The sequence below is a fragment of the Rattus norvegicus genome, chromosome 11 (assembly GCF_021556685.1).
Source record: "Rattus norvegicus strain SHRSP/BbbUtx chromosome 11, alternate assembly SHRSP_T2T, whole genome shotgun sequence".
In the NCBI taxonomy this organism is placed as follows: domain Eukaryota; kingdom Metazoa; phylum Chordata; class Mammalia; order Rodentia; family Muridae; genus Rattus; species Rattus norvegicus.
Window position 1 is genome coordinate 79,809,504 of NC_141544.1, and position 948,271 is coordinate 80,757,774.

Below are 948,271 nucleotides of genomic sequence, written 5' to 3' on the forward strand. Positions count from 1 at the left end.
CCACAAATGGAATAGAAGTGGCATCAAGAAACCCCAGACACGGGGTTGGGGATTTAGCTCAGTGGTAGAGCGCTTGCCTAGGAAGCGCAAGGCCCTGGGTTCGGTCCCCAGCTCCGGGGAAAAAAAAAAAAACAAAACCCAGACACAAAGATAAGAATCTCTTAAGGGGGTTGACCCCAAGTGTCTGAGGAACGTGTGCTTTGCCAAGAAGCACAACAAGAAAGGCATTGAAGAAGATGCAGGCCAGCAATGCCAAGGCAGTGAGTGCATGGGCAGAGGCCATCAAGGCTCTTGTGAAGCCACAGGTCATCAAGCCCAAGATGCCAAAGGGCTCCAGTGCAAACTCAGCTGTCTGGCTTTCATCACTTACCCCAAGCCTACATGGCCAAGGGTCATAGACTCTGTCAACCCAAGTCCAAGGTTCAAACAAAGGCAGAGGCCAAAGCTCCAGCTAAGGCCCAGGATTCAGCTCCAGCCCAGGCTCCAAAGGTGCCCCGGGCACTGTGAAGGCCTCATAGAAAAGGCTCCTGCTAGTGTGAAGACAGACGGACAGCTGCGACGTACCTACCCACACACGATTTCCAGATGACCAGCATCCTGTGCTGTTTTTACAAAAAAACTTGAGGCAAGATCTGTTAATGTAACTAGTATCTCAAAAAATAAAGTGATTAGAATGAATACAAGTATATTAGAAGTTTAAAGGACAATGAAGTAGTCTTAGGCAGTTTGTATTGGGGTTAGAACGTGACTTGCTTCATGAGGTTAGTCTTGGCAGTATCATAACACACGACAGTTAGATCATGGTTTCTGGCATTGCCTGTGTCCACTGATCTATATTTTCTTTACCAGATGCACATTTTAAGAAAGGGACCATTTGCTTCTCCAGGCCTGAAACTTCATAATGTAAAACCATATTAGAGATTTCAAATATATCAATGGGATTCAGATACGTGCTGGTAAAGATCAATACGTGTTCATGAAGCATGGGGGTTCACCTGCCCATTTCAGTGCCACTCATAAGTGAATCCCTTTTCAATAGCTGTGGCATAGCATCGCCAGAATTACCCTCCATGTAACACAGACTGTTTAAAATGCCGGAGTATTGAAAAATCACGGAAGAAACTAGGACACAAACTGACACTTGAGTTTTAATCGGTTTTCTTCAGTTTGGTTTTAGATAAAATGTGAAAGTCTTTATGGTCTTTATGTGGCTCTACAGGTCCTAAAGATGGTAAATGGCTGAGTCAGAAGGGCATGTTAAATAAATAAAGTGATGTCTGAAAAAAATAAACATAAAGAGTAATGCCAAGGTTATACACACACACACACACACACACACACACACACACACACACACACACACATATATCTTACTGTTAAGGTAGACTTTTCTTACTAATAACCAAGGAACTTATAAAAGGCAGGCATGTTTGACAAACAGGACATCTATGTTAAAGGTCTAGGGCCATTGCAAAAGAAGATTGTACAGACCAGAAGCCAGGAAGGATTAGAGCAAAACTGTGTCATCTGCACACAGGACTCCTGCTCTCATGAGCGCAGAGCAGTTGGGGCAGCCTGTGCAAGACTTGTACAAATCAAGCCAGTCAACCCTCTAGCATAAGGTGGGAAGGGTTCATGATCTCCTAACCCTAACTGAGGAGCTATGGACAGTTGATAGCTTCTGGGGGTAATCAATTCTCTTTAAAGAGCGTGGCTCCTAGTGGGTTCCAAATCCATGAGTATATGGGCAGCACAGATTAAAGTCAATGAGTTTTTTTTTTTTTTTCGGAGCTGGGAACCGAACCCAGGGCCTTACCGCTGAGCTAAATCCCCAACCCCTATGAGTTTTTTTTTTTAAAGAGGGCATTGGGGGAGTGGGAAGGAAGATGGGAGTGGATCTGGGAGGTGTTGGGGGAGAGGTAGAAAGTGACTATGATTAAAAATAATCATATGGGGCTGGAGAGATGGCTCATTGGTTAAGAGCATTAACTGCTCTTCCAGAGGTCCCGAGTTCAAATCCCAGCAACCACATGGTGGCTCACAACCATCTATAACGAGATCCGATGCCCTCTCGTCATATATAAAAAAAATGAATAAATAAAATGAAAAAATAATCGTATGGAATTGTCAAGAAATTAGAAAAAATGTAATTTTAAAAGCCAGTCATGTTTAACCCTATACAAGTAATTCCTGTAAGTGGGGTTATAGTAAAGGTTTCTGTAAACATATTTAAAAGTAGTATGTCTGAGAACCTACCTGACTTGCTATGACACAAAGTATCCTTTTCCACAAAGAGTCCTTTCAAGGCAATTGCCAACAACTAAACAGAACATCAAGCTGGCAATATAAATAGTTCACTAGGAGTAACAAAGGACCCACAAATATGAACTTGCTGAAATTCTGTAGAAATCAGAGAAATAACAATGAAAGTAACAAAGCATTGCTTGGTATCTCACACTGGACAGCATTAGCAGCCAGCTTCCACAGATCTCACGGGCAACGTGAGAATTTATATAAATCATAACTATAATGGGATGAAACATAGCAAATATGCTTATCCCATAACTTCATACTCACACTAAACAAAGGGTTTAATAGAATCACTGAATTTATAGGTTAATTTGAAGAGTAAATGTACTGAATTACATAAACATCATCTTCATGTATTGAGACCTGTAAATCATTAATATCATATAATGATCCATTTATTTGTATCATATAAAGATTTTTATGTCATATACAGATCTTGTTAAATTTGTACGGGATTTACCGAGTCTGAAGACTAAATGGTCACTGGCTTAGGCAGACAACAACATGGAGTAGGAGAGCTTAGGTCACTGTCTACACAGCGAGACATTTTGTCAAGTGTGTGCTTGTCAACCTGCCTTAATTTCCTGTCTCAACCACTCCATTTCCCTCTACCTAGACAGCTAGTGTGATCCGCAGGAGAGTGAGCAGAAGAGAGAGAAAGACAGCAGGAGAGGAGGAAGAAAAGGTGGCAGGGAAAGAGGAGGACAAAGAATAATTTATTTTCTTTATTACTAATAGTAATAAAATAAATAATGTTACATTTCCTTCATCCATTGAATGCCTGGACTTGAAAATTACTTTTCCTTCACCAGTTTCTTCCAAAACTGGTGTTTTGAAAGAACTTCTGGTCTGTACAGTCTTCTTTTGCAATGGCCCTAGACCCTTAACATAGATGTACTGTTTGTCAAACATGCCTGCCTTTTATAAGTTCCTTGGTTATTAGTAAGAAAAGTCTACCTTAACAGTAAGATATATGTATGTGTGTGTGTGTGTGTGTGTGTGTGTGTGTGTGTGTGTGTGTGTGTATAACCTTGGCATTACTCTTTATGTTTATTTTTTCAGTTTCTTTCTTTGCCAAAACCAAAACTGCCACCCTCCAAGAGGGTCTGTTCTGCTTGAATTGGAGCAGCTGGCTTGAGGATATTTGATTTTCGTCTCTTTTTTCCTCTGGACCTGAAGTTCACAGCCAAGTGAAGAATCTGGAAGGGATGATGAGTGGTGGGTGAAAGGAAATACATGCTTGGCTGTGTGCTCCCTACTAAACAGCTGTCCATATTCCTCATTACAAATGTGAACATGTGCCCTGCTTCCAAGAGGGCCAAGTTCTGGGTAATCTGTGGTACTTTCCACATGTCTCCATTCACATCTCCATGAGGCAAAGGTATGATAAGACAGTACCTGAGTCTGGAATCTGGGAGGACTCGCACCGAAAGCCAGAGTCAATGGGAGAAAAACATGAATTTTTAATAATTGACTTGTGATGAAATTGGCCAAGTAACAGGCAGGAATCTCATTTTACTAGTTGTGCTAGACAAAGATTTTAAAAACAGTGTGTCCTCATACAGCAAAGGAAAACCTGAGGAGCCTGGCACACACACATACATGCACGCGCGCACGCACACAAAGGGAACTTGTGCAATCAGCACTCTACAGGGTTGTGTTTGGTCCAGAGCATTTCCATGTTATCTCTTTTAATACACATATAGGCTCTGAGAGGGAATTCTTGGGTACTACACCACACTAATAGAGAAGGGGTAGAGCTAGCTTCTCAAGACCCCTGTGGGTCCTCATGTGTTCAAGCACTTATGACAAGTCAGTTGACATAAGGAAGAAAACAAGAAACTAGCCTGAAAATCATTCCAGATGGTTTAAGGTGTTCCCTGGCATTAAATGAGTATCTGGGTATTTTAATTCCATACTTTGGTTTTCCTATGTCTGTTCACTGTAACTTCAAGGAGAATTAAGTCAAAGCTTTGCAGTAAATGTGAACTTTTCCTTAAGGATGAATGACTACTTATTTGCTGTTCTAACGGGATACCACTTTAACTCTAGGAATGACAACGTGTTTCTCTGGAAACTGTGGCCTTAATGTGATCTGTAGCATGTGACAGCTCAGAGGGCAAACTCAGTTGTTGTTCCTTTTAAGGCAATTGTAACAAGATCATAGGAAATGGCATTTGAACCGTATTTCGTTTGATCAGATCACATCCACTCATCACTGCTGGATCTACATTTGAAGAGACTCATTGACAAACTGGCAGACACTAGAACCAAGACCAGCTGATGGTAAATAAGGGCTCCTTAAATGCCACGAGTCACAGATTACACAGTGCCCAGTTTTCAAAAGCTTTGCCTCCATTTAACCTTCACAAATCAGTCAGGAAGGCTGATGGGATATGTGACTCTGCACTGGTGACATGATTAAGTTTCTGTCCTATCTCTTCTCTCATATAAATATCTATACACACATTTTTCAACATATGAACAACAGTGTGCAAGTGTTTACTAGCAGAGTGAATTCTGTCTCAGAAAATAATAGCCATAAAAAGAATAAGAGTTCCAAACAGCAGGCTAAGGCTAGCAACTTAGGTGTAATAAAGCAATAAACAAACTGTTACAGGTGTACAAATCCAAGGGGGTTGGGGGGATCCAGGGATGCCTAGAGTCCTTCTGTCAGGAATTTAGCTAAGCCTGACAGCAGTTGCTAAGTCTGGCTGCAGAAGGGACAGTGTGATATGGTTCTGCTGGTAGAACAGAACCAGGAGGGTGTGGGTCTTCTCCAGTGCTGTTTATGTAAGCTTGATATATATATATATATATATATATATATATATGTATATGTATATGTATATGTATATGTATATGCATATGTATATGTATATGTATATGTATATGTATCTCCATTCCATATATATATGTATATGTATATGTATGTATATCTCCATTCCATATATATGTGTGTGTGTATGTATATATATATATTCCTTAAGTTCCTCCTTCAGGGAATGTTCTCCCGGCCAAGGTTAATGACTCCATAATAATCAGAAACAGCAGGATTCTAGGAAGAAGAATGTATCTGGTGCTCCTCAGCAAAATGGTAGCCCTGAGGGCTGTGGGAAAGAACTCTGAAAACATGAGTTCTGTTTACAGAATTTCTCAACTATGCAAAATATACAGATGCAATATAAGTATGAGGGGCTTCACAGACCTGAAAGAACAGAGAGGCAGCTGTAAAAATGCGCCAGCTTTATCAGAAAAATATTAGAGATAAAGAGATTTAGGGCATGGTGATCCCAGGGCAAGATACCACCCAGCTAAATTTATTGTTTCTGTTTACAGTTGAACAAGGAATAGTTTGGACTTTTAATTTGGAATGAACTACAATCTAGAAATGGAGGGTACACTTGTGATCCAGATCTTAAGGCTGGAAGACATGCTTTTGATCTGGATCTTGAAATAGTGGCCATGAAAAGCTTATGCCCAGGCCTGGTGGTACATACCTTTAATTCCAGGAGACAAAAGCAAGCATATTTCTGAGTTCAAGGACAGCCTGGGACAGACTAAGTTCTAGGTGAAGAAAAGCTTATGTCCAGGCATGGTGGCACACACATTTAATCCCAGTATTCCGAAGACAAAGCCATGTAGATCTCTGAGTTCAAGGTCTACCTACAGAGCAAGTTCAAAGACAGCTAAGCTTAGGTAGTGAAGGAGTTGGAAAACAGAAAGCTGGTGATAATGTAATAGAACAAGGGGTCATGATCCAGCTCCAGCAAGCCACAGTATTTATTCAGAAGCTTTTGCCACCTGGCTCTGTCTTTAGAGTCAAGGGGCTAAGATCATAAAATGCTGATTTGTGGGATAATGAAAAGGGAACCTGGGGTAAATGATTGAATTGCTATGCAATTACTAAGGAAGTAGTTATGCAAAATAAAAGACTTGGGCTCTGGTCTGCAAGAGAGAATTATCTTGAGCAGAGAGCTATCTCCAGACTGTGTGGTCTCTAGGAGAGAGCTATCTCCAGCAGAACAGGGCTGTTAGCTTATATCCATCATAGACGCTTGAGTCACTGCTCCAAACACCCCTTTCTCAAGACCCCCAACTAGGCTGAGGCTGGTCCTTGGCAAACATCAGTACCTATGTGATAGTTACCAAGTACCATGGGAAATGAAAACTGAGTAAATCTTAGTCCTTGCCTTCAAGGAGCATGCAGGGTAGAAAAGGCTGAAAGTGAACTGGCATGTATCAACAGAGGAACACACAAGCAGTGTGCTGGGTTCCAGTAGGAATTTGTTACTGGGAAAAATGGATACTAGATGTGCTTGGGGTCTCTCCAGTACTGTCACTATAGAAGAGACTCCCCTTTAGTTATGAAGATGGCTTCAAAAGTCTTTTGATACTCAATTTGTAAGTTCTTCAGAAGCTTCTAAGATCTTACCATCTGATAGTTCTTTGGGAGGTCCAGTTCAGGCCAATTGCTTTAATTTTTTTTAAAAAAGATTTATTTACTCTATGTATATGAGTACTCTACATGCATGTATACCAGCATGCCAGAATAGGACATCAGACCACATTATAGAAGTTGTGATCTGTATATAGTTGTGAGCCACCATGTGGTTGCTGGGAATTGAACTCAGGACCTCCTGGAGGGCAGCCACCAGTGCTCTTAACTGCTGAGCCATCTCTCTAGTCCTGCTTTAGATACATTTAAGCCCAATAAGTTGGAATTCAAAACATAGGGGAAAGTGTGAGGCCTCATATGTAAAATGAAACAGAAATTAGTAGACTTGAATAACTAAGGCAATGTTTGTGGGAATAGAATCCAAATCTACCTGGCTCCCTGCCTAGATTCTGAAAGCCTTGTGTGTGTAAGCTTAGAAACGGGCCTGACTTCAGTAAACCTTATACCAACTCCCTTATTGTACATCCCCTGAAGGATCACCACACAGGGAGCACCGATGGGAGTTGGCTACACGCTTTTCTACCAAAGAAGGTTTTAGAACTCTGCCCTGCTACCTGTGTGGTTGAAGTGTTGCTTTGGTTGTTTTTTAAGCCCTGATTCTTTTTTGCCCCAGACCAGAACTGATAGAATGAGAAGTCTTCTCCCTATATTTCTCACCGACTTTCTCTGACAGTGGATCATAAGACTTGTTTCAGCCGTCAATCCCAGGAGGAGGAATGGTGTACAGAAGGCAAGAATGTAAACAGACCTGCTGGGCTTCCCCCGCTTGGTCTATTAGTATTGGATCCTGATTTTTGTCCAACCATTTATTTACATCAGCAGTTCTCAAACTTTGGGTCGAAACCCCTTTGGGAGTTGACTGACTCTTTCACAGGAGTCCCCACAGATCATTAGAAAACATGAATACTCACAATTTATAACAATAGCAAAATTACATTTATGAAACAGCAATAAAAATAATTTTATGGTTGGGGTCACCACAACATGAGGAATTATATCAAAGGGCCACAACATCAGGAAGGCAGAGAACCACTGACATACCTAGCTGTCTATGATTCAATTGTGATGCCAGGGTAGAGAGAACTTTTAGGCAGCTAGAGTAGGTGACTTGATAGGAGCTGAACAAGAACAAATCCGTATACACCTAGAGGACAGAAGAGCCCAGTTCGGTGAGGACAGAGACTGTAGGTAGGTAGCATCTTTTCCAGGCATTGGCCTATCAATCTCTTCTGGCTGTTTATATCCTTAAAAAACAAAACCGTAAATGTTTTCTTGAGTTCTGTGAGCTGCACTAGCAAACTTAGTTACTTTTCTACTGTGATAAAACACCAAGACCAAAGGCATCTTGGGAGGAAAGGATTTATTTCATCTTACAACTCTCAGGTCACACTTATCACCGAGGGAAGTCAGGGCAGGAACTCAAGGCTGGAACCTGGAGGCAGAAACTCCCATATCAACGGTCACGCAAAAACACAAGCAAATGTGGGGGTAGGAGAGACTGACCCCCAAGAGTTGTCCTCTGACCTACAGATATGCACCACGGTAAATCCATGCCCACACACTTAAATGTACACACTAATGAAAAAATAATCCTAAGTAAATTCCTAAGACTTTTTAATGTGGTATTCTGAAGATACAGGAAGAATTATGTTGGCAACACTTCATTTCTATGATACCAGGATGCACTAGGATTTCACCTCACCAGCAACCAACTGGTTGTGCAGAAACACCAATCCAAGTCCCTTCAGACACGGTCACCCTGAAGGGTAGAGTCAAACAGGTGTGGTCTCAGTGCCAACAGACTGACACTTGCCTCACATGTTAGTCACAAGCCCACAACTGACCGGCCAGCTATGCATCAGGGTTCTTATGACCCCCTTGGTAGCAGACTAGATCAGGATACTGGGTAGTTTTGTCAATGTAGCATAAACAGACCTATCTGGGAAGAGGGAATTTGCCCAGTTTTGTTTTGTTTTGTTTTGTTTTGTTTTTTAAATAGGATTTCTCTGTATGGCCCTGGCAGTCCTGGAACTCACTTTGTAGACCAGGCTGGCTTCGAGCTCAGAGATCTGCCTGCCTCTGCCTCCTGCATACTGGAATTAAAGTGTGTATTACCACACCTGGCCGGGAAGAAGGAATCTGAACTGAGAAAATTCCTCTATAAGATTAGCTTCTATACAAGTTCTTGTTTAGACGACCCGGTTTTCTTCTTTATGAGTTTGTGCTTCTGAACGAAAATGGAAAGAGTGACCTGATATCTCAAAATAAGTAAACAATTCATTTATGAATACTAGAAGGAAGTAAATTGAAAATGTTAATGAGCAAGTCTTTAAAATAGTTTATAATTCATTTTACATTTAGACCTAAAACAAATAAACAAAAAGCAAACAAACAAAAAACCCTCCCCATAAAGTCAGGATATGTTAAGTAGTCCAGCAGGGTCCTTCAGAGGTTGTAGAAGCAGGAGAAAATTTGAAACCAGCAGACTACTCGATTGCCAGATGCTTTCCAAGAACCAAATTCAACTGTGCCAGGCAGGTAACATGTACCAAAAGTTACTGATGGCGCGGGACTTAGAGTCTAAGAGTTAATTTGTGTTTACACAGAAAGAGGTGACAGCAGGTGGGTGAGAACTGCTGGTGCAACATGGTTCATGTTAATCACAGAGCAGCACACTCAGCTAAACCATGGAGGAGACTGGGTCAGAAAGGCAGAATTACCACCAGTGCTGAGATTTGCAAAACTCCATCATTTCCAAAGACATTAAGGAAAACCCAATAATTCTTACTAAAAAACAAAATTACTAAGGTAAAACTTGGTTATTTAGCATTACCTTATCAGTCTGACTTTATTTTTTAAAGGTCTTAAAACATGCATTCAGGACAAATATAAATAAAATGCCCAAGGTTTAAAAACTATGTATTAATCAATCATCGGTATTTCTCTGGACAAATCAATGCTTTGTGTGAGGTGGGTGCACCTGCCTCTTCTCTCTCTCTGAAACGTTAGCGCATGTCATTGGCAGCACTAGCTCATAACACAGAGTATTCCCATACACAAGAACACTACCATGATACCAACATTCCACTGCAGAGAGGAACATTTAAACAGTACTGATCCTTTCGTACTCTCCTTCCAGACAGAGATGCTCGGTGGCTGCACCGCCGACCCAGCCATTGCACAGTGAAGAATACTCTGTGAAGCCGAAGCTGTCAAGTAAAGCGCCTTGAAATCAATACTTTCTGATCCACGGCTTTCTTCTCCCAGACTGTTGGTTTTCAAGAAAATTTGTTTTTGTAAGTTTCAGATGTTAAAATATTCTTAACAGTAAATTTACTCCATTTATTATTTCATACATAATTAATAATATAAAATGTTCTCTCTAAGAAAACCCAAAATATACTATGAATGTAGTCAAGTTCTGTACTTTAAAAAAAGGACTCAATCAGTTTCCTCCCAGAATCATTTCTCCAGAAGGCCAGTCTTCAAGGACTTCTGGAGCCGAGCGATATTGGCATCTAACGCTGCCAGGCCATTTCTGAAGTCCTGCTCATCACGAGACGTGAATGTTGAAAACGAGGAGATGCTCCAGTCTGACATCAAGTCAGAATGGAGAAAGCTGCTGTCAGTGACAATGTTGCCCTTCACAGGAACGCCAGGGCTGAGCGGAGCTGGTGGGCCACGATGGGTGGCCTGTTCCTTGGGGTGCCCAGCAGCAGCAGGGATCTTACCAAGTGCTTCTCTGATTTTCCTGAGGAGCTGCACGTCCTCTGTGTCGTATGTGCCAGAAAGATTTCCAGGTGCATCTTCCGCTTTGTCTCGTGAGGGACAAACTGCGGGTGCACACGGTTTACTTTCTTTTTTGGAGGCACAGGCACCGGCGCTGGCAGCAGCGCTCACCTTCGCCTGGGGGGACAGTCTCTTAGAAGGTGGCGAGTGCTTTTTAGAAGTGCTTCTTGCAAAGGGAATATAAAATGTACTGTCCACGTCACACCCATCTTCTACTACAGTGACGGCTTCACAGTCTGTGTCAGAATCCTCCACTAAAGCAGCAGAGACAGTTCCAGGGGCAGGGCCCCCATCCACTGCCCTAGCGTCACTGTGAGGAGGTCTTTGTGAGGGCAGCACATTTTCACAGAGACTGTCTGACTCGGGGGTTTCCTCATTATTAGGCAGTTCTGACTGTATAAAGCTCTGATTTGTTTCTAATTTATTGAGGTAGCTCATTATGGAGATGTGAGGAGGGGCTGGGTCCCGTTGAAATTGTTGATCATAGACATTCAGAAGTGATCTGGTGAGGCTGTTCCCCATCTTGCAGCGGGCAGTGTCCACATGGAGATCTGAGAGCAGCTTCCTCATGCTGTTCTGTAAAGTTCTGCCAAGGAGAATTTAGTAATTACTGATTGTTACCCAACCCTTCAGCTCATTTCTATGCGCTCTCTCCTTTAAAGGAAGGCCACTGTGAAAACTAGTGTTGGGAGGCTTTGGCCGCAGAAAAATAAAATCACAAATGATCATAGCAGCAAGTCTACTACAATACCAGAGCAAAGGCTCATCGCTTTTCTTACGTGATGGAGATATTTTATTCTCGAACAAACTGAACCTTTTGAGTTAAAAAAGTCATACTAGATCTGAAGCAAAGCAGAATTTCTATATTAACTTATTACTGTCAAGTATATTTATAAAACTAAGCAATTATACATAACACATGATTTATATATAATAGACATCTTTATAGTTAAAGATGGATCTGGAATCATTGAGGCATAGTCAGATCTATTGTTTTATAAACATTAAAAACATTAACTTCTCTAAATGTTTAAAAGTAGACAAAAATCCAATGACTAACAAACGTCTCAAAAGAAAACTGAATTTTGTAAAGTTTCTATAAAAGTATAAAAAGTAAGGCTTATTTATTTGGGAAGAGACTGAGTAAAGAATGAAGGCATGTGACGTACCCACATGGCGTGATCACGAGCTGAGGATGAACCCCATCGACACACACATCAAGTACTCCGTGGTCCTCCCGACAACTCTATGCGTGTCCCCGTGTACAACTCGGGTTTACAGGCTTAAGTAACGTGGACAAAACTGCTCAGCTAATCTGCAGAGAGCCGAGCCCACTCAGGTCTCTTTGGTGTCAGGCCAGGGGGCTTGACTACTCCACCACACACTGTCCAGTTGTTCATGAAGAACAAAGGATTAGAAATTAAAAGAAAAAAGAAAAACAAGAGGGAAAGCAGGAAGCAGGAAGGCCTGTGGGTCTGAAGTTTATGAAGCAGCTATTGAAGGCTGGGCTACCTGGTTAGTTCCCTAAGGCGGGCAACCTCAGCATCCCGCTGGCGGAGAGTTATTCCCAGTATCTGATTTTCCTTTTCTGCAGTCTCGAGCTTAAACTGAGAGTTCTTCTCATTGGCCAAGGCTTCCTCCAACTCTAAAGCAAACACGATGAAACCCTGTTTAGTTTCCTTATTGCTCAAAACCAAAGTGACAAATGGCAGTAGCAGGAGTCAGATACGCACCCATCTTCACCCTGGTCATCTCCATGTCAAACTGCTGTCTGCTGTGAAGCAGGGCTTGCTCTTCGTCTTTAAACAAAGTGGAGAACCTTCTGTTTTCCTCTCGCTGGTCTTCTATCACTTTTAGGAGCTCTTCGTTTTTACTCTGTAGCAACTCCTGGCTCTTCAGCGACTCCTGCAGCTGATTCTGCAGTGACAGCGACTGAAGGGAAAACACTGTAAGACAGAACACATCAAACAGCTGTTTCTCTTTCTTTCTTTTCTTTTGGTTATTTTGAAGATTTATTTACTCTCTCTCTCTATATATATATATATATACATACATATATATATATACATATATATATATATATATATATAATATAAATATATACTGCTGTCTTCAGACACGCCAGAAGAGGGCATCGGATTCCATTACAGGTGGTTGTGAGCCACCATGTGGTTTCTGGGATTTGAACTCAGGACCTCTGGAAGAGCAGCCAGTGCTCTTAACCTCTGAGCCATCTCTCCAGCCTCCTTTGTTTCCCAATTTTTAAAAAAACACCTAAAAAATACCTTTTAGAAAAAGAAAAGCCCCTGAGTTCACTGATTTCCCTCAGCAGTAACACTCACAATGCAATCTAAATACTACATATATTTAAAAAGTAAATGGCAGAAGTAATGTCTTTCTTTTCCAATTGATGTTTTAGTCATAAATTGTCTTTACCTTTTAGAACAAATGAACAATACATGTGCAAAGAAAATATCTCAAACTCCAAAAAAATTCCAAAGATGACAAAAAACATCTCAATGCTGTGTCTCCCTTTCTCCATTCTAGCTCTCCAACCAGAATTAATCACTATCAATTTTGGTAACTTTTCTGGAAAATACTTATATAGACAATGATTTTATATAAACTATAACAGAATCATACTATCCCACAGTTCCTAGTTTGACACCTTTTCTTTTGTAAGACTGGTAGGTATCAGCACACAGAACTATCACACTCTTTGTCATGCCTCTTAAGTGTTCAGTAGACATTCATGTAAGGGGGCAGACTAGAAGGCTCACTGCTGACATTTGGTGAAAAAAAAAAGCCAGCATAGATAATACACATAGCAGTAAGCTAAGCTCTTGCCCTTCGAGATAAGGTCTGTAACTGGCCTCACAGAGCCAAGGAAGAGCTCTGAGAGGAAGCAGGCGAAGCCCTTTCAGACTGGCTCACTGCTGGCCAAAGCTATCAGCCCAGGAGAGAGCAGTCAAAACCACAAGGAAAGCACTGCTCCTCACGCACCAGCGCTGTGCCTCACACCACAGTGGAGTGGAGGGGTCCAAGGACATGACCAGGAAATGACTTACAACCTCCCCTCCTGTGTTTGCCAGAACACCAAGAACACTGAGGCTGCAGAGACCAATGCCACTGTCCCCTCTCCTCACACAGCACGCTGGAGAATCAAAAGCATCTACAAACTTCCCCTTTCAACTCTGTGCAACTGTGCCAGCAATTTCTTAGTTCCTAGACTGAGGAATTATTTTCTGAACTATACACCAAATCCTATCTTATATAAGTTTCACTGGAACATTTCAAATTCTTCGACTAAAAGAATATAGCTTATTAAAAAGCAAAGAAACAGAAAACCAAGATACAAAATAATGTCAAAGGTGTAACTCTCAGTGTTGTGAAATAAGAAACAAACAAACAAAATATCCTCGCTTCCTCCAAAGATTATTAACCTTACAGAGATGGCATCTGGTGACAGTATGATGACATCTACAGCAAAGAATTAAAAATATTGATTACGTTTGGGACTGAAGAAACAGTCCTTGAGGAGGGCTTGCTGCTGTTTCAAAGGACAGGAGCTAGGTTCCCAGCAAGCATATTGGGCCACTCACAACCCCCAACACCCTTTTCTGGCCTCCACAGGCATCACAAGTGTGAGCACACACACACACACACACACACACACACACACACACACACACACACACACACACACACATATAAATAATGTCTTTTAAAAACAAGTATGTTCAAAGCCACAAAGAACAGTGGAAAGAAGTCAAGCAATAGATGAGGAGAGAGGAGTTCAATAGGGAGTAAAACTAAAAACTGAAATCAGTAAGCCCAGTAAAGAGCTCTATGGGAAGTCTGCAATGGAATGACAGAGGAGCCGACTGAACAGGCAGGTTAGAAGACAACGCACAAGATCCAGAACAATGCAACAAGAACAAAGACAAAAGACACCAAGAGACTTCCGGTATCTGTCTCTCTGTCTCTCTGTCTGTCTATCACTCAGAAAAGACCAACACTACAGATAATTAGGCACAAAAGGAGAAACATCTCATTTTAAATGCATAGAAAGTATTTTTGAAAGAGTGATAACACAATTGTTTTCAGAGATGCCAATCCAGATAAAGAGGCCGTTTAATAACTGAGCATACCAAGCCTCCCCTTGTCAGATTATAATTAAAACACTCCTAATTTATTAACAATTAATTAACATTAACTATCAACTCGATACAGAGAAAGCAATATAAAGAATCAAACAAGGAGCAGTGTGAAGAAGCAGCGAGGACGACCCCCGGACGGACCAAACCCGCGCGCCGCTGTAAACCCGTGATCAGCGCCGATGTCCCCTGCCGCCGCCATGCGGCTGAAGGGGATGCTAAAGGAGACAAAGCCAAGGTGAAGGACGAGCCACAGAGGAGATCTGCAAGGTTGTCTGCTAAACCTCCTCCTCCAAAGCCAGAGCCCAAGCCTAAAAAGGCCTCTGCAAAGAAGGGAGAGAAGGTACCCAAGGGGAAGAAGGGGAAAGCGGATGCCGGTAAGGATGCGAGCCATCCTGCAGAAAACGGGGATGCCAACACAGACCAGGCCCAGGAAGCGAACGGTGCTGGAGATGACGTGTGTGCGTTTTTGATAACTGTGTACTTCTGGTAACTGTACAGTTTGAAATACTATTTTTTATCAAGTTTTATAAAAATGCAGAATTTTGTTTTACTTTTTTTTTTTTTTAAACTATATTGTTAGCACACGGAACACTTCATTGCTGGGGGGGAAGGATCATGTGTCACCAACAAAGTATCACCCAAGCTGAATTGAGGACAGAAAATCTCTTTCCTTGATAATTTCAAAAGGTTCCTCTTGGCTTCCAGGAGATATCCTGGTCTTGCGTAGGTAGCTACCAAGGCCAAAAAAAAGGCCTTGTGGTCTGAGGAAACTCTAAATTCATTTCTATATCCTGTTCCCTCCCCCTGTACCATCAACATAGACTTAATTCCCTTAAAACCAGAGACCTGTTGGGAACCTCACCCCCAAAATTGGTTTTCTAGTCTATTGGGCGATGTGGACTTTGCAGTGACTTCGAGTGTTCTCAGAAGATCACTGGTTCCTTTTATAAAAGATTGTGGATCTTCAGATTGATTCTGCCATATTCAGTTCCTGACAGTCAGGGTCGGCTTGTGGAAAGTTGTTAAACAACTTCCTTAATGTGAAATGTCAACCCTCACTCTAAGCTACTTCCCCTTTCAAAGCATTGAATGAAGACTTCATTGGGTTTTATAGTGGATTTCTGATTTTGGTAGTCTATACAAGAAGGGAATTTGAAAGTTCTTGTATATTGTTGACTGTCTGCCCATGTCCTGCCTGAAATACCATGATTGTTTATGAAAAGTATCTTTAATAAAGCTGGTTACAGTTAAAAAAAAATCAACAAAATAGAGAGAAGTGTTTAAAAGTGTTAGACAAACCCTTACACAAATTAAACAATAGGAAGAAAAGACCCAAAATAATAAAATGACCTTAAAATGAGATGAAATGAGTTGAAATGGAAGCTACTACTACAGATAACAATGGAGCGCAGAAAACCATTAAGTCTTACTAAAAATAGGTACATTTCACTAAATCGGGAAATCTAAGAGACTTGGAGAAATTCTTGGATGTGTGGCTTACCAAACGAGTCTCAAAGAGATAAGCAGTGTAAAATGACTCAGAGCAAGCAGTTAGACTGAAGCCGTAATTTACAATCTCCAACAAACAAGTCCAGGGCCAGATGAACTCACTAGTGAATCTCATCCGAATATCAAAGAACTTACATTTATGCTCCAAACTACTGCACAAAAGAGAGGAACATCACCAATCCTTCTAGGTAGGATTACTCTGGTACCAAAACCAGACAAACATGCAACAAAAACAGAAAATCACAGAAGCATAGACAAAAATTTTCAACAAAATACTTGCCAACTGAATTTAAAATATGTGAAAAAGCTCACTCTCAAACTGGTTTATTCCAGATGCAGAGGCAGTTCAATGTGTACATAAGTCAACAAGTGTTACATGCTTCAAACATGAAGAAATCGCATGGTTATCTCATTGATAACACAGAGAAGGCTTTTTAACAAAACTTTTCCCTATTCCATCCATTTTCTGAATATATTTTATCATTCAGAAATTGAAAAAAATTCTAGGGCATCCCAATATACTTCTTATAGCATTCCATTTACATCAGACTCCAGAAGAACTCTGAAGATATTAAAGAGTTTTCATCTGTTCTTATACTCTTGTTTTTCTCTGTGAAGCTCTGTGATCCATGATGTTCACCTGTAGTTGCAGCGACTAAGGTGAGTAAGGAGAGAAGGTCACCTGAGCCTCCCAAAGTAGCCTGAGCAACACAGTAAGACTCCCATTTAAAAAAAGGGCCATTAGGGGTTGGGGATTTAGCTCAGTGGTAGAGCGCTTGCCTAGCAAGCACAAGGCCCTGGGTTCAGTCCCCAGCTCCTAAAAAGAAAAAAAAAAAAAAAGGCCATTTGACAATATCTGTCAAGATGACGATATATGGACTCTGGCTCAGTAATTCTACTAGAAATCTATCCTGCAAAACGAGAACGCATGTGCAAACAAAGATCTTGGAGACGAAGGTTTTCATTTCAACATTGTGGAAAGGCTGAAAGAACCCAAATATCTTTTGGAGGACCTTAAATACAGTAGAGACAACAAGCAGAATACTTACATGGCTATTTAAGATTTCTGCATATTTATTAACTTGGTTTCTCAAGATAGGGTCTTACTAGATACAGTTCTGGCTGGAGTGGTACTTGATATGTTGCCCAGGCTGGCCTCAAACTTGTGGCAATGCTCCTACTCATGAATACTGAGATTACAAACATATCCAACAACTGTTTTAAATTACAATACAGTAACTCCTGATTTTAAATTACAATACAGTAACTCCTGATTTTAAAAAAGTTGATTGATACAGGGAGGAATTCCACTTAGATAAAGCACAAGTCTGCACTAACATTTCCAGAGTAACAAAGACAGTTCAACCATTTCAACCCTTCAAGTTTTTCACCTACATTTGAGGTTAGCAGGTGTCTCTGTACTCTTCTCTTGTTCTCGGAGGCGCTGATTCAAAATTCTCAGTTGCCTAAAGAAAGTAACGACCATGGGTAAGGATCCTAAGCCCATTTTATAGTATACATCAGATATTTTGATATATCAGATTTTTGATAAGGTTATCAAAAAAATCTACAAAAAAAGATAAATGCTATAGTCATTCCATCTCAAGCCCCAAACCAAACACAAAATCTAAATAAATGAAACCACAAAACCACACTATTGTCAGGGGCATATTTTGAACCTAGCACTATTCTACCCCATGGCAGATGCCTTCTATGTCCATAGATCTTTTATACACTTTTTGTTTGTTTGGAGACACAGTTCCTCTGTACATCTTGGCTGTCCCAGAATGAGCTCTGTAGACTAGGCTGGCCTCAAACTCACAGAGACCCACCTGACCCTGCCTCCTGAGTACTGGCATTAAAGGACTAGCTTTGAATTTTAAATCTTCCTGTCTCGTTCTCTTTTGAGTAGCTGAGACTACAGGTCTGCTCACCAGGCCCAGAACAGATAGGTGCAGAATTGTGGGACATCAGGAACTGCGGCCCACTACTGACACGGCCGGCCTGGAACTCAGTAGGGCAGCTCACAGTGGCTTGATTAACTTTGGATTCTCCTAGCTTAGTCTCTTAAATGCTGGGACAACACTAATGCACCACCATGTACACGTATTTCCTTTGTTTCCCATTTCCTTATCTTCACATCTCCTTTTTCAAAATAATGTGTGTATACTTATATATAACCTTACTACTGTAGTTTAGCCTTTAAAATAACTGCCACTTCTGCCAACTAGGATGCCGGTAGGTGATAGATACATTTCTATTTCATGTTTGTGACTCCTTAATAAAGTTGGGAGGCATAGATCTGTGCTTCTGGTGATTTCACTATTAGACGGAAGAGTTAATGGCTTCATGGGAATGTTAATATTAACCCTGTCTTCACAATGTGCACCCACTTCATAAACAGTGAATATGAAGTAGGTACTGATTAGGACAAAACAACTCTTTGGCATTTAGTATCTTTCCCGAATTGAAAACTTTCTATACTTATGCATTTGATTTAAGTAATTGAATCTAAAGTGATAATATCTTGCCAAATACTACCCACAAGTATTAATTCTGGATAGATTAAAGAAAACAAAATATACCAACAAAACATAAATCCAACAACACAAGTTTTATGAGGAAATATAAATAATCTTTTAACTACAAAAGGAGGACTCGAAATCTAACCACCATCACATTAGGAATATAAAGCTTAAACACATCACAATTTGAAGCTTGTTTTAGAATTGAAGGCCTGGAAAAAGATATAATAAGCAACCCCTCTGAGGAAGCTGAATGATTTATAAGCATTGAAAAATGCTTAGCCTGGGACTGGGGAGGGTTTACCACAGGAAATAGAGGGCCTGCGTTTGGGTTCTGTGCTTACACGAGAGGCTGGGTAGAGTTATGACACTGACCACTAGCTTCCACATGTGCTCATATACACTTATGTACATCACACACACACACACACACACACACACACACACACACACACACAGTGAAAGGCAGCAACAGCTCTTCACTGGGGACACTTTCTCGGGCAGTGGGAGTTTGCAGTAACCATGTGGATGACAGCTTGGCAGTATCCAAGCTGTAAAATATGTATCGTCTCTGACAAGACCGTTTTTACATTTAATTCCTATTTTATGTGTATGGGTGCTTTGCCTGCATGTCTGTGGGCCACATGTGTGCCTGGTGCCAGTGAGGACAAAGGAGGGTGTCGGGCCCCTAGAGCTGGAGTTTCCGATGGTTACGTACTGTCACATGGGTGCTGCAAGGACAGCAAATATTCTCAACTACTGAGCCATTGAAATGTGGCACGGAGAGAAACTGCTATTGTAACGGAGTCTGCCAATTACTTGGGTGTGTCCTTGTTAACATGTGCTCCCCAGAACCCTCTCCCCTCAAGGACTCGGTTCTGTGCCTGCAGCTTCATTTCCTTTGCTGGCTCCTGTGTCTGCGCTGAGGAGCTCACAATTATCACACGTCTTCAAGCCTAATTGTACCAGTACATGCTCTTTTCTTATCCCCTGCTTTTTACATTTCTGCTGTTTTATAATAATACTAAAAATTAATAGCAAAAATCATCTCTCAGCAATGGATATTACATACACTATTTTAAATGCATTCAGTTTAAAAATATTTGATTTTAACAGAAGATAAAAACAGCTGATATTTAGGCAAATAGTCTTTCCTTGGCTTACTGTCATGTAACTGTAACTGTATGAGGGTAAAGCGCTTGCACACAGTCTACATAGATTTAAAGTGCAAACACCTCCATGTTTTCTCCCGAGGTGTGACAAGGCCCTCACTAGTAAGAGCCCAGCACCTGAGTTTCCTCAGGTCACTTCCCTACTCCTCCTGTCCTGGATAGACAGACAACCACTACCCAGGTTCAGACTGTTCTCATTTTCTAGAACTTTATAGCCATGGAATCCTGAAATACATACTCTGACATCCTGGCTTCTTCTGGCCAGCACGATGCTTCTGAGGCATGCTCATCCACTCTGTAGCATGTACTGACAGTTCCTTCTTTTCTGTTGCTGACCAGCACTATAAACACTGCCAAAAGACATTGGTTTCCTTTGAACTCTGTAAATTTTTATGGGTACATGTGCTTTCATTCTGAGAAAATGCTAAGGAATGGACTAGCTAGATCAAATGACAGACTTATGTGTAATTTCTAAGAAACAGCCAAACTGATTTCCAAAGTGCCCTTACCATTCTACATCCCCGCCAGCCAAGATGGCGCTCCTCCACACGCTCATGAACAGCTACCACCAGTGGGGTGTTTGCTGCTATCCAATGAGTATGCCATAGCATTCCATTGTGCTCTTAACTTTTGGGCTCCTATTGGCTAATGATGACAACTATCTTTCTGCGTTCTTATCTGATGTCCATCGATCAGAACTCTAGGCGTCCCATGTGTAAGTGATCTACTGCTGGGCCATGTCCTCGACCCCAGCCTGGTTCTGTGCATTTGTTTACTTACAGACAGGGTCTCCTAGCAGCTGACCCTGAACTTAGGATTAGTTTTGCCTCCACCTTCCAAGTGCAGGGGCATTACCACGCCTGGCCCATGTGCTCTCTAGTACAGTTTCTCTTCAAATATCTTATCCACTTTAAAACAACACTCAACACAGAGTTACACAGAGAGAGTTGTGATAATTCTTTATATCAGTAGATATAAGTTCTTTGTAAATATAGTTTGCACACATTTTTTCTCAGCATGTTCTTGTCTTTTGAAAAACAAAAATTTAAAATCTTGAATCTCAATGTATTTACTTCTTCTAGTTTATATTTTGGGATTATATTTAAAAAAATCTCCCCAGTGCACGAGGGCTCTCCCTCTGCTACCTCCACCAGCTTTTGTACACTGAGATGTGTTGTTAGCTCTTGTATGTGGTATGATGTAATGGTTGAGATTCATTTTTAGTACTGTTTAAAAGACTGCACTTTGTGTGTGTGTGATGTACATGTTCACATGTATGGAGGTACAAAGACTAATTCGTATGTACCTGTGCACCCACAGTGTGAGTGTACGTGTTGAAGCCAGAGGTTCCTGATGGGTACCGTCCCCTAACAGTCTCTATGTGATGAGGAGGGGTCCTCCCTGAACTTGGAGTTCATGGATTCGGTTAGTCCAGTTAGCAGCTTGCCCCACACATCTCCCTTCTGCCTTCCAGACTTGGGGCCACTAGGCCCATGAACATGCTGGAGCTGTAAATGCAGATGCTTACGCGTGTGCACGAAGCACTTTTAACCACAAAGCCTCCTCTCAGAGCCCTGAAAACACCATTTTTGAGCTTGGTGTGTAAATCAGAGAGCTTGCAGAATATATGTAAAGCCCCAGGATTCATTCCAGAGCCCCCCACCACACATGCACCAGGGGGTAGGGGGATAACTTTAGGACACAAAATGTAAAGCGTTTGGAAAACAAAAATAAGGCTAGAAGATGCTGAACAATTAATTCAGTAATAACTAAAATGGAAGAAAGCAAAAGCCCAAAACTAATATAACTCTTCACTCTTCGCATGACCCACGCTTGTGTGGCTTCACACCTGCCTGTTAATGGCCTTGTGTATTTCTAATGGAGCTGTCACTGCTACCATTTTCTCTTTTAATTTCCGAGCCTTCCTAGCTCACTTTTCTTCTCCCTGTCCTCTTTTCCTTTTGTAAGTGTCTCACTCCTTCTCCTCCCAGAGCCTACTAGAGACCCTGGAACACTGGGGAGGGTGACTTTCTTCACCTGTCTCTGTCCTTGCCATGCATTTGTTTGTTACCTACAGTCTCCCTATCATCTGTCCTGTCTGTGGCTTGTGCCTTAGCTTCCCTGCTACTTCCCTTACTGCTCCTCCTTAGAACAGGATTTTCCTTTAGTTCTTCCCTGTACTGGCGTGGGCTCTACGCCTCCTTGGTGATCATCAGTCATATTCTAATGACAAATTGCTTGTATTTAGCTGCTGCCTTCTGCAGTGTCTTCGAGGACAGATCCACAGTAAAAGCTCTGTAAAAATGGGTTCAAAATCTCAAATCTACGCTTCTAGCTTGGATCTTTTTCTTATGTCCTAGACGTCCAGGCACCAGAGTCAATTCTAAGTCATTGGTTCTTCTACCATGTCTCCTAACGACAAAGAAAATGCAGAGAGGACGATCAGAAAATTCTCTTCTCTAGGAGGTACTACTATTCTACCATCTGTCAAAAAGATAAGACAAACGTAATGGCGTCCTCAACTGTACACATTTGCTCTCAAACACTTGTGCTGCCTGGACTCTGTTAAGCTTATATTTGATCGGAAATCAGGAAGTGGTCATAAGTTCTAAGTTATCGTATATATAGTAAGGCACTCTCTAGACGGCTGATTCTTGCTACGAGCTAACGGTTCTATTCTGAACCACCATCCAGGATACTATGGGGTGTACTAGGGGCTTCTATAGTTAAATTCAACAAGGTATTACAGATTACAGGTATCTTGTGGGCTGTGAACAGGCAGAATAAATGGAGACAACTGTGTTTCAAGTACCGCATAAGTTACGGACATTTCAAAATGCCCAAAGTACATTAGAAGCAATGCACCTAGCAGTTTTTCTTTTTGCCACAAGATGGCGATAAACTTCAAGTTGTGGGGGGTTGGGTAAGGAGGGAAAGGATCAGTTTTCTCATTAAAAACGTAGTTTACAAATGTCTATAAAGAACAAAAATGAAAATCACTTCTAAATAAGCCTACACATTCTGGTTTTTATTTATAGTGAAGTTTATGAATGATTCTTTCCAAATAAAGATAAAAATAGCACAAAATCCCCACATTGCTACTGGAAGCCCCATTCTATCCAAAGAAACATATCCAACAAGTTCTTCATTTTTCAGTAATTTTTATCCTTGAAAAGGTCAAGTAAACGACAGTGGTGGTACTGTTATACGATCTTTTCTGCCTAAGGTCAGAAGGCTAAAAAGTTCTACTGTCAATTCCAGAGAAGTGGATGCCAATTAAGATAGGACCCTTAGAAAAATTAAAAACAGCCGGTGCCGAATGAAGCACAAGCCTCCTTCTCGGGAGTGGCTTATAAGGAACTCCTACAGCAATGCTAAGACGTTCCGAGCAAGGGAAATGAGAGCCACGGTATCTCCATGCTGGTCATGCTAAGATGAGACTAGTCTCAGACTAGGTTCTAGTATGCGTAACAAACCAATTATTTGATTATTATTCCTTTAAGTAACAGGGTGCAAATACACCTGAAGACTGATCCCTAAGTCAAGTCTCTACTCCCCCATGGAGTTACTGCAGAAGCCTGCAGCTAAGATTGGGGCTCTAAAATCAAATCACTTTGGAGGTTAAGTCTTGACACCCTCAATTCCTAAATATACAACTCTGATCAAATCAGGTAACTTTCTGAGCCTTGCTCTCTTCCCCCTCCTCCCCACATGAGGATGGCACTGGAGCTCCTGGGAGGGCTCAAGTGATGGCGCACGAAGAACAGTGCTGCAGACGCGCAGTCAATGTGAGGGGGGCTGCTGCTCACTCCGAATCACTTATTTCTGATTTTAGTGTTTGGAACCCCTCAGATTAGAACTGATGACAGTATTATTAGAACTTAAGCCCACAATTCTATACACAATGAGATCTCTTGATCCTAAGCAAGTAAGCCTTACTAGGTGTCTTCTCTGTAGGCTCCAGACCCATGGATTTAACTATTCTCCAACTGGGAATCCTTCTTTACTGTTTCCAGGTTTCTTAAAAAAAACATGTGTGCACGTCCCTGCAAGTCCCATCTGTGCTGGCGAGAACAGGGCAGTTACAGTGCAGAGCAGAGAAGCACCTGAACATGGTCTCCAGCGTGAAGTACATCGACGGATCCTGGATGATACTCTTCGGTGGTCATCACAGAAACACTCAACGCTTTTAAGTCACTATTGATAATAGATGGGGGACTCCCTTACATTTCACAGTTGCCTCCCTGGTTTCAAGCTTTCTTAAACAAGTTAAGAATATAACTCCAGCAAGCTAATAGGACTAAAAAGACTTTAAGTAAGTGTCCTGTGTCTAAGCACGGTAGGGCTGCCAGCACTCAGCTCACTCACAGCAGGGTCCCTTCCCTGATGCCATGTTCCAGGTATCTGTGTCAGGAGGGAGCATTTGACTTGTTTTAGGTTCTAGATCACAAAATGACTTCTGGTCCGAGACATGTGAGCTTATTCCATTCACATTCCCTGTCCTCGTCACTTCCTGGAAAACATACTGAGACAGTGGCTTCTTAAAGTAAAAGGAATCCTAGATTCTAGGCCAGGAAGAAAAAGGGGCTTCAGTGACCCATGATGGTCTTGGAGGAAGGAAGAATACACTTTTCCTAAGACTCAGATGTTTGTTATTGTAAAATGACTTAGATTGACACAGTGACTACCTACAGCAGGCCTATCCTCCAACGTACATGCTAACAGGGGACAACAGAGGTAAAACGGGTGGGAGAACATACGTCCTAGTGGGCAGAAATAATGGAAAGTTGAAGACTGAAACCTTCAGAAAATGGGGATGGAAAGGCATAGATCCTGGGAGGCTGAAATCCGTCTTCTCGGCATCTGTGCTCTGGCTGTGGAGTATCTTTATCTACAGACAAACACCCAGAGAGCAGGTCTTACCTCCGCAACTGAGCGTTCTCACTTCTCAACGGCTGCAGGGCCAGGGCTATTTCAACTTCCACATTTATGTGGCCACTCACTGCTGAAAGTCCAGATATGCACGCCTCTACTTCTGTTAGCAATCTCTGAACTTCTGAGTCCTCTACAAAAGAAAACTGAGTACAATCAGTATTTTAAATCGACAAGATTACTGGCATGAACTACTAAGAGTCTTTATAGATAATATGCACTCATTACAGATTTCAACATCATTACTCATTATTATACACATTCCATGTTTCTTTATCTTGCTGTCTGTATTTACTTAGAACAATTCTAAGGAACTGTTAAACTGAGTAAAAAAAAATTAATCTTAAATCCAAAAATTATTGTATTTAGTGATTTTTTTTTTTTTTTTTTTTTTTTTAGCTAAGTGAAGTCGGAAACAGCCTATACATATCTCCTAGTTGTCACTTATCAAAGCTCTATGAGGACTCAATGATTGCTGTGCAAGTTTCCCATAACTGGTTACTTTACTTTGATCCTGCATCTAAACATATACTTCATCATCACTTGGTGGTGGCACACGCCTTTTAATCCCAGCAGCCAGCAAGGACTGGGGCGTGAAGGTAGCGGGTGGAGGTGAGGGGTGGAGGTGGGGCAGAGGCAGGGGGATCTCTGAGTTTAAGGCCAGTCTGTCTGGTCTAGAGAGTGAGTTCCAAGTCAGCCAGGGCTACACAGAAAAAAAAAATGTGTCTTAAAAACAAAAAAAAACTATAGTTCATTTTAGGTGATTCATTTGGCAAAATACTGAATGTGGACTTTCTAAGACTTCATTATTTAACTTGATAAAGTACAACCAATGTGACCCAGCTGACCTCTACCTGTTGTTACTAACAGTGGAGAGCAGCTATGACTGGGAGTGAGCAAGTAAGTATTCTTTTATTGTCCCCTCTGTCCCATCAAACATGCGAGTACAGTCACGTACATGCGGGTGTGCTCGCTTCCACAGTACTGAACACTGATGGGAAGGGCGTGCACAGTGAACAACTATGTCCAGCCACGGCGTGAACCTCTCTCTAGAAAGCAGGTCTGCTCACGGTTCCAAAGGTGCATGGCTGGCTCAGTTTTAAGAGCTTTGACCTTAGTCAAACTGCATAAAGATTGCATGACTTCTTGTGTCTACCATGTTCTGAATTATGTATGCACAGTACAACAGCTAAAATGATTGCATGGATACACGTTGCCTCGCCTCCTCTGTTAATTTCTGTGGTGAGAAGGCTGGAAGCCTGGCCTTAGCAACAGGAAAGCTCTGCTGTCATTTCCTAGGATCAGTCACCAGCCTGCACCCTAGTTTTTGACTTTAGCCCTTCCTCCTCGATAGTTTTTATTTTTTATTCTTTGGCCAACGTTTCAATGACTTCTTTCCTTTAGCCAAGGCTTCTTCATAGTTCAACAGAACTAAAGAAGGTCCCTCACGAGGCTGCTGGGATTAGAATGAGATGCTATCATCCAAAACTCACTCGCATTCCTCATCTGAAATGGAGGCAATCACAAGAGTGCCGTGAGACTCAGGAAAAGCCACCTAAGAGAGTACAGCACAGTGCTGGGCCAAGGGGGCACTCAGGACACCTGACACTGTACCACTGCTGCCACTGCTGCTGCCGTGATTGAAGATTTGGGTGAAAGAAAAGAAAGGGCCAGGTGTGGTGGTTCCTATCTTTATTCCCAGGACTTGGTGGTTTTCTGTGAGTTCAAGTCCAGCCTGACCTACAAAGCAAGATTCAGGCTAGCCAGAGCTATACAGTGAGTGCCTATGTCAAAAAAATAAACAAAACAAAAACAAACGAACAAAAAACTGCCTAATTTGAAAATCTTAACACAGGAATTTTAATACTTAACCTATGGCTTAACTGTGCAGTATTTACAAGGATTTTAGAAATCTGTGTATGTGTTAGCCTATAAATGGCAGCTATTCCATTAGTTCCATAATCAACTACTGTGCTTTCTTTCATTTTTTTTAAAGAATTATTTATTTTATTTATGAGTACACTGTAGCTGTTTTCAGACACACCAGAGGAGGGCATCGGATCCCATTACAGATGGTTGTGAGCCACCATGTGGTTGCTGGGAATTGAACTCAGGACCTCTGGAAGAGCGGCCAGTGCTGTTAACCGCTGAGCTATCTCTCCCGCCCGTGCTTTCTAAGGTGACATAGACTGATCTGTAATTCATTCCAAGCAAACTCCATACTTCAAAACACGTGCAGGCACGCAAGCATGCACCCCAAAACAATAATTTGGCTCAAAGATCTTTTCCTTGATTTAAGAGAAAAATAGTAAACATAAACTAAGAACTAGTAAGTGGTTTGTGTTGTTACACAAGTTGGAATCTGTTGAACAAAGTAACAGCTAGTTATTAAACAACAGAAGTAAATCGACATCTTTGTTAAACAAAAAAGTCATCCTGGGAGGAAGAAGAGGGATCCAACAGTAGCAGCAGCTGCAGGGTAAGCTGGAAGTAATCCACATGAAACCGTGTCGCAAGAAAGAAACAAAAGCCTTAAAACCTAGGACGACAACAGAACTCTTCCTTACGGGGTCAAGACACAGTTCTGTGACATACACTGGACACTGCTGCTCCGTCAGTGACACCCGAATGACATTTAGAAACCACCACACTGCTATCAAGCAGTGCAGACGACAGAAGAACCATCAAGTGCTTGGCTACCTTGTTCTTCGGTCAGGGCCTTGAGCTCTCCCAGCAAGCACTTGGCAATTCTGACTTTCTCAGCAGTCTGGCTCACGTTTTCTGCCTGCTGCACATTCTTGGCGAGCTTTGCATCTTGCTCATGGATGCTTAAATACTTTCCTTCATTTGTGGCCTCTCCAATTTGTTCTCTGGCACATTTCTCTTCATTAGTGGCCAAGAAGGCTGGCTGTAAGTGAGAGGGACTTGGGTGTGCCTGACTGTCCGAGAGAGCGTCTTTTCCATGAGCTGGAAACAGAGACACGTGTGTTTGGAAACGCTTCGGTAGCTCTGCTTCCTTAGGAGCTCTCTGTTGTGGCAGAACCCAACTCCCAAGATTCAGCTGCTGAATCTTTGAAGCAGCGGCACCATCAGAGTGGGGAGGGCCATGTGCAACTCCAGGATGGACGCTGGATAAAGTCCTGGGAGCATCACGGTGCCGCACAGGGGTTGTCTGACCCTGTGAGTCAAACTGGTTATCATCATCAGTCTGAACTTCCTAAAGCAGGAAAAGAGTAAGCCTTCAAAGGTATGAACAGATATTTCTAAGACTATAAAAACACGAATGAATTAATATTAGAACATAATTTGCTATGACTACAAACCAAGTTTGGATATTTTCAGCTTACAAGCAAGCTGGTCCTTTTCACTACACAACAAAGACTAGTTTTTCAGAGCTTAAGTAGATCACTCTGCAATGTGGGAACATTAGGCCGTGATGAAAATAGACTGTTTACAAATACCACACATGCTCTAAATACACCAGAAATTAGTCCACATTTGGACTCCAACAAACATTTTCATTTTGAGAAACATTTTAAGAAGCAAGCTCAGGGGGTTGGGGATTTAGCTCAGTTATAGAGCGCTTGCCTAGCAAGCGCAAGGTCCTGGGTTCGGTCCTCAGCTCCGGGAAAAAAAAAAAAGCAGCAAGCTCAGAGGCTAGAAGGATGGCTCATTTGTTAGGACTTGTTACTCCTGCAGAGGACCTGGGTTCAGCTCACAGCACCTACATGGCTGCTCACAAGTCCAGTTTCTGGGGATCCAATGATGTCATGCATGTGTGCACAGGCATATATGCAGGCAAAATCCCCACACAAAACCAAAGTATTTTATTTAAAAACCACACAGAGATTTGATAAAAATATATTCAGCTAGGGATGGAGCCCAGGGGTAGTATGTGTGGGGTGCTGGGTTCAATTTTTAGGACCACAGAAATAAAAATGTATGTGTATATATAAAGTGTATATGAATATTATAGTAATAAAACTAGCTGTTAGTTCAAAGTCAAATCAGAGACTAGTGGTTTTACTATACAACTTAGCTCAGACATATTTGTCTTTAGAGAGAAATACTCACAAAGTACAGCTAACCATATAAAAGGCATAAATCAAGAAAACAGTCATACATACTATTGTATTAAGTGAAAAAGCAGCATATAACGGTGTATAACAAAGCTCTTATTTTAGAGAAAAAGTATTTACGAACAGAGAAGAAAACTCACAGTTAACTGAGTGAAAACACACTTTACCAGGGTACTGGCTGTACTTGGGAGGGCGCAAAGCGTGATTTCTTTTTCTCATGATTTCTTCTCTTTCTCTTTCTCACTACTCTTCTTAAGAGTTAAAGCTTTTTACTACAAAAAGTTATGAAATTGGTTTTATATCCTATTATATTTGATCAATAAATTCAGTACACTGCTAAGATGACAATTTCTCTAAGCAAGCTGTTACTTTAGTAACAAACTATATATACCCACAGAGTGGACTGTTAGATGGCAGGATGGCTGCTGAGGGGGCCAGACCGAAGCGGAAGACCAGCCAAAACCAGAATGTGACATTGCCTGAGAGTCTACGGAATTAAAAGGAAAGAAGCATCATTCACATCTTACAGTGTTTATGTAATTGCAAAGTAATTTAATCAGAGTTCACATTCAGCATTCTGAGACTATGGTAGGAACTAACCTGAATTAGACCCAGTATGGCACACAGCAGGCCTTCCATTGGGGCCATGTTTTGAAGCGAAGCTATTCATCAGTGACATTTGAGTCTGCACATGCTCACAGAGGGCTTGGTATATTATCGGTGAGTACATTCTGTAATGATCTTGTACTGACCAATGCTGCGCTATGTCACTTCCAGTAGAAGTTTCATTAGGCATCCATCTCTTATTTTCTGATGATACTAATGTGGAAAAAGGAAATGATTCTTAAATATAAATCTTTAACAACTTTACCCTAATATCTTTACTGTAGCTCCCAGAAGAAAATCATCCCAACTTCTTTTGAAAGTAATTAATGAATTAAGTTTCTCCAGTTAAAATTCATCTGTACCTATTCCTTAAGATCTCCAGTAAGTGCTACTTGGAAAATCTCCCTTTCCGTTCCAGCACCTGCATGTGGAGTGCGCTATCACTAACGTTCACTAAACTCTTTCACCTGGTCCCTTGTCCTGTTCCTGTCAGTGGAAAACAGAATAGGAAAGGCAAAACACTTTGTAACTTTCTATGTTTTCATAGTTAAAAAAAAGAAAAAAGGTCAAACAGTGAGAACAGTGGACAATCAAAAATCATGAAGAAAACAATCTTAACCTAGTGTTAATCATTCCCAGATCTGACCACCACCTACATTTCCAACTCTATTATTCTCAACTCAAATGTTTTACCCACTTGAGGCCAGTGTAGACACGCACCACAGAACTTCTTGTTCCAGTTGCTTCTTGCTGCTTCTGTGGACTCGTGCCATTCTGCAGAGCCTCAGTTTCTTCTGGATCAAGCCACTGCTTCTGGTTCATGTTTGGTGTTTTGGACTAGACTGCTGATGTCCTGACAGTGAAGACTGTAATTGCCCCAAAGAACTATTTCTAAACAGGTCCGCATCCCCTATTTTCTATTAACCTTTCTTTCCCCTTCCTCTGGTAGGTGGGCCAAACGTCGACGTTGAAGAGTTTAAGAACCCTTCCTTATTAAAGTGGGTTTTGGAAACTCTAAGCCTGCACCTCCTTTTCTCCCAGCCCTTTCCCCTACCTCCACCTCCATCTCCTCTGTTTCTCTTCAAAAAAAGGCCAGGCCTCCCGTGGATGTCCAGTGGCCCTTGGGCAGGAGTACTTCTTAGGCTTCCTTATTAAAAACCTCACTAGTGTATGTGCCTGGTATTAATAAGCTAGAGAATGAAAAAGGGTTTGATATGGCACTGTTCAATAACTGGTATAAAAACATCTGGATTCTATTTCCCTGTCTAAGAAGATTCCTCTTCCCAAATGTTTGCTAAACAGGATTAACAAAGGGAGAGGATCTGGTAGAGCATAAATTATCAGGTTACAAAATGGACTTTGAAAAGCAGCTTGGGGCAGCACCTACAAAACCAAATACAGGCTGACACAGTTCCGTGAGCTTTACGACTGCTAAAGGACACACACTAGAATGTGCACGAACTGGCTGAGTAGCCTTGAGGATTTGTCTGACCTTTCCTTACCTTTTCCTTATTAGAAAATTGGTGATTAAAAGAACACTGCTTCCTTGGAGCAGAGTGGTTTTAGGGTTGGCTAGGAGACTTTGAGGTCTGATTCCTATTCTAACATATTGTTGCTTCTACAGGAAACTTAGGTAAGATGACAAAGTCCTTATAAAAATGGATTCAGATATCCCACAGTCTTCCAGAAAAAACACACCTACTCCATCTGCATGGCCAGTCACCCAATAGATCCAAGCACTATGGGAGGCAGGCACAGCCATTGCAGGCCCTGTCCCTGTCTTTCTTGGGAAGAAGCCCAACCTGTCTTTTGGGTGCTATGCAGCAGACTTTCACAGCAGTGAGTCTTCAAAACCAGTTTTCTTGTGAAAAGTGTATGTGCTGCTGAAAAAGCCAGTCTCAGGCAATGCCTGAGCATGGAGGGCCATGCGACCTAAGACTCACCCGGAAACAAAGATATTCCTATGAAGGTGAAAAGAACATGCTGTCGTCTCTGATCCAACTTTCAGGAACACACAGCTCATAGCCATTGTCCCACTGAAGTCCACGGAAAAGCCCCCAAACCAAGTGAGACCTTCTGGGACAACATCCAAGAAAACTAGAGCAGTCTACCAAGAGCAGAACAATCAACTGGTGGATTTGAGAGTGCCTTCAACAGTTAAACAAGCCCAGAAGCAGTCTGACAATGTGAGGAGTTTGATGTTTACACATGACCTTGAAAATGAATCTGTAAATTCTGATGGGCATTACTGGGGTATGGAGAGCCCAAGGTTTCATTTTTGGGAAACACTATTAGAAGGTGAATGTGACTCTTAGGACTACGCTCTAGGCCTGACAGGATTCTAAGACAGAACCCGAGGGTTGGGATGATGGGTTAGTCAGGTGTTTGTCACTCAGGCACCCATTTAAAAACCCTGGCACAGCCATGGGCATCTGTGAACCCAGACCAGGAGAGCAAGAGAGACAAGAGGCTCCCCTGAGCTCACCAATCAGCTGGTCAGTCCAGCTGGGAGAGCAAACTCTGGACTGTGAAAAGATGAATCTCAACAAACAAGATGGAAGGCAGAATATCTGTGCTGCACGTGTGAAGCCTTGGGTTCGAGTCCCAGGACATCAATGAGTAAGATGAGGCATGGGGAGGAAGACAGCCAGTGTCAGCTTCTGCCATGTGCACATGCACACAGGATTGGAGAGGCCATTTCTTCCTTTATAGGAGGGGCAGGGTAATCACCGGTCTCTCTACCTTCCTATCTATCGTTTCTTCACCCTATGGACACCTCCAGGATAGGCTGCTGTACCCTTTAGTTTTGAGAGCAGAAAAGTAAGTTTGCTTGATGCTGCCAGTCACTCCCTCCCATAGAGGTCCCCACTCACTCCTTCAATTTCCCTGTCATTCCTTCAGTCCATCCCCGCAACACTTTGGTCACAGAGTTAAAAGTCAGTCAATAATACTGTACTTGTCTTTTTGCTTTGCATAATCTCATTGCTATTAAATACAAAGATGGAGTAAAATGCAAATAAAAATCACCAACTTCTAAAGATTGCTGAACTGTAGGTAACACTTGGCAACGTCTTAGAACAGCATGTAGCACACAGCAAAAACTCAGCAGCGTTGTGTCGCTGAACAGTGGCAAACTGACCAGGAGTAAATACTCCACTTTAATAACTCTTGTCTCAGAAATGTACTTGTAAACATGATCCCTCTGAGATGGTGGAGACCCAGAGCAGTAACAGATCATTTTATCAGATGAGCTGCAAAACCAGCTAATACATGTCCTGTATCAGTTTTTATTAAAAATGAATTCACAATAAAGAAAATAGAACAATATCCTATAAAACTATTAACTCTGAAGTCTAAGATGATACCCAGGAGATCACAGTCACAGGCATAGTTTTGTCCTCTAGGCCTCTCATTTCAGACTTCTCCTGGTTTCTTAAGAATTATCTAAAGGAGGAGTTCTGAGTCCAGGTTCACAGGCCTAAGTTCTCAACCCACTAGTTCACCAGCCTTCTTTCTGCAATGTGTATCAAGCTAGATACACAATGTCCTGCCTCGGCCAGCAGATGTCACCGTCCCACATAAATTAACAAACTCCATACAGGATTCTTTCTTAAAAGGCCAGAGAGTAAGCATTTCAGGCTTATGAGCAAACTTTGTCTCTGTCACAACTACTCAGTGCCACCGTAGTACAAGAGCAGGGAAATATATAAACAGTAGGTTCTAACAAAACTTTAGTTATAAAGTAAAACTAGATATCATTTCTTTTTTTTTTTTTTTTTTTGGTTCTTTTTTTCGGAGCTGGGGACCGAACCCAGGGCCTTGCGCTTCCTAGGTAAGCGCTCTACCACTGAGCTAAATCCCCAGCCCCTAGATATCATTTCTAAAAACACAACTGGCTGTACGGTACTGACCCTAGTTAAGACTGATGCTGTCCAACAGAAACATAGTATAAGCAATATATGTAATTTAAAATTCTAATTAGTCGCATCAAAAGTTAAAAGGACGACTTACTTCTCATGTTTTATTTACGTGTAGCCAGAGTGGGGCTGCAGCTCAACAGTAGAGCTCTTGTCCAGCACATTGAAAGCCCTGAGCCTGATCCCCAACACCACAAAAATAAATAAGTAAATATAACAACAGTACTAACATTTCACTGTGTAAGGCCAGAACTAAAACACTTTTTGTATTAAATCTTCAAAATCCAGCATATATTTACAGTGTACCCAAAAACAGATGCTAAATTTTTATCAGAAACATTCCATCTCTATTTAGACTAAATATAATTTATAGTTAAAAGAGATTTACACACCGAAAGTACTCCAAAAATCTCGGTTTTATGGTTGGATATCAGGTTTCAAATTTATTAAATTAATTAAAATTTAAGCCTAGGGGTTAGAAAAAATAGCCCAGTCAGTAAAGTACCTGCCGTCTCAAGCACAAGAATCTGAGTTGGATGCCCAGAAGCTGGCAAGGACTGACAGGCAGTATGGTTCCTAACCCAAGCAAAGGGGAGAGAGAACAGACGGATCCGTGGAGTTGACTGGCCGGCTGGCCTAGCTAAATCCATAAGCTTCCGGTTCCGTACGAAAAATAAAGGTAGGGAGTGAATAAGGAGAAACAAAAGTGTATGCACATGGGTACACAGCCTCACTGATGTGAACACACACACACACACACACATTACACAGCCTCACTGATGTGAACACACACACACACACATTACACAGCCTCACTGATGTGAACACACACACACACACACACACATTACACAGCCTCACTGATGTGAACACACACACACACACACACATTACACAGCCTCACTGATGTGCACACACACACACACACATTACACAGCCTCACTGATGTGAACACACACACACACACATTACACAGCCTCACTGATGTGAACACACACACACACACATTACACAGCCTCACTGATGTGAACACACACACACACACACATTACACAGCCTCACTGATGTGAACACACACACACACACACATTACACAGCCTCACTGATGTGAACACATACACACACACACACACATTACACAGCCTCACTTATGTGAACACACACACACACACACATTACATAGCCTCACTGATGTGAACACACACACACACACATTACACAGCCTCACAGATGTGAACACACACACACACACACACATTCAGCCCACTGGTGCAGGGATCTCTAATAAGCAGCACCTGTCGATAAAAAAGCCATGGACAAGGAGCTGAGGCAGGAGGTGAGACACTGGCAGGAGGGGAGGATTCTGGGAAATAGAGAGGCACTGGGGATTCGAGAGCTGAGGAAGAAGCAGATGGGGACTGAAGGAGAGCTAACTAACAGCAGGTAGACGAACTCAGGATGGAGTTAGGCGTAGATTCGCCTTGGACTTGGTACGTGAGGCTGAGGAACGGTAACTAACCATGTGGAAGATAGAATAGTTAGAATGGGTTACCTAAGTTACGAGCTCGTCAGGGAATGAGCCACAGCTTAAGGCCTAGGCATTAATTAATGACCAATTAGTCCCCGAGTTGTCATTGCAGGAGCAGGGGCTGGATAAAGGAAAGACAGACTTACATTATCACACACTAGCTGCACTAGTCCTATTTCAAGGGATCAGTAGGCACACGGGGGCTAGTGCTACCCTCCTGAGCAGTACAGGCAAACATGGTAGAAGGTGATTTGTCTCCAAGATGGAGAAATGAAGGGACCTGCTTTTCTCACCTTCACCCTCTTAACTAATGATCATGTGGAATGGCAATGTCAGTCTTTCCATCTCCACTTCGAGGTGTTTTGCTTGTTTTGTTATGTTTTAAACTTTACCCCCTGTGTAAAATGTAAGCACACCCTAAGTACTGACTGATGCTCCTGGCCCATCTGAAGAGCTGGATGAGCGGATTCACCCAGAATTCCCATTGTAATCTGATTTGATTGCTATGCACTGTATATGTGTGAAGTCATCACACTGTACCCATAAATATGTACAATTCCATGTTAATTTAAGAATGGAGTTCATAGTGTAAACTGTTTCAACTTCATTTTGAACAGTATAGTGTGATAGGCCTTTAAAAGACAGTATTCTCAAAACTTGTTTTAAACTAGTTCCTGAATCACTTCACTTAATTTTCAGCAAGGTTAACCATGAAATCATACCCCATCCTGTCTTTGGACACAATCAGTGTCAACCATTGGCAGATTTTTTTTGTCCTATATCCTAACTGTAGTTCAATAAGTTTATTGTTTAACTAACTTAGAATATATACATACAAGTTAAATTTAAAATAATTATAATTTGGGGCTGGAGAGATAGCTTAGTGGTTAAGAGCACTGGCTGCTTTTCCAGAGGTCATGAGTTCAATTCTCAGCAACCACATGGTGGCTCACAATCATCTATAATGAGATCTGGTGCCCTCTTCTGGTGTGTCTGAAGACAGCTACAGCGTACTCATATATAATAAATAAATAAATCTTAAAAAATAACTATGATTCGAATTCCCAATACGCATGTATGAAGTTCAGCAGAGTGGTACATGTCTGTATCCCCAGAACTAGAGAAACAGAGACAGACAGACCCTAGCTTCTTGGCCAACTACTCTAGCTTCACGTTCAGTAAAGAGACGTTGTCTCAACAAATAGTGTAAGACACCTGGTTGGTACTGACTTGACCTCCGGTATGTGTGTGTAAACACACGCACGCGCGCGCGCGCGCACACACACACACACACACACACACACACACACACACATATATACATACACACACACACACACACACACACACACACGAACTAGCTTTAAGTAAATATGGGAAGACACTTACATATTTCCTTCCGGACCACTGTAGGAACATGTTTTTCAGGTCCTTTCTTTTTAGATCTGTTCTTTCTGCCTTCTAAAGGTTTAGAATTGGATCTATTTTCTGAATATACTACTTCTGAACCTGTTAATAATAAAAAGAAAGGTCTGCAAACATGAAGAACTAGCTTATTGATAAAAGATGATCAACAAAGAACTTTAAAAAATAAAACCTGAATCTTCATTTTTCAAAATGTCCCGCAGCAAAGAAGCACAACTGTCAAGTCCCTGAACAGTGTCCGTCTGTAGGAAGAAAGATGCTTAGAGAGAAAACTACACCATGCCTCTTCAAACACATTTCTCTATAAGCAACTTATCACTGTAGAAACATATCTTAAAGCACGGGCAGCATATATACGTCCTTGGTGCAAATCCCACTTTACTTTGGCACTGTAGTCCCATTCTTAGCTTTTACCTGAGGTCCAATTAAAATAGCATATTGCGTTCAGTCGCTTTGCCCTTACCTGACTTTCTGAATCAGAATAAGCAGGACAGGCAGGATCTACGTTAAAATGTGCTACTTTTCTCACGTGGGTCCTAGAAAACAAAGTTGATATCCTTAAAAAAATTTGCAAGTGTTTTTTTCCAAAATATATAAACAATCAATTCCTTTCCAGCAAAGATTAGAAAACTCATCTACAGCTCTCTGCTCCCAGACCCGGTGAGAGAGAGACCCAACCGCCTGGTCAGGTGGGCACTCCTGAGGCTGCAGAGCGGAAGAGACCAACAACACTGCTCACCCCTGCCCACATCCGTGGCCCAAGAGGAAACTGTATAAGGCCTCTGGGCTCCCGTGGGGGAGGGCCCAGGAGCAGCAGGACACCTGCCTGAGACACCACCGGAACCGGAAAGAAACAGACCGGATAAACAGTTCTCTGCACCCAAATCCAGTGGGAGGGAGAGCTAAACCTTCAGAGAGGCAGACAAGCCTGGGAAACCAGAAGAGACTGCTCCCTGCACACACATCTCGGACGCCAGAGGAAAAAGCCAAAGACCATCTGGAACCCTGGTGCACTGAAGCTCCCGGAAGGGGCGGCACAGGTCTTCCTGGTTGCTGCCGCTGCAGAGAGCCCCTGGGCAGCACCCCACGAGCGAACCTGAGCCTCGGGACCACAGGTAAGACCAAATTTTCTGCTTCAAGAAAGCTGCCTGGTGAACTCAAGACACAGGCCCACAGGAACAGCTGAAGACCTGTAGAGAGGAAAAACTACACGCCCGAAAGCAGAACACTCTGTCCCCATAACTGACTGAAAGAGAGGAAAACAGGTCTACAGCACTCCTGACACACAGGCTTATAGGACAGTCTAGCCACTGTCAGAAATAGCAGAACAAAGTAACACTAGAGATAATCTGATGGCGAGAGGCAAGCGCAGGAACCCAAGCAACAGAAACCAAGACTACATGGCACCATCGGAGCCCAATTCTCCCATCAAAACAAACATGGAATATCCAAACACACCAGAAAAGCAAGATCTATTTTCAAAATCATATTTGATCATGATGCTGGAGGACTTCAAGAAAGACATGAAGAACTCCCTTAGAGAACAAGTAGAAGCCTACAGAGAGGAATCGCAAAAATCCCTGAAAGGATTCCAGGAAAACACAATCAAACAGTTGAAGGAATTAAAAATGGAAATAGAAGCAATCAAGAAAGAACACATGGAAACAACCCTGGATATAGAAAACCAAAAGAAGAGACAAGGAGCTGTAGATACAAGCTTCACCAACAGAATACAAGAGATGGAAGAGAGAATCTCAGGAGCAGAAGATTCCATAGAAATCATTGACTCAACTGTCAAAGATAATGTAAAGCGGAAAAAGCTACTGGTCCAAAACATACAGGAAATCCAGGACTCAATGAGAAGATCAAACCTAAGGATAATAGGTATAGAAGAGAGTGAAGACTCCCAGCTCAAAGGACCAGTAAATATCTTCAACAAAATCATAGAAGAAAACTTCCCTAACCTAAAAAAAGAGATACCCATAGACATACAAGAAGCCTACAGAACTCCAAATAGATTGGACCAGAAAAGAAACACCTCCCGTCACATAATTGTCAAAACACCAAACGCACAAAATAAAGAAAGAATATTAAAAGCAGTAAGGGAAAAAGGTCAAGTAACATATAAAGGGAGACCTATCAGAATCACACCAGACTTCTCGCCAGAAACTATGAAGGCCAGAAGATCCTGGACTGATGTCATACAGACCCTAAGAGAACACAAATGCCAGCCCAGGTTACTGTATCCAGCAAAACTCTCAATTAACATTGATGGAGAAACCAAGATATTCCATGACAAAACCAAATTTACACAATATCTTTCTACAAATCCAGCACTACAAAGGATAATAAATGGTAAAGCCCAACATAAGGAGGCAAGCTATACCCTAGAAGAAGCAAGAAACTAATCGTCTTGGCAACAAAACAAAGAGAATGAAAGCACACAAACATAACCTCACATCCAAATATGAATATAAAGGGAAACAATAATCACTATTCCTTAATATCTCTCAATATCAATGGCCTCAACTCTCCAATAAAAAGACATAGATTAACAAACTGGATACGCAACGAGGACCCTGCATTCTGCTGCCTACAGGAAACACACCTCAGAGACAAAGACAGACACTACCTCAGAGTGAAAGGCTGGAAAACAACTTTCCAAGCAAATGGTCAGAAGAAGCAAGCTGGAGTAGCCATTCTAATATCAAATAAAATCAATTTCCAACTAAAAGTCATCAAAAAGATAAGGAAGGACACTTCATATTCATCAAAGGAAAAATCCACCAAGATGAACTCTCAATCCTAAATATCTATGCCCCAAATACAAGGGCACCTACATACGTAAAAGAAACCTTACTAAAGCTCAAAACACACATTGCACCTCACACAATAATAGTAGGAGATTTCAACACCCCACTCTCATCAATGGACAGATCATGGAAACAGAAATTAAACAGTGATGTCGACAGACTAAGAGAAGTCATGAGCCAAATGGACTTAACAGATATTTATAGAACATTCTATCCTAAAGCAAAAGGATATACCTTCTTCTCAGCTCCTCATGGCACTTTCTCCAAAATTGACCATATAATTGGTCAAAAAACGGGCCTCAACAGGTACAGAAAGATAGAAATAATCCCATGCGTGCTATCGGACCACCACGGCCTAAAACTGGTCTTCAATAACAATAAGGGAAGAATGCCCACATATACGTGGAAATTGAACAATGCTCTACTCAATGATAACCTGGTCAAGGAAGAAATAAAGAAAGAAATTAAAAACTTTTTAGAATTTAATGAAAATGAAGATACAACATACCCAAACTTATGGGACACAATGAAAGCTGTGCTAAGAGGAAAACTCATAGCGCTGAGTGCCTGCAGAAAGAAACAGGAAAGAGCATATGTCAGCAGCTTGACAGCACACCTAAAAGCTCTAGAACAAAAAGAAGCAAATACACCCAGGAGGAGTAGAAGGCAGGAAATAATCAAACTCAGAGCTGAAATCAACCAAGTAGAAACAAAAAGGCCCATAGAAAGAATCAACAGAAACAAAAGTTGGTTCTTTGAGAAAATCAACAAGATAGATAAACCCTTAGCCAGACTAACGAGAGGACACAGAGAGTGCGTCCAAATTAACAAAATCAGAAATGAAAAGGGAGACATAACTACAGATTCAGAGGAAATTCAAAAAATCATCAGATCTTACTATAAAAACCTATATTCAACAAAATTTGAAAATGTTCAGGAAATGGACAATTTCCTAGACAGATACCAGGTACCGAAGTTAAATCAGGAACAGATAAACCAGTTAAACAACCCCATAACTCCTAAGGAAATAGAAGCAGTCATTAAAGGTCTCCCAACCAAAAAGAGCCCAGGTCCAGACGGGTTTAGTGCAGAATTCTATCAAACCTTCATAGAAGACCTCATACCAATATTATCCAAACTATTCCACAAAATTGAAACAGATGGAGCCCTACCGAATTCCTTCTACGAAGCCACAATTACTCTTATACCTAAACCACACAAAGACACAACAAAGAAAGAGAACTTCAGACCAATTTCCCTTATGAATATCGACACAAAAATACTCAATAAAATTCTGGCAAACCGAATTCAAGAGCACATCAAAACAATCATCCACCATGATCAAGTAGGCTTCATCCCAGGCATGCAGGGATGGTTTAATATACAGAAAACCATCAACGTGATCCATTATATAAACAAACTGAAAGAACAGAACCACATGATCATTTCATTAGATGCTGAGAAAGCATTTGACAAAATTCAACACCCCTTCATGATAAAAGTCCTGGAAAGAATAGGAATTCAAGGCCTATACCTAAACATAGTAAAAGCCATATACAGCAAACCAGTTGCTAACATTAAACTAAATGGAGAGAAACTTGAAGCAATCCCACTAAAATCAGGGACTAGACAAGGCTGCCCACTCTCTCCCTACTTATTCAATATAGTTCTTGAAGTTCTAGCCAGAGCAATCAGACAACAAAAGGAGATCAAAGGGATACAGATCGGAAAAGAAGAGGTCAAAATATCACTATTTGCAGATGACATGATAGTATATTTAAGTGATCCCAAAAGTTCCACCAGAGAACTACTAAAGCTGATAAACAACTTCAGCAAAGTGGCTGGGTATAAAATTAACTCAAATAAATCAGTTGCCTTCCTCTATACAAAAGAGAAACAAGCCGAGAAAGAAATTAGGGAAACGACACCCTTCATAATAGACCCAAATAATATAAAGTACCTCGGTGTGACTTTAACCAAGCAAGTAAAAGATCTGTACAATAAGAACTTCAAGACACTGAAGAAGGAAATTGAAGAAGACCTCAGAAGATGGAAAGATCTCCCATGCTCATGGATTGGCAGGATTAATATAGTAAAAATGGCCATTTTACCAAAAGCAATCTACAGATTCAATGCAATCCCCATCAAAATACCAATCCAATTCTTCAAAGAGTTAGACAGAACAATTTGCAAATTCATCTGGAATAACAAAAAACCCAGGATAGCTAAAGCTATCCTCAACAATAAAAGGACTTCAGGGGGAATCACTATCCCTGAACTCAAGCAGTATTACAGAGCAATAGTGATAAAAACTGCATGGTATTGGTACAGGGACAGACAGATAGACCAATGGAATAGAATTGAAGACCCAGAAATGAACCCACACACCTATGGTCACTTGATTTTTGACAAAGGAGCCAAAACCATCCAATGGAAAAAAGATAGCATTTTCAGCAAATGGTGCTGGTTCAACTGGAGGGCAACATGTAGAAGAATGCAGATCGATCCATGCTTATCACCCTGTACAAAGCTTAAGTCCAAGTGGATCAAGGACCTCCACATCAAACCAGACACACTCAAACTAAGAGAAGAAAAACTAGGGAAACATCTGGAACACATGGGCACTGGAAAAAATTTCCTGAACAAAACACCAATGGCTTATGCTCTAAGATCAAGAATCGACAAATGGGATCTCATAAAACTGCAAAGCTTCTGTAAGGCAAAGGACACTGTGGTTAGGACAAAACGGCAACCAACAGATTGGGAAAAGATCTTTACCAATCCTACAACAGATAGAGGCCTTATATCCAAAATATACAAAGAACTCAAGAAGTTAGACCGCAGGGAAACAAATAACCCTATTAAAAAATGGGGTTCAGAGCTAAACAAAGAATTCACAGCTGAGGAATGCCGAATGGCTGAGAAATACCTAAAGAAACGTTCAACATCTTTAGTCATAAGGGAAATACAAATCAAAACAACCCTGAGATTTCACCTCACACCAGTGCGATTGGCTAAGATCAAAAACTCAGGTGACAGCAGATGCTGGCGAGGATGTGGAGAAAGAGGAACACTCCTCCATTGTTGGTGGGATTGCAGACTGGTAAAACCATTCTGGAAATCAGTCTGGAGGTTCCTCAGAAAATTGGACATTGAACTGCCTGAGGATCCAGCTATACCTCTCTTGGGCATATACCCAAAAGATGCCTCAACATATAAAAGAGACACGTGCTCCACTATGTTCATTGCAGCCTTATTTATAATAGCCAGAAACTGGAAAGAACCCAGATGCCCTTCAACAGAGGAATGGATACAGAAAATGTGGTACATCTACACAATGGAATATTACTCAGCTATCAAAAACAACGAGTTTATGAAATTCGTAGGCAAATGGTTGGAACTGGAAAATATCATCCTGAGTGAGCTAACCCAATCACAGAAAGACATACATGGTATGCACTCATTGATAAGTGGCTATTAGCCCAAATGCTTGAATTACCCTAGATCCCTAGAACAAACGAAACTCAAGACGGATGATCAAAATGTGAATGCTTCACTCCTTCTTTAAATGAGGAAAAAGAATATCCTTGGCAGGGAAGGGAGAGGCAAAGATTAAAACAGAGACTGAAGGAACACCCATTCAGAGCCTGCCCCACATGTGGCCCATACATATACAGCCACCCAATTAGACAAGATGGATGAAGCAAAGAAGTGCAGACCGACAGGAGCCGGTTGTAGATCGCTCCTGAGAGACACAGCCAGAATACAGCAAATACAGAGGCGAATGCCAGCAGCAAACCACTGAACTGAGAATAGGTCCCCCATTGAAGGAATCAGAGAAAGAACTGGAAGAGCTTGAAGGGGCTCGAGACCCCAAAAGTACAACAATGTCAAGCAACCAGAGCTTCCAGGGACTAAGCCACTACCTAAAGACTATACATGGACTGACCCTGGACTCTGACCCCATAGGTAGCAATGAATATCCTAGTAAGAGCACCAGTGGAAGGGGAAGCCCTGGGTCCTGCTAAGACTGAACTCCCAGTGAACTAGACTATGGGCAGAGGGCGGCAATGGGGGGAGGGTTGGGAGGGGAACACCCATAAGGAAGGGGAGGGGGGAGGGGGATATTTGCCCGGAAACCGGGAAAGGGAATAACACTCGAAATGTATATAAGAAATACTCAAGTTAATAAAAAAAAAAAAAAAAAAAAAGGAAAAAAAAAAAAGAAAACTCATCTATCCACATGTGATGTGGATAGGACAAGCTGGAGATTATGAGGACTACTAAGCACTAAACAGCGACTAGGCTGGAATGACGCGGGTGGGGACAGGACAGTCTCTTACAGTCTAAGGGACTGGAACTTTTGCTGGTCCTCACTGTAGAGAATTATACACCTTGACGTCACAGAAGATTAAGACTGCTCTCTTTTTTTTTGCCACATTTTTGCTATCCCAAACTGTTTGCTTAGCCTGACTAAAGAGACGAATGTAAGGACCACACTACCTGCCTTACATTTCCAGGTAATCACAGGTTTCAGCCTTAGCTAACGCACAGATGCAACCTCACGTAATTCTGCCATGTCCCTGACCCAGAGTAATGCATGGCGTCATCTGCTAAAGACACAAACACAGACCTGAAAGCAAGTCCTAGAGTCCGTCATGTAAAGGTTGGGAGCAACCATTATAGATATATGCTGGTCAAGTTTGCTGTCTAGCTCAGTTGGCGTGACGTAAGTCCTTGTAAAACCCTATTAAAGAGTCTAGTGCTGTTCAATAAAGACAGAGCAAAGTCCTCGTGTTCACACACAGACACACCATAGGAACACACAAGGCGGCCTTCAGGCAGACACAGATTCAGATTCATAAAACAGACTGAGAGGCTGGAGGACCCAGGGAACATGAAGTAGAGAATTCAAGGCTGGACTCACTCTTTGTGGAACACAACTCCAGAGAAGTGCTTTTCTCTCCTTAATGTGACACTGATAGACTATGGTGACTCTGACTTATCACTAAGGATTTATAATCTGCACGATACCCAACTACTTGTGGAGGCAGAGCCCACTTATTCTCCTGAGGTAGGCAAATATGGTCAAGCCCTCGGACCTGCAAATTTGCCTTAATCTAAGTTCAGATTTCCTGGACTTGGAAACTTGGAGACGCACTCACCCTTTCTTTCCATTTGGTAACTTCGATCCGGGTTGCCTTCCTGAAGGTATCACCTGTGACATAATATGTTACAGAAGATATGAAGTTATTGTTCCATTAGACTGACATCCTGCATGGCTGCAATAGCACGGTCTTTTTCACACATCCAAAGCAACACATTAAGTTTTCATTCCCTTGTCTTCCTGCCCTGGAAACTATTTCTACTTTCCAAACATCTGACTACATTAGAAACCACTACTAAATGGAACTTCTGTCCTTCTGTGACTAGCATAGTATCTTTAACCGCTATCCATTCTGTGGCATAAACCAAAGCTTCCTTTCTTCTATGAGGCTGAATATTCCATTCCATGTATGTAGCATGCCATTTACTCTTTATAAATCAGAAGGACTTTTAAAATCCACAACTATAATTTAACTCTTCTATAATAAATATGTTCTACATGCAGTGTAGGAGGCAACATATGTATATGTTCCTTAGTCTTTCTTACATCTGTAAAAAATAAAATAAAATAAAAATCCTGCCACATTGTTTTAAGCTGAAAGGACCTATTACCATTATAATTGGACTATACTCAATCCTTCGACATGGTCTAAAGTCTCCAATTTCTGATGCATGTAATTCAAGAACAGGACAATGGTGATGGGAAGACAGTTCTATGGAAGAGTGCTTGTCCAGCATACATGCACAAAGCCAGGGAGATGGCTCAGTGGGTAAACTGACTGCTGCTCAAGGACGAGGAACCTTCCCATTCTCAGCATTTACATAAAAGTCAGCCTTGAGGGCCCCTGTATAGAACCCCAGCAATGGAGTGGAGGGTGAAGACCCTGGACCCTAGAATTACTAGGCAGCCAATCTAGCCAAAACAGTGGAGAGCTCCAGGTTCAGTCAGAGATCGTGTCTCAAAAACTGAAGTGTAGGGTGTTAGAGGAAGATAATCAACCCCTGACCTGCACACACATATTCCGAGGTCACCGTACCCATGCACATGCCCTGAAAAATAAGCTTTCCTCGTGCCTCTGGTCATCGTCCAATGTCTTAGAAGGACCAAACTAGTACATTGAAAACTGCTTATCTACATCTGTTTCTCATTCTTTTAAACCTGAACAACAATTTTAAGTCTGCATTTTAAAGCTAAAGAAGGTTGGATGACGTTTATGTAGACAAGATGTTCATCTTCAAATGCACTCAGTGTCTTGGAAGGAAAACAGTTGTCTTCAGGCAGGAAAACCAGGTATCTGGAGAAGCTGATGAGAGAGACTTCCAGAGCAGGGCAATTGGGAAGCTTTATATCATATATGCCTTATATCGTAATAACTGTATCTGATAAATATAATATCCACTCAAAAGAAAGTGTTAAGACATCAAAGCTCCCAATCTTCCCCTCAGTCCACTCCTAGGTGCACTCAATGTTGGTTTCATTCAAGTCTTCACATGGTTACTATTTCATAGCAAGAGTTTTACACAGTGAATACCAAATGTCCTGATGTTATTTACTCTTCCCTATTTGGATATGTACACGCACACTCACATACACTATGAATTTTTGCACCAAATAATGTTATAGAAAATAAACCTTTACAAAAGGGTCATGAATTTACAGTATCATACTAAAACAAAAATGTTTTGTCTGACATACATAATCTCAAAAAAGATAGAGAGCAATATTTTTTTGTCTGCCCACTTCAAAATAGGTCAGGATCATAATATTCCTAAATGTTTCTTAAGAACAAAATTCTCTAATATAGCTATAAAAATTGAAAACTTTAGCATTATGCTCTAATCTAGACCTGATTTACATTATACTTATCCCAATTTTGTCCTTTATAGAAAAAACAAGGACTAATTCATGTCCAATCCTGGATCACGTGGTACACTTAATTGTTATGGTTCTCGAATCTCCTTTAACCTGGAATCTCCTTTAACCTTGGGCTGTCTTTATGTTCCATATCTTTGACATATTAAAAAGTAAAGGCTAATCATTCTGCATATGGTTCTCTGATATTTAGATTGACTGTTTCCCCATGAACAGAGTCAGGTTATGTATTTCTGGCAAGAATACAGCAAGAGATATGTCATTCTCAATACAAGCAGGCAAATGATAGTGGTTTGTCTGTTACTGGTGATATACAGTGACTTCAGATGGTGTCTGCCAGGATTTTCGTCATTAAAGATTTCTATTTTTGCCAGGTATGGTAGTACACGCCTTTAATCCCAGAGCTGGAGAGGCAGAGACAGGCAGATCTCTGAGTTCACAATCAGAGTCTGAGTCTACAGTACAAGTTCCAGGCTGCCACACAGAGAAACCCTGTCTTAAAAACAAACAAACATACCATTTTTATCTTTCTAAAAGCTATCCTGACACTATGTAGATATCCTCAAACCCTCTTTCGGTAGTCTAACTATCCATTGATGGTTCCTGGTTTATGGTTTATCAAAAGGTGACTTATGTAACTACACAACTCCTTCTACATTTATTAGCTGGTTTTCAACTAATAGAATAAGACTTTTCCTTCATCCTTATTGATTGGCTAGTGTGAACACATTGATTCCTATTCTAAAGAGGGTGACCCATTATCAATACTGGTGCTTATAACAAATGTACAGGTGCATACACTGAGGAAAAAGAAATCAAGAAAGAATAAACATTAGGGGATGAAGAAGGACTGACTGTAGGTGATGAGCATGAGTCCCAAGAGGAGAGAAAGGTAATTGTGTTCTGATTCCTTGCCATGCCATTTTTCCGTGATGGAAAAGGGCATTAATATTTATTCAACAATGAAAGTATGAAATCCAGTGTGAAGCATCACAGCTCCAGGGTGGCTATTCTAACTGTACAAAGGGTCACTGAGTTCTATAGACCTTGGGTCTGGGTGATTTTCATTTGTGGTGTTTTCTATTAATGAGTTTTTAATGATAAGGTTTATTAAAATTTTGTTTTAAAAAATGAATGCTTAAGCTGGAGACATGGCGCTAAGGTTAAGGGCTGTTCTTCCAGAGGACCGGCTCAGCATTTTAAGGGCCCTGGTTGCTCTTCCAAAGGACCTGAGTTAAATCCCAGCACCAACACAGAAGCTAGCTCCCAACTGTCTATAACTCCAGTACCAGAGGATCTGGCACCCTTGCAGACATACAGGTAGAACACCAACGCACAGAAAAGTAATTACATCTTTTAAAAACGGGATGCTCAAGGTGCGTGAGAGTCAGTCAGAGGGAGCTCCTTCCAGCTGGATGCTGGGACGTTTTAACCACACTCAACAGCTTTTTACATTTTCCTTATCGTTTATAAAGAATGTCATAAAAATATTTAACATCTCATCTACCTTAACAAGTTGTACAATGCTTCCCCGATTCCTAGAGTCCATCCATACACTTAAAACATACCTACTAAGTAGCAACCCCGTGTTCTCTGAATTGCTCTACTCCAGGCACAGGTAAGTGAACTCATGCAGCATCTGTCCCCACTAAGTAAGTCCCAAACTTCACAGCTGCTAGTGCACATGGCAGACTTTCCTTAAGGCTAAATAATGTTCTATTAGATGTATGGACCGGAACTTCTTTACCCATCCACTCACAGACATTTAGGTTGTTTCTATGTCTTAGCTATTGTGAATAACACAGCAATGAAAGTAAATGCAAACACCTCTTCAAAAATCTTGATTTCAATTCTTTTTAATAAATACTAGTAATGGAGCTGGCTGGGTCACCTCAGCTCCACTTTAAATGGTTTGGTTTTATGAGGATCTCACTGTTAGTCAGGCTGGCCTCAAGCTCATGATCCTCCTGCCTCAGGTTCCCGGGTACTAGGACTACAGTTGTGCACTGCCATGCTTGGCTTATTTTCTGAGGACGCTATACTATTTATATTCCCACCAGGACTATACAAGAGTATCAATTTCTCAACACCCTCACTAATACTTATTTTGTGATAGAAAATATCTCATGGTTTTAATTTCCATTTCTTTGATGACTAGAGCATATTTTCCTAGACACGTTGACAACATGCATCCACTCAAAAAAGTTAAGTCTCAAGACAGGTTTTGGGGGGAAAAAAGTGTAAATATACATTAGCAAGAAAAGAGAACATCACAGGTATGTTGATAAATGATGGGAAACAAAGTAAAACCCCAAATCTACTATATGCCTAGTGTTTTCTAAATCTCCAAGACAGAGATGAAATATTTTAGGAGTAGTCAACTAGCACCATGTCCAACGTGAAGTGACTTGTGGAAGATTACAAGATGTGGAAAGTGGCCTGAAGCACACCCAACTAACGGAGATATGAGGGTGTCGAACAAATATTCTAGAGATGATTCTTGACATGAGGGCCAGATGGAAAGTGGAATTATCAGGCCACCATAATGTGAAAAGACATAGAAGCACGATAGGGCAGAGCACCCAGGGCACAGCAGGGCCAAAACTAGTTTGGCTCTATTGGATCTGATTGGATGGGAGCGGGGACGGAAGAGGATCCAAAATGGCTCTGTTCCAAGTTAAATATATACCTTAAAAATGGGTTCCCCTGTAGTACTTTGGGCAGTTACTAGAGAACATCAAGAGTCACGCGTTTGAAAACAGTAGGACTGGTACAGCCACTTACTGGGAGACTTCAACAAGAGAGACAGAAGATCAGTTAATAGAAGCACCGGTGGAAGCGCCGAGAAGTTGAATCTGGGGCGAGGATTAACCAAAGCTAAGAGAAGTCATTGCACTGGTGATAAAGGCTGGGCTTCGAACCCAGGGCCTGACACCAAACTCTGCGCTCTGAAGACTGGCACGGATGCCTTGGATATAGCATTCATCTAGAGACGTCCTCAACACTTCGGACGCGCTGCCGTTACTGTTTTTGCTTTTTCCAGCTCCTTCCTAAATCCCCCTCGCCTCTCGCCACCTCTCGTCCCCACAGTGGACTCATCAGGTCCGCAGCCCTCACCTGGCCCGGTCGAGATCCAGACCTGACCATTTCTCTCAGCCTCAGAAGAGCCCAGACGTAGGGAAACGAATACTTGAGAAAAAAAGAATTAACCGCCGAGACGTCCCGACCTCCCTTGTCCCGCCCCCCGAGCTTCCGCTTCCGGGAAGGAGACTGCGGAACGCCCCGCCTCATAGTCTTTTTGGTACTAAAGTTTTTCCTTCGGGTCGGGACCTAGCGCCCTGGGCGTGCGCAACAGACTCCGCGCGCTCGAGCTTGCCGCACCCTGGGCGGAGAGTTGGGGAGGCCAACAGACGTCACGGGGGCGGGGCAAGACGGGGGAGGGGCTCGGGGCTCGGCCTATCGGGGGCTGGGCGACCAACGGAGGAACTCTCTGGCATTGCAGCGCTGGTTTCAACTGGCTTAAGTGGGAACCAGGGCCTGCTAGACCCCGGGGTAGAGACTACTGCTGGCTTTCAGAAGTGACATGAAGCTCTGTGTGCTGTTTTAAGTGTATTTGTCATTGATAGTCAATAGAAATCAAACCTCGGTATCATCGTCTTGTGAACTTGTTGACAGTTTCAGAATTCTTCACTGTGTGGCCTCTCTGGACAGTGTTCGGTGGTTGGGATTTTGGACTTATCCAGTTCGTGGTTTGGCTGCCTACTTCTTCTACCGAGATAATTGCTATTGATAAAGAATGAGTCTTTTTACCACTGATAGCTGCCCTAAGTAGAGAGTGGTGCTTTGAGACACTGTGGGGTTGTTTCGAATCAAGTTGGAGAGAAATTAACTCTTGATTCTTCTTTCTATGGTTAAATGGCTACCTTTGTAAACAGGGGTTGCATTGATTTTTAAAACCCTGAGACCTGTAGAGATGACTTAATTGATAAGAGCAATTCTTCCCCCCCACCCCCTTCGGAGCTGAGGACTGAACCCAGGGCCTTGCGCTGTGTGTGTCTGTGTGTGTGTCCCTGTATGGGTTTGTGCACATGAGTGCAATGCCACCAGAGGCCAGAAGAGGGCATCGGATCTTGCTGGGGGCACTAAGAGAAACGGGGTATTTTAATCTCCTCAATGGAGAAGATAAAAAAACAAATATTTATTTCATCCAGAAAGCCAGGAGTGGATTTTGTTAATGACTTGGTAATCTTTTCGCTGTCTATGGAGCACATCTCATCCAAATTCCCCAGAACGATTATCCCAGACTCTCTCTTCCCAGGGGCCATTACCCATCCTTAAGGGAGATGACACGTACGTACTCTATGGCCTGTTGACCTCTATGCTGTCGGTCAGAGACCACACTGGATTCTAGGCCTTTTAGCTGTAGAACCCACCCTCACGGTCTTAGAAGAGTTTCTGTATAATCACACATTAAGCTTTATTGTGTGCACCCAGAATTGGACGGATTGGACTTGTTGTTGCCTGGAAACCTTTTCCCATGTTGTACTGTGTTTTAAATGTGCTGACAATGAGGCACTGGCTTTAGACTCCCTGAAGTCTGAGCCAGGTTGACCAAGTCAGCCTGCACTGCGTTCTCATTCTTATTTCTTCGCCTTCCCTTGTGATCCCTCGGGGACCCTTCAAGGACCTCCTGGAGCTGCAGTTACAATTGGCTGTGCACCTCCTCAGGGCTGTGCTGGAGACTGAACTCAGGTCTTCTGACAGAGCTGGAAGTGCTCTTAATCACAGTGACAACTCTCTCCAGCCCCACAGATGGTTTTTTAATTTAGTTTTCTTAAAGATTGTTTTCTTAGTTAGTACATACTTATGCATATAAAAAAAGAATGTATGTAAAAGAGAAAAAGAAAGGAAAAGTCTCCTGTAATCCTTATGACTCTTTGGTGTGTTTCCTTTCAGATTCTTTCTACGTGAATATTCAGCTATAAATACACTTTGAATATGTATTGCCATTTTCTCTTAGTAGCACATTAGCATTTCCCTATTAATACACAATTATAAAATGGCTGTGCCGTGTTCCACTTGTCTTTCCTTTTGCTTTTTCTATTTTTGACTTGTTACTTGACATTATAAATAAAGAAGTAGGGAGAGGCATGAAAGTGAATTTGGAGAGGAGAGAATAATATTTTTCTTTTGGGTTTCATGCTTTGATTTTATGTTATTTTATTTTATTTTTTGTTGTTTAAGAATGAAATAGTTACATATATATTGATCATATCTATCTGCCACTTCCCCTTCCAACTCTCCCAGGACTCCCAGTATATCCCGACTTCACGTCAGATGTTGATAGATAATAGATATCTAGATATCCCCGAGTTCAATTAGTGCTGGCTTCATGCACATAGATGTAGGGCCATGTGTCAGAGCACAGGCAACCTCCCAGTGGCCACACCCTCAAAGAAGAAAGAGTCTCCCTCTCAGCAACCACTGCCTTTCAGCTAGAGGTGGGGCTTCCGTGACCCCATTCTTATCCACAGGGGAATTTTGACTGGCTTGGTCTTGTTCAGCTGTTGTGAGTTTCTGTCCTGTCCAAACACATCCTCTATACCTTCTCTTCCTGATATGCCCTGGGTGTGGCGAGGAGTGATGAGGGCTGATATCGATGCTCCATTTAGGGTATACTCTGCCCATCATAGTGCCCATCTGTGAGCTCATTTATTCTAAACACTTTGACTAGGGCTGAGGCTTAACCAGTGATCACTGCAAGAAGACACTTCTCTGACCAAGGCTGAGAATATCACACATAAATATTCAGAAGAATTTGACAACACAATCAATTAGCAAAACAACAGTAGATTTCCCCCATACAGCTTATGAACGTCTGGGCCATGGGCTTTTCAGGTACAGCACCGAGTTTCGAATTCCCTTCTGTGCAGCAGGCTTGAAATCTCATTAGCAAGTGATTGGTTGTTCACATTACAGTCTATTGTGCCAGTGGCCACATCTTGCTGGTCAGAGACCAAATTCTTTGGGTTCAGACTCTATCTCAGAGAACCTGACCTAACAGGCTTCAGGTCTCGTTTCGTTAACAAGAATAACCACCGGAAGGCAGGAAAGAAGTGAGGTTAAGGTGTGCTGATCCTTCTGAGTTTCTGCGATCCAGTTCTCATGAGGCTCTAATAGAATATTATCTTGGTCGTAAGGGTGATAATGGTTTGCTGGTTCCTGTGTTCCTCAGCATTTCTCTACGTACGGTTCCCTTTGCCCGTGGCGCTGTGAAGCTTCTTCTATTGAAAAACTGGGATATCTTCTGTTCCTATCCAGAAAAGACTGACGGAAGTCTACGTTCCGTATGATGGCATTGAGAAGGATGGGGAAAAGGCCTTAAGGGGAAGGCTGGAAAGGACGCATTTGAAAGGGCACAGGAGGGAAAATGGTCCCGACTTGAGGATAGACTGTTTTGTGCGTTTTATTCAGCGACAGTTGACAATGGGGAAGTCACAGGCTTGTTGCCCCTGCCCCCAGACATTTTGCTGTGGAAGAATGACATCCAGGATGTGTCTAGGGACATGTTGAATTATGCGGTGACTCCACAGTGGACTGGGCCAGTGACTGGTAGGTGTGTGGTTCTCGAACTTGGAGATGATGTGAGCTGAGACGTCTCATTCAACGGAAAGCTTCTTGAGTGTGCTCTCAGGTTAGCTCAAGGAAAGCTTTCTTTCCACCTCTATCCTGCTCCTGCATACAAGGTTGTGTGCCCCAGGCTAAGATGGGGCAGCTCCAATTCTCATTGTCATAATCTTACCTTTCTGGTTGTGAGCCTGGCCTTTAACAGCTGAGCCATCTCTCCGGCCCCATCGCCATAGTCTTACGGCTAGCTTTACGCCTGTGTTCTCAAGTAGAATTTTTCATCTGTGAATGACACTTTGCCTTATTCAGTGAAAATCTCTGTTGTCTAGAGAAATGCTTTGCATGTGGTAGGAATTTAAAAATAATTCAAGAAAATAAGTCAATTATTTTTTTTTTTTGCGGGGAATGCCTATGGTAATCTGGGGCTGCCAGCTACTTGAATGCCCAAGATTCAGGGTCACCCAGAACCAGTCCTGGGAGCCTGACATGGAAGTCTTAGTTCTTCTACTAATTTGAGTGTATGATTCTACCTTTTTCTATTCAGTCCTTTTATAACTCAGCTGATTGGACCCATGACTTCCCAAATAATTCATCTTTCAAGGACATATGTCTTTGTTCATGTTTGACCACATTCCAAGAGGAAGCTAAAGTGGCATGTATATGAAGATCTGAATTTTAAAACACAGATTTAAAGCCAGATGTAAGAACCAAAAGCAAGAGGCTGTGTGTAATGTCACTTGCTGGATACATGGTGAGCTCAGCTGGGCGTGGAAAGACTTGAGAACTATCCTGTTGCCTTCCACCAAGCCTTTCGGTGCTTTCTGGAACCATTTCCAACCCAAAGGTTTTTTTTGGTTTTTTTTTTTTTTTTTGACCTTTACAACTTTAAGACTCACTGAAAGCTCTGTGAGGTTTTTCCCCTCAGAGGAAAAAAATGCTAATGTGTACATTTCTGCAACATATTTGCACAGAATATCATCAGAGGCGTTCAGGAGCCACTCCAAGAATTCCAGGTAAAGATTCTTCTAACCTAATTCAAAACCAGCTCTGCAGACTCAAGAGTCCAGCTCCTATTGTGTGACAAGGTGATCCTGGGAGTTATTAGCTAACGAGGGGTGGTAGGGGGAGGATCCCCTAATTAACCAGCATGGAGGAGGTGGCAGAGCCTGAAACACAGGGAAACAGGGAAACAGAATTAAACCACGGCTTTGCATTTCCCACCAAAGTTTTAAATGTATCTGCAGCCCTCACTCTAATCAAAATAGCTTAATTTAGAGGGGGAAAAAGGAACCCACTTCTTTTTTCTTTATAAAACCCTGAGTTTATTGCTTCCTGAATTTTTTTTTTTTCTTAAGGGAGAAGCACACACCATCTGCTCTGAGGATCTTCGTTTGACAGCTTGGCCCGGGTCACGCTAGGATTCAGAAATGGCTGAGTGTGAAAGGGGCCTGAGGGACAGGTCTGACAAGGGCATTGGCAGCAAGGGTCAAGAGTTTCCTTGGAATAATCTCAACACAAGCAGTTCCGGTCGGGGTGGTGGGGTTATGTTGTGAATTTTAATACAGATCCTTGTCAGTCACACCTTGCCCTGCAGGCAGCCTCTGGGGACTTTTGTCAGACCTATGGAGAAGCAGTAACAGTGATGAAATATTAAAACTTCACTAAAGTCTCTGAGAAGGCCTAGTGTAGATCCTGGTGGCTGTTTGTGTGCACCTGTGGCTTCCTGCCACCGCTGTTTTCTGTCACAAAAGGAACAAGCCTGGACAAAAGACCATGGAAAAAGTTAAATCTTTAGGCCAGTGGTTCTCAATCCCCTGGGTCATGGCCTCTTTGGGGGTCCTATATCAGATATGTGCATCTCACATATTTACATAACAGTAGCAAAATTACAGTTACGAAATAGCAATGTAAAAAAATTTTACAGCCCAGGGTCATCAGAACATGAGGAACTGTATTCCCATGGTATTGGGAAGATTGAGACCCACTGCTTTAGGTAGTAACAGAAGTTTGGTGAGGAAGCTACCCTTAACAATGATGGGTAAAGAGCTTCTTCACGCTCCAGACTAGAATATCTGATATGCTCTACACTGTCTCCTAGAAGTCCCCAGCCGAACGGCGATCCAAGGCTAGTAGGCTAGATAACACCCTTTCTTTCCACAACTGTCTTATTCTGTCTTCTCATACTTTCTAGGATTATCTCCCTTATACACTACTCTGCCCTTAAGTAAACCCAGGGGAATTTTGGAATCCTTTCTGGAGGTAGGATGTCCTATATGTGGTCAGTCACTGTGCATATGAGCAAGACAGCACAGTTTAAGTGTCACATGGACCTGGTTTCAAATCATTTTTCAGTGACTTTAAAAAAAATCTTCTTTGTTCTAAGACAGTTTCTTCATCTATAATATTGGATAATGGCACAGAATTCATATAGTTCGACTCAAAGAAACATTTGAGACTGTACTTACAAGTGTTTCCTATCGGCTTTCGTATGTGGTAAATGCTAAATGAATATCGGTTATTATTGTATTCAAAATTTGATATCGCTGTGACCCAATACTTGAGAAAAGCAGCTTGGAGAAGGAAAGGTGTATCTTGGTTCACAGTATCTTTTCACAGTCCCCAATTGGGGGGTCCTTTTTGGGGAAATTATGGGGATGGGTTGCATCTTCCCTGGAAGGACATCAGTGGGACCAGGGTCCTTCAGTTGCTTTTGGTCATGGTGTTTTATTACAGCAACAGAAAAGTGACTGATACATATGGCATAGCACAGAGGACAGCACTGTATTGCCCATTGGGGTGAATGCTAAGAGTGACTGATTCACATTTGTTGGAGGATACGATTGTGGTGAGTATTGTTGGCTTAGCAAAATAGTGTAGAGAGTAGGAGAGAAACGATAACACCAATTGTAACCTGAGGAACAGAACAACATAGCATTAGGGGGATGGCTCAGTGGGTAAACCACCTGACACACAGGGTGAAGGCCTGAGTATGGATACCTAGAATTTACATACAGCTAGATGAGGCTGCCTACATTTGTAATCCCAATGTTTCTACAAAGAGACAGGGCAGGACAGGACAGGAAAATCTTGTGGGCCAGGTGTTAAGACAGATTCCCTGACAGGTCAGCAAGGACAGGGGCCATGACTAATAAAGACTGGGAAGTTCTGAAATGGATGTCTTCTTCCTCACCTTTGGAGCTGAGACAAAAGCCTGGCAGCTTAAAACAAAGGCCTTGTGAGTGTCTTCTCCTGCCCATAGGCCCTGCTGATGAACTGACTCAAGTTCAAGATAGGATCAGGATCGTCTACAAAACAGTTGGGAGCTAATCAGTCATCCTGGTTTTCTTCCAGCTGACAAAACCCTAAGCTAGCAGAGGAAGATCCGTCAAAGACTTCAAAACAAGCCAAAACAAGCTTAGTTAGGGTTTCTATTCCTGCACAAACATCAAGACCAAGAAGCAAGTTGGGGAGGAAAGGGTTTATTCAGCTTACACTTCCACAGTGCTGTTCATCACTAAAGGAAGTCAGGACTGGAACTCAAGCAGGTCAGGAAGCAGGAGCTGATGCAGAGGCCATGGAGGGATGTGTCTTACTGGCTTGCTTCCCCTGGCTTGCTCAACTTGCTCTCTTATAGAAGCCAAGACTACCAGCCCAGGGATGGCACCACCCACAATGGGCTAGGTCCTCCCCGCTGGATCACTAGTTGAGAAAATGCCTTACAGCTGGCTCTCATGAAGACATTTCCGCAACTGAGGCTCCTTTTCTGTGATAACTCCAATTTGCGTCAAGTTGACACACAAAACTAGCCAGTACACAAGCAAACACAAAACAACAACTAAAATGGAAATAAAATCACAGCCCTTAGGAAGAATCTGGGTTTCAGTTTCCCTAGTGAGTTTCCACACGCTTTGGCAAGCCTTTCTTCAGCTGCTGACTCTGTTACTATTTGTAGTGTAGACTTCTTTGTTGCACTTGAAACTTTGTATTTAACTGGCAGGTTAACAAACCTCTTCAAGACCCTTAGACTGTAACAAAACCAGGTGGAAGGCAGGACCAACACCCCAGGTTGTCCCCTATCGCATTCTTCCTCTCCTTTCTCTCTCTCTCTCTCTCTCTCTCTCTCTCTCTCTCTCTCTCTCTCTCTCTCTCTCTCCTCTCTCTCTCTCTCTCTCTCTCTCACACACACACACACACACACACACCACTTTTTCCTTTTAATTTTATTTTTTAATTATTCACTTTACATCCAGCTCACTGCCCCCCTCCTGGTCATCCCCTCCCACAATCCTTCCTCCCACCCCACTCCTCTCCTCCTCTACCCACTCTGACACTTCAAGTCTCTGTGAGACTAGGTACTTCCTCTCCCACTGAGGCCAGACAGGGTAGCCCAGGTAGAAGTACACATCCCACACACAGGCAACAATCATTGGGATGGCGCCTGCTCCAGTTGTACGGGACCCACATGAAGACCAAGCTGCACATCTGCTACTTATGTATAGGAAGGCCCAGGTCCAGCCCATGTATGCGCTTTGGTTGGTGGTTCAGACTTTGAGAGCCCCAAGGGTCCAGGTTAGTTGACTTTGTTGGTCTTCCTGTAGAGTTCTTATCCCCTTGGGGGCCTCTATCCTTCTTCCTATTCTTCCCTGAGGAGTCCGCAGGCTCCACCCACTATTTGGCTGTACACGCTTTTTTTTTTTTTAAAGAGCAACAATGTAACAATGATGTCACTTTGTCTACTGCTAAACGCAGTGCAGTCAGTAACTTCCCACCTGTACACTAATCCACACACTTTAACGGGTGACATTTCAGTCTTAGTCCTCGGTCGTGCTCAAGGCTAGCGAGACTCAGTTTCTGCTTTTCCAAGTCCCTACGTTAATGGACGGAACAGGGACTTGAGTTTTGCTCAGGAAGGCAAGCAGGCTTAGTTACATCCTACTGTCTCCCCATCCCCTGCAAGTATAGAAAAGAGCATTTCTGCTCTAGGAGAAACTAAGGGTCCATAAGGACTTCGCACAACAATCTTCCTTTACCTCAAACACTAACAGATACATTTCTCCCTAATTTCCGGAGACATATATATGGATACAAGCTAACATGGCTCACGTGATCTTGACAGTAGTCAAGAGGCTAAGGAAATAAATCAGTGAGTGAAGCCCCTGCCGTGGGAGCAAGAGAATCTTGAGTTCAGATCCTCTACTCTGGTTTATTAAAGCAAGCAAACAACGGACACCAATTTGGGACAGATGAGGAGACTGGAGGTGAGTCTGAAAGGAACAGGGGGATGAATATGATCAAAATACACTGTATGAAATTCTCTAATTAGTAAAAATATTTTATCTTTTAAAAGGCTGGCCACAGTTCTGGGACGGGGGTTGGGGGATGGGGTGGGCGAAGAGGGGTTAGAGGTTGTGCAGAAACAAGCAGGTATTTGGAGATCCCAGCACTCAGGAAGCAGAGGCAGGAGGTTCTGTGTAAGTTCAAACTAGTGCAGTCTACAGAGTATTTCAGGTGGGGTCAGTAAGACAAAGTGAGACCCTAAATTAAAACAGAAAAGGGGAAAGAGCAGACACACAGCAAATAAAGAGCTGGAGAGAGATTGAGGAAGATACCATTGGGATATCCTCTGGCCTACAGGCATGCAAACACATACACACACACAGGCACACAAAACACACACACACACACACACACACACACACACAAATAATCACAGCCTATTCATTTTCTATTTCCTTCAATAAAGAAAATCCCTGGGGCTGGAGAGATGGCTCAGCGGCTAAGAGCACTGACTGCTCTTCCAGAGGTCCTGAGTTCAAATCCCAGCAACCACATGGTGGCTCACAACCATCTATGATGATGTCTGATGCCCTCTTCTGGTGTTTGAAGACAGCTATAGCATACTTACATATAATAAATAAATAAATCTTAAAAAAAAAAAGAAAATCCCTTAAGAGTGTGTCAGGACGACTTGCTCTCTATAGGGAGGGGATGTTCATTGAAGGGTCATACCACATACATAATGTTTCACGAGAATCTGTTGATATATTAATTTCTGAAACATCCTATTAGTCCTTCTCAGGTTTCCTTTAAGTGACTTACATTCATACCCTAGTATTATCCTGGAGCTTTCTAAGGGAAAAACTCACATACGATTTAGCTACAAATGCCTGGAAGCCCCCTTAGTCTCCTCCTAGGATTGCCCAGTTTAAAAAAATCAACTAATCAACCATGCGAACTTTTGTTGTTTATCTGAGAGTCAAATTCGGTTTGGTGTTTGGACTTCTATCTGGCAACTTATACCTCGATAGAGGTCGACAGTAAATGAGTGATCGGATACACAGTGAGAATGGGGCCGACAATCGGAGCGGCGAATGAGTAAAGGCCCGAGGGCCGTGATAGGGGTGTAACTTACACCCAGTCATCACCAAGCATCGTCACCTGCCAGTTGGCAATCTGCCTTTTAAATCCAGTCTGGCTTTGACTCCAGATGTGTGTTTATTGGCCAGCCACTTTTGTACCTTGTGCCAGTGTCTTGTCCCAACAGTTTAAATATGACTTCCACATGTTCCTGGCTAATTGTTTATTAGTTGTACCAGTCATAAAAGAAAATTGACTTTAGATGGTGCATGAAGTTCAGCTATTCTGAAGTACAGCCACCTCTGTATCTTCCTTTAAAACTGCCAAAATTGTGCTTTTATTCCAGCCGAACCCTTGGATTTTGAGTAAAGTCATTCACCTTGATTAAGCCATCAGGACCAATTCTGTTCGGAAAGACAGATATCTGGAATTAGTTTGTTTAGCAATCAATTTAAAATATACATTGTATGTATGTATGAATGTATGTATGAATGTATGTATGTATGTATGTATGTATGTATGATGTGTATGTATCACACCAAGTTAATTTCACTCCTATCCCAAAGAACCTTTTTTTTTTCTTTTCTTTTCTTTTTTTCGGAGCTGGGGACCGAACCCAGGGCCTTGCGCTTGCTAGGCAAGTGCTCTACCACTGAGCTAAATCCCCAACCCCCCCCCTTTTTTTTTAAATTATAGTGAGTGAATGGTGTAGGTGTGCAGGTAGGTCAGAGGACAACTTTGTGGAGATGGTTCTCTCCATCTTTCCTGGTGGTTTGAATGAGAATGGCCCCCATAGACTCGTATTTTAGTATTCAGGTCGCAGTTGGTAGAACTGAAGGTCTGGCCTTGTTGATAGAAGTGCATCACTGAGGGGAGAGCTTTACTGCTTCAAAGAGCCCATGCCATTTCCAGTGTCTAGTGCTCTCTCTCTCTCTCTCTCTCTCTCTCTCTCTCTCTCTCTCTCTCTGCCTGACTCTTATGGAGCTGATGTAAGTTCCAGTGACATGCCTGAGGCCATAGTCTCCTGACAAGATGGTCACGGACTCTAACCTCTGGAACTTTAAGGACGACCTCAACAAACTCTTCTGTAAGCTGCCTTGGACGTGGGTTCCCTTCATAGCAATAGAAAAGTCACTACAACACTTGGGGTCTAAGATCAAACTCAGGTCACCAGGCTTGACCAGCAAGCACCTTTACTGGTAGATCCATCTTGCTGGCCCCTTTTCTTGACTCTTGACTACCCAGTCTCCTGCATCCAACCCCTTCTTGTTCCGCCTCCCTCCCCTCTTCCTCCTTGGCTTTCTTCTCGGTCTTCCTCTGCCTCCACCTCTTCTTCCTCTGTAATTTAAGCTAGCCCAGGGGCACCTGGCAGGTTTATTCAGACAAATTCCTAGGCCTTATCCCTAGAACGTCTTACTCTACATAAATTCACAGGGGAAGCCTTGGATCCTGCATTTCCAACATGTTCTCAGGTGCTGTTCCTAACTATGAAACTCCAAAGCCCCACAAGGATCACTCTCCAGTACTGTTCCTTCCTTTCCTCAAATCGGTATTTCGTGTTCCTCAGAAACAATTTGCAGATATGCCTTGATTTATGAGGGAGACCAAGTCCTTGACTCTCCATTGGAAATGGAAAATACCACGTTGAGGGGCTGAAGAGATGGCTCTGAGTGTGTGGGGGTGTTCAGGGTGTATAGTGCTCTTGCAGAGAATCTGAGCTCAGTTCCTAACGCCCATGCTGGTTGGCTCATAACCACCTGTAACCCCAGCTTCAGGGGATCTGACGTCTTTGGCTTCCAAGAGCACCTGCACTTGTAAATACATTGTCCACCTCATCATTAAAAAATAACAATACATCTTTAAATTTAAAAACTTTTTAAAGAAAATATCATGTCAACATAATTGGGCCACACCAGCTCAACCACACAGTACACTATAGAGTTTTGCTTCCCTAGTGATAAAGAGTCTTGTTGGGAGCTTTGTCTTGCAGCATCTGTCAGCATCAGGGGAGGTTACTATATTGCAAACATTGCTAGCAAGGATGTTCTATCAATGTTTAAAAGATTGAAATTTAGTTTCTACTGAATCCAAATGCTTTTGCATCATTTTAAAATTAAAAGCTGTAGATGAAGCTATCATCTGACAGGGACTGTCAGCAGCAGCCTCCCTCCGGACCACCTAGATCCACAGCCCAGTGCACTGTTCCTTCCCATCTGAGAGGTTACTCACACTTCCTGTTCAATGTAGTTTAACATCCTGGTAACGTGGGATGAAGAGATTTCCCCATCCACTTCAGCGATATACGTGTACAGAAACTGGAAGGTGCTGAAAGGGATCCGGGGTGGTCCTCCATCATGGTCACAGGATAAAACTTCACACACTATCTTGAGAGTTTTGGCAATGGTCTAGAAAACCATAAGACAGAAGGAGGAGAAAGTCACTCTTCCAGGCTAGATCCCTCAGATCCATTTAGACTGGAGAAAGAAAACAAAACTATCACTTAGGTGAGATGGTGTGAGGATGGCCCAAGAGCCTAGAGAGCTTAACATGTATCAGTCAATTTATTCTAAATATACTGGCCAATAAATGTCTTACCTATTTCTTCCTGGAGGAAATTCAATTTGTAGGCTGCTAAATATGTTAAGGTGTTTGTTAAGTTTAATTAGAGTAACCTCTTCAAAGGAGAATTGGTTCTTCACCCTACAAAATCAGCACCATCTTGGACCAGTAGGATAGCTCAGTGAGAAAAGGTGTTGGGCATGAGCCCCATGCCCTTAGTTTAATTCTCTGGAACCACAGGTTGAAAGGGTTAGGGAATTAACAAGCCTTCCCAATGAGAGATCACTCAGAGGACGTCATAGCACAAATATAGTCCTGGCTAATGCACAGAAAGGAGCTCCCAGAAATCTCCATCAGCTTCCCTAGTTTCATGGCCCTGAGTTACATTGTGAGTAATTAAACATGTTGCACGTTTTAGTTATTTTGAAAGAATGGGGGAGATTTACAATGTAAAATGTTACTCAAGACAAAGAGGCTGCTTTTCCCAGGTGTCTGTTAGCCAGGGTCACTCTGCCTGCCTGGCACAGGCATGCTTTCCCTAACAAGAGAACTGGAGCACTCCTTTAACTAACTCTGTTCTGTACAACTTAGTATTTCCCAAGCAAGTCTAGTAGAGCCCTCATTTTTTCCTATATTAAAAGAAGAGAATCAATTCCTTCAAACTGTTCTCTGACTCTGCCCATGTACATACACATGCATAGTAAGTAAATGAAAAAAAAGAGAAAATTAGAAATGTTTCTTATTGTCTTCCGATCTTGCCTTCTAAAATTTGGAGGTAATTCATCTACATATATTATTATATCTAATATATATTAGCTATATATTATACCACACCCCCCCCCAAAAAAAAGATGTCTGGGGCAAAGCCATAGCAGGCGGGAAGAGTTAAGAGAAATGTACGTCTCTGGACTGGAAGTCCCATAAGATAAAAATGTTTCTTCATGGGGAACAACATAAGTAAAATCATCTAAAATATATCACTCTTCTGGTAAGTTCTTATTGTCAACTTCATACAACCTAGAGCTACCTGGAAGGGGAAACCTCATTAGAAACATTGTCTTGATCAGATTGGCCTGTGGGCATGTCTATCTTTATAACTAACTGATGAAGGCCCACTGCGGGTGGCACCATCCTTAGGTGGGGAGGCCCTGGACTATATAAGAAAGCTATTGGCAAAAGCTATGGAGTGAGCAGCAGTCCCCCATGGTTTATTCTTTTTTTTTTTAAAGATTTATTTATTTATTATATATAAGTACACTGTAGCTGTCTTCAGACACACCAGAAGAGGACATCGGATCTCTTTACAGATGGTTGTGAGCCACCATGTGGTTGCTGGGAATTGAACTCATGACCTCTGGAAGAGCAGTCGGGTGCTCTTAACCGCTGAGCCACCTCTCCAGCGCCCCCAATGGTTTATTCTTGAGCGCCTGCCTTTACTTCCCTCAATGACAGACCGTGACATGAAGTATAAGGTGACATAGATCTTTTCCTCCCCAATTTGACGATAGTCAGAGTTTTATCACAGCATCAGAAAAAAAATGACTTATTTTTTGTACACACACACACACACACACACACACACACGCACGCACACACACACACACACAGCACAGATCTTGCTGGCTTGCTAAAACTGCCAATGTAAAGATTTATATACATCCTCCAGGAATCAGTCAAGAACTAGTCCTGAGTAGAGCTAAGTGTCCTAGGGTAATTAAGCAGCTGCTATATGTCCTCTTACGACTGGCCAGGGAGGTCCCCTTCGTTGGCAACTTTGTGGATGTTCAGCTGTCATCACCTCCTTGAATATGACGACTGTCTGCATGGTCCTTATTTTACTGTAAGGGCTAAGAGGATGTGAGTAAATTTGCCTCATCTTCCTAGAGCCCGTTTTACTGAACGGCAGTGATTTTAAATGTCTTTTGACCTAATGGATGGCTATTCATTTTGAATTAATATTTAAATTTTATTTCCATTTAAAAAACATTTTATGAAATAGGATCTTCGATGTACAATTGTTTAAATTGTTTGGATATATATCAAAATATAATATAAATTTTGAGGTTTGTGCCTTTGTAACAGTTTTCTGGAGCTCCAGGAAAATAAACATTATAAAAATGTGTGTGTGGGTGTGTGTGTGTGTGTGTGTGGGTGCGTGTGTGTGTGTGTGTGCATGCGTGTTGTTAGGAGGGGAAGGCCTAAGTGTGTGACAAGATCAACACAGGAGTGGTTTGGAGGATGTTTGCAAGCGTGAGTGTGTGTGCTTAGTTCCCTAATTCTGCCCGTAGCATTTCCTACTTCTCTAAAGTAATTCTATCCTCCTTCTTCATTATGCTATCCTATTCTTATTAGGGTGCTGTTAGAGGATAATTAGGGTGCTGTTAAAGGATGAACTATCCTCCCTTCAATTTCTTATGTTGAAGTCCTGAGAGACCAGATCTTTTGGTTTCAGACACCATCTTTGAGAACCTGACCTAAGGTTGAACTCCAGTTAATTAACAATCAGCACCTAGCAGCAGTTTCCAGGTTACTCCCCAACAGACCTGCACCTCCAGGTTGCAAGTCTGTCCCTGGCACTTCACTTCCTAACAACCACCAATCAAGAGAAAAGCAGAAGTTAAGTTTACGGTTTGGCTCCCAGCACCAGCCAATTAGGTTAAAGGCCATAGTGCCCCCCACCCCCCACCCACAAGACAACCCCCTTGCTTGTCTGCTTTTCTCTATAAATGCTTGCCTAAAACTAGGCTTGTGGCTCTGCCTTCCTGTCCTGCTGTCAGGGTTGACAGGTAGCCCTAGCTTGTAATAAAGAGACCCTAATGCGATTACATCGGAATCTGCCCCTTGGTGGTTTTTTGGAGTTCCTGAAAACTTACTGGCACCACAGTCCTAAATCCTAGAATCTGAGACCTTGACTGGAAAGACTTAATAGGAATGAACGAAATGGTACATGCCTGCAATTGAAGCTCTCAAGAGGTTGAGGCAGGAGGATGGACAGTGCAAGGCCATCCTGTCGCAAAACCAAACCAAATCAAAATGTCACTCAGCAGCAATGGTAAAAAGCTAATTAAGCTGCAATGAAATGATTAGGACGGACCTTAATTCAGCATGCCTGGTGTGCAGAGTATGGCAAGGAGATCTGAGCTGTGCGGACTCAGGCTGACACAGAAGGAAGCTCCTCATATATCAGCAAAGGAGGCCTCAAATCTGGCCTCCAGAACTGTTAGACAATACCGTTTTGTTGTGTGGACCACCTCGCCTGCCGTAAGTTGATAGCACAGTCCTTGCAGGCCGTGAACTGCGTTTGACCTTAAACGTTTAGTGATTATTCATCTGAGCCTTTAGATTTTAACATCCTAGGAAATAATACTTAGAAAAATTATTTTATTTCATTTTGGCTATGGTCTGTGTATCTGGGTGTCTGTGCAAATGAGATTGGAAGAATCTTCTAACAGGAGCAAAACCTGCTTTTCCAGATGGTCAAAGACCATAGCTTGCTTGCAAAGGACTGGTCTACAAGGTCATATGGGTTAAATGGAACTCGAGCCCTCAACATGGCGATACCTCGACTCTCTGAGTTTGCTTGGGCTTCGATAATAATTCGTCTTAGACTCAGAGATTCAATACAAATCAGAAACCTATTGCTCATAGTTCTCAAGGTGAAGTTCCAGATCAAGGGCTGGCAATGGCCTGTTCCTCACAGATGGGATATCTCACGGTCTTCCCACATGGTGGGAGGAGCAAACAGCCTCTTTCAACCCCCATTTATAAGATTCTTTAGTGCCCATGCCTGAGGATTACTCTCTCATGGTGGAAGGTCCCACTCATGCTACCATCAGCTCGGGACTTAAGATTTCAATATATGAGTTCAGGTAATGCAAGCTGTCTGGTTGCAGCACTGCCCAGCCCCACAGTGAAGCTCCAGCATGATACAAGCGGGTGTAGGCATCGGTTCCTGTATCTGCCCGCACCTTTGCTTACCTCTGGGTAGTCTTTGACGGAAAGATGAGGGTAGAAGGTTTGGATGGAAGCAAATACATAGGATAGCTTGTTAGAGATGAAAGGACCTTATAGGAGACTTGATCCGACTTCCTCGTTTTAGAGGGGATGAGGTAAGAGGCAGCTCACTGCATGGCTTCCTCCCAGTTTGGAAGGCAGGCACATCAGACAAAGCCTGCCAGGTACATGATGTGCAAACAGAAAGGGAATTGGAATGTGGCTTTCCAAAGTCACTCCGGGCTACTGCGAGCTATGGGGACAAGATGATGATGACTCAGCCTTTTACACAGCGGTGAGAGGCTAGGAGTGGACCGAAGCCAGGGAGCAGAGAGGACAAGGTACAGAAAACACCAAGGGGTCAGCACCAGGGAGACCTGAGAGGAGCCAGCGGGAGCCTTATGATGCTTCGTCCTATCCAAGAGGTGCAGAAGCTTAAGCTACAAACAGCGAATGACAGGACAGCAGCATCCCAGTGAAGCCTACGGGTCCAGAGAACATCAGATTCCTCCATCTCAGCCTTCTCCTAAAACAGTCAGATGCTACATTTGGGGGGAAAAAGAGCAAGGTGAAACCCAGAGGCGGGGTTTCCGTGGAGGGCCTTTCCTTTGCTCTAAGATCGGATCAAACCTACTTATTTCCCTACTCTATCTTTTGAAGGTGAGGTAGATCAAAGTCAGAATTAACTAGAGATTAAATTACAAGATCCCCCCCTCCCCAGAGTAACTATAGATTAAATTACAGGATGCACCCCCATACACACAGAAAGAGAAAGAGAGAGAGAGAGAGAGAGAGACAGAGAGAGAGACAGAGAGAGAGAGAGAGGGGAAAAGGGAGGGGGAGGGGGAGGGGGAGGGGGAGGGGAAGGAAGGGAAAGGTGGAGAGAGGGAAAGGGGGAGAGTCTCAGAGTATCTGTTAATAATAAAGTGTGCAGAGTTGTAAATATTTTTCTTTTGTGATTTCTCACTATCCTTAAGGATCCCTCCCCCTCCCCCACCCCCACCCCCATCCCCCACCTACGACACACATCAGTCCTGGCTGACAGCTCATTCGCCTGTTATATTTGCCTCTTCTCCTTGGAGAATGTTTTTATGATAGAATGGGGAAAAAAAAATCACAAACAGTCTCTCCTTTCCTTTCCTCTGGAGAAATGATTATAATGCCAGTTGCAGGGGAAACCCACGGGAAATTTCGGATTATAATATTTCTTCTAAATTTACACAGAAACAAAAATGCCAAGTCCATGTTCCAAAGACATTTGAAAAGAAAGACCAAGATCGTGCTTTGGCTGCGCTGTGCGATACAAGTTACTTTTCCATCCCCGTTGGCTGAGCAGGGGCAATGAATTCCTTGTTGGCTTTTATGTAAATTCCAGGGCTTTAGTAATTAGTAATAATCTGCTTTCAAAAGGCACGGCTGACCCGTTTTCGTTCATTATTAGTGATTAAGATCGAGTCCACTTAGACACCTCAGTGTTAAATGCACATAAAAGTTAATTTCAGCATCCTGTCCTTCAAAGCAGGAAAATGGCTTTTCCAATTTTCAAACATGTCAAACTTGGAAAAGGCCTGAATTGGGATGAGCTTACTCTGTCCACGATGATGATTCTGGAAAGTCTCTCCTTCTCTTTCTGTTCCTTTAACATTGGTTTTTTTTTTTTTTTTTTTTTTTTTTTTGGTTCTTTTTTTTTCGGAGCTGGGGACCGAACCCAGGGCCTTGTGCTTCCTAGGTAAGCGCTCTACCACTGAGCTAAATCCCCAGCCCCTTAACATTGTTTTAAAACAATAATCTTGCTCTCCTTTTCTCTGAGACACATGTCCACTCCTGTTTACTGATGGTTTTCTCTAAGACCGAACACCCCTGGAACCTTCTCTACCAATATGGCTTCTAGGTGTATCTAAACCTCACCAATAAACAAGCCTTATTCTACAGCTTGAATTCATCAATGAAGTGGCAAAACAGAGTGAAAATTAATCCAAGGGCAATGGCTGAAAGCCACAAATAACCCAAAGCCACGGCCAGCTTTTGGCATAGCCCAATGCTAGCCATGCCTCCTTCTCCCAGTTCTTGCTGAGCCTGGAAATGACCTCCATTTAGGAATCGGGAGGAGGCCCAAAAGGCAGGGGTTTGATGGTTTGTTTTGCTTTGCTTTTATCATCTCTGGAGAGCTGAATGGGTACAGAGAGATGGCCCCTTCCAGGCCCAGAGGGAAATGATGGGACATTTCGAAGTTTGGTTTTGGTATCTTAAGAACTGGACAGGGGGCCTCTCCCCTCCCAGACCAGTCTCTGTCTGCCACTGAGCCTTCCACAGCTCTCTACCCTCTGGCCCACAATACAAAAGAAGCTCACTTACAACTCCAAGAGAGCTACAAGCAAGGGCTAAAAACTTCAGCCACTCGATCTCCTCTGTGAAGCGACCCACGTTCATCACACTGTTAAACAGGTCTGTGGGCAGATTCAACACCTTCCACATCTGGGCCAGCTCATCTGCGTGGATGATCAGTCTGCCACCAACCTTCGGGACAGGGAACACACAAAACACACATGAGGGCCACAAGCAAGACGCTCCTGGTTTTCCTAGCACAAGGAAGGGAACGGGGAGCTAGAGAGGCCAGAGAATCTTGGTTGACCGTTGTCTTTGTGGTGCCGTGGTGTAGTTTCATATTTTAAACTCCCAGTGTCAGAATTATGGGAGAGAGATTCAGGCATAGGGCCCATCTTATTTTCCTACGATGCCTTTATGGTTCTAGTCTTGTTCTTAGGTTGTCTGTAGAAGGCAGGTGGGACATCCGAGGCTGGCCAGAGACCTCTAATGGCAATGTCTCTCCTAGACTACACATAGGTCTCTGTATTGAATCTCATGTGTGTCCTTCCTGTCTCTACAAAAGTGACATTTGGCACCCTATGGCCGACCTATAGGGTTTAGATATGGGTATCTAACATTGTTAGGTCCCACGGCCTTGAGAGCTCTGCTGGGTTCACTCCACAGAAGACTTGGCAGTTAAAGAGTGAAGGGGAGTGATGGTTCCCCTTGGCTAAGGATGCAGTAAGGGTGTGGGTGCCCCATTAAGGTTCCAACATATTGCCAGGGCCTCTGAACCCAAGGTCAAGTGGGTTCCGAGTCGCCCAAGACTCCCCTATCCTGTATCCTAATGTAGGGCAGCATACTACTCCACTGTATCCCAGGATCTGGCCAAAGCACAGAGTTTCTCAAGCCAGTCCACCTTTTCCCATTCACAGGCAAACTCCCATGATGTGGGGAAGGTTTTCCCTGTAGGGCGTGTTGTTTTTACACCAGCCTGAGGTAGACCTCTCATGGTCTGGATCCATTAGCGTGATGTTGACACCCTTTAGGACAGGCAATATACATTGTACCCAGCCCCTGAATATTCTTTGAGATCTGGGGAAGGGGGAATCTGTGATGACCCCAGGACAGCCCAATGAGTCAGTCTCTTTCATAGTGATTCCTGCTTCTCTGAAGGAAAGACCCACTTTGCGGCCAGGACTTGATCAGCTCTGGGTGGGGGGCGGTGCTCATAGCCAGCTGCCTGGTGGGCACACGCTTGCCCCTGATCTAACCCGCTCGGTTTCCACAGCATCTCCATCCTTACCCGGGAGTGCAGGACCTTCAACAGCTCAGGTGTCAGTTCAGCCCAGTTGGACAGAGGGACTTGCTCAGATCTCTCTCTCACTGGAGGGATCTCTCCACGGGACATGGCCCCGAAATACCTGCGAGAGAAGGGACAGGGATAGAGGAGGGTCCCAGGCTCCAGTGGCCCCTGGATACTTTCTGAATTTGCTTTCCTTTTTCTTTTTTGAAAGGGAGTAGATAAAAGACAGTGTTTAGCCATGTTTAGTTTATTTGCAAGTGGGAAAAGTCTCTGATATTTCCACTTTAAGGAACGAAGAATGCTTAGGGTATAAAGAAGTGTTATTTCTCTCTGAGAATAATGAACAACCAACGGAACTTGGCACGTTAATTACCTGTGGCTTGTTCAGCCACACCCTGCCTCCACTTAGTGTTTTATCTTATAGACAGAGAGATCCTAGGACACGTATAGGATAGCTAGTCATGTGGGTTTGGAAGGTGTGAAGACTGTGATTGTATGTAGATAGGAGCAGATAGAATGTTCTTGGGGGAGTGAGGAAGCATTTCTGGCTTGAGGTAGGCAGGCCCGTGGGGGTGGGGAGGCTTCAGCAAGGGGAAGAAAGGCTGGCAAGGCCCTCCAGGAGGCACAGGAGGAGAGGCCTGCCAAGGAAGGGGCAGATATGATATGGTGCTGATGGAGCGGTCCTGTTCATTCTTCCCTCAGAATTTTCAGTTAGACAAGCCTGCTGTGAGCTACTGCCTTGTGGGGTGGACTCTGTTTGGGGGTGATGTGAAAGATAGGTCAAGTCCTATGTCAAGATTGGCATGATAAGGACAGAAGCCAGCAACCACTGGGAGTGGGCATGAGCAGTATGATGCCAGGGGTGTCTCCACCCAAAGCCTTGTTTCTCCTGAGTCACAGACTTCTGCCCCTTCACCATCGGGTAGTATTAAAACACAGGGTGTGTGTGGGGGTCCTATAGAAGTCCATTTTAGGGCCAGTCTACAGGATAGCGCTAACTACTGCCCATTTCTGAGACACAAAGCAAGCAGAACTAAAGAGACAGGAATCACAACAGCAGCTTCCGGTCTGTGACTGGAGGTCCTCAGGAGGACCGGCTGCAGAAGTACTTTGACACTTTTGAGTTAGTACATGGGCAATCTCTGTAGACAGACCAGTGTTTGGGTGGGAGTGGGTACAATGAGGACAACCCCAGAGTGAGATGTGGTCTGACCTTATGGGGGGAGGGGATTGAAAATGGTGGGGACAGCAGTACTATTGCCACCTCCCCCATTATACAGAAGTGCCTGGGTGGATATGTGGCACTCTAAACAGCTTTGGAGTTGCTAGTGTAGTTGGTTAGAGAATGAAGCCACACCATGGACTCAGTCCTCTGAATCTTTGCATTCTCTGTGCCCGTGAATGATTCCATCACTGCAGCCTTACTGGTTCGGGCTGTCACAGAAGCTTGCTTCTGGACAAATCAGTATATGCCCCGCTGATGCCAGGGAGCTGGCTTCTTCTTCGATGGGACATAGGGAAGGACTTCCTTGCATGTTATGAACCAATTACCTATTTTATCTGGGAGATATTAGACGGCATTCCATCTGCTAAAACACTACCAGAGTGTAAGCCACAGAAAACGATCTGGTAAGTGCTTTTGATGTCTAAACCGGATAGAGAATGTTAAGTCATGCTTTTTTCCCCCACTGCAGTTGAAGTACAAACTGATCTTACACGGATGTCTAAAAAATTTATAGCACATCATACACTATGGAGCAAGGAGGTTACTATGGTGGAAAGTTTCCCTCCATAAATGTCAGGGACAATATCAAGAAATGTCATTTTTCTTTCAGTAATGCAACAGCACACGGACATTAAAATGCGGTTTTAAGCAATCATATGGCATAAAACAAAATCTGTCTGACTATGCCAAATGAAATTAGCCTTCTGACATTAAAGTCCAATCTTGGAGGTAATGTGTACAATTCAAGATAGAAAATGACACAGGATACATGACTAGGCAAAGCAGCTCCGTTAGGCTGCATAAAGAGACCGCTGTGTTTCTTTCCTTCCATTCTGAAAAGCTCTCTCCTGGCTCAGCCTAGGAACCCAAGAGCTTAAGCCTTCAGAAAGGCTTTACAGCCTGTCTCTACCACCTGCTGGAGGTTCTCTTTCCTCAGTCTCTCCCCTCTACAGTCTGAGGTATCTTCTCTCAGAGGCACCGCTAAGGAAGTAAACATCCAGCAAGGAAAACGGCTAGAAAAGGTCTTGTTAGCTCCCAATCCCCTGCACCAAGCCAGGCCGTCCACTTTCCAGCAGGTATGCGGTTCTTACAAGGAGCAATTTCATAGTTGAGAGGCTTTCTATGTAAAGATGCTGTGGTGAAGTCGGCCCCTGTTATGCAAGCTCGCCCACTGAACAGCCTCTGGGGGGCCCTTTAAGGAGCCCAATGTGCTGTAAGCACACCATAGAGCGACTTGAGACTTGACCTCCTCACTCAGCTCTGCAGCCTTTCCCAGAAAGCCTTACGTGACCTCGGGCATCTTCATGCAGAGGGGAAAGATCAGTTTAAAAAAGAAATCAATAAAGAAAATAACTTTCTTCCCAAAGACAGGGTGCAAAGTGTCTTTAGTCTTGCCCAAGTATGTGTTTCCACAGCCATGAAGGAAGGTGTTTCATTAATCAGAGGAAACCAGCTTGAAGAGATCCCACCTCCTCCTCCCTGCGGGATGGCGCACCGCTCCACTAGGGGTACTGCTGCCATCTAGCGGTTAGAAGGAAAACAAGCTGCAGGTGTAAACCGGGGAAAGGCGAGCTGAGCTGCCAGCCACATTTCTAATCCCCTTCCAGCCAGAAAAGCAGACAGGATTCAGGGATGGGTTGGGTGGGCATATGCTAGCTGACATGGTAAGCTAACTGATTCTATGTGGCCTACTGTCCTCATATGTTATGACTCAATCTGGCTAGTTTAGGGAAGGGCATCTCCTCTCACTCTGTTTAATAACATTTGTGCCTGGATTTTAGAGACTTCGCTTCTACTAAACCTGTCTATAGTGCCTGACTGCGGGCTTGCCAACCTCCGCCGTTTCCCATAAACTCTTTTCCCAATCCCTGCCCTCTGAAAGAAACAACTTACTCGGCCGCCCACTGAATGAGATCGGGAGGCTGGGTTCGAATGGCAGCTTTGGTAAACTGCTTCAGCAGCTCCGGCAGCTCCGGTGGGATGCATACTTGTTTGTCTGTCTGAGGCATTGATCGCTTGACCTACAAGCAGGACAAAACAGAACGCGAGGATTTTGAGTCGTAATCAACCATGAATCGTAAGAAAGTTTTTTTTTTTTTTTTTTGAATAAGAGATCCTCTAGACCCTACATTAACACTCTTTGGAGGTTCTGCTAGTCTAGAAGACTTTTTATTGGCTTAAACCTATGTCTGAGCAGTGGGTTTCTCTGGTGGGTGGTCGCCACAATACAAGTGACACAGAATGCAATATAGGGAACACGAAGGATGTGAGCTGACCCAGAGGCAAATGTGGTCGGAAAGAACTCAAATGTTGGATATGGATGGCAGCTCAAAGAGGGAGGGGGAGACTAGGACTTGGCCCACTAAAAGCAGAAGACTGAACTGAAAGACCCCTTCTTCTCCCTTTCTGGCATGCACTCAAGATCCCACAAAAGAAACTATGTTTGGTGTGGGCTAACGTCTTTTGTTTGAGAACCCAGATTGGAAACATCAGCCTGTGTGTAGGGATGCACACTGAGAGCTGTCTCCGTAGATTGGGGGTTGGGGCCCCAAGAGCGGGAAGCCAGGGGCAAGATCTAAGTTTGGATAAACACCAGCCATGCCTAGTTGGGAAACCCTGAGAAGAAAAGACTGTGGGCATCCCACTACTCTCTAGTTGTTCTTATTTATTTATTTATTTGGAAGAAGGGAGTAATGTTTAACTTTAGACCTCATAAAAAGCCAACTATGTCTACATTTTACTAACATTTTTCACAAGTTAATATAAAAGTAAGGTTATAAAAGACATAAACGTAACCACTATAGATGTAAAAAGGAGAAACGGGGTTTGAATACAAAATAACCCACCCCCCCAAAGCCTTATCAATCCAAAATAAAACAGAACAGGAGTTGGGGAGGAAGCCTAGGAAATGTGGACTAAAGATGGTTGCAAGGAATCCATGCTCATCTTTAATCACAATAAAAGGCCTTAAATGTGCCAGTTCAGTACAAAAATCAACAGACCAGGTTTTTAAACTCTAGGGACAGTCCTATCTGGAAAGGCTCACAAAGACGGGAAAGAAGGAAGATGAAAACCACCTGTGCAATAGTTGATTCAGATGCTACCACTGACAGGAGAGACTTTGAGGTAAATCACTTTAGAGAAAGATTTCCTTTATCTGGATAAACGCTTTGGCTATTGCCCTGCTCTTCTCCCTGAGCATGGAGACCCATCACCACCAGGGCATCTCATGGTACCCAAGGGAAAACAGGACATTGTCTGGGATCCCCCTCAGTATTATAATAATGACGACGAGGGGTGACAAATATCTAGAATTGGAAGTATACCACCATGGGGGAGTCTCAGGGTGCCCATGGGAAACCAGGATACTGCTTTGACTCCCCCTAAATATTTTAACAATGACTAGGAGAGGTGAATGGCAACCGGAGTTGGCAACTTTCCAGACTGGAGAGGGACGTCATCAGAAAGACAGGAGAGGGGGCTTGAGACTACTAGCAACTTCCCAGGTTTAAGCCAGATGCTAGCTGCATAGGTGTCTGGTTGCCTTTAGAGCTATATTTATATTACACATTTTTTTTAAATGTGGAAGCCATGTTTTCCATAGCTACTGTTGCAAGCTCCTTTTGTTTTGTTTCGAGACAGGGTCTCATGTAGCTCAGGCTGGCCCTAAACTTGTCCTGAGGGTGACTTTAAGGCCCCAATCTTCCTCTTTCCACCTCCAGCTGCTGGGTTACAGGTATCCACCACCAAGTGCAGCATTGCGATTTTTTTTGATGACTTTTCAACTTATTTTATTTGGTAAATGACAGTGCCTTAGACCACTTATCTTATTTCTGTGTATCTTAATTTACTCTGGTAAAATGTATAGCGTTTGATTGCCATGTGCATCTTTTTCAGCACACTGCTCCGTGGCTCTCCATATGTCTACACTGCGGTTTGCTCAGTAGCTATCTCATGCTCACCAAAGGGAAACTCTGTGATTGAACAAAAGATCCAGGCTGAAAAAGATCCACATGGCAAATCAAACTTATTTTATTTGGTAAACGACAGTGCCTTAGATCACTTATCTTATTTCTGCCATTCCGTAAATATGTGCACCTGTTTGGTTACTCGGATTATGCATTCCTCTGTCAATGAGCACTTAGAAAAGGCCGTTGGCATCTTTGGGGGATATTTTTGGTGCTGCTATGAACATGTGTGGATAATATCTAATCATTCCCTGCTTTCAGGTTTTGGGTATGTAAGCAGAGGTAGGCTGGCTGGGTCACAAGGTAAGTTCAGCCACATTTTCTGAGGAACCAAGAAGCTGGTTACACTATTTTGCCACTTTTACTTATTTTGATAGGATCTTTAAAAAAAAATGTGTGTGTGTGTGTGTGTGTGTGTGTGTGTGTGTGTGTGTGTGTACACATGCATTCAAGGGTACTTGCCCTACTGTGTGCATTCCTGGAGACCTAAAGCAGGCATCAATGTCTTCTGCTGTCACTTTTCCCTATTCCTTTGCGGCAGGAATTTCCTTCCTGAAATTGGGGCTTACATTTTCTTGGCGAGGCTGAAAGCCAGTAAGCCCCAGTGATTATCCTGCCTCCACCAGCTCAGAGAGTTGAGGTACACACAGGACGCCTCTTCGTTGGGTGCTGGGATCAAAGCCCACCGAACATCTACAAGTATATTCCCCATTCCTCATATCTTTCCTTGGTGCTCAGTCTTAAAATTTTTCATTTTCTCCTCTTATTTTCTATTGTTTTCTTAAAAGTAATCAGTCACATCCTTGAGTGTCTTATGTCAACAATCATGCTAGATATTATAAGTATATTTTAACTTTTAATTCTCAAAACAGCCCAGAGGTAGATATCGTTCTATATATGATGAAACCAAGAAAAGGGAATATAATTTTTGCAATGATCTGTGTGATGGTTGATATCATCTAGATCCTAGACAGGGTCTGGAATCAGCTTGAAGACACGTACGTCTGTGAGGAACCATCTAGATTAGGTTGAGGATGTACAAAAGCCAACCCTAACTGTAGGCAGCACCATCCCGACCCGGGAGCCCAAGGTGACATAAAGAGAAAGCAGGTAGCTGACCACAAGCGCCCAGTTCTCTCTGCTTCCGGGCTGAAGATACCACGTGACCAGTAGCCACGTGCTCCTACAGCTGTGCTTCTCCTGCCGTGACGCGCTTCCTCAAACAGGAAGTCGACACCCACCCTTCATTCCTTAGGGGGCTTTGGTCAGGGATTTTATCACAGTATGACGAGGCTCGAACGCACCTGGAAGCAGCCTGTTAAGTAAGCCAGCCTTTGCTTGCTGGGTCCCTACTGCTGAGACCCTCTTGCTGGTGTCGCGCCCCTTCCTCGGGTCCCTATTTTCTCTAGCACTGTTCCCCAGTCTCTTTCTGTAACTCCATCCCATAAATAAGGATTAGCAATCGTTCCCCAATATCCCTGCCATGTGAGTTTATCCCTTTCTGGTATCTTCTTGGAGATCTCATTAAGGGCTCCCCTCCCAAATTCTGCCTCTCTCTCCTCTCCTTCCTCTCTCTCTCTCTCTCTCTCTCTCTCTCTCTCTCTCTCTCTCTCTCTCTCTGTGTGTGTGTGTATGTGCGCGTGCGCACACATGTGCACATGTGTGTAAGCATGGTGTGTGTAATCCAGGGTCTCACTCATGCTATGAAGCACTCCACTCTAGAGTCACAGCCTCAGTCCATGAAACTTATCTGAACCCAGTATGGCCCATCTTTAAGCCTCGTGGCCTCAAAGTACTGGGTTTGCCCCGCATTCTCTCCAGTCTATTGAGTCCCACTGAATCCCATTGGCAGTCCCTTTGTGTCTCCAGTTCATTCCTCCCTATCTCCACCCTTCCTCTCTGGTCCAGCTCTCCCTCACCCACTGTGTACCCTCTTCCTCAGCACCCTCACTTCAGGTCCACCCTACCCAGCACAGCCACAACCTTTGGTCCACCCTACCCAGCACAGTCACAACCATTGGTCCATCCTACCCGGCATGGTCACAACCATTGGTCCATCCTACCCAGCATGGTCACAACCACAGTCTTGATTGCCTTTCATAGACCAGAAAGCCCTGCTCGCAAAACAGCTTTGAGAACCAGACTGTCAAGGTTCTCCATGAAATTTTATTTTATCTTATGTACACTGGTGATTTGACTGCGTGTGTGTCTGTGTGAGGGTGTCCGATCCCTTGGGAGCAGGAATTACAGACAGTTGTGAGCTGCCAGGTAGGTGCTGGGAATTGAATCTGGGTCATCAGGAAGAACAAGCCAGTGCTCTTAACCATTGAGCCATCTCTCATGTACCCTAATTTGTACGAATTTTAAACTACATATTTCCTGCTATTACTGTTCACGCCATCCACTGGGGCCACTTTCTAAGGATTTACATTTACAATGTATGATACCTTTGTTTCTCCTCTTCCCGTGGGCAGTTACTGCTGCCTGAACTGCCTCTCTTTCTTCTATTCAAACTCACACAACTTCAGTGCTCATCCTGAGCCCCTACTAGGCTTTCCTAGGAAGCCTGGGTAGCAGCAAATAGTGTCAGCAGTGCCCATTTTGCATTAAACCCCGTTCTGCGTCTTTTACTCACTAATGTAGAGCTCCTTACAGTGAGTGTGGGAGACGGCTAACAGGTGTACAGCGCGTGCATGACGCTTGTAAACGGTTTATAGCGACACAAACTTTACAGCCACTTACAAGCGCACAGTAGTTGAAATTCTATTTGGATGCTGTTTGGCAGTTAGTAAAGGTTCCAGGTTTTCAGCACTTGTTCGTGCTTAAAGTTTTATGTGTAACACCTGCCGCCAGGCACCCATAGAGGACTTCCCCTGCTGTACGTGACAATAAAACCGTCCCTGTAAATCTGATTTTTGCTTTAACTGCAATGTATTTATTATCACAGTGTCAAACTCCGCGCATATGCGTCTCAAAGTCTTTCTAATTTGCTCTTGAATTTCCACATTTCTTTCCTTTGCAACCAAATACATGCTTCTAGAAACTATCGTTCTCTGTCTCTAATCAAGTTTATATTGGTTCATTTGTGACCAAATTATGTCCCTATTCTAGGCTTTTTGTGCTGGGGATCCAACACAGGGTCTTGCACAGGGTAGGGCTCCACTGGGGAGCCTCATCCCTCATCCTTGGGTTTTCAGACAAGAGCTCACTGAGTAGTTTGGGTTGCTCATGAACTCAAGCTCCTTCTGTTTCTGATTCCCAAGTGCCAAGATTACAGAACCACCATGCTTGGCTATTTTGGCTTTTGATGTTAATCTCAAATCAGATATGATGTATTTTTTAATGACTTTTTTTTTTTTTTTTTTGCTGATAGAAATTACATATCTCTCTCCTCCAGCAGAGCAAGGGAAGAAGGCCAAGGGGAAGAAGGTGGCCTCAGCTCTGACGTCGTCAAGAAACAGGAGGCCAAAAAAGTGGCCAATCCTTTGAGAAAAGGCCCAAGAACTTCAGCACTCCAGTCCAAAAGAGATCTCACGCGCTTCGTCAAATGGCCCCGCTATGTCAGGCTGCAGTGGCCAAGAGCCATCCTCTATAAGTGGCTCACTGTACCTCCTGCCATCAACCAGTTCCCCCGGCCCTGGACAGGCAAACAGCGACTCAGCTGCTTAAGGTCGCCCACAAGTACAGGCCAGAGACAAAGCAGGAGAAGAAGCAGAGGCTGCTGGCCTGTGCTGAGAAGAAAGCTGCTGGCAAAGGGGACGTCCCAACTAAGAGACCGCCTGCCCTCCGAGCAGGGGTCAATACAGTCACCACCTTAGTGGAGAACAAGAAGGCTCAGCTGGTGGTGACTGCCCATGATGTAGACCCCATTGAGCTGGTGGTTTTCCTGCCTGCCCTTTGTCGAAAGATGGGGGTGCCCTACTGCACGGTCAAGGGAAAAGCCAGGCTGGGTGCCTGGTCCACAGGAAGACGTGCACCACTGTTGCCTTCACACAGGTGAACTCGGAAGACAAGGGTGCTCTGACTAGGCTGGTGGAAGCTATTAGGACCCATTGTAATGACAGATATGACGAGATCCACCGTCACTGGGGAAGCAACGTCCTGGGTCCTAAGTCTGTGGTTCACATTGCCAAGCTGGAAAAGGCAAAGGCTAAAGAACTTGCCACTAAACTGGGTTAGATGTACACTAAGTTTTCTGTACATAAATATAACTACAAAATTATATAAAAAAAGAAATTACGTATCATGTTTGCTTCTAAAAACAAAAATGAAAATACAATCAATTCAACAAAACCTATGACTGTAACATCTTAGAAAACTTCAAAGTATTTTAATTATATGGTTCTTGAAATAAATTCTTATATTAAATACTACCATTTTAATAATTATATTTAACATTTCCTAAATGTCCCCCCTTTACTAAATGTTCAGATTTTAAAAAACTTTGACTTGACTTTCTTTGAAAATTGGTTTGCGGAAGCCCAAAGTCTACAGTCGCCTTGATCGCTCACACACACTTTCCTGCCGTAAAGAATAATTTTGGGTTTGGGGATTAAATTCAGCAGTAGGGCACTTGCCAAGTAGTGTGAGACTCTGGATTTTCAGGATGTATATGTATGTGTATGTGTATATGTATATGTATGTATATATGTATATGTATGTATATATAATTTTATTAATTAGCTCAGCACTTTTTAAAGACCCACAAACCATTCAGTAATTGAAACATAATTCACTTAGAGAGAATTGTTTTAAATTTACATTCTTTTCCCTGTTCAGTTTTTGTAAGCCTAATGCTGGGGAAAATAGGAAATGAACAAGCCTGTGCCAGGTAGGCTATGCCAAGCCTTAGTAGAGACTTTCAAGTGATACGATGTCTTTTGTGAATGAAATGTATTTATTTACTGGGCGGGGCACATGTGCCACTGTGCACCTGTAGAGGTCAGAGGTCAACTGGAGTCAGTTCCCTTCTCTCATGTGGGTCCCAAGGATGGAACTCAGAGCCTCAGCCTTGGCAGCCAAGTGTCTTTACTGAGCCATCTTGCCAGTCCCCAAAGGATCAGGATTGTTTTTAAAAAATTACCTCACGTGTGTAAGTTCTTACATTTTTTTTATTGTTTGAAAACTTCATAATGTCTTTTGATCAATTCTACTCCCATTCCCCGTTCCCACCCCCACTATTCCCTCCCAACTTCCTTTGTTCATGGTTTAAGTCTATCAGCATTTACTATTTTAGAAACAAGACTGAAAAGTTTAGACTTTAAATAGAAAGAAACCTCTGAGATGTTAACGTAAATAGCATAGTTTTATGGAAACATTTACAGGTAGAGTGGCAATGTTCGCTCTTTCTCCCCCAAGTATCCCAATGTCTGGCTTAATAAAGAGTTAAGTTTTCATGCCCTATCGGTATCCCGCCATGTTTGGAATCTCCGTATGCACTTTCAGAGTGAAGGAGGACTATAACGACTGTACTGTCACCAAAACAGCTTTGACTACACATATACCTCCCTTCCAGAGTCAGGCCCTTTCAGAAGTCTCCATAACCGCACTAGAAACACCACTGCTTTAGAAACCTGCCAAAGCATCTGTGACAATTGGACAATGGTGGTTTAAACCATCCAGAGGTCAAATAATGAAGAGATGGTCACATGACCAGGAAATAAAGCCAAGATGTCTCCCACCTCAGAGTTTCTCATTGTAATAACCTGTCTGAGAAATGAGCACATATTGGGACCAAATAGAACCATTAGGTTCCATTAGGACCCAAAAGGAACAGGGGAAGGGCAGCTCTGGACCAGCACTGTTAGGAGACGCACGATGCTCTCCATGTGTACTGAATCACGAGGTTTCTGTGCAGCGTGATGGCCCTGTAAGATCTGTGTTTGGTTAAGGCACTAGCGATGTTTGGAGAGCTTCAACTGTCCTGCCAAGAAGAACCAAACAAACTGCACACGATGTAAGGATGGGAGTAGACACAGAAGACAGTAAGACGTTCTGGATGCCATCCAGACACTGTCTGAGCAGACAGAGCCACCTGACAGAAGTTGGGACTTTTCTCACGCTGCTCCTTGCTCTCTGAACCCCAAGAGGTCTGTATGCTTGCAATTGCTCCCATAGGCACCCTGGTCTTCTCGTGCACCTGTGGCTATGAATTCCACTTTAAAAGAATGTTAATAATACAATCCAGGCCACGCTTGTTCCATTTGCATGTATGTGATTGTATGTGACAGAGCAGTTCTTTGCTGTGTCCCTAACATGCTACCCACCCAAAGGAGTTTTCTGGTTTCTTCCTCTTTTCTAGAGATGACAAAAGAATTGTTTGTTTTGACAAATCAGTGATTATCAGAGTATAGCTTTATTAGTTTACTGACTTAAAAAAAATGGCTTGGCAGTTTCAGTCACTAGAGTGAACTTATAAAAATTGCAATGGCTGTATGAAAACACAGCGGTTACTAACACAGTTTGAAGGAGAATTGAGGTTAGAGGTTAGAGGTCAGAGGTCAGTTTAGTCAGACCATAACTAGTATCCTAAACTCCAAAGACTGGCAGAAAAGCATTTCAGGGGCATAGTAACTTGGAAAATCTTTAACTTTTTTTTTTTTTTGAGCTGAGGACCAAACCCAGGGCCTTGCGCCTAGCAAGCACTCTATCACTGAGCTAAATCCCCAACCCCATAATCTTTAACTTTTTAAACTTAAATTTTAATTGTGTGTGTGTGTGTATGGGACATGTTAGTGAGCATGTGTCCCTGTATGAGGGGAGGTCAGAAGACAGCTTGTGGGGGTTAGTTCTTTCCTTCTGCTACTCGGGTTTGGGGTATCACAGGGTGTCATGTGCCCCACAGTGTACCCAGTATGCCTTATGAGTATTTTCTGTATGCTGTGACATTAAAAGGGGGGCAGGGTTGGTAGAGAAATCTTTCCTAAGTCAAGCGCCGAGAACTTGTGATTTAAAATGCGCCTCATTGTCTTAGGAAGCATCACGCGATAAAAGAGATTTACTGGGAGCTGTCACAATCAATTTCTGGTAAAAGACGAGCTTTTATATAGTATAAAAACAACATTCGTTACAGAGTAATCTGGGAAAATGCTGGTTGTTAGGGGAACAATTAGCTAATTTTTATGGCTTAAGTAAAATATCGCTCATACTCCTGGAAGAAATTACTAGACAAATTGACAGTTTGTACAAACTTTTCGATCACAAAGAAACAGTTCCAGATAATCACACTGACCGAAAAGGACACCTTCATTACCATCTAGATGAAGTAGGAGGGACGAGGAACAAACGTGAAAAATCCAAATGACCCAGGGCAGGCACTGGGGGAGGGGAAAGGTGGGGCCTCTCCTAAAGAGATGCAGCCGTGCCCTAGTCTAAACCGACTGAGGTAGTTTGCTGAGGTCGGCAGGGTGATGAGAGCTTTTAATATTTCTAAACAACCTGTTAGGTTTACGAACAAACTGTTAGATTCACGAGAACACCAAAACAAAGACATTTTAAGACGGCCACATGATTCTCAGGCCTTGCAAAGCTGAATGAGCCAGGATAGAGGGGCCCACGTGGTACAAGCTTAGCTACTGTGTTAAGCTCGATATACTGACCCTTCACACTTGCTCTGTCGCATAATCGGCAATCACATTCAACCCAGGGAATTCTTAAAGCCTCACTCCATGTTTGTTTCACAAAACAAGTTTTACAATATCGTTTGCTACAACACCCCACCTCCACACACACACTGTATCACACCAACTACATAGCTGACCTACTAAGGACTTCTGCTTAGTATGTGTCCCCCAGTAATAATAACTGGGTTTCTCAGTTCACCTCTAGCTTGCTTCCCACCCATTGACTCTCCTCACTGTGTGGAAGATATGGTCGCTTCCTACCTGACAGACTTCAGTGTTTCAGAGTGAACTTACACACTCGTCCCTTCCGCTGCTCTTAATGTCCCTAGGTCTCCTAGTCCCTCTGCCAGCACCTCAGTCCCTATCCTGCACAAGACCCAAAGGACAAGACTGTGGCATTTATCCCTTTGCAATCTCTGAAAAACACCATCCGTGTCACATGCCTTGCACAGCTCCATTAAGTAAGTCACAACCTGCGTTCCTTTCTAAAGCTTGTTTTTTGATCTCACTGTATCTAGAATGATCTAATTTTCTTCCATGCCTGACTTCACAGGCTGCCCCCGAGACCGACTGATGCCCCTCCCTCTGCAGAGTGTCTCTCTCCTCAGCCTCTTCTAGAAAAGCTTCCTGGGCTGCCTTGCCACTAATTTCATAGATGTAAGTGAACCGTCTCCTCCTTTCTGAATCTAATGGTTCTTCTGGTGACATATTTTCTTCCACGATTCTGTATTGTGTTTTTTAAAAAAATTGATTGCTCCCTCAGGAACCGCTGCGTTCCATCAGGAATGGCTCTGGCAGCCTGTTTGTCCTAAGTCCACTTAGCTCCTAGCTGTGCTCCTTTCTGCTGCTTACCTGTCATTTTCTGAGGTTCTATTCCCTCCCATCTGTGTCTCTCTAGATTGTTCCTGTGGATTTTCTACGTGTCCTTGGAAAGGAAAGCAAGTCTGTAGTTGCTGAGGGCTCCGTTCCATAGACACCCAGAGAGTTAGTTATGTAGCTCAAACCTTTGACACTGGATTTAACTCTTCTGTTCGCTCCTTTATGAATAACAAGAAGGATGTAAGATCTCCATCAGAACCAGGCAGTGTGGAACAGGCCTGTGACTCCAGCACTTGGGGGATAAAGGCAGTAAGGCTTCAAGTTTGGACTATGCAGCAAAATTGAATCTCCAGAAAAAACGGAAAGGAAAAATGTGTGGGGAAGTGTCTGTATGATAATTTTTGTCTATTCTTTTAGTTCTGCTCATTGTTTCTGGTTCAATTTTCATGTTGTTATAGAACATATATATGTATATATACTATATAAGCATATAAACATTTTTAGGTTTTAAAATTTTTCATCATTATAATATTTCATCATTATAAAATTCTATTCTGTTCTCACAAATGGCTAAGACATCCTGGACAATCGCACTTGCATCATGGAAGTTCATTTTTAGCACCTTAATGGAGAACAAAGGTCATTTGTCAGAGCAGGTCCTAATTTTTAAAAGCACATTCTAAACAGTTGCTCCCTGCGAAGGGAGACTCGGAATACGGCAGTGCCCACTCTTCACCTCTCTCAAATGGACTCACAAGAGCTAAAGGGTGCTGAGTTCTAACAGCAAGAATTTTCCAATGCCAGGCAACTGAGGCTTAGTTTGCCATATAGAGCTCCTCCTCCTCCTCCTCTTCCTCCTCTTCTTCCTCCCCCTCCTCCTCCCTTTTCCCTCCTCTTCCTCCTCTTCCCCCTCCTCCTCCTCCTTTTTCCCTCCTCCTCCTCTTCCCCCCTCCTCCTCCCCCTCCTTTTTCCCTTCTCCTCCTCCTCTTCCCCCTCCTCCTTGTCTTTCCACTCCTTCTCTTTCCTCCTCCTACTCTTCCTCCCCGTACTTCTTCCCCTCCTTCTCTTCTTCCCACTCCTCTTCCTCCTCTTCTTCCCTTCCTTCTCTTTCCTCCTCCTCTTCCTCTTCCTCCTCCTCCTTGATTTTTGAGATTTTTCTTCCCACCACAGTTTTTTTTTTGAGACAGGGTTTCTCTGTGTAGCCCTGGCAGTCCTGGAACTTGCTCTATGGACCAGGCTGGTCTTGAACTCAGAGATTCACCTCCCTCTGCCTCACCACCACTGCCTGGCTCAGATCAACTCTCTAAACCACTTAAATCACTCCAAAAAGCCTTCAGTGAGTCTTCGGTACTTTTCTAATCAAAATGATACCCCACGTGACTTTCAAGATCTCCACAAATTAAATCCTGGTGAGGTGGCACAATGCCTGCCATCCCATCCCTGGGGAGGCAGCAGGGGATTGCCCAGGGGCTCAAGGACAGCTGGGGCTGCACGGTGAGGCCTTGCCTAAAGAAGAAATGTTTTTAAACGCTCCACAATCTATCCTATTTATATTAGCTTTGTTTATTTCCCCAACTTTATATTATTGAAGCCTGACATTCTATACTGGGTCAAATTCATCATCAGGCTGATGCAGCATTTGGATGCCAACAGCAATATTGTTATGATCAGGCTTGCTTGACTTCTTTAATAGATGTTTTGGGGCCTGTGGGCTCAAGTTACCAAAGTTGCTAGTACCACCCGCTGCAAGCCCTAAGTTCCACATTAGTTAACAACTGGACAGGTACCTCAATCTATCCTAGCTTAGATCTAAGGTTCCTTTATGCTCACATCATGGCCTCCCATGGCCAGCGGGCATAGCTTGTCCATAGGCTGTCACATGCATCCTAGAGTTGCCTAATGTGGTCCCCTGATTTAGGGGTGTGATGTCCATATTTGGAGTCACCTTTGCCTTGTCTTTTCTGAGAATATGATGGAAATATTCTTTATCCTTTGGTGACCTATAAAACACTTCGCACCATCCCCCTGTCCCATTATGTGTTCACTCCACTTCTGCTCTACCTGCAGCCATCTTGATTCGGACACTTAAAGTATAGGAACCAAGGCTCTCGAGTGAACCCATAATAGTTTTCAAAAACAAGAAGACCAGGGCTAAGTCTCTCTCCCATCTCCATTGCCATTCTCCATATTTATCACCTTGCACTGTTCTTTTCTAACTTAACACACACAGCTACTGCCCTTCCTAGCAGGGTGCAACCTAACACCCCAGTGGCGGGTACCCTAATGAAGAAGCACTCTTGGCTGCTAGAACAGGATGCTAGACCTGGGCATAGCTTTAATGACCAGATCCTGGGAACTCCATCCACCCAGCCAAACTTTGTGTGTTTTCTTGGAATTATTCTAAGCACTGGAATAGAGGGGGAAAAAATGAAGTCAGGCACACTGAGTTTAAGAACTAGTGTAAGGAATTGAGAGGAAGATCGGTGATTAAAATAGGGTACAGAAGATGTCAAGGAGCCCATTCCAGATAGAACAAAGGAGTGGGAGTCGGTTAGAAGATAATTTCCAAAGACTGGAGATGACATTTTAACTGAGATGCAGGGAAGCCTAGAATGCCTACTGCTGTGTTCCTCTCTGCCAGAACAGCCCTAAGTAGCGGGCAACTATTCATTGAACATGTTTACTGTGAGAGAGAAGAGGGATTTCACCTGGCCAAGAAGACAAACATTGTGGAGGTTTTAGAAAACACTGGATTTAGTAACTGTAATCGCGGCGCTAAAGTGGGTGAGAGGGAATGGCTGGGTCTAAGGCTGGATCTGTTGTTCAAGGTCTGAATATAAAATCCCCTCTAAAGGCTTTGTATCTTAAAGGAAACAGAGAGGCAGAAGACGGTCTATGTATCAGCGCCACCCTTCAGACTCTGCTGTGGGCCTGATGCACTGACCGTCAAATCATTGTTTCTCAATTCTGAAGCCATTCTTCTCTGTCACAGTTAAAAAAAAAATGGAAGCGGGTCTTTCAATATTTCCCCCTGTACCAACTGCCTCACGTTAGACTTTGTGCGTACACAGCACTGGAAAGGGACATGGGAGGAGGCAGCCAGTTTTCTTCATGGTTCAGATGTGGTCTCCTGGCTGGAGAGATGGCTCAGTGGTTAAGAACATGGACTGCTCTTTCAGAGGTCCTGAGTTCAATTCCCAGATGTGGTCTCTTTTCTGGACTCCAGAAACCTTAAGAGTCCCCAGCTCTCTGGACCTCGTAGCACAGCGTCGCCAGCATCTGGTCCCTGCTCTATGTCAACTCTCGAGTGCCTTGCTGCTGCAGTGAATGTCTGTGGTGCCCACAGCTGGCAGTTCTATTTGTTCTATGGCTTGGTAAGTATCAAAGTCTCTGTGTTAAAGATTTGGTCCCCAAGAGTTGCTACTGAGAGGTGACTGAACTTTAAAGACGTGCAGCCCAAAGGGAGATTCTTGGGTTATCAGGATCACGCCCCCAGCAGATCATGGGATCTCAGATTCTCCCTTTTTCTCTCTGCTTCCTGGCTCAGGGGATGAGTGGCTTGATCTGCCATAACTTTCCATTTTTTTACGATGTTTTCCTACTGCCAGAAGGCAAATTTAACGGGGACACTTGATCTCAGAACCACTTTTTCTCTCTATAATTTAATTACCTCGGGCACTTTGTTACAGTGATGGAAAGATAACTAACACACCCGACACCTTTTGGGGAAGCTCTGAGCTGAATGCTGCCATGGAGTCACCTTCTAGTAAGACTCTCTGGCATCCCAAAGACGCCAAAGATTCCAAAGATCCCTCCAGTGAACCTCGGCCACAACCCTCTCCAACAAACTGTGCGATTGGTCTTTTCTGTGGAGTGGTCCAGCTCAAGGTAACTCCTTGTGTTAGTGATCCCCACATACTTCATTTTTTCTTGAAGAAAATGTCATGTTGAACCCTCTTTGTTAAAATTACTTGTACTGTTTCTGTTCTGAAACACACTGGCCAAAAGCTTCAGGAGTGAACTAAAGAGAACAGAGCGGACTTTGTTCAGGGAAGTCTGCAGAGGAAAGCCTGGTAGTTCCTTGAGTACAACTTGAGAGCTTCATGTCTCGAGAAAGGAGGGAGGGACTGGGAAACAGATGTTCAGGAAACTGGATATACAGGATTGGGTGGGAGGTTGGGGAGGAAAATGAGGGGAGTGTTCAAAGCCTGGAAGTCAAGGCGGGTGGCAGCTTTACCTTTGTAGAAATGTCCAACACAGCAGGAGAAGTTCAGGCCAGATTCCCCTGCACCTACTTACTGTCTCTTACTCACAGGAGTTCCATACACTCTTGAATCACAAAGCTTTTGGAATTTTAGATTCTTTGGCATCCAGATGCAACTTCTCAGCCTTGGAGCAGTATGACCTAGCCTATTCACATCCATTTTTAAAGTAGGGGGACGATCCACTCCATCTGACTGTCAGCCTAGCCCAACAGCCTGTAAAGTTCTTTCCCATCCTTAAAGCTTTTGGTTTGGGCAGACTCACTTCCATTATACATCCCAGGGCCCAACCCCAGTCCTCACAATCCAGTAAGTGAGTCCTTCACTTACGATCCGATAATTGCCTGAATAAACAAAACCTCAACCTGTACTTGCTAAGTGCTAAGGGATACAGGTTTGCGAAGTATCTCCTATGGGCTCATTTTTGTTACTTCATTTGGTTTTATTGGTGTGGTCTAAGGGTTCAGTCACAGAAACGAAAGGCTCCATACACCAGAATCTCAAGAGTTGTTTCTATGAACAGCTCTTGGAGCTCAGGACCAAGCCCCTGTACATCCTCGCTCTGAGTTGATATAGGAAGTGGTAGGGCTTGAGACAAGCATTTATGATGGCTTAGAATGTGCGTCCCACTTTACAAAGGCTAATTCTTCTGAGCTCAGCTTAGTTCTCCCCTGACCTCCAAGCCAGATCCACTACACTCTTTCAGTGACACTTAGTTCAAAGTTGACATGATTATTTTGATTTTTTTGACTAAGTATATTTTTTCCTCTATCCACTCTAAACCCCAGAGGCTTGGTTGGTATTTTGCTCACAATGGAATTCTAGTGCTAGCCTATGCCTGGAACTCAGAGTTTAGTAGATACTGGTAAAAATGAACGAGCTGTCCAGTTTATAATGTGTCTTTAACACCCCTTACTGCCCACAATGGTCCCTCCAAATGTGCTCTTATATCCATTGTACAAATGGAAAGACAGAGAGGGCTCACCAGATCCCATTGTCTCCAAGTCACATTGGACAGTATTGAAAGACAATAAAATAGTAGTTCCGGGTTAAAAAAACAAAAAAAATCAAAAACAAAAGCAAAACAAACAAACAAAAAAAAAAAAACCAAACCAAAACAAAACAAAAAAACCCCACAATTTGGCCAGAAAGCTATACTCGCCCATTTAAAGATCTCTGTAGGAAGGCATGGTTGGGATTCCTGGTGAGTCCCTCACAGCCATGTGGCATGGCCCTGGGCTGTTAAATTCCCCCCTTCCACTTCCCCTTCCAACTACCTCAGTTTGGCCTCCAAAGGGGGTGTCTGGTTTCAGGCGACTCCTCTCGCCTGGTATCAGGCGGGAGGTGTAGTGAGAGCTCCAGCGCCTGGACCCTTGGTGGGGGGAGAGCGGGAGGACCTTTTTGGGTGGGACCAAAACAGCAGCAAACACCACCTGGGGCTTTGTTAGCTAGGAGCCTTGCCTGGGCAACTCTACTGCCTGTCCACTAGGGAGCAAGGGCACTATGTGATGTCACAGACTCCCCAGCACCCAGAGTTTGCGGGAGGGAGGATGCTGAAGGCCTGGGGAGGGGTGGTGGTGTCGGTGGTGGAGAGCCCATCAGGATGGGGTGGGCATTAGGGGCGGATGTAAAGCTGCGAGCACTAGGTTTAGAAGGACTGAAGAGCAGAAATAGCAAGCGAGGGAAAGCCCTGGGGACACAGCAAGCACTGAGTGCTCTGCTTGTTTGTGCCAGGGCATATGAGAGCACTTCAGGCTCTCACTCAGTTCGTCCTTTTGGCTACCTTTACCGCCATATTCAGATAAGACGCCACATTCAGACAAGACGACCCAAGCATTAAGCGCCTTGCCCAAGGGAAGGATTAGCTAGTGATAGATCCAGGCTAGATCCAGATTCCTCCTTTCAAACCCCGAGCAGACTAAGAAGGGGATGGTGCTAAAGCATATAGGAGCAGTGTTCCGAATGCTTCTGGACACAGAGTAAGAAGGGATATCTCTGTATTCTCCCTGCAGAGTCCGGTCATACGCGATGGGTGCTTGTGCGCACGCGCAAAGGCAATGAAGTCTCAGAGGCCCTCTGGAGGGAGGTTTCACTTTTAGAGACTAAGTATGAGGCTCAAAGCTGAAGGTGGCTGGTGGCTGGCTAGATCCCGGCAGTAGGCTGGAACTCAGCTCTGGGTTTTTTGAGTTCATGATGCTTACTCTTTTAGAGTCAAACAAAGACTCACTGAGGTCTGCTACACCCTTTGTCACTCCAGATCCATCTTTAAGGGTCTGGACACAACCATCCAGTCTTCCAGCCCGTTTATACAGTAATGCACATTAGCCAGAATCAATGAATCCCTTCACCCCGGCCTTTAGAGGTTTCTGTAGCTGTGAGATGAAGCCGTTGTCTCCCCTTAAAGCAATTTCAAGCCTCACTGAGCAAACCGGTGGTTCAGTGTCTGTATGCAGAGGGCTTCTCTCAGTCTGCCGCCCTCCACTTGCAAAGGAACTGTCCTGTTATTTGTCAAAATCCTGCAGGTGCTCGCATACCCGGATGGTCCGGGGAGTCACTCACCCACAGGCAAGACCTAGTGATGATGAAAAATCAATCACAGGCCATCTCCGGCTTTCCCAAGGCCTTGGTGGAGGGACAGTCATTGGTATTGCCCGCTCCCCACCCCACCCCTACAGCATGGTGGGACTGGGGAAGGCCAGTGATCGACAGATGTGTCTTCTGGGAGGAAAAAGAAAGGAGATGGAGAAGCCTATTTGATGCCTCCTGGGCTCTGGCCACTGAGGTCTGTTGTGTATGTGCATACGTGAAAAGTACTGGTTTCTTTTTTTTCAGCAGGAAGAATACAGGCAGGAGTGAATAATGATTTTCATGCAGAAGGGGGCTTATCCAACAAAGCGTTAGCCACCTGGTGACGGGATATGATAAAAATTGAATTTTAGTGTGCCAGGTGGGAGAGGAATATAAGAAAGGAATCTCAAAATGCTGTCCGAAGCGAGGTCTGATGTCTCTGCAGGAGGCGAGGTTTCTAGGCAGCTCTCCGTCAATCAATATGTGTAACAGAAAAAATACAGCAAAGAGAAGGCTACCAGGACCCAGTGAGGACAAAATTCAGGGAAGCCACTTTAAGCGAGGCAGGTACAGGAGAGGAAATGTGACTGCTGGTCCTGCGTTGGAGTGGGTAGTGGGTTCCTGAGTGCTCAAGAGATTTCAGAATCCACGTGGACTTTTAGATGCACCGCGTCTTTTAAAAGTAAAAACCGATGGAATAGGTTATGCTCATCCCCTCTGCTTTCTTGGAGCCTCGAGGGCTAATGGTACCTTTCTCATCTCCGTTTTATTTTCCCTCTCCTGCTAGGTCGTCCTTGACAGTCTACACGGTCTAATTTCTCCTATTCTATTTCTCTCCATTCTCATCCTCATTTCTCTTCCTTTCTGTACTGCAAAGCTCTCCTGGGCTGCTCTCTCCCGGCCTCTTTCGTATCTACTTGACTTAGGGTTTCAACTTCACCCCTGCATCCACACCCCACCTTCTGGGTCTCCCGATCCTCATGATAAACGAAGATGACCTCCCCCGGTCTCGAGGTTTAGATGCCAAATTTAGGTCTCCGGCCCGAGCCCCTCCTTAAATGCCTCACTAGCGCCTTCAGCAGTCTTCTGGCGCCCACCACTGAATGCCTGATCCCCTTTCCTGACCTCAGTCCCACATCCTTTCCAAGCCAGCTCTGTCAGACTCTTCCACACCAGCCGTAGCACCTGCACCCATCTCGGGCTTCGGCCTCAAGCTCATGGCTTTACTTCTGCGTGCTGCTTTCTCATAGCTCATATTCCAATCTGCTTGCAAAAGTCACCCCCAACCTGAGCATACCACCTCCAGAACCTTTGTCTGAGGAAGCCGTGCCTCATCTGTACCACCACAAGTGGCTTCCTAGACCAAGTCCCTGTTTTGTCCTTGCTCCTCTGTGGCTTCCAGTACTATCCTTTGAACACTGACGACTGCTGTCACTCCTGTCCCCAGACCCCCTCAGTGTCTCCTACTTTACACAGAGTTAAAATCAAAGTGATCCACAGAGCCTTTTGCTTCCCCACACTCACCCTGTTCTCTTCTCAATTGCCCCCAGACACCCTGGCCATGCCGTTTCTCTGAGAGGTGAGGCTCATCCCTGCCTTGGAAATACACTTGCCTTTCCTTCATGGGGAGTACAGCCTCTTCAGATCTCCACATGGTTAGTTCTTCAGCTCCTCAACTGGCACCCAAAAGTTACCTCCAGGAGAGGCGTCTCTGACTCCTCCATTTAAAAGGGAACACAGCATCCCCTTCAAGTTCTCCCTCCTTTTACTCACATCATATGGTCTGGTTTCAAGAACTCGCTTTATTAAATTTCTATATCCTTCTACAGGAATATGCGGGGCCCTTTGGCTCTGCTTTATTGATGTTGTGTTTTGAGGCCCTAGCATAAGGCCAAATGCAAAGCAGGCAAGCATTAATATTCATTGACTTAATGAGATATCTTTTCCCCCTTCTACATTTTCTCCCATCTCCTTCCTTCCAAGAGGATGTCCTGGAAAATGATAGGCCAGTGTTTATTCAGCTGGTCTCACTCACTGATCTTAGGCACTAAAGCTTTACCAGAAATGACCAAAGGGAGAAGGCCTACTGGTCTCCATGTTACTACCATCATAGCTGCCTTGTATCAACTACCCATGACAACCATGTGCTCAGAAAGGTCCGTGCTCCTGCACAGTCCACCCATGGCTCACCTTATTATATGTTATTTTGTAGGAAGATGGGAAAGGGACTGTGGTACCTCCTGCCTGGGTCACAGTGAGGCTGAGATGGAGCTCATGATGGTGGAGTCCTAGTCAGGATCTTGGTCAGGTCTAGCCCACTTCTGATAAATGCCCCATTGACATCCATTACCTGACCTTACAGGCTGAGATGCTAAGCCAAAAAGCCAGAACTTTAGCAATTCTTAGATTCTTAGGTTCCAATTGATCCCTTGGCCAACTCAGAGCTTGGGGAAAAGAACTGACGAATCAATGGTTTGATTTAGTTTCAAAATCAGAGGGGGGAATGTGAGGACTCAGCTCCCAGACCCAGGCTAACTCCATGACAGGCTGCAAACTGACAGTTGGCAGACTAGGCCTAAGTTTCTGTTTCCCAGAAATGAGAACCGGGATCCAGGAACCTGTGGTCAGTCAGCCACAGCTGTAGGCTGCCAATCCGAGGATACCTTGTCATCTGCCTGAAGTAAGAATGAGTAAGCAACTCCCTGGGAAGTCTCCAGAGCCGAACCAATTGTAGAATCAGCCAGACCCCTAGAGATAGAACTGACCCACCAAGGTAAAAGGGCACCCACCCACCAACTGACAATAAAAGCTGGGCAGCTCCACTAGGGGTCTCCATTCTCAAATGGGGAGACCCCTGCAGGCAGGAAATTCAGTTGAGCAAACACTCTTGCTTTCACATACTACTTGAGTGTGGGGTGTCATTCTTCAGTGATTCTTGGACCCTAACAAGGAGAACATCCATCCATCTTCTCATAGCTGATGCACCCAGTGTACATTAACTCCAGTTCAGAAACATTCACGTTCTTTTCTAAGGTTAGCAATTTAAATACAACACAGATTCATCAGCTCACTTCCTAAGGGTCAGGAGTCTACGGAAAGGCTACTGATCCTCTCTAAGACTCTTTCCAGATTGCATCCAAGTGCCAGGTGTCTGTGATCTTAATTTGAGGCTCCCGGGCCTCTTCCTGCTCATGGCTATTGGCAGAATCTCATTTCTTGTGGTTATAGATCAGTTCTCTTGCCAGCTATTGATGAGGGAGATTCCTCTTAGCTCTGGAAGCCACCCTCAGGTCTTCGTGACATGGTCTTCTCATAGAAGTCACGGCCTGGTTGGGTTTTTTTCCCAGTTCATGAGAAGCATGTTTTATTTCTTCTTGCCCTTTTAAAAGGCTCACATGATTAAGTCAGGCCTACTGGAATGACCTTCCTTTTGGCTAACTCAAAGTCATCTGATTAGGGACCTTAATCACATTTGCAAACTCTCTTCTGGCACATAAACTTAATCATGGGAGTGATGCTCCAGTTTAGTCCTGGGGCCACCGTACTCAAATGGATGACAGTGTGGTTGAGCATGTGCCACAGCAGGTGGAGTTGTGGCAGGGTCTGAGAATTTTTCCGACCATGACATGCCTCTTGGTAAGGTGACAAGAAGAGATCCATTATCTTTCTCCGGAGAACCAGGATCCTCAGACACCATGATTGGTCTCGGAGGGCCTTTTCTTCTTTGTATCTCCTTGGGCAGCCTTTTCTTGAGACCCTTCTAGAACTACTCAGGGAAATCAGAGTGAAAAGAGCCACCTTATCAGAATCCACTTAAGGACCTGAAACTTGTCTGCCCATGCGTGCATGTGTGCATGTCTGCATATGTGTGCATGCAAACATGTGTGCTAACTACCACACTGGGATGCAGGATATGGGTGTGGCTCTTTGTAATTTTTACAGTTGAGTTGACTCTGCTCTGGCTTCTATGCCACCTTACTTACACTGGACAAGGCATAGCCTCAGCATACGGCTTAGCAAGTAGGGCAGGAGCTGGACTTCAGCCACTGCCACCCCTTAGAAAGCTGCCTGCGTTTCCTGCCTCCAGACCTTCTATTTCTATCCCACATTATTCATCTTCTAAATATGCGCAACACTCCCTCCCCCACCCCAGGAAAAGCAAAGAACAAAATAAACCGGGACGCCCTCTTCAGTCTTCTCTACCTCACCTTTGTAAGGACTCATAGCTTTTCCTCATGTGGAGAGAGGTTTTCCAGCCATCTCTATATAGATTATTCAAATCTGCACCTCAGTCCCACCTCCCTCTTCAGATCTCAGTCCTGTGTCCAGTGTCCCAGATTCCTAAGTCTAAAGAAGATACACAATCTGTCCTCAGGCCAGCCTCAGACAATTCCAGTTGGCAGAGGCTACAAATGCAGATAACTCTCTTACTGAGCACAGGTTAGCTCTCCAAACAGTTATCAACTGGGTCAAGACGGAGAGACCATGATCTAGGTGCCTTCCTCCTCTTGATGCTACAGCCTGATTCTACTTACGGAAATGTATTCTGTACATACGTCTCCCTCTCTTTATATTCCTATATCAAGTCCCATTTCCTATAGTCACAAAAGCTACCTCTGCCCAAGATAGCTCCCATCTTCCTTTCGATGCCAGTAAATCTTTTCATTCCCTTAAAAGCCCATCCTGGGATCACCATACTGTGCTTTGGACTGTCACCTTTGCCCTTCTGAGACCACTCTCTAGTTGTTACTGTCTGGGCCTGTGCATCAGGATTGTAGCCACTGATGGGCTTCAGTATCTGGTGGCCTCGGCCTGTGGGGGAGGGATCAGCAGGTGTTGTTCCCTAGCTCTGAACCCGAGACTCCGTCTGCCCTGCACACCCAGCATCAGCTTCCTCTACCTGCCACTCACCTCCCTGTGCTTGTGTATTCATTTACTCTCAGATAGTTTTGTACTATGTGAGTTATGTGGGTTGGGCTGGCCTCACACATGATCCTCCAGCCCCAGTCTCTGGGTGTTGAGTTGACAGGTATGAGTCTCCGCTTCAAGTGACATGCAATTCTTTTTTTTCGGAGCTGGGGACCGAACCCAGGGCCTTGTGCTTGCTAGGCAAGCGCTCTACCACTGAGCTAAATCCCCAACCCCGTGACATGCAATTCTTATGGCTCCCCAGAAGCATTGCTTCCTCAGAGGTTGTAGTCCAGTGGTTGTACCGATTGCTTGCCCTATCAGGTCTAGGGATGCTTTCCCATAATGGCTGGTCCTTGGGCTTACCACTGTTATCAGCCCTTAGTAAATTTTCCTTAGCTAAACTTTCTTTTAAAAAGATTTTTTAAAATGTTGACTTAGTTCGTATATGTTTATACATCGCTTTGCATTTTGCATACATATAAACGCATATCGGTCTACCTTATGTGTGCTTGGTACATGCAGAGGCCATAAGAGGGTATTGGATCCCTTGGAACTGGAGTTACAGAGGCCTGTAATCCCTGTCTCATGCTGTGTTGTTGCTGAGAACTGAACCTGGGACCTCAAGGAAGAACAGCTTGTACTGTAAACTGGCTAGTTTTGTGTGCCAACTTGACACAAGCTGGAGTTATCACAGAAATGGAGCCTCAGCTGTGGGAATGCCTCCATGAGCCCCAGTTGTAAGGCATTTTCTCAACAAGTGATCAAGGGGGGAGGACCCAGTCCATTGTGGGTGGTGCCGTCCCTGGGCTGGTGGTCTTGGGTTCTATAAGAAAGCAAGCTGAGCAAGCCAGGGGGAAGCAAACCAGTAAGTAACATCCCTCCATGGCCTCTGCATCAGCTCCTGCTTCCTGACCTGCTTGAGTTCCAGTCCTGACTTCCTTTGGTGTTGAACATCATAGAAGTAAGCCGAATAAACCCTTTCCTCCCCAACTAGCTTTGGTCGTGATGTTTGTGCAGGAATAGGAACCCTGACTAAGACATACTCTTAAACACTGAGCCATCTCTCCAGCTCAGCTAAACTTTCTTAAGTGTACCATCTGCTTCTTTTTTTTTTTTTCTTTTTTTCGGAGCTGGGGACCGAACCCAGGGCCTTGCGCTTCCTAGGCAAGCGCTCTACCACTGAGCTAAATCCCCAACCCCTACCATCTGCTTCTTGCTGGCTCTTCAGTCACAGGAGAGTTCTCTCCTGGCTCCTAATTCAGAGCTGGCTGCCGGGACCACTCCCTTGCTCTCTAGTATGTGTGGCCTGTAGTGTGGCGATCTATTTATGTCCACTATTTTCTGTGCTTCTACATTCTCTTGGCATAGTTCCACAGTCAGCAAATGTTTACTAACGAAAAAATGTGAGTTTCCTGAGCAAAACACGTTTAAATGAATTCTTTTGTACCACAATTTTTTTTTTTTTTTTGAGGAGACCTCCTTGGTGGTTCAGAACTGAGCAAGTCTCAGGCCGTGTGATGTGAATTTTGCTGATTAGTTGCTTGGTTTCGTACAAGTTCCAGTGCCAGTTGAAGCTCTGTGTCTTTGTTGCTGGTGAGTTCAGAATTCTCATTAAAATGGATGGTTTCTGGATCGTCTTCCTCCCTGGAAACCAATTTCTTCTTCCTCTTAAACTCCGTCGTGCCACGGTATCTTACCGCTAGTCATGGAGCAAATTGTTCCACTTGCTCCCTATGTCCACAGGCCGGTGCCACACTGTGCCCAAGCACGTGCTTAGTAAATGCCTCTTTGTCCCAGGATTCACTTCAGTGAGCTTTTATTTAAATATTTAATGAAGTAAAATTGGTATAAGTGCCTCCTTAGGGAATCTTGGGAAAGTACAGGGATGTAATCAAATGGTTTGCAAATTGTACTTACTTATTTATAACCCTAATTTGAAAAGAACGATTGGAGTTTTGAAAGGGGGCGTTCACATTTCACCAAAAGTATCTCCCATGGGATGAGGAGGAGATTGTTCCTAGAAGAAGGGGGGATGTACTAAGCCACTGTCTGGAGTGGCTCCTTCCGACCCATCTGATGTGGTAACGGTTATTTGTAGCGGTAATTAAAACACCAATTCCTTCTGACGATTGCTAACTCTGCTGTGGAAGTCCAAGTTCAACCCCATGACTCTAGCTATTTTTATGGGGGAGGAAAATCCCACTTAGGTTTTCTCTGTGTCTGAGCAGGGAGGAGAGCAGAGGGGAGGGGAGGAGAGTGGAGGAGAGGGGAGGAGAGTGGAGGAGAGGGGAGGAGAGGGGAGGAGAGGGGAAAGGATGAGGGAAGCACAGGAAACACATGGATGTGGTGCGATCCCTTGAATAATTTTACAGAAGAGCTTGAAAACTTGGAAGCTGACACAGGTTAAATGACCAGGCCAAGACATGGTTTTGGGGAATGGGATTGGGGTCGGGGTTTTGTAGGCACTTTGGACCGCAATGATTCCCTTCCATTAATATAAAAACTCATCTTTACAACTGACTCTGCCTAATGACAAATATATAAGCATTATGTATAAACACGTTTGTGTGGACCTCTAAAGGTATTTTGTACTCTAAGTACTGGTTCTCCTATGCCTAGTGAATGGGCTAGATCTTTAAGCAAACAAGAAGAGGTATCGTAACCCCTTTAGCACGATTCAGGAAGACTTGGGCCCTAATAATCCTGGTGACTCCTGATATGGGCGGTTCTGATCATAAGCAGCATGAATGAGTATTCTTACCCCAAGTATCAGCTGCTTACTTTGGAACCTGTCCTGAGATGGCACACTCATGTCCTTCCATGGCGATGGTTCCATTTCCCACATAGGGAGTGAGAGAGGGGCCTTGCTCTTTTGCTGTTGGCTCAGAGGTAGCAGCAGAAAGAAACATTAAAAAAAAAGTTTTTCTGATAGCGAAAGTGATACTTGGTTGTGCAAATTTGGAAAATGTAAAAAGTTAAAGAGATTTAACAAAATCCCCACCCCACCCCTTAGTCCTATCTCCCAGAATCAACTGCTGCTTTCAGGGACAGTTCCTTCTTCCAAGAGCCAGCCCCGGTCCCCATTAGGAACTCCTGTTTGATGCTTCCTCAACTAGAAAATGCCTAGATTCTACTGCAATGCCTCCCCCTCTCACAAGCTGCACAGTCACTGAAAAGGGCAGGCTACAAGATGTCTACAAGGTACGCTCTTAATCGTGTAGAAATGCCCATTGCTATAGGTAAAAAGAATCAGGTTCTTATGTCAACAGAGGTATTAGATGTCTCAGAACTGGAGAAGCTCCAGAGTGAGGGACTGGGAGCACTTGGGGGATGGTAGATTTTATCAACATGCAAACCTCCCACCAAAGGCAATTTCCCCATCTAGTAATAACCTCGCTCCTGTCAATTCTCTTTAGGAGGAGGAGAGACAGTGGCCTATCCCTGTCTAAACTCCAGGTATCTGGAGATTGTTGTCCCTGCCTGTCTCTCCCTATGCCCACTCAGAAAGAGTGATTTCTGCAGGCCTCAATTTGTATTCCACACTGGCAGTGGGTTTTCCCAACTATTCTCCTGGGAACACAATTCTATTCTCTACACAAAAGCAAAGATACAATTAAAGCTACGCGTGAGAGAGCAATCAGGGGAACAACTCCGTCACCATGGAGAGGATGCTACTGAATGAGGCAGTTTCAGCAAACATTCTCTTCTCGCTGTTGCCCCAAATGCAGAAGAGATGCTCCTGGTTCTGCAGCCACCCAAGTGTGGTTCATCTCAAAGGAACCAGGATCTACCCACACCATATGCTGTCTTCCTCAGGGGCCTGGTCCAGAGACTAGCGTTTCCCTTAGTTCTTATCTGTGGCTCGGATACCAGTGTTGTCATCCCATGTCTGCTTTCCTTGAAGACCAGAAACATTGTTGGCTCCTGTTCGGGATTCTACTAGGTAGCCTTCCTCAGATGAACCGGGGTGGCTGGCTTCTCTGCAGCAGCTCGAGATGCTAATGCCTTGTGGCTTAGTCAGCAGTAGAAAGAGGAAACAGAGACATTTTGTTTGATCCATAATCCATCTCGACAATTTCACGGAAAGGCTTAAAAAACGATGAATCTCTGAGATTGATATAGGTTAAATGACCAGGGCCATGTTATGGGTTTTGTGGGCCCTGCCCACTTTTGCCTTTGTGAGCCTCTCCTCCATTAAAAATACAAAAAAACTTGTGTTTTATAAGTGTTGGCATAATGATAAATGCATTATATTATAGAAACCCAAGTTTCTAACTGGGCTGTTTCTAAAGTGCTGACATAGAGCCTTGATATTAGAATATTACGGGGTATATTTGGCTTTGCATTGCTGTGATGGGATTCCCAACAGAAAAACTCACTGGAGGAAATATTTATTTTAGTTCATGGTTTCGAAGGGTGAGCTGTAACTTGGATCGGTGCTTCTTGGCCTCACTGTGCAAGGTTGAACACCGCAGCAGTGTGTGTGTGTGTGTGTGTGTGTGTGTGTGTGTGTGTGTGTGTGTGTATGAGCATACAGATGCTTGTGTGTGTGATATACATGTAGGTCCAGGCTTTTGTTCCTTGAGATTTGGTTTTATGAACTCTCATTGGCCTAGAATTAACTGAATAGACTAGGTTAGCTGGCCAGGAAGCTCCAGGATCAGCCTGACTTTGCCTGACCAGGGCTGTGACTACAAACAGATGCCTCCTCCTCCTCCTCCTCTTCCTTCTCTCCCCCTCCTCCTCCTCCTTTTCCTCCTCCTCCTCTCCCCCCCTCCTCATCCTCCTTCTCTTCCTCCTTCTCTTCCTCTGCTTGTGTCTTCTATTTAATGTGGACTCTGGAGAATTGAATTTAGATCTTCCTTGCAAGCTTAGCACTTTACTGACTAAGCTATTATCCTAGCTCTCAACAAATATTTTGTAAGAACCTTTCATGAGGGCTGAGGAGATGGATCAGTGAGTAAAGCACTTGCCACAGACGTGTGAGAATAGGAGTTTGGATCCCCAGCTCGGGTGTAAATATTGTCTGTGATACCAGTGCTGAGTGGAGACAAGGCATCCCCCAAGCAAGCTGACTGCCTAGCGTACTGAGTCATTGACCTCTGAGTTCAGGTAAGAGACCCTGCCTTGACATGAAAGGTGGAGAAAGATTAAGGAAGATACCCATCATCAACCTCTGGTCTCCACGCATGCACACACACATTGAAATGACCTACTCACATGTGCACTCACACATGTATGTTTGGAGCAGTCAATGTGTGCTTGAGGAATAAAAACATCTTTAATATTAGCTTGGTCCTGACAGGATCGGGAAAGGAAATCTGCTAAGGAAGAAAACCTTGTGTGGAAGGACAATGAGAGATGGAAAGGGCCTCACAAATGTCACAGAGATGCTTGACTGAATCCTGGCAGAGGGAACTCTGACATACCTGGCTACAGAAGAGTCCTGAGAGCTGAACCCTCCCTCTTATTCTTGAATTTTGTATTTATTCTGGGAACCACACAGAGTGCTGTGTCAATCTGCTACGAGGGAGGCAGAATTATAAATAGAAAATGTGCTGAAAATAGGAAATAAGATGAAAGATGGCATTTGGGGCTTTCTCGGCTTCTCCCCCCCCCCCCCCCTTCGGGAGAGAGGGGGAAAGCCACAGTTCGGGTGGAGATTGGGATTCAGGAGTCACTGTTCCAAGAGAGGCTGAAGTGAGGGAGGAGGCGGAAAGTGGTGGAAAGTGAGGGGTGGGAGGGACAGGAGGGACAGATGAACCCGAGGCAGAGGAGGAGAGATGGAAGAGAAACACTAGGACAAAGGGAGAGGATCCCCTCAGAGCGAGAGAATCCCCTCAGAGCGAGAGAAACTAAACTGGAAATAGCAAGATAGTGATGACATGTGGCAGAGAAAGACTGGTCAGGCAAAGTGGGTAAAACTCAGATGCAGTCCTGGGGAGGTGCTCAGTCAATTAAGTCCTAGCTTTGCAAGCGTAAAGACCTGAGTTCAACCCCCGGGACCCATATAAAGTAAGGCAAGGACAATGGAGCGCACACATAATCCAATCCTTGAGAGGAGCGATAGGAGGCTCTCTGGGGCTGAGGGGCGATCTAGTGGGACATTTTTTTGGAATTGGCGGAGCACTATTATTACCCGTTGGTGCACTGTGTGAAGTGTCTTCGCACTACTCAATTGTTAACTCTGTACGGCAGAGAGAGGAGTACTGATCATATTTTGGCGTTGGCATCCACACGGTTTATCACCTGCCTCAGTAGTTTGCAGACAAACGCCTTTCTCGCTCACTGATTGGTTTAACCAGGAGTCGCTGGACAATATGGAGGCAGAAAAGGGAAAGTGGGACTTCCGGCTGAGAGAGGGTCTCTAGGAGAAAAAGCAGAGGCAGGAAGTAGAACACAGACGTGGATGTAGGTGGGAGGGACTTACCGGGAAAGAGGTAATTGGCCACTTGACTGGACGAGGATTAATATAGTCAGGTTGATTAGGTTAGATGAGCTAGCTGGGACATAACCCAAGATAGGCCTAAGCTATATAATAAAATTAAGTCTCTGTCAGTATTCAGAGGTTGGTGGGTCTAAGAAGTTCATTAATTCTCATCATTAACTAGACTTTTAACCTTGAGTAACTTGGCCAGCCTATAAACTGTGTCAGGATATAGAGTCTGCCACAAACTTGTAGTTTGTTTGCTATTTTTCTTTTTGCAGGGCTGGGGATCGACCCTAGGGCTCTACCAGGGAGTCACCCTCTCAGCCCTTCCTGTCTGATACAGATCAATGCATTTCCCTTATACAGACCTCATTCTCTTTATCCATACAGTATGAGGCAGCCGCCTTATATAAACATCCACCTTCATGATTGTATGAATATGTAGAGTGGGCAAGAATAGTGACTCCAAATTAGGTCTCTGTATAGCACACAGCTCTCATGGAGACAACCTGCTTAACCGCTGACCGTGGATAGCGTTAAGTCCTCTTCTAGCCAGAGCAGCCTTCCTTTCCTTAAAGCAGAGAGTCAATCCTCCCACCTTCTCTCTGTATGGCAGTGATGCGCAGTCTCTGTAGAGACCGTGAGCAGGAGCTACCCACCCACAGTGATGCCAAGAGGCCTACAGAGGACATAGGGTGGACACTTCAGAAGAATGGTACACAGCACTCTGCTTAGGCCGTGTGATATTCCTAGCCCTTTTGTAAATAGAAAGAATAGGTAGAACTTTCGGCAGGGCTCTGTTTGGTCTTAGAGCATCAAAGGCTTCTTTTTATTTTTTTTCTTTTTCTTTTTTTTTATTTTATGTAGCCAAGTACCTTGGTTTGAATGATAAACGTCTTCTAAAGATAGTCCTCTAAAGATAGTCTCAGGCGTTTGAACATTTGGTTTCCTGTTGATGGTGATGTTTGGGCAGACTAGGATGTGTGGCCTTATGGGAGGTGGTATGTCACTAGGGGTGGGCTTTGAGAGTCTAAATCTCTGAGCTACTTCTAGTCCTCTCTCCTTCTCCCTCCCCCTTCCCCTCCCTCCCCTTCTCCTTCTCCCTCCCCCTCCCTCCCCTTCTCCTTTTCCCTCCTCCTCCCTCCCCTTCTCCTTCTCCCTCCTCCTCCCTCCCCTTCTCCTCCCTCCCCCTCTCCCTTCTCCTCCCCTTCTTCCCTCTCTCCCTCCCCCTCCCCCTCTCCTTCTCCCTTCCTCCCCCTCTCCCTCCCCTCCCCCTTCCTCCCCCTCTCCCTCTCCTTCCCCTTCTCCTTTTCCCTCCCCCTCCCCCTCTCCTTTCTTCCCTCTCTCCCTCCCCCTCCCCCTCTCCCTTCCCCCTCTCCCTCCTCTCCCACCACACTGCTTTCTGCTTCTGTCATTGTGCATGCCACCCAATGTCATGCCTCCACAGGATGACAGGCTCTTATCCTTCTGGAACCACAAGATGTCTTGACCTTGGTGTTTTCTAACCCCAACAAATGTAACTAGTATATTCAGGTTGTGCTCATGTAGCCCGAGCAGACCATCAGATTTATGGTAATCTACTCACCTCAGCTGCTTCAGTACTCAGATAACTGGAAGGTGCCTTATTCCCAACACAACGAACCAGTATTACAGAACAGCTCACTGAGCTCTCAACTCTCAATGACTTTTCTAGCCTAATGGTCCAAAGTCTTTCCATACTCCTTCCGAAACAACATGATCATGTCTGTCCCAGCAATACTCCACTCCTGGTATCAATTTCTATCCTTGTCAGGGCTATCCTTGTTTGCTGTGACGAAACATGATGACAAAAAGCAAGTTAGTCCACCATTGAAAGGAGTCTAGACAAGAACTCAAGCAGTGCAGGAACCTGGAGCCAGAAGCTGATACAGAGGCCATGAAGGGGTGCTGCTTACCGATTTGCCCCTCATGGCTTGTGCAGCTTCCTTTTTATAGAGCCCGGGACCACTAGCCCAAGTATGGCACCACCCACAATGGGCTGGGCCCTCCCACTCTGATGACGATGGCTAATTAAGAAAATGCTCATAGGTTTGCTTGTAGCCCAATCCTATGGAGGCATTGTCTCAACTGAGGTTACCCCCCTCTCTGGTGACCCTAGCTTGTGTGAAGTTGATATAAAACTGGCCACCATACCGTCTCTTCTGTTATCATAGGCCGGAAACGTAACACTGTGGTAAGAATGGCTCCATCAAATTCTTTCCCATTTTAGCACATTCCCATTTAGATGAGAACTTTAGTTAAAATGGAGAGGATATCATAAACCCCAGTTTCTGACCCCCACGCTATAATTTTAGTACTCACCCCACAGACCTAGCACACAAGGAGACACAACATGTTTTTTTAAAAAAATTTTTTTATGAACTTTAGTATAGGAATGCAAATAAATAAAAATACCAGGCACCAAAATTAACCAGGCTCAAAGTCTCTACAACATAATGAATTCTGCAAAGAGTAGGCACTCTGAACAGAAGCTATGGAGGTTCACATCGAATTCTACACTTTAAATATCAGCTACATTTTATGCACTTATCCACCACCCAAACCAAAGAGCTCTTGACAGAATTAGAACTAGAGAAACAGTTCACTTTATATCCTCTTTCATAACTCATGGCTATTACTTACATTCAGTCCTTCTTTATACCTTTTTATTTGGTTTTTCTCATTTTCTTTTCTTCATGTTACAATGCACCCACACATACATATGTACACAGGTACATATGTCCTTGGCCAGATTCTGCTTATGAGAAAGCATATGCGTTTTTTTTTTTCTTTCTTTCTGAGCTTATGTGGCTTTGCTTAGTATTATACATCCTGATTCCATACCTTTTTATTTGGCTGCATAACTGATTCACAATAAAAAAAAAAAGGCCATGTGCTTTGTGGCAGTGGGTAGAACAATAGACTTTGAAATGCCCACATTATTGATTTCTAGAAACTATTAATGTGCTTTCTGACATAGCAAAGGGGAGTTGGGGTAGTTAGTCAGCTGACTTCCAGATACAAAGGTCATCCTGGGTTATCCAGGTCACATGAGAATCTGAAAGCTAGAGGAGGAGAGAGAGGGGGAGGGGAAGGAAGGGAGAGGGGAGGTGGGGACTGGGAGGGACAGGTTGAGGGTCAGAGACGTGAGGAAGGCTGGATCTGGCCAGGCTGGCACTGAAGATGGGAGAAGAAGGCAGCCAACTGTGGAACATGAGTAGTCATCTGGAGGTGAGACAGACTCGCCCTTAAGGCTACGAGAGAAGAACACAGACTTCCAACACTCGGATGCTTCCCAGTAAGATGCATTGTACTTTACACCTGCATGAATAAATGCTGATGGGTTTATACTACTTCAAGTCACCGAGTCTGTGCTAATTTGTTACGGAAACAATATGGAGCAGATACACCAGGGAACACTAAGACCATTCACTCTGAATCTGAAAATTCAAATTTTCAGGCAACTGAGGGAGATTCAGGCAAGATAAAAGAACTATCTCTCTGTTTTCTTTTCTTCTATGACTTTGGAATTCAGGTGCGCACGCTTAAAGTAATCTTGTTCCCCACTTGGTATCATCTGTCTCTGGAAGGACCATCTATGTTTGAAAATACTTTAAAAAATGTATCATTTCCCCCCTTCATCTATCATTCCAAATCCTACTGCTTCCTCCCCAAAACATACACCTTAATGCATTCAATAGAGTTTTCCCACTACACCTCTTAGATGTAAGAACCTCCTTATAAAAAGGTACACAGCTGCTGTATGTGCATTTTTGATAGATGGAATTGTGTTGTAGATGTCCTCTCGACTTTGTTTTCCCCTTCAAGTCTGCTTTAGAGATTTTTGTTTTTCAGGCATCTGCATGAAAATCTTAGGTCGCTTTCTTGTTTACATGCCCTGAGTTTACATGGCTAAGAGATGGAAGCGTAGGTTGTACGCTCCCAACAGTGTAGCAGTGAAAGTCCTTAGTGGAATTTCCTGGAATGATGTGTGTGTGTGTGTGTGTGTGTGTGTGTGTGTACACAGTGGTCACAGTGGTGGTTTGAATATGCTTGACCCAGGGGGCTAGGGCACTATTAGAAGGTGTGGCCTTGTTGGAGGAGGTGTGGCCTTGTTGGAGGAGGTGTGGCCTTGTTAGAATAGGTGTGGCCTTGTTGGAGGAGGTGTGGCCTTGTTGGAGGAGGTGTGGCCTTGTTGGAATAGGTGTGGCCTTGTTGGAGGAGGTGTGGCCTTGTTGGAATAGGTGTGGCCTTTTTGGAATAGGTGTGGCCTTGTTGGAGGAGGTGTGTCCCTGTTGGGGTGGACAATGAGACCTCCTCCTAATCATGTGGGAGCCAGTCTTCTAGTGGTCTTTAAATAAAGGTGTAGAACTTCCAATTCCTCTTGCCCCAGGCCTGCCTTGATGCTGCCATATTTCCACCTTGATGTTACTGGACTGAATGGCTGAACCTGTAAGCCAGCCCCAATTAAATGTTGTCCTTATAAGAGTTGCTTTGGTCATGGTGTCTGTTCACAGCAGTAAAACCCTAACACAGATGCATAAATGTAGGGCTAGGCTTGGTTGAGCTTACGGTTCTCCACGGTTCTTTAGAATGGCTGCTCTATCAGGGAACGAAGGTTTTTTCTCTCTCCTCACTTCCTTGCCAATATTTGGTAATATCTGACCCCCAAACAATACAGATATAGGCAATAGCTAGCTAGGGAAGAAAGTACAGATGACTAAGAGGAAGTGATATATATGCAGAAAATACAGGGACAAACTAGAAATCAGACCTTAGGGTAAGAGAGTCTTCCAAGGGTCTGGTGTGGCTGGCAAGCAGAAAGCCCTCAAGGCAGAGAAGATGCATACAGAGGTCCCAGGGACTCAGAATGCTCAACACTCGGCAGTCTCTATGGACAAGGAAACAATGTTTCTTTTCATCACAGTTACCTGATGCTCATTGCAATTTATTTCTTGTAGCAGGGGAGAAGGAAAAGGTCTTCACCGAACTTCTCTGGCCTGTGAGGGTACTCACATTTCAACTTCCAAATATCTGTCTTCTTTAACTCCTTCCTTGACATTTTGCAAATCTGTGAAATGTGGGTGAGTTTTGAAACATTCATTCCCTTAGGGAATCACATGGTTTACCATTCCAACATCTCTCAACATCCCTGCCACACACGCTGTCTCCTCTGTCTCTAGAGTCACAGGGCTGTTCGTCTGCTTTCTGTCAGTTCAGGGAAGTGTGCATTTTCCAGACTGAAATAAATACAATTATATTGCATGCATTCATCTATATGTGCTTCTTTTGCTAAGCACAATTACGTTAGGATTCATTTATTTTATTGGTATATTATAGTTTATTTCTTTTATTAATAAATAATATTTCATTCTGTAGCATTTTATCTAGTCACATGTTAAAGGACTTGAGTTGTTTTTGTCTCAAGTTATTATCATTGAAGCTGCTACGAACATTTACGTACAAGCTTTTGGGTGGGTACATGCTGTAATTCTTAAGGATAAATGCTTAGAAGTTCAATGGCTGGGTCACGTATCAGTTGCATACTTAAACATTTTAAGAAACTACCACACTTCTCTTTCAAAGTAACTATACCATTTTCTATACCCTAAAGCATTATAGGAGAGTCCAGTTATTTCCAGCGTCAATTTGCTATGGCTAGTCTTTTAAATTTCTTGAGATGCTAATGGGCCTATTATGATATATTTTATTGTGGTTTTAATTTGCATAATGACTAATGCTCACTAGCAACTAATTATGTTAGGAGCTTGTAATGTCTTGATAGGCCATTTATATATCTTCTTTGGTGAAATGGTTTTACAAATATTTGCTCAACTCATTCCTTTTTAAAAAGCTTTTGTTACATTTTTATTTTATGTGTATGTGTTCTCTTATGCAAGTCTGTGCCATGGCAAATACGTGCATGTTGTAGGTCAAGCATACAACATAACTAGTTCATTCTCTCCTTCAACCACATGGATCCCGGGGACTGAGCAGGTTGCTTGCTAGCCATCGTGCTGGCCTCTTTCGTTTGTGTTTTAAACTATATCATTTGTATTCTTGAGTTCTAAGAGTTCTTTAAATATTCTGTATATGAGCCTTTTGCCAGGAATGTATGTTGAATTGTCTCTCTATAGCCTGTTAATTTTTTAAAAACAATCTCTTTCAAATACATTTAATTTTCTTTCTAAGATTAAATCCAACTTGTCAACTCCAAATTTCCTCATCTACACGCTCTCAGAGTGAAGAATCTTCATCTGCGCCTTGACAAATTTCTTCTACATTTTCTTCCAGACATGCTAGAGCTTTAGATTTTATATTCCTCGTGGTGGTTAACGCTAATTGCTACCTTAATGGAAATTCACCTAACAGATGGGCCCCTAGGTATGCCTGGTGATTGTGGGGACAGCATTGACTGAGGTAGGAAGACATGCTCATGGTGAGAGGCATCTCTGGCTGGGATCCTGGAGAAAGGAAGTCATTCAGGGAGCTGGGCATTCACTATTTGCTGCTCACTGACAGTAGGTGCAAAGTGACCAACTGCTTCAAGCTCCTCTTGCCTTCACTTCACTGGGGATACATTGTTCCCTGAACCATGAACTGAAATAAACCCTTTCATCACTAAGTTGCTTTTCTAAGGCTTTTTTTTTCTTTTAAATCACAGCAACTGGAAAAGAAACTAAATCAGAAAACCGGTACTAAGCGGCTGAGTCATAGCTGGGATAAGCTTGGCCGTGTGGTGCTTAGCAATTTAGAGCTGGTTTTTTAGGACGAATGTAGACCAATTTGAAACTTTGGGCTAGAAACATTCTTGAATGCTGTGAGCAGGGCTTAATGGGCCATTTTAGTGGGAGCTTGGAAGACAGGCATGCTGAGAGAAATGCAGACAGAGCACTCCCAGCCCATGAGGTAGCAGAGGGGATCAAGGACTCCATCAAGGACTAGGATGGTGGCCATTTGTGTGTTAGTCTGGCTAAGAATATTGCGTCATTCTGTCACTGTCCTGCCATCTCAAGTGAATCTGAATTTAAAGATAATTTGGATCAATTCCTTGGGCAGAGGAGAGCAGTAAGGCAGGGTCTGAGAAAGCAGCTGTAATTGTGAAAGAGGTCAGCACCACGGAGGAGAAACCTTCTGCAATCCACTGGGACAACCGGAAAGGTGTCCCAAAGGCAAACTCGCAACCCTCGGAGGCTCCAGACAGACCTGGCAGCAGAATTTGGCAGAGTCATCCATGTGGCGCTGGCTTTAGAGGCACAAATGATAGAAGATTGAGAAGGATGTGGAGTCTTGTCATATAGTTTTGGAGAACAGCAACGGCCTCTTGGGAAGCCAAGTGATGTGTGGCGGGGTCAGATTCCCTTGGAGGAAACCCTCCTGATAGACCATGTGTAAAGCTGTGAAAGGCAATGCTTAAGTTACAATGGAGACCTCCCAGTGTTGGGGATTCCCAGGCTGTGGGACATCTGCCAAGGAGAGCTGCCTACATGGAGTAGCACTGCTGAGAGAGGGAGGGTGAGTGGGGGGTGGGGTGAGGCTACCCAAGCCCTTTGGAGCCTAGTCATTTTATTCATGAACTTCAGAAGTAAGATATAAAGTTATAGGACTTAGTGTTGTCCTGCTGGATTTTAGTCTTGCTTCAGTCCAATCCTTTCTCACTATGCCCTGGGGTAGAAATGTTTGTTCTGTTATTATATGCTGGAAATCTATAACTTGACTTTTATTTTATAGGTACTCCCAATCAAGGGGCTCTGAGCTTGTAATGGGTTGGAATGGGTAATGACTATGGGACTTCTGGATGCATTCTGCATTATAACGTAATTATGAACCTGTGGACACAGTTTGGAGTCAAGTTGATAAAAGGGTGGAATCGTGAATGGATGTTAATTGCCAACTAGACTTGCTTCTAGAGTCAACTGGGAGATGGGCCTCTATACGTGTCTTGGGGGATTGTCTTGATTGCATTAACTAGGGAGGGAGGGGAAGGCCCAGTCACAGTGGGTGGCACCATGGCCTGGCTGAGATCCATGACTGTATACATGGGGAAAAGGAGCTGATTAACAGCGCGTGTCCATTGCTGTTCACTGACTGCAGATGCAGTGTGACCAGTTGCTTCAAGTACCTGTTGCCTTGGCTTCTCCACCATGGTGAGATATGCCTTGAACTGTGAGCTGAAATGAGCCCTTCTTCATTGAGCAGCCTTTGCTGAGGTGTTTCATCACAGCATCAGGCAAAGAAACTAAGATTCTTGTGAATGTTCTTTACTTCTGAGCTCTGGGATCTTTGGGTCCATGGATCTTTTCTGCAGAGGTCATTAGTATCTATTTTAACCTTGTAGGCTTAGAGTTTTTTTTTAAAGCTTCTTTTAATAGGGACTCTCAAATGCTTTGACCTCCCCGTCTAGCCCACTGTCCAGAGGTAGGGGAGAAAGGTGGAAATTAGGACAAGAGGATGACCTGTTTAGAAGTACTTTCAGGGGAGATGATTTCACTCCATTTGTTGGGATACTAGCAGTCCAGTTCCATAGTGTCAGGATACCAAACACAAATCGGCACTGGTGGCACAGCCCCGCAGAAACCACCAGGCCTCCACTGATTTGGCAGGAGTCAGTGGGACAGACCAGAACCAGCCTAGATGTCAGAAGTTCTCTGCCATGCCCCTTTCACCGAAGTGAAGATCGGCAAAGATTCGAGACCAGTGAAGCACTGCAAGGCTAGCTGTGCAAGTGCCCTGTCCAAATATCACGTGTCCTCCTGAGGGTCTTGCCCCAGCAAAACACCAGGTGACTTGCTACCACATGACACAAGCAGAAATGCCCACTTCATAACCCGCAATAGGAACAAAATTCAAGATCTGAAATTTTTTTATATCATATCCATTCGGTCTTATAATTTCATAGACATTGCTATGTTTCGAAAGTATCCCAAAGTTCGTGGGATGGAAGATTAATTCCCAGTAATGACACTTGCAGGTGGGGTTACAGGAAGTAACGAGGGTTAGATGAGATGATGATGATGATGATGGTGGTGGTGGTGGTGGTGGTGATGATGGTGATGGTGGTGGCGATATTCCTGTGTCGATATTAGCGGTCTTTTAAAGAGAAAAGGAAGGGGAGGAAGGAGGAAAAGGGGGAAGGAGAGAGGGAGAGAGAGCTAAGTGGGAATGGTTGCTCTGTCTCACATTGGTGCTCTCTGCCTAGTTCTTCTATAGCAGGAAGACCCTTACCACAGGCCCATGCCATGCTCTTAGACTTCCTAGCCTCCAGGACAGGAAGCTAATGAGACCCCTGAATTCTCAGCATGTGATAATATTCTCTTATAGCATTGGAAAATGGACTAACGTAAGCGTGAAGGAAAATGGATCATTCTCTCCTACTTAGGAATCATAATGCGGATATATTAGCTTCCTCTCTCTTGCTACGATGAACACGTGGTCAAAGGAAACTTGGGGAGGAAAGGATTTATTTGGCTTACATGTCCAGATCACAGTCCATCACTGAAGGGAGTAAGACAGGTGCTCAAGGCAGGGACCTGAAGTCAGGAACTGAAGCGAGACCACAGAGGAGTGGAATGCTGCTTACTACTGGCTTGCTCCTCCTGGCTTGGTCATACAGCTCAGGACCACTTTTCTAGGGTTAGCCCTACCCACAGTGGGCTGGGGTCTTTCATATCAGTCCTTAACTAAGAAAATGCCCCACAGTTTGCTTACAAGTCAATCTTAAGAAGACATTTTGTCAACTGAGGGTCCCTCTTCTTAGATGACTCTTACTTGTATCAAGCTGACAAAACAAAAATCTAAAAACAATGACCCCCCAAAACCCTAACCAACATAGTGTACTGTGACCGTTGTTCCATTTAGTGCCTAAAGGGAAGGGAATTACTGTTCTCTACTATGTCACCTTTAAGAAAATAAAATGAGTAGGAATTCAGGAGTTGATTTGGTTAAAGGGAAGGGGGAGGTATTCTTGGCAAAGTTTCTAGTGTGAAAAGGAGGGTAGGGAGGGTCCCAGGCAACTAACTATCCTAGATACTTAAAATGAATCAAGTTCTGAGAAATCAAGGAGAAAATGCAGGACCTGATTACATAACTTTTGTGTGACAAAGGAAAGAATGCAAGCAGAGATTGGCATTGAGGGGTAACATGTTCTACATCCCACAGTCTCAATGTGATGTTACCCTTGGGATCCTCTGTTGAGTACAAGGCTTCTCTTCTGTCACGGGAGCTTGCTGCTCCAAGAACCATCAGTCTTGTCATAGTTGTCAGTGTGATATCAGAAAAAAAAGAAGAGATGGCAAATTAGATTCTTCCTTTAGTGCCTGAAAGACTGTCCACAAGAATGGCCAGAAATACAGAAGAAGTTGGTGGTGATGGAACACGCCTAGAATCCCACTGGCTTGGAGACTGAGGCAGGGGAATTGGGACCAAGAGAAAGGAGAGAGGAGGATGGAGAAAGAGAGGAGGAGAAGGAAAGAGAGGGGAGGAAAAAGAGAAAGAAGAAGAGAAAATGAAGATAAGGCAAGGCAAGACTCTAAGAAAGAAAAACAGAAACTCGGAAACTTAATTCTTAGCTCTTAGAAGTAACCAGGAGAAAGGAAGCCTGTTTACCCAATTATAGCTAGGATGAAAATGACTGGTCTAAGTTTCTGATCACTAACAACTATTAAGGAGGTGGATGACCTGTGGATGTCTATTTGAGCGTCCCTATCATTCTGTTGTTGTGAATAATGTTGCTATAAACATGTGTACACAAAGAGTATTTGGGTTCCTTGCCTTAAGTTCTGTTGGGTCCGGAAGCAGATGACTGGGTGATGTAGTAGTTCTAGGTTTAACTATTTGTGGTTTAGCATTTTACAGTCTTATCGGCAAGTCATAAGGGTTCTAACCACTCCATGCCCTCACCAATATGCATAATTTTCTATTATTTTCCTTTTTATCGATGATATCATATCGATGGATATGACCTCTTGGATATTTGCATATTTTCTTTGGGAAAATGTTTATTCAATTCCTCTGCCCATATTTTAACATAATTTTTGTTATTGAATTGTCAGGATTCTTTATATATTCTAATCTGATATATGAAATATTTTCTACCAGTGGATGTTTTCTCTGTACTGTGATTTTTGGTGCACACAAGCTTTCAATTTTGATGTAAAATTTACCCATTTAAAAACTCTTGTGGCTCATACTTTTGGTATAGGCTTCTACTAAATGTTAAATTGTATGCCTTACATTATATCATTACAGTTATGGACTAGAAACTTCATTAGATTCAGGTGAAAGACTTTTGCCAAGAACACTCCATGGACCTTGCTGTGTGCTTCCTAAGGTATGAAGTACAAGGTGTACACATCAGACTTCCTGATGTTCACGGCCATGCTTGGTTACCTAGTTAAACAGTGGGTTGCTAAATATCTAGAGGGCAGTAGATTTTCTCCTTCTGATTTCTAAATTATCTGTGAAATTGTGCTTTTGGTGTAAGTATACCTTTTAATTTTATTATGGTTATTTTGTTTTTTTGAAACAGGTCTCACTATATATGCAGGCTGGCTTTGAACTTGTGCGTGTGCGTGTGCGTGTGTGTGTGTGTGTGTGTGTGTTTGTGCATGCGCGTGTGCATGTGTGTGTCCAGTAACAGAAGTGGGAAGAAAAGAAGAGGCAATGAGGGGACGGATCAGAAGATAGTACAACGATACAGATGTATGAAAATGTCATATGAAACACTAGTCCATAAACCAACTAAAAACTAATAAGGATTTAAGATGAAAAAATGAGGAGTAAAGCTGTGAAAAACTGAAAGAATAAAGAAAGACAGGAAAAGAGAGTAAACTTGTCTTCAGAGAAACCATCTACATCTCCAGAAGTAGGATCCATAAAGCAAGGAACCCAAACGCTCTTTGGCACCCATCTTTATAGCAACATCATTCCCAATAGCCAACTGATGGGGATGCTCAAATAGACGTCCATGGACGACTGGAGAAACCAAAGTGTTCCTGCACACAATCATTTAGTCTTGACCAGGAGGGAAATTCTGACGCCCGCTACCATTCATATGCCACACCAGGAACATATGCTAAGAAAATAAGCTCACCACAAATGGATGAGCGCCATGGAGTCCATTTCTGTGAGCATCTGGATTTGTCAAATGTATAGAAATGGTGGCTAGAGCCTGTTGGGAAGAAAGATCGGGGGGTTAATTTTTGATATTGCAGAGTTTCGATGGAAGGAGATGAGAAGGTTATGGAGATGAACTGTGACAGTGTGGATGTACTCAGTACCATTGGAATGTAGGCTTTAAGAAGACTAAAATGGTCAATTTTGTGCTATTTATATTTTACCACGGTGAAAACAGCTACAAGTGACATTCTCAGAACAATTATGGAAACCTGATGTTCTGTAATTATAAATTAACTTATGAATAATAATAACAATAATAACAATAAGCTGCTTATATCAGAACAGGACAATGTTCTATTCTTAGAAACACATTCTGAACCATTGGTGATAAAGTTCTATTATATGTGGCTTATTTCAAAATGGTTTATAGTAATTAAAAATGAAGAAACCAGACATACATACAGCCCACCTCTGATACGCTCACAGACGAAGCGATGTAGCAAATTATTAACATTGACAAATGAGGAATACAATATAAAGGTGTTTGGTGCTTTATTCCTAGAATTTTTTGTATGTTTGAAATGTTAAATTCCTGTCAGGTAGGGAAAGACGGTCAGCAGGCCTTAGGAAATGCCCAAGGCCTGCCCTGAGCAGAGTACATGACCTTCTCTTTTTTCCTCATGACATTGCTAAGGACAATATCTGACCAAGAATCATTAACAAAGTGCTCCATGAGCTGTGTTTGCCTTTGCTAGGCATCCTGGGAGCACATGCCTCACCTAGAGGATTTCCTGTGCCTGTTTTCCCCAAAGCGTGAGCCTGAGTACGAGACTTTCTTAGTGGGATAAGACCTTACAGAAAGAGAAGTATTTACTGTAGCGAGCATGGGAGAAGAGAACTGAATATCAGTTCTCACCCCCTCTTTATTGAAAATAGATTCTTTCCTCATACAATATACACCCCGATTATAGTTTCCCCTCCCTCTACATCTCCCAGTTCCTCCCTCTCTCCCTCCCCTCCATCTCCTCTCCTCACAGATCCTCTCCTTATCGACTCCCTTCTGTCTCTCTTTAGAAAAACCAGGCTTCTAAGAGATAATAAATATGACAAAAATAAAATATAGTAAGATAAAGCAAAAACCATGACATCAGGGCTAGACAAGGCGACCCAACAGAAGGAAAAGAATCCTAAGAGCAAGCAGAGACCCACTCATTCTCATACACAGGAGTCCCATAAAAGTCCCAAGCAACAACTCTAGTATGTACACAGAGGACCTGGTGCAGACTTGTCAGGCCCTGTGCCTGCTGCTTCAGTCTTTCTGAGTCTATATACTCCCTGCTTAGTTGATTCAGAGGGCCTAATTTCCTGGTGTCTTCCAACTGCCCTGGTTCTTAAACTCTTTTTTTGCTTCCTCTTCCCCAGGATTCCCTGAGCTCTGAAGGAAGGGCTTTGATGGAGACATCCCTTAGACTCTCTCTCTCCACACAATGTCTGGCTGTAGGCTTGTTCATCTGTTCCCATTCACCCCAGAAGAAGCTTCTCTAAGGATGGCAGTATAAGGCATTCATCTATGAGTACAGCAGGAGTCATTTTATTGATTTTTGTTTTATTTTATTACTTTTAATTTTTTACAGTCCACCCGTTGCCCTGCTCCCGGTTCGCCCTCGCATAGTTCCTCATCCCATTCTTTCTTCCTCACCCCTGTCTCCAAAAGGATATCTCCCCTAATCCCCCTACCCCAGCTCCCAGGCCTTTCCATTCTAGAGGCCTCAAGTCTCTCGAGGGTTAGGCACTCCTCCTACTGAGGCCAGACCAGGCAGTGCTCTGCTGTATATGTGTCAGGGGCTTTGGCCCAGCTGGTGTATGCTGGCTGGCTTTGGCCCAGCTGGTGTATGGTGTTTGTTAGCTCAGTGTCTAAGAGATCTCAGGGGTCCCGGTTAGTTGAGACTGCTGGTCTTCCTATGGGGTTGCCCTTCTCTTCAGCTTGTTCCAGCCTTTCCCTAATTCAACCACGAGGTCCCTGACTTCAGTCCAATGGTTGGCTGTAAGTATCTGAATCTGTCTCAGTCAGCTGCCTGTTGGGCTTCTCAGAGGACAACCATGCCAGGCTCCTGTCTGTTGCCTGGGGTTCAGTAGATCTCCTGGGAGGCCTCCAGATTGTGGGGTCTTTGGAAGGGCAGACACACTCTGATGATCTGCTCTGGCAGAAGGGCCAGAAGACTTGATTGATTGATTTTAGATCAGTAGTGTTTAGTACTGCTCTGGGTCTCTGGGCTTTCTAGTCTCTGGTTCTTCTTGGTTACTCAAGTTGGGTATGGGTTCTGTCTCATGGACTGGGCCTTAAATCAAACCAACCTTTGGTTGGCTACACCCACAAGCTCTGTGCCACTATTGCCCTTGAGTAGTTTGTAGGCAGGACAAAGTGTAGGTCAAAGGTTTTGTATCTTAGTTGGTGTTTACAATTTTCTTTTGGTATCTGACCAAGTACCTACCTGCCCCGAAAGCAATAGAAAATAGGGGTGAAAGCTGGATCTGTGTTCTAGCTAGACTTCTCTATGTTCAATGAGTTGTGTGAATGTTGTCCTTGGCAATAAGCCACACTGTAAATCCATTGTCTTAGCAGCAGCCTGCGTTCTTTCAGGTTCTCCACATGACCACCAGTCCAACAACTCAATTGAATACAACTCAGTCCCACAACTGGAAGCCTTGTTTGATGACAAGAAATGGCTAGTTGAGACTCCATACCCCCATCATTGGAGACCTCATTAGAATCACCTCCATATATTTTAGGAATTTTCCACTGTAATAGGTTTTCATATAATTTCCCAAATGCCCATCAGTTCTAGCTGCCTCTCCCTGCATTCTCTCCCTGTACCCTACCTCCCCTCTCTCTACCCACGCAGTCCTCTGGTTCCCATCCCCACCTGCCCCTGGTCTACCTGTAAAATCTATTTTTCCCTCCTAGGGAGGTACATGTGTTCACCTGTCTTAGTTAGGGTTTCATTCCTGGGATGAGACACCATGCCCACAGCAACTCTTATAAAGGAAAACATTGAATTGGTGCTGGCTTACAGTTTCAGAGGTTCAGTCCGTTATCATCATGGCAAGAAGCAGAGCAGCGTGCGGGCAGACATGGTGCTGAAGAAGTTGAGAGTTCTACATCTTGTTCCTCAGGCAGCAAACAGAGACTGTACCACACTGAACATAGTTTGAGCATAGGAGACCTCAAAGTCCATTCCCACAGTGACACTTCCTCTAACAAGACTACACCTACCCCAACAAAGCCATACTTCCTAATAGTGCCCCTTCCTATGGGTCAAGCATTCAGATCATGACTCTACGGTGGCCATGCCTATTTAAACCACTGTACCATCCTAGACGCTTTCTTCATACCTCACCTCTCTGGGTCTACAGATTGTAACTTGGTTATCATTTGCTTAATGGCTAATACCACATATAAGCAAATACATACCATATTTATCTCTCTGGGTGTGTGTTACCTAACTGATGTTTTTTCTAATTCAATCATTCGCCTGCAAATTTCATGATGGCATTGTTTTTAACGGCTGAGTAATATTCCATTATGTAAATGTAAATTTTCTTTGTCTGAGGGACAGCTAGGTCATTTACAATTTCTGGTTATTATGAACAAAGCAGTAATGAACATGGTTGAACAAGTTTCCTTGTGGTAGAAAAAGATTGTCCTTTAGGTATATGCCCAAGGATATAAGAAAGGTTTTATAGCCGGGTCTTGGGTAGATGGATTTCCAATCTTCTGAGAAAATGCTACTTTTATTTCTATAGTTGCTGTACAAATTAGCAACCCCATCAGCAAAGGGTTTGCCTTACTCCACATTCTCACCAGCACGAGCTGTCACTGTGTTAATGATCTTAGCCATTTTGACAGGTGTGAGATGCAATCTCAAAGTAATTTTTATTTGCATTTCCCTGCTGACTAAAAATGTTGAACATTTCTTTAAGTGTTTCTCAGCCATTTGGGTTTTCTTTGCTGAGAATTCTCTGCTCAAACGTGGTCCCCATGTTTTAATTGGGTACTTTATTTTTTTTTGAAATCCAGTTTCTTAAGTTCTTTATAGGTTTTGGATATTAGTTCTTTATCAGATGTGGAGTTGGTATAAACTTTTACCCATTCTGTAGGATATTGCCTTGTCTGAATGATGGTGTCCTTCGCCTTACAGAAAATTTTCAGTTTCATGAGGTCCTACTTATTAATTGTTGATCTTAGTGCTTACGTTATTGGTGCTCCGTTCAGGAAGTCATCTCCTGTGCTGATGATGCATTCAGGGCAATTCCCACTTTCTCCTCTATCAGGTTCAGTGCATCTGGTTTTATGTTAAGGTTTTGATCTACTTGGATGATAAGTATGGATCTATTTGCATTCTTCTACATTCTGACAGCAAGTTTCAACCATTTGTTGAAAATACTTTCTCTTTTCCAGTGTGAATTTCTGGCTTCTTCATAAAAAAAAAATCAGATGTCCTAGGTATGTGGATTTATGTCTGGGTCTTCAGTTTGATCAACATGTGTTTCCATGATTGATTCCAGGATCAACATGCCAATACCATGTGGTTCTTTATTACTATAGCTCTTTAGTATAACTTGAAATCAGGAGTGGTGAGACCTCCAGCCATCCTTTTATTGATCAGGACTGTTTTATTGGTCTGGAATGTTTGTTTTTCCATGTGAAGTTGAAAATTTTTCTTAAAAGATCTGTGAACATTTGTGTTGGAATTTCGATGATGAGGATAGCATTGAATTTGTAGGTTGCTTTTGGTAGGATGGCCATTTTTACTATGCTAATCCTACTGATCAATGAGCACGGAAGAGCTTTTCATCTTTTGATATCTTCTACAACTTCTTTCTTTAAGTTTGAAAGGCTTGAAGCTCTTATCACAGGACTCTCACTAGCTTGGTTAGAGTTACCCAAAGGTGACTTATTTAATATTATTTATTATTATTTATTTGAGGCTATTGTGGAAGGTGTTGTTTACTTGATATATTCCTCAGTCCATTTTTCATTTGTACATAGAAGAGCTACTGATTTTTGTGAGTTAATTTTGTATCCAGCAACTTTTCAGAAAGTTTACCAGCTATAGAAATTCTCTGGTGGAATATTAAGGTTCAATTATATATCATATCATCTGCAAATAACAGTACTTTGACTTCCAATTTGTAGCTCCTTGATCTCTTTCATTTGTCTAATTGCTCTAGATAAGACTTCAAGTCCTATATTGAATATAAAGGGCAAGAATGGATAGCCTTGTCTTTTCCCTGATTTTAGTGGGATTGCGTTAAGTCTCTCTCCATTTAATCGACTTGCTGCAGAATGCCTTTATTATGTTTAGATATTTCCTTTGTATCCTTCATCTCCTCAGGACCTCATTTTTATTATTATCACAAAGGAGTGTTGGATTTTGTCAAAGGCCATTTCTACATCTAATAAGATGACATGATTTTTTTCTTTCAGTTTGTTTATATGGTGGGTTACCTTTATTGATGTTTTAATATATTGCACCAGCCCTGTACCTCTGGGATGAAGCCTACTTGATTATGATGGATGACCTTTTTGGATTTGTGGTGGTTTGAATAAGGATGGCCCCATACCCTCATGTGTTTGAATGCTCCGCCCCTAGTGAGTGACACTATTAGGAGGGATTGCCTTCTTGGAGTAGGTGTGGTCTTGTTGGAGAAAGTCTATCACATGACTTGTGAAAGCAAGCTTTGAGTTCTCCTATGTTCAAGGCACACCGAGTGCGTCACACAGTCTCCTTCTGCTGCCTGTGGATCAAGATGTAGAACTCTTAGCTCCTTCTCCAGCACTGTGTCTGCCTGGATGCTGCCATGCTTCCTGCCATGGCGATAATGGACAGAATCTCTGAAACTGTAAGCCAGCCTCAATGAAATGGTGTTTTGTTTTGTTTTGTTTTGTTTTGTTTTGTTTTGTTTTTACACAAGTTGCCTCAGTCATGGTGTCTCTCTTCACAGAAATGAAACCCCATCTAAGACAGAAGTGTTCTTTGTAAGTACTTTTCAAATTGATGTTTACAAGGGAAATTGGTTTGTAATTCTCCTCCTTTGTTGGGTCTTTATATGATTCTGGTATCAGTATAACTATGGCCTCATAAAACTGAATCGAACAATATTCCTTCTGTTTCTGTTTTGTGGAATAATTTGAAGAGTAATGATGTTAACTGCCCCCCTCCCCTTTTTTCGAAAGTCTCAGAATTCTGTGCTAAAAACCTAGCCCTGGGCTTTGTTTTTTAGTTGGAGACTTTTAATCACTGCTTCTATTTCACTAGGGATTATTACACGTCTATTTAATTCCTTATTTTATTTATTTATTTATTTATTTATTTATTTATTTATTTATTATTTAACTTTGGTAATTGTTACCTATGGAGAAAATTTTCTTTTCATTTAGATTTGCAAATTTGGTGGAATGCAGGTTTTTATTAAATGTATGTCCTTATACTCTTGGGATTTGCTTGGTGTCTGCTGTTATATTCCCCTTTTCATTTCTGATTTTGTTAATTTGGATATTATTTCTCTGCTTTTTAGTTAGTTTTCATGAGGGTTTGTCAAAGAGCTAGCTCTTGGTTTCCTTGATTCTTTGCATTGTTCTCTTTTTTCCTATTTTATTGATTTCAACTTGAATTTGATTATTTATTGTCCTCTTCTCCTCATGAATGTGTTTACTTCTTTTTTGTTCTAGATCTTTCAGGTGTGTTTTTAAGCTTCTAGTATGAGATTTCTCCATTTTTTTTAAAAGCATAGGTACTTAATGCCATGCACTTTCCTCTTAGCTGCTTTTATTGTGGCCACAAGTTTGGGTATGTTGTGTACTTATGTTCATTAAATTCTAGGAAGTCTTCCATTTCTTTATTTGTGTCTTGACCTATTTTTCATTTAGTGGAGAGTTGTTCAGTTTCCATGAATTTGTAAGTTTTCCTTTGTTTCTGTTGTTGTTGAAATTCAGCTTTAATCTATGGTGGCCTGAGAGGTTGCAGGGAATAATTTCAATTTTCTTATATCTGTTGAGACTTGCTTTGTGCTTGAGTATGAGGTCAGTTTTGGAGAAACTTCCTTGTGGTATAGAAAAGAAGGTATACTCTTTTGTGTTTGTGTGAAATGTTCTGTAAATATCTGTTAGGTCTGCCTGGTTTATAATGTGAGTATTTCTCTGTTTAGTTTTTGTCTTGATGCCCTGACAATGGTGAGAGAGGGTTGTTGAAATCTTCCTCTATTAATGTGTGAGGGGCAATATGTGATTTTAAGTTATAGTAGTATTTCTTTTACAAAATTGGGTGCCATAGGGTTGGGGATTTAGCTCAGTGGTAGAGCGCTTGCCTAGCAAGCGCAAGGCCCTGGGTTCAGTCCCCAGCTCTGAAAAAAAGAAAAGAAAAAAGAAAAAAGAAAAAAGAGAAAATTGGGTGCCATTGTTTTGGGGTCATAGATATTAGGAACTGGTGTAGGTTATTACTAACTATCTTAGTGGATTTTTCATTGATGAGTATGTAGTGTCCTTCCCTATCTCTTTTCATTAATTTTGGTTCGAAGTCTATTTTATCATAGATTAAAATGGCTACACCATCTTGTTTCTTAGGTAATTTTCTTTGAATATATTTTCCCAACCTTTTACTCTAAAGTGATAACTATCCTTTTTTTTTTTACTAACTTGAGTATTTCTTATATACATTTTGAGTGTTATTCCCTTTCCCAGTATTTCTTATATACATTTCGAGTGTTATTCTCTTTCCCGGTTTCCGGGCAAACATCCCCCTCCCCCCTCCCCTTTCTTATCGGTGTTCCCCTCCCCATCCTCCCCCCATTGCCGCCCTCCCCCCAACAATCTAGTTCACTGGGGGTTCAGTCTTAGCAGGACCCAGGGCTTCCCCTTCCACTGGTGCTCTTACTAGGATATTCATTGCTACCTATGAGGTCAGAGTCCAGGGTCAGTCCATGTATAGTCTTTAGGTAGTGGCTTAGTCCCTGGAAGCTCTGGTTGCTTGGCATTGTTGTTCATAAGGGGTCTCGAGCCCCTTCAAGCTCTTCCAGTTCTTTCTCTGATTCCTTCAACGGGGATCCTATTCTCAGTTCAGTGGTTTGCTGCTGGCATTCGCCTCTGTGTTTGCTGTATTCTGGCTGTGTCTCTCAGGAGCGATCTACATCCGGCTCCTGCCAGCCTGCACTTCTTTGCTTCATCCATCTTGTCTAATTGGATGGCTGTATATGTATGGGCCACATGTGGGGCAGGCTCTGAATGGGTGTACCTTCAGTCTCTGTTTTAATCTTTGCCTCTCTATTCCCTGCCAAGGGTATTCTTGTTCCCCTTTTAAAGGAGGAGTGAAGCATTCACATTTTGATCATCCTTCTTGAGTTTCATTTGTTCTAGGCATCTAGGGTAATTCAAGCATTTGGGCTAATAGCCACTTATCAGTGAGTGCATACCATGTGTGTTTTTCTGTGATTGGGTTACCTCACTCAGGATGATATTTTCCAGTTCCAACCATTTGCCTACAAATTTCATAAAGTCATTGTTTTTGATAGCTGAGTAATAATATTCCATTGTATAGATGTACCACATTTTCTGTATCCATTCCTCTGTTGAAGGGCATCTGGGTTCTTTCCAGCTTCTGGCTATTATAAATAAGGCTGCGATGAACATAGTGGAGCACGTGTCTTTTTTATATGTTGGGGCATCTTTTGGGTATATACCCAAGAGAGGTATAGCTGGATCCTCAGGCAGTTCAATGTCCAATTTTCTGAGGAACCTCCAGACTGATTTCCAGAATGGTTGTACCAGTCTGCAATCCCACCAACAATGGAGGAGTGTTCCTCTTTCTCCACATCCTCGCCAGCATCTGCTGTCACCTGAGTTTTTGATCTTAGCCATTCTCACTGGTGTGAGGTGAAATCTCAGGGTTGTTTTGATTTGCATTTCCCTTATGACTAAAGATGTTGAACATTTCTTTAGGTATTTCTCAGTCATTCGGCATTCCTCAGCTGTGAATTCTTTGTTTAGCTCTGAACCCCATTTTTTAATAGGGTTATTTGTCTCCCTGTGGTCTAACTTCTTGACTTCTTTGTATATTTTGGATATAAGGCTCTATCTGTTGTAGGAATGGTAAAGATCTTTTCCCAATCTGTTGGTTGCCGTTTTGTCCTAACCACAGTGTCCTTTGCCTTACAGAAGCTTTGCAGTTTTATGAGATCCCATTTGTCGATTCTTGATCTTAGAGCATAAGCCATTGGTGTTTTGTTCAGGAAATTTTTTCCAGTGCCCATGTGTTCGAGATGCTGCCTAGTTTTTCTTCTATTAGTTTGAGTGCATCTGGTTTGATGTGGAGGTCCTTGATCCACTTGGACTTAAGCTTTGTACAGGGTGATAAGCATGGATCGATCTGCATTCTTCTACATGTTGGCCTCCAGTTGAACCAGCACCATTTGCTGAAAATGCTATCTTTTTTCCATTTGATGGTTTTGGCTCCTTTGTCAAAAATCAAGTGCCCATAGGTGTGTGGGTTCATTTCTGGGTCTTCAATTCTGTTCCATTGGTCTATCTGTCTGTCTCTGTACCAATACCATGCAGTTTTTATCACTATTGCTCTGTAATACTGCTTGAGTTCAGGGATAGTGATACCCCCTGAAGTCCTTTTATTGTTGAGGATAGTTTTAGCTATCCTGGGTTTTTTGTTATTCCAGATGAATTTGCAAATTGTTCTGTCTAACTCTGTTGAATTGGATTGGTATTTTGATGGGGATTGCATTGAATCTGTAGATCGCTTTTGGTAAAATGGCCATTTTTACTATATTAATCCTGCCAATCCATGAGCTTGGGAGATCTTTCCATCTTCTGAGGTCTTCTTCAATTTCTTTCTTCAGAGTCTTGAAGTTCTTATTGTACAGATCTTTTACTTGCTTGGTTAAAGTCACACCGAGGTACTTTATATTATTTGGGTCTATTATGAAGGGTGTCGTTTCCCTAATTTCTTTCTCGGCTTGTTTCTCTTTTGTGTAGAGGAAGGCTACTGATTTATTTGAGTTAATTTTATACCCAGCCACTTTGCTGAAGTTGTTTATCAGCTTTAGTAGTTCTCTGGTGGAGCTTTTGGGATCACTTAAATATACTATCATATCATCTGCAAATAGTGATATTTTGACTTCTTCTTTTCCGATCTGTATCCCCTTGACCTCCTTTTGTTGTCTGATTGCTCTGGCTAGAACTTCAAGAACTATATTGAATAAGTAGGGAGAGAGTGGGCAGCCTTGTCTAGTCCCTGATTTTAGTGGGATTGCTTCAAGTTTCTCTCCATTTTGTTTAATGTTAGCAACTGGTTTGCTGTATATGGTTTTTACTATGTCTAGGTATGGGCCTTGAATTCCTATTCTTTCCAGGACTTTTATCATGAAGGGGTGTTGAATTTTGTCAAATGCTTTCTCAGCATCTAATGAAATGATCACGTGGTTTTGTTCTTTCAGTTTGTTTATATAATGGATCACGTTGATGGTTTTCCATATATTAAACCATCCCTGCATGCCTGGGATGAAGCCTACTTGGTCATGGTGGATGATTGTTTTGATGTGCTCTTGGATTCGGTTTGCCAGAATTTTATTGAGTATTTTTGCGTCGATATTCATAAGGGAAATTGGTCTGAAGTTCTCTTTCTTTGTTGGGTCTTTGTGTGGTTTAGATATAAGAGTAATTGTGGCTTCATAGAAGGAATTCGGGAGTGATCCATCTGTTTCAATTTTGTGGAATAGTTTGGATAATATTGGTATGAGGTCTTCTATGAAGGTCTGATAGAATTCTGCACTAAACCCGTCTGGACCTGGGCTCTTTTTGGTTGGGAGACCTTTAATGACTGCTTCTATTTCCTTAGGAGTTATGGGGTTGTTTAACTGGTTTATCTGTTCCTGATTTAACTTCGGTACCTGGTATCTGTCTAGGAAATTGTCCATTTCCTGCATATTTTCAAGTTTTGTTGAATATAGGCTTTTATAGTAAGATCTGATGACTTTTTGAATTTCCTCTGAATCTGTAGTTATGTCTCCCTTTTCATTTCTGATTTTGTTAATTTGGACACACTGTCTGTGTCCTCTCGTTAGTCTGGCTAAGGGTTTATCTATCTTGTTGATTTTCTCAAAGAACCAACTTTTGTTTCTGTTGATTCTTTCTATGGGCCTTTTTGTTTCTACTTGGTTGATTTCAGCTCTGAGTTTGATTGTTTCCTGCCTTCTACTCCTCCTGGGTGTATTTGCTTCTTTTTGTTCTAGAGCTTTTAGGTGTGCTGTCAAGATGCTGACATATGCTCTTTCCTGTTGCTTTCTGCAGGCACTCAGCGCTATGAGTTTTCCCTTTGCACAGCTTTCATTGTGTCCCATAAGTTTGGGTATGTTGTACCTTCATTTTCATTAAATTCTAAAAAGTCTTTAATTTCTTTCTTTATTTCTTCCTTGACCAGGTTATTATTGAGTAGAGCATTGTTCAATTTCCACGTATATGTGGGCATTCTTCCCTTATTGTTATTGAAGACCAGTTTTAGGCCGTTGTGGTCCGATAGCACGCATGGGATTATTTCTATCTTTCTGTACCTGCTGAGGCCCGTTTTTTGACCAATTATATGGTCAATTTTGGAGAAAGTACCATGAGGAGCTGAGAAGAAGGTATATCCTTTTGTTTTAGGATAGAATGTTCTATAAATATCTGTTAAGTCCATTTGGCTCATGACTTCTCTTAGTCTAAGTCTCTGTTTAATTTCTGTTTCCATGATCTGTCCATTGATTAGAGTGGGGTGTTGAAATCTCCTACTATTATTGTGTGAGGTGCAATGTGTGTTTTGAGCTTTAGTAAGGTTTCTTTTACGTATGTAGGTGCCCTTGTATTTGGGGCATAGATATTTAGGATTGAGAGTTCATCTTGGTGGATTTTTCCTTTGATGAATATGAAGTGTCCTTCCTTATCTTTTTTGATGAATTTTAGTTGAAAATTGATTTTATTTGATATTAGAATGGCTACTCCAGCTTGCTTCTTCTGACCATTTGCTTGGAAAGTTGTTTTCCAGCCTTTCACTCTGAGGTAGTGTCTGTCTTTGTCTCTGAAGTGTGTTTCCTGTAGGCAGCAGAATGCAGGGTCCTCGTTGCATATCCAGTTTGTTAATCTATGTCTTTTTATTGGGGAGTTGAGGCCATTGATGTTGAGAGATATTAAGGAATAGTGATTATTGCTTCCTGTTATATTCATATTTGGATGTGAGGTTATGTTTGTGTGCTTTTCTTCTCTTTGTTTTGTTGCCAAGATGATTAGTTTCTTGCTTCTTCTAGGGTATAGCTTGCCTCCTTATGTTGGGCTTTACCATTTATTATCCTTTGTAGTGCTGGATTTGTAGAAAGATATTGTGTAAATTTGGTTTTGTCATGGAATATCTTGGTTTCTCCATCTATGTTAATTGAGAGTTTTGTAGGATACAGTAACCTGTGCTGGCATTTATGTTCTCTTAGGGTCTGTATGACATCTGTCCAGGATCTTCTGGCTTTCATAGTTTCTGGCGAAAAGTCTGGTGTGATTCTGATAGGTCTGCCTTTATATGTTACTTGACCTTTTTCCCTTACTGCTTTTAATATTCTTTCTTTATTTTGTGCGTTTGGTGTTTTGACTATTATGTGACAGGAGGTGTTTCTTTTCTGGTCCAATCTATTTGGAGTTCTGTAGGCTTCTTGTAAGCCTATGGGTATCTCTTTTTTGAGTTAGGGAAGTTTTCTTCTATGATTTTGTTGAAGATATTTACTGGTCCTTTGAGCTGGGAGTCTTCACTCTCTTCTATACCTATTATCCTTAGGTTTGATCTTCTCATTGAGTCCTGGATTTCCTGTATGTTTTGGACCAGTAGCTTTTTCTGCTTTACATTATCTTTGACAGTTGAGTCAATGATTTCTATGGAATCTTCTGCTCCTGAGATTCTCTCTTCCATCTCTTGTATTCTGTTGGTGAAGCTTGTATCTACAGCTCCTTGTCTCTTCTTTTGGTTTTCTATATCCAAGGTTGTTTCCATGTGTTCTTTCTTGATTGCTTCTATTTCCATTTTTAATTCCTTCAACTGTTTGATTGTGTTTTCCTGGAATTCTTTCAGGGATTTTTGTGACTCCTCTCTATGGGCTTCTACTTGTTTATTTATGTTTTCCTGGAATTCTTTCAGGGATTTTTGCAATTCCTATCTGTAGGCTTCTACTTGTTTATTAATGTTTTCCTGTGTTTCTCTAAGGGAGTTCTTCACGTCTTTCTTGAAGTCCTCCAGCATCATGATCAAATATGATTTTAAATCTAGGTCTTGCTTTTCTTGTGTCTTTGGATATTCAGTGTTTGGTTTGGTGGGAGAATTGGGCTCCGATGATGCCATGTAGTCTTGGTTTCTGTTGATTGGGTTCCTGCGCTTGCCTCTCGCCTTCAGATTATCTCTAGTGTTACTTTGTTCTGCTATTTCTGACAGTGGCTAGACTGTCCTATAAGCCTGTGTGTCAGGAGTGCTGTAGACCTGTTTTCCTGTTTTCTTTCAGCCAGTTATGGGGACAGAGTGTTCTGCTTTCGGGCGTGTAGTTTTTCCTATCTACAGGTCTTCAGCTGTTCCTGTAGGCCTGTGTCTGGAGTTTACCAGGCAGGTCACTTGCAGCAGAAAAGTTGGTCTTACCTGTGGTCCCAAGGCTCAAGTTTGCTCGTGGGGTGTTGCTTACAAGCTCTCCACGGCAGCAGCAACCAGGAAGATCTGCGCCGCCCTTTCCGGGAGCTTCCGTGCACCAGGGTTCCAGATGGCGTTTGGTGTTTTCCTCTGGAATCAGTAATGTGTGCAGAGTGCAGTCTCTTCTGGTTTCCCAGGCATCTCTGCCTCTCTGAAGGTTTAGCTCTCCCTCCCACGGGATTTGGGTGCAGAGAACTTTTTATCCGGTAGATCCCTTCAGGTTCTGGCGGTGTCTCAGACGCAGCAGTCCTGCTGCTCTTGGGTCCTCCTCTACGGGAACCCAGAGGCCTTATACAGTTTCCTCTTGGGCCAGGGATGTGGGCAGGGGTGGGCAGTGTTGGTAGTCTCTTCTGCTCTGCAGCCTCAGGAGTGCCCACCTGACCAGGCGGTGAGGTCCCTGTCCCACGGGGTTCGGGAGCAGAGAGCTGCTGCGGGCCGGGATCCGCAGGCTTGGGACTCCCGGTAAACACCAGAAGTGCCCGGTCCTAGAGGAACCTTGCCTCTGTGCGTCCTGAGTTCACCAGGCAGGTCTCTTGCAGCAGAAAAGTTGGTCTTACCTGTGGTCCCAAGGCTCAAGTTTGCTCGTGGGGTGCTGCTCACAAGCTCTCCATGGCAGCGGCAACCAGGAAGATCTGCACCGCCCTTTCTGGGAGCTTCCGTGCACCAGGGTTCCAGATGGAGTTTGGTGTTTTCCTCTGGGGTCAGAGATGTGTGCAGAGTGCAGTCTCTTCTGGTTTCCCAGGCATTAGACCAGGTATTAGTCTGTAGTCCAACTCTCCAACAATGATCATCAGCAACTTTGAATAGAAGTCCAAGGATCTAGCAGTGTCTCAGTCCCAAGAGGCAGGTAGGCAGGCAGGTAAAAAAATGAGGATAACTATCTTTTATGTTAAGGTGTGTTTCTTGGATGTAGCAGAAGGATGGGTTCTGTCTTAGTTAGGGTTCTATTATAATGAAGAGACACCATGACCTCAGCAACTCTTATAAGGAAAACATTGTTTGGGACTGACTTACAGTTTCAGAGGCTTAATCCATTATCATCATGGTGGGAAGTATGGCAGTGTCCAGGCAGATACAGAGAAGGGGCTGAGAGTTCAACACCTTGATCCACAGGCAGCATCAGGAGACTGTCCTGCTAGGCCTAGCCTGAGCATAGGAGCCTGTTTACACAGTGACACACTTTCTCCAACAAGGCCACACCTACTGCAAAAAGGCCACCCCTCCTAATAGTGCCACTCTCTATGGGCTAAACATGAGTCTCTGATGGCCATTCCTATTCAAACCACCATATTATACTCCATGGCCCCTATAGGCTTGTAGCTATACCACAATGTAGAAATGCTTTCAGTCTGACTTCAAAAATTCCCATAGTCTATAACAGTCTCAAATTTGTGTAAAAGTCCAATGTCAAAATCTCTTTTCTGTGATTCATGCAACCTCTGTAAATTCAAAATGAAAAAGTAGATCACATACTTCTAACATCTAATGGCATAAAATATACATCAAAGCCCCAAAATGTAGGGAAGGGATCAATGTGAGGAAATGCTAGACCAAAGACTGAAAACCAGCTACGCAAGATCTGAACTCTGCATCTTCACGTTTGATAGCAAAACACTCTTCAGATCTCCAACTTCTTTTGGTTTTGCTGACTGCAACACAATTCTCTTTCTTGGGCTAGTTCCCCTCCTTGTTAGTGGCTTTCCTTAGCAGGTATCCCATGGCCCTGACATCTCCAGCATCTTGGAGACTCCAAGGCAATCTAGGCTTCATTTTCATAGTTTCATGCAATTTCCTCTCTAGGCCTCTGTACAGGGACAGCCCTACCACATGCCTGGCTTGGTGGCTTTCCCTAGTCATAAATGGAGATTCCAAAACTTCTTTCTTTTATCTCTGATCTAAAGCCAGAACCACGTGGCTGAAGCTGCCAAGTTCTGCTGATTGCTGGGGCTGGAACATGGCTGTCTTGTTCAATTACATCTTCACCAGCTTTCTGTTATCAACGGTTTCATTTACTGCCAAAGCTTGGCTGTCCTGGAGCTTGCTCTGTAGTTTGCCACAAACTTCTGAGTGCTGGGATGTACACTACTATACTTGGCCTTATGTTTTTCTTTAATTCCTCTTCACTTTTCTTTAATTCCTTTTCACTTTTCTTTAATTCCTTTTCACAAGTTAGAAGTTTAGCTTGGTCAGTTCTTGCCCCGAGGTCACCACTCTCTTTGACATCTGGCTTTTCTTTAACCTGTTTATCTCCTTGAACACAGGCTTTAGCTCCATTTCACTTTCTGATGCCCCCTTTCTCTTCAATCTGCATATTTTGTATTTTGACTTGCTCATCTTGCTCCTTTCCATTATAGATCTTCCTAAGTGTGAGCAGTAGTAAATACACAAGAGTCAATACTAGGCTGTTTTGAGATTTCATCTTCTAATAGAATTAATCTATATCTCTTTACTTTAGCTTCAGGCAGACTCCATGGACAAGGGCAAAAAGCAACCACATTCTTCACCAAAATATCACAAGAATGACTTCTAGGCAACATACTAAAACTCTTCTTTGAAATCTCTTGAACTAGGCCCCCAAGATCATATTACTCTGAGCCCCACTGTCTTTTTTGTTTCTCCTAGAATGGCTCAATCATTGGCCCTTAAAGAAGTCCACTGCTTTCCTCACCCAAAGTCCCAAAGTCCAAATCCTCCCCAAACAAAACCATGGTGATGCCTTTCACAGCAATACCCTAGTCCCTAATTCCAACGTCTCTCTTAGCTAGGGACTATATTGCTGTGGAAAGACACCATGACCACAGCAACTCTTACAAAGAAAAACATTTAGTTGGGGCTGGCTTACAGTTTCAGAGGTTCGGTTTGTTTTTGTCATGGTGGAATGAAGGCAGACATGATGATGGAGGAGGAGGTGAGAGTTCTACATCTTGGTCCACAGGCATCAGAAGGAAACTGCCCCCACTAGGCCTAGCTTGAGCAAAGGAGACTTCAAAGTTAACCTCCACAGACATGCTCCCTCCAACAAAGCCACACCTCCTAATAGTGCCATTTCTTATGGGCCAGGCTTTCAAACACAGGAGTCTATGAGAGGCATCCCTATTAAACAACACAGTTCATGTTTTTGCATCCATTCTGTTAGTCTGTGTCTTTTATTGGGGAATTGAGATCATTGATACTGAGAGATAACAATGACCAATGATTATTGATTGTTATTATTTTGTTGTTGTCATTGTGTGTGTGTACACATGTGTGTGTGTGTGTGTGTGTGTGTGTGTATCTTCTTTCGATTTTGCTGGTCTGAGATTATTTATTTCCTATATTTTCATGGTTAATTGCCTTTAGCACCTTCTGTAGGGCTAAACTTATAGAAGATATTGGTTAAATTTGGCTTTATTATGGAATATCTTATTTTGTCCATCTATGGTGATTGAAAGTTTTGCTGGGTATAGTAATCGGGGTTGGCATCTGTGGCATCTATTACAACCTCCAGCACATTTATCAAGTCCTTTGGGTTTTTAGTCTCCATTGAGAAGTCAAGGTATAATTTTAATAGGTCTGCCTTTATATGCTACTTAGCCTGTTCCCCTTGCAGCTTTTAATAAGTTTTCTTTATTCTGTATGTGTAGTGTTTTGTTATGTGGTAAGGGGACCTAGTCAACTTGGTGTTCTGTGTTTCTTGTATCTTTATAGATGACTCCTTCTTTAGGTTAGGTAAATTTTCTTCTATGATTTTGTTGGAAATATTTTCTGGATCTTTGAGCTGAGACTCTTCTCCTTCAATTGCTATTTTTCTTAGGTTTGGCCTTTTCCAAGTGTCCCAGATTTCCTGGATGTTTTGTGCCAGGAGTTTTTCAGATTTAATGTTTGCTTGTATTTATATATCCATTGTTTTTCTTATCATATTTTCAATGCCTGAAATTCTCTCTTCCCTCTTTTATTCTGTTGGTTAATCTTGTTTCTATGTTTCCTGTTCACATTCCTAAATTATTTTATTTCCAGAATTTCTTCAATTTGTGTTTTCTTTATTGATTCCATTTCTGTTTTCAGGTCTTGAACAGTTTTGTCTATTTCCTTCCACTGTTTGTGTTTTTCTGGATTTCTTTAAGGAGTTTATTTATTTCTTCCAATTGTGTGTTTATATTTCCCCTGGATTTTTCCTTTCTTCTTCCTTTCTTCTTTCTTTGTTCCGTTCTTTCTTTTTTTCATTCTTTCTTTCCTTTATATCCTGACTGCAATTCCCTCTCACCCCCTCCCTAGTCCATTCATTTCTACTCTTCAGAAATATCCCAGGGATATCAATGAGCCATGGCCATGTCAAGTTGCTGTAAGAATAGCCAACTCCTCTCCTACGTAGGCTAGAAGAGGAACCTGGTAGAAGGAAAGTGTCCCAAAGGCAGGCAGTAGAGTGAAAGACAGCGCCTATTCTCACTGTTAGAAGTCCCACAAGAAGGCCAGGCCACACAATTGTAACATATGTGCAGAAGGCCTAGATCAGTCCCAAGCAAGCTCCCTGGTTGGTGGTTCAGTCTCTGTGAGCCTCTATGAGCACAGGTTAGTTGATTCTGTGGGGTTTCTTGTGGAGGTTTTGGCCTCTCTGGCCCCTACAATCCTTTCTCCCCCTCTTCCATAGGATTCCAGCTCTGCCTAACGTTTGGCTGTGGTTCTGCATCTATTTCCACTAGTTGCTGTATGAAGCCTCTCTGATGACAACTGGACTGGACATCAATTTATGAGTAGAACAGAATATCACTAGGAATTATTGACCCCCCCATTCATGTTTGGTTTTATCCTAGGTCTCAGTGCTATGCAGCCTCTGGTTCTTCCTGGATTTCTTTAGGGGATGTATTCATTTTCTCTTTAAGGACCTCTATCATCTCCCAATAGTTGGTTTTAAGGCCGTTTCCTTATGCTTCAGCTATGACGGAGTATTCAGGCCTGCAGTAGTAGAATATCAGGGCTCTAGTGGAGACATATTGCCCTGACTCTTGTGGGTTTTTTTTTTTTTATGTTGGTGTCTAGGTATCAAGGTTTTGGAATGATAAGAGGTCTGTGTGTTGATTTCTGGATTTGTCTTTTTTGAATGTGTGTTTTGTTCCTTGGTTTCTGTTTCTTCTCTGGGTTTTTAGAGTATGTTGACTGTGTGTTGCCTGTTTTCCTAGCTTGTTCAGCTGGCGTGTTTGAAGGTTAATACCTCTTGGTGTTGGAGGCTTGGATATTGGAATGAGGAAGGTTGCTCTCAATTTAGCTACCTTTGAGAATATTTTCTAATATAGGAAGAGCTCAGAGAAGGGTAAACTTGGCAGTGTGATTTTGAGGTAAAGGAGTTTAAAAAGCGACAGCTGTAGGTGTGCTTTTTAGGGCTACTTTATTGGGTGCTATTATCTACCTCCATACCAACCCTTACTCCACCCCAATCCCTTCCAACCATGTCCCCTCCAGCAGTAGGTAGGAAAGAAAGAAGGTTAGAGGGGGAAAGGGGGTTTAGACTGCTTTAGACTACTTCCTCCTGCTTGGGGGTGCCTAGTTCCTTGGGGTAAATCTAGTCTTCATTGTCAGAATATCTCCAACCAGCAACAAGCAACGCAACAATCTAGCAATCCCACAATCCAGCAATCCAGCAATCCAGTGATGGCGGCAATCCAGCAACAGCAAAAGCAGCAGCAAAGGAAGCAATAGCTACCCCAGGCCTTCTTGGGGCTCCCATTTCTACCTCTCACGAATCCCCAGAATTCCAAAAGTAAACTCTCTGCAGCTGGCAAAAATCGTGCCCCTCCTAGAGCACAAGACAAAGGGCAGTGGCTGTGGCCCATCTGAAGCAGCCCCATATCCAATACCTGGGATTAAAACAAAACCATACTTACATAAGTGGGTTTTTGTTTTAAGAAACCGAAGTTCCCACTATAGACAGTTCCTTGAAACAAAGCAAAAACCCTCTGGTTTCTAACTGGATCCTGGGTGAAGTCTCTCTCACATGGAACCATAACAAGCTGGGTCACTACTACTGCTGTGTTGCTTGAGGCTCCCCTCCGGCTCTGCTTTTTAGTCAGCTTTTATTGCTATGATGAAATTGGTGGGGGAGACATTAAAGAGGAAGAATTAATTTTTGGCTCCAGTTTTGAAGTTTTCAGCTCTTGATCTGCTATCTCCTATGCTTTGGCCTTGGGGTGAGAGGAAGATTCTGGTAGAGAGGGTGTAGATCGGAGTTGCTTATCTGACCACTGTGGGGTCTGCGCTGAAGTCGGAAACAGGAGAGAAAGGAAGATGGGGGAGGGAAGGAAAAGGAAGTAGGCTTCTACCCTCGTCTGTTTTTTCTTCCAGAAGGGTCTCCAGTGTGTTGGAAAGTGCTATCTACATATAGGCTGTGGCTCAATCGTCTCTGGAAATGCCCCCACAGATGCGCCTAGACATGTTTTTACTGATCTTCTAAGTGCCCCAATCTAATCAAGTTGCCAGTCAAGATCAGCTATTACAGCAGACATCATGTCTGTGATCCTAGCACTTGGAAGGCTGAGACAGGAGAATTGGAAATTTGAGGCAAGCACGGGTTATATAGTATGACCCTATCTTTAAAAAAATATCAAAGTAGAAGAAAAAAAAAAGATTAGCTATCACTCTTATCTTCTGTTGACTTCTCAAAGCTGTCAAACCATCCTTGACTCACAGTAGAAACTACATTCTCTGTTGTCTTATTGTATGTTTTCATAAATGTTCAGAGAGGCAATGATTGTAGCTGAAGAACTTTGTTTCAGGAGACTGACTGACTTTATCTGGTCAGGAATGTTAATACATCTTTGTCTTAGGACTTCATTGTTGTGAAGAGACACTATGACCATAACAACTCTTATAAGGACAACATTTAATTGGCGCTTGCTTACAGGTTCAGAGATTCAGTCCATTATCATTATGGTGGAAGCAGTGTCTAGGTAGGCATGGTGCTGGAGGAGCTGAGAGTTCTATCTCTTGTTCTGAAGGCTGCTAGCAGAATACTGGCTTCCGGGCAGCTAGGACAAGGGCCTTAAAGCCTACACTCACAATGACACATTTCCTCCAGCAAGGCTACACCTCCAAATAGTGCCACTCCCTGGGCCAAGCATATTCCAACCACCACAATCCTATTATTAAAATATTTACTATCCTAGATCATGACTTGGTGTGGCAGCTGTAAGTAGGTACTTTGAATACAGTCTCTGTGCTCTACCAGGGATTCCTCTGTGCCACCCCCAGAAGAGCCTGCCTTCCCCAGTACCTTCTCAAACAGGTGTTGTGAGTTACTCTTTGAAATGGGACGATATCGCTAATGTGGAGTTTAAAAGCATGTCAGATAACCATGGCATCTGAGGTATGATGATGATGAGGAGGAACAGGAGGAGGAGGAAAAGGAGGAGGAGGGAGAGGAGGAGGGAGAAGAGGAAGAGGGGGAGAAGGAGGGGGTAGGGGAGGAGGAGGAGGTAGTCATGTGTGTTGTTGACTCCATTGTCTATGTTCACTCACATATAGCACAGGCTGCATTCAGAAACACCTGGACTGGCAGTTAGAGAGGACAGTAGAAGGACATTAGGCTTCAATCTAACCTGAATTTTCCCTTTGGAAATATAGTGCGAGCATGAGTCATTGAGATACACCCATATCCCTCAGGCCTTACCGCTTCAATGTCTTCTAGGTACTTCCAACTGCCATATCTGCATCTTGATCCTTGATGTCTATGTTTGCAACCATGGGATATAATATGGCCAAGATAAATGACCTCCCTGAAGCATCTTTCAGCAATGAACGATGGAGATGTCTCCCAGAAGCAACCTCACCATTTGGGTAGTAAAATTCTGAGGTGTATATTTTACACAATTTCCCTAGAGTTTCCCTTTGGAATTAATCTACAGTTGTCTGCTCTGAAGTTGTTTTAATAATTCACTTTTTATTGGCTGTCTGTTCCTTCCTGACTCATTTCCTCTCTTTTGCTGGCATTTCTTTGGATTATTTCCCACACAAACCAATTAATTTCAGGTCCTTGTTTCAAGGTCAGCTTCTAGAGGACCTCAAACTGGGAGAATTCTCTAGCATTAAGTCAGCCCCATTTAACATACTGCTGTGAAAATGTGAGATAAGAAGCATACACTTCCTCCCCCTCCCTCCCTCCCTCCCTCCCTCCCTCCCTCCACCCCTCCATCCCTCCCTTTCTTCCTTCCTTCCTTTCTTCCTTCCTGCCTGCCTGCCTGCCTGCCTGTTCTCATTCAAGGTTGTGGGTACTGTGCCCAGAGACCTGTGGCCATGTCCTCCTCTGTGTAGAGAGTAGGACTGTGTACAACTGTGAATGTGTATTGGGCAGTTTCCTCACCATAGTGTGGATTGCTGAATAAAAAACTATCCATAGGAATACAGTAAGTCAGATGCTATGCTCATTAGGCATGAAAGGAAGTAATCTTTTGCTTGGAGTGACATCTCCCATACTGTATTCCAGGTGGGAACCCTGTGGTTAAATGTTTGGGAATGTCTAGAGTAATCAGGAACTATTCTGTGGTAGAACACTTTAGGGTCTTTAGTGTGGCAAAGTGCTTATGATTCTCTAAGAGGGGTTCACATCTATGGTGCTTTCCAAGCCCCTATGACCATCGGCCTTTTGGGAAAGCATCCATTAGTATCCCATATGGGACAGTTTGGGAACTGATAGGAAAGAGACATCTTCTGCCTCCTAAATGCATGTCTTTCAATTGGGAATGTTTCAAAATAGATTTTGAACTTCATCCTAGAGGTTGAGGTATCTTCTCCCCTCTATTCTTAGTGTGAAGCCAGACTTTACAACTCTTATCCCTCATGACTGACAAGGCACCATAGAGCCATCAATAGACCCAGCAATCGTTGGGCTTTCCGGTCTCTGGCTGCCGTCCCACAGCTGTGGAGATAGGTTTCAGAGAGCCTCATAGTGAGTGCTCCTGATCTGAAACTTTGAAGTCTCTCAAATCTAGCATGCAATGCTCAGTAAGTTTTTGGACTCTGGAACATTCTGGATTTAGAAGTCTTTGAGGTGGTGATTGGGGTGTTAACCAATAAAAGTCTAAACAAATCCTTCAACATTTAAAAATGTCTCAAACGTGTAGCATATCTAGTCCTAGGTGTTTTGGACAAAGGTTCTTCAGCCTGTATTTGATGATAGTTGAGTGTTTTTTTCCCACGATCCCTTAGTTGCCCATTGCTGAAGGCTTATGGGATGTGGAACAGGCACAGCCCAGACAGAGCGCTTATTTTATCTGCAGAGGTTGAACGTTGAGTAGCTATTCAGTTCACATTCAGTTAAGGCTTGACAGTTTGAAGAAGTCACCGGACCGGGCCAGAAAAGAGAAGGATGAAAACTCCCGGCCCTTGGAGCATGGTGAACAAAACCTTCCAGCTCTGTGAGTTTGGGCTGCTGTGCTAAAGAAGGCAGGGACTCTGGGTAAGACTAGGGTGTCTGAAGAAGATGTAAACGGTCCTCCCACTATTAATCAACTGTGACTCTGGTGAGTTAACACAAATAGTCAGAGCCTCAGTCCCTTCATTTATAAAACAGAGACAAGAATAATGCCTCTCAGGGCTAAAGAGAGAACTCAGCCATTAAGAGTACTTGCTGCTATGCAAAGAACCCTGTCCAGTTCCCACATGGTGTCTCACAATTGCCTATAGCTCCAGTTCTAGGGGATCCAAAACCCTCATCTGGCCCCTGAGGGCACCAGGCACACACATAGTGCACAAGCATACGTGCAGTAAAACGTTTGTCCACATTTAAAAAAAAAATCTAGAAAGATGTTCTTTGTGAGCTGTGCTGGGAATGGAGGGAGGTCATGAACTTTCACAGAAGGCACCTGGTGTGCACAGTGGGAATGACAGGGACAAGTGGCTATTGCCAGAAGACCCGTTATCTGTAGCTTTTATTTGGGAGCATGAATTAGCAATTTAACAAGAAGTAGACAGGATTTTATTGGCGCCTTACTAGAACAGTGTCGTTTTCTGATGACTTTTGGTAGTTTGTTTGTTTGTTTGTTTGTTCTGCTTTTATTTTGTTTTGTTTTGGGTTTTTGTTCCTTCCCTTTGGTTTTGTATAAAACAGGTCTGATTTGTTTGCTTGTTTGTTTTTCTCTTTAACCCACTTGGGAAAAAAACTAAACAAAGAAACAAAAGAAAAGAGGACAAATTGAGAACTTATGGAGCTACAACTCTAAAACTCAAGCACCTTTTGTTTAGCTGTCTTGGGGAATTTTGATGAAAAGCCTGTGTCGTGGTTTTGAGTGGCACGGGGTGCCCGTCTTCTGTCCCTGCCCTTAAGCTCCTGGCTGTGATTTATATTTCCCTATTTTAAGCTAGTGTAGATTTATGAGACTTTAAACACCATAGCTGAAGTCATTGGAGGTTTAAAGGGATTAAGCGGGTCTAGTGGCACTTGAGGGCATGCAGGTTGTTTGAGAGATTTATCAGGGTTTTCATGTTGAAACCCACTTTTCAAGAATTCTCCTACTCGGGGTCTGAATCTATTTATTTGGGTCTAAAGAGTGCATTTTCAGGATTTATCAAAAGTAGAAGAAATATATGTCCCACAGCCTGGTGTGCTTTGTTTGGTCTTCCGGCTCCCTCTGGCCAGCACCCCTCTCTCTTTCACATCCAGCGGCCATCTGCTCTAGGTCTCCCTCTTCTATTCCTCTCCTCACTCAGTATCTGATCTTTTATGTTCCTCCTCTTCACCTATTCAAACATCAAGTCTCTGGGTCCTGGAGGAGAGAGAGCCTGGTGCTTCCTTCCTGCCCTGGGCTCCTTGCTGACCCAGAGGGCTGCCCTGGGCAGGACTGCTTCAACAAAACACATCTCTCTGTTTACACCAGAGGGAGCAATGACTCTGAGTATCTAAAGTCCAGAGTCTCCAAATAGGCTGTCCACTGAAGGCAGAGAACACAGGACTGTTCATGGAAGGCAAAAAAACACGGGGTTCCTAGGCTTTGGGGTTTAGAAGGAACTACATTGAGAGATCTTGAAAACAGGGTTAGGGTGCAAGGTGGGCCCATTCTTTGTCATACTCTAAGAATTCTGGGAAGAGCCAACGTTCTTCTTGCCGATAATTCTGTTCACAAGCCTCCGCATCTTGTCTCTCAGGTTCCTTCAAGGCTCAGTTCTACACGCCCTGTCAAATCTTCGTGGGTGTAGGGAAAGTGAACTCATTTTAATACCAGCCTGAACCAGACATCACTGGGAAAGAAATCAGAGAAGCCATTCCAAAGTCAAATAAAAATAACTCCTGGGAGTGCATACTCTCTGGTCCCTCGTAGATGCTTGAGACTTGGCAGAGGAGAGCTCTGAGCTACTGGGAGATGCTCTGACTCGATTGTGCTGATGGTCCCATAGGTCTGTCTACACAACTGTCTTTACAATGCGCAGTGAAGGGCAGAAAACTAAGCTTTGGCTTAAAAAAATATATCTGCTGTGTGTCCACATTACTCTTCATCCATACCAGCAAAGATCGCTGAGAACTAAGTGTAACTCAGAATCCCTCCAAACTATATTGTACACACACACACACACACACACACACACACACACACACACACACATATATATATTCCAGTATATATTCAGAATATATATGTTTATTCCAAAGTCCTGAGCCACTAGTACCCATTTGGGTGCTGTAATGTTCTGGGTTATCTGTATCATGTACACACACACATACACTCATGTGAGAGACAAGATGTGGAGGTCTATGAACATAATTATTGGCAAGAACAACACATATATACTTTTATATATGCATATGTACATACATATACATACATATTGGCATGTACACACATACATATATCACATTTTACATATACATATATACATGCATATATATACACATATACATATATACACATATTATGGGTTCTTCTTGCCAATAATTATGTTCATAAGCCTCCACATCTTCCCTGTCTCACATCCTATATATGTACATGATAGGATAACCCAGAACAGTAGATATGGCACCCAAGTGGGTACTAGTGATCCCGGGACTTTGGAATGTTTACTGAGCAAAACTTGACTGACAGGCAGCGGGAAAGCAGGCAGCCAAAAAATGCAGGAGGATAAGCCAGATCAAACATTACAGGGGAGAGACAGAAAAGGGTGACCAACCGCAGGCATGATGCTGATCTGTTGACTCAGTAATGCGGATCGAACATGCTGTGAAAGTGCAGCAGGATTGGCGAGGTGGAGATGTTCACCGTGCCACCGGACAAAAGACCAAGTGGCCCTGACCTCTAGATGACAGGAAGTCTTTGTCATCTCCGTCTTTCCCATATCCCTAATTAAAAATTTGACATCACTTAAGTCAGGCACCGTGCCCTATGTATCCTGGCATCCAATATATCCTTCTCCCAGTTGGCCAGGCTCCCCTGGAGGTGTGGTGCAAGGAGATGAAGAGATGGAGTTACGATTCAGCACGGTGGCTTTTTGTCACTTTGGGACATCACTTATTCAATTTATTTATTTGTTTATCTAAGTCAATAAAGTTAGCACTGGTACAGAGCTAGTAGTAGTCTGTAAGACACCGGGGATGGGGAGCTCCAGGCCCCCCTTTCTTCATTTGTTAATGCTCATGCCGGGATCTCTGCGCCACTCTGATGACGGTGCCAGTGGCTGGCATGAGTAATGATGTGGTCACGCTCAGACCTCAGGGCCATACCTCAATGATCACTGTGCTCAGGCTGTGTGACACATAGAAGATTCCTTAGCTTTTTTGGTCTGCTTCTTTCCAAAGGGTGGCTCCCGGCCACTTAAGGCATCTTTGCTATAAAAATTCCATGAAAATGAAATTAAGTGTTTTAGTTTTGTTTGTTGAAAAGCTGCTCTTAAAAAAAAACCCTTCTAAGGCATTTTTTGAAATTAATTCCTTATTGCCTCAAATCTCTAACTCACGTATAATTGTAAATCAAATTAACATTTGATCTTATCCAGGGCAATAGATCAAGTTTCTCTCTCTCTCTCTCTCTCTCTCTCTCTCTCTCTCTCTCTCTCTCTCTTTCTCTTATTTCTTTCTGTGTGTATGTACTATTTATGTATATATATGTATATATATATTTGTGTAGGTGCACATGTGTGTGTTTGTGCATGCGTGTGCATGTTTCTGTAGGAAGAAGGCTGTTGTTGGCTGTCTTCCTAGCTTTCTGCCTTACGTTTTGAGAGGTGATCTCTCACTGAACCCAGAGCTCACTGACTGGCTAAGCTAGTTGGCCAATGACCTATTGGATCTGCTTGTCTCTGCGTGTCCCTGGCTCTGGGATTGCCCATACATCAGATCTGACTTTTATATGGGTGTTGAGAATCCATGCTTATGTGGTAGGCATTTTACCAACTAAGCCATCTTTCCAATCCTGGCCAAGGTTTTTGACAAGCCTCTCTGGCTCCCAGTGTTTGCTGTCTCCTTCATCTCTCCTCAAACAGCAGCAGCAGCAGCAGCAACAACAAAATACAAGTCAACAGACACAAAATCCCCTCTCCTCTCGAAGTCCAGTCACACCATAAATACCTCTAAACTCTCCAGGGGCTTCTTCAAGTACATAACACATGCTCTCTCCCAGACCATCACACCACTCTCAGTTGGGAGTTGCTAGGGGAGGATTCAAATTCTTCTCTTGTCCATTTATAACGCATGACTCAAAATGTCTCTAACCCTCAGTGTTTTCATCTGAAAGAGGGGTCAATAATATGTAGTTTGAGCTCCAGTGCCATCTATCTAAGATGATGGGTTTGTGACATGTAGCATGCCGCCACTTGGCATTAGAAAGCAGTGGTGGGGGGCTGGGGATTTAGCTCAGTGGTAGAGCGCTGGCCTAGGAAGCGCAAGGCCCCGGGTTCGGTCCCCAGCTCCGAAAAAAAAAGAACCAAAAAAAAAAAAAAAAAAAAAAAGAAAGCAGTGGTGGTTTTATGAAAGACTGACAGAGATAGAGGCTGAGGAAAAAGAGAAAAGTCCAGCAGTCTTTTGGAATGGAGAAACTGAAACCTTTGCTTTAGTTGAGTGGCTGCTGCTAACAGTGGCGGTGGCAGTGGTGGTGGTGGTGGTGGTGGTGGTGGTGTGTGTGTGTGTGTGTGTGTGTGTGTGTGTGATAGAATTTTAGAGTGTTAAGATCAAGAGTGTATGTTATTTATCTGAGAGGCATGACATTCTAAGAGGGTATTAAATCACCCATATGCTCTTGACCCAAGACTGGGAGGGGTTTTTTTCTTTAATCTAGTATCCAGCCATTAACAGGAGGGTGCATGGGATAACGATGGGGAAATGTCAAGTCCTAGACAGCTATGAGGGCCAAACCTGCACATGCCGCCATCAGATTACCTACACATCCCCCCAGGAGAGGCTGATAACTCTGGCCCTCTCCAGAACAGACATCATTCCACCCAACAGGTCAGCGTCAGTGTCAGCAAGGGGCTGAGAACCTGGAAATGGAGCCTGCCTGATGATCCAAGAAAAACAGACAATTGGCTCGGGCTATGATTCCAGTTGGTTGGAATTTATAGCTGACTGAACAATGACCACATTCATGAACTGAACTTCTGCTTTCCCTCCCTTTGCCCAAAGCCCTTCATCTCTCCTCCTAACAGACAGCCAACTGTGCTCTGAGATTGGCACTGTTAACACCTGCAAGTGCTGGCCGGCCTTGATTGCTGTGTAACAAAACCTGACGTGCACGGTTTGAAAGCAGTTACGGCCTGCAAGCCTAGTGTCATTATGAGGAAGTGAAAGTTAAAATAGAGCCCCATGCAGGAGGAGAGTGCATCTATTTTTTCTGCTCCTTTAGAGCTGGTAGCTAGTGAGGAACTTTTGGGGGGTGACCATCTTGTTTTGCATGGGACATTCCTGGTTTCAACTATGAACATTCTTGTGTTTCAGGGAAGTCCTAAGTCCCCAGCAATATGGAAAACTTGATCCTCCTACATGTGGCTCCTAATAGGTGTCCAATAAACTTATCAATCAAGAGAAATATATTAAAGTTCGGGGATGTAGGTAAGTGGTAGTAGTATGTTTGTCTATGCACACACAAGGCCCTGGGTTCGAAAGACAAATCATCTGTATGGAGAAATACATTTTAAAAGAGCACTGGAAATGTTATTGGAATCATAAAGCAATGCCCAGGATGAACTGCTATGGATAGACGAACTCTAATGGACATGATTAAAGCTGGAGCCTGTTAAAACCAGTGTGCTAGCATAATGAAGTGGAGCTCTAGTGTGCTGGATAGTTTCGTGTCAACTTGACCCGAGCTAAAGTCATCAGAGAGGAGGGAGCGTCAGTTAAGGAAATGCCTCCATGAGATCAGGCATTTTCTCGATGAAGCCGCTTTCTATGGTCCCACTCATGGTTGATGGTCCTGGGTTCTATAAGAAAGCAGGCTGAGAGGGATGGGGGCCACGCACCCATCTCCAAAATTTTAACCCAGAATTGCTCCTGTCTAAAGGAAATATGGGGACAAAGAGTGGAGCAGAGACTGAAGGAAAGGCCATCCAGAGACTGCCCCACCTGGGAATCCATCCCATATACAGACACCAAGCCCAGACAATATTGCTGATGCCAAGAAGTGCTGGCTGACAGGAGTCTGATATAGCTGTCTCCTGAGGTGCTTTGCCAGATCATGACAAATACAGAGGCAGATGCTTGCAGCCAACCACTGGACTGAGCACAGGGACCCCAATGGAGGAGGTAGAGGAAAAACTGAAGGGGCTGAAGAGGTTTGCGATCCCATAGGAAAAACAACAATACCAACCAACCAACCAGACCCTCCCCCCACAGAGCTCCCAGGGACTAAACCACTACCTAAAGACTATACATGGAGAGACCCATGTCCCCAGCTGCATATATAGCAGAGGATGGCCTTGTCAGGCATCAATGGGAGGGGAGGCCCTTGGTCCTGTGAAGACTCAATGCCCCAGTGTAGGGAAATGCTAGGTTGGTGAGGAGGGAGTGGATGGGTGGTGGAGCACACTCATAGAAGCAGAGGGAGGGCGTATGAGATGGGGGTTTGCAGAGGGGAAATGAGGAAAGGGGATAACATTTGAAATGTAAATAAATAAAATAACCATTTTTTTTTTAAAAAAAAAAAGAAAAAAATAAAGCAGGCTGAACAAGCCAGGAGGAGCAAACCAATAAGCAGCACCCCTCCATGGCCTATGCATCAACTCCTACCCCCAGGTTCCTGCCCTGCTTGACTTTCTGTCTTTACTACATTCAGTGATGAACAGCGATATGGAAGTGTAAGCCCAATAAACCCTTTCCTCCCTGATTGCTGTTGATCATATATTTTAAAAAATACTAGCAATAGTAACCCTAACTAAGGCATCTGGCTTGGGGCATTTAATAACGTCTTATTTCTGTCTCTTTCTGCACCATTCCAGATCATCGAAACACGAGTAGAATCTCTGAAGTCTATTTTGCTAATTGTTCACTTTCTCACATTATCTACACAGAGGCCAGGTGTTTATTGTACACACTTGGAAAGGGAGGGACATTTGGTCAGGAACATTTTGTCAAGAAATGCAACAATCCTTCACCGAGGGTCTGCTCTGGGTCCTGGGTTATGTGCAGCAGAACATGAAACCATCAGTAAAACGGGGTCTTGGCTCAGAGTAGCTATCAACCCAGGGGAATATGTGACTAAACATACGTGACTATTTATTATATGAAGCTGACTTGATACAGGCATGTTGCAGGATCATTCTGTGAACCCCAAGATTGTGTTGTTTACTGGAAAAACCTGTTTCTAGTTGTGATGCAGCTCAGTCTTAGCACACACCTTTAATCCCTCTGACTGGACCAGCAATGTGCCCTTAGTACACGCCTTTAATCCCAACCAATGATGGGGATGCTGGTTTGTAGAAGGAAGCAGCCATGTTTGATAGTTATGGCTCCGTGGGTGTCAGACAAAGTGATGCGTCAGAGAAAGATTTGATGGAATAACTCTCACAAGAACAGACAGCAAAGAGGTGGCTTAGGAGAGAACAGTGCTGAGAGAGAGAGAGGGGGCAGTTTTACCTGGACAGTTGTTCAGAGGTTGCAGACAGAGAACGAGCTAAGCAGAGGTGAAGACAGAACGCACCAGAGGATAAGGAAATGCCAGAAGTTTAGAACATATTGCCAAAGGCAGTAGGAAATCAAGCAGAACAATTCAGTCAGAAGCTGAATGAAAACAGCTTGAAGTCACTGTGGAGAGGAGTTTGGAGTTAAGACAGCTGAGTTGGCCAACCAGTCTGAGTTCAGAAAGATCTAGAAAGGGTGAGCTTATTCAGGACTAAGTCTCAGAGGCTGAAAACATTCTAAGCTTAGATAAAATTGTACAGAGGCTAGAAGCTTCCAGGACTAGGTCTAGGATATCAAACGGAGGCAGTGGGCCTACAATTACTACAGGCAAATAAAAGGTACTTTTGCACAGGCACACTATTTAATGATTTTTTTTTTTGGTGTCTTGTTTGACTCTGGAGGGATGGCTGGGAGGGAGGGAAGGAGAGAGAGAGAGAGAGAGAGAGAGAGAGAGAGAGAGAGAGAGAGAGAGAGAGGTCTTAGAAACATTATAAATACCTTCTTAAGGAAGGTAGGATTTAAAGTTGCATCTGAAGGAAGAACAGGACACAGGACTTCAAAAATTGACTGTGATCCTGACATGGTGGCATATTCCTGTACCTCTATCACTGGAAACTGGGGTACAAGGCTCTTGTATTTGGGGCCAGTCTGGGACACATAGAAAAATCAAATATCAAAAATAAATAAACGAAAAGGTTTATTTTGGGGCGAGGGTGAAATGAATTTCTTAATAGAAGAAATACTGTGGTTATAGAGACTGGGGGGAGACAGAAGTGAGAGAATTAAATGGGGAGGGGAGAAAAGAGGCAGGGTAAGGAAGTAAGGATATATATATATTATATCCTTATATTATATGAATGAAATATATATATATAATATTAATCAAAGAAATCTAGATAGAGTAGACAAAGACCCATCTCAACATATTTTGCCATCAAGTGGAGCCTCCAGTGCCAGGAATGGGCTACATCTAATTGAGCTGTTGGCCTAAGAGTTACCCAGGAAAACCCCAAAATAACTCAGGCTACTGGCAAAGCTCTTGGCTGCTCTCTGATAACTGATGGTAAAGCCCCGTTGCTGAAGACAACACATACACATCCCACGGAGAGGCCTAGCTGGTGTCTAACTAGAACCTTCACCACTACCGCTGAGTGTTCATGGTACCGGAAGGTAACACTCAGGCGGTCAGAGGAGAAATGTAAACACTAAACGAGCTACAGCCCCTATGATCTACAGTGGTGACCTGCCTGGGTGCGATGCTATTGTAATAGTGGTACGAACATTGTAAGAGTAACCACCTGCTGGTTGGATTTAAGGCCCACTCCATGAGACGAAACCCACGTCTGACCCTGCTTGGTGACCTGAGACTAGAGAGGCAACGCCATTGTGGTAGGAACACAGCGATCCACTCAGTGTCTTCCTCAACCATCTCCCCCTCCTGCAGGAAATGGGACCAAATACTTAGATCCACAAATGAAGGATGTGCAGAGAGTGAGAGACCTTGGAACACCCAACATTAATTGGAGTGCTGTTGCCTCCCCTCAGGGCTCAGGTATCTATGCAGAAGAGGAGGCAGAAAGACTGGAAAAGCCACAGGGGATGGATGATACCTCGGAAACGGTGTCTCGTGACTGACACACTTACGAACTCACAGAGACTACAGCAGCACACACAGTGTCCACATGGGTCTAAGCCAAGGTGCCTCAGCACGGAGAGGGGGGAAGTGGACACAGTTCCCATCTCTAACCCAGGAGCTTTCTCTAAGTAAAACTGCCTGCAAAAGAAAAGTTAGCTACACTTACAGGTCGGCCCCAGTCCCAGGAGTAAACGGCTGACACAAAATGGGTGGCTGAGTGGGGAACTGGGAGGCTGACACAAAATGGGTGGCTGAGTGGGGAACTGGGAGGAGCTGGGGGGAGGGGAACCATGATCAGGGTAGATTGTATGAACAAAATTATTACTAGTAAAGAAAGAGAAAAAGAAATACTGTGGTAATTAGTCCCCTTGGGCCACTTGTAAACAGTACCAGAAGGCATATACAATGTATGGTCACTCAGCAGGAAGTCCAAGGCTGCTATAGTAGCTTCGAAGGTCACCAATGCTCTGGACTTCTTCGTGCCTTCTGTTTCAGTATCCTTGGTTTGCCGCTTTACAGCCTGAGGTTCCTGAGTGGTTACTTCAGTGGAAGCCTCGTCCTCGTGGATGAGGGAAGAATAACAATGTAAAAAGAAAGAAGGGAGGGGAGGGGAGACATCACCGTGCAGTGTTTCTCTGAGGAGAAAGATCCCTTGCCCCTAGTCCCCAGCAGAGGTTCTTCTGTCCTTTATAACAGAGAGCAGGGTCCACCGTCACCACTGGCTGCAAAGGAGGCTGTCGAGGCGCGAGAGAGCAGGGCGGAGCGCACCAGGGACATAACCAGCAACACGTGTGCCTTTGAGCAGAGGCCTAAGAATGGAGGCCGAGCGGGCGCTGCGGGATCAGTGAGCGCTGCAGTTGCATGTTTGTGTACTCGGGACAAGATTATGTGGGATGTTTTACAGGGTGCGGAGAGGGGAAATCTGAACAAAATATTGGGAAAATATGAGCCAAACGCAAGAGTCATCGCTCTCATCTGAAACTCAAGAACAGCCTGTGTTTTACCTTAAATAGATGACTTCATTATTCCCAGGCTTGCTTCTCCAGGCTCGTGGTACCCAGCACCTGAACAGCGGCATAAGCACCCCACTTTCGAACTGGAGGTACACGTCATGGTACACGAAGATGGCAGAGATGCCTAAAGGGTGTTCCTCTCTTGAAATTCATCTCTTGTCAGCATTTCAGCCGTATTATTTATGTATCGAACTCACTCTCCCAAGCTTCTATATTATGTCAACTTTTCTACCATGGCACCATTGTAATTTTTAATTTTATTAGGTACTAATTAGGAAATCGAAACAATCTCTATACTGATACACAATGCTAATTAAATGTATATGTAGTGTATGAATAGACATCCATACACACCATCCTATGTATTGATGACTAGTACACGAGAATTCTAAAATCACCGCACTTTACACTGTCGTCATTTTCCCCTCTGGATTTCCCATTTTGTTTAGAGCAGTATTTTTTGAGGCAGAATAGTTTGTGAGCTCTGCAGCTTCTTTACTATCCTGGAGCAATTTCACTTTTGTCACTCTTTCAAGCTAGAGACAGCTTTAACGATTTTCCCATTGCATGGATCCAGCCTTGCTTCCTCACCGGATAATAGTTTCCGAGGATAATTAGCAGAGTAAAAAGGAGAAAAAAAAAAGAAAAAGAAAAGGCACAAAAACATGCTATTATTATTAATAAGAAAAATGATCGTGATCTTATTACTCTACATCGGGAGTCGGCTAATAGGTTTTTTGTTTTGTTTTATTTGTTTGTTTGTTGTTGGTTTTATATGTACCAGATAGTAAACAGTTTTGACTTTGCCATATTGTTACAAGTTCTCAACTCTGCCCTTGTCCTATAAAGGTAGCCATAGACACTAAGGACACAGCTGGACATCTGCGTGCCAAATAAATCTTTATTTACAGAGTATTGCTTCAAGCGAACATCAGGAGGAGCCTCTCTTCTACTTCTCAATCCTTTCTTGACACATGCTACAAAGCATATTTATTTATTTATTTAATGTGTATAAATGTTCATTTTTCATGTATTTCTGTGTACAATGTCCTCGCCCACAGAATTCGTAATTGGGTGTTAGATCCCAAGGAACTGGAGTTACAGATGCTGTGAGCTGCCAGGTAGGTGCTGGGACTTGAACCCAGGTCCTCTGAAAGAGCAGCCAGCGCTCTTAACTGCTGAGCCATCTCTCCAGCCCTGCTTGCTCTTGAAGGATGCTTGGTGGGTTGTCCTCATCTGTTGAGGTGACAAGTTAGGGAAAGCTGTCCTTGTCCTCGGGTCTACTTGGTGACAGAGACCCTCCTATGCTGCTGGGTTGTGTCTGGCTACCTCTTAAGTATGGGTAACCCTACTTAGGAGCTTACAATATGCTTTAGTTTGGTAGCTGTGTGATTGTACTGCATTCTTTGCACCAGAATCTCAATGAGGGGGTCTTTCTTTCACCCCCATTCCATGCTGAGACTGTCAGGGAATGGAGATACAGAATCTCTAAGGACAACATTCTCAGGATCCGTAGGAGCTCTCTTGCCCTTTATCCTCTGCCGGATTCCCAATTTCCTCCTCAGGCCCGTTTTTTGCTCTTTCTATGCTTCCCTAAAGACTGGATGAGAGGGAACAGCCATTAAGTGCAGCAGGAAAGATTAAGGGTAGAAGACAGGAAGAACTTTGGGGCTTTTGCAACTGTATGCTCAGCAAGGCCCAGACCAGGGGATGTTTTGGTGTTTTCTTGGAATTGTTAAAAGAACAGGATGGATTGCTTCCTATCCTCACCCTAATCAGAGAGTGGTGTGACAAAGGAAACAGCTTTCTATTAGAAATTTCCGGTGCATATGGACTGAGGGCTGGAAATCAAGATTCGAGAACCAAGTTATCTCTCACCAGATTTCTGTGCGTATACCACCAGCTCTCGGCATGTCAGCTGCTCACTGTATGTAACCCAGGAGGCCAGCAATTTCCGCCCCCCTGTTTTTGAATCGCCCTAGTCTTCCAACTTTAGAATTCACTTTCTGTTTATTGTTCCCCTCTAACCCCTAACCCTCCTTTTTAAAGAAGGCGTGCCTAGAAAACAAGACAAGACACAGATAATAAACACTTGGGGTCTGGGCTGCCGTTCTAGAATTCCTTTACATTTTTTTTCCCCTGCTATTGAAATTTTGTGGCAGATGATCTCACTCTGCTGCTGTTCTTCCTCGGTGACATATTGACCAGCTGATGCTCTGCCGGGTCTCTAGTGGGTCTTGTCCTCTGCCCTTGCTCCACACTGCACACTGTCCCCACAGCCGGGGTCTTCTGTCTTTCCTCCCTAAAGATGGCTTTCTCTGCCACCACCTTGCTGGTTCCTTCCTCCTTCCTCCTTCCTCATAGTCTCTTGCTACCCTGTGGTATCTGACCCTCTGCCATCTATCTGATCTCTATGGGGGTGGGGCTGGGGCTGGGGCTGGGGGTGGGGCTGGGGTGGGGCTGGGGGTGGGGGTGGGGGTGGGGATGGAGGTGGGAGTGGGCATGGGCAACCTGCCCTGACTCATCTGTCAGTATGACTTTTCTTTTCTTTTAATTAATTTTTGTTTGTTTGTTTGTTTCATCACTTAACCAAATGGTTGGACAGTTACTGAAGTGCTATTGAAATCCAAGTTCACAAAGGCAGTTACGGGATCTCTGTATCTGCAATCTCAGTCACTTAGGAGCCCGAGGTGGGAAGGCCATTGGAGTTTGTGAGTTGGAGTCTGGCTTGTACAACACAGAGAGACCTCAAGATTTTCTCAAAACCAGAACAGAACAGGACAGGACAGGACAGGACAGGACAGGACAGAACAGAAAAGAACAGAACATCCGAGAGTTGGAATAGACTGGTTAGGACGGAGTTAGTGGGGAAGGGACAATTGGTGACTTTTAGAAGGAAAATGGTGGCTCTATGGTTCGGATGCAGGAAGAATGGGGAGGGACAACTCAGCAGACATCTTGAATTCTGCACTGTGCAACTAGGAAAGTAACATTAGGACCTTAACATTAGGACCGTGAGAAGAGGTGCCATTTTGAAGTGGATTTGATTTAAGCAGAAACTAGAATGTAAGCGTGGATAATTTATCCAAGGGAGAGTTAATGGGGATGGATAGAAAACCTTTTATCTCATTTGTGTTTGTTGCCTCAGCCCAGCTCCCAGCTCCTCCATCAATATTTCTAGCTCCCCAGCCTTCTCCCACACTGTGTTGACAGTTCTAATTGCTGATTGGACATTAACCACAGGGTTTCCATCATCCCTTCAGACTACTCACTTAACAGGGATGTGTGCTATAGGGCAACATCACAGAAACTGACTCATGAGTTCTGGGGTCTGCTGTGTGACTGTGGGCAAGTCATTTTCCTCTCTGATTTACAGAGTCTTGTTGACGGAATTGGATTATGTAAGAGCTTCATTAAATCTCTCCCTTGTACTCTCCCATTACTCCTCCCTCAGTGTGTTTTTCCTGCGATGGTAGTCTCTCAGTTACCTTGTCTAGCCCAGGAGGCACCTGGGATTCTCTGCTCCGTTTCCCGCCTATACCTGTTCCATTTCATATGTAAACCACCACACATGTGGATTCTTCTGTCTTATTCCACAGCCTTCCATTGCAGCCCATGACCACATCCTTGGGGAGGTACTTGGTGTCTTTCAGGATAATTCTGTGCTCTGTCTGAACCCTTTTTATCAGCTTTCTGGGCACATCTACTTTTCTAAAATACTTCTTCCAGCCTACTCCATACTGCTCCTCCTTAACTCTTCACAGAGGGTTGGAGGGAAGGGGACACTTGTCAAAATGCTTGCTAGAGATTTTTTTCTAAATATCTCTTTTTTAAATTCTACCCTGACATTCTTTGTTCTTTGCAAAATGTGTTAATACATTTTCCAGGACCACAATTCTCTCTCTCATTCTCCTCCATTCTCTCCTCTCTCTCTCTCTCTCTCTCTCTCTCTCTCTCTCTCTCTCTCCACACACACACACACACACACACACACACACACACACACACAGAGACATAAAGATACACACATACTTACACACAGACATATACACAGAGACATACACACACATACACACAGACACACACATATAAGCACAGATATATAGACACACACACATACACACATACACAGACACACACAGAGATACATATACACAATACATACACACAGATACACAGACACACACACACATACACAGACATACACACAGACACACACACATACACACACATACCCACACATACCCACAGACATACACACACATACACACAGACACACACATAGACACACACATACACACACATATGCACACATACACACAGACACACACACATACACACACATACACACACAGACATATACACAAATACACTATATATATATACATATGAGACCATGAAAATTATATTCAATAATCTGTAGGATATCTTTTACTTACTTGTCAGCACATATATTTCTTTGCCTCACTTATTTAAAACATTTAAAACATATCTCTAGTGAGGTACAGTTGATATTTGGCACATTATATGCATTTAAAGCGTACAATTGGATCAGGTTTGACATCTGCATATAACACCACAGTCAAGATGGTGCCCATCACCTGCAAAATGTCCTTATTCCTCTGTAATCCCAGCCTGTAGCCTCCTCCCCTGAGCTCCCACAGGGCCCTCTCCAGACAGTCACTACCACACTTCTGTCAGTGACAGTTGCTTTGCTCAGTCTGAGATGTCACTCAACTAATTATTTTGAGACTTATCCAAATACTGATTAGCCTTATATGGATACATCATAATTTGTTTTATTCAATCACTTGCTGATGGATTTTTTGGATCAATTCCTGGTTCGGGCTTTTACAAATGAACACTGTGAACATTTGTGTACAAGTCTTTGCATGGGTATTTTATTTCTCTTGGGTAAACATCAGGAGTGGAATAATGAGTCACACGGTAAGTGGATGGTTAACTATTTGGGAAACGGCTAAACTTTTGTCTGACGTTGTAGTGTTTCATTATTGACAGGAGTGTAGGGGAGCTCTGTTTCTCATGCTTGCCTACATCCTCCCCAGCACTTTGCAGGTTGTCTTTGTGACTTTTTATGCAGTAGCATGTAATTATGATTTAAATGTGCATTTCCCTAATCACTAATGGTTACATCTTCTCCTGCACTCCTATGTTTATCTGTACATCTGATGCACAAGCAAGCATCTATTCAAATATTTCATCTTTTTTTTCCAAGTTGAATCCCCCCTCCCTTCAATTTTATAAAGGTTTCAGTATTTGAGCATTCTGGACACAATTCTTTTTCAGATTGGGAAATTGAGATTTTTAGATATTTTCTCCTACTCTACGCCATTTATTTCTATCAACAATGCCTCTTGAAGAGAACTTCTGAATCTTGATAAAGGCAAATTTGTCATTTATAGTTTAGAGATTTTGTGTCACGGTGAAAAAAACTCTCTGCCTATTAAGGTCCCAAGATTTCCTCTAGTGTCTACAAATCTTACAGTGTTAGGTTTTTACATTTAAGTTGACACTCTATTTTAATCTTTGGTATAAGGTATGGATCTAAGTTCATATCTTTTGGCTTTGGGACATGTACATAGGTAGGATTTCTTCCTTTCCACAGATGGTTTGTGCCTTAGAAACACTGAATATATTAGGTTACATAGCAACCAGAAATTAAAGCTGTAGCATGTAGATGAATGGGGGTTGTTAATCAGCACATTCTAAGTAAGGTAGGGGATTATCCTGGGTCTTATCTTCATAGGTCCAATGTAATCATATGGACTCCTAAAAGTGGGAGGAGAGGTTGGAGACCTAGTTTAGTTCTAGGGTGGTTGCTTACTATGCACAAGGCATTAGGCTCAATCTCTGGTATAGCCAAAAACCACACATGCACACACATATATACACACAGAAACATATGCACACATACACACATACAAACACATACAGACACACATACATACATCAGAGAGATACACAGACATACACATACACATACAGACATACAGACACACACACATACACACAGACACACACATACAAACACAGATATACAAACACACACACATACACACATGTACAGACATACAGACACACACACATACACACAGGCACACACATACAAACACAGATATACAGACACACACATACATACACACTCATACACACAGACATACAGGCACATACACACAGACATACACCCAGAGACAGACACACATACACACACAGAGACATACAGACATACAGACATACACACACATACACATACATACACACACAGACATATATACAAATACACATACAGACACATAGACACATCACACACATACATATACACACACATACATACACACACAGACATACACACAGACAGACACAGACACAGACACACACACACAGACACACACACACACACACACACACACACACACACACAGAGTAATAGGGGCACTGGAGAGAGAATCAGAAAGATGACAATCTGAGACGAACCTCTTGTCCATTGCTGCTGGTTTAGAAGATGAAGGTAGAGATAGAAGGTGGGGAGAGGAGAGTAATGCCCAAGATGGAAGGAAAATGCAAAGAAATAGTTTCCCCAGACCTTCCAGGAAAGAACACATTCCTGCTACCTCCTTAGTTTTTAACCCAGCAAGGCTTGCTCTGATTTGACTGTAAAACTCCAAGAGAGTAACATAATTTATTTTGATTTCTTGGTGCTCAGATAAGATGTACATTAACTCCCATCAAGACACATCAGTCACAGAAAATTAATATGGATTTTTAGTTGTTGAAACATTGTAAACTCTCTCTCTCTCTCTCTCTCTCTCTCTCTCTCTCTCTCTCTCTCTCTCTCTCTCTCTCTCCTTCCCCCTCCCCTCTCGCCGAGACAGAGTCTCATACAATTCATGTTAGCCTTAAATTTCTGATCTTCTTGCCTCCACTTCCTGAGATCTTGCATTTTAAGAATGCCTCACCAAGCATAGCAATGGCTACGTGGCTCTGGGGATCAAACCTCACGCTTTGCATTATGTTAGTCCAGCACTCTAGGAAGTGAGCTACATTCCCAGCCAACGATATCATCTTCTCGTTGGATTCCCTTTGATTGATGTTGAAAATCGATTGGTGAAGATTCTGGTTTTCATGCTATCCCATTCATCCATTTGTCTGTCTTTTTATGTCACGTTGCCTCGATCATCTTGTAACTTTGTCACCTTAAACCCTGGTAGTTTAAACTTTCTAGCCTCCTCCTCCTCCTTTTCTTCCTCCTTCCTCCCCCTCCTCTCCTCCTCTTTCCCCACAATTTGTTTAGAAGTTTTTTTAAGGTTCTTTGTGTTTTCAATTTCTTTTTTTTTTTAAATGCCTACTGAGATTTTGACAGGGATTGTATTAAATCAATTTGGGCACAATTGATGCCTTCAACTTTGAATCTTCTGATCCACAGCACAATATATTTCTCTCTTCACTTATGTCCTCTTCGATTCCTTTTAGCGATACATTGTACTTTACAGTGTATGGATCTTGCATATTTAAAGAATCAGATGAAAAGCTTCTGAGACAGCGTGGAGGGAAGTTTGCACACAGCCCCCATGGTGGCAGGAGAGAACTGACTCTTGATAGCTGTACCCTGAACTTTACACACGCAACCTGGGAGACACACACACACACACACACACACACACACACACACACAATTAAAAACTTGATTAAGTATTCATTTTTCACATGGTTCATGCCAAGTGGTGTTTGCAATTTTTTCGCTCAAGACTGGAGAGATGGCTCAGAGGTTAAGAAGACAAATTTGATGCCCTCTTCTGGACCCAGTGGGCACTGCATACACATGGTGCACATGCAAATGTGTAGGCAAAACATTCATACAATCAAATAAAAGTATATACACACCTTAAAATGGTGAAAAAAAATCAAGTCTTACTTTTCCTTTTTTAGTATATAGAAATACAAGAAATACAAATGCTAAACTCATTATCAGTGCTAGAAGTTTTCTGACAGATTTTATGGAATTTTTCTAAGTAGCAACCATGTTTTAAATAAAGGCAGTTTGGTCTCTGCAGCTCTGATTTGGATGTCTTTATTTTTATTAAGGGACTGTCTGGAAAAATCAAGACTAATGTTGGGTAGGCATGAGAATGAGAATGTATATCTTTGCATTGTTTTGATGTCAGGAGAAATTCATTTGATCTTCCATTGTCAAATAAATGTTAGGGTGTTAACCAAGCTTTTTGTATATGCCTTGTATTCAGTGGTGGCTGCTTTAATTCTTCGTTTGCTAAGTGTTTTGATCAGAACTGAATGTTGGATCTTGCCATGCATTTAGTTTTTCCCGTATCTGTGGAGATAATGATATGGCCTACTTTTAAATCATATTATGTATGGTAGCATATACTTTACATGTTATATTTATATGTATATAACTGTCTTAGGGTTGCCATGACCAAGGCAACTCTCGTAAGAACAACATTTAATTGGGACTGGCTTACAGGTTCAGAGATTCAGTTCATTATCATCATGGGGAGAACATGGCAGCCTCCAGGAGGGAGGTGCAGGAGGAGCTGAGAGTTCTACATCTTCATCCAAAGGAAGCCAGGAGCAGACTGTCTTCCAGGAGGATAGAAGGAAGGTCTCAAAGTCCACCCCACAGTGCCACATTTCCTCTAACAAGGCCACACATACTCCAACAAGGCCACACCTCCTAATAGTGCCACTTTCTAGGCCAAGCGTATTCAACCACTCCGATTATATATATATATATATGTATATATATATATATAATACACATACACATACAGACATACACACATACACACAGACACACAGACACACACATACAAACACAGATATACAGACACACACATACACACATGTACAGACATATAGACACACACACATACACACAGGCACACACATACTGAACTCCAGTTCTCTTCAGGAGCACAGAGAGCTCTTGACTGCTGAGCTACTTCTAGCTCCTCTCCCTTGAGTTTTTAATTGATATGGTTTATTTAGATGTTTGGATTTTGCTTTCCAAATACTTGAGAGGCAATCAGATACTTTTTTTTCCTTATTGATCTTTAAATTATGTTTGTCTGGAGAACATGCATTTTCGTGACCATTTTCGCAACATTTTTTTGTGTTAGCATTATTTTAATCCATTTACAATTATTGAAATTTGTTCTGTGGCTTAGATTTGGCTTATTCCACCTGTTTACATGGGGAGAACACGTTTATTGGCCATTTTTAAGGGGAGCTTTATAAATGCTTTATAAATGTCAACACCAGGTGGATAGTACTGCTTAAATCTTCTTAAGATGACCTGTCTCCTCATTCTATCAATTATTAAGAGACACAGATATTAAATCTCTGGCTACAATTGTGAAATTGTCTGCCTCTCCTTGCAGGCCAGTCTTATAAGGGTTCTTACTGCTCTGATCAAGAAGACACCATGAATGACTTCGTGAAATTCTTAGGCAAATGGATGGAACTAGAAAATGTCATCCTGAGTGAGGTAACCCAGTCACAAACAAAACAAAACAAAACAAAACAACAACAAAAAAACCCCACACATGGTGTGCACTCACTGATAGGTGATTACCCAAGATACAATCCATAGACCACATGAAGATCAAGAAGAAGGACGACCAAAGTGTGGATGCTTCAGTTCTTCTTAGAAGGGGGAACAAAAAGATTCATAGGAGGAAATACGAAGACAAAGTGTGGAGCAGAGACTGAAGGAAAGGCCATCCAGAGACTGCCCCCACCTAGGGATCTAGCCCATATACATACAGATATCAAACCCAGACAGTATTGCTGATGCCAAGAAGTGCATGCTGACAGGAGCCTGATATAGCTGTCTCCTGAGAGGCTCTGCCAGAGCTTGACAAATACAGAGGCGGATGCTGGCAGCCAACCACTGAAATGAGAATGAGGCCCCCAATGTAGGACTTAGAAAAAGGATTGAAGGAGCTGAAGGGTTTGCAACCCTATAAGAACAACAATACCAACCAGAGCTCCCAGGGACTAAACCACCATCCAAAGAGTACACCTGGACAGACCCATGGCTCCAGCGGCATATGTAGCAGAGGATGGCCTTGTTGGACACCAATGGGAGGAGAAGCCCTTGGTCCTGCCAAGGCTGGACCCCCTAGTGTAGGGAAATGTCAGGGTAGGGAGGTGAGAAGGGGTGGGTGGGTTGGAGAACACCCTCATAGAAGCAGGGGGAGGGGAGATGGGATAGGGGGTTTATAAGTGGGAAACTGGGAAAGGAGATAACATTTGAAATGTAAATAAAAATATCCAATAACAATAATAAAAGACACCATGAAGAAAAGCAACTTAAGAGTAAAGGGTTTATATCAACTTATGACTCTCAGGCCACACTCATCAACTAGGGAAGTCAGGGCAGGATATCAAGGTAGGAACTGATGCAGAGAACATGGAGGGACTCTCCCTATTGGTTTGCTCCCCATGGCTTGTTCAGCCTGCTTTCTTATACAACTCAGGACAGAGGTGGCGCTGTCCTCATGGGTGGGGATCCCACCCACACCCACATCAATCATTAATCAATACCCCATAGACTTGCCTATGAGTCAATCTTATGGGGTAAGTTAAGACTCCACTTCCAAGATATGTCTAAGTTTGTGTCAGGTTGACAAATTCCAACCAGTGTGAATCCAGTCAATTTTGCTTCATGTATTTTGAAGCCCCGTACAAGGTGCTAACACCTTCATGCTCAGTAATCAAGTCTATTTGTTGGATTGAAATGTCCATCTTCATTTGTAGTAATAGTTTCTGCTCTGAAGTCTTCCGAACTCCCTATAGCTACGGATGTTTAGCATTTTAAATAGAAATCTAATAGAAAATTTGGGTCATTATATGGGGATATTCTCTCACTTTGGGCTTTATCTTTTGAGATTTTGATAGGAACCTCCCTTAAAACATAGAACGTTTCTTGGGAGCTGACTCTTTTGCCTGCTTCTGGTTCCTTACCTGCCTTGGAAGCACTGACAGCAGCTTTGGTGGCACGGGGATGTGCACGTGGGCATGTTGGCAGGTCAGGGGATAGGCACAGATTGGCAGTAAGGGAACAATCAGAAAGGACAAATGAACAGTGTTCTCGCGGTCAGAGAAGGTAGCAGGTAGGGGCATCTGGCTATAAGCCAACCAACGATATCAAATGAATTCTATCTTATAGCAGTTGATTTGTAATCTCTTGGACACTACTGGGGACTGGTGGGTCTCAAGTTTGCATGCATGTCTGGTGGGTGTAGAGAATTTGGGCATAGTTACTTTTGTTTTTTTGTTTTTGTTTTAAATGAGTTAAAAAAAGATGCAGAGAAAGTGAAAGAAAGGTGAGGGCAGAAAGTGTTGCTTTCTCTCACTTGCTGCCAGGGTTACCCTGGATCTGGAGAGGCCCCAGGTGCTTTGGCCCCAGGAGGGAGGCAGAACCAAATTAGATTGCCAGAGACAAACAGATTCAAGAGGCCAGGAGTAATGGCTAGGAGGCCATCAACTTAAGGCAAGCACCCGTTTTTCCCATTAGGTGTGCTCTAACACATCAGGTCAGGTACGCCTCCCCTTTCCAACTGCTTGGGTGAGGCAGCAGCAAAGAGCCCTCAACATAACACATTAAGTTCTTAGGTCTGAAGACCCCGTTCTATGGCCACTAACATGGTACCGATTAATTATCGTTTAATTATTGCTTAAAAACCGATCAAACTGATCGCCACAATTCAGTCACCACATTAATTACCCCATCTGTTTTCTTTCCTTTTTTTTTCTTTACTTTTTTTTTTTTTTTTGGTTGTTAACCGGCTTCTCCTCAGCCTTTTTCTTTCTTTCTTTCTTTCTTTTTTTTTTTTCTACTTTAATTGAAATTCTGCTCGCTGCAACACCCCCTTTATCCAGGCCAACTGGATCTCTCCATTCACTGGAGAGAGGACAGAGCAGAGAAGGCCCCCGGGATTAGGGAGTTTTGACAGCTGTCCAAGAGGAGCCCTGAGATGCGGGCCAAGGACCAGGGCAGGACAGAGACGAATGAGAGACACAAAAGAGCGACAGGACTGGAGAGATAGGCAGGGAGGCATCCACGAGAGGAATAAAACGGGACAAGGATTCTCTGAGCCGCTCAAGAGATGTTGGAAGGGGTGCCGAATGGGGTCAAAGAAGAACAGCTGAAAAAGGGAGACATAAGCATGGATGGGGTGAGAAAGATACGGGGGGCCTCAGAGGGCAGGGCGACTAGGGGCAGGTCAGGAAGGAGAAGGATGAAGTCCAGCCTCTAGGGACAGGCCAGTCCTACTTGAGGACTGAGGGGACTTGCTGCAGGAGGCGTGCGGGCAGGTCGGGGTTCCCAGCACGCACCTGGGAGCAGGGTGGGGCAGGGAGGTGGCAGGACCCGGAGCGCTGGGGAGCGTGCGGTGGCCGCAGAGTCCCCAACGAGCCGGGAGAGCGCCCAGCGGCCCCGCCCTCCGCCCCGCCACCTCCTCGGCCCGGGCTTTTCCTGCGGGGCTCAGGAAGCCGGCCTAGCCAGGCGCGAACAATAGCTCGGCCTGGGCTCCCGGAGGGCCGACGCGAGCCTCGGGGAAGGGCGCGTCGCGACACGGAGTGTCCGCGGCGAGGCCCCGGGCCCGCGGGAGCGTCCCTGCAGCTCCGCACAGCCCGGGTCATTGTTGGCCGGGACCGAGGGAGCCGGAGTCCGGGAGGAGCCGCGGGAGCCGCGGCGGCGGGAGCCAGAGGGGGAGCCCGAGAGCTCGCGAGCCAGCCAGGGAGCCGGGAGGGAGGCAGCGAGCAGAGAGAGCAGAGCGAGGGAGGGAGGAGGTAGGGAGCCAGGGAGGGTGGGAGGGAGGAGGAAAAATAAAGAGGAGAGAGCGGAGCGGGGCTGAACAATAGAGACGGGCAGACGGGCGAGGAGAGGCAGCTGCAGCTGCCGGGCACCGCGGGCGCGCAGGCAGCCGGGACCCCGGGCCGGCCCGGGCTAGACAGCAGGCGGCCAGCGCCCCGGGTAAGGGGACCATGGGGGAACCGGCGGCAGGCGCCCCCAGCCCGCCGCGCGCCGCCGCCTGAGGAGGTTCGGCGCCCCCCGCCGCAGCCCCCCGCCCCGCGCCCGCGTCCCGGAGCCCCGCGGCTGCCGGTTCCGTGGCCACGGCCGCCTCGCCCTCCGCCCACCGGGCGCCGCGCCGCCCTCGGCCCCAGGCTTCGCCGGCGCCCGGCTGCCCGCAGACGCCCTCCCCCAGTCATGAACCCCCCGGAGGGGGCATCGGAGGAAGGGGGAGCCGCCGACTCGGACGTGGACGCCTTTTTCCGGACAGGTAAGGACCGGCAGGGTTCCGGGGACGGCGGGTGAGGGCGGCCGCCTCGGACGCGATGTCTTCGGACAAGTTTGGGGACCGCAGGCAGGCTGTCGCCGGGGCGTGCGAGTCGGAGGCGGCCCCCCGCGATCGTCGGGGCTGGAGTTGCGGAGGTTCACGTTGTTCTGGCGGTGCTGGCAGCGTTTTGGGGGAGGATGTGGGGGCTGGGCGCCCCTCGGCGTTCACCCCTGTTGCGGGAGTCTGTGTTGGGGAGGCGGGAGGCGGTCCCCTTGGGCCGCCTTCTCTGTGAGATGTTGGATCACTTTGCAGAGCGCCGCTTCAGCTACCGGTGTCCCGGCCCCTCCCTCGGCTCCCCACTTCCACAGTGCCTATCTGTGGGGTTCCCGGGTCGCCCGAAGTCGGTACCCCTTTTCCCCTCTATGGCTCGGGGCCCTGATGTGCAAAGAAGGGCAGCGAGGGTCGCGAGGCGCTCAGGCTGCAGACTGATAGGCAGGAGCCAGGCGATGAGAGAACCTGCAGGTTGCGTGTAGGGAAGCGGCAATTGGGACTTTGGACTCGCTGGGAGGATGGGAGGCACCTCGACCCGTTTCTCGGTCCTTTCTCCGGCTTGGGGAACCGATGAGTTTTACCTAAGAATCGCTTACTGCTACAAGTGTGAGTTAGCGTTCCTCGCAATACACACCCACCAAAATCTTTGCTTGCCTGCAGCGCGTGGAGCCTGGTATAGCTTTTCAGCGCTTTGCGCCTCTGCACCTCCCAGGGAGCCTGTCCGGAGCTGCTCCTGTTTGCTGGCTCCACAGTTCCTTCTCCAGAAGCGACACCGATCACCCTCATCTCCTACCACCTGTAGCCCTGTTTCAAACATCACCAAGGAGTCCCCATCTCCCCTATACCTGTAGCTTCCACCAGCTCCGTTTGTGCAGTTCCCCTGCTCCCCACATGTCTGCAACCATTTTGTCTGGAAATCTTTGTCCCAAGGACTCTGATAAGTTATGGGCACCCCATGCATCTGCTCTCCCTTCGGGAAAGTTGGATCAGAGGACATGAACTGTGCAGGTCAGGGGTCAGGGGTCAGAGGTCAGGTTAGCTCTGGAGGCTGCACACCCATCTGTTTCCTAACCCTGTTGCTTTACCCTGAAGGGCCACTTTAGGGAAAGGAGTCGGGCTCTTTGTGAGGGAACTTGTGGCTTTGAAAGTCAAGACTTAATTGGCCCATATGGTCATCTCTAATTGGTCTAGGGAGGAAAGAGCTGGCGGACAGTAGTTGATGCCAGGGTCTGGGAAAGGGGAAGGGGCTGCTGTCATTGGTCCTGTCATCGGTCCTATCATCTGTCCTGCTTTCAGGGCTCAGCTTATCCTTCCTCCCTCCTCTATCTCTGGAGTCAGCATTTTTTACCTTCCTCCCCCTCCCCCCTTCTCTCCTGCTCCTCTCTCCTGTCTTAGACACCAAAGCATGGATTCTAAAGAGGTGCCTGCCTTGAGTTTATAGCCCTAAATCTAGGGAAAGAGGCTCTGGAAGCTAGGTGACATCCAGAAATATTCACCAGGAGGTCTACCAGACCCCGCTTGCATCCACTCCAGCTATGCCAAGCAGCTATAGCTCTGGGGAAAACCACTGTGGTATGAATTCATATTCTACCCTGAAATACGAATTCATGTTCTTCCTCCCCTCCCCTCTCTTTCCCACCCACTCTTTCCTTCCCCTCTTGTCCCCTCTCTTCTCTTCTTCCTACCTTCTTTACTTCTTTTTTTTTTTGATAAGCATTAATAGACTTGTTAATTTGTTACTTTCCCCAGAGCCTTTCAAATGGTTTACATTTTCTGGGTTGCTCTCAGATCAGAGTAAGAAGTGGGCTGGTGTCCTTCCACAGGGCAGTCTTGCTTGCTTCAAGGATGTGGTGTTAGCTGTGGCAGTGGTAAAAGAGGCTAGAGCTCATGTGCATTTAGAATCAGAGACAGTTTAATCCTCTACACACAAACCTGCAAATGATTGATGACTGTGACAAGCGGTAAAGCGCTAAGTCTAGAATAGCGCCATTCTGCCTCATGGCCTTCTGTGTCCTGGTCCTTAACCTTCACCCCACTTGCAGTCTACCGCAAGAGGCCTCTGTTGGGGATTCTTACGTCTGGACAGACTGTGTCTCCCAACCTTCTGCTTTTCGATTCATGTCTTCTGTGAAACATAGCTCTGTACCTGGTCGGCCGGCTGCATTTTATATTTATCCAAATTGAACAACCAAAAAAAAAAAAAAAACAAGAAAAAAAAAAACCCAACTATCAAACAGATTGGCCGAAGTTTCCCCTCCCAGGATTACTCCCTTCTTTGTTTCTTTGTGGTGGAAGAATTGGCATGTACAAAGACCATACTGACAATTACTTTGTCAAAACTCTGCCATACTGTGTCTCTAATTAGGTGTGTTTTAAATGATTTAGTCAGTTTACTTGTCTTGCCTACCTGCTTTTCGACTATTTGGACTTTTGGTTCTCATGACCAACTGATTAAATGAGATTTCTCACATTTCACCCCTTGGCACTTATAAGGATATAGAATCAGCTATGCTCCTCCGCACCATCCTACGGTTTCCTATAGTGTCCTGTAGTGTAGATTGTATCTGTAGCATAGTATACTATCCTATAGTGTCATATAGATTTATACAGTTCCCATTGTATTCCTAAGAATTCTGCTTCAAGACTGACAGAGTATGTTACAGAGTTTTTCTTTTTACTTTTGTTACAGGCTTTAAATTTTAATTTAATCTTAACCTCTTACTGGTCCTGGTTGTAAGGCTGAAAAAGGACATAGGACAGTGCAGGACTGGGACAAGGAATGATTGACCAACAAGAACTTTCTAACACCTACTGGGAATCTTCTGCTGTCCAGGGTGCTGTGGAACACAGGAGAAATAGTCACAGTAGTTTCCCTCCCCAAGAACTTACAGATTGCTAATTAACCGATTGCTAAAGGTTAGGATGCTATGAGTTTAGAGCTGTCAGAAGTAGAGAAGGCTGTGCCTAGGGTGGTCTTTGAGGTGGGCGGGGCAAGGAGATTAGGCAAAGATAAAAAGAACAGGGCTTTGAGGAGACTGGGCTGACTGAAGGACAGGGTTGGCTACTTGGGAACAAATAAGAGAGTCCTGAAACCTTCTGAAGAGGAGTTTGGACACGATTCAAGGGAAAAGGGGAGTCATTGCTGGTGTTCGAGCAAAGATACATCATAGAGAAAGTAGTGTTTGGAAAGATTAGTCTGGCAGAGATATTATTAATGAAGTAAAAGAAAAAACCAATAAAGGTAAGATCAAGGGAGATGCTGAGATCATCCAAGAGTGGGGGGGGGGGTTGCCCTGTGTTGATGACAGAAAGGATGGCTGACCCTGAGGGACACCTTGAGAGGTAGAAATGCTGAGTTGTCCTGACAATAGTGATGTAGTGAGAAGTAGCTGGGTTGAGATCCCACGGACAGGCTATCCCAGCTGACTGATGTGCTTGGCTTCAGACATATTTACATATGAAGAATTGGATGTGGACATCTAAGCCATTTGGAGCCAGACATGTAGACTCATGGCATGGGCAGGGGCCATGACAATTTGGAAGCATGGTGTACTTAAAGCTTCCAGAGGGAGGGAGCGGAGGAAGAAGGACCAGGACGTCTCGTTTTGGGAATGGCAGAAAGGAGTCTGGATCCTGGAGACTACAGGAAGTCTGCATGAGCTGTGATGAGACAGTGGGGCAGATGGGCTGAGCAGGAGGAATAGAAAAACCAAACCCTGGGAGCTGATTCTGGGGGGCACAGGATCGGAAGGGGGTGCTCAGGGTGGGCTTTGGGGATGACAAACAGGACGTAGGCACATGGTGTTTATCAGCAAGAGACAGGATGGAACACTAATGTTGGAAAAGGAGTTTTGAGTTTTTGTCAAAGGTAGTTTGGGGAGAGAGAGAGAGAGAGAGAGAGAGAGAGAGAGAGAGAGAGAGAGAACTGTGGAGACAGAAGTGGCTGCGTGGGATCCCAGAGACGAGACAGAAGAGTAGGCTCCATAACACAACTCATAGCTTAGCTTTGGTGAGCAAAAGAGAAAGCTCTTTCTTTAAAATGCAAAGGGAAAAGGCTAAGGGAAAAGAAGTTGCTGTGAGCTCTGCATCCAGCTCTCTCTTGAGCTTTGATCCTGTATCCACCTATCCACATATTTTCACTGGGGAAGATGCTGTTAACTGGGCTTTGGCCAAGCTCAACTCAGTTTTCTGTGTGTGTTTCCAGCTCCACAAACCACCACATCCCCTCCACTGTCTCCAGTCTCTAAGCGGCATCCTTTCTTTCCCAGTCATGATAGTTCAAGCCTTGGCATTAATTCGAGGGATCTCCCTGCTCTATCAAACCTTCCTGCACAGTTCTGCACAGTTGCTCATCCTCAGGGTGACTTCCCGAGGTCAGGTCCCCCATGGACTCCTTTTATAGCCTCCCCTTTCACCCCTCAAAGTCTGTCCCACCTCTTCCCTGTACCTGGGACTGATAACACTCCCTAACACACCCTTTCACTTGTTACTGTCTGGCTTATGAACCTGTAGGAACTCCCTGGTGTCTTTGGGTCAAGTCCATGTTTAGCTGCTCGGTTGTAGCCAGCGTTCCTCCCCACTGTCTAATGCAATTTAACTATTATTGATCTCTTATTGATTCATTCCCATCCTACTCCATAGCCTCCAAATCCGGCACATTCTTCAAGATTTGTGTTCTGTCTTTTCTGAAAGCGTTTACAGGTTAAAACGACCTCTGTAAAACCTCAGTGTTTCTATTGAATTATCATAGAACCAATTTCCCCATTAAAATTATTATTTTTTTGGAGTTAAGTACAAGGTCTTTAAAATACCTTACAATTCATCAAAAATTCTGTCTCCCTTAGACGTATAAGAGACATGGCCAAAAGAAAGCAGCTGTTGAATCTAGGTTATGGTATGTCTTACTGTATGTGTACCTCATACGGTATGTCATTCCTCAGATGTAGGTAACAACTCCATCTCGCTCATATTGGAAGTTATTCTCAGTCCAGATCATAGAAAAGGAAGACTTTGAAATAACCACATACTTTGTGTGCAATTCTTTTCATAAATATCAGCAGGTACCCGAGAAGAGAGAAATTCTCTAACCTCTTTTTGCAGAAAAGGAAAACATCTTTGTCTTACTCAGGGTTTCATTGCTATGAAGAGATACCCTGACCAAGGCAACTCTTGCAAAGTACAGCATTCAATGGTGGCTGGCTTACAGGTTCAGAGATTCAGTCCATTATCATCAAGGTGGGAGCATGGCAGCGTCCAGGCAGGCATGGTGTAGGAGGAGCTGAGAGGTCTACATTCTGTTCCAAAAGCAAACAGGAGAAGACTGGCTTCAGGTAGCTTGGTTCTCCAAGCCCACCCCAACAGTGACACACTTCCTCCAACAAGGTTACACTTCTTAATAGTGCCACTCGCCAGGCCAAGCATATTCAAACCACCACAAACTCCATTACTCTTAACAGGTTGCAAGGTAAACTTTATGCCCAGTGTCTTAGTTAGGGGTTCTATTGTGAGGAAAAGACACCATGGGCAAGAGCAGCTTGGGGAGGAAAGAGCTTATTTCAGCTCACAGTCCATTACTGAGGGAATGTCCGGAGGAGAACAGGGCAGGAACTTAGAGGCAGAATAACGCAAGACCGTGGTAGCATGTTTACTGATTTGCGCCCCCCAGGGCTTGCTCAGCTTGTTTGCTTGTACCCTCCAGGGACCACCTTCTCAGAGGTGGGCACCACCAATGGGCTGGGCCCTCTCACATCAGTTATCAGTCGAGAAAATTCCCAACAGACTTGCTTACAGTCCAGTCCTTTGGAGTCATTTTTCTCAATTCAGATTTCTTCAGATGCCCTGACCTTGTATCAGATTGGCATAAGGCTATCCAGCAGACTTGGTTCAATGCTTATTGTATTCTTTTAAAAAATTCTCTTCTGTCTCCTTCAGTCCTCAACTGGACATTTAGTCATTTGCTTGTTCAGGAACGTCTGATGGAGTATTGAGGGCATTAACTTTGTGTTTCTGGAGAGAGAGAAGATTGTATTGTAGGTATGTGATTGCTGTGCTAATCTATCTCAGAACATATTGCTAGCATTCAGCGCTACTCTGTAAGGTCATGGAGGCTGGGCTTCATCCTTGTATCATGGGCTGCCAATACGACAGCTATTGGCCATTCTGTCTAAGTATATTTGAATGTCCTTTAAGGAAAGAGAGGAGGTATTGGGATGAACTAGAGCCACAGAAAGAAGTGAGGTTAAAATTATGAAAACCCTTGTTGCTTGTAAACCTCAGACCCAGGGCGAATGAACTAGGGGTTTTCTTAGACTCTGTACAACAAATACTTCTCAGAGTTCTCCTGGTTGCATTTGGCCCTGATCTCTGGAGGTAGGAAGTCTAGGATAGCACAGTGGTTCTCAGCAATGCTGCTTCACACCAGAGAGCATCTGGCAATGTCTAGAGGGGAGCGGGGGTTGTCATAACTCATGAAACAGTTTGCTGTAGGCTTCTAGTTTATAGTCATGTCTTAAGTGCTGCCTGATATCTTACAGTGCACAGGACAACAAAGAATAACCCAAACTGAACCTGTCATCAGTAGTACGGATGGGGGAAGATAACCCTAGATTAGCCGGGATGCCTTAGATCAAATAAGCACAGCACTGACTAGGGCTTTGCTCTCGGGTAAATCACTTGCTGTCATTCATCTTCAGGGGTTTTGCAAAATAGGACTAATAAAGTTTGTTTTACAGTTTGGGAAGCTTAAGTTGAAACAGAGTGTAAGTTGTCTGGTGGCGTCTGGTGACGTCTGGGGATGGTGGCAGTGCAGGAAGCCCTAGTAACTAGGACCTAGCTGTTAGTGTCGTATTATGCCTGCTGTTGTAGTTATGCAGTGGCTACCTCTGGATGGCTACTGGGCAGCGTTTCACATCCATGAGGAGGCTACCAGAACAGCAGCTGAGAGGAGCAAGGAGCCTTGTCTGCCTGTGGATTCAGAAGGATGACATTGGGCCTCTTGTCTTCAGTCGCTTGTTTAACAAATACATATTGAGTGTCTACTGCAGTCACACTCTGTGGAAGTATATAAAACCATCAAAGGAAGGACCGTGGAGCAGGAGGGAAATGGATATACATATAAATATACTCCCTCTGGGATCACTTGAACTTAATGGGCTGAGAGGGGAGGAAAAGTCTGTGAAGGAAGGTCAGGCACGAGGGCAGGAAGGTGATCCTCCTTTCTGCTCCCTGCTTATCTGAATGACTTGTCCACGTGACTTTGGCATCTACATAGGGTGGGGATAATAATCCCTTCAACCCCCGTTCCCTTCTACGGTTGTTGAGTGATTCAAATAAGACCCTGTGAAAGGGCTTTATACGTCGTGCAACGGATATCCAAATATCTGCAGATAGTTCTTCCAAATGGAGCATTCTGCTTCTCTAAGTGCCTCTTTGACAAGCAGTATCTTATTCAATCTGACCTCCACAGGACCGTTCAGTCTGTGAGGAGAGGTGATCCTAATCATTCTTTCCCAAGGGGACGGGGTGGGCCATCCTATTACAACAGGTCAGGGCACTTCTATTTTTAACTGTCACACAAAGGAGTAAACAGGCTAGCCCCCCTGCAGCCCCTTCCCATGCCTTGAGCCCCATGGCCCCATGGGAGATGCTTGGTGAGAATAGGCTGGCTTGTTTCTGCTGAGCCTCAGGTGGGTGCAGAGAGTTGGTCCCTTCCGGTTCCTTCTCTGTGTACAGTTGAGACTCTTCCTACCATTCCTTTGTGTGTATGACTGGCAGGAGAATAACTAGGAAATGACTGACAGCCATAGAAATGTTGGATCAATAGAGCCGCTTGAAATCGTGTCTGCTGAAGAGCGAAGGAACAGAAAGAATCAGTTGAGGGGTGTGGGGGGGGGCAGAGACTTTCATTCAGGAAAGCAAAGAAGAGAAGACTTGGAGCGGTAGCTTCGTCTCCTCCCTTTCCACCCCCACAGTGTTTTTAGAAGTGAGTCAGGTACTTGCTAGAGAACATGGATACCATGGTAAACAAGCTAAGGAGTACACAGTGACGGGTGAGCTGTGTACTCGCAGGTGTGGTTATGTCTTCGGCTGGGAGGAGGGATTTGGAGGGGAAGCTAGAAGAGTGTTGCATGCCCAGGCTGAAGGCTAATAGGAGACGGTGGTCAATGGAAGGCAGTAATAGTCCAGTGTACATGACCCAGAGGATGAATGGGAGCTGAGGCTTAGAAGAGGGTGGGGACCACACTGACTGACTGCTTTGCTATGCATTTACTGGACTCCTAAAGCATGAATGTTCTGAATGAAAGGTCAGTGAGTTGGATTAGGGAGTTTGTGAATTTCTCTGAAATTTCTCAGATTCCTATTCCCTACCTGCCACTGCCTAAGAGCCTTGTGTGGTTTCTCTTGGAATGGAGGAAGAGACTTATGGTTGGGAAAAGATAGACCACTGTGCTAGCTTAGGAGGGTCTGAACTCGAGACACTGTGGGAGACGAGGAATGGAGGTGAATTTGTGGAGGTTGAGCCTACAGGACCTGACAGATTGGACGTAGAGGTGTCGAGGAGGTTGGTACTAAAGCTCTAGAGTAGGGGTCAGGGGCTAGAGGTGGCCCCTGGTGAAAATCAGGGGTTGGAAGCAGGGAAGAAGCTGAGGGGACCAGGAGGGGAGGGAGGGTTTGGAGAAATTGCTTTGGGACATGTAGCATTTCAGGCGTCAGTGGATAGCTAAGGGGTGTGTTGATTCATTGAATATTGAAGGGAGTCTGGAGCCTTGGAGGGAGGCCAGAGTTGGAAATATAGATTTGGGAGATATCTGAAAGGAGCTGTGGCTGGAACTATCACCATAGACGAGATAATAAATGAAAAGCTTCCACAGACCTAAGGGCGGAAGGCCAAGGACAGAACTGTAGATTGAAGTGAAGGGCTGGAAGAGAACCAGGTGAGGGTGATGTTTGGAGGAAAGCAGGTGGTCGTAGGGTTTGATGTTGCCGGGAGGCTGAAGGGTATGGGGCTGAGAGATCACTGGCTTCTGTGAGGTTAGTGTCAGTCCTGTGTGGGGAGGTGGAGTTGAAATTGCAAAGGGAACCGGGGAGTGAGTGTCTGTGGAGGAAGCGGTGGGTGTGCATAGAGATGACTCTCTGCAAAGGTTTGGCTGTGAAGGGAAGATTAAAAATAGTGAAGTTGGAGCTGGGGAGCAGAGTTGAGGGAAGGCTTTTTTTTAGGTGAGGAAGATATGGGAATACCTGGGGTGAGGAACAGGGGAGAAGGCACACAGGAGGCAGGGTGAATATTGAGGAAGGAGAAGATCAACTACAGGAGAAGGGTCCTGGATGAGCCTAGGTATCTGTTCTGTGCTGTGTGGGCTCCAACTTAAGGCCTCAGGTGGGCAAGCACGCTCCACCATTCAGCTAAACTCCCAACTTCAGCCTGAAGGGGTGAATCTTAAGGTCAGCCAAAGGGTCTGCCTTAGTCCATAGGTAGATGCTTCTTGCTTAGGGAAGCACGATGGAAGGTAGATCTCAGTAAAGTCACTGGTCATCCAGGACCCAAGGATGTAAGCTGCCAGACGAACGGCTCCTGCAGAAAGTCCCTCTTGTCAGGAGTTAGGGATGTGCCATCTTTGAAGTGTGTGGTCCAGATGAGGTGACCCTCTGAGACCTTTGGGTAGAAAAGCTGGGAAGCAAGGTCTGGAGAGACACAGCTTTCCGAAGTGGATCTGCTCTAGGCTGGTGGGCTCTGAAGAATCACTTTCTGTGGAAAACCAGGAAGCCAAGTGCTGGAGCAGGATAGACTGAGGAGAGTACAGTGGGATTGGCTCAGGCTAGGTCTCTGGGCAGCCTCTTGTAGAGGGGTTGAGTCCTGGTCACCAGGAGATGGCACCAATCACAGCTGGTACAGGGAGATCACAACAGTACTCTACACACAAGAAAGAAGATGCCGCATCCTAGTTCTTGTCCCTAAAGAGCTCCCTCTAAGTCTGTCATAGGGACAGACTTTAACTGTCATTAAGGAAAACACTCCATTTCATTAAAGGATCCTCCATGGTCCTACATAGCCTAACAGAGTAGAAATCTGGGTGCTGTTACTTACCAGAGAAAGAGATCAGGTTTATCTCCCAGGGAGCATAAGGAGATAGGGTTTCCTGAGGTGTGGGCTAGTCCCAGAATCAGTATCTCTTAGCAACCATGAGACTGTGTGAATTATAACTTCAGAGTTCTAGTTTCCTCATCCATAAGATGAGTATTAAAAGTCCTTTCCTCTCAAGACTGCTTGGCGTTTGTGGATATACAGAGCATCTGACAGTAACATTCATATTATAAATAGTCATATAGCTTACAGTATAATATTACATGTTGCTAGCAGTATAATATGGTTATATGTGTGGCTAGCATGACTGTATTACACATATAACATTATTGTATTGCCAGCTAGATGAATCCTTTTACATTCTAAATTATGAAAATTGTGACATTCAGTAGGTCCCTTCTCCCTGCCTTCTTCCCTCTCTCTTTCCTTTCCTCTTTCTCTCCTCCTCTCCCTACTTTCTTCCTTCTGTTCGCCCTTCTCTCTTCTTTCCTTCCTTTACCGTGCAGAGTTAGGTAGAGGTGTGTTTTTTAAGCTTGAAGTCAGACACAATAGGCAGGGATAAGGGCTGTGGTTAAAATCTCGCCGTCTACACTCTTACCCCACCATCCAGGGACAATGAGCACCATGGGGTGGGGGTAGCAGGCACCGTCAAGTTGGCAGCTGGACAGTGAGCCTAGAAGGGGTCCTGGAGGCTGACAGATGGTTAATTGGATACGACAAAGGGGCTGAGAGGGAGGGGTGTAGAGTTCCTGTGGGATTTCCATCTCTGTCTACTTACTGTTCTGGAAGGGAGGGTGTGGGCAAGGAGGAGCTGATCATCAACAGTTGGAGAAGGAGATTGGCCAGACTCCCTGTTGGGATGGTGGCTATTGACGATGTTCCTTTGGAATAATGCCACAGCTTTAGATCAGAGGGAAAGCGCAGGGTTCCCAGCCCCTTCTCAATACCCCAGGACACTGGCACAGCGCATGCCCAGATACTGGAGTCTAAGGAGATGCTTGACCAAGTATTGAGCCAGCACGGTTTTCTCGGATGCTGGCGTATCATGCGATGACAGTGCAGAGGATTAGCAGCCCCACCAGGATGTATGTGGAGAGGGGTCACGGGGTCACCCCTGTTCAGTAGTAAAAAATGAACACAGAGACTACAGACAGCCATTCAGGGAGTTTGGTGGGGAAAGCAAAGAGACAACTTAAATGATATTTGTTTAGTACTGTTTGCTATTACAGGTGTATGAAATTTTAGACTTATGCATGTGATTTTGTGCACATACATTAATCTTTAGTGAAATACTTTATTGGGTTATCAAGTCTAGAGAGGTTCTGGGGGGGTTTCTGTTTGTTTTTGTTTTGTAGAAAACATTTAAATGTTTGAAAAAAGTCACGGAAGGAGACAGCAGCATATTAAGAGATAGAGTACCTGTGGGGAGAGTGTCCGGATGGCTTCCATCACAGCAAAAAAAGAAAAAAAGGGGTTGGGGGTGGGAGATAAGATTCCTGGGCTAAGAGTAGGTTCTGGAAGGGATGCTGACTGCTGCTGTAGGTATGTAGGAGTCTAGGTGGGCTCCTAGTCAGAGGCTAGAGCTGTTATTAAGCTGGCCTGAGCTGTCTTTGTGCATGAGCACCGAGATCAAGCACCAAGAGGTACTAGGAGCTTGGGGAAAGAGGAGCCAGACTGCAGGACATATTCTCTGGAGAATGAACGGCAATTACATAAACAGATGATCTCCGAAATGATGTCAGAGTGGACCAGCGTGCCAGCGCTCTGCATGCCAATTCATCCTGTGGGCTCTAGGTTGGGAATAAAAATATCTATATCTCTGGTCACTCTGGTGTCTTGGGTACTGAGTCTGGAGTAATAAGGTGCATATCCTTGTTTGGACCCCAGCACACAAATCCTTATAGAAACCAATGGCCCCAAGACCACTTGGAGGCCTCGGCTTAGCTCACATCTGTGTGCAGCAGCTGGGCTGCATATACATCTCGCTCTGGACTTTTCTATATTTTCAGCACCCAGCCGAGGGCCTCGCAGATAATAGTTGCTTAACTATTATCTGTTGGCCTGATTTTTCTTCCCTCACAGAAGCTAATTATTGGTGTGCAAGCCATTTGGGAGTTACTCAACGCTGTGTGAAGGAAATAAAAATAATTTTTTTGTGGACAGGCAATTCTACCTTAAACAAAGAAACTTGTAAAATCAACACTGTGGAATGTAGCTATTTGTTGAGTCTGAATTAGTCAGAGGGGATCCTTTGGAACACTTGATTATAAATATCCACATATTTCATAAGCACTGGGAAAGTAGATACAGATGCATTCTGGTGGGGTTTTTTTTGTTTGTTTGTTTTGTTTTTGTTTTTTTTAAACCCCTGTAGGAAAGTGCAAATTTGCAAATGGATCTTCTAGTCCAGCACTGAGGGGGTGACTAGCACGCTGGATGCTGAAAGATCTGCTAAATACGACAGCTCCTGGTTCTTTTCCTTGAATACTTCTTGGTCTTGGGTTAGAAAAAAAAAATGACCAGAGATCAACCAGAAAGGGGATTTCCCGCATGCCTTGATCTACATGATATGTTTTTATTGCCATTGAGGTAAACATATTTAAATGGGAAGACACAGGTTCATTTAGAAAGATCAGATTCAAGGTATGCTTTTACAGGAGAACACTTAGCTTTTCATAGCTCAGGGCTGTTTACAACGTCACTGTCGTTATCATGATGCTTAATGTAGTGAACTCAGGACAGAAGTGTGAAGGAGACAAAAGCTACTGCAATCCCATCTGCCCAGACTCCTTGTCTGATAACTTGACACAGTTCCTTCTGCGCTTTCTGCTTGTTACTTGCTTTTGGTCATTGACTTAAGATGTGAAACAAACGGAGAAATGGTTAGACTCTTTGTGAACTCCTCCACTTAACTTAAATGTCAAATATACCAGGACATGTATACCTCATTGTACAGAGTAAGACAGTTGTAGGCCAAATGACCTTTGAATGAGGATAGGAAAACAGGATTCCTCAGTGCCCTGGAAGGGTAAAGACATTGACACTTTGCATAATAATATTTATGTAGAACAGTTATACAGAGGATATTATTTCCTCCCCCATAATATTGGATGAATTTAGCAGATAGATATGCCTGCTGCATATATAAATATGTGTTTACATAAATGCACAGTTCTCTTTTATGGGACAAAAAGGGAATCATGCTATGTGTGCTCTTTTGTAAGTTATTTTTAATCACTTTGTAGTCATGGGCAGCTTTTCCTTGTCAGCAGGCCCATGTCTGCTTCCTTCGTTTTTAAGAGCTATGTTACATTTTGTTGGGTGCTACATTTTATTTACCTTTCTCCTCAGGATAGACATTTATAACCAAGACTTTCCATGGACTAGGACTAGGGTTGTTTTGGTTTTTTTTTTTCCCCTTTCTAGGACGCTATTTAGTTCAAATCATACAAGAAGAGCCACTCTTTCATTTTTTCTTCTCTCTCTCTTTCTTTGATGCTTTTCAAAGATGACTAGGACAACTGTGGATTCTAGATGGTTTTTTTTTCCTGCTTTTATCATCAGGAGAGAGGGGAACAGCCTGTCCTTGTTGTCTAAAGATAACTTCCTGTGGAATGTTTAAGGATGCTTTTGTTAGTGACATTTAGACTCGTGGTGGAAGCTCCTTTTGGCCTCTTTTACCGTGTCCATTAAGTGAATTAAGAGTTGGGTTCTGGATCCAAATTAGCCCCTCAAAGCCACATGTATTTTGTTAGCCTCAGTGCATGCTAACTCTGACACCACAGAGTGTCCATGCAAAAGCAGTTGTCTGCCCTTGGTTATGATCATTCGAGGATGTGAGGCCTTGGTTTCCACTCCTCCCACCACTAAATAGTTCTGTGAATTGGCCAAGGCAGGTCACATTACTGTTTTTACAGATGGGACCTCTCTTTCCTCATTTGAAGAAAGAGGTCAATGTACTTCCCCACCGCACCTCACGGGAACAGTGTGAGATAAACTGAGGGGGTAGAAGGAAAGTGCTTTGACAAGACAAAATCACTGACTCTGAGAGAAGGTTTTTTTTTTTTTTTTTTTTTTTTTTTTTGTCAGTCCTTCTCTGGGGTCTCCTCTGGTTTTGAGTGTGGTTGAAAGCTGAGCTAGGAGAATTGGTCAGGAGTGACAGCTTGTTGGAAACTCAAGGACTGTATCTTTTCATGTCTGGTAGGAAACTAGAGGGAAATGTTTCGTGATACATTCTGTTTGCTTTTGCAAGACTTGCTCACAGGAGAGAGTAGCCGGTCTGCCTGTGGAGACCAGCTAGAAGTTTCTTTCTGCTGGGCAGCAATGTGACATAGTTGCATACTTGACTTTGTATTAGCCAGATATGCAAAGAAAATGTAGCTCCTAATACTTAAGAAAGTGGAGCTAATTCATAGGTCCGTACCCTGCTTTCTGTTTGTTTTGTACTGGTCTTCTTGATTGGTGTGGTTTGGATTAATGCTTTGTTAAGATTTACCTGCTCAGTTACTTAGATCCCCACCTCCTATATATTCATCATTTCTCTTCAGAACAGGGTCTGGGTATGAAGAGGTTCTCGTGCAGACATGTGTTGGTAGTGCTGGGGGCAGTGCCCGCCGTGCAGTGTGCTTGTTGACTTTCCCTGCTCTCTGTGTGGAGCTGATCGATCTGATCTCTGGTGTGCGTGTTGGCAGTGGTGTAGCGAAAGTACTGTGGTTTGAGTATTGAGCTGATAGATGGCCTACAGAGTCCGAGTCTCGGTACATCGCGGCCACTGAGACCAGACCCCAGATCAGCCTCTTGGGTCCCAGAGTATGACTGCTAAGAAACTAAGAGACATATCTGTGGATGTCTAGATTGCTTGGTGCCAACTATGAGGAGATGAGAAGAAAAAAGAAACTCTGTTCTAGAGCCCGAAGTGGGTAGTTTTTGTTTTGTTTTATTTTAATTTAATTTTTTTTGGAGGGGGGAAGGGATTATTGATCCTTGAGACATTAGATATCGTTTTACCTATTGGACTATTTCTAAAATTACCTTCCCTCAAACTTGGCTAGTCTTGAGATAGGACTTTAAGTAACACGTGGCTGAGGTCCTACTGCGTGCTCTAGATTGAATTGTCTCCTAGTCCCCCAATGCTGAAGGAGGGCTTTCCCGCTTTCCTCATGGCAGCAGCTCCTCCATGTTGTATCGTCAGTACTCATTACTTCTGGTCCAAAGTCACCTCACTGCAGGTCCACCCAAGCTGGCTCCATATGTTCACGGGGACCTAGGTATTCAAGCCGCATACTAAAAAAAATTCCAGTTCTGGATATCAACAGCCGAGCACTGACATTTTCTCTTTGCCTGCTGCTGTAACTATCCTGAGCTTCCCCAAGGCAAAAAAATGCTTCTGGTAGCGCACGGGGGAGGTTAAATATATGTAAGGATATGCAAAAGAGGAAAGTATATAGCATTTTAGAAGTATTACCCGAATTGAATATGATTTGGGGAAACAAGGGTTGAGAAATTATGCATCTAACTTAACTGACTGCATTGCTGTAGGACGTTCCGTATACATGTATGTGCTCATGTACACTTGCTTATCCTTATGCGCATGTAAACATGCAAGGGCATGCTGGCATCATGCCAGCAAGCACTTAATGAGTGCTTGGTGCATGCAGATAGGCATGCACGGTCTGTGTTCAGGGAGCTCTTGGTCTTGGGAAGGATGGAGTGGTGATAGACTCCATGCTGAGCTGACCCACAGGGACCTACTTTCTGAGACGCTGATTTGGGGTCTGACTAACATTGAGGTAGGAGCCTGTCCTGGGTTTGGTTTCCACTGTACCTTGCTAGGATTTGATTTCCAAAAATAACCAGATACGGTGAGTTTTTTTTTTTCTCTCAATTCGTAATAGAAACTGAAGTCCGATGTAAGGCTGGACTTCTCGTCTTTGGAGGAACTTACTATTGTTTCAAGCTAAAATGGCGATTCCTATTTTAACACAGAAACCTTTGTGTCTCATGGACTGCTCTCATCCCAGGTCTCTGAAGTTCAAACTGCGTTGTTGTTGTTATTGTTGTTATTATTATCATTTCTATTATTATTATTATTATTATTATTATTATTATTATTATTATTATTATTATTCTGAGGTCAACTCTGCCCCCTCTGAAGGATGCAGGAACTAGAGGATAGGCAGACGAGGCTAGGTCAGGCCACAAAAGTCTAGGTTGAGATTAAAGCTGCCAAGCTGGCCGGGACAGGACATGCTTTCAATCCCAGCATTTGGTAAATGGAGGCAGGAAGGGGAAAGTTTAAACCAGCCTGGACCCTTAAAGGGAGACCCTGCCTTACAGGCATGAGACAGTGTTGGTGTTTGATGGTTGGGTTCAAGTTAAGAGCTGTGGGCTGGGTCTCAGGAGACTGGTGTTGCTACTGATCAATTTAGGAAAGTCGCTTTCTGTCTCTGAGGCCAGCATCAAAGTTGGGCACACCAAACGCACGTCCCATCCACAGTGTTAGTGTTCCCAGCAGAATGGAGAGCAGGCAGAGAATGGGGAAAGCAGGGTGCAGGAGCTAAGTGGTAGGTGGTATTGGGATCTTTCTGCCATGTTTTCTGGACACATTTTGTCCACCAGAAGCCTTTACCTTCGTAGCTCAAGACTGCTTGGTCATCCCCTGCGAGGCTCAAGCCCATGATGTGACTGAGCATCCTTGTTTGGTGTACGGGGACACCGATTCCTTCGGGGAGAATCATTTCCATGGTCTCATGCCATTCTGGCCCTGCTGGTGTTGTGAAAGCAGAGCCAAGCTTCTGGAACGTCTGGGCCTCTGCTGAAAAGCCTGCATTCCCCCAGCCTATTTCTTTGCATGCCAAATCTGCAATTAGGAATGCATCAAGCGCTCTCGATAATGTCTTCATTAGGGACCGCCAGCTCTCCCAAGGTATGAGGAGGACTGCCTTACTGATCCTCTTGTAACTCATATCCTTGAACTCTTCCCGGAGTCCGAGAGTGAAGGCAGCAAGGCGATATAAACTCAGCTCAGCTCCATCCTCAACAGGAGAGTCAGGGTAAGCAAACTACCGTTTCAGCTGGCTTTCTCTCGCACAGATCCTCGTCTCCTTACCCCACATTCCCTGCACCTTCTGAAAACTGACATTTTGGTAGAGGGCGGTGAGCTATATTTTTAAGTGCATTATATTGCCCCATGTTTATCACAGGGCTACATATGTGGCTGGCTGGGATATAGCAGGAGGGGTAAAGTCTGGTGGGACCTCTGTGCAATGGGCATAGAGTAGGGCCTATGTGAACGGCGTTGGGAAGAGACCCCCTCGTCCAGAGTGACCAATGGGAAGTATCTAGGGTGGGAAACGGGGTTCCAAGCAGAGGGGAAAGTGTAGCAGAGCCAGAGAGTCCTGTGAAGATGAGGGAGATTAGAGGATGCAGCGTGAAAGGGTGTGGAGATTTGGAGCAAGTTCTGGGGTTTTTCTGTTTTCTGGATTCAGGTTTTGCACTCCAGAAATTGGATCTCATCTTCTAAATTATAAAATATTTTAAGTATTAAGACGATATGATGAAATTGCAACTCAAGCCAATTTAGGAACTTTCTGAGATGTTTTGTGTAGGAAGAGGCGAAGTTAGAGACAGAAATCCAAGTGAGGGGCCTGCTACATCATAGTTGGTGAGAAAACCACTATAGCTGCAAGAAAGTCTGCATGTTTTCCTGTTGGCCAATGTGAGCCTGAGGGAGAGAGGAAGTAGCAGGTAATTCCCAAGGGTTGCTTAGGTTGCCATGAGGGGACCTGGGCACCACAGGAGTCACACAGAATGTGGGAGTGTTTCTCAGGCCTCTGTAGCAATTGGGATTGGATGGTGCTTCATTCTTCAAGCTAAACCTTTTGAATAGAAAACATAAAAAACAGAACAAAACAAAACAAAACAAAAAAACCCCCAGAACTCAGTAGAACTATCATCAGGTCTGATAGTTGGACAGTTCTATACTTTGGCAGCCTTTTCCAAGAGAATGACAGGTCTGCATGTGCACATGTAAGCTGTATGTGTGCATGCATGTGATGTTGTTCATGCTTCCGGTGTAAATGTATCTGCTGCTTTTATCCTACTGGGCTCTTGACACAGTATCATTTTTCAGCATTAAAATTCCCATCACCTCCCAGAAGCACTCCCTTTAGGATCCATTTCTGCTTGGCCCAATGTACGCAAACATTCCAGTGGGATTGATTGCTTGTGTCAAATTAATTTTTTCCCTTCCCGGGGAGAGCGTCTGCCATGTGCAAACTGGGGAAATCCCCAGGCTTCTAGCCAATACAACGCTCAGACAGAGGTCAAGCCAGGCTTGGGTCTAGATAACCCTCAGGGCCTATACCTAGATACTTATGCTAACCTTCCCAGCATGCTTTGCAAATGCTTGCAAGCCATAGGAAAACTAGGGCTGGCAGAGATGGCTGTATATGATGGGAAAGGCTTGGGTCATTTTTAGCATCAGTTGCAACATCGTTTTCCCTTTTATGTCCATATTCCTATTGTTGCTTTATTTAAAAGTTACAGAAGAAGCTTTTGCGGGTAAACGGGAGCCATGCTTTTGGCCTGTTACAGACTTTACAGAGCTCTGGGGTTATTCCGCTCAGTCTCAGTCCTGATACTTACCTGTAAGCCTGGTGGGTCCTCAAAGTATAGCCTGGTCTTTGTCAGCCCCTCGCTTAATTGTACAGAATCAGCCAGCCTTACTTTATTATGCCAAATCCAGACGGCAGTCTGGGGACCTCCTGACTGTCTTTCCCACAGATGGATTCCCTAGCCAACTGGTCTGTTTATGGTACGTGTCTAGACTGTGCTGTCCGCTGCTGGGCTAAGTTACCTTGGCAGTCGGAGCTTTCCGAGAAGATATGATGTGGTGAGACTGTTTCCCTGAGAGTAGCTATGTACTGTTTTCCTGGAGTCCCGATTAGCATCTATTGATCTTAAACTCAAATTAGTGTATTTTGATTATCAGTAATTCCAGCCAAAACTTCTCTAGGAGTGAACCTATAACCTAGCCCAGCACAATTCTTTAATTCGCACGGATTATAACAAATGCTTTATTTTCAATTAGCCGTTAACTGATAGGCCCTTAGGGAATCAAGGAAGAAACCTTGTGAATTCCTCATTATAAAGAGTGTCATACCAAACTTCCACGGTGTCTGGTGCAACAGTTACTGGGTTAAGGAGGGTGGATTCCATTTGCCAGAAACATTTACATGAATTGATATCAGAAATGGCTTCTAGTGTTGCCTGGTGGGTTTTGTAATGTATAATTTCTAGCATCAGGCTTGATGTGCAGTTTAACTCTCACAGAATCTGATTGAAATGTCTGGCTTTTGAGCCAGGCTAACTAGGCTGCTGGGGGTGCAGGGTTCGTAAGAGGTCTCCTAACTGCTAGTGATTATTTCCTCCCCCTATCTCCCAATGCCACAAAACATCTCTTGGCTCCAAAAGGAGGTCATCTAATTTCTTCTTTCTACCTGGCCCACTTTTACAGCCCTCCAGTCCTCTCCACTTTTTGTCTGACATGTTTTCAGACCACCATAATTACTCCACTTAGCGTGATTCTAGGCGTTGAATAAACATGTTTGTTATTTTCCTTGCAGGTTTTGTTGTTGATGTTGTTGTTGTGAGGAAGATTGAGGCAGCTCCCCAGATGAGATTCTCTCTGATAGACTCAGGTTTCCTTGAGCCCTGGAACTTCAGAGGTCACAGGACCTCATTATAGAGTTGGTACCCCCAGATCCACCCCTGCATTTCTCCAGAGCTCTCCCTAGGATGCCCTCTGTTGGGAATGGTTCTTCCTGGACTTTTCCCACTCCCGTGCAGATGGTTCTTTGGTCGGGTACACACTTGACTTTGTTCTCAGATGCCTTTTCTTCTCTGATCTGTTGGATTTAATTTGATCTCTGCACATAAGAGCTTAAATGGTGAGACTCTTACTAATTCCTGGAGAGCCTTTGTGCAGGTTGAGAACAAGAGGGACAATTTTTCTCTGTGAGCGCCAGTGCCTTTAACCTTTTGTTTCCCGCTTTCCCTCTCAAGGATGTTTGAATCTTTCCCCCATTCCCTTCCCTTATGGCTCATGTGTGTGACTGGGGTGCATGCACTTTCTGAAATAGATCTCTTTTGAGGGAAGGGGAGAATCCCTTAAAATAAGATCAGTGTAAAACCCACCCTTCTTTGGATGCCTGTAAGAACATCTCCATCTTACTGGGCAGGCCCTAGGTGGAGCTGGGAGTCCTGGGTGGTGCTTGCAGTGTGAGCCAGGCCTTGTGGGATTCTGAGGAGGTCAGTGCAGCTCCCTGAGCCTGAGCTTCTTCTCTTCAAAGTGAACTGGGTGATTGCTCCGGTTCCTTTAGTCGGGAGCCTCTGGACTGTCCCGACAGTGTATGTAAGCCTCCTCTGTTTATCTCAACCTGGAGAAAACACCAGACTTACGGAGATCGTCGGAGCCCCGAAGACCTTGTTCTCAGACGTGACAAGGAAACTCACAATAGGCTTTCACCATCTGGTGCCTGTCCCTAGCCATTAGAAACCCAGGATAACAGTCTCCCAGGGTGGGCAGCCTCTGACTGAGTGTCCACACCTGTCGTACCATCCTTAGTCTAACTTTACAGGACCCACCAAATAGTTATGAGCTTCCCGGGGAAAAAACCAGTCAGCAACTTTGGGATAGCCACAATCTCTTCACAACAACTGGTCCTATTCGTGATTTGCTTCCACTCTCCTGCTCTTTAAAGATAATTTTCTGTTAGGGAAAAGAACTCTTCTACAGAAACTCTAGGTTCTTGAAATTGTATGTCGTTTTCTCCAGAATTCTCCAACTGGCCCCCCAGATGTTTTCCCTCCCCCTTAGACGGAGTTTTAACTTACATTTATATGTGGTATAGGGTGAATGGGGCAGATACCTGCTCTGCCGTCTTCCGTTTCCACTGGACACATAGCCTGCTGTAGAGGCTTTCCCACTCTGGCACTCAAGTGCAAGACCAATGTCCCGGAGCTGGGCAGAGTGAGGAAGTGAGATTGAAGAAACAGAGGCAGGGAGTTCTAGAGTAAGAGGCAGATCCAGGACACCAGATGCTCAGGAAAGTGAAATGCTTCATGGCCAGTCTAGGAAGGCAGTAAAACATGTATTCGGCACTCAGGACACCTGCGGGTGCTGAAGAGGCAGAGGGGGAAACACTGAGTCCCATCTCCCAGTAGCTGTGGATGCCTTGAGCAAGCCCTGCCCTCTGATGTGTACATATTTGTCCCAAAGCTGGGAGCCCAGCAGTGACCAGTGGAGCCCACTAAGAGCACCTGGGCAGGTGTAATTCCTGATGCCACCAGCTGCTCTCCCTTTCCTTCGATCTGCAGCAAGTCCCCTCTTTCTGCTACTTGGGGACCTTTGGTCTTCCTCTATTCAGTGAACCTACAAGTGTCCAGACTGATTCTCTAAGCCAACCTTTTACCTTGAAAGTTCTAAGTACCTGATTACATTAAGACACTGAGACGTTGTCTAAGTGTCCCACTTAGCATTATCCTTTAGCTGGAGAATTTTTGTGTATATAACTCCCCAAGCTGGGTATGCTAACACAGATACCTGTTCTCTGTCTCCTAGAACATGCCCTCAGCTCTCGGAGCTGTTTGAATGTTCAAATTAAACAGGTTTCAAATGGAAGGGATCCATTTATCCTTGTACCTTTATTCTGTAACCAAGGAAGGCCCTGTTTTATGACCCAAACCCATTGGCACTTAAGTTTGCTCTCCCTTCCCAAGTCTGATAGTGTTTCAACCATGTGCCTCCCTGTGGTACCAAAGAGCATCAGCTCTGTCTACGGCTTGACTCAGTCCCACAGATTTCTCAGCTTTGACCTGCAATTGGATTTTCCTGAGAATTTCTTAGTAGCGTCGATCTAGCCCAATCAAATCTGTAAAATTTCCTCTAGTCTCCATCTTAGAATTCTTCGCTCACAGATTTAACAAACCCTTCAGCCCTTCCCAGATTGGATCATCCATCCTCTAGGCTGAAGATTAGAGCGCCCAGATCTCTCACAGTTTCCTCCCTCAAGGATCCAAGTAAAAGGCTGCAGATTGCTAAGCGACTGCTGTAAGTGTGAAGAGAGAAGTGGTTCTTGCTTTGTATCCGGGGAGAGTCCAGCTCTGGTTTCCCTGCATATGTCCTCCCTGACTTGGGTCCAGTACATGTAAAATCATGTAGCACAGAAGGTCTCAAACTTTCTTTGTTTCTTGGTAGCTTTGCTTCTTAGTAATTTTCCCCATGTTAGCCCTGTTAGGGAGTTAGGTCTAAGCAATGTATTAAATACTCATGTCTTTACAATCTAGTAATTGTTTTAAAATAACAAGTACATTCATTGACAGAAAAAGTATCCTCTTAGTATTTTATAAATTAAAATTGTATATATCCATGGCTTTACATACATACACACACACACACACACACACACACACACACACACACACACACACACAGAGCCAAGCTGAGCTAATTGTCACACAGGCTTACCTAAATTTATTATTTCCAAGTGTACAACGCACCACATGAATGATAGTCACCGTGTTGCACAATGAATGCCTTGACTTTATTCTTCCTGGCTGACTGGAAGTTTGTATCCTTTAACAAGCATTTCCCAATCCCCGAAAGACAAGTATTTTAATTCTATCTTTAACTAACCACAGTCACTTTCTAATGAGATGTGTGTGCCTGTCAGGCACTGCATAACTTCCCAGAAGCTGGGATCAGATTGGATATTTCTCCCTTCATTTCCTGTTCTGCGGTGACTTTCGTCCTGGGATTGCTTTTTATTTTGGTAACTGTCCAAATCCCATTTTCGAAATATGATGTCATTGAAAGGAACGGAGTATGAGTTTAAGGTAGGACCAAGAACTAGCTCCTGCTAGTAGCTCACGGAATACCTGAAAGGTGCCAAGCACTGATGTGCTTCCCTCAAAAAAAACCCAAGTATCCACAGTGACTGAGCAAACCCAGTCCCTCATTGCCTAGGAACTCACAAAACTGTGTTTCATTGGCTATTCTCATGTCTCGGGGCACATTCAGGGTTAGCTTGTATCTGGTGCTAATGTGTCAGGCTCATACATAGTGTCTTATTCGTAGTGACTCATTTGACTCTTGCAGTAATCCCATTTTATACGCAAGAAAACTGAGGTTTAAATGAATTGCTACAGACCCTATGGCATTTAAGGGTTACAACTGAATTTTGGACACAGGCTGGGTGGCACCAGAGTGCCCCTGAGTCACACTGACACTTGGTGCCTTCAGCTTTTGTTCCTAATGAGGGCACTAAGTGCCTGTTTACTTTCTAGTTGCAAATAATGCTGTGAGTGTTTCCAGACAAGGACATTTACTTTCAAAGTTTCCTTCAGAATGAAACAATCTAGTTACGAATGTGAGTTTTTAAGAACAGCACGTGGTTACACGTAATTACGAATGTGACTTGAAGATCAGCACGTAGCCACATCTTTTCAAAGTCCAATTGTCATCCTGTCATCGCATATTCCATGGATGTTTCCGTAGTAACCACCCAGCTTTGTCACCTACAAGTATCTCATTCATCCAGCCTTCTCCACCCCTGTTGGCTGAGCTGGGAGGCAGCATTGTGGGGAGTCTACACGGTGAACCTGTCTGATTCCGGAGCAAGGCCAAGCTCTACAGCCCACGCGCTCTGGGCAGTTATCTTACCTACTGAGATTTCTACTCCACGGGTGAGCAGTGGACCAGGGACATGGGCATCACCTGGGAGCTTGTTAGAAATGCCCAATCCCAGCCACACGCTCTCCCCTGAACCGTACACTCTGCATATTCAAAAGAGCCTGAGGCATGAATTCATTTGCACATTAAAAAACTGTTTGCAACACACGTGTGTGAGCGTGTGTTACATCATTTACTTCCATGGACAAAGGACAACCTTGGATGGCTTCCGTAATCATTCAGCCTGGGGTTTGTGTCCTCCTCAGCGGGCAGCTAAGCTCTTCTGAGTTTTGTCGTCTCCTCTCACGTGAGGAAGCTGAGTGATCTCTACCGTCTCCACCAGGTCTTTGGTTTAGGTAGAAATCCCCAAGCAGCATAGCTTTATAATGGTTTATTGCTTCTATTTAAAGCCATCTCTGGGCATTTACACACTTTAAACCGTCTGTTCTACACTCAACTGCTAAAATTCATTTTCTCCCAGAATGTGACTTAAAACTGCTTGTATCAAAATCACTTAGGGACATTGTTAAAATGCAGGATCCTGGGCTCTAGACTTCCTGAATTAGAGTCTCTGGGGGTGGGTCCTAGAAATCTACATCTTTAACCTCCGTTTAAGGGTACGTATAGCATTCTGACTCTCCTGCTAGTCTCCGTAAAGGAAGGTCTCTTACCTGCTCCTCCTCTCCTCTCCTCCCTTCCCCTCCTCTCCTCTCCTCTCCTCCCCTCCCCTCCTCTCCTCTCCTCTCTTCTCTTCTTCTCTCTCCCCCTCCCTTCCTCCCTCCCTTCCCCTTCCCTCTCTCTGTCTTCCTCCTCCTTCTCTTCCTCCTCCTCAACTCCTTCCTTAATGCCATAACATGGAGACACAGTGGGAGGACAGAGATTTGAGAAGGGAAACTAATTTGAAGAGGGGGAAACACTGAATTTTTAGTAACAGGATTCAAATGCGGGTCCATGGGCCAGAAGCATACAGTGAAGAGCAAGGGTGAAACATCGATTTAGGAGTGTCTCATGACTAGGAACACGGTCACCTCAGAACATTGCTGGGCATGAAGAAAAAAAGAAAGGGTTACAGTGGAGTGTAAGATGTTTCTGGATGCCCCAGCAGCCCTTCAGGACTGTGAGTATGGGAGAAAAGCTGCAGAGACTTAAGGGCTCAACACTGAGAATGCCCAGAGTTGTGGGTAAGAGGAAGAGAAGGTCAGAAAGACACTCTAGGGGAGCTTGGAGAGGCCGGGGGAGAATCCACAAGGTTCACCTGGGAGGAGGTGAGTATGGAGTAGGACAGCCGCCATATGTGGGAAAGTAGTCCTTTCTGGAAGGACTTTGGTCCTGGGTACAAGGCTTTTGTCTTCTGTGGTACCAGGTCTGTAATTTAAGAGGACAGTAGAGAAGCAGAGGAAAAGTGACAGGCCTAGGCTGGGGCCTGGGTGCTGTTGATACTTTTGCAGAATCTAGGAACTCTGGGTCAGTTTAAGAGACCACTTTAGTGGGGAAGTATTTGCCCTTGGTGCTCACATGGTGCTTACGTAGTAGGGCCTGTAAGACCGCCAGTTGAGGAACGCAGTGCTGTGGGTGCAATGACGGAAGATGGCTGGTAAGGACAAAAACATTCTTGGCCAGTTGGCAAACATTGGGAGAAGCAAGCTGGAGGCAAACAGATGTCAGTTTTTAACAACATGCTAGGACATTTTGGAAGCAAGAAAGCCCTTCTCTCAGCCCACTTCCAGGAGAGATTGGTAATTTTCTTCCTCATTTGAACTTTGTCAGCTACTTAACATAATTCAAACACTCTGGAGCTATATTGGCAGATGGTCAGCTTCTCCAGGGAGCTTGGACCGTAGACACCATCAGCCATCAGGACAACCCAACAAGCGTTTTTCTAGGCTGTGCCATATGTGTGCATAGCCTTTGGTTACTGAGGGTTGGAGAGGGCTGGGCTGCCCTGTCAAGAGGCTCAGGGTAAAAGAGATTGATGGACATCCAAACCTCCAATAAAAGGCAGGCTTATACTGTCTGCTGATATGGACACGAGTTCTCTGGATGTGTGTTGCTTTCTGGTTAACTTGGTTATCCAAGGAGCTAATGGGCAGCAAATGAGAAAATGTGTTTTAGTCTAGTGCCATTAGCAGGCCACGGAAGATGCTTGGGGAAGTTCTAGACTTCGGTTCATTCTGACCAACATTCCCGAGTTAAGGATAGAGGGCATTTGCACAACATGACTTTAGCCTCAATGAGACCACAGTCCAGAGGGCTAGGCATCTGTGGAAGCAGGTAATTACAGCTCTTCCTGGCACGTCCTGCAACCGGGCCATCTCTAGATGCTAAGGAAGCATAAATAGGGCCAAACTCAGAAGGGGATTCTGACTAAGGCTTGAAGATCAAGTCGGAGTTTAAATGGTTCATTTTTCTTTTATTCTTGAGGTTATAATGTAATTACAGAATTCCCCCTCCCCCTTCTCTCCTCTCCCCACCCCTATACCCATTTTTTGCTCTCTTTCAAATTCATGGGCTCCTTTTCACTAATTGTTGGTACATTCATTCATGTAATATACATATATACATAGATACACATACATTCCTATATATGTACACACCTGTATATACATATCCATACATATTTCTAAATATAACCTGCTCATTCTGTATAATGTTCCTTGTATATATGTTTTCGGGACTGACATTTTTTGTTTTTTTATGAGAATGTGTGATTCCCCTGTGGCAGCCTTTCAGAGGTAGGGCATGTGGTCTCGGTGCTCAGGGGTACATTCAGGACTTTTAACTCTCACACACTCTGACTTGGATGGTGCTTTTGGCTCCCTGTCTTTTTTCTCCACGCCTCGCTTCACTGTCTTTCTCCTCTAGAAAAATCTAAAGCAGGAAGGAAAGCAGCATGGATGGTAGCCTGGTTCTCTCACCAAGTCCTCACTGTGGACACTGCCCGCCCAGGGGTGGGAGGAAACCTAAAGGTTTTGAGAACGTATCCCAGCATGGTATCTGGCTGGTATATGAGGTGATCGTGTACTAGCCACGGATGGGTGGGCTCGGATGGGTGAATGTGGCATGTGCATAGTAAGTGCTTTTCCTTTGGTTTCTAGAATTCACTGCTTTGCTCCTGTCTCAGGGAAAGACCCGGCTCTGTTTGACTCTTCCAACCCATAACCCTTGGCAACCGCACACATGGTTTCTAGTATCAGAGTGTCCATATCAGAAAGATATGGAGGAAATTTTGACCGTTCTCCACCATCTTGGTGAGACCCAGAAATACCAGATCCCTCTCTGTGGGAGAGCTCCATCGTCTCCCTTACCTTGAATGTTCACTATGAACACTGAACAGCTTACTGTACCTTTCATGCGCTCCTGGCTGTAGTTTGGTGGTAACTATGCTGAGAGGTTGGGTCTTTGCCACTCAGGAAAGAAAATGATTTGGACTAGATTTGTGTAAGAACTGACAGAAGGGGCTGGGGTAAGAGGCAGGGTCTTTGTTTTCAGAGATTTTACTGAGAAGACTAAAGGTTGTAGTGAGATAGAAGTGTGTGTGTGTGTGTGTGTGTGTGTGTCTGCTTGGAGGACCTCAGGGATCCATCCATCTCTGGCTCCCCCGTGCCGGGATTACAACTGTGTGAGTTCCTGCCAGTGAGTCCTGGGTATCAGACTTAGACCCTCTTGCTTGCAGGACCAGCACTTACTAACAGAGCAGTTTCCCTGGTCCTGGTTGTAAAGCTTTCTACTTTCTTCCTCATCTATTGTTCCAAGCCCTTCCAGTGGCCATCACTGTTCCAAAAGGCAAGGGAACCTAGTGTGGTTGCTTCAGGCAAGCCTCTGGGCTGCAGAGGGAGGGAGAGGTACCTAAGAAAGGCAGAGAGAGAGATGCAGGGGCAAACAAGACGCGTGAGGTGAGAGGCTAGGAGGCTTTTAGGGGAAAAGGTTTTTCCCAACCTCCCTTTCGATTTCTATCCCCCTCGCTAACGTAGGAGCCAGGTGCTCTCTGTCCTCTGCACAGCACCATGTCCTTAGGATGCTGTGTTAGCTGTGATGAGCAGACTGGAAGCAGATTTTAAGTCCTCAACCGGGAGCTCCAGAAGGAACCAGAAGGAACATTATCTACCCCAGTCCTTCAGATAAGAAAGCTGAGTTCCCAAGGGGCCAAGCGATCAGCCCCCTTTGTGGGTGGCAGAACTGGGAAGAGGCCATTCATATCCTGTCTCTCCTGTGACCTCAGACATGAAATTGACACTTGCCAGGCTTTCTTCATTTCTTAGCCTTGACTGCTCTTTCTTATGCCTCCCAGCGCGTCCTGGTTGTAAGTGGAAATTATCTTGATGCTCTTGTGGCATCTAAGTGTTCACCCTCACCAGATTATGAAACGGAGATCTCAGTGCCAGATTAGGAGGGTCGGATCACACAGCTTCTTGACTCAGTATCAGACATGCAGAAAAGAAAACAAAACAAAACAGCTTGGAAGAAAAGATACAGGACGGGTTTGTGTGCTTTTAACGGGATGCAGGTGACAGAAAGGACCGCACTCCTGACTTCTGCATTGCCTACAAGAGTCACACATCCGTATACCTCCATGCCAGGGCGGCATGAAATGCTTATGATGAGGTAGCCATGGCAACCAGAGCTGACAGGGGCATAAGAAGACACCGTTAGTAGGAGGTGCCTGACCAGCACACACTTGCTCTTCCAGAGAGATCACCATTGAGTTTCACGGGTATAATTTGGGCAGAGGACCCGTGAAGTCTGAATGAGGGTCGTTAATGAGCAGTCACTGACCATCACGACTGTGGGGCGCCTGCTGGGTTCTTTGCTGTTTGCTTTGCTTCCCTTCCATACATGGGAGTTCACGCCTCCTTTCAGTGCACTCTCTCTTAGCCGTGTCTAACTCATCTCACGACCTACCTGTGTTCCTTTTGCTTCTTTCTATGTTGTTTCTGCTTGTGTGTTTTGTTTTCTGAGCAGAGGCATTTGAATGGCCTCTGATAATGGGACAAATAGATTATTCTGTGTATTTAATACTGAATGTCTACATTTTCTATTTTGTTGTTCTAGTTTTTAGGCTTTGGAGATTTAAAATGGGGGGCCAAACTAAGGTAAAAGGAAGGGGAGAACACGTGACTTTCACATCCTCAAGTCACCCCTCCCCTTCATCTTTCTGGATCTCAGAGTTGGATGGTTATGATAGCTATCGGCTGTGAGGACACAGCTTAAAGGCTCTGCACGTATGCTCCTAACCACAGTGCCTCCCTGAAGCTCTGCACCGACTCCTGAGGCCCGTGCTGTTAGCTCAGCAGATTAGTAGGGATCCTGAGGAGTCCAAAATTGTGGGCCTGGCCACAGGGCCTAGACTGTGATACACGCAGGAGGAAAATGGCCTCATTTCCATAGGCCTTGACTCTTTTAACCCGGAGTGGCTATTCTGAAAATCTCCTAAGAGGGCAGAATTGTAAAATTTTGATAATTCATCAGATCCCAGTTCTAAGATTGTCTAGAGGTTAGGTTAAGGACAAATAAGGTCTTTCTTTCTAAAGGTCTTTCCTCTGTCTGTAGAACTCTTTGAATCTCTTTCTCTGTCTTAAAAATAGAGACCCCCAGGAGCTGGAGAGACAGAAAGGTGATTAGGGGTATTTGTTGCTCCTCCAAAGGACCAGAGTTCAATTCCAAGCACCAGTTATCTGTAGCTCCAGGGGATTCATGCCCTCTTCTGGTCTCTGTAGGAACTGCATACACACGGAGTCTGAGTATAAACAGAGTGCAGTCTGTTTGGTCCATTATCAAAGGCCGTTCCATTCGTCGGCTTAGAAAACATGAAACATAAGCAGAAACGGCATAGAAGAAAAAAGAACACACATTGCTCATGAGATCTGTTAGACACGGCTAAAGAGCAGAGCTCACGTGCATCCACGGGAAGTGAGGCAGCAAGCAAAAAACCACATATGGGCTCTTGCCGTCCTTTACCACGGGTAACTTGCCTTTCCTGCCATCTTGGGATCAGCACAGGAGCCCCCAGGCTTCCCTGTGAGATTATGACCAACGGCTCATTGATGCCTAGGACACTGATGACAGTCCCTAGTACATATGTGTCAGTCTCCAGGAAGCTTTTCCACTAACTGTACTAAGGAGTGAGAGTTCATCTAGAGAGCCCTGGTACTTACCTTGTGAGGCAGTGATGTTGTGGGTGATGTGAAACGGCCTCCAGGCTGTGCAATGCCTCTGTTGAAAACGTTGGTTTTATTTTAAATTATGGGTATTTGTATGTCTCTGTGTGGGTTTGCGCATGTGAATGCAGTTTCTATGGAGGCCCAAAAAAGGGCATGGGATCCCCTGAAGCTGGGCACTGAACTCTGGTCCTTTGGAAGAGCAACAAGCTCTCTTGATCACCATGCTGTCTCAACAGCTCCCACGGTCTCCATTTTCAGCACGAAGAGAATCAGAGAAACTAGGAATGCACCTGAAACCACCACACAGTTAGGGAGAGGCAGATCTAAGTGAGATTTGTACCAAGCGGTCGTATGTCCTCTTCCATAGTTCGTGTTCTTTCTGCTACACCTGCTGGGCAGTGTACGTTCACTGGAAGGAAAATAAACTATCTGGAAACTGGGGGGGGGGGTGCCTACCGCTGAGGTCATATATCCCTTTATGCAGTGCTAACGTGTAATAGGGATGGTGAGAAACGCCAGGTTCCTCCTCTCACTTGTGGGAGGGAACCACACATGCTTGAGGAAAGCGGGCTGCTCAGATTGCCGGGTGTCAAAGGTGTAAGTGGAACATAAACCCGATAATACGACGGTATAAAACGTGCAAGGGTAGCCATTTGTTTTGTTTTGTTTTGTTGGCTGAGGGAATGATACAATAGGACAGCTTTGGTTTTAGGAAAATTAATTTCTTTATTAGGGTTGAGTGGCTTGTGGCATGGATTTAGGGTACATTCTGTGAGGAAGGGTTACCAAAGGCACTTAAAACCAAGGGAGAAGGAGGATGTGAGCTTTGCTTGGGGGAGTTGGGGACAGGTTTGTAGGGAAGCTGCTATTGGTTTTGGCTTGGAGGGGATGAATTTGGAGAGTGAAGATGTCCCTGGAGGAGAGACTAGAGACTAGTCTAGCAGGCCTGAATTTAGATCCCATGCTGCTTCCAAAAGGAGTGACAACACTTATGTACCACAAGATAAAATCGGGAAAAGCAGGTGATGAGGCAGGGATGGATTTGTCCCTAGTGGAGGACAGGCAGAAACCGTGATGAGGCAGTGGCAGCTGATTCCTGTCCTATGATAGCAGCAAGAATAGCCAAGCTCGATGCATGTAGAGCAGGGATGAAGGCTGCTGTGGTGATGGAGTGATGTAAGGCTGTTACACATGCATGCGTGCATCTCAGCACTGAGCCCCATGGCAGACTCTCGGGGTCCTCAGGTTCCCTCCTCCGAGCATGAAGCTCTATGACGCCTAGGAAGAGCTCTAGGGAGCGTGTGGGTGTTTAGTTCTCAGGTCTTGGAGAACCTGCTGGAGTTCTGTCTTTATTGGCTTGAGAACAGGGCATGGTCAGCATAGACTCCAGGACTCTGCTCCTGCTGGACACTTTGCTTGAATGGCCATCTTGTGTCACCTACAGCCTGTTGTCAGTCATGGAGTGAGGCCTCACTGTCCCACATCATGTTGGGAGGGCGACGTTTGTGACTGCACTGTGTTCTCCATCCCTCTGGAGCCATCCCATGACTTGTCTTCACAAACTGCCTTTGACGCTGCTGGATGAGGTGCTCTGTGTTTTCCATGCAGCCAGATAGAGGCTGTCTGTCCTCTTTTTCTTTTCTTTTCTTTTCTTTTTTTTTTTTCGAGCTGGGGACCGAACCCAGGGCCTTGCGCTTGCTAGGCAAGCGCTCTACCGCTGAGCTAAATCCCCAAACCTGCTGTCTGTCCTCTTAGAGGAGGTGGAGGAAAGTCTTCCCTTAACTCTCAGGGCCTTTCTGCTTATTCAGAAGCAACTAACAAACATGACCTTGGCCTTACCCTCCGTCTGGATCTTGCCTTGTGTCTCTGTCTCAGTTGGGTTTGTAGTGTGGAATATTTTATATTACTTTGCCCCACCCCCTCAATTTTTCTCGGCTGTGCAGATGTCTATCATAGAAATGTTTCTGTCACTGTGTAAAAGTTCATGTGAAAGGGGACCATGAGGGTGGCCTCGTGTCTGGTTGGATGGAGTGGGGGTGGACCATGGTGTTCTCACTTGCTCGGGTATGCTGGGGTGTTTGTGATCTGTGTCCAGTCAGGTGGTACCTAATGGGTGTCTTCTCATTGCATTGTCCATTGTAGAGGCTAAGCTTCTGGAAAGTCACCCCAAATAAAAGCAACCATTGACTAAGCACTTTCCAAATGTCATCTTTAGTCCTCCCAACGGCTCTAAAAGTAGTAGTTACTCCATTTATAGCTGAGAAAATGGGCTCGGAGAGGGTAGTTGATTTGCCAGAAACTGTCAGAGTCTAAGGCTGTCTGGTTCCAAAGCTTGGGCTGTATTGTCTTACAACTTATACCTAAGGAGAGAGCTAGGGACATCAGTGCTGTCTGTATAAGAAGGCAGGGATCTTCTAAATGCCAAGGTGACTATCTAGTCATGCCCGAAAGACCACTTAAAGATGTCTTCCTTCCTTAGGAGTCTGAGACATATTAAACATGTTTTTCTTGTATCAGGTTCCAAATGTCTTTCTCCTGACCAAAGTAGGATGTTCTTCCTTGGGCTAAGACATCAGGGGAGAGAAAGAAGGTATTGGACAGGATAAATGTCATGACAGAGGAGCTGTTCCTTTTAAAGTAATGACTGTCAATTTTCTAAATACAACCCGGGAACATGCAGCTCCTTTCTGCGAGTCCCCATAAAGTAAAGGCAGCCGCTCAGTGCACCGTGCTTGCTGGATGTGTTCCGTTCCGATCTGCTCCCAGATCTGTTCTTTCTACCTCTCGAGTCTGTCTGTCTCTCCTCATCCTGCTCCTTACTCTTCTTGCATCGCACTCTCTCTAACCGATATTTGAAAAGTAGCCCCTTGTCAGCAAAGAGAGTGCCTGTGGCTTCACAGCTGAAGGGCTTCCCTGTTGATGCTTATGAATTCTTACATAGTTAATAGCTATGGGGTAAAGTAGATCAGTCTCCTGGCATTAGGGTGGCGCTCAGAGAGGTTTGATGCAGGTTAACCCCCTTTCTGGCTCCCACACCGAGATGTAATAGACATGATCTGTATTTGAGGCTTGAATTGGGTCCATCCATATCTCCTTCGTAGATGTGATCAACTGCCAGCTGCTGTGGGCTGGGGGCATTCTACAAATGTTAGAAGGAAGGGGCAGGACTCCATTAGTGTGACCGGGGTGTAATGGCAGGGATGTGGTACCGAAAATGTGGCTGTAATTTAGCAATGTAAAACCTAATCAAATGCGCTGAGCCCAGACCGGGGGAGCTGATTGGCAGGGACACTTCTGAAAGGAAAGTTAAGGAAACAGACGCTGGTAGTGTCTGTTCAGGCTCTGCCTCAGGCTCCAGGTTCTCTGGCAAGCCTAGCTTTATTGTTAGAGTAATTACATCAGTGGTTTGCCACCCCTGAGCTGTGAATTGTGTGGACTTCTTTTGCCTTGATTAAGTAGAGTTCAACGTTCTGGCGATGGCTTGCTTGGCTTTCCTGGGGCAGCAGTCCACACTGCTCATGCTGGCCCAAGCACCGCGATGCCGCATTTTGTTGTTGTTGACGCTTAACAAGTGCAACTTTTGGGTCACAAAACAGCCTCAGGAACTTGGTTAATTCAAGTCTTATCCAAGATTGATTTGCCCCTCCAAAACAGCCTGGTTTTAGGGTGCACGCCCTTTACTTTGATGGGTAATCAAAGAAAACGTCATTTGTGGAGACTCCCAGGAGTGATTAATGGCACAGTCCTAGGCTATGCTGCAGGTTCACTGCCTGTCGGCAGACACACTTCACTCAAGAGCACTCACCACGAGGTTGCATCGAAGGGACTCCATAACTTGCAAGATGATACATGAGTGGATCTAAACAAATACTGCACAAGAAGGTAATAAAAAGGCAAGTGACTGCCAGTTACATTTTAGAAAAAGAAGCCTTGTAAGGGCTGAATTTAGACAGAAAAAGCAAGAAAGGAATGTATCTCTGTTTAGGGAGAGGAGGTGAGCACTAAGTCATATTTATCGTCTACTAGTTCTGTATTAGTTACTGCAGCAAGGGTCTCTATGCGGATCCCCCACGGTGGACTTCCAGAACATTCCTTTAAAGGAGGCAAGCTTAATTATACCTCTGTGACAGTTGATGATGTTGAGCCTGTGCACACTGGTACTATAGCACGGCAGAGTTCTTTTCGGCAGGAGGCATAACATAGAACTCTTTCGTTTCTGTCTTGTTCAACAGGGCACTGACCTCTAACCTAAGAGGCAGAGAGATTTCAAGGTCCCATGATACCATGGGATAGTTATAGGAAGGAGGTATGTAGCCTCCGGTTTTGATGGAATGGTTGGGTGAGCAGAGTGGGGGGTGGTTTGAGAGATTGTTGCATGGCTTCTACCGTGTGGCAGTCACCCATCTTAGAAGCAGCATAAGTCGAATAGGTAGCTGGGATAGGCCTCGAAGGAACTTGGAGACAAAAGACGTGAGGTCTCAACTCTCTGCTGCTCGTCTAAGATAGAGAAGGAACAGCGTCTTAATATAAAGACACAGGCAAATCCACTCTTGTAATTGTGTTTGAATCCTTGGTTAGTAGCATCCTATTGAGTTTCCTGGGGACATCTTGGTGTATAAAATCAGAGTGCCATGAACGGGATGGGTACTGTCCGTGAAGGAAGAAAAGCTACCCATGGTGGGCCTTACTGATGGACAGTCTCCCTGACAGTTTTCATTGGCTCCCATTTCCCGGCCTATGTAGGTTCTATGGCTCATGATCACAGGCCGAGGGAACGGAGTCATCTGGAGAGGAACTGTGATTTTGAGGGGAGGCCATCACACTGAAACCCAGCTGCCTCTTCCATTGGCTCTTGGAGGACAAAGCAACAGTCCTGTCCTCTCAAGTCTGGAGGAGAGCGACCTGTAGCTCCCACTCTTTGTCTTTCTACACATCTCAGGGTTCGTCTCATGGTAGCAACCTCCGCTGATCACTAATTCAGGGCAGTTTTAGCTTATTACCCAACCCTTTTTTTTTACTTGAGGTTGAATGTGGTCTATATTGTAGATCAGAGCGGGTTGATAGGGCTCATATTACCTTTTAAATATATAATTTCTTCTTTTCTTTCATCTCCTTTTTATCCCCCCTCCCCTTAGTATCTCTTGCTGCTTCTGGTCTCAATTACCAGAATTCGAAGGTCAGTTACCTTAAAAAAAATTCATGAATATTAAATTTGAAAAAGTTTTTATTATAGCACTTTGTTAGCAATTTCCTAAAAGTACACGTGAATGACTGTCCCCACTGATTCTAATTCACATGTGTGTTTACTCTTTCAAGAACTCATGTTGTATCGCATGTTTTGTCCTCATAAACATCATGCTATCGGTTCAGCCTGTGGGTCTCGAACCCTTGGAGACACAAGACCCTTTTACAGGGGTCACCTGAGACTACCAGAAAACAGGTGTACTTACATAGCGATTCATAACAGTAGCGAAATTACAGTTATGAAGTAGCAACGGAATTAATTTTCGTGTTTGGGGGTCACCACAACATGAGGAACTGTATTAATGGGTCGCAGCAGTGTTAGGAAGGTTGGGAGCCACAGCTCCATGTGCTCACACGCTTAGTAGGTCTCTTCCGAGTACCTTCTCTGCCTACTTGCCTGTATGAAGACGAGGCCTCACTCCCTTCCTTTCTTATGAATGAGCTGTATGGGCGCACTGCCAGCAGCGAGCGTGAGTGACTTTGTAATCAGAGGTTACACATTTTGGGCATCAGCTCTGCAATTTCACCCTTGAATTCCTTCAGGACTCAGGCAGACGCCATATGGTCCTGGTGACTTATTTACAGCTCACTTGTCAGTCAGGTGCTGTACTGGTTACAGGCTCAACACCGGCGTCTCTCTCCTCTAATGTGGAGGGTAAGCTGAGAGGGACCCTTCATTCTCTAGGAATGACGCTTGTCCCAGAGCGTCACCAACCAGCTCTGCCCCATCATCTATCTCCCTTTGATAGAATAAAAAGGTCCCTGTATGGCATTGGGCACCCTTAGTTTTAGCTTTGGCCTGGTTAATTTCCTGGGCTGTTGTTCCATTTTTACATGTCATTTCTTCCTCCTCTGTCTCTTTGAAATGTCTACCTAGTCACACGGGGATGCTTTTCCCTTTGAGGGTCTGCTATTTTAGGCCTTGGCCTAACCCCACCTATCCTAAAATTCTGTATTTTAAAATAGCCTCCAGGTTACTGTGGAGTTATGACATTATCAACTTTTCCTTTTCAATTTCTGCTTTCCAACATCTCCATCTGTCTCTCTCTGAAGCTTGACATTTGGGTTTAGGGTGCAGCTTGAGAAAGGTCTTGGGGTTAGGAACAGGACAAGCCAAGGGAAGGAGCATCATACGTTCCCCCACAGGTCCTCTGATGATGCAAAGGGGTGCTAAATGTGCTGTCTGGGTCAGTGTGAGCTCAGCTATGAGCATTGTCCTCTGGTAGGCTGTGTAGCTAGGATGTCCCAAGCTGCCAGTCCTGCGTTGTACCTCTCTCTCTGTGTAGCATCATCTACACGCAGGGTTCCTTCTAGTACCTCTACTCTCAAAGAGCCACAGAAGCGAGCATTTGGGCATTCTGACCCGACATGCTTCCTGGGTTAGGTCAAAATTCTGCAGAACAGACTCAGAGAGTGGCTTTAGTGGCATGGGAAAAGCTAACCGGAGTCTCAAGGATAATTAGTCTAGATTTCATTGGAGATCTCCACACTGCGCCTGAGTGAGGAGACAAGGACCTTGTGAAGCGAGGGCAGTGGGGTTGGGGAAGGGGTGGAGCTCTTTTCCAGGCTGAAGCTGACACCGATCAGAATCACTTCCTGCTCCTCGCAGCAAGTGCCTGCCCAGGGTTGTTAAGCTAATTGTTAAATTAGAGTGGCTCGGGGAACAAATTGCTTCATGATGGGGTTTCTCTGACTGTGTCCAAGGCTGATGTCATCTGGCCTTGTGCCTCCTTGGTGGGGTGTATGTTGGAGGCTGGGGGGCAGGCCTGACACACTTGTGAGTGAATCTTCATCAGTTGCAGCGGAAGCCTGCAGCTCCTCTGAGCAGCCCACATCCCCTGTTGTGGAGAACACAGTCAGTCCTCTGTACTTCCCCATTCCCGAGCCTTGCATTGCTGGTGTTTTAAATGATCTTCTCCAGGGTCTGGGAACACAGATGTCTGTTGGGGACAGACCACAAGTGCACTGATTAAAATGGCCCATGATGGCTGGCTGGTGGTGGTAATGGTGGTGGTAGTGCATGCCTTTAATCCTAGCACTCGGGAGGCAGAGGCAGGCACAGGCAGATCTCTGAGTTTGAGGCCAGTCTTGTCTATAGAGTGAGTTCCAGGACACAGAGAAACCTGTTTTGAAAACAAAACAAAAACAACAAAACAAGAAAGAAAGAAAGAAAGGAAGAAAGAAAGAAAGAGAGAAAAAGAAAGAGAAAGGAAGAAAAGGAAAAGAAAGGAAGGAAGGAAGGAAGAAAGGAAAGGAAAAGAAAGAAAGGAAGGAAGAGAGAGAGAGGGAGGGAGGGAGAGAGAGAGAGAGAGAGAGAGAAAGAGAGAGAGAGAGAAGGAAAGAAAGAACACTAAATGATGATGGACCATCCCTAGGAGGTGAGGGGTGAGGTGGAGGACTCTATGTAAACTACAGGGCGGTGCCACACCTGAGAGGACAGCAGGTACTAATTGGTTTCAGCTGATACAGAACATGTAGGAATGTGGGCCCCATCCTACTGTAGGTGCTTCTGGAAGGGCTGCAGATACGCTCTCTCTTTGTGAAGTGGCCAGGTTTTCATGTATGGACTCTAACTCAGTTAAAGTCTATTATGATGAAACAGTCTATTTGTGGATGAGTTTGACTTTTAGATCTCCAGCTTGAAACTTTTTATTCTGGTCCAAACTCAGATTTTACAGATAAACAAAACAAAACAAAACAAAACTGAGATCCAGAGAAACTGAGCTTCTAGTTCGAAGTTAGGGAGTTGGTGAAGGGGAATTCCTTCCTCGGGCCTCTGACTAGGCATTGCCTATGCTGGCTGTGCTGGCCAGGGGAGCGTAGACCTGAACTATTGCTGTCACTGCTTCTCTGCTTTTGTGAAGGACTGGAGACATCTAGGGGTGCTGAGAAGGCTCCTGCAAATAGGAGCTTAGGGAGAGGTAGGGCGGGGAGGGGCTGGCTCTACACTCCTGAGGATGTAGTGTATCTCCCTCTTCTTTTCATGACAAGTTTACATGTCATGACACCCGGGAACACACTTGGGGATCACCCTTGATTGTCTCTACCCTTTCTCTGGAATTCCTCAGTTCCAAACCCCCTTTCTAGCCCTGCTGCCACGCTCTCTTTCCAGGAGTTTCATGACACAGCAATGAGACGAGGCTTCGGGCCTGACTCGTCTGTCTGCTTTCTCCATCGTTGTCTGACAGACCTTTGTGAGCACAGGCTTGGGTCTTGGCGTCTTCTCACTTAGTGTGGGAGTAGGGCATCCTAGATTCTCAAGTGCTGTGGTGAGGAAGCCCTGTTTGTCAGACCGGCTCGTCAGACTGGCTGCTCGCACATCCAGCACCACCAGGTGGAGCTTGTGATGGCTGGGGTAGTTTCCCTGACTTCGCTGGGCTTTTTATGCTGGGAAGATTTTTATATAGGATTGCTTTGAGGAACAAATGTGAGGATCCCTGTAAGTCACTCGGCATGGCACATACTACTTCTCAATGAAAAGAGCAACTCAGGGATCTTGTAGCTATGGCACCATTGCCTATCCCATACGTTAACCTCTTGCACATATCTAGCAGGAATTTCTGGTTTTCTGTTCTCTAGTATACACATTTTCTGTTGTTGGTTTGTTTTGTTTTGAGGCCAAGTCTCAAACTGACCAACTTCAAATTCTATGTATCTGAATTTGACCTTGAACTCCTGATCCCCTTGGCTGTACTTTCTAAATATTGGGATTATACATATGTAACCCCCATGCCTGACTTTGCTCTTGGGCATACTTTGATGCATAGATGTTTGTGGTTTTGCCTTCATTTTCTCTCTCAGTATGAGCTCTCTGAGAACAGGATGCAGGTTTGACCTTCCCTGCGCCATACCGAGAGCTACAGACACTCAGGAAATGCTTGTGAAGTAGATGCTACTCTCGGTGGAATGGCTGCCTGGACTTGGTACCCTATTGATGATTTATTGATAACGCCTCTCTATAAAAAATAGTCTCACTGGGGTTGGAGACTCAGTGTTTAACAGCACTGGCTATTCTTCCAGAGGACCTGGATTTGACCCCTAGAACCCACACGGTGGCTTACAACTCTCTGTAATCCCAGTTACAGAGGATCTGATGTCCCATCCATTCTGGTCTCTGTGGGCACTAAGCATGCACATAGTATACAGGCACAGAGGCAGACAAAATACTTGTACACATAAAAAATAGTTTCAAGGATACTGGGAACTATTGTATGTGGGGACACAGTTCAGGCCTTCATGGGTGCTACATTGAAACAGGGAAACAAAGTGCGTGTGGTAGGGTGGTGACACGGCAGATGCAGAATGTGACACGAGGAGGCACAGAGTGTATGCCTGGCACCTTGCAGAGGAACTGAACATGCTCTTAATATCTCAAGGGCTCCCGGCAGAAGGACTGTTTGACCCGAGACTAGAACAGTCAATAGAACCTTGACTCAAGACCGTGATTAACCACGATGTAACTGCTTTAAGTGCTGGTTCAACAAATATTGTTTATTTCTGTCCACTTTACAAGCCCTTATTCAAAATGCGTCGTGAGTACCAGATTTTTCTGTCTCTGGTTGGGACTTGGACAAGGGCTATTGATTGTGGGTGGAGTTTAAACGTCATAGCAGAGAGCCGAGGCAGGGTAAAGCAGGGGGCTTTATTCCTTTCTCTGAGGCTGGGGGAGGGGAGAATCCTAGCGTACTTAGAAATGATAATGACATACTCTCATGCTGTCAGGGCGAGGTCCACTGTTTTCGTATGTTTCCTGCTTATTCTGCAGCTTCAGCTGTGCAGATACTGGGCAGGGAAACTGGAAGCAGGAAATGGCCCGAGTGCTCCTCCGACCATCCTGAAGGTTCTTTTCTTTGGGTCTGGCTGAAAGATTATGGTAATAGATGTGATGTGCAGCTGCAGAGGAAGCAAGGATTTTTTTTTTAAATCAAGAAGAATTCAGAGATCAAGAAGCACATGCGAAACCCAGGCGTGATGGTGCATGCTGTAATTCTAGCACTTGGAAGGCTGAGGCAGGATGTTCTCCTGGCGTCTGAGGTCAGCCTGGTTATACAGTGAATTCTAGGTCAACCTCGGCTTACAAAGACTGTCTCAAAAAAAAAAAACAAAAACAAAAAACAAAACAAAACCCAAAACCGTATTGTTGTATTACAATAGAAATACGTTTTAGTGACGCTTCCTTATTCTTTTGAAGAAAGCTACTTTGGAACTTGTGTTCTCCCAGACCCCTTTCTTAACTGTTGGAAACTGCTACTTTGTTTTTGACCACACCTAACATGAAGAACCCGGCATCCAAGGCAACTGCTGCCACCTAGTGGCAGAGAATCCACTAGTGGGACTTGGAACTGGATGGGTACAGATATTGAAAACCAATTCTGTCCCTGAATGGACCACATAATATTAGAAACGTTAGAGATCTTAAAAATTGTGTGGATTTTATTTGGAATGAAGCCAGCATGCTTTTTAAAAACATTTTCGTACTCTAATACTTACAATGACAGGGAACTCTTGATTTTCCACTACATTGTTACCATTCGTTCTACCAGTTAAAATGTGTGTGCGTGCGTGTGCGTGTGTGTGTGTGTGTGTGTGTGTGTGTATACATACATATATATACATATATATGTATAACATTTTAAAGGAAAATATCATTTTTATTTATTTATTCTATCATTTTGCCTCTGGAAATTTCCATGATGGATTAACTGCCTTAAAAAGTTTACTCTGCCTTATCTATATAACCCTTCAAATATTTGAAGGGACCACGTTGTGCCTGCAATCTTGTCTTGAGGTTAAACAGTGACAGTTCTGTCAATCATTACTATGCAAACCTTTCCAGAATTTCTGGTAGCCATTTGTTTCCTGCCTTCACATCGTTGGTGTCCCCGCCTAATTGTGTTGCTGGGATTGGACCCAGCTCAGCTCTCCAGGTGTCACCAGTGTAGTGACGCCCCGGTATTCACAGGCTGTCCAGACATCTGGGACACTCTCTGTACCACGAGTTAGCACTTTTGCTAACTTTCCATAGTGCTGAACTTCGAATAATGAAAAACCAGTGAATTTTGTATAATCTTCTATATTCTTGAACTTTTCCCCTTTGGATAAAAGCAAGACTTAAAAAATTGTAATTATTCAATTAACCTACATTCCGAATTTCAGATATTGCTAGCAAAGCCATAATTCTCTTGCAGTGAATGGCAGCTCAGGCTCTATCTGGGAACAGGCCTCCTGTGACTGGGAAACCCTGTGGGCATCATTGTGCGTTTGCACTTAGCTTGTGCCTAGTCCGAGGTCACCATATCATGTTTTATATCCTTCAACTTCTCTTCATGTAGCATGCTGTGAAAATATTCCGTGTAGTTATAGTTTCTCTAGTGTAAATATTTCATAATTGCTTTGGCAATTGCATCCTAGAAACCGTCCTGCTCTGGAGAACATTTGTCAGCCAGCATGCGTCTGGTATACAGTGTCTCAGTAAGGTAAATACAAAAGGTAAGGATGGCTTTCAGGATGATGCGTGCATTGCTTTAAAAGGTAGATCTCCAGACATAAAGTTTGACCCTGTTAATTTTGTTCATGTGTTCAAATTTGCCAAGAGGCTTATGTCTTTATCTTGGCCATTTGTTATAGTATTGAGTTCACTGTACCAAGTTCGTATCATCGTCCATACTACAAGCTTAACCTTTGGCCTCTGTATCTGAGGAAATAATGTTTTTAAAGAAGCTAAACAAACAGTTGAGGGGGCAGTGTTGTGGTGTCTGTGGCCGCCACCAGAGAGCCCTGTTCCACACAAAGTGCTTCTTCTCTTAATGAACACTTGTGTCTTATAGCTCATTTGCATTTATTCCTCTCAACTTACCCTTACTCAATTCTTACCATCTTATCTACAAGAATATCTTGGAGGACATTTGCCAAAGGCTTAGCAGAGATCCGGATAATGTTCTGTGACATTCTCCTGTCCGCTGTCAGGGGCCTATCATGGAGTGAAGTCAGTGTGAGTGTCATTCAAAGTAGGTCCTGGTCACTATTCAAGGAGCAGTGTGTTTATGTCCTTCCAGGTAAGAAGGCATCCAGTCCCAAAGATACCAGAAAGAAATAGCCATCTATTCCCGACCGTCTTACCTGTGTGCTCCGTGTCTAGCCATTTCCAAAGGAAGCGGATGGCTGAGATATAGCGGCTTCCATATGCACTCAAGGTTCTTGTTTCCAATGTCCAAATGCTGACAGGACACACAGGTATACTGAGTCTGTTCACACAGACAAACCCCCGAGTCTGGCATTCATAGTCGTCTCATATGCTCCCGCCATCTGAAAGCGGTAACAGGGTATTCTTTCAGCCATGGGCCTTGCTGAGTTACTCTGTATTACCTAGAAGAGGACAGGGGATGATGGGTAGGTCCCAGCTCAGTTTTGCCCAATGTTGGAACTTGTTACAATGTTACACTCTTCAAACTCCTCTGATGACAGAACCTGAGTCCTGGGGGAGTAGGTATTTATACCAGCAGGGTGATGTGTTCCACAGTTCCCATGCTCCCTAGATTGGGGTACCACTACCCTTCTGGAAGTTGCCACACCTGGACTTTCACTGAAGAGAAGATACGGTGTTCCTTTATTTTTAGGGCAGTTAAGATGGGAAACAGAACTTCAGGTATCCATGATGCCATTGCTAAGGAAAAAGTTACTTCAGTTTTGCTGTTACTAGAAAATTGCTTTTTTCCTTAAGTGAGCTTAGGAAATGTGCCAGGCAGAGTTTTGGCCAGGTAACTGTTCAGAACCCCACAGGTAGTCTTATTTGAGATGGAATGGTGGTGTCTGTTCTGATTCAAAGGAGAAAAACAGAAGAAACGAGATTCAAAACAAAGCCAAACCCAAACGGACAAAATGAAATCCCTTGCTCTTTCTTTTTACTTAATTTAGACAAAATAAATAAAAAGAAACCCAAACCAAGCAACCAGCAAATAAACCTAAACCCCAAAACAGGTGAGCCCTGCAAAACAGAAGTGACAGAAGGCACAGACTGTTGTCCCTTTGTATTCAAATGCAGCAGTGCATTGTGGGAAGCTCTTGGTGTGATGGCAGGCAGCAGTGGGTGGGATCAAAGAGGTTCAACTTCAGAGGCATTCATAGTCTGACAAACAGTCTGCAGACAGCCAGGGTGCAATGAACTAGTCAGATTTTTCTCTTGAATAAGCTGGGCTCGTATTTGATAAACCCCCCTTATAAGGAAAACCACCTTTTTCTACACCCCCCGCACTCCCCTCAATGTAGGGATGGCAAACAGAGTCAAGGTTTCAGCTGCTTAGTTCAAGTTAAACAAACCCACCCTAGACAAACCTGCATTCCTCTCTCTGAAAGATTGTATCTGCTTGACCTCTTGCTTTGGTCTGGTCCATTCCACTCCTCCTTTTATCCCTTTCCCCCTAAAATAAACTCTTTAATTGCGGATTTATATCTTGTGTTTATCTATGGGGTGAGTAATTGCCCCCTTACTCCCCGTTCCAGGTACATTCTCCTCATGGTCTGGCTGTTGTTAAGGGGTTAGACTAAGTGCATTGTCACTGCCAGGACTCTACAGGGCAAGGACCTTAGACTGTGGCTGTGTTTGGACTACTTCAGGGTCTCACTGAAGCCCTGGCCCAGAGCCGAGAAGTCCAGGAACTGCCTTATGTCACAGGAGTAAGACCCCATCTGTATGGGGGAATGGGACAGGACAAATGGAGGTCTGGGGAAGAACGTAAGATGCAACATTGTAAGTCAAAGTTGATACTGAAAATTAAGTTCCAAAGCCAGATGCTTCCTGCCTCTTCCCGTATCCCCAGCCCCGGTGCCCCAAGGATGTTCCAAGGCATGTTGAGTGACCCAGGATCGGCTTGGCCCTGTCTAGCTGCTCCATCCCCCGCAGCCCTCTTTTATCCGGAGTTACTGCTGCAGACTGTCGATGCCCTTGAGAGCTTAGAGCTTGTGATTAGCAGCCAGGGTGTTCTGTTCTTTCCTAGATTCTCAGCCATGGCTCAGGATGTGATTCAGAGTGAGTGGCCACATAGTAAGTGCTTGCTGAACAAGTGAGAGCTGCTCTCCATTCATTCTCTATTTATTCTTTCAAAGATAATTCTCAGCCAGAAGCTTGACGTTGGGCGACGAACAGGAAGGAGCTGGCTGGACAGAAGGACATAGGGAGAGAGCTTAAATGTCTTATGGTCCTGTGGACGTCCAGTGTGGGGCTCAACTTAGTGGGCCTGAGAAGGTTTCCTGTGGGTCTGGAGAGTTGGATGAAGGCAGTGTGGGAACAACCTTTCCAGAGCCTGTGAAGATCATGTGCAGTGGTCCCACGGGAAGAGACAGCTTAGCAGGGGATGTAAGGCTGGCAACATCATCGTGATCACCACAGTCTTGTACTCTGTGGGGTGTATTATTTTATTTTTTAACTTAGTTAAGTGTCACTAACATCCTTCGTATTTTGTGCAAAAATAGAGGCACGGAAACATGGAGTGATTTGACCCATATCACATGACTATGGGTGGTAGCATTGGTGTCCGAGAGTGGTTGGCTCCAGAATAGTGATAAATCATAAGTTAGCCAGTGTCTGACTGTCTGTCTGTCTGTCTGTCTGTCTGTCTGTCTCTGGCCCTCCCCCTCTCTGTATGTGTGTGTTTCTGTCTGTCTGTCACTTCACCCCTCTCTGTATGTGTGTCTATCTGTCTGTCTGTCTCTGTCCTCTCTGTATGTGTATGTCTGTCTGTCTCTGTCCCTCCTCCCTCTCTCTGTATGTGTGTGTTTCTGTCTGTCTGTCTGTCTCTGTCCCTCCCCCTCTCTCTGTATGTGTGTGTGTGTCTGTCTGTCTGTCTGTCACTCCACTCCTCTCTGTATTCCCCCATGGGAATCTTGGCATGCAATTAGATATGGCTAGGTTTTGGTGGTAGCAGTCAACTTAGAGGATGTCTAGTTGACACTGACAGAGCTTCTGGCATGTTCTTACTGTTGAGTCTTTTCTTTCCTTGCCTCTGTGGATGGATCTGCTTTGTCTTGTTCCTTGTGAACAGGCCTGGAGCTGCAAGAATGGCTCCTATCACTTGGAACGATTGCTGGGGCTGCACCTCTGCAGGACTGGGTGAAGAATAGATGAGTTGATTGGCAACTTGGCCTTGAGCAATTGGCCAGGGGTAGAAATGGAAGAAAGGACTGATTCTGCCTTTTCTCTACCTACTTCAGAACCGACGGTCCAACCCCAAGTCTTCAGGGTCCTGTGGCAAGTCATGGTGCCCAGATCTTGCCCCCTGTGCCTTATAAATTTCTCTCCTGTACCAGTAACCACTTCCTCAGAAGCTGTGTGCCAGCAGCAAGGCGGGCAAGCTGGTGTCTTCAGCGTTCTGCTCACTGCCCATCGCTGCCTGCTCCGGAAAAGCACGTGAGCCGCACATTGGTGTTCGGAAAAATTAATGTTTTCAAGATGCGCTCCGCAGTCTTAGCACGTCTGTGCCTTTTTCTTTCACCAGCTGAAAGAAAAGAAGCATTCTTAGACAATTACTCCCCAAGGGAGCCCAAGGACTGGCTTTGTTTACCGAGTGTTTTTAGTTACAACACATGAAGGTCTGGGGATTTTTGGCTTTGAGTTTTTTTTTCTTTCTTTCTTTCTGTTTTTGGTTATAAAGATAGGTAGGTAGAAGATGAGTAGATTCTCAACAGGGTACTTGGAAATTTCAAAATTGTGAAAGGCATGCTCTTACGTGGGTACAGTTTTTGAGTCTTTGAGATAAATAACAGTAAAATATGACAGATGGAATTCAGGCTCTGGGCTTACCTTGGGCCAGCATTGTACCCCTGTTTGGAGTCATCCATCTGCATCTATTTGATGCTACATCTATCCTGAGAGCCCCTTCACTTCCCCTGGACTCCCTGCCCTCACAGTGTCTGTTGACAAATGCACTATGGGAGACACTGCCGTGATCAGAGACTATCTTCCTTTAGCCTGTGCCTCCTGTCACCTTTTGCAGCTCCCCACACCCAGTATATCCCACTGTGAATAGGGATGTGGGGCACTCAAAGCCTGTAGCATAAGGCAGGGATGCTCCACTAGAGAGCGCACGTTCTGACTCTCAGCACCTTATTTCCGGCAGATGCTACAAAGGGACCAAGCTGCTCTTCCCTCGTTGTTATCCATGTGGCCTCAAAATTATTCTAAAGCTCTACAGCAGTGGTTCTCAACCTGTGGGTCATGACCCCCTTGGGGTCACATATGAGACGTCCTCCTGCAGCTCAGATATTTACATTACAGTTCATAACAGCAGCAAAATCACAGTTATAAAGTAGCAATGAAATAATTTGGTTGGGGGTCACCACATGAGGAATGGTATTAAAGGATCACAGCGCGGTGAAGGTTAAGAACCATTGCTCTAGTCACTTCCTGGGTAGGACTTGAGAAGAAACAATGTTACTCTCACTGACCAACATCTCTTAAGATTTGTAAGCCACAAATAAATGAATAGCCTGAAAGGGACTGTGGTTGCTGCTAAAACTCTTTAAGTTCACAGACCGCTCATCTGGGTTCCTGTGGCAAGTGAAGGCTGTGGGGCTAAGCAGGGGGTGAATGGCGAGTGTCTGATATACCAGTGGAACTTCCTCTAACAGCCACTTAGGTGGATAAGCCTGGTGGTGATTCCAAGTTGGGAGCTGTCTGTAACCATCTCACATTCTGTATCCTGTGAGTGGGGAGTGGAGAAGGAAACTGTTGCCTGGCCCTGAGGGAAAAAAAGATCTGGGTTTCTATTTTTGTCAGCCTGAAATGCTGTGAAAATTGCCAAAGTAACAAATGGCTATGCTACAAAGTTATACCATAAAAGCGTATTAAACACAGATCTCTGAGTGAATTCCCAAGTCCTTAGGGATAACTTCTCTCACCAGTTTGGTGAGTTTTCTATCCGAACTCTCTTGATGCACGCTAAAATAAATATTCGTGTGTGTGTGTGTGTGTGTGTGTGTGTGTGTGTGTGTGTGTGTGCACTTACAAAGTAGAATAATATAGGTATTGCCATTTATTTTGAAAACCGCATATAGAACATAGAACAGAGCATAGACACCCTTTCATATCGCAATGCATCAAATTACTTGTCCTTATTAAAGGTTTTTAAATACAATGTAGACGTTCGTAGTTTAGCTTAATGAATTATCTATTGTTAGTAATTTGGATTACTCTTTCTTTTTTTGCCTGTTTTTGTTTACTGACCGAATACGTTGCTGTGTGTACAGGTACTGATCCTATAGTAGGTGAGGGTCTTAGCGGGAGAATTGCTGGACTGAAGACTATGCATGCTAGAAATGTTAATAGGTTCTGCCAAGTTGATATCTAAAAATCTTATATCAATCTCCTCTCCAGCATGACTGTGGCCTTTTGTTTGTTTCGTCAAGTGGATTGGTAAAATGTGGCCTGTCGTTACTATTTTTACTTCAAATTTTCCTCATTATAGTTTCCCTCAGACATTTGTATTTCCATGTTTGTGAATTATCTGTTTATATATTTACTTATTTTTAGAGTTTATATTTTATACTGACTACTTTTTCTAATGTTCTAAGCAGTTTCTTATAAGCTAAGAATATTAACCCTTTGAATTATGTATTGAGGCAAATGTGGCAAACATTTGTCTCTTGGGTGCTATTTTGGTACTTGTTCATGTTTTTAAAATTTTTACATACACTTTTTTCTTTGAGAACTTAAAATATATGCAAATATAATGCATTCACAATGTTAAAAATTCAATATTTTAAGTGTTTTTATATAACCCTCTGCCTAGATACTTCCCCAAGGTAACCATTAGTATTGGGTCCTTGTGAATATTCCCAGTGTTTTGTTTTGTGAATGTAGACAGTCTAAATCTAGATGGCACTGATTTCTTATCAAGAGCTGTTTAATATTAACTCTAAGCTAAACAAGCTAAAACCCGAAACCAAAAAATGATGCTCCTAAGGTTTGGGGTTTTGGAATATTTTGAAGTTTCGGATTGGCGATGATCACCTAGTAAATTATATGCCAATACCATAAAACCTAAAAAACTAAAACCAGAAACACTTCTGGTCACAACAACTTGGCTAAAGTATTCCTGTGTACTGTTCTATGTTTTGGGTCTTCAAGTTAATTTAGAGTTTTAGGGGTGGGAGTAGAAGTGCTGGAGATTAAATCTAAGGCCTCACTCAGGTAAGGCAGATTCTGTACTTCTGAGCTGCAGCTCCTGCCCTTCAATGATTCATCCTGAGGTCCTTGGCTAACTCACAGAAAGGCTCCTTCCTAATTCTTCCCCTAGAGCCTCGTGCTCTCCCATCAATGACAGTTGAGTGGGCTTTGGGTTTTTGTGCTTCTGTATATCCTCAAGAAATATTGAAAACAGTGTACTCTTCCACATATTTAACTTTTTTAGCGCAAAGTTTAAATAGTTGCAAATAATGTATTTTCTAGCCTGTTGAATATTGTATATAGGCTTTAAATAAATTTTCTTCAAAATCTCGGAGCTGTAGATTTACATGAATTGGAAAACACACATCTCAGGAAAGCAAGCAGCCAAATCAGATGTATTCACTTCCTGTCAGAGACCGGCTGCCTTCTTTTTTTAAAATTCAAGCAAGCATGTTAATTAGACACCCTCTGTGACAGCCCTGTCTTCAGGATTCTAATTCTAAGATCAGTAGACAGGTAGATAAATAGACTAGCCGCGCTCTTTGTCTCCTCGATGAAATGAGGCACAGCCATTTTGCAAGGCTTTTTCATGATCTTACCTCATCTGTGACTTTGCCTGCGCTCATGTACTCACCACCCCCTCGTCTGACTTATCCAGGATACTATAACAAATCCCCCAAACTACATCACTTTAGACACTAGCCTTTCTTATGATGATCACGGGTGACCGGGCAGCTCTGACATATACAGATTCTTTAGGTTCTACTGGGGAGAAGGGATAGCAGGAACCCCCACGAAGGCATGCTGGATGTTGTAGTGAGAATTTTGGACAGAAATAATAATATGCTCTCATTTTAATCCCAGGTGTGGGATGTGGGCTTGCTTCAGACTGTCTACGGCAGCTGACTATGATTTGCCTTGTGCGCCAGGAGGGGCATGATTTTGCCAGCTGCAGATAGTTTTTGTGATTGTATGACATTTGTAATTCTGGGGATTCTTCAGAGGGGAAATAAATGCTACATCCAGGGGTGGGTGCGGGGGGGCGGATAGGGTGTGTTGTTGGTTGGTTTTGATTTGTTAAGTTGTCCGATCCCAAGAAGAAACAATAAAAAGGAAGTAAATATCAGACAGTGAAGATCAAACTTGCCTCAGGGAACTCCCAATCAGCTCCCAATCAGCAGGAAGTAGTCTAACAATAATGTCTGCCCCCTTGCCCCTCTATCCTTTCCCCTCCCCAATCCAGTGTTAGGGAATTGGAAGGGTGGAAGAAAAGGGGTGGAGAAGGGCGGAAGAAAGAACACACAAAGTAACCAAAGTGGCTACAGGGTTCTGTGTATAGATGGGAGTTAGGACTCTGGGGAATTACTATGTAACATGGTTTCCCTCTGTGTAGCTTACACTTCTCATACCATGGTGGGAGACTCCAAGAGCAATTTTATTTATTCTTGACTCTGTTATTTTAAAATGTCTTTTGAAAAGTTAGGCAATATAGTACAATGGTAAAAGTTCAAAATGCACAGGAAGATTCATGGTGAAGAGTGGAGGTCTCCCAGCTGCTGTTCAGCCCCTGATTCCCATGTGATTTGTGTGTTCATCCAGAGAGTAGGGGAAAAAATAAAAGCACGCGTCTCATGCTCCGATACCCAAGTCTATCAATGCTTTCCGTCTTGAGGGTATGTGGTTTGTGTTTCATGATGTCTTTGACGAGGCTTTATTTGTGCATGACACGAGGCTAGGATTGATGGACCTTCAGGGACCCCAGTTCATTGATGCTCACTGCCTGAAGACCTCTGTGGTGCGAGGGCTGTCTACGTGGCTAATCATTTTTAAGAAATGTCAACACAATTCACCTGCTGAAAAATAATTACCACGAATAATAATGATGATAATAATAATTATTACCACCGTTGTTGTTGTTTTGAAACAGTCTCATTCTATAGTCCAGGCTGGCTTGAACTCGTGTTCCTCCTGCCTCAGCCTCCTCGATAAGGAGTTGTAAGCGAGAGTTACACCTCTGTCTGATTCTTCTGTCTTTGGATAGAAGAACTAAGAGACTCGTGAGAAGGCTCAGCAGTTGTAGGTGCTTACCTCGGAGACCGACTTCTTAAATATTGATCGCGGTACACATGTGGCACAAGGAGAGAACTGACTCCTTCAAGTTGTCCTCTGAGACAGACAGACAGATAGACACATGCACCTACACCCACATGCACATGCACACACACATAAAATCAAAATTTAAAGAACAAAGAAAATAAAGAAAATAAGAACCAAGGAATTGGCTAGTATGTAACTGTCATGTTACCTTGGATGGGCATGTATATAAATAGTAGGGATTATTTTTATCAGGTTTAATAGTGAGTTGTTATATATACATATTTTTTAAAGGGGGAAAATTCCCAAGAGGATTTTTTCTTAAAGTGTTGGCTTTAGATATATGCTAACCAAAATGTAACATTTCCTCGGTGACGTGACGAGCCCTTTTTAGTTCCATTGTGCTTCATGCTCACAGCTGTCAACCCTGGTGTTAATAGCATGGTGCTTTGTCTTTGCTGGACTGAATTGGTAGGGTAGGACTTCACAAAGGTTTGGAGGAGATGGAGAAGGGTATGGGGTAAGAGAAAGGAGAGGCCCCTTGCAGGGACCATGTGAGCTTGTTTCTGGGGCAGTGACTGTTAACCTCATGTTCCTGATTCCCTGATGTGACCTAGAGAGTCGGAAGGAGCAGTAAGAGGAAACAAACCTGCTGAGAGGCTAGTAGCCCCTTGGCTTGAGGTGCCCTTACATCATGGCATCACAGCAGTTCCTGCGGGTAAAGAGACTGCTCTCAGTGGGATGGCATGGAGGAGCCATGCTGTTCACGTCACGATGGCTTCTGGGTAGACACAGCCCCTTGAATTGGGTTTTGGACCCTGGTTTCTTAGCCTTCCTTTTGAATTTGAGGTGCTTCAGGAAAGGCTGTCAGCCAGGTGGTCATGTGAGTGTGGAGGGTTGGGAGACTTAGGTGAAGAGACCTGAGCCTTCACTGCAGGTCAACCCTGATGTATAGACTTCACTTGTCTTCTACTGCCTTAGGGTGTCACCCTTTTCCAAAGTGTGACTATTTCTTAAGGGCCTAGTATTAATTTCTTATTAAGACACTGAAGAAGGGATCAGTTTATTATACCTCTGTGCATGGGACCTAGCTCAGAGGAAGCAGACCCAGATAGAGGAACCTTATACGGCTGAGAAACAGCTCTGTCAGTTGGTTGGGCTGTTGGGGTGGTGCCCTGAAGGTGGAGTTTGGTGCAGTGGGGAGCTTCTTGTGGTTTGCTGGAGAAGAAGGAGTCCTCAGAGGAGGACAGGGAAGGGTGAGGGTAGATTTCTTCTACTTGACAGAATGGTTTTAAGCTGGTGCTGTAAGAGGTTTTGTGATCTCTTTCTAGATTAGGAGAGAGAGAGAGAGATCTCCCTGAGGTCAGTGGTAAACAACGGGAAAGCTACATAAATGGCAGGGTCAGTGCAGGCCAATCAGCCCTGTCTTGAGGTGACATTTAAAGCCATCGTACAGATCGGCAGTGGACCTGGGGCAGAAGGAATGTTTTCTGAAGCTCAAAGGGAGCCAAGGATCAATTGTGTGTCTAAGAGCCATTTTGTCTACCCCTTCCTGTGTGGTCCTCTGCTAGATCTCTCTCTACTTTGGAGAGCCTTCCAGGAGAGAGAACTCAGGGTTCCTCTGTCCTGGACTCCTAGGGTGTGTGGGCAGGCAGGGTACTTTGTGGAGTTTAACCAAAATACTGAAATGAAGCCAGTGCTGAAAGTAAGAGAGGAGAGCTGTGACAGAGCAGACAGATCACCATCAAAGAATCACCCAGGGGAGCTGAGTAAAGATTCAGGCCTCTGGGAGTGCGGCATCTGCATGAACTGCCACCCCTCCAAGGTGAATCTGCTGCCCATTAAACTTTGAGAACTCTGAGATGAGAATGGTGACATTAGCTGGAGAGGCCTCTTGGGAGAGGTGGACTTAGATTTCAGAGTCTGGGTGATAAGTCTTTCAGATATTGTCCTCATGTGAGGACCCAAGGAGTGTGTTCACCTGGGGACACCCGGCTCTCACAGGAGAGGCTGGCAAGCGTCCACACCATTCCCTAGATGGTGTTTCCGAGATGTCCTGACTTCCACTTACCGCTTGGGCAGTATTTGCTGAGGGGACAGAAGTGCTGTGGAAGGTGACTGAGGATGGTGTCTGCCAGAGGGTTTGGTTCATGTTGGAGCCAAAGCACAACTTGCAGGGCAAAATGGTTGGCTGGCTGAGCCTACTTCCTGGTGTGGGGTAGGAGGAGAACACGGTGTCTGTTGAGCAGTCTTCATTCTGGTTCACAGATACCAGCAGCTGTGCCACCTCACGTGTGGCCTTTACTTGCCGGTTAGCTGCACGCATCTGAGGCATGTGGATTGTGCCACTGAGGGAGCAGAGGTCCCGGTTGTCCTGGGAGGTGAGTGGGGAACTCTCTGGGACCTGATTGGTTCTCTCCTCCCTCACTTCTTCTTGCCTTCTGCTCCATCCACTTATGCTGGCTTTATCCGGTTGAGAACACAGTGTTTCTTCTTTTGGGTGGGTGAAAAGATGGAGAGAGAACAGTGCCAAGAAAGGAAGAAGGAACGCCGAAGGGAAGGGAACACATCGTGGTTGTGGCAGTGAGTATCTGCAGAGGAACCAGGCAGGCAGCAGCCCTCTGCAGTGGTTGGGTGCTATTGGCCTGCAGTCACTGATTTCAGCGGAGGGGGAAAGAGCCACACAGACAGGAATGGCTGCCCCCGCTTTGTCTATCATGAAAGAGCCACCGTCCTATCATTGTTTAAGACAAAACAATAACAACAACAACACCCTACCTACCTAATAAGGTCCTGTCCTGGCAACGTTCTGTCCTTTCTAATTGCACCACAGCTGAATGGCAAGCCTAGCAGTCTCTTAGAACATTTTATTCAACTTCTACCATGGCTGTTTTAAAGGAAGGCTTACAAGGCTCTGTGGGAATAGCAGAAATGAGCGGCGGTGGGCTGGGAAGCACCAAGACGCCCTGCTTAAAGGACTGAAGCCAACTGAGAGTAAAATTCCAGGCTGAATAGCTTCCTCCTGGGTTTGACCCAATGGGTGATGCTGTGTTCCAGGGCTCACTGTGTGTGGCGAGGTGCGTGCACCCATGTTGTTCTTAATTCTTTCTTCTGTAGAGAATGACACCAAGTAAGAGAGGAGCTCCAGTTGGCCTCCTCCTTCAGGCCCACTATCAGCACCAATAGAGAGTTATAGTTTATATATGTGCTTATAAGGGCATGAGGGCTGCCTGTCTGTTCCCCAGGTGATGCTCCTCCCACAGTCCCTCTCTGTCCAGGTCTTCTGTTGCGGTAGGAGTCTCACATTTCAAGTTTCATTTAAGAGGCTTTAGGAAAAAATGACTTTGGCATTCTTATTTGGAAATGCGCTCTCTGGCCAACTGTAAGCCACTGACCAATGGGACATATCAAAGGCTTGTTTGTCAGTCATCATATATTCTGTGCCTGTGGCATGCTGGCACTGCCCCTGCTTCTTGAGCACTGCTGTTAGCATAGCCCCACTGTGAAGGTCTTCCACCTCTCCAGGAAAGGTGCTACATTCTCTAGGGAATGTCAAGGTCCAGAAAACGTGATGAGGGGGAGCCAGCTCACACCTATGTACCATTTGAAACTTGTTCAACTTCTTGAAAGATGACTTTGGTTCTCTTTAGACAGGGAAGGTAATTCTTCTCCAACAGAGCTCTCGGGGTGGTTAGGGCCCAAAGGAGCTGACAGATGCGAAAGTACTTTGTGAGCTAAGAAGTACTGGCCACATGTGAGTGAGCCATAGAGTCTTGTTATTCACAAAAGGGAGGACTATGGACCATTTCTCTCCAGAGAGGAGAGGACTTTGCATTTTTGTGTTAATGACTCACGAGATTCTTGTCCATTTAAGGCAGTAACAAAATTGCACTAACAGAGCCTGAGAGGTATCTCCTTGGGTGGTGAGGACTCCGCTGTGTCCCACAGCTGCCCTTTAAGAGGTAAGAAGGATACTGGGCAGGGCAAGGGGTGGAGATTGTGGCTCCACCTACTTTCTCCCTCTTCCTGCTAGTTCCTGGACGTGCCTCCTGCCTAGTCTGAGTCCTTTAGAAACATGCAAACTATTTCTTTTGGCTCTTTTAAAGGAAGGCTTATGGGGCTCTGTGGGAATAGCAGAAATGAGTGGGGGTGGGCTGGAGAGCACCAAGACGCCCTACTTAAAGGATTGAAGCCAACCGAGAGTAAAATTCCAGGCTGAACAGCTTCCTCTTGGGTTTGACCCAATGGGTGATGAGTCCCAGAAATGGCAGATGCTGGAGGAGAGCCCCTTTGACTCCAGATGCCTGATGGAGACCAGGAGGCTGGGAGTAGAAGCTGCCATAGGTAAGCCGAAAAACAGCTGTGGGGAATGTGCACTTGGCTGTTGAATGGAGGTGCTCTACACCTGGAGTCCCCTCTGCTTTCCTTTCTGTGATCAGGATCCCCTGTCACCCGAGGGACAGCCTTCTCATGTAAGTGGCCAGCCTACTGACCAAGCAGCCTCAAGGGAGGCAAGAATAGAGCACTCTGCTCCTGCTCTTGAAACGTCTGCAAGCCTGAGTCAGTGTCCAGAGGCTGACGTGCTACAGTCAAGCGATAGTCAACGCTTCTCCTGCCTTCCACGTGGAAAGGTGTGGGTTACCTAGAATCCCTTGCTTGTTCTTTCAGTCAGTCGACACTCACTTGCATTAAAGATTGAAGTAAAAGTCACTTGAATGCTTCTGAGATAAGGCACTACATTAGGCACCTTGAAGATTAAGGAGCAGATCTGAACTCCATGTCGTTTATGTTTCGGTAAGGTAGACAAATTGTATACAGAAGAGAAAGTGGATTGAAGATGACGTATAAAGGAAGGAAGATTGGGGACGGCCTGGACTCTGTGGCATTTGAGTCAGACATTGGAAGATTTAGGGTTTGACCCTAAGAAGGGGTACGGAGAGAAGGGGCCCTGACAGGAGGTATTGGATCAGGGGCATAGGATTAGAAGGTCAGAACTATAGCGAACCATTTTGTAGGGGCAGGGGAGAAGGGCAAAGAGAACCTTTTGTCTGCTTCACTTACCTGTGACACCAGGAGCTTCCCTCCTTCGTGCTGAGCCTCATAGTTCCTCTGTGAATAAAATGCTGGTCTTTCCAGTCATAGAGGAGGAAGCTGAGGCAGAAGGCCAAGAGGTGTTAAGTAAGAACCAGGATTTGAACTTGAAAGTAGCATTGCAGTGCCCAGTCTCTCCTTAATAGAATCTCTGAGGGGAAGTAGGGAGAAAGGACCCACAAGCCCTTTTCTAGTTGTGAGGGTCTAACAGATTTGGACAGGGAGCACCTGAGGTCCTCACAACGAGGCAGTCGGACTCCTGGACTTTTTGGACTGATTCCAGAGTCCAGGATGGTTGAGCATCTGGCTTCTCATTCATCCAACTATTGGGAGAGCCACTGGCCTCTGTGTGGGAGGAGATACTAGAATGAAATTTTAAACGTGGCCTTCTCTGTGGATTTTCATTCCCAGGGCTACCTCAAACCTTGCTACTGTGCAAGAGCCCTCCCTGACTCCCTCCCCCGCACTCCAGCCTCCCCTGGGGTTCATGCAGGCTCAGTCTGCACACGGCGTGTTCTGCATTTGCTCCTTTGTTGCTGTGAAACGGGCTCACAGCACAGTCAGCCCCTGTGTGGGAGGACTGGTGGCTGTCTTTACAGGCAGGCATTTGCTTAGAGCAGGCTGCGTGTGAGCCCAACACCCGAGAATCTGCCCTCCTTGAGTCGGTGGTGGTGGTGGTGGTGGGATGAGGCTCTGTCCTGGAGACTGGCTGTGAAGGATGAGTTCAGGGTGGGATGACGGACCGCTTCTGGGACCAGTGGTATCTTTGGTATCTCCGCTTGCTTCGGCTTCTGGATCGAGGTATCCTGAGTGCGTATCTGGTCGTGTGTCTCTCTGTGTATGGGTGTATGTATATAAGCATATGTGTGTGAGAGAGGCATAGACAGAGAAAGGGATAGCAGAGATGGGAGTGGAGGGGCAAGAGAAAGAAGAGGGCATGGAGCAATGGCAAGCAGCCAACCTACAGCAGATGAAAGAGGGGCTGTTTTCCTGGGGACATGACCTAGCTGGGCGTGGGGAGCACAGAATCATTTGGGGGACAGCTGTACAGCACAGTCAGGTTTCTTGCTGGGGTTTTTCACCCAGCAACTTAAACTGTCTTTCGGGGCTCTCTACAGAGCACATGGGAAGTGATGCAGGGAGGAGAATGGTCCCTGCAGCTGAATGCTGGGGGAGACCTTTGCTGATCCCTCTCTCAGTCCAGCTCTGTGACCATAGCTGGATTTGTGTGTTCCTCTGAGCTTGTTTCCCCATCTGCGAAATGGGCATCCAGGCCCTATCTGCCATCGTTGTTGCTTCATTCCTGCATGTAAAATGTGCCGTCACCTCTAGTGTGCACACTAGGTACTCAGTTAATGCAAAGTTCCCCCGTGCCTGGCTCTCGTCAGCATCATAGAGCTACAGCACTCGTCCTGGGGACAGCTCCCTTTGTGGCCTGTCTGTAGATAGAGTCCTCGAGAATTTGTGGTTAGGGAAAAGAGAGCCAGCTCGACTCGTCAAGTTACTCTGACCTTAATACACGTCAGCCACCTTTATTGCTGCAATCAAATATCCTGGTGCTTTCCCACAAGTCCAGACCCTCCACTGTAAAGAAAGACCACTAGGAACTTCATGTAGCAATTGCTTTTTAAAATGTTGGCTGTGCATTCGAAAGCTTTTGGCTCCTTTAAGAAGTTTTGGCAAGAGCGAGACAAAATCTTTCATGAAAATATGGTCCTGGCAAAGCTCTGCTACCCACCTCAAACAATATCCCTCTCATCAGGGGTCGTCTCAGGTCCAGCCGGAGGCAGATACCAGGTGGAAGCAGAGCTGCCCAGAGCAGGTGTGCCGGGGCTTTATCGGAGGAGAAATCAAAGATGGAGGGACCCAAGCCAGCATACATGGGAAGCAGGCTTTCGAGAGCACCCAGAAACACCTCTGGGAAGCCAGACTTGAGATGAGATGAGGATAGAGAAGGGAGCCAGGACTTTGTGATGGTGGAGCTCAAAGATGGGGGAGGGTAAGACAACCACCTCTTTTCTGTGTGATCTCAGCAAGTTATCACCCCCCACCCCCATGTCTCTGTGTCTCCTCTCCTCCCATTATAAAAAGAGATGGCTACAGCAATGATGCCCATTTGAGGCGTCCCTGTAGGGGTTAAGTGAGAGGTCCCAGTGCCAGGAACAAAATGCCCCTTGACTGTTAGGGCTCATCAACATCTAGTTCCCACTCTCCTGCCGACTTCCCGGGAAAGGCAGGAACAGGTGGCATGCAGCAGCCCAGAGCTGAGTAAGCTGCGGAAGAGCTGTGAGAGGCATGGAAACAATGTATATTCTTGTGAACAGAGGCCATGCTCAGATTAGCATATCATACCAATTTAAAGAAGAAACTAGATGCCAAAATATAAGTTATATTTATTTTCAATTTTCACAAAATGCTGGAACCCATGAACTGCCAACTTGTTCCAAGTACTAGCTTCATTACTCTCTAAGGGTCCTTGAATAAATAATTTGTCTTCAGCTCATCAGTCTTGGCTCAAAAAAAATGGGAGCATTAGTAATACCTACACCATACAGTTTGCAGGATCTCACATGATGAATTTGTGGATTTTCGGGTTCCCTAAATAGCAGAAATTGGCTGCCAGAAATGTGCATTCGTGCCGGCACGTTTGACCGTAGCGTGCATTCGCTATGGTCATTCCTGTAAACAGTGTCTCTAGGGGCTTCCTTAACATGAGGTCCAGACTGTTAGGGTCTCTGCTATCAATCAGGGCTGTTTTGGGTTGGACATTGCTCATGTCGCTCAGCTTTAGTTACTAGGTAACACAGTATTCTAAATGCCCACATGATACACATATATCAACGTTCAAACAGGATTCTTCCTATAGCAACTACTGTAATGCTAGCCGTCCTGGCATAGGAAATGGCACGTTGTGCAGATTGAGCTGGCTTGTGAGAAACGCTCAGCAAACATTAGTTGGATAAATGAGTGGATGAGCGAAGGGCCTGCCTTCCAGAGCAGCGAAGAGATTTCCCTCAGGTCTCCAGGGAAACAGAATGCAGCTCCCTTCCTCTGTTTTAGGATTTTCTTTTTTATCTCCTTTGCCATTGCTCTGCCTTATGTCATCTTGAAAGCCATGGGCCTCGAGAAAGTAAGGAGGGACTAAGGGATGAAAAGAGGCAGGGGATGATGGGTTGATCCCAGGAAATTGAAATGACGGACAGGCTGTTTGCTCTGGTTGGCTGCGACCGGAGGAAAGGTGAATCTGTGACTTAACACACTTAAAAAGGGAGGAGACATCAGAACGCACTGCGGAGCAGGAACAAACTTTACAGAAAACAACCATGCGTGCTCTCTTAGACACACATTCCCATCTCCCCTGTCATTGTTCAGCTAATGGTCAGGCTTGAAAACTAAGTCTGTTGTTTTTGAGAGCATGACTGAACTGTATACAAGGAGTTATTTGATAAGGGTGTGCCAGCCTGTTCATACCCTACATTTTGATGATTTATTCTCATTAGTAACAGATACAGTTTTTACTTTGTGTGTGCTGGATGTTTATCAACTCTACTGCTATGATCTGGGCTTGTAGACATTGGCTGAGGAGATAGTGGCCATGATGGAGACAACGTCGGCCAGAGGAGAAAAGCTCATCTAGATCAGAAATGAAGAAGCAGCCTGGCCTGCATAATTGAGGTCTAGTGCATCTGCAGGGACCTGATGGGTCTGGGGAGGGTTTACCACCGTGTAACTTACTGCTGGAGCAATATCTGGAGGATGATCTACTCTGCCCAGTGTTTGATTGTGCCGTGCTGCCAAGCCTCACCTCACCCCATCGGTGTGGCTCCCCCTAACCCTACCTGTTCCTCATGACTAGCACCTCATCCTCACTCTGGCTTCCCCCCCTTCCTGCCATAACACACAGCCTCAGATGTCTGCTGGTGCAGCTTCCCTGCCCACCCAGCCCCTGTTAGTTTTCTCTTTCCTAGTGTCCCGGTACAACCTCATGATATCTGTGCCCTAGTTCTCTGATGCTTGTCTACTACGTTTCAATCCATCTCCAAATTTCTGTCCATTTCATTATTGTGCTCTCTTCTCCCTCTTTTTCCTACTTTCTCCTGTCTCCTCCTCTCTTTCTCCCTCCTCCCTGTGTTTTCAGGTAGAGGTCAAAGGTCAACATTGGTTGCTGTTCCTTGTGAGTATTTTGTTGGTTTTGTTTTTGTTTTCAGACTGGTCTTGTATTCAGTCTGGAGCTCTCTGAGTAGGATATGCTGGGTGTCCAGTGAGCCCCAGATACCTACCTATCATATGCTGCCCTAGTGCTGGAATTCTAAGCATATGCTGTCTTGTTTTGCTTTTTGTACACGGGTGTTGGGGATCAAACTCAGGTTCTTATGCTTGCAAACACGTTACTGACTGAGCCATCCTTCTAGCTCTCCTCTAGCTTTTTTATGCCATCATGTTTTATCCCCAATCTATTATTTTCTTTTTAAAATAACTTCATGTATAAAATGGAGTCAAATTAAAATTATATAAAAGAAAATATAGTGTAGAAGATTTTTGGTTTCAGTAAAAATGGTGTTTGGAAACATCTAAATGGTAGGTCAAATTCACAACCTATACTTTAGGCTGCTTGAGTTTTTTCTTGGGGCATTGTCTGCTTTCTGATGAATACCATAAAGCACTTGGGATTTTGCACCCCAAACCATGAATCATCTGGGATTCGTGGCACAGCACAGTGTTTCTGTTCCCTTCCAGCCTCGACCCAGGCAACTGGATTAGAACCCCTGGCAGGGACTGGCACTGGTGTCTCTGCCAGTGATTCTGATGGAGCCAAGGCTGGGGGCTGCTTTTTTTGCCATCTTTTAATGTGATGCCAGAGAGGGAGGGCAGAATGACTCTGGGGCAAAATAACAAAGGAATGGAGATAATCCATCAGGGCAGGAATAGCAAATACAGAGTAACGAGAGGGTAAGCCAGAAACAATGGAAACAAAGGCAATCTGTAGGGTATAATCTGTGTAACTTTACTTAGAAGCTATAGACATTTTGTATCATTACCTAACTAAACCCTGACTTCCCCTCATATTCCTGGGGAAACATTTGCCCAGTGCTCCAGAAGGTTGATTAGCCCCAGCTCGCTTTGTGTTTACAAAAATATTACCCTATTTGTTCAAGGTAAGTTCCATCATCATTGGGCCAGTACTACTGCCCTCTGCTAGAACCAGAGAATGGATGCTCTTCAGGGAGATGGGAAAAGAGGGGACTTCTTGCCCACAGCTTTCACCGAGTAAGGCCTCACTCTGACCAGAAATCTACTTGAGATTGTCACTAACGTCCCCATCTTCTTGACTGCTGCTCTCTGTTGTCCCAACCTTCAGAACTCTCAATCATTCCAGTCCAAGGACTGACTCTGCCTAAGTACAGTGCAGGGTCTAGAGGAAGCTAGCCCTCCTAGCCTAGCTTGTGAAGGCTCTTTGGGCAGTCTTGTCCTTACTACTCTTGTCCCAGGTTCCTGTCATTGACAGATGCTATGTCTTTGGCTTCCTGACAGCCTAGTTACCTGCACAGCTTTGGCCCCTGCCTGGATTGTGCTTGGTGCCTCTCTGCTCAGACCAGACCGCCACAGGCGCCATTGCTTATGGTGGCTATCTGTCCTGTTCCGGTTAGTGCTTGTGTGTGCCCTTGGTATGACATGTGGCTTCTTTGGATACATTTCTATGACATATTACTTCCCTTGGAGAGTCACTGAGAGAAAGAAGAGAACAGCATGCAACATGTGTATGAAAAGTATCTTGGGTGAGCCAGCTGTGCTGGAGTTTCTCTAATGAGAGGTTTGGTTCTAATCTTTCCACTTGAGCTGAATATTCATATCAGACCAAGTTCCCTTAGCTTGGCTTTTAAAGTCACCAGGATATGCCTATCAGAGGAATGGGGCTTCTTATCTGATAAGCAATTTGAAACATGGCCACAGAATCATCCCTTATGTGTCCTGCCTTTGCCAGAGCCTCCTCAGACCTCTCCTCTTTGTTTCCTTTCAAAACGCCTGAAGCCTCCTTTACGGGTGATGGCCCACATTCCTCCCTTTCTCAGATCCTGACTCCTATGTCCTCCAGAAAAAGTGCCTGAATTACTCACACCCGGTTCTCTGCAGGCTCATAGGCACTGGGGTGCAGAGTCCAGGGATCAGGGTTTAGGGTGTCCTGTGGATAGTAATTATGCATGCCTCATGGTATTGTTCTGCACAGTGAAGGAGGTCAGATGTGTGGCCAGCACCTAATGCCAGCAAATATTCAATATGGGCGCTTTTCCCTTGGGATTTCTGTAGCTGTTTTGGAACTTAGTGGCTGCTTCAAGGGGTCATTTTTTTTTTACCCATTACGAGTAAAGGGCAGGCCTTGGTCCCCCTCATCCTTTTGATTTTTCCCCTAAACACTTAGGTCAAAGTTGTATTCTAATGGGAAATCTAGAAAATTTACATTGACTAAAAGAGTATCTGAACACTCCAAGAGCAAGGATTACCACAGCGTCAGTTAGGAGTTAAAAAGAGAGCAGTAAGGATTTGATAATTGTCCAGTAGCATATCCCCTGTGGTCTGCAGTGCCCTTCTCTGGCAGATCACATTGCTTCCCACTTTATAGACGGGGAGCAGCCATGTCGAAGCAATTACTTTGCTGAAATCACACAACCGCTAAGAGAAAAGCCAAGGTTATCCCACATAGGATGGGTTAGCTCCTACAATGACTGGCACACACATAGAGATTCCCACATCTCCATGCTCAGCATGCATTTGAAACGGTGTCCAGCTACCTCCCCTGTTGGCAGATGGAGAGGATATCATTGACTGTGTTGTCTGTGGTGTGAGATCACCAGGTAAGATGTATCTAGGCCAAGTCCTGGGGGAAAGACACTGATAGCTTCTGTTTGGAGTACTGGTATGGAGTTTCCAAGCAGCAGGGCAGAGGTTACCATGATATGAGGAAAAGAAAGTAGCAAGGCTCCCCTGGGGTAACACGGCCTCCCAGGGCCTGTTCTTCTATTGAGGTCTACTGAATGGTTGCTGAAGGCCAAAGGTGTTTGCCTCAATGGTTAAAAAGCCAACTGAATTGCCAGCTTGCTTTTCACTTTGTGGATGGAGGTGGTTTGTGAAATTGTGAAAGTGATAAATTCTGTGTTGATGGTTGAAGGGCTAGTGATGTCTACAAGCATTGCCGGGGCAGGAGATCAGATCCCTGCACTCTGGAATGTTAGGCTTCATCATCTTCTGAAAGAACCAAAAGCTAGGGACTGGAGAGATGGTCCAATGGTTAAGAGCACCGACTGTGCTCAAGAGGAGCCAGGTTCAATTCCCGGTACCCACATGGTGGCTCACAAACACCTGAAATCCTAGTTCTAAGGGAATCTGATCCCTTCTGGTCTTCATGAGTACAAAGCAGAGGTGTGGTGACAGACATGCATGCAGGCCAAACATCTGTAGAGATAAAAAAAAAATTAACAAAACACATGAACGAAGTAACTGTAACCTCTCTGAATTTCTCATAGCCCACCCATCCAATTGCAGATTGCCTGTAAATAGATGCTCTTCTAACTCTAGTGAGTCATGGTTGTGCACAGGGCATACCCACAAAATCTACAAACACACACCAGTAACACCTACAGTACTTCTGTATGATATCATGGTATATATTTCTTGTGGAATCCCTAAATTAATGCTATGAATTCCTAGGAGGGAGAAATAAATTGGGTGGGTGAAGAAAGGCATGCTCGTTCATCTAATAAATATCCTCTAAGGACCTACTATGTGCTATGCTGTGTTTGAGGATCTGGGTATAGTGTTGAAGGAGACTTGTCCTCATGAATCTTTAGGTCCAATGAGAGGAAGGGTAATGTCAACGGAATAGACAATACGGTGACTTAATTATGAGGGGGAGATGAGAGGATACAGAGCTTTTATATGGTGAGAGCTGGAGCGGGGAGAGAGCTTGAGGTCACTCTGCTTACGTCAGGTTGCAAACAATTGGTGGCAGGGTGATAGCATGCCATTAAAATGTATTGTATAACACTCATGTGTCAGGGAGTAGACTAAGGAGCTGGGAATCCCACAAAGCCTATCCTGGGGTACTTATAGTCTAAGGAAGTACTCGGATGATGCACAGAAGATACTTTACAACGAAATTGGTAAGTAAAATTAACCAGAACTCCATAGGAAGAAAGAAAAACTATTCATGTGGAGGAGTATGTCTTTCCAGAATATCAAACAGAACTGAAGTCAGACAGTCTGGTCAGTGAAATAGGCCAAGGCACAGTGAGGCCTGCAGGGGATACTAGCTGAAGTAGAGGGACGTTCAAAGATGTGACTACTTTTGGGGTTGAATGACACTTTCACAGGGGGGGCACCTAAGACCATGGGAAAACACATATTTATGTAATGAATCATAATAGTAGCAAAATTACAGCTACAAAGTAGTAATGAAAATAATTTTATGGTGGTGGGCTGTCATCACAATATGAAGAACTGTGTTAAAGGGTTGCAGTATTAGAAGGTTGAGAACCACTGCTCTACCAGCAGCAATCTGTCTGTGACCCTAGGGAGCAGTTGAAGTAGAAGACGCATGATTTGAGCCAGATGCCTAGAAGAGACAGTGATGTTGATAATAGTCCAGGGAAGACAGCACAGGGTAGACAGATTGTGGAAACCAGAGACTTGAGAAGCTGTTTCTTAAGAGTCGGAAGAACAAGCAAAGACTTTGAGGGGAATGAGTGGGGTAGTTAGGGATCCTCGTGCAGGGGGTGGGACAGTGTTGAAGGGTTTGGTGACAGAAGGCATTGATGCCTGCTTACACCATCGTTTCAGTGCCTCGGCGATGAGCAACCAGATTGCAGTGGGAGGAAGTGGTGAGGATGAGGCAGCAGCCAGCACGTACTGTCTGTTTGAGAAATATGTCAGAAAATACAAGGTAAAAATAGACCGGTGGTTGGTGGGACATTAGGGTCAAGTGGCAATTTCATTTAAGAAGGGAGACCTGAACCTGAACGTACTTAAGGTTGGGGACAGGGCAGCGACAGAAGTTGACAGAAGTTAGGAAACGGTGAACAGGAGTGGATTTACAAATCGACTTGTAAATGCTTAGTACTGTTGGTGAATCTAGGCAGTCAAGGCATTGTGCTGCTTACTGGGGATACAGCATGAATAAAGCATGAGGTCTTCGTAGAGTTTGCCTCTAGAGAACGAGCAGACAGCACAGGAGTCAAGCAACAGTTGGATTTTTAAGAGCAGCTTGTAGCAAGTGCTACAAAGTTCAGAAGAGGCCTGGGAAGCAGAAGGTAGCCAGATCAGAAAGTGCACATACTACTGGGAGACCAGAGAATGGGGTGCTCTCTGTTGGGAGGAAGAAAAGAGGACTTAGAAAATTATTTAAGAAGAAAAAAATAAAAAAATTAGCATTTCGAGTTCAGATTTCTCCCTCCCTCCCTCCCTTCCTTCCTCCCTTCCTTCCTTCCTTCCTTCCTTCCCTCCTACCTTCCTTCCTTCCTTTTTGAAATAGTCAATCATGGGCTAAGACTAGAGATATGAGGTAATATGTGACCTTAGATGGGACCTGATCTGCTGCATTCAGATCCACAGTCAATCTGTGATTAAGAAGATGCCGTTATATAGATGAGTTAACTAGAAGGACAGAGAGGACCCAGAGCGGGAAAGTGTGTGTGTGTGTGTGTGTGTGTGTGTGTGTGTGTGTGTGTGTGTGTGTGTGTGTCTATGTCTCTATGTATCTTTCTATGTGTGTATGTCTGTGTGTGTCTCTGTGTATGAGTCTGGGTATGTCTATGTATATCTCTGTGTGTGTCTCTCTGTATATGTCTCTGTGTCTGTGTGTCTGTGTGTGTTTATGTCTCGTGTGTGTGTGTGTGTGTGTGACTGTGTGTGTGTGTATGTCTGTGTATGTCGGTGTGTGTGTGTGTGTGTGTGTGTGTGTGTGTGTGTGTATGTCTGTTCACCTGGAGACATTGTCACTGAACTAATTTGGGCCAGCTCAGGGAGGACTTTTGTGTCATCAAGAGTCCAGTCTCTTCTCCCTGCTCTGTACAAAGCAGGAGCGATGGGGTGGAATTGGCACCCGCACATGGAGTGGTTGAAGACTGATGCATCAGGTGACCCATATGTGCATCTCTTACTGTATGCTCTGACTTGAGCACTTGGATCTTCAAGGATTTGAACAGAGTGAAGGAAAAGGGCTCCAATGGTAAGGCATAAAGTGGTGCTCTAAGGAAATGAGGCTGGGGCATGGCTAGGTTGAAACGAGAGACATCAGGGTGAGTGAGATCAACAAGGAGAGAAAAGGCCTGTCCTCCTTACCCTCTTTTCATGCATATTTGTTTCCTAGCAAAATGAGGGTGTAGATTTTAGAGACCTCTTAATTTAAGGGATAAGGAAACTCAATCCTAAAGAGATGGTTTAATTTGGCAAAACCATAGTTAGTTATTAGCTGAGGGAGAGGTGATGTCAGAAAACTCCAAGTTGAGGCCTTATTTCATTATCTTCCTGTTTGCAGCCTCATTCTACCATCTCCACTCCTTCCAGACCTTTCCGGGCTGAGGTGGGAATCCAGGGACTATGCATGCTAGACAAATAGTCTACACACTAAGATATATCTATGGGGTTTTTTCTTTTTTCTGAGATGGAGTCTTCCTATAGCCCAGGCAGACCTTGAACTCAGATCTGCTTCTGTCTCACATTCTCAAGTGATAGAATGGGTGGCATGTACCACCACAGCCAACTCCAGCTTCTCTCCCATTCATCTAGGAGTCGTCACTGTATCCGGAAGAATGGGCAGACTTAAGAGGTCATGGGTTTGATTCTAGTTTAGATCCAAGCTTTTAAGGATCCAGGCAAACTTAAGAACCCCCAATGTCAGAACTGTACTTGGTCCTTCCTGGTAGTAATTGTGTAGCAGAGTGAGTTAGAAGTGGGGTCTCCTGCCTCTCTGCTGCTTCAGCGGAATTGTGTCCCCCAGAACCCAGCCCAGGCGATGGCAGTGGAGTATCTTCCCCAGAAACCCAGGAGAAAGGATTGGCATGGGATTTCTCATCCACATTCATGTGAAATGAAATCTGTTGGATGGGATAATGACCTCCATATTTTATAAACTATTTTGAGCACACCTCAAAATAAAGTACAGGGCCAGGGCTGGAGGAAGGATGTGAGTCTTGGAGACAAAGTGGCATGGCTTACTCATCAATGTTTTCATTTTAATGATCCGAACCCTGTACAAGTCCCTTGGTGACCCTGTAATGGAAACCACATTTTTTTTCCCTTGCTGGAAGTTTCGAGATGAGCAAAGCCAAATGCTCTGAGACATAATTAAGGTTACAAACTCTTATCCCCAGTAATATACAAATCTTTCACCCAGGGGGCTCCAGCTAGAGACGGTGTGGTTGGAAAGCAATTGAAATTACAGAGATATTTCTTCCACCAGTCTCTGCACCACCACAACTTTTCTGGACCTTCCTTTGCTGACTCTCACCCTCCCTCTCCCCTCCCCTTCCCCTTCTCCCCTCATTGCTGCCTAGTGAACATAAATAAACCAGAGGCCTGGTGTTGACTCCTCTACCACAGGGAGAGAATCCCAGATGGCTGCTGCTGTGCCTGCAAGAGTCTTGACCAGGCCCAGAACAGTCTATGCACACAGAAATGAGAAGCAAGGTGGCTCCTTCTAGGTTTGGACCTCAGGGGCAAGTGTCCTCTCTGCTTCTTTGCCTTGGAAAGCGTTCTGGACTTGGAAAGGTCAAAGTTAGGACAGTAGGCATAGGCATGATAGTTTTGTGAGCGTGCTCCCATCCCTGTTTAAGTTTGTCTTGCACACCTGAGATATGTACGAGACTGAGCGCATGAAGGCACTAATTTTCTTGGGAAAATTGCAGTTCAATGCTGACCTTATAGGGAAATCCCAAAGCAAAGACAAACAGAAGGCTCAGGTACTTCTCCCTTGGTTTCATACTCTGCTTCTGTGGCCCAGGGTGAGCTCCCTTGGGCTCTCTGCTTGACTCTGTAGAGATTTTCTCACAACTGCATCTCTCTTCCTGACCTTCCTACCTTACACCAATGGGTAAATAGTTGTAATAATAATAAATGTCAGAGAGACATATTAATTAGAGCCCCCACACCTTTTCTGTGTGATCATGTAGAAGCTAGAGGACACTCTTTGCTTTTGAGTCTTGTCAGTTGACCCAGACCTTGTTGAGTAGGCTGTTATCTGGCCTATGAGCCCCAAGTCTCTGCCTCTCTAGTGCTGGGATTACGAGTTCATGCCACTGTGCCTAGTTTTTGGTATCAGACTCAAGCTCTCATGCTTACAAAGCAAACACTTTGCCAACTGAACCATGTCCGTGGTGTATTCACTCAGAACCAAAACACCATATATTTGTGGTACGCGCCACCCAACAAATGATGGAGACTCTATTTTCTTCGTGGATATCGTTTAGGATGCTGTTGGCTACATACAGCTGAGTTCAGACTCAAACGGCTGTAAACAATAAGTGGATGTCTTCTCCTCCCTCCACTGTCTCTTAAGAATGCCAGAACCTGAGTAGTTGAACAGTTCCCCATCATCAGCCTTTCCTGTGTTGTCTGTGTGTGTTCATCAGATTTATCACACCCATGAGATGCTGCAGGTGTCAGCTTTAGAAAGTTCTATACATCACCCCCTTCCTCCTCTCTCCCATTAACATTGACATTTCTTATTGTATCTTTTGTATCCCTTATTGTTACTTCTGCATTTTTCATAGTTTTATGTTTATGATACATTGTAGACAATTTTCTCCAGTTGATCTTCTGGCTTATTAACTACCTACTTAGCTACATCTAATCTGCAATTAAATGTGTGCGTTGACTTATTAATATCAATTATTGTACGTTTTGGTGCTAGAATACTTAACTGTGTTCCAAATTACCCTCCAGTTTCATGAAGACCTTTTAGACTTGTCTTTAATTGTTTTTTGAACATAGTGTGCTTGTTTTATAGTTTCTGTTTGATAATTCTAGGCTGTAAAGTTTTGTATATCTATTTCCCCTTGTTTTTCCATATTAATTTTGGTAAAATTGACAGATAAAAGTTGAATATATTTACCTCGTATGGAATAATGCTTTTATATAGAGACGTGCTGGGAAGTAACTATTGTACATGTGGGTCCTATCTGTAGTCTGTTGTTTTTGATAGTCTTTGCTCATAGTGTGTTTTTCCTTTTGTGTTTGGTTACTTTTTTATTACATCATGTTCACTATGTTTGAGAAAGCTTTTGTGGGGAGAAAATTCCATAATTATCACTGTTTCTTACAGATTGGCAGATGTTCCCAGACAAAGGTTGCTTTGTGTTCTGGACTCACTTCTTTGAGCCCCCCCTAGCTGTTAACTGAGTAATGGTTGCTATCCTGTTGGATCCTGGGTTGCTAATGCTTTTAGGAAGTTGATTTCAAGACCCCAATTCCTCGAAACCTACAATGACAACGTTTTTCCTGGAACAATGTTTCCTCTCTTTTGTCAGGCGCCTGTTGACACCACTGGTCTAGTTCCACCCAAACCCCAACTGAGTGCTTGAGGTGCCTTAGAGCCAGATTGCAGGCAACTTGAGTTTCAGATTTTCCTGAGAGCGTCTTAATTCCAGGATACTTTTACTTTGAAGATAATGTTATTCCCTGGGAAGAAGCTTAGCTTGGAATGGTTATTTTTGTGAGAATGCCTTCTCCTTGTGCAGGGTCTGAATTTTGTATTCTTCCCTTCATCTTTTCTCATGGCTTAATTTTGCTTCTGTTTCTTGTTTATTGGCAAATGCTCTTCATGTAGAAGTCATTTTGTGTCCTGGGTCTCCTTGGATTTCCAGCTTCTCTTGGGTTTTGACCTAATGATTTTTTTGTTGCCTTAGTGGGTTTTTTTAAAAATGCTTTCAAGAAGATTAAAACCAAACATAAACAGTTTGGTTTGGTCCTGATCTGGTCTCCTGCTGTTGCAAGAAAGGAAGAGCCTAGAACTGAATTCCTGGCATTTCTCTACCCTACCATGCTTAGAGTGCCAGGCTGGCTGTCATAATCCACATGTTGCATATGGAATCAACATCACAAAGATCCTGCTTCTTTGCACTTAGAGCCCTTTATGTCCTTTAGACTTTTCCCCCATGATTCCAAGGCCATTATCTCACCAGCAATTCCTAAATAAATCACTAGCAGGGGATACAGTTTCTGAGTTTATTGTAATCACCACAGGTGAGACTGGAAGTTGTCTTCCTAAAGCACATGATACTTGATTTCTGAACCAAATATAAGGTCTGTGAGTAAGAATGAAGGGTGTAAATAGTCACTGCATGGGGCCAATTATGTCTAGCACACTGGGCTCACCTTGAATTGACAGTTAAGAAATGTAGTCACTGGGTTGGAGAGATGACTCAGTGGTTAAGAGCATTTGCTATTCTTTCAGAGGACCCAGGTTTTATTCCCAGCAACCACATCATGGTTCACAACTGTCTATAACTCCAGTCTCAGGGGATCTAATACTCCCTTCTGGTCTCCACAGGCACCAGGCACACCTGTGGTGCTCATACCTACACACAGACAAAAAATTCTTACACATAAAAAAATAAATTTTAGAAAAAAAACAAACAAATGTACAAATATGTACAAACATACACAGAGGGTGCTGGTAGACAGAGAGACAAATATAATTATGGTTCTTGTTCTACCTGGGGACCTACTTGTGTCCAGTGATGCAAGAGAATGTAGAGCTGGGTGTAGTGACACATGCTGTACTCAGGAGGCTGAGGCAGGAAGGTCATGAGATCAAGGATAGTTTATCTCAAACAACCCCAAACCAAACCAAACTAAACCACACCAAACCAGCTAGCCAACCAACCAACCAACCCACCAACCAACCAACCCACTAACCAACCAACCCACCAACCAACCAACCCACCAACCAATCAACCCACCAGCCAACCAACCCACCCACCCACCCACCAACCAACCAACCAACCAACCCACCAACCAACCTACCCACCCACCAACCAACCAACCAACCAACCCACCCACCAACCAACCAACCAACCCACCAACCAACCAATCAACCAACTAACCAATCAACCAACCCACTAACCAACCAATCAACAAACCAACCAATCAACCAACCAACCAACCAACCAACCAACCAACCAACCAAAAAGCCCAGATTATCCTTGGCTAGTGAGATGGTTCAGCAGGTAAAGGAGCTTGCACTAAACCTGATGATGTGCATTCAATCCTTGAGACTCACAGGATGGAAGGAGAGAATCAACGCTTGCACACTGTTCTCTGAGCTCTGTGTGCACACCCAAACATGTGCACACACACACACACACACACACACACACACAACTGTATAATAAATACATGGAATTTAGAAATTTAGAAAGTGAGGATTGGTCCTTTGGCCCTAATCACAATCAGCAAGATGGGAGGTAGAGTAGGGAAGGGAGGTACTCAGACTTAACAAAGGATTCAGAAATACAAGATAAGGGTTGGAAAACATACTTTGTGACTTAAAAACTCCAAGTTCGAGATGACCCATGATCAAAGTATAATAAACTTCCTTAATTCAAAAACTTTCAAAATTAAAATTACATCAGAAATGATTACTTTATTGAAAATTCATTTTAAAACACGATCATAATACAAATTACTTCATTTATACATGCATAGAATATAAAACTTAATGCTTTTTTTTTCTTGGAGCTGGGGACCGAACCCAGGGCCTTGTGCTCACTAGGCAAGCGCTCTACCGCTGAGCTAAATCCCCAACCCAAACTTAATGCTTTTTATCACCATAACAATACTTTCTAGTCACCATGGAGAGCATCACATGAGCTGAGTTCATGGTAGATTTTTAGCAGAAGTGGACTGCAGCTTGCAAGAGGAGGAGCACATTAGGTTTTAGGCTCCTCCTCGGGAACATGAACATCTCCTTCCCTGCAGGGTTAGAAGGCTGCCCTCGCTCTAATATGTCACTTGTTTCTAGGAGTAGGAGACATAGAAGGTAGGGTGTCCCATACCAAGACAGTCTTTGTTGAGTGCTGGCTTGCTCATGTGCCTTTTAGGAACTAGATGGGCTTTATATCATTCCTTTGAGACAAGCGTCCTCGGGAGAAGAAATATCTCTCCCCCTTGACCCTGCCCTCTATAGTGTCCATGTGAAGAGAGGACAATGTCTATAGTCTTACCTCCCTCTTTTCTATATTCTGTATCTATCTACAGTTTTACTTCATTGTAGAAGTTCTCCTTACCAGTCCAGTTTTTGCCATAGATTGCTAACTTATAGTAATCCCTCAAAGATGTCTGAAGCAGGACCAAGGTAGACATGTTATACTCATGTTTTTATGGGGGGGGGTGTGGTCACAGGCAGTTGACTTCATCTCAGTTTGGGGGAGAGTGAATTGAAAGCGGTCCTCATGTAGCTTCTGTTCCCTTTGAGCATAACGTTCCCATCAAGTCTGGAAGATGCCATTTTGCTTTAGCCCTCCTGAACCTCTGGTTTCCACAGTCTTTTCTCTTCCAAGTTGAGTACTGTGAAGATGGCACGTTCCAAGTGTCTTACTCATGGCTGAGCACTCCCATGGTCTCTTCCTCTTGAGTTTCTGCACCAGCCAACACCCACTGCACAAAGGAACTTCTCTGATGAGGGCTGAAGATGCACTAAGATACAGGTAGGAAGGAATTTAGAGGGCAGTTTGGTACTGTGTCCAAAATAATACTGCTACGTGTACCATAGGATATGTGAGCTTCCCAGTCATGAATTCCTGACCATGTTTACAGTGCTGTGCGTGTGTTTACTCCTGTGAAGTGAGCCTTGGGTCTAATCAGAAAGCAGGTGGTTACCCCCATGTCGTCTGTGCCACCATGGTAGTTATTATTGTAACTCACAGGATTGTAGATGTGACGACGTCCCCTGACTGGCAGCCTTTATAGCACCTGCCAGTACTATGATGGCTGCCCAGTAGGGATGGAGCCTCCTGGTCAGCACTGGATTTATATTTTCAGGTCTTAAGAAAGAATCTGTGGTATCTTCAGCAATGGGGTTTTATCATTGAGTTCTGGGGAGCGGCCAAGGGCAATGGCCTTAGCTTGTATTGTTTTGGGGGGTCTCTGAGAGGACTCTGACCAACAACTAGAGAAGCATCCCCTAATGTCCCTCGGCTTTTTATTTGGAAACTTATGGTTTCTGGGATAACTCTAATTAAACTTCTATATCTCTATGCATCCATACCAACATACCTTATAAAATAGTAGACTTCCCTATGGCTTTATCCTTTTAAAAACCAACGACAAACCTACAATAATCCAATGAAATATTGGCCGTGTTTGCGCTGCATGTTTACCTCTGTGGAGTGAGCCTTAAATCTAATCAGAAAGCAGATGGTTACCACCATAACACCGGTGCCACTGTTGGGGTTCACAGGATTTACAGGGGGTAAGACAGATGATGATGTCCCCACCGCCCTGGCTGGTAGCCCAGTGGTTATTTTGTAGAGTGAGTTTCTTTTTTGACAGCATGTTAACTGGCTGAGCATGAGGAGTGTTTGAGTCAGTGTGGCTGGGTTAACTCAGGACTGCAACACGGCTCTGTGACTTTCAATCTAACATTTAGTCTCTGCCTCAGCTGCCCTCCTTGATGATAAACAAATACCACATTGGTTTAGGCTATTTGTGTTTATTGCTTAAAGCATTAGCTATTAACTCTTAGTCTTTCTCGTCTCATATCTACATTTTGGAAAAGAAGATAATCATGGTCAAGAGGAAACCTTGATCCTGAAAGGGTAGGTGGGTTCCTCGAGGTCCTGGAGAAAACACAGAGGACCAGGCACTGAGACCATGTCTAGGCAGATAGAGCAAGAAGCCAGCTCCATTTGCCTTGAGTTGTGTCCCACAGCACTGGGGAAGAACTTTTGTGTTAGGCTTCTCTGTGAGCTTGGTTGTTTCCAGTAGGGGTGGGCCATCAGTTATGCCTTCTAAGGCCCCGCCTCCTCACCTTGAGGCTGCTTGCCTGGCAGCTGAGTTGGGTTTCCTCTGGGGAAGGCAGTGCTCAGCCAGCCAAGTTCAAGGTGTTTCCTGCCTTGCTGGAGTTCTTTCTCCATCAAATAAATTAAGGGCTTCCATGGCCAGCCCTGAATAATGGACACACTAATTGGCAGGCATTAGAGAGTCCAGAGCTGATAAATCTTCAGGCTTTGGGCAGTATCTGCCCAAATCTATTCTTATTGACCACATCAGGCCTGAAGGATCCAAGGGTAGGTAGTGAAAGTCAGTCTTAATCCCCGGAGGGAGGGAGGGAGGGAGGGGCTGAGGTCAGAGAGTTCCTGGAGGTGCTGGTAGGTAGAGAGTGGATCCTGGGTCAAATGTTAAAAGGACAGTAAGAGACAGGGTCCCCTCTTTGGGTAGTAAAAGTGGTTGTAGCTATCATGTCAGAAAGAGTGGAAATAGTCCAGGTCTGAAACATTAAATTGAGAAAATTTATGTCAGAGATAAATTATGGTCATCTGTAGCGGGTGTAGTTTTTACTATCCTGCTTTAAGCTCTGAGCAGACCACAGTACCAGCCCTACCCAGGTTCCCTTAGATCTGCAGATGAAAGACACACACACACACACACACACACACACACACACACACACACACACACACACACACCATGCCAGTTAATCTTAAAGTGCCTTTACTAACTCAATGACTGGGTATTATTAAACCTCCCCTGCCACCCCAGGCATAATCGGATAGAGTGGCCATTGGACACTCCAGCCGAAAGCTCACATGGCTGGTTGGCTTGTCTCCTGCTGCTCACCTCTTCTGCCCATTCATGTGAAAGGCAGGCACCCATTGGTACCTGTTTGTATGATGGGATTGAATGGGGGTAAGGGCAAATGGGTTTGGGGAGATCATGAGCTCTCTTGCACATGTGTTCTTTAATCGGAATTCTGGGCTAACACCTGAACACGGAGGAGAGGATCGCTGTGCATAGGCTGAGGGAGCTGCTGTCCTTAGAGGCAGACGGTGCTGATCCTGTGAACAGAGCGGAGAAGATGGAGGAGGCTGCTATCAGGACTTGATGGGGCTGAGCGAGGACTCTTAAGGACTCAGGACGATAGGTACATACAAAGTTTGGATCTGAGAGCTTTGGGGCCTGTGCCCTGGGTTGGACACCGTGGATTAGTGGTCTCCTGGGAGCTGCTTTAAACATTCTTTACCAACGGGAGGTCGCTCCAACCAGAGGCCAGCGGGTGTGGTTGGCAGGATGCTCGAGGGCAAGAGCAAGCACTGGGAAAATACAAGTGTGAGACCTTTTAGGGTCTGAGCCACCACAGGAAGAAACAGGATCTGAAGCCAAGTCAGAGCTCTCTTGCCTCTGTTGTGGATACTTACTTGACTCAATTAGAAATCTCCTTGATTCCGAGGTAGTGTAACTTCCTCAACAAATGCTTACTGGATAGGAATACCCACACAGGCTCCTTTATGAGCATACGCAAGACAGGCCCAGTCTTCGCTTTCATGGAAACTGCGATGAAGGAGAGAGGAAGCAGAGAAGAAAATACCGTCTGTGGGCTTGGTCTTAGATGGTCTGGAGGATGAGAGGAAAACGAACTATGAAAGCAGAGGACAGAAGAGAGTCCAGTCTGGGAAATAATGTCCACGTGAAAGAGATATGTCTGTATACGTTACGAGTGTGTTTGAGGAAAGATGGGAATGAAACAGAAAGCTTGCAACACTGGCTGGCTGGGCTTTCTGTCCCACATAGAGACTCAGGGTTTTGCTCCTATGGGGCTGCCATTGGGGGATCCCAGCGGGTAAGGCAGTGTTGCTCAATGTCCCCTGGCTAAGGTCACTTAGATGCCTGGTTGTTAGCAGGGATGCAGGCCGTGATTGTTTCAATATGTCCTCTTCCTGGCCTTCTCATGGGAGCAGTGATAACTTTATTTTTACCCACCTTTCTGTTTTGGGTATAGGCCAGCTTAGCAGCTCTGTGCTTCCAGTTGGGAGAGAGCGTCTGTTCAAAGTGCTAAATGGGTGGAGTCTTTCCGCCACTGTGGAAGCCCTGCTGCCTCTCCTGGGTGTTGACCTTGGCTGTAGAGGGTGTGTTCCTTGATTTATTGTTTTTTTTTTTTTTTCTTCCTCTGCTTTTTAAGTTCTGTCCTGGTACTTCTGAATAACCAAGGAGGTAGAGCCAGGGCAACTTATGAGTTGGGAGTGAGCAAGTTGTCATGGGAATGTAGGTCTTTTCTTCAGTTAGACTTACTTCTGCTTTATCATAAGCACCAGAAGCTTCATAAATTTAAATTGGTTTCTAGGAGCAGATCCAAGTCCAGGAACATTTCTCAGTGTGGAAGAATGGGTTGTCAGCAAAGTTAGGGGTGCATTTTTTTTTCAAGATAAAAATCTACTTATCTGGGTGTGGTGCTGCATTGTGGGAGTATTAGCCAGATAAATCCTTTCCTCCATCAAGTTGGTTTTGGTTGGCATTTTATCATAGAAGCAGAGGCCCAAACCAGGACAGTGATTAAATGAGAATCTCAGTGTCAGGCACGGATTACATCCCTGTGAGATATTAGTCAGAGAGGCCCCAGAGACATCTAAAGCAATACAGACTACTGTCATTGCTCTTGGCTGGCCAGCATAACTAGATGGGGAGACACCATACAATGGGTTTCAGGACACAGAGAAGTCACTCTTGAACTGATCAGAAATAGTGGAAAGAGTACTTATGGTGGTAACCAGCTTCTCTCTTGATTGGATTTGAGACTTACTCAACAGGAAGGACTTCCTGACTGGTACTGTAAGTGTGGCCAGAACTCATGGAGCTGATGGCTACTGGGAGTGTGGTCACTGGACTGTTGTCCATGCCCATGCAAGTATGAGCAGCATTGACTGGACTCAGTGGGTTAAAAGTAAGATGTTATAAAAGAAGGAAGTGAATTGGAGGGAGACTTGATGGGAAATGGTCCTGGGGAGAGTCGGAGGAGCATAGTGAAGGGTGGATGTGATCGAGATTCACTTTATACATCTGTGAAAATTTCAAGTAATAAACAAGAAAATGAAGATTAAAAATATCTAGACCTTTTAATAACAAGAAAAGGTCCTGGGAAGATATGGCCCAGTGATGATGATTGTGTTGTTAACTTTTTTTTTTATTATTTAGGATATAGATTCTTTTTATGTGCCAGAATCTTCTAGGGACATCTTTATATCAGCCCCTACACTAGTATAGCTAATGTTTTGCAAATCGAGAAACTGAGGCAAACAGTCTAATGTCATGCCCAAGTTGTTTGGCTTATGTAATGCTGTGCATAGTAGGGTTCTAGCCTGGCTTTCCTTAACCTAAGCCCTGTGTCCTCTCCGTTCCACCACCTGGGGACGCTGATAGGAATAGCTGGACCCTTGCAAGCTGCTGGAGGTGGAGTCAGATGGTGAGCTGTTCAGACTCGTGTTGGGGTCTCTTCTAGCCACCAAAGCATCTGGGACTGCGATCCTAGGCTTCTTCCTGTTTTGAAGCTAAGTCACCTCTATCCTTTTTGGAGTTCACACTGACATCTGCTCATCACTGAGGGGACCCCTGGAGTCCTCTCGCTCTGCCATTCTGTGTCTTCAGTCCTCTGCAGAATTGGGGGATTGACACATGGGAGATAGATCAGTTGACAGAAGGAAGGTCAGGTTTTAGACATCTTGGCCTTCATTCTGATCTGCAAAGTTGAGTGAGAGAAGACTGGTCAGTGTATGGGCAGGGGCTTTCTGTGGTCCTGCTGCCATGAGCTAGGGCTATTAAAGGGGTTTCTTCTGTGTTGAAGAAAAACATTTTCCCCTGAGCATATGGAGGGTGGAAGAATAGAAAGTTAGATACATAAATAAGCAAAACATCTATCAAGTCATTTCTGGGGCGAGAAGAAAGGGGGTTAGTTTCAATGGGAGAGAGGAACAGAGAGAGAGAGAGAGAGAGAGAGAGAGAGAGAGAGAGAGAGAGAGAGAGAGAGAGAGAGAGAGGGAGGAGAGAGGGCACTTTAAAGGTCACGGGCTAGTGATGTAATTTCTCTATTGCTCTTTATTTTTGAGAACAGCATCTCACTGAACTTGGAGCTTATCAATTTGCCAAGAGTAGCTGTCAACAAGCTCCAGGAATCCTCCTGCCTCCACCTCCCCAGTGCTAAAATTGCAGATGTGCTCTACCATGCGTGGCTTTTACGTAGGTGCTGGGCATCTAAACTTAGATCCTCATGCTTGCTTGAAAAGCGCTTTACCAACTAAGCCATTTCCCCAACCCCTCCATGGAGTTTTGTTCAGTCATAAAGAAGAATGAAAGTATATCATTGCAGGAAAATGGACGGAACTGGAGCTTAGCAAATTAAGTGAAATAAGACAGACTCAAAAAGGCAAATACTGCACGCTTTCCCTCATAGGCTAAATCTAGATTAAAAGTGCAGCTGTATGGTCTGAAAGCAGAAGGGACATTTGAGAAGAGGGAGGGAGCTATGGGGCAGGGGGACAGGAAGGTAATGGAGAGAACCATGGGCACAGTGTGTAACATGCACGCAGGCACGGCAATGAAAACATCAAGATGAACCGCATCATCATGCACAATGACTATATGCTAATAGTATGAGGTTTTCGTTTTGATCGTTTGTTTGTTTTTTTAATGTGATTTTAAAAGTGCCTGGAAAGGCTTCCTGCCCAGACCCCTCTGACCCTGGCCGTGCTTGGACACCTATAGTTTCATTCACTCTTTATTCAGTACAAGGTAGCTGGTCTTTTAATGAATGCTAAAATAACTCACCCAGGTGTTAAATTTAAGACTCTTCCGGAAGAAGTGGAGGAACAGTAGGCAGTGTGGGGGACTGTGGGAAGGAGTGGGGGCGGGTGGTGTCTAGAGTGAACAGCATGACTCGCTTGGTGGGAGGAATTCTGGGATGGCTTCCTGGAGGAGAGAAGCACTTAGCATAGTGTGGGGGCCAAGGGCACAGTTTCGGGAGCTGCGGCCTGGCATTCACCAAGATACTGAACATCAGTGTTTAGCTTCTGGGATAATGGAATTAGCTCCAGTAGTACACGGTGCAAAGCCGTTATTAACTTACAAGCTTTTATAATTACTTCTCAGAAGCCCTTTCGCTTTGGTGTAGCAAGTCTTTCTCCCGGTGCCAGGGCTTTAACGTTTTTTTAAAATGACATTCAATTAATATAAAAGATAAAGTCCCTTTAGATTTCAAGATGCCTTAGGAAGCCACTCATTCTCTCCTCAGAGACACACTGTCTCTTCTCGGGATGCCCTGGAAGCTTACCTGAGAACAGCACAGTGGCAGCAGAGGAGGGGGTCTTCCCACTCGGAAGGTTCTCCCTGTAGAACTTTCCAGGTCCACAAAATCTTCCAAGGGGAAGCCAGGACGCTGCCCTCTGTGTCAGAGCCGGTTCAAGGAGGCTGAGTGGTAGATCTCCCTGTGGGGGAGGGACCTCAGGTGGCAGGAGATTCTGGCAGCTACTTAAAAAGGGTCCTTGGCTGAGGTGGGTGGGGTCAGCCTCATCTGTGCTCCCTGTGAAGTCTGCAGGGGTAGCTATTCTTAGGATCCAGGGAAACTTTAGCAACTGAATGGGGATTACACCATCTCTGTGGGAGGGAGGGATATGAACGTCTTACAAGTGCCATGCGCACACACCCTCACAGGAAGCCTCTGCCCTGTCACAGACCCTGGGTGTTACTATAGCTGCTGCATGTGTAATGGCAGCTGATCATTTAGGCCAGATGCAACTGGCTCAGCTGTAAATAAATAGCCACAGAGCTCTAATAACACAACTTTCATTTCTCACGTTTTATAACCGAATTATTTGAATATTAAATACCCAGTTTTTCCTTAATTCTCGAAATACAACTTCCTAAGTTTCCCAATACTGGGAGAAAGCTCCCTTTCTTTGTAATTTATAAAGCCGATCTATTACCTTATTTGATTTTTTCCAACAGTGCATCTGTATTCATTTCATAAATGAGAAGTGACCGGATTTGTGGCTAGCGGGATGCTGTCTATCTACGAAGTAATGTTATTGAAACTTGAGCTCAGAGCTCTGGATTCCAATTTTACTGTCCCTTCTACAACACTAGATGTGCCCAGGCCATAATTACTCAGAAGAGAGTCATAGTTCTGGAGTCAAGTGTTGACTGGGTAGCCCCGTTGCTTCGGGCTTTTTCTAAGGGCAGTTCATCATGGCGGGCATACACTGCAGTGCAGATCACTTATATCCCAAGCCAGGAAGCAAAGAGAAATGAAGAGATTAGGAAAATCCATGTCAAAGACCTTGTGCTGAACCCTACATTTAAATAATGCCGCCCTGGGATCCACAACCTTTAGGGGGACATTGAATATCTAAGCTATAGCACTGAGAGTGGTGTCTGAGGAGGCTAGATTATTATAAATGCTTATGTGGCTTCAGAATATAGGGTGAGCAGAAGCAGAGAATGGGGACTGACTCACTGGCAAGACCTGGGTGCAGGGTTAGAGGGAGCACAGAGATATGGCGCAGTTCACCATTCAGAGGAAGTCGGAGGGAAACTCACACTCTGAATTAGAAACAAGGCTGTTTCCAACATTCTCTACATACAAACACCCGCAGACCAATGGGCAGACGTTTCCAGACCCGAACAGATAGTAAAATAAATATTTAATTGGAGCAAATTATGCTGTGAATCATTAAGGCAAACAAATCTCACAAAAAAAGCTTCCTCTTATTTTTCTGAATCTCAGTAAGATACTTTTTTTTTTTGAGGGAAATAAAGATGGCCGATCTTTCCATGACTAAAGTGCCATTGCTGGCTTCTTTGGGATCTGTTCGGGGTCACACAGGTGGGCAAGGAAGTAGGAATCCTTCCCAGCTGACCAGCTCAAGCAGGGACTGGGTCACACCAACATGCTAAGATAGAACCAAAGGCTAACAGTGTGTCTGGGATAAAAAGCAAATTAATTTGTAGTCCTTTAGTGCTGAACTTGAAGGTTCTGGGAGTTGGGGCTGGGTGGGTGGGATGGGCTTTAGGACAAATTCCCCGCGTTTCACGTGATAAATGCTGGGGTATCCTTTGAGGTTCTCTGGAACGTAGGACTCCATGATTCAAGTTAATGTAGGTGATTGAAATAATTGTAGGTGAGCATGGATGTCTGAATGCTATCCCTGGGTGGCCACTAGTAATGAGGTGCCCATCAGTGGTGTAGGTGAGTGTTTCAAAGATGGCTGTGAGGACTGGGGAAGATCAGAAGTTCCGATGGTCTCACCTGGAGCACTAAAGGACATTGACTCCTGTCCCCACAGACAGACCAGCTCCTGCTCACTGGCCTCTTAGCTATGCCTGTCAGGTCAAAGCTGGCTATGGCAGAAGGTAGGTTTTGTGAGGCCAACCCAAAAGTTGCTTATGCAGGGTGGAGAGGGTCCTTAGGGCCTCTGGCAGTCCACCACTGCCTTTCGATGTCTCTGTATCTATCACAGATGGCTCTGAATCCTGGGTCTGAGGTCTTCTGATAAGCATGCTGCATGATGGCCTTGTCACCCCCAAGTCAGGCTTTCTTTTTGAGACGCATAGGTAGCTTAAATCAGTCTTCGCAGATGAAGTAAAATCTTATGGTTTTCACAAGAACAAGGTTATTATTAATTATTCAATTAACCCAGTGTGTTTCAGGACTTGGCACGAAGGGGCTGACTATACTGTTTCTCTTTACTTCCTTTCCCCCTTATTCCTTTCTTTTCTTTTCTTTTCTTTTCTTTTCTTTTCTTTTCTTTTCCCTTCCTTCCTTCCTTCCTTCCTTCCTTCCTTCCTTTCTTTCTTTCTTTCTTTCTTTCTTTCTTTCTTTCTTTCTTTCTTTCTTTCTTTCTTTCTTTCAGACAAAGTTTACTCCTTAGAACTTGCTGTAGAACACAGACTGGCCTCAAACTCACAATCCTCTTGTCATAGCCGCCATTGGGATTGCAAGCACGTGCTCTCAGGCAGGCCCTGCTGCAAACTTGGTATTTTCTAAATCTAGAACGTGATTAACCATATCAGCAAGGAAGAAGAACACCCATGTCCGACAGCGTCACCGAGTTTGACCACATACGTACTAGAATCAGTCAAGTGCCCGGTGCTGTGCCGCACGCGCCAGCAGATGCCAGAGCAAGAACGGAAATCTTTGTCTTTGAAGAAGTCACAACCCATAAAGGGAAATGAAGTATATACACACGTGTTTTTCTTTCTACTCAATTAGGTGACCGTTAATTTTCTGATGCTTCAAAAGTTTAGAATTACCTTGTAAAATGGAGAGTAACAAGAATTCTAGGAAAATTCTGTATTTTATATATCTATATATCTATATGTATGTGTGTGTGTATATATATATATACATATATATATATATATAGTAAATATCTATATATTCACTACTTCTGTTGAGTAGATCAGGATATGGAATCACCTGATAAGAGATTTTGATTTTTTTTTTTAAATTCTCTCTCTTAGCAGCATGCTGTCTAGTGCATAGTAGGTGCTCAGTAAATAGTGCTAAACAGATGGATGTTTTCTTTTTGTCTGCTCTGGAACGATCAATCATGCCTGAGCCAGTTGTTTAAAATCTAATAGAATTTGAGTAGTGGCAGAGAAGATTTTTCAAACTTTTCAGGGGAAATCACTGCCAATTCCTTGGCACTCTGATGTTTATTTCCTCTTTCGTGTTCGTAAAATATTGCTCAAGCCACCCAGGAGCCCCTGGCTACTTCTTACCCGCTTTATCAAACCGTTAGAAAAGAGTTGGAGGTGGGACCAGTGGCACCTGGCTGTTTGAGAAAGTGTGAGAAATGGTGATTTATTTATTTCTGCTCAAAACATTGTTTCTAGTTTGGGGACGCCTCTGGAGCCCCCGTGGAAAGAGACAGTGGGCTGGAATTCTCTATATGGTCATAAGTTATTGAATTTACTTTGTTGCAAAACAAAGGAGCGTTAGAGGTACCAGCTGTTGCAATTGCAGAACGGTCGGGTCGGCATCAGTGTAACTGCTGTTAATCACAGGCGGACCTGTTAGCTCCCACTTGGGGAAGAAGACAGGACTCTGTCACCACACTGCTGCAAGGGGGATGGGCAGTTAGTGGCTTCAGATGTCACGCAGCACCCTCCCCCTTTGGTCTCCCTGGTGCTCTCTGTTGGGCAACCAGAGGTTGTAGATAGACTCTGAAAGCAAGTCCCATTGGGGATTCTGGTCCTTCTGCTCACTGGGTGGTGAGGTCAGCAGTGTTGGCGAGCTCAGCAGCTGTGGCAGAGGTGTAGGAGAATGGCTACAGAGAAGAAGGATGTGACTCCAGGTCCCCGGAAGGCTTTGTCTGCAAGAACTGGTGGAGGTGTGGAGTCACTCTGCTCAGGGCTTCTTCAGGCTGAGCTGCTCATCTACTCTCCCTGTCTCATATCTGGGGGTGCACAAGTCCAAAATCCAGGCATCTTTTTGATGGGCATCTTTAAAGTGCTAGGCATAGAAGCCTGATTTCTGAGTGTATAGGGTGAAGCTCAGGAGAAGGTTTGTGTTTATGTAAGGTATTCACTGATATTTTAGCAAAATTGTTCTGGTCCGGGGAGGCACAGAGTCCGAGCACAGGACGCACAGAAGGCACGTGGTCTCTGTATCAACCACAAGAGCAAGGTGCTTTACAGTGTCAAAAAGCTGTCGTGGTTTATGAGATTCGAAGTATGTGGTAGCCTCATGAGGTAGATGGGCCTCTGCGGCCTGGCATTGTGTGCTTCTGTGAGACGAGATGGGCGGCTCCAGACCTCAGGGTGCTGGGAAGGACACCATCAGAGGGGAGTGTTGTCTCTGAGAGCTATGCAGACTGTCATAGCATATCTGCTCCACCGCTTGGATGACAGCCAGGCATTTTCACAGATGAAAGAAATGGAAGCTCCACCAGGGAAGGGGATTTTTCCAGGGCTGCCCAGGTAGCAATGGGCCTTGAATCTAAGCCCTCAGCCTGTGAGCCTCTTGATCTGTTCTGTTACTTCAGGTTGTCAATTTCAAATTCGAAAAACAGATAGATGTGTATGTCGTGACACAGAGATGCTAATAGCATAGAAATAAGATTATGCGAGGGAAAGGAGACGCACAAGGTCAGTGCTTAGCATAGCGAGTAGGTGGGGGCTTCAGGCAGAGGTGAAGGAGCTGTGACCTGGTGGGCAGAAGGCTGTGTGTGGTGTCCCCAATGGCAGAGCTGCAAATGTTGCAATAGACCAGTTCTTGTTTATTCCTGGGTTTGCAAAGGAGGCTGAAAGGGGTGCAGAGGAAGTACAAATACCTTAATCTCCCCATTTCTAGAAATACTTTTAACACAACTGCCCACAAAAAGCAAAGTGACTCAGAGTAAATATCCTCCACTCGTTGCCCTTGATTGTCCTGTAGTCCTTAGGAGAAGAGATGTGCTGTTAAGAGCCTGGATGACTCACTCTTAGTGCTTCCCCCCTCTGGCTAATTAGAGATGGGCTGCCCTGATTTGGTTTTTAACTTCGAGCAATGGTGGTCCAACACGTTAGAGGTGCCATCTTGTTTTGGGTCGTGAGCTCCTAAGACAATTGTGGCAGAAAATAAGATGATTTCAAAGCTTTCATCAACTCACCAACTGCCAGTTCCCTCTGACACTCTGCTCTCCATGTCAGCATCTCTCCTGTGTTGATATCTTACTTTGAGGTTTATTATAGAAATGTTGCACACAGGAGAATAATTGTTTAGCAATTTCTGGCTAAGAAATAGGAGAAAACGCCGTGCTCTTATCAGGTTCCCAAAGTGATGAGTCTGTTCCTCTTACTTCATTTGTCCCTTTCCCATCCTCTTCTCTCTAATCCCCTCTCCTCTCTTTTTTTTTTTCTCCTCCTTTTTAAATTCCTTTCTGGCTCAGCTTGAACTTGTGCTCCTCCTGCCTCTGCCTCCCGTGTGCTGGGATACAAGCAGGTACCATCATGCCTGACCCTCTTAAAGAATGAGATGTGAGTGAAAGGAGTTGCACTTAAAAAGACCGTGATGGGGAAGGTTTTTATTATTGCTATACGTTTTTCTTAAAATTATATTACAAAATAATCCATCACCCCGTCTGTTTTCTTAGCCATTCTTGGTGAGATTTTACTACATCTGCTATTTCCATTATACTACTTCCTGCCTCTTAGCAAGTGTTCCAGGCTGCCCCCTGCCCACTGGAAGGCAAGTAGGTCATGGGGGCCTCAGAGTCCCCTGGTCTCCGCTCCTTTGTTGTGATCTGGTGTCTCATGTTAAATTCATGCTGGGGAATACCATGCAATCATAACTTCCCTGTCTTAATTTGAGTCGTGAAGCCAGGTTCTTCTCAAAGGTACAATAAAAAGTTGTATGCCTGCGAGAACCTTTCATAGTGTAACACAGAAGGGAAAGGCTACTATATTGCTATAACTTATGTTAATTTTCTTATGGAGATGGAAAGGCCCATGCTTGTTGCACTATACTCCCCAAGTGACAGTTTCATCAAATCCATATGTTCACAGATAAAGGAATCATTGTCCTATGGCAAATGGCCAAACAAAGCTCCCAGCCCACTTCCGGAGGATTGTCCAAGAGTGCCCAGCACAGCCCACCCCTCAATTATTCCCATAGATTGTAAACATATGGGCACAAAACCCTTGAAGTCATAACAAATTGACTTGGACTTGGCCATTATTCAAGCCAAGTGAAAGAAGGCACTGTTGTCCATCTGGCTCAACTACAATGTAGGACTCATCAAATAATGACCCCTGGTTAGCTAATCACAAGGGACCATGGCTGCCAACATGAATGCTTTTATGGTGGCAGCCCTGAGACCGACATTTATAAATTTCAAATTGATTACAGAGTGGAGGGCTTACTTGTTGGTTCCCTTGAGTTTCTGGTCCTATGGCTTCTCCATGTTGTATGAACGTATATCTGATAAGGTTTTACCCACTTCAGTTTGATCCAGGTAAGGATGGCTTAGTAACTTAGGAAAGTCTTAATTTAATCCAAGTAAGTAATTCTGAGAATAATGCCTCTGTGTAAGCGTCTCTACCCCAGTGGCACTCAATGACCTCTCTAATCATCCCCCTCTTAGTGAGGTTTCTAGGCCCTGCACTTAAATAAATACTTTTCCATTTCCTACTATCACCCACACCCACCTCTCTCAGGATCTCTGCTTTCTTGACTCTGTCCACTTTGGACCACTGAGATCTAAGATTAGCAGAACGTTGCAAATGAGATCGTAAAGTCCGTTCAGTACAATTTTCCATGTAGACAGAATTGCCTGTAAATGATCCCCGATCAGTGGAGATTTATGACTTCAGCAACGAGGTACCCGTGACCCAGCAAAGGAACTCATTTTGTTATTGGGCGATCTAATTATTGGTAAATTATTTTTATGTGATTGAAATCTGACTCCATTTGATTTAGGCACATTGAACCTAATTCGACTCCCCGGAGTCACAGATATGCAATTTCCTCCCTGCTTGGGCTCCTTCAGACAATCGAGGCCAGTGGTTATTACTGTCCTATCATCTTCTGGTGATGAGTTTGTGTTACACATTTCGGTTGTGCTTGCGTGTCCTTGATCCTTCCCTTTCCTCTTATGCTTCATTTACTTTATGACTCTATTTCACAGTTTTATAGGCTAAAACGCTCCATTATTTTGTGTCTCTGAGGAATTTATGTGTTTGATATGTAGCATATGCTTTATATGACTCAATGATTAACCCCCTTTATTCTATTCATCTATCCCCTCAATTAATATTTATCAAGTGCTTAATTGTGGTGGTGCTGAGGAGGCACCGATGACCCAGGCTGATCTCTTGCTCTAAATCATTTCTTCTTGATGAGTCAAGCTCTGAGTCCTCTCAGATTATTCCGTCTACCTTCAGCCACACTTACCAACAGAACAGATTAGTTCTTTTTGCTCTCTTAATGCGTTTTGTTCTGTCTTATCCGTGCACGCCGCACATAGTAATGAGTTTCACGATGACAGTCGTGCATGCACCTAATGCACTTGACCATACTCACACCCTCTAACCCCTCCACCTTGCTCCCCTCTGCTGGTTTTCTTTCTCCTCTCCAATAGTCCACCTTCTGCTTTCGTCTTTCATTCTTTGATTTGTTTTATTTCAGGTAAGAGCCAGTTTTTGAACAGGGAAAACTAGAGGACTAGGATGTTGTGCATGCTTTCAGCTCATGTGATATCTGTAACTGGCTCTCCCATGCTTCCCCCCCTCTGCTTATTATTGTAGGTATTTTTACCTGTTTGTGCCTAGAAAAGATGGCTTTCCTACTAAGAGATTTTGATAAATCCTGACAAGGATAGCAGACTAAGGTGGAACTTTCGATTGCAGAGCTGAGTCCTAGCCCAATCCGATTTCATTAATTTGTGACTTGAAGGGATAGTTTTGCTTCTGTCCCAGTCCAGAGAGAAACTGTCCCCTCTGAGGTAGCACATGGGGAATAGAGAAGTACAACAAAAGTTCAAATTAAGCAACAAGAAGTACATTGTCTCCCAGGGTGGGATAAAACTACAGATCTTTGAGAATCATAGGTTTGAATCTAGGAAACATCTGGAGAAGTTGACCTAGTAAAGAGGATTGTCACAAGATGCGAACTGTCCTCATATAATGGGCATCGGATGGTGCTGGAGCAGTCTCACTGCATCCCACCTAATTGCTGCCTTGGCTGTCTTCGATGGGGTCTAGAGACATTTTATGGCTTTGTGAACCCATTCTCTACCTTTCCCCACAACCTAAGGTCAACTTCATGGTTGACTTGACTACACTCTGTAAAGAGATAGACATTTCTATAGATCCCAGAATCCCTGAGTTATTCTCAACCGGTGACATTTGACAGCTAGAGAGAGACAATCTAGAATTCCGAATTGTGGAAATTAAGAATGTAGATGCTGGTGAACAGAACTATGCGAAGCCCCATTTGCCTGTATAGTGGGGGTGTCTCCAAAATTTATAGGCATCGTAATCAGGAAACTTGTGTTTGAGTGAGGGAGTTGAGCTTTACCCGGACATTAACCCGATGGTACCTAGCACCATCAGAGCATGTGGACAACCACTTATATACTTGTCCTATCTAGGCACAGTCCCCAAGGGTCCCGCCTCTTCCTGTTCTTGTCCTTTGCTCCACTAGAGGACAGAGAGCAACTATTTGGCTTTTCTATGTCTGCCCCAGTTCCCAAATAATGACACAGAGGCTTATTTGATTATTAGTAAATGCCTAGGCCTTGAGCTAGGCTTGTTCCTCAACTAGTTCATAACTCAATTATCCTGTTTATATTCTGTATCTGCAACATGGCTGCAGTTTCATATATTTAACCTCATCTGCTTCTCAGTGGTGAAACTCTTGGCCAATCTATCATGGTGACCCCTTTTTCTCTCCTCCCAGCACTCCTTCACCACGATCAGAAGTCCCGCCTTATTCTCTCCTGCCCTGCTATAGGCCGTTCAGCTCTTTATTGACAGGTGATGCTTTTACACAGTACACAACAGATTATCTGAACAACAGAGTGCTGTTCACTACTGCTTCACTGCTCTGGTTTGCATCTTCCCTGAATTAAGAACTAACCCAAAGCCATCCACAATGCTTCCCCAGCAAGACTAAATCCTGTGTCTAATTGTGAGAGGTCTTTTTACTGTTGGTATGTGCTGGGAGGTCAGGGATGATGTCTCGCCTAGGTCATTGTGGTTAGTGGGCTAAAGATGTGGGATGTGATATTTGATTCAGTCACTTGCACAATGGCATCGTCAGTAATATCTGGGAAGTAAGGCGATGGTGATAGTGGAGGGAGGAGGAGGCAGAGACAAAAGTAGAACCTCATATTCTCTTCTGGAACAACCATCAATTTACATTATCACTGCTGCCCCGTGGAGAGTTGTGTTCTCTCCTGTTTGCTTCCCCTCCCAAACCTATTCAGAATTCAACTCCCCGCCCCTACAGACTAAGGTGATCATTCATGTCTGTTTTAGCCTTATTCTCTGTCTGAAAGAAGTTACAAACAAAGCGAGAAGACAGATTAGAACATCCCATATGATTTATCTTTGTTCCCTTCAGGGAGTTACATTGATTATTCTTATGACTTCTAGAATATCTAGGTCATAGTAACATAGAGTATGTGCATTATAAGTGTGTTGGCTGTTGTATATAACCTGCTAGTATTTGCAAAGCCATGTAAAAATAAATGCGATGTACTTACTTTGCATGTGTATGGCACTGGGTTCTATTCCTAGTACCATCAAAACCCACCACCAAATGGGATAATTAATAACTCATTTATTCGTGAGGCAGTTTTTACCATTCATGACACTTTTAAAAAATGGCATCTTACCAACAAAGAGGCCTGTGTCCAATAAGACCAGAACTTACTGACTTGGCATAGGCTGTAAGTTGAAGTTTCTGCCTGGATCATCTTCAGAGTTTTTCTGAGGGTGGCCAGGGAGGGCTGCTCTGAACTGCTGACACTTAAATGGCATTTCGCAGTGATGGGGGAACAGTATGTCCCTAGATAGTTAACATAGAGACAGATAGTTCTCTTCTCTGTGCCTCTCAGTGTGGTCTGCAAAGGCTTATACCTATACATGAAGTAAAATGGTTAGACTTAAAAAGAAAAGTGTGTAACAACAAAGCCATTTATCTGGAAAGATACCTTGGACAGCTTGTTTCATGGTGATAATTCACTCATTTATTGATTTCCTGACCCTAGGAATCAGGTGTCAGGGGTTTTCACATCCTAGGCAAGTGCTCTAACATTAAGCTCCATCACCCATCACTAGCAACATCAACTCTTGATGGAGGTATATATTATTGTTAATTACTTCAGTGATATCTATTATATACTCCTGACCCTATAATTACGTACCTGGATATACCCAACAGATATCAGCATTTATATTCAGCGAAACATGTACAAGATTGTTTACATCAGCTTTATTCACAACAGTCCAAACTAGAAAAAAGTAGATGCTATTTCTATATTTCTATTAATAATAAATTGAATGGTTGATATTGATAAAGCAGAATGTTACACAAGAATGAGAAAGAGCACACTGTTTGCACATTAACCACAGAGAGGGGTCTTAAAAACAGAAAGAAGAGCAAAATAAGTCAGACAAAAGAGAATACATTTTTCCCCTATTTGTATGAACAAGGACATACACGGGGTAGAGGAGTTCAGAAGAATGACTATCTATCTATCTATCTATCTATCTATCTATCTATCTATCTATCTGGAAACTATATAGCCTTGGCTAGCCTAGACCTTGATAGGTAGCTCAGACTGGCCTTGAACTCATAGAGATCTATCTGTTTCTGCCCGAGATTAAAGGCAAGAGCCCCCAATGCCCAGCCTAATAGCCAATATTGACTGGAAGGGGGACTGAGGGAGCTTTCTGGGAACCCGTAAATGGTATAAGTCTTGGCCTGTAGCATGGCTACATTAGTACATAAATATAAGGGGACTCACCCAAACTGCCATCTTGATATATCCTTCTTTCTTATATTCAGAGTATGCTTCATAATTAAAGGAAGTACTGATGATGTGTAAGTGAATAATTTACCTCAAAACCCTGGATCTTTGCTGAAGATTAGCAGATAACATCCTTAGGACTCTTGCCTCTGAAGCCTGTTGTTATTTTCACTTTATTCTTCTTGTTCAACTTGATATAAAAAAGAGCTTAGGTCTGGAAGACAGGAGGCCCCTGCTATTACTGTCTTTTAGTGCCACTATCCCCCTGTATATATATGGCTAAATTCAATGAAGGATATCCAATGGACATCTGCATCCCTCCTTAATCATTGGCTCATGGAGCTTGTCAAACATAAATTAAGGTACAAGATATCAAAGTTTTGGGGAAATAAAAATGGCTGTCTAAATACAAGACCTAGTTACAGTTGACCTTGGAGGAATTGATAGCAGCTTACCTGTTGGAATTATACAAGGCACGGCTAGTGAAGACCATGGTGTGATTTCAAATAATTGGGCAGTGACTTAGCAATCATTCTTGGTACATGTCTCTTGGTGATGGCTATATCAGGGTACAGAGCAGGTGACACTGGTGGTTACAGGAGCTGTTACTGCCAGAAAGCCTGCAGGGTTCAGGTGAATCCTCCCCTGTATCTTGTGTTCGGGAAGAAGGTTCTGTTTTCAAGTCAAGTGCTTGAACCTGGCGTCCAAGCGAGCGGTCTTCTGTTAGACACCTGTGGCTAGCTCTGCTCTGGTGGTTCCGCAAGACAGCTCTGTGACAGTGCCTCTGCTTCCCCATATGTCACATAGGGGCCAATGCTAACTAATATCCTAGCTCTAACTTCCTCTGTGTCTTCTCCACTCAGGCTATTCTCAGTTTAAAGCCCTGAGCCGTCTTCCCCATTTTGTGTGGCTGTTTCCCTCCACTCTTAGGTTTTGTGTGCAGGAGGACATATGTCTTCACTTCTTCTGAACAGTAAATATTTAAGTGTCAACTCTTCAGGCGAACCTCATTGTCACCTAACAAACAATATCCATTATATTCTGGGCTGTAGATGCCCATCGTTTGGATAACCCATATCCGTTTGCTCCATTAGTGCAGTTGATGGTCACTGGATTCTACATCTCCCCTGTCCCTTGAGCTGTTGTCTACCTGATTGGAGCTCCAAGCTGATATGTGTCGATGGGCACACTGTTCCCGCTCAGCTTTGATCCTGAAAGCAGGAAGAGCATGGACTCAGGATAGGAGTAGACTTTGGTGAGAGTTGTAGGATATCCTTAATCCTTGGGCTTCCTGCCTAGCTTCAGTCTGTTAATCTTGAATGACAGTGCAGACACACGGAGAATGTTTCTTACTCTTCTGCTCATGTCGAGTGGGGCTCTTAACAGATAGCAGGACTTAGGGAAGGAAGGCGAGGGGCCATGGGTGCAGACAGATAGATGCTCACAGTGTCTGGCAAGATCAGGGCCTGGAAGGCTCCGTATTACAACTGCACTTGTGTTTCTCCCATTCTCCCATGGCTCTTGGGAAGGAAATTTTGTTCTTGTCTCACAGTCCACAGTTTCCCTTGAGAGTTCCAAGTGCCGGAGACCGGACAAAGCCTTGGTCTTTAAAAATGATGTTTTTCTTCTGACAGCCCCAACCTCTTTGGAGAACTATCCTGGCTCATGCCACGGTGGTGTTGCATTCTTTTCTTTGAAGCCAGATCCCCTCCCCAGCTCCTCTCCTACTTGATGTCTTTCTACTATTCCCACTACACCCAGTATGATGCCATGGCTACCTACCACTACCAAGGGTAGCTGGCCATCCAATGAGCCCTAGTAATCTGCCTGCCCCCACAGTCCTATGCTGGGGTTTCAGACATGTGTCTCCACGTCTGGTTTTTACACAGGTTCTGCAGGATCTGAACTCACATCCTCACGCTGCCCAGGCAATACTTTATTGACTGAGCCATCCCCACACTTACCTACTCTGCACCCCAACCAACCGTTCTAGCACACATACCCCCACTTAATTTCAAAAGGACAGTGAAGGATGTACTTGGGAGAAGACCAAAACAACTTTAGTCCATGCTGTGCTAAACACTGAGCTCTAAGGACAACAGCGAGGAAGCCTGCAAGTCCATCTTCAATTCAAGTGTCCAGAGGGCAGCCTGTAGCTCAATGGCATTGAGGGACCCCCCGGAAGGACACGCCTTGCAATGGCAGGCTTCTTCCTCTGCCTTATGGGGATGGTGCTGAGCTGGTAGATTAACTTGATGTTCTGCCAAGTTCACATGTCCTAGGGAAGGAAGATCGAACAGTGAATGATTCTGCCCGATGCTGAAGGATTTTCACTCTGAGGCCAGGGCACTTGTTCATCAGGAGCCACAGGCAAAGAGGGCTTGAGAAGGGTCAGAAGTGGGACAGCGTGTTCCTAGTGTAGCTCTCACGGCCTTTGTTGATTTGTTTCATAGAGATGCTTTTTGAAAGAGCTATGACTGTCAGATGTCTGGGATCTGTGCTAGGAGGTGTCTTGTAGGGTTCCTGGGGACCCAGGCTGTTCAGTTTTCTAGGCTATCACAACTGAGTATGATGGTAGGGACTCAGGATCGTTGCTGAAAAGAACTCCCCAAGTTAGGCAGATATGAAGTTTTTCTGTGGTGAGAAAACCCTTGATGATGTGCTGGAATAGGGGTCTTATCCAGCCCTGCTGCTTTGCCTCATCAGTATGGGCCCCAGTTGGTCCAAGGAGGGAAGTGAGCTGAACTTAGCATTGACCACACACCCAGCATTTTTTTTTTTTTTTGTTCTTTTATTTTGGAGCTGGGGACCGAACCCAGGGCCTTGAGCTTCCTAGGCAAGCGCTCTACCACTGAGCTAAATCCCCAACCCCCCACACCCAGCATTTTCACACACCATGTCTTGGGATACTCAAGTTTGGCAAGAGGTATATTAACACGCCCATGAGCTAGCCATGGGAAAGGAGGCACAGCTGGCACTGTTGGTAAAGATGCCTGCTCCGATCCTGCCTTAATCACGTCCCCTCTCAGGTACCTGCATGCCTTACTAATTCTTTGTACTCGGCACACATGGTGTGCCTACTCTGGAGATTCTGATAGAATGGATCTGGGGTGAGCTCCGGGCTTTAGGGTTCTTCTTAAAACATTCAAGCTGGTTTTAATATATAGCTAAGGTGGAGAGCTACTGTTTTATTTTTTTGATCAACTCTTTGGTGTGTGGTGCTGGGGACAAAACTCTAAGTATCATGAATGGTAGGCAGATTCCTATCACTGAGATATACTTCTAGCCCTCAATTTGTATGCACTTGGGCATGCAAGTATGTGCATGCATGCCACATAAGTGTGGGTATCCATGAGAATGAGCATTCACACGAGCTAATCCAGGGGGTTTTGAAATTAAACATGCATCAGAGACCCAGGGAGAATCTGAGGTCTAGCAGGCCCAGGGGTGGGGGGGTCGTCCAAGAACCTATACTTCTCACACATTTCCAAGTGACATTGATGCTGCTGATCTGGGGGCCCCGCTATGAGAATCCACAATGTCTTGGAATAAGAGTGGGTAAATAGCAAATGCTGAATGCTTTTTCACCAGTTGCCAAGGTCACTAAGTGGGAGTGGAGTTGAGATAATATTCATCACCAAACCAGGTAGCATAGCCCACCCTCTTTTCGTGGTACAAGCCAGCTCAAGGAACCTGGAAGGTGAACCAGGAATACGTTTGGTGTCTGGATAACTTCTTGAAAGGAGTGGAGTATTGGTCTGCAGATATTCCTCCTGGAGAGAGGCAATACCCATTTCATTGTCCCCACCAGCGGGGACCCAGTTATTCAGGGTCCCGAAGAGGCTTTCTACCTGTGGGCCAAAATGGGGGTGAAGAGAAGAAGGAGACCAAGCAAAAGTTCTGTTGTCAAGGTCTCGTTTATTGGGATGAACGTTACAGCTTTTAAGGCTTTCAGGTAGGGGGAGTGACCTTTGTGAAATATGAAGGAGGGGGAGATGAGGGTATAGGCAGTGATAGCTGGAGGCAAAGAGGTCAGGTGGTGGAGACACCGGGTGTAGACTGAGGAGATAACTGGTATCTGTTCGAGCTGAGGCATCCCTTGAATGTTATCTTCCTGTGCTGTAAATTCATGGGAGAGGCTTTGTCCAACAATCTTAAGACTTATGGCAGTCATCTTAGGGGTGAGTCTCTGTGGCCAAACAGCCCAGAGTCACCTAGCCACTTTGAACCATGCAGTTCAAAAAGCGGCTAGGCCCAAATCCAATATGGCTCCGTGCATTTCATGTCAGGCAGCCTTGTGGTTATTATAGGTCCAGATGTGCTGGGCAGATGTCAGAGCAGTCATGAGGTCCTGACATAGGACAGAGATGCTTGGTGTGTGTGACTGGGAAGAGAAGGCTCTGGGTGAGCTTGTCCAGAGTATCTGTTACAAGACCAAGATGCCGCTCTTTAAAGCACTGCCTTCTTTGTACACCTCACGGCATCCACAAGTTCGGGATGGGAATCTGACTTAGTGGTTCAGAGATAGGACAGAAGTCTTAGCTGTCCTGATGAGTAGGGGAAGTGGAGGCAGATGAAGCAGCTCTGAGAGTTTGGGCCTGTGGAGAGGATGTTCAGAACTCAGCAGGAATAGCACATTTGGGAGAGGAGGCAAAATGAAAGAGTAGGGGCTGATGGGACCTCTTCTCAGGGGATGTGCTTCGACAACAGAGACTGGCGTCACTTGGTTTTGCTGGACAACAAATAAGAAAACCCCAGATGAATATTTATGTGTGTGAGCTATGTTCCCTATGCTGTGGGACTACCAATAAATCTGTTAACGATACAATATAGAGTGAGATTGAATGATTTATACTGAGTGGGGCAAGGGTCCTCTTGGCCGAGTGATGGAGAAGAAAAGGCAAGTCCATTCTGGCATGACAGCAAGCGCAGAGTAATGGAGTGAGAAAAAGTGAGGGGCCAGAGCCTCTTCCATTGTGGGGAGGATGGTAAGAGTGTGGAAGGCAGTGGATATCTGTAACATCCTGTTCTGGCTTGTTTTCTCATCTTGCTCTCAGAACAGGAGAGCTGAGATGGCTGGGGGCACCCTGAGAACACAGTCCTGATGCAGGGGTTTGCTGCTAGTTACTTCTTACAAGAGTCTCCAAAAAGCCTTCCGAGGCAAACTGTGGTTATTTTTTTCCCGTTTCCAGAAATATTGCAGATTGGAAGAAGAGGGAAGTTCCCCTCTTTGAGGGAAGACTGGGGTTCAGAGGAAGAAAATGGCTGGCAACCACATTCTGGGTATGGGGTAGATACAGGGGCATGGCTTGAGGCTTCTGAGCAAACCAGGGTCTGTGAGGAGCAAGGGTGAAGGGCACAGTTTTCCCTGAACAGCACAGGGTGTGGATGCTTGATCCTCTGAGTTGGTGCTTTTATGGGTCTGGAGGGGAGTATGGAGAACGAGGGAGGCAAGAATAGCTCTGGCCCGAGGGTAGGGTGTTGACATCCCACCATCGCCATTAGGCTGCATCTCAACCTTCCCAGGATCTGTCCTGTGGTTTCAGGAGACCCCTCTACAATTCCCGCTATCCTCCAGAAGCCTTCTTTCTGTCTCCAACTGTGACCTCCGGGGTTGGTGAAGGCTAAACCTTTAACTAGAACTACACATTCTGTCTGCCAGATTCCCTATTAGATAAGCAGCATAGCTGGTCTTTTCATTCATGACTCTCTCACTTTGAAGTCCCCTAGATCTGACTAAAGGAGGGAACCTAGGTAGGGGAGGGAGAGCTCTTCCCCCCTCCCCCACTATGAGCATTTGTACCAAAGAACACTGTTGCCTTGGCAACATTCTTGCTTGGGCTTTGGTGCTCAGAATATCTGACAAATCCACATATTTGGCACGCAGTGGACAGAGATAGAGAATCATGTCAAGGAATAAATCTCAATCAACACTTAGTGGCAATTCCAAAGATTAAACGAACAACGGAGGCAGGATATGAGACAGCTGCTGAGGTCTGGAAGGATTCCCCTGAGTTCTTCCCCTCCTTGCCTCTTCTCCCTCCCACTGCCATAACCCCACTTCTGTGAAGCTCCTTGTCGTGTGCAGTTCCCAGCGTGAACTGGATTGCAGGGTCTGGTGCTGGATGCAAGGATGAGTCAGGAGCCTGATGTGTGGCTGCAGCTCAGGCCTTGGAAAGATATTACAGGAAGCACGGCATCATCTTCCTGCTGGGAAGAGGAAGGATGCTAACCAGAGGGAGCATGGGTTCTCCTATCTTGCCCATGTCTATGGTTGTCGTGGAAGCGGTCATACAGATATGAGGAGACGGTGTCTTTTGCAAAGATGTGTAGGTTCAGAGGAATGCAGAAAGGTCTAGCACTGGGTCACAACAGAGTCCCTATGTAGCAGAGACTTGCTTTTCTTTCATCAAGCAGCCAGCTCCCAGCTATGGAGCTCAGAACACTCCTTTTTCCTTTGTGAGCCCTGTTATCTCCCTGGATGCAGAGTAATGAGGGTCAGAGGCACGCCCCGTGAGTCGTTCTCTGCAGAAGCGTGCCATGTGGGTGCTGTGTGTCAGTCATGGCGGACGTGTTGAGTAAGTGGCGCTCCTTCAGAAACAGAAGCAAGTGTTGCGCCTTGTGGGGCTTCCTGTGGTACGGTCATCCAGAGTCTCTTCAGGGCTGGCCTTCTGGGGCATTAGCTTCCGTTATTCCATCTGCATCAGCCTCGCTTCAGACCCTGTAACTGGCCACTCCTCTCTGCTCGACCAAGGGCAGCTGTGCAGTGTCCCTCTTCCCTGAGAAGGACAAGGAGGATACTGTGGAGGGAGAGACAACACTTTAGGGTATAATAATGAGGGATGCAAGAGGGGTTGAGGCATTCAAGGGAATCCAGGGCCCCCCTCATGCAAGAGTTTGCAGGGAACACAGGCATCAGAGCTGAGTGGGGGTGGAGCCAAGTCTTGGGTTTGGATATCAAGAGACTGTGATCAATTTTGAAGGGAGTTTCAGGAGAAAGGCAGGACAGGGGATGCATGTGTGTGTGTGTGTGTGTGTGTGTGTGTGTGTGTGTGTGTGTGTGTGTGTGTGTGTTTCTGCACCATCCTAATATGCTTCTCGGTGTCTGGTCATAGTCTCTCCTGGTATACCTTGGTCTCTGTTACTTAACCTCATGAGTGATGGAGATGGCCCTTCTGTGGTACTTTGTGTCCCACGTCATTTCATGAACTTTCCAGCCAGCGGGGTTATCTCTTCCGTGACACCCTCTCATCTGGTGATCAGGGCTGACGGAGATGAAACTTGTCTTCCAGGATCCCTTGCCCCCTGGTTTCATACTTCAGTAGCCTACCCAAATAGAGCCAGCGACTCCAGCTCTAAAAAGCCCTTCTCCTCCTCCTCCCCCTCCTCCTCCTCCTCTTTCCCCTCCTCCTCCATGCATTAAAATGCTTGCTCCTGCAGACACCTGATACTCTTTACTCATGACTGGTAACAGCTTAATGGGCTATTCCTCATTGAAGAGTTTGTAATGTAAGAGAAGCATGCTGAGCCAAGGAGACAAACCTCTAATAGTAAAATTTCAACTGCCACAGTGAAGGTGGCACATGGAGCCCCAGGCTGTGTTTATTGATGAATTCTTCATTTCCTTCAGATTTTTGAGGAGGAAATTTAGTTTCAGGTGCCCACAATTCGCCTGCTCATCAGGTGAATCGTGATCAATATGTAACAGGCAGAAGGGGAAATGGCCTCTGTGTGTGTGTGTGTGTGTGTGTGTGTGTGTGTGTGTGTGTGTGTGTGTGTGTGAATAACACTACAAGAGACGCAAAGAACAGTGACGGCTCTCGTGAGGTGACAATTCAGTTTTCCTGGCACAGCCTGTGTCCTGTGCTATGCTAGGTGTTTGATGATGGTTTACTTATCAGAGAGGTTGTTGGTTTCCCACACTCAGCCAGGTAGAACAGCAATGCCCTTCACCTTAGTCTTCCTGACTCCCGGATCTCATCCTTCTCGGTATGCCAAGATGCTGGACAGACACCTCATGATGGCCCACAGTGTAGCACAGCGGGAATTACTGCTTGGAATAGTTAAGTGGGCCCTTCCCAGGCTGGACCCATAAGCGTCACTCAGTGGGGATAATTCGCCCCTGACTATCTGCTTGAGCTCTCTCCTTGTGACGTCTCTTAAGAGAACATACAGTCCCCGGGACACAAAGCCGATGTCCCACCTTCCCTGGGGGCTTGAGAGCAGGGAGGGCTTGCCTCTCCCTGGGTGACGACCAACCATCTCCTATTCTTGCAGCTTTGGCTCACTTGTCCTGAGAGTCGGGGCCCTGTCACGTGGAGTGACTCTAGATCTAGTTCCTGTCCCCTGTGGCAGTGTGCTCAGAAAGCACCACCCACCCATTTAAGCTGAATTATGGTTTGTTTTGCAAGCAGTGTCTTGGAGGAACCTTCGGCAGAGTTGTGAAATGGGGTTAATCTGCCTCATTACCACCTTCTCCTCTGTTATTAGTTTTCCTGGGCTTTTCTAGTTCTGAATATGCGGCTCATTCTCTTGAGAGCTGGTGACCTTATTCTCCCAGGAGAACAAGAGTTGTCTCTTTGTTCTACAAATGCCTGGGAACCTGGGTGTCCTCACCAACCTCAGTCTTATCTGCTAGTTCCAGTGGGGTGGGGGTGCCTTCACCTCTTGCCACATGGCCCTTCCTGGGCTCTGAGAGTCACTACTTCCCTCTGCGCCTGTTTCAAACATCTATCATCTTGGATCAACAGTCAGTGGATTTCTGCAGCCTCTGACCGAAGCCTGGAGTCCCCGCCTACAGCTGAAGCTGCCCGTTCTATCTGGGTAGCTTCACAGCAGCCCACCTCTGAGCTGAGAGGTCTTCCCCCACCCTCTGCTGCCTTTTGTCTTCTGGGTGAAGCTTTCTTTCCCTCAAATGGCGTATCTTTATTCCCTTCTCCTGGACATCCTCAGCCTGCATCCATGAAGTCCAGGTCTAATCCCCTACGGCATCCTGTTCGGAAGCAGCCGTCCACCATTTAAACAGTATTACGATTTAAAAAAAAATACTCGTTTGACACTTTTTGTAGTGCCTCACTAACTATTAATCTCCATGTTTTTCCCTAGTCATAAATTAATTCAAATCAAATCCTGTTTCATATATCACTGGCTCCTTTAGTACCCAGCGCATGACAGATGTTGGCTGCTGACCACCCTATGCTTTCTGTTCACTCTCGGTCTGGTCATAGCTGGTCCTCACCGAGCACTCTTCCTCTGTGAACCCTGCCTAGTTCCAGCTGTTCGGCCTCTGTGCCCGAATTCTCTCCCCCAGTCTCTGCTCACACCTCCCTCTCCTAGCTACCCAGCGTCTTGGAGAAGCAGTGTGTGTTAGTGGAGGCTCTGCAGCTCAGGGTTCACACCTCGGTTCTGCAGCACAGCTTTGAGCGAGCTTCCCAGTCTCCCCGAAGCTTTGCCATTCCCTGCCCCACTGTTCTCAGCCCCACCCCTTCCAGGGAACCCTTCCTAAACATTCCACAAGATAGTCAGCCCTACCCTCACCCAAACCCTGTATTGTGTGCAGTGTCAAAGACATAAGTGTTGCATGCGAAACATTGTTTGGCCTGACTCTCTCCATTTAAGAGGTCAGGCGCCCGAGGCCCTGAGGTATGGGGTTCACTTGTTTCCCAGAACAGGCCCAGTGCTGAGCCAGGTCTTGCACACAGTCTCAGGTCACGAGGATGTATCTGTCATCACTGGGCTGCCCCCTGCCTACCACGAGCCCATGTCTTCCTTCAGCAAGGTGCCTTTACCTCCTACCCCTCACGGTGCTCCTGCAGGTGACGATGAACCTAGAGGAGCTTAGAAAACACTTACTGGCCAAGCGTCTCTAAGCATGTGAGCTCTATCCCCTGGTGGTGGGCTCTTATGTTCAATCTCATATTATTTGTCCCTTTTTGGCATCAGCACGGGTCTACTTATACCTGAAGGTTAATTTCAAGCTTCCAAACAAGGGCTTTTCTGTGGTTCCTGGGGCTGTCCTCATAATCTCCTAACTGCCTCCAGAGAGCAGACGCTGTGGCACATCCATTTATACGAGCCTCTTGGGGTGAGGCCGGCAGGTGCAGCCTCAGTACTGCTGTGCACCCCACTTGGTCTCCCACTCTGTCCTCCTCCAGCCTCCCCCATACCCGGTCCCACCCCCCACCCACTCCTGCGCCATGCTGCTTTCCCTGCTCTATGCTGCTCTTCCTGCTCTGGCTAAGAATAAATCATTGCGGTTGCATAGCAACCAGTTTGGTTTCCTCTACTCCTCCTTCTCCTCCCACAAAAGTGCTTCAGCTCTAAATTTAAGGTAGTGTGTCAGGAGGTTCTGTTACCACACAGAGGCCCTGGAACTTCTCTATAGCAGCTGGCTCTATGGAGATAGGAACTGTGGCTGCTTTGTTCACTGTGCTGCCCCCAGACCCTGGCACAGGTCTCAGTACTGGACACACACTAGGTATTTAATGTATACCAATTTGATGGTGAATGAGTGCGTCATTTTTTTCAGAATCCTACAGTTGGGATGTGCCTCTGGGAAGGGGATTTCTCTGATGGTCCACAGGGCACCTCTTTGGGGTGGATGTTACCCTTCTCCTTTCCACCAGTCACCTAGCAGGTGACACACTGAGAGGAGGCACGTGTGTCCTCATGTCTGCCTGCCTTTGGATGGTGACGATGCTTTTCTTTTTTTCCTACAAGCTGATGGCTCAGACAAACCACACAGTTGATGGAGTCATAAGGAAGGAGCCTGTCAACTCAGGCTTCCTCAGTCCTGCATTGGGAAGGAGTTTACTCTTTGGTGCTGTCGGCAAGCTGGGCCTCTCTGAACGATGATGTCACTGTACCCTGGGTTTGAATCTCGCCCCTGCTGCTTGCAAGAGGGGTGGTCTGAGCAGAGCCCAAAATTTAGCTCGCAAATTATAAAAACCATAGGAGGGAAGCTACTAAGAAACAAGGGTCCTTTTCCATTTGGGTGCGGAGGCAAAATTATCCCAGAAAATGCCTGTTAGTACTGGCAAGGTAGCATCATCAGTATGCAGCAGGCTGGGCTGGAGGGACTGAAACAAGCAAAATTTAGCAGTTCTGATGCTCTGAAAGCTTCCAGTGATGACGAAAAAGCTCCAAGTTCAGCAAGGAAGTCTATGACTTCAAACTGTTCTTAAAGCAGGGCAGATATCCAGAACAAATAAAGGGATATTTTCTGTTGTAGGGCAAATCCCCTGAACAACGAAAGCTATCAGGTGGGTAGGAAGGGGAGACCCAAGGAGCGTCTGGTTGAGGTGTTTTCCCAGCATCTAATTCATTTTCTTTCTTCCTTTTTTTTCCACCTTAAAAAAATGTGTTGGATTTCACAGCTGATCCCCCAACCACCCTCTGTTCATCTCCTGCTAGATATCCCCACACAGCATTCAAATTAGCCCCGTATGCAGCTCAAGGAGTGGGAAAGCCAGGATGCAGAGGGAGAATGACAAATTCAGGGGCTCCTCCAGGTCGTGCAAGCACTGGGGTGGGGCCTCTGGCAGTCAAAAATAACAGCACCCCAGGAAGTATCCAAAGATCAGAAGCTGGGGCTGCCCCAAGAGCATACTGCTGGTGTAGCTCCTGGGTTCAGCCACCCCTTCCTGGCTCCTGGACACAGGGCAGTAGATACTCCATGAGTCCATATGTTTGTTACCCATGTCTGCCCTCAGTAGGCAGATGGCATCTCTTATCCCCGTTCCTGGCCTCTCTCCCCTGGAAGTCTGCAGTCTCAGACATGATGTTGGACTTAGAAGCCTCCAGAAACATAATCGATGAACAACCATTAGATTAATAAGAAGTAAATGAGATGAAGTGTTTGCATCCTGTGTACGCAGAGGCCGGTGAGGCTCAGGGGACTTCTGGGTGAGTATTCCAGAAAGTCCCAAAGTTTCTTGATCGAAAAAGGCAAGGATGAGGCAAATTCATGCTTTCTTAGGGTGTAGTGTTTCAGAACAGCCTCCTCTGTTTCAGAACCGCAAGAAGACAGAGGGGTACATTCTGGCTGGAGCTTGAGGCTAACACTTAGGGAAGACCCTCTAAGAGAGGGGTGTGTGGAGACAAGGGTCAGGACTGGCTTCATGTCTGCCCCAACCCCTTACCTACCAACCCAGTGACACTGTGAGACCAGCCTGACGGTGTCCCCCTGGGGAGTAACTTAATAGATGCTCTCCATTTCCTCACCTGTTTGTTTAGAGAGCCAGAAGTTGACTTTTCTGATGAATGGCGCTTTCTGCAATGTAGTCTGCCTCTTCCCTCAGTAGAAAAGAAGCACTCACTGTATCTGTGCATTTCAGTTAAGTGCAGCTGAGTCCAGCAGTGGGAAAAAAAAGAGACAAGACTCGGACAAACAAGGAAGGATGCCAGGGGACAGAGTGTCCTCCTGGGGCAGGTCTTTACAAACGCACCCATTAGGTTGTCTAAATTGTGAAAAGGTAAAAGTAAATAACACATCTGTTTAAATCTTTAGATTGTCAGCAGATAATTAAGCTCCCATGAGGTGTCTGGTCGTATTCAAGGCTCAGTGGATACAGTCCTAGCACTTGGGGAGTTTGAGTGTAAGTGAGGCATTGAAGTCAGGATGCAGAGCACAGAGACTTAAAGCTCCATTGTTAACGTCCCCCCTGGCTGTTAGGAACCTGGAGGAGGGAGGTGCTGAGCAGCTCCCTGTCCACTGCAAAGCCCTGCCAAACGCTTGCTGCCAGCTAGCGGTGAGGGGGACAGAAATGGAAAGGCTATATTTAGAAACTTCTTACCAGTTTGCAAAGTAACGTGTCCGCTGAGTCTAAAAATTAGGAAATTAGAGCGTATACGTTGTTTTTAAAATTACACTCCTCTGGCAGCTCGTTTAAATTTTTTTCCCGAAAGTATTTATTAGTTGATGGCAGATTGTAATAAAAAAAACATAAAAATTCCAACTGATCACTCATTGACATTCCGTTTGCGGAGTCCTGGGCTGGAGTAGCTGGATATCAGAGATGTCTAGGCAGGCTGGAGAGGTACTAGAGTCTAGAAAAAGACAGATGACTTGCCACCGAAAAGCAAGTAAGAGTGTGTCTTGAAAACCCAGACCTTCCCCTGCACCAAGTTCCGGGGCCATAGACATGCTGGTGGATGCTGCTTCTACTAATTTGTTTGTTGACACACTCATGGTAGTACCTGTCACCAGCTTCCTTTTGCAAGGGATGGAGGAGGATAAATTAAGTACCCAGGTACCACAGCTAGGAAGTGGTGGTCTCTATTTTAGATTGAATTCTGAGTCCTGCTGGTTTAACTCTCCACCTGGGCAGTCACAGGGAGCATAGGCTGTGTGCACCGAGCCCCCGTGTACTCCAGAATGGGAACAAGGAGCAAGCCCTACACATATTCGGATGTACGGAGCACAATATGACAAGTTCTCCGTGGGACAGCACAGTGCGAGCCTATCAGAAAGTTTCTGCTTTCAGGTCTTTTGTTTTTATTCTGTGCATATTTCCAGAAGTATGGAGTGGGTAGACTCATCCAAGGTTATGCCTTTTATTAGACTTTGAACTGTCACTGAAATCTCATCTATCTATTTAAAATCTTTTTTTAAAACCTGGAATAATTAGATCTATGGGAAGTTCAAAGAAACAGATGGGGAAGCCCAATGTACCCTCCAGCCTTCCTTCCTGTTTACACCTTACTCAATGCAGATAAAAGCTAGGCGATGGACATGGGGGTGATGTCCAGACTTACCCATCAATTTTGTCTTTCGTATTTTAAGAGAAGAATCAAGGATGCGTCTAGGTGCAGGGGTGGTAGGCTATTCTGGAAGTTAGGCCACATCTTGAAGTTCTAGGGAACTAATGCGAGACTCTTATATATATGAATATCATGTTATTATCCTGTCCTAGTGTCTGTAGTACTGTGAGGTACATGGTTTGTTATCAACAAATGCTTTGTATTGAATATTTGATTCAATAAAACATGCATATAAGCATAATGGTTTCCTTCCATATTGCTGGGCCTCCATTGTGGAGGGGGAGTGAGATTTATTCTTATGGCTCTACAGGGCATCACTAGCACTAGAGATATGTGTGTTGGGAGGGGACACACACACACACACACACACACACACACACACACGAGAAGACACTGGAGTCTGATATGGACGCAGTGTGACAGGGAGGTAGTTGTCTCCACTGGCCTGGACGTGTTTGTCAGTAGTGGAAGGCCATCAAGAATGGAAGTGACTCATGAACTCCTGTGGTATTAAACCAGATGGCTTCAGTGAAAGTCTCTTCCTTGTGTTTAAGGTTCACAGAACAGGCCATTACAAGAAGAGGCACTGGAAGGGCAGGCCAGGTTCTGGGTGTAGGGGGTTTTCTTGGGATTAGAAGCTTTTGCAGAACATTGTTATGGACGAGCAGCTGTAGACTTTGGAAAGACTGTTGTTGGCTTTTTGAGAAGAAAGTTTTTGGAAGCCAGATAAAGAACTCCAAACCAGGCTGGTGAGATGGCTCAAGGGGTAGAGAGCTGCCAAGCCTGACGGCCTGAGCTGGATCCTGGCACCCACGAGGTGGAAGGAGAGAACCATCTCCCCAAAGGCGTCCTTTGACCTTGACACCTGTGTTGTAATAGCACTCCCTGATAAACATATAACGTAGTAAAACTAAACCACCCAAACCTTCCTCTGTGTGACTTGTCTGTCCAGGGAACATCTGAAGTAAACTCGGGTTTTCTTCCAGGCAGCATTTGGGAACACCAGTCCTGGAGAGGTGGGTTCTGACTGTAGGCGACAAGTATGAGTTATGCTAATCAATTACTGAAATTAAGGAGAAGATTGTCACAGTTTCTATTCCAGGAAAGGGGAACATGCATTGAGGTAATTAGATTAATTCTGGGTGAAATGGCAAGAAAGGAGGAGGGGGCAGATTCTTACATTTAACCACTTGAGGTTATGGTATATTCATACATTATTAGCTTATATTAATGTAAGGAATGAATTTAAATGACGTTTGCTCTTATTTCATTCTCTCTGACATGGAAGATACAGAATATTAATTATTATACACACATATATATGTATACAAACACACACACACATATATATATATTAATATATATATATATATTAAACACTCAGCAGAAACACCATGATAAGTCTAGAGAAAGAACTAAAATTTATTATCTACTGTATGTCACAATGTTTTATTATTTTTACAGTGACTATTATGGGTGGAATTATCTTTGTGTGTATGTATGTGTGTGTGAGAGAGGGAAGGGGGGGTGAAGAGAGGCGGACAGAAGAGAAAGACAGGCAGAGACAGAAAAACAGACTGACAAGTCAGCAGGAAGATAGGCAGGCAGGCAGACAGATGGATGAGGATAGATGGACTACTCACTGAGTAACCCAGGCTGACTTTGAATTCAAAGTCTTCTTGCCTCTGCGTCCTGAGTGCTGCAATTCTAGGCTTGAATGTCACATCGGGTTCATCTTTGTTACATTTGTGACCAGAGAAGCTGATCCATGGAGCAGAGAAGTAACTTGTTCTGAGGCACAGTGAAAAGTAGAACAGCAATTCAGAGCCACTTATGCTGGGTTCAGAAGGATGGGCAGCTTCCTCTAGCTGGACTCAAGCCCACTGTGTCCTTGAGCAGATTTCAGAAGGCTGTGTCTGTGACCAGAGGTGTCAGTTCCCAGTCTGTGGGGCAGCCTGCCTAGAAGGTAAGGGTTTCCATCACTGTTGATGAAGAAGAGTCTAACTGAGTACCAGCCCACATAATCAGCCCCGGTCCTTACCTGCACCCACACCTTTCTGTATGCTCCAGTGAGGCGTAGTCCCAAAGGAGACGCCCATCCTTGAACTGTGTGGCACAGTTTGCAGCTTGACGGATACCCAGTGTCTAATAATACTAGCCTAGTTTTCTTCAAGTTTTCGGGTTGTGTTCTTATCAGGGACTGAGAAAGCCAGGGAACCTCATCGCACAGGGGCTTTGTGCTCTGGTCTTGTGCTTTGAGCAACTTAACAGCCATGTGGCCTCTGTTTCTCAGCGATGCACTTCAGTGTTCCCACCATAATTACAGTAAGTGTTCCCACCATAATAAAATAAGCAAGGATGACAACCGTTTGCATCTCCTTGTTAGGATTAGCACGAGACTCAGCTGATCCTGGTATGAGGAGACTTGGCAAGTCATGAGACATTGTACACATTTGAGAGAATGGCTTGGCCCCCTGAAAATCTTTCCAGAAGGGCTAAAAGCCAGTAAACACATCAGAGTGGGAAACACCAGTTGGTTCTGACCAGCTGAACTCCATTTTACGAGGGGGCAGACTTAGTCTCTGTGGCCCTCTTCTTCCTGAGTGGGGTGGCCATCTTTCTTGGCTTGAATTATTGAGATAATTACTCAGTCTCCCCTCTGCCCACAAGGAGTCCAAGGCTGTTAGACCTGAACTCTAGTCACTGGCTAAAGCTATCCACAGATTCTTGTCTAGGTGGACTGTATTCTGCTCAGCCTAATTTCTCTTCTAGTTATATAAATATTAGGGTGGTTAATCTTTATTAGAGGGTGTTAGCCAAGAAAAATGGTACTTAAACCCTCAATCTTAACATGGGGGAAAAGTAAAAGTAAACTAAGCAAAACTGAACAAATTCGATGTCCCAAAAGTTTCCAGTAAAAACTAAAAAAGCCTCTAATGTATTTATGTTCCATAAATAAGGCTGTGGCTTCAAATTCTTTTTGAAAGGGGGTCATATGTCATAAATAAATCAAAAGGCAAGATTTCATCATAGACAAGAAACCTGGGAATAAGCAGAGGCTGTCCATTTTGTTTCATGTAGTAAGTTTGGATCTGCAAGACAGTTCCGAGGGACTTCCCCCCACAGACCCTTATTTCTTTAAATTTATTGTATGTTTATATTTTGTGTATATTATAAACTTTTTACTGGTGTATATATATAATATACAGGAAAGTACGCAAATCTGTGAAGTCTGATGAAATTGCTCACACTAAGGACACTAAGGACAGACTTGCACAGAGCGGTACTACATACTTGAGGACACTGGCCCCCAGTGTCCCCTCCGTATGCTCACTCTTCTCCAGAGCCATTTCTGTGGTGATATTTGCTGGTTCTGAAATTTCACGGAAGCGGAATCTTAAAGAACATATGGTTTCCATCTCTACCGTCTCACTGTTGTTGTTCGACTGTGCGTATGTGAAATAAGTCCATGCAGTGTAGCGGGTCACTGGCGTTCTTCGTAGTATCCGGGTCACTGGTGTTCTTCGTGTTATCCCGTTGTATAAATACGTCGTGTCATTTGTACGTCGTGCTGCAACAAGTGGTTTGGCAGGATTCCGTTGGTGTCCGTATGCATCCAACTTTGGGAAGATACAAGAGAAACTGCCAAGCCGCAGAGAATAAAACACCAGCTTAGGTAGAGCCTGGGAAGATCTCCTACAGGTTCTTATGGTTCCCCAGCAGGTAGGAGACTTCCCGGTGTTACCTGTCATAGAACTGACCACTGCTTTCCTTTTTCTTTAGCTCTTCTACTACACATGTGTTAGTGTCACATGTGGGTGAAAGTCCCCAGGGGTTATTAACACACTATTAACTCTCAATGTTCTTATTGTTAGTGAAAAAGGAACAGCAGCCGGGAGACATGGGGTTATGAGAAAAACCGAGGAATTAGGCCAACCAGTATACTACAAAGGTGCGTTGACTTTAGAATGGAACCCTACAGTAGATTTAAGATAGGGGTGTGGCTATGCTTATGTATCTACAGGGAATAAAAAAACATAGATACCAACAAAACTTATAAAAATTAGATCTAACCAAGGAAAACCTCTTATCACATAAGCCATGGATCTTGACAAAACAAAAGGCCCAAATAATTCATAGACCGTCTCAATTACTGATTTCTTTTTAAAAAAAACATTCAAATTAGCTTTAAAAGGGCTAGCCTAAATGATCCATCACCACGAAGAGACAGACCATGCATAGACTGGGCAGACAATGCAGAGATGGGATAAACACAGAGATTGGGTAAACACAGAGACTGGGTAATACATTCTATAGCTAACTTTTCTTAGACTAACTCCCCTGCCCCAGGGCCCAAACAACAAACAATACAGAGAGTAATAGATAAACCCAGAGACTGAGTAATAAATGCCACAGCTAGATTTTTTCAGGTTAACCGTTTCCCCCACTTAGGGCTCAAAACAGAAATTCTTCACTACTATTCATCAGGAAACAAATATATATAAGAAAACCATGATCTCAGTCCCTTAAGTTGGGGTACATAGTTTTTGTTGATTGATGTGTTATGGTTGTTATCTAGGGTTTTAGGTTTTTTGCTGAATAATTATTTATTGAAAAATTTTAAGTTTTTGATGATTATTATATATTAATTATCTTATATTAACAGATGTTTAAGTTTTTGTTTGTTATTTATTAATGGAAATTTAAGTGTTTTGTTTAATTATTATTTATTAATTAAAATGTAAATGTTTTTGTTTAAATTATTATATATTGATAGACATTTAGGGTTTTTGTTTATTATATATTGATAAAAATTTAAGGTTATATATTGACTGGTTTTGTGTGTCAACTTGACACAAGCTGGACTCATCACAGAGTAAGAAGCCTCCCTTGAGGATGTGTGTCCACAAGATCCAACTGTAAGGCATTTCCTCAATTAGTGATCAAGGGTGGGAGGGCCCAGTCCATTGTGGGTGGTGCCATCCCTGGGCTGGTAGTCTTGGGATCTACAAGAAAGCAAGCTGAGCAAGCCAGGGGAAGCAAGTCAGTAAGCAGCATTCGTTCCTCCGTGTCTTCTCCATACACTCCTGCTTCCAAGTTCCTATCCTATGTGAGTTCTAGTCCTGACTTCCTTGGGTGATTCACAGCAGTGTGGAAGTGTAAGCTGAATAAACCCTTTCCTCCCCAACTTGCTTCTTGGTCTTGATGTTTTGTGCAAGAATAGAAACCCTGACTAAGACAGATTATTTTATTAGACTATTGTTGGACAAGCCATTTATTAAAAATATGGTTCTTATAATTATTTCTATTACATATAGATTATTAATGTTAAAAAGACCACTCTTAAACAGAAAGGTGGATATGAAGGGTTCTGTGGAAAGTTAGTTGGTGTTTTGCTGGGGCAAGCATGTGAAGGGACATTTGTTAAGGTGGACACAGGTGTGAAAGGCTAAGGCAGACTCGTGAAGGAACGCTTCACTGAATCAGACACAGGAGAAAGGGTGTTCTGCTAAAGCAAACAGGACATGCGATGAAGGATTCTTTGCTAACAACACACATATATTGGTCTGCCTTACATTGCGTAGTTTGGCTGCATTTGTCAGGACGCCATAGACAGAAACACACCAAAAAACTTGTGGTGCTGTGCTGGAGTTTGTTGTCGATTCCTTGGTCTCGGGCTGATTGGATGAGAGCACTGAGGCAAGAGCCATGCTGAGGCAAGGTGATGTTTGGAGGGTATAAATAGAACTCCACGGAGTGACGGAGACAGAGCTTGGCTTGCTGGTACAGCTAGCTGTGCAACCCTTGTGTGTCTTCGCTGATCTTCACCTCCCTGAGAGAGGCACAGCTGAGAACGTCTCCTGGTGTCCCTGTTGGTCCCTCCTGCTGACTCAAGCGGAGGCTGAGGCCTGGCTGTCTCTGCTAGGCCCTGTCACCACTGTTGCTAACCTGACTGTCCTGGACGGACTGCTGGTGTATTCATGAGGTGTTTGGGAGTGGATTGAGCTGCCGCTGCCTGCTAACCTGTGACCTAAACTGCCGATTTCCAGATGGGAGTTGCTCCAAAAGAACCGTTCTAAACAGGTCCACCTCCCTGTATCTTTCTTTTCCACTACCTCTGGTGTGTGGTGGGTTACTAGGAAGGTTAAAGCATTCAAGAATCATCATTAAAAATACAATTAAAAAAGATAAAGTTACACGTGGGTAGCTTTCTTTCTTTTTTATTTCCCTGGTACTAATGAGGTCAAGAGCCTTTATATTTACTGGTCATTTGTGGCGAGCTCCTCATGCCTTCTTACTCACTATATGTAGGTGTTCATTAGATGTTGTGCACATGGGTCTTTTGTAGATTGTATTTATTATGAGTAATTTCTCCTGTCCCTCTTTGTAATATATTTAGATAAATATAATGCTACTTATTTTAGTGTGTCCTAATTCACCATCCTTTACTTTTCTAGATAGTTCGTTCTGTCCTGTTTACGAGGCTCTGTCCTGAATTACTTAATAGAAATATTTGTTTTAATTTTCACATTTGTATTGGTGATTAGTTTTGAAGTGCATTTTGTGTCATTGAGAGAATTCTTTTCCTGTCTAATTACCATTCGACTGAAGGACACTTGTTGACCATCTTCCATAGCACTGCCGTGTCACCTTTGTCACAAATAAGAGGACCATAAGTGTGCATGCCTGTTTGGATGCATTGAGTAACTTAGACCACTTTGAGTTTGGTTATACTAACTAACAGACTGGTGTCTTAGCACAGGCGGGGATGACTAAGAAAGACCAGGGTAGGGTCAGAGGCCCAGACAGCTCCTAGATAGAAAATCCATTGGTCCACGACTTCTCTAAGTAAAATAACTAAATAAAATCATGTTTTGAACACCTATCAATAGGCCAGACAATGCATACATTGCCCTCTATTGGAAGATGGATTTTCTGTATTTTTACTTGTGCCTAGTTTTCCAGCTAGTTGAAATGCCAAGGTAGAAAGATCCATGCATGACCAAGGCAACTCTTATAAAAGGAAGCATTTAACTGGGGGCTGGCTTACAGGTTTCAGAGGGTTAGCCTGTTATGGTGGGGAGTGTGGCAGTATGCAGGCATCATGGTGCTGCTGGAGGGGTAGCTGGGAACTTTACATCCTGATCCACAGACAAATATGTGGGGTGGGGGTGGGGGACAGACAGAGACAGACAGACAGATGGACGTGGACACACACACACACACACACACACACACACACAAATAAAAGAGAGTCAGGGGGCGAGAGAGACAGACAGACAGACACTGGGCCCTGCATGGGCTTTTGAGTCCTCAAAGCTCACTCCCAGTGACACACTTCTCCAACAAGGCTTCATCCTTCTAAACAGTTCATTGATTTGTGACTAGGCATACAAATATGTGAGCCTCTGAGGGGTTTTCTCAGCCAAACCACTGAGATAGTTCTCTTCTATCCCAGAGCCTGTACTCTAATCCCAGAGTGATATACTGTAGGGAAGAAATATTTTTTTTTATCGTGTCAAGCCAGGAGAGGAAGAGAGGAAGAGAGGAAGAGAGAGAGAGAGAGAGAGAGAGAGAGAGAGAGAGAGAGAGAAATATTTTTTAATGTAAAGCCGTATATATGTTGGGATGCTGGATTGGCCTGATGCTTAACAACAAAAAATATACCAGCTGGTGAGCTGGCTCAGTAGATAGAGGTGCTTGTCACCAGGTACCTGAGTGGGATCTCTAGGTCCTACATGGTGTGACTCCTGTAAGTTGTCCTCTGACGTCCACATACATACGATTATAAATAAATGTAATAAAATATGACGGTGACACAGTTATGACCACGTTAAGATAGCGGTGCCACTATAATCACCACACTTTATTTTAATGATGAAAGAAAGCAATCCTAATCATTATGAGTCTTCAACAACGCAAAAGTTGTATAACTCTGATCTCAGCCATTCATTTTGGCAAAAAAAATAACCCAAACCCTAAATTAAAAGTAATAATGTATATACTGTATATATCTGGAGAGTTCGAGACTCCTTAACTTCTATTTTTTTAAAGTAAGCATTAAAAAGAACTGTCATCCTGTTTTAACTTTTATTTAATATTTACATCACTGCACAGTTAAAAAACACTGTGTATAATAGTCACAGACTTTCAGAGCCAAAAGATGCTAGATATCATTAATCCAGTCTTCTTATGACTAAATAAATTGTGAGGTTCATCCCTCTGGAAATATCTTTACAGTCATGAGACCTCAAAGTGGAGGGAGAATGAGACCTGGTGCTGGGACCGCAGCTTCCTTCTATGGATGGGGAATCTGGACACCAAGGAAGCTAATGTCTGGGTCACACAGGTAGTTGTATGATCAGGTCCTGGACTCCAAACCTTGCTCCATGCAGACAAGGCCTCCTTTCAGTTCCCACTTCACTCCTAACTCTTATCCAGAGACAGCAGGAATTTCCCGTGGAGTCTACGAATGTGCTTGTCATGAAACTCTAATCAATGCTGGGATTTAAGGTCATGTGGAAATAGTCAAAATGCCCTTTGGGCAAGAGCCATGAATCCGGAAAGAATGGGTGCAGACGAGGAATTATGTTAATCAAACCTTTCCAGATCAGAAGTGTGAGTCAGAGTCAATATGTAAATACCATTAAGTTAAAAAGAGGAAGCTTCACTTTGGTCTAATCAGATCCTGTTTTACCTCCTGTGCAGTACAGAGGAGAGAGTTGCCATGTCTTTCAACCTACACTGATGGCTGCAGTGAGACCAGCATGGAGGAGGCGGTCTTCCCCGTGGCTGCTGTCCCGTGTCTCTGCCTCTGTGAATCATGAACATTCACGGCACAGGAAGGAACGTGGGGACTTCAGCTCTGCTCCATGTGGCTTTAGCACAGTCAGAAGAACCCCACCCTGACACCAGAGGAGAGGCTGAAGGAGAGAGAGAGGCAGTCCATCTATTTCAGGAAGCGCCCGGTCTCTCAGGGCAGCCATAATGGTTTTATCTGGTATGAAGCCATGCTCACACCGAAGGACTCTTGATTGCTAGTGCAATATGGTGACACTCAGGGTCTGAACTGAGGTAGCCAGCCAGTCCTATTTGAAGGGGCCATTGTCCCCTGGAGGTGCTCAAAGCACTTCTGAGTTACCCTTTTGTCTTTTGGTGGGGGAGGGGTTGTACAGAGGGGTTTCTCCGTTCCTGGAATTCTCTGAAAATTCTCCCTGACATGCCCTCTGCTACTCATCACATTAATGGGAAGGAGGGCTTGGAGGGCAGCCAGCCAGGGGCCCCTGCGCCAGCTACGTCGGAGGAGAGCCATATTGATTGCAGAGCCTGGCGGAAGGTTATGGCGGTGGATGGGGATTCACTCGGCTTCCACAAGGCCACTGACAGGAGAAACGAAGCTCCGGCCTTGGAGCCTGTATCATGGCTGGGCTCTCCGCCAAGGCTTCCCTGCCAGCCCCCGTTCTCCCTGCATTCCATCATTCACACCCAACGAGGTCTGGCTTCCCTGAATACCACTTAGTCTAATGCCCCAATTGCTTAGGTTTCCTTAATGGGTCCTTTTGGCTGGACTGAAGGCCCTACGGGATCAGGTAGTCATACACCCACAAACGATTATGTGTACACCTTTATCTATGGCCAGGGCTACTCTGCAGCAAAGCTGTCTGTTCTTGTGGGGTCCCTAAAGGGTTCCATAAAATTTCCATCCTGTACCCTAGGCTGACCTGTCCTCTGAACTCAGCACTGCCAGCCCAGATCTAAACCTCTCTTGAGCACTCAGCTTCCCCGGCTTCTAGTCCTCCTTATCTTTCCGAGTTCCTTCACTGTTAAAATTATTTAGTCCCATTTTTTTTCCTCCTCTGTTCTAGTGGATGTGCAGTTTTTCTAAAGTCCCCAGAGAGCAGGACCCCTTGTCTGGTTCGGAATGTGAGGCGCACAAAGGCTGTTTCTGGTTGAGTAGGAAGATGTGAACACTTGAAATAATGAACTCTCGGTGGACTATTAAACATTATTTCCTTCTTGACCTGTGTTCATAAACTCATCTAAAAATGAAATCTAAACGTTGAAAATGGGGAGGGATAGAAGCAGGTGCTTCAGAAATGTTCCAGGCTCCTCGGTGGTCAGTGACAGGATTGAAGTCGAGCAGGTTCTAGAGACAAAGCCAAATAAAACCGGGGAAAGTAAGATGTTAGATTTAATACACTTGGAAGGGAGGCAAACTGAGTTTAGTAAATGTCCCTTGAAATTCCTGTCTACCCGGAACTTGAGAGTGCCATCTTGTTCAGAAATAGGGTGTGTGTTGAATGATATAGGCTCAGTTTGCTTGCTCCGCTCAGCCCTCAAAGTTGCTGTCTCTTCTGCCGCTCCTTCTTGTGTTTCTGATGCCCAGCTAATCTAAAAGGGTCAGTGGTCTGCTTCCTTCTGAGTTGCTGCTGGTTGGGTTTTGCTCCACAGGTTGGAAGATGAATCCCAGGCCTCTTAACTGGGACTGCAAGGTCTTCACGTGCAGATGCTTGCTGGAGATTAATCTGGGGATTACCCACTCACAGCTGCAGGGGTCAGGAGAGGCAAGAGTGAGAGCCCTGTGTGAAGATGTGGGAGTTGGAAAGAAGTAGAGACCCAGCCTTTCGTAGCCATTTACCTTGAGACTCACAAAGCGCTATCTCATCAAAAGGCAAGAATTTAGATCTCTCTAAGTCTGAGAAGCCTAGTTCAGCTCAGGTGCCCTATGGCCATAAAGCATCTATAGAAAAATTGGATGATCATGAACGTTTGCTTTGAGGCAAGTCAAGCGCTCACTCTTAGTCCTGAGGTGAGAGGGCCATGTCCTCTGAAGGCTACAACAGCTTTTCCTGCAATGGGTAGACTGTTGGGAACATGGAAAGGCACTCTTGCAGATGAGTCCTTTTTCCTCTTAGCAGATAGAATCTCCTTCAGGCAGACAGAGGCCTTCCTCACTGAGGGCGAAGAACAGACATGGCTTCCAACGTGGTTGCATACATATCTGTCTAAAGCATCTTCCTGCTTAGCGAGAGGAGGTCCGTGAGGAATAATGGCAGGAATACACTCTGAAAGTGCAGTTCCTACCATTGCTGTAGACCTACCTACCACTACAGAGGGGGAACACAGCCCGAAGTGCTCGCATCTGTATTAACATTGTTACTAACAGGTAACATGACCTTTGAAGATGGAATTTGAGAGTGGGGAGGGGAAGGGAGCTGGGGAGGAAGTGTTATCCTTACTCGCATCCTTGTATGAGTACTTAAGATTGTACGGGGGCCAGAGGTTTCATGTGAGCATTGTCCCTTGACCACACGACGCTCTTATAGACCTTGGGAGAAGGAAGATGTTAAGCAGGTAATAGAAAAAATCCACAGAGGGCAGGTAGTTGCTGGAGGAGTGTCTAGGTCACTTCCGTAGTAGGAAGGAACCGTGACAGTGCCATGAGAGCCAGCTTTGAGTTTGCAGATATTTTGAAAATGAAAGGGACTTGGCTTGAACAAGAGTGGCCCCCAAGGGCTCCTAGATTTGAATGCTTGGTTACCAGGGAATGGCGCTATTTGAAAGGATTAACAGCTGTAGCCTTGTTGTGGTTGGTATGGCCTTGAGTGGTAGGCTTATTAGAGGAAGTGTGTCACTGTGGGGGTGGGCTTTGAGGTTTTTGAAGCCCTAACCAGGCCCAGAAGCTCACTGTCGTTCTGTTGCCTGAGGATCCAGATGTAGAACTCTCAACTTCCGTGCCTGCCTGCCTACTATCTCGCTCTCTGCCATGAAGATAATGGAGTGAACCTTTGAAACCATGTGCCAGCCCCGGTCAAATCCTTTTCTTTATAGGAGTTGCCCGTAATCACGGTGTTTCTCCACAGCAATAGAACTCTGACTAGAACATTCTGTGAAAAGCATATTAACATCTTGCAGAGAGGAAGTAAAGTATCTGTTTGACAAACCACCTTGCAACAATGTGAAAGTAGTGGGGAGAGCATTGTCCTCATGGGCCACATGCATTATATCCGCATGGCCTCGATCTGGCGATAGAATAAAAATATGTGTTCCTCAGTGCTCCTTAGGACCATTCATTAGTTGGAGGAACCCCAGAAGAAAAATAGGAGAACGGTTTGTTTTAGAAACATCAGCTTCGGGTTTGGAGTTTTGCAATGAAGTAAAAATAAATAATGCAAAGGTTAGAATAAATATTGGAATAAGATACAACTCTTTTTTGGACCATGACTCGGGATTGAAGGAACAAATCCATTGATCAACGCTGACTGATTGTAGGAAAACTAGACAGTGGAGGATAGTAGCGCCCTTTGAAGAGTTTAAGGGGAAACTAAAGTTCCTAACGAAAGAGTAATGTCCCAGCGTTTTAAAGGACAGCAAAGACAAGTCTCGCAGCTCAGAAAGCCAGCCTGGGCTGGAAGCCCTGTGCCTTATTCCATACAAGGACAGAATTCTGAGTCTAACCTGAAATAATTTCAGGGGATTTTTGGTTGATTTTGTCTAAATGAAGTTGGTTCCTCAAAAGTCAGAAGTGACTACTCCTGGACTAAGTTGACCCCAAATGGAGCTTGTATTTCCCTCTGCAAGCTTGCTCTGGGCCACCTTCTGAGCCGTGTCTTCCTCCTCTCAAACTTCCCTTGCTGTAATCTCACTCTCTGGCCACCCGTTCCTTGATGCTGGTGGATCTGCTCCCCTCCGTATGACCAAGCCCTTACTGAGTCAGAGTTACTGTCTCACTCCGCTGTGATGCCGAACCCCGCTGCAGACTGTCACGGCTGTCATAGCGCACAGTCTAGCTCAAATTCTGAGTTTGTGTCATGCCGAGAAGCAGCAAGCACATCTTTGAATCTTCCACACAGCCCATGCTCTTAAATGTTCAGAATCAGTTGCAGAACCGTGGCTGCACATGGATTTGGCAGTAAGATCTCCCCATACATCTCTTCTGTCTTATCCAGAGGAGAATAAGAGAAAGATTATATCAAGCAATGGAGAAGAGTCACATTGTTGGCAATTACGTTGCCCTAAGCTTGGGCACAGGGCTCAAAGGTGGCCATTTAAATGCCAGTGGCGCTCACACCACACTGCCTAGCATACCTTTGACCAGCATGTCTCAGTCCTTCAGTCCTGCATAAACTCAAGGGGCTGCTGGGTGCTAATCAGTCGTGGGAGCTGATTCTGACCTGCAATGCCTCTGGGATGTGAGAATAGCCCTCGTTTCTTGTGTCTCTCCTAACTCTTTCATCTCTGGAAGCTAGAGAAAGATGCTCATCTACGTTTCAAAATGAGTGACTTAAACAACACTGATGCCCTGCAGAACCCTTGCCTGAGTTGAGAAAACTGTCCGTGTGCAGAAACCTATGGAGATATCAGATCAGAGGGAGCAAAAACCACAGAGGTTGTTAACTGGAAAATAAAGGGTTCTGTACCAAAACTAGTATTGGATTGGTTTAAGTCCCCTTTCCCTTTATACATCACCGATGTTCTTTTATTATCTCTTCTGAAACGAAGCGTTCAGTCTTTCACTGTCTACTTCACATTTTGAAAATGTCAAGTCCGACAGGGACTCTCCGTGTGGAGTGGGAGGAGCTTTGGGAATCTCCGTGTAGGGTGGGAGGAGCTTGGGCCCCAGCTGTGGCTTGGCCACTGACCTTGTCCTCCTCCTAGCCTTTCTCTACCTTTTTCTCCATCTCTAAAATTGGGTGGGTGGTGCTGTCTGTCAGCTCTTCATGGCTGATGCTTCCTTCTTCTCGTAGCTTCTAGAATTGTGATAACACAAGCAGGCAGAGCTAAGGAGGAATGGAAACTCGGATATCGACTTGTACCGATTTACCCAGAGTTAGCACTAATGCGAGTCATTAATTAGTCATTGTCACCTGAACACATTATACTTTAAAATGTATTATAAAAATATAATCTTCAGAGAACCCTGCTGTTATGGAAAATAAATAATTGGTCCTTCTTGTCTAAAACCCACCTGGTCCCTTGAAATTATTACCTGCAGTTTGGCTCTTAGCCCTGGCTAGGCAGCAACAACACTTAGCAAGTTCTTGGCAGCGCCTGCCTTCCTACCCTCAGGAATTTTGATGTAATTGGTCTGGCTTGCGCCCTAGGTATTAGTACTTTTAAGAGACAAACTTAAGAATTAGTGGCCAGAAAAATTTATTTTATTCCCAGAATTAGTGTCTCAGGACTCTCGTCTGCCCTGGCTTACACCCACCTGGCCTCCCTGCTTGCCTCTGTGATTCCCTCCAACATGCCACATCCCGTCCTAGATCTCAAGCTTCCCCATCTTTGTGTCAACAGTTATGGTGTGGAATGCCATCATCCTAAGAGGGGGCTTCTTCCTGAACCATGTTTGCACCGCAGACTTCTTCATTAGCAGAGAACCACAATACTTTATAAAGGCTGGCTTTTGCTCATTCTTTCTGTGCAAAAAGTTATAGTTATATCCACAAATCTCTCACATTTAATCTCCCCATACTCCTGTGTCTCCCATTGGACTAACAACAGTGCTCTTGTGCCCTCTGTGGCCTGTGAACTCTGGGATGATCTGAACTGTCCCTTCTTCAGAATATCTTCTCCCTTCTTCCTGCAGACTTTACTTGCCTTCTGCCCCTAAAGCATGTGATGGCTGTACTCACTTGAGGGCCATGCATGTGATCTTTCTCGTCTTCATTCAATTCTACCCTACTATTCGGGCCCCTGTATTTGAAATCTCAAAGTTCCTGATATCCCTAAGGTACTACGTTCCCATCTTGTCATCCTTCTTGATCCTGCTTTGGTGTCCTTTATAAAACATTCATTATCTGAGGTGATATTGCTGTTTGTACACAAGGGTAGTGTAAGCCTCCCACTATGGAATGCAAGTTTTATGAAGATATGGACTTCGGCTGTCCAGTTTGAGCTCAATAAATATTGAACCGATGAGTACTGTCTCCCAGCAAGATAATGAATGCTGTGCCTTCAGCCGTGACCGGAAGAAGGAGATGGCTAAGTGCCTGATGGATAACATTGTTACCTATCTTGAGAATTGCAGGTAGAACGAACTGCTGAGAAGATGCTGAAAAACCCTTGTGAACATTAGTACTGTAGGAGTATGCGGCTTGGTGACTTTTAGATAAAGCATTAGATAGGAAGACAAACTGCCCTCTTCTTGATGTCTGCCCCTCTAAGTCAATCAAACTGAAGACACGTTTGAAGCAATGGGCTTCAGTTGCCATTGGCCACTGGTTCTCTCCTTCATTCTGGAAACCTGAGTTAGAAAGAATACAGGGAAGTTGAGGGAAGAGAGAAATATTGGCTTCTGGTTCTGGTAATTAGATGTTAGGCGAACTTCTGGTATGGCGGCGAGACTCGTGGAGAGGACTGGAAACAGAACCAGATAAGCTTTAAAACGGGACACGTCTAGGGAGAAGCTTAGTGGTCCCATCATCTTTCCCAGATGGAGAACACTCTCCTAGCGAAGGGCTCTGGCTCCCATCTCTGCCTATGTCCTGGCCAGATTTCACCATGCTTCTTGTCACATCTTTTCGTTGTTTTTGTTAGGCTGTGGATTTATCTTTATTTCTAAGTGTGTGCATGTGTGTCAGGATGTGCTCACGAGCCAGCTGCCCACAGAGTCCAGAGGGATTGGATTCCCTGTGGCTGTAATTATAGGCAGTTGTGAGCAGCTTAACATGAGTCTTCTGTAAAAGTAGTAAGTACTCTTAACTGCAAAACCATCTCACCTCCCCCCGCCCCAGTCCTTCGCCCTGGTTTTAGTTTCTATCATGGAAATCTAGCATGTTGAAGTTGTAGGAAAGGGTATGGCCTTGGAGAACGTGGCAACTGCCTTCACACATTTGTGATTTGGGTCAGGTTCCAGTGAAACTCTGATGGGAGAGGACACTGGGAATGACTGAAAGACTCTGGGAATCACTGATCATTGTTAATCCTACTTCCAGGCATGCGACATGGTGCTGGATACTCTAGGAACATCTGACAAGTAACAAACTCTGCCCTTGAGTTACAAACGTGACAGCTTTATACAGATGATATTCTAGGGAAGTCCAACCCTTAGTGTTGACTCTCAAGTAGAGAGTGAGCTACCTGGATCTCGCTTGACCTAAGCCCTGTTCACTGACTGAGGCACCTTGGGTTTTCTGTGAATCTCCACTTACTCCTAGGTAAGCTGGACATCATAACAATACCTTACCCTGAAGATGTTCTAGGGATAAAACAGTGCACGACTGTGTGAAGGAACAAGTGTATTATTGAGTCACTTGGCAAATTCTTCCCACTTCCTTTGTGGGACGTTAGTGCTGTGATTTAGGGAGAAGCGTTGAGCAGCTTTGGAGAGTCCGCTGGAGAGATATGGAGCCACTGCCTTTCATGAAGCACACATGCTTTCTGGAACCACGGGGAGAGGACGGAGCTGGTTTGGCTTGGCAGGTTAGGGAGGTATGAGATCGGGCTTATGGTTAGGAATGGGTCTCCCTCCTCAGTCCTGAGTCAGCAACTGACATGTTCACAGCCTTCCCCCAGCCATGGGATTTAGTTGCATTTGGTGTAATGCTTGTAAATAATCTACAACTGCCAGGAAAGTGAGCCCAGGAGCTGATGTGGTGCAAGTGTGTGCTTTAGGTGGGAAGGAGGATCTGTGTTTCCCTGGCACCTCAAGTTCAGGGAAATGTTGTCTCCATCCGTGGTATTGATTGGTTGCTGATGGAGAGTTAGTCCTGCTTGGCTTCCTGTTTCTCTGTGGCACATGGTGTATATGTTGCTGTGTGTGTTGGGAGGTTATTATCAGTAGTGAGTAGGAAGCAGGGGAGGAGAAGGAACAGTTCTCCTGGGGATTCACTTGCCTGGATGTGGGCTCCATGCTTTGCTGCAGTAGAAAGAAATTCAGACCAATGTGGGACTGTTATCTCAGAGGCAAATGCCCACTATTAGATAGGAAATGCAGGGCGGAGAGGAGGCTTGGTTAAAACTGAGCCAAGAGCAGTTCAGAGTTCATTCCCTAGGAAATACCTTGGCAGTCTTCCTTAGCTACCTGATTGGTGTGTGCACATATAGTTTCCTTTGGGGCCAGAGGGGATTGTTCCAAGGCTCCAAAATCTGTGATGTTCTAATCCCTTAGATAAAAATAACACAATATTTTCATATAACCATCACCCATCTTTCTATATAATTTAAATTATCACTAGGCTGCTTACCTAATACAATATAAATGCTATGTAGATGTTACATTGTATCATTTAGGAAACAATGACAACCAAGAAAGATTTTACATATTCAGTACATATGCAAGACACCCTCCCACAGTACCTCCCATATGAGGTGGAATGGCTCCATGACTGCATATAGTTTATGGACACAGAAGCTTTGGGCCCTGAAAGTTCATTTGTGTCCCTTACTATTTTCCTTGAAACAAACTGTCCCCTGCTCTTACCATGTTTTGAGACAGAGTCTCATTCAGCCTGAACTTATCTTGAACTTGCTGGGTAGTGAGAATTATCTTGAATCCTCCGATCTCCACCTCACAAGTTCTGGAATTATAGGCATATATCACCATGAAGGGAGCTCTCTTTCCTTAGCGTCACAGAGGGTGTTGAGTGGCTTTCATGGGCTTCGCACGTAGTTTCTACCCAGTGATCATCAGAAATACAACTGGACACTTGCTATATCAAGTTAGCTTCTGTAATGACCACATCCACTCCATGCATGTCTTGCCTGGAGTCATGTGGTTGGTGAATATTTGGCAGTGCTGGGAGAGGAACCGTAGATCTGATGTTTTCATCAGATCTGTTAGAGGCTCCACATCAGCCTAATGGGTTTGGAATCCTTTTCAAAGGAATAGGGAGCTCTTGACTATGACCAACAGCTTGATATACGAGGGAAGACATTTTCCCCTTGAGAGCTCACTGAGGAGATGTAGATCAATAAAAGCAGCCTCTAAACCGCTCCCATTTTTATGAGCCCTTGTGAAACACTTGGGCTTGGTTTTGCTTTCTGCAGTCAAAACTGTTTCCTGTTTGGCTCCGGGCGTGGGGTTTCTTGGAGCCTTAGGGTCTCAGGGCATGAGCGATGCCAGCTGTCTTGCCTGAGATATACTTTACAATCTCCTACAGTCCCACGTTCATTATACCACTCCTGTTCGCAGAAGCAATGGGCTTATCTGTTGGAGGAACCCTGTTTAGAACAATCTGGGAAAGTGGACCTCAGACCACTTCCACCCACCGGTCGCCTGTTTTGTGGTACCAGACTCACACACCAGATCTCGCTGTTTCTCTTTTTGAGGGGCTTGGCTTACCGGTATTTATAAGAGTGAGTGAATATTTTACAATATTTATTGTGAGTAAAGCCCTCAATGTACCCATCTGTGAATATCCTATGCCCATCAGCACACTGCCTGAATGTATATTTCTATTTTATATATTTATATAAATATAAGAACAAAATATACATTTATGTATATTGTAATTATATTTATACAAGATAAAAGTGGTTTTCAGTAAGAAGTTTCTAAGATACATGATTCCCAGGAGTGACTGAGAATTAGTGGAGACTTCTTACCCATAAAGGTGGATGAGCTTTCCCGAGAGGAGTAGGCGAGGGGAAATACAGAGAAGGATGTATTCGTCGCCTGTTGCTGTGTAACAAAATACTCCAAACTCAGTGGCTTAAAACAGCTGTTGAACTTTTATTGGAGTCTGCTAGAAAGTCCTTCTGCTGCTCTCCCCTGGGGTCTCTTGTAGCTACAATAATTAGGCAGCTTGACTGACACTGAATGATTAAATATAGGTTCACTCATGTGTCAAACAGTTAATGTTGGCTGTTATAGGATGTCTTTTTGTTTGTCTTTGAGGCTTCCCTGCAGAATACTTGGGTTCTTTGACAAGACTGAAGGAGAGTTTTGAGAGAGTGAGAATAGAAGCTTCCAAACCTCTTGACATCGAGGTCAATGCTATACCTTTGTCCTGGCTGTCCCATGTATCCCTTGAACAGAATTCCTTGTCATCAGGGGCAGACTTCCTAGCTGGTTTGTGGCCACCATAGGGTTTCTTCTCCTGTATTCTGCTGGTCAGAGTAAGCTGTGAACTAGCTCAGATCAGAAGGCAGGAAAATGGATCCCCTCCCCACTTGATGTCAGGAGGTGAAGCCATGTGGTTAAGCTGTGTGTGGACAGAAGGACTTCAGGTGGCCATTTGCATAAACTAGCCCCCATCCTGGAAGGACTTGTTTTACTGGAGCTCACTGTCTTTTCCACTACCTGGTCTCTGAGAAGTTCCTGCCTGTGGGTCTTCATTCAGTCAGGATTTGGATTCCTGGGCTGGCAGCTCAACAGCTGCAAGTGCTTCCATCAACGTCCCTGAATAAAACCATCTTGCTTTCTTGATGGATGTTCTTAAAGCTTTCAAACCTTGTGCTATTCCTGTGGGATTTTGAAGACTATGGAAAAGGCAGCTTGGTGAGTTGGAAAGGCACAGGATTAGGGATTGGGCAGACCTACACTGGCCAGTTCCTCATTAGTTAAGACTGACCACATTGGATTTATTTCAGCTTTTAAAATTTTAGTTTTCTCATCCATAAAATGGGTATTTCTATTTTTTTTTGTGCTTAGTTGAAGGATTAATTAAAAAATGGTGGCTTTTAGAATCAACTCCAAGGGTACCACAAATTCAAGGTTCTTTAAGCCGTTTTCCTGAGACAGGCACACCTTACCCCCAAGCTATTTCCTTTTACCTCACAAAGGTAGGCTGACCAAATAGGACACAGTCCTCACAAGACTGCCCATCTTATTTCATTGTGATTGCTGCAAGCAAGAAAGATTAGAATGGGCTCCCTTCACTTACCCAAGCTTCTTGCGATGAACCAGAGGAAGGTTAGGAAAACCAGCAAGGTGGTCTGCTCTAGAGGACAAGAAATTCTGTTCAGGGGATACATGGGACTGCCTGAAACAGCACAAGACATCTTGTCACTGCTTAGGACAAAGATGTAGGGGTTGGATGCAAAGAGCAGGGGCTTCAGCTTCTTAGGTCTTGGGCATCCTTTACCTTTTCTGAACCTTGATTTCTATATGCATTGCTGGGGATCAGAACTTCATTTAGCAAGTGTCTTAGGGTTTTATTGCTGCTATGAGACACCATGACCAAAGCAAGTTGGAGCTGATGCAGAGGCCATGGAGGGGTGCTGCTTACTGTCTTGCTTCCCCTGATTTGTTTAGCCCGTCTTCTTCTAGAACCCAGGACTACCAGCCCAGGTGTGGCACCACCCACAAGGGGCTGGGCTGTCCCCCATTGATCACTAATTGAAAATAATGCTGTACACATGGAAGCATTACCTCAACTGAGGCTCCTTTTACTGTGATGACAGTCGCTTGTGTCATGTTGACGCACAAAACCAGCCAGTACAGCAAGCTTGCTGAGATGAGAAGATAACTTTTGTTCAGAGTTTAGCTGAGTTCCTGGAACATAGTAGGCACACTGTAAATGGTGGCTTGCGATTGTTCTTAGCCCTGTTTATGACGTGACTCTCTGTTTCCTGTGCGTTGGAGCACTCTACAGGAAGTGATGTGCTAGTCCATTGAATCCTTCAGATGAGCTGCCTCCTGGGATGTAATAGCTGTGTTTTTAAAAGCTGTGTGTCATGTGAATTTTTTATAAGTTGAATTCTATTTCCTATTCGCTGACCTGATTATTGATCTCAGTGAAAGAGTCCACTGGAAAAAAAAATGCAATAGATAAGAACAAAGTTGCTGCAGTCAGCGTCCATTGCCATTTTATCCAGGGAGGCGGGCTTAGGGAGGTGGAACATACCGCATAATTAGTGACAGAGATGAGAAACCAGACTGGGTGGAGAAACATAGGGGAAATGTACAAGTAAAATAGAATTCAGAAATAGGTGGAGGAAAATTATAACCAATATCCAAGGGTGTACTGGTTGGTTTTCTGTGTCAACTTGACACAAGCTGGAGTTATCACAGAGAAAGGAGCCTCCCTTGAGGGAATGCCTTAATGAGACCCAGCTGTAAGGCATTTTCTCAGTTAGTGATTAAGTGGAGAGGGCCCAGTCCATTGTGCCATCCCTAGGCTGGTAGCCCTGAGTTCTATAAAAGAGCAAGCTGAGCAAGCCAGGGAAGCAAGCCAGTAAGTAACATCCCTCCATGGCCTCTGCATCAGCTCCTGCTTCCTGACCTGCTTGAGTTCCAGTCCTGACTTCCTTTGGTGATGAACAGCAATGTGGAAGTGTAAGCTGAATAAACCCTTTCCTCCCCAACTTGCTTCTTGGTCATGATGTTTGTGCAGGAATAGAAACCTGACTAAGACCAAGTGGGTAGGACAGTGTTAAGATATGGGGTCATATTATTTCTTGTATCTAGTTTGCAAACAATCTATGGTGAATGTGGATTGCCTTCCTGATACTTAAAGTCAGTTTGTTAAGGAAGAAGTGAATTTATAAGAGAAGCATTGAATGACCAGAGCCTCAGTAGCCATGTGGAACTGGGAGAGGGACCTGTATGTCCTAGACTTGAAGGGAATGGGTGGGCACAGGTAGATTCAACTGTCAGTAGATACTCTCTTAAGCTTTGTGGACATGGGATATTTTAAGGGATGAAGAAGGGAGAGGGTCAACTGCTACATGATATTTGATTTCCTTTATTGGCATTTTTGCCTTGGATTTCACGTGTCATGGCCAACTAGAGAGACTAGGGCAAGTCCTCAGAAACTCCCATCGGGGAATTTGGAAGAAATTATAAAGTAAGAAAAATATAAGAGCTTTTTATTGTTGTGGTAAGTGCAGAGTGCTCTGCCATTTATCATCACTGGGAGCCCCTGACATTCCTGCAGGCTTTCTGTAGCAGTGAGGTGGGAATGTTAAAGAGCACAGACTTTTTATTTTCTAAGTAAAAGGCTTCCTTGCTTGGCAGTCACTTACTACCATTCTCCCCTCAGGTCTGGGATCTTCGCTACACACACCAGAAACCCTCAAGCCAGGTTCTTTTCTTGGAGCCAGCTGGGCCCCTCCTCCCTCTCCAGGATGTCAGGCTACTGGGCAGCATGCCCAGAAGTCCAGAGTTGCAGCTGTCTCCCTGGACAAGAACATAAGCGAAGGATTTTCCCCAGGCCCCATGCGTTTGGCCTGGAGCAGAGCCTCTGCCAGCTCCCCTCTGCTGTCTGACCTGCAGCAGACCCTGGCTAGAAAAGGAGGGTTTCTCATGGTGAGGTGGAGGGGTGTGTGGTTGAGGTGTGTGTGTAGGGAGGGAGTGCGGTTCAGGCATGTGTGTGATTCCAGCTGGACTTCTACGGGATGGTTGTGGACAGGAATGGAAGGCTCTGCTGAGCTCTGTTCCTTAGGTCAGGCTTTCTCCTTTTGTTTTGAGGTCCCACGAAGAAGAAATGTGAGCCATACAGGGACCTCCATCTGAGGTCCTCTGATGCCTGATGGTGTTGAAGCTCACAGGACCCTCTGGTGAATGCAGGGAAAGAGATAGTCCTTGTTTTAAAGCTGTACCCATGTGATGGCAACGCAGGAGGTTTGAACACATGTATCTAGTTTTCACCTTGTCTGCCTTGCTCTTTCTAGGTGAAAGAAAGGTGTAGGGCCTCCTGCTCCCCACGCAGGAGATAGTCTGGGAAAGTAGACGATGGGGTTTCATACCCAGGCTCCAAGATGGGAGCAGAGTTGGCCATTTGCTCTTGATGGAAATGTGACTAGAGTCTCATCCCCAAGGTGCTAGAGCCTGGAGGCTGCTCGACGTCTCCTGCCCCTACCGTTTTACCTTTCTTTGTTTCGGCACTCACAGTCTTTGGCACGGGGAGATGCTTGGAGAGGGTCTGGGTGCTATCTGTTAGTCACTATCGCCAGAACTGAGAAGACAGTAGCTGAATTTAAACCACCAAGAGGCGGCTTCTGCCCAGTAAGGCTGTGGGAGGATTTTGTGTGGTTCTCTTAAGAAGGGACAGCTGGCAGGGCCAGTGGCCCATGGCATCCTTCCAGCTTGACTTCTAGTGTCATGAAAACTGATAATGAAAGAAGTGAGAAGATCTGTGGGCTCTGCAGTGGGGAGCGGAGCCAGCCCGCATGTGCAGCCAGCACTGTGTCCGCTCTGCACTTGCCATTGCCCTGTGCTCTGTGCGGTGAGGCCCCTGGGGTGATAACACACCAACTTCTCTACCCTGTGCTCACAGAGCACTAAGCATGTAAGGTGCACACACAGGACACACGGAGTGCCACTTGTGGTCACCCTCTTCCAGTCAAATATCTGCTGTGTGGTCATAGGTGAATATCTTGATAACATGTCTAAAATTAAACTTAGTTTCTTCTCAGGGTGTTGTATTTTTCTTAAGACTTAGGGCTTGCTGCGGATGAACGGTTGTTAGTGTTTAGCTGTGGACAGCCAGAGGTTGGGGTGTCCTCTGCTTCAGGAGGGGCCATGGCATTGAGGGTCACTAGGAACACAAAAATTAACACAAACAACAAGGCCAGTATGGCAGGCATCAAACGTGTGCCTGTGGCAATTGCCGCTGCTTCCAAACCTGGGCTGAGATCAAGAACTGCCCCTGGAGACGTTGGTAATAAAGTCAGCAAACAGGTACAGGCAAGAATGCTGCAGGGCTGGAGAGATGGCTCAGCGGTTAAGAGCACTGACTGCTCTTCCAGAGGTCCTGAGTTCAATTCCCAGCAACCACATGGTGGCTCACAACCATCTGTAATGGGATCCGATGCCCCCTTCTGGTGTGTCTGAAGACAGTGACCATGTACTCACATATATAAAACAATAATAAAAAGAATGCCTCTGAGAGAGGAAGCAAAAACATTAGGTACTGGAAAAGTTACTGTTAAAGTCCGCCAAACCTGTGGAGAAGGTGCCTGTGTGTGAACCAGAGGTAGAACTTGCTGAGCACGAGCCTGAACTTGAACCTGCTATAGAGGAGAAGCCTTCTCCTGAGCCTATTTTGGTTGATAATCCCCCTCCCAGCCCAATGGAAACATCTGGATGTGCACCTGCAGAAGCATATCTGTGTCAGGCTTTCTCTGACGTAATTCTTGCAGTGAGTGATGTAGATGCAGACGATGGAGCTGATCCAAACCTCTGTAGAGACTATGTGAACGATCTCCACGCTTATCTCAGACAACTGGAGGAAGAGCAGTCAGTCAGTCAGACCAAAATACTTCCTGGGTCAGGTCACTGGAAACATGAGAGCCATCCTAATTGACTGGCTAATACAGGTTCAGATGAAATTCAGGCGCTGCAGGAGACCGCGTGCGTACAGGGCTGTCTCCATTACTGATCGGTTCATACAGAACAATTGTGTGCCCAAGAAGATGCCGCAGCTGGTTGGTGTAACTGCTGTGTTTACCGAAAGCAGTGTGAGGAGATGTGCCCTCCAGAGATAGGTGGCTTTGCTTTTGTGACTAACAACACTTAGACTAAGCACCAGATCAGGCAGATGGAGATGAAGACTCTGAGAGTTCTAAACTTCAGTCCGGGTCACCCTCTGCCTCAGCACCTCCTCTGTAGAGCATCTTAAATTGGAGCCGCTGTTGAGCCGCTTACTCGGGCCAAATACCTCCTGGAGCTCTCTATGCTAGACTCCGGACATGGTGTATCTTGCTCCTTCTCAAACTGCAGCCGGGGCTTTGTGCTTAGCACTAAAAACTCTTGACAGAGGTGAATGGACGCCAACTCTGTGGCACTTCCTCTCCTACACCAAAGAATCTCGGCTTCCTGTCATGCAGCACCCGGCTGAGAACAGAGCCATGGTGAACGGTGGTGGCCTTACACAGCACACGACTACCGAGAACGCGTATGCACCATCTAAGCATGCTAAGATCAGCACTCGGGCACAGCTGAATTGTACACTAGATCAGAATCTGTCTAAGGCCGTGACAACGGCAGGACTCAAATGGACTACTACATCTGCAAACGCAGTTGGCTCCATGTGCCTCCTGTCCATAGGATTCCCTGTTTACTCGTTCTTCAATAAAAGTTGTGACTTTTTACTTTGATAGCTTTAAAAAAAAAAGACTTAAAAATCGTAGATTTCTTAATCATTTCCTCTTCCATGGCTGCCTTGTGTTAGTTTTTAGATCTTGCCTCCCTCCTTCCCTCCCTCCTTCCCTCCCTCCCTCCCTTCCTTCCTCCCTCCCTCCCTCCCTTCCTTCCTCCCTTCCTTCCTTCCTTCTTTCTTCCCACTCATTTCTACCTTCCTACCTCATGTGAAGATGACTGAAAGTCTCCTGGCCAGCCTTTCTGGTTTTAGATGGTTCTTTTCAATCTCTGAAACACATCTTGTTTAAAAAAAAGGTAAGCCCTCTGGGCTGTCTCTACATCCTGGAGCAACAACCTGGTCTGGGTTTCCTCACAGTCCCTGGGGTAAGACAGAACAGAATGACGGGTTCTGTCAAGGAACGCATGCTAGGCAAGGCCCCAAGTGGTACCGAGCAGCCTCATTTTCATGCTCAGATCACCACTGTGATACACTTACAATGGCTTAGAAAAATCCTGGGCTATCTATCTTCTCTCCGCCAACTATCTTTACATTATAGCCCTTGTCTTTATCAGCTGTCTGCTGTATGTGTAGGAATTTTGACTCTTTGGGTTATTAATGGGGTCAAATTCCCCTCAAAGGTAAAGCAGTCCCCCGTGCTAAAAGTCAGGGCATACTAATCAAGCTAAAGATAACTGACCCAAGCTATTCAGTAAGACAGGGATGGAGGCCAAGTGTCACGTGACAGCCCAATCTGAACCGCAGCTCAATCACCTGTGAGCAAGTCACTTCCACTCTGGCTTCGTTTTTCCCCTCAGATGTAAAATGTAGTCCAGTTCTGTGACATCCCCTGGTTGTCCTCTATCTTCAAGGGAATTTCGTAAATGCTCTTGATTTTCTCAGTTATTTCCTTGTCTTATGCCAGCAGAGCACCCATGAATTCTGGCTAAAAAGGAATTAGAGTGCTATCCTCAGGAAAGACCTTGGAGATCACCTGGTTCAACCTTCCTTCCACCTGATGGACATCTACAGCACCCATAAAACAAAGCAGGCAGCAGATTGATTTCCTGTCAGAATCCCGGGGTGGGGTGGTCCTCTTGGTCCCAAGGGTTCTGAGCACTTAGTGAAGACCACCTGACTTCCCTGAGAGTAGGAGGAGGGGTTCCTTTATGTTAGAGCTAGACAGAAATGCCCAAGTGGATTCCACGACTGAGGACAGGGACTTTAATGGACCTTTCTTTGTTCTTTACTCTTTCTGTGGGACTTTGGAGACTGATGGATCCTCAGATTTTGGGAACGAGACATCTTTTGGTGTCCTACTTAGGGGGAAAGCCAGCCATATTTTACAGCTATGAGACAAGGGCAAGGCCTTTGCTTGACAGTTGTGTGGTTGGATGAAGCTCTGTTGACTCCCTGGTATTTTCTGTACAGTGAATATCCAGGTTGGACACTGAACACACACATGATCTAGACAATAATATGGATGACAGTTAGCTGGGAGCACTGTGAGGGGGGTTAAGGATCCCCACAAAGAGCCATTTATGAACTGCTTACTGGAGTGAATTTGATATGTGCTAGAGAAACTTGTATTTTAGGAGACAATAGTCCAATATTTATAGTTTTCCTAGCCTTGTATCTTCAGAGCAGGTCCAGATGAATCCATAGGTTAATAAGAACAGGTAGGCTTTACCAGAGCTATCTGACTGGCTAGTCTAAGCCCACATTTCCTACAGTAAGATACGTAATGCATTCGCATCAGCACCACCTAAAGGGTGTCTTTCAGAGAGTAGAGCCATAGTTAGCATAGCCTTACAGGAGTGGCATCCAAGTGCCTGCCTGAGATAGGGCACCATGCTGTACAATTGTGTTGTGGCACCAAAAACATCCTCTTTATTTAAAGGTGATGTTAAAACAATACTGAGCAAGGAGTCAAAGCAGAATTATTTAGAGAGAACATCTTCAAAATGCATCTCTGTATCTCCTTCATTAGGCCATGGCTTCCTCCGTCAGATCCTCTGTGATGGCAATCACTGTGCACACTGACCAGGACGAGGCAGCACTCGAGTGTGGGAGGTTACATGTCCCCACTGCTTAGCCTCACAGCTGCTGCAAGCTCTGCATGGCTCTTCTGTTCCTTTCCTTTCTGTTTGGAAGGAGCAACCAGTTTTTTCTCTTTCTACAGAAGTTCTAGAACCAGTGCCTCAGGCCTCTACCTTGAAGGCCACCGAGTTTTCCACAGTGTTTGTCTCAGTAGTCTCTCTGCCAGTTCACGCATGTGCTTTGGTGTCACCATCCCCAATTACCAAAGAAACTAAATAATCTGTGCCCCCCCTTTCCCACAACCTAAGAAAAAACGAGAGTAGGTTTACAGGGAATGACAAGAGGTCCTTCTGGCTTTGCAGAGAGGTTTAAGTTGGAATTTTTTTTAAATTTTATTTTTCTTGGATATTTTTATGTATTTACATTTCAAATGTTATCCCCTTTCCCCTTGCTCCCATACCTCCTCCCCCTCCCCTGCTTCTATGAAAATGCCCCCACTCCTACCTACCCACTCCCACCTCAACACCCTGGCATTCCCCTATACTGGGGAAAAGAGCTTTCACGGGACCAAGGGCTTCTCCTCCCATTGATGCCAGTTAGGCCATCCTCTGCTACATATGCAGGGGAGTCATGGGTTCCCACATGTGTACTCATTGGTTGGTGGTTTAATTCCTGAGAGCTCTGTGGGGTCTGGTTGGTTGATATTGTTGTTCTTCCTATGAGGTTGCAAACCCCTTCAGCTCCTTCACTCTTTTCTCTGACTACTCCATTGGGGTCTCCATGCTCAGTCCAACGATTAGCTGCAAGCATCCTCATCTGTATCAGTAAGCCTCTAGCAGAGCCTCTCAGGAGACACTCATATCTGTCAGCAAGTCCTTCTTGGCATCAGCAATACTGACTGGGTTTGGTGACTGCATGTGGGGTGGATCCCCAGGTGGGGCAGTCTCAGGATGACCTTTCCTTCAGCTCCTGCCCCACTCTTTGTCCCTGTATTTCCTCCTGTGAGTATTTTGTTCTCCCTTCTAAGAAGGACTGAAGCATCCACATTTTGCCTCGTGTACTTAGTCGTTGTGGGGCCTCTGGCTGGCCTACACCATTCCATATAACTAGTCACCTTCTCTGTAAAATCAAAGGTGACCTCCCATGTAGGACTAGGCACAGAATCCCAAGAATAGCACACAGGACCTCCAGCTCTGTGCTTCACGAGCGGCGTTTCCTCAGCGATAGCCCGTCTGCTCTTCTCTACCCCAGCTCTTCGTTCCTACATGGGTCACCTCACTCTGCTGTCTCTTCAGTTGGTTCTGCTTGGGGTCTCTCCCCCCTCACTGACTGTAAACAACACTAAGCTCTCATCCTGTGTATATCTATGACCATGGCTTACACAGTTGTGTGTCTAAAGATGCATTGCCACATCCTGTGCCCATACTGTGCTTGTCTAAAAATCTAGACTTACCTAGGATAGGTAGGCAGGCCCAGGCTAGACCAAAACAAATAAACAAACCTGATTCACCATACACCATACAGTTTTTAATAATAATAATAATAACAATAATAATAATAATGAAGAAGAAGCAGGAGGAGGAGAAGGAGGAGAAGAAGAGGTGGTGGAGGAGAAGGAGGAGGAGGAGGAAGAAAGGAGGGACAGTTATTTTAATAACAAGCATAGCAAGAACCACAGCAAAAAAAAAAAGAGCCCTGTTTTATTCTTATTTGGAAAGCTGCTCATGATCAGAGTAGGTTAGATTAAATCAGAAGGTGGAGAGGTGTTCGGAGAGACATTAGCAGAATCTCTGATGTTGATTTCCGTGTGCTTTTAAGGACTTTAGAGCTGCTGGCTTGGGTCCTTTATTAGCTCTAATTTACTTCAAAATGCACAGGCTCCCTGTGCCCTGATGTAGGTGTGAATCACTGGCACCACTCTCGTGGTTATCAGCCATGATTAGGAGGGGTTTTTTGGACTTTAAATGGAACTAAGCAGGGATGACAAAGTCGAGAGGAGAGGAATGAACCTTTAGGAAAGGACCGAGGTTCGAAAGGGAGGCATCGAGGCTGATGATATACAAATTTGCCGTTTAGGACCCCCATTGAAGGAATCAGAGAAAGGACTGGAAGAGCTCAAAGGGGCTTGAGACCCCATATGAACAGCAATGCCAACCAACCAGAGCTTCCAGGGACTAAGCCACTACCCAAAGACTATACATGGACTGACCCTGGACTCTGACCTCATAGGTAGCAATGAATATCCTAGAAAGAGCACCAGTGTAAGGGGAAGCCCTGGGTCCTGCTAAGACTGAACCCCCAGTGAACGTGATTGTTGGGGGGAGGGCGGCAATGGGGGGAGGATGGGGAGGGGAACACCCATATAGAAGGGGAGGGACAGGGGTTAAGGGGATGTTGGCCCGGAAACTGGGAAAGGGAATAACAATCGAAATGTAAATAAGAAATACTCAAGTTAATAAAGATAAACAAAATAAAAATAAATTTGCTGTTTAAGCACTGTCCACAGTGGACATGAGTGTCGGATACAGCAGGGAACAAAGGGAGAAGGAGAAAAAAGAAACCCAGAGTGAGTGAGTGTGAGTGACTTAGATCTTGCTTTATCACTAAGTTTGTGTTTTTTTTAATTGACTTTGTAGTGACTCTGTCCTGCACTAAGCAGCAGTAATCTAAAGAAAATTTATGCAAGACAAAATTATCCCAAGAGAATTTAGTATCCATACGGATACTGGAAAATATTTGTCGGTTGGAACTCAAAACAACAGAGTAGCAAATATTTGGGGTATGAGGAGGCGTTTTAGGGGAACCATAGTAGCTGTCTGTTGTTATAAAACAAAGAATTCCAAACCAGCACATCTTTTTTTTGACTCGCAGTTCTAGGGGTCAAGAATCCAGAGGGAGCTTACTGGCTCCCCTACCTCACCGTCCCTCATTAATCTTCAGTGAAAGTGTCATCCGGGGCAGGCGTCTCATGTAAAGACTGAAGACAGACCCACTTCTAAACACACTAAGATGGTTGTTGGCAGTCTACCAAGGAACATTAGATAGATTAAGGACCTGTGCTCCCTGCTCGGAGGACCACTAGTGTAGAAGCTTAAGAGGGCAAGCGAGAAGGAGCCCCAGTCTCAGGTAGTGTAACCAAGCGCCTGTTATTACCTTTGCCATATTTTGCTGGTGAAGAGGTCCACTCAAGTAGAGGGCGTTCCTAGTGCCGGGCTTAGGGTCTCCTTGCCAAAAACATTTAAGAACTTGGGAATTGCAGAGCCTCTGTGTTTCGCTCTCTCTGGTTTCACCTATGCCTCTTTAGCTGCCTTGTGATCAGCCTCCAGTCTTGAAATATGTGCTCTCTGCTTGAATTCCTTGTGCTGCTCATCCATTCTGACCAACGCAGCATCTTCACAGCTGTTCCTCCTCATTAAAGAGTTTAGTACTGAATATAAAACACATATATGAGAGAGAGAGAGAGAGAGAGAGAGAGAGAGAGAGAGAGAGAGAGAGAGAGGTGAGGATAGGAACAAAAAAAGTTCAGGGTATTAAGTATTTGTATATAAAGGGTGTGATGGGTTGAATTGGGTCCTAAAGTTCATAACATCGAAAGTTGTAGCCCCTAATACCTCAGAGTGTGACTATACTTATTGGTAAGTCCTTTCAAGAGGGGATTGTGTGAGAATGAGGGTTCTTGGGGCAGATGTAATGAGCTTACACAGGAGAGACCACACCATAAGGAGGCAAACCAGGGACAGTGGCCTGCAAGCCAAAGAGAGAGGCTTCAGAGGAATTGCGCCTTGCCTGATCGTGGTTGTTTAGGTTACCCAGGCTGTGGCCCTTAGTCATGGTAATCCCAGAGAAGTAGTACACGGAGCACCTTTACGCCTCTCATTCGTTTTATATATGCTAACAGACACCTTTGCTGTGGTTTGAATCTGGAACATGTGCCCATGGACTCATTCTGAAGGCTTGTTCCCCAGCTCCTGGTGCTCTTTTGACGTGCTGTGGAACCTTTAGGATCTGGGTCCTGACTGGAAGAAGTAGGTCATTAGGGGCAGGCCCCTGGTTCCTGTCGTGCTCTCTCTGCCTCATGGTTTGTCACGATGTCAACAGGCTCTGCCACACCCTCCTATCACAATGAACCACACCATAGCATGCCTTCCTCACCACCATAGACTGAAATCCTCAGAAATAATAAATAAGCCCAAACAAACCTTTCCTTCCTCCAGTTGATTCTGTTGGGTAGTGTGTAGGGTGGTCATGACAATGGACAACTGCCTACTCATAAATCTTTCTTGTGGGGGCTGTGGCAAAGGAGGGATGGATACTTAAACATGGCCATGCCTTCATGATCTTGCCAGCCTTTAGATTAAGAGCAATGCAAACAAGCCAGAACGTATGCTAAGCACCACAGTCACTGCGTGTATGTACTGTGGTGACAGAGGCAGCGGGGGAGGGCTGGAGTTTGATCGTCTTTGGATGGATTGAGTTTTCAAAAGGAAAAGTTGAAGGATGAATGGGGGCTAGAAAACCCCAGTGTGAGCACATAGCCGCCGCAGTCAAGTGGATGTGGAGTTTAATCTGGCTCTACTGCGTAGCTGCCGTGACTCCAGACAGGCCAGCCTGTCTGTTCCTGATGTCATCATCCTTAAAGGGAAGATAATTCTAGTGCAAGCTCATAAGTTGTTATAGGGATTGGATGAATGGATGAGGATGAAGAGCTTATAAGAATGCTGGTTCTGACTAACCATTAGGGGTTATAGTTGCTTTGGAAACGCAGGTCGCATGCCATTGCTTGGGATTGAATTCTTCAGTGGTTCTGGGAATTAGTTCCTTAGCATAGGCCTGCCTGGCTCCCCATGTTTCCCTCCTGTTCCAGCCCCAAGGAGGGCAGCTGTGCCACACCCCCTTATCTGTGTTCTCTCCCTGCATTGTAAGGAAGCCTGTACACTCACGAAGACACAGGGCCGTTTTCACTTCCTCTTGAAAGCCTTTCCAGGTGCTCAGCTCCATGATTAGCACTGCCACCACCTCATGTCTGTGCTCTGGTTTTGTTTATTTATTTGCACCCGAGGTACCTTGACATCCAGAATTATGTATTTCCCTTCAATGTTTTGATCCATAACATCTGACACATACATAGTCGGCTCACACTGAGTGGTTGTTGAATGAGTAGAGATACATATGTACACAGAAATAAAATGGTACGGTAGTGGTATATTGAGGCAAAAAGAGCGCTCACCTCTGTGGGAATAAGAGACAGTTTATTATTGAGCCAAATATGAAGGATCATGGCCTTTGTGTGCAGATTCAGGTTGCCTCAAATGTTCTAACCCAATAACGGTTTTGTGGCACTTTTATGGTTTCATTAAAAAAAAGAAAGGAACATCATAAAAACCAAGAAACTTTTCAAATACATTGGTGGTAACTTCAGGGAAAGTGGGTAAACACTGCCGTTAGTTTTAGATGTTACAGTGATGTTCTCGGCCTTTAGGTTGGGAGGAAGCTGGTGTGGTCTGTTAATATATCCCCAAAGGATTCGCGGGATAGTCAAAAGGACATTCGGTCAGACACACGGTGAGCAGTAGATGGCTATTAGGAGACTAAAGACTGCTCAAGAAGACTAGATTCCATGTCTGCAATATTCCAACTTTCTATAACCACCGAAGTCCTAACCCATCAGCTTTCCAGAATTTCTAAATCAAGTGTAGCTTTTTTTCCTTGGGAACTTCAGTTTATAAATGTGTTTGAGATTCAGGCAAAATTGAGCTAGAAAGGCACGATTTTGAAGATCAACTTTGAGGAGATTTTGTAAACTGTATATAGCTGGCCACTATCTTTGTTTCCTAGTTATAACCAGAGCTCTTCTGTAAGCTTCTGGGCCCTGTCTTCTGGGATTGTCCAGGTGGATGATGGGGAGGATTAGAAGGCTGGGAAGTGGGGGTAAGGTCTGCCCTCCCTGGCAGACCTGCCTGGTGCTGGCTCTTGGATGTCTACCAGTATTTGTACTTCTCAGACCCTAGCAGGCCTGGTGTGTACAGAGTACCAGCAGTCCTTTCTTTGAAGTGCTGCCCCATAAACCCACAAGGTGGGTCAGGGATAGGGAGAAGAGGTTCTGCAGAAGCATAGGGCAGCCCAAGAGCTTAGTAGCAGTGCGAGCTCCCTGTCACACCAGCACTGTCGTGGTGGCAGTGTGCCTCCCCGCCCACTTGTGCCATCATCCTTTTCCTGCTCATGGTACACCTGCTCAGACTGTTGTAGCAGATTCAACAGGGCAGGCAGATGCTGGGTGCAGCTACATGCTGGGAGATCTTACAGGCAGCCCTGTAAGATCTGCTGCTGAGCCAAGAAAACGGCCCTCTGAGCCAGGTCAGGAAAGGCAGCCTTGTGAAGTGAGTCATGCTTAGTAGTGACCTACAGTCAATTACCTATCCTGACGACCAGCTATCGAGTATGGCTGTCTCACTGGAGAAACATGACTGTGCAACAGGGAATGTCTTGAAGAAGAGGAAGGATGGGTCTCCTCTGGGTGGTGGGGGGCAGTGCTGCCTCTTAGAGAGTTGAAAGGTACAGCATTCCCGGGTGTTTGCTGCCATTGGTCTTTTGAGACATTCCCAGGTGGTTAGGTACTTGGATTCTGGAGCCCGAGTTCCTTCATGGAATCCTGTTTCTTGACATGGTTTGAACAGACTCCTTAAGAGCTCACAGCTTAGAAATCTCACCCCCGCATTCTTCCATTGAGCTTCTTTGGAAGCAGTGCTTGGAGAAGTTAGTTAGGGTAGATGTCATCATGGATATGGCGACCCTGTGATGGGATTAGTGGTTTTCTGAGCAAAGGAAGAGACCTGCACAAGCAATCTGGCTCTGGCATGTTATAACATAGAATGAAGGCCCTCAGTAGAGATCAGTGGCACACTTGGGCTTCCCAGCCTCTAGGACTGTGAGCCAAAGAAATCGTAGTTCCTACAAATTACCTGCATTTCATTATTTTGGTCTATCACCAAAATAAACTAAGCCCCATTGCTTCCTTTCTGTGTTGCTATTGCGAAATCAGTGGCCAGCTCCACAGGGTATGGCAAGGACTGATTAGTTAATATTTGTAAGGATGGTTAGAATTGTCCTTAGCAAGTGAGTAATCCAGGCTATTTTAAAAGGCCTCAATGTACGGTTGCCCTTCATGAGCTATGGAGAGACGTTGTCTTACACAACATGAGTCCATACTGTTCAACCCAAGTCTGTTGCAAGTAGAACCAAGGTTTCTCAACTTACTGTGCCTTTTCTGCTCATTCGACTGGAGCTAAGGTTTATAAATCCATTCCTTTTCACCAGGAGTGGGCTCTGTCTTACAGGTCCCTCGGGGATTCTGTCCATCTTAAGACCACATTTGACCGTTATAGCCACTTACTGCATTGATGTAAGACATTTTCACCTCAAGGCTTATCAGTCCTCCGAGCATGAGTCTCTGATCCCTCTGTGGAGGCTTTGACAGAGGTGGCCTCAGCATGGAAAGGCTTCTAGCAGGGGAGAATGATACTAAATGACAGAGAGCAATGATACTAAATGACACTTGGAGAAGTGGCTGATAGTGTGGCAGCATTGTTCGGAGCTCACCTTGGTGGGGGTCAGGTGTATCTTTCTGAAATATACAGAAATTAGGATCTAAAAGGTGTGGATTATAGGGTCTTTATTTAAATTAAAAAATTGGTTTAATGTATATGAGTATTTTGCCTACATTCACACATATGTACCTAGTACTGCAGAAGTCAGAAGGCATGGGATTCCTTGGAACTGGAGTTACAGATGGTGTGTGTCATCTGGGCACCAGGACCTGAACTCAGGTCTTCTGTAAGAAGAGCAAGTGCTCTTAGTCACTGAACCATATCTACTGTCGAGGACACCATAAGCCGACATACAGAGTCAACACCTGGGCCCATGGGGGCTCACAGAGACTGAATAACCAATCCAAGAGCATGCAGGGCTGGACCTAGGCTCCCTACACATTTGTAACAGAACTGCAGCTTGGTCTTCATGTGGTCCCCTAACAATCGGAGCAGAGGCTATCTCTCTGACTCCATTGCTTGCCCTTGGCTCCCTTTCCTTAGCTGGGCTGCCTTGTCTGGCCTCAGTGGGAGAGGATGTGCTTAGTCCTGCTGCAACTTGATGGGCCAGGGAGGGTCGGTACCTATGGGGAGGCTCCCCCTTCTCATAGGAGGAGAGGAGGTGATAGGGGGAGGGTAGTTAAGAGGAGGTGGGCCTGGGAGGAGAGAAGGGAGAGGGGCTGCGATTGGGATGTAAAGTGAATAAATAAATAAGTTAATGAAGAAAAGAGACAACATCTCTGCTCCCTGAGCATAGGGGTGGGCGCCTAGTCTTAGAGCGGAAACTAGAATGCCGAGATTACAGTGTGTACCACCACATTTGGCTCTCTGACTTTTGAAAGAGACAAATATTATTTTTCATATTTTGGACAATTTCAGGCTTGTATACCATGGGTTGTGATTACACTCACCCCTCATTATTCTGTCTTTCTTCTCTCCCACCCCTGCTGAGTTCCCACTGGTCCCCCCTCCTATTTGTATAATTTCATGTCTTACAGACGGACACAGGTAGGCACAGCTGCTCTGTGTTCTTGATTGGAGTGGCCTATTGGAAATGTCAGAAGACAACACTTGACAGCACTCCTTCCTTCTGGTTCTTAGCGTCTTTCTTCCCGCTTTTTTGAAGTGTCCCCTGAGCCTTGTGGGGGCGGGGTGTGTGTATGTTATATACATGCCCCGTTTGTGGCTGACTACTCGACAATCATCAATTTTCAGCACTTAGACCAGTTGCGAGTCTCTGAATTAATGATCGCCACTTAATGCTTCTCTGACACATGGCGGAGAGCGGCACTGGCTTATAGGTATAAACATAAATATTTAGAAGGCAGTTTTACTACACATCCATTTCTCAAAACATCAGTGATACATGGGCCCTGAGAACCTGTGACATCTCCAGCCATAATTCTCTTGTCCAGCTTTATGGTAGTGGGAGTGTTTGGACCAGGTCTCTGATCTAATCAACCAGGAAGCGATTAGTGCCTCCCCAGCAGTTAGGTCACTAGGACACCACCTGTCGGGTCAGTGGTGTAGCACCCAGGGTCCACTCTTCTTCCCTAGCAGCCTACAGAGCACCTCTAGCAAGGAAGCAAGTATCATATGTTTGTAGCTGCCCAGATACCCAAGCTCCGCTCTAAAGAATGGGAGGAGGCTGGGCTAAGAATTACATAGTGTCCTGATCACCCATTCTGACAAGAAAGGAAAGCCAGGCCACAGATCCTCAGAAGCCTTAGACTCCAGCAGTCACTAAGCATCTGCCGTATGGGAATGTCTTCATCCTGCCTGCTGCTCCCCTGAGGATTTGGTGCTGGGGGCTATGATGGGGAGTCTGAATGACAGAGTAATTACCAAGCTGGGAGAAAGTCAGTTGTTTCTGAAGATGTCTTTGGGAAGGCACACATGGACTGACAAGATCAGTGAGCTGTAAATGGATTACTGGGCTGCCAGTGTGGAGTACAAGTGAACAGGCCATTCACTCTGCAGCACATCATTAGAAAACTGTAAAGTCAGAGGAATTCTTTTGATCAAAAATGTGTGTGGTGTGTGTGTGTGTGTGTGTGTGTGTGTGTGTGTGTGTGTGTGTAGTACATGGGTGACTATAGTACAAGCATGTGCATGCATTTTTGCACGTGTGAGTACATATGTATGACTTGGACAGTTGGTATTCACCTTGGTCTGTATGCAATTATATTGAGACAGGCTCTCCCTTTGAGCTAGTCTGCCGAGCAGCTTGTCCTGTGTTGAGATGACAGGCAGGATGCCGGCCACACCCACCTGGATTTTCACATGGGTTCCAAGGATGTGAATTCTGAACCTCACTCATTGTTGAAAATGTACAGAGTGCTGGAGTAGGGGAACATTGGAGGAAACCCTCAAGGAGGTTTTCCTGGAAGTGTGGGTAGACTAGATGTCCTCAACTCTAGCTACAGATAGAACCTTCTGGGGAAGGATCTTTCAAACCTTTCAAAATGAAACCAAACTATCAATAGCCAGGTAAACAACAATAACAACACTGCAGACCCATGCTGGGGCCTCACTGTAGAGGTTTTGTTTTGTTTTGTTTATCATTAGTGAGACTGTCTAGGGGGAGCCTGAGGGCTGTGGTCTTACACATAGCTAGGGTTCAGCCCATAGGGTTTAGAACAAATGTTAGCATACTGGACACTCACCTGGGCCACGTTAAAACACAGATTGCTAGACTTCCCTCTTGGAGACAATTCAGTAGATCTCGGAAAGTGGTAGACATCTGCATGCTACAAAATGTCCCCTGGACAACTCAGGTTCCATAGTAGCAACAGGGTGAAAGGATGTAGATGTTCCAGGTGGCAAGAAAATGGCTGTGAGAGCAAAGGTGGTGGAGGAGAAAAGCATTGTAGGAAAAAAGACATTTCTGAAAAGATTTCCCCTCAGAGCCAAAGCTACTATAGTTACTGTATCATTATCCCCTCAGCACGGCTGGTTCTGACAGAAATTGGTGTCTAGCACTCAATGTAGTCCTTTAATTACGTTTACCTTCCGCTGCCTTTGGACTGTGGCAGCACAGACAGGCTCACAATCAAGAGAAGGAAGCACTTTGGACAGGGAGAGTGAGAGAGCGCAGGTGCTGGGCGTGGGGTGTGTGTTCTCCTTCTCCTGGTGTCCAGAGCTGTGAAGTGTCAGGTCTGAGATCTACAGAGGTGCAGGCTGAGAAGTTAGCTTGCCAGCTTCGTGGGTGCTGGCAGATTTGAGATCCTGGATTACTGACAAAGCACCTTATTCGTGGCAAGCAAGCAGCGTGAATTCCGGCCTGTTGTTGTTCCTTTCCTTTTACCCTCACCCCCAGGGGCCCGAGTGCATGCTGCATGTGCAGTCAGTTATGTCCTCTGAGTAAACCAACCTCGGGAGATTGCAGCCTCCTGAAGGGCTGCACGCAGATCCACCTGCCTCCACCTCAGAGGTAATGTTGTTGCTTATTTTATTTGTCAGCAGATCAACCTGCCTTGTGACTCAGAGAGACACGGCATCCCTATCTTTCAAGGCTGCTGCTCACTTTATCAGTGAACATCCTCTAAAAGATAATCTGGAACAAAAGCTGTCATTGTCTCTGTTTATAAGGTGTGCAGAACTGTGGGAGCCATGGAGAATTGACACCTAACTCCTGAGGACTCCCAGGACGGAAGTTATCCTGGCTTTCTTGCTGTATATCTCTAGCCCCGGGGAAAACTGAGCATGACAGTTAATCCTGGCATGGAGTGGAGAGTGTGCAAAACACTAACCAACTACTCATAATGTCGATGTTTGGAAGTGTCATTACTGCAGGCGATGTCAGCTTGTGTGCTCAGAGCATGCTGTGGATTTCAGGGTGGTGGAGGTAGGAGGAAACATTGTTTTCTCCAGTGACCACTTTGTTCTTATTGCTCAAAGTCAGATGTCCAAGCTAGTGTACCAAGTAATATTTAAGCAGGAACACACACACACACACACACACACACACACACATGCACACACACACTTACTTTTAAATGGAGCTTTACAGAGTACTTTTGCAACACCCTTTCCTGTTGCCTGTGCATAGGCACAGAGGAAACGTAGGATAGAAGATTGATTAAGCAAAATCATGCTCAGTTTCTGCAGAAGTGAACTTCTGAGCATCGTGGAGAGTGATGAAGGCCTAGGGTGAAGAAAATGGAAGGGGGAAGCAGAGGATGTCAGGATGTGTTGGCAGAAAGCTCAAGCATGCAGGGATATTTCTGTGGTTGGCCCTCACACATCTCCTCTAATCCCTTCCAAGGATTCTGACCTTCTCTCCCAAGGAATTATATGTCTGAACAACGACGTTTTAAGACCTCATCTGCCTCCTCTCTCGGCTTCACCAATGCTGCATGTAGGAACACAGTCCAACTTGAAGTTGGTAACTGGCCAGATTGTGTCTGAGGCTGGCCAACACCAGTCAGTCTGCTTGTTTCCTGTGGGCCCCGAGACATGGTAGGGCCCTACGTTATTAGGCTTGCAATTTTGTGGATCAAGAATTAGAACAGTGAGGCCCGGGGCCTTCAAGAGATGAAGGTTGTGGGAGCATGGACATGGAACCATATGTTTGGGGATATATATATATCACTTGGCACAGAATATTTTACCTGAAGTCACCAATATATGTGGGTATTTCTCACCAGCAGCAGCCAATTAATTCTGATCTCCAGGAGACAGCATAATTCTATTCAATTCTGATACTCTCTGGCCAGAAGACAGTATCAGGTCACATGACTTAAATACTTTGATCCAGAAGTGCATCCCTTCAAAGGCCACATGGAAACCCCAAGTTAGAATTTGTGTTTCTGACTGCATGGCTGTTAATTGGGGTTCTCATGACCTCCTTAGAATTGTCTACCAGAGGAGATTATGAAACTAAGGGAAACTCCTGTACTAGGTCAAAGCTTCAAGAACAAAAGGGGACGCTGGTCGGGAACCCGCACTTCTTCTAATAGCAGGATCCTGGGCTGGTTATGCTGTATGTAAGCTGGGATTTTATATAAGCTTTATCATATGGACACAATCGATTGACTAATTGTCCATTGATGATCAATTTCAGTTTCAGATACCCTCCCTACTGCCATCCAGGGTTGATTGGGCTAAAAGTCCCACTGATTCGTGGTCTTTCTGGTAATAGTCCCACTCTTCCAGAGCTGTCTAGAGGATCATTCCATGGGTTTCAGAAGTTGTGTGTCTGTAAGTAGAGACAAAGATGTCTATACATTTCATAATACATATCCATCATAGATAGCCCTTTCGCATTGTGCCTACTGGGGCCAGAATATCCATTATGTGTTTTTCTGTAGCTTATCTGGTACTTGGACAGAGGCGGCTGGCTAGATGGCCATCTCTCTATGTGATCTCTCTTTATAACTTGCCTAGGCCTTTTCTTATCATTGTAGTCTCAGTGTGGCCAGGCTTCTCCAGAGTGGGTTGGCTTTCCCTAGAGTGTTTTCAGGCTCTTAGGCAAAGAATCTAAAATCTCCAAGTCTCAGAATATCCTTCTGCTACATTTACTTAGACATGTGAATCACAAAGTCCTACCTAGACTGAAGGGAGCAGGAGTTAGGCCCTGTCTCTAACTAGGGGAACACCAGTGAACAATTTAGCTTTAATCTATGACGACAGATGAAACCGTATCTCCGGGCAAGGGGCATAATTACAGGTGACTACCAAGGAGTCTTTTGTCATCAGAACACAGCACTGGTTGTCATGGTTAAATTGTGTCTCCTTTAAAAGCCATACGCCGAAGTCATGACTGTATTTGTGGATGCGGCCTTTAAGAGGTGATTAAGTTGGAATCAGGCTGTTGGAGTGGACACTGATCTAATATAATCGATGTCCTTACTAATAGAAGAAGGAAGCAGACTCACTGAGAAGTGGGTGCGAGGATACAGCAAGAAGACAACTGTTTACAAGTCAGGGAGAGGTTCTGAGGAAACTCTGAGGAAACCAAGCTTGATTATACCTTGATTTTAGAGTTCCAGCTTCCAGACTGTCAGAGGATAAATGTCTATGAAATGTTCGGCGTGTGTTATTGATGATGTCATATAGGTGAATACCCAGGTGTCGAGTTGACTTCCATGAACTATTTTATTTGTCTTGAATCTCAGATGTATAAAACCATTTCTTCAGAGGATCTATTTGATAATTGACCCTGGAACTGCTTTGTCTTCAGAACTATCTCCTAACTTCTCTTGGCATGCCTCCCTGGGTGTCACCCCCCATAAGCTGCACCTTCAAGGCTCCTTGGCCATTGGTTGAGTTTAGTGGATGGAAGGCACTGGTGTGACATTGAAGACAGAACAAAATGGAAGCCAGGTCTCTCTACCTGCCTTCTAAGATCCTTCTAGTTATAACTTCCACAGTGTGACCCTGGCTGCTGGTACCCCTCTATCCCATCATCTGGGTAATAAGTTTCCTACATTGGACTTCCTGTTTTTAATCCCTGGAGTAATCTTTGTTTTTCTGCTTGAACCCTGAGTTCTGCTTGGACGCTTATTTAATATTTTTCCTACTTTAAATAAACAAGTACAGCTCTGTGTTCCTAATCTGACTCCCACAAACATCTCTCTACAAATAGAGTCCATTTTAACATTCATCCTGGAATTTCTTTAAACTGAAGTTTCCTGCATTTCTAAAAGAAATAAAACTAAGTTAAAAAAGACTACAGTCTTTTACAATCCAACTTGTTTTGATAACATTTTAACCTCTGATATATTTTTCTTCTTTTTTTTTATTTCCTTATTTTCACTTTCCCAATATTTTTATGCCGTCTTTACATAGTTAAGCTCACAGAGTGTATCTATTTTTACATTCTGTCTTTTAGCTTGGCATTTTATCATAAGCATCTTCTCACTTATTTATAACTCTTTATAATATCACTTTTAACTTATAAAAGGACCAAAATGCTAGAATTATGGAGGATTCTGACTTAGGAGATTCTGTACTCCAAGAGGATGTGCCAAGTAGATTTTGCATCTGTGTCTCTAAATCTGGTCGTTCAGACTGAGGAATTGTGGGGCCTGGAGTATAGGGAGAGATCGGAGTAGAGACTGCCTAGAAGCCAAGAGGGTATGGATGAGTCAGTCAGAGAGAAGGGGAGATCAAAAGAAGTCAATTAACTTGGTGAATTCCTCTGGGCTAGCAGTGTGATTAAAAAAAAAAAAAGCAGAGAGATCAATACAAGCCTTACTGGTCCCCAAGTCTCTTCTCATGACATGATCTGAATAGTAAGTGAGCCATGGGTCTGGAGAAGAAGAAAGATCCTTCAGGGGAAGGGAAGGGTATAGGCGAATTAGTGGTTTTTGCATTAGGCAGTCCTGTTAGTCCTGGCTCTGGCAGCTCTACCAGCCACGTGAGGAAAAGCAAGCTGTGAGCCTATCCTATTTCCTGCTTCATGGAGGGAAGTCCGAATTTAGAAGAATTACACGGTCTTATTTATTCTCCACAGGATTAAAATTTTCCCCCAGGTGAGTGCAGAAGCGAACGGCCTCCGTGAATGAAGTGGTTGTTGCCCGGAGTTACAAGCTCCTCTCCATGTTGCCAAAAGCACAGGCAGCCTGCACTCTGAGAAAGGGAAGCTAGCATCTGTGTTGGATTTGGAAATGTATCTCTTGGTGCATCTGAACCCAAGGGCACTGAGCTGGCGTGTGGCTCTGGGTGGCTTCTCAGATGTCAGCCTGGCCCCATTCCTTTCCTGGGTAGGCTCCTATCTGCAGCATCATGGGACGAGAGGTTGTAGGCTGTGAAGATGTGAGGTGAAGGACACAGGTTGGAGGACTCTGAGATGGCTGATATGCATTTTAGAAGGAGACTTTAGGGACGGTAAAGAGGAGGGTAGGGAAGTGCTAAGCGAGAGAACATGTCTGTGTATACAGACAGTTGCACACTGCTACAAAATGTGTCTCCAAATGACTTCAGGTGTACTTGAAATGTTGGACCACCACTAGCAGAGTGGAAGACTTTGAGAGGAGGCTAAAACTTGACAGATGACAGGCACACACACTCAGGTGTGGCCGCACTTTTTAACTGTGTTAAGGAGCTTCTCTTCTTCTAGAGCTTACCTGGGAAAAGAGAGTTGGCCAGACATGTCAAGGCCTCATTCTCTCTCGCACAGACACACCAAGGCCTCGTTCTTTCTCGCACAGACACACCAAGGCCTCATTCTTTCTCTCACAGACATGCCAAGGCCTCGTTCTCTCTCACAGAAGAACTTACCCTACTCAAGGTTTCCTCTGTGATCCGTTCCTTGGGAAGCTGCCTGCCCTAACCTGATAGGATTCAGCACTGGAAGGACCAAAGGATAAAGTAGATAAACTGATTTATGGGAAGGGGACCGGGCTTCTGAGGAGCTGATCTATGGGAAAGCTATAATAAAGTCTGTTTACATATGGAGCCTTCTCTTGACATGGCTAGGATGGGAAGATGAGACCCCTCCCATAGTCACTCACCTTGACTAACCTGTCCTGAAGGGGCAGAGAACCCAGAGTCTCACTGACTCCATGTTATTGCTGGGTATAGAACTGGCTCAACAAGAGTCCATCTTGGCCTCTACTCAAATTTACCTCTTGACTCTATTGTTTGGGCAGCAATGGGGAGCTGAGTTTAGAGGCTGAGCATAGGGTACCTTGTCCTTATTCTACACAAAAGGACAGCTTCCTGAAGCCTGCTAATGTCTGCCAACCAGCTGGTGAAATCTAATTTCAGACTCTCACATCCAACTTAACTGGATACTAGTGCACTCATGACTGTTTTGGTTCCTGTCAAAACTGCTCTTGCCTCAAGAGAAGGACGAGCTCCTTAGGGCAGGAAGGGAGGAGGGCCAGGGATGTTTCTTTCACCGCTGGTTTTCTCAGTAGAACTTAGAATTGTTTCCCTATCTGTCCACTCAGAGTAGGTGTTGCCATGCTCCACCTGTCTTAACTGAGATCTCCTGAATCTGCCCCTCAGGGAGACGGACCTGAGCATTGCTCTACCTGGTGAGTGTGGCTGAAGCCAGCGTCCTTAGTTCACATTTATTCCTAGCCTCCTGAGATGTTTCCTCTCAGACTGAAATAGGAGCTGCAGTTGAGTCTATCTTGGATTCCCCGCTTGGGCAGAGGTGGTTTTAAAGGGGGCCTGTGAAATGCTTTCCCAAACAGGACTCACTGTAGTTATTGTCGATGGTGCCGAGGGTAAGGGAGGTTGCTGTCCAGCTCTCTAAGCATTTAGACGGCGTCAAGGGGGAAGGGTGAGGTGAAAGAGGGGTCAGCAGTGACAGACAATCACTTTGTAAATAAGCTGACATCAAAGAAATTCCTCAGGAGCCTATTCTTCACACACACACACACACACACACACACACTCACACATACACACACAGATACACACACACACTCACACACAGATACACACACACACACTCTCACACTCACACACACATAGACCCCACACACACACACTCACACACATAGATACACACACACACTCACACACACACAGATACACACACACTCACACTCACACACACATAGACCACACACACACACTCACACACACACTCTCACACACACACACATACTCTCTCACACACACAGATACACACACACATAGACCCCACACACACACAGACACGAACACACACACACTCACACACACAGATACACACACACACACACACCACACCACATACACCACACCACAGAGAGAGAGAGAGAGAGAGAGAGAGAGAGAGGAGAGAGTCTTCATTTCTGAAGGCAAAAAATAATTTCCTATTTTCCTTGGTTATTTATTTATAAGTCTTCATTTAATTTCTTAGTACCTAAATGCATACACATATGAAATATATAAACTGCATAAATGTTTGTGTGACAAAAGTAGATCACACCCACTTGGTGATATTCTAAAGCAAAGCACATGGTAGACGTAGTCTTAGACTTTCGTCTGTAGGAATTAGTTGTCATTGGCTCGACAGCGTTCCATCATGTGGAAGCGCCTTGATGGTGACAGAGGCTGACGTTGAATCCCCCTGCCCCACCACTCGCCTTTCTGGGAATATGTCAAGCCCTGTGCTAAGTAGACTAGAAGGCAGGCTTTGTCATCACACCTCCTCATGGGATCAGAGATGGAGGCTTGAGGAGTTCAATTTTCTTTTATAGAGACAGGGCCTTACTATGCAGCTTATGCGGGCCTTGAACTCCATCATCCTCCTGTCTCGGCCCCTCCCAGTGCTAGGGTCAGGAGCACACTTGGCTGGCGTTAAGTAGCTTTCTGAAGTTCCTGGAGTCCTCAAAGGGCAGAGCCAGGGTTCACTGTAATCGTTCTGGTTTAGACTCCATACACGGCTAACACTGAATACTTCCTTTCTCTCCGTGCAGGGAACCGAGGACATGGCACCACCTCCACTCATTTAACTACTCTTTCAGTTGTTGGGCATTTGTTATTAATTTTTAAAATTATAAGGTCTGGGTTTTGATACATAGTTTTGCTACATAGCGGGGTTGGCCTTCAGTTTGCAATTCTCCTGCCTCCGCATGCTGAGTTCTGTGAACACAGACATGCATCACCACAGCCAGCTCAAAGATCACTTCTTACTACAAAAATCCTGCCAACAGCCATAATAACGCTCTATCTCAAAGGGAAAAAGTACATTCTGTGGCACGTGGCTTACTCTTTGCATAGATTCTCAATAATTCTCCTTCACTAAATTTGCCTTACTTTGTTCTGCTATCTTTGAACAGTATGGGATATGTAGGTTTTTTTTTTAACAGTAAGCCTTTTCCATGTATTTGGGGTATAAATCGTCCAGCCCATCTCCATGACATGTTAGGAAGACAGTCTAATTCATTGCCTTCTCAGGGATCAGATAAAGCAGGACTTTGCTCTTCACTCCAATTCCAGCCCTGCACTGTCGAAAAAAAAAAAATTATCAGAAGCGCTCTTATCTGTTTTCTCGAAATTCAGTTCATCTAAGAGTTCTTTCCGTCTTCCCTCTAATTATCTTCACTGTATCTTTGGAGGTGTTCCTTGCGCACTCCCTTACTCTGCTGCCTCCGCCCACCGTTCTCCAGTTTCCCATCAGTGCCACCTACAGCGCCCTCTAGGCTCGCACTGACTCAGGGTCATTCTCCGGAACCCAGACTCAGTTCCACAGGTGCTGTGTGACTTACGAAAAGCAGAACTGCGTTTCCATAGACCCAGAGCGACAGACACACAACAGCGAAGCCTTGCCCCTCTCTCTTCGGCTGTATTTCGGGCTTTGTGCCACGTGAAAGGAGGGTAGCAAGGCGTGCTTCTCCTTGCTTGCTCCTCGAGGTGAGTTAGCCTCAGGAAGTTTCTGGAATGTGATGCTGGAGAGAGCAGGTGTACACCTTGGCTAAATCTGAGTTTGATTCCACACTCTGTAGTTGTTGTCGTCCTTGCCAAGTCCCTTAACTTCCTACAGCCTGACAGTTCTCTTCTGAATGAGGGATAATATCTACTTAACAAGTTTATTATGATGATAAGATTTCCAGAAAATCTGTGTCAAGCCCTTGGCCTTCCACAGCTTGCCTCACAGTAAGTACTCTGCTTTTTTCTGGTTAAAGCCTTGAAGATGGGAGGGATCAAGAGACAATGTGTATTCTCACTGTTCTAATGCTTCCCTGGAGGGGAGAGCAAGCTGAGAGGTCCCTGGCTCAGCTACTGGAGCCTTCCTTCAGGCAGAGCACGTCTCTAAATTACAAATGCATGGTCTCCCCTGGACCAGGAGTTCTTGCATGAGTGTTTATAGCTCCACGAGTGGGTTTAGGGGAGGCTCTATCCAACTTCTATAATTACATGGGAATATGGTGGCTCTGGGTATAGGTGCAATTTACTAGGACAAAAGCCTTTGGCTCTCATCAGATTTCCAAATAGGCTAGTGCCTGCGGAAGGTAGAAAGCACTGTCTAACATACCCATGGCTACAGCATCCTTTTCCCGTATCAGCAGCAGCTGTGGACTATGTGGGCAGGACTGAAGGGTTAATATCAGAGCCATGGAGAGGAGGTCATGGGACCCTTCCTGCTGTCATAATCCATGAGATGAGTCAGTGCTAAGAGAAAGTCATGATTGGGCACCAGGGGTCGAGGAAAGTCATGGGGCCTACCTAAAATGCTTACTCGACCTCTTATAGTCCTAACAGAATAGAGAGATGAGAGTCTATGAAGCTAAGACTACAGATCATGGGTGACTGTTGCACTGATCCTCTGAGTGGGGGGCCTCAGGGTAAATCTTCAACACCACAGTGCATTCTGCTGTTCATTCTTGGTTCTCCCAGGGTGAGCCTTGGCTGACTTCCCATCTCTGCTTTATTTGTAATATGAATCCTGCCTGGTAGGATTCTTGTTGACTGGGAAGAACAAATTGAAGATACCTGCAGACGCTGTGCCTAATGAGGGCCACTTTTCACAAACTGCCTTTCTTCTTTGTGATCTTGCAAGGCAGAATGGACAGGCAAGAATCTCTGGCTTCTCTTTCATAAAGGAATTAAACCTAGCGATAAGAACTTCACCGTCGTGACCCAGGCTCCTTGCCTTCTCACATACCTTCTAGAAATACAGAAAGACCGCATCCAATGCCTGGAACTCTGAATCCTTGGACATCTTTGTTCCAAGACCTTTCTGGATCTGCTCTAAATGACTGGTCCTACTTTGAAGAGAGCCGTTGTTGAGGGGGGCAGTATGTGGGCACTGCTGGGGAGGTAGTTCACTGGCAGCCTGCCTTCTTAGCAGACTCTAGAATCAGTCTCCAGTACCTTAGGAATAGCAAAGGAAGTTAAATATAAGAAATGTATGGCTAACAGGAAGGAGCAGTGTTTCATATTTACCCACTTGAGAGTTTTTTATTGAGAACATCACACTGGGCCAGGCACCGTGTCTGATGTTGAGAACACAATATTCAGTTAGAGAGCCCTTGTAAAATCGTATGTGTAAGCAGAACTGAGCCACCACCGTGGAGTTCCCTGCATGCCCTACTGTAGGAGTGTCTGGCTCTCCTGAACAGTAGGACTCTGTGCTGCGGCATCCCCTGCAGAGAGCCGTAGTTCTTAGGAGGGGTTCTAGATATGGGTGGAGTGAGGCGTACCTCTCTTAAGGCACAAGGGTGCTTGGTCCTTCCGATTTGTAAATCTGTGTATGTGGCACACCAGCTGTGTTACTTAATGTCTATTTCTTCTCTTACGATACAGAGTAAAAAGTGAAATACTCAGGAAGACTAAATGATGCACAGCGTAGATATATAGATATGTATAAATTAAAGGGAAGGTCTTCTCTTCCTAAACAAAGACTAAGTCAGTCAAAGAAGATGCTATTTACTGTTCAATAATCTTTCTTCTGGAATAGGGATAAGATCCCAGGAGGTGCTGTGGCCATCTTGTTACCAAGAGATAAAGGTCAAGGAAGTTAGGATAAGAAATTAGCCACTCCTAATGCAGTGAGTGTCAGTTCCATGCTTCTTGTTGCTTGTGACAGATAAGTTGCCCTCTGCGTCTCTCAGCCAAACATAACCCTTTCTAATGCAGACTTTGGAGGTCCAGGAAGTGTCAGCAGAATTTAGACTCAGAGGGTGGTGGAGACAGTGCGTGGTGCTGGCCATCCTTTCCCAGAGAGAACAATGTCTCTCCTTGGCTCCGTCTGGCTGAATTCCTGATCACTGCAGAGGCCTGGCACTTCCCTCGGAGGACTGGAGCCTTGGATGTGTTTTCTTTTTTTAAAATAGACACTGCCAGTTTTTAGAGCTCTTCCATTTCTGAAAAAAAAAAAAGTCAAAAACAGGGATTTCAAGTGGTGTTCTGGTCACAAACCATTATAAGGTTTCGTTGAGCTGAGGCTCTGCTGGGATTCGAACAGGTGAGTGGGTGTGGGTCCTATCCTTGGAGGTGCCACCTACCCTGGGAGCTCCCAAGACTCTGGACATGAGAAAACAACAGAATTGAAATGGTGTCTTCCGGAGAATGTGATGTCTAAGGGTATGCAAATTTTCTTGATGTGAAGTACAACCATAAACTTATTTGGGGATTTGCTATCGACAAACTCCTGCTCTGGGGTTGGGGATCTTTGCTGAGGCTTGAGGACTCATCTATAGCAGACTCTTGGCTCTGTAGCTGTAGTGTGGACCATCTGGAAACTAGGCTCTTGCAGTGGGCAAGCTGCAGCCAGCTGGGGCCCAGGGATGGGGCCAGGCAGGCCAGGTGCAGGGATGGAGCAAGAAGTGTTTCCTGTCACATCTCATCAGTTACACCCAGTCCCATCTCCTTCCTTCCTTCGCATGCAGGAGAAAACACAGCAGCTTTGGGGCTAGTGTGTTTGGCATGTTTTCAGTGACATGAAATGATTTTTGAAATTTTAAATTAGGGAAAAATTCTCATCATCTGGAACCTTCCCTCTAGGTGAACAATCGTGAAAAATAGTGGATCCCTCTGGAATCCTTAAGCTGGAGCTCAGACAGTATAGATTTTGCTAATGCCTCCTCCCCAACCCATGGCATTTGCCCTGACTCTGGCTAGTTCTTTGACAGATATAACCAAGGCCTCCCTAGTACTTTTGGCTTTATTACGCATTCATCACTGCTCTGCCTTAATTCTGAGAATCTTCCAGAGTCTCTGTGGCTCCTGGTTCCACCATGGTCCTCCGATGCTGTCCCGCTGCTGGCTGCTATTTCATTTCCAGGGTGCCGTGCCAGCTGGCAGGCAGGTTCAGCCACCCTCTCCAGTCTCAGCTTTGCTTGGTTCTTTTACTCCCAGACACATTCAGGTGGTGGCTTGAGTTCCATTAATGTTTTATTCCCTGCCCCTAGGAGCCTTGATTGGGCCCCTCTGGGGAAAGTTCCCTTTCCTCCTTCCTCCTGGCTGCAGCAGGCTGTGGCTGGAGAGATCATTTCCTCTCCCAGAATCCTGGTGTCATCTGTCATCCAGCTTCCAATTAGCTGAAGCTCCCTGCAGCCCTTAGTTTGGAGGTGCCAGCATTCTTCCTGACCAGGGCGGGAAAGTGCCCAGGGACAGTGACAGGCTGGCTTGTTAGCCTGAGCTGAATGGCAGATTTCTCATTAACCCTTTCTCCTGAGCTCTTTAGCAGAGCTTTGGGCAAAGGTAGCTCCAGCTCCTTGATGTTCATTGGCAGGACTGGAAGTTAAGACCCAGAAAGTTGGCTCTTGTAGTCTGGGGCAGAGACAAGCTGAAACCTGTCTTACTTTTTGACTGCTGGCGCCGCCTCTCCCTCAACTGACCACTCTATGTGGTGGCGGCAGTAGCTGCGATGGCTGTGGCTGCTACTGGAGAAGGAAACTTGAGGGAGCCAGGTGGCAGCTACTGTTTCTTCATAGGCATTGGCTTAGGGGCTCCCCCAGAAGAAGGAGAAGAGGGAAAATACTCGTAGCAAGTGGGCAATGAGGTGTTGGGTGTATCCTGGGAGCCCAGCAGTTCAGTGGTGAGTCCTTCTGTGTGGCAGATGAGGATTCTGATGACAGAGAGGATCTGCCTTGCGAAAAGAGCCAGTATTTGGCAATTAGCCTGCTGCCTTCCTCAGAGTCCTGCTGGATCTATTAAAGCTGCTTCCGACCTGGAACCCTCTGCATGTCCTCTGTCTAAGTTTTTTTTTTTTCTTTTTCCTAGGTCAAATTTACTTAGATTTCTCAGAGTCTTTAATTATCTAAATTATCAGGACAGTTTTGTTTGCTCGTATGTTTTTTGTATTTTGGTTCAGTTCTGGCAAACGTGCACTTGTGAATGTAAATCTAAGTACAGACAACATAGCCTATATGTTTAAGTCATCTCCACTGGATCTAATGATCATCCAGCTTCGGGAACAGCTCTGGGCTACAGGCTGAAACAATAAGGTCTTTATTTTCACCCAGGATTATTCTGCCTAGGTGGATTATTTACTTAAAAAGAAAGAGTAAATTCAGGCTGACTGTCCTCCCCAAGTACTCCCTAAGCTCCTGTACCCGTTTGCTGCATATCAGCTCAGCTCCCGTTCAGCTAATTAAGAGGCGCTTTGATTCAGGAAGGTAAATCTGTTACCACCAATCAAAGAAAAAAAATTCCAAGTATTCACTGTCAGCTCTGAAACACACCGTGTGACTGTTACCTTTGGATTATCTGTGTCTCTATATTCAAATGCTGAGCGGAAGTTAGCCTACTTGCTCATTAAAGAAACAAAGCGGGCCGGTGGGGTGGCTCAGTGGGTAAAGGCACTTACCCCCAAGCCTGGGGACCCAAGTTGGATCCCTAGACCCCAGAAGGTAGAAGAGTTGTCTCCTGCCCTCTGTAAGCATGTTGTGGCATGCATGTGCAAACACATATACAAGCACAAAATGAGTAAATGTCATTGTTAAGTCCCTAGTTTTTAACTTACCTTAAGAGGTCTATGATGCCTCCCCAATTCTTACTTTACAAACAACTCTTTCCATCATAGTTTTCCCCCTGACTCCCCAACTGAGCTGCCTTCTGCCTAAACCCATAATGGTCCTCTGAGCTGCTTCTCACTAGCTATTGGGAGCGCCCAAGAAAGCTGTCAGAAGTGTGAGTTGTGTGGGGGCGGGATTCTTCTTCTCTCTCCTTCTTGTCTGCCTAACATTGACCTTTGTTTCTGTACCAATGAAGTCTCCAACCAAGGGGCCTTGGCTTTTTACTATTCCTGAAATTTCAACCAGATAGGGAGCTCCTACTACCACAGAGTGGGCCCAGAGAGAAAACCTAAGCAGTGCTGTTTCTAAGGAGGAAGAAAAACCCTGACGGTTGTCTTTGTAGCAGCAGCTGATCTCTATTGTGCAAATACTTGTGTTACAGTGACTCTCAAGATACCAACATTTTTATCAACCAGCTGGGGGAAAATTGAAAATAAAGTTGTCTCTCTGCTGCTAGCATAACCAGGTGTAGTTAGGTGCTTCAGGGAGAATTCCAGTCAGGTATGGTGCTCTAGGCAAATGAAGAGTATCAGTGCTCTTCCTCCTTACCTGAGCTGAGTGATGTTGAGTAAAATATTTGTTGTGAGCCTCAGCCTCCTTGTCTGTGTGATGGGAACTATCACACAGGAAAGGGTGACTTGATGTGGGCCGACTTGACAGCTCCATTATCCAGCTCGTCGGCACCTAACTGGGGCAAAGCATGCATTCAGCTTCATAGTTCCCTGTCTGGGGAAGGCTCAGCTGGGGCTCACTCAGGAAAGGATGAGAGGATTTAATGATATACCTTCCTTTGTTTGCAGCACAGGGGAAGAGTGAAGCAGTTGATGATTGCCCTCCTCTGCACAGTGGAGATGCTAAGGAGAGGCCAGCAGATGAGTTTTTACTTTGGTGGCCATCCGGATAGATACACTCCATGATAGTTGAAGATGTAGCAGCAGCCAGACTAGGAGAGGCCAGGGCGAGGACTTACGCTGGGGAAACAGAACGATCATAGTACTTAGTGTTTTGATCATTGCCTAGAATGTATCTAGTGCTTTCCTGAGTCAGGGGCGTGGTCCTGGATGAACTCTTAAGAGAATATAAAGTAGCTAAATGCTATCCTTTGTTACAAATCCTTTCTAGACTTTTCCTCTCCTGTGCTCATTTGTATCCTCTCTGAGTTCTGAAGGTTTATCACCCAGATTACTGACACACCCGCCTTGTTGCTTTTAATGAGATTATATTTATAGGATTTAATAACATAAGATGTACAATTTTGAAATAGAGCTAAAAAGCAGTTCATAGTCTACCATTAATAGTCCACCACAAATTGTGCTAACAATGGCGGAGTTCTCTGCTTATTGTTCAATACAGACTGGCAGCTAGACAACTGCAGGTTAGCAATGATGTATTGGAAGCTTATGTGTTGCTCTGGGGCCCACTGCAGATCCCCTAATCACAACGAAGGTCCCAATCTGTTATTGTTCAGTGGCTTTGCTATTCTTCTGTGTCTCAGAGTTCTCTGGCACCTGTGCCTCCAGCTGCTAGAAGACAAAGAAAACATGGAAGCTATGATGAGGGATGGCTTCACGGGATGTCCTAGATACAACATATGACATGTTGTTCCCATCGTATCAGCTAGAACTCAGTCTTCAGGCTCTTACAATCAAAGTTTGTTACAACCAAAAGTGTTCCACAAGCTGGAAAGTGCAACAGAGTTGCTGCTTCATAGAGGGAAGTAGGCTTGGTGAGCCACTGGCCAGGCACTAGTAGACATAGCTGCTGCCATGTATATAGTTTATCCAAGCTCACCAGAAAGAATTGTTTGTGCTTAGCTCTAGGGTGTTCTGGGTAGTTTGGCATGTTGAGAAGTATGACCTCATTCTCACACTTAGGCTGAGATCTTATATAGGCTGGATATATGGTTATCTTCTTCCACAATTTCCCCATAATTAAAGAGTTCCAATTGGCGTACTGGCTGTTTTCGAGGCAACACTTGAAGTCAGTAACAACATTCACTGTTGTGTTTCTAAATGTTCATGTAGTCAACACGGGGTAAGTGTTTACGTGGACCTTTCTTATTTTAATTCAGCCGCTGGTCCGAAATGCTTCAGAAAACTTTTTGCAGGTTGTTTTAGTCACTTTCCTATATGTTGAAATCCAACTTCCTACCTCAGAACAAGGTCTGACTTCCAATGGGTTTGGCAGTAAGGGTTCCGGGCTGAGAAAGGGGTGAACAGTCAGCACTGAGATTCAGGGGATCCATCATCTATTACAAAGACAGGCTTCTTGTACAGCACTTCTGTCTAAATTGGTCCTCTATTCGGGGTGCCATCAGAGTCCACAGGGGTGAAAGACAGTCAGAATGAGATAATCTGCATACTACTGGACCATCACTCCATTCATGTTGAAGTAACTGGGGCCACAGAGTCTAAGATACTTTAATTTCTAACTGCTGTCAGGAGAAGGGCATGCAGGGATGGTCAACTGGCTGGGTTTCAGAGCTCAGTGCATACTCTAGAGTGCTAACTGCAGGACTGGCAGAGACTCACTCAGTCATGTCACTGTGACTGACAAAGACCCTGAATCTGGGGCTCATTCCAGGCACATGAAATACTATGTTTTAAACAGTAGCAAGCACAGCCGTGTTCCAGTCCTGAAGAGATGACTGTAGATGAGCCTTGGCCAGAGCGATTTGGGTACTGGACGATGCAGATCCATATATAAAAGGCTTCGTGCATAGACTTTAGAGTGGAATGAACCTGCTTCAGATCTTGACTTCATCCCTTTCTAGCTCGGTGACCTGGGGTAAGCTATTTGATCTCTCTAATCCTAGGTTTTCATCCATTAAATGGGGGAGATAATTTGCACCCCTAAGAGAGTGGGAAGGAATGAAACACAAGTATTTAAAGCACCAGGGAGCCTTGCCTAGCTAAGAACCTTCAGTAAGTGGCTAGAAGGCAGCTATAAGTCCAACAAAAGAAGCCAGAACAGAGCCACAGCCAGGAGGGGTTTGGAGGCTGGAAGGTAAAATTTGTTTTTTTGTGATGCTTGATTTGCAAAGCCAGCTGCTGCCCCGACTGAGCTTTCCCCAGACAGTGAACTATGAGGCTGGACAAATGCTTTGCCCCGGTTAGGTGCTTATAACCCGGACAAGAGAGCTTTCAAGTCAGCCCACATCTGGCCGTTCAGTGTCCTCGGAACTTTCTACTTCCCAGTCAGAGGGCTTGCCTTTTCTCCTAGAGGCCTGCAGTATAATTATCAAGCATTGTCTTCTGACTCATAATAATGAGACAAACAACAGTCCCTAAAATGGAAGAATTGTCCTTTACTCAAACGTAAACCTTAATGGCTGGAAGGTTGAACATAAATGGTCTTGACTTTCAGCTTGATTCTGGAGGGCTGCCATGCCTTGGGGAGGGGGTAGCCTTCGCTTTAAGACAGTGGGATGGATTATAAAGTGAAAGGGATGCCTTCACAGAGCTCGGTTTTATAAACCTTATACGGGGGCAGGGGCTGGACTATTGCTAGGAGAGGGGCTTGGGGGCAGTGGTGACAGGGGGGCTTTGGCTCCCTGCTTGAGGAGTACAGTCTGTTGTAAAATAAGATGGAGAAAGCAAGAATACAGGGGTTTTGTGTGCTCAGGCTCCAGCCCAAACAATGCAACTTCAAGCTGGAAAGTGCAAAAGCCAAGGAAAAAGAGGGAAGGCGAAATACCCTAAATTGTTTTAGACTTCAGAGCCATGACGGGTGCCACCAACACTCTACTCTGTGTGCCATAGGGGCTGTCTATACACTGTCTCTGTGGGCCTTCTTTTGTCTATGTGCCCACAGGGTGTAAATCTGATGAGCCCCTAGAGCTGGGGACATTAGAACCAGTCTAGTTGTTCTGTCCGCACTGCTCTAAGAAGCTTCAACACCTTAGGCCTAAAGGTGTTATCGGGGCTACTTGATGCCACTGGGAACCCAAAAGGACAGAAAAATGTCTAGAACTCAGAAAGACAGAAAGACACACTCAGAAAACTATAGACTTGCAAATTTAACCTTATTACTAGACAAAATGGAGGAGTCTTGGGTTTTGCAATAAACATCAGCAATAACCTTGGGCAAGTCCCATAACCCTTATGGTCTTTAGTTCGCTTATCCATAAACTATGTGCTCATAACATCTCTGGAGTTTTTTTTTTTTTTTTTGGTCCCAAGTATTTCATCTTTGTATGTTCCTTTGATATATTTTGATTGTGTTTGAGTCCTGTCCCATTCTTCTCTGTCAGACACCCCAGACTTCTTCCAAGGGCAGAGGGCTAGGAAGGTAGACTTTGGAGTGGAATGGGTATAGGTTCATATCTTGCTCTTATCCCTAATAGTCAGGTAACCATAAGCAAAACCATAATCATACTCCAAGCTTTCCATGTCTCCTCCTCTGTGCTGTTGGCATGCTTGTCTTTCCTGAGCTTCCATTTAATGCACAGGGCTCTTTTAGGTTTAAACGAAAGAGCCTATGTATGACACTTAGCTAAGTGACTAAGAATCTAGCAAGTTCCTGGTAAAGGCTGGCCCCTCTATTTTATTGATTTTTAGAATGTTCTTCCTCTCCCACTCCTACATTTTTTCACCTCTGGAATCATGTATCTTATAGTTTATGGTTTGGAGTGGTTTAATAAGCAGTAGATTTTTTTTCTTTCTTAATGGTACAAAAGCTAATGATGCATTTTACAAACCATTAAATGTGGCATTTCCCCAGCGCGACTTCACCCCGAGGGTCTCGTTTCTCCACTGGGATGCCACCTCCCCTAACTTCTTACAGGATTTATGTCTTCCAGAGCAAAGCAAAATTAGGGAAAGAAACAGCTGGTAAGAGACAGTCTCAGCCATCATCTTGCCTGGCTTGTGCGATTTGATTTTTACTGTTGTTGAAATCGAGGCCAGAGAGAAGAGGAATATGGAAAAGACCCACGGGGAGCCTGGTGTTTTGGATTTCTCACCCGGAGCTCTCTCACCTAGGCCAGTAGCTCCTCAGTTATGACTCTGCTGTGTTGATGAAGCCGGGACCCTGGTGGATAATGAGTATTTCTGAGCCTGTTTATCGATTTTGAGGAACACATTTCCATGCCAGCATCCCAAGGCCGAAAAGACCAGATCATGGACCAGCCTTCTCTCTTCACACAGAATCGTAGAGTTTTAGAGCACAGCTATAAGCTCTCACCTGTGCAGTGGATGGGTTTGCAAGGCACGATACTCTCTGGAGGCAGCTCATTTCCTCCTGGTTCTTTGTCTTCGGTTTCAGGAGCTGGAGGCATGTGGATGACTGTGTCTTCAATCTGAATGGTTTCTGTAATCTGACTGCTCCCAGGTTTGCACAGCTGAGCCAAGTGACAGATCAATCACACAGTCCAGACTCGTCATCGACCGGCTCATTCACTCCAACTCCTCGCCCTGCTAACACCTGCCACCTATTAGGCACAAGTACACATGCAAGCCCAGTTAGTAGTCACAGTGGCTTAAAGAGGCCACCGACACATACATTTCGCAGATGGTAGTAAAACTGAGGAGCAGGGTGATCTTTTAAGGATTTTGATTTTGACATTGATGAATCTTCCTGGTGAAGACTAGTGATAGGAGATTCATGAGCAAGGGAGAAGTTTATAGCTGTAAGAGAAAAGTCTTAATGTTGAAATCACGATGTGAAATGCTTTATATTCTAAACTGTGAACAGATACAGAGCCTAGAAGGGAAAAATCACAGTGTGCGATTCTAGTACTGAAGGCTGGGACAAAAGGATCACTGTGACTTTGAGGTTAGCCTGGAAAACATAGAAGTCCAGATTAGCCTTGTCTACAGAAGTAAGATACCATCTCAAAAGAGTTCCCTGTAGCCCATTAGCTCTCCACATTAATGGTGTTAGCCACTCGTTACTAAGCCAAAAAGATGTAGATCAAAGCTTTGCCTTGTCTCATGCATCATCAGAACTTCCGGGGTGTGAGAATATCCTGGTGGTTTGGTCTTTTTCTGGCTTCCATAAATAGCAAAAATTTCTCCTTTGGTTCTAGTGATTGTGTATATTTAAAAAGCTATGTTGGTTGAAGTCTTTATATCTACAAGTTTCTAAAATGTATTTTTGTTGGTAATTTAAGACATTGTAGATAGAGCAGAGTGAGTGCGGTCTTGCTTGCAAAGGGCTTTTTCCTTGACTGGAGGGTCCTTAGTCCCTGGGTGATGTCCCTTGTTCTCTGCATTGGGCTGCGGGCATGTGAAGCCACTGGGCATGGTGCCTTGTCTTTAGTATGGAAGCTACACCCACTCAGTTTACTGACTGGATAGAAAGACACCATGAAGCACAAATGTTGGTACAAGGTTCTGTGTTTGCCCTGAAATTCAAAGTTCCCTTGCTTTGTGAAGACTTGTTTTCCCAAGAGGGAATCTAAATAGTTACCTTACCATTTAGGCTTTTGGTCATCTGCCAAAACTACTGAAGCCCCAGGCTTGTCTGTCAGCAGCCTGCACTCTGGTTCCAATCAGAAAAATTGATCAGCCTTCGAAAGTTAAAAATAATCCTTCTTAAATGACTCTCGCTTCTTCCCTGGGTTCCTGTGTTTCAAGAAAGTCATCTTGAGCCTCCCTGGACGCTACATCTGTGTTTCATGGCTCTGAGTCATTCATGGCTGAGCTCTGGTTGATTTCATGCTATGCTGTTTCCCACTCGTTTATTGTGCTGGACACTGACTGACCTCAGGGAACTCTGCCTTTTGTGATGTGTCTGTCCATCTATATCAGAGCACCAAGAGAACCATGATGCTATGTCATATTCTGTGGTCTCCAATACAGCAACTAGTGGCCACTTTTAATGCGACTAATATAACTCAGGGGCAGAACGTTACACTTCATACAACTGGAGTTGTAAAAGCCACACACAGCAGGTGTGAGAACTAGCTAGCAGTGCTCTAGAAGGCCATCAGCCCGTCCTTACAATCCACTATGCACACAGCAATGGTGGGACACTCTCCAAATCGTGTGCATGTAGTACAGGAGGCTGAGCTGTAATTGTGGTGTGAAACTCAATACGTGACCCTGAGCTCCTTTCCCGATACCAGTCTCAGTTCCCTTACTGCAAATGAGAGAAAGGCTAGAAGCTTTTGGAGGACTATGAGTCTCTGATACCATAAGTCTGCTGTTTTGATCCTTGATGAGGGCCTCTAGAATGGTGGATCTTGTCATAGTTTGGTGCTGTGAGGGGGAGGATTCTGTTGCCTTGATTTAGCTCTCTGGCATGGGCTTGGATGTACAGCTATTTCTGCATGCGAAGAGTGGGAGGAGGCGATGAGAAGAGAACCATTCCTCCAGAAGCCTGGGGAAGGCATTTGGTGCAGGGTAGGGATGCCTCACAGATGGGGGTGGTACACTCTTAAGTGTGGTATAGAGGTTGAAGGTTACCAGTATAGAAGTGGAGAGGGCTTAGATAAACAGTCAAGAGGGTCTTCCAGGGTTTGGCCCATTTAAAGGTCATTGTATGTGTGCTGGAACAATCCCAGACATGGGACTTCTTCGGGGGAGTACCTTTGAGTATTTTGATCCAGATTTTCCCCTACTTTGGAAACCATGTTTTCTGTCCTCTTCAAATGGTTACACAGTTACTTGGCATCTAGCCCTACCTGTGCCCTGCAGACTAAGACCTGTTAAGAGTGGAGTCAATAGTCCCATGCACCTGAGATACCAGGGTGTCATTGATCATGGTACTGAGGCCTCCTCATCCCTGAGACGTAGTGGAAGGTCTTTAGCTAGGCCCTTAAAGATATGATTTAAAGTCAGAAAAGCTAAGAGCCGTAATGCTTCCCCAGAAATACCACAAAATAAGACATAATAAAGCTAACGTGTTACTTTTGTAAGGGAGCCACGGTTTACAAATATTTTACCTTGCGTTGGCTTGGTCCTTACTTAGGCAGCTTTAAAATCTCTACTTGGAGAAGGTCAGTCACGCAGCTAACCCAGAGTTGCTGAGTTGATAAGAGTTGAACCCAAATCCTTGTATGGTCTCCTTCCTGTCATCATGTGCTTCCTGAGGGGCACAGGCTGGAAGTGCGACAGAAGGTGGTCACCCAGAGGAGCAAGTCCTTACCATGCAGTGGGTGAGGACTCCAGGAACATCCAAGCTAGAACACAGAACATGCTGTGATGTTAGGCGGGGAAACAGATTGCTCTCCACTGGATGCCATTGTGGGGCAGCTGCCCGTACCCACTTCCAAGTCCATTTCCCTGGAGCCTACCCTGAGACAGGTTTGGAAGCATGGCAGCAGCACAGGTTCGGAAGAGGTAGCCTGTCCCGTCTGCTCCACGGTCCTCCAGCTCACTAGTGAGCGTAGATGATCCAAAGTCTCCTGGATTTTAATTGTTCTAGGAAAGGGGCTGATACATTCCTAGAGCCCCACTTCTGGAAATAGATCAGAAAGACTAGCTTATAGAACATGCCAGAAAGTTGAAGAACAGACAGAGATTAAGAGGGCACAGGGATCAAACACGAAGAGGATTATATTCAAAATAAAATAAAACTCATACATAAGGCTTCACACATGAATGGGATGTTCCAACACATGTCCTCATGCATCATTTTTCTTACCATTCCTTCTTTTTATTTAATCTTTTCTTTTATGCTCCAGATTTTATTCCCCTGCCAGTCCACCCTCCAACTGTTCCACATCCTGAACCTCCTCTCCGCCCCACTGCCTCCAGGAGGATGTCCCCACCCGCCACCCCCCATTCCCACGCCACCAGACCTCTAAACTCCCTGGGGCCTCCAGTCCCTTGAAGGTTAGGTGCATCTTCTCTGACTGAACCCAGACCTGGCAGTCTTCTGATGTATATGTGTGGGAGCCTCTTATCAGCTGGGATATGCTGCCTGGTTGGTGGTCCAACGTCTGAGAGGTCTCAGGAGTCCAGGTTCATTGAGACAGGGTTGCCCTCCTCTTCAGCTTCCTCCAGCTTTTCCCTAATTCAACCACAGGGGTCAGCAGCTTCTGTCCATTGGTTGGGTGCAAAAATCTGCATCTGACTCTTTCAGCTGCTTGTTGGGTCTTGCAGAGGACAATCATGATAGGTCCCTTTTTGTGAGCACTCCACAGCCTCAGTGATGGCGTCAGATCTTGGGGCCCTCCCTGGAGGTAGATCGCCTTTGGGCCTGTTTTGACTGTGGGATAGCAACCCCATCCCTCACTTGATGCCCTGTCTTTCTGCTGGAGGTGGTCTCTACATGTTACTTCTCCCCACTGCAGGGCCTCTCATCTAAGGTCCCTCCCTCCTTCTGTCCTGAGAGTCTCTCACCTCCCAGGTCTCTGGTACATTCTGGAGGCTCCCTCCACTCTCCACGGTTGCCTGTTTCCATTCTTTCTGTTGGCCCTCAGGACTTCAGTTCTTTTCCTCCACCCAGTACCAGGTCATGTTCCCCTCTTCTCTTTCCCCTGACCCTTCCCCTCTCAAGTCCCTCCCTTCCCCTTTGTGGTTGCTTTCTTCTCCCTCCTAAGTGGGACAGAGGCATCCTCACTTGGGCCGTTCAGCCTGTTGGCCTTTTTGTTCTGTGGACTGTATCTTGGGTATTCTGTACTTCTTTTTTTGGGGGGGGGGGCTAATATCCACTTATTAGTGAGAACATACTGTACATGTCTTTTTAGGTCTGAGTTACCGCACTCGGGATGATATTTTCTAGTTCCATCCATTTACCTGCAAAACTTAGGATGTCCTCATTCTTAATAGCTGAGTAGTTTTATCAACTAAACATGTTCCCTTTAAGTGTTTACCGTTTCTGAATGGGGAGAGCTTTCAGGGCCTTTTATCTAGCTCCTTGATGTGAGCAGTTCACCGTTCTCTGTACTCTGCTTCTGCTGCTGTTGAACACAGAACCCCAGCTTGGTTGTTCCCACCCAGCCGCACCTCAGTATCTCCAATCCCTTCTTCCCTTCACACTCTCTCTCCATTAACCGTTCTCCGTTCCCATCTTCCGTTGACCGGCATTCCACTTGGTTTCCAGCAAATCAACATACGTGGACATATGTTTCCTGTCTTTCTGGGCCTGCTTTGTTTCATCTGGTAGATGATCCTGGTATAGTTTGTGTCATCTCAAATCACTAGGTTATTCTCATGGCCAAATAATATTCCATCGCGAATCTGTCCTTCATCATTTTTTTCTGTTCGCCAGTTGAGGAACACAGTTTGCTTGTATTTCTTGGTTGTTGTTGAACAATGCTGCCATGTACCTGAGGATGCAGGAATCTCTTTGACCGATGTCCTCTCTTTTGCATTTATCACAGGATCATGAGGTAGTTCATGTTTAAAAGTTCTGGGACCTTCCATATTGTTTCTCATAAAGGTTAGACTGATTTATATTCCCAACAACAACGGACAAGCATTCCCTTCTCCCTCTATCCTGATCAATACTTTTTATCTATAGTCTCCAATTTTTTTAAATTTAATAATCCATTGATCCAGCTCGTGCCGTGTATAAACTTTTGGTCACATATGTTAGTTCTTCTGAGTATAGTCATTCACACTGGAGCAAGGTGGTACTTAGTCATGATTTTGATTTGTATTTCCTTCGTGTTTGGTAATGCTGGTCCTTCCACAGATCCTTGGTAGACAACAAGAGTGGACTCACTGGGTATTTGTCATACCCAGTGTCACCACTTTGAGTCACAGTGCAAAACCACCTTCAGGAAAATCGCGGCAACCTTGCTTCTCCTGACAGGGAGAGGATCATGGAGGTAAATGCCCAGGGCAGCCAAGGATTCTTACTTTCTCTAAGTCTTATGTTTATGATGTAAACTGTCTCATTGTTTACACTGTATTTCTTTGAGTGATAATTAGGTTGACTATCTTCTCAAACATTTCTCATCTGTGTCTTTCTTTTCTGAAATGCAGACTCAGGCTCTGTCCGTGCCTTTCAAACAGTGAGCGATAGCCCTTAGCTCCCCTCTCCCGATTCTTACAGCGGCTTCCTCCCACATCTCATTTTCTTCGTTAATTTTGTCCACGATCTTAAACATTTACATAGGCCACAAATGCTCAACGTTACTTTTGTTTATAAAATACCCTTTAAGATCTAGCAGGGCAAGTTCAACTATTAATTATATTTTCCTAAAACGTGTCTGAGTATTTGCATGCATTAATTCTGCTAGCTGAGTTGAAAATCCTACATTCAAACACAGCATACACTTAGAGACTCTCTTAGCAGGGATTCACTCTGATAAATGGCTCAGAAACAGAAACACGTTGATTTTATTGAATCTTTAACATTTCACACCCTTGGCGCAAACTCTATTTGCATCCACGGCAAATCTTTGCTATTTAATGAAAACTGAAATTTTTTTATAATGTATTTGAACCATGGCTCCATTAGCTGCAGAACAACTTTATCTGTGATGAATGGTGCATTTTTATTTGCCACAAAATTGCATCAGAGTGAACAGATGTATAACAGTTGTCCTCAGCTCTATTGCTTGTCTTTAAAACGCTATTCACAGATGTTATCATATCCACAACTTAATTATTAAACCTTTAAACTACATGGAAATTCAAAGATCCTGTCTGTGAAAGATTAATGTACAAATGAAGAACTTTGCTTTTTTTCTAATTCTGACAATAAATAAAAATTAAATATAGAAAAGCATTTAAAAACATTAGTAAAATTAGCAGTAATAGCACATTTCAGAAATAATCACTGTGTGTTATATGTAGGTGGCTTTTATAGAGATATAAACCCCTATTTATGCAAACGGAATCAGTTTCTACCTTCTATTCTATAATCTGTTTTTCCCATTTAACAATATACTGTGATTTATACAGAAGTAGTTATTCTTAGTGTTAGAGTTAGCACTGCTTTGAGTGGATAGATCTTTGCTTCTGTAGCCAATCTTCTGTGGTTAAACATGTAGCTCACCTCCGATCTTGCAGTAGTAGAAAGCTGTGTGAAACATCCTAACTTAACATTAAGCTGATCTCTGGCCTTAGCATGGAGTCTGTGTGTTGGAGGGGCGGGGCATATGTATACATTCATCGCCAAGCATAGAAACCTCATGGCCTCTTGGTTCTGATAAGGAATCCCTTTACTCAGGAAGCTGGAAAAGAATAGAGTAGCCCATATGTAGACGCTCTGTCAAGATTACTGGGGATAGTATCGAAATTGTTTCAGAGATCACTCAGCAGATTATCTGAGCAATTTGTGTTTTGATCTTCCTGGTAGCAGGCAGATGTTAGGGTCTGAAGTATGTGCTCTATATGAAGAACAACTTAACTGCTTTCATTTTTTTCTATGATGTCCCCCCCTTCACTACTGCCTGACAGTTCAAAGCTAACCAAAGGGAAGACCCATAGGACCTGAGCTCCCTCCAGCTTCTCATTCTTTTCCCCTGCAGGCAGTTGGGTCTCCTGTGGGGCTCTGAAGTTGCCTACAGGTAATGTTGGGGCTCCCTCATCTAGACAGTGATTCTGCTTTTACTGTATATTGTCAGTAGACATGCTTCTCAGAAGTATCAGCAGGGCTGCATGTCTTTGTGTGGAATGAAGATAGATTCATAGGGGCAGAGGAGGTCTGGAGTTAGGAAAGAGGCAACAAGGCCAGCACACAGAAATTCAGAGAAGCTGCGTGGATAGGACTCTCTGAGCCGTATCACTTACAGATGTGTTGTGGGAAGGTGACATACCCACTTTTGCTCTAGTTTTGTGAGTTACTCCATTCATTAACATTGTGTCACTTTTTGGCCTCTCTCCTGATCTTGGCCACTTGCCAGCTTGTGCTAAGTTCCAATCTTTGTTACTCTGGAGGTTTAGGCCATAAGAAAACTTGCTCTGACTTCAGCGTCCTCCTGTCTTCCTGTCCTGTCAAGGACTTTGCTGATGCTCCCACAATCCTTTGCCTCTGCTCTGCTTGCTGGCGCTCCCACAATCCTTTGCCTCTGCTCTACTCGCTGGTGCTCCCACAATCCTTTGCCTCTGCTCTGCTTGCTGGCGCTCCCACAATCCTTTGCTTCTGCTCTACTCGCTGGTGCTCCCACAATCCTTTGCCTCTGCTCTGCTTGCTGGCGCTCCCACAATCCTTTGCTTCTGCTCTACTCGCTGGTGCTCCCACAATCCTTTGCTTCTGCTCCACTTGCTGGCGCTCCCACAATCCTTTGTTTCTGCTCCACTTGCTGCCATTTCATCACTGGGTCCCTTTGTGGACTGCAGTTTTGGCTGGTTATCTTTTCGTGAATTTCTGAATATTTCCTCCAGTACTTCTGCAGTGTGTTTCTTATGATATCGAAATTACATGTCTGACTTCCCCCCAAACCAAAATTTCCTTGCCACCAGGAACCTTATATTATTCACACAATAATGGTAACCTTGTTCGACACATACATTTTTTAATAAATATTAAATTCAGTCAGGTATGTTTAGGTCACTAAAACAAAAATTTCCATTAAAGATTTAAAATTTGCTTAAAACTCTAGGAATTGTTTCAGGGCCAACCCATCCACTTTAGATAGGGTTAACTTGTTGACCTATAAATCCAGACCTGTGCTAAGGGATGTATAGCATTTGTGCCACTTAATATCTTTGGAAGCTGAGTGTGTGCACACATACATGATTTTGTGTGTGTGTGTGTGTGTGTGTGTGTGTGTGTTGCAAAGGCCTTTCTTAATCTCTGCAATTCTTTGAAAGCAATACCAAGCCAAGGCTTTTGCTTCTCTGCAGTTATGAGCAATCCTCATAGGCCTATGTTCTTACATCATTTCGTCACACTGGTTCATCCTCGGGACATACTGTACCATCTCTCTTCTCTGCTCATTTGTTTCACATATTCTGGGGCAGCCTGGACAGCAGCCACGCTGAGTGACAACCATACACGACTTCAGAACCGAGGACAGCGGCACGTCTGCCTGGGAAAGGGAGGGTGCTTCGGTTTGCAAAGGTTCCTGGAACTGCTGTAGGCTTGGATCTGTTCCTTCTTGCCTGCTTCTGCCTCCCCTGCCTTTGAACTTACTTAATACTGTGACCCTTCGGTCCAGTCTGTGCTGGTATATTCTGCTGCCATTTCTTCCACTCATGGGACATAATACAGGAGCATGGAGGAAACTGAAACAGTGGAGGTGGGGCAAGGAGAAACTCTGGGCTGAGCACTGGGACGGCTCTGTGGTGTTCCCATGAGGGTCTCTTGCCTTGATCTGCCCCGATGGCTGATGGGCTGCTGTCATTTATTTGTTTTTGTTTTGTTTTCTTTGCTACTATGTGCGTTGCGTCCACATTTCAGGACACAGGACATGGACAGGAAGAGAGTGTGGAGAGGCACGGGGCCATTTCAGGTTGTGATGTCTGACTGAGCACCCTCTGTTATGACATAGTTGAGGCTTGCTTTTAGTGTCAGTAACTGTTATTTTTCTGAGGAGGTGGAGGGTAACCAAGACTGAGAGTCCTAAGGAGCAAAGCAAGCCCTTTACATGCCTAAACCGTGACAGCCTGGTCCTTTCAGCTCTCTATAAATATAATAGCAAATCTATTGCTAATATCCAGTAGCTGTCCTCGTGCTCAGTGTTGCTTGGAGGTCTCATGCAGGAAGATTGTTCAGTGATACAAAAAAGATGATAAGTATTTGATCCTCTCCGGTCCCACCATGTAGCATGAACACCTTATGTAACCTGATATTTAGAGTACAGGGGAAAGTGGTATATGGACAGACGCACTTCTGAAGTGGTCACATTGTGGTGTTTGTGTTACACTGAAGGATGCCAAATTCTCAGGAGCAGGAGGGAGAGTGGGCTCGTGTGAATTGCATTTGAGGTCTCAACTCCAGATACGATTAAGTCCTGTGAAGAATAAACAGAAGCAGTTTGCTCATTAGCTGGGCTTAGGGAGGTGTTACCCCATGTTTAAAGTGCTAATGATTAGTGATCTTTAATAGAGCTAATTTAGCGGTGGTGAGTATTACACATTTTCGCTTTTCAAAAGTAGCCCATTAGCCAGGCCTTTATATCTAATATTGACTTTAAAAGTTAAGGTTGAAATTGGCTACAATTAGAGTCCACCCGGAAGCACGGGAGGAGGAGAAAGATGAAGGTGGGAGTAGGAATCAGCAGAAAGGGTGCACAGGAGGAAGAGGAACAGCATTTGGTGCCTCGGTGTGGAAGTCCTCCGTGGCTCTGTGGGTCTGCAGGGCTCAGTCCCTGAAGCTAAGCCCCAGCTGTTCCAGGCACTGAACCTCAGTGAGCACATGGCCTTGCCCTCAGGAATCTTGCTAGGGTCTAGTGAAAGAGGGCAGATGTGGCAGTGGACAGGGAGGAATGACCTGCATGAGACAGGAGGAGCCGGACCAGCATGGTGTAGTGGAAAGTTAGAGTAGGTGCCCAGGCCAGGCATGAGCACATCAGTGGGCAGAAAGTGCTCCTCACATTCAAGGATTCCCGAGTTAGGCAAAGATAAACACCGCCTTTCCTTTTCATAAATTCTGCACACACTGGTTATCTCCCCTAGTCCCTGGCTACTGCTTCTCGTTGTATAGGCCTGGCCACTTGGTTTAGGAAAACAGTATTTAGACACTGCCAGAAGAAGATCCCTGTGTTTTCCTTTCTGTGAACACTGAAAGCACTCTAGCAGAGGACCCTGAATGACTTTTGCTTAGGAGTTCCATGGCCAGAGAGGAGAATTCTGCCACATGGTTTCCCTTCATACCTGCAGGGTATGGAGACAAGGTGCTCGGGACCATTTGATTATTTGTGGGTGGTGAGGATGAGGAAAATGGCTGGGCTTTACTCACATGCATTTCCAGGCTGGGGAGAGGCTTGTGGGGCCCCATGCTGTGCCGTGTTCTCCTATTGACTTGAATCTGCCCTCTCCCTCTCTGCCAGATGAACGTCTCTCAGCACATACTTCCTGCCTCGGTGGTAGTTGTTTTAAGGGGAGCTCCAAGAAATATATTTATATTTGCTGGGGTTTTCCAACGGGCCATTTCCTCAGTAGCTCATTCACATCTGTAAGGAGCAAAAAAAAAAAAAAAAAAAAGACTCACTTGTTCCATTTCCGCACAGGCGTGTGTGTTGTTCTTTTCAGCTCTCTTTTTCTTGTCACCCCCATTTCTGCTGCCTCCCCTTTCTTTTCTTATGTTAACTCAGGAAAGAGGAGAACAGGGGGGCTGGAGATCTTACCTCTACCACTAATAGGCTCTCTGCCAACCCTGGCCTCCACTACAGAAAACGTCTTCTCCTAAGCCATCTAGTCACTGCAAGAGAGACCACGTAAGTCTCGTTCACTTGTGATTCAGTTCTGTTAAGCATCTTCACAGAGCCTCACAGAAACCACCGCCTGGCCTGGCTGGCTCCTGCAACTGACTCAGAACAAATGTCCTTCTGGGCTCTCTTTGAACTCGGGGGAAGATCAGCAGAGACTGCTACCATCAGCAGCCTTGTGTCTGAATCCCTCCTGGCCTCAACTACAGATCAGGAGTGACTGGAGGTTGACGTCAGAGCCTACTGGGCACAGCCCTGCTCTGAGCCACAGCTTTCCTCTGGGAGCATCCGAACTCTACTTTCTCTCCATGATCTCCTCTTTGATGCATCCCAACCCAACTCTCTACCTCCCAAAGGCAGAATCCTCTGGGGAGCAGCTTCTGGGATTCAAACCACAGCGCTCCCTGCTTTGCCTGCTGTACCCTCCACTCTGTTTTCCTCTTCAGCAGGTAAATGCTACACATCCATGGCACAACGCCTAGGCCCCTTCCTATCGGTCTTCTGCCCTTCCCTTATTCAAAACCTGGTCCAGATGCTCTCCTGGAGGAGCCTGTCCTGCCTATCCACGTCCAGCTCACCACTGAACTTACTGAACATGCGTGTGTTCAGGAACATGCGCGTGATCAGTTCGTCCTGATACCTCCGGAGTCTCCTGTATGTGACAGTGGTTGAGGAACAATGAGATGACAAGGGCTTTTCTCTGGAGATGTCAGGATACGTTAACAGGTGTGAAAAGAAAAACACACCAATGCCATCCAACAATGATAAGGAACAACTGGGGACAGCTGAACTTGATGGAGATCTCAGGGAAGCCACCCAGAAATGATGGATTTGAGGGAGATTTAGGATGTAGAGTCAACATGATTGAATGCCCAAACTGGAAAGTGTGGTGGAGAGATGAATGTCTAGGATGACATCATGTTTCTGTTCCGGCACCTCAGTGACAGGCAATGCCCATTGCAGGCAGAGTTGTTACTGGAGAGATGACACCCAGCATTGGGATAGCACACATACCATGTGGCTAGGTGGAGAGTAAGGGGGAGGGCTGAAGTTCTGTATCAGAATCTCAGGATCTTGACTTTTATTCAGTCTGCTAGATACCCAATATTAGGAGAAAGTGAACACTAGGTATTCTGGGCTACGAGTTACCAGAGGGCAGAACATGGGTCTTCCCCTCACTGGGAGTTTCATAAAATGAGTACCATGTACTCATGGGTATGGAGCTCTCTTGTTGTCACGTTTCCTTCTCCTGTTTCCTGTCCAGCATTGCTTGGTGTTCGAGGTTTTGTAGGTCGGGCATCAGCTGGGATAGAGAGACAGAAATTGGCTCTCCTGTCTTCTGGGAACATCTCAAAGATGGTGATTTGGTCTGCAAATATGATTACTGAAGAGTTCAGATCTCAGAAAATAAGAAACTATTCTTGTTGTGAAATGAAGTCATTTATCGGATGAGGGAATGGGTTAAGGTACCACATTCTGAGTGTTGAATAGCCATAGTTTATAAACATTCATGCTGCCCCAAAACAAGACAGGGTCCAGTCTCAATGGCCTGGAAGATGAATTTTTAATACACCTCTCCTGGATAACCTTTATTACAGCATGGAACATAAGTGATGGATTGCAGCTAAGACCTGAATATTTGAAACCCTGGACAAGGAGAGGAATCTTTTCATGGTGGGACAAATCAGGCTTGGAGCCGATAATAAAACCTTGATTAGACTAGGGTGAGGGTAATTTCTCTGACACTCTCTTTCCTCACAATGGGTAATTAGAGACACCTGGGTTCTGTTTCTAATGCAGTGTTTGACTCTATAGGTCTTAAATAGGAACTGGGATACTGAGTTTCTAGCAAGCTCTAGGTGGTAGGTGACAGCCATTACTTTGAAGAGCAAGACTATGAGGCTAGCTATTAGGAATCATTTCAAAGTGACACCAAGTCACCAATTTACATTCTGCAAAAAATAAATGTTCTTGCTACTGAGCCCCTAAGAACTCTTAGCCAACACTGTTTTGAGTGAGATTTTGATGTTTCCGTCTTCCCAGGATCATTCGAAAATGAGTCCTCATTCATGTATTTATTATGCACTAGGTAAGCCTTGTATTAGACTGAGGTAGCACCAAGCCCAGTAAGAACTGGATTTTGCTCTCAGGGACTTCCAAGCAGAGATAGACAGGTATGCCAGTAGGAAAACGGGTTGTTATCAGAGACACGATGTCACCTGCACAGAATACAACGGAATGCAATGGAGAAGAGGCGAGGAGTATTGGGACGTTTGTCATTTTAGTGGAGGGCTCTGGCCCACTTGAAGCAATGTTGGGATGCTTACACGCTCGTCCTTAAATAAGTGCAAATTGTGGAACTGTGACTGAAATCCAAAAGGAAATAGAGAGCCGTCCATGGGTTTCTGGCAGCTCACACCTTTGAACACTCACCAAATGCTCAACCAGTCATTGGTTTCTGTGTGTGTTTCACTCAGGATTGCTCTCTGAAGATTGGCATGGAGCCCAAGCACTCTGCTTCCTTAAGGGAATCACTGCTTTCCCAGACCCAAGAACCCATAGGCAGGGCCCATGGCACGAGGCCCAGCTTGCTCTTCCTTAGGACTAGAAGTGCAGAGTGGATGCCAGAGTGAGGCCCTGTTGGTGCTTCACATATGAGAAGCAGTGAGGAGGAAAATGTGATGAGAACCAGGCAGCAATGGGAGCATGTTGTTTGAGGTTCAGGGCAATGAGGAACAGACACAGGGCTGGGAGGAAACCTGAACCGGAGGGTCTTGGGAAGATGGTGGTGGCATTTTTTTTACTTCCTTAATAAATGCAGAGCATTTCAACTTTGCTAATTAACAGAACAGCAGGCTTGTAATTCTGACAGCAGCAGGACATGAATGCGGTGGGCTTAGCACTGAAAGCTAGCCAGGCATGCCTTTGTCCTTAGGAGAAAGCACAACACCCACATTGAGTCAGGTCCACAAGAGTTCCTGCTGACTTTTGTTTTTCCTCGTAGGGGAAAGGAGGAGTTAAGGGCTTTTACTTCTCAGGCCTTCTATAAGGTAGTGAGGGATGCACTGTTTCAGCAGGCTTCCTTAAGGAAAAGACCAGTCTGCTATTGATCTAATGTTTGCAGCCTAATAATGCTATTGGATACCCTTTGTGTCAGAAAGAGCAGTTGCATGCAAGCCGCCTCCTGCAAGGTATGTGTACTTATAGAAGTTCTGTCATTTTTTCTTCCATTTCGGCAACTGGTCTACCTGCAAAAAAAAAAAAAAAAAAAAAGAGTCCCAGTAGTGGTCCCAAGAAAGAATGGTCTGGGAAGCCAGGGGAGTTGGTTCTAGTTTTTACAAGCATGCTGAGACTGAATGAAGAATTTGCTTCCAATGCATCCTTTAAAAATACGTTGGTCTAACAGTGAGAGGACTGTGAAGTTTAAGATTGTGTTGATAAGTATGGAGAACTTAGGCTTGGGTCATTAGAGCTGAGAGACACCAGAGATCATCTACCAGGACCACCAGTGCTTATGTGACAGGTGATGCCACTGGCCTCATGCAACTCATTTTAGGAAGGGCTAACTGGTTATTATTCTTTAGTTATTTATTCTTTGACCATTTACCAGGAGTCTACAGGATGTGTAGTAAAAACATATCCCAATTTCATTGGTCCTGTTCGAGTTAGCAGTCAATAAACTTACCCTTTATTATGTATTCTAACAGCTGGCTTCACAAGGTCCCTGGAGGAATTGATGCACGGGCTCTTCAGCCAGTGCAAATAAGTTTTATATGCAAGGTCACCAATTTCCGAGCCCCTAGGCTAATTAGTTTAGCTCTACTTGGCTTTACATAATACACGTATTGTTGAAAAGTTATTTGTAATTCAATTTTGGCAAATGAAAAACTAATTTAAACCACTAAGGGAACTTTTACTTTAAAAGACCCCCAAGCATATGTTTTTATAATGTAAAAAATCTTGTTGCTACTATTGGAAATGATTACTTCCTAGTAATGGATTTAGTGAGTCTGGGTACTTTGGGAGTGCTTGTGGTGGGCACACAAGTCAGGCATATAGCCCAGCAGTCATCAGAACTGACTGGGAGGCCTCTAGCCAAGGAAGCAGAAGCCTGAGAATCAAGGAAGAGGGCAGCTCAAGACTGACATTTTCCAGAGCCTGTGATCTGGTACTTTATGGAGGACTTGCTGGCCATCCTCCAGATCCTGAGAAGGAAGATATATGGAAAGATGAGACTAGGGCCTCCATCTCTGAAGATGAGAATGGGTTGGACATAACATACCCAATCATTTTACTAAGTTACCAAGGCTGGCTTTGAACTTGCAACCCTTCTGCCTTGACTTCCTGAATAGCCGGGTTTATGGGCCTGGCACCACCAGGCCTGCCTTACTTTGAACTTGTAAATAACCTAGAAAAAGGGGTTGGGGATTTAGCTCAGTGGTAGAGCGCTTGCCTAGCAAGCACAAGGCCCTGGGTTCAGTCCCCAGCTCCGGGGGAAAAAAAGAAAAAAAAAAAAAGAAAAAAAATAACCTAGAAAAAGATGGGAGAAAATTCATTTTTATATAGAAATTAAGTGTGCATACTTATGTAAGCAGAGTATTTAAAAACTGAGAACAATGTATTTCACTTGTAAAAACAAGCTGTCTTGATACTATGTCATTTTCCACAAACAGTTCCAGAGTTAAAGATAGTTGAGAAGTTAAAAATGTTTCCTTGCTGTGCGAGGAAGAAAACAGAGCAAAGCGAAGCAAGTAATAGGAACTATTAGTGAATGCTGTAATAACTGTTGCTAATTAGTCTCTTTCATGAGATGTAATCGTCTTTGGTGTGGGAGATGAGGCTTGAGCCTGCCTATCTGAAGAGACTAAAGGCAGAGCTAGAAAACAAGGTGGTGTCTTTGAAGTCAGAATTCTTCTTCCTTATCTTTCTTCCTCTCTCACTGCAGCTCAGTGAGAGCTACTCTCTACTACTCTACATCATAAATTGTGTGTCAACTTCTGAAGAGACTTAATTGCCGAACAAAAGGTTCACTGCATCAGGGGAACATAAATGAGAAGAAAGAAATGAAATAGTCAGGCACTGGAGTGTGACTGGGGTTGGATTATGATCTCTGACCTTGGGTCCTGGCGTTTTGTGACACATCTCTTCTCTTCCTTGGTTGGTTGTGCACAGGGCATGAAATTTCCCCTTCCCTGGGCCAGTGAGCTAATTCCTGGACTGTTGGTAAAATTCACGTGATGCTGAGAGCCTGAGAGATGGAGCCTACCCAGCATGCCACTCTTCTTTGTAGATTACAGACTTGGCCTCACAGCATGTGGGTTGTAGTTCGTGGTCCCTGGCTCTATTGTACTGAGCTGATAGCACTGCTTGTCTTATGAGCTCCATCGTGTGATGTCTTGATGATAATACACAAAGAGGCCCCCAGTTACAACCCCAAGGCTATGAGTGTGGGCAGTTCCCTTTCAGAGTTCTGTATGGCACTGGATTAATTGCCAGGGTTACAGTGGTCCAGCCTGAGGTCTCCTGTATGGGTGAAAGTTGGTTCTCCCTTCCTGTGCTCCTCATACTGGGCTGGGTTGGCATATGCTTCTGGGACTACAGTTTCTCTAGATGAACCTTTCTTATCCGGTTTTGGGGAACTCTGGTGTCTGCCTCCACCCCTCTGATAGGAACTTGGTTAGACCCAGGAAAGTACTTTACAGTCACGAAGCAAGACTTAAACAATCAGACGGAGAACGTGCACTTTCTTAGGAGATTGAGGCCTGATGGTGACGTGAGAACGGGCATGGGTTTCGGTTCTCATGATCGACTTGGCCTCTGGCTAACAGATTCTTGGTTATTTTCACATTTGTAGGATGAAATCTAGCAGCTTATCCGCAAGAAGCTGTCATTCAGAGTTCTGTAAACTACTTTATCTGAACTAACTCACTGTATCCCATGCAATCTGTGTGTGACACTGCTAGGCACTAGAGGTCCAAATGTGCTTTAAAACATCCTGCCATTTTGAAGTTGCTCAGCCACCGCAGGGCTGCCTGTGTTGTCACTGGGGCATGGAGTTTTGTGCTCAGTGGGAGTGATGTGAACTGTTCTCTCCTGAAAAGGGCCAAGAAAAGAGAAGAAGGTTTTAACTCCATCACAATGGGGACTCTCCCTGTGTTAGGCTGGACTGCAGACCTGCATGAGCCTAGATGATGGATCTGGGAGGCTGAGGTGGGGTCTTGTGGCCTAGCTGATATGTAGCTGACATCTTTATTTTCTTTCTGTTTGGTTGTCCTACAGGATCTTTTCGGAATGATGGTTTGAAAGCTTCTGATGTCCTTCCTATCCTAAAGGAGAAAGTGGCCTTTGTGTCTGGTGAGTATGCATCTTTATAGTAGACCCAAAAAAGGGTGTGTGTCTGTGTGTGTGTGTCTGTATGTGTGCCTGTGTGGTATGTCTGTGTCTGTGTGTATGTCCATGTGTGTGTCTATGTGTGTGTATGTCTGTGTCTGTGTGTATCTGTGTATGTGTCTGTATGTGTGCCTATGTGGTGTGTCTGTGTCTGTATGTGTGCCTGTGTGGTGTGTCTGTGTTTGTGTGTGTGTCCGTGTGTGTGTCTATGTGTATGTATGTCTGTGTCTGTGTGTGTGTCTGTGTAGTCTGTGTGTGTGTCTGTATGTGTGCCTATGTGGTGTGTCTGTGTTTGTGTGTGTGTCCGTGTATATGTGTGTCTGTGTATGTATATCTGTGTCTGTGTCTGTGTGTGTATATGTCTGTGTGTGTATGTGTGTGTCTGTGTGTGTGTCTGTGTGTGTGTCTGTTTGTGTCTGTGTGTGTCCGTGCATGGGTGTCTGTGTGTCTATGTCTGTGTTTCTGCGTGTGTGTGTCTGTGTGTATGTATGTCTGTGTGTGTGTCTGTTTGTGTTTGTGTGTGTGTCTGTGTCTGTGTGTGTGTGTCTGTTTGTGTCTGTGTGTGTGTCCGTGCGTGGGTGTCTGTGTGTCTGTGTCTGTGTTTCTGCGTGTGCGTGTATGTGTCTGTGTGTTCACTCACTGTCCTTTATGAGAGGAGACACGTTAGCAGTTAGGTTCGTAGTGGCTGCTTCATCCCTCCAGTGACAGGCAGAGGAAAGGGGACCCTGACCTTACCTGGAGACTCCGGAGGACACTTGCAGCAATAGGCAGGTCCAGACACAGCTCACAACCCTGCAGCCTGACTTGCTCTCTCTGGGGGGGCCACTGGGGCACCCTGAGAGGTTCCAGTAGGAGGAGTGTATCTACCTCACGTGTTCCCCAGGGTTTCATGTTGTTTCTTAGTGGGTCCACAAACAGGAGGGGGTTTTGTTGTTTGTTTGTTTTGTTGTGGTTGTTGTTTGTGGGCATTGTTTGGTTTTGTTGTTGTTGCTTGGTTTGGATTCTCGTTTGCTTTCTTAGCAAATGGAAACAAAAGTGTCTGTATTCTCAAGTTTTGTTCCTGGTTTGTTTTATTTGTTTTGTGAACTCCCAAATATTTATTCCTCATGGCACTCCCAGCCTATCCTATGCACCTGGGCCTCTCGACATCTCATTTGGTATTAGGGATCTTCAGCCTTCTGGCCAGCTACACTTCTTGTAAACAGTTCACTTGGACCCAGCCACACATGCTTTATTAGGTAGAGTGTATATTTCCCATGATGTCACACACTTGGTGACTGAATTGGATTCCTTCTTGGTCAGAACTTGGCAGATCCTGATCCTGGGCTGGGTGCTGACAGTAGGAGCTATACAGAGAGTAACTATGGTGTACACCTTGTAGACAGAGCCTTTGTTTCTTAGGTTTTTTGGTCTGAATGACTAGCTGTGGAGCCATGGGCTGTGAGTGAGCTTGCTTCCGTAGTAGGGTAACTCACTCCATAGGCCCTGCTGGCTCAGCTCATGTACAGCAACTACCACAGAAGGAAAGGAGAGGAGGGGAGGTCCTCTGTAGGAAGGGAAACCATATTTGAGCTGTCTCTGCCTTACCAGAGAAGGGAGAACAGCAAGTCTGTGTGGCATGGGAGGTGAGGCAGACATGTGCTAGGTACACAGGAACCTTTGTAAGATACTGTGTGTATTCTGTAACAGTGGGTGGACTGGTATTCTCTCGCAATTGTTGCTGTTGAAACAACTGAGATCCAGAGGCTGCCTTGCCCTGTTTGTGTCATGGGGTGAGCCCTTCGTCACTAAAGATTTAGAGGCATAGTAGAACAGCCTTGCGGTGTGATTCTAGCACAGAGGCATGTATGTGACAAAGTAAACTAGGATTTGCAGTGCCTACTGAACTCTGAAAAGACCCCGTAGGGACGTCCTGGTGGTCTCTGTGCATCCATTTGCCTTGGGCCCCACAGTCTTGATCCCTAGAACAGGTTTACAATCCACTTCCTTCTGTTGTATGGCCCTTTGTTAAGATGGCGGTGTCAGTGTCATTCCTATCCCTTGGATGTCCTGCTGATGCCTCTGTTAATCTCATGACAGATGTTTTCCTTCCCAATCTTTCTCATACCTGCCAGCTTGAGCCTCTCCTCTCCTTCACAAGCTATATTCCACTCCCCCTCCTCCAGAAGCTCTTTTAGACCTAGCCTATCTTTTCTGACACCATCTTGTTCTGCATCCATTCAGGGACTATGAAGACAGATATAATATGTTCTGATATGGGGACCCTTGTTTCATTGTTAGTGGCTTGCTTTCCTATGTAGGTCAATTGGATGTGAATGGGGACAAGTCAGGCCTAGGACAGAGGTAGGGCATTGACCTTATTGAACTCATGGAGGTCGTTTGCCAGAAAGGCAGTCAGGGATAAGGAAGGTAGGAACTGGCAGTGTGCCGCTCACTGCTATACTCTGGAATGAGCCAAGCCTGACTCATCTATGCTTGCCCGGTCAGGAGCTTCTAAGCTTAGGGAACATTGCCCTCAGTGCCTGGGAAGGACACTGAAGGTGATTGGGAGATAATGATTGACTACATTCCAAGAAAGAAAGCAGAAACTGATTTCCCTATTCTATACACGCCGAGTCAGGAAACACAACACAAAAATAGAATCAAGCAGAGAAATCCTGAGTTAAATAATGCAGTGTGGCAGACACATTTCATTCTGAGAGCAAAGCCAGGAGCATGGTAGGCAGAGAAACGGACCATTTGCTGCACCCGCCCTCCTCTGCCAGCATCTTGCCTCTGCCCAGGTAAAATAAAGCATGTTACCATGACAACGGACATCTGGAATAGTCTGGGACAGCCCAACCACTTCTGCAGGCGGGCATGTGGGTGTGTGACAGTGGCTGTTTCTGTCCCTTGGTGCCTCTGTTGTCTTAGTCCTGCTCCATTGTGTTCTATGGTTCGCAGCCCCGGGGTTCTGGCCTCCCACTCACAGCACCCCATCCCTTCTTTCTGCCTAGCCCTCCTACATGGGACCCACTATATCCCTAGGATCCTCACACGCTTACACCCTGCCTCTGGCCACCTTCTGGTGATACCTCGATGCTACTGGGGACAACCTTTTGTACTCTGGGCCTCAGGGTTTCAGAGTATGTTCCTTAGATGATCTTTGAAACTGAGGAGAGAAGTTTGGGGATGGCTGAATCTTAAAGTCCTCCCACCCTCGACTTGGACCATCCATCAAAGCATGTTAACATTTAACTCTGTAAAAATCCTACAATAACCAACTTTCTCTAGTCTAACGTGGCATTTCCAACTACAAAATAACCTTATTCCCTTTGAGGGGGGAAAAAAAAAACTCCTGTGAATCCGTTAAAACCGTGCAGAGAGCTGTGCTATTGTTATGTGAATCCAACTTTCCGTACGCTTCCTGAGATCTGTCTCCCTCCTACGCCACATCCATCTGCTGCCCGAACTGGAGCTTGCTGCCTCCCGAGAGTGTGAGGCCTCCCTACTTTTAGTCAATGAAACATCAACGTCTCTCACTTTGGGCCTTCCTCCTTCCTCAGCCCTTGCTTTCCTGTCTACACAGAAGGAGAGCGGTTGGCATTTCTAGAAGGCACAACCCCCTCCCATTCCCCACATCCTTATCCTGTAGCTCCTACCACCGAAGCCTTGCACAGGTAGCTAAAGGCCGAGAACTTGCTGCACAAGTCGTTGGTTCTATTGAAGACGTGCATCTGTGATGCTTGTAATATGTCCGTGTTTCCTCTCTCATATGTTCAGCAACCTTGGGGTGCCATGCTCCATCTCTGCTGATCTCCTCAGGCCAATAGTGTGTTGGTTATTATCAGTGATCCGCCTTAGTGGATAGTCAGCCTCTGGACACCAGGGTCTTAAGTCTGTTTCTCCTGTGGTCAGCCATGATTTTGACCTCTGATATATCATCTGTAGCCTTGTTCTCCTGCCTTTGACATGTTTGGTTGACAGGATAGATGGCAGAGGGCCCATCCTCTTGGGATCGCCTGGTGTAGCAGAGCAGACCTCACCCTCCCCTGCTCCTCCTAGGCACATTCTTCCCCAGCTCTACTCTGCCATCACAGAATGGGGCCCGGACAGACGCTGTCTCTCAGCATCTATCTTTGAAGCCCTTTTTGTCCCCATTCCTATGGAATGGTTTCTACTGGCAATGGTTGTGTGGCCTTGACCTCATTAGCCTACCTTGGCCTTGACAGGTGGTGTCGGTCTCTCATTTTGCTCTGAGGCAGGCTGAGCTAGCCTCCTCCGTGACTTTATTTTCTTCTCCCTCCTGGGTTCTGCAACGTGCCTTAGAAAGACTATCATCTGAGTGCTGGGTCCTTCGTCTTGTACCCTGTGAGGCCTCATGCCATCCATTGACCCGGCTTCCCAGCGTAATGCTGCTCTTCCTCTGCACTTCCTCCTCTTCTTTACTCTGGGATTTTGTTTTCCATTCTGAAAAAAGACAAGTTCGACGCCACCTCCCTTTCTGGCCTCTTGATCCACACAAGAGAGACACCTTTGGAGACAAAAGAGGCAATTTCCCACCTTTGAAGGCTCCTTACATACTCAGAACCTTACTTCGTGCTGTGCGTGGTTCTGTAACTCTTATCAATCACTCTCTCTGCTCGCCCTCTGCCCATGCAAGTCTCTGTTCCTCAGGGTCCCCTAGCCCTAGATATATGGTTATCCATGGAAGGTCAAAGAGAAAGTTAGCAGTTGTGACAGACAGATACAACACACACATACACACACACACACACACACACACACACACACACACACACACACAAATGCTTACAGTGTTGAGATCAACGCTAGCAGAGAAGGATGTCTGAGAGCCTCCAGTTTCTGAGAATTTGTCTGTCTAACCCTTCTGTTTCCTTGAATCACAGTTGGGAGATAAGGACTCTCTCCTCCCAAGGCAGATGATATGAAGGTGGTTGTCGATGCAGAAAGCCAGGACTGAGAATATGAAAGGTCTAGAGTTGGAAAGTCTGTGGCTCATCTCTGTATCTGCACAAAGCCTCTGGAGAGGGAACTAGATGCTGATCATGCTTGGTGGTTTGATTTTGTTTAATCCTCTCTCGCCTGCAGCCTCCCCAGTCATCTTTGTGTGGTGTGGTGTGACTTGTTGTGGTGTGGCATGGTGTGTGTGTGTGTGTGTGTGTGTGTGTGTGTGTGTGTGTATGATTGCATGTGTGAATACATGAATGTGAGAATGCATGTATGTGTTTCCTCAATTACTCTCCACCTTGTTTTTTGAGACATGGGCCTTTATCTCAGCTAGCTCACTGACTGGCTACACTAGCTAGCCATCAAACATCTGCCTTTCTCTGTCTCTCAAGTGCTAAGGTCATAGATATACAATGTCATGTCCCAATTTTATGTGGGTGCTGGGGAATGTAATCTTAAGTCTTCACCTGTGTACAGTGGGTACTTTTTTCATGGAGTCACCTACCCGGTGTCCTTCCTCTGCAGCCTCCTCCTCCTTGGTGGTATTCTGGATTCACTGTTTACCACCACCTCCCCACCCTCACCCCCCTCACACACACACACTCAACACCTGTGTGCTCTATGATCAGAGGGAAGCATTCTGCCTGAGCTCACACAGAGGGGTCCTGGTCTGCTCAGTCATGTAGGAGATAGTGAGCTAACATAGACTTCTTCCTAGGGTTGCTACGGTACTACGCCTATGTGCCCCCTATCTTTCTCCCATTAAATCCCCTTTTGGTGTGCACCATGGAGATGACGTGGCTTCTTGAGATGCACTGTGACCATTATACAGAGATGGGTGGCCATCCAACAACCCCTGAGAAACTTGGTCTGCTATGTAATTTTAGTGTCTGTTAATGAATGAATTTTAACATCATAAGAGCAGAGAAAGAGCGTGGAAAGCAGAGGATATAGCCATGGCTACCTCAAATCCTGTCCTAGTAAAACAGTGGCCGCCATCTTGGTTCACTCCTCCCAGCTATTTTTTTTTTTTACATACAGTTTTTAGTAAGACCCTAAGCATGCATGCTTCTAATGAGATTGATGTGCTTCTTCATTGGATGTGATGCTTGGCACCTCAGGCAACCAGTGGGTAGAGCTGGCCTCTGGGCTATGTAGAGAGTCCTCAGTGTTATCTTACTGAGTCTGTAAACCTCCTGGCAGTGCTGTCCAGAGGGATGGTCTGAGGCCTCTCTTGTCATCAGCTCCTGGAGAATAATCCCACACCACTGGAGTCTGCAAAGAGAAGTGGCTGGGGGTTGAATTTCCAAGGCAAAGCATTTTGGCTCAGCTTGTTTTCTCACCAAGGACAGCTCCAACCACCTTCTTGTCATCTCCTATGTGCCAAGCTTCTTTTCCATGTACCTCCTCCTGCTGTCTGAGAAGTCTTTGCAATAACTCTGCAGTGTGCCCATCATGGTTTTAGTAATCTCTAGACAAGGCAGCAGAGATGTGCCCAACGTCATACACCTTACCTTCATGTAGCTCCTCCCTGCTAAGAAGCGGTGACCAGTTTCTCAGGCACTTGCCCGCCTGTTCTTTTGACATTTTGTAACACTGTTTTTCATCTGTAGCTGACTTTCCTGACGCTTTCTTAAACTACCCACTCTCGTTCCCTCCAGGGGGTCGTGATAAGCGAGGTGGACCCATCCTGACCTTCCCTGCCCGAAGCAATCATGACAGAATAAGACAGGAAGACCTACGGAAACTCGTGACGTATTTGGCCAGTGTGCCAAGGTAAGGTGAAGGGGAATTGTCTGCAGGGAGGGGGAGTTGATGCCAGTGAACTGAGACAGCCACTGAGCCTGCCGGAGGCCCTTGGATTGGGTTCTAATTGTTCTGGAATATCACCAACCATTGTTTACTGCATTCCCTTGGTTCCTGCTGGGATTCATCTGGAAGTGGTAACTGTGGGCAGAGGTGAGAATCCCACCCAGGCTTCGAGGGTTGGTGTGGAGCCCACAGCAGGAGATAGCTTGGCCTGGTCTAGAAGAATGGGAAGCTGCTGGTTACTTCCATGAAAACTTCTGCCTATCCCATTCTGGCTTACCTAATGGCTACTTCTAGAGTCTTTCCACAGCCCTTGGAATTCGGGGCAAGTAACTTCTCTCACGTTGCTAATCTGGAAGTAGGGCATGGATCAATGCCAGTCCCATTAGAAGCAGGGTAACATTGCAGAAGATCTGCTATCAGGGACAGCAAGTGAGTCCCACTTCATATACGTTAACCGCACACATGTAAAAGATACACGTGACACACGTGAGGTATTAGGTTTCACTGATGGAGAGACTGAAGGGTGTAAATGGCTCTTCCAGGTCAAAGGATGATAATGAAGGAAAGGCTGGGAAACACACTCAAGGCCACACCAGAGGTAGCCGATAGAGAATGAGCCATAGACATGGTTTGTGTGTTGAGAAGGAAAGGAAGAACCTTTTGACTAGTTGGAATGCAAGACCCAGAAGAGCCCTTGAAGAGCAGCATGAGCAAATGTGTATGGAATTTTAAGTATGTATTTAGGGATTGGGCTGACACCGGATGTGAGTGGCTCTCCGGGAAGCTGCAGAGCTTGCCGGGGACATGACCCTCCTGACTGCGGCATTGGCACTCCTCCATGACGCTCAGTACTCTTGGTCTCTTAGCTGAGTGGGTGGGTGCCTATGGAACGTTGGCTGTGGAAGATAAGACGACTCGCCTCGGGCTCTCAGAACTTTCATCTTATGGGATAATTAGTAAATTAGGCGGATGAGCTATAAATTCTGCTCGTCTTTGCAAGGAGACCTCGGATATTTTTGAATATGCTGATTAGGTTCTCTTCCCAGGGCAGGTGTCAAGTGAGGCAAGCGGTGGCTTCTGGAGAGCTCCAGGGCAGGAAGCATGAAGGGATGGGTGGATGCTGATGGGCAGGTGGTGAAAGGAGTTTGAGGAGCAGCATCATATGCTAAAACATGCGTGGAATGGAATGGGCAGCCCCGGAGAGCTCCAGGCAGAAGACTGCAAATAAGCAGATATAGAAGAGGGTTTTTTTTTTTTTTTCTTTTTTTGGATGATATCCACTGGGGTCTTAAGCTTCAGTAAAATAAGTTGGATTATACCCGAGGAACTTTTAAAATGTGAGTGAATGAGGGTAAGGTAGAATAAAGAGTCTGGAGGTCTTTAAAAAAAAAAGTTCCTGTCTGACTCAGAGCAAGGAAATGTTCCAAATAACCCATGATTGTGCTGTATGGTTTGGTACTTTAGCCTTGTTGGGGCTAAGCAGCTTTAAAAAGTGCTTTCCCCAAGTGTGCTAGTAGCTGTGAAACAAGACACTCCCTGAAGCTATCTACCTGAGGGATTGTTGTGGGAATTCATGACAGACTCTCACTTCTTTCAGAGCCAAAAACTAGAATCCCTGGCGACGTGAAGGATGTGTTTTTCTTCCCTCAGTGCTCATGGCAAGCCCGCATCCGAGACAGACCCATTCCATCTTGAGAATAAAAGCACAGGAGTTAGAAGAACACACTTCCTTCATTCTGACTTGTTAAGCAGAGACTGGGACAAAATGGATTGGAAGCAGTTAAGAAAGGGAAAGATGGTTGGGGATTTGGCTCAGTGGTAGAGCGCTTGCCTAGCAAGTGCAAGGCCCTGGGTTCAGTCCCCAGCTCCGAAAAAAAGAAAGGAAAAAAAAAACCAAACAAACAAGATAATAAATAAAAATTTAAAAAAAAAAGAAAGGGAAAGATTTCTGAAGGGTAAGAAAGTAAATAAATAAAATAAAACTCAAGAGGGACTGAGGGGAACGTGGTCTGTGAGGGGCATAGTACACACTGTTCTCTGCTTCCCGGCATGGCAGCTTGTGTCACACACACACACACACACACACACACACACACACCACTGTCAGTGCCACCACCACCACCCCCAGCACACACAGGCTCTTCCCAGCTTCCCATGGGTGGGAGGCAGGAAGGCTGTTGTTACCTTCAGTAGCGAGAATTGTCTGTGGTCCCTTGCCTCCCTCCATGAGAACTCATATTCACTGGAATTGTGAGTGCCAGTGCACCCAACCACCTAGTCCTGCCCACTAGTCATTTCCTAATCATGTTGGAAGGGCGCTCACATGCCATCCATCACTCGTGGGAACAGAATCCGCAGTAGAATTGTGCTAAAGGCAGTGAGCTGTGGTAAGAAAACTCAGAACTTGGGTGTGCTACTCCCCTGCCTAGTCTGTGTTTGGGAGTGAAACGAAGCTAGATTAGGTGGATGATTCTGATGAAAAGAAATTACTGATCCTGGATCACACTTCGAGATGTTGAAAGAATGGATTTCAGTTTGGAGATGTTCACTACAGGCTGGTGTGCTCAAGTCTGTAGGTGACATTCGATATTCATTTATTCTTGCCTTTATCAATTGTTTATCAAAATCTGGTTCGTCCATATACCAGGCAGATTCGTGGTGAGCAAGAAGAGACACATTGAGGAAAGTAGGAGACACCTGGATGGTTCTCTACATAACCCAAACTGGTCACAGTAAAGGACAGTACAGATGTAACTGTGCTTGAACCCAGGCCTGGACCAGCTAACAGAAGGACAACTGAAAGGCAGAAGGATCTTGGATTCTAAGGGACCGTCCTGTTTAGAGAAGATGATTGACAGAAGTCGTGGTGATTAGACATAAATAGTAGTGCGCCTGCTGGGCAGGGATGCCCTGTCTGGACCGCTGCATTCAACTCTGAGGTACCACGAGCCGTAGTCTCACACACCAGGCACGGTACGGTCAGAGTGACTGCATCCACTGATGGAAGAAGAGGAACAACCCCTGACTTCAGAGGCCAGGGGTGCGGCCATTAAGGGGCAGGATCTGGATAACTTACTCTTTCCCTCTGGTGCACCCCTAGTACGAGGTAGGGATCAGAGCTCAGATGAACAACCTGTCCACTTGAGAGCAGACATCTCTGGTCAGGGCACTGGACACTGCACAGTTTTCCACTAGGAATGCTGTAAAGAACTGTCCCGTTAGATCAGACATAGGAGTGTGTTTCTTAGTCTCCTTCCTGTCCTCAGTTCTAGGTTGCTTTGATATTGGAAAACATAGACCCCCATAAAATCCAGGCCCTCAAACCAGCAGATACATCCTTCTCTGTCTCCCTAAAGGACTCATTGTCTGGCATCTTGTCTGTATGTCCACTCCCGACAGAACTGCTTTGTGGTCTCCTAAGACTCTTGGTGAGACTTTTGGGGCGTCCCCTGGGGCCTGAGATCATGCAAGGGTGTCATAGTTCACACCAGTTCTCTTACTCTTGCCGGGTCCATCTTAACTTGAGCTGAGGCCTTTTCTCATCTTGCTTCTGTTGAGTTTGGACATCCACACCCCAAGTCTCTTCTCAGCACCTTGTTCTGAGAGATCATAGGTCGAGAAAAGACCTTAAAAGTCTTTCCTTCCACTCACTCATGAGCCAGGCCCTAGACGGGAATCGTAGCACGCTGTCATGGCGTCTCTCTCACTGTTAGCTGTCTGCACTTACCTAATCTTTATTGTCCTTCCGGTCTGCTATCTGCTTGTAGTTACTCAGGTGCACAAGGAGCGGAAAGGAAAATCTCAGATACGATCAGCGGGCAAACAGCCCTCAAAATCGAGAGATCGGGCTGGAACTGCACACCAGGAGTAAGCAGATGTCCAGGCACTGTCCGCAGTGTGGACATCTCGGCTGGGAGCCGAGCTTGAGGTAGCGAGTGAGGGTTGTTTCTGTCACAGCAGCTTGCTCCTTTTCATCATCTCTGCTATCTAGCTTTGTCACAATCATCTGCTTGCTGCTCCTAAGGCACCAAGTGCTGTACCTTCTATCAACTCGGCTATTAGAAATTCTGCCAAGATGCTGAGTGTTCTGTCAAGGAACGCAAGTGTCACATCAGCCAGGAGAGATGACAAGAAATTAGGATGGGTTATTCTTTAATGCCAGTCAAACCAAGGTGCCTTTATTTGTGGCTTATTGTTTGATAATATTTGCATCTCTTCTACTGACTCTAGCAAAAGATAAATGGGGCTTAACGCCAGAACTGTCTTGGTGCTGCGTCGCTGAAAAAAAAATCAAAATAAGCAGAAAGGGCCAGAAAGACAGCTAGAGGAAGAGGTGGGAGGGCTGCAAAGGTTTCCTCCTGCAGTTTTTAACACAAGTAACACTTCTATCTGAAGTGTTACCACCTAAAGCCATTCATTGTTGGGACCTGTGAGGGAGCTGTTGGTGCCCCGCCCTTTGTTATGGGACTACCAATTAAAGGAAGGTACAGGGAGAAATCAAAGTGAAGCATGGGCCAGTAACAGGACCAGTAAGATCAGCAGACCACTATTTATGCTTGCATTTGCCTAAAAATTACATTTTAAAAGGCCCCTTAGACATATTTGGTTGCCTGTGTGGAAGGTTTGTCGTTTTGTTCATTGCAGTTTTCACATTTCACACACATTTCTCAGTTAAGTGTCCTTTTGTCACATCAGTCCTGAAGAGCAAATAGTTTTCTATTAAGCGGCCAAGGTACATAAAACCCCAGCGGTAACTGCTGTGGTTAGTTATAACTTTCCTTAGAGTCATGGCAACCTTTGCAGAAGAGGGTGAAGCAGTTTCGTATACACAGCTTCAGGTCTCCTCTCCAATGCTTGCTGTCAAGAAACACATGGCCGAAGCCTGGGTTGTTTCAGGAGACTTTGAGGGACAGATTATACAGGTGTGAGGATTGGGGAAACCACAGATTTGAAACAGCAGCTAGGGCAATGAGTCTTTCTAGGCAGGGCTTGGGAGGATCAGAAAGGCTCCAAAGATGAGCTGTGGGTTTGGGAGAGAGATACCACTGCCACCCTGGTGGGAAGGGAACAGGGACTTGATATCATGACCTTATTCTTCCCTCCTGCTTGCTTTTGACTGAGTTCTCCCAAAAGATGGTCACTAATGTCATTGATATGGGTTAGCATTTTAAGACCTTGCATCGTGTGGGGTGGGCTTTTAGGGGTGCTGATGGAAGATATTCAGTGTATGGTGAGACAGGGGCATGCTATTTCCACATTTCTTACTCTAGTATTCTAATATTTAATTTATAAAGGTGTCATGAAGGAATCTTTTAGTCTCTCAATAGCCATTGGTTTCTCCCCCTAAGGAGGTATTAGTAGTAATAATAAGATAGTTATATGTACAATACACAGCAATATACGCTATCTAAAACAATAGATATAAAGAACATGAGAGTTTCAAAGCATGGTAGTGAGAGAAGCAGTTCATACTAGCCCCAACTTGAGAGGCTGACCATGACTTCCAGTCCTGCTGCCTATAGCTGTCTTGCCTTCCCGCATGGCCCCAGGAACAGCCACTGTTTGGAGCATCGTGTTTATGTTTCTCTCATAGACTATCTCGCTTCACATGGTCTGGGACTCAGCAAAGTGACAGTGATCCCATCATAGCCAGGTTTCTGTGAGTGGCTCTCCAGACTTAGAGTAATAGACCACACCAGGGAAGAAACTTCAACTCTTAACACTGAGTGAAAACGAAAACTTTTGACTCTGGGGGCTCATAACAAAATTATTAATAGAAGATTAATGGGGTCCTAAAGTGTCTCTTGAGAAGTTCCTCTTAGTTAATTCAAACAAGGGAAATCAATCCTGATTCCTTTTGTCAGTGCTTTGAAGAGGTGCTATAATTGATGTCGATATCAAAGGATCAGTGAAATTCTTTTCAATTCATCGATTGCTCGGAAGTCAGTAAGGGCTGCCAAGGGCTGCCATGGTGCAGGGGGTGGATTAGATCTTCCTTCTGTGGCCTGGCAGAGTCTGGCGGGCACATCGGCATGAGCAGCACCTATAGGTGCTGGGTGCAGAGCTGGCTCAGGGCTGTGGTGTGCAGCATGGCACCGGCAGTGTTGTTGTCTTGGAGTCAGGATGGGGTTTTACAAGGCTGTGCTCCAAGCACCAGGAGACTCTGGCTTTGAATTCCGGGGGTGATGGGCAGCCCAGGCAAAGCAAAGGGCTCAGGGCAAGGGGGAAGTGAGGCAGGGAAGGTCAGAGGTCCGATTAAGTTTCAAAAACCTAGGAGGATAGAAACATAAAGACTTTGAGGGGTAGCAGAAAGGAATTCCACAGGTCCAGTCAAGAAGTTTTGCTGACTTAATCATAAGAGGGAAGTTACCTACTCTTACACAATTTGATATGCCATGTCTGGTTGATATCCCTGGGAGGCCTGCCCTTTTCTAAAGAGAAATGCAGGAGTGGATTGGGGGAAGAGGGAAGCTGTGGGGTGTATTGGGGGTGGGGGTGCCTGGGAGGAGAGGAGGGAGGGGAACCCGCAGTTAGGATGTAATATAAGGCAGAATAATTTTTTTGTAAAAGAAGTTTTGCTGACAGTCATTCGTAAGGAGAAGGATGATTAAAGTTCAGTTTTGAGATTGACTTTGGCAGCTGAGCAGAGGCTGGAATGGAGGAGGCTGGGGCATGCACAGCTGTATCCATGCAGAGGAAGAATGACAACGATGGCTGGCACTTCCTGGGTACTTCCTAGATCTGCTCCAGGTCCTGCTAGGACTCTACAAACACTGACTCAATTCCCATAGCTCTCGGAGGTAATGTTGTTGTTATTCCCATTTCACTTATTGGCAAACTGAGGCCAGGAAAGGTTAAATGACTTGCCCATGAAGTCATAGCCAGTGTAAATTCAAAACTAGATGGTCTCTACCATCAAAGCTTATGGTTTTTTCCCCCCTTTTTGTTTACTCTCCTCTCATATATTACATCCTGACTGCAGTTTCATTTCCCCTCTCCTCCCCTACCCTCACTCTCTCCCCTCCACCTCTGCTTTCACTCAGATTCACCCCCCTCTCCTCCTCCCCTCAGAAAAGAGCAGCCTTCCAGGGACATCAACCAAATATTGTATAACAAGCTATAAGACCAGGCACATAATCCCCCATCAAGGCTGGATGAGGCAACCCAGAAGGAGGAAAAGAGTCCCAAAGGCAGACAACAGAGTCAGAGACAGCCCTGCTCCCACTGTTAGGAATCGCACATGAACACCAGGCCGTACAACCATAACATATATGCAGAGGACCTATGTCAGACCATACAGGCTTCCTGATCTCTGTGACTCCACTTGAGTCCTGGTCAGTTGATTCTATGAGTGGTGTTCTTGTCACATCATTGACCTCTCTGACCTCTCCAATTCTTCCTCTCTATTTTCCTCAGGACACCCCAAGCTCTGCCCAGTATTTGCCTATGGGTCTCAGCATCTGTTCCCTTCAGTTGCTGGATGAAGTTTTCCTCTCTGATGATGGTTACACGAGGCTTCGTTAAAGCACATTCTGTAGGCATGACAAAATGTACTTTGTGGCTGGGTTGGTGTCCCAATCCCTCTACTTGAAGGTGTACCTGGTTACAGAGGATGACTGGCGCAGTGCCCCCTATTACCAGGAGTCTTCGCTAGGGTCACCCTCATAGATTCTTTGGAGTTTCCATTGCTCTAGGTTTCTACCTCACCCTCAAAATGCCCCCTAATTCCAGCTGTCTCGCCCAGCATTCTCTCCTTCCGGTCCTGCTACAGCTGCTCCTTCCTGCTCCCATCCCACTCACTCCCAGTCTGCCCATGATGTCTGTTCTGTTTCCCCTTACCAGGGAGATCCTCGCATTCCCCCTCAAGCCCCCTTGCTACTTAACCTCCCTGAGTCTGTGGGCTGTGGCTCAGTTATCCTTCACCTCACAGCTAATATCCCCTTATAAGTGAGCACACACAGGGAGTCTTTCTAGGTCTGGGTTACCTCACTCAGGATGATCGTTCTATTTCCATCATCTGCCTGCCTTCCAATTTCATGTTATTCTTTTAAAAACTGAGTAGTACTCCCTTGTGTAAATATACCGCCTTTTCTTTTTACCTGTTCTTCAGTTGAGGGACATCTAGGTTGCTCCCAGCTTCTGGCTATTATAAATAAAGCCGCTATGCACATAACTGAGCATATGCCCTAGTGTTATAGTGGGGCACTATATGGTATATGTCTAGGAGTGGTATGGCTGGGTCCTGAGGTAGATCCATCCCCAATTCTCTGAGAAACCCACATATTGATTTCCAAAGTAGCAAAGCCTATGGTTTATTCATTGAAATGATAAAGAAGCCAAAGTAAAGGGCATAATGGTGGTGGTGACGGAGTGCAGGGGACTGAGCTGCATAGACAGGGATAGCCCTGAAGATGGCTAAGACTGAACTGGAAAAGAGTGGGGGGACTAAGGAGCTCGGGACGTGTGCTGATAGTGGCTCTGGCCTTCCAACCTGCTTCCTCAAAGAGTCTCTGTGGAAGCTTGGTGTAAAGGGGGCCAAGGCAGGAAACACAAGTGGGGGGGGGGTGCCACAAACCTAGGTATCTGCTGTCCAGAGCCTTGTGGCCTGAGACTTTGGGACTTTAGGACAGTTGGGGTAGGTGTCTTAGAGTTTCTCTTTCGTGTTCCAATTGCAGACAAACGAACTCGGCTTGTGTATGCTCAACTATGGAAAATGCCAGATTGTACCAGGAGATATAGGGAAAATATAAAAGCTATTAAGCCATAGGATTTTTAAGGAGCTAGCTAGAAGACTATCCATGGCAGAAGACACCCCTCCCCCCAGTGCAAATCCAGAGGGTAGGGTGAGCCCAAGGAGAGTTTCAGGCTAGCCTCCTTGATCATTTTCCTTGGGTCTGTGGTGGGTCCCTTATGCCTGTGTGTCTCTACCTTCTGCTGTCTTCTGAGGTCAGCACGCGTTTCTGGAATTAAAGGTCATTTAATCCTCAGCTTGAGGTTGGTTCCCTCCTGTGACAGTCCGCTGTCATAGGACTGTGTAGAGTCAACTGTTGCAGGGGCTGGGAAAAGAAACATGTTGTGGGGAGAAAGGGAGGCGCAGAGCAGAATACTCTGGATGCAAAGGCCGCGTTTGTGACTCCTCAGAGAAGGATAACCCAGGCCAGCAGAGACAGAAACCATTTGGTCCTGAGCTCTTCAAGCAGCAGTCCTGAGTATCCCAAGAACCAGGAAATGCCTTCAGGAGATAATCAAGGACTGAGCCCTGCATGAAAGAATCCTCCTGGAGGGGTTAGTGTGTCTGCCCCACGTGTCTTCCATGCGCCTGATAGGGAGGACATTGCCACTGACCTTGTAGAAGGAAATCATGTGCTGGGGTAGAGACAGAGTGATCTTGAGGAAAATTTTGGCCACACGTGCAAATTCTGTGGGGGCTCCCAGTTCAGAAGAGTGTCTTCTCTAGGAATGTGGGTGTGCTCATTAACCCTTTGTTCGTTCGCCTATGAACCACAATGTGCACGAGGGTTCCCCCGGGCGACACGCAGAACCACCTCAAACAGATACAGCTGGCTGCAAGCGCCAGTCCTTTATCTTGCCTTGTCATGGTCTCCCTCAAACTGGTCAAAGTTAGGGATAGAGTTATGTTCAAGTCATGATGGTAAAGCTACAGGATAAAAACATAGAGTAAGCTCATGATAGATGCTAAAGGAATGAATGTATGTGTCAAATGCTTAGCCCTCTTTTTAGACTGGGAAGATATTTCTAGTATATTTTTTATTTAAAGCATAAAAAAGGAAAGATCTGTTGGAAAGCGCTTATAACTGTACTACCTAGAGATAATGGAGTTGATGTATTGTTATGTTTCTTTCCTATGTTTTAGGACTTTTTTTAAAAAAAATAGTGAGTCATAGCATTTATTCTATTTTCACTCCGTTTTATACCACAAAATAGTCTCTTAACACGGGAAAGTTGTGTCATGGGATCTATCATATCTAAATTAACTCTAACTGGAGTGCCTTAGGGTTTCTATTGCTATGATAAAACGCCATGACCAAGAAAAGCAACTTGGGGAGGAAAGAGTTTATTTCAGCTTCTAGGTCCAATCACAATCCATTAGGAAGAAAAGTCAGAGCAGGAAATCAAGGCTGAAGCCCGGAGGCAGAGAGTAAAGCATGGGAGTCCTGCTCACCTAAGGCTTGCTCACAGCTTCCTTATATAACTCAGTACCACCTGCCCAGAGGTGGCACCGCCTGCAATGGGCTAGGCCCTCCCACATTAATCATTGATCAGGAAGATGCCCCGAGGGCTTGCCTACAAGCCAGTCTGATGGGAGAGCTTTCTCACTTGGAGCTTCCTCTTCCCAGGTGACTCTAGCGTGTGTCAAGTTGACAACTCGCTAGCTAGCGCAGTAAGACATCTAAATTATCCAAAGCACGGTTAGAACAGTCCTCAGTGGACATCATTATATATAGACCTTCATCTGCATCTCCAGTGCTTTCTTTCCATTTTTAAATTTTGAGATAATAATTGCAATATTTCCCGATTTCCTCCCTTCAAACACTCACATGTACCCCTCCCCTCTCTACTCTACTTCAAATTCATGGTCTCTTCTCTTTCTAACTATTACCATCACATACACATACACACACAGGTACACATACACACATATATATACACATACACATACACACACACAAATACACATACACACACATACACATACACATATACACACACACGTACACGTACACATACATATACACACACATATATACATACACACACACACACACATACACATTCCTAAGCATAACCTGTTCAGTCCACACAATGCTACCTGTACGTGTTCTCTAGACTGACTATTTAGCAATGGTCAGACAATTGGTGTTCGCTTCCCTGAGAAGGCGACTCCTCCAACCCCAGCTTTTCTCCGTTGCCTATAGATTCAGGTGGGTTGTTTCATTTTGTGTTGGTTTGGTTCAGTTGTTTTTTTTTGGGGGGGTGGTATAGATTTGTGGCAGTCACAGGAATCCTACAGTTAATAAGACAAATCACCCCATTGCTCTCAAGATTCCTGAATTATACTCCCAGAGCCACTCGCTTCAACTTCTGATCCTTACTTTGGCACAAGGCTGAGGTGTGTTTGATCACCACTGACCAAACATTGTCCCCACCATCGTGAAGAAAACCCGACACATTAAACACCTAGGCCTGATCCCGGCTGTGTCAAGGCTAGGGGGGTTGATCACAGGACTTGTGCTTCTGAGTCTCCCAGGAAAGGGTTTCCTTACTTATAGCATGATCCCTTAACAGAGGCCTCACGGTAGTGTTCAGAGCTGGTGTGACATATGGCAAAGGCCAGATCATATGTCCTTGGTGAGCCTTTGGAGGTTTATTCCCCCCCCTCTCTCTTTTAGCTTGTCAGCTGGCTGAATTGTCAATCCCTGCCTTGGCTCAGCAAAAGCTATCCAGCTCTCTATGCCCAGCTGAACTACAGACCTCATTTGCCCTCTGTTGGGAACGTGAGGCCTTCTGGAAGTTCATCTCTGGGCAGCTCAAATGTGGTCTTTAACAGCTCTTTTAAGCTGCTGGAGTCCATAGCTCTCCACAAGCTGATTAAGAGGCTGAAGTGTCCGTTGTAACCTTGATTGGGTAAACCTCAGTGTCAGAAGGAGTAAGACCCAGTGTATTCAAGCCTTGCTGATGTTCATGCTAGGTAATCACGGTGATTTGAATTTAGCTAGGACTCATTGGTTGGTGTGCTGGAAACAAGGGGGCTCCTTGAATACAGACGCCGAGCTTCAGCCTGGCAATAAGGGGGTTGGTTTCCTTCCTTGGCAGGTTCCAGATTTGATGCTAGTTCCCTTTCCCCATCTCAGGGACGTTTCCAGCATGTTTCTCATTCACCACTTTCCAGACTCATCACTGGTGAGGTCTTCTGCGCTGCCCTTCACTGGCGTTCAGAGTCATGTATGCTCTCTATGAGATACTGGTGCTCCTGGACACTGGTTTTATACAGAGGCTGCCTTCCTTAAAGACCTTTGGCGATTCAGGTATGCCGCCACCAAGTGGTAGGATACCTTTGCTCAGCTGCTGGGGAAATCATGGATGAGTTTTAAGAGGCTCCAAAATAGAGATGTTCTCTTCTTCGCTCATCAGATCTCGTGTTTGCCAGCTTTACTTTAATTGTTGTTTTTTTTTATTATTAAATACTAGGATTTAAGTAGCCACAGACAATTATTTGTTTGTCCACTACAAAATATGTTTGGTACAAGTGTCCTCTGAGGGATATAGTAAATACAAATAAAACAGTGTGTGTGGGAATGTCTGGCTTAGACACACATCGGCAGCTGAGACTAGGCATTTTATAATGAGGCTGGGGGTGGGGATCTGCTTAAAGAATATAGCATATATGTAATAATTCCTATCTTTCTTTTATAAAATCACATGTTGAGATGCTAGAGAAAAGCAGAGCTCGGCCACCGGCTTGTCTTCCTTTGTAGCAGAGTAGAAGTCACAGTGCCCGAGTACCATTCCCTCTCAGGACACCCACGGTCCTCGTCACCACTCTCAACAGCCAGAACTGGAGAGAAAAAGGCTTCATTTGTCTTTTCAAACCTTTCCTTCCAAATGCTGTTTTTCCTCTTTGCACTCAGAAGACAAGAACATGGGAGAAACACGGCTCCCCCGGCTTTCTTCTGTGTTGCTATCCTCTTCTGAGAGGCATGTGCCCACCATCTCATGGTGTCCAGAGCTGCCTTAGATGAGATCTGTCCCACACTTCTCCCCCATTCGTCCAGTATTGTCCAAGAAGAACAAGGACCATTGAGACTAGACAGTTTGTCACAGGTAGGAGGTCTAGTCTCTTCGTGAGATCAGATTGTCCATAGGAAATGAGCTCTTATGGGTAGGGAAGGGTTTTCAGGGTTCTTAGTACTTGTCTCTAAGTGTGCAGAGCACCAAGGTAAAAGACAACCTCACTCCTAGACTCCTCAGAGCCATTACCAGGGAGTCATGCCAGCATGAAGTCACTGGACTAAGCTTCCTTCAGGACATCCCCTGTCCCCTGTCAGATGCTGCAAGGAATCCAAGCCCTTTGCCAGGATGAAGCATGCAGATGCCTAGGGGCAGCACGAGTGGCCTGTCTCACTGAGGAGGCGCTGCTGTTTCTAAACTGAGGGAGGATGACAGCCAGTTCTCCCAGAGCCCAGACAGAGCACTCTGTCTGTCAGCGTGGTGACTCAGCGGGGACAGATATGTTTCCGGATAATACACTGACGTAATCCCAGTGCGTGTCCTGATGGCCCCATCTCTTCTCTTCTCCCAGAGCCTCCTTCTCTCCCAACTCCCAATTCGTAGGTCACTTGAGGACCAGGTCTAGCTTGGAGCGCTCCAAGTCCCTCATGCAGAGCATTTTCTCCCTCAGGTCCCCCGTACTGTTCTGTGCACAGCTGGAATTTTATCTGTTCCCATCACCAGTCATTCATGTGCTGGGCTTGGCCGGGTGCCTGAGCCAAAGTCTGAGCCTGACTTTGTGACACACCCCATCCTGGTTCTCTATGGGAAGAGATTGATTTGCAGATTGGGATGCAGGAAATCCAGGTTTTCTAACTGGCCAGCTGAAGAGACTCTCCTGATAGAGTACATTAGCAGTTCTGCCAGTGCTCAGGACAGTTGCCTACATAAATCCCAGGGGCTTGGTCAAATGGTCCTGTGGCCTTTTCTGGTTGTTCTCAGTTGCAGAATTGGGGGAGTTAGGAGGCACCGGTTTTTGCCCTCAGGAAGGCTCGTGGTCTGGTTGTGTTTCCAGAATAAGGGGAAAATAGAAACCAAAATGTGTCCAAGGCCACGGCAAGTTTACGTGGAAGCTCTCTGCTCCGCCTGTTACTCACAGGTGCGAATAGTAATTATGTTGCTTTCTTTCGGTCCAAACAGGTCTTTCCGTCCTTCAGACGCGATCAGACAGGCAGGCAGAGAAAGAATAGGTACAAGGCTCACGTTTGCTGCAAAGGGAGGCAGAGGGCAAGGACAGAGGCTGTGGGCGTGGGTTTCCAGATTGTTCTTTGTTTTCCCATCCACTGCTTTGGGGTCCACTTCATTTCTGCTTCACGTTCTGAGTACCCGGAAGAAAGGAGAGAGGCCATGTCCTAGGCGGATGTGTCAGTTTCCATCCCACCGGCTCCTGAGCTCGCCGATCTCCCAGCCTTGCAGATGGGCAGTGGCTGCCGTCTTCCTAGAGTGTCTGAGGCAGTCTTCTCTCAGAGAGGGTATCAATCTTCCATCACATCCGGGCTAGATGGCTCTGCCAGTGTCTTTCCTTTTTTGTGAATAGACGTTCCTTCAGAGTCCAGCCTAAATGACCTTGCTGATGACAAAGGCTGCATGGGATTGTGCTACAAGCCGGGCGACCTCTTGCAGGAGGCGGAGTGGTTTCTTCTTGGGGAGGCAGCACACCTCACCATGCCCGCCCTTCTCTGGTCCCAGAGCTCTTTGGCAGTCCCTTTCCCTAGGCAAGACTTTAACATCTTCAGGATGGAAACTCTGTCCCCTCTGGCCACCCTTCATTTGCACATGAATATTTGTTTAAAGGCAGCTTTAGAGCTGGAGTAAGGATGAGACATTCTGCTGAGGATTAGACCTCTGGGCTGCCACTTGATGACCAGGCTTGGAAATGCTGGGTGGAACCCTAACGCCTGGGTCACTGATATTTAATACTCCACTTTTCCTCATTCAGGAAGAAACCCTGAAATGGCCACTCCCTGCTCCTGGCGTTTGTAAACAGACTCATCTGGGTGAAATTAGGTAATGCATTTTAAAGAGGAAGAAAGCACCAAACTTCCTTATTTGCCCTCTGCTTCTGGTTTCCCTGAGTATCTGACCAGAGCAAGCGTCCACCTTGGTCCCGGCAAACCTGAGCAGTGCAGCCTCAAAGGGGTACATCCTTGTTTTGGAAGTGGACAGAAGCACTATACACCTTAAATGCTAGTAGCCTATGCTAGAAACAATGGGGGAGGGGGTTAGGGGCAGGACTGAAAAATTACCCAGCGTCACCCCACACCCTTCAATCAGAATCTTCCCGGCTGCCCAGTTTTTTGTTTTTAACATTGTAACACATTGTTAAAGTTTATAAACTTATATTAGTCCTCATTCACAGCTATCCTTGGTTGTTTGTAGCACATAGGCTGCATGTTACATTTAAGGTTATAAATTTAGGACAAAGCATCATTTCGTACTATACCCTGCCTCATCCTTCTGCCCTCACAGAACAAGAGATTGTGGGACAAAAGATAGCTTGTTGCATGGCATAGAAAAGACACCAGCTGGGGCCTAGATGGCTCAACAAACATGAGGCCCTGAGTCCCATTCACAGCATCTACATTAAAAAGGGGGGGGGGGGGGCAGAGAAAATCTGATTCCTGGTGCCCTCTGGCCAGACAGCCTAGCCTTTTGGGCACACTCCAGGCCAATGAGAGACGCTGTCTCAAAACAACAACAACAACAACAACATCAACAACAAAACAAACAAACAAAAAAAACCCAAAAAACAAAAAATCCGAAGTGCATGGACAGCCCCGCAGGAGTGATAACTGAGGGTGACCTCTGGCATCCACACATAGGACCACATTTATGCAGGTGCACCCAGCCCCCCACATACATGGGTACATGAAGTTGCACAGACACACAAAACACCAAAGCTTTAGTGTAATAACCGATAAAAGGGACAATCTTTCAGTGAACCAAAAACCGAGAGCAAAAACCAAATGTTTGGGTGAATCAGTACAGCTCCCCAGGTGGCCTCAGTGACATCTAAATCACACCCCAGTAGAACATTAGGTAATGGTGGCCTCACAGTGACCCAAAGGAGAGACATCTGTAGCAGGCATAGGGAGCTCTCTGCTCCTTTGGACTAACAGCCATGGAGGGGCCCTCAGATCATTCATTGCCGACAGTGTTCCCCAGAGATTGGCTCATGGAGAGTGCTCTGGAGTGAATGGCTCATGCCTCCAGAAGGCAGGCCTTCCTCCAGTGTGCTTGTTACTGCCTCTGATTATACAGATTAGAAATGCTCAAAGCAAGTGCTAATGTGTCCTTAACAGTTTTCTCCCACACCTGCTGAGTGCTGGCTGTTTAGGAGAGCAGGTGTGGCCTGGTTTGGGGCAATCAGCAGAGAACTGGCAAAACTCAGCCAGGAGCAGAGAGCAGGTGAAATGGATCCTGAGATCACAGCCAGGATCTCCATGCTTCTGAGGATGGGTCAAGGGGGAGCAGTTTCTCCCTTTCTCTTTCAGTTCACTCAGTTCATAGAAGGATGTACGGAGGTTGGGAGCAGCAGTACAGAGCCAGGGCAAGTGGAGAGCGAATGGCTTGTTTGAGGCTATGGTTCTTTTCTTTCTCTGCTCTGTTCACTATATACATGGTGATGTCTCCAAGTATAGCAGTCTGACCAGGAGCCATGGGTAAGACATCTCCAGATTCCTCTGCACCTGGTCTGTGGCTGGCATTCTTGTCTGTAGCTATAACATCATAACAATGGAGTGGCATTAAACAGAAGAAAGTCCTTAATGTGACTTGTCCATGCTTTCTGAACCCACCCCTCAGTGACCAGGCTAGCCTTTGAATTTGTCACCAACACTTGACAACTTTTTGAATAGGTCTGATTTACAGGTCAATTCGATTCCATCCCAACCCAACCCAAACACTGGTCTTTTCTGGGCTCCACACTAGTATTCTGACACCCCCTACACACACACACACACACACACACACACACACACACACACACACACACACACACACACTGCTAACCCTCTTGCTAACTAAGCAGTCCTAGTAAGTACAGGGCAGTCCTGCCTCCTCTGCTGGTCGGCTGGAGGGGACTTTGCTGCTGATCTCTGCCTCCAGCCTCCTCCGGGATGGATTCATGTTATATTTATTGCAGTAGCTATTTACAGGGAGAATCTGCCAGACATTCATGTGAACAAGGTGAATTTCAGGTGACATACTGGCAGGGACAAAAAAAAAAAAAAAAGAGTCAGGCCAGAGCACAGTGTTGTCACCAACTAATGGTGGCCTCACAGTACCCTGTGGGGAAGTCAGGGTGGCCTTACCCAGAGTTTGGGGCTTTTGCATAAACACAGGTTACACCAACCTCCATGATATCTTAACCATACCGTGGGGATAATACGGCCCTCTAGAGTTTCATGTGAGGGATAAATGACATTGTATATGAAGTACTTACCATACACAGAACCTCGAATAATCAGTTACTTTTCTTAAAAATTAGCATATGAAATGAATGTCCCATTTTATCAAACCGGCTGTTTTGAGCTGCAGTATTTGGGGGTGGCAGTGGATGGCTCTCCAGCCTGTGGTTTTGTCTTCCCCATGTAGCACACCAGCCACACATGACTGCTGGCCCCCTGCTTCCTTACTAGACTCCACTCCACTCTTCCTGCTTGGTGGCAGAGCGGTGTAAAGGTGGTCCTCTCCCCCAGGGATTGACTGTGGCCTGCTCTTTCTGCCTGAGTTCTTTTCTTGGTCTTTTCTCTGGCTTTCGTCTCTACTTAAATATCTTCTCTTCAAGTGACTTGCCCGGAGTATCTGATGAGTTCTTCAGCGTTGTCCATTCTCTTTAGCTCCTGCCTAGCCTATTTCTCCTTCTAGAATATAATGTTCACGATTCTTTCTGCCTGTGTCCACATTTATATTCCAAATCCCTAGATTTAGGTCAGCTACAAAATCAATGCTCAGGAAGTACTTGTTGGGTGAGTAAATTAATGGACAGCGCACTGGCTGGATTTGTGTGTCAACTTGACAGAAGCTGGACTTATCACCGGGTAAGGAGCCTCCCTTGAGGAAATGCCTCCATGAGATCCAGCTGTAAGGCATTTTCTCACTTAGTGATCAAGGGTGGGAGGGCCCGTTGTGGGTGGTACCATCGCTGGGCTGGTAGTCCTGTGTTCTATAAGAAAGCAAGCCAAGCACGCCAGTAAGTAACATCCCTCCATGGCCTCTGCATCAGCTCCTGCTTCCTGACCTGCTTGAGTTCCAGTCCTGACCTCCTTTGGTGATGAACAGCAATGTGGAAGTGTAAGCTGAATAAATCCTTTCCTCCCCAACTTGCTTCTTGGTCATGATGTCTTTTGCAAGAATATAAAACTTGACTAAGACAGAGAACAAGATATATTTAGGTAATGCTATGTTCCTTATGGGCACCTTCATAACTAGGTTCTCCTTTTTCCTTTATCAATGTGTATGCATGTATGTGCATTTGCATATGCATGTACTTAAATGTACAGGGATGTGTATGTGAATGTGGTCAAAGGCCAACCTCAGGTGACATTCCTTAGTTGTCCGCCTTGTTTTTTGAGACAGCATCTCTCAATGACTTAAAGGTTGCCAAGTAAGCTAGGCTGGCCAGCCAGCAAGCTCAGGGGTTCATCTGTTCCCTCCTTCCCTGAACTGGGATTATAAACACATTAGCATACTCCACTTTTTATGTAGATTCTAGGGGATCAAACTCAGGTCCTCATGCATGCGCCCTTTACTGAACCCCATTCCTAAGTCTTCCCTGTGAAGCCATATCAATCTATATAGGTATTGATCACTAAGAACTGCTCATAGTTACCCATGTGACAGATGTCTTGCTAGGTAAGCACAAGGTTAAAGACCTTCTTGACTGAGTGGGGCAGGGAGGAGTGGATAGTAAGAGAGGAGGACTTCCTGGAGGAAGAGGAGTCTTGTAAGTTGAGATTTGAAAGGTGATTCGAAGCTCTCTAGGGAAAGGTGAGGTTGGAGTAGGCAAATACAGGGACACGGAGGGACGACAGGCAGGTGTAACACAGAAGGAAACTAAAGCCAGTTGGGAGAAACAGGAGTGACATGTCTGTTGTACGGGGTGATGGCCACTGTGGCACGAGATCTAGGGAGAAGAAAAAGTGGTATTAAGATCGAGTCAATGGTCGAGTGGCTATGAGTCACATCCAGTGTGGTTCACTCACGTGGCCAGGGTGGAATCTTCTGAGACAGGTGGACTTTGCTCAGGCAGAGGCCTGGGACGGAATACAGGAGGGAGTGGTTAGGAAGTGAGGTGGGGGAAGTGGTACCTGGCTCCCTGAAGTCACATGGTAGATGTGACAGTCCAAGTGTGATGCCTTAGCAAGGGTTGCCACCGACCGTACTCAGCTCTTCTATCCAGTTAACCAGCATGGCTGCGGCTTGAGGAACCTAGTACTTACTCCCTAGGCTAAGGCCATTGAGTTCTGAAGTTTAGAAACTGGGTTGCAGTGACAATGGCAGCTAAGATAGAGAAGCAAAGCCAGGGTTAACAGATGGGTCACATTCATTGTATGCGTAATGAACAGAAGAGGGCTGGAGTGAGGACCCAAGCCTTCTGCAGACGCAGCCTTGTGCCTGGCAGAACCATTTGTGAGGACTGGCTTCAGTCCTGGGCTTCTCAGCCATAATCCTTGCTAAGCACAGGAGGCCACTAAGAGTAGGAAGGGTCAGTTGTCACGTGTCTATTTCTTCCTCATCTACCCACCAGCTAAGACCCTCCTCGCCTGCATCTGTCAGGCCTGGCACCATCCAGAGTTCAATTGGTCAAGAGTTGACTCTGGGGGTGTCAGATGTGGGTGGAGCCTAGAGATCCCTGAAGAGACAGCCAGGGCTTGCCTAGAAATTGAAATGAAGCTACCCGGTCAGATCAGTGGTAAACAGATGCCACCATGATTTTATTGCTGATCAATAGAGGGGGACACCCAGGAAGGCGGCATTTCCACAGTGTCTGAGCTCGGTCAGAAGGACCTGGGAAAGGCTGGTGCCCAGCCCTTCAGGCAAAGTCCATAGGCTGAGAGGCATTGTCCCCAGTCTACCCAGCCAGAGGCATTTCGTAAGGACAGAAATCCTACCGAGCCTATGCTAGCGACAGAGGGTTTCTTCTCTAGCAAGTGCAGGTAGAAGGTGACAGCGACAGTGTGGTTCCCATGGCAGAGGTTGCTTTCTCTGATGTAGTTGTGTGACACATGCTGTTTTTAAATGTGCATCCTCATACCTGATTTAGGCCAAGTGAATCTTTAAACTCTCACACACCACACCCAAGAGAAGCGATGTCATTAGTCATGAAAGATCTTATCCCAGAACAACGTCACTCAAAATGCTTGGACAGTGCTCCCCAAATTAGCGTTTTCTAATAAGCATCCTGGGTGAAAATGAAAGGTGCTAAGGTTAGAGGAAGCAACGCCACAAAACAGTAAAAACGCCTTTTCGGGAGAGCCCACGCACACACACACTGAGTGCAAACAGCTTCAGTGACATTTAATGAACCAAAGAGTAAAGGCTCTAGAATCGAGTACGAGAAGCGGCTGATCAATCTTCCAGTCACTCAGTATATACATTAATGGCTTCTGGGCTTGCGGGGCCTGAAGAGTCTGAGCAGTTCCTGGCTCGGTTTGAGGGAACGGTGATTATCACATATGTTAGGAGGCTTGCCAGAGGGGCTCCGAGGGACCCACGCCCAGCTTGGAAGTAAAGGGAGGGAGAGAAAGCCACAGGAGGGCACAGGGGCCCCCTTATGGCTTTCCCGGAGGGTGGGAAGTGGGGAGAACCACCCCCTTTCCCCTTTGGAATGGATGTAAAAGCCTGCTGCTCCCAAGTCCACCTTTTTTTTTTTTTTTTTTGATGGTTTGATTTAGACCAGTAAGTGTCTTATAAAGGCAGACTGCCTAAGGGGAAGGTGGGCCCTGTTAGTGACAACCCTGATTGGTAAAATGGCCCCAGCAAGAGGAGAGAAGGCTGGGAACAGGAGCCTGTGGAAGAGAGCAGGTGCCTGTGGGAGGAGCAAGGTGTGGGAGGCGTGTGGACCCTGGCAGCTTCCAAAGGTCTGATGGCACTGAGCTTCAAGTGCCCGTAAACAGCCTTGTCTGACCTTGCCATTTTCTCATAATCATCGCAGGCATCAGCTGGGATGACCTTGTCCCTGCCCCAACATGAGTTTTGCCCCTAGTCCCCATGTCAGTGGTCCCGGTCCTTGGCCTCTCAGGCACTAACCACAGGGATTCTGGTCCTACTATGGACCTCTGCAGCATTTGACACTAACCACACCACGCCCCTCCTAATTCTCACTGGCCTCTGCATTCTGTCATGCGGCGTCTCTCCATTTTGCCGTCTTCTCTTGACCATTAACGTTCCCGACACTTACATCTGTGGCATGGTAGATGTATCTTTTCATGCTGTTTCCATTGGGTGATCCTGCCCACTTGTGCACACGCAGGCTCATGACCATTCACGGGAGGACCGCTCAGCAAATGCAGACACTGGGCAACCCCCAAACCCAAGTTTCCACCCCAGGTTTTTCTTTTAGTCTCCAACCATATATTAAATTGCCTTCAGAGTTTCACAGATGTGTGAAATACATCATTTATATTAACATTACTTGGAATATATAATACGAAGAATTGTCAGGCTGCATCTTTTTGAGAGAGGGATTTTGGAGGAAACGGTTGATTAAGAGTGTGATTTCCAGAAGAAATATGTAAGAGTGTGGGGCTAGAGTTGGGGAGGGGACAGGCCACCAGAGCATGTGGTCTTATAGTCTAGCCATAGCCTCAGCAAAGCGCCCATCACTGTTTAGAGTCACCTGCTCATGAGGGACTGTGGACTGCCTCAGGCACCCGTGTAAGAGGATCCTCTCTAGCCATACAGGGGAGTAGTAGCTGCCCTGCTTTCTCTGGGAGAAGTGGCATCCAACAGTCAAGGGCTATTCTCTTGAGAAGGCTGCAGGCTCGTCTGATAGCTGCACCTCTCACGGAGCTGGATAATGGGTACCATGGTCAATGAAGTGCTCACTAATAGGTCACCAGCAGCTCCTTATAAAACTGCTAAGATATGTGTGTGTGTGTGTGTGTGTACTTATAACACACTTTCCCTTTAAGGTAGTTACTACTGTTTATACAGTTTTCAGTGGGGGAACGGAAGCCTTGCTATATTAAAAGGTGCTTGCCCCAGAGGCTACAGTAAGTCCATGTTACAGCTCCAGCATTCTGAGTGTGGAGATTATAGGCATAGGCTACTGTGCCTGGATGGGCTTTCACTTCCTCCATTTCAGACCTTTGCACTCAGTGCAGAATGGTGGTCATTCCCTGGACTCTTTCGTCTCTTTCAAGCTCTCTATATCAATCCCTTTGTTGTTACTCCTCCCCGGCTCTTGGTGTCGGAGTGGTAGGGTATAGAAGGACATGGAGATCTGAGCATAGGCTTCGAAGCCCGTGTGCCTAGCCTTGCACTTCTGCTGAGCTGATCATTAGTCAGATAACTTCATGCAGATGTCGTGCTGCAATCCCATCGTCTCTTTTGAGAGGATAAAATGAAATAATGTCCAGTAAGTGCCTGGGGTTCCTGGCGCAGAATAAGCACAAACTAAATGAAATGCCAAACAGTGGAGAGGGGGAACTTGTAGAGTCCATCTCCAGTAGAAAGACAGGGCATCAAGTGGAGGACTGGGGCATAGTCAAAAACTGACCCAGAATTACTCCTGTCTAAAAGAACTACAGGGACAAAAATGGAGAAGAGACTGAGGAAAAGGAGATTCAGTGACCAGCCCAAATTGGGATCCAGCTCAAGGGAAGGCTCCAAGGCCTGACACTGTTACTGATGCTATGGTGTGCTTACAGACAGAAGCCTGTCATGGTTGCCCTCTGAGAGGCCCATCAAGCAGCTGACTGAGACTGAAGCAGATACTTATACCCAACCAATGATCTAAAGTCAGGGACCCCTGTGGTTGAACTAGGGAAAGACTCTTATACCCAACCAATGATCTAAAGTCAGGGACCCCTGTGGTTGAACTAGAGAAAGACTGGAAGAAGTTGAGGAGTAGGACAACCCCATAGGAAGACCAGCCGTCTTAACAAACCTGGACTCCCGAGACCTCTCAGACACTGAGCCACCAGCCAGGCAGCGTACACTAGCTGGTCTGAGGCCCACTGACACAAAGACAGCAGAGGACTGACTGCCTGGTCTGGCCTCAATGAGGGAAAACACACCTAACCCTTGAGTTACTTGAGGCCCCAAGGAATGGGGGGTGCTGGCGGGGTATGGGGTTGTTGGGGGACGTGGGGACATTCTCTTAGAGATAAGGGAGGAAGAACGGGATGAGGAACTATTGAAGGGCAGAACAGGAGGGGGATAATGACTGAACTGTAAAAACATGTAATTTAAAAATAAAATGAAGAGCCCCCCCCCCACACACACACATACCACACATGCAAAGCACCTTGGGAGATTTGACTGTTTTCACAGAAAGCGTCAACAGTAGAACTGAGAATACATTAGAAGGTGGTGACACGGGAGGATTCATTAAGTGTCAAAAAAGGTGACAACTCCTTTCTGTCGGTGTGCATGCAGGATTTAGGGAGAAACAGACTCCTCCTTCCTTCTACCAGGCCATCTACCTGGGAGGCCTGAGGAAGCTAGCATGTGTGCATGGGAGACACTCACACAAGTCCCAGTAGCCAAGACACCCTTCTTGTCACTGGTTGACATTTAATGATGGAGCCTAGAAGGTTTCCTTTTGTGGCCGCAGCCTGGCAATGGTGGCCTTAAGACTAGCGGCTGTAAGTAAGCGTGGTGTGGTGAGAGAGCTTAACCTACCCAGCAATTTACACACATTCCCTCCGGGAGAGGCGATATTAGATGAAAGACCCCCCCCAAGGAAATATGCTATTCCATAGAGAAATGGTTTAAAAATAAATGGATGGGTAAAATAAACCAAGAAGTAAAAGAAGGAAAGAAGGACCCCTAACTGAGATATCGCTGGTTCTCACCTATATTCTTTTTCATTAGATTTTGAGGAATTATCGTTGAGGCTTAGGGAAACTTTTAATACGTTAAATAGTGTCTTGGTTCCTTTCAGCTGCTTATATTCGGTTTTCAAGATGGTCAGTCTCACTCCAGTTGGAGCGAATCCCAACAGCTACTGCCCCATCCCAACAACGTCCATTGTGAGGCCCATCCTGAGGAGCATGAGATAGCTGGGGGTTTCCCCACAAGTCAGCCCCACTCCCGCTATCCTCTAGTGGCCAGCATGTCTCAGTATCCTTAGTTGTAAAGTTGGCAAATATTTTGAATTACATGTGATTCCTCTGAAATACAATGCTGTCGAGTCTATGCTGCTACTACCTGATAGTCAGTCATTAGGCAAAACCGGCCTAGAGCCATTCACTGGAGAAGATGCCCTGGTCCAGTTTGTATGGGTGGTAAAGTGTCCCAGTGTCCATCTCGAGTGGGCACCAGGAAGGCGTGTTGTCATCTTTAAGGAGCAGCAGAGAACCCTATCTTCTGGGGGTTCTAACTCAAATGAGGAATCATGGTTCCTCCTAGGAAAGAGAAGGGGAAATCAAAACCAAAAGAGAAATCATGTGCAGTCTGAGCACCTGATAAACTTCCGAGTGCGACCGACTGTTAGAGAAGATGTAGGTATTTGCTAAGTGCTGAGGGGAAGTAGATGCTGGAGCCCTGGCTCAGAAGAACTGAGCCCAGGAGGGATGAAGTAAATAATTATTTAAGAAAATCTTTTTTTTTCTTTTTTTTTTCCGGAGCTGGGGACCGAACCCAGGGCCTTGCGCTTGCTAGGCAAGCGCTCTACCACTGAGCTAAATCCCCAACCCTTAAGAAAATCTTGATGCAGGGTTTCTACCTGCCTTTAACCCTTCATGTCCCAGGATGAAAGCACATCTACAGTCTTTCTGTTTTTAAATACACCTTAGGCAGCTCAATAGCTGGGCAGCTGCCTGCCCTCCATGCTGTGAGAATCTACTTTTTCATTGATAACCCTAAACCATCACTCACTATTTACTATGGTCCATCTGGGCTGCTCTGAGCTCTAATTGGCCAGCCCACATGGGCTCCTACCCTTTGCTCCTACCCCCTTGGCAGCGATCTCTCTCTCTCTCCCTCTCCCTCTCCCTCTCCCTCTCCCTCTCCCTCTCCCTCTCCCTCTCCCTCTCCCTCTCCTTCTCCCTCTCCCTCTCCCTCTCCCTCTCTCTCTCTCTCCTTCTCCCTCTCCCTCCCTCCCTCCCCCCTTCATGGTCTATTTTAATTTCTTATTGGGTATTTTATTTATTTCCATCTCAAATGTTATCCCCCTTTCTGGTTTCACTCCTGCAAACTTCCTATCCCACTCCCCTCCCCCTGCTTCTGTGATGATGCTCCCTTACCCACCCACCCACTCCTGTCTCCCCACCCTGACATTCCCCTATTCCAGGGCATCAATCCTTCATAAGACCAAGAGCCTCCTCTCCCACTGATGCCAGACAATGCCATCCTCTGCTACATATGTGGCTGGAGCTGTGGGTACTCTTTGGTTGGTGGTTTAGTCCCTGGGAGCTTCGGGTGTGTGTGTGTGGGGGGTATGGTTGGTTGATATTGTTGTTCTTCCTATGGGGTTGCAAACCCCTTCAGCTCCTTCAGTTCTTCCCCTAACCCCTCTCTTGGGGTCCCCATACTCAGTCCAGTGGTTGGCTGAGAGCATCTGCATCTGTATTGGTAAGGTTCTGGCAGAGCCTCTCAGGAGACGGTTATATCAGGTTCCTGTCAGCAAGCTCTTCTTGGCAATAGTGACTGGGATTTGTGACTGCATGTGGGATGGATCCCCAGGTGGGGCAGTCTCTGGATGGCCTTTCCTTCAGTCTCTGCTCCACACTTTGTCCCTGTATTTCCTTTAGACAGGAGCAATTCTGGGTTAAAATTTTTGAGAAGGGTAAGTGGCACCATCCCTCAAATGGGGACAGTGCCTAACCTCTCTATGTGGTCTCTACCGGTTCTCTCTCCCTTTTGTTTGGGTATTTCAGTTAATGTCATCCCCGTTGGGTCCTGGGAGCCTCTTGCTTTACTGGCATCTGGGACTTTCTGGTGGCTACCCTCAGTTCCCCATCCCCCATCGCTACACAATTCTGTTCAATTTCCCGACCCTCTGTACATCTCCCCCATCACCTACACCTGATCCATGGCAGCTTTCCATCCTTCTCTCCTCTCACCCAAGCCCACTGAAACTCAACCCCACCTATCTCCTTCTCTCCAGCTATTGGTTCTGGCATCTTTATTCACCAATCAGAATTAACTTGGGGGCAGAGTCCCAAAGGCTACGTGTGGACTCTTAAGTATTGTGTGTTCACGTGCTCTCTCTCTCTCTCTCTCTCTCTCTCTCTCTCTCTCTCTCTCTCACACACACACACACACACACACGCTTAACATTAAAATAGATAACAAAAGACAAAACCTTAATGCATGCTGAAGGGGTTGCCCCTTTCAGTTGGTTAGGAAAATGACGAAAGTTGAGAGGGTGATCCACGTTGGGAAGATGCGAGCCTCCTGGTAGGTATGTTTTTTTACCTGTGTATGTACGTCTCTGCTACCCAGTGACCAGGTCTAAACTATGATCTCCCCACAGCGAGGACGTTTGCAAACGTGGCTTCACCGTCATCATCGACATGCGGGGCTCCAAGTGGGACCTCATCAAGCCCCTCCTCAAGACGCTGCAGGAAGCCTTTCCCGCCGAGATCCATGTGGCCCTCATCATCAAGCCTGACAACTTCTGGCAGAAGCAGAAGACCAACTTTGGCAGCTCCAAATTCATCTTTGAGGTGAGATACAACCCTTGTCGTCCTCTTTCTGCTCCTCTGTGCAATCAGTACCTTTAACACTTCCTTCCTCGCCTGTAATGGCCAAATACGTCAAAGGCTGAGATTTGCAGATTCCTTGACCATCTCAGTCTTACACCAGTTACATTTTGGTGCGAATTAGAGGCTCCAGAAATGGTCCCAAGTGCACAACACCATTATACAATTCTATATACTGTTGATGGGAGTATATATGGCACAAGTATTTCTCTGTATACTGTTGATGGGAGTATTTCTCTGTATACTGTTGATGGGAGTATATATGGCACAAGTATTTCTGACAGCAGTGTTGCAACTCTATCAAAACTTTTTAAGAGTTTATATCCATGGGTCTGGTAATTCTTCTGGAAAACCATTCTTATGAAACAAACCAAAAAAGTAAAACAAATTAAAACTACAATCAATGTGCTAATAGAGATGTTCGCCATGTTCATTTTTGTAATAGTATTGTTATATATGTATATATTATATGTATGTGTATATATAATATATGTTCATACACTGTATATGTACATATATGTATATATAATATATATGCATATGTACATGTATTAACATGTATATGCATCTGTTGATTTCTTTTACTAACAATCCATTAATTTTGATGGCATTGTTATAGAAATCTTATAAAGCTATTGAAATAGTTAAAAATATTACAAAATGTTCATGGTATATCATCTTTAAAAGGTATATTATAAAATAATCTTGGATTTTTTAAAAGATTTATTTATTTATTATTGATTGATTGATGTATACAAGTATATATATTCTTGTATGCATGCCAGAGGCAGACATCAGATCTCATTACAGATGGTGGTGAGCTATCATGCAGCCACTGGGAATTGAACTCAGGACCTCTTGAAGAGCAGCCAGTGCTCTTAACTGCTAAGTCCTCTCTTCACCCCTTGGATTTTTTTTTTAATCTATCTCCACAAAGAAGAGACTGAGAAATGGAGTTGTTTGCAATGGTCTATTTAAAGTGACTAGAAAATGGGGAGCTTTATTTTATTCATGTTTTTCTATCTTCTCTCAAGGATGACATATGTATCCATGAAAGCATGTTGTTTTTAAACTAAATTTTCCGGAGGGCATATGAGTCCTTGAGACCTCATAATGACGACACATAAGATTAAATCAGAGGTTTAAACATTCTTGTTCTAGCCAAATTTGAGCCCAGAGTGGGGGGGGGGGGAAGCAGATTGTTTTAAAGTCTGAGCTGCATTTAATCTTTCAGAGTTTCCTATTCTAGAGCTCTGTCCCCGAGGATTAGGAGTGCGTATGTGTTGGGGTGGTGGCCTCAGTTGGCTGCAAATTGAGTACAAATGGCTTAACCTCTTGACTGTGGAAGTTCTCACTCTCTATTAATAGTCCAAGAAAATTGTCTTGGTACAAAAAAAAAAAAGACAGTTAAACATCATATTCTCCAAGGGCCCTACCAAAAGCTCCAAGTCCCACAGAAAAACACTTGCAATGTTTTGGTTTGTTTATGCAGAGGTGGCCACAACAAGCCTACACATTTACAAGCTGAAGAACACGAAAAGAATAGTTCTAGCAATCTGTAGACTTTTGCTTCTGTGTAGCTGCCTTGCCCACTCTGTGACCCTCTGTACCCCAAGCTGAGCAAGATTGTCCCTCCCTCCTAAGCCAGGAAAGTACAACCCAGATGGCTGGTGACTCCCCTTGGGGAAACAAGGCAAGTAGTGGTCTTACCCAAACAGCGGATGGAAATCCTATCTCAGACTAAGGCAGCATGAGATGGGTAAGACTGTAGAGGCTTGGTCTGTGGCTGTCACTCAGTGAACAGCGAACAGGACTTGACTGTAAAACTTCCTAGAAGCAGGAAGCCTAGCCACACTGGAAAGAGACCATGCTCCAGAGTAAGGATTCTCAATGTTAATGCACACAAACCACCTGACAGGCTCTAGGATGATGTTACCAATCCTGCTGGTCCAAGTGCCATGCTTCAGAGTAGCCAAGACGTCTAGTAGCAGGATTCTTTGCCACTGGCTGCATTTAAAGCTACCCTCTATGGTCTAATGAAGTCAGAATGTCTAGTGGCGGGTGTGTTTGTTACCTCAAATTGAGCAGTCAGGTATGAGATTCCCTGCTTCAGGTCATCCCTCCTTTCATGAAGCTCCCTCTTGTGTCTCAATTGGCTTTGGGGGAAAGGGAGATTCTCAGACAGCAAAAGATGCAGGGTCAGGCTGCTCTTACAGGCTCCTATGTTAGGTACTCACTAGTATCTAGCTAGTTAGATGCAGGCCTTCACATGACCAACGCGAGTGAGGATGGAGCACCTAGTCCATGCCTGGCTCCTAAGTAGTGGCCACACGTGGACACATTTAATCAGATTTGTGATTATAGATAAGAGGTTTCAACCTGTTATGGCTCTACTGTGCAGGGAAAGGGACTGGGTCCCTGAAAACTTAGATAGCTTGCCCTAAATCATGAAGTTGATGAGTGAAAGGAAGTCCTGTTATCATCCACATCTTCCCTTCATAGCCTCTTCACCAGAGAGAGGAGAAGCTCAAAGCCGTGTGGGCAGCAGAAGGTATTTACTGATGAATAGGATGGTGGCTTGTACGATCGTTCCTGGACATAACAGTTTCCACTTTGTAATTCAAGTTTTCCTCACAGAGGAAATAGAAGGCCCAAGTGTTACCTATCCCCAGTTCAATGTGCTGAGAGAACCAGGGGAGTTTGGTCAACAGAGATTGTCTTTGAAATACTTGCAGCCCACTTAAGAACTGACCACATTGCTTAATCCACCAATGATGGTATTCTGGCCACAAGCTTGGGCTTGTTATAGAAAACTGGCCCCCATATCCCAGGCCAGATGCTGGATTAGTTTCTCATCCAGCTTTTGTTTATAGATTTGAAGGCCCAGCTGTGGTAAACTCAGGCTGTGGAGGAGGGCTGATGACGGAACAGAAGGGCTGTCTGTCCTTGGGTATGAAAGTGGTCAGGTGAAGAGGTGTGTTGAAGCAATCAGCCATCCATTGAGCCTGCTGATCCTGGCTGACTCTCTCTCACCCTCCCAGAGTCAGGCTGTGGTTCTAATTGCCTGGACCTGTCCTTGTCTTCTTCCTGCCTATTTCTGCCCCGGTGTCTCCCCCACTAACCCACACTACTGTGTCTTCTTTCCTTCCCAGACGAGCATGGTGTCTGTGGAGGGCCTCACGAAGCTGGTGGACCCCTCCCAGCTGACAGAAGAGTTTGACGGTTCCCTGGATTACAACCACGAGGAGTGGATTGAGTTGCGCCTCTCCCTGGAGGAGTTCTTCAACAGTGCGGTCCACCTGCTCTCACGCCTCGAGGACCTGCAGGAGATGCTGGCCCGGAAGGAGTTCCCTGTGGATGTGGAGGGCTCTCGGAGGCTTATCGACGAGCACACACAACTTAAGAAAAAGGTGCTGAAGGCCCCCGTGGAAGAGCTGGACCGGGAGGGGCAGCGGCTACTGCAGTGTATCCGCTGCAGTGATGGCTTCTCAGGGCGCAACTGCATCCCAGGAAGTGCTGACTTCCAGAGCCTTGTACCCAAGATCACCAGCCTCCTGGACAAGCTGCATTCCACCCGACAACACCTGCACCAGATGTGGCACGTCCGAAAGCTCAAGCTGGATCAGTGCTTCCAGCTGCGGCTCTTCGAGCAGGATGCCGAGAAGGTAGGAGGGGCACAGCTTTACGGGGAAACCATCGGGGGTTGTTGATCCAAATCTCTGATGGAAGAGATTTGGTGGAAACCCTTTTGAAAAGATGCCCATTGGTTTCACAGTTCCAGCTAGTTTAAACTTACCTCGATCTCATACTTGGCCATTGACCACTGATAATTAAAATTTGCCCTTACATTGTAGTTATGGTAAGCCAGGCTCTGTTCTTAGGGATGTATATAAGATTAACTCGCTTCAACCCTCTTCAGAGTCCTAAGAGGTAAGTGGGCTACCATGGTTCCCTTTTATGGGTGGAATAGCTAAGCTAGGCAGTGTAATTTGGTGCAGTCGATGTTCACATGGGTGCTGTTAGACAACGCCCCCTGCCTGTGGTGGGCAAGGAGACTGAGCTGCCCAGCCAAAACAGCAGTAATGCTACCAACCATCATTGTTTCCGTAGTAGACTTTCCTTTCAGTGAGTATTTCAAGAAAAGATTCCTGCTTGTTCCGTGGAGCCCTTCGGTCCCGTGAGGCATGTGATGGTGTCTGTCTGGACACAAAGCTGACCTGTGGAGCCAGTCTTCTGTTTCTAAGCTCCAGGCTCTCCATGCTGTAACACATCTTTTTCAGGCACTTTTTTTTTTTTTGCAAAGAAGATGCCATTTTCACAATAGTACAGTTTCAAAGCTTTTCCTTTGTCATGGAAAAGTCAGATATGGGAATGAAAAATGAAAGAATAAAGGCTTCTGGAGTCTCTTTGCTGAGAACACAAAGAAGTATCTTCTCTCCGTTCTCTTTAAGCTGAAGTGGAGCTTTAAAAAGGGTTGCTACCAAGTGTCCTTCAAGAAAAAGGGACACAAGCTCCTTCCCTCTTACTAGTTTTCTAGGTGTAACTTTAACCTAAATACATGGTGTTCTTAGTAATACTGTGGCTTCCCTTGGGACCCTGTACATTTTAGTGTCTGACACAGGTTTGTAAGAGCCTATATTACTGCCTGAACTTGGGAGATAAAAGGGCTTACCTTCCAAGTTTGAAGACTTGAGCTTGATTTTCAGAACTCACATAAAATATCAGGCAGGGTGGCACATGCTGCAGTCTCAGCTCCAGGGACATACAGACAGGTAAGATCCCTGAATTTGAGTGACTACACAGCCTCATCTAATAAGCAATGAGAGACCAAGTATCAAAAGACAAGAAGGACAGCTTAGCTCTTTAGGAACAACACTTAAGGTTTGACCACTCTGCCCTAAATAGTACATCACACACACACACACACACACACACACACACACACACACACACACACACACACACACACATTTAAACTTGTGGTTGGTTTTAATTTTGATGGATATTTTGATCTTTCATGATCACAAGAAAATCAATCCATATAGTTTGGAAGTCATTCATATCCATTTCTACAGTAAACTTTGGTTCTCTCTTGAGTCATGCAAAAGTGTTTCTCTGACCCTCTCCAGTCCTCTGCCACCGGGACTGATCCCTCCTGTCTTGCCTAGATCACAGAATCCATGTACCACCACGCCTTGAGTGACAAGAAGTCAGGCCAGGAGCCAGCTCCTGGTAAAGCCAGAAACAGATACTTAGTTAAGTGCTGGGGAGGTTTGAAACCTTTCTACCCGAGATCTCCTATGCTCCTGGGTGGTTATGTCAGGGAGCCGGAGATAGGACAGGATGAGAGAACTCACATCTGCCTAGGTTTGTTTTGGATTTTAGAACTCTTCAGGAAATCACTGTAGCTCAAAGCTATGGAAGGCTTTCCCAGAACACCAGCAACGTCCACCTCAAAGACAAAATAATACACGTTGGCTTCTGAAGTTCTCAGGTAGGGGAGGCTGCCCTTGGAGAGTCAGCTGCAGTCCCTTTGACTCACCAGTGCTTGTTGTCCCGCACAGGGCCTCCCAGTGCATACTCCCAAGAACTGCATAATAGTATTCCTGGGTAAAAAGGACTCAGATCAGCTTGCCCAGGATCACACTGCTGGTTAAACAGGGTCAGTATCTTAGTTGGCCTTCACAGCTTACCCGAGTTCTCCAGCAACTCTACTGTCTGTCTATCCTCAGGGATCTCCCCATGCTAACAATGAATACCACTGGTTAGTCAGTTGGCTAATACATTGACATTCTGAATAAGGTCTCTAGTTCCACTTCCTGGTTTGTGTGTATTCGTGTGCATGTGCGTGTGCATGTACATGTGTGTGTGCATGTGTGCGCGTGTGCGCACACGTGATACAGCTATGTGCATGTACCTTTGCCTGTGTGTGGTTGTGCAACCCTGTGCATACACACAAAGGCCAGAGGAAAATATCAAGTGTCTAGCAATATGGTCTTTCCCTTTTCCTTTGAGACAGGTTCTCTGACTAGGCTGTTAGCCTGGAAGTCTCAAGGATCCCCTGTCTCTGCTCCCTGTAGCTCTCAGGTTACAGGCATGAACATGGCCACATCTGGCTTTTCACACAGGCATGGGACCTGAACTGGGGACCTCATCCTTCTGCAGCAAAGGCTCTTACCCACTGAGTCATCACTTTTGTTCCCCAAGTCACACCTTCTAATGAACACTCCTCAGCTCTTCCTCCTCCACGGACCTCTGCTCTGGTGAAACAATGGACTCATCACAGTACTATTTTTAAATATGGGAAAAAATTACATAGGCTCATAAAGCAAATAAAATACACTATTAACTTACTAAAAAAAACTATGTATTTATTAATGTGACAAACACAAGATCTACTTGAAGCCCGGGAGCCGCCCTGACTTGGAGACATAATAAACATGGATAGCATTTTAGAACATATCCTACCTAGTGTGATACGGAAATGCTCACGTTGCTGCTGGTAGCCAAGAAACTGTTTCATTGACTCTGGAGAGTTAGTTTTCTGTGTTCATAACGGAAAGGGTTGCTGTGTTTCAGCCAGACATTAGCGGGAACAAAGGTGTTCCCCCATTTAAGTACACTATCACTGAACTTAAATCCATGAAGTCGGTTTCGAACCTGTCTTCTGAGGTGTATACACACACCTTAGATAGAGAAAGAAGGGGGCTGGAGAGGGGAAGCAAGGATTAAGAGCCTGAGCTGTTCTTTCAGAGGATTCAGGTTTGATTCCAGCATCCACATGAGAAATCATAGCTGTTCGTCAGTTCATTTCCAGCGGATCCAACATCCTCTTCTGATCTCTGGGCACCGAACACACCCAACACACATACGTACACACGCGGGCCAAACACTCCTACACATACAGCAAATCACACTTAAAAGAGAAAGAAGTGTACTTGTGCATGTATATGAACGCACATTTGTGTATTGTGTAGGAGTAGTCAGAGAAAGAGAATATTAAAAACAGAATTGAGGTGGGGGAGGGGTGGCCACTTTGAGTCGGTGATGAGGCACTGCTCGAACTTTGACTCAGCCACCACAAAAAAACCGTGCTGGCTGTGGAGCCGGGAGAACAACAGTGCTTTAGAGCTGCGTCCAGATGAACTGAGAAGATCCACGTGGAGCTAAGCGCCTCAGCCTTTGACTTATTTGGTGCTTTTTGACAGAGGTCAGAAGGGTGATGGTTTGGAGGAAGGGCTGTGTGCCCATCCACATCTAAACAAGGGCACAGGAAATAGTTCCTGTACGGGTTGTACCTCAGCCTCCCAGCAGGGCGGGCGCAGGGCAGTGAAGCCTCTCCAGATCTGGGAAGCTTTTGGCAGTCGGTTAAGTTCACTGACCACTCCGTTCCTATTTTTGGAACAGGGGTGGGGACAGAGTCTCTCCTCTGGCCTTGTGAGGTGGCCACTTGCCCTCGAGGCATGGATAATAGGCTGGCGGCTCTCCACTCCCCAACCCTCCTTAGAGAATGAAGCAGTCTCCTACCACCTTTCCTGACCCATGTGTCAGCCCCCTGTATTAAAAGTCTTAGAGGAAAAGGGGGAGGGTTCTACCCTATGGGTGTCACCAAGCATCCCCTCTCCTTTTCCATTTATAATATTATGAGTGCAGAGAAATGGTCCTGAGCATGAATGAGTTACTTTGGTAAAGATGTATAGGCTGGAATTTCCACCCCCACATAACCTACTAGCCAATAAACAAAACAGATATATCAGCACCTGCTCCTTTGCATGTCCAAACAGATTTGAGGCTTAGTTGATCTGTGACAAAGCACGTATGTAAGGTATAGTCTGATGAAATAGATGTGAGGAGACACTTTGAAGCCATGACCATGCATGCTCAGTAGCTAAATCAGAAGTTCTTAACCTCTGGGTCTCGACCCTCTAGGGGTTGAATGAGTCTTTCACGGAGGTTACCTAAGACTGCCAGAAAACACAGATATGTAAATTATGGTTCATAGCGGTGGCAAAATGACACTTGTGAAGTAGCAGCAAAAATAATTTTATGGTTGGGGTCACCACTTGAGGAGCTGTATAACAGGATGGGAGCCTTAGGAAGGATGAGAGCCACTGCTTTAAACACCCCCTCCCTTTACTCTTATTTAATGTCTGCTGTGGCCTGAACTGCCCTGGGCATAACTGCTGTGTTTGGGAGTTCCCAGGGAGGAGAGAACATCAGAACTCAGGAGTGATGGAGAGGCCTTAATAAGAAAGCTGGGAGTGTTGGGTAATTCCGAGATGATTTAACTAGCCTGCGATGCTGAGAGATGAACCACTCTGCCTCAGCCCAGCACCCTCTGGTCTGTAACTAATGGACCCACACATCACTGTGTTCACAGAACAACACAGACCCACTTGCTACTTGTTATGCTGGCACAGATTATGGTACTCTATACAGCTTTGCTTTTAGACACATGTGGCCCTGGCTACTGTGGGTCCCATGTGACGAAAATGTATGCCACATGACCATAGCCTATAACCCAAGAGAAGGGTGGGCCTCTTCCTGAGGTGGGCTGTGTGTAGAATCAAAAGTCAGTAGCCATGTTCATGACTTACAGAAGGGAAAAGGGTGTATGCTTTACAGTGACGGCTCTTCTCTGGATATTGCTTCCTCAGAGCCTTGGGTAATATTTAACATGTGAGACCTGGAAGGGAATCTTAAATCAAAGGCCTACCTCCCACACACTATAAGAAGCCTCAGTCTTGTGTGATGGCAGCCATTGTCACTTCACAATGCCCACTTAGAAGCTGGCCCACAAGAAGTATCAGGAAACAACTGCCATTGTTTCACCTCCTGCCCTTGGATCTGAGAAAGGACCTTGCTCTTCCCATCTTCATGGAGAGGGAACTTGCTTAGAAAAATCCCTGATACAACTGACTAAATGATTGGGAAACCATGGCTACTTGTTTCTGAATAAAGAGGGTTGTCCTGAGACCTCCCCAGTCAGCCTAGTTTTACGTCCACGTACTGCTCCTCTGAGAAGAAAATGAATATTCCTAATTCTGGCAGACTTTCCAAGCAGTGACCTAGCAGGACTTCCTAGTTTTGGAACCAGAAGATTATTTTGCTTTACCTCACATGTTCTATTTGTTTCATATATAAACATGTACTTTGGAAGTGCCCAAAATAAGGCAAGACCTCCATCTCTTCCGTGGCCGTGATTTTCAAATGCCTGGCTGTGTATTTATTTTTGCACGGTTAAATTCTCTTCACATTTATGGGGCCATGTCAGTGTAGAAATAGAGGTGTGCTGAACGACACTTAGCATTTGTCCCAGGTTGCATGTGACCAATTGTGACACCTTATGCTTCTCTCTCTCTCTCTCTCTTTTTTTTTTCTCTTTTCTTTTTTCCGGAGCTGGGGACCGAACCCAGGGCCTTGCGCTTGCTAGGCAAGAGCTCTACCGCTGAGCTAAATCCCCAAGCCCCTTATGCTTCTCTTTAACCTCTGACCTCCATTTATATTTCAACAAAACAGACTTGGGACAACTCGGTACCATCTGCCTTCTGCTCCCATGTTGGATTTGTCGTGCTCAGTGCATCCCCTTAACAGGAACATCTTCCGAGGGGTGACAATATGGCGTGGCCACAGGTGCGGCTGTGGTAGCTGTGGCAGAGGGAGCGGAGGTGGCTGAGATACAGAGAAACCTTTTGAGGAGATCCATCCAGATCTCCACAGCAGTTTGATAAAGTCCCACGCTCCAAACACTTGCTGCCTTTCCCTGAGACTTGCCACACTGGATAATATTGAAGCCCTTTTCCTTTCATAGTTCAACAGTTCCGAAATACCATCCGTTTGCTGTTTTGTTCTTCATGTTCCCCTTGTAACTGCAGTAGGTCCTCTTAGAGCATTGTTGTATTCTGGGATGGTGGGGAGTAACAACCTTTTTTTTTTTTTTTTTTTAGATAATCTCCTAAGTAACTTTCAGCTTTAGAAAGCCAAGCCTCTGCCAAGAGGGTTAATGGATGTAATGGGGGGTTTTGGTGAAGGTGCCTGGCCACTGACTGCCCCCTGCTTCCACAGTGGTGGTTTCTTTATTTCTTTCTGCATGACTGAACTCCTGGTGTAGTCCTCACCCACTGCAGCTCTGCTGAAACCATGGCACGTGGCTTGGATGCTCTCTTACTGTCCTTGTTTGTTTCTGATGCTGGGATAGAAGATTAACAAAAGAACTTGGGGACATAGTGTTCGTTTCATCTTATGCTCCTGCATCAGAGTCCATCACTGAGGGAAGCCAGGGCAGTAACTCAAGACTGGACCCCGGAGGCAGGAATCAAAGCAGAAACGGTAGAGAAAACCGGGAAATGGCTTGCTCACCAACTTCCTTATACAACCCAGAGCCACTACCCATCATGCTCTGGGTCCTCCTGCATCAACAACTGGCTAGGAAAATGCCCCACGTACATGTACACAGACAAGTTGGTTGAAGGCGACTCCTCAATCGAGACTCCTTTTCCCATGTGTGTCTAAGATAGGGTCAAGTTGACAAAACCAGCGCACTTGTGCATAGACTTGTTTCAAATGATTTCTGATAACTTCTAGTGAGACAAAATTAAGGACTGATATTTGAGAGAAGTTGGGAGTTAAGATATAGACTCAGGGGGTCCTTATAAACAAACGGGTTGTGTAGTGCCCTTGGGTAAAGTCAAAGGAGGTCATGTTGAGGTCACACCTGCTGAGTTGGAGGGGGAGGGGAGGCCTCCACAGGAAAGGGTCTTGAAAACAGTATCTATCCTTAAAGTCCCCCAGAGGATAGTGATTGTTTCTAGTGTCCTAGGGGAGGCCATTAATCTTCTTTTGTCACCTTCCATAGCCAAGCCACTTACTATCTGCTTTGAATCACAACTAGGAGTTTGTCTTTTTAATTTGATTTATTACTTTATAGTTTGTGTATGAGTGTTTTACCTGCGTGCATGCCTGTGTATCTCTCAAACCCACAGAGTACAGAGGAGGGTGCTGGATTGCCTGGAGCTGGAGTTGTTACAGGAGGTTGTGAGCCACCACGTGGGCTGGGAATTGAACCTTGTTCCTTTGGAAGAGCAGTCTGTGCTCTTAACTGCCGTGCCATCACCTCGCCAAGCCCGTGTCTTATTCCTTGGTAAACACAGGATCAGAAATACTTCCTATCCTATTCAAATGCACATGTTTGCATTTCATTTTCTTGGAATTCTATACAAATAAAGCAACGTAGCTTTCATTTTAGTCACGCCAAGTGAAGATACATGGGGGCGGTTTCTCAATGGGTGAAGGACTTCACTGTAGGCCTCAGGTCCCTGGGGAAGGGCTGTGTGCATGTGGTCTTAAGAATCGTTTTCCCTGTTAGCCATGTTAGCATTTCAAGGCATCCCAGGATGCCCTATTGCTGGGCAGAGTCTTCACTGCTGTCTCCCTCCAAGTTATAAATAGCTCTGATCACTCCCTAGAGCCCAATGCAGAACCCAAAGTGGGGTGGCCAGAATCAGAGTGGCCAGTTACAGAGAAATTCCACTTGCTCTCCTTCTGTACAGGACATGGGCCCATTGTCTCTTCTCTTCCCCTGACCTCCAGCCCAGCGTCCTGGAAGCCAGCAGTAGCCCGACTCTACAGTCATTTGTCAAAGTGAAGTGCTTTTGTAGTAATCACAATGCAAATTCATGATATGTGGTTGACTGTCAGCATTGAAAGTGTTCTCACTCCCACAACCTTAGAGGTTTTCTGGTCCAGCCCTTCCTTTCACATAGAAAAATTTGTAACAGAGAAGAGACCCACCCAAAGTCACCCAGTTGGTGGTCCATCCCTTGGTCTGCCATTTGCTTCGTATGGTAAGGCATAGGTAGGCATTAGTCTGAGCCCTGCCCTGCAGGTAGAAAAGTGAAGGCACAATGATGTGGAGAGTTTTTGCCTGGGAGAAAGAATGGTAGGCAGCACCAGAAAATGGCATTCTTTTTAGGCCAATGCTACTCCCACTAGCACTCCCCTCCCCACACACACACATATGCACAGGGGTGGAAGAGAAAAAGGGAAAGAGACTTGCATATGTGTTCTGGCAAATGCTCACCCACTCATACATACTAGCAAATACAACCATTCACAGCCTGCCTTTTAGAGACTTCTTGCCACACAGGAGAGACAGCAACATGTGCCAGCATCCTACAGAGCAGCTCAAGGGCCTAAGGACAAGTGTAACCTTCCACATGCCCTTACCACTGCTGTGGTAAATGACCAAGGACTGGGCACGCTGCTGGAGGGCTGTGTCGAGTCTCGGTGGGATACAGTTGTCTCAGCCTTTTTCACTGGGAGGGAGATTTCAAAAAGAGCTGCCACCTTCCAGGAGGCCAAGAGGGCAAGGTCCTTACTGGGCAGTTTGTAATTTCCTGCTTTCTTTGGAGAAAGGCTCTGGTGCCACTGGTCTCCTCCCCTCCTCCCCAGACCTAAACTAGCAAAGTTCTCCACCTCTTGTTGACTGGGCTCAGGGCAAGGAAGTGTGTTGCTTCCCTGCCCCCTTGACACAGAACACAGCGTTCTGAATTATTTCCAGCCTGCTGGCCCTGGGAATTTGTACTTACTTCTCATTTCCTCCCCTTGCACATTAGAAACGTTAGATCCCAAAAATAATCCAAGTCATAGTGTCCTGCTGGCTGTGCATGGAACACTCTTTCTCTCTGTCTCTCTGTCTCTGTCTCTCTGTCTCTGTCTCTCTGTCTCTGTCTCTGTCTCTGTCTCTCTCTGTCTCTCTCTCTCTCTCTCTCTCTCTCTCTCACACACACACACACACACACACACACACACACTTTTTATTTCTCTCGTATTTCAGCTCCAATTTGTATCCTGGTTGGAACATTCTTTGGGGGAATGTGGGTGAACAACATGGAGGGAAGGTTGTGAGGAATGTTCAGGATCTGGGGGTCTTTGACTCTCCACTATGGTCCTGTCGCAGGGTTGGAAGGCATAAATACCAGAAGTGCTATGTGTCAAATCTACCTGGGCAGCCTCTGCTCATGAATGGATCCCAGAAAAGGAAATCCAATCAAAGGTAGGGTATCAGAGAGGGCACAGAATAGCACTTAAAAAACATTAGCTAACTAATTCTTTTAAAGTATAGAATCGAATTTATTCAGGGCATGGGGAGGGAAGTTAAGAGGGGGTAGTAGGGGCAGAGAAAGGCAGAGGGGGGAGGGGAGGGGAGGAGAGGAGAGGAGAGGAGAAGAGAAGAGAAGAGAAGTAAAGGCCTGCCATGAGCATGTGGAGAGAGGGGGGAAGGGAATGAGGAGAAAGTAGGGACAGGAAGGCAAAAGCAAGGGAGCAAGAGAGTTAGCTAATTTTATAAGTAGTCACTGAGTGCTGGCCACATAGTGTGCACTCTGCCATCTTCTGAGCATTATTGAACGGGAATATAGATGCAGATTCTTCCTACCTTATGAGAAAGAGATGGCTTTGGTTCTTGGGTGAATCAAGATACCAAGGTATTTACTGAGGTAGAGTAGGGTTAAAAGGTATGGATATTTAGGTGAGAGAGTAGGTCCTTTAAACAAAAACCATGTTAAGTCTGTCCCCATCTTAGAAGTAGAGGAATGGCTCGGGTACTCTCTTCATTATTTTGAAGACAGAATCTTGTGTAGGCCAGGTTAGTTGCAGACTCAGGAGCCTCCAGCCCCTGACTCTTGAGAGTCAGATTACAGGCACACATTATCAGTGTGGGCTTGTGTCCCCTCTTGGAAGACTTAGGAACTCTCTGGCCTAATCCCTAAACTACAGCAAGGTGTGTCTGTTTAAGGTAGGGAGCTTCCTCAAGATTTCTTTCCAGGGATTTCGCTTTGAACCATCCACTTCCCTTCTTTTTCTCTGATGTGACTGACTGTCACTGCCTACTTCCTTCTTCCCCATTTCCTGTCCTGGCGGGTGCACGTCCTTAGCACAGCCCTTCCCCCGTGGAGAGCAGGAGCCACAGAAGCCGGCCAAGGCTTCTAGAGACATTTCTGAGTTTGCAATCAGGGAAGCCTGGGCTTGAGTCCCAGCTCGACTGTTCACTGTGTGCTTGCAGCTGGGTTTTAGTGTCTTTATCTGTAAAATATCGATCTTAATATATGCCTTGGGATTATTGTGTGGATAAAGGAAACTGTGTGTGGTGCATCTGGTGTGCATGGAGCCCGGTAGACTTACAGAGGCAGGTCTAACATGGCCTATAAAGATAATATAAAGATGGGGTCCAGATGGATGGATGGATGGATGGATGGATGGATGGATGGATGGATGGAAGGATGGATGGATGGGTCTTTCTTATGGGGCATATAGGGTAGATAGGGATTACAGCCTTATTCATATGGATACCAGAGTAGACTATAGATAGCATGGACCACCATAGTTGACTATAGACAACAGAACATAAGGCCAGTCAGGGACCAGGTGCATGGAGGAACTAAGAAGGGATTCTTGGAAAGAATCTGGCCAATGGCTATCAGTCCCAAGGTCTCATGCTGGCAGAGGGAAAGGAAATGGAGGCTTCTGACCATGACCTTAGCCCACTGTTGCTGAAGGAAGGTTAGCCGATTTATTAGTGTCAAGCCACATACTAGGGATGGTTACCTGGAAGATCAGCTGCACCCTCTCATGCTGGGAAAGAGCCACCAAATCTCCAGGTGCCTATTGCTGCTCTGGGAACTTAGATGGGGACCCGTTTATTTGGGGAAAAGAGAGTATGAGCAGGGGTTCAGGAACCCCAAAGCACAGGCCGTGTTCTGTCAATATCTGCAGTCCAATGCTGTTGGAGCTGAGGATCCACCGGGAGGAAGGCAAGAGGCAGCTGGCAGGAGGTATTGCCTACTTCTCAGAGTGTGGCAGAGGGCCAGCAATCTACCGCAGTGACTCTAAAACCTGCTTCCTGTGACTGGCTTAGGTCCTATCAGGGCCATCGGAGAATCCTGGAGGCTCTACATCAGGTCCAGTCTTCTCTAGGGTGGACTCTATCAGCCTCCTTTACGAACCTGCATTTTCCCAGACTCAGCTGAGCATTCCCAGGGTTAAGGATACCACAGCTTTGAGACCTAGCCTATGCCCACAGTGACACAGCCACAACTGTAAGAAAGAAAGGACTTGAGCCCAGAGTCTACCTCCTGAAACTTCCATCCAGTGGACCCAGCCCTGTCCCTGCCATGCCCCAGAACCAGTCACCTCCTGCTCCCAGTCCTTCAGTGACTGGGTAAGACCTTGTAATCCCTTCCCATCTTCTTTGGTCCATACAAAGTCTCTTGAGTTATTTCAGTCTGAATGCATCGATGTGGGCCTTGACTCTCAATATGGTCTTCCTGGGACCAGCTTTTCAATTAGGAGCGAAGGGAGGAGTCTGCAACCCTTGACCCTGTTTCCCCCGGCAAGGAATAGATTTTGTCTGCAGTGGTAAGAAGTAAAGTTGCTTCTTGTAGTTCAGCCTGGAAACCCCGGCCATACCCACCCAGAGAAGGGAGGAGCATCACTCAGAGAGCCTCGTATACAAACACAGGAGGCTGTCTTCCCACGTATAAGCGTAGGGACAGACTTCCAGTTTGAGTGTGTTGGTTAGCAGTTTCTGGTGCTCAGGTCAGAGAGGAGAAGCTCAACTCAGGGGCATGTACCATTCCAACCTTCTCTCTGGGCCCCATGGATCTTCTTAAGCACAGCTGAAGTTGCATCACCCTGTCACAGAGAGAGTTGAAAACCACCCCCACCTGTGCAGTAAGGCACCTTAACTCTGTGGGAAATTACCTGTAGTTAGAATCCCAAGATAGCTTCTTCCTTCATGGTCGTGGTCCATGTTCCTCAAGAAATCCCACTGTGGTGCTCTATTGCTAAACCTTTTTCCAGCAATGTCCTGGCGTGTAGAAAAGGAGGGAAGAAGGGAGGAAGAGAGGGAGGGAGGAAGGGAGGGAAGGAGGGAAGGAGGGAGGGGGGAAAGAGGGAGAGTGAGAGAGTCATAAACCTTCCTGGTAGAGAGGGAAAGGGGCTGGTGTCTGCATGCTGACTAGGTAGGTCCCATCATAAGGTATTTGTCCCACCTGCTAACTCCCTGGAAAGCTGACTTTATCACAAAGTATCAAGAGTAGTTACAAACTCCCCATTGGCCCTGTCTGTCCCATCTGGTCTTCAAACTATGAGCTCACTGGCCCCATTTCTCAGTTACATTGTAATGCCTGCAGGTCACAGCCAGCTTTTTGATAACTCTGGGTTCCCAGGAGGCACATTCTGCCCTCCCTTGGCAGTCTGTCAGAATCAGACATTTTAAATACTGACACTGAGCTGGCACAAGAGCGCCACCTACTGCTGAGTAGTCCAAGGGCTTCTCGATAAGGCCCTTGCTGTTGGGGACTGGAATTGTAGGGTTTCGTCTCGCAGCAGAGAGTTTCTAGCAGAATCCCGCATGGTCCTTCCACAGGAACACAGTCGAGGGCAGGCAGAGTGACAGAGAGGATGTGAGAGTCAAATCCTGGAGACAAAGGAAGAAAGTGAGTCCAAGGGATGAGTCTGTGTCAGAGAGGACAGGAAGGGATGCCAAGGCCGTGAGCTCGACGGCTGCCAAGAGGTGTGAGAACACAATCTGAAATATTTTGGAGGGAGGACAGATAGCCAAGTGAAATTTAAAGTGTAACATCTTCCAAGGCACAGAGAGCAGAAAAGGTGAAGATTTCTAAAGCATAAATGTGTATCATGGGGTCCTTGCATTCTGCCCTACCCTCAAGGACAGCAGACCCTCTGAACCTTACACATGGTAGTTCACCTTAGTCCGGTGAGAAGTGGGAGGGAGTCCGGCCAGACTCCCTCCCACTCAGGAAGTTGCTCCTCAGCACGGCACAGTAAGCTCTGTCAATGGGCGTCTGGAAGCCAAGCACCTCCTCACACCGGTACCTGACCCTTGCTCCCTGTGTGTTCCTTCTAGAACTCAAACCTGCTGAGGTTTAAGAGAAGAGAGAGCAGGATGCCTGGCCCTCTTCCTCGGATCTTTAAGGTTAAGTCTACCTAGCCCACATCCCTTCAACACAGCATCTATCCCTTCAGAGCAGGGATCCCAGAAGGCAGGCTGTCTCCTGCTCAGCCCGTGGAGTCTTATTCCCAGATGTGCGAATGATTGGCACATCTGATTTTAGGATGCGTAGGAGGGCTGGATGAGAACATCAACCAGACACTCCATTTTTACAGTAAAGATAATAGTTCCCGTTTACTGAGTATATCCTGTATGCCAGGAACACCATTAGTTCATCTAAATTAACCTGCCAAGGGGCCAGATCTCAGTGGATGCCTAAATTTAGTTCTGGGATAAAGTCAGGCACTATTTTCTCAGCTTCTTAAATAGGATTTGACCTCCTCAGTTCTACATTTTGGGAAGAGAGGGTAGTGCATTCCCTTACTCTGTTCCTGAAAATATTTTATCAGTGTTTGTGGTTTAAATGGAAAGAATTTTGCCATTCAGAGTCAATATCCCGGGGCTGCCTGGGCTGCCTCCTGGCTTGGCTGGTTCTACTTCTCATCTGCTTGACTTGTTGGCTTCTGGGTAACCATTCCATTCTCTCAGGAGGGCCCCAGGGATTCAGTGCATCCGGGCACACCAGTTAGAAGTGAAATGCAGAAACAACAACAAAAAAGCAAACGAACAAACAAAAAAATTGTTTACTGCTTGAAAATATTTATGTGAGCCAAAGAATAGGGAAACGCTTCATCCTAGATCCCAGGGTGAGGAGGACAGGGGTGAGGAGAAAGGCCTTTGAGGCTGGGTAGGAGCGTGCACCCCTCCAGACAGAGCCGGGCTGCAGGGCAGCTGTCAAGAACAGGGTGTGATTTCAGCATGAGGTTTTGCAGCCTGGGTTTCTCTAATCAGTAAGCAACGGCTTTCTGTGCTGTGGGCTCACTCTGTCTGAGCCAAGAGAGTGGGAAGGAGCTGGCATGCATTTGGAATCTGCTGTGCACCACACTGCGTCCGGCTCCTTCTGCACGTCACCATCTTTATCCGCTTTGCTCCAGACATTCCAGAGTTTGTGAAAGGGAGGCGGGGATTGGGGGGAGGAATCGGGGAAGTGGAGGCAGAGGCTGAGTTGGTGAGAAGGCTAAGCGACATTAACTGCTTCTGTATTCAAGGTTGAGATGAGCTTAGAGCCCCCAGGTCAGAGGCCAAGCAAAGCTGATAGCATCCTGCTCCAATCAGTTGCTCCCACTCGCTAGTGAAGTCCCAGCACCTTGCCTTGCACATCTGCCCATTGGGGACCTTGTTTTAACTTCCTGGGCCTTTGTTCAGGTGATCATAATAGACTCTCACTTCTTTTAGAGCCAAAAACTAGAATCCCTGGCGACGTGAAGGATGTGTTTTTCTTCCCTCAGTGCTCATGGCAAGCCCGCATCCGAGACAGACCCATTCCATCTTGAGAATAAAAGCACAGGAGTTAGAAGAACACACTTCCTTCATTCTGACTTGTTAAGCAGAGACTGGGACAAAATGGATTGGAAGCAGTTAAGAAACGAATGTCACCTCTATTTTTAACACTCAACCAAGACCATTGTCATCTCTCTGGAGATGTGGCTCATGGGTACAGAGCTTGTTCAGTCCTGCAGTGCCATATCAGGACCACTGCTGTTAAACTCCTGTCTCACTGTCCCATAGTCTGGAAAATACCAGTGGGCACGAGCTGAGGGAAACGGGAAACTTTCACTGTGTGCCCTCCTCTCTCAGGGACCATCAGTCTACGGCTGCTTGTTGATGGCGGGGTTGAGTCTAATAGGAATTCCTTTATTGCTGACACACCACAGTCTACGTAAGTTGTCAAATAAAGATGCAAACCCATCAGAATCTCTCCTTCTGACTAAATCTCAAGGGCAGGGCCGAGGAAGCTGTAGATTTTAAGAAAACCTTTCAGGTGGTTCTTAATTAAGACTATTTGATGAACTATTAAGGCAGACACTAAAGAACTTTAGGTAAAACATTTGTCAGGAGTGACTTCTGGAGTCAAAGTGAGCATTGGGAGAAATTGAGACTTGGATTTAGAAGGAAGGCAGTAGCCTGGAGATTGGGGGTTGCAGCGTTTTTCGGTAGAGAACGATGCAGGAAACAGTGTGGAAGGAGGACTTGAGTGGTGCAATACGTGTGTGTGTGTGTGTGTGGCAGTGAAAACACTGACTAGGAAGGATGCTTGGTGTGGGAACACTGAGAGCAGTGTTTGCAGAATAAGCCTGGTCCGGGCAGGTGACTTGTCATAGAGACAGAATGGAGTCAGAGAGATCAGATGGTAATTGCGATAATTCAGGCAGGAGAGGCTGCGGTGTGAGTAACAGAAGCATTCGAACTAAAAGGCCTGGAATGGGACCTTGAGAGGAATGGGTGTTGAGAGGACGATATGGCAGTTTGACAAGTGGGCAGGATGTCAGGGGGACATTTCTGCTGAATCCACAGGTGCCTTGTATTTGTAGGGACTCTATATATATCCCATGATTTCTGCATGTACTTAGAAGATACTGTAACAGTGGTTTAAGTGTATGAATTTCGGCATCAGACAAAGCTTGATCAGAGTTTTTAATGTGCTAGCTTAGCCATGTGACCTTAACACGAATCTCTCTGAATCTGTTCCTTCACTTAGAAAGAGGGCGGCTGCTGGCAATTGTCACCTCTCTGAGCTGTTACAGGGATCGAGATCATGTATATGAATCCCACCTAGTGGCTCCGGGCACATAGTAATCCTTGCCAGTTATCCAGAACGTCACAGAGAGAGGGTGTCCAGGACCAGGAACTGCATGGGATGTCAGTTCAGATGGACGTTAGATTCTGAATCGATCATCATCACTTCTAAGCTATGTGATCTTAGGCAGTTTACTGCACTTCTTCTTATAGTCATTTCTTACCTGTGGTAAGTTGATTCAGGGACCCCTGAGGATACCCGAATCTGAGGATGTTCAAATTCCTTGTAACAAATAACATAATATTGATATGTCAATATCAATCCTTCCAGGATACTTTAAGTTGTCTGTAGACTTCTTAGGATACCAAACACAGTGGAGATACCGTGTAGTGTGTGTGTGTGTGTGTGTGTGTGTGTAGTGTGTGTGTAATCACAGTTAATAAGTCCCCAAATTCAAAATCCTCAGATATGAAAGACTGAAAATACTAAGCTCTTACCATGTTAAAACACAACTTACAGTGCCTTTTGTAACAACATTAATATGGGATTTGTTTGGGACAAACAGCACAAGTCCAGTTTTTACACTGTCATAGTGAAGGTTTGAGCAACACAAGACACAAAAGGGGGCAGCCTGGGAAGTGGAAGGCAAGTGTGGAGACTTCCATGGACTTGAGGAGCTTTCCGAGATTAGGATGTTTCTGCCATTTCCAGCATGCTGAGACTAGGTATAACCTGTGATAAAAGGAAGTTCAAGTGAAAGAGGACCCTGGTTTCTACAAAATCATCTGCTATTGGATGCCAGGAAAGAAGGGGGAAGCTAGACAGATCTGCAGGCAGATGGTCTGAGGTTGAAAAGCATCTGGCTAAGAGGGCCAGGTAGTGTCAGGAAAACATAAAACAAAACCACCTCATTCTCCATGGCTGGCAACACAGACTTGGGAAGGAGGGGGCACCTGACTCTCTTCTTGTGAGTACAGACTCAAGCAAGCAGTAAGCAGACCCCATTACAAGAACTCATGGAGGAAGCAGACAGAGGAAAAACATAGCAGTAGAGGCAGAGCACGGGTCTGAGACCTTGGGAGAAGGAAGCACAGGGTGAGATGGTTGGCTGGAAACTACAGCACCAAAGTGAGAGTAGCAACATGAACTGAACCTCTGCCCTCTCCTGTCACTGAGGTGTGCGCCTCCAGATCAATTAATTAAGTCCTTTGAGCCTTAGTCTTCTATTCTGTAAAATGGCTATGAGGATACTGGAGATTAATAATGGGAAGACCATTGGGCCATCACTGGGAGGATTAAGTATATTACTATGTGTAAAATATTTAGGACAATATTCAGCATGCAGAGTACTTAAAAAGTAGTAAGTGTTGGGATTTTCGTTGCTAGCATTAGTGTCATTACTGTTAGGTGGAAAATTTGGAAGTGAGTAAGAGGGCGGAGAGCCAGAAGATGAGGAGGAGGTACAGTGCTGTCATTGTCTGGCTTTGAAAGTGCAGGCTGACAACTGCAGGTGACTGAGTCTTTTCTAAACATTCGGACTTAGACATTGAGGGGCAGTGTTTGGCATTGATCGACTGAGAAAGTTAGAAGACGAGAACCGTAGCTTGCCACCAGGCAATCCTTTCAGGAGCCCAGCCCAACCACCCAGCTCAGGTACAAGGAGAGAGCATCTACCTTGACAACTGCAAACACAAGTGCGCTTACCAGCTCGGTGTCCCCAAGGGAACCTGTGCATCTTGTAACACTTGACACAGCTGACAAGGTCCCTGCAAAGAACAATGCTTCCTTGCAAAAGTCACCACATTCAAGGAAGCCCGAGGTTTGGTGTCCACATTAACACACGTGTAGGTTTTTTTGTAGTCACTCCCAATCCTGGTGCAGCTTTCCAGTCAGGGAGCATCTTTGTGTTTCGCCAAGATTCGATAGCATGCTGGTTTGAAGCATCTTTATTTGTTGTCATGGAAACGGGATCTAGATGCTAACTGAAGGTTAGATTACTATGCAGAAGAAGGGAAGAGTTTTTCTCACAGTGGACATTTATTTGTGTTATAGAGAAGCCAGGACTATTCACATTGTGAACAACAGTTGGACCTGGGTTTAAGGAATTTGTGTGGAAGGTGAAGGAAATGTACTGTGGGGTCAACGGTGTGTCCACAGACACAAACTGATTGGCGACACTGGCATCCTAGCTGGTTAATGAGCAAACAGAGATGGCGCCTCCTAGATGGTCAGCTGGGCTCCCCTCCCTGGAGCAAACAGGGCTTCTGTCAATGGGAAAAGCAGTTTCCTTTAAAAGAGAGGTATAAACATCTGTAGGCAGATATGCCACCAGCAAAACGGAGAACAGGCACAGCTAAGGACACCTTTTCTCCTTCAGTAGATGTTTATCACCACGACAGCCTGTCAGGCTGTGTCTCTGCCTTCATTAAAATCAGTGAAATGATGGTCTCTTCAGAGACCCCCTACCACGCCCCCACCCCTACACACAGCCTGATGGACTGAATAAATGAATCAGTACAGGAGAGGCGACTGGCTACAGTAGAAGTTCTTGAAACCTAGAAACTAGGTTCACATTTTGGGGTCCTGAATATTCTCTCTTCCCTGTTTGCTTCCCTCCCTCCCTCTTCTTCCCCCTCTTCTTCCTCTTCCTCCTCCTCCTTTTTAGGAAATCAGAAGTTTAATCTAGGAGAGTAGATAATTAAAAACCAGGGTTGAAGTTGAAGGATCCTAAGAACCCTAGGCAAGAACACACACACACACACACACACACACACACACACACACACACACACACACACGAGGAGTGAGTGTTGCTCTGTTCATACAAGAACATGTGTCCCAGGGCAGTCAGAGTTTCTGTGAAAGCACAAATGTGAAGTCAGGAGATTTGCTTGGTTCCCAGGTGCATGTGTGTGCATGTGAGTGTGTGTGTGTGTGTGTGTGTGTATCGGGGGGGAGGGGGTGTGGGGTCTTCCATCTTCTTTCTGCGATCCCTCTGCCAATTTTAGAATCACGTCCATGGCTCATGCTCAGAAAGCACATATTGAGCTACTTCTAGATCCAGGATAAACTAATTCGAAAAGGGATTAGAGGGAAAAAATGGCTTTTTAATAGGCATCTCTCCTGAGTGGGGGCTAGGGGGAAACCTGTTACAAACCAAAGGGAAACAGTTTCTAGTAATAGCTGAGAGGGTAGGGAAGAAGGAACATGGATGCTTGCTTGCAGAGAGGCAGAGAGGCAGATGAGGACCAAGGTCTTGCTTTAATATGCTATCTCTGTGGTCAGGCCATGCAAGGCAATAAATAGGAAGGCACCAGAGTTCCAGGTATATTGATGGAGGGGCTCTGAGCCTTTTGTAGGCAGACACACCCACAGGGTCCCTGTGTGAGTAAAGGCTGGTACTTCTGGACTGCTCTTTGAAGAGGCCTGTGGTTGTTCTAGTAGTGTGTCTCAGGTGAGCGGGTAGTGGTGTTTTGCGTGCATGTGAACTGCAGGTGTGAGTCCCACCAGCCCTTGGTGGGTTTACAGCCCGAACTTTCCGTTTTACATCCGTACCTTTTACCTATTGATTTGCTTTAAATGGGAGTAGGCTAGAACATAGTCATTATATGGATTAAAAAATTTCCATATGTGTACAGCCTACAACAAAGCCTCTTCTAACCCCTCGTTTTAATTGAGTGCCCCGGTAGCCTATGACTTAAAAAGCATAAATTAGTATTCTTATTTTATAGATAAAAACTGAGGTTCAGATCCCTGATACAGCTTGGCAGAGTTCAGCCAGCAGCCTGTAGTGATTTGCATTTTTCTGCTCTTTGTGTTCTAACACAAGGTTTTATTTTATAATTGGCTGGAGACCTTGTTTCCCTGGGCCTAACAAGATTTACCTGCAGGAGGCTGTTGAACCTCGCAGGGCACAGCTTTTACAGATGAAGCGCGGCAGGAAAGCAGAGCACAGCCCCCTAGCATGTACTAGGACACACGTGTCCTGCCAAAGGGAACCCACCATTTTTTTTTTTTTGGCCATTTACTTAATCAGCTCATCAAGGCTGAGCATGAGTATCTTGTTTGCAATGTAGTCTATAATTAGAGAGTGTATGACACCGACAACACTCAGGTGGTTTGAAAGTTAGAAGATGATGTCAGTGGCTTTTGCTAAATGCAGGAAAATAAACACGAGATTTTTACTTAATATCCCTGCTCTATGAAATAGTTATGCTTCATTAAAAACAGAACAGAGCAATAATAACCGTTTAGCTACCCCATCTTTTAAAAAAAATGGAAAGTCTTGTGTTTATTTTTTCCTAATTTGCATATAAATAGATTCCTTTAATGTTGACTATTTATGGAGAGTCAGATTTGTGTATTTTTCTTAAGTTAGCTAGCATAAAAAATTACTTAGCTTAGTTAAAACAAAACAGAAAAAAAAAAGCCTTGAGTAGCTTACATAGAACATCTTTCTTAGCAAGACAGAGAAAACTATGTTCTGTTCAGACGGAGCTGTAATGGAATTATTTAGACGCGACCATCCTCTGGAAGGATGGCTGTTGTTGTTACATTAGACTTTGTGGAAGGTAACTTTGTAATTTCTTAAAAGCACCCAAAACTACAGTAGGTATATTTTCTTCTCCTTTACATCTTTTGGTCGCTCCAGCTTAAGGCTCTTCCAGATGCTAAATTCAAATGGATCAAATTATAAATGGTCTTCTCTTGAGATTGGGAGTGTTTAGAAACGTTCTTCTCTGGACATTAACAATCCTAGACCATGACCAACTGTCATCCTCCCTCTCTCCTGCTCCTTCCCTCCCTTCCCATCCCACCTCCTTCCTTAATTCTTTCCAGCATTCATGGAAAGGAATACTGTTTGACCAGCTATCCCTGGGCATCTGTGATCCTTCCCGATGGTGCAGCCTAGAGGAGGTAGCTGGGTATAGACACACAGGCGGCCTCATGCACTTTGCCTTGGCTGAGGCATCATGGCTCTCAGAGCCCGGCTGACACTCAGGGCAATGGAGCAGGGAGTAGAATAATGATTTCTAGAATTTGGGCTTCATTTCTCTGAGCATGCTCTGTTGTTGCCTGATGGCAATAGCCATGTGATACTGTTTGGGGTCACGATAAGGTAATACACGTGATTGGACATTTCATCGTGAACTTGAAAGCACCTGAGAAACGTGGCAACGACTAAGGAGCCGAGCTTCACTGGCTATAAAACAAGGCCAGTTTTCTTGCTGCCTCCCTTAATTCAGTCACTAGAAATAGGAGCTATAGCGATGGACAAACATACCTTCAAAGTCAGGAGACTCCATGGAACTTATTTTTGTTTTGAATAGAAAGAGAATGCTTTTTATGGGTTTCAGAAATGTGCCGTTTGTTATCCAGGATGCTTGCCCCCATTCTAGGGGATACTAGTCCTTGCAAATCAGAATATGCACTGTGTTATAGATCAGAATGTACTGTTTAATAAGGTCTCGTATAATAAATGTGTAAAATATATTTATAATACAATGTATAAATATAATAATGTACACTACTATTTAATGTGTTAGTATTTAATATGATATAATTAAAATAGAATGGATATAAATATTTCGATCAAAAACTTTACAAAGTTTAAAAAGAACATGTATTAGCATGAGACCATCTAGTGCCCAGACCAGGTCTTCTCTGTCTTCCCAGGACATGTGTTACTTCTTCGAAGCAGTTTCTCCAGAACAAGATAAACTTTGTCAGGGCGCCTCACTACCAGGAAGCCGTTCATCAGCAGAACATGAGTTTGGGGATGGCATGGGTGCCAGTCTGTGAGGAACTGGTCTAGTGGGGCATGCAGCCGCTGTAGCAATCTCTGTCTGTCTTACCTCTTACACTTCACTCTGCTTCCTGCCTCCCTTGGCCTGCGTCCAGCTCGCCTCTCTCTGAATCCCAGCAAGGACCTGGTGCCCAGCAGTCTAATCATTGTGGCACACACCTCCTCTGCCTGTTTTGTACACATCTAAATGGTTGTTCAACAGAAAGTACAAGGCCACTGCTGGGCTGCTGAGATAGCCAAGGGGGACACTGTCATCAGAAGTCCCAAGGGCTTCTGGCATTTCAGATTTTCATTAACTTTATTGATTCTTTTGTAAATAAGGAAAGGGGAGGAGAAATTATTTTGAAATAAGGTTTGGAGGAAGAAATTTTAAGGTAAAAAAATTACAGAATAGGAATCTTCTAAATGCCAGCACTTTTTTCTTTTCCCCTTCATTCTTAGTGGTAACTTGGGGGAGGCCTGGCCAGCTGCCTGCAGTCTGGGGCTCGCTAAGGCTGATGGACTCAGAACGGTGTACTCAACACACATATCTGCTCAGCCTGCTAGGGAGCCTGCAGCCTGAAATGAACCCTCTGCTACTTGAGTAGTTCCGGTGGGAGAGTCTCCAGACCGTAGGCTAATGTTCTTGTGTTCAGGCATGAGTTGTTATAGCCCTGATGTCTCTCTCTAGGCCCTCAGACACATGAATCTAGCAGCCCATAGGACATGCTTGGCTTAAATTCCCCTAAGCCTCTCCAATGCAGGACTATTTCTGCACACCCTCAGTTTCTTATCCCCATCCTTCAGTGTCCCCATGGTGATTCTTGGGATTGCAGGAACCCATATGCCAGGACTGGTCTCCATAGCTCTCACTCACCCTCTCTTTCCAAGTGATAATGAGCCTTTGGGAGGTCCTGTCCAAAGGGGGCTCTCAAACCTTCCTGATTCTCTTGCCTCTTCTGCTGCTCCAGGCCCTCGCCTATACCTGGATTAGTGTGCCCCACACTCCCCACAATATTCCCCCTGGCTCTCCTAGTCCACATCCCAAACTTCTGCCACAGCTAATTCATACTTTATAAGACCCACACATACACCCACATCCTGCTGTCAGCATGTGGCCCACATCCTTCAATGGTCACTCTGTGCACCTGCCTCCTCAGCTGCATGACCACTCTGTGCACCTGCCTCCTCAGCTGCATGGCCACTCTGTGCACCTGCCTCCTCAGCTGCATGTGGCCACTCTGTGCACCTGCCTCCTCAGCTGCATGTGGTCACTCTGTGCACCTAGCTCCTCAGCTGTATGTGGTCACTCTGTGCACCTGCCTCCTCAGCTGCATGTGGCCACTCTGTGCACCTGCCTCCTCAGCTGCATGTGGCCACTCTGTGCACCTGCCTCCTCAGCTGCATGTGGTCACTCTGTGCACCTAGCTCCTCAGCTGTATGTGGTCAAGGCAGGCACAGCAAGCAGCACTGAGTTGCTTTCAGCACATGTGACATATTGAACTGCCCCAATCTCCACCCTGTGTCACCATTCTCTCTTTGTCCGGTCATTCAGGCTGCTGGTCTTCAGCTATCTGGTTTCTAAGTCAAGGCTTAACATAGGCTCTCCTTTTCTGGGGAGTGTAGTGTTCTTTGTTCCCTGTTAGTTGCTCATAAGAGCCTCTATCATATTTATAGACCTTTACTGTTGTGATTTAAGTTATACACACACACCACATACATTCACTCACACACCATAAATACACACACCATACACATACACACATACATTCACACACACAGACACACACACACCATATACATATACACATATATTCACACACACCATATACATACATACATACACACATACACACACACACACACACACACACACACACAAAAGAAACAATAATAATTATCGAAAAAGCGTTCATGAATTTGAGAGGATGCTGGGGGACATGGAGGAGTTGGAGGGAAGAGAGGAATTTTAATGATGAAAACGTGTTTTACTCAGTATGAAATTCTCTAAGCAAACAGAATCTGATCCACATCAGCTTTTACACTTCATAAAAGCCACCTAATTTCAGGAACCACCTTTTTAACATTTTTGACCCTATGTCACCTTGGGCATGGCAGGCATCCCATGCACACTGGTTAGACTTAAATGGAAAAGCAAGCTTAGTTTTCTCTGTAAGGAGAAGAGAGCACGGAAAAGCCAGAGCAGTTCATACCCTGTCTTAGCTTATCTGGTCCTCTCACCACCACCACCACACACACACACACACACACACACACACACACACACACACACACACACACACACAGCCTGAGAAGAGTGGCCTTCTTCACAGGTGCTGCCCACACCTTGCCTGGCTGTCTCACCTGAGTGTTCTGGACAGCAAACTACAAACCCTAACTTAGAGTGGACTGAGTAATAGAGGGGGAGAGTCTCGCCTCAGGTCCTCAGAAGTCCAGAGAGAAGATGGAACTTAGGCTCAGCTCAATCAGGGGTTTGGCTGTTTGCTGCAGCCGCCTTGACTCCACCCTTTGCTTTTATTGGCGTGTGGTAGATGGCTACAGCAGGCAGAATTGGTGACACGCAAGACAGTGTCAAAGGAAGAGACACCATGCCTAAAGAAGTGCTCCCCGGGGCTGGAGAGATGGCTCAGTGGTTAAGAGCACCGACTGCTCTTCCAGAGGTCCTGAGTTCAATTCCCAGCAACCACATGGTGGCTCACAACCATCTGTAATGAGATCTGATGCCCTCTTCTGGTGTGTCTGAAGACAGCGACAGTGTACTCATATATATAATAAATAAAAATATCTTTAAAAAATTAAAAAAAAAAGAAGTGCTCCCCGGCAGTTTCTCGCAAATGTCCCTACTTTCTTTATTGCATCGACTACATCATATTCTCATTTCTGAGACAGACTGAGTGCTTGGGAGGGAACATGCACTGGTTCTTATATCTGGTATCCTAAAGAGCTAGGAACTTCCTGGAACTGTGGCTCTGGTGAGTCTCCTTCTGTGTGGGGACTTCCAGGAGAAGTCATGGCTACCTGAATGAGTGGGCTAGGCCTCCTGGCTTGCTCTCTCAGTACCGGTCCTCAAAGCATTCTAAAGACTTTACAAAGGGCCAGTAGCTACCTTGGGATAATAACCACCACCATCCTATCCCACTTCTCGCCCTCATGGTCTCTTTTCCCTAGGCTCTATAGAGAGACGGAAGCTTCCTGTGAATTTTTATGCCAAAGAAATGAGGATTCTCCTGTAAACTCAGCCTGTAGCCTACCCTGACTCCAGGGAGATAGCAGCTTCTCCTTGGGAAACAGCTAGAGGGCTTTATTCTTCTCTGTAGCTTTGAATGCTTTGTTCTGCTTGACCTGTGACCTTTCTCGTCACTTTGTCCCCTTCTTCTCCCTTCTAGATGTTCGACTGGATAAGCCACAACAAGGAGTTATTTCTTCAGAGCCACACAGAGATCGGAGTCAGCTACCAGCATGCACTAGACCTCCAGACACAGCACAATCACTTTGCCATGAACTCCATGGTGAGTGGAAAGGTCGTTCTCAGTGTGCCTCTGGGACAGGACAAGAAAGGGCCGGCTGGGACAAAGGAAGAGGAGGAGCAAACGAATTAGAATAGGGAGCACTGACCACTCAAATCCTTTACCAGTGCACTTTCCAATATGGGGACCTGTGCAGGGCGCTGGGCCAGCCAGCTGTTCCTACAGCAGATCTCCACTCCACTTTGCACCATGAAAGGAATGTGCCTTGGGGTTGTAGGGGGCAGTAGCTCAGACAAGGCTGAAAGGCCAGAGAGTCACCAGTTCCACGTCACTGACTTCACTGACATTTTTTTTTTTTTTTTGGTCCCCAGCATGTGTGAGTCACTGAGCAGGGACAGAGAAGGGCTTAAAGCTATGTTGTATGGGGAAGTGTTGAATGACTTGTGGCTGCTCACAGAGGGAGGGAGAACCCTATGGGACGCACGATTGTTGCCTTCAGATAGTTGAGTGTTGAGTCAGAGAGAAGGGAGAAGAATTGTTTTATGTTGTTCTAGAAGGCAGAAGTTTCCAGAGGACGGCAGTCTGTGGAGTCGGCAGTGTGACTGACAGGGAGGGGAGGGACACGGGAGGGAGCACACATGATGGGAGTGTTCGGGTGGGCTTGAAGTTAGAAGAGACCATTTACTCTCAACGTGGCCACAGGGGATTTACCTCAATGTTTTAACTTCTTCATCTGTGACATATAAATTGTAACTATCCTAGAAGTTTGCTCAGGGAATCAACAAGATAATGGTAAAGAAGTTGGAACTGTGTCTGGCCCATGGTAGGTCATCAGTAAATGCAGGTATCATGGTAGACCTGGGAGTCTAGAGTGGGTAGCACGTGATCACTCAGACACCAGCTTTGGGGATGCTATGCTTCCTGTGTCAACGCTTCAAGGCTTCCTTTTGAAATCTTTGTCCTTAAACCTTCTTATATTCCAAACACATGGAGCCTACGAATGCATCCACCAAAGACACTGTTTTGTTTTGTTTTTTTTTTTTGTTTGTTTGTTTCTACTCCCTCGTTCTGGCTCTGTTGGTCCAAAGACACAGCTCCACCATCTTCCCTGAAAGAAACAAAGGGTATTCTTCACCCTTTGCAGCTTTGCCCCTGAGAGTGGGAGACAAACGGGAATCTGGAAGATGGCGGGGTAAGGAAGAAAATTCCATGGTCAACAAATCAACGGAATTGTTTTAAATGTGCTTCATACGGGACCCAACACGCTGAAGAAGAAATGATTCTATCCTGTGGTCGTTCGTTGTCCGCACACAGAGCTGAAACTCGGTCTCAGTGTCATCTGATGTACATTGCCAGATACGCTAAGTTAACCCAGGACATTAAACTCTAAGCAGCTGGAAGCCAGCTCAAAGTAGGCTCATCGCAGGTACCAGTGACAGAGTTAGAGCAGCCACCATCTCAGATGCTGCCAGACACTGGCCTGACAAAGTGTGAGACCAAACACAGCAGGCTCTAAGAAGTGACGTGTCCATTGGTCAGTTTCCAGGCACATTTCCGTGGTCAGTATCAACCTCAGTACCCATCTACAACTTTAAGGGGACAGGGTCATGTTGCTCCACTGCGGGCTGATTGGGAACAGTCGTAACAGGCGTAGGGAGCCACCACAGGCTGTTAACCAGAGATGGACACTGTAAGGTTTGCACAGGGAGATCATTAACCACAGAAAACAAGATCGTGAAGCCAGGTAGGAAAACCAACATGGTCCTGTGATGACACTGGGGCACAACCCAGTCTTGTGTACTCATCTAAATGTAGCTACCCCTCCCCTCCCAACTATAATTATTTCTTATCCCAGACTCAGTCCCACAGGAACAAAGTAATTGATCACAGGTGATTAGACTGTGAAGTCAAATCTAGTCAAGTTTGATTATCTGTGTGCCTTGTGGAGTTTCCCCTGAAGACAGTTACAAATTCTGTGTCAGAATTTTCACATCACCCAACTGCCTGGCCCCGAAGGCAGTCAGGCTCATTTTAATAAGCAGCAAAGGCAAACATAATTAGGGAGGTAAGGCTGCCACCAAGCCCCTTGAACCATGCGTTAAGAGCTAGACAGAGAGTGCCTTTGGCTGTGAATTATCTGCATTACTGCTCTCCCCAGTTACCGTGGGTAACTATGAGTTAACGGCACACTGAAAACCTTTACGGTGACAAATCTACTGTGGAAGTCATTTTCAGGACAAAAACAAGGAAGGAAATACTGAGGAGAGCATCTTCTGAACCTGGAAGGGGGAAGATTTAATACCAATAGCCAATTAGTGTGAAGCAATCCATCCACAGCCTCCCTTAGCTCCTCAGTGACTGAGCCAGCAGCAAGCAGCAGCAAGACCAGACGTCTGTAGCCTGATTAGGCTGGCTCTCCTCTCAGGCTGCTGAGGAAGGGAAGGGAAATCCCAGGATTGTTTGGTCAAATTGCATGGACACCCGTGCTTCATAAATGCAGCTCAGTGTCCTTGTTTTCTGGGAAGTTTACGGGCTTGTTATTAAAAGGAGCTTCCTACAAAGAGGGCTGGCATCGTTTCAAACAGGTGAATGGAGAGAATTACAGGCGCTTTCCCTGGCCTCGGTGATGAATGATGCTGCCAAGAAACAGATGAATGCCAGCAGCTACTCACGACTCCAGCCAATGACTTCAGGAATGATCAGTTCTTCAGGGAGAGTGGAGGAAAGGGGCAGGGATATGGATGGTTCTGTAAATTCATTGAGGCATTTCAGTCTCTGTTCTCTCTCTCTCTCTCTCTCTCTCTCTCTCTCTCTCTCTCTCTCCCCCCCCTCTGTCTGTCTGTCTCTCTCTCACACACACACATACACACACAACACACTCACACACAACACACACACACACAACACACATACACATACACACACAACACACAAGGCACATAGACATACACACAACACACATACACACACATACACACAACACACACACACACACACACACAAATCGTTTTGTAGTATACTTCCGGCTGCAGTTGAGTTCTTCACTGTTTAATCTTGTTTTACAACAGAACTAGACCCATGATTCTTAATTTGGGGAGGGTCATAGAGCCCTATTGTATAAAAGCTATGGGTCCTCTCTGCAGAGGAATATATATATACAGATGTTTTAAAATAGTTTTAAGAGAAACAATGCAGTGCTAAATCTTGATGATCAACCTCCCCAATTTTAGAACTCTAGAACTTGATAACTTCTTTTATTAGGTCACAGAACAAGTAACTGAGAGTCAGGTGTTGTGCCGGATGCTGGGGCTGTAGCAATGAACACACATACAGAGTCCTATTCCATAGAATTCATAAGAGAGACAGATGTTAAATGTATAACTTCATCAATAAATCCGTAATTACAAACCAACAGTCTCAAGTCGCAAAGCAAGGGTTGCTGGGACAATGGGAAGAGGCTGGATTCAGAGGAGGAGGGGACCAGGTGGCCTTGTCATTAGCAATCAGCATTGGCTTGACAAGCTCATTCATGCTCATCATGCATAACGTGAATTGAGGAATGTACATTAAGTCTTAGGTATATCAAATTGTATGAAGTTATCAGCTCATAAGTTACCCATTTATGTTTTTCCCCATGCCCACTGTTTACATACTGATTAAATATGTAATTCTAGCTAAGGTGACAGTTACTGAATATATTAGCTTTCTAGGAATGTTGTAGCAAATACCACAACTAGTGTGTCTTGGACATCAGAAATGAAGAAAAAACAAAGCCTAGGGCTGCAGCTCTGTGCTAGAACATTTCATAGCATGTATGTTCGAGGTCCAGGATTCTTCCCGCAGCAACATCATCACAAACAAACAAAGAGACCCGAAATGTATTACCTTGCAGTCTGGCAGCATGGACCCAGACCGACAGGCCAGCAAGATTGGGTTCTCCTGAGCCTCTCTCAGTGCCTTGGTAAAAGATGGTGCCTTCCTTCGTATGCCCTCACACAGTGTTTGCTCTGAGAGTGCACACACCTCTGGTGTGTCTGTATCCTGATGTCTTGGTTTTAGAAGACACGAGTTGGATTAGTCAGGGCCTCATACTAATACCTGCATTTTAAATTAACTACTACCCTTTCCCTAAATGTGAACACATTCTGAGATGCTAGGGCGTAGGGTTTCAACCCAGGGATGTGGGTTCAGTTCAGGACATAATACAGAAATCACTGTGTAAGTGCTGGGAAGAAAGTCAGAAACTTCCTCGGTTTTATTTATGACTTGTTACTAATAAAGGGCACCAATTAAGCACCCTGAGAAAGGTCCCCCACTCAGTATATACATCAACAAATCTGGAAGGAAAAGACTGAAACTCTTTAATCTTTAGGGTTTTGTTTTTTTTTTTCTCACAACGTGTTTTTTTTTTAAGTTCCTATAGGGGAATTCTAGTCTTCTGATCAATAATAATGATGACTGACTTGCTAAACCCAGTAGAAAGATATCCTCTGGTTCCCTGGTTTCCCTACAGTGCCTCAGGTTTTCTGAGCTCTCTGAGGCCTTTCTCTTTCTTAATTTTGCCTTCTGTTGGCAAATTCTCTATCCCCTGAGTGTGGCCTTCGCTGCTGGGAGCGAGAGTAGTTGGAAGTAAGTCAGAGTTAGTCTAGGGTAACTGGAAGTAAGTCAGAGTCCAGTCTACACAGAACAATCTTGTAGCTATCCATGTAAAGTTCACCCTTCATGTGACAGGCCCTAACTCACAGGAGCGTGTGCAAGTCTAATTCAGCCTTGTTTACACTTCAAACTAGCTTTCTCCTTGGGGGAAGAAATGAGTTGCTAATGACTCCTGTCTGGAGCTTTTAAAATATGGAATGGTATTCATTTTCTGTTCTTATGACGATCGGGAGGGCTCACAGTAGCAATGACGCTATGCTGTGATGGTAGATGTGCACATGAGCAGTGGGGGCCTCTCTGCCATCACATGTTTTATATTCAATGCTATTCGTCCATTCTGTAGAGGCGAACGCTGCATTTGATGGTATGCAAATCAAGCCACTTGCAAAAAGTTTGTGGTGGTCTCTCTGTTCTGAGGGGAAGTTACAAATGACAACTCCCTAGGGGAAGCCACAACTGCTGCACGAGATAAAAGATTCTAGGCAAGTGACCTCTTCACTCCAACATGTTGCTGTGTGTTACGCTGTCATTTTGATTGGGGAGGCCTCAAAGCAGGGTTCTACTCCACTTCCTGTAGTAGCAGAATTTCTAGATTCAGGTGGAAATACACACACACACACACACACACACACACACACACACACATACATACACACATGTCTGCTAATTCATGGACACATATTTATACCCTAGTGTCGGTGGGAATAGCAAAGCTCCTACGTTTGTTGTCCTAGAGGATGGGGAAAGGGAAGAGAGGGATGAAGAGAAGGAAGGAAGGAATGCTGTATGCATTTTTAAAAATTAGTATCATGTGGAAAGTTTGGTAAAAATGCATAATTCTCCTCTTTTTCCTCCTTCTGTCCTGGAAAATCACAGTCTCTGGCAGTGAGTCCCTGGGAATATGTATTTTTAACAATTTCCCCAAATAATTTATAGTCCCATTACAATGAGAAAGTTCTTGTTCCATAGCCTTTACATGTATAGTAGTTGTTCCCCCAAACAAAATATCTGAAGGCCCAAGAGAAGCCTTCCAATGTGATAACCCGAGGAGCTCTATGGACCTGCTCACTCCACCTTGAAACTAGAGAAAATTGTTTTAAAACACTAGTTAAAGTCTCTGGAGATCATTTGAAATTCCTGCAGAAAATAAGAAACATAAAAAGTAAATAAACAAATAAAAAATGAAAAAAACTCAAAATCATGGATTTGGAGTCAGGGATCCCCTCCCTCCTTTACCTTCCCAGTTCAGCGGGATAAAAACGACTCCATACTGCTTGCAACCCGGACTTTAGGTCCTCTGTCCTCCAGCTCCTAGCTGAAGGACTGCGTTCCCACGTAGGACATTTCTATTCCTGCCCCAAGCCGCCTGTTTTGCGGTTTGAGTATGAATGAGTATAGCCTAAAGGTGTGCAGTTATTCTTCAAAACCCTCACTCGGGAAACAGCGGCTGTGAGAATCTTAAGGGCTCCCCTTGATGGGTGAGACAAGGAAGGCATGAAGATTTGAGGTTACTCACCCCATACCCCTGAGAAGTTAACTCCTGAAGTGGAGGTTCCACCAAGGAAAGCACGGCCCCTCCAACCCAATGAATGGCTTGGAGATTTGATTGAGGGTAAAAATGTACTGTACAAAAAAACCTGAGTCGCAAATCTTTCCCCAGAGGAACTGACTTTATCTACAACAGAGATTACAGATGTTTAAGGCAATCGAGCTTTTAAAAGTGCCCTTGGGAGAACCTTGTAAAAGGCAGGGATTGGAGATGTAGATTAAACTTTAGACCTGATAGTGTAGCAAAGAAAATTGGGAAAGAAAAATCACAAAGGAAGTTCTTTATGCTGAAAGCAACTGTTCTCATTTGTCCACCATAACAGACAGTACTGGTAAAAATTAATTATGTAACTATAAAGGGCGATGCACAAATTCACTCTCTTCCTGTCTCTTCACTGATTTTAAAAACAGTTGTATAAAATAATATGTATATGTATTGTTGGGCCTATAACAGAAATTAATCAACTAGCACACACTAAGGAGATAGGTGGGTAAAATTCCATACTGTCCAAGGAAACATCTCCAGTAGAAACTGGAATCCTCAGCAGCAAATGAAAACTTGTAGAAATGGTAACTCAGATGCTAATAAACACAATCTATGACATATATTAACTCTCCTTTTCTATCTCAGTCTTAATAGGCATGCGATTATAAAAAAAGTTGTAATTATGGCAATGTAGTATTGAGTTTGAATCATTTATGAATATAATATATACAGGAACAATACCACAATGCATAGGGAAAGGGAATAAAGCTCTCTCCGGGAGAAATGTTTCCACAGTCACTGAATTAAATACCATACATCAGAAGCTGATTCTGCTAAGATATATTTCTTAGATAAGGAAGATAAGTTAAAAATAGTAAAAGTCAGTCAGTGCCGATACTGACATGCTACATTCGAAAGTATTCTATTAGTACAGAAGTGTAGGGGGAGCAGTGATGTAGGAAGAAATGCATGACAGATGGAGAAAAGCAGTCAGCAAACGTAGGTTCAACTGTGTCAGCCATGACCCCAGGACCTAGTGTGATGGCTCGATAGAATGCTTGCTGAATCAACATGAAGACCTGGGGTTGGATCTTCAGCACCTTGTGAAAAGCTGGGCATTTTGGTGTGCACAGGTAATTTCAGCCCTGAGAAAACAGACAGGTGCCTTACTGGAACTCCCTGACTGGCCAGCCTAGCTAAATTGGTGATCTCTAGTGTTTTCTGGTGGTTCAGTAAAAGACCCTATGTCAAAAATCAGATGGAGAACTATGTTCATACCAGCCTTATTTATAATAGCCAGAAGCTGGAAAGAACCTAGATGCCCTTCAATAGAGGAATGGATACAGAAAATGTGGTACATCTACACAATGAAGTACTACCCAGCTTTCAAAAACAATGACTTCATGAAATTCATAGGCAAATGGATGGAACTAGAAAATATCATCCTGAATGAGGTAACCCAATCACAGAAAAACACACATGGTATGCACTCACTGATAAGTAGATATTAGCCCAAAAGCTCGAATTACCCAAGATGCAATGCACTGACCACGTGAAACTCAAGAAGGATGACCAAAATGCGGATGCTTTACTCCTTCTTAAAAAGAACAAAAATATCCATAGGAGGGTATAGGGAGGCAAAGTTTTGAGTAGAGGCTGAAGGAATGCCCATTCAGAGCCTGCCCCAAATGTGACCCATATATATACAGCCACCAAATCTAGATAAGATTGATGAAGGTAGAAAATGCATGCTGAAAGGGACTGGATATAGATCTCTCCTGAGAGACACATCCAGAGCATGTCCAGTACAGAGGTCAATGCTAGCAGCAAACCACAGAACTGAGAACAGACCCCCTTGGGGGGAATTACAGGAAGGATTGAAAGAATTGAAGGAGCTTGCAACCCCATAAGAACAACAATGCCAACCAACCAGAGCTTCCAGGGACTAAACCACTACCGAAAGGCTATACATGGACTGACCCTGGGCTCCAACTACATATGTAGCAGAGAGTAGCCTTGTTGGGGCACCAGGGGAAGGAATCCCTTGGTCCTGCCAAGGTTGGATCCCCAGTGTAGGGGATTGTGGGGGGATATAAGAGGGGGTGAAATAAGAGGGGGTGAATGGGGAGGGGAACATCTTTATAGAATGGGAGGGGGAGGGGTTAGGGGGCTGATGGACAGGAAACCAGGAAAGCGAATAACATTTGAAATGTAAATAAGAAATACCCAATTTTTAAAAAAAAAATGAAAAAAAATTAGATGGAGACAAACTAAGGAGGACACGCAATGTTGACCTTTGACCTGCACACACATGTGCTTATACAGTAACTTACACATGTGCACACACATGAATAGCTATACTCAAACAACATACACACACAAAAATAATGGAGGGAGGGTGAGAGAAGTAAACAGAGGTGTGGATCGTGAGGTTTCAGAAAGCCAGTGCCTAAATGGGTGGTTCCCACAGGAGATGCCCTTGAGAATCAAAGACACACAGTGGTTGAATGTTTCAAGGATGGAAAAATGCCAAGCCATCATCCAGAGTAATGCAGGTTTGCATCCAGACACCCCCCCTCGTGGAATCGCTGGCTGAATATATGTTGTAGGCCCAGCAACAAAACTTGTGTTCAGGAATCCCTGGTCTTGGTGGCCTTTAAAGTTCACATGGCCTGAGCTTCCTTTTGAAATTCTGATCCTAAGGACGGAAACAGAACCACTTCTGCATGCTCCCTGCTGACAGGAGGAAGGGGGATCAGTGTTTCTGGGGATTACACGTTAGCCAGGCCTGCCAGAGAACCTGAGAGGCCAAGCACCGAGTGCCGTGCCAGCCAGCTTGTTCTTATCAGTCATGTTCAACAGGATGCAATGTTTGTATTTCTACAAACAGCTTCATGGGTGGAATTTCCCTTTTCTGGCCACTCAGTAGGAGGAATAGAATTTATTTTCTGGCCGACCCTAGACCCATTTATGACCTTCGGGCTTGGCACCATTGTCAGTATTGGCACTGTGGAGAAGAGCAGAACAGAGCATGCTCAGAACTCAGCTATGGGGAGGTGGGTGCCTGCATGTAAGGCCACAGGCCTCTACTCTTACTCTTCACCCTGACACCTGAGAGCTTTTAAAAGCATGCTGTATTTGGCTCCTGTCGCCCTAGAGTGTGGTTTAACTGTACAGAGTGAACCCTAGGAAGTCTCTTCAAGATTGGGAATCGACTGGAGATTGGACAGTCCAATGCGAAGAAATGAAGTCAACCGGCATGAGCCCTGCATTGAGCTCTACAGTTGATCATTGTTACCTAGGAGGGTTGTTTGGAGAATGAAGACTCCCCTACCCAGTGTCAAGCACCTGCCTGTCTTCACCCCTTCTTTCTTGGTCCCCACCAATGCTTCTGATGCCCTTTTGCCTTTGTGCACTGTCCCCAGTCAGCTCTGTTTGGAGGGGAAGCACCAGAGTCCTTAGGCTTAGGAAGAACATCTCAACATCATTCCAGCGCATTGCACCGGCTCAGACACCGCTGCTCAGCCATTGGCCCAGGCTGATTCCAGGAAGTTTCTCTGAGCTAATGCCGAGGGCTTGGGTGACAGTTTAACCTCTGACTCAGTGTTCTGTGTTGATTGACATCTCTTCTAGGTCCTAGATTGTTGTCCCTCTGCCTTACTACTGCTTCTCTGCTCAAAGCTCTGGCACCCCTGATTTCACTGCTAGCTGCTGTTCTGTGGGGACTTTCTAGCTTCACGGTTTTGCCCTTGGCTGTTTGTGTGGTATTCTCTATGTCTTCTCCCTAGCCTCCCTCAGCTCACCTACACATGCCGGTCTACATAACTTCCTGTTCAGGTCTAGATCTGCAGATGCCAGGAGGTGCATTTGTGTGAAATTCAGTCAGTGCTGACACATGCCCCTGGGTTGGTGTCCCCTGGAGTTAAATGAAAGGCATGAAATGGCTCATGAAACCTGGTGTCTCAGCGAGCTAACATACACCAAAGGCCTTATACCCTGTAAAGCATGACACGAGTGGGAAGTGTCAGAGGTAACAAGCAGCAGCGATATTCATGGGTCATCCCGGCCACCGATGGCACTGACCATGAGCCAAGTGATGGCCGGAGACCGATCAAAGGCACAGCAAAATGTTTGCAAGTCAGATATTTACAAGGTGTGAGAGCTCAGGACCAAGTGGACTGATTGGAGAGAACAGTAAAAGACAGAGAGAGGTCAGAGTTCATGGCACAGCTGAAGGGCTAGAGTAAGAAAGAACAAAAGATTCTTTTGACACAAAACACTCATCTCAGACTATCACCGGAGTTGCCTTGTCCCTGTCTCTTGTCACTACTCTAAGCCACCATCAGGTTCTGCATCTCTCCTTCACAACCTGCTCATCTGCTGTAGGTAACCTGGTTACCTGCTGTTTCTTGACTCTGGTGGTCTTTGCTCCACTGTTCCTCTACCAGGGGTCTCTCTTTCTAGATAACCACATTTCCCTCTCTACTCCCCCTTGAGACAAGCCAAGGTACTGCTGCTGCCCTGCCCTGGCTCTGTCTTTTGTAGCATTCCTGTCCCCTTATGCTCTGTCTTTTCCCAGACTTATTTTATGTGGCACCAAAATACATTCTCATCAGCTTACTCTCTGGTGTTCCTAGTGGCACGCAAGACCCATGGGCATAAGAATTTTGCATCTTGGTTCTTCCTTGTGCCAAGCCTTGATAGCTGGATGGATGGGTGGATGGATGGATGGATGGATGCATGGATGGACGGACCAACAGACATAATAAATATATAAAAAAATAAAGTTAAAATTTGAATAATAAAGCAAGATACTGACCAAAGGGATCTTGAAATCCTGGACTTCTTGTGTTCTGTGTAGACAAATTCCTGTTTGTAGCCCTGGGTTTCCTGGTAGATAGTGTTGTTCCTCGAGGGAAGAGCCTGGAAGAAGTTCACCTCCCAGGTCTCCTTGCCCATTGTAGAAAGGGACTAATCTGCGAATTCCAGAGCTAGTCAAGAGTACGACAGATAGTCTTCCAAGATGGGGACACTTAATTCTCTCTCCAGAGGCCATGTTTCCTCGGGATGTGATTCACAATACCTTTGGAAGAAATGGCACTTCACCATATCCCATCGCCAGTAGCAAACATTCTCAGTCAGCCTGATTTCTTTCACATTCAGGACAAAGTCAAACATCCTGGCAAAAACAAGCCAGGTCACAGGGTGCCAACTGCAGCTGTGTTTCCTTTCTCGTGTAGCCTTAGGCAAGGCATTCACATTCCTCACTACCTCCTCTGTAGCCTGAGGATAAGAGCAGGTCCTTTGCTGGGAATTTTGTGAGGGGAAAATGTGGTTTTGCTTTCAGACACACACTTAAGGTGGTGGTGTGCTTGGCAACTATCCGCCTATTCTTGTTGTCAGGTCAGAAATGCTCTAAGGAATTACCTTTCTTTCAGACAGCTCCTCGGAGTTGCCAAGTGTGGGACTTCTCAGGCATTCAGGTGCATCCCTGTCACCGGGGGCAAGCATGTTATAGTGCTGGTTTGACACAGAAGGTCAGCAGGGGCCCACCCTCTCAGCTACTGCTGCCCAAGACTATGCTCTAGCTAAGCCCTGTCCAAGAAGGCCAAGGGTTAGATGGAATAATGAGGAATGCATTTACCTGAAGTTTCAGCTTCTGGTAAGCATTGAAGCATTAAAGATGGCCTAAAATTACCACATGCCACGGAAGGGCTGTGTTGTTCCTAATCACGTTCTCTGCTGGTGTCCTCGAGTCTAATGCCAGCGGTAGCTGACTTTTTATTCTGGCAGTGATGTTGTCTATCTCTCAATCCATTTGTCATGTGTCCATCTTTCTATCTACATTCACACACACACACACACACACACACACACACACACACACACACACACACACACACACACATACCTCCTCCATGGAGGCTTCTCTCCCCGTGCCAAGAAAGGGGAAGGGCATTTCTCTTTTCCTTCAGCCTGCTGTGGGTTTCTGTGGCCCTCTGACATATGGCCAGGCAATTGTTTTCACGGCTGTTTAATGGTTTGTGAAGCAATTGCTGGAGAAAACATCTCTCCAACAAGCCAGGCCAGAGGGGCAAAAGGATTTGTGGGCCAATGTTATCTTTGCTGAGCACTAGGCTATTCCTACTCTTTCCTCTCTGTAGCCAGCAATGACAGATGGCTTCCACCTGGACGGACCTACTGTTTAGCCAACCCAGAGCAGATAGCCATCCATCAGCTTTCCCATTGGCCCCCTAGAGGGCAGCCTGTGGTTAGTGAGGGAGCAGGGTTAGAGGTTTTGCTTAGAGCTCATTGCTTCCCATAGCTGCTGCATTGTAGCTCCAAGCGTCATCAGTCGCTACTCCAGATGTTACAGCCCCGATGTCCATATGTTCCGAGGTGGGATCAGCAGGTTTACATGGTAATGTTAAACTAATTAATCATAAACCGATGCTTTAGGACCCAAAGTGGGTGTGGAATTACAAAGATATCAATGCTACACATTAAGCTAGGGAGAGAGGAAAGGCTAGCCTAAGCTTCGATATGGTCTCTATTTTCTTACCAATACTGGGCATTATTGTGAGAAAATCTCTGAATAGCTTCCCATAACACTCTTTAAGTAACAAGATTAAAAATGTAAGTTGCCGGACACAAGAAAAAAAAGAAGCAATAAGAAAGGGGGTTATCGGAGTAGAGATTGAAGCTCTGGTTCTGTCTCATTTGTTCTCTTTGTGACGCTGAACTCGCCATTCAACTGACTTAATGAACATTAAGCAAACCTAAGTGAAGTCAAGATGTATCGACGTTCTGTTTTTACTTTCTAAGTATAAAATGATATTGCTACATGAACTTAGCTTCTGAAAAGCTTCTAATAAGGTGGGTTTCCATTCCTCATAACAGTAGTCATTAAAACCCTCCTTGTTTCATTATTTGCAAATTGACTCTATTATTTTTTTAAAAAAATTAAAGCTTTACTGAACTCAAAAAGGGAAAATATGAGAAGTTTTAATGTTGACTACATGTAGCCTGGCCGGATAAATAGTTAAATAAACTTAATTTTAATTAAAAATGCAAAATTTGTTAAGAATCAAACATATCCCCCAGCTACCCAAAGTATTCAAAGTGGAAAAGAAACTTCAAATAATTTTTGCTCTTCAATAAGAATGGGAGCTGGAGTTGACTCGGTTGCTCAAGGCCTTGGCTAGTGTGCGCAGAGGCTTCAGTCCGCAGCCCTGATAACAAAAGGAAGCTGGATAGAAATAGGAGGCTGGGCATAAACTCCACAGCCTTGTAAACCACAGAGAGGGGATATTTTTTTAACTGGATGGAAAGAGAATCTCCTCCATTTATATTTAAGGACACAATTATTCCTGATAATTAATGCATATGTTCTCTAATTAGGAATATATTTTAAACCAGCTTTTATATGCCTAAGAGAATTAACAGGAGAAGAGAGTCCTAAGAGCTACCAACCATCGTGTGTAGCGACTACAGAACGTCAGCTAACAGCGCTCAGTTGTGTATGTGTGTCCCTGGTGTGCACAGTGTTTTTGTCAATCGATGCAATCCTATTTTTCTTAAGTTTTTAACATTTGATTTTTTGACCTAAATGGTTTTCTGAGCATGTTGGCCCTTGACCAGTCATTGGTCTTGGTTTCCCATGTAGCTTTGGATTTGGGAGTCAAGGGCTCTAGGACTTGTCAAAAGGATCGAGTCCCAGTGGTATTGGGCAGATAGGCCATGACTTTATATCCATATGTGACCATGAAAATGCGATGGTTCCATTAACTGGTATGGGATTAAGAGCCATGCCTGGGACTCGTTCTCTGCAGAGATGAAACATCTGTGTGATGACTTTCTGCTACCTCTGGAGGTAAAGTCATACCATGCCTAGAGCATGAAAATGAAGATCCCATGCCCATCAAAGGGAGGAAGGTCCTTTCCTGTCTGGCAGTCCTGTCAGAGAGAAGCAGAACACTCTCTGTCCCCTTGGGTGAGGACAAGCCAGCCCAACTGTGGGTGCTGTGGATGTGGCAAGCACATTCCAAGCAGTAGAGCGATCTCAAGTCTCATTCAAGCCTTCTGGCCATCTGTTTCTCCAACTTAAGGAGTGGAAGCACACTACATCAGAAGAATGTAGCGTAGACAGTGTTGCCAGAAGGGCGTGACTTCTCAGGTCTCTCTGGATAGAGGAAATCCTTGTCGATAACTCAGAACTTCGGTCACTTACCTCCTCCTAGGGCTCAGGTATCTGCCAGAAAAGGGTAGAGTAGTAAGGGGGAGGGGCTGGCAGCTGTACAGCTGGCACACATGTGTCAGGTGCTGTGGAAGGCGGATCTTCCCAGGAATGGTGGGGAACATTGTGCTGTACTCTCTGTGAACCAGCCTGGGACTTTGACAGCTCACGGTGCCTCAGGTTGTGAATGCTGGCATATTTTTGATTGTGATTTTTAACCAATACTTTGATGTGGTTTGTACAGGTTGGGGGACAATGCTAGCCTGCTGAAACTGGACAAGGGAAAAGATAATGCTGTTTGTCCCATCGACAGTTATCAGGCAACTTATTGGATGCTTTGTGTTACCTCATAACACACAGTGTCTAGTCAGCGTGAAGCCTGTGACCACAGGGCTACGATGTTTGTCCCAGTTCTTAGAAGGAAAGTGAATGGGATTCAAATAATGCAGACTTCAGGTGATCATCACCTTAGCAACCAGCCCCTGATGCAGAGCTCGTAAGGTTGCTCACATCATAGCTTGTTTCTCCTAGAGCTTCTGTCTCCTCCACAAAAGGAATCTAATTCATAAAGATACCCTTCTTTTTTGGAAATAGATTTTTCTGCAAAGCTCTCAGTATCTTTGTCAGTAAGCATCTTTGCATGTTTTCATCGCCACATGGGGTGTTCAATGTGAGAGCTCTTTCTGGAAGGCTGAAAGCCAAATAGTTCTTAGGAAAAAATGGCTGCTTCATTGATTTCAGTGGTCACAGAAGATGACAGGGCCACACAAGAAGGAGCTGTTCTAGCCCGTGATCTCCAATCAATGATGCCAAGAAGGAAACAAATGATTGGAGATTCCATAGGCAGCAGAAGGGGTCAGGGTGCAATAGAGACGTTTGCGAATCAGCAAGATTTTGCTGGACTTAAGTTTTTCCTTCTTGCGACCAAATGACAAGGAATGACGGTAGTTGATACAACAGACCATGAGGCAACTCTACTTCGTTCTGTAGAGGGGATTGTAGTTATAGCTCACACTGTACTTAGACTTTTAAAAAGTGACGATGGCCACGATAAGAATAGTCATAGTGATGGGTTCGGTCCCCAGCTCCGAAAAAAAGAAAAAAAAAAGAATAGTCGTAGTGAGTCTGAGTGTATATGGAAAATTTAACAAATCTATTCTGAAGATAGTCATTGGCTGAACATGGTTACCACAGTCTAAAATCTCAGCACTTAGTGGGTAGAAGCAGGAGGATCAGAAGTCCAAAGTCACCTTCACCTAAACAGTGTGTTTGAGGTTACTATGTGCACAAAGAAACATGCCTCATGCCAACTATATCAGTCAAGTTATCTTCTGGTTTGTGTGAGAAGCTCTGCTGAGGGAGAGGGTGTGGAGAGAGGGTGTGGAGAGGGCAGGACTGTTGGTCATGTAGAACATGAAGAATTCGGGCAATCCAGCTGCAGAATTGGTGTTCGTGCCGCAAAGCAGTGAAGAGCCGAGCTGTAGCCCGTGGACGGCAAGGCTGAGCTGCATACTTCTCAGGTAGGCAGCACCATCCTTGCCTCCTTGACACTGCCGACCCCGAAATGAGGTCTCTGAGATCACCTCGTTCAGCTCCCTTATCTTACAAGTGAGGAAACCGAGGCACAGAGGCATCCTGACAGCTTAAGTGGGTGTCCTTGCTGGAGTCCTTGCTGGAGGCAGGACTTACATATATTTCCTCTGGTTCGGTGCCGGTGATGCCCTGACTGGCAGGCAGCTGTGCAGAAGCATTTGTGGAGCAGCGAAAGTAGAGGGAATGTCTATAGCAGTTTTAAAAGGCTGACGAAACCGCCTAGGGTGGGCTCGACTCTCACATGCTCTTCAAAAGAGACAGGACCATCACACGTAAGAACGACAGAAGAGGCTAAGAGCACAGGCTTAGCAATGCCTTTATTTCCAGTGACCAAACACCCTACTCGATTACTCACTTAGTCGGGGTGTTTTACCCCCCTCTGCTTTCCCAGCATTTGGAGACCCTCCTTGCTCCACCTCACTTTAAATCTGGTTCGTGGCCATCCTTTTACTCAGGGTTGTTTTAGAACCTGTCCACCTGTTTCCCTCAGGTTCTAGGTTAAGGATATGAACAGTGCAATAGCAGTGTCACTTGCCTCGGTATCCTGGTGTTTGCCATGGGAACTGCAGGGAGAAACATGAGCAAACACAGGAGTCAGTTACCCAACGTCCCTACAGTGTGGGGCGTAGCCCCAGCATTTGCTGTAACGCACAGTAACTGCTTTAGCATAATGCATAGTTTTAACAGGACAGCTCTCTGTCCACTGGTGAGGAAACATAAGGCCATTTTCTCTGAGGTTAGCATCCAGAATGTGACATTAAGCTCTGGTCTTTTTTTGTTTGATTTCTACGTTCCTCTGTGATCACAGGTTTAGGGTGGAGGGGACCATGGAGAGCTGCCAGCATCCCCATCCCCTCAGAGTTGGGGAGCCCTTCCCACCACTTCTGTTAGTAGCTCAAACCCTTCTCTTTCTGTATCCTCAATGACTTACTTCTATCTTTGTGGAGCCGTGGTTCTCTATCTTCCTAATGCTGACCCTTTAATACAGTTTCTCATGCCTTGGTGACCCCCAACCGTAAATTTATTTTTATCACTACTTCGTGACTGCAATTTTACTACTATTATGAATTATAATACAAATATCTGTTTTCTAATGGGCTTAGGTGACCCCTATGAAAGGGTCATTTGACACCCAGAGGGGTCACGGACCACAGGTTGAGAACCACTGCTGTGGAAATGCTTATTTAATTTTCCTTTAAACCATAGCCATTTGAAAATCTGTCTTACATGGTGAACTCTGAGGGAATGGAATAGGTGGGCAGGAATTCTCTCCCACTCTTTGGTCTCTTGCAGCCCCTAACACAGAGCCTGCCCAACTCTATAAATATTTGAATGAGTGACAAGCTGTCAACAGTCTCCTGAGGTGGCCACAGTAGGACATCTGTGATCACTGTCTGTGTTCCCTGGGAGGGAGGAGAATGCAAACACAGGGTGACAAAGGTGACAAATGTCTTACTCTTCCTGCTTTCTTGTACCCTGTGTGACCAAAGCTGAACACCAGGCCTTCCTCTGGGACAGGAAAACTGAATGCTGTGAAGTGTCCATGTAGGAGAGGAAGCTTCTGGGACTGGAACCCACCTGGGAGACCTGCTTTATGAGGCATTACTAATCCTTATAAATTCTCTATCCACTTTCCCATAGGCACCCTGGGCATGGTCTGCAGACTGCTATGCAGACAATAGCTTACTGTGTGTCTCTGGCCTCTAGAGTGTGGTTGGCCTGTGGGAGGTCAGGCTGCAAATGCCAGAGTTACTCTAGGAGGGACCTTTAGCACTAGGGCTTAATGTGCCAATAACTCAGACCCTACACCTGTCAGCGGGATCTGTAGGAGGTGTGTTTTATAGTTTCTTCAAAGGTCTCCAGAGAGACTGAACCCAGCTGCTCACAGCACTAACCTACTGATAAAAACACCCTTTATCCACCCCACTCATGACTCGTTTTTCCCCCTCACTGTGCTTCCTGGGAGAGTGCCCAAACCAAGCATTTCCCTGAAATCTCCTGACTGCCACAGTCTGCTTTATAACATCAAACATCAGTGACAGAAGCAGGATGTTGGGGGAGGACTTCACTGTTGTCTCCTAGAAAACTATTAAAACCAGCACCGCCGATTTTCTTTCTTTTTCCCCTCTTCTATTTCAGTATGCAATGGGGTTTTGTTTCTTGTTTCTGGTTTTTTTTTCCCCCCTTTCTGGCAGTTCTATAAATAGTTTAATTTTTCAGTGGATGTGTGTTCTAACTCAGAAAACAGTGCTGATAGCAATTCTTAATTCTATAAAGAATGGTTGTTTCTCCTGAGAACAGCCAGTGCTGTTCTACCTCCCTTAAGGAAATGAACCATCTGTAGAAGGGGTCACACCACACTAAGAACAGAGTCAGTACACGGGGGCCTTCAGACACCAGAATGGATTTGTGCTTACGTACCCCACTTAACCTTTTAAACCTCCGCAGAGACCTTTTAAATTGAGAGAGACCTTATCGTCCTGGGCCAGGTTTGAGATGGAGTGTGTGGAGGTTGGGGACAGTTGAGATGAATGGGGATTGGGAAGGGAAAATAAGAGAACCCTCATTATGCCTGCTCGAGTGTTAATGAACTACCGCACAGCTCATAGAGCCCAGGGAAACTGCTGCCGCTGAGGAGAATTTATCATCATCTGAGAAGATTTGTAACAGGAGCGAGCGTGTGAATAACCTGGTTCCTGGTCCTCCAGGCATCCTGTGTGCTGAAGAGCTCCCTTAAGGATGCCACATTACATGGCTGCTTTGACAGACAATTAATAGGAGAGAGCAGTTAAAAATAATCAGGATCGCCGCTGCGCTCCGTTGGTAGGGTTTTCCTTTTGTCTTGTTCCTTCCAGGGGAGCTTTCTCCTGGCCTAGTATAAAACAACATACATGTGCCAACAACACCCAGTGTGGAAAGGGGACAGCAGGTCGAGGAAGTCCCTGCAGATGCCCTAAGGCACATCTGTTGGTGCCTTGCAGAATCAAGGAGGGAAATGTTCCTAGGTCACACAGGGAGAATCAGGGGCCATTGCAACCTCCAAACTCTGTCTTTATGAACACTCTGGCTAGTAGCTCGTGCCTCAGGTCTTTTAATGAGGAACGAGAAGATAGGAAGGGTGGGAGGGACACCTTTGTCAGGTGATGGGAGGCTGATTAATTACAATAAACCATTCTGCTATATTGTAGGGGACAGTTAAACCTTGTGTACAGCTCTTTAGAGTAAGAGTGATGATGTCCTTGCTTCCTTTGGCTCCTACCATGATCCATAGCTTCCATTGAGAGTAGCTTCATTGATTGTGACGGTTCGGTAAGAGTCCATGTAAAGACTGCACTAATGCTTGTCTTTGGCATACATACAATCTGTGTTGGTTCTCTGACTGAAATGTTTCAGCTTTGTAAGGATTTTTCTTGGGCCTATTCTGTACAAATACCAAGCCTATCCCAGTCTCTCAGGCTTTAAGTTTTGAGTAGTCTCCTTCTCCCAAGTATTCCTCTCCCAGCAATGCTCAATGAATGGCCACCTTTTCCGTCTTCCCCACTAAGTCTTTACTCTGCTTTGCCTCCTAGAATGCCTATGTCAACATCAACCGCATCATGTCTGTCGCATCCCGCCTCTCAGAGGCTGGCCATTATGCCTCCCAGCAAATCAAGCAGATCTCCACGCAGCTAGACCAGGAGTGGAAGAGCTTTGCTGCTGCCCTGGATGAACGCAGTACAATCCTGGCCATGTCTGCTGTGTTCCACCAGAAGGCAGAGCAGGTAAGAACACACATACACACTCTCCATAGAGACCCTAAAATCCCATTGAATAGGTTTGGTAATAAACCTTATTCTGTCCTACATATACAAGGAACATTGGTAACTTATGGCTATAGTTTTCATATAAACAGGAGAGGATTCAGAAAGTATTTGTTTTCTGCTTGTAAGTGATATGTGTGTGTGAGTGTGCATGGTATATGTGGTGTGTGTGTGGTGTGTGTGCGGTATGTGTGTGATATGTGTGGCATGTGTGTATGAATGTGTATGGTGTGTGTTTGTTGTGTGTGTATGTGATTTTTGTATGATATGTATGCATGTGTGAATATGTGTGTATATGTGTGTGTGGTATGTGTGAATGGTGTGTGTGGTATATGTGTGTGTGGTGTGTGTCAGTGTGTGTGTGAGTATGTGTGTGTGTATATGTATGTGTGGTATATGTGTGTATGTGAGTATGTGTGTATGTATGCATGTATGTGTATTATGTATATGTGTGGGTGATTAGTGTACTCTGAATAGAGACTAGAGGAATGAAAGAGTGTTGGTTCGAGTCCTGAGAGCAGAGGAAACTGGTTTTATAGGAAGCATACGTTAGATACACGCTGTGGATAATGAGAAGTCAGTAAGAATTCAGTGGGCAGGAATATCTGTTGCGACCTGCAGTAGCTATAGCAGTCTGTTTTACAAAAAGGAACACTGAATCTTAAAGCACAGGACCTGTCCAAGAGCCTGTGGTATGTCAGGTACTGACTCAAACCAGTTCTGGAAAATGGCTTGTTAGTTTTTTTTTTTTCAGAAATTTTGTGAGTTAATTGTTCGACATTTCCATATGCCAAATTCCTCACCTATTAGAATCTGTTCTTGAGGTTAGATTTGTGTGTTCTGTGATGGGGATCCTGTAGGGTTGCACACTCCTGACCATCTCTTTCCAATTCACACTCTATGATGTTGCAGTTGATAGATTAAAATGTTAAAAATGTGAGAGTGTAATACCCCAGAAGTTGTCAGAGCAGGTCTTGAAGAGCTACTCTTAGAATCTTAAGAAAATGGAAGGGCGTAGGTTTTAAAATGCACTCTTCAAATGTATTTTGTCTATAACTGTCACAGTGTGAGTAGCATCTGAAGTCCAGGAATGTCTTTTCAGTATTCACACTCACACACATCACTGAGGGGCAAGCTTTGGTCTTACTCCCTAATGTAATGTAAGCAAAATGATCACAGTGTTGTGTTGGAACAATGTGAGCTTGTCTCTTACTACCAACCGTACATCGACTACAGATACAAGAGTTTCTCAAAAGTACCCATAAGAGTAGATTTGCTATATGAAACTACAAAGCAGAGAATTGTATAAGTTATCCTTTTGTAAACTGTAAGTTACAGTCTTTATATTAATAAAATATATGTGTTCGTATGTATGAATATATATATATACCCATACATATATCCATATATGTACTAATCATTAAACACTTTCTTAGACCCACTGATAAAAATCATACAATCTCTAGGCTGTCGAGGCTTCAAACCAGATGTGTCTGGCTTTGGCTCTTGAACGTTAAACACCTCTGGCCTTCTAAGTTTTGTTCATGGTGTTCTGTTTAGGTAACTTGCAGGTAACAGTTCCAGAAACATGGTCATATCTTAAATCCCTCCCCCAACCTCTAACATGTAAGGCCACAGCATGGGCTCACTGAAGCAGTCTAGACTTTGAGGCCCGACATAAGGGTTTTGTACCCTGCCTTCCTCTTTCAGAATGTCAACCCCACCATTCCGAGCCCCTTTCCTTTTCTCCCCTGTGAGTCTGATTATCATATTCACAGGGCTGTTGGGAGGAGATGGACTGTGATAGATGGGCCATGTAAGCTGTCCAGTGTGCTTACACCTGATAGGCTTTACTACCATGGGTATTTGCTGCACACTGAACAGCATCTTTTTTTTTCCAAACTGTATTTGTTTCCATAAGTAACTGTCACACACTCTAAAATAAACACTTGCTATGAATCAAATGATGGCCCTAAACTCTGCAAGGTAGCTAGCTACCTCTCAAACACAGTAAGTAGCGGCTGGTGCCTTCGTAGGGTCCCAAGAACATTGGTGTTCAGATTGTCCTGTCTTCAGCTCTCTCACTTGCTCATTTTATTCTGGGCTTATCTAGTTAGCAAGGAAGATTCAGTCCTTGCTGGTGTCTCTGGCTTCCTGGCTTTAGGCTGCGACCTGCTATAGACTCCGATGAGAGAAACAGGGAAATCCCCCTATCCCCAGATGGCACAAGAATGCCAAGTGTCCCCCAGGTTCCTCTGTGAATGGGCAGAACAATAACCCAGTAGGAAGCTTCCCAGTAAGTCCCATCTGACAGTGGACTGCAACTGGCATTGCCTCTGGAATTGCCGGGAGACGTCTAAAGACAGAATGTAAAACCAAGGGTAGCAGCCGACAGGCCAGGGGCTAAGAGCAGACAGACACCAGGATGAGCCATCGCATATCTGCAGAAGAAAACACGGGGCCAGAACTGAGATGAAATGGAGAAGTTAAGGCGATTTGTTTTCTGACTTGGATAGGTTCGGGTCAACACCAAGTTTATTTTGTATCTACTTTAGTGCATTTCCCTCGGGGTTTACAAGTCCTTCAGAGAAGTCGTAAACCATGCTTCCCTTTAGTTGGGGAGGAAAAAAAAAAGAGAAAAGATTCAAAACTATCTTTTAAGCATTTATTTAGTCAGCTCTTTATTGTCCTCCTATGGGCTGTTCTAGGCAATGAGATTAAAAAGGTATTTAGGCAATTAATTTAAATGGAGCCGTGCACTCAGGCGAGGGAATCACAGACAGTACATTCTAGACTGTTGGGCGAAGAATTATTTGCATTTTGAAGGTGTATTTTTCTACCTAATAAATCTGAGTGGTTTGAGAACGCTCACCTTTTGTGCGGGGGCGGGGGGAGCCATAGTTTTCTACAGTTGTTAATTTTAATTTTTAAACAATTTTATGTCTGCCAAAGTCTGTCTATATACCACATCCCAGGGGCCACTGTCACTGTAGGAGCCACGAGGTCTGCCCTACCACATTCTGAATGTCCAGCCCTCAGGAGCAGGGCTTCAGTCTGTATACCTTGTAGGAGGGGTCTCTGCAAGATCCTGGGGGTGTTAGTGCTCTCTTGGGGGTGTTCTGTGCCTTTTCCCACAATTCCCTGTTCACAGGATGCACAGGCTGGCAAACTCTCATTGCATTTCATCCCGCCCCTCTCATATGCCCAAATGTGCAAGGAGTGCTCATTATCACAGGTGGACTGTGTTGGTGCCTGTTCTTTGCAGGTTTTACAGGGAATGCCCTGTTGAGCATCTAGGAGCCTGGCCCTGTCATGTTCTTTGCAGAAACTATACTCCCCAAACCTCTCCCTGGCTGAACTTTCTAATAGGGGTTAGTCCAGCCTTCTGAAGGTCTTCCTGAAATCCTAAAATTTCTCATCGCTGTTGCCAATGTGTCTGACCCTTGCTCCTCTTCAGTTTACTTATTCTCCATCCAGTGAGTCCCTTGCTCACTCGCCTGGCTTCTCTTTCCAGTTCCTGTCAGGAGTGGATGCCTGGTGTAAGATGTGCAGTGAAGGCGGCCTTCCTTCTGAGATGCAGGACCTGGAGCTGGCAATCCACCATCACCAGTCCTTGTATGAGCAGGTGACCCAGGCCTACACAGAGGTAAGGACGAGAGGGACAGCCACAGGTCTGTGTAATGTAGGGTGAGGGGTCTAGAGATCAGCCGTGCATCCTGTGGCGTAACCTGAGTTGAATTTTAAGACAAGAAAGCTTTCTTCTTTTGTGTCTTTAGGAACTTTGACCCGCGAGCTGTGGAGCCTCTAACCAGGGGCTGATCTGGTTTGAGTTTTACCAGACCCTCCCTGCTACATACAGCTCCTTTTCTCCTCAGGCCTCCCTTGTCTCCTTTCTCTCATGTCCCTTCACATGTACCCAGACGCCTCCTCACCTTGTGTGAAGAGTGAACTTCCCCCTGAGGGAGGAAGGGTGTGAGGAAGCAATGCCAACCTAAGCTCTCCTTCCTGTTGGTAAAAGAACGTGTAACCACGAGCACTTACCCCTATTTAAAAAAAAAAAAAAAAGCAGCTCATTGAACAATCCTCGTTTTCTTCCTAGAAGATCCAGGGGAAGTCCTATAGTGTGCAGGAGTAGGGCTGACACTGGTGCAGAAGGCAAACTGAAAGGCCATTCCTTTGAAAGAACGATACCGAAAGGAGGAGATGCTGAAGGGTGAAAACAGGCATTTTGTGGGGCACTCCCTCCCAGGTGAAAGGCAATAGCCATACGTACAGATGTGTGCAAATACACATGTTTGCTGACTGGAATGGATTCCAAGGAGAACTGGTTGAAGGGAGGTGATGAGAGAGTTCAGAAGCCAGATGAAGAGAGGGGCTGAACCTAGTTACAGCTGGTATCCCTCCTCTGGGGCAAGGTCAGTGAGAAGTGTTCATCACCGTGGCTCCCAGACTGCCTGCCTCTGGTCCCTCTCAGGCGGCCTTTAAAGATGCAGGGCATAATGAAATGTCCAGAATTGGGGATTATCACATACAAATGTGATCACTGTTGCTCCGGGTGAGTTTGCATGGTCAAAGGAAAGGCTTTGCCACGGTGAAGACGGTTCGCATCTTTGGCTCTCTTGCTGTTGGCTGTGTGACCCCCATCAAGTAGCTTTAGTATGCCGAGCTTCTGTGAAGTGAAACTTCTGAGTTGTGTCAAGGGATGTGAGGATAGCATGTGCCACGTGTCTGACAGCGGTGTAGGCACAACAGGGAGAGTCTTGTCCCATGTAGGAAGCACACCGGGTACTTCTGAACTAAATCACATCCCAGCAGCTCTGATCCAAATGGCCCCCCAGGCTTTGTCTTACAACAGCACTGTGGCCCACAGATCTCTAAATTTACTTCTTTGAAAAGTACAAAAGTGGAGAGCAGATGAGGTCCATGCCTATACACCATCTACTCATATCCAGGAGGTACAGGGGACATTGACAGACAGACGGATGGACTGTTTCTCGCCATCTTCTCATGGGTCTGGGAGGTTCCTCTCAGCCTCTACAGATGTGGAGACTGAGACATGGAGAAGGAGCTTATGTCGATTTGAATTTCTAGGACTTGGCCAGTCTTCATCACCTGCCTCTGAGCATAGCATTGAGACACAGTATTTGTTTGGAGTCCCCCATGGAGAACTGTCCTGGCTTCAGCACAAGGGTATCACTGTTTGGATCTATGGAGGGTCTCACCTCTGTGTTAGCTGCCCTCCTTCACCAGGGCACTGAGGAGTTAGAAGGAGAGGGTGGAACCAGTGGGGGTTGGGGGGTGTTTTAGCCTAATTCTAGCACCTCAATTCTTTTAACCCCAACAAATGTTTGACCTCTCCCATAAGAAGAGTGTAGCTGCTTCCGTGTCCTGGAGTTTTAACATAAGACCGAGGAGAGGAACGGGGAGGCTGGGAATGGCTCCTGGTTCATCACACACAAAGCTAGGAGAACACACCTCTATATCACTTTTATCCAGTAAGGAAAAAAAAAGGCCATCTCAATCCCACACCCGATCCAACTCTGATTCTAACCCAGTTAACCCGGACTGGTAAAATCTGTGAGGTTGCCAGTATCCTCTGTGTCAAGAGGCAGAGGCACACATTCCATGGGAACTCTGCCAGGCACTGCAGGGCCAGTGGCGTTGGTCCCACGGTGCCACCCCTCAGAGTGAGCAGAGCTTCTAATTGTGGCAGAGTTCCAGGGACAGGAATGACTGGGATGCAGCCCCCACTGCCACCAGCACTGCAGGTGACGTTGGAGGAGAGCCCAGGAACATGAATGGTGTGTCCAAAATCTGAAGGTCCCTACCATACCCTGCATAGTCTAGAAAGATGCATTTCAAGAAAAGCAGAGGGAGAGGAAAGGGTAAAAGAACGGGTAATAATCAAACAATGAAAGTGAAAAGAAATGAAGAAGAAGGGGAACAGGAGAGCGGGTAGAGATGAAAATAAGGTGGTAGGTAGGGTTATGTGCTGGGCCCTGTGCACACCACGTATGCTAACTCCTTCAATACTCACTGCCACTCTGTGAAGTGTGTACCCTCATCACTACCCCTTTACAGACAAGGGCACTGAGGACCAGTGTCCTTGTCAATACGTCTAGAAGCTTGGGGCCAAGCAGAGAAAGCTGAGGAAGAGAAAGCATGAGAGATTTAGGGTGGTAACATGTGCCTTTCTATCTGACATGGAGTTCTGCCAGCTGACGTAGTCAGGGTCATTCAAAATGCTCAGCAAACATCTACTGTGTGCAGACACTGCCGTGGACAATGGGGAAAGGACTGAGAACAAGGCAGACAACATACTTGGAGATGGGAGAGAGGAGTTCACGTACAGCTGACTAGTGATCCTATAGCTCTTCCCTTCCTCCATCCCCAATGCTCCACTCTTCTGTGGGCTGTAGACATTGTGGCTGGCACACTCCTTGGCTGTGATGAACCCGTGAGGACCGTGTGTATCAGGTGTCATTAGGAACCCCTGGGGTTCCTCTCCCCTCTCTCAGACCCTGCCTGCTCCTGTTTTCCCTTGCCCAGCAGGGCTCTTGATCTGACCTCCCTCATTCCCTGCAGGTCAGCCAGGATGGGAAAGCACTCCTGGATGTCCTGCAGCGTCCCCTGAGCCCTGGGAACTCCGAGTCCCTCACAGCCACAGCCAACTACTCCAAGGCGGTACACCAGGTGCTGGATGTGGTACATGAGGTGCTGCACCACCAGCGGCGGCTCGAGAGCATCTGGCAGCACCGTAAAGTGCGGCTTCACCAGCGGCTGCAGCTGTGCGTCTTCCAGCAGGATGTGCAGCAGGTAACAGGCTCTATGCCCCACATCCCGTCCTCCTCCGTCTCAGGGTGCTGACAGCTCGACCCCGACCCGGTTATCAGGCTCAAGGGGGTTTACATTGGTAAAGGGGGCACTGCCCCTGAGCCCTCCGCTCTTCCTCCACCCACTGTGGGAGAGGAAAGCAGGACAAACCACTGGCCTTGTTAATGGTGTGCTTCTTGCTAGGCAGTTCTAAATAGTGTCAAATAGGTCAACCTCAGTAGCAACTCCTTGTAGTCGGGTAGCATGTGTCTTCTTCGCACTAGACAACTCTAGTTGCGGGCTCCTCTGAACACTTCTGGAGAGGGGCTCTATGGAAGGTGACCTCATGTCTTGATGGGGGATGAGGTGTACTAACGGAGTAGGGGTGGGTGTTAGCATAGTTTTTGGCTTTTTTTACTGGGACCTTATATCTACCTGCCTTCCAACCTTTACTCCACCCTAATCCCTTCTAACCCCCACAACAGTAGGTAGGGGAGAAAGGTTAGAGGGAAAGGGGGGCATAGACCTCTTTAGACTACTTCCTGCGGACTAGGAGCATTGGATCCCTTGGGGGCAAGTCCGTCTCCATGGCCAGGACAGCTCCAACCAGCAATCCAGCAATAGCAAATGCAGCAGCAAGGGGAACAGCAGCTGCCAGAGGCCTTCTCAGGGGCATTTATGTCCTCTCCAGAGCCCCCAGAATTAAACTGTCTGCAGCTGGCAAAAATCACAAACCCCAAGAGCACGAGACAATCACAGCGGCTGTGGACGAACTGAAGCGTCTCCATATTCCACACCTGGGATTAAAACAAAAACGTATTCACATAATGTAACCGGGTTTTAAAAGAAACCAAAATTCTCACTCGCTACCAGTGGGGCAGCATACTGGGGCCACTAGATTATTGATCAATGAAGCTGTGCTTTGACAACCGATTTAAAGCAAGGGCTGTCAATCGCTGTACATCTCACGGTCAGAGGTCACTTCCGGCTTTGTCTGTCTTCTCTGTGTTATTGTGCTAGTCTCCACTCATTCGTCGCTCTAGTAATAGTAAGATGATTCTTTCTGGCTGTAACAATATAGCCACGCCACCAATGCCCGCCCACTCAGAGGAAATTGCCCATTCTTTCCCCCTTACGTTTTCTGTTTTGGACTCTGGGGACCCTGGGAGCTTTGCCCAGAGGATCATACACTGAGAAGGAAAGCTGAGTAGAATCTGGACTCAAGATCAAGGCCAAGGTCATCTCCCTCTGCCTTTACTGGAGAGGCAGGGTGAGACACTCGGATGCAAATATTTTTGTCAGGCTCCATGGCCATGGCTGCTGAGGAATTTTGGTATCTGACCCAGGAGATGTCAGTTAACGTTCCTTCCATTCTCCTATGCTGTTGGGTGAGTCTAGTCAAGAAAGAGAAAGAGAGAGTGAGAGCCTGGGCACACGTCTTCACAGCTCCTGTTGACAAGAGTCTTCACAAGGTGCCCAAGGTGGACAGGCAGGATAGGGACGATGCTGACCACTGTTACACATCCTGGGAGCCAGAGGGGGGTTGGCATGAGTGCACAGGCCTCAGGCTTCCTCTTCCTTCTTGGGATCCCCTAACTCCTCTTTGGCACCCCCTTCCTGACTGACATATGATGGAGTCATCAGAAAGATACCTCAGTCTCCAAGGGGTGAGCACGGCTGATATGCCAATCGGCTCTGAGACCTGGGGCTGGCAGGAAAGGAGAAGCAGAGGAGTTAGCTGCCTGCTCAGGCCATCTGGAGCTGTCTAGATAAATTCGTCACCCTGAGCTCAGAGATCAGGGGAGCTGTCTGAGCTGCAAGTGAGAGAGAAGAGTGAAGTGCCAGCCCCACAGAGACCAAAGGTGGGTGTGGCCACATCCATAAACTCTCTGTGACTGGCCAAGGTGACGTTGGATACCAGTACAAGTGGGATAGTGTGTTGGGCTCCTCTTCCCCCTCCTGCTGCGACACAGGCAGGGCTCTGTGGAGCTACAGAACAGCTCTGGGAGTAGAAGCGTGTCCCACGTGACTCTCTTGGATCTGTAGTCATCAGACTTTCTTGTGGCCATGTGGCATCTCTCAGAGTGAGGAAGATGTAATGACAATGTGGCTATTCTACCACATCTGAAAAGTAAGTGCCTCAGTTTATCATATTGTCGGCACCATGGGAAGGCAGACAGAAGATTGGGAGATGAGCGGGGATGTTTCACAGTCACTGAGTTCTTAGAACGCTCAGCTCCACTCTTCTCTTTAGGGGGTGCAAAGGTGGCTTTTGAGAGCTTAAATGTTCAATGGCTCGCTCGCCGTCCCACTTGCTTCCTCATTGGCTTGCTAATTCTCTGCACGTTTAGACGTGCCTAGGTGGGAGAAAACTGAAGATAAGGCTGAGCGAACCTGCTGCCGAGTCTCAGGCCCCTGCCTGACATCCAGACCACCATTTGTGCTGGGGGATGTCTGTACTCACAGGCACGAGGGTCGGAGGGATGAACATAGGCTTCTGTCTCTTGACTCCCCGCCTATCATGAGCTTGTCCTTGATGGGGTCACGGACTACGCAAGTTATTTCCATGCTCCAGACTGGTGTGGAAGTTTGTATCTATAACCCTAGCACTTACGATGAAGAATTTTAGGCCATTGTACGCTGCATAGTGAGTCCAAGGCCAGCTTGAGTTAAGTGAGGCTCAGTTTCAAAAACTGGAGTCTTGATAACATACTTGTCATCGAATCCCATCATCATTTAAAAATCATGCATCTCGTTCATTTCAGTCTATTCAAGAACAGAGATCAGGATTTCTTTCTGAGTTCTTTATAGCTTTCGTTAAGCCGGGGTTCTCTTTATGCTTGAGAGATTGACCTGGAATTATCAGAAGGCCCTCCCCTTGCTTCTATCAAGTGACTACTTGGTCCTCCCTCACCCATGCAGTAGGTATCACAGCCAAGGGGACTGTGATAGAACAGCTTCGAGTTCTTGGTGTTCATGGCTCAGTCTGAGGACACGGGGATGGAATCTCAGTGCCCATGGGTGTGTGATGCTCATGATTATCCAAAAAGTTCCGGTCTCTTCCGTGGGCCCTGAACTAAACTACATACCGGTGAGACACCAGGCTAGTTCATTAGAAAGACACAGGGAAATAAAAAGCACAGGTCTACCATAGCAAGCCCGGCAATGTGCAGGGTGGCTGAGTACTACTGCAACACTTTCAGGCAAAGGAGTGAGGGTCAGGATTGGTGTCTTAAAGAAAGAGAGTTTTCTGAAGCCTACACATAGTCTGGACCCAGGATAGGTAAGCACACTTGGGATCCACAGACGTTTTCTCAGAAGCCTGCATGGGAGGCTCATGTGCAGGCACCATCAGGCGGGGCAAAGCAGAATGGTAGACACCAGAGCATGGGCTCAGGAGTCGGTGAATCCTGTTTTCAACATGTCTGATCTCTGTGACCAGCAGAATACAGACAACCCACTGCATCCCATGATGCTTCTGGGCTTCCCCCTCCCTGACTCCTAAATCAGAATTGATAACAATGGCACCCTCCTCTAGACACAGAATCAAACACAGTAGCTGCCTATCACATAATCACATTCTCTCTTCATGGTCCTCGGGTGCCCCCTGGTGCTTGTGCTGTTGGGGACTCCCCAACACCTGCTGTGTTAAGTTGGCTGATAAAGGAGTCCATTCCGTTCAGTGACTAAATCTCAAAGCTCAATAGAGCCAGTAATCAACATAGCCAGGCGAACTAACTATACAGTGGGGGGAATCTAATCCCAGCAATGTCAAGTGACTTGGTTATAACCACACGGCTAGGTTATGGTAGGGTCAGGAGCAGAAAGTAGATAGTCTAGTCCACATTCCAGTAGCCTTAGAAAAGGCTCAGGAGAGACACAAGAAGTTAGAAAATAAGATCAGGGAGACAGAAGGATGCACATTACACAGGGAAGACAGACCACACACCCCAGGCAGAGACACAGATTGACAGGCAGTGAGTAAAGAAAGAGGAAAACAGACTTAAAGATGGATGTCATTAGGGCAGGTGAAGCTGCAGAGGGAAGAAACAATGCAAGATGCCGACAGAAGAAAGCGTCAGAGTCTCCTAGTGGGATGACGAAAAGTGTGCCAAGCTCTGCCTGTCTGTCTTCTTGCCCCAGTGCCATTTCTGGAGTTAGATCTTTCCCCAGGAGAGTATTTTGCCCTTTTAGCCTTGAAATCATTGGGAAGCAGAGAAAGATGTCAGTGGGAGAGATTCCATTAACACTTGAGTCTAAGACTGACCCGGTTCCCTTCCCTCGCTCCTGACAGGTGAGTCCTCAGCTTGCTTTCTCCCTGCTAGGTTGTGGGAATGTTGGGAATTTGGCTTACAGGTAAAACTGGAATTTAGATTCATTAACTGAAGAAAGAGAATATTGCTAGCTATTTTGTCAGTGTGCTTTTTTTTTTTTCATTTTTTCCCCTTCAGCTTAGCACAGAACCATATTGCGCAACAGCCATAAAAGCAGTCCCTGTCGGGGCTGGGGATTTAGCTCAGTGGTAGAGCGCTTACCTAGGAAGCGCAAGGCCCTGGGTTCGGTCCCCAGCTCCGAAAAAAAGAACCAAAAAAAAAAAAAAAAAAAAAAAAAAAAAAAGCAGTCCCTGTCAGCATCAACCATTCTCTACCTTGTGACTTTTATGGTCCTGTAACTCTTCTGGCTTCCTGTGTATGCAAAAGCCCTCGTATGTAGACCTCATATGGTTGGAAAGAACCGGGAGTAACTTGTGACTAGATGTCTATTCTTTCTGGGAGAACTGAATTGCTTGTGTATTTTCTTAGTCAGAAAAAAACTATTTTCAGAGCAACCCAGGAGGTCAACTTGTTCTGCCTCCCTTTCTTCCTTGCCTGTTTTTTGTTTTGTTTAGTGACCCTACAGTGTTTTTTGGACTGTCTACTTATGCTAGAAGTTTAAAGCCCCTGCCCCTGAGAAGACATATCACATTAGGACTTATTAGCGTCACACGACCAGAAAGCAAAGGGTGGAGTCCAGCATAGAGCTCCCCCTGGTGGTGGGGTGAGAGTTGCACTGGTCCTTGGTGCATAAGCAGAGTTTGGAGCAGTGTTCTTAGGAAGGTCAGAGTGCAGAGAGCTAAACCATCTACAGGCAGAGCAGAGAGAGGAAGTCTGGCTGATGCCCACTGCTGGCTGGAAGATGTGTGGTGTGTTCACGGTGGTGTGAGTGGGGAACTAGCACCTTTGAGGCTCCTATGCCTCCCTTTGAAAAGAATATCTTGTTTTTAAACGGTCTATTCCCGTAAGCTAATGGGAGTGGCATCAAGATGTTCTGAGCTGACGAAAAGTATTATTAGCACCAGACTTCCTGAGCTGCATGGGAATCTTCCTGCATTAATTTTCCTGGGGCCTCATGTGGAAAATTATAGATTTTACTTTGTTGATTTTGTTTGCCAAAAAACAAAATGCCTGAAAGAGAATTGTGAGTATTTTTTAATTACAGATAATCAATCATTCGTTAACTGTAGTGACTATAACTCCCTAATCAGACTACGTGAGTTTAGCCATTGAATAATCCAATTGGCAATATTATGTAGTAAAAGGTGAGCATTGTAGGTTGCCTTGAAAATGGTCAGCAATAACAACAACAATAACAACAAAAAGTGACCCAAACATGATGAGTCTGGAAACGAACTTTTCCTATACAAGGAGAGATTAAAGTCTAAGAACAAGAGGCTCGCACACCTTGTGCACACAATCAGATCTTAGAGCACACAGATGAAGAGCTGTCATATTAGATTAGAAATGGACTGTTTTTATGCTAAGAGCGTTGGGAAGAAAGTCAAACATCAAAGAAAAGATTAGTTCCAACTCTTGAGACTAAATTATCTATAAAAGGACATTGTTCAGAGCTCAGGATTCGCCATCTGCAGGGGGAAATATGATTGGACATCTAATCCCTTCACTCGCCTTTTCCTATTTAATCCCAACACCGTGAGGTAGGTGGCAGTTTGGTCTCCATCTTTCTGAGAAGGAAATCGAGGCATAGACAGGTTAAGCCAACTCACTTCTGATCCAACACCTGATGGCAGATTATAGCCTCCAACCCAGGTCTACCTGAAGTAGAGCTCATGCTGTTGGCCTACACTTCAGAGCTGAGGGGGGAGGGGAGAATACAACACGCCCAGGCCTAGGGGTAACCATTTAGTGTGGAATGTCACTGTTCAAAGGAGCCCTGGGAGAGGACTTGGTTCCACAGGATGAGATTTACTGACAGCCTGAGACTGATCCTCAAACTCTCTGTGCCACAAAAACAGCCACACTCATTCCCTGCCGCCTTTCCTTGTGTCCCATCGTTTAAGAATCCCTCTCTATACCTCCTTATGGGTAAAACAAATTACCCTAAAATACCCACCCCCGGTTCTCATTTTTCACAGCCTGTGATGTTAACTCAGCCTTGCTGGTTCTGTCCTTTGTAGCACATATTTGAATAAAACCCACTTGCCTGTGGCAATTAATTAGCACTTTAAAATTTCTCACTTAAATTTTTAATGGCGATCATCCACTCATTTAGACATTTTCAAGTACAAAACACACGATTCCTTAGGCAGAACGAAATCCCAGCTAGAGTACCAGGAGGCTTAGCTGAGTGTACCAAAGGAAGGCGGGAAGGTGGGCAGTAGCTTTGTGACTGGAGTGAAGGTAGGGGGACCACTCCCTTCTCTCTGTGTTCTCACATTATTGGGCATGCTCCATCTTCTCCCTAGGAGGAGGGAGTGGGTGCCACTGCTCTCTCCATTCTCTTGGACGCTGCTGGTTAGATGCTGGCTGCTTTCATGTTCATACCCTTCTTCCCGAGATTTCCATGCTCCTCTTGTACCTGCTTTCTCTGGAACCCATTTTTCCATCCTATACCTGCCCTCTACATCCTTCTCTCTGTGTGCTTTGTTTCTTGTTCCTACTACAGCCCTCTCCCTCGGTGTTGTCTTGCATGCGCTCGTGCGTGCGTGTGTGCGTGCGCGTGCGTGCGTGCGAGCGTGTGTGTTAGTGAAAACTGCATCCTGACTGAAAAGTGATCCTCCAAAGATGATGACCTTGCAAGGCAGGTCTAGCACTTCCCTGTCTGTTTGGGAAGTCTGTCAGAGTGTGGGAGATGATGAGAGGGGTCACTGACCCCTTTACACTTCCCTACGAGCGGTTTACATCTTTAATGTCTTCAATATATTTTTAGTTATGTTCACAAGTAATGAAAGTCACTCTTCAGCATCACTTCTGGGCCTTAACACACTGATTCTAGAGCCCTGGGCACCAGGCTAATCAGTTCATGTTGTTACTAATAGAAGGATTCTGAGCAGAGGTGAAACAAAATCAGAGTGAATGTAGGTCTTCTGAACTGGGAAATAACTTAAGTGGGCTGGGGTATAATAGGGACACACGTGCAGGGGGTCATAGTAACAGGGTGTGGCTGGGCTCTAGGTCTGAGTCGTTACTGTAAAAAATGCTTCCCAGTACTGTCCATTTCTTTAATAGAAACAAAGACTTCCTTCCTCCCAAGCGCATGTGCCAGTGCCCGAGCTCTCCACCCCATCATTCTGAAGTGACTGTGCACCAGCAGGCTTCTGCAACACACATGCACACATATGCGTGTGTACACACCACACACACACACACACACACACGCATGGCAGCACCGTGGGAGATGGCTGTGGTGGGAACAAGAAGCAAGGCTCACAGAGAGAAGGGTGTAGAGGACAGAGTGGGTGTAGGGTGGAAAATGGGATCCAGAGGAAGCAGGTACAAGAGGAGCATGGAGATCTCAGGAAGAAGGGTATGAACAGGAAAGCAGCCATGTCAGGTGTACGCGTACAATTAAAGTCATTAAAGTATCTCAGTGGAATGAGGATGTTTTCCAAACACCCTCTGGGAGAAAGTTTCATAATTTTTTAATTCAGAATCTGGGAGTGAGTGGTGCCTATACTTTAAAAGAATCCCAGGTGATCTTGAAGTTCAGAGTCTCTGACAGCGGTTTCTGAGATGTCGAGGCTCTCAGTGGGGGTGACGGAGACTTGAGGTCTTCTGGTTTTCAGATGCCTTCCACTTGGCATGGATCTGTCAGGAGGTAGAGCTGCAACTCTAAGAGGAACGATAGAGTCTGAGTGTCCCTAATGAGCATTAGCTCCGCCCACCAGAAAAATGACGGCTTCTCCTGCTGTATGGAGATATTTATTTTGATCATACCTTTCCAAAGAGGGGACAAAAAAACAAAATGAGTTCCCGGTAATTGAGCACTTGAAGTCACAACCTGCTCTCTAGTCACAACCTGATTGGTGCTTGTAGTCCTGGCTGGTCCCCTCTGGAAACAGAGCTCTGTGTACTGTGTGAAGAAGCAAGAATAATGGTTTGGTGGACTCTTCCGGGTGCTCTTGTACATTGTGTGTACTTAAGCCTTTAAACGACAAAACATGTTGCAGAAGCCTGCTGGTGCATAGTTACTTCAGAATGCTGGCTTTCTGAATTGATGGGGTGGAGAGCTGGAACACTGGCACATACAAGTTGGGAGGAAGGAAGTCTTTGATATTCTAGAAGCTTCAGATGCCCTACTTGTTTTACCATGGACCATTTTAGTATAAGAAATTAAAAGCCTGTATTTAATAAGGTTATTCATCAAAGAAACCCAGATAAGGGAATCATAGGGCTAGAATTCTGAGTCCATATTTGACTGCAAAGGGTCCCCATCTCCTTTCATGTTCTTTTTTCAACCTCTTACCATACAGGAAGTGCTAAAACCATGTTTCTTTTAGCTCAATTGATCATTTATTTAGCACTTGAGAACACAACAGTGAACTAAAAAAGCCCTTGGCCACATGGCGTTCATGCTGTGAGCAGAAATAAAACAGGGGTCGAAACAAACAAACATGTATGCATTGTGTAGCCATGTGGAGGACTGTGGGAGTAGAGAGCTGAATAGAACTGCCACAGGGGTGGGTTTTAGAAGAGTGTCTGGGTGTGTAGGAGAGAACTACAAAGTCCTTAATACCAAGATTACCTTCTATTGTTCAGTCGTGTTTCAGGTCACTGTTCAGTAACACTCAATAATTTCCTTCAAAGGGATGCTCCCTCCTCCTTGGCTACTGGGAAGGACAGCCTCCCGCCTTGAAGAACATTTCATCTTGATTGTATGTTACACGGAATAAACAAAATTGGTCAGAAAGAAAGGGGTGATTAAGAAACCATGCATAATTGGCTCTCAAATCTGGTTCAGGATGTGAGCATCTCTTAAGAAAAGACTGTTCCGGGCAAGCGCTTATTTTTGGCTGAAACGTCAGGGCAGAAGAATGAAGCAGGAGTTTTCCCAGTTGTTATTAGATTGTCTCGTTGAAGTCCAGGCTAATCTAGTGACTGAACAAAATTAGGCTTGTCCAGAATAGGGTTGCTCAACAGAGAGAGCAGCCTTAGTTATAGAGGGGTGGCAGCCTACAGCCATAAATATCCATCACCCATTCTCTAAGCAAAGATGCTATGTGGTGGAGAAAGAGGAGGATCAGGTTCAATGTGAGAACCCTATTATTTCTTTCATTGTCCTAGAAACTACCTGCCAAGTGGGGTAGTGACAGGGATAGAGAAACACAAAGAGGCAACTTTGAATGCAGACTGCGAGCAGTAGGGATGTGGAGGCGGTAACATCTACCCCCATAGGTCCGCACTGGAGGGATCAGTTTGAGTTTGTGTACTTGGACACAAACTAAGCAGCCACTCAGTGTTGCATGCTGATCTGTACTGTGCCCTGAAATTATGAGGCAGTTACAGTCCTGGGGGAGAAATAGGTCTGTGGGCCATAATTGTGGAGGGTTTTCTTCTATGTATACTTTTAAATTTTTTTCATACAGAGTAATGGGTTGTATGATGGTATTTTCATACTTATGTGGCCTTATACTTTATTCTAATTAGTAATTGTGGTTCCAACAGAATCAAAGGATTGAGTGTGTTAGTGCGTGCCTATAATCCCGGGACTTGGGAGATGGAGCAGAAAGATACAAAATTCAAGGACAACTTTAACTACTTCGTGAGTTTGAGGCTAGCCTAGTGACATAAGACATTGTCTCAAAAACAAAATCAAAGTCATAGACAGTCAAGAGCTACCTTCCCCTGGATAGGTTATCTAAAGATTGATGGTGATTTTAAAGTGTAGCTTTACATGTGACTAGGAGGGCACCAAGGGAGCGAGAAGTGGGAGAGCCACCTAGATAGCTCGAGGGAAGGCAAACACTCAGAATGAGATTGCAGAAAGCAGGGTGAGGAGAGGAGGTGGACCTTCACTGGCCGGTCACAGTTGCCTGGGATTTGTGTATTCGGTTACCAGAACACTCAAAACTACACTGCACTGATGATCCCTGCCAAGAATTGGGTACCCACTCCATTTAAGGCTAAGGCTGTGTTTTCAAAGTGGACTTAGTGTTCCCTGTTTCTTCATTCTTTAATGGAGCCTCATACATTAACAATTTAATCATTTATTTTTAACTCTTAAGTTTACATCTCTGAAACAAAAGGTTTCTGCTGCTTGCCACAGCAGACTGACAACTGTCCCTAGAAGATGTTTCCCTCTCAAGTTCAGGGTCATAGCGGTCTCTGTCATGTGTGAGCAAACCAGGGTGCATGTGCAGAGAGAGATTCTGAGACATCTGTGTCTCTGCTGGCCTGCCTCACTCCTTTACTTTTGTCCAGTGACCGCCTCTCCTGCCTGCCCATTACCGCCTTCTCTTCGGTCACCACCACATTCAGACACCAAATCGTGGCAGTTGTTTTTCCAAATCTAAGCCTGCTTCAGCCTTGTGAGATTCTCTACCCTTGTCTCATCTTCCCACCTCTCTCCTCTTGCTTCTCTCCAGTTGAGTTTCCACAAATCAGAACAGTAGCCGTTTTGATGATGTCTCTCCCGTTTGCAACCTTTCAGTGGATGAATATCAGAATAGTTACTAGAACCTTCCATCCAGCATACCAGAACTCGCTGCAGTTTTTTTCAGATTTCTCTAGATCTTTGTCCCCTTCGCTTGCTCCGTGAGCTATGCTTGCATCTTTTAAAAGTTAAGTCTTATAGCAGTAAGGTAAGTCCTGTGGTTTCTTGAGTCAAGAAAAGTCTTACTTCTTCCAGGGACCTTTTCCAACTCCATCCAGACAGCATTTGGCTTTTGGTGATTTTCACCTCTGCAGAGTGTGTGACTTAGTGACTAGTGTTTGTTAGCCCATAGGCTGGATTCCTAGAGTCAGGACACGCTTGACTGTCTGTAACCTCATATCTATAGGATAACCCTAGTACCCTCTTCTAGGACACAGCAAGACTAGTGAATCATCATAGGAATATATGATCATTTGTGTTCCATTCCTCTCTGCCTGTTTTGTTTTGTTTTTTTTGAGACAGTATTTCTCTATATAGCCCTGACTGTTCTGGAACTCGATTTGTAGACCAGGCTGGTCTTGAACTCACAGAGATCTACCCACCTCTGTGTCCTGAGTACTAGGATTAAAGGAGTACACCGCCATGCTGGCTTGTTCAAGGACTCTTTAGATAAAAACAAGAAGACTATATCCCCAGTGCCAGAAATGCTTAAATACCAACTCAAAAGCCATCAACAGACCAGCACAGCTCTCATTCTACACAACCCAGACTATAAGTCATCATATATTTTAAACATAGTCAGACAGATGAGAAAGACTTAACATGGGGATACATACAAGGGGTGCTTTGATGATGCCTATTTATACTCCAGTGGGACCCAGGGTTTGCCAGGGAGCCGATTCCTTTTAATTCACTGATACTCAGATTCTTGGGCTTGGCTCATTCAGACCAACTCACCAGAAATGCAGGGTTTGCAGGACTCCAGAGCTGCGTGTGAAATTTCAGTGTGTGGTGTGACTGTCAATACTGCTAGTGTCTACTGAGAAGCACATTACCCTGCTGTACACGTATTGCCCATAAAGTTAGGTTACGCTGAAGGCTACCGATCAGAATCAAGAGTTTGTGGTCTGCACACACACTGTTGTGGCATATATACACAGGGACACAGATGCTAATACTCTGCAAACGACAGGCATTATGTTATCTCGGTGGCTAAAGAAGTAACTTTCAGAGACCCTTTTCCTTGACACATTCATATTTGTGAGATATAAACTGCGTGTTTTAAAGTTTTGGTTCTTTCTGCATTGCAAGGTGTCTATGCACTTCCCCAAGTAGCCCTTAGGAGAAGTGTTTATTTCCTACTTTAAACCTCACTCCTCCCTCAACTGCCAGAGCCACTGCTGCTCTGAACTTCAACACTGAGGAAAATGTCTTCAGGCTAAGTCGCTAGATTTTAAGCCTTTGAGAACATGGAGTCTCTACTATATTCTAGCAAGATAAATACTATCGGCCTTAGGATGCATAGACCTAGACTGATTAGCTTGTTTCATTAGTTGGAGAGAGGTGACAAGAAGGCAGAGAAGCTTATTATCCTTGTGATCGAGTATGTTGAGTACCTGGCTCTGAATGTAAGACTTTAGGCAGGACCTTGTGACTATTACTACTACTGCGACATTCTATGGTGGAGTGAGGGGCGAGTGGCCTAGTCCTACCTCATTGCTGTTACCCACCTTGTTTCCAACTATGATTGCTGACTTTACTTGATGAAAGAAGCCATGAGGATGTTTGCCTGTGTAGCCTCTGTCGCTCATTTAGAAAAATGAACAGGCATGTGGGAAACCCTGAATCTGATCCTCAGTACCAAAGTAATAACAGCAAGTACTAATAAATCAAACAATGGCATGACTAAGGTTCTGAAAACAAAAAAGGAATGGGAAGCTGCTCTAGAGACCAAATGGCTGAGTCGGATTAGTTAGGGGTGGGACTATTCCATTGCCAGTGCCATGTGTCCACAGTGAATTAAGCATTTCTATCTGGACTACTGATCTCAGGGGCACGGGGTGGGGGTAGTAAGTAGGATTCAAGCAGTTGCACACGGTGTTACATGTCTTTCCTCCTCCTGAAAAGTCATTGTTTCTGCCTTCCTTCTCTGGCCAGGTGCTGGACTGGATTGAAAACCACGGTGAGGCCTTTCTCAGCAAACACACTGGGGTCGGCAAGTCCCTGCATCGGGCACGGGCATTGCAGAAGAGGCATGATGACTTTGAAGAGGTGGCTCAGGTATGATACTCTGTGTGTGTGTGTGTGTGTGTGTGTGTGTGTGTGTGTGTGTGTGAGTGTATGTGTGTGTATGTGTGTGTGCGCGCGCGTGTGTGTGTGGGGGGTCAAATAAGGCTATGTTGGGAATATGTTGGCTTGATAGTCTACATCTGCTGGTCTGTCTTCTAGCCAAATATATAAAGGTCCTATGTTCCCTTGGATGCCACAGCATAGGCACCTTAGCCTTTGAAAACTTTCCTACCACTATGACCTAAAAACTGTCTTCTCCACAAGGTGGTGCTGGCAGGAGGTTGAGTAGGAGCTAAAAACTACCCAGCCCTGCTCTCAAAGCTGTGCACCATCCAAGACCTGAAGGAAGAGATGGCACCGACTGTCAGCCATGTTGTACCTGTAGGGCAGATATGCCCGGAGAATGTTCTTAGAATCATTTCCATCTTTAATTAACAATTTACTCAATATTCAATCTACTCAATATTCAGCTGAGCATGCACATTTAAAAAAGAGCACTGTTTTCTTTCTTTCTTTTTTTTTTTTTTTTTTTCTGGAGCTGGGGACCGAACCCAGGGCCTTGTGCTTGCTAGGCAAGCGCTCTACCACTGAGCTAAATCCCCAACCCCTAGAGCACTGTTTTCTAATTTGGGCAAAGATATAGTTTGAGTATCTGGCTCTTTGTCTCTAGACCCTACTCTGTTATATTTGTCTATTGGAATGTTATCCAAGTCAGATCCTGAAAACCTTAATCTTCGATATGAAATATTGCTGCATAGCTGTTTGGGTTTGTTTGTTTGTTTGCTTGTTTATTTTTAGGTACAATCAGTTGCCATGGAAAATAAAACTCTCTTAAGAATAAGGTTAGAGAGGATGTCCAAATAGGCCATAGGGTCAGAAATGGGCTGTAGGCGTCGGTGTGTTACAGTGGTGAGGATAACAAGGCCATATCTTGTCGTATCATGGCTTTGGTCAGAGCTGGCTGTGACTCCATCAGCAGGCAGCCTTCAATGTAGATGCTACCCTGAGCACTGTGCAGAGCCTGAGCCCTCACCTTAGAAGGCCATCAGTGTCTTCAAAAGGAGGACCCACCAAGAACCAAATGAGAACAGAGTAGCTGCAGAGCATCGCTGTGTCTCTAGGAGACCTTCCAAAATGTGAGGGGAGCGGAAATGACCATGGTCATCCAGGAGACAAAAGCCCTGTTCAAAATGATCTGAACTCGGGCAATGTGAGCGGTGGGAAAAGTCACACGTGACAACCTAGGCATGGTGACAGGCATATAAAACCATGCACCACTGTGGAAAGCTATGCCAATTCCTCGAAAAATTTAAAGTATAATTACAGCAATATATTTCCAAGAGGAGTGAAATAAGGGTATCTGTATTCCATATTCTCAGAAGTGTTATTCCCAATAGCCCGAAGGTGGGAACAACACACATATCACATTCATCAGAGGATGGACAAATGAGCAAATGTGCTATATATATATATACAATAAATTATCATTCAACTTTAAAAGCAGAGGAAATGCTAGCACATGATAGAATGTCGATGAACCTGGAAAGTAAACCAGTCACTCCACTCTTTTCTAGAGACCCTATTGTAGGCAAGTTCATAGAGACGGGAAAAAAAAAAGTGGTTGTTAGGGAGTAGGAAAGCGGGGACATTACTGTGTCACAAAATTTTGGTTTTACAAGCTGCATTCCCAAGATATGTGGTTATGATGGTTACATAGAACTTTACACTTACAATTGGAAAATGGTTTTATGTTATATATATATATATATATATATATATATATATATATATATATATATTACCACATTTTAAGTATATTATTTTGTTTTTTGACAATTTTGTTCATACAATTTATTTTGGTTATATTTTCCTCCACTCTCTACCCTCCACTGATTCTCAACTTTGTGTCTTTTGTTAAAAAATAAAAATAAAACTGAGTCCAATGAGCTGCCCATGTCTACATGGGTATAGGGACATCCACTGGGACATGCCCTACCTACCAGGCCACACCTTTAAGGAACACTTGATTCTCTTCTACAGAAACCAGCAGCTGCCAGGAGCTCCTCAGCCAGAGATGAGGGCTCATGAGCCACTCTCACCATGGTTTAACACATTTTTTTAAAAAACCTCCATAGTCATATGAATACACTCTGCAGGACAAACTGTGCTTGATCAACATTGTGTGGACACGGGTGCTGTATGAGCTCTGATGAACAAGACACAGCCCTGATCTAAAATATCTTGGTTCTAGATGCTCTGGGTATCTCTTCAGTCTATCAGAACACAAGGGATAGAAGAGACCATGTGTGTCCGTCTGCAGCAGTAGTAGCTTTCAACCTTCCTAATGCTACGATCCTTTAATACAGTTGCTCACATTGTGGTGATCTCCAACCATAAAATTACCTTATTGCCACTTCATAAGTGTAATTTTGTTACTGTTATGAGTCATAAATATCTGATAGGCAAGTTATCTGATATGTACCTCTCCAAAGGGTCATGACCCACAGTTGGAGAATTACTGCTCTACAAAGAGTGGGGCTGTTATACCTGGAGTGGTCTCTTGGAATAGAACCGTCCCATAGCTTTACTATTTCTGTTCTCTGAGCTGTCTTGTAGTCCAGACCTTCATTTTTCTGGGAACATATCATTGAAACTACCCTCAGCCATGACCCAGCTCAGCTTTCCCTTGGTGTCTTCTCATTGTCTGTAATGGGCTGTGGCCTCAAAGACATTTCCAGTCTTGGTTTGCAGGCCACAGGGGGACTGTTGGCTTTGTGTGTTGTTACATTCAAACAAGTTAGTGTCTACCTCAACCCCATTTCTTCTGACTCCTACAGCAATGCCTGATACGCCTTACTTGTGGAACAATGCATTCCACCTATCAGAAGAGCCCACTAGCTTAATGTCATATGAAAGAAAGAATTTTTTTCTGAGCTATGGATAGAGAATGTCAGTCTTGCTTTTAAAGAAGCTAACATGGAGACCCAGAAAGCTCTTTAATGTGACCAAATCCTCTTTCTTCTCAGGAGCTCTGCTGAGATTATCCAGGTATACCAAGCTCCGGAGACAGCTTGCATCCTTGTTCCATCTTTAGTGTATATAGGAGCTGGGTATAAAATTCATTTCTCAGTCTCCATCGGCATACACGGCGTGCATGACCAAAAGAAAGAGGGGGAGGGGGAGGGCACAGCAGCACCATTCTGTTGGGCAGCTGCTGCAGTTTTTCTCTGAAATAATTCATCTTTCCTTACATTTTCTGGTTAGACTATTTAAAAAAGAACAGAAGGGAGTTCTAACTTCCCAATGGCTTAGGAGCACATCCTCTATAAAGAAGAACAAGGTGGACCAAAAGGGAACTGCCTAACCCAGTGTCATGAGGCTTTATGAATGAGCCAGAAAGGGTGGAAGTTGTGGTTTGAAAAGTCAATCAAAACCTCTTTCTTTGTTCTGTCCCCAATTCTGAACTATTTGAGCTGCTTAGCAATCTTTTGTTGATGGTTTATGTAAGAAAATCAGACATTAAGAGGAGCAAATGGACTGTCGGTGTCTACCTACCTGAGAGAGGCTCTGTGGAGCATGATTACAGGGGATGGGCACAGAGCTAGCCCAGCAGAAGTTTAATCTTTCGCTTTCGTTTCTGGCCTCAGTTAGGTGAGGACTATTGGAAGGAGGTGTCAACAAGTGTACACTTCCTTTTTTTAAATATAGACCCTCTCTTATGCAACTAAGACTGATCTGGAACTCTCTAGTAGTCCAGGCTAGCCTCCAACTTGTCCTCTGTTTAAGTGTCCTGAGTGCTGGGATTCTACGTGTGTGTCAACACAGAGAATTCTCGAACGATGATAGAGAGCCATGACAGAAAGCTACAGCCCTCGCTCCGTGTTCAGTGCTGCTGTGGGAAGGATGGTAAAGAGGGTTTCACGTATGTGGTAGGCTGGCAAACTGTGGGTTGCTTTTTAGCAGTTCCCTAGGGGAGCCCTCGCCGTTTAACCTCAGCTTCTTAGGAGGCTCTGACATGAGAGGTGAGCTCTGAACATTCAGTCTCTGTATTCAGGGTTTGGGTTTTTTTTTTTTTTCTTTAGTTGCTTTATGTTGGATCAGGGAGAGAGCTAGTACTTCTGCTGCGGTCCCCAGAAGTTTGGTTTTCTGAAGGGAGGAGCAAGCGCTCAGACAAAGGAAATGACTAACCCTTAAGAGAGGTTGAAGGGCTGGAAAACCCCGGAACAAATACATTTTCCCTCTGGGATGGTGGAGGTGTCTGTGGTCACCTTGAGGTAAAGACAGTTTAGACAGATGTAAATTCGATGGAGAACCAATGGAGTGATCCAGTATATGGCATTGAATGCTCAATTTTTGTGCCTGATAACCCTCGAATACATCGTAAAGAAATTCAGCTTACTTGAGAAGTTTCAGGAGCCTTCAGCTCATCCTGCAGATGGCACTGTTTGAACAAGCTACCTAGTCGCTAAGCCACAAGGAAATGCAGTAGTCCCTAGAACCTGCAAGGGAAGTGGGGGTAGGAGGTACTCAATGTGCAGGTAGTGAGGACCTAGGCGGGGATATCCCAGGGAATCTGTGTCCACAGACCATTTATACTGCTTTGCTCCTGTAGAATACATGACACCCTGACACTGGTGGGACTACACCCTGATCCTGATTAAAAAAAAAACTCACAAAAACTCAATCTGAGTTATCCATTTACTCACCAAATGACCCAGCCACAGTATAAATCAGGTTTAAGAGACATTTATATTCTTGGGGCACATTGACTTTTTAGGATAATAAACAAATTATAAGGTGACTTGTTGCCCTTAGCAGCATGATTGTGAGGGGATAGATGTGCCTGTGTCTTTCCAGGTAACAGACTGGAGTATATAGCTCTACTATGTTGTCCTGACATACTGCTATGTGGTAGGCACATGCTTGAACGCCCACAGCTTAGAGGGCAGCTGCAGTGCCCTGTGAGTGGTCTGCTTTATAGTCTCATTATGGGAAAGTCCAGGTTTTCTATAAGCTTAGGTAGCCCCAAGTTAGAGGCATTTACATTTGAATACATGTTACCAAATTTTCAACACACCAAGTCACACGTGAGCAGCCAAGCACAGTTAAGGAGCATTAGTGGAATATTTTGGAAAGAATGTACAACTTAAAAAGATTATACAATAAATCTCCATTTAGTAGTTTTACTATATGATGCTCTGTGGTTTTTTTTTTTTTATATCAAACATGAACAGAGTACATTTAAAAATCCATTCTGCATTTGGAACAATGAAAATAAAGTGTGTCGAAATGGAAGGACTCTAATGAGTCAGCACGTCTTTAATGAGCAGATATTCAAAGGTGTCATCAGTGAACTTGCAGTGTAAAGGCAAATAAGTCAGGGCTGCGCATGGAGATAGTAAGTACCCTGGTAGCTGACCACCAGCCATCATTCACATGTGTGCACCACCAAGTCTTGGTGTTAACCATTGAGACGTGCCGTTCCTGTAATCTAATGAAAACATAACACGCCTATTTTAACCCTCTTAGAAATCTACTCTTAAGAGAGGGAAAAATATCACTCACCTCTTTGAAGTTGTCAAAGAGAATCATGGGTGAAAGCTAGGCCTAGCATTACTTCATCTGGGGATCCAGTAAACATGGCTGCTGTGGGTGTCATGGTGACCTTGGGAGTCAGTTGCACCTTCTCTTCAGTCCGAGATGTTGACCATTTATAGCAGCTGCAAACGAAAGCTACAAAGGTGGGAGAGCCTAAATACGTGCCTTTTCACGCTCCGGCTCCTTTGCAAGGACGGAAGGGTTTTAGGCAGATGAAAAAGATTCCCGAAGAAGGAAGCCAAGAGCATGCTTAGGAACTAATGTCATGAAGCTGGCGAGTGGACGGATGTGAAGCAGCCTAGAGGAGAGGGGCTGTCTTGCCCTTTGGATTTTCTTGACGTTTCAGATGCATTCAGGACGTCTCCTCTGTGGACACCAGGGAAAAGTTACGAGCTTGAGTTAATGGAGAAAGGAACTTGTGACCACTCTTAGGGGAAAGATATTTTACGTGTGAGTCACACCCAACCACAAGTTCTGAAGGTCATTTCTGTTTACCTTTTATTTCTTAACTGGGTGGGGTGGGAGCCTCCATTGAATATGCTATGGAAAGCTCGCAGTGCATTGTTGTCAAGCCTGTGAGCCCATTCCTGCACATTCAGAGCACTTCCCCCGCCCTGTTCCTAAAGCCTTTTACAAACGGAAAGGATCTCTCGAGCACTAGGGTTTTTAATCTCTCTTTCCATGTGATCTAGTGACTGGCAAAGAGCAGAGGCTTTGAGAGACAACTGGCTGTCTGTGTGAAGAGTGTTTTAGAAAGTCTCTGGACCGTGTCTACAGAGTAAGCGGGGTGCACTCCTGGCGAGGAGTAGAGCATGCCCTGTGAAGATTGGCAAGGCTGCCAATTGTAAGAGAACCCTGCTGAGCTGTGTGGGAGGGTTTAAATGAATTTGAGGTGGAAGGGGAAAATAAATCCCAGAAATGCTTCAGGCCCCACACAGGTAGTATAGAGAAGAAAAAAAAAACACAAAACAACAACAACAACAACACAACAACAACAACAACAACAACACCCACCAAACAAAGCCCCTTCAAACTGTATAAGCCAACATCTGGCATAGGCAACAAGTAGCACATTTAAGCTTTTGACAAGAAGGCAAATGCATCAGATTTCCCTATGGCCTCGGAGGATCAATCTCTTAACTAGTAACTGAAGAGTCTTGGTTAAAAAAAAAAAATCATTCTAATAGTAGGAGTGAGGCTATATCAGGGAGTTCCAGGCATTTCACGCCTTCATAAAATCTATAGCCTGAGGTAGTAAGAAATATGAAGAAACAATGTGAAAACATAAGAACTGCCCACACAAGCCACGGACTGCCCACACAAGCCATGCTCCGCCCCCCACAGCCATGGACTGCCCACACAAGCCATGCCCCGCCCCCCACAGCCATGGACTGCTCACACAAGCCATGCCCCGCCCCCCACAGCCATGGACTGCCCACACAAGCCACAGACTGCCCACACAAGCCATGCCCCGCCCCCCACAGCCATGGACTGCCCACACAAGCCACAGACTGCCCACACAAGCCATGCCCCGCCCCCCACAGCCATGGACTGCCCACACAAGCCACAGACTGCCCACACAAGCCATGCCCCGCCCCCCACAGCCATGGACTGCCCACACAAGCCATGCCCCCCCACAGCCATGGACTGCTCACACAGGCCATGCCTCACCCCCCACAGCCATGGGCTGCTCACACAAGCCATGCCCCGCCCCCCACAGCCATGGACTGCCCACACAAGCCATGCCCCGCCCCCCACAGCCATGGACTGCCCACACAAGCCATGCCCCGCCCCCCACAGCCATGGACTGCCCACACAAGCCATGCCCCGCCCCCCACAGCCATGGACTGCCCACACAAGCCATGCCCCGCCCCCCACAGCCATGGACTGCCCACACAAGCCACAGACTGCCCACACAAGCCATAGACTGCTCTCTCAGATGGAGGCAGTGGAAATGCTGCTCTAGTTCTGGAGGGAACTATGGTATTATCCAGCTTCTCCTGGAAATTTTGTAACACAGTTCTAACACACACACACATGTATAAACACATGTGTGCGCACATACACACATATGCCAGTTAAGTTGTTAAGACCACAGGATTCTACATAGTAGAAAGTAAATAATTATGTATTTCTTTGAAAGCTCAAACACTGTATGAGGTCTCAACTCCCAAGAAACTTGACCTATAGGTACATGGGTTTAGACTTTATTCTTGGAGGACAGAAGCATGGTAAATGCTTTTGAAAAATAATGTAAACTAAATAGAATCTTTACGTCAGAAGTAAGTTTTTTTTTCCTGTACTCTGGCTGTTTAGATCACATAGGTATGTTATATTTAGTTATGAAAATTGTACTTCTTAAAGACCTTGGTAAAACATAATGCGGTTGTTGGAAAGCTGTCAGGATTGTGAGGTTAAAGTAATTGGATACACTCACTTTTGAATAAATAACACTGCTATCATTTGAATAGGAAAGGTCTCCTGTTGGGCTCATGCATTTAAGCCTAGGTCCTGAGCTGGGAGTACTGTTTGAGGAACTTTTGGAAACCTTGGGAGGTGGGACCTACCAAGAGGAAGTAGGTCACTAGGGGAGGTCCTTGGGAAGTATTTTGTCCTTCCTGTTTCTGTTACTCTCATTCCTGGCCGTCGTGAGGTAAATGTCCTCTACCACATCTCTCTACCATGATGCTTTGCCCAGGCTCATAGACCAAACCCTTTGAAGCCATGAGCCAAGGACATGCTTCCTCACTCAGTTGAAATTTCTGTTGTTCTGGTTCTGTGGCTTTTCTGTGGCCTCCATTGTCATGTTTCCATTTTCTTCTCTGATTTTATTAGTCTGAGTCCTCTCTCTGACTCTCTCTTGGTTAATGGTTTGTCAATCTTCTTAATCTTTTCAAAGAGCCGACTTTTGGGTTCATCAATTCCTTGTGTTGTTTTTGTTGCCCTGTTGTGTTTTGTTTCAATTTCACTATGTTCAGCCTGGATTTTCATTTTCTCTTCCCATCTACTCTTTTTGGGTTTGTTTCTTGTTTTTCCAATGACTTCAGGTCCAACATCAAGATATTCATGTGAAATCACACCAGGGTTTTTGGGGGTTTTGTTTTTATGTAGACACTCAGTGCTATAAATTTTCTTTTTGGGATTGCCTTCATTGTGACTTATAAATTCTGACGTATTATACTCCCAGTTTCATTCAATTCCAGGAATTTTTCAGTTTCCTGCTTGATTTCTCCCATGATCAAAATTTCTTTCACCAAATTTAAATTTAAATTTAAATCTTAAATTTAATTGTCATGGATTTGTATACTGGCTGCCATTTCTACTGTTGTTCATATCCAGTTTCATTTCTTTTTTTTTTTTTTCTTTTTTTTCCGGATCTGGGGACTGAACCCAGGGCCTTGTGCGTGCTAGGCAAGCACTCTACCGCTGAGCTAAATCCCCAACCCCTCCAGTTTCATTTCTTTATGGTCACATACATTTTTCTAAATTTGTTGAGACTTGGTTTATGTTCCAACACATGGCTGATCTTAAGGGAAGTTCCATGAGCTAAGAAGAAAGCATACTTTTCTGTTGTGTGTTGTATGTTATGTTGTATGTTTTGCTTGTTTGTTTGAGATTGAGTCTTAAGTACCGTATAGTTCTGGCTAACTTGGAACTGACATCCTCCTACCTCTCCTCTTGAGTGCTGGGATTACAGGTATATGCCAGTATGCCCATCAGAAAGTGTATTCTTTAATGTTTGTATGGAATGTTCTGTAAATGTCTGTTAGATCTATTAGATTTATGATAGCATGTAATATCAGAGTTTCTATGTTGGGTTTTTGTCTGGATAACCTTGTCTATTGTAAGATAACCTGTCTGTGAGAGTATGGCTTATTGAAATCATGCACTGATCTTGTGTTGGGGCCAGTTTATGGTGTTAGATTAGGTAGTATTTCTTTTATGAAATTGAATGGCCCTGTCCTTAGTGTGTAAACTTTAGAATTATAATGTCCTGTTGATGGGTCTTTCCTTTAATGAATAAGAAATCTCCTTCCCTGGCTCTTTTGATTAGCTTTGGCTTAAGATATATTTCATAAGATATTAGGATAATTATGCTTGCTTGGTTTTATTCCATTTGTTTGGAATACTTTTTCGCCACCCATTCACCCTATGATGATATCTGTCATTGACAGCGAGATGTCTGTTGGAGACAGCAAAAGGCTGAGCCCTGTTTTCTAATCCCGTATCTTAGTCTATATCTTTCTATTGAGGAACTGAGAATATTAATGTTGAGAGTTATTGCTGAACAATGCTTATTAATTAGCTATTGATGAACAATGTGTATTAATTCCTATTATTTTGTTGTGGTAATATGGTTTTCTTAGACACCTTTCAATTTACTATTCTAGAATTGTTTATTTATTCCTTGTGCCCTCTTTTATGCCTGCCTTTACTTGCCTGGTGTGCAGTGAGGACTTTGAGGTGTCAATCTGGCCAAAAGTATTCTTTTTCTTCTATAGAGCTGGCTTTGTGAACATAAATTCCTTAGATCTGTTTTGGTTTGGCTTAGTTTTTTTTTATGTGCATTGATGTTTTGCCTGAACATATGTCCAGAGGAATCAAATCCCCTGGAACTAGAGTTATAGACAGTTGCGAGCTGTTTTGTGGGTGCTGGAAATTGAACCTGGATCCTCTAGAGGAACAGCGAGTGCTCTTAACCACTGAGTCATCTCTCAGGGTCCCCTTGAATCTGTTTTTAATCACAAAAAATTTTTCTCTATCCTACTAGTTTTGCTGGCTATAACTTTTGTCTCTGTTGGCATTTATATCTGGAGAGCCAAGGTGGATAGGACGGCCGGCAAGATACATAGAGCAGACTGGTTCTGAGGTAGTGACTGGCAAAGAGTTATAGAGCTTGTTCTACTTTCTCTTCAATTCTAACTCAACCTTACCTTTCTGAGGTAAATGTACAGATGAGAAATCTGAGGTAAACAGGTGAGTTAGCTCAAGATGGCAGGTTTAGGATCTGGGACTCTCTGTCTATCTTCCACCCTGTTCTGTCTGTCCTCTGGCTCATCGGAAGCATGTAACCCAGAGAGAGCTGGCTCTGTTCTCGGCTGGAGCTTAGTCTGTTTAAGAATGGCCTTGGAAAGGATCTACCTTAAGTCTTCATCTCCATGTTTCAGCACAAAATAGTCTGTGTGGCCCAGTAATTTACATTTAAACCCTGTACCCTGTTACAGTTACATAATTTCTCTGAGCTTCTGTGTGTTTCCTTCTGAAATGATAGTGAAACCCAAAGAGTTATAGGAGTTTTAAAAATAAAAATAAATTTTATTTATTTAAGAATAAAAATAAATGGAAAGTATTCAATGGAGAGTTTGGTTTGTAGAAGATACTCAAAAATGCTGTGGTCCCTCTGGCGTGGCTTGTGACTGGTGTTAGATTACATCTAGACTTCAGTCAATTCTGGGCTAAATTACCAAGTGCTATGCTTTCATTTCTCAAAACAGATTGGGAAATAGGCCTAGTGGTATATGCTTGTAATATCAACTACTCATGAATGTGAAGCAGGAAAAGTACAAGCTTAAGGCCAGCCTGAGCTACTCAATAAAACTCCATTTCAATATAAAAATTGAAAAGAAAAAATTAAGGATGGGGTGTGGATCAGTGGGAGCTTGCTTACTTGCTATGCACAAAGCTTTATCTTAACAATCAATGAATAAATAACAAAATAAACTCATGAGATGGTCTACTTACCTATATTGACCAGATTTAAGAGTTATCTGGCCCTTGAGATGGCCACGTGCCAAGGAAACAGGTCAGCAGCAGATATTGGCAATCATTGTCTGTTGATTGATTGATTGTTGATTTAATGTATATGAGTACACTGTAACTGTCTTCAGACACACCAGAAGAGGGCATGAGATCCCATTACAGATGGTCGTGAGCCATATAGTTGCTGGGAATTGAACTCAGGATCTCTCAAAGACCACCAGTCAGTGCTCTTAACTGCTGAGCCATCTCTCCAGAGATACTGGCAATCATGGTCAAAGGGTTAACCATTATAGAAGAAGCAATTGCCGGTTTGACCAGTCAGATCCAATAGTGTAATGGCACAGCAGCAAGGGATACTCAGCAGCTAGACCTCCAGCAGCCAACGGTGTTGACAGATTCAAGGCAGAAAATGGCCAGTTTACGCTGAAGAACTTAATAGATGACAGGACTGCACCCACATTGGCTACAATTCATGTGTCAGTTCCTAGAGCACCAGCTAAGGTGATGAAATGCTGGCCTTCAGGAAAATGATAGAATCATAGATGGAAAAATAGATATCAGGCACGGTCTATTTTTCTGATACAGGGGACCAGTCTTAATGAGATGTTCGATTCTCCTTGATTTCTGTAACTAGTCTAGAACTGAGCTCATCATAGGGACCTACAGAAGGGAGAAAGGCAGAGAGAGGGAAGAGCCTGTCTGGTTTGGTGGCCAAGTAAGTATAACCTCTGGGTTTCACAGCACACTGATGGCATTTGCTTTGCACAGTAAGAGAACTAGTTCTGAGCAAGGGGAAATACATACAGAACCGACAGCAAGGGGAATTGTGTACAGACCCCACAAGATGAGATCTCTGCAGGCCTCACAGCAAGGGGTACCATGGCTTGAATATGCTTGGCCCAGGGAGTGGCACTATTTGGAGGTGTGGCCTTATTGGAATAGGTGTGTCACTGTGGGCATCACCGTAGTCCTAGCTACCTGGAAGCCAGTATTCTGCTAGCAGCCTTCAGATGAAGATGTAGAACTCTCAGCTCTGCCTGCCTCATGCCTGCCTGGATGCTGCCATGTTCCTACCTTGATGATAATGGACTGAACCTCTGAAGCTGTAAGCCAGCCCCAATTAAATGTTGTCCTTTATAAGACTTGCCTTAGTCACAGCGCCTGTTCACAGTAGTAAAACCCCAAGACAACGGGGACTCTATACAGACCCCACAGCAAGGGGAATTATATACAGACCTCACAGCAAGGCAAGTGTCCCCTCTCAGAGACTTCAAACCTACTCCGTAAGGACAAGCATGCAAGTGAAAGTGAGAACTGCCCATTATTGAACCATACTTTTATGAGGAAAAATCTAATTTGAGCCTTGAAGCAACTCTTACAGAGTTAATATTTCAGTGTTAATATTTCCCTCATTTTTCCAGTTGAGGAAGCTGGGCTCAGGGTAGGAAGCAGGATCTGAATCCAGCAGGCTGACTCAGAGCCCACGCTCCCAGCACACATCCATTTGGAGGAACCAAGAGAACCGGGCTGACTCAAAGCTTCTTTTGACTGTTTTTCTAAAGGAAGTTTCCATGTTATTTTTGTTTATCTTTTATTTCTAATTATGAAGCTACATATTTTCAATATAGAAAATTCAGAGAAGCAAAAAGGAACAAACACAATCCACCCACTCAGCTGTCTAACAGTCTCACAGTTTCTAATACTTGTTGTTTATTCTCCTAATATTTCTCAGTTTTGTGTATGGCTATACTTTCCGGCTAGCTTTTCTAATGATAGCCATGGTAATGAATACATGGTTTTCCCCTTTGTTGACATAAAGACTTTTTATTCTTTTCCAGCTTCTAGTAACTTAAAATTATTAAAGCCAGTTATAGTTATAAGGTTATAAAGAAAAGCAAAACAAGCTTTGGAAACGGGGACTGTTTTGAGCCAATCATGAAGAATCTTTTTCTCCAAGCTAGACATAGTGATACATACCTGGATCTCAACACTTGGGGGTGTAGGCAGGAGGATCAGGAGCTCAAGGCCATCCTCTGCTATATATTAAGTTTGGGGGCAGCCTGGGTTACCCTACTTCAAAAAAGCAAGCACAAAGAACAAATCCCTTCCCAAGAGAAAACACCAGAGAATGGCAGTTTCCTCCCAAGCTCTCTGTGTTCTTCACTGCAGGCGTGTACATCAGAGGTCTGTGGAGACTCTTAGTCTGAAAACCTGCCTGGGGTGGGGACTGCAGTGGAGATGGGGAGGGCTTGTAAGCAGTGAGGTCTGGAGCCCCTTCCTTCCTCCTAATCAGTGTCTTCTTCCTCCTTCCTCCATCCCTCCCTCCCTCCCTCAATTTATTGCTTTCTTTCTACCTCTGTTATTTTGTAAGCAAAAATCCCAGCCATTCGATTTTACCAATGAAGACTCAGGAGCCAGATGCTGGGCTGAAAACCCGTCAGCTCAGAGAAGCACCCAGCTGACCTTCCTGTTCCACTGGTGTCTCAGAAGGGAAAAGCTCTTTCCCCTCCACTGTCTTAAATACCTTCCAATTCAATGCCCCGCCCCCTTTCTGTTTACTTCTGTTCACTCCCTGGTTGCTTGCTCTGCCACTTGAACCAGGGTTGACTTTATTTAGCTCTTGGATTAAAGATGTGTGCTAGGGCTGAGCCACACCACAGATACTTGTTTACAGTAAACAGAAAACTCTTGGGTGAAAGGTGTGTGCTAAGGGCGGCCCACACCACAACAAGGTTTTTCCCAGCTCACGGTCTTGGGGTTCACAATGGGATCAAATATCCTGCATCCTCCCTCCTCCCTCCATGCTTCTTCCAACTGAAGTGTGGTTTCAGTCTGATGGGCAGTGTCTTCCATAACCCTAAGACCCCCATGAGGCAAGAACTTCCTGGGGGTAACACTCAGGAAAAGGAATACATCCCAGTGTCTGGGCTCAAGGGACATTTGAGAATCTGTGGGTGAATGGGGCACCCAGAGCAGGCAGTGAGAATAGAAAAGCAGCAAAGACTCCAAGTGAAATGGCTCTTGGCAGTGTTATGCAAGCCCCAGACTACATCACCAAGCAGAACAGCCCACCAGGCAGACCCAAGCCTTCTTTCTCTGCCAGGGAGCAACTGGAGACATTTTCACGAACCATTTGTTAGGAACGATTTTCAACAGGGAAAAACTCACTGCCAGATTCTGACAAGAACAAACTGGAGTCCTTCCACCTGGAAGCCAGGTTTAGATAAAGGGATCTGAGTTTTTACAGCCTTCTGCGGGTGGCAGGGGGCACCGTAGCCTCGTCAGCATCTGTGGCTGTGTTTGCCTTGGCATCCGCAAAGCAAATGCTAGGCCAACACATGGCCTGTGGGGTTTATGTAGGGATTGATAGACAGCTGTCCTTCTGTCGTCTAGGGACCAGCAACACAAAAGTTTGGTGTCTTCAGCTCTAATTACATAACTCCATGGTGCTGCACGTCGTGGGCTATTTTGTACACTATATCTTAGACTCAATAATGCCAAATTCAGACTGAAATAGCTCTGGTGGACTTTAGTCCATCACATGCCTAGAACTTGAAAATATCACCCGGGGAGGAGGCAGTGAGAAAGTCTAAAAAGGGAAGTCCAAAGCCATGTGATGGACTCGCTCCATTTTCATCTCTCTTCTCTGTGAGGCTTGATCTCTGTCTAAAATTATGTGTGTGGGTCATTCTCATTTGCTTAAAAAGTTATAGCTACGGAAGAAAGGGTTATTAAGATACAGACTTTGCATTAGACCTTTTGTTGGTGTTAGAAAACTCCTGACAGAAAAGAATAGAGAAAGTTTATTATAGCCTGCAGTTTCTGAGTTCCGCTGCCTCTGTGCTCTAAAGCAGAGCATCATGGGAAGCATGGCAAAGATGGCTGGCCAAGAAGCACAGAGAGAGCGCTTCTGTACCCAAGGGCTTTTGCCCACCCCTTTTCATTGCATCCCCTGCTACAGGCTGTGGGATAGTGATGTCCCCTGCCCTCCTTAGTTAATCCTCTCTGGAAATATCCTCACGGGCAGGCTCAGACGTCTGCCTTGTCATTTACACCTTAGATCTGGTCCACCTGTGTAGCCATCACTCTGGTGAAAGTTTTGCAGGTGTATAATGTTAGAAAGAGTCCCAGTTTGGGATTTATTTTTAAAAAATCATATCAAGTCTTCAGGCTACCCAGTGAGGCATTAGATGACTCGAACACAGGACAGAGTCCTAAGTTCTCTTTTTCTTCATTCTGACTTTTCCATGAAAGCCAGTGGAGCAGTTAGTACCACAGTCCTCCACCCCCACCCCCTCACCACAGAATGCCAATTACAGATCCCTCCTACTTTCTTCCCTGCATGAGGTATAAGCGTCAATGTTAATGGGATGGATACAGGGATTGGGAGTAGGAGGCTTAGAGCTACCTTACCAGTGACATAACCTTGCCAAGCCTCAGTTTCCGCATCTACGAAATGGGAATAATGTCTATCCCATCTTATTTGAAGTAGGCATTAGGCTAACATGTTTGGTAGCGCCTCGGTTTACTTAGAGCACAGAACAAATGTTAATCGTTATCATTCTTATTCAGGAAATATTGGGACTGGGTGAGATCATGTCTGGAACACATTCACGAGAGACGAACAAAAGATACAGAAGAGATTGATGAGATTGCAACAAACTGGGAGTTTCCCCAGAGAGGGCATGTGATTCTCGGTCTGACTGAACTCTTGATGCCCTGGGCTACTTCACTGATCGAGGGCCAGGTTCCCAGGCTTGCTCCCTGGACTAGCTGGAATTCTTTCCACATTCTAAAGCTAAAGCTAACGATGTGTTGAGCAAGGATCCTCTCTGTTCTCACGTCTCTGTAAAGTTGGGTCAGTGAGACTCTGGGGGCAAAGCGGTTGCAAATGGAAATAATATGGTGCTTTGTACTGGGGACAGTAGGCCTCCTTCCACTGTCTCCCTCACTCCCTGCCCCCTCCCCTCCCTGCCTCCAGTCTTTGACACTGTAGGTGGGGTGCTGAACCTACAAACATCACTTGATCTGACCCCTCTGACTCCCAAACTATAGTTGTCTGAGGACAGCAGAGGGTGCTCTGCAGCCAGTGTTCCCGCACTAGCCCGGCTGGACCGCCATTCCTGTCTCCTCCCAACCTTTGACCAAGGCTCCTCTGACCGTTGGACTTGTCCTTTGCTCCTCGGAAGATGACTGCCTTTGGCCTAACATTTGAGACTTTAAAGTTGGCTCAAAAGCTCATTTTCTACTGAAAAGCAGAATGTCCCCAGGCTTCCCCATTTTGCTCTGGTAGGCCCTTCTCCTAGCGTGTCCCTGGTGTTAGATTACCAATGTGTACTTCATATCACGGCTCATTTCTTCCGTGTCCTTAGAGAGTGAGCTTTCTACATAATTTAATTTTATAGAGAGCTAAGACTTAACCCTAAGGATCTCCCGCTGAAATTATACCCTCGTTTTTGCTGGCGGTAAATAGTACACGGTTCTAGCGTAGTCTGTGTGCCTTATACACAGAGTATCGTATATATACCTCTTCTCTTGATCCCCTAGGCCCACTCATTTCAGGGCTGGGTAGAGATCCTGCCAAAGCCCACGTAGAGGCTAAGGGTGTCCTTCCAACAAGGCAGTATAGCTCTCAGGCCAGCCCGAGCTCAAGGGACCCTGATCACGAATCCAGTCCCTGCAGCCATGTGTGTCACTCCAGCAAGCCCTAAGCAGCTCCCTGTCCTGTAGCCATGTTTCTCTGAAGTGATGACAATGTTTTCAATAAGTATTTATCACATTTCATTTATTTAATATGTTTGTGTGTGAGCACATGTGGCCATGCTCACACACTCATGCACACATGTTAAAGACAGAGGACAACTTGCCAGAGTCAGTTTCTTCCTTCCACCATGTGGGTCCCAGGGGTCAAACTCAGGCTATCAGACTTGGTCCCTTTCCTGCTAAGCTGCCTGCCAGCCCACAACAAGGATGATTTTTACAGTATCCTCAGTGAGGGTATTTCTAAAGCCATCTCGGTTCCAGGGTGGAACAGCAAAACTGAAGGGGCGGGGCTGACTCCCCTAGCTCTGCTGGTCTTTATTTGCAGAGATGTAAGCATTTCCATCCACATTGGCTTGCCAGGCTCCACCCCTGGACACACCACCGAACAGACCACCATCGTGCTGGTCATCCATACTGCTGTCAGCTCTATGGTAAGCTTTGATAGGTGTCTGACAGCAATGAAGAAGCCTCTTATCTAACACTTAGAGCCTGTTTCAGACAGGGTCTCTAGGCTGGGAGCCTTCCTCCCTGGTATGTGTTCTCTTGGCTAGTCTCTCCCTTGTCTGCTGGGGAAATCATCTGCGGGCCATGAATATACACCAGTGGCACTCTGCCAGGAAGAATAATTTCTAAGGTTTCATAGGTGATTGCTTCAAATCCAATCTCCTTTTGCATGTATATATCATACCAGAACCACGCCTCTTCTAATCTATGATAAGCAGTGTCATCAAATTCAAGCCAGGAAAGGGAACTGCGTGATTGGAGCTGAAGCAAGATTTATAGGCTGTGTGACAATTTCACTCTGACTGGTCAGACAAAACACGCCTCTCTCTAAGTACATTCATAATGATACTCACTCGCATTTCTAAGCACGCTCAAATCGTCATCTTTTGGTTGACAAATATATTGGATCCTTGTCTTTGTCTTTTGAAGCTTGTTGTATTTTGTGGTTTTCTAATTCTTTAGAAACCCCTTTTAGTTGTAGAATGGTACAATGATACATGAGTTTAAAAAGCTACTAATCTTTCCACAGGTCCTCATCCCACCTTTCCCAGGTAATCATGGCAAGCATGTGAATATAATCTGTTTATTTTTAGATTGAATGGTGGAGAATGCCCTGCGTGAAATTTTTGTATAGCAAGTGTTTTTTTTTTCTAATAACGAAACCAATGCATGTTCATTAGAGAACAGCTGGAAAACAAAGGTGTAATAGACAAGAGAATCCATTGCTAATCTTACTCAGAGATAACCATTGTGAATACTGACCCACAAATTGTAGCCAGGAGAATGCCAAGAATGCTTTCCCTGGGGATCAGTGGTGAACTCCTAGCTAACATCTACCATGTGCCACCATGAGAGCTCCCTTGGGTTCTTTTTCTTCTCTGAGGTTTTTCCCTCTGAGCATAATCTACCATGTATAATACTTATAAGTTGATCCCAAACTGACAGCCATTATCAGTAGTAGTTTTTAAATAGATTAGAAAGAATTGTGATTGGCTCTATCCTGACTTCTTCACTTCCTCAGTTCCTTAAATGTTCTTGAAATACACAACTAGAGTGACGGCATGATCCTCTAACGCAAGGATGTGACACGATATAGTGAACTATTCTGTTAATGCTCTATTTGTATTAGCCCTTTGAGAATTTTATAAATGCATATGTATACTTAGATTATATTCATTCTCCACTGCTCTTAACCCCTCCCTTCCCTTCTACTTCTCAACTCATGTCTACCTTTTTGCTTTGTTTCTATGGGTTTATGTTCCCCATGGGTTTGGGAGCCAGACACTGGCAAACAACCAAGGACCAAACACTTAAAAAAAAACTGACTCACCTCCCCTAGGAGCCAATAGATCCTCAGCTTGAGGTAGTTGTTCCCGACCCCCAGCCCTCTCCATGCTGGCTTGATGGCCTTGCTCCTTGGATGACAGCCTCATCTACTGTGAGTTCATGAGTGCTGCAGTCCTGCTGTCCCCAGAAGACACTGTGTTGATTCTGTCTCCCTGGCCTCTGTCTTCTGTAGTCTTTCCATTCTATCCTCTGTGATGGTTTCTGCACTTAGAGGGTGGGATAAACTGTTCTGATTGATAAATATCTTGGCTATCAATAATTTGAAGTCTGGGGATGGAAAAATGGCTCAGATGTTTAGAGCTGCTCCCAAGGACCTACATTTGGTTCCTAGCAACCAGGTTTGGTGGCTCTAACCCCCCCCAGGAGGTCTACACACACACACACACACACACACACACACACACACACACACACACACACACCTCTGAAAAATACAATTTGTGATTTTATAAACTACTTACTGCATAGCTGAAGATAGCTTTGAACTGCTGACCTTCCTGCCCCCACATCGCAGAGCGCTGGGTCTATGAGTGTGTGTGCCACTGCACCTATTGTTATGAGCTGCTGAGAATTGAACTCTGGCCCTCCATGTGTGCCAGACAAGCACTCTGTCAGCTGAATTAAATCCCCATCACCGTTTCAATTTAAAGAGAATCTTATTACATACCCCGAGCTGCCTTAGCTCCTGAGCAGTGGGATTATAGGTGGATGTCACTGTGTTAGGTCATCCTTGAATTCTAACCCAGCTTTGAGCCTATCATTAACCAACCAGTATTGACGTGGATAAATGACTGGAATTAACCTATCTTGACTTAAGTATCTTCGATTCAGGCTCCAAATTCCCCTCTCTATTCACAACCAGGCCATTAATACTCTCTCATCCATAGCCATAAGAACCACAGTATTGGATGGGTTCTTCAGGCTCCAGCCCTCTTAAACAGTAGCAAAGAAACACTGTAGGCTGAGAATTGTATGGTTCTTTCCATGGGACTTCCTCTATGGTCTTGCCGTCTCATGGTTTTCAACTGGAAGGCAATTTTGTCAGCCTTCTCACTCTGAGACATTCGTCTGTATCTGGAAATATAATTGGTTGTCATGTCCGGGGAAGAGATTGCTAAAGGCATCCTGTGGGACAGCACAGGGTGATATAATGATGGAAGGAAGCATAGGTCATGCCCTGCATGTATTCTGCAGGCTATATAGGATTTTTACTTCCTAGGGCTGCTCTAGCAATGTGATGCGGTCTGGGGGGATTCAAACAACAGACATACATTGCTTCACAATCTTGGAGGATAAGATGTCTGAGATCAGAATCCACTGAGCTGAGTTCTCCTTGAGAGCTGTCTAGACAACCTGTTCTGGGCTGTCTCCCTAGCTTCGTGTAATGTACTATTGTGTTCATTGACTTATAGCTACATCACTCCAGTCTTGCCCAGCATACCACATAGTGAGTATCTATTTCTCCGCATGATGCTTTTGGATTTGAAAGCAGTCATACTATATTATGGACTATTCTATTCTTATTCAATACAATCTTAACTGACTACATCTGTAACAGCATGGTTTCAAATGAAGTCATACCATCAGGTACTAAGAGAGCTTCAACCTGTCTTTCATGTGAGGAGGACAGGACTTAACCTAGAAGAGCCCCTTAAAGATTGTGTAGTCAAGTCTAAGACACAAGTTGGGGTGCTTTTGGGAAGTGGTCCTTATCCTTTGTGCACACCCCAGGTGGGGGTAGCTAAGATAGGAAGGTGATGCTCTAGCCTGAGTGTTATATCTCCTCCACATTCCTACCCAAACCCCAAAACTATGGTGTTAGGAGCAAGGCCTTTGAGAAGTAATCAAGTCTCATGAATGGTAGTACTGCCCTGAACACCTTCTTCACCATACCAAGACACAGTGACTAGGCACCGTTTACAAACCCTCAGTGGAGCCCTCACCGGACACTAAGTCTGCCAGCACCTTGATCTCAGGCCCCACCCCCATCCCCCAAATGATGCTGGCGATTTCTGTTCTTTAAAAGCCATGTGCTCTAATGTAGTTGTCAGTGCAGTGTGAAAGGACTAAGCCTTGTAGGAAGGAAAGGGTGCAGAATCCTGAGAGGTAGAAGAGAGGATAGATAGGAACACTGTCAACAAGAGGACCAGTGACCTCACCACAGAGGCTGTGAGCCACAGACTGTAATAAAAATTATTTTTAAAAATCCAGGTATAGGGTTTCTTCTCACCTTAAACCATTTATCTTCTCAGATGAAACTCACACACAGCCTTTTTATTTCTTTTTTCTTTTTTTTATTGGGTTTTTTTATTTTACATTTCAAATGTTATCCCCTTTCCTGGTTTTCCACCCATAAATCCCCTATCCGATCCTCCCTCCCCCTTCTTCTATGAGGGTGCCCCCCTCCCATCCACCCACCCCTTCCTGCCTCCCTGCCCTGACATTCTCCAACACTGGGGCATTGAACCTTGGCAGGACCAAGGACTTCTCCTCCCATTCATGCCCAACAAGGCCATCCTCTGCTACATATGCAGCTGGAGCCATGGCTCTGTCCATGTGTACTATTTGGATAGTAGTTTAGTCCCTGGGGGCTCTGGTTGGTTGGTATTGTTGTTATTCTTATGGGGTTGCAAACCCCTTCAGCTCCTTCAAATCCTTTCTCTAATTCCTCCTATGGGGACCCCATTCTCAGAGGCTGCAAGAGTCTGCCTCTGTATTTGTCATACTCTGGCAGAGCCTTTCAGGGAACAGCTATTATCAGGCTCCTGTCAGCATGCACTTCTTGGCATCAGCAATATTGTCTGGGTTGGTAGTTGTATGTATATGGGCTGGATCCACAGCTGGGGCAGTCTCTGGATGGCCATTCCTTCAGTCTCTGCTCCAAACTTTGTCCCCGTATCTCCTCCTATGAATATTTTCGTTCCCCCTTCTAATAAGGACTGAAGCATCTGCACTTTGGTTGTCCTTCTTGAGCTTCATGTGGTCTATGGATTGTATCTTGGGTACTCTGAGCTTTTGGGCTAATATCCACTTATCAGTGAGTGCATACCGCGTGTGGTTTTTTTGTGATCCTCACTCGGGATGATATTTTCTAGTTCCATCCATTTGCCTATGAATTTCACGAAGTCATTGTTTTAAATAGCTGTGTAGTACTCCATCATGTAGATGTACCACACTTTCTGTATCCACACACAGCCTTTACATCTTTAAATAGCGTTAGGTAGTACAATAGCCGGGCAATTGCCGCCCTCCATGCCATTAGAATCTACCTTCTCATTGATCATCGCAAGTCTTCAGTTACTGTGCTCAGCCTGGGCTGCTCACAACTCTAACCACGAAGCCCTCTGGGCCACATCTTCCTTGCCCCTACCCCATGGCGGCTCTCCTTTCTCCTCTCCTGTACACTCTTTCTCTTCCTTGGCTCTTCTGTGGCTCCTCTCTGCCTCTCCTCCTTTTTCTTCCTCATGGTCCCAAGCCTGGGAAGCCTAATCCCCCACCAGGTCTCTTCTCCCCAGCTATTGGTCATTGACATTTTTATTTACCAATTAGTATTGACTGGGGACAGGGTCTCTCAGTGTCTTACATGCGGACCCTCTGTCATTGGGGCAAACAATTTGGGGGCACCCAAATTAACATTAAAATACAAACAATATTAGGCCATCCCGCTCTAACAGTCAACCCCTAAGATGTGAGCGCCCTGACCTACAAGGTTGTTTGTGTCCCAGACGATGAGAAGGATCTAGAACACTGCACAGGCACTGGAGGGATGCAGGTCATAGCCTCTGCTTCCTCTCATCCTCTGACCCCATCGTTCCCTGGGCCAGGCAGTCTTGTCCTCTCTGCCTCTTTAGGGATGGAGCAGAAGAGAAAATCAAATCTCCAAGTCCCAAAGTTTTCAGCAACTTTGAAGCTATTTTGTCTCTCCAAAGCCCTGCCTTCTCCCTGTCACCCCCACTGCCTCCCACAGGCAGCCAAACTTAGAATATGGAAAACAGGAGAAACAGCAACACTTGGAAGTTCCGTCTTTCTAGAGAGAACATTTCTTTGGGCGCACCCCCCCCCATATCTTTCCGATTGCCAACCCTGTAGCAGGTGGCCTCGTTCTGAGCCACGAGGCTGCTGGTGTGCCACCTGCTTGCTTCCCTGGCTTCAGGAATTCCATAGGAGAATGAATTTCCACGGGACCAGAACCACCGGCCCTCTGTATCTGCATCTGGATTCTTAAATCTATCTTCCTCAACTTTGTCGTGTTTTTGTTCATTTTCTCATGAAGAGGCCACGTACCCCCACTCGTTATTTTGCTGATTTGAGTAGAGTCAGGGTGTGGCAGGGTGGGGATGATCGGAGGAGCAGAGACTGTGTTATCCAGTTGTAGGAGGGTGAGAAGCTTTTTGTCTTTATATTGTGAGCCCTGCTATTCCCTTCAGTTTGTGCCGTGCAGTGCCTCTGGGTCAGCTTCTGGCTTCTAGTCATTCTATACTCTATACCATATTTCTTATTTTTTCAGACCTCAAGACCCGGGCTCTTCCAGTCTTGTCTTCCAGCACTGTATCTGCCTTCCATTGGTCTTCTCCATCCCTTAAAAGAAAAGTGTGAAAAAGCCTTTCTTTTGTAATATGTCAGTCCCATAAGGGTTGCCATGTTTCCTGGAACCTTAACTGGACTTTTATTACGAGCTGACCCTGGTATTTCCTGCTGCTCATACTTTATGACTCATAGCAACAACCTCTAGGATTGGCTATGCCTTTTATTTGAAAAGCACAGTTTCGTTGTTGCTGCTGTACTAATGGATTGGGTGCTGACTAGTTCATTCTCATTACTTCCTTTACTGAGAGTGCCTAGGCATTCAATTCCAGTCCATGATAAGACAAAAGGCACAGGAGTGCCTTTGAAGCCCCGTGTGTAAGCAGAGAGGGCTACGAATGATCAGGAAGGGGACAAGAATCAATGAAAGGAGTGGATACTCTAGTGAAGAACAGTGGCTGCTCTATTTGGAGTTTCTAGGCCTAGTTTCATTCATATTTTTATATTAACGTTTGTATAACACAAACAAACCATGGCACATGTGTGGAGGTCAGAGGACAATCTGTGGAGGAGTCAGTTCTATCCTTCCACCATGGGGGTTCCAGGAATCACACTTGGATCTTCAGGCTTGGCGGCAAGTGCCTTTACTAGGCGAACCATCTCACTGGCCCCTAGGTTCATTATTAAACATGTTAGTGATATTATGTGATTGTTTGTCCCCTTCAAAATTCATGTTGAAGTCTAATTCGGTTGTACCAATATTAAGAGGTGGGACACTTAAGAGGTTACTTGGTCTGAGGGCTTTATCACCCTAGATGGGATTTGCGCCTTTCTGAAAGAACAAACCTGGTCCGTTATTGGCTCTTATACCTTCTGTCTACCAATGACATAGCAACTGTAAGCCAATGAATTTCTGTTCGTTATAAATTTACCAGATAGCCTGTTGTAGCAGCAAAAATACAGACTAAGAGAGTTTTATTTTAAGAAAATAAAATCCTAAGAGATTCCAAGTTTGTAAAATGAACTATTTATAGAAAAGGTGCTGAAGCATTTTAGATATGAAGAAGAAAACACTTTCTAGCAAGTCGAGATAGATATGGGAACGGACAGGGCGATGACTACATATGTGTAAGTGATAAAGTAATGTTCAGGTTCCCAGAGAAGATCACATTGCCCTAAGTATTTGTGCTGGGAAGTGTTGGCATCTGTTGGTTATTTTTGGTATGGATCCCAATTATAAGAAGATTTGTGTGGACAGGGTCCAACGTAAGGAGCATCTGGCTAGGACTCCTCATTAGACACGCCTTATTTGGACATAGAAGCTGCCTTCATGAGGCCAGCTATTGTTTGCTCGCCCCATTCTTTAGAACTGTAGGAGGGTGTCCTTCCAGCAAATGTGGGGTGGTTGGTGAGTTCATCGTGGGTCCTCAGAATTGGTTCCCCCTCTCGCTGTCTCTGTCTCTCTCTCCCGTGACTTCCACCATAAACCATTCTTCTATCGTCATGTCTATCCCCATAACTTCTCCACCAGAGTCAGATGGAAAACTGTCTGATGCTTTGCCTTAGACACTGAGAAACATCTTCCTCTCTTGCCCTCGCTGATTGAAGAGCATATGCTGTGTCAGTGCTACGTTTCAAACCTCTTATAGCCTCAAGTGAATCGTTTTAAATTTTCCCCAGTAACCTAATGCCCATTCTCAGGGAAGACACATTTCTAGTGTTAAGTGGAGCTGGGAAATCTCACTTACAAATAATTATGCTCCGACTATTCATTCTAGAGTTGGGAGCGACCTGCATAGAAGGGGACCATCCATTTCAGCCTCTCACTACAGCACAGCAGGGCTTTCAGTTTGAATGAGCACTGAAGGTGGCGAGTACTGGGTCTAGGAGGTGCATCGACAGGTCCTGAGACAGCTGGGGAAGACAGGAGCCCTTCGTACAGGAGGACTGTGGAAGGCCCTCTGGAGGTGTGTTTCAGAGCCACAGGAACAAAGGCCAGAGTGTCGCAGTTAGAGAGGGAGGCCATCAGACCGAGGAGATACAGAGCAACGGGGGGAAGGAGGGATGGAGATTTTTATATTGCAATCTGGAGTATGAGGTTCTGTGAAAAGTACTAGGAGGTTTACAGTTAAGACTTGGCATGTTTTGTTGTTATGTAACATTCTAGAAAGAAGAGGCTCTTAGCTCTCTGAGCCTCAAACGTCTCATTTTAAAGATGAGATTAATAGTACATCTCTGTTGTCGATCCCCCAACTTGGAGATTATGGAGTTAAAGGCCCTGACACAAGACCAGTGTTCTGTGGACACCTGGGTTAATTGGTGCTGGGTATGCTATTTAGTTTTTAATAGAGTGGGGATTTTCCATATACTTTTGTGGTTAATTTCTAATTTATTATAGTCGGGAAAAAAAGGTGATTTTTGTGTCCCTTTGAATTTCCCATTATACACAAAAATAACCTTTGTCCTGGTAAATGTTCTATGAGCCCTTAGAAAGAATGTGTGGTCCACAGATTTTTCCATAGAAGTTAAGCAGCCAAGCCGGCTGGGGATACTCAAATCTGCGCCCCTAGTTCTCACTCACTTAAATAGGGAACTGGAATCTCTGGCCATAACCGTGCATCTCTATCTCTCTCCTTGCATAATCACCAGAGTCTGTTTTCTGTACTGTGAACCTTTGTTTTTATCTCTATAAATGGTTAGCATTTTTCTGTGCATATGATAAATGGATCCTTTGATCATTCTGGAATGACCTTTTTCCATAGTAATATTATTCACTCCCAAGCCTAATGTATCTGTTGTTTATATAACCACGCCACTTTCTTTTGGTTATGGTTACTGTGCTATTTTTAAATCCTTTCTTTTTTTACCTTAAGCTTACTTATATATTTGAACAGCATTCTGTATAATATATAGTTTGGGCTTTTTATCTTAATCCAACCTGACAGTGCTGATTGGGGCTATGGTATTTTGACAGTTGATACTTGATAGGGCCTTGAATCTCTTATCTTGTTTTTATTTGTTTTATGTCTGTTCCTTTGTTTGTGATTTTTCAAGATAGGCAGAGGTTATTCTCTGTATAATATTCCCGGCTGTCCGGGAACCCACTCTGTAGACCAGGCTGGTCTTGAACTCTGCCTGCCAGTGCTAGCATTTAGGGTGAGCACAGCCACACCTTGCTTGCCTTATGTCTTCTGTTGGTGGTGACGTTGCCTTCCTTTCTTCTGTTTTGCCTTTTGCAAATATGAATATTTTTGATGATGGGTTCTATTACCTTCATTGGCGTATTGGCTTTTTGAATAGTGCTTTAAGGTAGATAGTTTTTAAACTTATTACAGTTATGTACAAGTAACACTATATTTTTCTATTATGTTCTTCCAATAACCTTCTAAAATTTGGTGCTACTGTTGCCATATATTTTACATAAACTTATGCTATGAATCCCACACTAGATTAGTTATTATATTAGCCAATTATAAGTAAAAGAGATGTAGGGGACAGGAAATAACATACGTAGTAGTCAGTTAGCATCACCAGGACTCTTCACTCTGTATAAATCTGGTTTTCCATATAGCACTGTTTTTCTTTCTTCCTGAGAATTTTCTTTATTTTACTTATTTTATGTATATGCATGATGTGGGTGTGTGTATGCGCCCAGACATGTGCACTCATGTATGGATACAGGTGTGTGCGTGTTGACCTGGACATGGAAAGACTCTCAGAGAAGACTCTCAGATGTTGATCCCTAAGCTTCTCCTTTGTCTGAGATGGGGCGTCTTCACTGTTACATACACCATGCTAGCTGCTCCCCAGGCTTCTGGAGATGCTCCCTTCTGCACCACCTTCAGTTTGCCCATAGGCATGCTGGGAGGATAGATGCCTATGCGGTTGCATCTAGCTTTACATGAGTTCTGAGGACCTGAACTCAGGGTAAGCCCTTTTACCCATTGAGATATCTCTCGAGTCCCAAAGGGACTCATTTTAATATTTTGGCCATATAAGTCTGCTAATGAGGAATTATTTTTAGATTTTTATATCTGAAAAAGAATCAAACCTTTGTGAAAATACTTGGCTGGGTATAAAATTCTGTCTTTCGAGCACTTTAAGGATCCTGCTCTGCTCGTCTGCCTGCACGGTGTCTATTGAAAGTCTGCCGTCCTCTTTATCTTTACTCCTCCATACAGCGTGCCTTCTCTCTGGTTACTGTAAGATTTCTCTTCCTCCGCACATAGCGTGCCTTCTCCCCTCCGGTTACTTTAAGATTTCTTCCTCTTTTATTTTTATTTATTTGATCTGAGTTTTACGTTTATAATTTTTTTGCGCATTTTTGGTATTGAGGGTTCTTCAAGTTTCTCAGATCCGTGCATTTACAGGTTTTTGCTAAATTTCACTTACACGGCTACTAACCTACTTAAAACATGCCATAGCTCACAGATGCTCCAGTTTTAAATTTACTGTCTCTCTCCTAGTTCAGTCTGAACAGTTGCTGAATATGGCAGTGGGGAGGGGGGCGATGTTAGGAGAGGGGTTGTCCAAGTGAAGGTCAGAAGTCAGTATTGGGTACGTGTCCCCCTACGCTGTTCTTCATCCTATTTTTAAGGGGTTTCACGCTGGCGCTCACTCTGATTGGCTAAACTGGCTAACTAATGAACTCCAGACATCTTTCTGACTTTGTTTCCCAATACTGGAGTTTTTAGATGCACGTTGCCACATCCCAAATTTTGCGTGGGTGTCAGGGTTCTGTATTCAGGTCCTCGCGCTTGGCCTGTGCTCATCCCCTCCACTTCTGAGTAGTTTCCACTGTTAGGTTTCCCTGTTAGTTAACTTATTCATTCACTTTACATCCCGATCGCGGCTCCCTGACTGTTGGGTTTTGAAGCTCAGTCATCTTGACTTCTGCAGTTGTCGAAACGGCTGCTGATGTGATCTGGTGCCTCTGTTATCACCGAGGGTAAACATCTTAAAGTACTCTGTTTCTCGGCTTCTATATTTTAAATATATGAAATATAGATATAATGGGCTATTTTTAAATCATTGTCTGCTGTTTTTAACATATATGCATATGTATATGTAAATAATATATATTAGAAACTGTTTACTAATATATAATATAATATATATTATTTATTAACATATATTATATATAATATATTATATATTAACACATATATTCTGTGTCTGTCTTGATTGACTTATTTTTCTCTTCACATGGGTTGTTTTCCACTCTTTATTTTATGCCTGTGGACTTCTTTCTTTCTTTTCTGTGCTAGTCATTGTGAAATTGGCCTTGACCACTGTTGAATATTTTCAGTTCTTAAGTTCTCTGGGATACAATTAAGTGACTTGGGGAAAGTTGAGTCCTTTTCAGTCTTAAAATTTGATAGCAAGACCAAAGCAGTATGTAGTTTATCTGTTCAAGCCAAGACACCCCCCCCCCCAGTCCTGGACCAACATCCCATGCACCTCAAGGGTTTTTAGGACTGAGTTTTTAGGTGGGAACAGAGACTATTTCTAGCCCTGTGTGAGTCCTGGGTACCACTATCTAATCCTTTGGTGGTCTAACCTCAGGTAGCTTTACATGAATGGATGGATCTTCTGTAACTCTGTCCCAAAAAGGAGAAGGAAGGAATGGAAATTTTTATTGTCAGCTGTAAAGTGCTAACCCAAGTTAAGGCTCGGGGCATGATTTTGATTGTTGAAGTTCATAATTAAGTTTCACGACAAGCCCATTCTCTAGCGCCGTGTTTCCATGGCTCCCTTCACCCCAGTGCACCTCCTTTGCTTCTTTCCCTCACATCATCTTGTTCTAGCCATGGGGCTTTGGAAACAATTATTAGGTGTCAGGGGAGGAGTCCCCTACCGTAAAGCCTGCTTTCCAGGATGAGCCCACACTTTTGAACAAGAGCTACTTCAAGGCCTCATCCTTTCCCCTCCCAGCGCATAAAGCCAAAGGTCTAACTCCATATGACCGAGGAAACTGACTCTTGATTACCCAGAGGCTTCATTCACTGTTTCCCCGCCCCCTTGCTTTTAAAAGGCGGTCCCCTGCCCTACTTCCCATCCTAGGAAATCTGAAACCCGGTTTGTGTCGCTGGAGTTCCTGTAGTTTTAGATAAACTATCCCAGAATGTTTTGTTACATATTTGGGAGCAAACAAAAAGATAATGAGGCAAGACTGCAGCAGGGAATTAAATGTAGATATAAGAGCTAAACCATTGGGAGTATTTTACCTGGTTGGTGTAGAGAGTGGCAAGAGCAAAGAAAGAGCTTGTAACCATCTGCAGGGCCCAAACCGACCACTCAGACATGCTGGCTACCACAGCTCTCTGTGAAAGATCTAATGACTGGGAGATCAGAATCCCGGCACTGCCTGTGCGTTTGGCATGCCAGGTGGGAAACACAGGCAAGGGCTCAAGGCCAAGGCAGTGGTTAACCCAGGCCAAGGCTTATGTCAGAGTGAGGTCAAGTCTGGCCCTGGGGCAGCACCCATTGTTGATTTGTTGATAAGTTGAGCTTAAATCTCTTGTCAATACTTGTCCCAATTTTGGGTCAGCATATTTTTTTGGTAATATTTCAATAGATAGTCTCTGAACAGATTCTTATTTCAAGACCAGGTGATCAGATCACCCACGTGGGAATGAACAACGTGAGTTTTAGCATGTAAAGACCTATGTCAGATAATGTATGGGGATCAGAGTTGAGTATTAGGATTTGTGGTGATTATTTAATTTATCGATTGATTCACTAATATTTATGGAACACTTTCTTGGTACTAGACATAAAGGGAAAAAAGACGAAGACACCATCTGGCCCGAAGCAGAGAATAAGGTCTGATAGGAAGCAGGGTGTGGTGGTTTGAATATGCTTGGCCCAGGGAGTGGCACTATTAGAAGTAAGGCCTTGTTGACATGGGTGTGGCCTCGTTGGAGGAAGTGTGGGAGTAAGGGACAGTATAGATCACCCCAGAAAAGGGCTCCTAGGTCAGCCTTCAGAAAAAGAATGGGATAAGGGAAGACTTCCTAGAGGAAGGAATTCTGAAGCAGGGTCTTCAGAGGTGAACGAGAGTTGTTCATGTAGAAAAACGAAGGAAGTGTATCCCAAGCGGAAGTAGATACAATGGTACACAAGCAAGTCATCGCCTAAGTTTCTGGAAAGGCGAATTGTTTATTTACAGATAGCGTACAGGTGGGTGATGTCTGTTAATGCAGAAGGGGAAGGCAGGGAAGTCAGATGAAAAAGGGCCCCAGATGCCATGCTAAGGTGTAAGCTCCAAGAATGTAAGAAAAAAACAAACCCTTCTAAGGAGACTAGAGGTCTGCCGGGTCTGGATTTGAGAGGTCTTTCGGGTAATAATCGAGGAGAAGTTTGGGCACAGACAAAACGGGGAGCCCAGCTTTTAGCATACACAACATTGCCTTTCTACCTGACTATATCATCCCTTCTTCTCTATGAAAGAGTCACCCAGCTCTTCTCTGCCTCACTCAGCCTGATTCTGCCTCTCTCCAGCTTTAGTTGGGTCTTGGCACACCATGCTCACACGCCACTCGCTAGCTATTCTTACCCACTTCCCAATTAGTGGAGATGTATTTGTTGTATGCCAGACACAGCTCTGGCCTAGGGGAACCAAAGATGAACAAGCCATAGAACCCTCCTTAGGGGGTTCACATGTCATTAGAAGGTAGCATGAACACATGTGGTCCCCTTGCTGTGTGATAACAACTGAGGTCTGGGATAAACCATGCAGTAAGTACCCAGGACATGAAGAAAGTGTCTTATTTCTGAACCCTCTCACCTTTGACAAATCATACCTACCCACGGTTGGAGAGGCAGAGCAAAACAGTAATGGCGCTACCATCTCAAAGCTGTGCGACCTTAGCCAGCAGTTCTCTATGGTTTCTTCACAGGAAAAATGCACCAATCCACAGGTTATTGTGAGAATTAAAGGAGATCTGTGTGTAAGATTTTAGGATAGTTCTTAGCAAGGTTGAATCCTTGTTTATTATAGCTGTTGTTACTCTCACGTGCTATCATTTTCTTTTTAACACCCATCTCTTGCCAGGAAACATTATCTGTTATGTTGCTTGCCTCATTTATGGGTTATCATGTTATCTATCTCAATGATGATTTTATTCTTCTTTGAAACAAAGTACATGTTACATGCTTCTGTTCCCTGAGATGACTCTAATGCTAATTCCCTGGAATTAGGGGATTTCTGGGAACCAGGACTTTCTGTACTAAAACCAATAATGCCCTTAGCAACTAAGGATATGGTGATTCCCCCTCCCCACTTATTGGTTTTAAATCATGCTTGTAAGCACACTTGTCTTGTGAACTTTGCAACAAAATGCTATAGCTTGTATAAAAGAGTTCTAACCTTGGGTTTCTTTGTGCATCTGAGATCCCCTAGGGCTCAAGGCAGAATTCTGAGGAATTCTTGAAGAAAAAACTTTCGAGGGACATAGGGGTGTATTAAGGGAATATGATATCCAAGCCAGAAACAACTGGTTTTTGTTTTGTTTTGTTTTTCAAACCTGGCTCACCACCTCGGAGGCCTCATCTCCCTTGCCTCTTATCCTCATCTCTCCAATAACTCTAAATAGCTTCTTTCGTTTGCTCTCTAGAATTTACATCTTTTAAATTTGTGGAAAAGCCCCTTTCTTTACACCACACTTGTCTGGTTGCTGTTGTGGTAGTCTGGTTGTCATTTCGTGAATTGCTTGGTTGGCACAAATGATGTTTTTCCTTTAAATCCTCTCTGGCCAACATGAGGACATTTGCCTTGGGCAATTGTTTATCAGGCAGCATGTCTTAAGGCTCCCTTGGGACCTCTCTGGGAATTCCTCATCATCAGCTTCTCGCTTTCAGTAATGAAGAAGCTGGGTCAGAGAGTCACCTGGGTGTTAGTGTCAGGCCATAATTCATCTGTAGCGCTCAGATCCTTGGGGAAGGCAGAATCAGTCCCATACAGCTGTTGCCGTGGCCTCTTATAGTTTTCTGCTCACCGTGTATTTGACGATGGCTTCCCCTTCTAGATCCACATAGTAAGCAACAGTTTCTCACCATAGGGCAGTGTGCTGACCTGTGGATATATGGGTAAATATGTACACCAGTCACAGGTCGGATGTCAGAATGTGTCAGATTAAAAGTAGCCAGCTGAGCAAAAGTTGCATTCATGATATAATAACTACTTTAAAAGTGGTGGCTGCCATCATGATGGGGGACAATTGCAGGTGGGTTACATTTGAAATGCTGGCGAGAATGTCATACTGTGTACTATCAGAGTTGGAGCACACACACACACACACACGCACACGCACACACACACACACACACACACACACACACACACACACACACACACACGTGTATGTACGGACACAGCAGCTCATGGTAAACAAACCTATCAGATCCCCTGCTACGCTGCCTGTAGGCATCCAGCCTTCACAGAGGCAAAGGAACTATTCTATATCCCCTCCCCCTGCTTTTGGCCTGCTTCCCTTCCTTCCAGAAGATAGACACCAAAGTGGAGGGGAGATGGTGGGCGGGGGCAAAGCAAGCCTCCTAGTTGGCGGGTTTTTCGTGGTTCTCTCATAGAGAAAGCACAGAGCATCCTTGTGGATGTGCTATTTCCGACTCTCGACTCTCGCAGGAGCAGCCTGAGATGGGAGGACAAAAGAAGGGACTCTGAGAGGGTGGGGAATCTGTGCAGAAGGGGTAAGGAGGTTCTCAAAGGCCTCCTTTCTTACCTCTAGAGACGCTGCACCTCTCAGACACCCCAGAAGCAGGCGAGTGCCCGCTGTGCGCAGCAGCCCACTGGTTGCCTGGTAGGAGGCGAGGTGCCAGCTCCGCGCACTTAGAGTGGTGCCAGAGCAGGGAGCTGTCGGCTCAGTGCCTCCGCCCTCTGTGCCCACTCCTTTGGGAGTCCCAGGGTGAGCTGTGAGAAAGCTCGAAGCTCGTTCTCTGGCTGCAAGTTGACTTTGCCTCACTTTTGTTGCTGGCAGAATACATACACCAATGCGGACAAGCTCCTAGAGGCAGCAGAGCAGCTGGCTCAGACTGGGGAATGTGACCCGGAAGAGATCTACAAGGCTGCCCGACACCTGGAGGTGCGCATCCAAGACTTCGTGCGCAGAGTGGAGCAGCGGAAGCTTCTTCTGGACATGTCCGTCTCTTTCCACACGCACACCAAAGAGGTAAGGGGTGAGAGGGTGTGTGATGCCCCTCGGAAGTTAGCTGGGCTCTGAGGAACGAGGACTGGGGTCTAACCAGTGTCCTAAGAGGCCAAGGACTGATCACCTGCATTTAGGTCCGGACCAAATGCAGCGAATTCCCTCCCATCCTCTCCGGAGGAGGGAGAGTGATGGAGGCAAGCAGCTTTAGGAACTTTAACTAGAACATTCTGCCTGCAGCTCAAGAAATTTCCAAGTCTCTGGTATAGAAAGAGTAAGTAAAAGAGGGAGCATAAAACAAAAATGGGCACCACCTACCCCGTTTCTCTCCGTTACTTCTCTGCCAGTCAGAAACTAGTCTTGGATTTGATCAGCGTTCTCTCTCCTACCAGCAAGGAGCATTCAGACATTGCAAGTGTGTCCAATTCTGATATTACAGGTTGTTTAAAATAAAGATTTTATTGCATTTATTTTGGGGGTAGTTGAATACTTCCGTGCCATTTCCTAAGCGTGGAGGTCAGGGAACAACCTGCCAGGGTTGACTCTGGTTCCACCATGTGGATCCTGGGGCTAAAACTCAGATAGCTGGGTTTGGCAGCAAGCACTCCCAGCCACCTCCGTTTCACTGATTGTCTAAAACACTGGGCCTTCTCCGCAGGGTCTGCAGCTCAGGAGCAGGGAGGTGGCTATTAAAACTGATGTTTACTTGGTCAGGAAGGAAGATGATGAGCAGGAGAGGGAGCGGGACTGAGGCGCCCTTCACACCAGGTGGACTAAATCCAAGACAGAATCATTCACCACTTGGAGAAAAGAGAAGGGAGGGGGATCCTGCAAAGTGCTTGGCAGAGCAGAGGTCCCCTAGGAAGAGGCAATGGCAAACCCGTGATTGCTCTCCATTTCTGATTAACGGGAGGGTGGTCTCAGATTGAGTAAGTGGACAGGAAGGAGGCCCATTTAGCATCTTGTGCGGTAACATCCTTGGCAGAGGAACTCATTTGGTGTATGCAAATGTTTGTGCTCCCCTAGGAATTTATTTTAATAGGGTATTAATTAAGGTTTGATTGCTGCTCAGGAAAAAAATAATAACCCTACTTAATTAAGTTGATTTTTGGCTTGGGGAGTGCATTGAGAAGCCTGTCTGGTACCACAGGCTTTTCTGACAGTTTGTTGAGCAGCATTTGCAGTGCCTATCAGAGAAAAGCTTGCAGGGATAATGTTTTGTAGGGCTGAGGTTTGGGGGGATTTGGGGGGGCAGATGGAGGCCTGGGGAGCCCCCTGACACTGGCTCAGTGTTCTCCCCATGGGAGCTATGGCCACTTTCAGATGATGAGTGTCCCTGAAACAAGAGGATTAACTCTAATCCAGGGCTTCCTGCCTCCTTGTCTGCTTGCTTGTGGCTCACTTGACTCTCAGTGACAATCTCAGAAATCAAAGGCACATGGATTCCCTGGTCATGGAGGGCCTGTGGGTAAAGCCATCGAGTATGAACGAACAGGAGTTACACTCCTCCAGAGGGTCACGGGGTCGTGGGGTTGTGGCCTCTGTTTGGAGGTGGTAGACAAGGCCAGTTTCTATCCAAGAACCACTCCCCACAGGGCAGCCTAGCCTCTAGGAGCCCTGTCTAACTGCGTCTCCTGCCTTCTGTCAGCGGAATTAAAAGACTGGGATTCTGTTCCATATAGTCTCTTAAGAAGCCATGTAAGCGTGTGCAGGTCACTAATGTTCCTGGTGCTGGGTTCCCTTCTTGATGAAATCTAATCAGATTGGTGCTCTAAGTATGTTATTCTAATACAAACCCAAATTCCCCTTCTGTTTTGTTTCATTTTTCTCTCCCCCGTTAGATGTTGATACTAATAATTGATAACAAGTGAGCCTGAAACAGTATAGGCGATTTCCTTCACCTAAGGTTTGGCTCATTCTAGGTACGAACATTCTAAGTGTGTATTAGGCGGGGTTGGCATTGTTAAGTAATACCCGCTGCTTGCCAAGTAGATCACCTTATGTAATCTTCCTGATGCCCTCACAGAGTTTACTATCCATAATTTCAAATGAGGAGTGTTAAGGAAAGAACTTGTCTACGGCCATAGAGTGTCCCAGTGGTGCAGCTTCAGGCACCTTCTGAAACCCTGTCCAACATACTTGATGCCAAAATCTGAAATAATACAGGGAGAGGGTTGGCATTTTCAGACCATTTTGGATTTCAGCTTCGTGGATAAAGGATGCTCAGCCTGGACATGCTGTACTCTTAACTGCTGTCTATAGCGGTCTTCTTCCTCTCCTGTCTCCACCTCTCCTCCGTTCTTTCTTCTCTTTGTTCCTTCTCTTCCTTCTCCTCTTCTTCCTCCTCCTCCTCCTGCTGCTGCTGCTGCTGCTGCTCCTCCTCCTCCTCTTTTACAGGGATTTGAAGAGGAGGTAGATCATGGCTAAGAAATGTAGTCTTGCTTGTGTTCTTTGACGATGGGAAGCTAGTCGTGTTATCAAAAGCAAAAAGGGAGGGGGGGCAAAGAAGAAGAGAGATGCCCATAGTTTGTTTATTAGTTAAATTCTCCAGCAGGAGCTTTCCTGGGGACCTGAAGAGCAGGCAGAGTACACATTGTGTGGTGGGAGGTGGGATTTTGTCAGTGTTCTGATGAAAGCACTCCTGGGGTTTGATCCTCCAGGTTAATATGTCTCGAGACTGGCCATCCCATAGATCTCACAAGTAATCCCCATTCTTGGTGCTGGTCCACTCGCCCTTGACTCCTGCTTGACTCTAAGACAAGCATCTGGCCTTCTGTGCAGAGTAGGACTGACAGTCAGGTCTACTGTTAGGGTTGTCCTCTCCATCCCTCCTCCCTCCAGTCATTTGTTAGAGCTTTGCCCTAGTGCTGGCAGAGCTGACATATACTGGAATGTCATCACAGGATGGTTTCTGTGTGACAACTGGATATACATCTTTATAAATGATCTCATCTAGACTCCCTATGTCTATGCAAACTCAAGTTCATGATTTTGCCTCTTGTCTGTCTTCCATACCAAAAGGTTCACTCTAATAACATCAGAAAGGAAACAGAAGATTTGAATAGGATAACATTCTACCTCATTTCTTCCTCAGATTAAAAAGTCTTTTTAATCCTATTCGCCGTCTTTGTGAATTCTTTTCAATCTTAGGAGTCTGGTGGCTGAACTCATCTGATCATTTCATCCCAATGCTATTCAGTCTTGAATAATCAGAGACCACATAAATGCGTCACCCCAATTTGTTGAGCAAGTGATGGTGCATCTTATATGAGAGAGCATTGCACAGCCATTCGGTAATCTACATGGCTGAAGGTCATTAACGGCATCACTATCCAGGAAGACCACGATATTGATCGCACCTAAAATAAAGGCTATAAAGAAATATATCAAAAAGTTTAGGATGTTGTGCTTGGGTTTTAAAAACTGTACTTCATCGCTTCTCGGCCTTTTGGCTAAGATCAAGTGTAAAAACTGTACTTCTAGGCTGGAGCGCTGACTCGGCAGTTAAGAGTGCTTGTTGCTCTCTCAGAGACCCCGAGTTTGGCTCTCAGTATCCATGCTGGGTGGCTCTAGCTCTAAGAGACTCCACAACTTCTACATGCACATGCATAGAAACACACATATACACATAAGTAATGAAATGTAATGAAAAAGTAATATGTTTGTTTTCAATTTGCACTCACGAACAAGTCTGTGAGCATGTACTTTGCACCTACACGACGATACAACTCCTCAAAATCACAGCCTCTGTTTTCACGTAATGTTATTTTTGAGAACTTCGAGTATTGCATCTTTATCAAATCACCAACTTTTCGTTGAAAATGGATTTTTCTCTCATGCAATACATCTCAACCACAGTCTCCCCTCCTTCTACTTCTCCTAGCTCACCCTTCCACTTACCCATCCCCTCCCCACCACACCCTACCCCACCCTACTCCTGCCTCCATTCCCTCTTCAGAAAAGACCAGGTCTCTAAGAGATGACAACCAAACATGACAAAACAAGACCCAAAAGACAAGACGAAAGCCCTCAGATCTAGGCTGGACAAGGCAACGGAAGGGAGTTTTAAAAGCAGCCGAAAGAGTCAGAGAAATGTCCACTGCCACTGTTGTGAGTCCCACAAAAACTCCAAGCCAGCAGCCATGAATAACATCTACGCAGAGGGCCCGATGAAGACCCACGTAGACGTCGTACCTGCCCCTTCAGCCTCAGAGTCACGACCTTTTCACAGCTACTCAAAGAGAAGAACCACTTCATAAAGGGGGAGTGATAGGATATGCGTAGGCCCCTCTTTGCACCCAGAGATGGCACAGGTTACGCCATCTTTGAATGTCTTCCTTTTTCCTAGGCCACATGGGCGGCAGGCAGGTTGCTGGTGTAGAGAGCTGGGGAAAGGAGAAATGTCCCAGCCCATATCCTGAGGCTTTGTAGTCCAGGTCATCTTCTGCAGAGATTGTTCAGACAGAATTTTCCCTTCTTGTTATGTTTCCTTAGAAATGCTGTCATTTTTGAACTTTTTAAAATAATGTGAATGTTAAGGTAAAAATTAGGCCAAGTTACCGTATCAGTTCTTAATTGGACGGCTGTATTAAATATCCCCTTCTTTTTTTCATTGAAAGCATTCTGTATACCCTTTTTTTTTTACTCATAAAAGCACACATGTCACAAACACATATGCACCTGTCTTGCACACCTGCCTTCCCCAGAATGAAAGTAAATCAGCCTGGTCTTTGAAAAGGAGCATGGTCTCAAGAGTGAAACAGCTTCCCCTTCCATTTCAGTTACCAAACTGGCATGGTATTTATTTAAGAAGCAAAAAAAAGGCCAGTGTCAGAAAGGCAGAATAAAACAATCTCTTCAAAGTGATTAAGGGAGATGTTTGCCTGTGGGGATGATGTTCCTCTCAGCATCCCTAAAGGTCACCACGTACAACAGAACAGCCAATCAGCAGGAAGAAGCGGTAGGATGACATGATTTCCTTGATGAACCACTCATCCCTGAACCTTGCTGCCGTGTGTCCCACCCCTCACCCCAACCCTGCACGTCTGTCTTCCTTGGCTATCCCTTCCCTCTGGCTTTTCTTGGTTGCCCTTCTCTTATATTTTTGGTTGTGAGCCTAGCCTTTAACGGCTGAGCCATCTCTCCAGCCCGGTTGCCCTTCTCTAAGACTGCTCTGATGTATATGACAGACAGCAGCTGTGGCCGACCCTTCCTGGTCTCGCTGGTGACATTGTTAGAGCTAACCTTCATGAATCACTGGAGGGCTCTCAACTACTCTACCCTACCAAGGTTCTGGAGGGTCTCAGACTAGGCCCGCTCTTTTGTGTAAAGCTGTTTTAGTTTCTTGCCATATGTGTTCTAAGAGAGAGAATGGACAGAGCAGAGACTGCATGCTCAACTATGTGATGGGGAGCAACGGGCCATGATTCAGCTCCAATAGATCTGGATGAGAGGGTCCAGAAATGGCTGAAACACCCACTACACTAGGCGAATGTAACCAATTAGTGAATGAGAGTTTTCAGGAATTCTTCCAACCCTTCACTGCTTCATCGATCGTTCATTCAAAACACTAGACCTCGCTTCTTTAAAGCAGTCTAGTGGCTAATGTCATCTCAGCCCCCATTTCAACATCTTGGCTATAACGCAGAACTACCTGATCCTTTCACCGACGTTAAGTAAAGCTGCACCATTAGTGATTAACTTCCTAAGTAACCGAGCAACGTTAAAAAGAATGAAAGAGTTTAGTGAGGCTTAGGCCACAGTTAATCTTCACTTGGCTCTTACTGGGTGGCGTCGTTTTGAATATTTGCAGTATGATCAGTTCTATGCAATACCATGATCAATTTCTAGGAAGCCGTCCATTTTTGGCTGCCTGGAGGGAGTATACAGAGCCCCTCATTTTCTCCTTTCTAAAAGAGAAAATATTTGTACATTCCAGTCTCCTGTTCATCCTGGTCTCTCAAAGATGAAGAATCTTTTTGATCTAAGAAACCTGCAGGTTTCACTAAAATACTAGGTTTCCATCTGTAGGCTGTGCCAACACTCGTGAAGTGAACTTTCCAGTGATGGGTAATGAGTATCTGTTTAGAGCACACACTGGCCTCTGGGAGCTGAGGACAGAGACTCCTGGTCAAGGAGCTGACTCCTCTCCAGCTCTTGTTGCCCTTGCCCCGTGCTGGCCTCTCTCTCCAGCCCCCAGTACAGTCTCTGCTCTCTCCCCCACAGCTGTGGACATGGATGGAAGACCTTCAGAAGGAGGTGCTGGAGGATGTCTGTGCAGACTCTGTGGATGCGGTCCAGGAACTGATCAAGCAGTTCCAGCAGCAGCAGACCGCTACCCTGGACGCCACTCTCAACGTCATCAAGGAAGGCGAAGACCTTATCCAGCAGCTCAGGTCAGCGCCTCCCTCCCTGGGGGAGCCCACCGAGGCCAGGTCAGCATGGGCAGTGATTCCAGTGGGGAATGCCTCGGGCTAGACACCAGATAAGTCCTGTCCCTGTCTTGAGTCAGCCACAGCCTGCTTTGTGGTCTTGTGTAAGCCTCCATTTCTTTGTCTGTAAGACGTACAAATGCCTGTACCACATCCAGCTTGAGTTTAGACTGAAGTGTTCCAGGAAAGCAATAATGGATGCCTCAGAGCATTACTTATCACCCAGAGTGACGTTCAGCAACCAGTAAGACGGACAGCATTTTCATTAAGCATGATGACATATGTGGCCCTGCAAAGACATACATTGTTAAATATCGTGTTATCCAGCTGCTGTATCCAGCACGGCTCCAGGGAGGGACCTTCCTGTGGCAGTGGAAGAATGAAGAAAGAAATATGCAGACACACAGAAAAGCTAGGATCGAGTGAACCGGGGTCTCTGATGGAGGAGCCTCGCTTGTTTACTTTACACAAACAGGGAAGAGGGACTCTTGCATACAGCCACGCTAGGAGTCTGGGTTCATGTTATACAGCTGAATCAAACACACCAGCTTAGCTAATCTCGGTAGGAGCAGTCTCTGTAGGGGGAGTCTTCAGACCATAGATATCCAAGGGGAGAAATCTAGAGTGGACATTTTCTATATACGTCATAAACATCCACACGGTCCAGAGAAGGCCATCTCTCCGAGCCTCACTTGGAGGTAGTAGGGGAGGTCTTGATATTGTCCTATGGAGCTGAGGCTATGATCTATGATATGGCCTGTTCGTGCCAACCACACACACACACACTCACTCACTCACACACTCATCATCCAGGGCTTCCTCTGCTCACATCCACCATTCACTCTTGGGCCACACTCTGAATCCTTGTAGCACCATTGCTTTGCTTTGGGTCCCTGAGGATGTAGGGAAGGTCACCCATTATGACCTTTCTACAGTCCCTTTCTGTCTGGATAACGAAAGGCCTCTGCAGTCACCTTACCACACACAACTGAGTAGATCAGGAAGGCACAGTTGAAAGCGTGTACTTGTTTAGAATTGCCCACCCCATTCATTGTTTTCTGGTGGCATCAGTGTTTAGTTCCTATCCCTGTCAAGGGCACTGGCTCCTCAGAGAAAGTGTCACTAAGCCTTAGGCAAGCTCTCAGCAACCAGCCCCATGCCCAGGTGCTGCATAAATAGGATTTGATGGTGCTAATGATGCCTGCCCTCGGGGACTTGTTCCTGCCCCCAAATCACCAAGTGCTGGGACCTCTGCCAGCTATAGACAGAAGTAATCTCATCGACAAGTCCCAGGCCAGTCCTGAGGCCTCAGGGTATCACTTCAACTGGAGAAAGCTTTTTCCCCCCATTCCAATTGTCCAATTAAATAAACAATGAAAAATTACCTTTAAGAGGCCCTGGTATGCTTTTCTTTCAGCTGGAAATTAATCATTTCTATTCTAAACATGCACATGAGGTGTACAGAATTTTCCTGTTGCATACTAACAAGACAGCCTCTTTGCCATTCTCTCCCGGTTCACCTTCATGAATATATAATGCATTGACAGTCTTGTCTGCCTTCCTAGGAAGCTCTGCTGTCATTTGCTTCTAACAAAAAGTCTAACTGGTGGGCAGCCACTTAGGCTGTCCGTGTCTCAACTGTCTTGTTTGTATAATTAAGGCGTGTGCTCTAGACTCTCTGTCAGCTGTAGGATTTCATGATGGTTTTGTCAGAACTTTGAAACGCTTTTCACAAGCTGGTTGGCCTCTCTTACTCATTGCAGAGCTGGGTCTGCCCAGATGCCACACGTTTCTCCCAACTGCTAGGCTTGCACAGTGCCCAAGGGCTTAAGGCTGCTCGGTGATGGCAGAGGCCATGATGTGAGTGGCACCTGCTCTATAACATTTATGATGATGGGTTGTAGCAAGGACCCTATGCACGTGTCCAAGAGCATGGTGACACTCATGTTATCTTCGGGGTTGACTGGATCCTCTACTTCCCTCCCTGACATCAGAGACTGCCAAAGAGCTGGGAGTGGGTGGAGCTTAGTGGACACGGGCAGGATCTCTTGTATTCCTTGGAAACAGGACCTCTGTGTTCAGTGTTCTCCTGACACTCTACTTTGGACTTCTGAGTTGCTTGTGTACTGTCTCTTTGATCCCTACCATGACGCTCCACAGACGCTGTACAGCAGGGTAGAAATCATTATCTTTCTTCTAGATGCTGTATGGGGGAGTGAACTGAGAGAACAGCCAGATCCTCCCAATGGAAAACATTCAACAAACACTTGGTACACATTATTAACCACACCTCTTCTTTAACAGTTGGGGTAGTCACACAAGAGTGGAGATTAAAAACCATGCCCATCTTCCACCCTGCTGCCCCGAGAGTAGGAGGTAGGGCTAGTGGCCCTCTGAGTGGCACAGGGAAAGCTGCCAGACATAGCAAGAGCTCTCGTTACCTTCGGGGACAGATAGTTTGCACTCAGGCCCTGCTGCTTCTGAGACAAGCCTGAGCTAAAAGTCCCTGGCCTTTGGGACCTGCTGAGGAGAGAATATAACACTAATGCTCTCTCCTTTGCCTTCTGACCTCTTATACCACATAGGAAACAGGTGGTCACAAAATAACAGGAGTGCCTGTTTAGTTCACATATTAGAGCTCTGCTTACTCCAAGTTCTACAGAATTTATTTAAGCTTTGGGAGCTCTTTAGCTTTCCCATGAGTAACCCCTTTGGTGTCCTCAACACCCCCAAAGTCATTCCACTCTGCAATGTGTTTCTCATCCCTACGACTTTGGTGTAGACTACTGTGGGAGCAGCGCCCTCCCTTCTCCATGGATGAGTACGTCTCTTTCTTTAAATCCCAAATCCAAATCCATCCTCTCTGAAACCCTTGTCTTTTGACCCATTCGTGTCATCTAGCCTCACTCTCCCAGACCGACTGTGCCCTAGGAAACCCTTGTCACTCCCTCGTGCCACTCGGTTCCATAGTGTGCTCCTGATCACGGTTCACACAACTGCCTACTTTACAGCAAAGTATGGCATCAAAAGTCCATTCCCTAAAGGACGTAACTAGGGCTCGGGCTGGTGACTTCCCAGGGCCACCAGCCTACATATGTCACAGCAGGAACCTAAACCATGTTTATAGACTGCAGGTCTAGTGCTTCCCTATCTGTAGCTAGCAGTCTGTTTCAGAACAGCAGCCCACAGCACAAGCGCGGCATCGGGAAGTAGGCGAATAATTTTTAGTACCTATGATGTCATTTTAACAGTCCTATAAGGCAGAAATAGGACAGGTCTTGATTTTGCTTTTCAATCCCTTTGTCTACCTCTGTGTATTCTGCTGTATATGTGCATGTGTGTGTTAAAGCTGTGTCTTAGACTACACGTGTGCATGGAAATTTTCTGTTTCTTTGATATTTATATGCCCGCTACTCTTACCTTATTTTATTCTATCCCTTTGAGGATAGGAGAGCACACATTTTGGAAATAAAGGTATGAATTCCAAAGAAGACGAATTCATCCCTGGTTCTCTTGCCAAGAAGATGGTGTCGGGTCACAGTGGCACTTCCTTAGATTGCTTTGTTAATGACTGACCTGATCCACCTTGCCATCCTGCTCCCCCATCACTCTTAACATAGCAAGGCCTCTCCCTGTCTTTTTCCCCGACTCTGCCACAGGGACTCAGCTGTATCCAACAACAAGACGCCCCACAGTAGTTCCATCAGCCATATCGAGTCTGTCCTCCAGCAGCTGGACGATGCTCAGGTACAGATGGAGGAGCTGTTTCACGAGCGGAAGATCAAGCTGGACATCTTCCTGCAGCTGCGCATCTTCGAACAGTACACCATTGAGGTAGGGCGAAGTGGGAGACGACGGGAAAGGAGGAGAGGGGGGTAGTGGATGTTCCGAGAGAAGCATTCCAGGCCAAGCCACTGCTGCATCCATAGGCTTGAAGGATGGAGAGATCAGAAGGATCGTGTGTCCAGCTGTTTCTTTAGAACTCACAGAAATCACCTCATACTAGGAGCTATTCTGGCCAGTCCCCTTCATCCTGACTGCTAAGCAGAGGTCCTCGGCTAACGTCCCCTCTGTGGATCATTTCCCTGGATGGCTACTGTTCATTACACTCTTGTGTGGTTCCTAAAAGACTGCATGGCTGGCTGTTGAGCATTCCATGACTTCCTGAGAAGTGTCAAAGTTAGGCAGCCCCCTTGACTGAGGCACTCAAGCCAGGCATTAGCAGAAGTCACACAGTAGTCATAATGTCAGGAGCTATAAGAGGAAAGACCTGTATCGCCAAGGGGCCTCTGGGAGTCTGGCTTAGTTGTAGAACACTTGCCCACTACATATAAAGCCCTCTGTTCCTAGTACCTCAGCACTGGGGGTGTGGGGGAAGGGTTCTATGATTCACTTCTGGAAGATCAGAGTTACCCTAGCATGCCCTTCTGGTACCAACCGGTAATAACTGCCTCACAGAGTTGTTATTATTATAATTTTCTGTTTTGAAGCTGTAACTAAAACCATACCAGTAGAGGTTCCTGCATATGGAAAGCCTACAGCATGCGGGGAATGGCTGCTTCTGAGGGTAGTAAAGACCCTTTTAAAGCACCCTTTTCCCTTTGCCCTTGACTGTGATAACGGAGCGGCTATTCCTCGATCTAACACATCTCTGCTGGTTTTCATTTTTTCTTTTTTTTTTTTTTTTGCAGTGGTAGGGGTGGTAACCAGCACCTCTCACGACCTAGTCGAGCGCTCCACCACCAAACTCCGGTTACCATTTCCTCTTAACTTTAATTTTTAATCTCTAAATCGCCCTGGAGTTGGAACATCAGAATTTATAGGGACCAACCTCCCCAGCTAGATTTGTGGGAAGTTTCATTAAACTAGTTGTAAAAGAATGGTTTTATTTTTAAATGTTGAAAATGTCAACATCCCAGTTATTAGCCTAACTCAGGACCAGAGAAATGTCCAGGCAACAGCTGCCTTTTTCTTCAGTCCTGGAAAAAAAAGTGAAAAGAGAAAACTAGCATTGAAAGTTATCATCTTCCTACCCCATACTCTACTGAGAGCTCATGGTGGTCCTGGTCAGGCTTACTTCAAGACTTTGTGTTCTAAGGTAGCCTAGGGATGTAGCTTAGTAGCTGAGAACTTGACTAATATTAAAACGTCCTTATGAACACATACACACCACCACCACCACCACCACCACCACCACCACCACCACCACCACCACCACCCCAAAAAAGAAAAACACAAAAAGACATGTTCTAAATGTATGTTTTAATTACCTCTCACCTGGTTTCTGTGGCTGTGTGACTTTTCTTTCACTTTTCATGGATTCCACATCTGCACTCAAAAGGATTTCAAGTGGCATGTGGTAGCAAGCATATCTGAAGGGACAGTTAAGATGCATGTGGGAAAGAATGTGTTGCCAAGCAATGCAGGGTGCCGTGTGAACACGATAGTCCCGGCATCACAAGATGAAGGGAAAGAGGAAGGGTACAAGCCACCACTCTCTATTGGGCAGGAATGAAACACCGACAAAGAGGCTGCATTTAACTTATGTAGAGCTCTCCCTGAGCTCTGCTGCAACCTTCTGAGGATGAGAATATTCCACATGGAAAGGGAATAAATGCTGAGCCGCCAAGTGGTTACTGTGAAACAAGCCGGGACCTCTGTAAGAACAACAAGCCCTTAACCACTGAGCCATCTCACCAGCCCTATTTTTGTTTGGTTGGGGTCTTGTTTGGCCTTTGTTCTGTTTTATTTTGTTTAGAGGACAACTTACAGAAGTCAGTTCTCTCTCCTTCCACCATGTAGGTCCTGGGGACTGAACTCAGGTTGTCAGGTCCAGCAGCAAACATCTTACCTGCCTTGTTCGTTTCCTGAGACAGGCCAGTGCACAGAGATCCCAGGCCTGTGCCACTGTGCCCTGCTGTCATGAAGTTCTTCTGACTAGACTGCTATGTGCTTCATTTTTCTTCTTTCTACATCGAATAATGCTTGAGGGGAATAATATTACCTGAGGGTCAGATGCTCAAGATTTATTGATTAGAAGGCCATGGGTCAGAGGTACTGGTTTAGTCCCAAATTAGTGAGTTGGCTTTACTTGGAGATCAGCCACACACTGCTGTCATCTGACATGTATTAGCAGGTTCTGTTTGCCTAGAGTGGTTCTGAGAAGTTCAGTTTCATGTCTGAAAGGCAATCTAAAGCATGCGTAGAAAATAGACTCTTAGAGAGATACAAGTGCAGGTCAAGTACGGTAACCACAGACCTCATTTAAATGTTGGTAGAAGGATTTTCCTTTCACTTGCAGAATCTGCATTCTTGAGCTGTTCTACATGTAAGATCCCTTTCCCTAGTACTGGACAATGCCTGGGAACACTTGGTATGCAGCAGGGAAATGGTGCCAGGGCCCAATAAAATGAAGGAGATAAATACAGTGGCTCGATTCTGTGTCTTTTGATACAGAATATGACGTCAGGGTTTCAGAGGGTCTTGTCCCCATCTGGGAGGAGGTGGTGCTGCCTCTGATCCTAGATAGAAGTGGAAATCCTGCCAGACCTAGGGGGAGTTCTGCCTCCAGTCAGATGGTCAGAAGTTATTTTTAAGGGTAATAAAGTCGTTTCAAATACCAGCTATGCCTCAGTGTGGGAATGGAGAAGCTTCTGAGTGTGAAACTGAAGGTGGTTTCTGTGAAAAGAGCCACGGCAGAGCTGACATAAGCTAGGGCAGTGCCTATGGGGGACCTGTATCTCTGGTTCTGTTCCCAAAGGAAGACATTGGGTGGACACAGTACAAGTTTCTAGGGATGTCTGGAAGTGGAACGGGCCTGCCACCCTGAATTCTGGGGGTTGTAAGCATGGCTCCTCAGCCATCTCGCTGATGGCGGAGATCAGCTAATTAACTTAAACATGGAGGAAAGCACAAATCACTCCCCTGTCTCTCTACCTAGTAGAGAGGTCACATGTGCTCTCCCATTAATAGGGATGAGATCCTAATGCACCCACCATGGAAGTGAAGCATCCCGGATATTCTAAGTTCAGTACCAGGGTGTGGCTACATTCCTGCCATCCCTTCCTGGGCTTCCTGTCTTGGATAGTAGACAGAGGCTCAGAGTGCATCATGATGTCCTGTGAAGTTCTCCCTGTAGGCTCAGCCTTCCTCTGTGAAGGGCATCCACATGAATTCATCATGATACAAGACAGCAGAAGACAAGTGATAACATATATTTCAGGGTGGCAATAACTTGGGTAATTATTTTATCCTTGATTTTTTTGCATTTCTAAATTTTCTACAATTAGGATAATCAGAAATTAATATAAAATATTTTTAGAAGTAGACATAAGCCAGTAGTCTCCAATTTTTCGGTTATTTGCATTTTCAATAAAATATTTTTGAACATATAGCCCCCTGCATGTATATGTTTGATAGTTTTTAATTATAAAAATGGTCTGTCACTGTCTAGCAATCCCAACACTCCATAGTACCTTTTGGATGTGGCCTAACTTTTCCATGAGGTATTGAAATTTCAGATTTCACGTAGACTTCAGATAGTTTCCAATTATTTTTTTTTGCTTGTTTAACAGATCTGATATGATTGCCACTGTCTCTTTAGCTCATAATGTAGCTGACAGGAAGGTTTTGCTTCCAGGATTTGAATTATCTCCAAACATCACTTTCTTTGCCGAAAGCCTGCTAGGTCACATGTCTTTGTCCAGGGTTGGGTTAGTTGAAACTAGATAATAGGTAAATCCATTTAATGGGGACATGAAGAGGCAATAACTTTAGATATGCTGACAACAGTGAACAGGCGGGCCGCGGGCAGCCTCTCAGGATTGCCTGTGGCTGTTTCCATCTCTAAGGAGCCCTCTCCTACTGTACTACACAAAGCCACCTGCCTCTTGGTTTCAGTGGGATGCACACCAATCTACTAGTGAGACTCTGGGGAAATGTCGCGATTTTTTTCATCATCTCTTATAAAATATGTGTGCAGATAACACGTATAGATTCATATTTATAAAGGGAGACTTTTCCTATAATCAGTGACTAACTTAGGGTGTTCCTTGAGGTGAGCACACACATAAATACACACACACACACACACACACACACACACACACACACCAAAGATTACTCAAAATGACACCAAGAAAATAGACTCTAAGTAGGTAATTTTATAAAAGAAAAGTACGGACCACATATATAGTCTTTAAAAATATCTCTCACTCTATAATTGCAAAGTTTGCTTCATGCATTTGAAAGTTATATGCAATATTAAGCCTAGTGAAGAATAAAACAGTTGACTCTAAGTTATCAGGTTCATATGAGGATGGGTTGGGACCAAACAGAACCAGGAAGGTTTGTCATCACGAGAGGAAGCTTCTGCCCAGAAAAGGAAAAGCAAGTTGTGACCTACTGGTGCTCTTAACTTCTCAGCTGACTACATGTGTAGATGTTGGTGTCTTAGGTTATAAAGTGATTGCTCTCTTGGCTATTCTCCTGCATCGAAATTCAGCTCAGTGGACATTTATCAGATCCCTACATCAGAAACTGTGCTGCCATTAGGATCCCTGCCATTTTAGGGAGCAGGCTGGAAGAAGCACCTGGACAGAGTCATCAGCATAGTGAGTGGATGACAGGGAGGGACGCACATCACACAGCTCGGGGAGCACAGAATAGGCAACGACTGGCCCAGCTGGGCTGCAAACAAAGTTTTGTTTTGTTTTGTTTTGTTTTGTTTTTTTCATGAGATTGCACCCAGTAAGAAGGTCAGTTGGTAGAGGATTGGGGATGTGTAGCAGTGCCCAATTAAATACTCAAATTGGTCCTAGTGGTAGTGGCACATTCCTCTCTAATCTGCCCCAATATTCTGGGTTCCCGAATAAAAGATACACATACACACACACACACACAGAGAGAGAGAGAGAGAGAGAGAGAGAGAGAGAGAGAGAGAGAGAGCCTTTATATTTTGATAAGCCTTAGAGATCAATGGCTGGACTGTTTCCTAACCTCTAGGTGGTTAATCATCCACCTCTTTTCCATATCCCTGAATTATTACTTACTAAAATCTATACTCCATTTTTGCTGCTCTAGACCCAGTCAAGCAGCCCTCTTGGGGTTGCTATTCCTCAGCTCCTACATGGTGGCTATGCTCTCTGTCCCTCTTCCTTCTTCCTTCTCCTTCCTTCCTCTCTGTCCCTAAGCCGGGGAATCCTAAAAGTCCCATCTCTGTCTGCCCTGCCCAGCCATTGGCTGCCGGCAACTTTATTAACCAATCAGAACCAACTGGAGACAGGATCTCCCAGGGACTTAGGTGCAGACATGCACATTCTCGCACAAACAATTTTGGGGACCCAAATTAACAGAACATAAGCAGCATTAGGCCAAACCCACTACAAGAATAAGAAAGAAAGAAAAAAAAACAGGCATTCATTATTTTGTTGAATCAAAATCTCTGATCCCTTTATACTTTTGTCTTTGACTGTCTCCTGGGAAAACCAGAAATTGAAAAAATAGGGAAAAAAAAGTTTGAAATTCCTGGAAATGTTTGAGTAGACTATCATGGGTGTCTCCTGTATCTTAACATCCATAGATTTCTTTTCTGTGTGGGGTGCATTCCTAGATCATTCTAGAAGGGCACCACCACTCTTTACTGTCCTCTGATAAAGGGACTATAGTTGGCTATGCCCTGTCCTCTTGCCCATACTGAGAGTGTGTCCTGTTTACAACTCTGGCCTCTCCCAGAACATCAAGGCTGGAGCTTTCCAATGATTCCAGGCCCTAACTTGTCTGCCCCTGTGTTGTTATTTCCTCCCTTCAGGTAAGTGCTCCTGGTAAACTACTTCTTTTTCTAACTTAAATGGTAAATTTCCTCAATTTTTTCATTTGTCCTCTCTTCCTTTCTTCCTTCCTTTTCTCATGTTTGCCCAGTCCTATAGCTTACAAAAATAGTCTTTAAGTTAGTGTCACTGTCAAAGTCGTAGAGGTCTGAAATGTTGGCCTGGATCATCAGGACTCTTTGGTGTTTAGGGAGCACAGCACTCCAGGGACTCATCTGTACCTCCACAGCCACAGTGGGCAGTGATCATCTAGGGACCCCATCACCTCATCTAGCGTCATCATCTTTCCTTTGTTAATGCTATCCTACTTACTATGTTACTTTATGATACTGCAAAGAATTGAATACTGAGTATACCAAAAGAATAAATAAATAAAATCTAGTTGAAGCAATGTTTTAAATTTTCCCTTCTTAGCAATCACTGTAGCATACTTGTGAGAAGGACTCACATAATAGATACAAGGAAGTAAAACTTCCTTCAAAACATTTATTTAATAATAATTAGTAGTAATATTAAATTACTTATTAGCAGGTACTAATGCTTTTGTTAAGCTCATATAAGAATCATTGGGAGGTTTCTCCCACTACCTTCCTTACAGAAATAAATAAATGAATGAAAATAAAATTTAAAAATCTCACTAATGTTCATTCATTCAGCTTGAGTTTTCTGGAAAGCCACCATTTTCAGTACATTATCAGAGATCTCTGATGGACATTTTCAGGTCCTTCTGCAATTGGCAGGCAGATCTGGAGCTGTGGATATGAGCACAGATAATCTCGGCTGTCTTTAAAAATAAAGGGATAGTCTCATCCAGGTTCAATGCTGTGTGCCTTTGAAATACTGGACAGAGACGAACCATATGGCTAATAATGTGGCTTGCCCAGAAGAAAGGAATATCCAGCCCTTAAGCTCTGCCAGGTACACGATGAGTAACTGATGTATATTAGAAAATCCCTCAGGAGAGAGATTTGACATTTCTTAAAATGGGAAAATTGAAAGCTAAGTATTTTCCATTGGCCTACAAAAATGCCCTACTTTAAAATGGTAAGTATACCATTTTGAAGTGATAAATTAGTTTTTACACAAGGCCACAAACAATTAATTAATTGATCCACTCAAGGAGCATAATAACTTAGAACATTCAAGTAAAGTAAAAAAAAAGATATATATATATATATACATATGTACATATATATATTAAATTTCTTAGTTATTTTTCTGTTGATGTGCTAAGGCACCATTACCAAGGCAACTCATAGAAGGAACAGTTTATTGAGACTTACAGTTTCAGAGGGTGAGTCCATGGCCACCATGGTGGGGAGCATGACAGCAGGCAGAGAGGCAGGCTGGCACTAGAACAGTAGCTAAGAACTTGCAGCCTGCTCCATAAGCACAAGCAGAGAGAGGAATGGCCTGGGCTTTTGAAACCTCAGAACACACCCCCAGTGACACAGCTTTTCATCAAGGCCATGCCTCCCAATCCTTCCCAAACAGTTCCTCAAACTGGGAACCAAGCATTCAGATAATATGAGTTTATAAAGGCCAAGCTCATTCAAGCCACCACACCGATTTATGATTATTTTTAGAGAAAAGGAGTTAAGACAGGAAGGAGAAGAGAAGAGGAAGACAGATTTTTATTTAACAGGTACAGAATAAAATACTTGGGCTAACAGTTCTCCATACCTAAATACCTAGAAGATTAGAAATGGGAGGAGCCCATAAGGAGGGCTCTCTGAGATGAAAACAGCTTCCATCAGTTGATTTTGGTGAATCTGTTCTGGTAGGAAATTCTTAGGCTTCTTTTCTTCCTTTTTAATCTTCTCTGATAAGGTTTTAGCTATTCATCTAATTTCCTTCCTTGTGTCTTTAGCACAAACAATTGTTAGAACAATATGCTTTCCAAAATATTTTTCAAAGAGGTCGTTGTTCTTCGGGCCCCTTGAAAAGGGGCTCACTCTTTAGCCACACACTGGGCTTAGCCATCCTAATCTAAAACTCTAAATCAGGAGAGTGGGTAAGATTGGAGGCCCTAGAGCCACCAGGGTCCCTGAGCAGCCTGAGAGTCGATGAGGCGCTAATTGAGTGGAAGAGAAAGACAAAGTAGGCCAGTACAAAGCTGAGTGCTCTCGGGAACCTTCTATTTCCTCTCACATTTGGTTCAGGCTCTGCTCCAAGCTTGACCAAACTCTCTCTAAACACACTTAAATCACCAAGTTCATTTCCGGTGCAGGCTCTAGTTCTCACAGTCTTGTCTCTGTGTGAGCAGACACACTCAGAGCCTCACCCCAACCCCAACCCCAACCCCCATGTTTTGGGGTAAGCCGGAGAATAGCCTCTCACCCTGAAGCCCTTTCTGGCGGAGGGTGTGTTCTGAGGAGTGGTCAGGACTTGAGCAGATTGGGAGGCTGATGAGGTCATTTCAGAGCATGGGACCCAGCAGGTGGTGGCAGAGCTGAGCTCACTCTCAGAAACAGCCTGAACCAGCTAATTCTGAGAGGCGTAAGGTACGGCTGGAAAGCCAGCCTGGCTCATTAGCAGTGAGGTAGGGTGGAAGTTAGAAGCCATTTAAAAAAGAAGAAAATGAGCCCCTGTTGTATGCCAGCCTTGTGCCCTAGAAAGAAAGTGGGAAAGACCCCAGTGAAAGGATGCTCCCAAGACTAATTTCCTCTCCAGGAAACGATGAATAAGTACATACAAGGCAAACTAGCTGACGGCTCTGGCTGCCCATGTTTCAGGAAACTAGGAAAGGGGGAGAATCGGAGGCCAATTGCAGGGCCCGGGAGTTAGTCTAGGGAGTCAGATGTCCAACAACAGGCTGTGGAAGCCCTTGTTCTTCAGGCCACACAGCAGACTTGAGCTTCATCTTACCTCTGTCAATCAAAATGGATGGTAGGGGCTGAGCGGAGAGGAGGCAGTGTAGAGACCCTCCACACAGGCCACTACACCTACTTTATCTTTGGTTTCAGACATAGTCCCAAGGTACAGACCTCTGCGCCTCTCCCTCCAACCTGAAGCCTTCTTTTGGTGACCACCAGCTACTTCAAAGCTTTCCGTGTCAAGGATCCCTGGTCTTAGAACCTGTCTGGAACCTTCCTGTGACAAAATAGAACCACTGTGGGATCAATTTTATAGAAACAAAAGCTAAGATTGAAATACAACACACACACACCCTTTCATGCTATGGTTTTAGTTTTGTTCTAATTTCCTTTATGTCCGAGCAAGGAATAGACCTGAAGTTCTGACTATTTCAGTAGATTGTCTCAGAAAGAGTTTATATCCAGATATATTAAGGGCATTTTACAAATACATAATCAGAAGAAAATCCGTCAGCTGGATAGAGTGGTGCCCTCCTTTTAGCCTGAGGTAGATGACTTTGAGTTTAAAGTCATACAATATTCCGTCACAAAAACCAAACACTGACGGCAAAAGCACTTTATAAAGGTAGATTTACAGATGGCCAGCAGAGCATATAAAATTAACCACATATTATCCGCATCAATCACCACGAGGGGCATACACTTAAAACTGCACTAAAGTATCACTCCCCAAGGAGTAATATCATTGAAGTTAGACAGCAATGACAGAAGCTGGTAAGGCTGTAGAGCAACTGGAACTTCTATACATTGCTAACTAGGACCATCGCAGGTCATCGCCCCCTTGAAGAACTCTGCCAGTTGCTTAGAAACATGGACCTGTTCCACTCAACGCTAGTGAAAAGCTGTGCAGCAGAAAGAGCGGTATGAGAATTCTCCCATCAGCCTTATTCATAATAGCCACACACTGGTCAGCGGGAGAGTGGATAAGTAAGTTATGAACCATCTGCACAATGGATTCCGTTCTTCTACGTCAAGGAATGAGCTACCGACATGCGACAGCCGTCCCTCTAATGCAGCGCGCTGAGCGAGGCAGACAGTAGAGCACATATACGCTATGGTTTCGGTCATAGAAAACCCAAAACTAGGCAGAGTTATATCCGATGGAAATCTGAAAGTGTCTTCTTGTGCAAGGAGGGCAGAAATGACTGGAAATGATCACGAATGAGCTCCCTGAGGTGACAGGTGTGTATTTTGTCTTGGGTGATGACTATATACACAAATGTATGAAACTGTCAAAACTCTCAGAACTAAGTGCTCAAAATATGTGCGCTACATGTAAATCATATTCTAATTTCGAAAATTATAGAAAGCAAAAAGCGTACTTATATGCCTCTTTTAAAACGGTGTGTTCATTCTGTAAGTTCTCTTATTATAAAATGAGGTGTCTCTTATTCCCCGTTTAACCCCTATCTGGTGTTGGAAAGCAAAGTGTCCCTCAAAAGGAAAAGGATCCAGTGGAAGTCTGTTTCCCTGCTAACCTGCTGGTTGCCAGGCCTCCTCCACAATGGGTTTCCCTGCTGAGCTCAGCAGTTCCCTGAGTTGACCTGGAAAGATCTGGGGTGTGGGGTGGGAACCCAGAGCAGTGAGGGAGGAACTCTGAAGCTCCTGAGTCTCCACTTCAAAGACAGCTGCTGTGCTTTTTATCTGTTTCTGTTTTGCTGGCCGAGAGATCTTACCCTTCGAAGATGACAGGTAGAATCCTGCGACACAGACAAGCAGCCCAGAAAGGACTGCTTTGCTCTCCCAGCCCAGTCCGCACAGCCATGACCTGGATACAAGGGCATATCTTTTGCCTCTAGCTGGCTTCTACTTCCTGGTGTCCTCTGAGGACTTTAGAACAATTTGCATTTGGTCACTAGAAAGAGGCCACCACCTGTCAGCTGGGTTAGACCCAATGAAAAACCACTAAACTAGGACTCTGGGATATGTGCTTAGACTACTGGGTCATGCTGCAAATGGATGAGCCAGAGAGACTTCCATTTCCGCTCCTCTGGGCACGATACGAGAAGACATAACAGAAATTTTTATTCCAGGAATAATGTAATTCAGTGCTTTGGAGTCCCTTTTCTGTGGTTCATTGTGGAGAACGTATAGAGGGCAGAGACTTGGCCTTAATTAGCAGATGACAGGAGGCAGAGTAGGTGGAATCAATTGACCTAAGGTGTAGAGGATGAACCAGCTAATCCCCATCAGCCCAGGGCTTTCATTTATTGCGTGCTCCATGTTTCATCATACCATTACTGTTTTCTGTATATTGTAATCTACTTGATTTTCAAGATCAGTGATTCTCAACCTCCCTAATGCTCCAACCCTTTAATACAATGTCTCATGGTGTGGTGACCCCCCCACACACCATAAAATTATAGCCAAATGGGATCAAGAGAGATGGCTCAGAGGTTGAGAGCACTGGACTGCTCTTCCAGAGGTCCTGAGTTCCATTCCCAGCAACCACATGGTGGCTCCCAACCATCTGTAATAAGGCCTGGCACCCTCTACTGTCAGGCAGGCATATATGCAGGCAAAACACTAAGATAGATAGATAGATAGATAGATAGATAGATAGATAGATAGATAGATAGATGATAGATAGATAGATAGATAGATAGATAGATAGATAGATAGATAGATCGATCTTTTAAAAATTATCCTCAAATAAAAGTATCATCGCTACTTCATAACTGTAATTTTGCTATCATTATGAATCTTAATGCAAATACCTGTGTTTTCTAATGAATCTTAAGTGACCGCTATGAAAGAGTCGTTGAGCCCCTACCCCAACAGGCTTGAGAACCACTGTTGTAGAGGACCACTCCACACGTACACTTAGTTCGGTCACTCTTTCCAGGTATCACCCTTTGTAATGAAGAGAGACGCTAACAGAGTGGAACAGAAGAACCAGAAGGCAGGCCTGGGGATCTCCATACTGCCTGCCTCAGTGGGTCGTTGTGAGGGTCGCAATGAGATGAATATGTCAAAACTTTATAAACTTTAACTTAGCGTACAAATGTTTGCAGCCATTCATTCGCCGTTGCTATAGACGTTGAAATTGCTGTCAAAGCTGTGTGTATGTGGATATAGTTTAAGGGTCAAAGAGGACAGCGAGGGGTGGGTTAGTTGATAAAGTTTTGGCCAGGATCTGCAATCTAGCAGTGTCCTGTGCACCCAGCGAGCCCCGGCTGATGGTGGCGCTTCTCACAGGTCACCGCAGAGCTGGATGCCTGGAATGAGGACTTGCTCCGGCAGATGAATGACTTCAACACAGAGGACCTGACCCTGGCAGAGCAGCGGCTACAGCGCCACACAGAACGGAAGCTTGCCATGAACAACATGACATTCGAGGTCATCCAGCAGGGCCAGGACCTGCACCAATATATCATGGAAGTCCAAGCCTCAGGTGAGCCGCTTCTCATTGTCCCGGCAGAATGTGCCCCGTGTGCCCCAGCCTCACACCGTTCAGTTCATCCCTACAGATACAAAGAGGAGAAAGGTTGGTTCGCCTTTGTAACAAAACTCATACGAGCCGAAATAATTCGTCCATGGTTGTCCAGTTTAGGCTGTGGGGAAGATGAGCCTGGAGCCAGAGTCCGTGAGTCCTGAGGTGTGAGAGCTAGTGATGGAAGTTAGTGCAGGCTTTCAACAGTGATAGTTTGGAAGCAGACAGAGCAGTCTGCAGTTCCCAGAGTGGTGCTGCCGTGGGCAGTAAGCTTCCCCGCCGCTCTCCCACCCGTGTTATGGTCTTGCTCCTTCTGCTACTCATAGGTGGGTTCTCTGATCTCTGGCTTACACTTCCCAGACTCTTCAAGTTTTGTTCTCACTTTAAAGATTTATTTATTTATTATATATAAGTATACTGTTAATAGTCTGCAGACACACCAGAAGAGGGCATCGGATCCCATTACAGATGGTTGCGAGCCACCACGTGGCTGCTGGAATTTGAACTCAGGACCCCTGGAAGAGCAGACAGTACTCTTAACCACTGAGCCGTCTCTCCAGCTCTCGTTTTTGCTGTTAATCACTGGTCTGTAGATGAGTTTAAGTAGTGCTGATAAAAGTTTATGGGAGATCGTGTAATTTTATAACTTCCTAGGAAACCATGGCATTTTATTACTTTTTACCTGTGTGAGATTTACTTGAAATGTTTTCAGTAAATAGGTGGTTTCTTTACTGCCACTCTTTAAGGCAATATTTTCTGGAACTTGAGAGAAACAAAACAACCCAGGAAGACTGTTGGTCCAGAGGAAAAGAAAGCACACATCTTTTCGTAGACCTGTGCAGTGTTGGAATGCATTCTTCTCCCTCCTAGCCACCCAACCCGTGGCCTGTTGGCAAGGTCTTGCTGTCCAGGTGGAAGTTGATGAGTTGAGGCTCTCATCTCTCTTTAAGGCACGGTCGTCTGGCCATGCATCTGTTGACGGTGAACCTGAAAGGGGATTATCAGGGGGTGCTGGAAGTCCTACTGAACTTTACAGTATTGTGTTTATTCTGGAGGTCTGAAAAGTAAGAATCCTGTGCCATTCAAATGGACATCACTTCAGACCACAGAGGGGAGAACCCAGTGAGTTCTGGTGACTTCTGTCAGCAAAGTTGTTCCATGACCCATCTAGGTCACAAACAGGATGCAGTTGTCTGTGAGACACGGGTCATTCTAAGCGTGCTGCCCACACTCTAGAGAGCCTAAGAAGGCCCACTCACTCACTGGGAACTCTTCAGGCTGGCAATGGTCAGGCTCCTGCCCTGGTGTCTGTGAATGTGAGTCTGAGTCTAGTGCTAACAGGATCTCCAGGTAGACTGTGTTCCCCGAAATCCAGGATGCAGTGTTCTGATATGCCAGCTGCATCTTTTAAAGATTTATTTATTTATTATATATAAGTACACTGTAGCTGTTCAGACACACCAGAAGAGGGTACCAGATCTCATCACAGATGGTTGTGAGCCACCATATGGTTGCTGGGATTTGAACTCGGGACCTCTGGAAGAGCAGTCAGTGCTCTTAACCGCTGAGCCATCTCTCCAGCCCCCCAACTGCATCTTTTAAAAGGCCCAGCTCAGGAAAGGAAGAGTAGGGAACACAGGAACAGGAAACCCTTTCCTATGGTTGAACATCTCACCTGTGCTCAGGGGTTAGCCCAGCAGCTGCCTTGATGATGCTCTTTCTGGCTTTGATGGAGGCCTTGAGATACACAGTAACTAGAAGAGAGGCTGGGCAGAGCATCTCAGATGCTCACCCTTCACCCTTCCGGACCCGTCTCCAAATGGATCTGTGTGCTGACCTGACCTTTGGTGAGCCAACTTCTATCCCAGGAGCCACATACCCTGGGAGCAGAAAGGCAATCTGGAGCTGGCAATCTCTGGGGGCTGCTCATGACTGCAGGTTGGCTGCGCTTGGCATCCATCTTAACCAGGAGGGCTGAGTGGGTGAAAATACCCCCAAGCAGATGGGCTACCCACCCCCACAACATCCTGCTCTAGATAGGAGCTTTGTTGAAAGAGGTTTGTTTGGCCCCCTCAGCCCTTAGTAGAAGACTTGCTGTTCCCCTCCACCTACCATAGCTAGCTGTTCAATCTGGCAGAGCCTGTGAAACTTAAAGGGAGATGATTCCATGGCTATAGCCTCACTGTCTGTCTCTGCTCTGCTCTGCTCTGCTCTGCTCTGCTCTGCTCTGCTCTGCTCTGCTCTGCTCTGCTCTGCTCTGCTCTGCAGAGAAGCATCTGTGTATTCAACCCTGAGCATAGAACAGGAGATCAGGGTTGGTTACATCACACTTGACTTAGGAGAAGAGGGTTGGGGGATGGGGGTGGGATAGCGATGGATCCAGAGCAGGACATGGCTGACGGATGTGGGAGTCACATAACATTTGTTTAATGAACTGTATTTTGAGTAGAGGCGAAGTAAACAATTGTCCTGGAAAATAAGGACTATCATCAAGATTAAGACTCTTCTCCCTCTCTGCTAAATTAAGTAAGGCGTCTGCCTGACTGTTTTTAGCAATTCTTGGAACTAGAGAATTTGCCTGTGCTTATTTTCAGGTGTGATGTTCACATGACATTGAGCCAGGGTTTTCTGAGGCCTCCAGTACAACTGAAGCAAAAACCTTGGAGTGAGTCAGCGTCCATCCAGGGATTAGGGAAACAGGAACCATTCCCTCCCACTTCCCATCCTTCCTCGCTGCAGCTCGTCTGCTTGAGCCTCAGGGTCGGCTGTAGGGGATTTTGTTGTTAGCAAAACATGCCCTCTGGATTCACATCCAGTTCTGCTGCTGATGGGCAGCCTGGCTCGGACGTCCTGATTTCTTCTTCATTACCTCTTAGTCTTTTCTGTCTAGTCCACCACATGGACTCAATTTACAAATTCCTTCCAGTTCCCATTTGTCATGATTCAGCTTCCTGTCCTGCTGACTTTATCCCGGTCCTGTATCCAGCAAGCTGTGACCTCTGACCTGAGTACTAAGACAAGAACGACAGAACTTAGGGATGCATTGATGTGGGGGCCGGAAAGTGTCACGTTCCCTTTTGATAAGCAACGTTTTTTAAGTTTGAAAAGTTACTTGGAGAGGGTTAAAGAGATGCCTCAGAAGGTAAAGCACTTGGCACAGAAGCACAGTAGACACTTCACACTTCTGCAATCTCAACACTGAGCAGGGGAGGGGAGGTGGGGAGACAGGTGAGTTCCCACGGCTCATTGTGCAGCCATTTCAGCCAATCATTGAGCACCAGGTATTCAACGAACGGCTCTTTCTCAAAAACTAAGATGGAAAATTATAGAGGCATATACTCAGTGTCAACTTACAGCCTCTAAACAACACGCATACACACACACACACACACGCATACACACACACACACACGCATACACACACACACATACACACAGACACACACACACGCACACACACACACGCACACACCACACACACACACCACACCACACACACACACCACACACACCACACCACACACACACACACACACACACCACACCACACACACACACACACACGCACACACCACACCACACACACGCACACACCACACACACACTCACACACACACACACACGCACACCACACCACACACACACACACCACACACACACTCACACACACACTCACACACACACATACACACACACCACACACACACCACACACACACTCACACACACACACTCACACACACACACCACACCACACACACACACACCACACACACACACTCACACACACACCACACCACACACACACACACACACACACCACACACACACTCACACACACACGCACACCACACCACACACACACACACCACACACACACACTCACAACACACTCACACACACACACCACACCACACACACACACACACTCACACACACACACACCACACCACACACACACACACACACACACACACTCCTTGAGTCTGTGGCTATAATGCTTAGAATTTACCGTTCCTGCTGGAAATAACCAGCCTCACATATATGCTACTAGCGGTAGTGAGGACTGCATCCAAGGCCTCACACTGGCTAGGTAAGTGTTCTACCTCACTTAGTTTTAGCTTTTATTCGGGGATGAGTTTGTACTAAGATTCACAGGGTGTCCTTTAACCCACTCTGTAGCCCAGGCAGATCACGAACGTGCTATCCTCCTGTCTCTGCCAGGGTCGAAGGTAAATACATGCTTCAATGAACTGTGCTTGCAGACAGCCCCCCCCCAATTGTACAGCTGGGAACACAACTATAAGAGGAGATACCGGGGTGAATCTCAGTCATTCTTACCACCTAGGCGTCCCAGAATATGATACCCAATCTCCTCAAGCCTCACCATTCTCTGAAGAGGAGTAAGCTACTACTTGAGGTCACAGTGAGGATGCAGTGGGTCACACATGAGCTTGGAAGAGACCCAATGGGGACGATGCATCCGGCGTTGTGTTTGCATTCTAGACCGTAGAGCTTCCTATTGGGGTTACTTGGCTAGAGAAGCTTCTTCAGCAATGTGAGTGCGGTCTCCTATACAGCAGCCTGCAGCAGAATGCACATGCACAGCAGTTCTCAATACTGACATTTGCTAAATTAAACAAGAATGAACATCAGTGTAGGTGGGACAGATGAAGGGAAAATAATAGACAGAAGCTAATTTTCTTTGTGACATAAATGGAAAGGAAATGCAAAGCCTGTGCTTTTTTCAGAATGAAAGCTAACTCTGGATTTAGCAGGGATGTGGACTATTGGAGCTGAGAGGAGAGAAGAGAAGCATGATGTAAGCGAATGCCTCACTAATACGTCACAATACCGAGATGCGAGCCGGTGCTTCGCAATAGAGCTACACATTGAGAACCACCCGGGGAACGTTTTAACAACACCAGGGTGTGGGCTTCATGGCTTAGGGAGCCATCTGTAATTGGCCTGGTTTGGGCTGAGGCTGTCCCTAAGAACTTCTGCAGGTATAGCCAGAGTAGTCAATGCTGATCTAAGAACCTGGCTAAATGACTCTGTATTTTTCTTACCTTGGTTTTACATACAAATGTCACAGGAAGATGAATGGTAGGGATGGCGAAAAGATGTTCTCTCTCTATGGCAAACCCAGAAATTTAAGGATAGAAACAGCCGAAAACCTTCTAGGTCTGGCAATACAATCAGAGATGCTCAACCCTGGCCCCTAACTGGGCTCTTTTTTTTTCTTGAGGAAATTAAAATGATAATGAACACTGAGAGCATTGTTCAGTCCTGGGTCCAATTCTAGCACCTCAAAATCTAAATAATAAAGTGGCACCATGACCTAAAATCCAAAGAAACTAGAGTGCCACTTGTTATTAGCTGAGACCTTGACACACGCACACGCACACGCACACACACACACACACACACAAGAATGCAGAGTGCTCTATGACTCAATATAGAAAGAGAATGCCTGCTTCTTGGGCTGTGACCACTGCCATCTTGATAGTGGTTATGAGTCCCGGTCACTGTTAGCCTCTCCTCCGAAGCTTTATGAATATCTAATGGTCAAGTCCCAGCCAGCCAGAGATTCTTGGTCTGTAGTGTTCACAGGACACAGTGATTTTCAAAAGTTCTAGATGAATCCAGTGTGAACCGTGTTGACAGCATCAATCTAGTCCCACTCAAAACACCATAGTTCATGACATACACGTTGAGTAAGTACGTAAGTGTCACTAGATTTCATGTTCATAAGACACTCAGCACTTTCATCATTAGTCAGCACTGTGTTCTCATTAATCTCCCTCAAGAAAAAGGACAATTTGGAGAATTTGCTCATCTGGAGCTGACAAAATGCCAGACACCATATGTACTAAACCTGGTCCTTACAGCAGCTGTAGGTTATGATTCCCATTTTACAGATGAGGAGAGTGGGGCTTGGAGAAGGGTACAGAGCCAAGACTGTTACCATTAACGGGTTTCAGAGCATAGCCTCAAACCTAAGCCTGTCCTTCCTCAGAACTCTCCCACCATTCTGCACAAACCCACCTTACCTCTGAAGAGGCCTGCTTGCCCACTGGTCAGAGCGATGCGTGAGTAACATGAGCTGAGAACAGGGGGAGTAGAGGCAGTGGTGAGTGGAACATACATGGCCCCGGCATCAGAGAGCCTCCGTTCCAGTGACAGTGTGAGCGAGGTATAAGAAGTCATCCTTGAGGGGTAACTGGGTAACTGGGTCAATTCCCTATAGGGGACCATGAAAAGAAATCTAAAGAAAGAGAGAGAGAGAGAGAGAGAGAGAGAGAGAGAGAGAGAGAAAGGAAGGAAGGAAGGGGAAGGGGAGGGAGGAAGGAAGGAAGGAAGAAAGAAAGAAAGAAAGAAAGAAAGAAAGAAAGAAAGAATAATTAATGATGAATACATTCACTCTTTGTTGGGGTGAGAAAAAGACAATCTGTCTCTCTGCATTTTGCTTGGAACCCCTAAGCAGGGCAAGTAGGTCTATCAGTAAATTGAGGCCAGTGTTGTCAACAAAGGCAAATTCTGCTCAGTGGTGATGTCTGGAGACAGTCCAGTCGGTAGGGTTTAACTGGAATGCACACCAGTGTGATTAGGAGCAGAGGAAGGAGGAGGGTGGAATGGGTTCCTCTAGGTGTGGCCGGGATAAGTCCTTCCGTTCCTCTCATTCCCTCCCGCTGTAATCGAGGGTGTGGAGGTGCAGTAGGCATCCTCTTCATCCCTGTAGTTTCTGTATGCGTTGTACAAGATGATAACAAGTGAGACAAACAGAATGGCGGAGCCTGGGTCTTGGGCTTCTCAATGACGTGCTGAGCAAGCCTCCTTGCTGAGTCACTAGCTCTGAGCAGCCATTCACACACATGCAGTGGCAGAGTTCAGTCACCTGCCCGACAGGGAAAGACAAAGCCCAGCTCACTGAATACCAGAGATGAAGCAAAGAGTGTGTGGAATAGAGCCACCCCATAGCTGCAGTGAGGCAGAGATGGGTCTGAAATTACATCTCCAGAAAAGTCAGCACAGGGTCGGAGTTATGCCCCTGCTCCCGGGACCCCCTTCACCCCAACTCCTGCCAACCCCACCCCCAACGTGGGCAAGCCACAAGGAGTAGAAATTGCTTCAGTTCTTTTTATTTCAGTCCAGAAGATGTTCTACCTACCGCACCCTTCTGGTGACTGAAAATAGTAAGCAGAGGGGGTTGGCTGACAAAAGAACAAGCCGTTCTCTTCCGTCTCCCACAGATATTTCAGGAGCTGGGACTCGGAATTATGAAACTCACAGGAAAAAAATAAACATAAAAAGATACTGAAATTATTATCACGTAGCACCAGAAAATATTTTTCCCACTCTCCCATATTGTCCTTATATAAAACTCTATTTCTGCCTCGAGAAAAGAGTTTCCCCTCGTGTGGGTGGACTCGCCTGCGCTTCCCAGATGCAGATGCAGCGTGTCAGAGGGAGGGAGGAGTTTCCGATCGTGTGTCGGGGTGATGGAGTTGATTTTGTAGGAAGCCACATGTTGAGGTCAATGTGCTCCTTTGGGAATTTACCCGCAAGGATTTTAACGTGAACCCCATTATTGGTTGGATCCCGGTCCTTCTGTATCACACAGGCTATGCTCAGCTGCTTTGGATCGCAGATTATGAATGAGAAATCAGAGAAAAGATGCGGACCGAACAGTGAGGCCACATCAGCCAAGTAGAGTCAAGGATCAGAATAGAAAGGCTGTCCTGAGTTAGTGTTTTCCCGGGACTGGGGAAGCAGGGTAAGGCTGAACCTTCAAATAAGTAAACCATCATGGGAGTCAGGAAACGGCATGGGTCACGGTGTGCATCCTGGCCAGGAAGCAAGAAGGCTTGAATAGAAGAACACCATCAGACACTCATCCCTGCCTCCAGCACGCCGGCACCTGCTGCTGGAAAGCACAGACAGGCCTACCTGAATGAGGGCAAATTCATTTCTGTAGCCGAAAATAAAGTTTCATACGATTCTAACTCAGGAGTGGTTCCAGAACTAATACTCACTCCATGTTGACTTTGCAATCAAAAACTAAAAGTCTAGCCGGCCACCAGCAAGTGAAGGGATGGGCTAAAGCGAGTCCCTTTATCCCACTGACAGTATCAGTGACCCTCCTAAAGCAGAAATCCAGTCGAGGCAGGCTTCCCTGGACCTGGTGCTGATGGACAGAGAAGGACGTGTGCATATGTGCACTCAAGTGTCAGAAGAGGGATACAAAAGAGCAAGGCAGGGAGGTGGATGAGGGAGGACAGACCATTGGGAGGGAGGAAGAGCCTTTGGCTGGTGAGTGCTGACTGCAGTGGCTGCTCCAGGCTGACTGCGTTTCTAGGTTGGGTGCTCTGTTCATAAACACTGGGAACACGCGTCAGCAAGTGACTGGCCTTAGACCTGCCTTGAGTCAGTAGAATGGTGGGCAAGCGCTGTGTGTGAGCAGAGCTTAAAGGTGACAGTTTTTCCGACCGTGAATGACATTCATTGCCCCTGTGGTATTGTTTGGAATATTTATCGTGTATCGTGGAAGATAGCATTGATTTCTTAGGAGACCTAAGTCATTAGCTACTCTCATCCAATCATAAATTATACCTAACCAGTTAAAATAGAGCATGCCCTTGGCAGGAGTTCCTGAGACAGGGTCCTTTTAATTCGGCTTTATCATGTCCCAGATGACCCACGTTTGCTTATGAATCTGGGTGTTGGCAAGTCTCCAAACAAGGGCTGCCAGGAGCTGTCTCGCCTAGGATGGATCTCCAGAGTTACAGCACCCTCTCTTCCATTTATGAAAAGGAACCGGTCCTGTCGTGTGTTCAAAACTGCTTCCTGGACAAAGGATTCCTCCGTCCTAAGGAGCTGGTATTATCCCAAGTGAGGACCGATTACAGGATCTGTCTAGCTTCACTGTGAGCTGAGTAGCAGTTGGGAGAAAGCCAATCGCGGCCACTCCCAAAGTCCAGCTTTCTTACAATAATTAAAGCAATATTGTCAGCTCCATGCCGCCCCGGTTTTAATCCTTCGCGTTATTTTTAAAACCAGGAATCGAGTTAATCTGTGAGAAGGACGTTGACCTGGCAGCTCAGGTGCAAGAGCTACTGGAATTTCTCCATGAGAAGCAGCACGAACTGGAGCTCAATGCGGAGCAGACGCACAAGCGGCTAGAGCAGTGTCTCCAGCTGCGACACCTCCAGGCTGAGGTCAAACAGGTGAGCCTGCCCGGCCGCTCGCGCTCGCCCTCCTGCTGCAGGGAGGCACACGGAGCCACGGGCGTGCCCTCCGAGTAACCCAGCCTTAGAAAAGAAGGTGGGGTGAGAATTAGCTGGATCGATTTCTGCAAGCCTGGCTGTTGTCACAAAAGACCCAGTGGGACAATGGCTCAAACTGTGAATGCATTAATCCTCTCTCATACGATGCTCTAGGAACATTCCAGAGAATTCTCAGTGTTCTTCCCTGAACCCATTCTCTCCTCTCCTGTGCTTGATTCTGTCACATAGTCAATGAGAAGTAAAAAAATCCTTTCTCAGTAATTACATTCCACCGTAGAGTCAGGTTGCTCTCCATGGGGCACCTCGGTGCCTAGTCCAGCTCCTGACACAGAGCTGGTAAGTAATGTTTCAAGAGTAGCAATTATCATTATTCCCAATGTGTGTGTGGTTATTATAATAACATTTTTGAGAAATGGGAATATTGCTTTGTGGGTGAAGTGCTCATTAAACACACACACACACGCACACACACACACACACACACACACACACACAAAATACTCACTGAGCTGCTATCTAGATATTCTCAGCCTAATCAGACCAGGGTCTCACCTGAGCTTCTGGAAGACCTGTTATCTATACAGAGGACATGGTAGAAGGGCCAGTGAGAGAGTAGTGACACACATACAAATTCAAACACTCTTGGAATCATGACAGTGCATTATTTTCATATGGAAAGAAAAGAAAGATCTTACTTCATGGGAACAAGCCCTTGGGTGAAGTATTGTCTACAAGTAAGAAAAGGGGGTACCATAAAATGAGGGAGCAACAGGGGCCTCCTAAATTGTTAGCTGAAACTTGCATCTCCCTGCGTTTTCCTCTGCAGGGGCCCACAATCCCCCTGTGCATGCAGAAGCCACAAAGAGCATCAGCAGCAGAACACAGGCAGGCTTCCATGGCCTCACCATATCTGAGAAGATGGGCAGGGGTAGCCTTAGCTCCTCAGAGAATGGCGGCTGCCTGAAGTCAGCAGGGCTGCAGCTTCTCAAAGTCTACTTGTGTGCCCATGCCTGGTCATTTTCATGATTGGTGGATGGTAGGAATAGGCTTTCAAGCAAAGTAGAGAACAGAACGTTGCTGTTGAACTTGGAAGAAAACCCTAAACCTTTGCTTCTGCTCTTTGCTTTATGTCTTGTTCCAGCGTCAGTGGACTGATATCTAAACGCATTCCCACTCATAATTTCATGAATTGGAGGACGTCATTTCCTTCTGTTGGTGCCTACTTAGCAGAAAGGCATGGGTAACCCACAGGGGAATTGTAGTTAAAAAATCTATAAAAAGATGGATGCTCTCAAGAGACAGAGGCAGGTGGATCTCTGAGCTGGAGGCCAGCCTGGTCTACAGAGTAAGTTCCAGGACAGCCAGGGCTACACAGAGAAAGCCTGTATCTAGGAAAAACAAACAACCAAGAAGGACCGAGTGCTCAGCTGACACTTGAGGAGCCCCCAGAGGCCTTACGAGAGGACAGTGGTAATTCCCAGCAGCAGGAACTGCGGCTTGGGTAAGCCACCATGCCTCATTAGGCAGTAGTTTTCCTGTCAGTAGAGGCCCCTTCATCAAGGATCCCATCTGATCCAGTTTCAAAGGAAGCATTTGTGTCTGATGGAAATTGGTGGAGCAGGAAATATTGATTTCTGAGCTGCTGACACTTGGAATAAGGGAGTTAATTTAGATGTCAGTATTGATCAGTAAAGCTAAGTTTAGATGCAGGCTTGAGAGAATATATTTTCAGAGAGAAAAAAGATGGGGAGAGAGAGGAAGGGAGGGAGAGAGAGAGAAAGAGGCGGGGAGAGAACACCTTAACTGAAGTGCCATCAATGAGGCCGAAATCGAGGGAACAGCACTGCATTGTGATACAACCCTGTTGTTGGAGCTCATACCTTAAAGGTTTGCATTTGACTGTGTGTGGCCATCATAATCCTAAGTGCAGTTATCTGGAAAGTATATTAAAATGAAGCCTTAAAGAATGAAGGGTTCATAGACATTTGACTGAAATTTAACCTCGATCATTCCAAACAAACGAAATGCTACAGGCTGATGAGTACCACAGGTTTCGTAAGACACGCAGGACACATATCTCTGGAGAAAACCAGACCCCAAAGGGAAACCACTGCACCAATACAGCGTATGGTGCAGGTCCCACAGCACCCGAATGCCCCTCAGATTACCCTCCAGGCCCCACAGAATTCTCTGGCTGCTTCCAGGAAAGTTACTACTTGTGGTAAAGATGACCTCGCATCTATCAGATAGGGGTTTGGGGGATGATGTAGTGGCATAAGACGGAATGCATCTCCATATGTATCCCGTATGTAAATATTGAATATAAAATGAGGGAACGTGTATTTATAAAATAACTGGATGCTTCTGTGGGCCAAATTTGGCCAGAATTTGCTTATGATCAATATAGATGCTTACAACAACGAAAAAATATTAGCCTGCCCTTATGCTTCTGTCATAATTACAGCGTTCAGTTTTGGTGAGTGTGTATCAGAGTCAGAAAGGAGCTGGCATGGGTCCAAGAGAGAGAAACAAAAGGATATTGTTTCCAAATGGAGATAATTAAGAGGACATAGTGGAATATGGACACAGCCTGGGAAGCCATAAATGATGAACACATACAATCTCATGCACTCCCAGAACTAAGGAGTTCTGAAGGTAGACATCTAGGGAGCCAAGAATTTACTTTGTGGTTGGAGTCACAGAAGTAACCAGGTCTCGAGAGACGTCGTCTACAGTAACAATCCAGAGTCATATGACTTGAGAACAACTTCTTGGCTTTATGGAGGGTGTGACGGAGGAGAGAACAGTCATCTGCAAGCCATTTCTCTAACCTCCAAGAGAACTGGATTCAGGCTGCCCAGCTTCAGGGCATCATCATCTGTGGGTAGCCATTGTCTACTCCTGGTTTGGGCTTACATGAGCCTCTTTGACCTGAGAAAATAAAATGTCTGTATTTTTAGCTCCCCCACTAAGCAAAGACAGTCTAAGCAGAATTCTTAGCCTAGCGCTTTAGTCCCCAAACAGTAATAGTCTTCCAATCTCTGGTTTCTACATATTTAGTTTCTTTCTGAATGCACATGATTCTCTGTGGTTAGAGGGACAGTCTTTGGATTTTATCAGGGTATGAAGTATTAGAGCAGGAAATGACCTTTAAAGCTGTCTGCCTCCATCAAAGTCTCAGTCCCTTTCTCCTTGCTATGACAAAATACCCTGACAAAAACCACTTACAAGAGAAAGGGTTTCTTTTGGCTTACAGAGAGATACAGTGTATCATGGTGGGGAAGACATAGCAGCAGGCAGAAAAGGCTTGTAAGAGGCTTCAGCACTCGGGAGCACAAAATGCACAGAGTAGCTCACCGTTTAAAGCATTAAGGCCTGCCCAGTGGCCCATTTCCTACCAAAAAGTGTGGTAGGAACCATCTCGGGACTAAGTGTTCATACACATGAGCCTGTGGAAGACATTTTACATTTAAACCATAGCACTAACCCGTTAGGTAAATTGTTACTGCAGTCAATTAGAGGGAAATGCTACTATTATGATTTGAAGAGTGCTTTTACATTAAGGACTTTATTTTTATTCTCACTCTTTTGTTCATTGAAGGAAAGTATACACGTTTTACAGATGACAAAGTTGACCTTCAATTAAGTGTTTCTAAAGTCACAGTTTGATATTAATAGAACCAATATTTTCTCATTTTTGTTACAATATTTCTCCCACTACCTATCACACTTGGATGCTCAAGGGATAATAACTAACACATAATGACGAACCAGAAGAATTGAAAGAACTTCATAATAGACAGATATGCCAACAGGACTGTCTGTGATCTGAGGACAAAGACTGATAGCAGCCTGAGAAACTGGGGTGATATCAAAATGGTGTTCATTCGAATAACTGAATAAAGTTAAATGGCTTTCTTTCCTTGCTGGGAGAATTGTACCCGGAGACTGACAGCGCTACCCATCTTTGCTCCAAACTGAAGATCAAAACTAGCAGCAGCACAGTCATTATTAACCAGCTTAGCATTTCCTGGTGCATTGACTCAGCCCTGTGATTCCAAAAGGAGGGAGAGGGTTATCCAGACGTGGAGGAGAACACTGGGGCTCAGGGAAGTTATTTTGCCAAGGAAGGGACGAGGTCAAGCTCTCTGACCTCAGATGTTACTATCCATCTGCCCTCTTTGCTCCCAGAACTGACTCACGGTGCTCAGTTCCACCCCGGCTTAAAGCTATGGCTATAAACTGCCATGCATCTCTATACTCCTAAAATCAGACAGTTAGGATGCTGAGGTCCTAGAATGCCTTCGCAAACAGCATTTTGGAAATATAGTTAAACAAGAATACAAGTATAATTTGCTGAGAGAAGTAGATACGCAAGTGCATGGCATCACTCAGCAGGGAGTGCTGGGAAGTGGGTATTCTCACCACCATAGCTACAACTGACGTGGCTAGAACTAGAGAACAATATTCTAGCAAGACTCTCGAGCAGACTAACATTGACTTGTGATGCTCATGCAGAAGGTATTTTGATGACATCCACAAACGAGTCTCCAAAGCAAGCAGGAAGCAGTGAAACATGATAGAGGGATGTAGTTAAAAACATACACTGTGAGCTCCATTTTTCCAAAGAGGCAAAGAATTTGGCCTTGCGGTCTGCAAATGCATGTTCCCAGATCAACAGGCAGCTTTTCAAAGCCATTAGCACCTCGAGCCAGCCAGCCACAGTCCACCAGGGACAACAAGGGTTTCACACATACATGCTGAACAGTTATTTCCGACAGCTAATTACGATGCAGACTGGCATCGCATCCACAATCTGCCAGATTGGCCACAAATTAACATCTCAATCCAAATCACCCAGCCCCGGCAGGATTTATTCCTCATGTAATCTATGCACAATAAAGCGCCAGTCAGCTTCTGCTTAGGAGTGAAATCTGCAGGGTGTCTATGAGAGTTACGGGGCAGGAGACCAGGCCTAGCATTTTTCATTTGTTCAACACAAGAAACAAGAAGCTAAGAACCAATGGGAGAGATTGCAGTGTCTTCTCCTGTACAAGGAGTGGCACACAGATGGTATCCATTGATTTTTGAAATCTCAGAACTTTTTTCCTCACCAAGCAAGAGTCTCAGGCTCCCCAGAAAAGGAGATGCTTGCCCCGTTCTAGTGGCCACACACCAGGTAAGTCTTCGGAGCCTAGGTCTTCCCTTTGGATTGATTATTTGTGCCAAGTCTGTTGGCCTGATAATTACGACATCTCTACAACATTTCCTTGATGGCTCTAGACTAGTGGTTCTCAACCTGTGGGTCGTGACCATAAGAAAACATATTTCCAATGGTCTTAGGAACCCTAACCATATATTTATTTTTGTTGCTATTTCATTGCTTTAATTTTGCTTCTGAGCCATGTCTCATCCGAAATATGTGTTTTCTGGGACCCACAGGTTGAGAACCACTGCTCTCCAGGCAGTACGTTCTTGTTCCTCTTCTCCTGATAGTTCCCATTTTATATTTCTTTTCTCTGAGTACTTATCAGGAACCCTCAAAGTTGTATCCAGGCCCTTGGGTGATTTAAGTTCATTAGACTTAACTTTCCCTTTTGGTAATGATCTGTTCTTTGAAGTTTGCTTGCTTTCTGTCCTCCCTTTGCACTGTTTGCTTATGCCAGCTTTTATACTCGGGGCTCCAGGATGTGATTTGGGTAATCTTCATTACTTTCAAGACATCACTATGGGAGAGTATAGTGAATGTGGGAGATTCAAATTTGACTAGAAGATTGCCCTAGACTTTAGGGAGTTCACATTTTTAAGAGGGAGGTAAAATATAGGCTGAAATAACCAGAAAGTTGTTCTGTGGTGAGTCATGCTGAATTGATCCAACAAAACACAGCAACCATACTGCAGGAGGAAAGGATTATTTTTAAGAAGAAGAATGGCGTGTGAACAAATTCAAGAGGTTCATATTTGAACTAGGCCCTTTGAAAAGCAAAGGAAGAGGGAAAAATTATGATCCAAATACATGGTATGAAGTTCTCAATAAATAAATAAAACCATAAGTACATAATAAAAACTGAAAGAAAACAACACCAACAATTGGAATTTCTCTATGCCATTCTGTATTCAAGAAAGAGGTTTAGACATGCATAAAATACAGGCAGATGAAGCCATGGTAATTAATTTGGGGGGAACATTGGGACAGCAGAGTGATATGGGGAGGAAATGACTTGAGAATAAAGCTGTGACGGGAAGTATATGCCTTACGACCGCAGATACAGGAAGATTGGGAAGACAGCACTTCAGGATCCTTGCTGTCTGTCCTCTCTCTAACAGGGAAGAGGAGGTAATCCTTTGATTGAGGTAGCCATTGGGAAAGCAACGGCTCTAGAGAAACTGTGGAGAGCCATTCACCTGATTGCTTGTCCCAACTCCCTAGGTTCTGGGATGGATCCGCAATGGAGAGTCCATGCTCAACGCCAGCCTGGTCAATGCCAGCTCTTTGTCTGAGGCAGAGCAGCTACAGCGGGAGCACGAACAGTTCCAGCTAGCCATCGAGGTAACCCCCAAATCTGGACGCACTGTCTCCGTTCGCCTCTCTGACTTTGGGCCTTGGGTAGGATGACTGACTGAGACACCAGCATTGGCTCAACGGAGGGTGGCAGAGCCCTTGTGCTTTCTAGTGACGTAGTGCAGGAGCCTCCTTCACACTCAGGTATGCAGAATGCAGGTTTTATTCTGCCCCCAAGATATCAGGAGCCATGTATGCACACTTCAGATGATGCTGCCCCCTTGGCCTTAAGGCCCTAGGGCTGTTAGATTTTTATCCATTTTTACTCACAAACTGTATACCCAGGGAGAAATACGAAGGTAAAGGGTGACAAAGGCTTCCAGTAGAAAACCACCCAGAAATGAGGATTAAACGGGTGCGCAGGTCGGTAGTAAACTGGAATAATACTTTTCAACACTTGGATTCTAGGTGAGAATATGACTTTTGACAAGGACCACAAGGCTTGCAACAGACTGTATCATACAGTTTGCATGCTGAAAGCGGCCATTCAGTGGTGCTAGCAGAAGCCATATTTGAAGAATAAACTACCAGAAGTTTACCAGCTGGGACTTCTGTAAACTTTTTACTAAGGTTAAAAAAAAAAAAAGAAAAGAAAAGCTCACTTTAAAAGAAATTTTCACTCTGGATAAAGTGATGTAACCTTGTTTTAAATACTACTTCAGTTATCTCCCTAGTAGGACCCTCTCCTTCCAAAAACCTTAGGATTGCTTCCCAGGGGTCTGGGAAAGAATAGAAACGGCCCACAGAACTATATTAAAAGGAAAACAAGTCCAGCACCAGTGAGGCAAAAGTCAAAGCACAAACCCCTCAGACCCTTGTTACATGTGGTTCTGAGTAGAACTCGGCCCATTTCTGGGTGTATAGGGACTACAAAGGGGCTATTTTATTTTTTTTAAATTGCTACTAGCAAAAAAAAAAATGAACAGAACGACGGCAGAAAAATAATGAATTTTAATTATCTATGTTCATAAACGTCTCAATGTGGCAATCCAACTGATTGATAGCCTTTTGTAAACGACATTAATTTAAATTCAGCCATTCGATTTTCCAAAAGCCATCTTTCATGCATATAAAAATGGCGCAGAGATGACTGGCATGTTTCCATAAGCTACTTGATACCTTCGTAGGAAGTGTTAGGAGTCTGTAGGTACTGTCTGGGATCTGAGATTGAAAAGCAAGCCGTGTATCACCCGTGCAGTATACGCAGTTCGCTTGCTGAAGAAGAGTTACCCCAAAGCACGGAGTTTTATGTCTCTGTTACAGTTTCCTGGCAACCCCAAGTTGGAAATGGTGAGACCTCTTCAGGAGACATCTAGACTGGGGTTATAACTAGGTACTTACTGGTTACAAGTGTCTATAGCAGTGGTTCTCAACCTATGGGTCAGGACCCCTTTGGGATCGAATAAACCTTTCACAGGGGTTTCTTAGCAGATGTCCTGCATATCAGATATTTATACTATATATCATAAAAGTAGCAAAATTACACTTATGATGTAGCAATGAAATGATTATGTGGTTGGGTCACCACAACACGAGGAACTGTATTAAAGGGTTACAGCATTAGGAAGGCTGGGAGCCATAACTCTGTAGGCTTAGGCAGCAGTGAGGGTTGGCAACAGATTGGTGCATGATGTGAAGCTATGGGGGATCTCAGCAAAAATAACATTTGCTCATTTTTCTCTTTGGATAACAATACTCGGATTAGGCGATTACATCTCCAGTCTCCTAAATGTCTGACAAGTCAGACCAAGCCTCACACCACAGTAGAGTACCCCAGTGAACTTGGAGAAAGAGTCCATGAATGTTTCCACGGCATACTGAAGGATTAAACCCTGTGTGGCTGTGTACACAGTAGGCATTAATTAAGGGAGACGTTGCTACATTGTTACATGGTAGAGTCTGGCTAAGGATAAACATCTAATCCATCCTGGGGATTTGTGGGGGCTTTGCCTCAGTAATTAATTGGTGATAAGCTATAGGTGACTCTAGGGTTGGTGTCTGTGATCCTAGGATAGCAGAACATATAGAATTGCTAGAACATCTTGGTGGTAGAAGGTCATTAGGTTGTGGTGTAGCTAGGAGCACAGCCAGAATTGTTCAGACACCTATGGTTGCTGTAAACTAAGTTTAAGTTGGGCTCTGCCTCAGGAGAAGAACATGCCAGAGAGGATACACGCAATGTTTCTTTGAAACAAGAGTCTCGCTGTGTAGGCCAGTCTGCTTGAACTTAATTATTTAGCCCAAGCAAGACTCAAACGCAAGGCTGTCCTAATGGTCGACCCCTGAGTGATGGGCTACAGCATGTATCGCTCTATTCCTGGCTGGATGCAAGCCATTTTAAAGGAAGGTTAAGCAGCCTAGTTCGGCTTGCCCTGCGTGCCAGCGTTATTGCCAAACTTTTGCTGGTTGCTGGGGCCGGGATGGGGGTGTAATTTGCCTTCTTATAACCTAAGGAAGAAAGTTCCATAGGAAAATAGCTATTGGTGAAACAATGACATTTGTTGTGTAAACAAGACATTTTTTTAAGAGCAAAGGGAGTGCCAAATATATAATCCCAGAACTCCTGGAGGCTGAGGTTATGTAAATAGACCCTATCTCAAACAAAAGGACAAAAAAAAGAAAGGATTATTGATAATTAATTTAGAAAAGCAGTCATACATTGGAATGTCCCTGGCCAAGCTTGGACCGTTCTAAGCCTTGCTTTGGTGGTTTCCAGGAAAGTCAGAATTTGTCCCTGATAAGCCTTGTTTTCAGGAAAACAGCCCCAGAACACTGCACAGAGAACCAAACAGTGCTTCAACCCAGTGTAGTTTATTAAGCAAAATGGATTCTTACTTGTTAGTTCTCTGGATGCCCTGTTGTGCCTTCGGAAACCACAACTTTCAGACTGAGAAGCTCAACTTTAAAAATCCATTTTTATATGAAATCCTCCTATGCATTTGAGCATAAATATCCTACCAGAAAATTGGTTAATACTGGATAATAAATTCAATTGATTTTGTTCAATTTTCTTGCACTCACACCTACTAAATATTAATGTCCTTGATAACCCACGTCTTAAAACTCTTAACACTCAATAGGATTAGATGCTAAGGAGTAAAAATGGATGCAAAATAATGACTTACGCTTAGCAAAGCAAAGATCAGGCCACGCGGATGAGAATTTATCATTCAGGAAATTAAAGACGAAAAGCTCACTCAGAACTGTTACAGAATAATGAGTTTCAGAGTAAGGGACGGAGTTTATTACATCACACAAATTACACAGACGTGGAGATTTCTCTGCACTCTCCAGAGATAAAACATTAAAACAGGTTTACACTGACAGTTATTACATGGTAAGGGCAGAAGATGTAATTGTCGTAATCACTGACATTCATCTGAAGAACCTTCTTGCAAATGAGAAACGCTGTAGATGTCATTCCAATCCTAGAGAAAGACTCATGTGCCATAAAGGAATGTAAGTTTGGGAATAGGTCAGGAGTCCGGTTTTACCACTTGTTTTCGATGTAGGTTTTGAGGCACGCTGTTTAGCCTGCTGTGTCTTGATGTCTCTTAGTCTCTGAGCAGGAAATAAATCCACCTCATAGAAGGGCTGTGCGAACCAGAAAAGTCAATGCATAATCATACGGCCCAGCACAGAGCACACACTCACATGTGCACCCTTGGAGACGTGGCAGCCATTGACACACACCCTTGGAGAGTGACAACCATTTGATTGACTAACCCCCCCTCCCCGTACCTCTGCCCTCACTGTGAGAGTTTTACCTTCTAAGCAACAGGAACCCTCCAAGAGCTGGCTAAGAAGCAAAGGAGTTCAGAGAAAGGGGGTTTGCCCTGAGTTTCAGGCCACCTGAAGAGGTTCACTGAAGGAGGGCAGGTTTGAGGCAAGTTTCAAAGGATAGAGAGGATCATTGACAAGGGCTTCGGGCATCCACCAAGGACAGGAAGAGAGAAGGGAAGGCAGGAAGGTTTGTGGCTTGCTTTTGGAGGTTTGGGGAGAAAGTGTGGTTGGTATTGTGAAGACAGACCATGCCATGGAGGGCTCTTGTGACAGCCAGTTTGGACCTAGCTTAGAAGCAATGAGGGAGCTGCGGAAGGCTTTTGAATGGAGAGAATGAAGTGACGCTCATAAGATGGACGCCTTAGGGATGAATAGAATAACGGGGGCACTTCCTGCCCCATCAAATTAAGCAGAACTGCCAAAACGGTCCCCGAGGCACTGGAGATGTGGCCCAATGGCGGAATGTGGGCTTGGCATGTCCAGGGCCCCAAGACAAATCCTAGCACGCCACATGAAACAAAAGCGTGCAGGGTGGATCTATGAACTGGATCTGGAAAGAAGGAAGATTGGCTGTTTCTCCTGCATAAATAAGCATGCGTATATGAAGCTGGGTGGGAGGAGTGTGGAACGGCAGTCAGGGATGAGATCAAGAATGTAGCTAATTCTAGGGGGCAGGGGAAATGGGTAGGAGCAGGCCACCAGCATAAGTGGCCAGCGAGTATGAGGGCTTTGGCTTCTACTGAGGGTTCGGAGTCTGCCCTGCCACAGATGACAGCTCCTGGATGAGAGGCGGGCTCCCTCGCATCAGAAGATGATGCCAGAGGAGGAGCTGACATTAAGAAGAGGCTTCATTGAAGAGAAAATAATGGAAGCCAGGGGAGCAGATAAGAGCTCCGAGGATGTGAGCAGTTAGCATGGCTCTAACCTCTTGTTTAGGAAACAAACCAAGTCCTGGATTTGGAGGGATTGCTCTGCCCTTTTATTTACTTTCCCTAGATTCATTTAGCAGCGAGGAGCCCAGCAGACAGTCATCAGGGGGTAAAAGCCCTAAAGGGGGCAGGGATGCTGGTGGAGATGAAGTAGTGGAGCTGCTGCAGGTTGGGGATGGGAGAGCACATAGAAGCCTTGGAGACAGAGCTAAGTAGGAAGTGCAGGATGGAATCTAATAGTGAGAAAGGCAGGGGTATGTGGTGAGATCAAGGAGATGCCTAGGGGGGAAGGAGGGAGTTGCCCTCAGCCCCACGGAGTGCTAAGTCAGCTATAAAAGTGGTCTTAGCCCTGCTGCCCGAGCCAAGTAGAAAGGAGTTCCCGAGTGTCGAGTGTCGTTTGTTTCCAGCCACCCTCATTCACCACCATTAGCTGGGAGGATCCAGCAGCCAAGGCTGCAATGTTACTAGCTTTCCCAAGTCAGTCACTGGGATGCCCTCACAGGGATTGTCCTAGGAAAGGTACCGCTGTTGGGGTAGAGCGTCGTCAGCAAAGCAAGTTGGGGAGGGAAAGAAAAAGCTATCACTTCCCCATCACTGTTCGTCCTTGAAGAAAATCCAGGCAAGAACTTCAACAGGACAGGACCCTGGAGGCAGGAGCTGATGGGGACCACAGAGGGGTGCTGCCTACTGGCTTGCTCCCCATGGCTTGCTCAGTCTGCTTTCTCATAGAACCCAGGACCACCAGCCCAGGGATGGCACCACACACAATTGGGCAGACCCTCCCCCATCAATCACTGATTATGATAATGCTATACAGAATACAGACGTGTCAGCGGCCCTGTTTTATGAAGTCATTTTCTTAATTGACATTCTCTCCTCTCAGGTGACTCTAGCTTGTGTCAAGTAGATATAAAAAGTATCCATCAGAGGAATCAACATATCTGTGTTTTGTCTTACAAAGCCTGAACCTCTTTGGCTTTTTTTTACCCTGCTACTTAGTCCTCTGGCCAGGTTCCCCAACCTCTTCCAGTTAAAGTCCAGAACATAGTTAGTCCTAATCAGAAACCATAAAGCAAGTGAGAAGCCTGTCACCTAAAAGCCATTGTAAAGAACAAAAGACTCCTGCCTTGAGCTCACTCTTGCCCGCTGGGCTCTGCTTCTCTGGTGAAATGATTGTGGGGGCGGGGTGGGGACAGGAGAGCTCATTCTTTGGATCTAGTAACCTACCAAGTTTACCCATTCTGCCTGAATCCTTTCCGATTGGTCATTAATGTTTCAGATTGTGCATTGCTAGCCGAGATGTGTGTTACAAGTGTTCATGGAGAAAGTGTTTATTTCACCTGTAAAATGCTGCGTCCGTAATCACTGAAAGTTCAGCGATGAGCGATTTTGTGATTAAATTTGAAAAAGAGATTAAGGGACCAATCAGAGACAAGATTTCTACACAACTTCTGTTTCTCTACTGTGTGGACTGAAATAGCCTTAAAAATCCAGGGTAATGGGAGTAGAAAGTTAAGAATGGGGTCAGGAGGTAGGGTCCTGAGAGATGAATGGCATGTGTGATTTCCTTTTTGTAAAAGACAGTAATGTATTAATCGTCGTGACAAGTGGATCAGTCACTTAAAGCTCTTTAACTTCTCTGCATCTTTCCAACCACACCTCACTCCACCCCTCCCATATCACACCTGGGCTGCTCCCACGGACCTGTCTCTCCTCCCCTCGTGCCCAGTCCCTCTTTCATGCCACTTCCTTGCAGAAGACGCACCAGAGCGCCCTGCAGGTACAGCAGAAGGCAGAGGCACTGCTCCAGGCCGGCCACTATGACGCCGATGCTATCCGGGAATGTGCGGAGAAGGTGGCCCTCCACTGGCAACAGCTCATGCTAAAGATGGAGGACCGGCTGAAACTCGTCAATGCCTCTGTGGCCTTTTACAAGACCTCTGAGCAGGTGAGAGAGATGTCTGTGGACGTGAGCGGAAGGCGAAAGAGGCAGGCTTCTGCCTAAAATTATAGGACAGCATCAAAAGCCAGGCATCTTGGCACCAACCTGTGAGGATAAAAAAATGACTTATGGAAACACTACCATTGGCTTTCTTACCTTTTTCCCCCCTTTACAGCAAGGAACCATGTGACTTTCTTTTTCATAAATTTCCCCAACTCCTCAGATCAGTATGGAGCTGTCGAAGTAGAAATCGGGGGTGTTGGATGCTAGCTTTGAGCCGTGTATCAGTCAGCCATTGTCAGAACAGTGCTGTGTAACAAACTACCCCCATTCTTGATAATGTAAATCAGCATTTGTTTTCCGTTTAAGGATCCAGAATCTCCCCGAAGTTGATATATCTAGACTCCAAAGTGTACCTTGCATCCAGCTTGTTCATGTGTCTCTCATGCTCCCCGATCAGCAGCTACTTAAAATGCATCATAGTCAAAAGAACCCAGCATCTACTGTACCAGACCTCTTAAGTCTTTGATTCTGCCCTATGGTGGAATATGTCTCAAGTGCCTCAGTCTTGACATTTCTGTATGTCTTGTTATCTATTTTATCAGGACATGAGCTTGCATACCTTGTGTCTTGCATTGAAAGAAGTAGGAAAGGTGGAGGCTAGACAGACTTCTCATGACATGGCAGTCATGAGGAGGGTCTTCTGCCTGAGTCATCATTCAGCTGAGTCCATAACTCAGTGAACATTCTGCCCAACTACCACATCCTTGGGTGAGGATGTAGTTCAGTTAGTAGAATGCTTGCCTTGTGTGCATAAGGCCCTTGCCCAGAATTTCAAGGTCACTTTTAGCTGCAAAGAAAATTCAAGTCCAGTCTGGGCTTGATGAGACATACCCTTTACCAAGAAGAATGACTTTTTCAGAGAAGGCCAAGATGGTTACAGCTATTCTCCCAACTCTGTTCCCAACAAGTACCCAAAGCTGTTGAAGGAAAGTGTAGGAGTTTGGGGTTCTGCTGTCTGGTTGGTTGGTTGTGTTTTGACACACCAGGGATGAAAGCACTCTTCTTATGCTTACCAGGCAAGAGTCTGCTGAGTTTTTACCTTCTGAACCCTCCATGCACTGATACCAGGCTGCCACGAGACTCCCACTGTAACACTCAACCTAACTCTCCCTGTGAAGTCTCTCTAATGCTCTGTTTTTTCTCCTGAGGTCATTTATAAGGTCCTCCAGCATGGTCTCTCTGAATTTTTATAACTAAAAAAAAATTATGACTTTGAAGTTAACTCAAATGTATTCTTCCTCAGAAAGCCTGTGACTTTGTAATAGAGATGGATGCTAAGGATGTCACTGCCTTATGGTAGGACTTTGAACATCTGTCCCCAGGGGAGTTGAAAGATGACTTTCGTTTATGGCCCATAAATCACACAAGAGAGGCAGCTTTTCCCTTCACCACTGCTTGAGGCTCCTGACTGACAGACAAGTACAGACGCTGAGGCAAGCCATCGAGCATCTTCTCCAAGCCTAGTCTACATAATTCATAATTATCATGAGGTTACAACAACATAGCTATATGACATAATATATCCATATATACATGCATATGAATATGTATATGGGATATATATCTCATATATATGTATATATGTACATGATATATATGTATTAGGCATATATATGATATATGTGACATATGTGTATATATGTACATGAGATATATATCACTTTGTATGTCTCTATTTATACATATTTGAAGCCCCCAAATATCCAGCCTATTTCTTCACCTCTTATTCTTCATCACATTCTTGAGTGATACTATCAACCCCTATAGCTTCAGCCTTTAGCTATCAGCTGTAAAGAGACGATTCCACAATCCCTACCTCCAGTCACAGTCCAAGCTCCAGTCACAAGGTTCTCAAAATATCCCGGGTGTGGTGGCTCCACTGAACCACCACAGTGAACCTCACTGAAGTGTGTAAGACTTGCAGAAGTTGCAGAGATTACCCGCCGAGCAGTCCATTTAATGAACCCCTTCCTCCATCATCCCCAGGTGTGCAGCGTTCTGGAGAGCTTAGAGCAGGAGTACCGGAGAGACGAAGACTGGTGCGGCGGGAGAGACAAGCTGGGGCCGGCGGCAGAGATGGACCACGTCATTCCACTCCTCAGCAAGCATCTGGAGCAGAAGGAGGCCTTCCTGAAGGTCAGTCAGTATATGACTGCCACACAGGTCTCATGGCCTCACCCTCTCCTCTCTCCAGCACCCACCTTCATTAAGGCTTCCCTTTGCCTGCCTCTTATGTAAAGAGGGAAGGGGCCGAAGGCACAGCTCCCGGTTAATGTGTAAAAACCATACACTAAAATTTAAATGTTCATTTCTTTTTTGATACTTCTGGTGTCATCGGGGTATAGGGTACGTTACTATAGCCACTGCAGTGTTAGAATGCTCCAAGATCACGTGGTTATGGTCACATGCTTTTACTCACTTACATTCAGTTTATTAAAAATAATTTGTTTTCTTTTAGAGTGCTAGGTTTTGAACACAGAACCTCACACCTGGTAGGCTAACACTCTATCACTGAACAATAACCGTAACCCTAAAATGATCTTTTGGCTGAAGAGTATGAGACTGCTTATGAAGTTATTAAAATGAGCCTTTTAGGAGATAGCTCAGTGGTTAAGAGCACTGACTGCTCTTCCAGAGGTCCTGAGTTCAAATCCCAGCAATCACATGGTGGCTCACAACCATCTGTAATGGGGTCTGATGCCCTCTTCTTGTGTGTCTGAAGACAAGACTACAGTGTACGTATAATAAGTAAATAAATCTTTTTTAAAAAATGAACCCTTTGTAAGTAGATATTGCAAAAAAATCAATAAATTTAGATACTACTTATCAATCTAGTGATTTTTAATTAACAATAAATATCACAATGTTTATTCTCCTTTATGGAGGGTGTTTCAGGGAGGGAAAACAGCCCTGATCTATATGGGCTTTTAGTAGCAAGGGGAGTCCTTCTGAAAGTCTCCTAGCAGCAGGCTTCCCAGTTGAGGCTGTTCCACATGCTCCGCTCACCTCAAAACTTTCATGTTCTTCTAGGGTTTCTCAGAGTTTGTGTTTCCTGACATAGCACTACTGAAGTCACACTCCTATAACTAGCTGCCTTTTTTATTAGAGCTCTTCTCCTCTTGGCCACCAAATCTTTCTGTTCCTTTCTTAAGACACCCCCCTGCCCCAGATGAACCCACCCTCCTTCCTGTTGTCTGGTCTGCACAGATATCAGTCAGAACCCCGAATACGCAGATTAAACTAATACGGATAAGTAGAAATTTTCCCATGCAGAGCTTGAAATAGTTTAAAATTTCTCTATTACAAAATAAAATTAAAAATGATTGAAGGAGCATGGGAAAGGTTTAAAGTACAGTTATAAAAGTGTTGCGAATGACACAGTGGGGAAGTACGTGCTGTATGAACATGAAGGCCTGCTGTGCAAGCATGAAGACCTGGGTTTGGATCTCGGCCTCCATGTAAAGAGCCAGTCAGCCTCATGCGCTGCACATCCCCAGTGCTATCGAGGACAGAGAAGCAGGATCACTGGGCCTTGCTGGCTGCCAGCCCAGCTCTGGTTCTCTTAGAGATGCTGTCTCAAGAGGCCAAGGTTGACAGTGGTTGAACAAAATACCCAACTTCCTGCTCTGGCCTCTTCACGTGCAGGTATGGACATGCACACGCACACACACACACACGCAGAGAGAAAAGAAAAGATTATGTCTTCATAAAATGAAATGATTCTTTTAAAGAGGAAAGAGGGCCATCTGGGCTGATGCATTTCCTATTTTCCTAAAGCTGTAGAGGAAAAGCTCCCCATAACTGTGGGAATTCTCTGCCCGACAGATGGTGCACAGCTTTCTGTTCATCACTCATTGATTCGTCTAGAGTCCTTAGCCTTGGATGCTCACTAATGGCTTTCAGTTCATTAGCCTGTGAGTTCCTGGGCCCATCAACTGCCTTTAACCAGATCCAGCTTCATTGCTACTTTTTACCTAATCACAAAAACATATCATTTAAATTTATATTTATTATTAAGCAATCATTGTAATTGTATAATTTGTGTGGTCAGAAGATAAACGTAAGATTTTTAAAACTTGGGGTTGGGGATTTAGCTCAGTGGTAGAGCGCTTGCCTAGCGAGCGCAAGGCCCTGGGTTCGGTCCCCAGCTCCGGGAAAAAAAAAAAAGATTTTTAAAACTTCACTTGATCTACAGATAATTTAATTTATGTATTAATTTGTTGATACATTATTAAATTATTAGTTTAAAATGTGAAGGCAAGTATATACTAGTCTCATAGCTATGGAGAAAACCGATTTTTAGAGAAATTCATCAATTATATGGGCTTAAGAGACACTAGAAATACTCCGTCAGGATATCTGGATCTAAATTGAAAGGCTTCTTTCCTCCCGCTCTTCCCAGCCCTCGGTCCTAACCGCCATCAGGAGAACGTGGCCTGTCCTCTCTGCCAGCCCCTGCTGACGGGAGCCGTCGGTGGCTCTGATTCTTTAATGGAGGTTGATATTTCCCAACAAGAGAGTACTTGTTAGTGTTGTTTAAGTAAGGTGAACGTGACCGGCAGTCAAAAACGTTTAAAACTGTTGGGAATTTAACTTTAGATTTAGAATTATGTTATGAAGTGTGTTTGCTCAGTATGCTGTGCTAACGTGGGTTTCTGTTCCCTGGGCTCTCAACGGTGGTCACGTAAGAGACATTCTTATAAAAGAAGAAAACCATCATGGGCATGAACATTAGCAGTGCCCAATCAGCATAGTGCAGGGTCAGCTGCTTTCTGATTTCTGTCCGAAACGGAAAAGGAAGACGCACCTGGTTAAAGGAGCGCTCACAGTACGAGCCTTCTAAGTTGGAATTAGCATCCTGTGGACCGGAAGTGACCTCCAGAACTTTTCTCCCTCTGGATCCCTCCAGTATCCCCATCACCGTCAAGTCCTTAATGCCTCTAAAAAGGCACCTCTGTGCATGTCTTTGTCCCACATGTGGACTGGAGACAGGGCCTCACATCTTTGTTTCTCTTAGGCCTGCACTCTGGCACGGCGGAATGCCGAGGTGTTCCTCAAGTACATCCACAGGAACAATGTGAGCATGCCCAGTGTTGCCAGCCACACCAGGGGACCCGAACAGCAAGTAAAAGGTGAGTAAGAGGCCTACTGGGCCACAGCTCACTTCAATTGTACAGGTAAAAGGCCAGGCCCCTCTTCTCCTCCCCCTTCACCTGTGTGTCTAACTCTCAGGTCATCCCAGGTTCTCCGGGGCTTCCCCTTAAGAAGTAACAGTCTGGTGTGGAGTGAAACTAGCCCTGGTGATCCACAGTCTCTTAGCATGCTGAAAGATTTCCTGTTGGTTTGTTTTGGTTTTTTTTTCCTTTTCTGTTTTGTTTTGTTTTTTCATTTATATTCAAGTCTTGGGCCACACTTAGTAGAAAGGTTTACTACTTAAAACATGGTGTCCAGTTCAGCAACATTGATATCATTTGGACACTAGTTGGAATTTCAGACTCACTCAGATCTACAGGGTCAGATCCTGCCTTCTGTACGCAGGTAGAATTTACATAAGCACCTATTCTAGGTCATCTTCATTATCTCTTTGAATTCTATAAACTGGGAGTATATGAAAAACAGCACATATCCTTTAATTTTGCCTATTGTCTGATCACATTTGGCCTAAATTATCATTTTGTTCTTTCAATGTTCGCTCTTGCCATACAAACATTAGCCTTGATGTAGGAAACCAAGTTTTACGACCTGGGCCGGTTCACCCCTCCTTAGGCAACCTGGTGGTCCCCTGCTCCCAGGAGGTCACCATATTGATGCCGAACTTAGTGCGGACACCCGATCGGCATAGCGCACTACAGCCCAGAACTACTGGACTCAAGCGATCCTCCTGTCTCAGCCTCCCGAGTAGCTGGGACTACAGGCGTGCGCCACCGCGCCCGGCGGAAACCAAGTTTTACAAATCCTCTTGCCCAGTTAGAATATCACACAGCCCTGGTGACTAAGGCCAGGGAGTGGGGGTGAGCCAGGCTTAGGGACACCAGAGTCAGAGAGCGGATCAGCAGACTGCTGTAGAGAGAGTTCCTTTTCCTGCTCAGATAACTCAAGAGTTGGGATGATTCAAATCACTGGAGAGAATTAAACAGGAAGAGGACCTGAGCTCCACATGTTATTTCGCCTTCGAATGAGGCCCTGTGGGTGGCTGACTCCATGTCAGACTCTCCTCCCAGCACATGTCAAAGCATATGTTCTGACTTCTGCAGATGGCAGTTTGGGCGAGGCCAACCAGTGAGAGACCACATTCCCACCACACTGTGTGGAACTGGTACCCAGAGGGGCCTGGATATACCTGCATCTGTGAAATCTCTCAGACAGGGGGAAATAGTAGCACAGGAAACTCTCCAGAGCTTCCATTGTTTGGATTGGGTTAATTTGGGTTCCTAAAGGTGCAGTGAGCAGGGAGCCCTGACCACAGGACACAAACACAAGGAAACGAGCTGATTTGACCCAGTAGATGCAGACACTGGAGACCATACCGTCTATCTCTCTGTCATCTACCACCTGGATCCAAAGCCATTGCCACTTATATCTGGGTTTTAATATGGGAGCAGATGGCCAAGTCACATCCAAAACCTTCATTGTTGCCCCCCACGAGCTTCTGTTGTCTGAGTGATGGTCTGTTGCAGCCATCAACATCAGTTGCCGTGGCTGAGCTCAGCAATACAGCTGTTAGATGTTGATTCCAGATGTTGGCCAAGGTTCTTGTCTGTCCATTCTGAGCTCCGAGTCCAAAGGACAGTGGTGACCCAAGAGTTCTTGCCACCGTGCAACAGGGAAGCAAGGGACAGGTCAGGTGTACAGGCACAATTTGTGCCCCTATTTGTGTCACATCGGCTAACAAATCTCTTTGTCAGAGAAAGTCACTGGCTGAGCCAGAGGTCAGAGGTCAGTCTGAGAATGAGAAAGTGCGCTTGACCACTCTGGGAAGGAGTGGAAACTTCTATGATGAATACATGGAGAGTAGCCACAGTGGCCAGCGGAGAATCTTAGCTTGAAGGGGCGTGGACAGTGTCAATCATTACAGTAAAGCTTGAAGGGGGTGTGGACAGTGTCAATCATTACAGTCCCAGCACAGTGAGGGGAACTAAAGAATAAGTAAAATCAGCAAACACAGAAGTTCAGGTTGTGCTATCTCTGTAAAGTACCATAATGTGTACTTTATAACCCCAGGGACCTGGGAGACCAAGGGTAGCTAAGAATGTGGTCTCAGGTCAAAGGATCCGACTTAACTCTACTCCCCCCTCTCTGAATGAGTCTGCACAAGTTTCAGGTCTTCCCTCCGTTTCTTCACCTGCAAAGTGGGGACCGTCACGATGCACGCATCAGGAGCATTATGAGGATGTGCCTGACACATAGTAACTGCTTAGTAAACATGGTTATCTATACCCTTATTACTGCATATTTTATCAAGCGTATTTAATACTGTACATTTAATAGTTTGCAGGAAACAAGAAGCAGCTATGAGACAAAATAAATTTGCTCACTGCTTAAGCATAGAGCATACTGCTTAAGACACTTAAGAAATCAATCAGGGTCACCAGACAGTATTAAGAGCAGTGAAGAGACAGATGACACGTACTGGATACCCCCCACGGCTCCCTTGTCATACTGAGTGCCTTACGTATATTCTCAAATATACTATCATTCGGGAGACGTGAGAGGAGCTTTACACCTTCCTTAGGATCATATAGAAACCTGTGTGGTGTTTGGGCCCAAGAGAACATGTAGTCCTTGTTGCCATGTTGTGGCCCTGCTTTCTCCCACCCTCTGCCCAGAAGCTTCTAACAGTGGCTCTGCTGTTAAAGTTCTGTATGTTTGACTCCTGTGCAGGGCTGAGACTGTAGCTCGTTCTGTGGACTGGCCAAATGTCTTCACAACCTTCTCACTGCTGCCAATCCCATGCCTCTCCTCCAGAAGCTCCTCGGGAATGCCTAGGAGTCCCCCAGGAGGCCTCCTATGCTTGCTAGGCTCCAGACCAGCTATGTCAGTTGTTGTCTTAGGGGTTCGCTTTCCAAACTCTCTTACCATGACTAGTGTGAAGAGAATCCGGGTTCACTGTAGTATATTGACGAAATCCTCAGAAACAGGTAGTTACCAAGCTCTCCCTGCTCTTGGTCCCTTCTGGGGAGTTGTATCTATCTCTAGCTTTTATTCCCTTTTTTCTGATCCTTTATTGGTCCTAAAGGGAGGCTTACAGGTCCCCTTGGTAATGGGATTGAAGTAGTTGGGACTTCACTTAGAGCTTTCCCATGATGCTACTCACCCCCTTTACCCACAGCCATCTTGAGTGAGCTCTTGCAGAGAGAGAATCGCGTCCTGCACTTCTGGACCTTGAAGAAGCGGCGGTTAGACCAGTGTCAGCAATATGTGGTGTTTGAACGCAGTGCTAAACAGGTATGTCCAGAAGTCCCCTTGGCTTTCCCTCACTGCTGAGGAGTGTATAGAGAACCATTACTAGCAGTCAGAGTTAAGCCAGGGGCTGGAGGTAACAGGATAAGGGAGATCAGGTTTCCCCTTGCCCATGATTTGGATTTTCTAGCATTCAATCCTGAGTTTGACACCAGGAGATGTGATGGGCTGCACAGGTATTCACCAGGTCTGACCTATAATAGCCCCCAGTTTATACATAAATACTGAGTCTGATAGATGGTAGCCTCCAGGTTACTGCTTTGGGGTGGGTGAGCAGTACTAACTCAAAGGAGAGCCTCCAAAAATTAACAAAACAAACAAACAAAACCTTGAAAACTCCCTAAGAGCTACACACCCACCATGCTGTCACAATTCCTGGGTCCCAAACATAAGCCTTCCTCCCAGTGTGGCATGTTTTCCTTCTGAGAGCTGCCTTCTGGGGACTAGTGGTGGTGTTTCCTCCTACAGGCACTAGACTGGATCCAAGAAACAGGAGAATATTACCTCTCAACCCATACCTCCACTGGAGAGACCACAGAGGAGACTCAGGAGCTGCTGAAAGAGTATGGAGAATTCAGGGTGCCTGCCAAGGTAGGAAGTGTCCCAGCCCCCCCCCCCCGAGTCCCCAAGTATCTCTTTTGTGGGGAAACTTTACATTATGGGAGCAAGAACAGACTCTGTATGCAGAACTGTGTTGTCCTAGTTGCACAAGGAACACATGTTTGGGATTGTCTCCTTCGGAACCTAAGTTCTCCCCAAACTACATCACCAAACAGGACATCAGATGCTAATGCACCCCAGCACCACACTCCAGATTCTGGGGTCCCCTTTGTTTCCCCAGAGCTGATAAAGTGAAAGGACACACTCATGTTAAGCTACGCACACATTGTAGACATCTTCCAGGAATAGCCAGCCCGTGACATGTAGTCATCTACAAATGCATTGGGCTACATGCGTGTCTCTCTGGGAATGCATGTGGCCTGGGTACTGTAGGTAAGACATACCTGAATTCTACTTATATCTATCTATTCTTGAAATTGGAATGCCTTGGGAAGTACGCCTCACGGGATGGAGCAGTAACTCAGGAACTCATAGAAATTCCTGAGTCCCTTGTTCCTAGCTTGGGCTTCAGCAGAGTGGATGTGCTTTCTCACCCTCCGTGAGATCCATCATATCATTTTGCCTCACTACATTAAAAATAGTGTTCCTTCCTTCTGATTTGTGCTTCGGAAAGGAGCCCACCTTTTCAGTCCAGCACCACCTCTTCCCATCTCCCTGCTGAACACCTCAGGGTCCTTCCCTGTTGTTTCAGTCCTCATCTGTACAGCCTTCTAGGAGCAGTCATAAGGGGCCTGTGCAGGGCTATCTCCTATGTTAGCCTGAATATTGCAAGGGATCTCTGTGCAGGGACATCTCCTACAGTTTCCCTGAAGACACGAGCCACCTTTATTCACCTTGTCCAGTGTTCTTCAGACACAGCTAATTATGGAAGTGGGCGTCGCAACATACGTGAACATTAGGAATGTTGGCTAGATTCCAGAACTATGACGCTCAGTCTATGTTAATATGGCTTTTCTAGCTTGGCTCTCTCTATTTCCTGTCTTCCCAACTGAGCTGTGTCTGTTAGCAGTTACGGTGCCCCGGTATAGCATGGTCTCCATCTCAGAGTCCTTTGCGTCAGAATATCCTCAGCTCAGAGGAGGAGCCTATGACTGAAGACGCCCGCCCCACCTCAGTCCAGTTCCCCTGAGACGAACTTCCTTTAACCGGTCAGCTCTGGCTTCTAATCCTTATAACCAGTCAAGTGAACTTGGTATGGAGAGCAAACTGACCTTGAGTGAAATATGGCGGCCCTCACAAGCGCATAGAGCGATGAGTGATGCTGGATTATTATACTCCACAGAGACAAGATCAAGCCGAAGAAACACTGAATATAGAACGGCAATTTTATATAAAAGTGAGACAGATTTAGTGACGATAAGAACACACAATTGCACATTGTGCTGTGCCTATAGGCTTCTAGTTAGAAGAATACAAATGATACTTTCTGTTGTTCCAAAAATTATAGGGGAAATGGCGGCTGATGACAGGGAAGTTGAGCTTTGCAGCTTCTCACAGAACTCTGTTTTTATTTTCTAAAAAACAAAGTGGTTTCTAGATTTTTTCTTTTCTTTTTTTCTTTTCGTTTTTTTTTTTACAATCCAGTGGGATTTTTAGTATATTCAGGATCTCCTATAATCATCACCACAGCTGAGGAGTTCCAGAAAACCCATATGCGTTAGGAATAATTCCTTCCTCCCTTCTCCCTCAGGCACAGGCCCACGCCGTACATTTCACAGAATTAGAATCATTTGATATGTAATCCTCGGTGCCTGGCCTCTTTTCCCTTAGCGTCGTGTTTTCCTTATCCACCTGGGTTTTAGTGTGTCAGCTTGTCATCTCTTTTGATGGCCAAATAATATTTCGTTATGCAGATCTAGCTCTGTCATTTAGCCCCTGGCAGTTTACTTCCTGTTTATCACATGACTGGTGTTCAGTTTGGAGGTCTTATGAATGGCGTTATCATTAACACTGTGTACAAGTTTCGTGTGAGCGTGTTCTTTTGGTCCACTTATATGTACACATGGGAGTGCAACGGCTGGGTGATCCTATGCCTCTCTGTTTAATTCTGAGGACCTTCCAATTCCAAAGCAGCGCTTACCGGCAGTGTGTGCAGCTTCCGGTGTCCCTGTATACTTAGTAGCACTAAGCTCCTGTCTGTCAGAAGGAACATGAGAGCGGGGGAGTTCCTCTGTGTAACCCACATTGCTCAAACCTCAGCTCTCACATGGTCCTTCTGTTCTGCCTCCAAAGTCCCTAATGGTTACTTTCCCTGCCTTTCTTCTGTGTTTTCTCTTCCACTCTGCAACCCCTCTGACTCCTGCCTCTGTAATTCAGATCACCAGAGAAACGCCCTCAGCAGAGTCACCATGTGGCCAGGGTCCCTTCTTAAACAGACTTGTTTAAAACCCAGGACACCTGGAAAACAATTGCCCAACTGAGGGGCTGTTCTTATGGGACAGGTTTTGGCCTCTCTTCTCATCAGCTACAGGCAAGAACATGACAGGTCTCCTGGTTTCATTTTGCATTCTGGGAGGCGGGCAGGCATGGTCATGTTGGTACCCCATTGGGCTGATTGGTCTAGCTTTGCTCACCCAGCAGTGAGCTGAAGCCAAAGCTAAAATACCAGATCGAGCTACGCAGTGAGGATGGACAGATGAGTAAGGTGGAAGGTTGAGTTTTCAGGCCCGCTGAAGAGGACACATCAGTAACTATCCCATGCTGAAATAGAGGCCTTAAGTGGAACCGTGGGGATATACCCACCTGTCTGCAGGGAGGGCTACCTGCCTGAGGGTAGGATGTATAGGCGGCGACATCCCCACCATGTGTGGGGATGACATCCAGCATGGCTGTGGTTCAGTAGTGGAGAACCTCAGAGATGGGCTCCTGCAAAGTCAGGTGGGGTGGAGCTTGACCACGCTGTCTGCTGACTGTTGACTCCCGGCCTCTGTGAGGACACAGAGGAATCTCAGTCATGACCTCACTCCCGAGCTTTCACCGTATTGATCCCAGTCAGCTCCGATGCCTTCTAATCCAGGTTCCACCAGCGCACCAGTCACTGCCAAGCTGAGGACACTGTCTTCAGTCAAGTCACCTGACCAGAAGCAGAGAATAGTGACTTCCAAGACTTTTATATAAAAAGGGGTTCTTGATGATTAGAACAAAAATTAGCCTCTTTCAAGAGAATAGCAAGTTAAAAATATTTCCTCACAGGAAAAAAAAATAAAACCCTGAGAGAAATAACATGCAAGTCTTCGGGACCCCAGGTTTCTTGTCTTAGTCAGTTCCTGGTGTGGTTACTATTGTTGTTTCATGGTGGAGAGATATTCCTCCAAGCCTCACACCCACCTCTTCTATTCCATTCCAAAGCTCCTCCAGCCCTTGACTCTAGCCTATGGCCAGCCCACCATGCTGAAAGAGGAGAAGACTACTTATGTTGTGCGCTAGTCATACTTCAGGCAGAGCACTCTGCTCCCACCCCAGCATTGCTCTCTTAGGGAGGGACATGGATGGTGAGCCTGGAAAGGGCTGGTGGGGTAGTCAGGACCATTAGAGTCTAGAATGGTGAGATAAAGAAAGGCCCTGCTGTCTTCTTGTAATAAATCAATTGTCTGCTCAGATTCTTGGTAAGAAGTTCAGACCACTAATCTTTCATGGTGAATTCCATTTGTTATCAAGAAAATGGATTGCACATAGCTCAGGCACGGAGGAATAGCTTTGATCCTTGGCAAAACTTGCCAAGGAGAACGTCAACCTTGTGATGTTTTGTAAGCTCATCTTTCTCTTCCTGTGGTAAGGATCCCACCTTCCAGGTGTCTGAGGCTGCCACTGCTGCATCTTGAAGTAACGTCAGTGCGTTTGGGAATTTTACATGGCTGATAATGAATTCTTATGGAGGAGACAAAGACAGGGTTCAGATGTGTTCTACACAGAGGGACTCGGTTGAGGGGGAAGGATCAGTTACAAGTAGCAAGCCACCACAGCTGCATAAGGAAAACCGTCCTCCTGATCCCCTGGTATCCCTTAAGGATGACCCAGAATGCTGATGGCATGCCTGTCTCACACACTCGCCAAAGGGTTTTTGCTGTGGCCAGCAGCTTTGTGCAAACTGTCAGTGGGATGATATCTGTGCATCCTGCAAAGCTTAGGTGTGTGGCCACCAGCTTTTTCATCAGCCCCGCACAGTTTTATGATGCTGGAGAGAATCTTCTCTTTGTTTTTCCACATTTCGGTCTTGGTCTTAGCCGCTGAGTTCCAGTTTCCCAACCAGGTCAGGTCTCTCTCTCTCTCTCTCTCTCTCTCTCTCTCTCTCTCTCTCTCTCTCTCTCTCTCTCTCTCTCTCTCGGTCATCCTTCTCAGCAGTGACTGTGACTCCAGGTTTCTTTTCCATGGTGTCCGGCTTACCAGCTTTTTCACTCTGTATCTTGCAAGACGGGAAAGATCTGCTATCTTTCAAGCTTTGCCCCTCCTTTTCTCAAAAGGACATTTTCTTCATAGCATATTATTTAAATGTTATTTCCTTTTCCCTAAGATTTCCCAGGTATCTCTGATAGATTTTAGTTTTAAAATCCACACTTCTATACTAAAAGGTGAGCAGGCGTTTGCTGACCTCATCCTTCTGTTTCTGTGTCTTCCCAGCAGGCCTTCTCTGCCTTCCCATACAGACCCGCCTTCGTCCGCTGCACTGTAAAATCCCTCTGTTGTAACATACTTCTCACTTTGACATTCAATTACACGATGCCCCGAGCCGTCAACTATTTTGTATGAAAATCTTGTCCCCTCTGGAGATTTCAGATAGGGGCAAATGAATATATTTTTTGTTTCTCCTTTTGTTTATCCCTGAAGCCCAACCCACAGCTCTCTACAGAGAACAGTAGACAGAGGAAATCCTAAACATATTCTGGTTACAAATGAAGTTAACCCAACACACGTCAGACTGTTGACAGATTAGCCCTTAATATCTCCCTCGAACAGACAGAAAGACAAAAATCTCAGTTAAGCAGATAGAGGTCTGATAGTCAGATTCACCAGATCCTAGCCTGTCCTAGCTTGCATGATGTTTAGTGCCTGCCTTGAGTACAGAGAGAGGCAGGAACCAGGATCACAGGATCAGAGGCAAGCACGACTGCCATTACTGGTGATGTGATTTTGGACCAGCTTTAAAAGCTGAACCTCAAGTTTCTGTGTCTGGCTCACAAACACTTCTCCATCCCTGTCTGCATACATCTTAAAGAGTCTCAAATATGATGACAGTGTGCACTATAAGTTAATAAATGGCTATATTAATAGAAGAGATCTCATATCAATAGCAGTGGTTGAAATAACATTTCTGACTTAACTAGTTGCGTGAACTTTCTCCATGTTCTGCAGACATGAACAAATGCCTCTCAGCTAGTTAAGGTACCAATGTCAGACCAAAGAAACATTTACACCCCAGAGGGACTTACAGGAGTTACCACCTACAGGAGCATGGGGAAGGTACAAGCCACTGTACCACTGCAGGAAATGCCATTGCCCCCAGCAACTGTTAGCTGCTTGTATATCTTTTGGAATTGGTATGGCCTTGTGAGAACTTCCCCCCTAATAACCTTTAACTGTCTACAAATCCTTGGGAAGGTTAGGCCACTGAAGCCCTACCTCTCCTCCATGATGGAAAGAGAGTGAATAGGACCAATTTTACACAGCTCTCCTGTAGGTGATCAGAGCTGCTGACAGTTCAAGAGCATTGTGGCCATATCACACCTGGAAGACAGTGTACCACAGCAAAGGTTCTTACAGTAGCTCTAGTAAGCACCTACTGTGTGCCGGACACGTTCTAGACAGTAGGCATCATTGGCCCATTAATGTTCTCCATAACTTCATGAAGCAGGTGCTACTATGATACCTATTCGGTGGGTAAAGAAACTGGCAGAGCACAGGAGATTTTAATAATTTGTTCTAAGCCACCCAACAGGTGGGTAACAAAGTTGACCTGCAAACCCAGCATCTACTGGGAGGGTACCCTGCAGAGCAGAGGGGGCTTGAGGCAAACAGTCCTGAGAATAATGTGGTCCAGTAACGTACGGCTATCTCTTGGGACAGCAAACAAAAGAGAAGGTGAAGCTTCTGATCCAGCTAGCAGACAGCTTTGTGGAAAAGGGCCACATCCATGCCACAGAGATACGGAAATGGGTGACCACGGTGGACAAGCACTACCGGGATTTCTCCCTGAGGATGGGGAAGTACCGGTACACCCTGGAGAAAGCCCTGGGAGTCAACACGGAGGTACGTATGAGGTGCTATCCCCTGGAGCTGCCTCTCTTCTCCTCCCCTCAGTGCCACCGCTGCACCACCATAGAAGGAGTAGTGTGTTTCCAAGGTAGTCTTCTGAGCTACAGAGCCCACGAACCTCATGCATTTTTAACAGGCTTGGGGAGCATTGCTGATCCATTCATCCCCCCCATCTCCCACCACCCTCCCCCATCACGATTAATGTTCTATGTCCTGCAGGATTGGCTGACCAGGAGCAAGGCCTCTGACTATGAAGCAGAGGGTTTTTTTCTTTCCGTGTAGTTAACTGTGGAGTAAACCCTTTCTTTTGGTCTCATCAGTACTAGCATCTAACCAGTTATGTTAATGAGCCAAGGATTAGAGTCCCTCACATATACATGAGTGGTTTTCAGGAATAAGGGGCACAGTGTGTATAAAGGCTGTTTGACACTTCAACTAAAAGGAGGTACTAAGTTCCATGAAGCAAAAGAAGACCGGCTTTTAATCTCCTTTTTTTTAATAATAGAGGTCAGTAACCTATGAATTAAAAGCTAAATCCAGCCTGGCATTTAATCCACTCATGTCTTTAAACAGGTCCATGCTCCAAAACAGAGCAGCCTCAAGTAAAGTCGTCAAACCCTAAACCTTAAGGCCTATGTCTCCCCCAGCCAGTGAGTTTTCCTCTGGGCGTCCTTTCGTACATAACACCAATGAGAGCTTAAGCAAGCGAGGATGAGCAATTACAAGGTTCAGTCACTGATCAGGAATTCCATTCCTGTTTCCAAGGGGAAATGCCTGCTTAAATAAAAATAGTTTATTTTCTCTTGACAAATGAAATGTTTTCGGACTTTTCCTGTGTTCCTGATTCCTGTTTATTTTATTGGTGAGGAACCAATTCTGGCTGATTCGTGTTTATATTTAATCAAAGCCAAAGGCCTAAAAAACAAATACTTATATGTAACTAGAGATAGTAGCACTAAATGTTTGGTCAGAACATTCTACAGCTTTTTTTACCTGAAAGGCACAATTACCCTATGGAGACACCTTGAAGGATCACCCATCTTGTCACCCACTTCCATTACACTGTTTTACCACTTCCCCAAGGTGACCTCTGTGACATTTCTCATGCAGGATAACAAGGACCTAGAGCTGGACATTATCCCAGCAAGCCTTTCAGACCGGGAGGTCAAGCTCCGGGATGCTAACCACGAGGTCAATGAAGAGAAACGGAAGTCAGCTCGAAAGAAAGAGTATGTGTGTGGGGGGAGAGGGGCTCTCACTGCAGCTCAAAGTCTCTTCCTCAATTTCTCCTGCTACCCATCCCTTGTGATGGTTTGATGAGTCATCTGGTCTACCTGCAGGTGTTGGGGTGGACGTTGAGGAGATGGGTTTACTGGCACCTCTCTGCCTCTCAGATCTCTACTGTATCCAACTGCTTTTCATGTAGCAGGAACTTTCCAGGGGATACCTGTGCTTCAGACCATCAAATTTTATTTCACAGTGTCAGAGCTCAACAGTAACCAAACCAAACCACTCCATGTAACCATGGACTCCTCAACATTTGGCCCCACCTCAGTCAGCCTCATTTCAGAGTTCTTCCTTACTGTCGTTCCATTCCTTTCTGAAGATGAAGAGATAGATAGATAGATAGATAGATAGATAGATAGATAGATAGATAGATGGATGGATGTATTCTGTGGCCATGTCTCACTAACCAGATTATAAACTCTTTGATGATAAGGAATATTTTATGCTCTCTTATATGAAGTGTGGTTCCCAGAGCAACAGGGATACCACAGTGGACTAAGAGAAGTTTATAGAATATTATTGGATATGGAAACCAAAACCTTTGGTAAGGGACGAGAAGTTATCCAAAATTACATAATGAATAAACCCATAGCTGAATATAGTGACACATACCTCTCATGCCAGCACTCAAGAGGTTAAGACAGGAAGATTGGCAGGTCAAGGCCAGTCTGAGCTATGTAATGAGACTCCATCTGAAAAGGGGGGGGGGGATTAAGAAAGGAGGGAGGAGGGAAAAGGAAGAAAGGAAGGACAGAAGGAAGGGCAGAAGGAAGGAAGAAAAGACAGAAGGAAAGGACAGAAGGAAGGAAGGGCAGAAGGAAGGAAGGACAGAAGGAAGGAAAAACAGCTGATAGCATCAGTTTTCTTACTTTAATTTTAGGAATGTGCTTGGTCCAGAAGAAAATAAGATGCTGTATGAGGAATTCCAACATCTCCCCTCCCCCACGCCCACATCTGGTTCAGATATCTCCAGGTCCATGCTCCAAAACAGAGCAGCCTCAAGTAAAGTGGTCAAACCCTAAACCTTAAGACCTATGTCTCCCCCAGCCAGTGAGTTTTCCTCTGTGCGTCCTTTCGTACATAGATCTTTCTGGTGAATAATATTTTAAATGGAAAGAAAGATGTATCTTGAAACTGACCCTGAGAGTGAATTGTAGATGTCAGAGGTAAAGTTGATAAGTTTACTCCTCTGCCTCAGCTGGCCCACATGGAGACGAGGCAGCTAAGAGAGAAAGGGGACGCTAACCATGGTGGGAGACTCTGAAGTTGCCTATTATTCTCAGAATAAGAATGGTTAGAGCTGAAATCCATTTAAAGAGCTTGGGACCAATTTATCCTTAGATTCCTGGTCTGTTCTCCAAGTTCAGCCAGCCCTCTGTATCCTCCCATTTAGCCATCCCTGGATTATAAATATCTAGGGGAAATTATGCTTGTATTGAACATGCAGACTACCTTCTCGTCATTTTACAGGATAAGCCAGCCACTGTTTGTGCACTCGCAGTGTCTTGGGCATTATGAGGAGCCTAGAGGTTATGTAAAGTGTGTGGGATGTGTGTAACTTATATGTAGACACTATGACATTTTACAGGAGGAACTTGGGCAGCCGCAGTTTTGGGTACCCACAGGGATCCTAGAACCAACCCGCCGAGGCTACGTTCTCGGTGAACTTTGACTGCACCTGGGCACAACACATTGCTCTTCTGGTTGGCAGCTTAGGCGGTGGCTGCCTCACATCTCACATTAATCACGAACTGTAGGACCTTGAACATGAGAAGAATGGGCTATGGCCATCTTACAATATCTTTGCATTTTACTTTCTTTAAGCCGAAGTTATAAAAAAAAATGATCCATGCAGAGATCATGGGAGAAGCTTTAGAAAGAATATCATATTCTGTGTAATACTAGGAAAAAATTCAGTGTGTCTAGGATTAAGAAGTTAATTTGATCAAGACGGAAAGGGATCACGGCTTTAAGACTGAAGAAACAAATGCTGGTCCATGAAGCAGAGTCTTCCATGGGGGGTTATATTGGTTTGTAGAGCTGTGTAACAAAGGACCACAGCTGAGTGACTTCAACAACAGAAATGTATGTGTCCTGGAAGCCAGAAATCAACAACCAAGGAATCTGAAGGTTCCGTTCCCTCTGAGGGGACTGTGGGAAAGATCTACTCTAGGCCTCTCCCCTCATCCGTTAGTGGAACCTTCACATTCATGTGACATTCTTCCTGATTATTTGTGCCTTATTTGCCCTTCTATAAGTACACTAGTGGCCATTTTGGATTGAGATCCATCCCACTCTGTACTGTGACGACTATTTCCAAATAAAGCCAAGATCTGAGGAATGGAGGGATGGATTAGAATATATTGATTCTGTAGGACAGAATTCAGGCTCTAACAGAGAAGCAAAGGAGAGGATTCTATTTGGCCGACCCTCCCGGCTCCTTTTTTGTAAAGGGGAAAACAGCAAGCAGCAGGCAGTGGAGAGAATGGAGGAGCGCACTGCAAAGCACAAAGATGGCCAACATAAAGGAAGCAAGTCAGAAAGAAATGACAAGAGGAAGAAAGGAAACCCAAGCTGGCTGTGCTCCTTCAGATCTACCCTAGTTTCTTAGCAACCTAAGGCTTAGTCTCTGAGCGTCTCTCAGGATCCCAGGCACCAGGCTGTTTCTCACAGGATCTTACTTCCTCCTTGCAGCAGTCCTGGTGGTCATCTGTGTTATAGATAAGAAGTCCTGGGGTCTGAAGAAGCAGGTCTTACTTCCAATGATTGATAGATTCGTAATTCAGTCCCTGCTTGTCTAACTGCAATATTCACACACTTTCCGCTCTACCAGCAAAGGAACAATACGAAGAGAGTGGCTAGTTGACCTCTGCAGAAGTGTAGTCTTTACATCAATCCTTTAAGCTTAGTAGAAGGCCACTACGAGAACGATACATTGCTTTAAGGGAGAACACCAAGATAAAAATCTGGGAAAAAAAACTGCTCGCATATTATTTCTGGTCATGCTTTCAAAAGGACACACCTTGAGGATATCATTTCTCAAATTTTTCAATTCCTGAAAACGGGAACTCTCGGCATGAACTATATGCAGAACTGATACTGAGAGTGTAAGATGTGTGTAAACTATAGGTTGTATTAATTAGATCATCATATGCTGGCTACCAAGCACTATTTCTAATAAAAATTATGCAGAGGGAGAGTAAACAGATGCACAATGAAGTCATACATGCTCAGGTCCATTGTGTTACTTAGGAGTCCAAGGAAGGAGTCCTTTTCTTAAAGATACAGAGCATAAAACTCTGTTCACAGGAGCCTGAAGCCCATCAGTCACTATATATAGCACGTGCAAATTTCATGTGCACAGGTCTGGATGCAAATAAATCTCATTGGAGATAGTCATTAAATTCTGAGCAGGACCAGCCAAGGTCAGAGATCAGCAAACTGTGGCCTACAAGTCAAATTGGGCTCATCCTCTGTTCTGTGTAGTCTATAATCTAAAATGAGTATTATATACTAACTGGCTGAAGAAATCAGAGACTATCATATGGAGACATGTAAAACTTTTAGTACCTTAGTTCAGTCGGAACATATCTGCACTTACTCTGTGCTGCCTCTCAGGTTACAGCAGCTGTGGTTATGCTAGAGACCGAACAGCTCAAAAAACAAAACCTGATTCTTTACAGAAAAACTGTAAAGCCCTGAGCTCAAGTCATCACTGCCTGACTTGGAGCCTGTTTAATTTGAGCCCTGAATGATGTCAGTGTAAGTCTATGAACTACCGAGCAGATACCATTCTGGGAGCTGTAAGAGAGATGTAGAACGCTGTTGTTCAGACCGTCTAGCTGCTGCGCTCCAGTGCGAGCAGCCACATATCTTGTGCAGATGCTCCTGTGCACACATACAGTTGACAGCAACGCATCTCAGCACAGTGATGTAGACACGAGTGGGAAAGGACAAGAGAGTGGGCCTGGCTGAACACAGACGTGAAGAAGGGATGGAGAGCGAATGACCAGGGTGAGAGAGCTCCGGAGGCGGAAGACCTTCTTGGTATAGCTGAAAACAGGGCTGGGGTGAGGAAGTGAAGTCGGAGAGGAGGCGATGTATCCATGAGCAACTGAAAGCCCATTTGTTTCCTCCCAGATTCATTATGGCTGAACTGCTCCAGACCGAGAAGGCTTATGTAAGAGACCTACACGAGTGCTTGGAGGTAAGTCTCCCAGCAGTCAGTCCCCAGCCCCATTGTGGAAGTGCCACCTGGCCCTTGTCAACCCTTTGAGAGCAACTCAGTGCCCTTGCTCTTCTGCTGGAGAATAAAAAGGCCGTCGGGGAGGTCTTCCAGAGTCTAGCGCAACTGCTTGGGAGTTTGAAGTGCTTTTGAAAAGAAGGTCTAAATGTCGCTCAAGCTGGAGCTAAGACCCAGACTTTAAAAAAGGAAGGAAGGAAGAAAGGAAGGAGAGGGGGGAGGGAGGAAGGAAGGAAGGAAGAAAGAAGGAAGGAAGGAGGAAAGGGAAAGGAAAGAAAGGTGCAGCATCAAGGGAGAAAAGTATGTCAGACACTTCATTTCGAAACATAGACCGTGACACAGATCTAATGAATGACAAGACCGGAGCCTGCCCTCTCTGAGGTTCAGAGTAACGTAGCAGTCAGGTTCTCTTTCTTTTTGCTCCACTTGTTAAATGCGTCTTCGCCTCTTGAACTCCATACACAGTCACGGTCCCATTCTCCCCTCATGACTGAGGGGGCCCCTTTTGTCTGGGTCTCTTGTGGCATGCGCACCAGCGATGAGTCTGTCCCTGTCTTACAGACCTACCTGTGGGAAATGACCAGTGGTGTGGAAGAGATACCGCCTGGGATCCTCAATAAGGAGCACATCATCTTCGGCAACATCCAGGAGATCTATGACTTCCACAACAAGTATGTACGCGGGATCTGGCTGAGCACACTGACGGGGTAAATGCCGGGCATCTGGCTGCCCGTCGAGTGGATCAAAGCTCCTGCTAAACCTTCTATTTCACCTGACACGCTCTTTCTCACCTGGTCAGATCTCATAGCTGGTTGCTGGCCCACTCCTTTCTTGTTTGTCATGGCCACAATCTATTCAGGGTCCTCAGTGGAGAGAGAAGTAACTGTTCTGCAGTGCCCCTTTCTGGCTCTCACGAGAAGCAGACAGCGTCTCCGTTTGCACTATGAACATGGTTACCAGCACATTGAGGAAACAAGAGTGGCTTCACCCCATTAAGGCTGTGGGAAATCCTGATGCAGCAGTCCCTGGGATGCAGCAGTCACTGGGACTGACCATCTTATACTTGTGCTCTCCGGCTTTCGAATTCTATTTAGCATTTGTCTCTCCCTTCACCCTCGCCCTCAACCATTTATGTATAAAGATATTCCCGAATATCACATTTCTTGATAGCTTAGAGAAACATACCTCCAGTCACCACTATGTTCTGCTGAAGTAGAATCACAGAACACTAAAACCTCACAGCCTGTTTTTCCGGCTCCGAGCTTAATGTAAGGACCCTTTCTGTTGTGTGCTAAATGTGTTTTCTGTCAGTAGATGGTCAGCAAGAATACTAGTAGGACCCGCTGGTAGACATAACCTGGTCTCTAAAATTCATGTGAAGAGTCTCTTGAGATAGAGAAAACAAATGTGACACAAAGTCCTTGAGGCCCCCTCAGGAGCCTAACACAGAGGAAGTTGAGTGGAGCCTACTCCTAGGATTTGGTGAGCTGAGACACAAGCCCCAGAGACAGCACAGCCAGCCTCACACGTCCAAGGAGACCATGTGCACAAATGGAAAACCACCCTGAGGTGGGACTGGACAACACTGTCCAGGGAACTGTCTGCAGAGAAGTGTACGGTACACTGTCCAACACAGTAACCATGGCGTCTGTGCAGCTACTGAACTGCTGGGGAGCTCCATCGGTATTGTTCTTAATTTTAATATATTTAAATAGTCATAAATGAAAAAGAGTGGTTCTGATATTGGATAGCTCCACTGTGGAGAATGATGCTTCCATAGGGTTCTCTGCTACGAATGACCCCCCAGGCAAGCAGGAGTTTGGTTGAAAGAATTCAGGGCTCGGGAAGGAGTGGAGAGTCAGTGTTGTGATGAGTTACCCATCAAGGTATCAGTTAAAGTGATGTAAACCATTTAGTCCCCATGGCATGCTAACTAACCTGTTGGGAAACTGGGGCCGGAGGAGGATGTGTTCTTCTGCCTTTCTAGACTATTAATAATATTTTCCCTCCTCTTTTTCTCATCATAAACATCCTTATGTGGTTTGCCTGGCAATCTCTAGACCATGGTATTGTGTCCTCATGACAGCCATATTAATAAGACCCTAATAAAAACATTCTTAGCCATCGGCCCCAAATTCAGTACCATCCCATCTCCTCCAGGCTATCTGAGGAGATTGGAAAATGTAAATCACATAATTTTATTGGTTTAGCTGTGATCTTTGAACGTTTTCAACAAATCTCACTCTCCGTAGGTCCTCCCCACATTAGCTGAATACGGACATCTCCACACCACAGCACGCACTGCCTGCCAACTGTGCCCGTCTCCAAACAGGAAGAAAGAATATTCACTTCAAAACAGAACCGTTAATAACAGCATATCTAACTCGGCCCTGCTTCTCATTCTGATTTCAGGGTGTCAGTCTAGCAAGCCGTGATAAATGGCATTATAGTTTTCTGAATAGCTGTAATTCCACCTCTAACTTACAAAATGTGGTTCTAGCAAACTCTTTTTTAAATTCAAATTAAAGCATATGAAATCCTGTACTCTGCAAATGAGGGGAATAGGCACTTTTCCCAACAACATTGCCAAGCACGTTCCCGATTCAGAACACTGAAGGACCACAGTAAAGGATGCCACAGAGATTAAACTTTCCTTCCGTAACAGAATCTCTTTGACTTCCCTGCCACCATAGTAATTTAGATTGATATAAATATTAGATGGATGGATGGATGATGGATGGATGGATGATGGATGGATAGATGGATGGATGATGGATGGATGGATGGATGATGGATGGATGAATGATGGATGGATGGATGATGGATGGGTGGATGGATGATGGATGGATAGATGGATGGATGATAGATGGATGGATGATGGATGGATGGATGGATGGATGATAGATGGATGGATGATAGATGGATGGATGATGGATGGATGGATGGGTGGATGGTGGATGGATGGATGGATGGATGGATGGATGAATGGATGATAGATGGATGATGGATGGGTGGATGGATGGATGATGGATGGATGATGGATGGATGGATGATGGATGGATGGATGAATGGATGATGGATGGATGGATGGATGATGGATGGGTGGATGGATGATGGATGGGTGATGGATGGATGATGGATGGATGATGAATGGATGGGTGGATGGATGGGTGGATGGATGATGGATGGATAGATGGATGGATGGATGGGTGGATGGATGGATGATGGATGGATGGATGGATGATGGATGGATGGATGATGGATGGATGGATGGATGGATGGATGATGGATGGATGGATGATGGATGGATGGATGATGGATGGATGGATGGGTGGATGGGTGGATGGATGATGGATGGATGGGTGGATGGGTGGATGGATGATGGATGGATGGATGGATGGATGATGGATGGATGGATGGATGATGGATGGATGGATGGGTGGATGGGTGGATGGATGATGGATGGGTGGATGGATGATGGATGGATGGGTGTATGGATGGATGATGGATGGATGGATGGATGGGTGGATGGATGGATGATCGATGGATGATAGATGGATGATGGATAGATGGATGGATGATGGATAGATGGATGGATGGATGAATGGATAGATAGATAGATAGATAATTATAAAAATCAAGCACCTGAATAAATGAGTAGTTGAATGAGCAACATTTTGTAAAACTTGAGAGGAAAGAAGACAGATAAATGGCAGCAAAGACAATAAAACAGAGATGTAAGCAGAGGGTAGCGACCCATGCCTGTGATCCCAGCACTCAGGAGACTGAAGCAGGAGGATGGAGGGCTCAAGGCTAGCCTGGGACACCGTTGTGGTAAAGGACTGCTCGGGGTTTTTGCAGAGCGTCCTGCATCCTACTATTTGATCAGCAAAGCCACTGTGCCTCGGTGTGACATCATACTTGATCCTTGTAATAACACTGAGTTGTATCTGCATTCAAATCAAGGAGCTCTGTAATATATTTAGAAAGCTACTGACTAAAAGAAATTAACGTTTTAAATTATCCACAATTCACAGGAACATCTAAGGATCTCAAGCTGTGTATTAATTTCCAATGTTGGCCAGAGACTGATGTTTTACTGTACTATGCACTCTCTACTTAAGATGCCCAGGTTTTGATTAATAGGGAAAATATAACAATTCTAAAAGCTCTCATAAATAAAGATAAAATTGTAATTGGCCAAACTTAGAAACTGCAAGGACCATAAGTCCTTAGAAGATGGTACCATTCACTGCATATCCAGCACCTGGTACCATGAACCTGGAACCACGTAAATTTAAAGCACATTCACTGAGTAAGTAGAAGGTTGGATGGGAGGATGAATGGATAGGCTAAAAATAAACTTACACCTTGCAAACTTATAGATAATTCCCATTCAAGCCATTATTGACTAATTGTGGACATCTCAGAAGAGAAAAGCTCCTAGATATGACCTCCCAGCATCAGCACCAAGCATCTTAGAGCAGCAGAGTAATAACATTTCTAAATGAATGAGCTTCCTGGGGTGTCGTTACAGGAAGCGGTAGTTGCCGTAACTCCTACTGATTGTTTAGGGACTCTGTACTCTCTGAAACCATCAGCTTTTCAACCTGAATTTGCAGGGGGAAGGGGGCCTCTGACTCCATTTGTTTATGTTTTCAAAATGGCAGTTCCAGTGCTGACTATCAGAGATACATATTCCCATCATGGCTAGTCTGTAGGCCAGGTTATCCACCTATAGTCCAGACTGTAAGGGAGGTGGGGTAGGAGGGAGGTTTGTGGAACACTAATACAGAGAAAGGGATTGACAGTCCTGCCTTGGTGACATAATTAGCTGTGCCACTGGGAAATTGGTGCCTGGGTCAGAGGTTACATTTCAGCCAGGGACTACTGATTTGTCCGAATGGTGTCTCTGAAAAATGGCTACCAAGGCAAGTGGTGTGGTATGTGTGTCCAAGTGGGTGGGATCTGTCTCAAGAACCTTTGTCTTTGTGGATATTAAGGAGATAAATTCTACTTTCTCTGTTCCATAAAGAATATGCAGATTTAGTTCACAAAGGCAGTGGCTCTGCCCCCAGTTGGAGGTTGGAGTGGGAGGAGGACCCTGCTGTCCACTCCCCCCACTTATACTTTATCCTTCTTTACACGGCTAAGTAAAGACAACGACTGCACCGTCTACACAGGGCTCAGGCTGCTTCCATTGCATTCTGCTGAGCCTTCCTGGAACACGTAGACAAGGGGGTGTGTTCTGTACATAGGTCCTCCCAAGAGTAAAGTTTTGACTAATCTAAAATTTTCAGTTAAAAAATAAGGAATGGTTTTCACTTTGCCATACTAGATATTCAGCTTGGATAATGATGTTTTTTTCGTTAAAATGCTTCCATTTCAGTTAAATTCCAGCTCTGTTTCTTCCTTTTCAGTTTTTTTGGGGGGGATTTAGTCATATTCATATGAGTTTGAAAATAACATTTTTATGTAGTCTGTGGTGTAAGGGCTCAGAAGGTCCTCTCAACTATTATGTTTAGTCCCCTTTATTTATAGTAGAAAGACTGATAGGAGGAGACAGTCTCTCCCCGCCCCCCTGTGTGTGTGTATGTAAGAGAGAGAGAGAGAGAGAGAGAGAGAGAGAGAGAGAATGTCTCTTATACACACACTCACACAGACACACACACTCACACACTCACACATACACACACACACACACACACACTCACACTTCCCCCTCAAGGTCAGACACTGGATTCCAGGGAGTTAACTACAATGTCTTGGGTGTTCTTTCTCCCCCCCCCCAACACCTTAGATATTAGCTAGTTCTCTGATAATTGTTTAATTCACAGTTAAGTCACATCCCCACCCATTAATTCCACAGCTGTGTCAGTCGGGTCCCACACCTCTACACTAATAACCTGGTTGTCAGCAAGGGCAAGGTGGGGACCAAGCCCAGCTGCCTCCCCACCACTCCATCCCTGTAACAGACTCCTTCCCCCTAGCCCTGTCTGTGACAGGGTCAGCCAGGAACAGTCAGGGTACACAGAGGGGTGAGGACCACGTGGGGGAGGTTCATGACGCCAGGAAAGCTGCCTTGCAAAGGATGCTGTTTTTAAAAACAAGGTCTCATTATGTACCCTCAGACGGTCTAAAACACTCTACAAACCAGGCTACCCTCACACTCACAGCAATCCTCCTGCCTCTGCCTTTTGAGGGTTGGGACAAAAGTGTGAGCTGCCACACTTGACCACATTTTCATCATCTTCTTGGAGTGTTTTCTTTGGGTCGGTGGACCATTTCCAATTAGGAAATGAAGCTGTTCACGGTGGTGGATCCAGTCCAGACTCTGACCTCTTGTGAGAAGCAGACAGCTCTGAAAATGGGTGAGGCGAGGCAGAAAATTAGTTAAGAGGAGACACTGGTGTCCAGTGGAGAAGCTGGACAGGCTTAATGGAGAGGGGCATGTGAGATAGAATTCAAGGAGAGCTTCTTTGATGAAAAGGGACAGTTTGAACAAATGCCTCTCAAGGGAAGGGTAGGATGGGGAAAGAGTTTATAAGAGAGGCTCAGATCACCCCTGCCTTGTGAGGGGCAGGGGCAGATGCTGGTCTAATCCCTCAATTAGGTATCACAGATATGTCTTGGGGACTGAGGGAGAAGGAGCGGCATGTGGAAGTAATCTGACTGAAACTGGCTGAAAGGCAGTACAGGGAAGGCCTCTGAAAGATGAGAAAACAAACCAAAAATACCTAGATGGAGTAGAAATGAGGAAGCCGAGTGGATGGATTACAAGGAACGGAACATTTGGCGGGGAAAGGTAAAGGAGAAAAAAAAAAGGAGGGTGGGCAGGATGGAGCAGAAGTAGTGGGTCAGTAGTAGGTTTAGAGACCTGAGAAATGGGCACAACAGGGAGAGGAGGGACAGATGGTGAAAACTGGGTTTCTGAGCGAAGGCCTAACACAGGACCATGCACAAAGTGTGGTTTCCAAAACGTGTTTCCTCATGAGTAAATAAATAAATAAATAAATAAATAAATAAATAAATAAATCTATCATGTCCTGACCCCCCCCCACCACCACACACACACACGTGTGCACACATGCATGCACACACACGTGTGCACACACATTCGTCTGGATTTGGTTTGGGCTCTTCCTCTTCTTTTTGTCATACGAATTGGCGTACTTCCCTTTGAAGCAATGGCTCTGGTGAGGCACTGGCTCCACCAAGTGGAGAGAAAGAGGTTGTGCAGCTCACGCTTCAGACCATCCACAGGCTGCGGCTACTTTTCCCCCAGGCAGCCTCGCTTAAAGTATGTGCTTTCTGTGCGCGCACACCCCGAATGCCTGTGGTATTAGTTGTAACCCTTTTACTGGAAAAGCTCAAAGCAGCCTCTAATAACCATAATCTAGCTCTGTCCCCTTGTTTTATAGAAGCTGACACTTTCTGAGCTACCTAGATTGGCATGGACGAGAACCCAGGTGTCCCTTCATTAATATCCAGATGTTTAGACAAAAGGGAGGAAAGACTAGTGAACCTCCCTGGGTACCAAGCTGTGATTCTAAGAGTAATGACAGTTTTAATGGCTGTGACCTTGTTGCTGTTATTAGTGCTGTGTGTAAGCGTTCAGCGAAACACTCAGACAAAGAAGCAGTCAGGCTTAGCTACATCATGGTAATGTTGATTTCACTTGTACACATTTTGTCACTTTCTTGCCTTGTTGCTAAGCAGCATCTTAGTTAGAGATCTTATTAGAGATGAGTAACATTTGGTGGAGAATTCTTTTTTTATATTTTGCCTCATTTTAACATTACTTGGGATAATGTGTGCAAGGAAATTGTTCATCCGATCACAGGAGTTAGCTACAGGATAGGAGTAGTGGGAAACAGTAGCAAAGCTTGCTTTTGCTACTTAAGATTGGAGGCCATGCCTCTCCCCTCATCCCTCTGCCCACACTAAAGTTTCTGGAGTGAAATGAGGGACAGGGCCAAGAAGCCATGCTCAGCATAGGTACCCAGAGTGTGCTGAAGATGTGGATAACTCCCCTCCTTGTCCCGTGTGCTCACACTCCTGACTGCCCTTCCGTTGCATAGCTCACCTTATGCTAACTGCTCCCTTAGCCCCAGTAGTGTAGAGCCTCTGGAGTGTAGATGGTGGGTCTGCAGGGATCTAGTGAGCTCCACTGGGAAGAACACAGTGAACTGGCCCCCACCTTCAAGTTTTAAACATGCTGTTTGTTCACTGTTCCTCTCTAACCCATGCCACAACCTTCCTGTTCTCAACACGATGGCATGACTGCAAGCATGTGTGTGCACACACGTGCACATGTGTACATGCACACACACACACACACACACACACACACACACACACACACTCAAGGGGTCCAACAGCTCTACCTTTGGGTGCACATACAACTTTGATGTGTCCCACCAGCCTCTGAGCAAAGTCGTGAACCATTCCAGGAAGACTTCCCCAGAAGCAGGGAGACTCTCTCTAAACTGATTCAGGATGGTACAGATCCACTGTCAGAACTCAGGGAGAGTGCCACTGATAAATGCTAGAGGTGTCATAATAGTTTAATAGGGGTGGCACTGCTTCGGTTTCAACATCTTTAAAAAGTTTTATTCCTTTCTAAAAGGGCTGTACACCCCTCTAAGAGGGACGTACAAAAGTGTATGTCACTCGCTCCACTCAGTCCTCTGTTTTAGTACCTGCAATCATTAATGTGCCGAGGGCCTAGATGTTGCTGCAGAACAGTCAAGGGAGCGTCCAGCATCTGTGGGAGTGTTGTCAGTCATTAGGCTGTGACTTAAACACATCTTGCAGAAGGCGGTAAAAGGATATTGATCATACTACCTTAACCTGTCACCTTCATGAGCTCCAAATTTTAAAAGCAAATGGTTCATAATCCACTCACCTGCGGCCATGACATTGAGATTTTAGTGAATGTCTTCTGAGAACTTCTGAGCTGCCATGTCCAAGACAAGACAAGAGTGGTTCCAGTTTTTAGACCTTCCTGGTGAGTTCAGTCCTACTCAGGTGACACAAGCCTTGTCACCTGGCGGTTGTCAGCTTGTCAGTCTAGAGCAGTTGCCCCCATGTGATCTGTTAGCGTTACCCAGGAAGCATTCCTAGACCACACAGACCCTGATTGGAACCCCAGAGGGCAGTGTACAGCCAGGTGTGCCCACGGCTAGGCAGAGTCTGCTGCTGTCTCCAGCACTGCAGCATTTCCTTGTGTGTTATGTCACCTTGGAATCAGACCCTCATATACCATCCAATCGTGATTTTCCCAGGATGGGTTTAGGAGAAGGTGGCCAGTGACAGTTTTTGAGCAAGGTCTTCATGGGGAATGCGCCCAACCTGTAACTTTCCATATGTGAGGAAGAATGAGCTGTGTGTATTCATAGAGAGAATATGTTTATGACAGGTATGTATCCCTGACCCTGATCAGCTATTACTAACTTAGTACCTACTATGTGCCAAACAGCTTATCTTTACCTAAGCTTATGAAATTCTCCAAACTCTGCTAAGTTAACACTTCTAAATGAAGAAAAAGAGACTTCAGGAAACCTCCTTATACCTACCTGAACTCTGATTGCTCAGGATGCATTTAGCTTTGGGAGGAAAAGACTCCTAAAAACAGAAGTGATAATGGAGTGGCGGCAGCCGTTAGCGCTGTCATTTGGAGCCAGGTGTGGTGGCACACATCTGTCATCCAGGCAGAAGGATCAGGCAATCAAGGCCAGCCTTGGCCAGACTGGAATATGTGAGACTCTGATTTTAAAAGGGAAGGTGGGGGAGGAAGGAAGGAAGGTCCGTCATTCTGACATTCATCAAGCCAAAACGAGCCTTTGAAGAGGGATGTTCCTTACATACCAATCCCAGAAAATAGCTATCAGAGACTGGTAAATGGTTCTGAGTGTCAGTAAGCAGACTCTGCTGACGTAACCATCTCTGACCATCCATCCACATCTCTAGCTACCAACCATAGCCCTTGGGACAATCCTAGCATTCACAGCTTAATCCAGGTACCCACTCCTTCCTTTACAATCTTACTGTCACTTATCCAAAAGGTATAAGAGTGATGTTCTGTCCATTTCTTCATACTTCAGCCTCTCTCTTCTGAGGAGATAGACATACATACATACATACATACATACCTACATACATACATACATATATACATACATACATACATACATACATACATGTGTGTGTGTGTGTATAATTTCTTTGTTACACAGAGAGACCTTGGTTATAGAGTCATACCATGCATTTAATTCACTAAGTGTTTCCATTTCCTGGGGTTTTCCACACAAAGCATCTTCCTGTAGGTTTTTGACTGCTGTTTCCACAAAAACTATCACTTCAGTTAAATTATTAGGATTTTAAATAACATTCTAGCACTATCTTCCCTTTGGTCAGCTCAATAGCTGGTCAGTTGATGTTGGTCATACGTCAAGAAAAAGGCAGAACTCTGTGTCACTCTGTTTGACTTTGCAGCTTCCAAAACAAAAATACAGTTTAGACACTGCATGCAGTAGCGTGATCCAAAGTGTAATCTGTTTCTTTGGCCACCAGTAAAGGAGATCAGTTTATAGGACAGAAGAGTCAGAGTTCGGGGATATCAGTCTTCATGTGGAAAACGGGGTCCTGGAATTGAGGACAGAGGCACCCTTCATTCTGAGCATGGTACCCTAGGTTCTGGGCTCCAGATTCTCCCCTCTCTCATCTCAAGCTCTCTTTTCCTCCAGGTCCTCCTTTCTTTAAAGACAATCTTATTTGATAAGACCCTTGTTTTAGAACAGCTCCAACTTTCCTTTGACCACTTGCCTAAATGTTCTAGTCCCCCCACCCCAGGCACCGTGCCGTCCATTATGGCTGAGAGCTGAGCTCCTGCACGAGTCTTTTCTGAGAGTCATAGAATGTGTCAATGTGGAGGATCCAACTTATAAAGACTACCTCAACACTCATGAAAAGCCACTTCTGAAGACATTGTGCTTGTATTATCTGGCGTTCCCTGTGATAGGGCCACACAGTAAACGAATATTTGAACTCAGTTCAAGAGATTAAAAGAAATAAATGAACATATGTAACACACACACTTCTTCATACTTCATACATACACACACACACACACTCCTCCTCAGGGCCCTAAGCTAACACTAACACACACACACACACACACACACACACACACACACACACACACCTCCTTACTTATACACAAGAAGATGGGCCTAGTTGCCTTAGTGCAACAAAAATGTTTCTCTCCCCTTGGGCCTTGAGCTAGTATCGATCCTTAGTATTACTGGAAGCTTTTTCCTGTTTTATTTTGGAATTCCTTGGACCTTTGTCTCCTGCAGTCCTTTAAAGGCAGCAATAGATGTGATGCCATATTGGTTTCGAGAGTGTGCTTGTATTCCTAGAGCCCACATTGCACTGTAAATGCTCCATGGGTCAGGTTAAGAAACTCTAAAATTCACACTTGGGAGGAGAAAGATGATTGCCAAATGAGTTCTGGTAGCTTCCCACATTTTTCAACATCTGTCCTATTTTAGTACTCTACCAATTACCATGTTTTGTAGATTAAAAAATTAATTATAGATTGATGAAGAAAATATCATCTAAGATCTTACTAATCATTATTAGAATTCATTCTTGCTCAATATTTTTAAATTACACACATATTTACATTCACCACCAAAACATCCCATATCATTGAAAAGACAAGCAGCATGCATAGCATTTGTAACTGCTTAATAATTATAAGAGCCGCCAAAAGTTACGAATAATGGTGAGCATACAGAATAAGTCAAGTCAAAATGGACTTTTCCCCATCGTGGTGGAGGCAAGTAGTGGGACAATGCAAGATATTTTACCTTTGTGAAGTATGCATTCGAGTAATTTTAACATTAAACAGAAGTGTTAACATTGAGAAGTCTCAGCTCCCACACCCTGTTTCTTCACCTGGTCCTCTACAGTCACGGTTTTCTTAGTTCCCTGGGTTGGAGGTAGATAGAATACAAACACCCTGCCACGGTAACATGGTTTCTGTCCATTGGTTCCTCGCCTCGCTATCTCCACTCTGTTAAGGAGATCTTCCACATGAAGAGACAGAATCAGTACTGTCTTTCTGAGGTGGGGAACATGCCTACAAGTTACTCGGTTTTGTGCTATACCATAGCTCAAATATTTAGTTCTCAGCCAACGATATCTACCATTATAAACGGTATTGTTACCAGTGCTCGGGAATGTATGTCACGCATACATGTAGATAAGCTTTAAGGAGAAAATCCCAGCCTCCAGAAAGCCTGAGTACATTCTGAGACTTCGATGATTCTCTAAAATTGCTCCTGGTAAAGACTCCATTCCCCACTCCCGGAGGTAAGCTTCCCTGAGGCCTCGTAATCATTTTTAGTTTGTAAGATCCTGAGTGCATTTTGGAAAGCAAATTCCATCCCAATAATGCTAGCTTGTTAATGTTTATCTTTAAGAGCTAACCCTACTATTTCGTGCATTACTTTGAAGCCAGCGCAGTCATTTCTTTGTAACGTTTTAGCATAGAAAGGAACCACAACTTAGACACCCACGGTGTCAGATAAGTGACTCCATTCCACTCTAAATTACACTGTGATTCCCCTACCCCACCATTAGATGCTCTTCTCTAATGGGATCTGTATGACAGTACTCCCCCTCAGTGGAAGAAGAAAACTGAAAGCTATGAAAAGGCCTGTGAAGGACTGAACTTTTTTCCAGCTCAGCTTTAGTTTCATCTTGGGACTGTATACATATTATGTATACATATATAATATTTATTATACATTATAAGCATCATATATATTTATTATACATTTGCTGTATAGAACTATATATAGGCATATATAATATATGTGTGTATATAATATATACTGTAATATATAATACTGTAAATAGATATAACATATTTATAATATATTATATATATTTATATTATGGTTTACTCAAAGTAGTTGGAGTAACAAAATAAATATTTATTACACATTATAAGCATCATATATATTTATTATATATTTGCTGTATAGAACTATATATAGGCATATATAATATATGTGTGTATATAATATATACTGTAATATATAATACTGTAAATAGATATAACATACTTATAATATATTATATATATTTATATTATGGTTTACTCAAAGTAGTTGGAGTAACAAAATAAATTCAGAATTGCTGATAAAATGAAAAATCTGATACAGCTACTATATTTCATCATCTATTTTTATCTCAAATTCATGAACCTCTAGAGGGAATGGGGAGGGGCTATTTTAAGTAGCACTGGTCAGTCAATCACCGTACATTTTAATTGAACAAGTTTCCAACATAAAAGCTAACTCCTCGCCTCACTTATAGAGCATAGCATCCACGTGTAACTGGGCCGAGATTGTTACGTTGACCCTAGTACAGTCCTGTAAGTGGGGTCCTCTAGACCACGGTGTCTGACACAGCCTTTCTCTCCCTTCACAGCATCTTCCTCAAAGAGCTGGAGAAGTACGAGCAGCTGCCTGAGGATGTGGGACACTGCTTTGTTACCTGGGTAACCAATCTAAATTCCTCCCCTACTGTCGATGTTTCCAGGGGTACCTCGTGGAGCCTCTGCCCCATATCTGGCCTAAGGATTGCCGTGACTGCCAGTCTCTCTTGGGACCAGGTGCTGCAAAAGGCACCACGAGTAGTTCTGTGAAAGGTACCACATCTGGAGTACAGAGCCATCCCTGGGAAAGCCTATGACGTCACTCAAGATCCACCTCTACCTCTCTAGGAACTTTCTTAGATGATGAGGTCAGGAGAGTAGGACAAGACCAGCACCCTGGGAGCAGCCCAGTCTACCAGATTCTTTTTCGGGACGTAGATTTAGAAGTTAGAACTCACAGACACCATCTGTCTAATTATGGGTTACACTGTTTTTCTCAATAGAGAAGAACAGAATCCTGCTCTCTCCACCCCAGTTTTGACTGACAGGATGAGTGTGCGGCTGCCCTCACTCTCACTGCCCTCGACATGGATGGAGTCGGTGGGCCAGGTGGACCAGCTTCTAGACATCAGAACTGGAAAATTAGACATCAGGAGTCTCCGCAGGACACACCATTCTGAGCTCAGGCTCACGGATACAAATTCAGAGAGCTCTGAAAGTCCAGTTATAACACCAAGGGCAACTAAGCATCCTCCCCAGACCAGGAATTCTGCTCTGGAATAATTATTTCGTGGTAATCTGTACCCAGAATGGTTCCTCGGAATTTCTTCACAGTCTGGGGAGCTTATGCTTAGGAACAAACAGAATGACAGGTGTGTTTTAGATTTCAGACCTGAGCCTATCTTAGATAAGAGGCAGAATAACCACTGAAATGTGACAAGCATCCCAGCTGTCCCCACACCTCAGGACCTGATTCCCACCCAGGCCTTCTTTTCATGACTTCTTCGAGTTTGCCCTAAGCATACTTTCCTTTCTCACAACCTCAGACCGCCATCTCATTTTGGCCAGTGTGTGAGTTGATGCATAGCTCCTAAAGATGCTGGTAAAATAAGTTTATAATCCCCTACACCAACAATATAGAGAAAAACAAGACTGAACATCAATAAAAGGATTATTTTGTGTTACTTTAGGCAATTTTGGGGTTCCCTTTGAAATCAAAAATAAGTATGGCTTGTCATCTGTTAGTGATAATCACTAACTCCTAAGTCATTTAAAGCCCTAAAATTTGTTTCAGAAAAGCTTTAATGATACCAGTGATGTCTTTACATCACCCTCTCAGGAAAGGATATCCCAGGTATTCAAAAGACAGAAATGAACAGTGGTTCACCAATGGAAAAAATGCATTTGAAATACAGCCACCCCGCCTCCAAACAACAGAATAGCAACTGGTTTCCTCCGGTTTTCTTCCATGACCTTATTTCTTTCTTTCTTTCTTTTTCTTTCGAGTTTTTTTTTTATTGGTTATTTTGTTTATTTACATTTCAAATGTTATCCCCCTTCTGGGTTTCCCCTCCGAAAACCCCCCATTCCATCCCCCCTCCCCCTGCCTCCACGAGGGTGTATTTTCAAAATTCATCTTCTCAGTGGAGAGGTGAGGTCATGGGGTCTGGGGCTTGAGGTAACAAACTCTTTGGGAATCATTGTTCAGACCCTGACAGTGGGTGAGGGGGTGTTGGTGTTAGTAACTCCCAAGCTCCCTCTAGTGAAGGCATTTGGAACATAAGCGGATCTCCCTCAGAGCGTTTATCACTTTGTTGTTGCATCTGTCTTGAAGGGGCAAGGATGGCCTTCTTTCGTTCTTTTCCAAAAAAAAAAAAAAAAAAAAAGATTTTGATTGTTGATGATTTAAAGTGAGGGTAATTGATATGTAAGTTCTACACAACTTCAGAACACATTACAATTTTTCTTTCTTCCCAACAATACCAATAGCCTGGTATTAAAAGTTCAGCAGGCTTTTTCAATGAGAGAAAAGGCATTCCAGCCTTTTAGCAAACTGTGGGCTGGGATGCACGTGGTACTTTCCATAAGGAATTCAGTCTCTGTACAGCAATGCTTGGCCCTTTAGGCATTGTGAGGAAGGGAAGTGTAACGGCTAGCTTTATGTCAACTTAGCACAAGCTAGAGTCATTTGAAAGAGGGAGCATCAATTGAGAAAATGTTCCCACCAGATTGGCCTGTGGACAGACAAGTCTGGGGGCGTTTCCTTGACTGTTGATGTGGGAGGGATAACCTCACCGTGGGCATGCCCACCCCTGAGCTGGTGGCCCTGGGTGCTGTAAACAGGCTGAGATAGCCATGGGGAGTGAGCCAGTAAACAGCTTCCCTTCATGGCTTCTGGGTCAGTTCCTGCCTCCAACCTCCAGCCTCCTGCCTGAGTTCCTGCCCTGACTTCCCTGGATGATGGACTACAAGCTGTAACATGAAATGAACCCTTTTCCCCCCTGTGTTCTTGGTCATGCATGGCCTTTTACCACAACAGTAGAAAGCCTGGGAGAAAGTAGACAGGGAGGGACCAATGGGTGCTTATCTTTGGTTGTCTTTGTTCTTTTTCAGGCAGACAAATTTCAGATGTATGTCACCTACTGTAAAAACAAGCCTGATTCCAACCAGCTGATCCTGGAGCACGCAGGCACCTTCTTTGATGTAAGCTGTGGCCTTCTGTTGTCAACAGTCCTGAGGTGGGAGGGGAGAGGAGGAAATAGAAGGGAGGGTAAGGGAGGGGAGGGAGGGGAGGGGATGGAGTGAGGGAGGGGAGGGAGAGGAGGGACACTCCTTTGCTTTGGGCTGAGTGCCTGCCCTTTCTTCCTTGTTCTTCTTTCCTGGCCACACTAAACCTTTATCTCGTGGGTAAAATATTTTAAAACTAAAACCAAACGGTATTCGTCTTCAGTTTTGCCCCGTCCTGTCTCAAGTGTGATTTTGATGAGGCAATATTTATCCTATGTTTCGATACCAAACCTAGCTAGACATAAACCTTGTGTTTACAGGTGGGATGGTATAGCTCATGCTGCCAAGGAGTTTTATTTTCTCAATCGTAGAGATCCAAAGGTGTGGTCCCTGAGCCAGGCCCATTTGCATCACCTGAGGTCTTTCTGACGTACAAATTCCCCACTCCAGAGCCTAGCAACCTGAGTTGTAAGGAGTCCACTGGTGTCTTTGATACCCGCCCCAGTCTGTGATCCACTTCACTGATAATGTCTGTCTGTACTGTGGCTATGCACTGGAATTTACCAGCCATCTTTGACGAATACTGACTCCTGACTCTGCCATGCTTGCCCGATGCTATGACATGTGTGTAGCTGGTATTGAGGTAGCAGATGTTGTGCAGCCAAAGCTGAACACTGTCGTCATGGATATCAGGAGATTGGAAGGCTGGAATCCTCTGCTTCCTCAGAACTTTGAATGTTGGATGAGCGCAGTCTTGGGGGATCAGTGGGACAGATCCGTTTAGTGTTGGTCTCCCCCAAAAGAGAATGGCCTATTTGTTAGAAAGTAAACAGATCAAAAGGCACTGAGGGGGCACAGGGGGAGACAAGAAATTAAAAATAAGGAAAAATGAAAGTCAGCGAGCAACAGACTAGCACTGATGGCCTCTGCTAGTCCTGTCAGAAGTGACAGAAACCCCTTCAGCAGTGTGTGACAGCCATCAGCCCATCTTGTAGCCTCACTGCATTCATTGCTTCTGGGGCGTCTTCTATTGCATGTAAGGTAGCAGGCGAAGCCCCTAGGAGAATATAAAGGCATTGCAACCGGGGTCTTGTACTCCAGTTTACGGAATAAACCTCTTGAGCATCATTCTAGGCTGAAACCACCAGAGCAGGCTGGTTCTGTGGCGATCTTGTTGCTACCATGAAGGGGTAGTTTGAGTGGGAGAAGCTAGGTAAGGAGCAAACTTAAATAGAATAGCTTTTTAAAATAGAATTCATTTGGAAATGGCCTCAGGAGTCTGGAATTGGAATTGCTGGGGTAAAATACTAGTCTAAGGAAAGTACTTCTCTACGCTGATACCAGGATTTACTGGATATTATATTGGATTCTCTGTACCAATGCCTCCCTTGATTGGCAGTGCATTTCCTTAAGATGCCCCTGGTTGGTTACTCATCAGAGTTATCCAGAAGGGTCTTTTTGAAGTTGTAAATGGATCGCGCCCTTCTTTCTTCCACTTAGCATTTTAATAACGCAATTTCTGTGCCCTCAACATGCCTCAGATACGTCGGTGTTTATGCTTGCCCAGCATTTCCTCGCCTAAGATTGTCTCCCACACAGAGACACCCATACACATGCAAACACCTCAATATGTACATACACATCATGCTTAAGATTTATTCCTGCCCTTCACAAAGTCAAATGCTGCATCCTGCACAAACCCAATACCTTATGCATACCCTGAGCTTTGTGTCTCCGTCATAGAATGTGTGGCAATTCACCAACAAATGCCCCTTCCTGCACACACACTCCAACCAAGACCCTTGAACTGGGTAGTGTACTCTTGATTCCTGTTTGTACATTTTTCCATGCCTGGTATCATATACTATTTCCCATTGTCCTACTTTCTCTGTGTCCCTATTTCTAGCCAGTTTCTGATAAAGGAGATGGGGTGATATTGATCATACTAACTTAACCTGTCACCTTCATGAGCTCCAAATTTTAAAAGCAAATCGTTCATAATCCACTCGCCTGCGGCCATGACATTGAGATTTTAGTGAGTGTCTTCTGAGAACTTCTGAGCTGCCATGTCTAGGACAGGACAAGAGTGGTTCCAGTTTTTAGACCTTCCTGATGACTTCAGTCCTACTCAGGTGACACAAGCCTTGTCGCCTGGCAGTTGTCAGCTTGTCGGTCTAGAGCAGTTGCCCCCCATGTGATCTGTTAGTGTTACCCAGGAAGCATTCCTAGACCACACAGACTCTGATTGGAACCCCAGAGGGCAGTGTACAGCTGCTGCTCTCTCCAGCACTGCAGCTCTTACAGAGAAGCTCGGATGGGCCACACACCATGTCTGCTTGGTCACTCCAAGCCATTGGCATCTTACAGAGATAGATTAGTGCAGCATATCCTAAATGTGTTAAGTGGTTATGGAATATGTCACCTGCAAAAAAAAAAAAAGGACACCTCGAGTTTGCATTTTCAATGCTGGACTGTGCTATTCAGTGTTCTTGCTCCACGGGAAAATCTACCCTCCCTCGGAGAAACATAACTATCACCAATGACTTCTGCTGGAAGTCCCCCAATTTTTAAATATCTTTTTATTTTATTACTCTAGCAATTACCATATGTTGAATATGAAATATTACATTACAGCTTAAGAGTAAAGTCGTCTGGGATCCTAATATTGATCTCTGATCTCCACATACACATGTGTGCATGTACACACAAGTGGACATGTATAAACACACATATACTCCTCAGAAAAATACTTATACACATTTTAGCTGTTAACAGACCCCCCAACCCCAAAAAAGCACAAGTCATCACTAACTCATTTTCCATATCTACAGCTCTATCCTGCATGGACGTTTCATATGAATGGCATATATAATATGTGGTGTTTGTCACAGGCGCCATTGATCAGCTGATGGACATCTGGGTTGTCCCTGTAACGTCCCTTTTCATTCCCCTGGGTCCATCTTGGGATGGCATTGCTCAGTCACATGGTGACGTTTTATTTATGTACCTGGGCTCTGTGAGAACCTCCTAGTTTGTCTGTTTCTCTAGTCTCTTCCTGCTCTTCTGTGGTCAGCACTGTTAGCCCCTCTGAAGTTGTCACTGTGTATCTGCTCCCTTTAAGATCTACACTATTTTGCCATTGAAAACCTGCCTTCAAATCCTTTTTATTTCCAACCGAGCTCCACCAGTAGCCAGCCCAGCTTTGCTTCCCAGCTCCTACTTTGGTTCCTTTCCTACTCTTGAACCTACTTCCTTTACTCCCTTCCTCTGTGCTGAGGTGTGCTCATTTCCTAACACAGTGAGAACTGCGCAGGTCCAAGCTTTATCTCTACTAACCTCCCTTTCCAGTGCTATCTTTTCATTGGCTGTGACAGACTCTGTGTCGTTTGCTGTTCTCTAGTCTCTGGGTTGCACGGTCCCAGTTAGATGATAAGGCCCTTGAGTACAGGGACTAATCTATGCCCCCCTCTACACTGAGACTCAGAAGGTTCTCAGCTTGAGGATGGATTAATAGGTGAGACCAGAGGCGCCAACAGCACCTAAAAGCCACGGTGTTGACTGGGGCGTGAGCTATGAGGATGCTCACCGTGCATAACACTGGAGAGTGACTCTGGTTTCCAGCTCAGAAGCCCTGAGGAAGGAGAGAGCTGTTGCTGACTGTAGTGAGAAATGTGTGAGAGACAGAGAGATGATCTAAGCTGGGATGAACCAAGTCCCAGTGGGGGAGGGGGCTGCTAGGAAGAGCTTTGCACATAAGGAGGGTGATGGCAAACAAGACTCTCCTGTTCTGGCTCTCCCGGCTCTCCCGGCTCTCCCGGCTCTCCCTGGCTCCTCTACTGCCTGTTTTCTAACTCTAGGCTTGACTCATTTTCTCCCTCTGTCTCACCTCTGCTCCCCTTCAGTCTCTTACTGACTCTCACTCTTTTCTCCCGTTATCTCCCAGTGCTGTCCCATTTCTTCATCTGTTTTGTGAACCCACTTCTTTCCCAAAGCCTTCTCCCTTTTCACTGCCAGTTCTCAACTTCTCTCAGTCTCTGCATCTCTGTCTCTCTTGTTGGTCTCTCTTGTTCTCTCTCTCTCTCTCTCTCTCTCTCTCTCTCTCTCTCTCTCTCTCTCTCTCCCTCCCTTCCTTCCTCCCTCCCTCTTCCTCTTCCTCTTCCCTTCCTGTCCCCCTCTTCTGTCTCTCTCTTTCTCCCACCTCTCTCTTTCCATCCCCTACTAAACATCTTGTGAATGTCTACCATCTATTTTTTTCTTTCTCATTACCCTCTCTTCCTCCTTTTAGAGCATGCATGCCCATGCACACGCATACACACACACACACGCACATGCACACGCACATGCACACGCACACACACACACACACACACACACACACACACACACACACACACACACCATTCTCTGTCTCATTACATCTATTTTCATCCTGCAGGAGATCCAGCAGCGGCACGGGCTGGCCAACTCCATCTCTTCCTACTTAATTAAGCCTGTCCAGAGAGTTACGAAGTACCAGCTGCTCCTGAAGGTACCGCTCCTCCCCGCCCAACCCTCTCTCCTGACCAGAAGACTGCTGACAGTGGGCAGCCCGCATAGGGAAGCCTTTTCTCTACAGCAGAGCCTCAGTAGAGCCCACACCACCGTTGCTGGCTCGAGACCGTGTGTCCTATCCCACAGACTTCCACATGTTTGTTTGGAGGCAGAGATAAAAGAAAAGGCTGTGGGGATGAGTTGTAACTAATTTTCACCTCCAGCTACCATTGCAGACTCTAAGATTATCACCTCAGATACTGGACAGCTCTGCCCATCCTTCCTGAGCAGATTTCCTCTTCCTCTTCCTCCTCCTCCTCCTCTTCCTCCTCCTCTTCTTCCTCTTCCTCCTCTGGGCTTCCTACTTGCTGGAGTCAAGATGGAGGTCTTGAGGATACCGTGCTCTCTATGACCATTGGCATCTTCCATCTCCTTGACTACTATGTCTGTGAAAATCAGTTATTGACAGAAAATAGCCAAAAAAGTTGTATTAAACTCAATGACATCTTGAATTGTAGAGACCTGTTTATTAAGAGTACTTCTGAAGTCAACCAAGACCATGGATTTTCAAACACTAGTTTTTAAAAGTTCAATAATCAGATTATGTAAAACACTAAGTCAGTTGGGTTTATCTTTCTTATATAAGATGTGCCCATATTCTAAAAATAATATTTCTATAGGAAGCCAGGAAAATTGATATAGACAATTCAATCTAAATAGGCCTATATTCATTCTTGACGCGTCGGGGTAGAGGTTTTCTGCCTTTTGAATATATCATTGATTGTTCATGTAATGAAAAGGACAAAAGAGTAATTAGTGAGCTTGTAGAAAATGGCATAATTGCAAAGGAAAATTAGTTCCATGTTTAGAGACAGCAGCAGAATCTTGCACAATCTACCTTCCCCAAACCTGAAAGCCATTCTGACTTTCAGACCCAAGATTCTCCTCCCACATTCCCCATCACAGCCCCACTACCCAAGTCCCTGGGGCGGGGTCAGTGACCACGGTTCTTCATGGGAGGCTTAAGGTGGTGCACGCTGCTCGGGGAAGCGTGCCAGTGCTATTTTCCTGTTTTCTGTGTGAGGGCAGAGCTATACAACCAGCCTTCCCTCCAGCACAGGCACACAAACCATTCGGCCTAGCAGAATGGCTTGGAAAGAGAATAGCATCATATGCTGGGCTTTGCTCAGCATGGGGATCATTAGTGTGGGATAGATTGTGTGCGTGACATGTTGTGGAGTAGATTACGTGGGTGACATGTTGGCTCTTGGGGCAGAATTGCTTTTGCTTCTTTATCTTTTAAAGTTTTCACATGAAGACCAGAAATTCCCATAAAGTCTCAGGGCAAGGAGACTCTTTCCTAAAAGCTCAGTGTGGTTCTGACCCTTAAATTCTCAGAGTCTGAATCTCAGTTTGTACACTGTATCCTAGAACTCCATGAACAGCATTCTCCTTCCCTGTCCTGCTTGATGCTTGACCCTTCTGAGGTAGCTTTCTTGTGATGATAGCCTTTTGCAAAATTGACTTTCGTGTGGTCCTGGAGAGATGCCCTGGCAGTTAAAAGGCTCTGCTGGCAATTTCTTCCAGAACACCTGAGTCCATCCCCAGCACCTACATGGCAACTCGGAATTGTCTCTAACAATTCAATGGCCTCCCTGGTGCCAGTCATGCAAATGATACACAGACATACATAGAGGCAGAACACCCGTTCACAGAAAATAAAATCATTTTTTAATTTTATTCTTAAAATCGACTTTTGTGGCTTTCGATTTCTGTATTACAAAGCCTTTGCAGGAACTGATATAGGGTTGGAAGCTTTAAAAGAAAATAGATACTGGTGTTCGTAGCCACACTGCCCATCTGAAATCTACTAAGATGGTGTTCTAAGAGAAATACCACCATTCTCCTCTCCCCTTTAGCCCCGTAACAATGAAATTCCCTAATTATGGGAGTTGTGTTAGAGAGGTTTGGAAGGGAATGGAGTTGGAATTAGTTGGGCTCTGGACTGCCACTCCAGAATTAAGTGTTTTGGGGTATTTATACAGGGAATTGAGTGGCAAACAAATAAGGTAGCAGTGACTTTATTGCAAGGAAGCCGTGAAATTGTTGTAAAAAGGTAATTTTAGCCTCTTTAAAATGTGCTGGTGGCAGGCTTACCTGATGGGTAAAAATAATGTGTGGAGCTTTACTATAAATAACACGGCATTTATTTTCTCTTTGAAGTCAGTTTAATTCCAAATAAATTGATCTTTAATTATCAGTATCCTCTGGGGCTCATCACTTAGCTATTACAGGAAAGTGGAACCGTGTCGTTTGGAGTGTTTGATGTTCTGCCTGTAAATCTGCGGCTGCTGTCCTTTGCGGAGCCTAAATTAAATGTGCAGACCCCTCCTTATCAGGAAGGACTGCCCCGGCCCTGGAGAACGCATTGGCTCCGGGTAGATCGGTAGACTTGTTAAATTGCTTAGGGGACTGAACTAATTGGTGCTTCCTGTTGCCAACGGAAGCATATTTCTCATCTGTCCTCCGTGCTTTGCTTTAGGCACTCCTTGATTAATATTTGAGATCAAAGTTAGGAGGGTGACAGTTAGGAAAGGGTGGGGACACCAGAGAACTTCAGGTGGGAGAAGCTAAGTTTCAGTACAATGCCGACATTATGTCATCTGGAAATGACAGGACCAAGAACTCCAACCAACTTCCCCCAAAGGGTGCTCTTCCTGAGTGCCCCAGCCTCCTTTAATCGTATGGAAACATCTCCAAGATAACTCAGGTCCAGAGGCTGGAGTTTTGTTTCAGAGCCTCACTTTTTCCCCCGGGAGAAAGCTTTACTAATAAGCTTGATGGAGTAGATAATCCCAATACCGTGGTAAAGCAGGGAGGCGCCCAGAACCATGGGTGAGGTTCCTGTCCCTTTCCTGCCCCATCAGATGTGCTCTGCCCAGGTCAGCACACAAGATCTCCCAGTGATAATGTGCCTCTCGGTCTCACTTAACCTGCAGAAACATAGTTGCTTTTTAGTTAGAGACCCAGCAAGCTAGCTCCTGTGTCACTTTCTAGAGAGCTGAGCCGTTAAAGGCAGGTCTGATCCCTACAGGAAGTGCTGCCGGCCAGATACATCTGGCTTCAGAACATTCCATACCCTCCTGCCAGCAATTACCTGTAATTTATTTGCCAGGAGACATCATAGTTACGCTTACAAGATTTGAACTCATTTTCTTTCCAAACGCATCTTTTGGGGGGGGGGGAGGCATTCCAAATGGTCTTGCCACTAGATGGTTGGAAAGATGGTTTCCTCTACGAAGCAGACACTGTGCATCTGTCATTGGGATTTTGATGAGTGAGACTGCAGTGGAAAGGTGAGAGTCAAGAGCATGATGCCCAGGAAGTGTTGCAAGCCCTGTCCTAGGAGGGGAAGTGTGCAAAGGACGTGTGGACAGGCTAGGAAGTGTGCAAAGGATGTGTGGACAGGCTAGGAAGTGTGCAAAGGACGTGTGGACAGGCTAGGAAGTGTGCAAAGGACGTGGACAGGCTAGGAAGTGTGCAAAGGACGTGGACAGTCTAGGAAGTGTGCAAAGGACGTGGACAGGCTAGGGTGGCGACACCCGACCTGTGCATTCAGTCTACATCCCAGGCCTTGCTTGGCCCCCTTGAAGCTACATTCATCTTCACCCCAGTCCCCTGTGTGGGTACCAAAGTGCTCACCTGCCATCTCATTCATCGGCCCCAGGTCAGATAGTCCTGATCCTTGCCATTCTAAACTCTGACCTGTCACAAATCTGTAACATCTCTAGCCTCAGCTTGCTCCCAGCAGGATGGAACTCAGTACTCATGTAGTAGAGGCTGGACCTAAAAGTAATGTCGGCCATGGGCAAGCAGAGATCCACAAAGGCGGTGCCACACACCCTCTGCTCCTTCATGCCTTCCCTTTCGGTCCCCCTGCACTGCATCTCTGCAGCACGCTTCACCGGATTCATCCCCTCTCCACGAAGGCAGAACTGCGACAGAGCACTCCGGGTTTAAAACCCTAGCCTTTGGAAACTGGGTTGGAGTGGTTTCATTTGGACCCAATAATACTCATCTGGTCTTTTGAGGGGTTTTTGTTTTTGGGTTTTTTGGGGGGGTTGCAATAATCAATAATCCCCATCTTATTTTTTTTAATAGCTCTCTCTGAGGGAGCTGTTACAGACATAGTGAGGCTGGTGTATAATTTACTCAGTGGCTTAGAAAAAGGAGGGTTTTGGGAAACCTGGGAGATGATCCTAATCGTGTCTGGACTTTTTTCCCCCCAGGAACTTTTAACTTGCTGTGAAGAAGGGAAAGGGGAGCTCAAGGATGGCCTGGAGGTGATGCTCAGTGTCCCCAAGAAAGCCAATGATGCCATGCATGTCAGCATGCTTGAAGGTAGCTGACCCCAGTCCTCCTGGGACTCTGCCTCCACTCCTAAGACCAGGGAATCTGCGTTATGGAGGGAGGTGGCATGAAGTCAGGCTAGGAACAAGCCTGGGAAAGAGGAGTCAAAACCAATTTGTTAAATGGGCCCCCAGCCACCTGTGTGAGAAGTGCCACAGAGCAGCATAGCTAACACTGCCTCCAGGTGCCACTTAGCTGTGTGCACACCTTGTTGTCCGTGAGATATTCCAGTGCAGGCTGTGATCTTTACTATAAACTATAAACCAGAGCCCCGCAGACCTGCTCATATACATAGCATTTGTATTTCCTTCACAGTCAGACTAGCAGGAAATGCTGGTTACACACAGTGAATTTAGTGTGATAGCAACCTTACACACATGTACTCATGTGCACACGTGCACACACACACACACACACACACACACACACACACACACACACGCACACTCTTTTTCAGTACTGAAATTGAAACCAAGCCTTGTCCACGCTCAGCTATATCTACAGCTTTTTTGCTCAAGTCTCACTAAACTGTCCAGACCGGCTTTAAACAGTGATCCTTTCCCAGCCTACCGAACACCTAAAATTATAGGGGTGCGCCAGCAGGCCCAGCTTCTTTAACATAGAAAAGAACAGATAACAAAAATTTACTTTTATGCTTATTTTTAATCGAATAGTTAAATGGCATCCAATATATTGACATTCTTGTGCAACTAGTCTTTGTCCTTCCTGGAAGCTGAGGAAAGCCCAGCTATGCGACCCTGACAGACCTCAGTCAGCAAGAACTGTGTTCTTGGCATCTAGAACAAGTGCAGTATGAAGTAAGGCTCGTGCGACATGGCCTTCGTGCTGTAAACCAGATGCATGGAGGAACAAAGCCGGGGTGAATTTGACAGCTGGGGAAAGACTTCCAGTCTCACAAGCAGATGCTAAGCAAATAAGCTTGTGGCTGCTCCTTCTCCTCTGGCATCACCTCACAATATGTCCTTTGCCACTACTGTCATCTGAGAGACTTGGTGTCTCAGTACTTCCTGGACTACCCTCAGTGCAAGAATACACTAAGGCAGTGGCACCAATGGCATTCATTTGGCTGTAGACCAAGTGCAGAAAGGGCTCTGAAAGAGCTCCTGTTGTCACAGTTTATCCATCCCTTTCATTTCTGTGTACACCAGGTTCCCCAATGCCGGGTGTCCTCTTTTAGAAGAACCCCATTCGTCCAAACTGTCCCTTACGCCTAGTCTCAATGCAGCCACTCCAGTGCGGTCTGTGGGCCTGTGCAGTTGAGCTGGTTGAAAGTGCACATTTGTGGACTTGCCTCACACCCACTAAATCAAATCTCTTGGATAGAGAAGGGTGTTCAGAATCCATGTTTTCACATGATTTCCAGGCGAAAGACTCGATGTAGTATAGAAAATATTGCTCGCTGTTCAGGAGCAATAAATAATCCTAAGGGTGGAATACAAGAAATGAGGCAATGACAAATACAGCAGAAACACGCATATCCCACCAGATAGGGCTCTACCGAAGCCCCACTCAGAGCTAGGAACAATGGAGCTATAAAGAAGCTCTAGGAACTGCCCCCCAGCTCCTTTCACATTGGGAGGGGGAGCAACCCATGGGACCATTCAGAAAACCTTACTCATATTGCACATGTATATAGGAGACATGGTGCAGGGAATGGGTAACGAGAAATGCCTAAGTACGGTCGTCTAGGCAGATGTGCCATATTAGATCTCTATGCAAACTAACAGCCAACAAGGGGGACTACAACACAGCCTCCCCTGAGTGTAGTGTTTTAAGAAACTCCATAGGGCACATGGGTGTTTTTCAGGGTTCGATGAGAACTTGGATGTACAGGGGGAGTTGATTCTCCAGGATGCCTTTCAAGTGTGGGACCCAAAGTCGCTGATCCGGAAGGGGCGGGAACGGCATCTGTTCCTCTTTGAGATCTCCTTGGTGTTTAGCAAAGAGATCAAAGACTCTTCAGGACACACGAAATATGTTTACAAGAACAAGCTACTGGTAGGTGGGGCAGGCGGGACAAGACAAGATTCCCTGCTTCCATAGAACCCATGGGCAGGAAGGGATACGGACATGTGCAGCTCACCTCTTCCCTACTTCTCTACTCGAAACCCTTCCAGGACAAAGCCTCAGGCCTCCTACTTGGAAAGCTCCCTTCCACATCCTCCACTTCTTTCTCTTAGAGTTCAAAGGTCTTTCTGTCTCCTTTTAGCACCTTCCTCTTCGCCATCCCTCCCGATACCTGCTAATCAGGCAGATGCCAGCAGGTCATTTCATCCTGGGTATATGAACGAAGCACCTAGTCTATTGAAGCCTGATTGACAGAAGCCCCTCCCTCGGCCCTCTCCTCTTTGTTGCCTTCCCCTTCCTACCCCAGCCCTAAGTTTCCCCCACTGCCCTCCCCTTCCCCGCCTCTCACAGGCATTTCCTGTCTACAGACCTCAGAGCTGGGTGTGACCGAGCACGTAGAAGGTGACCCCTGCAAATTCGCCTTGTGGTCTGGGCGCACCCCATCCTCAGACAATAAAACAGTGCTCAAAGTAAGTACTGCTCTCTTCTGTCACAGAACCAGGGTTGGGGTAATTGGGTAAAAGACCCTAAAGGTAGGCAGATATTCTCCTTGAGTTAATAGAGGTCAGGGGATCATACATTGGCCTTAACAAGGTCCAGTCAAGTGGGTTCTGTCCATATGTCTCTTTCCAGTGGCAAGAACAACCAACCTTTTAACAAAGTCATCCTGAGTTGCTCTGTCCTTGCTCAGCAGACTGCCCTTAAACATCCGCCATGTACAAGGTGCTCTACTTACTGCCATAAAGAGAACCACATTTAAGATACCAGCCTCATTCTTTGGAAGTGTATACTAGAAGTTCCCATATACAGCAGCCTGGGGGTACCCAGGGCTCACTCTCCAGGATCAGACTGGTATTGAGTCCCCGTTCCTGGTGGCACTAGCCTGACTAGGTAGGGTTAGTGCAAATAGAGCATCTGTTGATCACTTGCTAGTCAAGGAAATGTCCAGCACCAAGGAGCAGATGACACATCTCAGGGAAAAGCTTCAGTGTCCACCCTGAATAGCAGAATAGCAGCTACCTGTCATGAAGAATTGCCTGAAGAGATCCCAGAAGGCAATGGGGTGTTATTGGCATGAGAGCAGTGCTTCTAATAAGCACATTTAGCAGCCTGAACCCCCCCCCCAATACTGACAGTCAGCCTGTGCAGTCTCTATGAGTGTGACAGCTATTAAACATCCTGACATACCATTACCCTGCTGGTAAACAGCCACTGCTTTCAGATGTCACAGTTCCAAGTGCCTCCAGGGCCCTGTAGGATTCACAATTCAAGTAGTAGCCCAGGCCCGGCAGAGAGCAGTAGATCCTGCCCCAGCTCCAGAGCCAATAGCAGATGGGTCAGTGCCTAATAAATTATGAAATATTTTTCCAAGTGCTCCATAAAAAATCTACATTGAGTCTTGAAGTTGCACATCTCTGAGGTCCCCTAAAGATCTGATGTCTTTGGAATGGCAGCTAAGCCTGTAGGGGGAGAGTTGGACGAGGTTTTGTGGGCAACAAGAGCTGGGGTTCTCAATGCTTCTTCCTGTGGCACTCCAGGCTTCCAACATCGAAACCAAGCAGGAATGGATCAAGAACATTCGGGAAGTGATTCAGGAAAGGATCATTCATCTTAAAGGAGCTTTAAAGGAGCCAATCCAGCTCCCCAAAACACCAGCCAAACTGAGGAACAATAGTAAGAGGTAACCAACACCCGTCCCCAACCACTGCTACATCAAGTCACTGAGGGAGGGGGGAAAGGGTGACCCATCATCTCTAGTAGAAATGGTGCCATCCTCCACCTAGGAAGACCTACAGGTTCTGCCGTGGTGAATTCTCCCATCTTTAAGATTCTCGTCAGTTACCGTCCATCCATTGCACTCTTTGCCTAAGTGTGCTTCAAGAATGTGAGAGGAAGTATAAGTTGGGTTACTTCTCCCAAGAACCTTCCAACACCCATGTGTTACACATGACTCGCACATAAGAACAGTAGTATCTGGAGAGAGTAAATACTGTCAAATAGGGGACAGTGGTGATCACTGGGGAAGGCTTTGGGGAGAATGGCACCATGAGCAGGGAGGCCTCCACATTGGTCAGAGAGTGAGGAGTTTGTGTGACACTGGCGTAGGACATCTCTGCAGCTGCTAAGGAGTCCTCTTCACTCACCATCAGTGACTAATGACTTCAGGAAGAAGAGGACCTATGTGTTGAGCCCTTCCAAACCCTAGCTTCCTCCAAGCCAGTAGATGGCTTCTTAAGTGTTTCCTTCTCAAGTCTCCATGTGCATGATCACTTCCAAGGGCTCTGCTGAAGGCCCTTTGGAGAAAATCATACAATAATTATATATATATAATATATATATATATATATATATATATCAAAGACAAAAATACACAGCACAGTGATGTTCTTAGAGTAATGGTCACTGGTGGCGGTGTGCTTTCCATGCCTCCAAAGATGGCATAAGCCAGAGGACTTAGTTGACCTTTCTGTATCAGCTAGGATAAGCAAAATGGAGAGCCACTGCAGTCATGGCATTGGAGTACTAGCACTGAGAGAGGTGGTGACCAGAAGTTGGGTATGACTGAGACAGAGACACCTCCAAAATGATGGCCAAGATCAGATCACTGCCCCATTGCTGCAGGGACCAAGGATGAGTGTATTGAAAAAGGGCCCATCTTAATTTTATATGCTTGGGTCCAGACTATGGCCTTATTTTAATCCTGGAGAGAGAAACCCTGTTTCTGGGAGCTCCCGTTTCACACGGAATATAGAAAGGAGTACAGTATAAAGAATGCACTGTCCAGGACTCTGTGAGAAGGAAACTTAGGTGAGGCTAATGCGAGGGTTGCTCTGAAATCTGAAAGAGTTGGAGAGTTTCTAGAACACACGAAGGGCATGTCTTAGAAATGTCTGCTACCTCCTCTCTGTCCCCTGCTTCTTCTCTTATCCTTCATGGACTGGAGAGGAACCTCACAGACTGCAGAGAACAACCAGGCAGTGTGTCCTGATGAGCTTGGCCTCCAGGATATAGCAGCAGAACTTATGGAGGGCTACGTGGGCCTGGGGGATGCTACCCCCCACTCCTGGGTCAGCCCTTTCAGCCCCCAGAACTGGCTTTATCTGTAGTGGACCAGAAGGATTTATAACTGGCCAAATTGGCAGAAAGCAGATTCCAGACATCTACAGATGGGGGAGGGGGGTGGCTCAGACCATGCAAAAACAACAGATGATCTGAAAGGCCTTTTATTTTTGGTTTCGAAATGTGTCACGTGGTCTCTTTTCACAGCAGATTCTGCCTTCCTCCGAATGTGTGGCTTATTAAAATAAGCTGGCATTTCCCAAGCCCACAAGTGGTGGTGAGAAAGTAGTCAACTTAGAAATGTTCTGCCTGGGAGAAACTACTCATTCTCAGGCACATGACATACGCACACACATGCACACACATGGCCACCCTCGTGCACACACTCACAGGTATACCAGACCATAATCGTTTAGACTCAGTGAGGTAGAGTCATTACCTGTGGCACTCTGCCCGTGAGATAAGATTCCCCAGCATCCAGTTCCCCATCTCTCAAGGCTTTTATTCCTCTACAAGCAGCATGGAGTGACTTTTGTGAAAGTGCCCATGGGAATAACAGTGGTTTCCTCTGCTGATCCTTTTAACCGCAGCCCACATCTCCCAAGTTTTCCCTAATGCAGACTAGTCAGCAATTCCCAGGCAACCATTCCTGCTGGGGCTTGACTGGGGGTTCAGCACAGAGTCAGGACACAATCATAAGGAAGAGAGGTGAGAAAGTAATGTGGTGTCAAAGTCGTGCAGTGCTCGGGCCCAGGAAGGGGTAGCACGTGTCCTAATGGCACCAGGGAGCAGAGCTGGCTCAGAGGCTGTCATAGCCTATGCTATCCCCAGGCCTGGAGAAAATGCCTTTCCCCTCTGCATTGATAAGAGCTCATCACCAATAAGTATAAAATCAGTAAGACCCACCAAAGAGAAGATTGTGAATCCTCCATATGCAGGAGCTAAAGATCCATCAGGACTTTGCTAAAGATAACCTTCCCATGAGGAAATAGCCCAACCCATTTTCTCCAGCAAAAGAAATGTGAGTTTAAAAAAAAAATCCATTTTAAGATTCATGATGCATGCCTATAGTCTCAACTGCTTGGGAGGCTGAGGCAGGAGTCTTGCTTGGACCCAGGAACTCAAGGCTGGTGGGAACAGCATAGCATGACTGCATCTTAGACAAAGAGAAAAAAAAAAGAATACCCTGTCCATTGTTTGTGTTTTCTACACCAGCAGAAACACAACCCCCATCCTAGTCATGTCATGCAGAATCCTGAGCTCTGTGGCTACTGAAAAGGGGCATTGGCTGGCCAGAAGCCCAGGTTCTAAGTAAGATACATCTTCCTCCCGCCTAGGATAGTCCCATTCCTAGATTTTTGTTGTTGTGGTGGTTATTACTTTAATGCCTCATCTGCTGTATGGGCCAGAAAAGACCTAGGGCAGGTGTTGTGCTGTGCCGTGCTAGGTCATGGAGTGATCACGTGCTTCCTGAAATGAATGAGCTTTCGCTGAAATCACTTACGCTGTACCCACTAACAGGATGATGTTACGCAATCCCTGCTAGGACTATCCAGACAGGCACGACTCTGTCAACCCCGCTGGGCAAACCTTGTGTGCTCTCAACCCACAGTGGCTCCCCCCACCCCCACCCCTGTTTCTTTTCTCTCTTCTTCCTGCAGGGATGGGGTAGAGGATGGTGACAGCCAGGGGGACGGGAGCAGCCAGCCCGATACCATATCCATTGCCTCCAGGACCTCTCAGAACACAGTGGAGAGTGACAAGGTAAGACAGAGTCCTAGCCTTCCTTCCCTCTGCCCCAAGTTGTGGTTGGTTTAGCTGGCCCTGGAGAATTGTGCCTCAAAGTCCTTCCGCTCTGGAGCCAAACAACAGGAGCCAGCTGCGTCATGGCTCCAAACGGGAAAGGATGGAGCTGGATTAGGGCAGTCACAGGGAGTAAACAGTGAGAAAGGCAAGGTCTGATCCTTCCAAATCACCCCTGCTGGGCCGCTACACTGCTCTGCCTCAAGAGAATGGACCTCAAAGAGTCTGAGTCTAGAACTGTGTCCCGAGACACAAATGGCTCTGACTGGCTCATACTTACTTACAATGGTTTGATTAGGGCATATCTTAAAATTAGACCAGTGGTTTGGGAAATAGACACATAGACACTACTCAGGAGGGACCTCTGACCCAAAAAGACTCTAGTGGGTAAAAGACACCCTTCCCCGGCCATGTACCCAAGGCTGAGCTCCTGAGAACTTAAGGGCAGAGGAACCCACCAAGAGGATGAAGTCATCCTCTAAGGAAACCTGACCCCTTGTCTCCCACATCTTGGAGCAAGCAGCAAAGGGTGCTCTGAGGGGAAGGCAGGAAAGACATTGTCCCCGTGTGTTTGCTCAAGCTGCCTGAGGAAAGTGATCGTTGGAATCTACAGCAGAGAGAGGAAGGGGCCCAAGGCCTGACTCACTCATGCTCACCTACCCAGAGTCCAGAGTATGAGGTAATCTACCTCTGCATATCTGTCATGTTACTGGTGAAGTTAGACTTCTTCCAGGTCCTGCAGGCCGCTCTTCTGCCTCAGGCAATAGGCCAGGCCTGTTCTTGATTTTAGTCTTTTCTACAATGTGGGTACTTTCCCACATTCACTAGGTTTTTTCCTTACCGGGAATAAACCACACAGTATGGGGACTGTCCCTAGACCTGCTGAGATAAGGACAGCACATCACCCTAACCACACTGAATCACCACACGAGTAGACTCGTGCTCAAGGGCATTCAAGGTTAATTCCATCTGACAGCTGCTTTCATCGTTTAGAGCCATTTTCAGGGGCAGAGTAAATAGAACATTTGAGGGTTTTTTTTTTCTACTTACAAAAATACAAAACTATTTCTATGTCTTCCTGGCTTCTCTGGTCTGTTGTCTAACAGTATAACTAAAATATCCTATGAATAAAAGTGTTCTTTTTTTAAAGCAGTCCCTGGTTGGTAAGTCAAGCGTGCTATTGCCCATGTTCAGACATAGACTTCTAGCTTTGTTGTTGGGGGACTCGCCCCTCACAGCGGCTAACCCATCTCCCAGGATCCTGACATATACAGAAACCCCTGACCTGGGCCATTCGTCCATTTCTTTTCTTGCTGGCAAGGTAAGTGAGGCTAGACGACACCTTTGACAGCAGGCTTTTTATTATAAATGAGGGGTTTTAGAACCTATACCTTTCTCTAAGTAAAACGGAGGATCCACCGAGTAACTCACCCAAGAAAATTTTAGTAGTCAGTGTTAAAGCAGGAACTAGAACGCAGGCCCAGCCAGGACCACCGAACACTCAGTGCTGACTGAATCCAGCTGGGCGTTCTTTCTGCACATGCCACACACAGACCAGACACATGCTCCTGTCAAAGCACCTGCCATGTGCCAAACTCTGTGCCGGCTACTGTGGAGAGCTCGCGTGCGCTGTCTGTGGAGTGTGAATCCCCATCCGTGCGATTTCTTGTTTCCTGTTGTCTCTATAGCCAAGCCACCGGTCCCCTATGAGAACATGGGCTGTGTCTGTCTGTCCTCCTGGTATACAGCAGGGCTTGCGAGTCACTTGTGAACTCGGTGAACATATAATGTACTATTAGGTCTCCAGGGAATACAGCGTTAAGTGGCAACTGAAAGGAGGTTTCCAAAGGTAGCTAAGTGTACAAACATCCTATCTCTTAAGGCAGTAAAGAAACCTAGAACTTCTGAGCAGAGAGCTTAGTGGGCTGGAGTACTTGTCCTCTTAGGAGCATAAGCTCCAAGCCCCCTTCTCTGGCCCTGGGATACAGGCAGTGAAGAAGTTAGAGATTGTGTTCCATATATGAAGCCTAAAAGCCCACTTACTCTCAAACAGTAATGGGCTGTCGATGGATATACAGTGTCCTTTAAAATATTCTCACCCTTCTCCAAACCCAGCAGTGAGGACAAGGCAGCCATGTGGTCCCTGGCGACCTATGTCCCCCTCCAGCGGTGAAATCATCTCACTGAGATCTTGAGTTCGTAGGTGTTACCAACAGGGTCCAGTTCCTTCCATCTCTCCTAGGAGGCAGGAAGCCTAGTTTCCAGGGGACCAGATAAAAGTCTCTGGACTGACTTAGATAAACTGATCAAGGTTGACAGAAGAGTGAATGACAGTGGCTTTAGGGAGGTCAGGGTAGAGACACCTCACAGCAACTAATCATTCCAGCAGTAGATTTTTCCTCAGAGTGTCAGGTCTTCTTCCTCAGATGCGAAGGAATGGTTTGTGTCCATGGTTGGCTGAAGGGCCCTGGGGAGCCCACTTTGGGCTGAGGCACCCCTCCAGCTTCCTGTCATGTTCTGTATGCTGTAGTGTGAGGGAAAGCATTTGAACACAGCTGGATGAATCCCAGCCCTGACACCTCTTCCGTCAGCTTGCCCAGGTTATCATAGGTCAGTTTCCCCATCCACCAAACAGGGTCATGAAGCCTTCTCACAGCATCTGCCTGGTCGCTGCTAACTTTCAGTCTTAGGGTATGAACGCAACGCTTCAGCAGACTGGGAAGAGCTTTGTGCGTTCTCGAGCGGAGTTCCAACCTCTGGCTTCATCGCTGTCAGCAACTGTCAGCAGCTTCTTATCTGTGTTCGTCCTAAAATGACATGCCCACTTCAGCTTACCTCTCTATAAGCCTCTGAAGTCCCAGGCATAAATGTTTGCTGCTAGCCTCGACTCCTCGGTTAGCTTATTGTTAACATACTGTGATCTACTCATGTCTGACATTGAATGATCAGATTTGAACAGTGGTGGGTCCTTGGGCTGTGTAGGTATTTGGAGACTCTCGCCATATCATTTTTCAAATCTTTGAAGGCTATATTCGAAGTCTGCAGATTCTCCAGCTATCGATTATATTAATGTGTTCCCGGATTATTCCATTTCTAGCTACCTTCCTATGGGCTCCCTTCAGCATGTAAATTCTATATAAAATGGGTTATTCAGAGGGGTAAGTAGCCTGCGTATGGGATCTGGCTGTGAATGGTATTGACCATTCTGTAGGGCTGCTGCATTTAGAATTTTTCCTAAAATGGTCATCGTGTCTAGTGAGAGTTCCTAGTACCGCTCATAAAATCTCCATGCCTTTTTTGAGGCCAGACTTAGTTAGGCAGGTGACTTAGTAATTCAAGGGTAGGACAACTTTGTGTCCACTTGGTTCTCTTGTCTAGACTCATCCCTGTGCTCTAGCATGTCCTGATTATAAAGTATTCATTCAATATGTTAGCTACGTCTCACAGAACAATCTTCTGTTCCTTCTCCATACTCTGGCCTTTTAGTAAGGTTAAAGAAAGGGAGCCTTCTTTCTCGGTACCACATGGAAACCCCTTGTCCAGCTCTTCTTTAAGACCTTAAGAGATGGAAATTCTACCACTTTTCCCTGTGGAAGAGGAACTAGGACTGTTGGCTTATGCTGTAGGTTCCCCTATCCTCAGCGAGAACACAGTTTATTATTCATAATTCTGCATTAAACCCTTACAAAGCAGAGCTGAGTGCCTCAGTAAGTAAATCCCAATAATAACTCTCCCAGACTGGCTTTTGTTTGATCCTCAAAAGGATCTGCATAATTAGGCCTTCCACAGGCCTATATTACACAAAAGTGTTATGTCCTCCAGGCGAATGAAAGTTCTTACTTCAGCTCACCGGGGGCCAAACCCGTTCTGTCTATGTGGTACTCCGGGCAAGACACCTCACCCATTCATCCCAAGCCTTTCACCCCTTGAGTTCTGTGGTTTGCTACCACACATCAAATATCTAGATTCACTGAATGCCAGCAATGATGAGGTATCAGTGCAGAAGAATCTTTTTGTAAGGTAGTGGATCCCTTCCAGAGGACAGACATGTGCACTGTGATGAACCTGGTGCATTCATTCAGAGCAGGTACAGTGGATGTTGCCAATAAACATGTATTGAATTAAATATCCCATATCCATCCTGTGAGAAATACTGTCCATACACTGTTAGGCTCTAGTCATGCCCACGTTAACCAAAGAGAGAGAAATTGGAAGGAAATTCATCATGGCTGCTGTCCTCTATGATAACAATAATAAGAAAAAGACACTGCTGGAACACCTCACAGCCAGTGTGTGATCAGAATATGAGAATATGGAATGATCTGGTGTAAGCCAGGATACAGGGTAGATCAGGGATGTTGGTGTGAAATAGGGAATGTGGAGAGGTCTGGAAGCTTGAGGGGTTGACTCAATGGTGTTAACCCTGGATCGTCAGTTCATTGTGGTGGGTTATGACCAGTTTTGTTTCAGTAACTGAGAGGGAAGTCATGGAAACAGCTGTGGCAAGGGCCCAACTAAAGGGGAAAGCACATGATCCCCACAATTCCCTACCACTATGATAGCAGCCATGACATGATATCTATGGCAAGGAAGCCTACCCATAGAAGCCTCATGAATATAGACTACTCTGACATTCATTAGAAGCGAATAGTCTTCACACACCACATAGACACACACACACACACACACACACACACACACACACACAAGGAACAGGTATCAGGACACAAGGAACAAAGTGAGAATCAGAGAGAGAACTGTGGCTTTAAGTTGATATCTGTATAAGGACCGGCCTAGTTCCTGAGTTAATGAAGTTGTTTTCCCTGCATTGGTAGCTTGGTGTGGATGTAGCCCTTGGGTAGGTAACTTCATTAGGAATATAACCCCTACCACATTCATCCATTGATACAGACCCAGACCCTGTGTTGGTGCACAGATGGGGCCTAGCCCAACACCAGCATATTCCCACTCTCTTCATCCATGCCCTGTTGTGAAGCCTGCCTGATCTATGTCAGGTGCTATACTCTATGCCGAGAGTACAGCAGTGGGTAAGGGAAGGCCTCACCATCTCCAGCTTTTTTTTTTTCGAGTGTAGGAAAAGAAAACATCCAGAAATAAAGAGAATACCATCTCCATGTCCTGCTTTAAAAAAAATCAGAGATAAATACCTTGTCCATTTTAATTTAGATGTAAACCTTATTCTGGATGGATAAGGGACAGATCACTTAGAGAAAAGGGGAATCTCTTCCATTATAAGAGTTCATGAATGGAAAACCACAAGTCTTATAGAACACAGGTAGAGAAAGAACTTCTCAAAGAATGCAGCCTAAGTCCAATTCCTCATATGTGAAATCTTAACTGAGATTCCCATGCATATGATCCATTGAAGGTATACAAGGTTGTTGTGTTCACATGGTGTTAAGCTCAATCTGATTCCTCCGGAAGCTCCAGGCAGGAATCACCAGCTGTGCACTGCCTGAGCCAAGGGCCTTGGTCTTTTGTGTCAGATGAGCAATCAGTAGGCACAAGAGCTGTGGCTACGCTGTCAGGAAAGATCTAGGTAAGTGCAGTAGCATCTACCCTGGGGAGCATAGTGATGTGGTAGCAGGGCCATGGGTCCTAAGATTAGTCCCGGACCCTACACTGACCTGCTTATGACCTACGGAGGTCACGTTATATCCCAGCTCTGCCTCAGGGTCTATACAAAGAGAGCAGCGACTGTCTTTCCTAGAGCTCTGAAGGACTAGATGAGATCCTATCTGAAGTGTGTGGGGGACTCAGGGACCCAAGAGCCCTTCCACTTTCCCTGTTCTTATACCGAGAACATCTGCTATGCCACCACCTAGAACTAAGACACTGCAGCTGGAGTGTCTGACACGGGCAGGCAGGCAGGCAGGCAGGCAGGCAGGAAATTTAGAGACGTCCCAGAAATCATCAAACCCACATCCTTCACTGTTGACAAGTAACCAAGTGACTTATTCAGAGTCACAAAGACAGTTAATGACAGTTCTGAGAGTCAGAGCCAAGTCAATCACCCAAGTTAAATCGTTTAAACTGACACCTTTGCTGTGACCTTCACAGTTCAGCTTGTGGATCTGCAGAAGGCAAGTGCCTCTGCTGCCCCCTCTTGAGCTGCTCCTGCCCCCCTCCACACACACACACACACACACACCCCTCTAAATTCCCATAAATCCACAGCAACCCTGAGTAAGTTGCACTGAGGTGCTACAGCAACGCTATGGCTCTGGGCTGGCAATGCCTATCACTTCAATACCAAGTACCTGTGACTCACATGGTGGCCTTGGTGGGGGTGTGATTCTGCCCTGGAGTCTTTCAGCCTCCCGAGAAGATTCCTGTTGGTCTCTAAGCACTTGGCAATGAGTGCCGGGATGCAGCAAGGCTGATCCCTATCTTGGAGCCGCCTGGGAGGAGCAAGTTTCCAGAGCCAACTCACCCCTGCTGTAGTCCCGTACCAGGGGAAATTCTACTTCATTGTTAACCTTTGGGTGGAAGGCAAAAGCAGATCTGAAAACAAGCCACAATGTTCAAGTGTATTAACTGGCGACAGACCGGGGCAAACAAGACCCAAGTAAGTATACCTTCAGCCCCTGGGGGCAGGGAGATGGACGGATGGACAGGTGGGCACGGCTGGGAGGACAGAGGTGAGAGTAAAGTGGCAGCTTTCAGGGCAAGGGTTGTTCTGGAAGATTCCACAGAGACTGGCCAGCGTTTACTCTCTCCTCCTTCGGTCTTACATTAGAAAAAGTATTGTACTTTTAAAGAGGAAGGAAGAAAAGAAGGAAGGAAGGAAAGAAGAAAGGAGGGAAGGAAGGAAAAAAGGAAGGAAGGACTGACTTTGCCAAAGGGTAGGCTTAGCAAACTGTGGGGAGCCTGCTCTTCAGAGCTCCCGGATGAATAGCAATGGCTTAGAACTGTGGTAATGACCGAGAGCTCTTTGGATGGGTGTGATCATTAGCTCTTTTGGAAACCTCAAGCAGAAACTTTGCACAGGGATTCAGAGCAGCATGGGGTAGACAGCGCAAGACTCACTCTGGTTTGAGCTTGTGGCGTTGTGGAAGCTGGTGTTCCTTCTCTGTGAATGCTCTGTGGTAAGAAGCACAGGCCACAGCACCTGTTGCTATAATGTAGCATTCTGGGGGGGAACCTCCTGGGCTGACAGGTGGCTCAGTATGGCCCTGACTCTTGCCTTTGAGCCCTGGCTAAAGCTTTTTGCCTAGGTTTACCTCGATGTCAGTCAGTTGAGTGCTGGTTTCTTCTTTACTCTTGGCTTCTGCAACATGTCTGTCATGACCACTGTGGAGCAGGGCTGTATAGATTTCTGAGGATGGTGTTGGAGTGAGGTCATGTGACCACTGTTGCTGGAAAGCAGGACTGCCAAGAAAAAGAAACTAACCAAAACACCCTCTTTGGTGGATTTCTCCAAGGAGCCACAGTAAGGACATAATTTTTATCATGGGACATCTCCCAGGAGCCACAGGCAACAGGGGCCCCTGAGAGGGGGAGTCAACTCTGCTTCGATGACTGTCTTTATGAGAGAAAATGTTCTACATAGCTGTAGGCCTACACAGATCAGTCCCTAGACACTGTCCACCCCTGCTTTCAGCTGGAGTCTCTCCTCACTACTGCCCCGCTGCGTACAAACCTGCCCCTGTTTATGCTGGAACAGCCATTTCTGTGTCACAGGATGGTTGGATTTCTGTCCCCTCGTTTGTAGGGGCTTAATACTGAGGCTTACAAGGTTCAAGAAGTGACGTAGCTTGGAGTCCACCATGCTACCTCTCTTTTCCTAGTGACAACAACCAATCTTTATCCCATTCATGAAAATTCCCTTGACAGATCCCAAAAAGAAACGTTTGCAGGATATGTTCTCTGGCATTTTAAAGCAAACCGTCTGGAAGTCCCGGTCTGTAAATGTGCTGTCCATAGAACAGGCTGCAGGGAAATTCACAACACACCACCATGAGATGGTCAGTGGAGAAGAGGACAGAAAACCTGTCAACTATCTTAGCCCACTAGATTCATATTTATTGTTGTTGTTGTTGTTATTATTTTAGTTCAGTGTGGTTGGATTGAGTTCCCCCGATGACCAGAATCATAGATTTGCTCTATATGGGAGAGCCTCTGTCCTGGCCCACAGCCCTCAGTTTATACCCAGTCTCTGACCTGCATGTGACCATAGGCAGCCATGCTATGGTGTTCCTGAAATGAGGTGCCAAGCGTGCTGACTCCTGCTTTCTGCCGGCTGCTGTGGGAGCAGCAGTGACGTTGTCCTGATGAATGTGTCTGTTCAGATAGGATTCGTCCGCAGCAGGACAATACCACTTTGAAGGACAAATTTAGCCTGGGAGCCGAGAAGATTTTGACACTAAAAGTCAAAAGCGTCCTTGCCTTGAAGTTCATCTTCCTTCCAGTTCTCCTTTGTATCAATTTCGAGCCCAAAATATTAATTCTAATCCTGGATACTATGTCAAAGAGCGGGGCTTCTGAAACTTTTGTATCAAAGCATTTTATTTTGATATAGAATCAGACTTTTAAAAACCGCAGGGGAATCACAGAATTACACAGAAGCTCCCTGCATCACCCTTTACCCAAACCATTTTACATTTCTTCTTGTTCATCTAATTCAAACTGTTTTCTTTAATGGGATACATTCTGGGTTATTAAGTGAATTACTGAGGCGTTAACATAGTTGCAGTATAAAATGCATATATTCTTCTAGAGACCTTCCTTTAAAATAGAAAGCCGTATTTATTCTTTAAAAAAACCTTTCAGATTGTTATAAAAGCTCAGTTGGTAAAGGTGCTTGACGCCAGCCCAGTGACCTAGATTCAAGTTCCTGAATGCCACTTGGCAGAAGGAAGGAGGGAACAGACTCCTGCAAGTTGGTCCTTTGACCTCTGTGTGTATGCCTGTCATATACAAGCATAAATAAATCAGTGTTTAAAAAAGCCCTTTCAAACAGTGGTAGCCCGTAGTACTGTTTTATAATTTTCCATGTAATAGAGCTGCAAAATCATTTCATAGCAGGACATGAAGCTGTTTCATTTCCTGATGGTGGCACCACCGTCTGTTTAACTTGTCCTCTGTCGTTGGGAGTGCAGGACATCTCCAATCTGTAGTCATTGCTAACGAGGTTGTAATTAATATCCTGTGCAGATACCGTTTTTCACACTTGTGAATATATTAATAGGAAGTAGAAATACTGCATCCAGGGGAATCTCCATTTTGAATGTTGATGGAAATGTAAACTAACTCTGCCCCGTTGTTAGCTCCCTCCATACTCCCCAGCTCTTGCCATCGGCCAACAAGACCACCTTTTCTTTTTTTTTTTTTTTTCCTTTTTTTTTCTTAACTTGAGTATTTCTTATTTACATTTCGAATGTTATTCCCTTTCCCAGTTTCCCGGCCAACATCCCCCTAACCCCTCCCCCTCCCCTTCTATATGGGTGTTCCCCTTCCCATCCTCCCCCCATTACCGCCCTCCCCCCAACAATTACGTTCACTCGAAGACCACCTTTTCTAAGCAGATCCTTTCATCTTTATTCATTTTGTTCTTTCACATTTTATTTAGCTGCGAATGTGGCACCTGTTTCTTTTTCTATTAATTTTACACATTATACATGGTTATTTTACACATTATTTTTACATATTTTACATTACATGATATTTACATATTATTTCAACAATTTTACATAGTATTACATAGTATTTTTACACATACTATTGAATCTATGTTAGTACCACATGAGAGTTACAGGTTTCTCTGAATAGCTATTATCTATAAACTTATTTTATAAGATGTATTCCCAGTTATAAACATCTGATTTATAGTAAACTTTAAATTGTCGCCGTGAGTGCCCTTAAATGCACAATGTGACTGAAGACGTTAGTGGATAATTATGGAATAAGCGGATACCAGCCTTGTAGAGGCTGAAGTAGAATACCACCCATTTCCTAGAATTCCCCACGTGCCCTCCTGACACAGCCCTCAGTTTCTTGCCCTAAGGGTGACCATGCCCCTCACATCCATGATGTTCTTAATCTGTTATCTGGTCTCCTATACAAATGCCCCACAGTAATATCGTTTCAATGTGACTAGCAATGTAGTTTTCCTGACTAGAATCAGTCCCATCTCTTTTCTGCTTTAATTTTGTCACTAATATTGTTTGGGGGGATCTATTGGTGCTGATGTACAAAGCTATGTGTTCATCTCCATTATCATGTGACTATACCAAACTCTGTTCATTCTTTGCACAGAGTGTCAGGGCTATTTCCAATAACTGTTTGAGAGCCCTTGTTAGGTCTATCCTAGCATTCAGAGTTCAGCTTTTATAGCGTGTCGGACTAGGGATGCAACTGCTAGGTGGTAGGGTGTACATGTGTCTCTTGAGCCAAATTTATATCCCAACCACTGTGCAAGAAACCTCAGGTGTTCTGCTCTCCCCCGTGTGAGCTCATGGCTGAGCAGCACCTACTTCTGAGGAGGTCGTGTTTCTCTGATTCCTCAGAGGACTCCACATTTTCCCACATCCTGGAGACAGCCTTGAATTTCCTCCTGCCAACATCTCCACTCAAGCTCTTCGTTAATCTAGTAGGCTGCTTGGAGCATTTGTTTATTTATTTGTTTAATACTGGGAGTATATAGTAATTAGTGTATGTGGGTTATATATGTAAATATCTATTCTCAGTCTGTGGTTTGTCTTCCTCTTCTCTGTTTTGCCTCTTGATAAGCACCTAACGTGATTGTTAATGCACTAGGAAGCCTGAGTGTCATGGGATATGACCAAAAGCATTTCTGACATGTAATATTTCAAAATAGCACACTGTTTATGTATCCACAGAAGAATGTACCAATGTGAGGACTTAACACACGCTCTAAGTTTCTGTCAGCCCCTAAGTTCTGAAGAGTAAGAGCTAGTAAAAATGAAGATGCTTATATTATTACAATACACTATATGACATGAGGTAGCGTTGAATCAGTGAAACTTTTAGAAGAAAGATGATAACGACAACGGGTTTGTCACTTGGCTGTCCAGCAAGGGGATCCAAGCCATGGAAAGGAAGTCTGTGCATGACAAAACTAAAAACCTGTGTGCACAGTAAGCATCTTCAATGTCGATTTTATAGACAGCCTTGTGATTCGGATCTTCAGTTCCTTGATCTGTTGGAGGACTGAGTTACTTCTGTGTGTTGTCACAAAGGCCAGGCAATTAGCATCAAGGAGGATACAGGAAAACCAGAGCCAACAGGAATCCATTCCAGTACTGTCTCATGGCTGCAGCTTGGCTTGGGGCCAATTGCTCTCAGGGATTACATAAGAACCTGCGAGGTCATGTGATTGGTTTCTCCAGCAGACTTTAAGTCCACAAGGATAAAAACATGTCGGTCCCACACCCCCACTGCACCGCCAAATCTTACCAGTGCTAACTCACAGCTAGACCTTGATAAACATTCATTAAATGCACGAATGGCAAGGGAACCATTGAATTAGAGGTGATCGTTTGGCATTGTGGTCAAAGGGTCATGACATTAAATCTGGGAGGATCAGAGATGGTTCCACACACAGCTTTGCTAACTAGAATGTGTAGGGCAGCGAGGACATTGGGAGTGGGAGGAAGCTCAGTCCAGACAGGGGAAACAGGATAACTGGGGCATGGAGAGTAAGTTCGCTTGGTTCAAGTTCAGGGTTTGTGTGATAAGTTGAGGGAAAGAAATGTTAGGTCGGGTAGATCATGGCAGACACTGAATACTGTCAACCGGCACTTTTCTGAGCACCATCCAAGAACCACCAAGGGTCTTTAGTATGGGGGCCACAGAATTGCCCTTCTCCTCATGTGGACTCAGTGAGAATTCCTCTGTTAGCCCAGCATATCATCGACTCTGCCCTTTGTGCTCATTACAGCGTTCACCTAACTCATCACCTCCTCTTCTTATATTGTCTAACACCTCCTCTCCCCTGCTGTGTGACACTTGTCACATCGCGCCCTGACGAACTGCAGTTGGCTATCTCTGCTGCTGATTCTTCCTTACATCTCTCTCACCTTCCTCCATATTTTCTGTTACTTCCCTCCTGACTCCCAAGACAAAAGAATCTGGACCGGTACCTTGAAAATAACTTCACTCCAGTGGTGCCTTGGTGTTCATCATCCACCACGGTTTTTCTTTTCTGAGTACCTAGTATGTGCTGTGTACCGTTCCAAGATGGAGGACCATTGGTAAGACCAGCCAGGTACCCTCAGATCCCATAAACACTGCACTCAGCTGGAAATGCAGCAAAGCAATAGGCAGATAAGCCAGTCAGGGTCACAGTCAACATGAGCACTGCCAGCTGGGTCTGACCCATGTCATTCCCTTCCTTGGTCACAGTGCCAGACAATTATGTCCTTGTCTTCAATCCAGTTAACCAGTGTGACTTCTGTACTTGGAGCAGAAGTGATATCATTTCCCCAGGCCCCTGGGTTTGTGAATGTGAGTGCACTTAGGCCCAGTCTCTGGAAGCCACCATGTCCAGTGGTGATTCATTCCCTCTTGCAACCATTGTGGAAGGCCTGCCCCAGAGCCTGGCTTCATATTGTTGTGTCATGTAGGAAATTTGTCCCTGGGTGTGTCCAGAGCAACAATGTGCCTCTGAACCATAACATCATCCCCCAAGGCCTTATACTTCCAACAGTTTCAACCCTTGCCTCCTGTGCCCACCCCGCACCACCCCAACCCCAACCCCGTGGCCCCAGGCCCCGAGTTGTCTGCAGACCTCTCCTCTCTGGTATACATGTAACCATCTTTGCTTGGTTTTTTGACTCGTGTCTTTTATGTACTGATCTATCTGATCTGTTATACTGCCTTACTCTAATGTCCCATCCTGATAGACAAGTCTCTGATCTTGGGGAGAATCCTGTTAAAATGCATCCCCTTCGGTACCGGAATGACTCTTGGCATCCATTCCTCCCTCAGCACTCTGAGAGGCAGTCTCTCCCTCCTCCTCTGTTCACCTCTGCTTCTCGTGAGTGAGTTTTTATCTCACCCACTGAATCACCAGGTGTGTGACAACAGGGTTCATCTGATACCTAGTCTGATACCTGCCGTTATGTCCAGCACACAGAGATAAGGTAGGCATTCGCAGGAAGTGCTCAGAAAGAAGAGCATGCTTTGTGTGTATCTTCTGCTTGTCTGTGCTTATGAGCCAGTGTGTTTTCAGCTGTATTTTCCACACACTTAAGAGATATTTGCTGTCTGGTTTGGGACAAGGGTCATGCTGATTTCTCCTGGTCATCGGGCCTATGCCATTATACCATAGAGAGTCGTGACTGTGGCTGGCACAGGTGAAGGGCCACCAGGCTGAGGCCCGGAGTTATTTTTCTTTCCCATCAGCTCTGAGAATTCCTTTCTCTTAGTATGAAAGACTAGTCTTGCTGCTAAACACAAAAGGGGACCATGTGTGTGTACATATGTGTTCTGTGTTTATATGTCCATATACACATATATGTGTCTGCATATACAGGTATACATATATGTATATATGAAGGAAATACACCGAAATATAAATTATGGTTATTTCTGATAGGTGGCTTTTTGTACTTCTCTACAATAAGACATAGTACTTTTATTAGCAACAACAATAATCCTAATAGATATTATTTTCTAGATAATAGGAAGAGCTAAGACTGTTAGCTGGTTGCTGGAGTCTGTCCTCTATAGGCACCCAGGACGCCTGGTGAGAAGCAGTTCTTGCCCTCTCTGTGGTGTCTCGAGTGACCAGAGAATGAATTTAGCGATTTGCACATAGGCTAAGGTTAGAAACTGACAACTTTGGCTATAAAAGTCCAGAGCCTTGGAAAAGGCTGGGCAAGAGAAGGGAAAATCCAGAGACAGGAGTCAGGGTGAAAGGGCCTGATGGACTCTTCCCTGAGCTCTACCTGTTTAGAGATGGAGGGAAAGGGAAGGGAAATCTGGGAACGCAGAAGCACACATAGAAATTTTAGTCCTGGAAAGAAGAGAAGTCTATTCAAGTTCATTTTTAGTCCCTGGTGATTTAGAAAGGAAGGGTTTCCAGGAGACACATAAGGCTCCTTATAGAGGCCATTCATGAACATCAAGTTTCTGAGAGGAGGGACGTTTGTTGTGAGGTCAAGGCCCCTCCACACACACCATCCCTTCCTCCTCAGTTACAGTCAAGGGCAGAGGGAAAGGTTTCTGATAAACTTGAAACCATAGTTACACAGAGCCATTTCAAGGTTATATCCCACACTGTTTGGGTTCAGAGCTCAGTGCAAGCAGTCCCTGAAAAGAGAGAGATATGGAAGAACAAAGGGTGGGGAACGTGGATACTGCTGGCCATGGCTGCCTTTCTTCTGGAGGTAGGGGCATCTGGTCTGTCCCTGGCAAAGTACTTCACAGACGGACCTACCGGTGCTGCCCAGTCACCCACACACTCCCATCCCCTGCCCATCTCCTCACTTCAGGATACGGACAGAGAGCCCTGAGCTCAGTGTGCAGCAAATACATGTTAGACCCCAGGAGCTCTTAGAGCAGTGTAACTTGTGTAAGGAAGCAAAACAAGAAGCTAGAAAAGTCAGTCCTCAAGTAGAGTTGATCTAAAGGTGTGTTTTGCAGCACAGTTTTCTCCATGTGCAGTATCCAGTATCCCCCCCCACCCCACAATGTGTCCCAGTTTTTAACTCTGATGGCTACAGCAAGGAGAATTTCCAATCTTGGTTCTGGCTTGAAACTTGAGGTAGAAAAATATTTTTATAAGCCAGTTATGGTATTTGTAGAGTTTCCTATATAACTGAGGAGCACAGACCTCATGCGGAGATCCCACTCAAGGTAGAAATCTTCTCCTCATCTAATGGGGCAGATGCTACCCTTTCCCTAAGTCACGGATACTGTGGGACAGACAGAGGAAAGAACACAGGCTGGCTAAAAGAAAGCCAATCCAGGGTACTCACCGCTAGCCACTGCGTTTATGCCTAAGCCCCTAGCATGATGAGCCCCCCGGTCCTCAAGGTAAGTATCATTCTCCTCATTTTACAGATGACAGGTTTTACAGAAGATGTCAGTTGGGGAGAAAAATAGCTTACTCAGGGTCATACAACCAGAAAGTGTGGAGCAGTTTGGATCCTGGTCCTCTATACACATGGCCCCACACAGGCAAAGCCCAGTAAAGAAACCCATTGGACAGTGCAGGAAAATACACAAAGTAATATTTGTCTCAGATAGTATAAATATCATGATTTCCTCCTCCTGGCCAACAGAATGGGACATAACTTAGCTCGAAAGCTCAGAATGTTTCATGTTCTGTGTATTGTGTGTGTGCTCTCTATCTCCTGTGCCCAATAGAACATGCCATGATCAGGGACAAGATGGGGCTGATTGTTATCTTAGCTATAGGACCAGCAACTGAGGCCCATCCCTGTCCGAGAAGCTTCCTAATCCATCAGAACAAAACATTGAGAACACAGTCAGATAAATTACAGTAGAGGACACCACTGGCAATCCGCAGTTAAGATTCACTTCACAGTTTGTGGCAAAACAGCTGCCGTGGTTCATGAAACGTGAATGCATATAGAACGATCACCTAAATAAATATGGTCTTTGTCTGTGGCTGTTTTTATCTCCCTGAATGTCTAGCCTTTATCTCCCATGTACACGGTGACTACAGCACATCCCACCATGCCTCAGGGAGCTTCATTATAAGAATCAAATATTAGGATACAGACTATAGTGTATCGTGAAGATTTATAAGAAGGCAACTGTACCTGGGTAGAGAAAGACAAGGAATTCTCAACATAGCCTCTCCCCCAAAATGCTGAGCAAATCCAGTTGATAAAAGTCATAGTCCTATAAAGTGAGTTTCCCTGGTTCTTGTCCCTGATGGAAAATATAAATGTTTCTGACACATACTGGAAGCTGCCAATACAGTCAAGGTGTTGCCAACACAGTGTCCAGAAAATGAGTGTTTCAAATATAAAAAAGCCCTTAGGACCGAGGATTCAGAGGACTCTTAGGGTCACCAGGGAGTATGTCTAAACCCTGACCCTTGGACTTGTGCACAGGAAGCCAAAGGCATGGGATGATTACATGTGAGATTATTATAAATTCTAAGCTGATAGATATTTTTCCAATAGGAAAACTCAGTAGCATTTATTCCTCCACTTAAAACATTTTTCCACCAGTCCTTCTGTTAGGTCAGATTTTTGAAAAGTCATTTCAACGGGGTCATGAATAACTACGCAGTTGGCCATCATAGTGCACGCCTATGATCCCAGCATTCTGACTTAGGAAATTGAGGCAAGGTTGTGAGTTTGAAGTCAGCCTGGGCTATATTGTGAGATATTTTCTCACAACAACAAAAAAATTAAAAGCCATGCATCTGTGTTATTATTCTGATGACATGCCTATTGGGTATATCTAATCATGTCTTCCTGGGCAGGATTCTTAGAAAACATGCACTAAGCCTATCTATGTGGGTTTTACTCCTGAGGACCTCTATATAATAAATAGATTGGCAGATGTACAGAGCCATTCACAGCATGACGTTGAAAAGGGTGTAAGGAATTTTCTATAGAGCCCAATGTTATGTATAAGAAAATTACTCAAGCCACTTCCAGTTAGTTCCCAGGATATTAGACCTTTCTGCGAAGGATACTTTGGATTCAATGTCGTACAAATTTGGCAAATCATCTAGTGTAGTAGATGGGGACAGCACACACCAGCGGTTAAGGACAGCTTTGAAGACAGACAAACCTTCATTCAGAGCTCACCCCATGTTTCCAGTTTTATGATTCTGGGCAGGACCTCTCCAGGCCTCTGTCGGCAAAATGAAGGCAGTGAAACCTACTGCATACGCAGGTATGTGGTGCGATGTCTAGAAACACTCAGCTCTGTGGCACATGAAAGATTCCAAATTCTATAAACTACTAGTGATGGTAGATAAGGAGCAAAAGAATGCAAAATCCAATGTTTGTAAAATTACCCAATTCCACCATCGAGATAAATTCTACAGGCCTTATAGGAATGGTAGCAAACATGGCATGAGGCTATTGACTGAGTGAGCGTCACTGATACATGCCCCTTCCTTCATGCCTATTAGGGCAGCACTGGACTGAGGACATGGTGCTTTCATATTCTTGAGTCCTTTAACCATGCTACGTGACGTAGTTGGGCATGTGAGGGGCTCGACCCTGATTGGCTTCCATGTGCACAGAGACAGCTCCAGGCTTGCTTGCAAATCCCATCTCCCTCTACCATCGGAAATGTCTCCCACCTTCCCTGAGCTCGGGACAGCTAGAGTAAATGTCATTCAGCTTGCTGCTCGGGTTTCCTCTCCTCGGCTGACATTCTGACTGGGAGAGTTTCAAACTGGATTTCTCATTTCTAGTGGGAGCCTTTGACTCCGTGTCAAACCTGAAGCCTACTTTTCCCTTCCCTAGGACCCATTGCCATTTAGAATACTCCACTCTTCTAGTGGCTACTAGAAGCTTGCTTTTTTCCTTAGAGAAACCCATTGTTTCACATAGATGCTGGGTCACTAATCTGCCCATGCACGCTGGACCATTTAGTAATTTACTCCTTCAGACTGCCCTGTAGTCTGCCCAAACCAGCCCCATACCGTAGGAAAACTGCAGGTTGCCACATGTCGTAGACTCTAGCCATAACAAAACTCACACATTTTAAGCCCATTGCTGTCAGACATCTACAGGAATAGGCAACCTTTTCTGTATTTCTCTTTCTTAATTAAATGTTACATCTAGGTGTGGGACTCTAAAAAAAAAAGTTTTAAAACGGGGATGCTGTGTAAATGTAAGAGATCTCATAAGAGATCTCCCCAGTAGGGCCTCTTACTTATTGCTCTCCTGGTAATGCTGTTCCTGATCCCCCTGCTGTGTATTTGTCTAAGACATTGAGAAGCCACTGCAGGATTGGTCTATGGGGGAGATCTCATGAGTTGAAAAGAGATGGATTTGAGTTCTGGCATCAAGTGACCAGTCAGTGATCCTATTCTGGATCCCAGACTTGGGTGGACTCTTCTGAACCTTCAGACTGAGGGAGATCTTACCCAGCTCTGCTTCCTCTCTCTCCTCTTCTGAAAAACGGTTATGTCCTGCAGGTTGTAGTCTGTGTATCGGGTTACTAGGAGTAGGTCGCACAGATGGTTTAACACTGTTTTTCTATGAAGGGCTATGGGATCTCATGCAGATTTTTGCAAAGTCATATGCAAATCACAGAGCCCAGCCCTTTTCTTAACAGGATGGCAACCTTGTTCCTCGGTGGCACCTGGGACCTGGAGATCCTTTCTCCACTTACGTTTAGCGCGCAGCCTGGGACTTGTCCCTGCAGTTCACCGGGTTAGCCGTGGCACCGATGGGACCTCCCACCAGGACTCCAATCACCTAACTCTATTGAGACTGCTCTGACAGGGCTGGCATGGGGTGCAGCCTTGGCTCAGAGGGCAACATGTTCCAAGCAAAGTCCGCCCACCTGGGCCATGGGCTCACCCCGGGCCTCCCTGCTTCTCTCCTGGGTGCAATTTTGAGATTGCTGAGCTTCGATCCAAAGTCCAAAAATGGTGGAGCAACAGGGATTTACCAAGAGGCCCCAGGGCCCCATGTACTTCCCCCAGCTCCCAACCTGACACACCAGGGATTCCATCCCACCCCCACCCCCACCCCCACCCCCACCCCCATCCCCTCATCAGGTCCTCACTGCCCAAAAAGTCTGCAACTCAAGTAGACAGGGTAGCTAAAAGGGTACATTTAGTTTTGAGTTCCTCATCTGGTTGAACTTTTCTGTGAGCAGTGACCCTGCCCCCAGTCTGGAAAAGGCCATCCCTCTGCTGTAGCTCCTCTCCTCTACATCATGAGAATGTGCGGGGGAGGGCTTGAGATACAGATGGGGAGGGTCAAATCCAGCCTTTCCCAAACACTGGCAACAGCCACCTCCTTCAACACATTTCTGTTTGATGCAGCCTCCTCTCCACTCCTTTCTGAGGTCTCTGGGGCAAAGACCACCATCCTAGTCCTATTTACTTCAAACAATCCTACTGGGTAGGGTGGGGAAGACCTAAATGAAGCCAACTGGCCACTCGTTGATGGTTGTTAACACTAGATGGTATATGGGTGTCCAGTACACTTTTCTCACTTTTATATGTTTCCAATTTTTCATAATAAATTTTTTTAAAGTCCTGCAGCTTCCATACCATTCGAGAAAGAACCCTAACCCCTAAGAAAGCTTCATGGAACCCCACCCACCCCACCCCCACCCCCACCCCCACCCCCATACCAAGGCAAGAGGCAGGGATGATTCCATTTCATATAAATATATATAAATATAATATAATATAAATATATATATAAAACACTCATTTTCTAACCTTTTTTTAAGGCCCACTGCTTTATTTTCAATAAACTAAACCTTATTTCTAAGAGGTCCCTAAGTCAGGCTCACTTCCCAGGCTGGGTGATGGGGAGGGCAGGGAAGAGGGTCCTTAAAAGTTTACACTTCTATGTGTCTCACACTCTTACTGTGAGAAAGCGGCTTGTTCAGTGTTCTGAACCTTGCGAAGGGTCTGTGTTCGCAATGCAAAGTGTCATTCTCTGGAATTGCACCTGGCTCAGGAAAGGACTGTCTTTGTACTTGAACTTAAATCCAATGGAGAACTTTTAACATGGGCATTTGCATGACTGAGACTTGCTGCTGTCTTTTTTCCATATGTCTCTTTCTTGGATGTGTTCTAATAAAATGATTCTAAAGCAGGCTGTTGATATATAGTGATTTATAAATACCTTCTGTTGAGCTCGGAGGCCCGTAACTTCTCTGCCTTCCCACTTTCTGGAGAGACCTGTCAAGCTGAGGACAGATGCACTGTGTGTGCCTGTGTCTGTGGCAGGATGGTGGCACACCTGCCATCACAGTCACTAATAAGAATCCTATCAACCACAGCAATTTTCATTTCCTGGTTTCCTAGCAACAGAGCTTGTTTTCCAGAACATAGATGAATGGCCATCTGTAGACGAGACTAGTGGGGGAAATGCAGAAGGGGCAGGGCAGAATCAGGAGTAAAATTCTCTCTGCCAGGGTCAGAGGGATTGGGAGAGAGAGTAGAGTGGGAGGAGAGAGAAGCAAAGGCAGCCCAGAATAAACAGGACAACTCCGGACTTGTTCCACGTGGTCAGCACCTTCGAGGGATAATCAACCGTTAATTTTTATTTTCTAACTTTGATATCAAGCCATAGCACATTGCAAGACCCATTGGGGAAACATACATTTCCAGAAGTAGATACTTAGAGAAATGCTCCCTTCAGCCAAGACTGGTGAGAGCATTCCATGAGCTAGTAACAGCCTTATAGGGCCTAGTCCGGGTGAGCAAGGCATCCTTAGAAACCTCATCAGCTAACAAGTGTGTGCTGGGGCTGCAGAGGCAGAATCAGACAAGGAGGCTTCCATTTCTTGAGCATCCTTCTCATGGTAGACACAAAGAAGCCACCGAACTTTCCCCCTGTGGTTTTTCTCAGCCAGTTGGAAAGGCCAGCAGTGTTCTGTTTATTCTCCTAATGGCCGGACACTAGAAATAACAGACTTACGATTCTGCGGTTTGTCTTTGCTGTGTCCGTGCTTTTCCAAGCCATGGGGTTGATAGCCAGATGGCTAACCTGAGCTTTCCATGGCATAGCCACCTCCCGTCTGCGTCAGTGGCCAGTGCAGACCAGGATTCTGTTCTTCCCCATCACTGGAGAGCTCTTTGGGCCAGGGTCTCTGCTACACACATCCATATGCCTGCTGCTTGGTTACTGGCAGAGCACAGGCCAATAAGACTGAAAATCATCAGTTCCCACAGGGATTTGTTTACTCCATATATTTAAGAAATGCTACCAACTGCTGGCTGGGCATTAAAAAGTGGGTGAGCCAATAGACTCTGTTCTCGCGGAACTTACCAGTTCAGGAAGCATGCTTTAGTCAGAAACACACGAACAAATGTCTAGTAACTTCAAGAAGGAATGAGACCAGTAAGAAGAAACCAAGGCAGACAGTGCTGTTTGCCTAAGGGCATATGACCGCTTCCAGGCAGAGTAAAAACGAAAACTTGGGCCCCTGACTTCCCTTTATGTTGTCTTTTTCCTAGTGCGTCTCACAATTCCTTTGCATAGCTGTATACTAGCCCCGGACAGCTATTTGAAAATGTCAGTCACTCAAGACACCGCCCCATAACTAGCAAGACCCAAAGAGTGCGTTTGGAAATAATGAACTGTGCTCCTGAAGATGGCACTGACCAGAGCCTTGTGGGTGGCCCTACCTCAGAGCCCAGTTCAGGAACTGAAAGGCAAAGCTTCGTGCTGTAGTAAATCCTCCAGATTAGAGGTTACACAGGTGCGTCCGGTCTGACCCCAGTGTTTTTCTAACTCCCAGAGCAAGAAGTCACTCACTTAACAGATATTTACTGGGTGCTAGGCATGGTTCTCAGAGCTAGGAGCACGAATGATGAGAGCACACGTTCAGGGTAGCATGGCCAATTCAGGACATGAAGGGATAAAACATGTCTCCTTCAGAAGATAAATTTTCTCACTGGGAGAGAGAGGCAAAAGCACGGATAGAGAATTGAGGCGTCCTATTAGAAAGCAAGGGTTGTCAAAAAGAAAATAAACCAAGAAGAGAGAGCAGGACATATCAGAGGTAGGGGTGCCAGATCCGCATGTCACACATGTATACATGCATGTACATATATAATCTGTGTACAACGCACATGAATGCACAGATCACAGATATGTCTGCTCTCTTTACGTGTAACAGAGAAATGCCTTTAGACATGTCACTTTGTGTCCAACCTACATAGCTAGTTGTACAGTATGATTGGAAAAGACCCCAAGCTACCTTCTCTGGCACATCTGAATGCTCAAATCCTAGTTTCCCATTTTCTCCTTTGGCCTAAAACGGGAGTTCTCAAACTTCTATATATGTATGAGTCTGATATATATCACAGCTACCTCAAGGGCTTGTTGAAACACAGATCCTGGGCCCCACTCTCAGAATTATGTGACTCAGTCCATCTGGAGTAGACACATGAGTTTGCATTTCTCCCAGAGTCCAGGTAATACTGATACTGTTGGTTTAAGGACCACACTCTTGAGACCCACTGGATGAATGGAGTCAGGGAAACTGCCTCTTAAAACAAATTAACTCCGTAAGAAAGGATGTACCCATTCCTTGGGTGTCCTAGACATTATCAGACTGGCTCCCCTTGAAAAGTAAAATCCTGAAGAAGTGAATTTTTTTTAATGGAATGTGCATCAGAGGCCAAAGCCCAAGGTCCCACGCCTTCAGGAAGTAAAGCAAGGCACATGTCCAGGCAGGAGGTGACAATGATATTTTGTTGTTTTCCTACAAACACTCAGCTTTTTATCACTGTACTGAGTCTGCAAGGCATTCTGGCCTCTTCTTACCAGTGAACCTAGTACACAGAACACTTCGCAGATGATGGAATTGATACACAAAGACACCTATGGCCTCCCAAGGTAGAAAAGCTTCAGCGGCCTTGATCAGGTCCAGAGTTGCTCCTCCTGTGAACGTCTTCATTACATTAGCTGAAGCTCTGTCTTGGGATGTCCACCCTGGAAAGTTGCTCTCCACGACATACAGTTGTTCTTTGCCTTTAGTTTGTTTAACAAAACATCTCTCAGTGCAAGGAGGCTACCCACATGAGTGATTAACTGTGGCAAGTTGTGGGCCCTGTGTGAGTTCTTTGTACTGTAAACTCTTCTCCTACTGGGAGTGGTACAGAGGAAATGCTAACTCACTTTATTAATAGCCTGAGCTAGAACTAATCATTACAAAAACAAACATGCTAGGGGAAAGCACACACAACACTTTCCGAAGAAAAATGGAATTGACGTCTTCATTCCCTGTACCATTATTTCTACTCCATTAATAGACATAATTAAACATTTTCTGCATCACTAACACATATAGCAAAATGAGTGCATATTCAACTGGATGGCTTATATATCACACTCTTGGATACTCAAACCTGACCCCCTACAAAAAGTAAGCGAAGGGTAAAATCGCCCTTCCTGGTACTTGCTATTTTAGTTATACTCTCAAACACTCCAGTACCAACTCCTCAGGATAGAAGACTAGATCCCCATTGAACCTCAGAAGTGCTGGCCCTGTGTGGATTTCAGAATTTTAATTTCAATTTTTCCTCCTCTGACCCACAAATTCACTGATGTTATGACAGCTTCCTCCTATGCCTATTGTTACTTGGACTCTCATTTATTCAATAAACATTTATTAAGCCTCAGACCCTATAAAGGCTAATGAACAGACCACAGAACCACATTATAGTCCTCAAGGAACATGACCCATAATAGAACCACTCTAAACACTTCAAATAATCAACATTTGAGACCACTCACAAGGGTCCATAGAAGCTCCTCCCCAGTTTCATTCTTCCTGCTCAGCATATGCTCTTAAAAGTTAAACCGTTATTTCAGCTTCAAGACAAAGGAGATACCATTAGGAAACATGCTGTACCTGAAGAGAACATTGATCTAGGGAAGAAACACTAGCCTGGAGCTCTGGGCATGTGCAAAGATGGTTATGTGTTGGCGGCTCAAAGGCAATGTATAGAGAGAGCAGCCTGGGACCTAGCATCTGCCATGTATATTCCACATGTGTACCATGGAGCCGGAATACCATGGGCCATACATATAGAATACTTGGAGGATTAGAGGGAAAGAATGACATCGAGGAGAGATCCGGTGTGAATGGTTGGTTAATGAGATTACGTCAAAAGTGTACTAAGAAAATAATAACTATTTCTTAAAACAAAAATCACGCCATTCCGTAACACAAGGGATAAGCAGATAATGAGTTGGGGTGTGTGTGAGTGGGATGGGTAGAATTCATCTAGCTCTGTTGTTTTCAGATTCCATGGAAGGAGATTCAGACCATGATCCTACAAAGTGGTTGGAGGTTGTGATGTGCCTGTGTGCATGCACACACAATGTGTTCACCAATACATATGGATGAGACAGGCATTGTAGACCAGTAATAGCTTTTCATGAGGCCGTAAACTCTTTGGATGAATTCCAGTTCCACAATCTAGAAAGACAAGTTAAGGGAACCAAGGGTAGATGCAGAAGTGAAAGGTAAAGTTGTAATTCTGGTGACCGTGACCACGCCTGCCTTCCATCTCTCCTGGGCCAGAAAAGTGGCGGCAGCCTGAGACCCGGGTTCTGTCACCACTCTCTTTTGCCTAGATTTTGTCACTCCTGGAATTCCAAGTAAAATTCTGGAATAAGCCTGTCAGGTCTATCCTTTGAAATCCAGCTCTACAAACCTATCCAGGTCCTGGAGGAAGTTTTGGAGCATAGGTGCTTCATTCAGGCTAATCAATGACCATCAAGTGTGCCACTGACATGGTAATATAACCTTGCCTACCCTGGGCCGGGTCAACTACAGAGAGACTTTGAAGACTTGAAAATAGATGTGATGGAGAAGTAGTTTCTGTGTATCTGGCTTTCAGATTCCAGGGTGGCAGGATAAAGACTGCTATTCTATCTGTAAGGATATTCAGGGATTCTGTCGCCTATCGATGGTGACCATACCCATGATCGAAGTTAAGTTCGTAGGTGTGACTGTACTAACTTTTGCTAAGTGGTAGTTGGGTCTTGCTTCGGGCTGAACAAGTGTTCCAAGGTGGTTAGGGATTAAAATATAGTTGACAGAGAAATAATTTATATATTATGAGCATGGTGGACACTCTGAGGGTAATCCATCAATATGGCGTTCCATGTGTTGTTTTGGGATCTCACAGATTCCTGAGCAAGGTGGTGATGAGACTGGTTTCTATGGTTGAGTTCATCCAAGGCCAGCTGGAAGCTTAGAGTGAATGTATGAGGGTCCATGCTACTCACTCTTCTTGTGTTTCCCTTCGGGGTTGAAGATTCTGACGTGTTGCTTCTTATTTTAGCATTTCTGAAACCACCTAATGAAGCACTTGCTGAAAAGCTATCAATAATGATCCTCAAAGCCAGGCTATCACAGGTCACCTAGCTTCTCTTGACTTCCCCTGAAATGTCACCCGGACAAGCTTAGTAATGGAGTATGTCATTAAAGAGGGAGCCTTTGTGACGTCTGATTGGTTGTTGGTGTTGCAGAACAAAAGTGATGACATTTCAGCTTGACATCACAGTAAAAGGCTTCAGTGAAGGGCCAGACATGAGTAGAGCCTTCCAGGAGAGGACATATTGCCATTACCTCAGCACTTCTGGCTCCTGGGGAGCCAAGGGATTCAGAAATTAAAGTGAGATAGAAAAAACAAAACCAACAAGTCTACCAGCATTGCTAACCTAGTTACATGATCATCATCACAGCCACTTTCCTGCCATGCCAAGACCTCAAAATATCTCAATAGCTGACTTCCAGATTCAATGTTTTATAAAATATTGTACTGGGGGCAGAGGTTTGAGATAGGATAATACCAGTAATGACGCTGGACACCGTCTCTTTGGTAAACATTGGCATGAAAAGAGTGTCAAGGGTTTCTCCCAGAGTGATATCATGAGACAGATTCTGGGCAGTCTATCAAGAGACCGTGGACAGTGGGAATGGTCTACAGCCTCCAAGAGTAAATGAGATGGCCATTATCTACAAAACAAAAGTATGGCTAGGAATTACTGGCTCTCACCAAGAACTTGGTGTCTCTGTCATGTTCACTCACCTACTCATCCAACAAATACTTCTGAAGTACCTACTGTGGGCCATGTACTATTCTAGACAGCAAAAAACAAATACCCTCTGAGAAAACAGATAAGAATTCCTACCCAGATGCATCTTATATTCTGGTGGAAACACCTATAGGTAAAGTATATAAACTGTCAGGTGATGCCACATGATGTGTAGTATGAAGGGATATGGAAAGGAGTAGAGGGATGGCCTAAGTTCTGGCGACCAGCACAGTTAGGGGGCCACAGATAATGCAATTAGTCCAAAGAGACTCAGGGTGGATAATGGCAATGAGGCTGTATTTCAGGACAGGATGAGGTAAGGATTTCCTAGAAACCCATACAAAGTTTTAGAAAGCTCTGTTCATTGCTGATACCCCAAAGCATGAAGACTTGGGGAGGAACAATCGTGTGTAGGAGGAGAGTGAATGGAGCCCAGTAGTAGGCATTTGACTGGCTTATATGAGACACTGGGGTGGGGGTGTCTATCCTTGGCACTGCATGGAATTAATAGACAAGCACTTCCTCTCCCTTCTTGTCCCTAATGGAGTCAGGATGGTATCCTAGAGGCCATGTGAGAACCTCATACTGCTCGCCTAGCTCTTCCCATATGACCGTAGTCCTAGGTCACAGGAATCCGACTTACTCTAAATGACAAGCACCTTATCTATGGAGCTGTGACATCCCTTCAGTTCATATGACTAGACCACTGAAATACATCAAGGTTTTGTCTAAGTCATATGTGATTCTGGGAACTCAGAACTCATAGAGCACTCTGTTTATCTATCTGACAGTTTAAAAGAGCCTTACAAACTCTGAGAGGTGTGGTAAAGTACTTGTTTTGTCCTTAGTGAGTTTAAACTATTAGTTTCCTTTGATTAGGTCCCTCAACACCCAGAAGACTGCGGGGTTCCACCTGGCTACATTGATATATGCTTGGTAGCAGCAATAACTGGTTATCAGCAGGGCTTGTCACCAAGACAGAGTCCATTTTGCTTGATCGTGAACAGAAAAGGACCTCGGGAGAACTGAAAAGGAGGTGTTGGGATCTTAGGATCCTAATAGAATCTGTTCTTTAGACTCAACAGTAGGTAACTCAGCATAGAGCCGAGTTCTTAATTGCAGGAAGGAGGCTCACTCACCCATCGTTGGGATATAAACATACCTGCCCTGTGTCTTCTCCTCAGATTCCACTTAGGACTCGTTTAACATATGCAATGGGTTGGTGTGGTATGAATCTGGCTTTTTATCACTAGCCCATTAGTCTGCTCCAGAGACAAGCCTTTGAGGTTGAGCGTAAATAAGGAGGCAGTGTGGCACCAGCATATACCCACTCCCATTTATTGTATGAAAGGGCTAATGCTTTAAGCCTTATGGCTTGAAAAATACATTGCAAGACTAAGTCCAGGAGGCTGTCTACCACAACTGTGTATGAAATTGGTCAGCCACTCCAGGCAAAGACTACATGGGACAAGTGCATCCCAGTTCAGTTCCTGATATGGGAGCCAAGTGGCTAATAGCAAACAAAAATTTCCCTGTTGCTATGAGAAATTGAGTGTAACATGATTATTTTCTATTTTCTTTGCTCAATATATATGCTTATTGGGGTGCTCTAACCATACTTGCTATGGGCCAACCATCTTTTAGCTTGTTCTGATAAAAATTCAATTTTGAGCATGATTGAGACCTCATTTATGAATTGCAAAAATCATTTTGAACTTGCTTGCTAGCTGGGTGAAGAATCAGGTTTAGCCTAATAGAATCCATGTTAAGTCATGCGAGTAATTGGATTGTGGATTACTGTTATGCGAGTTCTGTGAGGAAAGGGATTTAGGTCCTCTATATGTTTTTTGAATTAATTTTGTTATTTGACAACTTCTATTCTTTGTCGATTTCATATACATGTACAAAGTATCTTTGTCTAATTCCCCTCCCCTTCTTAATCACAACAGCTACTCTATTTTCGGGTACATTATAGCCACTGCGAGACAACTGAGTGGTGTAGAGAGTGAGTGCAATGTCCTTTATAGAGCCTCAAACAATAATAATCTTCTCCACTTCTAGCACAAGCAGACCAGGGGCTAAGTACCGTGGAACAGGAGCTCTGGGGAATAATGCCATCTTTGGCAAAACCCAATAGCATATGAATCCCAGACAACATCATAGATAAGTGAGTCTCTGCGGCATGATCTACCAGGTGATGTTAAATCCAGAATCAAGAGACAGGACAGGCAAATTTAGCAGAGCTCTCCAATCAAAGGAGCCTTAACCAGAGGAGTGGGTGAGCTGGGATCCCAGATGGACAGTCAGATGTGGGAAGGAAGCTACAGTATGATTTGCCCAATGACAATTCAGAGAACTCTGGTAGATGTGGGCTCATTCTCCCAGAGTACATTTTATTCCATTATCAACCCCGGAGTTTTCAAATGTTAAACCCAGTTGGCTTCTGGGTTCAGTGGATCATTTCTAATTAAGAATGGCAAATAAGAAGATTGGAAAGGTAAAAGCACCAGGGGCTTAAAGCAGTGAACAGGAAAATAAACCTAACAGAAAACAGGACTCCCTGAATGAAGCAGGTGTTCAAAGACGCCAGGTTAGAAATGTGTCTCATTTGATTTCCTTTGCTACATCAGTTGCCAGCAGAACCACGGTAGTGCTGACTGCAAAGGAGCTGCTCTCTACCCTGCCCCACTCCTGTGCTTACCATTCTCAGTAAACATCCAGGAACTTCAGGAAAGGAAAACCTATGAATAAATCCATCTGCTGTCAGTCCTCCCAAGAGACCATCAGTAGTGGGTGCCAATGCAGCTCCCTTACAGAGCAGAGCTGCAGTCAGCCTGACTGTCTTGTGTGTTAGGACCGTTCCAAAAGTACACAAAAGAGATACAAAATAGCCTTAGCTAGAACTGTGGTCTCTTTAGGAGAGAAAAATATATATAAATATATAAATATTCATAGGATGAAATTCACACCACGTAGGTTAGGAATAGTTCTTGCATCTGCCTAAGAAGCCTAAGAGATGGAGTCATCTCTCTTCCCTCACTGTCTATCCAGCATCAAGAATAAATCGCTATGTGTAATGGCTGTAAGCTTCGGGGTGTTTAAAAAGAACAACGCAGTAGTAATAGGCATTGCAATAGGATAGCACAATATTAAATCTACTACGTCTGCCAAGACTGCTGTTTTGTTTGCATTCATCTTAGGGAGGCCACATCTCATTTGTCTCTTAACTATACATTACTCTTCCAGTGTACCTAAATTCTTACCAGTACTCGTCCCAATGCAATCCCATGCAGAGAAGAAAGAGCAGATGTGTCCGGCAGGAGGACTTAAGTTGGTCTGTAGCAACAAAACACCCTTAAATTTTCTTTTAATGCTTTAAAACAAGAACGTGTTTCTTGTGAGCACTACATGTTCAGGTCAGCAGGGAGGGCTCTGTTTTTTCTCCATCACAGAATTTTGCTGATGGGTCGGGTTTAAAGTTGTCAGTTACCATCCCAGACAGAGAGAGGAGTCCAAAGGCTCCTGTATCTGTAATAAATGTTTCAGAGGGAAATGGCTCAACATTACTGACCAGAACTAACCCTGTGTCCTTACCCAATCAAAAGAAAGGCAGGAAAACTAATGGCGTGGTATCCAGAAGGTAGGAAGCTACAAGTGTTTTATAAACATCAGATCATTTCAAATCAGTCATACTTTGGGGCAATTGTTTATTTTGGCTGTAGCTCAATATGAACATTTTGGTTGTGACTCACATAGGTGTTTAAATTTTGCCTGTATTCGACAATCATTTTTGTGCATGTGAATTTTAACCGTGTTCACGGGAATGCCATTCTTCATGTTTCTTTCATTATTTTCTGTTCCTTGTCTCCCCTTAATTTCTACTGTCTGTGTCTGTGAATATCAGGTTCTACATATATTGGGTCAGTGCTGTTTTCAGTGTCTCTATAGACACTGTAAAAATGTATGAAAATGAAAGTTCTTCTTGTTCACATCAAAACTTTTTCCAGTTAGGGAAATAATTTCTGGAGTGTCCTGTCCTGGTGAGCCCTCTATATATGTGAAAGCTATGTTTGTTACATCATCCATTTTGTAACTTGTAAAGTGTTCCGTTGGCGTAACACCCCACACCAGGGGTGCTCCATGACAAGAAGCATCCTGAGCTTGTTAAATCTCTCCTAGCAGAGGTGCTGACATTTCAAAGGATGCTTTCCTCCGTGTAAGAACACGAAAACCTGCCGTGCTGCTCCGTTATAAGCCACTCTGTGACCTTGTCCTATAAATCATACAAGTATTCCACTGTTGACTAACTCTGGGGTCACTGGGAAGCCAAGGCAGGTTCTAGTGAGAAACACATTCAGATCATCTGCTGATCCAGATCGATAGTGGAACAGAGAGAACACTAGAATGGACTATGAATTGACAAAGAGGTTAGATTTAACAGATGGATATAAATATATGGTTTTTTTTCTTTTTTTTTTTTTCCGGAGCTGGGGACCGAACCCAGGGCCTTGCGCTTGCTAGGCAAGCGCTCTACCGCTGAGCCAAATCCCCAACCCCTTATAGTTTTTATTATATTCCATGCATTCAAAAATCTGGATAGGAACATTAAAAGCGGTGAGCGTCAGACTTCTAGTGGGAGGAACTACAATATCTGGGAGTGCAGCATCAACGTATTGGTTCTTAACTCTGCTGGTGACCAACTGAACGAGCCTTGGGAACTATTTTAACCAGAGCACCAATCTTCTCAAAATCTAGTCCCTCGCCTATAGAATTGGAAAGAAATAGGCATTAGTCTCTGAATTGCCTCCATGTCGCAGCATTGGCTCTTTCTGCTGGCTTAGCTATGATCCATAAACCCATCACCTTCTCAAGGAAAATGTAATCATTTCCTATATGTCCTAATTAATGTAAGCTTGTGAAAAATCCCACTTCTCTATGAAGGATAACTTGTCTGCAGTGCAACTCTCCTGAGAGAGAGGCATAGGAAGCCGGTGTCTGTTTTAGAGATGTCTTAGCTCTAAAATGAAGTTATCAGAAATTAACTGAGTATGCGCTCCATTCTCTATTATTCATTCATTCATTCATTCATTCATTATAACATTTATTGAGAATCTGCCATACATTCTATTGGGTAAAATTATCAGACTTGGAAGGGAACTGAGGACATTGGTAAATGCATTACTGTACACCATCTTTGGTGCATAGGAAGGAGAGTGAAGAAGGAAGGCTGGTTGGTTAGAAAAAGCAGAATGCTTTCCAAACTAACAGTCCCAGGAGGTAAAGAAATGTCAGAATGCAGACTGAGCATCTTTAATCCAGAGGTTTTGTTTGTATGGGGTATATTTGTTTGTTTGTTTGTTTGTTTGTTTGGCTTGTTGTTGGGGGTTGGATTTTGTTATATTTGTACAAATTTTATTAGTCAAACATCCATAATCCAAAGTTAGTTCAGAGTCCAAAGCTCTGTGAGCGTCATGAGTCTCAGATTGGAGATGTGCAGCCTGTGTGAGGCATGGAGTAAGCAAATTGGAGTAAGAGAAGTTGTGGTCCAGGAGAAAGATATGAGACTTCTAATTCTGACCAAGATAGACAGGCAAAGACCAGATTCATTTTTCTGCCTGAAACATTTTTAATGAACAAAATATGAGAGATGATATTTAAGACAGTGGACATCGGGCATGAATACAATGTCTGAGAGATAGGACGCTAGGCAAAGTAGAGAGTGGCTGTAGCCCCTGTTCTAACCAAGATCCGAAAGATGTTCATGAGACATCAGTCAGAGTGTATAAGCTATCTCAGTGGGGAGCAGCAAGCCCAGGGCTAAAGATGGCTGCAGTCTCTACGAGACTTAGAGATATAACCGAATCATAGAATAAAACTCAAGAATAGTTGTGGGGGAGCTGAACATAGAATTACATGCCTTTAATTCCAGCATTTGGGAGGCAGAGGCAGAGGCAGGCAGATTGCCAAGTTCGTAGCCAGCATGGTCTACAAAGCAAGTTCCAGGACACCCAGGGCTACACAGAAAAGAGGTATCCCGGGGGGGGGGGGGATGAATAGTCATGGGAATGTAAAGTATTGGTAAAATGAAGCAAAATCCACAATGTCTAGCTTCTAATAAAACATTATCAGAATGCACACAAAGAAACTGGAAATGTGTTCTCTAATGAGGAGGGCAGGAGTCAATTGACACTAACTCTGAATTGACAAAGAAGTTAAATTAACAGACATGGGTATAAATGTATATAGTTATTGGGCATGTTTATGCATTCAAAAGCTGGATAGAAAGCTGCAAGATATGGAATATGTCACACGTTGGACTTGTAGATGTAAGGAGTACAGTGTCTGAAATGGAGAAGTACGCATGAGTAATAGCAAGTCAAGTTAGCAAACGAAAGCACGGTAATAGAAGCATTATTAGCATGTGCACATTGTGCGTGTGCATGTGTGTGCTCAGCAAGTTTCGCAAGGGCCTGGAAGGTAAAAGCGTAGGCCACCAAGCCTGACAGTGTATGTTGATCCCTGGGACCCATGGTGTGGAAGAAGAGAACTGACTCCATCACGTTGCCTCCACATGCAGTCATGGTGTATGTATCTAGGGTCTTGATAGGGCTTGTTTTCTCCACCAGCTAAAGAGTTAAAAGACAGGAAAAGATCTCAAGCCATCAGGTAGCAGTGAAGGTGAGGGTTAGGGGAGACCTCACACACAGCAAACTGCCCTAACAGCATCTGCCAGTAAAGAATGGCTTTTATTAGGGGTGAAAAAATAGGAGGCAAGGGGGGTTGGGGATTTAGCTCAGTGGTAGAGCGCTTGCCTAGCGCAAGGCCCTGGGTTCGGTCCCCAGCTCCAAAAAAAAAAAAAAAACACAGAAAAAATAGGAGGCAAGGCACACACAAAGTCCCAAAGCCTGCTCTCTCCTTAAGGGCTGGAAGTTTTAAGGGTCTCTGAGGGGATCTTCCTCTTCCAATTTAGAGTCAATCAGTTTGCACAAAGACGGGAGCTGATAGGTTCACGTATTTGAGGTCTAGCCTTGAACTCAGACCTGTCAACAGGCAGGGGAGCCTTACTGATGGAAGAAAAGGCCCACCAAGCCTTTGTTTTAAGCTGCCAGGCCTTTATCACGTCAGGAGGATGAAGAAGAAGCCAGCCATTTTGGAAGTTCACCACCTTTACTATCTAGTCATGACCCCTCTCCATATCTGTCTGCCTGCCAGGGAGTCTGTCTGACTCCTAGACTCTCCACACAAAAAGGTAGATAGGTAGGTAGGTAAGTAGGAGGTAGGTAGGTAGGTAGGTAGACAGACAGACAGACAGACAGACATAGGCAGGCATGCATGCTACCATGCCAACTTTTTTTTTAAAGAAAATAGAGAGTACCACAAAAGGAAAAGACACTGGATGTGGTGGCACACGCCTGTGATCCCAGACTGTAGGAAATAAGTTCCAGCCAGGCCTGGACTCCATAGTACAACCTTGTCTCAGAAGACCAGAAAGGGAAAAGAAGGAAAATCTGTAATTGTGGCTTAGAGAAGAGCTGAACAAACCACAGAAGCAAGAACATCAGAGCTCAGTGTTAACCATGTCCATTGGGCAGGTCACACAACAAGCAGGTTGGAAACAATGTGGGAATGTCCACAGAGTATGCAGGTGAGTGCTCAAGGCCCCGGCTGGCACCCACCTGCACAGCAGTTTCCAAGGCTGCATTCACACTGAAGTGTGAGAGGGAATTCTGGGCTACTAAACTAATTTTCATCAAGGAAGAACATAGCGTCCCTAGGCTTTTGGATGAAGAGGTCAATGGTAAAGACCAGAGCTATACATAAAGGCCATGCCAGTTGATAGTGGGTATAAAACTTGACTGTTAACTCTGAGCAGACAGAAGCTAGGAATCTTCCAGAAGTTTTGCATTAGGAGAAACATGAAAGCAAGTGGTTCCACCCACTAGTGAAGCTAGGTAAAGGCAGCCAGTGGCTAACGAAGTAAGGGGCTGTCTTTTATGGGTTAAAATTGAGTTGAGTGGGCTGGGCATGTAGCACAGTGGGAGAATTTATTCCCAAGGCTCCAGGTTCAAATCCCAGCACCAAAGAAGAAACAAAGAAACCAAAAGTTAAAGTTGGTTGGTATTCATCAAGACTCAAAGGAGCTTTGAGATTCTAGAGCAACCCTACGGAAACTCAATAATTCCCTTGTTAGAACTTAGCTGCAGACTTTAGAACTCTTGCCTGGGACTGTTGAGATCATTAACAAGTAGAAAAGCATCATCCTAGAAGTACCAATAATGCTAAAAATTCAGTATGATCTCGTTAAAATTATAGATGTTAAAATAAACAAAATGAAGCATAGTTGGAGAAAAAAGAACTTCACAGAACTTGAGTCAGAATTGGTTACCCTTAGTTTATCTGATTGTACCTATTAGACTGGTTTCTTTTCTCTTAGAAGGTTCTAGACTCTACATAAACCAGCAGATTCTGACTTCCCCAAACTGCTGTGGGACAGCCTGAGTGAGTTTCAATTGATCTGGGTCCTTAGATTGAGCCAGTTTGGGCTCAGGCACTGCTGCTGGGTGATCTCATGATTAATTCTGTGGTGTTCCTCCCCCAACCCCTCTCTTTTCAACAAGACATAAGATCCTCAGATCCAGGATACCTTTGAATTCATTTTTTGTCCTGATCAAAATTAAAATAATAGGGGCTGGAGAGATAGCTCAGCAGTTCAGAGCATAGGCAGCTCTCCCAGAGCCCACATGGCAGCTCATTACTGTCTGTAACTCAAGTTCCAGTGGATTCAACTACCTGTGTGATCCAGTAGGTCACACAGACATACATGTAGGCCAAACACCAAATGTATGTACGGACATATATACATGCATGCATACATACATACGTACATACATATATACATATATGCATGCATACACATACACATGCATATAAAAATAACAATAATGGCAATTAAAAAGCATCCCCAAGTTTCCCTATCTGCCTTCATAAGACCCTGTCATCCAACTGTCCCCCACAGCTCTTAGGATTAATCTCGTGACTGACAAGTGAGATAGACATTCCATGGCCTGCTGGTGTCAGTGGCACATATAGGGGTGGCTACACAAGAGATGGCTGTAGGGAAGGCTTCCTTGCCTTGGAGTTGAGCTTGGATGTAGGAAAGGGTTTCCAGAAGGCGTCATCTGTGCTGTTTAAAGGAAAGCATACCTATTCCTGACTAAGGAAACACAGTGGTAAGAGGTGGGGACCTGAGGGAAATGGTGAATACATTTGGAAATCAGCAAGGGTGGCTGTGCTTTGGAGCCGAGGATCCAGCCATATACAGATGTGTTGGAGAGTTGGGAAGACCGGCTCCTCCAAGCCACCAAGCACAGACTCAGAGATGCGGACCTGATTCTCTAGGCAGCAAAGGGCAGAACAGTGTGAGCTTGCTCACATCCCCTCGGAAAGGAGTGGGCAAGATGGTTGACGATGAGAGGCTTAACCTTATGTGGTGTTGGAAGCCCATGAGGAATCAAAAATGGAGCAGCAGGTGGTGAGAAACCTCTAACTTCTTGCTGAGGTGTGAGGCAGGAGCAAAGGGCCAGCATGCTGGCTTAAATAGCTCCCAAGCCGTTGATAAGTGTGAAGATATGACAGCATTTAAAAAAAAAATGTGTGAGCCTTCTCACACCGTCTTCTGCAACAGGGAAGATTTTCCATGACCTTGACAGAAACCAAGAAAGATCACATTTAATACAACTGGTGTGTATGTGGTGTATGTGTGAGAGAGCACTATTCGGTCTTTGGTTAAGTAGTCGACATGACCTCTATCTCACCTCCGAGTGGTGCCCTGTGGTTGGAGGAACAGGACATGTGGCCACACTGAGTCAGTGAGTTGGGATGATTTCCTAAAGCAACGCGAAGTGTCCTTGGGGACAAGGACACTGAATGTAGACACAAGAACTTTCCATAAAGGGATTTTTCCTGAGAGAAATTTAGACTGGGGCTAGGAAAGGCTGTCTGGTAGACTAGGAAGAGGTGAGGTCCATCCCTGCACCTCTTTCAGAAGAGCTTTGCAATGTGAAAGGCTGTGTAATCTCAGAAGGCCTTTCGAGATGACACTCCTGAAGCAAAGCCACAGAGCTCAGAACAGCCCACACTCCTGCCCAGAGTCCTTGGCACTCCCCATCCCCACCCCACACAGGAGAAGCTGTGGTTTGGAACATAAAGTTGGAGCTTAAGGATGTTTAGAAAATATTTTCTCAGATACCCAGTGTTCTAGTTTTATAGATGAGAAAATAGTCAGAAACAGACAGTGATGAGCCCAGGGTCTCCATCTACCTGAGGGCAAACCCCACTTAGCCTCCCATGCTGTCACAGGAGGGATGGTGATGCCAAAAGGCCATGACTGTGGGGCTGTGATCTGACAGAGAGGGAAGAACCAAGGAGCGGTGCTTAGATGGGGATTTCATAATTATTCTAAAATGGTTTTGAAGGGTTTAGAGAAAACTCTCCTTAGCATCCGTGTGGGGACATTAGAATGCACCATAAGCCTCCCACCCACCCTACCCTCCAAAGCGTGTGCTTTCTGGGGACTGTGAGTACTTCTCTCCAAAATTCCTGATCCTCTAAAATTCCAACCCTCCCTGAACTGAGAAGGGCCGGAAGCTTTAAAGCACTTTGTGTCCATTACATGATGAAGGAGATAATGCTGTGGTCCCTGCCCCCAGCTGACCGTCCACCTCACTGACCTTCCCCTCCCCTGTCCCAGATGCACCTGCCTAACTCCCAGCAGCCAGGCAGCTTAGAGCACTGAACCAGGATGGAGGGGATGTGGATATGGTGCCCAGGTTTAGTGGGGTATTAAATAAAGAAGAAGGTGTTACTGCTGGCATTGCTACAGGAGAGCCTGCAGGAAGGGAACTAAGCATCCTGCTTGTCTTTGAAAGAAATAAGGGAGAAAGGATACCAAGAGTGGACTGTGTGCACATCTATCCACTTGACCTTGACTTATTTTAGATGTAAATGACATAAGGAATGAGCCATTCAAGGAACTCTCTTCTATCTTTAGTCATCCACTGTAGCCCTTTTAGAAGAGTGGCCCAGCCTGTACACCAAGGAACCAACCCTGTGTCCTGGTTTGAGTTACTTGGGAGGGATTAGGCATAAAATAGGAATATGACTGCAGTATGTCTACCTGGGAATGGCTAGTGGATGGCTAGCCACACGTGGGACATGTGACTGATCATACATCAGACCATTTTAGAATTATAATTTCCTTAAACGTCTTCACATAAGCCCTTTTGTCTGACAATAGAATAATTACGAATGGGGAAAAAATGAAATTGTTCGTCATGGAGTTGGGGGTGTGGCTCTGTTGGTATAGTGTGCGTGTGTGGCATACATGAAGGCCTGGTCTCGATCCGCAGCACCACACAAACTGGGCATTGTGGTGCATCTCTGTAATCTAGAAGTTGGAGGCAGGAGAATCAAAAGTTCAGATCCATTCTTAATTACATTGTGAGTTCAAAGCTAGCTTGTGTTATGTAAGATCCTGTCTCAAAAAAAATTACTAAAAAACAAAAAAGGCGGAAGAGGAAGGGAGGAAAGGAGAAGAAAGGAAGGAAGAAAGAAAGGGAGGGAGGAGGGAAGAAGGGAAAGGAAAGAAAGATTTGCTTGTCCAGGCCATAGAACTAGGTAGGCTAGCATGCCCAGAGCCCTTCTTTTCAATCCAGAGTTCTTCGTACTGTCTGTGTTCTGGAGCCATGGAGATCGTCTTTTGGTAGATCAAAGGCCACCCAGGAGATACCATTTTAGCCAATCATAGTCTTGCAGGAAGCCCTAGTTTATGTTTATCACAATGGACATGTAGGGTTCATGAGCGTGCTTCCCTGACTATACCACTTGGCTCCCAACTGTGTATATACCAGCTGTCCCCGTATTACTCTGAACACTCTGAACCGACTGTCGTCATTACCTCATAAGTACCACTCAGAGCCATGTGTAACAGTTGGTGAGTTCCCAGTCACAGCATATTCTCTGAGGGAGGGAACCCACTTCCTTTCATGAAATACAAGCAGTCTCAAGCGTTGGGGGTGTTTTCATTGCTTAACTGTCAGACTCTGTGGGTCTTCGTGTATATGTATTTTGTTCTAGAAAACGCTATGTGCCTTGGAGCCTTATTAGCACGCAGTTGGTTTTTAAATTTTTACATCAGCCATGCCAGCTTGAATTCGTTGTTACATTTGGTCCCTAGGAAAAGAGCTCTCCAAAGACAGTTCAGATTAGGTTTAGATCTTACCAGGAATCCATGCAAGCATGGCGGACATCTTGGGCACTGGGAACTTGTGGCCGTGGAACTTCTAGCCCTGAGGAGCCCACATCTAGATCAAGATGGTTAGAGGGGCCTTGCCTGCTGGTCCAGTTTACCTTGCTCTCCCCAGGCGGCCCTACCAAGAATCCACAAGGCATGGACCGAAGCCTCCTGCCAACACTCCATCTTGTTACCCTGTCCGTCTCACACCCAGGCTTTGCACTCTACACAGACCTTAACTTCACCCTCACCTTCTGCTTAGTCTCTGTGATCTCCTAACAAACTCCAGCTTAGCGATAGCACACTGTGGCCCCACTGGCCTCTCTCCTCCCCACGGCAGCCTTTTCCTCCTCAGGTAAATGCACCGTGTGCTTACTATTTCCTACCTCACATTCTTGACAGATGGGAACTAGTTAACAGTGTTTGTGCTCTCAGCCGAGGCACTTGTCATTCACCCTGGTCCAATCACTTGTGAGTACAAAGGGACTAGACTCTGGCGATAAATGTTGCTGCCTGAAGCCTGCACTGTCATCAACTGTTACCAGGAAGTCTTTTCATATAGGAAATTGCAGCTGTGTCACAGAAAGCCATCAGCCCCCCTGCTGTAATGTGGGAGGTCGAGGAAGCAGATCGGCAGGAAGGCACCTGTAGGTAGTGGAAAATAGGATTTAGCAGCGGAGAATTTGTTGTTGGGTCTTCAACACTGGAACACGGTGACCGTGTGACTTTGAAAGCATCACCCAAGCTCTTTGAGCCTCAACCGACTAATGGAAAGTGGGTATTATGAGAGAAAACTGAAATCGTAGACATGCACGCGTTTTGTCTATTACTGTATTAGTTACGCTTCTATCACTGTGACAAAGACGGCATGACCAAAGCAACTTGCCAAAGAATTTATTTGGGCTGACGGTCCCAGAGGGACACGTTCCATAATGACAGGAGTAACATGGTGGCAAGTGGCAGACATAGTGACTGGAGCAGGAAGCTGAGAATTTAGACTTCTCAGCTGAAAAGCAGGAGACCGCAAACTGGAAAGGACACAAGGCTTTTGAAACCGTAAAGGTCTCCCACTCCCAGTGACATACTTCTGCCACAAGATCACACTTCTTAACCCTACCCAAAGAGCACCACCAATTAGGGACCAAGTATTAAAATGCCTGAGACTATGGCGGCCATTTATCGTTCAAACCACCACAGCTACAAAGCGCCATACCCTTGAAAAGGATATTTACCTCCTCTGTTCCTCTCTTCTGCGTGCTCTAGTAGCACTTGCTAAGTTGGGCATTACCTCCCAGCTCGAGTTTGCAGCTCAGCTGTTGACCCCTGTTGTCAGAATGTGCAGAAGCAGCACAGGGACGGGGTGGGGTGGGGATGGGGTCGACATTTGTGCTGCTGTCTACATGGCTGTCTCAACCACACTGCTCCTTGAGTGCGTCAGAGAGCAATGGCGTCTGAGCTGCCAGTCCTTACTCTCCTGACCCAGGTCCCTCCATTTGAGGAGAAAAGCAGACAGTCAGCTTCCTCGGCATCAGCAGCAGGTCATGCAAACTCCTTAGACACATCCCTCAAGAAGCATTTATTTGGAACTTTCTGGACTCTTGGCTAGCAGTTCTTACGTGAGATTTCTCTTGAGGGTGGGATGAACACAGCAGCAGGGCTCCAGCCCCATTGGTTTGAGGTTCACTGACCATTTGCTAGGCTCTTGTCACTAGGCTGCTCCTTGCCTCATGGTTTCTGTAGAGTTGTCAACGTGTCCTTGAGACATAAGAGCAGGCTTCCCTCAAAGCAAGAGATACAAGAGAGCAAGGGGGAGCTGCAGGTCCCTATCTTTCAGCCTCAGAAGTCCCATGTCAGCACAGCAACCCTCTTCTCACCAGAAACAGTTGCTAAGCATAACGAGAGGGGAAGAGAAGGCAACCTCTACCAGCCACCAAGCTGGCTGTGATGGTTCCTGCCTGTGGCCTCAGCACTTGGGAGACTGAGGCAGGAAGACCCTGAGTTCAAGGTTAGCCTAGACTACATAGTGGGTTTAAGCTACATAGAGTCTATAGAGAGAAGAAGGAGGGGAAGGGAGGGAGGAGGGGAGGAAGAAGGGAGAGGGGGAAGGGAGAAGAAGGGGAAGCAGGAGAAGGAGAGGGAGAAAGAACAAAAGGAAAATGTCAAAGAACTTTTAAATGTGTTCCGGGAACAGCGCTCCTTTGGCGTTCACTGCATTTCCTTGGCAAATGAATTTCTATGACAGATAAACTCTTTTAAAGTTACTTGATTAAAGATAATTCTCATTCAGAAGTAATTTGTAGAAGGGAAATTAATTCTTGACAGCACCGTCTCGGGAGACTATGAAGAAATTGTCTGTTACAGGAGAGTAAGATGCGAGCGTGGGCTAGGGATGGGAAGCTAAAGGACAGCCACAGGCCCTGGGCGCATGCGCTTCTGTGTTCTGTCACTGAGGTTTTTCTTTCAGTTCAGGAAACACTGAATGAGCAGGTGCAGGTTTGAAGATACAGTCTCAAGGGACCTCAGTTCAAGTTACAGAGTGTGACCCAAAATTTACAGAAAACAGGTAGCAGTAACAAAGACACTTATATAAACCCTGCCCTTAAATACTTTAAATACTGTAGCTGGGTACCTAAGCTTGTGCTAAAAATGGTGGTGCACACTTGTAATCCTAGCACTTGGGGCAGAGGCAGACAGACCTCTGTGAGTTAGAGGTTAGCCTAGGCTACATAGCAGGTTCCAGGCCATCTAGGACTACATAGTAAGACCCTACACACACACCCCAAAAGAGAAGAAAAAGTAAAAAGATTGTCTAGGTACCTAAACTTCTGATAGATATTACAGTGAAATGAATAATGTGATATAAATGTAATAAGTAGCATAATGTATCTGCTGTACTAAACACTATGTTACAGTCACCTGAGCTTATGTTAAATGCTGTCATACAGGGTCTGTAGTAGCAACTTTCCTCATTGCCATACAAAATATTTGACAGAAACAACTTAAATGACAAACAGTTGATTTGACTCACGGTGTCAGAGAGTACAGCCAAGGAAGGCATGGGAGTGGCTCTGGTGGCAAGAGAGTATGACACAGCTCCTCCCATAGTGACTGGACCGGGAGACAGAGAGCTAGAATGGAGGTGGATGCGATCCTTAAACACCCACCCTCAGTCACTTACTCCTACCCTTTTCCAAAAACCCCAAGTCCCAAAGATTCCACAACTCCCAAAACCAGCTGGAAACCAGGTACTCAAATGTGAGCCTGTGGAGACATTCTAGATACGAGCTGTAACAGGGACCGAGCTTATATTAGTGTCATTGACACTATACACTATACACTATACACATTAGTGTCATATACGTGACTGTGATGTACATGACTGTGACAGAACAGGCAATTCTGTAGCCCTGGGCTATAACAAGTTCTGCACCCCTCACATCACACGTCAGCAGGGGTCACACACGTGCACTCAGACACAAACAGCGCCCGCTTTTGCCGTCGTCCCTTCGGCACTTATCACTGACATTTGTTGACGTCGCCCTTTTATCCTGTTTTCTGACTACTACTTAGTACAAGCTCAAGGTAGACAGAAGTGTTTGCCTTCGGTGCCGAGTTCCCATGTCCTGTGGGAGCCCCTGGTACGTAGCAAGCTTTCCATGCCTATCTGTTCAATAAATAATAAGTCTCTCAGTAAGGAGACTGAACTCAAGCCTAAAGGAGCAAGACAGCTTCTCAGCTTGGCACTGAGGAGATGGATGCTCCAGGCAGAAAGGGCCACTGGACATGTGAAGATCCAGGGGTCGGCCATTGTGTGCCTGGGTCTGTAGAGGGCAAGTTTTCAGGGCAAAAGTTAAGATCAGAGAGGCAGGTGGAAGAGAGTCAGACACGAGGGTTAGGAACCTGAGCATTTTCTTTATGGCCTTGCTCTATCTCAGAGTATGTGACCCTGGGAAGGCTCCTACACATCATACTCCATAACCTAAAATCGGTTTGCTCCACATTACCAGACAATCCTACCCAAGGGTAAGACTCTGCAGATCCCGGGGTTCCTTGTGTTCTCACTCCTTTGTTGGACAGCCTTAGGTCAGTGTCAGGCCCTGGGAAACTCTATGGCCTTGGTGGCAAACACGTAGTGATTTTTTTGCTGAGGGAATGAATCCTAGTTTTCTTACTGTACTCTCCCCCTGCTCTGCTGTGTAGAGCGCCTTTCCTTGCTTAAGCTGTGTGACTGATATTAAAAAGAAAAAAATCTTCAGATAGCTATGATCCACTGCTATAAAGCAGTGTCAGGACTCCACACAAGCACTACAGTGTTGTAAAAGCCCAACTTCTGTCTCTGCCCTGGCCTGAGTTCCCTGATGAGGCTGAGAGAGAAGGCACAGCTGCATCTGCTTCAAAGATGGTGCCGTCTTTATCATCTATGTGCCACTAGTCCCTGCTCACCTGTGCCATCAAGACAGGTCTGGGAACCAACCAAGGCTTGTTGCCACATGCCCCTCCTCTCACCCTGAGGGAGCCCCCTTTGCCGTCCTGAAGTCCAGTCTCTCTGAAAGGCTCTACCCCAGTAGTGCCCACGGTAGACAGGCTCTCTCTTGTTTGCCAGCTCTGGGCTCCATCTGGACACTCCTTTCCTCACTGACACGATACTAGAGAAAGTCTGAAGCTGAGGCCATCCCTCAGTAAGAGTTTCTTCTGCCTCCCAGAAGCTGAAAGGAGGCACCAAGCATCCCCAGAGGTGCAGTTCCAAGCTCTCCCGCCCGCTACTCCCACAGGGTCTGGTTTTCCCCAAAGATAGAAGAGAATCTGCTCTCCTTCTAAGAACCACCTTAGAACTCAGCTGCAGCATGGGTGTTCCCAGAACCTGGGATTCCCATCACCAACCCCCCTCTCCCTGACATATTCCATCCAGGACATGTTTCGAACCAAGTTGGTCCACTCTAACCACTGCAGTTTAAAATGCAGGGGAAGCAGCACAGGAAAGAAACAAACAATAACATTATAAATATGTCCAAATTCGATTTTCCCTTTTCTCCCTGAATGATCTATCTGTTCTCAATCCTGTTTGATCTAATTGCCTCATATTTAAAAGTGAATACTCTCCCCCAGCCCTGGTTCTTGGAGGGTATACACTCCTGACTTTACCCATTGCCAAAGGTGTTAAGTCTTACTTCTAGCTTAAGTGTTCTGCTGGGAGCTACATCTTACTCTTCTTCTGTAATACCTCACCACCACCACCACCATCATGATCACTACCCAGCCATGGTTGTCAGGAGGAAGGGAGGCAAAGTCCTACAGTTTTCAGCCTTAGCTGCTCAACACCACTGAGCTGTTTAGCAGGACCAAGTACTGGCTGGAGCATCACGTGCAACCTCAGGCTCAACCAGCCGTGCCACTCGTGGAACCTCCAACTCCTCCCACACACTGTCCTTCAATGAACAGCCCCCCCCCCATTAATCTGTTACTTCACATTTCAGTGAGGCATATTCAGTGACGGGGAGCTGAATCTTGGAGGGAAGCCACATATATACTTCTAACATTTCCCAGATGATACAGCCAGGCTGTAGCAGAACTTCAGTTCAGACCCAGAGCTGCTGAGATCAAACCCAGATTCTCAATCACCATATTATCTTGAAGGCTCTTACCCTGACCAGTTCCCATAGCCACCACTACCACCAGCAGATACACTGCATGTGGGATAGAAACACTGAATGTATGGCAAGAAAAGCCCAAAACACCAAAAATTGTAAGAAGAAAGTTAGAGCCCTTAGCTCTTAGTATATGCTGTAATGTGTGTGCACACATGTATGCACACACAGGCATGCATGCACACACACACGTGTGCATACACACACACACACACACACACACACACACACACACACACACCACACACAGAGCTACAGTTCTTTTTAATGGTATCAAACCATGGAGCTGTAGGATGTTCCATTGTTGAAATAGCACCATAGAAAGGGAAGAAATCGAAAAGTTAATAATCACTATGAAACTAGGCATAATAGTACACACCTTTAATCCCAGCACTTGGGAAGCAGAAGCAAGTGGATCTCTGAGAGTTCAAGGCTTTGTCTACATAGTGAGTTCCAGGACAGCCAAAGTCTAGGCTATATAGAGAGACCCTGTCTTTAACAAAATAAAAAACAAACAAAAAAATCCACCATAAAAATGATAGTTCAGTAGCTGAGTCAGAATATAGTCTTATGGTATACATACATGCACAAATCATCTAAAATGTGGGGCGTGTCCTGTGTCTTAAGTGTTGAAGTCTGTGGAAGTGCAAACCCCCCGTCAAGATGTCTGTCAAAGAATGTAGACATGTTAGGATATAGGAACCATGACCTCCAGGAGAAAGGAGGAGTGGAAAACGATCTCAGGAGGGATGGTGCCATCATCGAGTCCAGGAGCAGAAATGACCAAGACCTATACAAGGCATCATCCGGAAACCAAGAAGAGAAAACATTTGGAGAGGTAGAAGCCAAACAAGTTGGGAGTGTGAGGAAACCCAGGATTCTGGGATGTGCTGATAGACCAGGGGCCACATGTAAAGTGACTGTACATTCTGAAATGAGTAGACATAGCAGCCCATAAAGCGGAACTTGCAAAAAGGCTTCAGTTGGCAGTGAGGACTAAGGTTAGCACGCGGCTGGCCAGCAGACAGAAGAAAGAGTTTTAGTAATTTACAATGCTGTCATATCATATATAACTATCTCAACTAGTTTGTCCAAATGTATTTTGAGATCTGGGTGGGTAGGTGGTTAATCCAGGATAAGCCATAGTGGGACATGTAGGACAGAGGAGAGAAAGGAGGAGGATGAGGGAGAGGAGGAGGAGGAAGAGGAGGAGGAGGAGGAGGAGGAAGAGGAGGAGGAGGAAGAGGAGGAGGAGGAGTAGGAAGAGGAGGAAGAAGAGGAGGAGGAGGGGGAGAAGGAGGAGGAGAAACATCACTACCACCACCACCACCACCACCACCCCTGGTGCACACTGTGCTGGAAGGGCACACAGGCAAGAACCAGGAATCCTGGATCACCCTTGCTAGGGTTCTAACCAGACCCTACAAGTTGCCTTAGTCTCTGGTTGCTCGTTTCCTAATTAGGAATTCCTTCCAAGAAACAGTACATACCAGCTGTGATACACAATGCCTTCCTTGTGGTTTTTGCCTAGACTAGAGGAGTGCTCGGAGGACTCTTTTCAGAGCCTGCCTTAAGCTAAGTTGGTGGTTTCCTTTTCTAACTCCTAGCTGTTGCTGCTCTCTAGTGGCCAACAGTGCCTGCCAAGAAGGTCCAAATAGTAAGGCCGGGAGGGGAAGGTGGAGCTTCACTTTACAGGCATGCAGACCAGGGAGCAGTAGCCTAGGGTGTCTGGAGGGAGTGCGACTGTATATGCAGAGTAGAACAGGAGGGGAGATGGTGATCAGAAAGGCTCATCTCGAGAGCCCACATCTGAACATCTGAGGCTTGGTCACAGTCTGCCCCTTGAAAACAATTACTTCCGGTCTTCGGCCTGGTTTCCTCTGACGTTCAGCTTTCTAGCGTCCTGTGACAGTAGACTCTTTGCATGGTTGTCTAGAGGCATTCAGAGAAACTCACAGCTTTCATCCTTCTCTCTAATCTCAGGTTTCTCCCACCCACCCCTGCTCCCTCCTCTGAAGGTCAGCAGGAGTCTTCACAGACTTTCCTCTTTCCTGTGATGCGGGAAATTTCCTCCCACAGACACAATCAGAGCCGTGGCGCAGGCAGCCTTGTTCAAGTTCAAGGCTTGCTGGGATGGCCTCTCTCCTGACAGGATTGTCACTCCATGGGTGAAGGCTCTGCCTGCTTGGCCCACCTGGGCCCTATCTCTGTTGATAACTTGTGTGGGCTCTCCAAAGGCAAAGAAGTTCAGAAGGAAATGGGGAGTAGGAGCCCCTCCCCTTAACACTCGTACTAAACGTCAGGTCTGTGCTCTCTGAAGCCTGGGAGAGGCGGCGATAAAGAACAAGCAGTAGGTGCACATAAAAATAATAAATATGTTTAAAGATAGAGAATAAGTCAGTCAGTGGTGGCACACGCCTTTAATTCCAGCACTCAGGATGCAGAGGCAGATGGATCTGAGTTTGAGGCCAGCCTGGTCTACAGAGTGAGTTCCAGGTCAGCCAGGGCCACACAGAAACCCCGTGTCAAGAAAACAAACAAACAAGCAAAAAAGCAAAAAGAAAAAAAAATTGAATTGAACATTGTGAGTGAGGGACACACAGACATGAGACCAGGCCACTTTGAAGATGCCTGTGGAAAGCTCTGATCTGGCCCTGGATGTCTAGGAGCAGAATGAGTCTCCCTCCGAATTTTGGAGGAGTTCACCGTTGTCTTTGTTTTACTGTAGCTTTTGAAGTCTGCCTCCCTGGAGCGCTTGATTTGTTGTGTCTCACCTGACTCCTCCTCCTCTGGGCACAGAAGGCTTTGGGGTGGTCTTTTATAAAGTATTTCCTAGTGCTGTGCTCCAGGGTGGGCTTTTAATTCTTCCTATCAGCCTCTTGAAACATCGGGTCAGCTTAACTGTTCTTGCTCTTCAACTGCGGGAAATCTTCTTCTACATAAGAAGTCTCTCTAGAACTGGTTTGATCATTTCTCTCATATTTTAAATCTTCTGTTTTCCATCCTTTATGTCCTTCTCCTACCATCTCAGAACCCGTCCTTGGCATTGTCAGAATTCTAGCACATTATGAACTGCTTCATTTCCACTGGGATAGTCTATTTCCGTGGACACGATACCCTCTTTTAACTCTCCCAGGCAAGAACCATGCTGTAGTGGGTCCTGCTTATATGTGGCTTCGTGTGTGTTCCAGGTCCTCCATATTTGCCTGTTTTAGCCTCTGTTGGGCGTCTCTGAAGCTGAGGGTTCATGTACATGAGGTACACCAGGTTCGTATTAAGGAGCAGGACTGTTGTCTGCGGTGTCGTTGTGATGTGCTTTGGTAGAGACTCTCTCCATGTCAGTATTTGCATATCTCTAAGTCCTCTGGCTTCTTCAATAAACAATTGCCAGATCTATCCAAAATGTGTCTGTTTGGCTGCTAGTATTCTGGGAGCTGAGAGGAAAACAGTAGTAGCCATTCTCCACTTCTGTATGTAGACCTGCATTGAATTTCAACTTTCCAGAACAAGGTGAACAAGATAGAAAGCAGGTCTAAGGATCTCTACAGACTGTTAACCCATCCGCCTGCCTTACCTCCATGTGTATTCATATCCACACGTATTCATGCTCACATACACCCACACATGCACACATACACAATGCCACCTGGTGCTTCTACTTGCTAAGCCTGTCAGGGGCTATGCAAAGCTAACTGATTGGCAGGAAGCTGTATTTCACCTCTCTGTTCTACCACGTCAGATAGTCCCATTGTATATACTTTCTGCCATTCAGAAAGTAAAACATGATGAAAACAGGTTGGCCTCTCTTAAACACGGTCACCTTTATGATCTCCTATTCTCTTTATTCTTATAGGTAATCACCCTTATGTAATTTTTGTCAAGTTTACAGGTTAGCAGAGTTATAGACAAATCAGAAAAGGTGAGATGATTTATAAGGAGAAGGGTCTCAGGGCAAAGGAGACAGTGGTGGAAACAGACAGGCAGCCAGCAGTAGCACTCAGCACTGCAGCCAGTGGGAGCACTCAGCACTGCAGCCAACTGGAGCACTCACCACTGCAGCCAGTGGGAGCACTCACCACTGCAGCCAGCGGGAGCACTCAGCACTACAGCCAGCGGGAGCACTCACCACTGCAGCCAGTGGGAGCACTCACCACTGCAGCCAGCGGGAGCACTCAGCACTACAGCCAGCGGGAGCACTCACCACTGCAGCCAGTGGGAGCACTCACCACTGCAGCCAGTGGGAGCACTCACCACTGCAGCCAGTGGGAGCACTCACCACTGCAGCCAGTGGGAGCATTCAGCACTGCAGCCAGCGGGAGCACTCAGCACTACAGCCAGCGGGAACACTCAGCACTGCAGCCAGTGGGAGCACTCAGCACTGCAGCCAGCGGGAGCACTCAGCACCGCAGCCAGCGGGAGCACTCAGCACTGCAGCCAGTGGGAGCACTCAGCACTGCAGCCAGCGGGAGCACTCAGCACCGCAGCCAGCGGGAGCACTCAGCACTGCAGCCAGTGGGAGCACTCAGCACTGCAGCCAGCGGGAGCACTCAGCACTGCAGCCAGTGGGAGCACTCAGCATTGTAGCCACTCTGCTTTGCTACATATCAGGCATCAAGTCATGAGACACATTCACAGGTGTGCTCAGTAGATATTCATTCAGGATACGCTTCATGCCAGGCATCGCTCTATACTCGGGACATGGACAAATTTAAGCACAGATGACTCCGACTCAACTTGATGATGCAGGTGTAGGTGGCGAATGATACAGCGCATTAATGAAAAGTGCTCACGGTGATTAAACAGGACTGCTTTCCACCATGAATGCAGAAGCAGTCTACTCGGGGAATGCTGAAGCTAGTGGGCCCTGAGTCCAACTTCTTCTCCTAAGAATGAGGATCCGGGTCTGGAGAAGGAAAAGGAGAGAGGCTGTGTCATGTAGAACGAGCCCTGTACAGTTCTGAGGCCTCCCAGTTCCCCTTCCCATGTTCTTCCAGCTATTAATTACCTTGTGGTCCGTGAGGCCTTCGACGCCATGAAGCCCCTTAAGCCCTGTAGAAAACGAGATGAAAAAGCTCCTTCTATCACCCAGTGAAGCACACAGAGTAAGCACATCACGAATTGTAGACTCTTCATTGGACCTGGCATCTCCCTGGGCAACCATGCAAATCCCAGAGCTGTGTGATAATATTCCTAAGGCCTAATGCTGCCTTTCCCATTTGCTTGACATTATAACCAACTCAAGATAAACCACAGCAATAAATTGTAAAATGACTTCATTTCCGAAGAGCTCATCTGAATTTCCGGGTATCACAGCTCCTGGGTTTAGCGGCATTCTGAAACCACCTTGTGGAGGCCTATGATAATACTTACATGCCCCCCAAAGCTTCTGGGGGGCCTGCCCACCCACTCCCCTTTTCCCAACAACTAGTATTCCTTCTTAGAATAGCTGCAGTTTTTCCTCCTAGTTACACTCGTTGGTTTGTTTCCCCGTGCTATCGTTACTTTTGTTTCAAAACTAATGCGATCGTTACTTTTGTTTCAAAATTAATGGGTAGGTGAGAAACACTGGACAGGACTGGAAGAAAATGGAAGCAGATGGGAAATTACCTCAGGGCTATGCTCTGCAAAGCCAAGGCTAACACTTTCATCTGCTCCTATGAATAATGATGTTCGTCCCTTAACCGTCTGTGCAACTTTATATACTGTTCTTGGTTTGTTTGTACTTACATAAGATACACAGTTTTGATGCTATTCCAAAGCTTTGTAAGTATCTGATGGCTGAGACCAGTGTGGTGGCACATACCTGTAATACCAGCACTCAGGAGGCAGAGTCAGGCAGATCTCTGTGAGTACAAGTCCAGCCTGGTCTATATAGCAAATTCCAGAGCAGCCAGAGCTACACAGCAACACCCTGTCTCTTGAACAAAACACCGAAATTTACTTTTGGCTGAGACCTGGCTCACCAGTTAAGAGTACTCATTGTTCTTGCAGAGAACCCAGGCTTAATTCCGAGCCCCTACAAGGTGGTTCACAACCATCCATAACTCTAGTAACCCAGAAGCACATGACACAGGCATACATGTAAGCAAAGCATTCATACACATAAAATAAAACACATTTTTAATTAAAACTTTTAAAAATCTAATGGCTGGAGCTGGGCAGTGCTAGCACATGCCTTTGATCGCAGCACCTGGGAGGCAGAGAGAGAAGGATCTCTGTGAGTTCAAGGGCAGCATGGTCTACAGAGCGAGTTCCAGGACAGCTACACAGAGAAACCCTGACATGAAAATAGGGAGCTGGAGAGATGGCTCAGCAGTTAAGGGGACCTGGGTTTAATCCCCAGCACCCACATGAAGGCTCACAACCATCTATAACTCCAATTCCATGGGCTCTAATACCCTCACACAGACATATATGTAGGCAAAACACCAATCAACATTCATAAAGCAAAAATAAATAGATAAATAAATAAATAGTAGATATATAATATAATGGCCGCTTAATTCATCATTCACTCACTGGATGTATCATAACGACTTACCCATTCTCCTCTTGAACTCTTACGTTTTAGTTTTAAGGATACTGTTTGTGTTACTCTTTTAGAAGGTTGCTGATGTACATATCTTCACACTCAGAGCCACAGAAGTGCACTGGCATGTTACTTCAGTGGTGGCTAAATGTACACATGTGCCACTGGAAGGGACTTGCTTTGAGGCATTTCTGGTAGAGGCATTGCCTAACTAAATGCTTCTGCCCTCTGCTGGTGGGATCCAGGTGGCTTAGCAGGAAGTTTGGAGAAAGCCTTTGGGCAGGGCCTGATGGGATTGAGTGCCCTTGAAACTTTGCCAAGTAGGCGTGCTCCACCTCACGCTTTTCTAAGGCCAGCTCCGCCCCTCCCCCATCACCCTGTGCAGACATCAATTTGTGTGTTTCACAACAGCCTAGCACTGTGGGAGAATCGGAGAAAGGAAGTTAGTGGGGAGAGGAGGGTGCACAATCCTCTGTCCTTGGTGGGGGAGTCAGAAGTGGTCGTCCTCACTTACTGTATGCTAAGTGTGCAAGTACAGAACTCCTAGGAGAAGGGGACATCTTCACACGGGGACAACAATGCACATGAAGAGACCAGAGAGGCTTCACTTTCCCTAAAGGGCTCCTGAGTCCTACCAATCCCTATGTGCTCCTGTGGAGACCTTTTAAATGTGTCCAGGTCACCTTCCGTAGACGGTGAGTCAGGAAAGAGAGGACTCGTTTATATAATAAATTTATGCATATAAAATGTGCAGTTAACACAGTCTAGCCTCAAACACCATGCCATGAAGATTGATCTTTTTTTTCTGTCGTTTCTGTCAAATTTGAACAATGAAATGTTTACTCCCAGAATTCTTTTTTTTTTCTTTCTGAGATGGGGCCTTGCTATGTAGCCCTGCTGACCTGAAACTCATGTAGATGAGGCTATCCTTGAACTCTGCTTCCTCAGTGTTAGCATTAAAGGCATATGCCATCACGAATGGCCAGAACTTGATTTCAGGCGAGTATAAGAGCTGACACCACGGGTTGGGGATTTAGCTCAGTGGTAGAGCGCTTGCCTAGCAAGCACAAGGCCCTGGGTTCGGTCCCCAGCTCCGAAAAGAAGAGCTGACACCGCTAACGACACTGTCTAGGGTGTTTTACAATTATGATTGCTTTTTTTTTAATTCAGTGAGAATATTTTTATTAATATTTTTTAAAGATTTATTTATTTAATGTGTATGAGTACACTATAGCAGTCTTCAGACACAGCAGAAGAGGGCATCGGATCCCATTTCAGATGGCTGTGAGCCACCATGTGGTTGCTAGGAATTGATCTCAGTAGTCAAAGAAGAACAGTCAGTGCTCTTAACGGCTGAGCCATCTCTCCAATCCTTAGAGTCACATTTAATTTTCTAGACAGCCCATAAAGCTTCTACTGTTGTTATCTCCATTCTGCAGATGAAGAAACTGAGACAAAGAGATTTGAGTTGTTTGCCCCTGGCCACACAGCTTGTGAGGGCTCTAAACCATAAGGGAGTTGGGGGACACATAGAAGCAGAGACACTGTGGCTCTGAAATGACGACAGTAGGAAGCACAGCGGAGCACTGCCTGGCTCCCTGGTGCCACTGACAGCCATCTGGAAACAACTGTGTTCTATAGTACTCGGAGCTCCCTGGGGTGATCCAGCTCATTTGGTTTGTCAAGACAGGGTTTCTCTGTGTAGACCAGACTGTCCTGGTCTCTGTGTAGACCAGGCTGTCCTTGAACTCAGAGATCTGCCTGCCTCTTCCTCCCACTGCCCAGATTCATACTGTTTGTTAAGAAGAGGCTCCTTTTACGTCCAAATGCTAAGCAAGCAGAAGTAGAACTAAACGAAGCGGTCATTTCTTTCTTTTTATTTTTCTTTTTATTTTTTAACTTTATAAAGCTTTGCACTGAACTTACATTTTCAGAATCAAACATGTTTTATGCAGTTATACACCACTCTTGAGCAAAACTCCCATGACAGAATTAGAACTAGGAAACTCTTGGTTTATACCCTCGTTCATGACTTGTGCCCATCACTCTCACTCAGTCCCTCCTCAACCCCTTCTATGCAGATGGGCTTTCAGAGGTGGCTCCAAAGTGGCCCTGTATGAGGAGAAGTCCTGGAAAGAAGGCCAGGCCAGGGCTTCTCAGCAGGGAAAAAGCTCTCAGGCAGGCTGCAGAGGGTCAAGGAAGCCATAATCAACACAGGGACAGGACTTGCCAGAGATGTCCAGCAAGAAGAGAGTGGAAAAATATGGGCAAGGCTAGATGGGAACTGCATTCACAGCTGCCAGTCTGAAGAAATGCAGGTAGACAGCAGAGGGGCTGGAGAGGTGGCTCAGTGGTTAAGAGCACTGGTTGCTCTTCCAGGGGACCTAGGTTCAATTCCCAGCATCCACACAGCAGCTCACAGCCATCTGATGGCTCTAGTTCTGGGAAGTTCAAGAATGAGGTCTGGGAGGCCAGCCAGGACTCACTGGTAACTGGAATGAAATAGGAAGATTCTAGAAATGAAGACATGAGATTAGAAAAAAAGAAAGAGTAAGTAAAGCGTACCTGACTTCATGCCAAGGTCCTGTCGGACCCCAGCACATCCTCCCTTAGACTCCTGAATAGAGCTTACCTAAAAAGTAGGCATCTGTAGCAACAGTAAGATATACATACTGTGATACAGCTCACAGTTTTGACCAGAGAGTGCTAGGACTTCCTGAGGCCTAAGGAGTCAGCAGAGACTTCTGTGGGAAGCAAGAGGGAGGGGAGGATGACATCTTCTCTGAACACCCCAAATGTCAACAGAGAATGTGGAGAGAGGGGACCCAAGTGTACCTCACTGAGTCAAAGCATTTTTTAGAGATTTATTTATTTACTGTATACATTGTAGCTGTCCTTCAGACACACCAGAAGAGGGCATCAGATCCCATTACAGATGGTTGTGAGCCACCATGTGGTTGCTGGGAATTGAACGCAGGACCTCTGGAAGAGCAGTCAGTGCTCTTAACCTCTGATCCATCTCTCCAGCCCACCTCACAGAGTCAAAAAAGAGCAGTGGGCCATCTTGAGAGATCGACAGCATGCCAAGGAAGAAAGGGGAGTCCACATTCACACTGCAGTGGGTAGAAAAGGTTGGCTCAGCAGAGCTTTTCATCTCAAGATTGTCTGAGGAGAGGAACCTGTGACTGATTTGCCCCTTTTGTGGATCAGAGGAGGAAGCTGACACTCCATGTGATGTCTGTGGAGAGGCCACTAACTGCAGAAGAAGAGAGAGTTACAGTGTACCCAGAGGAGAGGAGTGCAGAGCCGGGAAAGGGGGAAGGGTAAGCACTGAGACCGGCACAACTGGCCAGGGATAGCACTGTCTAAGCTAATGTCCGGGGAACTGACAAGGAGAGCTAGCTGGAAAATACATCTGCGTAGAAGAACTAGAGAAGGGATTGGGGTGGGGACCCCAGCATTCATGCTACCTACTTTGGCACTGCCTGCCTGGGTTTAGACTGACTCTACCCATGGGAACAGTTAGGTAAGCAAAAGACAGAGCTGGTGGGCAAGCAAGAAGTGGGTGACTCTCGCGGCTGGCTGTCTACATCTCGGTGGTTAATGAGTCAAGAGAAGAAAAGCAGAAGGCAAGCTCTGTGCAGCAGCAGACACATCGAAGGAAAGAAAGCTGTCAGAGGAAAAGAAAAACCAAAAGACACTAAGGGATCATCTCTGAACAGAAAAACTGAAAACAATGCCAAATACAAGGGACATTCACTTCGTCCCTTAAGAGGGGACTCGAGAGAACAAATACCAAAGAAACACAGAGTAAAGACCAACGACAGCATTAAAATAGTTCTTAAGAGGCTGGGGTGGGGAAGGGGCGCTGGAGAGATGGCTCAGCGGTTAAGAGCACCAACTGCTCTTCCAGAGGTCCTGAGTTCAATTCCCAGCAACCACATGGTGGCTCACAATCATCTGTAATGAGATCCAGTGCCCTCTTCTGGTGTGTCTGAAGAAAGCGACAGTGTACTCACATGTGTGTGTGTGTGTGTGTGTGTGTGTGTGTGTGTGTGTGTGTGTGTGTGTGTGTGTGTGTGTGTAGGCTATGGGAAAGGAAAGGATTAAAACGGGCTTGCTACTTGCAACAATTTCTACACCGTACATAAAGCTGACTCATGCTCCTGAGACCAGAGATTTCGTTAAGAGAGTGAGAACTTTGGGTAGTGGTTTAGTCCCCGGAAGCTCTGGTTGGTTGGCATTGTTGTTCTTATGGGGTTGCAAGCCCCTTCAGCTCCTTCAGTCCTTTCTCTAATTCCTCCAATGTGGGTCCCATTCTCAGTTCAGTGGTTTGCTGCTAGCGTTCGCCTCTGTATTTGACATGCTCTGGCTTTGTCTCTCAGGAGAGAGAACTATACCCGGTTCCTATCAGCCTGCACCTCTTAGCTTCATCCATCTTATCTAGTTTTGGTGGCTGTATATGTATGGGCCACATGTTGGGCAGGCTCTGAATGGCCGTTCCTTCAGTCTCTGCTCTAAACTTTGCCTCCCTAGCCCCTCCTATGGATATTTTTGCTCCCCTTTTTAAGAAGGATTGAAGCATCAAACCATTACCTAAAGACTACACATGGACTGACCCATGGCTCCAGCTGCACATGTAGCAAAGGATGTCCTTGCTGGGCACCAATGGAAGGAGAAGCCCTTGGTCCTGCCAAGGTTGGACCCCCAGTAGGGGATTGGGGCAGGGGGAAGGGGAACACTCTTATATAAGGGGAGGGAGAGGGGCTAAGGAGCTTATGGACAGGAAACTGGGAAAGGGAATAACATTTGAAATGTAAATAAGAAATACCCAATTTAAAAGAAAAAAGGAAAGAAAAAAGAGAGAGAGTGTGTGAGAACTTTCCAGATGAGATGGGGGTTGGCAATGGAGAGCCAGGAGGTGAAGCAGCAAGGAGAGTGTGTAGTGGAGAGCCACACCCCAATCCTACTGACAGAAAGAAGAAACTCCAGGAACCTGAGGCTCCCTGGGCCTCCTTAAGGGAAACCTGCTGATGCACAAGACCAATCCAGTCAGAGACGGGAAAGCAGTCTGGACAGGGAAAGTGTCAGGGTGGGGATATGCTCAGCAGATAAACGTACTGCCACAGGAAGCTGACTCCAGACCCCAGAAGGTGGAAGGAGAGGACCAACCTCACTGTGTCGTCCTCTGGCCTCCACATACATCATGCACACACAAACATGCCTAAGAAATATGGCAGCCCTGGCGAGGAGTAGTTGGTTTCCTTGGTTAAAGAGTCATGCGCTCTTGAGAGTAACTTCCATCGGGTGTGAGTCTCACGGTCAAGAAATCATGAGTGGATCATGTGTAAGGACTGTGGGTGTGCCAAGATCTCTCGTCCGCTCTGCTCCTGACTGGATTCCTACACAGTGCTGCTCAGGTGTGAGCTGGGTCACACTATTTAAGGGTCAGCTCTGCCCAGTATGGCTTATGCAATTCTCCCAGCCCAATCTCCTGCAGACCCTGCATTTCTGTTCTTGCCATAGGTTGAGACCTGGAATGGTAAATCTTTCTGATCTAGCCATAGAGGCGAGGTGTGCATGGACATTTGAGCCATAATGGTTGTCTTTGCTGGGCTACAGTTAGGTGTGTGCTATGAAGACACGGAGTCTTGAGCCTCCCTCCCACTATCCTGATTGTGGAAGCCGGGAAGCCTTTGGGAACAACATCGCCACCTAGTGGCGCTTTTCTTCAGGCATCGAATCCTGGTTTGGGATCTTGAGCTGTAGACACAGACCCAGGCTCTGTGTCCCCTCCTCCCCTTTGGAAATCCTACCCTTCCCCCCTACCCAATAGAGCTTGTAACTTGCCCTAGAAAATTGTAAACTACCAGCTATTTGCAGCCCTAGCCTTGGGTTTCTCTGCTGTGCCTTGACAGCCTGCAAAAGGGCTTACAGCTCTCCCCTGGATTAGTTGTACAGTTTAAAGCCTGCAAGGTTCGTCTCCCACATATGTGTATATGGCCCCAGGAATAAACGAGAAGCCTCTCCACTGAGGCTCAGCCATAGAAACTCTTCAGAATACAAGAGTTTCCCTTGTCATCTAGACTAGTGCTCTGTAAAGAGTCCATCTGAGAGAAGGAATCAGTTATCGGGCTGTAACTGTGCTTGCATGATATAGAGGACAGAGGTGAACACTTTCCATAGAGAATTCTAAAATCTAGCAGGATGGGATCACTATTGGCTGCCCCCAAATTAGGGGCCTAGGTCAGTGCCTCGCTACTGCCAAGTATGGGCACATCCCCCAAAATAAGTGTGCCCCGTGTTGCAAAGTCGTAAGGTACGTGGGATTCATACTGGAGGTCTGGGTTCAAGTTCAGCACGGTGTCAGGTAGAAAACCCTCCAGCAATTGTTCCTTGGTGTTCCAGAAACCTACTTTTCATAATCTCAGCGGGAGGATGACCCTGTGAAAACACACACCTTTGGATTCCTAGCCCCAGCCTACTCAGTTATAATTCATGGTTGGGGCTTGGTCAAGGGAGGCACGGCCCAGGAGTCTGCATCTCATGAGCTCCCATTCATAGCCTAAGGTCTGGGCATCCCTGGGCTTACACGTACAGGCATCTGAGCCAGGGGATGGCTCCTGTGTGTACTTTCAGACCCTGATGTGAGCTATTTCCTCCCGCGAAACCTTCACTGACCATCTCTAGGAAGAGAACACCAGGGAAGTGAGGGAAGAGGCTATGTGCTCATTTGTTGAGGCCAAGGAAGTTAGGTAGAGAAGATGACCAGCGACCATGATTTCCTGTCTCTTTCCCTGTCCACCTCTGCCCTACAGGTTTCCCTCCTGGTCTGGGCTGGTGGCAGTGCCTTGCCCACCCGTGGGATGTGTTCAACACAGCATCTCTGCTCTTTAGACAGTGGTGATGTGATGCCAACTGCCAGCCAGCCTTGGTCTGATGACTCTGTGTATGTGAGAGTGTGTGAGAGTGTGTGTCTGTCTGTCTGTCTGTCTGTCTGTGTGTTTGTGTGTGTGTGCCTGTCTGTGTGTTTGTGTGTGTCCGCATGTGTGTGTGGCGTGTCTCTTTGTGTGTGTCTGTCTGTGTGTCTGTGTATGTGTCTGTGTGTGTCTGTGTGTGTATGTGCATACGTGTGTGTGCATACGTGTGTCTGTGTGTCTGTGTCTCTTGTGTGTGTGTGTGTGTGTGTGTGTGTGCAATATAAGAGAGAATGCCCCATCCACACATGATGTCTGGAGGTCAAAGGTCAGTGTCAGCTGTCTTCACCTTATTTTCTGAGACACGGCCTCTGACTGGACTTCAGTTACCCAGTTAACTAGCGTGGCTATTCAGCAAGGCCCACAGCATCCTCTTGTCTCTGCCTCTTAGCTCTAGGATTACAGGAATGCATCACCTTAGCTGGCTTCTTCTGTGGATGCTGGGCACCCAGCCTCAAGTCCCCGTGTTGCGTGGCAAGCACCCTACCCACTGAGCCATCTGCTCAGTCCCAATGTTCTGACGTTCAAATCCCTTTAGTAGCTAAGGCTTTGCTCTGTCCAGACGGTTAATCCCCCAATCTTCTGATCATACCTACCCTCCCTCCAGCAGAAGTGTCCCCTGGAACAAATATGAACTGGATGGGTGTGCCGCTGCCTGGATGGCCATGTTGGTATGGCTGCCACTGCAGACGGTTCAAATCCCTTGATCAGAGCTTCACAGACTAAAGCTGAATTCTCCAGAGGTGATATGAGAATTCCCTCTAAATGGACATTAGATTGAACCTTGGAGGGCAGCAGGCTGACAGGCTGGGCCTCTTGCCTCATCCCTTCTGTTGCCTGCCTTTCTCGAGGACTCTCAATACAGATACTACTCCCAACCTGTGGCTCTGTGCTCCATTCTGTGAGCATGATACAAAACTAAGTGTTCCTCACGGATGTGAGGCCATGGTAAGGGGGGAAGGCATACAAACTCCTCGGTGAAGAGTGAGCCACCTCAGGGTGCAGCTAGAAAGGCCTGTTCCTGCCCCCCAGGGCTTCTCCCCTGTTCTATGCTCCTGCACCCCCACCCTTGCACTAGGGAAATGTAGGTCACTTAAGCATAGAGTACAGTACTGTTTGCTCCTAAATAAGGCATGGCTCCTCATCTCTCGGCTCATCCCACTGCCTGGTCCCCGGGGGCCAGGCAGATGCCTATGAGCAAAGCCCCATTCTTTCTTGTATTATCATAGCCTGTTTTAGGATTATGGCTCCAGGGCGGGGTAGAGATGAAGGATGTTCTGTGGGTTAGAATAAAAAGAGATTATGTCTTGAGTTATTCCCAGACATCACCTAGAGTCCAGTGAGAGTGTTAGAAACAAACACCAGCACATCTGTGTCTGAGGGGTATCGGTGGGGACCAGGACAGGGTATGGAAGGGAGAACAGGGCACACAGGGAAGGGGCTGGAAGGCACAGTTGGCAGAAAGTTTGGCAAAGAAGCAATAGAAGAGACTCTAAGGAGGCCGGAAATTGAATGAAAACCCTGGCTCTGGCCAGGCTCCAGAGCAGCTATGGTCTGAGTGGCCAATAACACTAATTACCTTTCTTCTTCTTTTCTTTTTCCTTCCTGTTTGTTCCTAACATTTTCCACCCTCTCCCATCCTTCCTCCTTCTTTCTCCTCCCCTCTGCACTCACCCATTCTTTGCCTTCTTCCCTTTTGCTCGCACACACACACACACACACACACACACACACACACACACACTCCTCACACTCTACCCCTCTACCGCCACCACCAAAGCTCTCAGGTGGATGTGAGCTGACCGTGGTCCTCCAGGACTTCAGCGCGGCCCACAGCAGTGAGCTGAGCATCCAGGTGGGGCAGACTGTGGAGCTGTTGGAACGACCCAGTGAGAGACCCGGCTGGTGTCTGGTCCGCACCACAGAGCGGAGCCCCCCACAGGAAGGCCTGGTCCCCAGCAGCACCTTGTGCATCTCACACTCGAGAAGCAGCGTGGAAATGGACTGCTTCTTCCCCCTGGTGAAAGGTAGGGACAATTGAGGCGGTGGGGATGGCAAGCGTCGGCTGAGCACGGTAGAACTGGCCTGAGAGTCCACTTTGATTGAGCCGGGTTTCTCTGAGATCTGGAAGTGAAGAGAGGGTGTGTGGAGAGTTGGAAGTAAAAGCTACTTGTGTCTCTGTGTCTTGGAGAAAGTCGTCCAGCCTTTCCGGGTCCGGGTCCGTCTCATTGAAGCGCTGACCTGTAAGCGCTCTCCCAGCCTTCCCTGTGCACAACGTTACATCTAGACTTGAGTTTTCACCCTGACAGGAGGACGGAGCAACCCCAGCAACCCACAGTGGGGTAGGGCTTGGCTATCCTCTCCGCTCAGGGTCAGAGGTCACCCTGCCACTTTTTCTCCTTTGATGCACTCAATGTATTAGCCAGGGCTTTCTAGAGTAACAGAACTTATAGAAATGAACATATGTGATATATATTTATATATAACGATCCCCATTATATAAAAAGGATTTATCAGGATGATTCACAGGGTGTGGTCCAGCTAATCCTGCAATGGCTGGCTATGAATAGAAAGTCCAAGAATCCAGTAGTTCTTCAGTCCACAGGGCTGGATGTCTCAGCTGGTCTTCAGTAGGCGGTAGGATCCCGAAGAAGTTGGCTCTAATGTCAGGGAAGGACTGGACCTTCCAGCAAGGCTAGAGCAAGCGGGCAAAGAGTGGAGCTTCCTTCCTTCATGTCCTTATATAGGATTCCAGCAGAAGGGTGCTTTTCCTACCTCAAAAAGATCTGGATTAAAGGTGCATCTTCCCACCTCGAAGATCCAGATTAGAAGCAAATCTTTCTACTTCAGATTAAGCAAATAATCTCTCACAGGTGTGCCCTCCACTTATGGATTTTAGTTAATTCCAAATGCAGTCAAAGCGACGATCGAGAATAGCCACTGGTCATGGTTATCCAGGCCCTGGTCTGTTCTCTGTGTGCCCCATGCTCCCCCACATGCCGCTTATATACTGATGCCAGGGAGACCATTGGCTCTCCCCGAGTGGTCTCCGTCATAGCAGCTCCTGTGAGCCTGTTGGCAGTGGGGATGCTCAGACTCCATCTACCTGCTTAGTGGGTGACCACACCAGTTTGCTCTTCAGCTGGCTCATTCACAGTGGAGTCCAAGAACACGGGCTTCCGAAGTCACTGTGGCCTTGAACTCATACATCTCACATTGAAGAAACTGAGGCCCAGAAAATGACAGAGAACCAAGTCTTAGTCTGCATCTGAGTTGTGTAAATGGTCAGATATAAGCGTGGGGATCCCATCTATACATGAGACCCAGGGCAGGTTGCCTGATACATGCAAGGCTGGAACCATGAATTTCTGCTTCTGACCACTAGATGGAGATGGTGGACCACCATGGCTGTAGTGCCCAGCTCTTCAGGCTCCAGGAGGTTCCGTCAGAAATTCAAACTAAAACACACACACACACACACACACACACACACACACACACACACACACACACACACACACACACAGGCACATGCACAGAACCACACCCACACACACACCCTTAGTTGAGCCACTATCTTCTTCCTTCTTTCCTTTAAGGACCTTGGAGACACTACAGGGAAGCTGTGTGGGATTTGTAATTTGTAATTGCAGGTTCCTTGGAAGAAACCAATGCCTGCACCCCTCTGACATCCTTCGTGTAGAGGATTAGAGTGTGCCTCTGTTTTGAGTTAGGTGAGGAAAGTGGGGCCCATGGAGGGCAGATTGTTGTGAGGATAAAATGAGACAGCTCTCTTGTGTTCTCTCTCTCTCTCTCTCTCTCTCTCTCTCTCTCTCTCTCTCACACACACACACACACACACACACACACATACACTCACACACACCCACACGCGGCGCGCTCACACACACACATGCTCACACACGATCACGCATGCTCAACACACACTCACCAGTCCTGGCACTTAGCACACACCTTTACTGTCTAGCAAAGTAAGTGCCAACAAACTCCCACAAACCCAGCCAGAGACCTTAGAGTACCGACAGTAAAGGAGAGAAAAAGAAAGACCAGGAAAGCTGACTTCTCATAGATCCCAGGTTGTTTTCACTGAGGAGTCCCGCCCCCTTTCCAGCCGGTGACTGGATGATACATGCATGCTGTCCTAGCTGGGCTCACTCCATGTACAGGTGGTGAGCATCAGACCAAAGATGGAGAGTCAGAAGGCAGTGAGAGCGTTTAGAGGTGGAGGCATCCGGAAATCTCACGGGACAGACCGGGAGAGCTACAGCTAACAGTGTGAGCCGCAGCTGAGATATAACCCAGTGGGAGCTGAGGACCCAGACAAGCAGCTGCAGGACTCCCTAGCTAGCTACACCAACCACAATGGCTTCCCAAAGTGACCGCCAGTCCACATCAGACATTCGAGTGGATCTTTAGTCGAAGATTGGCCTCTCTTTCCAAGAGGAGGCTGGCTGGTTGGGCCTGTAAACTGTGAAGCCACTCCCATTCCCAGCCAAGCTAGAAAACAGGGGTACCCATCCAAGCCTGGCAGCTTACACCTATATTCCCAGCTAGAGACGGGAAGCTTGCCACAAACTCAGAATTGCCTAGGCAACAGAGTGAGACGGGGACGGGCTGGGGGAAGGGGCTGTGAATCTAGGCATGAGCATGGGCATGCTCCGCTCCCCGCCCTCAGGACACAGGACGCTCCGGGCGCCCTTGTACCCTGAGTGAAAGACCACCTTTGGGAGCAGCGGAGACCCAGTGAACTGATGCTGCTTGCATCCTAGCTGGCCGCCTACTTGCAACCTGGCTTTTCCTTCTACCAGCTGTTGATTTTATTCAGTAGGCACTCGGCACCGGAAATTACCCAGAATGCATTTCTCCGGCGTTGTGGAACAGGAGAGGTCAGCCACATCTGGGAACACGGAGGTCAGATTGATTTCTTCTTCAGTTCCCAGGAAAAGGGAACTAGGTCTGTTAACGTTTGTGGGTTGGTACAAGTTGGTACCTCACAGGCTGCGTGAGGTCCAGACTATTGGCGATACCCTAAATGGTGTATGGATAATTGGGCCAGAAACAGGAGCATAAGGACTACCCATCAGGAAGGGAACTCTGGGAGCCTAGAACAGATCATCACCCAGTGTGTACATTACAGTAGGGTACAAGTCTTCCAGAGTGGCAGGACCCAGAACAGCTGGAGCCAGAAGCCCTCTATGAGGCAAGAGAAGTGAATCTAAGGTTAGCCTGGGTTGAGAACCTTTGCACTAGCCCAGGCTTCCCTCTTCCAGAGATTCTGGGCCACAGGAAGGCACAGCACCTGTCTCCCAAGCCACAGGGAGCCAGGCCGACCAGGATCCCACCCCCACCCCGACTCTCTGCACACTTAGCCTTCAGACTTCTAGATGGCTCTAGGCTTCTTCTGCCCCTCCTTTCCTGGACCTCCTCTAGGGCAGGAGAGGGCTGTTCCAATATGTGCATGATGTTGACTCACGGGGTTGTCGAGAAATATCCAGACTTTGTAACAGAATTGGGGCGGGCCTGCCTTCGACATTCCTTTCCTCTCCCTGGTCTCTCAGATCCTCTTCAGAGTTGGGCTTTCTGAGATCTGATCTTCTCTCCTCAGCTTCCTCTCACTGTCTCAGCAGCAGGTAGTTGTGGGCAACACCCACAAAAGACAAAGACTATAGTGATTTCCAGCTCCTGAAATCTGGAAGTATTTTGTTTGGGCTTTTAATAACGTACTCTACCGTAGACCAAAATTCAGGCATGTGCCTCAATATGAAACCTCTTTGATGATTCTGATGCTCCGTGGGTTACGGGCGTAGTATCCCAAGATGTGGACTTAGGATACTGAAAAACGTGATGGGATGGCGTTTGGTATTCCATCGGGGTTTATCAAGGCATAGAACTTAGCAAGGAAGGGCAAAGCAGACTAACATGCGGACAAAGGGCTTGGACAAACACTTTACCAGATAAGCCCACAGGTGCCAGTGAGCACTGAAGGGAGTCAATATCTTTGCTCACCGGGGAAATGCAAATCAATGCTTCAATGGGACGCACTTTAGATCCATTAAAATAGCCCTTAGTTATGGACACACCTCGGAAAATAACAAGTGTCTGTAAAGACGTAGAGAAAGATGTAACATGGCTGGATGGCTTGTTGGGATGTAAAATGTCCCCATAGCTATGGAAAACACTGTAGGAAGTCTCAATATATATGAAGTCTCAATAAATGTATATAAATGCCATATATTATATATTATTATAATATAAAATATAAGTTATTATATATGACTAATATATAAATTATATTATATATAATATATAAATTATATATGTAAACTTATGACCCAACAAGTAGTACCACTTCTGGAAGCATTTTGAAATGAACTGAAGGCAAGGACACAAACATGTCTCTCTACACACCCATGTTCATAACAGTGTTCACAGCAGCTACAGATCAATTAATGCACAAAGTATGCCGCATGTACACTGAAAAAGGAAGGGAATCTGACACCAGCTTACATCAGGGACAGACCTTGGGGACATTATGCTAAGTCAAATGATCCAGTAACAGAGACAAATACTCTATTATTTCACGTATGCTGCATACTTTGAATAGTCAACTTTGCATAGGCAAGAGGAAGGATGGTGGTTTCCAGGACCAGGGAAGGAGTGATGGGCAGTTAACTGTTCCGTGGGTGCAGTTTCAGTTTCTCCCGTCGGGGAGCTTCTGGAGCCGCCTTGGTTGTACAGCACACTGAATGCACTCATTTTCCTAAGGTTAAACACCTTTTAAAGTCAATCATGCCTTATGGCATAGGGGTGAATGCTTAAAAACAATGAAGATTGTTTAAAGTTAGCCCTGGATTCTTGGGCCCAGGCTTCAAAACTCCATCTAAGTTCATCTCTAACCTGATACATGGTGTGTGTGTGTGTGTGTGTGTGTGTGTGTGTGTGTGTGTGTGTGTGTGTATGTGTTTCTGTCCCTGGGTGCCTTCTTCTGGCTAAGTCTGGAATTCTGAAGCAGTGTAATAAAACACCTCCCTGGGTGTCCAGGAAGCCTGGATCAAAGGGCAGTAGCCCTGGTGGCCCCAGTAGCCCTAGCTAGACACAAGCAATTCTATCTCTTGTACTTACCTGACAGTTTCCACTGTCATGACCTAGCTGACCTCAGAGACTCACCCAGGGTATTGGTAAATACCCCTGATGGCCCCGGGAATAGTGAACAAAGCTGTGAGAATTGACATCACAGTGTGAATCTTCAAGTCTTAAAAACAACAAAATATTCATTTTATTGAGTTACTCTGGGCCAGTTTTAGAGCTAATGCTTTAATGGCAATAAATGGTATTTTGTTCATTTTATAGACAAGGAAACTGTCTTGGAGAGAACAGGTGACTTGCCCGGGTTGCTTAGCTCCCAGATGGTACACTCAGATTTGTTTGAAGGCCCTCTGTTCCCAGGGCCTGGCCTTCCGTTCCACTCAGCATCCTCCCAAGGCTGAAGGCATCAGAATGGGTACTTTAGTGAGCGTCCATCTGAGGCTCCCTGAGTTGAACAGTGAACTTAGATAAGGATGTGGAGAACACTGGCTCACAGAAGCCACACCAGCAAGACATGGTGGCCCAGGCTTGTAATCCTGGCACTCAGGAGGCAAAGAGGAAGCTTGTCACACATGCAAGGCTAGCCTGGGCTAGAGTGAGCCCCTGCCTCCAAACAAGACAAAACAAAACAAAACACACATTTCTGACTCCCCCCTCACTTCTGGTGCTAGATTCTTCCCAGAGACAGATTTTGTCTTATGTGTTATGTTTTATAAAAAGATAAGGAGAGAAAGAATAGGTTTGGTGGATGTGCAGTCAGGTGTGGGGCCATGCTTCCCCCACACCTTCCCCCTGAGTTTATTCAGGGCATGGGGAGGGGAGTTGAGAGGGTAGTAGAGACAGAAAAAGTCAGAGAGGGAGACAGACAGACAGACACAGACAGAGAGTGTAGAGAAAGAGACAGGGAGTGTAGAGGTGGGCAGTGAGCATTCTGAGACGGGGGAGGGGAATGGCAAGAGGAGGGGTAAGGGGCAAGAGGACAGAGTGAGAAAAAGAAGGCAAGAGAGAGCAGAGGGGGCAAGCAACCCCTTTATAGTGAGTCAGGCACACCTGGCTGTTGCCAAGCAACTGTGGTGAGGAGCCTAGACAAAATGCCAACACTGTGTTTGCCTGACAAAAGCAGCTTTCCTGTCTGTCATGTGGGGAAGTCAGGGTAGCAAGCACGAGAGCCACTGTCGAGGGACACACACTGGCACTCAGCTGGCTCTCTCTTTTTCTTTGAGTGCAGGACCCAGTTCATCAAAGCTTGGTGGTCCTCCCACCTCCTTCACCTAATGGGAGATGGCCCCTCACAGACAGGACCCAGGCTGGTTTTCTTGGTGATTCTACAACCTGTCCAGTTGACATCGTTATTAAGTATCACCAAGGACTAGATCTACTGTGAAGTCTCGGGGCAGAACTTAACTGCCTCTGACAGGGGCCAGCCTAGCGTTGAAGCTGCTTCAGCCTGTCCAACAGACAGTGCATTCATTCTACTGCTGAGTTCCAGAATGCCAAACCCCGAAAAGTTCAGGGTCTCTCTTCTGGTCCTGGTGCTATTCATCCAGAGAGTTAGTGGTTCTGTCCTTTTTCTTTAGTCCTGAATCCCAGCAATGAAATAGTTGTCCACAGTCTTCCCACCTCCATTAACCAAATGTGAGATGACCCTCCCAGACAGGAGCATCCTCTAAAGACCTGATCACACACATCATACACACACGCATACACACATACTCATACACACATACACACACTCACACACACTCATACATACATACACACACTCATACACACATACACATACACACACACATACACACACACTCATATATTCATTCACACACACTCATACACACATACACATACACACTCACACACATATACACACATGCACACGCATAAACACACACACATACATACACATACACACACACATACACACACACACACACACACACACACACTTTGGTGTAATTCTGCTTTAAGAGCAATAACTGTGGGTTTCAGATTACTCTGCCATCCCTAAAACCATAAGAAACTAAAAAGACATAAAGGATAAATAGTCTCAAAACTTCCTTTGGGGCATGAAGCAGCCAGTTACAAACTACAGCTAGCTGTTTCCCAGTCCTCTTTGTCTGTACAAGTTATATGTAAATTTAGAGCCCGATGCCTCCTGGAATCTAGGGTGAACTGGAGGACGTGGGTTCCTGCACTACCCATTCGATCTCATTCCACAACACTGCCTTTGAACTACACCTGCAAGGAAAAACAGTAAAGTGGTTCCAGTCACGGTCTGTTGGGTAAGATGGCTCGCACTGTGGTAGCAGCTCTTAGGAGGTAGAAACAGGAAGATCAGAACCCCTGGGCAGTCTTGGCTACATAGCGAGTTCAAGCTAGTCAGGGCTATCTGAGATTCTTTCCCAAACAAACCACAGTACCGTTGGCACCTGAAACAGATCACTGAATAAGAAATATTGTAATTGACTCGGATATGGTTGCACAGGCCTTTAATCCCAGCACTGAGAGGCAGAGGCAGGTAGATCTCTGAGTTCCAGGCCAGCCTGGTCTACAGAGTATGTTCCAAGGTAGCCAGGGCTATGCAGAGAAACCCTGTCTCAAAAAAAAAAAATTAAAAAGGCAACAACAAAAACAGTAATCATGTATTGCTAGGGATTCTGAAAGAAGTTCCTGGTTATTTTTCAGCATAAAAAGTTAGAATTGCAGCCAGGCAGTAGTGGCATAGGCCTTTAATTCCAACAGTCAGAGCTGGAATTCCAGGGTCACACAGAGAAACCCCATCTCTGAAAATAATAATAATAATAAAGCAGTTAGAATTGAAACGTTTCCTTTTTAAATAGGATAAAAGGAACTCCTCTTGGTTATGTTTAACTTCACCTGGGAAATTTGGATTCCTTGGGCTTCTAGAATCCTAGAATTGCAGAAGATTCACCTCTCTCCTAACACAGATAACCCCTTCTTCAGAGTCCCTGCCAGGGAGTGAGCCAAGCAGGACAGGAAAAGCCTCAGAAACTGGGGTTGGACTTGAGTAGTTCCAACACTAGGAAGTGCCTCATACTTAGCTCTCACATCGAGATTCTTGCTTCCTGCCCAGCCCCACTAAGTTCTCTTTTCCCATCCCCACTCAGCTCTTCTCACTCCCTGTCCACTGCCTACTTCTAATCCTTTTCTGGAATGAAGTGCTGTGCGTTACATATAAAATGGTAGAAGTTAGGGGGCTGGAGAGACGGCTCAGCAGTTAAGAATGCTGACTGCTCTTCCAGAGGACCCAAATCTGGTTCCCAGCACCCTCATGGTAGCTCATCACCACCTGTAACATCACACTCAGAGAGTCTGACACCCTCTTCTGAACTCCATAGGCACACATGTGGTACACATGCTTATGTGCAGGCAAAGCATCCATATACATAAAATAGTTCTGAAATGCTGAATTCTCCTCTCGTAAGGCGTAAGAACCTAGCACTTTCTCCCCAACGTTTAGGCTACATCAGATTACCGCAGGCATTTATTAAATGCTTCAATACAACATACCAAACCCAGCACTCCTAACTTCTTTAAAGTGGTTATTTGTGTCCCTGGGTTGATAGTCCTGTTTGATATCCTTGGGATGGGAACCCCGCAGCCCAGCCTCAATCTGGATGTGAGCTGGACTCTTGTTTACAGACCGCTGGCCTGGTGTTCTCTGACAAAGGGCTTCAGGGCAAGGACCTTCCATTCTGAACGTCTGCAGGCTGCTCAGATCTGAGTACCTACTCCCAACAAGCAGTCCTTCATACTGCTGTTTGGACTGAAGTCATCATTTTTATTACCTTCTTCGGTCTTCCCGAGTTGCCTCTAGGAATTCTAAAAAAGATGTCTGTTTTCTTTCTCCAAACTAGATAAGCGCCTGCGGTGATCTGAAGTAGTTAGCCTAAATTACTTACTTTAACTGTGCCACACACAGAACAAATATCTTCACTCTGAGGGACGTACAGTCTATCAGATTGGACCACATAAACTTTCCACTTTTTTTTTAAAGATTTATTTGTTTGTTTTGTGTAAGTACACTGTACACTGTCATTGTCTTAAGACATACCGGAAGAGATCATCAGATCCCATTACAGATGGTTGCTGGGAATTGAACTCAGGACCTCTGGGAGAGCAGCCAGTGCTCTTAACCACTGAGCCATCTCTCCAGCCCAAACCTACCACTTTTACAGTCAAAAGTGATTGCCGGTTTTGTAAAAACATGTTTTGTGTGTTTCTGGTTTTGTTTTTGTCTTTTGAGACAAGATCTTATTAGCCTAGGCTAGTCTCAGATTTATCCTGTTGTAGAGGCTGACCTTGAACTTATCCTCCTGCTTCTACCCCCTCACCCCCGCCAAGTTCTGGGATTACGGGCACACACCACTGTTTATAATACATGCCTAATCCACCTGTCTTGTCCTTAAAAGGGCACCCATAACCCTCAGTGGACTCCAAAAGGACAGACTATGCAAGGAGAAGGTGCTTGTCTTGAGCAGAAAGTCCACTGATAATTTTCTTGGGCTCTGTTGCATCCATGAAGCTGGTAAAAATGGCTCCCAGACTCCTGAAGTAGTTGGGAAAGCAGTGTGGAGCAACAGTTCCTTTCCAGCTGTGAGCCTGGTCTTTCTGGTGTATGCACAGGCTCTCTCTTTAGAATAAAACGAAGTGACCGGAGGCTTCCCCATGATGTGTGAAAGGCAATGAGAAGGGATGATGGGATGTGCTGAGTAGCTGAGAACCTTGGTAAACAATAATAGTCAGGGCCCTGCCCCCGACACTGCCTGCGGTATCAGTGTTCATGTCTCTCACAGTAGTGTTGTCATCGTGCACGCCGCACTAGAAGCAGAGTGTTACAACCGATTTCCCTCCTGCCTCAGTGCCTTCTCTGACCTCTATTAGGCCAAGACAGTTTCAGCATGAACCCTCTTTGGGACTGTCTGAGGAACCAGGGTACTGTTTCTGGTTTTACACTAAAGATTTTCATTAGTACATCAATCAGTACACTCTTCCCTACCTCTGTGTCTGGTCTATGAGAAGTCCTTGTCCTATGTAGGAAGGGCCTTGACCTGATACAGTCTCTCCAAGGCCTACAGTCTAAGCCCTTTGTGTTCTATATAAGATCGCAGGGGTGGTAGCCACAAGTGGGATGTATGACCCAGAATACACAGCTAAGCGGGCCTAGGGTACCCTTCCCAGCTACCCTAGCTTCATGGGCTTCAGTATGTTCTGCGCATATCAGGAGACACAGGGCTGTCCAAGGAAAAGACTTCTCTCCTTGGCAACCCCCAAGGACATCAAGAGGTTTCCCTCATCCTGTCTGCCTACTGTGACATATATCTACCTACCATGATTGCGTTCTGCCTCGGGCTAATTAAGTACCTACTGCCCCTAACATCAATAAATCCATGACAGACGAATGGTGATGGCGAGACCCCTACTGTCCCGAGGGGAAGTGGCAGGGAGGTGTGGGTATGATGTGTGTGGCCTCCTGCGATAGCTGGTGAGCTCAGCATGGCAGTGAATACCAGAGATTTGGCCCTGGAGAAGAAAGCCTACCAGAAGCTCGAGCTGTAGGGAAGGGGTAGCCAACAAACAATGTTGTGCAGAGAGGAAACAGCACAGTCACCCCTTACCTGGATCTAGCTGAAGGAGAGATCCAGGAATGCCACGATGACGATGGCTCAAAGAGAAGAAAATGTGTGCCGTAGCTTGGGCAGCCAGGGATAAGTCTGCCCTCGATGCTCAGGGAAGGCAAGAGCATCCCAGGCCTCTAGGCCTTTTTGTAGCAGCTTGGAGAGATCTAGGCAGTGAGACACTGATGCATCCTCGAAGGACAGAGTGGTTAGGATCCCACTCACTGCCTGCCCTTGTCACCTGACCCTTGGGTACAACTCCTCATTGAGCCTTAGCCTAGCCCTAAGAAAACATGTATAAAACGTTGTCAGCTGTGGTCATTTTCTTATAATAATCTTTATTTTAATTAAGTTATAATTACATTATTCCTCTTCTTCTTCCCCCCTCCATCTCCTCCCATGTCCCCTCCCTCTAACTCCTTTATTCCCTTCCCTTATTTCTTATCTAATTCATGGCCTCTTTCTTTCATGTTATTGTTAAATAGCGTATGTGCACAAATAAATATATAAACACTACAAAGTCTGACTGCTTGGTATTGTGGAAGACAGTGCTTCCTTTCTCAGGAGTCCTTAGATAACCTGTAGTTTTTTGTTTCCAGATGTGGCTCCTTGAGATCTCCCTCTCTACATTAGCATATGTGTTAGTTAGTGTTGTTATTGTTCAGTCATTGTTTAGGTGGCCATATCTTCGTGATATCATGGATGTAGGAGACACCAATCTTACTAGAGACTTCCAGGCCTCTGACTCTGCTCTCTTCTGGTATGTTCCCAGAGCCTTAGGGACAGGAGTTGTATTTTCGATGTATAGGGACTCCAGCCATCAGCAGCTCTCTGCATTTTGACCAGAAGTGATGGTTTCTCTCTGCTGCAAAGAGAAGCATCTTTGTTGGGGGCTAAGAGCTACATCTGAAGATTTGGTGCTAGGATTTCCTTACCTACGCCATTGCTGCAGGAGTGGGTTGTCAACTTTTCTCAGCGTGGTCCATGGCTACTTCAAGGAACTGTTTCTGATACTGCGTGCACTCACCTTAGTTTCCACACAGCCCTGTAGGCCACAGGAAACCTGTTAGACAGCCTTGTACACAGCAGACCAGAAGGTGACAGTGCACAGAGGCGGGGCTGAAGGCCCTTCTGGGCTCTAAGTATTTCTCTGTCTCATCTGAATAGGAAACGAAGCTCTTTCCATCTATAGAGACAGCCCAGGAGACTGTGCTGGATTCCCCCACACTGCTGGTTCATATCACAAACTTCGTTTCTTCACACAGCACAAGGTTTATCAGCCTGCTATTCTGTAGATTAGAAATCCTGCATGAGCTGCACTGACGTGTGAGGAGGGCCATCTTAGAAGCTCCATGGAAGAAGTTGTTTCTGCTGTTCTAGCTTCTGTAGCCCCGGGCACTCCCTTAGCTTGTGTTCTCTTCCTACATCTCCAATGCTCAGTGCCACATGCCTCCGGTCCAATCTTGTCACTTCCCCATAGGTCTTCTGCCTTTAAAGGATGTCTGCAACTACATTATGACTCCCCAGGGAACCCAGGACAACCTCCCTATGTCAAAATCCTTAACTGGGTCATGTCAGCCAAGCCCTTCATCTTGTGAGGTGGCAGATGAATGGGTTCTGGGTATTAGGGTGCCACTTGGCAAAGTCGCTATTCTGCCTACCTCATCATACCACTCCCTGACCAGCCTGACCAAGCTACTCACCAGAAGTCAGACATGTTCAACCTCAGGGGCCCAGGCGTTTTGGTCTTCCTCCTGAAACACCCAACTTCCCCAGTGTCTTAGTTATGGTTTTACTGCTGTGAACAGACACCATGACCAAGGTGTCTCTCATAAGGACAACATTTAATTGGGGCTGGCTTACAGGTTCAGAGGTTCAGTCCATTATCATCAAGGCAGGAACATGGCAGCATCCAGGCAGGCATGGTGCAGGAGGAGCTGAGAGTTCTACACCTTCATCTGAAGGCAGACAGAAGACTGGCTTCCAGGCAGCTAGGTCAAGGGTCTTAAAGCCCACGCCCAAAATGACACAGCTACTCCAAGGCCACACGTATTCCAACAAGGCCACACCTCCAAATAGTGCCACTCCCTGGGCCAAACATATTTAAACCATCACACCCAGATTCCCGAATATCTGATGGCTTAAGCCTTACTGCCCTCGAGTCTGCTTGTGCCTGACCTATGTGGACATTTGTCTCCTCCCATCCTCCCATCTCACAGTGTGCCTCCTTCCCTACCTGACTTTCCTCCCTTTCCTTTATCCATACCAGACATGCCCATCAGTGTGTATCAATTTTTTCTCCTCTGCCCCTTCCTGAAAACTCCTCCCACAGATGTAGGGATTTTGTCTGTTTTGATCACTGCTTGATCCCCAACACCTGGCCCCGTGCCTGACATGTAATTTCTCAGTAAATGTTTTCAGGAAGGAAGGGGAACCATACACTGAGGACCCTTGTGCAGAAAGGGCCAGGCTCAGCGTATGGGGAGAACAAGCTCAAGCCTTAGCAGGAAGGCCCAAGGACAGAAGCATGAAATGATGTCTCAGGCTGGCCCATGTCTAGGAACATGAAACTAAGCATCACTCATTTACTTAGAATGAACTATAAGGCGAGGTCCTCAAACGTGACGTGAGTGGAAACCTTGAATAAACTGACTTGAGTTGTACCCCTACAAAACTGAATTCCTTCCTGATACCTAGAGCAGCGCAGTAGGACCCCAGGGAAGAAGTGGGCCTCTTCTGCCTGTGGGAGAAGATGTGGCTCTGACAGTCATAATTAAATGTCCAACCTCTTAGCAGACACTCAGCAAGTATCTGCCTACCTAATTGGACCTCAGCCAAAGCAATAGACTTGCACCTCTCTCTTAGGAACACTTTGACCTACTTACAAATGAGCATTTTTGGAAATGAATAGAACCTGGAGTGGTTGTTTTTAGCAACTCTAGCTGCTGCCACCTTTCCCTTTGATAAATGGCTCCCTCCTCTGAGCTCAGCTCCGATGCTGCTCGGCATGGATCTCCAGGAATCTGTCCTTGCACCAACAGCTCTGTCCACAGTCCCACAGAAGAATATGAACACCGGCCAATCTGGAGAGACACCAGGTCCTCCATGCTAGCATACGTTCTCCACCAATTTACCTGACCCAAACCAGAGTGGGAATCTGAGGTCCTATATTGAAGAAAGGAGTGTGTTGGACAGGGTGACGTTGTTAGTGTTTAACTCCTTTCAGGATAAGCGCGAAAGCCAACAAGAAGCAGGAAGATGCCCGACGGGCAGGAGCAGAGTTACACATTTACAGGGCAGTTGCTCACAATGGTTGTATCTCTGGAGTCCTGTAGTTAGCCACAAGATAATGTACCCGCAAGGTTAGCAATGGCTAAACCATGCCGAACAAAGACGACTAGAAGGGATCCCTGTGTATAACCCTGGCAGCCGTCCTCCTTCCATACTTACCGCCATTCAAATGAGGTCTCATCTGGTACGAGTCACACCCATGGATAATCCACAGTTCTGAAAAAGACATACCTGAAGAATCAACATACACATCACACCTCCTTCCTCAAGTCTTCCTCGAGTTTCTGCGAGGCGGTAACTGTTGTCTCCCCTTAAAGGAGAAACCGGTGTATCGTGACCAGGCTTGGGTCTATCTCCAGTTTCTTAGTCCATCATGGAAAACAAAATCCACTGCTTCCAGAATTCACCCAGATCTTCTTTGTCTTCGATCGGGGAACAGGTTTGATTAAGTTTGTGCTTCCAACGTAGATTCCCGTTTATACCCTGCTCTGCCGGTCTAAACCTTGGCGGGAGTGGCCTAAGAACTAGAGCTGGGTATCAGGTCATAGAACCAGGAGCTCTGACTGAGGAAAACGGGCTGTTCAAAGGCCAGGTTACCTGTACAACGAGGGCTCAATACTCAGCAAGAATTTTTATGGTGGTGGCCATGGCCACCAAGGGAAGCCAGGACTGAGTTACTTGAGGAAAGTTATGAGCCATCCCGGTGTCAGCAGTCAGACAGATCAGAGGTCAGAAATCAACACAGGGAGAATGATAATGAAAAGAACAGTGACTAAGCAAGCCGCCACAGAGCACAAGAGGGATGGATGTCAGGCATGGTGCCCACATGGTCATCCCAGCTGTTTATGAGGCTGACGTGAGATTATTTGTCTAAGTTCAAAGGTTCCAGATCAGCCTGGGCAACACAGTGAGACTCCCATTTTCAAATAATAATGATAGCAATGACAGGGACAGAAGGATGGGGGAGGGAACCAGATGTCAGAGTTGGAGAAAGCAAAGGTGCTCATGGTGATTTCTAAACGGCAAGCACAGCTAGACCCTTCCTGGAGAGTGGAGTCTAGGGCTAAGTGTCTCTGCCCTGGCTTCACATAGGAATCCTTTACCGAGCTTTTGGAATCTATCGACAGTCACTACAGCGGAGATGGGAAAAGTGGGACCGGTCCTCTGGGCTCACTAAGATCCATGCGTTCAGCCTTCCTGAGCCTGACAGCATCACAGGTAGCTGGGGGAGACAGGTGTTCTGAATGTACTTGACACAGAACAAAGGTTCTCAAAGAATTCTAGGCCTGAGTTAGGGCAGTGTTGCTGTCCCTTATACTCTTAGTGACCTGGGCTGTCACTAAGAAATATGAAGAAATACTGTGATCTAGAAAACCTACACCCTGTGTACCTGAAAACCATTCCTGCAGTAAGAAGTGGGACATCTGTATATTGATAGGCAGGACAAGTAGGTACCTGTGATCATGGCCCAGTGTGACTCAAGGCAGTAGCTAATCTGCAAGAAATAGTAGTCATGCTAGTGCCCCATGCCAGACCAGCACTGAGGAATCCCTGGTTCAGGGCATCTGCAGGCCAAGACCCAGAATCCTTCGGGGTTTCCTCTTGCATGCCTTGGGGTTGAAGCATGAAATGAACTAGTAGTAGGTAGGTAGGTAGGCAGGCAGGCAGATAGCCTAATTGACTTAGACTGCCATCGTCACTGAAGACAGTGCCAAGAAATATGAGACTTGGCCACCTGCAGAAGTCAAGAACAATCTAAAGATACTGCCACAGGGGTTGGGGGTTTAGCTCAGTGGTAGAGCACTTGCCTAGCAAGCGCAAGGCCCTGGGTTCGGTCCCCAGCTCCAAAAAAAAGATACTGCCACAGCTCAGGGCTTTTTAGCCAGAACTTGGGAAGTAAGCCAGTAACTTTTTCAAAAAATGTCTGAAATAAGTTAGTCTGTCTGTCTGTCCGTCCATCTATCCATCTCTGTCTATCTTCCCTTCCTGCTCCCTGTTTCTCCCTTTATCTGTTGGTTTCATTCCAATGCAACTTCTTCTCTGGTTAGAGAACGACAATCCTCAGATGCTTTAGGCTGGCATTATACCAACTTTAAAGTCTTGCGCAAAGAGATTGCTGCTCCCTCACTAGTTCACGCTAAGCTCTAAAGGTTTACGCTTATTGCATAAATCTCAGTTGGACCCTGTGACTGACATGCAATCCCAGGTCTTGCTTGGGCTCATCTCTGGAGTGATGGATGGGCAGGAAGAAGAGGTCAGCCATATCCAAAAACATGCTCTGTGGCAGACTCTGTTCTAAACACTGGGTCCAGGGTAAACAAAACCAATTCCTGACCTTGTGAAGGAAGGATGGCCTCCTCAAAAAGAAAAAAAAAGAAGAAGAAGAAAAAGAAAAAGATAAAGGAGTTAGTACAGAAAGAAGCATGGCTGGCAAACAGGTGAGGGATATAATCACAACCTGAGTGGTTCTCACACTGTAATCTCTGTACCAAAACAGCATCACCTGTGAACTGGCAACAAGGAAAATTCTGAGGTCCATTCCGCACACGCACTTAATCAGAAACCAGACTGGAGCAGGAATTCGTGCTTTAGCACGCCCTCTGGGTTATTCTGATCCACATCATAGCTGGCCAGTGGCTCTTCAGCGGTGCAGCACATTACAAGCCTGGGGGAAACGTTTAAACCTCCCGATGCCCAGGTGCACTCAGGGTCAGTGACTCTAGACGGGAGACACTTGGCCATTAATGAACGGTTCTCAGTCTTCCTCCAATCTTGTAACCTCCCTGAGAGCCTGAAGAAGCGCCTATGGTTTGTAAAGCTCTCTAGTGATAGGTATTGACAGCTGTCATCATCCCTTCTAAGTTATCTTGAAACCGTAGCACATCTAGATGCGGGCTAGACAGTCTTGCTGCAGGTCGCCAGGGTCTAGGCCAGATGTTTCCAGCCTCCTAGTCAAGGCAGTGAAATGAAGGCTCAGGCAGATTTACAAAGTAACAAGGAAACCTTGTACAAAGTAATCCTACATATCAGAGAGAACTGTTCTACCAAGGGGCAGGACATGAGCTCAGGTAGGCAGGCTACATGAGCGAGGGTAGAGGAGTTCTTTTGACAGAGACTTCAGGAAGGGGCATGTTTTGCATTCTTCCCTAGTTTGACCAGCAGACGTGAATTATATTACCTCTTTTCTATTGGCATGTCCCTTCCCACAATGCATTGAATTTAATCGCATGTATGCCTGATGATGACTAGGCATGAGACAGTAAATAAAGGGATCTCCTTAAAAGTTTACTGAGGGGCCACCCAAAACTACTCTGGGTTGGAGCAGGGCTCCTACCCTTGTGTCTGGGTATAACCTGACAAGAAAAAAATTGAATGGGGTTTGTCTAAATTTGATCATTGTTAAGGGGAGGAGGAACTTACTACATTGTTTGGAGTAAGATATACATTTAGCTCAGTGAAGGTGGGCGTTCCGAGTTGCTAAGTGACTTATTTGAGAGGGGTGCGTGTGCATAGTACATGCCCATAAGGCCCTGAGTTGTCAGGCGCAGTAGTAGAAGAAAGTCGAATGCATAGTTCAAACCAAGTGGAGTTTGCTAAACAGTTCCTTATGCTGGCTTCCTCAAGTTGGGCCACTATTTTCTTAAATCCCTAAAATAGTTTAGGTGTCTAAGTAAGTCGTGTTCTTGGTGAAGCTATTCTACTGTTGTTCACTTTCCAAAGTCATAAACTGGTTTTGTTCACTCAGACGGACCCAGTGACTGGGAAAGAGCCTGGAGCACAATGAGCACTGAATGGAGAGTTGCTGAGTTAGTGAGCGCCCTGTTGGTGCTCAAGTCATCTCTGCTGGGCTGCAGACCCTGGCTGGCCTTGTTCTAGGAGGCCACTGATCACAATAGAGAGACTCCTGAGTAATTGATATTGAATCTTCAGCAGGAGGTTTTGGGTTGATTTGTTTGTTTGTTTGTTTGTTTGTTTTTCTGAAGCAGGGTTTCTCAGGATAGCCCTGGCTGTCCCGGAACTCCCTCTGTAGACCAGGCCTCTAACTCACAAAGATCCCCTCTGCCTCCCAAGGGGTGGGGTTAAAGGTGTGTGCTACCCACCACCCGGCTTCACACGGGGGAATAGAAGTGGCCAGGGGAAGCACATGTGATGGGCCTATTTTGCATTTACAGGACTTCTGGAGGGCCTGTTAATACTCGAATGGCTGGGGGTTGGGGATTTAGCTCAGTGGTAGAGCGCTTGCCTAGGAAGTGCAAGGCCCTGGGTTCAGTCCCCAGCTCCGGAAAAAAAAAAAAAAATTAAAAATACTCGAATGGCTGAAGTGAGAGCTGACCTCTTTCTAAGACAAGCCTGTTTCTATAAGATGATGTCAGCAGCCTTTGACAAAATAGTGCAGCAGGAAATGATCCAGTACCACCTAACACAAAGGCTTATGGGAACTTAAAGAACCTGGTACTCGCCAAGAGTATTATTATTATCATTATTATTATTATTATTATTATTATTATTATTAAAGTTGTGCTGGTGATAAGCCAAAGGCTTCACACATGCGACACAAGTCTGATCACTGAGTTTTTGTCTAGGCCCTCACCAAACCCTTTTGAAACATCTTTCAATTCCTATCAAGATGTCGCATATCAAAATACCACAGGGTAGCCCAAAGATAGAGATAATTTTGGTGTCAACTTAAAGAGTAATTTCAAAAGAAAGAGAATGCTCCAGGGTATTGAAAGAAGTGGATTGGGGATTTAGACAAAATATTGATCTTAGCACCCGAGTTAGGCCTGAGCGTGCTTCACGCTGGATGCCCCACATCCTGGAAACTCCTACAAGCCTGTCCCTCACCGGTCTTTCTTTCTGGTAGAAATTGTTTCCCTGGGTGACTCTTCTCATCGACGTTCCCCCAGCCGCCACCTTTTCTTTGTCTTTGTTTTCTTTCTTTCCTTTTCCCAATGTAAACTTTTACGTTTGGTTTTGTTTTTTTTTCCAGACAGGGTCTCTCTATGTAGCTCTTGTTGTCCTGGACCTTATTACGTAGGCCAAGCTGGCCTTGAACACACAGAGATCCACTTGCCTCCTCCTTCCTAGTGCAGGCACTAAAGGTGGGAGCCACCACATCCAGCTCCAGTGCAAACTCCTAAACCCAGGCCCTTAGGACTAACCCTCCACTCCTGAGCTATGTCTCCAGGCCATGTCCCATCTTACCTTCTAAGGGACGGACATGCTTTATGAATGTTTCAATCTTCCCACAAGCCCTTCCCCTGAAGCTGGGCAAACACTAGTGGGGACAATATGCCGGGAGGGATTTGATCAGTGATCCAAGGTCCAGTCGATGCTGTTGAACTCCAAAGATGCTGGTGGACACCAAGCTTGGCCTTGAACCATGAAAAAGACATAAAAGTACAGGGATGAAGGAAAAAGAATGATGCATTCATGGATTATAGAAGGGAGGAGATAGTGGGAGCCCTCTCAGTAGGTAGGTGGGGTGCCTGGATTTTGTCTGCAGGCATATTCACTTATCAGGACTATTAAATAGCACCTCTGTGGTTGTCTTGCTGTGCAGCCCTGGCCCATCGCTAACTCCTGAACCTGCAGCCTCAGTCTCCCTAGTGATACAACACCCCACCCATCTGTGTTCGTTTTGTTTTATTTTAAAGAGAAAGCTGAGGTTGGAGAAAAGCGAATTGTCTAGCCCGAAGTCAGACAGTTCATCAGTGGCGAAAGTGAGCTTTGAACTGTAGTTTTTATGATGCCAGAAAGCTTTTGCACATCATTTTAATAAGGAAGCCAATGAGGAAGTGAGGGATCTCTGCTCACTTGAACGCATTTTTTAAAAAAGGAAAGAGATAAGGGAGATGAGGTGAGAGGAGATGAGGGACTGACAGGGACAAAGTGTTGTTTTTGGGTCTACCCCTCTTCCACCTCTTTGGCCTCATCTAGTTCCTTATTTTAAGCTAACCCTGATTGTGGTGGCCTTTAGAAGTCTCACATAAGTATGTTTTGTGGCAGGGGATCTAGGTAACCCGGCTCTCAGTGCTTGCTGGACACCCACAACCACACAGACATGTTTGCCTGTTTCATAAGGCTCAGGGACGCTGCCGGCCGCGTCCCCAACCAACAGCTGGACCTTGGAACTCCGCCCCCTTAGGCCCTCCCTCGCTGCCTGGCCCCTCCCTCCTCCCTAAGGTAGCCCAACTCCCAGTAAGTCCCAGCACCGCCGGGGTGCGGGAGGAGGAAGGCGGGCGGGAACGGGACCGGGCTGGCTGGTGGCACCGAAGTTTCCTACAGCCGCGCTCTCACCCCGGCCGGCGTTCGTGCCATGCCGGAGCACTGGGGACGCGCTGCAGCATGAAGGGTGGCGATCAGGCTTACACCCGAGGTCCCTCTTTGGGCTGGCTCTTTGCTAAGTGCTGCTGTTGCTTCCCTTGTAGAGGTGAGTGGCATTTTAACCCGGCTGGCGGGACTGGGAAGGGAGTGGGGTGAGGGCTCTGGAGAGAGGGTGTGCTGTGAACCTCCTTGGGCTCAGTTTCCCGGGCAGGAGATCGCGCCGCCGAGGGATGCGGAGTTGCAGTTTGGGGACACGGTTACTTCCCAGCGAGTTTGGACTTAGGGGGTGCGGGTATGGAGTAAGAAGAGGGACTTGGTGAAAGGAGCACAATTCGGTACTCATTTACATATGGATCTCAACTCGGAGATTAACTGGCTGCTGGCTGGAGGAATGTCTTTGACACTGTTTTTCCTAAGTGACGATTTTCTTATGGGACTGAAGATCACTTTTCTCTGCTCAGGCATTCACAGACCAACTTGAATTTACAGCTTTGGGCCAGACGTTGGCTCATTAATTAACCAAGAACTCTTTTGTGGACCTAATTAGGACTGTATTTAATTATTCTGCTAATTTTAATGTCATTGAAGAGACTGACAGGAAGCAACCAGTTTCCCCAAAGCAGTTTGCAAAACAGGGTGAGAAGGATCTCAGAGGGAGGGTTATGGGTTGTGAATGGGGGCGGGGGGGGGGGTTAGAGACCGAAACATACAGAGAGACAAAGACACACAGAAAGAGACAGAGAGATAGAGACAGAGAGACCCAGAGAGACAGAGACAGAGAGACCCAGAGAGACAGAGACAGAGAGACACACAGAGACAGAGACAGAGAAACACACAGAGACAGAGACAGAGAGACACACAGAGACAGAGAGACCAGAAAGACAGAGAGACAGAGAGACCCAGAGAGACCCAGAGAGACAGAGACAGAAACCCAGAGAGACAGAGACAGAGAGACAAAGACACAGAGAGACAGAGACAGAGACACAGAGAGACATAGACACACAGAAAAAGAAAGAGAGAGAGAGAGGTGAGACCCTAAGCTGTTCATGTCACATTACCATTTCATCTGGGAAGGCGGGGGTTGGGGGAATGTTTATATAGAGACAAAAGACCATGCGGCCCCCCGCCCCCATTTTTTTTCACCTCTCAGGCTTCGGCCTCCAGTCCTATTTACAGAGCCTCAGTCTAAGACTTGTGATCTCAGCAGCACCCATACCACCTTCACAGGGAGGTACCCAGTGATCCGTCCTCACAAGCTTGACAGATTCCCAGCCCGAAACAGATGTGTGGCTACGGAGACTAATGAAATCCCAAGGACTTTGTCCACGGCGTCAAGGCTCATAATTCCAGCAACAGATTCTCTCCGTGTCTTCATTAATTCAAACAGCCTAACACGGAGCTGTATTCCACTCCAATCGCAGCTTTCCTGGGGAGGAGGGGTGGGAGTAGGCAGGGACCGTTCAGAGACTGGAAAACCGGTGGCTGGGAACTGAAGGGAGGGAATGTTACAGAGGAGAGGAAGCCGGAAGCAGCCAGTGGGATCTGAGCGGATAGGTTTACTCTCAAGTCTCTGCTGCCTGCATCAGGGTGAAGGGTTTCCAGGAGAGATTTCTTGGGAGTCCGTTTCCTGTCAAAGAGGAGGGTAGTTAATGTGGGCTTTGGGGCATTGGTTATGTCCCTTGCAGATGGCCCTCCTGGATCCACATGGGGCAGTACTGTTTTGTGAATTGCTCTGGCTCTCCACTGCTGAGTAGAGGAATGCTGGGACCTGCAGGCTTTGTGGCTAGGAGGGGGGCGTGGGAAAGGGGATGTTGCTGGAGTGAGCTGGCGCAGTCTTAGACAGCGGGACTGAAGTTGGTGAGAGGCAGTGAAAGCAGCTAACAGAGCTGCCCCCACCCCCACACCCTTTCAGGCTTCCACTCGTTACTCTTAACTAGATTTCAAAGGTGTGAGGATGGAAACTGAGCTCTGACCTCAGTTGTAGGGGCTGGGCAGAGTGAGATAGCATCTGAGGCACATTGCACATCTCTGCACTCCCTCAGACACAGAGAGAAGGGAGTCTCCACTCAGCCCCAGGGCATCAATTCAGCGGCTGACAGAGAAGATAAGGTCCACATTGAAGCAGTCTGCATCTCATTGCCCGGAGCCCAGAACTTTGTGGGAAGATGCCCCATTACAGAAGGAAAGGACACAGGGAGAGGTTCTAGTGGAGGGTGTTCACTGGCAGGAATTATCTGCCTGCTCAGGGAAACCAGTTTCTCAGGTCTTACAGACCTACTACCATTGAAAGGCAGTCTCCCTACTTCCTTTTTTAAATAAGACAGCTCATCGACTTTGTCTCTTTCCCTGATGCTGAATTTGCTCTCCTGCTGCTTGACTCTGAAACTCAGGGGTCAGAGCCTATAGCTGTGGTTCCTTAGGTCAGTGGGCTTTGACAAACTGATTACTAGTCACCTAGTTACTAGTCACCTGATTACTAGTCATTCAGAATAGGAGGGGCTTAAGACCAAAGAAGCACAAGGTAAAAGAGATGGTGAAGTGGAAGGTGCTAGTCTTTTACTTGAAGCCTAGGGGACCTTACTGAATTTCTCTGGGCAAACCTTTTTGACTTCAGTGTCAATAGAAAAAAAGCTGGCATACGGTATATGCCGGTCTACGACCTGTAGATTTCACATTTGAGGACAGAATGCACTCACTTAGTTGGGCTTATCCTTTGACATGGAAAAATGGGGTTTCCCCTTCTTTAGCTTGCTCGTTCATAGTTTGGTTCTGTTGAGTGCAGGGATATTACAAAGATTTGAGGAAAGGCGAGCTCTCTTTCCTACCTCGATGTTCAGAGTTAAAGGAATAATAAAAGGTTTACCCTACCCCCTTTCTTACAAGGAAATAGAGATAAGGCGGAGAGGGAAAAAAATGAGACATTTGCAGCTGTCTTTTTGAAAGCAAAAACAAACAGAAGTGAAATAGCGCCCAAAACAGAAAGAAAAGAGAGAAATGCCAGCCTGTGTGTGTCTGGGGGGCATAAATCATCACTGTCACATGCTGTGAGGGGACTGGGCCCTTCTGTGGCTAGCCAAACAGACAAAAACAAGACAAAAGACATCTGGGCCAGCAAGACTGCTCCGCGGGTAAAGGTGCTTGCAGCCATGCCTGAAAACCTGACTTTGATCCCTGTATCCTACATGATGGGAAGAGAGGACCGATTCCTTCCCCAATGTCCTCTGACCTCCACATGCAAACTGTGTTATGCACTCACCCACCACTATGATAAATAAACAAATAAATATATACATTTAACTAAAAATAAATATTGTTTAAACTTGAGCAGTGGTGGTGCACAGCTTTAATTCCAGCACTCAGGAGGGAGAGGCAGGCAGACCTCTGAGTTCCAGGACAGCCAGGGCTGTCACACAGAGAAACCCTGTCTCACACGAAACAAAACAAACAAAGTAAAAATTATTCAAAGTCCTTTCAGAGTGACAAAAAGGAATTCAGATCACCTGAAGACTCTATGTCCCACAGAATCTTTGTGACTTAGATCATGGAGACCAGATCCTTCTAGAAGGAAGCCATTTTAGGACCGTCAATTTCCCAGTCAACTTATGGCTTTGCCGCTATGGACAAATATCCATTCTGGCAAGCCTTTTCTCACCACCACCCATCCTTCTTGTCATGTGCAGGGCCTCGTTTACATGTGTGTATTGTAGCATCCCTGTCCTTGCATTTGACACCTGATGTTGTCATTTCCACTCACACTGAAACCCTTCAGCAGGCTGAGCATGGAAGATGGGAGGGTGGTGGTGACTTAGTCTGGATGAATTTATTCATGAGGTGCTGGGTCACCCTTCCACAGTCCTCTCAGAACCATTCATGAGGTAGTGGGTGACCTTTCCATGATCCCTTCAGAACCATTCATGAGTAGTGGGTGACCCTTCCATGGTCCTTGCAGAACACAGCTCTTAGTTCCTGCTAGGCTCTGACATCCGAGGGTATAGATCGGTTTCCGGAGAGTCGCAGGGTATCCAAAGGCATCCTCATCTATATTTATCTTACCCTTTTCTGTCTTTTCCCGGACTCCCTAACCAGGAACCTTCTGACTTGATGTGGTACAGCTCATTTTATAAACTGTGTTTTATACGTGAAACCATGACACCTAGTGGTGTTGATAACCTGGAAAAGGTACCTCATGACACTGTAATTCACTACACAGGGGACAAAAATCTTTGTGACACCATGCATTTTTTCTTCATCTTCTAGAAGTTACCTTAAGCATTGATTGTCTTAGTCAGGGTTTTACTGCTGTGAAGAGACACCATGACCAAGACAACTCTTATAAGGTCAACATTTAATTGGGGCTGGCTCAGGTTCAGAAGTTCAGTCCAGTATCATCAAGACAGGCAGCATCCAGGCAGGCATGGTGCAAGAGGAGCTGAGAAGTCTACATCTTCATCTGAAGGCAACTGGTGGAGGACTTGCTTCCAGGAGACTAGGGCAAGGGTCTTAAAGCCCACACCCACAGTGACACACCTACTCCAACAGGGCTACACCTCCAGTGACACTCCCTGGGCCAAGCATATACAAACCACCACAACCATGAAAACTAAATTTACCCTTTGGCATTTGTTTATTCCCCAATATACTTCTTGGGTCCCCTCAGTCCCATGGCTATACCCCAATCGGGGAAGATGTACCACATACACGCACTGTTCCCAACTCAAACACTATGGTGCTCTTCCCATATCTGACTTCCCTATATCTCCTAACTGGGGGAAAGTGATGGGATATCAACTATTCCCTGGATAACAGTCGTGGCTGCCAGGGCATAAATCCCACTTTGGGATGGAAAGTTTAAAATGCAGTACTTGTGTCTGTTTGTTTAGTTAGTTAGTTAGTTAGTTAGTTAGTTAGTTAGTTAGTTATCTTCAGCAGGTAATTTAAAAGTTGACAAGCAAATGAACATTGGAGGCTATTCTAAGCCCATACAATTATGTTGTGTGCACACCTGACCCCAGAGTTCTTGATGTTCTGTTTCGTGATGTTCATTTTGGGAACCTTAACATAAATTTCTCTTTGCCCTCTCTCTTTTTCTTTTTTTAAATGAGGAATTTTATCATCCCAACTGTATAGAAATATACGCTATGTCACGGGGTCATTAAGGTCACACAGGAGTAGACAGTAGATCCAGAATCCACCCCCAATATCCCATCTTGCACATCCGAACTTTTAACCAATTTCTGAAAAAAAAATTTTTAATAACCCATTATCTCCAATGTGTGACGTTCGCATAGTTCTGGGTATGGGATCATCTCCTGGAGCATGGTGGGCTTATGAAGAGCCACACCCTTAAAAAAAGAAAACTGACTCTCCCTCCTATGGGACCCATCAACTGTCGATAGTTCCTTAGTTAGGGGTATGGACTCCTGGGCCCCTACCTGCCCTAAGCTAGATTGTTAATTGCTTTGATATTGCACAGGCAACCACAGCAGTATGAGTTCCTGTGTGTGATGGTCTAGTCTCGTCCAGTTTGCACCTGTCCTTCCCAGCCTCTGGCTCTTAGAATCTTTCTGCCCCTTCTTCTGTGATGGTCTCTGAGCCTTGGGAAGGGTGTGTGTGTGTGTGTGTGTGTGTGTGTGTGTGTGTGTGTGTGTGTGTGTGATATTGGTGTCCTAACTGTGGCTGAGAATCCATAGTCACTTACTCTCCGCACTTTGACCTGTTTGAGTATTTCATTAAGCACCATTCACTGCACAAATTTTTCTGATATGCGAGAGCTGCAGTAATTTACAGGTAGAGAGAGTCAGAGGCTGTCTGATACTATGTCCACTTGACAGAATAATAGTAGTCGTTTCACCCCAAGGGCCTATGAGATTCACAAACATGGGTTTCTTAGCCAGATTTGCAGTACTGGACACGTGTGGAACAAACCTGAAATTCAAGCAGTTGGTTACCCCCATAACATCAGGGCCACTCCTACACCACGTATGTCTCACACCGGTGGCCATTATTGCAACTCGCAGGGTTTGCAGCTGGGTAAGAGCATTAATGATGGTTTTTCTTCCATCAGCCTGCATAATGCCTTTCAGTACTATGAAATCTAGCCAGCGGGGTAGGGGCAGGGGAGCTTCCTGGTCAGTACCATCTGATTTCTCCATGTCCTATGTCCAGTATGTCTTCATTAATAGAGTCAGTCTGGTTTTCCCTGACTCTTAAAAACATTACTCCTCTTCAGTGGTTGTGGGTTGTACGTTCTCCTTCAGATAAACCCCCCAGACCCAGTCCAGCCATTCCCAAGGAGTCCTGGAGAGGCAAGGGGCTAAAACCTGACAGGAGGAGGGAGAGAGTGGGAGTAGGGGGGCTTCTCGAACTGAAGTACCTAAATGGAGGTTAGAACAAGAAGGAAGCCCTATTCGTCACACTCTTCTAGATGAGGAAAAGGACCAGCCCAGCCATTCATAGCAGAACTAGAATGGCTTCCCAGGAAGCCTTTGTCTCCTGGGAATGTACCATCTCTTCACCGAGATACCGCTGAGACTTGCGCAGATCACTCCCCAGGGAAAGCTCGGATGTTGACTGTGGGATAGGCTGCTCCTAAGGGTAATGGTACCATCTGCCTGCCATTAGAATTAGATCTGCCTGGTTTGCTTCAAAGACTCCTCTATCCAAGATGACAGTGTATGTCAGTGTGGTTCTTATCATTCACAGTAAGCAATCCTGTGGCTTCGCTGTTGTTTGTTCTGACCCCCGGTTCAGTTTCATCAAAGAAAACCCCTTTTCCTTGCCGAGTTATTTATTTATAAGAGACTTACTATGTTGCCCAGGTTGGCTTCAAACTCCTGGCCTCAAACCATCTTCCTGCCTCATCCACCTCCCTTAGCCGTCCAAGTAGCCAGAACCACAGGCACATGTCCTTAAATGCATGGTGGAAATGAACCCACAAAATAGACCCCTCTCATTCTATCTTTGACTGCACCCAGCTTTATGTAATAAAGTTTTAATTCACTTAACAAATGTTTATGATCTGACTGCATGTTAGCCCTGCACTAGCTACCTGGGAGAGGATGGGACACATGGCGGGGCTTACCACACACAGTAGGCAGCTGTGAAGATCAGTTAAGATGATGTCTGTCAAGGGCTCAGCATAGCACCGGGCGTGGGACTCGCTAGTTAAATGCTGCAGTTAATGACAGCAGTCTGCTAGACGTAGACTCTGGCCTCTGGGTCATAACGGTGTAAATCTGCTCTCTAAACTATTTAATGGTCTTAGCTCAGACAGTCACCACTGTGGTTTAGTGTCGTGGAGTTGTCAAAGTAGGGAACAAAAATTCTTCTTTTAAAATTTTTTTCTTTTGAAAAATTTAAGTCAATCTAAAGCCTATGAATACTACTAGTGTCATCATCGTTTTATTTCAGAAGAGCCAACCAAGGACCGAGAAACCTAAGTGTCTCCTCGTTGTCCTTCTTCTGTGTGGTACATGGGTATTGTTTTGTCTTTGCTGGGGATGGAAGCCAGGATCTCGCCTATGCTAGGCAAGTGTTCTACCCCAGCACTGCGTCATTGTGAAGCTTAGATCCTGAGAACCCACATTCTCTAAAAAGAAAAGGCCATTTTCCTCCTGCTTCTTGACCTCAGCTAGCAGTCTAACAGAAATGCTTGTCCCCCGCCCCATGATACGGCTACGGTGTGTGCAGATCCTTTGATGCTTCTCCAGACTGTTTCTGGATTGGGGGCAGGGTGTGTGTGACTACACCCCTCACCCCAAAGTTCTTGGTGCTCAGCTGCAGTTAGACAAGGTTGCCTAGATCCTTCCCAGGTAAGGGACAGGGTGCCTTGGCTCCCTGCCTGGTCTCTTTCAGTGCCTAATGGGATTCATCTCTCAACTTCTGGAGGCAGTACACTTCCTGGAAGGAGGGGAGCCCTGGTTACACCCTGAAGTGGCTGAGAGGCTGCCAATGGCCGTGCCTGTAAAAGGGCAACGCTGAAGACTTTCAGAGCTGGTTCTTCCACATTCTTCCCACCCTTCTGGTGACTGTGATGAGGAAACTCAAGTTGGAGGGAAGGGTAGCCCCTTCAGTTGCTGGGTTAAGGCAGCCGCTAGCTACCTTCTTTGCATCTATGTCTGTTAGCATGTGTTTCCTCTCTCAGAGCAGCCAGTGTATCACCAGACCTCAGGACATTCCTAGTTTCTCCACTTCCGGCACCAGACTCTGCATACGGTTAGGGATAAAGGGGTGTTATCTTCTCCATCCACACGGGACCCAAGCTTCACTGTTAGAAACGGTGCTAAACAATCCATACTGGCCAGTTTGCACAGCCCCGTCTCACACCAGTGCTGTGAATTCTCTCTCTCCCACTGGCAGAATGCCTGGGAACAGAAGTGACCTAGTGTGGTCAGTCAGGATAGTGGCAGACATGCTAGTCTCTCTCAGCCCCCAGACTCTAACAACACAGCTTGTGATTTAACAAGCTCCCTGGTGGTCATAGACCCCGGGCTGAGACACTAAGGCTTAGTACCCCTGACATCTCTTCTGGTTATATTCTCTCTCTCTCTCTCTCTCCTTTTCATCCTCTATCTCCTCCCTCCCCCAGCTCCTGAAAGAAAAAGCATTCTGTATGAAAAGGCCACCTCTCCCCTGGGGAATTCTTGTTTTAGGAAGTCCAAGAGGCCTCTGTGGCCTTCATTGTCGCCGGGCTGGGGGCTGGGTGGGAGAGGGAATGAGGAACCAGGAGTACTCTGCACTCTAGGAGCTTCCTGAGCATGTGGGGTGAGTGTCTAGTAAGAAGGTGAGGGTATCTTCCTACTCAGTAAGAACTATGTTTCTCTTCCTTACTGTGGTCACAACAAAACCAAATGTTAGACCAGGAAAAACTTGGCTGCAACTCGATTCACCTCTTTCTATACAAATTATCTCATAATTTACATAATGTTTTAGAACTTGCTTTTATTTTACCGTGTGAACATCTTCCAGGTGGACATTAGGAATTCGTTTTGGTTTGACTTTGTTGTTGTCCAGGCTTGGAACTCAAGAGATCTGCCTGTTTCTGCCTCCTGAGTACTGCCCACCACTACCCAGCAGGATTTTTTCCCCCAGTGGTGGTGCTGGCACCCAGAAACTTTTACATGCTGGGCAAGGGTACTGTCGGTAATCTCTGTCCTCAGCCCTCCAGGATGTTTGGGCAGCCAAGGTGCTGCTCCGTAAACAGACTTGAGCTTGAAAACTGTTGGTGTGAGTTTTGTGTAGCTGTTTGAGGCTTGTGGGAAGCCATGAGGGAGGGTTGTGGGTTAGGACGCAGATGTTTCTGAGATCACATGTGGACACACTAATGCTTGGCCTGGAGTTTGTCTCCCTTCTACACCTCCCTTTTCTGCAGAGGTGGATTTTCCCCGACGTAGACCTGTCCCCTCAGGAGATCTATGAGGCTTCAGGGCTGACCCTCCCTCCTCTCCTCAGTCATGCGATTAATCTCAAAAAACAGGTTCCATAGTTTTGTGTTTCTGTCCTTCAAGACATTCCTTGAAATCTAGGCCATTAAATCCATGTAAATGAGTAGGAAGGGTCGGTTTCTTTTCCTGTCTAGAAAAAAAAAATTAGGTAAATGGGAAAAGATTAAATTTAGGTAAAATGAAGATACAATTCCATCCCCTAAACATAACAACTGCTAGAGCAGTGGTTCTCAACCTTCCTAATGACCCCAACCATAACAGTGTCTCAGTTCCTAACACCATTGGAACAGAAACAGGTGCTTTCTAATGGTTGTAACCCACAGATTGGGAACGTGTGTGTGTGTGTGTGTGTGTGTGTGTGTGTGTGTGTGTGTGTGTGTGTACATTGACAGGGGTTACAAAATATTCTAGACTTTGAGAACAGATTACTAACCGTTGGTAGCTTGAGATCAGATCACAGTCGTTCCTTCTAGGGAGGAATGCATTGGTTGTCTCTATTTGATTTGAATACCGTTCAGTCTCAAACCTGGGGCCAACAGCAAACGGAGGTTCATATTTAACATATCAAAGCAGACTTGACCACCAGGCTCTCCTAGCTTCCCTCGATCCCTACCTGTTACAGGGCTGCCCTCCCCATTCACTCTGGTCTCTCCCAGATGTTTCTGCCTCTGGTTCTGCTCCCTCGTATCTGCAGTAAATCTCCACCACACCTAGGAACAGTCATGTCCTCCTTTCATTTCTCTCTCCCATTCGTCTGGTGCTAAACCCCAGGTCTGCTGCTTTGGTAAGTAGGCACCTCTGTTGGCCACTGGTCCTGGGTTTGAGACCTAACAATACCACCAGATGCATTTTAATCATGTCAGTGTGAACCGTTCTCACTTACTCAACTTCCTTACTTGAAATGATTTCTCGTTTTTGCTCCAAACAATATTATAATGACACCCGCCCATACCTACATCCTAAGGACAGATTCCCAGAGAGGAGCTTCTTCCCTTGGAGGAATCTGAAAGTGGAAGCCCTTCTGCTGCCAGTAGCTTCGTACCCTTTGAAAGGAGCAGTGTGCTGGACTGTGTTTAGGATTCTGGAAAGCGCCCTCGGGACCTTGGAATTTCATGGCTCCTCAACTGTTTACCTCTGTTTACATTTTCTGAATTAACTTAATTCTTTTATGTGAGAAAAATGCCCTGGCTCGGAGTACAACAAACTAATACCTTTGATTCTTGGGCTATGTACTAATATACAGAGTCTAAAAATAGAGCTGCATTTCGTGGTTCTGTATTGCAAGGAAATAGATTGCTGTGGTGAGAGGTCGGAGCAAGAGCCCCGGTGAATGCCAATGCCCGGTCCACTACGTCCCTCTGCGGCCTCGGACGGACAACTTACATATAATAAATTTGTCTTCTTTGTTTGGGTTTTTTTCCTGGAAAATAGAAATGACCATGGGATCTATTCATGGAGATTTTGGCAAGGCATAAATGAGTTGACATATATACACCACTCAGGCTGGTTTGCTGTAAGCAATAGGGAAGTGTTTGGTTGTTATGGAGCATCCAGAAGTCCCAAGGGTCATGTTCAAATGATTTCAGCAGTTCCTTTATCATGTGGGAGGTTAAGGCACACACTGTCACTCCAAAATTCACCAGGTTTCAAAGACACAGTATCAAAAAAAAATTTTTTTTAATTAAAAAAGAAAAGTGGAGTGCTTCAATTGTTTTAACTGGCCCCATGTTAGAGTGGAGCTAATAATATTCTGCAAGTACTTGTTGTGTTGAGTAAATTTGGGACTAGTGCCCATAGAAAATTCTAGATGATACTAGCTAGATTCATGCCCCCCAAATATGTCCAGCTTGGGAACTGATCCATAGGTGTGAGACACTTAGAGCAGACCAACAAGAAAGGGACGAATTAGTCACCAAGAACAAGAAGGCTGCCATTCCAAGTTCCTGTCTGATTGCTAATTAATGTAATTAAGCAGCCACTAATGGGGTCATCTGGGAGGCCTCCCAAGGCACAGAAGACAGGTAAGGGCTTTTAAAGGACTGGGATTCCATGTAAATAAAGGAGCAGAAACATTCAGAGGACCACAGAGAAAGCAGGTTAGAGCGGCCTTAAGAGCCGCGCTGCCCAATCTGTTTAATACGTGGGCTTCTGAGGGCTTGAGGTGAAGCTACTTCAAACTGAGATGCCCCTCTGCTGTACTCCTCTGCTGTTTCAAAGACACAGTATCAAAAAAGAAAGAATGTGGAGTGCTTCAATTGTTTTAACTGGCTCTGTGTTAGAGTGGCGCTACCATTCTGCAAGTACTTGTTGCCTCTTTCTGTTTTTTGGTGGAAATTGGGGAGATGACATCATACTAACTTTAGCAGATGACTTGGCCTTTGAAGGGGGGAGGGTAGTGAAAGCAGACCACACCTGCCTATTTGGGAGAGAGAGTGCAGTTGATGGACTGGATCTGGCCAGCAGGGAGCCCAGCTCTTTGGAAAAAAAAAAAAATCTAGGACAACTGGAATTTCCTCCCAGGTTCCTGAAACTATGCCTTGACCCAAACCCCTCCCCATGAGAGCCACTTACATCTGGTGTTCACAGATGGCTACTGGGATTCTGGGGACCCTCTTACCACTCAGTGGACCCAAGTCCATCTAAAACCACGACTTGAGCCAAGAAGCAAGAGCTAGGTCCGGCTGGTCTTATTCTACCAGAGTCTGCTCAGCAAGTATTCAGGCAAATTGAGAAGCCTTTTTAAGACTTCCAAGGGGCTTCCTGTGACCCCTTCAGGCCAGATGGAAGGGAAGATCAGTTCTAATCTGAAGCCAGGTGTAGATACCTAGTGCGGTCCAGTCAAACTGAGGTCTGTGAAGTCCACATAGGCCTAGCAAGGTCTGGGTTCCCAGAGTGTGTCTCTCACCTTGGCCCTTCCCACCCATCCTGAGCACCCACCTACCCCTCTCACCCATCAGTGGGGGTTCAGCTCTCGTCCTGAGGTTTTGAAGTCTTCCTGCCTCTCCCAGAACCCACCACTTCTACTAGTCACGGGTGTGTCTACATACCCCTCCCTCTCTGGGTAAATTGTAGATCTGCTTGTGGGCCATTGTTCTAAGTCACTTCTGAGCTCTTGCCCAGTTCCTAGTCCATACAGGGTTTTAGAAGCTAGAGATAGGGCAGGAAACATGGCTTACGGTTAAGTCCAAGAAGACTTGGGTTTGAGATCCAGCACCCACTTGGCAGTTACAATAACCTGTAACTCCAGTTCTAGGATATCTGACGCCCTCTTTTAGCCTCCACAGGCACTGCATGCGTGCAATTCACAGACATGCACATAAATAGTAACAACAAAGGTTAAAAATATAAAATAGAAAAGGAGGCAGCGATAACCGTGCTTGCTTGTTGTGTTCTGCCAGGGACAGAAACCTCGGCAACCCTTGTAAGGTTTGTTTCAGCCTTTCTAATTTTTAAATCTTCTAGTTTTTTTGTAATTCGGTTTAGGAATTCTGTCCCTCTCCCCCCACCTCCCCCCCACATTTGAAAGCGTCAGCAGCCAGCCCTACTCTAGTGACCCCCTCTCTCCTCACACAGCTAGTGATCCAGCTCAGTCCCAGGGAGGTGGTCAGGTCTAAATTTAACTCTGACCCTTCTGCCAGCGAGGCAAGCCAGAGCTGTGAGAGCAAAACCAGAGCTGGACGGTTCCCAGGGTGCGCGTATGTGTGGGTGGTGGAAGGGGAGGTGGATGAGCCTTTTCAAGAGCCTAACCAGGCCTGGGAGAAGACAAGGAGGAGGTCAGGGTGGGGGTGGACCACAGGTATCACTATTGGCCTTTATCCTAGCTTGGCTGAGTCCCTTAGAGAAAGTCCCTCACACGCCCCACCCTCTCAGATTCCTCCCATTGTAAAAGTGACCGTGACATCACTTGGTGGACTTGTAATCGCCATGGCTACCTGCCAAACATTATGCCACAATTGTGTGTCACCTTTGTCTCCTAATCCAGAGACAACTGGTCCCGGGTTAATGAGGTACAACCTGCTCCCTGTGCTGTGTTGATAGCTTGCTGGCTCGAGTCTCTATTCTGTATCAGCGGGTACAGATGGCAGAGACGGGGCAGGATCGGTGTCTGCAGTCCTGTTTGTAAGATGACTTTGCCAAGCCGGGCACTGAAAAAACGCTTAGCCGCAGAGCACTGGAGGCAATTTCGGCAGTAAGTCTGCCTCCTTAGGATTTAGCCACACTTCCCATTCGTGAGCACGGTCGCCTTCAGCACTCCGTACCATAGGAGGCGTGAGTGCTTCTAGAGTGGGGTCAGGTCATGATTCAATGGCATCATCTCCGTGTTTCCCTATGATCCCTGACAGATGCTTAGCGAGCAGTCCTAAGACAAGCTGAAGAAGCTGTGTCGAGTTCCTGTGTCTTTACAAAGTACTTGCACTGGAAGTTAAGAGGCAAAAAGGAGCGCAAACCTTTTGTGAGGAGGATGCCTGGTTAGTATCACACGTGGACTGGACTGGGCGGGGATGTAGGTCAGCCAGCTCTCCGGGGCTCAATCTGTCTCTCCTCCTCTCTTTTCTTTCTTTTTCTTTTTAAGTAAAAGATCTCCTAACCATGAGCAATTCTTTTAGCTCAAGTGTCTGGGATCCGAGAGGATCGAGCTGAGTTTCTTCCCTTTGGACCAGCGCTCCCTAAGTGTGCCTGGTAACCTGACTTCCATACACCAGTTCCTTCCACAGTCAGCTTTAGAGAACATGGGTGGCTGGGAGGATTCAGGTGAAAGTACTTAGTTCCTGGCTCCGGTGCACAGTAATGCTCCCCTCCCCCAACTTCCCCATCGATGGGTTTTTGTTTTTTGTTTTTTTTAAGTCTTTACATGGCCTTCATTCCAAACGAGCTCCTAAGTGGGATGGGGGTGGACAAGTGAGCACTGCTTCCAAGGAGACAGTCATGGGACACGGGCCTCCTGTTCGGGCCTTTTGCCTAATCTTTGGGCCATAGGAGCCTCTCCACTGTTGATCTGTGGATCTTGGGCTGGTACAAGGTGATGGTTCTCCTAAGAACAGTCTCCTCTCAAATCCAGTTTTTTTTTTCTTTTCACGTGTTTGTCTTTATGGTCTACGAGGGCATGCGTTTGTATGTTCGCTTGTGTATGGATATACGTGCGTATGCATAATTGAATGGAAGCCCAAATTTGACGTCAGGACTCTGCCTACGTGGCTCTCCACCATGATCTTTAAGGACGCGATCTCTCAGTCTAACCCAGAGCTTGCTAATACCGTTAGTCTCACTAGCTAGCTTGCTCTGAGGATCCCGTCTCTGTCTTGTGGTGGGCTGCCGTGACCATGTGGCTTTTGTGTGTGTTCTGGAGATCCAGACTCCAGTCCCCATGCTTCCAAGGCAGAGTGTTTAACCTGAGCCGTCTCCCAGTTCTGTGTTGGATTCGTTAAGCAGGGTTTTGTTTTGGTTTTTGGGTTTTCGGTTTCTTTTGGACAAGCCACTACTAAGGGGTTTCACATCTGTTCATCAAGTGCCATTACTCTGCATTCATGTTCAATTCAGATCCTCTTAGGCACGTTCTTTTAATTACTGTAGTTATCTGCTTGGCTCTGGTAAATGTCTCACCTGCCATCTACATCTATTTAATTTCTGCCCTGTCATCAGAACTAGATCAGCCAACTAGAGCTTATTATATTTAATAACTACATTTCTCACTTTACACACAAAAAGGAAAGAAACTTGACTCTTTGTGTGAACATACTATTGGTTAATTTTTTTTTCTTTTGACAAGGTTTTATTATGTAGCACTGGCTGGTCTGGAACTCTTTTCTGTAGTCCAAGCCAGTCTCGAGCTCACAGAGATCCGCCTGCCTTTGTCTCCTGAGTGCTGAGGTTAAAGGCAGGCGACACCACTCTTTTTGGAGTTCACTTACAACTTTATGGGTAGTGGAGAGGAAGACATCCTAAATTTCTTGGGTCCTAATTTGTGTCATGTCCTCCTTGTGTTCATCCTTCTAGTTCAGAGAATGAAATATCTGTGTTATTGCAGGATACACTGCTGGGCTAGAGACTGAGCACAGAGGGTTTCACCTCTCAAAGCCAGGAAGTCTGGAGAGCTCTTAGGAAGAGCAGACATGCTGGGAGGCAGCCAACAGATGCCCTCCTCAGCGAATGTCAACCTGGGTCTGATGGGAAACAGGGATGGTTTAAGAACTACTGAAAACACATCCATCCTTCCTGGTGCTCAAAGGACAGAAGGACAGGCCATGTAGAGGGGGAAAACTCTTCACCGAGGCATCATGACGAAGGGCCTGGGTCTTGGAGGGTCAGGGCTGGCATTCTTTAGCTACGAAACCATGCCAAGAACATAGCAGAAAAGGCATGGAGGCCTGGGTAAGGAAGGAGCTTCCCTAGCAAGGACAGACAGACAGACAGACAGACAGACAGACAGACAGACAGACAATGATGTATATGGTGTACACCGCAGTGTCTGCTGCCTTGCGGCTTCCCGGTTCAGCCGACTCATTTCCCAGATGTGAACACTGAGGCTCGCAGACATGAAACCATTCTTCCCAGAGCAGGTGGCTCAATGAGTGGAGGCCTGGCTTCTCTGAAGCCTCCTTTCTCTGGAATTACCCTGCTGCCCGGCTGAATTCCACCCCTGGGTGACGAGGTTTTTATTACCACAGTGGAGTCATATAATACATTAATACAGCTCCCTATTGTCTTCTTTTAGCCCTAGGAGGGGGGTAGCACTCCCAGAAGCAGCCTTTCTGTAGGGTGTTAGTTTTATTTGTATCTGTAAATGTGTGCCACCAAGGCTCTAAACATAAGCATTGCCTGGTGCGAGCGCGCGCGCGCGCGCACACACACACACACACACACACACACACACACACACACACTCATACCCTAAATAGCACAGGCCTAGAAATGTTTGTCTGCTTTGCCAACATCTGACTGTGATTATCTTTAACCACAGTCACACTTGTTTATCTCTTAAAATAGTATTTGAGTCTCTTGAGGAGTCAGCTCCAAGCTGTCACAGCCTAGCCAAAACCCTGCCTGGTCTACCTGTCTTCCTCAGCCATGATCTGTTTCTTCCAGACCCAACCCATGTGTGCGTGTATGTGTGTGTGTGTGTGTTTACAGGCTGGCAAAAGTCTTTTTTTAAAGCATGGGTTCTCCCCCCTGCCCCCGTCACTCCTTACCAGCATGGATATTAAAGATATGTGTGGCTGAGGATATAGCTCCCTAGTAAAGCAGTAAAGTAGTGAACTTGCCTAGCACGCACCATGCCCTGAGCTCAATCCCCAGTACAGCAAAACAAAACAGAACAGTTCAAATTTGTGTTAGTCTGTTGGATCCTTCACTTTAAATTAAAATCGCCACATATTTTTTTTATGTATTTATGTGCAGGATGCATGTTCGTGTTTGTGTGTGTACACACTCTTATATCTGTAAGGGCAAGTACTCATGTACCACGGCACACATCTCAAAGTCAGAGGGTAACCTCAGATATCTGTCCTCGATTCCCCACCTTGTGTAAGGCAGGGGTCTTTGTGTTTGCCACTATGTGTACCAGGCTAGCTGCCCCCGAGCCTCACCCTCACTGCAGTGACAGATGCTTGTCATCGTGCTTGGCTTTATAAGGGTTGTTGGGATTTGAACTCGGGTCCTCGTGCTTGTGCAGCCGGCACTTCCCCTACTGAGCCATCTCTTCAGCTCAATTCACTACGTTTTAGCTGTGAGCTTAATAAAGATAAAGGGAAGGAAATAGGGCCCGTCTGCACCCCTGCCAAGCCCAACAATACATGATCAAAGAGTACAGTAGCAGTAGTTGAGATCTCTAAGCCTCTATCAGGACATGGGTATGTGTGGCTCTGTGTTCTGTGCCTTAGGTTTGAATTCCATATTGAGCTCCCTTTTTAAAAATCGGGGTGGCAGACTAAAAGCCCCAGTTAAAAGCCCGAAATGAGTAACAGCCAGCACTGCCTTCTTCAGTGTATCGGGCTTCATTGTGGCTGGGGTGCTATAGAATGGACTGTGGAAGTCACTGGCCTCTGAGCCCCGGAAGGAGCTTTTCCTGGTGCCACTGTTGAGCTATTTCTGTTCCCCGACCACAAAGGCTGTTTCTGCGCAACCTTGTGATAGAAGATTTTAAAGTTGAGGTGCCTAATGGTGGAAAATAGGTCTGGGAGAGGAAGGTTTCAGATGAGCTCATGAAAGCCCTATAAATATTGTTTTGTGATTCTTAAAACTAATTATTCCATTAAATAAAGAGGGGAAAGTTCTGTGCAATTTCCATTCTATTGGGTTTGAAAACTTTTGAGACCGCTTCCTAATTCAAAGTTTCATCGAGGTATTTTTAAGTTCCTTCTCTATGTAGAGATCCTGGGTACATTAGGATACCTTCCTTCCCCTGTGCTCCTTGATCTGAATGGAGCCCCAGACCACCCAAGGCATAGACATTGACGGCCTAGAGACATGCCTCGAGAATTGACCCTGACATTTGCAGACCCCGTGATCCACCCTAAGGAACTTAACCTCTTCACGCTGGTCTCAGTGGTAAAATGGGCAAACACTAGTACCTGTGCACACAGAGAATTGTTAATGCAAAGCAAGAATGGCCCTGAGGTGCCCAGCACATCTGTGTGTTGTACGTTCTCAGCACAGGACAGCATGAGAGTTCACAGAGATGGCAGCAAGGGTTGCGACATTATGAACATGTTTCAATGCCACCAAATTATGTATAGTTTTAAACGGTGGTTTTTAAGGTATGTATATCTTACTATGATTTAAAATAACAAAATCCCCTAGAATAAGTAGATATATGAGCATTATGAAGAAGGGAGACTTTAAAAGGCAGTTTGTTAAAGTAGTCTATTAACATATAAATAAATGAGAAGGAATTTGACCAGAGAAGCCAAGTCAGTGGATTTTAAGTATGTATGTGTGTGGGGAGAGGGTGCTTGTTTTCTGTCTCTCTGTCTCTGTCTCTGTCTCTGTCTCTGTCTCTGTCTCTCTCTCTATGTGCACATGCACACACACACATGTAATTCCCACACTGCAGTGTTGCAATGTGTCTGGAGGTCAGAGAACAGTCTCAAGTGTTCATCCTCACCCACCATCGTGTTTGAGACAGGCTTTCTTCTGTTCATCATGCACGCCAGCCTATCTGTTCTGTGAGCCTCTGACTTGCGGATCTGAGGACCCAAATTCCAGTCCTTGAGCTTGCACGACAAACACCTTGCCCCTTGAGCCTACCCCACTCCTGAGATATATATATATGTTTCATTAAACTTTTCTGGTTTTCTAAAATCCCTGCAATAAAGATTACATTTATAACTAAAAAGAAATGGCAAAGTTAAAGCTTTAATGGTTAAGAGTGTAAAGATGTCATAAACAAGAACAGAGCCCCACACTTCGAGGCAGCCTCAAGGCTCTGTCCTTCTCCGTGGGCTTGAACGAGCCTCTCCCATGTGCGCCTCTCCCATGTGCCTCTCTCCCATGCACATCTCTCACAGGGCCCAGAGAGATGCACATCACAAGTGCAGCCCCTCCCTGCCCTGGTCCTGAACTAGCTGTGCCCTTAGTCATTTGTGTGTCATAGCTGCTACACTGGGGACATTACAGGCAGTTCCTTCAGGCCCACTTTCCTAAGACTTAAGGTGTCATGCCTTGCTTTACATGGTACTGAGTTTTGGTAACTCTAGGTGTTGCGTACTTGTCAGAACTTATGTACTCAAGGAGCTTAAGATTTTTTTAGACTTGTTTTGTGAATGTCTATGTATATATGTATGTGTCTATGTGTGTGCATGTGTAGTTTGTATATTTGTGTGAGTGTATGCACACGTTTGGGGGTTCCCAGAGAGACCAGAAGGTACAGAGCTTGGATCTGAAGTCCCGGGTGGCAGTGAGCTGCCCGATGTAGGTCCTGAGAGTTGAACTAACTCAGATCTTTCTGTAAAAGCAGCAAGTGCTCTTAACTGCTGAGCCATCTCCAGCCCCCACAGGCCCTTTTAATTTAATAAGCCCTGTTATTCACCCAGGATGGAATCTGTTAAAACACTTGAAAGTGAAGTGGTAGCCACAGCAGATAGATCTGCCTCTCATCCCACCCCTCCCTTTACACACAGGTGCATTCTCTTCAGCCTTCAACACAGGTGCACACACATGCACACACACATACACAGGTACACATACATGCATACACATATACACAGGTGTACGTACATACGCACACGCACACACAAGTACATATACATGCACACATACATACTCAGGTGCACATATATGCACACACACATAGACAAGTATACATACATGCACACACATACACAGTTGCACATACATGCACACACATATACACAAGTACACATACATGCACACACACATATTCAGGTGTACATACATGCACACATACATACTTAGGTGCACACATGGTGCATATTCACAATGATATCCTTGCCACTGTTTCTAGCTCTCCCAGGGCTTTACTAGAAAACCTATCTCTGAGAACCCTCCTATTGTCTCAGTCCCTCACCAACTCCTTCCAGTTATCCCTATCCGCAGTGGCTTAGAAGTTAGACAGTGCATTGGTCCAGCTTCTATTATGGAACCTAAATGTAATGAAACTTGAATTCATGATCATAGAAAATACACAGAAACAAATCACATTGGTTGCAGTTTGTGCAGAAGGCAATCAATTAATCAATGAATGTACTGTTCTTGCTTAGGGCATTCCTGGGTCCTTAAACTTTGACCACAAATGATTAGACTGGAATGTCTCTTGCCTTTGGTGGGGTCCTCATTGGTGGCCATAAGAAACACAAGATCCACCTAAAAGCCAGACCTGCAAGATCTCGTCTCGCACTGCCATGAGTGTGATTTAGTCGTGGAATAGAACGCACAGTGAGGTGTGTGCCTAGGTTTCTTCTTCCTTAGTTGTTCTGTGGCCTTGTCTCTTAAACAGTACAAAAAACGTAGCCGGTAAAAGATGAAGCTGAAAAATTCTTTGATATTCCTACTGGAAAATATTTTTCCTAGCATTTCAAGTGAGGTAAATTGTATTTCCAAACCACATCATGCATAAGAAATTCCAGACAAATTCCAGGCAAATGCGATAGACACTGTATAAAGGAAGTTAAAACTAATAGCAGGCTAGGAGAAATGCATATGACCTGTATGAGAGATAAAAGATTAATATCTAAAATGCATAGAATTCTTCTAAATCAGTAAGAAAATAAGCTAGACATCCAGTAAGAAAAAACTCAGCAAAATTTATGGAGTGAGACTTTAAAAGGGAAATTAACCACTGGAGATGAATTTCTCTGACAGGATTTACATGGCGTGTGTGAGGACCTGGGTTCCACCTGCAACGTGAAGGGGGACGCTAAACTTTAAAAGGTTTTATTAAAAGTATGCTTATGAGTGTTTTACCTGCATGTACATGTGTGCAGTGCCCATGGAAGCCAGAAGAGGGCGTCAGATCCCCTGGATCTAAAGGTAGAGACAGTTGCAAGCAGCCATGTAGGTGCTGGGAATCAAGCTCTGGTCCTTTAACAGAGCAGCCAGCGCTCTCAACTTCTCTCCAGCCCTGACAATATGTTTTTGAAAAGACGGTATTAATAGTAATCAGAAGAGGGAGAATAAAACAAAGGTTATTTTTCACCTTTATGCTGGTAGGAGTATGAATTGAAATCATTGCTCTCAAATGTTTTAGAAGGCCTCGTGACAAAATATATGGAAGCTGAGTTAGTTCAAACATGGAGGTCTGGATTGCACAGAGACTGCGGGCTCACTCCCCAGAGCAGGTGCAGGAAGAGAGACGGGGGAGGGGGAGATGTTTCCTGGCCCCTCAGTACCCCCACTTGGTCTGTAATCCTGAAGAAGCTCTCTTTGTCTGTGTTCCTGGGCCTGAAGGGTCGCCTGGGTTTATGCATTCTGTTACGAATTCAGCAGTGACTTGCTAAAAGTGAATGGAACCCATGCTGTGCCTGCCTCCCTTCCTGCCACCCAGTTAGCTCAGGTTCCCTGGGGAGCTGAGTTCCCCGCTGTGAGCCTGCAAGAGTTGCCCAGAAGAGCAGGATCTGAAGTGGTCACCCCCCTGATCAGTAATGGCACACAGAAGCCTGCCTATAACTACATTTTAATCATCCGTCCATGAGGCTTATGGTAAAAGGACCTGCAGAGATAATCTACGGTGGTTCTGTTGGGGGCAGAGATAATCTACCGGTGGTTCTATTGAGTATATTAGTGAACTGAAACCCAGCAGGGTTTATGCTAACCTAAGATCATGCCACAGTGGCAAGGAGGCACGCAACCACATCTGGGCTCTTGGTATCCAGGCTCCTCTTTCTATTAGGGGTTGGGAGCCTGGCCCATGGCTGCCCTGTAAAGCCCAGGAAAAGCAATGCTTGGGCCACCCAAGGCCAGAGACTTAGCTATGAGAGTCCATAGGTGAAGAAGGTCACCTATATTTAGGCTCGAGATGTAGGTCACTGACTCCATAATTACACTGCTGCACGCGTGCGCGCGCGCCCACACACACACACACACACACACACACACACATACACACACATGCTACAGAATGGAGGTGAAATGAACGTTGTGAAGTGGTAAAGGGTGGGTTACAGAAACTGAATTTTCTTCTATTTTTTTCCTGTAATGACTACATGTAGCTTCCACAGCCCCACCCCCACCCCCACCCTTCACACTCTCCTATTTCATTTAAGGATTTTTATTTGTTGTGTTTGTGAAGTATTGTCCAACCTGAAGTCAGAAATGGGTGGGAAATGTTAGGAGCCAAAGAAATCCATTCCTGAGTTTCCCGGTTTGGCCACCCAGGACCTGAGAGTCACACTCGTCACACTCGTCACCCTTAGGAGTCTGTTTGTGTGTTTGCAGTAGCCAGGTTCAGCTTCTGCATCTGGGACCAACTGGGACCAGGGGTTCTGAAAGGAATAAGGAACAGCTAACAGTGGGGGAGAGAGTTCCTCCTCCTGAAACTTCTGTTGTGAGGAGAAGCAAGGGGAACCCATCCCAGCCGGCAGCAGAGAGTACAACTTGTGCTTGTGGTGTGGACAAAGCTATCTCGTGGTCCCAAGGCCCGTGCTACATTGCAACACAGTAGGTGCCATTATTGTTCCTGGTAATTGTTCTACAACACCCTTCCCCTATTGCTGTAAATATTGTCATCTCGGAGGTAGATAACAAGTCTCACTTCACAGATGAGGGAAGCAGGGTTCATAAAGAGTAAGAGGAAAAGCCAGATCTCAAGTCACAGAATCATCTCACCTCCCAACTGGTTTCAGGTTTCACCCATGCACACCCATAGGCACACAGCCCCACCCCTGCTCCCTTTGACCTGACTGAATATTCACTGGAGAAGGAAGGAGAGAGTTGAAGTCTATTAGGGGCAAGGCAGGAAGAGCAGGTTTCGAATTGACTTGTTTGAATAATTTCAGCCGGCACTGGAGTGTTAAGAGGCTGTCCCTATCGTCTGGTACCTGGCCCTGGGGTGACTCAGGGAGGTGGAGGGTAGTCTAGGGAAGGAAGGCTGATAAAAGAGCTCTGGACCTGGAAAGGGTGACTTTGCTGACTGTCACTGACTGTCTCAAGGAATTAGCTAGCTCTGAGAGCAACCCCCTGCTGGGTCAACAAGGCACTGGGTATCAAAGGGAAGAACAAATATTTGAGAAATAACGAGATACCATTAATACAGCTGGCTGGACAGCACTCAGTCCTGTAGGGTGAGTGACAGGAAACTGTGGCCTGGAAGGTGGCCTGGCGAAGGAAGTGTCCTGAGAAGAATGCGTTTCAGTAACTGCTCAAAGGAAGGCAGACTGAGTTGTGTGGGTCTGTCGAAGAAGAGCTCTCTAAACGGAGGATAAGCAAGACCAGAGCATAGCTCATTGGTAATCCCACCCAATGCTACCATCCATGGCAGGAAGAAAGAGAGCAGGTGGCAGACACACAGATGTCAGACACAGATGCCTAGGAGGGAAGGGAAGGCTGTGTGTGTGTGTGTGTGTGTGTGTTGTGTTGTGTTTTCTATATAGAGTGTTTTTTCCAGATACCTGATTTGCATGTCCTGGTCATTCTTATTCATCCATATTTAGTAAGATATTACTTCCCTAGACTACTGTCCACCTCCCTGAGTCACCCCAGGGCCAGGTACCAGATGGGTAGGGACAGCCTCTTAACACTCTAGTGCCCGCTGAAATTATTCAGACGATCAAAACCTGCTTTTCTTGCCTTGCCCCTAATAGACTTCAGCTCTCCCCTTCCTTCTCCGCCTATACAGCCTTTTTCCCACGGCCCCCATATGACCTGCTCCTCCTCGTGGGAACTGTGAGCAATATCTTCTTTAGCCTTTGCCAGAAGAAAAGGTGATTCTTAGTGGAAAAGTGATTCCGGTCCAAGAGAAGTTAAACTGGCCGTATACGAATTCAACATTATCAATTCAAATAAATCATCTCTTCATGCCTGTGTCGATACTGACTGCCTTCCAACCACACAGTTGGCTTCTTGGTGCACTTAAGGTGAATTTCTAGTGCCCTGGCATGGCTCACGAAGGTCTAGGTCCAGTCTCTACCTCTCTGTCCAGCTTCATTTCATGTTTCTTTGTGAGCGACTGTGCCAGCCACAAGGACTTCCTTCAAGGGACTTAAACTGTCCCCTTAACAGGAGGCCTCACCCCTCTCTTCACATAGCTGGCTTTTTCCTGTCTTCTGGGTAAAGTTCACTTCTCAGAGAGACCACCACCAGCTTCTCAATCTAAAGGAACCATCCAAGCCCTCACCTACCCATTTAAACTTGCTAGATACTGTTCTCGATCGGAAGATTTTCTGAGCACTTACTCATTTACTATCTAACTCCATCTGGACCCCTGAATGTACCTGGGGGTTTTGTCTACTGCACAATTACAGCCCGTATCTGGATGGCACACAGAAGACACTCGAACAGTTGCTAAATGAGCTGATAACAATGTGACACCCTCACACATAAGGGTTAACTTGTTACCAGAGTCAGCATCTACTTCATAGAACCATCACAGGTGGGCAGAGCCTAGGCTGCGCAGACCCTTAGCTTCTGGGAAAGGGATGCTCTTAAGGGGATGGTCTAGCTGTGTATTGCCTCTGCAGGGTCACCAGTAGGGTCACCATACTCCACCAGGTCACTGCTGGGCAGAATTAACAAAGCTGTACACTGTGGCCCAAGACACTTGGTGTTTGATGGTCTGGCTTAGGGATCTTTTTGGGGAAATGTGTGAATAAGAATGTCTTCCACCCCCTATTGTACCGCAGCGTCCAGTTTCTCCTGCATGCCTCACCTATCGATCCCTAAAGATGCCTGAGTTCTGACCTTTGCCCTAAGTAAATAAGTGCCCTAATTCTGTGCAGCTCACTGGGTACTTTGGATGTTTTTCCTAATTAGGAAATGTTCACAAATCTTGGAAACTAGCTTTTGGTTACAGCACAAGGTGTCAACTTGTCTCACCTGTCCCAAGGACAGTAGATGCCCGATAGGTCACTGTCTAGTCCTAAGTATACCTGGGAAGCGGCCTTCCCAGAGTCTGCCTGTGTCTTCCCAATCAAAGCTTGGCGTTCCTCGTGCCAAGGCTGACTGTTTGCTAGGACAATTAGGTAACAGTTCATTGTTATCTGCACACAAGCTCGGAGCCTTTAAGGCCCTTGCCAGTCTGTCCTCTCACTTGTCCTAGCCATTTCTCCTGCCTTTAACATTTAAATTCAACCTGGGAGAACAGAAACTAGCCAATGCCTGCTAGTATCTTGCAATGATTGCTTCCTCGCTGTTCAGCCTACGGTGTTTTCAGTGGTTTGTTCTGCTCCAGACTCCAGAGGAACCTCTGCTCCTTATCAAGGGGATCTTCCTGTGTCTATTAGTAACAGGAGTAGCTAACTGATCTAGCCAGAACTTCATGTCTCTCCACAAAAGTTCCATCGTTTTCCTTCCTTCCTTCCTTCCTTCCTTCCTTCCTTCCTTCCTTCCTTCCTTCTCTTTTTCTTGTGGAGACAGGGTTCCCTGTGTAGCCCTAAAACTCTCTCTGTACACAGAGAGATCTGCCTGCTTCTGCCTCCCAGCAGGAGGACTGCAGGCGTGTGCCACCACAGCCCAGCTAACCCAACACCATTTTCAATGTCAGTCTGAAGATCTGCAGAAGAGGCTGTCTGTGGTTTGGTTGTAAACTCATAGGCTAGCTTTCAGAAACTTCCCCGGAGGCCAGCCGAAGACTTGAGAAGCATGGCAAAAAGGAAGAGATGCAGAATCTCCTATTCGGTGAAGCCAGGAGAGTCTGAGCCTTTACATTTCCTGTCTCTGCTTAGACACACACACACACACACACACACACACACACACACACACACAGACCCTACACACACCACACACACCACATACACCACACATACCACACACACATACACACATACAGACACACACCCTACACACAGACACACACACACACCACACACAGACACAGACACACAGACACAGACACACAGACACAGACACACAGACACAGACACACAGACACAGACACACAGACACAGACACACAGACCCTACACACACACACACACACACAGACCCTACACACACCACATACACCACACATACCACACACATACACACAACACACACCACCCCCCCACACACCACACACATACACACCACACACACACACATACACACACATACTCACACACACACACACACACACAGACCCTACACACACCACACACACCACATACACCACACATACCACACACACACAGACACACACACACACACACACACACACAGACATACACAGAGACACACACACCACACACACACCCTACATACACCACACACATACACCCTACACACACCACACACACACACACACACAGACATACACACCACACACACACACACATACACATACACACACACACACACACACACACACACACAAAACAAGTTGTTTAATCTTCAACAGCTACAGTCTCTTCCAAGTAGCCAGTTTCCTCTTCCTTGTCTCTCGGTTTCCTAGGAGAATTTCCACTTTTCAGTGTATTTCAGTTAAGCAGCACTTAATGACAGTCTTAAGCTTTCCAGTCACCCTTCATAACTCCTCCCCCTGCCCTGCAGAGAAGCCTCTGGAAGTTACTTTGAGCAAGGTTATTGCAAAGGTTACATTGTCACCTGAATCCAGGCCAGCTTCCCACTGGCTTCTGGGTAAGGCACTCACGATAGCACATCAGCTTAAAATAACTGGATTGTAACTTAGCTCCTGCTTGGGCCTTTGCAACAGGGTTTGAATTTGACCAGCAACTCTGATGTCAGGAGTCTGAGTCACGTCTGTATTCTAGACTCCAATGTTGTCATAGCTAAGACCCATGCCAGCCACACTGAGTCCAAGGACAGATTAATAGTAATTTGCTAAATGCTACATTCCCTCTGGAATCAGCACTTATACCCAGGTATTCAAGGTCCCGAGAAGTCCCACAGTAAAGAAGTGAGTGACTTAATTTAGGTTGTCTTTAAAAGGGCGATACCTTGGACATCTTAAGGAACACAGGAAACAGAAGTCTGTGTTGATAGCTGCATTGCTAAGTCCAAGAGTCAGGGGCCTCACTGACAATGACTTTTTCTTAGAGCTCTTTAGTCCTAAAAATACCCAACACTCCAATGCTTTCTCTGCCTTTGCCCTTCACTCTCCATCACTGGCCATGCAATGTCTAAAGAATGTATGCCCGGGGCACAAAGAAGGACAATACCCCTGACCAGAAGGGCGCTCCTCGGCAAGGTGAAATGAGTAAACCGGCATTTTTCACTGCCCGAGGAATGGCACGGACATGCTATTAGAGGAAAAGGACTACAGCTAGGTTTAATTGTTCAAGAATCCTGGACCAGCTTCAGAAGGCTAGAGGGTAAGGCGATCCGGGAGAAATTGGACATGGTTGGTACCTCGGCCTGAGCAATTAGACCAGAGTGGAGGCTTCGTGTGAAATGGTGACTTTCCAACTTGAGACATCCCCAAATCCCATGGCAAGCCACCCCCATAGATTCTGACTGATGGGCTCTGGAACAGGACCTGAGACCTTTCGTCTCCGCTCCATCCCTAGGTGGTACGGATGCAACTTGCCTAAAGACCACGGTTTGAGAATCTCACTATTCCCACCCACTGCCCGGGTGGGTGCTCAAGGGGCCATAAGGCTGCCCTCTAGCCTGACCAAGTGATCAGGTTTGGAAGAACGGCTGAAGAAGGTGGTGTGGTTACCATAGTAGCAGAGTTGGCAGTGGATGCACAGAGGCTACCCCGGAGGCTGTCGTGGAGTTGACCCAAGTGGACCGAATGATCAGAAGGAGGGCAGTGACAGAGAGAGAGGAAGGGAGATGCTAGTGTAGCAATCTGTGTGAAGAGCCCGTGCTAGGAGACTGAGTCAGCCGTGAGGAGCTTCGAAGTGCAGTCATTTGTAGCACGTGATGCAACAGTGTTAAACTTGTGCACACCCTCCATGAAGAAGAACGGTCCGTGATGCCGTGTGAGTCAATAGGACAAGCAATGCTTTGGAGAGCTTGTTGAACTGATTTCCTGGTTTGTGTGAAAGCTTTCGATGCACCCTGGACTCAGGAGCAACCCTATTTTGCCAGGGAGATAAGCCCCTGTCAGGTGTGCAGCTTGGAAAGGCACTCACTGAGGGAAGAACCCTGACAGGGTGCACCCCAGCCTTACAGCATGGCTGGTACCCTGTGTCATGATGGGATGACCCCCCTTACGCCCTTTAGAGATAAGTACAGGTTTATCTACAATTCTTATTGTCCTTCAGTAACCTGCAAGGACAAGCCATTGTTTTGTTTTTAAATAATTTTTTGTACAGTTTTAAGATGTAGGGCATGGTGTGTGGGACACACAAATTGTTACTGTGTAAATGGTTACTAGGGTGAAACAGAGTAACATAGCCATCATCTCAGAGTTACCCCTTCTTTTACGACAAGGACAACCCCAATTCCGTAGCAAACTTATTAATTCTAATCTTCATGTAGTGCATTAGACCTCTAGACTTGTTGGGCCGTGTACCTGTCAGTTCATATCCCTGGCCTATATCTCTTTCCTTACCTCAGTCTCACTCCCTGCACCAGGCAGCCACTGTTTATTCTCTCTCTCTAATATATTTGACCCCCTCCCCCCCACCCCAACACACATCTTTTTTTGAAGATTTAACATTTAAGTAATGTCATATAATTATTTTCTATATCCGGCTTGTTTCATTTAATCTAATGTCCTTCATATTCATCCATGTGTGACAAATAGGAGAAATCTCCTTTTCAAAGACTGACTGATGGGGTCTTGAGAGATGACTCAGCAGTTAAGAGCACTGTTGGCTCTTCCAGAGGTCCTGAGTTCAATTCCCAGCAACCACATAGTGGCTCACAACTATCTGTAATGAGATTTGATGTCCTCTTCTGATGTATCTGAAGAGAGTGACAGTGTACTCAGATACATAAAATAAATAAATTAATAATTAATAAATAAATAAATAAATATTGGAGGAGGAGGGGAGGAGGAGAAGGAGGAAGAAGGAGGAAGAAGAAGAAGAAGAAGAAGAAGAAGAAGAAGAAGAAGAAGAAGAAGAAGAAGAAGAAGAAGAAGAAGAAGAAGAAGAAGCAGAAGCAGCAGCAGCAGCAGAAGAAGAAGAAGCAAGGCCTTCACCAGTCAAGAGCGACTTTCAGTGGTTACAAGTGTGGAGGCAGTTATAAGCTGGCGTTAGGACTCTGCCTAAAGACTGAATAATATTATATAAATACATACGTAATGTGTATGTGCTTTCTACGTGTGTCAGAAAACCCAGTTTCCCTACCTTGATTACTATAAAGAGTATCAGGAGGAACGTGGGGATACAGATGTGTATATAAGGTTGTGATCTGATTCCCTTTGGTATTCCAGAGGAAGGGGAAACTTTAAAAAAAAAAAAAAAGCTCTGCATTTTTGTTTTATTCTGAGGTTAGAATTGGCGAAGCTGGGCAGGGTTCATTTATTGGCTCCCTTGAACCGTTGGTAAGACTTTGAGACAGTCTGCAAGGAGTGTGTGTTCCCTTTCCAGAGTGTGTGATCCAGGAGAATGACGTAGGCACAGAGGTCTAGAATGGTTACCTTTAGAGAGTGGCTCAACTGTTTTCACTGGCTTCTACCTGGTAAGATGAGCGGGCCAGGCTTCTAAATCCGCCATTGGTCAGTAGAGACTGGGTGTTCCAGGCCTCAGTTTACAAAGGCAGCTGCATGGCGTTGCAATGAAAGGTACTGATAGAGCAAAAGGAGCACGTCATGGAGCCCGAACTTTTGGGACATACATATCTGGAGAAGGACGGGACTCAGTCCCCTTTGTGGACATTCCTCTCTCCACTCCTGACTCAGAAATGATTAAGGAACTGAGGCCGAGGAGACCCCGAAGACAATCAATTAGGAACTTTATCTTCCGTTTCTGGGGGTGTCTTGGAATGAGCTGAAGCGCGGTGTGAAGGTTAAAGTGGTGGACAGACACAGCAGCAGAGGGGAATCTGGACTGAGTCAGGACTGAGACTCCCATGTAGACAGAGCCAGAGATAGTGACTCTTCCTTTCTGTGAAGACCGTTGGCAAAGACTGTTGTATGAAGAGCTGACGTCACCAGGGCGGTGGAGGTAGGAGCGTCCTGTGTGGCTGCCACTGCCTAGCAATCAGTTCTGTGGCTTGGATCTGCGTTCTACAGGCCAAGAGCGTCAGCAAAGGAATGGAGCAAAGAACGGGATCTCTGAGTAGAAGTGAACTAAATGAACTAAGACAGAGCCCAGGACCAAAGGTTCACAGTGGCCCAGGAATTTGGACTTCAATGAGAAAAATCAGACACCAGAGTTGTGTAGAGAAATTCAGATAAACACCATTTATAAAGATGCTGAGTCTCTGTAAAGAGTGATAGGCTGGTAGAGGACTCACTGGAGAAGAGGTTTTGTTTTTGTTTTTTGAGACTGGGTTTCTCTGTGTAGCCCTGCCTGTCCTGGAGCCCACTCTGTAGACCAGGCTGTCCTTAAACTCAGAGATCCACCTGCTTCTGCCTCCCAAGTGCTGAGATTAAAGGTCTGCGCCATCACCAATGAGCAAGAAAAGAGTCTTGAAGCTGGCACAAGAACTTTGGTTCAACCAGCAGGAGCAGGGCCTTGCATGGTGTGTTTGAGACTTGAGAATGACTACGGAGGGAGAGAAAGACTATCCTGTGCCACATTGAGCTTGCCAAGTTTAGGTTAAAATGCAGAGGGAGTAACTGAAATGCAGGCAAGAGCCCATCATTACGAAGCCAGGGTTTCCCTCTTTTCTCCCTCGGCTTCAGTGCCCACTGCTGACTCTGTAGAAGCTTCCTTCCTTCTCCAGCACCAAGCAGCCTAGGCACCATGATGCCGACCTGATGGTCTGCTGAGAGGTCAGCCACACCAGACACTGGTGGTACACAGCCTCTGGACCTCACTGAACATGCAATTAACATTCTCTCTAAAAGACCTGACAGGCTCATTATCCTAGGCCACATGGGACACTTTTGTAAAATTTATTAACCTGCATATGTATTTCTTGAGAGAATTCTTATTATTCTGTCCATCATTTAATATAGCCTTCTCCAGGTGTACATTCCAGTATGAAAAATACTAAGGAGAGAAAAAAGTTCCTTTTAGAAAGACAGAGAAAGCGGGGATATCTGTGTACATAGTTTTGGTAGCCAAATGTATAGACATACTGGCCTAACAGCTCAAGGCGTAGAAAGCAATAGGCTAGAGTCACAACTCTTTCTGTATCACTGGGGTTAAAGGACCTTTCTGTGAACATGTCATGATGTTAGGCATCTTTGCGGTTTTCTATTTTAGCGATTGGAGTCAAATGTTTCCCATACATTATTAGGATAAATAACAGAGTAACGCTTACAGACCTAATGACCATTTAAACCAGTGGTTGTCAACCTTCCTAATGCTGCGATCCTTCAATACAGTTCCTCATGTTGTGGTGACCCCCCAAACCATAAAATTATTTTTGTTGTTACTTCATAACTCTAATTGTGCTACTGTTATGAATCATAATGTAAATATCTGGGGGGGGGGTTATGGTGTTCGGTGATCCCATGAAAGGGTTATTCAACCCCCACAGGAGTCATGACCCACACGTTGAGAACCTCTGATCTAATTCAGCGTTGTAAAGGTTAATATTGAGCAGCTACTCATGTGTGGTGGTGCACACCTTTAACTCCAAGCACTCGAGAGACAGAGGCAGGTGGGCCTCCACAAGTTTGAAGCCATCTTGTTCTGCACGGTGAATTCCAGGCCAGCCAAAACAACACCCTAAGACCCTATCTAAAAAAACAGCATCTATCTTGTGTGTTTTAGCAATGACCTGATACTTCAGATGAAAACACGTTAGTGTCATAGAATATAATTGCTGGACTGAAAAAGAATGGATTGAGAATGAGTTTTCCAATCTTGACAGGCACCGCTCAGGGCAACATAGAAAATCCTTTGGGAGTCACGTTATACATACACAGACTCTGATGCATATTTGGCGTTATTCTGTTTCTCCACAAACTACTCCTAAAATCACTGGAATCACCAACGTAGTGATTCTTAGTGTGTTAATGATCGGATGAAGGCTGGCAGCTCCTCCTGGTATTTTCAGCTTCACCAAAGTAGAGGGGCTGAAGGTTAAGTTGGCCAGCAATTTGGTTGACCCTGTCTATGTAATAAAACTTCCCTAACATCTCCAAGAGATCAGAGTTGAGAACCTTTGGGCAGCCCAATTCAAGCAGGCGCCTGAGAGATAGTACATCTAAAGAGGGCATAGAGGGGCCACAGTAGTGCCCTAGAATCCCTTCATCTGTGTCGTTTGATAGATCTTTCATAATAAACCAATAAGCATTGTTTCCCTGAGTTTTGAGAGACAGTAGAGTGCATTAGTCAAGCTGGAAAAGGAGACCGTGGGCACTAAAAGGGAGGCTGTGGGCTGGGCAGTGGTGGTGCACGCCATTAACCCCAGCATTTAAGATGCAGAGGCACCTGAGTTTGAGACCAGTGTGGTCTACAGAGTGAGTTCCAAGGCAACCAGGGCTACACAAAGAAACCCTGTCTTGAAAAAACAATTTAAAAAGGGGGGAGGGGAGGCCTGTGGGAACCTAAGTTTGTGTCCAGTCAGTGGAGCATAGGAAAAACAACTGGGGGCTTGTAACTGGCATCTGAGGTGACAGAACTGGGGACTGAGCCATCGACCTGTGGGATCTAATGCCTTCTCTAGGCTGGCAGTGCCAGAGCTGACACCTAACTGACTGCTGGCTTGGTGCGTAAGAAACAACCATATGTGTCTGGTGTGAGAGGCATCTTGGGAATAGAGAGAAGCAGATTTTGTTTTCTCTGCTCTCGTGATCCCTGGGCTGCAGGCTACCTCTTCCAATGCTCTGGGTCCTTGGGGAGAGAAAACCCACAGCTCGTAGGACGTTCTTCTCTTTCTGTCGAGGAGATGTAGTCCTTTACCTGCCATTGAAGGGAACTGAAACGAAGCTACATCAGGGCTTTGCGCTTGGAAAATCAGAGACGGCCGTGCTGTGGGTACAGCCTGAGACACTTGAACAGACCGCAATGTCTAGCACCGGATAGCTGCCTTCAGAAGCCTACAACCTTCACAGCAGGCAAACGAAAGCAGAACTTTTTCTCCAGATATAACATAAAAAATTAAAAGTGTGAAACAGAAATATCGTCCGTGGGATGCTGTTTCAAAATGGCCATCTTAGATGTAACACACCTCTCCCATATTCTGCCCATATTCTCTTCAGAATCTTCTGTTCTGCTTGCTGATTGAAGGAAAAGATGGTGTTCGTGAGGACAGGGGATTGTTAGGATGCTTGCAGTGAGCACACTGTCCTGGCTTTTCCCAGATTTCATCTTCAAGGCAGCAGACAGCACTCACGTCTGAGCTGCTGGACTCGGGCTGCACCATGACTAAAACACCTGGAATGACAGAGTCCTGGCCCCAGGGGGACACTGACGACACGGGCTGGTTAATCTAACTGATTAACCATCGGAGACCCTGACCGGCCTCAGGTTGTTCGCCTGCCCTATCCTGAATCCATTGGAAGCTCCTGTTGGGAGGGAGGCACAGAGGAGGTACTTGTCATTGCTTGGGAATGACCCTTGTGTTAAAACTTCCGTGGACTGAGCCACGGAGAACTCACACCTTGCAAAGTGATACCTATATAATGATTATATAAGATATGAGTAGGACCGTATTTGCATGTAAAGTCAACAGGCGTGGATATGAACCGGGCATACCAATCTCATTACTGCCTTTCTCTCTGGGATGGGAGGAAGGTGTAAGATTTGTAAAAAAAAAAAAAAAAAAGTAGCTTCCTTCAGCCATATCTGAAACCTTTCATTTTTAAAAAACAGCGGAAGCAGATAATGTCAAAGTGTGTATGTTTTGATAACTAAATAATTTATTTCCCTTGTATTTTTCTTTATTTAAAAATATTTTTCCAGGGGGTAGTGGCACACACCTTTAATCCCAGCACTAGGGAGGCAGGGGCAGATGGATGTCTGTGAGTTTAAAGCCAGCCTGGTCTATACAGTAAATTCTAGGATAGCCAGGGCTACAAAGTGAAACCCTGTCTTGGAAAAACCAAAGATGCGAAATAATTTCATAGTAAAAAAATTTGCCTCAGGAAATTCACTGTTATTTTTAATCTTGTAAACAAGTTACAGATAAGGGAGTCTCACCTACGTATGGTGTCCACAGCTCCCACACTTGAAAACGGTTCTCAGACAGTCCCCAACCTCAGAGTGAAGAGCATTTGTCGGTCCAGTGGCCTGAGCAGTCAAGGGGATGCCAGGTTCTGGTACCAGCTTTGTTACTAGTTTATGACTATGGCTCTGTTGCTTGGCCGGCACAATGATCAGGTAAATTTGAAGATGGCTTTCAGTGTGGAAACCTTATCATTGATACAATGCACGGGTAAGTCTATATTGAAACGTTGAATAAGCTAGCAACTGTACCTTGTACCATAATCACAGAGGCTAAGGATTCCGTGGGCTGAGCATCTAAGGAGAAATAAGGCTAAAGTTGCGGCTGCAAAGCCAAGCCTGGATTTTGGTTTTTGATTCTGCACTGACTACAGGCCTTGGTTTGCTGAAACCCTCTCCTTTCTCTATTTCCTAACATGGGAATCGTAATTCGTGTGACCTACCTCAACTACAAAGACTGGGTGAAAGACAGGGTTATCGTCGTAGTTGATATGAATTAACCACGGAACTGTCCTATCGCTGGGAACACATTTCACTACTGTGGCCATTTTACAGAGATGGTGCGGGCACAGTAACCCTGAAGAGGCAGCTAACCAGATAGCTAGTTCTTGTCTAAGTAATTTTACAACTGGGCGTTTTAAGTAATTTAGGCCAGGCAGATGGTGCAGGCCTTTAATCCCAGTGCTCGGTAGGCAGAAGCAGGTAGAGCTCTAAGAGTTTGAGGCCAGCCTGGTCTACAGAACAAGTTCCGAGCAAGGGCAAGGCTACATGTTAAGACCCTGTCTCCCCCAACCCTATCTCTTTCTCCCCAAAAATGTGATTTGAAAATGGCTGCCTTAAGGTTGGGGATTTAGCTCAGTGGTAGAGCACTTGCCTAGCAAGCGCAAGGCCCTGGGTTCGGTCTCCAGCTCCAAAAAAAAAAAAAAAGAAAGAAAGAAAGAAAGAAAGAAAGAAAGAAAGAAAGAAAGAAAGAAAGAAAGAAAGAAAGAAAGAAAATGGCTGCCTTATGGTAGGACACTGGCTAGATGATTGCTTCTGACTCGGATTTCCACTGCGTAGCCCACTGTTAAATGACTCCAGTTGCTTGCCTAAAATGAACGAGACAACACTGAGAGTGTTCTGGAGGTTTCGTTTTCCCCTCTCGCATGTTTGCCGTCACTTTATACAGAAGGCATAAAGAGCAGACATCAATAGGAGCTGGGAAGAGGAACGGCCATTCCTAACGTGCACGTGGGAATGCCAAAGCCGGGCCCCGGTTGACCCTGGAACATCATCTGTTTCCCTTGGTAACTGAGGCACGGTTAACTCGGTTGAGACCGTTCCTTTCCTGACACAGCATATGCTATACATACATCTAGGCTTCGAGAAAACGTGGGGTCCGTTGCATCCCTGGGGCCTAGTGAATGAGGAGAGCCCGCTACTTATCTGCAGGGAAGCCCTGTTTCTATCAGCTACTGCAGATGCTTATCACCCGTACCAAACACTCGAGAAGGAATGTCAACACACCAGACCACAGCCCGAGAGGAATTTTCTGAGATAAGATTACACCTTTGTCCTTAAAGAGATGCCAGTGAATCCCCAGATGGTCCCTGAGTAGAGCAGCCCTGTAGACTCTCCTTCATACTTTAGGAGCTCTGTGTTTGTGCTTCTGCCTTTGCTTTCCAAAGAATGCACAAGGCCCTAAGCATCCCTAAGAAGTGCCCCAGCAGGGCCAAGGCCCAGCAAGCCCCAGTATGGAGCTCAGGAGCTCCTAGGAGACTCTAGGGACAGCTCTCTCTTGGCAAATACACTTGTTTACTTCATTTCGGGATTTTTCTTTTCTGCTCTGAGGGTTTCCAAGGCTAGGTGAGATCTCTTGTCCAAGTCTAAGGCAGAATCACATGGGAAAATGTGATTCATCTCTGAGTAGGTAATGAAAGCCACTAGAATGCCATTTAGATACCCAGCCACTTACTTGGTTTAAATGCCAGTGTGTAAACTGGAGCTGGGGTGGAGGTCAGCTGTCTCAGGACCATGTAGGAATGAGCATTCACAACGCGCTCACCTTTAATTTGTCTTCCAAACACTAACAGTATCATGTTCTCTAGGCTGGGCACAGCCCTCCCAGGACCAACTGGATTCCAATCCCTTCTTCCCAAGACAGTTGCATAGAATTGCCAGATTAATTTGAAAAACAACAAAAACAAAACAAAACAAAACAAAAAAAAACTACTCTTTTTCTGTCACTTCCCACCAGAATCTCAAAATAAAGTTTACACCGTCTAGTTTATTATCTAACATCTTCCCAAACGTTCCCTTCCACCTGGATTATACCCCGCTGATCGTATTTCCTAGAAAGGACCAACTTTGAACGGGAAAACTTCTTGCCCCTGACTCTGCATTCGGTCTTGCTATCCTACCATTTGGGAGCAGCAGCCCTCCCCGCAAACATCTCTTCCCTTAAACTTTTCCAGGCCAGTCTCTCCTACACAGTTATGACCCTCCTCTGAACTCTACTCACGTATCGGGAGAGTTTGTCCATGCCGGCCTGCTGGCAATTAATCACACATGGCCTTGTGAGGATATTTTTTTTTTGACCTGTTACCAATACCAATACAAGTATATTGGAATTTGGAATGTAAGCAGATGTTTTCAAACAAACAATCTAACCTTATAAAAATGTATGGCATTGTTGAATAGTCACTGAAGAAACCCTAAGTATGATGTGGTGGATATCTCAAGCATGTTAGGTCCCCAGTGCTGAGGCGTGACTGTAGCCAAGGAGACGGGACTAGCTGGCAAGCCATGTCAGTGACCAATCCCATAAATGAAATCAGCCTAAATATTTAAAAACAAAAACAAAACACAAAGTTTAGCTTTTTGCTAACATGAAGGTTAGCTCGGTGGATCTATAAAGCTCTGACACTTGCTCCAGGATCCCCACTTCCTCCCGCAAGCCATGGCCATCCCTCTCCAGCCAGCTGCAGGAGTCACAGGACGGCCTTCCCCACAAGCCAGCGCCTGCATGCGAGAGACCTCCTATGCTCTGTCTTACCGTCCGGTTCTCTCCTCTCCCTCCCGACTTCTCTCTGTTGTTGTGCATGTGGATGCGTGGGCAGCTAGACCAGAGCTCAGTGAGAATGGAGCCTGGGTCTTAACATTCTTACAACTCACTCTCTACTACGCTCTTTGTGACATCGTTACTGGTCAGTGAGTCTTGCTTGGCACTCGACTTGGGTGCCAATACGCTGATGTCGCTGTGCGATCTCTAGAAGTCCGGGGACCCTAGTTTTCTCAGTGTGGGTGGAACCAGAAACACCATCACTGACAGTTAGAGCTAGAACAGCACCTGAAGCCGACTTTAAAGTCCTGTCTTTGGATTAGTCGGGTGTGCTAGAGGCTAAACTGCACATGTGATGCTGGTCTCCTCAAAGACTCGCAAGTGTTCAGATGTCAGGACTGAAGGAGTTAAACAAGGGTTGTCTTCCACACTTCTCCGGTGCTGTGCTTTCTCTAGCCATCCCACTCCAACAGTATGGTTTGCTTTGCCTAGTCAGTAGGGACTGAGGTACCCACTGGACAGGTGTGAAGGCCCAGTAGCAGGATTTATTGCTCAAGTCTGACTGAATGGATCTCACCCTGTCCCTAGGAGCTGTGTCCTTGGACAAACTGATTGATGTCTCTAAATGGGCAGCTTCCTCTTCCGTAAGATGAAGATAATTAGACAACCCTCCACCCCATGAGCCCACTGTGTTGCCAGAGAATGAAAGGAGATGGTCCTCGTGAAATACTGAGGCTATTGTAAGCTCATTAAGCACTGAGAGAGTCAGCACATGGCATAGCTTCTTACAGACAATACGCTGATTTCTCCTATTTGAAAGAACAAAACAGACTCTCTTGATCTCCAATCATCGCCCCTTTAAAACAAAACGGAAGTCGTCCATGCACTCTGTCCCTTCCTCTCTCCCATCCTGTGTAATGAGCCCCTGTCCCCGCCATCACACTACAGCTGCTGTTTTGCAGAATCTCTGGTGACGTCTGCATAACTCAGTCGAAGGTTTCCTTGGTCAGTACTCTTGACCTATCAAGGAGCATCTGACACAGCTGACACCTCCTTCCTCCATGCAAATGCTTGTCCTCCTGCAGCCTCCTGGCCACTCCTGCTCTCCTTTCCCACTTCCTCTCTGACACTTTCTCATTCTCCCGCTTCTTGCTGAGTCTCCAGACTTCTCCGTCCCCCACATCCATGCCCCTTGGTGTTTTCACTCATGGCTTCCAGCATCATCTCTTCCCTGACAACCCTCGGTCAGCTTACAAGCACTTTTTCCCCGAGCCCCAGGCTTGCAACTCCTCAGCTTGTCTGCTAGCATCTAGCTAAGAGCATCTCCAGGAAGCCTACAACTGGCCTCCCTTCCGTCTACCCTCAAAGCCGCTCTTCCCATACTCTGCCTGCCTCGGAAACTTTATCCTTTGTCCTGCTGTCAAAACATATCTAGAGTCTGATCCCCTCTGATGGCTGCCAGCCTCCCTCAGCCAAAAGGAGTATGGCAGCCTCCTAGGCAGTCTGTTTCCACTGTCCTCAATTAGAAGAATGACATTTTAGCATGTATGACAGATGGCATCCATCTTCTGAGAATTTTCCCTGTAGGTAAAAACAAAGGTGTCATACTATTGGCCACCCAGTACAGGTGGTCCAGTCCCTTTTACTTTCAGTGACCCCCACTCTGTTCCCCTTGCTCACTGCACTGATGCCAGCACACCCCACATCCGACCTTGGAACATCTGCCTGCATTGCCCTTTGTCACATGGCTGCACGGCTTGTCTCTCACCACCGTTGGGACTACGCTCAGACATCAAGTCATGATGCTTTGCCTTGGCTGCTGTTCATTTGCGTCCTCTGCTCCCCACTGCATTTCCCAGCATCATCATCATCACTGTCACCATCACCATCACCATCTTATCACTGTCATCAGCACCATCATCACCATCATCACTGTCACCATCTTATCACTGTCATCATCACCATCACCATCATCATCACTGTCACCATCATCATCACCATCACCATCGTCACTAATTTTTTTTTCCAAGACAGGGTTTCTCTCTATAGCCCTGGCTATCCTAAAACTCACTCTGTAGACCAGGCTGGCCTCTAATTCGTGGAGGTCTGCCTGCTCTGCCTCCTGAGTGCTGGGATTGAAGGTCTGCGCCACCACAGCTCAGCCCAACCTTATTTTTTAATATAGCTCTTCTCACTATCTATGATACTTTATCTATTTTGGTGTTATCATAGTCTATTGTATGTTCCATCAGAATGTAACCTCCAAGGAAGAAGGAGCCTTTGTCTCCTGTGAGTTTCTGTTTCTAGAAAACCTGCTATGGTGTGTCACATGTGAACATTTGAATCAGTGTCAACTGTTACCGCTGTCTCTTGCCTGGGTCCACAGCAGGACTTCATGTACCTTTTGCCTTACGACGTACCTCCCTGAGGGTGAAGCTGTCTTACTCAGCAGTTCAAAAGCCCGCCTTGACAGGTTCCGACATGATGTTTCTATCTGTCCTTCCTCCTCAGATTCATACTCTCATTCCTCCGGTGAGAATGGAGGCAAGTCTGAGTCCGTGGCCAACCTGCAGTCTCAGCCCTCCCTGAACTCCATCCACAGTTCCCCTGGTCCCAAGCGCTCCACCAACACCCTTAAGAAGTGGCTGACGAGCCCTGTGCGTCGGCTCAACAGCGGGAAAGCAGACGGAAACATCAAAAAGCAGAAGAAAGTACGGGATGGGCGGAAGAGCTTCGACCTGGGCTCACCCAAGCCAGGGGACGAGACAACCCCTCAGGGAGACAGTGCTGATGAGGTACTTGGCGGGGGGGGGGGGGGGGGGGGGGCTCGCTTCCGCCACAAGAGACCTCTGGCCTGCTTCCCTCCCAGCCTTGTAATCAAGCAGGTCTGCCATCTCTAGTACTATGTCATCTCGAACTTCCCATTCTTGAGTCTTTGCTTTGATTTGCACCCCATTCACAGACTGACAAGCACTATGACCATCGACAGGAACAAAGATTTACCAGATTCAGAGTTAGGAATCTCTGGCCAGAAAGGAGGCAGTCAATCCCCTGCCTCTACTGAGCCAGACACAGAGTGAGAATGCAAGGCTGGAGACTATGTCACTCCAAAAACCGGAGGCCGAGCTGCAGTCAGGTGTCACCTGTGCAGGGTGCTGCGAATGGCAGGCAGTGCTAGTGGCCTCCTTCCGTCCCAGCACTCAGGAGGCAGAGGTAGCCGATCTCTGAATTTGGGGCCAGCATGTTCTACATACTGAGCTCTAGGCAAGCTGGGGCTGCACACTGGGACCTTGTCTCAAATAAATAAATAAGGGAGCTGCAGAGGGATAGCTGTGACGATAAAATGAGCCCCTATGAGAACTTCTGACCTCGTGTTAGTCACAGAAAACTGGGTTTGTGTCAAGAAGTTAGGCTGGGTTCTTGGAGAGCTGAGGTTCTAGAACAAAAACATAGGGGTGCATTTTAGGCTTGGGGACTAAGAATGCCCATTTTTATCTGCCTAACTAGCCTACTCCAATCACTGGTGAAGCTGGGAAAGCCTTTCTGATGCAGAACCAGACTCTGCCTTGTAATTTTATTCTATCTGTCATTTCTCAAGTTAGAGATGGCATAAAAGCCTGGTGAGATTTGGATGGTAGTTTAACAGCCCTTCAGAAAAATTCGAAGTTAGGCGGGGTGTGGTGACACATACTTTCCTGTAATTCCAGCACCCAAGAGTCAGACATAAGAATCATGAGTTCAAGGCCAGCCTGGACCCTGAGGGGAAGGGAAAGGAGTGGGGGTTGAAAAGGGAAGGAAAAAATTAGTTTAAAAAAACTTGCAACCTTCTGCCTTCCTGAGTATTTCTCCTTAAGAATTATTTTTACTGTCAAGTGCTGACGTATTGGCCTCTTTTGTTGGTGTAGCAGTACCTAATGGTGTTCTTTTATTCTAGAAGAGCAAGAAAGGTTGGGGAGAAGATGAGCCAGATGAAGAGTCACACACACCTCTCCCCCCGCCCATGAAGATCTTTGACAACGACCCCACCCAGGATGAGATGGTAGGACCCCTGCTGAGATTTCTCTTCCTGAGAATGTGGGTCTGGAATCCGCGCTGCCCCCTCCCCATCAGTCCTTTCCCTTCATGAGCCCTCGGTGACACGGGTGTCAGTGAGCAGGTGTCTTCTCCCAGGATCACAGAGGCTTAGCCTTATTCTGGGGAGTTAAAGCAGGAGCCCACCTGGGAACGCATAAAGGGACCCGTGATTCTGCATTTGCAGGCAGTTTCCCTAAAAGGAATCGGTGAGGGCCCCAAGTGCCAGTCATTGCGTAATGCCTGATGCACATACCTGTGTTTTGGTTGTCCTCTGCCTTTGGCTCTAATAAGTCAAACCACAGTCACTTCTCCTTGAGCCAGCGCTGATAAAACTCTGCCATCTCAGCATGTATGAGTAGAAACAGGTGCTCGTGGTGGAAGGGTTGTTGTCAGTCATGGAAAAGCAAAGCTTGTCAAATCGCCACAGCCTTTTGTTTTGTGAAATGTTCTGCTCGCTGGTGGGAAAGGTCCCTGTCCCCTCCCCTCTGCCGCTAATGCCCCAGTGGTCAGGTCTTTCCACTTGTTCCCCAGAGGTGGCTTGACTCTGGCAGTCTTGACTCCCAGGCACTGACATAATCTCCTCCCCTCCCCCCACAAAGTGGGGCTACTTTGTTTCTACTGATACAAGGTCTCACTATGTAGCCTTGCCCAGCCAGAAACTCATCATATAGACCAGGCTGGCCACAGTCTCCCAGAGATCCATTTGCCTCCGCCTCCTGGCATTAAAGGCATGGCCACCATGCCCAACTGAAGCTGTTGTTGTGATGTATCTCCTTGCTTTCCTCATAGCTATGCCTGGGCTCCATTGGGGTTTTCATGCCTTATGTAATGGCTTGTATCTGTGACTCTGGTCACTGAAGGGAAAGTTGCAGCTTTTGCTTGCACTCGCCATTATCTCCCGAGTGTCCTCTTGTGATGGTAGTGAGGGCTCACCAGCTGTCTCAGGCTCCCTCACTATGTTTATGTGCTTCCCTGTGCCCTGCACTGGGGAAGCCTCCTTTGAGTTAGCAGGCCAAGCATGTATAGGTATCAGGCTTCATAGGCTGTGTTTATGGATGTTCCAGCATTTCTGATTTTAATTCTGTCTGCTTTGCAGTTGGTTGTTAACCCATAGTAAATATCCAAGGTCTTCCTTTGTGTAGGCGGGAGGGAGAACCAGGGGTTAAGATGAGGCTGCCTCCCAAGGTGCTCACGCTAAGAAGCATACAGTTGTGTCCCTTTCTACAGAGATATTTGGACCATACTTCTAGGCCAAGTTGACCCTGGGCCATTGAGAAAGAAAACAGAAGTATGACTTTGTACCCATAGGGCCAAAGGGATTCCCAGAGGCAGAGATGCCTGCCCTTCACCTTCAGGAGATCTAGCCTCCTGACTTCCCCACCTACCCTTGTAAAATGTCGAGAGAGAGAGAGAGAGAGAGAGAGAGAGAGAGAGAGAGAGAGAGAGAGAGGGAGGAGGTGGGGGAGGGAGAGAAAGTGTGTGTGTATGTGTTTGAGAGACAGATGGACAGATAGACAGACAGACACGGGGAGAGATGGGATGGTAGAGTTCCCAAGTTCCATTGCCTACAGAAAACAGAAAGGCCATGAACCCTCTCCTAGTCCCCTCAGTTTGTTGGGGGTGAATGGATGTTAGGCTGTTCCTGGATAGTTTTTAACTGAGAATACAAATTTACTGCAGGCATCAATGTGGTCCTTTCTTCACTGTACCTAGTGCATAGCAGGAATCCCATGTTAACTCTCCCCACGCTGGCTTGTTTGATTTCTGTCCATTTGGTTTTGGTAGAAATATCTGGAATTGGAGTGAGTCCTGCACTCCTAGCAAGTAGCAGTGAATTTATTGAAACAATTTTGATTGTAAGGAGGCAGAGTCTCACTAGTCCTGGCTGGCCTGGAACTCATTTCATAAGCCAGGCTGGCCCTGAGCTTGCTGCAGTCCTTTTGTGTCTGCCTGCTGAATGTTAAAATTCCAGGTGTGTCCCACGACCCCGCAGGAACTTTAACTGAACGTTCAATGATCGTTTAAAGTTCAACATGTGTCCATGTCATGTGTCCTTTGTTCACACGTGTGGATGTTTCCCGCTTCCACTGTGTGTGTGGCTGTCAGTGCTTCATCTATTCCTGCTTTGTAGAATCTTTTTAATGTTACCTGCTCAACCTTGATTTCAGTAACGGGGGGATATTTTCCTGACCTTTATGCTCCCTCATTGCCCTGAGTGGCCCTTTGTAGGACACTTAGGCGTTTCCGGTCTTTGTACCTCTGAGTAATACCCCTGAGGATCGCTGTGTAGATCCAGCTTCTGTTCTTCAAACATCTGACTCGAGTGAGTTTCCAGAAGCAAAGGGATAGTAACTTGATTTTTCAAACCAAGACATTTTTCTGCATTCTTCCCAAAGAGGAAAGACAGTGTTGTTTTATCTTCCTTAATTGCGTGTTTTTTATCTTCCCCCAATCTGACAAGCACTTAAAGTTCTTTTTGAAACTCTTCCCTAACCTAAAGGGAGAAACTGAAGCCTGGCCAAGCCCAGACATTGTTCTTTCTACACTCATAAGTAATTCTCTTCATGTCTTAGCCTGGGAACACCACTGCCCCCTGCCCTCTGCCCTCTGCCCTCTGCCCTCTGCCCTCTGCCCTCTGCCCTCTGCCCTCTGCCCTCTGCCCTCTGCCCTCCGCCCTCTGCCCTCCACCCTCCGCCCTCCGCCCTCCGAGCTCTGCCTTCCCTCCTCTCTGGTCTCCTCTTCCCTCTTTCCCTTCTCCCCTGCTGCACCGGACTAAAAGCACACCTATGGATAGAGAGCTAACCATCTCTTCCCTAGCTTTACCTCGGGAGGATGGAAGAAGGAAAAAGCAAGCAGACTAATAACAACGAAAGGCTCCTTCAGTGTGGGGGAGAAATAACCCAGCCACTAGGCAAGCAGCCACCACACAAAGCCTTGCCCCTGGTCCAGGGGAAGGACACAGAGAGACCTGTAGTTGAGTCTGCCTTTGCTGGAAGCAGGGTCTCTGGGAATCCCAACATGTGACATAGCAACTCTTGGGAGCCTTACCAGTGCCCAGAATGCATGTGTGTGGGGGAGGTAGGAATGAGAAGGAAAGGGAAGGAGAAGATACGGGAGAAGTATCAGGCTTGCTTGACACACAGTGCCGATCTATAGCTAAGGGCGCAGCAGGGCAAGGACTTTATCTCCTTCGCCCACATTTGAGCCTGGAATTGCTCATACCTTCCAGACCATGGAACACAGGCGGGTTACCACAAGAAGTCCTGATCTCCCTCAGAGTGGCTGCCCCGGCTCTGCTATCAGTAGGCATAGCCCTGGTCTGTGGGTTTCCTGAGGGATCCAGTGACCCCTCCCATCAGCCTCTAAGGAAAACCAGGCCCATCTGGACTTGGTCACTGACCAGAATCCCTCTCCAGGGATATGCAGGCCTACCTGTACCCCACGAACCACCCCCATCTCCCTCTGTTGTCTCTGTCCTCTAAACACTAAACGTGCTTTCCTAGCCTGGACCTCTGGAGTATGTGATGTGCTTCCTAACTGCCTCCCTCTCCTCTTGCTAACCCGCTTTTCCTTTGCTGTCCGTGTCTTGCAGTCCTCTTTGCTAGCAGCCCGGCAGGCTCCCACTGACGTGCCTACTGCTGCAGACCTTGTCAGTGCAATAGAAAAGTTGGTCAAAAGTAAGCTGGTAAGTGGGCATGCTGGAGGAAGCCGTGTGTTACCTCTCACCTCCATGTGGCTCCCAGGACCTCAACTAGGGCCTCAAATCAGTTACCTACATCCTGATTTCGTGTATTCTAATTGCATATAATGGTATTTTCAAAAAATAATAAATAAATAAACAAACAAACAAACTGTGCCCCAGGGGCCTTTTCAGCTTTATGTGGAAATTGGCATGGGAAATCAGCAGGGCCTTTAGTGTTATGAGGTGAACAGAAGGTGAAAAGTTTCCAAAACAAATATACTCACTGAAACTGACCAGCTGGACCCTAGACATGTGGCACCATCAGCTGCTGGTAGATAGATGTGCTCCAGGCTAGCCCTGAAGCCAGCTGAGATGGAGTATGGTCTGGGCATTTTAAAGAACCAGGACATTTCATTTAGAGACTTCCTAGTTTACGGAGCCTTAGCAATTAGACTACTGATCACAGAGGAGTAAAACATGTAAATATTATCCTCGCCACAAAAAACTGGGGCGGGAATGTGTCTCTGTCACTGGGGGAAGGCAAACGTCAGCCACCAACAACTGGTTTAGACTGTGGCGATCATAATACCACAAGGAAGGGCAGGTAGCCTGAGCTGGATCGGGCTTTCAGTGGTGTGCTAGTGCTCCTCCTGGGTGCAGCTGTCTCTCTGCCCCCATTTTTTTTTCTGTGTAAGCAATAAGACAGCGGTGGGAAGTGTGCGCCCGTCTTCCTCGGCTGTCTGTGCTCCCTGTTTGGCTTTTCTGTCACTCGACTGAGTCGCTGTTCTTCCAATACTAACCCTCTTCCACTTGGCCCCGGGATTGGAGGACCGTGATGCATCCGCTTTTCAGGCAAGCGGCCTGATGGTTGTGAGTACAGAGCAAATGGTGGCTGCAGATGGTGGTTCTAGTAAGAAGGCAAGCTGTCCATTCTCATGCCCCTCCCCCTGCCCTTCCCATGGCCTTGTTTGGTTTTGCTTTTTGTTTGTTGGTTGGTCTGTTTTGCTTTTTTATCTCCAGTCACTACATTGATTTAACAGTGTCACAGGTTTGTCTTTCCTCTCTCAAGTTCTTGTTGCTATCACTCCATTTCTCTGGGATGTTCTCCCTCTTTTAGCTTACGCACAGCAGGCCTTCGGGGTCCCACTCAATCTCATCTCTCACAAAGACTTCCCCTTGTCAGTCACGGCAGTTCCTCTGAAGTCCCACCACAGTTCCCAAAGCTCCATGCGGTTAGAGACAGTTCTGTTGTTGTTAAAATGGCCGAATGTCTCCCTGCTCGCTAGTAATTTCAGGCAGTATTATTTTTTTTCTCCCATTAATATATAGTAGTCTTTTACACTTAATAGGTTCTTCGTGAACACTTGTTTCCAAAGATCCATATCTGCTTCTATTTGGGGTGACCTTTATCCTGACTCTCTCCAGTGCTAGCCTTCATACTGTTGGTCCCTGGTGTATGTGGACACTGGGTCTAGTGCTAGACAACCATAGCCAAGGGACGGCACTTGTGGGTTGTGGGTTGTGCCCCACAGAGACGAATGCCCCAGAGAAAAGGAAGTGTGGGCTGAGGTTACCGTTCACCGGCCTGATCACAGACTCCCAAGAAATAGCTTCTGAGTAGACGCCTTTTCTGTGGTGCATTTACCATAAAAAAGAGCATTAACTTTCCCTACCAATAATTACTTCTCGAAGATCTACACAGAGCCGAAATCTCAGGGATATCTTTGGCATGATGTAAGAAGCCAAACACGTTAAGGAAAGAGCAAGGGAGACACGGGATTGTTTCTTAGAATTTGCCCACCAAAATTTGATTCTTTCTCTTTTCTCCTTCTTTCTTTCCCATCCCACTGTGGCGTAGCCACAGAGCAACAGTAAATGAAGGACATTTCAACCACGTTTGAAAACACTGAGCTGCGTTTTGGCCTATAAGATGGAGACCCATTTATTCACCGTCAGCTTTTGGCTTCCAAGAAAAGAGTCGAAGAGCTCTTTAAAAAGTTCTAGGGTTTGTTTGATGGAACATGGCAGCAGAGGGAGGTGGCCGAAGCAGCCAGTGGTGTCACAGACCTATCCAATTAAAGTTCAGGGTTTATGTTGACATCACAGACGTGTCCAAAGTTCAGCGTGCAGGTCAAGAGCGGTGGTACCATTGAGCTCCAAGCCGTCCAATCGCACTTTTATGAGCTGTGTGTGAGTAATCTCTTCATTCTAAATGCAGTCATCTAGCATGTTCTTGAAAGACCTGGAAGGACTCCAGAGGAAGTAGGCGATACCATGTGGTTATGTGAATGAAAGCTGAAGAAAGGGAGATTAAGCCTGGGGAGAAACACATGAGGAGGGCTGTCTGCCAATGCCTTGAAGCACTGCTATAGAAATGAAAGATTGGTCGAACGCTCACTCCAGAGGACAGAACCTGGACCTGGAGGGGTTGTTAATGTTAGTGTAGTATGAGGAAGAACTAGCTGAGCCCTTTCCAACTATGAGTCTGATTCCATTTTAAAGCATTTCTGATGGGCCGGGATTTCTGTCTGGAGTCATTTTGCTTTCTTTGTTCAAGCAATAGCATCAAATTCTGCACTCAGAATTCATTTGGCTCCCTAGCTCTACCTGAAGGCTGTGAGAGCCCCCATATTCTAGGTCCCAAGGCTGAACAGTACGGTCCCCTGGTTATGGTTGCAGTAGGGTTCCGTCTCTGCTGCCCAGAAGCTGCAGGATGAAAACAGGATTTGAAGATTTGCCTCCTATGCAGTTAAATCCCTGGAGAGCCTCTGCTCTCCTGGGCATGGTGAGCCCTTCAGAGTTCTTACTGGCTTACTTGTCTTGGCCTGCCCACACCTCCCCCAGCAGAACTAACCCACTTTTCCTGGGTTTCGTCTCAAACTCTGAGCCAGAAACAAGCACTTTTTCTGTTTGTTCTGTGTGAGCCTTGATAAGACTTTTCACTCCTTAGCAGCTATGGGTTTGTACCTGGCAGCGAGCATGTAAAGGACTGGAAGGCAAAGGTCCCGGGGGCTCGGATTGATTATGGAGCCTGAGAGAAGTGTCTCGTCTACTCTGGAGATTGACCCCTCCTGGTAATGATGATGAATCTGTTGACCTGAATCTAATCTCAAGAGAGTAAAGATGATTGCCTGGGCATGGCCATTCTTCACACACTGATAAGCAGGGACCTACAGATGTTAGCTCTCAGGGCAATCGAAAAACCAAGTTGTCTCCCACTTCTATGACCTCGCATGGGCGTGTGGAAACTTAGTACCTGTCAGCCAGTAGATTGGTGGTAGATGACCGTTGTAGGGAAATAGTTTAATAGGTGATGCTATTTGGTTTTATCCTTCAGATCTAAAGAGCCATAGCTTCCTGGCTATGGGAGAATCAAATGGGCCTATTTTCTGTGTCTTGGAGCCCCCAGGGTTCAGTTGCCTGCTTGGCATACAAGACTGAACCCCTAAGAAGAAAGCCCCATCTCAACGCTTGTTGTAGGTGGCACACTGGAACAGCTCACTCTGATGGCCCAGCGCATGCTTCCTGATAATCTCCCACTTGCAGGGCTGGCAACTGCAGCTCTTATTCAGTCTCCACGGTGGCCTGAGAAATGTACAAGCTGGCTTCAGCAAAGCTTCCACCCTCTGGCTTTCCTACTTGGAGAGCACTCATCTCCCCAGGGCCGCCTCATATGTGGCTCAGACCAGGATGTGTTTCTGTCAGTGCTATGCTATCCCATTACATCAGGTAACTTGGTCGGTCGGTAGCCCTGTTCTGTTGAGTTAGCAGGAAATAAAGCAATATGCATCATACCCACGCTGGTGGTGCACATTTTCTAGACTGGGGTCATCTGGTCTTCATATTCTGGCAAGGGTTCCAGAGGTTCAGAATAAGAAATGTTAGAATCCTTGGGGTTGGGGATTTAGCTCAGCGGTAGAGCGCTTGCCTAGCGAGCGCAAGGCCCTGGGTTCGGTCCCCAGCCCCGGGGAAAAAAAAAAAAAGAAATGTTAGAATCCAACAAAAACTTTAAAACCCAGAGTCATCAACCCCGCGATATCGTTTGCCTGGAAATCCCACACCTCAGTTTTATCACCATGCAGGTGTCCTGTAGCCGATCCTGGTGAGAATAGCTTGGCTCTGAAGCTTTTTGTCAGGGGGATATTATAAAAATTGTAAAAGTACATTAGTGTCAAAATGTGCGCTTCCCAGTGGGAAGTATGTGTACACACACACACACACACACACACACACACACACACTCATCTGTTCACTCTATGGAGACACAGCTTTATTTCACGAGGTCACTTCCTGTGTGACAAGAACACCTAAATCTATCTACTTGACGAAGGTCCCTGATGTAACACCATGTTAAGTGCAGCCTGCAGGTATGGGTTGGGTTTGAAACTACTCATGCCACATATCTGAGCCCTTGTACTGCTGAGTCCTGTTGTCCTCCCTTCCTTCCCCGACTCCCTTCCACTCTGCAGCCCCTACTTCATTCTCTAACTCATGTAATCCTGACTCTTGAAAAGGATTTCCTTTATAGACAAGATAATGGGATATTTTCCTCTGTGTCTGGCTTATTTCATTTGGCATCAGGTTGTCCAAGTTTATCCAAAATGTGGCAAACGGTAGAATTTTTTCTTCATGCCTGACCAAAAATCGTTTATGTGTAGGCACGTGTGCATGCCTCTTTATCCAGTCATGTATCAACAAAGCGTAAGCTGTCGTCTTGGCTGTTGTCAATTGTGGCACCGTGAGCACAGATACAGACATCTTCACCTCGGTCCTCACCCATCTCTTTTATTTTAGGCAGGGTCTCTCTACATAGCCCTGGCTGTTCTAGAACTCACTCTGTAGACCAGGTGGACCTCAAACTCACAGAGATTGGCCTGCCTCTACCTCCCTAGTGCTGGGATTAAAGGCACAAGCCACCACGCCCAGCTGGAGTGCTGTACTTTATGATACTTCTATATAGTTCATTTCCTTGGGAATGGCACACTGTTTTCCAAGGCGACTGCATCCCAGTCTACACCCCCACCAACAGCATGAAGAAGTTTCTTTTTCTCTCTGCTCTCACCAACCAGTACTTGCTTTCTTCCCCCACCTCTGCTCCTCCCTTTTCTCCCCACATCTCACCCAATATATGATAACTATTCCAAGGGCATGATGGAGAAGTGGTGCTAGGCCACCACTTCCCTGTTATCTCACTGGATGAGCCTTGATCTCCACCCAGGAGGCCTGCCCTGCACCTACCTCTGAAATCCAGCATAGAGCTTCCTTATACAGTCCACAGCCTAAGATAATGCTCAGAAGCCCTTCCTGCCTGCACTGGTACAGTCTGTCCCTCCCTGATTTTAGTCTGGCATCTTTCCATGTGATTGCCTTCCCTTAGCAACTTAGTAAAAGCATTATATGCTCGTTCAGGAGAGACTGGGGAAATGACAGTGGTCCAGACAGAGATTATCATCATCTGATACACTCAGTGTTAGGGCTTCATGTGTTTTCTCTCAGACCCTTTGGCAAATAATGTAACCATAGTGTTTAGATTTTAAATCCTGTTCTCCTTTGCTGTCCAGTCAGAGATGTGGCCTTAAAAGCTCTTTGGAAGGTTGAGAGTGATCTTTCTAAAATGTAAGTCCAGCTTATTGTCTTGCTTAATGCCATGGACAAGGGTCTTTAGGATCTCCTCTATATATCTCAGGTTCTAACTTTGATGTTCATATCTTCCTTCTCTGGTATTCCACCCATCCCAGCTCACTAGTATCCACCCCTGCTTACTAGCACCCCTATCACTAGCACTCCCCCTACTCACTAGCACTCACTCCCACTCACTAGCACCCACCTCCACTCACTAGCACCCACCCCCACTCACTAGCACTAGCACTCAGTGGCACCCATCCCAGCTTACTGGCACACACACACACACACACACACACACACACACACACACACACACACCATTCATTAGCACTGTCTTCTGCCAGTCCAGATCCTCACATATCCAATTCTACCTGCACCTCACTTATTTTCCACTCCATGACCTTTCTTACAGTGCAGTTCCTGCCAGGATTGAGTGCTCTTCGGTTTCTGTATTCAGTTAAATATATATCTTAGAATAGCCAATCCTTTACATCCCTGGGTTCCTTTTCTGTAGGTTCACCCAACCTCAGATCAAAACTCTTTGGGGGAGAAATTACACCTGCACTGAACATATATTGACTTTTTCCTTCCCCGTTCCCTAAGCAAGACAGTATAACAATCACTATATAGCATTTACATTACATTCTATACTATCAGTAATGCAGAAATTAGTTAACTACATGGGGGGGGGGGGGCGGACATAGTTGTGGAGCATTTTATGGGCATGACTAGGAAATACGTCCATTTCACCGAGACAGTGGCCTTCCTCCACTATAAGCCGTGTATTTGAGTCCTCTCTGCATTTCTGCAAGGAAATGGACCAGACACAGGGACTTGTATTGCTCCTTCCTCGTTCAATTTCCTTTTCATCTGCTGCATGTTGTGGCCCTGAACTACAGGTGGGACAGACATCTTTACTATGGAGACAAACTGTCAACTATTGCCCACCCCCTCCAGACAACAATGATGACAAGTTGCTATGGTTATCCTAAATCAGATCCCTGTAATCCAACTCTGGCAGCTGAGACCTTCTAGGGGATCACTAAATTAGAGGCAAGAGAGACAACTCCATCATTCCAGGCAGGCTGCCCACCATAAGAGCTTAGTGGGCCCTCTATTCCCACTGTGCCATGCTCTGACACTGTCCCAGAGTCCTCTCCAAGACATAACCCGGCTTCTTTGCTCACACAAAGTCAAGAGAGAAATGCAGGTGTTCCTGTGTGACACATTGGACTCCTCAGAGGCCCTTTCCCCTGTAGACGGGTTAACCCATGCCAATCTGGTTGTGCCACCCACCCAGGAGGCAGTGGTGTAGGCATGCTCACTGGGCCTGACACTCACCTTCCCACCAGCCTACGGGCCACAGAATAAAGGCCACACAGGACAGTGAGGAAGATGGGAAGTTAAAGGTACTAATCATATCCATCACCAGCTGGGTCCATCTGTACTGGAGCCTGGCTCTGGTGATGGCACCGAGGGACATGCACCGGAAAACTGCCCGTCCACTGGCTTGTCCGGCCTCAGCACCAGACATTCTAATTTCCTTAATAGCAGGTTACAGATCCTGTATCTATAAATGTAGCTAAACCCTTCTCGACCTTTCTTTATTTTTAGCCTATAGTGCTGCTCTGGATATAACAGTTCCCATGGTTGATTACTTGTTCTGTAAACACCTTTACGTCAAGTGGAAAGCAGTTATCTCTCTTAAGCTGGAAGATACTGTCTGTGCTTTTAATCCCAGTGTTGGCGACAGACCCATGTTTGACCCTTGACACAGTTGTTCATTTAGGGAGTGGGGAAGAAGGTGATGTCACTGTTCAACAATAAGGTCCTGATATTTTCCGTCTTTTCTCCTGTTGGGCACCACGTTTGCTTTCATTCCCCTGGAATGGTCCTTCCTGCCTCTGTCTGGCTTCTGTTGAAATGTAGCAGCTAAGAGAGTCAGTGACGGATGTTCTCAAGCGCAGGCTGTTTAAGACAGGCCACAGCCTTTTGCTCTACCGCCTTGGTGATCAGCCCTATTTGATCTTGGTGTCCTGTGTCTTAGAACTGGTGTTTCCAAAGACTACGAAACAAAGCCTTGCCTTCTAGAAACCACAGAGGCTGGCATTGCCAGGCACTGTGGGTAGTTGACGTTTGTTTTTCATGCTTGTGTTATAGACGTCCACTTTGACCCTGACCTCTAACTACTGTTTCCCTCCTTGCTTCCACTGGTCCTCGGGTGCCTGTACTGCATACAGCCCTGCTCTCAAGCTCAGGGAACACTGCAGATGAGGGGTTAGAAAGAACGCAAGGGCTGGGAAATGGGGTAGAATGTTGCAGAACGTTGTCTCCCGGACCTCCACTGTCTCATGGTTCTTGCATCCATGAACCCAAAGCAGCTATGGTCATCTGACAAGACCTGTATAAGATTGGACCCAGCAGCATTTCATCATGAAGCAGGGAAGGGCTCAGGAATCTCCCTTCCTGACGACGATTAACAGTTACATGGGGGAGGTGTCACTTTCTTCAGTGGTGTAGCCACTGATAAGTTGGTTCACACTCAAGTAAGTAACCTCCCACCCATGCTCAGGAAGCAGCCTTACTTATTTGTTTGTTTGTTGTTCGTTCATTGGTCACACACGGAGATGAAAGTAGGAGGCAGCCTAGTTGGGAAAGAAAGGTTTCAGGTGGAGAAGAGGTAGAGATAGGACAAGTTAATCAGAGATAAGAAGTTCATTGCATATAGGTATGAGTCTGCCAAAAAATTAAACTTTAGAACTCTTCAAAGACCTATATGGTAATCTAAATATACATTAAGCAAATCAGCTTAGTACATTAAAATGTTAGTTTGGGGGTTGGGGATTTAGCTCAGCAGAAGAGCGCTTGCCTAGCAAGCACAAGGCCCTGGGTTCGGTCCCCAGCTCCAAAAAAAAGAAAAAAAATGTTAGTTTGGCCCCAAGAGTATGTTACTCTACCAGTTACAACTTGAGTGTGTTACAACTCAACAATATGTTACTGTTACCAGTGCCTGTGACAGAGAGACACTAACCATTGGGGACCACTCTCAACTTTTCCTAGGATTTGTGCAAGTATGTATCATCTCTGTCCTTTAGAAATTTGCTAAAAGAGAGGATCTGATCTGAAAATCCAGGGATACACGGGACAGTTTCATGTCTCCTACAAGAGCATGCTCTGTTCATCAGATCCGGGTTTAGACATGAGGTTCCTTTTCTCAGCTGTTTCTAGATCACTGTATCAATCCACTTACCTTTTTTTCCCTAACAAGTAAGCGCCTTATGTAGCACCTTAATTAACAGGAATGAGGATTAACAAAAGAAAGCCCTTGGTAAATAACACTAACAAAGACGTTTTTAGAAAAGGCTCCATCTGTTGGCTGTTTTTTAACGACATCTCATTGTCTTCTTCCAAAGCATCGCAGTTAACATAGCAAAGTATGGTTTCCACCAGCTACCTCTGTCACTTTCCTTAGCTTACCAATTTGCATGAAGTAGTCCTGTGGCCAGTGTTCCTTCCCAATGCCTTATTTGGTATAGAATCCATGTGGAGCTTTTCTGCAGCCCTCACCCAGGGATAAATTGCTGTGACAACTTCATTATGTCTGGGCACTCAGTGACACATGGATGCCTAGTGTGCTCTGATCACATGGGTTCCTGGTGTGCCCCGATCACAAGGACGAGTGGTATGTCCTGACTGTGGATGGAAGCTCCCTGCTCCAAGAAGGTGGAAGTCTCTGGTCTAATGCTGCCCTGTAGTTCAAAGAGCACGGTCCTGGCTGCTGGCTTTCATATTGCCTGTGGCCAGACTGGGGAGACACAGGGCTTGTAAATAACTTTCCAGTGCTCACTCTGAGGCTGTTTGTCCTTCTCCTTTTAGACTCTGGAAGGAGGCTCTTACCGGGGGAGCTTGAAGGACCCTACAGTCTGCCTGAATGAGGGGATGGCCCCTCCCACACCTCCTAGAAACCTGGAAGAAGAACAGAAAGCCAAGGCTCTAAGAGGCAGGATGTAAGTGGCCCACCACCCGATCCTGGTACATGTGTGTGCTGGACAGTTGCTGGGAGGAAATTAGACAGCCCCGTGCTGTCTGTCCAACTTCACCCATCCTTTCTAAGTGAAGATGGCCCAGGTCTACACAGTAAACACTGAACATCAATAGGCCGCTTTGGCACTGCCTTAAGAAAGCTTGGGTTAAGGGAATATTCTGTGAGATCTCTGTTATATTGACAAAACATGGCTATAACCAAGATCTAATACAACTGTAAAACATGCTAAAAAAAAATGAAAATAGTGGAATTCAGAAAACAGAGGGAATGGCTCCCATGGTCTACAGTGACAGAGAGTCCCTGACTGTGGCCGAGTGGAGATACCTGAGTTGATGATCCTCAATTGCAGGCAAGAGAAGCATAGGAGAGGCTTCTCTGCTGCCAGGCCAGACCCATTTCTGCTCCTTCTCCCAGGTCTTTCATTTCACATCTATTTGTAGGTTCATTGTGCAAGACCCTCCTCTGGCTTTGAATGAGTAGTAGTAAGATCCCATTCACATACATGTGCTATGTAAGGTCGGGCTTCTCTACCTCGATGCAAAGTCAGTCTCCTGGTATTTGAGATAGTGAAGACTATATTAGACATCAGCAAAGCAGAACCCTACCTCCTCCAGAACTCAAGTTGTCTCCTTTGGGGTCGATTCTCCTGGAAGCAAACTGCCAGTAACTCAGTGTGAGAGGTTGTGAGTAGCAAGCAGACTGGGCTAGGCAGTTATGAAGGGTCCCATCCTACTCTCTGTCTTCTTTCTCCTTTACGTCCACGCCTCCTTTATCCAGGCCACAAACATAAAAATGAGCAGAAATAAGTGAATCAGATGAGCCAAGTCCTTTGGCTGCTGGCAAATATACAAAGTAAACATTTAGAGTGTTGTCTCCTTGGAAGCAGTAACATCATAGCAAGAGCCCAGTATCAAAGCAGGGCTGTCACCATATGGTAGACAGGAGCATGTCATGTAAACTAATACCTGTGATTACTCCCGGAACTTTCCGAGGGTCAGAAGGACTCCCGAGAATTATGGGAGTGAGCTGTCATCCCCTAAGTGAAGTTTCTGGAGCCTTGCACAGCACATGTTTTTCCCTGGATTCTCCCAATGGTTGTTACGGTAGTGGGGATGGGGAGTGGTGAGAACTCAGTGAAGCATGCTGTATATGTCAGGGAAGTGACCTTTAAGGTGACATGTGATACTTGGAAAAGCCCATCTCTCCGATTGGCACTCTGACTGAATGGACCTTAAGGGCCCTTGTCAATATCCAAATGACATTGTTTGACTTTGTTATAACAAGCCAAAACGGTTGTTGCTCTGTTAGCCCGCTGCACCATCCCCTCTTCCAGCACACCCTCCGTTTTCCATATCCTGAACGCTCTCAAAAACTGACCTGTTGAATGTTTCTGACTGTTGATGCCCTCCCTCGCTCTAACCTGCTGGACCTCATGGCCAACACGGCAGAGCAGATACACAGTGTTCAGGTATAAAATACCATGAGAGGCTAGAAGTGTAGACACGGAAGGCTCCATCAGGGCATGGGGAGAGGTCACCAAGGAGTCAAATGAGCCACATGGAGAGAGGATGGAAACAAAGTGTCATTTGTATGGAAGGAGGAAGATGCTGAAAGGGGACTTGCCACTCCTCACTCGCCAGACGTTTGTTAAGCACATACATCATCTGTCCCAGCAGTTTGACAGATCAACGAGGAAGGCATAGAATAGCAACCACAGAAAAGCCCTCACTCATGGCAGGTTTGCCTTCTAATGGGAGAAATTAGACAAAGAAAGTAAGTTAAGTAGTAGGTTAGAATCTGGAGAAGAAAGAAAATAGGACAGAATGAAGAAGATTAAGCATGGGCAAGGCCCATGGGTAAGGCTGCAGTGTGAAATGGTTCTGGCCTTGCACAAAGAGCAGGAAGAGATAAGGAACCACAGTGTCTCCCCAGTGACACATCCAGTGCCAAAGCTGCCAAAGGCCACCCATCCCCCACCAGTGTGAAAGAGGGCAGGGATGAGGTCGCTAATCTTCATAACCTGACAGGATGAACATCCCCTGGGAGACACAACTCTGGGTATGTCTGTGAAGACAGTTCTAGAAGACGGACCCTGAGCTTGCATTGCAGCATCCTAGGGGATGGGGTTCTGAAATAGATAAAAAAGAACAAATGGGAATCTGAGCTGAACACCAGAATTCATCTGTATGGATACAATGTGGCCAGCATCACCACCACCACCACCACTGTATCCACCCCACCATGGTAGAGCATACCCCCTTAAACCTGAGCCAAACTAAATCCTTCCTTACTTGTCGGTTGCTTTCCTCCGGTATTTTATCACAACAAAAAGAAAAGTAACTAAATAAAGTCCCTCTGTAGCCAGAGAATTTCAGGTAGACCCAAGAGTAACATTCATTTGTGCATAACTTTTAACATAGGGTTTGACCATGAAAAAGCTTTCTGTTACTTTCAGTTCCTTTGGTTGTTGATCATGCGGTGCCTTGAAATGCATGTTTTGTTTTATTTCTAAAGGAGTCTTGTTAAGTAGCCCAGGTTGGCCTCAAACTCTTGGTTCTCCTGCCTTTCAAGTACTGGGATGACGGTTATGCTCCCTACCACACCAGCTAGACTTCTTTGGTCGTGTCTCATCGTCCCAGGTACTTACTTCCTTGGCCCCTCCTAGGAATCCAGTTCAGTTCCTAGAGAATCAAAAACCAAGGCAACCCCCATTAGTCAGCAAACAACTGAAGATAAAAATAGCTCTACCTGGCCGCAGAGCCCCAGCTCTCCTCTCTGAAGGGCTAGCCCAGCCCTGAATTCCCATTCTCACTCTCCTGTGGGCTTTCACTAACCACTCTCTTCCAGGAAGTAACTCGGACCTTGCTAAAGATATATCTAAAGGCTTCTGTTTGTCCTCACCAGTTCCTTCCTGTGGCCTGAAACACATGATCGCGTGCTGGAGGAAGACAGCTAGCTGGAAGGGCTGAGCACAGTGACAAAGCCTGTGTTCTCTGCTCCTTCGTGTGCTCTGAGGTCCCTAGACGCCCCCACCCCACCCCCGACCCCTCCCAGTCCGATTCAGTGGCTTCTCTGTACTGTGTGGGACAAGCACCGCAGATGAATTGCTTCCTGAGCTCAGAACAGTTGCTGGGTTGTAACAGTTGCTTAGGACTCTTCTTCGACATCTCGGAATGTTACCCCTTCTGTCACTCGGGCCAAAAATAATGTGCTGGTGTGCCTCCAGGCAAAACTCTTTCTGACTCCTGTAAACACAGGACCTCTGTGCCATGTGCATGACCATGGTGTCTTGTGTACAGTGTTTGACTCTCAGGACTGAAGGAAGGAGTCGGGTGGAGACTTCAGGGATGCCAGGGGCCTGGCTGGGCTGTTCCCTAAGCAGTAGGCTACTGTGGAAGAATGATCTTTAGACCCTTAACACTTAGGTTCAAATCCCACCTCTCCTCTTCACTTTATAGGCTTGGGTGAGTCACCTAACCTTCCCATCTATCTTAGTATGTAAATGATAGGATTTTACAATCCGTGCTTGCTAAAAGCAAGAGAAAACCCAGAAGGGGTGGCTGGTATATAATAAATGCTCTAAGGGATATAAACCTAAGAGATGGAAATAATTCACAAAGACCCCATGAGAACAAATGCCCTTGTTATGAGGGTAGGAAATGCTATATTCAGAGGCGTGAACTTGGACTATCTGCAGTCAACCTAGGTTCTTTGGCCTTGGCTGAGGATTTCCCAGGCCAGTTACCATGGATACATTCCTGACTAACCTCAGATTGTGCATTATAGAAGCTTTACTCTGTATCTGTACCTCTGTAGCCTTTCAAGGTTCAGTACCACACAAATGCCTTTCCTCTTCTGCTAGGATAAGGATGGAGCCTTAATAAAGGAATAAAATCTCACGTTAATCCCTTGGTCTCAAAGCTTTCATAACTCAGTTTTGGGGGAAAAAAAAGTGCTTATAGATACTTCTACCCTGTATTTCTGCAACAGGGGATGGGATATGGCTTGGTTCATAGAGGGCTTGCCTTGAATATACGAAGACCCAGGTTCAATCCCCAGCACTGCATAGAACTGGCTGTGGTGGCATTCAACTCTAATCCTGGAGATTAAGACAGATTCACTCAGAAGATGAAGGCAGGATGAACAGAGCTTCAGGACCATCCTGGGCTATCTAGGGAATTTGAGGCCAGCCTGGGAATTGGGAGACTTGTCTTGCAGAGGACGGAAGAGATCTCTTGTTTAATAACGTGTTGGAGCCTCACTGTCCTTGTCTCTTGCTCAGGTTTGTCCTGAATGAGTTGGTGCAGACAGAGAAGGACTACGTCAAGGACCTGGGGATTGTGGTGGAGGTGAGAGGATGGCAGGGTGGGCGTATCTGTACTCACTTGATCAGGAGCAAACTGGACCCTACCTGGGCCCAAGCACTTTAACCTGGTGACCATGCATATTCGACTCTCCGTTAATTTGCAGAAATGAAACTAAAAAAAAGGTACAATCTGGGCAGAATGTGGAAACAGTTTTTGTTTTCCTCTTGAAATATTTTAATGCATTTAGAGGGGGGTGGGGCCCGGTTGAGTGGGAGAAGCTACCACAGTGCTGTCTGCAGATGTACAGAGTGTGTGGGCTGGCATGGGTGCTAAAGGATGGGGCTTGGCCCAGGACTTGGTCTGCGAGGTCTACTGCTAATAGTCACCTCTGTCGATCAGGGCTTCATGAAAAGAATAGAAGAGAAGGGGGTCCCCGAGGACATGCGAGGGAAGGAAAAGATCGTGTTTGGAAACATCCACCAGATTTACGACTGGCATAAAGAGTGAGTCCCAAGCTGCCCTGAGAGTGGGGCATCTGCCCCTTGCATCTGACCTGAGTGGGCCTTTGAGGGGAGGTCGCTGTCATTTATCTTGTCACTGAGAGAAGATGTGACTCCAAGTAGCGTGACTTCCTTCTCCTCTCCCCTTTTAGTTTTTTCCTGGCTGAACTGGAAAAATGCATCCAAGAGCAAGACAGATTGGCCCAGCTCTTCATTAAACATGTGAGTGTCACCCCAGCTGTCCCCATCTCCCCGGGTGCCAACACACTCGTTTTAAAAGTGCTCCTGTCTTCGGCTCTCCTTGGGTCTGTTCTCTCTCAACATTCTGGTTTTGTCTTTTTAACACATTTGGCTATTTCTCCACCCTGTCATTAACTGCCCTTGACTGGGGGTGGGGGGTGGTCAGCAGGAAGCCAAGGTTCACGATCATCACATTTTCTTCTGTAACCAGGAGCGGAAGCTGCACATCTATGTGTGGTACTGCCAGAACAAACCACGTTCCGAATACATCGTGGCTGAATATGATGCCTACTTTGAGGTGAGCCGCTCCCTCTGGGCTCTCTTCGCCCCCAGGCCAAGACGGTTGCAATTAGACATACCCCAGGATCTTCATCCACAGGTGCCCCCTGCCAGTGGTCTGCAAGAAACCAGTCTCCACAGACCTGGTAGCTTCTGACCTCCGTCCCCATATGCACCTTTGCTTGAGGGGGAGCCGAGGTGACTCTGTCTATACACTGTTGAGAAGCCCCTGTATAGGGAAGAACCCGGTCCCTGACTGTGGAAGCTCTCGTCCCTATGTGATCACTGAGCACTGAATGTCCACCTGTCCCTGGGAATGTTGTTAAGTGCTTGCCCCTGGTGAAGGAACTTAACAGTCACTTCACAGTTGACCTTGTTCTAGACCTCTAACTGGTCTCTCAGACCTTTGAACTGATCCATCCACAGCACCTCAGCCTTGGGACCCATTCTTTCGAATATCGTTCCTATGTCTAGCACCTCCATATGTGTACATGCCCAGCCCAGCAGGAACACTTCTGAGGGTAAAGAGGCAACACTACCCCTCCCCAGGCCCCCTTAGAAAGAACCCTGTGTGTTCAGAGAACAGAGTTCAGGATCCAGCCTTGTAGGCCTGTTGTGTCTGAGGGGAGCCTTCTGATTCTTTCCTGGAGAGGTAGCGAGAGCAGAGTACCCGGTCCAGCTTTTCTCCCAGGTCTAAGGTGGGGGACATTGGTTTGACAGTGCCCACTGTGAATACCCAGGAACCAAGCAAGGCCTTCAGGGTCGTGCGACTCATTGCTCAGAACAGTGAGGTAGGCGGTTATAGTGTGAAAATTCAGAATTTTTTATGGAAATCTTGAAGACTAGCCACTCGCCCCTTTCACCCTTGTGTTTCAGGAGGTTAAACAAGAGATCAATCAAAGGCTGACCCTTAGTGACTTCCTCATCAAGCCCATTCAGAGAATAACAAAGTACCAGCTGCTACTCAAGGTGAGAAGCTTGGGAGACAGGGTCCGGGCTGGAGAAGGGTCTCCTCAGGCAGGAGCCGAGGGTGTAGGGCTTGGGATCATCTCCGTGACCTGTCCTTCAGGGCTGGAAAGGGGCTGGCCCTCAGTTTTGTGCCTGAATAGTTTGCACAGCTCTTGTTTCTGTCCCGAGTTGCTTGTTTTCAGGGTTTTGTTTTGCTCCTTTTTTTGTTGTTTTTTTTTTCTTTGCTTTGCTTTGTTTTGTTTTCCTTTGATTTATCTTATGGCCACGCCTCACTCCCCCTTTCACTCTTCATTTGGGGAACTGAGCCAAGGGCCCTACCTCTGTACCTGTGGGTCTCAACCTTCCTAACGCCACAGCCCTTTAACGCAGTTCCTTGGGCCGCGGTGCACAACCCCAACCATAGAACAATTTCATTGCTAGTCCATAAGTGTAATTTTGCCATTGTTATGAGTCTCAGTATAAATATCTGATATGTGGGCTGTCTGATATGCGACCCCCAGGTTGAGAACTGTGGCTCTCTGCTGCACTCCACCCTGAGCCGAAAACCTCGACTCTATGCTATACTCCACCCTGAGCTCCTTCTCTTGTTTTTTTGTTTTGTTTGGTTTGGTTTGGTTCTGTTTTTTGTTAGAGCCACTGACGCAATGCCCTTGAAAACTAAAGCATAAGTCAGGCACGGTGTATGTAGCCAGCCTGGGCTATGTATGAAGTGAGACCCTATGTCAAACAAACAAACAAACAAAGCCCTAGAAAATAGCAAGAATGTAAGACCAGAATGGCATATAAGGGATGGGCGGAGCCTGGAGACCTTACATAGTCCCTAAGGTCTAATCGTGTTCTAAACGACTTAACCTGGTCCGTCCCTCCCCCCACCCCCCCTTTTCTGGAAACAAGAGGTCAAATGGAAGAGAAAGACTTGACTTTCTTTCTCCTGTCCACCTTGACGGTCCCACTGTCCTCCCCTTCCTTCCCTCCACCGCGGTTTATTTGTTACAGTCCATCTTTGTATCTAACATTTCTCATTACTCACTTTTCGGCTATGACAAACCATTACCACCTCCTCTGGGAAGGGAAGTCTTTGGGGTGTTGTTGGGTTTTTATGATAAGTTTTTTTTTTCCTTTTTTTTTTTTTTTTTAATGGCTCTCTGGCTATTTTACTATCTGATTCACCCCTCCCACGCCCTTCCTCGATAGGACTTCCTGCGGTACAGCGAGAAGGCTGGTTTGGAGTGTTCTGATATTGAGGTAGGCTCCTGCTTATAATGCTTGCTCTTCTTAGGGACCATATCGAGTGACTTGTCCCCAAAGGAGGTCCAGGGTCCAAGCCACTCCCCTCTTAGTCAGCGGCATGAGGAATGACAAGTGCTGCTGAGCTCGGAGTGTTTCTAGATCTCGAGAATTCCCATCTGCCCTGGGTCAGCCCAGAGCCTAGTCCACTGGTGTCTGGGGCTCTTACTGGGCAAGAGTGATATTTGACACTTGCTGAGATTCAATATGCAACTTTGTCCCGGGCTCCAGGTGCCATTTGACCCTAACACGTAAATTATTCCATTTCCATCCCCCCCCCATACACACACACTCACCTTGAGGATTACCCCTAAGTGAGTCCTTTGTGCCACAGTAGGGATTATTTTAAGCCAAAGAGGGTTGCAGCCATTTCTGGCAGGTTATTTTAGGTCAAACCCTCCCGTGTTTCAACACCCAAGCTATGCTAAAAGAAACACAGAAGGGAAAGAAACTAGGAGAGGGGAGGGGATGATAGAAATGGGAGGTAGAGAAAGGTTGGGTTGGGTAACCTTCCCCCATGTGTGTCACCGTTGACATGGAGCCCCTGTGCTAACGCCAACCTCTCTTATCTAAAAACCCCACACAGTCCTCTGAGAGTGGCCACAGGGACCGCACCCTTTCCGAGAACAAAGGGACTGTGGGAGATAAGTCCCTCTTTCCAGCCCTGAGTTTTGCGAGCTTCCTACTAAATGTTGGTTCCCGCATCCTGAATAACGTGTTCTTTCCCACAGAAAGCAGTGGAGTTAATGTGCCTTGTCCCCAAGCGCTGTAATGACATGATGAATCTGGGACGCCTGCAGGGCTTTGAGGTGAGGCCTTAGGAGTCCCCCTCTAGTTCACAGATCCGGAAGATGGAGCTATTACAGAAGCTCAGTGATAATGGAGAAATAGAGGTTCAGGCCAAACTGGGATTAGAATTCCAAGGGGATTGGGAACAGACGAGGTCCCTTATGACTTGAGCCACCGTCTTTCCTTCCTCCTGACTGAGATATCCCAAGCACTGCAGGGTATGCGACGAGTCAGGAACCCGAGAGGGAAAGCGACCTTTTCTCCAGAGGACAGACTGGTCTTTTATAGAGGTCTGTGTAGTGATCGGATTTCAGGTCAGTGAAAGTGTAAAGATCTAAAACATCACACATATCTGTCCCGGGACAAGGAAACCAAGTCTGAAGGGAAACAGCTAGATATCCAGAGGACACTGTGGCTCGGAAGAGCCGCCATCGTGGAGCACGACCATTGGACGGCTTAAATGACAGAAACTCCCGCTCGCCAGTCTGAGGCCTGAGCGTCTGTGAGGGAGGATCTGCTCCTTGGTTTGTCGGTGGCATCTTCATGCCCCCGTGGCATTTCTGAATCACACCACCTTCCCTCTCGATGTGTTCAAATCTCCCCTCTCATAATCCTCCCTCCCAGCAACCCCGAAGTCTAAGATTTCATTATTCTTTCCTTGAAGAAAAGAGATCCCTGGAGGCTGAGATACTTAGGAAAGCAGGGCTAGCCCAGCCTGGCTCTATCAGGTTAAAGTGCAGAAGGCAGGCGGGCTGCGGGATCACGGAGGACGGGATATACTACAGCCCAGTTTAGGTTGTCCTCCTCTCCCTCCTAATCCATCCTGCCTGCTCCTGCCTGGGCCCCATGCTTTGACATGATAGGAACAGGTGGCAGGTTTTCATGGGTTCCCAGCTCTCAAGGTAGACCTGTCAGATATTAGCATGAGTTCAATTACTCACTGTGCTCTAGTATTCTCGAGCGGTTTCTTATTAGTCTTCCCAGAGAGGTTGTATGCTTTCTCTCCTGACTTTATAACTAGCCTAAGGTAGTAAGCAAGTCAAGTACCCTTTGCTGCCTTTTGCTCTTCACCCTTGACCTCCTGGTGCTTTCTGAATAGAAGTCTAGGTAGCTTTCTCTGAGTCCTTTCAGGTAGTGACTGCTGAAGGCCGAGAGGGCATCCGTTATTCTGTCTGACCCACCTGAAACATACACACACACTCCCTCCCTCTCCCTCTCTCCCTCTCTCCCTCTCTCCCTCTCTCCCCCTCTCTCTCTCTCTCTCTCTCTCTCTCTCTCTCTCTCTCTCTCTGAAGTTTTCCCTTGTAACTCATACACCATCATCTTTATTTTCATCATTCAGCCACAGAGAATCCATTCTGCATTCCCTCAGCTGATCGGGAAGGACAGTGAGTGCCTGCCCACTCCTCCTTGGGCCCCTCATTCCCACCGCCTCCCTCCAAGATCTTGTAGTTTTTTTCCTTTTAGTCCCGGCTGCCCGCACCCCCGAGTTCTTATGTAATCCAACAGAGTGTGTAGAGCTTTTCTGGATAGCTGGTCACTGGCTTAATATTAACTTTGGACCAGGGTAGAGATAAGCCTGTTCTGCTGACCTTGGCAGTCAGGAGCCCTGGTCCAAGCAAAGGGCGGGTGTTTCTCAGCAACATGAAGGAAAAATGACCCCTGTGCCAGGGAATGCTTGGCACACGGCATCGAGTGCAGGGCATGACTGGCGTTTACACTAAAGGGCAGAAGTTGCCCCCAAGAAAGAGTATATTTCATGGGTCCTCTGACCTCTATCCCATGTCAGTCTTTGTATTACAAAGCAAATAATAAATTAATAAATTAATAAATAAATGATAAGTAGGAGTCTTCCTGATAGGTTCTGGATGGGCACATTCCTAAAATGTCTCTGGGAAGCTGGCAAACCACATGTGCTCTCCTATCCCAGTTAGGTCGTGTGCAGCTTGATCGCTGGCATCGTTTTGAGAAGGATCACAGGATCCAGAGAAATATCTGACCTTATAAAATAGGGGTAATGATTTATATACTCCAACTTTATCTGCCAGTCTTAGCAAGAAACTAAAACTTCAGAGTCCCCCTGTCTTAAATAATAGGAGGGGGTGAGAGGGACCCTCTTCATCAGGTTATTGGAGATCCTGTCTCTATTCACTCTCCTTGGCCACAATGAGAGTGCCCCAGGCAGTTGTCCCATGCCACAAAGAAGCTAGGCAGACCAGGTTCTCAAAGCTGCAAGGGACGATTGGCTACTTCCAGCTCTGAGCATCACAAGTCCTCTTTAAAAAACAAAACAACAACAGCAAAACATAGAGGAGAAAGCACACGGCAGAGTGGCACACACCTTCAATCTTATCACTCAGGAGACAGAAGCAGATGGATCTCTGAGAGTTCGAGGCCAGCCTGATCTACGTAGCAAGTTTCAGGCCAGCCAAAGCTATATGTGGAAGTATATATGTGTCCTTCCTTCTGTTTTAGCTGATTTCCTCTGGCATTTTCAGACATGGTTTCTTGTTGATTCCATGATGTAAGCCCTTTCCTTCTAACAACCCTATATGAATAGGGAGTGTCCGTAGTCCATCCCTGGATGAGTACTTGGGTTCCAATTCAGTGTCTTGCTGGAGTTCTGAGGCTTTGAATATCAGATCTATCGTCTACATCCCCCACAGTAGGAAACACGTAGCCCAAGGGAGCTGAATCTATCTTTTTATGACCCTCTCTTGACCCTTGTTTCCATCAGGGCACCCTGACCGCCCAGGGCAAGCTTCTACAGCAGGACACGTTCTATGTGATTGAGCTGGATGCTGGCATGCAGTCCCGGACCAAGGAGAGGCGTGTGTTTCTCTTTGAGCAGATTGTCATCTTTAGTGAACTGCTCCGAAAGGGATCCCTCACCCCAGGCTACATGTTCAAGAGGAGCATCAAGGTGACAAGGGGCAGCGAGGGTATAAAGGAGGCAAGGAGGGCCATTGCAGGGGCTGAAATCATGGGGGGGGTGAAGCTAACTGGTGATCATGATAAGCAGTGACAGTCCCAGGGCCAGTCTCCAGCATGACCATCCATCTATGTCATTCACCAAAAGATAAAGCTTGAGACTGTACTCTTAAATCCAGAGTAAATGGATTGTGTATGCATGTCTTTGGGAGCCCATGGAAACCTCTCCTGAGGTTAAAATTTTTGAAATAGAAGCTGGAGAAATTTCTTAGTACTTAAAAGCACTGGCTGCACTTCCAGAGGGCGTGGGTTCGGTTCCCAGCACCCACATGGTGGCTCAGAACCATCTGTAACTCCAGATCCAGGGGATCTGATGCTCTCTCCTGACCTCCATGGGCACCAAGCATGAATGTGGTGCACAGATAAAACACTTATACAGAGTTATACATAAAAATACAAGTAGGCTGTGATTTATTTTAACTCCGTAGACATGAAAAGGATGAACATATTTTATTTCAGATGAATTACTTGGTTCTGGAAGAAGATGTGGATGATGACCCCTGCAAATTTGCACTTATGAACAGGGAGACTTCAGAAAGGGTCATTCTGCAGGCCGCCAACCCAGACATCCAGCAGGCCTGGGTGCAGGACATCAACCAAGTCCTAGAAACACAGAGGGACTTCTTAAATGGTATGTGATAGGCCTGCTCCTAGTAAGGCCATTTCAGGGAACCCTTCCCCTGAGCATCCTTGGGTCTAAGTTCATGGAGACTTACGAGGCCCGATCACATTCTGTCTGGTCTCTAACCTCATACAGTTCATAGGCTATTCTGTATGCACATCTTTGGGATCCCATGGCCAACTGGTAATAATTTGGGGGAAAATATAGGACAGGCAAATCTCGTATTATAGGGGCCCAAGTTCTATAAGTCCTGCTTTCTCACCTTGTAGCTGAATGCTGGTATGCTCTAGGATTATCTAGAAATAAATAGGAGTTTGGTAAAGCAGTTCAAATCCTTCCTCTTTTCCCAACAGGTGAGAGCTTGCCTAAGCTACCCATCTAGCCAATCTCGTCCCTTTCAAATGAGAAACAGTTGCTAGACCCAACTTTCCACAACAGTTACTCAGACAGGAGACACGAAGAGCTCCCAAGGTTCCTTTTTATTTTACAGCATTGACAGTTAAACAACACAGGTTAGGACGGAAAGCTCTACAGCCACGGTCTCTGAGTATGCAGCTTTGAATAAACACAACTTGTGGCTGGTGTGACTTAATGCAAAAAGACAGGCATGCATAAAATAGATTGATTTAAGCTACATTCTAGAAAGGATTTCTGATGAGCTAAGGTGGGGATGAGGGCTTTGTAAAAAGCTTATCACTTCGGAACTAGAATAAAATAGAAAACAGTAAGTTGAAACCAGAAAGAAACAAATTAGCAATAGTGGCGACCTCCTTGTATTCACCCCTCCTCTCATCTGGAGGTAAACTAAGCATTTTGTTTCTTCAAGGTTAAACCCCGTATAACACAGACATGGCTGCATTCTGCTTATTTTTCATGTGAGGAGAAACAGACTTGAAGGCATTAAGAAACTCGTCCAAAGCAAAAGCAGTAGGTGTTAGGAAAGGGTCTGAGCTAGGAGGCACTGGGAGGCAGAGGCAGGCAGAGTTCCAGGTTCTAGGCCAGCCTGGTCTACAGAGTGAGTTCCAGGACAGTCAGGACTGCACAGAGATAACCTGTCTAGAAAAACCAAAAAGATGAAAGGCTCTGAACCCAAAGCTGTGACTTGAGGGCTGGCTCACTGGTTCTTCCATACAGTGGTCAGCTGCAGAGCAGACATTCGTCCTGTGCTCCCAAACAAAGCAAAGAGAAAGGGCTTAAAGGAGGTAGGAAGGGGGTGTGGAAGAGGGTTAGTCAGGCAGGGGATCAGACATAAAAGGAAATGAACCCAAAAGGCAAAACCTCGCTGTTAGAAATGCCTGAGTTTGAGCTTGGCATGTACAAGTCTGTGTTTGTGGCATTCAGGAAGTTGAGTCAGGACTGAGTGAGAGAACCAGAGGCTTCCTGATCCCAAGCCTGAGGTATTCCAGTTAAGGCTAGTGAGAGAATACAGGCCTAGCCTTCTTCATAACTTATTGAAGAAAACAGTATTTCCAGCGCTTTGGGGTAATCTGTGCGCATAACCATGGAGCACCCCAATTCCACGTCACCGGTAGAGTTTGCAACTCAGTTTGTAGGGCTTAGTGAGCAAGAAAGTGCTAAAGCATTCTTGGATGTGCTTAAACTTGGAACCAGGCTGCTGCATTCAGCACAGTCAATGGATCAGATTTCACACGGTCCCAAAAGACCTTTCTCCTAATTATAGTGAATGATGGAGCTATCGCTGAACTGGGTGGTCATTACCTAAAGATTTAATGCCCACAGGATTCTCCGCAGGAGGCTCAGGGGCTGCGCTCAGGCAGGCCGGCTGTATATTTTGGTACACTGGGGAGAAGACTATGCAGCGATAGAACAGGTCCGGGCTTCTTACGGACACATGGGCAGGCACCTCCGCCTATCTTTTCTCCTGAGGCCTGATCAGAAAGGAGTGTGTGACGCCCGTCAAGTCTGTGGAAATGCATCACTGCGCTGCAGCCGCTATTAATCGGCTTAGATCCTTGCGAACACCGATTAAAATAGCCTAGTTGCGCTCGCCCGGAGAGCCCTTTATACGGCAGTCTACCACGGTGGCTTTTCCCGGCTGTACCTCTTTAGCGCTCACACCTTTGAATCTTAAGCTCAGGGAAGCAGAGCACAGATCACACCTTCATCCTCTGAGTCGCCCACACTGCCATTTGCCTCGTCTCCCCCCTGCTTTCTCCCATACTCACTTGGATTTTCCAGCTTTCAGCAGTCAGGCAGGTGGTCAGACATAAGCAGGAGATCACCTGCTCCCCTCCACCCACACCCCCAATCCCCCACTCCCGAGCTCCTGTTTTATGTTGGCCTCAAAGTGGCTTTGGAATCACACGGGGAAGGCTTCTGCCTGCTCCTCTCAAACCTGCCGGCTAACTGCTACAAGGTTCGTGTTCCTTAAATGCGCCCAGTGACAGAACCTGGATCTAGAACTCTTAAGGTCGTTTAATAAAATTGCTTCTCGTCTAAATGTGAGGGAATTTCCATGGCAATCGGCGAAATGGGTGTGCTGAGCCTTCTGGGTACCGTGCCCCTTATCATCTCCCTTACCTGTTTTGTCCCCTACACCCAGGTCTTTTGAGTGCTACCTATTCCCAATTCACACACACTTCCTTCTGGCAGTTTTAAATGTCAGAGTGGCACCCAGTCCCCTCCTGAAGCTCTTTAAACACGCACACACGCACACACGCACACACGCACGCGGGTACCTAGCAGACCTCTGCATCCTTGCGGGGTCCCTGAAGGTAGACTAACTCCCTCTTCTTACCTGCAGCTCTGCAGTCACCCATCGAGTATCAGCGGAAGGAGAGGAGCACAGCTGTGATCCGGTCCCAGCCCCCTAGGGTTCCTCAAGCCAGCCCCAGGCCCTATTCGTCTGTCCCAGTGGGCTCAGAGAAACCCCCCAAGGGCTCCAGCTACAACCCGCCCCTGCCACCCCTGAAAATATCTACCTCGAATGGCAGTCCAGGGTTCGACTACCACCAGCCTGGGGACAAGTTTGACGCTAGCAAGGTAAGTGGCAGCTTGCTCGTTCCCTCACCTCCTCAAAGACCTGAAGTCATCCTTGGGAAACAGCCTCTTCTCGTGACAATTATGTTAGCAGGAACAACCCGTTAAATATGATCGAGTCTTACTTATTTTTCTTTCTTCCGTTGTAATTAACTGAAACCAGTTTCCTCTGGCTGGGGCACTGAGTGTCCGAGGGCTGTTAGCATCTAAATGTGAGGGAATTCTCGTGGTAATAGGGAAAATGGGTACTTTAAACCAAAGTTCCTGTTTGCCATATTAGAAAGAGTCAGTCCCATCTAACAATGACGTGTACCAGGACTGCCAGAAGGAAGCTCACCCTCCATTGGATGATGAGGCAAGAGGCAGCTGATTGTTGAGCGCGTGTGGAAGCTAGGTTCCACGGTCCGCACTTCAAACTCCACAGCGTACCACAGGTCTAGCCTGCACAGCTGGCTTCATCCTAAACCACAGTGGGAACAGAAGAAAACTGGGAAGGTGCTAGCTAGGTTTAGTGATTTGCTTTCCACTCTAAGCCGTGAGCCTCACTTTTAAACCCTAGCGGATTTGCCCAGCAGACCTCAGTAGTCTCCAGAACCCGTTAGGTCTGGGATTGGGACACCTGCATTTCTTACACATGTGGCCTAGTTTTATAGATGTAACTCTTTTCCCCAATCCTCAGTTGATGCTGATTTTGCTCAGCTGAATGATTAACGTAAGTGTAAGTTCAGTCCTGTACCACAGTAACTGTCCCGCCTGCCTGTAGCCTGAAATAATTTTCTACCCTAGAAAAGCCCTGCCCATGTGAATCAGTTGAAGTCACTCTGACATTTTGTCAGCCAGATGGAAGATTTTTCTGGTTCTCACCATGCCCTAGAAGGCAGCCTGGCAACCGGGGAGTTACAGGTCTGTGTAGATGCAGCTGCCCTGGTATCACGTGCTTGAAGAGGTCACGTGGGCAGCCTCCTGTATTATTATGTACAGTGGTGGGGAGACCTCAGGATGTCTGCTTCGCAGGGTAGCCCAGGGCCTTACCTGTGCATCAGACATGAAACTATTCTTACTCCTGTGTCAGAGAGGGTCAGGATGAGGAGCACGGGCGAGTGATGCTTCTTAGAAGGATAAAGAAATGAGCTGGGCGTGGTGGTGCGTGCCTGTGAATTCCAGCACTTGGGGAGGCTGCAGTTCAAGGATCACGAGTTCAAGGTCCTGGCTTACATGTCAAGTGAAGTCTAAAAAAGGGGTAGGGGGACGTTGCATCAAAGGGTCTATGTTCTTCCCATAGAGGAGGATTGTGACCCCTGACCTGACATTCACCCTGACTTCACTCTGTCCAAGTGCTTTCGTGCCCCTGTGCTGATAAACAGGTTCTTCCTATCATCGGGAAGGCTGCTGCATGCTTCCAGTTGAAGGTGTGTCGGTAGTTTTCTCCCAGCACCACGTGAAGCCATTATAATACTTGGTTATATACTTTGGCTAAAACACGGTACGGCTATGAAATGTGCTTTCAGAGCATGTTTACAACAGTGTCCTCACTCGGGAGTGCTCTGCTTTTCCGCTCCGCTCCCCCTTCACCCTGCCAGCATCTGGCCTTTGACCATACAGTAGGAGGCAGAGCAAGCCTGTGCGAACCAACCACCTTCCTGGTGTTTGTGCGCCTTCCGCCCCTGTCCCCCCAGCAGAACGACCTGGGAGGCTGCAATGGGACCTCAACCATGGCCGTAATTAAAGATTACTATGCACTGAAGGAGAACGAAATCTGTGTGAGCCAAGGTGAGGTGGTCCAGGTCCTCGCCGTCAACCAGCAGAACATGTGTCTGGTGTACCAGCCTGCCAGCGACCATTCCCCAGCAGCGGAGGGCTGGGTCCCAGGCAGCATCCTGGCACCCCTCACCAAAGCCACAGCGCCAGCCGAGAGTAGTGATGAGAGCATCAAGTAAGTATGCCCGTGGCTTCCGGGGAGAGGAGTATTCGGGTTAAAGGGGGAAAAAGTCAGAACCGGGGAAAAAAAAACCACAAAGTGCAAACCCTGCAGGGGATGGCTGCTGCTCGTTCACGATGACGCCAGGGGGATGAGGGTGTGGAACTGTCCTCCTGCAGCTCGGGGTGTCCAGGCTAGATTGCTCTGGGGTCGTGGTGGTGGTGGTGATGGTGGTGATGGTGGAGATGGTGGATTTTATTTCCCTTTCGTTTATAATTTTCTGTTCATCTTTCCCCTTCTCTTTCCCCCCCAACTCGTTAAGAAAAGAACCCTACTGAAACCTTAGGGGACAAAAGGCATGCCCTCCGTTGCTACATATGGCCCACCACGGGACTCACTGGACTGGACTTCTATTTATACTGTATGAAGTTACTGATATATATATATATTTTTTTTTGATTGGCACCTAGAAATGACCTTAGCACAAACGCCAGGCCTGGACAGGTCAGAGCCTGCTGCTTCTCCCAAAAGAAAGGGGATTTTTTTTTTTTTTTTGGTTGTCCATGGTAATTCCTCTCTGTACAGATTGTAACTTTTTTATTTTTATTTCTCTCCTCCCCTGTCACTTTAATATATATGTTCATGGTAACTTGTAAGATATTTCTTTTCCTTATTTTGATTGCAAAAAAAAAAAAACATTCTGAACACATTCCTGTATAAAGCATTTTGCACTATTTAAAGAAACCCCTATGGATGAAGTCAGGTTGTGCAATAGGAGGAGCCACAATGTTTATCATTGTACCTGTAATGTAACTAATAATTTTAAATGTGATATTTTAAATATGTAAAATAAATTTTCACCATGAGCATGTTTTAATGAGGTCAGAGGTTAGTTGACCCTCCCCCACCCCTCCATCCCATTATTCTCAGACTTTGGGTGTGAAAATGATTTTTTCCCCCTTTACTCTCTATGGTTTACGGGTTGGTTAGCCGCATTGACAGGGTTTGTTTTGTTTCCTGTATCAAAAGTGCCTTTGTTGCTAGATCTTGGACCCTGCCCTTTCCTCTAAACACCCCTGACTGGATTTTCTCTGACTTTACCCAAGGGGAATGACAGAGAGTCAGAGCTATCCAGAGGGTTCCCAGCACCCGGGTCTCCTTCAAGTCCCGATGTCTGTGGGTGACCCACACAGGGCAGTGTCAGCCTGCTTTTCTCACAGCTTCTACAGCCCCCCATGCTTCATGGTCACCGGGGGGGGGGGGTTCAAGGCACTATCATGAGGTGACGGAGCAGCGACACCAGCAGAAATGCCTGCCTTGGTTTCCTGTCAGGGAGTAGAAGGTGCTGATGTCACCTGGCCTCTCCAGGTGACCACAGAAATCAGAAGTGGCCCAGCAATGAAATAGGCCCTGCCTGTCCTAGTCTAGAGACATTCATTTCAGAAGCCTTGGATGGGAAGGCCTGACATAACCAAGCCTCACAGAGGTAGTTCTTCATGGGCGGTGTTCTCCTCACCCAGACACTGAGTCCGCCTTTCCCCCACCCCCACCTCCGCCACCTTTGGTGTCTTGGTCTCAGGGGCGAGGGGCAAAGAGAACAGATAGATGCACCCACTAGCTCCTTGGGTTCCTTGCAAGCCACAGTTTCACAAGGGTTGGTGGCACTGGAGGTGGGCCACTCACTCCCCCTTCCCTGGGCCTGCTGTGACCACAGGGATGCCTACAGTATAAATGTCACTGAAACTGTGTCCACATCAGTCGCTGGGCTTGTGGCCAAGAGATGGAAGCTCCCCAAACCGTGGTGACGTGTTCTTCTGGGAAGAAGAATTTGAAATCGAACCTCTCCTGCCTCTTGAGCATCTCCGATCTTCCTCCTGCGCTATTTTTAACATTCTCACCAAGCACACTGGGGAGCTCAGAGGGTGACAGTTACCAGGCGTATGCCCTACGTGTGCACAGATAAACACACTGTATCTTCTGCCTTGGTATTCTTTTCTGCAGGGACCCCCCGACTCAGGATGTTCCCAGGGGAGCCAGGGACATGGATTTGGGAATAAAAGACAAGAGACAGAAGTCTGCAGTTGTCAGTGTCATACGATCTAGGGGCGTCTTCCATGCCTGATTCTCACTGGGGTACAGAAGGTAGAGCCAGGTGCTGTGGGAGGTCCTGAGGGGCTACAGGGGCTCTGAGAAAAGCTCTGGTCTTTGGAAGGATCCCTCTTCCCAAAACATGCCAGAGCACGGTCTCAGGTGGATTTTCCTCTTCAGGTTAATTGTCGAGGCTGTATGTTAGGTGACAAATGTTCCTAGAACACCTATCTTGGGTTCCTTTGACTCCTGGTGACTCTGGAGCGCTGTGGAGAAGAGGCAATTGAAGTAATTTCCTTCTAAATCTCCCCCGCCTCTCCCCTCACAAAGGTTCTCTTCCTGGAGCCCTATCTACAGAGACCCATATTTAACCAGGAAAACACAGAAGAGAGTGTAGGCCTCACTCCAGACAAGAACTAACTCATGCAAATCCTGTGGGCCATGAAACACCATTACTGCTCAGGTCCCTGATGCTGCTTAGGCCGTGGCCTTTGCTGCCGTTGACTCTGACAGATGCGGGACTCAATGACTGAGCCTGTCTTCTGTAGCCATGAAGTGGAGCCCAGCCCCCAAGTGGGATAGATTGTGTGAAAGAACATTGCTACTGCCACCTCCCTGGGAACACACGCTGGGCCTTATTCCAACAGGGAAAGTGGAACCCTTTTGTGACTGGGCCCTATAACAAACACAGCGTAAAAATAAATGTGGAGGGCACACACAGGAACCTTGCCCTATGTAAATCCAGGTATGTGTGGGGTATACACCTCCACTTACCAAGGCAACTTCCTCAGAAACCCTGGCACTCCCCCAGTGCTTGAGAGTGCCTTACTCCAGACAATATATGTGCCAGTGGCTTGTTTGCACTAATAAAATGCAGTTCCTCTATCTTTCCTATTCTATACTCATCCCATCCACCACACCCTTGTCCAAACACCACCTCAGTCCAAAGGGTCTTCATCAGATGCTCAAAGAAAATCTCCCTGGGTCTGGTGACCTGGTACCCATTTTTTTTCCAGATGCTATACTTTACCTAGCACACTTTCAGGAAGGGTCAAAGTTCATCCTCACTTCCAATTAGAGGTGAGGTCAGCCCCAGCCACTGCAGGAGCTGGTAACACAGGTCTGGGGCCCTGAGGCTGGCAGGGGCTTCACTGAAGCATCTCCTCTGGTGCGCAGCGGTGGTGAGCCCACCCACCACCTCCCTCTGCTCCATCCTGCCATTTTGATTGGTGCGTTTTTTGGTACAACAGGAAGTCATGCTCATGGCACACTCTACGCATGAGAAAGCGGGCAGACGTGGAGAACACGGGTAAAAATGAAGCCACAGGGCCTCGTAAACCCAAGGATATTCTGGGCAACAAAGCCTCTGTTAAAGTGAGTAAGGTGTTCGGAGCTGGGTCCCTGTCATCCATCCCTCCCTGAAGCATCCTCACAGGCAGTTGGGTGGGTGGGGATTGGCTACTTATTCACTGCCCAGTGTGGGGACCGAAGGGGGAGTAGTTTAGCAGGATTCTGCATGCAAGGTCAATCTGTTTATTTTTATTTTTTTTATTTCTCCTGGCACCTTCAATTTCAAGTGAGTACCTCTCTTTTCCTTCTCTCTTCTGACTAAGCAGATGTTTTACAACAAAATTATCTGCAGCATTCTTAGAAACGCAAGACGCTTGGTTCATACTAAACTTCTCAAAGACACCCACTCAGCAGCCTAGGTCTGGAAACACATTCAGGTTACAGGGGTACACTCCGAACCCCTGGTGTCATGAAGGCAGAGGTTTGGCACTTAAAGTTCATCATGACCTCAGTAAAGTTTCATTTCTTTTCCCCAGACATCCCGCTGCACATGGGAAAAACAGGGAGACCCTTAGGTGAAGCCCCGGTTGTTTTTTAAATGATCTGTTCCTTTGAACTATCAACCGTGTGCTTGCCAGACCCTCCATTTTTTTTCCCATCTAGAAACAATGTCGTTAGGTGACTCTTCTGAAATGCTCTGCCTCAGGACAATGAAAATCACACATTGATTATCTCTTGGGCACTTTGCCTTCCTGAGCAAAGAGCAACCAAAACCTATTCAAGATCCCTTTGGGGAAAAGAAATAGGGAAGCCCAGCCTCGCCGGAGTGGACAGTTTAATTCCGGCACTCATTGCTTCATCCGGTCACCTCCATTGCTCTTCCTGGTGTGATAAACAGGTGTCCACAGCCCCCCCCCCCCCCGAGAGAGCATGCTGCTGCCATGACGTCCCACACCCCACCTGAAAAATACCTGGTTGTTTCTCTGCCTGGTTTCCCATGCCCATGCTTCTCGGATGTGCCCCGCCAGCCAGACTACTGCGTTTCTAACTGTGTTCTTTTTCTCCCCCCTTCTTCATGCTGCCAACCAAGGAGACGAACAGTTCCGAGGAGTCAGAGTGTGATGATCTTGACCCTAATACTAGTATGGAGGTAGAAGCAGCTATGTTGTCCTATTTTCTACACTGATTGCCTTTCTCAGCGTGTTCCCTAAACAGTGACCTCACGAGAATCCAGGGTGGACCGTGCTTCTGCAATGTCAGGCGATCTCAGGGTGTCCCATCCAGACTGAAGCAAAACAAAACAAAACCTAAATTCACCTCTATTTGGCTAGGAAACTACTTTGGTATCGTTTTAAAAACAAAGCCTTGCGCTTTTCTCTTGAATGCTTTCTTAATGTTTTCTTCCTTGGAAAGTTTGGTTTTATGTAGAAAATACCCAACTCAATTAATTGAAACATAGAATACTTTTTTTCCCCCATAGAAAACAGCTGTAATTGGTTGACTCGCAGTGGCTAAGAGCCACCCAGTGGTTGGGTTTTGTTTTGTTTTGTTTTTTTCTCCTTATAGTTGTCCCCACTCTTTCCTCTCCCCCCGTCCCCCTTCTCTGCCTCTTGATCTTCTGGGCTCTCATTCTTCCATGCGCTGTGGGTTTTCTGGGTGACCTGGCTCTAGTTACTGTGTGAACTGTAGCTGGTTAAGAACCAAGCAAGAAAGGATTAACTCTGGCCTTCTTTCGCCCACCCCCAGGGCCCAGGCAGGGCCAGTGGCTATGGCAATCACATGAAAAGGCCCACCTAACTGCCTCTCTCCTGGATCCTTGGTCTAGAGACAGGGAGGCAGGAACACGTCGTAGACCTTTCCCATACCCCAGGTTTGCATGCACGTGGGAGCTGGAGTAGCACCCTGCCTTCTTGAACATCCATTACCAAGTCTATAAACACGGAGACCTGCAAACCCTGGAGAATCAGAGCAAGCACGGCCTAGCTTGCCTTGCTATTCAGACTTTCGGGGTAGTCTGAGATATCATTCTCCAAATCTGTGTCCCCTAGATTTCCTCTAATGCAAAGTAATTTTTTCCATTTCTAAATGTATTTTTGACTACTTCGTACATGTGCAGAATATACTTTTCATCACATACCCCTTCTATTGCTCTTACCTCCCCACTCCCTCCAAACCCCCATTCTTCCCAACAAGTCGCCTTCTTTCTTCCATAGTCGTTGTCTTATTCTGAAATACCCGCTGGATTTAATCAGGGTTCCTCACTCAAGCACAGGTAACGTATCGGTGACTATGCCACTGAAGAAACAAGGACAACCCCTACTCCCACCCCAGCAGTGACAATAACTCCTCAGCTAGGGATGGGGCCTCTTCCTGAGGTAATCCTGTCAGGCCCAATCTTGTGCAGATAACCACAGCTACCAGTTCATGAACGCAACAGCCATATTGAGTCCTCTGCATCCTCCAGATCTTTCGTTCTCTCTGTCCCCTCTTCTAGGGTGTTCCCAGTGTCTTGGGGGGGTGGGGTGGGGGTAATACATGTAAAGCGCATGTCTCATGTGTGACTGAGCACTCAGAAGTCACTCATCCTCAGCACTTTGATCATTTGTGGATCTATACACTAAACACTGCTCTGTACAGAAAGGAGGCTTCTCTCTCAGGCACTGGTGATACACACCTTTAATCCCAGCACTCAGGAGGCACAGGCAGGCGGATCTCTGAGTTCAAGGCCAGCCTGGTCTACATAACAAGTTTTAGAACATCCAGGGCTATACAGAGAGAGAGAGAGAGAGAGAGAGAGAGAGAGAGAGAGAGAGAGAGAGAGACAGAGACTGTCTCAAAAAAAGAAAAAAAGATCTGATCTACGGCTACAGACATAAATATTTAGAAGGCAGTTTGACACCATGTCCATTTAGCATTAACAGTAGTAGGTTTCCCCTAAATCCTTTCTTATGTATAGCCCTAAAGTTTTCACCTAGCAAGGTAGCGTCGTCATCATCATCACCATCAGCATCATCATCATCATCATCATCATCATCATCATCATCATCATCACCATCATTGTTATTGTTATTGTTATTGTTATTTGGCATAATCTCTAAGAAGTCCACCACCATATTACGAAAGCAACTAAAAACCCACGAGAGGGGGTTGGGGATTTAGCTCAGTGGTAGAGCTTGCCTAGCAAGCGCAAGGCCCTGGGTTCGGTCCCCAGCTCCAAAAAAAAGAAAAAAAAAAAAAAACCCACGAGAGACCACGGCCTAGGAAGAGGGAAGTCAGCTGTGGAAGAAGCCACCTGAGTGAGCTGAGCCAGGAGTCCAGTGGTTGAAAACGGGAGCTCTGCCCAAATGAAGCAGTCCCCTGTGGGTGTGGGTTCTGCCGCAGAGCCGAGTCTGGCAGGTGTGGGTCAGAGGACTCTGCTGAGGAAGGAAGCCGTGTGGGCCTTCACAGCCTAAACGCACGTTAGAGATGGGGAAGGCAGGAGCAGTCCTGACTCTGCTTCACTTGCAATTCACAGGACAGGCACAGGCATGCGTGGGCCCCACACCTGTCAACGTTAGACACCCATGGTGCTTTATCTCCGTGCACTGGCACGTACTGAAGGAGTCAGACACAAGTAGAGGAAAACCAGATAGAGGCGGGTAGGAGCCAGGTATCTGTGTCCTAAGGCACCTGGAACTGGGGACTTTGTCTAGCTCTAACAGGGTAGGGAGAGAAGAGTACGATTCCCACACAGTCAGAGAAGTGGTAAATACAGAAGCATGTGCCTAGCTTCATCCACTCAGAAGATTAACTGATCTAGTCAGATGTTTCACTCTATACTTAGGCAAGCTTTCAAGTAAACCCATTTTTAAGGTTCTTAACAGTCAAAGCTGGGTAGCCTTTGTGACCTGAGGGAGGCGGGCCCCTGAGAGATGCTACTCGCTCCCCAAGCAAAGACATCAGGGTGTTCTTGATGGCCGAAGAAAGCCCCAATATGTGTTGTTATAAGATCAGAAAGCTTTTCCATGTGGTAACAGACTCATAGCTTCCTGTAGGCAGAAAGTTCAGTTAGCCTAGCCGCTCATGGGGGAATGTGTGGATCTGCCCATTGCTCCACAGTGTCCAGTGCAGTTGCCTCACAGCCATTGGTGTTCATTTCATGCTGAGCCTCCCAAGGGCCCACGAGCTCCTCTGAACCTGCCACTGTCCTGATGGTAGCCATCATCTCTGATGTTGCTTAGTGACCTCAGAGACAAAAAGCACATGGCATCCTGGACATCAAGTCGTTAAACACAGGCAACATGAAAGTGGAAATTTACTGCAGCAGACATGGTAGACGGAAATGGCTGGTGGTGCATCTGAAGGCCAATGGAAACCCAGATGGCTGTGCCTCCTCCGGAAGGTCTCTTGCTGCTAAGGTGATAGTTTGGAACCTATTCCCAAAGCTCCCAAGGCCCAGCTTCACCCGTATCTTCTGGAAGTGTATTCTGTGCTCTCACTGAACTGAGCGGCAGCCCCCTCTAGTCCTATCTATACTTATCCTCCGTTCCTGGGACCCCCAAAACCTGGCTCTGCGCTCCCATGCTCCATGCCCAGACTCCATGTGAAAGTCTGCCCTGTTGACCAACCACCCTTGGCCTCATAGCAGCTTGTTTATCCACAGTACACTGTAAATGGACTCATCTGCCTGCCGCCATGAAAATGACGTCACCAAGCCATCCCTACCTTCTCTCAACTGGGGACCGCGTTCCGTCAAAGGGCGGTTTGCTGGGTCTCTACACCAGAAGCATCCTATCTGGGTGTATATTTGAGTCTCCACAGAACTCTAAGAAGACCTAGGCTGTCCTTGAAAGCAGTTTAAGAGGAGAGTACAGCACACTGGAACCTCAGAGTTAACCAGCCACTACATTAAGGGAGGCTGTTAGCACAGCCCTTCCTACCTCTGTCAACCAATGGTTGTGGGTACTCTCACATGGGCCATCCACTCCCAGCACTGCAGGCCATACCACCAGCCACAACAGCAAGACCGGCACAAGGTCCCTGCGTCCCCCCTCCGCCTGGCCATCTCTCCATCTGTCACCACACCACATGGAGAACTGTTTTTAAAGTGAAGGCCTGCAGTTCAGCTTTTCCTTGCATCCTTGGGGGGAGGGGTGAATGGGGACATTATGTGTGAAAGAAATTTACATGCAAAAAAAAAATTCCAAATGAGGATAAAAATGAAACACTGGGGTCTCTTGGGAACAGCTCTTCTGGGCTTAGAGCCACATGGCTGCCTGCCAGCTTCTTCAGTCCCATGACCACCCCCCACCCCTTGTGTCTACAAGTGATACTCTGGGCCCTGAGTACCCAGGTCCAGCATCTGCCTCTAGCCAGGGCCTGTCTCTAAGAAATCTTCTCTGGCCTGGGCTAGATTTCCCTTTGGATTCAGCTGCTGCCAAGAGGTTCCCACATCCATACCATCTCTGAAAAACTGGGGCAGTCCTACCTGGGTTTTCACAGCTCCTCAACCCCACATTTCCACCTGCCCGAGTCACTCAATGAGGTTGAGAACTGGGAACCAGTTGCCAGACTTGGGTCTTTATCTCCAAGGATCAGAATGCTCAACCCAGCTCTTACATCGAACCTAATTAACTACGTGCATTTTAACTTCTTCACTAAAACTCCGTGACCCTCTTGGCAGCCCTCACCCATCAGAGTGAGAAAGTCTCCCCAGCCCCTGCAGGCTTTGCCTCTTTTGGCTGCCAGCTCTGTGGCTTAGGGAGCTAATAAGGACTGCATCTTGGAGAAGGGCTCTGAAAGATGGTGAAGCTAGACCTTTGAAAAAAGGAGGCTAACTGGGGAGGAGATTTCTAATCAGGGTAGAAGTAACATTTTCAACAGCACCTTGGGAGCCTGTGCTTTTATGGATCCCTCTTGCCATTTGACAGCGGACAGAACAGAATCCTTTCTGTTGGAAGAGCAGAGTCCAGTGACAGGAAAGACCTTCCCTGAGTTGTGAGGTCATCACTCCCTTCATTTCTGTGTGCTCCCCTCTCCTCTGTCTCCCCAGCTCTTTTACCTTTTCAGGCAAGGAGTTGAAGTACAAAAAATTTTTACTCAGGGCTAGAGGGATGGCTCAGTGGTTAAGAACATTTGTTGCTCATCCAGAAGACCTGGGTTTGGTTCGCAACACCTACATGGTGCCTCACCACCATTCATAACCCCAGTTCCAGGAGATCCGATGCCCTCTTCTGTGGGTTCCAGGCATGCATAAGGCACGCGGCACACACACACACACACACACACACACACACACACACACACGCAGGCAAACACATGCACACAAAACAATTTTTAAAGCTGTAACGTTCAGTTTAGTCAGTAAAATGATTACCGTGCAAGCACGAGGGTCTGAGTTGGTCGCCAGCATCCATGTAAAACATTGGGCACCGTGGCATCCATATCAACAGTTATCCCAGAGCTGAGATGACAGACAAGATTTGCTGGCCGACCAGCCCAGCTGAAATCAGTGGACTCCCAGTTCAGTAAGAGATCCTGTGTCAGAAATGAGTCAGAGAATAATCAAGGAAGACGCTAGGAGAGCTGACCTCTGGCCTCCACACACACGGGCACACAAATGCATGCTCATGACCTCGTCTATGCATACCCACTGATTTAAAGCAGAAGAGAAAGAAACAAGAAGTTCCCTCGAGTCAGTTGTTCAGTTCCCTGGCCATTATTTCCCCTCTTGCACTATCCTGTGGCCACTTAGATCACAGCCTTTCCAGGTTGGCTTAATCTAAAACACAGCTTCTGGGAACCGAGAAGGCCTACCTTCCTCTGCCAGTGCCCTGTATGGATGAACTGCTCCATGCAGCTCAACCCATAGGACTCTTCTTTGTATCAGTCCTGCTTCTCAAGGCTGAAATATGACGCAAACTGAAGCAAGCCAAAGCAAGCCGCGCAAAGGCAGTGGGACTGACCCCGAGTCGGAAAGCCTGGCTCTCGATACAGGCAGCTGTGTGACCTCAGGTCAGTTAGCTTTCCTGAGCTCTGGGTTTCTCTGCAGGCAGATTACGCAGTCCCTAGTGTGCAGGCCTTTAGATGCTGACATGTAGCCCTTTAAACGCCATGTAGATCTAAGGGGTAACATGTGTCAGGGAACTTGGCTCTGAACTACGTCAGCCTCCCAGAGCATTGGGATCGTAACAGAAGAAACTGGAAAAGGTGTCTTGAGTCGGGGTAGGGATGGCGACTGAAGTGACCACTCTCAGTTCTGGGAACAGTGTGTGTTCTGAGCTGGCAAATCTTTTCTTCCCAACGCCCAATTTCAGGTCCCAGATCTCCCATCCTTGAAGAGCCAGCCTGTTGTCCCTGCCTCAGACACTCTGGCATCTCCATCCCAGATTCAGGGCTTCAAAATAACCTGGCCACACAGATAGAACTTCAACAGCCCAGTCAGGCAACTGACCTCCTGGCCCTGCCAGTGTGTTTCCACTGAAGGCTGTTTTTGTATTTTAATAACAGAATTAATGAAAAGAACTCTTTAAAGAAAAAGAAAGTGAAGCACCACATTCCTGTCATTTTGGCAAAACATTTGCTTTGTAATGTATCTGATGCCTTTGGCAATCAGACACTGTCTTCCTGCCCAGATTTGCTCTGATTCCCTATAAGGGCAGATGGATGGCCTACTACCCAAGGGACTTAGCTGAAACAAGATAGCCCTGCATTCTGTGCTCTGACCATCAGGGAGGACAGTTTTGTCACTGACCAAGGCCCCAAGAGAAACCACCGTAAAGGGAGGAATTGCTTTGCCTCACGGCTTCTGTGTTTCCGTCATTGTTTCTTCAGCCCTGATGCTCTGGGACGGAGATGTGGTAGCAGGAGGGTGTGAGAGAAGAGGCTGGTCCCTCATGGTGATCAAGAAACAGGAATGGAGAGTGTCCACACTAGAGGGCTATGGCCTTCACTCAGGCTATGAGATGGGGCCACCCGCATTCAGAGCTGGTGTATCCCCATCCTAATTGATCATCTCCGGAAATGCCCTCATAGACATGACTAGAGTTGACCATAAGCATTAACAGTCACTCTCAGCCAGGCAGTGGTGGCACACATCTTTAGTCCCAGCACTTGGCGGGCAGAGGCAGATGGATCTCTGTTTGAGGCCTGGTCTAAATGGAGTTTCGGGACAGCCAGGGCTATTACACCAGAAACCCTGTCTCAAAAACAAAACGAACAAGGAAAACAAAACAAAAAAAAAACCAATCATCCCTCCTAGAAAAATACAGAAGCAGAGAGGTCAAGGTCACGCAGCCAATGAAAAAGCAGGTCTTACTATTGAGCGATGTTCTCAGCTCCACTCGACCTCAGCTCGACCTATGTCCTGCAGGAAGTCCGAATGCAGAGTCTCGGGCCCTTCCTTGTTGCACACCTGCTTGTAGGAGGAGAATTTCTCCTTCCACAACTTTATAATCCCCTGACGGCTGGGGTGATCACAGGCCTTTGGGCACACCCTCTGGCGGTGACTCAGGAGCTCAGCCATTGCAGCCCTGAGAGTAAGTCTATTGGACACTAGTTGAAGATGTCTGAGTTGGTTTCTTGGGCTGGCATCCGTGTTGTGCTCTTAGCCATGTGTGTACTGAGGCGCCTCACCCTAGTCGGAAGGTCAAGTGCCATTGACCTAGAAGCTTCCCTAAGAGTGCGGCACTGGAAGAGACGAAGCCACCACCCCCGCTCACCTGTGGGCACAGACATCCGAACACCGTCGAAGTTCACCAGCAGAGCTCAACGCACATCCCTCAGGGTTCACAGAGCTAATCTCAGGGAAGTCAGGGAATCGATAGCACGTGGGCAGACCAGGTTCTCCAACCACAAAGATAATTCATGAAAATAAAAAAGGTTTGGAGGGAGCTGGAGAGTTGGGGACTGAAGTTTGAAGCTATATAAGCAGCTCACGACTTCCTGGAACTCCAGCTCCAGGGGATCTAATGCCCCTGGCCTTCTTGGGCACCTGCATTCCCATGCATATCACACACACACACATACACACACTCACACACACTCACACACATACCACACACCACACACACACACACCACATACACACACATACACACACTCACTCACCACAGATACACACTCACACATACACACACTCACACACACTCACACATATACCACACACACCACACACTCACACACACCACACACACACATACACACACACTCACAGACACATACACACACACATACACACACTCACACACACACCACATACACACACATACACACACTCACACACATACACACACTCACACACACTCACACATATACCACACACACTCACACACACCACACACACACATACACACACACTCACACTCACACACACACTCACACACACCACTCACACTCACACACACACTCACACACCACACACACACACACTCACACACACATACACACACACACATACACACACACGCCCGGACACTTGAATTTTTTTTTTAAAAATTATTTGAGGCTAGGTCAAGGTGAATGCCTTTAATTCCAATACTCAGGAGGCAGAAGCAGGTGGATCTCTGCAAGTTTGAGGCTAGCCTGGTCTACAAGAGTGAGTTCTGGGACAGCCAGGGCTACACAGAGAAACTTTATCTAGAAATAGATAGATAAATAAATAAATAGATGGTAAACTGATCTAGTCAGATTGAAATAAGGAATAGGTAAACCTTCAAATCAGAAATCACCCCCAGCCCCAGGATCACACGCAGAAGAAAGGTTTTAGGGAGTTTTATTTTATGCTGGGGATAGAACCCAGGACCTCACGCATAGCTAGGCAAGTGTTCTACCGCTGTGCTATGTTCTCAACCCGGGAAATACCTTTAACCATCTGTCCGTTTTCTAACTAAATGCTATCTAGCACCCCTCTCCTTCCCTGCAGATTTGTAGCTCTGAGACGGTGTGAGTTTGTGTCCGCCATCTTTATCCCATTAGCATCCTTCCTGTGCAGTTTGGAACTGTGTTTTGTGATTGGGTGATGAGGGACTCAGAAAAAAACAAGGTCAGGTCATCTTCAGCTGACAGCTGGTTTCCAGGCAGAATTTCACCTTCTTCACCTTCTTTCTTGGCGTCAGACTCTTAGGCATTAACTGGGCGGGATACTCCAGCTCTCTTCAAACTTAGTTTGTTATTCAACACTGGATGATTTTACCTGTGACATTTCCCCTGAACTCACTGCTGTCCTATTTTGAAGAGAAACCCAGAAGGAAGGAACTAAATTGCAGTGAGGATTCTTTATGGCTTCAGGAAATCCTGCTACCTGCTGCCCTCTGCTGTTCAAATAAAACCAGACTCCCCAGCAGTCCGTCCCTGCCTCTCCCCTACTCCCTAACCCCAACTGACTTTACCTAGTCTCTCTCTCTCTCTCTCTCTCTCTCTCTCTCTCTCCTCTTCCTCCCTTCCTCTCCCTCCTGCCACTCTCAGAGTGAGACTATATGCATTTTGTGTGAATAACACCATGTTTCCTCCACAACCACTTCTAGCTGACATTTTAGTTCTCCATGGCTTCCCATCCATCACCATGCTCAGACATTCAATTTCAAGAAATATCTGAGACTTGGGATTAGTACCTCCAGTCCCTACACATACCCACAATGGACACCAGGTGACACAAATTCTAGTCCAGTAATAGAGGGACCTGAGTTAATCTGATTCAACAACTTTTGACCTGTTCTGCCACAGATTCTGTGTTGAACACCATGGCTGATGACTCTGACTGTACTTAAAACACAGGGGGGTTACCATCTGCTGAGGGTGCACAGGACCAGTGAGCTAATGCAATGCAGATAAAATGTTATGTGTGGCAGCTCGTGATCAGAGGCCCCGCCCAGGGTGCCATCCTCTGAATGCCTAGAGGAAGAAGATCACCATTAGCTGAATCACAGACTCGGACTGACCAATGGAGTTCCCAAGGAAGCCACAGGTCCAATGTATAAAAAGTGAAATCACCCCACTTTCTTAGGAAGTTGAATTCTTAGCTTTACCTCCTCCACATTAGAATCCTACCACTAAAGCTGTCAGCGATTTCAGATACAGAACACCACATGCCAAATTTTGTGCTAAATTTGGAGGCAATAAGAAGACAACGTGGTCCTTGTCCTCGTGGGCCTGGGAGCCATACAGAGCCATAGACAAAAACATTCCTAAGTAGACCACAGGAGGAGAACCAGTGTCACGGTCATCTCCTGCCCATACTTAGATTTGCTTCAAATAGAGGAAAGGGGTCTTCTGTAGATGTGATCCACGGGCACAGCTAGCAAAAGTGTTGGTGTGGAACCTCGCTGGGGTCTAAGTTCCTTCTGGAAACTTGATGGAGGGCTGGATTGGACAGAGGCAGCCCAGCAGAGCAGGTGGGCCTTCGGCATCGATGACAAAGTGCAGTACTTTTCCCGGACATCTCCCAGTGCACTCCACACTGTGATGGACAGGTGCTGAGCCAAGGCAGAGACTCCCATAGCCAGCCAGTCCGCTGTCACTGTGGGATCTTACATATCATTCCACCAGCTCATTCAGGAGATGGGGACCAGCGATCCTCCCTCTGTGCTTTCCGGGGCTTTGGAGGATCTAAGGAAGGTGTTCGTGAGTAGTCTATACCAATTAGATAAAGCTGCTCGGATCTGTGCTGGTATCACCATGATCAGCAACACCTGCTCTCCTCCCTGGGTCAGCCAAAAGGCAAAGAAACAAAGATGGCTGGCTTCCCTGGGTCTTTCCAGTTGAAGAACCTATAGTTGAGCCTTTCCCCAGCATCCCCACTAAAGCTACACCCTAGGTAGGAATGTTCATTTCATAAGCACCATATGTGTTCAATAGCATACACGGTTCGGCTATGGTTTCACGATGAGGAAGAGGAGTCGGGCAAACTCTCTCTGCAGCCGTCTGGGGTGTGCTCTCCTAGGCTTTTGAAGCCTCGCTTTAATTTTCGCTAAGACCCGAGGACGTAGCTCAGCACTGCGGTGCTTACCGAGCACACACGTGCCCTGGGTTCAGTGCCTGGCACCTCACGTGTATATAAAACCCATTAACTTTCCACTGCGCCATTGTCTTCCCTGGGAGACTCCTGGTAGGGGCTCCACAGCCTCCTCTCTGGGGAGTCTCCATCATGGTGGGAAGTCGAGGGCACCGAACAGAGCCTGCTTGGCATCCTCGGATTCTTTCTCCACTGAAGTCCTGATGGAGGAGGGGAATGGGATGTTGCAGAGTCTAAAGCTCTGTTATCTGTTGAGGGAGGGCCCATACCGTGGCAAACCTCCAGTGCAAATGTCATCGAATCCCATCTCCCCACTGTGCAGAAGCCTGCGGATGGCAATTCTCCTGCCTACCTTGTTCCCTCCTGGTACAACCACCTAGCCAGGGTCTGCTCAGTAAATCTTTGCCAACCTCAAACCACCCTTCCATGTTGGCACTACAATCCCCAGATTACAGAGGTCTGTGTCCACAAAGCCATGTTGGTGTTACAATCCTAAAATGGAATTGAGTCCCACGTTGTTTAAGAATTGTAGCGCCAGGGCCTCCCGTTCCTGTGTTCTCCCAGCAATTACACACTTCCACCTCACTCTGCTAAGAGCTACCGCTCCCAGAGGCTATGCACAGTGTTGTTTTAGAATCATTTTCCAAAGTTTGTGTTCCATTTGCCAACAGGCTCTAGTCAGATATTAGACATTTACCGGGGACTGATTATTTTACATGCCTTTCAGTCCCGTTTTGAGATCCTCTTTATGAACGTAACATTCCTGGGAGAAATGAAGTGAGGTAAAAGAGCGGGCACTCATTCACCAACGTGGATCGAATGAATGCCCACAGTGTGGAGATCCCAGGGGGAAGGTCCTGAGGCACAGAGGTGAACAGCAGCCAGCGCCCGCCCTGAAGAGCGAGGGGCCTAATTGATCAGACTGCACCTTTCTTTACAAAATACCATGACAGTGAAATGGGTTGACTGCAGAAAATTTGGAAAGTCTGGGTAAGAAGAAAAAGGAGAGCAGGATCATGACGTGTCTTTAATCCCAGCCCTCTGGAGACAGACAGATCTCTGTAAGTTCGAGGCCAACCTGGTCTATGGAGCAAATTCCAGGACAGACGGCTACACAAGGAAACGCTGCCTCTAGGGAGGGATAAAAACAAAAACAAAAACAAAAAGCAAAACAATCCACCCACCCACCCCCCCAAAAAAAAGGAGGGGAGGAGGAATAAGGAGAGAGAGAGGAGGAGGAGGAAGTGGAGGAGGAGGAAGAAGAGAAGGAAAAGTCACCTAAATATTATATATTGTTTTATAAATACAGAGAGATAGAGCCGGTGGGTTTGTATTTCTGTGTCCACAAAGTCACGCACACATCACCCAGTGTTTCTTGAGTGGGAAGGAAAGCCTCCTGTAAGCCCAGCACTGAGTAACCACTATCTTTTTTTTTTTTCTTTTTTTTTTTTTTTTTGGAGCTGGGGACCGAACCCAGGGCCTTGCGCTTGCTAGGCAAGCGCTCTACCACTGAGCTAAATCCCCAACCCAGAGTAACCACTATCAATATCTGGAAATATTCTCAGCCTCTTTTCTGTGCTGAATAACTGACCCAGACCCTACCTTACCTAAGCCAGGCTGATTGATCAGTGTACGACCTCTTTCGCGCGCGCCCTGCTGGTACCATGGTGCTACTGCAGCAGTTAATGATCACCCTCAATACCCTTCCCTCTAACACGGGCCAGGATATTTTCACACAGAGAGTTCTCTTGGTGTGTGAAAGAGACTCAGTAGCTTGCTTTTTTTTTTACCACATCCTTCCATGTGTCACATATCCACAAAAGCCTCAGGGGCAGGAAGCTAACAGGTTAAAGATCATTTGCTTAGCGCAGACCCAATCGTTTACCAGAGATCCTCGGTAATTCTCCCGAGTGGAGCTTTTTAAAAAACGGACCTGCCCCCCTAACTCCCAGGACCAACAGACTAGTGTAGCTTATTTGACTGTGAAGCATTCAACCCTAAATGAGAGGTCTGTACCACAGCCCCTCCCCAGAGGGAACACTGCAGAAGAAGAACAGCAAGGTTATACGAGCCAAAGGTTGAGAAGGACGGCCATGATAAAGTGTCTTCTGGGTGTACAGAGCCATTGCTTGTATGACATCTCCACAGCAGTGGTTCCCTGCACAGGGCCAAGCCAGTCAAGAAGCCGGCACAGATAGGGGAGGGTCTCAGAATCCAGCCCTAGCTGACGGCTAACAACTGGAGGATTCTGGGATAGGAAGGTCACTGTTCCTCAGGAGAGTGGCCCCTGGTAGGCTACCTGTGCTCCAGCAGGCAGATGGCTGCCCTGCATAACACCTGCCCGTGGACAGCACTGATTGAAGTCCATGGGCTATGAGAAGAGAGGACATGAAGGGGGTGGGGGGATATGGCAGGGAGTTCTAGAAGGAGCTGGACAGGGAGTGGGGTGGTATGTTCAAAATACACTGTGTGCATGTATACAGTTCTCAAAGAATGAATACATTTACTGTGTGTGTCTGTTTTCTCTCTCTCTCTCTGTGTGTGTGTGTGTGTGTGTGTGTGTGTGTGTGTGTGTGTGTGTGTTAAATGCCAGCCAGACATAATGACACATGCCTGGAACCCCAACTATGCAGAAGGCTGAGGCAGGGGAAGCACTAGTTCAAAGCCCACTCTAGCAATTTGGTAAAGGTCTTATATCAAAATTTTTAAGAAAGGACATTTATGAAGGGTTGTAGGCCGCTGCACTTGGCTAATCTGCAAAGCTGTGGGCTGGGTCCTTGGTACACTCTCCCCTACTCCAAACACCCGTGCACTGCTTCACCCCAACCCGGACAGGAGCTTTTGTCATGAGGTCCAGACATTGGCTGCACTTTCTGGTTATAAGCTGCCTCTGTCAAGGAGCAGGAACCATTGGTTCGAAGGACCTCGGGGTTGGCATATTCAGACTAATACTGCATGAGCCAGAGTCCCCACACTATTCCAGAATTAGCACCTCAAGGGTGCCAAGAGTTTTGGGGAAAACCTAAGTGTAAAAGGGTAGTTTGTGTGCAAAGTGGAACCCCAGGGAGGAAATAGCATCTTCCAGAGGGTTCCTGCACACCCCTCTCTATGGAAACACACAGAACCTGTGTTCACAGGAGGCGGGGACATACCATGTAAAATGCTCTACCAGAGCTTTTCTTTGTATAAGGTGAGTTTCCCACCCTAGTTCGAAGGCAAGAACCTTGCATGATAAAGTAGTAGAGGTTAGGCACCTCAGCAGACAGCTTAGCAGAAGGGAGGCCATTACGCATTTTTATCTGAATAGGAATTAAGTACTTAAGTAAGTAATTAATTAAGTACTTAATTAAGTAATTAAGCACGCACCACGCTGAGCACTTGACATATATAACCGTATTTATTATGTCTAGGACAGCCAACCACACTAGGTCTTCCCCCACCCCCACCCCCATTTGATAGTGGAGGGAAATTAATACCCATCAATGCCAAGTGGCGAGCACGCAACCACATCAGACAGAAAGTGACACCTGGCTCTCAATTCACTAAAGCCTAAACTTTCTCACAAGCCAGATTTTATGAACTGGGCTTCTCTTTGCCTGGGAAGAGGTAATGCAAAAGGTTGGGGACAGAGCAAAGTGAGCAGCCACTTGAGAGGATAACTTTCCGGGCTGGCTAGAGTGGCCAGGTGTTCTAGGGCAGGGCACATTTGAGTGTACTGCTGTTTTCTCCTCACACCAACCATGGGATTCAAGAATCATTTGGTGGGCTTAAATCTTTCTTTGCTTCCTCGAGTGCACAAAGATCAGGTGTTTGTCCATCCCCTGTGGAGGCCAGGGCCACAGAGTTGGGACTGGGGTCAGATAGACACCTGGAATCTACTGCTCTTTTTCTTTAGCCAGAAAAGCTCTGCTTAGGGCCAAATACAGGTGGAAGGGGACCTTTGAAAGGGAACTGCTGGGTAGTTCCATTGCGGCAACCCAGTTTGATTGCTCTCATGGCGTTGGTTCCTGCCTGTAATTTGTTGGGGGGGAAATTGTTGCTATTGAACTGCTAGAGGACATGCTGAGTAGGAAGGGTATGGGGCTGTTCATGGAAAAAGAACAACAGAGAGGAAGGGAGAAATGTGGCCACAACCACCATCAAGCAGTAAGCCTGCCCAGCGGCCATCTTAGACAGGAAGTAATCCTATGCCCTTTGGTGTCAAAGAGGGTATCTGTGACTGTAGTCATCCATAATAGCACGGGAAAAGAAAGGGTGGGCTCCTGACACCATTGCCCCAAACTGTCCTTGTTTTTGACCCAGTTAAGTCTCTCATTTTCTCCGAGTTGTAAAGGTTCAAGCAATTTTCTGTTCTTTTGTGTGTGTGTTTTTTTTCAGATCTTGAATCCGAATTTCATCCAGGAAGGTGAGTTTTTTTAAGGGGATAAAATGGAGAATGTGGGGACTGGCTAATAAATTACCTTATATCTAGCTTTAAGGCGGGGGCTGTAAGCAGCAGTGATAATGCTTCCGTATTTATGGATAAGGGGAGATCATTATGATAAACCAGTAAATGCAAAGAGTACAGCATGTAAGATACGTAAGGGGTTCTACTTTGATAAGATAAATAAATTAATATGTTTGTATAAAGCTCAAAGACGGTACTGTGAAATGTTCCCAAATGCCACCTCTACATTATGCCATCGTGGAGCCTTTCCCTCTTTTGCTTTCCTTTCTAATGTTGCTCTTAAACAGAGGGCCACAAAGGGCCACCACGCCCACACCTTTAATCCCAGCAATGAGAGGCAGACAGACCTTCCTGGGTTTGAGGTCAGCCTGATCTACACAGCGAGTTTCTCATAGATCAGACATTGCACACTGATCAAACAGTGTTAGGCCGCGGGTCATTTGAACCCTGATGCTCGGTCTCTGAGGGTGAGAATACTACAATGTCTTAAATGGCTGTCCTAAGTTTGTTTAGAGTAGCAATATGAGCGTGTATCAAGTTCGAGTAGCAATATGAGTGTGTATCAATTTCCAGTAGCAATATGAGTGTGTATCAATTTCCAGTAGCAATATGAGCATGTATCAATTTAATTGCAGTGGCTCCGGAATTCCTTGTGCCCTTGGTAGATGTGACCTGCTTGCTCGGAGACACAGTACTGCTACAGTGCAAAGCCTGTGGGCGGCCAAAGCCTACCATCACCTGGAAGGGTCCAGATCAGAACATCCTAGACACCGACAACAGTTCAGCCACATACACCATCTCCTCCTGGTAAGTGGGTCACCCAGTGTCTGGGCCCATAGCACCCAGAGGCTGGACTGGGGTGAAATTCTCTCTGGATTACTAGTCACCCACAAAAGATCTGTCCTGGCGTCTATTCCAGGCTTGGCCTTGCTTAGGAGAGAGACTGCGTTAAAAGCCTGGGTGGGTTTGCCCCCACACCAGAGCACCCCGTATTCCAGTCTCAAGCACTGCTCACTCTGCAGCTGGTCCCTCAACCTAGCTCAGAACTGTGCCAGCGCACATCAAGTGTGCTGCCCAGCACCAGACAGACAGACATGAGGCTTACTGAACCATCTAGAAACACTCTGTTCAGGACCTACAGACAACAGATAAAGCATTATCCTTTAAATAGCAAGCCAAGCCTGAACTATAAATATAAAATGTTCCTGTGGCCCTGCCTTAGAGCCACACTGATAGATGATCTGTCCAAGGATCCCCAGGGAGATCTGTCAGGCCCAAATGCTCACTGAGCACTGGAATGCTTGATGCCCATCAGGATGCTTGGAGATGAAGATGGCGATGTGAATTATTCCTTACCTAAGAGCTATGTTATGAGGGGGGTGGTTCATCTTCCAAACTGTGCGATGGGATGTCAAGCTACAAGGTGCATCCGCATTAAAGGCTGCTTGGTTGACTGCCTCCCGACCATCCTGCTAACTTGTCCCACCACAAATTCTGGGCATCACTGTGCCTGGCGGCTCACAGCAGACAAACAGAATCAAGTTCTAGTGGCTCACCAGCCACTTAGAGAAGTGCCCAGAATCGAACACGGTTTGATTGGCTTAAGTTGTGTTTGTGAATGTGTGTGTGTGGGGGGGGGTCTGGGTGTGTTTGTGTCAGTGAGTCTGTGTTTGAGATTGTCCGTGTGTCTATGTGTGTGTCTGTGAGTCTATGTGATTGTTTTTGTGTCTCTGTGTGTGGGTGTCTGTGAGTCTGTGTTTGTGATTGTGTGTCTGTTTGTATATGTAAGTATTTATATGTCTGTGTTTGTGAATAGGAGTGTGTGTGTGTGAGTGTGTGTGTAGTGTGTGTGTAGTGTGTATGTATGGTGTGTATGTATGGTATATGCGTGCATATGGTATGTGTACGTATATAGTATGTGTGTATATGGTATATGTATGTGTTTGTGGTGTGTGTGTAATGGCATATGTGTGTGTATGTGTGTCTGTGTATATGTGTGTGTGGTATGTGTGTGTATCATGTACGTGTGTGATGTGCGTATATGATGCATGTGTGTAGTATGTGTGTATGCATGGCATTTATGTGTTTGTGGTATATATATGTGTGTGTGTATATATGTGTGTGAGTATGTGTGGTGTGTGTGTATGTATGTGTGTATGTGTATGGTGTGGGGGGGGCAGTGTGACAGGGTATGGAGGTCAGAGGTCCACTTCGAGTGTCTTCGTCTGCTGCTCTCCTCCTGTTTTTTGAGACAGCATCTCTCATGAAGGCTGGAGTCTAGTGTTTCGGCTAGACTAGACTAGACTCTAGCCTCTGGATCTGCCTGCTCCCCGACCCACCCAGTTCTGGGGTCACAGGCACAAGCCACACCCACCTTGTTACTCATTCAGACTCTCTTGCTTGTACAACAAGCCCTTTACCCACCACATCACCTCTGCAGACACCCACCTAATGAGTTTAAGGGTCCCTCAGGTAAGGCTTGAAATACTGAATCATATTCCTCATCAACTCTGTTTTACCGTTTGTCACTGACTTTGAGACTGAGGTCATTTCACCACAAGGATTCGTTGTGTGATGTCCTCGTAATTACACTGCTGACTGATAGGTTATAGGATTTTATTTCTAATTCATATCTCATTGCATCCCTATTCTGTCCCTTATTTACACAAATTTGGGCAGTGAGCATAGCCAGGAACAAAAATAACTCCCCACATTGAGGGCCCCGAAGGGGATAGAAATGCCTCTGGCATTTTACCCATCCCTCAACTGTCTCCCCCGGGGAGTCTAAGGGTGATCCGTTTAATGTCCTAGTGATTCTGGGGAAAGCACCCTCAAGATCTGCAACCTGATGCCCCAAGACAGCGGGATTTATACCTGCATAGCAACAAATGACCACGGAACCGCATCCACGTCTGCTACAGTTAAGGTGCAAGGTATGCTGTGATCTCTCTCTCTCTCTCTCTCTCTCTCTCTCTCTCTCTCTCTCTCTCTCTCCCTCCCTCTCTCTCAGAGCATTTCTTAACTGTAGCAAAACACAATAATAAAACTTAGCATCTTAACCACTTTTAAGTGTAGAGTTTAATGGCTTTGAGGACGCACCCATCCATCCACATAACTCCTTTATTATCTGTTCCTATTAAACAAGAACTCCAAATTTCTCCTTCCCCACTGCCCTGGCTGCCCCTATTCTGCCTTTCCTATTCTGGCCTCAAAGACTCTACATTGGTCATTTTAAGTGAACGTGATGAGGACACCCTGAGACTCAGGGACCTTTCGGACCTAAAACAGAACCTAGACCAATGGGAAGAAACCCAACCCTGCTAAGAACTCCTTCCCTAACCTCCAGCGTGGTGCCTGACCAGCTTTTCCTACGTTCGGTGTTTAATTGAGGGAGGTTGTCAGACAGCGCGTCCCATCTCCTAGGCCTCCCTTGGGCCTAGAGAAAGGTGCGCTTCTTGGACAAGGCTATGGGCCAGAGTTGACATATTTGGTATGTTTCCCCTGGATCCTGCTACTAGGGCATGCAACTCCCAGCTCTGAGAAGCCGCACCGCCTTGCTGTCTGTCTTCACAGGTGTACCCGCAGCCCCCAATCGCCCAATCGCACAGGAGAGGAGCTGCACCTCCGTCATCCTCCGCTGGCTGCCCCCAGCCAGCACCGGAAACTGCACTATTTCGGGGTACACAGTGGAGTACCGCGAGGAAGGTGTGTTGCTCCGCTCTTCTGGATCTGCTTCCTCTCGGGAGGTCTTCAGAGTCGCGTACCTCAGACTTCAGATATCCTCCCATTCGCTGAGATCAGCCTGGCTAGGGCACTCTGGGAGTTTAGCCCAGAAGCCTGGGGTCAGGTTTTCCAAATGGAAACCTCTCTGGTACCGTCCTGGCCCGGCCACTAGGTGGCAGTGTGTCTTCATTGCTTTGTCCTGCTTACCCAGCTCAATCTCACAGATAGAGGTCAAGTGAGCCCATATTACAAATGGGGAAGCTAAAGCCTAAAGAGTAAAGACACACGAGGCTGTGAATATGGGGCAAGCTGAATATGGGGCAGGCTCCCACTAGACTCAGTTCTGTAGTTAGCTAATCTGATTTTCCTCCCAGACCAGAAACCACAGTAGGATAATCGGAGCTCTACTCCTCCACCTCCAGATATAATCTATAACCGGGACACACGTAAATACCTTTAATTGTGGGGAACGAAGGAAAGTTTAAGCCAAATGTGGTGGTGCACACCTGTAATCCTAGACTCGGGAGGCATTGACAGGAGGATCTCCTTGATTTTGAAGCCAGCTTGGTCTACATAGGTCAACTACAGCCAGCTACATAGTGAGATTAGTCATAATAATAATGTTTTTTTTTTTGCTTCTTTTTTTCGGAGCTGGGGAATAATAATGTTTTTAAAGGGCCTTCCAGGTAGCTGTCATGACACAGCTCTGAACCACATCTCGAATGACCCAATAGACTGAAAGCACCTGTTGTCCCCCACCCACATCCCCTCCCCCAAGACCGTTTGTTTTACTTCTTTCTATTACTGGGGTCATTTCAATTCTTTTTTCTTAAGCAGGAAGAGTGCAGTTATAAAACTATTTCAGCCTTTTTCCTAAAGGTGTCTGCTAGAGGCTATGCAGGGCCAGCCCATGTGTGGCTGCTGAGCCAGGAAACCTGTTTCACTATTTCTGGGTTAAGCTCACAGCTCATCTCAGAAACTAAGTTCTCGTAGGCACACTGCTTAGTGTTTCCGAGGCCCCTATTCTTCATTTGTCAAGTAACATTAGTGCTCCCGTCATCATTGGGTTTCTGTGAACTTTAGCTGGAGTAAAAGGGGGAAAATTATGCCATGCCCTGGAGTGTTTCCACATGTAATATGCCCCCCAATTTCTGTTCATTTCTGTTTCAATTTCCAAAGGCACGTTTCCTCTCATTTTGTTCCTGACTTGTTTTCTTCCGGTCTAATCACACTGCCACGAATTCCCATGTATAATTAACCATTGCTAACTCTTCACCTTGCACTTTTGAGAATGACTAGAGGGCTGGAGAGATGGCTCAGTGGTTAAGAGCACTGACTGTTCTTCCAGAGGACCTGAGTTCAATTCCCAGCAACCACATGGTGGCTCACAACCATCTGTAATGAGAACTGATGCCCTCTTCTGGTGTGTCTGAAGACAGCTACAGTGTACTTATATAAATAAAATAAATAAGTCTTTTTAAAAAAAGAGAAAGAGAGAGAGAATAACTAGAGCCCCTAGGTCAACTTCCTGCACCAGTTGTCATTTAATCTGTTGCTTAGGAAAACTGGGCCAAAATTCCCCACAAGTGGCCTGCAGACTTTCAGAGCCTGACAGTGACCACGATGTTTATTTCCCTGTCTTTGTTTGAATTGCTATCATTGCTTTGAAACAATGTCTCTGACTCTGTCTCTCTAGGTTCGCAGGTCTGGCAGCAGTCGGTAGCTTCAACCTTGGACACTTACCTAGTCATTGAAGATCTTAGTCCAGGGTGCCCTTATCAGTTCAGGGTCAGCGCCAGCAACCCCTGGGGAATCAGCCTTCCCAGTGAGCCCTCGGAGTTTGTGCACCTTCCAGAGTACGGTGAGTCCCGGCAGACGGAGGACAGACAGACAGCAGAAGCAAGGCAGTGGGCCACTGTAACAAAATCACTGGTGTCTCTGGGGACCTGTGGCAGCCACCTTTGAGAGACCAGATGGAGCATCTCCAGGAGGTATCTCAAAGTCAACAGTAGATTTACCACTCTTACTGACCATGGGCCCTTTGGGGTTCCTCGGGAGAGCCTCAAAGGGCAAGCAGGAGACCTCTGTCACGGTGTGCTTTCTGGCTCTGGCCCTCCTCTGAGACCTCTTGTGAAGTTCAAAGCCTGTTTTCCCCTGGGTGCCTCTGGCAGACAAGTGTTTCCCACTGTGTCAGGGAATCCTGGGCTCAACAACTTAAAACACCAAAAGAAAAGGAGGTCACTACCAGATGAAACCTTGATGTTTGCCTTACCCTTCCAGAATGTGCTTTTCAACATGGATTTAGATAAAATAGAAGTTGACTAAGACATGCACGCAACTAACTAGATGTGAATATTTTACCAGTGTGGTTCTCACTTTGCCCACTTTATTTGCTGACCCACCTTGTCTGCACATTTTGGTCCCAGAGACATTTTAAAAGAGGAAACTTGCTGGTTTGACAAAATATCCCATTGGTGGGCAGCACACAGAAGTGGAGTGTGTATGTAGAGGACAGGTCAGGAAAGGGTGGGAGTTTCACCATTCTTTTTTTTTTTTTTTTTTTTTTTTTTTTTTTTGGTTCTTTTTTTCGGAGCTGGGGACCGAACCCAGGGCCTTGCGCGAGTTTCACCATTCTTAAAAAGCAACAGACTTAGTGTCTCTGTGGGTGAAAGGAAGTCTGGAGTCCTCAGAGTGCCTTGGGCTACGCACTTCCCCCGGCTGAGTCAGGAAACACGCTGCTGTCCCAGGTCAAGATCAGCTTAGTCTGCTTGTGAACTTGACTTGTTCTCACAGTCTTATGACTCTGGAAAACCCTAGCCCTGGGTCTGCGTGTACTCGGAATTCATTGTGGGCATGTCACTAGAGAGCTGAGGTGACTGACCAGGGTGGAGTCAGAGAACTGACTTGCTCTATGAGGTTCCTTTCTTTCCAAGCCACTAACTCAGTGTGGCTAGAGATGGCCTCCATTTTCGTTCTGTTACTTCTGAGACCTGATCCCCAGCATACACCACAAAATACATACGGGGGTGTATACTTGTGTGTGTGACAAGGATTAACAATCACCAAATCACCCGAGAGAACCAGTCGTGAGTAAAGTTCGATCAGTTCATATGGAGCAGCGATTCTCAACCTGTGGGTCTCGACTCCGGTATCAGATACCCTGCATATCAGATATTTGCATTGCAATTCGTAACAGTAGCAAAGTAACAGTTATGAAGTAGCTATGAAATAATGTTATGGTTGGGGGTTGCTACAGCATGAGGAACTGCATTAAAGGGTCGCAGCATCAGGAAGGTTGAGGACAACTGACATACAGGAAAAGCTTGCAAAAAGACAAAGACAGTGATGTCAGAGAAGTCTCTAGAACGCTCTTCCCACACTGCTTCTTCTTTTTCCTCCATGACCTTCAACTCACGAATCCTCTCTGCATCCCATACTCCCTGTTTTCTCTGACATTTCAAGTCCCTCCAGAGTTCCTCTTTCCGCCTTTCTGTTTTCTCTGACTTTTTGTGAAGCTACTTTTCTGATCCTGTCCCATGATCTCCCTCTGTTTGAGGAGATTGACTGTCCAACTCTGCTATATCTACTCCCCTCGGACATTTAAAAAATAACAGTCCAGAGAATCACAGTCTTTCCCCTCTGGGTGGCCTCCATATTTAGTCGTAAGAATTTCCCTGAGGTTATTATGCTGAAGTATCTTTGTAATGTCCCGTGTGGATTCTCCCTCTCCCAAAGATGCAGCTGCTGATGGTGCCACCATTTCTTGGAAGGAAAATTTTGATTCTGCTTACACCGAACTGAACGAGATTGGCAGGTAAGGATACCAGCCATCTCACAACAGGAGAATGGCCAGCTTGGTTTGTTGGTGTTTTTTTTCTATCTTGTCTCTTTTTGTTGGAAAACAGTTAGTGCATTCCTGGGAATTTTCTACCATTCTTTTTGCTTAGTGGAGTTGGAAGCTCACCTTGTCGACTCTTAGCATTTTTGTTTTATTTTGTTTTGTTTGAGACAGGAGTCCTGAATGTCCTGGAATTCACTTTGTAGATCAGACTGGCCTTGAACTCAGACATCTGCCTGCTTCTGCCTCCCTAGTACTGGGATGAAAGGCATGTGATACCAGGCCTAATGTAAGATTTTTAGGCCTCAAAAATTTCTTTTTTTTTTGTTTTTGTTTTTGTTTATGTTTTTGTTTTTTCGGAGCTGGGGACCGAACCCAGGGCCTTGTGCTTGCTAGGCAAGCGCTCTACCACTGAGCCAAATCCCCAACCCCCAAAATTTCTTAAAAGTGTAATTTTAACTACATGTCTCAAATTTGATATATGATATTTTTATAATCACTGTTTCTGTGTATTTTTCATCTATGGCTTAGTTCTTGAACCAATTATAGTTATAAGTAATATAAGTGCTTTAATCTATTAAGTTATATTTTGTTACTCACTTCTAACTCATTGCACTGTGATCAAAGAACTTGCCCAAATTTGCTCTGCGTGTAAAGCAGGGTGAGATTTTGAAAAACTGTTTTTGTATTTGGGACCAGCAGGTAAGAGCACTGGCTGCTCTTCCACAGGACCTGGATTCAATCCTAGCACCTACATGGTGGCTCACAACCATCTGAACTCTAGTCCCAAGGGACTCTGGGAGCATTGCACACACATGGTACACAGACATGTGTGTAGGCAAAATAGCCATACACGTAAGGTTTTTAAAAAGGGAATTTTTTAAAGTTTCATGTAATCATTTTACTTTCTTTTTAGAAAAATTAATTTCTTTTATGTGCATGGCTTTTGTCTGTATATGTCTGTGCACCATATGCATGCCTGGTCCCTGCAAAGGCCAGAGAGGGGACTGGATTCCCTGAAAGTGTAGGCATGGGTGGCTGTGAGCCACCATGTGGGTGCTGGGAACTGAATCCCAGTCTTCTGCAGGGACAAGGGCTTCTTGATCACTAAGCCCTCTCTCCAGCCCATCTTTGTGTGTAGAAGTACATTCTGCTTAGAAAAGAAAACAAACCCACACTCGATACTCCAAATGGGACAGAAATATCTTGGCTAAAAAATTCTATTAGTTTACCTTTAGGGGCTGAAGAGCCTAGGATGCTGAGAAAGTAGAGATGGGTTTTTAAATAATAATAATATCATAACTAAAGTACAGAAGGAAAGGTTTCTTTTCCTTTTGTTATGCATTCATATGTGTGTATGCGTATTATGTGGGGAGTGTGCACACATGGCAGTGGACACTCCCATGTGTGGACAGCCCATGTGTGGACAGCCCATGGGTGGACTGCCCATGTGTGGACAGCCCATGTGTGCACAGCTCATGTGTGCACAGCCTATGTGTGGACAGCCTATGGGTGGACAACCTATGGGTGGACAGCCCATGTGTGGACAGCGTATGTGTGGACAGCCCATGGGTGGACTGCCCATGTGTGCACAGCTCATGTGTGCACAGCCTATGTGTGGACAGCCCATGTGTGGACAGCCCATGTGTGGACAGCGCATGTGTGGACAGCGCATGTGTGGAGGTCAGAGGACAAGTTTGTGGAGTCAATACTCTCCTGCTTTTATGTGAGTTTCAGGCATTGGTCTTAGGCTGTCAGGCTTATACCTTCAGATAGCAGGCGCCTTTATGCCACCAGTCCCAGGAGCAAATATTTCCTTTTTTTTTTTTCAAATTTACTTGTTTTCATTTTATGAGCACAGTTAAGTATCTGCACATATGTATATGCGCAGCATGTGTGTCTGGTGACTGAAGGGTCCAGAAGAGGGCATCAGATGCCTTGGAACTGGAGTTACAGAAGATGGTGAGCAGCCTTGTGGATGCTGAGACTCTAATCCCTGTCCTCTGGAAAAGCAGCCAGAACCCTTAACCTCTGAGCCACCACCACTCCAGCCCCAGAAAGATTTCTAACATTGCTCGATCCCTCTTCTTCAAAATGCTTGGGGCCAGAAGTGTTTCTAGACTAAGGATTTTCAGGAATATATACATGTACACAAAGAGATGTCTTGAGTCTGGGGCTCAAGTCTAAAAACAGTCACCTATATTTCATGCACTCCTTCGCCTGAAGGTGGCTTCATATGGTGTGGCTAGTGTACCCGTACTTTGTCACTCACCACGTGAAGTCAGGTGTGGAACTTTCCACAGTAATTTCATGTCTGCACACAAAGGGTGTTAGATTTTAGAGCATTTTGGATTTTGGAATTTGGATTAGAAACACTCAACCTGTAAGATGTTACTGTCTAGTGCTACACCTGGGCATGTGCGCTCTCTCTCTCTCTCTCTCTCTCTCTCTCTCTCTCTCTCTCTCTCTCTTCTCTCTCTCTTCTCTCTCTCTCTCTCCTCTCTCTCTCTCTCTTCCTCCCTCCCTCTCCCTCTCCCTCTCCTGTCTCTCTCTCCCTCTCCCCCTCCCCCTCCCCCTCTCTCTCATGCACACACACACACACACACACACACACACACACACACACACACACACCCTAATATATTCTGGTAAACGATGCCCTGCTGACTGACACACCTTGGAAACGCTTTCCCACTTTGTCCCTCAGAGGCCGTTTCTCTATTGTAAAGAAATGCATTCACAAAGCTACCCGCAAAGACGTTGCTGTGAAATTTGTGAGCAAGAAAATGAAAAAGAAGGAACAGGCTGCGCACGAGGCCGCCCTGCTCCAGCACCTGCAGCACCCCCAGTACGTCACCCTCCACGACACCTACGAGTCCCCCACATCCTACATCCTGATTTTGGAACTGTGAGTACAGAGGTCGTATCTCTAGTGGGGTCCTCATCTGCCTGGGTTCTCCATTGGCCACAGTGAACAGGAGTCACATTTTGTTCTGTGCTTTATGCCTTGTAAAGCGTGCGGTGGACCAGGTTTTCTTTCACCTCCAGCTTTATATTAATGTGGTTCTCATCCTACAGACTAGGGAAATCAAGAATGGAGAAGGTCTTTAAAGCGAGCTCAATGAAAGTATGGGTGGAGAACCCAGCCTTTTATTGGGTCCAGACAATGGCTCTTAAAACCATGTCCTCTCACTCCACTTTTGCTGGTCTTTCTAAGCTTTATTTCATGTTTTATATTTATGCTGTACAGTGTTTCATTGTGTGTATACAGTGTTTCATTGTGTGATCATCAAATCGGGATATTAGCATGGGTTGTTTCCTTGTAACGAAAACATTCTGGAACAAACAAAACTCCTTCTTGAGCTATTTGAAATATATTAGCAGTTCATATTGTTAACTCTGGTCACCATACTATAAACTAGATCACCAGAACTTATTTCTCTTCCCTAGCTGTAATCTGTATTTCTTACCCTGATTTCCATCCCCGTCCTACTATGTACTCTCAGGCTTGGCCCATTTAAGAAGACTTTCCTGGTGGTGACTGATTGAGTGACAGCAGCGGAGTTGGAATGAGAGGAGTTTATCAATCTATAGCCATAGCACCCCCAATCTACTACCTAGAATTTTCCATCCAAGACATTTCTGGAATGGCAGATTATCTAGATATCAAATGTAGAAAGATACAGCTTTTTTCCCCCATGAATTAGTTTGTTTATTTACTTTACATCCCAATCAGAACCTTTCCCTCTTCTCTTCCCAGTCCATCCCTCTCACCTCACCTCCTGTTTTAGTTAGGGTTTTACTGCTGTGAACAGACATCATGACCAAGGCAAGCCTTACAAAGGACAACATTTAATTGGATTGGCTTACAGGTGCAGAGGTTCGGTCCATTATCATCAAGGCGGGAGCATGGTAGCATCCAGGCAGGCCTGGTGCAGGAGAGCTGAGAGTTCCACATCTTCATCTGAAGGCTGCTGGCAGAATACTCACTTCCAGGCAGCTAGGATGAGGGTCTTAAAGGCCACGCCCACAGTGACACACCTACTCTAACAAGACCACACCTTCTAATAGTGCCACTCCCTGAACATATACAAACCATCACACCTCCCCACATGCCCCCACCAGCCGAGGACCAGCCTCAACTTGGGAGGGGAGTTCTGAGAGAAGGTGTGTCTGGGAGCTGTAAAAACCAACAACTCGAAGTCTGTTGCATGTAGCTTTTCAATATCCCACCCTATCCCCCTCCCAGCTTCCCTTGAATCCAAGGGTAAAAGATACACAGTTGTTCATTTTCAACTTTCCTTCTTGGCACAATTGCTGGGCACTACTGTCACCCGCCTAGAAAAGTGTGCCTTTATCCATATTCTTTTTTTTTTTTCAAGATATATTCATTTATTCTATGCATGAGTACACTGTAGCTGTCTTCAGATACACCAGAAGAGGGCATCTGATCACATTACAGATGGTTGTGAGCCACCATGTGTTTGCTGGGAATTGAACTTAGAACCTCTGGAAGAACGGTCAGTGCCCTTAACCGCTGAGCCATCTCCCCAGCCCCTTTATCAACATTCTGCTCCACTCCTCCCACCTGCCCTAAGTTTAGTTGGTCAGTTAAATCTAGTCCCTGCTAAAATCTCTGACCAGCTGCCTGTAGGAGCGGCCACAGCCCACCACTCCTCCAGAGACCTTACATGGCTGCATGGTTCTCATCTCTTTAAACTCCCCCTCTTGGGGCTGGAGAGATGGCTCAGCGGTTAAGAGCACTGGCTGCTCTTCCAGAGGTCCTGAGTTCAAATCCCAGCAACCACATGGTGGCTCACAACCATCTGTAATGAGATCTGATGCCCTCTTCTGGTGTGTCTGAAGACAGCTACAGTGTACTTATATGTAATAAATAAATCTTTGAAAAAAAAAAAAAAAAAAACTCCCCCTCTCCTTCCTTGCACCTCCCTGATTGCCTTCAGGGACCTGGAAGTCCTGCCTATACCTTCTGCCCAGCAATTGGCTCGTGGCTTCTTTGACTGACAGATCAAGAACCAATTGACAGGATCTTAACATCAGAACAACGCCTACGGAATCAGATTGTGGGTCCAAGCTGGTGCCCTAGGCTCTGTTGAGTTGACTTTCCAGATTGCTCTGTGTGTGTTCTACTCTGCTTTAGATAGCATTTTTTTTCCTTTCTAAAGAACTTTCTAGTTAAGACAGTTCTCTCTGCTAGTAAAAATTGTAACAGCTCTCTGGATAGCTCATGGGTTTTCCAACTAAAGTCAGAAAAGCTGCTGTGAAAAGTTATTGACTTCTGACCAAGTCAGAAATCCTGTTAGAAACGTTAGAAAACAATTCTTGAAGAGCTTTGTCTTACTCTCCAGAGATTTCAGAGAGCTCAGCTCTCACTAGAGAAAATTCTAAGGAACTGCTATCACATTCTGCTTAGCTCATCTCATGCAGACCGAAAGCCCACTTTTTAAATTTACATATCAATTCAGTTATTTACTTTCGGTTACCTTTTGGTTATCCTATGAGTCAGCATCCCCTTGACCCCCAGACCTTTGTTTCTTAGGAGAAAGCAAGCATACATTTTTTTTCTTATCATTGCAAAAGAACTCAGCGATCTGCTTGCCTTTGTTAAGCACAGATGCCCAGTCCCAGGGGCAGGAACTATGTCACTCCGTCCCCACCAAGGCCATGCTGGGCTTCACACTCCCTCCCTCTCTCCTCAGAGTAGGGAGACATCCATGGATATAACAACTTGCCTTGGCATCAGTTTGCAGTAGGACTAGGCACAGAAAGACAGCTCACATCCTTAGGGGCTGTAAGTCCAATAGTTAAAGAGACAAAGACCAGGAGATAAATGATGCTTTAAAAATGACATGGGAAATACTAGAGACCACACCTTAGTCAAGCTTGTGAGAACATAGAACTGTGCTCTGTTGGATGTGATCTTCAGGGAAGGTGTGTGGAAAGCAAGGCCTGTGAAATCGAGTGCTCAGTCTTTCTCTGCAGTCAATAGGGATAACTGGTGGAACCCTCCTCTACCAGGAAATGGAGATGGAGATGGTCTCGGATGGATGCAGGCTGAAGAATAGCTCTAAGGAGGGTGGGTGGCTGAACACTGCTTGGAGCCGTGTTGTAAATGTACCCCTATTTGTTTCATGTGATGAGACAGTACCACGTCTCTGTGCTCCAGCCTCTCTTGCCTCATCCCTAGAAGATCAGAGGGAGGTAGGGAGCCTTCCAGGGGCTCCATCATTCACCCATCAATAAAAGAGAAGGGTCCCACAACAAGGAACAAATAAAAAAAAAAGTGGCCTAGAAATAGCCACTATTTATTCAGTACTGTGTGTTACTTCTTTCTTTCTGTGATGAGACACCATGGCCAAGGCAGCATATAGAAGAAAGAGTTTATTAAGGGCTTACAGTCTCAGAGGGTGAGTCCATGGCCATCATGGTGGGGAGCATGGCAGCAGGCAGGTATGCATGGTTCTAGAGCTGCAGTTGAGAGCTTACATCTTGACCCACAAGCACAAGACAGGGAACTAACTCGATATGGTATGGGCTTTTGAAACCTTCACAGTCTTCCTCCAGTGCCACACCCTCGCCAACAAGGCCACACCTCCCAATCCTTCCCAAACAGTTCCAGCAACTGGGGACCAAGCATTCAAACATAGCGCCTAAGGGAGCCATTCTCATTTAAACCGCCACAAGCATAAGTACAGACAATGCCTTAAATCCTCATTGCCTCGTCTGACTCTCGCACAAGCCTGACAAAGAAGTAGGTCTTATTTTGTCATTGATGTTGCTGTTGTTGATGTTGCTATCCCCACCTTAAAAGATGTTACCTTTTCAGGGAAGCCCAAACACAGAGAGTTTAAGTGATTATTCACAGCGACCAGCTGGCAAGAGGCAGAACCAGAACCCAAATCTGCATATGGCTGGCTCCACTTATCCCATTTTCAATCAGTCTTTAAAAGCTGGCAAGCTGTCAGAAAGGCGAAGGAGTTAGGAAGAGATCAATTATGCTGAGGACAAACCTTTCTTCCTTCACATTTCTCCCATCTAAAAACGTTAAAAGTGAAAACACCCTTAACATACATGAGGCTCACTATTGGCACCAGACTTTTTTTATTTCCATCAACCTAACCTCTTTTTTTTTTTTTTTCTTTTTTTCGGAGCTGGGGACCGAACCCAGGGCCTTGCGCTTGCTAGGCAAGTGCTCTACCGCTGAGCTAAATCCCTAACCCCCAACCTAACCTCTCAAAGCCAGGGGCTATAAGGATTTCTCCTGCAGCGTAACACGTTTGTAACTTGATTCATTCTAGTTCTGAGTGTGGCACTTTCTTTGGGCTCTAGAGTACGTGTGTGGTGCAATACTAAACTTTATTAATGAGACCTCTTAGAGCTTTTAAAGCTATATACATGGGTCATTTCTCTATCCCCCACCCCTGCCCTCCTCTGCTTTCAGGATGGATGACGGCCGACTCTTGGACTACCTAATGAATCACGATGAGCTGATGGAAGAAAAGGTAGCTTTCTACATTCGAGACATCATGGAAGCTCTGCAGTACCTTCACAACTGCAGGGTGGCACATTTGGACATAAAGGTAACAGAAAATCAGTACCTGTTGAAGTGAAGCAGACGAGTTCAACTTACCAGCCATTTCCTTGAGGAATACAAATCTGGATTTCTTTTTCTTGTTGTTGCTTTGTTTTGTATTTATAAAGACAGGGCTTCTCCATGGAGCCCTGGCTGTCCTGGAACTCACCCTGTAGACCTGGCTGGCCTTGAGCTCAGAGATCTGCCTGCCTCTGCCTCCAAAGTGCTGGGATAAAAGGCATGCATCACTATTGCTCAAGGGAATGTTTGAATTTCTTTTGTCTACTTACTGTGACGTCATGTGACTATTAAACTAGGACTAGACTTTCACCCTACTTACGTGCATTGTTCAGGAATGTCAGGAATGAAGGAGAACACACCTGAGAGACGGTGGCAGGTGGGCTAAGAGAAGGCGTGAAAGCTTTAGCCAAGTAGTCTAACCTTATAGACATCACTTAATGTCCTATTCTCTTTTGTTCTGTAAGAAAAAGGAGCTTCTGAGGGCTGGAGAGATGACTCAGTGCTTAAGATCCAAGTTCTTTCCCTAGCCCCACATTGCTTGGCTCACAACCACCTGTAACTGCAACTGCACTGAATCTGATGTTTTCTTATGGCCTTCAACACACCTGCACCCAAATGGAAGCCACTCATATAAATACATACACATAAAGAGAAATAATTATGTTGCAAGAAAGGGTTTTTCTGTGTAGCCCTGGTTATGCTGGAACTCATTCTGTAGACCAGGCTGGCCTCGAACTTGGAGATCCACCTTGTTCTGCCTTCTAAGTGCTGAGATTAAAGGCCTTTGTTACCACCACCCACCAATACACACACACACACACACACACACACACACACACACACACACACACGCATACACACATATACATGTATACACACACACATTTACTGAGAAGCTTCTTTTTTCTTAAAAAGCTATTTCTTTTCGTAACTCACTGCAAGAGCAAAGGGTAGGTAAGAAAGACGTGCTCTTCTGAAATAGGCATATGACTTAGTAGCAGAACGCCTGCCTAGCATGCATGAGGCCCTGGGTTGGATCTCTAACACTAGAGTGGGGAAGTACAGGCTGGGTGCAGCAGCCCTTACCTTTTAAACCCAGCAGTCAGTAGACAAAGATGGGAGGATGTCTGTAAGGTCCAGGCCAGCCTGATAAACAAAGTAAGTTCCAGGCCAGACAGGAGTACACAGTTAGCCCTGTACTCCTCCCCCAATGCCAGCCAGCTTATCTAAAGTGCAACTGAAACAGAGTTTAGTGAGTTTGAAACCTCCTTTGCACTGGGAGTATTCCACATACACAAACTGAATCAAAGAATAATAGAACGTTGTTAGCTAACAAATTCTAGCTGGGGGTCAACCAAGACCTGATCTTGCCTCTCTTGTCCCCACCTTCCTGGGTCCCTGTAGCCTGAAAACCTCCTCATTGACCTCCGGATCCCAGTGCCTCGAGTGAAACTCATCGACTTGGAAGATGCTGTCCAGATCTCAGGCCACTTCCACATCCACCATCTGCTGGGGAACCCTGAGTTTGCTGCCCCGGAAGTGATCCAAGGCATCCCTGTCTCCCTGGGCACAGACATCTGGAGCATCGGGGTTCTGACCTACGTCATGCTTAGCGGGGTCTCCCCCTTCTTAGATGAGAGCAAAGAGGAGACCTGCATCAACGTGTGCAGGGTGGACTTCAGCTTCCCCCACGAATACTTCTGCGGTGTAAGCAATGCTGCCAGGGACTTCATCAACGTCATCTTACAGGAAGACTTCCGGAGGCGGCCCACAGCAGCCACGTGCCTGCAGCATCCGTGGCTGCAGCCCCACAACGGCAGCTACTCCAAGATCCCCTTGGATACCTCCCGCCTGGCCTGCTTCATAGAGCGCCGCAAGCACCAGAATGACGTGCGGCCCATTCCCAATGTCAAAAGTTACATCGTCAACAGGGTGAACCAGGGGACCTAGCTATCCCACCGTCCCTCCACCCCGAGGTTTCACATAGAAGCGCAGTGTGAACCAAAGCAAGACTGAGCGTTGTCTGTAAATAACTCTGTTCATCATTTCACTCCATGTGGTCCTCTGGACTGAGAGGTGGTCCTCTTAAACCTTGTCTGTGGTTACGTGGGGTCTGAGCATCCCAGGAACGTTCCAGAAGGTCGCGCTGAAGAATTAAAGATACAGAGGAAAGAAGTGTTAAAGGAAAGGGGCGAGGCTAACGAGATAGTACTTGGTATAAAAAAATGTTAATTGTACATTCCAAAATGAGCAGTTAAGTGGGGAAAATGTGCACCCACTGGGAGGAGTATAGTAGGTTTCTGACTCCATTGAAAATTTAAGCAAAAAAAAAAAAAGTTCTATTTAACAGAGATGTCAACTATTCTGCTTTAGATGGCTTAGATATAGTTTCTTAACAGGATACATATACACATACAGTATAATAGATCCCATTCAGGTTTCAGAGTTTTATAATATAGAGTTCTATATGAAGTCAATCATAGGTAACTTTGAGTGCTCCCGTTAAGACAGTAATTTATTTACTGAAGCATTGCATTATTTTGACTAAGCACAACTAGATGACGAGTTTTTTAGAGCATTTTATAAATCTTGTATAGAGATCTTTTATCAGAACCTGTGTATTAAGAGAAAGCAAATGTGACCCCTTTGCGATCTGCAAATGGGATATTTTTTCCTCCATCATGGGTTGTTTGACTAAGATGGGTTCTGTATATCAAAGCTTCCACCCCTGAACTCATTGGCAGCTCAGAGTTCCTCCTGCGGGAAAGACTGCCAGGAAATAAGTCCAAATCTAGGAAGAGTTGAGGCGGGGGAGGTATTTTTATGTCCACCCTGGGACTGCCATAGGTAAATGAATGTCACGAGTTCTTACAGAAGGGCACGTGGAAACTTTTCTTACAGTTCCTGTGAACAGCGTGGCGGCTCTTTCTGATCTCCTAGCTGTAGAATAACAGTTTTCAGAAAGTAAGCTTGCTTTATTCCTAACCCCTCGTGAAGCTTCAGGGTGCTTACCAAAAGGAGGCAGCCATAAAAGCCTTTTAAAGGCTAGTCCTTCCTGAAGCCATGGAGCAAAGTCTGACCCATCACTCTAACACAGATGGGGTTTTACCTGTGACAACGGTACCTATCACCACACAGCCACCGACGTCTCTGGACCAAAAGGACCAATTGTATTCTGAGGCCAGTGCTGCTTTCTCCATACAAGATTATGCCCAGTGCCCTCTGGAGGGAAAACAAATTAACTAGGGCATTTCATGTTTATTGTTTTGGTTTGTTTTGTTTTTTGTTTTTTGGTTTTTTTTTTTTTTGGTTTTTTGGTTTTCTCTTGGAAGGGGGTGGGGGAGGCTTTTTTAAAAATTATTTTCTGTTTGTACACGACTCACCCTTTGTTTCCTAGAGTGTGCTTTAAAAATTGCTTTGATGCAAATGATATTCTAAAAAGAAATATAACTGAAGTGTTTATGTAAATTGGGTTTCGTGTCACCCTGTTGGTCCCGCTAGTGGGGGCTGAGACGGCTGAAATTATGTGGCACAAAGTGCAATCAGAGAATCTGGGAAGGGAAGATGGAACTGCGAAGCTAAACTATTTAAAGGTGGCATGACGGGACCGGTCTGATTTTAATGTATAAAAGCACTTATTCCCATGGTGGAAATATAGAATTAAAATACTCATCGTAGCCCCCTCCCGCCCACATCGGTTTCAAAGTCAGATTATTCATCCTCCAACCTCCACTACAGCTCATCCAAGGTTGTAGGGAAATAAGTTAGGAAGTAAAAGCAATAAGACTAGATAGCACCTAATATTTGGGGGTGGTTGACCAAATATGTGGAAACAGACTCTGACTGTAGTTTCCTTGTCTTCGGGTGGCCCTGGGTCATCAGGCCCCGCTCCCTCAGAGCTTGCTTACCTCAACATTCTTCACTTACACCATGATGCAGCCACAGCATGTGCTTACTGAAGCTTTCTTAAATAAACACGTCTTTATTAAGAAACGCAGCATTAAGGAGGAAGGCCTTGGGCCAGAGGGCCTATTGTAAGATAAAATGCAGGCTTTGAAGACTCCAAAGACCCAGGAAGGGACATGGCTAGGTCTGTTCTCTCTACTTGTCCACTCCGGCTGAGTCACTTAGAATTGTTCTGATCCGTCCAGTTTCTGTTGGGAGGGACAGAGCCCAGGGCAGGGGTGTTCAGACGCCTCAGAAGGGCCATATTGAAAGTGTGTTGTGCATGGCAGAACTCTATGGAGAACCAAGTTTTCACAGCCATGTTTGTGTCAGTTGGAATGGTCTAGGCTACATGGAACTGTCCCCAGTACACAGGGAAGCCAGGAAAGGTCAATGGCAGCTCAAGTGCAACTGTTAGAGTAGTGTAAGCTTCAGGGACGTACTGAGAGAAAGGGGGCACTCTTTGTGTGGTTTGATGACTGAAGTGAACAGGGAGGCCCTTGTCTACGAAGCACCTGATCCCTCCAACAGGGGACAAGATAGATAGTCTTGGCTGGAGAATTCTCACTAGCAAGGTAGGAATTAGGAGAAACCCCGTTGGCAGGGCTAGGAAATGTAGTTTGGAGGATAATTGTGCTCAACGGTGGCTGGAGAAGAACCCAGGACCACTCTTCTGCACCTGTTTTGGCAGGGAGGCTTAGTACTAAGAGAGAAGAGGGAGGAGGAGAGAAAATCTCACACTCCCAATGCCTCCCCAGTTGTTCTTACTGGGAGTGAGCTGCCAACTGACCCCAGGACAGCAACAGTGCTCGTCAAAGTCGAAGATTTCTTGTTTGGCTTCTAGTCATCATTTGTGTTAAAAAAAAAAAAAAAAAGGTGGGGTACAGAAAGATGAAAAGATCAGGGCCAACCCAGGATCCCTGATGAGAACTCTAATACTTTTTGCGCCATTTCCATTCGTTGAGAATTAAACAGATTTCTACGCACTTATAACTGAATGTGGTTAAAAACTGTTAAGAAAAAAAAAAACCGTAAAGTTGGATGTGTCCTTCCGGTCTTCCCCAGCCATCAGCAACCTAAGTGGGGGTAGAGGAGGCAGAGGGGAAAGCTGGCTTCATTCACAGCTTCGAGCTTCACAGAGCCTTTATAAACAGTAGTGCCTTTCAGAGGGGAGGTGGAGAGTGAAGGAGCTCGATTGCATTTGGATTGGCTGACACTGCAGCCTTTTCCCCTTAGGGTTAAGATACGTTTTAAATGAAAATATCTGAATGTAGGGTGGGAACAGGAATGTTTGGGTCTCTGTCTCAGCTATTCCAAACTCATTCTTTCTTCCAGAAAGTCTCCGTTGCTTTCTGACCCAAAGGTCCCCATTGATAACATGGAATTTGGGGAAAAGAGGAGAGAATATGAGTCTCTTAAGAGTGTTGAGAAAAACATCCTTGTTGACACGTCTGTAGGATATTTTGATTTTCTTCAAGTGCTACACACTGCCAGGGCTTAGAATTTTATTGACAGTAACTTTGAACATTCCAGTTTCCCCACAGTCTTCTCTCTGGGTGCCGTTTGCAAACTTCTGAGGTCAACCTCTGTAAATTGCTTCTCATTGGAAGGTCTGGGTCCTCCTTGTCTACAGATCATTCGTTCTTGCCTTATAATTTCCACCCTTTAAGAGCTTGTCTACAGAAAGGGCTTTAGAAGAGCTGAGGAGGCACCAAATGTCATAGCTATTTCTTAGGGTGGACCTGAGAGGCCGATGCCTTCCAAGACAGCCATCCATTCCTTTCTCTTCCCAAGCTTCATGCTGAAGGAAAGGGGGTGGGGGGCAAAGAAGAATCCAAATAGGTTCTTTTCTCGATGGAAGGGCAGATGTGAGAATCAAATACACTCCCTTGTCACAATTCATTTCTTTGGAGTCCCGCAGGAATCAGCTAGAAAAGGTAAATGACACACACAGCGGGAGGGAGAATTAGATTTTGGAGAAAGAGAGCTTTGACTCTGCCTTTTGTCTTCTGTTGTCTCCAAACCTCCACGCCTATGGCCCACTCATTCTTCTATTTTTCTTGCCTATCTTGAGAAGCGTGGCAAGTTAGATGTTTGAGACTATGATGGAGAACATGCAATCTAAAGTAAGTGGCGATTATTTTTCTGTTAATAGAAACTCTCTCCTCTATACCTGATCGAGGGAAATAAATTGAACACAACGGGTCTCTGTAGTAGACAAAAATACACAGTCACCAGATCCTAGGACAGCTCATGAATTGTACTAGGTGAGTTTTTGAGGAATGTATTCTTTCCTTGCCTGGGTAACATTCCAGTGAAGTCTGGGTTAGGCAAACATATATAAGCTTTCAACAGATTTTTTCATTAAAAAAAAAAAACACTTCATGATTTTTCTTTGCTGTTTGAAATCTAAAGACCTTTTAGGGAAGGAATTATTAGACCCAGAGTAGGCTAAAGGAAACTCTCACATAGATTCCACCAACGGAAAAGAAAATACTATGATAGTAGTTATTTTCTGAAAATGGCAAGGCTCTCAGTGTCTCAATCATTTTTAAGAGCTTGAAGGGGCTGAAATTTATCCATAGACAGATTTTTTTAATAGAAATGTTTTTCACGAAAAACCCATATGGAACTTGAATACAGAAATATCATATGGCCATGTTTTTTATAGAAGACATTTTTATCTTATTTTTTCAAATATAATTTGATGTTATAGGAGAAGAATACGGTCAGTCCACTACAATGCTTTAATCTTAAATGACTGTAATTAAAAGCCTAAAACTAACACTCCCGGGCTATTGTCAAGAAATTCCAAACTGTGGCCAGGTTTCGTTTTTATCTGAATGACCAACCCAACAGTTCAGTCAGATAACCTACTTCACAAGGGGGCAGAGCAAAGGAAAGTGCAGAGAGCGAGACTTGGAATTCCTGAGCGTTAATTTAACCAAGTAAATCTGCCAGTGTAGGGATAGGAGTTGCACTAATCCCCCATTTCCATCAAGAACTAAATCCGCATGCTGGAGTCCATGGAGACCGTTACTGTGACCTCAAAGACTGTGGCTACGAATCTCAAGTTAACACAACTTCTTCTCTTACTAACTTAAGCCATATCTTCCACCTCTGTGTTCGAATCTTTTTTTTTCCTTTAAAAAAACAAAACAAAAAAACAAAACAAAACAACAACAACAAAAAAAAAAAACCCTGGTGCTTTTACTTCTGTCTCTGTTGAACTTCATTACTCTGTGGGAAAGTAAATAAAGCAAGAAGAGGGATAAACGGAAAGACTGTGAAAAACTAAACATACCCTTGAGAAAAGGCTATTTATGAAGAGAACAGCAGCAATTGGGGGGCAAACTGTTGGGAAGTGTGGGTATATGTACATCTGTACAAGTGTATAGTGTATAATATGTATGTATATGTCATCGCTCATATGCAGAAATCTATCCATTTTCAGGCAGCCCAGGCGGGCCAGTTTTCCTACTGGAAAACCATTTAGGACCATTTGAAACCATTAGGGATAAATACATGGAGAAGTCTAGTCACATGGTAATTAATTTGCTGACTCCTGAAGTCCACATGGCCAAATGAACAAAGTATGAAGCACGTACTTGGGACTATAATTTATGTGATTTTTTTTTGTCTACTCAGAAAGTCTATATTTGAATTCTTCTGTGTGTGTGTGTGTGTATGTGTGTGTGTGTGTGTGTGTGTGTGTGTGTGTGTGTGTACACGTGCGTGTGCGTGCTTGGATTTTTTTGTTTGTTTGTTGAGACAGGGTCCCTCTATGTAGTCCTGGCTGTCCTGGGACTTGCTCTGTAGACCAGGCTGGCCTTGAACTCACAGAGGTCTACCTGCCTCTGCCTCCTGAGTGCTGGGATTAAAGACGTGCACCATCATGCCCGGCCTATATTTGAATTTTAGTATCTGATTTTCAAACTGCGCCAACACTTCTCGGTTTTGAGTAATCCCTTCCCCCAAAGCCTTTTGAGAATTTGTGGTGGGCTTCTCTGGCCATTCAGATAAAAGGCCTTATCCATAAGTGGACAGGTTTCCCCATAGGGACCATTACACATATACATATAAGTACATATTTCCATCAGACTTGTGACACTTGATTTAAAAAAATCACTCCACAGTATTGGTAAATAGCTCTATATTTTCAAGGTGCAGAAGAATTCCACAGCCTTAATTATTTCAGTGTCTTGCTGGTCTGCCTTAAGTGTATCTTCTGGGGTTTTAGGGGGTTTTGGTTGTTTTATTATTTTAATTTTTCCTGCAGCTGTTCATTTTGTATGTACATGATGTTGTTTTGTAAAGGTAGGTTGTAAATATTTTATTTGTAAGTCCCACTCACTCAATGTGTAATGTTTGTTGTAAAGTGCCGACCTGCTGTCTTGTTATTATTACTGCAGTGAACGTTATAAATTGTGGATGGAAATGTACATTTCACATGTTACGCAGTCCTATAAATATAATATACTGAAGATACTACTTTTAGTCGTGTCCCCCCTTTAAAATGTCATAATGTGTGTGTGTATGTGTGTGTGTGTGTGTGTGTGTGTGTGTGTGTGTGTGTGTGTGTGCGTATGTGTAGGTCTGAGGACAGCCTGCAGGAGCTGGTTCTCTCTTTCCACCATGTAGGCCCAGTAGACTGAATGCAGGTTACCAGGCTTGGTGGCAAGGCTCTTCACTGACTGAGCCACCTCTTACTGGTAGTTGTCTGTTTTTCTAACTAAAACTTCTGTCCTTTCTCCCTCCCCCACCTCCGGGGGGTAATTGTTGTCTTCTCTTTCCCCCAAATATTTGAAAGCCTTGAATGCTTTAAAAAAAAAATCATAGGGGCTGGGGATTTGGCTCAGTGGTAGAGCGCTTACCTAGGAAGCGCAAGGCCCTGGGTTCGGTCCCCAGCTCCGAAAAAAAGAACCAAAAAAAAAAAAAAAAAAAATCATGGGCTGGAGAGACCACTCAGCGGTTAAGAGCATTAACTACTCTCATAGAGGTCCTGAGTTCAAATCCCAGCAACCACATGGTGGCTCACAACCATCTGTAATGAGATCTGATGTCCTCTTCTGCTGTGTCTGAAGACAGCTACAGATTATATAATAAATCAAATCTTTTCTTAAAAAAAATCCTATCAGTGGACCGGCAAGATGGATTGTCAGATAACAGCATTTGTTACCAAGCCTGAGGATATGAGTGTGATCCACAGGCCTGCATAGCGAATGAAGAGCATCAACTCCCACTGGATTGCACCGGTTTATGCATACAGGTTGGTAGGAGGCTTGATCAGGCTTTCGGTGTCTGTTGGTGACACGCAGTTGGGAACGAGGCTGAATCCATAGCATCCTGTCAGTTAACAGCACACAGAGATGGAAGTCGTTTTGATTTGGCAATAAGAACAAAGTATTTTAACATTTGAATTCTATTTAATCAAGGCTTTACTGACGTTACTGGCAATGAGAAACAACTGTCAAGACAATGAGTTTTACTGGACATGATGGTGAATACTTTTAATTCAAGCACTCAGGAGGCAGAGGCAGATGGATTTCTGTGAGTTCGAGGGCAGTCAGCCCCTTCACTATATAGTGAAGTCTAGGTCAGGCAGGGCTACATAGGGAAACCCTGTTTTAAACACAAAACAAACACAGGAACATATGGAAAACAGGGGTTCCCACACTGGGAGTTCAATACAATCTCTTTAGAGAACACAAAGGACAAAATTGAATCTCACAGTCTGATAAGTAGCATTTCTTTAAAATAGGAAAATACAGTCTTAAGGGATTGTTGTTATTATTGAAAAGGGCTTATTATTATTATTATTATTATTATTATTATTATTATTATTATTATTAGAGACTCACTAGATACCTAAGTCAGCCTTGAACTTGGAATCCTCATGCTTTAGATTCCTAAGTAGCTAGGACTGCAGGAGTTCACATAACCAGCTAAGGGATTTGTAAACCAAATATGCTTGGGTTTTCAAACTGCCCAACATTATCCTTCCAGATACCTGACACTGTCAGTTCATCCTCCCCACCTCTCGCCACACCCTTCTTCATCCTGTACACTTCAAGTGGTCTAAAGGAAGTAAGCACATGTTTCTTTGGCAGCCCCTGAATGCACAATGACCAGCTTTCATATTTCTACGTTCAAATTACTGTGAAACTCTCCCACGCCAACTGCTGTGAAGAAGTTAATACAAGAAGGTAGTCACAGGCTCTGTCTTAGAGGATTTCTATTTTATGGAAAGAAACCCTGAGAGAGTAGGGAAGTGGTTGTTAATAGTGACTGTGTCAGATAAAGACGCGCTAAGCTATAAACAAAACAAAACAAAAAACCAAAATGAACGGAGCCTACTGACTCCTTCGGGAAAAATCAGGCTTCAATCTTGGTGGCAGGTTTTAAAACCCAGCTCTCCAACCAGGAAGCATCTAGCACAGGCAAAGAACCCCCCGGCCCAGGCCGGAAAGGGTGGCGGAAGAGGCGGGGCTTCTGGGTGACGTCACGAGCTCCAAGCCCCTCGGCTTCCAGAGCGAGCTGAGCGCGCGAGGATGGAGGTCGCCCGCCAAGCCCTGGGCCCCTTGGTCACCGAGCTGTATGACGTGCAGGCTTTCAAGTTCGGGAGCTTCGTGCTGAAGAGCGGGCTCTCCTCCCCAGTCTACATCGACCTGCGGGGCATCGTGTCACGCCCGCGTCTTCTCAGTCAGGTACCAGCCCCGAGGGACCGGATGGCTCCGGGTGGCGGGAAAGGAGAGCAGGAGTTGGCGGGGAGTGGCCGGAATCGGGGGCGAGAGAGGACCACAGACCAGGCAGGCAAGCCCACCCTACTGCTGGTCTGGAGAGTGTGGAGGAGCGTGGGGACCGGGAGCCTTCGGGTTCTTTGGGACCTTGTTTCTAGACCGATCGATAAGGACACGTGCTTTGCGAGAGTCAGGGTATCTTGTGTGCTCTGACCGGCGTAGAAGTCCTTAAATGAGTTCTGTGTACTTAACCTTCAGAAAGTGAGAATTAGTGAGGAAAGGGAAAGGCGGGAGGGTGGAGAAGTTAGTAGCTGGGTCAAAGGACTCAATTTGATACTGTATGGCCAGTAGCTAGAAATTAAAGCCATATGGTGGACACCAAAAAGGCAGATTTTGGGGTGGGGGTTGTTGGTGAGGGTTAAGTGAACACTTAGAGGTTTCTAACCTGATGCTTCTCAGACCTCGAGTCGGTTGTACGTGGTCACCGCCAAGTCGACCGTGAGCTAATGCTTTCTAGCGTGACAAGCTGCTAGCCGAGCTGTATGCAGATGAATGCGTTTCACTTAGAACGAAAGAGTGGAAATGACTGGAAGTGTTGCTAGCAGCTCCGTGTGAATATTGAACATTGTGAAGTTTTTATTCTGTTTATCCTGGGTGTGTGTGTGTGCAACGCTACACTTTCCAAAGGTCAGACAACTTGCAGGAGTGCGTTCTCTCCCTCCATCTTGAGGGTTGAAGGGATTGAACTTAGGTGGTCAGGCCAAGCAGAAAACACCTTTACCAGAAGAGCCAGTGTGAGAATTGTTAATAAAGCACTGGGGCTGGAGGCAGGAGTTAAAGGTCATCACAGTCCCTCTGCCAAGTCAGCTTGAAGCCAGCCTGGGCTACACGAGAATTTGGCTCAAAGGCAGACAAACTAATGAAATGGTTAAAAGTTACTAGCGGCCACTTTGTTGGTTGGTGTAACTGTAGAATATTTCCATCTTTGCAGAGGTCTATCAAGACATATGTATTTAGCCACGTTTGGTGGGGTCCGCACACCTATAATTCCTGCATTCAGGAAACTGAAGCAGGAGAATTGTGAGTTTGAGGTCAGCCTGAGTACTGTTTCCAAAAAACCAACCCCTCTCCCCCAGATGCGTACTTAAAGTTTGTTTCTTGGGTACCCATTTTGCCTAATTGTAAGTAGACTGAAACCCTGATTGACATGGCTTGAACTGTTAGCTTTTCACCATCTGGATTTTTACTATAATTAGGAACTGTATTACCAAGAACTAGTTAAAATTTTAAAGAGGCCTCAGCTCTGGAAAAAAAAAAATTTTTTTTTTAAAGAGGTTTATGTAAATAGGTGCTCTCAATATATACTCCCCCCCCCAAAAAAAAAGCAATAGATTATATACTTCTAACTTCCTAGGAATAAGTGATAATTGACTGGCTGTGTATACACATAAACAACTGGAAGGAAACTATAGTATTTATCTCACTAAGAACCAAGTCCCCAAATCTCCTCTTATTCTCGAATGATTTGTGGGTTTGTTTTAGGCATATGCTCATGTCAATGATAGTCCAAGAGTGTCTAGCAGACTTAAGATCATGAAATGTATTTAGCTTGGTAATCTTAAATTTCAGTAGAGATACATCCTGGTTTAGGTACGTGCAAAGAAGCATGGCAGATCAGGAAAGCCTGCAGGAAGAAGTCTGTATTGTAGTGTGATACTGTGCACATAGTGGAGTGATAATATATATTTGAGAAAACACATTTTCCAATTTCCATAGTCTTGTGTGTGTGCGCGAGCTTGTGGATAGGGTTGGCTGTAAGTACAGCAGGCAAACGCTCTGTCACGCAACTACCCCTAGTACCTGCCTTCTAGAACAGTTCTGGGAATGTTCATGATTTTAGTATTAGAAATTACACACTTTGCAACTTAAAAATAGTCACACGCTTTTAAAAATACAGAAGAAGCTAGGCATGAGAAGAGTGTGCCCATAATCCCAGCACCTGGGAGGCTGATGAGGCAGGAGCATCAACATGAGTTTGAGGCCAGTGTTGATACTTTAAAACCACAAAAGTAGATGGCTGGTGCGATGACTCAGTGGGTAAGAGTACTGACTGCTCTTCCAGAGGTCCCGAGTTCAAATCCCAGCAACCACATGGTGGCTCACAACCATCTGTAATGGGATCCAATGCCTGCTTCTGGTGTGTTGGAAAACAGCTAGTCTGAGGATGAGCTTCAATGTACCCATATACATAAAATAAATCTAAAAAAAAAATAAGCTCTCTCTCCCACCCACCCCAAGAGTAAGTGATAGATGTACAATTAATAAAGTATTTTAGGGCTGGAGAGATGGCTCAGCGGTTAGGAGCACTGACTGCTCTTCCAGAGGTCCTGAGTTCAAATCCCAGCAACCACATGGTGGCTCACAACCATCTGTAATGAGATCTGATGCCCTCTCCTGGTGTGTCTGAAGACAGCTACAGTGTACTTATAAATAAATAAATCTTAAAAAAAAAAACTTAAAAAAAAATAAAGTATTTTAAAGAGCTAAATGGTTTATGAAGCAACTGTGAGCCTTTAAAAATTTATTTTAAAATATAGTAGTGTTGGATGGGAGTATGCATTCTAACATTAAAATCCGATTGACTTGGCCTGATGGAAGTGGTGTATGCCTTTAGTCGCAGTGGTTAGGAGGCAGAGGCAGTTAGAACTCTGAGTTTGAGGCCAGCCTGGTCTACAGAGCAAGTTCTAGGACAGCCAAGGCTATAGAGAAACCCTGTCTTAGACACCCTTCCCTACCCTTCAAAAAATTATTTCTGTGGAAAAGATGGAATGTATTTCACACAGTAGGCTCTACACTTAGGAAAGATTCGTTGAGGGAGCTGTTATCCTAGAGATTCAAGGCATGATGGAACTCTGGACGGTGTCTTTGGTCTTCAGAGTGGAGCGTCTTTCCTGAGACATTCCGTGTTGCCCTCCTGTAGGTCCTGAATCTAGTGGAGCAGGTTCATGGTGTTTATGTTTGCATGCCAGGTCGTAAGATTGTTGTGATGGGTCTAAATCTCTCCTGAGTTTAGATACTCATATGGTAAATTGTTAGGAATGATCCACTTATATTTTAGGATTTAATTTTAAAACATCTCCTGGGGGCATGTATTTCCATTTCTGAGGTGCTGTTGGGCATGGTTCATGTATCGTTTGAAGTAATGGAGAGTGTATGTGTTCCTTTCCTTACAGGTCGCAGACATTTTATTCCAAACTGCCAGGAATGCCGGGATCAGTTTTGACAGTGTGTGTGGAGTTCCTTATACAGCGTTACCACTAGCAACAGTTATCTGTTCAGCCAATCATATTCCCATGCTCATTAGGAGGAAGGAAACAAAGGATTATGGTAAAATAAAAATAGCATAAGCCTCAAGTTAATATGTAACCTGTCTTGAAGAGTAAGATTCCTTATGAAACTACATAGACACCTTGGGAACGCATTTTTTTTTTTTTTTTTTTTTTTTTTGGTTGGGGTCCATGTCGGGTGTGTTTTTTTTTTTAAAACCTGAAAATCAATCTAAAAATGTGAGGGCCGAGTTATTACTTAATGATATTAGAGAATTAATGAGATCTTTGTTTATATTGACATGGTGGTGCTTTGTTAGTTTTTAAAAAGAGATCTTTTAAGATAAACTCTGTAATATCTTGGATTCGCTTCTGAGAGTTGTGAGAGGACAGTGAGAGAGTTCAACGGGTAGAGGAGCCTGCAGCTAACTCTGACCCGAGCTTGGGTGCTGGGTCCCATGTGGTAGAAGGAGCGAGCCTACTGCTACAGGTCATCCTCTATATGTGTTCATATATGTGAACACATATGTGTGCCCACACAGCCATAGCATTGGGGAGGGGTAAGGATATAAACACTGGCCATGGGTCTCTGAGTGGTGAGCTTATTATAATAGCGTGAGGCTAAAAGTAAGTTATCTGCCCATAGGAATGTAGTTGTGTTTCCTTGTATGTTCGCAAATGTTCAGGAAGCTCATTATCAGTGTGCTGCAAGTACTCTGTCTTACTTCAGCCCAAGCAGATTTAGTTAAGCTATGGGAAAGGTGATTCCTCCAGTAAGCCTAAAATGTCTACCAAAATAATACATAATAAAGAACATAAAATTGAGTCTCAGAAAGTGAATATGAAGTCTAGAGCCTGAGTTACTTATATTTTGTAGATTATAGTGGGGCTTAAGAGTGGAGAAGTCACATAGATTGGATAATTCATTGTCGTTATGGTGTGCAAGAAGTTGTGAGATGTTTCCCATCTGAGTTTAGTTTATGAGTATGAGTGTTTTACCTGCACGTATGTATGTGTGCCATGTGCATGCAGTGCCAGCAGAGGCTATTAGAGGGCATTAGGGTCCCTGGAACTGTAGTTCTATATAGTTGTGAGCTGCCCTATGGGTGCTGGGAACCGAACCTGGTTCTCAGTAAGAGCAGACCCTTCCTTCGTTTGAGGCAGGGTTTGGTTGTAGATCTGTGTCTGGCCTGCGTGGCCTAGGCTGACAGGCCTGCTGCAGCCTTACAGTTACAGCCTCCTAAGCATGAAGGTAGCAGGCGTGTGCCACTTGCCTTTAAATTGCTTTTTTAAAAAAGCAAATTGTTCAGCTGGTCATGCGTCTCTGATCAATATAGATGGGAAAGGAATGATTTTATTGGTAATGGTGACTTATTCCATCTTTCATTACTGTGTAAGTGATCTTGTTTTAAGAAACTCCATATTGTTCATGGCCAGAATGAGTTGTTACTTACACAGCGAAGTAATTTGTTTTACTCTAATAATTATTCTGCATTTAATTGACATTTTGGAGATCCAGAGGATAGTGAACAAAACAATTGTGGCCCATTGAATGATCAAAGTAAATGTTCACAAGTAAGATTTAAATAGTCTTAATTCTTTATCAGTTCATAGCAAGTGCAGACTTGGGATACATCTTGTACTAGCTGGAATATCTTACCTATTTTTTCAACAGAAGCTTTTCTTCTCTAGGTACTAAGCGCCTTGTAGAAGGAGAGATTAATCCGGGGCAGACCTGTCTGGTCATCGAGGATGTCGTCACCAGTGGGGCCAGCGTTTTGGAGACTGTTGAAGTTCTTCAGAAGGAGGGTCTAAAGGTGACTGATGCCATCGTGCTGTTGGACCGCGAGCAGGGAGGCAAGGACAAGCTGCAGGCTCAGGGCATCCGTCTCCACTCTGTGTGCACGTTGTCGGAAATGCTGGAGATCCTTGAGCAGCAGAAAAAGATCGACGCTGAGATGGTCGGGAGAGTGAAGAGGTTCATTCAGGAGAATGTGTTCACAGCAGCTAACCATAATGGCGTTCCCCCTCCCGAGAAGAAAGCATGCAAGGAACTGAGCTTTGGCGCCCGAGCAGAGCTGCCTGGAGTCCACCCACTTGCCTCAAAGCTTCTCACGCTCATGCAGAAGAAGGAGACCAATCTGTGTCTGTCTGCTGACGTGTCGGAGGCCAGAGAGCTGCTGCAGCTAGCCGATGCCCTAGGACCCAGCATCTGCATGCTCAAAACTCATGTCGATATTCTGAACGATTTTACTCTGGATGTGATGGAGGAGTTGACAACCCTGGCAAAACGCCATGAGTTTTTAATATTTGAAGACAGGAAATTTGCTGATATAGGAAACACAGTTAAAAAGCAGTATGAAAGTAAGTGGTTCAGAAATGCGCTGGCTGAAGGGAAGGTGTATTGGCTCACATGAGAGTCAGCCGCTGGCCTTGCTTCTCTCCGTGTCTCAGCCGTGTTCTTTCTTTGTTGACCTGTTCCTCAGCTAGGGAATTCCACGCCTCACTCTTACCTCTGTGTAAACTCCCTTCATTAGCTGGCCTGGGGAATACACCTGCTCCTGCCGCTACATGGTCTCTGTTTAGCCATTGTGGACTGAGAATCCTGTCAATTCCCATAAAGAAAATGGGTGAGCTGCTGTCAGAAGGTGTCTGAGTTCTGGGCAGGCCAAACAAACTGTATTGGCGCTGGCTGAAAATTGCCAGTATAGGAAAGAATAGAGAAGAATATAAAGTACTACTTAGCAGAATGTGTTGATGTCCTTTTCCCATGTTGGGTTTTAATATCAGACAGGCAGAGGAGCTGACAAGGCCTGGGAAATGCTTAGTCCTCTTCTTATACCTGTTTCTCTTGCAGATTTCTGCCCTTAAAAACAAGTGGCTGTAGTTTGTACTGTGTGGGTCCGATGTGTTTTCACTGCTCTGTAGAACTCTGTAACCATGTGGTTTCTTTTTTACTGAATGCCTGCACCTGATTTTTTTCTTTCAAGTAGAATTATCTGCTACCTCATGTACTAATAATGCTGTCCTACCAGGACTACATTGCTTAGCTTACTGGCTGAAGAGTTAAATTTATATGACGATTCTTGATGCTTGTGTGTTCATCTTTCAAAGATCTGCATTTTTACCGTCTGTTAAAAGTGTAGAGAGTTGCCTGTAAGATTGGGACAGCCAAGGAAACCTGTAGAGCGTACAGTTGCTGATCGATCTGTATAGGGTGGAAACACTCGTCTTGAAGAGAATTTCGGGACGTCACACTGCTTGAGCTCTGTGAATGTCCATCTTCATAGCAGTCCCTCTGTAATGGCAGAGGCTTGATCGGTGGTCTAAATCTGCGGATAAGTAACAGCCTGTCAAGCGCAGCACTTTTTGCAAGGATTTTTCCTCACTGTGACCTAGCTACCAGATGGAACCATGGGTCTGCTGATAAGGTGCTCGACTCTGACTTGTTAGTAGATTTCATACCATAGTTGATTGCATCTTTGAAAATTGGCAAATATCTTTTTCATTTCTCCTCAGGTGGCATCTTTAAAATAGCTTCCTGGGCAGACGTAGTGAATGCCCATGTGGTGCCAGGCTCAGGAGTTGTGAAGGGCTTACAGGAAGTGGGTCTGCCTTTACATCGAGCCTGCCTGCTCATTGCAGAAATGAGCTCTGCTGGCTCCTTGGCCACTGGAGACTACACCAAAGCAGCAGTAAGTGATGGGGTGTTGGGGTGCTGGGTGACCGGAGACTCGGTCTGTCTGTGCTGTCTGTTCCAGGGCAGGGAAACACTGTCATCTGAGGTCTGAGGCAGCCATGGCCTCATCCCATCCCCTCCTCGCTCCAGCTATTCTGGCAGTTTATTAGCACCAGTTGAGCATTTCAGTTGAGCATTTTGATCTTGTAGCGGGTGGAGGGCTTGAATCGTACTCCAGGCCACTTGGACATAGCCCTGTGTTTGTTTTCTCATCTTGAGGCAAAACTGAAGATAAAGGTTGAATTTTAAGTGTTTTCCTGTGGTAAATTCTAGTTGGATAGTCATCTAGGAAGTGAATAAACAATATTGATAGATACTTAAGGACCACAGTAATGTTCTTTATACAGTGCTTTGCCTGCATATCTGTCTGTGTACCACGTGTTCCTAGTGCCCACAGAAGCCAGTAGAGGGCATGGGATTCCCTGGAACTGAAGTTACAGATGGTTGTGAGCCACCATGTGGGTGCTAGGAATTGAACTTATAGAGTAAGCAGTACTCTTTTTTTTTTTTTTTTTTTTTTTTTTTTGGTTCTTTTTTTCGGAGCTGGGGACTGAACCCAGGGCCTTGTGCTTCCTAGGCAAGCGCTCTACCACTGAGCTAAATCCCCAACCCCAGCAGTACTCTTAACTGTTGAGCCGTCTGTCTATATCTAGCCCTCTATGGTAAATTTAGAACCCTGACTGGACCATAAATAATGATTTCCTACATCAAAGGTCTGGGGGTGAGGTCTGACTCAAGACTAAGCTGTCCCTTCTGGTGGTAGTAGCTGGTGGCAAGGCTGACGTGTGCCTGTGAGGAAATAGCATGGGAATGAGGCCAGTGAGGAGCAAATGCCAAGGAGAAAGTGCTGGAAGAGTGTTGCTTAGGTCTTGAAGGCTGCTCTGTCTGTGACAGTACACATCTCAAATCCTTCTTCCCGAGGGGAGTCGTCAGGCACTGACACAGGGAAGAACTACGCAGCATCTTGTCTGATGCGTGTTCTCTCAGTTCTGATCTTTTCATGGCTGCTTGGACAAAGGGGGTCATCTCAGGACCTTAGTTACTGTGTTCTCGTAATACTGCCTATCGTGTCCCATTTAGGTTGGGATGGCTGAGGAGCACTGTGAGTTTGTCATTGGCTTTATTTCTGGCTCCCGAGTAAGCATGAAACCGGAGTTTCTTCACTTGACCCCAGGAGTTCAGTTAGAGACAGGAGGTGAGTATGCTCCCTAGCCGAGTCCAACCCCTCTTGGGGGGTCGCGTATCAGTTAGGGAGTAGCGATGAAGTAATTTTATGGTTGGGGGGAGTCACCATCTTTAGCACTAGGAAGGTTGAGGACCATTGATCTAGAGCAGTGAGCCCCTTGACCTGGTAATAGTGTGTACTGTGTAAGACAGTTTGACTTTAGGATTGAAGGCTACTTTTGAGATGGACCGTGGAGAGATCTGCCTAATTTAACTCGGCCTCCCAAATGTTGGGGCTAAAGGCATGTGCCATCATGCTGGCTAGAAACCTGATATTTGGGGTTAGCATTTCCTATTTGTGCTCTGAGTGTACCACCCAAAGGATGCATTCTGTGTCCCAGCAGGTCTGCAAAACCATTAGCTAAACAGACGATTGTCAGCAGTTTTGATGTGCCAGCGCCTGGCTGTGGTTCTTAAACTTGCTGCCATCTCAAATGCAGTTGAAAAGGAACAAGCCAGGATGTAAAACAGGCACGGATAAGGGTTGGATGTAGTTCTAAACCGTGTGTGCTTAGCTGATACAAGGCTCTGGGTTTAGTTTCCAGGACCTCACCTCTGCCTGCCAACAAAATTGTAACTGTCCTACAGGACAGGTAAAGGACAGGGTCCCTGGAGGTGGATTGGTCGTTGCTCAGGGGTGTAGCTGAGCTGGTAGTTTTATGTCTGTTGAGTATTTCTAGGAATCTCTTATAGATCAGAAGGTCTTTCAACATGAGTAGACCTCTGGTCCCTCAGCTCTACACAGATGATAGCATTGAAGAAGTGGATACTGTGCCACATGTGTCGAGGTGTAAAAGGACTGATTTCTCCAGCCCTGAACTATTAGGGTTATTTTATATAGTATTTGCCATGTTGGGGGGGAGCCCCGCCTTTTGTTTGGAGTTACTCTAAACAGTCTCAAATTTTACACACTATGGAGTAGATAGACCTCCACACACTAAGTGGCCTTGGAAGTCAACAGCTCTCAGGACTTTTTAAACTGCTGTTTTAGCTCTGGCCATCCTAGAACATATTGTGTAGACCAGGCTAGCCTCAAACTCACAGAGATCCACCTGCTTCTGCCTCCCCAAGTGCTAGGACTAAAGGTGCATACTACCATACCCAGCCTCAGAGTAAACTACTTTTAATTTCGTCTTCTTGATCTGTCAAATGTATGGATTTATACTGACCTTAAAATAGTGGGAAGGCATGGAGATGGTATAAATATTATTATATCTACTTAGCATACGACCTCCACACAAAGCAAGCTGCATTGGACTGCTACATAAGGCTCTGCAGTTCTTTCACCGAATAGCACGTTAGGACCCAGGCTTTTAAGAATTGAAAGCATCAAAATCCATTTAACACAATGTTTCTAGAAAAACAGATATCATTAATAAAATGCCATTTTCCAGGCGTGGGACCCTGGGCCTTTAATACTGGAATTGGAGAGGCAGGCAGATTTCTGAGTTCAAGGCCAGCTTGGTTTACATTGTTTCCGAAAACAAAGGGTTAGGGCTGAGAACTTGATGGGATTGTAGTAGAAATGGTTGTGAATAATGAGGTGTATTATATAGTAAATGCTCTCTGGAATGAGCTTGCCTGTGTTAAATAGCTTTTGTTTCTCCACAGGGGATCACCTTGGCCAGCAGTACAATAGTCCCCAAGAAGTGGTTGGTAAACGAGGTTCTGATGTCATCATTGTGGGCCGGGGAATACTCGCAGCAGCAAACCGCCTGGAAGCAGCTGAGATGTACAGAAAAGCTGCCTGGGAAGCTTATTTGAGTAGGCTTGCTGTCCAGTGAGAAGGCACTGAACGTGGGTGGTAGCCCAAAGTCGCTGGCTTCAAAGAACAGTGCTCAGGGTCCTGCACAGGGTTCGTGAGAGACAGACTCTGCAGCACCGTGTTGTGTCTTTAACTTGTAACCACTGCACTGTACTATAACGAGCTCTTTAAAGCTTTCATGGAGACTGGTGTTTGTTTGGCAGCCACCACCTTTGGGCTGGACTGCTTAATTCCTTAAACTCCAGTGAGACTCGGTCACAGACATCTAATGTTAGCTGCTTACCTCCTTCAGGGCCGTGAAGCTGGATCCTTAAATGGAGCGGTTGTTCTAGTTCCCTCTACTCAGCAATCAGTGTAGACAGTCAGTCACAGCTTCCTCTTGCCTCAGCTGGGTGGTAGGCCTCTGCCTCTAAGAAAACAGTAGGGGGTTGGGGATTTAGCTCAGTGGTAGAGCGCTTGCCTAGCAAACGCAAGGCCCTGGGTTCGGTCCCCAGCTCCGAAAAAAAAAAAGAAAACGGTAGTACCAGTTCCCCACTGTATTAATGTGCTTGCTGATGGGCTGGGGGCTCGTAATGAATGGCTCTGTGGTTAAGAGCACCGTTGCTCTCATAGGATCCTCATTTGGTCCCCAGCACTCACATGGTGGCTCACGACCATCTGTGACTCCAATTCCAGAGGATCCCGTTCCCTCTTCCAGCTTCCCGGGGCTACATGCATGTGAAGCACCTTTACGTTTGTTAAAAAAAGCCTCTGCCGGTGCTAATGGAGAATTTTAGCACAGAAATGTTTGCTCAGCAGACCGAGAAATTGGGTGGCTCCAGCAGTGTGATCTGATCGCTGTTTCACACGTAAAACGCTTTGCCCATTGCAGGTGAAATTCACAGCCCCTCCTTTGGTTCACATGCTTACCAAGCAAGGCACCATCACTCTAGTGTCTACCCTCCGCACATCATGGGTACCTTCAGTTCTTATTCCTGCCAAAAGCAAAGATCCGTTAGCATTCAGCAGGTGGCTGTGTGTAAATAGTGTAGACTTGAGAAGACTGATGAGTGCAGATGGAACGGTCTAAGAATGTAACCTGCTACTTCCTTAGCACCAAGCCAGGACAGCACCCAGACTACGCATCTGTAAGGTTGGCAGCTGCACACACTCAGCAAGTGCCCTGCGTCCTGTAGAAAAGTGGAATCAAAGTAGCTCCAGTGCTTGAAGGAGTCTTGAGTGCAGCATGAGCCCATCAACTAAAAGCATGAGTCTCGGGGGGTGGGTTTGAACCAGTGTCTGAGAAAAGCTGTCAGGATCTAAGGCAACTTCGCTTCAAGGCGTTAGCTTAGTCTCCAACAGCTATGTGGCTCCAGGCATCAAAGGGACCTTTCAGTTGTAAGATGCAGACCTAAACTGAGGCCCTGAAGTCAAGTGCATGGGCTTTAGAGCAGTCTTTTAGGGGCCAAAAGGAAAAGTGTGTTAACATAATGCATTGGGCCCTGTGCATTTCTGTGTAATTCAGATCAGCATTTGGGGAAATAGGAAACAGTCCTCTTGAGGACAGACTTACTGTATCTGTTCTACCCATTAAAACTACAGTACCTTTGGCCAGGTCAGTTCATCTTAATGTTAAATGCTGTCTGCTTTTCCAGATGACTGGGCATGGCAGTTTCATAATTAACAATTTACCCAAGAAAATGGCTTTGTCACTGGAGATGCCTCCATGTTTACTCCATAAACACGATGTTCCCCAGTGATATCTTAATTACTCCTGTCACAGTGGCCTTCCTGTTTGTCTGTAAGCAAAAACCAGACTACCCTGAGAACATATTTATGTCCCACTGAAGGTGGCAGTTCTGTGAGTTCCTCTTGTAAGTTCCTCTTCACTTTCCTGAGTTCCCTTCTGCGGTCCATCAGTGTGCCAGATGGTTTTTGTCAGTGTGACACAGATGTATCTGGGAAGAGGGAATCTTAAGAGAAAATGTCCTGTAAGGCTGCACTGTGGACACTCCTGTGAGGGCATTTTCTTTAATAATTGATGCGGAATGGAAGAGCCCAGTCCACAGTGGGCAGTGTCAGCCCTATTCAGATAGTCTTGAATTATATAACGAAGGCCAGGCAAGCCACTAAGAACATCCTCCATAGTCTTCGGCCTCTGCTTCAGCTCTCACCTTGAGGTTCCTTCCCCTGACTTCCTCAGTGATGGGTGGGACCTGAAGATCACAAGCTGAAATGAACCTCTTCCTTTACAAGATGCTTTTGGTCACAATAGAAACCTAAGAGTTGTATAAGAATAGACCACTGTTAGTTTTGGTAGTAGTCTCGGGATTCGGAGCTTGATAGGATACATGTTGGCAATAACTCATTTTGGCAAGTTTACTCTTGAGAAATGATCTTGTCAATTACTTCAGCCCCGCCTTGGACTCAAGGTGGGGATTACGGGTGTGTATACCAAGCAGCCTCATCTCAGCATTTCAGAGTACTTGCCTTACTGGTTCTTGCTCGAATTCATTTCACTTTGCTCCAACGAAGGGTACCATGGTGCGGAACTTCTAATGATGGAAACTTTAAACATAAGGAAGCTATTCAGGCCTTACATGGTGATACACACTTCACACTGAATTATCAGTAGCCCTGACTGGAACTACCTGGCTTAGAACTCTTAGCCAACTGCCTGCCTTAGCCACCTGAGTCCTGGGGTTAAAAGCCTATGCTACGGTACTAGGCAGAATTCTATTCAAATGCTGGTTTTGTTTCTCCAGTTCAGGCATACATATATATGCATTAAAAGGGCTGCTGTGTGGACTGGAGAAGTGGCTCAGGGTTAAGAGCACTGGCTGTCCCTCCAGAGAACCCAGGTTCAATTCCTAGCTCACTTGGCAGCCCAGCCTGTTTAACTTCATACCCAGGAGGATTCGAGGGCCTAGAGCAAAGCGTAACACAAAACTTTAACATAGAAAAAAGATTTTAAAGGCTGCTGTTGTCCATTAGATTTGGACCAGCCTTACAGGATTTGTTTAGACATCTCATAAAGCAAGCTACCAAAGCCAAACAGCTTGAGGGAGAAAGCTCAGCATTCCAGCTGGTAACCGCTTGCCTGTGTGTAAGCTGAGGAGCCCTGGTTCAGATCCCCAGCATCCATGGGAAAGCCAGCAGCCACTGCACATCAGTGGGCACACCAGACACACAAGAGGATCGGACAGGTCCCTGGAGCTCAAGAGCCAGTCAGTGTAGCCAAGTCGGTGAGCTCCAGGTTTTATGAGAGACCCTATCCCCAAAATAATAAGGAGGAAAGCACTCAGGCAGAGGCAGGTAGAGCTCTGTAAGTTCAAGGCCAGCCTGGTCCACATGATAGACCCTGTCTCAAAAAGCAAGTTTTTGGACAAGCAGGTAATGCCATCCTCTCAATCCTGACAACTGTAGTTTAATCCCTGCAACCCTGGTGAAGCGAGAACCAATACCCATGGACACTCTGACTTCCATGTGCAGGCCATGGCACCCCATTTCATACACAAGACAACAGTTAAGACCCCTGGTGCCAACGACTGGCCTATACATACTTGCACGCGCAAACACAGCCAGCTTTTCCAAATGTCAGAAAAACAAACTTGGTCTTCACTAGCCTTACTAGACCAGACCAAGTTGGGTGGGGGGGAGGGGGTCTCCAATAGGAGCCAGCTTCTGACTTTGGAAGGGTCACCATAGAGCTAAAGCACACCTGGTATTTTCAGTTTACAAGTTAAAGCCAGTAAAATCTAGGCAGTGAGTGGTTTGGATTTGCCATTCTGTTGTGTAGGCCCCTTAACATGTTTCCTAAGTACAAAACTTTTGGTGTCAAAAATACCCCTGGCTTCCTTGTACCACATAAAACCAGTATGCTCCCCATTAGGTTTGTTTGTTTTAAGGCAGAGTCCCTATAGCTCTGGCTGTGCTGGAACTTGCTTTGTAGACTAGACTGCCCTTGAACTCATAGATCCATCAGCCTCCTACCAAACATGAAACTCGGAAAGCAAATACAACACACCATTCATCACTGCAAAAGAAGCACAGTGAGGACAGCCCTCATATCCTTGGTGGAACTTAGCCAGGGGCTAATTCTTGATGCTGTGCTGTGACACCACAAGGAGGGGGCCACACCCACCTTGGCAGCCAGGGCATCTCTGCCCCAAACACTGGGAGACAGGAGACTGGTCAAAAGTCTGCTGAGTGAGCGCATTACATCAGACTTCTGAGTAGTCAGGGCATTTTAGACATTCTCAGTGAGAGCTGAGAACAGCTGTTTTTGTTTTTCAGAATAATTAATTTTACATACAGCCTTTTCCAATCATTAAAGTTGAGACAACCCTAGTCCAAACCACCTCTTCTAACTCTCTCTACCATAGTAAAATCAGGATGATTAAGGAACAGGTTTCCATATTTTTACCTCAAAGTGGCACATAATTTCTCAAAAGTATCCACCCACTACTCAACACCTCAGGAGAGTAATGTTCCATGACAAAACTTCACAGATGCCTATGCTTTTAAGCTCTTTATTGTCAACAATTTATGCTTAAATTACTTAGGCGTAGTCATTTAGTCACTGGGATCTCAGGAAGTCCACTCCAAAATCAGCTATTGCATAATGAGCTGAAACCCTCTGCACAGCAGCAAAATGCAAGGCTGAGTTCCCTTCACTTCCCTGCAGCCTCGGAGTGACTTAGCTTTTCCCACAGGACAGATCTCCCCATGCCAGGAGCCATGGGACAGCCATGTTCATCCTTCCCCCCAAGGGCCAGTTTACTAAGGAGTATCCATTTCAAGGGTAATTTCTCCCCAACCATTTGGTTCATTTCGGCCATTCAGCAGAGTCCCGGGCCTCTGTAAGGCTGGCTAGGAGGAAGACAAAGCTGATACCAGACATCTGCCTCTTCACTGTTCAAGTGCCCAAGGGTTCAGCTCCCTCTGGGTGCAGATGAGAACTTTCCTCCAGAGAAGGTGAGCTTTTTATCAACCAAGACAGGTTTCCAGAACTAAGGAGACAGCTCAGTATCTCCTTAAGGCCTTCAGGGCTCTTAACTACAAGACCGAGACTCACTAACACCGTTAGAACAGTCAAGCGGTTTCCATGCTAGAGCAAGACACTTCTCCATGGTGCTAAGATTTTTAAACCTCAAGGACCTGAGTGCTCATTTTTTAAAAATTCCTTTAGCAACCTGTGGGCTAACTAAAAGGTGAATCCCACTTTCTGCAAAATCTTTGAAGCCTCATTTTTAAGACACCCCAACCAATTCCCTCCCTGTCTTAAGGTTTTACTGCTGTGAACAGACACCATGACCAAGGCAAGTCTTACAAGAACAGCATGTAATTGGGGCTGGCCTACAGGTTCAGAGGTTCAGTCCATCGTCCTCAAGGTGGGAGCAGGGCAGCATCCAGCAGACATGGAGCAGGAGGAGCTGAGAGTTCTACATCTTCATCTGAAGGCTGCTAGTGGAAGACTTCCTTCTAAGCAGCGAAGGTGAGGGTCATAAGCCCACACCCACAGTGACAACACTTCCTAATGGTGCCACTCCCTGTAAACCATCACACTCCCAGTAGCCTGCAACCCCATGTTCCTGTTGGGTTCACCCATCTCTAAATGCAGTAAGTGGTGTAAGCTCTGATGGTTCTTTTTGTTCTGTCTAGCCAAGGTGGCCAACTCCAAGTCTACGAACTTTCTCACAGCACAGACAGGTATGACCTGTTTGCTCTCAGTGTAATCCAGTCTCACACAGATTCAAAAAGTGGGATTCTGGAGTTCCTTGACTCAGGCCCTCCATCTAAACCCTGATCAGACCACTGAGCCCAGTTTTGTCTTGACGACCTGAGCCTGATCCTACTGAAGCCAGTGATACCTCAGATCTCCCCTTTGGAACTCAGGCCTGTTTCTGTCAGGACTTCCATAACCCAGACCAAACCCACAGAGCTTTGAAAGCCAAGAGCTCTTCCCAGGAGTCCCAGCTGTAGCAAGAAACCAGCAGGGTCCCATGTGACAGCTACGGGAGCATGTTCTTACAAGTGCAACCCTCAACCCTCTGACACACACAGAAATGAGGCACAGGAAAAACTGACGGGCTACAGCTTGGCCTATTTACAGCTTAGCTAGTTGCTGCAGGAAGGGCCCAGTTACTGTGACTTATCTGCATTGATCTGGGCCTAGCACAGTGCCAGAGCCAAACCACAGCCTCCCATACATAAAACACAGGCGGTAAGAGAGAGTGCCCAGCAAAAGCTGTACTCAGGCTTCTGGGTTTCTGCTGTAGTGGAGGTGAGGACCCCTTTCCTCACTCTGATTCTAATATTCTGGCTCTTGGTGAGGTTCTGAAGGACCAGTGGCTGCTCCCTGTACATACGCACATGTATGTGCAGGCATGCACGCACGCACACTCACACACATTTTTCTGTGTTGGAAGGTAGAGTGTGAAATGTGTGGGCCCATAATGCTCTGGAGCAGAGTAGGGTGCCAGCTGTGTGTCACACTTCCCCTGTCCTGATGCCACCAATATTTGCACAGTCCCTTTCCTATCTGGAACTTGATTAACTGGCAGCAGAGAATTGCCAGTTCCACAACTAGACCTTTAGCACACATGGGAGGAGAGCCTGGCATTTCAAGCAGACATACACACTGGCAAAAATATCCGTACACATAAAAAGTTAAACAGGGACAACTCCCCTCTGTAATTGGCACACCCAGAAGCCCTAGCAGGTACTGGAGAGGAAATCAGGGCAGTGAGCTCCTTACTTCACTGCAGTGTTTCCTGGGTCCTGCACAGTAGATTCTGCTCCGGGAGGTATGGGGTGAGGCCTACCTAGCCCACTGAATTTTTAGTGGGTGCCTCCAGGCATCTGGGCATTTTTTTTTTCTTTTTTTCGGAGCTGGGGACCGAACCCAGGGCCTTCCGCTTGCTAGGCAAGCGCTCTACCACTGAGCTAAATCCCCAACCCCCATCTGGGCATTTCTTAAAAGTGGGCCTAGGCTATAGGCCATTTCTCTAAGCAAAAGGTAAACAGCACGAGTCATGAAAATAGTACAGTTGACTGATCTAAACAAAACAACTAGTTCTGGTGGGAAAACAGGAACAGTCCCGACAGAGTGCCCACAATAGCTGTAGAGTTGGACTGACCCAGGATTCTGACCTAGGCCCAGGGCATATGGTTAGCTTGAAAGCCCATGGGTGTTTAGTGTGGAGGAATCTAGGAAACCTTCAAGCCTCACTCCACCCCATCCCCTCTCCTTGTTAAGAGCTATTGTTCAGATCGGGAGTCTGCTCGGCCTCAAAGCCAGCCCTAGCCCAGCTTTTGCCATGGAGGGAGAAACCAGGGACATGCCGATGTGAGCAGGTCTTACCCTGCAGGGAGAACTGCAGACAGCAGCCGTGTTGAAGGTGATGGCCTGCAGATGTCTACAGCCCCTGCTTCCACTGGTTAAAATGGCTGCCAGGATCAGCAAGAAGACCTAAACTCTAACCACAGACTGGGGAGGAGTGAGGAAGGTGGGCCCTCTCAGGACCACCTGTGCCTCCTTGGCTCAGCGAGTGCAGTTTTCTGAGGCAGCTGTTTAGCATCATGGTGTACACACTGCTGACCCATAGGTGTTTAACTCTACATGAGGGTCTGAAGGCGGGTACCAGTCACTGGCCTAAAACCTCCATTTTGTCCCTATCTGATACCTCTTTCACATTTTTCTTTTCTCTCTCTTCTTTCTTTCCCCTCCTTCCCTCTCTCTCTCCCTCCCTCCCTCCCTCCCTTCCTTTTTCTTTGTGTGGCCCTGTGTACTAAAACTCACTCTGTAGACCAGAGTGGACCCCAGAGATCCACCTGCCTCAGCTTCTTGAGTGCTGGTATTAAAGGTGCACCACACGAGGGCTGGGGATTTAGCTCAGTGGTAGAGCGCTTACCTAGGAAGCGCAAGGCCCTGGGTTCGGTCCCCAGCTCCGAAAAAAAGAACCAAAAAAAAAAAAAGGTGCACCACGGCCACACAGCTGCCATTTTTTCTTCTGAGTCATTCTCTTCTGTGTTGTTCTTGGGTTCCAAGGCTGACAGAACTAACTGTTCCCCTCAGGCGATGAACATGATAAAAATTTCTCCAGCACCCCTAAGAACCAGAACTGACACAATAACCAGTCAGACTCCTGGCCTGACCAAGACCACCTGCTCTCTTGGCTGTGCATACCCCAACCATGTCTAGGCTTCCCCGTCATAGAAAACCATCACAGTGCCCATCAGCTTCTGGAGGATAGATTGTGGGGGAGGATCACTGAGCCCCTCTAAATAAAGCTCTTCCCTCTGACAAGGCACAATGTCTCACACCTATAATCCTAGCACTCATGAGTTGCAGGGAGGAAGATCATGAGTTCAAGCAACTTAAGGCCACATAGTGCAACCCTGTCCAAAAAAAAAAACCACACAAGGCACAGCAGCTCACACCGGCATTGCGGCGCTAAAAGGTTTAGTCAGCAAATTGGAGGCCAGCCAGGGCTACATAGCAAGACTCTATCTCAAACAAAACAAAACAAAAATAGTTTCCTTCTCTGTCCTTCAGTGCCCATCCATTTAATGGACAGATCAGAAGTGGTGGACACACCTAGTCCATGGTGACCCTAGAGTGAGGGGTTTTGTCTTAAAACCCTTGTCCTCTCAAGGTGTACAGAGCCAAGGGCAGCAAAGGAAGCAGCAATTCCAGAGGGAATCCGGTTCTGGGGAAGAAAGCAAGGTAACACGCCCGTGACCTCATCAGTGTCCGCACAGGGGAAGGAGAGTTGTTGCAAGTGCACAGGACACAATGGTTATTAGCAGATCTGCCAGAACTCCATCCCTATAGACCAAAACAAAGTTGCTTTTTCTTGGAAGCTAAAATCCAAAATTTCTAACTTAGATGCAGAAACTTTTAAAGGCAGCAATGGTTCTGTTTTGATAGCAAGACTTGCGTTTATGAGCGGGGCGATACAGTGAAGAAATGTATTTCGAGACAAAGGTATAAAGACAGAAGTGACAAAGAAAAGGTTAAGAGGCTGAGAGCCATCATGGGTGGGAATACTGCAGAATAGAAAGGGCAGGAATGTAGCTGAACGGCTAGCGTTTCCCCTGCACGTCCCTCCCCAACCAAATAGCCACAGTTTGAAAACCACACCTGAGTCCTAGGCAAGAGTATGAACAAAGGCACTGTCTCTACAAATGTCTTCTAGAAATGGTTGAGCTTTGAGCATAAACACCTTTCCCAAACTTAGAGAAATATGCTGTTCATAAAGTCAAAGAAGCCAACAGTTACTGTACTGTTGGAAGCTTCAGAACAGGTAGTGACATCCACCAGCCCTGAGAAGGTAGGACTTATGCAACGAAGGCTACAAAGGCCACACATAGGAGTCTGTCAGTAGCTGCCTGTGATAGCGCTTCTCAGTTGTCAACTTGAATACATCTGGAACTAACTTAAAACCCCAACCAGCTAATTACACCTGTGAGGGCTTTTTAGTTAACTGGTTCATGTAAGGTAGGAAGATCCACCTTAAATTAGATCATTTGAGGTCAGAAGATGCGCTTTCAACCTGGGCCACACCTGGGCCGACGAAAGGACAGAGAAGTGCTTGCTCTTTGCTTCCTCTCATCCTCAATGGCAAGCTCATTCCATCACTGGCTTTAGATCTCACTTCTTTGGGATTCCAACAGACTGAAGACCAGCAGAGACATCCAGCCCTGAGAACTAAACAACTCCTAGATTATTGGGCTTTCTGTTGGGAGACAGCTTTGGCTGGACTAGCAGGACCACAAGCCCATGTAAACACCCTAAATCTCCTTTATAAAGTCTATCGGTTCTGTTCCTCTAAACTCTAGAGAAGCCTAACACATCACCTGATTATAAAGTCCTTGGAGTCTCCTCAAGAAGGCCCTGCTGCCACCCAGGGCTCCTTTCCTGAATGCACTTGCAGTGAATTACACACAACACATGTCTCAAAGGGTGAAGGCGACACGTGCCGAGGGTGAGCAGGTGAGGCCAAGAGAACTGGAATCTATCACAACCATCCAAGAGACAGCTCTGCCCAGACTCCTGGGAACCTGAAATAGGAAGCCCCTTCGAGATCAGTCCAGCCAACCATCCCATTCCACAGATGAGGAAAGTGAGGCCCATTGAGAGATGACAGGCACAAGCTACAGAAGAATTCAACCACTCTACTGCTGGGAATGGAACAGAGAGGAAGAGGTCTGCCATCCCTTCCAGGGCATACTCCAATGACTGGAAGATCTCCAACAGCCTCATGCCAAAGTCCTTTTCCAACAGTTCCATGGAACCAAGCCTTCATGACTTAGGAAGACAGTAAGATCCAAGGTAGAACAAGGGCCAAGAGTATTTACCTCTGAGTGGTGTGATTCCAAATGCTTTCTACCTCATGATTCTGTTTCCTATTTTGTTCAGTAAGAACTTTTTAGTTAGGAAAAAAAAAATCATTCAAGACGATTAATAAAAAACCAGGGGGATGGACCAGTCAGTAAAATGCTTGCTTTATAATCTTTAAATCACTAGACCTGATCCAGGAATGGTAATGCACACCTGGAGGTGTGTAGCATTCGAGGTGGGGAAGAGGACTTTGGTGAGTTGAAGACCAGCCTGGGCTACATAGTTCTAAGGAAGTCTGACCTACAGACTGAGGTCCTGCCTCAACAAACCAAACTAACAGAGCCACCAAGAGTATAGTGCATGAAGCCATTTGCCTCGTAAGCCCAAGGACTTGAGTTTAATATTGAACCTATAAGACTTCAATACTGGAACCTACGAAAAGATCGAAGCTCTATAAAGTTGTCCTCAGACCTCCACATGTATGCTGTGACAAACATATCCCTGCCCCCAAATCATGTTATTTATGCACTGTTATTATGGAAATGGTTGTGCAGAACGAGGCATTTGGAATACAGCGCCTTGTTACCGCTTTTGGCTCATTATGCAGCCTTGGGAATGAGAACACCATGGTTGGCCCCCGGTCAGAATCTTGGGCCACAGTACCCCAGGTTATGTCAAGAACTTCCAGCAGGGGGCAGCAGGACACCATTGGGCATGTCTTCCTCTTGGTGTCACTGTGAAAACACCCCCAATAACCTAGCATCAGGTGGAAACAGTGGTGACCCCGAGTGTTAGCCTGTGGCTCAAGAGTGTCATGTGCTCACAGTACTGCCTATAGAAAACAAGATTTGAACAAGTTAGTGCGTGGCCTCCAGGACACCCATAATACGTGGAAGAAAAATTAAGTTTTTCCATGGTCCTCCTCCTCCTTCCTCCTCTTCTTCATCCTCCTCCTTCTCTTTCAGTTTAGGAAGTAATTTTCTTGTCTTATGTATTTGTAAAAGGACTACTTCTCTTTTCCACAAGTTCTTCTCAAGTTCCACAAGAGGAAGGACACTCAGAATCAGTTCTCTTTTGTCCCACACAAGTCAGCATTCACCCCAAAGCAGGCCAGTCACAAAAGAGAAAGTTGGTCCAGTGCTCAGCCTAGGCTTGAAGCGTTGCACTGACAAAAACCTTTTGTGAGGGGCTGAGATGCTCAACAGTTAAGATTACTGACTCCTCTTGCCCAGGATCCAGGTTCAGTTTCCTGAACACACAGCTCACAACAGATTGTAACTCTAGTTCCCAGGGACGAAATTTAACACCCTCTTCTGGCCTCTGTGGGTACCAGACACAAATGTTGTATACAGACATGCATGTAAACTAAACACTCATAAATTGTTTTAAAAATCAATTTTTAAAAAAACAAAACATGATGAAAAGATTTGTCAAGGAAATGGGACACTGCGAGCCCAGGGCTTAGCACCACAAGATCCTCAGCTGGCCTGACCCTTAGCAGGCCATTTCCCCTTCCAGAGCCTGCTTTCTCTTCTATACTCAAATGAACGGAATGGGTCAGGAGGCTACTGGGAAGGGGAATCTAAAGAGAGTAATGGCTCTGCAGGAAACATTAGCTGAGAGGAACTCAGGCTCTGGGCTGGGTGGGACCTAAAACCTTGATGAAGCAAGGTATTGGTCTAAGTCTATTATTTACATAGTATCATAGTCAGGGTTTCTATTCCTGCACAAAACATCATGACCAAGAAGCAAGTTGGAGAGAAAGAGTTTATTCAGCTTACACTTCCACATTGCTGTTCATCACCAAAGGAAGTCAGGACAGGAACTCACACAGGACAGGAACTCACACAGGACAGGAACTCACAGGTCAGGAACCTGGAGGCAGGAGCTGATGCAGAGGCCGTGGAGGGGTGCTGCTTACTGGCTTGCTCAGCCTGCCTTCTTATAGAACCCAGGACCACCATCCCAGGGATGGCACCACACACAATGGACTGGGCCCTCTCCACTTGATCACTAATTGAGAAAATGCCTTCCAGCTGGATCTCATGACGGCATTTCCTCAAGGGAGGCTCCTTTCTCTGTGATAACTCCAGCTTGTGTCAAGTCGACACACAAAACCTCCACCCACTAGCATCTGCACCATCTGTTTCTAGCTTTAGTAACGCAGAACATAGGTGGGAAACACATAGGTGGACACAGTTTCTATCTAGAACTCCAAGCAAAGCCCAACGGTACTTGCTCAGCACTCTTGAAGCACCGTAATTACCCCAGCACTTCAGAGAGCCAGGCTCAGGAGTATTGGTCTAGTTCAATTCCTGTCCCTGACAACGTGTAGAGACACACCAGTCTCTACTGGGGCTACTGAAGACCTCTCAGAAAGGGAGGCACATGCCAGAATGTACAAAGCCAACACAAAGTTGCTTGGTTTCCATTTTTACTTTCAATCCCAGTCTTTCCTTTCCATTACAAAAGCAACTAAACAAACATGGACCGGAGGGCAAAACCTAACATTTGCAAGGCAAAGCAACTCCCAGATTCCACCACCAACACCCACAGATGCCAGGCAGACAGCCCTCAGGGGACCAGTAATCAGATCTACACCATACATGCGTGACATTTTATTTCATAGAAAAAAAGAAACTGATCAACCCCAAAAAGCCAGGTGGTGCACTGGCTTTGTACACGCAGACTCTTCCAGATAGCTTCTCGTCCGGCCCGGCAGGGAAGGGAGGGGCCACGCAGCCTTCAGCAGTTCAAGGAGACAGCAAGCTGTCGGCCATGGGGAAGCTGGGAACGCCAGTCTCCTTGCTCTCCCTGGCTTGGAGGGAAGTGGCCCCACGTGCCTGTGGCCTGCTGTGCGGGGAGCGGATCCCTTACAGCTCATTGGAGGCATCTTGGTGCGTGCCTAGCTAGCGTGAGCAAATGGTCCAAGGAGTCCGAGACACACCAGTCTTTGTCCTCAGTCCCCCTCCAGCCATCCAGGAGCTCAGTCCACTGAGCCATTGTAGGATTTGTTGAACTTGTTGAAGGCAAAATCTACAGTATGTGTGGAGATGGGCTTTCTGTACAGGGGGTTTGAGGCCTGCAAGCACAAGAGAGGAGAGCACACGTGTTAGTTCAGCCTCGGGTGCGGGCCAGCACCGGCAGGGGTGGTTGCCTGCTTCTGACTTGCTCTGTGCTCTGGGGGATTCCCTTCCTTCTCTATGCTTTTATTCTTCATCTCTGAAAATACAGGGCTTGGGCAGACTGTCCCGGAAGTCCCTCAGAACCTAAACAGACAGACTCTAACTCTGGGGACTCAGGGGTGCTTCCCCGAGCTCTGTTCTCCTGAGCCTGCAGTGTGCCTGGGGCAGAAGGACTTGCTCATATGACCATCCAACCCGAGAGCTTGAGCTCTTTTCTTGGGTTCCATCTCTGTGTTTGTCTGACTCCCCACTGAGCCTGCCTCTGGTGCTTCACCCCTCAGCAGTCCCAACATGCACCGGGGGTCTGCACGTCCCTTGTCTCTTCCAGGTGTGCAATTCTCCTGTCCAGCACTGAAGATGCTGTTCTTCATTGATCGTAGATTTGTTTGTTCTGTGGTGCTAAGGATTGAGCCCGGCCAGTGCACTGCACATGCTAGGCAAACACGCTAACAGTGAATTACATTCAAAATCTGGTTGTTTTTATTTCGAGACAAGGGCTCACTAAGTAACCCATGCTAGCTTTGAACTTCAAACTCCTCCTGTCTCAGCCTCCAGAGCAGCTGGGATTCTGGGTGCATACTACCATACTTAGCTCATTGTTTGTTGGTTTGATTGAGTGTTCTTAGCCTTTAGCCCAGGCTCTAAGCCAGCAGCTTCTCTTTTTTACCCATCCCCCACTCACCATTTCATAACGGGCCCTGGAGCGCTCGCTTTGGAACTTGGCAAACTCTCGACGGTCGTGGATGGTGACGAGTAGTTTCCAGATGGCCAGGAGTGCCATTCCAACCAGGAGGATGCTGCCAACCACAGCCAGCAGGATGGTCATGGCATTGGGGGCACTTCCGCACTCTGTAAGGGGCCAGGAGACAGGTGGGCAAAACCATCACTATCCCAGCTATGCCTGAGGTGAAAGGTTACACCCTCCCTTCTGTCCATCCCCCTTCATGTTGCCTCTGTGAGACTGAAAGCTGGACTGGGTGCAGGTGGTCTCCCCATGGAACAGACAGTAAAATATTCAGAGAATTCAGAAACTGTTTGAAGGTCACACAGCCAAGCGGTGACAGAAATGAGGCCTCTGGTGAATGGCTAGACCTCTATGCCCCAGAGGCTCAAGCCTGGCCCAGCTCCAGTGCAGGAGGCTGGGCCACAGCACAGCTTTTATATCAGTGGCTTCAGGAACAAACCAGGCAGGCAGGAGGTAGCATGCACCACTTCCGAAAGGCCTGGTCTGGGGCCAGGCATTTCTGAGCCCTTAGCGAAGAGCTCAAAGGAGCAAATGTGCCTATTTCCAAGCAATGACAGGGCTTGAAAGCAAGGCCTCGCAGCCACAGGCAAGTGCCCTGGGTCAGTTACTGCACTTCCTCTGTCTCTGGCCAGGAAGGCAATACTGTGTTTGGGGGTTGGGCTCAACTTGCAAATTGGGCTCTGCGACCTGGGATCTGCAAACCTTTCTCTACTCTCTCCCCGATCCAAAAACTAAAATGCCTAGAGAGTCCCAGTCACTCTGAGGCACCAGCGTCAGTTCCGGTGCCCAGAACAATCACAAATGTTTTTGGTAGCGAGCAAGCAGCAGGTAGGAATGCGAGGCCCAGAGCTCCATCTGCCCTTGAAATCTGCACTGGGAGACAGCAGCAGCTAGATGCTGTGGCCTGGATAACCCTCAACTTAAGGATCACCCTAGCCCTGGCGGAGCAGCTGCCTTGCACCTTCCCTGCCAAACCCTTTAACCCAGCATGCTCAGGTTCCCTTCACGGTGAGGCTCCATAGCGGCATTCCCAAAGCCCCACTGCCCCTCCTCAGCCCTCTGTTCCGGCAGAATGGCTGGCTAGTGTGCTCCACACACGTGCTTTGAGATGGAGTCTCACGGAGCCCAAGCTGGCCTTTAAATGCCCTGAATTTCTCATCTCCCCATCTTTTCCTTCCTGAGTGCTGGATTCGCAGGCTGGTGCCACCACCAAGGGACTGGCACAAGAAAGCGGGCCAAGGCTGGCCCCTCGGGCTCTCACCTACCTGGCTCCCTGAGGACGGTCAAGTTAGACTTTCCATTGGGCAGTTCTGTGTAGCTGAACATCATAACGCAGTCCTTAGCAGTTTTGTAGAAGCAAAGCACAGCTTCCTGGTCGTCTTTGACTAGGAGAGAAGCGAGTAGAGACATCCTAAGCATCTCACTGGATCGTACTAGAACCTATTCATGGACAGGGATGGAAGCCAAGACCCGCAGGAAAAGACGGGAGACGCCAAGAGGCCTAAGGGCGTTCAAATTAGCTCAGATTTCTCACATCAAGAACACAGGCCCAGGGCCGAGCTTATGGATTTGGGCACATGTGGATCCCATCGGGATTGTCAACCCTCTGGAGCGCTGGCTAGTGGTGACAGGAAATAAAAAGTCTTCAATGGTTGGGAGTGGGCGGGAATGAACGGAATTGGATGCAGCAGGCCTGAGTTGACTAAAGTGAGAGCTGGAACTCAGGGCGCTGAGGCTCTGAGGATGAGAGGCTGCTGGGTGGTGGCACTCCACATTGATATGTGAGGCCCTGTCAGAGATCAGGCCTTTAAAGGGGCAGCTCTGTGTAAATCGGGTCTCATTCCTGGCAAACCCCTTCCTTGGCTGGCACAGCCCTTCTCTCTCCCCACACTGCCTTTGACCCTGCCCTGTCCAGGTACCAGGTCCCCAAAAAAGGGTTTTAAGGCTGATCTTCAGGAGGTAAAGAGGTTGGCGAAAAGGAAGTCAGGCCGCAGGGGTACATGCATCCCAAACCACAACCACAGGTCAGCACTGTGACACTAAATGCGTCTCCTTTCTTGTCCTTTCAATAGGTGCTTCAGCTAGGAAGTAGATGAACACCTGGTGTGGTTCCCAAACACGAATGAAGGGCCAGCTTCTTCTCTCAGTCCCCTCAGACTTGGCGAGAGTGTATTTTTAAAAGCACAAGGAAGAACTGGACGCCATGGCACACAATTATAATCCCAGCACTTGGGAGTCTGAGCCAGGAGGATGGAACGTTTCCAGTGGGATATATAGTGAGAACAATATAAAAATGGGAACAAAATAATAAGGCTGGGCATGGTGGCGCACACCTCAGTACCCCTGAGGCAGAGGGAGGTGGGTCTCTCTGAGTTGGAGGCCAGCCAGGACTCCCATAGTGAGACCTTGCCTCAAAAATAAATAAATAAACAAATAAATAAATAAGCAAGCAAGTAAGCAAACAAACAAGTAAATAAATAAGGAAAGAAAGGAAGAAAGAAAGAAAGAAAGGGAGAAAGAAAGAAAGCAAGCCAGCTAGCTGTGGGGCAGATTCCTTTTGGTGGCTGGGGCTGGAAAGAGGCTGCCCCACATAGGACAGACTTGTCTGTGGGAGGTGGGAAGGGGACCCTTTTTCTTCCCTAACTACATGTGCTTCATGAAAAAAAGAGCTCAGCCATGCCTTGGACAGCAAGGCAGGGAAAGAGCAAAAGGCAGGGATTTCAGGCGAGGGGCTGCAAAGAATTCCCATCTCCCCAGAGGCTGGCCCGAGGCTGGCCACGTGGTAAGTGCTCACTGAACGTTGGTGAGATAAATGGACTCAGCACACTTCAGTGCTCTGCTCGGGCCAAGCAGTTCATCAGAACCAGGAAACAAAGAGTCTACAAAGAGAGAATCCAGGACCAAGGCAGACAAAGCCAGGGCTGGGAGTTTACAGCAGCTGGGGGGTCAAGACAGAGGTTAAGTCTGCTAGTATTGGCGAGCCTTGGTTGAAATTTCTCTCGTCAGATATGCAGTCCCTTAGGAACTGTTTAATCATTTCAAAATGTAGCCAATTTAGGAAACTCACAGTGTGGTGCCACCACCCGAAAATGTCCACGTGCTGCTAGCATTCGATCTTGCGTCCCCTCTTCCTATTCTGTGCATACTGTTTAATTAATAGCTTTGCTCTTTTCTCCCTAGCTTCTTTACGTAGCTCAATTCTCATTATAACGCTAGTGTTCTGCCTCTCTTCCTGTGCTAAGATAATAACCCATTGTGGATAGATATTGTACCACTCATCAGTTAATGAACAACTGACCATCACGATCAAGGCCATAACCATTTATGTAAAAAAAAAAAAAAAATCAGCCCCAAATCTTTAGGTCATGGCTGTGTGCTGATTCTGTGAGCAGCTTTTTGGCAGTTGCCAAACCGATTTCTGTATGAGAATCCTGCCAATAACATGCAAGGGCCCCGCCCCAGGGTCCCCTTGGGGAACCGGCAATCATCCCAGGAAGCTACACTGGGCTTAACTCAAGGCTGAGACCATTTGCTCCCCAGGGAAGGAAAAAAAAACCCTGGACGCCTGCCAAGGTCCATAGGGACAGCGGTCCACAGTTCTGCAGGGCACTTACCGATGCTGTCTACCCACGTGATCACCTCATCTTTGCACTGGTGGTGGCAGGTCTGGTTGTCAGGTTTCCCCTGGTGAAGCAGCGAGCATTCCACACAGTCTCTGAGAAAACAAAGGCGGTCATTAGCTGCTGCGTATTGTCCCGAAGGCTCAGCTGCACTCTCAAAGCCTGGCCTTGGGGACACGATGCTCTGACATCTTGCTGGTGTTAAAAGGAAGCCCCGGGGCCTCAGGGAGATATGTCTGAGTTTAGAGGTGTTTTTGGTAATACCGCTCAATTTGCCAGCTGCAGACCTTCCCAATGCTAGACAGCAGAAACCAAACCAAACCCATCTGCACCGACTACAGTGAACTGGCCAAAGAGCAGCTCCGTGGAAGAGGCTTCCAGGGCATAAAAGTGACTCCTGGCCTGTGGAGGAGCCTCCACATTCCTGGGTCCAGTGTTCGAAGCCCTTGTGCTATGCCGACCTCAGTAACCCCATCTGTCACTCTCTGGACAAGGCTCTGTGGCAGGCCCTTTTGCAGAGGGCCTCAACGCCTGGGGCTCAATCACAACTGGAAGACCTCTAGGGTGCAGCTTCCTGACAGTTCTGGTACCCAGAAGAACTGATGCCGGTGTCTGGGTACCCTGGGTTCCAACCCCATTCCCATTCCCATACAGTGTCCACCTGTCAGCATCCTTCAGGGCATGCTGGCCACTTGTGTGGTAATTGTCTAAACTCGAGCTTTTATAACGGAGAGTTCTCTAGAAAATAGATAAGCCACAAAGAAACCCTCTCTGTCGTCCCCACCCCCCACCCCCGCCCACCATGGGCTGGCAGCACGTGAGGATGCTTTATTACATACAATGCTCTGTTGAACAGGTATTACATTCTAAATCATCAGAACTGGGTCCGGACAGTCTCTCTCCTACGATTGCATCAGCTTGGGAACACAGCTAGGAGGACAGGCCTCAGCCAAAGCTGCTGTTAAAATTTGTAAGAGGAAATTCTGCCTGTAGGATGATGTCATCACGCAGGTGTGGGCAGGTACAAGATAGAACAAGGCTTGTCATTGGACAAGAAGGAAGGAAGGGTGGGACAAAAGTTTTAGAGAGAAGAGGAGACTAGAAGGGAGGCAGAGGAAGCACGGAGAGAACATGGAGGCAGATGTTAAGATTCTGCTCTGGGGGGCTGGAGAGATGGCTCAGTGTCAGCTCCAGTGTACTTATAATAAATAAATAAATCTTTAAAAAAAAAGATTCCTCTCTGCACATTTACAGGTTGTTATGAATATTCTTTTTTTTAAAGATTTCTTTTCTTTTTCTTTCTTTTTAAAATATTTATTTATTTATTTCATATATGTGAGTACACTGTAGCTATCGTCAGACACACCAGAAGAGGGCGTCAGATCCCATTACAGATGGTTGTGAGCCACCATGTGGTTGCTGGGAATTGAACTCAGAACCTCTGGAAGAGCAGTCAGTGCTCTTAACCGCCTGAGCCATCTCTCCAGCCTCTGTTATGAATATTCTTAAGGGATGGATGTGTACGGGGCTTTGTATGTCTAGATGAGCAAATTATATCTTATCAATTGGATCAGAGGTTATTGTGCTGTGTGTTCTTTCATGTGGCGATTTAAGTTTAAGAGAGTGTGTGGTGGCTGGAGACACTAGGTCGCCACAGAATTGGGATGTGTGTGTCTGGCATGGTGACAACCTGCCTTGAGAACTAGATGGGTAGAGAGATTGCTGCCAGGCTCAGAGAGAAGCCATCGGCAGTGTGATATGGGATGGAGCAGAGCAGGTAAGACGCTTTGCTGACTGAGATTAAGATATCCACCAGATATCTTGGGGCACTGCGGTGACAGGCCTAGAGTGGGATAAAAGACAGCATTTTTTTTTTTTTTAAATTTTACAGCAACACCTGCCTCCTTGGGAAGACCAGGGTCATGCCATGGGGAAAGTAAACTCCAGGGCAGAGTGAGTAGGGTCAGGCAGCACAGGGGATAGCAGTCTTAGGATTCCGGGAAAGTGGCATTTGGAGGTCTAAAGACATGAGAGGGATGTGCAGGGGAGGTGCCCTGACACTAAAGAGATGGCTATCCCCACAAAACACCAGTCACCGTGCTCATCCCACATGCTGATGGGGATCCAAACAGCTGGGTGTCTAGAAAGTTCCCTGGTCCCAGAGAGAAGCCACACACAACTATCTGATTGAAGTTATATTCCCAGCACAAGAGCTGGGAACCTTGGCCTCAGGGCAGGAGGGAGCTCCATCCCACAGTAGAGCCACTTTCCAGAGGAAAGGCCCAAGAGGCCCAAGAGGAGCAGATCAGGATCCTTCCTGGAGTCTTGTCTCCCAGACATACTCGGAACCACCTTCTGGACATCAACAAGGACTGGACAGTGAGTAGATCATGAAGAGAGAGGGCTGTGACTTTCTCAAGAGGTCACTGATATGCTTAGGATTCTAACTATTCCACAGTTGGTGGCAAATCCTCTTCCGGGCTGATGTTACCCAGATACTCTATAGAGTTGGAGCTGGGCAGTACAGCTCATCTCTGTCACTTGTCCTGTATGGTCCACTCTCCCACCCCCACCTCCTCTCAGGGTAGGCAGGCTCGGCCAGTGACCAGGAAGGGGTGGCCCCACCTCTGGTCATTCATGCCTGCTGGACCTTCTGCCAACCTCCTGGATCCACACACAGCAAAAAGGATGCCTGCTTCTGACTGACTGAACCTACAGCTTCCCTCAGATACCCTGCTGTATCCCACAGCTCCAGGTCACTCCTCCAACAACCCACGTGGATACAGCAGCCTAGAACCGAACGCCCTGTGCTGGGGGGGGAAACTCAGAATGCACTGTAGTACGTATGAAAGCATGTCTGCCCCTTTACAAAAACAAGCCGCTCACAGAGATTTTTTTTGTTCGAGGCATGTTAATTAGGATCAGCTGGAGCCGAGCGTGACCTCACCGAAGTGAAGGGTGTGTTCGGCTAGTTCTAGAACACCAGGGATGAAAGGACTAAAGTATTCGAAACCTCTCAGAAAACAGCAAGTAGGAAAATGGCCTAAAATGTCATGATGAAAAGAACTCTGGAAAAAGGGAAAGAAGAGAGGGAGGGAGGGGAAGAAAAAGGGAGGGAAGAAAGAAAGAAAAAAAGGAAGGAAGGAAGGTTGGCAGGCAGGCCAAGAAAAAGAGAAGGAAAAGGAAAAAGAAATCAGCTTGTATTAGACTATGAAAGCGACGGAAGGTCAGTGTGGTCTGGGGATAGATAACAAGGGCCAGTCCCTATCTCTGGGCCTTCCTAGCTCGTGTTTTTCCCTGAAGTCTTTCAACCTTGCATTGCCTGCCGCTCCACCGGAAGGTAGGGGAGGCTTCATCTCCTTCTATTGACTTCCCATGTACTGCCCTAGCTCGGCCTACTCCCCACGAGCCCCATGTGCCCTGAGCAGTGGGAGTAACACTGACTGGAAGCTGTCGGGGGCTGGGAAGGAGGAGTCCCTTGGGCACAGCATGCTGACTAGGGCAGTGATGCCAGTCACACAGGCATGGCGCCTGGCCACTCCCTGCCTATCTTGTCACTCAATCTGGAGACAGGTACAGTTGCCCATGCCCAGGGTTGTCTGTGGCACACGGCCAGGGAGGGTCAGGCCATTCTGAATGCTTGTGAGCACAGCTGACCAGCCACAACTGCAGGCCCTGCGAGCATCACTTCATTATCAGCCTGGCCAGACGTTTGCAGGGAAATCTGCCAAAAGAAAATCGCACACTTGTGCTCCTCTCCGCCAAGGAGCAACACTGCCTGTATCGCCAACTTGTTTCTGCTTGGCGCCCGGCTTCCCCCACTGCCTGCCTGGCTCCTCGGCTTCAGCGATGACACAGCTGTTATCCAGCAAGTCCTGCCAGCCGATGGCAGGCGTTCCCGTGCTCCAGGCAGTACTGTGGCTTGACTTTTGTTGCACTCCGGTGGCGTGAAGAGCAGAGCGGAGGATGGGCATCAGGCTGTGTGACCTGACCCAGGGCTGAGCCCAGTGTCTGTAGACTAGACAACCTCTACATAGCTGCTCTATCATTGGCACAAATAGAGCAGAAAAATCCGAAGCCCCCACTCTTGCTTCGGGCAGCCCTATCTAGGTCAGCTCTTTCCTATTTGCTTTCCGATTCTAGTCTGTTCCATGCAGCAATTCCCACAGGCCTGGTCGATGACGCATTGTTTGGGACATGCTCTGTGGAGGATCTCAGCTGCACGGAGAAGGACGCACACGCATTCCCTTCTGAGCAAACTGTAGCATGCTCAAGGCTGCGATGGACCCAGCACCAGGTCCATCTCATTCACGGACGTCCCTCTGCAATTTCTAAACCTGCTCGGCCTGGATCCATGGTGTCGCTTCTTCGTGTGGACTGTTTGAACTTTTCTTCCACCGGTCCTCTCGTCCTCCCCCACAACCACTAATAACAGCATTTCATAGCTAGCACCAGTTTTGTTTGGCAGTCAGGCTGTATATATAGACGGGACGGGCTGGACGGCAGGCACAAGAGGCTTGCTAGGGAGGAAGCCTGACGAAAGGCAGACCTGGGGTTGAGGGTGGACAAGCGGACCCTTACCTCTTGGAGCTGCAAGCATCAGGGCAGGTTGGGCACTTCTCACATGTCTCCCCAAAGGCTCCAGGCTCTGTGCACTGGCACTGCCCACAGACGCAACGGCCTCGGTCGCTGCAGATCTGCCCATCCTTGGCCCTGCACGTGCTGATGTCTGTTGAGCAGTTACAATTGTCCCCAATGTAACCGACGTGGCACTTGCATTCTCCGCAGTGACACTCGCCATGGCCTAAAAGGACACACACACGCCATCAGTCGGGGCCTGCTGGTCTTCATATATGATGGAACAACCCCCCCCCCCCCAGTGCCTGTCATGTGCCAGGGATCGGAATGCCACAGAGATTAAGGCACCGACTGATGATGTCACAGAATAATACATGTGACCTGGCAGGGTACAGACTGCTGCTTTTTTTTTTTAATTAATTAATTTATTTATTTATTTTTCTTTTTTCTTTTTTTTTTTTCGGAGCTGGGGACCGAACCCAGGGCCTAGCGCGTGCTAGGCAAGCGCTCTACCGCTGAGCTAAATCCCCAACCCTTATTTATTTTTATATAGGTACACTGTCGCTGTCTTCAGACACACCAGATTACAGATGGCTGTGAGCCACCATGTGGTTGCTGGGGTTTGAACTCATGACCTCTGGAAGAGCAGTCAATGCTCTTAATCAGTGAGCCATCTCTCCAGCACCCCCCCCTTTTTCTTTTAAAAATATTTATTTATTTTATATATGTGAATACACTGTCGCTGTCTTCAGACACAACAGAAGAGGGCATCATAAGTCATTACAGATGGTTGTGAGCCACCATATAGTTGCTGGGAATTGAACTCAGTACCTCTGGAAGAGCAGTCAGTGCTCTTAACAGCTAAGCTACCTCTCCAGTTGACTGCTGCTTTTAAATGGTCCACTTCTTGGCCAAGCCATGACACAAAACCAGAAAAGCTTCCTGACTCGGTTGATGTGTGAAAACAGTCTCCCTATGTGTCCACACCGGAAACTGAATAACGAGGGGCAAAACTATGGATGAGATTAAGCAGAGCAGCCTCTTCTGGACCGTCCAGTTGGGCCCTAAACCTACCAACAAGGTCCTCACAACCCGAGCAGGGCCTTGGGGGTGACTACAGAAGGTGGTAGCTAGGGGACAATAGAAGAAAGATGCAAGGAACGCTGCCCTAGAAGCTGGGGAAACCTAGCGCCTCCAGGGGTATGAGGGACTATAACCACGTAGGCACCCTAGCCAGACAGAGGAAACAAACTTGGACTCTCTGACCTCCGAACTGCCTGAATGCATAAAACATATGGTGGTTCATTACAGGCTCAAGCAAAACCAAGCCCAGCCACACTTCCTGAGTCCTAATGAGATGCTGACTTTCAGCTCTGGCCCTGGGGTCCTGCCAGTGGGGGTTGGGTGGGGAGAGTGAGGGGGTGATGGGGAGCCTTAGCCCACAGTGGCACTCAAGTACTGACTGTGGTCCTGTTGGCTCCATCCATTCTTTCAGTAACCCACGAGGCAGGCATATTGCTCATTTCATGAGACGTGATAATGGGTGGTGGTGCCGCACCCCTTTCTCTGAAGTTTTTTTTTTTTTTTTTTCTTTTTTTCCGGAGCTGGGGACCGAACCCAGGGCCTCAAGCTCGCTAGGCAAGCGCTCTACCGCTGAGCTAAATCCCCAACTGTGCCGCACCCCTTTAATCCCCCGCTCTTGGGAGGCAGAGGTAGATGGATCTCTAAGTTTGAGACCAGCCTGGTCTATGGAATGAGTTCCAGGACAGCCAGGGCTACACAGAGAAACCCTGTCTTAATGACTCCCTCTCCCCAAAGGCAGAATCTTGAATAATGAAACTGACAAGTGGAAGAGACAGCTCACAGAAGGTCAAGCCCCAGCAATCTGTCTCAGCAGGGTTTCCCCACTGTATTCAGGGGGGGGATGTTGTAAGCAACAGATTCGATGCTGTTTGCTTGTTCTCTCTATTGGGCTCCCCTAGTCATCTCTGTTGGATGGCAACGTGCCCGTTTGTGACATTATTGCTGTCTATCTGTGACTTGTTGCTTGTTCTTTTGCTTGCTAGATTCCCTAGCAAATATGGTCATTCAAAAACGAGAAATGTAGGGGTTGGGGATTTAGCTCAGTGGCAGAGCGCTTGCCTAGCAAGCGCAAGGCCCTGGGTTCGGTCCTCAGCTCCGAAAAAAAGAAAAAAAAAACAAAAACAAAAACAAAAAACCGAGAAATGTGGCTACTGTAGACGGTTGTTAGGCACAGGGAGATATTGCTTCAGGGTTCTGCAGGCACCGAGGGAGTTGTCATCATCATTGCCTGGAGCTGGGCATGACTACCTGCTGGGCATAATGTGAGTGTCCTGAAAAGCATGGACACTGGGTCCTCTGGGGATCTCTATTCCTCAGGGTTATAAATGGCCCACTCTTCCCAAGGCTCCTTTTCATTTGTGTGTCTCTCTGGGTAGTTACATGCACGTGTGAATGGGAGTCCAGAAGAGGGTGTCACAGCTCTGGGAGATGGACTTGACAGGCTGTTGTAAGCCTCCTGACATTCGTGCCGGGAACTGGAGCCCGTTCTGCAAGAACAGCCAAGTCAGAGCTCCCCTCCTTCCCCCACAAGTGGCTCATTTTAAAAAAGGCTGGCTGTTTTAGCAGCATATCTTCCTCCTTGGTGCCTGTTGCTAAGGCTGACATCATTAAGAAAACCAGGAGATTTAATGTACTCAGTGTCCACTCACGGGTGAGCTCCAGATTAGAGAGCAGAGCTCTGGGTGTCACCACAGTGGGGCTCGGCAGTGAATTCACCCCCACTTTGGAATCGGCTATGCTGACACTGGATCCCAGCATGTTCTTAACCACTAATGAATCTGCTCCACAATATAGGTTATGACCTAACTTTAGAGAAGTTATAGCCACTCAACTTCCTGGCCCTCTTCTGGCTTATCTGTTCTGCAGTGCCCACAATCTTCAAGGAACAGGAGGGGGACCATCTGAAGTGTCCCTGTGTCCCAACCTTCCTTCATAGGATAGTGTCTCCACTCACTCTGGGTCTCCAAGCCACAGCACATTTCACAGGCTGTGCTGAGGCATATGGCCAGGCCTCTGGGAAGGAAGAATGCCAGGCAGGCCAAAAGGAGGCTGAGGAATGCAGCCCACGCCACACAGTAGCTGCCACAGACGTACAAGGTCACACAGTCACATGGGAGTCAGGATGACAACTGTCTCTCCACCAGCATGTGACCAGCACTGCTTTGTGACCTGGATCTAACATACACGACCCCTCACTTCTGCCCCAGGGACTGTGTCGGTCAAGAGTCTAACTTAAATTGAAGTAGTTCATGACTAGAGGCAACCTCTACCCAACATTTCTTTATGGGAAATCAGCAGAAAAGGTAAAGACTGTGCCATAAGTATCCAGACACTTGCCCATACCCAGTTGGCACCACGTGTGGCTCTCTCCTATCTATCCATTCATCATGTATTTTTTTAAAAAAAATGAATCTTAGAATCTACTTTAGGGGGTAAGTTTCTGTTTTCATTTTCTGTTTAGAAACATGTGTTTACTAAGTTGCCCAACTTGCCTTGAAGTCATACAATAGTCCAGGTAGCCCTTAGAGTCCTGATCCTCTCACGTCCGTTACCTGAGTAGCTGGTTTGGCCGGAAAACAGTGTACAAGATGGCTCTGACACTCTCTAGTAGCTCACCCATCACAGCCCTCCAGAAAACAAGGGTGTAAGAGCCACAGACGGCATGGCTGGTGCTGTAGTTCCCAGCCCAAGGTACTGGAAGCTGAGATTCAGCTTCCTCTCTGCCTCTGGTTTTGGCAACACTGGAAAGCGAGCCACTTGTAATTTCAAACAGTATCCCAAAGCATCAGCATCAACATTTTGGAAATGTGGATTACTCCATGGGTGAGTTTGGGGTGCCATGTGTGTGTTCAAGGGTTTCTGGTGACCAAACATCTCCATGCAAAGGTCTTCTTACCGTAGGATAGGCATGCACAGCAGTGGTGCCTGGAGCTCTGTACCCCCAACCACAATGGCTGAGCAACAAGGAAGCCTCACTTGCTTGTGAGCGCATTTGATACATTGTGGGCCCCAGAGATCCAAACACCCAGACCAAGGCCACTGTAGCTGAGTGGGCTCCAGATCCAGAGAGCAAGAGAGCCTAGGACAAGAGCCAGTACAAGGTGGTGGCACATGAGAGGCCACCATGGGCTCTTGGCGGGAACAAGATCCACCAGAGTTGCAATGTGTCTAGAAAGCATCGCCCAATCCCAAAGCAGTGCAGACATGACAGGCAAATAAAGCAGCCATAGAGGAGAGTGCAAAGACCCCAGTCTACCTGGGAAAGAGCTGGGAGCAGGGGAGGGGGTAGGGGACAGAAAACTCCTACATGTGGCCTTTTGGCTCCCAGTATTTGAGTATTCCAAAGCAAAGGTGAAGAAAACCAAATGAGGAGGGACGCCGAGGTCTGTACTCGATGACATTGTAGAGGCCACCGATGCTCATGTCCTTAAGGGATCCTTGTTCCCAATGAGGACTCTAGTAGTTGTAGTTTGGTGGCCATCACTGCCTTTTAAAGACAGCAAAAGAGCGAGGGAGGTGGTTTAGTGCTACGGCCTTTGCCTAACATGCACGGGGCCTTCACTTCCATCCCCACCACACACACACTGCACACAAAACTAAATGTAATTAGGTGAAGAAATAGCATCTGCCAGTGTGTCCTTCACACTGGCTGTTGTTCCTAACTAAGAATAGGATCTTTCCAGGGAGGTGGGCTGAGTCCCAGCATCTGCAACATAGTACCACAGAGTAGGTTACCAGGTAACTGGTGGCAGCAGGCATCTGAGACTACTGCTTGTCATCTTGACTCAAAGTCTCCCAGTGTCCTTTAGAAAGTGTAACCGGCAGAGCCTCAGAACCTTACAGGTCTGATACATTGTATCCTTATTGCAAGGTCTGCTCTCTGACCTGGTTGGCATCTTAGTAACTCTGTAGCTTTGTCCTCTCCTAGCCATAGGAACGCGTGTATTAAAATGACAAGGGACATTTGGCTCCTGCTCCCAAGATCAATAACCATCCATCGCCAGTGTTACAGGGCCCAGGGGACTTAAAGGGAAGCCTCCTCATCAAAAAGTCAAGCCAAATGATAATGCTATCAAGACAGAGGGCATTGAATCCAATGGTACCTGTTTAATATCATACAGACATAAATGTTTTCATCGCACAGAGAGGGGAATATTAAAGACAGCGGCACACTGCCAGGAACGGCTACACATATAACTTACGATCAGCACCTCCTTTGTCAGAATGATTGGCAGCTAAATGAACAGGAAGTTGTAAATGTGCTTGTTTATAAAGAATTTCAGCTCTACAGAATTCACAAAAACAGTGCTTATGTGGGCTGGCAGCCAGGTCTCCCTGCCTCTTTCTACCAAGCAAAATATTGGCTATTCAGAGGCCTTGGGCTAGAGCTGGGGAGCCAGTGGCCTGTCAGGCACTGGGGGCAGCAAGAGGATGCTCGGCACTGATGCTTCAAGAAGGTGAAGAAGGGGGCTGGAGAGATGGCTCAGCGGTTGGGAGCACCCGACTGCTCTTCCAGAGGTCGTGAGTTCAATTCCCAGCAACCACATGGTGGCTCACAGCCATCTGTGGGGAGATCTGATGCCCTCTTCTGGTGTATCTGAGGACAGCTGCAGTGTACTTATATATAATAAATAAATAAGTCTTAAAAAAAAAAAAAAAAAAAAGAAGGTGAAGAAGGTCAAGGAGGAAGGTGCTAACAGGGGTCCCAGCAGGAGGTTGAGCAGGTGGGCAAGCATGTGGGGCTGTGAGTGCACACATCTCCTACAGGCAAGCTGGACAAGACAGGACAGGTAGGAAGCATGAGGTTACAGAGCTTTCTTGTGAAAGAAGAAGGTTCAGGAAACCGTTCTGGGGAGAAATAGAGGTGTGGAACTCTAAAGGAATCACAGGCTTACTGGCAGGTGAGAAAATGACTGAGGCCAAGGCTGTTCCTCTGTGAGATGCCTTGCAGGACAGAGCTGAAGATGCTGAGAGTGGATTGTGGAAAGCAAAAGGAGCATGGGCTGGACCAAGTTCAAATCCTCCCCGTGTACTGTGACCTTGAAGAAGCTCCTAACCTCCCAGAACATGCTTCCTTTTCTGTCAGGAAGAATAACACTGTGTGGCAATGCCCTAAAAACTACTTGCCTTTATGCAAGAAAAACCTCTGACATGGTCTAGGGCCACAGTATGCCCTGGGAATGAAAGACAGAACTTCGTGCCTCAAACAGTGGGGCTTGGATAGAAGGAAGAACTATGAGGCAGACACTGAAGACTTCAGGAAACAAGATGACTATGTCAGCGACAAGAACAGTAGAGGTCTGACAGCCGGCAGCATCACCTTGAAGGAGGGAAGGAATAAAGAGTGGAGAACTGTGGACTTCAGGCTTTCCCAAGCAGAGAGGAGGCGCTGTCTAACCTCCCTAGTCCCACCCCACACTCACAGAGACATCAGTCTCAGGACAAGCAAGGGTGAGGTAGGCCATGAAGAGAAGTGGGACCCAGGCCTGAGACACTAAAAACCTCCAGATACTGAAGCAGTAGCCAGCAGGATTCTGGGATCAGATTCTAGCTTGCGCCCTGGACTGTTAGCACTGAAGCCTTACGTCTTGGCTCTTTATTTCTAAGTGAGGCTAGTAGAAACAGCTCCTTACTAGGTAGTCCTGTGAGGTAAGCCATGTAGGCTTCAACATGCTTGGCATTCAGTAAGCACCACCTTCCTCACCCCTATTGTTGGCGTAATGTTGGGGGGAGGCTTCATGCCAACTTGATCAAAGGCCCCCAAAGCTGTAAGTTCCCACGGATTACCTGATCCACGCCCAAGCTTAGGTGCACTGCTTTTGAGCACCAGGGCCTGGTAGAGCTGCTGAACCACACAGCCAGGAGTCTAAGTGGAGTGGTTGACAACACAAAGGCCCACTGAGCCCAGCCTGAGGAGTCCCTGGTCCTCAACACCGGGCATATTCAAACTTGAACATGCACGTACATTTGGAATCAGCAAAGGGAAGCAAACCTGGCTGCGGGCCTCAGCCCTCAGTTCCAGGCCCAGAAAGGCAGCTCCCACTCTATCTCCCCACAGTCTGGGCTCTTCCAAGTCCGGCAGACTGGACTTGGAGGAAGAAAGGACCATCTCGATGGAGAAAACTGAGAATGGTTCTCATTCTCCAAGGCTCGACTGTGAAGAGTCTCAAAGCAGGCAGAAGCCACAACCTTGGGGGTACAAATCATCCCTCCCAAAACCAGTTCCTCTTTAGTTCTGGAATCCACTGGCTCCTTCCCCCAGGGAGACCATTCTGGCCCCGGGAAAGCTGAAGGGAAGATGGCCCTCAGCCTGGAAGGGTACTTGCTTCCTTTCTCTTCAAGGTCTTCCTACACCCAAACATCTCACCCTCGTACGTGTACACATCCATGAGCCCGTGGCTATGCCTCCTCTCTTCCTCATAGTTCTGAGGTTGAGGTCGCCTTCCCATCCTGATGCCCTCTCTGCTACAGCTGTACCTCAGCTTACAATGCCCCACTGAGCCTCAGAACAGGCCACATAAACAGGAAGTGGCTAAGGAAACATAGGAGTATGTGAGATGGGGAACCTGGCCCATCTGGAGTAACTTCCCTGGTACCTCAAGTCTACCCTCACTTCTGTTCCAGACATCTGAGTGAAACTTTGGGCAGAAGTGGAGCTCTCCCAGCAACTATCACAAGAACAGGTTACCAAGACGGCAGCTTTGTGTAGTGTAGTCTGTCTGTCTGTCTGTCTCCTGCAAGGCCCTAAGTCAGGGCCCACAGTCTCTCCCTCTGTGCCTGTGGGAAGGGAGACTGGAGAGGCCTCTGCACTCGGGCATCGTGGACACTCTGATGCCAGGCTGGGTAGTCTCAGGTAAACTGACCCTGTGCCCAAACACACACCCAGGACTCTATCTGGGACTCTGAACAGGAAGGGGAAATCTCTCCAGAGACACACTATTTATTCCTCCCGGTTCTCTGTTGACAAACAGACTAGAGTTATGTAATTGACTCTCACTGTCCTTGTGAGTCTCAGGCTGGCCAGGGACTCTGATCTACCCCACTGTTGGACACTACCCCTCAGTACACAGACCTTAGTTACAGAAAGAGCAAAGATAGAGAGAGGTCTTCTGATATGCTCGGGGTATTCCCTAACTCCCTCACAGAGCTCTCAGCTCCAACTAGATAAACTGTTGGCAACATTGTTTCCTTACCAGGAACGCCTGAGCTCAGGGCAGCCTCCCCAACAGGGAAGCCCAGCAAAGCTAGCTGGTTTAAGCCAGCTCCACTGAGAGATCTCTGCTGAGCCCCAACGTCTCCAATCCCCACTCTGAAGCTCCGAGACTGGACTGGAGTGCTCAGCCCATCCTTAGCAATCTGTACCTATTCCAGGCTCTGACCAGAACTGCCTTCCACAGGGAGAGAGAGTACCTGTCCACCTTGCATGGAGAGGGGAAGGCTTTGTGAACAGGCAACAGAAGAACAGACAGTGAGCCTGACATTTAACCCCACCCTCTTAGATCAGGTCATGGGAATCTCCTCAGAACCGGTGACAGGACACTGGCAATTCACCAGAGCTATACCTAGACCTGGACCGTCTCCCAAAGGTGCTTGTGTTTAAGGCTTGTTCTCCAGGTTGGCACAACAGGGACAGTGGGGCCTAGTGGAAGGCAGTTAGGTCCCAGCCGTATACCCTTAAAGGGAATGTTGGGATTTTGACTTGCTCTCTCTGCTCCCAGCCCCACTGAGGTATGAGGTCCCTCATGTTGCCTCAACACAGGAGACAAGGAATGAACCTGAAATCCCCAAAACTGTGGCCCAAACCCTGCTTTTCTCCTCTTGTATTGACCTTCTTGGGCATTTTGTCACTGTGACTGAAAACAAACACAGCTAGATACCACGTACTCCATGCAATGTACGCACATGACCTCACTCTACCCAAGAACCTCATGTAGTGAGTACAGTTACTACCTTAATTTCAACAGGCTTGGGAAATGAAAACAGGGGCCAAGTGCGTTCACCACAGCTGTACAGGAGGCAGATGGCTGGGATACGAACCGTGTTTGCTTGACTCTGGAGTCTATACTCTGCTTCTGGGATACAGCTCAGAGGTAGAACGCTTGGCCCCGGGATTATTTAAGATGGTGTCTTACTGTGTATCCATTGCTGGCCTGGAACTTACATCCACCTATGTCTCTCTGCCTCTCGAGCACTGGGGTTGAGAACATGTACCCCACACCCAGCATAGGGGTCTGTGGTTTTTTTGTTTTTTTTTTTCCTTTTCTTTTTTTCGGAGCTGGGGACCGAACCCAGGGACTTGCGCTTGCTAGGCAAGCGCTCTACCACTGAGCTAAATCCCCAACCCGGAGTCTGTATTTTTTTTTTTTTAAGATTTATTTTATTTTATGTATATGAGTACACGGTAGTTATCTTCAGACACACCAGAAGAGGGCATCAGATCTCATTACAGATGGCTGTGAGCCACCATGTGGTTGCTGGGATTTGAACTCAGGACCTCTGGAAGAGCAGTCAGTGCTCTTAACCGCTGAGCCATCTCTCCAGCCCCGGGGTCTGTATTTTTTTTTTTTTTTTTTTTTTTTTTGGTTCTTTTTTTCGGAGCTGGGGACCGAACCCAGGGCCTTGCGCTTCCTAGGTAAGCGCTCTACCACTGAGCTAAATCCCCAGCCCCCCCCCCCCCCCCCCCCCCGGGGTCTGTATTTTTAACTGTTATGGAGTACCTCTCCTCTGGGGAGAGCAGTCACAACTCATTATTAGCCTAAGGGAACTCAAGGTATGAGGTCATGAAGACAGTGTAGAGCCATGAACAAGCCTGGCTCCTCCCACCAGAAGCACTAAGCCAGTATCGGCCTCCCTCATCTTTTCTGTTGAACAGGGCTGGATGGCCCAGCTGTTGGCTTCTCTACCACCACAGCTGCTGCTGATGTGTGACGGGGCCCTGGGCAGAGGCTGGGCGGCCGGGGCAGGCCTCCAGTTCATTAAGCCTCAGATTTAGAGAGTGGAGGAGGGAGAGCGTCCAACCTAGCAGGCAGCCTAGCGGGAAGCCTGGGGTGGGGGTGGGGGGATAAATGAAAGACAGAGAAGAGATAAACAGGCTCCTGGGGCTGAGGGGGTACGGGGAGGAGGGGGTGAGGGGAGGAGGAGTGGGTCCTCAGAACATAACATCTGCATTTCCACTTCCTGCACAACCTGCAAGGAAGTCTACCACAGGACTTCCTCCACTCCTCCTCGAGTCCCTTCATCTGCTCCTGGCTATCTTTTTCTATTGATTTTTACTTTGTTTTATGTACATCGGTGTTCTGCCCATTTGTGTGTGTGTGTGTGTGTGTGTGTGTGTGTGTGTGTGTGTGTGTACGCGCGTGAGGGTGTCAGATCCCCCAGAACTAAAATTACAGACATTTATGAGCTGTCACGTGGGTGCTGGGAATTGAACCTGGGTCCTTTGCAAGAGCAGCCAGTGCCCTTAACCCCTGAGCCAACTCTCCAGCCCCATTCAGATATGAACAGAGCTTCGGGTTGGAACCATCGCTCTGGCTGCAGTATGGCCAACACACAGGCTGGGATAGTGGAAGCTGGGCTGGAGAAACATTAACACTTCAAAGGGGTACAAAAGGTCAGCAGGCGGCAGATGGATGGAGAGGTTCGGAGGAAGGTAGGATACAGGGTAGCTTTTAGGCTTCTGCCTTGAAGTTTTGAACAAACCAAAATCTAGACGCAGAGACCTGGGAAAGCCATGCTGGGGGGAAGGACAGAGTTCAGCTGGGGACATATTAGCGTAGGGGTCTGCAAGAGGCTCCCAGAACTCTGGAGGGAATGTAAGGGGTTGAGCCATCTAGGGTTGTTGAAGGGGTACCCCAGAGAGAATGAGGTGAGGAAGTCCCACCCTGGCGGCTGACTAGAGACGGAAGGTAGGTCAAGAGCATTGCTGGGACACTGGGGAAGGAGACGTGGGAGTCCAAATGGGACTGAGTTCAGGTCTGAGGAGGAAGCAACCAATGAAGACGGTGCCTACAGACAACGTGGCTGCGAACCGAGGGAAGATGAGGACGCAGAGCTTGAGGGGAGCACTTTTGTTTTTCCTTCCTCACTTTCCTATTTGTTCTCTCTTCCTCCCTTCAGACTGGAACACATTTGAAGGCTGACCAGTCAGGTGTGGAAGCGTACACCCCTATTCTCAGCACCCACTTGGGAGAGGCAAGAGAATCAACACAGCTTTGGGGCTAGCCTGGTCTATATAGCACATTACAGACCGGCGAGTGATACGCAGCGCAGCACTGTCTCAAAAAAAAGCAAGCGGCTGACAGAAGACGTACTTAATAGGGAGAGCGTAATGCTTGCCTTTCTGTGCACCTTATCCCATGAGCCCATCGGTCCATACCAATTCAAACTTGTATTTGTGTGTGCCCAGTGCCTAGCTATCATGGTTTCCGGCCCTTAGGGGACACTCAGAATGTGCTGCTGGTGGCTGGACAAACCTCAAGTCCTGAGGGAAAACAGTCAACAAGGAGCAAGAATCACTGACTTGCAGGCCTCAGTGTGATCCCTGACAGTTCAAATTATCACCAAACCTCCATGGAACCCATGGGAACCACAAAGAAGAGAACTGAAGACCCTCCTCCCTTTTCCACAGCCATAGACAAACAGAAACCACAGGCTTGGCACCCCGCTCTGTTCCTGTACAATGTTCCAATCTCCCAGCACACACACTGATGCATTCCTGGCCTCTTGGCCAGCTACTCCTGTGTTTGACAAAACAGCCAACCGATGGTGTTTCCAAGTCTCTCTCACTCTCTGCCTTTCACGCGTCTGAGGAGCAAACTGTGATCACTGTGACAGAACCAGGACGGCACCGCTTTAAGCCATGCTTCAGTAATGAAGGCTGAGACCCCATTGTTAGTGGTCACAGAGCCCCCCAAAGAATAGCATTGCCTTCCTGGCCTCGGCCCCTCATGTCCATGATGATAGTATACCAGCCATGAGGGAGGTAGGGGAAGTCTGCTGTGACTGATGGAATTCAACCCAAGAGAGACTTGTTTAGGAAAGACTAACTGGGCACAGCTTAGAAATGTGGGCCTCGATGTGGGTGATGGCACTGAGGGTGGAACCAGGAATCCAGAGGTTTAGGTAAAGGTACGAACTAGTCAAAGTCAGGCAACCATGGGAGAAATGGCCACAGTGCATGCACCAGTACGAAGCTCTTCTGGTTTGACGCTACAGTCAAGAGCAGGTGAGACAGGGGCTGCACACCTCCCAGCCAGCCCAGAGGCGAAGCAGGAGGAACTGCTTAAGGCCAGCAGGTTACGACCAGCCTGGATCATAGAGCAAGACCTTTTTTTCTTTTTTTTTAAAGGAACTTTAGTCTAGGTTCTGGGCCTCAGTTTCCCCAAAGTAGATAATACCTATTGACCTACTGTGTGTGGCTGGTACTGTTAGGAAAGGGATGTGACGTGGAACAAACAAACAAAACTCCCTCCTGCTCAGAGCTCACTGGCGATGAATTCAAAACACTAGCGTTCATTCACCTATTTCCAAGGACACAATCTCCAAGTCATAAAAGAGCTTAAAAAAAGCATTTATGTATTTTATGTTCATGAGTATATGTATGTATGTATGTATGTGCACAGGAGTGATACCCAAGGAGGCCAGAAGATGACATAGCGGGCCTCTAGAATTAGAGTTAAAATTATTAGTTGCCAAACGGGTGCTGGGAACCAAACCCAGGCCGTCTGCAAGAGCTGCCCGTGTTTTTAACCCCCAAGCCATCTCTCTAGCCCTGTAAGAAGTGCTTTCAAATAGTCTCCTTGCATTACCTTGCCTGCCTGCTGCCTAAGGTCAGCTCCGTGGAATCAAGTAGCCACTGCCTAGGACTTCCTTAGCATGGGACACAGTCGCATTCCCTTAGACTTTGTGGGGTGGCATTGTGGATGAGCTTCGAGGTCAGGGGTGACCCAGGAAAAGGAAAGAAAACAGCCTGAACAATTCCAGACTCCAGAGGATATTTGACTATGGGTGGCACTCCAAGGGCGGTGTTCCCAGGAAGGGACATTCACCTCCAAGGACACGAAGCACCATCACATCCTGCCTTGCCCCTGCCAATAATCAAGTGCACTGGCGTTCCCAAAACCAGGACCAAAACAAAAACATTGGCTCAATTCCTGAGATAGAGAAGGAAAGCGCATTAAGAGTAACTGTTTCCGCCACCAGAGGTCTCTCAGACTTCTAAATTGAAGAATGGGAAACTTTCTAACACCATTTTCCTAGGATATTCAAAGGCTGATAGCATCTATGAGCATATGACAGAGACCTAAGTTCTGGCAACCTCAGAGCTCCATAAATTTGCATGTTTTGCTTACTAAATGCCATTGTGTCCCTCTCTAGCCAAACTTCATCAGTTTACGGATCAAGTCAGAAAGCCAAGCCCGGGCATGAGGTATTCTATTTGCATTCATCCCCTTCTAAACAGAGAGAAAAGGGCCAGTGCTGATACCCGTCCATTCTCCAAATCACCGATAACCTAAGCAGTTTCTGGAAATAGGACCAGAGCAGTGAGAGCTTTAATCCCAGGAGCTGAACTCAGAGCTCAGAGCAAGGCAGGCTCTTGCATGCCCCCTCCACTGCTCCTCGTCTTCTGAGCTCACAGAAGCATCCAGAACACGCAGGGAGACGCTTGCAATACTGTATGTGCCCATTCTTCAACCCCAGTGGAAAATTCCAGAGGCAACGGAAACTTAGAAATTCACTCACGACTCCAAGTCCCGCATCTAGAATAACACTTGGCGTGGGGGCAACCAATGCATAATGTGTAACGGATTCTTAATGAACAGTAGGTAGCAACATGCCTAAGACAAAATGAGGAGCCATCACTGACATCCTTCGTGGCGCAAGGTTATTACCACCCCGGCTCTGACTTTCCCAGACAGCTTTCTCTAGGCACAAACTTCCAGAAGCTGGCTGGCTGCACGCAAAAGCCCCAGATCATCTGATCATGTGACGGGAAAACTGGGACTAGAGTTCATGATGTTTTCTATTTGGAAGAAAGATCCTTTTTCATGAAGATGTGTGTACGAGTGCCTCTGTGTGTCTGTGAGTACATGCCTGTATGTGTGTGTGTGTGTGTGTGTGTGTGTGTGTGTGTGTGTGTGTGTATAATTTTATATTTGACAGTAGAATCTGGATATAACTCTCAGTAAGTTTCAGCATACAGGATTAACTATGTGAAACAATCCTGATTTTCCTAGGAGCTGCCATGGAAAGCCTACAGGCCCCTTTGGGGTTAACTCTATATAGCTCAATCTTGGTTCATTGACAAGGTCCCTGTCTTAGTTAGGGCTTCCACTGCTGAGAAGAGACATCGCAACCAAGGCAACTCTTATAAGGACAACATTTAATTGGGACTGGCTCACAGGTTCAGAGGTTCAGTCCATTAGCATCATGGGAGGAAGCATGGCAGCATCCAGGCAGGCATGGTGCAGGAGAAGAAGCCAAGAGTTCTACATCTTGTTCCAAAGGCAAAGAAAAGAAGACTACTGTCTTCCTGGCAGCTAGGAGGACGGTCTCAAAGCCCACCCCCACAGTGACATACTTCCTCCAACAAGGCCATACATCCTAATAGTGCCATTCCCTGGGCCAAGCATATTCAAACCACAACAGGACTCAAAAATTTGTGACAGCAGTTGCATGTGGGTTGGTCCTGGCACAACCTAGAGACTCTGGGTATAGTAGTTCCTGCATTTAATCCTAGTACCTGGGAGGCAGAGGCAAAGGCAGAGCGATCTCTGTGAGTCCAGGCCAGTCACATAGTGAGAGCCCGCCTAAAAACAACGCAAGCAAAACCCCACAAAACAAACCTCCCTAAAACACACACATAAAAATGAGCTACACTTATTATTCAGAGCAAATGTATTCAGCTATCTATAAAATATGTAAATTTCAATGCAATCATAGAAGATACAGCAGTGGCCAAAGCCTCAGGCTACAGATCTGGAGTGTGAAAGTTAATCTCTAGAGAAAGCTGTAAGAAAGCCGGTTGGTGGTGATGTGTGCACTTGATCCCTGCACTCTGGAGGCGAAGGCAGGTGGATCTCTGTGAGTTCGAGGCCAGCCTGGTCTACAGAGCTAGTTTCAGGATTGCCATGGCTACACAAAGAAGTCCTGTTTCAAAACAAACAAACAACAAACAAACGAAAAATCTGTGAGAATGGCAGGGTATTTTTTTTAAAAGACAGGGTCACTTTCTAGTAGCAGGAGAAATAGCACAGTGGTTAAGAGTGCTCACTGCTCTTGCGGGGGACCCAGGCTTGATTCCCAACACCCACATTTCAGCTCACAACTATCGGTCACTCCCTTCCAAGGAATCAGACAGGGCCTTACTATGCAGTCCTGACTGATCTGGAATTTGCTATGCAGACCAAGATGGCTTCTAACTCCCAGAGATCCACTTGCCTCTGCCAGAGTGCGGGATTAAAGGTGTGCAACCTCACACCCAGCTCTGACATTTCTATCACCCTACTAATTTATTATGTATAGCACACTGGCTCTGGGCTTTCATGTCGGCTGAGAACGCCCGCTTCCTTGAATTCGTAGTGAAGTTGTTGGAGGTGATAGTTCGTAGCTAATTGCAAGGAAGAGCAAAGGACTGATGACGAGCCACACGCATCTGGGCGGGTTGAGGTGGGGGCGGGGCAAGTCACTGAATACTTCCTATCTGGGACCAAAAACCAGTTCGCCATCCACCTTCCACGAATGGCAGATGAGAATGAAGAGTGAGGGCTGAGATCACAGCGACTTCATCTCGTAGGTGGCAAAGCCACAGGAGGGCTTCATGCAGGCGTGTGCTTCTGATTATCCTACAGAAATGACTGGGACCACTGGTTGGCACTGATGCAGGGCATCCTCTCAGGATGCTCTTCCCCAGAAGGCTCTTTTCAGGTCAGTACCACAACATAACCCTCATGACCACTGGGGGGCTAAGCTGACACACCTGGTGGCTAAGCTGACACACCTGGTGGCTAAGCTGACACACCTGGTTTCTGAGTAGTGGTTGGTAAGGGGGAGGAAAGGACCTGATAAGCCCTGGGCTCTAGCCTGAGGTCAGAGAGGAGAGCAGGAGGAAGAGATATGGTTGGTGGCGGGCATGCTGTGTAGGTCTGTTACAGATTGGGATTGAACCACACAGTAACTCTTTCCTTGGTCTTTAAAGCCCTGGCCATTCAAAGCTCGGCTTACTTCTGAGTTATTTCTCACCTGGTTTCCCAAGTTTACCTGCCAGACTGCAAAACTTGACTCTGCTACTCTCAGAGGAAAAACAGCCCCCACTAACTGCCCCTTTGCCCGTGGTTCACCCACGCACCCTCATACCCACCTTTTTTGGAATGCAGACTATCTGTCCGTTATTTTTGGAAGCCCTGCTTAATCTCTGTAAATCGAGAGACACTTTTCAGACATACCTGGGTAATGTTGTCATGGATGATGTTTCATTTGGCAAGAAGGAGGGAACCAAGAACTGGGCTTTAATCACAGGAGTCTTTAGCTACGGAGGCCTGGCAGAGTCATTTCAAGTCTACCAAGAACTGTCGGCAACCCCGGGATCTGTTCTCGGAGGCAGGGAAAGGTGCTCCAAGATTCAGACTCTCATTTTCATCTCTGGGAAGGAACTCTGGGTGTTGTTTGGTTCTCTCAATATCCACCACATAATAAAGTAGGATATGTATTACAAAACCCTACCGCAATGTACTTGGAGGGAACCTCACAGTTATAAGACCAAAAAGGTTCTGCTCAAAATTTTGTAATTGATTAGATTTTAAATTTCTCATTCTAAGAGACCCAAGAGGCAGGCTCACCATGAGATTATTATAAGATCTCAACATCTTCCTCTAAGAGAGTGACCCAGAGCCCAGGAGATGACTATTAGAGCTGCAGATCACCCAAGCAGCACAAAGTCTGAACGAGTCTCTTTTACTGCATTAAAAATAACTGAACAAACCCCCGCCTCTTCTCTCATTTAAAAAGACTCTGAAGGGTCAACACTTTCCGAGAACCAGATAAATAGAAGAATCCCAAGGGCCTCATAAAACTCCCATTACACACGGAAATTGTTTGGGGACAGAATTATTCTGTAAATTGTGTCTCCTAGAGACCAGTCACAGTTAGAGTCCTGTATACAGAGGCTGTCCCATGGTGATATGTCACGAGAACAGTAACAACTGCTCAATTGCTTCCAGACCTGGTCTTGGTCGCTTTGCTGCTCCTTTTGATGATGGAAAACCTCTCCTGCCTTTTCTCTTCACACTCCTGTCTCTCTCAACAGGGGTCAAGGACGGCAAGCCCAGCAGAGGAAGCACTAGATAAATGTAAGGAGCTTATCTGGTGTCCCCACCAATGCTGGCCCTAAGTCTGTCTCAGCAACTTCTTCCAGTTCACTGCCCACCCTGCCCCACCCCCAACCACCACCATTACCTCAAGACAGACCTCAACCACATGACCTACTTCCAGGATGGGCTGCAGGGGCCAGGGGTAAGGAGAAGTGTCAGAGACTGCTGAGGTTTGAGAGCCTGAGTCAGCACTTTCAGGAGGCGGGTGCTTAGGAAACTGGCTTCTCTCCCATGAAAACCCCATTGGAGGAACTCTGCCAGTTACCTAAACCAAACCAGTGTGTTCAGCTCCAGAGCAGAGCTCAAGCTGGTCACGGGGACCCCGGAACTGGAGGGAGGAATGGCTCACCACAGCTCAGCTATATCCAGGAGGAGCCAGTCGGTCTGAGACAAGGAAGCTTGAGACCAATTCCACAACAACCTAAGTGCAGAAACCCTTTTCTCCAGGAAGTCCTAGAGTGCTTTCACACTTCAGCTAGTGTGGCTTTAAGGGGAGGTCTGGCGGGATGTGCGAAGAAGGGTCGACATTTTCTAATCAACAGTTTACTAAAGTAATTCAAGCTCCGCTCTGGAGGAGAGAGAGGGTGAACTTTAGGACACAAAGTCAATGCAGACACCGATGCTCACTTGAGGGAATAGTTGGGAAGGAAAGAAACTAACCTCTTAGGATGAGGAAAACGTAGATGACTTTAAACATTGCTCTCTACCATTCGGAACATTCTAGACTTAAGAATAATCCTTCCACTCTCTGGAAAAGCAGTTCTCTTGACAGCATGGAGAGCGGGATAGAGGAGGGTACACGGGAAGTAAGAAAATGGCCCCTTGACTGGTTTGCCAGATGGTTCCCATCAATCCTGCTCACCACAGAGACAGCACAGCCTGACCACACTTCTATCAACTTCCGGTTTTCCAAGTTTCCTTTCAGGGCTGAGTATAACTTGTGTGTTGGGGGAGAACGCCCCATCTTAGGAAGTTAGCGAGCTGGTGTACTGCTTGTCTACACGGGAGCCATAGATCTGGGTTACCCCTCTGGGGTCTGAAACCAGGGCCCACGGGGTCACAGGGTTAGTTGGGTAAGTGGGAAAGACCACCAGGGGCCTTTCAGACACATGCTTTTGGCAGAACTCTGCAATGTCAGATGAACTCAGAACTGTGGGTTCTGGTGGTTAAATAAAAAAGTGTGTTTATTCAGAATCCCCAAAGTGTTAGGATTTCCCCTCAGAAGTCCACTAACACACCCTGCACCAACTGCCCTGTTCCGGTTAGACTCTGGGCTCACTAAAGCTCCTGGTTTTTGTCTCCTTCTAGTCTCGAAGTAACGCAGAAGCAAGCATTGTTGGCCCAGTTCTAGAGATGGGAAAACCAATGTCCAAGAGCAGCCAAGTGTCTGCCTATTAAACTGTGCGGATGGATTTGCACGGGCAAATTCGCTCCCGAACAACACGGGCCAAGCAGCCTTCTGGAGCAAAAACATTCCCAAGGGTTCTATCTGACTCCCGATTTCAAGAGAAAAACACTGTAAAATACTACTGCTAACACAACCAGGGCATCTGTTGTGACTAAGGGGACAGAAACTCCATCCCTACCATGCTGGAATTCTTTAAGCTCACCCCCAGGACCCGCAGGCTCAGCCTGACACTGCCAGCTCCCAGGGGCATGGCTCTGACCTATCCAGCCACTGTCTTCCTTTTGTGGCAGGTGTGTGCTGGGCACATTCGGTCTCATTCCTCACAACTCCACCCCGGCAGCGACCCATCCCTACACACACTCGCTAGCACCAGTGAACCACTGATGGCGGGTCCCAGAGGATTCCGGTCTTTCCACGACACATCGATCGCCTGCACTTTCCACAACAGTTTTGAACACTTCAATTCCTCCACCCTCATGTGCTCAAGCCCGTCTCACAGATTTGTATACAGGAAGCCTCCTTTCTTCCCCACCTACGCAAGCCTACCACCTGTCTGCCCATTGGTAACCATGGATAACCTCACACAATGCTACCTCATCACGTGCGCCCAACAGGTCTTCTCCCCCAACCCCAGACTTCATCTTCATGGCCAGCCGCCACCCACCAGACACACTGCGCAGGTAGGTCCAGCCAGAGCAGAGCCACAACAGACTCCCTCACACCTGATGTTTACATTCTACATGAGGGCACCCACCCTCGTGCCAGGGGTAGGCAGGACTTGTCTTGTCCTGGTTTTTGCCCAGTCAGGACAGTCCCAGGCATGACCCTTTCCACCACCATCCTGAGAAAGGCAGGTCTGGGTCCATGTAATATCCAGGCGTGGGTGTGGCTCAGAACAAAGATGGTGGCTAGAGGCCTACCTGAGCATAGGACGCCCTTGTTCCTGGCACAGGAAAAGCTGTCGCACTCGCAGAAGGGCCCGTAGATCCTCCCGAACTCACTCTCGAAGCAGGAGCACTGGTTGCAGCTGCATTCCCCACGTCCGCTGCACAGGGGTTTGCCTTCCGCCTCCCGGCACAGGTTCTGGTACCCGCTCTGGTTCTCGCCCTCCTGGCACTCGCACCTAGTGCCCAGGTAACTGGGGTCACACTCGCACAGCCCACAGACGTATGTTCCGTTCCCACTGCATCTGGCACTGTTGGGCTCCAGCCCGGCGCTACAGCCGCACGTGCAGTTGTAGGCGACTTCTACCTGCAGACTGTCCCGGAAGCCCACAGGCCTCAAGGTAAAAGACTGTGTTGTATGTCTGCCAGGGCAGCTCCGAGCCTCCACAGACACTTCAAAGGACGCCTGGGGGTAGAAGGAGAAGAGACGTCATAGCCATAGCAAGCCACGGTTCCCACGCATGGGGGCGGGGAGGGCACAGCTAAATATACCCCGTATAAATACTATCTGGTCCAGCACACAGGTGGAACCCTGGTAGGAACTGACAGCCAACAATACTAGGTACTTTATGGAGAAGAACACTTGGTTATGCTAATGTTCAGTAAGAATTGGGCATTATATGAGAACACTGTCGCTGTCTTCAGACACACCAGAAGAGGGCATCGGACCCCATTACAGATGGTTGTGAGCCACCATGCGGTTGCTGGGAATTGAACTCAGGACCTCTGGAAGAGCAGTCAGTGCTCTTAACCGCTGAGCCATCTCTCCAGGCCAGGCATGGGTCTCCTTTTAAAAAATAATTTATTTCTTTTTTATTTCATGTGCAACAGTGTTTAGCCTGCCTGTCTGCGTGAGGGAGTCAGATCCCCTGGAACTGGAGTTAGAGACAGTTGTGAGCTGCCATGTGGGTGCTGGGAATTGAACCTGGGTCCTCTGAAAGAGCACTCAGTGCTCTTAACCCCAGTCCCTAGGCATGGGTCTTTAGCGTCCATTCTCATCCTCTTTGAGACCCCAGGAGAGGGTCTCTGAAGAAATGCAGGAGGGGTCAGCTTCATGTGGCTCTTTCTCTCCTCTTTCTCTCCTCTTGTATCCCATCCTCGTCCACCCCCACTGCTCTGCACATCTCTCCTCCCATCTCAGAGGCCATTCACTCAACCAGCATTTACTTGTCTATGCCAGGCATGGCTAGAGGCTGAGGTATGGTGGCACCACCGGGCATGAGGTGCAGGGGCAGAGAGCAGCCACCTGACCCAGAGTAAAGAGGTCTCCTTCTCTGTAGGGGAAGGGAAGAGCGATGCGCGAATGTCTTCTCTCATGCTCCAGCCTCAGTGCCCTGCAAGAATGGTTCTCACAGCTGTACCTTGCTCAATCAGCCCACAGTTCTAAAGCTGTAAGGGACACTCATTGCCTGAATAACTATCACACACAGGGGCACTTGGAAGGAAGGGAGGAAGATTGGTGATTTGGGGAAGTTTCTAACTTTAGCGTTTCTTACAGACTGTTAACGGAAGCGGACAGCAAGGTAGACAGACATAGCAGAGTGGCAGGTGTCTGTCAGCTGCTCGCTCACAAGCCTGGAGGGGAGGAGAAGCTCGCTTTGATCCTTCCAGGAATCAGAACATTAACGTCATACCTGCTCTGCTTCTCCCTCCTCAGAGGAAGGAGCTGTGTGGGGGATGGGACAGCAGAGGTGCCCTAGAACAAGCCACAGAAATGCAGACAGACGGAACCTCACGGAGATGCACCCCTCTGGAAGTGGGGATCCCTTCCTCTAGCAAACACGCCTGGCCTCTCCTCCAAGTGGTCCCTTATATCTGGGTGATGTCTTTATTTCTCAAGACTCCTCAGATCTGAATTCTGGGGTTCAGAATGGGCTGGGGAGCCCTGTCAGCCAAGCTTTAACAGCTTGTAACAGCTGTCCTCACTTCAAGGGAGTCAGTGATGTCAGAGGGGTTGTGAGCTTGTCTGTTTATATAGTGAGTGGGGGGTTGTGCTCACCTAGAACAGACCTGCATTCTCCTAGCCTATCACCTCCTAGAAAGGGGAACAGAGCACACGTGTATGTAAAGATCTAGGTAGAAGGCTTGGCGGTGGTGTGTACACCTTTAATTCCAGCACTTGGAAGGCAGAGGCAGGTGGAGCTCTGTTGAGTTCGAGACCAGCCTGGTTTATATAGCTAGTTAGAGCACAGCCAGGGCCACATAGAGAAAACTCACTCTCAATAGACCAAAAAACAAAATAAACACCACAAAACAACAACAACGACAACAAAAACAAAAACAAACAAAAAACAAAAATCCAGCACACGCAACTGGCCGCCTGGCTCAATCCAGAGACAGCACAGCGGTGACCCCCAAAGTGACAGTCACAGGCTTCTCCCAAGTTCTCTGCCTTGGACTGGGAATGTGCTGGGCTTGCACACAGGCAGGGTTTGAGGGCTGAGCCTGAGCAAAGCTATCTATGGGCCCGTGAAGAACGCAGGGAAGCACAGCCTTTGAGTGCCTGGTGCCATCGCTTCCCTGTGACCAGACACGGGGAGAGAAACAAACTCTCCAGCCTCGCCCACATGTGCCAGGCTAAGTGGAAGCGTTAGGAGCCTGTGAGTTGGAGCTGGGACGTGGAAACTCGGCCTGCTTGGCTGAGAAGTAGGGTTCCGGGGCGTCTGTCCAGTGGAGGTGCTATCTGCCTGACCTACTGCTGTCTGATAACCAGAGAGAGGCATTGTCTGGTTCAGCCACTGGCTCTTGGCTCCTGCTGGATGCAGGAATGCTATAAAAAGCCTGTCCCGTCAGGGACAGCAAGTAGGTCTGTTTTACTTACCACCCATCCCCCATTAAAATTCTGTTCTCCTACTGGATTAGCAAAGAACCCAGAGAGGCTAGAAGGTACTGGAAATTCCTTGGCTTCCCTCCCTGGTGGCTGAAGTCTCAGGATAAGCACTGATACTGAGGGCTCCCGGGGTCCTGGAGACTTTCCAGGTTCCCATTCCAAGATTCCGTCCAGAGGAATGTCACAGATGCTGCAGCTATCCTGGCCAGACTGGTGATTCAACTTCATTGGGATGATTCTGGTTCTTCAATGGGAGGACCATCCTTTCAAAAGGGGAGTTGCCCAGACCCCACACAAACTCCCCAACCCCAGGGTTCTACAGATGCCAAGTCCACCCAGCTCTCAATAAAACAAAGAGGTGAGGAAGGCCCAAAGGTCAAGGTCCAGAAGAGTGGACAAGAGCAGGGGTGTGTGCGGCGCGTGTGTGGTGCGTGCGTGCGTGCGTGCGTGCGTGCGTGCGTGTTGGCATGTATGCCGTGAGAAGGCTCTAACAGAGGCTCACTGGGCCCTTTGTGTGGGGTGCTAATGTTAGCTGGACAGCCAGCCACTTGTGTACTGATGTGTCAAGGTTAGTTCTTAAGAATGCAAGCTCCTGGGGTGTAGGTCAACTCAGCGGGGCTGGTGATTAATGGATGGGGGTCCTTAGAGGGCCACCTAAGAACTTAGAGTGGGAATCTCACCAGACTCAAGGCTTCAGGCTTTCATTTGAGGATGGCTTCTCTTTCAGGACATCCTTGTTTTACCTACTGCCAAGTCTCCTGTTTCTTAGTCACAAAACCACCTCTGTTTGGAAACGACCACAAGGCCCCGCTTGCCTCTCCCTCACCTTCACAAGAAGCTGCCATTATTACAGGAAGTGAGATCTACTAAGTCCAACTGTTCCAGTGCTGCCTTGGCCATAAGAGCCTCCACTGTTGTCCCCTGAAGTACCCACTGACAGCTGAACTGCTTTCCTGTTTTCCTAGAGACCTAGAGCCTTTGGTCACCATTCCCTAACACATCCCTTATCTTTTCTAACTTGTGACACCCAGAAAAAAAGCCTACTGCCAAGGAGTGGCCAGGGTCTTAAGTTTGACACACACGTCCTACTAGTGTGGGCCAGCTATTGTTTCTTAGTCCCCAAACTATTCCTCTCAATTCCACAACCATCAATCTCCGAAGCTCTCTGACCTCTCCCTCCCTGGCCACAAAGGGCGGCGATTTTCACTCCCTAGCAAATTCATCTCACTCATCACCTTCTTCTCGCCTTATTCTCCAGGGTTCCCACCTAGGAGAGACTCCACTGTCCCTCTGGGTCTCAGCTCTAATAGCCTACTCCTCTTCTTTGCCAGACCGTTCTTCCTTGGCTACAGGGAAGATCCACTTGTATAAGCACTCCATCTACTGGGACTGCAGCCTGGTGAGCAGAACACCAGCTCATAAGCATTCACCGGACAGTAGATCTCAGCACAGTCGCCAGCAAGTTGGGACATCCCCGTGTTAAGCACTGGGTGGCACACCTGGCTGCCAAAAGTCAGACTCGAGGGAGATTACAGTTCAGTCAAGAGGAAGAAGGGAAGAGTACAAGCCTTCAGGGGCCTCTTTGGAGCATCACACAGGTGTTGTTTGAAAGTGTGCTCCCTCTGTCTCACAAAATGGAGGAAGTGCAGGACTCTCCCAAACACAAGCACATCCCAGTAAAAAAGAATCGAGGCCACCAGTAAGGACGGGGCTCTCTATCACTCTCTGTCTGTCTCTGTCTGTGTCTCTGTGTCTCTGTCTCTCTTTCTCTCTCTGTCTCTCTCTGTCTGTCTCTTGACTCTGTCTCTGTCTCTGACTCTCTTTCTCTCTCCCTCCCCCCTCCCCCCCTCTTCCTCTCTCCCTCTGTCCTTCCCTCTCTCCCTCCTCCCAACCCCTCTCTCTTTCCTGGATTTCTTTTTTTTTTTTTCCTGAGTCAATCTTTTTTATTAACTTGAGTATTTCTTATATACATTTCGAGTGTTATTCCCTTTCCCAGTTTCCGGGCAAACATCCCCCTCCCCCCTCCCCTTTCTTATCGGTGTTCCCCTCCCCACCCTCCCCCCATTGTCCCCCTCCCCCCATAGTCTAGTTCACTGGGGGTTCAGTCTTAGCAGGACCCAGCGCTTCCCCTTCCACTGGTGCTCTTACTAGGATATTCATTGCTACCTATGAGGTCAGAGTCCATGGTCAGTCCATGTATAGTCTTTAGGTAGTGGCTTAGTCCCTGGAAGCTCTGGTTGCTTGGCATTGTTGTACATATGGGGTCTCGAGCCCCTTCAAGCTCTTCCAGTTCTTTCTCTGATTCCTTCAACGGGGGTCCTATTCTCAGTTCAGTGGTTTGCTGCTTCTTTCCTGGATTTCTATTCAGAAGACCCTGAGCTTAGTTTTACACTCATTATTACTATCTTAAACCTTTATACATATATTTTTTAAAGTTATGTGTAAGTCAGGCATGGGCTCACACCTTTAGTCCAAGCACTCAGGAGGCAGAAGCAGGTGACTCTCTGAGTTTGAGGCCAGCCTGGCCTACAAAGCAAGTTCCAGGACAGAGAAACCTTGCCCTGAAAAACACTAAATTAATTAATTGAATTATGTGTATGTATGTGCTTCTGTGTGTGTGGGTGTGTAATATGTGAGGCAGGTTCTCTCAGAGTCCAGAAGATGGGCAGTTGTAAGCCACCCAACATAGGTGATAGCGACTGGACTTGGGTCTTCTACTTGGGTATGCACCCTTAACGGTAATCTATCTCTCTAGCCCCTTAAAATTCTTTAAAGAAAAAAATTCATTCATTTTATATATGCAAGTACACTGCAACTGTCTTCAGCCACACCAGAAGAGAGCATCTGATCCCATTACAGATGGTTGTGAGCCACCCTGTGGTTGCTGGGATTTGAACTCAGGACCTCTGGAAGAGCAGTCAGTGCTCTTAACCCATGAGCCATCACTCCAACCCGCCTCTTAAAATTCTTCATCTTCAGACCTCACATGTCATTGCACCGGTTTCACACAGTCCAGAAAGTCCTGCTCTCATGATCTGCATGACCCTGGTGGACAGTGACACACCCGGCCTGGAGAAAGAGTGGCTCTGTGCCGATGTCCACATCTAGACAACAAACCCCACACAGCTCTAGCCAGAGAGGCCATGTGACTGTGTGTGGCCCGTGGACATTGCGACAATACTTGGACAGAGAGAGGACAAAGGGCCAGCGAGGAGAGGCTTGCCCGAGGACCTGCTACAATTTCCAGAGGGCTATGGCTACTGGATCCCAAAGATGGGCCAAAAGCAACTTTGGAGGTGTGAACACTGTCATTATTATGTTTTCGAATGTGCTAAAAACCATCCTGTTACAACTGATGCCAAGGAAAGTTTCCATTTAAAGTCTTTTTTTTTTTTTTCTCATTTCCAGACATCAGATTCCCACACAAACAAATGAGAGCCGTACACAAGCGAGTTGTGGCGTAAACGATAATGACTCTGCCCCAAGCCTTGGACTACACTGTGCCTGACTGGGCCGTGGCACCGTCAGTGATTTGGGTCCTGCTGCCTGCTGCTCACTGCCAGTGGGACCTGGGGCCAGTTTCTCAGGCTCCTCTTTGAGCCCCAGGTTTTGAGGCCACTGCGTTAACATGGAGAACTAGAGTTAACTGCAAAGCTGCTGGAAGAGACAGAAGCCAGGGGCTGGCTAGATGGCTCAGTGGGTAAAAGCACTTGCTGTCCAGCCTAAGGGCCTGAGTCCAAATGTGTTCCCATACAGTGGAACAGAACCTACTTTTGCAAGTTGTCATATGACCCCCACACTCAACACACATATAAAATAAATATAAAAAAGAAAAGAAAAGAAAAGAAATTAGTAGTAAAGCACCAAGTGGGCACACTGTAAGTTCCTACATATAGGTGGCTATGGCTCCCTGGGACAGGAAGGCTATGATCAATGGGAGGGTTCATCTGGGTGAGCTTGGGCAAGCCTACTACCATCCTAGAGTCCCTGGCTGCCCACCAGTGCACTATTCTGTCCCCACCCAATTTGCTGTGAACTCCATGACAATGACACAGAGGGAGGGACCGCTCTCTGGTGAAGCCTGCATCCCATCACCACGATGTCCCAATCCTTGCCATGTGAAATGCATGCGGTGGAAGGGTCGTGGGAGTTAGGTGCGGGCTACAGAACAGGAAGCCTTAGGCTCTGTGCTTTCATTTCGGTAATTCTGTATTAGATTCCCTAGTCTGTCACACAGGTAACAGTGTCTTCCTCGCAGGAAACTAAGAGGGGAACAGAGAAATGCTCACTGTCCAGTCTGCTTCCGGTCCATCATGGGGTAAAATGTATCCTCTCTGTATTCTGTGAAGGACCCCAAAGTAAGATCCTTGCAGTTTCCCTACATGTGTTTAAGGCAGCATGAACAGACTTTCAATCCATTCTGCCTCAAGGTGGCATTTTCAACAGGCCCGTTCTCTTGCTTTTTCCTAACCTATTCATAGCTTGTCACTCTCGCTTCTAAGAAGACTCTACCACAAGCAGTGTGGCCTGAAGAGAAGAGTGGTACCATTACCAAACATTCCCAATGATCCTCTGCTAACACAGCCCCGGCCGGCACAGCCCCGGTGGGCACACCACATAAGATGCTTAAGCTTTTTATATCACATGTCTTTACTGGGGTGGAGTAAGGGGCCCAGTGGCATGGCACAACGCACAGATCAGAAGACAATTTGGAGAGTGGGTTTTCTCCTTCCACACCGTGAGTCCCAGGGAATGAACTGGTCCATCAGGCTTGGCAACAAGTGCTTTGACTCGCTGAGCCGTCTCACCCACCCTTAGCACTTGGTTTTTTTTTTTTAGACAGAGTCTAACTATATAGCCCAGGTTAGCCCAGAACTCCCTGCGCACATGAGATTCTATTGTAAAAAACAACCAACCAAAAATACTATCAGAGCACACTCCCTCTCTCTTATTAATACTCTAAACTAAATATAACATACTAATTATAATTAACTAATTAATCATAACCTAGTTTTAAAAACTATTTTTAAATCTTAGCCTCCCTGATTTACAAGCTAGGCTGTTTGCTCCAGCTCTGTGACCTTTCTGTATTTGATAAACAGGCCTGCCCATGACATACAAACACAGGCCGACAATATACGTCCAAGTCTCTGTCAAGCCATCCCTTATAGGAAGCACATTCATAAATCTGCCTGCCCACTGAGCCCAGTGTCACCGCACCACACATCCCATGCAGATAAGATCTATAGAATTTGCTCACGTGTCCTTTTACTATTTATGGCTGCCGACCTCCTGCCATTCCCAGAACTTCCTGTTCGGCTTTGCCCTTACATTTGTTATTTACTTTGGGCACGGAGTGCACACGGCACTGCACATGTGTGGACGTCTGAGGACAGTTTGTGGGAGTCAGTTCTTTCCTTCCACTATGTGGGTTCCAGGGTCATCATCGGGCTTAGCAGCAAACCTACACCATCTCCCCATCCGCAGTATCTCTTTAAACTCCACGACTGCAGCAAGACTTCTGTTTTTGCTTAAATTATCTTGATTTATAAATCACTATAGGGGCTGGAAAGATGACTTAGTGGTTAAGAGCACTGACTGCTCTTCCGGAGGTCCTGAGTTCAATTCCCAGCAAACACATGGTGGCTCACAACCATCTATAATGGGATCTGATGCCCTCTTTTAGTATGTCTAAAGACAGTGACAATGTATTCACATATATAAAATAAACTTTTTAAAAAGAGAAGTAACTATAATTTATCTAAAGAATGTAAGTACAACGTTTAACAATTATTCAAGTTTTATTGAAAGAGTCTCTTTAATGGTTCCAGAAACACTTGATACAATTGTATACTAATACGCTGAAGGTAGGGAGTTTCACCATTTCTATTGTGTCCACAGGAATTTAAGCACTGAAACCATCTTCTATTTGCACAAACAGAAGATGGAGTGGGAATTTAGTTTCAAGCATGTCACTTTGTTCGTTGAGCGCCTTCTGAGTTAACTGTCATATAGACAATTGTTGGTGATGGCTGTAATGAAAAACTGACCTTTTCAAGTTGGTAAAAGCGAAATATATTTGGGGAAATCTGTCTGGGAGAACCACTGGCTTCCTAGTCATTAGGGCTCCCCACAGTCTCACCTTCCAGACTGGAACTGCCTCATTTGGTGGTAGGGTGATTGGAGGATTGTGAAAAGGTGGGACCAGTTACTTGTGTGGTGTTAAGTGGGTGAAGGACCACTTAACATGGAGAACAGGGAGGAAGGGAGAAGAGGCTAGAATGTCCTGTCTAGAGGTAAGCAGATATTCCCGTGTCTTCCTGAGGCAGGGGGATGCTGGCTTATTGCCACCTTAGTTGGCAGTAGTGCCCAGAAGATGCTCAGATACTCTGAAGTACTCAAGGAAGCTTTCCCTCACTCCATTTTCTAAGGAAAGGAATGGTCACCAAAGCTCATTGGAGGGGGCTGAAGAAATGGATGGCTCAGTTGTTAAAAGCATGCACCACTCCTCCAGAGAACAAGAGTTCCGTTCCCAGCACGCATGTCAGGTGACTCACTACCACCTATAACTCCAGCTCCAGGCCAGAGCCTCTGCAGGCACCTGCACTCACGTGTATATACTTAGCATAATTAAAAATAGTAAAACACGGGGCAAGAGAGATGGCTCAGTGGTGAAGAGCATTGGCTGCTCTTCCAGAGGACCTGGGTTCAATTCCCAGCAACCACGTGACAGCTCGAAACTGTTTGTAACTCCAGTTCCAGAGGATCTGACACCCTCACACAGACATAAAGTAGGCGAAACACCAATGCACATAAAAATAAACAAATGTTTAAAAAAATAAATAAATAATGGGAGGGATGAAAGAGGAAGGTGGTATTAATAAATTAATAAGAAAACGTGAATCCTAAATTAAGTAAATAAAAGAAAAAAATTAAAATGATATTGGGATGGTCGTTATAGTCTGTCTGTGTCTAACAGGAAGCCTCCAGAAGGTGGTGCACGATCCTCCAATCACCATCAAGAGCCTGTGTTACCAGGGCATGGTGGTGTCACCATTCATAAACCCTCCCCCTTGCTTTCCTTTCCAACCTTTTGTTTGGCATCACTGCTACATCTTTTATTCTTTTGGAAGACGAGGTCCCCCTATGTAGGTGAGACTAGTGTCAAAAACAATCCTAGTACCCTGACTGTCATGGGCCGCCACGCCCAGCTAATGACAACTCATCATTGTATCTTCACCTTTACATGTGTCATTTATATCTGCTCTCTGACAGGCCCGTATTCCCTCCATGGCTGCGGGCTACTCCACAGACTCATCGAATAAGATGAGATGCACGGAGGGCTATCTCCGTCTTTTCCCAAATGGATGAGGAATAGAAGTCAAGTCCCCTAGATTCCTGTCAATATTCTTCCCTGACTGGATCAAGCTAAAACAACAATGGCTAAAGCACCAAGGCCCAGTGCCACTGAGGACCCCTCAGCAGGCAGTGCGCTGAGGGCTCTGTGGACTGAGTTCCATACCGGTCCTCCTAAGACTTTGCACACAAAGTGCACAGCAGCTTAGAAAGGATGCTGGACTAGAAGGCACAACACACGTCCCTAGAGAACTCCAGGAAGCTACAAAATTTAGATTCAGAGAATAATTACCCAAGCGAACAAGAACTCTTATGAACTAGAGTGACCACTTACCGTGTCCCCGATCTTCAGACCCTCACACTTCCTCTGACCAGGGTAGGATAGGCCATCTTGGCACGTAGCAGTGAAGAAGAGATTAAGGTCTTCCGGCTGATCCCAGACCGACAGCTCCACTTTAGCCCGGATGCTCTGAACAAAGGGAGAGAATGAAGCCCACGGTATTTAGAAACAGCCACAGTGAGATGTTCTCCACCATGGCTTTCTTATATACATTGTTTCTTCTAACCTCAGGAGGTTCCAGCCAAGTTAGAGACAGGAGGTTTCCCATACACCATCTTTGTAGACCTGGCTTGGGCCTCCCTCTGTGAGCTTGGAGTGGTTGCTAATGGTCTATCTGCAAAATGATTTATCTCCCTCAGAAGACTTTTGCTGTCTCCCGCTTACCTCTTCAGAGCCACCTCTCATCCCTGTCTCCAGTTTCAGGCACATAGTTACAGAAATTTAGCCATGTAGTCTCCAGGCTCTGGGTTTATCTGTGTACACATAGGCACACAGGCACATAGGCGCTCTCTCTCTCTCTCTCTCTCTCTCTCTCTCTCTCTCTCTCTCTCTCTCCAGTTCATTCAAGTTCCACTGAAAGACCCCCTCCCAGAAAGGGAATTGTACAAGCCCAAGGCCCTCAACTATAGAAGTAAAAAGTTAAGTTTTTAGATACACAGACTCAGAACTAAAATAAGCCTGGGAAAGTTCAGATGTGTCCAAGCTTTGTGGGACAAGCTGACCCATCATTTAGACAAAACAGACCATAAAAGAAAACAAAATACAGAAACCAGTCTAAATTATTGGTATTGCTTTATGGGCCACCTAACAAGAGATAAGCCCCTAGCCCCTGACATTCCGGACGTCCCAACCTGCACGTATTCTCTTGCTGTGTGACAACCTCATTTGAATAGCCAACTGGGTGTAACCATACATCCGCGCCTCACTTGAATCCACCAACCATGCATCTGCTTCTGTAAGCCTGCTTCTGCTCCCCAATACCCTATAAAATCCCGTCCCTGGTTCTGCTAGGCGCACCAGTCTTCCGAATTGACTGGGACGCCCACAGATACCTGTGTTTCCTGATCAATAAAAATCCTCTTGCAGATTGCAGCCTGTGGACTCGGACTGGTCATTGGGCTCGAGGATCTCCCTCCTGAGGGAAGATTCTCTCTGAGAGTCTTACACCACCTGGCCTTTCTTCACATTCAAACCCACCCCTTACTAGATGAGGTTATCCATGAGTCTGAAACTACATTATCTGAGAGTCGACTCTTCTCGGGGGTCTGGCTGCTCAAGGCACTGACTGAAACAAAGACTAAGGAAAAATGGTATGTCAGTGCAGAAAAGAGAGAAAGGGAGAGAGAGACACACAGACAGACAGACAGACTGACTGACTGACTGAAAGCAGCAATACTGGGAAGGTTGGAGAGAAACTGGGGTCCTTACACTGCTGGATGGAAACTGATACAGGCTTTTACAAAAATCTGAAAAACCAATTAAGTAATGTATTCTAAAAATCAGACTGATCTTAGTCCTACCTTCCTCTGAGGATTATACACAAGAATAGGGACAAGAATGTCTACACCAAGTTAAGAGTGAGAATCTGGAAAGGAACCGAAGGCCTGCCAATAGTACAATAGATTTAACAATGTATCAAACACAAGCCTGTAAAGTGACCGTGAAGAGTAGAACACTGCTCAAAGCCAGACACACTGTATTTATGTATTCTCCAATAAATGTACTCTGGGCCACAGTAAATAGTATATAATGGTGGCCCCAGCAGATCGTGAGAGCTATAAACTTCCCTTATCACTCAGTGATGTTAATCTACCTTCTGAATATTCAGATACACAGTGGCCACCACTGTTACAACTGTCTGCATATTCGGTATAGTACCAGCCTCACAGATTTGTAGCCTAGGAGTGAAAGGCAGCAGCAGAGAGCCGAGACACGTAGTACATTACACCGTCTAGGTTAACATGCCATATTCTCTTTGTCTGTACAATGCTGTAACTCCCTGACAATGCGTCTCTCAGAGTGCATCCCTGCTACTAAGTGAGAAGCCATCATGTGTGAAATTCAGCAACAGGCAGAACTAATGGTTGCCCTTGGGGGATTGCGAGAGGAGGAGGCCTACAAGGGACGTGCCTGTGCTGGCAATGCTCTGCTGTGGCTGTGTTTTTCTTAGTATATTTTTGTTTCTGAGACAGGGTCTTGTTACGTAGTCTAGGATAACCCTGAACTCTGTAATCCCCTTGCTTCAGGCTTCTGAGCTGAAATTACAGGAACAAGCCCAGCCGTGATCTGCTTTTTACCTGGGCGTTAGATGCTCGTGTGTGTTTAGTTTATACAAGGTTTATGGAATCCTTTACATGTCTCTTGGGTTTTGAGAATCCACAACAACAACAACACCCTCTCAGTAATAGCCAAGTGTGACGCCACACACCTTTAATCCCAGCATTGAGGAGACACAGCTGGGTGGATCTCCACAGCAAGTTCTAGACCAGCCAGGGCTACTTAATAAAATGCTGTCTAAAAAGTTCCTATGGAAGACACAACTTTAGAAGCCAAGGCCAAATGAAGTTTCTTTATGACTATTTAGAAGTCATATTTTATCAAGCATTTAAAAAGATCTGTTTATAACACAGACAGCAGGACTCACTCTGAGAGACACTGAGTCAAGCTACCGCATAAACAAGAAGTCAAAGTACCACCAGCTTTTGTAGATCCCCACCCCCCCAACCCTCTAACTCTGGCATGGGGTGCTAAATTGGAATACATGAAATATTCAGTTTTCCCAACAAATTCACAGCTTGCAGAAAATACTCCGCAAAAACTGGGCTCTGCAACAAATTGTCGAAGTGCTTTTACAACTCTAAAAATACCCTCTGAAAGCCACTTCCTCTTCAGAGTGCCATTCCTAATTGGCCAAAGGTCACGAAAGTGCTACTCAGCACACGCTCCGCTCTTCCACTGAATGTAATTAGTTATTTACAGCTCTGCCTTCTCAGTGCACCACGAACCTAAGGACCATGTATGTGCCTTCTCTCCCCGGGATGCAACAAAGTCTTGTCGAATGAATACATGGACCAACGTATGGTCATTTGAACAACGGCTATGCTCAAGGGACTGGCCAGTTGAAGATGAAGTCTTTGAAGACACCTAATAGGGACTGGAGGAACGGCTGTGCTTAAGAATCCTGGCTGCTCTTCAAGACGTCTCAAACTGGTCCCCAGCACCCACATTGGGCAGTTCCAAACTGCCAGTAACTCCAGCGCTGGGGAACCTAATCCTTCCTCTGGCCTCCAAGGGAACCGACACATGCATTCACGTTTACACATGCATACACATGGGGGTGGTGCATACACATGCATGCACACATATTTGTATATATAAAGATGTATGGAGACGGGGTGAGGAAGATGGCTTGGCGGTTAAGAGCACTAGCTGCTCTCCTATAGTGTCAGGTCCAAAAGATACTCAGGACAAATGACAAATGTGGTGCCTACCAGCATACCTATGTTCACTTGGCATCAGAAGCTGGCTTCCAGGTTTCCTAGGTATCACAAAGACCTTTCTGTAGCTCTTCTCAGTTCTTCTCACCCACGCCCTACCCTACACTCCTCCAGCTTCTCAGTCCCATATAGCCCTGACATTTCAGCCGTGTGCTTTCCTTTGGCCTCTCTCTCATCTTCCTTTCTTGACCCCTATCTCTTGCCACATCCCCAACCCCTCAAAGTCTAGTCTGCTGGCCATTATTCAGTTTACTCCTTCCTCTCCCTGCTCTGGACTCCTCCAGATGCCTCTGGCTGTCCTCTCCCTCATATCTATAATAAAATCCTCCCCTCAGACATTCCCTGGAGTCGTCACATCACGAGCTTATTTATCTGGTGCTGAAATCCTCAGTTTATACACAGTTTATACCCCAGGTTCGGTTCCCAGCAGCTCACAACCATCTTCAATTCCAGTTTCAGGGGACCCAATGCCCTCTCCTGTTCTCTGAGAGTACCAGACAAACACGCGGTACACTGAAAACCAAGTGGGCAAACACACACACAACACGCACGCACGCACACACATGCACACACATACACCCTGGCGATGACGAATTAAAGTTTAAAAAAATCTTTAAGATAAGAAAAGGAGCGGGGCTGGGGATTTAGCTCAGCGGTAGAGCGCTTACCTAGGAAGCGCAAGGCCCTGGGTTCGGTCCCCAGCTCCGAAAAAAAGAACCAAAAAAAAAAAAAAAAAGAAAAGAAAAGGAGCTTGGGCTGGAGAGATGGCTCAGTGGTTAAGAGCACTGTCTGTTCTTCCAGAGGTCCTGAGTTCAATTCCCAGCAACCACATGGTGGCTCACAACCATCTGTAATGAGATCTGGTGTGTGTGAAGACAGCTACAATGTATTCACATAAATGGAACAAACAAATAAATTTAAGTTAAAAAAGAATGAAAGAAAAGAAGAGAAGGGATTCTATGTTCTATGTGGGCCGCAGACCCTGGCTGTGTTCTGGCTGGTTCACTCTTGCTTGCCACAGAGTGTTTGGGATCAGAATCTGCTCCACTGTGTCAGATGGCAGGGACTGTAAACATTTAGCTCAGGCCTCATTTATGGTACCGAAAACTGAACCCCAAAGCTCAGCTGATGGGCAGGCTCCAGAGCTCACGCTGATCCCAGAGCCACAGGCTTCTTTCCTCAGAATCCACTGACTTTGGAAAAGTATGAATCATCAGGTCGCCCCACCTCACACATATAAGGGCCTGCCTCCCTTGAAACACCACATGCTCCTACAGGAGAGAGCTGTGCTTGGTCCAATATCCTGCTGACGTGTGTGTCAGACAATGCTGGTCACAATTAGCCCCTTAAGGTGTATTTATTGACAAAAGAGAAGGAAGTGCAAGACACATCAGGGGCTCAAAGGCACAAGAACGGGTTCTTATGCACGAGGATGTTCGTGTGCAACTCGTGAACCTACTCAATTGCTACCAGCCCTGCCCCTGAAGATGGTTTCTTTCTCCCATCCTAGAAAAAGTCGGCAATGTCAAGAATGCTGGCCCCCTAAGTGCTATTCTATTACATACCCGGTGTCACGTTAGGTCACATCTGCAATTGCTTTCTGTCCGCCCAGCTGTGGGGGGAGGGGAGCGGTTGGAGCAGACTTTGTGGCAACAACCAAAAGAGAAACATGTGCTGTGCTAGGGCAGAACCCACCACGGGCTCTGATGTCACCCTCTGCTGCTGCTCTAGTGGTCTGCAGCCCATCCTGCCCTCTCCCACTTTAAAGAGAGGCCCCTGGGCTTTCTGTCTTAAGTATCTCTCTTCATAAGCACGGAATGATGTTTCTGGACCCAGACTCGGGGCCGGGCCCTGGAAGACAGTCTTTCCTCTGCAGTTCTCTGTGCTGCAGAGACTCGATGCTGCCAAACACTCTTGGGCAGAGAGTGAGTTTGGCACAGCTGGAAACGGATATAAATCTAAGAGCTGACAATTCTGCATTATGAAAGACACGTACAAATCAGACAGAGCCAAAGCCCACAACCACTTCATCTGTAATGGACGCTCTGACCAGAATCTTCCAGCGTCCTCACAGATCGACTGCTAGCATCCAGAGGAGCAAAGTCAAGACCCACATGTAACCATGGTTGTGTGACTCATGAAATCCACCACAAATCAAGGCAACGATGAAAACGTGAACCGGCACCAGCAAGCACAGCCCATGTGGCTCTGGTGCCTGTGGAGGCTAAGAGGCGAGTGTTGGATCCCCTGAAATTACAGAGGGTTGAAAGCCTCCATATGGATGCTGGGAATCAAACTACTGCAGCCTGTCTGTATGTGTATTGCTTAGAAGTATTATTCTTTGTGTAGTGTGTGGCAGTTTCCCTGATCCTGATTTGCTGTGTATATATAATATTGTTTTTGAAATGAAAATGTGAGAACCTGGGATTAAGGGACAAGGAGAGGAGTGGGGTTATCCACTTAGAAGTTGGGGTTTGAGGAAATGACCTTTTTAGGCTGCATTAGAAACTGGAGTGAATCCAGTTTCCCCGAGCAACTACGGGGCCTTGCTATTGTTGCTGGAATCCCTAAATTAAACTGCTTTCTGGGAAAATGTGTTATACAGCTCGGGTCTGCAGGGTCTAGAGCTGGCTGAGCGTGGAAATCCTGAGAGGTAGCTGCTCCAGATGTCCTCACCCCACCTCGCAGAGCTCCGATGAGGCCACTCCTTAGCTCTGTCTTCTCCAAAAGCCTTGAACTCACAGAGCTCTACCTGCCTGGTCTACACAGTGAGTTCCGGGACAGCCAGGGTTATATAGAAAGAACCCGTATGTATGGTCAGGTTGGAGGAGCAACCCAGATAGAAATGAAGACCATAGTGTAGAGGAAGAGAAGAGAAAAATCTGGCTTTCACAGGAATTCACAAGGGAAATGAGGCAAGTGATGAGTTATGAAGAGCCCAAACTTCAACAGTCCATGAGGGTGAATATGAGAAGCATCTACCCAGAAATCCCCCCTCACGCCCAACTCCGAGTCTATAGAACAGAGACATGGAGAAACAGAGTAGGGGCCTTGGCCACACCTCAAACGCTAGGGGTCCCTAATAGAAGGGGTGCAGCAGGCAGAGCTAAGCCTCCACCCAAACCTGCATCAGCTCCAGGCCTCAGTGATTCAGGAGGGGCGGGATGGAGGTGGGGAGTAAGGGGGAGGGCGACGCATCAGAGCCAATGACTTACACTGTACGCATTGATAATCAGTTGAATAATATTTTTGGAATCTCCATGCAAAATCTCCACAGTGGTTCCAGGTATCAGGGCTGTAAAATTCTTCAAAAACACAAAACAAAACAAAAGAAAAACAAAACAAAACAAAACAAAATGTAAGACCATTTTGCCTTCTCTGTGGGTTAATTTTATGTCACCTCGACACACGCTAGAGTCACCTGAGTTGAGAAAAATGCTCCCACAACACTGGACTGCAGACAACCTGTAGAGCATGTTCTTAACTGGTGAGCGATGGGGAGGGCCCAGCCCACAGTGGGTGGTGCCGTCCCTGGCTATTAGTCCTGAGTTCCAAAAGAAAGCAGGCTGAGCAAGCCACGAGGAGCAAGTCAGTAAGCAGCACCCCTCCATGGCCTCTGCATCAGCTCCTGCCTCCAGGTTCCTGCCCTGTGTGAATTCCTGTCCTGAATTCCTTCGGTGATAAACTATGATATGAATGTGTGAGCCAAATAAACCCTTTCCTTCCCAAATTGCTTTTGGCCACGGTGTTTCATCTCAGCAATAGTAGCCCTCACTAAGACACCTTCCATCCTATCAGGGTCAAGAGCGTACTGTGGTCAAGAGTAAGAACCAATCTATCTTCTCAGTAGGGAGCTAACATACAATGGGTGTCATTCTAAAAACTTTTTGATACCTATATGTAAGGCCATGGGAACAGGTCAGAGTCCCTGTTCTCAGGCTGTGCAGATCTCCTCATTTTGAGGAAGGAGGCTGAAGCCACGGAAGATCTCTGCCCTCTGGAAACAAAGCCCAGTACAGCTTCTGCATTTAATCCTTCCATGATGGACAAGCTTTAATGCACGATCTTGCACCAAACAAAAAAAGTGGGCATCTTCCCATTTTATCATCTAAAATAGACTCAGGCTCAGAGAGGATCCAGAACTCAGGAGGACACTGTGAAATTTTTATAACTCGTAAGGCAGGGGCCTTTGAGACACGATTGAACAAAAGTCCTTTGGGGAATAATTAAGGGATTCCTGACAGCAGCCCCCATATACTTCCACTGTGCAGAGGGCATCGGAAGTGAGCTGGGTTTATGCTTAGCTCACGTGAGCTCTTCCACAGCCAAAGACGTTCAGTGTATGTGCCTGTGTGTGCACATGTGAGAGCGTCACACGAAGGCCAGAGAGGACACTGAACATCCTCCTCTCTTACTCTCCAGGGAGCTTGTGAGCCACTTGCAGCTCACTGTGATTGCCGCAATGGTGGCCCAGGCGGCAACCTGGGAAAAGACCTGTCGGGTGGAACGAGCCTGTCACTCTCTTCTCTCAGGCTCTGTCTGATTGTTGGGAAACCTACTGTGCTAGGCCACTCCTTGCCTCCCACCCTTTCTCTGCAGGAAGGCAGACAGCTGTGTATTGTAGTAGCCAAAGACGGGCTGCCCAATGTCGGTTTCCTTTGGACAGAATTAGTTTATGTTTTCCTTCTCGGCTGGAATAGGCCCCTGTGTCCCTATCCATTTCCTGAAAGTGGCAATTTGTAATGTTTTTGAGGTATTTCTCTACATTACATTAGATAACGTAGTTTAAAACTCCCGGTGAAGAGGTCCATGAGCACACGAGCACTCAAGCGTTTCCTTATTACTTCCAAGCACAGCTCCATTGACCCCGCCCACTCCTACTCTAATCTCCAACTGGCTCTAGGTCAGAATGAGCCGCAGATCAGGCCTCCGGCCCCCCTCCCACTCCCACGCACTGGAGTACCTTGTAGAGCATATAGTGGTTCTTCGTCACTGCAAAGATGAGGTTGATATTGTTCTCTGCCAGCTTCTCCCCAAGCAAGGCAAGCGATGGATAGTCCTAAGGCCAAGGCAAAAGTCAAAGAGTGTTAACTGCCCCAACCAGCTGTGACACTCACATGATCCACAGACACACAGAACCTGGGAAGCATCTTTCTCTTGGGTTCCCATCAACCAAGGGACCAATAACCAAGTCCATCGGCAGCTCCTGAACTAGGAGGCTATGGGAAGTGATGCTCACTAGAAAGGCCCCTCTAGCATCTCTAGGTGTGATCTACATCCCTCTCCCTCCCTTCAGGAGGTAAGGGGATAGCTGTGGCTCCGGGAAGAATAGCCTAACCCACCATCTGCCACCAACACCTATTAGCTTGTGTGCCTTCCCTGCGGCTGTCCCTTGCCCTGCTTTCCTTTTCCTGTGCCCAACAGTCAGGTAACCAATGTTTGCAGGTCCTGCTCATGGCTCACAACAAGCAAAGGAGACCACTGTTCTCTGGAATCAGGCTGTGATGGGGGTTAGGGGAGCCAAGTGAGGAGAAAGGAAAGACAAGAGGCATTTAATCCTGGTTGGTACAGGGATCGCTACTGGGTGAAGTCCTAGAGTTAGAAGCCCTTTCTCAAGTCTCCGTCACTCCTGGATAATCTGGAAAGCTTAGGTGATCACCTCCTGAAGCAGGAGGAAATGGGCCTGTCCTGCAAAGCAAACCGGGAAGTAACTGTCCCAACCAGCTGTGACACTCACATGATCTGCAGACACACAGACCCTGGGAAGCATCTTTCTCTTGGGTGCCCATCAACCAAGGGCCCAATAACCAGATATAGCCAGATATCAAAATAGACTTGGGGAAGAAGAAGGAATACATTTCTTGAAAAGCCTGCCTAAAAAAGTGCAGCAGGATCTTGGTACTTGCTGGACTGGGTATCCTCTAACTCTATCCCTGTTGTGACTCCTTCAGGAAAGCAGGCTCCACCCTGTCTTCAGATCAACTCTCCACCGGAACCATTTGGCTCCCAGGTCACCTCTTCCTCCAACGAGATAGCTCCCACTAGGAGCACAGAGGTGTGGAGATGAGCCAGCTACAGAAAATCCTAGCGGGTTGGGGATTTAGCTCAGTGGTAGAGCGCTTGCCTAGCAAGCGCAAGGCCCTGGGTTCGGTCCCCAGCTCCGAAAAAAAAGAAAAGAAAAGAAAAGAAATCCCTAGCAAGAATCAGTTAACAAGGAGGTTTTACAACTCAAGATAACGAATAAAACTGGATCCCCGGGACGGAGCAGAACATCAGCAAGAACTGAAGGCCGAGGACGTTTTCGGGGAAGCGATGGGCGAGGAGTTACAAGGAAAGGCTGCAAGAGCCCTCCTAGCACTCACCATCTGGTCGGACGCAGTGTACTCATTGGCTTCATTCAGGTGACACTGGCCATCGTGTGGCTGGACCAGGCCACCCAGTTTTCCATCCAACGCGATGTGGGGCACGTCGTCCGTCGTGAACACCAGCAAGTGCAGGGCATCCTTTCGCCATCCGATCTTCTCCTGAAAGACAGGAGATGGGAAAAGATGGAGGTGGGTATAGCCTTCCTGTACAAACCTGCCCAAGGCGTCACACAAGACACTAGCTGGCTGCATGAGCGGCGTGCCCTTCCCACGGCAGAGTGGCATCTCAGTTAAACCCATGCCACAGTGGCACAGATGAGAAACTCTGCCCACACAGGTCCACGTGCCTAGACACCTGTTGGCGTTGTCATCTTCCCCGGGGCCTCCTCTGACTTCACCCAAGGGCTACGTCTCTGACTTCACCCAAGGGCTACGTCTCTGACTTCACCCAAGGGCTACGTCTCTGGAAGATTCCCTATCAGATTCCAGCACAAGCCTGAGCCCACCCAATGCCGTCCTTCACTCATCACACCGCCAGCTAAGACTGTACCACATGACGGTTAAACACATGAGGCCCTGCTAGACAAGAATCGTTCAGGAAAGCATCTGAACGGCCCTGCCGTTTGAGATGGCTCTGCCTTTTGAGGATCTGGTAAGGACACCTCTCCCAGGAGTTATGAATTCCCCCAAATCCTTACCAAAATCACTTCATTGTCAAAAGTGCAGCAGATGAGCTCTCTCCCCCTTGCTGTTTCACTGCGTGGGCCTAGTTTCACTTCATAGGATTATCCAGACTGAGGCTCAGCTAAATACAGTGCAGGGCAGCGGGGAGCTCTGGACACAGCATTACACAAAACCACTCAGGAATTATTATCCGGAGTTGGAATGCATGGTCACTCTTTTACTATTGGCGAAAGGGCTTCCCGAAATACGCTGGTGATTGCAGGAAGGATTAGACATTACCAGAGACTAGTTATGGACACTGGATATAGAACTCATGGAGGTGGGGTTGACCATAGGTTAGCAGCTATTGTTCTCTCAATGGCAGATGAGGAGCTGGGGTACCACCCGCTCTCACTCATCATCTCAACAGCTACGATGCCCTCTTACTCCCTTCAGAAGCGCATGGGCACAGAAAAACGTATCATAAAGTCAAAAGGAGGGAAGGGGTCGACAAAACGCCAGTGAAGACCCAGGCTGTGGTCACCTAAGAGGAGTCAGTGTTGTGGTCATTGTCCAATAAGCAGCTACTCGTGTGCCAGATCCCTCGGAAGGTCGCTTATCTGCCAAAAGCTTATTGTAGCTCTTAAAGAGTCTTAGTTTAAATAAAAACAGCAGCATCAACAAAGCATGACAATGCTGATAAAGGCAAATACAATATTAATGGAAGCCAGGGAGGGGGAGGAGGGGGGAGGAGGAAGGAGAAAGAGGAAGAAAATGGAGGAACAGAAAAGGGGAGGAGGGGGAGAAGGAGGAAGAAGGGGGAGGAGGGGGAGGAGGGGGAGGAGGGAGAGAATGGAGGACCAGGAGGAGGATGAGGAGGGGGAGGAGGAGGAAGAAGAGGAAAAGAAGGAGGAGGGAAAGGAGGAGAAGGGGGAGGAGGCGGGGTAGGAGGGAGAGACTGGAGGGGGGAGGATGGGGAGAGAGAGGAGGAGGGGGGAGGAAGAAGACAAGAGCTATGTAGGCTCAGGGTTTACCATCCGCACCCCTGTTCCAGATTTATTTATGAATAAATGCCTAGGCCATAAGCTTTGGCTTGTCTGCACTAGCCTGTAACTGAATTATCCCGTTTAAACTAGTTTAAATCAGCATAAGACTAGTTACCTCTCCTCAGTCTCATTCGTCTCCCTCAGAGTCCAGGGAGAATCTACCTGCCTCTGACTCTTTCCCAGAATCCCCCTCTCTCTGCATGATGTCCCATCTTCTATTTCCTGCCGTTTGCTAACAGGCTTTATATTGGCAGGTGATGCTTCCACACGGCGCACGAGATGATCCTCTACAAGAATAATGAGGAGGGGGATGGGGATGTAGAGGAGGGAGAGAGCTGAGGTGGAGAAAGGACTTCCCAGTTTGCAGGAAACTCAAGCTGCTCTGTCAGGAAGATCGAGGAGAACACATTGAAGAAACAAACAGGGAGGGAGGAAGCAGGAAAGGAGCACAGCAAAGAGATCCCCACACCTGGGAGGTAGTGCTCCCTCAGGGCTACACCAGGACAAGCAGCTGGTCACTGGACAGGCGCTGGGGTGAGTCTTTTCCTGGGATAAGAAGAGGCCAAAGGGAAGCTGTCAGGATTCTGGTAAGCTCTCACTTTTGCTCTGTTGTTTTTCGCCTTCTGAATGTGTATGTACAAGCTTACAAAGAGTGAACTCCACACCACATAAATTATCCCTCAATAAGCCAGACTTTAAAAAAAAAAAAAAAAAACAACTCCAACTTTAAGTAGTTATCTGTCAACGCTGTGATTCTATTTCAGGGGACTCCAAGAGTGCCACGGAATTATGCATGAACACATTTTATCAGTAGGAAGAAAAGACAGAAAGACATGGCTATCCTTGTGTACTACCTGGGGAAGTAAACTAATGTTCATAAAAAGTCGGAAATTATGTGCAGCCAATTATACACAGTGGAAACAAAGAGGTGGGCATTTGTAGGATGGTTATAGACCGTATAGAAACATAGAGTTCTATTTTAAAACAACGCGAGACATTGAGATAAAGTATGGCATGATGTGTTTGGAGTTAGACCATGGGTGACCGCTTCTTTTTCCTAATATTTTTTAAACTATAAGCAATGCTTCTGTGACTCTGAACTTTGAATGTTGTTATCTGTTTTCAGTGGGCTTCATTTTTTTTTCCTTTTTTTCGGAGCTGGGGACTGAACCCAGGGCCTTGCGCTTGCTAGGCAAGTGCTCTACCACTGAGCTATATCCCCAACCCCCATTTTTTTTCTTTGACCGTTTCTCTGTGGTCTCGTGGAACCAGATAAGGGCTTAGGTTAGCAAGGAGCCAGACAACTGGGAACTTGAATGTTTTAAGATGGATACTTGAGTTCTCCTGCTGCTTCTAACTCCCCCTGACCAATTCATGTGTCACCCCAAAAGCTTTCCCCTTATTGGTAAAACAGGCATAAAAATACTTCACTTTGATTGAGCACATCCACAGTTCTATTAACCCCTCCTTTTGACCGATCTCTGTGAAACAGGCCGGATGTTGTCATCTCATAGCTGAGCAATCTGGCACTCAGAGAGATTAAACTGACCAGTCCACTCTACCATCAAGGCAGACTGAGACAGTCCATGTTTTACTCACAGAGTTGAATCACCCAATCGTACAGGGGGAGGAGGCTCAGCACAGCAAAGGAGACAAATCAGAAGAGAGCCCAGTACAACACTGCGTCTAACCCGTGACTGCCAGATCCAAAACTCAATGCTTGCTGAAAGGAAGGCGAGAGTCTGTAGGAGAAATTGCTCCACAGAATGAGGGTAACTATTTCCTCTTAACTGGGCTCACGATCAGTAAGTGGTGTCAACAGCCTTGGCCTAGAGTTGGGTCAAGGGATGGGTCAGGACACAGACGAATTATCCGCCCAGGCTTTCAGCTTAGAGATGTCACGTGACGCTTCCAGAGTATTTATAGTCAAAGTAAACTGTCTCCTCCTCCTCTTCTTCCTCTTCCTCCTCCTCCTTTTCCTCCTCCCCTCCTCCTCCTCCTCTTCCTCTCCTTCTCCTCCTCCTCCTCCTCTCTTCCTCCTCCTCCTCTTTTTTTTCCCCTTCTTCTCCTCCTGGACTCACTTTATAGACCAGGTTAGCCTCGAACTCACAGAGTTCTGCCTGCCTCTATCTCCTGAGTGCTGAGACTAAAGGCATGTACCACCACACCCAGCTTATTTTTCATTTTAAAGGAAGTTGCTGAACAGATACTGACCATCCACGAGAGCCACAGTCCGGTGTCTTTGGAAGAGATCAATCTAAGTTCAAGTCTTCACCTTGTTCTAACTGGAGCTCTATGAAAGCCCCCCCCCCCCCCCCCCGTTTCTTTCATTTTGGAAAATGGAACTGAAGCTGCCTGCCAGGATTGGTCTTTATACACAGCGTATCTGAAAAGTGCTTGGCCCGTTTAGGAAACTAGATTACTATTCAAGGGTCAGTATTAACCAGTTTACATTCCTTCTCTTTTTACTGCTTGGTAGTAAGGCCACACAACTGTTACATGGACTATGAATTACTCCACAGCTGCATACATGCTAAAACGGACAGAGTTAAGTTGAACACGTGGCACACACCTGCAATCCTGGCATTTAGGATGCTGAGGAAAGCTCATTAATTGGAGGTCAGCCTGGGCTAAGTGAATTGAGGTCAGCCTGGACTACATTGTGAGACTCTGGGTAGTGGTTTAAGTGAAAAATGGTTCCAGAGGCTCGGGAATTTGAATATCGGGTCCCTATTTGGTGGTACTGCTTGGAGAGATTCTAGAACTTTTAGGAGGTGCAGACTTTTAGAGGAAGTACATTACTGGGGAGTGTTTAAAGATTCTCCCTGCTTCCTGTGTGACAAGACATGAACAGCTGTTGTGCCTCCCCAACCACAATGGACTCTCTCTCTCTGAAACTGTAAGGCCAAATAAAACTCGTTCTACCTTAAGCTGCTTTTGTTTAAGCTGCATAGTGTTTTATCACAGCAATAGAAAAGCAACTAATACACCTGGTCTCAAAACAAGACCAGAAACGCTGAGAGAATGTGTAGAGCCCAGACCACCACAGCACAGCTATAGAATTATAATATGATACCAATATCCCGAAGAAGCACTTGTCATTTCTCACCAAGTTAAGCACTTATGATAAGACCAACAAACCGCTCCAGGTATCAGCCCAAAAGAAACAGAAGCACATGTCCATTAAAAAGGACAAGAACACGGCATTCATAGGGACTCTTAAGGATAGACAAAAACTGAAAATAACCTAAGTCCACAGCAGGGGAATGACCAAATTCATGGGTGGACAACTATGCAACAGAATTACCACTAAGCCGCAAAGGGAATGAGTGAATACATTTACCAGCAAGAAGGAATCTCGGGATAACTGTGCAGAGAGTCAAATGGGCCATCCAAGATAGATAGATAGATAGATAGACAGACAGACAGACAGACAGACAGACAGACAGACAGATAAATGTGCCCTGTACTTAAAATTTTTGCAAATTGATCTTATCTGTAGTGAGCGCCAATGTGTGGTTGCCTGGGGGAAATGGGTGAAGGAGAAATGAGGGACCCACACTTACTCACAAGTATAGTGTTCATTAGCTTTGTTGACTGGGGTGGGGGACTTGCCTGCCTGCCAAGCACCTACATGGAGGTCAAGGGAAAACTTGTAAGAGTTGGCTCTCCCCTTCCACCACGTAAGTGAGACCTAGGGCTGGAACTCAGGTTGTCAGGCTTGGTGGCAAGCATCGTTCCTGGGTGAACTCTCTTACAATCTGGATACTATCTTGGTTTCTTAGGTAAATAGACCATACATGTCAAATGTTTCAAATGCGGGCCAAGCACGCTAGCACTCAGAAGGCCGAAGCAAGAGTACTCCAAGTTTGAAGTCAGCCTGGGCTACATGTGTGAGACAGTTTCAAAAACCAAAGTCAAGAAGAGAAAGCGTGCCAATCTATCACACTTTCAACGTGTGGCTTACATGTGTTAACTATACTTCTGTGACGGATCATTTTAAACAAGGCTTGTTTTGCTCGGAGTGCGGTTTAAAAACAACGCATTCCTCCTGCATGCCGGTGGCGGGGAGTGGACTAGGAATGTCACACACCAACGCTTCTCCTTGGCAGCAGCGGCATGCTTGAGGTCAGGTGCTGGTAGGGCTGGGTCCAGCCCCACATCTGCTTTATTTTGCTGTGTGACCTTGAGCGAGGAGGTACTTAATTTTCCCCCCCAACATCAGCTTCCCCATGTATAAGGGACAGATAATGGCTACTGTTAAAACACAGCTGAAGAAAGGCTTAACCAAAATGACACACAGGGCAGCAGCCATGTACCTGCAATGTGGTAAAGAGGTAGTAATTGGTACTCATTGGCACCGCCACTATTGCCAGGGAGCCAAAACCTCCCACCTGGGTCTCTAGATCATAAATTCCCCGCCTTCTCTTCAGAGAGGAGCACTGCACGTGTTTCTCCTTTCTGTTTATTTTCATCTTCTAATTTTTATGTTGGATGCTGTCTTTCTTAAAAATGATTTCCCAAAGGGTCCGTGCTTTGGATAAATCTTTCCTTACGTCTCTGAGTAAAGTCGAACTGTAAACGAAACATGTAAACAAAACTGAGGTCATTAAATAGACCAAGGTCAGCCCTCAGATGAAAATGTCAATGGTGGGCGGAGCGGAAGCTCCCCGGACTCCAGCAAGAAACCTGGCACGTGGCCAGGACTGCGGTTCACTAGGTTTCTCTGGCTGCCGGTTAGATCTGTATCCAATTCACTGCCGGCCCTCTTCCAGCTTCCACCCTCTCACTCTACATTCAGTTGGGTGACCTTGTCTCTCTTGTCACTGAGACAAACAGCGGCCCCTCCTCACCTGGTTCCTCAGCCCCAGAAGAATGGCGTGCAGCCAGTGCTCTCTTCTCTGTCCTAAACCTCCAGCCTCCAGCCTCTGATCTCACTGTCCCCAAGGAGGGTGGGTTCCTCCCTCCTTGAGAAAACACAGCCCCGTAAATCCCACCCTCTTTGGGAAATGTCCCACCAGTCGTTCTCTGCCTGGCTCCTTCCCACATGCTTAAAAATATACTCAGAGTCCAGTGATCATAACCCTTTCCTGACCCTGCTTCTCCACTGGATTCTGTTGCCTGGTCTCTCTCAAATGTTGCCTACTTACCCATTCAGCTCCTCATAATCTGACCTCTCTCAGCATCCATTTAAAGAAGAAGGAATTGAGAATGGGTGCCAGTCCTTCCCAGTCTGAGAAAATAAATAAAAGCTGGCTTACTCCCCAGGACCAGACAGATGCGCTGGCTTGTTTATCTCCGCACAGATGGCCCCAGAAAGCCTCGGCCTGGAAGAAATGACTGGGGAACAGGAGGCTTGGTTTCTCTATTTTGAGGACACAGGCTAGAGACACAGGTTGTGCCATCTGGTTTCTCAGAGGTGGAAGGAGTCACTTAGAGGCTACAATGTCTAACAAATGGTCCCTCAAATGACAGAGAACAACCTGCCGACCCTCCTGTTCCTGGCTCTCCTGAGGAACTTCCCTAATAGTAAAGCACCTGGAACCAACCAGCGGAGCGCACAGAGAGAGCTGCAAGACACCAGTTCAGAGCAAGCTGCGCTTAGCAAATAAACTTAGTGCTTGTGGGAGAGGTCATGGTCAATTGGAGCTTGCCGGTGAGAACTGTAGGGGGCAACAGGCTCCAGGCAGCTACTGCAAGTCTAAATCGCCACAGTGACCGGGTAGAAAAGCAGCCCGGAAGGCCTGAGATGTAGCTCAGCAGATCACCTGCCCGGTATACACGGGCCCTAGATTCAATCCAAAGTACTGAAGAAGCGGGGGTAGGGAGAAAGGGGAGGGAGGAGAGTGGAGAGGAGATAGGGATGACCAGGGTCTCGCTGTATAGACCCTGGCTATCCTAGAACCCAATCTGTAGACCAGGCTGGCCTCAAACTCAGAGATTTGCCACCCTGTGCCTCCCAAGAGCTGAAATTAAAGGTGTGCGCCACTCCACTTAGGAAGGATGGGTTCTATGAACTGGGGAGATAGTCCAGTGGCAAAGCATGAACCTAATTGGCACCAAGCCATGGGTTCAAAGCCGGTAACAAAACAAACATAACAGTTAAGCCAGCAAATGCCTGTTATCCCAGCACTTGAGAGGCTAAGGCAGGAGGGCTACACAACCCACCTGGACAAGACCTTATCTCTAATAAACCAAACAAATTTGGAGGAATACACAGCCTGCAGACCTGACTGGGCCCTGACATGGTGCATCTTCCAATGGGCTCACAGCAAGACAAAGCTCCCAAGACCTGTTTTGTAATAACCTATTTACATGTGGGGACCACAAAGCGCACGGTGAGTCAGAGGGACATCCTCAAGGATGTGTATTTATTGAAATACATAAGAACCCCAGTGAAGGGGTTGGGGATTTAGCTCAGTGGTAGAGCACTTGCCTAGGAAGCGCAAGGCCCTGGGTTCGGTCCCCAGCTCCGAAAAAAAAGAACCAAAAAAAAAAAAAAAAAAAAAAAAAAAAAAAGAACCCCAGTGAGTCTCAGCCAGCCTCCCTCTGGTGCAGGAATCCTTTCTATGGCATCTGCCAATGGGCTCAGGGCCCACATCCACTCACCGCCTCATCGAGCAGCTGCTCTGGTGGGGAGCAGCAATCCTTGCTAGAAAGTCTTCCCTATCAGGAACCCTGGACTCCAAGCTGCTTCCCGGGCTACTCACGAGTCCTCTCCAGCTAGAAGGGCCCTCCTCTATGATAGGCAAGGTCACTTAACACGCTTCTCACAATATCTCCCCTCAGAGGATACTGTTCCCACGCCTGGCACCTCCCTTCACCCACCTCTGCTCTCTTATTGTTGACATTTTTTAAAAAGTTTTAATTTTACATATAGGTGTGTCTCCCTGAAGGTATGTATGTATGTGTACCTCATGTATGCAGGTGCCTGCAGATCAGAAGAGAGAGTCAAATCCCCTGGAACTAGAGTTGCAAACAGTTGTGAGCCGAGAGGGGGTCATGGGAGTAGGGGGAGGAAAGGACCAAGCATCCCTGGCCACAGGGTCCTAAGAGGCCAATATGCCCAGCTACACCTTAAATCTTGTTCTCTCATTGTCTTCCAAGCAGAGGTAAGCTCACAGAGACAGACTGTGGCCCCCTCAATCTCCAGCCCTTCACAATCTTATGTGGGGTAAGCACACAGTAAGCACTCAACAAACTTTCAGATTAACATCGGAACCCTGTCTGTGAACCTTTCCAGAAGGCGCTGAGAGGAAGAGGGAGCAGGTACTGGGGAGGTGGGAGGGAGGAAAGAGAGGCAGATGGCCTGGTTGGCCTGTGACAGACTCCACCAGAGATCCAAGCTTAAGGACCAAAGAACCTTAATTTCAACATGGCCCACGGGGGGAACTCAAGCTTTAACTGTGGGATTGGCTTCCCGAATGACCAACCACACTGTCATTCAGGCTGTTTCCATCACTTTGTAACAATAAACATGTTCTCCCGAGGAGTTTGTTTTTCCTGCTTCTAATCATACTTCGCAACGAGATGTACTTGGGGAAAAAATTCTGCTCTGTGGTTAGGTTCAGTGAGGCCACAGTGTAGTATTTCTTTCCTTGAGGAATGGAGCTGCCTGTGACTCAGGTTTTAAACAGCTCCCTCAAGCCCAAACCCCCAAAAGGCACAGCAGGATGTCTGTGGTGCGGGCTCCTGGCAGGGTCCAAGCTGGACGGAAGGAGCTGTAGTATGTAGAATAAGACACACAGATTTTCCGGGACTAAGGATGTAGCTCAGTGGTAGAGAGTCCTTGCTTGAGCAATCAAGACCCCTGCTTTCATTTCTAGTACTACAGAAAGTGATTAACTAATGCATTTGTTTTTATAGGAAAGATACCAATACGCAAATATCAATATGCCATATGGGTCAGTGAAATACTAACAATTAGAGTGTTTAATGTACCCCTAATTAGACCCCTAAATGCAAAATTCTGAGTAACTGGGCATGGTGGCAGAGGCCTTTAATGGCAGCACTCGGGAGGCAGAGTAGGTAGACCTCTGAGAGTTAAGAGGCCAGCCTGTGGTCCGTAGCGTCCCAAGACAGCCAAGGAAGCCTGTCTCGAGGGTAGGGGCCTTCTCCTAGTTTCTTTACTTTTCTCTCCACCGGAATGACTACCGAGTTGAGAGTACACAGTACTAAGGGTTCCACTTTGAGGGCAGGTATCTCACACTGTGGAGGCCATGAAGGCACCGGAGCACGGTGGGAAGGTGGACAAGGGAGGAGCAGGAGGATCCGGCTGTTTCTGAGCTTCCTTCAGAAGCTCAGGCACCTAGGAGCACAAGGCATCGTTTCTCCACCAAATGTGTGACAGAGACCTCGCCTGTGCCAGGCAGTGTCCTTCCTGGGTGGGTGCTGGGGACCCAGAGGTATGACAATGACGAGACCTTTAGTGTATCAATGAGGAGGCATGCCATTCAAGTAATAGCCAAAGTACAGTGATAACTGGGATGGAAGTGACCAAGTACTTAGGAGACCCTGACGCAGTGAGGGTGTCAGTCGAGGAGTATGGTAGTCAATTAAGCTGACGTCTGCAGCACAAGTGAGCCAGGTTAGACACGCACAGAAAGGAGCAGCAGTTCAAAGGGCTGGGGCTGTCACTCAGTGGTAGACAGCATATTACGGGTCCAAGGTTCAAATTCCAGTCTTCCAGATCTGAACCAACACCCACCCCCTACATACACAGATACACACACACCACACCCACGCGCACGCGCACACACACACACACACACACACACACACACACACACACACACTGATGTTCAAGAACAGGTTGAGGGATGAGGTTGAACACGGGACTCTGGGGATGGGAAAGCTGCCCTGTGCAATACTGTGATAGGAAGAGGGCAGCTCCTCAGTTATTAACACCTATAGAATGCACAGCAAGCGCCAGGACCGAGCCGTAGTACAAAACGCACAGTGGGTGAAATGTGTTGGCAATGACTCGCCGTCTGGGACAATCACACCACCCTGACGTGGGACGGGAAGATGCAGGCGGCTTCAGTGGATGGAACCTGCAGATGGAGGGCTGCTGTGAGGGGAGGGGGTGAGCACAGGAGGTGGGGAATAAAACCCCCCAGGTGTGCAAGAGCCCAGCCACAACCAGGTAAGTGACTCTAGGCTAGGGCCATGAAGAGGCCATGACGGAGGCCCAGGAAAGGGAAACACTGGCCATTATAGAATAAAGCCTTTAATTAAAAAAAAAAAAAAAAAAAAGTCAGACCCTGTGGCACATGCCTTTAATCCCAGCACCGGAGAGGCAGAGGCAGAGGCAGAGCAGGCAGGAGTGGGGGGTGGGGTGGGGTGGGGGGGAAGCAGGAGGGGCATGAGTGGGGGTTGGGGCGGGGGCACTGAAGATGGCTCAATTTGTAAAAACACTAGCTGCACAAGCCTGGAAACCTGAATTTGACCCAGAACCCACATAAAAAACCTGATGGGGGGGGCTGTAGGAGGGGGATGCATCTGTAATTCTGGCACTTCTATGGCCAGATGGGAGGCGAAGGCAGCAGAATCACCCCTTGGCTCCTTTGAACCTGCCTAACTTCTTGTAGACCTTACTTAGACTTGTGTCGTTTTTCCAAGCCTTGTTTTTGGAAGCTTGCCGGCCAGTTAGCCTGGAGCGCACAGCATAGGAAGCAACCCTGACACAACAAGGTAGGAAGAAATGCTCCGATCTCTTTCTCTCCCTCTCTCCCTCTCTCCCTTCCTCCCTCCCTCTCTCCCTTCCTCTCTCTCTCCCTCTCTCTCTCTCTCTCTCTCTCTCTCTCACACACACACACACACAGAGAGAGAGAGAGAGAGAGAGAGAGATCCAATACTTTAATAGTTTCCTGAAGACACTGATACATAGTTAAAGTAAACGGGGTCTGAGGTAAACAACCACAGCGCTGAGGCCACACTCACTGCCCCACCCACTCCACGTCCTCCCCCAGGTCAAGGGTGCTTCCTGTTTGGTAAAGTAGGAAAGGAACCATAGCTCCAGTCAGAACCATCCACCATTCATCAACCTGTATAATTTTAGAATAAGGAATACGCCACTTAAAGCCAACTTCTAGAAAGTTCTGAGGGAAGCTTCAACTGATAAAGGGAGGAAAGTCATACTTGTGAGTCAGAACAAGTATACACAAGTTCAACCACGGGCTTATAAAGCCTTAACGGTAATGGCATGCACACTCCAATCTGAACCCACTTGTGGATAGATACTACTTTGGAAAAAGATGCTTGCCTGAGAGTGGTCCACTAGCTGTGAACACTGTTAACTGCCGCTGACAGCAATCTGAGCATAGTGGTGGGGGAACGGGGAGGGGATGCACGCACACACACAGACACACACAGACACACAGACACACACACACACACACACACACACACACACACACACACACACACACATACCACTATCACTGGTAAAAGCACGGTCCTCGTCCTGAGTAGAATCTCAAAGAGATCTTCTGCAAAGATCACCTTTCCAAGAAACAGAGTATGCCTTAGAGCTAGACTTTAAAGACAGCCAGGTCACAACCTAAGGCCCACAAGTTGACAATGAAGAGTCCAACCCAGGGAAACCAGGGCCAAGAAGAACCCATGATGCTGTGAGTCAGACTTGTTCTCAGACCGGTCCCCGGAAAGCAAAGGTCAACTGAAGCAGAGGTGGACATGTGCTCGCTGCAGGACAGGCTATCCAGGCAACTCTGGCCCTTAGGAGGAGTTGGCCAGGGTGTTGGAAATGACATCTGAGCTAGCGGAACCAGGTCTTTGTGAACACAAGTGAGACTGGCCATGAGGGATCACTAATGGCAAACAAGGGACACATGTGGTTTAATTTCTCCATTTTCTCCACCATTCTGTTTGAAGTGCTTCAATGTTAAATAGCACACATTCGTTATAGAAATTTAGACAAATATAAAAGACTTAAAGCCACCAAGAAAAACAAAAACCATATAATTCTATACCCTAAAAATATCGCTATCGTTTTTTGGTTGATTTCCAGTATTTTCCTTCTTTTCCATGTGTGTGCATACGTGCCACGGCATTTGTAAGGCAGTCAGAGGACAACCTGAGGGAGCCGGCTCTCTCCCTCCATTGATCAGGTTTGTGGGACCCAGGCTTGGCTTTTTTTGTTTTGTCTTGTTCTTTTTATGTAGTGCTGGCTGTCCCAGAACTCGCTTTCTAGACAAGGTTGGCCTCGAACTCACAGAAATCTGTCGGCCTCTGACTTCTAACTGCTGAGATTACAGGCGTGCCCAGCCATCCTGGCACTCACGTTACTAAGATTTTTAATGATATGATATTATTGCCTAGTCATTCACCAAAAGCTGGCCTGTGATCTATTCTTGACATTTTTGCTACATTAGGAAAGTCTGTAATAAGCTGGGGAAAATGACATTTATTAAAAATTAGGCAATTTCAAATGATAAAGAAATGTCTTGGCACATGTCTAAACGTAACTCCATAGCACAGAACTGGGGGAAAGGTAAAGAGAAATCGGCGGCTTACAGACTGCATAATTCTAAACAATTATTAACTTTTCCTGTGGCAAAGACCATGGAGAAATAAACGTACAACAGGCCTAAGGCTGACACAGGCTCATTCAGTGCCTCTCTGTCAATGAGAACTCACCAGGTTCAAGCAATGTGCTTAGGACATGTGCTGGAGGCCTCTGTAATACTGAACTTGAATGGGTGGACTATTCTACCCATTCAGGGTGGCACAGGACGAATCTACAGGCACAAGCGTGGCTCTGGCTTCTCCCTGGACCAGACACGAGTGGTCCCAGCACTTAATGTGGTCTTCATCTAAAATTACTGGTGCTGGGCATGGCCTGACCTGAGTTTCTCTCCCACCTTCTCTCCCATCTCAGTCTTTTTTTTTTTTTTTTTGGTTCTTTTTTTCGGAGCTGGGGACCGAACCCAGGGCCTTGCGCTTCCTAGGCAAGCGCTCTACCACTGAGCTAAATCCCAACCCCCTCCCATCTCAGTCTTAAAGATGACTTCCCCCAAAGAAAATCCACCAAATTCTCTGGATAAAGAGGTAAGGGCAACCTTACATTTTTTTCCCCCTGCATTATTTGTCCCTGACAAAATGTAGAATTCGATAGAATGTCTGTGAAGACTTTGCCTCTTCAGTCAATATCTGAACAACAGTCAAAAAGGAAGTGACGAAGAGTACAAGTCACAAACTATTTCATGACACATGAAAGGTGCAGGGACGAGCGCATTATAGCTGTGCTCCATTTGGCCTTCAGACTGCTGAAAAAAAATAATCACCAGGAACCTCTGAATTAGACTATGTATCAATGGCCAGCAGCCTCTGGGTTGGGAAGCCACTGTGACCTCCCACTCTGAAGGGGATCTCCACCACCACACACCCCCACACACACCCACCCCCCCACACACACACCCCCAACCCCGGCCTTCACAGTGACACAGCCAGAGGGACCAGGAAGGAGAGTCCTGATGCTTTCTGTGTCTTTTCCTTCCCCTTAGCCAGCTCTGTCGGAGGTCTGACCGGAAAACAGTGGCTTTCTTATCAGTGTCAAATGCAGATTAGAGAGGGAAGTGATTTTGGGACAAACCCTGCATCCGCATTCAGAAACCCAAGTGCTGATCACCCAGGAAGCAAACGGCAGACACCGTGTGTGTGTGTGTGTGTGTGTGTGTGTGTGTGTGTGTGTGTGTGTGTGTGTGGCCTTGAAGCTATGCTTTAATCACTTCCCTGACCTGCCCAACATTTAAATGTCCCTACCACTCCACCACTAATGAACTCCCATAGTTTTTTTTCCCCATCTTTATTAAATTGGGTATTTCTTATTTACATTTCAAACATTTCAAATGTTGTCCCCTTTCCCGGTTTCCAGGCCAACATTCCCCTAACCCCTCCCCTACTATATGGGTGTTCCCCTCCCCATCCTCCCCATCCTCCCATTACCGCCCTCCCCCCAACAATTACGTTCCCTGGGGGTCCAGCCTTGGCAGGACCCAGGGCTTCCCCTTCCACTGGTGCTCTTACTAGGATATTCATTGCTACCTATGAGGTCAGAGTCCAGGGTCGGTCCATGTATAGTCTTTAGGTAGTGGCTGGAAGCTCTGGTTGCTTGGCATTGTTGTTCACATGGGGTCTCGAGCCCCTTCAGCTCTTTCAGTCCTTTCTCTGATTCCTTGGGGGGGGGGGGTGTCCTAAACTACATTGCTAAGAGGCTGGAGAGATGGTTCGGTGTTGCAGAGGACCCATGTTCAATTCTCAGTCACTCACATGAAAGCTTTCAACTGTCCATAACTCCAGTTCCAAAGACTTCAAAGCCCCCTCTTCTGACCTCTGGGAGCACCGACCGTGAATGTGCTTACGTACATGCAGGTGAAATAACTTATACGTATAACATTTTCTTTTTTTTTTTTAAGATTTATTTATTTATTATTTATGAGTACACTGTCGCTGTCTTCAGACACACCAGAAGAGGGCATCAGATCCCATTACAGATGGTTGTGAGCCACCCTGTAGTTGCTGGGATTTGAACTCGGGACCTCTGGAAGAGCAGTCAGCGCTCTTTTTTTTTTTTTTTTTTTTTCTTTCTTTTTTTCGGAGCTGGGAACCGAACCCAGGGCCTTGCGCACGCTAGGCAAGCGCTCTACCGCTGAGCTAAATCCCCAACCCCGCAGTCAGCGCTCTTAACCGCTGAGCCACCTCTCCAGCCCACGTATAACATTTTCAAAAGATAAATAATTGTTTTTAAAGACTGCATCACCAGTGTGGTCATTCTACACAGAGCTCACTGAAAACCGCTAAGCTCGTGCACAGGGACCAGGAAGATGAACAAAAGTACATGACACACGTGCTTCAGTAATGAGCTCAGAATAGTTCATCTTTTACTGTAGCGGTTTCTTGACAGTAGAAACCCATTTTAACAGTAAGTTGTTTTCTGCATTGCATTTATACATTTCTCCAAGTTGGGAGCCTCTCAAAGTCAAAGTTCACTTCCGATTGATTGAAATCTCCGCCTTCCCTCCAGGGCTGATGCATCAACACTGAATAGCGTCTGTCTGGCAAGGGCAATAGCCCATTGCACACAGCCACACCCAACGCAAGCTCAACTCATCATCGCAAGTCCAGCTGACTTGATTGCTGGAGATTTCCCTGAGGGGTGGCTGAGCTCAGCCTCTGATGTAAGAGTGAATGGAAGCCATATATTTGGGTGTCCTTACCTTGCAGACAGCAGCCTGGAGGACAGCATCAAAGCCCCCCTCGGGGGCATCTCGGTTCCGGGACACCCTCTGCTTCCTCACTTCCTCATTGAAACTGTCCACTCTGTCTGTGAGAGGCAGCAGATGGCGGAACCCGAAGGAAGGGACACAGTTGGGGAATAACTTGTAACTAGAGAGAGAAAAGAGTGGATTTTCCGTCATCATCTGTAAGCCTTTTCAACTTTTTTTTTAAAAAAGGATCCATTTATTTATTTTATTTATGACTACACTGTCACTGTCTTCAGACACACCAGAAGAGGGCATCAGATCTCATTACAGATGGTTTTGAGCCACCATGTGGTTGCTGGGAATTGAACTCAGGACCTCTGGAACAGCAGTCAGTGCTCTTAACCACTGAGCCATCTCTCCAGCCCCTACCTTTTCATTTCTTAATTACATTTCATTTTTAGTGTGCATATACGTATGTGTGCATGCGCACACACCAGGGCATGAAAGAACAACTTGCAGAGCTCAGTTTCTTCTCTCATGTGGGTCCTGGGAATCGGACTCAGCTCTTCTACTCACTGAAACATCTCCATGGTCCGTGCCATCTCCAAATAGTAATCAAATGTCCTGGCCTTCACTGAGTACCTTGAAAAGCATCAATTAACAGTTACCCAGCACCTACCGCCCACTCTGGGATAAGCCTAATGGCGAGGACAAAACCAAGTAACTTTCAACAGCCAGCCCTTGCGCTGCGGGAACACAGCCAGACCGCGGAAGTAGGCAGACAATGGCTCAAAGAACTGGAGGTCACACAGTACACTGGGGGAAGATTTGACATGGGCCTCGGTAGATGAGTGGGACCAAGAACAATCAAGGGAGATGGCCAGGGAGGGCACACAGGCAGGACTCGTCGGGTAGCCAGCTTTTCCTCATCAAACTGTGCTGCTGCGGTAAGACAAAGGACTCACGAGTGACTACCAGGCTCTGCTGGCACAAGGAGAGGCGCAGAAAGGAAGAGGAATTACAGACGTCCTTCTGCTCTACCAATCATCCATTCATCTATTGCAACGATAGTGTCCACTCGCCAGAGAAATCTACACTTCTCTAAGTGGGAAAAAGACGGGCATGTCAAAAACTCTCAGGGAAGCCGGAAGCCCTCAGTGGCCCCTTTCCTAGAGTAAGTAGTTCCAATGATACTATCAAACTGGGGCAACGAAACAGGAAGAGACTTCTTAAATGGATCCTTGGGATAAAGGAGGCGAGGGCAGAGCATGGCAGCCAGAGAAAAGAACGTTAACACCACGTGGAGAAAGGAGACCGAGGAAGGCCAGTGGGCCGGATGAACGGGACAGACCTGCAGGATCTGTGGGCGGGTAAAGAGTCCTCTCTTCAGAAAAACAAGTATTGCCAGAAAGGCCTAGGAGAAAGGCTTTAGAATCCCATTCAAGCTGTGCCTGGGAAGGGAAACAGGCTTAGCAATTGCTAAAGGTTCTGCCTTCACTGCTGCCAAGACCAGCCCCACCAGGACGGGCCCCGGCAGGCTCCTCTCTGCAGAGAGGCAATAGTCGCAGTGTTGCACAGACCTCCCAAGTTGCTGGGGACAGATCACACCCCTCCCCCCAACACACACGCACATATGCACAGGCACACACACACACACACACACACACACACACACACACACACACACGCAAACGCACACGCACATGTTCCCAATCCACCCCAGTGACAGTTCTTTCTCTCCAGTCGGTCCTTCCCTGTCTGTGTTTCCTTGGTCTCCCTCCCTCCCCACATCCTCACAAACACCTTCTGCTTAGACTCAGCTGTTTGTAAATCCGAGTGCCAGGCCACCCTGGGATTTCGAGTAGCCTTCTCACTTTGTACAGAAACAAGTGTGACATCACATTCCTGTAGGAAGGAGTTGAGGCTCCCCCCACACCTCTGGGACAGACAGGCCCCAAGAGGAGGAAAACCCGTCTGCAACTGCATCCAATTTTTCCTCCAAGCTCCTGTTTCCCTTCTGTTTTTCTGGGCCACCATTTAGAACCCTGGGTGTGTATTTGTTGTGACAGTTGGAGGAGAAACTGCGAAACTGCTGTGAAATGAGAAACTGGGAGAACTGTGGAGACAGAGACTGGTCCTCAATGTTCACGCCTCCCTTCGCCCCTGCTCCCTTCACCCCTGCAACGGCATGAGCGGACCCACTCTTCCTACCGTGTAATTAAGAACCAGAACGTGTGACTGCTGGACATGTGTCTGAACTACAGGCAATGTGCTGTAGCCTAGTCAGGGGCACGTCTCCTTGGCACCACACAGACACTGCGTCACTAAAAGAGCACGTCACCTGTGATCATATTTCTGGCTCAGTTAGTCCTTGGAGTTGTTCCAGAATGGCCTGCATATCTGTTTTAGAGTCGCCTGCCAGGAGAATAAGTCCCCACACTGTGTCATGGAATCCAGGTTAAGGGACATTCATAGAGCTGCTGATTATTAACTGGGGAGATGAGAATGCCAGGAGCGAAACTGGATGGTGGTGGCCGACACCTCTAATACCAGCACTCGGGAAGGAGTGCAGGAGGATCTCTGTGAGTTCGAGGCCAGCTTAGACTACAGAGTGAATTCTAGGACATCCAGGGCTGCACTGAGAAACCCTGTCTTAAAAACCGGTGTGTGTGTGTGTGTGTGTGTGTGTGTGTGTGTGTGTGTGTGTGTGTGTATGTTTGTGTGTGAAAATCTCACTTACGTCACTTAAGACCTAAGATTGCCGTCCTACTGTGTGCTCAGCCTGTTTGTTTATCCTGCCTTTAAGGAGACAGTGTAGCACCCAGCCTTGCACGCCTTGGATTTCCCATGACATCAGCATCAGGAGATGCACAGCTGCAATCATTTTGTTTGATTGGTTTTGGTTTTTTTCAAACCAGGGTTTCTCTCTGTAGTCTGGGTATCCCAGAACTCCCTCTGTAGAGCAGGCTGGCTTCAAACTCACAGAGATCTGCCTGCCTCTGCTACAGTGCTGAGACTAAAGGCGCACGCCAGCACAGCACGGCCCACAGTTGCAATCTTACATCATGTGCTCCTCCACACCTCTGACCCAGACCTGTGTATCAGCTGCTGAAAAGAGCAAAATTAGAGGCTAAGAGCCAAAAGGATATAAAAGAATATCCATCATAAATATTGATTATAACATCTGGATATCACTTGATCAATGATGTTTGCAATACTGTCATCTCAGTCAGTTGGAAGCAGTGACTTAATCCCTTGCAAAATTCTATTAAATTATCTATCTCCTCTCCAGGCTTGGGTTTCCGGCAACATGGCTAAACACACCAAGAAGGTTGGGATCGAGAAATAGGAGACCCACAGTGGAGCCTCCCTCTGGAAAATAGTGAAGAAAATTGAAACCAGACAGCAAGCTAAGTACACCTGCTACTTCTGTGGCAAAACCAAGATGGAAAGCCAGGCCGCTTGACCTGTGGCTGGCAGGGCTTGGAACACCGGTTCTGCTGTCAGTCACATCTGCTATCAGAAAGAAGAACTGAAGGACCAGGAGGCCTTGCCTCATCCCTCACTCCTTCCCCACCCTGTGCTGTTCAATAAAGACGGAGCAAAACCAGACACACAGAGACTAGCACAGACTCAGGGACAGATTCACAAGAGAGCCTTCAGGCAGGCATAGGCTCAAGACGCGTGACAGACAGACAGACAGACAGAAGACAGAGGACACAGAGAATAAAAAGTATAGAATTCAAATCTGGGCTTGCTCTTGGCTAAATGATACTAGGAAGTGTTTTATCTCTTTCTTTCTTTCTTTTTCTTTTTTTCGGAGCTGGGGACCGAACTCAGGGCCTTGCGCTTGCTAGGCAAGCGCTCTACCCCTGAGCTAAATCCCCAGCCCCTTTATCTCTTTCTTTAATGGGACACCAATACATTACTGGTAACTCAGGGTTTATTACACACACACACACACACACACACACACACACACACACACACACACACGAGCATGCACATATATGAATTAAAAAAATATTTGTATATATGATACACCCCTCACATGCAGGTGCTGTGGAACTAGAAAAGGGCATCAGACTCTCTGGAACTAGAATTACAGGCAGGTGTGAACTGCCCAGTGTGGGTGCCGGGAAGCAGGCCCAGGTCCTCTGCAAAAAGTAAATTTAAAAAGTTACTCTAGGGGGCTGGAGAGATGGCTCAATGGTTAAGAGCCCTGGCTGCTCTTCCAGAGGTCCTGAGTTCAATTCCCAGCAACCACATGGTGGCTCACAACCATCTGTAATGGGATCTGATGCCCTCTCTGGTGTGTAGGCGTACACACAGGCGGAACACTATACATAGTAAATAAATAAATCTTTCAAAAGTCACTCTAGACCTTGGGGATGAGAATTCACAACTTTTATGTTGAAAGAACCCTCAGCTGAGAAATTAACAGGAAAACCAGTCCCAATGTTAACATGGAAGGTTCCTGACAACAGCAAAGATTAAAACTGCTCTGTGGAAAGCCAGGACACCAGGGCATATGGCCCTGGATGGAAAACAGCCTCCAATGAAGATGAGCTAATGAAAACATTTCACACCACGTGAGAGGCCAAGAGCTCGAAGGGAGGTCAGCAAACCTCACACTCGAAAACAGAATGCTCTGAGACTCCCGAAGTCTTTGGGAGCAGCCAAAAAGAGGAAGGAATGACAGCCAAAAGCCAGAAGGGAAATGAGTAGAAAATTAAAAACAAACAACAAAAACCAGAAGTCTTCAACAACAACAAAATAGTATCTAAAACACAAGGACCAAGTAACAATGATAGCAGGAAGAACACAGTCACAGAGGTCCAAACTGTTTCAGCACACGGATTAAACCAAAGAACAACTGTAACTTGGGAAGGATTTCTATGATGTAGCTGGGGTTGGGGGATGGGGGCTGGGGCTGCATGAAAAATTATAAGAAACATGGAACTTTGACTGAGAAGTTCCAACTGCCACCCACTACTGGATGAACATGGAGACACAGCAAGAGATTGAACAATCACACAGACACTGTTAGAACCGCCCGGACTCAGATGACACAGCCAACCAAGCCCTGAACAATGTGAACCACGTAACTCCTGCCCAGACTCGGTCAAAAGCATGGGGCAGAGCACGAAGAGGATGCCAGGATTAGATAAACAGAGCACGTCACTTCAGCCACAGAGGTGCCAGAGGCAGTGGAATGACACATTTATGGGGGGCAAACGGACACTGTGACTTCCTGGGAAAATATATTCAAAGGGCAAAAATATATAAATAGTGATGGAGATGACTTTATATAAATGATCAAGTCCCACAGCTAGCAATAGGAAATAGGATGTCAGTGAGTATTGGGGCTTCCTAGAGATGCTCCGTGATTATCAAACTGGTCTTGCTTGCATTACTTTTTTCTCCCCAGGGCAAGCCTGGGTATTCTATACCAAATGGAGAAAAAACTAGAAATTCTGGTCATTTGTGTCCATTTTTTAGATGTCAGTAATTTAACTCACGGGGCCTTTATAACAGGAAAGCAAATAACGTGTGTGTTGTCCCAGACCTGGTATGGAACAGCTAGATTATATGCCCTGGCTTGTGCTGTCCCATCCAAGTTGCAAAGCGGACTCTCTGGGGAGACTCCCCAGGGTGGAAAGCTCAGCCACCTTCGGAGAGCTGCAGTCTCTGCCCTGATACTTCCCGGCTTACAAAAGAGAGATTTACATGACTTAGATTTGAAGTTTCCTTCCTCACATGCTTTCTTCACTGATTTCCTGTCTTAGGAACAGCTTTTCAGAGTGCTCTGTGCTCTCAGTCAAGAACAGCACTGTCTGCCACTGTGTCTGCCTGGAGGGCTTCAAGTAGGAAGTCTGAATATCTATGTGCAATAGACTTGACTATTTGGATGCTAAACACCCAAACTGGGCCTTGATCCTCTGCCAGCTCCCAGTCCAGCAGCTCAGAGAGTGCAGACACACCCTGTCTGACTAGAGTCGGAGCCCAATCAGGGCAGGGACCGAAAGGAGTGGATGGGATTACTGTTCCAATAAATCCCAAAAATGTTTTGATTGAGATGCTGTTGCTCCCATTAAGTAGCAAAACACCAACAATAAAACACGTGGCCTGAGGGCTGGGGATTTAGCTCAGTGGTAGAGCACTTACCTAGGAAGCGCAAGGCCCTGGGTTCGGTCCCCAGCTCCGAAAAAAAAGAACCAAAAAAAAAAAAAAAAAAAAAAAAAAAAAAAAAAAAACCACGTGGCCTGGAGCCAGCTGAATGTGGCCTTTGGAGAATCAGAGCCATAATCATAACCTAGCTTTATGTAGCTTACCCTACCTGTGGCTTTAAAAGCTACACCAGCAAATAGCGAGATGCTTAAGGAACTTTGAATGCATCTGTATTTAAAACTGTTCATCTTACTGTTCTTTTATTCTTCTTCTTATGTTTAAGATAGGGTTTCTCTGTGTAGCTCTGGCTGTCCTGCAACTCCCTTTATAGACTAGGCTGGCCTCAAAATCCACCTGCCTCTACTAGGATTAAAAGTGTGGGGGCATGCACTGAGACTAGCTGGCTTATCTTACTGTTTTTCAATCTTTATGTTGGTTTCTCATTCCTAAGGATGATCTAGGGCAGCATGGGTAAATGAAACTAGCAAGACCAGGGAGACTCAGGACGCAGGCTACTAGGATATCCCCACCTTACCCAATCCCCAACCTACCCTGGAGCTGGGAGCTGTTTAGGCTACAAAGGTGTGGAGAGAAGCCCAGGGTCTTTAAAAAGAACACCCTCCTCTGAGGCAGCAGGAGACTAAGAATCAAAACTGATATCATAACACAGAAGAAGCCTGGATCCCTGAAGGAGAAGTGCCAAAAGTCGATGACATATAGCCCTCCTCAGATTTTGTACAAATGAGCACCTTTGTAGATATTTAGCTGTGGACATTTGGGGACGTCTTACCGCAGACTTAGGTAAACTCTGACTTGCTGGGCTTTTGGGAGCTTGGGAGTGCCCAGTCACGTAACCTCAGATAAAGTATCTTGGAGGAGGAAAATGTCATTGTGTTGATGAAGACAGACTCTAGTCTACCCCTTGGCTATCTGTATAAAGGTATTTATCCTCTGTAGGCTTCACCTTCCTCATCTGTAAGCATGGCTTGGAAGCCGTAGGGACCTGAGGAGTCCGATATGGGATGGAATGAGATAATCTCAATAAAGCGTTTATTTGTGAAAAGTGTGAATGGTATCTGACCCTTAGCGAGAACTAGAATCTTAGCTGTTCTGGTGACTACATTGGGCCCTATATTCCACAAACTCATTAAGGTCAACTGTGGAGATGAGGCAAGAAAAGGATAGAAGCTATCAATTTTACTGTGTGTTGTACAAGGCATCATCTGACCTCTATGCAAGAGCCATGATATATACACACATAGTACACACATACACATACAAAACTAAAATTAAACAAAAAATTAAAACTAAAACGACGTTTTCATTTAGTTATACGGAAGTAAATTATAGCTGCTAACCTAAAGAGGGACAATCTCTGAGCACATTTATCCTTTTGTATGTATGTATGTATGTATGTATGTATGTATGTATGTATGTATGTATAAATGCATTTATTTGTGGTTATGCACACACATATGTGTACATGTGCATACAAAGCTCAGAGATTGGTTGCAAGTGCCTTCTTGTATCATGCCCCTTTGAGATAGAGGCTCGTACTGAAACTGGATCTCACAAATTCTGTGTGATTCACAGCCAGCAAACCCTAAGGATCCTTCTGTCTCTGCTTTACCAGTGCTGGGATCATGAGCATCCTGAAGTACACAGCTTTTACAAACTCAGCTAACTACTCATGGTTGTGTAGCGAGTACTTGATCAATTAAGCCATCCCCCATCCCTGAACTTATGTATCTCTGTGCACTCCAGTCACTACAGGATACAAACTGCACTCTCCTGGACTTTCCCTGACCACCTGGACCCACGACTCCCCAAGGACACTTGCTAAATTATATTAATGTGGGGAAATAGAACCACGTGAGGCAGGCAAGAAAATACATCCCATAAGATCATTATTTTTTACTCATGGCGTGCACTCACTGAAAAGGATGTTAGCCCGAAAGCTCGGAATACCCAAGATACAATTCACAAACCCCATGAAGACCAAGGAGGACCAAAATGCTGACGCTTCAGTCCTTCTTAGAAGGCGCTACAAGCACACTCACAGGAGCAGAGACTGAAAGGCCATCCAGAGACTGCCCCACATGGGGATCCATCCCATATACAGACTCAAACCCAGACAATATAGCAGATGACAAGAAGTGCATGCTGACATAGCTTGATATAGCTGTCTGCTGAGAGGCTCTGCCAGAGCCTCACAAACACAGAGACAGACGCTCGCAGCCAACCGCTGAACTGAGAACAGGGTCCCCAATGCAGGAGTTAGAGAAAGGACTGAAGGAGCTGAAGGGGTTTGCAACCCCATAAGAAGAACACAGTATCAACCAACCAGACCCCCCAGAGCTCCCAGAGACTAAACCACCATCCCAAGAGAACACAGGAATGGACCCATGGCCCCAGCCACATATGTAGCAGAGGATGGCCTTGTCGGGAATCAATGGGAGAGGAGGCCCTTGGTCCTGTCAAGGCTCGATGCCCCAGTGGAAGGGAATGCTAGAGTGGGGAGGTAGGAAGGAGTGGGTGGGTGGGTAAGGGAGCACCCTCAAAGAAGCAGGGTGGGGTGGGAGGTGGGATAGCGGGTTTCTGGAGGGGAAACCAGGAAATGGGATAATGTTTAAAATATAAATTTAAAAAAATGCAATTAAAAAGAAAAAAAAAGATCATTATGTTGTGATACAACCCGTGACAGTACACTTTCTCACATGTAGGGCGTGGCCATCACAAATCATCAAATACTTAAGCCTAATGTTTCCCCTAAATTAGCCTTTAGTGAGTTCCATTTTCCCACTACTTCATCCCACAATTCCTCAGAAGGAGAGCTCACCACTTACCCAATACATGGATTGGTCTGGTATCTCGGTGCTGTGTAGGAGAACGGAGAGATGTCCTTGTCAACAAAAGACCCGAAACCTAACCGGAAGTTACTAGTGAGCTTCCTCATCTCCTCCGCAAGCTTGGTGCCCAGGCTCCGGATGTTGTCCAAGTCATCCTTCATGGAGAGGGAGAGGTCCATCAGGTAGTACAGGTCTACGGGATAGTCCTCCACCTGGCGTACCTGCAGCTGGAAGGTAGCCTGGTCACCTGTGCCAAGAGAGGTCACCCCATTAGAGGTCATGTGGCTTGCTGGGGCAAATGGTGGATTCTCATTTCAAAGATCTTTTCCCGCTGTAGAATACTGGTCTGACCCAGGGCTTATCTGACCCTACAAAAAAATTAAAGCAATTCTTCTTGGGAGATGGTGCACCATCAAAAAGCAAGATTTTCTGGAAAGTACAGTGACTCAGAAGTGAATACAGTGCTGGGAGAGGAGCCCCGGGTGCCCTTCTCCAGACCCCTGAGTGTGTCTGAAAAAGTGTAGTAGTTGAGTGTGTCTGAAAAAGTGTAGCAGTGTTCTGTCTCTCAGCAAAAAAGACCCATGGTTAACTGGGAACTGAATGACACATGTCCATGCAAACTGGGCTGAAAGCAGTCCTCCAACACGCTCAGAAAAACACCTAGTCCAGTCAAGGCGTGCCACAGAGAGCAAAGGTATTAACAGGAAGGGGTGGCCATGAGTAAAAACTGGGGTGGGGGTGGGGTGTAAAAGCAGAAAACATAGGAAGTAACAAAGACAGTGACTACTGAGTAAGAACATTGGCTGAGCTGACATCACGACCTGAGTTCAAATCCCCAGTACCTACATAAAAAGACAGGTATGACCTAGCACGCTTGTAACAGCAACATTGTCGGAGGTAGAGACAGGAAGCTCACTGAAGTTTGCTGGGCTCTAGCCTAGCTCCAGATTTAATGATAGGACTCTTGTTATCTGTGTGCACACACATGCGCACACACACACACACACACACACACACACACACACACACACACACACACACACACCAGGCCTGAGAATAGAAAGGAGACGTAGAAAGAAAGTGTCCAATGGAGGGGCCTAAAAGTAGGCAATGGGTAGAGGCTGAAATTACCAACATCCATTAAATACATTTATAAAAGTGTCAAAGAATATGCATGTTCTATGTATGGGACACATACTGTATTTACCATTAAAAAGAAAGGCAAGGAAAGACACTCCAAATAGTGACCAAATAGAAAAAGAACTCAAGTGATTTGGCTTCTATAGTAAGACAGCCAGCAGGTGTGGAAAGGGAGAATTAATTAAAGGGAGGGGCAGGAAGACCTGCTAGCCGACCCCGCCCCTCAGGGTTTGGAGAGAGATCCAAATCCAGACAGTAACTGGGAGATAAAAACCCCCAAATCCTGTCATCATTTCTAACAACAAGTCACTTAGAACCAACTTCAAAGTTCAGCTCTCACTAGGTAACAGCTCACTGGACAGTTGGGGCCAGTTGGGGCCGGTTGGGGCTGGTTGGGGCTACCAGATGTCCTATTTGGATTGGGGCAGCACACGTCCTGAGCATTGGAAATTTGGGTGTACTTTTCCTGTACTTAGAAATGCAAGAGTCAGAGAGCCCTCGCCACCACTCAATGGGTCCACACTTGGTTGGCCAGGACCACAGCTCAGAGAAGACCCTGTATCCTGTGTGGCTGGCTGTTCCTCCATAAACAAAGTCCTGACCCTTGCAAGACACAGAACCTAACCCTCCATGCTCCCTCTCCTCCTCCCACTGAAAACAAACCAGACCCGGGTTACCGCCTGGACCTAGGTTTACTTAAGTATGAAATGAAACAGTGGTGTTCAGGGCATCTGTTGAGGCTGTGATGCACTCCCAGGGCACAGCAGGGCTCCAGATGGACCAGAGCTTGCCCAAAGGAAGGAGGCAGATCACAACTCCTGCCTGTGGTCAGGTGGCAAACTGCTTCTCCTGACTTGTTTTTTTTTGCACGAGTTGTTCCAGCTACCTCAAGACTGATACAGTTTGGGTCGCCCGTTGGGGTGAGCCTATTTTTAAAAAACCACCAGCGTCTGACTCAGACAAAAGACTATTTGAGATTTCGTCCAGAATGGATTCCAAACTGCTGTAGTGTGACTCTGGCTCCAATCTGACAGACACAGCAGGTCCTTCCTTGGGGGCTCCTTGGATGGATACCTATCATGGTGGGGGAGTGGTGGGGAGCAGGGAAGAATTCGGAAAAGGAAGGTTACTCCCACCCTGTGTGCACCCCGCTTTGACCTTTGCACAAGAAGGCAGACCCCAGACGGACAGAGGCTCTTCTGTCCGAATCCATGACCTCTTCACAGGGCCTGCTACGCCTCCTGACACCTGCCCACCCTTCCGAGTCTCCTACTCCACCTTCCTCTATGCAGAATGTATCACTGTCTTACTGAGGTTTGTTAATAATTAAGAGATGGAAAAGTGGCTCGGAGTCGGGGAAACTGAGCGGCAGCGGTGAACAGAGCAGCAGCAGCAGGCTTGGAAGCGGGAGAGTCAGATTTAAACCCAGGCCTGGTCAGGCAGGCCCCCAGTTCCTTTCAACCTACGTGGCTAAGTTTCTGCTTCGGTGGAGTGAGGAGACATTAATTATAGTGGGGATTTTAAAACCCACACGTACATAAGTATCCATGCTCTCACACAAGGAAGTTTTTGGCTCCGACGCTTCAAAAGTTAAAAATTAAAAGTATTTTCAAATTAAAGCAATTCATGTGGGGATAAAAGAGAGAGAGAGAGAGAGAGAGAGAGAGAGAGAGAGAGAGAGAGAGAGAAGAGTCTTGCAGAAACTCCTGCTTAACTGGGCTACATCTTTAGGCATTTGAATTTAACTCCAGACCCTTCAGATTTGAAGGCAAAGAAGGAAGTGGGGTACAATATACAGGTGACACTGCTTTGTACTGGGAAGTGGGCAATGTCCTGACATTACCTGCTAAGCGGAACGGCTCGCTGAGACAGCACACACACACACACACACACACACACACACACACACACACACACACACACTCCTTCCCATGGGGAGGCTGTAAACATTAAAGGGAGCATTCCTCCCAGACCTCCAGAAAGGCAAGGTGTGAGAAGGAGTGCAGGCCCGATCCTGCTGAGCACCACCCATTACCATGGGAGCCTTTAAAATGTCACACCCTCCCACATGGGCTTGGGATCACGGCATGCCTTGTGTCAGCAGTTCTCGTGGGATGGACACTACACCAGCAGCCCAGCGAGGGCAGCCTCCCTGATTGGCAGGTTGTCAGGGAGGCTAGTGGCATGTGGAGGCTAGCCCCAGGTGGAGCATGTTTTTCCAGGACCAGACACCTTTCCCACCTCTGGGTGTGAGTAGTCACTGGGTGCGCTTAGACACACTCCTCCCCCTTCCACCTCTCCCAGCGAGCTGCAGTCTTACATAGCCTGAGACTTTAACTGATGGTCTAAGCAGGGGGCATAGACCTCATTTTCACCAACAGGGTTGGTATGTGCCTGCCTCTGGTGACAGCATCCCCAAGCCTCATTCCTGGATTTGTTACCCCCCAACCCCACCTCCCACTTCTCCCCACAGCCCCTCAGGCCTCCCATACAGTCTCCCTTTCTACCTGGGAGCCCTACAGGTTTGAACATCTCTCCATAGCTATTCTAGGTAATCCCCACCTCAGGACCAGGAGTAGGATCAATACACTGTTAGCTACAAAGAAAAGCTGACAAACTGCACCTGAGAGAATGGAGCGCCCCACCCCCTCCCCCTGCCGGCAGCCCCTCCCCTGCCCTGTTTCCCAGATTTCAAAGCACCCAGCACTGCCTGTGTTTAGCGCAGCCTAAGTAGAGGGTCTCCCTCTGTAATCAAGTGCTAACCGGCCTCTGCGCCCGGAAGGTACTTTAACACTTTCTTTTCTCTGCCTTCCCTTTAATAAGAAAACCTCACTTTTTGCCCTTGGGAACATGCATCAGTTGGCACACACGCTAGACTGAGAACAGAACTCCCAGACTGACTGTTCACAAGTCAAGACAAGGCAGGATCTTAACAATAAAGACTCCTGCCATCTTCAAATAAGTGAGTGAGGTGTGTGGGGGGGGGGGTGCATGTGTGCGTGTGTGATTCCCTCCAGCACACATCGGATCCACCTTGTTAACCGGCAGGGTCTCTCTTGCTCCTGCAGCTTTGACCATATAAATCCTGGCTGCTGACCAGCGAACTTTTAAGCAATTGTCTTGTCTCCAACCTCCCGTCTCGGTATATCAATGCTAAGGTTCCGTAAGTGCATCGATGTGTCCCACTTTTGATATGGTTTTCAGAGATCTGAACTCAGATCAGTTAAAGTTGTCCTCTGGCTGAGTGTGGTGGTGTGACACCTTTGATCCCAGTGCTTGGGAGGCAAAGGTAGGTGGATTTCTGTAGGTTCCAGGCCAGCATGGTCTACAAACTGAGTTCCAGGCCAGCTGGGGCTACATAGAGAGACCCGGGTTCAGAGAGAGAGAGAGAGAGAGACAGAGAGACAGAGAGACAGAGAGAGAGAGAGAGAGAGAGACAGAGAGAGAGACAGAGAGACAGAGAGAGAGACAGAGAGAGAGAGAGAGAGACAGAGAGACAGAGAGAGAGACAGAGAGACAGAGAGAGAGACAGAGAGAGAGAGAGACAGAGAGAGAGAGAGAGACAGAGAGAGAGAGAGAGAGAGAGAGAGAGAGAGAGAGAGAGGAAAAAGAAAAAGAGAAAGAAATGGAAAAGGAAAAAAGAAGAAAAAGTATTCTCTGACCTCCACACACACACCATGTATAACACAACACACACATACACACACAAGCACACAAACACAAGCAATAATATTTTTAAAAAGAAACATTTAAGAACTAAAACATTACATGAATAACTAACTCAAAGAAACCTTTTGAGTGTCCTAGTGCTTGAAAACTACCTCTTGCCTTTGCTTATATGAGTTTCGCTTACAATGCATAGCCAAGAATTTCATGCCTTTTGTTAAGGTTGTTATTTTTTTTTTTAAAAAGTTCTTATCCTGACATACAGTTTCCAGTGTTGAAATAAAATGGAAAACATGATCCTCATATTTATACAAAACCCTGCTTAAAGTTTGGCAGTTCTTCAGAAATTGAAACACAGAATTACCATACAATCCAGCAATTCCACTCCTAGCTATAGACCCAAAATTATTGAAAACACATGGCCTCCAAAATGCTTGCACATGAATGTTCAATATTACCCAGTAGAAACAGTCTGTCCAGGAACTACAGTGGTAAGTACACGGAGTATCATTTGGCCATAAAAAGGACAAAGTAACAGGGCATGGCCTTGGGAGGGTTAAGGCGGGAGAGTCACCAATTCCAAGTCACCTCGAGCTACACAGTGAGACCCTCATTCAAGATGCCCAGGAAGGAGCACATTTTACAGTGTGGATGAATTAAGGCTCCCATGTTATATATAACCAGCAGGAAATGTCCAGTGAAGGCAGCAGCATAGCAAAACTGCTTTAGAAAATGAAGGGTGGTTAGTTCAAACTGCTGGTGTGACAACGGTCTGTAATTACACAGTAGTGACAGTCACAGCTTAGAACCAGTGACCGGAACATTTTATGACTGTGCAACTAGTGATGTGTGATTTCTATCTCAATTTGAAAGAAACAGCTTTGATCCTACTTAAGGACTGAAGAAGGGCTGCAAATCAAATGGCCAGAGGGTACCAGCACTGCCTCACAGTATCTCAGAGGATACAGCACTGCCTCACCGAGTTAATTAAAAAGACAACCTGAGTTTGGTTCCCAGATTCATTTGGTGAAAGCTGTGAATAGATTCCCACAAGTTGTTCTCTGACTTCCACATGTGTGCACGCAGCACACAGATGGACGGAAGGGAGGGAGGGAGGGAGAGAGAGGGGAAGGAAGGAAGGAAGGAAGGAAGGAAAAGGAGATAGATAGATAGATAGATAGATAGATAGAGAGAGAGAGAGAGAGAGAGAGAGAGAGAGAGAGAGGAGAGGGAGGAGAGAGGAGAGAGGGAGAAAATGAATTGGCCTGGAACTCCCAATGCAGAACATGCTATCCTTAAGCTCATAGATAGCACCTTGCCTCTGCTCCCAAGCACTGGGATAAGGCTATATGATACCAAGACACCAAGACACCATGGCAGGCAAATAAACGTAACTCTTAATGGCTGCGCTACCTCTCCAGGCCAACATCTAATTAAAAAAAATTTAAGAGTAAGTGAGGAACTCCTAGTCATTTTCCTCTCTGTCTCCCTCATCATGCAGCCCACTTTCTTCTCCAACAACCCTACCCTTGGCAGTAACCTGGCCTTCACAGGGTGCCTTTCAAGTTATGCTGAGGCTTGTTGCTGGCCGGTCATGTGTAAGGCTTCCTTGCATTCAACAAATGCTTATTATGAGGTAAGGGGAGCAAGGCTAGGGAGAAAACCAGAAAGCAAGCAGTGCTACAACTGAATTACAGAAAGCTAATTCCACATACCTGACAGCATTCCCCAGGGCGGGAGAGCTTCCTGCAGGCAAGAATGGACTTGGTAACCTGAGATTTATGCTAAGCAGAGCACCTCCTCTCCCCCCATAAGAGGAATATATGTCCCCAGCTCCGAAAAAAAGAAAAAAGAAAAAAAAAAAAGAGGAATATATGTATGTGTGTATGTATGTATGTATGCAAGCATGCATGTATGTTTATGTATACATACATACACATATTACATATATGTGTATATATACATAATATATTGTATATATAAAAATATACAATATATGTGTGTACATGTGTATATACTACATGTATTTTATATATATATATGTGTGTGTATATATATACATTAAAACTGCATTTTCAAAATTTCAAAAGCCATTATTGTTTAAAGAATTTCTCTCTCTAAAAATACACTCACAATGATTCTGGAACTTTAGAAATTCCAATTTTCCTCATTCACCCACACACCCCACAATCTTCATCTCTACCAAAACTTATCCTGGTGGCTTGGGTGTGTCCTTATAGGATGGCTGACCTCTTTATCACCTACTGCTCCCTCAGAAGGGCCTGCCAGTACACTCACTGGATAACACATGATACTGTTCTTTTTTTCTAGTACTGGAAACTACATGGTAGTTAACAGGATGTGTAACTGAATTCAGTGATCTGGGTTTCTCCGTCCACCGGGGCCAGCTCCATTCCTAGGCCAACTTACATCTTTTGTTTTGGCTTCACAGTACTTGAAACAAAGAAAACCAAACACTTCTCCAGGATCCAGCGACTCAAAGCTCATTCTAAACCAATGCAGGTTCACAGAGCCAGGAAGTAAGAATAGGTCCAAGAACAGTGAGCTTTGAGGAAGGCTTACTGTGTAGACTCTGCAGCAGATCCTGCCCTGAGGCACAAGTCTCTTTGCTCCGCCACCACTATCCTTTAAAATGGTGACTTCAGCTTTTATTGTTTGTTTGTTTCTTTGTAAACTGAGTCTTACTATGTAGCCCCTGCAGGCCTAAAACTCAGTATGTTGACCAGGCTAGTCCAGAACTCACCTGCCTCTGCCTCTCGGTACTGGGTTCAAAGGCGTGTCCCACAGAAGCCCTGGTCACCTCATGAAGGATGAAGGTGTCAAAGACCTTGTGATCCTATGGGTCAGCGGTTAAATAACCTGCCCAGGACCCCTGCTAGGGGACAAGCCAGGGGCTACACTCAGGAAGGCCAACCGAATTCATAATTAACCCCCTGCCTCCATCTGTCCCCAGCACTAGATAGCCATCTAGAAATAGCTTCGGCTAAGTATTACAGCCAGTGGGATACAGGTAAGGCCCCAAAGCCTTCCTGCAAACGCCGTCACTGCAAACACCTGCCCCACCCAAAACGACAAACTTCCCCGTTCAGCTACCAGCACAGCCTCCTTGACACGCAGATTCTGCATGCAGAATGAACGTTACGCAGTGGATGGCTAGCTCACACAACAGTCTTAGTTAACAGGCACAAGGCCCAGGCCGAGTTCCCGGAACCGCATAATTGCGTGTTGGGGTACACATCTGTAATTCTAGCACTTAGGTGGAGGCAGGAGGATCAGGAGTCATCCTCATCTACATAGTGAGCTTGAGGCAAACGTGGGCTACATAAGACACTCTTTTTGCTGACAGAGTGGAGAAAGCAACTTTTCCTAGAAGTAGTGTTATCTAAGCGACTCATACTGAGTAGGGAATAAGTCTGCTGCACCCTTCAGACATAAAACCAACAACAGTGAAAAGAATCGAAAGAGCTCAATATGCACTAACAAATGAGTGGGCACACAAAATGATACAATGGAATAGCACACAGCCTTGAAAAGTAAGAAATTCTGCCTCGGGCTCCAGTTTGATGAACCTTACAAAGGCTGCGTTACAAGACAAACACTGTATGCTTCTATTTACAAGTGTTCACCAGAATAGGCAAAGTCACAGAGACAAAAGTAGACTACAAGGGCTTCAGAATGAGGTCAGGCAATGAGGTGTTCTCTACTAGGTAGTGAGTTTGTATTTGAGATAAAGTAGTGTGGAAATAGTTATGATGGCACACATGGTGACTGAACAGGATGATTTAAAATGGCTAAATGTGCCTTTAATCCCAAGTCTCTGGGGACAGGTGCATCTCTAGTGAGTTCCAGGCCAGTTTGGTCTACATTGGCAAGTTACAGGCCAGTTAGGGCTACATAGTGAGACCATGCCTCTGGGAGAGGGGGAGGGAGGGAGGGAGGGAGGGAGAGAGAGAGAGAGAGAGAGGAAGAAGGAGGAGGAAGAGGAGGAGGAGGGGGAGGGGAGGAGGGGGAAAGGGAGGAGGGGGAGGGGAGGGGAGGGGAGGAGGAGGGGGAGGAGGAGGTGGTGGCAGGCAGGCAGACAGACAGAAAGAGGAAGGAAGGAAGGAAGGAAGGAAGGAAGGAAGGAAGGAAGAGAGAAAAGAAAGAGGAAGGAAAGGGAAGGAAAGAAAAGGAAAAGAAAGAGGTGTAAATGGGAGAGAAGGTTCAGAGAAACTAAAGCCCTGAGTCCCATTCCTAGCACCATGTCAGGTAGCACACTTCTGCCTGGAACTCCATCTTCAGGGGAAATCTGACCCATGCCTCCAGCCTCTGAGATGCTCACATGCACACACGCACACACATTATTAAAAGCAATAAAAATGGACACTTTTAAAAGGCTTGAATTGGAACTTGTATGTTATAATAATATCCCACAGTATTGGGGTTTTATCATTGTTTCAGACGAGGTTTGCCTGTTCATTATGTTTGTTGTGAAATGGACGCCCAGGGCATGCGTCATTCATGAAGGTATAGCCTCTGCTACAATCCTTAAAACTAGAGCCAGGACACTCCCCCAGCCTTCTGCTATGGGCCTTTCGTCCATCTCCAGGCTCTGAGCTCAATCAAGCCCATGTTCCACATTAGCTCATCACACCCACTGGGCTTATCTGAGACTGTGGCACCCGACCCACCCTGAGGAACTCACCTGGACGGAGGCTCACTGCAATCTCCTGTGGCGTCATCTGGATGACGTCAGAGCCCATGGCACTGGAACCCTTGCTGCTGAGAGGCAGGTTCCGAAGGACGTGGGTGCTGCTGGCCGGACTCTCAATCTCACCTCCACAGCCATTTCGGATGAGGTTTGCCTTCAGGTCACACCGAGAGATGATGGACCGTGGGTTGCCAAAGTACTGGGTGGAGAGGAAAGAAAAAGCAGGCAGCCATCAGGGTAGGGCCTGGAACTCTGCACTCCATCTTCACTGTCGGAAAGTGGAGGCAGGGGTAATCCTGGTCCAAATGCCTTGTGAGGACTAAGAGGTTTGACAGAAGCTCTTGTCACCCAGACTTGTTGTGAACTAAGGTTGGCATATTAAAAAGAAGAAAGAAAGAAAGAAAGGAAGGAAGGAAGGAAGGAAGGAAGGAAGGAAGGAAGGAAGGAAGAAAGGTAGGTAGGTAGGTAGATAGATAGATAGATAGATAGATAGATAGATAGATAGATAGATAGATAGATAGATTGCTTTCCCTGTCAATTCTGGTGATCGAAGGATCCCTGTCTACACATTCAGCAAGAGGAAGGCATTGATATTGGCTGGGTTGTAGCTTGGTGTGAATAGTGCTTGCCTAGCATGTATAAAACCTGGGTTACATTCTGACGCTCTACAAAGACAGAGGGAAAGAACTGAAAAGCGTCATGACCACACTCAAGGGCAACATGGGAGCACAGCGCAAATACACAGCATCAGCAGTGTGCTCTACAAGTCTTTTCCTTCCTCCTCCTCCTCCTCCTCCTCCTCCTCCTCCTCCTCCTCCTCCTCCTCCCCCCTCTTCTCCTTCTTTTTCTCCTCCTTCTCCTCCTCCTTCTTCTTCTCCTTCTTTTTATCCTCCTTCTCCTTCTCCTCTTCTTCCTCCTCCTCTTCCTCCTCCTTCTCCTTTTTATCCTCCTCCTCCTCCTTCTCCTCTTCCTCCTCCTCCTCTTCCTTCTCCTCTTCTTCCTCCTCCTCCTCCTCCTTCTCCTTTTTATCCTCCTCCTCCTTCTCCTCTTCCTCCTCCTCCTTCTCCTCTTCCTCCTCCTCCTCCTCCTCTTCCTCCTCCTCCTCCTCCTTCTTCTCCTTCTTCTCCTTCTTCTTATCATTATTATAGTTTTTGAGCCAGGGTTTTTCTGTGTAGCCCTCAATGTCCTAGAACCCTCTCTGCAGACCAGGCTGGCCTCAAACTCACAGATCCTTCTGCCTCTGCCTCTGCCTCCCGAGTACTGGGAATAAAGGCATGTGCCACCACCGCCCAGCAGAAGACTTCTATCATAATAAAATGCTCCAGGCCGGACAGATGGCTCAGCGGTTAAGAGCACTGGATGCTCTTCCAGAGGACCTGGGTTTATTTCCCAGCAACTCATGTTAGCTACAACTGTCCATAATTCCAGTTGTAGGGGATCACACAGACATACATACGGGCAAAACACCAATGCATATAAAATAAATTTTAAAAGAAAAAGTAGCTCAGAAGAAAGGGGGAAGTCATAAGAGATGCATGCCGCATTCTCTAATAATATAACCTTACAATCTGGTAAACCTAAACCATAAAAAAACTATCTCTCACAGCAAACAGGTAGACTAAGCAGAATCCCAAGGCATTTATGCTATAAAGGCAAGGGTCTGGCTTAGTTCAGTGGTAAAACACCTGCCTAGCATGCACACGAACACTCTACACAGGGGTGGGGTAGAAAGGGGCGGGAGGTAAGAGTGGGCAGAAACACAATTTTGTCTGCACTAGGACAAAATGGGCAGATCACAGAAGCACTTTTCATTTTCATCGGTACTGATGTTTATACAGTAAAGAAATACGGATAAGAGAATCTCAGCGGCACTCCCCACACTCAGGCAGAGGACCAGGAGTTCAAGACCAGCCTGCTACACACCAAGTCTGAGGCTAACTAGGGCTACATGAGACTCTGTCTCAAAAAAAACAAGCAAACAACAAAACCTCATGAAGAATAAAAGGAAGAGGGAAGGGGGTAGGGAGAGAAAGAGAGAGAGAGAGAGAGAGAGAGAGAGAGAGAGAGAGAGAGAGGGAGGGAGAGAGGAGAGTGAGAGAGGAGAGAGAGAGAGAGCGAGCACATGCTGAAAAGGACTGAGATAGGGGAGACTGAACCTTAATTTGAGGCATAATCTTAAAGTGAGAAGTCTGTTTTGCTAGAAACTATGTTACCTGTGTGGATGATTTGGGGAGAAAGGTCTGGTTTTTTCAGCTTGGTTGCTGTGTTGTGTGTAGGCATGGCCATGTAACCCAGGCTCGGTTTGAACTTACTGTGTAGCCTACGATGACCTTGGATCTCTGGTCTTCACCTCCAGCTCCCAAGCGCCGAATCTGATTTATAAGACGCTAGGGACAAAACCCAGGGCTTCATGCTAAGCAAGCATTCTACCAACTCAGCTCTTCCCAGCAGGAAAAGACTTTAGCAGCAGGGCAAACCCAAGCTGTTCTCCCTTCTGTAGCTGGCCACTTAATCCCTGGCTGCCTGGTGAGTCAGTACCCTAGCCTGCAGAAGCATAAAAATTGAGTGGGGCACACCCTCCATCAAGGGTGTGGCTGTCCTAGGACTAATCAATGGCTTTTAGAATAGCTGCAAACTTTAAAACTAAGAAGTCAAGAGCACTGAACATGGTCGCCCACGTCTATAATGCCAGCATCAGGGAGACAAGGGCAGACGGATCTCTGTGAGTTCAAGGCCAGTGCCTTGTCTACCACCCCCAACACACAAAAAAGTCAAGAAGATTTTGGAATTTGTTTCAACTCAAGCTGACCTCAAATTCATGACAATCTTCCTGCCTCAGTTTCCTGACCACTCAGATTGTGAAAATACCCAGGCAGTATTTTAAGTAAGTAAAGCCCAATACACTCTGGTTATTTTGGCTTCTGCTTTTTCTAGGTTTTATAAACAACTGGTGTCTTAGTGGGCAAACACTTCCTGACAGGGACTAAAGGTACAGAGAGGCACAAACCACAGAGAGGACTCATCTCAACGCAGAAAAAGAGGAAACTGGTTCAGGGTGAGCTTCCAGTGGCCACGGCATGGCTGCTGGCTGCAGTTGCTCACCGTTCTAGTACGGGAACAAGCACCTGTCCAAGGTCTCTAGATGGGAACACCCTGATCAAAGTCTCCTGAGGACTCCCAAAGGGTCTAGGCTACAAGCAAGTGATCAATAGTGGTAATGGAATGAACAGCAATGGGAGCCTAAGTCCCCCTTGCACTGTGCTAATGATCAAGGGAAGGGAAGGGAGGTGCTCCCAATCTGAAGTCTCCACACCCGGTCCGCCTCCCTCAGGCACGAGAAGGTCACATCGAAGGCGCTATCTGCTGCTGCAACAGAAACCCCTGGTTCCCTGTACATTTATTTCACTAAGCAAATCCCTTCCCCCGTGGTCAAGGTCAACCCCCCTGGCTGGCGTCAAGGCCCTTCTGTCTGTGCTGGACCAACTTTGCACTAATTCCAAACACTCCTACCCAGTACAGATGAAGAGCGATGTGGTGGGTGTTTGGAGAAGGATGGGTGTTGTTTCTGTAACAGTGAGAAAGACAGAGAAATGGCAGTCCCGGCAAAGAACCCAGGAGGAGAGCAGCCCAGCCGGCCCAAGCCCTCGGGTGTAAGGGGAAGAAGTAAAGTGGCCAGCAGGCGAGTGCTGGAGGAGAACCAGGTCCAGGGGAACTGGCTGCTCTCCGTGGCTGGCCTCGCTCACTGGTTATGGCAGGGCCAGACCCTCTGACCAGGGCAAGCCGCACTCCAGCCTGGCAGTCCCTCGTGAGCTGGGGGGATGGTAACAGAATGTGTGCTATGTGCCAGCAACTCTCTGCCATGAAGGCTTCCTGCCCGCCTGCGGGGGTGGAGAAGTCGCCCCTGCCAGCTTTCAACTGGCTCACTGAATTCAATGCACAAATATTTATGAGGCATCCACAGTAGACCAAGACGAATTTGCTCCCTTAGTCCCAGCATAGATTCTTTTAACGACTGTACATCACGTCAGGACTTGGCCAAACATTACCTTTAGAGTTTGTTTGTATATGTTTCCCCCCCCCCCGGCACAATATTATTAATTATTGGGGAATTTCATGCCACACACACCGATCACACTCTCTCTTTTTTCTTCCCAGGTTCACCCTCCCACCCCTGTGCCCCCAGCCTGCCCCCGCCCAGCCCCAAAAACACAGCAAGTACAATCTGTGTTGCCCGTATACTCATTAGAGCATGGTCAAACTCCCTGTGGGCATCCCCTTAAAAAAAAAAAAAAAAAAAAAAAAAAAAAAAAAAAAACGGGTCCTTGCTGTCAGAAGCCATCGACAATGAAGAGCTACACTTCAGCACCTTTACCACAGGTTTTAAGTACTATCTTAATAGCTTCCTCTCAAAACCGTTTCCTTTTTCCTTTTCTTTCTTTTTTTTTTTTTAATGAATGTATACATCCTTGCAAGTTGGTCAAATGCTGGTTTTATAGGGTTTTTTGTTTGTTTGTTTTTATTTGTATTTTCTTTTGGTGTGGGTGTTTCTTTGTACACCCACCAAGGCCAAGGCCAAAGGCAAGGACACCTCCCCCAGCTCAGCCATCACTAGCCTCTTCCCACCTCTGACCTCTCCCCAACCAAGCAAATCCCTGTCCTCCCACAGGACTTCAGACCCACAGAGGCGGCCTTACCTGATTTCATGCTTCTCTTGGAATTCCCAGCAGCCTGGCACTGTCCATGAACACCGTAGCAACTTGCCCATGTTCCCAACAACAGATTGCAAACTTTGCCTATGTTTGTCCTTTGTACCCTCTCTAATCTGGCCCCCTGACCTCCCAGGAGCATCCTCAGTGTGTCATTTGCAGGCCTGCCTGCCTAGGACACAGACCACTAGGTCACCCAACTCCTTTCCCTTGGTTCCTGGCACACAGACACACTCGCTCTACATGTAGTGGTGCGAGCTTTAGACACATGGGGTGGGGGGTGGTGCCCTCAACCTGCCACAAAGTATCCACCCTCATTCTTGGCTGAGTCTTCTGAGGGAAGAGCAGAGTTATGTTTAAAAAAAAACAAAAAACTACAGATACAAGAGTCTCTGTCTTTAATTATTAATTAATTAGTTATTAACTAACAATCAGTAATTAATTCATGGTTAGCTAAAAGGCACACACCTCTAATCCCAGCACCAGGAAGGCAGAGGCAGGTGGAGAGACTAGCCTGGCCTACAGAGTGAGTTCTAGGATAGCCAGGGCTACACAGAGAGATCATGTCTAGAAAAACTAAAAAAAGAAAACGGGGGGGGGGGGGGCAGAGAGGAAGGAAGGAAGGAAGGAAGGAAGTGACAGACAAAATTATCACAGCAGATGATAAACTGATGTGCTATGATGTGCTATAAGTGTTCTAAGAGGCTCAGGGTCAGGCAGGCCAGAACAGGTTGAGGGAGCATTCGCTGAGGACAGAGGCGGGGCAGTGTAGACAGGGTAAAACAGGGGGCAGCCTACCGTCTGAGAGGAAATGGTCTAGAGAGCCTGGTGCTAAAGGCAGAGAGAGTAAAGCTGAAGCCCCCAGCAAAGCACGGGAAACAAAATCAAGACGGCCAGGGTAAACAGGACCATGCTACAGAAGGCAGAGAACCAGCAGAAAGCACTCAGGAAGGGAGACAGGACCCGAGCTGTCTCCAACTCAGCTCCTACAGAAGAAGACAGTGACAGGAAAAGTGGACATTAGATCACAGGGAATGTCAAATCAGAGACAGGGTTCCCTGGGGACTGGGTTCGAGGAGTAACAAAGACATGAGGCTGGGGGTGACAGAGGGGTAATCCTGTACCACACCTGTAATCCAGCTTGAATAAGGTTGAGAAAGGAGGATTCTAAATTCAACGGCAGTCTTGGTTACCGATTAAGATCCCGTCTGGAAAATACATTAAAGAGCCACTCTGGCTAACTCTGGCTGGGATCCAGAGATGCTGTCCTCTGGGTACCAGCCCTGAGTATGCTCGTGTAGCATATGCTCCTGCAGGGGCCTTGACCTCTGGCAGCATCCCAGCACGTGGTTAAGAAGGCACAAGCTATACTTACTCTGTCTTGCTAAAGCATAAGTTAGGTCGCAACCATTCCTGAATTCGACAGCCCTAACATCCCAAAACGCAATCCATTTCCTGTAGTGAGGAGCAGCTCACCAGAGAGATGGGAACTCTGGGGTGAGCTGCCCCTGGGGAAGCATTCCAGCACAGCCAAGAGTGAGGCTCTGTGCAAGCAGAGGGCAAGCAGTGGGCTAAGTAGGGAACCCATGTATGGACTAGACCAAAAATGTGTCACTCAGAATGACTTATTTACTATTAATATCAGGTCAGACTTTTGGAAGTATTGTATAAGAAAGGGAGAAACTGGGACTGGAGAGATTTCTCTGTGTTTAAGAGCACTGACTGCTCTTCCAGGGGACCTGGGTTCAATTCCCAGCACCCATATGGCAGCTTGCACCTGTGTACATAACTCCAGTTCCAGGGAACCAACAACGTTAAGACATACATCCAGGCAAAACATCAATTCACATAAATATAAAAATAAATACATTATTAAAAAAAAAAAAAGAAAGAGAGTAACTTAAGAATCCAAAATGGACCCTGGGGCCAGAGAGATGGCTCAGTGGTTAAGAGCACTGACTGCTCTTCCAGAGGTCCTGAGTTCAAATCCTAGCAACCACTTGGTGGCCCACAACCATCTGTAATGGGATCTGATGCCCTCTTCTGATGTGTCTGAAGACAGCTACAGCGTACCTATACATCAGATAGATAGATAGATAGATAGATAGATAGATAGATAGATAGATAGATAGATAGACAGACAGACAGACAGACAGATAGGACGAACCCTGGCTCCCAGACCCCACTATCCATTTCACCAGAATATGTTCATAAGCCACAATGCTCATTACTGGATGACTCATACGGCCATCTGGGAGGTTCAGTTCATTAGGAGCCCCATCCCTAAGCCCTCCTTTCCCTAACTCCGTGTGCATACAGTGAGACTCAGAGCTGGGCAGTGGCAGCTTCTTCTGTGTTTCAAGAAATTAACAGCAGCCTTGTGGGGCAGTGAAACACCTCACACCTGAAAATCCCAGGAGGCAAAGCCAGATGGCTGAATTTGAGGATAGCCTGGGCTACATCTTAAGACATTACCTAGGGGTTGGGGATTTAGCTCAGTGATAGAGCGCTTGCCTAGCAAGCGCAAGGCCCTGGGTTCGGTCCCCAGCTCGGAAAAAAAGAAAAAACAAACAAACAAACAAAAGACATTACCTAAACAAACAAACAAACTGGGTATGGCGGTACTCCCATAATCCTACAGGTTAGGAGGTAGAGACAGGACCATCAGAAGGTCATCCTAAGGTATACAGCAAGTCAGGACTAGCCTGGGCTACAAAAGGCCCTGACTCAGATAAAGAGTAAATCATGGCAAAACTGGGACTTAAACTTTGCCTAGCTCCATGTCTGTTTAGAAGGCCTCTTTTATCAAACATGAATTCCTGCCCCGACCTCGGAAGGACATGTTTATGAATAAGACGAAAAGAAGATTTAACTGGCAACAAAATTACATTAACCCAGTGAGAGGAGAATGGGGGAAAGACACAGACGAAGAGCAAGCCGGGACCTGATGATTGGTGCATAGAAAGAACAGCCATCCAATGAAATCCTTCAGCTGATACCCACCCTGCAACTGCCACGGCATAGAACCACTGCAAGAATGATACGGCAATGATTAAAGCCACGCCCTCTGTTTCCAATGGAGGGAGTTTCCCTTCTTATATCAGATGGGCAAATGAATGAACAGGTGGGGAGATGGATGGACAGAGACAGGTCTACCATGGAAAGTTTTCAAAGAGTGAATAAGACTTGAACTGACTTATGCCTATATATACATATATACATATATACATACATAATATATATACATATATAAAAATTATATACATATGCATATCTATGTGTATATTACATAGTTTATATATAATACATATGTTAATATGTATAATATAAATTATATGCATATGTATATGTAAAAACAATTTTTATTTTGTATTCATATATAAAAATTTTAAGTGTGTAATTATATGTATAATAAGTTATATATATAATTATATGTATATTTATAAATTATATGCATGTAATATATATGTATATATAGTTTATTTTTACTTTATGTGCATTGGTGTTTTGCTTGCATGTGTGTCTATGTGAGTGTCAGATTCCCTGGAACTAGAGTTACAGGCAGGTGTGAGCCGCCATATGGGTGCTGGGAATTGAACTCAGGACCTCTGGCAGAACAGTCGGTGCTCTTAACTGCTGAGCCATGGCTCCAGCTCCTTGAACTGATAATTAGGAACCAGAAGTTGTTAGCAAAGGGACGAAGGGACAGCTGGGAAAGTCCCTAGGGAGAGCTAGCAGTGTGGGGAATCATGTGGGCTTTACCAAGTGACACCCTGGAGCCTCAGTAGCTCTCCTGGTGGAAGAAGTCTTGAGAGTGGGCAGGGGACACCAGTGGGCAGGGAGCAGGTGCCTTAAGGCCTAGATCTGTCTTGAGGTCACAGAGAACCAAAATGGTTCCAGAGAAGGTTCATAACAAAGGCACTACAAACAGGAAAGGACTTGAAAGAATAAAAAATGCAGCTAAGAAGTCAGAAGTTTAAAAAAGCCCCAAACACCTCAAATTCCAGACCCTGCCCTCTACCTGTACTAGCTGACCATAAAGTTAGATTAAAATCTTAGAGAACAGGGCTGGGGATTTAGCTCAGTGGCAGAGCGCTTACCTAGGAAGCGCAAAGCCCTGGGTTCGGTCCCCAGCTCCGAAAAAAAGAACCAAAAAAAAAAAAAAAAAAAAAATCTTAGAGAACAATCTTGAGAAACAGGAAGCTCCTCCTTGTGATTTTTCATTAGTATTCTCGACTCTTTCCAATGACACCATCCCTGCCCCCTCGGGTTGTGGTTTCTCCCTTTAAATACCCTTTCTCCCAGCCTTTCAGGGTTGAACTCCACTGCCCCTGCGTGGAATATGAGTCTTGACCCCAGTGCACTGGTTCCTATCAATAAACCTCATGTTTATTACAGCAAGGACAGTCTCACGTGAGTTCTTGGGGGGTCGCATCATCCCGAGACTTGAGTGAGGGTCTCCCTGCTCCGGGGGTCTTTCAGACTGGTTCTGTGAAGATTCATTGCTTCAGTAGCTAGTCGGGTTATAATCTCCCTACTGCACCGAGGTTACACTGTCATCGAGAAGACCTGAGGCTCAGATGAGAGAGCCAGTTTTGACACATGTGTGTGGCTTGAGCAAGTAAGTTGCTTTATATCTCTCAGAATATCGTCAATAAAACAAGTGTGTTTACCTCCAGAAGTCATCTTGAGCTAGCCCCAAACTATAAGTCTTGCCTCCTTGTACTCACAAAGGGAGGGCTTGTGCTCCATGGTTCTAACAACAGTTTAGAGAAGTGGACACTTCCCTAAAGACAAAAAGCTTCACTGAGCACGGCAGCACACACTTGTAATCCCAGCAGTAGGGAGGCAGAGCGGGGCGGATCTCTGAGTTCCAGACCAGCCTGGGCTACAGAGTGAGACCCTCCCTCCCTGTTGGGGAAAAAAGCAGCAGCGGCTTAGAAATTGATCATTTCCCCAAGCCCAGGACAAATATTAAAATTTTACACTGAGAATATTATAGTACTTAATTCGCGCAAAACACTGTCGGAAGCACATTTCCCTCAGGAACCAAGATGAAAGATGAAGCGTACTTCACGCCTCCCTGCCTCTGCCGATGTGTTGGGTGCCAACGTGGCAGCAGGTCTGGTGCCAAGCACATTCTGGTCTGTTCGGTGTCATTTTCCTAGTAGCCAAGTATCATGTTTGTGTTTGCAAGGCTCTAAATCCAGGCAGGCAGGAAGGAAGGAAGCAAGGAAAACTAGTGTGCTGGTTTGAACGGAAATGGCCCCCATAGGCTTGAATATTTGAAAACTTGGTTATTGGGGAGTGGAGCCACTTGAGGGAGATTAGGAGGTGTGGCCTTGGAGGGGGAAGTGTGTAACTGGGGGCGGGGCTTTGGTTTTCAAATGCTCAAGCTCAGAACAGCATCTCTTCCTGCTGCCTATCGATGCAAATGTAAGCTCTCAGCTCCTCTCCACCACCACATCTGCCAGCATGCCGCTATGCTTCCTTCCCTCCATGCTGATAATGAACCAAACCCCTGCTACCTAAGCCCCAAGAAGCTGTCCTTTATAAGAGAACTGTCACGATCGTGGTATCTCTTCACAGCAAGGAACACCCACCAAGAAAACTGACCTACCTAATATATATATTTATATATAATATCTAACATTACCCAACCATATTCCTTACTATAGGACTATAGGGCTTTAAGAAATGGAAATGGGGGGCTGGAGGGATGGCTCAGCGGTTAAGAGCACTGACTGCTCTTCCAGAGGTCCTGAGTTCAATTCCCAGCAACCACATGGTGGCTCACAACCATCTGTCATGGGATCTGATGCCCTCTTCTGCTGTGTCTGAAGACAGTTACAGTGTACTTGTATATAATAAATAAATCTTTAAAAAAAAAAAAAAAGAAAGAAATGGAAATGGGTGCTGGGCATCATACCATATCTTTAATTCCAGCATTTGAGAGGAATTCCAGGTCAGTCTAGTCTACATAAGAGTTCCAAGCAAGCTAGGGTTACATAGTGAGACTCTGTCTCAAAAAGGAAGGAAGGAAGGAAGGAAGGAAGGAAGGAAGGAAGGAAGGAAGGAAGGAAGGAAATGGCAGTCTTGTTCTCATTTTTTACTTTTTAAGATAAGATTTACTTCCTAATTTTTGTGTTAAGTGCTCCTTTGGAGAAGGCTGGGCTGACTCCATGACAGGCTTTAAATTGGCAGTTAGGAGACTAGGCCTAAAAGCTGGGCAAGTCCAGGCAAGCACAGGTAAGTCCGTTACTAACCTGGCCCAGCACCTGGCCTGAGGCAAGGACAATGGGTCAGCAGCAGTTTCCAGACTTCCTCAGCTACTTCCTCGGCAATAACTTCCAGCCCTCATGCCCAGGTAATGGAATGTCCCTGGAGATGGAGTAAGATAAAGGTCACCCACCCCGGAATTCCCTAAGGTGCTGTAAATCAGGCCTGTGAGTTCACTTGGTTGTCTCTCTATCTTGGGATTGGGAGACCCGAGCATCCTGGGCTTCTGCAGAATAAAACGCGTCTGCAAATTCTCTGAGTCTGGGGTATCATTCTTTGGCCAATCATGGACCCTTACAAAGCGCATGTCTGCATGTGTGCATATGTGCACATGCGAGCAGAGGTATCCTCAGGGTACGGAAGAAGGCGTTCAACAGTACAGGGGGCTGGGAGCTGTCGGATATGGCCGCTGAGAACCAACCTGGAGTCCTCTGCAAAACCAGTGTGGGTTCTTAGCTGCTGAGACATCCTCAGCCCTTGTTTTGCTTTTGATGCGGGGTCTTGCGCGTGTAGCCCAGGTTGGCCTCTTAACTCAAAGTCCACCTGCCTAAGCCTCCTAAATGCTGTGGTCACAGGCATGTGCCATCATGCCTGGGTACAGTCCTCTCTTAAATAAAATTCCATGAAGCCTAATGATCTAATAAAGGTTAAATAAACCATATTAGAATGACAGCTAGGCACCTGCATGCTGTGGGGAACAAAGTTCTCTGAAGACACCTAATTAAGCATTTATCTCTGCGTGCTTAGTAAGGGCCCTGCAACCTGACTAGTACGTCAGGATTAAGGAGAGCTGCACCGCTGTAAGTCAAGAATCAAAACTATCCCGGGCCCTTTCATATCTGCCTATCCTTAGCATTCAAACTAACGTCAGAACAAGTAAGCTTCTCACTGCATCCCTAAGTGAGACTAAGGCAGGCCTCTGGGCTCCACCAATCCTAAAAGGAGAATGCCGTAGCATCAAGCCCATGAGAGGGGGCTGGGGATGCCGTTCAGCTGGCAAGCTGCTTGCCTAACACGAACCAGGTCTTGGTTTCAACCCCCAGCACCACGTCAGCCAGAGTGGTGGCACAGTCTGTGGTCCCCGCACTCAGTAAATCAAGTAGGAGGATCAGAAGTCCACAGTCATCTCCACCTGCAGCGGGAGAGAGGCCAGCCTGGGCTAGAGACCCTGTCCCACTTTCTTTTCCTGTTGCTGTGATAAATGACTCTAATAGAAGCAGTTTAGAGTCCTAGGGTACCATCCATCACGGTGGGTGGAGAAGTCGAGGGAGCAGGGGCTCCAGACAGCCAATCACACCCAATCAGAAAGCAGAATGTGACAGAAGCAAGCTGTCACTTGTCTCCTAGGTTACACAGTCTCCAGGCAGGGAATGGGTCCAACCATAGTGGATGGGCCTTCTCCACTCCACTCCACGTAGGAATGCCCAGAGGCCCAGTGAGTTTGAGAGAATTCTCTAAGTTCCAGGCTAGCCTGGTCTACAGTTACTTCCAGGACAGCCAAGGCTACACAGAGAAACCCTGACTTGAAAAACAAACAAAACAAAACAAAACAACAACAACAAAAAAAAAAAAAACACAAGAAAAAAAAAATCTAAAGAGCTAGAGATATGGCTCCACTGGCAAGAACATGTTAGATAGAGACCCAGAGTCATGTTGAACAGCTCACACCCGGCCTGTAACTCATCTGCAGAGATCTGATGGCTCTGGCCTCTGCACTCACAAGAATAAATACACACGCACACTCGCACACACGCGCACACTCGCGAGCATAATTTAAATACATAAATAAGGGCCTCGAGTGGTAGCTCATGGTTTTAATCCCAGCACTTGGCTCTGTGAGTGCCAGCCTGGTCTAAACAGAGAGTGCCAGGTTAGCCAGGGCTACACAGTGAGACTCTGTCTCATTAAGAATCTAAAAAGAAGTCAGACAGTGGTGACCCACGACTTTAATCCCAGCACTGGGGGGTAGGGCTCCCACCACACACAGAGGCAGGCAGATCTCTGAGTTTGCGGCCAACATCGTCTACAGATAGAGTTCCAGGACAGCCAAAGCCATCCCCTTGTCTCGGAAAAACAAAAACAAAACAAAACAAAAATTAAAAAAATAAGATATGTAGACAGACAGACGACAGACAGAACATAAAGAAAAAAGAAAACCTGTTAAAGAGATCCCCTAGCTCTGCAGTAGAGCCTGCCAATGCTCTCATCAATGTTAGCAGCAGATATGTCTGACTTCCTTTTGTTCTGAGACTACAAAAGTTCCTTTAACTTGTCCAGGGTAGAGCATACTATAATCCTTGTTCCCAGGCCACAGTGGCTCAGAACAAACTTTTTTTTTTTTTTTTAGCTCCCTTTAAAGGAAGAGCCATTATTTTACATCATGGTATTTTACAGACACCACCAGCCCAAGCCTGCTTTGAATTGTTACCCAAGAAACTCACTTCATAAGTTCAGGTCTTCCTCAGATGCTTATCCAAAGACCAGGAGACTATAGCTGAGTCCTAACTGGCTCTCACACAAAACAGAACAAAGTCTGGTTTCTCCAAATACGATTAACATTCAACACCACAAAGAGATCAGAACTTGTAGGCTGGGAGTTCACCTCAGCATAGATCAAGGCCCTGCAATCAATCCCTAACCCCGTGAGCAACCCAGTCAAAAGAGGACAGAACGTCCCCCAATGCTAAAGCACCTGTCTAGCGTGCACAAGGCCTTAGGTTCAATCCTCAGCACCACACACAAACAAAACAAGGAGAGAACCCAGAAAAGAAAGCTGAGAGTCTGGCCTAAGCACAGGTCTATAACCCCAGGTGCTGGAGATTCGGAGGTGGGAGGATTGTAAATGCAAGGCTTGCCTAGGCTAGAGAACAAATTCAAAGCCCAAGCAATTTAGTAAGACTGTCTCAGATTTAAAAAAAAAAAAAAATCAACAACAAAACAAAAAACCTGGACAGGTAAGATGATAGGCTAAAGAGGTGATTGGTCAATAGAACCCTTGTAAGCAAACACCTAGAACAAATCAGAGATGTATGTACTGGCTGGTTTTGTGTGTCAACTTGACACAAACTGGAGTTATCACAGAGAAAGGAGCCTCCCTTGAGGAAATGCCTCCATGAGACCCAGCTGTAAGACATTTTCTCAACTAGTGATCAAGGGGGGAGGACCCAGCCCATTGTGGGTGGTGCCGTCCCTGGGCTGGTGGTCTTGGGTTCTATAAGAGAGCAAGCTGAGCAAGCTGGGGAAGCAAGCCAGTAAGACACATCTCTCCATGGCCTCTGCATCAGCTCCTGCTTCCTGCTTCCTGCTTGAGTTCCGGTCCTGACTTCCTTTGGTGACGAACAGCAGTGTGGAAGTGTAAGCCGAATAAAACCTCTCCTCCCCAACTTGCTTCTTGGTCATGATGGTTCATTTTGTTTTGTGCAGGAATAGAAACCCTAGGACGATGTGTGAATGAGCCAGCACCTGTTCAGCCTCTGATGTAAATTTCCGTGGCTCTGGTCCCACCCACTCTGCCCCAGCCCCTCCCCCACCCCAGGACACATACCTCTTTGGAGCACCAGGCACATTTTGGGTGGATTAACAGGCATTCTTCACATGAGGTGGCACTTCCACTGGTGCATATGTTGAGCCCTTCAAAGCAAGATGAAATGCCCATCAATCAGTTTCTAGTTGTAAACATCACTGACAGGGCTGGCGGGATGACGGCTCAGTGGGAGCACTTGCTGCTCTCCCAGAGAACCAGAGTCTGGTTCCCAGCACTCAGAGCAGGCAGCCCACAACCATGCACGTGCACACACACACACACTAATAATGATGATGATGATGATGATGATGATGATGATGATGATGATGATGATAAACATTACTAATGAAGTCTTAAGAGTGCCTTGGGGAGGAATAGAATGGGAGTCACTCCCTTAACAGGTCTGAGGCTATAAAGAACCCCAGTGCTAATTTCAGGTTTTGCTGAGGCTAAGGCAGACTCTGAGGTCTCTGCCAACCGCATGCAATACCTGTTGCTTCTGTTTGTTGCATGTGAGTTCCTTCTCTTTCCCCTGTAAAGTAAGCATACTCTCCCCTCTATGATGGGAAAGGTCGTTTTACACTTAGGGTACCCAAAAATAATTGGGGTGATGGTGAAAAGAGAGATGAGTTTCACTTAGCCGTTAAAAAATAACAATCCAATTACTCGAAATACCGTCTCATCAAAATCTGCAGTTATTCAAAGAAGCCCAGCACACGCCCCCTTAGAAAAGCAATACCACCGGTAAAGATAAAGAGATCCATCGATCAGCAAATCTACCAACAGGTCAAGTGGGGAAAACCGATCAGTGTCCGCTAGGTAATGAGAAAACACCGGCGTAGTCACTTGGGAGAGGCAGGAGCATCAGGGGCCCTGAGCTACACAGAGATTTCTTGTGTGGCTACATAGGGAGGATTCTTCCAAACCTCATTTAATTCCTGTAGGTGTGGTGGTGCCTTTGTCTCTGCACACTAGAGGCAGGCAGGTCTGAGTTCAGTCAGGGCTACATAGTGAGGCCTTATCAAGGGAAGGAGGAAGGGAGGGAGAGTTACTCAGAGGCTGTGAGGATGACTCAGAACTGTAAGCAGGAGTTCAAATCCCTATACAGTTTGGCCAGGCCACACATAGCTGTAACCCGCAACACTGCTGAGGAAGCAGAGACAAGAGCTAGGGCTTGCTGTCTGCCAACCTAGCTCAACTTCGGTGAGAGACCGTGCCTCAGGAGTAAGGCAGAGGGCGATAGAGCAGGGCATCCAACGTGTACAGACACAAGCACAACAGACGATGAAGGTTTTAAATCAAATGGGTTTGTTTGTTTGAAGGTTTTAAATCAAATGGCTTTGTTTTGTTTGTTTGTGTGTTTGTTTGTTTGTTTTTGAAGACAGGGTTTCCTCTGTGTAGCCCTGGTTGTCCTGGAACTCACTCTGTAGACCAGACTGACCTTGAACCATCTACCTCTGCCTCCCAGAGCGCTAAGGTCAAAGGCATGCCCCACCCCTTCAACCCAGCAAGAAATGACCTTTTTTTTTTTTCCTTAGTATAGAATAGAGTTTATTCAGAGCATGGGGAGGGGAGTCAAGAGAGTAGTAGAGGCAGAGAAAGGCAGAGAGAGAGTAGAGAAATAGAGGCTGGCCATGGGCCCGTGGAGAGAAAGGGGGGAAGGGAGAAGAGGACAGAGCAGGAACAGGAAGGCAAGAGCAAGAAATGACTTTTAAAAATTAGTTTCAACACATTTTTGATCATTAAAAAAATCAGAAACTATAATTAGAAGGAACTTCAAAGCCAGGTGAGCCTTCCGTCTCCCGCCCCGCTAACCTGGGGGAGAGGTCCCAAGTGTGGGAATGAGATGGAATCTACGGCTCTCTCCTCCCTCCTCACCGGCACCAACAGCACAGGTGTCCCTGGTAAATCTGCCCATACCTGTCTTTCCCTTCCTCTGAAAATCAGAGCTGATGGCCTCTGGCCAAGAGCAGGGCTTTTCTCTGAAGGAGAAGGATCCAATTAGTGTCTAACGACCTGAGGTCTCCTGGCTGCTGCCGTGTAAAGAGGTCCGGGTCACACATACTGGACCAAGGAAGGAGATTCCCAGCTTTCATGTGGTTTTGCTTACTTTCATTTATTGAGAAGGTTCTAGACACCCTACCCAGCCTGGCCATGGCTCCCAGTCCTTTGGCCTCTGTCTCCCAACTGTTATGGTGTACAAGAATGTGTCAGCCTGCCTGACAAAAGTTCTGCTCTTAAGGGAAGAAGATGAGGTGAAGAAAAGAAAGTTAAACAGAGAACGGTAAAGAAAACACTGGGAAGTAGCAGAGTGTTCCCAAGTTCTCCTAAATATCACAAAAATAATTATGGACCTTAACCTAACATTTAACAGTGGTTAAAGATACTGTATGCCAGACAAGCTTGATGACCTAGTTAAATCTCTGGAATCCAGGCATGGAGGAATGAGAGAACAGATAGCACAACACACACATACTGCTGTCCTCTGACCTCCACACACACATACTGCAGCACAAATGAGCTTCCGCACGCACACGGGCACACGGGCACACGGGCACACGGGCACACGCATACAAGTAAAAAGTAAAAATAAATATTGTAGTAATCAGTGCACTTCTATACACTAACAGCAAGCTATCTCAAAAAGAAACAAAACGGTCCCATATTGCAACACTAAAACACAAGCAAATAACTTAGAAATAAATTTCATTAACAAAATAGATTTCAATTAAAAAAAAGGAAAGAAAGAGAAGAGGGCTAGAGAGATGGCGATGCCATCCAGATCCTGAGTTCAATTCCCAGCGCTCACAACCATCTACAACGGAGTCTGATGCCCTCTTCTGTCACTGAGGCATACATACATACATACATACATATGTAGTCATATACATAAATAAATCTTTAAAAGGAACAAAAAGCTGGGGGAGGGGGGGAGAGGGCCAAGAGAAGGCCCGGCAGCCACGAGCACTGGTTGTTTTTGAAGTAAACATGGTAGCTCACAGCCTCCTGCAACTCCAGTTCCAGAGAATGCAGTGCTGCCTTCTGACCTCTGCAGGAACCAGGCACACACATGGTGACGTGTGCATACTCGTAGCAAAACATCCATACACGTTAGAGGTAAAAAACAAAATGGAGTGACGTGTGTGTGGGTTGGAAGAATGGGCCACCGTTAAAAGACTCATGCTACCCAAAGGGCTCTACGGAGTCCTGTGTTCCTATCTAAATCCCATTTCACTAAAATTGCTTTAAGAAATCCTAAAATTCATCTCAAAGTCTTGAACGAAAAGAACAAGGCTGCAGGATATCACAATCCCCGATTTCAAATATATCACCAAGTTACAATATCGGTGAGGAGGGATAGAGAGACAGAGCTCCCCCCCACCCCCCAACCCCGTCACCCTGAGCTGCACGGAGCTTCCTAATCTTTCAGAGCCTTGACTGGGCCCAAACCAGGGTTCAACATGCAAGAATTTCAGGACTAGCCAGTTTGTCAAGCACAGTCAGGAGATTTTTATTGAAGACATTTTAGTATAAGCTTAAGAAGAAAGTAAGACACACCCAAGTGTGGGCTTGGGCTTCTCAATGGAGAGTAAGAAATTCATTGTGTTAGCATTACTTGTATAAGCCATTCTGGTGTCTCTCAAGGTACTTCAAGAGGTTACTAAATAATAAAAGACATTTTTATTTTGTGCATGAGTGCTTTGCCTCACAGCACCCATGCCTGAGGGCATCAGATCTCCAGGAACTGGAGTTATTATGGTTTGTTAGCCTCCACAGGCTGTTAGGAACCAAACCTGTGTCTTCCTCAAGAATCGCAAGTGCTCTTATCTCTCGGTGAGAAAGATGCCTTGCAGGGGATTATAATCTGAAAAGGTAAAGCCTGAGCCACCAGGGCTGCAGAGGGTTTCTTAGACGGCCTTTCTCAGTAAATGTGGTTTCTTGGATTCCTGACAAACTGCAGGTTTACAGAAGGGAAGGCCTTAAGCAGGCAGCCATTGTTCTTGCTTTTCTGCAGAGGGGTTCCTCTACTCCTGTCCCAAAGATTTTCCCTGCCTTTCATCCTGCCTCCAAATCAGCCCAGGATTCTCTGCCTCTGCCTCTGCCCCACCTCACCCCAAAAAGAAAAAGGCGATACACAATGGGACAAAACAGAGCCCATAAAAATAAATCTTCACATTTATGGTCAACAGATTCTCAACAATAGCGCTAATAACCACAATAAATGCTTAGTCTCTTCAGTAGGCAGTGTGGAGACAAGTGGCCTCCCACAGGCAACAGAATGAAACTATACCCTTAACTCACCCCACATGCAAAAAAAAGCAACTCAGGCTGGATGACAGACTTGGCACTCGGATGCCTCTCAGTCCAGTGCTTGCCTGGAGTGCAGCAAGCTCTTCGCTCTGTCAGCACCTCAAACCCCTGGTGAGGTTGTGCACATCTGTAAACCCAGCACTAGGGAAGAGCAAGCAGGGAGGTTCAAAGGTCAAGGTCATCCTCATCTACACAGCAAGTTCAAGGCTAGCCTGGACTACCTAAGACCCTATCTCCTCATCTACATAGCAAGTTCAAGGCTAGCCTGGACTACCTAAGACCCTATCTCAAGGATATGGAGAGATGACCCCACAGTTAAAAAAGTGTACACTGCCATGGTTAGGATCCTCTTTGGTTCCCAGAACCCATGCTGGACACCTAACAACACCTGTGACTCAAGCTCTAGGGAGAAACACGCCTTTAAGCCCAGCATTTGGGAAGGAGACGCAGGCTAAATAGTGAGAAGCTGCCTTATTTTTTTTTCTTTAAGAGTATATAAAAATCAATGATACAAAATAAAATTAGTCTATAACTATAATGAATGTATAGCCATGACTATCCTGGAACTCACTCTGTAGACCAGGCTGGCTTCGAACTCACAGAGATCGGCCCACCTCTGCCTCTCAAGTGCTGGGACTACAGGCCTGTGCCACCACTGCCCAGCTTGGAGGATATGATATAAGAAATAATAAGCCAGGCACCGGACACAGCCTTGTTAGCCGCATGCAGCAAGCTCGTGAAATCTGGAACTCAATCTTACAGAAGCAGAGAACATGGTGGTTGCTGAGGGCACACGGAGCGGGGCGGGGAATGAGATGTTAGCCAAAGGTTAAAGTTTGTAGATGGGACAACCCCTGGCCACTGCCACACAGTGGGGGTGGGGCGGAGGACACCCAGAGGCCCAGGTGCAAGTAAGTGGTGGAGAGATGGAGAGAAAGGTGTGTGCACGGCAACCTGAGGGGGAACTGGAAGCCCGAGGGTAGGGAAGAAGAACGTGATATCAGTAGCCTGCACTGCCACCTGAGGCCATAGTGAGGTGCTGGCTTGTGCTGTCACGGAGGACCTTGTCTGGGTCCATGGCCCTGCAGCTGTGGGAGTCTGTGTTGATGTCTCTGGTCCATGTTCTCACCACGCTGCCTAGGACTATGTCGATGTCTGAAAGCTGGCCCTGAGGGTGTAAGGAGAGTGAAAGCTGGCCTGCTCCTTGCTAGCTTTGGCACTCAGGTGAGCACGGCCCTCAGGGGCAGTACTGGAGAGCTGGCCCTAATCGTGTGAGGGGGAGGAGAGCCACCATCCAGGTCCAGATCCCGGGCTTTGATTTGGTCCACTCCAACTTTGAACCCGCCTATGAATCTCTGGAGCATGTGAAGGGGCCAGTCCTGCAGATCCAAAGCTGCAGGATCTCCATGGCTTAGGGCAACAACAGGCTATCCGAGAGGAGTTCCAGTGAGGATCCAGTATTGATAGTATAGCAGAAGCCAGAGGCCTCATTTGCAAGTAAAGATGCTTGGGCAAAAGGGCAGGTACAGTGTGACACACTGTGACACACTGCAGTTTCCACAGAGATAGTTTTTTGTTTTGTTGCAAGGTTGGATGGCAGAGATGGAGGGGTGGGGAGATGAGTGGGATTAGGGTGATATGAAGGTCGCACGCAATCAATAATTGTTTTTAAAAAATCATAGACGGGATGGACACAGTCTATAGACCTGCTGTACTGCATGACTACAGGCAAAAATAATATGCTGTGTGCTTGAAAACCGATGAGAAAGACCTTCCTCTTTTCAGGGTTTTTAAAAAAACATGCTATGAGTGTTTGCTTCCTGTCTGTCTGTCTGTGCACCACATGTCTGCAGTGCCCATGGAAGCCAGAAGAGGGCGCCAGATTTCCTGGAACTGGAGGAATAGACTTGTGGGTACTGGGAACCAATCCTGAGTCCTCTCTAAGAGTAGCACGTGCTCTTAACCGGTGAGTCGTCTCTCCAGCCCTGAGAAAGTCAATCATAAGCACTCTCAACAGGAACTCACACATGTGCACACGTGCGTGGACGCGCGCACGCGCGCACACTCAATCCCATGGGAAGTAATATAACTTATGGTCTTAACGTTCTGCGCCTCCTCTGTCACTTGCTGTTAAAAGGCCACAAACGTCCTAACTGGGCGAGGAGCAGAGGCAGGGTGGGGGTGGGGTGGACTAAGCAGCACAGCCACCCTGAGGGACATGAGAAGGGGAGAACCTGCTGAAGGGTAACTTGTAGCGGAGATAGGAAAAGAAAGGGGTGGGCCCGGAGACTGGAAAAGCCAGGGAGGGAGGGAGAGAACAGTGGCTTCCGCCAGGCAGGACCCCCGACTCTGAACCCCCTCATCCATAGCAGCTGTCCTGCTACGAGTCACCCATCTCCACACCCCACGATGGGAGCGCAGTGCCAGCATTGCTCTCAGACAGGCAGCCTCGAACTGACAGGCTGAGCTTCATCCTTTGGGTAGGACCCACATACATCAGCAGGGGCAGCCACAGGGGCCTAGACGTGCCAAGGTCCTAGATCTTCAATAACCAGGAAGCAGGGCCCACAGGCTTGCTGACAGAGCCTCCTTTCTACTCTGGTCTGGCTTTTTGGGGTTTGTTTTTTAGACAAAATCTCATGCAGCTGAATCTGGCCTTGAGCACCTGACCCCCTCTGCTTCAGCCTCCCCAGCATTGGGAGTACAGGCACGTACATGCCAGCATACCAGGCTTCCTTTCTGGTTTCAGAGCAGTGATTTCCAAATACCTAAGCCCTTGAGAACAGGTGTGTGTGCTGCAAAAACAAAACAAAACAACAACAACAAAAAAAACCCCAAACCTGGTCTGGGCCAAATCCCCTCCTCACCCAACTGTCTGTGGGAAGGCAAAGCCAATTACATTTCAAAGGTTATTCCCCTTCCCGGTTTCCTGTCCATAAGTCCCCATGCTCTCCCCTCCCCCTCCCCCTCCCCCTCCCCCATAAGGTATTCCCCCAAACATCCCCCTTTCTGCCCCCCACATATTCCCCTGCACTGGGGGTCCAACCTTGGCAGGACCAAGGGCTTCCCCTTCCCCTGGTGCCCCAACAAGGCTATTCTCTGCTACTTATGCAGTTGGAGCCCTGGGTCAGTCCATGTATAGCCTTTCGGTAGTGGTTTAGTCCCTGGAAGCTCTGGTTGGTTGGCATTGTTGTTCTTATGGGGTTGCAAGCTCCTTCAGTTTTTTCTTTCTTTTTTTCTTTCTTTCTTTTTTTTTTTTCTTCTTTTTTTTTCTGGAGCTGGGGACCGAACCCAGGGCCTTAGCAAGCGCTCTACCACTGAGCTAAATCCCCAACCCCTTCAGCTCTTTCAATACTTCCTGTAATTCCCCTCAAGGGGGTCCTGTTCTCAGTTCAGTGGTTTGCTGCTAGGTCAATACCTCTGTATTCGACATGCTCTGGATGTGTCTCTCAAGAGAGATCTATATCTGGTCCCTTTCAGCATGCATTTTTTAGCTTCATCAATCTTATCTAGTTTTGGTGGCTGTATATATATATATATATATATATATATATATATATATATATATATATATAGGCTGGCTTTAAAAAAATAAGTAAATAAAATAAACGAAAGCAGCTTGGCAATGTAATAAAACTGGGAGCCTGAGAGCTGATGGTGTTTTCAGGCGGGGTGATTAAACTCCCGTGCTGTTCACATAAAACACACAGACACATAAAAGTAAAGCTGAGAAGCTGGAAGCTGACTGGGAACAAGGACACCTGGTTGTCCAGAAGCAGGTCCATAGGGGTCCCAGGAAGGCTGCGGTCTTCTGAGCTCCACTCGCAGCTCCTGGAAGAGATTGCTAACCACATGGTGGTCTGACCAGAATCTGTGGTCCCTCACTTAGGGTTCGGCTCAAAAAACCACATGAACCCACAGCTAGTATCTCCTGATTACCTGAGCCCCAGGAGTCCCGGCTGAGGACCCAGGGCCTGGTTTATACAAACTCTTTTCTGACCTAGGCCAGACAGTCCTCAGTCTCCTGGTCTACCATCTCCAAAGGTCAGGACTATAATAAAGGCTCAGTGACACAAGGGACACCTGGTATGACAACAGTCAAACAGCCATCTGGGCTCACACCTGCAATCTCAGCACTCTGGGGGCGGAGCCAGGAGTGCTGTCACAAGTGGTACCTAGTGAGTTCCAGGCCAGCCTGGGCTACAGTGTCTGTCTACAAAAAAAAAAAAAACAAAACAAAACAAACAAAACCCATACAGAACAGCCATAAAACATCAAGTGACTCTGCATTACTAGTTATTTCTACTAATATTCCATATTCACACTCGATAATGGATTGGATTTACGACATTCAACTGCCCTTAAAATTAAGGCTGCCCTTGGGACAGATCCAAATTCCACACTCTTCATTCCCTAATCTCTGAGTTCTGGACTGAGGAGGTTCATACTACAGCCCACGCCACATGTGCTATTTCGGGGAGCTTGAGGGATGTCCAGCAAGAAGCCCCACACCCAAAACCATAGGCTGCGTGCCATGCACCTCCCAGTGCCAATCACCTCCCTTGGCATCTCTGCTCCCGGCCTATTAATATTTCAGAGTTTGGACTTGGCTGCATGAGTCACTAAGCAGTCTGAAAAGGAAGGAAGGATACATAAAGAGCCAAGCAGACAGAGTTCACCTATGTCGCAATGTTGTGTCTAGGTCACAGAGATAGGAGCTACTGACCCAGCCAGCAGCCACACCTGTTCTTGGTGGTCGTTTGCAGTCAGGACCCATCTCGGCTTCAGCTTTCTAACTTGCAGTCTTGTCCAGGGGTTTATTACAAAGTATGATCTAAAAATATGCCCCACTTCCGAAACTCGTTGACTCAGCCCCTCTCTCATCCATCATACTCAAGACAGTCTATGTCCGGCCTAGCATCTATCCAAGATGCATGAAGTGTGTTTCCTAATCCGACCCTTCCTGCCTGGCTCCTCCAGAGCCAATAGCTCAAGGCAGCCCCTCTGGCCTAATTTTCTACAGGACTCTCTGGATGCCCCTTGCTCTAGGCAGCCCCTCTCACTTCTGCCTACCCTGAACATCCAAAGTTGGGTAACTATTACTAAAGCAGACAGCCAGCAGTCTAAAACATCCCACGGGATAACGGAGGTGAGTAAAGGCAGGTACCAAATTAGAACGAGTCTTACAACTTAGAGAGGCACTGGGGTGCTTCTCCCCACATCTGAACTATGATACACATATTTCCAGCTGGTCACAACTAAATGGTCACATCTCATAATGGTACCACGGAACTCCAGTGTGTCCTAGGAAGGTTCTCTCTCCGTCAGTCCCATGTTAAGATTGCCTTTCAGGACGCCAGACATCTACCGAATACCCACAATACTGCAAGCTTTACAGATATGGCTTGCATTGTTATTTGTGATTGATTGGTTTGTGGATGTCTCATAGCCCTGGATGGTCTCAAACTCACTATGTTGCTAAGGCTGGCCTTGAACTGCTGATGCTAGCAGTGCCTCTACTTCTCAAGGTGGTGATGTTCCATTTTTGAAACACTAATTCATACAATGGGATGCTATGCAGCTATAAAAAAGGATGGACACCCTGATATGAAGTGTACCCCAATGTTTAGCTAAGTTAAAAATTAGAAGCAGGGGGTTGGGGATTTAGCTCAGCGGTAGAGCGCTTGCCTAGAGAGCGCAAGGCCCTGGGTTCGGTCCCCAGCTCCGGGGGAAAAAAAAAAGAAAAAAATAAGAAGCAAGTTGCAGAAGTATATTTAATGCTGCTTTAGAATGGAAATGGAGGCTAGGAAACAGTCACAGAGAAACACTGATGTATAAGCTCTAACAGGGGCCATTTATGCAGGGCAGGGTCCATTAGGGGACTAGCCTGGGCTAATGGGTGCTAAGAAAAGACAGAAGGAGTCTTCTCAACATAGCCTACTTATACACTCAACAAATTATGTAAGGTGTTCACAGGTGCTTGAAGAAAACCAAGCCCTGGGAGGCAGAGACAGGCAGCCAGCCAGCTCGGTCAGCTTCAGGCTCCGGGAGAGACTCAGTCTCACTACGAAGGAAGTTAAGCAGCAAGCAGTGGAAGATACCCAATGTCCTCCTCAGACCTGTCTACATGTATGCTCATCAGCTGTACACATAGATATACACACACTATATTCACACAAGTGTGCATGCATACATCAAAATGTTTAAAGACCTCAGGGGCCAGGGACATCAGATCACATCACATGGGTGTTAGGATTCAAACTAGGGTCTTCTGCGAGAGCCAGCTCAGCTAAGGCAATGGAAGACTGAGATGTAGCTAGTCGGTACAGTGCTAGGTTCAAGAGGCCAGCACTGTGAAAATGGAGTATTTAGCACCCAAGAGTTAGGGGCAGAAGGATGAGTTCAGGACCTAAGGCACACAGAGAGCTTGAAGCCAGTCTGTGAGGAAAGAGGCTCTTTCTCAAAAGAGAGAGAAAAAAGGAGGCAACCACTTTAACTCCTAGAATAAGATTTCCCCAAACATAAGATTCCACCTACTCAGGAGAAGAAAAAAAAAATCAGTGTCTATAAAACGGGGACAGTGTCTGTAGAAAAGCTAAACAGAACTCTAAACTCTCAAAGCAGATAAAGCAAGTACAGCCCGAACCATCCCGGCCATGAGGCACCCAAGAGAGCATGACAGTAATGCGGCAGGCACCCCAACGGATTCCCAAACGGGAACCGGTAGAAACTCAGGAAGTCTGAGCAGCGTGGACCTTGGTTAATCAGTGTGTCAACCTGGTTCATCCACTTTGACGACTACACCACACTAATTAACATAAGATGCTGATAACAGGGAAACTGGGTGTGAAGATCTAAGGCATCCAGATTCTTTGAGGTTTTAAAGCCATGGGAAAGAAAGGTCAATTGAGTACGCACTCCCCCCAAAATGACACTGAGCACGTCGCCTAGCCTCCCCGGCACACAGTTCAGAGGTTGAAGCATCCGGCCTTTATCAGGGATTCCAGCTCAGTGAATCTTGACACCTTGCAATGTGGTCGCCCTGCCCCCAGAATGATTCCTCCTAATAGCAGCTGTCCATACAGACCCTGACTTCAAAGTGAGGCCTAGGAGGGGGAGGGGCAATTGAGAGAAACGGAGAAGGGACAAGGTGGGATGGTAGATGGGGTAAACCGCCACAGAGGGAAACCAAGAAAGAAGTTAGGGGGAATGAGGAGGCAGCTTTGGATGAAAGCGGTTGGGGACCCTGGGCTTGAGCGGGAGTCACCATGACCAGACTCGACAGCCGCTACCTGGAAAACAGTCCAGGCAGGAGAACGCACGGCGGGCAGGGCATTGTAAAGTCTTCGAGGAGACAGTAGTGGGAGATCAGGGAAGAAGGGCCGGAGGCCACCGGGCTTCCAGCAGAACCGGAAGCCCGGAAAGCTCTAAGCAGCTCAATGTGATCTGAGAAGTTCTAACAGGATTACTTTTGAGTGAGGGATAAGAATAACTAAAGGGTCCGGTGCAAAAGTAGGCCCTAGCTCTACCAGGGACAGGGAATACATCTGAATAACTCTGGCAAAGCTGCGGAAGGGATGAGTGAGGCTGGCCCCACGCCGCAGGGCTCCGCCCACTGGGTGAGTCAGCCCCACAGTCCTGGAGCAGAGAGTCTTCCCGCAGCGGACCAAACCTGCATCCAGTCAAAAGAAAAATAAATGGGTGCCTATGACCCTTTAAAGCAGTAGTTCTCAACCTTCCTAATGCTGAGACCCTGGACCCATGGACGGCATGCAGCTCCTCATTCTGTGGTGATCCAACCATAAAATTACTTTCGTTGCTACCTCATAAATGAAATTTTGCTGTCATGAATCGTAGTGTTAATATCTGTGTCTTTCAAAGTGTTCGCCCAGCCAACTGAAAACACCAGTGAGGGACCCCCAGCCCCCCAGGTCTCCACCCACCCCCAGCCCCCACAGCACACAGCCTCTGAAAGCCACCTTATCATTTAAGTACTGCGTAATTACCCCACATTGCTGATCTTGTTAAAACCTCCCAGAATATGTCCATGACCCGGCTAAAAAAGAAAAAGTTGTTACTGGGGCAGGCAAGCACAAAGGGCGATTTGCCAAACTACTTAGATATTTTAATTCTTCGTTGCCTCAGTAGCTAAACAAGCATGGAGAACAAGCGGGGGAGGAATACTAATTAGGACTAATTAGGCCCTGCCCTCTTCTGTCTCTATCCCCTACAGGAAAAGCCCCCACAGACTAAGGCGGGTGAAGTTAAAATGTAAATCCCAGAAGGTAAACAGTAGCCTATGAACCGAGGCCACCCTTTGCATTTCGGCGTCTGGTCCTGGTTACCTAAAGGGAGCTGCAAACCCAGCCAAATTCCAGCAGCCCCAGCCTCAGCCCCAGCCCCAGCCCCACCCCCATCCCGCATCTGCCTACAGCCACGGTGGGCTCGGGACAGGGTGAGGAGGACTGGGGCTGCCAATTCGCATTCTCTAAATCAACAAAGGGCTCTTGGTATTCAGAGCATACTAATTTGCAGGGCACTCACTAAAAGAACATTTGATTGCTTATAAAAGAATAAACTACGGCAGCAAACATGACTCCAGCAGGAGCGAGACCAGACTCCTCCCTCTGTTTTAGAACGGAAGTGGGCACGGGAGGCCTCCCCAGCGCAGCCTTGTTTTGGAGAAGAGCTGTGTGTCAGGTTCTAGCCCGGAATAATTAAGGAGATAATTCCTGGTGGGGGTAAGGGTGGGGCAGCACAACCAAGGCTGATTTACTACGAGCCCGTTAAACTTAAGGTCTGTTACTTGCTGGATTCATTTACAAGTCTAAGAGCCCCCACATGGGCGCCATACTTCACAATACTATTTCTTTCCCAAGCTAACTTTTATTTTCCTTTCAAACTATGCTCCTGTTAGCAAGCGAGAAATGAACTGGAGAAGGGTCTCGCCATCTTTCAAGAAAGAACGAAAGAGGAGGGGGTGGAGGGGACATGAGGAAGAGGAAACCGAATGAAGGTAGGTCAGCAGCATTGGGAAGTTAGGTCAAACTACCCAAATGAACCACTCCTGCCGACCTGGCAACGCACCTGGCACCCTAAGAAGGAGGTGGCCCAGTCTGGAGGCTGGTGATGGTTTGTTCCATTTTACTGACCTTTGGGGGCTGGCAGCAAGGGATGGCAAAAGACAAGCCTGTGATCACAGCCCAGGGGATAAAACTAACTCCAAAGACACAGGAAGTAAACCACCCAGGCTCCAAGATAGGTAGGGTACAAAAGACCAAGCAGCCCTGGGCCCAGGCTCAACACTCCCACCCTGAGACAAGAGATAAAGTCACATGGCCCTCCGTGGTCCTTCTCTGGAATGAAGCGCCAGTTCTGAGATACGGGAACTTTCAAAGAGTGGAAATCACATACAGATGAAAATCTAATGCCTCTACTAATCTGAGGGACACCTGGAGGGTGGGGCACTCCTTTAATGCCAACATTTGGGAGGTACAGGCAAAGGGATCTCTGGAAATCTTAGACCAGCCTGGTCTACATAGTGAGTTACAGGCCAGGTGGGGAGACATTTTAATAATAACAACAACAACAACAACAACAACAATAATAATAATAATAATAATAATAATGACCCAGCTATGGAGCTGACAACCGTTGACTGCTGGAAGGGATTTTCTCAAGGAGTGTAGCCATTCCTAAGCAGAGAAGGATCAAATTGAGGGCCACAGGAAGTTTTGTTTCCTCAACTCCCTCCTAGTTCCCAGGCGGAATGCATCTTTTTATATGGACACAGAGTGGGGCTGTAAAGAAGGGGAATGGATCTTGGAAGAACTGGGGGGAGGGGGAATAAATAAGATAAAAACAGGTTTCCGGGAAACTCAACTAATAAAGATAAAATTTTTGCGATGGGAAATGTTTGAGTTTTCATTCGAATCAAATGGCTAGAAACTAGAACCATCCCAAAGTTGAATCTCACAGGATGCTAACAGAAGAGGAGAAACTAAGGTAAGGTTGCTGAGTGTTTATTCTGACAAAAATTTAAAAAACACCATCACCATCACACACACACACACACACACACACACACACACACACACTATTAAAAGAAAAAATTTCCACCAAACTCTAAAGAGTATAACTTCAAACTAAAACACTCTCCTGAAGAAGTGAGGTAGGCTGACAAGGATATATTCCAGAGGGTGGTGATTCAAACTACATCTCTTTGCGTTTCCCTGGGGACCTTTTGGAACAGGAAAGATGGACACTGGTTGCCAGACTGGGGGTGGGGGGTCCCAGTGATCTACTTATTTTTCCATAAGAGCAGCCTTGCTACACTATTAAGTTTGGACTGGGGCCTGAACGACATTTTGTTCCCTCAACTCGCTCCTAGCTCTCAGACGGAAATCTCGACCTCCTTCATGTAAATGAGACGCGGTAGGGGAACAGAGGTCTCCCCAAAAGCAGCCAGGCAACCGCTGGGCTCAGAAAGGCAAACAAATACCCCAGGCTTGAAAGTGAATGACGCACCCTTAATCAATACACAATTACTTCCGACGGGAAGGAGAACGTTCGGAAACTCCTACTTTGAGTGGGTAGGTATAGAGAGGTAGGACAAGCTCCTGACCCTAGCAGCTACAGCGCCAACTATCAAGCTTCCTGTAGGGACTGTTGTTTGTTTGTTTGTTTGTTTGTTTGTTTGCTTGCTTGCTTGCTTGTTTGTTTGAGACAGGGTTTCACTGTATACCCTTAGCTGTCGGACCTTGCTCTGTAGAACAGGCTGGTCTCGATCCGCCTGCCTCTGCCCCTCCCCCCGAAAGCTGGGGTTAAAGGCGTGCGCCACCACCGCACGGCTCTAGAGACTTAACTGCCCTTCCCAAGTCTGAAAACTTAACGCAGGTAGCTGGGGGCTCCAGCATCACCGCCAGGGTGCATCCGGCTAAGGCAGCGCCAGCAGCCCCTCCGCAGTCTGGACGCGGTGTTTGTGAGTCACCGTACAGGAACAGGATCAGATGGTGGTGTCCCAGGTGGGGCCGTGACTTCGGACTTAGGGAGAGTGGCGACAACTTTCAGTTTAGAGCAAACTTAGAGAAAGTTGCATTATCCACAGACCTCAGGGATGACCCGGCCGCCGTACTTTAGCCCCCACATCACTCTCCGCGGGCCACAAGGGCTGCTTTGTGCAGGCGAGCGCAGTGCTGGGGCCCCAGCACCGGGCGGGGAGACTTTCCCTCCCAAGTCCCCAGCGCCCTCGGGCTCGGCCACCAGACGCACGCTGTTTACACAGGAAGGGAAGGCTCCTCCTCAGCCCGGGAGGGAACCGGCCAGTGCACGCAGATCCGAAGCCCGCGCCCCGCCGACCCATCTGGGAGCGCCCAGGGGTGCACTGCACCCTCGGTTCCCGCAAGCGGCCGCGGGCGAGCAAAAGTTACGGAGCGCGCTGCGGGGCGGCGCGGCTTACCTGCGAGGCGCGGCACGAGCGCGCAGAGCCCGAGCAGACAGGCGTAGAGGGTCGCGGGCACCCGCGGCATGGTGCGCGCCGCTCGGCGGGGGCGCGCGGCGGGGACGGAGCGGGGCCAAGGCCGGGGACCGCAGCGGCATGCCGGGCGCTGCGCTCGGGATCACGGCGCCCGCGGCCGGGCTGGCCCGCGCCCCGCCGCCACCATCGTCCTCGCTGGCCGGCTGGGACACCCGGAGTAATCACCGTTTACGACGTACCCTCGCCGAGTCCCCGCGCGTCTGCTCTCGGCGCCCCTTCCCTTCTCCCTCTGCTGCCGGCCCCCAACTCTTCTCTGCTTTCTCCTCCCCTCTCTCCCGCAGGCCGCCACTCGGTCAGTTTACGGCTAGGCGGGACGGGGCGGGGCGAGCTCCGGGCCGGACCAGCTCCGCCCTGCGCCGGGACCCGCCAGCACGCCTAGGTCCTGGGCTGCCCAGGTGGCTGTCACAGCTGACGCACTTGTGGGGATCGCGGGTTCGAAACTTCTAGTTAGGGTCTCCTCCCGGATCTTGGCCTCTACGGGAGGGGGCGGGACACGCTCCTTTAGGGCTACAGAGATTACTTGGACCAAAGCAATCTCAGTTATGACTTCAGGATCGAGGGAAGATACGGCTTGGATCTGCCAGGCCATTTCGTCACGCCACAAGCGCATGCCAGCCCAGGCCTCGCCTGAGATGGGACAGAGGCGCCGGCATATTCAATCTCAAGACGCCACGCTTGGGATGGGCAAGGGAGGACACTAGAAGCTCAGGTGAAGCCCAGGGCACCCTGCTGAGCAGGCACTGTGCTAAGTGCTGTCAGTCCTTGTCCTCACCCCTCGAGTACTCCTAACATCCCTACCTTTGTTTAGGTGAGGAAACTGAGCCACTGAGGTTTAATACGCTGGAGGAAGGGACTGCTAGGATGTTTTTCAGAAATTAGGAATGCAGGTCAGGAACCAGTTGGAAGGTCAGGACTTGGAGGTGTGGGTGCAAAACCTACCTAAGGCATTTGGATCTTACAAGCTTTGTTGTGCCCACTTTCCAAACTCTGACTCGGTGGCACTGGCAGAAGTGTAGTGTAGTGCATAGGGGAAAGTGAACCAATACAGAGAAAACTTAAAAATTCATTCTTAAACCATATGCAACTACCATACTCTGTCATCTTTGGCTTTGTTTTGATTTAAAAGTCACACTTGCTGCCAGCCATGGTCCAGTAGAATTCATGCTGCAGAAACAGCCCAGGTAGATCTTGGAATTACCTGCCCTTGGGGGCACTGGCCTTGGGGCTATTCCTATCCCAGCTTAGAGGTGGCGGTCCTACGCTATGGGAGCTGATCAAAGAGTTTGAACTGGAAGGTTGAATAGTGCGAAGTGTTGGTTAGTCTGGCAGGGATGTGTAGGAAGGATCAGCTAGCAGGAGAGTTGAGTCCTGAAAGCTGGCGGAATGCTGCTTTAAGTACAATATTAGCCTCCCTGTGCTGCACAGTCTTCGAGTTCAGGGCCCGTAATATCCCATCTTCTCTGCCCCCAAAATGAGCACTTCATAGCTGCAGAAACATCCCCCTTTGTCCCACGCCTGGCACAGACCGCCATTTGTCTAAATCGCACCTGGAAAGAGCTGTGATTCAACTTGCCCTAATTCTCCCCAGCCGCCTCCTGTCTTTTCTGGTGGTTCTCTGGTCCCCAGCCCCCTCCTGTCTGACATAGCTGGTGGTTCTCTGGGTCCCCAGCCTGCCCAGACCTGCCATAAGCCATGAGCCCTGAGCAATCCAACCTTCATCAAAGCTGGTTTGAGGCACCTTTTCGAATTCAGAACTTCTGCCTTGTGGTTTGTACCCCCCTACACACACACACACACACACACACACACACACACACACACACACACACACGAGTCCTTCATCTGAGTGCTCACAGATAAATAAAGTGTCAGATACACACGATGATCTATTTGATCCTAAAATGGAGTGGACCTGGGCATGGTGGCTCACCTTTATTCCCAGCAAAAACAGGCATATTTATAAATTTGAGGCTGGGGGTGGGGGTGGGGTGTCTACATAGTAAATTCCAGAACAGACAGAGCTATGCAGAGACCCTGTCTCAAAATCAAGAGAAAACAAAACAAAAGGAATCCTGACACTTATTACAAAATCTAAAACACCCTGCTGACATGAAATAGACCCAAAGGGAAAAATATTATATAATTCTATGGGGGTAGGGGGGGGGAGTCATCTAGCCCAAGCTGGCCTTGAACTCTCTGTAGCTGAACACAGTGACATTGAATTCTTGATTCTCTTGCCTGCATCTCCTGAGTGTTAAGATTACAGGAGTGTGCTGCCATGCCCAGACATTCTACTTGTGTAAAGTGACTAGAACCAACAAAGCGATAGAAAAGAGTAAAACAGATGTTACCACAGGCTTGTGGGAGGAGAGAATGAGAGTTTATTCGTGAGCACAGAGTTTCAAGTTGGGATAGTGGGAAAGTTCCAGAAACAGATAGTAATATTGGCACAGAATGGTCCACTTAAAATGGCTAAAATGATCAATTTTACATTATGTGTCTTTTACCATTAAAAGAATAATTAGGGGTTCAGTGGTGAAAATAAATGGCCTCTCTTCTGGAGGATCAGGGTTCAACTCCCAGCACCCGCATGACAGCCCATGCCTGTCTGAGGTTCTGACAACCCCTTTTGAACTCTACAGACATTTGCACGCACACCGCCCAGGGACATACATGAAGACAAATACCCACGCACTAGAATAAAAATAAACTGTGTCTCTCTCTCTCTCTCTCTCTCTCTCTCTCTAAAGGTTCTTTTGGAGAGGATGGCTATGAGACATGCTATGTATGGTGCTCATGGATATGACCCAGCACTCAGGGAGCTAAGGCAGCCTGATCTCTGAGGCCAGCCTGGTCAACAGAGTGAGTTCCGGGACAGCCAGGGCTACCCGCAGAAACCCTGTCTGGAAAAACAAAACCAGCAACAAAACAGACAAACAAAGGAAGGAGTGGGAATGAAGGGCTGGAGAGACAGCCCAGTGGTTAAGCCACTTGCTGCTCTTGCAATGGAGCCAGATTTGGTTCCCGCCACCCACATGGCAGTTAGCAACTATCTGTAACTGCAGTTCCAGGGAATCCAACATCCTTTTCTGACCTCCACAGGCCCTACATGTATGGAGTGTATAGATTTACACGCAGGCAAAACATCAACACATATTTAAAAAAATAGGTCTCCAAAGACACAAATAAAATCTTTTTTAAAGGTTTGTTATTGTTTTTGGGTTTTTTTTGGTTTTTTTTTTTTTTGTTTTTTTTTTTTCAGAGCTGGGGTCCGAACCCAGGGCCTTGTGCTCGATAGGCAAGCGCTCTACCGCTGAGCTAAATCCCCAACCCCCTATTGTTTTATTCATGTATATGATTCTGTGTGTCTATGTGAGGGCTTGTGCTTGTGAATACAATACATATATATTATTATTATTATTATTTTAAATTGTCTTTAACATAGAGGAAATCTCTAGGTTAATCCAACAAAGCAGTCGTAATTTTTATTTTTCTCGATGCTCCCTCACAGAGCCTGAAGGGTACAGACTGTTTTCCAGCTTCTTCAATAAAAAAAGGTAAAAATGAATGGAAGCAAATATACAGAGAAAGGGAGAAAGCTGATGTCACACGTCTGCGGGGATTGTGAGGGTTTGAGCCCAGGGCCTCAGGCACGCTAGGCAAGTCCTCTTACCTATATATAGGACAGTTCCTGCATCCAAATCTCATAGACATCTTGAGTAAGTAGCTGAATCAGAAGACTGACCTATCGCCACTCTCGGAGAACCTCAAAGGTTTGCCCCCCCCCCCCATCAGATCTTTATTGTGTGAGCTCATACAACTCTACAAGGGCAAGCATTTGCTCATTAGACCTGGTGCTCAGAGATGTGACAATAAACAGCAGCGTCAAGATCCCCTCAGTCCAAGACCCACACCATTCTTACTTTTTCATAGCTGCCTTCCCTTGGAATGGAATTTTTGATCATTCATGAGACTGCGACAGTCTCCACATAACTGGAGTTCCTTTGGTCCTTTGGAGCCGGAGAGATAGATGGCTCAGTGAATTAGTGCTTGCTGCTCTTAGGGAAGACTGGAGTTACATCACAGCACTTGAGTGGCTCGGCTCATAACCACCTGTAACTCTAGCTACAGGGAATCCCACACCCATAGCCACGCACACATAACTAAATAAACTTTTCTATTAGCAAAGGATTCCCTAGGGCTTCACCTTAGACCGCTAGTCTTCTAAGTCATGTGACTCAGGGCAGGCCGGGCCTTTTGGGATGATGGCCCTCCAAGTTATAGCTGTCCTTGAGGCATTCATTCCCAAACCACAATTGAATCTTTATTGAGAGGGAACACAATGCCTTTCACCACTTGGCAACAGGCAGTAAGCTAAGGGAGGGGAGGAGCTCCCACCTCAGCACTAGGCCTTCCAAGTCACTGCCAGGCCTGACCAGACAGCCAAGGGCTTCTCTCTCAAGATCCTCTGTGCTTTCCCCTCCGGGACAGAAGCAGAAGGTGAGACTCTGAATCAGCAGTGTGGATGTTTTAATGTCTCAAAAAGAACTAGAGGCCACATTATTAAAATAGTCAGGCAGGTCCACTGTCCAAATGTCTACTTGGAATCATATGGTAGACTCTTTTCTAGGTTTCAAACTTAGGTTAATAACAGAAAGAAAAAAAAAAAAACTCCTTGAAAAATGGCAGGTGTCCCACAGTGGAATGATGGTTTAGAGGGCGATTGCATTCCTTAATTGTTCTCACTAAGAAAGTAGCAGTGGAGATAAGAGGCAGGACGGAGGAATTGGGGCCGTGAAGAAGGGGTCCTAAAACCCAGATCAATAATAATATGTAACCATGAGGGACCGGAAGGTGGTGATCAAAAATGCAGACATGTTGAAGGAGAAGCAACAGCTCTAGGGGGAGTCTTAGGTATTGGAGAAGTACAACACAGAAAAGGATATTTCTGCCCATATCAAGAAGGAGCTTGACGAAAAGTACAACGCCACCTGGCACTACATCATGGGGCCGAACTTCGATAACTACGTGACACACGAAACCAAACACTTCAGCTACTTCTCCCTAAGTCAGGTGGCCATTCTTCTGCTCAAATCCGGTTAAAAGCATGGACTGCGCCAAATACCCAATGATCCATCAAAAAATGACTGCTGGGCTGGGGATTTAGCTCAGTGGTAGAGCGCTTGCCTAGGAAGCGCAAGGCCCTGGGTTCGGTCCCCAGCTCCGAAAAAAAGAACCAAAAAAAAAAAAAATCTGTTGGAGGGGCTGGAGAGATGGCTCAGTGGTTAAAAGCACCCGACTGCTCTTCCAGAGGTCCTGAGTTCAATTCCCAGCAACCACATGGTGGCTCACAACCATCTGTAAAGAGATCCGATGCCCTCTTCTGGTGTGTCTGAAGACAGCTACAGTGTACTTATATATAATAAATGAATAAATCTTTAAAAAAATATATCTGTTGGAGACCTGGAGGAGGAGGAGAAGACGTGGAGGGAGACGGCTTACCTGGTAGAGGCCACATGCACAGGTCTAATGGCCTGAGTTCCACCTCAAGATCTCCTAAGCAAAGAACCGACTCCCTGTACATGTCCTCTGACCTCCACAACACCACAGCCATAGCTATGTGTGCACAGCACACAACACACATACACGCACGTGCTCACACATAAATAAACAGACATTTTCACATGGCCAAGTCCTGTGGATGACCATGGTAATTCTTACAAAGGAAAACATTTCATTGGGGCTTGCAGTTCAGAGGTTCAGTCCGGTGTCGTCATGGCTGGGGGCATGGCAGCACGCAGGCTGGTGCTGGAGGAGGAGCTAGAGATCGACCTGTGGCAGAAGGAAAAGAAAGAGAAGCTGGGCCTGGCTTGAGCATTTGGAACCTCAAAGTCTCCAACAAGGCCACACCCACTTCTATAAGGCCACACCCACTCCTACAAGGCCCCACCTCCTAACAGCGCCACTCCCCATGAGCCTATGGGAACCATTTTCATCCAAACCACCACAGTGATGAATCTTATTGAGAAGTGGCTCAGAGGTGCCTTCTCAGCTATGCCTTGTGGCACACACCTATGACCCTAGTACTCAAGAGACGGAGTCTGAAGAATCAGGACTTTAAGCCAAGGCTGCGTTCAACCCTGCTTCAAAAACAACAAAACCCCCAAAGATGCCTTTTTTTTTTTTTTTAGCCTTGATCTTAGTGATTTGCTTTTATGTTCCAAGACGTTCTTTGCCCTAGCACGCTCTTTACATTCTGTGAATGTAAATGCCACAGGGGACTTCCTGCACAGCTGAGGACTGACGGGAGTAGAGAGGAATGGCTTTTGAGAAGCCCTTCCTGACAAGGGAATGGAGGCGTTGCTGTTTGCACCCAAAGGGAAGACATTTCCAAGGTCTTTCCATCACCATAAAGGAGCAGGATACCACCATCGGTCAGTGGGTGGAGGGACAGTAGAGAAAGAGCTGGAAGGTCCCCACAGAGTGGACCTTCCCAGCCAGACCTGCGGTAATAAGTAACAAGCGAGAAGATTATAGTCAAGTTTTTAAAAAAGGATTCATTTTATTACTTTATGTGACTAAATGCTCGGCCTGAATGAATGTGTATGCATCACACCATACCTGTGGACAGTGAAAGAGGGGACCAAATTCCCTGAAACCAGACTTATAGACAAGCTACCATGTGGATGCTGGGTATTTGATACAAGTCCTCTGAAAAGAGCGACAAGTGTCTCACCCCCGGCGCAGCTCTCCAGTCCTGTGGCGGGTGATTTTATATGCATAACTCTACCAGGGAGAGGACTGTGTGAAATTTGAACGCTGGTAATGGAAAAATTGTTCAGCTTGGGGACTAAAGGCTCATGAGCTCCGGGAATACAACCCGTATTTCCTCCACCCCGCCTGTCGTCAAGGCCCAAGAAATACAGAGCACTGTTTAGCTCAGAGGCGGGTCTCATACGTTACCTATGTGGTTGACATTCGCGATGCGGGCTGTAAGAGCTAGACTGTCTGGGCTCAAGTCCTGACTCGGCTTTTTTTTTTTTTTTTTTTTTTTTTTTTTTGGTTCTTTTTTTCGGAGCTGGGGACCGAACCCAGGGCCATGCGCTTCCTAGGCAAGCGCTCTACCACTGAGCTAAATCCCCAACCCCCCTGACTCGGCTTTTTAATAGCTTTCTGACTCGCTCGTGTTATTTTCCTGATCGCTTAGCATAGTAATAACGCTCGCTGCCTACCTAACGCTCGCTGTAACCGCCATGAGGAGCTAAGGAGGTTACACAACAGGAGCCGCTAAGATGTGTCCCTGGATTCCAGAGAGCGCCCTCTGATTGGCTGGCTATTGCCGCCCGCTGCTTTTCATCTAGAAGCACCAGAGCTTTCTGGAACTGGCCAGGGCTGTGACTCTGAGCTCAGGAAAAAGGATTCCCAGGCCTGCAGAATGACAGTTTGAACGGTTTGCCTGAGCCTCTGCCCCTGAATGGAAGAGAATAGTTCCCAGCTCTGAGATGGAGACTCTATATTTACTCCAGTCTCTCCTGGGTTCCTCTCTAACCTTGCTTTCTGTGTTGTGGGTTGTCAACTGAAGCCAAATCAGAATACCTGGACATTAGAAAGTCCCAGCAGCCCTTGCTCACCTCATAAAAACTGACGAAAGACAGAAACTTCTCACTGGGAGACTTTTGTTTTTCTTTTTTCTTTTTTTTTTAAAGATTTATTCATTTATTATATATAAGTACACTGTAGCTGTCTTCAGATACACCAGAAGAGGTCATCAGATCTCTTTACAGATGGTTGTGAGCCACCATGTGGTTGCTGGGAATTGAACTCAGGACCTCTGGAAGAGCAGTCAGTGCTCTTAACTGAGCCACCTCTCCAGCCCGACTTTTGTTTTTCTTTTTCTTCTTCTTCTTTTTTTTTTTTTTTTTTTTTTGTGGTTCTTTTTTTTGGAGCTGGGGACCGAACCCAGGGCCTTGCGCTTCCTAGGTAAGCGCTCTACCACTGAGCTAAATCCCCAGCCCCGACTTTTGTTTTTCTTAATGGAAGGATTTTTCCATGTAAATAACTTTATCTCTCTCTCTCTCTCTCTGTGTCTCTCTCGCTGTCTCGCTGTCTCTCTCTGTGTGTCTCTGTCTCTTTCTCTCTTTTAAATTACCACTAAATAAAATGTTTTTGTTTTTGTTTTTGTTTTTCGAGACAGGGTTTCCCTATATATAAAGCTGCCCTGGAACTTGCTTTGTAGGCCAGGCTGGCCTCCAACTTAGAGATCCATCTACCTCTGTCTCCTGAGTGCTGGGATTAAAGGTGAGCACCACCACTGCCCAACAAATAAATTGTTTATTATCTACACGGTTGTACTCAGTATCACGGATGCGACAATAGCATTGCTCCGTACTGGGGATGTAGCCCCACGGTGGAGTCAGTGCTTAGTGAAAATGGCTGACACACCAGCTTCAACCCCTAACACCAAGAACACTCAGTCACAGTAGAAGACCAATAAAGGAGATGATGAAAGCTCTCTAATACTCTAGTAAAAGGATGCAAATATTTCAACAAAATCCAGCTGAGCCAGGCATGGTGGTACACTCCTGAAGTCCCAGCAGTTAGAGTTAGAGTCATGGGTTCGAGACCAGCCTGAACATGCATAGTGAGTTACAGGATACCACAAGCTGATATAGTGAGACTTTGGCTAAAAACAAAAATAAAAACACAACAACCACACAGTGTGCTGGGGCTGTAGCTCAGGTGTACAGTGTTTGCTTAGCGTGTGTGAACCCCGCTACTGCATACATTCTGATTAAAGGCCCAAACCCGGCTCAATGGGTAGAAGCACTTGCCTTGAAAGTCTGAACAATCTGAGTTTAACACCTGAAGTTCACAGTGGAGAGAGAGAGAACTGACTCCCCAAATATGTTCTCTGACCTTCACACGCATGCTGGGGTACGCATGCGTATAAATAAAATACTTAAAAAAATAAAGTTAATGATTATACTTGGCTGTGGTGTTCCCAAGTGAGACCCCATTCCCAAACAAACAACAAACAAAAGAGCAAGAAAGTAAGCAAGGAAAGAAGTCAGCAGTTAGAAATAAGCCCTTTTGAAAGAATAGCGCGAGACGCAGTTCCCCGCAAATTATAGGAGACAGCGCCATCTACTGACCATGAAATTTGCTGGCCTCAGGCAATAGGTAGGAGGGAAGCTGAACGTCCCCAGAGAGAGCTTAGGGGAGAAGGTGTGACTAGGAAAAGCCACCGGAGGGAAGGATGGTTTCCTCACCTGTTCAGATAATCTTTTTAATGTGCTGGTGTCTGAATGTCTGGATCCCATCTGCGTTAGTTTGCTTTCCACTGCTAAAACAAATGCTGGATAAATCAACTTAATTTTAAGGGAGTCCAGCAAGATGGCTCAGCAGGTAAGGTGCTGTAAGGTGCTTGCAGGACTGATTAACCTGAGTTTGAGCCCTAGGATCTATGTGAAAGTGTAAGAGAGAACTGACTGTCCTCTGATCTCCGTGGGTATGTTGTGGTACACATCTGTCTGCCTGTCTACCTTCACACTCATACACACACTCACTCACTCACACTCACACATACTCACACTCATACTACACACTCACGTACACTCACATACTCACACACACACGAACACTCACGCACACACTCACGCACACTCACGCACATGCGCACGCACGCACACACTCGTGCACACACACTCATGCACACACACTCGTGCACACACTCGCACTCACACGCGCGCAAACACACGCACACACACCGTACACACACTCACACACTCACACACACTCACACACTCACACACACACACTCGAGAAATAACTTTAGTTGGTATGGTGGTTTAAATCACTATGGCCCCAATGGAAGTGTGTCACTGTTGGGGAGGGCTTTGAGATCTCCTTTGCTCAAGCTATTTTTTTTTTTTGCCTTTATTTTTTTTTCTTTTCTTTTTTTCGGAGCTAGGGACCGAACCCAGGGCCTTGCAAGCGCTAGCAAGCGCTCTACCACTGAGCTAAATCCCCAACCCCACTGAGCTAAATCCCCAACCCCTATTTTTTTTTTAAGATTTATTTATTCCATGTATGTGAGTACACTGTCAAAGTCTTCAGACACACCAGAAGAGGACATCGGATCTCATTACAGATGGTTGTGAGCCACCATGTGGTTGCTGGGTATTGACCTCAGGACCTCTGGAAGCAGTCAGTTCTCTTGACCACTGAGCCATCTCTCCAGTCCAAATATTTGCCTTTATAAGAGTTGCCTTGGTCATGGTATCTCTTCACCACAATGAAAACCCAGACTAAGAAAAGAAAGTTGGCTGGGCATGGTGGAACCGGCTTTTAGTTCCAGCACTTGGAAGACAGACACAGGCAGATCTCTGTAAAGTTTGAGAATAGCCTGGTCTACATAGTGAGTTCCAAGCCAGCCATAATTAATGTCAAAAACAATAAAATAAAACTTAAAAAAAAAAAACCTTTCACATAAATGAAGTAAAGATGTGTTTTGCCTCACCGTCTCTGTGGACGCCAGCCCTGCAGGCTTTGGGCCTGTGGAAGCACAGAACATCATGGATGCTCACCTCTTAGCGATCGAGAAGCAAAAGAAAGAAGGGGCTGGCATCTCAGTCTCCTCTTCAAGGGCACACCCGAGTGACCTAACTTCTTCCTGGCAACATGACTTACAACACGGGGCATCTGGAGACCATTCAAGATAAAACAACCACCACCACAACCACAACCACCACCACAACAACGTAGCATGCCTGGCCCCAATGCTCAAGCCAAGCAGAGTTGTGGTCCTGCTAAAATTCCTTCCCTCCTAAGGGCCCGACGACAAACACAGGTGTGTCCAATGAGTTCATTAGGATTCCTTACAGAGTGAGGAGTTATGGGCTCCCTCAGGGAAGCTCAAACCAGCCACAGTTCAGCTGGGCAGAGATGAGGCACACCTTGATCCCAAGCACTCAGGAGGCAGAGGTAGGCAGATCCCTGAATTCGAGGCCCAGTCTGATCTACGGAATAAGTTCCAGGACATCCAGGGCTACACAGAGAAACCCTGTGAGGAAAAAAAAAAAGGTAACCACACTGGAAGGTCTGAACCTCACAGAGATGGCAGCTTCCTCATGGCTGTGTAGACGGATAGAGCTCCCTCCCTTTACTCATCGTTGCCCACCTGTATCCCTGTGGCCTCATGCCCCAGGACCACGTACCACTAGGCCAGAAGTTCATACATCTGCTTGGGAGGGTTGGTGGGGCAAGTGACGGTCCCGTGACCCTCCCACCCTCTTCTTCTAGAAGGAAGGTAAAGAGTCATCGGGCCCTGGTATAGTGATTTTTGCAAGTAGACAGGATAGAACTCTTGAAGATGGTGGCAGTTTGGGTCAGAAAAGTCCTGTACAACAGGCACATACCTACAATCCCAGCTCGGGAGGGAGGCAGGAGGACTAGAAGTTTAAGGTAAACTTTAGCTACAAGTTAAGCCTGGGGTCAGCCTAGACTACAGGGGATTGTTTTTTTGTTTGCTTGCTTGCTTTTGAGATTGCAAAAGGTGTTCAGGCTGGTCTGGAACTCACGGAGATCTGCACGTCTGCCTCCTGAACGGTGGGATTAGTGGTGCACACCACCACTCCTGCTCTTTAAAAGATGATTTGTTTACATTCCATTGGTCGATTCTGTATTAGCTGGTCAGCTTTCTCGGAGTGTTTCTCGATTGTGGGCACTAGTAGCTAGGGAGAGTGTGCTTTGTGGAGGCTGGAGAGATGGCCTAGAGGTTAAACACACTCGCTGCTCTTTTGGAAGACTGGAGTGAGGGGCTCAGCACCTACGTCAGGTAGCTCAACTTCCCATGACCCACAGAGCACCCAGACTCCCCCAGTCACAGGATGTTCCCCAACATGGGCCTTTTTAAAATTTTTTTTATTTATTCATTTATTATATATAAGTACACTGTAGCTGTCTTCAGATACACCAGAAGAGGGCATCAGATCTCTTTACAGATGGTTGTGAGCCACCATGTGGTTGCTGGGAATTGAACTCATGACCTCTGGAAGAGCAGTCGGGTGCTCTTAACTGCTGAGCCATCTCTCCAGCCCCCCCCCCAACATGGGCCTTTAAGAAAGTATTTTACACTTACCCACCACCTCTTCCTCCCTCCCTCCTCCTCCTGGAAGCTTTAGTTCACACATCAAACCAAGGACTTACCACATAAATCAACTAGGGAGGTTGAGGCCAGCCAGAGTTTCTTTCTTTCTTTTTTTAATATTTTATATATTTATTATCTATGAATACACTGTAGCTGTCTTCAGACACACCAGAAGAGGGCATCAGATTTCATTACAGATGGTTGTGAGCCACCATGTGGTTGCTGGGATTTGAACTCAGGACCTCTGGAAGAGCAGTCAGTGCTCTTAACCACTGAGCCATCTCTCCAGCCCCAGAGTCTACTTTCAACAAGCTGAAATAGCACATGGCAGTTTACCAACATATTAGACAGGTGCTCAGCGTAAGTCAACCTCCACTGGGTTAGCCTGGGTCAATCCCTGGATCCAAGAGTCTGGATACTTGTCATGGAATTGTGTTTGGGGGATAGAAGCCAACACGATCTACGACCTGAAACGTTGTCTTGGGTGATAGAAAACCCCTAGTGAAGTTAGCACATGTCAGTCACTCCAGGGAGTCACATTTTCTGTTTAAAATGAGACTCGAGGGCGAGCCCAGCAGTTTAAGAGTACTCCTGCAGTATGTACTGACCTGAGTGGAGTTCTCTGCACTGAGTCAGGCAACTCCCATCTGCCTTGATTCCAGCTCTAGGGGATCTGATGCCTCTGACCCCCGCAGCCATCTACACCTACACACATATTTAAAAATAAAACAAATCCTTAAACATGAAATAGGACTTGTGCTAGGAACAAAGGACTAGCTTGGTTGTAAGGGTGCTTGTCCGGCATGCGTGAAGTCCTGGCATACCTGGTGTCGTCCCTACCCACCACATATACCAGGCCTGGTGGCACACACCTGTAATCCTTTCACCAGTGACGTGGAGACAGCACTGGTGAGGCAGAGGCAGGAAGAGCAGGTCATCTGCTGTGTAAGAAATTCAAAGCTGGCCGGAGGATATGTGGGCCTCACTGCTGTGAGCCTCCCAACACAAGAAAGGACACTATCTACCAAAGACATTTTATTATATCATTGGCTTCCACAATGAACAGTCAAGAACAAATAATAACAAATAAAAATACCCTTCAAGAAGACCGGACATCAGACAGACACAAAGGCACAATAAACATTTAAGAAGACAGATGATGGGTGTATCTATCCTGTGTGTGCGCACGTGGTTGTGTGTGTGTGTGTGTGTGTGTGTGTGTGTGTGTGTGTGTGTGTACATGTTGGTGGCCACTGCTAAGCTTCCATTATGGAGCAGGCTGAGGCCCAGTGAAGCGTCATTGAGTGGACAACACCCGGCCCCTCTGACAGAGTCCTAGACAGAATGCCTGTGCTGTCACAGTGGCTTCACACTGACTCCTGCTTTTATGGGTTTCTCGGGATCTATGTCTTGGTGATGGCGGCGCCCGAGAGCACCCATTTGCTGCCTGAGGAGGGACTTCATCAAGGGAGAAGATGCTACCTGCTACCTTCTCCCTCCCTCAGCCTCCCAGCATAGCTTCCTTGGTCTCTCTCTACTACCTGTGCTCATGTTTTTCCTCCCTGCTTTTCCTACCAACTAACATGTCAAAGACTTGAACGTTCCCACAGAAGATAGAGCTAGTCCAAGCCTCCTTATTCTCATCTGAAGGTACCTGGGTCCCCACAGTCCTCCTGAGAAAGCTGGGAGATGTTTCTGTCTCTTGCCTGTCTCCTTGGAGTGAGGCCCTATCACAGGCAGCTGACTGTTCAAGGGTAGCCAGAGTCCAGAGCTCAGGAGTGGCACTGCTCAGGGATGAGCTATGAGGGTGCTCCCTCTGGATTGGAAACACTAACCGTTGGCCCACCAGGAAAGAAAATCCCCACACCAATCCCCGCTGTAGTGTTCTGTACTAACTGGAGAAAATCAACTCTTACAAAGAAAGGCTCATAGTGTCCATGTGCATTTAATTTGATAGTTGTATCTTCAGCAAGCTGCGTTCTTCACACAGGTTGAAGCAAACGGAGCAGAGGAACGCTGGAGGTCAAACCTTTGTCTCTGTCCATTTCTCCTTGTCCTTAAGATCACCATGTGAGCTGGGCTAGGGAAGGTTCCAAATTCTTATCATTCTATATAGGAGAGAGAGAGAGAGAAACAGAAACAAGGCTTAGAAAAGATTTCCAGACAGCAATAGGAGACAACAGATCTGTCAGTTATTTCAATACTTTGTCTTCTCCATCTTTCCCCCTATTCTCCCTTCTGTCTGTATGTCTGTCTGTTTGAGGCAGGATCTTTAGAGCCTAACCTGAAACTGTAAGCCTCACTAAACTCTTCTACATGTTGTAGTCTTGGTCATGGATGAAGTAACTGACACCTGGCCTCAGATGTGCGGTCCTCAGCTTCAGCCTCTCCAGATGCTGCCTGGGTTTCGCTGCTGTTGGTGTTCTCAATCACGTTTGTTTTGTTTTGTTTTTATGTGCCAGGGTCTCAAGATGTTGCTTCAGTTGGGCTAGCCTGGAAGCCACATGTAGCCCAGGCTAGCCTGAAACTTTTTTTTAAAGGTTTATTTATTTATTATATATAAGTACACTGTTGCTGTCTTCAGACACACCAGAAGAGGGCAACAGATCCCATTACAGATGGTTGTGAGCCACCATGTGGTTGCTGGGATTTGAACTCAGGACCTCTGGAAGAGCAGTCAGTGCTCTTAACCACTAAGCCATCTCTCCAGCCCTAGCCTGAAACTTACATAGAGATCTGTTTGTCTTTTTTTCCTGAGTGCTAGTACTAAAGGCATGTGCCACCATATCCAGCCTGGTTTTTGTTTGTTTTGTTTCAATGTTTAAATTGTTTTTCTTAAGCCATATTTTAAGACCCTTTTCTGTCTCTTTTGTATTTGATTCATTCATTGGTGTGTGTGTGTGTGTGTGTGTGTGTGTGTGTGTGTGTGTGTGTGTACGTGTTCATGTAGGTGTATGTGCTTGTATGCAATATATGTGTGGAGGTTAAGCGTTTATGGAACTGGGGGTCTGCACTTAGGTCTCCTTGCTTGTACTGACTGAGCCATCTTTAAGTTTTTCTCCCTTTTAAACAAATTGTCTCTATACCCTCTTCCCTTCCTACCTCTTCCCTGGCTCCTTCTCCTCTTCCTTCCCTGTACCTCAGTCCTTTGTCAGTCCTCTCTAGAGCCACTTCTCACCAGCCCAATCCTCCCTAGGGAAACACAATGTTTCCAGTTAGACTCCCTTTTCTCTTTTGGAAGGTTGAAAGGTTGAAACAGACTGCTTGGCAGGACTGATGTAAGGCTATCTATCATCTATCTATCTATCATCTATCTATCTATCTATCTATCTATCTATCTATCATCTATCTATCTAGTATATATGTATGTGTGTATATCTAAAAATGTATAAATTATGTAATATATATAATTTTATTGTATGTGCATGAGTGTTTTGTCTGCATGTATGTCTGTGTATGCCTGTTGCCTGTGAGGGCATAGTCACGGAAGTGGATATTTAGTTTAATTTAATTTCGTTTTAATTTTGGTATTATAAACTGTCTGTAGGGCCTCATAATGTTTATTTAATTACCATGTTAGTAATGTAAAGTGTTGAATTTCATCCTGTACTTTTGTTCTTAAGTCTCCTCGTCTATTATCTGCCCCACTATCAAATCATTTTCTTTGCTTTTGAGACAGCATCTTACTGAGTTTTCCAGGCTGGCTAAGATTCCTTTTGTAGCTCAGGTGGGCCCTGAACTTGCTATCTCCTTGCATCTTTAGTAACTATTATGATTGGCCCTGGTTAGAAGTGGGTGATTTACTTATTTGCCCATTTATCATATTTATATACTCGGGAGGGAGAATACACAACGTCACACCGTGCATGTGGAGGCCGGAGAACGGTTTGTGGGAATCCTGGAGTTTGTGTTTGGGTCCTGGGACTGAGCTCAGCTCATCAGACACAGAGGCAAGTACCTTTTCCAGCTGAGCGACCTTCCTAGCCAGGAAGCGGGTAAGTTAGAGCCCCTCCAGGATGCTAAGACTGAGCTACTCTGTTTTATAAAAGAGGAAATAAAAGCCTTGAGAGATTCGGAGACAGGGCTGATGTCATGTAGATGGCCATTAGTGCTAGGGACCAAGTAGAGGCTGAGGCTGTGGCTGGAACCTCTTTGCTTATAGTTTTTAAAAGATTTACTTCTTTTGTGTGTACGAGTGTTTTCCTTGTATTTATGTGTGCATACCATGTGCATGCCTGGAACAAAGAGGTCACAGGACCCACCGGACCTAGAGTTGGGGATGGTTATGCATCGTCATGTGAGTGAGTGCCGGGAACAGGCCCCAGGTCCTCTGTAAGAGCCACCTCTCCCGTCTTGCTTCTCTCCTCAGCCTGGGCATCACATTCTGCCAAGCCAGAGGCTGCACTCACCTAGTAGTCAGGGCGAGGCATGCTTCGGTGGTTTGCGTAGGGATTAGAGGTCTGACTCGGGACCCCTGTTTTGACTTTGGGGAAGATGCTGGTGTCTGCTCCGAAGTTGGAGAAGCCGGTTGGCCTCATTCGCAGGTTATGAAAGTCATCCTCAATCAGATTCTGCTCTTCTCCACTCTTCTTTTTGTTCTTTGACCTATAATCAATAAATTTAATTAGGACTTAGGGACAGCAACAAAATTTCTTAAGGGATTTTTTTTTTTTTTTTGAGACAGGCTTCACTATGGCTGTCTTGGAACTCACTATGTAGACTAGGCTGGCCTTGAACTCACAAAAATCCTCCTGCACCTGCCTCCTGACTGCTGGAATCAAAGGTGTGTGCTACCCCCACCCAGGTCCACATTAGCATTAAGTGTGCTTTTCAGCTAGTTATGGAACTAAGAGAAGTGAAAAGGAAACCGGGACATGAGCTGCATAAATGTTTACAGAAACATCTCAAGAGATTGACATGAGCTTAGCAAAGGAACAAGCAGGCTGAGGACATGGCTTTGCTGCTGAAGAACTTGCCACAGAAGTATGAGGACCAGGGTGTGATCCTCCCCGCCCCGACAGGGGTCCCTGGAGTAAGCTGGGTAGCCAAAGTAGCCAGATCTCCTGGTGCAACTGAGAGACCCTGCCTCAGCTAATACAGGAGGCTACAACAGAGGAAGCTGTCTAGGATCAAGCCTGGGCCTCCATATTTTACTCTCATGCATAGTACCCACACTGGTATATCTGTGTTTATACAAATAGACAGAAACCACACATACACACACACACACACACACACATACACACACACACACATACACACACAGTGAGGAGAAAGGAGAGATAGACTTGGCAAGATGAGAGGGCCAGTTGGGGACACTTCAAGGGTCTCTACTATCAGAATTGTAAGCCAAATGTAAGCCTTTGTATCCACAGAGGCATCGTCATATCTCAACTCTGATTATAAATCTCTCGTCTTCCTGCCCATGTTCCACTCTCCAGATCAAGAGGGTAGGGACAGTTATATGTATGACACAGGCCACTCCCGCCACCCCAGGGCTTCAGTCACATCGGGACTATCATTTGATGTGTTATATAGTCAGCTCAGCTTACTCTGGGGATCCTGCCTTTGACCTTCTTGCCAGGAGTAGCAAAGTTTCTTCTTCCCTGTGATCTGATCAAGGAGGCACAATTTCATGCTGTGTTCCCAAGAACCTTGACTCTGTGACTTGGACTTGGGCTAAAAGCCTAGCTCTGCAGTAGGGATGGAGGAGCCATGCTATGAAGCTGTCACAAGGCCACCCAATTCTTTAACTCTGGTCCCTGGAGGGCCAGGATAGTCAGCCAGCTACCCTAAGAAAAGAAGACATAGGCTTGCTCCCAAACCAGAGATGTTCCCGCCTCTCTTCCTAGAAGCGAGAGAGCTAGATATTGTGGGGTTCAACCAGCCATGTGGGAAGAGTTAACATCAAACATATTGCACACCTTAAATGCATACAATTAAAAAAATGAGAATTGGGTTGGGGATTTAGCTCAGCGGTAGAGCGCTTGCCTAGTGAGCACAAGGCCCTGGGTTCGGTCCCCAGCTCCGAAAAAAAGAAAAAAGAAGAAAAAAAATGAGAATTACCAGTAGTGCATGACTTTAATACTAGCACTCGGGCAGTAGATCTCTGTGAGTTTGAGGCCAGCCTGGTCTACAGAACAAGTTCTAGGACAGTAAGGGCTACACACGGAGAAACCTTGTCTCAAAAAAAAACAAAAACAGAAACAAACAAAACAAAACAAGAACTGAATACAGTTCTTCTACAGTTACAGTGGGAAAAGGTCTGAGCTAAATGTTAGGATAACAGTAGCTGCTTTTCCCAGAGTGAATCCCACTGTCACTTGTAGAAGGAAAAAAGGTCGCAGTATTCTCTGGCTGGCTGCTGGGAGAGCTGTAGCATTGCTAAATATTGCTGAATGACTAAAGGGAGCACATTTCCCTTCCCTTAAGAAACAGACAGCACCAGGGGCTGGGGATTTAGCTCAGTGGTAGAGCGCTTACCTAGGAAGCGCAAGGCCCTGGGTTCGGTCCCCAGCTCCGAAAAAAAAGAACCAAAAAAAAAAAAAAAAGAAAAGAAACAGACAGCACCAAGCTGAACAAGAGCCTCAAAGAGATGGGCGAGCTTCCTACTTTAAAACCCAGGGTTTCAGGCTGGGGATTTAGCTCAGTGGTAGAGCACTTACCTAGGAACCCTGGGTTCGGTCCCCAGCTCCGAAAAAAAGAACCACAAAAAAAAAAAAAAAAAAAAAACAAACCCAGGGTTTCTTGCAGAATTTTCTTTAGAACCCTATTGAGGATGCTTTGACTGTCAGAGTCCTAGGTAGGGGATTGGTTTGAGGGAAGTTAATCTGAAAACATCAGTGGAATTAAATACATGTTTGTTGTTTGTTTGTTTGTTTGTTTGTTTGTAGAGTATCTCATAGAGCTGAGGCTGGCCTGAAAATCTCTATGTAACCAATGATGACCTGGAACTTGTGAGCCTCCTGCCTTTATATCCTGAGCTGGGAAGACACCTGGTTTATGCTGTGCAGGAGAACAAATGTAGGTCTCCATGCAGGCTATGTAAGCACTCTACCAGCTGAGCCCCAATCCCAGCCCTCGATTTTGTATTTGTAAGGCAGACTGTCATATAGTCAAGGCTGGCCTCAAACTTGCTATACAGCTTAGGATATCCCTAAACTCTTAATCCTCCTGCTTCCACCTTCCAAGTACTGAGTTTATAGATATGCACAGTTAGGCATAACTTGAGTTAAAAAGTGCTAACGGAAAGTTGCTTTTCTGTTGTTTGAGATAGGACAGCATAGCCCTAGCTGTCCTAGAACTCACTATGTAGATCAGGCTGGTCTTGAACACATAGAGATCTGCCTGGCTCTGCCTCCCAAGTGCTGGGATCAGAGGCATGCAGTACCACACGGGGCCTAGGGAAGAGTTGTTTAATGCTATAAAAAACTGATTATTGGGTCTGATTGATGTGAAACAATTTGAACAAAAAAATTTTAATCATAAAGTACACTTAACCATCTACATAATATCACTTAAAAAGATAGAATTAAGTAAAGGTCATTGAACGGTGGTATTCAATGGGCAAGAACATATACTGTTCTTGGAGAGAGTCTGAGCTCAGGGTACAGCACCCAGGTTGGGTAGCTTGCAACTGGCTATAACTCCAGCACTAGGGTATCCGACACTCTTTTCTGGAGTCCTTGGACACCTTCTCTCACATACACTTACATATTATATATTATGTATAATAAATATATAACTTAGTACATATAAATATATTATTTTATTCATTATTTATATTTATAATATCATTATTTATGTTATATAGAAATATGTTATATGCAAATATATTATTATATATAAATATAAAAGAAACTTGGGGTTGGGGATTTAGCTCAGTGGTAGAGCGCTTGCCTAGGAAGCGCAAGGCCCTGGGTTCGGTCCCCAGCTCCGAAAAAACGAACCAAAAAAAAAAATATAAAAGAAACTTAAATAATTTTCTTTCTTTTTAAAGGATTTATTTTTATGATTTTTTTCTCAAAGTATTTTATATATAATATATAAATAATAACTATAATGTGTTAAAATATAAATAATGCATATATCAATATATTATACCTATTACATTATTATAGATACCACAAATATTATTTTATATATTATATTACATTTATATCATATATTATATATTATAATGTTTATATAATAATATATGATATATACTAATATATTTATGTTATATACATACTAGCTATGATGTAATATAAATATAATAATTACAATAGAATTTATATAATAAATATATTGTTTCCTCTTTCTCATCCATGAGTGTCTAGGACATCTGGAGCAGTGTATTTAGTGGCGTCTATCCACCCCCATACCTCATGGAGACGATAAAAACAATTAGCAAGATGAGGATGAAAGCTCCAGCAATGGTTCCCACAATGGTGAGGATCAGCTGAAATTCTGAAAGGGAAAAGACAGAAAAGAGCCCTGGTTAGTTTTAACTGGCAACAAGGCACAACTTGGAAGAGAGTCTTAATGGGGCATTATCTAAATCTGTTGAGCTGGGGTTGGGGATTTAGCTCAGCGGTAGAGCGCTTGCCTAGCGAGCACAAGGCCCTGGGTTCGGTCCCCAGCTCCGGAAAAAATAAATAAATAAATAAATAAATAAATAAATAAATCTGTTGAGCTGGTGGCATACGTCTGGGTCAGGGGTTGTCTTGACTGTTAATTGATACAGGAAGACCCAGCCCATTGTGGGGAGCACCATTCCCTGAGCAGGGATTTGAACAGTAGGAGAGAAGAGAGCTGCTGAGAGCAAGAGAGCAGGAAGCAAGGATCCCCGTGTTCCTTCTCTTTTTGCTCTTGACTGTGGGTGCAATGTTTGAGTGCCTGCCTTGATTTCCTCAAAATAATAGACTGTAACCTGAATTATAAACCAAACAAAAAGCCCCCAGCCCCCCACGCTCGGGGTTTCTCTGTGTAGCTTTTGGCTGTCCTGGAGCTCACTCTGTAGACCAGGCTGGCCTCGAAATCACAGAGATCCGCCTGCCTCTGCCTCCCACGTGCTGGGATTAAAGGCGTGAGCCACCACTCCTCAGCTAGCTTTCTCTCTTATATTGCTTTTGGCCGGAGTATTGGTCTCAGCAGCAGAAATGAAACTAGAACAAACGGCCTTCGGTGAGTGGGTCCTGCTACCTACTGCACGGAGGCTGTGTTCCCAGTGGCTCCCATTGTGAGCTCCATCAGGTTCTTGTCTCTCAGCCCCGCAGAGGCAGGCGGGGCAGCTGCTCATCTCTGTTGCCACCCTCTCCTTGTCCTCATGCCCTAAGCACGTCTGCAGCACACAATCATCGCAGACACAAAGGAGACTGATGGGGTCATGGTCTTCCTGGGCTTTGCGGGATGGAATCTCAGCTGAGGTCTCTCATCTCTCTCTCCATCTCTCCTACCTCTGCCTGCTCCCCAAAGTACCCCCTTTTCATAAGCTAGGGGGTCTAGACGCAGGTTAAACATGTCACCAGTAGAGGGGGCAGGTAATGGCTTACTAGGGACAAGTCTGTTAATGTCTACACTCTCTTTTTTTTTAACTTTAAAAAAAATTTATTTATTATAAATTTTTATACATGTACAGTATTCTCTCTGCATGTATGCCTGAAGGCCAGAAGAGGGCACCAGATCCCATTACAGATGGTTGTGAACCACCATGTGGTTGCTGGGAATTGAACTCAGGACCTCTTGAAGACCAGTCAGTGCTCTTAACCACTGAGCCATCTCTCCAGCCCCATGTCTACACTCTTTATCTACCCCAGATAAGGGCTTTTATTATATAGCCCAGGATCACCTTAAACTCATGGCAGTCCTCCTGTCTCAATACACTAAGAATACAGACATCCACCACTATGCCTGGCTGCTGTGGGCTCTTGAAATATGACCATAAGATGGCCTGTAAACGTAACATACAAACCAGTTCCCAGCACAGCCTGAAAAGCATTAGAAAACCCACTAATATGAGTGATGGTGGCACAGGCCTTTAGTCTAGTACTCAAGAGGCAGAGGGAGGTGAATCTCTGAGTTTGAGGTCAGCCTGGTACAGGAGTGAGTTTCAGGCCACCCAGGTTACATAGTAAGACCCTGTCTCCAAAATGAATGAATGAAATTTGATAAAACCTGCTTAACAATTTAAGTGCCTGTTTTCTAAACTGTTCACCAATACGCATCATTTTTGAACATTTTGAACATACCATCTATAATATAGAATTTGTGTATATGACTGAGGATTCCTTTCTCTGGTCCTACGTTGGTTCAGAGCCACCTTCTCACCCCTGGGTCTGAGTCCTGTTATTTCTAACACAGGTGAATGTGGGCTGGAGGGCCCAGAAGACAAACTTGAAGCTGAGTTTTTCTCTCAGTGAATTCAGGAAGCCTTTGGTAAAGTGGGCAGGACTCTGGATATAGTCTAAGTGTGTTTCTTGGATGTTTAGGAGATTAGGGTGTCTATACTCACGGTCTTTGCAATCCATCCCGCTGTAGCCAAAAGGACACCTGGAACACATTCACAGTAGTAAGCCACATTAAAGAGCCTCTTTAATTCTCACCCCAATTTCCATTTCTCCCTTCTCATCTGCCTTTCATTCTGTCCTTCCTTGTTCTTTCAACCATCTTCTTTATGCTAGCATTTTCTCAAAAGAACATCTTCCACCGGGTTCTGCAAGGTGAGGTGCACCCAATCCAGTGTGGCCTTATTTGCTGCAGGCTGAACATAACTGCCTCTGAACTTGAGGAAGGCTTGGCCATTCAGGTAAAAGCATGGAGTAGATGGACCCTCTCAAGGGCCTGTACCATTCATTCAGGTTTGTTTCTTCATTTTGTAATAGGCCTAACATGTTTCTAACTGTTGCACCATAGGTTTACCTACTGGTGTTCTAGGAATACAGAATGCTCAAACACTCTTGGATGGGTATTGACGAGATGACTCAGGGATTAAGGGCACTGGCTGCTCTCCCAGAGGTCCTGAGTTCAAATCCCAGCACCCACATGGTGGCTCACAACCATCTGTAATGGGATCTGATGCCCTCTTCTGGCATGTAGGTATACATGCAGATAAAGCACTCATACACATAAAGTAAATAAATATATCTTTTAAAAAAAAAAAACCTTCTTGGATGGTGATGACACAGAGATGCGCTGTACCTGCCAACCCATGCCAGCTTCCTGACACTCAACTCGCACATGTACTGCAAGCTTTGGCCTAGCTATGTTGTGACAAGATAAAGATGAAGTGATTTCTTACTCTTCACATTTCCCGTTCGCCTTCCGGTAGCCTGCCATGCACCCACACTCCATCGCTCCATTATCCTTCTTTAAGCATAGCTGCTTCTCCTCTGCACTGCAGGGCTCAGAACATGTTGGAGCTTTGAAACAGAGTGATTTCTAGGTCATTTCCAGAAACAATCTCTTAGGAAGGAGGAGGAGAAGGAGGAGGGGGAGGAGGAGGAGGAAGAGGAAGAGGAGGAGGAGAAGAAGGAGAAGGAGAAGGAGAAGGAGAAGGAGAAGAAAGAGGAGGAGAAGAAGAAGAAGAAGAGGAGGAGGAGAAAAGAAAAATGTGTGTGGTGTGTGTGGTATGTGAGAAGAAGAAGAGGAGGAAGAGGAGGAGGAGAAGGATGAGGAGGAGGATGAGGAGGAGGAGAAAAGTGTGTGGTGTATGTGTGTGGTATATGTGGTGTGTGTAGTGTATAGTGTATGTGGGTTGTGTGTGTAGTGTGTAGTATGTGTGTGTATGTGTGTGTGTGTGTCTGTGTCTGTGTGTGTATAGTGTATAGTATGTGTGTGTGCGTGTGTGTGTGCATGTGTGTGTGTAGTGTGTGTGTGTGTGTAGTGTGTGTGTGTGTGTGTGTGTGGTGCAGAGCATATGCCACAGGACTTATGTAGAAGTCACAAGACAAATTACTTTATGGGCAGAGTCAGCTCTCTCAGGTAAACTGAGTAAACTGGGGTTGCCAGGCTTGCTCTGCAAGTGTCTTTGCTGGTTGAGTCATTTCACCACCCCAGAGACGATCTCTTTAACCCCGAGGTGACGTGTAACAGATTACACTTTTGTGCCTCGTTTTTTTCTAAGTAATATAAGGATGTACCCTTTGTGAAGCTGACCATGGTCACCACACCAACTGTTACCCAGATCCTAGGCTAAAGTCAAAATATACATGGAAACTCAAAGCAGCCATGATTGTCTTTGGAAAATACTAGAGGGTGGAATAAGAGTGGGAAGAAAGTTTGGAAGCAGCTGTAAAACTTACCAACACAAAAAGGAACCTGCGGGTTCAGTCTCTCCAGCCCAGGTTTGCACGTGCATTGTAAACCATTCCGGCAAACATTGCTGCCACTCTTCACACAGCCATAATAATCACACCGATCTTGTTCTGTGGGAGACATACATACAAAAAACACCAAATTAAAAAAAGCACATTGAGGAAGCCCAGACAGATAATTCATGACAGCATTTCACCCCTTCTCTATGCAATCATTCAGTTATTTGAGTTTTCTGGGTCCACAATTCCTTCACCTATAAAATGGTGCTCAGAAGTCTTGTTTCCATGTCTGCTGTGAGAAAAGAAGGAGCTAATGTAAATGACAGCACCCACACACCCACACAACATTATCTTGTTCATCTGTAGATCAGTGACATTTAAAAGTTAGGCTACGGACACTGAAAGTTTTTAGTTTTCGTTTGTTTGTTTTGGTTTCGGTTTTTCAAGGCAGGGTTTCTCTGTGTAGCTCTAGCTGTCCTAGAACTCACTCTGTAGAGCAGGCTGGAGCTCAGAGATCCAGCCTGAGTTTCTGAGTGCTGGGATTAAAGGTGTGTACCACTACACTCGGCTTTTGACACCATTTTAAATTTGTTTAATTTTACAGTGTGTGTGTGTGTGTGTGTGTGTGTGTGTGTGTGTTATGCCATGTGTGTATGTTCCCACAGAGGCCAGGAGAGAGTGACAGATTCTCTGGAGCTGCAGTTAAAGGCATTTGTTAAGCACCTGGTTGCTCAATTCAAGCCCCAGTTCAGTTTTTACAATTAAACAAGTGTTCTTAACCACTGACCATCTCTCCAGCCCCTAGCTTTTATTCCTAGGCTAGAGAATCTTCTGGAAGATGCTAAGCAGGAATTTGCTATGAGAGAACAAACAGCCTTTAAAGAATGCTAGTCTGGGTAAGGATTGCAAGTGCTGGGGTGAGAAGGTGAATCTGAGAAGGGACTGGAACAGAGGGTAGGAGTTAGACAAGTGGTATTAAAGTGGTCTAAAGAGACCCAGCTGTAACTAACCCACTGCAGCTTGAAAATACTTCTGTCTTAGTCAGGGTTTCTACTGCTGTGATGAAAACTGTGACCAAAGAGCAAATGGAGGAGGATAGGGTTTATTTGACTTATACTTCCACATCACAATTCATTATCAAAGGAAGTCAGGACAGAAATGCAAGCAGGGCAGAAACCTGGAGAAACCGTCAGAGCTGATGCAGAGGTCATGGAGGACTGTTACTTCCCCTGGTTTGCTCAGCTTGCCTTCTTATAGAACCCAGGGCCGCCAGCCCAGGGATGGCCCTGCCTGCAGTGGGCTAGGCCTTCCCCCATCAATCACTGATTATGCTAGAAGTTTGCCTACAGCCTGATCTTAAGGAGGCATTGTCTCTGTTGAGGTTTCCTCCTCTCAGGTGACTCTAGCTTGGATCAAGTTTGACATAAAATTAGCCAGCACAACCTTCGATTCAAAATCTAGAGAAAGAGAATACATTTTTGTGGCAAAACCTGAAGAGCAGTAGTAAAACATGGCCTCCTCTGCGTGCTGAGGCATTGGCTTTCGTCTGGGGCAGTTTGCTTTGGTTATCTCTAGATGTCAGCTTAGGGTACTAGGTTAATCCACTTAACCACACATGACCGGTTTCAGAATGGAGCAAGGTGTTAGAGAGATGGTCCAAAAAGCACTTTTCAGAGCTGACACTGACTAGGTTCAGCTCTGAAAACAAGGGATTATAAGTGAAGCAATTACTCAGGAGAGTAGAAATGAGGAAACTGCAGCTGGAGGGGGAGTGTCCCCAAGATTATCCTGAGAAACAGGTAAGTTATTCTTAGCTGACGGTTACCTGTGCTCAGTGCCCATGCTGATTTCTTCATGTGTGTGCTAAGTCCTATCTAGCCCCAAACAAAGCAGAGCCTGGCACACAGGGGCCACTGCTACTCTAGACAAAATTTGGAGCCCAAGAAGAAATACATCAGTGGATAGCAGTGGTAGGCCTCATAGGAGAGCTTTGTCTCAGCATATTTCTGCTCTAGGTCCTAAAACATGATGCACGGTAAGAAAGAATCTTTGTAAAGCCCCAAAGAAAGAGAAAAGGTGTTGGGAAACTCTAAGTGAATGTATTCATGCTTTGAAAAACAGAACTCAGGGGTAGAGGAGATGGCTCAGTCGAAAAAGTGCTGTTGTCCAAGCACGAGAACCCGAGTTCAATCTCAAGCAACCATGGAAAAAAAAGGCAGGCATGGTGGCGCCCACTTGTAACTCTAGCTCTTGGGAAGTAGAGATGGGGGGACCTTGGGGTCCACTGGCCAGCCAGCCTAACCTAATCAGTAAGATCAGAGATATGTGAGGTGAGACCCTGCTTTAAAAAAATAGACTTCTGGGGACTGGAGAGATGGCTCAGCGGTTAAGAGCACCGACTGCTCTTCCAGAGGTCCTGAGTTCAATTCCCAGCAACCACATGGTGGCTCACAACCATCTGTAAAGAGATCCGATGTCCTCTTCTGGTGTGTCTGAAGACAGCTACAGTGTACTTATATATAATAAATGAATAAATCTTTAAAAAAAATGTAGACTTCTGAGAGGTGGCTCAGTGTGGAACACCTGATTAGCATTCAGGGGATCCTAGGTTTAATCCCCAGCCTCAGGGAGATGACCAAAACTCAGATGGCTCCTGAGGGACACCACCTGCAGAGACTGACTTCCAGATTACACACACACACACACACACACACACACACACACAGAGGGACAGAGAGGGAGAGACATTAAAAAATAACTAAATGATAAATTAAAAATCCTGAAAATGAATAATAATTTAACTAAGTAATAAATTAAAATATTAAAAAAATAACTAAGTTAATAAATTAACTAAATAAAGTCATTTTAAAAAGAGGAATTTGGAACTGGGCAGAGGTGGTGTAAACCTTTAATCCCAGCATTCAGGTGGCACAAGCAGGCTGTCTCTGAGTTCAAGGCCAGTCTGGTTTAGAGAATAAATCCCAGGATAGCCTGGGCCACACACACACACACACACACACACACACACACACACACACACACACAGAGGCTGGGGGTTGGAAATGGCAATCAATCTCTTGACTTGAAAGTTAGATCTTTAGGCAAACTTGAAATAAAATCACTTAGTACTTACGGAAATAGCGTTCCACATTGTTATCCGTCTTAACTGCCTCCTTGATCACAGAAGCTACACTCTCTTCATCCTCCTTTGTGTTTTCTCCAAACATATTTACTACTGATACATAGACTGTCTGCGTAGCAGCACGCATCACAGATCTTGATGACATTAAAGAGTCTTTGCTAAAAGAGAAATTAGAGGTGCCGATGGATAAATCAAACTGGGTAGTCCACAAATAGTATCTGAACCTCCCTGATACCCAAGTCCGCTGGGTACACTCCATCCAGCCCTGAGCCATTGTCCTGTCTCCACAGCTGTAGACCACATACGGAGGCCCGGGGGTGGGGTGGGGAATTCACTGTCAAATTTTCAACCTGCTGGCTTCTATTGGATGTGTGCTCAGAGAAAGCTATAATGAAAACAATTTTTTTTTTTTTTGGTTCTTTTTTTCGGAGCTGGGGACCGAACCCAGGGCCTTGCGCTTCCTAGGTAAGCGCTCTACCACTGAGCTAAATCCCCAGCCCCCGAAAACAATTTTTTTTAGATTTATTTATTTATTTTATGTATGTGAGTACACTGTAGCTGTCTTCACACACCAGAAGAGGGCATCAGATCTCATTACAGATGGTTGTGAGCCACCATGTGGTTGCTGGGATTTGAACTCAGGACCTCTGGAAGAGCAGTCAGTGCTCTTAAACACTGAGCCATCTTTCCAGCCCATGAAAACAATTTTTTAAAGACTTATTTATTTATTTTATGTATGTGAGTCTGCCATAGCTGTCTTCAGACACACCAGAAGAGGGCATCGGATCCCATTACAGATGGTTGTGGACCAACATGTGGTTGCTGGGAATTGAACTCAGGACCTCTGGTAGAGCAATCAGGTGCTCTTAACTGCTGAGCCATCTCTCCAGCCCCCGAACAACACTCTTTTGGAAGGTACTAGGAGTTCTCAAACCAGGTATGGTTGGCAACCAAAAGATCCAACCAAACTGATCCATACGATAACTTGGTCCATGTGAACAAGATGGTGGGCAACCATCAAGAGCTTCCCTTTTCAGGCCACAGCCTGCTTGGTCTGGCTAGAGTCAGTAGGATTTTAGAGCACTGAGTCACATGGCTCCCTCTGCAGTGATCTGGCTAGCCACCTCTTCTTTTGTATGTGTGTGTGTGTGTGTGTGTGTGTGTGTGTGTGTGTGTGTGTGTGTGTGTGTACATGCGTGCATACAGAGGCCTGAGACAGGCATGGACTGTCAGTTGCTTTCCACCTTAATATTATTTTTAGTTGTTCAGTCTATAAGTGTATTTGAGTGTGTTGTATTTGTTTTTGTCCTGGATCAGGAAGCAGTTTTGAGCATAGTAGCCAGTTGACCTCTCATTGTCGCCTAAGTTCTCCTGTTGTCCCCTAAAGTAGCCTTTATCCTTGATGACATTAGCAAACCCCATCCTGGAACACCGTGGCCCTTCGTAGACCTGCAGGCCCACCCGTGAAGGGGTAGGGATAGTCTACCTTAGGAGACTGAGTCTCTCAGTGAACTTGGAGCTCACCAATTGGACTAGGTGGGCTGGCCAGTGAGCTCCAAGAATCCCATTGTCTCCATCCCCCAAGTACTGGGCCACTGAGTGAGGCTCTTTATATAGGGACTGGGGGTCCAAACTCAGTTTCTTGTTCTTGTGGGGCAAGCATTTTACCAACTGAGCCACTTCCCCGGCCCCACGGCTATTTCTTCTTGACTTATCACTTAAGACAAGACAGCTTGTGACATGGGAACTCAAGAAGAACAGAAGTGAAGGGAAAACATGCGGCCTCCAAAGAACCTCACCGGTCCAAAGCCAACTTACCTCACTTTAAGAATCACAGTCTGTCCATAGTCAGTCTTCTTAAACGTGTTTTCAAACTGTGGAGGGAAACAGATGTGATAACAAGGAGAACACATTTAAATTATATCCTGGGTTTAAACAGCTCTTCTTTTTTTTTTTTCCCTCTCTCCCTCCATTCCTTCCCCTTTTCCTCCCTCCCCACTTCCTTACTTCTTCCTCCCTCCCTCGTTCTCTCTCCCTTCTTATATCAGGATGGGAGGCAGCAAAAGGAGAATCATTCAGTAGCTTGGAAAATACAAAGTGTGGCAGAAACAAGAGACCATGTCCCAGCAAGGTGGAAGGAAAGCCAACCCCTGAATGTTATCTTTGGACAATAATATATATATATATGGGGACTGGAGAGATGGCTCAGTGGTTAAGAGCACTGACTGCCCTTCTAGAGATCTTAAGTTCAATTCCCAGTAACTACATGGTGGCTCACAACCTTCCGATGCCCTCTTCTGGTGTGTCTGAAGACAGCTACAGTGTACTCAAATACATAAAATAAACAATTCTTTAAAAAAGAAGAACAATAGCATAAAAATGTTCTCTAAAACCAAATTTAAAAAAACACTCTGTGAAACTGTAAGAATGACCACCTTCTGGACTCTCCTGACTGAGTTCGGGTGTCTAAACACTGGCTGGCTGAATACTACAGAGAGTTTCCTAGCTCCCCATGCCCCGACACACACACACACACCCCCACCCCATGGGATGGTTTTGAGACAGGGTTTCTTGGTGTAGCCTTCGCTGTCCTGGAACTCACTCTGTGGACCTGGAACGCAAGAGTTCCACCTGCTCTGCCTTCTGCTGGGATTAAAGGTCTGCGTTACCACACCCAGCAAAATAATTTATTTCAAAAGACACTGTTAGAACTCTTCCTCTTTTAAAACCACACCGATAGCGTCTATAACAGGCAGGTCTGGAGTAGTGTCTTTCTGGACACTTTCTGCGGGCTTTCTTCTGGAGGCATAGCTGGCTGCTCTGTCTCAGGTGTACAACTATACGGAGGCCCAAGAATCCCTGGGGAAGAATCCCTGCCCACCAGGAGGGGTACATTTCTTTTTTTTTTTTTTTTTTTTGGTTCTTTTTTTTCGGAGCTGGGGACCGAACCCAGGGCCTTGCGCTTCCTAGGTAAGCGCTCTACCACTGAGCTAAATCCCCAGCCCCAAGGGGTACATTTCACTTGGCCAACAAAAAGCACAATTGTGTCATGTTGCCACATGAAGACCAGCCCCACGCTTTGCTGAGAAGGAAGAGACTTCATAGACGAGAGAGTGGGAAAATACTTACAAACTTAACAACACTGCTGTGCAAAGTTTGATAGTTCACAGAGTTTTTATCTTCCAAGTCAGTTGTTTCATTTACGCTCATGCCAATCTCTCCAGGGAATGTCGTTCCTGGAAATCAGGCAAACCCTCTTTGAATTATTTAATGTCAATAGGGCCATTGCAATTTTGTGTCTAAAGTGTGCTACTTTTCTTCTTTTTTTTCCCCTCTCTTTCTTTTCCTTTCCACTTCCCCACTTTAAACATGGTCTCACTGTGTAGTCCTGTCCACAGGCTGATCTGGAACTGCATTTGTAGACTGGGCTGACCTCAAATGTCTCCCAAGTGTTGGAATTAAAGGCATGTGCCACTGTCTCTGGCTTGTTTTTTTATTCTTGAACTTAGTGCATGCTATTTAAAATGGAAAGACTTTAGGGGAGGGCATCATTTACATAGAGCAGATACCCAGAAATCAGATTATTAGTGCTAAAAATGCAAACTTTGGGGGACATACCTCTAACTATTGTAGGCAACATAGTCCATCTGCTTCCTATACAACTGGCCTGTTGTAGCAAGAAAAGTAATTTTCCACTTATAAGGCAGAACAAAAAATATCAATTTAAACTATTGGTTCTTACCTGTCCTAATGCTGTGACCCTTGAATACAGTTCCTCATGTTGTGGTGATCCCCAACCACAAAATTATTTCTGTTGCTACCTCATAACTGTAATTTCGCAACTGTTATAAGTTATAATGTAAAAATCCATATTTTTCTGGTGGTCTTAGGTGGTCCCTGTGTCTTAGCGCCCCCCAGGAGGAGAACCAAAGCAAGCAGGCTTTGGGGTCCGTAGCACTGGGTGACCTAACCCAGCTTACACTGAGGCACTTTCTAAGTCCATTTCTGGAGCTCTGACAGCTCAGGTCAAACTCCCAGCCTGCTCTCTTCTTCTGCCTCAGTGTCCCACGGTTGCAGTTGTACGCTGTTAGGCAAGTTCTTATTTGGTAGTCAGTTTCCAGGGGACCCGGCAGCACTTGCTGTCTAGCACATTCCGAAGCAGCGGAGGGAAGGTTCAGCCCACACCAGACCTCCAGTCTAGCTTACAAATCTGCCTTACTCTAGCCCCCACTTCCCCAGGATTGGCTAGAACAAGAGCAGACCCTTCCCTGGTCTTCCTTGTCTTCAGATTTTCTTCTGCCCCTTTTTACTATTGTTTGAAATCTCTGTAAATCCCACTTCAGATATAAGAGACACAGGGCCCTGCCTTGTTTACCCTTTGCAGCTTACCTTTCACACATGACGAAGAATTGTTGTAGTAGTAGCCTTCTAAACACAAGCAGAAGTAGCTGTCATACAGCTTGACACAAGAAGCAGGTGATTTACAGGGTTTAGAGTTGCAAGGATCATTGGAACCTGAGACGGAGGAGAAAGATATTACAAATCCAAAGAACTCAGCCATTAACTCCTGGCGAGTCTCATTCCCTTTTTACATCCTCCTTCTGGAACTACTTGCTTTTGTTTTGAGGCACAGTCTCACCCTGGCTGCCCTGCAACTCTCTATGCAGACCAGGCTGGCCTCGAACTCACAGAGATCTGCCTGCCTCTGCCTCCCAAGTGTTGGGATCAAAGGTGTGCATCACCATACCTGGCCTCCAGTCCCTGATCATATGACTTTATACTGCGTCTTTAGAAGACCTGGAAACACTGTGTTCGCTTCCGTCTATGGAGAAGACTGATGCTATGGTTTGGGGGCTGAGTGTTTGCTGATTGCTACCAATCTGCTTTTACAGATCCCTGCTTGAAGAAAAAAATAGAATCTTTCTACTTGTGAGGAGAGGAGGCTCTTCAGATCTTCAGGGCATCAGTGCCCGCTCCCAAACACCAAGTAAGGCTCCCCAAACCCTTTGCAAATAAAGCAGCCTTTGACAGAATAGTGTGGCAGGACACAAGAAGTTCCAGGGGGGAACTAGATGTCATATTCTGAGGAGCAGAGCTGTCCCACGTCCATGAAGAAAAGGAGAGAAAGCCAGGCAATGGTAGCACACGCCTTTAATCCTGGCCTTTAGGAGGTGGACATTGTTGGATCTCTGGGAGTTTGAGATCAGCTTGGTCTATAGAGTAAGTTTCAGGCCAGCTTGGGCTATGGAAGGAGACTCTTGTCTCAAAAGAAATAAAGAACCAAGGAGGAAAGGGAACAATTAAGAAGAAAAAGAATGCGGATTGACCCGGTGAACTTCCTCCCACTGTTTAGCACCCCATGAAATCAGGTACAATTAGGGTAGAATGCCCCGTCAGCCCAGTAGTAGCTTTCTAGGGGGAGCAGCAAGGATGGACACACTGCACCCTTGACTCTGCAGGGGAGGATTCAGAATAAAGAAAAGTTATACTCTGACCTAGATTCCTGGGCTGGACACTCATGGCTCAGGCCCTATTGTTGGGACACTGGTGAGACTGAAGGAGGGACTTTCCATAGGTGAGCACACGATGACCTTGGTTGGCCTGCCATCCTTCCTTCCTTTTTGCAGTACTGGGGATTGAACCCAGGTCCCCGTGCATGCTAGGTAAGTGCCCTACCACTGAGCTATAGCCTCAGCCACTGGTTTATCATTTTCTTCATCTCCACAAATTCTGGAGATTTTTTTTTCCAAAAGATCTTTTGTTCCTTTGTTTGTTGTTTGGCTTGGTTTTCCAAGACAGGGTCTCTCTGGGTGGCCCTGGCTGTCCTGGAACTTGCTCTGTAGCAGGAGGCTGGCCTCGAATCCAGAGATCTGCCTGCCTCTGTCCCCTGAGGACACATGCCACTTGACCCGGTTTGAAAGGCTAGTTTTAAGATATAGAATGTATACCGTGCTCCCCTGAGATGAGGAAGCAGATGTACTTGTTGCATTTGCTTAGGTTAGGGGGACACAAGGAACTGGCAGTAGCGGCTGCTTCCAGGGTTCTCTAAGGGTCACAGGGTTTAGGGGAAAAGGATATTCGTTTTAACTGCACACCCTTTTGTCCTGCTTAAGCTTCACTGACACAGCCATGGGCCTAATGTGTTTTTGTTTGATTGGATTTTTTTAATTAAAAGAACTCTTTCATTTCTTTGCTCAGTGTGAGGTGGATGGATGGGCACACTGTGTAGGTCCTGGGGATCAAACTCCAGCACATCAGCTGTGCCATCTCACTGGCTCCTCTTTTCAACTTTTCAGGCAGGGTTTCCGATAGCCCAGGCTGGCCTCAAACTTATTACATAGCCAAGGGCAGCCTCAAACACTTGATCCTCCTGTCTCAACCTTCCAAGCCCTGGGACTACATGTGTGCTACCATACCAGAAATGTCAGGTATGTTAAGTAAACTAAATGGCTTTAAAAAAAAAAGATTCGGCCCCATAGCAAAGAGAAATAGGATGCAGGGTCTCTCTGGGGACAGCAAACAAGCAACTCCGGACATCAGGACATCAGGACATGTTTTCTTTCTAGAAAGGAAGGGCAAACTCAGGAGGGTGATTGGTGGAGGAATGAATACATCACAGGATGTTAGAGATGGAAGGGATTTGAGCATCACTCCTTAGTTATAAAGGATTGATTGATCGATTGATTGATTGGTTGATTGAGAAAGGATTTCTCTGTGAAGTCTTGGCTGTCCTGAAACTTGCTCTATAGATCAGGTTGGCCTGAACTCAGAGATCCACCTGCTTCTACCTCCTCAGTGCTGGGATTAAAGGCATTCGCTGCCACCACCAACATTGATTCCAAGGTCTTAAGTAAGTTCATTGAAGCCAAGAGAGAAGCAATTTGCCTCATGCTAGCCAGCATGAGGAGGTCATGAAGGACTGCTGTGGAGGAAGCAGAGAAAGCCTAGAGACGCTCCCGTTCCTAAGACCACCACAGCTGTCCACATGGCTGAGTTCTATTTACTGATTTAACTGACTTCTTAGATCTGCCAAGGAAAACTTGGATAGTGATCAGAAGTGTAGGGAGACACAAACTTATCTCTTTGGGCAAGTCACTGTTCTTTTCTGGGCCTCAGTTTCTTTTTCTGAGAATGACACGATATATTTGAAGTCTAAATTCTAAAGTCTGAGGAGTCCTCTAGGTCAGTGCTTGGTAAATTATGGCCCAGGAGCTGTAACTAACCAACCTTTTATTTATTTATTTTTTTTTCCGGAGCTGGGGACCGAACCCAGGGCCTTGCACTTCCTAGGCAAGCGCTCTACCACTGAGCTAAATCCCCGGCCCCTAGTTTTATAAATAAATTTTTATTGGGATATAGCCAAGTTCATTCCTCAGAAGTTAACAGTTTCAACAGAGACCGTGTGTTGCCCACAAAGCCTAAAATATACACTATCTGTTTTTCTCTGATAAACTTTGCTGACACTCATTCTGGATCAAGCTTAGAGGACCTCATCAAGTGGTTTAGTATCATTGGCTTATGACCAATCACACTCTGGCCCTGGTCAGCCAACAGCTATTTGAGGACAGTCATTGTTTAGCTTCTTAACCCTTGGGCCCAAAATCAAAGGCTTGACTTAGTTTAGGAATTGTGATCAGCCACCATCCTGACTGATTCCAGGGTAGAGCTGATTTCTTCCTTGAGGATCAAGGTGGCTGACAAGCCAGTGCTTAGTCTAACCTGTATTTTTTGAGAACCCAAAGCTACTTCCGGCTCTCCCATGGGTAGCTCTCACAAAGACTAAACTTGTAAGAACATCTTCCACAGTTGGCAAGTAGCTTAAGCCACAGGAGGGGAAAGAACATAACTGAGGGCTCACTGAGGGGTTCCTCCAACAAGGACTGAACTTTTTTTTCCCCTAGCCATTCCCCTTCCTCACCATAAGGAACTGACACATCACAGCCCTCGGTGCTGTGCACCCTGGTGAAACGACTTTCAGGGACCACTTTTACCTGTGATACTGCTGCTAGTCACTGTGGGAGAGCTGGCACCACCAGGAGGCTGAGTTGCCCCAGAGGTCTGAGATGAACTACCGGTGGGCTTAGTCGGTGCTGTGGCAGGAGAGCTGGCACCACCAGAAGGCTGAGTTGCCGCAGAGGTCTGAGGTGAGCCACCGGTGGGCTTAGTCGGTGTTGTGGCGGGAGAGCTGGCACCACCAGAAGGCTGAGTTGCCGCAGAGGTCTGAGGTGAGCCACCGGTGGGCTTAGTCGGTGTTGTGGCAGGAGAGCTGGCACCACCAGAAGGCTGAGTTGCCGCAGAGGTCTGAGGTGAACCACCGGTGGGCTTAGTCGGTGTTGTGGCGGGAGAGCTGGCACCACCAGGAGGCTGAGCTGCCCCAGAGGTCTGAGGTGAACCACCGGTGGGCTTAGTCGGTGTTGTGGCGGGAGAGCTGGCACCACCAGGAGGCTGAGTTGCCGCAGAGGTCTGAGGTGAGCCACCGGTGGGCTTAGTCGGTGTTGTGGCGGGAGAGCTGGCACCACCAGGAGGCTGAGTTGCCGCAGAGGTCTGAGGTGAGCCACCGGTGGGCTTAGTCGGTGTTGTGGCGGGAGAGCTGGCACCACCAGGAGGCTGAGCTGCCCCAGAGGTCTGAGGTGAACCACCGGTGGGCTTAGTTGGTGTTGTGGCGGGAGAGCTGGCACCACCAGGAGGCTGAGCTGCCCCAGAGGTCTGAGGTGAGCCACCGGTGGGCTTAGTCGGTGTTGTGGCGGGAGAGCTGGCACCACCAGGAGGCTGAGCTGCCCCAGAGGTCTGAGGGGCACCACCAGACGACTGAGTCAGTCCTGTGGTGGGAGAATTAGTGCTGTTAGTCACCGTGGAAGAGCTAGTACCACCAGGAAACTGATTTGTCCCAGCTAGCTGAGGTGAATTACCATTGGTCTGAATTGTACCAGACTTGTTGTCAGACTTGGTTGTCACAGAGGACAGACTTGAACTATTTGTGGTCTCATTGGCTAAATTCTCGGGTGGACCATCATATTTGAGGCTGTTGTGATTTTGGTTAAGGGAACAAGGAAGCCAAATGTCAGAGGAGGGTGTGTTAGATAAATAGTAGCAATTACCGTTAATTCTAATCAAAACTCAACTTGGGATTTTCTGGGAAAACGAATATATATGATTATGCTAAAAGTGGAAACACATGGTTACTTCTAAGCATAGCAAAATAAAAAATAAACAGACAAAAATGAGAAGTATTATTGAAAACTACGACACCTAATGCAGCTTAACAATGCTTGCGGAGGGCTGAGCGTAGAGCTATGGTGATGACATTTATGAAGAGTATCAAGTCGGGAGTGCTGGGATATTCCCGTGGAAGCAAGCCTGGGCTACATGAGGCTGTGCCATAAAAAAAATGAAAATGGAAACAGAAAACACTGAGATACGTATATGAACTTTGGAGACAGAGGCAAGATGCTCAGGACTTCAAGGTCATTCTTTGCTACCTATCAAGCTCAAGGCTAGCCTGAGATACAGGAGACACTATCTCAACTTACAAAAAAAAAAAAAAGAGAGAGAGATTAGTACCAAGAAGTAGCAAAATTTAAATCTATTTTTGGGAAACCATGTTTAATAAATTCTCAGGAAATTCAGAGGAAGACAATTGAAAGTGCCAGAAGGTGGCGCTGTTACCACCAGGAAGTGGTTTCTTCGGGGCTTCCATTGTCCATATTGGGGCAGTTTCCTCTGTTGAGGGGACCTTAGAAGGTGGCCTTAAAAGAATAATTACATAGAAACACCTCATTGAGTGCTGATGATAGTCGTTCCACGTTTTTGTTTTGTTTTGGTTTTTTTGAGCCAGGTTTTGCTATGCAGTCTAGCTGGCCTCAAATTCATAATCTTTTTGAGTGCTGGGCCAGTTTTTTTTTTTTTTTTTTTTCTGGTGCATTTCTCTAGACACATCTACTTTGAGAGAATAAGATAAATAAATGGTCCTTGTCTTAAAGACTCTGACAGACATCAAAGCTGCATTCACTGCTCCTAGAACTCCCCAGGAAGCCTGGAAGACTGCCCTTTAGTCACCCATTTAGTGACCCATTTCCTGGAACCCCTCTTGTCTCTAAGAAGAGACATTGACAACTGGTTATACAAATTATGAAACGAAAATCTTTGTAGAGAGGAAGCCATTCATAAGCCTTGTGATACAGAATGTTAATTTCACTCTGATTCCCCCCTGGCCTGGTCAGATCCGCCAGGCAAGGCCTGGTTCTTCACCTTGGACAGGGTTTGACAGTTAGTAGCTCAGATGGGACAAAGAGATAAGCAATTATTCTTCCCATGGCCAGGAAAAACAGTCACTAGCTGGCCAGTCATGTGGCCCACTACCGCACGTCTCCTGGGACTTTCTCATTTATCAAGGGCTTACCCTATGCCTGATGCGACCCTGTGAGGCAGACATGAATGTCCACATGTGAAGAGCTCGTGGACATTGCTTAAGACTACTTGTCCATGACACTGCTTTAACTATGACTTTGCCAGAGGCCTGTGGAGAGGCGTGCATGAGCCTATGGCGGGCGGTCAGAAGAGGGTACTGGATCCCATACAACTGGAGGTCCAGTTGGGAGGTGAGCCCAGGTCCTCTACAAGTACTGTGAACTCTCTTAGCCACTGAGGCACCTCTTCAGTCCCAGCGCCCATCTTCCTGTTCCCTCAGATCTGAGAGCTGCTTTCTAGCCAACACAACAGTAACAGCCCTACAGCTACAGAGCATCTATAGGGTGCCAACTATTGGCTTACATGAGAAGAAAAAAATGTTCCCTCTGTGGGCTCTTTTCTGGAGAACACTCCAGGGCCACCATCTATCCACAGTATATGCTACCTAATGCTAGCTGAGAGCCATAATAAAATGCTTCTGACAGACAGAAGTCCTTGATAATAAGGGATGTTGGCTCCCACTCGATGCCATGGGAGAGGGCAGCCCTAGTGCTTAGGGAAAGCAAATGGTTCCTGATGAGGGGGCTTAGGATGTCATCTGAGCATGTCCTCATTGTCCAGGAAGTGCTTATGACGTTTCTAGGTGGGACAGGCGGAAGGTGTACCAGATCCACTTCCTGTCCTCAACTGCTAAGATGGACATAGAATTCGAGCTTGACACGGCAGCTGCACCCACTCGCCAAACTCTACTAGAGATTCCGTAGGAATGGAAAATGTGTTTTCTTCAAAAACAAACCTGTCCGCTGTAGTCTACGTGACAGTAGGCTGCTGGGGTGGGGCAGGTACTCCCTTCCTTTACATGCATTTCTGGGTGGCCTGAACATCTCACACCCAGTCTGCATTACTAAAACAACATATGCCCACAAGAGCAAACACAAATGTTTAAATACTGGGTCCAATGGCAGATGCAACACTAAGTACCCAAGGTGAATATCGACTGGCTTCCTGCCATGGGCTGCCTCTATGATCACGTAGGGAGAAACTACAGCTAGTAATTGACTACACCATATTTGGATCCCTGCCTGCCTCGCTTTGAAGTGTGGAGCCTGCCCCTGTACCCTGCTGGGGGAATTCTCTGGCCCAAGACTCCTTTCTCCACCTCTAAGGTACCTTGAGGTCCACGACTATGGGTCTCTAACTTCTAGCCACTTTCCCAAGCCTTCTCAGCAAAGCATTCCCTTCTCAGTACCCTTATGTCTTACAGAAGGCATTTCTTCACGGTGACTCCTGAAAGTCACATAAATCTTATCTATTCTTGTTGGGACCTGAAGGCTTGACCACAGCACATGCCCCAGGCTTAGCAGGGGAGATCTGGTGAGGCCTACCCTCCTGTTAGGACAGCTCCTCTCCGACAATCTTAAAACCAGATTTTTTTTTTTCTATTCTTTTTTTCGGAGCTGGGGATCGAACCCAGGGCCTTGCGCTTGCTAGGCAAGCGCTCTACCACTGAGCCAAATCCCCAACCCCAAAACCAGATTTAAAAAAAAAAAAAAATCTTGGGCCAGGGAATAGCTCAATAAGAGAAGAAAGAAGCTTGCTGACAGGGCTGACCTGACCGCCTGTGTTCAATCCCACTCATCCAATGGGAGGAGAGACACCAGTTCTCCTCTGATCTCACATGTGTGGTAATTAAATGTAGTAACAATTTTCAAAAACTCATATCTTGCCATGTATGTTAGCTTATACCCATAACCCAGCACTCAAAGGCAGTTGGATCAGAGTTCATCTACTGTACATAGAATTCAGTTTAGCATGAGACTCTGTCCCCCAAACAAAGCAAAACAAATGGTCCTTTACATTGAACTCAATTTCTCTCCCCCTTTCCACCGCCTCAAATACCTTATTCCTTTTTTTGTATCCGGCTTTCAGACCTGGATTTCTCTCAGACGGGTGGGCAAATTCCTTACCTACTGAAACCCAAATAATCTCTCCCCAGTCCAGAAGAACACTTGTATGAAGTCTAATCCTCACTGGGATTGCTCCTTTCGGCCAGCAATCTCCAGTTTCAAGTGTCGGTTGAAACAGACACATTCCCCCACCCATGCAGGCCTGGCTCTCCAATGATCACGGAACAGATCCAGCTTGATACCTCATCCTTGAAATACTGAGTCAAACTTTATCAAATTTCAGGCAAACCTCTGCACTGCTGTGTCCCAATGACAGCCAGACACTTCTTTTGCTCTTGCTGTCTTTGGGGGTCACAGATGAAAACGTCAGAGTCTCTGAACTGAGCTACACAAGAAATGGTCCCAAGTCCAGACTTATTCAGTAGCTGTAAGAAGTCGTAGGGTCAAGCCTGCTGTTTGTAGTTCAGAGACCACGATGCCAACTCAAGTCACCACGTTACAGAAACAACCACAAAACAACAAAAAGAAATTTCTTACCCGAGGTCCCCAAAAGGAGACAGAGAAAGAGAAGCAGGAAGCCTTTCATGTTAGCTGCTTTTGCTTGATAATCCAAGGAGGAAATGGGTCCTCTCCTTAGCTGCCGGGAGTTTTAACTGTCTTTCGGGTCCAAAGTCTACTCATTAACTGATATAGGCAAAGGCAATTCGTTGTTGGATTGGGTCATATGGCACAGGCTGCTTCTAGCCTCAGAGATAGGTCACTTGAGCCCAGCTTCAGGACGATTACCTTGTCTCAAAGTCCAGGACAATTCAAGAATTCTGAGTTCTCTTTAGAAATCCTTGCAAGGTTAAAGGTGAGTGCATCCAGTTAATCTCTCTATATCTTGGAAATGGCAGACCTATCACCTCTCCAGAGCCTACTGTCTCTTTAAACACTCAGTAATCTAGACGTGAATGATTGTCTTACCTCCAACCCCTTCTTAACTGTTCTGTTTTTAAATGACAACTTACTTATTTTGAGTGTGCACACCACAATGCTCATGTGGATGCCAGAGGATGACAGGTGGGGTTTGAGCCTTCACCATGTGGGTCCATGGGATTGGAACTCAGGTCATCAGGCTTGGTGGCAGATGCCTTCACCACTGAGTCATCTCCTAGGCCCTCCCCTCTCCCTCCCCCTACTTGACTGCCAGGAATTCCATTTTTCCCCACCTGCAGTTCCAAGAATAACTGAAAAATACTTTCATGTGTTCTCCAACTATTTATGACTTGACTTGTGTCATCTTTTTTTTTTTTTCTTTTCTATTTTTCGGAGCTGGGGACCGAACCCAGGGCCTTGCGCTTGCTAGGCAAGCGCTCTACCACTGAGCTAAATCCCCAACCCCTTGTGTCATCTTTTGCTGTGGACTCCAACTCTGGCATTTTCCTGATGGTCACTTCTAGAAACTTCTAGAAGTAGTGTTTCCAAGCTTCCCTCGCTCTCACATATCACTTTACCTGGACATAGACCCCAAGTTGCCATGCTCCTACTAAAATCAGGCTTGAAGGTCATCAAGGATAGACTCCCTTTTCCATAACCACCTTGGCCCACCGTCTACGGTGTGTGTCCGATTTTAAGGAGGGCTAATTATCACTATTGCCTCTCCTTAGAATTTAAAAATTCCACAAGCAAAGAGAAAACTTGGAAGACAGATGAGGCAGGCAGATCTCTGCGAGTTCAAGGCCAGCCTGCTCTACAGAAAGAGTTCCAGGCCAGCCAGAGAGAGTTGCATAGTAAGACTGTCTTTCAACGACAATGACGACGACGACGACGACGACAACAATCACAACAACGACAACGACAACGATGACGACAATCACAACAATCACAACAACAACAACAATAAACAAACAGCAGCAGAACAGTCAGCACGTGACTGGGGAAAACGTCGCAGTCACTCATCCTTAATATTTAAAGTAAGATATGAAAGAGAGGAGCTGGAGATGTGGCTCAGTTGTTAGAGGATTTGCTGGGCATGCGCAGTAAACTGGGCGTGGTGGTAGAGGCCTGTAGTTCTAATATTTGGAATGGGAAGCTCAAGGTTCTCTCTCTCTCTCTCTCTCTCTCTCTCTCTCTCTCTCTCTCTCTCTCTCTCTCTCTTTCTCTCTCTCTCTCTTTCTCTCTCTCTCTCTCACACACACACACACACACACACACACATACACACACACACACACAAACATGTTAAAGTATGAAACTAAACAAGTAAAAGCCTTCTTCCCTCGATATCGAAAATGGGAGGGGAAGAAGGAAGGCGGGCTGACAGCTGTGGTGAGGGCCACTAAGGGAAGGAGGCTGCTTTGTCTTGGCAAAGTGTGGCTTCGTTACTGGTTGATCACTCCTACGGGCTCAGCTCGGCCTTCTATCCATGGCCCTGGGTAGAAACAGGGCTTCCTAGAGGAGAAAGAAGGTGGACTAGCATCCCTTCTCCTAAGGCTTTATCCAGAGGGGCCCGTCAGTCACCAGAGCAGGACACTAACACTCACGAAAGCTGTCTACCTAAAAACGTTGGGGAAATAGAATGAAGTCCACCTCAACATGAGTTGACACGATGGGTCCTTTAGTTATTATCCCCCC

At 46.0% G+C, this 948,271-nt stretch overlaps 6 protein-coding genes, 5 long non-coding RNA genes and 5 pseudogenes across 79 annotated transcripts; 9 read left to right on the forward strand and 7 right to left on the reverse strand.

Moving 5' to 3' along the window:
- Positions 1-7,560: 7,560 nt before the first annotated feature.
- On the reverse strand, positions 7,561-49,577 carry Ccdc14 (coiled-coil domain containing 14). 8 transcript variants are annotated; one of them, XM_087575810.1, is made up of 14 exons: positions 49,321-49,442; positions 44,390-44,442; positions 39,733-39,791; positions 36,875-36,947; positions 36,584-36,653; positions 36,376-36,495; positions 29,536-29,754; positions 29,331-29,422; positions 27,557-28,073; positions 24,848-24,989; positions 17,623-17,693; positions 12,292-12,504; positions 12,071-12,203; positions 7,683-11,144 (listed from the first exon to the last, which is right to left on the reverse strand). In XM_087575810.1, the coding sequence occupies exons 3-14, from the start codon at positions 39,777-39,779 to the stop codon at positions 10,232-10,234; spliced, it is 2,610 nt and encodes an 869-aa protein (XP_087431936.1). In that variant the 5' UTR covers positions 39,780-39,791; positions 44,390-44,442; positions 49,321-49,442; the 3' UTR covers positions 7,683-10,231.
- On the forward strand, positions 13,283-15,976 carry LOC102549131 (non-histone chromosomal protein HMG-17-like; annotated as a pseudogene). Its single transcript, XR_015632871.1, has 2 exons — positions 13,283-13,312; positions 14,792-15,976. The product of XR_015632871.1 is annotated as a non-histone chromosomal protein HMG-17-like (transcript).
- Positions 49,458-54,508, forward strand: LOC120095665 (uncharacterized). 2 transcript variants are annotated; one of them, XR_015633093.1, is made up of 3 exons: positions 49,458-49,504; positions 53,802-53,915; positions 54,186-54,508. It is a non-coding gene; the product is annotated as an uncharacterized LOC120095665 (long non-coding RNA). The 2 variants fall into 2 exon arrangements; XR_015633092.1 differs by lacking the exon at positions 49,458-49,504 and adding an exon at positions 49,660-52,897.
- A 4,887-nt stretch (positions 54,509-59,395) lies between these two features.
- On the reverse strand, positions 59,396-88,676 carry Ropn1 (rhophilin associated tail protein 1). 2 transcript variants are annotated; one of them, NM_001025628.1, is made up of 6 exons: positions 88,526-88,676; positions 72,471-72,598; positions 69,353-69,470; positions 68,095-68,256; positions 61,417-61,592; positions 59,396-59,591 (listed from the first exon to the last, which is right to left on the reverse strand). In NM_001025628.1, exons 2-6 carry the CDS (start codon positions 72,584-72,586, stop codon positions 59,525-59,527), a joined length of 639 nt encoding a protein of 212 aa, NP_001020799.1. In that variant the 5' UTR covers positions 72,587-72,598; positions 88,526-88,676; the 3' UTR covers positions 59,396-59,524. The 2 variants fall into 2 exon arrangements, with proteins under 2 accessions (NP_001020799.1, XP_087431935.1); XM_087575809.1 differs by lacking the exon at positions 88,526-88,676 and adding an exon at positions 87,224-87,695.
- A 70,979-nt stretch (positions 88,677-159,655) lies between these two features.
- Positions 159,656-765,978, forward strand: Kalrn (kalirin, RhoGEF kinase). Of its 50 annotated transcripts, none has more exons than XM_087576981.1 (60): positions 159,656-160,079; positions 337,433-337,507; positions 344,155-344,269; positions 370,743-370,935; positions 374,124-374,636; positions 399,813-399,935; positions 419,482-419,673; positions 423,227-423,358; positions 426,298-426,528; positions 439,552-439,674; positions 473,178-473,369; positions 479,571-479,779; positions 483,436-483,610; positions 495,678-495,873; positions 504,972-505,138; positions 511,629-511,748; positions 518,202-518,420; positions 520,464-520,613; positions 523,495-523,609; positions 526,807-526,922; positions 527,406-527,528; positions 533,619-533,801; positions 534,918-535,036; positions 539,235-539,301; positions 539,899-540,008; positions 552,844-552,913; positions 555,404-555,493; positions 559,953-560,045; positions 564,337-564,448; positions 566,286-566,476; positions 566,914-567,015; positions 568,084-568,226; positions 571,267-571,369; positions 630,374-630,620; positions 690,739-691,022; positions 692,162-692,266; positions 695,894-695,986; positions 705,485-705,615; positions 709,936-710,002; positions 710,360-710,463; positions 710,613-710,682; positions 710,912-710,998; positions 711,856-711,948; positions 713,143-713,193; positions 713,967-714,044; positions 716,762-716,947; positions 717,475-717,646; positions 720,402-720,640; positions 722,314-722,570; positions 725,894-726,017; positions 727,024-727,083; positions 742,300-742,327; positions 743,005-743,176; positions 745,181-745,302; positions 745,943-746,074; positions 747,789-747,953; positions 749,828-749,906; positions 752,638-752,838; positions 757,393-757,531; positions 758,950-765,978. In XM_087576981.1, exons 1-60 carry the CDS (start codon positions 160,007-160,009, stop codon positions 759,493-759,495), a joined length of 8,967 nt encoding a protein of 2,988 aa, XP_087433107.1. In that variant the 5' UTR covers positions 159,656-160,006; the 3' UTR covers positions 759,496-765,978.
- LOC148002624 (G2/mitotic-specific cyclin-B1 pseudogene) lies at positions 287,655-288,985 on the forward strand (annotated as a pseudogene).
- Positions 476,778-476,883, forward strand: LOC148002625 (U2 spliceosomal RNA; annotated as a pseudogene).
- On the reverse strand, positions 524,141-524,412 carry LOC148002626 (signal recognition particle RNA; annotated as a pseudogene).
- Positions 723,075-732,835, reverse strand: LOC148002627 (uncharacterized). Its single transcript, XR_015633494.1, has 3 exons — positions 732,729-732,835; positions 732,289-732,449; positions 723,075-724,909 (listed from the first exon to the last, which is right to left on the reverse strand). It is a non-coding gene; the product is annotated as an uncharacterized LOC148002627 (long non-coding RNA).
- Positions 765,979-767,984: 2,006 nt separating the features above from the next.
- Positions 767,985-778,461, forward strand: Umps (uridine monophosphate synthetase). Of its 2 annotated transcripts, NM_001025402.1 has the most exon segments (6): positions 768,040-768,197; positions 771,464-771,617; positions 773,249-773,920; positions 775,076-775,251; positions 776,376-776,490; positions 778,131-778,461. In NM_001025402.1, coding segments are annotated over 6 exon segments (1,446 nt in total). In that variant the 5' UTR covers positions 768,040-768,041; the 3' UTR covers positions 778,304-778,461.
- LOC134481079 (uncharacterized) lies at positions 772,891-783,762 on the reverse strand. 6 transcript variants are annotated; one of them, XR_015633496.1, is made up of 6 exons: positions 783,596-783,746; positions 780,754-780,831; positions 780,438-780,542; positions 779,194-779,258; positions 778,568-778,693; positions 772,891-774,888 (listed from the first exon to the last, which is right to left on the reverse strand). It is a non-coding gene; the product is annotated as an uncharacterized LOC134481079 (long non-coding RNA). The 6 variants fall into 6 exon arrangements; XR_015633498.1 differs by having other exon boundaries at positions 783,626-783,745; XR_015633495.1 differs by lacking the exon at positions 780,754-780,831 and having other exon boundaries at positions 783,596-783,762.
- A 6,602-nt stretch (positions 783,763-790,364) lies between these two features.
- Itgb5 (integrin subunit beta 5) lies at positions 790,365-906,055 on the reverse strand. 2 transcript variants are annotated; one of them, XM_087575580.1, is made up of 16 exons: positions 905,969-906,055; positions 905,678-905,758; positions 889,930-890,015; positions 875,395-875,599; positions 865,881-866,130; positions 856,876-857,044; positions 840,927-841,088; positions 839,528-839,623; positions 837,780-837,869; positions 831,062-831,196; positions 820,518-820,947; positions 800,743-800,965; positions 796,156-796,256; positions 793,807-793,926; positions 792,479-792,645; positions 791,033-791,693 (listed from the first exon to the last, which is right to left on the reverse strand). In XM_087575580.1, exons 2-16 carry the CDS (start codon positions 905,745-905,747, stop codon positions 791,598-791,600), a joined length of 2,400 nt encoding a protein of 799 aa, XP_087431706.1. In that variant the 5' UTR covers positions 905,748-905,758; positions 905,969-906,055; the 3' UTR covers positions 791,033-791,597.
- On the forward strand, positions 816,556-822,352 carry LOC148002628 (uncharacterized). Its single transcript, XR_015633508.1, has 4 exons — positions 816,556-816,747; positions 818,126-818,168; positions 819,498-820,277; positions 822,040-822,352. It is a non-coding gene; the product is annotated as an uncharacterized LOC148002628 (long non-coding RNA).
- On the forward strand, positions 842,995-860,637 carry LOC148002629 (uncharacterized). Of its 2 annotated transcripts, XR_015633509.1 has the most exons (5): positions 842,995-843,225; positions 843,403-843,566; positions 844,240-844,410; positions 852,260-852,331; positions 860,156-860,637. It is a non-coding gene; the product is annotated as an uncharacterized LOC148002629 (long non-coding RNA). The 2 variants fall into 2 exon arrangements; XR_015633510.1 differs by lacking the exons at positions 842,995-843,225; positions 843,403-843,566; positions 844,240-844,410 and adding an exon at positions 851,453-851,783.
- Positions 906,056-910,594: 4,539 nt separating the features above from the next.
- Positions 910,595-910,858, forward strand: Dynll1-ps3 (dynein light chain LC8-type 1, pseudogene 3; annotated as a pseudogene).
- An 8,067-nt stretch (positions 910,859-918,925) lies between these two features.
- Positions 918,926-946,424, reverse strand: Muc13 (mucin 13, cell surface associated). Of its 2 annotated transcripts, none has more exons than XM_087575414.1 (12): positions 946,193-946,424; positions 941,333-942,160; positions 937,731-937,856; positions 936,471-936,577; positions 935,160-935,215; positions 933,333-933,499; positions 930,188-930,310; positions 929,185-929,305; positions 928,399-928,436; positions 926,270-926,354; positions 922,313-922,508; positions 918,926-920,011 (listed from the first exon to the last, which is right to left on the reverse strand). In XM_087575414.1, exons 1-11 carry the CDS (start codon positions 946,239-946,241, stop codon positions 922,313-922,315), a joined length of 1,896 nt encoding a protein of 631 aa, XP_087431540.1. In that variant the 5' UTR covers positions 946,242-946,424; the 3' UTR covers positions 918,926-920,011.
- Between the last annotated feature and the right edge of the window lie 1,847 nt (positions 946,425-948,271).

What these genes read in the sequence shown, in the direction of transcription:
- Itgb5 (XM_087575580.1), bottom strand. Translation starts at nt 905,747, where the DNA reads ATGCCGCGGGTGCCCGCGACCCTCTACGCCTGTCTGCTCGGGCTCTGC. An exon ending in ACCACTATATGCTCTACAAG is followed by an intron (nt 837,870 to 839,527) that starts GTACTCCAGTGC and finishes GTGTTTTTGAAG; the next exon opens with AATTTTACAGCCCTGATACC. An exon ending in TGATTATCAATGCGTACAGT is followed by an intron (nt 831,197 to 837,779) that starts GTAAGTCATTGG and finishes CCCTTTGTTCAG; the next exon opens with AGCATCCGGGCTAAAGTGGA.
- Ropn1 (NM_001025628.1), bottom strand. Translation starts at nt 72,586, where the DNA reads ATGCCTCAGACAGACAAACAAGTATGCATCCCACCGGAGCTGCCGGAG. An exon ending in CTCATTCAGTGGGCGGCCGA is followed by an intron (nt 69,471 to 72,470) that starts GTAAGTTGTTTC and finishes CTTCTCTCGCAG; the next exon opens with GTATTTCGGGGCCATGTCCC. An exon ending in CTTGTAGCTCTCTTGGAGTT is followed by an intron (nt 61,593 to 68,094) that starts GTAAGTGAGCTT and finishes ATGGTTTTCTAG; the next exon opens with ACCATTGCCAAAACTCTCAA.
- Muc13 (XM_087575414.1), bottom strand. Translation starts at nt 946,241, where the DNA reads ATGAAAGGCTTCCTGCTTCTCTTTCTCTGTCTCCTTTTGGGGACCTCG. An exon ending in TCTCCTTTTGGGGACCTCGG is followed by an intron (nt 942,161 to 946,192) that starts GTAAGAAATTTC and finishes CTCCCACCACAG; the next exon opens with GACTGACTCAGTCGTCTGGT. An exon ending in GCGAACGGGAAATGTGAAGA is followed by an intron (nt 928,437 to 929,184) that starts GTAAGAAATCAC and finishes AATGTGTTCCAG; the next exon opens with GTGTCCTTTTGGCTACAGCG.
- Umps (XM_087575808.1), top strand. Translation starts at nt 773,473, where the DNA reads ATGCTGGAGATCCTTGAGCAGCAGAAAAAGATCGACGCTGAGATGGTC. An exon ending in GAGACTACACCAAAGCAGCA is followed by an intron (nt 775,252 to 776,375) that starts GTAAGTGATGGG and finishes TGTCCCATTTAG; the next exon opens with GTTGGGATGGCTGAGGAGCA. An exon ending in AGTTCAGTTAGAGACAGGAG is followed by an intron (nt 776,491 to 778,130) that starts GTGAGTATGCTC and finishes GTTTCTCCACAG; the next exon opens with GGGATCACCTTGGCCAGCAG.
- Kalrn (XM_087576979.1), top strand. Translation starts at nt 216,421, where the DNA reads ATGACGGACCGCTTCTGGGACCAGTGGTATCTTTGGTATCTCCGCTTG. An exon ending in GCATGTCAGCATGCTTGAAG is followed by an intron (nt 564,449 to 566,285) that starts GTAGCTGACCCC and finishes GGTGTTTTTCAG; the next exon opens with GGTTCGATGAGAACTTGGAT. An exon ending in AGGGAGACAGTGCTGATGAG is followed by an intron (nt 691,023 to 692,161) that starts GTACTTGGCGGG and finishes CTTTTATTCTAG; the next exon opens with AAGAGCAAGAAAGGTTGGGG.
- Ccdc14 (XM_087575810.1), bottom strand. Translation starts at nt 39,779, where the DNA reads ATGAGTTTTCCTCTTAGCACAGCTTTCATTGTGTCCCATAAGTTTGG. An exon ending in ATTGTGTCCCATAAGTTTGG is followed by an intron (nt 36,948 to 39,732) that starts GTATGTTGTATC and finishes TTTGTTTTCTAG; the next exon opens with GACCCACGTGAGAAAAGTAG. An exon ending in TTTGAAAAATGAAGATTCAG is followed by an intron (nt 36,496 to 36,583) that starts GTTTTATTTTTT and finishes TATTATTAACAG; the next exon opens with GTTCAGAAGTAGTATATTCA.